Source organism: Lissotriton helveticus, chromosome 6 (genome assembly GCF_964261635.1).
Source record: "Lissotriton helveticus chromosome 6, aLisHel1.1, whole genome shotgun sequence".
NCBI classification, from domain to species: Eukaryota; Metazoa; Chordata; class Amphibia; order Caudata; family Salamandridae; genus Lissotriton; species Lissotriton helveticus.
Window position 1 is genome coordinate 1103420588 of NC_136067.1, and position 1153433 is coordinate 1104574020.

At 47.6% G+C, this 1153433-nt stretch overlaps 1 protein-coding gene across 1 annotated transcript; it reads right to left on the reverse strand.

Annotated features, from left to right (window-relative positions):
* Positions 1-122054: 122054 nt before the first annotated feature.
* BUB1 (BUB1 mitotic checkpoint serine/threonine kinase) lies at positions 122055-973327 on the reverse strand. The gene is made up of 32 exons (XM_078648762.1): positions 973086-973327; positions 920355-920414; positions 920118-920256; positions 917784-917980; positions 911393-911436; positions 901620-901723; positions 886053-886075; positions 885764-885942; positions 864360-864511; positions 812376-812722; positions 795573-795631; positions 775845-775970; positions 767870-767980; positions 752460-752553; positions 715415-715496; positions 712447-712609; positions 658568-658652; positions 630232-630491; positions 587964-588098; positions 477590-477706; positions 451856-451958; positions 451689-451767; positions 388655-388832; positions 335267-335354; positions 269570-269796; positions 244950-245093; positions 226400-226512; positions 198257-198418; positions 197518-197675; positions 197093-197270; positions 138033-138139; positions 122055-122960 (listed from the first exon to the last, which is right to left on the reverse strand). The coding sequence occupies exons 1-32, from the start codon at positions 973106-973108 to the stop codon at positions 122765-122767; spliced, it is 4233 nt and encodes a 1410-aa protein (XP_078504888.1). The 5' UTR covers positions 973109-973327; the 3' UTR covers positions 122055-122764.
* Between the last annotated feature and the right edge of the window lie 180106 nt (positions 973328-1153433).

The window sequence follows — 1153433 nt, forward strand, 5'->3', positions numbered from 1 at the left end:
TTGGTTCTGCTGATTCAACCAAACCATAAAATCAGACACAGATTCTGCGTCCCCATGCCAAATCACTAACACATCATCGATGTACCTTCTCCATGTGTGTATATGATGTCTGTATGGGTTGTTGACGTGTAGGATTTTATTACTCTCCAAGTGATGAACGTATAGGCCCGCCAGGCTCGGCGCAAAAGTGCTGCCCATGCTTGTGCAGTGGCGTTGGAGGTAGAGTGTTCCCTCATACTCAAAAAAGTTCCTTGTTAGTGCAAGGGAGATGCACTCCATCACCACACTCCTCGGTGTTTGGTATTTCCAGTTGGTACTGTATATAACTTCCTCTATAATGGCCAAGGTTTCGTCGTGAGGGAGGCTCGTGTAGAGGCTTTCCACGTCCAGGCTGAGAAGTAGTTGGTTTTGTGGATCAAAAGTTAGTTCTTGTAGGAGCTGGAGGACCGCTTTTGTGTCCTTGAGGTACGTGTCAGTCCCCTGGACTAGGGGGCGTAGGAAAGCATCAGAATATTTAGACAGGGGCTCGAGGATGGAGCCAATCCCTGAGACAATAGGTCTCCCAGGTGGATTCTCTAGTCTCTTGTGGATTTTCGGGATGCAGTAAAAATATGGTGTTTTAGGTGTCTTCTGGGCTAGGAAGTTTTACGGAAATTCCAAAACAGTATGTTGCAAATGTGTATTAGCATGATTTCAATGTTCTCGTTCCTCCTCACTATATAGGGATAGAAACACAACCTCTACCTGTTCCACATTTACCAACAAGGGTGTTATGACCACAAGATGGCTCATGAGTTTTTACGGAGATTCCAAAACAGTATGTTGCAAATGTGTATTAGCATGATTTCAATTTTCTCGTTCCTCCTCACTATATAGGAATAGAAACGCAACCTCTACCTGTTCCGCATTTACCAACAAGGGTGTTATGACCACAAGATGTTTTCTAACACCAGTTAATAAGTTCCTCATCAAGTGTGTGTATTCTATGTTGTATGTTAGTGTGTTCTTTTTATCAAAGAAAATATTTTTTCACTAACAGCACTATAGTACGGCTGTAGTAGGTCACCTGTAAACCGTTGGACATTTTACCATTGGATTTGGAAAGAGAGACCACCAGAAAAAAATGTTTTGTCTCCTTTCCTTTGCAGGTTGATGGAAAGACAACGCTCTTCTTTTGATAGGCACATAATCTGCACTATTAATATTTTTTCCTCACTTTTATTAGAAATTGTCTGGTAATAGTTAGAGAAACGTGAGTAAGGTGGGGATTTGTGCACCCCGTCCTGAAGAAGGTGCCTCGGGCACCGAAACATGTTGACGCACACAAAAAGGAGGTAACGTACATTGTTAGCGTTTAAACCTCCTATCTTTTCTATTTTAACAGCACCAGCCCAGGGGCTTATTAAATAATTTTTGGTTACCCCACAAGCCAGGTTCTTTTTAACTTTCACTATTCCCCAAACCCCACGTAACACTCACATTAAAAAAAAAAACACTTACACCAACATCACACATAGTTCCATACAAGTGCTCCCGCGTCTCCGTAGGTCGCAGCACGCCGTACCCCGTAGAGGGGTACGATGGCCCCGATGATGAAGCATGACACCAAGGGGCCTGTTGGTGTGTGAGGGGACGTAAAAAACACAGGATATTGACATTTATCCATGTATGACATTTTTTTAATAATCGTGTCATTTTACATGTAGGTAGATGTATTAACTGAATGTGCCTTATTTTCCTATGCAAACCGTAAACCTCAGATGCTGGTTTATTATTTCAGCTGAACGTTGTAGGCCTGAAATGCATTTCCCTGGAAACTCTCGCTATAGAATTAATAGTTGAATTTCATGTGTGCCTGGGATTCGTCCTTTCTCAAGTTTTGTGTTGCAGGTGGAAGAAGCGCTCTTGTTAGCTAGAATCTTTGTTTTACTACGCCAGGCAAGGAGAGAAGGAGCTACATCGTAAACTTGAGTTGATAAAGGAAAGCTTTTGTGCTTCCCATAGGAGAAAGCCTGGGAATCAAGGTCAGCTTGTTGCAACCCGAGAACACAGTTATCTCTTGCAAAACTACTTTGGAGATCGTACTCAGAGCAGATGGTGTGACCCGCAAGGACTCTTGGGAAAGGTACCTGTAATAATACGATGTTGAGAGAGAGAAAGTGCCCTGCTTTTTCTCTGCCTTCGGAGAGAGAGTATCTTAGAGCCAGCTCTGTCTCTGTACCTTTATGCTACATGACCCATTATTGTGGAGAGACTCCCTAGGGAGACTCCACAGACTGACACCTTTTATTTTCCCTTTCTGAGAATGCTTAAGTAGGGATGTCACTTAGCGTTCGAGTAGGGACAGATTAACGCTTTCTTATCCTGTTTCTTGAGCTAATTGTCTTGTTCATGTTAGATCGCCTCAACTGGAGACGCAGATTTGGATTTATGCTGATTCTGATGTATTTCTATACGCTTTTCTTGAGGTGTCTATGTTCAGCTGTTTTTGTCAATGTAATAAATTAGCGGCATGAGAGAGTGGACGGGAGAAAATGTGTTATTATTGTCAATCAAATCATCCAGAAATCCTTTGGACACTCAATAAACACAGATAACTTTGTAAGGTTAGTTAATTTATTATAATGCCAAAAACAGCTGAACATAAAGAACCCCAAAGTCCCAAAATAGAGCCCAATGACCAAGAAAGGAGTTTGATGGTGCGGCGAGATCAGCGTTGAATGGAGGAGTATCAATAATGTGTATGTCTTGTGTTAGATTGCAGGAATTAATTGATTGTGTGATGTCTTGTAGAGTTGGTGTGAGAGGCAAGTTAATGTGGTTTAGGGCCGGACGTGGTCTAAGGATTGAGATTTGAGTTTCAGGTCCTGAAATGGCTTAAGATCCCGGGATTATCGGTGAAGGAGACATCGAGATTGATTTTGACTGTCTGACCGAAGAATTGAGAAGTTGTTGTGAGACATCATCAACAGTTCCACCTAAAAACCAGGAACCTTGAGTGAATGTGATGTATGGGAATTGTTTAGTGGACCTTGTGTACAGAGGTGAGCTATACTGAGTCTGCTGAACAGTGCAGGTTGAGGGTCAGTGTGTGTGAATTTTCTTGGATATTTGAATTCTATTGATCTTTTAGATGGCAGGCATTTACGGATTTAAGACGAATGTGTGAGTGAATGTGCACAGAGCAATTGTGAAGGAGTGTGAGCCACTGCAAGGAGGGCAGGTGATGTCAGAGTGTGCTGTGCTGCGATAGGTTGGTTGGTGTAACGCAGCGCTGGGATTGGTTAGTAGTCATCATGAAGTTGTGGTTGGAAAATAACAGTTCCGTCGTAATATTTTGAACAACAAATTGCAATTGAAATCATGCAATGGTTTAGGGTGTTGCGGGATCTGTTCATGGGTGATCAAGGGGTTGTTACCCAAGTGGGCAAAGAGGCGCCACCTGAGAATACTCCAGCACATTATATGGCAACAAAAGTAGGGCACCATAGTATAGTTTGGCTTCAAAATTGGCATAAAATCACTGAAAAAGAGACTGAATTGTCATTTCCACGTTTTGGTTCATTCCGTTTGGACGTGTTGCACCAGTTGAGAGGAGTAATGTTTGCACTACGACCTTAGCCTAGACCAACACAGTTTGAGGCATGAGACACATGAATGCGTGTAGCACATGCTAAAAAGCGAGAGTCATACCAAGGGAAGATGAGGAAAGCTTTGAGGGATGTCAGGATGCACAATGGGATGCACAGCTTAAGAGATGGAGCTTGGATACTATTGAGGGAGCATGGTTGTATCCAATGTTGGTAGGAGAGGGAGATTCTCAGGACAGGAATAGGAAGGCAAATGGAAACAACGGTAGAGACACTGACACATTTTGTTGGATGGGTTGTTATCTGAGCATCCTCCACCCTATAATCCACAGTCTGGTGACTGGAGGCAAGATTCAGGAAGTGCAGAAATCTTAGGAAGTGCACCAGCTCAAGTGTGTTCTGGTACAGGAGTTGTGGGGAGGATATCAGCAGGAGTAGGGGGGTCAGTATTGTCCACCTTAGGAGGTATGGAACAGAATGGAGTTAGCATTGTTTCATGGTTACAGGAAGCCTTTACACTACCGGTTACTGTTGGTCCTGTTCCTGTGTATGACCCAAGCTCAGTAGGAAACCGTGGTCAACGACAGTCCATGCATGTGTAAGGAATTAGATTGGGAAGGTCAGGGAGCACGAATGGGAATGGTCCATTCTTAGTGCATAGGGAGTTTAGTACCTCTTTAGCAGCTAGTGACGATCCTTTGGGAGTATGCGTTGGGTCCAGTACTATACGGTCTATAGCTATGGCAAGCACTAGGTCAGACTTACGGCTGTTGCAAACTCCAGTGAGAGGAATGATTGGTGCAGTCTCTGAAGCAAGTGCAAGTCAGGGAGCCGCTGAAAATCAAAATGTCTTGGATGTTTCAGACCTAGAGTCCTTGTTGAGGGATCACAATAACAGCAAGGAGGGTGAGAATAATGCATGAAGTCAAGGAACTACCATGGCTGCAGTAAAGGAGAAGCTATTGGATGTGGGGAAGTTGAAGGCTGAGGTAGACGAGATCATCAGCAGGAATTTACCTTTCGAAAGAATAGAGACCTAGTTATTTATAGCGAAGGATGTCACTCGCAAAGTGAGACGAGCACTTGAGAAGTAGTCAGAGTTAGCTCAGGGTATGGAGTAGATTTTTCTTCAACGAAAATGTTACAGGGAAATCATAGGCTTAAAAATAGTGACCAGGAGCTGGAGGAAACGAGAATGTCTGGATTGAAAACACATATCCGAGAGTTGGTTATAGAAAGGCTTGGAGTATGGTGGATAAGTGGGAGGAAAGGTGACAGAGGAAACCCCCCCTCCAGGAGGGGGAATGTCGGGAGTTGAGGCTTATCCACTATGGGAGGTGCCTAGTGGAGGGTACGTACTTTTCCCTTAGAGTAGAGGTGACCTAGCTGCATTCATAAAAGATTTTCCCAGGTTGAGATAGAAACCTGCTGAATGGTACAAACAAGTCGATCGCTTTGTCAAAATCTCGAAGGTGTTGTGGATTGACTTGAATACTGTGTTTGAAACTGTGGTTCCTAGTGATCTATAGTCTGCTTGCAAATTTGCTATTGAATGGCCTGCTGCTGAGCCAGAGAGGGATCCTCTAGGTCATGGTCTTTCGCCCTTGGTTATGAAGAAGCATGAGCAGGTGATCACATGGTTGAAGTCCAAAATAGCCCCTCAAGACATCAATTGGGTTAAGATAGATCGAATGACCCAGAAGCCTAAAGAGTCAGTGCATGCTTATTACGAGAGGCTTTTGCAAGCCTTCAAGCAGTACACCGTGTTGGACACACTTGACACTAAAGAAATGGTGAAATACGTCTCAAACTTTTTGACAGGATTGAGAACGGAAATCAGCTTCATGTTCCAGTAACATTTAATCTGCTGGCAAAATAAGTCAGTGGACGAAATTCCACGGTATGCTAGGTATTGTAGTGATGAGGTGGATTCCAAACATAAGCAGATAAAAGAAAAGTTCATTTTGGTTCAAATACAAAATGCACAGAAGGGAGACCAAGTACAGGCAACCGGAGGAACAGTAGTTTGCAATCAAAGAACTGTTCCAGGAGGAGTACAAGTTACATCAGTTGCAGGACAGATGGGTTAGGGAAGAGGAAGAGGTTTCCCTATAGACTCTACAAGGGTGATCAATGTTGCGACTCTGAAAAAGACCACTGCCTGTCATTTTTGTCACAAGATCGAGCATTGGAAGCATGAATGACGTTTAAGTCCAGTGAATCAGGAGGGAGAACTCGTGCAAGTGACAGATGTGGTAAATCGGGTACTGACAGTGACTAGGCCAAGATCTCTTAATGCGGGGGGAATCAGAACCAGTTAGTGCAAGTGCTGCAACCTCCGAGAATCTTGCAGGGCATTCAAACGTACCATCAGATGCCCTTCATGGAGGCGATGGATGGATTTAATCACGACCCGTCCTTATGACAGTGCCTGAGGGGATAGAAAGATTATACACTTGGCGCAGTCTTAGAGGTAAACCAGAATGATATGCAGAGGCAGACTTAGATGGTCATCCCATTACATTCTTGATTGATACTAGTGCTACCCATTCTACTGTGAGATCTGCAGTAGTCCCAAACTAACCCCTCTCTGGGAAATCAATCCAAGTTGTAGGAGTTGCTAGCAAATGAATGACAAACCCTTCGACCGAAGAGGTACCAGTGAAATTAGTGGTGTGATTTAGGTCCAGTCTGTTTACTAGGGTGTGAACTCTTGTGCAAATTGAACTGTACCATCTGTTGTACGCCGAAGAGAATTGAGTTACAGACTAATGATGAAGACATTGCCTTCGAGTTGGCGAATCCAAATAATTATGTAGCCATGTTTCCTTTACTGACAGTTGAGGACATGCCACTGGACTTGAGACACTGGGGTATATTTACAAGAAGGTGTGATAACTACAGCAAGAATAGCTTAACGCAACTTTCAACATCGCAGCCTATCGTGGGAAAACAACCTGTTGACAAAGTGGAATTCGCAACACGGCGGTAGCATGCGATAGTTTGCTGAAACCGCGGTCAATGGCCGCGATACACCCACCTCATCGGCGATAAAAACACAAACCATAACGCAAAAAAACCTGCGATGGGCTAAAGCGTGATCAGAAAACAGTGACAACCAGCGCGAGGGCAGCAATACTGACGTGCAATGCGGGGAAAACCACAAGAACAGCATAAAGAAAATGCCACAGAACAAATTTCATCAACAGCGGAGTACCACGGTGCACCCTGGCCAACTGCAGAGGACAACATGTACACCACAACATCTAGCACCGTGGAAGAACAGAACCGACAGGCACACCGCATGAAAGAGACCAGTGGCAGACAAATCAGAGCCCAGGAGCAACACACCCACCGTTCAGCATATGTACATAAGCATAAGTGCACATCGATATTGACAACATCCCGGTACAAACAGCAACCCCTCCACAATAGAACACAGGACATAGCTGGTTCCGCAAATGTGCCCAACCTGGCAAATCACATCTGAAACCGCAGGGAAATGTAACATGACAATGTACAAGTACAACCTGTAACCTGCAAATATGTTTTAATCACACATGCAGTGCAGTTTGACATCTTCTACTGTAACATGATTGCCATGGATGGTCACAATGTGACGTGCTTATGAGGAGTAAGTGTCAATGATGGGATTCCTACGGGCCATTCCTGCCGCAGCTGTAGTGGGATGTGGGCCACCTGCCCCATCACCACCATCATCGTCCAGTACCTCTGGAACTGGGATCCATGGGGCCCTGGTGCGAACACCGATGTTGTGCAACACACAACATGCAACGATCATCTTGCACACGATGTCCGGGCTGTACAGGAGCTTCCCATCTGTGCCATCCAGGCACCTGAAACATGACTTCAACATGTGCGTTCAATTATGCCCCTGGTGAGACTGTGGGCCGCACTGTACTGCCTCTGGGCAGGTGTGGCCGGATCTCGGAAGGGTGTCAACCAAGAGCAGAGTGCATATCCTTGATCACCTGTGACAGTGCAGGGAGAAAAGAGTCAATACTTGGTTCGGCAGGATGTGATGGCAGGTCCACCAATCCAGTGACGCCTGTGCTGGCTGTTTGTGGGGTGAGTGTAAGCCAGCCCTCAGTGAGTAGCTGGTGCCTGCAACTACACCAACAGTCATCAGCACTCAGAAATGCAATGTTGGAACTACAAGGGGGGATGACTCGAGTCGCACAGGGCTAGTGGCCCTGGATGCACAGTGGCCGACACGGGCCCACCGCCATGGGACGCTGACCTGTGGGAGACTGGGGTAGGGTCATGTGGGCAGAGCAGTGCTTCAAATGTGTTATGGCTGCATTCCACATCTCCACACGTTCAGCTGTTGTGTGACTGTGGTGCCATGAAATGTCTGTATTGGGTGCAGGGGTAACCCAGGATGACCATGGAGTGGTGTGGTCGTGTCTGGTAGGTGGTCGTGTAATTTGACATGTTGAATGTGGTTTGCAGTCCCGTTCCATATGTTCCATCCTGGAAGCGCTGGTTGATGATGAACTGTCGGACTATGAAGGAATCATACACACTGCCTGAGTAGTTGGCGACGACATTGGTAAAGAGGCCCCGGTGGTCCACTATTGCCTGCACATTGATGGAATGATTGGGTTTTCTGTTGTGGTAGTGGTGTGCTGTATCCGCAGGGGGCACAAGTGGGAGATGTGTGCAGTCGATTGCCCCCAACACGGCCGGCAATCTGGCTATGGCGTAGAAGCCTTGCTTCATCTCCAGATGTTCCTGCGCAGTGTTGGGGAAGTGAAGGTACTGGGGTATGAAGCTGAGGATGGCATCCAAGACAGGTGTGATGAACTTTGATAGGGCTGGCTGTGAGACCTCTCCAACTCTGGCAGTTGTTGGCTGGAAGGTACCAGAGGCCAACAGGTGCAGCTCAGCCAGCAACTTTGTCTGTGGAGAGATGTTTGTTCTCCGCTGTGTTGGGACAGTCAGCCTGTGGGCGATGTGGGTCATGATGCGGAGAATGATTGCCCTTTTGAGCCGGTAGTGGGCAATGACTTCCTCGGGCGTTGGGTCGAAGAGTGGTGCATTTTCGGTAGGTTCGCTGTCTTACTCTGCACTGCCTCTGTGGTGCTCAATGGGGGGGAGTGAGGGACCGGGTCCTGGGGGTGGTGGCGGTGGGTGTTGTGGCCCTGTTGGGGCTCCGAGCTGCATGATGAGTAGCTCCATGGCGTTGTTTGTTCTTCGGGTATGGCTGTGTGCGGGGCTCCATTGCCTACTGCAGGTAGTCGTTCGTCTTTACACCTGCTTGAGGCAGGTGTTAAATATGTGCGGCTACCACAGCTTATCGCCTATTTTTGGTTTGCTTCGCGGATCTGTAAGTTCGTTGTGAAAGTGGTGGTGTTGTTTTTGCGTGTGTATTTGCATGGGAACACCTACTCTGCATCTCACTGGGGTTAGTTGGTGGTGTCCGCTGTGGTGCTAGGTTTTGGGGCAGTTATCGCGGGAATAGTGACGTTGTCTGCTGTTTGCATCAGCTTGTGACTAGGGTGTTAGTTCTATCTCCACTTTTGATGCGTTAAGGTTGAGATAAATCGGAGGTGAGTCCTTGTGAATATGCCCCACTGTGTCTCCAGTGGTATGGGACTTCACAGGAGAGGAAATTGGACTGATTCGAGGAGTCAAGCCAGTCTGTATACAGATTAAGCCAAATGCAAAGTTTCCGAGAACACCTCAGTACAGCCTGACCGCGGAAACGATGGTAGGAATTACACCCGTAATTGAGACCATGATTGCGCAGGGGCTTCTAAAGGGAATCATAGGAAGTCTGTGCAATTCACCTATCATGACATTGCAGAAACTGAGCTGTAAATATCGCACTGTTCAGGACCTTAAAAAGGTGAATAACATCGGGATTCCATGTTGTCCTGTGGTACTGAATCCATCTGTGATCCTATTTCAGATTCCTTGTAAGGCTGCATGGCTCACAGTGATTGACCTCTGTCAAGCGTTTTTCTCCAACCCATTGCATGAGGAAAGCCAATTTTTATTTGCTTTCTGTCTGGCGAATTGTGTCTTAACATGGTGTCTTATCCCTCAAGGGTATACTTAAAGTATATTCAACCAGGTCTTGAAAAAGAACCTTGAGAGCTTGATTCTGCCCCGAAACTCAGTGTTTGTTCAGTACATCGATACTATTGGCTTACTGAGCTATCTGGCTGACAATGGGCATATGGTGTTTCAGAACAAACTGCAGTACTGTCTGACTGAAGTTCAGTACTAGGGTCATCGAATTGAGAGAGGCAAGAGCAAGGTGTCACCAGAGCAAGTGGAGACGATCATGAAAATGTATCCGCCTACTACTCGCGGAAAGAGTTCAGGATGTTTTTGGGCATGGTTGGCGCCTGCAGACAATGGATCCCGAATTTCTCCTTGATGGAAAAGCATTTGCAGATGTTAACCCACAAGGGGGTGTGAGATCCGGTACCTTAAGATAACGTTTGCTTGCCTTCCTGGAGTTGAGAGAGTGCCTGTGTCACACTCCAGCTTTAAAAATGCCTGATTACAAATAAGTGGTTTAGCTGTTTTGCCACGAAAGGGAAGGTTGTTCTTTTTCTGTGCTCACCTAGACACATGGAGGTGCCCGTAGACCAGTGGCCTATTTCTCAGCTACATTAGATCCTGTATCTTCAGTGTTGCCCGGATGTCTCAAATCCATTGCTGCAACAGGTGTCAGTATTGAATGATGTGAGAGTATTGTGATCGGTCATCCACTTGCCATGTAAGCACCTCACTCAGCCGAGCTTCTGATGACGAGGACCAAAACACAGCTTTTGACTAATAACATGCTAACAAGATATGAACAAGTGTTGCTCGCTACAGAGAATGTGTGACTGAAGCGCTGTTCTGTGTTAAACCCTTCTACCTTTTTAACTCTACCAAATGCTGATGAGGAAGATTGTGAAGACCATGACTGTCTGTATGTCACCAAACTTGAGACCTGACATTGTCGATGAGCCATTGCCAGATCCCAATCAGGTCCTTTTTGTTGATGGTTCATGTCTAAGAGACAATGAAGGTAATTTGAGAGCAGCGTATGTTGTATGTACCATCTCTGGAGTGGTGGAAGCTGCCTGTTTACAGGGAGTTTACACCACACAAGTGGCCGAAATCGTTACCTTGACCTGTGCATGTCTTGACTCTGAGCAGATCTGAATCACCATCTACACTGATAGCCAGTACGGTTTTGTGTGGTTCAAGACTTCGGGCGGCTGTGGTTGCAGAGAGCATTCCTAACATCATCAGGCTCTCCCATTAGGAATGGGAAATATGTGAGACAACTGTTGGAAGCATTGCAGCTACCGGAGGAAGTGTCTTTGAGTGCACAGCCCATGGGAAGGGGGATGACCTTGTCACCACGGGAAACCGCTATGCGGATGAAATTGCTAGTTTTTGTGCAACCCATGCATGTATTTTCAATGGGGAATATGTTGGCGAGAGTGCTAAGAAGACCGAATTCAGCATGATGCTAGCTGTCGCAAACACATGGGATGAAGTCAGGCGTTTGCAGTTGGAAGCCACAGACCAGGAACAAGTGGGTTGGATCAGAGCAGGTTGGGAGAAAGGAATGACATGTGGGTTTTAACTGATGGTAGGGCGGTGTTACTAGATTGTCTATTAACCCGTTGGCAGCTGCCGCGATTTCGCGGCAGTGCGGCCGTTTTAAAAACGGGTGAGGCTGCGTCGGCCGTTGAACGTGAGCAGCACCAGCCAGGTAGTGCTCCGAACGTTCAACGGCCGACGGCACCACTTAACGGTTTAAACCCAATGGCAAGGCAGATTTATGGAGCAGCTCATATAGGAAGAGATGCAATTGTGAGATTGTTCAGGTAGACTTGGTTTAATCGGTGGTTTCGCGTGATTGCGGAAGCTTTGTAAAATCAGTGTGTCACGTGTCAACAGATGAATGCTGGAAAGAAAACTGTTGTTGCACTGGGCCACATTGGCAGATCATGGGGTCCTTTCAATCAGATGCAATTGGATTTTGTTGAGATGTCTGTGTGCAATAGGTTTAGGTACATCTTGGTTGTTGTGTGCATCTTTTCTCAACAGGTAGAAGCTTACCTAACTAGAAGGTGTGATAGTCTTCCAGTAGCAAAGCTATTGCTGAGGTAGCTTGTGCCTAGGTTTGGATTTCTACCTACACTGGAGTCGGATAGAGAAATGCACTTCCACAGCTAAGTCATGAAATTGCTGTGTACTGCTTTGAGTGTGGATCAAAGACTGCATTGTAGTTACAGGCCGGAAGCATCTGTCATAGTGGAGCAAATGAGTGAAACATTAAAGGTGAGACTTGTAAAAATAAAATGTGCTTCAACATCATTGAAATGCCCAATGCGTTGCTCTTGGTTCTGATGACTTTGTGCAGCATTCCATAACAGGAGAACTGAGATATCTCTGCATAACATTTTGATGGGAAGGGCTATTTGCTTGCCTGCAGTGCCAACGACTGCATTAATCAATATCTCACATGGCTTGATCCTTGACTACTGGTTGGCTGATGTGGTTCATTCTGTGTCTCACCAGATTGAAGCAGCAACTGCACCGGCTTTGAAAGACATCTGCCGTGACTTGAGGCCAGAGGATTGGGTGCTTGTCTGAAAGCATGTAAGAAAAAACTGTCCTGACTCTCGGTGGCGTGGACTAAATCAGGTGATATTGCTGATCAGGACTGCTATGAAGTGTGGAGGAGTGCGGAACTGGATCCACGCTTACCATACCCGAAGAGTCATAGGTCCCTCCGATGAAACGGCTCCTCTCCCGGAAGTAATTCCAGCTGTGATCGAGGAGTCAAAGGAGAGGGCAAGCCAAGCTGTGGTGGTTCCTGAAGAGGATGGATACCCACCAGAACGAGCTGAGAGGGGTCGAGCTACATAAGACCCAGGTTTAGACTCTGAGGGAGACGGTAACGTTGCGAGTGGTATAGAGTCTGACTCAGCAGAAGAGACTAATGTGGAATCTGTTGTGTACAGTCAAGGAAGAAGGATGCCGCAAAATAATCATGACCTGTGAGATAGAAAAGAAGGGACCTGAGACTTGCATCTGAAAAAGATCTTGCACCAATAAATGAATCTTCCAGGTCTGATCTGAGTGAGTCTGAGCAAGCCAAAGGAAGCATATGGAAGTCCAGGAGAGCAAGAGTGCTGTGTCAGAAATATTCCTCTCCAGAGTGGAGAGCTAGGTCCGGGACTTTGATACTGATTGTTGAGATCCTGCTGAGAGTTCCTGGAATAATGGCTTAATGCAATTCTGTCATTGACTGTGCTTTAGCTACCGAGGTTGAGTGGTTTATGGACTCTAATTCTGTAAGACATTTAATTTCTGCGTTTTGAAGCTCAACCGCCTCCTCAGGAGATTGCAGCATTCAAAGCAGACCTGTTACAACGAGTCATTGAGGAGTTTAACTCTGATCTCATAAGGGATGTATATTGAACTTTTGAACTATAAATAAATAAAAATGCTGGTAGAAGGAAGAGGGCTAAGGAAGTCTTCCAAGCTGTGAAAATATTGTGCCAAAGACTGTTATAAGAATTTTCGAAGATCCAAAAAGAAGTTGCTCAAAGACTTTGATGCTGGTGTATAAGAGTCGGAAAAAAGAGACTCTGTGTACTCTTTCAGCTACAATCCGAGGCATTTTGAAAATGGAGTCTGGAAATCGAATCGTAGACACAAATGTAGTATAGGTACACTTATTGTAGGAGTAATCATGATGATAGCGGTAGTCATTATTTTTTTTTCCTTTTAAAATCTTTTTATTAACTTTTGCTCAATTGACCATACATATCAATAGTTACAGTAATTTGTACACTGTTGACGTTTCAACATTACCACATTTGACTCCCAGGGGGATACGAGGACACTGGTCATATTAATTTCAGAAGACCCAACCCATGGCAATTCGTACAGACAATCTGCAATTAAGTCATTTCAGTATATCAAGGCCCCACATTCTCCTAGCCATGCCTCTCTGGTTGTTAGTCCTCCACTCCCAGCCCAGCTCTATACTTACGCCATGGTGATCATATTTTCTCCCACTTTTTGACACACCCCTTGCTTTCATATACCGTTTCTTCAGCCCGTCTGCACCAATCAAGGTCGCATTTCCATTCTCCCAAGGAAGGCGGCGAGGGCGCTCCCCACCTCCTTGCAATGTTCCTTTTGGCAATCATGTCTGCTAGAGCAAGGCAAATTCCTGTATACCTGGGCCAGTCCAAGTTGCCTTTGATCATTAGGAGGAGCCATTTGGCGTCCGTAGGGACCGTTAAACCAGAAATTCTTGACATTACATCCGTTACACTCTGCCAGTATTTGGCTATCTCCAGACACTCCCACAGAATTTGAAAAAAGGTGCCCTCATGCTGACACCCCCTAACGCAGAGCGCTGTATGTGTTTTACTCCCGGTGATAAGAGCGTGCGCGGGTAGTATGTACGGTGTACTATCTTGAGTTGCACCAACCTAAATCGTGTCCGAACTGCAATCTCTCTTGTGCTCTGTACTGCCTCCTGACAATCTAATCTGTGTCGTTCATGTTTCCCAGATCATCTGTCCATGTCGCTCTCAGGGCCACTAAGGGGTCTGGTATATTATTCACAAGCTTACGATATATTGTGGAAGTTGGTTTTTCCAGGATAGGGTCCAGGAGCAATCTGTCTTCCAGAGGTGAATAATCTGGAATGGGGTTACCATGCTGGATGTGCCGCCACAGGGCATGCATTAGCCTAAGATAGTGATATTTTTGTGCGTTGTGTAAAGTGTATTCTTGTTGCAAGTCTTCAAAGGTAAGTGGTGCTTCTCCTCTCCACACATCGCCTAGGTGTTCAATCCCTATCTGTTTCCACTTTCTGAAGCCCACTAATGTAGCTACCTCCCTCAGGATATCACCATCCCATAATGGAGTCCGGCTAGTCAACTTCCTGAACCAGCCTAGTAGTCTGTTTGCTTCCCTCAGCACTCTGTGGAAAAGTAAATTTTGTCATGTTCTATGTCCCTACGTGTCATCCATCATATGTTATGTGTGCATGATTAAATATGCATATGTATTCCCCATGTCCGATTCAAGACGCAATTATAGTTGTGTCCACCTCTGGTATGTCATTTCCCAGTTCTCGTGAGTAATATGAGTGTCAGGCCTATGTAAAGTTATGTTGCCACGTTTCTCAGTGTGCACGTTAATTCATTGAAAGTCCCCGTTTCTAGGCCTCAACAGGGCCCGGACACCAGATTCAGCTCCTGTCTCCTGAAGCCTCGCTGAGGAGCGATACAGCCCCCACCTGTATCCTCGACCTTTCACTTACTTCCTGCCTCGCAGTGCCCGGTGCAGCTTGGCTCTGCCTCTGAGTCTGCCAAGACTATGTTATGATTCCAGCTATCAGTTTAGTCCTCCTTCTCTGCATTCCCAAGCTACTGAACTGCATCAATAGTTTCCGTCATTGTCTAGCCTATTCGGCCCCATGTTAAAAGAAATACTGTATTTAATGGTCATTTAATATTCTTCATCACGCACTACATGTAGAATAATGCATGCTCTAGCCTTAGAGTCAGTTAGCTTTTCCCCTCATGACTTCTAGTTTATATCAACATGTTCCCTAAACATTAGATACCAGATAGGGTTTAGGTACATGTCGCTCCGACCCTCCAGACTTCAGTCTCTGCTCCTAGCGCAGAAGTCATAGCCCCCAGCTTCTCCTAGTAACACGTCATTGCCAGTTTGCGCGCACCATCAGATTAGAGGTCCCGGCTCCTTAGGTAGCCCCCTCCAATGTTTCCGCCCCATTCATGACATATTCTGTTACGTTTGCATCACATGTCTATGTATACGCCCTGTTACACCCAGTTACACCCTCTTTAGCCCTTATCTTTCGCGACTGTTTCGCGTCATGCCTCTTGCTCCACCCACTGCTACGCCCATTGCAATGTAATGCTATGTGTTGGCGTTATGTATATATGCTCATGTATTGTTATTAAAAAGTGTTCCCAGTTCCGATCCTGTTGGTGAGCCATTCTAGACCCTGACCACGGCAGCGCTGCCAGGCTTGCCATCCTATTCCGTGCAGGTTGTCCTGTTCCTGTCCTTATGCTGTAATAAACCTGCAAAACTCCTACTACCTCGAATTTTGACTCTTATTTATTGAGCTATCTGTTATTCATTCATTCATTCAAAAATAGATCCGGTATTATTTATTTATATACCACATAATGGCGCCCGAATAGGGACTTGCCCTTTCCCCACGCGTCGGTGAAGCCACGCCGACCCCCTGACCCTCTGCAGTCGTGACGGAACTCTTCTGCGCAGTGGCAGATATTTCTGCTCAAGTATCCCTCAGGCCCACGGAGGAGACGGAGGAGGCGGTCCAGCATCCAGACGGGACGGTGGAGGAACGCGGCGAGTCCCGACCAGAGCCCAAGCCAAGAGTACAAGGTCCGAGGTATCCGGAGGTCCACCCGTAACTGAAGTCCGAAGTTCGTCGTCATCATCGTAGCAGTGCAGTCCAGTCCGAGGCCTTCCGTTCTTGCTGCCCGGTGAGTACCGTTACTGGGGTGGTATCTAGACAGGGTCAATTTAAATTGACTCTGGTCTGTGGGTTGGTGGTACACAGTCCCACAAACGAAGTGTCCACTTCGGTGGATGCGGGTCCTGACGTGTCTCTTTAAGAGACCGGTAAGTTTCGTACTGTTTCAGCAGTGCATCTAGTTTCTGTTCTAGTCAGTTCTGTTCTCGAGAAATTTCAAGTGTTCTGTTCGCAATATTTCCAGGTAGTATTCTGTTCGAACTGTTATTTTAAATGTTTTTCATGTATTTCAATGTCGTGGTAGGAATGGGGTATAAGTATCGTGTTCATTGTGTATTGTATTGTGTCTAGATTACAGTTCAGTCATGCCCTTATTTTCCAAGTTACGGCAGTTAAAAACTAGAAAGGGTCTGCTGGAAGCAGCAGTTCCCGTCCCGCCCAGGGACAGTCCAGGTCACTTTATGTATCAGAAACATGGCATAAGCGCCATATTATATTTAGATTTATGGGTAGAGTATACAAAACAGTTAGAAGAAAAGTATAGATGGCCCGTATCGGGTACATGGGATGCCGAATGCATCATGCGAGTAGAGGAGGCATTATGGAAAAAGAAAGCCAGACAATCACAGAAAGATGCCATCGAGTTATGGCGCAAAGAAGCTCATAAAAGAACCGAAAAAGAAATCAGAAAGTCAGAACTAAGTAGAGAATCCCAAGAACGAGCCCAAGAAAGGGAATTAATCGAGATAGGTGAACGAGTTAGAACTGAGCAATCAGACAGACAGAGGCATGCCCTTATTAAGGGTATGTATCCTCTTCTTGCCGAGGGCTTGCCAAAAGCGACCCCGGAGGCATCTAGTAATTTCCCGCCACCGTTAGTTCCGACCAAGCTACGTCACAAACCGACCGCAGCTGATATTTTCATCTCGTCCTATTTGGACGACACAATCCCTGAATATGTAAATCCTGTCCGCGCTCCGCCAGTCCCTGTAAATCAGGTAATTCCTACTCCCCCAGACACCGGGGTGCCCTTAACAGCCCCCCCGGGTCAGCCCGCCATACAAGTCCAGCCCACGTTACAATTACCCACCCTGCCAGGACGAAAAGCATCAGTTGATGATTCTAGTTTAGGGGCTGCAGGAGGAGGTCCTCCTCAAACCCCGCCGCCATACAAGCGTTTATCAGCACTCGAATTACATGCTCAAGCATCACAGCGTACTCCTAAAAGTAATAAGTCTGTTGCAGAGATCAGGCAAACCCTTGGCGAATGTGTCTATGACCCAGTTCCAGGCGAGTTTAATATGGTTTTATATTCCGTACGCGTAAGGAGAGTGACCGAGTATCTAGTCACCCTACCGAATATGAAAGAAGATCTAGACAGGATATATCGTTTCATCCGTACAGGGGATGACCCACAAAGTATTAGTGATGCCATGTCTCAAAGGAAAGCCGAGATTCAGCGCATGATATTAAAGTTCTTAATTAACTGTCTAATAAGAGAACAGGATCATCCGTCTAAAGACCCGGAAGAAATGAAAACTCTAACAAAGTGGAGTGATAATATAGCCGAAGGAAAGCACAATACCATTGGTGCCATGGAAAGTATGTACAAGAAAATCCGTAGAGAGATAATAAAGATACACGAACAGCGTAAAGCAGCACAAGTAAGCGAGAAAGAAAGTACCTCTGATCCTGAAGAAGAAGACGATGAGAATACCGCCAGAATAGCGTATGTAGGAAAACCTAGATTTCCAGATCGCCATTTACGTCTAGAACACAAGCCAATTTCCCATCATTCAGCACCAGAACAAGGTTCCCTAGAACAAGTATTCCAAGCTACCGATCACATTCTGAAATCACGAATCGGTTATAGTGAGTTAAGTACCATGCATGAACAAGAAATAGTTCGGTCAGCAGTCCGATGGATTACTGATTCTACCACTTTTCCAGACGAAATAGTGGCACAAATGTTTCTGAAAATGCCCCCAGCCGAGCAGCGACTGGTGGGTATGTATATGATTCAGCACCTCATTACTCTGTATGAGGGTCAACATTCTGATCCAGGCCCGTTACATGATATCCTGAACGAGTTACTCCAGTACAGATGGAGAGGTCTAGGTACCGATTTAATTAGTGTCATTCTAGAACAACGCCATAAATATAGAATGTTCTTGAACCCGCATTTCGTTCATGTCTCACCCCCAGAAAGTAAATCATTCTACATAGACAGACAGAATCCGTTACGAGAAGTCCACCCAGTCAGAGGAGCGGGTGGCGAAATGCAGCGAGTGTTTGTATACACTCCGATCACAAAGATGGAACTTCTAGAGATGAAGAAATTAATTCCCTGTCATGACAAAGATCCAGCAGGGTACCATAGAGAATTAAAAGATATGCTCCGTATGGGAGAATACACATACCCGGATATAATTAAAATGTTAAAGGTTCTGTTGCCCGCAGGGGTGTATGAAAAGCTCAAAGAGAAAGAATGGGAGGTGGGAGAGAAAAAGATAGATTGGGCAGTCCTAGAAGCAGAAGATAAGATACGTGTACCAGGTACTGGTCTAGGAGAGAAATGTAAAGAATTACCAGAATTATTGATTCAAGTTTTACCCAGATTATTGACAACTAGAAAAGAAGACTGGGATGCAATCTCAGCCTGTAAACAGAAACAAGATGAAGATATTAGTGATTTTTATTCTAGGTTTGAAAAGTGCTTTAGTATCAACAGTGGTCTCAAGACAAGTAGTGAGTCGTACCCTCACCTTTTCGTTACTAAATTAGTCGAGAATTCAAGTCCACCAATTAAAAACCGAGTTCTGAAAGTCGAAAGTACCTGGCAAGCTAATACTCCGTCCCAGATGCTCCAGATGCTCCAGTATCACCAGAATAGAATCAGAGAAGAACAAGAACACGAAAGAAAACGTATGAAAGACACAAAAATGAAAGTGCTAGTTGCACAATCTGTTCCTCACGACAGTCAGAAGAGGGGTCCGAATCAAGCCAGTCATCCTGCAGCACCCGTTAAAGGGAACTGCAATTATTGTAAACAGCCAGGTCATTTCATAAACGAGTGTACAGTTCTGAAACATAACATAGCTACTGGTAAGACTAAAGAAAGACCACGTCCGCCTAGACAAGAACAAGTTTCACAGACTCCTCAGTCACAGAATGCACCACAGACAGTTACAGCACCGCAGCCTATTGCTGCAACACAGCATGTTACATCGCAGATGTACCAGTATGCACAGTCTGAGTATCCAGAGTATCAGCAGTATTCATGAAACAGCCTAGAGAGGGAGGTAGGCTTGCCTCTCATCGAGATACCTGTAGATCAAGAGGGTCCCTATGTTCACAGTCAAGTATTAGGGAAAGACAGAAAGTTTTTGATTGATACAGGGGCAAGTAGGACCACAATTAGTCACGCCGAAGTTCCAGGGGCTCCGCTCTCAGGCTCTAGAAATATTTCCCTTGGATTTTCAGGAAAGCCTATCGTAAATGAGATTTCAAAGCCAGTCACTCTAGAAGTAGGTCCATTGTCCCGCACTACTGATCTGTTACTTACTAAGTCATGTCCAGAAAATCTGTTAGGCATTAAGACATTGAAAGAGTTAGGTGCAGTTATATGTTGTTCCCCCGAGGGAATACGATTGTTCCTACGTGACTTTAAGGGTCACTATGTATTACGAGATTTTGATCCGAGATTGTCTAATGTCCCGCAGCATTTATGGGCGCAAGGTCCAACTGATGTAGGTTACATGCAAATCACACCCCATCGTGTGACTCTCAAACCAGGTGTAGTGTTACCACGAATCAAACAGTATAGATTGCCACCCGAGGCTGTAGCAGCCTTATCCAAAATTATAGACGAGCTCATGGCTCAAGGAGTAGTTGTAGAAACTGACTCCAATGTATGTAACTCTCCGATCATTCCAGTCATGAAACGTACTGATCCAAATGCACCCCCAGTATATCGATTAGTGATTGATTTACGAGAACTTAATAAATGTATTATTCCTCAGTACCCAGTTGTCCCAGATATCTCTTCCCTATTGACAGCCATTGATTCCGAAGCCATGTTCTTTACAGTAATCGATCTTAAGAATGCATTTTTTAGTGTTCCCATCCATCCAGACAGCCAGTTTCTTTTCGGATTTTGTTTAAATGGAAGGAGCTATATGTTTACACGAGCTCCTCAAGGTTTCACAGAAAGTCCTAGTATTTACAGTCAAGCACTTAAGAGACAACTAGACAATATTCACATGCCAACTGACACTGCCCTGCTCCAGTATGTCGATGATCTATTGATCACAGCCCGTTCTGAACGTGACTGCGAGCGAGCGTCACTGACGGTTCTGTATTTCCTAGCCGAGATGGGGCACAAGGTGTCCCCTTCGAAGCTTCAATTCTGTGTCCAGCAAGTGGTTTACTTAGGACACTTGCTGTCCAAGAGGGGTAGGCAGTTGACACCCGATCGCATCCAGTTGATAGCGAGTCTTCCTCAGCCCAGGACCCAGAAGGAGGTACGTGCCTTTATTGGCCTTACTTCTTACTGCAGACAATGGATTCCTCAGTATGCGTTTCTAGCCAAGCCACTGATACAGTTAACGACACAGGAGACAGCCGCACCGACTGTCCTCCCTTGGACATCTGAACATACACTTAGTTTCAACGAGTTAAAGAAAGCTTTATGTCAAGCTCCAGTTCTAGCTACACCGAACTACAGTAAGCCTTTTACACTTTTCGTCACTGAACGCGAAGGTACAGCATTATCTGTTCTCACACAAGATCAAGCAGGACAATACAAGCCCTGTGCTTATTTTTCTAGCACATTAGATCCAGTCGCCCAGGCTTTGCCCGCGTGCCTCAAGTCAGTTGCAGCCACAGCACTAGCTATCAGACAAAGTGATTCCATAGTTTTAGGACACTCCCTGACAGTACAAGTTCCACACTCCGTGGAAGTTCTTTTAAATAGAACACAAACACAGCACTTGACAATTGCACGTTTAACGGGTTATGAATTGACACTGTTCCAGCCACACATAGAAATCAGACGCTGCAACGTCCTGAACCCTGCTACACTGTTGCCATCAGCTAGTCCAAATTCTGCCGCACACAATTGTGTGGAAGTAGTCAACATTACGACAAAGCCAAGACAAGACCTGACAGACATTCCGTTACTAGATCCCGACCTGACACTTTATGTGGATGGGTCATGTATGAGAACTAGTACAGGAGATTTAGTTGCCGCGTATGCAGTGACTACTGACACTGAAGTTATTGAGACACACCGCATTGACACTCTGTCCGCTCAAGCAGCAGAGCTAGTTGCTCTGATACAAGCTTGTATACACGCCAAGGAAAAGAAAGTTAATATTTACACAGATTCACGCTACGCATTTGGAGTCGTACACGACTTTGGAGTGCTCTGGCAGGAGAGAGGTTTCATGACTTCTCATGGAACCAAAATTCAGCATGGTTTCCTTATCCAAGCTCTGTTAGATGCAATACATTTACCGACATCCATTGCTATTATGAAATGCAAAGCACATACGAAAGTTACTGACATTATTTCCCAAGGTAATGATCTAGCAGATCGCACAGCCAAGCTTACAGCACAGACTCCAGACATTCAAGTTAATCCGACACAGACACAAACTCCAGATCTGACTACATGTATGACAGTTAAGGACCCCACCCAGGATGTCATAGATATCCAGTTACATGCTACTCCCGATGAAATCAAGAAATGGTCTGAACAAGGAGGGGTCCAGACAGATCAAGGATGGGTGACGAAGGGAAGAACCACATGGTTTCTCCCCGACTCTATGGTTCAAGTTATCATTAATACCGCACATAGTCCAGCACATTTAGGAGAAAAAGCAATGTTAGACAGTATCCAGAACATTTGGTTCAACAAGCATTTACGAGCTGCAGCCAAGCAGAAAGTCCGTACCTGTATGATATGTTGTCAGTTTAATCCAGGTAAAAGTGTCCCGGTGGAACAAGGGGGATTCCAGCCTCCTGACCACCCTTTTGAGGTCCTCCAGATGGATTATATTCAGATGGAGCGATGTCGAGGTTTCAAGTATGTTCTTGTAGTTGTATGCGCTTTGTCCAGATGGACAGAAGCATATCCAGTCCCAGATTACACAGCCGCGACCACTGCCAAGCAGTTGGTTCGTGAGTTTTTCCCTCGTTATGGACTCCCTAGAGTCGTATATTCTGATAACGGTCAGCCATTCTCATCTGAACTCATGAAGCACGTTTCCCTGTTGTTAGGGTACCAGTGGAAGTTTCATTGTGTACGCCATCCTGAAGCAGCTGGTCTGGTCGAGAGACATAATCAGACTCTGAAAATCCGAATTGCCAAAATATGTAAAGAGAAAGGTGTGGACTGGCTAGTAGCTCTGCCAGTTGCTCTATTTTATATGCGCATGGTCGCACATTCCAGATCAGGTCTGTCCCCGTATGAGGTCGTTTTCGGCCGCCCCCCTAACATGTGGGGTACTCCTAGACCCCGAAGTATTACTGATGTTTCATGTAATATGCTGACAGATTACCTAGCTTCCTTGATGTCTGCCCTCAACTCATGTCGTTCACAGGTTGCCGCCGCATTTCCAGACAATACCGAGGTGGCCCCGCATGAAATCGTTCCAGGTTCAATGGTCCTCGTACGTAACTTCGACAGATCAAGTCCGCTGGAGCCACGTTGGAAGGAGCCCCGTCAGGTCCTCCTCACCACCCGTACAGCCGTGAAATTGGAAGGACGCCGCGGCTGGGTACACCTTTCGCACGTCAAGAAATTCTACGGATTAAAGCCGGTCTCCAAGAACATTTCCCAGGATTTAAAAACTTGTCAAAACATTGTTCCTAAGGACTGTCCCGCAAAAGACATTGTTACAACCCCTTCCCTGTTAGAGAAAACTCCGCAGCAGGAGTATAAGTTAAAGTTAAGGTCTAGTAAAATAAGTCAGTCAGTTTGATTGTATAAGTCCTCCCCTAGGTGAAACGGTTAGACTGTTTCTGACATGTATAAAATAGACCCCCATAGTGAGAGAGTCAGTCAAAACTCAATCCGATGTATCGTTTTTCTAAGTTTCATATTATTTCTCAGCCTTTTGACTTCCTGCACTAGTTACGCATTTTATCTGTGTTTTCCAGTTCCTCATGTAAATAAGCATTTTAATATTACAGTAGAGCACACGTTTAGTGATCTGCCTCCTCATGAATATTCATACCGCCTCGCTATGCGTAACAATACTTTTATCCGCATGTTGCATTATTCACACCAGACCAGCAATGCCACTAATTGTTGGGTGTGTGGTCGACTCCCCCCTTTCCAGACGTCAAAGGGAGTTCTGCCACTCTTTCCTTATCCTTTTTCACATAATGGTTCGTGTGGAGCATGGTCCACGTTAACGTCATCTTCAACAGATATGTCTTTTCTTAACAGCACATGTTTCCCAGACAAGTATGGTCCCCCCCACAGAACAGGTTTAGATCTAGAAAATGAAGTGTACAATTTAGGTAACTATTCGTCGAATTTTATGGTCCTGAATGTTCAGTCTGATACTACTCCAGACTCACCTGCTATTTCAGTATTACCAGTCAAAGGCGAATTATGTGTTCGTAATTATGGTTCTGTACATGTAGGACATAGTGATTGTACTACTATTGTCAAGTATAGTGACAGTGGGAAATCTATTTTTAAAGCTTCACGTCATTCTTATTTTGTTTGTGGTCAAACTGCATATGTTCGTCTGCCCCTCGATTGGGAGGGAACCTGTTACATTGCCTTCCTACTGCCACCTGTTTTTCTAGCCCCACCTGACTACCATAGGAATTCCTACCTAGTACATACTAGACACAAGAGAAATCTCCCGATTGTCGACTATACTGAAACTGCTGCAGAGCAATTCATTGATATTGATAAAGGTGTTTTCCCTTATTTAGGTACAGTTGTAAATAGTAAGCTAATCCGTAGGTTAACAAGAACCCTTGAAGCTGTAGTAGATGAGACTGCCTCCGCTCTAGGTAACTTAACCGAAGAGCAATCCTTTATGAGAATTGTTGTGCTCCAGAATCGTCTCGTCCTTGACGTCATACTGGCCGATAGGGGCGGGGCCTGTAGAGTCATCGGATCCAGTTGCTGCATTTTCATTCCAAATAACGCGCCGTCTGTTTATTCAGCTATAACCAGACTTCATAAAATTGCCCATCTGTTACACCAAGATCCAGGCACCTGGACATGGTCCGGTTGGTTCTGGAATATAATTTCCGCCTGGGGATGGAAAGTCCTGTCCTTTCTAGGTATCGCAGTAGCGATCATATTCAGCTGCTGCCTCTGTATACAATGTGGCCCTGCGATTTGCGGCATGTGTGCTACCTCTTGTATTCCTAGTCCCAAGCCCCGTTCTAAATCTCGTTCCAAGACAATTCGAGATGAACAAATGGTACTGTATGAAATGATAGATGGCATCATGAATATTGATGTTTCCTGATGGAAACGTAGTGACAAGGAGGGAATGTGGAAAAGTAAATTTTGTCATGTTCTATGTCCCTACGTGTCATCCATCATATGTTATGTGTGCATGATTAAATATGCATATGTATTCCCCATGTCCGATTCAAGACGCAATTATAGTTGTGTCCACCTCTGGTATGTCATTTCCCAGTTCTCGTGAGTAATATGAGTGTCAGGCCTATGTAAAGTTATGTTGCCACGTTTCTCAGTGTGCACGTTAATTCATTGAAAGTCCCCGTTTCTAGGCCTCAACAGGGCCCGGACACCAGATTCAGCTCCTGTCTCCTGAAGCCTCGCTGAGGAGCGATACAGCCCCCACCTGTATCCTCGACCTTTCACTTACTTCCTGCCTCGCAGTGCCCGGTGCAGCTTGGCTCTGCCTCTGAGTCTGCCAAGACTATGTTATGATTCCAGCTATCAGTTTAGTCCTCCTTCTCTGCATTCCCAAGCTACTGAACTGCATCAATAGTTTCCGTCATTGTCTAGCCTATTCGGCCCCATGTTAAAAGAAATACTGTATTTAATGGTCATTTAATATTCTTCATCACGCACTACATGTAGAATAATGCATGCTCTAGCCTTAGAGTCAGTTAGCTTTTCCCCTCATGACTTCTAGTTTATATCAACATGTTCCCTAAACATTAGATACCAGATAGGGTTTAGGTACATGTCGCTCCGACCCTCCAGACTTCAGTCTCTGCTCCTAGCGCAGAAGTCATAGCCCCCAGCTTCTCCTAGTAACACGTCATTGCCAGTTTGCGCGCACCATCAGATTAGAGGTCCCGGCTCCTTAGGTAGCCCCCTCCAATGTTTCCGCCCCATTCATGACATATTCTGTTACGTTTGCATCACATGTCTATGTATACGCCCTGTTACACCCAGTTACACCCTCTTTAGCCCTTATCTTTCGCGACTGTTTCGCGTCATGCCTCTTGCTCCACCCACTGCTACGCCCATTGCAATGTAATGCTATGTGTTGGCGTTATGTATATATGCTCATGTATTGTTATTAAAAAGTGTTCCCAGTTCCGATCCTGTTGGTGAGCCATTCTAGACCCTGACCACGGCAGCGCTGCCAGGCTTGCCATCCTATTCCGTGCAGGTTGTCCTGTTCCTGTCCTTATGCTGTAATAAACCTGCAAAACTCCTACTACCTCGAATTTTGACTCTTATTTATTGAGCTATCTGTTATTCATTCATTCATTCAAAAATAGATCCGGTATTATTTATTTATATACCACAACTCTACAACTACTCTTGTATGCAGTGGACACTCCAGGTGCCTCCTTCCGGAGCATAAGAGTGAAGCAGAATGGCCCCCGGGCATACAAGCTCTATCCACCCTGTATGCAGGTTCACTCTGGTCTGCATATATCCAGTTGTTTATAACCAGCAACTGGGAGGCCCAATAATAAAGCTTGAACAGTAGTCCTTATTGAGTCCATTTTAAACATATATAAAGTTGAGGAACCGGGAGTGGGAGTACATGGGACATCCACAGCTACCATTGCTGCCTCAAAAGAGGATATACTAGGATCTGATAAAAGCTTAATGGAGCAAACTAGTTGCTTTCTGCATGTAGATTTGTCTAACGCTGATTACACATTGAATGATTATGCTAAGCTGCTGGATGAATATGTGAATACTATGGATGTGCATGCAATTGCCTGCTTCAGTTGAGGAAGGTATTAGGTATTATCACCTGCCCTCAATGTATGGTATTAGTTGTAGTTTGCTCCTTAGAATGTTTTATGGAAAAAGTCATTACGAGTACTATTTCTCAATTTTTTATTTGGTACCCTCACAAGTTCCAGTCTATAAAGACCTGAACAAATATGATAATTACAAGCAAGAAGAGAGAATGGGAAAGTATTTTGTACCCAGATTAACATTAGATACTGCTTACGCACATTGACACAAATTAACCTGCACATTAACTGACATAGAAAAGAAATTTGTAGATCAAGCAGAGAATAGACTTGTGGCCAGATGTACGACCATTGCATTATGCCTCTCACAAATTGCGACGAATTGCGAGTCGCAATTTGTGAGTCGCAAAATGCTATGTACAAGAGTGTCTGAGACACTGTTTGCGGTTCCCAATGGGGTCGCAAATTGCAAGCCTCATGAATATTAATGAGGCTGTCGCAGTTTGCGACCCCATTGGGAATGGCTAGCAGTCCCGGGGATGGTGGCCTGCTAGGGTCAGCAGACCACCATGTCTGGGACTGCTTTTACGTAAAGCACTGTCTGCCCTTAAAAAACGTGTGAGCATGCATTCCCAAAGGGGGAAGTGGTCCCCGGGGGACCCCTTCCCATTTGGGATTGCTTTACCACCCTTCTGAGAACGGTGGTAAACTGTGCATGTTTTGCGACCGCAATTGCTGTTGCAAAACATTCATATATAGCTTTTAGAGTCGGTATTAGGAAGGGACGCCCTAGGAACGCCCCTTCCTAATAGCGAGTCGCAAACCCTATTCTTGGAGTCGCAAATAGGGTTGGTACATGGGCCACATGTTTTTTGTGGTCACAGAGGGCCTAAAACCCCTTTGCGACCGCAAAAAACGGTCATACATCTCGCCCTTAGAGGCTTAATTGTTAACATTAATAATATGGAAGGAAAGTTTGAACGGGCCAAGATGGTGTTAGCTCACAAGGCTAAGGGAAGCTGTGGTCTTATAGCTCTACATTGGGAACGAGGCAAGCTTTGCATTCATCAAGTTCAGAGTCGTTATTACACAGTTTTTGTGGGACAGTGTGTGTGAGACCACATCTTTCTAATTGATGGTTCCTCAAAGAAATTTCTAAAAGAAACTGTGCAAGTGGTGCCAGGGGTGTACGTTGTGTGTGGGAGGAATGCATACGCCCTGCTTCTGAACTATTGGTATGGTACTTGTTATGTGGCAGTTGTGTTTCCAAAGAAATATCATGTGGTGAATTGGGAGAATTAGGAAGGAAAATCGAGCCATAGAGAGAAACGTGGATTGTGTGCTGGTGAAATAATAGGAGACATTTTTGGAGCTATGATACCCAGGTTTGGTGTGGTGCTGAATGACATCTAGATCAGAAAGCTGTCTACCATTGTAGATAAGTTGTTGGTTAACACAGCTCAGTCGTTGCTACTCATAGATGGTGTAGGAAAGTAGGATCTGCTTTCATGGTTACCACAACTTTTTGCTGATGTTATTCTGTTTTCCGACTAGTCTGACTGGGATCCTGCAAATCAGGACCCCCGTCACGGTGCTTCCTCCATAAATTGGACTGTGGTAAGTACTTTTGTACCTTCCCAATTGGCTACTGGTGTACCACGTAAGTACCTAGTATATGGTACTAAGGTACCCAGTGCATAGGTACACCAGTGGTCCCCCATTGACTGCAGCATGTATTATGCCACCCATAAGAGACCACTTAAACTGTGACTACAGGCCTGCCATTACAGCCTGTGTAAGCTGGTGCTAGCACCACTTACGACAGGTATGTGTCCTTATATCTGAGGTCACTGCACCTAAAACCTATACTAAAGCAGGCCTTTCAATCCTGAAAGCAAGGTGCTAGATTATGACTGTGTGGGTGTCCTGCATGAGCAGGACATCCCTTACAAACCCCGGAGCCGATTCTCCAGGCTTTGGAAGTGTGGTCAACCGTTTTGATACATATAGTGGCCATGTGTCATTATGCGATGGCTAACTATATATTGGCTGTGCCGAATCTGGACATGTTTTGTATCAAACATGTCAGAATCATAACCCAACACCATTACCGATGTTGGAGGTATGATTCCATGCACCATGGGGCTCCTTCGAGAAGCCCTCAGTGCTCCCGGTAACAGCCTTCCAGTGTCAGCCAACAAGCTAGTAGTGCTGCTGACTCCAGACACAATTCTGCCCTCCTGCTGAGCTCAAGCAGTGGATGGTAGAATAGGTTTCCTGTCACAGGGAGACGTAACCACTTCCCAGACAGGACTTCGTGTATTGACTGCTTTGAAGGACACATTTGGTTCCCTCCTTGCATACTCCAGTTTGAGCCAGTTCACAGAGCCTTGGTTCCCGCTCTGGTGCAAAACTGGACAAAGCACATGAGAGTATCCTCCCCTCTGTCCAGCCCCTCTTCTGGGGGAGACCCTTGAATCGTACCAACCCTTTCTCTCTTCAGATTTGTCGTGGGACAAGATTCAAACTTGAAACCACTTCGGGCACCCTGGATTTCACTGGACTTTACCTGGATCTGAGACTACACCAAGGAATACTCCTGCTGCTCCTGGTCTCGTCGTTCTACAAGTCTTCTGCATGGTCTATGCCTGTGCTTCATCCAGGTTCCTCTCCAGGTCTGTGGGCCTCAAAGACACCTGAAGGAGTCACTCTCCTGCATCTGCAAGCACAGCAACGAAGCTGATCCGTCTACTGCTTCTAATGTTCCACATACTCCGAGGAGTTCAGCAACACAGGTGATGATTCTACAACTACAACAAGTTTGAGGTCAGTATCCCTCGTCGGAACCGCTGAAACAGAACCCATGTGCACTGCGTTGACTCTGTCCTCCAGAGATCTTCGGGCTACAAGAAGCTCCAGTATCCAGCATCTCTTCCTGCCAAGATCTTCGTCCTCACCACATCCTCTGCACCGTGGGCCTGGATATTTGGTGAGCTGCTCAATGTCCTCTTGCGACTCCTGTGCAATCGTCCTGTGGGTCCTCTTAGCTTCAGTGGGCTCCCCTGCATACCCGAGACCTGCTCTGACTCTCCTCCACTTGGTGAATCCCTTTGACCTTGCTGGTCCCAACGCTGCACCTTTTCTGTCTACCATGTCTGTTGCTGCTGCCAAGGCATGTTGGTGCTCCCACCAGACATAACTCCCTGGTTAATCCAACAGCTGCAGCAACAAGGTCACCGTATTCACTCCTGCATCTTCAGTCATCGGCGGTCATTGATCTTCCGTGCCTCCTGGTCACTTCCAAGTGACATCAACTCTTTCCCCTCTGCTTGCAGGTACTTCTCTTCAAGAATCCATCCTTACATTCCACTGGACTCTTTCACTTTCTTAGCCATCCTCCATTGAGGTCTACGGCGGTTTCTGATATCAATTTGCACCTATGGACCCGGCTTCCCTGGTTTAGGGATCTTGGTTCCTGGGGTATCCAGGAGTAGGGTGACTCTCCTACCTTCGGTCTTCCACAGGGTCTACTGGGAAGGGTGCTTCTTAGAAACTGCAACCACGACTTTCCCATTGACTAGCATTGAGAACGTGACTGTGTTTCTGCTCTGCACACATCCTCCGTGGGGTTCCTAGGTACTTACTTCGGGGGTTCCTTGGGTCTCCAGCTCTTCTGAGTCTCCTGGTCTGAGTCCCAACTTTGGTCACAGTTCGCATTTTACTTCTTTAGTATATGATTCAATCTCTCCCTAGAAAACCATCACTAGCATTAGGCACATACAAAAAATATTTTATAACAGTAAGTTCGACTGAAATGTTTGATTGGTTGTTAAGGGCCTAGCACAACACTTTCTCCACTCTTTGGAAGTTTAATTTTCACTAGGGTAGGTACAACACCACACTACACTTAGTCACCATGTCTTTAATGGTGGATCCCAGTGGGTCCCAACCCGTTAGATACAGTGGTCTTAAGTTCCAGGAACTGTGGGGCATATTACCAACAAATAGCGATATTTATCGCTAAGTAGGGTTAGCGGCAATATTTTTATCACCGTGCATCACCGGTTTTTATCGCTGAGATAACTTGCTATTAGCAAGGTTTATCTCAAAAGCGATAAAAATCAGGCGAAATGCGTGAATATCGCCGAGAATACAGTGATATTCACGCATTAGCGACTAAATGCTCTTAGCCATGTTATCCACCTCCCATTGGATAACATGGCTAAGAACTGGTCTGAGCAGGCGTTGGTTTTTTGACGATAGCGGGAATATTTCCATCGCTACGCCTGCCTTGCTAATAGGCGATAGCGACGTTCGCGACTGCTTTCAGTCGCTAACAGGTTGGGTACGCCCACTTTGCATGTCATTAGCGATAAATATCGCTGACATGCAAAGCGGGCCCCAAACCGCTCGCTATCGCCTAAAAGCTGTCGCTAACATCAGTTAGCGACAGCTTGCTAATAGAGTGATAGAATTATGGCCGCTTAGCGGCCGAAAACGGCAGCTAAACCGGCGATAATTGCCTATCACCACCCTTGGTAATATGCCCTTGTGTTCCTCTAGAAAGTTAAAGACAGGTAGCAGCCCTAACACTAAGCAACTCTTGGAGATGCTTCTGCTGGCTGACCACCAGAATCCTGAAAGGCCAGAAGAGCAGGTTAAAGTGGGTGGGTATGCTCCAGGAGAGGGGTCAGGAGGGATTCCCCCTAGTGACCTTAATTCTGAGCATGACCAGGAGGAGTCTGATGACTCCACACTGGTGAACTCTGATCCCAAAGGGAATAGTACAGTTGGTACAGAGGGAGTCCCTAGAGGTAGGTCCCCGGTTCTTACTCCTGGGAGGGTTGAGAGAATGCAGGGGAGGTCTAAGTTCTCTGTAAATTCCAATGCTTCTAACAATTCCATAGGGACCTCCATCTCTAGCAAGAGGGAGGACTCCTTAGAGAGGAAGTACTACCTACTCAAACTTGAGAGAGCAAAGCTCAAACAAGAGCAGTTGGTCCTTGACAAGGAGACCCTGGAAGTTCAGAGGGCTAGGAAGAATTTCGGACTAGAGTCCCATGGTGGCAGAGGGAAGTATCATAGAGCACTCCAATATGGAGAAGGGGCCAGGCCGGGAAAAGCGCTTGCGTCCTTAATCTGTCCTCCGCAATTTTCAAACAGAGTCTTCGAAATTGAAGATGAGGATGGCCCATTGCATAGAAATACGTCTGATATTGTGGAGACGTTCCGCAGGTTTAATCCAGCGGATTTTGCCTCCTTATTTGAGGATACAGCGATTGCATGGTTGGGAGATGGCCAGAGGAAATTTATTCTGGAACATCATGAGGATGAAGAGATTGTCTCAGCCATAATGCAACTGCAATCTGGAAAAGTGCCGGGGCCAGAAGGCCTCACGGCCGAATTCTATAAAACTTTCCATCATCTACTCATCCCGGTGTTAAGGCACGTCTTTGAAGAACCTAGAGAAACTGCCATTCTTCCCCCCTCTATGCGTGAGGTGCACATCATCTCCCTACCCAAACCGGGTAAATCACCCACATACTGCGATTCGTATAGGCATCTCTCTTTAATAAACATGGACACAAAAATCCTAGCAAAATGAATTGCCAACCGCATTAGTCCCCTAATGACTGCTCGTGTGCTCCCTGACCAGTCGGGTTTCGTGCCCACTAGAGGCACTTCTCACAATCTGCGCACATTGTTTGCGCTGCTCAATGACGTCCACCCTGACACGAATGCTGCGGCTGTATTTCTGGACTCCACTAAGGAGTTTGATTCCCTTGAATGGGACTATCTTGCCTTTGTTCTGCAACGAATGGAATCACCTGCCCCCTTCCTGGCCTGGATCAACCTACTATACTCAGGATTACAAGCTAGAGTCCTGATCAACGGTGTTCAATCATCCCCCTTCACGATAACAAGAGGTACCCGTCAGGGGTGCCCCCTCGCACCCCTCCTTTTCGCTATAGCAATTGAGCCCTTTGCGGCCAAAGTCAGACAACATTACCGAGAATATGCATTGATCTATCCAGAGAGACAGATTCTAATCTCTTTGTATGCAGATGACCTGACATTGTATTTGCGTGATTCCGACGTCAGCTTCAACCCAATTCTCCGTTTACTCATCCTATTTGGCCGACTTTCAGGGGTCAACGTGAACTGGGGGAAGTCCCAGATATTCCCTCTGACAGATTCCACCCCGCGGTTCGAGCCTGACTACCCACTTGCATGGTGGGCGGACACGATCACATACCTGGGCATCAGTGTCTCCCGCTGCCGAGAGGAGCTGATGCGGGCCAACTATGGACACACACTTGACCAACTGACAGATAAGATAACCAGATGGATTGCGCTGCCCCTATCCATGGCTGCAAGAGTGTCTCTGATCAAAATGGTTATACTGCCCAAATTGCTCTACCTGTTCACCAATATTCTTCATGCTCCAAGCCGTCATTTTTTTTAAAGTATTAAAACCCAACTGAACTGTCTGGTGTGGGGCGGAAAGCAGCCCAGACTGACATGGGAGTTCCTCACGCGTCCCTTTGACGCCGGAGGATTCGAGGTCCCTGATATGGAACTCTACTTCATCTGTGCTCAGGCTCACTTCGCGGCCTACTGGATGAACCCCCCCTTACATGCCTCATCTGGCGATAGAGGATGGATACATGGCTCCCACACCTTGCACAGCTTACCTAAGTATCCCCGCAGTCCCCAGTCACCTAGCCTCCACCACTGTACAATGCACCACCTGTGACTGGCACGATCTGGCGCATATACTCCAATGCCCCGGACTCTACTCGCCGCTAGCACCGTTACAGGGGAGACACGACCTACCAGTCACACGAGAGGTAGGTTGCCGCCGCATGCTGCACAAACTATCCTGCCTTACCTGGGGCCAACTATACACACATGGGAAGTTCTGCACCAGTGAGGAATTCTTCGGTACCACGTCCCCCACTCCCTTGGAACAATTCTATTATGTGAGACTCACACAAGACATGCGAACACTCACACAATGCTTCCCGCTTGAACCGCCCGTCATGCCCCCCTTCACACTCTTACAGCAGACCTCCCCTGAGCATGTAGTGTCACTGCTTTATCGCACCACTCAAAAGGATTGGGAAAGAGACCCCGTCCCGGCTAGTGCCAAGAGGAAGAAGGAACTGGGACATCGCCTCACTGCCGAGCAGTGGTCCTTCTGCAGCCACCAGACTGACTAAATCTCCACCAAGAGCAGACTACGCCTAATACATTACAGATACTTACATCGATTATACTATACGCCGGCTCGCTTACACCGCATGCATATGCGAGATAATGACCGCTGTGATAGATGCGGTGCGGGGGGCACAGAAGAACCGGGTTTTAGAACCCAGCGGTGCCAGGGGCACGCCCAAAGTCTTCGGGTTCACTTGTCTTAGAATACAGAGACACGGGATACTTTTGAGTGGCGTCAAAGATCAAATTTATTGGCTGCAGCCAGTAACAGAAGTCCTAGAAGTCAACACAGTACGAGTTCTCAGGAGACTGCTCAACTTTACAAAGCAAGTCATCCCTTTTTATGCCAAACATTATGCTTCAGGCAAACATTTCTCGTTTACAGTTTAACCAATCACATGTTTCCACAACAAAAGTATTGCATGACTACAAACCCATTCTACAGTTGTCCTTCCCATAATCAATCATTGAACAAACCCAACATTCTTCTTTAGACAAGCCGGACAAACCCATAATAAAAAGGACCACAACCCATATCGTAAATAGACCATAAAAGAAGGAACAGAAACAGATAGAAGTAGGATAAGGCATGTTTGTGTGCAGTAAAACTTTATGATGTCCTGTGCTCTGATCCTAAATCTTGATCAGCTAAAGGGCAGGAACTGGTTCAACAAGGTCAGCTTCAGCCAACAGGGTCAGTTCACTCAGGTCAAACAGGAGTCAGCACAAACTCGAGCTAAGGTGTACATGTCCTTAAAGACTAGTTCAGCCACAGTCATCGGCCTATGTAAGGGCAACCACAAAATGGCTGCCATACACAAAATGGAACCCAAGGGTTCAGAACGAAATCCCTAAATACGTAGTAAATCCATTGGTCTAACATGACGAAAACACTCGTACTTGCCGCACTAACTAGTTACGGTTCGCTAATATCAAATTCGTAACGAAACCATGACCTTTATGAAACGGGTTCAGAATTCACGGAACCTCAGACCCTCCTTTTGCCCTTACATAGGCAATAACCTAAACTCACGTCAATCTGAGTCCAGCTCTATATTCATCAAATCATCAAGATGTTGCTGGAGCATAATCCTATTACTTAGTACTTCTTTTGGGACAGGTCTCCTTGCACACGTAGTAGCACAGAGGCCACATATAGCAGGAGTGCACTGCACACAAAGACAGAACAGGAAAAGAATCGCTAAAGCCATCCCAATGATCATCAGAATCTTCCATCCCCAAGTGGATAACAATCCCCAAAACCATCCCATCAACGACCAATCTCCTTCGTCCATGTGTACAGACTCGGAGATCTTATGTAGTTTGGAAATGGCCTGGTACACTGTAGGAGCATTGTCTGGAATAAAAACGCAGCAGCTCGATTGAATCAAGTTACATACCCCTCCTCTGTCTGCAAGTATGACGTCTAACGCAACTCGATTCTGCAACGTCATAAGACGATCCGATTGGAGCTCAGCAGTCAAATTACTAAGGGCACCGGCAGTCTCAACTATGGTGGACTCAACCACTCTCGTTAATTGCCGTATGTTCCTACTATTAACCATAGGTCCCCAAAACGGCAGGAAACCCTTAAGAAAATCTCCCAATTCTTGTCCTGAAGTATCTTCCTTACTGAAGACACCTCTAACTACTCTAGTTCTGTGGTAATCTGCCGCTGCAGTATATGTAGGGGACAACAGATATGAAACATAACATGTTCCCGAAAAATCAGGGGGCAACCATGTATATGCTCTATTATGGCACACAAAATACGTACCCTTAGCTGCTAAAAACTATGGGGAAGTCTGGGACGCAAAAACATACGTCTCAGTACAAACACTCTTCCCTAACTGAACTATCGGATTCTTGCCATTACCTTGCAGACAAAAATTACCACGATGGGGCACGATTTTTTCCTTCGCTGCTTTTCACTCAGACTAACACCATATCCAGTCACGTTCCAACCAATATAAGCTAGTATCTAATCTTTAGGGATAGTCTCATAGGAATCGATTCCTCTAATCATATCTACTATTCCTTTCACTAGAGCACTATTACTTGTATTATCTTTCATAGAACGCAGGGGGTAAACTTCATGGGCATAAATAAACATCGTCCTATATGCCCATACAGATCCATTATAGCTGAATGGCAGAACCAGGTAGGGAATACCCTTATCCGTGGTATGAGGCATAAGACCACACACCCAGCAATTAGTGGTGTTCACTACTAACTGATGCTGATGCAGAAGCTGCACAAAGGAGTTATTAACGAATTCCAATCTTCTGATAGATTCATGTTCAGGCAAAGGATGAAAAGAATCAGAAGAAGTAGTAGGAAAAGACATAGGTTGTATGGTGGGTGCAAAAGTCACTTGGAAAGAAAAAACAAGATATCCCACTAAAAACATCGTTATGCTAAGTAACATTAAAAGACATTTTATCAAAAAACATTTGCTACTCATTAGTCTACACAGTCTCGTCTTAAAGTTCATTTCTACAACGGCTCTCTCGATCTCAAAAAACTCCATCCTCTAACCGTGCTGTTCGCGGCAGGTGGTTCTCTCCGGCTCAGAGGTACGTCTGTAAGTCCAGGGAACGCCCTAGAACAAACCAGAACCGTCGACCTTATGTCTACATGGCTGTACACTCCAAGGCTTCATACCGCGACCCTACAGCTGAACCCGGATGGCGGTTCGAAAAAGAAAAATAGATCAAAACAGCTTTTCGGATGAGAGAGCGTTTTTTTGTTGTTTTTTTAAAGCAAAAAGGAATTAATTGTTTATTAGTCCATCGGCTCTCGGTCGTAGATTATAGCAGCCTTTACCAGGCACTGTCTGATCTAGGAACAACAACTCAGGCTCAGTAGTGTCCAATCGTGCAGGTGGAGACACAGCTTCTTGCAAAATATCGTTATCCTCGCGCTCAGAACTTGTCCCAACCAAACGTGCGTCACTGAATGGAACATAACGTGGCACTGTATCAGTCTCTGAATAACCAACACCCTCCTGGACCCACTGGTCGTACGGCAGAGACAAATATACCCTCTTACAATGTACGCCGTGGATCCAGTTCTTCTTGCCCTAAACTCTCACTGCGGTACGCGTCGATAGAAGGACTTGAAATGGTCCAATCCAGCGGGGCTGATCATTCTTTGTCCGCTGAAAGTTGCGCACCAACACCCAGGAACCAGGGTCAATGGCGTGTCCTGAATCTTCAGATGCTTGAGGAAGTGTATCGTAAACCTGTTGGTGTAAGACACGCAATTTAGCCGTCAAATCATACAAGTAGTCAACCAGCACGGGATGTTCAATCTCGCTAAACTTTGTTGGCCTCGGCACTCCCCATACATTTGCCAAACACGATCTCATAGGGACTAAGACCAATTCGGGAATGCACTGTAGTCCTTGTTGACAAAAGTGCCAACGGCAAAGCATCGGGTCATTGAAGACCAGAGCTCGCCTGAATCTTGGCTAGTTTTAGCTTTAGAGTGCCATTATAGCACTCGACTAGGCCAGCTGATTGGGGGTGATTTGCAGCATGGAATTTCTGACGGATTCCCAACCCTTCACATACTCTCTTCATAACCTTCCCCACGAATTGACTTCCATTATCACTCCACACCATCCTTGGCAATCCAAACCTAGGGAAATATTCTTTGAGCAAGACTTTAGCTGTGGACGAGGCAGTATTATCTTTTAGGGGGTATGCCTCTACCCATCTCGAAAAGGCACAAACAACTACAAGGACGTATTTTAGAATATTACACCTTTCCATGTGTATGAAATCCAATTGTAGCACCTCGAACGGATACGTCGGAGGCGCAAAGTGACCAGCTGGAGTTGGAGTTCCCTTGCCAGGATTATACATCAGACAAACCATGCAATTCTTGACTAGATTTTCCGCAAACTTAGGAATTCCAGCATTCTGCCATACTGGACCATGAACAACTTACAAATCCCTTTCGCACTAACGTGAGCCATTCCATGCGCCATCGTAACCACTGCAAGCACATACGCATCAGGTAACAACCATCGCTGATGTTCTGACAGCTCAGTCCAACAACCAGTCGAATCCAATTTTCCCGTACTTTCTCTCCACACACTCAATTCCTTCTCCGTAGCTTCAGCCTGAATTGACTTCACACTCTCTATCGTATCTTCACACATTCCTCTATCCAGAACCCATCTTGCTGAACCCGCAACATACATTCGACTCGTCACATCTTTCGCCGCTTCTTTCGCAACTTCATCCGCAAATGCATTACCATGAGAAACATCATCGGTAACCTTCTTATGTGCACTGCATTTCACGATCGCAACTTGCATCGGCAACGTAAGTGACTTGAGAAGCTCATTCACCAACTGACCATGCTGAATCTTCGTACCATGCGAAGTAAGAAATCCACGTTCTTTCCACAAACGCCCAAAACTATGAGCAACACCAAACGCATACTGGCTATCGGTATACACAGTCACTCTCTTTCCTTTCGACAACACACACGCTCTCGTCAGTGCAATCAACTCTGCTGCTTGGGCTGAATTTTGTGGGATACGTGCAGCTTCAACAATCGTATGCAAAGTCGTAACCGCATATGCTGCAGTCGTATCGCCATTCGGAAGCTTAAAGCATGAACCGTCTACCCACAAAATACCATCAGGATCCGAAAGGGGAGTATCTTTCAAATCGATTCTCCCCTTCGTTTCCTCCTCCGTTCCAAGAAAACAATCATGCTGTTCCTGACCATCTGTGTCCACAGAAATTGGCAACAATGTTGCTGGATTCAATACATTACACCGCTTGATGCGCACATGACTAGCCAAAAGCGTCAACTCATAACCCGACAACCTCACACTAGTAAGGTGCTGAGTCTTGGTTCGATTTAATAAAGTATCCACTGCACGTGGAACCATCACAACCAACGTATTATCCATCACCAATCCAGCAGACTGTCGGATGGAAACAGCCGCTGCGGCTGTAGCTCTCAAACAGCTTGGCAACGCTCTAGCTACCGGATCTAAAGTTGACGAGAAATACGCACATGGACGCTGCTTATCACCAAACTGTTGAGTCAAAACTGACAATGTACAACCCTCTCTCTCGTGAACATAGAGTGTAAAGGCTTACTGTAGTCAGGAGTACCCAACACTGGAGCAGAACACAACGCATCACGCAATTCAGAAAAACTTTTCTGACAATCGTCAGACCACGGAAGAGGATTCGGTGTATCTTTACAAGTCAAAGCCAACAGAGGTTTCGCCAATAGAGAGAAATTTGGAATCCACTGTCTACAATACGACGTGATACCCAAGAAAGCACGCACTTCTCTCTGTGTGCTTGGTACAGTCATTTGCGCAATCGCTTGAATTCGTTCTGGGGTCAACCTTCTTCCCTCCTTTGACAAGAGATGACCTAAGTAGGTCACTTCTTGGCGACAATACTGCAACTTAGAAGGTGACACTTTATGATGCAAGTCCGACAAATGTCGCAACAAAGAAAGAGTAGCTTCTTTACAGGTTTTCTCATCATCAGCGGCCACTAATAAATCGTCAACATACTGTATAAGAGCAGCACCAGCAGGTAACACAAGAGTATCGAGCTGAGTTTTCAAAGCTTGACTATAAATGGAGGGACTTTCACAATAGCCTTGGGGAGCTCTCTTAAACCGGAAGCTTCGGCCTCCTCAAGAGAAGCCAAAAATATCTCTACTCTCTTCGGCAATTGGAATACTGAAGAAAGCATTCTTCAAGTCTATAACTGAAAACCAGGCAGCTGAAGCAGGAATCAACAAAGCAGTAATGTCCGGAACAACAGGAAACTGTGGCACAACAATCTTATTAACTTCTCGAAGGTCGATCACAAACCTGTAGACAGGTGGCTGAGAAGAGTCAGTGCGCTTCAGGATAGGCAAGACGGGACTGTTACACACATTACCTCTCGTTTCTTCAATCACACCTTTCTCAATCAAATCATAAATGATTGCTAAAAGCGCTCTTTCACCATCGCTAGAAATCCTGTATTGGGGAATGCATGGCAATTTAACATTTGCTTTAAGCGTTACAACATAAGGTGGAATCTCCAAAAGACCCACATCATTAGGACCAGTAGCCCAAAGAGTATCAGGGAGAGAACGCAATTCCGGTGGAAGCCGATCTTTAGACAAATACATCGGAGAGATCACTTTCTTACCCAATGTAAGCTGTACTCCCGAAGGAGAACAATGCAATGTTGCATGCAACCTTTTCAACAAATCCAAACCCAACAAATTCTCACCACAACCCGTCGTTAAAATGAGAGGTGCTTCCAACTCACAAGGCCCTCTAGAAAGAGACAAGGGACTAGAAACTGGGTTACGAACTGGGGCGCCAGAGAATCCTACCGAGACATTCGTTAAGCCAGACAAAGGTGCGCCAGGGAGTTTAGAGTGCATGATAGAACTCTTCGCTGCACCAGTATCCAAAAGAAAAGGCTCTACCACACCCAATGTGGCTACTGCAACATAAGGCCCAATCTGATCTACTGAAACCGACACTACTCCCTCTCTTTGTCCATGGCTGTCCTAGCAATCATTATAGTCAGCATTCTCACTCTCAACATAATAGTCATCAGCATAGTACTGAGTCGACTGACCAGACGCAATGTTCTGTTGATCAAAACAATTCATAGAATTCTGCAGGGCAAAGGAATGTTCGTTCTGAGGAAACGCACCACGTCCTCCCCTAGACACCTGCTGGAAACCACCACGACCTCTCGGGGCCGGTATACCACTTGCGCGCTGTCGTAAAACAGGACACTCATTTTTATAATGACCTTCCTCCCTACAATACGCACACTGATTCAGACCCAAAGGTGGTCTTGGAGCAAAATACTCAGGCTTCTGTGATATTCTCTGAAACTGCGGAGGTTGCTGAAACTGTGGACGTTGCTGTGACTCTTGCTGATTTGAGCGAGGCGGATACGCCTGCTGCAAAAGAACTTTTGTCTTCAAGTCTTTAGTCTTCTTCTCTACTCTATCTTTCTCATCCTTATCCCTATTCTCGTAGTACTGTGCAGTCGCCAATATCTGAGCCGACGAAGAAACAGCCCACGAACTCGGAGTCCTTCAACTTGTTACAAAGCTCTGGAAGTAAATTAAAGACAAACTTATCTACGAACAATCTTTGGCCACCTTCCGTACTCATGTCCTGACCACTATGATCTATGAATGTTTCTTCAAACCTAGTGAAGAAATCTGACACACTTTCATCTTTCTTCTGTTTGCATGCTGCTAACTTGTCCCAAATCACTCGTAAAGCCGGCATCATTGTCTTCATAAGGTTGATAATTCTGCCAGGTAAATCTGCAACTAGAGGCTCAGGCTTAGCTCCACCAACTTGTCTGGCGTCCGCAGCAGCAATATTAAGCCATGAGTCACCTAATTCAATCGCATGATCCTCATGACGAATCTTTGCCCATAGAGGTTGAGGTACTACATTACCCAACAGCATATCTATGTCGGCTAAATTCATGATGCATGTGTCAACTGTCTGGGACAATTCTTTGTAATAGCCAGCTGGATTCTTACGGGATCAGGTAAAGACTGTTTAAGGGCCAAAACTTCTACTCTCTTCCATGGCACATGTACCCATAATCTCTGGAAATGAGGCAGAACAGGCGGATTAGCGTTTGCGTCTCCTTCTCTCCAAACTGGGGGAACCTCTCTCATTGGATACTGTCTCACTTTTCTCCTAACTGCGGAATCAGGCTCAAACAATGGCTGAGACGGAAACTCGCTCCTAAACGCGAGTATCGTCGCAACTGCTTTCTCAACACCGGGACCCACTATCGTCCCTTTTGCAAACTCAGACTGCAAAGCATTGCTAAGAGCTCTCTGGACCCGGAAAAGTGAGAGCATACCTTGTTTCCTGTGGACCCTTGTGCCTGCCCGTCTCTGTCCCCCTCCCGCCGCCGCAGCCAACAACTAATAACGGCCGCCGAGTGGAGGGAGGCACAGGACTACGTTTCCCGGCCTGCATAGCGGCGGGAGACGCAACCAGCAGCGCGCCAGGCGGCGCATAAAGATCGCGTCACCCCAGTGGAGCGGGTGACGCTGCAAAGCATTGCTAAGAGCTCTCTGGACCCGGAAAAGTGAGAGAATACCTTGTTTCCTGTGGACCCTTGTGCCTGCCCGTCTCTGTCCCCCTCCCGCCACCGCAGCCAACAACTAATAGCGGCCGCCGAGTGGAGGGAGGCACAGGACTACGTTTCCCGCCCTGCATAGCGGCGGGAGACGCAACCAGCAGCGCGCCAGGCGGCGCATAAAGATCGCATCACCCCGGTGGAGCGGGTGATGCTGCAAAGCCTTGCTAAGAGCTCTCTGGACCCGGAAAAGTGAGAGCATACCTTGTTTCCTGTGGACCCTTGTGTCTGCCCGTCTCTGTCCCCCTCCCGCCGCCGCAGCCAACAACTAATAGCGGCCGCCGAGTGGAGGGAGGCACAGAACTACGTTTCCCGCCCTGCATAGCGGCGGGAGACGCAACCAGCAGCGCGCCAGGCGGCGCATAAAGATCGCGTCACCCCGGTGGAGCGGGTGACGCTGCAAAGCATTGCTAAGAGCTCTCTGGACCCGGAAAAGTGAGAGCATACCTTGTTTGCTGTGGACCCTTGTGTCTGCCCGTCTCTGTCCCCCTCCCGCCGCCGCAGCCAACAACTAATCGCGGCCGCCGAGTGGAGGGAGGCACAGGACTACGTTTCCCGCCCTGCATAGCGGCGGGAGACGCAACCAGCAGCGCGCCAGGCGGCACATAAAGATCGCGTCACCCCGGTGGAGCGGGTGACGCTGCAAAGCATTGCTAAGAGCTCTCTGGACCCGGAAAAGTGAGAGCATACCTTGTTTCCTGTGGACCCTTGTGCCTGCCCGTCTCTGTCCCCCTCCTGCCGCCGAAGCCAACAACTAATAGCGGCCGCCGAGTGGAGGGAGGCACAGGACTACGTTTCCCGCCCTGCATAGCGGCGGGAGACGCAACCAGCAGCGCGCCAGGCGGCGCATAAAGATCGCGTCACCCCAGCGTCGCGGGAGCGCCCGGGGCTAAGCCCGGGCAAAGGGCGGGCCCTCTGTGGCCCTCAGTGACTGAAGTAGGCTGGGCTGGGCCCACTTATTGTTATTTTATTTGATTCTTCCGTTTTCTTTTGTTTTGTTTGATAGATTGTACTATCCATTCATGCCTATATAGACTTTGACTTGATGACTAACATTGGAACTCACTTTCGCATTCTCCAATTGCCCTATTTTATTTATTTTAAACTGCCAATTATTGTTCCTCATATTGATATTGCGCTTTACCTTCGTCTTGGATACAAGCCTAAAGATGACCGCAAAAAAGTTACGTTCTGGGAGACTCTTGGGGGGAAGGTCTTGTGTTAAGACAAGATCTAACCCCCTACGAAACAAGGAATCAAAAAATCTCCAATTAAAAGGACAATGCCAGCTATTTCAGTTATGGGAAAAGACTATGGATAAGGACTTGGTGAAGGAGGCTGACCCAGAGGAAATGTCTATAAATAAGAATATAGGGGTAGCTCCTTCGCTTGGCGTAGATGCTGCGTTAGTAAAGAAGGGGCCAGTTGTGGTAGAAAAATCGATTCCCGACTTACAATCTCGTGAGGGGCATAATTTAACCCCCATAGAAAGCTCCGGCAGTGTTAATTTGCTCGCTTCTAGAATAGAGATTGTGCATCAAAATAATGCCCTCTCAAAACCTGACATGTGTTTGACTAACGATTTAGTAAGAAGTACCCAGCCAAAGGAGATATGTAATGGTGACTCTCAAGGGTTAGATATTGACTTGGAGTTGTGTGGTCGTTACTTAGCAGATGGTTCACTGAAATTATATGAAGCCACTAAGACCCCGATTGGAACTACACCTTCTGGCTTGCAGCTCTATAGTAGCACCCCCTCCCTCAAATCTCAAGATTCTATGCAGTTTAACCTTTCAAAAAGCCCTGTGCTCAATATTTCAGGTATTGATCCTATTATACCACTAGGCTTGGATAGACATGAAAAGCCTATTTCGGAGTCATTGATTGTTTTGGAACAGTTGTTGTCTTCGATATTACGGTTATTAAGTAAATTCGTGGGGAGCTCTGACTGTGTTTTGGAATCTGTCACTCAGATATTAAAGGCTTTATTACTTAGACTTCCAGAGAAGATAGTGGAACCAGATCCTAGAGCGGGTCCGCAAGACCTAGTGTCCCCTGGTGCTCCTTCCACCGGAAATGATCCTATGTGCATGCCTTATAATCATGATTTAATTACTTCGGGGGTCCCAGCTAGAAATGATCCTTTTCCAGTCCCCAAATCTTCAGCTTATAATTGTATAAGGGATTCGGATCTTGAAATTATAGAAGAAGATGGGATTTCCGCAGATTGTAAACTTGACAAAGCGCTCTTCCCAATCTTCATGCCAGAATCCAAGGGGACTGAGAAAGAAGGAAAATAAATAATAGGGAAGCACAAAAGGTGTAGAGGAAAAAAGAGAAAACCAATTCGTAGACATAGGAAAAAAAGGGTGAGACAAATAATATTTGAGGACTCTCAAGATCAGTCAAACGATTTGCATAGTACGGAAGAGCAAGATAAGGGGCTCTTGAAGCAGGATTCAAATTCTTGTATTCCCGACATCCAAGTACCCCTTGCTGACTGCAATAAAGTTTTCTCTAATGATTCTATTTTATCTATAGGAGGACCTCCCCCTGAGGGGGGGAGATCTACGATTCTCCTTCCAAAAATAGAAGTGACAAAGCTAGCACCCTTTGTTTCAGGTGTTCTCAATCCCGCTGCGCCTATTTTTCATTCTCTAGTTGAAGGTACAGCCTGTTCGCAAGAACCTCTTAGAAAAATTACGGAAGTCCCTGTAGATACATTGATTCTTGATTTTCTTCCGTTGTTTGATCACGATGTAGCATTAAATAGATCATTGCTACTCAAATGTTTTAGAGATATAGAGAGCCTAAAATTAATTCAATCAAATGATATTGATTTGGTTTTTATATCAAGAACCGATAATACTTCCCATTCTAGGGTAACGTTCTACTCCAAGCTAATAGTGAACCTCATTTTGAAGCAAGCTGAAAGTTTTCAAAGTCGAGGAATTGATGTGATACCTGTTTTGGCGAATTGTGGAGATAGATTCTGTGAAAATAGACCTATTCAACGGAGGAATTAAAAATATGTGTATTAACAACTAAACGGCTAGTGTCCCATGTAATTCCTGCCCCGCAAAATACTTATAACTCCATAAGAGAGGATAACCAACAATGGAATTGGCTTCCTGGGGCTTTGCTAAGCAAATCAAAAGATAACCCAAAGCTATTTCCCAATCTTTAGCAGTAGTCTAAAAATTCTCTCTTGGAATACTGCGGGGATACACAATAGTCCTGAAAAATTACAGTATCTTCTCTCGTTGAACCCCGATGTGATCTGTATTCAAGAGACCTGGGGTATAGACAGAATAGGCGTGGGGAGGGACTACTTTGTTCTCGAGGTCGCAGCCTCCCCTTCGAAGAGAGGGCATGAATAAGGAGGAATAGCGTGCCTTCTCTCTAATAGAATAAAGTGGAACTTCTCCCATTATGTGGATAAGAGTAATCTTTTTCAGGCGGTTACCCTTGGTAGCTTTGGCAGTGGGGAAAATAAAAACCCACTGGTTATAATAAATACTTATATCCCCCCTGAGGAACGTTATAATAGTGTATTAAAGAAGGTTTTTAATTTTATTAAAAAGATAAAGGAGACAATACTTACTCCTCAGGTGTTGTTAGTGGGGGAGTTCAATTGCAGAGTCTCCAATTATAGCTTAGAGCTTTTTAGAAATAAATCCAAGGAGGAAGCTTTTTTGATTCCTCAAGCCCTTTTCCCCGGTAAAATCAAAACCAATAAAAGAGGGAAAATACTGCTGGAAGAATTGCTTCTTGTGGAGGGGCTAATAGTGAATGGTAGGCTCCCTTCTGATGTCCCAGCAAAAAATACCCATAAAGCCAGTACAAGTGAGTCCATTTTGGACTATGTAATCACAGACCACCGCTCCTTCTCTCTACTGAGAGATCTGGCGGTCTCCGAGAATATATTTAGTGATCATAGGTTGATAACTTTAACCCTTTCAATACATCCACCTAAATCTGACCCTTGGTCACTCAATGGTGATGTGGTAAATTTTCATAAGAAGTCGGGAAGATGTTTTTGGGACTTTAAAGCCAAAAAGGGTCTGGGATGTATCCTTAATAAAACTATATTGGAATTAAATAATTGGAAAGGGTCTGAACTAATCCATTTTGAGGATTTTATGAAGAAGATCATCTTGGTTGGTAAAAAATCAAATTTGGCGCCAAAAAATATGTTCCTTCCAAGATCGATTATTCTCCTCAATAAGGAAATAAACAAGTTAGTGCGGGAGCAATACCTGTGCAGATCTATTGAAAGACTCCATAAAATTGATCGTTTAAAAAGGAGGTGTAGGATTAAGAAAAAGATAAAAAAAGAAAAAGAAGATTCCCTATGGATAAATCTACGGGAGGCAGTGGTCCATGGCAAAGCTAGACAGTTTTGGTCTCTTATTGGGGAGGGTTGTGGTGCAAGAGTGGGTCCCCTCCCAATTCCTATTTCTGAATCGTTATGGGTCAATTATATCTCCACTTTATACGCTATGAATGGGCAGTTGGTGGAGTCCAGGGGCCTCAGTACTGAGCTTGACTCCCTAATAGAGTCCCCTTCAGAAAGAACTATTGAACAGGCGATTATGGACATGCGTACCTCAGGAGCCATGGGGCCTGATGAACTCCCGATATCCGTCTTGAAACAGGAACCAGTGTTATGGAGCAAAATACTGTTCCCTGTTTTCAGATTTTGCTTCATTAAGAAAATGGTCCCCTCCTCTTGGAAAGGGAGCATACTGGTGCCTCTGTTTAAAAAGGGCGACAGGGATATACCGAAGAACTATCGTCAAATAGCCCTCCTTGACGCAATTGGAAAAGTTTTCACCAAATGTTTGTTATCCTTAATTAATGATTGGGTGGATGCGAACCACATTTTACCCCTAGAACAGACTGGCTTCCGCAAAGGGCACGGCACCCTAGATAATCTTACCGCACTTCAGATCATCTCTGATAAATACGTAAGGGTTCGGGGGGGATATGTGTACGCGGCATTTATAGACTTCTCCACAGCATTCGATAAAGTGGATCGCCCTTTGCTGTGGAGAAAGCTATCTGCCGTGGGCATGCCCCCTCACTTGCTAGATCTGGTGCAGGTTTTACATACTGACACATGGTGTCGTGTTCTGCAAGGTGGAGAAAGGGGGTTATCACGTGTCATTCCATCAATTAATGGATTAAAACAAGGTTGTCTTCTTGCCCCATTGCTTTTTTCACTGTGTATTGCGGATCTTCCTGCATTTATCTCCTCAAGTGATGGTATAGCCCCGGTTGTAGGGGGAACCCCTATTTCCAGCTTGTTATACGCAGATGATATTATAATACTGGATCTAACACCAAAAGGGTTGGCCAATCGTCTTCGTGCATTACATCTCTTTGCAGAAGCCCATTACTTGAGGATAAATGCAACAAAAAGCAAAATTATGTGTATTTCAGGGAGAAAAAAGTTAAAGTATAAGAACTTCGTTTGGACAGTTGGTGGCCATAAACTGGAGGTGGTAAAGACTTATGTCTTTTTAGGAAAAATCATTCCAATCATTTGAGTGATAAGCCCCACACCGATAACAATACCCGCAAAGCTTTGTCCCAGGGAAAAGGTTTGAGTGCATTATACTCAGCCACGGGGAGAAGACATTTCAATTGCCTTCTGGAAGTTTTTAGGGCAAAAATCCCTTCTTCCCTTTTGTATGGAATGGAATTGGTTGATTTAAGGCAATGGGATTTTTTTTACATTCTATAGAAGGGAAAGTGTTAAGATCTTTATCCTCGCTTAATACCGCTTGTTCAGCAGCTGCCTGCAGACTTGAATATGGCCTTCGAAGTACGTGGGTGCAGGGCCTAGCAGCTGTTGTACGGTGGGTTGCCAGTTTGGCTAGAAGAGAAATGGGTTCATTAAGAAATCTTATGAAGGTTGAACTGCTGGGTAGCTTAAAAGAGTACTCGCAAATTGTTAAAAATTTCAGAAAGGCGGCTGCTCTTCTCCAATTGGAAGAGAGCACACTATTTACTGTTTCCGCTTGACAGTTAAAATCACTCTTGAAAGCGGCATCCTGGGACCTTAGCTTTAAAATGGACAAGGAGGCTATTTATCTTAAGAAGGGAGCTAACCATCTTACTAACTCGTATGTTAGGAAAGCTATGCAACCTTATGTCGCCTGGAATCTACCACATGGCATTCGGCGATTTTGGTTTCTTTTAAGACAGGATTTGTTGCCATTAAACAATCTTTTGGCAAAGTGGTATGGTACTCCTGCAATTTGTAATTTTTGCAACTTGTCCACCCAGGATTGCTTGCACGTTCTCTTCATATGCCCTGCATTGCGCCCATTTCGGCGTAAGTGGTTAAGATATGTATGTTTGCAATTGGGTATTTTAAATGCTAACTCTTTTTTACTTGCATTGTATAATCCCCCAAATGAAAATTTCTGTTTTAACATTTTTAACTTTTTTTAATGTTTTTTAGCTATTTATTGATGGCTTTTGTAGAAAGTGAACCTGATTACTTTATATTTTGTAAATATTGTTGATGTCTTTATTCCATTGAATGGGTCTTGTATCATGTATGGTTTTTATGTGGATCTCCTCGGAGTTCCAAAACATAATAAAGAATTGATTGATTGATTGATTGATTGAAACTCAGACTGGACATTTAGCAACTCTACTGGGACTGAACCCAAATCATTATCTTCCCATTCCTCACGGAGGAAAGTACACATTACATCAAACACATATCTCGGCTTGGGTGCTTCCCACTGCAGGAAGATATCCATAACTGACTAAGTTATACCTCGAAACATTCGAAACCCATCTGCGAGCCAAGAGATCTAACACTGCCCGTTCTTCGGGACTAGGTAGCTGACTACGCATTTGTTTACGTGCAGAAACAGGGGTCATACTCAATGATCCAAAGAAAGGAGACAAAAGACCAGTAACAGTATCAGTCATTCGTTGTCGAGCAGAAGGAGAAGCTGTCATAAGGACAGGGGACAAAGTATTTTGAGGTGATAGAAGCGTAGGGTTAGTAGCAAGAGAAGTTGAAGGTATAGGAGAATAAGGCAAAGTAGTTCCAGACAAAACCGATAGCAAAGTCGGAGGCCCCAGAGGAGGCTGCGCCGTAGGAGGAAGAACCAGCTGAGGAGGAGCCGGTGGCTGAACAGCAACAAGAGGTTGTGCAACTGGGGGTTGCGGAGGTGCCGTAGCACTCTGTGCATAATGGGGTGGTAATCTCAACAAATGTGACATCAAAGGATCCTTCTCAGGGTCCTTCGTTGCATTCTCAAGAAGAGATGGCAAAGCTGGATAACATTTATCAATAGCCATATTATGTTGCCTATCTGACACCTCAATTGCTTTATCTTCTTCGTTTTCTTTAAACTGCCTAGCAGCTTGCATTATTGATACATCCTTTTCTCTTTTATCTCTTTTAGCTTGTTTAATTTCTCGTTGTCTGGCTTCTTTACGCCAAAGGCGAAAGGAGTCAAACATTGCCGGCCGGGCTTTCTTCTTAAATAGTTTAACTTCCAAATTATCTAGAATCTCTGTGTCATAGCTACCATGATGTGGCCATTTTAAAACACCGTTTTTCCTAGTGTATCGGACCCATACTTCATTAAACGTAATGGGGCCCACGCCATGTTTAGAATAGAGCTCATAAGTTTGAGTTCCCAACTGGAGGTATCGGACATGAATCCTCCATTTGGGAATCCCTGTTACAACCACAACAAAATATCTTTCCAAGCTTGCTAAGACCAGGCATCTTTGCTCACTAATCTAGCTTCAAACTTCAAGGGATTATCTACAATGATAGTCTCGCAAATATACGAGTCCCTCGGCTTTGGAAATTGCAATTTTCAAATCAAAACTAAGGACCAAACAAACTAAGAACCAAAGAACCAAAAACTAAGGACTGGGAGCGACCCACTTATACTTAACTGAGGTATCAGTCACGCCACCAGAAGACCCGTCTATCGTCTCGCCGTACAAAGCATCACAAATGGGTCCAAGACAGGGCGACAGTCAAGGCAGCAGTCCTTCGTAGCTGTCAGGAAAGCGGGAAGCCTCGCAGCAAAGACTTTCAGTCCACTTTCGACATGCCGGGGTCAATGAAGTGGTGGCCGTCCTCCAGAATTTCCTCACGAAGCTCCTCACGATCTTCAGGCTTGGACCGGTACCACTGAAGTCGCCCCACGTTGGAAGCGCCAACTGAAGAACCGGGTTTTAGAACCCAGCGGCGCCAGGGGCACGCCCAAAGTCTTCGGGTTCACCTGTCTTAGAATACAGAGACACGGGATACTTCTGAGTGGCGTCAAAGATCAAATTTATTGGCTGCAGCCAGTAACAGAAGTCCTAGAAGTCAACACGGTATGAGTTCTCAGGAGACTGCTCAACTTTACAAAGCAAGTCATCCCTTTTTATGCCAAACATTATGCTTCAGGCAAACATTCCTTGTTTACAGTTTAACTAATCACATGTTTCCACAACAAAAGTATTGCATGACGACAAACCCATTCTACAGTTGTCCGGACCATAATCAATCATTGAACAAACCCAACATTCTTCTTTAGACAAGCCGGACAAACCCATAATAAAAAGGACCACAACCCATATCGTAAATAGACCATAAAAGAAGAAACAGAAACAGATAGAAGTAGGATAAGGCATGTTTGTGTGCAGTAAAACTTTATGATGTCCTGTGCTCTGATCCTTAATCTTGATCAGCTAAAGGGCAGGAACTGGTTTAACAAGGTCAGCTTCAGGCAACAGGGTCAGTTCACTCAGGTCAAACAGGAGTCAGCACGAACTCGAGCTAAGGTGTACATGTCTTTAAAGACTAGTTCAGCCACAGTCATCGGCCTATGTGAGGGCAACCACAAAATGGCTGCCATACACAAAATGGAACCCAAGGGTTCAGAACGAAATCCCTAAATACGTAGTGAATCCATTGGTCTAACATGACGAAAACACTCGTACTTGCCGCACTAACTATTTACGGTTCGCTAATATCAAATTCGTAACGAAACCATGACCTTTATGAAACGGGTTCAGAATTCACGGAACCTCAGCACGGAGCTCGGACACCTGGCCCAGGACTGTCCGCCTGTCCATGAATACTGGAGGGAAGTCCTTAATGCTGTAGACGAAATGACGGGTACACACGTGCCTGATGACCCCTCACCGCTCAACTAGGTTGCACAGAACAGCTCCCCGCCAAGATATGGAGATACGCCTGCCTGGCTCTCCTCTTGGCGAAACGACATATAGCCTGCCGATGGGGAAGAGGCCGGGTTCCCAAATTTAAGGACTGGCTGAACGACCTTATATCTTGCCAGGAACAGCTACACACCTATGCCAAACTTATGCCAACCTCCTCGCGCCAACGAGACATTTGGGCTCCTCTTCAAACATACTTCTTGAAACACACCGACACCGACGACATGGTCTCTGATCCCTGCTCAGAAGAGGACGATACACGAGATGGGGAGGGACATTGCAGGGTGGAGGGTTCCCTAGGGATTGGATCAAACTGACTGACTTGATTTGCTGTGGGTTGTTTACTTGCAAAAGATGAGGAAAGATGATTGGGAGGCGGATAATGACTAAAAACTGAGTTGGCAACAGTTGAACACAATAGACGATCAATGGCATGACTAATGTGGCTATTTGATTTCACAGTTTAGTTGTACCTGTTCAAGGCCTGAATTGCTGGCTGATCATAATGCATGCCCACTTGATGCGGCCAGCCCGATGGGGTTGTAGGCGGCTTGCTGTGTTCCTTCCCTCACCCCCTTCGGCAAAGAATGAATCATTTTGCAATGCCGGCCCGCTGGGATGTAGGCACCTTGCTGTGTCAGTTCTGAATGAAGATAATAAAGGTCTTTTTGAAAATTAAAAAAAAAACAAATTGGTCAGAACCAGGGTTAAGCAGAAAATTCAAGGAGACGAATGTGACTAGAAGAAGCATGGTTCTTCTAAGGCCCAAGAGAAGGGTGGGGAGAAAGGTAAAGACAAAAATGAGTCTTTACAGGGTCCCCAAAAACCTGCCTCTGGGGATGGGTCCCAATCCTCCACTTCCTCTGGAAAGAAACCTTGGTGTTACCTATTATGGAAAAGGGCCATAGGCCAAGGGATGCTAATTGTCCTAAGGCCAACACCAAGGAAGCTACTACCACTGTCCCTAAGGCAACTAGCACATCTAGCACCAGTACAAGTAGTAGTACAGCGAAGTACAGATAAGTAGGGTTAACCTTGGGTTCCGACTTGGGTTCTGCCCTAGTCAGAACACCCACTCAGGCTGGCCTGGTCTGTGACAGGGGCATGGACCTTGCCACTTTACTTGTAAGTCCCACTAACTTGGGCAAGTACAGAAAACAGCCTTTGATCAATGGTCGTCAAGAAGCTATGGCTTACAGGGACATGGGGGCCAGTGTCACAGTGATAACAGAGAAACTTGTGTCCCCTGAACAAATCATACTCGGACAGCTTTACCAAGTGACCAACACCAGCACCGTCAGGACTGCTCACTCCTTGGCAGTTGTTAATCTCAGTTGGCGAGAGGTAACTGGCCCCAAAAGAGTTGTGGTTTCCCCAGACCTACCTGTAGACTGTCTGTTGGGCAATGATTTAGAAACTTCAGCCTGGTCGGAAGTGGAGTTCAGGACACATGCAGAGATAATGGGAATCTCCGACAGTGCATTTGCTGTCACTAGGGCACAGGCCAAACAGCTAGGCACTGAGGATTCACTGTATCCCGGTAAAAATGGACCAGCTGGCTCCTAAGAGAAGGAGCAGGAAGGGTAAAGGGTTATCTTCCTCCCAAACTCCCAGTCAGAGTCAGTCCCCTGAGGCAGATGACCTCAGCTCCTGTGAAGGAACTGTCCCAGAGGAATTTGGGCCAGACCAGGTAGAGTTCTTGGGGGTAAAACCTCACACCCAAGATGGTAAGAGATAGATGAGGTTTTGTGTGGACGACAGAGGCCTCAATGTAGTCACTAGGACTGATGCCCATCCAATTCCTTGGGCAGATAAGCTAATTGATACTCTGGCCTCAGCCAAGTATCTTAGTACATTTGACCTGACTACTGGCAAATAAGAATCTTTGATGATGCCACGCCAAAAACAGCATTCTCAACCCCTAGTGGACATTATCAATGTATTGTAAGGCCTTTTGGCTTGAATAATGTACCTGCCACATTTCAGAGGTTGGTGAATACAATTCTCACAGGTCTGGAAGCCTATAGTGCAGCATATATAGATGATATTGCTGTCTTTAGTTCCACCTGGTTCACTCCAGAAATGTTCTGGAAGCCATGCAAAGCCAGGCCTCACTATCAAGGCCACAAAGTGCCAGATGGGGCAGGGCGAGGTTGTGTACTTAGGTCACCAGGTAGGTGGAGGCCAAGTTCCTCCATTGGAAAGCAAAACCAAGACCATAATGAACTGGGTTGCTCCTACCACCCCGACTCAGGTCAGAGCTTTCTTAGGCCTGACTGGGTACTACAGGAGCTTTGTTAAGAGGTATGAGTCCATTGTAAACCCCCTTCATGTTCTCACCTCCAGAAGGATGCCTAAGAAAGTTCAGTACGACCAGAAGCAGGCCATGTGCCCTTCCACCATTCTGAAAAGTCCTGATTACTCCAAAACCTTCATTGTTCAGACAGATGCTTCTGAGATAGGGGTAGGAGCTGTTTGTCACAACTTAATGCAGAGGGCCAGGACCAACCAATAACTTTTATGAGCAGAAGGTTGACCCCAGGGAGAAAGGGTCAACTATTGGGAGGGAGGGAGGCCTTTGGTGTGGTCTGGGCCTTGACGAAGTTGAGGCCAAACCGGTTTGGTACTCACTTCATTGTTCAGACAGATCATTATCCCCTCTTATGGCTTAAACAGATGAAGGGTGAAAATCCCAATCTTTTGAGGTGGCCCATTTCCCTACAGGGGATGGACTAGTCTGAGAAATATAGACCTGGGAGTAATCATGCCAACGAAGATGGACTCTCCAGATATTTCCCTGTGGGTGGGTCCCCAAATTTGTTGTGGAACAAGACTCACATCTGAAACCAAGACACTTTTCGACCATCTGGACACTTGGACTTGCGACTTGCCCTTGACCAGGCTTGTTGGCTCTGCACTCTAGAGATCTTCCTGCTACAAGAAGCTCCAGCCTCCAGCACCTTATCGCTCGAAAAAGCATCCTGACTGCATCCTCCGCACCGTGGGCCTCCCCTTTTGTGAGCTGCCGGAGTTCCTCTTGCGACTCATGCCATCGGCATATGGGTCCTCTTGAGGGTATTTCTTCACTTCAGTGGGCTCCCGTGCTCGCTCGGGCCTGCTCTGACTCTCCTGCACGTGCCTAGTCACTTGGACCTTGCTGGTCCCGATATTTGCATCTTTTCGCTTTCCATGCCATTTGCAGCTATCAAGGCTTGTGGGTACCGCCGGCCACCTTGACACAGACATCCGACGTGGGACAGCTCATGCATGGCTCCTGGTCTTCCTCAGCCTCACCTGGCCCTCACAGCTGCAGCTACAAGGTCAGTCTTCACTCCTGAACCTCCCGACATCAGTAGGCATTGTACTTCCGTGCCTCTTGGTCACTTCAGAGTGGTCTAGACTCTGTCCCCTATGCTTGTAGGTTCTCCTCTTCAAGAATCCACCCTTGAACTCCAACGATACTTCTTCACAAGCTTCTCCAGAGGCATCTTCCTCGAAATCACCCATTGTCATCTACGGCAGATTCCGATGTCACTTCCTCCCTAGGCACCCGGCTTCCCTAGTGTAGGTACCCTGGTTACTGGGGCATCCATGGGTGGGGTGGCTCTACAACCTTCCATCTGCCAAAGGGTTTCTTCGGGGTCCTCTGGGAAGGGTCCTTCTTTAAAACTGCATCTTATCCATTGACTTCTAATGGCAACATGGCTGTGTTTCCACTCTGCACACAGCCTCCATGGGGTCTTGGGTACTTATCTTGGGTGGTTCCATGTGTCCCCAGCTCCTCTGAATCTTCTGGTCTAAGTCCCATTCTTCCTTGCAGTTCGCATTCCACTTTCTTAGTATATTGTTTGCCCCCTGGAGACCAGTGTATATTTGTGCTACTTTCCTGATTTTTGTAAAAGTATTCTTGTGTGTACTATTGATATCTCTGGGTAGTGGATATTCCAATGTGTTAGTGTTGTGTAATAAATAGACCTATTTTTATAAAACACTGTGTGGCTCTTTTTCATCCAATACACTAAAACACTGTCAAATAAATGTTGTAAAACAAGCTGCTTTACACTCCTTCAAGATAATGTTAAAGGCTGCTCTGCACAGCTACCACTTATAGAGCTTTCTGTGGTTATCAAAGACCACCAAAATCCCCGTAGGGTTGCCTGGATTAGTGCAAGGTGCATCATTCCTTAGATGTACACCATATACTAAACCAGCCTACTACAGTCTGCTTAAGAAATGTATATGTTACTTATAGTTAAATATATATTTATTATTCTATGCTTAACATGTTTATAGGTCACTGCATAGTTTTCATTTACGTTATTTGATTAGATGCTTATGGGTCCCTGTTTATTCATCTATCACAATATGTAAATATTATCATAACTATTTTATCTACAAGTGCATCACTACTGAAATACCGATGAAAAGATCAAATTAAAAAAAAATTGTTATAAAAACCAAAATCTTTTTTTTACATATGCTTCAAGTACAGCAACACTTGAAAGTATGAGTTTGTACAATACAACTTTAAATCTCGATATATTATGTTCCTTATACATATGTACCTTTTCTATGTAGTTATGCATCTATATCTTTATTACTTTACTCCTGCTGTAGGTGAAGAAAAACACCTTCGACTTTTTCCAATGCACTACTCTGTCTCACCCTATACTTCTCTCAATATATCCTCTACCCCCACTCTGACTCATTCCAAACCTCATTATACTACTAAGATGTCCAAAATAAACCTTTCTAGACTCTTCTCCCCTCTATCCTCCTTGGAACACCGAAACCTCATTTTACTACTTTGATCTCCCAAGCAACTCTTTCTACATTCTTCCCTCATGTGTCCCTCCTGTCACTGATCCTAAACCTCATTTTACAACAGTGATTTCCCTAATTTATTTCTAGGACTCTTAACTTTTCCAGCTCGTTTTCCTCATCCTAAGCCTCACCTTGCTACTATAAACTCCCACATAGCACATTCTAGACTTTTTTCTCTTCTATCATTCCCTTATCCTATTTAATCAATCTAACAGATTCGCATGTCCACTGCTTAAATTAACACATTTCCCTATACTAATACACCACTAATTCTTTTGGGTTTCAAGAATAGCGTGCTACTCACTTGAAAAGCACTTAGACTCCTCGTCAAAGATGACTGAGTGTGCTGATCGATCCCAGGATGTTCCTCTCGACTTGGATCGAGACCATTGCACGTTGAGCAACAAGGTGCTTGATGGAGCGCTCGTGCAAGGCCTTGTGGTGCATGGCGCAGCAGTCGATGCAGGTCTTCGTGGTGTGGTCACACTCGAGGCACCAGAGGCAAACAAGATGTGAGTCCGTTACAACATCTGTTGGAGGCGAATAAGTTACTTAACTTCAGTAACGTATTTTCTGATGGAGACACAGACTAGCCACAGATTCCTTAACTTTTGAATTCTACCCAGGCGTCAGACTGGATCCAGAAATGTTTCAGCAGTAGGTCTACGTGCTGTAAGGCTCTGTGACGACGTAGACTACGGTAGTGACATCAGTGGATTCATATAATTGCCCTCTGGCACGCATATGTCAGTTTCTTCTGTGAAAACCTTCGGGCCAGAACACGGAGCCACTACAGAAACTGGCTGTGGAAACAGTCTGCCACAAAGTATCAATATATCTTCGACGACATAAAAGAAAAATGGCAAGGCCCATAACGAAACACCAAAAGGAATGACAAAGCAATCAGAACCAATGATACAACAATACCAAATAAAGGTAAAGGAATATGATCTAATGGCCCATTAAATCACATAATTTCATGAAACAATGCTCACTGGTTAAAAAAATGAAACAGTACTGAAAAGGAGTATAACCCTCACAGTACAAATCGTTCGCAGAGTGGGAAGGATGGGTAGGATGTTAAGGAATCTGTGGCTAGACTGTGTCTCTACCAGATAATACCTTACCAAAGGAAAGTAACTTGTTCATCTGATAGAGACATCTACCTACAGATTCCTTAACTTTTGAATTAAATACCATAGCTATACCCACCCGGAGGAGTGTCTGCGAACCAATCCTACAAAAGTACCCAACGGGACATTCGTAGGAATTAGATGAAAGAGAGCCTGACTACTTATAAAAGCTGTGGCACTGACCAAAGACAATGTAAATAAGAAACAACCCCACAGACACAGAAAAAAACAAAGCCTCAAGAGAAACGGGGAAAAAACTGACAGAAGATATCTAACAATAGTCAGATAATAGTATTCAATCCATAAAGGGTAAAAAAAACGTTAGACTAGAAGGACCAAAGACAAAATGAAAGCCATGTAACCCACATTCTTTACCACAGTAAAGAAATCTCTGAAGGAATCTAACCTAACAACTCTAGAAAAGAAGGGTTTCCAGCACCCATTCTCATTGAACCAAAATGAATAACCCATTAATTAAAAGGTCTGGAATAGCAAACCAAGGTTCAAGCTAGATGAACATCACTGTCCATCCTTGAAACAGAAACATATTTTAGCCAAAATGACCATCCGAAGTTCATATATTGTATAGTGCCTGTGGAAACAGAAGATAATTAACAGATATGAATCTGTCTTAAAACTGAACAATTACGTCCAGATCTGAACCACAGCGTTCAACGCATACATATAGACACAAATCTAAATTTACTGAGAAAAGAGATACAATACAATCTCCTAATCTTTTTTGGGGGGGATTGTAACATTTTATTGATTTCATAAGAGGACAGCATCATAACTCAGCATATGTAGCCACATATGCAACAAACTTATGTATCCTTCAATAACACAAATGGATAAAAGAAACTGAAAAACCAGCACCAAAGTACCATACAATTTAGTATCAAGAAGCATATTGCAGCCTCCACAAAACACGTTGGGAGACTCAGCATAGAGATAATACCACCTGCCAAAAGTATTTTAACAGGCCAGTAATATGTAACGAAAAACTACATAAGAAAGACACCTTGCTATAAGCAAGCACCTTCAACAGTTTGTGTAGAAGGTCAAGATGAATAAAATAAGACAAGTACTGGAAAATTTGCCAAAAAGTGAACCCAGGGGGGCGTGGCCAAGATGGCGGCCTGAGGAGACATGTTCTGAGGAGGCTCCTCGTCCCAATCCCCTGACCACCCTTAATAGCTCACCCTCGCACCATTTGAGCCTCTGGTCGGCTGCAGGACATTAGTGCACCATCTGCGAAGCGCTCAGGGGAGACGGCAGACGCCTGGAGAAGGAGCGGCCTCGATCAGCGGAGGCGGCGGCCGTCCCCGGCGGGAAGTGGACCCACGGCGGCCGAGACCTAGAGAACCCATCGGCGCAGGAGCCGCCGAGCAGTGGCGCGGCCTCTACCCCCCGGCGAGTCGACTTTGTCCCGTAGAGCAGGGAGAGGGACGGTGTGGAGCGGCGGCCCTGCAGCGGGCCGCGGGAGCGTGACCCGAAGGTCCGGGGGCAGCGCGTGACGGCCAGACGGGCTACCTGAGGCCCCGGCTTGGGCCTATCCGGTCCCGGAAGGAGCAACCGTTCGGAGGCACAGTGGCTACCCCAGGCAACAGTGAGTAGCGGGAGCGGCAGACAGCAGGGGCGGCATCTCAGGCGGCGGCCACTCGAGCCCCCGGTGAGGAGCGGTGCGGGGCCCAACACATACAGACCGCGATTGTGTGAGCGGCGCCACGAGGCCCACCCGAACTGGGCCAGCTTCGGAGTGCGGAGGACATTGCCAGGAGGGCCTACAGCATGAGCGGGCGCTGGGGCCTGGCGAGAGTGCTCCGGGGGCGGCGGCCCCCGGCGTTGGGAGTCGGCCTGAGGTGCTCGCGGCAGGAGGAGCAGAGCCTGGGCCCCTCTGGCGGCAATCGGACCTGAGTCCAGTGAAGCGGACGCCGGCCTTGCAGCGGCACTGACCCACGGGGTCCTCCCGGGGTGGCGGATTGGAGATCAGGGGGGCCGGCACCGGGGTCTGGAGGGGCAGGCCTCCGTAAAGCAGCGGCACGGATCCCTTTGTCAAAGGCCTCACGGCAGAGGGTCTTGGCCCGGGCACCTCGGGGACTGCGGGGGCCGGGGCCCGGCAAGCGGAACGTAGTTCCTAGTGCGCCCAGAGGACTACACACAGGGGTGGCCGCAAGATAACGACATCAATGGTGTTGGCCCAGAGATCGGCCGCCACTCGCCCCACCTACGAGCATTTTGCATTCGAAGACCCTCGCCCTCTTGGGCCCCGCACCGCGCGCGGCGGGGCTGGAGGTGCGGCCTGAGCGACAGCGGGACCCACAGCGACCTGGACCATGTCTTCCTCTAGCCGCAAAGGTAATCGCACCATCACCGACATGCTGGCTAAGGGTTCCTCCAGAGCGGACAAAAGCCCCGATAAGCCAACTCAGCCCAACCCGCTGAAGGGGAGGGCCACGGACGAGGGGGAAGCTCCGGCGACCAAGGCATTTATGGAGGCCCTATTCACCTCTCTCAAAGAAGACATTCATGCGCTTAGACAAGAGATGGTGGGGGACTATAAGGAACTGCGTCGCGATGTCGACGACCTTGGGGAACGGGTGGCTGCGTCCAAGCTCACTGTGGAGGCCAGAAGTGAGGAAGTGGACTTGCTACAGCAGGAAATCATTAAACTTCATGAGCAACAATTGGACCTCCAAACCCACACGGAGGACCTGGAGAACCGCTCAAAACGCAACAACATCCGCGTTCGCAATGTGCCATCTAAAGCAGAGGGGGACGATATAGGGACATATCTATGGACCTTATTCCGAGAGGTGCTGGACAAAGGAGTGGAATTCGAGATCCGCATCGACAGGGCCCATCGGGTGGGCCCGGCCCGCCAGGCGTCGGCCCCCCCACTGGACTACCCCCTCAAGGAACGCATTTTGAAGGCAGCCCGCTTGAAGCAGCCTCTTCGGTTCCAGGGCCACTCAGTAGAGCTCTTTCAAGACCTGTCAGCTATTACCCTGCAAAAAAGGCGAGCGTTCAGGGTAGCTACCACTTTCCTGCGCGACAAGGGGGTCCCGTACTCTTGGGGGCACCCCTTTCGACTGATCTTCAAATGGAACGGGCCCCCTGCACCAGCTCCGTTCCCTACGTGACACCTGCGCGCCCTGCTGGGCATCCCTCAAGAGGAGGACTCGCCGGAAGATGACACTGGGGGGCGGTCATCCGAGGTCCAATCGGGGCCCCCGCGATCGTCCGGCGATGGCTTGCAGACGATACGACGCAGACGATCCTCCAGGAAAGGCCTCAAACCGAACCCGGAGACGGTGGCGCAGGAGCAGGCGGCTGCGATCCAGGAGGTTTTCCAAAGACACCAATGCTGCCTCCTGAATGGATTGAGACAAGGGTGTTACTCAGCTAAGTTACAGCGCCACGGAAAAGGGGGGGGCGGGACGGGGGCCTCGGGCCGCCACTGACACGCTTTTCCTATCTTGGACATCTTACTACGGGCTTGAACTGCGGTTGTGTAGGCCTGGGACAATGGTTATCAGTTGGGGTGTTACAGTTGGGGTGGGAAGAGGGGGGTAGGGGGTGCGGGACAGGGGAGGGTGGTGGGGGGGGGGCCGGTGTGTTCATTCCTCTCAGGCAGCGAGATCGGGGGTGCAAGGTAGCTTCGGCCAGGGACAGAAGGGAGAACGATTAAGGGACATACCACCTCATGGCTGACGAACCTATTCTGATTCTTACCTTAAATGTTAAGGGGCTTAATAACCCGATCAAGAGAAGGGCAGTGCTCTCATACTTGGAAAATTCCGGAGCGACAGTGTGCCTTCTCCAGGAGACACACCTGTTGGCCAAAGACTGGCACCGCATGAAGTCTAGGGCGTTCCCGACTCAGTTCTACTCTTCCACTATGGAGAAAAAGGCAGGGGTGGCCCTTCTTTTTGCTAGGCACTTCAAAGGGCGGGTGGGTGACAAAGTGGCAGAAATTAGGGGCAGACTGCTTGCTCATACGGTCACTATAGGCAATCTACAGTTCACGATAGGATCCATTTATGCCCCCAACACCAAGCAAGAGACATTTCTTACAGGGGCACTCTCAGAAGTCCTGAGTACTGATGCAAGGCACATACTGATAGGCGGGGACATAAACCTGGTCATGGACAACGAGAGGGATAGGTCTGGTAGGAGGTTCGGTGATTCAGGAGCCCTCTCCACGGAGGGGAAGCGCTGGCTCGCCAACAGGGGGTTCCAGGACACTTGGCGGGAACTTCATCTCACAGCCCCGGGGTACACCTTCTACTCACAGGTGCACAGAAATATGCCAGCATAGATATTTTCCTCGGGTCTGCCACCTTGGCCCCCATGGTACAAGACATGGAGGTCACGCCGGCGGCTCTGTCAGATCATGATGCGATACTAATGCGCTTACAGGTGCCACGGCTGCCATTACACAAAGGCAAATGGCGCCTCCAGGAGAATCAGCTTTCCCGTAAGGGGGTCATTCAACAAATATCCCAAAGCATCACGGATTATCTAACTCTCAACGACACGGGGGAGGTGGCCACGACGGCAGTCTGGGGGGCGCTCAAGGCGGTGGTTAGGGGGGAGCTCATCGCAATAAAGAACGTAAAGAACGACGACACGAGCTCTCGGAGCAGGTTTTGGAGTTGGAACGGGTGCACAGCCGGACGGGGGCCCCCAGAATTTGGCGCAAGCTGAAGGCTGCCAGGGCGCAACTCGCGAGCCTAGACCTGGATCAGGCAGAATACCCAGCGCTGCGTCTCAAACACACCTATTACGTGGGTGGGGATAGGACGGGTCAACTGCTTGCCAGTAAATTTAAGGCGAAAATCGCCAGGTCCAAGATCCCTGTCGTTCATGAGGCCGGTGGGGGGGGAGCTCCGGGACGACGAGCGCATTGCAGAGGCGTTCAGGTCATTCTACGCTGACCTCTACAAGGCGGACTCGGTGTCTGATACCGAGGCGGGCGAGGCAAATTTTAAACGAAGCCCAGGTGACGGCCCTTAACGATGCCAACGCCAAGGCTCTGGATGCTCCAATACGATTGGACGAAGTGATCTCGGCTATAGCGCGTCTTAAGCCACTTAAAGCTTCGGGCCCGGACGGCTTTTCCGCGGGCTTTTATAAATCCTTCTGCCCCCTCTTAGCTCCCGTGCTGACAAAACTATTAAACTCTTTTCAGGGCCCGGGATCGATCCCGCGAGATATGTTAGAGGCGGACATAATAGTCTTGCCGAAGCCGGGCAAAGACTCGACTCAGTACGCAGCATACCTGCCGATCTCACTCCTCAACCTTGATCTAAAGCTCTTCACCGGGATCCTGGCCGCGAGACTAGGGGCCTGCCTTCCGGGTATAATAGAACCGGATCAGGCGGGCTTTATACCCTCCCGTCAGTGCGCGGATAACACCAAACGCCTGATGCATGTGATTGACAAAACGCACTTCAACGGTACAGACGTGGCTCTCCTGTCGGTCGACGCCGAAAAAGCGTTCGACCGGGTGGATTGGATCCATCTGGACAAGACGCTGGCAAGATTCGGTATGGGAGACAGGTTTAGGGCCTGGGTGGCGAGCTGCTACGCGTCACCCCAGGCAACGATCAGGGTGAACGGGACGTGCTCCAGACCATTTGATATCCGACGGGGCACGAGGCAGGGCTGCCCGCTCTCGCCACTGCTATTTGCCCTCTATGTCGAGCCATTCGCCCAGCGCGTGCGAGACAACCGTACCATCAAGGGTGTCACCTTCGTGGGCGAGGAACAAACCATTAGCTTATACGCGGACGACATTTTAGTTGCCGTGGAGGACCCCAGGGTCTCGATCCCTGCCTTTATGGAGGAGATGGAGCGGTTCAGGAGGGTGTCAGGCTTTAAAATGAATATCAGAAAATCAGTGGTTCTTCCTCTGGGGAGCAATGCCCGTCAGGCCAATAGAGGCTCACTACAATTAGGAGGTCTGTCCACGCACATGTCCCTTCCATACCTGGGAATCGATCTAACGCCCACTACGGCTCAGACAGCTGAACTGAACTACAATAAGCTCCACGCACGCATCAAAAGATATTTAGAGATGGGGACAACAGCCGCTGTGTTGGCTGGGCCGAGTGGCAGCGGTCAAAATGTCCCTGCTACCAAAGGTACTGTACCTCTTTCAGACCATCCCGGTCTCCCCTCCTATAGGAATGATTAAAAAACTGCAAGACGCTATACAGCAATACATTTGGGCCGGTAAGCGTCCTAGGTTGCGGCGCGACCTGCTGTTGTGTGCCCCGACGGAGGGAGGGCTAGGAGTTCCGGACTTACAGCGCTACTTCCAGGCCTCACAGTTGCGATACCTCTTGGAATGGTCTAGGCCCACCTCGGAAAAGCGCTGGCTGTTTCAAGACAGGGCAATGGCGGGAATGCAGCTCTGGGGATTCCCCTTCCTGGCGCGCCCAGACAGACCGACATACATTAATAGGCCACCCATTACAAAGACTCTCCTCCAGGTGTGGAACAAGGTAGCAGTGGCCAAATACCTTACGCCCTTCCCCTCGCCGATGTCGCCTCTGTTTGACAACCCGGCGTTTCCGCCCGGGATGCTTCCCAGCTCCTTCCCGCAATGGCGCCGCTCTGAATGTAAATCGGCTGGCCATTTGTTTGATCTACAGGGCTTCATGCCCCTAGAGGCTATAAGAGTGGGATATGCCATTGACAAGCCGCAAAACTTTCAATACTTTCAGCTGCGTCATTGGCTCACTCATACAGATATTGCCCCCCAGGTAGGCCGGCCCCTCAAACCTTACGAGAAATGGCTTCTGACCAAGTCTACAGATAAACGGACGATCACAGAACTGTACAAGCTGTTGACCCCACCCGCCGGCGACTAAGTCAGCGGGGCAGAAATGCTGGGAGCGGGAGCTGGGCCGCACGCTCTCGGACAAGGAATGGCGGGACATCTACTATCGGGCGCTCCACACAGCCCACAACGTGGCCAGTCGGGAATCGGCGGTTAAAGTGGCGTACTACTGGCACCTGACCCCCAAGAGACTACACCAGAGCAACCCTACTCGAGATCCTCAGTGTTGGAGGGGGTGTGGGCAAACAGGGACTATGCTGCACCTGCTATGGGAATGCCCTAGGGTACAGGGATATTGGGAGGAGGTTCTTAGAGACATAGACAAGTATTTTGAGACGGAGATTCCCCGCTTTCCCGCATACGCAATCCTGGGCCTGCCCAATAAACTCACCTTCCCGCTTAAATCAATCAGGGGTAGACAAATGGGGTTGACAATGGGGGCAGCGACACAAAACATCCTCTCCCTATGGGGCACCTCTAGGATACCCACGCACACCGGCTGGCTCCATCGGCTATGGTATATAATGGGGATGGAGCGGATACAAGCCTCTCTAACACAAATTACTGACTCTTTTAAGGAAACCTGGTCGCCTCTGATTTCTTTGCTGTCCTACGAATTTCACGAACTTACCTGCCCCAAGTATCTCAGAGTCCTCAGATTAGCAGACGAGTTCCACAAACCACCATGAGATGAGTTTTAGACGGAATCCTGTGGGTCCATCCGACAACCTGACATCAGCACAGCAGAACACACCGGGGGGGGGGGGGGTTGGACGGGGGGCAGGGGGGAGTTCGGGGTTGGGGGTAGTTGGGGGTTTAGGAGATATAGAAGGGGGACTCGCATCTGGAGCCCGACATCGCTATACTTCAAAGGGTCTCACCCACATCAGCAAGCATGGACACAATGAACCCACTATCATTGGCCGGACTATAGAGATCAGTTTAGATAGATGGGATGTCATGAGCATGTATGGTTATGTTTGTCCGACAATTGCACGTTTTTGTCCTCATGAAAATAAAAATAAATTTGATCTAAAAAAAAAAAAGTGAACCCAGTTAAAATAATTGTCCTTAAGACATATGAGCTCAAATCTAATCAGACCAGAAGACAGACAAGGGTCCATTGAGGCATATTTTAGCCCTCCAAAAACAATGAAACACCAGATCATAACCTCACACCATGATCCCTTAAAAGGCGGTAACGTACAGAAACATAACAAATGCTTAATAGAGAAAGGGAACTGTCACAGGGAGACAAAGAACATCCAACCTCCCAACAGGAACGGTATGACTTTAAATAGCCAAAGAATGATGGAAATATCCAAGATGTTCTTAAAATGAAGGATCAAAAAGCTAACCCTCCCTACTGATGAAACCTTTCCAGTCATGTAAGAGATGGCCGTAAACAACCCTAAGGCAACTATTCCAACACTCTCTTGGGACACCCATGTTGCAAAATTGGGCATAATAATAATATCACCTCCAGAAATGAAGGAAATAAAGACCAAGTATTCAGAAGAATACGGATCATATACCCCAAGCTTGCCGGATGTAAAGCCTCCAGCAAGGAGGAGCACACTTGCATGTAACAAATTACTGTGTGCAGGCGAGTAAACTCAACACACATTAAAGCTAGTATGATCCCTTCACCGGGAAACATAACCTAAAATTCTTCCAATGCAAAAACTATACATGCACCACCTAAAGTAGCGAACAAAAGTACGTTGGACAAACCACAGACCAAAATTACCCTGAAGTGAAAATTCAATTTTTTTTGCAAATAACAAGTATACACTCTGTACACAAAGTTTTACAATTTGCACAAGTGATATGTCTCTATAAGAAATACTGCAAACCACAGTAATACATACCAGCATCACCAAACTGCTTTGAAAGAAGCATGTGAAAAGGTAATCTTCCTAACCCATTTAGCATGCAGCCCATTGTTCAGAGGAAGAGAAAAAATAAACAACATACCACTCATATCATTATACCACTTAAACTGTTAAAGACAGTATTAAAACAATAACATCTGCACCACGCAGAAACACCAACCAGGTGTAATCAAAAATGGTCGGGCGGCGAGGGGTAGGTGTTCAAAGGAGCAATGCACGACTAACGAAATACTTGAAGGTTCTACATGCCATACAACCCGCTGGACACTGTTGGGGTCTGTATACATAGCCTTTAGGTAGATGCAGTCCAACAGACAATACGCAGGAAACACTAATTTTTCTGTGAGCTATACACATTTGAATGTTGGTCTGAATATAAGACATACATCACACTGACGTAGACAGTAAACACCATAGATACACTTTCTACTGATAGGTCCTGAAGAATCGCTAGCCACTAGCCTGAAAGCGAGAAACATGTCGACCGACCACAGCACATACTAAGCCGCGACTCGTAAAACAGGAAGCATTATACTCCAACGAGTACCGGATAGGTTTCATTTTAATTAGAGCAGGGGACCGCCAGAATAAAGTCTTTCTTGGTACTCCGAGCTTTATTTTAACTCACACCACCACGTCTACGCACCTATGGCCCCCACACCCGCACTTCATCTAAACGGCAGTTGGATAGAAGATCTCCGCCAAAGAGCCCCTCTTTGAGGTGTTGCCCGTTGGGTATTGCACCGCCGACCCAACGAGGAGCAAGCCCAGATGATGAAGCATGACACCTGAAAGGGTGTGTGAGGGCATTACATCCAACATAATGGATGCCCAACTGTAGGATCCTCTGGAACCCTACAACATCCTTCACTACACAGGGACACATACAATCCGCTAGCATAAGGAACAGCCCAGCCAACTTTTGGTAATTACTGTAATCAAAAATGGGACATGCCAATGCCACAAGAAAGTCAGGCCTTTTGAAAAAAATAATCCATTATCACCTATACGACTCAAGTATAGTGCCAAATTTAAACAACATATTACAGAGAAAGAGTATTTAAGACTCTGTATCACGCGCCATTGAAGATGCCATGGCCCTACCTACTGAATTAGTAGTATCCATGCCACATCTGATTATCAGCATAGCTGTCTGTTGTACATCTCTAATCAGGTTTTCAACATCAGAACGGACGTTATCCGTAAGCGAACGCCCAAGAAAACAAGACTTGTTGGTGGATGGTAACGCAGAACTAACAGAAGGGAAGGTGTGTCTGCAACATGCATCTTGACTCCTAGATTCCTTATTTAATGGAGAGTTAGGTGCAAAATCCACATCGTGTGAGTCTGTAGCAGCCTGATCTACCAGGCTATGAGTAGTAGGATCCCTAAGGAGACAAACTGGGTCTCCTGGAACAGGTAGATGCCTATGATATATATAGCACGGTCCACAGAGATCCGTGAATCAGGCTTAGCTCATGTTCCAAACAATTTGTCAAACAGGGCCTCACTGTATGGAAGAACAGGTTCTTCTCATGACAGTCCTTAGTAAAGGACATCAGAGGTTTGGTGGACTTCTCCACTGTAAGCAGTGACAAATGCAAAACTGCTGCCACTCTCCTCAACACATCTGTGAAGTAGGCACTTGCCTTAGTAGCGAGACTAGGAGGGTATAGTAGCCGGAGGCAGGAGAGGACTCCAGCCCGCTACCCTCACTAAAAGCAGATATCCAACTCTCCTTTACTTGAGATGGAATCATATCAGCAATGGGCTGAAAGAGCCCAGGCCTCCTTACATCACCCATTAAAAGGTCACTCTCTGAAGTCTTACCCTGAGAAGGATGTGAAAATACCACATTCCCCTCAGTTTGCTCTACTGACTCCGCATCTGACGCCAAGAAGGCGATGCTTTGGCGTCAATAGGAGGAAAGACTTTGAGTGGTACGGTCGACATCAATGTTGGAACCCGAAGGGCTGTGCACTGGCGCTGACCTAAAGACTCAAATGGCCCAACCGCGATGAAAGATGAGTCCACAGGAGTGGTTCCACTCACCTTCTTGGGGCCCGTGGGCGCTTCAGTGGAAGGTGGAGGAGCAAATATGAGCTGTAGAGAGTTACAATCCACCAGCATCTGGGCCATTGATGCCCTGGCTTCTGGAATGACAGGGAGACGTGGAGTGAAGTCTTGAAGTGCCTCCTCAATCAGCGAGTGGGAGGAGCCGTGGGAGACGGAGTCCCCATGTGTCGAAGTCGGGTATGCTGCGACTTCAAACGCCTGCGCTTACCTTTGGACATTTCTGTTGTACAACGTCCTGGAGAACGGCTCCGGCTCCTAGAACGACCTTGCAAATTGACCTCCGCAGGAGAATAAGAATGAAGCTGCAATGTCTCTGAAGAACGCGGCAGATGTGCGGACAGAAACTTCATATGGCATTCCGTAAGTGCCTTCGTCTTCAGTCTCTGGCAGGAACCACAATCCTCAGAGACGTGGTGTTCCCCCAAACACCACATACTAATAGTATGCATGTCTGTAACATACATCTGTCGAGTACAGTTCCCACAAGGCTTAAAACCGGACGACATTGGGGAAAGGCACACTGTTCCCACCGGCAAAAGCCGTCGAAATAGGGCAGGAAAAAACAGCCTGCGGAACCACTTCTGTGGAACCTGGTTTTCAGCGTGGAAAAGAAAAAACTGATGTCCGAGCGACGAAGGGGACTTATATGGCTCCACTGACATCACAAACTGAGTCAACGTCCTCATGGAGCCATATGGCGCCGTCCCCTCAGCAAGCAAAGGTACTGCTGAAAACTTTCCAGATCTAGTTGAATGCCTGAGAATTCAAAAGTTAAGGGATCTGTGGATAGAAGTCTCCATCAGATAGGCACCGCAGGGCTTGAAGCCGGCTTTCCTCGCTGACTTACATGCCGCACAAAGAGAACATCAAAAAAAGAAATCTGACACAAAGGCAAAAAATATCAGTAAAAAAACGAATGGGGTTAGGTCTCTCAGAATCTGCGCACTGGGGTGGCGCCTATATAAGCACACTGCACATCACTTCAGGTGTAGATGCCACGCGGAGCCGGACCACGCTACTTACCAGCACACAGGGGTACTGCTCACCAAACAATTTCAGGACACCTCTGACTCCTGGAGATATTTCTACGGTAAGGAATATACGACTAGAGGAACAAGTTACTTACCTTCGGCAACAATGTATCTGTAAGAGACATAGGTTGGTTGTTGATTCCTTACCTTAGAATTTCCCCCAGACATCAGACTGGATCTGGAGATTTTTCTTTAACAGTACCCATGTGCGTCGGTATGTGGCGTAGGTTGACTCTGCGTCCATCTGCATCATGGTTGCCGGGATGACATTGCGGTGCCTACTTAGATGCCACCCCTGCACCAGTTCTGACAATACTTCAAACACCAGAAGCGCATAGCCATGAAAGACACTGACCACTGGTGCGCCACAGCTAGGGCCCTGTAAGGGAGTCCCTGTTCCTAGAAGTCAGTTTGCAGAGTGGGAAGGATGGGTGGGATGGTAAGGAATCTACAACTAACCCAAGTCGCTTGCAGATAAATCGTTACCGAAGGTAAGTAACTTGTTTATCTGAAAAAGACAGTTATAGATTCCTTACCTTAGAATAGATACCCAAGAAATACTATCCCCAGAGGAGGGTCTGCGAACGAAGTTCAGACTAAAAAATCCTGGAGGACCGAATGGTCAAAATAGCGTCCCTCCGAACCTGACTGTCAAGGCAGTAATGTCTGGAAAACGTGTGCAGAGAGGCACTGGCAGATATCAAGGAGTGGGACTCCACGTGCCAATGCAGTGGTTGCTGCCATAGCCCTAGTGGAATGAGCATGCAGCCCCTCTGGAGGATACTTCTTTGCTAAAGTGTAGCAGATCTTTATGCAAAGGACAAGCCATCGAGAGATGATACGGTTTTTAACAGCCCAGCCTCTCTTGGCACCCACATATCCAGCAAAGAGTTGATCCTCTACCTGGGAATCTTTGGTGCGGTCAAGGTAGAATGACAGCACACATTTAGGGTTCAGACGGTGGAGTCTCTCCTCCTCCTCGGAAGAGTGTGGAGGTGGGAAAAAGGTGGGCAAGGTGATAGATTGTCCTACATGAAATGGTGTGACCACTGTAGGAAGGAACGAAGGCCTCGTTCTAAGCACCACTTTCTTTGGATACACAGAGAAGAAAGGAGGCTTGAAAGACAAAGCGTGCAACTCTCTCATTCTGCGAGCAGAGGTGATAGCCACAAGGAAGGCAGTTTTCAGAGTAAGGAGCCTAAGAGGACAGTTGTGAAGAGGCTCAAAGGGAGCGCACATAAGATATGTTAGAACAAGATTCAAGTCCCACTGGGGCATTATGAAAGGAGATGGAGGAAATAGATGAGTAATGCCCTTAAAGAATCTACTTACAATAGGAGACTTGAATAAGGATGGCTGATCTGGCAGTTGAAGAAAAGCAGAGATAGCAGCAAGATAGCCCAGTCCGGAGCCACAAGAATAACTTGGGCCCGGCTACGCTTGATCTTCTTCTGCACTCGGGGCAGAAGAGGTATAGGCGGAAAAGCGTACAGGACGCCATAGTTCCACTCGCAACAATAGGCGACGCAGAGGAGTGTCGCCTACGCCAACATGCAATACTGCTGACATTATGAGCTCTCTTCGGTGCAAATAGATCCAACCAAGGCTCTCCCCACTGCTGAAAGAGACCTTGAACCACCAGGGTCATGTCCTGATGTTCCAGCCATGTCCAGAGGCAAAGAGCCCCCTGACATAGGGTCCAAAACCCCACCCGCCCTGTTTGTTGCAGTACCACATGGCGGTGGTGTTATCTGTGAACACCTGCGCTACTTTGCTTTTGAGAGGGGGAAGGAATCCCTTCAGTGCCAGTCGATCGCCCGGAGCTCCAGCAGGTTGATATGGAGCTTAGACACTGCCAGAGACCAGGTGCCTCTGATCTCTGCCTCTCTTAGATGGCCGCCCCATCCCAGGAGTGATGCATCTGTCACCACTGTTAGATCTGGTTGGGGAAAGGCGAGGGCTCTGCCTCTGACCCAAGCTTGGTTCGTTATCCACCTATGCAATTGTTATGCAGTCCCCTCTGAGATCTGAACGTAGTTTTTAAAGACTCCCCATGTGCTGCACCCACGGTCCCACTGCAGAGCCCCCATCTGCCATCACTTTTGTGAACACCTGAGGGGCACTCGTTAGGCCAAAGGGGAGCAGGGTGAACTGAAAGTGCTCGTAGCCCACCATGAACCGTAGATGGTGTCTGTGGGCTGGCAAGACGGGAATATGGAAATAGGCGTCTTGCAAGTCCAATGCCACCATCCAGTCTCTGGGATCGAGGGCAGACAGGACCTGAGCCAACCGTGAGCATTATGAACTTCTCCTTCCAGAGAAATTGGTTGAGGGCCCTGAGGTCTAGAATAGGACACAGGGCTTTGTCCTACTAAAGTAGCAGGAATAGCAACCACAACCAACTTCTGGGGCAGGAACCCTCTCTATAGCTCCCTTGGCCAAGAGTGCTGAAACGTCCTAGCGGAGAAGGGCCAAATGATCCTCCGAAATGCGACCTAAAGACGGTGACATTGAGGGAGGGGTAGTCTTGAAGGGGGAGGCAGTAGCCTCTATAGAGTATTTGAAAAACCCACCTGTCCAACTTGATGGATTGCTAGTTGAGAAGGAGATGGCAAATCCATCCTCCCAATGGCCGCTGATGGGCCTGAAACGTTGGACTAGGAAGGTTTGGAGGATGCGGCAGGGGGAAGGGTGGACTGGCCCGACCGCTGGCTCCCAGACCCCCGAGGTGCTGGTTCCCACGTCCGCAGCCACGCATAGTCTGGGAGTCTGGGCAGCTTGCGTGAGCCGGTGGCTAGACTGGGTAGGGTGCCCTTTCCATAACCACGAAAGGGACATAAAGCAGACTGGAATGGGCGAGAAGGAGCGATGAGGCCCAAAGATATGGCCGTAGCCCGAGAATCTTTAAAGCGCTCCAGCGCCGAGTCTACTTTGTCGCCAAAAAGACAACGGCCATCAGAGGGCATGTCCATCAAGGTTGACTGGACATCCGAAAAGCCAGATGTCCTCAACCAGACGTAGCGCCTAAGGGCTACCGACGTGGCAATCGTTCTGCTCAGTGAGTCGGTGGTATCCAGTCCACATCTGATCGTGAATTTGGATGCATCTCTCCCATCCACCACTGCCCGGGAGAGAATGACTCAGGCCTCCGCCATGCACTGAGGCAGCACCTAGGCAACCATTTCCCATATGGTATGGGAGTATCGCTCAAGAGGCACGTGGTATTCACAGACTGCAGTGCAAAGCTGGAGGAAGAGAACATACGCTTCCCAAGATGGTTCAGCTTCTTGGATTCCCTATTTGGAGGGGCAGAAGGGAATGCACTTTTTGAAGAAGAGGCTTGGACCATCAATCTCTCGGGGGAACTGTGTTGGGTTATGAACACTAGGTCCCCGGGGCCCAGAGGTGGTGGTGGGAAATTGTCCTCTCCACAGGAGCCCGTGTGCTGAGGTTGGACCAGGTGCCCAGGAGGACGTCAGTGAGGTCTTCGTTAAACAGCAAGAGGTGTTCAGAAGTGGACGTCACAGGCTGAAGCACCTCTGCCAGGAGGTTAGTCCTGACTACCACAAAGGGAGTTCAAGGTCCAAGAACTCGTCCGCCCTTCTCACCACACCAGCATAGGACAGGACGCTCCCTCCTCCATTGCCATGATAGGGGGAGAAAGCAAGCCAGTGTCTGGAGAAGTGTCCAGACCACTAGCATCACCTAGGTCCTCTCACCAGACCGGTTCTCCCTGCTGGTCAGTTAAAGGGACCAGCGACCCCTCCCAGTCCTCATCACCACCCTCTGGTTAATAGGGAACACCAGGGATGAACAGGAGAACAAAAGTACCTTCCAGGGTCAATTCCGACATAGGCTGACGTCAGTTTGGTTCCAACTTTGGTATGAGGATGGAGATGGCGTCAGTCGGGGGCACGACCGACGCCGCAGGTGTCATCATTGGGATTGGCGCTGAGGAAGGTAGAGTGAGATTGACTGGCATTGATCCAGATCCAGCCCTGGATCTGTGGGGGTCCCCCGGGGACAGAGCTGCCAGCATTGAAGGCCCAGAACCCCCGACCCACTGCACGAGACCATAAGGCACGCTGGCGGAGTCGGGCCTCCCAAGGACGAGGTTTAAGGCCTCGCAAAACTTTCGAAGTTGGGCAGGGGACACTCTGGCTCCCGGAAATGGGGAGAGGCGCGTAGTCGTCCCCAAATCAGGGATTGGAGACGGATCCTTTGAGCGACGACACTCCGAATCCCGCGTTGCAGAAGCTGACCGACAGGGGAGAAGGTGAAGAGCACTTGTGCTTCGCATTCTTCTTGTGTTTGGACAACCCGATTACCAGGAGTGCGACGAGGAGTCGAACGGTAACTCGTTCTGGTAGAGACTAGCAAACAGCATATTCCTCACCTTAGAACATTCTCCAGGCTTCTGACTAGATATGGGAAATCTTGAGCAGTGCATTAGCCCGCCAGTGGGTTGTGTCAATCTCGTCCACGTTGGAAATTTTGTGCTTGGTGCCTGTATAGGTACCACCCTGGTGTGCAGGCATGTTTCTTTAATTAATATTTCTGTGCCAAAATCACAGAGCTTTGTTAGACCGAGTGTATGACCAGTGTGCAAAATCTAACGAGATATCAAGGTAATGCGGAAGCAATACAACTTGAAGCTGAGATCACCAGTACCCTAGATACCTTTGCCCCCAAACTTACATCTAAACCCGCAAACAAGCCTCCATCTGAGAAGTGGTACTCACTAGAACTCAAGATATTGAAAAGGAAGTGTAAATCACTAGAACACTACTGGAGGTTGTCTAAACAGGAAATAGATATAACAAGCTATAGGAATGAGTTAAGAATTTACAACAATGCCATCAAGAAAGCAAAGTAGACCTACTTTGCAACCAGGATAAAAGAAAACTGTAACTCGGCTATAGAACTTTTTAAAGTAGTGAAGGAGTTTTGCAAACCAGCCAGCCTATCTCAAACCCTGCCTCCTTCTGAGGAAAAGTTAAATGAATTCTTTGCAGACAAGATCAGCATAATTTACTCTTCATTCAACACTAACTCTTCCTTATCAGTGACTAACTGGGAACACCTAACCCCACATCCAGAGGCTGCAACACAGATGGGCAACTTCATCCCTCTTACAGAATTAGAGGTTGAAAGAGCCATGATGGAAGTAAAATCAGGATCCCCCCCCCCCCTCGATCCATGCCCCCATTTAATATTTTCCCAGATCACTTGGATAATTTGACCTTATGTCACTCACCTTCTTAACAGATCACTGGATACAGCAGTATTCCCGGAAGTATGGAAACATGCCGTAGTGACACCTCTGCTGAAGAAAGCCGGAACAAATGTTCATAATCTAGAAAACTATCGGCCCACCTCCCAGCCCCCATACCTTTCGAAGGTTTTGGAAAAGCTGGTGAACAGACAACTGGCCAATTACTTGAAGGTTAAACTACTGGATTGTTCTCAGACTGGCTTTAGAGCCACCAACAGTACAGAGGCCACCCTCCTAGCCGTCCTTGACGATATAAGATCATTGACTGATCAAGGAAAGGCTGTTGCCCTGATCGTATTAGACCTGTCGGCAGCGTCCGACACAGTCTCACACAACTCCTTGTTGAAAATTCTCTATGAAAAGGGTATTCACGCCAAAGCCCTCCAGTGGCTTAACTCCTTTCTGAGGAACAGAACTCAGATGGTACAAATGGGCCAGTTCTCGTCGAAACCCAAAAACATCAGTAGTGGTGTTCCCCAAGGTGCCTCCCTGAGCCCAACACTTTTTAATGCCTATGTGTCATCTCTGGCACTGATAAGTAGGAAATGGGGGCTTCAGCATTTGCTCCTATGAGGACAACACACAGCTGATGATAACCATAGAAGAAAGGCATAAGGACACTAGGGTTAAGGTAAATAACTGCCTCTCAGAGATGGCAATATGGATGTCCGAACACTGCCTTAAGTTGAACGCAGGTAAATCGGAAATACTACTTTTCAGCAGAGCTAACTTAATCTGGGATGTCACTTGGTGGCCTCAATCATTGGGAGATGCCCCAGCGCCCAAACCTCTGTAGTTTGCCCCTCTAATTCCTTGGTGACAAATCAGTTTTCCCTCCAAATTTCTCCTTTGCTCTGTGCTTAGGCCTGTGTGCTCAAACAGTGCACCCCCAGCCTCCATTTTGTGTTCACAAGCCAGTGAGGCCAGCCCCCCTGCCTCCCCCCTCCCCCCCTCCCAGCAACAGGGATTTTCTACATCAGAGGGTGCTTCTGTGAGCTGTTGAAACTGTATTTACTGGGGCCTGTGCACTTCGTTTTTTTGGCCAGCAGGGGGAGTAAAGCTTTATTCAATCAGTATTGTTAGATTTCGAGTTAGTGAAGCCTTTACCTGCTGAAGTCCAAATTTGTGGATTGAGCCTGTCTGTCTCCTAGGAGATTCTGAACAGGAGCAAGCAGCTCCCCAAACCCCGCCCCCAGGCCAGCAGACCATTGGCTATTCAGCTACCAGGCAAGTCTGAGCCCTCCCCTCACACCAGCCCAGGCCCCTAAGGCCTTGCTGGGTGCACCCCCAAATCATTCTCCTCCATCTTGTGAGTTGGAGCCTACATGTGGCCCAGATTGCAGTGAGCAGAGTCCAGGAAGTGGTAAGGAGACAGACTAGTGCTGTCTCTTCCCAAGACAAAAAGCTGTTTAAAAAACGATTTTCACTTTCTGTGCTTACTGTCTATGCCTGTGGTTGTTACAGTTTAAAAATTGTAGTTTTAGCCTGCCTGTAATTGCATATTTTATCACCTGTGTTGTGTTTTAAATGTGTGGTTTTCCCTGCCCATGATTGCCTTCATTTAGTGTGTTGAATTGTGGGATTTGCAGTCCAACCTCTGTAGTTTGCCCCTCTAATTCCTTGGTGACAAATCAGTTTTCCCTCCAAATTTCTCCTTTGCTCTGTGCTTAGGCCTGTGTGCTCAAACAGTGCACCCCCAGCCTCCATTTTGTGTTCACAAGCCAGTGAGGCCAGCCCCCCTGCCTCCCCCCTCCCCCCCTCCCAGCAACAGGGATTTTCTACATCAGAGGGTGCTTCTGTGAGCTGTTGAAACTGTATTTACTGGGGCCTGTGCACTTCGTTTTTTTGGCCAGCAGGGGGAGTAAAGCTTTATTCAATCAGTATTGTTAGATTTCGAGTTAGTGAAGCCTTTACCTGCTGAAGTCCAAATTTGTGGATTGAGCCTGTCTGTCTCCTAGGAGATTCTGAACAGGAGCAAACAGCTTCCAACTCCCTCGCCAGCAAACCTTGTCTGAGGTTGCTGGGACCTTATATGGTGTGCTAGTGGTTGGCACATGTGTACACTGATTGGTGGTTGTACCAGGTATTTCTATTGGGTTAGGGTTAATGTCCTCATTGGTTGGGTATTTGAGGGTTCTGATTGGTTTCTCGGTCTGTGATTCAATCATTGCAGGGTTGGGACTAGGGCTAGGGTTAGAGCTTTAATTGGAAGTAGTGATTAGGGTTTCTGGTGTGATTGGTTGTTGGACCAGTTGTGGGACTAAGAGCAGGGTTAGGCTTTCTATTGGAAGTAGGGACTAGGGCTACCTGTACCAGTGGCTGCTTTGACTTGGGTTGGGACTACTGATGGGGCTAGGGCCTTTATTGGACGTAGAGATCAGGGTTTTTGAAATGAATGGATACTTGGACTAGGGTTAAGATTGGCTGCAAGGTCCTGGTCTCCTATTGGTTCTAGATGCTAGGGCTAGTGTTGTGATTGGATAGTGTTAGGGCTAGGGTTCCCATTGGCTGAAGGGGTCACCTGATTACTAGGGCTACAAAAAAGGCCAGGCTTAGGGCGTCTCAGCCCGGGCGTCGAGGCTAAGGGTGTAGAGGACAAGGGTAGTTGCCTGTTTGGGCCTGTTCGAGCCTGGTCGGGACTAGGGCCAGAAATGCTGCCCTTATTCTCATTTAACAATACCCAGCCCATACCATCCACAACGACAAATAGAGCAATACACTCACACCAAATGTACACCACGCACAACACAATGCACAGATTAATGTACCAGCATGCACTACAAACCCAACCAAACCACATCTACACACCCTACTATCCCAACTACCACACATATCCACCATCACCCACAAACAGTACACAACTCTATCCGATACCACTAACCAATACACTCATCACTAACACAACGCCAATCAACACCATAAATAACTACATCCCACTCAGACACACTCTCCCTGCTGTAATTACACCTAACAGTCCACCTTTTATCACTAACAAATATATAATGATTCTTCCATCAGTTGTCCAACAAACACCCTCTTCTCCCTTCTACCATAATAACACTAACACACAACACACACACTGCACACCACCTCACTTTGTAACTCTTGAAACAAACCAGGCTAAGATAAACACTCTCACCTCTACTTCATTCACTCCTACACACAACATACACTTTACACATAAACACATCACCACCCCCTCTACGTCACACCCTCCTCTCACAAACAATACTACACAACCAAATCAGGTGCATGAAACATATACATCAGCACCCCTTTTCACCACACCTCAAAAGCGAAACATATCACACACACCAGCACAACAAGATCTTCAGAGCGCAACACCTCATAATACTTACCATCACAAAATACATACATATACCCACCTTTCAAACCACACAAAGGAACAAACTCCAATGCCAAGCTTTCACTCTTCCACCACACCTAACACAGATACAGCAATACAGCACCTCTCTTCTAACCGCCTCTCATCCATTGGACAATTTAAAACATTACGACATGACCCACATGCTGCACCACCTCCCCTGACTCATACACCTTCCACCTTCAACATACGCAAAAAATATAAGCAACATGCCACACCTCACAACTTTGCTTCCCCAAGTCTACCGCACAACAATGTTACACCACAAAAGCAACAGAGCACTCCAACTCATTCTCAAACACCATCTCCAACACATACACATGCAGACCCATCAAAATGCCTTCTTAGCATTCTGGATGAGGAACACGATACAGAACAGCTACACGATTGCTATCCTATTACAGCTAATACCAGCACTAAAAACACACCTGCTACACACCCACACAATACTGATCACTCTCCTACAAAACAAAGTCCCACTATCACAAAAGGCCACTATCTACACTGTCTACTAATAAATGCTCGATCCCTCTCTAAAAACAAGCATCACATCTACGACCTTCTCACCGATGCAAAACCAGACATACTATTCATAACCGAATCATGGTTGGGAGAGGATATGGCTCCAGTCCTGCATGAAGCCATTCCTCTAGGCTATCAAATAATCACCCAAAATCGTATTGCCAAAAAAGGAGGTGGTCTAGCTGTTGTATTCAGGCAAACAATAAATATCACTAAAATTGACAGCATCTCCATAAAGAATTGTGAGGCTCTTCTAACAAGATGCAATCCTACACCGTCTTCCACCTGTAACTTCCTGCTCCTTTACAGACCTCCACCTAGCAAGGCAACATTCCCAGACGCACTTCTAGACACAGTTTCAAATCTGATAACAATACACTCCAACCTGTGCATTCTGGGTGACCTTAACATTTGGTTTGATAAAACCAATATGACCCATCCGAAAACAATAATCACTGGCCTAGACGCATTGAACCTGCATCAGATTGTCCCCAATCCGACACACATCGCTGGACATATCCTAGATGTCATTTTTGCTAATACTGAACTAGTTACCTTTCAAACTATAACTCCAGTCACATGGTCAGACCACCACTTGCTTGCTTTCCAACATAAAACAACACTAAGCAACTCACCTAAAACTACCTTACATCCATCCACCTATCGGCCGTGGAACAAACTCAATTTGGAACACTTGGAAACACAACTAACATCCAGTATAAATCTGGAAACCATAAATTCTGTTCAGAATCTATACGAGTGGCTACAGGAAGCTTTTGACATCCTGATACCACTCAAAACCACACAACAGAACAAAAGGAAAAAAGCGCCTTGGAGAAACATAGAAATAAAAAACATAAAACAACAAATTAGAAAGCTGCAACGTACCTGGCTCAAAACAAACGCCAAACAAGACAAACTTCACCTACAAAAAATTAACAGATTATATAAGTCTGCTATCAAAAAAGCTAAAAAAAAGGTACTATTCAGACAGAATTCAAAACGCTAAATGTGCAAATAAAGAATTCTATAAAATACTCAATGAATTTCGAAAACCAAATTGCCTAGAAGGAACTCATCCTGTTACTCAAGATTTCACAGACAAACTGGCAAATCATTACAAGGACAAAGCAGACACGTTGGACTCGTACTTACAACAGAAACAAAGCACCAGCACTAACCCTTGTTCAAAACAACTATCCAAGAATGCTCTAATCAAGCCTCTCCGTTCCTTCCAACACATCTCACACGATGAATTTATGGACCTGGTCAAAGCAAGCAGGCCTGCCGGCAGCCCTTCTGACCCCTGTCCGCCACAAACTTTCAAGACAATTCTTTTATCAACGTCTGCTGCCATTCCAGTAAGAAGAATCATCAACGATTCCTTAACTACTGGAATATTTCCAGAAGAACTCAAAAAGTCATACATACGCCCTTTACTGAAGAAAACAAACTTGGACCCGCTGAACCCCGAAAACTACAGACCCATTACAAATGGACCTTTCCTGGGCAAACTGATAGAAAGAGCAGCGTTCGCCCAGATGTCCCAATTCATTGAAGAGAATGACATACTTTCAGATTTCCAAACAGGATTCCGTCCGGGAAGAGGCACTGAATCTTCCCTCCTTGCCATCTGGGATGACCTAAAGAATACAGTTGACCGCAACGGGGTTGCTGCGCTACTCCTCTTGGACCTCTCAGCAGCCTTTGACACGGTTGACCATGACACTCTGAAACAAAGACTTTATGAAGCCGGCATAGAGGGAACTGCTCTAGACTGGATCGCGTCCTACCTTCGAAACAGAACTAATGTCATCCACACCCCACCTTTCTCGTCCAAACCGTACTCCACAAAAGCAGGGGTCCCTCAAGGTTCTATCATCTCGCCCATGCTTTTCAACATCTACATGAAGTATTTACCAGTACTGATCAATAAATTTCACCTCACGTGCTACAACTATGCAGATGACACGCAAATACTCCTTCAACTGGAATGCCCCAAAGACATTGGAAAATCACCAATTTTCACCTGTCTCAGAGCCGTGGTTCAGTGGATGACTTGGAGCCATCTCAAATTGAATGCTTCAAAAACTGAAATACTCACGTGTGGCGATTGGAAAAATTACAACCCGCTTGCCGCATGGCCTGATGAACTGGGATCACTGCCTAAAGTATCGAAGGAAGTAAGAAACCTCGGAATGACCATGGACTCCAAGCTGTCGATGAATGTCCAAGTAAATAAACTAGCAAGATCAAGCTTTGCTACTATAAAACGCTGCGACGAATTTTCCCTCATTTGGGATTTCCACACAAGGTCCAAGCTGCAATCTCCCTTGTTCTATCCAAACTTGATTACGCCAATAGCCTCTACCACGGATCACCTTTAACGACCATGAAAAGACTACAACGGATTCAGAACTCGGCTGCCAGACTACTCCTGCATATCAAACCACGAGACCACATCTCCCCTGCCTTGAAAGCCCTGCATTGGTTACCGGTTGCCAGAAGATCCACGTTCAAGCTGCTTTGTATTACCCACAAAGCAATACATGGAGTAGGACCACTCTTCATCAGGAATAAAATCACCAAACACATTCAACAAAGGAACCTACGCTCTAAAGGAGCATCTCGCCTCAAAATCCCACCATACAAGAAAAAAACAATGGGTGGCACATCCTTCTCTGTTCAAGCAGCCAAACTATGGAACTCTTTACCCCCCAACATAAGATCCACCGACAACCACCTTATCTTCAGAAAACTACTCAAGATCTGGCTCTTCCCCACATAGGTACCATACGGAAATAGAAATTTACAGCATATCCCTCTGTATAGAAGCATTTGTTTTCACTATAGATATGTATCTATCTTTGTGTATTACTTTATAAAACATGTAAAACAATTATGTTGTTAAGAGAAGAAAAAAAATAATAATAATCATCAATAAATAAAAATCATTTTTGGTCTACATGTACATACTTCCATTGTACATCTATGTACCATCCATGTACTTGGATCTGTGTGTCTGTTACTTTTCTCCTGAAAAAAAGCATATCCAATGCACTACCCTATCTCTCATCCTGTGCCTCTATCAATATATTTAATCTAAATATACTTACATTTTTATGTATCTATATATTTTTAATGTACTTATGGATCTATATACTTATCTCTTTCTTCTAATTTAGCATTTCCAATGCACTAGCCTATTTCTCAGCCTATACTTCACTCAATATATCTTCTAGCCCAACCTTCAGACTCCTCTCAAACTTCTTTCTACTACTCCTTCTAATGCACTACCCTATCTCGCATCCTATAGATCTATCAATATATCCTCTACATCCACTCTCTCATTTATCCCAAACCCCATACCACTACTATGATCGCCAAAATAACCTTTTCTAGACTCTCTCCTGCTCTACCCCTCCATGCATCATCTGACACCTTTTTACTACACCGATCCCCTAAAACAAACATTTCTAAACTCTCCCCTCTGACTCCTTCCCTCCAAAACTCCTTTTTACTCATCCAAAAGCCTCTTCCTACTACTAATATATATATATAAAAAAAATCTTTTACTCTTTTATCCCTCCACTATCCTTTTTTTAATAAAATTAACAGACTAACATGTTTCACTTCTCAAATTCCATATTCAACTATACTAATATACTGCCTAAATAACTGAATAACATATCTACTACTCAAATTACTTCATATTTATACTATACTAATTTTCAACACTAATCCTTTATGGGTTCCGGAGTGGCGTGCTACTCGCCAGAAAAGCGCTTCAACGCCCATCAGGGGTAACAAGTGCTATATGAATGCAAATCTTTCTTCCCCTTTTATCCATCCGCTATCCTTCTCACTCCAAGTAACAGACTAATATCCACCACTGAAATTACCTCATATTTCACCATATTAATTCACCACTAATCCTCTATAGGCTCCCTGAATAGCATGCGTCAACAAGCGAGCGATAGATAAATATGAACCTTTGTCCTACTCTATCCTTCTGCTATCATTCCAAATCCAAATAACTGATTAACTTATCCACCACTTAAAATGTACTTGCATGTTTCACTATACTAATTCAACACTAATCCTCTGTGGGTCCCGGAGTAGCGTGCTACCCGCCGAAAAAGCGCTTCGACGCCTCGTCAGGGGTAGTAAGCGCTATATAAATGCAATTACAATACAATACAATACAAACAATGCGCTAAAAACCTGGGTATAACCATCGACAATACCCTGTCCATGGAGGATAATGTGCAGATTCTCTGTGGGAGAGGTTTTGCAATACTAAAACCCCTAAGAAGTCTTTTTCCGTGGATCCCTCTAGAATGCAGAAGGACGGTCACACAGGCATTACTCATTAGCAGATTAGACTATGGTAATGCACTGTACGTTGGCATGGCAGACTAACTTTTCTCACGCTTACAAGTCCTGCAAAATGCGGCTGCTAAGCTGGTGTGTAACAAGGGCAGATTTAGTTCAGCTTCTGCATGCATGAAACAGCTCTACTGGCTACCTATGCGCCAAAGAACCCGATTCAAACTGTCATGCGCATAAAGCACTGCATAACCTTGGGCCTAGAATTCTCCAGAATAAAATCAAATTCTATATTCCTACGAGGTGCTTAAGATCACGACACCAAGCATTAGCTAGGCCCAGGCGTATAAAGAAAGTAAGAACAGGAGGCTGATAATTTCCATGTGTGGCGGCTAAACACTGGAACGAATTACCTCAAGACTTGCGTCTCACTGAGAACTATGTAATGTTCAGGAAAAAGCTAAAAACCCAGCTTTTTCCTGTGACTTAAGTGCGAGCAGCTAAAGGCCCCAAACAAAACCTACCATATGTTGTGTTACACGGCGCTGTGATATCAGTCAGGATGAGTGTTGCGCTTTATAAATACATACATAAACAAATAAATACGGTGAAGAGCTCATTTTGCAGAGAGGGGAGGATGAGCGGGTTGATGAGGAAACAGCAGTTGGATAGTCTATCAGAAAAACCAAAGAAAGGGGTGGAAGGAAATACATGTTGCAAGCCCTAAGAAAACGGGTGACTTAACCAGTGAGGGCTGATCTGGAAACCGCAAAAAGTCAGAGATGGCTGATAGGTAAGCTTTAACTGGGCCCAAGGGAAGGGCTTGTCTGGCTGAAGGCAACATAAACCGTTAAACCTCCGACAAGGGGCTGAAAGTGGGTCAACATGACGGAGGAGTAGCACGTGACAAATTGGTCCCAATAACAGGCATATACAGTCTTTGTTGAGGGATGCTTGGCTGCCAAGATCATATTACACATTTCTGGAGGCAGACTAAACTCATTCAGTTGTCACCACTCAGTCTCCACACATGAAGGTGGAGTGTGCATATGTTTTCGGTGTCGAACTCTGCCCTGCTGCTTCAACAGAATGTCTTTCCAAAGAGGCAGCATAATCTAAGAATAGATGCTCAGGATGAATTTGGGATACCAGACTCTCCTGGCCCAGTTTGGAGCCATTAGGATAACTAGGGCCCGGTAAGTCATGATCTTCTTGAAAACTTAGAGCAGGATTGGTATCAGTGGAAAGACGTTTAAGGGCCCCCCAGGATCCACTCTAAACAGAAAAAGTCTCCAAATGAGAACCGCTTTGGAAACCCCAACACATAAAAGAGCCGACATTGTGCATTCTTGGTAATGGCGAATAGATCAAGGCAAAAGACTCCCCATTCTTGGAAGAAACCTAGTGCCACCTCTGGTTGTAGACGCTATTCACGATCAGCAAGGCATTCAGAGATCCCACCAGATGCTGCAGGACCAGGAAGATGGCCTGTTGCTTCAGCCAGGCCCAGAGGCACAGGGCCTCCTGGCACAGAATCCACTACCACACTCCACCCTGTTTGTTGCAATACCACATGGCAGTAGTGTTGTCTATGAACACCTGAACCAGCCTTCCTTTCATGGAAGGGAAAAAGGTTGTCAATGTCAAGTGACTTGGCCTCTGCTGCAGGAGAATGGTCTCAGGTGGAGGCTCAGCTTCACATCAGTCCTCTGATCTCCACCTCACCCTGGGGGCCACCCCAACCCAGAGGCAGTGTGCCACTGGTCCACTCGTGGTTTGTTAGCCACCACTGCAGAATATTTGCAGTTGCAGTCCTTCGAAATCTGGACCAGGTGTCCATGTCTGGAGATTACCCTGATGCTGCGCCCACTCGGATGTGAGGTTCCACTGCAGAGCCTGCATGTGCCATCGGGCATGCTTCCCGAGCAGGACGCCATCATGCCCAACCGCCTTAGAGTCAGACTCACTGAAATCCAGGACAGAGGCTGAAACATCGGGATCATAGCCCGAATGTATGCACCAGAGGGTAGGCGTGGAACTGTCCTGTATCCTGAATAGATCTGATTAAAGGGAGCATATGAGAAGGAGTCAGGTGAGACTTCGGCATGTCAATGACTAACCCTAGTAAATGAAGGAGATTCGCCATAGTTTGGAGGTGGGTGACATCTGCCTTGGAAGAGCTTGGGAGACTGGGATGCCTGACCTCCGAAGGTAAGCTGCAACCACCACCATCACTTTTGTGAACACTCAGGGGATACTGGTAATGGCGAAGGAGAGCACACAAACTGGAAATGCCTGTGGCCTAGCCTGAATTGCAGGTAATGCTTGTTGGGTGGCAGGTCAGGGATGTGAAAATAAGTGTTCTGCAAGTCCAATGCTACAATCTAGTCTCCAGGGCAGAAAAGAACTGAGCTAAGGTGAGGATCTTGAATTTTTTTCTTCAGGGAGGCATTGAGGGGTGCGTAAGTCTAATATGGGGCAGAACATTCCATCGTTTTTCGGCAAAATAAAGTAGCTGGAATAGCAGCCATGTGCTACTTCTAGTGATGGCACCCTCTCTATGGCTACTTTGGCCAACAGAGCATTCACTTCATGGTGGACCAAAAAGAGATGGTCCTCTAGTTGTACTGGGGATGGTGGCAAGGGCGGTGCACTTTTCAAGTAGGGTAGGGTGTAACCGTGCTGGACAATAGGAAGCACCACCTGGTCTGACGTTATTGCTTGGCACTGGGGAAGATGGTGCTCGATTCTGCCATGAACAGCATGGCTGTGCCCAGTGGAGGGCATGCTAAAGGGACTTGAAGGCTGTGGCAGCCAGAGAGGTGGGGTAATTGGACAATATGCTTTAGTTCCCAAGATCTCTGTGGGAGCTGTGTCCACAGCCACGAAAGGGCTGGGAGGCCTGGGAACCTTGGGGGTATGGCTAGTAATGCAGGTGCAGCTGGGCCCCTACTGTCGTCACAAAAGGGGCGAACGGATGAGTACATCTGTTACAATGCCAAGGAAGAGTCCAATGATCTGGCAGTAGCTCAACTTTCCTTAAAGCACTCAAGGGCTGAATCTGCCTCATCCCCCACCAGCTGAGAGACAAAGGACATGTCCATCAGGGCTGACTGGACATCCTCTGAGAAGTCATTGATCGCAGCCAGGTGTGGCGGCGTAGCCATGGAGGCAATAAAGTGCTGAGCGAATCAGGGGTGTTCAACCCATACCGGATGGAGAACCTTGCCTCATCCCGGTCAACAATAATGGCTTGGTTCTACATGGCTCGGGCCTCTTCTGAGCCCAGCACTTGCGTAACTGTCCCGTGGGAGTACTGGCACAAGAGCCATTGAATGTTCACAGACTGCAATTCTAGGCTGGTGGTAGAGAAGATCCTCTTTCTGAAAGCGTTCAGGCTCTTGGATTCTCTGTCCTGAGGTGTGGAGGGGAATGAGCTGGACTGATGTTTGGCGGTCGAGGCCTGTCCCACCAGGCTCATAAGTATTGGTTGCTGGGTCCCCTGGAGCAGGCGGTGGTGATAGGAAATCATCCTGTGCACTGGAACACCTGTGTAGGGTTTGGTTTCAAGCCCCGCAGGCGGGCTTCATTGAAGGGAAGCCAGGGCTTTGAAGGGGAGAGCCCTGGCTGAAGCACCCCTTTAAGACATTGGTCTTAACCTGGATGGAGGGAAGCTGTAGGGCAAGAAACTACACTACCCTCCTGACCGCCATGACAATGAATTGGCATTCCTATGTGGCAGGTCCCAGAGGTGAGTCCAGGACAGAATCTGGAGAGGTGTCCAGTCCACTGGCATCTCCTAGCTCTTCTATTTTTTGTTGTCAAATCTGTTTTTATTGTTATTTAAGAGTCACAGATTACATTATAAACATCACTCATAGAAATTGGATGGCAGACATACAACTGACATAGGTACATTAGCATTTGACATATTGTGAAACAAGTATACCAGCTTTGTACTAGATGATGCATCAGAAGTTCGTTTAGAATAGTCTGAACTACAGCTCGCCTGCCGGTGTGTAGACTCCGAAGCTTTACGAGGATCGGAATGTAGGCCGCTCAATGGTCCGTACAGTACAGGGCTGGCCTGTCATCTTGAGCTTGGAAATAGATGTCATATATATGAAACAGTAAACATTAACTTGGCAGCGAAAACCTCAAAAAGACTCCAACTCCCTATCGGACCCCTCCCCTCCCACGTCCCCGACCCTCTGCCCTCGCCCCTTTTTGGGAACGCTCCTCAATTAAGGCTACCCTGGTGTGCCTATCTTTATGTCTCAGAGGAGCAGGAATTGAACATGCCAGACTATCCCGTTAGGAGAACTACTTGTGGCATGCACCAGCCCTCACGTGCGCTTTCCATCCCTTCCACATCTCCTGTGTTCCCTTCCCTATCAGTTCGTTGTAGTGCACCAAGCATGTGCTCTCAATGTGCCGCTATGGGTTCCTTCCTGAGCCCCATCGTTTCCTCCCTGCATATGGCGGTCCACTCTGACCTTGCCCACGCTTGGAATGAGGAAGTCCATGCCCGTGCGCATGGTGGGTCGTGTGCCTTCCACCTCCTTGTGAGGAGGCGCTTTGCCACTACCAGCCCCAGGTCTATAAAGCGGGATGCCACCTTGTCTTTGGGGGATCTCTTGAAGTGATGGAGGATGTACTCGGGCCATTCAAAGGGTATGGTTCGACCCGTGCAGCTCCGCAATAATGTGTAAGAATCCTGCCCCCTGCTCACCACACCTGGGGCAAAGTGCGTCTGCACGACGGAAGTACTTGTTTATCAGCTCAGGCGTGAGGTAAGCTCTATGGACAATGAAGAGTTGAATCTGGCAGAATCGCATGTTTCTTGGGATTCGGACTGGACTTTTAAGCACCCTTTCCCATTCCTTATCCGTTAGTGACCGCCCTAGATCTAGCTCCCACTTGCCTCTAAGGGGGTCCAGACTAAGTGCCGCATGCTCCCGTTGTGGAAAAGTAAATTTTGCCATGTTCTGTGTCCCTACGCCTCATCCATCATATGTTATGTGTGCATGACCAATATGCATATGTTATTCCCCATGTCCGATTAATGACGCAATTACAGTTGTGTCCACCTCTAGTATGCTATTTTCCAGTCCTCGTGAATACTACGAATATCAGGCCTATGTAAAGTTACGTTGCCACGTTTCTCAGTGTGCACGTTATTCCATTATAAAGTCCCCGTTTCCAGGCCTCAACAGGGCCTGGACATCAGATTCAGCTCCTGTCTCCTAAAAGCCTCGCTGAGGAGCGATACAACCCCCACCTGCATCCTCGACCCTTCACTTACTTCCTGCCTCGCAGTGCCCGGTGCAGCTTGGCTCTGCCTCTGAGTCTGCCAAGAGTATGTTACAGTTCCAGTTATCAGTTCAGTCCTCCTTCTCTGCATTCCTAAACTATTGAACTGCATCAATAGTTTCCGTCATTGTCTAGCCTATGCGTCTCCATGTTAGAGAAATACTGTATTTAAATGGTCATTTAGTATTCTTCATCACGCACTACATGTAGAATAATGCATGGTCCAGTCTTAGAATCAAGTTAGCTTTTCCCCTCATGACTTCTAGTTTATATCAACATGTTCCCTAAACATCAGATACCAGATAGGGTTTAGGTACATGTCGCTCCGACCCTCCAGACTTTAGTCTCTGCTCCTAGCACAGAGTTCATAGCCCCCAGCTTCTCCTAGTGATACGTCATTGCCAGTTTGCGCGCACCATCAGGTTAGAGGTCCCGGCTCCTTAGGTAGCCCCCTCCTATGTTTCCGCCCCATTCATGACATATTCTGTTACGTCTGCACCACATGTCTATGCATACGCCCAGTTACACCTACTTTTACTGTTATCTCTCGCGACTGCTACGCGTCACGCCTTCTGCTCCACCCACTGCTACGCCTACTGCAATGTAATGCTATGTGTTTGCGCTATGTATAAATGCTCTTGTATTGTTATGAAAAGTTAGCGCGCTCATCCCAGACCCAGCCCCGGCAGCTGCCGGGCCTTATTGTCCTATTCCTATGCAGGTTGTCCTGATCCTGTCCTTATGCTGTAATAAACCTGCAGAAACTCCTACTACCTCGAATCTTGACTCTTATTTATTGAGCTATCTGTTATGCTATATGCCTAGTCAAAAATAGGGTATTATTTATTTATTTACCACATAATGGCGCCCGAATAGGGACTTGCCCTTTCCCCACGCGTCGGTGAAGCCACGCCGACCCCCTGACCCTCTGCAGTCGTGACGGAACCATACCGTGCACTGGCAGATATTTCTGCTCCAAGTATCCCTCAGGCCCACGGAGGAGACGGAGGAGGCGGTCCAGCATCCAAACGAGACGGTGGAGGAACGCGGCGAGTCCCGACCAGAGCCCAAGCCGAGAGTCCAAGGTCCGAGGTATCCGGAGGCCCACCCGTAACTGAAGTCCGAAGTCCGTTCGTCGTCGTAGAAATCCAGTCCAGTCCGAGGCCTTCCGTTCCGTGCTGCCCGGTGAGTACCATTGCTGGGGTAGTATCTAGACAGGACCAATCTAAATTGACTCCTGGTCCGTGGGTTGGTGGTGCCCAGACTCACAAACGAAGTGTTCACCTAGGTGGATACGGGTCTTGATGCGTCCCTTTATGGGACCGGTATGTTCCGTACTGTTATAGCAGTGCATCCAGTAACTCTAGTCTGTTCCGTTCTCGAGAAAATTCTTGTATTTCTGTTCTCAGTATTTCAGGTAATATTCTGTTCGAACTGTTATTTATAATGTTCTTTATGTATTTTAATGTTGTGGTATGAGTGTGATGTGATTTCGTGTTTTCATTGTATATTGTATTGTGTCCAGATTACAGTTCAGTCATGCCTATATTTTCCAAGTTACGTCAGTTAAAAACTAGAAAGGGTCTGCTGGAAGCAGCAGTTCCTGTTCCGCCTAGGGACAGTCCAGGTCACTTTATGTATCAGAAACATGGCATAAGCGCCATATTATATCTAGATTTATGGGTAGAGTATACCAAACAGTTAGAAGAAAAGTATAGATGGCCCGTATCGGGTACATGGGATGCCGAATGTATCATGCGAGTAGAAGAAGCATTATGGAAAAAGAAAGCCAGACAGTCACAGAAAGATGCCATCGAGTTATGGCGTAAAGAAGCTTATAAAAGAACGGAAAAGGAAGTCAGAAAGTCAGAGTTAAGTAGAGAATCCCAAGAACGAGCCCAAGAAAGAGAATTAATCGAGATAGGTGAACAAGTCAAAGCCGAACAGTCAGACAGACAGAGGCATGCCCTCATTAAGGGTATGTATCCTCTTCTTGCCGAGGGCTTGCCAAAAGCGACCCCGGAGGCATCCAGTAATTTCCCGCCACCATTAGTTCCGACCAAGCTACGTCACAAACAGACCGCAGCTGATATTTTTATTTCGTCCTATTTGGACGATACAGTCCCAGAATATGCAAATCCTGTTCGCGCTCCGCCAGTCCCTGTAAATCAGGCACTTCCCGCTCTTCCAGACACCGGAGTACCTGCTACGGTACCCCCGGTCCAGCCAGCATTTCAACTTCCCGCTCCGCCACGAAGAATGTCCGTCGATGACTCCAGTTTAGGGGCCGCAGGAGGAGGTCCTCCTCAAACCCCGCCGCCACACAAGCGTTTAACGTTAGCCGAATTACATGCACAAGCATCACAGCGTACGCCTAGGTATCAGTCTGTTGCAGAAATAAGAAAATCCCTTGCCGAATGTTGCTATGATCCAGTCCCAGGCGAGGATAATATGGTTTTATATTCATTCCGCGTAAGAAAGGTGGCCGAGTATCTAGTCACCTTACCGAATATGAAAGAAGATCTAGACAGAATATATCGTTTCATCCGCACAGGGGATGATCCAGAAAGTATTAGCGAGACCATGTCTCAAAGAAAAGCCGAGATCCAGCTCATGATATTAAAGTTCCTGATCAATTGTCTAATAAGAGAACAAGATTACCCGTCTAAAGATTCCGCCGAAATGAGAATCCTGACAAGGTGGAGTGATAATATAGCCGAGGGTAAGCACAAGACCGTCGGTGCTATGGAGAGTATGTACAAGAAAATCCGTAGAGAGATAATAAAGATACACGAACAACGTAAAGCAGCACAAGTAAGCGAGAAAGAAAGTATCTCTGATCCTGAAGAAGAAGACGAGAATCCCGCCAGAATAGCGTATGTAGGAAAATCTAGATTTCCAGACCGCCATTTACGCCTAGAACACAAGTCTATTTTTCATCATTCAGCACCAGAACAAGGTTCTCTAGAACAAGTATTTCAAGCTACTGATCATATTCTGAAATCACGAATCGGTTATAGTGAATTAAGTACCATGCATGAACAAGAACTAGCCCGATCAGCAGTCCGATGGATTACTGATTCTACCACTTTTCCAGACGAAATAGTGGCACAAATGTTCCTGAAATTGCCCCCAGCCGAGCAGCGACTGGTGGGTATGTATATGATTCAGCACCTCATTACTCTGTATGAGGGTCAACACTCTGATCCAGGTCCGTTACATGATGTCCTGAACGAGTTACTCCAGTATAGATGGAAAGGTCTAGGTACCGATTTAATTAGTGTCATTCTAGAACAGCGCCACAAATATAGAACGTTTTTGAACCCGCATTTTGTTCATGTCTCACCCCCAGAAAGTAAACCGTTTTACATAGACAGACAGAATCCGTTACGAGAAGTCCACCCAGTCAGAGGGACGGGTGGCGAAATGCAACGAGTGTTTGTATACACTCCAATAACAAAGATGGAACTTCTTGAAATGAAGAAATTAATTCCCTGTCATGACAAAGATCCAGCGGGGTTCCATAGAGAATTAAAAGACATGCTCCGTATGGGAGAATATACTTACCCAGATATCATTAAAATGTTAAAGGTCCTGTTACCCGCAGGGGTGTATGAAAAGTTAAAGGAAAAAGAATGGGAGGTGGGAGAGAAAAAGATCGATTGGACAGCTCTAGAAGCTGAAGACAAGGCACGAGTACCAGGTACCGGTCTTGGAGATAAATGTAAAGAATTACCAGAATTATTGATTCAAGTTTTACCCCGATTATTGACAACGAGAAAGGAAGACTGGGATGCAATCTCAGCCTGTAAACAGAAACAAGATGAAGATATTAGTGATTTTTATTCTAGATTTGAAAAATGTTTTAGTATCAACAGTGGTCTCAAGACAAGTAGTGAGTCATACCCTCACCTTTTCGTTACTAAATTAGTCGAGAATTCAAGTCCTCAAATTAAAAATCGAGTTTTGAAAGTCGAAAGCACCTGGCAAGCAAATACTCCGTCCCAGATGCTCCAGATGCTTCAGTATCACCAGAATAGAATTAGGGAAGAGCAAGAACACGAGAGAAAACGTATGAAAGACACGAAAATGAAAGTGCTAGTTGCACAATCTGTTCCTCAAGACAGTCAGAAGAGGGGTCCGAATCAAGCCAGTCATCCTGCAGCTCCCGTTAAAGGGAACTGCAATTATTGTAAACAGCCAGGTCATTTTATAAACGAGTGTGCAGTTCTGAAACACAACATAGCTACTGGTAAGACTAAAGAAAGACCACGTCCGCCGAGACAAGAACAAGTTTCACAGACTCCTCAGCCACAGAATGCACAACAGACAGTTACAGTACCGCAGCCTATTGCTGCAACACAGCATGTTACATCGCAGATGTACCAGTATGCACAGTCCGAGTATCCAGAGTATCAGCCATATTCATGAAACAGCCTAGAGAGGGAGGTAGGCTTGCCTCTCATCGAGATACCTGTAGATCAAGAAGGTCCCTATGTTCACAGTCAAGTATTAGGGAAAGACCGAAAGTTTTTGATCGATACAGGGGCAAGTAGGACCACAATTAGTCATGCCGAAGTTCCAGGGGCTCCGCTCTCAGGCTCAAGAAATGTTTCCCTTGGATTTTCAGGAAAACCAATAGTTAATGAGATTTCAAAGCCAGTTACTCTAGAAGTAGGTCCATTGTCCCGCACTACTGATCTGTTACTTACTAAGTCATGTCCAGAAAATCTATTAGGCATTAAAACACTGAAAGAATTAGGTGCAGTTATTTGCTGTTCCCCAGAGGGAATACGTCTGTTCCTACGTGACTTCAAGGGTCACTATGTATTACGAGATTTTGATTCAAGATTGTCTAATGTTCCGCAGCATTTATGGGCGCAAGGTCCAACTGATGTAGGTTATATGCAAATCACACCCTATCGTGTGACTCTCAAGCCAGGTGTAGTGTTACCACGAATCAGACAGTACAGATTGCCACCTGAGGCTGTAGCAGCCTTATCCAAAATTATAGACGAGCTCATGGCTCAAGGAGTAGTTGTAGAAACTGACTCCAATATATGTAATTCTCCGATCATTCCAGTCATGAAACGTACTGATCCAAATGCGCCCCCAGTATATCGATTAGTGATTGATTTACGAGAGCTTAATAAATGTATTATTCCGCAGTACCCAGTTGTCCCAGATATCTCTTCCCTATTAACTGCCATTGATTCCGAAGCCATGTTCTTCACTGTCATAGACCTCAAGAATGCATTTTTTAGTGTTCCTATTCATCCAGACAGCCAGTTTCTTTTCGGATTTTGTTTAAATGGAAGGAGCTATATGTTCACACGCGCTCCTCAAGGTTTCACAGAAAGCCCTAGTATTTACAGTCAAGCACTCAAGAGACAACTAGACAACATTCACATGCCAACTGACACTGCCCTGCTCCAGTATGTAGATGATTTACTGATCACAGCCCGTTCTGAACGTGCATGCGAGCGAGCATCACTTATAGTCTTGTATTTCCTAGCCGAGATGGGGCACAAGGTGTCACCTTCGAAGCTTCAATTCTGTGTCCAGCAAGTGGTATACTTAGGACACTTACTGTCCAAGAGGGGTAGGCAGTTGACACCCGACCGTATCCAGTTAATAGCGAGTCTTCCCCAGCCCAGAACCCAGAAGGAGGTACGTGCCTTTATCGGCCTTACTTCTTATTGTAGACAATGGATTCCTCAGTATGCATTTCTAGCCAAGCCACTGATACAGTTAACGACACAGGAGGCAGCCGTATCGACTGTCCTCCCTTGGACATCTGAACATACACTTAGTTTCAACGAGTTAAAGAAAGCCCTATGTCAAGCTCCAGTTCTAGCTACACCGAACTACAGTAAGCCTTTTACACTTTTCGTTACTGAACGTGAAGGTACAGCATTATCTGTTCTCACACAAGATCAAGCAGGACAATACAAGCCCTGTGCTTATTTTTCTAGCACATTAGATCCAGTCGCCCAGGCGTTGCCTGCGTGCCTTAAGTCAGTTGCAGCCACAGCACTAGCTATCAGACAAAGTGATTCCATAGTTTTAGGACATTCCCTGACAGTACAAGTTCCACATTCCGTGGAAGTTCTTTTAAACCGAACACAAACTCAGCATTTGACAATTGCACGTTTAACAGGTTATGAATTGACTCTGTTCCAGCCACACATAGAAATTAGACGCTGCAACGTCCTGAATCCTGCTACACTGTTACCATCAGTCAGTTTGAACCCTGACCCACATGACTGTGTGGAAGTAGTTAACATTACGACAAAGCCAAGACAAGACCTGACAGACATTCCGTTACCAGATCCTGACCTGACACTTTATGTGGATGGTTCATGTATGAGAACTAGTACAGGAGAACTAGTCGCCGCGTATGCAGTGACTACTGACACCGAAGTTATTGAAACACACCGTATTGATACTCTGTCCGCTCAAGCAGCAGAGCTAGTTGCTCTGACACAAGCCTGTATACACGCCAAGAACCTGAAAGTTAATGTTTACACAGATTCACGTTACGCATTCGGAGTTGTACACGACTTCGGAGTGCTCTGGCAGGAGAGAGGTTTTATGACTTCTCATGGAACCAAGATTCAGCATGGTCTCCTTATTCAAGCTCTGTTAGATGCCATACATTTACCGACATCCATTGCTATCATGAAGTGCAAAGCACATACGAAAGTCACTGACATTATTTCCCAAGGTAACGATCTAGCAGACCGCACAGCCAAGCTTACAGCACAGACTCTAGACATTCCAGTTAACATGACACATACTCCAGATCCGACTACATGTATGACAGTTAAGGACCCTACTCAAGATGTCATAGATATCCAGTTACATGCTACTCCCGAGGAAATCAAGAAATGGTCCGAACAAGGAGGGGTCCAGACAGATCAAGGATGGTTAACGAAGGGTAGAACCACATGGTTTCTCCCCGACTCTATGGTTCAAGTCATTATTAATACCGCACATAGTCCAGCACACTTAGGAGAAAAAGCTATGTTAGACAGTATCCAGAACATTTGGTTCAACAAGCATTTACGAGCTGCAGCCAAACAGAAAGTCCGTACCTGTATGATATGTTGTCAGTTTAATCCAGGTAAAAGTGTCCCGGTGGAACAAGGTGGTTTCCAGCCCCCTGACCACCCTTTTGAGGTCCTCCAGATGGATTATATTCAAATGGAGCGATGTCGAGGTTTCAAGTATGTCCTTGCAGTAGTATGCGCTTTGTCCAGATGGACAGAGGCATATCCAGTCCCAGATTACACAGCCGCGACCACTGCCAAGCAGTTGGTTCGTGAATTCTTCCCTAGATATGGACTCCCTAGAGTCGTATATTCTGATAACGGTCAGCCATTCTCCTCAGAGTTAATGAAGCATGTTTCCCTGTTGTTAGGGTACCAGTGGAAGTTCCATTGTGTACGCCATCCTGAAGCAGCCGGTCTAGTCGAGAGACATAATCAGACCCTGAAAATCCGTATTGCAAAAGTCTGTAAAGAAAAAGGTGTGGACTGGCTAGTAGCTCTGCCAGTTGCTCTATTTTATATGCGCATGGTCGCACATTCCAGATCAGGTCTGTCCCCGTATGAGGTCGTATTCGGCCGCCCCCCTAACATGTGGGGTACTCCTAGACCCCGAAGTATTACCGATGTTTCATGTAATATGTTGACAGATTACCTAGCTTCCTTGATGTCTGCCCTCAACTCATGTCGTTCACAGGTTGCTGCCGCCTTTCCAGACAACACCGAGGTGGCACCGCATGAAATCGTTCCAGGTTCCCTTGTGATGGTCCGAAATTTTGACAGATCAAGTCCGCTGGAGCCTCGTTGGAAAGAGCCACGTCAGGTCCTCTTGACCACCCGTACTGCCGTCAAGCTGGAAGGCAGGAAGGGGTGGGTCCACCTTTCTCATGTAAAACTTTTCAATGGATTGAAACCCGTTTCTAAAAACATTTCCAAGGAGTCCCAGGATTTTAAAGACTGCCAAACTATTGTTCTTAAGGACTGTCCCGCAAAAGACATTGTTACAACCCCTTCCCTGTTAGAGAAAACTCCGCAGCAGGAGTATAAGTTAAAGTTAAGGTCTAGTAAAATAAGTCAGTCAGTTTGATTGTATAAGTCCTCCCCTAGGTGAAACGGTTAGACTGTTTCTGACATGTATAAAATAGACCCCCATAGTGAGAGAGTCAGTCAAAGTTCAATCAGATGTATCGTTTTTCTAAGTTTCATATTATTCATCAGCATTATGATTTCCTGCACCAGCTATGCGTTCTATCTGTATTTTCCAGTTCCTCATGTAAATAAGTCTGCTAATGCTACAGTAGAGCACACGTTTAGTGATCTGCCTCCTCACGAATATTCTTACCGCCTTGCTATGCGTAACAACACATTTATCCGTATGTTACATTATTCACACCAGACCAGCAATGCCACTAATTGTTGGGTGTGTGGTCGAATCCCCCCTTTCCAGACACCGAAGGGAGTTCTGCCACTTTTTCCTTATCCATTTTCACATAATGGTTCATGTGGAGCATGGTCCACGTTAACATCATCCTTAACAGATATGTCTTTTCTTAACAGTACATGTTTCCCAGACAAGCAAGGTTTCCCCCACAGAACAGGTTTAGATCTAGAAAATGAAGTTTATAATTTAGGTAATTATTCGTCGAATTTCATGGTCCTGAATGTTCAGTCTGATACTACTCCAGACTCACCTGCTATTTCAGTACTACCAGTCAAAGGTGAATTATGTGTCCGTAGTCATGGTTCTGTACACGTAGGACATAGTGATTGTACTACTATTATCCAGTATAGTGACAGTGGGAAATCTAATTTTAAAGCTTCACGTCATTCATATTTTGTTTGTGGTCAAACCGCATATGTTCGTCTGCCCCTCGATTGGGAAGGAACCTGTTATATTGCCTTCCTACTGCCACCTGTTTTCCTAGCCCCACCTGACTACCATAGGAATTCCTTCCTAGTACACACTAGACACAAGAGAAATCTCCCGATTGTCGATTATACTGAAACTGCCGCAGAGCAATTCATTGATATAGATAAAGGTGTTTTCCCTTATTTAGGTACAGTTGTAAATAGTAAGCTAATCCGTAGGTTAACAAGAACCCTTGAAGCTGTAGTAGATGAGACTGCCTCCGCTCTAGGTAACTTAACTGAAGAGCAATCCTTTATGAGAATTGTCGTTTTACAGAATCGTCTCGTCCTTGACGTCATACTGGCCGATAGGGGCGGGGCCTGTAGACTCATCGGATCTAGTTGTTGCATTTTCATTCCAAATAACGCGCCGTCTGTTTATTCAGCTATAACCAGACTCCATAATATTGCCCATCTGTTACATCAAGATCCAGGCACCTGGACATGGTCCGGTTGGTTCTGGAATATAATTTCTGCATGGGGATGGAAAGTCCTGTCCTTTCTAAGTATTGCAGTAGCGATCATATTTAGCTGCTGCCTCTGTATACAATGTGGCCCTGCGATTTGCAGCATGTGTGCTACCTCTTGTATTCCTAGTCCCAAGCCCCGTTCTAAGTCCCGTTCCAAGATAATTCGAGACGAGCAAATGGTACTGTATGAAATGATAGACGGTATCATGAATATTGATGTTTCCTGATGGAAACGTAGTGACAAGGAGGGAATGTGGAAAAGTAAATTTTGCCATGTTCTGTGTCCCTACGCCTCATCCATCATATGTTATGTGTGCATGACCAATATGCATATGTTATTCCCCATGTCCGATTAATGACGCAATTACAGTTGTGTCCACCTCTAGTATGCTATTTTCCAGTCCTCGTGAATACTACGAATATCAGGCCTATGTAAAGTTACGTTGCCACGTTTCTCAGTGTGCACGTTATTCCATTATAAAGTCCCCGTTTCCAGGCCTCAACAGGGCCTGGACATCAGATTCAGCTCCTGTCTCCTAAAAGCCTCGCTGAGGAGCGATACAACCCCCACCTGCATCCTCGACCCTTCACTTACTTCCTGCCTCGCAGTGCCCGGTGCAGCTTGGCTCTGCCTCTGAGTCTGCCAAGAGTATGTTACAGTTCCAGTTATCAGTTCAGTCCTCCTTCTCTGCATTCCTAAACTACTGAACTGCATCAATAGTTTCCGTCATTGTCTAGCCTATGCATCTCCATGTTAGAGAAATACTGTATTTAAATGGTCATTTAGTATTCTTCATCACGCACTACATGTAGAATAATGCATGGTCCAGTCTTAGAATCAAGTTAGCTTTTCCCCTCATGACTTCTAGTTTATATCAACATGTTCCCTAAACATCAGATACCAGATAGGGTTTAGGTACATGTCGCTCCGACCCTCCAGACTTTAGTCTCTGCTCCTAGCACAGAGTTCATAGCCCCCAGCTTCTCCTAGTGATACGTCATTGCCAGTTTGCGCGCACCATCAGGTTAGAGGTCCCGGCTCCTTAGGTAGCCCCCTCCTATGTTTCCGCCCCATTCATGACATATTCTGTTACGTCTGCACCACATGTCTATGCATACGCCCAGTTACACCTACTTTTACTGTTATCTCTCGCGACTGCTACGCGTCACGCCTTCTGCTCCACCCACTGCTACGCCTACTGCAATGTAATGCTATGTGTTTGCGCTATGTATAAATGCTCTTGTATTGTTATGAAAAGTTAGCGCGCTCATCCCAGACCCAGCCCCGGCAGCTGCCGGGCCTTATTGTCCTATTCCTATGCAGGTTGTCCTGATCCTGTCCTTATGCTGTAATAAACCTGCAGAAACTCCTACTACCTCGAATCTTGACTCTTATTTATTGAGCTATCTGTTATGCTATATGCCTAGTCAAAAATAGGGTATTATTTATTTATTTACCACACCGTAATGACGCCGCAAACCATCGGACCAGATGTCTGCCCCTCCCCATGACATGGAGGTACTGCATTCTTAAATGCTGCCGGGACTCTGTAGCTAAATCACCCCATGTAGCCGACAGTTGCGCTACCAGGATCTGTGCATCAAGAACCCCCCGGGGGGAAGCCCTTCCTCGGTCACCAACGTCTCATTTGCCATGAGCTCCCCGTCCCTATATAGATCGCCAAGCGTGTGGATGTCGGCCTCCCGCCACTCCGCTAGCATGGAGGACGTGAGCACCCCCTCACCACTAGGCGAGCCCTCCAAGGGTATGGCGGGCGCATAAGTGACCATAAGGTATAAGGCTCTTCCATAGCACCTGCACGCCAACTCCAAGAGGAGCGGGCCCTGGCGTTCGACCTTTGCCATGGGGTGCAAGAGTTTGGTGATAAGTTCTAGGAAATATGGCTGCATGGCCGTGGCCGTGTCTTCTCTACCTCTATCCGCCAGCCAACGAGCAACCCATTGCAACTGCGTGGCCATATAGTAGTGCTCAAAACAAGGGGCAGCCAACCACCCCTCAATCCGTCGGCAAGAACAACTTCGCCAGCACCAGTCGATGCCTAGAGATGCCCCAGACGAAGTCCCGCACTCTGCCAGTGGTGGTAAGCGTGAGGGTACTCCAGAAGCGTGCCTGCGATCTAAGGGCCGCAACCGCTCTCCCAAGGTTCCCGTCAAATAAGTCAGCTGGGCTACGGTAAATTTGTATCCCCAGATAACGAAAGGTGTCCTCTTTCCATTGGACCCTTGTACCCTCCAGATGGTATCCCGGATCTTCAGTTCCTTCCCTGAAAGCATAAAGGCAGAATTTACCCGCGTACCCGGAGCCCCGAGACGTCAGCAAAGGTATGCAGTAGCTGTGCCAGCTGCATGGGTTAGCGGCTCACGTCCCGCACAAACACTTACAAGTTTTCAGCATAGAGCGACACCTGGTGAGTTGCATCTCCCACCGGGATACCATCGCCCAGGGTCCCGCGAATCGCTACAGCCAGGGGATCCATTGCTAGCGCTAATAGTAACGGGGACAGAGGACACCTCTGTCGGGAGCCCCGGCCCACCGCCACCGGTTCTGAAATGTAGGGGCCCAATCGCACCCGGACCACGGGGTTCTTGTATAGCAGCCGACCATATGTAGGAATCCCATGTCTAGCACGTATCTCACTAACACCGCCGATAAGTATCCCCATTCTAGGCAATCAAACGCCTTCTCCAGATCTAACATAAGGCAGCCTGCCCTGGGCCACCCCCGCGCGGCCTCCGCCGTCGCCCTAAAATATCTCCGGAGGTTCAATGACGTGGACCTCGCTGGGACAAATCCGTTCTGGTCTGTATGGATTACATGGGGGACCACCTGCGCCAATCTTTCCGCTAGCACCTTAGTGAGGACCTTATAGTCCACGTTGAGCATCGCCAGAGGCCTATATGAACCCAGGGCCGTGGGGACCCTGTCCGGCTTAGGCAGGGAGACCAGGAACGCCTCTAGCATAGAGGGTGGCAGCGACCCTTCCTCCACCGCTGTGGTATATAACTTATGCAGCAGTGGCGTCAGAGTTTCCCGGTATGCTTTATAATATTCGGCAAGCAGGCCGTCCGGCCCTGGAGTTTTCCCAGTGGCCATGGACTGGATTGCTTCCCCTACCTCCTCCAGCGAGAGAGGCGCATTAAGCGTCTCCTTCTGCCCCTCAGAAGCTGTGGGCAATTGAACAGAATCCAAGAACCCCTCTAAGGTGTGCTCTGAGCCTATACCCTGAGCCCTGTATAGCTGCGCGTAGTGGTCTGTGAGGGCACGATGTACTTCACGCTGTGTGTACACCATCTCCCCCTCCGCTGTGGGGAGAGCTCCTATCGGGACGCCCCGCCCTTGCTTAATTAACCAGGCCAACAATCGGCCCGCTCTGTCTGCCCTGGCATTTGTTCTGGCCCTGTGCGCAGCATAGTTATTGCACTGCAGTTTCTCCATGAGCTCTGCGTGCTGAGTGCGGAGGTCTCCTAGCTTGCATGCATGCCTACCTCCCCCTTCTCCCTCCCGCTCATAGCGTAGGAGTTCAGCATCCCGGCGAGTCTGGGAGGCAGAGAGCTACTTGCGTATGTTCCATGTGGCCCCCATGCAGTGCCCCCGGACAGCCATCTTGTGTGCATCCCATTCCACCATGGCATGCTCACTGTCCCTTCATTGGCATCAAAGTACGCGAGGATGGCCGTGCCTAGAGACAAGCGGAACTCTGAGTCCTCTAGCGCAGTAGGCTACAAACTCCACGTAGAGACAGGTGGGCGTTGCACCTCCCAGCTGATTGGGATCCACAGGGGATTATGATCGGAGTGTGTTCTCCCCAAGTATTCTGATTGTGTAATGAGTGAGAGCAGGGACTGGGAACCCACTATCCTGTCCAACCGGACATGTAAGTCGTGAACTGTGGCGTAATAAGAGTAGAGTCTGTCTTCTGGATGCAATGTGCGCCACAAGTCTTGCAAAGCCCAGTGTGAGAGTCAGTCCCTGAGCGCCTGCGCAGTGGATGCTACTGCTGCAGCCCGCAGTGGGGGGAATGACCTGTCCAGGTGCACCTCTAATACCATGTTAAAATCCCCACCAAGCAGCCAAGGGAGCCCAGCATAGGGGTGGAGAACCTGGGACATCTGCGCTAAAAAGGATGGCTGATCTACATTTGGGGGCATATAGGGACCCTAGTAATATCTCCTGACCGTTCAGTTTCCCCCGCACTAGGGAGTACCTACCCTCTCGATCCACCTTTGCCTCTTCACATATGAAAGAGGTACCCGCCCTCACCCAGACCAGGGTTCCTCGCGCGTGCACCGAGAAGACTATGCCATAAATGCGTCCCCTCCAGCGCCTGCGCAATTTGTTAAGCTCTGTCTGGGTCATGTGGGTCTCTTGCAGAAGGGCGATCCCCACAGCGTGTCTCTGCAGGTAGGAGAAGACGGAGTTGCGTTTCGATGGCGTGTGCATGCCACAAATGTTCCAGGTCACGACATTAGTGTGTGTCATGTGGCTGGGTAAGTCATCGCAGAGCAATGGGGTCGCATCGGGTGGGCCAGAGTCGTGTTTCAGGGGGGTTGTGTCGGTGTGCTGCAGTTTAAACATAGTAACAATCTCAAACAGTGCAACTGAGGGGGCGAATCCCCGAAAGGACATACGTCCAAACTTTGAGCAGAACATTTAGGTTAAAGAGCTAGTCCAGTGGAGTGGCTAGTGGGGTGTGTGGTATGTCAGCATTGAGTCTGCTCTACGACCGGTTCTCGGGCCTCCCATCTTTGCAAGAAGTGTGCGAGGAGTCATAGGCTAGTCAGTCTTGCAGGAGCGGTGTGGGACCCCTCAATATAGACTGGCAACCACGATCCCTGCGCAGCGTGCCCTATCCCCTGACTAGCAAGGCCTCTCGCATGCACGCGCAGTTTACAACAGATGACAAAAACACTGCTAGCACATTGCATATTTCAGTAGCATGCAAGTGGACATACAGGCGGGGGGGGCGTGCCTGGTGAGAGGGATGAATAACAGTGTGCATCATACACATATTTGTGAGTCATGGAGAGGTACAAATCAGCATCGTTCAATCACACGATTTGGTCGGCAGTCTGAGGCGTCACCACTGGCATACTCAGGTCCTCAGAGAACACAGTAGATGGGGATGATGACCCACTGGTTCCCGGGTCGCTGCGTCCATGAGCCTCCATGCGGCCCTGGCTGCTCGCTGTTCCCATGGTTGCCACCGCCTCCAGAGCTTCATGGCGCTCCAGCCTCATCTTCTCCGGGCTGGGTGCAACTGGTCCCGGCCCTGCGTTGCGACGGGCCCCTCTCCGCCTGCGCCTCCCCAATCTCCTCTCCTGCCATCCGCCGTCTTCCGGGCCTGAGGGTCTCTGTCCTTTCCATTGCCCCGTCTCTTCCAACCAGTCCCAGACGTCCGACGGGGCATCGAAGAAGTGGGTCCCCTCCTTCGAGACCACTCTGAGGTGGGACGGGAACAACAGGGAGTAAGGCAACTCCAACTCCCTCAGCTGGCGCTTCACTGCCATGTAGGTGCTCCTCCGCTTTTGAACCGCTGCTGTGCAGTCCAGGAAGAACATCACCTGGCCGTTTCCCACCGTGAGGTCGCCCAGCTTCCTGGTTTCGCGGAGCACCACGTCCCTGTCTGGATAGTTAAGGAGCTTGAAAAGGAAGGTGCGGGGTCGGGCTGCCAGCCTGGGCTTCTGCGCCGGCACTCTGTGCGCCCTCTCAGCCGCAAACTGCGGCGACTGCACCCCCCGGGGCAGGAGGTCACGCAACCAGGTCTCGACATATTGCTCCAGATTTCTGCCCTCCTCGCCCTCCGGAAGGCCCACCACGCTGACATTGTTGCGTCGAGAACGTCCTTCCGCATCCTCTATGCGATCTTCCAGCGCACGGACCCGGTCGATTATATCTTGGAGTGCTATGGTGTGAGTTTGCACCACAGGCTGGATCTACTGGAGTGTCTGGTTCTGCAGGGCGAATGACTCTGCCAGCTTACGGTGATCAGCATGTAGGAGGGTTAAGTCAGACGTGACTTTGTCTATCCTTGACTCTAAGGATTCCTTTGTTTGCTCCAGGGTGGTGCCAATCCGTTCCACCGCTGCCAGCACCGTGTCCATTTTGGCCGCAAGAGTCGCCGTTGGGGGCTCCATACTTCCACTCTGCCGTCCCAGTGAAGGTCCCAGGCTGTCATCCCTCGGCTGCCCATTTTGTGCTTTGTCCCGCAGCCTGCCCATGACTAGTTGCTGCGCCATTGGCATCCGCAGTGGTTGAGTTGGGTGAGCCTGGTCAGCTGCAATCCTCCAGGGCCCAGGCCCTCCTTATCTTCCGCGCCGAGGAGAGGGTCTATCGCGACTGTCCCTTAGCAGTGCTGTCCGCCAATGAGAGACCCCCACCTGGAGGGCCTCCGTCTCGGTCAGGGAGCCAGCCGCACTGTGCCGCCCACCGGCTCTGAGATCCGTTCAGGGTGCAGCACACCTTCACTGCGCAGCTCTAAGGCCTACCTCTGTCTATTGCGCCAGACACAGCTGGGCTTCTCCTGACTCCTCCGGCCAACGACCGTTGCAGCACCGCCTCAGGAGAGGTGCAGCATTCTGACGGCGCTTCTGGCCCCGCTGATCCTCCCCGCGCTCATGCAACTCCAACCCCAAGGGCACACCACCTCCGCTTCAGTCCCGGTCAAGATGGCGCCCAGATCCTAGCATCGCCAGCCGCAGCCTCTACCAGCACCGCCAGGTATTTTCCAGTCACAGTGGGTGCCCAAGCCCCTCACCGGAGGCTTGCACCCCGGCAATGTCCTCAGATGCAGTGCGATTTCCCTCCTACTCACGGGCAATTGGGGTCTCCTCCTGCGCCACACTCCTCACCTCTTACACAGCGCAGGGCCCTCACTGTGTAGGAATGTCCCAGCCCGGAACTCCCGCCGGGCATGTCTTTGGAGAGAGCTAGGCCAATGCTCTCAGCCCGTACTCAGAAACCAATCACAGTGGAGCACCCTAGAAAATCAAAACATAAAAGGTGGAGGGAGTAATGAAACCGTATGACCTGCAAATAAATACTAGTGCTCAGAAAACAGAAGCCTTCGTCTAGTACTCCAGAAAGTAGACAAGTTACATATGTCAGCCCCGGTTAGTACTGGAAAGAAAAGACAACCAACAAATTTAGACAGCCGAAAACATGAGGCATCGATCACAAACAGTACAAGCTACAGCTACTAGACACTGGTGTTTAGAGAGAACAATCTGCAGCAAATCCAGACAAAGACCATCAATGTCCCTGGTTGCAACCAACAAATAAAGTGCCTCTTAATAGCACCGCCTCCTGATAGAAATCAGTGACATCACTGGAATGCAACGAAATCCAACAAGTAAAGAAAAACAGGGAAGGAAATATAGTCAGACTTTCAAGAGCAACAAATAGCTATGCCCATATTTACCGTGGAAGCCGGTTCTACCATAAATAATACTGTGATTTATTTAACACTAAACAGAGGCGTACATTCGATGGTGTTTAGTATCTTAAATATAATGAGAATGTTAAGCTTGACATTGGTGGGCTTTGGTGTACTTCTGTTTTCAGAAATTGAACATTATTAATTTGTGTGATTTGCTGTGTATGACGCACCCTTATTTTCACCCTCCCGGCCTGAACACTGTGGAGCTCGGATGCAACCTCCATGGTTTAACAGAACTAAATTCAGTTAGTTCAATGGTCTTGCTTTCTCTGTATGGAAAATTTATCAAATGTAATGTTTTGTGTTCCTGATTTCCTGGAGTGAACGAAATTGCACCTGCATAAAATTGAAGACCACTTCCTTCGTACGAACAGAAGGGCTGTTTATATTCTGAATGTTTCTGTGTGAGGCATAGTACAGTGTATTCATTAGGCTTGGAGCAAATGTCAATATTAACATGTGATGGGTTTTCTATTTACCTATTGGTTGTAACATGGTACTTTCTATATCATACCACCGTGACTGCAGTTTGTTTCAAAATGTAAAATAAAATCACCATTCGGGAAACAAACCAGCCTTTATCTGGCAGTCTTCGAGAACAGACCTCATGTTAGTTTGCTTATCACTCTGTGTTTAGAATAATTTCCAGGCTCTCTAGCCTTTAATGAGCAGTCCTTATGCCAAATGCCCATTAATTCTCACTGGCCTTGTGCTAGACTGAATGTGGTGCTGGCTGTTGCTTAGATTAGGATTTAATTTCGACTCCCAATGATATTTCATATTTGTGAGAGGCTGGCTTAGTATATTGCGCTCACTTATGTAAGTGTAGCACCCTGCACTAATCCAGACAACCGTTTAGTTGATTTTAGTGGTCCTAGACAACATTAGAAAGCTCTCTAAATGGTAGCTGTGTAGAGCAGCCTTCCGGCTTTGTCCAGAAGGAGTGTAAAGCAGTTTGTTTTACCGGTACTTAATGTTATGGTATGGGTTAAGGAAAAAAGAGCCACATGGTGTAGTTATAAAAATGTGTATTTATTATTAACACTCAATTAACACAATGTATTATCTCCTACCCGGAGATACAGCACACAATACTTTGTCAATAGAATACGTAAATAGCACAGAATACACAGTGATCCCCAGGGGGAGACCAAACCATATACTAAAACAGCGGAATGCAAATCACTACCTAAGTCGAGAATCGACCCATAAGAAATGGAAGAGCCAGGAACCCAAATAACCACCCCAAGTGAGTATCTAGGAACCCCACGGAGGTCATGTGCAGACTGCATGCTCAATGTTAATCAATAAGTAAGTCGTGGTTGCAATTTTAAAGAAGGAGAACCCTTCCCAGTAGACCCAGAAGAAACCCCATGGAAGCTGGAAGGTTGGAGTCACCCCACCCGTGGATACCCCAGGATCCAGAATGCCTACACATGGGAAGCCGGGTGCATAGTTGTGAAGTGACGTCAGAAACCACAGTAGACCACAATGTAGGACTTCGGAAAAGATGCAGCTGGCTAATAAGGTGAAAGTGTCCGGTGGGACCAAAAGGTGGATTCAAGGTGAGAGGTATCTGCAAGCAGAGGGGACCGAGTCCATGCCAATCAGGGGTGACCAGGAGGCAAGGAAGACCATTGCCCACTGATGTCGGAGATGCGGGAGAGTTGACGGCGCCCATGAATTTTCAGCTGTATCGACCAAGCAAGGCAGGAGGACGACCAGGAGCCGTGCACGATCTGTCCCACATCTGATGTCAAGAGCCAAGGGTAAGTGTCCGGCAGGGACACCATTAAGCCTTGGCAATGGCAACCAACGTAGTTGATGAAAAAGGTGCTGTCGGGACCAGCAAGTTCCAAGTGACCCACTGAGAGAAGTAAGTCAGAGCAGGCCAGATCACACAGGGAAGCCCACTGGAGCCAAAGAAGACCCTTGAGAGGACCCACGGGCGGACAGGTATCGCAAGAGGACCTTGAGCAGCTCACCAAAGGATGTAGGTCCACGGTGCAAAAGATGCGAGGCAGGCGAAGGTCTTGGCTGCAGGAGATGCTTGAGGTTGGGGCTTCTTGGAGCCCTAAGATCTCTGGAGGAGAGAGTCAAAAAGCCTTGGCAAGTCGATGTGGTGCACGGGGGTTCTGACAAATAATATTGGCCTCAAACTCGATTAGAAGACAGTGCAGGCCTCGAGGGAGTTGCAGAACCCCCACCTGTGTTGCTGAGGCGTTTGGAGTCCATGGATCAGCAGACCAGTCAAATCAGTTGCGGTGCCTGCAGATGAAGGAGTGACTCCTTCATTCCAAGGGAGATTCCTTCGGGTGTCTTGGATGCCTACAGGTCTTGCGAAGAACCGGTATGGAGCACATGCACAGACGTTGCAGCAGATTTGCAGGACGACAAGACCAGGAGCAGCAGGAGTCTTCCCAGTTGCAGTTTCGGTTCCCAATGGGAAGTCCAGCGAGGTCTAGAGTGACCACATGGTTGAAGTTGAACTGGTATGAAATCTGAATCTTGTCCCACGATGAATCCAGAGACCCACCCACAGGTAAGCCCTTAAGTACCCTAGGAAAGGGTTGGAACAATTCAGGGGTCCCTCCCAGAGAAGTGGCTGGACAGTGGGGAGGATACTCCCATGTCCTTTGTCCAGTTTCACGCAAGAGCAGGAGATAACAGCTCCCTGAACTGGAGTATGCAAGGAGGGCCCAAATACGCTTTTCAAGCAGTCTGAGTGGCGCTGGAAAGCAATCCCACCCTGTTCCAATACACTAAGTCCTGTCTGGGAAGTGTTAACACCTCCCTGTGACAGGATACCTATTGTCCTGCCTTCTCAGTTCGAGCTTGGCTCAGCATCAGGAAGGCAGAATTGTGGCTCTGGATGGCAACGGCCATAGTTTGCTGTCTGGGTCTAGAAAACTGGTACCAGGAGCACTGAGGGGCTCCCGGAGGAGCTTTACAGTGCATGCAATCATACCTGATGCCCTTACAACCTGGGAGAATGGACTCCGAAGGTTGAGTTGGTGTTCTACTCATGCAGGGGAACCCTCACACTTAGAACCGAGCACGCTGCCTTCAGGATTGAAAGGCCTGCATTGAGGGTGACTGATAGGTTTTAAGTTCAGTGACCTCAGAAATAAAGAAACTTATATCTGTTGTATAAGGTGCGAGCACCAGCTTAAACAGGCTACAATGACAGGCCTGTAGTCACAATTTGACTGGTCCCTCATGGGTGGCATAAATGCATGGTTCAGCCCATAGGAGACCCCTGGTGTACCTATGCCCTGGGTACCTAAGTACCATTTAATAGGTGTGAGAAAGTGCCCTCTTTCTGGATGGTTGCCCCCACTTTTTGCTGAATTGCTGATGTTCTTTGACTGAGTGTGCCCTGGGCTCCTGCCAATCAGGTACCCAGAGCCTATGTTCTTTCCCTAAAACTGCATTGAAGAAAAAACCTAATTAGCACACTGGCCACAGGTCAGCTCCTGGTAAATGATACCACAGGTACCCAGGGCACTGTGACCAGAGAAGACCTCTAAGGGCTGCCGCACATATTGTGCCACCCTTAGAGGCCCCGTACCTTTACATTCACATACTGCCTTTGCAAGCTGCGTGTTTTGGTGCAGAAAAAAGTGGAGAGTCGACATGTCACACAACCCTGTGTGCCATGCCTACAACCCACTGCCCTGGCATAGATCAGCCACCCCTCTAGCTGGGTGCACTATACAAGTGGTGAGGGTACATGTGCACGAGAGCCCTGTACCCCTACAGTGTATAAGCCAATTATTAGACATTGTAAGTGCAGTAATGTCATTGAGAATATATGGTGCCCGGAGTTTGTCATTACGAACTCCACAGTACCATAATGGCTGCACTGAAAACAGGAAAGTTTGGTATCGCACAAGTTACTTACCTTCGGTAACAATATATCTGTAAGAAACAGTAGTTAGTGTTAGATTCCTTACCTTAGATTCCTTACCTTAGAATATCCCCAGGCCTCGAACTGGATCCGGAAAGTTTTGCGTAGCAGTACCCTTGCGCGTCCGTAGGCGTCGTCTGCAGCTCCGCGTCCGTCGACGGCGTCGTGATCACCGGGATGACGTTGAAGTACTTAGACGCCGCCCTCGCGCTCTTACGGCAGTTCTTGTACATAGCTTTCCACACCAGGAACGCAGAGCCATGCCAGATATCGACACTGGTGCCAAAAAACTAGGGGCCTGAAAGGGGTTAACCCTAACCCTAGATATCGGTTCGCAGAACTGGCAGGATGGGTGGGGCGGTAAGGAATCTAACACTACCTACTGTTTCTTACAGATATATCGTTATCGAAGGTAAGTAACTTGTGCATCTGAAAGAAACAGGTTAGTGTTAGATTCCTTACCTTAGAATAGATTCCTCAGCAATACCAACCGCAGTGGTGGGTCTGCGAACCAAGATTACACCTGAAAGTCCTGGAGAACGGAACGGCCGAAAAAGCCATCTCTCCGGACTTGGCTGTCCAGGCAGTAGTGTCTAGCAAACGTGTGCAGCGAGGCCCACGTAGCTGCCTGACAGATGTCCTGCAAGGGGACTCCCAGACCCAGGGCAGTAGTAGCCGCCGAGGCCCGAGTGGAATGGGCCCTCAGCCCAACAGGAGGCTCCTTTTTCGCCAAGGAGTAACAGACCTTGATGCACAACACGACCCTCCGAGAGATGGTCCGTTTGTGCACCGCCCGTCCCTTCTTCGCGCCGACGTAACCAACAAAGAGCTGGTCGTCCACCCGGAACTGGCGTGTGCGCTCAAGATAAAAAGAGAGCGCACATTTTGGGTCCAGACGGTGGAGCCTCTCTTCCTCTTTCGAGAGATGCGGAGGCGGAAAGAAGGAGGGCAAGGTGATGGACTGCCCAATATGAAAGGCCGTAACCACTTTGGGCAGGAAAGAAGAACAAGTTCTCAAGACAACTTTGTCCGGATGGACAGAGAGGAATGGAGGCTTAGGAGATAGAGCCTGGAGCTCACTCACTCTCCTGGCAGAGGTGATGGCAATCAGGAATGCAGTCTTAAGAGTCAGAAGACGTAGAGGGCAATTGTGAAGTGGCTTGAAAGGAGCGCACATCAAATAGGTAAGAACAAGGTTCAAATCCCACTGAGGCATCACAAGAGGAACAGGAGGAAACATGTGCGTGATGCCTTTCAAGAATCTATTTACAACCGGGGACTTCAAAAGAGAAGGCTGATCAGGCAGCCTCAAGAAGGCTGAAATGGCAGCGAGGTAGCCTATGATAGTGCCCAGAGCAGAGCCCTGCTGGGCAAGAGAAAGAAGAAAGAGGAGAACCTCTGAAAGGGGGCAGAAAGTGGATCCACAGCCTTTGCTGTGCACCATGCCACAAATTTGTTCCACCTGCAGGCCTATACCGATTTTGTGGAGGGACGCCTGGCTGCCAGAATCACATCACAGACTTCAGGAGGCAAGTCAAATGGCCTCAACTGGCGCCGCTCAATCACCACGCATGTAGGTGGAGACTGGACAGGTTCGGGTGGAGGACCGTCCCCTGCTGCTGCGACAGAAGGTCGTCCTGAAGAGGCAGACAAATCGGGGGATCGACTGACATGCTGAGTAGCTCGGGATACCAGTATCTTCATGCTCAGTCCGGAGCCACAAGGATGACTTGGGCCCGATCTCGCCTGATCGTCTTCAGTACTCTGGGCAGAAGTGGTATAGGTGGAAAGGCGTACAACAGACCGCAGCACCACTTGTGAAGAAAAGCGTCTTAGAGCGAGTGCCGCCTTGGAAATTCCAACGCGCAGAACTGATGACATTGCGCATTCTCTTCTGTGGCACATAGATCTAACCAAGGCTCTCCCCACTGCTAAAAGAGGCCTTGCGCCACGTCCGAGTTCAGATGCTATTCGTGATCCATCATGCACCGGAGGCTGAGGTCGTCCGCTCTGGCGTTCAGGAAACCTGCCAGGTGTTGAACCACCAGGGTAATGCCCTGACGTTCCAGCCACTGCCAGAGGCACAGAGCCTCCTGGCAATGGGTCCACGACCCCAACCGCCCTGTTTGTTGCAGTACCACATGGCAGTATTGTTGTCTGTGACCACCTGCACTGCACTGCCCCGCCCCGGACAGAGGGGAGGAATGCTTTCAGTGCAAGTCGGATCGCCCGCAGCTCCAGAAGGTTGATATGGAGCCGGGACTCCGCCGGAGACCAGAGGCCTCTGATCTCCGCCTCTTCCCATCCCAGGAGGGACGCATCAGTCACTACTACGTGCTACGGTTGGGGTAGGGAGAGGGATCTGCCGCTTATCCAATTGCGGTTCCTGAGCCACCACTGCAATTGTCTCGCAGTGCCCTCCGAGATCTGAACGTGGTCGGACAGATTGCCCTGATGCTGGGCCCACTGAAACTTCAGGTCCCACAGCAGAGCCCGCATCTGCCACCTGGCATGATGCACCAGAAGGATGCAGGAGGCCATCAGCCCCAGAAGCCGCAGCGTCAACCTGACCGAGACTCGGGATAAAGGCTGAAAGGTCGGAATCAGAGCCTGAATATCCCGAACCCGCTGTTTGGGAGGATAAACCCGAAACTGCGCTGAATCCAGAACTGCTCCGATGAAGAGGAGCTTCTGAGAGGGGCACAGGTGCGACTTCGGCAAATTGATGGAGAACCCCAGCAGGTGCAGGAGGTCGGCCGTAGTCTGGAGGTGGCTGACGACTGTCTGGGGCGAGCCCACCTTCAACAACCAGTTGTCGAGATAGGGGAAGACTGAGACCCCTGATCTGCGCAGATGCTGCGACCACCGCCATCACTTTTGTGAACACGCGAGGGGCGCTGTTAAGACCAAAGGGGAGCACGCTAAACTGAAAGTGCTCGTGGCCTACCGTGAACCGCAGGCAACGCCGGTGGGCCGGCAGGACGGGGATATGGAAATAAGCGTCCTGCAAGTCCAACACTACCATCCAGTCTCCAGGGCCTAGGGCAGCTAAGACCGGAGCCAAAGTCAGCATCTTGAACTTCTCCTTTCGGAGGAAGCCATTGACGCTCCAGTGGTCCAAGATAGGGCGTAGACCTCCTTTGCCCTTCTTGGGTACCAGAAAGTAGTGGGAGTAGCAACCACATCCTACTTCTGGCCCAGGAACGCTCTCGATGGCCCCCTTGGCCAAGAGGGCCATAACTTCCTCCTTCAGAAGTTGCAAGTGATCCCCCGACATGCGGTGGCACTGTGGTGGCATGGCTGGAGGGGTCGCCTCGAAGGGGAGGGAGTAGCCCCATCGAACTATTTGCAGCACCCACCTGTCCGACCAGATGGTACGCCAGTGGAGGAGGTGATGGCGGACCCTGCCCCCACTGGCGTTATATGGGCCTGAAAGCTCGGACTAGTAAGGCTTTGAGGCAGATGCTGCGGGAGCGGGTGTGGAATGACCTTGCCGTTGTCCCCCGGCAACGCCATGGCGGTTACCACGTCCGTGACTGCGTTGAGGTTGGTTCTGCGGCCTGTGGCTGGCTGGACGTGTGGGGGCACCCCTCCCGTGGCCACGAAAGGGGCGAAAAGGAGATGTTTGCTGGCGCTGGCCCGACAGGCCCAAGGACTTGGCCCTAGCCCTGGAGTCCTTGAAACGTTCTAGCGCAGTCTGCTTTGTCGCCGAAAAGGCGACGGCCATCAAAGGGCATGTCCACGAGCGTGGCTTGGACATCCCCCGAAAAGTTGGCAGACCTCAGCCAGGCGTGACGGCGAACCGCCACCGTCGTCGCAATAGCCCTACCCAGCGAGTCTGTGGTATAGAGTCCACACCGAATGGAATAGCGTGCTGCAACTCGTTCTTCTGCTAGGGCCTGGGAAAGATTTGCCTGGATCTCCACCGGGCACTGCGGCAGCACTTCTGCAAAGAGTGGGTGTAACTGCCCAAAAGGCATGCGGTGTTGACAGACCGCAACCCCAAACTCAGTGAGGAGAACAGTTTCTTCCCAAACTGTTCGTACCTTTTAGATTCCCGATCCGGAGGAGCGGTCGGAGTGGGGTGGGTGGACAGAAAGCAGGGGTCGCCCGGAGCCGGGCGGTGGCGTCGGGCAAAAGTTCCGATCTACAGGGAGGCCTGTAGAAAGCTTGGACCAAGTGCCCAACAGAACGTCAGTGAGGGCTTCATTGAACGGCAGCAGATGCTCCGAGGAGCTTGCCTGCGGTTTGAGCACCTCAGTGAGGAGATTAGTCATCACGGCCGCGACAGGGAGCTCAAGAGCCAAGGTCTTGGCTGCCCTGTTCAACACCACGCTGTAAGCAGCACCCTCCTCCGACGCCACGGAGGGAGGAGAGATAAATCCAGTGTCAGGCGAAGTGTCTAAACCACTGGCCTCCTCCAGCTCATCTGCCCAGTCCTGGCTCAACTGGCACTGCTGTGCCAGAGGGCCCTCAGACCCCTCCCAGTTCTCCCCTTCATCCGCGTCCTGAAATTCAGGCAAAAATGACGGAGCCAGGTCATAGATGAATTGCTCAACCATCGACGTCAGAGACGGCACCGAGCAGCACCGTACCGACGTCGGACCCGGAAGGGGGCTGAACCCGGGGCCGGCGTCGTCCGAAGACGGCGCCGGGAGCGACACCATGGGTGTCGTCGCCAGCGGAGGGGTCGTGAGGTCGACTGGTGACGGCCCGGATCCAGGCCTGGATCCTGTGGGGTCCTGCGGCGCCGGGACCGAAGTCGACGACGGCGCTGGGGCCGGAGCCTCCGGCCTGCAAGGGGGCCCCAGTCGAGATTGCGGGGCCCGAAGGCGACCCGGTAACCCTTGATGGAGGGAAGTGAGTCCTCATGGCAATGGGGAAATCACGAATCTCGTCCGGCGTTACTCGCAGGCCAGGGACCACAGGATATGGGCCTGGAGGCGGCATCGGCGGAGCCACGCCGGAGGTGTCACCCGAGCCCTCAGCCGCGTCATGCGAGCGGAGTCCTTAGAGCGATGTTGTCTCTTGGACTTTTTCTTAGAGTGCCTCGACTTACCAGAGGACTTGGAGCCTGACGAGTGATGGCGATGACTCGACGAGCGATGGCTGCGGCTCCGGATCTGGAGCAGCTTGCGGGACCGCTCCCGCCTAGCCTTCGAGGTCAAGGCCTGGCAGTCGGGGCATGACTTGTCGTCCTAACCTTTTACTTACCTGTAACGCCCCTAAATCTAGTATTTAGGGACACCCCTTGCCTCCAAAAGACTACAAACCACTAAAAGAAGGACAGAACAGCCGTGACGAATATAAGAAAAGAAGGATGCCTACTAACTTGGCCCCAGCCCTACCGGCCTGTCCCCACCCCGAACCTGCAGAAGCAAAACTCGTGTGTGTCCTGCAGCCAGCAACCTCAAGAAGCCCTGAGGACCTGCCCTGCCTTCTAAGGAAAAGACTGTCTCCCATTAACACCGGATTTGTTCACCAACAGACTCCAGATCTGGCAAAATCCGCGAGTCTGCACCACTCTGCACTTGACGCCCACGGCCCAAGTGGCCCAACACCACAAGGTGGTCTACCCGAGATCCAGTGATCCCTGACCTGCCTCAAGCCTCAAGCCGACGCTTGCAGCCTCAATCTGGAGGGTCCCCCCAACCGTGACCAGGAGCTGGTAAGAAGATCCGACCCTAAAAGACACCCCTGCACCCAATGCCCCACAGCCTTAGCTTGCCCAACCGACTGTGTCTAACCAACCTCCAGCATCTCAACTTACCTCTCCAAGTGGTGGTCACTCCCAGAAGGCCTTCGTCCCTGAGCCTGCAGTGTGTTTGCAAACCAGAGAATCCCCATTGAAACTAACAGGGCACCCACGCCAAAACAGCACCCTGCACCCGTCCACCCTAGTGCCGCTGAGGGTGTACCTTTGGAGCTAACTTGAACCTCCATATGCCCTGATCTAAAGTACAGAAGCTTTGCTCCCTAAATCTTGTGGCCTGCTCTTGATCAACCACCAACCGGAGGCCCCCTATCCCCCATTGGATAACACTGGGCTTCAGCACTCTGCACCCGGCTGCCCTAGTGCAGCTGAGCGTGCTTTGAGAGTGCATCCTCGACCCTGGGAGACCCCAGAGTCTAACCCCAGAAAACCAACTCCCACAACAAAGTACTTACCTTTTAACCGATAACTATTTCCTCCCATAGGATAATATATTCTATGAAAAGGTTTCCAAGTGTGGAGTTGGAAAATCTATAAAAGTCTATACAACTGTGTACAAATAACCAAAACACAATTACTTACTTGTTTACAGGAACTGTCCCAGGGCAGTACCCAGGTATACTACACTGTGTAAGAAAAGTAATCTGCAAAGTTATATACATGACCTGCTATTGAAGTACAAGTCACTTACCTTGGGTAACGATGTATCTGGTAGAGACGATTCTAGCTGCAGATTCCTTAATGTAGTATTATCCCCAGGTGTGAGACTGGGTCTGGAATTTTCTTTGCCACAGTATCTCTGCCCATAGTTTTCCGCCCGACGTCCACGTACGTGATGTCAGCAAGGTCACATAAGTACCACCCCGGCGCACTGACATCAGTTTTCTACAGAGAACTTTTCCGCGCCACAAAGCGGAGCCATCACAAATAAAACTGTGAAAGTATGGGAACAGTGTGCGAAAAAATCAGTGAAACAGAAAGGGAAAAAGGCGAATGGTGAGGAACAGCACCATTAGGGACAGTGCCAAGCACTGAGACACTGAAATCCATGGAAGGAAAAGAGCAGAGCACTGCTCTGAGTAGCAACCCTGCAAGGCAAGGCAATGTCCTCCCTGGAAACAGAAAACCATGTGAAAAATGTCATGGCAGACAACAAAAAGTCTGCAACCACAATGTATAACAGTGAAGGCGCCACAAGCCCGGAACAGATGAGTTACGACAAGGTACCCCAAGGTAACACCATCAAAGAGTGTCATATCCCTAGTAAAGAGCTAAGGGACTAAGGCACAGCCAAAAGGCCCCAACCCAGAGGACTGCAGAGGAGACAGAAACCCCAAGCAATGAAAACAAGATTAAGAGTACGAGTGGGCCCCACACTGAAAGAACCAGGGTGTAGGGATGCAGAAGTACACATAAACCTACCATCCAATTACTAGAAGGGAAAGAGTGGAACCAATAAACAGAACAAAGCACCCTGCCAGGGAGGAGGTGGAAGAGGGCACTCGCAGAAGACAAGCCACCCGGAGGGCGGCGAGAGCAGAAGACCAAGCTGAAGGTCCTCGCAGAACGGGGCAGCAGGGCGGGCTGTGAAGGAATCTGCGGCTAGAATCGACTCTACCAGATGCATCCTTACCGAAGATTAGTAACTTGTACTTGACTACTAGCTGCAGATTCCTTAACGTAGAATAGATACCCTAGCCATACCCAGAGGGGAGGAGGGTCTGCGAGAGAACCTCCCCAGCCTGGAAGAACACAGGGCCCCAACAGGGGATGTGTCGTAGGGTCAGGAAGGACGGTTGAGCCCCCCCACCCAAGCAGAAGTAAACAAGAACAGGAAGAAGGGAAGGCCAGGATATTACAAGCCTACCCGAGGGGCAAAGGGCGTCCGCCAGAAACCCCCGGGATCCTACGGCACCAAAGGTAAAAAAGAACCACCCACAAAATCCAAGGAGAAAGGGTGGAAACGGAGGCAGAGCCCACCTCAGGAGAACACACACACAAACAGCAAAGGGGAAAGCTGAACTGGCTTCAGCCCCGAGGCAGTGGACAATGCAGGAATGGCCCCACAGCCGCGAAGCGCATACGTGAGATGGAAGACACAGCCGCGCAAAGCCCCAGCAGAGCACGGGACAGGAGAACACGAGTACTCACCGAAGCCCACGGAGGTGGACCAGAACGAGTATACATGTGCATAAGAAGTAGAGCGCCCAGAACAAGCCGAGTGCAATACAAGACAGAGGCAAGAGAACCCCAGAACAACTCCAGAAAGGGGCTGTCCCAGTGGCACAACCTGACCCACGGAAAGAAGTGGGGCCGGCCAGAAGATAAGGAAGAGAAAAATGGAGTACAAGCCAAACACCATCAACCAGAACACAGGAGAACACCAGGAATATCCCAGCCCCTCCTGGAACACAGGGTAGAGGACCCATCCGAAGGGCCGGAAACCCAGGCGGAAACACCACGATGCCGTAGGTGGCCCAACAACCGGTCCGACGCTCCAGAGGCTGAAGAGGGCCCGAAGAAGACATCCTGAAGGACAAAATGCACGACAGGGAAGCGCTGTAGATGAAGGATAAAGACACCATCGGTTATTAAGCAGGACAAGACCTGGAGCAGAAAAACTGCGCTGACGCGTAAGAAAAGGGACCGCACCAAGCGGTACACAGTGACCCCAGGAAAAGCGAGGAACTGACAGGGCATCCACACCCGCCAAGCTTAGTACAGAGCCATACAATAGCCAACGAGTACCCCACCTAGGGTATGACACATCCCAACAAAACATTGGAACAACTCTTAGGGAAAAAAAACCCGCAGCAGAGGAAAAGAACATAAAGGACCTGAGGGTAACACCACAGACTACTTACCAATCAGCCAAAAAACACCACGGAGATGGTCCAACCTGAGGACCTATACGGCTCCACCAACAGCCAAAAGCACACACACCACAAAATCAAGGGCTGAACCAGCAGCCAACTGGACAGAGGGGCCAACTAAAGGACCCTAAAGGGACATCATGCCCCACAGAACACACACAGACGGGCCAAAGAGAAGGTGGATAATGCTCCCTAAATTGCCTGAAGACCAACAAGTCAAGCTTACGGAAGGGGACAGGGACGGAGCCCTGCAAGGAGTCGTTGAATGGCGGAGTCCGCATGGGTGTTAAATAGAAGAATCCCAACAAAAGGCAGGTTGATAAGAAGTTCCCTAACATTTTTGGGAAAGATACCATACCGCAACCAAGCATGGCGGCGGAGAGCCACAGAACTCGCCATTGTGCGGCAGAGAATCAAACATACAAGGCTGAACGGAGAATAAATGCAGCCAACTCCCGTCCATCTAGCACATGGTGCCGCAGATCAACGCAGACACCCCCATGGGAGGAGCAAGACAGAAGATATTCCACGGAATCCCACAGGGCAGAGGTAGCCCTGGCCAACACACAGTGTTGAGCGCGCACAAAGCAGCGCTAGTGGAGGCAAAGATGTTACGCCCCCAGGAGTCCAACCACCTGCCCTCACGTGACAGAGGGAGCAACACCGAAGGGAAGGAAGGAAAGGCCAACCGCAGGACAGGGCCTTGGGTAGAAGGGTGAGAAGAAAGGCAGACTGGATCGTTCGGAGCAGGACGATGGTGATGGAGGAGCGGTTGAGGCACCGGATCTCCCGTAGCAGGACGCCCCCAGGTCCCCCAGAAGAGAGTTGTGGAGCGAAGCTTCGAATGGAAGCAGCAGCTCCCCTCCAACAGAGCTCTGGTGGAGAACCCCCAACAGATGGTCTGTAGGGATTGGGGTGACTGGGGCGCCAATGCGTAAAATACCAGCGGCTGTAGAAATGGCCCGGACAAAAGCCGCACCCGCCTGTAGGGCCTTGCTTGGAAGAGAGCAATTTGTCTGTGGGCGAAGGCTTCAAGCTAAGCCGCCCGTCCCCAAGTCCAGCTGGAGTAGGGAACGGCCAGGCGCTGTAGGATGGAAGGCCCATGGACGAGTGAGGGACCTGAGGGGTCTCTGGAGACGGCGGAGAAGCCTGCGAGGCAACCAGCGAGGTGCGGAAGACAGGGTCCAGAGTCAGTGGAGACTGCATAGAGCCCGCCCTGGAAGCAGCCAGGGAAAAAGCAACGATGCGGCGTCCAGTCTCCGGTGAAGAGGAGACAAGGAGATGACAAACCTCCGGAGACGAGTCAATGACTCGACGCCGGGACCGCGCCGTGGAGTCCGCTAGGGACACCTGCGTGTCCTTGATCTGCGCCGGAGTGGTCCCCAGAGGCGACGAGTTGACTTCCGCCACCAAGTGCTGCAGAGGAGAAAGGGGCAGGGTCGGAGCCGAAGCAGCTAATAAACGGCATCAAAAAGGCTCCGACGAGGCAGCCGCTTGCGTAGAGGGTTGAGCGGGACTGGGGAGGCGTCCCGGGTCTCGGCCTTCACCCGCGGTGCCACCAGGGCCGGGGAGGAAAGCCACCGGCGCCGGAAAGGCGTCGACTCGGTCTCCGGAAAGACAGCCGCCTGCCCAGAGGACCGAGAGGAACTCGAGGACGAACCGTGAGTCCCGGCGACCTCCTACGACACCACAGGGAACCCCACGGGGCTTTGCGGTGAGGCAGGGGTGCCGTGGTTTGAAGAGGGGAACCCCCTAGGGTCACACCTCGACAACACCACACCTCCAAGATCTGAAGCTGAACTCATCGGCGCCAGGACCGAAGCCGCCGGTGAGCACGCGGAAGGCCCCGCACATGCCGAGGGATCCGTTGGCGTCTCAGGAAGAGGAGGAGGGCCTAAAGAAGCCTGTAGAGCGGCAGCGTAGGGTTCCATTTGGGCCCTAGTCGCCCCAACGCCAGGAAAAGGCGGAGACTGGCGAGGGCGCGCATCCCAGGAAGAACCTACGTCCTCCGTTGAGCGAAGTCAAGGCCTCGGAGACAGACTGAGAGACTTACCAGTGGGTGAGCGACGCCGGTGAGGCCTTGGTGAGGGACGATGCCACAACCAGAATCGGCGGCTTTGGACCCTTCCGATGTAGGGGACGAGACTGATATTGAAAAGGGCCGAAAGCAATTTCATACGGCACTCCCGCCAGGACTTCAGTTTAAGATGCTGGCAAGCTTCGCAGTCCGTGGAATCATGGTGCTCGCCCAAACACCACATGCAAATAGAGTGAGGGTCCGTCGCCGACATCTGACGTGTACAAGAAGTACACGCCTTAAAACCAGAAGGCATTCACACACTGTTCTCAACGCAAGGTGTTAAAAGAAGGCCTAAAACAGGCCAAAGTATACAATCCGGATCCGCGTTGCACGCGGAAAAGAAGGCAACTGATGTCAGCACGTTGGGGTGGGACTTATGTGACCTCGCTGACGTCATGTACTCGGACGTCAGGGCGGAGTCACGTGGTGCCGTCTCCAGGCGCGCAGAGATACTGTGGCAAAAAAAATTCTGGATCCAGTCTCACGCCTGGGGATAATTCTACGTTAAGGAATCTGCGGCTAGTAGTCTCTATCGGACAAGTCATTATAAAGTACATGTACAATATTTTAAGGTATTGCATCTCCAGTAATTCTACTATAACCAAACCAAAGTATATATACAATTGCAATTTAAACTGTATTGTTACTGCAAAGTATAAATCACTTTCCCGTGCCAGGCTTGCTTGGTTCCAAGAAATAAATATAACTTAATAATATTTTTATACAAAGCAAATTGGTCTGAGTTCAGTCTTTGAGTGTGTGCAATTATTTGTTGATTGGGTGTGTACAACAAATGCTTAACACTACACTCTGATAAATCCTTACTGCAAAAAGTGGGGATGACCATGAAAGCAGATCCTACTTTCCTACAAAATGTATTTGTATTTTGAGATGAACAAAGGCTTTTTTGCCGTCTGTATTAACTTTTCATGTTAGAAATAAACCTTCATGGTTTGTACTTTGAATTTTCCTGATTGGATTTTCTTTTGTCTCTGGGTAAAATCTATCATGTTGTTTAGGGCTCCCGTCTCTGACTCACACATTGCCCAATCCATCAATCTTCCCCATTGAAGTAAAAAGCACAAAAATTACCAAATGATGTCCCTTCCGGAAATAGAAAAGGAAGTTCTGGATGAGAAGACAGCAACATCTACAGTAATTTCTAGAATAGCCTACATTTAGTTTTCTTAGTTTTAATGGTTATACACGTGTCAAACAAAAAAGTAGGCTTATGATCTGGGTTAAAAATATCATATTTATGATATTTTTAATTTAAAATAAATGGTACTGCACAATTGTGGAGCTAGAGGAACCAGTTGCGTTTTCATTTGTTGCATAAAGGGGCTGTTTGTGCCATAAATACCAACATTAACAGAATGCTCTGTTTGTTCCCTCTGTCTATTGGGTCTGTATGAATGTGATGCAGTCTGTGGATAAAAGGACATGGTGAGTAAGTTTCACCAGCAGGAACATCCATTTTCTAATTGCATCCCTTTGTTACCACAGGCGATCTCCCATGCAGACATGTCCACACCCATTACTACCACCCTCAACTCCCCCATGCATTTGATCTTTTGGTTATTAAAGCTAGTTAGGATTCTAAAGAGATCCCCGTACTTCCTTGACTTTCACGAATGCTTTATAGGGAGCGATTTCGACAATCCCACGGTGTTCTGCTCCTAAGAATTGGGGAAATCAATCCAAAAATCCAGTTCAACAAACCTGGAAATGTTCAGATCTTTTTTAAAGAGACTCCAGAAGGAAGGTCGTGCGATGGCACTGTTGCCCTCCGAAGAAGACTCCACAGCTAAGGGAGACAAGAGGCACAGATGTGGAACAAGAGTGGAACGGTATCATTTTATTACAGTGGCCTTTATACTCATGAAGAATAGGAGACGGGTAGGATGCTCCACCTTAGCTGTGGTCACTTAGCAAGATACTGGCTTGTTGTGTGGCCTATGCAGGGAGCATTTTGGAGTTGTGTGTGATGACTTGGATGGTGCTCTTATATCATGTGGATCCACAAAGCAACCCTGAATCTCCATGGCTGCACTGATCAGGTATATGAATTTTTGTAGCTGCAGTAGCCGGCTCTCTGAATCTTCAGGCTGAACTAAGACCTTTGTGGGAAAAGTCCTGTGCTATTGGATTCTTTCTTGAAGCCATTCAGTCATTAAGTATGCAGTGCAAAGGAAAAAGTTAACATGCTTTCTCACAGGGATAAGCGCCAGTTTGTCCATGCCAGCAAAGAAGACATTGATGCAGTGGAGCACACCTCTCCCGCAACGTCAGCCTCACTAGAATAATCTTGTTTGCTTGTGATGGGAGGAATCCCATTGCCACACCTTTTGGTCTGACAACAGTAGCAAACCGGAAGCACAGAGTACAGTTGTAGCCAGTCAATTAACTCGCCGGCTTCCGAGTTCCATTTAGCAACCTCTGGACCATACGTGTGAGAGGCCTCCAGTCACGCAGCATCACGTGCTTTGAGACTCAAGGAACAAAATGAACAAATCTGCCGAAATGTGGTGATTGAATTTGCAAGCAGAAGACATTTTTGTCCGGACTTGTGTACTTTTCGTATATATAGCCACAATCTCCTGACTGTGGGTCAGATATGGAAGCACTTATTTTGTGATTTACATTCTTAGGAGTGAAATGTAAAGTTCCCTTCTGGCATTACAGCGTTAAATGATCGACACCATCATTTCCATTGCAGTATTTTTAAAAGTAGTGTCTTGTTAAGTTTACATAATATAGCTTAACATTTAAAATGTATTGTGCTAACTTTGTTATGTTCCTTCACACTTCAAGAGAAGCATTACACATGGTCGTCGTACCGTACTGTGGAACTGACTTTACCTCCAACAGAGCCAATTTTTACGCCAAACCCGCCACGCCACCCCTCTTACAGGTCATCGCTAGAGTAGATGCCAGTCTTTCAGTTTAAAGGCTAAACATGTACACTTGTTTCGAAAATGAAATAAACACGAGGAAGGTAAAGTGTAGAATAAACTATTCTAGCCCAAAATAATTTATTATAAATTATACACTTTATTTTTTTTCACACAACGCTTTACAGTTATTTGCTGCTCTTATGAAGTAGGTTCCGCACATGTAAAAAGACAAATAACGTAACTCACTCACCAACTACTGAGAAGTCTAGATCTAAAATGTATAACAAAACGAACAAAAGCATTTTTTTTAAAAGTGATCTATATTCAAGTGTACAGTACATGGATAAAGTTTAAGATGATGCTTCCACGGAATTCAATCCTTCTTCCTTGGATGCCGAGTCCTGAAGAGTTCTTGGTGACTTAATAATCACCAAGCAGAAGATTCAGCTATCAGCCTGTTTTAATAGCCGCCCCCTCTAGATTCTATGTGCTGTGATAGACATTCAAGAAATGTCTAAGTGGATAAAAGAAGCCAAGCCTCATCCGACATTGCATCAGACCTCTTCATGCAGCTAACAAAGCAATGGTAGGACACTTAAGATGTGTCTACAACTCCCAAAGCCAATGAAGATCTCTTTCAGATTGAACCGGTTGCTGTCTGCAAGTAAGGGCGAAATCTTGGGTGCTTAACCAATTCAGACGCTATGCTTGATTTATAGTTATTTAATACATTTAAAAACTTTAAGCCAATGTGTTCTGCAGGAAAACTATAGGTATGAACAAGTCTGTACTTTGCATTCAAGCAGATAAGAACATTTCATAGTTTGGCACGGACAAACAAATTTGCTCATTTTCGGGAGGGCTTATTTTCCATGAGCAACACCAGTAATCGACTGCGAAGATACTTTATCTTGGTAGCATACGTCTCTTGGAACAAGGCAACAAGTTTTTGCCGGAGTTCTTTCAAAGGAGATGGACCATAGCAGTCTGGTATATTCAAGAGGGAGTGAAAGAAGTCCAACCAGATGTCTGTATGAGGAAGCCTAAAGCAAAATAGAAGATCAACTTTAGGATGAACTGCTCCAGATTGCCAACAAGAAAGCATAGCAATAGAAAAAGAAGTTAGTACTAAAATAGGCTGTGCTGCAGTTTGACGAACTCGAATTTTATTCCAAAACAGGAAAAGGAAAACTTGCTTACCTATTACTGTAGTTCCTGTGAATATTTCTCTCACTGCATATTACCAAGATTTGTGATTTAGATAAACAAGTTACTTACCTTTGGTAACACTGTTTCTGGTAGGGACTGTATACCCACAGGCTGCTCACCTTTTGAATATTTGCTCAGGCGTCAGACTGGATACAGAAACCTCTGAGCAGTATTGCTGTGCACCACCAGGTGGCCCTGTGTGGCTCCACACTAACACTGTTCCACTCTGGAAATGACATGCCTAGCCAATATAGACACCACTTGAAAGCAACTGAAGTTAGTGGGCGCAAGGCTGTTTGCGACCCCAGGCACAGAGCCCCAACAGAACATTGGCATCAACACAAGTATTTATTCCTAGACTTGGGATCTTACTGGAAAGAGTCAGATTCACAGAATGGGAAGAATAGGAGGGTTGGTTAGGAATCTGCTGTTAGGCTCTACCAGAAAAAGCATTACCAAAGGCAAGTTACTTTCTTGTGCTAGAGATTTCCAACTGCAGTTTCCTAAACTTTTAAATAGATACCAAAGCAATACCTATTCAGTGGTGGGTCTGTGAATTGACTTAAAACAAAAAGTCCTGTAGGACAGAGCAAGAGAAATGCACTTCTCAGTCAACCTGTTTATCCAGACCCTAGTATTTGGTGAACATATGGAGGGATGCCCAGGTAGATGCCTAACAGATGTCCAGGACAGGAACCCCATATGCCAATCTAGTGCAGGCAACCTTGGCTCTGGTGGAATGAGCTCTTAACCTTCTGGGGGCTGCTTCTTGGCCATTGCAGAGCATAGCTTGATTCAGCGAAACGGTCCTGTTTGGGGCATGTATGGCTGTAGATACACATGCTGTGTATACTCCTGCCATCTAGTGTTGGGCTCGGATGTGTGCAAGTTGTTTATTTTCGAAGAAGTCTTCTGAGTCACGAGGTAGAGTGACTCCCCTTGGTGATAATGTGCATGGGCATCGACTCCACTGTTAGATTGTTTTCTTTCCGCCGTCTGGTTTGGATGTGTGCTCCTGTTCAACACCATTGCAGTGCTCTTTTCGGTTCACACAGTACCTTTCCTCCATCAGTATTGCACTTTGATCGCGTTCCACTTCTTTCCTGTGCGAGTTGATGTTGTAATACTTGAATCAAGTCGGATCTACCGCGGCTCTCCTGGGCCTTGCCCCTTGGGGCCTACTCCAGTCTGTCGCATCTCTCCACCATGCCTCGATGGTGATGGAACAAACACCCTTTTGGAATTGTCCTTGCTGCCACATTAAATACTCTCAGACCGATCTACATCAGAGCTGCAATTTGTCTCTTACACTCTTGGCGACCGTCGTGCCTGCCATCTCGCTCTATTGCAGAGGAGAGAAGAAGATATACCAAACCTTTTCGGTCCCGGTGGCATAGAGGGGGGAGGGGGTGGGAGGCACACCACCCACAGCAATCAGCTGCAGATGGAGTACCTTCCACCTACTCAGCAGTCCGAGTATGGCACCCTCTTCCCCTCTACACTATCCCGAGTCGCCTTCTGCTAAAAAGCATGTAGCCCCTCTGGACCATCAGAGACAGGCTTTCGGGCTACCACTGCCTTCGGGCCATGGTCGACACTGAGCAACTGCTTCGAATGCCCCACCCAGCAACAGCTTGGCTCCGAAGAAAGCTTCCAAACCAGGCGCTTTGGCACCGAGTCGACCCTCGGCATTGACTTCATTCGCTTCGGCACCAAGCGAACTATTGACGCCAAATTAAAATACATTTTCGGAACCCAAGACATCAGCGTTGACCTCCAAGTCCGACACCCGTTGAACCCATCCTCCATAAGTGTGGATTGGCAGCTACAGTCCCCACTCTCTGCAGTGTTGGAACACCAACAGCCTGTTGCAGGGGTGGCCTTTTCTTGACCTTGTTCCGCAGACCATTGCTACAACAGACGCATCACTCTCAGGGTGGGGCACACACTTGCAGGATCTAACTGTGCAGGGTCTTTGGGAGATCAAATAACAGGATCTCCACATGAACTACATGGAACTTTTAGCTGTTCACTTAGCATTGAAAGCCTTCATGCCTCACTCGATAGGCAAGGTTGTCGTTGTCAGACAGACAACATGACAGCCACATACTACCTTCAGAAACCAGGGAGGGGGATACACGCTCTCCATAGTTCTCCGTTATCTCAGATCATTTGGCTATAAGTCACAATAGTCAACTGTTTGTGGAATACCTTCCGGGGATGGACAACAATTTTGCTGACCACCTCAGCAGGATGCGGCAACAAGTCCACAAAATGGAACCCACCCACAAGTCCTCCTCTATTACTTTCACAAATGGGGGCTCCCTCATAGATTTGTTTGCAACCGCAGACAACGCAAAATGGCCAAACCTTGCCTCCAGTTCCCACACACAGAGTCCAGAGTAAATGCACCATGGATGATTTGGTCAGGAATACTTGCCTACGCTTTTCCTCCTCTCCCTCCATTTGTTTCAGAGGCTTCGGCAAACTTCCCTCATGCTCATCTTGGTAGCTCCCATATAGGCTCGCCAGCCAAGGTTCACAACTTTGCTTGACATCTCTCTGGTTCGGCAGAAGGCGATCCCAAACATGCTGGACTTTCTCACACAGAAGAATAGAGAAATCGGGCACCAAGATCCCTGGACCCTCAACTTTACGATCTGCCTCCTGAGGTCATAGAATTTGGATACCGTAATCCTCCACTTCAGTGAATGAGCATTCTCAAGGAAGCCCGCAGACTTACCACCCATGCCTGCTACACAGCCAAATGGAAAAGGTTTGTCTTCTGCTGTCACTCAAAACAAATTGACCCTTTCAAAATTAAATAACAAAGTATTTTTTGTTACTTGCTTCACTTACAAATTTCTGGGCTAGCTTTTACCTTTATATGCTGTAGCTGCCTATCTTTAAAATAGAGAACACATTTCTCTTTTCAAAATACCAGTTATTAAAGCCTTCATGGAAGTTCTCAAAAGAGTGATTTCTCCCTGGGTTCCATCAGGAACCTCATGGAATTTAAAATGTTTACTTACATGCCCCATGGACCTTCCATTTGCGCCCCTTCATGCTTTCCCCCTTTAATTTCTATCTTGGAAGGTTGCATTTCAAATTGCCATTACCTCTTTCAGGCGTGTCAGTGAGCTACAAGCATTAACCCTGGAAGAACCTTTCTTTCAAATACACAGGGACAGGGTTGTCATCGGCCCCAACCCCAAATTTCTACCAAAGGAACAGTCTCAATTCTATCTTAATCAGTCAATCGACATACCTGTTTTTTTGACCCCACAACCAGACTCAGTTGCGGAACAGGCTCTCCAAACTGTGGATGTAAAGCGAATCCTCATGTACAACATTGATAGGACTAGGACTTTAGAAAAACAAATATTTGTAGCTTTCGCCCAACCTCATAAAGGGAAGGCTATATCCAAATCAGGCATTGCCAGATGGAGAGGTAAATGCATTTAAACAGGTTATGCTAAAGCCTAAAGGGTTCTACTTACTCCTCCTGGAGCACGCTCTACTTGAAAGCATGGGAACATCTCAGAAGTGGATATATGCGAACCAGCTACCTGGGATACACCACACACTTACACAAAACACTACTATCGTATGTTCTAGCACACCAACAAGCTAATGCTGGTCAGGCAGTTCTTTGTACACTTTCCAAACCACTGCAAGATCCCGGGCTAGCCACCACTTTTAGGGAGGACTGCTTTACAGTCTCTGAATAGCATGTGTATCTACAACCACACATGCTTCGAACGTAAAGAACATGTTAATTACCTTCAGTAAAGCTTTTTCTGGTAGATACCGTATCTGCCTGTGGATTCCTCACCTTTTGAATTACTCTTGCGCCAGTATTTCACAGAAACTTTATCATAACTCTCCCACGTCGATGAGGACAACACAATACCACGTCTCTGCACGCGACTCCGTATGACATCACCGGAGCCATAAGAAGACCTTGTTGGCATGCTGACATCAGTTCCACCCATTGTTTCCATGCCTTCAAGGCTAGCGGGTGGACTGACAACATATTGCAAGTATACAATATATACACAGTATATAAATGAAAGAAGAAGGAAAAACAGGAAAATCTAAAGCCAAGACATTTCCTAACAACAAGCATCATAGCAATGCAAATTAAATAGAAATAGAAGAATGTCAAGCACAAAAACCTTTCCACTATACGTAGGTAGACAACAGGGAAGAGGACTCCACAGGCAGATACTTTATCCACCAGAAAAAGCGTTACTGACGTTAAGTAACTTGCTCTTCTGATAGATACACCTGCCTGTGGATTCCTCACCTTTTGAATTGAATCCCAAAGCAGTCTCTCTCCCGGCAGAGGGTGTCCATCTACTCATACCAAAAAGTCCTGCAGTACAGAACATGCATAATGGCCGTCCCTCCTCACCTCCGAATCCAAGCAATAATATTTTGCGAAAGTGTGAAGGAAGGCCCATGTTGCCACCATGCAGATGTCTAACACAAGGGACACCTCTACCCAAAGCTGAAGTTGAAGACTTTGCTCAAGTAGAATGATTTCTAATACCTCCAGGGGACTCCTTGGCCAAGGCGTAGCATATCTTGATGCACAAGATGATTCACATGGAAAGCGTTCTCTTGTGGACAGCTTTGCCCTTCATTCGTCCCATGTAACCAACGAAAAGCTGGTCGTCCAGCCTCAAGTTCTTGGTTCTGTCCAAATAGAAGCGGACCGTCCTTCTGGGGTCCAGGCGATGAAGTCTCTCCTCCTACTTGGAAGGGTGAGGGGGAGAATAGAAAGTAGGTAAGGTGACGGACTGTCCTAGATGAAAATGAGTAACCACCTTAGACAGGAAAGCAGCTCTGGTCCGAAGAACCACCTAGTCTGCATGGATGATTGTAAAAGGAGGCTTAAAACTAGGAGGCAGAAGCTCACTTACCCTCCCGGCAGAGGTAATAGCATTAAGAAAAACAGTCTTGAATGTAAGAAGCCTCAATGGACAACTATGAAGAGGATCCCATCAGGAAAGTGAGAACCAGATTTAAGTCTCACTGAGGCATAATAAAGGGAGTGGGAGGAAATCTATTAGTGAGGCCCTTAATGAACCTCATAACTATAGGAGACTTAAACAGCGAAGACTGGTCTGGCAAACAAAGAAAGGCTGATAAAGCTGACAAGTAACCCTTAACAGTTGCCACAGCACAACCTTGCTGGGCCAAGGAAAGTGAAAAGCTAAGTACATCAGACAAATGGGCCTTCAAGGGATCAATCGTGCTCTCTCCATACCACTTCACAAATCTGGCCCATCTACAGGAATAAACTGATTTGGAGGAGTGTCTCCTGGCCGATAAAGTAACGTCCACCACATCCGGTGGGAGAGAGAAAGAACTCAGGTTGCCCCGTTCAATCTCCACTCCAGGCATGAAGGTGCAGGCTCTGGAGGTGGGGGTGTAGAACCTGCCCCGCAACTGCAAGAGGAGGGTGCGATGAGAGAATGAAGAAGGTCTGTGTATCACACCCTTCTTGACCAATCCGGGGTGATCAAAATGACTTGGACCCGGTCTTGGTGAATCTTCCGAGGAACCCAAGGTATGGGAGGGAACACAAAGAAGCAGTGAGCCCCAATCTAACTGAAACGAGCCCCCAACGCTCCCCGCATCAGATACTGGAGACTGCAGAACTACAGGCAGTGCGTTCTTGTGAGTGGCAAACAGGTCCAACCAAGGAAATCCCCACATCTCAATGTGATGGACCACCCCTTGATGACGATGCCACTCGTGATTGTCCGCACGCACATTCAGTACCCTGGCCAGATGATTTGCAACTACACAAATCTGGTGGTCCTGAGCCCAGGACCAGGGTCGCAGACCCTACTCCTCCCCGTTTGTTGATGTACCACATTGCGGTGGTGTTGTCTGTTAGGACCAGAACTGACTGACCACAACGGGAGGGAAGAAAGGCTTTGAGAGCCAAACATGTCGTCCGCAATCCCAGAAGATTGATGAGAAGCAATCTATCCCCTGGGAGACCAAAAACCCTTGATCTACAGATCCCCCAGAGGAGCATCCCACCCTAGAGTGGCGGCATCTGTTATCACTGTGACCACCGGAGAAGGAGGTTGAAACTGCTTCCCTTGAGACAGGTTGCCTGAAACACTCCACTATAACAGATCTACTGCAGTGTCTCTGGAGATTCTGACCACCTCCCTGAGATTACCGTTGTGTTAAAACCACTGCCTGTGGAGGCACCACTGGAGGGCCCTTATACGCCAGCATGCATGGTTGACAAACTATATGCAGGAAGCGAACAGACCGAGCAGGAGAAAGTCCTTCAGGACTGAAACTTCTGCTCCTTCTTGAAACAACGGAATCATAGCCTGGATGTCTAGAATCCTCTGAGGAGCGGAAAGGTACGATTCACAGTAGTGTCCAGTACTGCGCCTATGAACAGGTTGCACTGAGAGGGCACCAGGTGAGATTTGGGTACATTTATCGCAAAACCCAAGTCGAACAACAGCCGAGCCGTTATTTGCAGATAATGCAGCACCAACTCTGGAGACTTCCCCTTGAGCAGCCAGTCATCTATATAGGGGAATACCGGAATCCTCAACCTTCTGAGATGAGCTGCAACCACCGCCATCACCTTTGTGAAGACTCGCGGTGCAGAAGTAAGTCTTAACGGAAGGACCGCAAATTGGTAGTTTTGGGATCCCACCATAAAACGGAGATACGTCTTATGTGACTTCAGAATGGGATTGTGGAAATACGCATCCGGCAAATCGAATAACACCATCCAGTCTTCCTGCTGCAGCACCAGAAGAACCTGAGCTAGGGTCAACATCTTGAACTTCTCTTGCTCGAGGTAAAAATTCAAGATCCTGAGGACCAGGATCGGTCTCAAACGCCACTCCTTTTTAAGGATCAGGAAATATTGGGAGTAACACCCCTGACCCACTTTCCTGCTCAGGAACCACCTCTATCGCACCTTTCTGAAGCAAGGCCAGGACCTTCTGCTGAAGGAGTTGGAGATGGTACTCCAAACACCAGCCCTGGCGAGGAGGGTAAGGAGGGGGAAACTCCTGGAAAGGTAGGGCGTACCCATTTTCTACGGGATTCAAACCCCAAAGATCTGACGTAACAGATTTCCAATTTTGTAGACTCTTACGGGACCAACATGCTCCAAGATGGGGATGTAGAGCTGCTTCCATGTGGAACCAGTGGGAGGGGAGGAGGAGAGAGGAGTTGGAGGACTGTTGCCAGGTGGCTCCCGCAGACTATCTCTTCCCTTCTCTCTACACGACTTGCACAGGAGGTTCTGCTGCTGACTGCCTTGAAAGAAAGACACCTTTCCAAATCTACAAAACCATCTGCAACCATACCCCCTAGGCTGAGACTGAAGGCCTAAGGACCTCGCAGTAGCCCTGCTATCCTTGAAGCGTTGCAGAGCAGAATATGCCTTTGTCCCAAAGAGCCTGGATCCATCAAAAGGCAGATAAAGCAGAGAAGCTTGCACATCCAGAGAAAACCCCGAAGATCCCAACCAGTCGGGTCTCCTGATAGCCACTGAAGAGCTCAAGAGCTCATCAGCCATATCTGGACCCGACTGAATCACTTGATGGGCTACAGCCCGAGTATCAGCCAACACTTCCAAATGTGACCTCGTACATCATCAGGCAGTTTAAGAGCCACCTCCTTGGTTGAGTCTATCAAAGCGTGGGTATATTTTCCCAACAAGCATGTGGCGTTAATAGATTTTAAGGCCATGCTTGCTGATGAGAACACCTTTTTGATTGCTCCAGCTTTTTGGAGTCCCTATCCCCCGCGGTGGTAGGGAAGGATCCGGACGACTATTTGGATGCACATAAAGCTTGAACCACCAAGCTCTCTGGAGAAGGGTGGGAGGTTAGAAAAGCAAGATCCCCCAGAGCAAGCTTATAGCTTCTTGCCACTTTTCTTGAAACCGCTGGAGCAAACAAAGGCTTCTGCCACACTTTCAGACTCGGTTCCATTAACGCCTCATCTAATGGCAGTAAAGCCTCAACCACTGAAAACTGAGGGTGCAAAACTTCAGTCAGAATATCAGACCTGACCTAAGCTGTGGGCAATTGCAGATCCGACAGGTTAGCAGCCTTCCTGATGACGGTATGATAAAGAGCCACGTCCTAAGAAGGCACTGTCTTTGGGGAAGAAAGCTCCTACTCCAGGGAAGTGTCCAAACCACTAGCGTCCTCAAGACATTCAAAGTCATCCACAGTGTCAATTATTTACCCCTCTTCAGCTTGTTCATGCTGTCCCTCGTACTCCTCTTCTTCCAAGAGCCTCTGGGCCTCCATCCTGGAGTGCAACTTAAGAATTGGCATTGGTTGCGCCGGGCGAGGCAACATCGGTGCCGAAGCAGGAGTGAGGGGTTTAACTCACTTGCACGTCATGACCCGATGAAGTCGTAAACAGTGAAATCACCACTTAAACAGGCAAACATGCATTTAAACAAGATTTTTTATGGACATCTAATTTCTGGATATAATTTCCGGATCACTAGGTACAGAGAGGCACCATATGTTCAATTCTAAGAACTCTGAATTAACACTCTGATTCTAACATACGTGTTTGTGCACGCAAATAGGCACGAGTTATGCATGCCAACGGTCTATCTCACGCCTTGCGTGTTTTAAACATCATGTCATCTTGTGTAAATGCATGTTTGCCTGTTTAAGTGGTGATTTCACTGTTTACGACCTCATCGGGTCATGCCGTACAAGTGAGGTAAACCCGTTGCTTCGGGATTACAACTGTTTGTCGGAAATTCACTTAACCCGTAAATGCATGTATCACGGTTCCTTATGTGACCTCGCTTAGAAATCAGATTAAATGCATGGCACCACTGTTGTCGGGTACTTTTGACTGCATATTTATTTCAGTTTGCCGTTTCCCAGTTCACTATACCGTGCGGCAGCTCACTCTGTTGTAGCCATGTATATTTTCACTTGCCTGATTTTCAGGCATGCACCCTGCTTTTAGGCACATGTTGTTCGGTACTATTTAGGCTCTTGCCGACCTTGTTCGATTTTGTACACTGGGTTTAGGATGGCTTACACTGATGCACCTTCATACGTACAGGTACTATTTTTTGTCACAGTTATTGGCTACCACAACCTGGGTGGTTAGTTACCAGGGATCATTGTTAGGATGGTGTCCTCATGATAGTTTAGTTTTTTTAAGAACTATCCCCCTGAAGAAGGGCTGGTTGTCCGAAATGCATCGGGAGAGATTGCTATATATAGTATCATTTTCTGATGTATCATCACTGACTTTAAGTGACAATGTGAAAAGATATCCTATGAAGATGAGGAATAAATAAGCATCATATAAAAGTTTGGAACAGTTTTTGTGTTATGGTGGAGTTTGATATTCAAACAACCCCGTGAGTGGGTTTTCTCGCTGTGCCCAGGGGGACGGACCCTACCCAGGGAATGCTACTTGGACTTGATTCTCACACTCCGTAATCAGAGAGTGATGTACATTTAATTATTGTTAACTATATTTAAAGCACTCCAGGGCACAGTCCGCTCTCTCTCAAACAAATCAGGAGCCATCAAACGACATGCCCAAATGGCTGGCTTGGAAGTCTACCAAAAAAACAGTGGACTGCATCCATGCCTGCCTACAAATGGCCACATTTGTGCCAAAAGCCCTGCTGGAGAATTCTGCAGTTTCCAGTCAACAGCAGATGATGAACTTGGCTGCATCATAACAATCTTGCATGGCCTGGGAATGTATGGCCCAGAGCTTCTACCAGGACCATAGGCAATATATTGGCCATGGAATCAGTGTAGCAGCCTATGAAGCAGCTGGCATTCACTGAGTGAAAGCAAAATCTGTTGAGGAAAAAATCCCACTTACTAAAAGTCTGTCCTCTGATTCTCTGTCAGGAGTTGTGGGAAATGAGTTTGGGTATACTCTGCTAGCCGAAGCCTGCACTACAAAGCTCTCCACAGTGGAGTGCTCCATGAGGAAAGCTGGCGTGGTCAGAGCAGGGTTTTGGCATCTGGTGACACAGGTGGGCCTGAGCAGGGTTGAACCCTGGTACCTAGGAGCATATCAGTAAGAGCCCCATTGAATGGGCAAGTGACTCAGATGTCGACTGGCCAGGGTGTAACACCTCTGTAGGAACAGTGGTTTTAACTCAGAGTGAGAACTGGGGGATCAAGAACATCTGTCAGTCCTCCACATAACCATAACAAAGGAACTGTCTTCTGCGACAGGCTCTGGGGTAACTAGTTCAGTGCCCGAGGAAGCATCCAGACCACCAGCATATTGAAGGTCTTTGTACAAGTTGTCCTCTTGTGAAGACTGGGTAATCTCATCCCCAGCATCATAGCCTTAATTATTTGAGTATGGACAGGAGCCCTTACAGAATGTAGAGGCACTGTATTGGCATCAGAAGGGTGGTAAAGAGAATGTGCCTCAGATGAAGGAGTTTGCAGTCTTGGTCTGTATGGTGCTGTCAGACAGCACTATGGGTTAGCCACTGACATCCTGAGTTCATGGCGCAGGCATCACTGGATCGTGTTCTGGCACGGGTTGTGATGCTGGGGAGGGAGTTGGTACTGAAATTAGCTGATCCAGAGAGCCCAACTGGTGCCAAGGGAGTACCCATCGGCAAAAGCCCAATTGGGCTCGCTGGCACATGCCATGGGAGCCGGTAACGTGACAAAAAACTGCAGCATGGCCCCAGAAATTCTGGCTGACACAGAACTAGGGTCAGAATTGGCTCTGATGTAGACAGACGCCAGTCGAGTGACCTGGAGGCATGAGGACGTCCTCATGCCTTTTCGGGAGATCGACAGTAGCAGGATGGGGCAGAGTCCTGCTTGGACTTTTTGACCTTCGTGGATTTGCTTGAGTACTTAGATTTTTTAGACAACCTGTCATGGGTGTGACCTCAGGAGCAAGACCAGAGGGCCTACTTTTAGACCTCAACCAAATCAGATGCAGAGTCTTGTGGTGCCTTGCCACAAATCTTTGCTTCCCGGTCTCAAACGGCCTTGGGGTGCCTCGCCACAAATCTTTGCTTCCCAGGCTCGAACGGCCTTCGGGTGCACCAAGGTGGTGCCTCGCCACAAATCTTTGCTTCCCGGTCTCGAACGGCCTTGGGGGGCATCAAGGCACAATGACAGCAGGCCTTCAAATCGTGGTTCCACCAGAGGCAAACCCCACGGGGGTCAGACACAGACATTTGTTTTGCAGATTCCTCACAAGGTTTAAAACCTGTATATTTGGAAAGAAACATTTCCGTTGCACTCTGTAGAATGTATTCACAATTACATGTACAGAGTCTGTTGGTGCTGAAAGAAAGGAACTGATGTTAACGTGCATAAGTGGTGCTTATATAGGTCGGCGCACATCGAATCCGGAAAGGAACCTTGAGCAGTGAGTGTCATATGGCGGTGCGCAGGGGTACAGTTAAAGATTCTTACGTCTGGCGAGTATTCAAATGCGAAGGAATTTGCAGTTAGAAGTAGAGAGCCCAAACCTTTGAGGAAGGTAATCTCAGAAACCACAGCACCAATCACAACACCCAATACAGCGTTGGAAAGGGCAGTTGCAGCAGAAGGACATAGGCTATGCAGACCGCCACCATATACATTTAAAAGGTGAAAGAACCGTGCCAGCAAAGTAGTCCCTTGTGGGCGTGTCGGCGCTGTGCTGTGGGCGTGACAAACGCTGGGGGCGTGTCGTACGTTCCGCCCTTCATGCCATGTCTCATATCGTGTGCTAATCCCACCCTGCTCCCTTTAAATACCCCTGCACCTCATAATCATAACCCACCATTACTCCTTAAAATACACCAACACCCTTAAACACTAACCCATCTTAACCCTATAAATATAGCCTGTACCCCAAAACCCAAACCTATCCCTAAACCCTAAAAATACCCCTGTACCCCAAAATCCAAACCTAGCCCTGAACCCTATAAATACCCATGTACCTTAAAACCCAAACCTACCCCTGAACCCTAAAAATACCCCTGTACCCCTAAACCTAGCCCTGAACCCTAAAATACCACTGTATCCCAAAACCCAAACCTAGCCCTGAACCCTAAAATACCACTGTATCCCAAAACCCAAACCTAGCCCTGAACCCTAAAATACCACTGTATCCCAAAACCCAAACCTAGCCCTGAACCCTAAAATACCCCTGTACCCCAAAACCCAAACCTAGCCCTGAACCCTAAAATACCCCTGTACCCCAAAACCCAAACCTAGCCCTGAACCCTAAAATACCCCTGTACCCCCAAACCTAGCCCTAAACCCTTAAAATACCCCCTGTACCCCCAAACCTACCCCTGTACCCCCAAACCTATCCCTAAACCCTAAAAATACCCCTGTACCCCAAAATCCAAACCTAGCCCTGAACCCTATAAATACCCATGTACCTTAAAACCCAAACCTACCCCTGAACCCTAAAATACCCCTGTACCCCAAAACCCAAACCTAGCCCTGAACCCTAAAAATACCCCTGTACCCCAAAACCCAAACCTAGCCCTGAACCCTAAAAATACCGCTATACCCCAAAACCCAGACCTAGCCTTGAACCCTAAAAATACCCCTGTACCCCAAAACCCAGACCTAGCCCTGAACCCTAAAAATACCCCTGTATCCCAAAACCCAAACCTACCCCTGTACCCCAAACCTAGCCCTGAACCCTAAAAATACCCCTATACCCCAAAACCCAAACATAGCCCTGAACCCTAAAAATACCCCTGTAGCCCAAACCCATACCTATCCCTAAAACTACCCCTGTACCCCATAACCCAAAACTATATCTGAACCCTTAAAATACCCAAACATCCCAAAACATATACCTCAGTACCCCAAAACATATACCCCTATACCCATACTTACCTTATCCAAACATTTTTAAAAAAACATGCTTTTACCATTCATGCATTGACAACGAATTTCGTTGTAAATGTATGCGTGGTAAAAGCATATAAAATGTAATGCCATGCGTTAGAATGGCATTGCGGAGTCATGGTACTTTCGTAATGAAAGTATGCGGAGTGATGGTATGCGGAAAGAAAGTTGCGGAATAATGGGTGTTTACCCTCCCCCGGTAAGTACATTGGTGGCACGGCGGCCCACATCTCCAGCAACACACTCATATTTTTTTCACCACCCATTTGAAAAATGCACAGGTCTCGCTTATTGGATGGCCAGCACCGACATACACTTTTAGACACACCTCCCGCCACAAGTTCTAGAATTGCGAACTTTAGAGCTGGGGAGCTACGTTCGAATCTCGGCATCAGCTCAACATCCTGTGATTCCAGGCAAATCGCTTTGTCTCCCCGTGCTTACCACAAATGAATGGGGAAACATCATTTTCAACGAAGGCTTTTCTACGCGTGACGTTTACTACGAGGCACTTACCTCGCAAACGTCTTTTCCACGCGTATGCCTTCAACGACAGTCTTTACCACGCATATACGTTCTGGCTAGGGGGAGGCGTGGAATTCCTTCCAGTCGTTCAGCGTGGGATTGGGGGGTTGGCGGGGGTCGGCTGGGGGAGGGGCTGGGGGGGCCTGGGGGGGTCTCCCCCCCAAAAATAAACAAAGGAGCGGGTTAATTAAATTTAAAAAAAACGCACTTCAGTACCACCGAGGTAAAAGGAAAGTGCCTCCCCCAAAGACGTGCCGTTACGTCAAAATAGTAGTCCTTTTTTAATTTTGGCAGACGTGTTTTGACGCTTGTTTCGATGGTGGATGGAAGTACGGGCTGCTCGTGAAAGACGGGAAGGTGTCAGGTAAGAAAATATTCTTTATTATTTGTGTTTAAACGAAGGTTAAAATGCGTGGTATAATCCTTCGTTGCAAATTCCAGCGTGGTAAAGCCACTTGCGAACTAAAATTCGCGTGGTATTGCCATGCGTGGAACTTGTATTCGTGGTAACATCATATATTCAAATGAATGTGTTCTTCTGTAATGTAAATTGTGCCCATGCCATGTTGTCGAGTTCGCGCTATATAATATTGCAAGGAAAAATAAAGTAGGGAAACTCGAGTTCACACACTACTGAACGCGCACTCCTAAGTGCATCAGCAGTGCACTGTGAATCGGAGCGTTTCACAGGCATGTCACAGATAAATGCTATCAAAACGAAATCCTACAAAACAATATACTACTGGCCGGCAGCAATTCATACCCGGACAACGTCGGGATGGGCTGCTAGTCCTCTATAAAGATACTATACATTTCTACACGAATGCAATTAAGTTCCAGAAGGATTTCCCTCTATTTTTGCCAACCTCCGGTCTTTGCTGTTTCTTCCGAAAGTGAACCACCCTTTTTATAGAGAGAAAAATGGTAAATAAGTATTTTTGAGGACCATTGCTCAATTTCATTAACTTGATGTGTATTTGATAAGGCTGAGAAAACGAGGCCATATTAAATGGAACTTAATTAAACCAAGCTAAATACGTCAACAATGCTTATTTTGAATGATTTTCCTCTCTAAAAAGTATGGCTCACTTACAGAAGAAATCAGCAAAGACGGGAAGTTAGATTCGACAACAGATTGATGTCCCAGATGGGTTACCAGAGGGCTACAGCAAAATGCAAAATCCAGACAGCTTTCCTGAAACTATTGTAATATAATCTGCAACTGTTTGCAGATGAGGCAAGCGAGGCACAGAGAAACAGCCATTGGTCCAAGATCACACAAGTCTGAAGGCGTGAATGAATCCAGGATTATAACAAGTATTGGCAGCACTGTCAGCCACTTTGCCAGTAGGACACACCTTGTCTTTGGAGAGAGAAATAATTCCATACCTGCATAACTATACAAGTACAGTAGCATTAAAACATTTCAAACAAAGCTCGATTACATCATTTATGGTTTACAGATAAAATACTCACCTTCTAAAACTACAATCAGGTTTCCAAACTCCGTTCTCATTTTTCACTTTCATGTAGGTACCAAACAGCATGCAGTATACAGTGCCAGCAACGCCGAAGTAATCCGTCTAAACCAAAATAACAAAAATGAATGTACATTGATCCTAGTGCATGTTTAAATCTACGAGTGCCTTCAATTACCAACTCACTGGAAGATCAAAAACTCCATGTACACTGTCAGATAATTAAACATTAAAACCACGTACATCCAGAAAGCCACAGTACACTTCCAATCACAATGAAAAGCGCTGATGAACCGGGCAAGCGAACCTCAATTTATTTATTTATAAAGTTGTATATAGGATTGAATACTTAGGAGTCGATTCTGGGATGAATACGTGGACCACAGTCCAAACCGCAGAAGATGGTGATTACTCGATTAAAACATGTTATGTTAAGAATGTGTTCATATCTGTATCGTTCAAATTCCTATATCATGTCCATTAGCCGGCCATCTAAAATGTGGGAGGTGGAGAGCAAAACCTATTCAGGCTTCTATGGGACTAATGAAATTCTTAGAAAATTCTCTTAGTATTGCAGAATAAAAATTAAAGGGCTGCAGACATGCCTATGCTCCAGCCTGCTGTTTTCTTTAGCAAATTACATATAAGTCTTGCAAATTAAAATATGTGCCCCCTCCCAGGTTGTAGCTACTCAGGGCTACACAGCCCTGGGGAAACTGGTTTGACAACGGGGTTCGCCCTCACGGTTCCCCATGCCAAGTTCTCTGCCTAAACAACGGAGCAGCCCTCCACCTGGTGTTGCAAATCTGTACCTCAAAGGCGGCTTCTCCTTTGCCTTTTGGGGTTAACAGCTATGTGGCTCTCTGTATGAGTAAGGTAACACCTCCCTGGCCTGCAGTCTCTCACTGTTCTCCTTCCTGAGAGTTGTTGGCATATCTGTCCAGGAGGGCAGAAAGGTGTCCAGTGGAATAAGCTCCATGTGTGCCCAGGAAGGCACAGGAGTTTTAAAGGCAACAAAGAGGCAGCCTTGCCAAAGCTGCACACTGTAAAAGGTTACATTAATTTTGACTGAAGATACAAATCGAGCTTTATGTAACAAGTTGGTTGCTACCTTGGAGTGCCCACTTTGGTTGCATCCAGGAGTTAGCACAGTTGAGGGATCAGCGTGTAACCGTGAACTCATCAATTGGGCAACCATGCCTATCCACAGTAAAAATGGTAGTTTGTGTGTTTTTCTGCCAGGACATGCAAAGTACATGACCTGCCTGTGCCATCAGTTGTACCTTGCTTTAGGACTCTGCAGGCCTGCCAGAGAGGTGACGTACACAGATGTACGGGGTAATAGTGGCTTTGCCATTACCTTCAATGCAAAGCCGGTTAGCAGGACAGGACGGCTGTATCAGTCTGCAGTGAAGGACTGAGGTACTTTAAGGTTGCACAACAAGTGCTGCAAGCCCTCAGTACATCTCTAATTCACATGCCTGAAGTACCAGGATACCATATACTAGGGACTTACAGGTAAGTTAGCCATTTCCAACAGGTTATACCCAATTCAACGTACACTTTAGGGTCAGGGAACTGGCACGGAAGTCTGATTAGCTGGCCTCAGGGTTGAAAAACCAGCTGCATTAGTCGAAAAACTTGGTGGTGCCCATAAAGAAAAAGGAATTTCCTTACAAAGAGCATAAGTCTGAAAATTGACTGCCTAAATCAGTCCGATCAAACACATCTGAATTATGGTATCCTCTGTGGCAGTGGAGTGTGAACATATTCACCTAAAAAATGACTATAATGCCCTCCATAATGCTGGACCCTCTGACAACAACCACCATTTGACCTACCACAAACCATCCAAACAACTCCGATGCGCATCTCACGCACACAGCCCTGCATTTGACAGAGCAGCAGTGGAGGCCTCTCTTTATCCTACCTCACCACCAAGTCCTAGAACGACCTCCCACTCCTCCTCCGAAGGGACTAGAGACCTGGGTCTTCGACTGAGGCTCATCGAACCCCCGCGCATGGATACCCCACTGGGTGATAAGCTGCGCTTAACAAATACTAATTGAATACATGAAGTTGAATGGTTTATGACACTGTGAATGTGCTACTAAAAAACACTAATTGCTTGAATGCCTATTAACCGCATGCGTGCGGGCGGAATTCCGCCCGTACGCTGGGTTTTGCGAAACCGCACTTTACGTGACGAGCTGGGCTCGTCATGAGCGTGCGAGGAGGCTACGCCATGACGAGCCCAGCTCGTCATGAGCGTCTAAGGGGTTAAAGCTGTGTACTGCTACACATAAAAGATTACCAATGAAGCATGTGAATTTATTGAAGGTATAATGCAGGAGAATTACTTTACTACTCTTACACTGTTTGGGGTAATGTTAGATCTATTAAAACCAATAGAAGAGAGCTGCACAGGTGTGCTAATTCTCTAGAAGGTCACATGTGTGTATAGGGTATCACCACAAACTAGTGTTCCTAGAATGTAACAAACAAAATACTGCAAGTGGAATCTTCTATGCAAAGAAAGCACACCAACTATGTATGAGGACTACCATATCTTGAAATATTGGCTACCTATTTTGCAAATACAACCAAACTGTCTTTAGTTTGATATGAATCGACAAATGGGACAGAAGGTATGTATCCCAAAACATTCCGATTACAGCTGTGTTAGCAACAGGAACTAACCTCGAAGCACCTAAACGTTTTGAAGATAAACTTGCACTTACAAAAATAAAATTGGAAATACGTAAAAACTAAAATAAAAATAAAAAGATATGAGAAAGACTGACCTTAAGCAAACCCAGGGAAAAAAGAAACATAAAAATTGCATGGATTTGGACTGCTTACAGTTGGAATAATTTGGATACATTTCATTTGAAATAACTTGCTTTAGACTAATATGTTTGGGTTGAAGTATTTTACCCTGGCAGCTAAGCTTAACCTAAGCCTACAATACCTACCCCGCTGGTGTTCAAAGCTTAAATTCAACCATCAAATTTAAAATGATAACTTGATACAGGACTAATTTCAACTGCTAAATCCAAACATCAAAGTATACACCCCAAAGAACAAGTTACTTACTTTCGGTAACGTTTTTTCTGGTAGAGACTAACCACAGGTTCCTCACCTTAAAATATTACCCAATTTATCAAACTGGAGCTGGAAAATCTTGAGCAGTAGCTCTGTGTGTCGGTAGGTGGCATTGACCGGCTCCACATCTACACAGCCCCATCAGAAGTGACGTCGTAGTGTCTTACTTAAGCTCTAGCCCGACGCGCTGACATCCATTTCTTGAAAGTGGAACCACGGAAACACCAATGTTTGACCCATGTGCAGTGTCTGAGATCTCTAAGGTGAAGAGCCCAGTTTGCAGATCATGGAGGATGGGAGGGTTAGTGAGTAATCTGCAGTTAGTCTGTACCAGAAAAAGTGCTACCAAAGGTAAGGAACATGGGCTTCTGATAGAGATTTCTAACTGCAGTTCCTCGCCTTAGAATAGCTATCCAAGCAATACCTCCCCAGAGGTAGATCTGCAAACTGGCTCAAACCAGAAAATCCTGAGGGGCCGAATAGGTAAAATGCTCATATCGACAGATCTGACGGTCCAAGAGGTAGTGCTTTGTGAACATGTAGAGCGACACCCACATAGAGATGTAAGAGGTCCAGGACAGGTTCACAGTGTGCCAACCCAGGTCCCAGGGCCCCACAAGCCTTCTTACTAATGCATTGCAGATCTTAATGCGGAGTACAGTTCATTGAGCGTTGTTCTGCTTCACAACAGCCTTGCCCTTTTCTGCTCCAGTGAACACGATGAAGAGCTGATTGTCCCTCTGATGGTCTTTGGTGCAATCAATGTAGTACGAGAGAGCTCTCTTCAGGCCCAGGCTATAGTCTATCCTCCAGCTTGGAAGGAGGTGGAGCAAAAAATGCAGGCAGAATGAGACTCTGACTGACCTGAAATAGAGCAACAACCTTCAGCAGGAAGCAGGCATGCATACAAAGGATAGGTTTGTGAGGAAAAAAAGATGGTGTATGGAGCGCGAATTGACAAGAGCCTAAAGCTCGCTGCTCCACCGGGCCGATGTAATGGCCACTAACAAGACTATTTTGATAGTCAATCAAGAGCAAGCAATATATAGAGGCTTGAAGGGGGAACACACTTGAGAAACCCAAGGACCAGATTAAGGTCCCATTGGGGCATCACGAAAGGGGTAGAAGGGAACAGGTGTTGCAAACCTTTCAGAAACAAGTCCCTACTGGTGACTAGAACAAGAAATGTTGATCCGGCACCTGCAGGAAAGCTAAAACAGCCAACAGGTATACTTTAACAGTACCCCAGTGCAAAGCCTTCCCAAGCTGGCTGTAGATGTCTGTGCACTTTACCCCTGCTAACCAGAGGTAAAGTGCATCAGCTCCTCTTTCAACATGATGAAATTGACAAAGCCCCGATCAGCATATTTAACCTAGTCCCTAGTATATGGTACAAGGTGCACCCAGGGCCTGTAAGTTAAATGTAACAAGTGAGCTACAGCACCCATTGTAGGTACCTAACTCCCACCCTGGTGGATCAGGCACCCCAAGCAGCATTAACAGCCTTAATGAGGAAGACATCCTGTTCGCAAGGATGGCTTGTGCAATAGCCTTGGAGGACAGACTCCTGGCTATAGAAAGAGAAAGAGCAGCTATAGGCCTAGAACCCAGGAATGGTGGCAGCAACATTCTTCCTAGGGACAAACGCCCTCTTATGACCCTAAAATCCCAAAAGGAATTGTCCCCAAATATGAGGAAGTTGATGACATCACAAAATGGTTCACAGGCTTTGAGGAGGCCTGTGGCATGAGGAAGGTGAGGAAGTCACACTCCGGAGCATTGCTTTCGGAACTCTTCACTGGTAAATGCATGGATAAACTCCTGACACTTTATAAGCAAAGGGTTGTAAGTGGTCTCAAGGGCAAATCTACATGGACGCCTACACTACCAGGCGGTAATAACATTGACAATTTTCACAAACGAGTTCTTGAAGACCTTAACAAAATCAATACCAAGAAACTAAATGAAACCTTCACATTTAAAGACAATTTAACCAAAGGAGAGCGTCTTGCCCTCACCACTCTTACCCAGATTCCCACCATCATTATTCGTGAGGCAGACAAGGGAGGCAACATTGTAGTTATGAATGTTGACGACTATAACAATGAGATCTTGAATCAACTAGCAGACCCATCATGCTATGTACAAATTTCCCACAACCCAATGGTCACACTGACAAACACTATCAATGACCATCTACACAAATGGAAAGAAGATGGTCTCCTAAATGAGGATGAATACCTCTATCTCAAAGTGCTCAAACCTACTTTCCCATGGCTTTACACCCTTCCAAAAATCCACAAGGATCTCCCCTTTCCACCAGGTAGACCCATTGTCTCGGGGATTGGGGGACCAACCGAAAGACTAGCAGAATATGTAGATCTATTCCTAGGCCCGCTGGTTAAGAATTTGCCTTCGTATATTCAGGACTCCAAGCACATACTCAGCTTGCTGGGGGACCTGGAATGGCAACCTCACACCACCCTAGTTACCATGGACGTGGTCGCACTCTACACCAGTATTAATCCAACACTGGGTATAGAAGCGATCACCAAAGTCTTATCAAATCGACCAGCTTCTCTTTGGACGCCCACGCAAATGCTAATCTCTATGATGACCCTCATCCTAAACAATAATTTATTCATATTTCACAAACAGTGGTACCAACAAAAGAAAGGGGTAGCCATGGGCTCTAAATTTTCGCCATCTTTCGCTAATCTTTTCATGGGTGCTTTCGAAGCTGACCACATTTGGGGCACCCAGGGAAGCACATACACTGACTGTATTCTGTTTTGGGGTCGCTATATAGACGACTGCATACTACTTTGGACTGGGACAGATGAACTGCTACAAAGTTTCTTTGATTACCTCAATCACAACAATTGGGAACTTAGCTTCACAATGAAATCCAGCAAGTCTCGCATAGAATTTTTGGATCTAGAATTCTACATCGTAAATAATGTGCTACACAGCAAACTGTACAGAAAACCAACTTCTTGCAATTCTATTCTGCGAGCGGATAGCTTTCATCCATCACACCAAATCAGATCCATACCTTTTGGTGAATTTCTCCGTGCACGACGTAATTGTACTGATGACAATGATCTCAATTCAACAATACAAGATATGGAGAAAAGATTCAAAAAACGAGGCTACACTGATACAACTCTATCAGAGGCAAAAAAGAAACTCAGTAAGATCAAAAGAACAGACACTTTGAAGACAAAAATTTCCAACAAAGCGAAAGAGACCAATGTAAGAATGGTCACAGAGTTCAATGCCCTACATTTTTCAGTAAGGAAGATTCTGACCAAACACTGGGGTCTGCTAAAAGCCGACGCAACATTGAAAGACATTATTCCTACATCCCCTCAAATCACTTTTCGCAAAGGAAAAACACTGAGGAACAGACTTAGTCCTACAGTCCCACGCATGGACATGACCCCGAATTGGCTAACGCAACGCAATAACGGGTTCTATAAATGCGGCTTTTGCACCATGTGCAAATGGGCAAGACACAAAAACAAACACTTTGACGGACCAAACAAGGAAATATACGACATTAGAGTGAACATCAACTGCACCACAAAATATGTAATATACATAATTGAATGTCGGTGTGGCAAAAAATATGTTGGCAGTACCATAAGGGCATTAAAAGAAAGGATCTCAGAGCATATGAGGGCCATCCAGAAACAAGATCCTAAATATCCTGTGGCACTACATGTAGCCAAATGCCAAGAAAACACAGAGGATTTTGCAGTAGCCTTCTTTGGAATTGAAACTGTGCCAGCTCACATAAGGGGTGGTAACCGTGAACTAACCCTTAGACGCAAAGAAGCTACTTGGATCATGCGCCTTCAAAGTATAGAACACGGGTTAAATTATGACCCAGAGCTACAATTCTTTTTGGGCATCTAGATCACCAATGATAATAAGAACCGATACAAACAAGGAATGAAAGCGTAAGAACCTGACTTTGTCTAGACTTTTGTTTGTTCTAATTTTGCGTCATCTGACTTCAATCCTAGTCCTCTAATTTAATAAGCCCTAGTAATTTTTCCACACACGTCAACAAACTCTTTCTTTAATGTTCGACTCATACGATTATAGAGATACACCAAGTCTATACATTTTGTGTTATGTTCCATCCAACGTAAATATGTAAAGAAATGTTTATTAGAGAGTACTCAGCAACTGATGCCGTGCACCTGCACCCCTAACCTGCATATATATGTATAAAAAATATTTTTTAGGGTGTCTTTACAAGTGCCAGTGTACTCTTCATAGCAATGCTGTACTCCACAGCATGCTCTCTAGTATTCCTACTATCCAAGTAACGGAATATAATACACACCTCAAAACACATACCCCTAAACAAACGGTAGAGGTGTGTCACTTCCTTTTTCCCCAAGCACTTAGCTTGCTCTAATTCAGCTGAACCACTTGCATTACGTATTTTAATGAGCATACGATAATACTGGAATGTCGGACTATTAAGACTAATATTCACACAATTCGTAACATTGCTATCACTCGCTAATACTACATCTTAAATGGATCCTATAAACGTAATAAACACAAGGCTACCAATATAGAAATAATACGGTACGCTCTTAATATTCCCAACATTGTCCACGTAACTCTTCTTTTTATGGACGATACTTAGAGGCAGTTAACGGTCCAGCTTTCTTCATGCTGAAAGCAAGACATCGATACTTAACACACCACAACTTCCGGTCACATGACCGTCCCTGTTAGACGGCGCCGGGAACCACAAGAGGGAGACCGGTACCAGATAGGTAAGCCATTCACCATGTGTGATTTAATATTACTTACGAAACCAAACGTTTCATTCTCTGGCTACGTCTTTGTAACCCGGTTTTGGTTTACTTTTCCTGTCGTTTACCGATCTAGGTGTATCCGCCTATGAATTGGTATCACAATTATATTCTCCTCCCGGTTACCACACGACTGCTTGGTACGCTTGGTAGGTTTTCCTTTTTCCTTTCTGTATGTTAAGTTCTTTATTTTGAGTGAGATGCAATGGGCCACCTTGTGGTTTTAAAATTTTAAATATTATGTGTTAACTCACGTTTCAGATTGACTAAGTAACGTACACACATTTGGAACCCTAGACCGCTGGATACGCCCAAATATCGTGTCCCAGCTAATACCCATACCGGGTGCTTTCTCATGGCAGCAATAGATCTGCCATTCATGAGGGTAAGACCGTGTTTGTCTTAAACGTTTTGCACTACCCATTGTCCGATGTGATTGGGGTTAAGGGGGTAGAAAAAGCATGTAATCTCTGCACCTGTTTCTCGCCAATAATATTTCCCAAAAATGATCAGATTTGTATCATATACTCCTGATCTGTATCATCCGACGAGAAATCCCAGTTTGTCTTATTTTATTTTAATTTGATGTTTTTTTCGGTGTTTTTCTTTGCGTTTTCTTGGCCACCATTTTTTGTCTTCCATGTCTTACTACATAAGAGGAGGGTATATTCTGCTTGAGAGCCACCACCATGAGTCACGCGATAACCGGAATTCGAATCCCTTACCGAGCCCTCCATTCCTTGGAGCCATATACCGTCTAAACATAGAATGCATTTAACTATTATCAATTTTACTTCTACGCCCTTCTGGCTATCGTAGCATGCCCCCAGCGATAATCAGGTAGACAGCATCGCAATAAGAGTGCACTGAAACTATGAACAAACTGAAAAATCTAACGATGATTAGCATCCATATCTTGGCACACTTTGATGCAGTATGTCGAGCTAGAATTAAAAAATATGTTTAGATTGTGTATATATTTATATTGTTTAACTTCACCAGTCACTTGGGATACCGCCCTATCAGACACACTTCACTTTCCGCATCATTGTCTCACACCTCACCCTATTTCCGGTCAGATTTCACGTATTTACATATATTTATGTATATCGTTCGTATTTCAGAATACTTTTCCCTCCTGTTTTTAGCACTACACAGAAATGTCACCCTACCAGTGATATGTAGTCACATTAAAACAAAGTCACTCAATGGCATGTCGTTTGTCACCTAGGTTTTTTGCACGCCCAAGTCACCACTGCAGTATGTTCTTAAAATGAACAAAAACACATATGTGTTTTTTGTGTTTTCACATTTAGCCCTGAAGATTCGCAGTTTTGTTCCCTGCGATGAAACACGTGTTGGCATACACTAAGGAACATTAAACAAGAACACTTCAAACAAGAAAAGAACGTTTTCTGTACTGATGTGTGTTATCAATGCTTACTTATTCCTGAAATTAAGGATTTCGGACTGATGTGCTCAGATTATTTTCGAATACTTGCTCTCGATACCGCTACTATTAAGTATTAACTGTAACTGTATAGTGCAGGGGTATTGCTGTGTTTTGTTACTTGGGGGATCCCACGGGGTCCACCTCCAGAGCGGTTGTGAGGGTTACCGCTCACCTCATTGCCTATACCGATTATTCACTGTCACCTTTACCTTGCGGTTACCCAGGTTGTGCGCCTATACACTCTGAACCAGATAAAAACCTCCCAGTTGTTTGCTTATATCTTGTTTTTCAGAGTGGGCTGCCCCCCGCCTTTCACCTTTACTTTTACTTGTATTCAAATTCGTAATTTGAGCTTACCATCTACGATATCTCCACCTAAACATGGATAGAGATAAAATAGCGGCAGATCTTTTCGAGAACCTAGCCAAAGGCATGCCCACACACACTGCCTCGGCCATTTCTGGTCCCCCTAGAGTGGAGGGACTAAAAGAGAAATTTAAGAAACTAGAAAAACTTAAGATACGAGAGAACTCACGATGGTGGGATGCTACCACACTTAAGCAATATATGCGCTTAAAACAAATACCTAGGGGTTTACGCTCGCACATCTTTCCCACGTATGACGATCTGGATGTGGATCTTCTTAAAAAATGGGAAGATTCTGTAACCAATAATTCTTTTGTACTTATGGATATTTTAATAGAAAGTGCAGATCGCAAATCCACAAAACTGCTGGGAGAAATTGCGATCCTTGAACAAGAAATTAAAGATCTCAACTTGCCAGAACCCACCGTAAAAAATTACACTATTCTGGATGAGGTCTTACTGAAACATCAGGAAGAAATAAAAAACAGAAAAGCTAGACAAATTAAAAGGGATGATGAAGACTACCGCAACGGTAGAATCTTCACCTATGATCGAAAATACGATACTATGATCAGATCCCATAATCCAAATAAACCCGGGGTCAACATATCTGCCCCTAGCTCCATTTCATCCAGTAACACATCGCTGAATTCTGCAGGTACTAGCGAACCAGATGCAGAAGCAGCTGATATTACAGATGCCAACAGCAATCCTTTTTTAGTGGAAATGGAGCGCATACGCAAAGGATACAGAGTTCGTCCCCAAAGAACGGCACTAAATCCAAAACCCACAGAGGCAGCAGGGGTGGCAAGCGGAGATTATCGCAAAAAATTAAGATCAGGAACAATGAGGAAATAGACGACAAGAGCAAAGAAGTACAAGTAATCAATCTTTCCTCTTTTCCACTAACCCCTGATATGACGAATCTTCTCTCAAAAGGCCTTAATTTCAATCCTTACTCCACTGGGGACATCTGCCAAACTAAAATTGACCTCTTTAAATTTGTCAGGGGCTTAAAACTAAAAAAACACTTTGCAGGAAAAACACCAAGCAGTAAGAATGTTAAGAATATTCCTGATGTCCTGTTGAAAGATGTGTATACAATAAAAGACATACAAGCTGTTCACTTACTTTTGTCCATTACTGAACGAGAGGACAGCCCTATGGAAATGGGGCAACTCTTGAATGAATTAAACATTGATATGGATCTTGGGGTTGTAAGTGGTCTCAAGGGCAAATCTACATGGACGCCTACACTACCAGGCGGTAATAACATTGACAATTTTCACAAACGAGTTCTCGAAGACCTTAACAAAATCAATACCAAGAAACTAAATGAAACCTTCACATTTAAAGACAATTTAACCAAAGGAGAGCGTCTTGCCCTCACCACTCTTACCCAGATTCCCACCATCATTATTCGTGAGGCAGACAAGGGAGGCAACATTGTAGTTATGAATGTTGACGACTATAACAATGAGATCTTGAATCAACTAGCAGACCCATCATGCTATGTACAAATTTCCCACAACCCAATGGTCACACTGACAAACACTATCAATGACCATCTACACAAATGGAAAGAAGATGGTCTCCTAAATGAGGATGAATACCTCTATCTCAAAGTGCTCAAACCTACTTTCCCATGGCTTTACACCCTTCCAAAAATCCACAAGGATCTCCCCTTTCCACCAGGTAGACCCATTGTCTCGGGGATTGGGGGACCAACCGAAAGACTAGCAGAATATGTAGATCTATTCCTAGGCCCGCTGGTTAAGAATTTGCCTTCGTATATTCAGGACTCCAAGCACATACTCAGCTTGCTGGGGGACCTGGAATGGCAACCTCACACCACCCTAGTTACCATGGACGTGGTCGCACTCTACACCAGTATTAATCCAACACTGGGTATAGAAGCGATCACCAAAGTCTTATCAAATCGACCAGCTTCTCTTTGGGCGCACACGCAAATGCTAATCTCTATGATGACCCTAATCCTAAACAATAATTTTTTCATATTTCACAAACAGTGGTACCAACAAAAGAAAGGGGTAGCCATGGGCTCTAAATTTTCGCCATCTTTCGCTAATCTTTTCATGGGTGCTTTCGAAGCTGACCACATTTGGGGCACCCAGGGAAGCACATACACTGACTGTATTCTGTTTTGGGGTCGCTATATAGACGACTGCATACTACTTTGGACTGGGACAGATGAACTGCTACAAAGTTTCTTTGATTACCTCAATCACAACAATTGGGAACTTAGCTTCACAATGAAATCCAGCAAGTCTCGCATAGAATTTTTGGATCTAGAATTCTACATCGTAAATAATGTGCTACACAGCAAACTGTACAGAAAACCAACTTCTTGCAATTCTATTCTGCGAGCGGATAGCTTTCATCCATCACACCAAATCAGATCCATACCTTTTGGTGAATTTCTCCGTGCACGACGTAATTGTACTGATGACAATGATCTCAATTCAACAATACAAGATATGGAGAAAAGATTCAAAAAACGAGGCTACCCTGATACAACTCTATCAGAGGCAAAAAAGAAACTCAGTAAGATCAAAAGAACAGACACTTTGAAGACAAAAATTTCCAACAAAGCGAAAGAGACCAATGTAAGAATGGTCACAGAGTTCAATGCCCTACATTTTTCAGTAAGGAAGATTCTGACCAAACACTGGGGTCTGCTAAAAGCCGACGCAACATTGAAAGACATTATTCCTACATCCCCTCAAATCACTTTTCGCAAAGGAAAAACACTGAGGAACAGACTTAGTCCTACAGTCCCACGCATGGACATGACCCCGAATTGGCTAACGCAACGCAATAACGGGTTCTATAAATGCGGCTTTTGCACCATGTGCAAATGGGCAAAACACAAAACCAAACACTTTGACGGACCAAACAAGGAAATATACGACATTAGAGTGAACATCAACTGCACCACAAAATATGAAATATACATAATTGAATGTCGGTGTGGCAAAAAATATGTTGGCAGTACCATAAGGGCATTAAAAGAAAGGATCTCAGAGCATATGAGGGCCATCCAGAAACAAGATCCTAAATATCCTGTGGCACTACATGTAGCCAAATGCCAAGAAAACACAGAGGATTTTGCAGTAGCCTTCTTTGGAATTGAAACTGTGCCAGCTCACATAAGGGGTGGTAACCGTGAACTAACCCTTAGACGCAAAGAAGCTACTTGGATCATGCGCCTTCAAAGTATAGAACACGGGTTAAATTATGACCCAGAGCTACAATTCTTTTTGGGCAACTAGATCACCAATGATAATAAGAACCGATACAAACAAGGAATGAAAGCGTAAGAACCTGACTTTGTCTAGACTTTTGTTTGTTCTAATTTTGCGTCATCTGACTTCAATCCTAGTCCTCTAATTTAATAAGCCCTAGTAATTTTTCCACACACGTCAACAAACTCTTTCTTTAATGTTCGACTCATACGATTATAGAGATACACCAAGTCTATACATTTTGTGTTATGTTCCATCCAACGTAAATATGTAAAGAAATGTTTATTAGAGAGTACTCAGCAACTGATGCCGTGCACCTGCACCCCTAACCTGCATATATATGTATAAAAAATATTTTTAGGGTGTCTTTACAAGTGCCAGTGTACTCTTCATAGCAATGCTGTACTCCACAGCATGCTCTCTAGTATTCCTACTATCCAAGTAACGGAATATAATACACACCTCAAAACACATACCCCTAAACAAACGGTAGAGGTGTGTCACTTCCTTTTTCCCCAAGCACTTAGCTTGCTCTAATTCAGCTGAACCACTTGCATTACGTATTTTAATGAGCATACGATAATACTGGAATGTCGGACTATTAAGACTAATATTCACACAATTCGTAACATTGCTATCACTCGCTAATACTACATCTTAAATGGATCCTATAAACGTAATAAACACAAGGCTACCAATATAGAAATAATACGGTACGCTCTTAATATTCCCAACATTGTCCACGTAACTCTTCTTTTTATGGACGATACTTAGAGGCAGTTAACGGTCCAGCTTTCTTCATGCTGAAAGCAAGACATCGATACTTAACACACCACAACTTCCGGTCACATGACCGTCCCTGTTAGACGGCGCCGGGAACCACAAGAGGGAGACCGGTACCAGATAGGTAAGCCATTCACCATGTGTGATTTAATATTACTTACGAAACCAAACGTTTCATTCTCTGGCTACGTCTTTGTAACCCGGTTTTGGTTTACTTTTCCTGTCGTTTACCGATCTAGGTGTATCCGCCTATGAATTGGTATCACAATTATATTCTCCTCCCGGTTACCACACGACTGCTTGGTACGCTTGGTAGGTTTTCCTTTTTCCTTTCTGTATGTTAAGTTCTTTATTTTGAGTGAGATGCAATGGGCCACCTTGTGGTTTTAAAATTTTAAATATTATGTGTTAACTCACGTTTCAGATTGACTAAGTAACGTACACACATTTGGAACCCTAGACCGCTGGATACGCCCAAATATCGTGTCCCAGCTAATACCCATACCGGGTGCTTTCTCATGGCAGCAATAGATCTGCCATTCATGAGGGTAAGACCGTGTTTGTCTTAAACGTTTTGCACTACCCATTGTCCGATGTGATTGGGGTTAAGGGGGTAGAAAAAGCATGTAATCTCTGCACCTGTTTCTCGCCAATAATATTTCCCAAAAATGATCAGATTTGTATCATATACTCCTGATCTGTATCATCCGACGAGAAATCCCAGTTTGTCTTTTATTTTATTTTAATTTGATGTTTTTTTCGGTGTTTTTCTTTGCGTTTTCTTGGCCACCATTTTTTGTCTTCCATGTCTTACTACATAAGAGGAGGGTATATTCTGCTTGAGAGCCACCACCATGAGTCACGCGATAACCGGAATTCGAATCCCTTACCGAGCCCTCCATTCCTTGGAGCCATATACCGTCTAAACATAGAATGCATTTAACTATTATCAATTTTACTTCTACGCCCTTCTTGCTATCGTAGCATGCCCCCAGCGATAATCAGGTAGACAGCATCGCAATAAGAGTGCACTGAAACTATGAACATACTGAAAAATCTAACGATGATTAGCATCCATATCTTGGCACACTTTGATGCAGTATGTCGAGCTAGAATTAAAAAATATGTTTAGAATGTGTATATATTTATATTGTTTAACTTCACCAGTCACTTGGGATACCGCCCTATCAGACACACTTCACTTTCCGCATCATTGTCTCACACCTCACCCTATTTCCGGTCAGATTTCACGTATTTACATATATTTATGTATATCGTTCGTATTTCAGAATACTTTTCCCTCCTGTTTTTAGCACTACACAGAAATGTCACCCTACCAGTGATATGTAGTCACATTAAAACAAAGTCACTCAATGGCATGTCGTTTGTCACCTAGGTTTTTTGCACGCCCAAGTCACCACTGCAGTATGTTCTTAAAATGAACAAAAACACATATGTGTTTTTTGTGTTTTCACATTTAGCCCTGAAGATTCGCAGTTTTGTTCCCTGCGATGAAACACGTGTTGGCATACACTAAGGAACATTAAACAAGAACACTTCAAACAAGAAAAGAACGTTTTCTGTACTGATTTGTGTTATCAATGCTTACTTATTCCTGAAATTAAGGATTTCGGACTGATGTGCTCAGATTATTTTCGAATACTTGCTCTCGATACCGCTACTATTAAGTATTAACTGTAACTGTATAGTGCAGGGGTATTGCTGTGTTTTGAGACTCCTGACACTTATTGGGGCAAATTTTGAGTATTATGACCTCATGAAGGGTAGTCTAATTGGGGGCTTTGGACTCCCCACTGAAGTGTATAAGATTAGGTTCAAGTGCATGACTATTATAGGCTTTATAATCTGCTTATGAAAGAACTCATTTCAAGTAATTGCATTAATGAAAAGTTGCATCAGTATCTGTTAGACCAGGGTCCAATTTCTCCCCAAGAATTGGGAAAGAAGGCAGACCACGGGGTCAAGATTAGGTTGACCAAGACAATCACTGGGGGTGACCAAAGAACAAGGGTTACAACACCTCCCCAGGGAAAAGTGGGTGAACATCCTAGGGATAAAAGTAAAGAGTCTTCTAAAGGTCCAAGAAGACATGCACAGGAGGGTGGGTCCCAGAACTCTTCACACTCCAACAATGGGTATAAGGGAAAAAACGTTGGTCCCAAAAAGACCTGGTGTTTCAACTGTAAACAGTTAGGGAGCAAAACCGGAGACCTGGCATGCCCCAAAAAGAACCACCTAGTACTCCCTCTAGCTTGCACTGGTATGGCAAGTTTCCAGGTCCAGGTGGGATCAACAGTGTGCCCAGAGCAAATCAGGGTTCACACTGAAGCCATTCTATTCTCTGGGTGTGGGGTAGGTTTAGCCACTCTTGCTGTATGTCCCCCTAATATGAACAAATATAGGAAGCAACCCTTGATTAATTAGACCAGGGTAGAAATCCTGAGCGATACAGGTGCCAGTGTCACCACGATGAAAGAGAAACTGGTTTTCCCAGGACAGTATTCGACTGGACAAACATATCCAGTCACCAATGCTGATAACATAACTAAGGTTTATCCCATGGCTATGGCGTCCAAGGAGAGGGGTTACTGGCCTGAAACAGGTAGTAGTCTCTTCAGTGATACCAGTTGAATACCTGCTAGGGAATGATCTGGAGACCTCAGCATGGGTTGAGGTACTACTGATAAGCCATGCTGAGAATCGCTGAATTGATGTGTGTAAAACCAAGGGCGCAGAGCACAGGGTGTAAAATAAGTGTTGGAGCCTGGAATAAATGCTCAACCTTCCAAGAGAAAAGGTAAGAAGACTGAGGGATCAGAAAAAAGCTCGGGACCCACTCATCAGGGAAAGAACAGAACCTATTGAGAGGATGGACTCCTATTCACCAAGGCAAGAGGCACCGAACCTGGTACCACTAGGAGAGTGGTAGTGCCTCAGCAGTTTACAGAATTCCTCTTCACATTGGCACATGACATCCCCTTAGCTGGGCATCTTGGCCAGACTACAACTTGGAATAGGCTAGTCAGCCACTTCTACTGGCCAAACATGTACCAGAAGGAGAAGGGGTTTTGCAGCTCCTGTGACACATAGCAAAATAGTGGCAAGATAGGTGGCCACTCAAAGGCCCCCTTAATTCCACTACCAGTGGTTGTGGTTCCTCTTGAAAGTTTAGGGGTGGAGATAGTTAGTTCACTTGAACCTCCCATAGCACCAGGAAACAAATTCATACTGCTAGTAGTGGATCGTGCAACCAGGTATCCTGAGGCAATTCCCCTTAGGACTACTACAGCCCCTGCAGTAGACAAATACTTCATTGGTATCTTTACCAGGGTAGAGTTTCCTAAGAAGGTGGTTTCAGACAGATAGCATTGCATTGTTGAAAAATGACACTTTTTACACTCAATAGCACTGATATTGCAATACATGCAACAAAGTATTTTTGGTTCTATAAAATAAATATACTAAAAGTGATATTTTTTTTTTTAAACCACTGGTCTCGGATTTAGTCATGGAGTGTGTGTATCATGTATTGCCTGTGTGTGTGCAACAAATGCTTAGCACTGCCCTCTGATAAGCCTAACTGCCCGCCCACACCTCCACAAAAGAGAACAGTATTATCTACTTTAGCCTCTGTAAAGCCTCTGGGGATCCACTGGACTCTGTGCACACTATATCTCATTTTGGTATAGTATATACAGAGCCAGGTTCCTACACCCATTATGGCATTTATTACAGTTAATACATAAGCAACTGCATGCCTACCCTCTGTAGCCCGCCTGTGCAGTGTGATACTACAAATCCGTCCTGTTAAAAAACCTTGTTTGACAGACTTAAACCCTTACATTTAAACATTAAATTGTCAGCCATAAGTAGGCCTTACTACCGAGAATGTTTAGTGCTTAGTATTTTGAAGGAGTATATGAACAAGTTACTTACCTTTGGTAACGATATATCTGTAAGAAACAAAGGCTAGTTATAGATACCTTACCTTAGAATTACCCCAAGGCGTAAGATTGGATATGGAAAGTTTTTCGTCAGCAGTACCCCTGCATGTAGGAAGGAGGCGTTGGTCAACTCCGCATTTGTCGTCGATGTCGTGGTCGCTGGGATGACGTCGCGGTAGCAACATAGACGCCGCCTTCGCGGGCTAAAGTCAATTCTGCACATTACTTTCCACGCCAGAAGCACAGAGCCATGCAAGACACTGACAACTGGTGCACAAAACAAGGGCCTTAAAAGGATGTCCTTAACCCTAGAAGTTAGTTCGCAGAACAGGGAGGATGGGTGCAGCGGTAAGGAATCTATAACTAACCTATGTTTTGTACAGATATATTGTTACGAAGGTTAAGTAACTTGTTCGTCTGAAAGAAACCGTTATAGATTCCTTACCTTAGAATAGATAGCCCAGCAATACCAACCCCGGAGGTGGGTCTGTGAACCAAGTTCACACCAGAAAGTCCTGGAGAACAGAACGGCCAAAAAAGCGGTCTCTCTGGACTTGGCTATCTAGGCAGTAGTGTGTGGTGAACGTGTGCAGAGATACCCACGTAGGTGCCAGACAGATGTCATTTAGGGGAACTCCTCGTCCCAAAGCAGTAGTAGCTACCGTCGCCCCGGTGGAATGGGCACGTAGCCCCACTGGAGGATCCTTCTTTGCCAAAGAGTATCAGGCTTTGATGCACAAAACAACCCACTTGGAGATGGTTCGGTTGTGCACGTCCCGACCTTTCTTAGCGCCCCCTTAACCAACAAAGAGCTGGTCATCCACCCGGAAATGTTTGGTGCGATCCGAGTAGAAAGAAAGCCCACCATTTGGATCCATACGGTGGAGCCTCTCTTCCTCTTTTGAAGGTTGCGGAGGCGGAAAGAAGGTTGGCAAAGTGATGGTTTGGCCAATGTGGAAAGAAGTAACCACCTTAGGAAGAAAGGAAGGTCTACTTCTCAGGACGACCTTGTCCGAATGGACAGCCAGAAAGTGAGGCTTGGAAGAAAGAGCTTGTAGCTAACTAACCCTGCGTGCAGAGGTGATGGCCACCAGAAAGGCAGTTTTCAAAGTGAGAAGTCTGAGAAGACAGTTATGTAGCGGCTCAAAGGGAGCGCACATGAGGTAGGAAGGGAACAGGAGGAAAAAGATAAGTAATGCCCTTAAGGAATCTATTTACAACAGGGGACTTGAAAAGAGAAGGCTGATCAAGAAGCCCAAGTAAGGCTGAAATGGCAGAGAGGTAGCCCTTTATAGTGCCCAGAGCAGAGCCCTCCTGGGCCAAAGAAAGGAGGAACAAGAGAACCTCAGAAAGAGGGGTGGAAAGGGGATCCACAGCCTTTGCTGCGCACCATGCCACAAATGTGTTCCATCTGCAGGCATATACCGTCTTAAAGTAGGGACGCTTGGCTGCCAAGATAACATCACAGACTTCGGGAGGCAGGTCAAACAACGTCAACTGCCGCCGCTACATCTCCAAGCAAGGAGGTGGAGGCTGGACAGGTTCGGGTGGAGGACCGTACCCTGGTGCTGTGACAGAAGATCCTCCCGAAGAGGCAGTCTGATCGGAGGATCGATGGTCATGTTGAGTAGCTCGGGATACCAGACTCTTCGTGCCCAATCTGGAGCCACAAGAATGACTTGGGCCCGGTCGCGCTTAATCTTCTTCAGCACTCTGGGCAGAAGTGGTATAGGCGGAAAGGCGTATAGAAGACCGCAACTCCACTCGTGACAAAAAGCGTTGCCTATCGAGTTCCGCCTTGAAAATTCCAACTCCCATAATTGCTGCCATTGAGCGTTCTCTTCGGTGGCGAACAGATCTAACCAAGGCTCTCCCCACTGCTGAAAGAGACCTTGCACCACCTCCGAGTGAAGACGCCATTCATGATCCATTATGCACCTGCAACTGAGTTTGTTCGCCCTGGCGTTCAAAGAACCTGCCAGGTGTTGAACAACCAGGGATATGCCCTGATGTTCCAGCCATGTCCAGAGGCAGAGGGCCTCCTGACATAGGGTCTATGACCCCGTACTGCCTTGTTTGTTGCAATACCACATGGCGGTGGTGTTGTCCATGTACACCTGCACTACTCTTCCTCAGACAGAGGTGAGGAATGCCTTGAGTGCAAGACGAATCACCCGAAGCTCTAGAAGGTTGATGTGGAGCCCATACTCCGCCGTAGACCAGAGAACTCTGATCTCCGCCTCCCTCATGTGGCCGGCCCATCCCAGAAGTGATGCATCGGTCACCACTGTGAACTCTGGTTGTGGAATGGAGAGGCGTCTGCAGTCGACCCAATCTCGGTTTGTTAGCCACCACTGCAATTGGTGTGCTGTGCCCTCCGAGCTCTAGATGTAATCGGACAGATTCCCCTGATGTTGTGCCCACTGGAACTTCAGGTCCCACTGCAGAGCCCGCATATGCCATCTGGCATGGTCCACCAGCAGGATGCAGGAGGCCATCCGACCCAGTAGCCTGAGGGTCATCCTGACCGAAACCCAGGATAGAGGCTGATCGGAATTATAGCCCGAATATCGAGGAATCGCTGTTCGAGAGGATAAACCCGAAACAGCGCCGTGTCCAGAAGCTCCTCTTCACCGGAGCGGTTCTGAGAGGGGGTCAGGTGTGACTTCGGCACAACGATGGAGAACCTCAGCGAATGCAGGTCGGCCGTAGTCTGGAGGTGGGAGACAAAAGCCTGGGGCGACACGCCTTCAACAGCCAGTCGTCGAGATAGGGGAAGACTGGAACCCCTGATCCGCGCAGATGAGCTGCGACCACCACCATCACTTTCGTGAAGACCCGTGGGGCGCTGGTTGGGTCAAAGGGGAGCACGGTAAACTGAAAGTGCTCGTGACCTACCGTGAACTGCAGGTAGGCCGGCAGGACGGGGATGTGAAAGTAAGCGTCCTGCAAGTCCAACGCTAACATCCAATCTCCAGGGTCGAGGGCAGACAAGACCTGAGCCAGTGTCAACATTTTAAACTTGTCATTCCGGAGGAAGCGGTTGACGTTCCTGAGATCCAAGATAGGACACAGGCTTTTGTCCTTCTTGGGCACCAGAAAGTTGTGGGAATAGCAACCACGACCTCCTTCTGGGGCAGGACACGAGCAATGGCTCCCTTGGCCAAGAGAGCCGAAACGTCCTGTTGGAAAAGGGCCAGATGATCCACCGACATGCAATGGTACTGAGGTGGCATGGATGGAGGGGTAGTCTCCAAGGGGAGGGAGTAGCCCCTTCGGACTATTTGCAAAACCCACCTGTCCGACATGATGGTGTGCCAGTGGGGGAGGTGAAGGTGAATCTTGCCACCCACTGGCGTTTGGTGGCCCTGAAAGGTCAGACTAGGAGGGTTTGGAGGCTGCTGCAGAGGGGGCTGTGGTGGGCTGGCCCGCCAGCTGGCCCCCAGAACCTTGGTGCTGGTTCCCACGCCCCTGGCCGTGCAGAGGCTGAACAGCTTGCGCAGGCCTGTGGCCCAGGACAGGACGTGGCGGGGCACCCCTTCCGTAGCCACGAAAGGCAGACTGTGCAGGGCGGGTGGTGGAGAGGCCCATGGACCTGGCTGCAGCCCGAGATTCCTTAAAGCTCTCCAGCACGTTGTCTGCCTTGTCGCCGAAAAGGCAACAGCCATGAAAGGGCATGTCCATAAAGGTAGATTGGACATCCCCGGAAAAACCGGTCGACCTCAACCAGGCGTAGCGTCAAAGGGCTACTGACGTGGAAATCATCCTGCCTAGTGAGTTGGCTGTATCCAGCCCACAGTGGATGGTAAACTTTGCTGCGTCTCTCCCCATGGCAACTGCACGGGAGAGCACGGGCCGGGCCTCCTCCGGGCACTGGGGCGTTAGGGAATGAGTCTTTGGAGGTGGAGGCTTGGACCACCAAGTACTCTGGAGTGGGGTGTTAGGAGAGGAAAGTGGGGTCGCCCAGGGCTGGGCGGTGGCATTGGGCAATCATCCTATTCACAGGAGCCACTGTGTTGGGCCTGGACCAGGTGCCAAAAGGGGGTGGCTCCCAGCAGCCCTGTCTTGTAACAAAATGGCTTGACCCCGAGAATCTACCCTTTTAAACTCAAACTGTGAGACCTTGGTCCTCCGGACACCCCGAGCTGTGTTACTCGAAAAAAAACCAACTTCGGGCCGGGATTCCCTATTCACTTTGTGCTCATGTAACATCAGCGGTTTCCACAATAAAAACACCAACTTGGACACACACTCCTTTATATTTGGGCACACAGTAATAGCACTCCAAGAAACATGGGCCACCCAAAATTCCCCAGTTACAGGCTTTATCGAATTTTGGAAACCAGCAATTAGAGACTGCCTTTTCGGCCATCCCAAAGGGGGCCTGTCGATCTATGTCTCCGAAAACCTAAAAGGCCCGATTGTATCTTTAAATTTTGAGGAAGATTGGTTACTGGGTGTCAAAATCTATTCATGGAGTAAACAACGTCCACTCCTGTTGCTTAACATCTACATCAACCCCAGCACCCGCACAAAAAAGAGCCATCTAACGCGTCTAATGAAAATTGTACGGGCCCTGGCAGCGGATCAACCTCACGCAGACTGTATAATCACAGGGGACTTCAACACCAACCTATTTCAAGGCAATACAGAAGACTGCGAAGGGCTAACTCCATTTTCATTTGCAGAGGTTAAAGAACAGTTTAAACCACCAAACCAAGGCTATTGCGGTCTGGGAGAACTCTGCGTGCTGCAACTCCACAGCGCGGGATTTCTGGTAATAAATGGAAGATCTAAAAATGACACTCCTCCAAATTGGTCTTGGACGAACGGCCGCAAGCATTCGTATTTAGATTATACCATCTGCAACTCGGCTCTGCTGAAACACCTGGGCAACTTTAGTATCCACCCGCGAACAGAAAGCGATCACCGACCTCAGTCCGTAACTTTTAAAATAAATCCAGAGTTCCACAAAACTGCCCCAAACTCATTCACAGGAATGCACTGTGATAACTTGAAGCGCCTAAGATGGAGTGACTCAGAAAAGGGGGTGGTGATGAACAGAGTGCCTGAATTAAGCAGACCACTCTTACCCAGTCCAAAGATCAGGGCTTGATCCATCACCGTTTGTTAGCTCACTGCACCATCCCAGCTCAGAACTTGGCTATATGCAAATTAGTCTGTTCCTGTCCCAGTGCATGATGGGAACAGGGCAAACCAAACTACCAAGCCAATTCTTGTACTGGGAAGGAAACAAGCTTCCGGGGACCGGTTTCTGCCATTTCAGGCGTCGTCGGCCCGGCTTGCTTGAATCCTGATGGTGCAATGAGCAAGGGACTCACATCTGAGTATACCCTTCCACGCTTATGGTGGACAAAATGATTCAGAAAAGGGTGATGGATCAAGCCCTGATCTTTGGACTGGGTAAGAGTGGTCTGCTTAATTCAGACACTCTGTTCATCACCACCCCCTTTTCTGAATCGTTTTTGGCCACTATAGGTGTGGCAGGGTATACTCAGACATGAGTCCCTTGCTCACTGCTCCATCAGGATTCAAGCAAGCCGGGCCGACGAGGCTGAAATGCCAGAAACCGGTCCCCGGTAGCTTGTCTCCTTTCTGGTGAAGAATTGGCTTGGTAGTTTGGTCTGCCCTGTTCCCATGATGCACTGGGCCAGGGACAGACTAATTTGCATATAGCCAGGTTCTGAGCTGGGACGGGGCAGTGAGCTAAATAACGGTGATGGATCAAGCCCTGATCTTTGGACTGGGTAAGAGTGGTCTGCTTAATTCAGACACTCTGTTCATCACCACCCCCTTTTCTGAATCGTAAGATGGAGTGACGACATAATACCCCTCGTCAAGGAGGCAAGCCAGGCTTTTATCTCAGACTGTTCCGACGATCAAAATGCGATGCAGCGCGCGCTACGAAATTAATTTTATTTATTAAATTGTTTACTTATCTGCAATTATCCATATTACTTTGTTTACCACCCCCCACCCTGCCCCTTCCCCGCACAGCCTCTCTGTCCCACCGAACTCCCTCCATGGGCCGCGCTGCCTACTTGCTAGATTCCAATTATCACCTGCCAGCTGAATGGCTCCCTTGATGAGATGTGAACTTGCTCCCAAAGCTGAGCCAAAGGTCTTGGGTGTGGGGAGGTGTTTCTGTTCCTCTGGCAGAATTACCATCCAGTCTGTGTCCAGGAACTTCTTCAAAGAGGACTACCCTGTCAAATGTTCGCTGACACAGTAGCAGGGAACCCTTTATCCACCTTGCACCTCTAGGCCAGGCAGGCTCCAATCACAGTGGGAGAAGATCTGCCCCGGAACTGGTTTACAGTGAGAACAGAGGTGGGGTTGCTCATTTCCCTGGGCACACAGGCCTGTCATAAAGGAGAAGTTTCACGGGGCGTGGCCAAGAGAGTCAAGAAGGCAGACATGCCTTGCTGAGGATCCGCTGCCAATCCCCTATAATCCGCCATGTGCCCGCAATGGGGCAAGGCCAGATGGACTCTGAACGCACTGCCTTCTCTCTGCTTGCTGCTGTAGTAGAGCGGGTCCCAACAGACACCACGCTTTGCTGGGTGGCAGACCCCGACCCGCGGACAAGTGAGGGAGGTTGGGCCAGGTCCGGAACAAGCTGCTGTGGTCCTAAACTGTGATCGGCCAGCGCTGTGAGGCGGGGCCCGACTGTGCTGCGGGTGCCTTGGACTGACCCCACAGGGGCGGCCTCGGGGCTGCAACCCTACAGCAAGATAAGTAAACCGGTCCTGAACATCGCAGGGGACCACCGAGTGGCTGCTGAACTCTTGGGCCTAAGGATCTGGCATTGTCGGGCGCCCGTGCAGCCTAAATTGTTGGCGGCTGCCGGGACAGATTAACCCACTGCAGAGTAGAGCCACGCTGGGGGTGAGTTGCTGTGTGGCCTGCTGGGTCTGCAGCGACGAGGTGCGAGGCCTAGATCAACCTCTCGCTGCTGGTGTGGTATCCTGACACAAGGTGTGCTGGGACAGGGTGGCGCGGGGGTCGCCAGGAGACCATCGCAGCCCCCGCCCTTGAGGAGTAGACACTGTTGATTGCTGGCACGGCCCTCCGACTAGTGGGGGCTGAGGAGGTTGGACCTGCAGTGGGACTCTGTGGAGCAAAGGTGAGGTGATGTGCTCTCCCCTCCATATAGCTCTCTGACGCAGAACGAGGCCTGTCTCCAACTACTGGTGGTGTGTGCCCGGGCAGAAGGAGCCGGGCCTGAACTCTGTGAATGTGGCGATTGGGTCTGCTGCGGGGATGAGGTGGAATGGGTCAGGTGTGAGGTGCTGCGCTGCCCTCCCCTCCGGGCCACCCGCCACCAGATTGGGACCTGAACCTGCCCGAGACTACTTGAGTGGTGAGCCTGCATGGACCTGCCCTCTGGGGATTGGATACCTCAGATGCTCCATGCCTCCGAGCCGACCGCGGTCTCTGGCAATGCTGGGAATTGCTTGGTGGCGGTGGGTGGCAGGATGCTTGAAAGGCACACTCCTGCTCTACTGACTGAGCCAGCATCTAGACCTATGTCTGGCACTATTGGCTGGCTACAATCAGGGACTGGCAGTGCATCAGCTCGGGCACAAGCTTCACGGACTCCACCGGACACGCCGGACACCGTGGAGCCCGCCGGCTCAATGGGCAGTAAGCACAATTTACTTACCTTCGGTAACGATATATTTGTAAGAAACAGTAGTTAGTATTAGATTCCTTACCTTAGAGTACCCCCAGGCGTCAGACTGGATCCGGAAACATTTGCGTAGCAGTACCCTTGCGCGTCGGTAGGCGTCGTCTGCGGCTCTGCGTTCGTAGTCGCCGGAGTAGTTAGACGCCGCCTTCGCGCGCTGACGTCAGTTCTTATACACAGCTTTTCCGTGCCAGAAAACGCAGAGCCATGATAAAAACCAACACTGGTGCCATAAAAACTAGGGCCTTTAAAGGGGATGACCTTAAACCTAGATGTCGGTTCGCATAACGGGGAGGATGGGTGGGGCGGTAAGGAATCTAATATTAACTACTGTTTCTTACAGATATATCGTTACCGAAGGTAAGTAGCTTGTGCATCTGAAAGAAACAGGTTAGTATTAGATTCCTTACCTTAGAATAGATACCCCAGCAATACCAACCCCGGTGGTGGGTCTGCGAACCAATGATCACACCAGAAAGTCCTGGAGAACGGAACGGCCGAAAAAGCCATCTCTCCGGACTTGGCTGTCCAGGCAGTAGTGTCATGCGAACGTGTGCAGCGAGGCCCACGTAGCTGCCTGACAGATGTCCTGCAAGGGGAGTCCCCTGCCCAGGGCAGTAGTAGCCGCCGTGGCCCGTGTGGAATGGGCACGAAGCACCACAGGAGGCTCCTTTCGAGCCAAAGAGTAACAGGCCTTGATGCACAAGACGACCCATCGAGAAATAATTTGTTTGTGCACCGCCCGTCCCTTCTTAGCGCCCACGTAACCAACAAAGAGTTGGTCATCCACCCGGAACTGGCATGTGCGATCCAGATAGAATGAGATCGCACGTTTTGGGTTCAGACGATGGAGCCTCTCTTCCTCTTTTGAGGGATGCGGAGGCGGAAAGAAGGTGGGCAAAGTGATGGACTGCCCGATGTGGAAGGCTGTGATTACCTTGGGCAGGAAAGAGGGTCGCGTCCGCAACACAACTTTGTCCGGATGGACTGAAAGGAAAGGAGGTTTAGAAGAAAGGGCCTGGAGCTCACTCACTCTCCTGGCAGAGGTGATGGCAACTAGGAAGGCAGTCTTCAGAGTAAGAAGGCGAAGAGGACAGTTATGAAGTGGCTCAAAGGGAGCGCACATCAGATAAGTTAGAACAAGATTCAAGTCCCACCGAGGTATCACGTATGGGTGATGCCCTTCAAAAACCTATTTACAACTGGGGACTTGAACAAAGAGGGCTGATTAGGTAGCCTTAAGAAGGCGAAAATGGCCGAGAGGTAGCCCTTCAGAGTGCCCAGAGCAGAGCCCTGCTGGGCAAGAGAAAGAAGATAGAGGAGAACCTCTGAAAGAGGGGCAGAAAGTGGATCCACAGCCTTTGCTGTGCACCATGCCACAAACGTATTCCACCTGCAGGCGTATACCGATTTTGTGGAGGGACGCCTGGCTGCCGAAATGACATTACAGACTTCAGGAGGCAAGTCAAATGGCCACAACAGCCGCCGCTCAATCTCCACGCATGTAAGTGGAGGCTGAACAGGTTCGGGTGGAGGACCGTCCCCTGCTGCTGCGACAGAAGGTCCTCCTGAAGAGGCAGACGAATCGGGGGATCGACAGACAGGCTGTGTAGCTCGGGATACCAGAACCTCTGTGCCCAGTCCGGAGCCACAAGGATCACTTGGGCCCGGTCGCGCCTGATCTTCAGCACTCTGGGCAGAAGTGGTATAGGCGGAAAGGCGTACAATAGACCGCAACTTAACTCGTGACGAAAAGCGTATCCGAGCGAGTGCCGCCTTGGAAATTCCAACGCGCAGAACTGATGACATTGCGCATTCTCTTCTGTGGCGAATAGATCTAACCAAGGCTCTCCCCACTGCTGAAAGAGGCCTTGCGCCACGTCCGAGTTCAGACGCTATTCGTGATCCATCATGCACCGACGGCTGAGTTCGTCCGCCCTGGCGTTCAGGGAACCTGCCAGGTGTTGAACCACCAAGGTCACGCCCTGATGTTCCAGCCACTGCCAGAGGCGCAGAGCCTCCTGGCAAAGGGTCCACGACCCCACCCCGCCCTGTTTGTTGCAGTACCACATGGCGGTGGTGTTGTCCGTGAACACCTGCACTACACTCCCCCGGACAGGGGGGAGGAATGCCTTCAGTGCAAGTCGGATCGCCCGCAGCTCCAGAAGGTTGATATGGAGCTGGAACTCCGCCGGAGACCAGAGGCCTCTGATCTCCACCTCTCCCATGTGACCTCCCCAACCCTGGAGGGACGCGTCCATCACAACTACCTGCTCCGGTTGGGGTAGGGAGAGGGATCTGCCGCTGACCCAATCACGGTCCGTGAGCCACCACTGCAACTGTCTTGCAGTGCCCTCCGAGATCAAGACATGGTCGGACAAGTTACCCTGATGCTGGGCCCACTGAAACTTCAGGTCCCACTGCAGAGACCGCATCCGCCACCTGGCGTGATGCACCAGAAGGATGCAGGAGGCCATCAGCCCCAGAAGCCGCAGCGTCAACCTGACCGAGACTCGGGATAAAGGCTGAAAGATCGGAATCAGAGCCTGAATATCCCGAACCCGCTGTTCGGGAGGATAAACCCGAAACTGCGCTGAGTCTAGAACCGCTCCGATGAAGAGCACATTGATGGAGAACTCCAGCAGGTGCAGGAGGGCGGCCGTAGTTTGGAGGTGGCTGACGACTGTCTGGGGCGAGTCCGCCTTCAACAACCAGTCGTCGAGGTAGGGGAAAACTGAAACCGCCATTATTTCGTGAAACCCGTGGGGCGCTGGTGAGGCCAAAGGGGAGCACGGTAAACTGAAAGTGCTCGTGGCCTACCGTGAACCGCCGGTAGGCCGGCAGGGCGGGGATGTGGAAATAAGCATCCTGCAAGTCCAACGCTACCATCCAGTCTCCTGGGTAGCTAATCCTGAGCCAGTGTCAGCATCTGGAACCTCTTCTTCCGGAGGAAGCCGTCGACGTTCCTCAGGTCCAAGATAGGGCGTAGGCCCCCTTTGCCCTTCTTGGGAACCAGAAAGTAGTGGGAGTAACAACCACACCCTACTTCTGGCCCAGGAACGCGCTCGATGGCCCCCTTGGTCAAGAGGGCCGTAACTTCATCTCGCAGGAGATTCAAGTGATCTCCTGACACTCGGTGGTACTGGGGTGGCATGGCTGGAGGGGTCGCCTTGAAGGGGAGGTAGTATCCCCTTCGGACGATTTGCAGCACCCACCTGTCCGATGTGATGTTGCGCCAGTGGAGGAGGTGATGGAGAACCCTGCCCCCCTCTGGCGCCTCGTGGGCCTGAAAGCTCGGACTAGAAAGGCTTTGAGGCAGATGCTGCGGGGGTGGATGTGGACTGGCCGCGCCGTTGTACCCGGGCACCGCCACAGCGGATACCACGTCCCCCACCGCGCTGGATGTTAGTCTGCGGCTCGTGGCTGGCAGGACGTGTGGGGCGCCCCTTCCTTGGCCACAAAAGGCAGCAGATTGCTGGCATTGGGCCGACAGGCCCAAGGACTAGACCGTAGCCCTAGAGTCCTTAAAGCGCTCAAGCGCACTGCCTGCCTTGTCGCCATAGAGGCGACGGCCATCAAACGGCATGTCCAAAAGGGTGTTTTGGACATCAGCCGAAAAGTTGACGGACCTCAGCCAGGTGTGGCGACGAATCGCCATCGTCGTTGCCATCGCTCTACCTAGCGAGTCCGTGGTATCCAGTCCACATCTGATGGAGTACCGTGCCGCATCTCGACCCTCCGCAAGGGCTTGGACGAGTTTTGTCCGGGCCTCCTCCGGACACTGTGGCAGCGCGACCGTGTCCCACAGAGAGTGGGTATAACGGCCCAAGAGGCACGCGGTGTTAACTGACTGCAATCCAAAACTCAGGGAGGAGAACATCTTTTTGCCATTTTGCTCGTACCTCTTGGATTCCGGATCGGGGGGAGCCGTCGGGAATGCGGTCTGGGAGTTAGAGGCCTGGATAACCAGGCTCTTGGGGGTGGGGTGGGTGGACAGGAAGCTAGGGTCGCCCGGAGCCGGGCGGTGGCATCTGGCCACGTTCCTATCTACAGGGGGACCTGTAGCGGGCCTGGACCAGGTACCCAGAAGAATGTCAGACAAGGCCTCATTAAACGGCAACAGAGGCTCCGAAGAGCTTGCCTGCGGTTTAAGGACCTCAGTGAGGAGGTTAGTCCTCACGGCCGCGACGGGGAGCTCAAGGGATAAGGCCTTGGCCGCCCGGGTCAACACCAAACTATAGGCTGCCCCCTCCTCCGTAGCCACGGTAGGATGGGAGACAAAGCCAGTGTCTGGCGAGGTGTCCAGAGCACTGGCGTCCCCTAGCTCGCCTGTCCAGTCCTGATAAGGCTGACACTCACATGCCAGAGGGTCCTCAGACTCATCCCAATCCGCCTCGCCAACCATCTCCTGGTATTCAGGGTCAAAAGATGGGGCCGGACCATAGAAGTAAAAATCTCCCATCGGCGTCGAAAGCGGCCGGAACCGGACAGAGGGGGGTACTGGGGACAGCATCGACCGTGGTCGGCGTCGGGACCGACACCCTAGCAGCCGGCGCGGTCGGCCGGCGTAGACCCGGAGGAGTCCTGCGGCGTCGGGACCAAAGTTGCCGACTGAGCCACGTGGGCGGTGTCACCCGAACACCTGGCCGCGTCGTGAGAGCGTCGGGGGGGGGGGGGGGGGAGGGGGGAGTCTAAAGAGCGATGTCGCCTCTTCGACCTCTTGTGCCTCTTACCTGAGGACTTGGAGCTCGAGGAGTGGTGTCGATCCTACGAGCCGTGATGACTCCGGCCCCGCGACCGGTCCCTCGTCCTCCTCCCGGACCTCGAGCGACGCGGGCCGACTGTTGGAGCTCGAGGCACTTGCGGGACCGCTTCCGCCTAGCCTTCGACATCAAGGTCCGGCAGTCGGGGCACGACTTGTCATCGTGGTCGGGCCCCAGGCAATGAAGACACCGGCGATGGGGGTCGGTAACCGCCTACGTAGTGTTTAAACCCGGGCATCCCTACCGGCACCGTCGGAGTCGTTCGACTTCAAAAAAGAAGATCAAAAAGTTTAGTCAAAAAAGGGTACCACTGTTCCCGGATCAGCGCTTGCTGGCGTGGAAAAAATAGGAACTGACATCAGTGCGCAAGGGCGGCGTCTAAGTACTCCAGCGACGTCATCCCGGCACCAACGACGGAGCCACAGATGAGGCCTACCGACGCGCGCAAGGGTACTGCTACGCAAAAGTTTCCGGATCCAGTTTGACGCCTGGGGGTATTCTAAGGTAAGGAATCTAATACTAACCTGTTTCTTTCAGATACTAGATGCAGTGTTCGTGGCTGTGAAAAAGCTGGGGACCTCGCTGGAGCAGACTAGGTCCTCATTGAAGAGCAAAATTGATGGTGTATTGACTGGTCTCACCCTGCTGCACGCAGGCCACTGTAAGCTAGCTGATGAAACCCGCATTGAGGATACCCTAGAAGAAGTTATCCCAAAGACCAGTGTGGCCTCCACAAGCTGTTTGACTGGGTACATTCCCTGGAACGTAGGGCGAAAGACGCGAAAGGCCGGTCCAGGTGAAATAATATCCGTGTGGTGGGACTACCAGAGGGGACGAAGGAAAGAATGCTGCCGTCTATGATGAACGTTGGATTAACGGTCTGATCCAAAAGGAGTAGCTGTCACTGTTCTTCATCCAAAGGGCTCACAGAGATCCAACGAGAGCCCCCACCAGGCTCCCACCCAAGGCCCATACCGTTTCGCCTATTGCATAACAAAGACAGGGACTCGATATTGCGTGAAGCTCGCAAACTCATCTATACAAGTAGATCTATTTATCTACAGGCGCCACACTCTTCAGAACCTCCCCTCCCTACACCAACGGCTCCCACTGATATATTTATTTGGAACATTTTGGGGGAATTCTCACACCTGCGCACAGGTACTCTATTTACTCCTATCTCAAGTGTCACTCCGCTGATATTGCCCTCTTGCAGGAGTCACACTTGACCCACCCGGATATCACCAGGTTTCTGAGGCACTGGCGGGGGAAACTCTTTGCTACTAGCTTTTGCACAGGGAGCGCTGGTGTGGGTTAGGTTTGGGACCCCATTCATGGCAGATGAGACTGGCATTGATGAGGAAGGGCGGAATGTCTTTGAGAGGGGCCACCTAGATATGTGGCACAGCCTCCTTGGCTTGGTATATGTGACTGATTCTGACCAAGCCGCATTCTTTGACACAGTATCTAATAAGCTATCCTGCTGGTACAGAATACTTTGGCTCATAGGCTCATTAATCATGTCCCATTTCCCCTGCTCCCAGGAGCGCCCACGGTTCTGGCTATGCGGGCACTATGGAATTGGTTGGAATACTGGCGGTTAGTAGACGTCGGGCAACACTGCAACCCTACAGACAAAGTCTACTCATATTTCTTGAGCTCTCATCAGCTACATGTGAGGCTGAACAGAATTGTTTGTACATCTTCCCTTGCATCATCGGTGTTACGGACTGACTATATGGGTCAGACCCATTCCGACTGTAGGAGAGTAGGGTCTGCAATCCTATGGTCACCCCAGATTTTTGCTTTTTGCTTCACTGGTTTACGACTTTGCCTGGCTGTGGGCCTGCTAATGTTATGTTATGTGTTATGTTAATTGGCTCTTCTATAGCGCAACGGCTACTCACAATGGAGTGTCCCGGCGCTTTGGCGAAGAGGACCTTTAATGGAAAGGAAACATAACTGAAAATAAAAGACAACACGATTCCTAAATAAAAAGCCATGTTTTTAATGCCTTTCTAAAAGACAACAGACTAGGGGCCTGTCTAAGAGCAATTGGAAGTTCATTCCAAGCACGTGGGGCCAGGTAATGAAACGAACGCCCCCCTTGTCTGGCTCGTTTGATGGATGGAACGCGCATTGTAGACAAGGAGGCGGAGCGAAGAGCTCTGCTCGGTTGGTACAAAGCAAGGCGCTTTCTAATATACCTAGGGCCCAAATCATGGAGGGCCTTATAGGTAAGCGTCAGGCTTTTAAACAGCACCCTTTTGGCTATAGGAAGCCAATGCAATTCCTTCAGCAGATTGGAAGCACTAGCTCGTCTAGGTAGACCATAAATGGCCCGAGCAGCTGAGTTTTGCACGACCTGAAGTCTTCTTACAAGATACTTAGGAAGACCTAAATAAAGGACATTAACATAGTCCAGGCGCGACCCTACCAATGCCTGGACAATAACCCTTCGATGATTCACAGAAACCAAAGGGAGGAATTTCCTAAGCATCCGTAGGATACCAAAGCACTTCCCTGCAAGACAGGCTATTTGAGGTCCAAAAGTCAACTCGTTGTCAACAATAATACCAAGGTTTTTAGCCTTGGTACTGGCATTGGCAGGGGGAAAAAGATCCTGAGGCCACCAGTTCTTCCAGTTTGGTTCGGAGACACACCCGAAAAAGAGCAGCTCCGATTTATCGGAGTTGCATTTCAGGCCATGCCTCCTGAACCAATCAAAGACTGCCTCTAAGCAGCCTCTGATGCGGGTCCCATCAAACACCTCGTTCTTATTCTGAATGAACAAGAGCTGGGTGTCATCAGCATAAGACACGATCTGGGCGCCAAACAACTCCGCAACCTCTGCAAGGGGGGCCATAAAGATGTTAAAAAGCAGGGGGCTAAGAATAGACCCCTGAGGGACCCCCACTTCCAGGGCTGACATAGCTGCGGAGTGAGGTGGCGCCCAGATCGTTTGTCGACGGTTGGCTAGAAATGATTTAAGCCATTTCCACACCGTCCCCCTTAGACCACAATCCCAGAGTCGAATTAGGAGAGTGTCATGGGGAACGGTGTCGAACGCCGCCGACAAGTCTAACATAACCAACATGGCCTTTCCTCCTGAGTCTAAAACCTCCCTAATGGCAGTGGTGACTTCCAGTAATGTGGTCTCGGTGCTATAATTCGCACGAAACCCAGATTGAGTACTGTGCAATAAGTTGTTAATCTCGATAAAATCGGAGATGGATCGATGCACATGTCTTTCCGCCACCTTTGCCAAAGCAGGGAGTAGGGAAATAGGCCTATAGTTGGCATGTATGATGGGATCCAAAGTTGGTTTTTTTATTAAAGGAATAATACAGGCGCTCTTCCAGGCCTGTGGCACAATGCCGGCGGACAATGAGGAATTTAGAATGGAATTAATGGGACTATTTAGCACAGAGGCTATTTTGTTAAGACACGAGACCGGGCAAGGATCAAGGGGAGAGCCCGATTTCAAGCTTGTCAAATGATCCAGTGAAGCAGTAAGGCTTAGCTGCGGAAATTCCCAAAGAGTGGGAATAGCAAGAGAGATAGCATCAGGATCCACAGCCCGAGGCTGAATGGAATGAGTGGCAAGGTCGGCTTGAATAGTGGTTATTTTCTCAACAAAATAACGTGCAAGTTCATTCAGCCAAGATTCTGAATGACACTGCACATACGTGGCTAAGGATGGGGAAGTGAAGTCTCTAACAATTTTAAAAATTTCCTTACAGGAATTATCCGATTCATCTATCCGCCGTTCAAGAAAGGATTTTTTTTCACTCCAGATCATCCTATGATAGGATTTGGTCAGATCTTTAAATTTTTCTCTCTCACGAGGGTTATAGTCTTTCCTCCAAGTTCTTTCGGCTCTCTTGCAATTTTGACGTAATTCTCTAAGCTTAGATGAGAACCAAGGAGCAGAAGAACGTTTCATTCCAGGTTTGACAACTTTCTCAGGCACGAGATCCGCCAGTATGGCCGTGAGCCACTCCGTATAACGGGGTAGGTCAACTTCCACCTCACCGGACAAAGTGCAGGGTGAACGAGCCAAGACCTGGAGTAACGTGTCACTAGATAGCAGATGAAAAGGCTTAAACAAACGTTTGGCAGAACTAACGGGGTTCAATCTGGCAGAAGAGACACTTGAAAGACTAAAAGTGATTAAGGAATGGTCTGACCATAATACGGGTTGGGGGGCGAGTACATTAATCGAAACAGTGGAAAATACTTGGTCCAAAGTATGACCCTTATTGTGAGTAGGATCATGAATGAAAGGAGTAAGTCCTAATGTAGCCGTAACCTCCAGAAGTTTCATCGTGTCGGGGTTTACAGCCTCATCCATATGTATATTCAAATCACCCAAAAATAAACAATGTTTAGATTTGAGACATGGGACTGAAAGAGCAACCTGTAGCTCGTCCAGAAAAGAACCTAATGGACCAGGGGCACGATATACCAAAATGCCAGTACAAGCATAATGAGGAGACAAATGGAGAGTGAAACCCAGCGCCTCGGTGTTCTGGATGTTATCTACCGTAAAAGTGGTGCAGTGCAGCTTATTGTTAACAATAATTGCTACACCGCCCCCACGCCCAGATGTTCTATCTCTCCTAAAGATGGAATAATTAGGTGGGATGGCGTTGGCTAAGTCTGGGGCCGAGGTATCACTCAACCATGTCTCCGTGAGAAAAAGACAAGATATGTCGGAGTTATCAAGTAAATTCCATATATCTAAGGCATGACAGCCTAATGAACGTGTATTAAGGAGTAAACAAGTAATAGTAGTTTCCGAGGAAATATGTTTTGGTCTATTACATGAAGGGGCTCGCCAACCACAAACCTGACACCCTTTCCTTAAGGTTCGATGTCCCGGAAAAACCGAGTGGCAGCGCCCTAGCGGCGGACGGAGATCAGAAAGAGTCTCAGAAGAATAAAAATAGCACATTATAAGACTTTAAGAAACGTACAGTACCAGCTACTTAAAAAGAGCCTGCCAGCCGTCCTGCACCGTCCGCTGCCGGAACGCTGACGGGCGCAGACGGGCAGGACTCTGGCACGACTCAGGCGCAGGGAAGGCGCCACCTTGCGCGTCACCGCTGCGCGTTGAATAGGGTGGAGCTTTAAGTAGGCCGGCGGAAGTAGAGCAACCCAGGCGCCACGACCCGCACCAAGATGGCGGCGTCAGGCTTCGCAGGCTACACCAACATGGCGCTCCCTCACCACCCCAGAACCGGGCCCACCAAACGGCGGTGCAAAATAATGTTTTAAATGCAGGTGAGGGGCCAGAACAAGCGCTAAGGCAGATGGATAGTATTTGTAGTAAAATCACAAATTATACACACAAAAAATGAAACGTTATGTTACATTTAAAAAAATAAGCGCGTTAGCGCAAAATCGCGCAGCCCTTTATCACAGCGTCTACCTCCTACCCTTGCAGGCACCAATTTGCCAAGAAGGATCGTCCGAAGGTTCCGCCTTAAGTAGGCCGGCGGAAGTAGAGCAACCCAGGCGCCACGACCCGCACCAAGATGGCGGCGTCAGGCTTCGCAGGCTACACCAACATGGCGCTCCCTCACCACCCCAGAACCGGGCCCACCAATCAGACCCACAGCCTAGCTGTTCTCTCTCTAAATTGACATCCATGTACTTTAGGTGCATTTACTAATTGGTATTGGGACCCCTCATCAGCCCCTGTACAGTGTACCCTAGGTACCCAGGGCATAGGTGAACCCAAGGCCTATCAGGGGCTGAAGCATGTATTATGCCACCCCTGGCTGGCCATCTAAACAGACACAACTGGCTGGTAAGACAGCTGGGGCAAGGTGGTGTAATCACCCTTTGCTGTAGATATAGTATACCTATATCTAACCCCAAAATGGACACATATATTCCTATCAGTCACTCCTATGGCAGGCCTTATCAATCCTGAAGGCAGAGTGCTTGGAATTATGTCAGATGGTGCTCTAGCATGAGCTGAGCCTGTCTGCGGAACCAAGTCCTTATAGCTGTTCCATGATAACGCTATACCATATACTCTTAAGTGCATTATAATCCTCGCGGTTATTGCTAACTTTGGTATAGCATTATCAAAACATGTCGAGTAAGGTGTCATACGAATTGGAATACTACCCCCTCGCCAGTTCTGGCGACGGGGGTAGCATTCCACCCTTTTAGAGGGACACTACATGTAGGTAACTGTGAACCCCGGTTAAAGTTAACTCAAGCCTCAGCATCACAAAATGGATGCTGCCACCACAGACACAAGTCTGACCTCCTGCTGCTGGGAGTCCTTCCAGCGAGGGAGGCCTGGACAAAGGGTTTCCTGCCTTGGGAGGTGCTAGCACCACCCCAGACAGGATTTTGTGTATTGAGGTAGGGAGGCCTGAAAGGAATGAGACATGCCTGGGGCACACAAGGTGTCCCTGTGCATACCCCGGTTCAAACCAGTTGCTGGGGCACTCCAGCCCCAGCTCTGGCACGAAACCGGACAAAGTATAGGGGGTGTAAACACCCCCCTTCCTGGTCCCACCCATGGGAGGGACCTAGTCACTAGTGCAGCCCCCTTTAGCAGGATAAAGGTAGGAGCTGGTCCCATTCCAAGTTAGATTATCCTGAACAACTCTACAAAGAAGAAACGCTGGACTTCGACGTTCTGCTCCACAGAAGACTGAAGAATCTCCCTTGTGGGCAAGGAGTGTCCACCCTGCAACTGCAGGCACCATCAAGCGTCCTAGCGGTCCACTTTGTTGTCCTTCCTGCCGGATCCAGACTTCAGAGCCCGACGAGACCCGGACTCCCAGACCTCTCCGACCTCGACCCACATCTGCAGCACAGCTGAGACCCGCGGGTGCGACGAGACACGTGGGACCGCCCATCTTGAAGAGACTGCACTTTGCTTCCAGCACGACTTCTGAGGCATCCTCGAGTAAGTGCTTTGGGGATTGAGAAGCCCCAGCCCCGAGCAGCTCCTGCACCAAAGACCTGTGATGTATTCCTATAGGTTCTGTATCGATCCCCCTATTCCTGACCCTATTCTGGTTAACACGTTAACTAGCAGCCATCCCATGATGCAGAAACCGTTATCTGATTGCGCCAGACCACGGCACAGGAGCGCGTTATCTGATTAGGTCATAACGCTTGCCATCTAATTAGGCAAAGCAATATTCCTCCAGCCCCTGATAAGGCATACGGAGTCCTCAAAACAAATCAAACCTATGACAACCTGGGAAAAACCCTGCGGCCATTGTTTTGATTTCACCGAGAACTTCAGTAAAAGAATGTGCTAACGACCAGCTCGTATGACATCCTTATTGACGTATCTATGTCCATCCTTACGTCAATCTCGGCACCTTACAGGTATAAATATTACCGACATTGCCTTAAGCAAACACACGCGGTGGTGACGAGATCGGAGCAGCGAGACTTGCCGAAGCCCAGCAGAGAGCGAAGCCCACTAGCTGCCCCGCCTTCCTGACGCGCTGAGAACGAGACGCTGCCTTTCTCCTGCCGAGAAATCCAGCTCCGGCGCTTCCGAGCAGCCCTCGCAGGCAGCTTGGAATATCGAGACCTCAGACGAGAGATACTATCCCTCAACCATCCTAGACCTCAGGTACGGAGCTGAATAACCCCTTGCAGAGAATTCTTGAGTCAGTCACTTGGCGAAAACAAACTTAACTTAAACTGTTACTTTCTATCCCCGCCCACGTATTAGGCTTAGGTCAGGTACACTGGGGTAGGCGTAGTTAGAAGCACCAGTTGAGTACGATTAGTCAAATGTTTATATGTATATATCTATTCTGTCCATTTTAAATAACGTTTGGCTTAGAAACCATATCAATGTTTTTACAGTATTATTTTATAATTCTGCTTTTATTGTATGCACTTTACTTAACCATAAGTATTGCGATAATATCGATCCATTTCTCTTGTACGAGAAAAGAGACTGATCAATAAATAACATCTTTTATTGAACACGCCCGTCTCTTCCTTTTCTCTACAATCTGGTGAAACTAAGAATGCACGTACTGACTGAGTAAAATAAGTTGTCTTTTGTTTTCACACGACTCTAGAGATACACTCTTGATTAGGGGAGAGCAAAGTTGTCATGTTCTATGGTTGTCAGAAACTAAATCCCTTCTTGTCTATCCAGGGAGGTTCAACTCCTCCTTGCCTATTCGAGAAAGTTTCTAGTGAACTCTGAGCTAGCTGGCAAACCCAAAACTTTAAGTCTAATATCGACAGTAGAAGACCTAGTTAACGTCTGGTCTAGGTCTATACTATTGGAGGTATTATTCCAATGCGCAGAGCCTATTGGGATAATAGGAACTACACTACATGGCGCCCAACGTATTTGGATAGGCGATAAAACTAACGCAAGACTTTAGAGTAACTCAGTCGTGCTTTTTCACTCAGACCCCTTTTTCCCATAATACTCCAAAGACGTCTGGAGTGGGTGAGAGGTAAAATCCGCCAAACCTCGCAGGAGGGAACTCCTATGTATGGTTCTTGGTTCAATCAACATTTAAGGATACACTGTTCCAAAATATTGTGCATCTAATCTTTGTTTCCGTAAGAAACCTGATCTGCAAACAAACAGAAAAACCTTCCTGTCGGTAAAATGGTAGACAGTGATGATGAAAGAGAGAGAGCTAGATTAGCAGCTGAAACAATAGAAGCTGATAATACTATGCAAGAAGCAGACCCGGATATAAAACTCATCCCGGTCAACATAAGAAGATCTATAACGTTAAAACTTATAGACAATGGACTGACACCAAGAGGTGGTACAGTCATATTCGTAATTGAGGCACACGAATATCGGCAGACAGAGGTATTCTATTCATGGATAAACTTTCCAGCAGCAAATGCTGTAACAAAGGAGTTCCACTATTATAAAATAGAGGAACCTCCTAATGAGTACACTCCTTTCGAGGAAGTGGAAGTACCACTCAAATTCCAAGAGCACCTGCTCTTGTTTAATGGCGCCCTAAAACATAATAATCACATCACCAGGCTCGGTCCACTAGGTAGACCAGGAGCAACGTGGCCGGTCCTAGCCGGATACACACCACATCCAGAAATCGAAAGGATGTCTGCAGCAGATGTTTTAGTACAACTAAAACAATTAATTAAAATATATAGACAACTAGTCCAATATGTAATGCGGACTTCAACCATCCAACCTGTAGTTAAAATTCCACAGCTGACCCCACATCAGGGGAACACAAATAAAATTACACCACAGAACATACAGTCCTGCCTAGGTAAAGTACCAGCTAAACGGGAACAAATACCATTCTGGTTAGCACAAAAAATCACCCAAATAGAGGCGGTGTTTCCAGACACCACCCCTGTGGATAAACACAGGATTCTGACTGTCTTCCAATGGGAATCGCACCACACGTGGAGGACTGTGACACTTGGGGTACAGTCTTTGCCTCCATTTACACAAAAACACATGGTGTACCATCCATGTCGGTAATACCAGATGTGCTAAAACAAATTCAAGACGAATACGGTCCAGAACCCGCTTTAACTCTTGGTATGAAATTACTAAAAGACTTCAAGCAGGTCTCGGCAATATTACTAGCCAACATAAAAGGAGAAGCAGCGAATGTGGCGATCCGCCAGAGGTTAAAAGAGACAGATATAGCAGACCAACCAGCTGAAATTGCCAGAATTATAGAAAAATCCTATGAAGAACTAGGTAGAGATAGTTTGGGTGGAATACCAGTAAAGCCCCAACTAATTGAAAGTCCTGAAAAAATATTTATTAAAAATAATCTAAACAGTCAAAAGAAGAACTGGGATGGAAACAAACAATCCAATCCAAAAGAAAAGAGATTCCAGTCCAGAGGAAGGTCTCCTCGGCGGAGAGAAAGATCTCCGGACCAAGGACCCAAGTCTCCCCAAACGGAGCCCTCTGTGAAAAAATACAACCTTAGAAATAGGGATAACATAAAGAAACCGGATAGATATCAAGATTTTGATACACGTCCCTCTCAATCTTTTCAGACTTCCTCGCAGAAATCGGAAAGAAGAGGACGATCGGAACCCAGGGAAGGGCACGTCAAGTCCAAAGACACGGAACCTGCTCATCCAAATAAAAAATTACAGTTTCCAAAAAAGAAGGTAGCCAGTATTAAAGTATTCAACAATGCCGAGAATACTGAGGACACAGCTGAAAAACGGAGAGTGGGCTCAGACAATGCTAGACAGCGCAGCAGAAGTGAGCATAGCACGCAAAGTCCTTATGAATCATCTGGAGACAGTGGACACGAATGAATACATTCAGGTGGAAACTGCAGACACCAGAGTTAGCAAACCTCACAAAATATATGAAATAACTTTACGTATAGAAGGGGATAAGACTAGGAAAATAAGGGGCCTTTTTTGGGATAATCTCTCCAAGGGCTATGACATCCTTCTAGCTGAAAAAGATTGGCCACCAGAGTTCGTCAGGGAGTGCCCACATGGCGAAGAAATAATTATGCCTGCCTTCTCAAATCATATTCCAATTCATAAAAAATATACACTCGCAAGAAAGTGGGCAGTAGCTCAAGCTCCTGCTTTATATAAAAATCATGTAGGATGGGATGAGGACTCTCCTCCTCACAAAATCCAGTTAAAATCACAACCTACTGCACAAAGGCAGTATCCAATCAAGCAAGAAGCTAAAAAACAGGTAAAAGACATTCTAGATCAACTAGAATACCAGGGGGTGATTGAAACTTGCACCTCACAAATGAACAACCCTTTGTTTCCTGTCTCCAAACCAGACAATTCATATCGTCTACTTTTGGATTACAGACACCTTAACTCATGTTGCAAAACTTTTGCAGTACAAAACTCGCATAGTGCTGCACTAATGAATAACAGTGCGCAAAAAATACAAAACAACTTTAGACATTTCTAATGGATTCTTTTGTCAAAATATAGCACCAGAGAGCAGATACTTATCAGCGTTCTCAATAAATGGCGCTCAAAAAGAATTCTGTCGGTTACCCCAGGGGTACAAGAACAGCCCAGGAGTATTCTCAGCGAGGGTAACGGAGTTACTACAAACATATGATGACGAAGCATTATCTTATGTCGATGACATATACCTAACAGATGATGACTTGGATACTCACTTGAAGAGAGTGAACACCATAATACTTGGGTTCGCGGCAGAGGGTTACAAATTCAACTTTAAAAAATCTAGAATTGCCCATCTAACAGTCCTGTTCTTAGGATATGAATTATCAAGTGAAGGCAAAAGCCTGGCTGACAATTTCCTAGAGAAATGTGCCGTACTCCAAGCACCTAGAACACTAAAAAACCTACAGTCAATTCTAGGCTTCCTAAATTTCGGAAGAACATACATTGCAAATTACGCAGAAAGGGTCAAACCCCTTTATGATCTAATAAAACCAGATTTTAAAAAAACCAATTGGACTCAAAAACACACAGAAATTCTGAGATCCTTACAAACAGATATGTTAATTAAAACAAAATTAGAAACACGTGATAACACACGCAACCTTGTGATTCGAGTCATCCCAGGAAGATGCGGATTCACATACCTGACCTCTAATGAGGGAGAAAAGGTACCAATTGCATTCAAATCGCACTTATACACAGAAGCTGAAAAGAAATTCAGCATTAAAGAAAAAATTGTTCATGCAGTTCAGACCGCAATAGCTAGAGAAAAAGATAAAGCTGACGGTAGACACATCACAGTCAGAACAGCAGAATCAGCCTTTGAGGCATTAACAACCCCGTGTAATTTACCAACAACAGCATTGAATCCGGAATGGATACAATGGGTGAATTCCATTACAATGGACAAAGTAAAATACTACTTTGATCCAGAACTAGAGGAACTAAAATATCTAGAATATGAAAGAATATTCCCTCTGCCAATCGACATTCTGCCATTACGACAGTACGCTTGTGCAATCTATACAGACGGACATGCTCAACCATCCGTTTGGGGAGAACAAGCATACAACCCCACATGTGAGATTACAAAAGAAGTGTGGCGCGGAGGTATACTAAGACCTCTATTAACAAAAACACACTCAGTAGAAACTAATTCAGAACAACAGACTGAAATAATAGCATTGAAAATGGCGCTAGATAATGCAGATCTCGAATTCCCGACACTCATAGTGTCCGATTCGTATTACTGCGTCAAATCATATAACAGCGATTTACAGAAATGGATTCAAAACGGTTACAAAGATGACACAGGTGCAACAATAAAGCAAAAACTGCTTTGGGAACAAATAGTTCTGTTAAAGAAAGAACTACCAAAGACTCACGTGATACACTCACTGAGTCATCAGCGTGATGGCGTTCACGTTGCAGGGAATTCATTGGCTGAGAAAGCCACAGCGGTAGCAACTAAATCGGCTTCCGTAGCTAGAAAAAAGCGTGCAGTAAAATACATTGACGGTGAAACAATGCTGGCGGTGAAAACGTCATCAAAAGGAGACTGCTCAGCGTTACCGATCAGTTATCCACTCAAATATACATACATAATCGATGCGAACTCCGTTCCTTTTGCTCGAATCCCTGGAGTGGGGGATAGAGTAATTCCAAACAAGGACAGGAGAACTTTGTTAATAGCAGACGCACATATGGGCGAGGGTCTCAGACACCTCAAACTAAAAGATTCTCTGGAAGAACTACAATCAGTGTACTGGTGGCCAGGCATGAGCCTGCATCATCACATTTTTGTAAAAAAATGCCCGGGCTGCAACAGAGATCGCAGCGGCGAGAGGAACGGGGTAATACCATGGCGTTTCACTCAATAAGGGTTAAACAATAATCAGTGAAACAAGTGTAAATAATGCGTCCCATTAACAAATAAAGACTAGTTTCCACTTATAAATGTAGACCCCAGCACTCGGCTGACATCGGGACTGTTATACAAAGATTTGCGAGTCTAAATGGCATATACGCTAGGAGCATGCTACGTTTGACCAATGTTTTCACTTTAGCCCTCAAGCTTGTGGGAAAGCACGGCCAAATGAGCATAGCGAAGCGGGATTCTTCTCACTTCCTTCCTGAGGGATACGGGATGGTGTAAAGAAAAAACCAAGGCATAAAGCAATCTATAACAGCAAAGGTATTAGGTTCGGGAGCTGGGTGGGTCAAACATCTAATAAGTGTCCAACGTAGTCTAAACAACTTGCCAAGAAATTCTCTGAGGGGATTCAGTCCGTACGAATTACTGTTTGGGACTAGGATGCTAGTCTTAGATCTTGACAGTCAGACTTCAGTGGTGAAAGAAAAAAACTTTGATATCAAAGATCGTTTGGCTATTTTACAGGACTTAAACGAAACAAGAAAAGACCTGAGCAACATAAAGTTGAAACAGCAGCCAACAACCACTGAAGAACCACCACCTGTCCCAGCAAGACCTGTCTGGATTCCAAAAATCGTGGATCTAGTCAGAGAAAAGATCGCGGTAAAGAAGGAATTTGGGCCTTCTTACAGAAAAGCAGTTCCTGTCTTGTCCATCAACAGGACAAGATCAGTTGTACTACCGCCGCTTGCTGGTAAAAAGGAGAACCAAGTTGTATCCATCGACCTGGTAAAACCACAATCATGTGGCCGATAACAAACAGTAGGCCAAGTGGACTCCCGATAAGTAGTAGAACACCGAGGTTTGCTACAAGTACAGAGGTGCTAACTAAAAGGCTAATCACATTCGAAACGCCTACAGAACAACAACAAGGACTATGCAACAATGCAATAGAACTCACACCTCTGAAAACCCAAATAAAAACGTTTAGTAGAGACACACCAACCTACAATGAAGTAACAAATGAATATGCAAGAAACAGTAATCCTGAAGCAATTGGAACAATTGATAGAACAGCATCCGGCTACTTCATAAACTTCAATGATTCCTCTGAAGACCTCAGTGAATCAAAGACACAGCCATCAACAAAAACCCTTAGGGACAAAACTAAGGAACTTTTGAAACAACTGAAAGAAACCTATCTGATTTCTCCATGGATTGAATTTTGGGTGTCCTTTGGTGTATTTATCCTCATACTTTGGCTCATCATGGTACTATGCTTGGGACGCTTCATTGAGGGAAAATATGCAAAAATGGACACAGCAAGCCAGAAAATCAACTTGATCCTCAAGCCACACACGTCTTCACACGTCAAGAAAAGAGAACTTTCTTCAGTCAATTTCACAGCCAATCCAATACCGGGTGGGGTAGCATGGGACAATACTGACTATGAAATTTATGGTCCGGTTGAGATCCTCAAATATCCACACCAAATCAAGATCTCGTTGAGTGACTTTGTAAAACTAAACTCATTTGCTGATGATTGGGACTTTGAAAGTATTAATAACATGATGTCTGATCTAGTGATGTCTGCTAAATTTACCAAACATGATTATTTGCAGGGTTCATCTAATTATGATAGTATGTACTGCTACAACCACTATGGTAACCATTTTCTACATAAATCTGCACAACCTAGAAATGTTTTAAATTATAATCAATGGGAACATTGTGCAACCCCTCCAAAAGGAAGCTCAAGAACCTTTTATGACAAATTTTCATACTTTTCAGGGTTCAACACAAGTAATGCTGAAACATTTTATTTCAAATTGTCAAATAAGACAGGAACAAAAACCATGCTTACAAACACGAAATTGATATATTCGGACTAATTTTTTTAACAAATGAATACATTTGGTTTTGATTATTGGGACAAAAATGTTGAAGTAAAAAGTGTTTGGGGTACAAGAGAATGGCAAGTTCAGGGTATAGAATCATTGTTTAGAGCCTGCATGATCCCAGAACAAATTATATTCTTGAATGACACTATTCAACAAACTACCTGTCTTGGATTAGCCAAAATCAAAGACTTAAATAAACCGTCTATTCCAAAACCAACAATGAACAGCAATAACTCTGCAGATGAAGAGATAGACGTAAACTATGTATTAAACCAAAACAGAACAAATCCTGATTGGAAACAATGGTTAATCTGGCCCACAGATACTAATAACTGTCAAGACAGATTCCTGAACAAAACACAGGGGTTCACATTGACCAGGCCAGACCCTAGATATTCCCAAAGACAACACCCAGGGATAATCACCACCTACAGTGTGGGCAAACTCTGCCTTCAATGGCTAAAAACTTCCACACTGACAGAAATTAAGCAACACCTAACGTTACTTACTGATGGTGCTGACTTGCGTGATTTCATTATGGGACCGCGCAAACAGCGTCAAAAACGCTTCATAGCAGCCTCTATATATGCAGCTTACAACGAGGCCTGGAAGATAACTCAAATTGAGACAGCAATTTGGAAAAATCACTTCCTGTAGTGGACAATGGGTTAATGACTGTCCTCCAGAATCTTTTCATTGGACAGCATTGTGTCATCAGCAATCGACATAATATCGCAAGACTTACTGTTATTACAACACGGTCAGTCTCAATTGCGTTCTATTGTACAGCTTGGCTGGACGTTACAAAATCTGCGTTCAGGCTATGTGCCTTGGCGTCTAATCAACACAACGTCACTATTCAATATCTTTAACCTTACTGATAAACAGATCAGTATGGCACAGAAGGGTGCTGATTATACAATCCTGAGCATTGAGAAACTCGAGAGATTACCATTGACAATGTCAGAACGACTTGTCATTGAATGGATAATACATGGGATAATTAATATTCCGATATCTACTTTCAGGTTTCAATACTGCCAAAAATATATACAGGCTGGCATGTACGAAAAATTGGGAAAAGGGTACATTAAGACAACATGGAACTTGCCCTATTCACATGCATGTGTCAGTAATAAAGGACAGAAAGTGTTTCTTAGTGGCAATAATTGTGCAATGTCACTAAGCGGTACACTTCTGTGTAATGGAATTAGTTTGCATGGAGCCTGTGAAGGGAACTCAAATAACCTTTCAAGTCACCAGCTAGGCACACCTGCAACAGAGATAGAACCATTCTTTAAAAGACTCTATAACGGGAGTTACATTCTAATTGTGGATCGCAGATGTTGTAGTCTACTGCCCGGGGTTCCTTATCTCGTTAGTACGACTGCGAAGGTCATGTGCTGTGGACGCTTATTGTTCCCCAGCTCCTTTCCAGACAGGGAGGCAAGGGCATGGCCTAACTTGAAAATTACTTCTATTCGAGTTGATACTTTAAGCAGAATGAAAACAGTGCTTCTTCAGACGCCGACCAGGCTCACGTCATCAAAAGAAACGTATGATCTCCTAGTCGCAAGGACGACTGCAGAGATTCACTCATTGTTATCAACTAATTCCCCCATACATTTCGCAGAAATCCTGAATGAAATCTTAAATATTTCTGATACCAGTGGAGTCTCAAATGTATTTAAGAGAGTATTTTCGATGGCATTAACACTATTCAAAGCCATACTGGGTATTTTTCCAGACTTCGTCCATTCGATTTTTGGAGGAGTTCCCCTCATTTTGGGACTAATTGCAGGAATCCTATTCTTAGTCCTTATATTTCGTTATGGCAAACCATGTCACAGACAAAACACCCGCGACAAGGGAAGAAACAATCCGAGCCATTGGATACCGGGACCGGATATCAAAAATCCTGGGACTAACCCGGCTTAGAGACCTGAACATGACTTGGTTTCTTTCATTTCGGCCGATATGGCAAAGATGTGTTTTACCTGTATTAAGGTGCATGCTATGCGGAGAAGAATGCGTGTTGGACACCTGTCTGACGCTACAATCGGATGCGCCAATGGATGCAGAAACACTGTTGGGTCCGGTAAAGGCTCATGCATTGTGCTGCCCTCAACGGCTGCCAATCCTGATGACGGCATTCGTGGAAACTTCACCACTACGATTAAGGGGTAGTGAAGATCAAGATGAAAGCAGCATCGATCAGGTACAACCTTCTGTCAGCAATACTACTCAAAACGTCAATGGAGACAATCATGCACATGAATGCATGGTTACATCCTTTTCCGAGTTAGTGGAACTCTCACAGGAAGCTGTTGACAGCTTTTTCAGCAGTCTCAATGATATGATGTTCTCACCAGAGCAGAAATAATGACTCTTGAACAAGCTAGCACGCGGCGTTCCAGACACCTTGAATTTGGCCTTCAACTTTAATAATAAAGTAGCAAGATCAACTTCTCCTCCAGTCCACGGACAGCAATTTTTTTAGGAGCCCCAAATTTTTTTAAATTCTACGGGACACTTTTCTTCTGCTTAAAGTAAGAACTATTCTTAGAGAACTAATTTCTGTTTTTAGAAACTTCATAGACATTAGCTGCCCGCTGGTATGTTCATAAATATTTTTTTCTCTTGAACTGTGATGAAGTGGTCTCGAACTTTTCTTCTGTATTAAGAGCCATTTCATGTGTAATTCTCATATTCGATTACTAATAATGTATACATGCGTGATTAATTTAGCATTAGTCTACTGCTTAAGTGCATATAGTACATATGGCTATTTTATTTTTCCCGTACATTACATAATTTCAAAATGCATTATATGTATTTTGGGGTGGTAAGGTATACACGATACTCTACAGTATGTTTTACTATGCCTAGATTCGTAAATATGGCCATAGTTAGCGTGGAGTGGGTGTGATGTATTCCTATAGGTTCTGTATCGATCCCCCTATTCCTGACCCTATTCTGGTTAACACGTTAACTAGCAGCCATCCCATGATGCAGAAACCGTTATCTGATTACGCCAGACCACGGCACAGGAGCGCGTTATCTGATTAGGTCATAACGCTTGCCATCTAATTAGGCAAAGCAATATTCCTCCAGCCCCTGATAAGGCATACGGAGTCCTCAAAACAAATCAAACCTATGACAACCTGGGAAAAACCCTGCGGCCATTGTTTTGATTTCACCGAGAACTTCAGTAAAAGAATGTGCTAACGACCAGCTCGTATGACATCCTTATTGACGTATCTATGTCCATCCTTACGTCAATCTCGGCACCTTACAGGTATAAATATTACCGACATTGCCTTAAGCAAACACACGCGGTGGTAACGAGATCGGAGCAGCGAGACTTGCCGAAGCCCAGCAGAGAGCGAAGCCCACTAGCTGCCCCGCCCTTCCTGACGCGCTGAGAACGAGACTCTGCCTTTCTCCTGCCGAGAAATCCAGCTCCGGCGCTTCCGAGCAGCCCTCGCAGGCAGCTTGGAATATCGAGACCTCAGACGAGAGATACTATCCCTCAACCATCCTAGACCTCAGGTACGGAGCTGAATAACCCCTTGCAGAGAATTCTTGAGTCAGTCACTTGGCAAAACAAACTTAACTTAAACTGTTACTTTCTATCCCCGCCCACGTATTAGGCTTAGGTCAGGTACACTGGGGTAGGCGTAGTTAGAAGCACCAGTTGAGTACGATTAGTCAAATGTTTATATGTATATATCTATTCTGTCCATTTTAAATAACGTATGGCTTAGAAACCATATCAATGTTTTTACAGTATTATTTTATAATTCTGCTTTTATTGTATGCACTTTACTTAACCGTAAGTATTGCGATAATATCGATCCATTTCTCTTGTACGAGAAAAGAGACTGATCAATAAATAACATCTTTTATTGAACACGCCCGTCTCTTCCTTTTCTCTACAATCTGGTGAAACTAAGAATGCACGTACTGACTGAGTAAAATAGTTGTCTTTTGTTTTCACACAACTCTAGAGATACACTCTTGATTAGGGGAGAGCAAAGTTGTCATGTTCTATGGTTGTCAGAAACTAAATCCCTTCTTGTCTATCCAGGGAGGTTCAACTCCTCCTTGCCTATTCGAGAAAGTTTCTAGTGAACTCTGAGCTAGCTGGCAAACCCAAAACTTTAAGTCTAATATCGACAGTAGAAGACCTAGTTAACGTCTGGTCTAGGTCTATACTATTGGAGGTATTATTCCAATGCGCAGAGCCTATTGGGATAATAGGAACTACACTACAGACCAGCCCTCCAGCATCCACGAGATCTGCGTGGGGCCCTTTTGCTTGATTGCTGCTCGACGCGTTGTCTGGTCACTTGCCAGCTGGCTAGTGACCTCCTAGACGACGATCCACGAAATCTACACTGCTGGTCTGGTTGCTCCAGACTGGCCCTTGCTCCCTTCCAAAAGAGGAGCACCCTGGACCCTCCTGGTCCACTTCAGACGCCGTTTCCACTCACTGCGTGGGTTGCCTTTGCCAAGGCCTGTTGACTCCAAAGCCGGATCCGACACCGCCGACAGCGAGAGCCTGCGTGGGACAGCTCGTGCCTCCATCCTGGTCGTCGAAGACACCTCCTGGTCCACGTGGCTGCAGAGACAAGCGTCCACTCTTCACCTGATCGCGACGACAGCATCTGGTTCCCTCATGGTTCCACACCGGTCACTGGCTAGTGACTTTGAACACTGTCCTCTCTGCTTTCAGGTCCTCTTCTTCCTCGATCCACCCGTGGATCGCACCGGACATCTTCCTCCTGGTCGCCTGCAGCATCTTTCTTCAAGGCTCCATAGATTTCGACGCGGAAACCCAACACACTTTGACACCTATGCACCCGCAGCCCGTGGGTGAGGTAACAAGAGCATTTCGGTGCTCAAGGGTAGATTGACTCTCCTAGTGTCCAGGTATCCTGTCGTTTTAGTCATAACTAGTAGGAACTGTCTTTTACTTACCTTTTCGTAATTTGTTCTGCCCATTGACTTTGTTCCGCATCTCGCGTGTGAGTTCACACTCTGCACACGCGTCCCGTGGGCCTCTTGATACTTACCCAAGGGTAGGGTAGTCCCAGCAAACCTACAGCCTCTGGGCATCTACATTTTCTAAATCGTTCTACTTATACCATTTACTTAGTATATGGTTTGCCGTGTCCCTAGGGAACCATTGTAATTTTGTGCAACTTATCGTATTTTTCCTAAGAGATTGTCATGTGCTTAGCCCTCTGATCTCAGAAAGAGTTCAGAGGTGTTTGTTATTAATAAATATATTGTTTATTTTCATAACAACCTGTGTGGTGTCCTTTCATCTGGTATTCAAAGGGTTATATGTGGTAAAAAAGCTGGCTTCACATGCCAAAAGAGTTTAGCCTAAGACTGCTTTGTCCATGCTACCATTAGGATAGCTGGTCTATAAGGTTGACTTGCAACCAATCGCCATAAGTGTTGTTTGGTCTGATACAAGGTGATCACTACAACTAGTGAGCATCATATATCAGGCCAACTTCTCACACCGACCACAACTCATAATTTCTGAAGATTCCTTGGACACTGGCACACCTGCTATCCCCACATGGCGACTACAAACTGAGATGATGGAGCACCCTCCTTTCCGGGAATCCTTGCAATCTGCCATATCGGATTACCTCCGAAGCAATGACCACACAGCGTCCTCGCGCCAAATAGAATGGGACGCTTTTAAAGTAGGGATCCGGGGCACTGCTTGGGTACACAGTGTAGTGTGCGCAGATACATCAAAGTCGATCTCACACAAACTGTGTAAGGGCTCCCCCGAGACGAAACCCAAGGGGTGGGCGCACCAATTGAAATATGCTGATTGGCAAAGTAACAAGCAGAACTTGAATACTTGTTGGAAAGACCGGTGCTTAAATTACACTGCACACTGCTCACACATATGCTACAGCTGACCAAGCCAGACAAATATTGGCCTGGATTTTAGCCCAAGTAGGTTCTCTTGCACCCATCATGTCGCTACACTCGTCTACTGGCATGTTACTTTACACGTAAAAGGAGATGCACGCTGAGCTTACACAACTCTACTCAGACCAATATCAGCCGTCTGCCGTGACTACCCAGGCCGAGATCTGCTTGTTCCTTTCTACACTAGAACTACCCCGCATTACCCCCAAACAGCAGGTGGAACTGAATGAGCCACTCACTCAAGAAGAAATACTGCTCAGTATCCAGGCACTTGCCACTGGAAGGCCTCCGGGCCCTGAGAGGCTGCCAACTGAATTTTATAAAAAAATCTATGCTGCACTGTTTGCCCCGCACTTGAAGCTATTATATGAGAAGGGCCTTAAGCTGCTACTCTATTCAAGTCCCAGAGTGAGGCCCTACTTGTCTCCCTCCCTAAGCCCGATAAGGAATTAATGGAATTATGGTCATATAGGCCACTTGCGCTTCTCAACACAGATTACAAAATTCTGGCCAAGGCACTGGTGGCCAGATTAGCTCCCTTAATACCGACTCTGGTGCATCGGGACCAAAACGGATTTGTGCCAGCACGTAACATCTCATTAAATCTCCGATGCTTTTTTTCAAGTCCAGGATTACGTACCGCAATCCTGGGCTCGGCGGGGTGCCTGGTGCTGGACCTCGAAAAGGCCTTCGACTTGATGGAATGGCCATTCCTTTTACCGACATCGCATCAATATAGTCTCGGACTGCGCTTTATACACCTGGTACAGTTACTGTATGCACACCCTCACATTAGGGTCAAGACTGGTTCGCTCTGAGTCGATGCCTATCGGTCACGGCCCTTGAAAGGGCATGCCCTCTCGCCTTTGCTATTCTCTCTAGTGATTGAATCATTGGCTGCGCAGCTTTGCAGGCATGGAGCCAAATGGGGTATACGGCTGTGCAATGGCCTACATGTAGTATCCCTATATGCAGAGCACTTACTGTTGTGTCTCTGTGATGTCCATGCTGTACCAGGAACGAAAACCAACATACGGCTGAGTTTTCTTCTTAGTATAAACCAGAGTCTTGCCATGTAAGATGTGTCAGAACGTTGTGTTGATGACTGCACCATATATCAGTACACTGCCACATTTATATAGGCGGGAAGGGGGCAATTGTCTCCGGCAATTCTGGCTTTATGTTGAAACTGTCATTTGCTGAACTTGACATCTTAGCTATGCACTTTTTGTAACCGGAAGCCGGAGATATGCTGATCATTGTATTGTCATATGAGCAGTTACTGTATGACATACCTTCCAAAATGCAATAAAAAGAAGTAACAACAAAAAAAAGGAGAACATTTTCACCATCTTGGTGCACTGTAGGATTGTTTGCAGTAGGACACACAGGAAGGGCTGCATAAGTAGTTATGGTTACCCCTTAGACTTTTCCCAAATTAGTTAAGGCGGGGCCACGAGCGCCCCCACCATGCTGGTGCCATGCATAAATATGGCACACAAAGTACCCTCCTCAGAACATTTTCTGGACCTGTGGAAGAATACAAGAGGACTGGACTTGCTAGGTGACCTAAGAAGAACATGTAAGACTGGCCCTGCTCTCTCTCGTACCCAGGACAATGAAGTGGGTTCCAAGGACCATAAAGGTCTGTTAAAGCTACAGGGACCCAAAAAGCTGCAAGAGGCCTTTGCTGCAAATTTCCAAAGAGTATTCCCAGGAACAACCCTGGTTGGTGTCACAGTCTACTCTTTTTAACTTTACCTGAATTCAGGAACTTACATACTTTTTGGCTCCAAAGATCTCTGAAGTACTGGGACCAACCTGCCAAGCAGATCAGACAAAGGTGTGCTGCTCATCAGTTCTTCGGCAGAAGCAAATCAGATTAAGTGGGACCTCACAGAGCCTACAGCCTTGCCCTGTTTGGAGAATCTGAGGTCCAAAAAGGTGGCTATGGTGAGGGACCTTCCTTGGGTGCAAATTTGAGCTTTCCGTCCATAAACCAACTGCTTCATAGAGAGCTTGTCCAGCGGCTATCTGATTACATGGAGCACTCTTCCCCCAAAGCTTGCTGCCTTGCCCTGAGGAAGATTTGCTTCCATTTCAGAGACTAAATCTAAAGGTAAAACTTCCAAACGGATTGAAGCACAAGTTACTACTTGTGTAACAATATATCTGTAAGAGGCATTAGTTAGTGATAGATTCCTTACCTTAGAATACCCCCAGGCGTCAGACTGGATCCGGAAAGTTTTTCCGTCAGCGTCTATAGATGGCGTCAAGCGGCTCCGCTTCCATTGCTGGCGTCATAAGCCCCGAGATGACATTACTGAGACTACTTAGGCGCCACCCATACGCGCTGATGTCAGTTCTGTACATGACTTTCCGCACCAGGACGAAAACGAATTACCTTAACCCTAGAAATCAGTTCGCAGAACGGGGAGGATGGTTGGTGCGGTAAGGAATCTATCACTAACTTATGTCTCTTACAGATATATCGTTACACAAGTAGTAACTTGTGCATCTGAAAGAGACACGTTAGTGATATATTCCTTACCTTAGAATAGATACCCAGCAATACCATCCCCGGTGGTGGGTCTGCAAACAAGATTACACCAGAACGTCACGGAGAACAGAACGGCCAAAGAAGTTGTCTCTCCGGACTTGACTGTCAAAGCAGTAGTGCTTGGTAAACGTGTGCAGCGAGGTCCACGTAGCAAGCAAGGAATGCCGCGTCCCAAGGCAGTGGTGGCTACTGTCGCCCTGGTAGAATGGGCACGCAGCTCCACAGTAGGCTCCTTCTTAGCCAACGAGTAACATGCTTTGATGCACAGAACGACCCATAGAGAGATGGTTTGTTTGTGCATGGCCCGACCTTTTTTGGCACCCACGTAGCCACAAAGATCTGGTCATCCACCCAGAACTGTTGTGTGCGCTTCAGATAGAACGAGCAAAACACAGCGCACGTTTTGAGTCCAGACGGTGGAGCCTCTCTTCCTCTTTAGAAGTTTGCGGAGGCGGACAGAAGGTGGACAAAGTGATGGTCTGCCCAATGTGGAAGGGCATGACAACCTTTGGCAAAAAAGAAGGACGGGTCCTTAAAACCACCTTGTCGGGATGGACAGAAAGGAAAGAAGGTTTATAAGAAAGAGCCTGGAGCTCACTTACTCTTCGGGCAAAGATAATAGCTACGAGGAAAGCGGTCTTTAGAGTGAGAAGACGTAAAGGACAGTTATGAAGGGGCTCAAAAGGAGCGCACATCAGATAGGTCAAGACAAGATTTAAGTCCCACTGAGGCATTATGAAAGTCATGGGAGGAAATGTGTGTGTAATGCCTTTGAGAAAACGGTTAACAACCGGGGACATCAAAAGAGAAGGCTGATCTGGAAGCAGTAGAAAGGCGGAGATAGCCGAAAGATAACCTTTGATAGTGCCCAGAGCAGAACCCTGGGCCAAGGATAGAAGGAACAAAAGGACCTCAGAAAAAGGGGCAGAGAGGGGATCCACAGCCTTTCCTGTGCACCATGCCACAAATTTGTTCCACCTGCAGGGGTATACTGTCTTAGTGGAGGGACGCCTGGCTGCCAGAAGGACATCACAGACTTCGGGAGGAAGATCGAAAGCTGTCAACTGTCGCTGCTCAATCTCCACGCATGGAGGTGGAGGCTGGACAGGTTAAGGTGGAGGACCGTCCCCTGCTGCTGCGACAGAAGATCCTCCCGAAGAGGCAGTCGGATCAGGGGATCGATCGCCATGCTGAGTAGTTTGGGATACCAGTACCTTTGTGCCCAATCCAGAACCACAAGGATGATGTATGCCCGGTCACGCCGAATCTTCTTCAACACTCTGGGCAGAAGAGGTATAGGCGGAAAGGCGTACAACAGACCGCAACTCCACTCACGACAAAAAGCGTAGCCGAGCAAGTGCCGCTTTGGAAATTCCAACATGCAAAACTGATGACATTGCACGTTCTCTTTGGTGGTGAATAGATCTAAAGAGACCTTGAGCCACGTCCGAGTTCAGACGTCATTCGTGATCCATCAAGCACTGGCAGCTGAGTTCGTCCGCACTGGCGTTCAAAGAACCTGCCATGTGTTGAGCCACCAAGGTAATGCCTTGATGTTTCAGCCATGTCCAGAGGCGCAGAGCCCCCTGACATAGGGTCCACGACCCCACCCCGTCCTGTTTGTTGCAATACCACATGGCGGTGGTGTTGTCCGTGAACACCTGCACGACACTTCCCTGGACAGAGGGAAGGAATGCCTTCAGTGCAAGCCAGATCGCCCGAAGCTTCAAAAGGTTGATATGGAGTTGGGACTCGACCAGAGGCCTCTGATCTCCGCCTCTCCCAAGTGGCCTCCCCATCCCAGGAGGGACGGGGTCGTCACCACTGTGTGCTCCAGTTGGGGGAGGGCATGATCGGACAGGTTGCCCTGATGCTGTTCCCACTGGAACTTCAGGTCCCACTGCAGAGCCCGCATATGCCATCTGGCATGTTGCACAAGTAGGATGCAGGAGGCCATCAGGCCCAGGAGCCGGAGGGTCATCCTGACTGAATCCCTGGATAGAGGCTGAAAGATCGGAATCATAGCCTGAATATCCCGGACTCGCTGCTTGGGAGGATAAACCCGAAACTGCGTCGAATCCAGAACCGCTCCGATGAAAGGGAGCTTTTGAGAGAGACTCAGGTGCGACTTTGGCACGTTGATGGAGAACCCCAGCAAATGCAGGAGGTCGGCCGTAGTCTGAAGGTGGTTGACAACTGACTAGGGCGAGCCCGCCTTCAACAACCAGTTGTCAAGGTGAGGGAAGACTGACACCCCTGACCTGCGCAGGTGAGCTGCGACCACCGCCATCACTTTGGTGAACACCCGAGGGGCTCTGGTAAGGCCGAAGGGGAGCACGGCAAACTGAAAATGCTCCTGGCCTACCGTGAACCGCAGGTAACGCCGGTGGGCCGGCAGGACGGGGATGTGAAAATATGCGTTCTGCAAGTCCAATGCTACCATCCAGTCTCCAGGGTCGAGGGCAGCCAAGACCTGAGCCAGAGTCAACATCTTGAACTTCTTCCAGAGGAAGCGATTGATGTTCCTGAGGTCTAAGATGTGGCCCAGGCCCCCTTTGTCCTTCTTGGGGACCAGAAAGTAGTGGGAATACCAGCCACGTCCTACTTCTGGCCCAGGAACGCACTCAATGGCCCCCGTGGCCAGGAGGGCCGTGACTTCCTGCATGATAAGCTCAAGGTGATCCCCCGACATGCGGTGCAACTGAGGTGGCATGGCTGGAGGGGCAGACTCGAAGGGGAGGGAGTAACCCCGTAGGACAATTTGTAGCACCCACCTGTCCTAAGTGACAGAGCGCCAGTGGAAGAGGTGACGTTGAATCCTGCCACCCTCAGGTGTGGGTTGCACTCCAAAGCTCGGACTAGGAAGGCTTTGAGGCAGATGCTGCGGGAGCGGAGGTGGACTGACCCGCCCGCTGGCCTCCTATGGTGCCAAGGCAGCTTCCATTCCTGCGCAGAGGTTGGTTCTGCTCAGGCTTCTGGCTGAACGAACGTGCAGGGGCACCCCTTCCGTGGCCACGAAAGGAACGATAGGGAGACTTGGCCAGGCATGAGGTGGAAATACCCAAGGACTTGGCCGTAGCCCGCGAGTCCTTAAAACACTCCAGCACACTGTCGGCTTTATCGCCAAACAGGCGAGTGCCATCAAAGGGCATGTCCATGAGAGAGCTATGGACATCTGGCGAGAACCCGGTAGATCTCAACCAGGCGTGGCGACGAAGCGCCACAGTCGTAGAAATTGCCCTACCCAGTGAGTCCGCGGTGTCCAAGCGACACCGAATGGCGAACTTAGCCGCATCTTTACCCTCGGCAACCGCTTGAGACAGCACAGCTTGGGTCTCTTCAGGACACTGAGGCAACACCTGTGCAACTGTATCCCACACCGTGTGGGAATAGCGGCCCAATAGGCACGTGGTGTTCTCCGACCGCATCCCTAAGCTGGCCGAAGACAATAACTGCTTGCCGAACTGCTCCAGGTTCTTAGAGTCCTAATCCGGCGGGGCGGTGGGGAAGGCACTCTGGGACGTCGAAGCTTGGATGACCAGACTCTCGAGCGTAGGATGAGTGGTCAGGAAGGCAGGGTCACCCGGCGCCTGGCGACGTTCTTATCCACAGGGGCACCTGTGGCTGGCCGCGATAAAGTGCCCAGTAAGACGTCAGTGAGGGCGTCATTAAATGGCAGTAGGGGCTCCAACGAAGTGGACGCTCCCTGGAGCTCCTCAGTGAGGAGATTAGTTTTCAGGGCCACCGTAGGGAGGTCAAGGTTGAGGACCTCAGCTGCCTGACGGAGCACCATCATGTAAGAGGCGCCCTCCTCCATGGTAGATGGGGAGAAGCAAACCCCGGGTCAGAGAAGTTATCAAGGCCACCAGCCTCCTCTAACTCGTCCACCCAGTCCTGCTCAGAGTCACACTGACAAGCAAGAGGGTCCTCGGACCCCTCCCAGTCATCCTCGACCTAAGCCGTATGTGGTACTGGCCGCGATGGCAGGGCAGGCGCTGGGGAAGGAACAAACGGCACCGGGAGCGGCACCAGACGGGGTCCAACTGGCACCGTGTCCCAGTGCGAGTCCCAGGCAGGGATAAAATTGACCTGGAACCAATGGTATCCACTGTGGCACCGGAGGCGGTAGCGGGGGACCTTGTGGTGCCGTGGCCGGAGCCAGCGGCGCAGGATCCTGCGGCGCCTGAGCCACCAGCGGCGTCGACGGCCCAACAGGATCCTGACCCAGGACCGCGGGCCCAAGGGAGCTCCGGCGGGAGCCCGACGCCTAAACAGCTGGTCCATGGCAGCAAGAAATTCTTGCATCTGTGCGGGAGTCACCGACGGACCCGTGTAAAGCAGTTAGGCCGGGGGACTCCCGGGCTCAGAAGGAGCCGCGGGGTCAGAACCCCTGTCCCACTCTTCCGCATCCGGGGACCGACAGAGGGACGTCGGAGAGCCACAACTCTTCTACTTCTTTTTGTGTCATCTCTTACCCGAATCCAAGGGCGAAGACTTGGAACCCGAGGAGCGAGAACGGTGGCCCCGCGAGCATTCTCTGGCGCGGCCCCTGGACCTCGAACGGTGCAGAGACAAGTGCTGGACCTCAAGCAGCTTCCGGCGCCGCTCCCTCAAGGCCTTCGGGCCATGGCCCGACAGTCCAAACAGGACCAGGAGTCATGGCAGTAGAGACAGAAGTTGTGGGGGTCCGCCACCAACATATTGCGACGGCGGGCCCCTGCAAGACTTAAAACCAGGCATCCCTACGAGCACCAGAGTAGATTCAAAATCACAGGAGACAAAAAGTCTCAAAAAGATAGGCAAAAAGTGACTAGGGTACGTGCTTACTGGCGTGAAAAAAGAAAGAACTGAGGTCGGAGCGCATGTGTGGCGCCTAAGTAGTCTCCGTGACGTCATCTTGGCGCTTACAATGCCAGCGACGGACGCGGAGCCGCATGACGCCACCTATAGACGATCAGGGGTACTGCGGACGAAAAACGTTCCGGATCCATTCTGACACCTGGGGATATTCTAAGGCAAGGAATCTATCACTAACGTGTCTCTTTCAGATACTGACATCTGATCCACGATCTGCCTTAACTTGCATTCAGGTACCGCACAACCAGTTGACAGCGGTTGGTGCTGAACGCTTTTTGGCACCATTTTAAATCTGAACTTAAAATTGTTTAACTCCAGTTTCCTTTATTGGGTTTGTTATTTTTTCATTAAAACGTACTCTATTTATCTAAATTGGTTTGCCATTTTTCGTGAGTTGAGTTTTGACTTTATACAGTACCAAAATAGGAAAATATAATTTACCCATTACCTCCAATTTAAGCTTGGCTGCTCTCTGCCATAACTACCAAGGGGTTGAGATCAGGTTAATTTAGTGACTTTAGATGTTCACTCTGACGAGGATTGATTATTTGAACTAGGTAGTCACACCCTCAAGTAAAACTCAAAATTTCTTACAAAGACAGTCTAAGAGGCTCAAAATTCTACCCACAGTAGGTGCATAAAATTATTCCACTTGCCCAAAAGTCTCTCAAACATACGAAACACATAGTACTTTCAGCATGCTGTAGTAAGATAGTACCTGGTAGCGCCATGGTTTCCCAGTAAGCATTTCAACACACTGGAAGCATGAGGTTTCACACTTTCCAGTGAACACTGTTCTCTTTGAGAAGAGGTGAAGGTCAATGCTTTGTCCCAAATCTATGAGGGCCAGGCCGTGAGAAACAAAATCTAAGTTGCAGGAATCATTCTCCACGAAACTGTATTTGATATAAAAAAAAAGAAAGAAACGCTTGTAGCATAGGTCACATTCAACATTTAAAACAAGACATGGGGCATCAACAGTAGTGTATTTCACAGTAATGCAATTTGCTCAATATGTCTCATTCAGTCCAATTTCGTGGGGGATGGATGTGTAACAGTGCTCCAATCAAATACAAATAAAGTTTCAACTGGCTGCAGCAGTGATCAATTACAAGCAACATCGCAGCCAGGAAAGATACTTACCGCTCACCAAGAACAAAATTATCTGGTTTGATATCTCCGTGAATGACCCCGATGCTGTGCAGCTGCTCTACCATATACAGAATATTGATGGCAAAGTAGATTGTCAGTCCCTGTGGCATCACCTTTTCGCTGAGCTTTTTGTATAAATTTAGAGCATGCTGCAAGAGAAGCGTCAACTTTTTAATTATAAATCTGTGCTGAAGTTCCCCACCAACAAAATTTAGAAGAGCTGATAAGATCCAGGCTCACACAAGTCTTTTATGAATAATGCGGATGTCACCAGACCACAACTTTGTATATGAAACTCCTACATGAAGTGATCATGCTAGGTTACCCTTTAGCCCAGGGCAGATTACAGTTAATGAGTGAACATTTTGCAACAAAATGCAACAGTCTTAATGAGCATGTAGTTTATTAACTGTACATATAATTGTCTACATTATACGTGACAAATGTGGGAAGGATTATGTTAAATACCCAGCATAGCTTGGAAAATTCTCTGTTGTATTTTGAATATGAACAACAGCAACTAGAAGCATCTTTAGTCTGAAAGGCTGGTGCTTCATAACAAAGTATAAAGAACATCATGTATGGTAGAAACCTTACCAGCAGACCAAACAAAATTAGAAAACCCTTTGGTTGGACTATCTTCCCAACGAAAGGCTGCAGAATCCTCCACCCCCCACCACCATCAATTGCAAGATGATATAGAGGAATAGTAAAACTCAAAGTAACCTACCAATAAGGATCCAAGGTTGTAGAGCTTCCCAACTAAAACACTTCCATTTTTAAAGAAATGAGCAGAGTAGAAATTAATGAAAAGATGGTGCAGGGCAGGTGGTAGTCTTTCTGTCAGCTGTGTTCCAATATAGTACTCCCAAGGCTTGGCAGGCTTCTGTATCTGTGAGAAATAGGACAGTTAAGGTGTAGGCATCCATCAATTGCTAATTTATGAAAGCAACAAGTGAAATTAATTTCGTGAAACTAACCATATTTTAAAAATCAAAGGTTTTGGCACAGTGTTCACTTCTGCCCTTCATCGTTTATTTGCAAGACTAGCTAGTATAGATGGCAGAGGGAGAGCAAGAGGTCCTGATTATGTATTGACTACCCTCCTCATCATATAAAAAGAGTGACGTTCTTCATGCACTAGCGCCGAGACACCCATGGGCATTTGTTCGCGCTCAATAAATGTTATTAATAAATAAATAATACATAAATAACCAGCTAAATAAACAGATTTATTGCTAAAACTTGTTCTGGGCTAGGAGATGAATAACTATGGACACTCGTCAAGTAAAAAAGTGCAGCAAGGAGTCATATGTTGTCTGTGAACCAGAAGTGATGTAATTAGTACAAGAGTTTATGCTACAAACTCCTTCCCCACGTTCAGCCTTCCTCCAGCCCTCATGTGGCAAACTGATTAAAAAGTGTGAAGACTGTTCAGAGATGGAAGCATCTCATCACCAATCAGCCTTTAAGCAAGTTCTGCTTTCACAAAGAAACACTAATCCCTGGCGTGCTCTGTAAAATGTGTGTACTTTGATATCCACCTCAGTAGTACTTAAACTGTACCTGGTCCTATTACAAATGATGTAGGGACATAGTCTTTCACATGGAGCCTATAATAATAATAAAAATAAAAAAATCAAGTTACCTACCTTTGGAAACACTCCTTTGGATAGTCTATACAACTGCAGATTCACCTTAAAATAATTCACAGGCTCCAGACTGGACCTGGAAGCTTCAGCAGCGCTGTGTGCCTTAGGCAGTACCAAATTCATCCCCCCATCCAAACAGTCACAGCGGAGCTGCATATAAACTCTACACATGTGCAATGACAGGTGGCTTGTCCCATTCCGCGCCCCCTCAGACATGGAGGGTGTTGCTAACATTGTGCTACATGCTAACTTGGGACCTTTTTAGATGTTAAAATGAGGCCACTCCACAAGATGCGGAGGTGGAAGGTGATGATTAATCTGCAGTTGGAGTATCCAGGAGACAGAACTTGATTGAAATCAAGAAAGAAACGTCTTTTGATCGATACTTCGAACAGCAGATTCCTCACTTTAGAATACATATCAAAGCAGTACCATCCCAGATGGAAGGTCTATGAAGAGGGCTCAGACCAAAACGTCTTGAAGGACTGAGTGGGCACAGTGTCCTTCCTGTCAGAACTGGCTGTCAAGGCTGTAATGCTTTGTTCCAGACAATTGATCCTCTTTCCAGGGCTAGAAAAGACTCTGGTAGAGGGGAATAACCCAGCATGAAATGGAGCCATGACTTCTGGCAAGAATGCCACCCAAGTCCGCAGCAACAACTTGTCCAGAAGAAATGAGGTGTATGGCAATTTCAATGAAAGCTCCTGGATCTCACTCACTTAACGGGCTGACGTAATCACGATGAGGAAAACTGGCTTTAAAGTTAGGAGTTGTAGAGGGCAACTATGCATCGGCTTGAGGGGTGTACATAAACGTCAAGTCCAAGTTAAGATCCCCCTGAAGCATCAAAATGGTTGGTTTGGATGTACAGGTGTGTCAAACCTTTAATAAACAAGAACGGTTGGTCCGGTAAACGTAGAAGGGACAAAAGGGACAAGAAATAGCCTTTACTAGTGCCCATTGTGGGATGTCCTTTTGCCAAAGATCAAAACAAAAGGATGTCTGACAGCTTTGCTTCCAAGGCATCAGTCTTGTGGGCACCACACCAGGCCACAATTTTTTCCCAGCAAACAGAAAATTAGATTTGGGAAGGGCGGCCAGGATGACATCCAGCACTTTAGGCGGCAGATCAACCAGTTGCTGCCACTGAGTCTCCAAACATGTAGGTGTAGATTGCATAGATTTAGATGGCAGACCCTGCCTTGTTGCTGCAACAACATCCTCAAAGTGGTAGACTGGATAGAGGACAGATGCTCAATTCCAGGTACCACACTACTGGCCCAATCCAGAGCACCTAAGATTACTTTGGCCCAGACATTCTTCATCTTTCATTCATTCTAAGGTATGGCGCTGATTAGAACCTACAGAAACCTTTGATAGATTCTTGGCAAAAACTAAACCTATCCTAAAGACCATACTTACTTCTTCCCTCGTATTAGACCTAGGTTAGGTAAAATGGGGTAGGCGTATTTTAGAAGCACCAGTTGAGTATTTTATTCTATGCTATGTATGTATGTATTTTTATATGGCTTAGAAACCATACAATGCTATTACAGTATTATTTCATAATACTATTCTCGCTGTACGCATTATACTTTGCATTCTGTCTAACGATTGTAGCAGTTCACCTCTCTTGCATGAGAAAGAAGACTCTTCAATAAACCTTTTATTGAAAACGCCCGTCTCACTATCTCTCTACAAACTCTGTAGAAACGAAGCATGCACGATTGACTGAGTAAAATACTTCTCTATTGTTTCCACGACTCTGAAGATAGTTATTCCAGTCCTAGGGAAGAAATGCGTTACTTACCTGTAACTGCAGTTATCCAGTATTGGTGTCTTTCATAGATTCACATGCCTGAATCATTCCCCGTCGTCGAGACGGGAGTCTCCGGTACATAGAAAAGTAATGTCTTATAGACCTACATAGAGAATAGTAGGCCTAAAGGCCTCACCTTAGTAACATATCCATGTCCTTTTGTAAAAAGGACCAAACTCTAGAGAAGAGCCAATCAGCTATCACCTCCCTCTAGAACCTTCCTGGCAGGAGCCTCAGTTCCTCAGATTTTCGTACGCACTAAGCTAAGTAGGCGTGACACAGAGTGTTAGGTGAGTCCTTCCAGGGGAGGCGGGAGGGTTGCATGTGAATCTATGAAAGACACCAATACTGGATAACTGCAGTTACAGGTAAGTAACGCATTTCTTATCAAGTATTATGGGTGTCTTTCATAGATTCACATGCCTGAATCAGAGTAGCAAGCAATGCAGAGTGCACATTTCTGATGGAACAGCATATACAAGTCCTTAGATAAGACATCATGCGAGCATGAACCATCATTAGACCTCCACAATAAGTATTACTAAAGAAATGTGCACACCAGAGTAGGATGGAGGGACGGAGGAAGGCTCACCTTACTGAAAAGATGGCGTAACACTGATTGTCTCACTGCTGCATCATTCATCAGCTCCATATCCAGGCAGTAGTGCCGAGTGAAGGTATGCGGCGACTTCCATGTTGCCGCCCTGCAAATGTCAATGACTGGCACCCCTGCAAAGAGAGCTAAAGAAGTGGACATTGCTCTCGTGGAGTGCGCTCCCACTTTGGAATGCAATGGCTGTCCAGCTTGGTCATGACAGAAAGCAATGGCTGCAGAAATCCATCTGGAGATGCTCTGCTTGGCAATCGGTAGACATTTTCTAGGTCTGCTGTAAGCTATGAATAGCTGGTTAGATTTCCTGAATGTTTTCGTTTTGTCAGTGTAAACTTCAAGCATCGCTTGAGATCCAAAGAAAGCAGCGATCCCTCAGCTGCCGTGCTTGGGTTCGGAAAGAAGGAACGCAGAACCACAGGTTCATTTAGGTGGAAGTCCAACGGGACTTTTGAGATAAACCTAGGATTGGTTCTCAGGATTACTCTGTCGTTATTAAACTGTAGAAGAAGATCCTGGATTGAAAACGCCTGTAGCTCACTGACCCCCCTTGCAGATGTGAGCGTCAGGAGGAGTGCTGATTTCCACGAGGCATACTTTAGGTCAGCTCTGTGTACTGGTTTGAACGGATGTTTCATGAGCTGGTTAAGAACCACATTGAGATGCCAGGCAGGTGGCAACATCCTTACTGGCGGGAAAGATCTGTATAATCGTTTTAGAAATTGCTTAATCAACCCGCTTGACCAGGGCGATGGACTCGTTGAAGTTCTTTATAACGAGATATTGCTGCTAAGTGTACTTTAATGGAGGAGTGGGCTAGGCCCGACTGTGCCAGATGTAATAGATAAGGTAATATTTGCTCCAGTGATGTGGAGAAAGGCCGAATCCCGTGATCTGCACACCAAACACAAAAGCGCTTCCATTTCAGGGAATACGTCTTGGTCGTGCTATCCGCCCTTGCTCTGGCAAGAATGTCTACAGTCTTGTGGAATATTCAGATTGTGGAACTCTCTGAACTCAGGAGCCAGGCGACTAACCTGAGAGACCTCAGATCCAGATGTTGAACTTTATTGTTGTTCATTGTAAGCAGAGATAGATTCTGCCGCAGGTGGACCGGCGGCTCCAGGGATAGACGGTGGAGCTCTGTGAACCAATGTTGCCTCGGTCAAGTTGGGGCTATTAAAATTAGAGTACAAGGCTCCACCTAAATTTTCCTGAGGACTCTGGGAAGCATCGGGAATGGCGGAAAGGCGTACGCAACGACGTTGCGCCATGCGATGGAAGATGCATTCCCTAGAGACCCTGACTGGGGATGCCAACTTGCAAAGTGTGGGCATTTGGTGTTCATTGTCATCGCAAATAGATCGATTTGCGGCGTGCCCCATCTGGAGAAGATCTGGTCGATAAATTGTTGATCTAGCTCCCACTCGTGTGACGATGTTTTCTGCCTGCTCAACAAGTCGGAGAGCACATTGTCCGTGCCTGGGACATATTCCGCTCTTAGGGTTATATTGTGGAGTATGAGCCAATTCCAGATTATTTTTTGCAACTCGCGATAGTGTGTCAGCGAGCGTGTCCCTCTTTTATTCTTGGCAGGAAAGCTTGAAGGGCCAGGAAGACTGACCGCAGTTCGAGCAGATTGATATGTAGTTTCTTCTCCATAGGAGACCACTACCCGCTTATCTGTAGCTCTTGCAGAAAAGCTCCCCAGCCTTCCAAGGAGGCGCCTGTTGTGACAACATGAGGAGCAGCCGGAAGCAGGAATGACAAGCCTTGAGAGAGGTTTTGAGATGACATCCACCATTGCAAGGCTCCGACCATCTGAGGATTCACTTTTATGTGGTCGTCGAATGACCCTGTGCATTGGACCCACTGCTTCAAGAGCGCCTCCTGTAGATTCCTCATTCGTAGTCGACTGTGAGGAATCAGGAGGATACACGCTGACATCCCCAGGAGGGATTTGAAGTGACGGACTGTCAAGACCTTCTTCGAGGCTACTATAGCAGCTAGTGCAAGGGGCTTGTACATCCTCTCTCTGTATGGAAAAGCTTTTGCTGACCGTGTGTCCAGGGTTGCACCTAGGAAACTGATGCACTGAGAAGGTTGTAGGACCAATTTTTCCTGATTGAGGGTGAGACCCTAGCAATCGAAAAGCTTTAAACAGGCGTTGGAAGCCCTGGACGCGTCTTCTAAGGATGGAGTCCTGACCAGCCAGTCATCCAGATACGGAAAGACTTGGTGATGGCACTGTCTGAGATATACCGCCACCGGGGTACGACATTTCGTGAATATGCGCGGTGCAGACTTGAGCCCGAAGGGCAGAACGCGAAACTGCAAGTGTCTGCCCGCTACTGCAAATCGCAAGTACCTTTTTGTGATTCCTGTGAATTGGGATATGGAAGTAAGCGTCCTGTATGTCTAGGGACGCCCTAAAATCCTGCTGTTACAGTAGTATTGAAAGCACCACAACAGTATCTCAAGGAACAGATGCAGATTCTTGAGTGTATGTTCCAAGCAGAGTTGTTTAATCAGTCCACAAAAAGGCCACAATCAGCCGACACGTGTTTCGTCGAGTGAGTTTAATTCACTACGACTCTTCAGGGCTTATGGCTGGCCTGTATGTGTACAGGTCTAGAACGATAGATGTTACTGAGGACATCCATCAAGTGTGGACCGAAATCGTTAGATCAAACGAGTGGTCTGTAAGAAGTTTATGCCAGAAAGCAAGTGTATTTGCTTATGTTCCCAATCAAAACATCAAGGTGTTGATATATAGACAGGCGTATGCTCTGGATACGTGTGCGTATCAGTCAGTAACCGGGAGGGGATCCTTGTGATATTTCCGAAAGTCGACCAGTCTCGGCGTATATTTCTCAAGTGTGCTATCCCTCCTCTTGAGTTTCCCGGTCGCCGTTTGCCAAGAACGGACCCATTCTTTTCTTGGCAAACGGCGACCGGGAAACTCAAGAGGAGGGATAGCACACTTGAGAAATATACGCCGAGACTGGTCGACTTTCGGAAATATCACAAGGATCCCCTCCCGGTTACTGACTGATACGCACACGTATCCAGAGCATACGCCTGTCTATATATCAACACCTTGATGTTTTGATTGGGAACATAAGCAAATACACTTGCTTTCTGGCATAGACTTCTTACAGACCACTCGTTTGATCTAACGATTTCGGTCCACACTTGATGGATGTCCTCAGTAACATCTATCGTTCTAGACCTGTACACATACAGGCCAGCCATAAGCCCTGAAGAGTCGTAGTGAATTAAACTCACTCGACGAAACACGTGTCGGCTGATTGTGGCCTTTTTGTGGACTGATTAAACAACTCTGCTTGGAACATACACTCAAGAATCTGCATCTGTTCCTTGAGATACTGTTGTGGTGCTTTCAATACTAATGTTTCGCCTCCTGCGAACTTTAATTGTTGTGGGTGCGAGAGTAATGCTGTTTCTTTAAACTTGTGAATTTCATATGATTTTCATGTGGAGTGGTTACGGGCTTTTCCACTCGCTCTTTACGCACCCCATTATCACTTGGCTTTAGATACACCCAGACGTACACATCAGGCAGAGCGCCTTACGCTGACTGAGTTTTTCCTAAAAACCCTTCTTGCTGCACCTGCTGTTACAGTAGTTGCAAGACCTCCTGGATCGTTACCATGCGAAACGACTACTTCTTAGGAATTTGTTGAGGGCCCTAAGGTCCAAGATTGGTCTCCACTTCTTGTCTTTTTTCTGGATCAAAAGAAGCAAGAATAAAACCCTTTTCCCTTCTGAGATGGAGGTACTCTCTCTATTGCTCCTTTCTGCAGCATAATCGAGATCTCTCATAGAAGCAGCCATAGATTTTTGTTATTTCCGCTGTCCTGTACCTTGAAAGGACGACCTCCCAAAAGAGGATTGCTTGTTTTGCTGTTGTTGGCGCTGTTGGTATTGCAGTCTACTCTGGCCTGAAGGGCAGGAAGACCTGTATTAATAATTTCCTCTGTAGGAAGACTGTCCTCTTCCTCTATTTCTACAACAGGACTGGTTCTTATACTGAAGAGTGCCCAAAGGTCTCGCAGTGTCTGCTTCATCAATTTTTCGTGCCAAATTGTAACTGGCTAACATATGGCATGCCCAAAATCTTTGTTTGCACCTCAGGACGGAAAAGGTTGCCTTTAGCCATCCTTGGAGCCGCAAGACTGCTGCTCCAGCCAACTGGCGGAACCCTGTCATAGCGATATCCATCGCGCAGTCTATAGTTTCTGACGTCGATGCTTCATCATCTAGCAGAATCCTCTTTACTTCCTCTTTGGATGAATCTGGCAATTCCGACAGCTATGGGGCTATGTGTGCCCACAATTGCCTATTATAGCGTCCCAAGAGCGCTAGGGCGTTCGCGGCCTTTACCGTCATTGCCGATATTGAGGAAAACCTGTTCCCAATGTTGTCCACTCTTCTTACCTCTTTACCAGGAGGAAGCGACAAAGGGGTCGAAGGATTCCTGGAGGTCTTCTAGGCCGCCTGTGTCACCACGGAGTCCGGCTTAGGATGCCCTGTTAAACACGCGGGTGCTGTATATGGCGCCCTATACTTCTTATCCAACTGAGGGATCACTGGTGATACAGAGGAGGGGTTCTGCATGACCTTTACCCCTTCTGACTATAGGTAACCTTCTGACTATAGGTAATCGATAATCGGTATTGACCTTACTGCCTTCTTGAGAGGTTCTGTGAAGTCATACAAGAAGCAGACCTGTTCTTGAGAGACCATTGAGATCTTGAAACGTTTAGCAACCCTCTCTACCACATTATAAGAGATTCCAAAATTGTCGGAATTTCCCTCGTCGACGGGTCCGTCGATGAGATCGGCGTCATAGACTATGCCGTCGTAGACGAGCAGTCATAGACGAGGCCGTCGTAGGCGATCCGTCGTAGACTAGGCCGTCGATGAGGAGCCATCGTAGAGGAGCCATCGTAGATGAGGCCATCGTAGACGAGGCCATGGTAGACGAGGCCATGGTAGACGAGGCCATGGTAGACGAGGCCATGGTAGACGAGGCCATGGTAGACGAGGCCATGGTAGACGAGGCCATGGTAGACGAGGCCATGGTAGACGAGGCCATGGTAGACGAGGCCATGGTAGACGAGGCCATGGTAGACGAGGCCATGGTAGACGAGGCCATGGTAGACGAGGCCATGGTAGACGAGGCCATGGTAGACGAGGCCATGGTAGACGAGGCCATGGTAGACGAGGCCATGGTAGACTAGGCCATGGTAGACTAGGCCATGGTAGACTAGGCCATGGTAGACTAGGCCATGGTAGACTAGGCCATCATCGACGCTGTAGACAGGCCGTCGTAGACGAGGCCATCGATGACGATGCCGTCGTAGATGAGGCCATCGTCGACGAGCCATCGTAGACAAGCCATCGTAGACAAGGCCATCGTAGACGAGGCCATCGTAGACGAGGCCATCGTAGACTAGGCCATCGTCGACGCCGTAAACAGGCCGTCATAGACGAGCAGTCATAGACGAGGCCGTCGGCGTCGACGAGCAGTCGTAGACGAGCCATTGTAGATGAGCCATCGTAGACGAGGCCATCGTAGATGAGGCCGTCGTCGACGCTGTAAACAGGCCATCGTAGACGAGCCATCGTCGACGAGCCGTCGTTGATGAGCCATTGTAGATGAGGCCGTCGTCGACGCTGTAAACAGGCCATCGTCGATGAGCCGTCGTAGACGGGCCATCGTCGACGAGCCGTCGTAGACGAGCCATCGTCGACGAGCAGTCGTCGATGAGCCGTCGTAGACGGGCCATCGTCGACGAGCCGTCGTAGACGAGCCATCGTCGACGAGCCGTCGTCGATGAGCCGTCGTAGACGAGCCGTCGTAGACGAGCCGTTGTAGACGAGCCATCGTAGACGAGCCATCGTAGACTAGGCCATCGTAGACGAGGCCATCGTAGACGAGCCGTCGTAGACGAGCCGTCGTAGACGAGCCATTGTAGATGAGCCATCGTAGACGAGGCCATCGTAGACGAAGAGGCTGTAATAGGCAATGATGATGGTTTCTTTGTCGACGATCCTGTTGACAATGTTGGCTTCTTAGTCTTTACCTCAGGAGGAATAGAAGACGTCTTCCTGAAGGGTCCTATGACCAGAGGAGGTGATTTTGACGGCTCAGAAGTCGCCTTTTTTACATAATTTCTCTCCAAAAGCAAGTCCTTTACTCTCCTTATCCACAGAGTGAGGAGATTTTTAAGAACTGCGCCCAGAAGACCCATGAGTGGTCTTTTTGAGGGCCTTCTCAGGATGTTCCCCTGAGGAATGAGTCTGAGGAGATTCTCTTCTCTTTTGAGGTCTCCTAGACGTTGAGGATAACGCCTCATCACGGTCACTGGAGAAAATAAAAAACCTCCTTTCTGGTCTTAGTGTTTGACATCATATTAAAAATCACCCTTCACAACCTCTCAAAAACTTACTTGAGAAAGTGCGACATACCTTGTAGTCTTTGGCCTGTACCAGACCTTCTTTAAAGAATGTATTTGAAGATAATCCATAGTAGAAAAGAATCCTTGACAACAAAGTCATTTAATGAAGTGAAAAAACACAGAATCTGAGCAGAGCTCAGAGGAGACTCCCTTAGCACAACGTGCGGTAGAAAATCTGAGGAACTGAGGCTCCTGCCAGGAAGGTTCTAGAGGGAGGTGATAGCTGATTGGCTCTTCTCTAGAGTTTGGTCCTTTTTACAAAAGGACATGGATATGTTACTAAGGTGAGGCCTTTAGGCCTACTATTCTCTATGTATGTCTATAAGACATTACTTTTCTATGTACCGGAGACTCCCGTCTCGACGACGGGGAATGATTCAGGCATGTGAATCTATGAAAGACACCCATAATACTGGATAAACAAAGTTGTCATGTTTATGCGGTTGTCAGAAACTAATCCCTTCTTGTGAATTCGAGAAAGTTTCTAGTGACCTCTGAGCTAGCTGGCACTCACAATTAAGTTTAGTATATTCAATAGAGGCCTACTGACCTAAGTTCTAGGTCATATCTATATGATATATTATTCCAAAGCGCAGAGACTATTGGGAATATAGGAACTACATTACAAGGCTGCATTACACAGCCTGGTGAGGAACTTGCCCAGGCTCCCATTCCTAGTCTGAGCACCGAACCACGGTGCTCAGACCAATCACAACGCTGGATTGCAGCGTTGTGATTGGCTTAGGGCAGGAAGCCGGAGTGCTTCCGCTGATGCCGAGGAGAAGGAGGCGTGGAAAGGGACTGAAGCAGAGCAGGGATGGTGGCCGGCAAAAGGTAAGTGTTTTTTTTTTTTAAATGTGCCCCCCCTACCTGCCACCCCCATTCCCTGCCAGCCGCCACTGGCTGTGTCCAGGATAGCTTCAGTAAATGTAATCCGCTGTGAAGGCGTCTAGTGCGCCTTCAGCATGTTGAAAGTTAACAAAAACTATGTCAGGCGATTTGCAGTGGTCTACAACTACTGTTACGAGCCCGCCTACAACTGCCAGTCGTTGAGGTAGGAGCAAGACTGGTACGGCCTAAGGTGGGCAGCAACCAATGCCATAACATTCGTGACTCTTGAGTCTGCAGGTGTAAAGCCAAAATAGGAAATCTGGCAGCATGACACCCTTGACAAATGTGCGACTATAGGGGCATGCCCTCTCCCACCAAGTTGCTTAAAGACCTGGAGCGACGTTGTCCCCTGTGGCCAGAATCACTTCACCAGCACCATGGACCGACTAGTATCCCCAGGAACAACCCTGTTGACTTGCCAGTATCTTTAGAATTCTTATGAACCCAGTATACTTTGCCCTTGACTTCAATGGAGTGGTCCTGATGCAAAGTGCCACTGATACTGGATTAGAGACCGCTTTTCTTGAGGAGGTAACGTTTGTGGAACCTTGTTGGTCCCCTTGACTGGCTCCCTGCTGGATTTAGTCCACCAAAGTAACTCTAAGTAAATGCATTCCATCCTTAAAGATTTGCTTGAAAAAGTTTCTTCTTGAAAATGTTGTGTCAAATCTGTTGGATTTGACAATGCTTGTTCATGGTTCGGTGAAAAGTCCTGATTTATTGTTTTTTGTAAATTCTATCTCTGAAACCCTCTGGTGGCTGTTATTCATTTTGGTGTCCATAAATTCATAAAAATCGACTATATTTTTATAAATTTATGTTGGATTTCTTGAATGTCGGATATTCTTTAATTGTTTTAGTGCTGTTTAAATGCTTTGTGTACGCCTGACTGCTCAAGGCCACAGCTACCCAGGCTTGAGCTAAGGTTTTAACAAACAAAACCTGACTGGTCTTAACAGTTATATAGTGAGGCCAAACAACCACACCATAAAAAACACATCATTTTGTCACAGGTACCCACAAATTCCAAGATGCACAAACTCCATATCTGGTGTTTATCTATAAATAGTTTTATAAAGCGCAATCATGACCCAGGCAGGTATCAGAGCGCTTTACAAATTATCAAGGACACAAAAGAGTGAGACAAGTGGGTCAGTAACAGCAGCAGTAATATGTAGATACTGATATATACAAGAGAACAATATATCGTGACATCGCAAAAAGGATATAAATGAGCATTAATGAGCAAAATACAGACAGGGATGCTGAGAAAGGTCATGGGATCAGGTGCGAAACACGTTGTAGCAGCGCCACTCTGGGCAAGGCAGTCCGTACAGGAGAAAAACAAGCTTGTTGAGGAACCAACATCAAATGGTACTGAGTGGGAGTAGGTACATTTCGGATCAGACAGTAATCATCAGTGGTGCTTTCATTTCTTTTTTGAAAGATTGCCCGTTGAGGGATTAAGTCTGATTTCTAGAGTCAAGGAGTTCCAGATTCTCGGGGCAATACCTGAGAAAGCTCGATTATAGGTTTTCTTTCTTTGGAATTTTTGAGGTTTTAGCAGCAGGGTGCTGGGACTCCTAGAGGATGTGCTACCACCAGGGAGTTCCAGTTTTTGAGCTAGGTACAAAGGGGTGTTATGGTGAAGGGCTCTGTGTGTCATGCAAGTAATTTTAAGATGTATCCTAGCCTCAAAAGGCAGCCAGAATAGGGATTTCAGATCCGGTGTGATGTGGTTATTTCTTCAGAATCCGGTAATAAGCTTTGCAGCTGAATTCAGGGAGGCCCGGAGCGGTGCCAACTTGTAGCTGGATAGCCCACAGAGCTTTGCGCTACCATACTCCAACCTTGAAATTACTAGCACTTGAACAGCAGACTTGAAGTTGTCCAGAGGGGGGAGGCGGCGGACGGCGGTGGTGGTAGGAGGGAGGGTTTCCTCTTTCTTTGGATACTCATTTGGAAGTTTTCTTCTTTGGTGACTGAACTGATGTGCTCCTATATACTCAAGGTCTTATCAAGTATTATTCCAAGAGACCTTGTGGAGTAAATGATGTGTGGTGTACAGTTGAGAGCCGTTAGGTTTTTCATGCATTCAGCAATGACTGGAGCCTGTTTAGGTGGAGAGATAAGGAGGAACTCTGTTTTGAATTAATTTAGCTTGAGATGTAGGGAAGTCAGCCAGTGTTGTGCTTTGAGTAGAGTTGAGTTGAGTGACCTGTTGTCTTTCGGGAAGGAGATTTTCAGGTACTGTTGGGTGTCGTCCGCATACATGTAATAGTGACTGTTGGATGACTTGAGCATTTCCGTTAGAGGCTCCATGAACAAGTTGAAGAACATGGGTGTGTGTGCAGACCTCTGAGGGATCCCAAGTGTGGGCGGTGTGTAGTTGGAGAGGGTTTGATTGACTTTAAATCTTTGCGTTCTGTTGTTAAGAAAGGAGGCAAACCAGTTTAACACTGAAGGTGACAGACTCATCCTGTGTTCCAGTTAGTCCAGAAGGTTGTCATGTTTGACTGTATCAAAAGCTTACGAGAGGTCAAGGAGGATTAGAAGGCAGGCTTCGTTTCGATCCAGCATTCTTTGAGCGCCATCCAAGGGCTGTTGCAGTACTATGGATCTGAGGAAAACCAGATTGGAATTGATCTAGAAGCTGGAATTGATCAATGTGGTTACATAGCTGAACAAACGCATTTCTCTAGGAGCTTCGACAGAGTTGGGATGCTAGTGATAGGAAATTATTAAGGTCATCTTGATCCACGGTGGGTTTTTTAAGGATGGGCGTGACCTGCCCAGACTTTAGACAAACCGGGTTCATACCTTGACGTAGGGAGGCATTTACTATTTTGGCCCAGAGTGAGACAAAGAACCACTTCATCTCATTGAAGAAACTTGAGGGTAAAGGGTCACTGAAGTAGTTTGAGGGTTTCAAAGTAGTAAGAAAGTGGAGTATGGAGATTTCGTCAAAGGGTGTGGATTGACTCCAGAAGGCAATTTTTTTGGGGGTGAAGCCTGGAGCAGGCAGAAGCTGAGGAGTAGTAGGGGATGCGTTGTTGGTAGGGAATGGGACAATTCATTGCAGTCCGGAGATCAGTTTCAATCTTAATCATCTTATCAAGAAAGGAGGCAAACACTTCACAGTTTGGCTGTGTACTGGAAATCGTTGGCAGAAGAGTCGGAAGATAGTTGGGTTGGAGTTTGATTAATTCAAAAAGTTATTTGATCTATTTCTGGCATTTACTAGAAGTTTGATTTCGCCCTCCTGATATGTTTGTTGTAGTTGCTCCTTCTAGATCTCAGGAGCATAAGGTGTTCAAGGGACGGACAGCCTCTCCAGGATCATTCGGCTAGTCTCAGATTGTGTCTATCTGTATTTAAACTAACATTGAACCAAGGTTTGGAGTCTTTGGTGGACCTTCTTTTTAGTTGTAAGGGGGCAATTGTATCTTGAATACTCAATATGAAATAGTTGTAATTCTCTGTGAGGTCCTGTACCTCAGACATGTGGATAGGTGGAGGAAAGTGATTATTGCTTAGGGATATCAATTCATTCATGTTTGTGCTTCGGAAGGGTTGTTTCCAGTGCCTGGGTTTCTTTGCTTATGATATTTTCTTTGACCAAGGTTCAATGATGCGGAAGCAGATATAATGCTGATCAGACCAGTCACAGGGGGCAATCGAATTCAGTTAGACAGAATTGGTTTTGGCTATAATTACGTCCTGGATCAAGCCCAAAGTGTGTCTGGGGCAATCTCGGATTTGAATTAGGCTACGGTCAGGTAGGAAGGATTTGAGACTGTTCGCTGCTGGGTCCTTCAAGTCATTCCAGTAAAGGTTGAAGTCTCTGAGGAAGATTTGAGAACAATGTTGTCCCGCATTGGAAGAGATGATTTCCATGACGTGTTCAACGAAGGGGAGGTTATCTCCTGGTGGATTGTAAAACATGTGCAATTTGGATAACGGCCTGTGGTAGGTTGTGATGTCAATGTACAGGGATTCACAAGAGGGGACAGCATCTGTGTGTGACTTTCACTATGAGGTTATTCTGCTGTATATAGTCGATGCCTCCACCAGGTCTGTCAGATTTGTCCAGTCTGATGATGTTATGGCTCGGCAGGACTAGTATGTCAAGGACCGGACCAGAGAAATCCTTTAGTAAGGTTTCCGTAAGTATTTGCAAAGTCCCTAGCAAATGTAAATGTTTCAGAAGCACAGTAATTGACAGCAGTAGCTTAGTATGGCAACACAAGTATATACACAAGTCAAAATTAGACTCTTCAATCTTTTATTCTTTTCATGCGTGAGTTCTGTGACAGGTCGAGAGCCAACACGTGTTTCGTCCCTTCTGTTACATATACACGTGACTTTTTCAAGGCTCAATCGTCTTCAATATGTAACTGTTAACGTGTGGTGATATTTCCAACCCACACGGCGTGGGTAAATAAATGTGGTCGGTTCCAAACAGTGATGCTCGCTCTCCAGTATGTGGTTGCGGATAAGTCTAAATTATTTCTTGAATTCAAGAGGATAAACCCGAAACCTCGTTGAATCCAGAACCACTCTGATAAAAGGGAGCTTCTGAGAGGGACTCAAGTGTGACTTCGGCACATTGATGGAGAACCCCAGCAAATGCAGGAGGTCGTCTGAAGGTGGGTGACGACTGCCCGGGGCGAGCCCGCCTTCAACAACCAGTCGTCGAGGTAGGGGGAAGACTGACACCTCTGACCTGCGCAGATGAGCTGCGCCCACCATCATCACTTTCGTGAACACCCGAGGGGCATTGGTAAGGCCGAAGGGGAGCATGGCAAACTGAAAATGCTCCTGGCCTACCGTGAACCGCAGGTAATGCCGGTGGGCCGGCAGGGCGGGGATGTGAAAACATGCATTCCTGCAAGTTCAACGCTACCACCCAGTCTCCAGGGTCGAGGGCAGCCAAGACCTGAGCCAGAGTCAGTATCTTGAACTTCTCCTTCCGGAGGAAGCGATTGACGTCCCTGAGGTCCAAGATGGGGCGCAAGCCCCTTTGTCCTTCTGGGGGACCAGAAAGTATTGGAAATAACAACCACGTCCTAATTCCAGCCCAGGAACGCGCTCGAAGGCCCACTTGGCCAAGAGGGCCGTGACTTCCTGTTGGAAAAGCGCAAAGTGATCCCCGACATGCGGTGGAACTGAGGTGGCATGGCCGGGAGGGTAGACTCGAATGGGAGGGAGTAGCCCCTCCGGACGAGCTGCAACACCCACTTGTCGGAAGTGACAGAACGCCAATGGGGAAGGTGATGACGAATCCTGCCACCCACTGTCGTGGGGTTCGACCCGAAGCTCAGACAAGGAAGGCTTCGGAGGTGGACTGAACCTCACGCCGCCCCCAGAGCCACCTCAGCAGCCTCCATGCCCACGGGCACACCGAGCTGATTCTGCACAGGCTTTTGACTGAACGAACAGGCAGGGGCGCCCCTGCCATGGCCACAAAAGGAATCAAACGTAGACGTGGCCAGGCACGTGGCAGAAAGGCCCAAGGACTTGGCCGTAGCTCGAGAGTCCTTAAAACGCTCCAGTGCAGTGTCGGCCTTATCACCAAACAGGCAAGTGCTGTCAAAGGGCATGTCCATGAGCGAGTTCTGGACGTCCAGGGAGAAACCAGTGGACCTCAACCAGGCGTGGCGAAGCACCACTGTCGTGGAAATTGCCCTACCGAGGGAGTCCGCGGTGTCCAAGCCACAACGAATGGGGAATCTAGCACCGTCCTTACCCTCAGCCACAGCCTGAGACAGCACAGTCTGGACCTCCTCCGGGCACTGAGGCAACACCTCAGCCACGGAATCCCACACCGCGTGGGAATAGCGGCCCAGGAGGCATGTGGTATTCACTGACCGCAGTCCTAAGCTGGCCGAAGAGAACAACCGCTTGTCAAACTGCTCCAATTTTTTAGAGTCCTTATCCGGTGGAGCCTTGGGAAAGGCACTCTGAGACGTAGAAGCTTGAATAACCAGCCTTTCGGGTGTAGGATGAGTAGTCAGAAAGGCAGGGTCACCCGGCGCTGGGCGATGACGCCTGGTGACGTTCTTATCCACAGGGGGCCCTGCGGCGGGCTGTGACCAAGTGCCCAACAAGACTTCGGTGAGGGAATCATTAAAAGGCAGCAGCGGCTCCAATGAAGTGGAGGCCGGCTGGAGCACCTCAGTGAGATTTGTCTTCAGGGTCACCATGGGGAGATCTAGGTTAAGCACCTCAGCAGCCCGACGGAGCACCACTGTATAGGAGGCACCTTCTTCCTTAGTGGGCGGGGGAGAGGCAAACCCCGAATCAGAGAAGACATCAAGGCCTCCTCCAAGTCGTCCACCCAGTCCTGCTCAGAATCACACTGAAGATCAAGCGGGTCCTCAGACTCTTCCCAGTCATCCTCCTCCCTTAGCGCCGTAGGCACAGGCCTCGGCGGCAGGGACGGTGAGGTTCCCAATTCAGATCCCAGGCGGGGACAAATCCATCCGGGAACCGGGGCAGAGGCGGAACCAGCGCTATCCACTGCGGCGCCAGGGCCGTAGCCGGCAGCATGGGTCCTCTTGGCGCCGAGGCCGGAGCCAGGGGCGCCGAGGCCGGAGCCAGGGGCGCAGGATCCTGCGGCGCCGGGGCTGGATTCGCTGGAGGAGTCGACGGACCAGTAGGATCCAGACACGGGACCTCAGGGCCTGAAGGCGCACCGGCGGGAGCCGAGGCGTAAATAGGAGGTCCATGGCAGCAAGGATTCTTGCATTTGTGTGGGAGTCGCCGACGGACCCGAGTAAGGCGGGTAGGCCGCAGGACTCCCAGGCTCCAAATGAGCTGCAGGGGTGGAGCCCTTGTCCCCCTCGTCCGACTTCTTTTTGTGCCGTCTCATACCCGAATCCGAGTGTTAAGATTTGTAACCCAAGGAGTGGTGATGACGGCTCCGCGAGCGGTTACGGGAACGACCCCTGGATCTCGAACGGCGCGGGGACGAGTGACAAACTTCAAGCAACTTCTGGCACCGCTCCCTCAAGGCCTTCGGGGCCATAGCCCTACAGTCCAGACATGACCGAGAATCATGGTCGCGCTCCAGGCAGTAGAGAGACGTCATGAGGGTCCGCCACCGACATATTGCGACGGCAGGTCCTGCAAGACTTAAAACCAGGCATCCCTACTAGCACCAGAGAGAACCAACATGAGACAAAAGTCTCAAAAAGATGGTAAAAAAATGACTGAGGTATGTGCTCTAACCGGATCTGCGCTTACTGGCGCGGAAAAAGAGAGCTGACACCAGCGTGCATGGGTGGCGCCTAAGTAGTCTCCGTGACGTCATCTCGGCGCATACCACGCCAGCGGCGGACGCGAAGCCGCAGGAAGCCACCTACTGACGCACAGGGGTACTGCTAAGCAAAACTTTCTGGATCCAGTCTGAAGCCTGCGGATATTCTAAGGTAAAGAATCTATCACTAACGTGTCTCTTTCCAATAGGCTGTGCACCGGTGCGGATACAGATTCAGTCACGGATCCAGAGGGCCTCACTGGCGCCAAGGGAGATCTCGCCAGCTTGGGGTCAGTCAAGGCTCCTCCGGTCTCCTTAGGATGCGCTCCAAAGGGAGTCAGAGACCCAAAAAACATAATGAAGGGAAAGATAATATTTCCTCATTTGATCCAGAGTAGCCTCGGTGCTGGAAAATACCGAAAGGCATGGGGTAGACTCTTGCTCCAAAACCGGATAAATTGGAGGCGTGTTGGAAGGACTTCCGGAGCTGGCCATCAAGCGGTTCTCTGAGGGAGAAGAAGACCAGCCCGACGAGGGACATTCAACCAATGCACTGCCACTGCACTGCGCTCCCAAAAGTGTCATGCAACGCTCCTGTAAAGCATGACCGAAGCGGAAGACATACCACACCCTTCGGAGTCACGGTGCACACTCACATGCAAACAGAATGAGGATGTGGGGTCGACATTGTTGACAAAGGAGGACAATCAGAAAATGGCACACTGTGTCCTCAAGATAGGCCTAAAAAGGTTAGAGGTATCAGTCTCCGGATCCGCATGGAAGCGAGGGAAGGAAGAAACTGACATCAGTGAATCAGGGGAGGGCTTACATGGATTCCGTGGACATAACATCCGGTGGATGAGGTCGCTATGAATTTACTCAACGCCTTCTACGGACGCGCAGAGGTACTGATTTGGAATGTTTTCCAGATCAAGTCTGGCACCATGGGATAATTTAAAAGCAAGGAATCTGCAGCTAGATGTCTCTAACAGATACATGTTTTTATTCAATTAATTTTTGGGCACTTTTCTATAGCTCAAACTTGATCTGAAGGTATTGGAGACATTTACATGAGCCCCACTTACATTACACAGAAACACCATCATTTTTAAAAACATTTTACACAGCAGCGTGAGATGCTTTGGCTTAAAGTAAAAATTAAAAAAATAAAAAGATAAAGCCCTTTGACGCGGTTAACGCTGGCAGCGTCAAAGTAGTTCTTTTTTAAAAGAACTTTGAGCCATGTCGCTGGTGTGCAACATGTTTTAACAAGAACATGAAACAAGCTGCTGTGCAACATGGCTTACAGAAAAAAAAACAGCAAATAGAATGCCGGAAAGTATGAGTTACAAGCCACAAAGCCAACGGTAAAAAATGGGCAACATGTATTCCCAGGGAAGCTTTCAAAATGCCCACAAGAAGTCTTTAAGCAACCAGATAGCTGCACTGTCTGGTAGGCTTCGACCTAATGGGATTACGAAACACATGGATATAGGAGTAAAAGAAAGGGCACCATTTTAACATCTGTGCCATCTGATGACAACGCAACAAGGACAAGTAGTTTTATCTGTGATATGAAGAAAGCAGCTCTGCATATGTTCTGCTGGATTCACTTAAAGATCAACTATGAGATCCATTCAAGTGACCAACTTTCTCAGAACAATTTCATTATGGCTCATGGCTTGTTCACTTTCGATTGTCCATTATTTCGCTTTTGACTTTTTTGTGAGCCGTTAGAAGAAACTTTCAAATGAACAAGATAAAGCTCCTGAAGCTTAATTGTATGCTGCATTTATACAGTGGATAGGCTGTAAAGATGTCTTGAATTTAGCAGCATCTTTAATCATTGCAGATCAGCAAGCAGTGGACTTTGGATTTTAATTTTGAATCTCAGCAATTTGCCCTCTTAGTGATAGCTTTTTACCACATAGATATTGCTACCTTTGGAGCTGCAGTATTCGGTGTTCAACTTCACCCAAATGGCAGGCTTTGCAAGACTCAGTCAATATCGAAACTTTGGGGAAGACACAGCTGTAATATAGCCAGCAGTGCCTTTTTTGACATGTATATCTTGGATGCATGAGTACCTGTAATGCCACGAGCTTCAGATGTTTTCACCCACTTAGGCAGGAATTCTGCGCACCCGTGCTGAGAGCACCTGAACTACCTTTTCGCAAAGATTACTCAGAGAAGATTACTCAGAGCGGACTACATCTGTTGTCGAAATGCACTGAAAATGACTTGGTGAGGGACCTACAACCAATCGTTGGGAGGGTCTTTGATAAGCATGCTCCAATACTAACCCAGCTAAGAATCGGCTGCGGAAAGTAAGTAATAGTTTACATGCCTTTATTTATTTTTAACTTTGAAATGCCTATTTACTCTGAGTAATAACGAGTAACTTCAGTGCACCACAGTGAATTAGTTGCATTAATGAATAGCTGTTTCTTGAAGCACTCGAACTTAAATGCATCCTCTCGGTTTACTGGAGTGCGAAACCATCCTCTTTTAGTGAAGCTAGCACTCGTGTATTTAACCAGACACTTCAAAGAACAACAATTCTACAGCTTAGATAGCAATTTATCTAAGCATAATATAAACAAGTACAATCTGATTGTGGAAGGTGACTATACTACTCAAACTCCTGAATGGAAATCCGAACAATTAATTTAAACGCCAAACAAGTCATTAATCTGGAGAAGCAGTTCGAGAGCAATGGCAGACACAAATACTGTCACTACCTGAGATTTAATATCATTAACATTCATATTTCAGTTAGTGCAGATCTAGTCTATAATCAGGTTTTTTCTAATATCCAAGTCTGTGGGACTGAAATTAAACAATCGCCGGCCTCTGATACTGCGGCCCGCTGGCTGCTAGAAAACAAAATGGAGCACTAGAGTGGGTCCCTGCTTTGGCCCTTGGGAGGGGGCTGGTGAGAGCGCTATTCAATTTGGAAACAAAATGGAGTACCAGAGTGGCTCCCTGCTTCGGGCCCGGATGGACTGGTGAGTGCACTGCTCGGTTTGCAAACAAAAGGGAACACTAGAATGGGTCCCTGCTTCGGCTCCAGGGGGACTAGTGAGTGCACATTGCGACTGGAGTGTTGGCTTCCCACAAAGCACACAGAGGTGCTAACACGCTTAAAAGAAGTTCCAGCAGAGTGGATGAAAACAGTACCTTGGCCAATGGACACTGATAAGAGAACCACATAGAGGAACAACAGGAAAGAGTATGCTACAGTCAATAGAAACCGAGGAAAAGTAAGTTGCAAGCACACGAACCAATGAAAAGTAAGATCGGGACTTAAAGCCCCTTTTAAGATTTACATTAAAGCACAAGTTACTACTTGTGTAACGATATATCTGTAAGAGACATTAGTTAGTATTAGATTCCTTACCTTAGAATATCCCCAGGCGCCAGACTGGATCCGGAAATTTTTGCGTAGCAGTACCCTTGCGCGTCGGTAGGCGTCGTCTGCGGCCCCGCGTCCGTCGTCGGCGTCGCCGTGATGACGTCGTCTGAGTACTTAGACGCCGCCTCCGCGTGCTGACGTCAGTTCTTAGACACAGCTTTTCCGCGCCAGAAGCGCTGAGCCATGTTAAAAACCAACACTGGTGCCATTGAAACTAGGGCCCTGAAAGGGGGTAACCCTAACCCTAGATATCGGTTCGCAGAACGGGGAGGATGGGTGGGTCGGTAAGGAATCTAATACTAACTAATGTCTCTTACAGATATATCGTTACACAAGTAGTAACTTGTGCATCTGAAAGAGACACGTTAGTATTAGATTCCTTACCTTAGAATAGATACCCCAGCAATACCAACCCCGGTGGTGGGTCTGCGAACCAATAATCACACCAGAAAGTCCTGGAGGACAGAACTGCCAAAGAAGCCATCCCTCCGGACTTGGCTGTCCAGGCAGTAGTGTCTTGCAAACGTGTGCAGCGATGCCCACGTAGCTGCCTGACAGATGTCTTGTAAGGGCACTCCCCGGCCCAGGGCAGTTGTAGTCGCCGTGGCTCGGGTGGAATGAGCCCGCAATCCAACAGGGGGCTCCTTTTTAGCCAAGGAGTAACATGCCTGGATACACAAGATGATCCACCGGGAGATGGTCCTCTTGTGCACCGCTTTCCCCTTCTTAGCGCCCACGTAACCAACAAAGAGTTGGTCATCCACCCGGAACTGGCGTGTGCGATCCAAGTAGAATGAGAGCGCACGTTTTGGGTCCAGACGTTGGAGCCGCTCTTCCTCTTTAGAGGGATGATGTGGCGGAAATAAGGTTGGCAAGTTGATAGACTGCCCGATGTGGAAGGCTGTGACAACCTTGGGCAGGAAAGATGGCTTAGTATGCAACACCCCTTTGTCCGGATGGACAGAAAGGAAAGGTGGAGAAGCGTGGCTCAGTGGTAGTGGAGAAGCGTGGCTCAGTGGTTAGAGGCGGCAGACCCGGAAGCTGAGATCAGCCGTGGACCAGGGTTCGATTCCCCACCTCGGCGGGTCTTGGGCTCAAAAATTCCACGGACTCGACAATTCTCGCTCCGGTTCCTACTCGACTCACGGGGTCACACTCTGCGACTCTGGGCAATAGCTTGCTTAATCTCCACTACGGCCCCTCGCGGCGGGATGCCTGGCTTTCACCTTGTGAATACCCTGCCGGGGTATCTCACAGGGGAATACCAGGACGGGTTCCCTAAGCAAGCGCCTTGAGACCCCTGGGTGATTAGTGCGCTATATAAATCGAAACACACACACACACAAGAAAGGGCCTGGAGCTCACTCACTCTCCTGGCAGAGGTGATGGCAACCAGGAAAGCAGTCTTCAGAGTAAGAAGGCGGAGAGGACAGTTATGAAGTGGCTCAAAGGGAGCGCACATCAGAAACGTAAGAACCAGGTTCAAGTCCCACTGAGGCATCACAAACGGATCAGGAGGGAATGTGTGTGTGATGCCCTTTAGAAATCTATTTACAATAGGGGACTTGAACAAAGAAGGTTGATCAGGCAGCCTCAGAAAGGCTGAAAGGGCAGAAAGGTAGCCCTTGATAGTGTCCAGAGCAGAGCCCTGCTGGGCAAGAGAAAGAAGGAAGAGAAGAACCTCAGAGAGAGAGGCAGCAAGAGGATCCACATCCTTTGCTGCGCACCATGCCACAAATCTGTTCCACCTGCAGGCGTATACCGACTTTGTGGAGGGACGCCTGGCTGCCAGAATGACGTTACAGACTTCAGGAGGCAAGTAAAATGGCCTCAACTGTCGCCGCTCAATCTCCAAGCATAGAGGTGGAGACTGGACAGGTTCGGGTGGAGGACCGTCCCCTGCTGCTGCGACAGAAGGTCCTCCTGAAGAGGCAGACGAACCGGGGGATCGACTGACATACTGAATAGCTCTGGATACCAGTACCTTCGTGCCCAGTCCGGAGCCACAAGGAGGACTTGGGCCCGGTCGCGCTTGATCTTCTTCAGCACTCTGGGCAGAAGTGGCATAGGCGGAAAGGCGTACAATAGACCGCAACTCCATTCGCGACGAAAAGCGTCTCCGAGCGAGTGCCGCCTTGGAAATTCCAACGTGCAGAACTGATGACATTGCGCGTTCTCTTTGGTGGCAAATAGATCTAACCAAGGCTCTCCCCATTGTTCAGACGCCATTCGTGATCCATCATGCACCGACGGCTGAGCTCGTCCGCCCTGGCGTTCAGAGATCCCGCCAGGTGTTGAGCCACCAAGGTCACGCCCTGGCGTTCCAGCCATTGCCAGAGGCGCAGAGCCTCCTGGCAAAGGGTCCACGACCCCACCCCGCCCTGTTTGTTGCAGTACCACATGGCGGTGGTGTTGTCTGTGAACACCTGCACTACACTCCCCCGGACAGAGGGGAGGAATGCCTTCAGTGCTAGACGAATCGCCCGTAACTCCAACCGGTTGATGTGGAGCCGGGCCTCCGCCGGAGACCAGAGGCCTCTGATCTTCACCTCACCCATGTGGCCTCCCCATCCCTGGAGGGACGCGTCCGTCACAACTACGTGCTCCGGTTGGGGAAGGGAGAGGGATCTGCCGCTGACCCAATCACGGTCCGTGAGCCACCACTTCAGCTGTCTCGCAGTGCCCTCCGAGATCAGGATGTGATCGGACAGGTTGCCCTGATGCTGGGCCCACTGAAACTTCAGGTCCCACTGCGGAGCCCGCATCCGCCACCTGGCGTGATGCACCAGTGGGATGCAGGAGGCCATCAGCCCCAGAAGCCGCAGCGTCAACCTGACCGAGACCCGGGATAATGGCTGAAAGATGGGAATCAGAGCCTGAATATCCCGGACCCGCTGTTCGGGTGGATAAACCCGAAACCGCGCCGAGTCGAGAACCGCTCCGATGAAGAGGAGCGTCTGAGAGGGGCACAGGTGTGACTTTGGCACATTGATGGAGAACCCAAGCTGGTGCAGGAGATCTGCCGCAGTCTGGAGGTGGCTGACGACTGTCTTGGGCGAGCCCGCCTTCAACAACCAGTCATCGAGGTAGGGGAAGACAAACCCCTAACCTGCGCAGATGAGCTGCGACCACCGCCATCACCTTTGTGAACACCCGTGGGGCGCTGGTAAGGCCGAAGAGGAGCACGGTATACTGAAAGTGCTCGTGGCCAACCGTGAACCGCAGGTAGCGCCAGTGGGCCGGCAGGACGGGGATGTGGAAATAAGCGTCCTGCAAGTCCAACGCCATCCATCCAGTCTCCTGGGTCCAGGGCAGCTAAGACCTGAGCCAGAGTCAGCATTTTGAACTTCTCCTTCCGGAGGAAGCCGTTGACGTTCCGTAGGTCCAAGATAGGGCGTAGGCCCCCTTTGCCCTTCTTGGGTACCAGAAAGTAGTGGGAGTAGCAACCACTCCCTACTTCTGGCCCAGGAACGCGCTCGATGGCCCCCTTGGCCAAGAGGGCCGTAACTTCCTCCTGCAGAAGTCGCAAATGATCCCCGATACACGGTGGTTCTGCGGTGGCATGGCTGGAGGAGTCGCCTCGAAGGGGAGGGAGTAGCCCCTTCGGATGATCTGCAGCACCCACCTGTCCGATGTGACAGTGCGCCAGTGGAGGAGGTGATGGCGAACCCTGCCCCCCACTGGCGTCACATGGGCCGGAAAGCACGGACTAGGAGGGTTTTGAGGCGGATGCTGCGGGGGAAGGTGTGGATTGACCTCGCCGTTGTCCACGACCGCCACCGCGTTGGATATTACCCTGCGGAGCGTGGCTGGCAGCACGTGTGGGTACACCCCTTCCGTGGCCACGAAAGTAATGAAAGGCAGCCGATTGCTGGCGCGGGGCCGAGAGGCCCAAGGACTTGGCCGTAGCCCTGGAGTCCTTAAAGCGATCAAGCGCATGGTCTGCCTTGTCGCCAAAAAGGCGACGGCCATCAAACGGCATGTCCATCAGTGTGTTTTGGACATCAGCCGAAAAGTTGGCGGACCTCAACCAGGCGTGACGTCTAACCGCCACTGTCGTTGTCATCGCTCTACCTAGTGAGTCAGTGGTATCCAGCCCACACCGGATAGAATATCTGGCTGCATCCCGGCCCTCCACAAGGGCTTGGCCGAGTTTGGCCCGTACCTCCAACGTACACTCTGGCAGCACTTCCGCAACTGTATCGCACAGAGAGCGGGTGTAGCGGCCCAAGAGGCATGCGGTGTTGGAAGACCGCAGTCCCAGACTAAGGGAGGAGAAGATCTTTTTGCCGTACTGCTCATACCTCTTGGATTCCCTGTCCGGCGGAGCCGACGGGAATGCATTCTGGGAATTGGAGGCCTTGATGACCAGGCTCTCGGGGGTGGGTGGACAGGAAACATGGGTCACCCGGAGCCGGGCGGTGGCGTCTGGCCACGTTCCTATCTACAGGCGAACCTGTAGCGGGCTTGGACCAAGTGCCCAAAAGAACGTCGGTCAAGGCCTCGTTAAACGGCAGCAGAGGCTCAGCTGAGCATGACTGCGGCTTAAGGACCTCAGTGAGGAGGTTAGTCCTCACTGCCGCGACGGGGAGCTCAAGGCCCAAGGCCTTGGCTGCCCTCATCAACACCACACTTTAGGTTGCCCCCTCCTCCGTAGCCACGGTAGGAGGTGAGACAAAGCCAGTGTCGGGCGAAGTGTCGAGACCACTGGCATCCCCAAGTTGACCTGTCCAGTCCTCCTGGGACTGACATTCACGTGTCAGAGGGTCCTCAGACCGCTCCCAATACTCCTCATCACCCATCTCCTGATACTCAGGGTCAGAAAATGATGGGGCCGGCTCATGTAAAGTAAACTCTCCGAACGGCGTCTGAAGCGGCGCCCAGTGGCGCCGCTTCGGCGCCGGGTCGAGGGAGGCATCGGGGACAGCGCCGCTCGAGGGCGCCGCCGGGGGTGACACCTGGGGGGTTGGTGCCGGGGAGGTCGTCGAGTCCACCGGCGGCGACCCGGATCCGGAACCAGATCCAGTGGGGCCCTGTGGCGCCGGGCCCGAAGGCGCCGGCGGCGTCGGAGCCGAAGCACCCGACAGCGTCGGGACCGAAGCCCCCGACCCGCTAGGCCCCCTAGACGGGTCCGCTAGGCCCGGAGGCGCCGCGGAGCCCGTCGGAGGAGAGAGGGACCTCATGGCCATGAGGAACCGCTCGATCTCCTCCGGCGTCGCGTTAGGTCCAGGGACCGAAGGGTATGAAGCCGGACGCGGCGCCTGCGACTCCGACGGAGCCGCGTGGGCGGTGCCACCCGAACCCCCGGCTGCGTCGCGCGAGCGTCGGGGGGAGTCGGAAGAGCTATGACGTCTCTTCGACTTCTTGTGCTTACCTGACGACTTCTACCCTGAGGAGTGATGTTGACTCCCGGAGCTAGGATGGCTCCGCTCCCGCGACCGGTCCCTCGACCTCCGTCCGGACCGGGACCTCTCTTGGTGCAGGGCCGACTGACTGAGTTCGAGTCGCTTACGGGACCGCTCCCGTCTAGCTTTCGAAGTGAGGGCCCGGCAGTTGGAACAGGCCTTGTCGTCGTGGTCGACGCCGAGACAGTGGAGACACCGACGGTGAGGGTCTGTTACCGACATCAGTCGGTCGCAATCCTCACAGGGCTTGAAACCAGGCATCCCTACCGGCACCGAATCGGAGTCGAAAACTCGAAAAATGAGATCAAAAGATCAAAAAAGATTTAGTCAAAAAGTTACTAAGGTACCACTTTTTCCGGATCTGCGCTGCTGGCGCGGAAAAAAGAAGAACTGACGTCAGCATGCGGAGGCGGCGTCTAAGTACTCCGACGACGTCATCACGGCGCCCACGACGGACGCGGGGCCGCAGACGACGGCTACCGACGCGCAAGGGTACTGCTACGCAAAAATTTACGGATCCAGTCTGACGCCTGGGGATATTCTAAGGTAAGGAATCTAATACTAACGTGTCTCTTTCAGATTCCAGTAGACTTCACAAGCACAGCGCAGGTGAAACTTAAAAATGGGGTACCTCTTAGAAAAAAGCAAAACCTGCGGTGAAAAAAATAAGCCCTTTTGTGGTGCACTCACTTCCTATTTTTCCTAAAAAACGAAACCAACCTATATTTTTCCCAATTCCTAGGTCCCCTCTAGGTTAATCCACACCCCTTGGGTAGAATCGCGATCATCTTGGGGAAAAAAGGGTGAACCTTTGGTGTGGATACCTTAGGTTCAAAAAGTAATGGAGGCCCAAGCACAAAGTGCCCCAAGTAGTCAAAATCGGCTCAGCACTGGGATGAAAAAGCCTCAGTAGTTAAGGGGTAAAGCAAACATATAGGGCAGCGCTTTTTATATAGATCTCGTGTATCGATATAGAGGTCCACAAAGGGGCATCTATCACGGATCTGTGACGCTGCAGATGTGTAGTAGGTATTGAACGCACTAGTGGAGAGGCTGTCTAGCAGTATTTTATGTTCAGTGTTTAAAGGAGATGCTTGACGTATTCATTTGTGGGGGACGCAGAGGGTTTGAAAGTCTCATGCACATGAAAAGAATCTGGCAGCAAAATCAGGAGATGGAGAATGAAGGCTTTAAAAAACACATGCAAAACAAAATACCACTAATAAACGTCAAGAAGCTATCTGAAGGTGGAGTGGCAAATATGGTCATGAGCTTTAACCCTGTGTCAAACCACTACCCTGTGCAAATATGAAATGTTTTAAAAATCCTTACCTTTAAGATGACTTTTCTATTTCTTGTTTCATTTATATCCATAACTGATGCTTGATAGACATGAGCAAAAGCTCCCTCTCCAAGTAATAGATCAACATGAAACATTTGATTACCTTCAATAAAAAAAATACAAAAGGAAATGTCGTTAAAATGGAGAAACAATGTTTCTAGAAATAAAAGGTATGACCACCCCAAGTGGCCAGGCATATAACGTGCAGCAGAATCCAATTACAGGTACAACCTTTACTCAACACCTTCCAAATATTTTGTATCCATGTTTCCAGGCTTGACACTCACTGCCATCACAATCAACGCTGAACTCACACTGCTGACAGGAAGCACACAAGTTAGACCCACTCAGTACAGCTCTTAATGTCATGTTTATCAGAGGTTCAGCTGGTTATAAAAATTCAACCAGCTGTAACCAAAAAAAAGCAGTCTGCACCCCTGTTATTCTTGAAGGACTCCAAAGAGGAGCTGGGTTTTTCACCAAAAAGCAGCACTGCAGTGAAGGGTAAGACCATTACAGTGGCCTGGCCATTTCATAAAAACCTGGTACAACACATCGAATGATTGTCAGCGTAACACAAAGGTCGTGCCCTTCAATCAGGCCACAATATCTGCACAGTCCAAGCGGCACTCAATCTATTTTTAGGCATCCAAGCCACCATCAACAAGTTAAGAAAAGGATTTTGGCATGTGCTTTTGAAGGCTTACAACTGCCAGTTTTGCTAGTTTCCACACAGAGTGGATATAGTGGGTCTGCAGGCACATAGCATTCACCATATTAAAATTGAGACTGCCTGAAGCAAAAACCTTATCACCCTTGTCAGTTTGTTTATCATTCCCTGTCTGGAGAGGATATAGGAAAGTAATTGGGGAAGATGAAGCCTGAACCACCAAGCTCTTAGGTGATGGATGTGAGGACAAATTCGGGCCATCTTAGTTAGCCTATGGCAGCTGGTGATTTGTCTGCAAACTCCTAGCCAAGACAGGTTCCAGGAGAGCTTCAATAAATTGGAACGAGGGCTCTGTAACTGAAGTAGATTCCAAGATTCCCATCAAAATGTTAGACATAGGCACCTCAGATGGCAAAAATCAAATCTGGAGTTCCCACAGCCTTAAGCACCAGTGTCAAATGAGTATATTTCCTCTATCAGGGCCTGAGAGGCATATGGGTTGTCCCTTTCTGGAGAAATGTTTAGATTACTGGCATTTTGTAACTCAAGATAAAGATTAACATCAGAGTAGGACGGAGGAAACAAGTTATCAAAGATGTGCACAGATCTAACAACCTAAATTAATTTGACCCAAAAAACAAAAACAGACCATAAAGCTCAGTTTGGAAGAAAGGATAGATAACAAAACTCAAACACTCCACTAGGAACATCACTTCTAGAGACAGGGTACCTGCCCATTCCAGATACAAAATGAATACATTTGCAGCCTTCCCTAAAAGATGGCAGGTCTGTCTGCCGTTAAAGAAAAAAAACAGTTCAGCTTCTAATCACGAAGAGCATTTGTTTTTCTACTTAGAAATGGTATCCAAGAATTAGAGGAACATGTAGTTGCTTGCATTGCAGAGTTGACGGCCTTGAGACAGAATCTAAAGTTCACTGGTAAGAAACTCTTACAACCAGTGTGCTCTGATTCATGTAGAACATAGCTGCGATGTAGTCCATGAAGATCAACACACTTGTAACTTATGGTGGTTTAATGGAAGTGGATGAGAAGTTGTCCAAGAAACGACAACAACATTGGCTGCCACGTGCTTTGCAATCTTAAAATGGCGGCGGAAAGTTATCTGGTAGCTACAAATCTCTGCTCAGAGGGAGGTAATTCAGGCACTAGTAATATCTAGGCTGGATTATGGCAATGTATTATATCAAGGAGCAGACAAAGTCAACATCAAACGATTGCAAGTAGTCCAGAATGAAGCAGCAAGGATGCTTTTTTGGCTGCTGAAAAATGCCTTTGTGTCAGGTCTTCTTCAGCACCTCTACTGGTTACCCATAGAAACAAGCATTTGCAATACAATAGGTCTCGCATTATTAAAGTTTGAGCTATTGGTGTTGCATTATTTAGCAATGCCAATAGCTCAAACTTTAATAATGCAAGACCTAGTGCATTGCAAATGCTTGTTTTTTTTTTTTTTACAAATAAAGCACAGGCCTTCGCCCCTCCGCAACATTTGGATGCTACTGGGTGTTTCAGGCAGCGGCCGTTGCTCCCGAGAAGCAGCAGTGGGGTGGGTAGGGGGAAAAGAGCTGAGGTTTAAAAAAAAACAAAACTTACCTGCTGGCTAGCCGACTGCCGCTGCCTCTCCTGTGTCCTCTTCCTGACTTCTGTTTAAGCAGGAAGCTCCCGGACTCCCAAGCTTCCCATAGCCAATCACAACCCTGCATCTGAGCACCACGATTCCACTCTCAGTCAGGGATTGGGGGCCTGATTATGTTCTCCAACCTGGGTGGAGAACATGTCAAGTGCGCATGACTGTTTGGCCGGCCCATGAGGGCCGGACAAACAGTCATTGCGCACCTTACAGAGTGCCCACCACTCCTTCCCCCTGCTCTGAAATCAGAGCAGACCTGCTCCACCGCAAGCTGCCAAGCAGAAGAAACAAATAAATTGATAATAATGTCAAGTTATTATCATTTTATTTGTCCTTGTTTGCACTGCTAAAAGCAGTGTGACGACGGTCCTCCACCTTAGTGGAGGAGCCACCACTGGTTTTAGGGTAGGATTAAAGGTGACTACACCTGGGTCGAAGGGGTCACTTTGCTGCTCCAAGTATTTGATGTACTCAGTGCTTTAGGTGGGCTGGTACTGTCTGGTACTGAGTACCAACACTTTTTTAATTTTGAAAGGGAGAGTACCTACACTTCTCAAGATAAATGTAATACTTTTAAATGGAGTACAGACACTCCTCAGAAACTTCTATTTTTCCATTTCAAGCACTGGATGTACTGACACCCACAGTTCATGTCTTCAGTCTGTGTTATACAGCAGTATGGCATTAACAGACCCAATGAAGATTGACAAAGTAAACTTACAAATTCATAATTTTTTTCCTAGTCATAAAAAGGGCAGTTATCTAGATACTCGAAAAGGTTGTTCATGTGGAGGCTACTCTGTGATCAGAAGTGTTTTCAGTACAACGAAAACTAGCAACCCAGGCAGGGGTGTCCACCTTTGTTAGTAAAATAAACGTTACTGGAAGAAAGAAAGAAGTACCAGTGATGGAGCGGTAATTTCTTCTGGTAGTTTCTCAATGCAAAACCCTCATGCTACCTCTAATTTACCGCTCAAAAGGTGTTGGGCCCTTCACACCATGTATTACCTTCAGGAGACTTTAAATAAACCTGAACAGTCAAAAATGCAATTTTATTATTCAAGCCAATAAAGAGAGTTGTTGAGTATTTAAAGGGTTTTATTTTCTAGTCAAAAGTTAAGTTTTTCTCTGACCCTTTATTCATTAGTAAAATATCAATCAGCTTACAGAATTTGGACAACAGGAAAAATAGCATTAATAAAGAACACATTACAGTCTGCATATAAGCATAACATGTAGGGAAGAAAATGTGGCGCAAAATATCAGTCAAAATTCTTAAAGAGTTTCTAAGAAAAACAGTCTTGCAAAGCTAATCAATAATTAAATAGTTTGCAAAAATCTCCCATTAAGAGAAATAAATGCATAAGACAAATACATCTTTTTAGACCTAATTAATTAGTCAAAACATAAACTTAAAGTTTAGCATCTAAATCTAAAGAGTCTTTCTATCTGTTGCTGCTCTGTGCATCTCTGTGTCTAAAGAGCAAAAAGGAGGGAGACAGCCCGCCCTTCACCAGACCTCAAAGGAATGTGGCCTGCAGTGCCAAGATATGACGTGGAAGCAAGAAACCTCCCCCTGACTCTCCGCCGACGCACCTCCCCTTTAGCAATCTTCCGGGACGTTTCGCGTACCTAACCCATAGAAGCCAGCTGAGCTGAGAAAGCCAGCCCCCATCCAGAGAGGACATTATTTTATACTCTAATTATTGGCAGACTACACAAAGATGTAGCATCTTTCAGGAAAACCTGTACGTGATTGGTCAGTCATGATGGCATGAGTTCTCACTACCCTGACTCATTCTAAAATCCTGACTTAACCAGTTTTAACAAAAGAAGCATACATGAATAACTACATTTATAAACATTTGCAACATTTACTAAGAAAAATGTTTCATTCTAATTCTCTTCCTTCCTTCCACAGTGCAGTCAGATGGATACTTTTAACTAACTGGTACATTGGCACAGTCACAAGAATCTACAGTTCAAGATGTCCTTCACTTCTTGTCATGAGGAAAGCTGCCACAGTCTGCGCATGCTCCCTTCTCATTAAATTGCAAGCCATAGCCTTGATGGATTCACAGGCAGCCATGTTTTGTGTAGGCCCCAAAAATAAAACACAAAGATAATATTAATTTCATGTAAATCAGCCCATTATGTTTCCCAACTCCATACTAATACCCCTTATAAATGTTAACCTAGCCAAGTTATTAGTATAAAGCTGCTTTTTCTAATTTGTGTACAACATGCAAAAATGTGCAATGTGCAAAATAGCATCTTCATGCTTTAGTGTAAATTTTAAAAGCACACACAATTAATATAGTGCACACAGCAACATGCATTAGTGTTTTAGATAGCTTTTCATGCAAAAAGCATTTAGTCCCCTGTGTAGTGTTTGGTGCATTTGTTAATTCACACACATTATAAAAAGAGGTGTTATTAACTGAAAGTATTTCTCAAAATATGCAACAAGTCAAAGTCTCTTAAGACAGAAATAGTGAATTTAGATTACAAGGGATGAGCTGGGAAGAGAGAAGCACATTCTATTAATCTTCAAAGCTAAAAAGGCCACTTTTCTCTACATTGCAAAAAACACATGTTAATTCAGCAAAAACATTTCAGACTGAATAGGCCTCACTTCCATGTTTTTCATGTGCCATGGTTTTAACCTGCACCAAAATGTGCGTGGCAATTTAAATGCAGCCTGTCTGAAGCACAAAAATAAAACAATGCCTGACTGCAGATGAAATCTGCTCCATCACCAGCTCTATGCACAAATGCTGCCCTGAGTTAACACTTCAGATGAAGGAATAAGGCCTTACCTGGCAGCCCCGTTTTTCAATCTCCACTATGCACTTATCCATTAGTAGAGGAACCATCAAGCCGACATTTTCCATCTCAACAACTTTGACAGTCCACCCCAAACATGACCGGCTCCCGATTCACCGCTGCTATTCAACAATTTCTCCCTCTGGTCCATGAGGGTGATTTTCAGATGGATAAGTCCCCTGGGCTCCAGTCTGACAGCCAATTGGTGCATCCTTGTCACTCGGAAAAGGGAGGGTAGGACGACTGTCCCGTGACAACAGACGCAATTTTTATGAGGTGCAGGATCCAAGCTAAATACCACCGAACTTCAGATGCTGAGCATTTTCGATTTAGGATTTATCTAGACTGTAAAGCATTTATGAATCGATTCGTGTCGGTCACAGTGAGATAGAAACTGCAGGGTAAGTGTTCATAAAATGGATTATGTACCTCCTTTCTAAAGACGGGCTGGTGGACAGATACCAGAATATTATGTGTCACATTAAGGTAGCATCAATAGTATGTGTCCAGGCATATGCAAATAAGAACGAGTTTGAGCTATTGACATTGCAAATAACAATGCCTTTTATTTTTGTTTTTAAAACATACATAAAAGCTATTGTCATTTATAATGCCAATAGCTTAAACTTGCGTAACTGCGAAACCTACTGCATTGCAAATGCTTGTTATTTCTGTCCGAGACCCTCACAATTCTATAAAAATCCAAAGAAATTAAAACTTGGGTTTCAGGCGCCACTGCAAGTATAAACAGTGGGAGCCAGCATGGTACATGAGTTACTGTCTCAGAATCAGGTGCTAGTACATTTACAGATGGAAAGACGACAGTTTGAAGAAAGTTAGAAACGATTGGAAAGTGGAAACTCGCACAGCAGCTAAAAAACTCCAGAAGCACCAACTGACATCAGGCCTACACCAGCAGCTTGTTGAACACATTCTCTGCAGTCCAATTGTATGACACATCTCCAGCACTGAGAACATCTGGCGGTATCCAGAAATTCAAAGTAACTGCACATATTTTAGGCTACTTCAGAATTAACGTGCCATGGTGATGTTACAGCACTCACAACCACAATATACAACATGGCTCTAAAAACCCTTGGTGTAATGATACTTGTGCCTTTTCTCCCAAAAAGTGTTCCACAATAAACCGTGTACCTGTGTGACAGGAAATGGGATCAACGACGCGTTATAGAGAAGGAAGACCATCCCGAGAAGAAAGGGGCCCGATGACGCCTTATTTACACACCTTCCTCTTTACCAAACACATTGAGCTGCCAGCAAAACGGCCACTTCCCCAAATAAAGTCGAGTGCAAAGAACGATAATAATCAGTGGTACGTGCGCACCACAGAGGAGTGGGAGGAGGGAGCGCGGCAGCGGGGCGAATGTGCGCTGCTGCGCGCGCTAGCCACTGTCGGGAATTGGCGTTTCAAAGGCGGAACATTGTCCCGCCTTTGCCCAATCGCTTGCTGTTTTTTTCTCTCAAAAAAAGCAAGTATAAGCCACTAACAGCCGGAGAAAGCAAAACCACACTCATGAGCGTGTGGTTAGCTTTCTGAAGCCCCTTCAAGAGGTCTTGCACTGCGCGAGCAATGCTGCGCAGTGCAACGCTAGGCGCGAGACGTAAAAAGGACTCGGTTTGAGACCCTCTGTTATGTGCACAAGGCCAGAGCAGGGAAAGGTCAAAGCTATATACAAGAACTGGTGAAAGCTTACCAACCGTCCCAGACTCTACCGCCAGTAAATGCTCTTAGTGATTTGTTACATTAATTAAACGCTCGTGTATGGGATGCTGGTCATTTGCGTTCCAGGGTCCAAAACTATGGAGTCCTGGAGTCATTGAGACAGTCACACATTAACGATTTGGGTATGAAAGACTTTCTCGAGCAATACTCTTTCGCACCAGTAGGTGGGGTTTGCTGGCTCCATGTGACGTCGTCTGCACTGGAAATGACGTCTGCGTCACCTATAAAGGCTCCATCTCAGCGCGCTGACATCAGTTACTTGCCACAACTTTCCACGCCAGAAGCTTGGAGCCATGAAGTGCACTGATATTGGTGTGATTATAACAACTAGGCCCCTGAAAGGCATCAGCGTTAACCCTAAAATTCTGTCAGCAGACAGGGGAGGATGGGTGGGTCGGTAAGGAATCTGCAGCTAGATCATGTCTCTACCAGATAAGGAGTTACCAAGGGTAAGTAACTTGACCATCTGACAGACATATAGCTGCAGAATTCTTACCTTTGAATAGATACACAAGAAATACCAAACCCCTGAGGAGAGTTTGTGAACAAGTTCAGACCAGGAAGTCCTGCAGGACAGTACAGTAGGCAAGGCCATCCCTTCAGACTTGACTGCCGAGGCAGTACTGTTTGGTAAACGTGCAGGGATGCCCACGTTGCTGCCTGACAAATGTAGAGGACTTGAAATACACCTTGCTAATTCTTGTTAACTGCTCTGGTTCTGATGGAAGGCTTCAGGAGGCTGCATTTTGGCCGGAGCATAACACATTTTGATTCAGGACAACCCATCGCGAGATACTCTGGTTCTGCATGGCACAACCTTTCTTAGAACCACCATAAGGAAAAGTTGGTCGTCCACCCAGAACTCTTTAGTGCGGTCAAAGTAGAACGACAATGCTCTTTTTGGGTCCAGACGGAGTCGCTCCTCCTCTTTAGAAGTGTGCGGAGTAGTGTTAGAAAGTGGGCAAAGAGACCGATTGACCCACGTGGAATGGTATTACCATTTGCGGTACGAAAGAGGCCCTACTGCGAAGCACCAACTTATTAGGTAAGATTGTCTGTTAAGGAGGCTTAGATGACACACCCTGCAATTCCCTCACCCTCCTGGCAGAAGTTATTGCCACTAAAAAGATTGCTTTAATGATAAGCAGCCAGAGGGGGCACTTGTGTAGAGGTTCGAACTGAGCACACATCAGGAGGTGAGACCCAAATAAAGGTCCCACTGAGGCATGATGAAAGGGGTAGGTGGGAACATATGTACAAGCCCCTTAAGACATCTATGTACAATAGGGAATTTAAATAAAGGGGGATGGTCTGGCAGCCTCAGGAAGGCAGACAAGGCTAAAAAGTACCAGAGAACAGCCCTGCTGGGCAAAGGTCAATATAAACAATAAGAATTGAGAGAGGGGAGCATAAAGAGGATCAATAGATCTGTCTGTACAATATTTTACAAATTTGTGTCACCGGCAGGCGCACAAGGTCTTGGTAGAGGGACACTTGGCTACCAAAATAACATTACAGAATTCAGGAGGGAGGTTTAATGCTATCAACTGCCGCCGCCCAATCTCAATGCAAGAAGGCGTAGAGTTGACCGGTTCGGGTGGAGAACCCTCCCCTCCTGCTGCGACAGAAGATCATCCCGAAGAGGCAGCCTGATCGGAGGATCAAGTCATCTACAGAAGCTCGGGATACCAGACTCTCCATGCCCAGTCCGGAGCCACAAGAATGACTTGGGCCCGGTTGCTCCTGATCTTCTTAAGCACTCTGGGCAGGAGTAGTATGGGCGGAAAGGCGTATAGAAGGCCTGAGCTTCACTCGAGCCTAAGTGTGCCTCCGAGGAATAGTCGCCTTGGAAACTCCAGCGTGCAAAACCGCTGACATTGCGCATTTTCTGCGGAGGTGTACAGATCTAACTAAGGTTCTCCCCACTTCTGAAAGAGACATTGCGCCATATCGGGATGGAAATACAATTTGTGATCACTAGGCATCACTGGCTGAGCTCATCCACCTTGGCGTTAAGCAAACCTGGCAGGTGTTGGACCACCAGAGATATGCCTTGCTGTTCCAGCTATGTCCAGAGAGGCAGGGCCTCTTGACAAAGGGACCACGACCCCACTCCGTCTTTTGCAGTATCACATAGCGGTGGTGTTGTCTGAACACCTGAACCAGCTTTCCCTTGATGCCACGTGAATCGCTCGGAACGTCAGCAAGTTGATGTGGAGTAGGGATTCCGTCAGAAACAAGAGTCCTCTGATCTCCACCTCTCCCAGATGGCCGCCCATCCTATGAGTGACATCAGTCACTACTGTGTGAATCAGTTGGGGAAGGGAGAGAGGTCTGGACCATGTCGGGGACATTTCCTCGATGCTTCACCTTGTGGGATTTCAGGTCCCACTGCAGAGCAAGCATATGCCAGGGAGCCGCTGCCACAAGCAGGAAATAAGAGGCCATGAGGCCCAGCAGCCTCAGTTTGTGTCACCGAAATCCTGGATAGAGGCTGAAACATCAGTATAATAGCCAAGGTATCCTGGGCTCGCTGTTTGGGAGGATAGACCCAAAACTGCACTGTGCCCAGAACAGATCCAATGAAAGGGAGCATCTGGTGTGACTTTGGCACATTGATAGTGAACCCCAGCGAATGCAGGTCTGTCATTCTGTCATTGTCTGAAGGTGGGAGATTACTGTCTAAAGCGAGCCTGCCTTCAACAGCGAGTCATCGAGATAGGGAAAGATGGCACCCCTGATCTCTACAAATGAGCTGCAACCACCGCTATCACATTGGTGAACATCGAATGGGCGCTGGTAAGGCCAAAGGGCACCCGCAGTTAATTCAAAGAGGATGACAGCGGAAGAGCAGATGAAAACAGCTAGCAGCAGGAAGGGGCCCCGAAGCTGAGAGTTCAACTGATAGCCGCTATTACAGGTGAGCTTTGGAGAGGAGATGGGCGAGTCCCATATTAATGAAGCTGCACCGACATCTGATCCGACCTCCTCCATCACGGCTCACAATTCAGTGCTGTACTTAATGTGCTGTGGCTCACATCTTCCTCCAGTCTCTCTACAAGCCCCCCTTTGGCCCATTCCTGGCTGCTCCTGGACGTGCGGGACCCAATGCATTTTCCACCGTCAGCTATGACTAGCTCAACTGCTGCTGCGCCTACAGCCGCATCTCAGCACACCTGTACTGCATGACAGGGGCGCTGTGCAAGGCCAGGCCCCGGAACCTGGAAACAGGCAAGGGAGCAGACAACCTTGGTCTAGACACCGATTGGGTCCAACTGACTCCGATGCCAGGGAGACCAGCGATGACCGCACAGCAGTTACAGCAGCTCCACCGCCTGTAGAGCAACATAGCTCAGTAAATTGCAACCTTGAGAAGATGTGGATAAAACATATTGGCTGTTTTGTGTCAGGAGCAACAGACTGGGTCTTCATCTAAGAACATCCTATTTGTGTACAATTTATAATCAATCAGGGAATTGTAAGCACACTACTCACCTGTGAGGGTCTCAATGGGCCTGGGGAGGGATCAGCAGTTCTGATAATTTGAAGAGCCAAGTCTTGAGAGCCTTCCTGCAGGTGTTCAGTGAGGGGGCACGTCTGATGTTGATTGGGAGCTCGTTCCAGGTCTTGGCCGCAATGTGGGAGAAGGCTCTTCCCCCTGTTCTGGCTCTGCGGATGCACAGGGTTTCTGCGACAGTGAGGTTGGTGGAGCTGAGGTTTCTTTTGGGTACGTGGAAGGCGATTCTTTTGTTGAGGTATGGGGTCCTGTGTTGTGGAAACACTTGTAGGCATGGGTGAGTAGCTTGTAAGTGACTTGTCTCGACGGGGAGCCAGTGGAAGTTCGGTAGGTGGTGACTGATGTGTTCGTGTTGGGGGTTGCTCAGGACGTGTCTGGCTGCGGTGTTCTGTATCGTCTGGGGTTTGCAGAGTACAGGCTTGTTGAGGCCGGCGTAGAGGGTGTTTCCGTAGTCCAGTCTGCTGGTTATGAGTGCGAGATGGCTGCAGAGGGCGGTAGGCCACCAGGTGTTGTTCCATACTGATGGGTGGTTCCAAGTCTGATTGAACAAATTGCTGATTTTGCATTGCACCCAGTGGCAGCAGTGCGCATAACCGATGTGCACCCACAATATAAACCTTTGTGGTATTGAGTATTGGATTTAATACTGTAGTTAGGTTTATGGGCGTGTGCATCCCTGTACCATTGTTGCTGTCATTGTTTTTATGCAGTCATCAAAGCCTTCATTGTTTTTCAACATGTACGGCGTCCACTGCCTTTTTGGCTAAGTTTGCCCTAAAGGAATACTGTATACATACTCATAAGATGCGTGCCCTCCATCAGATGTGCAACACAACAAATGATTATAGAAGAGTCTGCATAAATTTGAGTGTAGCCCGGATAGTCAGGAAATGTCCATAAATAAAAACTACCATGCAAAGGATCTTAGAAATAATAGGCCAGTCAACTAAAACTGTGAGGAACTCATTTGTCCATTTAATGGGGAAGAAAAGGAAAACTTATATGAGCAGACATTTATATAAACATGCAACTGGGCCCCACATCTGTACTTCTAGCATGTAAAAATGTTCTGGTGAGCTAGTCTACACTTTATCATACGGGTAGTAGCCCTCACTGACACAGAGGCCCAGGGGTCTTAAGTAGCCACTGCGCCCCATTATGGTGTAGTGGTGACCTTTTCATTGCTTTCCTGGTGCCAGGGCACACTTGCTATCACAGTCTGTTGCTTACACGAGTTTAACAGTCTAAAATCTAGGCTGCACTTTTGCTTTTTTCTTTTTGCTTTTGTCTGTACAGTGGTTCACTGATTCACCTTCCTAGAGTCTGATGTTTCTTGAACAATCTCCTCGGGAAGGGGTAAATCAGATACAAAGCACTAATCTACGGTCTGATTACATCCATCTAATTAAAAGCCTTGTAGGTTGAGGGCAGTTAATAAATCAAATATTGAAACGAAAACCACTCAAACTTCAAGCAGAACATAGAATATCTTCAAATGAGAAACAATCTAAAACCGCTCTACACTGCTCTTCTTTCTAAAAGGAGGCGTTTGCTGGATTTGATCACAAATGGTTAAGTGCTATGAGTGGAGCCACTAGTGCCAGCTTTAACACTGTCTAGTAGAGGTAGTTACATTACAAAATGTAGCTAGAAACGACGACGTGGCTGAAGTAAAACAAAAGGTCACATTAGCCTTGTGGGGGCCAACTAGAATGGGAAGCAACAAACACGTTGAAATATAAGGGAAGCAAAATGGCCGATAGTACTGCTGTGCTGTAATGTAATGTAATGTAATGTAATGTAAATGACATTTATATCGCGCAGCTTCCACTCCAAGGAGTATCTTGGCGCTCACCAACTCAGATGGACCGGTTGGAGACGGAAAAGAATGTCCTAGTTTCTATACACACATTACACTAAGGTCCTGCAAGAGGCGTCAGGCAGAGAGAAGATCCAAGTTTTCAGTGACTTCCTGAAAAGGGCTTCTTGCGGAATAGATCGCAAGGAGGGGGGAAGTTTGTTCCAGGCTTTGGTTCCCAGTACAAAGATGGATTTGCCACCCTTAGTGACGAGTTTGAAATGGGGCAAAGCGAGTAGGTTCTGATTTGCAGATCTCAAACAGCGCGCTGGATGGTATCTTTTAAACCCATTTTGAAGATAGGATGGGCCACGTTTGTAGAAAGCCCTAAAGGTGATTAAGAGAAGTTTGAATAAGACTCTTTTCCCTATTGGCAGCCAATGTAAGGTGTTCAGGGCTGCTGAGGCTGACGATTTACGAGGCAGGCGTAGTACGAGACGTGCTGCCGCATTTTTGGACCATCTGTAATTTATGAAGGACGATACGCCCGTCGAACAAGTTCCTTACCTTCGGTAACGATATATCTGTAAGAAACATTAGTTAGTGATAGTTTCCTTACCTTAGAATTACCCCTAGGTGTCAGACTGGATCCGGAAAGTTTTCGTCGGCAGTACCCTTGTGCGTCAGAAGGTGGCATCGTGCGGCTCCGCGTCCGTCGTTGGCGTCGTGGTCGCCGAAATGACGTTGCGGCAGCTACTTAGACGCCACCCGCGCTGACGTCAGTTCTGTACACGACATTCTGCGGCAGGAATGCAGAGCCATACAAGATACTGACCACTGGTGCATTGAAACTAGGGCCCTGAAAGGGATGACCAACGGGGAGGATGGGTGGGGCAGTATGGAATCTATCACTATTTAATGTTTCTTACAGATATATCATTACCAAAGGTAAGTAACTTGTTCATCTGAAAGATACACGTAGGGATAGATTCCTTACCTTACAATAGATAACCCAGCAAAATCAACCCCGGTGGTGGGTCTGCGAACCAAGATCACACCAGAAAGTCCCAGAGAACAGAAGCCGTCTCTCCGGACTTTGCTGCCCAGGCAATAGTGCTTAGTAAAGGTGTGCAACGAAGCCCATGTAGGTGCCTGACAGATGTCTTGTAAGAGGACACCACGTCCCAATGCCCTAGTGGCAGCTGTCGCCCTGGTGGAATGGGCGTGCAGCCCTCCCGGAGGCTCCCTCTTCGCCACAGAATAGCACGCTTTTATACACAAGAGGACCCATTGGGAGATAGTCCGCTTGTGTATGGCACAACCTTTCTTGGCACCTATGTAGCCAACAAAGAGCTGGTTATCCACCTGGAACTGTTGTGTGCGATTAAGATAAAATGAAAGCACACGTTTTGGGTCCAGACGGTGGAGGGTCTCTTCCTCTCTGGAAGGGTGCGAGGCAGAAAGAAGGTGGGCAAAGTGATGGTCTGCCTGATGTGAAAAGCAGTGACAGCCTTTGTCAGAAAGGATGGACGTGTTCTGAGCACAACCTTGTCCAGATTGACCGACAGAAAAGGAGGTTTACAAGAAAGAGCCTGGAGCTCACTCACTCTCCTAGCGGAGGTGATGGCAATCGGGAAAGCAGTCTTCAGAGTTAACAAACAAAGAGGACGGTTGAGAAGAGGCTCAAAGGGAGCGCACATCAAGTATGTAAGAACCAGGTCCAAGTCCCGCTGTGGCGTTACGAAGGGAACAGGAGGGAAAAGTTGAGTAATGCATTTGAGGCATCTATTTACAACAGAGAGGGCTGATCAGGGAGCCTGAGAAAAGCCGAAATGGTAGAAAGGTAGCCCTTGATAGTGCCCAGAGCAGAGCCCTGCTGGGCCAAAGAAAGAAGGAACTGTAGGACTTGTGAAAGAGGGGCAGAAAGGGGATCTGCAGCCTTTGCTGTACACCGTGCCACAAATGTGTTCCACCTGCAGGCGTATACCAACTTAGTGGAGAGACGCCTGGCTGCCAGAATGACATTACAGACTTCAGGAGGCAAGTCGAAGGGAATCAACTGCCACCGCTCAATCTGCAAGCAAAGAGGTGAAGCCTGGACAGGTTCGGGTGGAGGACCGTTCCCTGCTGCTGCGACAGAAGATCCTCCCGAAGAGGCAGTGGGATTGGGGGATCGAAGATCATACTGAGTAGCTCGGGATACCAAACTCTTCGAGCCCAGTCTGGAGCCACAAAGAATGACTTGGCCCAGTCGCGCCAGATCTTCTTCAGCACTCTGGGCAGAAGTGGTATAGGCGGAAAGGCGTGCAACCGATCGCAACTCCACTTGCGTCAAAAAGCGTTGCCTAGCGAGTGCCGCCTTGGAAATTCCAACGCGCAGAACTGCTGACATTGCGCGTTCTCTTCGGTGGCGAATAGATCTAACCAAGACTCTCCCCAGTGTTGAAAGAGACCTTGCACCACGTCTGAGTGAAGATGCCATTCGTGATCCATCATGCACCAGTGGCTGAGTTCGTCCGCCCTGGCGTTCAGTGAACCTGCCTTGTGTTGAACCACCAGGGAAATGCCCTGATGTTCCAGCCATGTCCAGAGGTGCAGTGCCTCCAGACAGAGGGTCCATTACACCACCCCGCCATGTTTGTTGCAGTACCACATGGCGGTGGTGTTGCCTGTGACCAACTGCACTACTCTCCCCTTGACAGAGCGAAGGAATGCTTTCAGTGCAAGTCAGATCGCCAGAAGCTCCAGAAGATTGATATTGAGGCTGGACTAAGCCGGAGGCTAGAGGCCTCTGATCTTCGCCTCTCCCATGTGGCAACCCCCCCCCCCCCCACCCCAGGAGGCACGCATCCGTCACCACTGTGTGCTCCGGTAGGGGAAGGGAGACGGATCTGCCATTGACCCAATGCCGGTTCTTGAGCCACCACTGCAGCTGGTATGCAGTGCCCTCTGAGATCTGGACGTAATCGGACAGGTCCCCCCGATGCTGCGCCCACTGGAACTTCAGGTCCCAATGCAGAGCCCGCATATGCCATCTGGCATGAGTGACCAGCAGGATGCAGGAGGCCATGTGGCCCAGCACAGGGTCATCTGACAAACCCAGGATAGAGGCTGAAAAATCGGAATCATAACCCGAATATCCTGGACGCGTCGTTCGGGAGGATAGGCCCGAAAGTGTCGTATCCAGAACCGCTCCAATGAAGAAGAGCTTCTGAGAGGGAATTAGGTGTGACTTCGGCACATTGATGGAGAACCCCAGCAAATGCAGGAGCTAGGCCGTAGCCTGGAGGTGGAAGACGACTGTCCGGGGCAAGCCCGCCTTCAACAGCCAGTCGTCGAGATAGGGGAAGACTGGAACCCCTGATCTGCGCAGATGAGCTGCGCCATCACTTTGGTGTACACCCGAGGGGCACTGGTAAGGCCAAAGGGGAGCACGGTAAACTGAAAGTGCTCGTGGCCTACAGTGAACCGCAGGAATGTGGAAATATGCGTCCTGCAGGTCCAATGCTACCATCCAGTCTCCAGGGGCGAGGGCAGACAAGACCTGAGCCAGAGTGAACATCTTGAACTTCTCCTTCCGGAGGAAGCGATTGACGTCCCTGAGGTCCAAGACAGGACGCAGGACCTTGTCCTTCTTGGGCACCAGAAAGTGGTGGGAATAACAACCACGTCCTACTTCTGGCGCAGGAACGCGCTCAATGGCCCCCTTGGCCAAGAGGGCCGCGACTTCCTGTTGAAGATGTGTCAAGTGATACCCCGACATGCGGTGGTACTGGGGTGGCATGGCGGGAGGGGTAGTCTCGAAGGGGAGGGAGCAGCCCCTTTGGACTATTTGTAAAACCCAACTGCCCAAAGTGATGGTGCGCCAGTGGGGAAGGTGATGGCGGATCCTGTTACCAACTGGCGTTTGATGGGCCTGAAAGACCAGACTAGGAAGGTTTGGAGGCAGTGGTGACTGGGGTGGAGGCGGACTGACCCGCCGCTGGCCCCCTGAGCCCCCTCGGCAGGTTCCACGTCCATGCTGAGACTGTTGCTGCGCAGGCTTGTGGCTCTGAAGCGAACGTGTTGAGGTGCCCCTTCTGTGGCCACGAAAGGAGCGAAAAGCAGAAGGCAGAGGCGGGCAGAAAGGTCCAAGGACTTGGCCGTAGCCCACGAGTCCTCAAAGGGCTCCAATGCACTGTCTGCTTTGTTGCCAAAAAGGCAAACGCCATCAAAGAGCATGTCCATCAGGGTGTTCTGGACATCCCCAGAGAAACCAGTAGTCCTCAGCCAGGCGTGGCGACGGAGTGCCACTGCCGTGGAAATCGCCCTGCCCAGCGAGTTGGCGGTGTCAAGGCCACAATGAATCGGGAACTTCGCTGCGTCTCTCCCTTCAGCAATAGCTTGAGGGAGCACTGTCCGGGCCTCCTCCGGACACTGAGGCAGCACTTGCGCCAACGTATCCCACACAGAGTGGGACTAACGACCCAAGAGGTATGTAGTGTTCACAGACCGCAGCCTTGAACTAGCGGAAGAAAAATACTTCTTACCGAACTGTTCCACTTTCTTGGATCCCCTGTCTAGGGGTGCGGAAGGGAATGCACTTGGTGATGCAGAGGCTTGGACAATCAAGCTCTCAGGGGTGGGGTGTTGGGAAAGGAAAATGGGGTCGCCCAGAGCCGGGTGATGGCGTCGGGTCACGTACTTATCCACAGGAGCCCCTGTGTTGGGCCTGGACCAGGCGCCCAAAAGAATGTCAGATAATGCTTCATTAAAAGGCAGCAGTGGCTCCGGAGAGGTAGCTTCCGGCTTAAGGACTTCTGTCAGGAGGTTAGACCTGACTGCCATTGTAGGGAGTCGGAGGTGGAGAGCCTCGGCCTCCCTATGCAACACCACAGCGTAACTCACACCCTCCTCCATAGCCACGGTAGGAGGAGATAGCATGCCAAGGTCAGGAGAGGTATCAAGACCACTGGCATCCCCCAATTCCTCTGCCCAGTCCGCGTCAAACTCACACTGTGCTGTGAGTGAGTCTACAAACTCCTTCCCGTCCTCCCCTTCCTCCGAAGGCTGATGAACAGGCCCAAAATAAGGAGGCTGGAACAGGGTAGAAAGGCCCCATCGGCGTCAGAATCGGCGCCGAGTGACGCCGTTCCGGCTCTGTGCCCACATCAGGGCTGAAACCGGGTAAGACGTCGTCCGGGGGCACGGGCAACGTCGGAAGTGGTGCCGGTGGGGTCGACGTCAGTAGAGGTGTCACGAGGTCAACCGGCGTCGACCGGAATCCAGGCCTGGATCCTTGGGGGCCCTGTGATGCCGGGGCCGGAGCCGACAGCAATGCCGGAGACCATGCAGAGCGAGGGCCCCCAGTCAGGCCCGCAGGCCTGACGGCTCAAAGAGGCGGGCCATGGCTGACAGAAAATCCTGTAGCTGGGCCGGAGTCACCGGGGGACCCGGGAAGGACGGGTAGGCCGGCAGCGACTGCGTACGCTCTGCCGGAGCCGCGGGGTGGCACCACCCGCACCCTCAGCCATGTCATGCGATGCGATGGGCAAGGGTAAGTTGGAGAGCGATGGCACTTCTTCGACTTCTTGTGATGCTTCGCCTTACCTGACCCAGAGTGCGAAGAAGACTTTGATCCCGACGTACGATGGTGGTGGCCCTGCGACTGGTCCCTTGAACGGCGCTGGACTACAAACAAATTTCAGGACCTCTCCCGCAAAGTCTTCGGCGCCATGACCCGGCAGTCAGGGCACGACTTGGCGTAGTGGTCGCGCCCCAGACAGTAGAGACACACTCTGTATGGGTCCGTCACCGACATCATACGATGACAGTCCCTGCAGGACTTGAAACCGGGCATCCTTACGGTGCCAGGAGTCGATCGACTCGAAAAACAGAAAAAAAGGCCTCGAAAAACTCAGTCAAAAAGTGACTGGGGGTACCGCTCTCTCCGGATCTGCATTTGCTGGCATGGGAAAAGAAAGAACTGATGTCAGCGCACAAGGGCAGAGTCTAAGTAGCTGCCGGAACGTCATCTCGACGACCACGACACCAACGACGGATGCAGAGCCGCACAACGCCACCTTCCGACACGCAGGGGTACTGCTGACGAAAACTTTCCGGATCCAGTCTGAAGCCCGGGGGTAATTCTAAGGTAAGGAATCTATCACTACGTGTTTCTCTCACATATTCCTTGCAAGCTTCACCAATCTACAAGAGGCTGAAGCACTTGCAGAAGGAGCAAGGGTGCGCAATTTAAAGAAAATGTCATGACTCAGACATCCTTTCAACAGGCTGTCATACATAATTAGCTGATAAAACTTAAATCAACCTGCACCGAATTGGAAACATTACCTAGTTTGAGATCCATCTTCGGCTTCACAGCAGGAAGATTCGATGGCCAATCATAGTAATCAGGCATTAACCTCAGTGCCTTTGGCAGTCTTGCGAGAAGGCGGTTTATTAAATCATCATCCCAAGGGTTTTCAATAGTTATATCTGTAAAGGTGAAATAAAAATCACATCAGAAGTCACACTTAAACATATCAGCGAAAGTCTTAGAAAAGGGGTAACACTGTCTTATTGTATAGTGATTGGATTTATATAGCGTTTACTACCCAGAACGAGGCACCAAAGCATCCAAGGTTAGTAGTTTATCCAATGGTTGATTGTTGTGTAGTGGGATTAGTCTTGTACGCAGGGCCGGCTTTAGGGCAGTGCGACTGGTGCGGCTGTACTGGGTGCTGACCTGTTGAGGGGGGCACTGTGACATCTGGGGGGCGCTAAGCTTAGCAATATCTTACGATGGGAGAGATGAGGAGCAGTTTTGCAGGTGGTAGGGAGAGAATCCGAGGAGGCGGTCATGGGACATGGGGGCGCCTAAAGTGACTATCACGCTGGGTGCCACCAGTGCTCGGGCCGGCCCTGCTTGTACACCCCCAAAGAAAATGATTCCACGCCATTTGCCCTAGTTTGTTTGTGAGGGATTAGGTTAACAAGAGATGGGTGTGATCATTAGTGGGTTATGTGCTATTGCAAATGGTTGCTAGCATGAAGAAATTGTCTAGATAAGAATAGGTATGGTTAGATCATACGGATAGGGGGTTCAAAGTCGGCGAGGATGAGGCTCATGAAATTTCGCGTTGGCAATTTGGATAAATACATTAAATGATTAAGTTAAACATAGTAGGCTATAGCCAGAGAGAGGAGGCATGCAGGGAAAGAAGTTAAGGTGAGTTCATTCCCTCAGGGAAAGAAGTTAAGGTGAGGTCATCCCCCCCCCCCCCTCAAAAAAAAAAAAAAAAAAAAAAAAAAGAGGGAGTCCAGGCCAGACTCTCCTGCTCTGGATTCATAATAGAGTGTGAGGAGGGTTATTGGATGGCGTGCAATATTAGGATGTAAAACTGTTAACAAAAAAAAACCTTTAGAAATAAACATTTTCACGCAATAAAGTGCTATGGTAGTTTGATGCAATAAAATCACACTAACGCTGCTATGATTGGTACCTGGCAGTGCTCTTTGCAACCAGACTGGAGATGCATATGAAGCGGTATTGATTCTCACAAGAATGAAAACTGGTCTAATGAACAGACTATATGTTTACAGACTCATCTATGAAACAGCAACTTTGTTACCCACAAAAACATAACTAAAACAGACAATAGGTCCAGGTCATTGTTGAGATTGCACACAACAACTTAGACACCGAAGGGGAGTCAAGCAACACTTTCTGGACTCCATGCTCATTAGTGCACACCCACCCACCGCCCATACAGCTCTCCACCGTACCAGATCCAGCATCAAACATGCAGTGTACACATAATCCATCAAGGCTGAACTGTAAAAAAGGCCGCCATCGGTTAGGGTAGGGCCTTCAACACGTTTTGAATTCTTTCCAACTCTGGTTCGCATATTTGCTGATTTTCGATATGTGGCTCAGTCTCTTGCTCGGTCCATTTGCAAGCATTATCTCTTCTACATTTATCTCTTCTAAAGGTTCTTTCTTTAATAGACTCGCCTGTCTCGTGTTGTTCTCTTTTTTGCGCTTTAGATATGCTTGTTCGCCAAGTTCTCTCCTTACACGCTGTTTTGTGCTATCCTAAGTAAGCGCAGTGCACCATACGGAGCAGCACTCATGGTGAATACCATTGTGGTTTTTGTACATGCTGCCATACTGTCCACCGTCGTTCAACTGAAGTTGTAATGTGTGACACTTTATAGCAATAGACCTGCACATGCGTTAATTACAAAAGAGCTAATTTTATCGTTAGAACCTCTAAATAATGATCATGTGATATCAATTGGCAAGAAAAATAGCAATGGCAATGAAGCCCAACACAATATCGCAATCAATGGAAATGCCCATCTACCTGAAAGCAGAACTAGACCAATTCAACTTCAGCCAAAAGAAATGACCCCCTACATCAATAGGGTAACGGGACAGAGAGAATACAATATATTAAAGCCCCCACCCATCAAAGTCTTCCCAAAATGTCCTCTTTCATTAAAGAAAAGAAATATGGTTATATATGCTCAGAAAGGCTCATTCTATGTATATACAAGTTTATTTCATAAACTGTTTCAGCTTCACATTACATATCAGAATATTGCATAATATTGCATAAAATGATTAGTAAAACAACACATTGAGCATACATTATATAATGAAAGAATAATCTGCAGATCAGTACCAACAGACATATCCTTCTAAAACCATTATGTCATGCTCACTATCATACATCCTATCAATCCCTTCAACTGCACCATAACATTCTAATAAAAACATATGTATGTTGTACACAACCACCCTCATCTCCCTCGCGTCAGAGCTGGAACAAGGCCACCGAAGAACGTCTTGTTTATTTCCTCGGCACAACCACCCACGCCAACACTAACAGACTCCAACACAGCAGATCGCAACCTTCAACAATGAATCTCCAACTGAGCTGACACTCTGGCACCCTTGAAGAAGATACCAGGCAGGAAACACTCCAGGAAAGCCAGCTGGTTCAGTCCCGCCCTTATCGAGTCCAGACGCACTTGCCAACTACTCGAGAAGAGATGGAGGAACAAAACCCGGAAACCCACGCAATATTCAAATTTGCCGTTAACGCACACCACCTTCTCCTCAAAACCACAAAGAAAACGTCCTTCCAGAACAGTATAAATGCAAACGCACACACAGCAAAGAACTATTCGGCATTGTCAAGGAGTTCTCAATGCCCAACAGCAAGACAACAGACGTCCCACCCTCCCAAGATCTCTGCAACAAACTCTGCACCTTCCTCCATCACAAGGTCAGGCAGACCTACGACAGCTTTAACACCCAAGACCCCGCCACCATGCCTACCACCACCGCACGCAACCACGCCTAACCCCAACAGATCGTGCTCAACTGCACTTTGCTTACCACAGACAACACACAATACCACGAAGAGCATCCATTCATAAGCTCCATTGGATCCTGTCCCGTACCACATGTTCCATAGAGAAGCCGCCTCCTTCGATCCCAGCGCCAGTGCACCATCAACTGCTCCATTGAAACCACTGCCTTCCCCGACGACTGGAAACACACTGAGATCAACCCCCTGCTGAAGAAACCGTCCGCAGACCCGACAGACCTCAAGAACTTCAGACCCATCTACCTCCTCCCCTTCCCAGCCAAGGTCATCAACGCACAACTTCCCGAGTTCATCAAAGAGAACCACGTCCTGAACAACTCCCAATCAGGTTTCCCGAAGCAACCACAGCACTGAGACTGCACTCCTCACTGCCACAGACGATATTCGCTCCCTTCTCGACAGGGGTGAAACCACAGCCCTCATCCTACTGAACCTATCGACTGCCTTCGACACCGCCCCCCCACTGCACCCTAATCACGAGACTCCACAATGCCGGCATCCACGACAAGGCACTGGACTGGATCCACTCCTTCCTGACCGGCAAAACACAGCGAGTCAGATTACCCCCGTTCCTCTCAGAACCTACAGAGATCAGCTGCAGAGTACCCAAGGGCTCCTCCCTGAGCGCCACCTTCTTCAACATCTATATGGCTCCCCTCGCAGCCATCGTCAGAAGCCACAGACTCAACATAGTCTCCTACGTCGACAACATCCAGCAGATCATCTCCCTCACCAACGAACCCACGGCCGCCAGAATAAACTTTTACAACAGAATGAAGGCAGTTGCTACCTGGATGCAAGACAGCTGCCTCAAGCTCAACTAGGACAAGACCGAGTCTCATTCTGGCAGCCCCCCACACCACCCCCAGCCTGGGACGACTCCTGGTGGCCTACCGCATTAGGAACACCTCCCACCCCTACGGCCCACTGAAGCAACCTCGGCATCATACTGGACTCCTCGCTCTCAATTAACTTCTAAATCAACACAGTACACTCATCCTGTTTCCATACGCTCTACCTGCTTCGAAAGATATACAGATGGCTCCCCACAGAATCCAGAAAGACTGTCACCCATGCACTCATCACCAGTAGACACAACTATGGCAATGCACTCTATGCCAGAGTCACCCAGAAACAGCTCAGGAAACTACAGTACATTCAAAACGCTGCAGCCGGACTGGTCCTAGACATCTCCCGTCACAGCCACATGACAACACCTATACAAACTCCACTGGCTCCCTATCAACAAGAGAATCCCCTTCAAGCTCATCACACATGCCTAAAAGACCCTCCACAATGCAGGACCAGAACATCTGAACCACCGCCTCGCTTTCCACACACCCGTCAGACAAGCCTGCTCCGCCCAAATCGCCCTGGCCTCCGTCCCACAAGACCAGAATCTGAGGAAGATCCTTCGCCTACCTCGCCGCCAAGACCCGGAACACCCTACCCTTCCAGCGCAGGTAATCTGCGTTGTTGACCCAGTTCAGGAAGATACTCAAGACCTGGCTCTTCGACTTAACCTCCACACCCAGACGGATCACCCCTCCACAGCACCTTGAGACCCTCATTAGTGAGTAGCTGTTCTTTACAAACCGCAGATTGATTGATTGATACAACACATTCCTTTTTTGACAACGAAATGTGATTGATCTGACAAACTTAATTCAATATTCTTAAACAGTTAGCATTCAGTGGTTATAGGTACATTGTTTCATTGAGTAACCTCAATTCATGTATAAGGTGTATCCTTAATTGGCTGTGAGTCATATGTATTCATTGCATGGCTACAGAATATTAGTCTATGACCGTTTCGGTGAATGAAGCCTTCATCAGGACAGCCACTTAGCGTTGGACCAGCAAACGGTCAGCAAACGTCACGCAGAACTACCAGTGTAAACAATTTATGCTCATGTCCAAAAAATAAAACGATCCAAAACGAAGGCAGAAACCGCATATATGCCAAGGGATTGACAGCAGTCAAAAGATGAATAAACATATATACAAAAACCCAACACCAGCACTATCACCTCACAGTAACCGAAAAGTAGTTAATGCACCATTGTAATACCTTCATCGCAACTCCCTCTTATATCTTATATCATCAAAGATCATGCCAGCGGTATATCAGCTATACCCACAAACTCCTTCCATCTTCAGGTGACTCCCTATAGCTCGTCTATCTGGACAACTTGTATATCCCAGATATTCCCGTCAGGCAAAGGATGATTTACTGAATATGAATATAACATTACAAATATATAGTATACCCTACATTCTGGTACACTAGAAATAATTCCCAAAATTCTCTCATGGTATTTTAACTACCAGATATTACAACCCAACTTTGAAAGATGCCAAAGAGATCTTGGTTTCCCAACTCTTAAAATTGATTCGATCTTGCATGGGGTTCAAAAACCTAAAGAGAAAAGAGGGACACAAAATGTGCTATTTACTTGCCACATGTAGTCTTAAGATCATCTTTCCCTACTACTCTGTGAGAAAAGTACGAGTTACTTACCTTCGGTAACGATGTATCTGGTAGAGACGATTCTAGCAGCAGATTCCTTAACATAGATTTATCCCCAGGCGCAAGACTGGATAGGGAATTTTTTTTGCCACAGCATCCCTGCCCACAGGGGGAGACGGCATCACACACCTCCGCCCAGGCGTTGTCCGCGTACGAGACGTCAGCGGGGTCACATAAGTCCCACCCAGGCGCGCCTACATCAGTTTTCTTTCGGAGAACTTTTCCGCGCCACAACACAGAGCCATCAGACAAAACTGTGGAAGTATGGGAACAGTGCGAAAAAGCAGAAACTATTGGAAAAAAGGAATGGTGAAGAACTACACCATGAGGAGCGGTGTCAACACTGCAGCACCCAAATGCAGGGAAAAGAAGAAAGAACAGAGCACAGCCCTGAGCAGCCACCATGCCAGTACCTAGGCAGCCCCCCCTGGAGACAAGGGACACATGTAAAAAGGTCACAACAACATGTAGCAGGACTACAACCCCAACCAGGAACAATGAAGGGGAACTAGTCCAAGACGAAGAAGGAACGACAAACCTCTAAGACAACCCATCACAGAGTGCGACAACCCCTCAAAAGAACAAAGGGCAGAGGCACAGCTAAAGGACCCCAACCTAGAGGATAGCAGAGGGGCCAGAACCTGTAGTAATAAAAGGGTAGAGGAAGGGGAGGGAAGAGACAGAAGGTACGCCCCAATAGTGGACGAACCAGAGCAGAAGGGCACAGAAGTACCTATGAACCCATCCCCCAATGTGCCAAAAGAGGAAGAAAGGAACAAGAGACAGGACGAGTCATCCCGTCAACAAGAGCGAAAGAATGCACTCACAGAAGACATAGCCACCCACCAGGAGGCGAATGCAGAAGACCAAACCAAAGGTTCTCACTTAACGGGGAGGAAGGGCGGGCCGTGAAGGAATATGCGGCTAGAATCGTCTCTACCAGATACATCGTTAGCGAAGATAAGTAACTTGTACATCTGATAGAGACTACTAGCCGCAGATTCCTTAACGTAGAATAGATACCCTAGCCATACCCAGGGGGAAGGAGGGTCTGCAAGAGAACCTCAGCAGCCTGGATGTAACAGAGGGTCCCACAGGGGACAAGTCCAACGGACAGGGCGAGGAGCCCTGTCTCCCCAGGCAAGGGGAACCCCTACCATCAGAACACCACAGATGCCAAGGTGGCAGCGGGGAAGAAATGAAGAGGAGGAAGCCCACTCACACTCAGCAGAGGAAACAAGGGCAAGGCAAGAGGAGGCCAAAGCACCCCACGCCCATACAAGGCAACAGGACCTCCATCCAGGGCCAAGGCAAGAAAGAGGAAGAAGATTAACCTGGAGGCTCCAAGGAGACAAGGTAGAAAGAAGGCAAGGAACACACCCAGCGGAGAGGGTAGCAGAGTCTACCACAGCCAGAAGTCAATAGACCAGACAGAACGACGATGACAGCAATAAAGCAGGCGGAAGCAGAAACAGTAGCCCGGGAGCACCCAGGAAGACCGGGCAGGCTGCGCCTGAAAGAGGGAGGAATACAAAATCCATCTCAAACCCCAGGACAGCGCAGGAAGGCGAAGAAGGGCCCGGACACACCTCAGGAAGGGGCCCGCACACACAGCACAAAAAGAAGCAGGACCAGAGCCATGGCACCAGGCCGCAGACAGCAGGAAGACCAGGCTAACAGCGCAGCGACCCCGGAGAAGGATACCCCGGGGCGCCACCAAAGGCATTCCGACCCAACAATAAGGGAATTGTAACTGCAACGTACTTCAATGCCATGGAGAACAGAGGCCCGAAGGCGACCACAACTCCCAAGAACAGAACAAGCTGTATAACAGCTACCACTACCCCACATAGGGTATGTTAAGTCCCAAGACATGGGAACCCTCTTGGGAAGAAACTTCCGCAGCAGAGGACACCAGAATGATCCGCGGGAAAAACCTCCCGCAGAAGGCTTGTCAAGCAGCTAATGAGAAAAAACAGAAGGCCTAATCTTAGGGCCAATCTGGTGTAGAGAACACAAAGGAAAAACACACTGTCAAGAAGGGCAGGCCAGCAGCCAACAGAACCACAGTCCCAACAAGAGGATTTGAATGCACATGAAGCATACAGATCACACAACAGGAGCAACCTGTCCAACGAAAGAGCAGCTCCGGAGTAGGAGGAGGAGGAGGAGGACCCGCCAAGAACCTCTGGATAGCCAAGTCTGCCGGGGCATGGATCAAAAAAGTGCCATTCAAGGGAAGATCTACCAGCCATTCCCTAACATTCTCCGGAAACACACTGTCCTGAAGCCAAGCATGGTGGCGAAGGGCAACGGAAGAAGCCATGGCATTACCAAGCACCTCCGAGATGTCCAGAGCAGAGCAAAGAATAAACGCCGCCAGCTCCCGGCCATCTAACGCATGGTGCCACAAATCAACACCAGCATCCTCCTCGCCGAGTCCCACAAGCAAGAGGTGGCCCTAGCCAACACACAAAGTGTTAAGGGCCCACAGCGAACATTGTGCGCCCCCAAGAGTCCAGCCAGCGGGCATCCCGTGATGGTGGAGACAACAGCAGCGGCAGGGAGGGAAAGGCAGTCCGCAAAAGGGGGCTACTGGCAGAGGGAAAGGCACACCGGGTCCCGCGGAAGGTGCCGGTGCAGAAGGTGTTGGGGCACTGGATCCCCTGTGGCGGGGCGTCACCAAGGCCCCGTCAGAGATGAATACAGCGAACCCTCAAAGGGAAGCAGCAGCTTCCTCCCACCAGAGCCCTGTTGAAGAACTTCCAGGAGATGATCTGTGGGGAAATGGACAGCCGGATCACCCATGCGCAAAATTCCCACAGCCGTAGAAACAGCGCAAGCAAAGCCCGCACCCACCTCCGTAGGGCCCCGCGGTGGTGAAAGCAGCTCCTCCGTAGGCAATGGCTGCAAGCTAAGGCGGCCGACCCCTAAGCCAATCGGAGCGGGAAAGGCCATGTCAGGACAGGAGAAAGAGGGACCGAGGAGTGGGGGACCTGTGGCTCCTCCGGCGAACACCGCGACAAAGGAGAGGAGCCGTCCTTTGATGACGCAGGGGGAAAAAGCCAGGATCGCAGCGGCCCTTCTTTGGCGAGGATGACACCAGCAGGTGCCCAACCTCCGGGGAACAGGGGGCGTCCGAAGACAAATCCACGACCCGATGCCTGTCCGGTGCCGTAGAGTCCGCAACCTGAGGCAGGACGTCATAGTCGTCTTCCAGCGCCAAAGAAGACGCTGGACAGGTCTCCTCCACACACACGGCGCAGGGGACTGGGGCTGGGCCGGAGCTGAAACGTCGAAGCGCCGACTCGACCTGTGAAGAGACAGCCGCCTGCGTGGAGGGACGAGAGGGACCCGGGGAGTGACAAAGAGCCCCTGCCAGCCTCGACCGATGAGGGGGCGATAGTGGCCTGCCGACCACAGTGGCGCCGCCAAGGCCTACTCGACCTCAGACGAGGCAGTCACCTGCGTGGAGGGAAGAGCGGGCCCCCCCCCCGGGAGGGGGGGGGGGGGGGGGAGAGAGACAAGAGGTTCCCCACCAGCCTCGACACCTGATGGGACAAGGGGGGTCCGCCGACCCCTGTGGGGCCGGCCGGGCCAGCAGCCACCTGCGCCGTAGCGGCGTCACCTCGGCCTCAGACAGGATCGCCGCTTGTCCAGAGGGCCGAGAGGTGCTCGGGATGCGACCCGAGCCCCAGTGACCTCCCGCACCACCACAGGGACTCCCGCGAGACTTTGCGGCTAAGCAGAGGCGCCGTGGTCCGAAGGGCCGCATCCCAACGACACCACATCTTCTAAGCCTGAAGCAGAGCCAGTCGGCGCCGGCGACGCGGAGGAGGGCCCTGCACCACGCAAGGGATCTGCCGACGTCCCAGGAGGGGAAGGAGGAGAAACCAGCGAGGCAGGCAGACGCCCCCTCACTGGGAAAAGGTGGATAGGGGGACGATACGAGGGGCCCCATCCCCCGCGGAGAGTCCACGACCCCAACAGGCTGGAAACCAGCCCTCGGGGATAAACTGCAACACTTACCCACAAGGGAGCAACGCTCTTGCGGCACAGGAGAGGGATGAGGATGACGACGATGACGGCTGCTTCGAAAAACTTCTGCAGAAGCTGATCGAGGAGATAAAGCCGATCTGAACATGCGAGCCGAGAGAAGTTTCATCCGGCGCTCCCGCAGCAACTTTGGCTTCAACTGTTGGCAACGCCTCGCAATCAGTAGAGCCGTGATCTTCCCCCAAGTACCACATGCAAATGAGGTGAGGGTCCGTCGCCGACATCAGGCGTCCACAAGATGAGCACGTCTTAAAGCCCGAAGGCATCCGTACACTGTTCCCACAAACACAAGTAAAAGCGAAGGGAAGGGCCTAACCAGGCTCAGAGCAAGAACCGGATCTGCGTTGCACGCGGAAAAGGAAAAAACTGACGTAGGCGTGCCGGGGTGGGACTTATGTGACCTCGCTGACGTCACATACGCGGACAACGCCTGGGCAGAGTCGCGTGATGCCGTCCTCCCGGCAAGCAGGGATGCTGTGGCAAAAAATTTTCCGGATCCAGTCTTGCGTCTGGGGATAATTCTATTTTAAGGAATCCGCGACTAGTAGTCTATCAGATAAGCTAAACATTTCCATTTCTTAGCAGGCACTGAGATTTAACAAAGACTGAAACTGAAAATGGAATGGTTCTAATAAGACCCGCTCAAGTTTAATTAATAAAAATTATGTTGCCTTTCTGTTTCTGCCTTTTTTTGGCACATATGCGGTTTCTGCCTTCGTTTTGGATCTGTTTTTGTACATGCATATGTGTTGTTTACACTGGTGGAGGAGGATATTTTTGTATTAAACGATGATTTGATATTAGATAAAAATGACTGCTGTTTACCCAGATGTGTCTCATGTTTATTTGTGCAGGACTTTTGGAGACCATTTTCACACAAGAGTACATTTGACTCGCACCAGTTAAGAATACAGCTTATATGATTTGAAATAACCACTGAATGCTAACTGATGAAGAATACTAAATTAAGTTTTTCGGATCAATCACATTTAGTTGGGTCATATATGGAATGTGTCCTACAACAACATATGGTTTTATTTGAATGCTATATTGCAACAAATGGGAGCAATAGATGGCGTGTAGGATGAATGATCACGAGTGTGACAAGGATTTAAGAGGGATATGTCTGATGGTACTGATCTGCAGATTATTATTCTTTACTTGTATAATGTAGAGGCCTTGTGATACACTATGCAATGTATGTTTTGTCTTTATTTGCTTAATATTTGATGCATATTATGAAACATTGATATACAATCTAAAACTGAAACAGTTCAAATGAATGCACAAGTTACTACTTGTGTAACAATATATCTGTAAGAGACATTAGTTAGTGGTAGATTCCTTACCTTAGAATATTCCCCAGGTGTCAGTTAGGATCCGGAAAGATTTCTGCTTAGCAGTACCTCTGCGCGCCAGTAGGTGGCGCCGTGCGGCTCCGCGCCCGTCACTGGCATCGTAATGACTTCACGGAGGACACTTAGGCGCCACCCATGAGCGCTGACGTCCGTTCTGTACACAACATTCCGCGCCGAAACGCAGAGCCATGCCAAAAACCGACCTTTGGTGCATAAACTAGGGCCCTAAAAGGCAGAGACCTTAACCCTAGTAATCAATACGCAGAACGGGGAGGATGGGTGGGGCCTAAGGAATCTATCACTAACTAATGTCTCTTACAGATATATCGTTACACAAGTAGTAAAAAAGAGACACTTTAGTGATAGATTCCGTACCTTAGAATAGATACCCCCAGCAATACCAACCCCGGTGGTTGGACTGCAAACAAGATTACATCAAAAAGTAATGGAGCACAGAACGGCCAAAGAAGTAGTCTCTCCAGACCTGACCATCAAGGCACTAGTGTTTGGTAAACGTGTGCAGCGAGGCCCACGTAGTTGCCTGACAAATGTCCTGCAAGGGAACGCCACGTCCCAAGGCAGTGGTGGCTGCAGTTGCCCTGGTCGTATGGGCACGCAGCCCCACAGGAGGCTCCTTCTTGGCCAAGGAGTAACATGCTTTGATGCAAAGAAAGACCCACCGGGAGATGGTCCGTTTGTGCACAGCCCGACCTTGCTTGGCGCCCACATAGCCGACAAAATACTGATCATCCACCCGGAACTGTGGTGTACGCTGCAGGTAGAAAGCGAGCGCACGCTTTGGGTCCAGACGGTGGAGCCTCTCCTCTTCTCTAGTTGGATGCGGAGGCGGAAACAAGGTGGGCAAAGTGATGGTCTGCCCGATGTGGAAGGGCGTGACAACCTTTGGCAGAAAAGAAGGACGGGTCCTTAAAACCACCTTGTCCGGATGAACGGAAAGGAAAGGAGGTTTGGAAGAAAGGGCCTGGAGCTCACTCACTCTTCTGGCAGAGGTGATAGCAACCAGGAAAGCGGTCTTAAGAGTAAGAAGCAGTAAAGGAAAGTTATGAAGAATCTTAAAGGGAGCGCACATCCCAAAAGTCAAGACAAGATTTAAGTCCCATTGAGGCATTATGAAAGGCACGGGAGGAAACGTGTGTGTAATGCCCTTGAGAAAGCGGTTAACAACTGGGGACTTAAAAAGAGAAGGCTGATCAGGGAGCCTTAGGAAGGAGGAAATGGCAGAAAGATAGCCTTTGATAGTGCCCAGAGCAGAGCCCTGCTGGACCAAAGGTAGGAGAAACAGAAGAACCTCAGAAAGTGGGGCTGAAAAGGGATCCACAGCCTTTGCTGTGCACCATGCCACAAATCTGTTCCATCAGTAGGCGTATACCATTTTGGTGGAGTGACGCCTGGCTGCCAGAATGACATTACAGACTTCGGGAGTAAGGTCGAAAGCCGTCAACTGTCGTCGCTCAATCTCCCTGCATGGAGGTGGAGGCTGGACAGGTTTGGGTGGAGGACAGTCCCCTGCTGCTGCAACAGAAGATCCTCTCGAAGAGGTAGACAGATCGGGGGTTCGATGCTCATACTGAGTAGCTCGGGATACCATACTCTTCGAGCCCAGTCTGGAGCCATGAGAATAACTTGGGCCCGGTCACGCCTGATCTTCTTCAGCACTCGGGGCAGAAGTGGTATAGGCGGAAAGGAGTACAACAGACCGCAGCTCCACTCGAGACGAAAAGCGTCTAAGAGTGAGTGCCGCCTTGGAAATTCCAACACAAAGAACTGATGACATTGCGCGTTCTCTTTGGTGGCGAATAGATCTAACCAAGGCTCTCCCCACTGCAGAAAGAGACCTTGCCCCACGTCAGAGTTCAGACGCCACTCGTGATCCACCATGCACCGGCCGCAGAGTACGTCCGCCTTGGCATTCAGTGAACCTGCCAGGTGTTGAACCTCCAAGGTAATGCCTCCTGACATAGGGTCCAGGACCCCACCCCGCCCTGTTTGTTGCAATACCACATAGCGGTGGTGTTGTCCGTGAACACCTGCACTACACTTCCCCGGACAGAGAAAAGGAATGCCTTCAGTGCAAGTCGGATCGCCCTCAGCTCCAGAAGGTTGATATGGAGCCGGGACTCCTCCGGTGACCAGAGGCCTCTGATCTCCGCCTCTCCCATGTGGCCTCCTCATCCCAGTAGGGACGCATCCATCACCACTGTGTGCTCCAGTTGGGGTAGGGAGAGGGATCTGCCAAAGACCCAGACGCCATTCGTGAGCCACCACTGCAATTGTAGTGCAGCGCCCTCCGAGATCTAGATGAGATCGGACAGGTTGCCCTGATGCTGTGCCCACTGTAACTTCAGGTCTCACTGCAGAGCCCGCATATGCCATCTGACATGCGTCACCAGCAGTATGCAGGAGGCCATCAGGCCCAGAAGCCGGAGGATCATCCCGACTGAAACCCGGGATAGAGGCTGAAAGAGCAGAATCAGATCCTGAATATCCCGGACTCGCGCTCGAGAAGATAATTCCGAAACAGCGCTGAATCCAGAACCGCTCCGATAAAAGGTAGCTTCTGAGAGGGACTCGGGTGCGACTTCGGCACATTGATGGAGAACCCCAGCAAATGCAGGAGGTCGGCCGTAGTGTGGCGGTGGGAGAGCACTGCCTGGGACGAGCCTAGCTTCAACAGCCAGTCGTCGAGGTAAGGGAAGACTGACACCCCTGACCTGTGAAGATGAGCTGCAACCACCACCATCACTTTCGTAAACACCCGAGGGGCGCTGGTAAGGCCGAAAGGGAGCATGGTAAACTGAAAATGCTCCTGGCCTACCAGGGTCCAGGGCAGTCAGGACCTGAGCCAGAGTAAGCATCTTGAACTTCTCCTTCCAGAGGAAGCGATTGACGTCCCGGAGGTCCAAGATGGGGCACAGGCCCCCCTTGACCTTCTTGGGAACCAGAAAGTAGTGGGAATAACAACCACTCCCTACTTCCTGATCGGGAACGTACTCGATGGCCCCCTTGGCCAGGAGGGCCGTGACTTCCTGACGGAGAAGAGCCAACTGACCCCCGACATGCGGTGGCACCGAGGGTGGCATGGCTGGAGGGGAGGAGAGAAAGGGGAGCGAGTAACCTTGGCAGATTATCTGCAGCACCCACTTGTCCGATATGATTTTGCGCCAGTGGTGGAGGTGGTGACGAACCCTGACTCCTACCGGCGTGGGGTGCCCCCTGAAGCCCGGATTAGGAAGGCTTGGCGGTGGAAGCAGCCGGTGTGGAGGTGGACTGACCCGCCCGTGGGTTACCAGATCCACCCCTGCGGAAGCTGTGTCGGCAAGTTCTGCTCAGGCTTTGCGGAGGAGCACGTCTGGAAGCCTCTACCCTGGCCACGAAAGGAACGAAACCCCGGCGTGGCAGGGCTCTTCGTGGAAAGACCCAAAGACTTGACCGTGGCCCGTGAGTCTTTAAGGCGCTCCAGGGCAGTGTCAGCCTTGTCGCCAAAGAGGCGAGAGCCGAGCCATCAAAGGACATGTCCATGAGCGAGCTCCTGATATCAAGCGAGAACCCGGTAGACCGCAACCAGGCATGGCGCCGCAACACCACAGTCGTAGAAATTGCCCCGCCCAAGGAATCAGTCGTGTCCAGACCACACCTGATGGCTAACTTCGCCGCATCCTTGCCCTCCGCAATCGCTTGGGAGAGGATGGCCTGGACCTCTTCAGAACACTGAGGCAGGACCTCCGCCACCGAATCCCACACGGTGTGGGTGTAACAGCCCAATAAGCAGGAGGTATTAACTGAACACCGGGTCAACTCAAAACAACCAGCAGCAACTGGTCACTTGCCAGACAACGGCGTGTATAGCTTATCAAGTGTAACAGACTGTGGGGCAGCTGCTCCGGAAGAAGGTTTGAAAATAATTTATAATGGAGTTGTGGGGAATTGAGGGAGAAGGAAAGCGTCTCTAAAACTGATAGCTAATGGGCAAGTATTTATACATGTAGGGTAGGCTGGTTTCTGGTCTCTGCATGAACAATAATGTATAGTTTAAGAAGCAGGCTCTAATTAAAGCAGGTTACAGAGATATCCATAGCACCGCTAAAATCATCTGTGTAGAGCTCTTTGATGCCTGTTCACTGATTTTATTTAGGGTCTCATTCTGATTGCTGTGGGGAATAGGAAAAAGTGCTTGAATTTGGATTCTAAGGGGCAGATTCATCACGACTTTTTGACTACACAAATTGGTACAAAAAGGTGCTAGTCTTGTTATGGTATTTACCTTCCAGCACTAAACTTTTTTTGTGTGGAGAAAAGATGCCCTTTTTAGCAGAGAAAATAGTGTTTTCTGTTGCTTTGATCTGCTTTGCATGATGGAAGCATTCCATTGTTGATTCTTAGGCACTCCAGGGCAAATACCCAAAGTTTTGAGGCAAATACCCTAAAACAGTTAGATAGGCTCAAAGTAGGAGAAATGTTTTAATTTCTCCCTATATTTCACAAATTGCACACTTTCAGTGTGTGAAATGTTTTTACATACGTCGTGGCATATGAGTTTGTACTGGAAGGCTATCTTTCCAGATAAGAGGAGTATAATAAATGTTGCATGGTGAGAGACGTGTACCTGATATACATGCATGGTAACAAAACTCACACACAAACACAAAGTTCTTCATTTAACACTCATCTAACTACTTCTTTGTGGTTGCAATTACTTTACTTTTTTTAGTGTGAAATTATGAAATAACGGTAAATGTTTTATGTAAAAAGAGGAATGATTTGTTGACAAACCTTACATAGCATGTATTAGTTTCCAGCAAACTGTCAGCTATTTTAAAACAACTAGAGCCTCATTTACAGAGGTAAACTTACACTCCTGTGTAAGTTTAACATTTTTGGGCATTCACAAACTGCAAGTTTAAGTTTACTAATAGTAATTTTACTACTGTGGAGACCCTGGACTACGCACAGGTTAGTCAGAATTAGCAGTTTAGGAGGCTAAAAACAAGTTTGGTGATTGGCTGCATCCCGTGATGGTGGAGACAACAGCAGCGGCAGGGAGGGAAAGGCAGTCCGCAAAAGGGGGCTACTGGCAGAGGGAAAGGCACACCGGGTCCCGCGGAAGGTGCCGGTGCAGAAGGTGTTGGGGCACTGGATCCCCTGTGGCGGGGCGTCACCAAGGCCCCGTCAGAGAAGAATACAGCGAACCCTCAAAGGGAAGCAGCAGCTTCCTCCCACCAGAGCCCTGTTGAAGAACTTCCAGGAGATGATCTGTGGGGAAATGGACAGCCGGATCACCCATGCGCAAAATTCCCACAGCCGTAGAAACAGCGCAAGCAAAGCCCGCACCCACCTCCGTAGGGCCCCGCGGTGGTGAAAGCAGCTCCTCCGTAGGCAATGGCTGCAAGCTAAGGCGGCCGACCCCTAAGCCAATCGGAGCGGGAAAGGCCATGTCAGGACAGGAGAAAGAGGGACCGAGGAGTGGGGGACCTGTGGCTCCTCCGGCGAACACCGCGACAAAGGAGAGGAGCCGTCCTTTGATGACGCAGGGGGAAAAAGCCAGGATCGCAGCGGCCCTTCTCCGGCGAGGATGACACCAGCAGGTGCCCAACCTCCAGGGAAGAGGGGGCGTCCGAAGACAAATCCACGACCCGATGCCTGTCCGGTGCCGTAGAGTCCGCAACCTGAGGCAGGACGTCATAGTCGTCTTCCAGCGCCAAAGAAGACGCTGGACAGGTCTCCTCCACACACACGGCGCAGGGGACTGGGGCTGGGCCGGAGCTGAAACGGCTAAGCGCCGACTCGACCTGTGAAGAGACAGCCGCCTGCGTGGAGGGACGAGAGGGACCCGAGGAGTGACAAAGAGCCCCTGCCAGCCTCGACCGATGAGGGGGCGATAGTGGCCTGCCGACCACAGTGGCGCCGCCAAGGCCTACTCGACCTCAGACGAGGCAGTCACCTGCGTGGAGGGAAGAGCGGGGCCCCCCCCCCGGGAGGGGGGGGGGGAGAGACAAGAGGTTCCCCACCAGCCTCGACACCAGATGGGACAAGGGGGGTCCGCCGACCCCTGTGGGGCCGGCCGGGCCAGCAGCCACCTGCGCCGTAGCGGCGTCACCTCGGCCTCAGACAGGATCGCCGCTTGTCCAGAGGGCCGAGAGGTGCTCGGGATGCGACCCGAGCCCCAGTGACCTCCCGCACCACCACAGGGACTCCCGCCAGACTTTGCGGCTAAGCAGAGGCGCCGTGGTCTGAAGGGCCGCATCCCAACGACACCACATCTTCTAAGCCTGAAGCCGAGCCAGTCGGCGCCGGCGACGCGGAGGAGGGCCCTGCACCACGCAAGGGATCTGCCGACGTCCCAGGAGGGGAAGGAGGAGAAACCAGCGAGGCAGGCAGACGCCCCCTCACCGGGAAAAGGTGGATAGGGGGACGATACGAGGGGCCCCATCCCCCGCGGAGAGTCCACGACCCCAACAGGCTGGAAACCAGCCCTCGGGGATAAACTGCAACACTTACCCACAAGGGAGCAACGCTCTTGCGGCACAGGAAAGGGATGAGGATGACGACGATGACGGCTGCTTCGAAAAACTTCTGCAGAAGCTGATCGAGGAGATAAAGCCGATCTGAACATGCGAGCCGAGAGAAGTTTCATCCGGCGCTCCCGCAGCAACTTTGGCTTCAACTGTTGGCAACGCCTCGCAATCAGTAGAGCCATGATCTTCCCCCAAGTACCACATGCAAATGAGGTGAGGGTCTGTCGCCGACATCAGGTGTCCACAAGATGAGCACGTCTTAAAGCCCGAAGGCATCCGTACACTGTTCCCACAAACACAAGTAAAAGCGAAGGAAAGGGCCTAACCAGGCTCAGAGCAAGAACCAGATCCGCGTTGCACGCGGAAAAGGAAAAAACTGACGTAGGCGTGCCGGGGTGGGACTTATGTGACCTCGCTGACGTCACATACGCGGACAACGCCTGGGCAGAGTCGCGTGATGCCGTCCTCCCGGCAAGCAGGGATGCTGTGGCAAAAAAAATTCCGGATCCAGTCTTGCGTCTGGGGATAATTCTATTTTAAGGAATCCGCAACTAGTAGTCTATCAGATAAGCTAAACATTTCCATTTCTTAGCAGGCACTGAGATTTAACAAAGACTGAAACTGAAAATGGAATGGTTCTAATAAGACCCGCTCAAGTTTAATTAATAAAAATTATGTTGCCTTTCTGTTTCTGCCTTTTTTTGGCACATATGCGGTTTCTGCCTTCGTTTTGGATCTGTTTTTGTACATGCATATGTGTTGTTTACACTGGTGGAGGAGGATATTTTTGTATTAAACGATGATTTGATATTAGATAAAAATGACTGCTGTTTACCCAGATGTGTCTCATGTTTATTTGTGCAGGACTTTTGGAGACCATTTTCTCACAAGAGTACATTTGACTCGCACCAGTTAAGAATACAGCTTATATGATTTGAAATAACCACTGAATGCTAACTGATGAAGAATACTAAATTAAGTTTTTCGGATCAATCACATTTAGTTGGGTCATATATGGAATGTGTCCTACAACAACATATGGTTTTATTTGAATGCTATATTGCAGCAAATGGGAGCAATAGATGGCGTGTAGGATGAATGATCACGAGTGTGACAAGGATTTAAGAGGGATATGTCTGATGGTACTGATCTGCAGATTATTATTCTTTACTTGTATAATGTAGAGGCCTTGTGATACACTATGCAATGTATGTTTTGTCTTGATTTGCTTAATATTTGATGCATATTATGAAACATTGATCTACAATCTAAAACTGAAACAGTTCAAATGAATGCACAAGTTACTACTTGTGTAACAATATATCTGTAAGAGACATTAGTTAGTGGTAGATTCCTTACCTTAGAATATTCCCCAGGTGTCAGTTAGGATCCGGAAAGTTTTCTGCTTAGCAGTACCTCTGCGCGCCAGTAGGTGGCGCCGTGCGGCTCCGCGCCCGTCACTGGCATCGTAATGACTTCACGGAGGACACTTAGGCGCCACCCATGAGCGCTGACGTCCGTTCTGTACACAACATTCCGCGCCGAAACGCAGAGCCATGCCAAAAACCGACCTTTGGTGCATAAACTAGGGCCCTAAAAGGCAGTGACCTTAACCCTAGTAATCAATACGCAGAACGGGGAGGATGGGTGGGGCCTAAGGAATCTATCACTAACTAATGTCTCTTACAGATATATCGTTACACAAGTAGTAAAAAAGAGACACTTTAGTGATAGATTCCGTACCTTAGAATAGATACCCCCAGCAATACCAACCCCGGTGGTTGGACTGCAAACAAGATTACATCAAAAAGTAATGGAGCACAGAACGGCCAAAGAAGTAGTCTCTCCAGACCTGACCATCAAGGCACTAGTGTTTGGTAAACGTGTGCAGCGAGGCCCACGTAGTTGCCTGACAAATGTCCTGCAAGGGAACGCCATGTCCCAAGGCAGTGGTGGCTGTAGTTGCCCTGGTCGTATGGGCACGCAGCCCCACAGGAGGCTCCTTCTTGGCCAAGGAGTAACATGCTTTGATGCAAAGAACGACCCACCGGGAGATGGTCCGTTTGTGCACAGCCCGACCTTGCTTGGCGCCCACATAGCCGACAAAATACTGATCATCCACCCGGAACTGTGGTGTACGCTGCAGGTAGAAAGCGAGCGCACGCTTTGGGTCCAGACGGTGGAGCCTCTCCTCTTCTCTAGTTGGATGCGGAGGCGGAAACAAGGTGGGCAAAGTGATGGTCTGCCCGATGTGGAAGGGCGTGACAACCTTTGGCAGAAAAGAAGGACGGGTCCTTAAAACCACCTTGTCCGGATGAACGGAAAGGAAAGCAGGTTTGGAAGAAAGGGCCTGGAGCTCACTCACTCTTCTGGCAGAGGTGATAGCAACCAGGAAAGCGGTCTTAAGAGTAAGAAGCAGTAAAGGAAAGTTATGAAGAATCTTAAAGGGAGCGCACATCCGAAAAGTCAAGACAAGATTTAAGTCCCATTGAGGCATTATGAAAGGCACGGGAGGAAACGTGTGTGTAATGCCCTTGAGAAAGCGGTTACCAACTGGGGACTTAAAAAGAGAAGGCTGATCAGGGAGCCTTAGGAAGGAGGAAATGGCAGAAAGATAGCCTTTGATAGTGCCCAGAGCAGAGCCCTGCTGGACCAAAGGTAGGAGAAACAGAAGAACCTCAGAAAGTGGGGCTGAAAAGGGATCCACAGCCTTTGCTGTGCACCATGCCACAAATCTGTTCCATCAGTAGGCGTATACCATTTTGGTGGAGTGACGCCTGGCTGCCAGAATGACATTACAGACTTCGGGAGTAAGGTCGAAAGCCGTCAACTGTCGTCGCTCAATCTCCCTGCATGGAGGTGGAGGCTGGACAGGTTTGGGTGGAGGACAGTCCCCTGCTGCTGCAACAGAAGATCCTCTCGAAGAGGTAGACAGATCGGGGGTTCGATGCTCATACTGAGTAGCTCGGGATACCATACTCTTCGAGCCCAGTCTGGAGCCATGAGAATAACTTGGGCCCGGTCACGACTGATCTTCTTCAGCACTCGGGGCAGAAGTGGTATAGGCGGAAAGGAGTACAACAGACCGCAGCTCCACTCGAGACGAAAAGCGTCTAAGAGTGAGTGCCGCCTTGGAAATTCCAACACAAAGAACTGATGACATTGCGCGTTCTCTTTGGTGGCGAATAGATCTAACCAAGGCTCTCCCCACTGCAGAAAGAGACCTTGCCCCACGTCAGAGTTCAGACGCCACTCGTGATCCACCATGCACCGGCCGCAGAGTACGTCCGCCTTGGCATTCAGTGAACCTGCCAGGTGTTGAACCTCCAAGGTAATGCCTCCTGACATAGGGTCCAGGACCCCACCCCGCCCTGTTTGTTGCAATACCACATAGCGGTGGTGTTGTCCGTGAACACCTGCACTACACTTCCCCGGACAGAGAAAAGGAATGCTTCAGTGCAAGTCGGATCACCCTCAGCTCCAGAAGGTTGATATGGAGCCGGGACTCCTCCGGTGACCAGAGGCCTCTGATCTCCGCCTCTCCCATGTGGCCTCCTCATCCCAGTAGGGACGCATCCATCACCACTGTGTGCTCCAGTTGGGGAAGGGAGAGGGATCTGCCAAAGACCCAGACGCCATTCGTGAGCCACCACTGCAATTGTAGTGCAGCGCCCTCCGAGATCTAGATGAGATCGGACAGGTTGCCCTGATGCTGTGCCCACTGGAACTTCAGGTCTCACTGCAGAGCCCGCATATGCCATCTGACATGCGTCACCAGCAGTATGCAGGAGGCCATCAGGCCCAGAAGCCGGAGGATCATCCCGACTGAAACCCGGGATAGAGGCTGAAAGAGCAGAATCAGATCCTGAATATCCCGGACTCGCGCTCGGGAAGATAATTCCGAAACAGCGCTGAATCCAGAACCGCTCCGATAAAAGGTAGCTTCTGAGAGGGACTCGGGTGCGACTTCGGCACATTGATGGAGAACCCCAGCAAATGCAGGAGGTCGGCCGTAGTGTGGCGGTGGGAGAGCACTGCCTGGGACGAGCCTAGCTTCAACAGCCAGTCGTCGAGGTAAGGGAAGACTGACACCCCTGACCTGTGAAGATGAGCTGCAACCACCACCATCACTTTCGTAAACACCCGAGGGGCGCTGGTAAGGCCGAAAGGGAGCATGGTAAACTGAAAATGCTCCTGGCCTACCAGGGTCCAGGGCAGTCAGGACCTGAGCCAGAGTAAGCATCTTGAACTTCTCCTTCCAGAGGAAGCGATTGACGTCCCGGAGGTCCAAGATGGGGCACAGGCCCCCCCTTGACCTTCTTGGGAACCAGAAAGTAGTGGGAATAACAACCACTCCCTACTTCCTGATCGGGAACGTACTCGATGGCCCCCTTGGCCAGGAGGGCCGTGACTTCCTGACGGAGAAGAGCCAACTGATCCCCCGACATGCGGTGGCACCGAGGGTGGCATGGCTGGAGGGGAGGAGAGAAAGGGGAGCGAGTAACCTTGGCAGATTATCTGCAGCACCCACTTGTCCGATATGATTTTGCGCCAGTGGTGGAGGTGGTGACGAACCCTGACTCCTACCGGCGTGGGGTGCCCCCTGAAGCCCGGATTAGCAAGGCTTGGCGGTGGAAGAAGCCGGTGTGGAGGTGGACTGACCCGCCCGTGGGTTACCAGATCCACCCCTGCGGAAGCTGTGTCGGCAAGTTCTGCTCAGGCTTTGCGGAGGAGCACGTCTGGAAGCCTCTACCCTGGCCACGAAAGGAACGAAACCCCGGCGTGGCAGGGCTCTTCGTGGAAAGACCCAAAGACTTGACCGTGGCCCGTGAGTCTTTAAGGCGCTCCAGGGCAGTGTCAGCCTTGTCGCCAAAGAGGCGAGAGCCGAGCCATCAAAGGACATGTCCATGAGCGAGCTCTGGATATCAAGCGAGAACCCGGTAGACCGCAACCAGGCATGGCGCCGCAACACCACAGTCGTAGAAATTGCCCCGCCCAAGGAATCAGTCGTGTCCAGACCACACCTGATGGCCAACTTCGCCGCATCCTTGCCCTCCGCAATCGCTTGGGAGAGGATGGCCTGGACCTCTTCAGAACACTGAGGCAGGACCTCCGCCACCGAATCCCACACGGTGTGGGTGTAACAGCCCAATAAGCAGGAGGTATTAACTGAATACCGGGTCAACTCAAAACAACCAGCAGCAACTGGTCACTTGCCAGACAACGGCGTGTATAGCTTATCAAGTGTAACAGACTGTGGGGCAGCTGCTCTGGAAGAAGGTTTGAAAATAATTTATAATGGAGTTGTGGGGAATTGAGGGAGAAGGAAAGCATCTCTAAAACTGATAGCTAATGGGCAAGTATTTATACATGTAGGGTAGGCTGGTTTCTGGTCTCTGCATGAACAATAATGTATAGTTTAAGAAGCAGGCTCTAATTAAAGCAAGTTACAGAGATATCCATAGCACCGCTAAAATCATCTGTGTAGAGCTCTTTGATGCCTGTTCACTGATTTTATTTAGGGTCTCATTCTGATTGCTGTGGGGAATAGGAAAAAGTGCTTGAATTTGGATTCTAAGGGGCAGATTCATCACGACTTTTTGACTACACAAATTGGTACAAAAAGGTGCTAGTCTTGTTATGGTATTTACCTTCCAGCACTAAACTTTTTTTGTGTGGAGAAAAGATGCCCTTTTTAGCAGAGAAAATAGTGTTTTCTGTTGCTTTGATCTGCTTTGCATGATGGAAGCATTCCATTGTTGATTCTTAGGCACTCCAGGGCAAATACCCAAAGTTTTGAGGCAAATACCCTAAAACAGTTAGATAGGCTCAAAGTAGGAGAAATGTTTTAATTTCTCCCTATATTTCACAAATTGCACACTTTCAGTGTGTGAAATGTTTTTACATACGTCGTGGCATACGAGTTTGTACTGGAAGGCTATCTTTCCAGATAAGATGAGTATAATAAATGTTGCATGGTGAGAGACGTGTACCTGATATACATGCATGGTAACAAAACTCACACACAAACACAAAGTTCTTCATTTAACACTCATCTAACTACTTCTTTGTGGTTGCAATTACTTTACTTTTTTTAGTGTGAAATTATGAAATAACGGTAAATGTTTTATGTAAAAAGAGGAATGATTTGTTGACAAACCCTACATAGCATGTATTAGTTTCCAGCAAACTGTCAGCTATTTTAAAACAACTAGAGCCTCATTTACAGAGGTAAACTTACACTCCTGTGTAAGTTTAACATTTTTGGGCATTCACAAACTGCAAGTTTAAGTTTACTAATAGTAATTTTACTACTGTGGAGACCCTGGACTACGCACAGGTTAGTCAGAATTAGCAGTTTAGGAGGCTAAAAACAAGTTTGGGGATTCAAGAGTACCTAAAACTGAGGTGTGATGGGAGTTATGAACGGGTGTCAAGCATCAATTGTATTAGGAAATAAAAGTATCTTTACAAATGTTTCAAGGACCAGTCAGGTTCTGATAGTCAAAGGCCCCCTAGCAAGAACAATCTGTCTTACAGCTTCGCAGTAGGCCTGGGTGGTAAACCCCGCTCTGCTTGTGGAACAGAGTTTTTACCCTCTCGCGGTTCGCCAACATTAGACCATCTCCCAGGGTAATTTTTCAACACGGATGGTCGCTGTAGTTTGCCACCGCTTGCGTTCAGAAACCTGCTGCTCACGTTGAGGAAGCTGCTGCAAGAGTACAACATCTATTCGAGCGGCGAAAAGAAGCTGAGCCCTCTTGTGCTGTGCGAGGTGCAGTCTATGCTGATTTTACAGTGCGGGACAAACACCCGGAGCTAAAAATCAGAGCGAGCAACGCAACTTACCTCACTCTGCCGCTTGCAGAGAGAAGCAGAGGTTTTTTGTCACTTCATGGAGTTACGAGTAGTAGAACTCCGCCCAGACCTACTTAGCAGGCCCAAAGGAGAAAAAAGATTGGACATTTCAAAGTTGGAGCCTCTTGGTAATTAGACTGATGTAAGTCAGTTGACGCTTAAGACCAAGTCATTCTATGAAATTGTATCAGTTTTAACAATCTACTGTGGCTCGTTAATTCACAACTCTAAATTCTACCTTCAGCTTCTGCGGTACGATCCACATCATTCACCCCATTGGCAAATGGCTGCAATACAGTATTTTCTGCTCGGGTACCAAGATCATAAAGTGTGCAGGCTGGCAAGCGATGTTCTATCTGTTCCAAGTGTGTTTCTGAAACCTTCCCAATCCCAGCTTGGTGGTTGAACCCAGAGAATGGTGCAACAGGCTGTGCACTCATCGACGGATGTTGCTCCTGAAGAGGGCTACATAAAAAAACACAAGAAACAGAAATGAAGCAACTTAATAGATGAAATGGTCTCCATGTTCATAAGCCGTAGTGATTTACCACCATTCTTTACTCCAGAGTTCTTTAGAATACTTATGTCTACACATCATTTTCAACAAAATAAGCATGTAAATACAATGCATAGGTGCCAAACTTACAACAGGTTTTACACTTCTAAAACTAAAATATAACGCTACAGATATTCTGTTCTTCATATCAAATAGACAGCTAACAATGGTAAGCAATAAAGCAAACCGAGAAGATTAGAGGCCTTCACATTTATGTACTGATACACTCAAGGTACAGACGTAAGGAATACTCCATTAGAACAGAAGTGCTCCTGATATTCCTAGGTCAGCAATAGGTCAGTTACCAAAAATGGACAATCCTCAAAGCATTTGGGCATGAGGGGAAAAAATACTGGCTAGTTGGTAGACCGACAGGAAGGTCACGTTTTGAGTCGCCTCTCCTGCAGAGAGGAGAGGGCAATGGAGGAGGAATGTTACGCAGGTGGGAACTTGTGTGTGCAGGGCATGAACAGGGCAGGGTAGCAAGTTTGGGTTTCCCATTTGTAGGGGGCTTTAAAACGTCTCCCGTCAATTTATGGTACCAGGGAGCGTAACCCATGCCACAGCTCAATAGGAAAGGAAAAAGGTTCTCGATTGTTTTGTTTCCGTCCAATTTAGAAGCGTTTGTAGTTTTAGGACACAAGTACCCTTAGCTCATCTGCTGACATACTAAAAGAACATATACCCTTCCCATCCCATTGGCAAACTCAAATGTACAATATTAGAAAAGAAAAAAAAACTAGCCCTGGCATACCACAGAAGAATGTAGTTGGGTACAGAGGTATCCACGAGAAAATGCAAGTTATGTCGAAAAGGGGTGCAGGATTTGGAAAGTACTTTCTTAACATTCAGTAAACTTATAGAACAGTAAATAAACACAACTTATGTTCGTGAAAGTAAAATTAACTGTACAGTCGGCAATATAATTTAAATACACTCAGTCTTCACTGTGTTTGCTGTCAGTTTTTTTCCCCTCAACTATTTGAAATACTAAAACAAACATTCTCTAGTCTCCCTGGAGGTCCACAATGTTTTTAATCATCTAATAATTAATTATCTATAGTTAAACAGAAAAAAGTCTATTGGAACAAATTGCTTCCCTTCGGAAAATTGATATGGTCTATGCCACGGAAGCCTAGCGGGCGCAGCAAAATACAAGGTGTAGGAGTTTAAGCTCCGATGTCCGTGATCCAAATACATGTTCTTTTGAACAAGTTACTTAGCGTCAGTAATGCATTATTTGGTAGCGACGTTCTAGCTGCAGATTCCTTACCTTTGAATTTCCCATGCATTAGGCTAGATCCGGATAACATTTGCGGAGCAATACTCAGGCGGCTCCATTCGGTAATGCGGGACGTCGGTTTTGTTAGTGTCGGTTATGACGTTGTGGTGCCTATATAGGCGACACCCATATGTGCGGATGCCAGAAGTGCAGAGCCACTAAGTAACTTACGTAGTCGTGTGCAAAAAACTAGAGCCCTGAAAAGGGGAGTAACCTTAGCCCTACAAAATTAGTATGCAAAGTGGACAAGCATGGGGGAGGAGGGGGGGGGGGAGAGACTAATGAATCTGCAACTAGATAGAGTCTCTACCAGATAATGCGTTACCGAAGGTAAGTAACTTGCTCATCTGATAGAGACTTCTAGCTGCAGATTCCTTACCTTTAAATCAGATACCTGAGCCATACCATCCTGGCAGTGGTTTGCGGACAAACATCCTAAAATAAGAAGTCTTGCAGGACTGAACAGCAAAATGTCCGTCCCTGCACACCTGACAATCAAAGCAGTAACGTTTGCGAACGTGTGCAAAGAAGCCCACGTTGTTGTGGAACAGATGTCCGGGACACCCCGAGCCAAGGCAGTGGCAGCCTTTCCCCTGGTGGAATGGGCTCTTAATCCCTCAGGGCCCTACTTTTTTGAAAAGGCATAACAGTTCTTGATACAGAGAACGACCCAGCGAGAGATGGTCCCTTTCTGCACTGCCCTTCCCTTCTTTGCTCCCACGCACCCTACAAAAAGTTGGTCAAAGTGATGGACTGACCCGGATGGAATGGGGTGACAACCTTTGGCTCTGGTGGTAAGCATCACCTTATCCGGCAAGGACACAAGATAATTCCTGCAACTCACTCACCCTCCGGGCAGATGTAATTGCCACTAAGAAGGCTGTTTTGATGGTCAACAGCCGGAGGGGACAATTGTGCAAAGGCTCATAGGGAGCACACATCCGATAGGTAATTAAGGTCCCACTGTGGTATAACAAAGGGCGTCGGTGGAAATAAGGGAGCAAGCCCTTTTAGAGATATATTTACAATAGGAGACTTAAAAAGAAAGGGATGGGCTGGCAGCCGCAAAAAAAAGCAGACGGAGCAGAATGGTAACCCTTGAGGGTTCCCAAGGAGAGCCCTGCTGGGCAAGGGCTATTATGAATATAAGGATAGTAGAAGGAATAGCAGAAAGAGGGTCAATGGACCTTTTCTGTACAGTATAATACCATTTTTTTTCAACTGCAGTCATACACCGTTTTGGCAGAGGGCCACCTGACCGCGAGAACAACGTTACAGACTACAGAAGGAAGGTCAAAAGCTATCAACTGCCGCCACTCAATCTCTACGCATGACGGCGCAGAGTTGACAGGTTTGGTTGGAGTACCCTCCCCTGCTGCTGCAACAGAAGTTCCTCCCAAAGGGGCAGCCTGATCGGAGGATCGATACTCATTCTCAGAAGCTACTGGATACCAGACTCTTCGCCCAGTCTGGTGTCACAAGAATTACTTGGGTCCGTTTGCTTCGGATCTTCTTCAGAACCCTGGGCAGGAGTGGTATGGGCAGAAAGGAGTACAACAGGCCTGAGCTCCACTCGTGGCAAAAAGCGTTGCCAATCGATAGCCGGCTTGGACACTCCAGGGGGCAGAACCGCTGACACTGCAGGTTCTCTGTGGAGGCGAACAAATCTAACCAAGCTTCTCCCCATTACTGAAAGAGACCTTGCGCCACCTCTGACTGGAGACCCCACTCGTGATCCACTAGGCATCGACGTCTGGGTTCTACGCCCTGGCGTTCAGTGAACCTGCCAGGTGTTGAACCATCAGGGTTATGCCCTGCTGCTCCAGCCAGGTCCAGGGATGCAGGGTCTCTCGACAAAGGGTCCACGACCCTACCATACCCTGCTTGTGGCAGTACCACATGGAGGGAGTGTTTCTGTGAACTAACAGAAATAACGGAATCATAGCCTGAATATCCTGTACTCGCTGCTCGGGAGAATAAGTCCAAAACGGCACTGTGTCCAGAACAGCTCTGATGAAACGGAGCGTCTGAGAAAGAGTTAGACGTGACTTTGGCACATTTATAGAGAACTCCAGTGAATGCAGAAGGTCCGCCATAGTCTGAAGATGGGAGACGATGGCCTGGGGCGAGGATGTCTTCAACAGCCAGTAGTCGAGGTAGGGGAAGACTGACACCCCTAACCTGCACAGATGAGCTGGGACCACCGCCATCACCTTGGTGAACACCTGAGGGGCACTAGTAAGGCGGAAGGGAAGCGCAGTAAACTGAAAGTGCTCGTGGCCTACCTTGAACCGCAGGTAACGCTTGTGGCACGGCAGGATGGGAATATGAAAATACACGCCCTGAAGGTCCAACACTACCATCCAGTCTTCTTGGTCTAGGGCAGACAAGACCGGAGTCAGAGTGAGCATTTTTAATTTCTCCTTTTTGAGGAAGAGATTGACGGTCCAAAGATCCAGAATGGACCATATCCCCTTGTTCTACTTCGGAATCAGAAAGTATCTGGAATAACAGCCGCTGCCTACTTCTGAAACTGGGAACCGTTCTATAGCTCCCTTTGCCAAGACAGCTGTAACTTCCTCTTGGAGCAACTTTAAATGATCCTCCGTCAGCCTTTACTGATTTGGCAGAATAGGAGGAGGAACAGAAAGAAAAGGTAGGGAATACCCCTCTTGGACTAACTGCAAGACCCACTTGTCCAATAATATGGATCTCCAATGAGGGAGATGATGACAAATTCCCCCACTACTCGAGTAGTGTGGCCATGACAAATCAGCCTAGGATTTCTTGAAGGCTGCGGCTGCTGGGAGCAATGTGGTTGACAACTTCTGGCCTCCATTCTGAGATCGGATTCCACCCCATCCACATGCATGCACGACTTGGGCAATCAGTGCGGGATGGTGGCTGGGATAGGGCTGACGTGGTTGGAAACCCCTTCCGTTCCCATGAAAGGAAGACAGGCCAATGGGTGGAGGAGAGGCCCAAGGATCTGGCCTTAGCTCAAGTCCTTGAACCTGGCCAGGGCTTAGTCTGCCTTTCCCCAAAAAGGGGGGTTCCATTAAAGGGCATGTCCAATTGACTTGGACATCGCTCGAGTAGGCAGTTGTTTTAAGCCAGACATGGCGCCCCAAGCCCACCATCGTTGAAATCGATCTGCCCAGCGAATCGGTCGTATCTAGGCCTCACCGTATGATTAATTTTGCTGCATCTCTCCCATCCTTGACAGCTTGGGAGAGCACAGCCCGGGACTTGTAGCAGCACTTGCGCAACCATCCCCCAAAGGGAATGGGAGAAATGTCCCAATAAGGACGCAATATTCACCGACCGCAATGCCAGGCTGGAGAAAGAAAACAACTTCCCGAATTAATCCAGCCTCTTGGAGTATCTATCCGGAGGGGCAGAAGGAAATGCGCCTTGGGACGTAGAGGCCTGCACCACCAAACTCTCTGGGGTGGGGTGTTTGCTGAGGAATTTTGGGTTGCCCGCAGCTGGGCAATGCCGGAGTGCTATTGTCATTAGCAGGAGCCCCTGTGCTAAGTTTGGACCATGTTCCTAGAAGGACCTATGTAATTGCCTATTTAAAGGGCAACAAGGGTTCGGAAGTGGAAGCCCCAGCTTGAACTACCTCAGTCAGGAGATTAGTCCTGACCTGCACTGAGGGCAGCTCTAGTCCAAGGTCCTCGGCTGCTCTCTTAACCACCTTGTCAAAGGATGCTTCCTCCTCCACTACCACTTTTGGTGGAGAGAGCATGCCAGCATCTGGAGAAGTATCCAGTCCATTGGCCTCCCCAAGTTCCCAATACCAGTCCACATTCTCCTCAGAGACTTCCAGGGTTTCAAGAGGGTCCCCAGATCCCTCCCAATCCTCTTGTGAGCCTAGCACAGCCTCAAAGTGCTCAGACGGCAAAATAGAACCTCTGGGTTCTGTCGACGTCGGAATCAGAGTTGATCAACACCGTTCCAGCTCTAAGGCTGTCGGGGAGATGGATGGAGCGTCCGCCACCGACGGGCATTGGTGTTGTCGCAGGCACTGACTTCAGATCCGACGCCTGGGAAGGTCGCATTGGCACGACTGGCATCAAACCGGATCCATGATCGGATTCCTGAGGCCCCACCGGCGCAGTGGCCAGAGTAGATGGCATTAAACTCAATGGGGCCCTTATGGCCCCAAAAGCTCACCAGCAGGGTCGATCCACTCAAATACGAGGCGCATGTCCTCGTAAAACTCTTATTCGAGTGGGAGTCACGAAGTCGACTCTAGCTCCGTGGAACCGTACCTACAGTGTTGGTGCTCCTTACCTCTTTTGATGGCAGACGCCAGTTGAGGTGAAGACGAAGACTGCTTGGACTTCTTATGCCTCTTACCCAAGTGTCCCTAGGACACCGAATCAGAGAAGAGGACTTAGGGCTCCGTGAGCGGTCCTGCGACCTCCTCCTCTTCGACGGTGACCTCCTCAGGGTCTCTCTGGAGGGTGTTGACTGCCGGGCTGCGAGTAACTTCATCTCCCGCTCCCTCAAGGACTTCGGAGCCATTGGATGACAGTCCGAACAAGATCAAAGACATATATGGTGGGGATCGGTGACCAACATCATGCGGGAACAAGTCCCACACGTCTTGAAACCTGCCTTCCTCGAAGACATCCCTTGCACACGAAGTCGAAAAAAAATCAAACATTTCGACAAAAGTGGAGAAAAAGCCTTCCAAAAAGCAGCAGAGGGGTAGTTATTCCCGGATCGGCACTTAACAGGCGCGGAGAGAAAATAACGGACATCTATGCGCCTGGGTGATGCCTATATAGGCACCGCAACATCATAACCAACGCTGCAGATGTCAGGCAGAGCCGAATGGAGCCACCTGTCCTTGCGTGCAAGGGGTATTGCTCAGCAAAAGTTTCTGGATCCGGCCTGACGCCTGGGTAATTCAAAGGTAAGGAATCTGCAGCTATAATTCTCTATAAGATTATACATTTCTAAAGCGCAAGAATACATGAGGGTGTTTTGGAGCTGATCCGCCAGAACACGGAAAAAGAAGAGGAAGACTAGATGTTAAAAAGCCATGTTTTAAGCAGTTTCCTAAAGATCTGCAAGGTGGGAGCTGTGCTGATTTTTATAAGCAGACTGTTCCAGAGTGTGGAGGCAAAATAACTAACCCCCGCCATTTGAGTCTTTTGAATCTGGGGCTGGTAACCATCATGGTGCTTTTAGATCATAAGTCCCGGCTAGGTACATACCATGCTAGGGACTGTTAGAAATGGAGGGGTTCTGAGTCAAGAAGAGGTTTGTAGGTGAGGCAAAGAGCCTTCAATTTAATTCGATTTGCTCACTCAAACCCAGTAGAGTCCCTAGAAGGCAGCAGAAACTGACTGGAACTTCGGACTATCAAGGAGAAGTCTAGCCGCTGCGTTCTGCACACTCTAATTTTTTCAAGTACTGTTTTTAGGAGATTTACATATAGTCCATTACAGGAGTCCAGTTTAATGCGGATTAGCAGTGTAACACTGTTTCCATGAATTGAGAGGAATAAAAGGAAGAATCTTCCTGATGATTCTCAGGGTGTTAAAACTTGAGGAAATAACTGAACATGTTTACTAAAATTCAACTCATCTATAAGTGCTCCTATATTTTTCACTTTTTGAACTGGAGTAGGGAGTGCTCCTAGGTCAGAAGGCCAACAAGAAGGGCTCCAGAATTGTGGTCAATTACTGAAAATAATTACCTCGGTTTTGTCCTAGATTAACTCAATAGTTGACATTGTCAGACACGAAGATCTGCGTATCAACAGCGTAAGATGTGGGGGAAAACTCAAAAGATTTAATCAGGGATGCCAGTTCTGTAACATAGATATTTAAAAGTAAAGGGCTCAATGAGGATCCCTGTGGAAACCCGCAAGGAAGAGAGAGCGGCCTAGATGAGAAATTATCCAGCGTCACTGAGTGTTCTCTACCCATCAAGGAGAACTGGAGCAGAACTGGAGCTTTGTTGTTACTTTTGCCCCAAGCGTAGCAGGACTGCACGTTTTTGATTTTAAACAGAAATACATACTCAACGAACAGAACCCTTTCAGATCTCACATTATGTTCTGGAAAAGATATATTGATGACGTCCTCGCCATTTGGCAGGGACCAGAGGACACACTAACATCATTCTTTCACTGGATCAACACGTGATCAGAATTTGAAATTCACGCATACCAAAGACCACAACATCATGGTCTTTCTGGACGTAGTCATCACTAAAGAGAATGGACGCCTGAAAACAAGAAATTATTACAAACCAACAGCCAAGAATATTCTTCTCAGATATGAGAGCTTCCACCCGAGGCCCCTAAGGGAAAATCTGCCCTACGGACAGTACTTGAGGATCCGCCGCAACTGCAGCAAGATCACGGACTACCGCAGGCAGGCGATGGATCTCACAAATAAACTAACAGAGAGGGTACCCCGAGAAAATTCTCACTAAATGCCAGAAGAGAGCACGTAATCAACCCAGAGAGGCATTTCTGGAGAACACTACAAGAAATGAGACTGAAATACCATTGACCTGCTTCACTACATACAGCAAGGCATCAAATCTGGTCATTAAGTCTATCAACAAACATTGGACTATTCTGAATACAGGCAATCTGAAGTGGGAGAAGCCACTCTTCTCTTTCAAGAAAGCAAGGAGCATAAAGGATGCAGTTGTGAACACACGCCCGAAAGAAAAAACCCAAGAGAAATCAGCAACTGACCTGAATGCTTGGGCCTTGCCAGACATCACAGGACATTATAAGTGTGGAAATTGCAGTGTCTGTCACCTCACTGACAACACCAAAACACTATCACTAGAGCCTGGCAAGGTGTGGACTTTACGAGCGCACACCAACTGCAACAGTACCAATGTGGTCTACAGGATTGTGTGCCCATGTAATTTACAATATGTGGGGATGACCAGCAGAAGACTGAAACAGAGAATCTGTGAACACCTGAGCACAATTAGGTGCAAAAAAATCGATGACGAAACTCACTGAACATTTCTTCCTGCTCAACCACACACCAGATGATATGAGATGGACTGTCCTAGAGCAAATCAAATCAGGGGAGAGACTATAACAACGCTTGTTTAAGAAAGAACAGTGATGGATATATAGGCTGCCCACGCACAAGACTGGATTAAATGATAATATCCCGTGGAACTCTGTTCTCGTGAAATAGACCGTTCTAGTTCCCTTAATGTATGAATCTGGAAGAGTCTGCTAAAAGTTGTCTATTTTATCCTCCACGCTTATGTGAATGTATGCCACTACCCTGATGATTGGTTGAAGGGTGAATCTTGCCTCTATATGCTACTATTCAAAACGTGGTAACTGTAAATCACATATTTTACACTAGCCAGATAGTTACAACACCCTTTTCTGAGATACATTCTGTTTTTTTCACAGCGTCCCCATCGAGACACATGCTCGTATAGATCTCCTTTTGTCCACCTATCAGCGCCCTTAGTAATGGCGCCACGGTGGTTAATATTGCTGTGAGCACCAACCTTTATTCACTAATTAGTCAGTTTTTAGTTTTCACACAGAGACCTTATCAAGACACTTGCGCATTTTGATATCAGAGTCTCTTTTCCTTGTCTTTTCCCCAAGCAGCGTCCATAGTAACAGGAGGACAACTACGCCCAGTGACGCCCATCCATGTTGCGTCACGCCGTTTAGCATGCCCCTTGACGCTCCTAGCACTGACATCACCACGTGCTGGAACGTCCTCCCTAACCATGGAAATGCCGGCTACTTAACTACATGTCGGAGTCTCCAGTATTATCACACGGGGCGCCGAGAAGGTCTGCATGATAGGCGAAACAGCCAACACTGATTCACCACAAGTTAACAATCCGTAGCGAGTGGGCACTGCTTAGACCAACCCTTTTGATCTAATCAATTCTTTTATTTTCCGACTTATATCGTGGCAGGATCATGTATTTCCAACCTGATGCCCATGAGGCATGCTATTATAGCACTTCAAGTAAGCGTCACGCCCTCACCGCTATCCCTATGAATGCACTTATGGTTGTTTGCCCAAATGTGTTGTGCTGGAATATATGCCCTTCTGATTAAGTATGCCGATCTGTGATGTTTTAGTCACGCTCTCACTACGTTAGTGCGAGCTTAGACACCCACAATTTGAAGACTAATCTCGAATGTGTTCTCAGGAGTAATTGGGGAGCGACTTTCACTGCCCTTTGAACAGCACTTTTTATCACTCACAAACGAGTTCTATGAAGGAATCTGTGAGTGTGGTATGAGTGCACTGACACACAGCCTTGAGTGGGTTGTAATATACAATAACGGGCATTTTTGGAAGCCCCATGGTACCTGTACTACATGAATGGCACCCCGGCATGACCAACTGTGAGCCATGCAATCACATCCACCTGTATCTTAACACAGCATAGCTTTGGATGTCGAACAAGAGGAGCACTTTCAAAACGCTCTGTAGTTAATGTATTATACTGGTTGTTTTTGGTCGTTGCAGGTTTTTCTTTTCTAGGAACTCGGAAAAGAACCATTTACCACCACTGTGATTACTAAGTGGGGTTTTTCACGTAGTTAAGGGGAAGGGTCCACCTTAGCGAGTGTATACCGCCCGGGCTACCCTTACTGGTCCTGATGAAAACCTTAAAATAACTGAAGAGGTTGAAACATGTAGACCAATTTTATCTCACAACTTAACTTGTGACACCACAGGCCAACCTAACCTGGCATGGTGTCCCACTAATATTTTTAATGTTGCCCAGTTACTCAGGCATAAAGAGATTTTTGTAGTGAGTATAAAACTGAAAACACCCCTTTTTTTCACCTACACAAGAAATCCAAAAACTAACCAGTTCCACTGTAGTCCGATGTCGCAGCACACTCAGATGGCACTCGGTTACCCGGGTGGGACCCCGATGATGAAGCATGTCACCAACTAGATTGGTGATTCAGGGGGTCTTCTAACAAAGGATGAATCTGTCCTTTTCTTTCCTTTGTGCACCTCTATCTCTCTGGCCGAGGCATTGATGTGCCTCCAGGGGGTACTCCTCCAATTGTTTTTTGATGCTTTGTTGTTAATGGCAAGTTGTTTGAGACAAGAGATGAGAGTTGAATGATCAACTGTATCGAAGGCCGCTGACAAGTCGAGAAGAATGAGTCCTGGCGAGCTTCCTCTATCCAGGATGGTTCCCAACTCATCAGTGGTTTTTATTCATGCCATCTCTGTGCCATGTTCGGCCCTGAAGCCAAATTGTGTGGGGTTCATTAAATGATTTGATTAAATTAATTGTGTCAATTGAGTATTTATGAATTTTTCTACAATTTTCGCAGGAAAATGTAATCTAGAAATAGGACGATATTTTGCCGGGTTATCTGGGTCTAGGTTGGGCTTCTTGAGAAGTTGGAGAATAGAAGCCTTTTTCCACGTTAGTTAAGAACCCTGTGCCAAACATCCCGTTAAAGATGGTTAAAGATGTTGGTCAGGTACGAGGCTATAGGATCTGTTTAAAAATGGAGGGGGTCAGGGGTCATAAGGAAACGCAGATTTGATCACTTTTACTACAGTGCCGAAAGTCCTTAATTTGAAGTGGCTGAGTTTAGATAGGGAGCTGCTGACAGGGGGGTTAGTGTCTTGAATGGGAAGTGAACTATTGAAGGGCTAATACTGGAGTCAGCAGTGCTTGAGGAAGGGAACTGATTATAAATTTGACCTAATTTCACAGAAGTGGGATCCCTTTACCTATGGCGCTTTGGTTAGTTTAAATAAATGAGGCGACATGCAGCAGTGGCAGTGTTTGGACCCCAGACTGAGCTCCGAGGCATGGGAAGTCCAGGTGCCTGTGGGGAGGGATGACGCACAGCCCTGAATGCTCCCGGGACACCAAGACAGCTCTGGCACCTATGAGGACACAATGGGCCGCTAGAGCACAGTACGACCGCCTGATGCGAGGAGTGACAGGCACAGTTGAACGAGTACTCTGCGGCCCGACAAATTACTTCCAAGAATGAGGCCGGGCCAAGGGAATCAAAACCCATTTCTTGGATGCAGCTGAGCACGGTTGGCCAGAGTATGATACGGGACACCTTGCTATTGACATGAACTGAGGGGTACAGTAAACTTAGGGTTGAGGTGATGGGGCCTGGGAAAGCCTTCTCAGTATTACACATTAATGAGGATTGAACCGAGCAACTCCTTCTGGAGCAGGAAGATTGATAGACAGCACTAGAGCTCAGGATGACAGAGGTAGGAAGTTCCTTGAGGGGATTGGAGTCCCTACAGTTAGGGCATCACAACCAGTGAGGCAGCCAATGTCGCACGGATGAAGGGGACCACCAATGTACAACAGACTAAACAACAACAACAACAACAAAGGAGCTTATAAAGCGCCTGGTGACGCCATCACGGCGTGTCCCCGCGCTGTGGAGAGAAAGTCAGGACCGAAGAAGGGTATTACAGGGAAAACAGGTGAGTTTTTAAGCTTTTCCTGAAGACGGTCTCCGAGTCTGCTAGTCTAATCTCCATAGGGAGAGCGTTCCATTCCCTAGCGGCCATAGCCCGGAAGGAACGGCCACCCATTCTGGCTTTCCTGATACGGGGTATTTTGAGCAGGCCAGTTCCCCCAGAGCGAAGAGCTCTATTGGGCTCATAGGGAATAGCTAGGTCACTCATGTAAGGAGGTGCTTTTTGGGAGATGATCCTATGGCACATTAAGAGTGCTTTAAAGAGAATTCTTTTTTTTATAGGTAGCCAGTGGAGAGTGTCTAGAGCAGGTTTGGAGGGTGCTCTCTTGGGAAGTCTAAGAACTAGACGTGCTGCTGTATTTTGGAGGACTTGAAGTCTCCTGATGTTGTTTTGAGTTGTTCCAAGCAGAAGCACATTCCCATAATCTATCCTAGAGGTCACTAGAGCCTGTGTCATAGTACGCCTAGCTTCAAGGGGAAGGAGATCAAGGGTGCGGTTCAGGGTCTTCACTAAACACCAGGAGAGCTTCCAGAACTCTCCGTCCATAGCATACTGGAAAAAGCCAATAGAGAACAGGAAGTGGTGGGTGGTTGAAATAAGTGGTACACACGAGACTCAGCTTTAAGACAGGCGACTAGAGAGATAAAGACCACGGACTGAAAACAAGCTGATTTTGGACTAGCGTATCATTGACCTCAGGAAATAGGAGGCAGAAAACGTAGAGAAAGCCTTCAAGTGCACTGGAAGGTCCAGATGAGGACAACAAGCTAATTCTGGAAACCCTAGACAAGTAGACCTCCGTGGCACATGGAAAGAGGAATCCTCTGATGAAGGAACACCATAAGAAACAGGAAATGGATAAGGTTAAAGACAGCATCAATGACGCCATCTAGATGTTCTGCGAGGATGAAGACCAAATGGTGAAAGATACAGTGGGTGGGGCACACTAATGGTGGTGGGTCCGTACACCCTTAACCAGGCCAAGGCTTATTTTGTAAGAAAACCCATGCAAAGGTATTGGAGTTTGCTGTAGCACTAACACTGTTAATGGGTATTTAACAATGTGTGATGTAAGGAGAAACACATAAGTCAGTGTGGGGGAAGTGGGGTCTTCTAGAGAACTATCCCAAGTTACAAGTGTAGCTAGGGGAACTGGGATTGGAGGGTGGAGGGCGGCCCACCCTAGGTTGAGAGACATTTTTTCAGCAGTACATTGTACCTCCTCAAGATAACTTCCATAAAGTTGCCCACTATGTCGAAAACACAAAAAACGAGAAATTGGAAACTAGGTTAGTGGCTCTTAACACATAAAAAGTAGCTTCAACAGGGTGGACTGGATGTTAAAGAAACATTGATAACAAAGTTCACACTGGGAGAGCAATACATTCAGATGGTGATGGTGAGCTACCAGGCGTTTAAAGGACAGGTGATATCCGAGAAAAAGATCAGATCCCCATGACTTGTCCCGTGGTACAAGGCAGAGATGCCTTCTATTGACTCTGTTATATGTGACGGCAATAAGAGCCCTTGGCAATGAGCATACGTTGTGAGCAAGTGATAGGGGACATTCAGAATGGGACAGTCAAACATAAAATGTCTTTGTGCTGACAACTTACTTTAGTTAAGTTTTTCAGAACACTCATACACTAAATTAGTACGGCAAGGTGTCGGTACAAAAAACAGAATCCTTGCCCCTAGAGTTACGAGCGGATATGAAGACAATACTTTGAGAGGTACCATATAAAGTAGTGTCAGATGAGGAGGAGATAACTTGGAGTGGACCTGTCCTCCTCACTTTCAGGCTTGTATGCCACAAATACGAGTATTCCCTGGAGAGAGATACCAGAAGATCTACAACACTGGCAGAACTTCGGTTTCTTGATTAGGTCGAATTACAGTTTTAACAATGAATGATTTGGCAACTTTTGTAAACTTGTCAGGCTCTCCCACTCTATATAGGGTATGAGATGTTTGAAGGTATGCAAGCATCCCAATTCTGACATTCATGTGGAGGGGTAAAGAACCTTGAGCCTCCACACTTTTTTTATGGCCTCAAGAGACAGACTTTGCTTTCGATGCATCATGACCTATTATGGGGCAGCCAACTGCGGATCCTGGGGAAATGGTCAAAAATGTAATCAGATAAATACTGGTTTCACATGGAAGAGCAGTGGTACGGAGACCCTTAGGGATCCTAGTGTGGCTACTAAGAAACCTTAGATTCCAAAATGTGTACTGCAGTCTCGTCACATACCATGCTTGAAATATGGGACAAAACATCCACAAGAAATGACATTACGTCCCTTCTAAGACCTATTGGTGACAACCTTGAGTTTACACATGGCAGAGACACAATTTCTCCAAATGTAGGAACGAAACGGTTACTACGGTAGGAGTAGTGCTGCAGCTTAAAGGATCGTCTTTACTTGAATGCTGCGCATTATTCTGTATTATGATGGTTGGGTCCGGAATACTTAGTTTTTTTGTGTTGGGCATCGTTTTGACTTGAAGTCTCTATGGTCTGCCTCCATCTTAGCTAGGCTCCAACTCCATCCTAGCTCGCGGATGCTGCCATTTTCTCCATCTCGGACAAGGGACACCATCATGTTCCCTATTTTTGCAGAATCATTGTCATCTCTGTGTTGTAGTACCGTTGTCGCCAGACCTAAACCATCTAAGAACTGATATCGTCAAGCTCTTTCAGCAATGACACAAATACAAGATCTAAGGCAACACTCGTCTGGGTCAGATGTTTTTTCCAAATATGTCAAAGACAAACAACAACCAATATAGATAGTTAATTAAAATAGTGTAGTCAATTTCTTCTATATATGTCCGTAAGACCATGTCAGAAATGTATACTTTGATGTTCATAATCTAGGTCTAGTTCACAAAAAATCTGTAAATGTCAGCTTCAAAAAACGTAACCAAGGGAATGAGGATTCCGCTGAATGAGCGAAAAAACAAGACCCCTGTCTTAAGAAAAGAAAATTATTTTCTAGAGTCCCCTCACCCAGGGTTGCCCCTAGGTGACATCTGATGCGGTCCATCCAGGTGCCAGTGGGTGTTATTAGACGGAAGTGTGCTGTGGAAGCTTGGGATTTGTATAGCTTAATTCATGTGCAACTGTGATATAACCCTTGGTAGGAAGTGTTGTTTGGTTTCCAGGGTCCCCCTGTCCTTGTGAAATTGTAGGCGTGTGCACTTACATCACTATGCAAGGTAAGAAAAATTACAATTACAACGGCAATTTTTAGTTTAACAAATTTAAGTTATGCCCTGTAGAGTGGGTCAAAGGGCTCTCTCGTCAACTGTATTAGCACCATGTTTAGGCTCTATTTGGGTGTTGGTGCCTTTAACACCTGGCACCATTGACGTGGGTCTCCCTTCCATTTTTTCGCTTTTGTCTCCTCTGTGTTGGCTGGTGTTAGATGCTCTGGGCGCTGTGCCACTGCCATTCAGTGTCACAGCGTGAATGCTCCCTATTGTGAATTGACTGTATGAATTGGTATAATCCTAATTGACCCAAGGAACATTATAGGAAAGTCGAACTTAGTATGCCTGAGCTCCAAACATGAAAGTGCTTCTTTTAGTGACGATTATTTTTATGCTCTGTGTTGAAAACTACCACTTTTTGGAAGTAGGTATTTTCTTGCCTAAGCCTTTCCGTGTGCTCTGCTGTTATGTGTATTGGCTGTCTGGTTTTGGAGGGTCAGGGCAGGCTGTGACTGACCTGGATTAAATGGAGAGATCTGAAGTTGGAGTACGGGTAGGGGTGACCCTTTGATCTGAGCAGGGCTGTGCCTGGCAAGGTGAAGCTCCACCTCCCACTGTGCGTCTGAGGGCAGACCCCCTCTCCCTGGTAGGCAGGTTGCCGCCTCGTAAATAAAATGCTCCAGGACGACAAACTGGTTCTGGCTGGGTTCAGTGATTTGTGACTTTTTGAGAACAAAGACTTTTGGGGTATAAAGATCTGTGCTGAAACCCCTACATGGTGTGTTACTTCTGGATGTCTAAACGAACCTCTGTCTGTTTAACTAGAGGGTAAGGACTTTGAAACTTTCATCCTTCTTGCTGAAGCAACTACCCAGGGGCCTGATTTGAGCTTGTCTCCTGCCCAAGTCTCAGGGACATTAGACTTCACCCATCAGCCGTCCGGATTCCTATTTGAGGGGGATTCTACTCGCAGGTGAGGCCTCTGTGGAGAATTCCAGAGCCTCTGGTTCTACTGCGGGGAACGCGGGCTGACCTTGATTGCACCGCTATTGTGGGCCACCGCAGCTGAGGAGCTGTTGCCACTGAGAGCCCGCATTTGCCTGTGTTACCAAAGTTATCGAACCGCTATTGTGGGCTGCCGCAGCTGAGGAGCTGTTGCCGCTGAGAGCCCGCATTTGCCTGTGCTACCAAAGTCATCGCTATCGCTATTGTGGGCCGCCGCAGCTGAGGAGCTGTGCCGCTGAGTGCCCGCATTAGCCTGTGCTACCAAAGTCATCGCTATCGCTATTGTGGGCAGCTTCAGCTGAGGAGCTGTGCCGCTGAGTACCCACATTTGCTGTGCTACAAGAATCATTGCTATCGCTAGTGAGGGCCGCTGCAGCTGAAGAGCTGTGCAGCGGAGTGCCCGCATTTGCTGTGCTACGAGAATCATCGCTATTGTGGACCCCTGCAGCCGAGGAGCTGTGCCGCTAAGTGCCCACATTTGCCGTCCTACGAGAATCATCGCTATCGCGGGCTGCTGCAGCTGAGGAGCTGTACCGCTGACTGCCCGCATTTGCCGTCCTACGAGAATCATCGCAATTGCTATTGTGGGCCACTGCAGCTGAGGAACTGTGCCGCTGAGTGCCCCCACTAGTCACCACTTCGAGGATCTTATCACCTGCGTGTGCCACAGGGTGCCCGCCTTTAAGTCCCGTCCCAGGATTATCGTGAGTGCACGTCGCAGACCGCTACAGCTGGGAGCTGCGTGCAGTGCCTCTTTAAATCTCATGTACATTGTGCATCACCCGGTCGCGTGGACCCCGGCCTCGAACTAAGTTCGTTCAACACGCTTTTTGAGTCCTCTATTGCTTTTGAAGTGAATCTGTAATTATGTGCATTGTGGTTTCTTAATCGCTTTTGAGCCTTGTGTTAAGCCTATATAAAGATAATTATTTTTCTATAGCTACTTGTGTGGTATCCCTTTGTAGTGTCTTCACTGTGTTAATGTGTACGGTTATAAATGCTTCACACACTGCCTCTGAGACAGGCCTGTCTGCTTGTGCTACGTTACCACAGGGTTGAGCAAGGGTTATCAAAGGGTGTAGCCCCCTTACTCTGACTTTGGAAGAAGGATCCCTATTTGGACCTCGGCGTCAGCCGCTGCCAACTAAGGATCCCCATGTCTAACGGTGCCGATTTTGGCAGAGATATTTTTAGTCCCTCTTATGAACATTTTTATCACCAGTGTAGTAAAGAAAATGTTCCTAAGTGTCCTCTCGTGTAGGCCACTATTGCTTCCAAGTGAACCTACAATGAGGCATATGTGAGCTTGCTGTCTAGTACATTTGTTAAATATCTGATGATAGTGGTGTTCTTTGCCCTTTTGCACCACATCACATATGTTTTCCATTTTGCTGTGTAATGTCTTCTTGCACTTTGACATTACGCTTTCCTTAGGACTGCTATTACTCACTTTAGAAGACCTAAGTGTCTGCATTCTATGTCCTCAGGAGCCATGCTGATGAGCTCAGGATACTGGGCTTCGGGTGGAGGACAATCTACGTCTTCATGGATAGCAGGTTGTGCAAAGTTGGTTGCCCTTGTATGCTGCCTTGTGCCATCTTTACCAGGTCTGAGAACTGCATTTGTCTTGTCCATTGGGGGGCAACAAGTTTAGCGTCATGTGATACTGTTTGTACTTGTTTTTTTTAACCAACAGCGGGATTGGAGGAAAAGCATAGGAACATTTTCCTGACCACTCCACTGACAGGGCATGGTGGTTTGGGTGCCTGGATGCAATGTTTTGAGATTTTACATTTTCCAGGGTCTACCACCACTGGTCCCCATTGCTATAACACCTCTTTGGACTACCATCTGATTTAGTTCCCATTCGTGTGAGAGGCTTGCTTGTCTGCTTAGCCTGTCCGATGCCACATTGACAACCCTGCAGATGTATTGCTGCTAGGGTTATTCTTTACTTGGAGATATCTCCAAGTTTCTAGTACTGACTTAGAAAAAGTCAGTGGCCCTTGTAGCTCCATCCTTGAGGTAAAACACTGTTAAGTTTTCTGTTTGTACTTGTATTGATTTCCCCAGTAGGTTTCTACAATGCTTTTAGGGATAGGGAGACAGTCTTTAGTTCTGCCACATTTATGTGCTGGAACACATCATCAAGGTTTTCAAACACCTCGGATGTGGAGTCTTTCCATGTGCACTACACATCCTGTGTGAGGCATCTATGATTGTCACCGCTGGAGTTAGACCTTTCATATCACAATTATATTTTCTATTACACCATGCCATCTCCTCTTGCACTCTATGTTACAACCACTAGAGCCTCCCAACTCCCTGTTGCCTGTAAGCATTGATTTTGAGTCCAATCTTGGGTGCATATGTAGCCTCGCATTGGGAATTAGTGGGATGCAGGAATCCATCATACCTTGCATTTTCCCCACTGTCAGAGACTGCCCCTGGGGTGAGGCAAGCTTGCTGGGTCATCGCTTGACTCCTCGTAGCTGGGAAATGCTTAGGCTTCCACACAGTGGTTATCCATGGTCCTAGGAAGATTTTTCCTTTCTCTGGTGATTTTTCTTGGATTATTGTAAAACCTAGCTTACAAAGGGTACCCATGACTTTCTCAATGCTATTTGCGCACCTACAGAATGTATTTGCATTTACTAGCCATTTGTCCAGATAAGGATATCACCTTTCTCCTCAAGTATGCTGCTACTGTGGCCAGCCATTTTCTAAATACCCTTGGTGCTAACTTTATTCCAAATGGCAGTAATCTGAATTGGTAGTGTGCTCTATTCCCCACACACAAAAAAAGGAGAAATCTTGTGTGTGGTCTATGGGAATGTGCATATAACCATGTTTTAGGTCTATCGTTCCCATGTAGTCCTCCTTTTGCAGTTGGGGGACAACTTCATGTAGTGTTGTCATCTCAAATTTGTGTGTGTTTATGTACCTGTTTAGAAAGTGCAGGTCCAGTATTCAGAAGATTACTAGGAAGTATGTGGAGTAGTTTCTTCTGGTGGCACCTTTTCTATTGCTTGCTTTTGCAATAGGTTTTACTTCTTGTTGTGAATAAAGCTTTTCCTCTTTCATCTGTGTTCTTTCTTTAGATTTCCACACCTGCAGTTTCTATACAATTCCTATGCAATAACCATGTTGGATGATGTGGAGTATCTATTTGTCTGACAGGACGCCCCTCCACTCATGGGGAAAGGCCTCTATTCTTACACACACTGGTGTTAAGTTGGGGGATTGGTGGGGGGGGGTCTTCCTCTGGACGCCTGTCCTCTACACCTCACTCACCTGCAAAAGGGCTCATGCGAAGTTGCAATTGCTGTGGTGTTCCCAGCTGCTGATTTGCTTGTTAAGACTGGTGCGATGTACATGCTTAAAAGCTTCCCCTTTCTATTGGTCATCTTGCAGGAGCAGTCCCTCTACGTAGGTCCGCCCTAAACTGCAAACCCCTTGCTGTATTCTTTCAATGCACTTCTTCTTCCTTCAGCTAGACTCCATATTTATCCGTTGCCCTCTTCACCATTTTGTTGTACATGGCAATGTCGCCCGAGGCAATGGTATAGATGAGTATGTGTCGACTCCATTTTCTGGCGATTGGGTCTCAAGACTCTGCCACTGAAACGATAATCTTGGTGTCCTGGAATAACCCGTGGGACTCTTGATCTTTGTACTCACATAAAATCTTTGTTGTTCTTGTAGCTCTGGTGTAGTTGGGGGCTCAGTCGACCTTCTCTCCCCTCCTCATGGCTCTTTATCTTCAAAGGTCTGAGTGGGATATGGAATTCCCTGTAAGGAAGCACTTCTCTTGAAGGATATCTGCCATTTCACCCTCAAGATGTCTCTTTTGCTGTACTTTGTACTGCACCCCCTCTTACGGGTCTAGCCTGGACAGCAGTCTTTTCTTAGGTGTCAGTTTAGGGATTTTGGCTACTGTCTTCTTTGTCCCCTTGTTTCTGCTCATTTATTTTTTAGGAGGAACATTCTCCAGTGGTGTCCCTGTGATGGGAAACGCAAGTGTCTTTCCTTTGACTTGCCTTCAGTCAACAAGTGTCTCAGTGCAGAGACGGTTTTTGTAGGTTTCATGTTCGAAGGTGTCGTCTTGGTTAGACCAGGTTTGTTTTTTGTGTTACCTGTACATGTTTTTTCTGCTTCTGTAGCTGCTCCGGTTCAATGTTGAAGGTCCTCACCCTGGTGCTGGGGCCTCCTCTTTGGGCAACCTCAGTGTCCTTGATGTTCTTCTTCTCTTTGCCCAACAACCGGAGACCAATCAGTGACAAACCCTTTTTGGACTGATTGGCGTAATGTGATTACCTCAGCTTCTTCCTGGTTCTAATGGTCTCTTTTTGCAGACTTGATGGCTGTCTTCAGGAAAATGCATGGTAGCCCTCAGGACAAAATCTAAAGGGCATACTCTCCATAGTCCCGGACGATTCAGAGCCCTTGGTTGTACATTTCCGGACAGCTCCACTGGTCGTCCATGTGTCCCATCCACTTTTTCGGTGTTCCATGGATTTTGGTTATCTTCCCTCTCTGCGATGCTGATTGCAGGTGAATAGTTCTTCAGATTTGCTCAAAAATGTGTCTTTTACTTTTGGCATCCATATAGCCTCTGATGTGGAATCCAGATAACTTCAGTAAAAAATAATTTCAAGATGTTGTCTACAAACAGGGGCTTCTGGGGCAGACACCTGATGCCATAAGAGTGACGGACAAGGCACCAAATGATGTGAGAACTCCCAACACAACAACAAAAACAAAGTCTAAGAATTACAAACCCAACCACTAGAAAGCAAATGAATACACAGCATGTGAATCCACAAAAGATTTGTGCTGCAAAACGGAGACTGCAAAAAACACAGTTGATGGACAGAATGTAGAACAATGTCATACATTCACCCCAGTACAAGGATCTGGGCCTAAATCCATCGTTTTTTTGCACTCCACACCATCCTGGGTTAGACACTGGCTATATGCAAATCAGCTCTCACCCTGTGCCTCATGGGAACAGTCCAGTCCGAACTACCAAGCCATGTCTTTCCCAGACCGGAATCAAGCATCCAAGGACCGGTTTCTGGCTATCAGCCTTCATCAGCCTGGATAGCTTGACTCCAGTGGTGTGGAGAGCCTGGGACTCACGTCTGAGCATACCCAGCCCACTCGGGGTGAAAATTGCAAAAAACACAGTTGATGGACAGAATGTAGAACAATGTCATACATTCACCCCAGTACAAGGATCTGGGCCCAGGCTCTCCACACCACTGGAGTCAAGCTATCCAGGCTGATGAAGGCTGATAGCCAGAAACCGGTCCTTGGATGCTTGATTCCGGTCTGGGAAAGACATGGCTTGGTAGTTCGGACTGGACTGTTCCCATGAGGCACAGGGTCAGAGCTGATTTGCATATAGCCAGTGTCTAACCCAGGGTGGTGTGGAGTGCAAAAAAACTATGGATTTAGGCCCAGATCCTTGTACTGGGGTGAATGTATGACATTGTTCTACATTCTGTCCATCAACTGTGTTTTTTGCAATTTTCACCCCGAGTGGGCTGGGTATGCTCAGACGTGAGTCCCAGGCTCTCCACACCACTGGAGTCAAGCTATCCAGGCTGATGAAGGCTGATAGCCAGAAACCGGTCCTTGGATGCTTGGTTCCGGTCTGGGAAAGACATGGCTTGGCAGTTCGGACTGGACTGTTCCCATGAGGCACAGGGTCAGAGCTGATTTGCATATAGCCAGTGTCTAACCCAGGGTGGTGTGGAGTGCAAAAAAACGATGGATTTAGGCCCAGATCCTTGTACTGGGGTGAATGTATGACATTGTTCTACATTCTGTCCATCAACTGTGTTTTTTGCAATTTTCACCCCGAGTGGGCTGGGTATGCTCAGACGTGAGTCCCAGGCTCTCCACACCACTGGAGTCAAGCTATCCAGGCTGATGAAGGCTGATAGCCAGAAACCGGTCCTTGGATGCTTGATTCCGGTCTGGGAAAGAGATGGCTTGGTAGTTCGGACTGGACTGTTCCCATTAGGCACAGGGTCAGAGCTGATTTGCATATAGCCAGTGTCTAACCCAGGGTGGTGTGGAGTGCAAAAAAACGATGGATTTAGGCCCAGATCCTTGTACTGGGGTGAATGTATGACATTGTTCTACATTCTGTCCATCAACTGTGTTTTTTTCAAAACGGAGACTGTCAGATAATATCAGACATATTTAATCAGGATAGGTTTGGAGCAATGAGGACCAAGATAACTTAAGGCCTATCCCAGATGGAGAGAGCCCAATATTATAAATCAGGGCAATAGACCCTGGAGACAAAGAGCCAGCAACAAGGCCACCAAGAGTGAGAAACGTCTCCTGTCAACAGCAATCTAGGAGGTGGGTCCCCAAACTTTACAACTTTGAGGCACATCTGATCAGAAGACAAATGGGACTTAAGACTACCAATGTGATGTTGCACAACATATGTGGAGTACACATTGGAGGAACATATATAACACCTTGACAGCTCAGCACAGAAAAGTGCACTGAAGATAATGATAGGGTGGTGTATAACTTCAGATAAGTTACATGTCACTTGGGACCACTTACTAATGCTGAAGATTAGGGCAGGTGGGAGACCAAGGAATTAACATGGTTTTATTGGCTCATGCAGAACCAGAAAGCTTGTTTGAGCACGCAATGCAAGTTTAATTGGTAGTACAAAGGAGCATCTTTAAATAAGGGAGCCAGTTCAACTTTAACCCCAATTTGTGAGTCTACTTCAAGTAAGAATTGAAGTAAGGTATTACTTGATGAGTGAGCTGTAACATTGTGGCTTGATGGCGTTGACATTATTCAAATGCAAGTTATCTAAGTTCATCTTTTCTTTGCCCAAGTGGTCTTTGAGGTCTGCCTATCAAATAAATGAAGAGTAAAAGTCACAGAATAGGTTGGATGGGCAGGCTGGTGAGTAACCTGCGGTTAGAGTCTGTACAAGAAAAGGCATAATCGAAGCTAAAGACCTTGTTCTTCTAGAGACTTCTAGCTACAGATTCCTCATCTTTTGATTAGATACCAAAGCAGTACCCCCCACCCCCCAGGTGGCGGGTCTGCGAGATGGCTCAAACCAAACAGTCCTGTGAGGCCAAGCGGGCAGAGGGTCCCTGTTGATGGACCTGGCTGAATGGCGCAACAATCAATCAATCAAGCAACACCCATGTAACCACCTAGTAAATGTCTAGGACAGGCACCCTGTGTACCAATGCAGTGGTAGTCTTCTTTTTTCTTTTATTTCTTTTTATTGAACAATCAAAGAAGTGGTCATTGCATACAAATGACAGTACTAATATCTGTGTGCCATTACCATCGTCAGGCAGAAGTGTAATACATTATGATCTTGAACAGCCCTGGGGTTAGCAAATTCCACTCACATACATTTATCATGGTGTTGGTGGTTCGTCAAGGAAGGGGATATGTGGGGGTTCACACACATTCCCTCGATACTCATTACCTTTGGTCCGGAGCGCTATCCATTTTCGGGGACAGCCTCGAGCTACATACACTGTTTTCTCATGTGTCATACACCAATCCATGGCATCTCTCCATGCTCGGAGTGTTGGTGGCATTGCCGCTCCCCAGGGGCGAGCGAGGTTTCGCTTGGCTACCATCTGTCCCATCGTTACTCAGGTTTTGCCCTTCGCATTTAAGTCCATGGGCTCCCAAATATTCAGGAGACATCTTTTTATCTCAAGTCGAAGTTCCACCTCCCATACCGTGCTCATACATCCATGGACTTTTTTCCAGTAATGTTGGATTAGTGGACACTCCCAGAGTATGTGCAAGAAAGTCCCCTCAAGTCCACATTGCCTCCTACACATCCCATCTGTGCTCCTGCCCATCAACGCCAGTCTGCGCCCAGAAAGATACACCTGATCTAGGATCTATAACTGGATCAGTCTTAGCTTTGCGGAGATGGCTACTTCGTTAGGGGAAGAGAGTGCTTCCTGCCACTCCCCATCGTCTATTTCTAGAACGTTCTTCCCCCATTTTTCCCTCAGTATCATAAGGGCATCAGGAGTGTGATGTATGAGCTTTTTATATATAAGGGAGATGGATGTTTCTGGCAGATATCCGTCTAGCAGTCTATCTTCAAGGGGAGAGGACTCTGGGAGTACTGCGCCTGCTGGGATGTTTGCCTGAAGGGAATGTCGAACTTGTACATATTGGAAATATTCTGAATCAGCCATTTCATGTGCCTGCTGTAATAAAGCAAATGTTACTATTCTGTGCGGTCCCCAGAGGTCTCCTATGCGTGAGAGCCCTATCGGATCCCACTTATCGGACCCCTTGTTATGACCCAGTGTACCCAGGACCTCAGAATCCCAGAGCGGGGTTGCAAGCGTAAGTTTGTTGGGCCAGCCCAAGCTGAGATTTACCGAGTGCCAAATTTGAACCGAGTGTTTTGTAGGTTCCGTAACGGGATATTTGCTGGGCTTGGAGTACAATGCCCTTGTGAAATCACCTCCAGGTAGAATCCACTTGTCCATGCAATATGCGGGGTCATCACCACAATATGTACATTGGTTGATGGCTGAGAGGTGTGCCACCCAATAATATTTTTTAATATCGGGGAGAGCAATTCCCCCATCATACCAACCAAGTGTAAGTTTGTGGAGTGAGATACGTGACTTCCCGTCCCACAGTAGGTCTCTTTGTGTAGTATCAATATCTTTGAAAAACTTTGGTGGGACCAGGTCTGGGTAATTTTGGAGGGCATTTAGGAAACGTGGCAGTGACATAATTTTAAAGAGTGCTGCCAGTCCCAGGAGAGACAACAGGAACGTTTTCGATGTAGCGGTGTCTCGTTTGTATCTCTGCAAGGGTGGGAGGAGGTTGCGTTCGTAGCAGGTCCTGGCATCAGTGGAAATGAAGATGCCGAGGTATTTAAATCCTTCTGTGACTGTCTGAATCGGGCAGTCCTTTGGCATGGAGGGAGGATTTCCATGTAGGGCGCATAACAGTGATTTGCTCCAATTAATTTTGTAACCGGAGTTTCTCCCAAAGCTAGTGAATATGTCTAGAACTACCCGTAATGACTTTTGGGGGGAGGTGAGATATAGGAGTATGTCGTCTGCGTATAGGGAGATCGGGTCCTCCCATCCTTCAGTCCATTTAAATCCCCGTATAGAAGAGTCTCTCCGTATCCAGGTCGCGAGCGGCTCCAGGGATAGTGCGAAGGGAAGTGGCAAGAGCTGACAGCCCTGCCTCGTACCTTTACCGAGCGCAAACACTTCCGATGTTTTGTTGTTTACTATCACTTGAGCCAATAGTTCCGTGTATAGGAGTCGCACCCAACCGATGAAATTAGGGCCAAAGCCCAACTTTTTAAGGACCGCCATCAGGTATGCCCATTCCAGTGTATCAAACGCCATTGTTGTGTTAAAGAAACTACCATTGCATCTTCCTGGATAGTGGAGCAGCGCCCCAGCACTCCGTGAAGTAGACGTAGATTAAGAGCAGTTTTACGGTGTGGCATAAATCCAGATTGGTCCGGTGGACAAGTTTATCTAATACTGGCCTGTATCTAGTTGCTAAAAGCTTCGCAAGTATCTTGGGCTCTGCGTTTAATAAGGAAATCGGTCTGTACGAGGCACATTCGTCTTTAGGTTTCCCTGCCTTAGGAATGGCAACCAGCGTAGCAATACGTTGGTCTCGTGGTAGTACTCCCACCTCTCTACTGTCTTCAAACATACTTTTCAAAAAGGGGGCCCTTCTGTCGGGCTTGAGCTTGTACAGCTCAATAGGCAGACCATTTGGGCCCTTAGGCTTTACCTGGCCTGGGATCCCTAATGGCCGTCACCAGCTCGTCGTTGGTGAGTGCAATCTCCAATGCCTCTCGATCGGGGTCCAAAAGAGTGGGCAGTCGGATGTCTGCCAGTAAATTGGAAGAATCCTCCGCCCGTAGGTCCGAGCCCCGTCGATAGACTCGCTCAAAATGTTCAGCGAACTATGTCATGAGGTTTCGTACGAACCGCACCGGAACTGCTTTTTAGTTCCGACACTAGTCTCTAGGTCTGTTCTCGTTGGTCTAGCCAAGCTATCAGTTTACCCACTTTGTCCCCCTGATAGTACATGCGTCCTTCCCTGTCTCTTGCAAGGGTTTGGGTAGCGTCCGTCGCTATTGCTTTGTATTCAGCCGCCTTTATTTGTATTTGGTGAACAGCAGCTTGATCTTCACCGTCTTTTGCTACCTTCTCAAGACGAAGGAGGTTACTTTCGACAGTGACTAGTTGTTTTTCCCTTTCTTTACGCAGCCCTGCTATTGTTGGAAGGGTGTGCCCCCTAATTACTGTTTGATACGCTTCCCATAGGGTGGTAGGGGAAGCCACAGTACCTTCGTTTTCCTGGAAATAGTGCTCAATTTCTTGGGTAATGGTGGTTTTGGCCTCCGGGTTGCGTAGGTGCCAAGGATTGATAGGTGCAATACAGCCTACTCTCCTCTCCCTGATCGTGTGGTGAACACACAGTGGGGAGTGATCAGAGATGCCTCGTGCCAGGTGTTTGATGTCCTGAGTAATCATGTTTATGTGAAGAGGCATGAGAATATAGTCTAATCTGGAGAAGGTATGGTGGGGTCCGGAGAAAAATGTGTACTGCTGGAGCTTTGGGTAGCGCCACCTCCATAGGTCTGTGAGGCCAAAAGCGTTGAAGTTAGAGAGCCAGCTTTGGCTAGCAATGATGTCTCTTTGCGGGTGCCGGTCTAGCAGGCTCGATACAACTGAGTTGAAGCCTCCTCAATTACGAGTTGACCCTCTGGAAGGGAGAGTAGGAGCGTCCTAAGATCTTTGTATGATTGTGGAGACCTGGTGGTATATAAACTGTTAACAATGTAAGTGAAGAAGAGTGCTTTGCCGTCCGCTATAACTTTTAGTTTCGCCTGGGAGAACAATGTATTTGATCCCCCTTTGTGGACTCCATCAAATGCTTGTTTGTCTTGTTGGACTTTCAGCGTAAAATCCGTGAAGAACTGTATCGTAGAATTTTCGTAAGGCAGGTCTCCCTGAACTTGAGCTGCCAGCAGTATTGCCGTGCGGTCCCTATAGTTGAGGATTTTTGCGATTATATTCCTAGGGGCCACTCTCGGTTTGGGGATAAGCACCCAGTGCGCTCTCTCAATGGTGAACATCGAGAAGAGCCACCTCGGTTTTAGGTGGTTGACGATTAGGTCTTCAAGGAAAAAGTCAACGCTCTGCCCTTCCCTGCCTTCCGGGACTCCAACCACTCTAATGTTGTTGCGACGGGCCCTCCCTTCTTGATCTTCGAGCTTCAGAGCCATTTGACGGCGTTGGTGAACCAGTGTGTTGACCCGGTCCTCAAGCTTCTTCGTGGAGGTTTTGAGTGCCAGGACTTTCGCTTCATTAGTTTTGATATTGTCCGCAGTTTTATTCACAGCAGCTCGCAGCAAGTTCATTTCAATGGAGATTTTTGTTTTGAGAGAGGTCCTCAGCCCCTGGTTGGACGCCATTATGGAGGTGAGAGATGGTTCAGTAGAATCTGCCTGGCCCCAGTGGCACCCTCGTCCTGAGAGGCAGACTTCAGGACAGTGTATTTGTCAAGTTTATTGGCTTGCACAGACGTGGTACACTTAGGCTTTATTATAGGTAGTTGTGTATACAGGCTACACCACAAGGGGATTAGAAATCTTCCTGTGGGATTGCGTCTCCCCTCCGAGAGACTGCAGTTTGTTTGCGCAATAACCCCTCATGACTGCTGTCCACGGCAGGTGTCCAGAAGCGTGTGTTCCGTAGTGTGATCTAGAAAAAAGTTTGCGTCGAGAAGTTACGGAGGCCGCAGTGCTGCGAGGTCAACGGCGTTCACCCCAGCCCCGCAGCCACAGTCGCAGGGACGTCCTCCCAGAGGTCCGGGGTCCGCTATCTCCACGTCCGCTAATTCTGCTCAAATTAATTCGGCCTCCCGGGTTGATGGTGGATGGCCGCCGAGTGTAACATTTGGAGCCAGGGAGAGTGGGGACCCTTCACAGGGGCAGCACAGGTCCTTCAGCAGTTTTCCGGGTCGCTGGGCTGAGCGCGCACACCAGCGGCCAAAAGACTCTCTCCCAGGCCGCTTTCGCTGGGTTCTCGTAGCAGCGGCTCCCAGATGCAGAGCGGCCTGAAGCCGACGGTTAGGGACCAAATTTCACAGCGATCTGGTCCCAAACTGCTTTATAGACCCTGTGAATGTTCAGGGTCCCCTCCTGCAGGATATTGGACGGATTTATGGCTCGGCTCCGGCGGTGCTCGTTCTTCAGGCAGCCATTGCTGTTGGCGCCAAGCCCCCCGCAGTGATAGTCTTGGCTCTGGTGAGGTGAGTCCAAAAGCCTTTGAATGTAGATCTTAATGCACAGCACTATTCAGCGAAAGGCAGTTCTCTTCTGCTCTGCCTTGCTTTTTTTTTCGCTCCGGCAAAACAGATAAAGAGCAGATTTTCTACCCAGTGTTCTCTGATACGATCAATATAGAAACTAAGAGCCCTTTTTGGAGGCAACCAATGGATCATCATCTCCATCTCACCCCTTGAAGACGGAATAAAGACAGCCAAAAGTGGAATGGTTGGCAACATGAAATTGCGTCACTATCTTTGGAAAACAGGCACCAGTTCATAGAACCAGCTTGTCTGGGTAGACGGTGGTGTAGAGTGGATTGACAGACAGGGCTTGAAGCTCATTCACCTGTTATGCCGACGTTAGTAAGACTGTTGAAAATCAGCAGCAAGAGAAGACAGCTGTGCAGTGGTACACATGAATGTAAGAAACAAATTCAAATCTTACTGGAGCATAATGAAAGGAGAAGGGGTAAACCTATTGTAAACTTTAGAGAAGGAACGTCCAAACAGATGATTTAAACAATGAGGGCTGGTTCAGCAATCCTAAACCATGCCCAAAGCAAGACGTTGCAGGCCTGGGGAAAACACAGACATCACCACTTCAGAAAGTTTGCCATCAAGTGGGACAATCTACCTGGTAGTACAGCCAGCCGCAAACTTGTTCCAATGGCAAGTGTATACAGATTTGGTATAAGGGCACCTGGCTACCAAGATCACATCAACCACCTCAGGAGGAAGATCGAAAGCCAACTACTGGCACCACTCAGTCTACAAGCATGGAGGTGGAGAGTGTGCAGGTTTTGATACAGGACCCTACCCTGCTGTTGCAACAAGAGATCCTCCGGAAGGGACAGTCTGAATAGAGGACAGATGCTCCTGCCCAGACGTTCAGTACACAATACTCTCTACGTCGAGTCCAGGGCCACTAAGATGATGCAGATTTAGTTGGACCTGAACTTCAGAACACAGAGCGGGAGAGGTAATCAGAAAAGTGCACAGGAGTTCCGGGTTCCACTCTACATGAAAAAGGTGTCCGAGTGAGATGCACCTGGAAAACTCCAATGTGCAAAAGTGCGAACACCGCAAGTTCTTGGTGGTGTTGAAAAGATCAAGCCAATGTTCTCCACCTTTCATGGAAGAGTCCCTGTATCACCACTGGATGTAACTGATATTCATGATCCGCAAGGTGGCGACAGTCGAGCTCATCTGTCATGAAGTCCAAAGACCCTGCCAGGTAGTACCCCCCAGGAAAACCACTTTTAGTTCCCACCATGTCGCAAAGTGCAGCACCTCCTTGCACAGGGTCCATAACCCAACTCCGCTATGCTTGCTGTGGTATCACATGGCGGTGGTGTTGTTCATGAGCTCCTGCACCAGCTTCCCTTCTATGGAAGGAAAGATTTCAATGTCAGGCTGATGGATCAGAGATTCAAGAGACTCATGCGAAGTCGAGCTTCCACATGGGACAAGAGACCTTGGATCTCCACCTCTCCCTCGTGGCCACCTCAACTCACAAGCGCTGCATCACCCCTGTTGGCTCCAGATGGGGGAGGTAGAGGGGATACCCCATAGCGGTTCAGTAGCCATCTATGCAGGTCTTTTGCAGTCGCCTCCAAAGTCTGGACTAGATAGGAGAGATACCCCATGTCCCTTGCCCACTGCGTCTTCTGATCCCACTGCAGAGCCCACATATGCCATCTGGCATGCTTGATGAGCAGGTTGCAGGAGGTCATCTGTCCCAGCAGCCTCAGAGCCATCCTTACTGAAATCCAGAATTGAGGCTGAAATGAAAGGATCATAGCTTGCACTGTGTCCAGAATGGCAATGATAAAGGGAAGCATCTGTAAAGGAGTCAGGGGTAATTTCGGCACATTGATAGAGAACCCAAACGTTGTCAGAAGGTACACAATAGTGTGGAGATTAGTGACTGCCTCGGGCGAGCTCCCTTTCACCAGTCAGTCATCTAGATAGGGAAGGCCTGGCACCCAGATCTCTGAAAATGTGCTGTGACCACCATCATTGCATTTGTGAACAGACATGGGGTACTGGTAGGGCCAAAGGGGATCATAGTGAACTTAAAATGCTCCTGGCCTACCAAGACCTGCAGGTAACATCTGTAGGCCTGCAGGACAAGGATGTGGAAATAAGTGTTCTGCAGGTCCAACTCTACTATCTAGTCTCCAGGGTTGCGGGCAGCTAGGACCTGGGCCAGCGTGAGCATCTTGAATTTGTCGTTCTGTGGGATGGCATTGAGAGGGTGAAGCACAGAGAGACCAAGAAGTAACCGAAATAACAACTGTAACCAGCTTGTGACGCCGGGCACCCTCTCACTGGCTCATTTTGCCAAAAGAAATAGCATATCCTGCTGTAATAGGCGGTCTGAGGATGTTAAACCTAGGTCCCCTCCCTGTACCAGTGGAGCAGGTACGAAATTTGGGCGTTGTCATGGACAAGGGCCTGACAATGCAATGTCAAGTTAGCAAAGTATCTGCCACATGTTTCACCATTATACGCTGGCTTCGCAAGATCTTGTGGATGCTGCCTGATGACACAAGAAGGACGGTGGTGGGTGCCTTGGTCACCTCCAGGTTGGACTATGGCAACATACTCTACCTGGGGGCGGCCAAGGCTGTCACTCGACGCCTGCAACTAGTCCAAAATGCTGCAGTGCGCCTTCTCAGCGGTTGCCGCAAAACTGACCATATATCCAACCGCCTCCGGGATCTCCACTGGTTGAGGGTTGAAAACCAAGTGAAGTTCAAGGCCCTCACTTAAGATCAGGCATAAGGTGGCTCAGAGTTATCTACAGACCCTAGTAAAACCTTACTTTCCTTCCCGTTCCCTCCGCTCCTCCTCTCAATGCCTCTTTTCAGTTCCCAGGATCAAGCTCTCCAAAATGAGAGGTCGCTCCTTCTCTTACTTAGGGCCCAAGTTGTGGAATTCCCTTCCTCTGGCCATCCGGTCTGAGGACAGCATTATATGTTTTCGTAAAGCCATTAAGACCTGGCTTTTCGATCTATAACTATTTGGCCAACCATCCCTTGTTAGCTGCTGTATCTTAGCGCCGGGAGACCCTTACGGGTAGCTCTCGCGCTCTACAAGCTTAAATAATAAAATAAAATAATAAATAATAAAAGATGGCCAGGGTTCCACGGAATAGCAAGTAGTAACCCTGATGAACAATTTGGAGGATTCAGTGTCCGAAGTTAGCAACTACTACAGTGGCAGGAAATGTTGGAACCTGTCTCCAACAGAGATGTCTGTGTGCGGTCAATGGTTGAAGAGGCTCGCGAGTGACTGGTTGATTCAATCGACAGTTCATATGTTGTGAAGTGACTAGTGTCTAGAGAAGGTTCCTACGAGTCACAACTAGGATTCCCATGCGCCAGTGTGAATTTAAACTCACGTGGTAGTGGAACTAAAGTTCCTTAGGACCATGGAAGGTATGTTTGGCCCAGAGGTTATCCTTGCCTGACCTACTTTTGATTAAGACTTTACAAATTGATTTTGATGGTTGCTACCAATGTTTGTCTTATATCCTGATGATTACCTAATGAATCTATAAGGTCAAAACGGCGTTGACGCCTTACTTTGACAAAATAAGGGGAAGCATATATTGCATTTTGTTCAAGTCACCAGACGGACCTATTTTTGTACTCTTTTCCATCTGCATTGTCTTTTGTCTACACTGTGATTTGTATTTTTGTTTGTCCTGTGTAACCTTGTGAGCAACAATTATATGCTGTTCTTTGGTATTATTTATGTTTTGTATGAATATTTCGCAATAACAAATACTTTTTCAAACAATTGTTGTGGGTACACCTTTTTTCAGTTTTATTTGTATTGAGTGATCCTGTCACAGTATTTTAGTATATATTATCTCCCTTAACCATTGTAGCTGTTATAATGTGTGCCGTCAAAGGCATGCTAAAGCAGTTTGGGGATGCAACAGCTGGAGGAGCAGAAGACTAGGCTGCATACTGCCCCTGTTGTCCATTTGGTCTCGGGGTACCATGGCAATGTAAGGGCTGGGGGTATTGCTGTACTGGCTGCATCTGCTGGTGGCACCTAGACATCACCTGAAAAACCAGTCAACCTCATTAAGGAACGCCTGCCAAGGGACATGCAGGTGCCTATGGGTCTAAAAACAGAGTCTGTGGTATACAGCCTATGGCAGATGGGGGATTTGGCCACCTTAAGGGTCTTGCTTGGCCTGGGTGAGGACGGCGCACAAGTTACTACTTGTGTAACGATATATCTGTAAGAGACATTAGTTAGTATTAGATTCCTTACCTTAGAATATCCCGAGGTGTCAGACTGGATCCGGAAACTTTTGCGTAGCAGTACCCTTGCGCGTCGGTAGGCGTCGTCTGCGGCTCCGCGTCCGTCGTCGGCATCGTGGGCGCCGTGATGACGTCGTTGGAGTACTTAGACGCCACCTCCGCGTGCTGACGTCAGTTCTTAGACACAGCTTTTCCGCGCCAGAAACGCAGAGACATGTTAAAAACCAACACTGGTGCCATTGAACTAGGGCCCTGAAAGGGGGTAACCCTAACCCTAGATATTGCTTCGCAGAACGGGGAGGATGGGTGGGTCGGTAAGGAATCTAATACTAACTAATGTCTCTTACAGATATATCGTTACACAAGTAGTAACTTGTGCATCTGAAAGAGACACGTTAGTATTAAATTCCTTACCTTAGAATAGATACCCCAGCAATACCAACCCCGGTGGTGGGTCTGCGAACCAATAATCACACCAGAAAGTCCTGGAGGACGGAACGGCCAAAGAAGCCATCCCTCCGGACTTGGCTGTCCAGGCAGTAGTGTCTTGCAAACGTGTGCAGTGATGCCCACGTAGCCGCCTGACAGATGTCCTGTAAGGGCACCCCCCAGCCCAGGGCAGTTGTAGTCGCCGTGGCTCGGGTGGAATGAGCCCGTAATCCAACAGGGGGCTCCTTTCTAGCCAAGGAGTAGCATGCCTGGATACACAAGATGATCCACCGGGAGATGGTCCTCTTGTGCACCGCTTTTCCCTTCTTAGCGCCCACGTAACCAACAAAGAGTTGGTCATCCACCCGGAACTGGCGTGTGCGATCCAAGTAGAATGAGAGCGCATGTTTTGGGTCCAGACGGTGGAGCCGCTCTTCCTCTTTAGAGCGATGCGGTGGCGGAAAGAAGGTTGGCAAGGTGATAGACTGCCCGATGTGGAAGGCCATGACAACCTTGGGCAGGAAAGAAGGCTTAGTACGCAACACCACTTTGTCCAGATGGACAGAAAGGAAAGGTGGAGTACAAGAAAGGGCCTGGAGCTCACTCACTCTCCTGGCAGAGGTGATGGCAACCAGGAAAGCAGTCTTCAGAGTAAGAAGGCGAAGAGGACAGTTGTGAAGTGGTTTAAAGGGAGCGCACATCAAAAACGTAAGAACCAGGTTTTAGTCCCACCGAGGCATCACAAACGGAACAGGAGGGAATGGTTGTGTGATGCCTTTTAGAAATCTATTTACAATAGGGGACTTGAACAAAGAAGGTTGATCAGGCAGCCTTAGAAAGGCTGAAAGGGCAGAAAGGTAGCCCTTGATAGTGCCCAGAGCAGAGCCCTGCTGGGAAAGAGAAAGAAGGAAGAGAAGAACCTCAGAAAGATGGGCAGCAAGAGGATCCACAGCCTTTGCTGTGCACCATGCCACAAATCTGTTCCACCTGCAGGCGTATACCGACTTTGTGGTGGGACGCCTGGCTGCCAGAATGACATTACAGACTTCAGGAGGCAAGTCAAATGGCCTCAACTGTCGCCGCTCAATCTCCAAGCATGGAGGTGGAGACTGGACAGGTTCGGGTGGAGGACCGTCCCCTGCTGCTGCGACAGAAGGTCCTCCTGAAGAGGCAGACGAACCGGGGGATCGACTGACATACTGAGTAGCTCTGGATACCAGTACCTTCTCGCCCAGTCCGGAGCCACAAGGATGACTTGGGCCCGGTCGCGCTTGATCTTCTTCAGCACTCTGGGCAGAAGTGGTATAGGCGGAAAGGCGTACAACAGACCGCAACTCCACTCGTGACGAAAAGCGTCTCTGAGCGAGTGCCGCCTTGGAAATTCCAATGCGCAGAACTGATGACATTGCGCGTTCTCTTCGGTGGCGAATAGATCTAACCAAGGCTCTCCCCATCGCTGAAAGAGGCCTTGCGCCACGTCCGAGTTCAGACGCCATTCGTGATCCATCATGCACCGACGACTGAGCTCGTCCGCCCTGGCGTTCAGAGATCGCTGTCCTTAGTGATATGTACACTACGAGATCCGGTGGACTCGTTTGACAGTTTGGCTTTAGAATTTAGCTGATAGACCCCCTGGTTTTTGTGTGTTATTAATTGAGTAGTTGCTGGGGATTTAAATCAGGTGTGGGTCTCTAAACCATATATCCCTTGGACCCTCTGTTTAACTGTTGTTTGGTTGATTGTACCGCCGGGGTTTAGTCCTGACGAATGCCTTGGTAAAATCAAACCACCCATATGGCAGAAACATGTTGACTAAGATTTATTAATATTAGTCAGTCAGTCAAAAATTTACTTTATTTGGTTTATCACAACCATAAAGCATACATGTACAAAATTCTATTAAAATGACAGTAGGTTAAAAAGTTCATATATTTAAAATTTGTTTTTGCATCCATTAATTAAATACTTCCTCCCCTGCATTATCTGTGGTCTGTTTCTATTTTTTGGAGCAAATTCTCTACAGAGTTCATAAATTTTACCCCGCGGCATATTAGAATGTTTGAACCCGCTCCCATCCAACTGGTCACAGCTTGCCTGCAGGTACGGATCTGTTGCATCTTAAAAATAGGTTTCAGTAAATTCTTCCTCCTTTCTATGGAAGATTCGCATGTGCACAGGAGGTGACACAAGGTCTCACTGTGGTAGTCACATAACCTACAACTTCGTCCCTGATGCGTGGCTTTCCATGATGGAATCAAGTCTTTGGAGCAGTGGTCTCCCATTCTGAGGGCCATGAATTTTGTTTTTAAAGATAGCCGGAAGTGCGCTATGAGGTAGGCTTGAGGTTTTAATTGTTTGTAAGAATTTAAAACGGTCCATGCATGGCGCCGCTTGGCCAAAGTCTTTTTATCTTCTATCAAAGATAAAGCTTTTGCATTTAATTTGCAAATCTTTTTGAAAGATGATTCTTCCAGCGGTTTCTTCCAGATCTCCTCTATTCTGAGGGTTTCTAGTGATGTTCGTAGGTCATTGCCCCATGAGTTGGCTTCATGTCGGTCATATTGTTTTTTAACTTCTTGCCAACATAAGTTGTTTAAAGAGCCCATTTCCGCAGATCTTAGTTTCCAGCACCATTTTGCTAGCGCCGCTTTCCGTTGGTATATTTGGTTTTGTAATCCAAATTCCAGTCTAATTTGGGCCGGGGCTGCTCCTTTGTATAGATGGAACACAGATTTGTATATTTTTGTCTGGAGAGTGTTTAGAATTGCTGCTTCTTTTCCATGCCATATTTCCAGTCCGTATGAGAGTGATGGTAAGACTTGGGCTGCCATTACCTTTAACAGGTGGTCGTATGATGGACATTGCAGTTTGTCTTGAAGTACTTTATAAGCGAAGCTCAATGATTGAGCTTTAGCGGTTATGATTCTTTTTTGATCTGAAAGTGACATGTTTTTGCTTATTGTAACTCCCAGATATTTGTAAGCAGTTGTTTCCTCAATTTGTCTGCCGTTTGTGTACCATTTAAAAGATCTTCTACAATTGCCCGCTAGTCTCACCACTTTTGTTTTTTTGATGTTTAGTTCTAGGCCCTCTCTCTCAAAATAATCTGTTAATTCTGATATTATTCTTTGTAGGCCTATTGGCGTTTGACTTAAGACTACTATGTCGTCGGCATATTGGAGAAACTGAATACTTTCATTGGCTAATTTTGGCGGATGTCCGTTTGCATTCTGTAGATGGTCTTTTAGGTCGGCCAGGTATATATTAAAAAGGCTTGGGGAGAGCACGCAGCCCTGTTTGAGGCCATTAGTTATTTTTAATTTTGCGGATATTCTTCTTCCGTCTCCCAGTTTTATTTTTGCCCATGTTCCGCTATATAGTGCCATTAATGTTTCCATTAATGCCGGCGGTAGACCCCAAAGATCCAGTTTTTTCCATAGGCGTTTTCTGGGGACCCGGTCGAAGGCGGCTTTCAGGTCTATGTAGCAGGCTATTAGTCCAGTCTTTCTTTTCCCTGCTCTTTCGATTAATAACGACAGTGCTGACAGGTTGGTTAAGCAGCCCATGCCTTCCCTGAAACCGGTTTGGAATTTAGGTATTATATTATTGTCTTTTATCCAAAGTTGAAGTAGGGACAATATACAGGATGAAAAAAGCTTCGCCTCCACGTCAATTAAGGCTATTAGTCTGTAATTCCCGGGTTCCATTCTACATCCACTTTTATGAATTGGATGGAAGATGTTTCCTTGCCAGGACGGTGGGATCTTTTTTTCTTTATAAATATAATTAAATAGTGGAGTCAGGTATTTTGCCCAGAAGTCGGTGTCATATTTGAATAGGGCGTTCGGCATACCATTTGGGCCGGCAGCTCCTTCCGCTTTCATTTTCCTTATTAATGCGGTTAGGTGTTTAATCGTTGTCAACGGTGTTTGTTCCTCTTGGGCAGCGCTTTCCTGCTGGACGTTCGTCCATTGCCCGTGAACTGTATCTTTTTGTTCTGGATCTTTTAGGTTTTTGAATGTTTCGATGTTGATTGGGTCGCTCTGGATGTTGTACAGATTGTTAATATAAGCGGCCCATGTTGTTTCGCTTATTCCTATATTGGCTTGTTCACCAACTACTTTTGAGAGTTTGTTTATTATTTTCCAGAATTCTCCGCTATTTGGAAGTTTACTTGTTCTTAGAAGGTCCACCCAGATTTCTTCTGTGTAAGCTCTTTTAGCTTTTCTGCAGTCCTCTTTATATTCTTTCCTCGATTTTTGTATGTCGTTATTATCTACCTCGTTTCCTGACCTTCTTTCTGCTGCCCTTATTCTTATTTTTTTCGCAATTTCCCTTTTCTTATCTCTTAGCTTGGTGTTGTACCATGGCTCTTTGTATGCTTTGTGACCATCAATTAAAGGTGTATTTATTGCAAATTTTCCTAGCACCAGTTTGTGTAGATTTTCCCAATTTGCTACAGGTGATTGATTTTCCATGCCCGTAGAAGAACTTTCGTATTCTAACACTGCGTCCATTATCTCCTTTTTTACTGGGCCCTTGCTTTTAAGTTTTTTCAGTTTGTATATTTCCGGAATTGCGGAAAGGAATTCTAATTTTGTTTTTTCTTCGGTGTTTAACCTCATTATTGTCTCTTGTGGAAAGTGGTCGCTCTCTGGTCGAGATTGGATACCAAAATATTCTATGTTCTTTTTTAGTTCAGTGCTTGTTAGGGTGAAATCAATTATGGAGTTCTTTTTCCCGCTGGAGAAAGTGGTTTTGGCAGGTATATCTCCCTCCATTTTTCCATTAAGGATTGTTAGACCTAATGTTTCCAGATCACTCCAGATATTATGGATTTTATCCTTTTTGTTATTTGTTTTTATCAGATTACAATTGAAGTCACCAGAAATGAATATTTCGTGCGATTGGTAAGTTTTATGTAAAGATTTTATCAGATTTATCAAAGTTTGAGCTTTTTCAATTTTGGTCGACTTTTCTGGATGAATGTATAAATTTATAATAAGTAAACTCCATCCTGGGTTCTTTTTGTTTGCTTTCGGCTCTACTTTGATCACTTGTATCCAATTCTCTCCTGAGTCGAGCAGTTCTGTTTTCCAGTCAACATTGTTAGTTATGAAGATTGACAGACCTCCCCTTGGGTGTCCATACTTTGCAAGTTTTTCTGCCATAATGTGATGTTCCTCGTATCCCATGATTTGCCTCGCGGTTACATTCCAGGTTTCCTGGAGTAGAATTATTTCGAATTTACTCAGGTAATCTGTTGTTTCTCTGTCTTGGGACATTTCTTTGAAACCATGTACGTTCCACGAGCAAATCCTTATTTTTGTTTTTGATATTGGGGATAAATCGGCTTTTTCTTTTCGAATATTTTGTATCAAATTGCATGCATCAGGATCGATGAAAGTTTAGCGCCTGTGTCAGCCAGGTCCAGTCATTGTGTTCCGTCGGACCCTGGTTTGGTTGCTTTGTTTTGGAGCTACTCAGGTCTTGTTCCGAAATAGATTTATTTCTTGCTCCTTTCAGGATTGTTTGGGTTTTTCCCTTTACGTTGTTAGGTTGGGTAATTTTGTTGATTAATAAGGGGAATGGATATTTTATTGGGGTCAGGCGTTCTAAGGTTATTCCCCATTCTGTGAAATGTGTCCTAGTTGAGAATATGAGTTCTGCTATTTCTTTAGATGCCCAGGTGGTACTACTTATCTCCGAGCCCATATCTGTTTTTTCCTGGATAAATTCTACTACTTTCAGGTCACTTGTTGTTATCCCCCTCAGTGTTGGTATCTCTTTGCATAGTCGAAGGATATTTCCCCTGTTCAGCGTATCTGCGTTTCCTTTTGTTTGGAATTCCGGCTTGAACAGTAATTTGCATTCTGTTTCCCTTCTTGCTGTTTCAGGGTTTCCGGTTTGGTAAATTCTCCTTTTTCCATCTGTTGCATCAAATCGAATGTGGGTTATGTTGTCATTTTGGCCGGCCATAGATGTTGAGTCTGGACGAATGGCATCTACTGTGCATGCTTGTTGTGGGGGGTGTATTTTGTCTTGACCTGTTTGGAAGTTTCCTTCGTTTTGGCTTGTTTTATTATTTGACTCAGCTTCCTGGTCTCTGCATGTTCTTCCATTATTTCCTGCTGTGATTATCAGGCCAGTATTTGATTTCCTCGCTTGATAAACTTTTGTTTTATAGTTTTGCTCTTTTCCCTTTTTTTCCTTGGTGTATGGTGAATTTCCTTCAGTATGCTGAATTAATCCTTTATTGTCCCATGTTTCACATTCTCTTTTTGAATTATTTTCCTTTGTTTTTTGTTGTTCTGACACCTCTATATAATTCGATTTTAGCGTTTTGCTGTTTTCATTAGCTTTGTTTGTGCTTAACCGTTCCTCATCTTTTGATTTTCCTTGTGTGTTTGTTATTATGTTGGTTCTAACTGGAGGTTTTGTTTGTTCCTCTACTTCGTCTGTGTTTATTTCTTTGTTTCCGTCTTCTTCGGTTGGGGTGTCTGTAATTGGAGTGTCTGTAGTTGGGTTTATTGTGGCCTCTTTTGTATTCTGTTTAAAGATGGCAAAGAATTGTTTTGCTTGCTTACTTTTGATAGCGTTTTTTCTTGCCTTCCTTGCCCGTTTCCGCTGTCTTTTTGTTAGAGGTTCTGATGTGCCCGATGAACCCATTGTTTTGTTTTCTCCCAGACCTCCCTTTATTTGTTCATTTTTTTCGGTATTGTTTAAAGAATTTTCTTCCTCGATGTTGTGACTTATTCGGTTTTGGTTTCCGTTTTTATCTTCCTCTGTGTTTGGATTTTCACCTTTGCTGATTTTCCCACTTGTTGCTGCTAATATTTCTTTCAAGATGTCTGGTAAGGTTGCTAATTTGTCTATTATGTCCTTACAAACGCAGTTTTGGTCTATTAGTTTCTCTTTCCATTTTTTATCTTCCTCCTTTTCTTTTGTGATGTATGACGAAATTTTTTCCAATTTCAAATTTATTCCCGCTATGTGAGATGCGATTAAATTCATCAAATCTACCTGCACGTCCAGTTTGTTGGATTGAAAGTTTAGCGCGTTAATTGCTTGTTGTAAACTTTTTAGGAGCACATCCCCCCAAAGTGTAGATTTTTCTTCCTTTTGTTGTGGGTGTACCCCTGTTGATATATTTAAACTTTCTACAGAAGAAATAGTTATAGGGTGTTCTTCTTTTATTGTGCTCTTTATTATGGCAGAGTCTTGGCTCTTATCCTCTGGTTTTCTTATTGGGCTTGATGTAAGGATTATTGGAGCGGTTGTTATCTTCCATTCTTGACCCTTAGCTTTTCTTTCGCCAATGTTATCCGGGTATTCCAATTTTCTCAAATTTTCTAGGCTCCGTTGCGTTGGGTCGGCCTCCTTGTGTGTACTTTCTTCGAGCATTCTACGCAATTCTGTTTCATCGAAGATCGAGAATGATTTAAACCACTCCATCTTTTGTTCGCTTTTCTGCAGATTTGTTTGGGATCCTAGATTGCTCTGATTTACGGAGGCTGGGCTATTTTCGTTAGCCTCATCTGATGTTTTGTTAGGTGTTAACTTTGTTTGATTTTGAGGTGCATGAACTTGTGCCGAGGTCTTTATCAGCCAATTTTTTATTGTCGACTTTTCTTTGAGGTTAGGACTTATACTTATTTCCAAGTCATTTCTTGTCTTACGTTTTTTGCATGATGCAATCGAGCCGATTGGATTTTTAGGGCTTTTTAGAAATTTTGCGTCATTGCTTTGTCTTGTTGCCCCTTGCTCTTTTAAGAAATGAAAATTGTGTTTCAACATTTCGCCTCCGAACTTGAAAGGTTCCGCCATGTGAGTAGGTGCCTGGTCAGAATGTTTATTCCTGGTTGACTCTTCTGTATTACTTTTGTTCCCTTCATCTTTCTTCTCTTTTACTGTCATCCTTCTTTTTGCTTTCTGTATTCGAGTTTGTCGAATTTTTCCTGACCGCATGTTTGACAAATTTTCCGGAATTTTGCCTTTTCCTGCTCCTCTCCTACGTTGTCTTTCCCTGGAATCCCCAAGCCCGTCTGCCGCCTGCGCGACAGCTGCCGTCGGGGGAATAACCTTGGGAGTATGAACGGGGATTGGATGGTTGGAAAAATAGCTTTTTGATAAGGAGTGTAAGAATTTATTTCTATGTTACTGCAAATGGACTCCGTTTGAATGGCTGATTCCGCTTACTCAACCCGCCTTTGTGACTTGTTGTTTCTTGTATGTCCGTCAAAATGTACCTTTCTCATAGGTATCACTCTCCAGCCCCTTTGCTCTGGTGCCAAGACTCGGTTGGCTGGGCTAATACCAAGACAAGTGCCAGTGATTACTGTCGCCCCTCTGTTCCTTTACCACTCCTTGCTTGTTTCTTGATTGAGTCCAGGGGGGTGTCACTCGGCTTCTGGCACTTTGCCTCTGCCTCTTATGCTGGCTCTTATGCTGGCTCTGTCTTTGTCTCGGCTCTCTGATCTCTCGTAGTTTCTCAGGGTTTCTCCAGATTGATGCTATAAGTTTCGGGATCCTGCGCGACACCTCTGCCTCCTTTCTGCCCCTTACTCAGCAAAACCAGCTCGTGGTCCAAGATTATACTCTGCTGTTCCGCCTTGTTGATTGGGGGAGGTCAGGTCCTTCCTCGAGCTTCAGTCTTCAAAGTCAGGGGAATAAGTTGATGATATAACGGCTACAGGGTTGCCCCGGGCTCCCCCGGCTTGGTGTCCTCAGCGCCTTGAGCCTCTTGGGAGACCTTTTACCTTGATTTTTCCTGAGAAGTACGTTTTCTCAAAGATACGTCTGGGGCCGCTTGTCTAGTGTCAATCCGCTGATTCAGCTTTTACTGAATTCCCCTCTTAGTCTCAAAAGGGGCTCAGAGGGCTTTCTGGTTTTCCTTGTTTTTCCTTGGTGTCCTGGAAAAAGTTCTTTATTAATGCCGTGCCTTTATAACCCCCTCTTAGACTCAAGGGGCTTGGGGGGCTTTCCTGCTGTTTAAAGCCCTCTGCTACTATTATTTCCCGCGCCTTGCGTTGGTTCTGCCGTGCCGCGCCGGCTCTGTCTGCTCCGTCAGCTCTGACTACTTGCACTGCCCGTGTGCCTTGTCACAGCTCTCACACCACCCCCCCCCGGCTGACGGCAGCTGAATGTTCGGCGGCTTTTATGGCACTTTTTATGTCACTTACTTCAGCGGGGCACTTACTTCAGCGGAGCCGCCGTGCCCCGAGATGCCGTTTGCACCGTGGCTCCGTGACTTAGAACTTGGCGGCTTTTACTACAGCGGAGCCGCGGCGCTCCGAGACTCAGTTCGCTCCGCTGCTCCGCTGCTTGGTGGCGTTTTGCGAGCAGTTTGTTAGCCGTTTTTGGGGGTGGCTCGTGGCGTTTACACTCCGCTCCAGCCACGGTTCGGCAAAAGAAACGCCGTCTCTCACCTCCCGCTGTTCACTGCTGCTGTTCACCGCCACCGCCACAGCTCTCCGACGCTCTCCACCGCGCTCCGCCTTTCGCCTCTCGCCTCTCGCCTCTCGCCTGCTCCTGCTCCTCTGATCCTCTGCGGGAACACTCCCTCTCGTGTTGCTCTCTCTAGCGCCACTGTGTGAGAGATGCTAGAGATGCATAATATTAGTATTTCTGAATTTAACCAACCCTTATACCTTGGCAGCTAAATTCAGACACATAATACTCCCTGTTGTGTGCCTTAGGGATCACTTATTAAAATTTACTTTTTGGATAACCTTTTAGGCACTTTTAACCTTCACTTTATTTCATAGCACGCCCTCCCCACACAACCAGCTCTGCAGTCTTTCAGGCGTCGCAGCACACCGAAGAGGCACTCGGCCTCTTTGGTGGGGCCCGATGATGAAGCATGACACTGACCAGGTCGGTGTGTGAGGGCTTTCTTTACCACCCAAAGTGGGTGTGTGAACCTTGTTTTGACTCCATCTCTTGTGGTTTTCAGAGACTGATTTGACCTCTCTTTTCTTGTTTATTTGCATTTAACTGGGGATTGAGAGAGTGTCCTTGATTTTCCCTACCTCTCCCATTGTTGTTGTGTATCATAGCAGCGCATAGCTGTGAGAGCTCTTTTTACTACAGGCAAGATATACTCTCTTTTGTCTGTTTTTAACTCATACTCCTTTCTCCTCACTTTGATACTTCACCATGGCGAACATGGGCCTGACATATTCTGAATCAGAAATTGTGGAATTGATGTCGGATCCTGCAATATTTGCAGATCCACAAATTTCGCACGCAATAGCCAACACCACTGAATGGGAAAATCTTACAGAGAAAAAAAGAGAGCACATTCGTACCATACTCCACGGTACTATCTTAAAACAATACCTCGTGTCTAACTCAGCACCAAAAGGTTTGCTGGTCACAAATGCCCCTCGCATCTTCCTCAACGATGCGACTTCTAGAAAAGACTGGGCCATGATCGCGTGGCACTGCACGCGCGACTGGTTAGTCCTAATAATAAAAACAGCGCTCAGACTTTCTGAGGCACTAATGGTGGAAATAAGGGAAACCGAATCCAACTTTAAGGCTACAATTACCGGTTTTAAAAAACGGTTGGATGAACTCAACAAAGAACTCAATGAGTATAAAGACAACCTTATGCAGTCAAAAGCAACCAAACTGCAAAAAGACCAAAAGAAATTTGATTTTGAAAAGGTTTATCCCTATTCTGCTCCAACTTTCACCCCACCGATTCGGAATGCTAACAAATCTGATCACTCAGACGATGATTCGTCCAATAGTAGTGGATCAAGCAACAGCTCATTTAAACAGACAAAGGGAAGAGGCAATCGTGGCAATAGGAACAACAGGGGGAGGCAAGGGAACCAGGGCCAACACCAACAATGGCAACCACCACAAATGATGATGGGCCCTCACCCCTATGCCTTCCAACAGCCTCAATTTCCCTTTATGGGCTGGAACCCAGGCTTCATGCCTCCAGCAAATTTCCAAAACCAATACAGACAGCCTTTTTTAGAGAGCGGCAGGAGGGGCAGAGGAAGAAGGAGAGGCAACAACCGAGTATCCTGGGAGGAGGACGACCCTGTAGCGAATCACACTCGCAGCAACCAACAACCAGGAACGAGCGGGATGTAAGTCTAGTGACTAACTTATCTGCAAAAGAATTAACACCTATTGAAACTCAGGTACTTGAGAAAGGCTTAGGATTTGTTCCTAAAGCAAGACCTGATAAGTTCAAGCTACACTGTGAACTCGCTGGCTTTTTTCGTAAATTAAAACTGAAAGCATTTTTTGAAGGGAAGAACGATCCAAATGAGGCAATGAGGAAAGGTGATACAGGACTGAGACCAAGTTCAACTTTCACCCCTCCCCCACATACCGTACCTGCGGCTATCATAGCCTTTGAGCAGGCTGTATTCAAAGACCTGGAATCCTGCCAAAACCCCACAGTATTTGGTAACTTCAGCACCGCTGAATATCAAGCATTACAACAACTGCAAAACGACAGCACAATAACCATAAAGCCGGCCGATAAAGGTGGGGGGATTGTCATCCAAGACACTATTGACTATGAGAGGACTTGCAATGAACTACTTGGGGATACCCGCAATTATACCCCACTGACAACAGACCCCACTGCAGCTCTCACTAGCAGAATCACGACCCTTGTCCAACAGGCTGAGGAACAAGGACACCTGTCCAAAAACGAAGCAGCATTTTTGAAGAACACCAATAGTGTAATACCATATTTTTATACCTTACCGAAAATGCACAAAAACAGATTGCCACCTCCAGGGCGTCCTATCGTCTCAGGCATCGGATCTCTCCTGGAGCCCTTATCACAATTCTGTGACTATTTCCTCAAACCCTTAGTACAATCCACCCCTACCTACCTCAAAGACACTAAGAGCCTCCTACGATTGCTATCGGATGTGACCTTTCCAGAAAACTCAGTCACCTTAGTGACTCTGGACGTAGAAAGCCTCTACACTAGTATCCCACAGGACGATACAATTAGGGTCTTGACAGAATCGCTAGACTCTATCGAATGGGATTATCAGACACCCAAGGCCTTCATCATCGAGTGTGCCACCATAGCACTAAAAGAAAACTTCTTTTCTTTTAAAGACAAGCTATATCTTCAGTGCTCAGGAACATCTATGGGCAGTATTTTTGCTCCTAGTGTGGCCGGGTTGTATGTAGCTGATTTTTAGGCAAAATACATCCTGCCACCTACACTAGCGTTTTCGTCATCAATGCTCTTATGGAAGCGCTACATAGATGATATCCTACTCCTATGGATAGGGAGCGATACCGACCTGGATTCCTTCTCGTTATGGATTAACACTCTAGACCACAACTTGCGGTTCACAAATACCAAAAGCAGATCAGAGATAGTCTTCCTTGACGTTGTAATCTCTGTGAATGGAACTGGACTTACAACCAAGACTCACCATAAGCCCACAGCCTAAAACAACCTTCTGGAGTTTAGCAGTTTCCATCCTCGCCCTCTGAAGGAGAATCTCCCTTATGGGCAATACCTTAGACTGAGGAGAAACTGCAGTTCTCTCTCGGATTCCAAAGAACAGTCCTTGAGTCTCACGGAAAAACTGAAAGATAGAGGCTATCCAGCGCCTATCCTAACCAAGGGTTTTAAGAGAGCAAGGAACCAACCTAGAGAGGTGCTGTTAGAAGAAAAGATCACCAACTCTGACTCAATACCACTTACGTGTGTTACCACATACAGTAGTCTCTCTAATCTGACAAAAAAATCAATCAACAAACATTGGAACATATTGACTTCCTATAAAGAAAACTGGGAGAAACCCCTCTTCTCTTTCAAGAAAGGACGGAGCCTGAGAGATGCCTTGGTGCACACTCGCCCCAGGGAAAAGCCACCCCATTCCACACCCACAGTCACCGCTGCATGGGGTATGCCTAGAGTCATCGGGCATTACCCGTGCTCTGACTGCAGTGTTTGCCACCTTACCGAAGCAACCAAAACACTGTCGCTTGAAGCGGGAAAAGTATGGACACAAAGAGAACATACTAATTGCAACACTATGAATGTTGTTTACCTGATCACTTGCCCCTGCCAGCTACGCTATGTTGGCATGACCACACGCAAGATAAAACAACGCATCTGCGAACATCGGAGCAATGTTAGATGTAGAAAAGCAACTACCAAACTGAGCCGTCATTTTCTGGACAGTAACCATACTCCAAATGACATGAGGTGGACGGTAATTGAAGTCGTGAGTGGCACAAATAACGTAACCAGTAGACTCTTTGAAAAGGAGCAACGCTGGGTGTATCGCTTGGGCACGAATTCAAATGGCCTGAATGATGACATCCCATGGAATACAGTACTATCTTGAGCTCTATTTCTTGCTTCTCATACCCTTAGTATTACCATGTGAGAACTTCCTAATGAATCTATTGGCATCCACACTGGGCCCTGCCCATTAATCTATATGACCCTGTTCCTTTGTGCATTTGCTATCCACAGTGGCTAACCCAACTGAAGCAGTGCTCTTGTCAACATCTGTGACTCTGTTCACCTGTTCAGATTTTCTCTACAATGCTCTCTACAATTGTAGTATTCTTTTCAAACAACTCTAATTTTGCCATCAGTTAGTTCTTATATTCTCCAATGATATTTTAAAAAACATGTGCTTTGACATTCAAAGCTGTGAGTGGCTCAAGGCATATCTGGTTAGTTTCTCTGTATATCGTTTTTCCGAGATGCACAACCAATGAATCTATGCCCAACACAATATTTAACATCGCGCTAGTGGCACACACGGGTTTCCGATTGGATTTGGCAGTCAAGCCTCCTTCTGGATCCTAACCGCGCCTCCCTGGGAGGGCGGGCGTGTTCCAAGCCTCGACCTGGCGGGACACGCCCACCCGGAAGAGCAGCACGCACGGCAATGGAAACCTTTAAACATTGTGCTACCGGCCCCGTGTTGTCATCTTCGGGGTCCGGTTTTGAGGCCACAGTTAGGTTGACTTCAAAAAACACAGTTGATGGACATAATGTAGAACAATGTCATACATACACGCCAGTACAAGGATCTGGGCCTAAATCCATCGTTTTTTTGCACTCCACACCACCCTGGGTTAGACACTGGCTATATGCAAATCAGCTCTGACCCTGTGCCTCATGGGAACAGTCCAGTCCTCGGATGCTTGTTTCCGTTCTGGGAAGGACATGGCTTTTGTAGTTCGGACTGGACTGTTCCCATGGGGCACAGGGTCAGCGCTGATTTGCATATCGCCATTGTCTAACCCAGGGTGGTGTGGAGTGGAAAAACGATGGATTTGGGCCCAGATCTTTGGACTGGGGTGAATGTGTGACATTGATCCACATTCTGTCCATCATTGTTGTGTTTGCAGTTACCGCTCTAAGTGTACTGGGGATGCTCAGACGTGAGTCCCAGGCACTCCACACCACTGGAATCAAGCTAGCCGGGCTGAAGAGAGGTGTTACCTCGAAACCGGGACGGTCCTCGGATGCTTGTTTCCGTTCTGGGATGGACATGGCTTTTGTAGTTCGGACTGGACTGTTCCCATGGGGCACAGGGTCAGCGCTGATTTGCATATCGCCATTGTCTAACCCAGGGTGGTGTGGAGTGGAAAAACGATGGATTTGGGCCCAGATCTTTGGACTGGGGTGAATGTGTGACATTGATCCACATTCTGTCCATCATTGTTGTGTTTACAGTTAGGTTGACGGCGGTTTGTGAGCGCTGAGGGCGTGAGTAGACACCGCTGTCGAGATCGCCGAATTCCTGCAAAACAAGCTAAGTGTTTACTCGTGTGCATGGTATTTTTAACCATACCTCTTTCCCTTCCAGGATGTGCCAGGTTCGCTCCAACCCCCCTCCCGAGACCCATGGTGCAAGTAGCTCCCTGTTTTAAAGTGAGATATCAGTTTGAGATACCATCTTGAGGGGCACTGACCTTTTGGTCCATTGATCCCTTCATAAGGAGTACACAGATTGTGTTTTTAACCCCTTTTAGAATTATTCTTGTAAATAGACACCTTTAGCACTTCACTTCCCAGAGTTACCCGCTATCATCCTCCAGGGGCTATTCGGAGGGTGTTAATAATCAGTGTTTACTTTGGGAACACCACATATGCCACTTATTATGGAGCACTACTGACTAAACAGTAAGGCTGATATTAATAAATTTGTATGTTTGTCTTCTGTTTGTCTATGTCTTTTCACGTTACAGGTGCTGTAACACTCCAAAACCTGGAGTATTTTTGGAATGAGCAACTCGCTCTTCTTTTTTAAGCACTTTTTCACCTTTTTAATTTCCACTTTCACGTTCCCAGGTTAGGGTGGGCGATTAGAGAGTCCATACCGCCGGGGTTTAGTCCTGACGAATGCCTTGGTAAAATCAAACCACCCATATGGCAGAAACATGTTGACTAAGATTTATTAATATTAGTATTTCGGAATTTAACCAACCCTTATACCTTGGCAGCTAAATTCAGACACATAATACTCCCTGTTGTGTGCCTTAGGGATCACTTATTAAAATTTACTTTTTGGATACCCTTTTAGGCACTTTTAACCTTCACTTTATTTCATAGCACGCCCTCCCCACACAACCAGCTCCGCAGTCTTTCTGGCGTCGCAGCACACCGAAGAGGCACTCGGCCTCTTTGGTGGGGCCCGATGATGAAGCATGACACTGACCAGGTCGGTGTGTGAGGGCTTTCTTTACCACCTAAAGTGGGTGTGTGAACCTTGTTTTGACTCCATCTCTTGTGGTTTTCAGAGACTGATTTGACCTCTCTTTTCTTGTTTATTTGCATTTAACTGGGGATTGAGAGAGTGTCCTTGATTTTCCCTACCTCTCCCTTTGTTGTTGTGTGTTCAGAGATCCCGCCAGGTGTTGAGCCACCAGCGTCACGCCCTGGCGTTCCAGCCACTGCCAGAGGCGCAGGGCCTCCTGGCAAAGGGTCCACCACCCCACCCCGCCCTGTTTGTTGCAGTACCACATGGCGGTGTTGTTGTCCGTGAACACCTGCACTACACTCCCCCGGACAGAGGGGAGGAATGCTTTCAGTGCTAGACGAATCGCCCGTAACTCCAACAGGTTGATGTGGAGCCGGGCCTCCGCCGGAGACCAGAGGCCTCTGATTTCCGCCTCTCCCATGTGGCCTCCCCAGCCCTGGAGGGACGCATCCATCACAACTACGTGCTCCGGTTGGGGAAGGGAGAGGGATCTCCCGCTGACCCAATCGCGGTCCATGAGCCACCACTGCAGTTGTCTCGCAGTGCCCTCCGAGATCAGGATGTGGTCGGATAGGTTGCCCTGATGCTGGGCCTACTGAAACGTCAGGTCCCACTGCAGGGCCCGCATCCGCCACCTGGCGTGATGCACCAGCAGGATGCAGGAGGCCATCAGCCCCAGAAGCCGCAGCGTCAACCTGACCGAGACCCAGGATAACGGCTGAAAGATGGGAATCAGAGCCTGAATATCCCGGACCCGCTGCTCGGGTGAATAAACCCGAAACCGCGCCGAGTCGAGAACCGCTCCGATGAAAAGGAGCTTCTGAGAGGGGCACAGGTGTGACTTCGGCACATTGATGGAGAACCCCAGCCGGTGCTGGAGATCCGCTGTAGTCTGGAGGTGGCTGACGACTGTCTGGGGCGAGCCCGCCTTCAACAACCAGTCGTCGAGGTAGGGGAAGACTGAAACCCCTAACCTGCGCAGATGAGCTGCGACCACCGCCATCACCTTTGTGAACACCCGTGGGGCGCTGGTAAGGCCGAAGGGGAGCACGGTATACTGAAAGTGCTTGTGGCCAACCGTGAACCGCAGGTAGCGCCGGTGGGCCGGCAGGATGGGGATGTGGAAATAAGCGTCCTGCAAGTCCAACGCTACCATCCAGTCTCCTGGGTCCAGGGCAGCTAGGACCTGAGCCAGTGTCAGCATCTTGAACTTCTCCTTCCGGAGGAAGCCGTTGACGTTCCTTAGGTCCAAGATAGGGCGTAGGCCCCCTTTGCCCTTCTTGGGTACCAGAAAGTAGTGGGAGTAGCAACCACACCCTACTTCTGGCCCAGGAACGCGCTCGATGGCCCCCTTGGCCAAGAGGGCCGTAACTTCCTCCTGCAGAAGTCGCAAATGATCCCCCGATACACGGTGGTTCTGCGGTGGCATGGCTGGAGGAGTCACCTTGAAGGGGAGGGAGTAGCCCCTTCGGACGATCTGCAGCACCCACCTGTCGGAAGTGACAGTGCGCCAGTGGAGGTGGTGATGGCGAACCCTGCCCCCAACTGGCGTCACATGGGCCTGAAAGCACGGACTAGGAGGATTTAGAGGCGGATGCTGCGGGGGAAGGTGTGGACTGACCTCGCCGTTGTCCCCGACCTCCGGGACGGCGGTTCCCACGGCTGCCACCCGTTGGGTATTACCTTGCGGAGCGTGGCTGGCAGCACGTGTGGGTACACCCCTTCCGAGGCCACGAAAGGAGTGAAAGGCAGCCGATTGCTGGCGCGGGGCCGAGAGGCCCAAGGACTTGGCCTTAGCCCTGGAGTCCTTAAAGCGCTCAAGCGCATGGTCTGCCTTGTCGCCAAAGAGGCGACGGCCATCAAACGGCATGTCCATCAGTGTGTTTTGGACATCGGCCGAAAAGTTGGCGGACCTCAACCAGGCGTTGCGTCTGACCGCCACCGTCGTTGCCATCGCTCTACCTAGTGAGTCGGTGGTATCCAGCCCACACCGGATAGAATATTTGGCTGCATCCCGGCCCTCCACAAGGGCTTGGCCGAGTTTGGCCCGTACCTCCAACGGACACTCTGGCAGCACATCCGCAACCGTATCCCACAGAGAGTGGGTGTAGCGGCCCAAGAGGCATGCGGTATTGGAAGACCGCAGTCCCAGACTAAGGGACGAGAAGATCTTTTTTCCGTACTGCTCGTACCTCTTGGATTCCCTGTCCGGCGCTGCCGACGGGAATGCGGTCTGGGAATTGTAGGCCTGGATGACCAGGCTCTCGGGGGTGGGATGGGTGGACAGGAAACATGGGTCGCCCGGGGCTGGGCGGTGGCGTCTGGCCACGTTCCTATCTACGGGCGAACCCGTAGCGGGCTTGGACCAGGTGCCCAGAAGAACGTCGGTCAAGGCCTCATTAAAGGGCAGCATAGGCTTGGCCGAGCTTGACTGCGGTTTAAGGACCTCAGTGAGGAGATTAGTCCTCACGACCGCGACGGGGAGCTCAAGGCCAAAGGCCTTGGCAGCCCTCATCAACACCACACTGTAGGTTGCCCCCTCCTCCGAAGCCACGGTAGGAGGGGAGACAAAACCAGTGTCTGGAGAGGTGTCCAGGCCACTGGCCTCCCCAAGGTCTCCTGCCCAGTCCTCATGAGACTGACACTCTCGGGTCAGAGGGTCCTCAGACCCCTCCCAATCCCCTTCATGACCCATCTCCTGTTACTCAGGGTTCTTAATCAATGGGGCCTGTTCATAGAAGTGAAACTCCCCAAACGACGTCTGGAGCGGCGCCCATCGGGGGCGTCCCGACGTCGGAACAGGAACGAAGGGGGCATCGGGGACGGCGCCGCCCGAGGACGGCGCCGGAGGCGACACCTGATGGTCCGACGCCGGGGAGGTCGTAAGGTCCACCGGCGACGATCCAGATCCCGAAGAAGGTCTAGCGCCGTCCCGCGGCGCCGGGCCCGAAGACGCCGGCGGCCGCTGTACCCTGCGGCGCCGGGCCCGAAGGCACCGGCGGGATTGCGGGACCTTGCGGCGCCGGGCCCGAAGGCGTCGGGGCCGAAGCATCCGCTAGAGGGCCCAGACGGGTCCGCTAGGCCCAAAGGCGCCGCGGAGCCCGTCTGAGGAGAGCGTTTCCTCATGGCCATGAGGAAGCGCTCGATCTCCTCCGGCGTCGCATTTAGCCCAGGGACTGGAGGCTGTGGAGCTGGACGCGGCACCCGCGACTCTGACGGAGCCGCGTGGGTTGTTTCACCCGAACCCCCGTCGCATCGCGCGAGCGTCGGGGGCAGTCCGCAGAGCGATGACGCCTCTTGGACTTCTTGTGCTTCTTACCTGACGACGACTTCGACCCGGAGGAGTGCAGCCTACTCTCGGAACTAGGGCCAAACTGGCACGGAGGGCGGACCCAGTCAGAGGTAGCCCAGTTGGGAGGCCTCTCTATTACTTGGGGCACAAAGGTGCACCAGAGGGAGCTGGTAATATGCAAAAAGCATCAGCTCTGGACAAGGGTTGCAATCAGCCGTGAAAGGAACGGCTTCAGGAGCAAGACCGAGAAGCACATTGACCCCCTCATGCCTTCTCAGGAAATCAGTACTGGTGGCAAAGGGCAGAGCCCTACTTTGGATTTTTTTTTCTTCTACTTAAATGAAGATTTGGACTGTGAAGATTTGTTGTGGGACCGGGACCTCCCATTGGACCTTGAACAGGTCACAGAGCGTAGGCTTTTGGTTGCGACATTACCCACAAGGTTTACACACTGTAGAATTAAGAGTCGACATCATCCCTTGCGCAAGGTAGTAACATTTTGGGAAAAATTTTAACTGCAGTATTAAAAGAGACAAGGTGCAGTTCCCTATCGACACCGGTTAGTGTAAAAAGAAAGGAAATTATGTCAGGGCACATGAGTACCGCCTATATAGGGCCCTCTACGTCACTTTCAAAACAGTGATTTCAGCACTGAGCCCCATGGCGCCACCTGCTGGCATGCCGGTGTACTTCATGTTCAAAGGTGAGGAATGTGTTAGAAAAGTATCAGAAACTAAGAACATGATCTTGATAAAAAAAAATCCTCATCCTCAACCCATCCTTGTATTTTCTAGGAGTTTCATACGGTATTAGGAATGCACAATGAGCGCATGCTTTCTCAACTGTGGTGTTAGAAGTGGAGAAAAGAAAGTTCCCTATTCTTAATATGCATAGTGCAATAGCACAATGGTGCACTAGGTGCAATAAGCATGGTCTCAGGGTTATGACCTATTGGCTCAAATGGGCTCGCAGCATGGCTGTTACAGACCGTCCTTTCACAGATGCAATACATATCTGACTTGCTGTATTAGCACGAGGCAGTGCAGCATATCAGATAAGGGTGAATTGAGGCCTTTCAGTCATGCACCCTTATGCCCCAGCAGAAGCCATAATAAAGGAAAAAGGACAGCCTTCCAGCTTATCTGAGCTTCTGATTGGGCATAAAGGTGTGAGCCTCGCTCTATCACCTAGTTTATTTCATCTGGAAGTTGGAAATCTATGTGCAGAGGAAACTGTGTGCTGAAGACTACACCAGGTAAAGTTTCTACGTTGTGTGTGAGTGGAAGCATGCTCATGTTGTTTATATGCCTGTCTGAAAGTGTCCGCATGTTGGGTGTTTATATGTGTCCGGACTACCATTTTATAATAAAACTACTGTTGAGATGTTGCAAGTGTATTCAATCAAAATTACCTTTCGTGTATTATCCCCACCACTTTATACATTTACCAGCCACCACTGCAGAGGAGTGTTGCTTGGTGGGGGGCACTCAAACTGAGACCTTGCCAGGCTGGAGAGCGTACGCATTAAGGAAAAAAAAACAGTTGAGATCTTATTTATTGCTCAGCTGTCAGTGCTACTCTGAGGGGAGGGTGCTACACATCTCCATCCAGCATGGGACTAATGGAACAAACAGAGGAATATTCTGCAGCAGCATTACCAAATCCCAAGACCTCACCAAAGCAAGCTTCGTGCAAGCATGAGGCATCCTAGAAGGATGGTAGCATGAGTTAGCCCTGCTAGGGATTGATCATGTGGCCCCAAGGTCATACATGGTTCTGTACAACAGATACATCAATATATTAACCTATGCAATTCTTCTGTAACAAACTTGTGGAAATAGCAAAGTTAACACTAGCACTGCTACAACTGTTTCAGTGCCCCCACTAACTATGATTGCATCTTGTAAGTTGCTGAACTAATTTTGATAGCACAACGTGCCTATGTGTAGAAGGGGTAGAGTGCATCACAGGCCAAAGCACAAGGAGAAGAATAACCATAAAAACTTAAACTACAGAGCTTAGAAAGGGAAGCATCACTCTTTCCTGATGGAGGAAGTCTTTGCATTCAGAATTTAGCTGATAGCACGCACTTAGTTTGTAACATGCAACTCCATCACCTATGGATTAGGAAACTTCATTTAAAACGACCAAAAGTAAGATTTAAGCAGAAAGCGGTGTCGATAATATAAATGGGATTACAGTTTTTTAAGCAACTCATTGAGGCCAACTGATCTTTCTAGTATTGCACATCATATTTTTTTTTAAGTGATATGCCTCAAAATAAATAGAATATACTTCGTTTGAATAAAATCCATCGTATTAGACCGGGCAGTCAATAAATGTACATCCACAAGAAAAGTCACAAGCTTCCTGCAGTCGTAAACGGACGTGTGTAAAAAAAAAAAAAAAAAGGAGCTTATCTTGTATAAAAAAATTAAATCCTCATTTCGCCACGCAGTCTCTTCTTCTACTACGCAATAAGACTGCATTTTCAGACCGATTTCTCCAGTCAACTACTACGATGGCCATAGTCAAAATATGAAGGAAAAGTACAAAACCGTGCCCAAACACACTTTTTCCTCTTTTTTCCTCCTATAACTTGTACTTTCTACAAGTTTAAATAAAAGTGTAAAAACCTTACTTGTCACAAGAACAAAGATATGGCGATCTCTGCGGTTGAGATGGCCAGAATGTCCAATTTCTATAATATGTAACTCACCTATTCACCCTGGCGGAGGCTTCCCATTGACTGACTTTCCCTTATTTTCTTTACACATTCCTCAAAACTGGGACCCACAGGACTTCCAATGGGTTGCAATTAGTGACTGGTTAAACAACATTACAATAAAGGCAAAGATCCCAACCTGGTGGGCTTTTCAATAGTGCAAGTCCACCAGGCCCAGGAGAGCTACTCAGAAAGGAGGACCATTCTCGAGTGGTCCAGCTAACCGCACTAATTATCCATTCCCAAAACAGACCAGGGCACTGCAGAACGTATGTAACCAAACACCCTCAGAACTACACCTTGGGCGCTTCCTAGGCACTGAAGGGAACATTTTATTCAGAACATGTGGTGTTAGAGCATTCACCTGTTAAAGCAATACGCTGGAAGTTCACGCTTGTAAAGCATGTACAGCTTAGCCGTGCTTCACTTAAGGGAATCCCTGTTCGCTGTGTCCATTTATTTCTCACACCTTCTACTAGCTTCACAGAGTTTGGACTCCACACTTGGTACCAAAAGTTAAGGGAGAGATTAAATCCATCCTCAATGAATAGATCCCTTACAGTCTTCCTGGAAAACTCCATGTCGACCCTGTTAACATTACTGAGGATCGCCCTTATTTGGGCATACATGAAGTGGTGCTGGCGTTGGCGCGCTGTCCCTCAAAATATCTGACAGTACTTAAAACTAAGCCTCACAAAAAAGTCCCCGATTTTTGTTATATTTAAATCGGTCCATTTTTGTATAATTCCTTTTGATAAACCGGGAGACAAAAAAAAAATGACAGGAACCTAGCGGCGTTCAGCCTTTATGGTGGGAATGGCCTGAGTTGAAAAGATCGTCTGCCGTAGAGCCACGAACTGTGATAAAGTTTTGCATCTCCGTTTTTGGGGGCTTGGGGAGTTTCGCACATCAAGATAGACTGGCTGCGTTTAGGTCTTTCAACATCTGGTGCATAACCGTATTGTTGAAACTGGAGGACTCCACTGATAGACGGCTCGGTTGTAGTGCCAAGGACGCCAAATATTAAAGCTGTGTATCTAGGAGTCCAAACCCGCCCGAGTGTAATTGTTAAAAACACTCAGTTTGACTTGAGGGAATTTTTAGTTCCACACAAAGCTATTATCTAGTTTGTAGGAGACAGCAAAATAAAGAAACCAAAACGAAGAGAGAACTGACATCTTAATGATTGCAATTCTACCAACATACAAGAGTAACTTCCAAAAGGTTATTTAACTTCTTCTAGACGGGGATATAGTTATGAAGAAAAGATTCTGCTTGTTCATCTGAAAAATAAATCCCTAAATATCTTTCAGTACTTCTCCTTCAGAACAGGAGGAAGAGTTTCTCGGGAGACATTGAAAAGTTAACATTCTGTCTTGCTCTCATTCATCTTATAAAGAGAGCAGTGAAAGTCTTTATTTCTTTGGCCATATTCATATTATTCAATGTGGTGGTTAAATACAACACCACATCTTCAGCGTATAGCTTGATTTTAGAAACCCCTGACACAGGTGTTGAAACCTGTCTACTTTGATGCAGAGCCTGGGCCAATGATTCTATAAACAAAGCAAATAATGGGTGAGCAGGGCATCCGGAAGGGTGTCCTCTCTTCCCACCATTTCTCTTGGCTGTGAGTTGTTAATAACCAATTGGGCACCTGCACTCTGGTTTAAGGCTTCGATTGATCTCTTGAGTGGAGATGGAACTTACCCACAGAATGGAATAAACACTTCCAGCTCACAAAGTCAAATGTCGCCGGGATAGAGTCTTGATACCAGATCAATAAATTCCTCCACAACCTGAGTAATTGTGAACAAGCTTCAATCTCAGATACAACTGGTTTGATCTGAAGAGATCAAGACAGGGGCCACACATTTTGATTCAATTAGCTAAAAGCTTAGTGTATAACCAATAATATGTATTTAATTAAGTGATTGTTCTATAAGAACTAGGGTCTGTTGTGGGTTACTTTTAAGAATATTGATCAAGACGCATCTAAAGAAATGGTCTAGTATCCACCCTCCGTCAAGGATACTATTAAACAAAACAGTTAGAGGTCCTTCTAAGAGGACTGATGTAAAACCCTCCAATAGACCCTCTTCCACTGGAGCCTTGCCACTGGCAAGCAGTCCTATGACCTCCAGGACAGCTTTCTCTGAAATTGGTTTTATTACCTTCACGGAGCCTTCAGAAGCCAGAGGGAAAATCCAGAACTGCCAGGCAATCCTCTATTTGTTGCTCTGTTACCCTCACTGCCCCACCATCCTCATCTGCCAGGTCCAGGATGGAGTAAAAATGGTAGAAGGCTTGCCTAATTTCCTCAGATTTATACATGCTCAGATTCGCATGAGGGTCTAACTTGCAAGATCAAGTTTTGATTTTGAATCTGTTTGCAACACCAGCCTAGGAAACTGCCTGCACATTCTACTTTGTATAGCTGGGGCTGAAAAGTCTGCTTTTTTGATAACCAGCTGGATGAATTCTTTTTCCCTTGTGCTATGGAGGCTAGTTTTTCCTCTATGCCTAAAGTCCACCACAATCCCTCCAGCCATTTCTGGTTTGAAGGTGGGTTGTTCTTCCCCCACAGTCCTAGGTTTGTCTACTTTGCTGCCAATAGAGGTGGGAGATAAGGCGTTCCCCAGGTTCATACAGCAGATACATGTCTTGGGTCGGAGGACCCAGTAGTATCACTTACAGACATTTGGCAAGGGGCAAGCAGGTAATAACGTCTACGTTCATCAGGACAATTGTCAAGAAGTTAGTCACTGCGGGACACAACCATAGCACATGGTTCAACAATCTTTCCTCCCCACACTCCCATCAACATTTCAGGCTCTTCACATCTTCCATCTTCCCCCAGCACACTGGGGTGTAGTGCCATTGATAGAGAATTTTCAAGAGACTCCCTGCCCCCGCATGAGAGTCAAAGTTGTTTGCTCGCTCCATTACTTCTTCGTGATCAAGGGTTGTGACCAGTTCCTTTTCCCAGGATCTCTGAAAAGGTGGCTTAGTGTGTCACTTTCCTGTGTTCAATATCCTGTTTATGCAGAATATGACATGGCTGTCCCCCGAATATTTCAAAAGATTTTTTTCAAAAGCGGTGAGATGTCTATCAGTACCCTGTTTTACTCCTGGGGTCAGATGTTAGTGTCAGAGCTGTAGGTAGCAGAGGTGTTCCTCTTCTGGGAGTGCAACCACCTTCTAACCACTTTTGAAAGGGGGGGTTCTGTCTTTTCCTGGTGAGAATTCTGGGTTAACCCATAGGGGGTGAAGGAAGATGAGAAGCAAATGAGGCCCCTCTTCACTGCTATAGTATCACATATTTCTAGTGTGGCACCCATGATCCAGGATCAGTGGAACGTGTTCTGGTACAATTTGGGTTGCTGAGGTATCTCCCAGAGGGGACCAGCTGCCATCATATGGTCTATCAAACACCACCCCTTAATCGTCTCCCATCGTGCCAGAGTTTGAGGTAGCATAAGTGGGTTAAAACATAATGTTGGCAAGGTCTGGGAAACTCAATCTACCCTGTTGAAGGCATATAGAGCATTGTTTTCTTGACAGATGCCCCCTCTTACCCTACCATATCAATGTATAGCAGATCGCGTATAGCAGATCGCCTGTGGGTCTGTAAAGTAGTCTTTAGGTTTTCTTTGTGGTATGTTGAATGCAGCTATTCAGCGGAGCAAAGAAAGTGTCACATTTCCAACTGTAACTCAGTCATCACTCACCTTCTCAGCTACTGAGATTAATATCTTGCTTTAGAGAGGGAAGGAGCTAGTGCCAGGCTCAAGTAGTTTATATGGTCTGTTGCCCACCAGACCAGAGTCAAGGTTTTTAGCTGTTCGACTATCTTCCTAGGGGTGGGGATGTTTAAAATCTCAGATTTTGTAATGTTGATTTTAAACCTGGACAAACTAATAGGATGTTCATTCATGGAGAACAGCTAGGAGAAAGCTTGGAATATGCGTTGGAGAGAATAATATCATCCGCAAACAGTGTAAGTTTAATATCCCGCGTGCCAAATTTAATGCCTGCGATTTTGGGCCTGGCTCTAATACGTTGTGCCAGAGATTCCAAAGTAAGTGCAAAGAGCAGGGAGGACATCCTTGTCTTATTCACCGTATGATCATGACCCAGCATGAATGAAGCCCATTGAGGCACATTTTACCCCTAGGGTCTTGGTATTAGGTCAGTAACCATCTAGTGAAGGCTTCCCTTTTCCTATTAACTTTAAAGTGTTTGCCATGAACCTCTATTCCTCCCTGTCAAAAGCTTTTTTTCAAATCTAGGGTAACTAGGAGTTAGTCCACAGGGCCATTCCTGCTCACCGGGCATGACCCACCATCTTGTATTCTGGCCGTCCGCCAGCCGAGTCACCACAGCAATCCCCACCGGCCCTCGTGGGTCGCTTCATGTCATAGATAATGCCTACAGACGGCCCAGGCCTGACATCTGTTGCAGTTTGGCAAGATACAGCCCAATGTAACCCTGCTTTGACCGCAGCCCAGAATGTAACTTTGTGCTTACTTGTCTGGCGCCATCTTGGGTTTGGCCATGCCCCCATACCCCCCCAAACCCCCTCCCCATGTACTGTATTTTGAAGCTAAGCAAACCTGCAGGATATATTCATGTTCTGCAATAATGTATTACAGTCCTTTGGGGAAGTGGTGGTATTGTTCATGAAGCGTAAAGCAGTAGTAATAAAGTGTTGGTCCCTTCAAATAAAGAATTGGTAGGACTGATGGAAGTGCAACTTAATAATATGGTGGTGACATAATGGGTCTCGATTTCATCAAACAATCGAGCCGCTGCCTAATACCAGGTATTCTCTACCCTACTCATCCCACAATGTAGGGTTCACAATCAAATCATTTCATTGCCGGAATTGATCGAGATGTCATGCAATTATGTGCATTATTTGCCATGCATTGGTTCATGCAGCTTTAGAGGGATAGGTCCCAAATTAATTTAAATTGTATTTGAATTATACCATGCTTTCAGCAACCGTGCCTTATTCAACCTTGCAATTATTTGACAGTGAACCCTCTGTATTCTTTTTTAAAACTATATTTAACTTCTTCCACCTTTCACTAACGGTACTCAACTAAAGGGCTTTAAAACATACAATTTGCAAAAGACTTCCCAGAAATGTGTTAGGTGAACCCCCTGTAAAATGTTATTCTCGATTGAGCTATTTTCAGGAGTCAAGTTCCTTACTCACAATAGTTACATTTAAGTAAATTTCGAGGGAGAACTCACTCCATTCTCCCCAAAAATGCCCTTAGCATGTGTGTAGTTGCTGGGGACCATGCATTGCCAACCCAATGTTAAACTCCTGACTAGGAGTCTGCATCAACAAGTGTGCAATGCTAGTGTACGTTGCTGTTAGTGAAAAGTTATACCCTAAAACTGCTTATTTAGTAAAGTCAATTCTGGTACTTAATAAAAAAAGGCTGGATCCGGACTCCCAAAACCGGATATGGAAAATACAACTGAACACATCTGCATGTCTGACTTCTAGATCGGGAATCCTCGTTTAATTCTAGGTTTAATTAAGTTTGTTTTATGTTCAGAAAGTTGGGTGATTTGAATTTCTCAAGCGACTACAGCGAAAATCCATTAGCGAGTAACACAAAAGCGTGGTCATCTAAAATCAACTAAGATATATTTTTTTAAAAATGGTTTTGTATTGTTCCAAGTTTCAACACCGAGGAAACACTTAACAACCCTTATCTTTAACATTTTCAGGGATCTTTTTTTATATCTTTAGGGCTGCAATAGTGCTGCGAATTTATTTTTGGGATTTAATGTACGCGCAAACCTTCTTGTTTTAATTATGTATTTGTCATTTAAGTAGTATTTCACTATTAGTTTTTCTTCATGTTCAACAACAGTGGGACAAACAACGTACATGCACCTACTTAGGTACAAGTTATTGTAGGGAGGTTACGGCTTTTATTTTCAGGTGGCATATAATTGAGAAGAGGACTCAGACTTCGCTCGCTTTAGTGTTTTATTTGATGTTCGTGAATATTTGTTGCTGTACCGAACCCCACTTGTGATTTCAGGGTGTATAGGGTAGGTATTAAAGTTGGGGCTATGCATTACTTGTGGCACAATTAAGGTGTAGAATGCCTGGCTTGAATTTCCGTGTGTATGTTAGTTGTATGTGTGGTGTCTCGTGTGATTTAGTGGCTAATACTTTATATTTGTGAACATCACATTCTATGTAGCAACAACTTGTAGCGATGGTGTGCATAGGCTTAATTCCCAGTAGATGCTTATCTGTTTCCAAGCACCTATGCAGGCCTGTAATGCTAGGTTTGTGTCTCGTACAGGTGTCTGAAGCCACGAGTGATAGTGCAAATGAATGTATGCAAACATACAGTAAAAGTAGCTCCTACTCTGCACTCTTTAGTCTTCATGTAGGTGTGCAGCACTTGGGTTTGCCTCGCTATGTAGATTTATGGAGCTTTGTTAACCATATACTGCCATTGAGTACATGTCTCCAAACAAATTCGCGTGAGGGTCAGCAGGGCCTTGGCTTCGCTCATGCCAGTGTCCATGAAGGCACACAGCACCTCGATAGTGGCGCCATGTAGGTGTATGGAACTTGATTTTTGTCTCTAAGTGCATACCACCTATGTGTCACATTAGCTAATAATGTATATTTTGCAGACAAATTCATTGCAGAGGCATCCTATAGTGTTGCAGAGTTTAGGTTTTGTTCATGTTGGGCCAAAATAGATGAATACTACCTGGTTTGTGTCTGCGTGTACGTGCACAGTGCTGTGTGTGTACCTTATACTTCTTGTTAATGAACAGTAGATTACATGTGGCACCTAGGAACAGTCTGCAAGGCATGGGCTTTGTCCACGCTAAGCTTGTGGTAGGTTTTATTTTTCATGTTCAAGACCCCTTAATGGTTGCGAACAAAGGGCAGCATTATATTGTGCCTGGGCCAACAGCAAACGTGCTGTAGCGTCTATCCTTAGCCTTCATTTGTTGCCTGAAAAAATGTATGAATATACGCGGCACTGGTGCATGCGCAATGTACATATCTTTTTTATCATTAAAATGGGCCAGCGAAATTACACCTAAACCAAAAAGTGTCACTCATTTATGTTTAGCATTAATGCACCTGCAAAAGTTTATGAGCTTTCGTTCAGCTCGTTTTCACTTCTTTGCATATGAGTATTTTATTTCGAAAACGATTTTCAGTTAAGTACCTACTTTAAGCTCACAGGCACCTTTGCATGCATATTTATGCAGGCCAATGAAAATAAATATGCCCCAAAATTATTTGGAACACGTATAGTAATAAGCATGCATTCGCCCACGTATTACCACAGTTCATTGGCCAGTTTGCATGTCATTTCCAAAAACACATCCTAACTAATTTTAGAATATAAGGTGTCTGACTCACAGGCTCCACCTACATTAATATAAGGTCAGAGAAAATCTTCAATAGTGCTCAAGCTCTACTGCAAGTGATTTCATCTTAATGAATGGCATTTACGTCTTGCGTCATGATCTCGGTAAATACCTTTATTAATAACCAAGACAAGAAACACTATCATGGCATTAATATAAGCAGTTTGGTCGGGCGTAAGAACCATTTATAACCACTGTTGCGAGAGGCAAGGAGCCATGAGAGTCCTCCCCTCCGCGCACAACGGTAATAAACAGCATATAACACTAAATGCATGTGTGAGTGTGTGTATATCGCCAGTAGGTAGGTATGGTTAGGACCTTGTTTTTATTGAAAAGGCGTTTTTTCTTTTGCCAATATCTTTGGCGTTGTTTGATGAATCTTCTGGAAATTTTCAAAACTAATGGGGCAGTCAGGTCAGCTGCTGTGATGAAAGTTTCGGGGTGATTCGTCAAGCGGGGGCCAAGAAAAAGGGGGGGTGTCCCAAAACATGTTTTCTCCAGTTCATTTCCATAGGAAACTTTAGACAAGGCTACAGCCGGAACTGCTGAACGGAACTACACCAAAGTTGGCAAAAGAGTAGCTCTTGGTTCAGAAAGCACTTTTTCTGTTATATGGTGTAAATCTGTTCAGTAGTTCCTGAGATATTTAAACATTTCTCAGATATACAACTGGGGATGGGGAGGATCCGTGAACACTCCTGATCTTGTGACTGCAATCTGATTGGCTGCCAACACTATAAAACGAGGAAGTCTTGGCAGCCATCTTGTGACTCGGTTGAACTGAGTCACAAGAAAAAAGGTTAAAAAAAAAGTGAAAAAACAATAAAAGGGGTTAGGGTAGAAACACCCTGACCCCCTAGGCCTACTCAGGGGGTCCCACGCGCTTGGTTACCTTTAAGCCCCTGGGTGGGCTAGGTCCCGGGGGCAATTTAAAAATTAGATGCAGGGCTTATCCAGTAAATGCAAGGGGGGGGCTATGAGGCCCCCCTGCAGACCCAGGGACCACCACCTCCCAGGAGTTATTTACATAATTAGGCATGGGGGGCTGCTGTCCCCCCCCCCCATGCAGCCCCTGTGAGCACACCCCCTTGTAACTTTGCAAACTGGAAAGGGGCTGCGTAGCACCCCCTCGTAGTAGAGCTGTAAATGGCCTTGGGGACCGCCACCCCCAGGACCAGCTTCACTTATGTCCCCGGGTGCCCACCAACCCAGACCATCCCTCAACCAAGAGTGCACCAGGAGGTGCGTTTGCAGAGCGGTGGAGAAAGTGGACGTGGCCTGAGACCACTTCTCAGCAATCCCACTGTGTGGGGCTTACTGGAGGTACCGGGTAGGCTAGTTGGCCCCTAAGGACCCCCAGCAGTGAAGGGGACTTCATCCTCTAACCAAGACTGGTCGAGAAAGGGGGCATGGCCTACAATCAGAACTCAGCAGTCCTGCTGTGTGGTACTTACTGGAGGTAGCAGGAGGGGTAGTTGGCCCACAAGGATGTCCTTGGGGCCAATTACCCCATATGTTACCTTCAGTAAGTCCCACACAGCAGGATTACTAAGAGGTCTCGGAGCCCACGTCCCCTTTCTCCCCGACTCAGCAAGTGAGCCTCCTGGTGCAATACTGGTTGGGAGATGATGTCCACTTACCTCTGAGGGACCTTGGGGGCCAGGAAGCCCTTCTGGTACCTCCTTTAAGTCCTTCGCAACAGAATTCCTGACACCTGGTCTGAGGCCCAGCCCCCTTTCTCCACCACAATGCGAATGAAACTACTACTTAAAAAACTAAGAAATTCACGGAAAAAAACAAAGGTTATAAGGACGTTATAGTGAGTAATTAGCATTTAAAAAATATTAGAAATTCACTGAAAAAACCACAGGTTACAGGTATGTTATAGTTAGAACAACATTTCACTCGTACAAAACCAGAGAAATGCAGCTTTTATAGTTAGCTGAGCCAACTATAACTCAAGTCCCCGCAATGCACTCCTGATGTCACATTTTACATCACTCATGACATGGTCAGTGACATCACTGATGACATCTCAAATGACACGATCCACATAATCTCTGAAGCATCTACTCACACCCCAATATAATCTTTCATACACCCACTCCAAATTTCAGACTACCATTCTCAAAACCATAGACGCACCAATACCAGTATGTACATACCCACTCACTGATTCATAGGCCCACACACACATTTCACTCACCCATACAGTCACTCATACACCCAGTCACTCACTACTACATTCACTGATATATCCACTCATACACCCATACAGACACTCTCACGCCGCCACTCACCCATAGTTACTCACACAACTAGTCAGTCACCCAAAGAGTCAATCACACCGCCATTTACTCATCTAAATAGTTATATACACACCACCTCACTTTATTGATACAGTAGATACTAACACATACCTACTCCCTTATACAATCACTGACACAAGCACACACTCCTCCATACAGCCACTCTCACATAGTCACTTTTATACGCTACATATACTGCCTTTCACATGAAGTTACTCACCCATATACTACTGAGACATCCATTCACTCATCAACACAGCCATCCACACACTCACTCACCCATACAGCCCCTCGCAGATGCATTCATGAACCCATACACCCAGTTAATCACCCACTCACACATCCATGCAGGGAGTGCCACCCTCCACCCACCCATCCACCCAGACACTTAGGCACCCATACAGGTACTCAGACAACCTATCAATAACCCATATAGACACTCATGTAGCTACGCACTAACCCATGCATCCACTTACACACCAACTGACAGACTGATACAGCCATTCACGCAGATTAGTCACCCACCCAGACATTCACTGAGACAGTGCATTTCGGGGGCGCGAGTTATAGGTAGCTCAGCTAACTAGAACGCCTGAATTTCTCTGGTTTTGTACAAGTGAAATGTCAGCCTAACTAGAACGTCCCTCAAATTTGTGTTTTTTTCAATACACACACAACATGCACACTCACTATCAACAAAATGCACAGATTTTTATTGTAAATGAATCTTTCAACTTTCAATTTTCTGGATTTGGCAATCATAGGAATACTATTTTTACAGCGGGAGATCGTTCCAGTTCTCCAGAATGGATTTCAAGATCAGTTATCACATTACCTTAGCCTCCTGGTTTTTGCTGCCTGTGTCAACATATCCTCCGAGTAATCAAAGATCATGTGCCCCCCATTGTCAGAGACAGCATTTTCTGAAGCCAGGATAAAAAATAAATGTGTAAAGGATACATTACTTCGCATTCAAGAATTTACAGTAAGAAGCATGTGTTACAAACTGAAGACTGTAATAGAACCATTAACACAAACAAGAACCTTCATAAACAAAAATAAATCATACTAAATTTGTTTAATAAATAATCCAGGGATACCCTGTTACCAAATTCATCTGGGACACTCAAAGCTTTCAACATACCAATAGCATGTTTTCATAGTGTTTAAATCTTTTTCACCACCAAAGCTGTCCATTGTGCATTACCCACTGACCATGCACCCTCGTTCTCAAACAAATACTTGGTGGCTGTGCCTGCCAGAATTTCGCTTGCGTTACCCAAGAGCTTCTAGGGTCACCCAGTTAAGTTCACCTTGTGTGAGAAAAATCTGAATTTCCATCATCCATCAGCCTTCCCTGATGGTCACCCTCACATCACATCACATGTAAGTGGTGACAGCAGCCTAGGTGGTACGTTCAGCTGGAGGCAGCAATCCAAAACTATTTGTTTGGGTGAATTTCAAGGATGAGTTTGAAAGCGTCTACGATAAGTCTTAAAACGAATTGTCACTAGACCAAGAACAGCTGCTAAAGTTCAGTCAGATACTTATTATGGTCACATTTTACTTAGTTAAGTTAGCCTACAGGCTACACGCAGCACATTCTAAAACTCCTTATTAAATAGTGTAGCTAGAAGAGACCTAAAATATTGTAATGGGCTTTGCAGGGATTTAAAAGATCTCTTTGCTGTGGTAAAGCCTTGGTCTACTACATGCAGATTGTATTAACTTGGTCTCATTGCGAAATATAATGTGCCATCCCACCTCTTGTGTGGAAGGGAAGAAGGGAAGAGTTAAACCAAGCACAGATGATCAAAAGTTCTGAATTTTGCTTCTAATGCAACAGTGGATGCCTCGCAATGCTCGCTTTACCATAACAGATGACTATGGTTCCACTCTTTGTACTGCTACGTGTAATAAATGCCACACAAGGATTCCTTAATCAGCTCCAACGTACACTCACTAATAGCCGTTTCAACCATAACGTACACTCACTAATAGCCGTTTCAACCATGACGTACACTCACTAATAGCCGTTTCAGCCATGACGTACACTCACTAATAGCCGTTTCAACCATGACTAATGACTTCCACATGGCAGCCAAGGCAGCAAAAACCAAATAAATCTTCCCCTCTCCAGTATACGTCACTATCTGGCTGAGGCACAAGACGCTACAATGTCAATGCACTTGTTTGCCAGACTGATTTAGTACTAGCAACAGCCATGCAACTTTGAGAACTATATGCCTAAACAGAATGAAAACATCTCCCAGGACATCTGAGTTTGTTTCATATGTTCTGATGTTCCTACTAAGCATTTTATTTTTCTAGCTTCTGGTATAAACTCATAACTGTCCAAAAGTCTGGTCTAGCACATTAGTGTATTCAGTCAGTGTTTCGATCAGATTAACTGTTACTTTTGCTGTGTGCCTCCTTTGCAGACCACCTGTTTGTACTGTTGTTTATGTTATTGCTCCACCAACACAAGCCTTTCCATCAGCGGCCTGCTCAGCTACAAGAAAATCAATGACCACATCGTCTGTTACCATGTAGGCGCACCCACAGAAGGGTTGTTCCTACCACCTTGCCTGAGGACCACAGTAATTTTACCATAGTTGCTCTATGGTGCTTATACCTGCTGCTATACCATGGTTGGTCCTACGCCATTCCTGAGTAAGTACTACACAGAATTCTAGCATTGCTTAACTGTGCTTCCGTTGGTTGGCCCTGTGCCACTTCCAGGCATACCCATATAGCATACATCATTGCTCGGGGGCCACACTGATCTATCTCAATGGATGCTTCCACTTCATGATACAGACTGCCAACAACTCCATCTATTTTCTCACACTCCACAATATTTCATGCTAACTGAGCACTGACACTGGGCCATATACAATAGCTTCCACGCAGGTCAACCTACAGCCATTAGCCATTTCAATCATAAATTTTGAAAGCGAGCTCAAGAACCGGATACAAATTGAGGGGATTTGCAACCTAGCCCATGTTACCACGCACGCTATATATGAAACCATACTATTCCACAGAGAAATACATCAATTTACAGTCAAACACACATGAAACTGTAAGAGAGCATTCCAGTACCTTCCACAAACATGTGATAATACACTTAACTAGTGCATTGATGGTGTAAGCTTAGAACAACTCCTCTGGTTAAATTCATGGTTTCTTATTGCTACAGATCACAGTCCTAACCAACCAGTTTCTAAAACCCTGTCCCATTATACCTCTGTACAAGTGCTGAGTCAGTGCAAGTGAAAGTAGGGCTCATGGTAACATGTAGTAACACATACCCCAATTAGGCAGATAAATTACCAAGAAAGTAAGGGATGGAACTGAAGCACAAGTTACTACTTGTGTAACGATATATCTGTAAGAAAGATTAGTTCGTGATAGATTCCTTACCTTAGAATATCCCCATCGGTAAGGAATCTATCACTAAACAATGTCTCTTACAGATATATCGTTACACAAGTAGTAACTTGTGCATCTGAAAGAAACACGTTAGTGATAGATTCCTTACCTTAGAATAGATACCCCAGCAATACCAACCCCGGTGGTGGGTCTGCGAACCAATAATCACACCAGAAAGTCCTGAAGGACGGAACGGCCAAAGAAGCCATCCCTCCGGACTTGGCTGTCCAGGCAGTAGTGTCTTGCGAACGTGTGCAGCGAGGCCCACGTAGCTGCCTGACAAATGTCCTGCAAGGGCACACCTCGGCCCAAGGCAGTTGTAGTCGCCGTGGCCAGAGTGGAATGAGCCCTCAGCCCAACAGGAGGTTCCTGCTTGGCCAAGGAGTAACACGCTTGGATGCACAAGATGATCCACCGAGAGATGGTCCGCTTGGCACCGCCCGTCCCTTCTTAGCGCCCGCGTAACCAACGAAGAGTTGGTCATCCACCCGGAACTGGCGTGTGCGATCCAGATACAAAGAGAGCGCACGTTTTGGGTCCAGACGGTGGAGCCTCTCTTCCTCTTTCGAGGGATGCGGAGGCGTAAAGAAGGTGGGCAAGGTGATGGGCTGCCCGATGTGGAAGGCCGTGACAACCTTGGGGAGGAAAGAGGGTCTTGTCTGCAACACAACCTTGTCCGGATGGACGGAGAGGAAAGGGGGTGTGGAAGAAAGAGCCTGGAGCTCACTCACTCTCCTGGCAGAGGTGATGGCAACCAGGAAAGCAGTCTTCAAGGTAAGAAGACAGAGAGGATAGTTATGGAGTGGCACAAAGGGAGCACACATGAGATAAGTTAGTACAAGGTTCAAGTCCCACTGGGCATCACGAATGGAACAGGAGGAAACATGTCAGTGATGCCCTTTAAAAACCTATTTACAATTGGGGACTTGAACAATGATGGCTGATCAGGTAGCCTTAAGAAGGCGGAAAGGGCAGAAAGGTAGCCCTTGATAGTGCCCAGAGCAGAGCCCTGCTGGGCAAGAGAAAGAAGGAAGAGGAGAACCTCAGAAAGGGGGGCAGAGAGTGGATCCACAGCCTTTGCTGTGCACCATGCCACAAATCTGTTCGACCTGCAGGCGTATACCGACTTTGTGGAGGGACGCCTGGCTGCCAAAATGACATTATAGACTTCAGGAGGCAAGTCAAATGGCCTCAACTGTCGCCGCTCAATCTCCAAGCTTGTAGGTGGAGACTGGACAGGTTCGGGTGGAGGACCGTCCCCTGCTGCTGCGACAGAAGGTTCTTCTGAAGAGGCAGACGTATCGGGGTATCGACAGACATGCTGAGTAGCTCTGGATACCAATATCTTCGTGCCCAGTCCGGAGCCACAAGGATAACCTGGGCCCGGTCGCGCCTGATCTTCTTCAGCACTAGCTAGCTGGGGAAGTTGCAGAGCATTGTAAAAGTGTACGAAAGACAGCTTGTCCAACCTGGGCCCGTTATGCTAGGCTGCCCACACAATAGTGTTTAGAAAAAGTATGTTGTATGGACCAAGTAGCAGCTTTACAAATGTAAGCAATTGGAATGCTGCCTTAACCTCTTCAGCGCGACCGCGTTTCCCCCTCCGGTGCTGGGCGGTAATAGAAACGGGCGTGGTCATGACGGAACGGTTCCGTCATGAGCACAGCTCAACCGTAGCTCATGACGGAACCGTTCTGTCATGAGCATGGAAGGAGTTAAAAGGCCATTGAAGCCTCTTTTTAGTGAGTAGAATGTGGCCTGGGAGGTGTTAGGAGCAGTCTTCTGACTATGACATAACAGGTCTTAACGCACAAGTTACTTAACTTCGGTAACGATATATCTGTAAGAAACAGTAGTTAGTATTCGATTCATTACCTTAGAATATCCCCAGGCGTCAGACTGGATCCGGAAACTTTTGTGTAGCAGTACCCTTGCGCGTCGGTAGGCGTCGTCTGCGGCTCCGCGTCCGTCGTCGGGATGACGTCGCCGGAGTACTTAGACGCCGCCCTCGCGCGCTGAGGTCAGTTCTTATGCACAGCTTTTCCGCGCCAGAAACGCAGAGCCATGATAAAAACCAACACTGGTGCCATAAAAACTAGGGCCCTGAAAGGGGATGGCCTTAACCCTAGATATCGGTTCACAGAACGGGGAGGATGGGTGGGGCGGTAAGGAATCTAATACTAACTACTGTTTCTTACAGATATATCGTTACCGAAGGTAAGTAACTTGTGCATCTGAAAGAAACAGGTTAGTATTAGATTCCTTACCTTAGAATAGATACCCCAGCAATACCAACCCCGGTGGTGGGTCTGCGAACCAATGATAACACCAGAAAGTACTGGAGAACGGAACGGCCGAAAAAGCCATCCCTCCGGACTTGGCTGTCCAGGCAGTAGTGTCTTGCGAACGTGTGCAGCGAGGCCCACGTAGCTGCCTGGCAGATGTCCTGCAAGGGGACTCCCCGGCCCAGGGCAGTAATAGCCGCCGTGGCCCGAGTGGAATGGGCCCTCAGCCCAACAGGAGGCTCCTTCTTAGCCAAAGAGTAGCATGCCTTGATGCACACCACCACCCACCGAGAGATGGTCCGTTTGTGCACCGCCCACCCCTTCTTAGCGCCCACGTAACCAACAAAGAGTTGGTCATCCACCCGGAACTGGCGTGTGCGATCTAGATAGTATGATAGCACACGTTTTGGGTCCAGACGGTGGAGCCGCTCTTCCTCTTTAGAGGTATGCGGAGGCGGAAAGAAGGTGGGCAAGGTAATGGACTGCCCGATGTGAAAGTCTGTGACTACCTTCGGCAGGAAAGAGGGTCTTGTCCGCAACACAACCTTGTCCGGATGGACAGAAAGGAAAGGAGGCTTAGAGGAAAGAGCCTGGAGCTCACTCACTCTCCTGGCAGAGGTGATGGCAACCAGGAAAGCAGTCTTAAGCGTAAGAAGATAGAGAGGGCAGTTATGAAGTGTCTCAAAAGGAGTGCACATCAGGTAAGTCAGAACCAGGTTCAAGTCCCACTGGGGCATCACGAAAGGAACAGTGGGGAACATATGAGTGATGCCCTTCAAGAATCTGTTAACAATCGGAGACTTGAACAAAGAAGGCTGATCAGGTAGCCTCAAGAAGGCGGAAAGGGCAGAAAGGTAGCCCTAGATAGTGCCCAGAGCAGAGCCCTGCTGGGCAAGAGAAAGAAGGAAGAGGAGAACCTCAGAAAGGGGGGCAGAGAGTGGATCCACAGCCTTTGCTGTGCACCATGCCACAAATCTGTTCCACCTGCAGGCGTATACAGACTTTGTGGAGGGACGCCTGGCTGCCAGAATAACATTACAAACTTCAGGAGGCAAGTCAAATGGCCTCAACTGTCGCCGCTCAATCTCCAAGCATGGAAGTGGAGACTGGACAGGTTCGGGTGGAGGACCGTCCCCTGCTGCTGTGACAGTAGGTCCTCCTGAAGAGGCAGACGAATCGGGGGATCGACAGACATGCTGAGTAGCTCTGGATACCAATATCTTCGTGCCCAGTCCGGAGCCACAAGGATAACTTGGGCCCGGTCGCGCCTGATCTTCTTCAGCACTCTGGGCAGAAGTGGTATAGGCGGAAAGGCGTACAACAGACCGTAGCTCCACTCGCGACGAAAAGCGTCTCCGAGCGAGTGCCGCCTTGGAAATTCCAACGCGCAGAACTGATGACATTACGAGTTCTCTTCTGTGGCGAATAGATCTAACCAAGGCTCTCCCCACTGCTGAAAGAGGCCTTGCGCCACGTCCGAGTTCAGACGCCATTCGTGATCCATCATGCACCGACGGCTGGGTTCGTCCGCCCTGGGGTTCAGGGAACCTGCCAGGTGTTGAACCACCAGGGTCACGCCCTGATGTTCCAACCACTGCCAGAGGCGCAGAGCCTCCTGGCATAGGGTCCACGACCCCACCCCGCCCTGTTAGTTGCAGTACCACATGGCGGTGGTGTTGTCCGTGAACACCTGCAATACACTCCCCCGGACAGAGGGGAGGAATGCCTTCAGTGCAAGCCGGATCGACTGAAGCTCCAGAAGGTTGATGTGGAGCCAGGACTCCGCCGGAGACCCGAGGCCTCTGATCTCCGCCTCTCCCATGTGGCCCTCCCCAGCCCTGGAGGGACGCGTCAGTCACAACTACGTGCTCCAGTTGGGGTAGGGAGAGGGATCTGCCGCTGGCCCAATCGCGGTCCGTGAGCCATGTAGGAAGGTGGATACCCGACTATGGTTACCCCCAACTTTTTGCCTAGTGTTTAGCTGGTTTTCGACTTAGTTGGCCTGGGATCCTGCTATTCAGAACCCCAGGCTATCTGCCCTCTCTGTAAAATGGACTCCATGTACTGTAGGTACATACCAAATTGGATATTGGGTTACCCTTGTGAGTCCCTGTATAAGTGTACCAAAGGTACCCAGGGCATAGGTGCACCCAAGGCCTACCAGGGGCTGCAGCATGTATTATGCCACCCCTGACTGGCCATACAAACTGACAAATCTGGCTGATCACTCAGCTGGGGCAAGGTCGTGTAATCACCCCTTGATTAGGTATAGTATTCCTATATCTACCCTTATATATAGACACACAGTAACCTATAAGTCACTCCTATGGCAGGACTTAACAATCCTGGAGACAGAGTGCTTGGTTATGTGTGAGATGGTGCTCTAGCATGAGCGGTGATGGATTAAACCCAGATCAGTTGACTGGGGGTGAGAGTTTGTATTGTCAACGCCCCGTCCATCACCACCTTTGGTTTTTCTTTGTTCGCCCTAAGTTGGCAGGGTGAAACCAATGCAGAAAAGCAATTGAAATAAAACTTTTCCTTTAACAATAAAAACATATTAACATCACAGTTACTCCGGTATAGAAGAGTGGACAACGGGGAGGCGGTGGGTCAGTGAGGAATCCACAGGCAGAAACTTTATCCACCGGAAAAAGCGTTACCGAAGGTAAGTAACTTGTTCTTCTGATGGATACATCTGCCAGTGGATTCCTCACCTTGTGAATAGATTCCCACAGCAGTTCCCACTCCCGGAGGAGGGTGTTCACTCTCCTATACCAGAAAATCCTGGAGGACAGAATGCGCAAAGTGGCCTTCCCTTCTCACTTCGGTATCCAAGCAGTAATGCTTCGCGAAAGTGTGGAGGGAGGCCCAAGTTGCCGCTTTACAAATATCCTCAACAGGTAAACCCTAGACAAAGCAGATGTTGAAGACTTTGCTCTAGTAGATTGGGCTCTTATACCCTCTGGAGGGTCCTTACCAGTAAGGGCGTAGCAGATCTTGATGCATAGAATTATCCATCTCGAAAGTGTGCGCTTGTGCACAGCTCTTCCTTTCTTGCAACCAGCAAATCCAACAAACAGCTGGTCATCAACACGATAGTGCTTAGTCCTGTCAAGATAAAAGCTCACCGCCCTCTTAGGGTCCAGACGGTGAAGCCGCTCCTCCTCCTTGGAAGGGTGAGGGGGAGGATAGAAGGTAGGAAGGGTAATGGACTGTCCTAGATGGAAGGGAGTTACCACCTTAGGCAGAAAAGCAGCCCTGGTCCTAAGAACCATTCGTTCAGCATGGATGGTCAAGAATGGGGGCTTTGAACTAAGAGCTTGAAGCTCACTTACCCTCCTTGCTGAGGTAATTGCAACTAGGAAAACAGTCTTAAAAGACAACAACCTCAAGGAACAATTATGTAGAGGTTCGAAAGGGGAACCCATCAGAAAAGTAAGCACCAGATTCAAGTCCCATTGAGGCACAATAAAAGCAGCAGGAGGGAATTTATTTGTAAGGCCCTTCAGAAATATTAAAACAATAGGAGATTTAAATAAGGACGGCTGATCCGGCAGGCAGAGAAACGTCGACAAAGCCGAAAGATAACCTTTCACTGTAGTCACAGCAAAACCTTGCTGCGCTAAAGAAAGAGCAAATAGAAGTATATCTGACAAACAAGCCCTCAAAGGGTCAATGGACTTCTCCCCACACCAAGTCACAAATTAAGACCATCTGTAAGAATAAATTGACTTAGTGGAGTCACGCCTGGCCGAAAGAATGACATCCACCAAATCATGTGGGAGAGAAAAGGAATTCAGGTTGCCCCGTTCAATCTTCAGGCATGAAGGTATAAGGTCTGGAGGTGGGGGTGTAGAACCTGCCCCTCCATCTAAGAGAGGAGATCTACCCTGAAAGGGAGACGGTGCGGCAGGCACGAGGAGAGGTGGAGAAGATCTGTGTACCACACCCTTCTTGGCCAATCCGGGGCGACCAATATAACATGGGCCCGGTCTTGGCGAATCTTCCTCAGAACCCGAGGAATCAAGGATATGGGAGGAAACGCGTAAAGGAGTTGCGAGTCCCAACTCAACTGAAACGCGTCCCCCAAGGCTCCCTGCATCGGAAACTGGAGGCTGCAGAATGACGGGCAGTGAGCATTCTAGCGAGTGGCGAACACGTCCACCTGAGGAGTCCCCCACGTCCGAAAGACGTGACGAACTACCTCTGGATGAAGCCTCCACTCGTGGTCGGCTGAGAACTGCCGACTGAGACTGTCTGCACGCATGTTCAGAACTCCAGCCAGATGATTTGCCATCAGACAAATCTGATGATCCTCTCTGCAGAGACACTGCGACCCTACTCCTCCCTGCTTGTTTACATACCACATCGCGGTGTTGTTGTCCGTCAGGACCTGAACCGACCGACCGACCGGGAAGGGAGGAAGGCCTTTGAGCGGCAGACGTATCGCCCGCAATTCCAGAAGGTTGATGTGAAGCAACCTTTCCTCTCGAGACCAAAGACCCTTGATCTCCAGATCCCCCAGATGAGCACCCCACCCTAGTGTGGACGCATCCGTTATCACTGTGGCCACCGCTGGAGGAAGTTGGAAAGGCTTTCCTTGAGACAGATTGCCCTCCACGCTCCACCAAGACCGATCCGCTGCAGTTTCTCTGGAGATCCTGATGGACTCCCCGAGATCTCCGTTCTGTTGATACCACTGCCTGCGGAGGCACCACTGGAGTGCCCTCATATGCCAGCGTGCATGGTTGACCAACAGAATGCAAGAAGCCATCAGACCGAGCAGACGAAGGACCTTCAAGACTGGACGACCGCTCCATTGTGAAATAAAGGAATAATTTCCTGTATGTCGCGAATCCTTTGAGGTGGAGGGAATGCCCGACATACAGTAGTATCCAGTACTGCACCTATGAACAGGTTGCGCTGGGAGGGCACCAGGTGAGATTTGCGTACATTTATTGAAAACCCCAACCTGTACAACAACTGAGTTGTGACTTGCAGATGATGGAACACTTTCTCCGGAGATTCTGCTTTGATCAGCCAATTGTCCAGATAAGGGAATACCGGAACCCCTAACCTTCTGAGATGTGCAGCCACCACGGCCATCACCTTGGTGAAGACTCAAGGCGCAGTAGTAAGACCAAACGGAAGGACCGCAAACTGGTAGTGCTGCGATCCCACCAAAAAACAGAGATACTTCCTGTGCACCTTCAGAATGGGTATGTGGAAATACACATCCTGCAAGTCGATCGACACCATCCAGTCTTCTTCCAGCAGCGCCTGAAGAACCTGCGCAAGGGTGAGCATCTTCAACTTCTCCTGCTTCAGGTAAAGGTTCAAGATCCTGAGATCCAAGATTGGACGAAGACTGCCATCCTTTTTGGGGATCAGGAAATACAGAGAGTAGCACCCCTGACCCCTCTCGTGCTCTGGAACCACCTCTATTGCACTCTTTCTGAACAGAGCCAGGTCTTCTTCCTGCAAGAGCAGCAGGTGGTCCTCCGCACAAAAACCTTGGCAAGGAGGGTAATTTGGAGAAATTCCCAAAAGGGAAGAGCATACTCATTCTCCACGAGATTGAGAGCCCAAAGATCCGATGTAATCAATTCCCGATCTCGTAGAAAATGGGTAAGCCGCCCCCCACTGGGCCCACATGTTTCGGAATGGCGGATCTAGGGCTGCTTTGCTGTGGTGGCAGGGGGTTGGGAAGAGGTAGAGGAGGAGGAGGAGGAGGCCTGACGACCTCTAGGACGAGCTCTTTGCCTGCCTCTGTACGACTTGTACAGCGTATTTTGCTGCCGTTGCTGCTGCTGAGGCTGCCTGTAGGTCCGAAAGGAAGACCTGCCAAAACCTCTGAACCTCTTTCCGGTAGTACCTCTGGACTGCAGGCCCAAAGATCTCGCTGTCGCTCTGCTGTCCTTGAATCTTTCTAAGGCAGCATCAGCCTTCTTTCCAAACAAACCTGACCCATCAAAGGGCAAATCCATCAAGGCAACTTGGACATCCGCAGAGAACTCAGATGATTTAAGCCATGCGCTCTTCTTGTGGCCACAGAAGAACCCATCACTCTTGCTACCGAGTCAGCAGTGTCCAGACCACTCTGAATGACCTGTCTAGCGGCAGCCTGAGTGTCAACAATCACTTCTTGAAAATCCTTCCTATCCTCCTCAGAAAGCTTTAGAACCAGCTGTTTTACTGAATCCATCAACGCATGGATATAGCGTCCCATTAGACAAGTTGCATTAGTCGATTTAAGCGCCATGCTTGCCGAGGAAAATACTTTTTTAGCAGCCTGGTCCTGCTTCTTCGATTCCTTATCCCCAAGAACCTGTGGAAAAGCGCCCGCAGATTTTTTCGAACAGGCCGCCTGCACAACCAAGCTCTCTGGCAAGGGGTGTGTGGATAAAAAGTCTGGGTCACCAGGCGCCACCCTGTACCTTCTTGCAACCGCCCTCGAAACAGCAGGGGCTGTAAGCGGTCTTTTCCAAGCCTCAGTTATAGCCTCCGCCAAAGCATCATTAAAAGGGAGCATAGGCTCGACCACAGAGGTAGGCGAATGAAGGACTTCAGTCAGTAAATTAGCTTTATACTCTGCAATTGGAAGTGTTAAATTCAACAAGTCTGCAGCCTTTATTATGACCACGTGATAAGGTGTCTCATCCTTAGAAGGGGCGTTAGAAATAGAGGCCAAATCCCAATCAGGGGACAGTTCAAGACCACTAGCCTCTCTCAGATCATCGAAAAGATCCTCTGAATCCTGCAGCTCACCCTCTTCCATTTACAACTTGGAGGGATTCACAGGACCTCGCCTGCTCATTACTGGCAGCTGCGCCCCACGGCTCCATTGCCCAGCTGCACTAGCTCCTTGCTGGCCCGGCTGGCCCTCTCTCACTCACCGGGCTGTCCCAGATTTCAAGATGGGGAGGAACGACGCTCGGCAATCCAAGCTACCTTACGAAGCTCGTAAACCTGCCGACTCCCAACCGGTGGAAGGGTCAGAGTCTGGAGCTATGGCACCCCCGGACGAGGACTGGAAGTCACTACTTCTGGGCATGAAGCAAAGTCTCTCCATCGACTCCAAAATTGACGCGCTCAACACCAGAATGGATACTGTGGGGTCTCAACTTGACCAACATGATACCCGCCTGAAAGAGGCGGAAAGCTGTATCTCTGATCTGGAAGACACCGCCACGTCCACCGGGCGCCAACTCACCAAAATGGATAGGCTCTTAAAAATCATAGCGGACAAGAACGAGGACCTTGAAGCTAGGTCTCGGCGAAATAACGTTCGTATTTTGGGCCTTGCGGAGACAACCAATACAGGACGAATGGAGGATTTTGTAGAAAAGTTGGTTGGTGACTTGTTCGGTAGGGAGTCATTTTCTCCACATCTCACTGTTGAAAGGGCACACCGATCCCTTGCGGCTCACCCTCCTCCCGGAGCTACTCCGAGACCTATCATTGCAAGGTTTCTGAACTATCGAGATACGCTTCTCCGACTGGCCCGGGAGAAACAACTTGTTCCATACGAAAATACTTCCCTGTCTTTCTACCCGGACTTCACTCCCACAGTGCAAGAGGCGCGCCGCAAATTCGCAGGAGTGAAGAAAAAGCTACAATCGCTGGAAATTCCCTAAGCCATGCTCTACCCAGCCAAATTAAAAATAACGCACCTAGGAGGACAGCACTTCTTCACCTCCCGCAACAGGCTGAAGAGTATCTTAAGCGACATCGAAAGGCATCCTCCGGCGCGGCGGATCCCAGTGGCCGCTCCCGGTCGCGGTCTCCCCTTTCCCAGCAGGATTGACACCAGCTGCTTCCTGGATTATCGCAAGAACACTCTACCACCCCGACATACTGTGCTGTCATGAACTACCCTGGTGATGTATAAGACTGCTTTTCTATATATTTGCTCACCTTTACGTACTTTTTGCAGCTCAGGTTTCATCTCCGTCCCACTTTCGAGTGCTAAGCCTTGGCTGCGGCACTCGTGGGTGCAATACAGGAGATGTATGGGCGGGTCGAGTGCCCTAGTGACTTTTCCCCCCTCTTCAGGGCGAACCCCTGCTCCCTCTCTACTGTGATTTGGGAGGACACTGCTGTCTTTTGTAATGGGTTGCTATTCTTTGGGAGGGAATGTCATACCCGGCAAGTTGGGGACGCCTGAGTGGGTGGTGGGAGGGGGGATATCTGATGCTGTTTTACATTGTGCCGAAGTATTGTTGATATCTGCATTGTACTTCAAGTCTGGAACTGGGCCCCTACTGTTTTCTCTCCTCGAGCTTTCTACACGTGCTTGCTTACCGCCCTATGCCATGTACACTGATGTGCTCTATGGGCGACACTAATGCGCGTCAGATTATCAAACTAACCTCATGGAATGTTCGAAGCCTGAACGACCCCAGAAAGCGTAGACAGGTTTTGGGATATCTAGACAGGCATGGTATAAACATAGCTCTCCTACAGGAGACGCACCTCGCTTCTGAAAACACTACGAAATTCACTGCCAGATGGGCCACAAGTCGCACCTGCTCGTCCTATTCTAATTACTCTAGAGGTGTTACAGTTCTTATAAAGCGCTGGGTGGCGTTCATGCCCAAAGGGGTGGAAAATGATAGGCAGGGCAGATTTTGTCTGGTCTGGGGACGCTTGCATACACACGATGTTCTGTTCGCTAATTTCTATGGCCCCAATGTGGACAATCCTACTGCTCTGCTTATACTATGAGGTAAAATCCAAACGTTGGGTATCACACACGTTATTTGGGGAGGTGATTTTAACACTGCGCTGAGGCCAAGCTTGGACAGATCACGACCACTCCCCTCGCACTACACTAACACGCAACGCATGCTCTGCGACATAACTGCTGATAATACCTTGACTGATGCTTGGAGATACATCCATCCCGCCCTCCGGGAGGGCACGTACCACTCAACTTTACATTCTACCTGGGCGCGCCTGGATTACGTCTTCATCTCTGCGGGAGTTACTCCCTGGCTATTGCGCACATCTCACTTAGCCCGCACATTCTCCGAACACTCCCCGGTCTTCCTGGAATTACAGATTCCCCTTGATTGCTCCCCATACTTGTCTCGGCGACTCAACACGGCACACCTCCAAGATGCGGTATAAGGCCGAATTGGAACAAGACATACGGGATTTTTTTTAACGCAACATTTCCTCCGTAGATAGTATTACCACCGTTTGGGAAGCCTTTAAGGTAACCGTTAGGGGCTGGTGCATAGCCAAAGGGGGCGGCATTTTGAAAACCCTACGTACAGATCTGCACAATTTAGAGACTGAGCTGCGTGATCTGGAGGGCTCCATTAGTCGCTGTCTTGCAGACCTTACGATTCAAGCCCGTATGCGCGACAAACTCTCTGAATACACACAAGTGGCTGACAGGGAGAGTAAATTCCTGGGACGCCCACACATGGCCCGAGTCTATGGCGAGGGCGACAGACCTGGGAAAGTATTGGCGAACTCGGTTAAGCCCCCTAAATTTGCTAATTTTGTCAATGAATTACACGATGACGCCGGCAATATACATAGGAACCTCCCTGACCAAATTTGCATATTTCGGGACCACTACCTGGCACTATACTCCTCACACAGGACAGAACCTCTTGACCTCCCTACTTATTTTGAGGATGTTGCACTGGCATGGTTGGGGGATACCCAGCAGAAGTTCCTTCATTTAGAATTGGAGCTAGATGAAATAACCGAGGCTATTATGGGCATGCGATCAGGCAAGACCCCTGGATCGGACGGCCTTCCTATAGATTTTTATAAACTTTTTGCCCCCATCTTGGCCCCTATTTTGAAACAAGTATATTATGCCGCACTTGAAGAAGGTAGTCTACCTCGTACTATGCGCAAAGCTCTCATCACCTCCCTGCCCAAAGTGTTGGCCACACGCCTTAATCTCCTTATGAAGCGATTGGTACTGTCAAACCAGGCCGGGCTTGTACCTAACCGAGCAACCTCCCATAATCTCCGCACCCTCCACGCAGTTCTCCAGGACATTGACCCCAAGTGCGATGCCGTGGCGGTATTCTTAGATGCCACTAAGGCCTTTGACTCCCTAGAATTGGATTACCTGCTTGGCACACTGCAACACATGGGGATGCCTTTCAGCTTCCTAGACTGGGTGAAGCTGCTATATCACCAGCTCACAGCTACTGTGTTACTCAACGGCGCCAGGTCCACCCCGTTTAATGTTCAGAGGGGCACCCGCCAAGGCTGCCCTCTATCCCCCATCCTCTTTGCGATTGAGCCCCTAGCCGCAACCCTCCGTCAAAAACATAATCACCGCTCCCTCATTTACCATACCCGGCAACTACTCATCTCGGTTTACGCGGATGATATGACGCTCTATATAAAAAAGCCCCGTGATAACTTTAATCCTGTGCTGCACGAAACTACAAAATTTGGAGGTATTGCAGGGGTGCAAATCAATTGGGCCAAATACGCAATTTTCCCGCTAACCGATAATACTCACCCATTCCAACTCTACTACCCACTTGTGTGGAGCAGGACGAATTTAAATACTTGGGCATCCGCATCACCAGAGACAGGGATGCACGGATGCGAGCTCACTATGGCACTATACTGGATAAAATCACAGATAATGTTACCAAATGGTTGCACCTCCCCCTTTCTATGGCCGGCCGCATTGCCCTTGTCGAGATGATACTCCTGCCGAAATTACTATACCTTTTTGTTAATATTCTGTATAATCCCGAAAGATTCTTCTTTCGCTCCCTCAGATCCCAGATCACGAGACTAATTTGGGGTGGGAAACAGGCACGTCTCAGCCTCAATACACTTATGCTCCCTTTTCACCAGGGTGGGTTTGAAGTACCTAACTTTGAAAGGTACTATGATTGTGCTCAGTCGCACTTCGCCGTATATTGGGTCCATCCGCCACCATATATGGCACACTTGGCCGTTGAAGACGGCCATATGGCTCCCACGCTCCTAATTGGATACATTCACACCCCGGTGAGACAAAGAGACCGAGATCCCTCCACTGTAGATTGTACGGTGCAGGCCTGGAACCGTTTGGCGCGTGCCCTGGACAGACCATTTTTTTATTCACCCAACCTGCCTTTGATAAATGATCCAAGATTACATGTCACTTGTGAAGTACTTTGTCACAGGATGCTTAAGAAACTGGGAATTTGCATCTGGGGGGATTTATATATGCAGGGTACTTTCCGAACGACGAAGCAATTTTTTGGGGAGAAGTCCCCCTCCGTTATGGATACCTTTTATTTACTAGATTGCGGCAAAACATCCGGGCCCTTACCCCGTCATTCCCCACTGAGCCTGACACATGTGCGCCCCTTCACGCCATAGTACAACCTGAAGCCCCACGTCATGTCGTGTCTATGCTCTACAAACATGCACAAGCCGCACCTTGTTCCACTTCCTTGAGAGCCAGAATAGAGTGGGATAGAGACCTTGCCGAACCGCTGACTGATGAACAATGGGAAACTAGCTGCACTCAAACGCATGCAATTACCGGCAACAATAGACTGAGGCTACTACATTACAAATTCCTTCATCGGTTATACCACACCCCTGCCAGACTACATAAATTTCATTTGCGCGAGTCAGATTGCTGCCTCCGCTGCGGCGCTGCTGGTGCTGACTTTATTCACCTTGCCTGGTCCTGCCCCCAAGTTGCCACTTATTGGGAACAAGTTTCCATTGGTCTTGCTGACATGCTTGGTGTAGATATGACTCCATGCCCACTACAGGCGCTACTGGGCCTGACACAGTCTGTTGTCACTATTCACAGAAAATTCCTGGCCCTCAGTCTCTTACTTGCCAAGCGCTTAGTTGCTTGTTGGTGGGGACGAGGGCGAGCCCCTAAATTTAAATATTGGCTCCGATCCATGACCACGTGGCAGGAGAGATTACATGATTACTCAGAATTCCTGCCCCCGAGGTCACAGCCAAAAGACATATGGGCTCCATTCATGGCGTACCTCCTTCGGCAGCGGGCAGAAGAGGATGACGAACGGGAGGGGGCGAACATGGCTAATGACTGTGCATCATGCTATGTAATGCTTGACCTTATATGTATTTGTTATCTGCTCCTTGTATGACGACTAAATGTGCGAATGGCCCTGGAAAGTACCTGCCTGAACAATCATGGACTACTGACGAATTCCTCCTTATGTCATCACTTGATTGCTGTGCACACCTGACTTTATTGCTGAATTGACCTCTGTGGTTCATAGGGGTCCTCCCACTCCAGGCTGGGTTTTCAAGATTAGTCTATGTTATTTACTTCGGACACTCTTCTTTCATTATTTTATTATGGGGTATTTTGGGTGGGTGGGAGTTGGGGTCGCTTATTGTATGGCCTTTCATGTAACTGACTATTACTTGCAATTGCTTTGCATGGGAAGATGCCACTATTATGCTCAACCATACTATGTAAAAATGCCTGACCTCATTGCATTGATGTACCGCGCTTTCAAATACAATAAAGGTTTTTGAAATTTAAAAGCAAAAAAATATATATATATATATGTTGAAAAGTTTTGGTTCAGAAGTTGGAGTTGAGGAATAGCATTCGAACCCAATGGCGGAAAAAAACAATCTGAAGATGGAGATGATGCCCATGCGCACTGTAGTCCAGGGGAGGAGTCACCTATCTCGTGATACTTCGAAGACTCTTCCAGGACAACAAGGTGCAAACATCCGGACCCAACACTAGGCGGCGATCTATGCTAAGATATGAATTCAGCAGCCCACATGCCTCGAACAATTAGTTTTAGGCCCTTGTTACGATACCTGGTCCCTTGCATGCAATCCAAGTCCGAGCCCAGGTTCTCCCATCTCCCTTGTAGTCTCAAATCCACATAAGTGATCAGACCACCCTTGGCTCACCCCGAGGCTACCTAGCGTGCAGGAACAAAGAACATTTTGTATCTTTCTAGGGCAGGTACACTGCTATTTACCTCCCACGTTTCCTGTAGGCAAATATGAAATTTCTTTATGTAGGCTAGCCAGTCGTGTTTTTTTATTTTGGAGGACAATCCCGCTATGTTCCAGGAGATTATCTGGATATCTCTAGGTGTTGGGCTGCCTGGGCTTTCAGGCCTGGGACAGGTGTGCGGTCTTGGGGACTCACCGGATTTTCGGGAATTTCCCACTGGGCCCGTCCCACTGTACTCTCCATATCCCGCTAGAGGAATGGGATCGCTTAGCTTGGTCAAGCCTGTCCCTCCTGAGTCTCCATTAGGGGGCAGACCCTCCCGTGTAACACCATTCTCAAGTGACAGCCCGCAAGTCAGTCAATCTATTTCATTTATTTATTTATTTATTATAAGTTTTGTATAGCGCTAGCTGGACCCGAGGGTATCAGAGCGCTTCACATCAGGTAAAACAAAGTGCCTTGATGGCGAAGAAAGTTTGATAGCTGTACAGTTCAAGAGGATAACAAAACAACAAGAACATACAGATCATAATGACTACAAGAGTTCGTGGAACTATGAGCATCCCCTTACAGTTCAGGTGTCCTCCAGGAAGAGGGCTTTGAGTAAAGTCTTGAATGTAGGGAAGTGGGATGTCATTCTGATGTGGGAAGGGATGGTGTTCCATATCCTGGGAGCATTACCTGCAAAGCATTTGCTTAGAGTTTTGCGTTTTCGCGATTTCAACGGGATGAGAAGAAGCGTGTTGGAGCTTCTGAGGGTCCTGGATTGGCCAGCCCTTTTGAGTTTCGCAGCCAGGTATTCTGGTTTGCCTGTGTGGAGGGCTTTGTGTGTAAGGCATGCTGTTCGAAAGTTTGCTCGTTGTTCAATAGGGAGCCATTTCAGATCCTTGAGCGCCGGGGAAATGTGGTCGAATTTCTTGGTTCCTGTGACCATTCTAGCCGCGGCATTGAGGGTGGTTTTTCAGGGGGCCAAGGTGTGATTTGGCTGAGCCGGTCAGGGTTGCGATTCCATAGTCAATTCTGGAGAGCACCAGAGCTTGAGTGGCCTGTTGGAGGTCCTTGGGAGGCAGGAATGGTTTTATTTTGTAGAGAAGTTTCAGATTGAGGAAAGCGCTTTTGGCGGAGTTAGCAATGTGTTTTTTCAAGTTTAGTTTGGGGTCTAAGGTGATTCCTAGGGATTTGACCGAGTCTTTTGGCTTGAGGGTGACATTGATGGGGTCGATGGCTTTGAGCCATTCTTCAATTTGGGGGTTTTTCGTCTCTGTTGGAGATGAGAAGAACTTCAGTTTTTTCTTGATTGAGCTTTAAGTGATTTTGTGTGAGCCATTGTTGAACGTCTTTGAGCGTGTCGTTAAGTTTGAGAATGTCATCCATACAGGTGGTTTCCAGATAGAGTTGTGTGTCATCAGCGTAGAGGTGGAAGGGGATGTTTGAATTCCTGAGTATTGTGGTTAGCGGTTCCATGTAGATATTGAAGAGTTGGGGGGAGAGTACTGACCCTTGAGGGACACCTCTGCTGACGGGTAGGGGGTCGGATTCAAAATTTTAGATTTTTACTCTTTGGTAGCGATTGTGTAGAAAGGAGGAGAACCAATTCAATACCGTCAGTTCCAGGCCTGCTCTGTCTTGAAGGGCTTTTAGGAGCAGTGTGTGATCAACAGTATCAAAGGCGGCCGAAAGGTCAAGGAGAATGAGAAGGCAGCATTGGTCAGAGTCAAGAGATTTGTGAAGATCGTCTATGACATTGAGGATGGCAGTTTCAGTGCTGCATCCTTTCCTGAAACCCAATTGGTGGGGGTCAAGGAGCTTGATGTTCTCTAAGTGTTGGGTTAGCTGTGGGAGCACACATTTTTCTAGTGCTTTGGATAACAGAGGGAGATTTGACACGGGTCTAAAGTTGTTCATATCTTGTTTCTAACCCTGGTTTTTTTTAGTAGCGGCGTGACTTGGCCGACCTTGAGGCAGTCTGGGATGGTCCCTGAGCTCAGCGAGCTGTTGATGATTTTGCACCAGATTGGAGCTAGGGTGTGTTTCAGGGCTTTGGTCAAGTTTATAGGAAGCTGGTCCAGGGAGTGGGATGATGGTTTGGCGTTGGAGATCAGGTTGATGATCTCTGTTTCTTGAATCGACGTGAAGACGGACCATTGACTGGGTGGGATCGATAAGGTGGTGTCAGTCAATATTGGGGTGATGTTCTCCTTGGGAAGAGAAGGGGCAGTGCTGAGAGAAAGGTCGATCTTGATGATTTTTTCGTTAAAAAAGTTGGCGAAGTTGTCGCATTGTTTTTTGGAGGCCACTGAGACGGATTTGCTAGGTTCGGATGTTTGACTTCTGATGATGTTGAAGAGCTCTGTAGGGCGGTTTTTTGCGTTATCTAGAGCGGAGCAGAAGAAGGAAGATTTTTTTTCTTTGATGAGTTTGTTGTATGTTCTGCGTGCCGTCTTGAGTTGTTCGCGGTGAAGGGAGGATGGATTGGACCTCCATATTCTTTCAAGGGATCTGAGAAGTCTTCTTTCATCGTTGATGTCCGTGGTGAACCACGATCTCGATGGAATGTTTCTGGTTTTTTTTTATTTCAAGGGGGCCAGGCGGTCAAGGGTGGTCGTCATGTTGGAGTGGTAGAGAGATGTGAGGTCAGTGGTTGAGAGGTGCTCCGATGAGTTTGGGAGGAGAGTGTTTAGTTCGTCTTCTAGGATGGCCTGAGGGACTTTGGCAATATTCCTTGACCATTTAGGGGGAGCTTGTGTTACGAGTCGAGTTGGCGCTGGTTGATTGATGTGAAAAAGAATTAAATGGTGGTCTGACCAGTCTACTGGAATGGTGTAGTCGATGGTGATTGTGTGGTTGTCCGCAATGATTGCGTCAAGTGTCGCTCCTCTGTAGTGTGTTTCTTCAGCGCAGTGTTGTGTCAGATCATTTTCGAGCAGAAGGATGTTGAGGGATTGTATGAGTGAGTTGTTAGTATCGTTCCATCTAATGTTGAAATCACCCAGGATTAGGTTATTGGCGTTGTTGAGCGCACATTGGGTGATTAGATCGAATAGATGCGTTTCGAATTCCTTTGAATTGCCTGGTGGGTGATAGAGGAGATGGCAGAGTGTAGCACTCTTTGCACAGGATTTGATATTGATAGAGAGGCATTCGAAGGAGCTGTATAGGTAGGGTGCGCTTTCTGTGATGTCTATGATGGCTACACCTCCACCTCTCTGCTTATGGCGGTCTTTGCGCGTGATAGAAAATCCTGGTGGAACAAGCAGGTCCATGATGGGGGCTGACATGGAGTTGAACCAGGTTTCTGTGATGAAGGCAACATCAATATCATGTGAGAGTATAGCTTCTGCTAATTCTGTTGCGTGTTTTGAAGCAGATCTGCTGTTGATGAGCATGCATCTGATGCGAGGTTGTTCAACGGGGAGCGCCAAGTTGGATTGGGCTCTGGTCAGGGAGGTTAGCTGTGAGGGGGGTCATTAAGAGCTGAAGCACTGTGAAGAGGTGCATACCGGTTAGTTAGCGGGACTATCCGACCCTCCCAGTCTAGTCCAGCTAAATTCCAACTATAATCATCTTGGTTTTTCACACACATGTCTCTGTAGAAAAAACCCAGGGGGAGCATTCTGATACTTGACCCACCCTCCGCCTGATATGGTCTCTTGCGTTGGTTAGAAAGACGGTCTCTTGCCAGCTCTGGGTACCTTAAGTTTAAAATCACACAGTCTCCTGGAAAATTCTTCCTGCTGTTTTCAATCCAGGACACCCTCCTTGCCATAAGAATGTGCCTGTGATGTGAAATGTTAACACCTGTATTGTTAACCAACCAATGGGCAGCCTTGTTAATCAGGGTTCTCGGGGTTTCTTCTCTGTCATCACTGCAGGCCGGGACCCCTGTCAAGACCACTGTGTATGGTCATGAAGCCGTGGTAGGTCTAAGATCGGCAGGCCCCGGGTGCTCTGTGCAAGGTCGGCTGATATAGGCTCTGTGTCATTAAGTATGGCCACTCTTCCCTCAGGGTATTTAGGGGCTATATTAAGGTTAGGCCTATAAGCTGGCCTGACACTAGTTGCACCTTGGGCATTTCCATTATTGGTTCCCGCCGTTGGTCCCTCGTTTACGACCTCATTTGTACATTCAGACTGTCCACAGTCATGGTTCTCCCCCCCCACTGCTCCCTCATTACTAGGGGCTGACTTGGGGCATGGTGCAGCCTCTGATACCCCCACCCTAAGCCCCATGGTCATGGAGGACACAGTGCTGCCCTGTGCAAGTAACAGGGGAAGCTTCCCTTCTATCACATTCATTTTCTCATACACAGGCCCCAGATGGGTGATTAGCATTGATTCCAACTTTGACCACAATACATTTTCCTCTCCCTGATTCAGCTCCGCCTTCCCGCAATTTTGACACTGAGTTGGCTGCAGGTCCCCCTACTTCTTTAACCCTACTCGTTTTTGCCACACCACTCTGTTTTGGTTTGGGTCTCGACATGTGCTGCCCCCCGCCCCCCCAACACCCCCCCTCCAATTCAATTACCTGGAGCCACAGAGTCAGCTAAAGGCGTGGCCATGGATGCAGTACCCGTAACTTTTAGGGCCCTTTCAGATCGTGTAACCACCTCCCCGCATACCCTTGCCGTGGTTCCTATGCCTGATGGATCCACAACTAGTGCCAGCTCTCCTTCCCCCATCCCTACCCCATCAGGTAACTGAGAAATTATGTCGGGATGCCCCTCCGTCTCTTCTATGGAGATCTGTGACTGGCTTAAATCAGCGGTTGACAAATCAATGGGTTGTGTTGACAAACCCGCCCACTGTGACAAAGGGGTGGCGTGAACTAGGGCCTTTGTACTGTTACTGGGGGTTAGATTTGGTTGACCTGAGGGAATCCCAACATTGGGAGATTTACACATGACTATAGTTCCCATAGAGGATCGCATATGTTCTAAAATTGTGTCCAGCGATAGTCTCTTCTCTGTCAACTCAATTTTGTGAATTAACGACTCCGCTCTTGTGAGAAAAGCATCAAGGGTCCCCTTTACCCCGCCCCCCCACCACAGAGGTTATGGCCTTGCGCTTGCTCATTCTGGGGAATGTGAGAATAAAAACTTGTTTTAAACATATTATATTATACAGGACAAAAGTAAAATAGAGTCAGGGGGAAAAATAACGAGGATCAGCACCTTAATGGTTACTGGAGTTCAAATGTGGTTCTGTCCCATAGTCCCTGGGATGTCCTGTGTCCTTGGAATCAAGAAGCGGCACTCCGGGCACTGGGAACTGGGATGCGGAACAGCTAATCAGTGTTTACGAACCAGTTCGCGATGCTTCTTCCCGATATCTTCCGGTGCAACAGTGATGTGGGGCTCCAGCTGCAAACGCAAGGGGGGTGGCCCAGCCCAGCCTCTTCCGGTCTTTGCCCGGCGCCGCTCGCGAGCGTCCCGTGGCAGCCCCCAGAGTGCAAAGAAGGTGGAGGCGTCACGGAATGCGAGCAAAAACAACAGCAACGGGCGTCCCGCGAGGCGGGAGCTCGGGAGTCCCTTTACTTTCCTCGTTGGCGGCGTGCGCGCCGCAGGTTCAGCCGGGAAATGAAGTCCCTAGTGGTCCGATGGTCCGCAACACAAAACTCGCGGTGGCAGCCCCCAGAGAGCAAAGAAGGTGGAGGCGTCACGGAATGCGAGCAAAAACAACAGCAAAGTTAACTTACCTTTGGTGACGCCTTATCGGTAGACAGAATCTTGTTGCAGATTCCTTATCTTTGAATCCCCCAAGCGTCAGACTGGATCCAAAAGATTTTTCTTCGAGCAATACCCTTGCGTGCCAGTAGGTGGCGTCGTCCACGTCACCTTCATAGGCCCCACCTTGGCACGCTGTCAGTTACTTTTTCACGACTTTCCAGGGCAGGAGCTTGGAGCTGTTTAGTGCACTGACATTTTTGGGCCCTGAAAGAGAACAGCTCTGACTCTAGAAACTTGTACGCGGAGAAGATGGGTGGGTTGGTAAAGAATCTGCATCCTGATTATGTTTCTACCAGATAAGGCATTACTAATGGTAAGTAACATGTTTATTTGATTGAGACAGCTAGCCGCAGATTCCTTACCTATGAATAGATACCCAAGCAATACCATCTCCAGGAGGGAATGCCGATAAATTTCAAACTAAAAAGTCCTGCATGACCGAATGGCTAAAATGGCCGTCCCTGCGAACCAGTCTGTCCAGGGAGTAATACTTGGTAAACATGTGCAAGGATGCCCATGTTGCTGCATGACAGATGTTCAAGACTGGCAATCCACATGCTAGCGCTGTGGTAGCAGCCTTAGCTCTGGTGGAATGAGCCCTTAAGCCTTCAGGAGGCCGCTTCTTTTGCAGAGTGTAGCAAATCTTGATGCAGAAAACAACCCATTGTGAAATGGACCATTTCTGCCCCGCCTAACTTTTCTAATCCCCAACATACCCAGTGAAGATTTGATCATCCACCAGACTCTCTAGCGTGGTCAAGGTAGAACAACAACACTCTTTTTGGGTCCAGACGGTGGAGTCATTAGAGGGATGTGGAGGAGCGTAAAAAGTGGGTACGGTGACATTGTTCCACATGAATAGGTGTTACCACTTTTGGAAGGAAATAGTTCCTTGTGCAAAGCACCAATTTGTCAGGAATGGAGGCTTGGATGATAAAGCCTGTAGCTCACACTCACTCCTGGCATCATACCGAGCCATAATGAAAAGGGAAGGTGGAAACATATGTACAAGGCCTTTCAGAAATCTATAAGGAATGTGCGACTTAAATTAAGAGGGTTGGTCTGACAGCCTCAGGAAGACAGACAAAGCATGGTGCCCAGAGCAGAAACCTGCTGGGCAAGGGTCCAAATTAAAAGCAAAACATCAGAAAGGGAAGCAGAAAGATGGTCAGTAGACTTTTCTGTACAATATATTACAAAAGTCTTCAGGCAAATACTGTCTTGGTGGAGGGATGCCTGGCTGCCACAACAACATTGCAGACTTTGGGAGGAAGGTCGAAAGCTATTTATGGCCGTCGCTCAATCTCCAAGCAGGAAGGCGCAGATTTGACAGGTTTGGACAGAGAACCCACACCTGCTGCTGCAACAGAAGATCCTTCGGAAGGGCCAGCGTGATCGGAGGATCAATGCTCATTTGTAGGAGCTTGGGATACCAGACTCTCCATGCCCAGTCTGGAACCACAAGGATGACTTGGGCCTGTAGTGTAGTTCCTATATTCCCAATAGGCTCTGCGCATTGGAATAATATAAATAGCTGTGTAGACTTAGGGCTAAGGTCGACTAGGTCTCTACTGACTATATTAGACTTAATTCGTTTTGCCAGCTAGCTCAGAGGTCACTAGAAACTTTCTCGAATAAACAAGGAGGAGTTTAACTTCCCTGGATAGACAAGAAGGGATTAGCTTCTGACAACCATATACCATGACAACTTTGCTCCCTCAGAATAAGAGTGTATCTCTAGAGTCGTGTGAAAACAATAGACAGCTATTTCACTCAATCAAGTGTGCATACTTAGTTTCACCAGAGTGCAGAGAAAAGAGAGACGGGCGTTTTCAATAAAAGGTGTTATTTATTGAGCAGTCTTCTTTCTCATGCAAGAGAAATGAATTGCCACAATTGCAATACTTAGAGTAAAGTAAAGTGCGTACAGTAAAAGGAGTACTATGAAATAATACTGTTAAAGCATTGATATGGTTTCTTAGCCATATGTTACTTTAAAATAGATAAAATATATACATACACATATACATTGACTAACATACTCAACTGGTGCTTCTAAATACGCCTACCCCGGTGTATCTGACCTAAGCCGATTACGTGGGAAGGAGTAAGTGAGTAGCAGTTTAAGTTAAGTTGGTTTTGCCAAGGAATCTGAATCAAGAATTCTCTTTAAGGGTTTAGTCAGCTCCGTACCTGGGTATTAGAAAGCAGGAGGTCTGGTATCTCTCTCTCAGGACTCGATATCCCAGTAACCCGCGAGGGTATCTGGAAACACCGGAGCTGGATTTCTCGGCAGGAGAAAAGACAGCGTCTCTCTCAGTGCGTCAAAGGGGAGGGGAGGCGTCCGTGGGCTCTCGCATCAGCTGGGCTCTCGTGCGAGTAGATAGCCGCTCTGCTCCAAAACCACTGTGTGTTTGCTTAAGGCAACGTTGGTATATTTATACCTGAAAGGTGCCGGGTTTGACGTAAGGTTGGACATAAGACGTCAATAAAGATGTCACTAAGAACTGGCCGTTCTTACAGTGCTCACAGGAGTTCTAGGACGAAATCAAAACAAAAGCAATGGGGAATTCCCAGGTTGCTGGAGGTTTGGTTTGTTTATAGAACTCGTTGTACTTTCTAGGAGCCTGGGGAAGTAGCCTTGCTTAATCTGGACAGCATGGGCTATGACTAAATATGGATATGATTCTTATGCCTTTATATGGATATTATTTATTATAACCACATAAGGGCATAAATCAGGAATATTGAATTAGGGTCCTAGATAGAATTACAACAGGCCTGGTCGTTTCTGATGTTCTTGAGGATTCTTGGCAGCAGTGATATGGGCGGAAAAGCATACAGGAGGCCTGAGCTCCACTTGAGATGCGAGTCTCACCTTTGAAACTCCAGCAGCAGAACTGCTGACATTGCATGTTCTCTGAGCTGGCAATCATATCTAACCAAGACTCTCTCCACTGCTGAAAGTGACCTTGCGCCACCGCCGGATGGAGATGTCATCCGTGATTTGCTAGGCATCTTCAGCTGAGTTTGCTGCCATGTCATTCAGAGAGACCGCCACGTGTTGAACCGCCAGGGATATGCCCTGTTGTCTGAGCCTTGTCGAGAGGAGCAGAGCCTCTTGACAGAGGATCCACGACCCCACCTCGCTTGTTGCAGTACCACATGGTGGTGTTGTTTATGAACACCTATACTAGACATCTCTTGATGGAGGGGAGAAAGGCTTTCAATGCAAGCCACATCCCTCAGAGCACCAGAAGGTTGATGTGGAGGCCAGATCCCACAGGCGGCCTCTGATCTCTACCTCTCCCAGATGGCTCCCCGATCCCAGGAGTGACACATCTATCACTACCGTTGGATCTGGTTGGGGAAGGGAGAGGGGTCTGCCACTAACCCAATTGCGGTTTGTTAACCACCTCAGCAGATCTTCAGCAGCTCCCTCAGAGATCTGGACCATGTGGGATAGCTGTCTCTGATGCTTCGCCCACTGGAACTTCAGATCCCACTGCAGAGCCCACATATGCCAGCTGGCATGTGTCACAAGTAGGATGCAGAAGGCTATAAAGTTCAACAGGATCAGAGTCAGTCTCACTGAAATACAAGATAGAGGCTGAAACATTGGTATCATAGCTTGAATATCCTGTATTTGTTGCTCGTGAGGAGGGGCCCAAAACTGCACATGTCCAGATCAGGTCTCAAGAAATGGAGTGTCTGAGAGGTAGTCAGGTGTGACTTCGGCACATTGAGAGAGATCCGCAGCGAATGCAGGAGGTTCGCAGTAGTCTAGAGGTGGGAGACCGCAGCCGGGGGAGAGCCAGCCTTCAATAGCCAGTAGTCAAGATAGGGGAAGACTAGCACTCTTGATCTCCGCAGATGAGCTGCAACCACCGCCATCAGCTTGGTTAACACTAAATGGGTGCTGATAAAGGACAAAAGGGAGCATGGCAAATGGAAAATGCTCATCGCCCACCGTGAACCGGAGAGAACATCTGTGGGTAGGCAGGACAGGAAAATGGGAATATGCATCCTGCAAGTCCACCGCTACCATACAGTTTCCCGGCTTCAGGGCAGACAAGACGGACAAGTGGCTGGGCGTGTAGAGACAAAGGAGTAAAAGGTGGATTGGGGTTATTGAAGGGCCATAGTCAGGCCCAAGACCCTGGCCGTAGCCCTGCTGTTCTTAAAGAGCTCCAGTGTCTAATCCACCTGGTCTTCGAAGAGACAGGAGCCATCAAATAATAGGTCTATAAACAATGCTTGGTCATTCCCTGAAAAGCCAGTTATCCTCAACCCAACGTGCCGCCTCAAGACCACTGTTCACGCAACAGCTCTACCCAGCTAATTGGTTATGTCCAGGGCAGCACCTGCGCAACAGAGTCCCATAGAGCACGGGAGTAGCAGCCCAAAAGGTACACTGTGTTCACGGTACACAGTGCCAGGCTGGTGGAAGAAAATATCTTCCCTAAGGTATCCTGCATCTTGGATTCCCAATCCATGGGAGGTGTAGGGAATGCACCAGGATTTACAGGGCAACTCTAGACTTGAACCACCAAGCTCTCGGGTAGGGTGATAAAATTGGGGTCCCCTGGGGTAGGGTGAAGAAACTAGGGCCCCCTGGGGTAGGACAATGGCAATGTGCAATTGTCCTGTTCATAGGAGCCCCTGAGATGGTTAGACCAAGTCTCTAGTGGGACTTTGTTGAAGGAATCAGCAGTTCAGAAGGGGTCACTCCTGTCAAGACATTAGTCCTGACTGCCACTGAGGATAGGCTAAGAGCCATGACCTCAGCCGCCTTCCATACCGCCATGGCAAAAGACGCTCCCTCCTCCATAACCATGTTAGGTAGAGATAGTCCAGCTCACTGGCTTCTGACAAGTCCTCACACCAGTTCATATTATGGTCAAGAGGCTGGTATTCTTCATGGTCCAAGGCCCCCTCCCATTCTCCCCAAGTCCTAGCACATATGAATAGGGCTCAGGATCAAGCCTGGAAGGCAAGGGTTCAGTCTGCGTCAGACGACGCCCCTCCGGCACCATGTCGGGGTTGACAATGGGGGCAACGCTGTCTGGGAGTGCTAGGAGAATTGTCATCAGGACCAGCATCTGGGAAGGTCAAGGTAGAATGATCAGCACCATTCCGGATTAATCTATAGATCCATGGGGCCCGACTGGCCCAGGAGAAGGTTTCGGTAAAGCAATAGTGGCCTCTCTCGACCCTGAGGGACCCGAAGGCATACAGGGGGGCTACTCAAATATGAGGTGCATGGCCTCAAAACTCAGTTGATTGGGGATTGCTCCAGCTCCTGGAAACTAGGTGAAGCACAGAGGCGACCAACGCGCTGGCTCAACTACGGAGTCAGGCCTCAAATGACGACGCTCCCTCATCTAGTGAGAAGACTTCGATGGATGGGATGAAGTGGAAGACCTCGCGACTGGGATCTAAATCGTCACAGTGTCGCACGTCGAGCCGCCAGGAGCTTGAGAGGCCCCGCCTCAGAGGCTTCCGGTGCATGGTGCGGCAATCAGCGAAGAACTTCGGCTCACGGAACATATGCAAACAAGACTACCATAAGGCCTATTTCTTACATCAGAAAACTTTCGATTCCATTATCACATTTAATAAGTGCTTGATCGGGATCAGATAAAGTCATGTTTGCTAACTGAGAAATCGTAATTTAAAATCCTCTTTAATAGTAAGGTTGTATTTTAAGTCCCAACTTTGAAAATGCCACTTTAAAAAGTTGGCTTTTCCTTGCCTTATTTGGTGCCTGCAGCATGTTCCCGGGTCACATGACTAGGTGTGAGTATCAATTGGCCTTTGTATATTCTTCCCATACAGCCACACAAAAGAAGGATTAGGTATGCCTGGAAGGGCCATCTCAGGCAGCATTGCGGGTGGGCAGTGGGGGGAGGTGGGCACAGCCCAACTTGCAATTCAAATGTCTGTGCCCTGCTCACACACAAGGATTTCACACTAGGCTAATGTGCCTGTGGCCAGGCTGGAGGCAGAAACAGACATTTCTGAAAATGGGACTAATAAATTCTCCTACTTCAAAGGCTGCACCAGGTATGAAAAAGGGACCCTCAGACCCACTCTTCAGATCTCTCCTGAATGAGTGGACTCTACCATGAAGGACTGCCCAGCTGTGAAGTTCGCACTGCTGCCCAAGCCCTGCTTTGCTGACCAAAGACTGCTTTGCTGCCCAAGGCATGCTGTTGCTGCACCAGGACTCTTGTGCTGCTGTGAAATGCTGCTGAATCTAGCCCACTGTATACACCCAGGACTCCAGGAATTTTCTAAGGGGCAATCTGCAGGATCCCTATTCATGCCACGGGGACATAACAGGCTTCAGATATGCAACTAAACGCATCTCGCCTTCTGCACTAACGCATTGCAGCGGATGTCTAAGCTACCAGAAGGTTAAGCACAGGTTAATTTAGTAACTTTAGTGGTACACCCGACGGTGATTGCTGGAGCAGAGTTTCATCCGTCTAAAGCAACAACCTAATTCCTCAGCCTATAATGGACAGGAAGACATTTGGGTTTAATTTGCTGGCCAAAGCCTGCACTATGAGTCTTCCTGAAGTTGGTGCCCAATCAATCATTAAACTTTATTCAATCTAATTTGGAGAGCATAGATCATCAAAGTATGCATATTAAAAGACTGTCGAAAAATGAGCAATTTAATGTCTATAGTTTGTACAATAAACGCAGTAAGGGGTCGAATAAAGTGCTGCACATTCTTAGTTACCAGATTAATTCATAGATAAATAATTAAACAGTTGATTTAGGGAATTATAAAACCATTTAAAAATATTATATGTATTGCAAAAGTCCTATGACGCTAAGGGTTAGCAAGACTTTTGAAATTCTAGTGAATGTCTCCTTCGCTTAAAAGCCCAAAGGAATGAAGCTAGGCAGAAACAAAATTGTACTGCCTTAAAAGTGGTATAATATATTTGGCTCTCTGTTCCTTAAAAAACGACAAAAGAAAATGAGGTGAAGGTCAGACTAGACGGATAGGTTACAGCACAAGCAAGTAGTCAGGTTACCAAGATCATACTTTTTCACAGGGAAGCCCAACATCAGAGGAATTTGGTTTAGTCGGAACCTTAAAAGGATGAACCTATGGAGCAGGTTCCTTACCGCATCCAAATACGAGTAGCCACCCTCTTTTAGATGTGGAATCAAGAAATATAATTTTACAGTTTTTACCTTCTGGGATTCCTTGCTTTGATAGGCTTGCTTTGCTAAGAATAATGCCCTTTGCCTCTTTTTTGGGAACCTGGAGCAAGAGCTGGGATATATAGACCATTCGGGACTCTTAGCGAATAGAGGGTCAGGTTGACATACTCTAGACAGGGGAATTTGTGTGCCTTATCCAATAAAAGACCGTTTTGTATGATAGTCTGATTACGGTCCACTGAATCCCTGCTCCATATTGAGTGCCAGAGCATAATCAGGCACTATGTCAGATACATAGGGCAAATCCTGCTCTAAGTGAGTGACATATTTTGAGAATGAGGGAGGGAGCAAGGCGATCCTCTTGAAGAACAAATTCTCTATCTTCTGTAGGAAGACGGTTGTTACTGTGCCCCAGACCTCTGTCTCGTATGTCGTTGCCGAGATTGTCTGGACAATGTACATCTTTTTGATTGTTGAGCCCAATTTCTTATTAAAACTGGAAACTGTATGCCAGAGTGTGCTCCAATGTTTGTGCCCTGCTACCCACCATGTGTGACCAGGTTTGTTTAGTATCGGAAACAACTCCTAGATATGAAAAGGTCTCCACAACGGCTAGTTTGTGAGTCCCAATATGAAACGATGGATTGTTTTTAGGGAGAGGTAGTCCTGAAACGAAGATAAAGGTTTTTGACTAGTTTACTTTAGGATCCATGGATGACATTAAACTCATGTAGGTGTCAATTAGACGTTGAAGTGGTACGCCTGTCCTTGCTATCAGGAAGGTGTCATCTGCATTGGCCAGGATTGGTAATGCACCTGAGAGAAAAGATGGAACATCAGGCGTACACCTTTTCACGGCGGCTTCCACCCCATTTGTATAGAGTGCAGAGTCAAGACAGCTGAGTCACCCAGAACAGGCCTATGGAATCTAGCAATCTGTTGACTTACTGGGAGCACTGATCATACGTTTCGACCACGCCACAGTCAGTTTCTCAGGGACTAATTGAAAGGTAGCAAGGCTCTAAAGTTGAAGAGACAGTTTGCAAAGTTTCTTTAAGAGGGATGGCAACTGCAGTACGAAAACCTCTGCTGCCCTATGCACTACTACAGTAAAGGAGGTGCTTTCTTGGAAGGAGGACCCAATGGAGAGTTCATGTCAGTCTTTGATGAGTTCGAAACCATTAGAATTTTAGAGATCTAAATACGATCAACCATTAGTATAGCGGAGGGGCAGTAAATGATATGCCTCCTCATCATCACGGATAACATTATGAAGGTGCATGGTATTGAGTATATTGGCACTCCCGGAGAGTTGTCCAACACCACTGGCTGAACCTTGCTAATCCTGTAACATAACATTGGTCGTGATCGACCAGAACTTTGCTTTGAATCAGATCGGTGTCCAAGTCAGATCCCAAATCAATACTTCTTGGGACAGGCTTAGTGCTGGACAGCCAGCACGTTCTTCAGCATAAAAGTAGATTTGATGCAGACAGGAAGTGGGCAGAGGGCAAACTGGGTCAGGAAAGACCCTCAACCGAATCCAATTGTGTGTGGGGGGAAGGGGGTAAGGTGGGGGGGGATGAACAATGGAGCCCATTGATACACTTACAAAGGAGAGGGCGCTTTTTTGGGGGGGCAGACTTGCCTGGAAAGGCTGCAGAAAAGTCTTCATGAGGGTCTCTACCTGCTGTGGAGTTTAAGACTGCCTAGGAAATTAGTAGTGCGTCAGGTTCAGCTATTAAATTAGGTCAGAGTTGAACAATGAGTGCGGAGTCAGGCCTTTTGAGATCTGACTGCACAATCTCTGCCAGGAGTGGGTTAACACCAAGAGCACTCCTATCTGGACGCTGTGTGTGTAGCGATTTGGAATTCAATAGAGGAGGAATCTGCAATTTGAAATGTGCATCAAAAATACTAGTTTTGCAACCTAAAATGCAGTCACTTCCCTTGGCTCGCCTTTGTAGGATGTGAAAAGCAACCAATTCTGATACTAATGTGCCTGATTAATTCACCGAATGGACATCATCCAGAATCTGATTCATTTGGACCTTGTTTAGAAAAATGTAGGAGGAGACCTAGTTGAACTTCTCAATCTTACTTTGGGACTATAAAATACCTAGAGCAACACCATTTCCCAGTCTTCAACGCTTTATCAAATATTCTCTTGCATCAGGATGTTTGAGCTGGGGATGTAGGCTTTCTCCGGAATAGAATCAAGTACTACAGACAATTTATCTGTAAGACCCACTGGTTTCAGGTAATCTTCCCTCCATTTGTAGCAAGTCTCACCCTTTCCATTACACAAGCCTAGAAAGGTTGACCAACATTCGAGGGTGGAGAAGAAAACTACTGGAGGTGCTGGCCCCTGCTTGCTTCTGTGCCCATATATGGGCATAAAATGCCCAAGAATGGCTTTGACAGCTTGTGTGAAGTACTGTCAACTCTACCCTCGGAATTTCCAGTATTAGAGGTGGAAAGACTTTGTTGTGCAAGCTAACCAAAGAGCATGGGTCATGACATACTGATATGTTGGGTATCTCACTGAAAATTAGTTTTCTAAGGGCATGCCCAGTAGTCCGGTTTCAAGTCATATCGAAGCATGGCATCCCAATGACAATCCCGTCACCACTGCCCTAGTCAGGGTGGTCTTGTGCAGTTCCACTGTGAGAAATCCTATAAAGAGATGCGGTTTGCTTTGTTAGCATTATTATAAAACCTACACCTCTTTACCTAAAGCGTGATTAAAAGAGGCACGTGCTTTTGAAAGTTGGCCATCTGATCTGCAGGTCCAGCAAGAAGTTTGTCTGGCTATCAATTTGCAGGTCAAACAGTCCCATGTCTAGATGTTCTAGAGCCAGCAGATCAATTGGCTCTCTTTCTCAAGGGAAACACTTCATGAAAAATTGAAGCATCAGAGTAAGACAAAAATTTCAGAGTTTGGAAAAAGCCTTTGCTTTTGTGAACATCCCCATGTTAAGGATCATAAACGTCTAACCCTCTTCTATAAACTATTTATTTTTTACAGAGGTAGATCACAGGGGTTCATCATGGCTACTGGATCCAATGCTTATCCCAATGCAAAGCTGCTGAAGCTGCAGACAGAGACAGTGGGTGAGACTAAATATCAAAAGGTGCAGGGCCAAAGCAGCCGGCGTCACAATGAGGCCAAACAGTGCTACTTTACCTAGTGGAACAATGCTGGCCCCTGAGGTTTTCTACAAGATTCCTGGTTTAGAACTCAAAATGACTAACATAACTTCCTAAAGAATCTTGATTTGTTCATTCTGTGGAGGAGTAAAGGTTACCTCTGGGGAGTCATCTTCTGTAGGAGCGATACAGACTTAGAGGAAGATGAGACTCATGTGGTCTCTTTTTAAAGGAGTTTATGCTTTTGGGGTGGATCTTCAAGTGAAGAGATCAGAAGGAACAGTTTCTAAGAAGGAAAAACTTGGATTTTGAAGGCAAACCACCTTCATGCGAGGCCATAAAAAGGTTAGACTTCTTGTGGATTAAACTGGGGTACATAATACCAAAAGTTACATAGCACATAATTGCCGTAAGGATGACGAATGTGGTTCTGAGAAAACATCCAGTTGAAAAATGAACAAGAAGACTTAAGACTTGAGGATTTTGCTGCTGAAATGCTACCCCTCCCCCCCAAAAAAAGATACAACCCCCTCCACTAAAAAAAACTATTGCGAATTGCATATTAAGACAACTCAGTCAGCTTCTGAATCCAGGACCAATTAGGCACACAAGAAATAGTTGTCATTACTGGTGCAGGTTTGAGACTTTATGGATTTACTCCGTCAATTCCAGCCAGCCTTGAAGTCACAACACACCACTTCAACGCCACCTGCCACTGATTTATTATTAACTCCTGCAAAATCAACTGGATCCAGCATGGACACAGAGAAGGTGTCAGAAGCTGGCTCTGTATATACTATACCAAAGTAAGGTATAGTGTGCACAGAGTCCAGTAGATCCCCAGAGGTAAGCAGAGGCTAAAGTAGATTATACATTACTCTCTCTTGTGGTAGTGTTGTTGAGCAGTCAGGCTTATCAGGAGGGCAGTGTTAAGCATTTGTTGTACAAATTCAGGCAAGAAATGATGTCACACCATCAAAGACTGAATCCAGACCAACTGTTTGTATAAAAAAGTTTTTTTGTTGTTTTATTTCTAGAGCCAAGTGGTACTTAGTAGCAGGTGAGTTAAACTCTTCATACAATATTACTTTTAGAAATAAAGAGACCACTGGATTTGTAGGAATGAACAAGTTACTTACCTTCGGTAACGCTTTTTCTGGTGGATACAGTATCTGCCTGTGAATTCCTCACCTTGTGAATATCCCCTGCGCCAGCAGCTTTTGGAATTTTTTTATAGCTCTCCACGCCGACGATGTCACAATAGCATGGCTCCGCGGACGTCACTGGAACCATAAGAGAGCCTCGTCGGCGTGATGACGTCAGTTCTGCCTTTTTTTCACGTGCCTTCGAGGCATACGGGCGGACCGACAACAAATATATATAGTATACACAGTATTCAAACAAACACGCACAGTGTGAAATCATTGCAGGAAAGCAATAGAATAATACACTTCCAATGAAAGTAACAGATAAACATTAGAACATTGTCACTTTGGAAGGTATACAAGGGTGGACAACGGGGAGGCGGGTGGGCCAGTAAGGAATCCACAGGCAGATAGTGTATCCACCAGAAAAAGCGTTACCGAAGGTAAGTAACTTGCTCTTCTGATGGATACATCTGCCAGTGGATTTCTCACCTTGTGAATAGAGTCCCACAGCAGTCCCCACTCTCGGAGGAGGGTGTCCACCCTTCTATACCAAAAAGTCCTGTAGGACGGAATGCGCAGAGTGTCCGTCCCTCCTCACCTTGGAATGTAAGCAGTAATGCTTTGCGAAAGTGTGGAGGGAGGCCCAAGTTGCCGCTCTACAAATGTCTTCCACAGGAACACCTCTAGACAAGGCAGATGTATAAGACTTTGCTCTGGTAGAGTGAGCTCGAATACCCTCTGGAGGTTCCTTATCAGACAAAGAGTAACAGATCTTGATGCACAAGATAATCCACATGGAAAGAGTGCGCGTGTGCACAGCTCTGCCTTACCTGCGGCCAATGAAGCCCACGAAGAGCTGGTCATCCACACAATAGTCTTCAGTAAAAACTCACCGCCCTCTTAGGATCCAAGGGGTGAAGGCGCTCCTCCTCCTTGGAAGGGTGAGGGGGAGGATAGAAGGTAGGAAGGGTAATGGACTGCCCCAGATGGAAGGGAATTACCACCTTAGGCAGAAAAGCAGCCCTGGTCCTGAGTACCATCCTTTCAGCATGAATGGTCAAGAACGGGGGTTTAGAACTCAGAGCTTGAAGATGACTTACCCTCCTTGCCGAGGTAATGGCAGCAAGAAATACTGTTTTAAAAGACAACAGTCTCAAGGGACACTTGTGCAAGGGCTCAAAGGGAGAACCCATCAAGTAGGTTAAGACAATATTTAAGTCCCATTGAGGCACAATAAAAGGAGTGGGCGGAAATTCATTAGTAAGGCCCTTAATGAACCTTAACACAATGGGTGATTTAAACAAGTCGGCTGATCCGGCAGACAAAGGAACGCCGACAAAGACGATAAAAAGCCCTTCACAGTAGCCACAGCAAAGCCCTGCTGAGATAGAGAGAGAGAAAACTGAATGATGTTGGATAAACGAGCCCTCAAAGGATCAATAGACTTCTCTTCACACCATTTGACAAATTTGGACCACCTGTAGGAATAGATAGACTTGGTGGAGTGTCGCCTGGCCGATAAAAAAAACGTCCACCACGTCAGGCAGGAGAGAGAATGAGTTCAGGTTGCCCCGTTCAATCTCGAGGCATGAAGGTGCAAGCTCTGCAGGTCGGGGTGTAGAACCTGCGAGAGGCGGTCTGCCCTGAGAGGGAGACGGAGCAGAGGGTGCGACGAGAGGTGGATTAGATCTGTGTACCACACCCTTCTTGGCCAATCCGGGGCAAGCAATATGACTTGGGCCCAGTCTTGGCAGATCTTCCTCAAACCTGGAGGAATCAAGGGTATGGGAGGAAACGCATAAAGGAGATGTGAGCCCCAACTCAACTAAAACGCGCCCCCCAAACCTCCCTGCATCGGAGACTGGAGACTGCAGAATGACGGGCAGTGAGCATTCTCGTGAGTGGCAAACCGGTCCACCCGACGAGTTCTCCACGTCTGAAAGACATAACGAACCACCTCCGGATGGAGGCTCCACTCGTGGTCGGCAGAGAACTGTTGACTGAGACTGTCTGCACATACGTTTAGAACTCCGGCCAGATGATTTGCTATCAAACAAATCTGGTGGTCCTGAACCAGGACCAGAGTTGCAGAGCCTCTCTGCAGAGATGATGCGACCCTACTCCTACCTGCCTGTTGACATACCACATTGCGGTAGTGTTGTCCGTTAGGACCTGAACTGACTGACCGCAAAGGTAGGGGAGGAAGGCCTTGAGCGCCAGACGAATCGCCCGCAATTCTAGAAGGTTTTTTTTTTTAATATCTTTTTATTGGTTTTTCAAAAGAAAATAAAAACATGCAAGTACAACCATCAGAAATGGCAATACAACAAGTACCAGTACATTCCCGCATCCTTCATCCCAACATGTTTGAGAACAATTAGACATTGTTTAAGTCTGCACAGTTTACATGGTAATATCGAGTTAGCGCACAAATTTTACGCGTCACATCTGAGGCTAGACAGTTCTAGTTATTTTATAGTTCACGGAGTTTCAGAAGTTTCCACATTGTGCAGGTAGCTCATTAGATAAGTCCAGTAGTCTTTTGGTCTAGATCTTGCCGGTAGTTCTTCTTCATAAGTCAGCAGTTGAGTTTTGCAGTGCGTCAGGTCTTTTAGCCATTGTTTCGTGTTTGGTGCTTTTGTGCCCCCCCCAACATTAAGATATTTGCCTTTTTGCCAACAGTAGGGAAATTGCACAGTATTTACGTTTCCCAGCTTTAACCCCGGGCAGCAGGCCCAGCAGACACAGTTTTATAGAACAGTTAAACTCTATTCCCACCATTTTTCCAAGGGTTGTGGTCACTTGTCCCCAGTAGTCCTGTATTTTCGGGCATGACCAGGCCAGGTGTATGAAGCCAGCGTCTTGATCCCCACATCGTGTACATTTGGCATCTTCCCTCAACCCAAACTTATGTAGACGTGATGGGGTGTGATACGACTGGTGGAGGTATCTCAGGTGTAGAATGCGTAAGTTGCCATTGGGAGTGAGTAATTTAGTCAGTGTGCAGGCAGTGCACCATTCCTTTTCAGTTAGCGGGTCAGGTAGGGACTCGTTCCAACGCGTCCAGGCTTTCTTGGACGTGAATGGTATCTCGCTTTGGGCCAGCTTGTACATTCGGGAGACTAGGTGTGCTGAATTTGAAGAGGTGATCACACATTGCAGCGTGTCCAAGCAAGGGGGTTCTGTCGGGAAGTCCGGGTAAAGATCACGGATTGCCCTTTGTAACCTATAGTATGTGAAACGGAACAGTGCCGTTTGATTGCTGATATATGACAGATCAGCGATAGTCTTGAAGACGCCATCCTGATAGAGGTCACCCATTGTATCAATACCTGCTTGTGTCAGGAGACCCATACCCACTTGTTCGTTAGTGACCGAAATCTGGGGTGATGGTGTAATGGTAGTGCCGGCGCATAGAGTGGTGTCTTGTGCGTCAAGCGGCCAAGTGAGTTCCAAGCGGCCACGGTTGTGTCTACTGTGTTAATGTCTGCTGTATGTAATGGCGGGCGTTTATGCGTGATCACTGCGGTAAGTGGTATTGGAAAGGCGTCCCCTTCCTCCACCGCTGTGTGTGAGAGATAAGGAATCGCGTGGTACCAATATGTCACATATTGTGCCTGGGCGCAGAGGTAGTACAAATAAAAGTCAGGCACACAGTAGCCGCCTCTCTCATAGGGTAAAGTTAGTGTTCGCAAGTCTATGCGGGCTTGTTTACCCGCCCAGATGAGCTTGAGAACCATCGAGTTTATATTTTTGAACACTGCTTTGGGGGGTGTGATCGGTATATTGTTAAACAGGTATAGTAGCTTGGGGAGGATATTCATTTTGACTATGGCAATACGGTCAGCTAGCGATAATGGCAGTTGTATCCATCGGTCGACTTGCCCCTTCAGTTTGTCGAGCACTTTGCCATAGTTTGTGCGGATAACTTCTTCAGGGTCTCTGCTGTACCATACCCCTAAATCCCGGACCGGATCAGTGTGCCAGTCTAGTGGGAAATCTGTGGAGTGTCGTGTCGTGGTGTCTGTTAGAGGAATTATTAACGATCTGTCCCAGTTAATCTGCAAACCGGAGTGTCTGCCGAATTTGATATATTCGCGCAGAATCGGGTTCATGTTCTGTTCGGGGTCTCTAATGTATAACAACATGTCATCAGCGTACATAGAAATATGTAATGGGCGTCCCGGGAAATGTAGAGCTGAATGGTTATATGATTGTCTGATGATGCATGCTAGCGGTTCCAACGCAAGGGCGAATAGTAATGGTGATAGTGGACAGCCCTGCCTCGTGCCCCGTCTGATGTGGAAGGGGTTTGAAATGTAACCGCTCACCCGAACCCTAGCCACTGGGTTGGTGTAGAGGAGTGTTACCCATGATATAAACCGTGGCGGGAAGCCCATGCGTTTAAGTATGGTAAGCAGGTATGGCCATTCAATGGAATCGAATGCCTTGGCAGCATCGAGCATAACCGCCACCGCCTTGGCATCAGGGGTTAAATAGAGTGATAGTGTGAATTGTGTTCTAGTATTATGGGAGGTTGCCCTCGTGGGTATGAACCCGGCCTGGTCTGGCAGGATCAAATTAGTCATTAAGGGTTGCAATCTTACCGCCAATAGTTTGGCCAGTATCTTCGAGTCTACGTTTAGCAATGATAGAGGGCGGTAAGAGTCACAGCAATCGGGATCTTTGTTGGGTTTCAGAAGTGCTATCAGGACCGCTTCTCGTAGAGAAGTTGGGAGTGTGGCTTGATCAAACGCATTCCCGTACATGGCAACTAGGTGTGGTGCCAAGGTGTCTGCATATGTTTTGTAAAATTTGCAGGTAAACCCGTCTGGGCCTGGTGCCTTACCATTAGGTAGGGAGCGAATGACGTCCTTTACCTCTTCTACTGTGATTGGCATTGCTAAGTATTCACGTTGTTTGTCTGATAACCAGGCAATGGCAATGTTATTTAAATATTCCAAAGTTTCTTCCTGGGGAGGTGTGTGTTTGGAGGTGTACAGTTTGTCGTAACTATCTACAAAGCTTCGGAGTATGTCTTCAGGTTGTGTCAGCATGGTACCCTCTGCGTTACAAATTTGCGTTATTGACTGAGGTGGTTTCCCTTCACAAATTTTCGATGTGAGTACTCTGCCAGGTCTGCCACCCTCACCATACTGTTTGGCCAAGGGCCGTTTAGTAACATATTTCATCTCATCAGTGGCGTACGTTTGATGTTCAGTGAGTGCTTTCTTTAAGTCCCCTAGAATAGTAACATCTTGTGTCCTGTCCTATTCCATTTCAAGAGTTCGTATATTAGCTTCGCATTTTTTAAGTTGATCTCTTATGTCTCGCAGTATCCCTACTTTTGTGCTGATACAAACCCCTCTTAGTGTCACCTTAAAAGCCTCCCAAAGTATGCCTCGGTCTTCGACCGTTGCCACATTGAATTGGAAGTATTCCGTGACAGCTGTCGCTATCTTGTCCGCATATAGTGGGTCCAGTAGTGCTTTGGCATTAAAGTGCCAACTAAATGGCGGGGGTGTGTAGTGTGGAATCTGGATCTGTAACATGACCGGGTTGTGGTCTGATGCAGTCCTGGGGAGTACAGAGATATATTTCGTCCATAGTAGGGCATTATCAGATCCCAGCAAGTAGTCTATTCTGGACCAGCTACTGTACATTGCATTAATGTGAGTAGCAGCAGTCATTACAGGATTCCTGGTTCTCCAGATATCTCGTAACGGGAATGTATCCATCATGTCTTTTATCTTACCCCTAGCTTGCTTATGCGTTCCGTGGTGGTGCCCGAACGATCCAATGTGTCATTCAGTGCGACATTAAAGTCCCCTCCCCAGATGATGGTCGTGTTAGTGAATTCCACCATTCTATTCCATAACTCCTGGAAGAATTCAGGGGAGTCCACATTTGGGCCGTAAACATTTACTAGTGTGAGGGGTTGTCCACGCAGTAGTCCTGATACAATTACATATCTACCGTTGGGGTCTGAGATGGATCTGTCAATTCTGTAGCTAACCCCTTTTCTGACCAGTGTCATTACTCCCCTTGAGTATGATGAGTATGAAGATGTGTGACATGATTCAGCCCACCGTGTCCCAATCTTCCTGTACATAGTCGGAGCAATATGCGTTTCTTGCAGTAATGCAATGTCTATGCCGTGTCTGTCTAAACTTGCAAAAATATGTCTAGTTTTTTTTGGGTTAACTATGCCCCGTACATTCCAAGTTAACAGGTGTAGTACATCATTTCTAGCCATCATCAAACATGAAAGTGATATATAACCATGCATATTCCAGTTGATAGGTAGTTGGTGCGAAACGCAGTAGCAGACATTGCTGATCATGAATGTTACATATACTGAACATACTTTGGGAATTAGCAATGCATCTCAAATACACTGGTATTGTCGGTTTAACTAAACCCCAACTTGTCCCATACCCACCCACTTCAGCAACCCAATTTTGCCGAAGCCATTTCCCCCTAGTAACGTCTTTGTAAACCATAACTTTTTGGGGATCTCCCATGTGGAGGTCCGCCGGGGTTGCACTTTACCATCCTACTAAAAGGATGGGGTCAGATCATAACACTTAAATCTAAAATGCAGGTTGATAGTTGAACAAAGGAGCCAACAACAAATGTAGGGGGTGTGTTCGGCAAACCATCTACGGTATAGTGTTCTATGGAACGTATTAGGGACTTCTCATTCTAGTTCCAGGTCACCTTGCCACAACCCTTGAATCTGGTTATCTCCACTGTTCTCCCAGATCAATGTCACCTATGAATTTGGTGCTATTTACTTGGTTAGCGGTTCAATGTGGTATGTTAGCGTGTCCCACACATTCCAGCCAGCCAGACCATGTCCATTAGTCTGTGATCTCCGAATATGCGGGAGTCTGTAGGTCAGTATGGCCCGGTCTTGGGTAGTGTCTTGTTGTAAGGTATCAAGTGGAGTTTATGGTATACAACACATATTCCGGATTAGCAGTTCGTCACCTTACCTTACTCAGTTTCCGGCGAGTTCTCTCTGCGGTTCACCTGTTTGCTCTTGGTCGCTACTCTTTTAATGAAGTCCATGGCTGCCTTGGGGGTCGTCAGGAAGATTGGTTTCTCCTCCCATGTGACTCTAAGACGCACTGGGTACAGCATGGCATACGGGATTTGTAGTTCTCGCAGCTTGGCCTTGGCGGTGTTGAATTCTTTTCTTGCCTGTTGCACTGCATATGTGTGATCCGGATAAAAGTCCAGTTTATTACCCTGATGGGTAATGGCGCCTTTTTCTCGTGCTAGGCGCAGGATTGTGTCCCTGTCTCTATAATTTAAGATACGGGCGATTATGGGTCGGGGAGTTGCGCCGGTCGGTGGTTTTGGCGCCAGAGACCTGTGCGCCCTTTCAACGATGAACACAGGGGACATAGAACTTTCTCCGAATACCTCTTTGCATAACTGTTCGATATACGGCTCCATGCGCCCCGTGTTGGTTGTTTCGGGAAGGCCCGCGATGCGAATGTTGTTGCACCGCGAGCGCGCTTCCAATTCCTCCACCTTCGCTTTGATTACCTCCATGACTTTCTCCATGCCCGTGCATTTGCTGGCTGTAGCATGTATGTCATCTTCTACCGTGGATATTCGTTTCTCCGCGTCGTCCAGCCTCTCTCCATGTTGTTCCATTTTTGCATGCATTCTGTCCATGCGGCTGTTTAGATTGTCTAGTTTGCCATTGATGTCTTGGAGGTTATTTTTGATGTCTTTTAGGATGTCCGCCATATTGCATTCTTCTGGACTACTCGACGCCGCACCTTCCTCCACCCCCTCCGTCTGTCCTTTCGGGGCTTTGCGTGCTTCAAAGTTAATTTTGGTTTGCTGTCTGTCTGGTTTGCCCATGGTTGCAGGTGTAGCACCAGTACAGTGATGGTGATGATTGACCGTGAGTTTCACTTGAGTTGCGTCGCGGGATGCGTGGGTCCTTGCGGCGAATAGAGTCGACACTTTTGCACCCACTCAGACTCGTCCAAGGAAGTCACAGTAACTGTACCAGTCCACTGTTGTTTTGACACGTGGGGATAACACAGAGAGGACTGTCGAGGTTGACTCCCAGTGCATGTGTGTGAGCGCTGGGTCCGCCACGCTTGTGATGACAGCGCGTGCTCTTCCGTTCAAGGAGATGCATGCAGGACCATTCGGCGGTCAACAGGGATGGTTGGGCTGCTCTGGTGGTTTCGTGACAGGTTGAACCGGACTCGTTGTCATGGACTCATCAGGGTGTTTTGGGGGGAGGTGTAGGTACGCGACATCGGTGGTGCTGACAATCTGTGAAAACGGGCTCACCTTTGTCTTCCCACAGGTCCCCGCTGGTAGGTAGGTTTTATCTGACTAGTTTCCACAAGCGCTCGGCATGTAGGGCAGGGCTGTGTCGATATTTTCGCTCTTGAACGCACAGGATGCGCTTCACATAGCCCCTAGGTCGGTTGTGGGGGGGAGGTGCGGAGGTACGGCAGCATTAGCGCGGATATTGTGCACTCGGTCAACAGGCGATTCCCACAGGCACCACACGGCAGGAGGGCATGTCCTTCTGTTCCCTCAGGGGCGATGCAGTGGAGTCAGCGAGCACGATCTGTGTCTACCTTCAGCGCGTTGCGCGTGTAATGGGCGCCGCCATCTTGTGAGCGCTCATTTACGCTATGCCGTTAAACCTCCCGAAGTCTAATGTTTGGCAGGGACGCTGGGCTGGGGTTTACTACCTCCACTACAGCCGCATTATGAGAGCCAGGCGCGTTACCTTGTTGTGCGGGAGCCCGTATTGCCGGCGGTGTCCCGCGATGTCCGCCGTCACTGCTCCGACGGTGCCGCCATTTTGCGTGTCGAGTCTCCGCCAGGTCCGTCCCCTTTACGTTTGTTTATAGTTGGTCTGTGTGTCGGCTCCTCTCACCGCAAATCTCCCGGGCGTGAGGCATAAATGTTGGTGTTGGCCGCGCATGGATCAGTATGCAGCACGTGTACACCCGTCATTGCCTGACGTAGTAGTAGTAGTCAGGCGCCATGATAGCATCAGGCGCCATGATAGCACCGGGCACCCGTGAGTCTTTATCGCCAAGACGTGAGCCTGTTGTGGTCAGCAAAGTTGCGCCGATGGAGCCCACAGATCTCTTCTACCTCCCCATAGTTTTTGAGCGGTATTTGTGGCCTCTGAACAACCGTACAGTGCTGTTGTACGATCCTCCTGGCGGAGCTGCTCGCTTAAGCAGCCATTCCGCTGTGCGCCCCCTAGCGCCTCTCGCAATTCTAGAAGGTTGATATGAAGCAACCTTTCCTCCGGAGACCAAAGACCCTTGATCTCCAGATCCCCCAGGTGAGCACCCCATCATAGAGTGGATGCATCCGTTATCACTATGACCACCGATGGAGGACGATGAAAGGGCTTTCCCTGAGATAGATTGCCTTCCACGCTCCACCAAGACAGATCCTCTGCAGTGTCTCTGGAGATCTTGATCGACTCCCTGAGATCCCCTTGTGCTTATACCACAGCCTGTGGAGGCACCACTGGAGTGCCCTCATGTGCCAGTGTGCATGATCGACCAGCAGAATGCAGAAAGCAAACAGACCGAGCAGGCGAAGGACCTTCAGGACGAACAACCGCTCCATTGTAGAACAAAGGAATAATTTCCTGTATGTCGAGAATCCTTTGAGGGGGTGGGAATGCGACACACAGTAGTGTCCAGTACCGCCCCTATGAACATGTTGCGCTGAGGGCACCAGGTGAGATTTGGGCACGTTTATCGAGAAGCCCAATCTGTACAACAGCTGGGTTGTCACCTGCAGATGATGAAGCACCTTCTCTGGCGACTCGGCCTTGAGCAGCCAGTCATCCAGATAGGGGAAAACTGGAATCCCCAATCTCCTGAGATGGGCTGCCACCACCGCCATCACCTTGGTGAAGACTCGAGGTGCAGTAGTAAGTCCAAACGGGAGAACCGCAAACTGATAATGTTGCGACCCTACCGTAAAACAGAGATACTTCCTGTGCGATTTCAGGATTGGGATATGAAAACACGCGTCCTGCAAGCCGATCGACACCATCCAGTCCTCCTGTTGCAGCGCTTGAAGAACCTGCGCAAGGGTGAGCATCTTGAACTTTTCCTGCTTCAGAAAAAGATTCAAAATCCTGAGATCCAGGATTGGACGTAACCTGCCATTCTTCTTGGGAATCAGGAAATACCGGGAGTAGCATCCCTGACCACTTTCCCGCTCTGGAACCACCTTTATCAAACCTTCCTTTAGTAATGTAAGGACTTCCTCCTGCAGGAGAAGAAGGTGGTCCTCCGAACATACCCCTTAGCAAGGAGGGGAATTTGGAGGAAATTCCTGAAAGGGAAGAGCATACCCATTTTTCACAAGATTTAGAACCCAAAGGTCCGTAGTGACCGATTCCCAATCTTGCAGAAAATGTGTAAGCCAACCCCCCACAGGACCACATGATCCAGAATGGTGGCTCTAGGGCTGTTTTGCTGTGGCATGAGGGGGGGGGGGGGAAGGTAGAAGAGGAGGGCTGACTACCTCTTGGACGTCCTCTGTTCTTGCCTCTATATGATTTATACAGAGTATTTTGCTGCTGTTGCTGCTGCTGAGGCTGCCTGTAGGTCCGAAAGGACGACCTCCCAAAACCACTATCTTCTGTAACTGGAACCACTAGGCTGCACCTGCAGGCCGAAAGACTTAGCGGTGGCTTTGCTGTCTTTGAACCTTTGCAAGGCTGCATCTGCTTTTTTACCAAACAGTCCTGAACCTTCAAAAGAGAGATCAAGAAGAGTCGCCTGGACATCCGGAGAGAACTCCGATGACCTGAGCCAAGCACTTCTCGTGGCAACTGAAGAACCCATAATCCTATCTACAGAGTCCGCAGTGTCCAGACCACTCTGTATAACCTGGCGTGCAGCTGCCTGAGTGTCCGCCAAGACTTCGTTAACATTTTTTCTATCCTAGTCAAATAATTTAGGAACAAGCTGTTTTGCAGAATCCATAAGAGCATGTATGTAACTGCCCAAAAGACAGGTGTCGTTTGTAGACTTCAAGGCCATACTTGATGATGAAAAGATATTTTTAGCCAATTGATCAAGTCTCTTAGAATCTCTGTCTCCAGGGACTTGAGGAAAAGCCCCAGATGATTTCTTAGAACAAGCAGCTTGAACCACCAGGCTCTAAGGAGAAAGATGAGATCTAGGAGGGTCTCCTGGAGCCACCCTGTACCTTCCAGCGACAGACTGACACTGCTGGAGCCAAAAAGGGCTTATGCCAGACTTCCAAGACTGGTTCAGTGATGGCATCATTAAAAGGCAATAATGGCTCTATAACAGTGGAGGGAGAATGTAGAACCTCAGTTAAAATATTAGACTTCTACTCAGCTGTTGGAAGCTTAAGATCTAAAAGTTCTGCTGCCTTCTTAATAACTGTGAGGTAAGGAGCCACATCCTGAGAAGGAATATCTGTAGAGGGAGAAAGTTCCCACTCCGGGGATGTATCCAGTCCACTTGCCTCCTTCAATCCCTCAACTAAGTCTTCCGACTCTTCAAACTCACCTTCCTCTATTTCTACTTCTGATAGCACTGTCCTTCCAAAACTCTGTGCCTCTCGCCTCGACCTTATGCTCGGCCCCGGCGTCAGATCCGGTGCCTAACTTGGATCCGGTGAAACGAGGTCGAGCTGACGGCACCGGAGATGAAGGATATGGCGCCGGGAAATGCCAGGACGGAGCTGCTGGAAGAAACGGCATAGAGGAAGCCTGAGCGAAAGCCTGAGGAACTCCCAGATTAAAGGCCATTGGACCCATGGGACCTAAAGGTGCTCTAGAGGGGTACATAGCTCTCGTAAAGACTCCATACCTTGCATTCAAGTAATGTGATCGATCAGTACCCGGTCCAGGAAAAGGTGTGTAGGGCCCCAGGACATTCTCAGGCTGAGGCATTACCGGAGTCGGGCCAGTCGGTGCCGGCGGTGGAGCCAATAGAGCCACTGTTTCATCTGGATCCTGAGCTTCATTCACTGGAACAGGAGACTGAGCCAACGTTGGAGAATGCACTGGAGAAGCTTCAGGCGAATCCGAACGAACAGGAGTACCTTGAATTGAGCATTGAGGTGATGGAGAGACGAAGTCCTTATGATGTTGAGGTGCTGGCAAAGCAGTCTTCAGAGCCGAAGCCTTGTCTGATCGGCGTCGAGAGCTGTGTCTCTTCTTTTGCTTATGCTTCTTTGACTTCGAAGCATGACCCGAAGTCGACTTCGATCTCGATCTTCTTCGACCTCTCTTGTCTTTTCCCATCTTAGCCATGAATAATTTGGCCTCTCTCTCCTTGTGACAGCAAGAGCAACCCTCGACATTGTGATCCGATGAAAGGCACCAAACCCAATCCTCGTGCGGGGTCTGTAATACACATATGTCCCACACATTCTCTACAGGGCTTGAAACCAGACTTCCTTGAAGACATCTTCAAAAAAGATACAAGAAAAGCAAGCCAGAAACACATTGAAACTACAAAACCACGGAGATGCCCAAAAAACAGTTAGCGTCGACGCTGCGGAAAAAAGGTAACTGACGTCATCACGCCAACGAGGCTCTTTTATGGCTCCAGTGACATCAGCGGAGCCATGCTATTGTGACGTCGTCCTCGTGGAGAGCTACAAAAAAATTCCGAATGCTGCTGGCACAGGGGATATTCACTAGGTGAGGAATCAAGGTGAGGAATCCACTGCCAGATGTATTCATTAGAAATTCAGATTGCTTTTACAGTTGAGAAAACGATTTATAAACTGTTTAATAATATTTGAAATTACTTTGTGATTACTTTTAGATTACTTCGTGATTTATTTTCTAGCTTAGCATGGAACACACTCCTAACACAGTTTAAGCAACACAGGCCATTGACAAACAAGTTAACCCTTGTAAGGCACTAAGTTAATTTAGGTTGCCGTACAAGACTTTTTTCTGAGAAAACCCACCATTCAGTCCTATGGAGAAAACAAAGTGTTGTGTTTACAGGTAGGTAAAATGATTTCAGGATTGGAGTTTTGGGGGTAGAACCAAGGTTCAGGTTGGCACTCAAGGGCAACCACCAGCGGCACTTGGTCGGCCAGGTGCAGAGTGTTGAGGTTAGCCAATGGGGCAAGGGAGCACCTCGGTTGGGGGCTGCTCACAGGCAGGCCACTGTCTCGGGAGCCAAGCTCCTAGCGTTAAGGTCAGGGCATAGGGGGTGCCAGGTTAGCAGCAAGCCCACACCACCAGCGGCGCAAAGGAGACCGGGTGCAGGGTGCTCAGGAGGTGTCGGGAGCCTATGCTTTCCTATGGAGGATGTCAGTCGCGGAAATGGACAGCAGGGTGGAGCCAGAAGACTGGACGAAGTGAATCAATGACTGGAGGATAAAGACGAAGAGTTGCTGGACACCAGGACACCTGTCAGGCACCTCTGGACTTAGGAGCTGCGGTTGCAGTGGTGTCCTTTTATTCCAGGTTCTTCTCACCGGTTCCGGTCACGGTGACCCTTAGGGTTGCGGCTGCAGGGGTTAAGGAGAAGGTCAAGGAAGGCCGTCCAACACTGAAACACTGGTCAGGACCTTGCTGGGTGTTGGGCCACTCTGACTCCGGCCGTGGGATGCAGAATGGGGAGGACTTGCAGATTGGGCTAGATATGGAGTCCTGGCTTGTGTTGGACAAATCTGGTGTCCACAGGAGATCAGAGTTCTTTAGCAAGGTAGGGCAGGTCCCGGGGTTCTTGGAGGCTGCTGGCAGAAGGACACACCAGGTTTAGTTTGTAGGGCTAAGGCCAAAGCAGTTGTTCTCCTCTTCTGCAGCATGGCTCTTCGGTATTTCTTCTTGTCACAACAAATCTGAAAAGGCAAGGTTTAAGGTTGCCCCTAAAGAAGATGATTTAGCGGCGTTAAAGGGGTGTGCAGGTTGAGACCAATGGGTCCCTTCGCTGGGGTATCTACATCCCCTAGTATGCCAACCTCCAGTGGGAGGGTGGGCATAACTCTTCCTGATTGGAGGGGTCCCCTCACCTACAAGATGTCAGGGACTAGGATGTGGGCTTCACCTCGCCTCCCCCACCTGAGAGGTGGGGTTGGCAAAGATGGGCACACCTCCCTTCTTGCCTAGATTTTGTTGCTGGTTCTTGCACCCAAAACGCGGGTCAGAACTGGTGGGAGCCAGTTGCTATTAGCAGCAAAAGGCTGAGGGAGCTAACAAGGTAGCAGGCCTTTGAAACTCCCTCTTCTGGGACCCTGCCCATCCTAGCGGAGGAGGCATGACACCTCTGCCCAGGATGTGCTTTGTTCCCAGACCCAGAGAGCAGAGGGCTCTCTACCCAGGGGCCAGGCAACCTGTATGGTGGTGGCTGTTGGATGGGAGTGAGTCGGGATCCACACTAGAGGTTGGTTGTTTTTCTGGAGGTATCTCTAATATGCCCTCTGTGTGGACTTTTCATTAAATCTAACATTGGCATCAGAGTGGTTTTAATGTGCTGGTGAGTTTGATACTAAACTTCCCAGACATCAGCAAAGCCATCATGGAGTTGCAGAGTTTGTGTTGACAAACTCCAAGTCCATGTACTCAAAATGGCTTCACTGCACTTACAATGTCTGTGAATGGCACCGACATTGTAGGGGCATAGTACTCATGCAGCGATACCCTCACCTGTGGTATGGTGCACCCTGCCTTTAGGGCTGTAAGGCCTACTGAGGTATTGAAATTCTGAACCTTGTTATAAAAGTCTTCGTATCATGACGATTTTGCTATCAGCAGACCGAATATGGCGAGTGCTAGATGTGTGGGTATTTTCGTCCCATTCGAGTGACGAGATCACCATGAAATAAGGGAGTCCGTTCTGAACACTCGGGTTCCATCTTGCGTATGGCAGCCATTTTGTGGTTGCCCTCACATAGGCCGGTGACAGTGGCCGAACGAGTCTCCAAACACACGTACACATTAGCTGTCTTCTGAATGACCTGAGCGAGCGACCCTCTTGCCTGAAGCCAAACTTGTTAAACCAGTCCCTTTCCCGGTAGCTGATCAAGATTACGGATCGAGACACAAAACACCATCAAACCTTTTATTGCGCATAACTATGTCTTATCTTGCTCACACCTGTCTCTGCTCCTTTCTTTATGATCCGTTTACGATGGGGATGTGCCCGTTTTTATGGTGGGTTCGATCGACCTGCCTGATGAAGAATGTTGGGTTTGACCAATAACTGGTTATGGGCTGGACAAACTGAAAAATGGGCTTGTCATCATGATCCTGCCTTTTCTTTCTGTTAAAACATGTGAGTGGTCAACTGTAAATTAGGAATATTTGCCTGAAGCATGATTTTTGGTATAAAAAGGGATGACTGGTTTTGTAAAGAGAGCAGTCTCCCGAGAACATACACCGTGTTGTACTTCTAGGATCTCTGTTACAGGCTGCAGCCAATAAAATATATCTTTGACGTCACCAAGAATCACCCGTGTCTCAGTACTCTAAGACAGGTGGACCCGGAGACTAGGGCGTTTCCCCTGGCGCCGCTGGGTCTTAAATAACCCGGTTCTTCACTACTACAGCGGTGACTTGCCCATGCCACAAGCAGTAATAATGAGCCATGGATGTATGCCATGTCGACTCTTTAGTTTGGTCGGCACCAAAACACTGAGCCTGCAACGGCAGGGTGGGGGTGTTATGTGGACGGGTCTCTGAGGGTGGAATAATGCATGCTGCAGCTCTCAGACGCCCTCGCTAGCCACAAGGCCCTAGGTACCAGGGGTTCCTTTCACAAGGAACTTACAGCTGGCCCAGAGGTATGACAATTGTGGCTAACAAAGGTTCAGTTTAGAGAATGTACACAGGTGCTGGGGCCTGGTTAGCAGAATCCCAGCACACGCTCAGTCAAGTTGGTATCAGGTATCTGGCAAAAGGTTAGGAAGTAACCTTGCAAAAAGGGGCACTTTCCTACAGATGATGTTAGTTTTACTGATAATAATTAGTGGTAGCTTGTTCCAGGATTTTAATTTGTAAATGACCACAGCTAACAGGGGTTCGTAGTTCAATTTTATAATATTGAAAACCTCAGGGCATAACTTGATACCCAGACAAACTGCTGTAATAGTTTCCCCTCGGGAAGGGGAATCCAGCTTAAAATTCAGAAGCATCTGGGTTTTAGATATATTAAGTTTGTACCCAGATACAATGCCACCCCTGGCGGCCTCATTGGCAACATGTTTGGTTGCTATTAATGGATTGGAGGAGAAAACTGCCACATAGTCTGCATATGCAGCGAATTTCTGTTGTTGCTCTCCAACAATCAGAGGTTGAATACCTGCATTCCTACAGAGTGACAGCAGATAGGGCTCTATGCACATAGCGAACAAAAGGTGGGAGAGCGGGCACCTGTGATGGGTGCCTCAGGTTATCTGAAATTGGTTAGAGCAGGTACCTGCGAGAACTACACTTGCCCTGGGTGTTTTAATCAAGGAATGGCTCAGATTAATATATCTTTCGATGACACCAAAGGCCCTCATTGTACTTCAAATAAAGTCCCAAGCAACAAGGTCAAAGGCTTTTTCTGCATCTAAGCGAATCATACGCATATTAATGTTGAGCCTCCCAGCAACCTCGAAAGCTGTAATTACTGTGTTGGTATGACTGGTGGTATATCTACCTGAAACAAACTCATGTTGTTGTGAGGAGACGAAGAAGGAGATTACGAGGGCTAAACACATGGCCAAGATCTTAGTAAACCATTTTGCATCTCTGTTGATCAAAGATATGGGACGATATGATCCAATATTTTTTAACGTTTACCTCATTCCCCTCCTTAATTTGATAGAATCATTCGGCATACCTGTCACTTCGTATGCCGATGATACACAACTCATTGTGCCACTGGACAAACTATCTACCAAAGCTGAACTCAACCTGAAACACTGCCTGACCGAAGTATTTCGATGGATGGACAATAACCACCTGAAATGCAATTCGAGCAAAACGGAGATCCTCCCGATCGGCACAATATCTCCTTTTGTCCAGCACTCTGGTGGCCGGATAATTCTGTTGCCCCTCCCCAGACAGTATCATCGGCCAGGAATCTCGGCGTCATCTTTGACTCCGAACTCTCCTTTGACCAGCATGCCAGAACCGTCGCAGGTAAATGCTTCGGAACGATCAGATCTCTGAGAAAGTTTTTCGACTTTCTCCCCATCGATGCCAGAAAGACGGTGACAATCGCACTCATAATCTCACGATTGGATTACTGCAACGGCTTGCTCGCAGGAGTCAAAAAGAGCACCATCTTAAAACTGCAGAGCGTACTTCACACAGCCGCCCGTCTCGTCCTAGGCCTACCTCGCAGATCATCTATCTCTGCAGCGCTTCGTTCACTTCACTGGCTCCCCCTTCACAAAAGGATTCTTTTTAAAATCCTGGTCACAGCCTTTCGTGCCTACAACAAGACAGGCCCTAAATACCTCACCAGGCGCTTTCCCCACTACGTGCCCAGCCGTCACCTTCGTTCAACCGCTGACAATCTCATCCTTCTCCCGAAATACAATCTGAAAACGAAGGGTGAGAAGACCCTCAGTTTCCTTGCAACTAAAGCTTGGAACAAACTACCCAAAACTCTTAAACAACAAACCCAGGAAAAACCCTTTAGAAAGCTTCTAAAGACATGGATCTTCAATCTCCCGGACGACTACTCCAAAGCTTCCATCTAATCCTCTCGGACTGGTTCATTTAGGTTTCTAAGCGCCAAGATGCTCCCTCCGGAGCGAACGTCGCGCTCTATAAATACCCTACAAATACAAATACAAATATCCTCTGAAGGCTTATCTTTTTTTTTTTTTTAAATACAGTAATATTGATAGAATTCCTTGTATCTGGGATATCTCCCGCAATATAAATGGGTTGAGCTATCTCGAAGAATTCCACAGCTGTTAAATGCTTAAATACCTTGTAGAACTCCAGAGGTATAGCATCCTCACCTGCTGCCTTACCAGTTGGCAAAGCCTTTAATGCAGCATCAATCTCCAATATAGAGAACTCAACATCTGATGAACTGTGAGCTAGGCAAAATGTTTAAATGATAGCGCAAGCTAGAATCATAACACCATATCACAATGAAAAAACCTTCATAAATATTGCTACACATACCACACAGCTATGAGTATATGCTAAAAAACAGTCTTTTCTGGGCTGCAAATTAGTGCTTTAAAATGCCATAGGTTAGCGCTGTTATGCTTTTAGGAGTGCATGTGGCAGTAAACAGATCATTAACTTCAGCAAATTGAAAACAATCACTTCTGTTGGCCTACTTCATAGCTCACCTTTATTCTCTAGAATCTGCCCAGGCTGAAGTGCTATTCCATTGAATGGTGTAGATGAAACCCGAGCAGCTGCAGATGCAAAGTCTCCAGAACAATTGGGATTTGGTGCCAGTGTTTTATCACAAAAATAATACAAAACTGTGTTATCTGATAAAAAATCTGTAGCAGGAAAATCAGCCTAAAATGGAAAACAGCAATGTCAGGTACGAACATAACACTCATGCAAACAATCGAATTACAATTACATGCCTTTTGCAATAGGAGAATACCGCAAATCTAAACTTAAAAAGACTGATATCTAACAGTCTTATTGAAGCCTTGGTCCTCAAAATGAACACAGTTCTTCATGTTACAAGTGCACTAGGCTATTTTCAGAATATCCTTTCAGTGTACACTGTCAAGTTTATAAGTCACATTAGTCCATTAGTCTAAATTCTCCTTTTCAAGAATACATATTACATCAGGTTTATTTAGGTTTTTGGACCAGTCAAGTGAACAGGTAGGCTATGCCTGTTGCCTTGGCAAGGAGGGTGATCATTTGATGAGTAAGAACACTATACATCTGAACAGACCTTACCAAATGAACAAGTTACTTGCCTTCGGTAACGATATATCTGTAAGAGACATATATTAGTTATGGATTCCTCACCTTAGAATTGGCTTCAGGCCTCAAACTGGATCAGGATAATTTTTCTTCAGCAGTACCCCTTCACGTCGGTGGGTGGCAGCGGTCGACTCCAGGTTCGTCGTTGGCATTGCCGGAATGACGTTGCAGTATCTACTTAGATGCCGCCCCTGCACGCTGACGTCAGTTCTTTACACTACATTCAACGCCAGATTCGCAGAGCCATGCAAGACACTGACCACTGGTGCACACAACTAGGGCCCTGAAAAGGAGTACCTTACCCTAGAAATCAGTTTGAAGAACGGGGAGGATGGGTGGGGCGGTGAGGAATCCATAACTAATATATGTCTCTTGAAGATATATTGTTACCGAAGGTAAGTAACTTGTTCATCTGAAAGAGACTATTAGTTATGGATTCCTCACCTTCTAATAGATACCCAGGCAATACCAACCCCGGAGGTGGGTCTGCGAACTAAGTTCACAACAGAAAGTCCTGGAGAACTGAACGGCCAAAGAAGCAGTCTCTCCGGACTTGGCTGTCCAGGCAGTAATGTTTGGTGAACATGTGCAATGAAGCCCATGTGGCTGCATGGCTGATGTCATGAAGAGGGACTTCACGTCCCAAAGCAGTAGTGGCTGCAATAGCCCTGGTGGAATGGGTGCGCAGTCACACTGCAGGTTCCTTCTTTGCCAAGGAATAACAGATTTTGATGCAAAGATCGACCCATCGTGAGATGGTCCGCTTTTGCACGCCCGACCTTTTTTGGTGCCCACATAGCCAACGAAGACCTGGAATTGCTTTGTGGGATCCAGATGGAAGGAAAGCACACGTTTTGGATCCAGACGGTGGAGCCTCTCCTCCTCTTTAGAAGGATGCGGGGACAGGAAGAAGGTTAGCAAAGTGATGGACTGCCCTATGTGGCAAGAGGTAACTACTTTGGGAAGGAAAGGAGGCCTAGAGCAAAGGACAACTTTGTCCGGATGAACACCCAGGAATGGAGGTTTGGAAGAAAGAGCATGAAGCTCACTCACCCTGCGAGCAGAGGTGATGGCAACCAAAAAGGCAGTTTTAAGAGTTAAAAGTCTGAGAGGACAGTTATGCAGCAGCTCGAAAGGAGCACACAAGGTAGGTCAGACCCAGGTTCAAGTCACACTGGGGCATTACAAAAGGAATTGGAGGAAACAAGTGAGTACTGCCCTTAAGGAAGCAACTTACAATAGAGGACTTGAAAAGAGAAGGTTGATCAGGAAGCCAAAAGATAGCCTTTCAAAGTACCCAGAGCAGAGCCCTGCTGGGCTAAAGAAAGAATGAAGAGGATAACCTACCACACAATTGTTCCATCTACAGGCTTATACCGTTTTGGTGGTGGGACGTGTGACTGCCAAGATAACGTTACAGACTTCAGGAGGAAGGTCGAAAGCTGTCAACTGTTGCCGCTCAATCTCCACGCAAGGAGATTGAGGCTGGACAGGTTCAGGTGGAGGACCGTCCTCCGTTGCTACGACAGAAGATCCTCTCGAATGGGCAGGCTGATCGGAGGATCGATGGCCATGTGCAGAAGCTCGGGATACCAGACTCTTCGTGCCCAGTCTGAGGCAACAAGAATGACTTGGGCCCGGTCGCACTTGAACTTCTTCAGCACTCTGGGCAGAAGTGGTATAGGCGGAAAGTTGTATAGAAGAGTGCAACTCCACTCGTGACGAAAAGCGTTGCCTAGTGAGTGCCGCCTTGGAAATTCCAACGCGCTGAACAGCTGACATTGCACATTCTCTTTGGTGGCGAATAGATCTAACCTAAGCTCTCCCCACTGCTGAAAGAGACCTTGCACCACCTCTGAGTGAAGACGCCATTCGGGATCCATCATGCACAGGCAGCTGAGTACATCCGCCCTGGCGTTCAGAGAACCTGCCAGTTGTTGAACCACCAGGAACATGCCCTAACGTTCCAGCCACTTCAAGAGACAAAGTGCCTCCTGACAGAGGGTCCACTACCCCACCTCAACCTGTTTGTTGCAGTACCACATGGGGTGGTGTTGTCAATGAACACCTGCACTACTCTCCCCACTTGGCAGAAGGAAGGAATGAAGGACTTCAGTGCAGGACAGATCGCCCAAAGCTCCAGAAGGTTGATATGGAGCCCGGACTCTGCTAGAGACCAGAGGCCTCTGATTTACGCATCTCCCATGTGGCTGCCCACCCCAGAAGTGATGCACAAGTTACTACTTGTGTAACGATATATCTGTAAGAGACATTAGTTAGTATTAGATTCCTTACCTTAGAATATCCCCAGGCGTCAGACTGGATCCGGAACTTTTTGCGTAGCAGTACCCTTGCGCGTCGGTAGGCGTCGTCTGCGGCTCCGCGTCCGTCGCCGGCGTCGTGGGCGCCGTGATGACGTCGTCGGAGTACTTAGACGCCGCCTCTGCGTGCTGACGTCAGTTCTTAGACACAGCTTTTCCGCGCCAGAAACGCAGAGCCATGTTAAAAACCAACACTGGTGCCATTGAAACTAGGGCCCTGAAGGGGCGAACCCTAACCCTAGATATTGGTTCGCAGAACGGGGAGGATGGGTGGGTCGGTAAGGAATCTAATACTAACTAATGTCTCTTACAGATATATCGTTACACAAGTAGTAACTTGTGCATCTGAAAGAGACACGTTAGTATTAGATTCCTTACCTTAGAATAGATACCCCAGCAATACCAACCCCGGTGGTGGGTCTGCGAACCAATAATCACACCAGAAAGTCCTGGAGGACGGAACGGCCAAAGAAGCCATCCCTCCGGACTTGACTGTCCAGGCAGTAGTGTCTTGCAAACGTGAGCAGCGATGCCCACGTAGCTGCCTGACAGATGTCTTGTAAGGGCACACCCCTGCCCAGGGCAGTGGTGGTCGCCGTCGCTCGGGTAGAATGAGCCCGCAGTCCAACCGGGGGCTCCTTCCTAGCCAAGGAGTAGCATGCCTGAATACACAGGATGATCCACCGGGAGATGGTCCTCTTGTTCACCGCTTTCCCCTTCTTAGCGCCCACGTAACCAACAAAGAGCTGGTCATCCACCCGGAACTGGCGTGTGCGATCCAAATAGAATGAGAGCGCACGTTTTGGGTCCAGACGGTGGAGCCGCTCTTCCTCTTTAGAGGGATGCGGTGGCGGGAAGAAGGTAGGCAAGGTGATGGACTGCCTGATGTGAAAGGCCGTGACAACCTTGGGCAGGAAAGAAGGTTTGGTACGAAGCACCACTTTGTCCGGATGGACAGAAAGGAAAGGTGGAGTACAAGAAAGAGCCTGGAGCTCACTCACTCTCCTGGCAGAGGTGATGGCAACCAGGAAAGCAGTCTTCAAAGTCAGAAGGCGAAGAGGACAGTTGTGAAGTGGCTCAAAGGGAGCGCACATCAGGAATGTCAAAACCAGGTTCAAGTCCCACTGAGGCATCACAAACGGAACAGGAGGAAACGTGTGAGTGATGCCCTTAAGAAATCTGTTAACAATAGGGGACTTGAACAAAGAAGGCTGATCAGGTAGCCTGAGAAAGGCTGAAAGGGCAGAAAGGTAGCCCTTGATAGTGCCCAGAGCAGAGCCCTGCTGGGCAGGAGAAAGAAGGAAGAGAAGAACCTCAGAAAGAGGGGCAGAAAGAGGATCCACAGCCTTTGCTGTGCACCATGCCACAAATCTGTTCCACCTGCAGGCGTATACCGACTTTGTGGAGGGACGCCTGGCTGCCAGAATGATGTTACAGACTTCAGGAGGCAAGTCAAATGGCCTCAACTGTCGCCGCTCAATCTCCAAGCATGGAGGTGGAGACTGGACAGGTTCGGGTGGAGGACCGTCCCCTGCTGCTGCGACAGAAGGTCCTCCTGAAGAGGCAGACGAACCGGGGGATCGACTGACATACTGAGTAGCTCTGGATACCAGTACCTTCTGGCCCAGTCCGGAGCCACAAGGATGACTTGGGCCTGGTCGCGCTTGATCTTCTTCAGCACTCTGGGCAGAAGTGGTATAGGCGGAAAGGTGTACAACAGACCGCAACTCCACTCGCGACGAAAATCGTCTCCGAGCGAGTGCCGCCTTGGAAATTCCAACGCGCAGAACCGATGACATTGCGCGCTCTCTTCGGTGGCGAATAGATATAACCAAGGTTCTCCCCATCGCTGAAAGAGGCCTTGCGCCACATCCGAGTTCAGACGCCATTCGTGATCCATCAAGCACCGACGGCTGAGCTCGTCCGCCCTGGCGTTCAGAGAACCTGCCAGGTGTTGAGCCACCAGGGTCACGCCCTGGCGTTCCAGCCATTGCCAAAGGCGAAGAGCCTCTTGACAAAGGATCCACGACCCCACCCCGCCTTGTTTGTTGCAGTACCACATGGCGGTGGTGTTGTCCGTGAACACCTGCACTACACTCCCCCGGACAGAGGGGAGGAATGCCTTCAGTGCCAGACGAATCGCCCTGAGCTCCAACAGGTTGATGTGGAGCCGGGTCTCCGCCAGAGACCAGAGGCCTCTGATCTCCGCCTCTCCCAGGTGGCCACCCCAGCCCTGGAGGGACGCGTCCGTCACAACAACGTGCTCCGGTTGGGGAAGGGAGAGGGATCTGCCGCTGACCCAATCGCGGTCCGTAAGCCACCACTGCAGCTGTCTCACAGTGCCCTCCGAGATCAGGACGTGGTCGGATAGGTTGCCCTGATGCTGGGCCCACTGAAACTTCAGGTCCCACTGCAGAGCCCGCATCCACCACCTGGCGTGATGCACCAGTAGAATGCAGGAGGCCATCAGCCCCAGCGTCAACCTGACCGAAACCCGGGATAACGGCTGAAAGATGGGAATCAGAGCCTGAATATCCCGGACCCGCTGTTCGGGCGGATAAACCCGAAACCGCGCCGAGTCCAGAACCGCTCCGATGAAGAGGAGCTTCTGAGAGGGACACAGGTGTGACTTTGGCACATTGATGGAGAACCCCAGCAGGTGCAGGAGGTCTGCCGTCGTCTGGAGGTGGCTGACGACTGTCTGGGGCGAGCCCGCCTTCAACAACCAGTCGTCGAGGTAGGGGAAGACTGAAACCCCTAACCTGCGCAGATGAGCTGCGACCACCGCCATCACCTTCGTGAACACCCGTGGGGCGCTGGTAAGGCCGAAGGGGAGCACGGTAAACTGAAAGTGCTCGTGGCCCACCATGAACCGCAGGTAGCGCCGGTGGGCAGGCAGGACGGGGATATGAAAGTAAGCGTCCTGCAAGTCCAACGCTACCATCCAGTCTCCTGGGTCCAGGGCAGCCAGGACCTGAGCCAGTGTCAGCATCTTGAACTTCCCCTTCCGGAGGAAGCCGTTGACGTCCCGTAGGTCCAAGATAGGGCGTAGGCCCCCTTTGCCCTTCTTGGGTACCAGAAAGTAGTGGGAGTAGCAACCACACCCTACTTCTGGCCCAGGAACGTGCTCGATGGCCCCCTTGGCCAAGAGGGCCGTAACTTCCTCCTGCAGAAGTCGCAAGTGATCCCCCGATACACGGTGGTTCTGCGGTGGCATGGCTGGAGGAGTCGCCTCGAAGGGGAGGGAGTAGCCCCTTCGGCCGATTTGCAGCACCCACCTGTCCGATGTGACAGTGCGCCAGTGGAGGTGGTGATGGCGAACCCTGCCCCCCACTGGCGTCACATGGGCCTGAAAGCACGGACTAGGAGGGTTTTGAGGCGGATGCTGCGGGGGAAGGTGTGGACTGACCTCGCCGCTGCCCCCGACCACCTGGACGGCGGTTCCCACGGCCGCCAACGCGTTGGGTATTGCCCTGCGGTGCGTGGCTGGCGGCACGTGTGGGCGCACCCCTTCCGTGGCCACGAAAGGAGTGATAGGCAGCCGGTTGCTGGCGCTGGCCCGAGAGGCCTAAGGACTTGGCCGTAGCCCTGGAGTCCTTAAAACGCTCAAGCGCATGGTCTGCCTTGTCGCCAAAGAGGCGACGGCCATCGAACGGAATGTCCATAAGCGTGTTCTGGACATCTGCCGAGAAGTTGGCGGACCTCAGCCAGGCGTGGCGTCTGACCGCCACCGTCGTTGCCATCGCTCTACCCAGCGAGTCAGTGGTATCCAGCCCACACCGGATGGATTACTTGGCTGCATCCCGGCCCTCCACAAGGGCTTGGCCGAGTTTGGCCCGTACCTCCAACGGACACTCTGGCAGCACTTCCGCGACCTTATCCCACACAGAGTGGGTGCAACGTCCCAAGAGGCAGGCGGTGTTAGAAGACCGCAGGCCGAGGCTAAGTGATGAGAAGATCTTCTTCCCATACTGGTCATACCTCTTGGATTCCCGGTCCGGGGGGGCGGACAGGAATGCGGTCTGGGAATTGGAGGCCTGGATGACCTGGCTCTCAGGGGTAGGGTGGGAGGACAGAAAACATGGGTCGCCCGGGGCTGGGCGGTGGCGTCTGGCCACGTTCCTATCTACGGGCGAACCCGTAGCGGGCTTGGACCAAGTGCCCAGCAGAACGTCGGTCAAGGCCTCATTAAAAGGCAGCAGAGGCTCGGCCGAGCTTGACTGCGGTTTAAGGACCTCAGTGAGGAGGTTAGTCCTCACGGCCGCGACGGGGAGCTCAAGGCCCAAGGCCTTGGCAGCCCTCATCAGCACCACACTATAAGTTGCCCCCTCCTCCGATGCCACGGAAGGAGGGGAGACAAAACCAGTGTCTGGAGAGGTGTCCAGGCCACTGGCCTCCCCAAGGTCTCCTGTCCAGTCCTCATGAGACTGACACTCCCTGGTCAGAGGGTCCTCAGACCCCTCCCAGTCCTCTTCATCACCCATCTCCTGAAATTCAGGGTTCTCATCCAATGGGGCCTGCTCGTAGAGAGAGAACTCTCCAACCGGCGTCTGGAGCGGCGCCCATCGGGGCCGTCCCGACGCCGGAACAGGAACGAAGGTGGAACCGGGGACGGCGCCGCCCGAGGCCGGCGCCGGAGGCGACACATTAGGGTCCGACGCCCGGGAGGTCGTCAGATCCACCGGCGACGAACCAGATCCCGAAGGAGGACCAGCGGCATCCTGCGGCGCCGGCGGCGTCGGAACAACTGGACCCCTCGGCACCGGCGGCGTTGGGATAACGGGGACCTGCGGCGCCGGGCCCGAAGGCGTCGGCAGCGTCGGGGCCAAAGCACCCGACGGCGTCGGGGCCGGAGCCGCCGACCCGCTAGGGCCCCCAGACGGGTCCGCTGGGCCCGAAGGCGCCGCGGAGCCCGTCGGAGGAGAGTTTCCTCATGGCCATGAGGAAGCGCTCGACCTCCTCCGGCGTCGCGTTCAGCCCAGGGACCGGAGGGTGTGGAGCTGCACGCGGCGGCCGCGACTCCGACGGAGCCGCGTGGGCGGTGTCACCCCAACCCCCGGCCGCATCGCGCGAGCGTCGGGGGGGAGTCCGAGGAGCGATGACGCCGCTTGGACTTCTTGTGCCTCTTACCTGACGACGACTACGACCCGGAGGAGTGCGGCCTATTCTCGGAGCTGTGATGGCTCCGAGCCCGCGACCTGTCTCTCGACCTCCCATGGGATCGGGACCTCTCACGGCGCGGGGCCGACTGCCGGAGTTCGAGGCGCCTACGGGACCGCTCCCGCCTGGCTTTCGAAGAGAGGGCCCGGCAGTCGGAGCAGGCCTTGTCGTCGTGGTCGACGCCCAAACACGACAAACAGACGCGGTGAGGATCCGTGACCGACATCAGCCGGTCGCAATCGTCACAAGGTTTGAAGCCGGGCATCCCTAAAGGCACCGTGTCGGAGTCGAGAGACTCGAAATAGGATCAAAAAGGATCAAAAAAGTTAGTCAAAAAGTGACTAGGGTTACTGCTTTTTCCAGATCTGCGCTTGCTGGCGCGGAAAAAAGAAGAACTGACGTCAGCACGCAGAGGCGGCGTCTAAGTACTCCGACGACGTCATCACGGCGCCCACTACGCCGACGACGGACGCGGAGCCGCAGACGACGCCTACCGACGCGCAAGGGTACTGCTACGCAAAAATTTCCGGATCCAGTCTGACGCCTGGGGATATTCTAAGGTAAGGAATCTAATACTAACGTGTCTCTTTCAGATGCATCTGTCACCACTGTGAACTCGGGCTGGATAAGGGAGAGGGACCTACCGTTGACTCAATCCCAGTTTGTTAGCCACCACTGCAATTGGTGGGCAGCGCCCTCCGAGATCTGGACGCAATCTGAGCGATTCCCCTGATGCTGTGCCCATTGGAACTTCAGTTACCACTGCAGAGGCAGCATATGTCACCTGGCATAGTGCACCAGCAGGAGGCCATGAGGCCCAGTAGCCTCAGGGTCAGTCTGAGCAATACCCGGAATAGAGGATGAAAGATCAGAATCATAGCCCGAATATCCCAGACTCGCTGATCGGGAGGATAAGCCCCAAACTGCGCTGTGTCCAGAACCGCTCCGATTAAAAGGAGCTTCTGAGAGGGAATCAGGTGTGAATTCAGCACATTGATGGTGAACCCCAGTGAATGCAGGAGATCGGCTGTAGTCTGGAGGTGGGAGACGACAGCCTGGGATGAGCCCACCTTTAACAGCCAGTCATCCAGATAGGAGTAGACTGGAACCCCGGATCGGTGTAGATGAGCTGCGACCACCGCCATCACCTTCATGAACACCTGAGGGGTGCTGGTAAGGCCAAAGGGGGGCACAGTAAAATGCTCATGGCCCACCGTGAACGGTAGGTAACATCGATGGGCCGGCAGGACAGGGATGTGAAAATAAGCATCCTGCAAGTCCAATGCTACCATCCAGTCTCCAAGGTTGAGGGCAGACAGGACATAAAACTGTGTCAACATTTTGAACGTCTCCTTCGGGAGGAAGCGGCTGACGTTCCTGAGATCCAAGATAGGACGCAGGCCTAGTGGGAATAACAACCACGACCTACTTCTGGGGCAGGAACTTGTTTGATGGGGAGGTGTCCAGACCACTGGCATCAGCCAACTCCGCTCTCCAGTCCGGTTCTTCTATCTGGTCAGCTAGAGGGTCCACAGACCCCTCGCAGACCTGCTCACCCTCCTCTGGTAGCCACTCAAGGCAATGGGGAACACCAGGGGAGAACAGGGGTACAAAAGTACCGGTCGGTGCCGGTCCCGACATCAGGCCGGCTACGTGTCCACAATAAGGGTGAGGCTGGGGTCGACGTCCGTTGGGGACACAACCGGAGTCGGAGGGGGCGGGGGTGTTGCCAATGGATTCGGCAACAGAGGAGGTGTCACAAGGTAGACCACGCCGATCCGGAGCCAGGCCTGATCAGGCTGAATCTGCGGGGCCTGAAGGCGCAGCATCTGGAGCAAAGCTATAGATCACAACCGACAATATGCCCCATATATTTTTAAGGCAATACGCCCTCAATTGGTAGCCTGCAGCCGATATTGTGCTGTCAGGCATGCCGTCAGGGGTTCGTCAAGGTGCCAGGCATCGTAACCGGAGAACAGAAGCAGGAAGCCTGCTCCAGATGCTGTGTATACATGGGGAAACCATTCACATTGCTGAGTGCCAACGAACAGAAATAATTTAGAAATCTTGGAGGGAAGTGCTAATAAGCTGACACACTTTGTCTATGCCCATGAACATGCAGTCTTTGGATTAGATCTAATCATATTGTAGATCACACTATGGATCGCTACCAATTGAGAATTTGAAGTTGAAACTTTGCTGTTTATGGATCCTTGCAATTGGATCCACACATCTATCAACCTAGTTACCCCTATATGATATGGGGAACAACTAATGCCCTGAAGAAGTCCACTTCAAGGGCGAAACGCGTTGGCTGTGCCACTTTCAATAAGTGATGCTTATGATCTTGTTTTTATAAACCTTTTTGATACTGTAATAAAGGAAACTTTGGAAGAACACTGCTGTTTGGGAATAGATTGTATATTTGCTTTCCCTGTATATTGAGAAGTGGGGCACCTGTGCTTTTGTTTAAAATTGTTGAGTTTCGTTGGGAATAACATTGTGACAGTGGGTGTGATACAGTGTGCACACATATCCTCGAGTATAGATGAGGTCAGAATAACGGAGGGATAGCAACTCGGGTGCTGCCGATTGACGGGATCCACTGTCGGGCGCATTGTTTTTACATCTAGTCCATGGGTGTCGGAGTAGCTCAGGAACTACTAATAGCTCACCAAAGCCCTTGAAGTAGCTCTCCAAAGGGATGCTCGGCGCAGTACATCATTCAGAGGGTTTATGCACATTAAAGACTACAGCACTGAACATTTTAAAACCCTGAGTGGAAGCCTAACCATATGGAAGGGCCTCACACTAAGACAAATACAAGCTGTTAGCCTATAGGACCAGCAACGTGACCACATGTATCTACAAAAGGATTAAACTTGGTGTAGGCTCCACTCTCACAATGTGTGGCCAACTGTCCAGGTAAGAAGAGTGCCAGCAGTAGCAAGAGCTGGAGACATTGTAGGGTCACTTTGGAGTGGGTCAGCAGGAGGCAGAGAATGAAAGTGTATGAGTTGGGTGAATGATTAACCACAAACTTAGGAGAGCAGAGATGGGATCCAGAGCCAAGATCCACTTCTGAGCCACACCGATATGCACCATTGTGTATGCATGCATGTACATATATGTGTCTGGTATTATGTTTGTTCCTGATAAGAAGTGTTTTTCCCTGGAAGCGACGATTGATAGCAAGGACCATCAAAAATATGTGTTGCTCCCCTTCATACCGGGTTACTCTCTGGGACAATTGTGTCCGTTTCTTGAAACAGTAACGGCCCTGCCATAATTGTCTTCCTTGGCATATTTTGGGTATTCTTGCTCTCACTGTGCATTCTGGGAGAAATCACTGACATTTTGTGATCACGATCGACAGAATTTTGTCCACCACTGACATAATGGTGGCTGCCTCTGGCATAATAATGTCCATGACTGACGGTTTGTGAGCACCCTACTGGTTTGTTTCCAATCTTGGCACAGTGAAGTCTAATACAATGGTGTGCATATTGGCATATTAAAGGTGTCCTGTGTATTATTAGTATTATTAGCTAGCATTCATGGCAATTACACATAAAGCCTAAGCATCTGAAGAAGATTCTGTCCATGTGAAGCATTTGTGCATTTGCATACTTAATGAAAATGAAAAGCTGATATTGGGACTGCTTATTTTGCTAAAAATTAAAATTGCGATTTTGGAGGCAAACATGTTCCTATCAGAACATAAACTTGGAAAATTGAGTTTGGAGAAAATGGAAGACAGTTGAAAAGGTTTATTTTCATAATCTAACATGCTGACAAAGACAAAGGGGTTGCATTAAAAAAAACGCTGATAGTTGAATGTTAATTCAAGCTGCGTTTGAGAGAAAGATTTGCACACCTTACACAGCGAGGCAAACACACCAGTGCTTGCCCCGTGATGAAGGCAGCTTTCTTTTTAGATTGAAGCAAGGGTTTGTTGTCCCCTCCCCCCATATACTCCTGCTCCCCCTCCCCAACTGCAACTACAGTGCTGTTTGATTAAGAGCTGCAGTGCAGGCGGCAAAATGTCCTTTAGCGCGAAAAAAGCAACACAAAGACCACATAACGGGGGGAAATATTGCTGTGGTTAAGTAATTTGTGCCAGAGGTAGTAGGGGCATTATTTTATTACTACAAAAAGAGGGAAGGAGGGTCATAGGGGAATTTTGAGACCAAGCCTAGGTTAAGCCCCCAACACAATACTTTAAACACAAGAAAACCTAGGGGTCTATAATAATAGGATATCTTAGTGCCCTCATTCCATAGCACAAGCTTACTGGAAGACAATAGTAGGAGTAGGATAAAGATAAAATGAAATCAAAAGAGGTGTAAGTGATTGTAACAAAGAACCCGCTTGGTTCGTAGGATTCCCATCAAACACTTGTATGATCAAATTCTATCATCTGGTCATCCTCCAGGGAAAAAAAGTCTCTAGATCATTGAGACCCATATGTACCCTGTTGTAGAGCGGGGTCAATGCCCACAAGCACTAAGTGACCAGTGATAGACAAAAGATGGGTATAGGTGCAGTGCAAAAAAGAAAGGTGGTGAGAGTAAAATAGAATAGAGGGCAGAACAGTACTTTTATTAGAAATCTGTTCTCTTCCTAATTAAAACCAAAACGAACAGTGCAAAAATGCAGTATGGAAGCAAATTACTGCATTACTGGCCAACATGTTTCAACCTAACTGGGAAGGACCCAAGGTTTTCATCAGGGCCCTGTTCACAACATTGCTACTGCTTAGTGAAAAACAAATATATAAGACCCAATGTGATAACCAACAAAGGATACAGCGTATGGGTTCAGCACTCCGCCGTGCAGAAGGTTCCAATAAGTGATCTACAAAAAACACAAACACCCCCAAATTTCAGAAAATCAACGGTGCAAATAATCCTACAGCCTCTAACTTTAATATAAGGTCAAAAAGTACCACTCACCCTGTTCTGCCGGGGAGAAGACCTCACCTCACCTGGACTCAAACTCAGGAAGGAAGGGAGGCCACGCTCTAAAAGAAATACGAAGCATAAGAGAAGGAATACAGCCCATGGTTTGGTAACCCTGTTTGTTATCTCCTACCAACAGATGATCTGTCATGCCTCTATTTCTATTATACTCCTTTCAGCAAATTACTCAAGAAAACTGGCTCTACCTCAACACAGCATTACTTACTCTCAGTTTAAACCAAGCTTATAACCATACAAATGAGTCCAATGCCCATTGAAGCACCCATAGCAATATGATACTAAGTGCTATAGTAACAGAACAAAACCGGATTGTCAAACGCACACACTCGCGTCAGTACCAATACGTTAGTCCAAAGCCACTCACCTCTCCGTCGTTGCCCCAGACAGTATCTGAGTAAGGGGGAGGCAACGAAACGGAGATGTGTAAGTGGTTAAAAGCCCACATGGGGACACGCCCAAAACGACGCGCATAATGTTTGTAGCACTGAGGAGTGCCGTTTTAAAACTGACCGATTTGCCTGACGAGAACAGCGCCGCCATTGCCTCAAGACGCCGATGTCCTCCACCAAGCAACCCCTCGCGATAGTGCGCCAGCCTTGCACATGCGCAGCAGCACTCTCCTAAGCTGCGCGAGACTTAGGAACTACAAAATGACGAAAATCTCGTCTAAGCTGTAGTTCATTATCGTAAAGTCATCCTAGACATCCAATCTTCGCGATCTACGCCTGTACAGGCATGTCCAGTAAGCTAATGTCTAAAACAAGTAACTATATAATTCTCATGGCAAATCAACAAAATCTTAATTAGGATTGCAACATGTGAGGAACTAACGTGATAGACGTCACCAATCCAAACTAATGCACCAAGCCACAACTTAGTGTCTATATAGCGGGGAGGACGCAGGTGAAGCTAGCCGCCCTTAGGTGGATAACGGGGGCTCCACCCATCAGTAGTTAATCTAAGGGACCCAACCCTCATGTGAGAGTAGCCTTGTCGTGATGGAATGTGTAGGAGACCAACCACCCCAAAACCAACAGTTATGGTGTCACATATGTATTAATCAGCAAGTAATGCTCACATAATTATTAGAGGGTGGTCCAAGGGATTTCGTCGTTGAGTCCCTGGCTGTCTAGACGTAATTGGTAAATCCATTTCTGTTCTTTCAGAAAAAGGAACTGTGTTGGGTCACTGACATGATTAGGTATAAGGGGTTTCTCTAGGACAACCCAACAGAACTCGTTTTCTTTATGGTTTTGCTCCAGAAAGTGTTTGGTTAATTTGGACACTGTTTTTTTACATTTGAAAGAGCTCTTATGCTCGAGCATGCGAGTGCGAACTTTGCGGGTTGTCCTCCCCACATACCTTTCATTGCACGGGCAAGTCAGAATGTATATTACATTAGAGCTGTTGCAATTGGAAAAGTGCTTGAGTATCCACGGCCGTCCTGTTCCTATGTCTATTTGAGTAGTTCTACGTGTCAAACCACACATAGAACAACCACCACATGGGTGGTGCCCCTGCACCTGTGGCAGCTCCCACAGAGTCTCATTAGTCTCCTTTCGTACATCACGTGGGCGGGTATGTACCAAGCAGTCTTTCAAATTTTTTGAACGCTTGAAAGCAAACAAAGGGGGTTCAATCTTGTCAGTGGTACTGTTTAGAATGCGCCAGTGGCGTCTGACAATTCTCTGCACTAGGTTTGATTTGTCATTGAAAGTACTAACAAAAGTCAATCTAGTCAATGGTGGCTTCTCTACTGGTATCTCCAGGAGGGCATCACGATTATTATTGCTAGCACGTTTCAGAGAGCGTCTAATCAGGGTTTTAGGGTAGTGTCTAGCTTGTAGTTGGTGACAAAGGTTTGTAGAATGTTTGTCATAAGTCTCATTTGTTGAGCAATTTCTGCGGACCCGAAGAAATTGTCCATAAGGGAGGTTCTCACGAAGGGACCTCGGGTGCTGGCTATCGAAACGTAAGAGTGAGTTCCTTGCCATGGGCTTACGAAAGAGTTCACTTTGAAGACCATCAGGGGTGGCAAAGATCGAGAGGTCCAGGAAGGTAATCCTCTCCTTATTCGTCTCAATCGTGAATCTCAGAAACTTATTCCGGCTGTTCAGCCACTCATGGAAGTTGCCAAGGGACTCTTCATTTCCTCGCCATACCAAGAAAATATCATCGATATACCGTTTGTAACAGATGATCGATGATAAAAATGGATTGTCGGGTACTAGTACTTCTTGTTGTTCAAACGAGTGGACGTATAGATTGGCCAGGCTTGGCGCAAAAATACTACCCATACTCGTACCAGAGATTTGTAAGTACAGATTGTCTTCGTACCTGAAATAATTCTCTTTCATGGCCATTCTTGCTAGCGTCATTATGAAAGGAATAGGTGTTATGGTATCCAAGGTGACAGAATTCAAGATGGAACAGATAGCATTCAGAGTATCATCCTGAGGAATGGATGTATATAAAGATTCAACATCCAGGGAGACAAGTATGTCGGTCTCCTGATTAAAATCAATGTCTGGCAACAGACGCAGGACATCTTTTGTGTCCTTTAAGTAAGAGGGCATAGTCAGCACTATGGGTCTCAAAAAAATGGTCAACAAATTCAGACAATGGCTCTAGGACAGAGCCCTGTCCTGAGATAATAGGCCTGCCAGGTGGTGGTCTCTGTGCCTTATGCACCTTAGGTAAGGTGTAGAAATAGGGGACAACAGGATGTTTTGCCCGTAGGAATTGAGATTCCAACGGGGTAATCCAACCCTCTGCTAAGGCTTCCTCAGTTGTCCTTTGGCGGGGCGTGGCCAGCAAGCGCGGAGAATGGATGCCTAGCTCCCGGGCTCCGCCGGCGCCGCCACTATAATCCTGCAATATCCTACATCGACCCACTTTTCCCGGAACCCCCGGCACCCAACCTGCTGCCGGCACCCCGGGTAATGGTCCGGACTGACCGCGGAGGGCCAACTTGGGCGCGTCCGACGGCTGGACACTTGCTTGCCGGTGAGGCGAGTAGGCCTCAAGACCGCGGTCTCAGGTGATCCGCCTGGCCGGTGTGCGTGAGTGGACGTGCGGCCACGGAGTGAGCGCCATCCGCGGATGGGCCCCCCTTTTCCACCACAGGCCGCAGTGGACGCGGCGGGAAGGGGAGGGCGTCATCCTGAGTGTCCGGAGACGGCTGCCTGCTACCGCTGATCGCCCGCACAGCGAAGGGAGAGCCCGGCTCACCGGGGCGCAGAGGGCCGCCATTTTATGGCGCGAACATGACGGACACTGAGGAGGGCTGCAACACCAGTGCCTGGATCGAGTGGCGCTCACGGTAGGAGGGTGTGGGAGCGGCGGGTGGCTGCGTTAGGGGCGGCCTCCCCCCCCCCTCTCTACGGTGCATCTACTGAGACGTGGAGTTTGTTCTGGCTGTTGGGACTGAGGTGTCTCCGGTGTCTCCCTCCATTGACTGATCGGCTGCTTCATCGGGGGGTAGTCCAACCCCACCTCCTGGTTCGGTAGAGGCCGGAGTTGCGGCGACGGGTAGCGCATTGAGTCCTGGTTGAGAAGAGTGGCCCTCCCCCATACGCTAGCCGGAGGCTGAGGTGGTGCTCATAGTGCGCCAGCTGAGAACCAAGTGTAACCCATTTGCGCAGGGACAGTCCTCTTGTCACTGGCGCTTTCCCACCTGTGACAAGCACACGACACCACCAAGCATGGGGAAAGGCGACAGGACCCAGAGCAAGCTCCCTTTTTCACAGAGGCGACTGCCAGTACAAAGCCCCCCGGCGCCGCGTGATGCAGAGCCACTTGCGGTTGAAGCACGAGAGGATGACACCGACATTAAGTCTATGCTCCGCTCCATGGAGCAGAATATTCAATCGAATTTCGCGGCGCTGGGAACCAAGATAGACGCCATGTCCTACCGGATGGACCGCATGGCGGAACGCCTCGACAAGCATTCGGAACGCCACGACATGGCGGAGCGGCGGATCACGGAGGTGGAGGAAGGCCAGACGGAGTTGGACACGGCGAGAAGGCAGGCGGAGACGCTCATCAAAACACTCCAGGACAAGACGGAGGACTTGGAAGCCAGGTCACGTCGCTGCAACCTACGTATCACCGGCCTTCCGGAGACGACATCGACGGGGAAGATGGAACTCTTCGTAGAGAAACTGCTTACTACCCTTTTAGGTGACTGAGTGTTCTCCGCGATGTTCGTCGTAGAAAGAGCACATCGCACGCTGGGCCCACAACCTAAACCGGGGTTCCCCCCCCGGCCAGTAATCGCTAAACTATTAAACTACCGGGACAGAGACACGGCACTTAGGTTGGCTCGAGCCAAGGGTGACTAGCATTACGAGGGTTCTGCGATCTCCATTTTTCCGGATTTTACAGCAAGGGTGCAGGAGGCGAGAAAGCATTTCGCCCCCCATAAGAAACGCCTCAGAGACATGGGGCTTGATTATGCAATGTTGTACCCTGCGAAGCTAAGAGTGAATAGGCAGGGCCACTCGCATTTTTTCACTGACCCTGCTGAGTTACAGAAGGCCTTGAAATCGTGGGCGAGGGAGCGGAAAGGGGACCTACCACTTGTTCAACAGGAGGCGGATGGAGGCCCAATGGATGAACAGGACTGAATCAGGGCCACGACGGCTGGAGAACAATGGACTCGGGACGTGGTCTTTTCCCTTCAGGTCGGGAAGGAGCTGTGCTAGTGGATGATCCCTGCAGAGACGTGGTGCCAGATAAGTGGCGCTGGGGTTCCATAGTACAGACAGTTAATTGTGAACTCTCCCCAATACAGGCTCGGTTCACCCCTGGCTAGCTTGCCAGAAGTCAGACTGCGGTTAACACATTTGGGGTGGCGGGAGAGGGGGAGGGCAGCCACAAGTTGCCGGGGAGGAATACTGAAACGGACTACGGGTTGATGTTTTGATGATTTCTGGGTGGCGCTGGGCGGGGGGGGGAAAGCTGGGTGGCGGAATTGAGAGTTGTACACAGAGCTCGAGCTGCCTTGCTGCCTTCGCCCCTGAGCGCTAAGCACACGGGGTTGTTGAGTTTGTTGCTGGGGAGGGTCGGGTGGGCTGGGGACATGTCAGGCCGAGTTGGGGAGGGTCTGCTGTGGGAGGAGGGAGGGATGTTGGGGGTTATGCTTGGGTACATGTTGTTCCTTTTTTTGACTGCTGTTGCGCATCTACATGATATTTGGTTTAATCCTGCTACGCGTGCTGCCACCATTGCCATACTACACTGCCTATTCGAATTTGTCCCCCCGCGTCACTTGTGCCTGGTACGACATTATTGCATTACTTATTTCACACGGCAAGGCTATGGCTGAGGCTATTGGTACACCACAGGGAACTGGCCCGGAGCACCTGCGAGTGCTGACGTGGAATGTCAGGGGTCTTAATGACTTCAGAAAACTACGTAAGGTTCTTAGCTATCTACGCAGACACCGCATAGACCTCGCTCTCCTACAGGAGACTCATTTGCCCCTTACTAGCAAGATGTTGTCCCATAAGGGCGTAGCGGGCTGTAGTGTAGCGGCGGGCTTCACTACCCATGCAAGGGGGACACTCACATGGGCCAATCCACGCTCCAAACTCACACTAACGCTCCTCGAGGCGGACACAGAAGGCCGTTATGTAATATGCAGGTGTCGTGGTAAAGGGCATGACTTATTGGTGACCAATGTATACGGTCCGAACTACGATTGTCCAGATTTCTACACAGAGTTGGCCCGGAGGTGCAAATCATATGACTACTCTAAACTGCTGTGGGGTGGGGACTTCAACTTAGTGTTAGACCCAAATCTGGACAGGTCGGCGGGACCCCCTCGGGCCCTGTCGGCGGCTGCGGAGGTGGTCCGGACTGAATTAGTACAGTTGGATCTCCTTGACGTGTGGCGCAGTAGACACCATTCTAGAGGGGGCTACACACACTACTCCGCTTATCATGCACTCCACACCCGAATAGACTACTGGTTAGCATCACATCACCTCTCCAATCATGTAAGGGACTGCCTGATACTGCCACGCACCCTGTCTGATCACTCCCCCCTCCTCCTGATTCTGGAGACGCCGGCACGCAGAATCCCCCCCTTTACCTGGCGTTTTCCCCCATATTCCCTATTGGATGAAGTTTTCCGGGGTGAACTGGCAAATGAAATTGACGGTTTTTTTTAGACTAATGTGGGCTCGGTAGACAGCGTCCAAACGCTTTGGGAGGCATTCAAGGTATGCATTCGAGGGGTTGCCATGGCCAAGCACTCCGGTGTCCTGAAAGCGATTAGGCAGAGACTCAAACACCTTGAGACTCAGCTCTCTGAACTGGAAGAGAGGCAGCGGGCGGAACCGGAGGGTGATGCCTCGGAGCAAATTAAACTACTGGTGATGGAATTTAACGAAGAAGCAGATAGGGAAGTGCGTCATATGGGTAAATATGCCACCGCTCGCACTTATGGGGAAGGAGATAGACCTGGCTCCCTTCTGGCCAGAATGGTCCGAGGCGAGAGGCGTCAATTGACAGTGGGAGAACTGGTGTCGGGTTCGGGGGAGACCCTTACTGAGGAGGGGCAGATACTTGGGGAATTCAGGCAATTTTACTCCTCTCTATACAAGTCACGATCGGTGGGAATGGAAGAGGCCATAGACGACTACTTAAGTTATATAAAAATGCCACAGCTGTCCGACTCGCAGAGGGAATTCCTCATGATGCCCATTCAAAAGGAGGAAATAGTGGAGGCGCTAGAGAGCATGCGATCTGGTAGTGCCCCGGGGGCTGATGGGCTCACTGTGGGCTTCTATAAAGCCTTCAAGGACCAACTGGTGCCTTACCTCTCTGCGCTATTTGATGACATATGCAGGGAGGGCAGCATGCCAGCCACAATGCGGGAAGCACTCATAGTGACGCTTCTGAAGCCTGGGAAACCCTCCACGGAGTGTGGCTCATATAGGCCGCTGTCCCTGATAAATGTTGACGCGAAGCTCTATGCCAAAGTTTTAGCGACGCGTCTTGCATTGCTCGCCCCGGAGCTGGTGGCTCCGGAGCAGGCCGGATTTATTCCGTCCAGGAACCTCACGTACAATATACGCACGGTGCTAGGAACGATGCAGCATGTGAAACCGGAGAACAAAGCGTTGGCGGTCTTCCTCGATATGGAGAAGGCATTTGACTCCGTGGAGTGGCCCTTCATGTCGAGAGTGCTCAGGAAGATGGGGTTGGGCGAGCCCTTCCTACAAATGATAGGCGCCTTATACTACAAACCAACGGCCAGGCTGCGTATAGGGGACAGAGTCACGGACGTCTTCAATATTTGCAGAGGCACTAGACAGGGCTGCCCCCTCTCCCCGTTATTGTATGCACTGGTAGCTGAACCCCTCGCATGTGCGCTGAGGGAATATCATAGCCACAAAGGCATCAGTTTCCCCTCCTACAAGATTTGCGTGTCTACGTACGCGGATGATACGCTCCTCTACGTGAGAGACCGGAGCTCAACCTTTCCCCAGTACTGAGGGAAGTGGTCCAATTTGGCGCGTTGTCTGGCTTACAGGTGAACTGGACGAAATCGGTAGCATTCCCTCTTTCCCCGGTGACCAAGAAATTTGTTATGGATTATCCTCTACAGTGGTCTGAGGACCCGGTTAGATACCTGGGAGTACAGCTACATCCGGACCCGGATATATTGGTGAGGGAAAACTATGGAGTTGCCTACCATAAATTAACTGAGGATGTGGAAAGATGGTGTAAACTTCCGTTGTCCCTGGCTGGCCGCATCGCCTTAATAAAAATGATCGTGCTTCCGAGGTTTTTATTCTTGTTCAACAATATACCGGTGATACTCTCTAGGGCCTTCTTTAAAATGTTGACTCAGACTCTCACGCGGTTGGCTTGGGGAGGTGCACAGCCACGGATCCAGTGGCAAGTCCTAACGTTACCATATGAACAAGGTGGCCTGGGTGCCCCGGATATGGAGAGGTACTACAGGATCGCGCAGGCGACCCACTTACACACATGGATACATGGAGATCGTAATATCCCACACGTGGTGCTCGAGACCCTATTCACGGACCCCTGCCCCCACCGGCTACGGTATTCGAGCCAGCCACGCGTCGGGTGGGGTTTCTGGACTCGATCTCATCAACTAACCATGCATGGCACTCGTTGGCTAGGAGACAGGGATGTACTCTCCTATATTCCCCACTTGCCCCGATTGAATGGGTCGTCTGGCTGGCGCCGTTACGGGAGAAAGAGGTCACGCGCGCCCTTAAACACCTAGGCATTTCGAAGCTGGGAGACCTGTTCAGAGACGGGAAGGTCGTTACATGGGAACAGGTTGCTTCTTCCCGAAACTCGGGGACGTTGCTGCACCGCTTTCACCTGCACAGGGTCCGCGCAGCGCTACGCGAGCTGCTGGGACCAGCCATGGCCGAACCGCCCGATCTTCCAGAACTGACTTACGTCATAAAATCGCCATCGCCGACACACTTGATTTCGCGGCTCTATAAGGTGGGACAGCACAGTGGGAGACCCCCGATCTCGAAAGCCCGCTTGGCGTGGCAACGGGACCTTGGCACATCGATTGATGACGCAATGTGGAAATACTGCTGCCTAAACACTAGAAAGGTGTCGCTCAACGCCAGGCATAGACTTATCCATTTTAAATTCCTGCAGAGGGTGTACTACACCCCAGAACGCTTACACAGATATGGGCTCAGACAAACGTCTGAATGCGAGCGCTGTCACACACAGGTGGCTGACTTTATGCATCTGGCTTGGTCTTGCCCGGGTATTAAATTCTGGGAAGACATATTTCTAGAATTAGGGCAGATACTTGAGCTGGAACTCCCGGTGGACCCGGCGTTGGCGTTACTGGGCCACACAAAGGTCCTTCCCCCGGTGGCACGCCGCATGGCAGATCTGGGGTTACTGAAGGCTCGGCGAGCGGTGGCGCAATGCTGGATGAGAGGTCCCCTCCCGACCAAACGTGGGTGGGCCAGGGATATGCTGTTCAGCTGCACTCAGACGCAGCTGTATAGTGAGCTACAACCCCCAGTTAGTAGACCCAAAAATTTTTGGGACCTGTACCTGACTTACAGATCCACTAAAGATGCTGCGGATGCAGCTCAGGAGGAGAGTGAGGAGAGGCAGGAAGGAGAAGAGGCCCAGGAGGACCGGGTGTACAATCCCCTAGAACTAGATTGGGATGGCTGTTGACACATCGGGACCCGGTGGGGCACTAGAGGGGCACACGACATATAGCGATCACTGACACAGGGGGTTCTTAGTGCGAAGGGTCTGGCGGGAGGAGATGGGCGATGGGTGGAGTAGGCAAGAGGTAGGTGTCGTGTTAAGTAGAGGGATGCATCGACTTTACATGGCAGGGTAGTGGTAGAGGTAGGCGCATAAGCTGTCCGGGGGAGGGGTTGAGCGGGATGGTACTGGGAGTTCAGTTAGATTCTAGTTCGGGTGGCAGACATACACACACCTTCACACGCTGCATGGCAACATGGCGCCCGTCGCTCTACACTCTCGGGTGATGGGGAGGCGGGGTGCAGGGAGGTTGCAGGCTTGGGGCACAGACCGGATGGGACGCTATAGCATGTTGTTCTTGATTTCATCACTGTAATTGCCCTAGATTGCTGCCGGCCCCAGGGTTGTAGGCGAGGAGCTGTGTGTATGTACTTCTATCAAAAAAAAAAAAAAGGCTTCCTCAGTTAGTATTTGAATCTCTCCCATCAATCTTTTGGTGGGATCTGTGGACAGCAGTTTGTAAGAAGTATCGACACTCAGCTGGCGTAGGCATTATGCTCTATATACCTCAGTATCCTGTAACACTATGGCACCCCCCTTATCAGCAGATTTTATTACTATAGAAGGGTCTCGCATGAGTGTTTGTACGGCCTGATGATCTTCCCTCGACAAGTTGCAATAACCATTATTGAAACCGCCACTCCAGATGGTTTCAATATCGTCTTTCACAGCCCTTTCAAAAGTGGCTACGTGTGGAGGAACAGTGTGAATAGGAGGCAAAAAGGTGGATTTAGGCCTCAACCCTGTATTTATATCAACAGCTTCAGAGATCTTGTCCCTGAAGAAATAGTGTAGCCTTAACTTACGAAAGAACTGAGCCAGTTCAGTTTGTGTTCTGAATGGATCTCCTTTGTCTGATATAACAAACCCTAGACCCTTATTCAAAACCTGTTCCTCAACAACGCTCAAGGTTCTCTTGCTCAGATTCACAACAAGGTTTGCTTCAGGTTCCTTTATGTTTGAGGAACATTCCTCGTCGTCCCACTGCGAGTGCCCGTGTGTGGCCCAGTTGATTCTTCCCAGTGCACCTGTTGTGGGGGTCCCCTTCTTCTGCCTCGCGACCTCCTGGGGCCAAAACCTAAAAAAGGCTGGTTATTGAAGTTCTGGTAACCAGGAAACGGGCCCATAGGGGGTTGGAACTGGTAAGGAAAAGGAGGTGTTGGGCCCCATGGGGACGGTTGCCACCAGGGGGGAACTGATCCCGGTTGGAAACCCTTGTAGTTCTGAAAACCACGGGACCTCCCTCGTCCTCTGTTAGCAAAAGGTTGTGGATTGGTGGTGTCCTGATCACTGTCGGAATCAGTGCCAGACCCCGAATAGTTCAAGCCATTCCTCTTACCATTGTTCTTGTACTCAGGGGCTTTATAGGAGTCGCTGGTATAAGGGTATACGACCTCTAGTTTAAACTTAGCCAGATCTTTTTTGAATTTATCAATTTTGATTTGTACGATGTGATCATAGAAATCTTTGTTATTTTTATCTGACTCCTCCTTCTGTTTCTTAAAAACAGAAGTCGTAGAGATAGTCTTTTTTTTTTTGTGCCTCCAGAACTTGTATCTCTATCAGTAAAGTGTCACAAGTCCGTTTAGCGGTACTAATGATGAGGATCAGCCAATCCCTTGTGCATCGCCAGGCGATCAAGGACCAATCATTCAGGAACTCTTTATCTGACAGAAAAAGCCGTGGGGCATTAGTTACCAGAAGACCAGGTGGTGCACAACTAGCCCTTAAATATTCCGCCATCACTCTCCCGTGTGCTTGAGTGCGGGAATGAGATTTCTTAAGCGTCAAGGCCTTTGTCCAATCGTCCGCTATATGCACTGCTGGTGTTGGGATGGTGTCTAAAATACTATTGCTTGGTGGAGGACATCGGCGTCTTGAGGCAATGGCGGCGCTGTTCTCGTCAGGCAAATCGGTCAGTTTTAAAACGGCACTCCTCAGTGCTACAAACATTATGCGCGTCGTTTTGGGCGTGTCCCCATGTGGGCTTTTAACCACTTACACCTCTCCATTTCGTTGCCTCCCCCTTACTCAGATACTGTCTGGGGCAACGACGGAGAGGTGAGTGGCTTTGGACTAACGTATTGGTACTGACGCGAGTGTGTGCGTTTGACAATCCGGTTTTGTTCTGTTACTATAGCACTTAGTATCATATTGCTATGGGTGCTTCAATGGGCTTTGGACTCATTTGTATGGTTATAAGCTTGGTTTAAACTGAGAGTAAGTAATGCTGTGTTGAGGTAGAGTCAGTTTTCTTGAGTAATTTGCTGAAAGGAGTATAATAGAAATAGAGGCATGACAGATCATCTGTTGGTAGGAGATAACAAACAGGGTTACCAAACCATGGGCTGTATTCCTTCTCTTATGCTTCGTATTTCTTTTAGAGCGTGGCCTCCCTTCCTTCCTGAGTTTGAGTCCAGGTGAGGTGAGGTCTTCTCCCCGGCAGAACAGGGTGAGTGGTACTTTTTGACCTTATATTAAAGTTAGAGGCTGTAGGATTATTTGCACCGTTGATTTTCTGAAATTTGGGGGTGTTTGTGTTTTTTGTAGATCACTTATTGGAACCTTCTGCACGGTGGAGTGCTGAACCCATACGCTGTATCCTTTGTTGGTTATCACATTGGGTCTTATATATTTGTTTTTCACTAAGCAGTAGCAATGTTGTGAACAGGGCCCTGATGAAAACCTTGGGTCCTTCCCAGTTAGGTTGAAACATGTTGGCCAGTAATGCAGTAATTTGCTTCCATACTGCATTTTTGCACTGTTCGTTTTGGTTTTAATTAGGAAAAGGAAAGATTTCTAATAAAAGTACTGTTCTGCCCTCTATTCTATTTTACTCTCACCACTTTTCTTTTTTGCACTGCACCTATACCCATCTTTTGTCTATCACTGGTCACTTAGTGCTTGTGGGCATTGACCCCGCTCTACAACAGGGTACATATGGGTCTCAATGATCTAGAGACTTTTTTCCCTGGAGGATGACCAGATGATAGAATTTGATCATACAAGTGTTTGATGGGAATCCTACGAACCAAGCGGGTTCTTTGTTACAATCACTTACACCTCTTTTGATTTCATTTTATCTTTATCCTACTCCTACTATTGTCTTCCAGTAAGCTTGTGCTATGGAATGAGGGCACTAAGATATCCTATTATTATAGACCCCTAGGTTTTCTTTTGTTTAAAGTATTGTGTTGGGGGCTTAACCTAGGCTTGGTCTCAAAATTCCCCTATGACCCTCCTTCCCTCTTTTTGTAGTATTTTGTGAGCAGCTGTCGGCTGCGGGTCTTTATTGAATTATACTAAATTGGTAATTCATCATTCAGCATATTTATGCTGATATTTCTCCTTCTTTCTTCGGAAGCGCTCGAGTGTTGCTGGTTCCCTTGAAACAGTTCTCACTTACAAGCTATTCTAGCGCAATGGCGGAACGGAGTGGGTTGGCATATGATGATTCTGTATTCCAATCCATCATGGATAACATGCCTAGTATTTTAGACACCATCCCAACACCAGCAGTGCATATAGCGGACGATTGGACAAAGGCCTTGACGCTTAAGAAATCTCATTCCCGCACTCAAGCACACGGGAGAGTGATGGCGGAATATTTAAGGGCTAGTTGTGCACCACCTGGTCTTCTGGTAACTAATGCCCCACGGCTTTTTCTGTCAGATAAAGAGTTCCTGAATGATTGGTCCTTGATCGCCTGGCGATGCACAAGGGATTGGCTGATCCTCATCATTAGTACCGCTAAACGGACTTGTGACACTTCACTGATAGAGATACAAGTTCTGGAGGCACAAATAAAAACGACTATCTCTACGACTTCTGTTTTTAAGAAACAGAAGGAGGAGTCAGATAAAAATAACAAAGATTTCTATGATCACATCGTACAAATCAAAATTGATAAATTAAAAAAAGATCTGGCTAAGTTTAAACTAGAGGTCGTATACCCTTATACCAGCGACTCCTATAAAGCCCCTGAGTACAAGAACAATGGTAAGAGGAATGGCTCGAACTATTCGGGGTCTGGCACTGATTCCGACAGTGATCAGAACACCACCAATCCACAACCTTTTGCTAACAGAGGACAAGGGAGGTCCCGTGGTTTTCAGAACTACAAGGGTTTCCAACCGGGATCAGTTCCCCCCTGGTGGCAACCGTCCCCATGGGGCCCAACACCTCCTTTTCCTTACCAGTTCCAACCCCCTATGGGCCAGTTTCCTGGTTACCAGAACTTCAATAACCAGCCTTTTTTAGGTTTTGGCCCCAGGAGGTCGCGAGGCAGAAGAAGGGGACCCCCACAACAGGTGCACTGGGAAGAATCAACTGGGCCACACACGGGCACTCGCAGTCAGACGACGAGGAATGTTCCTCAAACATAAAGGAACCTGAAGCAAACCTTGTTGTGAATCTGAGCAAGAGAACCTTGAGCGTTGTTGAGGAACAGGTTTTGAATAAGGGTCTAGGGTTTGTTATATCAGACAAAGGAGATCCATTCAGAACACAAACTGAACTGGCTCAGTTCTTTCGTAAGTTAAGGCTACACTATTTCTTCAGGGACAAGATCTCTGAAGCTGTTGATATAAATACAGGGTTGAGGCCTAAATCCACCTTTTTGCCTCCTATTCACACTGTTCCTCAGCACGTAGCCACTTTTGAAAGGGCTGTGAAAGACGATATTGAAACCATCTGGAGTGGCGGTTTCAATAATGGTTATTGCAACTTGTCGAGGGAAGATCATCAGGCCGTACAAACACTCATGCGAGACCCTTCTATAGTAATAAAATCTGCTGATAAGGGGGGTGCCATAGTGTTACAGGATACTGAGGTATATAGAGCAGAATGCCTACGCGAGCTGAGTGTCGATACTTCTTACAAACTGTTGTCCACAGATCCCACCAAAAGATTGATGGGAGAGATTCAAATACTAACTGAGGAAGCCTTAGCAGAGAGTTGGATTACCCCGTTGGAATCTCAATTCCTACAGGCAAAACATCCTGTTGTCCCCTATTTCTACACCTTACCTAAGGTGCATAAGGCACAGAGACCACCACCTGGCAGGCCTATTATCTCAGGACCGGGCTCTGTCCTAGAGCCATTGTCTGAATTTGTTGACCATTTTTTGAGACCCATAGTGCTGACTATGCCCTCTTACTTAAAGGACACAAAAGATGTCCTGCGTCTGTTGCCAGACATTGATTTTAATCAGGAGACCGACATACTTGTCTCCCTGGATGTTGAATCTTTATATACATCCATTCCTCAGGATGATACTCTGAATGCTATCTGTTCCATCTTGAATTCTGTCACCTTGGATACCATAACACCTATTCCTTTCATAATGACGCTAGCAAGAATGGCCATGAAAGAGAATTATTTCAGGTACGAAGACAATCTGTACTTACAAATCTCTGGTACGAGTATGGGCAGTATTTTTGCGCCAAGCCTGGCCAATCTATATGTCCACTTGTTTGAACAACAAGAAGTACTAGTACCCGACAATCCATTTTTATCATCGATCATCTGTTACAAACGGTATATCGATAATATTTTCTTGGTATGGCGAGGAAATGAAGAGTCCCTTGGCAACTTCCATGAGTGGCTGAACAGCCGGAATAAGTTTCTGAGATTCACGATTGAGACGAATAAGAAGAGGATTACCTTCCTGGACCTCTCGATCTTTGCCACCCCTGATGGTCTTCAAAGTGAACTCTTTCGTAAGCCCATGGCAAGGAACTCACTCTTACGTTTCGATAGCCAGCACCCGAGGTCCCTTCGTGAGAACCTCCCTTATGGACAATTTCTTCGGGTCCGCAAAAATTGCTCAACAAATGAGACTTATGACAAACATTCTACAAACCTTTGTCACCAACTACAAGCTAGACACTACCCTAAAACCCTGATTAGACGCTCTCTGAAACGTGCTAGCAATAATAATCGTGATGCCCTCCTGGAGATACCAGTAGAGAAGCCACCATTGACTAGATTGACTTTTGTTAGTACTTTCAATGACAAATCAAACCTAGTGCAGAGAATTGTCAGACGCCACTGGCGCATTCTAAACAGTACCACTGACAAGATTGAACCCCCTTTGTTTGCTTTCAAGCGTTCAAAAAATTTGAAAGACTGCTTGGTACATAACCGCCCACGTGATGTACGAAAGGAGACTAATGAGACTCTGTGGGAGCTGCCACAGGTGCAGGGGCACCACCCATGTGGTGGTTGTTCTATGTGTGGTTTGACACGTAGAACTACTCAAATAGACATAGGAACAGGACGGCCGTGGATACTCAAGCACTTTTCCAATTGCAACAGCTCTAATGTAATATACATTCTGACTTGCCCGTGCAATGAAAGGTATGTGGGGATGACAACCCGCAAAGTTCGCACTCGCATGCTTGAGCATAAGAGCTCCTTCAAATGTAAAAAAACAGTGTCCAAATTAACCAAACACTTTCTGGAGCAAAACCATAAAGAAAACGAGTTCAGTTGGGTTGTCCTAGAGAAACCCCTTATACCTAATCATGTCAGTGACCCAACACAGTTCCTTTTTCTGAAAGAACAGAAATGGATTTACCAATTACGTCTAGACAGCCAGGGACTCAACGACGAAATCCCTTGGACCACCCTCTAATAATTATGTGAGCATTACTTGCTGATTAATACATATGTGACACCATAACTGTTGGTTTTGGGGTGGTTGGTCTCCTACACATTCCATCACGACAAGGCTACTCTCACATGAGGGTTGGGTCCCTTAGATTAACTACTGATGGGTGGAGCCCCCGTTATCCACCTAAGGGCGGCTAGCTTCACCTGCGTCCTCCCCGCTATATAGACACTAAGTTGTGGCTTGGTGCATTAGTTTGGATTGGTGACGTCTATCACGTTAGTTCCTCACATGTTGCAATCCTAATTAAGATTTTGTTGATTTGCCATGAGAATTATATAGTTACTTGTTTTAGACATTAGCTTACTGGACATGCCTGTACAGGCGGAGATCGCGAAGATTGGATGTCTAGGATGACTTTACGATAATGAACTACAGCTTAGACGAGATTTTCGTCATTTTGTAGTTCCTAAGTCTCGCGCAGCTTAGGAGAGTGCTGCTGCGCATGTGCAAGGCTGGCGCACTATCGCGAGGGGTTGCTTGGTGGAGGACATCGGCGTCTTGAGGCAATGGCGGCGCTTTTCTCGTCAGGCAAATCGGTCAGTTTTAAAACGGCACTCCTCAGTGCTACAAACATTATGCGCGTTGTTTTGGGCGTGTCCCCATGTGGGCTTTTAACCACTTACACCTCTCCGTTTCGTTGCCTCCCCCTTACTCAGATACTGTCTGGGGCAACGACGGAGAGGTGAGTGGCTTTGGACTAACGTATTGGTACTGACGCGAGTGTGTGCGTTTGACAATCCGGTTTTGTTCTGTTACTATAGCACTTAGTATCATATTGCTATGGGTGCTTCAATGGGCATTGGACTCATTTGTATGGTTATAAGCCTGGTTTAAACTGAGAGTAAGTAATGCTGTGTTGAGGTAGAGCCAGTTTTCTTGAGTAATTTGCTGAAAGGAGTATAATAGAAATAGAGGCATGACAGATCATCTGTTGGTAGGAGATAACAAACAGGGTTACCAAACCATGGTCTGTATTCCTTCTCTTATGCTTCGTATTTCTTTTAGAGCATGGCCTCCCTTCCTTCCTGAGTTTGAGTCCAGGTAAGGTGAGGTCTTCTCCCCGGCAAAACAGGGTGAGTGGTACTTTTTGACCTTATATTAAAGTTAGAGGCTGTAGGATTATTTGCACCGTTGATTTTCTGAAATTTGGGGGTGTTTGTGTTTTTTGTAGATCACTTATTGGAACCTTCTGCACGGCGGAGTGCTGAACCCATACGCTGTATCCTTTGTTGGTTATCACATTGGGTCTTATATATTTGTTTTTCACTAAGCAGTAGCAATGTTGTGAACAGGGCCCTGATGAAAACCTTGGGTCCTTCCCAGTTAGGTTGAAACATGTTGGCAAGTAATGCAGTAATTTGCTTCCATACTGCATTTTTGCACTGTTCGTTTTGGTTTTAATTAGGAAGAGGACAGATTTCTAATAAAAGTACTGTTCTGCCCTCTATTCTATTTTACTCTCACCACTTTTCTTTTTTGCACTGCACCTATACCCATCTTTTGTCTATCACTGGTCACTTAGTGCTTCTGGGCATTGACCCCGCTCTACAACAGGGTACATATGGGTCTCAATGATCTAGAGACTTTTTTTCCCTGGAGGATGACCAGATGATAGAATTTGATCATACAAGTGTTTGATGGGAATCCTACGAACCAAGCGGGTTCTTTGTTACAATCACTTACACCTCTTTTGATATCATTTTATCTTTATCCTACTCCTACTATTGTCTTCCAGTAAGCTTGTGCTATGGAATGAGGGCACTAAGATATCCAAATATTATAGACCCCTAGGCATTATTTTATTAGGCATGTGGAGGCACTGCACACTATCAACACCTTTCCTGACATTTCTGCTGGTATCACCACCTGAAATGTTTAGGTGCTTAGAAGTGTATTAACTGGTCAAAACTGTACAGTGATACCATTTAATAGCTCTGGATGATTTTCCTTGCGCAGAAGTAGCTTTCATTATACAAAAGGTTGGATACCCCAGATTTAGCCAATGTCTCAGCTCTGGTCTCTAAAACATTCTTAGCAAGTGAATGCAATAAAGACCGAGGGCTGTCAGGGCAGGAAGAAGAGATGCCTCTAGGAAAAATAGGGATCCTAACCTGAATGCCTGGAGCCCAAGTTGATGGATGTTTTATATACATACACACACATGCATACTATCTACATACATACATACACACACACACACTATATATATATATATATATATATATATATATATATATATATATATATATATATATGTATATATGTATATATATATATATATATATATATACATACATACAACAATCAAGCAGTATTTATATAGCGCGGCTTATCATCCGATAAGGTGTCCGGCTGTGTGATGCAGGTCTTAGTCGAATAGCCAGCTCTCGAGTCCCTTCCTGGATTGGGTCCATGTTACAGGTGCGGGATGAATAGGTAACAAATGTATTCTGGTTTTCTTATCTTTTATTTTAAAGAATAACAAGTCTGAGCTTTTCTTTCCCTTAGGTAAAGTTCCACAAGGTGAACGGCTCCTGGCTGCTCTTCTATGCTGAGATTCGGGGTGTTCTACTCGACGGCCTCTTTCGGGTGTCCGTCGATACAATGATTTGTCCGGATCCGTCTTGTAGCTCAATGTAAACAAAAAGGAGAATACACCGTGTCAGTTTCGGGTTCACTGTATCTACGGTGCTTTAATAGGGAAGGGAGTGAGGACCTAATAACACGTGCCACACATCTTAGTCTACCGACGCTGTGAGAGGGAAGTGCTCAGGGAGGGGTAACACAGTGCTAAGGATGTGGGAGTGCTCAGGTTATCCAGCGGGCTTCACCTTATGATACACCCAGCCCCTGATCTTGTCTCGTACCTGTGCTAGCCATACACCTCCCTCGGGTGTATGGCTGGGCGAGTCGCGGGGTCGTTGGCCTCCTGGCGTCTCCTGGCTCTCGTCTGCTTCTTGGCGTCGCTTCTCCGTCTGTCTCTCCTGCTCCGACCTCGTCTCCGCGTTGTCCTCTCCTCGGTTTCTCCTTCCGCCTTCTCCACTCTGCCTCCGGGTGAACAAGCACACCGTTGATTCGCCCTTCTCTGCATATGACGCCTCCGCGTCCTGACGTGACTCCTCCCACTCGCCACTCCATTCAAAGTTAAAGGGCCACTGACCCGTCTCCTCTTCTTGTTGCTCCAGTTCGTCGTCGACGTTCTGTTGGGAGTAAACGGTATCATCGTTCTGTTCCTTTCTTTTTATTATGTTCCCCTGGTTTAGGGACAGACCCGGCCCGTTACATACCTCCCCCTCAGGACACTCACGATCGGTGAGTGGATGACGGGACAAAAAGTCAGCGCCTACGTTCTCAATGCCTTTTCTGTGATGTATGGAAAATACATAGGGTTGTAGCGAAAGAAACCAGCGCAACACCCTAGCATTATTGGCCTTGTTGCGAGCCATCCACAGTAGCGGAGCATGATCCGTAAAGAGGTCAAACTTCCTCCCCTCGAGATAATAGGCCAGTTTGTCAATAGCCCATTTAATCGCGAGGCACTCTTTCTCAATTGTAGCATATTTCAGTTCACGTGGGAACAGTTTCCTGCTGACATAAAGTATTGGGTGGTCGTGCCCGTCCGAACCCCTTTGGGAAAGCACAGCACCAATACCGTAATCAGAAGCATCCGTATGCAACGAAAATGGCCGAGAAAAGTCTGGGGAAGACAGGACCGGAGTAGATGTGATGATGGACTTCAATACTCGAAAGGCTTCCAGCATTCTATCGGAAGGTCTCACTGGTGTGGACGATTTTCCAGGTTCCCTCAATGCGTCTGTAAGGGGGGCGGCAATTTCCGCAAATTGAGGAATAAAGCGCCGGTAGTAGCCGACGAGCCCCATAAAGGACCTGACTTCCTTTCGGGTTGATGGAAAAGGGGTGTCGGCAATTGCCCGGACCTTTTCAATCTGAGGTTCAATGAGTCCGTGGCCCAGAACGTAGCCAAGATATTTAACCTTTTGAAAGGCCATCTTACATTTTTTTGCGTTGACAGTGAGCCCCGCTTTCCGTAGTGCAGTGAACACTGTGTGTAGATGGCCCATATGCGTATGCCAGTCCGGACTGAATATCACGATGTCGTCTAGATATGCCGACGTGAACTCAGACAAGCCATCCAGGACAGTGTTCATTAGACGTTGGAACGTTGCGGGCGCCCCATGTAGCCCGAAGGGGAGCACCGTAAATTCAAAATGTCCCTCCCGTGTGGAAAAGTCAGTTTTCTTGGCATCATCCGGATGTAATGGAACTTGCCAATAACCCTTAGTCAAATCCAGGGTAGTGATGTATTTCGAGTTGCCCAGTTTTTCAATCAACTCGTCTACCCTGGGGATGGGGTATGCATCAAAGAGGGAGATTTCATTCAAAGCCCGAAAGTCCATGCAAAACCTCCTGCTACCGTCAGGTTTGGGCACCATGACAATGGGGCTAGACCAGTCACTTTTAGAAGGACGAATGACCCCTAGACGAAGCATTTCCTCCACCTCATTTTTAATGGCCTCTCTCCTTGCTTCAGGGACTCGATATGGCCTAATTCTAACTTTCTTGCCTGGAGGGGTCACAATGCAGTGTTCAGCCAGGGACGTACGTCCCGGTTGACTGGAAAAGACACTCTCATACTGTTTCAACGTACCCATCAGTTCACCCCGTTGTACATCCGTCAATTCCTCATTATGCGTAAGCAATTCCATAGTCGAGGCACCGGGGCGGGAGGCATCCGCCAAGTTCACCTGAGATGGGGGAGGTCCTATCCACTTCTTTAAAAGGTTGATATGGTACGACTGTTGTTTGTCACGGTGAATCTGTAACCTATAGCTAGTGCGACCTATCACTTCTACGACCCTATATGGACCCATCCACTCGGCCTTAAATTTGTGGGAAGAGGAGGGCAGTAGGACCAAGGCCCAGTCATCGACCTTGAGCTGTCGCCATTTTTTTCCTTTGTCATAAGCAACCCTTTGTCTGCGCTGACTATCTTCCAAATTGGTAAAGGCAAGGTCCCGCAATTTACCCAATTTAGATTTCAGATCCCTAGCATAGTCTAGAGCCGCAGCCGTTTCCTCAGTAGCTTCATTCACCCATGCATCTCTAGTCATCTCCAAAAGCGAGCGTGGTTGTCGGCCATAAAGCAACTCGAATGGCGACGTCCCCATACTGGACTGTTTTTGAGCTCTTATGGCGTAGAGAGCAAGGGGTAGCATTTTATCCCAATCCGCTCCGCTGACCACCATCATTTTTCGTAGCGTGGCCTTCAGGGTGCGGTTGTAACGTTCCACCAGTCCGTCCGTCTGGGGATGGTAAACAGAGGTACGGATCTGGTGGATGTCCAACATTTTGCAAATTACCTTCATCAGTTGTGAAATGAAGGGAGTACCCTGGTCCGTTAAAATCTCTTTGGGAAAACCGACTCTACTAAACAGTTCGATCATCCTATCCCCAATTTGTTTGGAGTTCGCCACTGATAACGGAAAAGCTTCCGGAAATCGAGTCGCATAGTCAACTATGACCAAAATGTGTTGGAAGCCTTTTCTTGTCCTAGGTAGAGGGCCAATAAGGTCCATACCAACACGTTCAAACGGCTTCCCAATAATTGGCAACGGTTGGAGTGGGACAGCCGGGGGTTTAGTCATATTGAACCGTTGGCAAATCTCGCACTTCTTACAATACGATTCGGTATCTTTATAAATACCTGGCCAAAAAAAATTTCTGAGTATAGTTTGGGTCGTTTTTTCTGCGCCAGCATGACCGGCGATCAGATGGCTATGACCAAAAAACAGCACTTGCTCCCGAAATGAGACAGGTACCAGGAGTTGAGGTGAATCCCCCCTTTTTCCTATCCTGTACAACAGCTCATCCTGAATAATAAACCCGGGATATGAAGTTGCCTCCTCGGGCCTCCTGTGTGCCTGTTCCCATGCATTGAAGAGAGTGGTGTCATTTATTTGAGCGAACTTAAAACTTTTATCGAGAACCCAAGGGTCCTGTGCCAGAACCGCATGTACCGGTTTGCTACTTAGTCCGGAGGACCCAAATCCCTTATCTCCGCGACCAGTGTCGTTTAGTTTCCCCACTTCCTGTAATATAGGTGATGCTATCCGTTCACATATAATTTGTGCCACTCTGTCCCCTTTTCGTATCAAAAAAGTCTCCGTCCCAAAATTGAAGAGGAGAATAATTACATTACCCCTGTAATCACCATCAATCACTCCTGCCCCCACGTCTATAAAGTATTTAGCGGCTATACCAGAACGAGGAGCGATTCTGCCATAGCAGCCGGGCGGGACTGCGATTTGTAGGTCGGTCTTAACTAAGGCTTTTTCTTTGGCCGGTATTTCGTATTCATACGCACTGTACAAGTCATATCCGGCAGCCTTGTCCGAACCCTTGGTGGGTGATGTTGCGTTTGCTGATAACTTAACAAAGTTCAGACAGGTCAACCCTAGTCCTACCCCCTGTTCGTCGTTACTCTCCCGTGTAGGGGTGGAGTTATTTATCCCTGTCTTGGGAGTATTTTCCAATTCTTTTCTAAACATGTTCAAGAAGCGGGGATTGTCTGTCCCAATGATGATGTCTTCAGGCAAGTTGGACATCACACCCACCCTCACTGTCTGGGGAGTCCCCCCTGTAGGTACTATCTCAATGTTAGCTATGGGATATAACTTGATATCCCCGTGAACACATTTAATATTAACAGTGCCCCTAGGAATGTATTGCTTTGAGGTAACGTATTGTGATTGTATGACTGACTGTCGACAGCCGGAGTCTAACAACGCTAATAGTGAATTCCCATTAACTTTCACACTTACTCGAAAGGCACTGCCAAGCTCCGCTGAATAGAGAACAGTTCTTGGGAGATACCCAACTTCCATAGGCTCCTCATCCACTCTCTTTTTTGGACATAAACGGGCGATATGGCCCCACTGACCACAATCGAAACATTGAGGGCCAAATGTTCCTGGGGTCTCTGTCCGCCATGTACGGGTTCTTACTGGTTCTTTTCCCTTAGGGACATTTCTGTCCGGTCGTGTAAACATTTTTTTTTCTCTCTCCATGTCAAACGGGACGTTTCTTGGCTGGGCTCTGGAAAAGGATGATGCCATCTCTACGGCTTGGGCGGTGGTTAGGCTATGGTGTTGTCTAAGCCATTTTTGGGTGGCATAGGGGAGAGCTTCCAAAAACTGCTCCAGATATATTTTGTCAAGTATTTCTTCTTTGCTACTAGTGGCAGGGGTGAGCCATTTATCTGCGGCCATTTTTAAGCGTACGAACAAGGTTTTTGGGTTTTCGCCCACCGTGCCTCTCTCCTTACGAAACCGCAGCCGGTAAGCCTCCGGATCTAGTCCTAGGTGGTCTAGTATTATTCTTTTTATTTCTACATATGTAGTGTCTCCGTTGGGGTTGGCCACTTGATAGGCGGCTTGCGCCTCCCCCCCTAGTAGTGGGGCTAGGAAAAAAGGCCATTTTGTTACCGGCCACCCACATGCTCTAGCTGCCCTTTCAAAGTTTAATAAGAAGGCATCCGGGTCTTCTCCTGACCTGTATTTTTGTAGAGACACTGATGGAGCTCCATGTGCCATGGGTCTTTCGGCTGTTCCTCCCCTAACCACTGGGTCAGTCCATGGTAGATCCGGTTTTTCCTCAATGGCTTTTTTTAGTGTTTCTCTATCTGCTTGGGCGGACACTAAATGTTGTTCTAGTACCCATTCGAGTCTTTCCTGCCCTTTTACGAGTTGTTGTACTACCGTTTCCATCTTTTCTTCAGAGATGGTATCTATGCCCGCATTCTCCACCACTGTTACAGGTGCGGGATGAATAGGTAACAAATGTATTCTGGTTTTCTTATCTTTTATTTTAAAGAATAACAAGTCTGAGCTTTTCTTTCCCTTAGGTAAAGTTCCACAAGGTGAACGGCTCCTGGCTGCTCTTCTATGCTGAGATTCGGGGTGTTCTACTCGACGGCCTCTTTCGGGTGTCCGTCGATACAATGATTTGTCCGGATCCGTCTTGTAGCTCAATGTAAACAAAAAGGAGAATACACCGTGTCAGTTTCAGGTTCACTGTATCTACGGTGCTTTAATAGGGAAGGGAGTGAGGACCTAATAACACGTGCCACACATCTTAGTCTACCGACGCTGTGAGAGGGAAGTGCTCAGGGAGGGGTAACACAGTGCTAAGGATGTGGGAGTGCTCAGGTTATCCAGCGGGCTTCCCCTTATGATACACCCAGCCCCTGATCTTGTCTCGTACCTGTGCTAGCCATACACCTCCCTCGGGTGTATGGCTGGGCGAGTCGCGGGGTCGTTGGCCTCCTGGCGTCTCCTGGCTCTCGTCTGCTTCTTGGCGTCGCTTCTCCGTCTGTCTCTCCTGCTCCGACCTCGTCTCCGCGTTGTCCTCTCCTCGGTTTCTCCTTCCGCCTTCTCCACTCTGCCTCCGGGTGAACAAGCACACCGTTGATTCGCCCTTCTCTGCATATGACGCCTCCGCGTCCTGACGTGACTCCTCCCACTCGCCACTCCATTCAAAGTTAAAGGGCCACTGACCCGTCTCCTCTTCTTGTTGCTCCAGTTCGTCGTCGACGTTCTGTTGGGAGTAAACGGTATCATCGTTCTGTTCCTTTCTTTTTATTATGTTCCCCTGGTTTAGGGACAGACCCGGCCCGTTACAGTCCACGAGGGTAAAGTGCTGAGGGGGAGGGTGTTCCAGGCTTTGGCAGCAAGGTGGGAGAAGGAACGTCCTTCGGAGCAGCACCGGTGGATGCCTAGTATCTACACAAGGGTGAGGTTCCTGGGAGATTAGTGGAAATTCAGGCGGTGGTTCTTGTAAGTGGGTCGTTGGTAGTGGAGAGCTTTGTAGGCATGGGTCAGAAGCTTTGTTTTGCATCTCTTCTGGATAGGGAGCCAGTGGAGGTCCTTCAGGTGCTGGGTGATGTGGGTCCTCCTGGGTAGGTTGAGTACCAGTCTGCCTGCTGTGTTCTGAATACTATGGTCTGACTTCGGAGGTGGTGCCCGTTCATAGAGTGCGTTGCCGTAGTCCAGCCGGCTGGTGATGAGGGCATGCATCACAGTTTTCCTGGTACTGAAGGGGAGCCACTTGAAACATTGCAGAGCATGCAGAGTGTGTAAACAGGAGTGGAGACTGTTGATTTAACGTTTCAAGGAGAGTTTGCGGTCTAGGATGATGCTGAGGTTGCGGTTGTGGTCTTTTGGAGAGCGGGTGAGTCAGATTTCCGATGGTCGCCAGAGGTCGTTCTAGAGTGCAGTGTGTCTGCCAAAGACCACGACTTCGGTTTTGTCTGTGTTGAGCTTCAGGCAATTATTCTTCATCCAGGCTTTGACGTTCTTCATACAGTCATGGAAGTTGTCATTGTCAAGATGGGATCTGCTGAGAGTGAGAGAACGAGTTGGGTATTGTTGGCATAGGCAATGATGTTTATGTCGAGGGATCTGACAATGTCTGCAAGAGGTTATGTAGATGTTGAAGAGAGATGGGCTGAATGATGAGCCTTAGGGGACGCCGCAGATGGTGTGCTTGGGTTGTGAGGCGCAGGGGGAAGATGGGTTCTCTGGGTGCGACCCGTGAGAAAGGATGCCTATCATCTGAGCATGTTGTCTGTGATTCTGATCTGGCGCAGTCAATCGATCAGTATGTGGTGGGAGATAGTGTCAAAGGCTACGGAGAGGTCAAGCAGGATCAGGGCAGCTGATTCTCCTCTGTCAAGCAGGATGCGGATGTACTCTGTTGCGGCGATGAGGGCTGTCTCGGTGCTGTGATTGGCTATGAAACCTGATTGAGAGGAGTCCAGCAGGTTGTTTCTATCCAGGTGAGTTGGAGGTTTATGGCTTTCTTCAGGACTTTGGCAGGAAAAAGGAGCAGTGAGATGGGATGGTAGTTCTCAAGCTTGTTGGGGTGTGCAAAGGGTTTCTTGAGGAGGGGGTCTACCCTCTGTGTGTTTCCAGGCATCGGGAAAGGTGGCTGTGTTGATGGGGGCGTTGAGGATGGTGGTGAGGTGGTGGCTGATCTCGTCTCTTCAGAGGTTGAAAAGTCAGTGGGGCATGGGTTGGTGGGTGCTCCCGAGTGGATGAAGTTCATTAGAGTAGTTGTGTTCAGTGTGCAGAGTTGTTCCCATGCAGTGAGTGGGTGTTTTGCGGTAGTAGTTGTTGGGATGTTGAGGATGGTAGATTAGGGATCAAAGTTAGTGTAGATGGTTGCTATCTTGTGGAAGTGGTCGATGAGGGCGTTGCAGAGTTGCTGTGAGGGGATCAAGTTTTCAATGGCTGACAGGCAGGTGAACTCTAGGACGATGGTTAAGAGTTCCTTGGTTTGTTTGGCACTGGTCTATCTGGTAAGTCAGGGGCTCTTTTTTTGCGGTGGTAGTTGCTGAGAGCGGATTTGATGGGGGCTCGCTCACTGTGGTTCCTGTTGGTGAATCTTTTGAAATAGAGGACGACAGGAGTGTGTCAGGAAACTTGAGTCCCCGGCCCCTGGTTTAATTGCAAGGTGAAGTGGGTGCGAAAATAAGAAAATCCCACATCTTGAAGACTGATTGGTTCTCACAATTGCAAACTAGCCTATTTCGATTGTAAGACTAGAGGCCCACATTGACAACTAAGAATTCATGGGACCTGCATGTGGATTGGCATAATTTGGTGGAGGACCAAGACCCCCTAAGAACATTTGACCATTTCATCACCAATTTTGATGATTGTAGGGAGACATCAAGTATTTTTTGCCGAAACGCGTTGCGCTGCACTTTAAAGCACTAAATCGAATGGGTTTGGTCACCAAGCAATGTACGACATATAATGATGTGCTGTCCATGACATTACTACCTGATTAGAGCGCTTTTTATGTCTAGTATAATCTCCAATTTTTGAAATGCAACAGTATAATTTTGTACATGTAACCTGTATTGATCTATGGTATATATTGTTTTTTGAGTTTTATGTTTTTAATGCACTTCTTTAACAGAAGGTTTTATAATTATTAATGAACTTGATATTCATTTAATAAAACACTTCGTGAGTAACTTTGGTGATTTTGCAATACTTATTGCGTAATACTGCATGTTATTGTTGTTAATTAATGATCGTGTGCTCTTTTAAACATTCCAAAGGGAAATTGTTATTCTGACGAAGTTATTTTGGTGTCCTGTCCCTTTGGTATAGAAGGACCCCTCTCTCTCTTTTTGGTGGTTCATGTTGGGGTCGCCATTTTCTCTCCAGTTGCTTGTATCCGCACTTCGACGTGTTGATCTTAGGGGTGTACCAGTTGCCTCGTTTGGTGGTTCTGTGAGTTTTGGTTGTTCTAGTGGGAGCAACGCAGTATAAAAATGCATTCGTTTTCAGAGGCAAAACTAGATAATACTAGCGTTCTATTTGTGGTAGTGTGGGTGAGCAGTTAGGGTAGTGCTAAGTAATAGTACACTCTGAGGCAATAAATGAGACACGGAATCAAAGAATAAAACGGAGACCAATTTAGGAAAAATGCATAAGTTACTTACCTTCGGTGACGATATATCTGTAAGAGACATTAGTTAGTGATAGATTCCTTACCTTACAATTACCCCCAGACGTCAGACTGGATCCGGAAAGTTTTTATCAGCAGTACCTCTGCGTGTCGGTAGGCGTCGTGGTGCTGCTCCAAGTACGTTACTGGTGTCCTAGTCGCCGAGATGACGTCGCTGGAGCTACTTAGACGCGCCCACGCGTGTTTACGTCAGTTCTGTGCACGACTTTCTGCGCCAGGATCGCAGAGCCATGCAAGATACTGACCACTGGTGCATTGAAACTAGGACCGTGAAAGGGAAGACCTTAACCCTAGAAATCAGTTCGCCGAACGGGGAGGATGGGTGGGGCGGTAAGGAATCACTAACTAATGTCTCTTACATCGTTACCGAAGGTAAGTAACTGGTGCATCTGAAAGAGACAGGTTAGGGATAGATTCTTTACCTTAGAATAGATACCCCAGCAATACCAACCCCATTGGTCGGTCTGCGAACCAAGATCACACCAGAAAGTCACTGAGAACGGAATGGCCAAAAAAGCGGTCTCTCCGGACTTGGCTGTCAAGGCAGTAATGCTTGGTAAACGTGTGCAATGAGGCCCACGTGGCTGCCTGACAGATGTCTTGCATGGGGACACCATGTCCCAATGCAGTAGTAGCTGCTGTCACCCTGGTAGAATGGACGCATAGCCCCACCGCAGGTTACTTTTTAGCCAGAGAATAACAGGATTTTATACACAAGACGACCCAGCGGGAGATAGTTCTCTTGTGTACAGCCCGGCCTTTCCTGGCGCCTACGTAGCCGACAAAGAGCTGGTCATCCACCCGGAACTGTTGTGTGCGATTCAGGTAAAAGCGCACGTTTTGGGTCCAGACGGTGGAGCTCTCTTCCTCTCTGGAAGGGTGAGAGGCGGAAAGAAAGTGGACAGAGTGATAGTCTGCCCGATGTGGAATGGACTAACCACCTTTGGCGAGAAGGAAGGACGAGTGCGGAGCACAACCGTGTCCGGATGAACAGACAGAAAAGGAGGTTTACAGGAAAGCGCATGGAGCTCACTCACGCGCCTAGCGGAGGTGATGGAAACCAGGAAAGCAGACTTTAAAGTCAGTAAATGAAGAGGACAGTTATGAAGCGGCTCAAAGGGAGCGCACAACAAATAAGTAAGAACCAGGTTCAAGTTCCACTGTTGCATTACAAACAGAATAGGAGGGAAAAGAGTAAGGTCTTTGAGAAATCTACTGACAGGGGACTTGAAAAGAGAGGACTGATCAGGGAGCCTGAGAAAGGCCGAAATTGCAGAAAGGTAGCCCTTAATAGTGCCCAGAGCAGAGCCCTGCTGGGCCAAAGAAAGAAGAAACAAAAGCACTTCTGAAAAAGGGGCAGAAAGGGGATCTACAACCTTTGCTGTACACCATGCCACCTGCAGGCGTATACCGAATTAGTGGAGGGCTGCCTGGCTGCCAGAATGATATCACAGACTTCAGGAGGCAAGTAAAATGGAATCAACTGTCGCTGCTCGATCTCCACACAAGGAGATGGAGGCTGGACAGGTTCGGGTGGAAAACCGTCCCCTGCTGCTGTGACATGAGATCCTCCCGAAGAGGCAGTCGGATCGGGGGATCCACTCTCATACCGAGTAGCTCTGGATACCAAACTCTTCGAGCCCAGTCCGGGGCTACAAGAAAGACTTGGGCCGGATCGCGCCTGATCTTCTTCAGCACTCTGGGTAGAAGTGGTATAGGCGTACAATAGACCGCAACGCCACTCGTGACGAAAAGCGTCGCCGAGCGAGCGCCGCCTTGGAAATTATAATGCACAGAACTGCTGACATTGCGCATTCTCTTCGGTGGCAAACAGATCTAACCAAGGCACTCCCCACTGCCGAAAGAGACCTGGCGCCACTTCTGAGTTCAGATGCCATTTGTGATCCATCATGCACCGACGGCTGAGTTAGTCCACCCTGGCGTTTAAAGAACCTGCCCGGTGTTGAACCACCAGGGAAATGCCCTGATGTTCCAGCCATGTCCAGAGGCGCAGAGCCTCTTGACGCACAAGTTACTACTTGTGTAATGATATATCTGTAAGAGACATTAGTTAGTGATAGATTCCTTACCTTAGAATATCTGCAGGTGTCAGACTGGATCCGGAAAGTTTTTCGTCAGCAGTACCCCTGTGAGTCTGTAGGTGGCGTCGTGCGGCTCCGCGTCAGTCGCTGGCATAGTAAGCACCGAGATGACATCACAGAGACTACTTAGGCGCCACCCATGCGTGCGGACGTCAGTTCTGTACACGACTTTCCGCGGAAGGAATGCAGAGCCATGCAAGTAACTGACAACTGGTGCCACAAAACTAGGGCCCTGTAAGGGATGACCGTAACCCTAGAAATCAGTTCGCAGAACAAGGAGGATGGGTGGGGCTGAAAGGAATCCATCCCTAACTCATGCCTCTAACAGATATATTGTTACACAAGTAGTAACTTGTGCATCTGAGAGAGACACGTTCGTGATAGATTCCTTACCTTAGAATAAATACCCCAGCAATACCAACCTAGGTGGTGGGTCTGAGAACAAGATTACAGCAAAAAGTCACGGAGAACAGAACGACCAAAGAAGCTGTTTCTCCGAACTTGGCTGTCAAGGCAATAGTGCTTGGTAAACATGTGCAGGCGAGGCCCACGTAGCTGCCTGACAAACGTCCTGCATGGGAACGCCGCATCCCAAGGCAGTAGTGGCTGCTGTTGCCCGGGTAGAATGGGCACGCAGCCCCACAGAAGGCTCCTTCTTAGCCAAAGAGTAACATGCTTTGATGCACAGAAGGACCTACTGAGAGATGGTCCGTTTGTGCACGGCCCGACCTTTTTTGGCACCCACGTAGCAAATAAAGAGCTGGTCACCCACCCGGAACTGTTGTGTGTGCTGCAGATAGAACGAGAGTGCACGTTTTGGGTCCAGACGGTGGAGCCTCTCATCCACTTTTGAAGGATGCCGAGGCGGAAAGAAGGTGGGCAAAATGATGGTTTGCCCGATGTGGAAGGGCGTGACAACCTTTGGCAAGAAAGAAGGACAGGTCCTTAAAACCACCTTGTCCAGATGAACGGCAAGGAGGAGCAGAAAGGGGATCCACAGCCTTTGCTGTGCACCATGCCACAAATTTGTTCCACCTGCAGGCGTATATCGCCTTAGTGGAGGGACGCCTGGCTACAAGAATGACATCACAGACTTCGGGAGGAAGATCGAAAGCTGTCAGCTGTTGCCGCTCAATCTCCACGCATGGAGGTGGAGGCTGAACAGGTTTGGGTGGAGGACCGTCCCCTGCTGCTGCAACAGAGTATCCTCCCTAAGAGGCAGGTGGATCGGGGAATCAATCGCCATGCTGAGTAGCTCGGAATACCAGTAACTTCGTGCTCAATCCGGAGCCACAGGGATGATTTGGGCCCGGTGACGCCAAATCTTCTTTAGTACTCTGGGCAGAAGGGGTATAGGCTGAAAGGCATACACCAGACCGCAACTCCACTCGCAACGAAAAGCGTTGCAGAGAGAGTGCCCCCTTGGAAATTCCAACACGAAGAACTGATGACATTGAGTGTTCTCTTAGGTTGCGAATAGATCTAAATAAGGCTCTCCCCACAGCAGAAAGAGACCTTGCGCCACGTCAGAATTCAGATGCCATTCGTGATCCATCAAGCACCGGTGTCTGAGTTCATCCGCCCTGGCGTTCAGAGAACCTGCCAGGTGTTGAACCACCAAGGTAATGCATTGATGTTCCAGTCCTGTCCATAGGCGCAGAGCCTAGTGACATAGGGTCCAAGACCCCACCCCGCCCTGTTTGTCGCAATACCACATGGCGGTGGTGTGGTTAGTGAACACCTGCACTACACTTCCCCGTACCGAGGGAAGGAATGCCTTCAGTGCCAGATGTATCGCCTGAAGCTCCAAAAGGTTGACATGGAGCCGGGACTCCGCCGGAGACCAGAGGCCTCTGATCTCCGCCTCTCCCAAGTGGCCGCCCCATCCCAGGAGGGATGCATCCGTCACCACTGTGTGCTCCGGTTGAGGAAGGGAAAGGGATCTGCCATTGACCCAATCGCGATTCTTGAGCCACCACTGCAAATGTCGTGCAGTGCCCTCCGAGATCTGGACATGATCGGACAGGTTGCCCTGATGCTGTGCCCACTGGAACTGCAGGTCCCACTGCAGAACCCGCATATATGCCATCTGGCATGTTGCACCAGCAGGATGCAGGAGGCCATCAGGCCCAGGAGCCGGAGGGTCATCCTGACTGATACCCAGGATAGAGGCTGAAAGATCGGAATTATAGCCTGAATATCCCGGACTCGCTGCTCGGGAGGATAAACCCGAAACTGCGTTGAATCCAGAACTGTTCCGATGAAGGGGAGCTTCTGAGAGAGACTTGGGTGCGACTTCGGCACATTGAAGGAGAACCCCAGCAAATGCAGGCGGTCAGCCGTAGTCTGAAGTAGTGGGAATAACAACGACGTACTACTTCTGGCCCAGGAATGGGCTCGATGGCCCCTTGGCCAAGAGGGCTGTGACTTTCTGTTGGAGAAGTGAAAAGTGATCCCCCACCATGCAGTGGAACTGAGGTGGCATGGCCAGGGGGTGTGGGAGGGGGGGGGGGGTGTTAGACTCAAAGGAGAGGGAGTAGCCCCTTCGAACGATTTGCAGCACCCACCTGTCCGAAGTGGCAGAGCGCCAGTGGGGGGAGGTGATGTTGAAGCCTGCCGCTTGGACTAGGAAGGCTATGAGGCGGATGCTGCGGGAGCAGAGGTGGACTGACTCGCACGCTGGCCCCCTGTGCCGCCACGGCGTCCACCACGCCGGAAGCCACGCAGAGGTTGGTTCTGCGCAGGTCTCTGGCTGAACAAACGTGCAGGGGCGCTCCTTCCGTGGCCATGAAAGGAACAAAAGATAGACGTGGTCGGGCGTGTGGTGTAGAGACCCAAGGACTTGGCCGTAGCCCGAGAGTCCTTTAAACGCCCCCACGCACGTTCTGCCTTATCGCCAAACAGGCGAGTACCATCAAAAGGCATGTCCATGAGAGAACTCTGGACATCCCCTGAAAATCCCCTGGACCGCAGCGAGGCACGGCATCGCAAGGCCACTGTCATGGAGATGGCTCTCCCAAAAGAGTCCGCGGTATCCAGACCACACCGAATGGTGAACTTCGCTGCATCCTTCCCCTCCGCAACAGCATGGGAAAGCACAGCCCAAACCTCCTCCAGGCACTGGGGCAGAGCTTGCGCCACCGTGTCCCACACAGCGTGCGAGTAGCGGCCCAAGAGGCATGCGGTGTTGACTGAACGCAGCCCCAGGCTGGCAGAGGAAAACAACTTCTTGCCAAACTGCTCCAGTTTCTTCGATTCCTTATCCAGCAGAGCAGTAGGGAATGCGCTTTGGGAAGTGGAGGCCTGAATGAGCAGGCTCTCCGGGTCGGATGATTTGTTAAAAAGGCAGGGTCACCCGGTGCCCGGCAATGACGCCTAGCTACGTTTTTAGCCACCTGCCTCCTCCGCCCACTCATGTTCAAATTCACACTGCCGTGCAAGAGGGTCCTCCAACACCTCCCAGTCATACCCTCCTCCACAGCCCGAGGCACAGGAGGCAGCGGCGGGGGAGACAGGTGAAAACAAATGCTCCAACGGCATCGGGAACAGCGCCGAATCGGCTCCATGTCCCAATTAGGGTCCCAAGCTGGAGCAAAATTGCCCGGAAACTTGGGCAAGGGAGGAGGTGGGACAAACGGAACCCATTGCGGCGCCGGGAATGGAGTCGCATGGGGTGCCGGGGCAAGAGCTGCCGGCGGAGGACCCTGTGGAGCCTGAGCCGCCGATGGAGGCCCTTGCGGGCCGAAGCCGGTGGCAGCGGAGCCGGTGGCAAGCAAGGGCCCTCAATAGGGACCACGGGACCGAAGTCACAACGGCGGGAGCCCTAGGCCTGAAAAGGCGGTCTATGGCAACAAGAAACTCTTGCACCTGGGCCGGAGTCACTGATGGACCCGGATAGGTTGGGTAGGTCGCGGGACTCCCAGGCTCCAACAGAGACGCAGGGAAAGGACCCCTGGCGCCCTCGTCCGGAGACCGATGGGGGGACGTCGGAGAGCAAACACGCTTCTTCGACTTTTTCTTGTGACATCTCTTACCCGATTCTGAGGTTGAAGACTTGGATCCAGAGGAGCGATGATGATGGCTCCGCGGTCGGCCCCTCGATCGACCCCTTAACCTCGAACGGCGCGGAGACGACTGCCTGGCCTCCAGCAGCTTTCAGGACCGCCCCTGCAAAGCATTCAGAGCCATGGCCAGACAGTCAGAACATGACCGGGAGTCATGGGCGCGCTCCAGACTGTCGAGACAGATGCTGTGGGGGTTGGCCACCGACATCGTACGGCGACAGGCCCCGCAGGATTTAAATCTAGGCATCCCTATGTGGCACCAGGAGTCAAAGACTCAAAAGAAGTAGAGACAAAAGTCTCAAAAACCTGGTCAAAAAGTGACCAGGGTACGTGCTCTTACTGGATCTGCGCTTGTCAGCACTCATAGGTGGCGCCTAAGTAGTCTCCGTGATGTCATCTCGGCGCTTACGACGCCAGCGACTGACGCGGAGCTGGACACCACCTACCGATGCGCAGGGGTACTGCTGTCCAAAAACTTTCAAGATCCAGTCAGACGCCTGGGATATTCTAAGGTAAGGAATCTATCACTAACGTGTCTCTTTCAGAAATAGGGTTCACGACCCACCCCGACCTGTTTGTTGCAGTACCACATGGCGGTGGTGTTGTCCATGAACACCTGCACTCCTCTCCCCCGGACAGAGGGAAGCAATGCTTTCAGTGCAAGACGGATCGCCAGAAGCTCCAGAAGGTTGATATGGAGCCTGGACTCCGCAGAGACCAGAGGCCTCTGATCTCCGCCTCTCCCATGTGGCCGTCCCATCCGAGGAGGTAAGGATCCGTCACCACAGTATACTCCGGTTGGGAAAGGGAGAGTGATTTGCCGCTAACCCAATGCTGGTTCGTGAGCCACCACTGCAATTGTTGTGCAGTGCCCTCCAAGATCTGGACGAAGTCGCACAGGTTCCTCTGATGCTGCGCCCATTGAAACTTCAAGTCCCACTGCAGGGCCCGCATAAGCCATCTGGCATGATTGGTCAGCAGGATGCAGGAGGCCATGAGGCCCAGCAGCCGCAGGGTCATCCTGACTGAAACCCAGGACAAGGGCGGAAAGATCAGAATCATAGCCCAAATGTCCTGGACTCGCTGTTCGGGAGGATAAACCTAAAACTGCGGCTTGTCCAGAACCGCTCCAATAAACAGGAGCTTCTGAGAGGGAATCAGGTGCGACTCCAGCTAATGAAAGAGGTCGGCCATAGTCTGGAGGTTGGAGACGACTGCCTGGGGCGAACCCACCTTCAACAACCAGTCATCGAGATAGGGGAAGACTGAAACCCCTGATCTGCGCTGATGAGCTGCGACCACCGCCATCACTTTCGTGAACACCCAAGGGGCGCTGGTAAGGCCAAAAGGGAAGCAGTGAACTGAAAGCGCTTGTGGCCTACGGTAAACTGCAGGCAACGTTGGTTGTCCGGCAGGACGGGGATATGAAAAAAAGCATCCGGCAAGTCCAACGCTACCATCCAGTCTTGCGGGTCTAGGGCAGACAAGACATGAGCAAGTCTGAGCATTTTGAACTTCTCCTTCCGGAGGAAGCGATTTACGTTCTGAAAGTCTAAGATAGGGTGCAGGCCCTTGTCCTTCTTTGAAACCAGGAAATAGTGGGAGTAACGACCACGACCTATTTCTGGCATCGGAACGCGCTCAATGCCTCATTGGCCGAGAGGGCCGCAACTTCCTGCTGGAGAAGTACCAAGTGATCACCCGATATGCGGTGGTACTGAGGTGGCATGGCTGTAGGAGTGGTGTCGAAGGGAAGGGAGTAGCCCCTTCGGACAATCTGTAAAATCCACCTGTCTGTAGTGATGGAGCGCCAGTGGAGGAGGTGATGGCGAATCCTGCCACCCACTGGCGTTTGGTGGACCTGAAACACCAGACTAGGAAGGCTTGGAGGTAGTGTTGGCAGGGGAGGTGGTGGACTGACCCGCCCGCAGGCCCGTGACCCACCTCGGCACTGAGACACTAGCTGCGCAGGTCTGTGGCTTTGAAACAAACGTGTCTGGGCGCCCCTTCCTTGGTCACGAAAGGAGCGAAAAGCAGACGCTGAAGGAGTGTGCGTGGCCGAAAGGCCCAAGGACTTGGCCGTAGCCAAGGAGTCCTTAAAGCGCTCAAACGCACTATCTGCCTTGTCGCCAAAAAGGCGAGTGCCATCAAAAGGCATGGCCATCGGAGTGTTCTGGACATCCCCTGAAAAGCCAGTGGTTCTCAGCCAGGCGTGACGGCGTAGCCACTTTCGTGGAAATCGCTCTGCCCAGCAAGTCGGCGGTGTCAAGGCCACAACGAATCGTGAACTTGGCTGCATCTCTCCCCTCAGCAATAGCTTGGGAGAGCACCGTCTGTGCCTCCTTCGGACACTGAGGCAGCACCTGCGCCACCGTATCCCACACAGAGTGGGAATAACGGCCCAAGAGGCATGCAGTGTTCACTGACCGCAGCCCTGAACTGGCGGAAGAGAAAATCCTCTTCCCAAACTGCTCCAGTTTCTTGGATTCCCTGTCCGGAGGTGCAGTGGGAAATGCACTTGGGGACGCAGAGGCTTGGACAACCAAGCTCTCAGGGGTAGGGAGAGGAAAATGGGGTCACCCAGGCCGGGCAATGGCGTCGGGCCACGTTCCTATTCACAAGAGCCCCTGTGTTGGGCCTGGACAAGGTGCCCAAAACGACGTCTGAAAGGGCATCATTAAAGGGCAGCAGTGGCCCCGCAGAGGAAGCCGCCGCCCGAAGCACTTCTGTCAGGTGGTTAGTCCTGATGGCCACTGTAAGGAGCTCGAGGTGGAGAGCCTCTGCTGCCCTACGCAACACAACTGAATAAGTACCACCCTCCTCCGTAGCCACGGTACAAGGAGACAGTGCGCCGGGTTCTGGAGAGAAATCCAGATCACCGGCGTCCCCCAAATCCTCTGCCCAGTCCGGGTCTAACTGGCATTGGGCTGCGAGAGGGTCTTCAGACCTCTCCCAGTCCACCCGTCCTCCATAACCTGCTGGGCAGGTGAGACAGATGGAGGAGGATGGAGATAGGGATAAAAATTCCCCATCGGCGTTGGAATCGGCATCGATCGACACCGGTCCTGAGCCGTCTCCATGTCGGGGCGGAAGCGGGGACGACATTGGCCAGGGGCCGGCCGGTGGCGGTGCCGTAGATGTCGGTGGAGGTCGTACGAGGTCAACCGACATCGGCTGGGACCCATGCATGGATCCATGGAGGTCTTGCGTAGCCGTCGACGATGACTGGGCCGGAGCCGCCGACGTAGGGTGAGAACACCCAGTCGGACCCGCGGGGCCCAAACGCGTGCCGGCAGGGCCAGACGGGCCAAAGAGGCGGGCCATGGCAGACCGGAATTACTGCAGCTAGGCCGGAGTCGCCGACGGACCGGGGAAGGGCAGATAGGCCAACCGAGATTGCATAGGCTCCGCCGGAGGTACCACCTGCACCCTGAGCCATGTTGCGCTACAGGCTAGGGTAAGGCAAAGAGCAATGTCGCTTTTTCGACTTCTTGTGCTTCGTCTTACCTGACCCAGAGTGCGAAGACTTTGTTGAACGATAGTGGCGGCTCCGCGACCGATCCCTCAACCTCCCCCAGGGACGTTGAACTGCGCAGAGCCGACACTCAGGCCTCAAGCACCTTTAGGGTCCGCTCCCGCAAAGTTTTCGGAGCCATGGCCCAGCAGTCGGGGCACGATGCAGGGTCATGGTCGCGCCCCAGGCAATAGAGACACTCGCGGTGCGGGTCCGTCACCGACATCAGGCGGGGACAAGCCTCACAAGACTTGAAACTGGGCATCCCTATACACCAGGAGTCAAAGACTCAAGAACAGACATAAAAGTCCCAAAAATCTCAGTCAAATATTGACTGGGGGGTTCCGCTCTCTCCGGATCTGCGCTTGCTGGTGCGGAAAAAGAAAGAACTGACGTCAGAGCACGTGGGCGTGTAAGTAGTTCCAGCGATGTCATCTTGGCGACCACAACACCAGCGACATACGCAGAGCCGCACGATGGCGCCTAGTGACGCGCAGGGGTACTGCTGACAAAAACTTTCTGGATCCAGTCTGACGCCCGGGGGTAATTCTAAGGTAAGGAATCTATCTCGAACGTGTTTCTTTCAGATAATTCTTTTTATATACATTTTCGAACCAAGAACTATGTTCAAAGGTAAGTACTGCATCTCTTATGAATTTTCAATGCTAAGCAAATAGTTCAAAGCTGTGCACAATAAGCCACCACAAAATACTATGGGAGGAAAAAGCAGATAGGTAAAGCACACAGCACAGACAGTTGTAGAGCTTCACATTTCAGGTTTAGGGTAGCAGGAAGCCAAGGTCCAATTTTCTGCCAACAATTCACCGGGTGCATCTTGAATTCTGCCGGTAGCAGGGGGTTGGTAGAGTCGGTAGCTAGTGTGCTACAGAGAAGCGGGGCCTCTAAAGACAGACTGCACAGTGGGACTTGCGGGCAAGTTCGAGAGCTCCCAAATGGGGGCCAGGGTCGCAAGAGCCTTAGGGACAAGGAAGCACAGCCGATTGGTCATTACCCAAGCCAGGCAAACTGCGTGCAGAGCAGGTAGGGTGGCTGGCCCCAGTGGGCAAAGGTGCTCCCCGGGGTCAGGGGCCAGCAAGTTCAGGAGTGCTGGGCAACTCTTGAAGTGGGCCTCAGGGGTCTTAATTCCCTCAGCTTCTCTACTCCAAGGGTTACCACCTAAAAACTCAACTTAGGGGGGTTAAGGGGAGGTCCAGGTAGTAGCCAATGGGCTACCAACCTTAGGGTGACTACACCCTCTTTAAGACCACTTTTTGTGGGAAGTGGGCATAACCCCGGCCCTAACAGGCTAATTCTCTCCAACACAAGATGGAGGATTCTAAAAAGTGGAGCCCACATCAGCTGCCCCACCTTAGGTGTGGTGCTGGCTAGGCGTGGGCGCACCTCCTAATTTAATTTTACTGCTTGTCCTTCTGCCAAAAAGTGGGAACTGGACAGGAGGGCTGGCATCTTCCACCAGCTGGAAAGGTATGGGTCGCATTTCAAAGGCGGCATGCCCTTTGAAGCTTCCAGCCCTGAAAGGCAGTCCCTCCTAGGACGAAGTGTGAATACTTCCACCCAGAGCAGGCCTTGTTCTAGGCTTTTGAGAGCGAAAGCTCTCAACCCAGGAGGCCAGAAACAGGTCTAGTAGTGACAGGCTGGTCGAGACCAGTCAGTCAACACACTAGTAGTCGGTAGTTTTTCAGGTAACACCTCTAAAGTGCCCTCTGGGTGCATTTATTAATAAATCTGAAACTGGCATCACTGTGGGTTTATTAGGAGGCCGTGTTTGGTACCAAACACCATGGGGTACATTGAAGCCATCATGGATCTGAGGAACTTGTAAGGACGAGTGTCCAACCGATGTACACGTTATGGCTTCCCTGTTCACTTACAATGTCTTAGAATGGAGTTAGACATTACAGGGTCGTACTTGCTCAGGCAGACGTGTCCACCCATGGGATATAGTGCACCCTGCCTTCGGCCAGGAAGGCCTGTTCTACGGGTGGCTTACCTTAATCTCATTCAGTGTCTGCAGGCATGGCATACAGCGCTGTGTGCCATGGTGACTCTTCAGTTTTGTCTGCAAGACATGCCGCCTGCAATGGCAGTTTGCATGATCTTGGTGAGGGGTCCTTAGGGTGGCACAATTTGTTCTGCTGGCCAAGTGGGCCCTCTTGAGGTCCAATAACCTACGTACCGAGGGTACCACTTTCTAGGGACTTATTAGGGATCCTAGGGGTTTGCCAATTGTGGAACAGTAGAATTTAGGGAAGGAACACTGGTGCTGGGGACCTGGTTGGCAGGAAACCAGCACACACTCAGTCAAAATTGTACCAGATACCAGGCAAAAAGTAGGGGGTAACTGTCAAAAAGAGGCACTTATATACATACATACATACATAGCTATACATACACACATATATATATATGTATATATATCGGCGCTTCAGTAATATCGTGTCCGTTTGCTTGGACTTTACATATGCAAAGCGACAGCATCGAGAGTTTGGCAGCTACCCATTGGGGTTTTTCAAACTTTGACTATGGAGAAGATTATGGCACCCATTAGGGAACATTTGAAGTAAGAACTACTATAACCAGAATGCAAATTGTTGCCACGCCCATATGGGCGGATCTATAAATTCCACAGTGAGTGCGATGGGACTAATTGCTGCCTTTTCTCCATAGATGCCGGAATCATTGATAAAGGGTGAGATGACGCCCGAAACGCGTCTGATACTTTTGGCATAATTGAAAGCTGGAATAAGCGATGTGTGTTTGCCCTGCATGCCTTGCAAAATAAAAGGAAGTAATCACGATTGTGTGCGGCACCTTCACTGTTGGGTGCTCTTTGTGTGGATATATATATATATATATATATATATATATATATATATATATATATATATATATATATATATATATATATATATCTCGATGCTTCCAATATCCACGGACTCTTAATCCATAAAGAACGTAGCACACGCAGGGGTAGTTCCATGAAGATTTTACTGCAGGAACTTACAGCAACAAGACGCGTTTCGCCATCGGGCTTTGTCAAATTGTGCAGAGAGCCGAGGCGCCCGTCTCCCTTAAAAAACTTTATTCTGAATGTAAAGTGCAACAAAGGATTATAATACAGTAGTCAAACGTGGCCGCCATCTTGTAACGATGGAAATATCACTAAATGGTGATCATACCGGCAGCCCTGGTTTAAATACAACCAACATTATACGATGTAAATACATATGTATATTAGAAACATTCACCGCAACGGTCCAGTGTGACCGAACACGATGTACATGTTACCCATAATTATCTGCTATAGTCCAAATGTGTGCACATTAGTGAAATCAAGCCCTGGATGGGCGTGCCTGAAGCGAAGACATAATCACAGAACGCGGATTGGAATGCAATGCAATGCGCCATAAACATACTCTCTCTTATGGCGTGTAGCCATGCTGCAATGATCTTAGCAGTATCAATACTAGTTATAAATATAACATATTGATATGTCCATTAGCGCTCTTAATTGTAAGACCCTAAATAGAGTCCTACTCTGTGGTTGTCCATCTGTCCGCACATCAATTTAAATGTTGCCCTGAATGGGCATATCCGTGTTAATCGCATCAGATACATGAAATACTCCTCCTACTGCTAAGATCATTGCAGCATGGCTACACGCCATAAGAGAGAGTATGTTTATGGCGCATTGCATTGCATTCCAATCCGCGTTCTGTGATTATGTCTTCGCTTCAGGCACGCCCATCCAGGACTTGATTTCACTAATGTGCACACATTTGGACTATGCAAAAAACACAGTTGATGGACAGAATGTAGAACAATGTCATACATTCACCCCAGTACAAGGATCTGGGCCTAAATCCATCTTGACCCAGTGACTCATGGGAACAGTCCAGCCCGAACTGCTGATGAAGGCTGATAGCCAGAAACCGGTCCTTGGATGCTTGATTCCGGTCTGGGAAAGACATGGCTTGGTAGTTCGGACTGGACTGTTCCCATGAGGCACAGGGTCAGAGCTGATTTGCATATAGCCAGTGTCTAACCCAGGGTGGTGTGGAGTGCAAAAAAACTATGGATTTAGGCCCAGATCCTTGTACTGGGGTGAATGTATGACATTGTTCTGCATTAAAAATGCAGATTGTCTTCATGCTGCAGCGTTAATTCTTTAAGCCGACGCGTTTCAAGGCATTTCAACCTCTTCCTCATGGGCTGCTTGGTACGGCATATCAACTCTTGTGCTTCTTCGACAACCTCGAAATTATGAGGAGTAGGTGACTTGGAACAGGACCTCAACCTTCTTCTACCCCCTTTTTGTTTCTTGGCTTTGGCCACAAACAATTTGGTCTTCCACTCCTTCAGCGCCTTGGGATTCATGCACCTATATATATATTACCTACTTGTGGTTGCCAGTAGGTAGTTCTAGTTAGGACCTAGTTTCCATAAGAAAAGCATTTTTTGACTTGCTTACAACTTTGGTGTAGTTTGACCAATCTTCATGAAATTTTCCCAAAAAAGCGTCAAAGTAGGTTTGTGTGTCATGAAAAGTTCAGGGACGGACGGGGGGTCCATGAACTGGTGACCAAGAAATACAGGTGCAAAATAAGGGTGCTTTCGTAATGTTAATTCCCATAGGAACGCGTTGTCGAACCTACAGCCCATTCTGCTGGACGGAGGTACACCAAATTTGGTAGAAAGGAAGATGTTACGCAGACTGTGCTTTTTGTTATTCAAATCCGTTCTGTAATTTTTCAGAAATGTAAATTGAAAAAATTATAGTGATATCACTGTTTGCGAAGCCGTCGCAAACAAAAGACGAGCTCATGCAGGGAAATGCACAGCTCTGATTGGCTGCCAACCCTTCAACCGGGAAGAGTTGGCAGCCATCTTGGGACTCTGCTTCACGAGTCCCAAAAAAAGTGAAAATAAAGAAAAAGGGGTAGGGTAGGAATACCCTGACACCCATGCCATGGGACCCCGCCACAGCATACAATTTCCAGCGCTTGCTTTTAAACAACCCCCGGGTGGGCCAAGTCCCATGGGATGATAAAAAATAGGAGGGGGCACACACAGGGCCCATTCCCCCAAGGCATATGGTAGCCCCGGAGAACACCACCTCCCGGGGGCACTTTTTATTATGAATACGGGTGGGCCCAGTGGGTTCACCCGCAACCCAGGGGACTGCCACCTCCCAAGGGCTACATGGGACAAATGCAGCCCCCGGGGACCACAACCTCCCTGGGGCTTAATTAACAAAGAAGGCGAGTGCCGCGCAGCCCCCCTTGTGGAGCCCTACAATGCCATTGGGACCGCCACCCCCCAGGGCTGGTTCCAGCAATGTCCCAGGGTGACCACCCAGATTGCAGTTTGCTATGGCTTGGTGTGAGCACCACTCCCGCCAAGACATAGCAAACACCACTTTCAGCAAGCGAGAGTAGAAAATGCTCTTGCTTGCTGAAAGCGGAGCATGTCTGTTTCCCTGCTTCCTGTCAAGCGACGCATTGCTTGAGATCCACGGAGCTGCATGCTCAGTTGCTGAGCCTGAGCCGGCAGGGACCATGGGGGCCATCAGGTTCCCCCCCCCCCTCAGTCCCCAACGGAGAGGCCAGTCCCCGAGCGGTGGGGTCCTTGGGACCAACATCAGCCTGGGGAGGGGGCCAGGAAGCCCTCCTCCCCTTCTTAAAATGCCAGGTACAGGAAGATGGGGTCCCCGAGGCAAAAATCGACCCTGGCAGGTGGGCTATACAGCACCCCTTCTCTTTGGAAAAAAAACAACTTGCCAGAGACCCTACCCCATTCTTCACCACCCTGCAAATGCACCTCCTGGTGCACCCCTTGACACACTGCAGGTGGGAGGGGGGATGATGTCCCCTTGCCTCCTGAGGGCCTCTGGACTAAAGTGGACTTCTTCCCCCAAGCAGCAGTGCACCAGGATGCGCGTTTGCAGAGTATTTGAGAAACCCCTCAGCAATCCAGCTCTGTAGCTAGTTGGCCCTCAAGAGTTAAGGGAAATTCATACCACAACTAGTATTGTGCCAGGAAGCGCGATTGTAGAGTGGTGGAGAAAGGGGGCTGGTCATATGTCTCGTACAAGCCCACTGTAGCTTTCACTGTGTTAGCATGAGCACGTTGCAGGCTGCTCTCCGCTTTGCACAAGTTACTATGCAAACTTATGTTGCTTTGTGCCAAATTGTACTTTCACACAGAACCTGCTATTTTAGTTGTCTGTTCTTTTCCGGCATTTAGACTGACAAGGTCAAACAACAATGCAACTTGTTATGTTTTTTTCTGGTCAGGCCCTGGCATCTAGACAAAACACGCAGATGCAGCTGCTGTTTGGAAACACATACTTTGTCATATAGATATGCACAGATAGGTAACAACACACATGGAGTGGGATCTTTCCAGGGAAGATATTGTGAAAGCACCTGAGATGTAGAACTTTAATCTTTGTATGCTAAGGTATGGGGGTCTGCTGACAACAATCAGAGATCTTATGATATATAATCACTTTGCTTCTGTAGAAAGGGAGGGGGGCTAGGCTACCCTGTCGTATATAATGACTGCTCCGTTTATCATTTATGGATTACTTACTTTGCTAACCGTATTTGTGTTAGGTATTTTCTTACTTATAGTGGCACGTATACTGCATACTAGAGCGTGATAGTTAAAATAAACACTTTAAACTTTTCTCGTGTCTGACAGATCATTTTGTGGACTAGTACAAGTGCAAGAACGAAAAGGTGTGTCCTCTAACCGCAAATCCTGAGAAGGTTGGGAGTGTTGTGTTGTGTTCTGGGGTGTCTAATCACTTGTTCCTCTGTGAATGAGTAGGAGGGCAAGTGAGACACTATTGCTAGTCGGTCTCGGGTTCAGGGGTACTAAGGAGGTAGGATGACTCAGTCTCTGCCTACTAAAGTTCTGTGATCTCAAGCATAGTTCTGTTCCCCCACAGAATCCCTGCAACATGGAGCTTTCAATGTTTGGCCTAGTTCTTATTCTCTGGACCCTTTGGTAGCGCTTGTGCTGGTCCACAATACCTTTGCACGCTTGCCGGAGACGTCCGTGGAAGGAGGGCTTTGCCTCCTCAGTTTGTAGGTTTTTTAAAGCTTGAATTTTAAAAGGTTTTTGACCCGTTTTAATGTTGCCGTTTGAATCCCTTTTTTCTGATTTATGGCACAACTGATTGCGATTCAGTCTCATTGCCGTGCAGCAGTTACCCAACATTTGTTGCAGCATGGAGTCCCCAATGTGGGGTTTAGCATGGTTGTTGTGGTCGAGGCGGACCCTGGGTACGGCTTCAAAGTTTTCTATTCCTGGGCTACGTTTCCCGCACTAAATGCGAATTATAATGCTTTTCATTATGACGCTGCTGTTCCGCCGGCTTATCGCCCTTATGTGGTCGTTCAAGTTTCTCTTACGGCCTAAGAGCATCAGATAAGTTAAATGGCGCCCTACCCCATCCTATTGAAATTGTTCTAATTGGCCCCTTAAGTATAGAGCAATGCTTCCTTTCAAGACCTAAGGTAGTCGTTTCTGTATTGATAGTAAAGATGCCCGATCTTCTCCTCAGTTATCATGAGTGATGGCCTTTGTGAGGTCATAAGCACTGCATGGTGGGGGTGCAAGTTATAGCTGTGCTGCTTACTAACTGGTCAATTTCTGTGTTTTCTTTAGTTCAAAACAATGTCACTGACAAATTCACCAATTACGTGACTTTAACCTTTGCTTTTTCATTAAGTTTCTAGTTTTTTTGTTTAACGTAAAGTATTGCTTAATTACCATACTTTTATGCAACCCCACTCCCCTACAACAAACCCCACCTAGCACAGAACCTTTGGCAATCGATCCTGGCCCTGGGACCCCATCCCCCAGGGCCTTTTTTCAGTTAAGGGGAGGTGTGCCGCACTGCTCCCTCACTGAGCAGTTATATGCCCCGGGGACTCCATCCCCCAGGGCCACTTAAATAAAGAGGAGGGGTGCTGAGTTGCCCTCTCTCCGAGCCGTGTTTAGACCCTGGGGGATCCCATCATTCACGGCTACTCTTTTAAATAAAGGTAAGGGGGCACGTGCCCTTCCTGCCTGGGCAGATTTCAGCCATAAACATATGAGGCGTATACCTACCTGTGGTGTGTCATCTTCCTAGAACGGGCAAACTTTGTGGAGATTATATATATATATATATATATATAAAATGTTTTCCTTTTTTTGCCTGTAGCAGTCGTCACTGGGTGCCTATATTTAGGTCAGCGTCTTTTGTTTTGCTGATAACTTTTGACAAATTTTCTGACTCATTAAAAAAGTGCTCTTTTTTGCCTAGTTTGTACATTGAAAGTTTTGCAGTTATCCGTCAAATCGGGACCAAGAAAAAGGGGGCCCCCAAACCGCAGAATACTTATGCATTTTTTGTAGGCTTCTTCAAAAGTGCTACAGCAAAACTGATTAATAGAATTATACCAAATTTGGCAGGAAGATGGATCTTGGTTCACAGATTTTGCTGTTAGTGATGTGGTGTAAATCTGTTGAGTAGCTGCTTTTTAGAATGAAGGTTAAACAATGTTTGTATATCTGTGCTGTTGGGACTGCAAGAGTCTAGCAAGACTCATTTGAGAGCACCAGTTCAAAAATAGAGTGCTCTGATTGGCCCAGGGAGCTTTTTCGCTGTTGGTCCAAATCGCTCCTGTGGAAGCAAGCACGCTCTGATTGGCTGCCAGCAACATCAGAAAAATATTGTTGGAAGCCATTACAGGACTCGAAGACTTACTCCCCTCTCCCGAACTTTAAAAACATTAATATATAAGATGGCAAGGTAGGGAAACCCTATCCACCTGGGCACCAATTACGGGGACCCAAGGGCCTGTATTTGACTTACAAACCCTATCCACCGGGGCCCAATTTCATAATTTAGGGGAGGGTCAAAGCCAAACCCCTGTTCCCCTGCCCAAAGCCTGTAAAAGGCCGTAGGTCGGGACCCCTTACCCCAGCTCACTTAATGTGTCTCAGGGAGCCCTACTGCAGGGGTGGGGAGACTTGTGTGTGCTCGTGCTAGATGTGAACAAGCACAAAATCTGCTCCAGCCATCGAGCGCTTTAAAAATGCTCCAGCCAGCTGGGAACAGACTTGGGGTCTGTTTCCCTGCCCGCGCTGATGCAGAAGGGCAAACGGATCAAAAGATTGCATCTGCCCAGAGGGACCAGAATAAATAGCTGCTCACTGCAGACCAGAGCGATGCCGGCTCCAGCAACATGCAGGAAGCAGACTGGGACGACTAGGGTTTGGGGCTCCCATCTTTTGATGTGCCAAGTCCTGGGGAAGGGGGTGCTCTGTGCCTTCCTCTCCCTTGAAGGTGCTGCCAAGCCCCAAGGGATGGGGTATCCAGCACCGAAATCAGCTGTGATTGTAGGCCGTGTGCTTCCCCCCCCCCCCCCAAGAAATAACATTTTCACTGGGTCCCAGGGAGGGGGGTCCCCTTGGCTGAAATCTGCCCAGGCAGGAAGGGCACGTGCCCCCTTACCTTTATTTAAAAGAGTAGCCGTGAATGATGGGATCCCCCAGGGTCTAAACACGGCTCGGAGAGAGGGCAACTCAGCACCCCTCCTCTTTATTTAAGTGGCCCTGGGGGATGGAGTCCCCGGGGCATATAACTGCTCAGTGAGGGAGCAGTGCGGCACACCTCCCCTTAACTGAAAAAAGGCCCTCAGGGATGGGGTCCCAGGGCCAGGATCGATTGCCAAAGGTTCTGTGCTAGGTGGGGCAGGACATTGTTGGCAGCAGGCAGGCTACTCACTGCAGTTCAACGGTTAGACACTACAAGTACCAGAAGGCCTTTGTGAGGGCCGCGCCCACAGAGGCGGGGTATTTGGAACTTAAAATGGTGCTGCCAACAATGTCCTGCTGTTGCCCTTGCTGCCATTTTCCCCTGATGAAGTGCAAAACGAAACGCGTTGGGACTGGCGTTTGAATTTTGTGGGTCGAGATGTTCTTATGCCGCTGCTTCCATCAATAAACATATGAGGGGTATACCTACCTGTTGTGTGTCATCTTCCTAGAACGGGCAAACTTTGTGGTTGGAGATGTAGCGGCTGGCCTGAGCCGCGGAAGACGACCCGGCGCCTTGCAGTGTTCCAGCGACTTTGTCAACCGGCAGAATTGCATATGGCATGGGTGCCGTTTATTGAAGTGAATCTGGGCGGTGGCTGCGAACCTTCTTTGGTGCCACGATCCACTGTGATGATACGAAGCTTATTGGTGAGGTTAACAGTAGGCTACTCACTGCAGTTCAACAGTTAGACACTACAAGTACCAGAAGGCCTTTGTGAGGGCCGTGCCCACAGAGGCGGGGTATTTGGAACTTAAAATGGTGCTGCCAACAATGTCCTGCTGTTGCCCTTTTCCCCTGATGAAGTGCAAAACGAAACGCGTTGGGACTGGCGTTTGAATTTTGTGGGACGAGATGTTCTCATGCCGCTGCTTCCATCAATAAACATATGAGGCGTATACCTACCTGTGGTGTGTCATCTTCCTAGAACGGGCAAACTTTGTGGTTGGAGATATATATATATATATATATATATATATATACACACACATACACACAAATGCACGCACACACACACTGATGTGTAGGCACAGTCCACTCAAGCACATGTAGCCATGATGAGTTGTGCTCACCCATGTTTCCCTGTAGATGGCACCCCTAATGTACGTCTAATCTGCACAGGGGGAAAACAGAAAAAAAGAGGACGAGGGAAGAAGGGTAAACTCTAAAAGTGCTGCTGCAGTGAGCATTTCAAAATCTGCACACTGGTGCAATGAGCAGATGTCTTAGGTGGGCTTCAAAGAGGTCCAGGATAATGGCCGTCCCAGATGGCAGCCTTGCACTCCCCTTAAGGCCATAAAGGGTCACCACTCAACGGACTGTGAGGGGACAAGTCGGAGGGTACCAGCGTCGACTTGCACACAGCCTGGATTTGTGTGCACCTCAATTTCCACCTCGGAGGATGCCTTCTCTTGTGCACTGAACATGAGGGGTAAGGTTACTGAGGAGTTCCAGTCTTGAAGTAGTTCGATAGCGAGCATTCAAAGATGGGAAAGCCCACAAAGCAACCTCTTCCCTATCCAGACAGCAATATGCAAACACTGTGCACCTGGTACCATCTGAAGTCAAATTGCATTGTGCTTCTATCTGGCCTAATTGTAAGGCATTTCCAGAAAAGGCACCTGCAGCAGCCTGAGGCCTTATTCGCTCACTGGGCTCTCTCATGACGTGGCCTCTCTCTCTCTCAACATGGGAGGAGAGCTAGTCAGGCTGGTCTGGAGCTGCTGCTCCTGTCCCCATTCAGGGTCCACAGCCAGCAACCTGCAGCAAAAATACCCTTTAATTACCTGGGTTCCAGGGTAGACCCCACTGCCTTTTACCTGTGCTGCGTATGCCGAGATGCATTGTGTAACAAACCCCATCTTGACACCTGCCCCATGCATGAGGTCACAGCAGAGTCTCTACTATTTCTCTTTGCTCCTGAGCCATGTGTTGCTTCCTTCTCTTGCCATGGGAAGAAGATGCAGGATAGCTGAAGTTCTGGGCCAGAGCTCCTCCAAGGTGCATCCACCATCTTGACTCTCTGACCATGCCCCCATGGACCCTATTACTCACACCAGAAGGGGAGACTTTTGTTGCAATGCATTTCTCACTACAGCAGGGGGGCCACTATAGGAATTAATGATTCCTGGTTTACAGACACTGGTGTTGGGATTACCGTTTTCTTGCACTAAAAGATGTTCATGAAGCTCTAAAAGCTATTTCGTTCAAAGCATGAAAAGTTTTGTCTTTACCAACATCTAAACAGTATTTGACATCATGCAGGAACGAACATAGACTCCTCCAACGTAGTCTTAAGTGGAACCTTTATTGCTTTTTAGAAACCTTAGGATTCATTACTTTTAAGTAGGCATTCTCAGTAGACTAGCAAAATATCCTCAGGAGTGGAAACACTACCACAGAGATATGTTGTTTCCTTCTGTTTTTAAATGGCCTAAAGGGAGCTGCCTCACGTAACACCGTTCACTTCTTACGACAAAGCAAAAAGAGCCAATTAGGCTCTTGTATGGGCAGTCGTGCTGAGAGATCTTCATGCTCATTTGGAGGACCTTTTTAGCTGTACGCCTTCCTTCCTCTTTCTGCAGATTCTCAAATTGACACAACCAAGAATGCTGCATGATTCTAGTCACTCCTGTTGGCCCAGACTGTTCTGCATTTCAGATCTTCTGAAACAATCAAGGTCTTTCCTGTTCCATGTACGCCAGTGGGTGCCAATGGTCCTTGTCCGAGAGGGCTGCTTTACCACACACAGCTTAGCAAAATAAGCACAAGCACACAATTGCAGGTTTGGACTCCAGCACTTCCAAGCGGACATGGGGAGCTGCAGGGATTATACTAGAGTTGCAAGAGCCTTGCATTTTTTTTAAATGCTGGAATCTGTTCAACTCAAGTAACAATTTTACATGAAAATAAACACAATCCAGACAGAAATGTTTCTTGTTTTAATCACAAAGCCAATAGTTTAATATTATTTACCAAGAATAGATGAATAACCAAACTTTTTTTGGCTAAAAGAAATTTCATTGGTTTTAATAGATTTTTACTGACAAAATGCAGTTAACCACTGTCTGCCTTAAAAGACTACAGCACCAACCTCAATCACACTTGCTAAAATAAGTTCACTTACATTTGATTTCTGTCCAAATTTGGATAGATGACGTTGTCGCAATATTGGTATTTCTGGCATGTTTTCTTTCTTCAAAAACCTAAAGAGATAGATAGCTATTACCAAGTCAATTGAGATGGAAGACGTGCATGCGGAATTTCGATGTGATGTCAACATACTCTACTTACTCGTTTTGTTTAACAGAAACGCCATCTTCAAATATGCTGAATGAAGGTTTGACTGCGGTGACAAAGTTTTGGATGCTCTGGACACCTTTACCTTTTGAGTCAACTAAAATAGAATTTTTGGAAGATATGAAAACATGCAAAAGGTTTGTTTTAATATGTAGTACACAGTGCAGTTTGAACCTTCTGTTAAGCAAGCGTTTTCTATTGCCATCTAAAAATATAAGTACTTTAATAAGACTCTCCTTTAATTGACGTGAACAGGTTTAATTTAATAACAAAATCCTTCTAAAGGGTCATCTGATTTAAGTTGTCATAATAGGTCTCAAAATCCAAACAGACAAAAGAACTTTCTGGAATATCTGCTGATTGTTAAGGATGAATGACTGAGTAAAGAACAGTTTTTGCCTCTACATTTGAGGGCCACTATAAGAACTTAAGCAAACATATGAAAATTCACTTAATGAACAAGTTACTTACCTTTGGCAACTATATATCTGTTAGAAACATAGGTTAGTTACAGAATCCTTACCTTATAATTACCCCCAAGCGTCAGACTATTCCGATACGTTTTTCGTCAGCAGTACCCCTGCGTCTTGAAAGGTGGCGCCGATCAAACTCTGCATCCATCGTTGGCCTGGTGGTCGCCGGGAAGACGTCACTGTAGCTACATAGACGCCGCCCTTGCGCGCTGACATCAGTTCAGTGCACAACTTTCCACGCCAGAGGCGTAGAGCCATGCAAGACACTGACCACTGGTGCACAAAACTAGGGCCCTGGATGGATGCCCTTAACCCTAGAAGTCAGTTTGCAGAACGGGAAGGATGGATGGGGCGGTAAGGAATCTATAACTAACCTATGTTTCTTACAGATATATGATTACCGAAGGTAAGTAACTTGTTCATCTGAAAGAAACAGTTAGTTATAGATTCCTTACCTTAGAATAGATACCCTAGCAATACCAACCCTGGAGGTGGGTCAGTGAACCAAGTTCACACCAGAAAGTCCTGGAGAACAGAACGGCCAAAGAAGCAGTCTCTCCAGACTTTGCTGTCCAGGCAGTAGTGTCTCGTAAACTGTGCAGCGATGCCAGTATCTGCCTGACAGATGTCATTGAGGGGGGACTCCTCGTCCCAAAGCAGTAGTAGCTGCTGACGCCCTGGTGGAATGGGTGCCCAGCCCCACTGGAGGCTCCTTCTTAGCCAAAGAATAGCAGGCTTTGATGCACAAAACGACCCACCTGGAGATGGTCAGTTTGTGCACGGCCCGACCTTTCTTAGTGCCCACGTAACCCACAAAGAGTTGGTCATCCACCTGGAATTGTTTTATGCGATCCAAGTAGAAAGAAATAGACACAATTGATAGACGGAATGCAGAACAAATCAAAACATTCACCCCCAGTCAAGAGATCTGCTGCCAAGTAGAAAGAAAGCGCACGTTTTTGATCCAGACGGTGGAGACTCTCTTTCTCTTTTGAAGGATGCGGAGGTGGAAAGAAGTGATGGTTTGGCCAATGTGGAAAGAAGTTACCACCCTGGGAAGAAAGGAAGGTCTAGTTCCAAGGACGACCATGTCCAGATGGACAGCCAGAAAGGGAGGCTTAGAAGACAGAGCTTGTAGCTCACTCATCTGGTGATGGCCACCAGAAAAGCAGTTTTCAAAGTGAGAAAACTTAGAGGACAGTGATGTAATGGTTTAAAGGGAACGCACATAAGTTGTCAGAACTAAGTTCAAGTCCCACTGGGTTATTACATAGAGAACAGGAGGAAAAAGAAATCTATTTACAACAGGGGACTTGAAAAAAAGGCTGATCAGAGAGCCTGAGGAATGCTGAAATTGGCAAGAGGTAGCCCTTAAGAGTACCCAGAGCAGAGCCCTGCTGGGCCAAAGATAAGAGGAACAAGAGAAACTCAGAAAGAGGGGCAGAAAGAGAATCCACAGCTTTTGCAGTACACCATGCCACAAATTTATTCCATATGTAGGCGTATACCGTCTTAGTGGAGGGACGCCTGGCTGCCAAGATTACATCACAGACTTCGGCAGGCAGGTCAAATGACGTCAACTGCTGGCACTCAATCTCCACACAAGGAGGTGGAGGCTGGACAAGTTCAGGTGGAGGACCTTTCCCTGCTGCTGAGACAGAAGATCCTCCCAAAGAGGCAGTCGGATCGGAGGATCAATTGCAATTTGAGCAGTTCTGGATACCAGACTCTTCGTGCCCAATTCGGAGCCACAAGAATAACTTGGGCCCGGTCACGCTTGATCTTCTTCAGCACTTTGGGCAGAAGTGGTATAGACGGAAAGGTGTATAGAAGACTGCAACTCCACTCGCAACAAAAAGCGTTGCCTAGCGAGTTCCGCCTTGGAAATTCCAACGCGCAGAATTGCTGACATTGCGCATTCTCTACGGTAGAGAACAGATCTAACCAAGGCTCTCCCCACTGCTGAAAGAGACCTTGCACCACCTCCGAGTGAAAATGCCATTCGTGATCCACCATGCACCTGCAGCTGAGTTCATCCGCCCTGGCGTTCAGTGAACCTGCCAGATGTTGAACCATCAGGGATATGCCCTGATGTTCCAGCCATCTCCAGAGGCGGAGGGCCTCTTGACATAGGGTCCACGACCTCACCCGGCCTTGTTTTGTTGCAGTACCACATGGCAGTGGTGTTGTCCGTGAACACCTGCACTACTCTTCTCCAGATAGAGGGAAGGAAGGCTTTGAGTGTAAGACCGATTGCCCGAAGCTCCAGAAGGTTGATGTGAAGCCCTGACTCCGCTGGAGACCAGAGGCCTCTGATCTCTGCCTCTCCCATGTGGCCGCCCCATCCCAGAAGGGATGCGTCGGTCACCACTGTGTGTTCTGGTTGGGGAAAGGAGAGGGATCTGCCGTTGACCCAATCCTAGGTTGTGAGCCACCACTGCAATTGTTGTGCAGTGCCTTCCAGAATCTGGACTCAATCGGACAGATTCCCCTGATGCTGCGCCCACTGGTACTTCAGGTCCCACTGCAGAGCCTGCATATGCCATCTGGCATGATCGACCAGCAGGATGCAGAAGGCCATGAGGGCCAGCAGCCTCAGGGGTCATCCTGACCGAAACCCGGGATATGGGGCTAAAAGATCGGAATAATAGCCCGAATATCCCGGACTCGCTGTTCGGGAGAATAAACCTTAAACTGAGTCACGTCCAGAACCCCTCCGATGAAGAGGAGCTTCTGAGAGGGGGTCAGGTGTGACTTCGGCAAGTTGGAGAACCCCATCGAATGAAGGAGGTCGGCCGTAATCTGGAGGCGGGAGACAACAGCCTGGGGAAAGCCCCCCTTCAACAGCCAGTCGTCGAGATAGCGGAAGACGGGAACCCCTGATCTGCGCAGATGAGCTGCCATCACTTTCGTGAACACCTGAGGGGCGCTGGTAAGGCTAAAGGGGAGCACAGTAAACTGAAAGTGCTCGTGGTCTATAGTCAACCGTAGGTAACGCTGGTGGGCCGGCAGGACAGGGATGGGAAAGTTAGCGTCCTGCTAGTCCAACGCTACCATCCAGCCTCCAAGTTCGAGGGCAGACAAGATCTGAGCGAGCGTCAACATCTTGAACTTTTCCTTCCGGAGGAAGAGAAAGCGGTTGCCGTTCCTGAGATCCAAGCAAGAACGCAGGCCTTTGTCCTTCTTGGGTACCAGAAAGTAGTGGGAATAGCAACCATGACCTACTTCTGGGGCAGGCACGCGCTCAATAGCACCCTTGGCCAAGAGTGCAGCAACTTCGTGCTGGAGAAGGGCCAGGTGGTCCTCCGACACGCAATGGTACTGAGGTGGCATGGAGGAAGGGGTAGTGTCGAAGGGGAGGGAGTAGCCCCTCCGGACTATTTGCAAAACCCACCTGTCCGACGTGGTCGTGCGCCAGTGGGGGAGGTGCTGAGACTTGGGCTTACTTTTTGTCCCCAGAAAAGACTGGAATATACACAAACAAGGATTGACTTGTTCAAATTTACACGTAAACTGAAACTCCATACATTTTTCACCAAAACCACTAATGAATAAACCAAAGAAAACAGGGGGAAAAAACAGCCAACGGATATCTGACAGGGGAAATACTACAAATATTAGAAAATGTATGGACTGATGACATGAAATCACTTGGGTCTCTCTTGAACGTGGTACGACAGACGGAACAAGCAGAAATCGAACACAGCAGTGGCTACAGTCCTTTCAAACCGGTCTCACAATTCCTACTTCAAATGCCTGGCAATGCCATAGACATATTTGCGGAGGTTGTCAACTAAGACCTCATACGCTTAAGAGAAAAGGACACAATGCGGAAAACAAAGATACATATCACTAAAAAACAGAGACAAGCGTAGGACAACTTAAGCAAGGACAAATTGATTGTATACAAACCATCTAATAAGGGTGGGAACAATGTACTACAAACATGTGAACAATATTGCATGGATGCATTGTGGGAATTATTGAATGTGAACTGCTTTCAGAAAGTGGATAAAAAAAAGAATATAATCAGAGCATCTCAGAATATCACCAATTGATATGTGAATGGTATGCGAGAAACATGTTGGAGACCGATGAATATCTGTTCCTACGGTGTTTCAACCCCATTGCACCCACTTTTTATCACCTACCGAAGTTTTACAAGGACGAATAACAACCTCCGGGACGTCCCATAGTGTCCTCACAAGGAAGCCTGACTGAACAGATATCTATTTATATAGATTATTTCTTATCCAAAGTGGTGTTCGGCTTGCCCTCTTACATCAGGGACATGAAAGATTTTTTGCAACACCTAATGGGGGTTAAATGGGAAACAGGCTTCCAAATGTTGGTCTTGGACATTTATAGCTTATATACATGCATTGCACATAAGGATGGTCTCAAATCAGTAGAATTTGTTTCTGACAAACCGTCCTTTGAAGTTTATGGAACAAAATGTAATGCTGCTAAAATTATTAGAGTTTTGCCTTAACAAAAAAATATCTCTTTCAAGAGCAATATTATAGGCAGATCTCGGTAACAGCAATGGGCACCTGCTTCGCCCCAGCTACGCAAATTTATTTGTGGGCTGTTGGGAGAAGCAGGTGGTCTTGTCCGACTCCAATGACAGCTGGACAACTAATGTGGTAGAATGGCATAGATATATACATGACCTCTTGACCCTCTCTGGAGAGGGTCATTAGAAACAGCTAAAGGATACATGGGGTTCTTGAACATGAACAATGTTAACTTGATGTTCACTGGGGAAGTGAGCTCTACGTCAGTGAATGTTTTAGAGTGGAAGGTTTGGTCTCTGAAGAGAAGCTCTGCACCATGCTGTATAGGAAACCCACTGTAGGGAATTCAATACTTAATGCCACCAGCAGTCATCCACATAAGCTTATTGCCAACATCCCCTATGGGGAAATCTTGAGAATTAAGAGGAACACATAGGTTAGTGATTTCCGGGAAGTGGCCCAAGAGAGTATAGCCAGATTCAGTACACGGGGTTACGACAAAAAGGTACTGGAACAAGCCCTGAAAAAGGTTGAGGCTATCCCCAAAAGAGAACTACTCAAGGCACTCCTAGGGTGAAGACAGATGTGGGCAAATTTAGAATGATCACTACCTTCTTGGAGAATGCCAATGAATTAAGTAAAGATTTCCGCCAGCTTTGGAGCACCCTAAAACGTACCCGGTCATATGCCGCAATATACTGCAAAGTCCCCTTCTAACCTTCAGAAAAGCGAGATCCTTGAGTAACAACTTGACATATAGTCACTATGAAATAGAAAGCAAGGGCATATTCAAGGAATTAGAGGGCTTCTTTCCATGTGGGAAGTGCAACAGCACAAGATCCGGTTGTATGAAGTTCCAGGGCAGCAGAAACCCAGACCCATAAGGAAAATGCTACTCATCCAGTATGCATCTGTTCTTGGCATATAGAGCTGTGGAGTCTTATGATATGCATAGATCACCATCTAGTGTTGGGTCCAGATGTTTGCACTTTGTTTTTCTTCGAAGAAGTCTTTCCAGTCACAAGGCAGGTGACTCCTCCTATCGGTGATAGTGCGCATGGGCATCGACTCCATTGTTAAATTTCTTTCCCGCAGAGAGTGATAATGGAATAAGTAAGGGTAGTAAAAGGAGACGTCTATGAATGTATGTATCCAAGTAAGAAATCACTGCAAGAGGCATAGGTACCCGGGGAGGCGGGTGGGCGCATATGACTCTACAGCTCTATATGTCAAGAACAGATGCATAATGGGGAAGTAGCATTTTCCGTACTGTCGATCATATGCTATGCATAGACTACAGAGTAGTTCTCTCCCAAAGCGGTGGCTTACCTGTAGCTGTTGCAGTGGGCTGAAATAGTGTACGTAAAACTGCTTGGCCGACCCTAGCTTGCTGTCTTGCTAACACATCTACACAATTGTGTTTTGTGAATGTGTGAGTTGTAAACCATGTTGCAGATTTGCATATGTCATCTATAGGTATATTTCCTAAGAATGCCATAGAAGCACCCAGTTTTTGTGTGTAGTGTATGCTCTAGGGGGAACTGTTAACGTTCATTTTGCTTTTGCATAGCATATTTAAATGCACTTGACTATCCACCTTCCAATACCTGATTTTGATATGGGATTCGCTTTGTGTGGTGGAGCAAAAGCGACAAATAGTTGATTTGTGTTACAAAAAGGTTTTGACCTTTTTATGTAATAAAGCAATGCTCTTTTCACATCTAATGTGTGTAGGGCACTGAAACTGGTTGAGGTAAGTACACAGGTAACTCAACAGATTGATTGGTATGAAAAGCAGAAATAACTTTAGGAAGGAATTAAGGATCGCTCCGAAGAAGCATTTTATTTTGGTGTATTTGTAAAAAAAGGTTGGTTCTTCTGTAGTTAATGCCTGAATCTCTTCTGAGTGATGTGATAGCAATGAAGAAAGCAACTTTCCATGTGAGAAATTGCAGTTCACATCTGTGCAATGGTTCAAATGGTGGACCCATTAGTCTGATGAGAACAATGTTGAGATTCCACCTTGGTGCGGGTGAACGTCTTAGGGGAATGACTCGAGTCCCTCCATAAAGGCTTTGAAACCAGGCACTCTAAAAAGAGATAAATGTTGCCTATTTAGGAGGTATAAGGCTATTGCAGCAAAATGTAAAAGTATGGATGTGTACGCTAAATTGGAAAGTTGTCGATGTAACAAATAACAATGTTTTTGAACCGAAGCATCAAGCGGGCTGATGTGGTTATTAGTACAGTATTTCACAATCCGTTTCCATTTTGCTGCATAGCTGGCTCTTCTGGTTGGACGTCTACCCTCTTTGATAATATTCATGCAGTCTGGAGGTAGATTAAGGTAGCCAAACTCTAGGACTTCAGGAGCCAGAACGCCAGGTTGAGTTGACTTCAGGTGCCAGATCGCCAGGTTGAGTTGACTTCAGGTGCCAGATTGCCAGGTTGAGTTGACTGGGGTCTGGATGTCTTATGTCTCAATGACTCTGTGTAAGGAGATTGGGTGTAAGACGTAGTTTTTGGTGTGGAACTACTGATAGTTCCAATAGAGTTGTGAACCAGGGTTGACATGCCCACGTGGGAGTAACTAGGATTAGTGTCAGGAACGCCTGTATAGGCTTTCGAACCACTAACGGAATGAGTGGGAGAGGCGGAAAGGCGTAAACAAATATCCCTGACCAATTAATCCATAGTGCATTGACCTTGGACAATGGGTGTGTATACCTGGACGCAAAGTTTGGGCATTTTGCCTTTAGTTGTGTGGCGAACAGGTCTATGTCTGGGAAGCCCCACATTTGAAAGAATGGGAGGAGAACTTGAGGGTGTAGTTCCCATTCGTGGATTTGTTGTGTCTGACGACTGAGCAGATCTGCTATCTGATTGTTTACTCCTGGAAGGTGTTCAGCAAGGAGATACATTTTGTGATGTATGGCCCATTTCCAGATGGCCTGTGCTATCTGTGACAGCTGGAGAGAGTGTCCCCCCACCCCCTGTTTTTGTATGTAGTACCTGGCTGTCATGTTGTCTGTACGAACCAAGACAGTCTTGCCTGCTAGATGAACTTGAAATGCTTTCAACGCCAGAAAGATCGCTAGCAGCTCTAGATAATTTATCTGAAGCGGTTTCTGCTGCAAGTTCCACATGCTCTGAATCGTGTGGGTTTGGCGATGCGCTCGCCAATCTGTCAGTTACGTTTCTGCTGTCCGTATGATCTGTGGAACCGGGTCGCTGAAGGGCCACCCTTTTAAAAGATTTTGTGTGTTCCACCACTGCAGAGAGCGATGAGTGCAGCCATCTACCAACACTAGATCTGATGACTGACCCTGAGCTTGGTTCCACTGACGTGCTAAGCATTCCTGTAGGGGACGCATTTGAAGTCTTGCATAGGGGACTATTAAAATGCAAGACGCCATAATTTCCAGTAACTGTATGAACACTCAAGCTGGTAAAGAGTGTTGAGGCTGAAACGGAGACAGCAGGGTTTGATTATTCCGGACTCTGGCTGGAGTTGGGTATTCCAGAGGTTTTTGTGTATCTATAGTAGCTGCTAGATATGCTTGAGTCGTGGAGAGTTGGAGATGGGATTTTAATAGATTTACTGTGAATCCTAGCTCGTGGAGCAATTGCACAGTTTTTTGTATGTGGCGTAAACAGCTGTCGTGAAAACTGGATTTTATGAGCCAGTCATCTAAGTATGGGAAGACATGAACCGGTTGTCTTCTTAGAAGGGCTGCAACTACCGGCAAGCATTTTGTGAAAACCCTGGGTGCAGTTGTCACTCCAAATGTGAGCGTTTCGGCCTCCGCCTTGATGCGGGCCATTTCATCATCAGCATGTTTCCCAAACAGGGTTTCGCCAGAGAATGGTAGATTGGCAACCCTCTGTTGTGCATCAGGTTTTAGTGACGTGAGGTGGAGCCAGGCGTGTCTTCGCTGGTTAAACCCATGGCAGAAGCCATGCGCCGCCAGTAAGGAAGAATCGGCTGCAGCACTGATGACCTGATTCGCCACCAGCATCTCCTCATTCAAGACCTCCTGGAAATCTTCCCTCTTGTCACGAGGCAGGTGTTCCACAAACTGCTGGAGGGACTCCCAGAGGGCTCGGTCATACCACCCCTACAAGGCCGTGGCACTTGCAGCCTTCATGGAAGTCACCGACGTCCCACAAACCTTCCTCCCAGCCGAATCCAGCCATCTAGATTCCTTATCTGGTGGGACTGTGGATGACGGAGTGGTGGCATGCTGTTTCCGAGCTGCTGTCACTATCACAGAGTCTGGAGGGGGTTCCACCCTTAGAAAAGCCGGGTCCGAGTCGGGAGCCCGGTACTTCTTCTGCAGTCTTGAGGGGACCGCCTTAGTCACCGCCGGGGTGAGGAAAAGGTCCATGGCAGGCTCCTCCAGCCCCGGCACCAGTGGTAGTAATGGACGAGACAGATGTTTCTGGTGAAGTGTCTCGAAGATCACCGACGTCTTGGGTGTGGGCACCGCCAACGAGATGCCCAATTTGGTCGCACCTCTTAGAAGGACATCCTGAAAGGACACCAGATCGTCAACTAGGTACACCCTTGTCTCTGGTGACTCCGACAACGTCGGAGAATAGTCCCTGATCCGCGAGGACCTCGTCTGGGAACGAGACCTGCGCCTCCTGTGGCGTCGTCTCGACCTCGTCGATGGCCTGTTACGCGATCGTTCCCTCCTCCTGGAGCGAGAGCGCGATCTCCCAGCTCGTGGACGCTCCACAGGCCTCTGTGGAGTAGTCTTCCTTGGTCTACCCTGGGGTAGAGGTTTTGGAGTCCCCTTAGGCGGTGTAGGGAGCGGAGGCAGTGACACCGACCTCGGTGGAGGAACGGGTATCTCCGACCGAGGAGCAGGCCCACGCGGAGGAATCGGCGGCGGTGGTGGTTGTCCTGCGGGAGGAAGTGGTGGAAGAGGAGGCTTGATGGGAGGATCCTCTCTAGGTAAAGGAGGCGGAGGCATCTTAGGCCGAGGTGGTGTATAAACCACCGAGTACACCGAGCCCGGTGACTTCTTCGGGGGAGGGAACTGCAAATCAGCCCCTCCAGTAGGTGATCGCCGTCTCCGGCGTCCTCCACCAGGCCCAGCGTGACTTCTGGCGTCAGAAATCCTTCTGCGCCGCTTAGGAGAGCTGGAAAGTCTCAGAGACGCCAACCTCTTTCTTCTCGACGTCGAGCGTCGCTTCTCCGGCGTCGAACGTCGCCTCCGCGACTCCGGCGTCGAACGTCGCCTCCGCGACTCCGGCGTCGAACGCCGCCTTCGCGACGTCGAGCGCTTCTTCCTCGACGCCAAGCGCCCCTTGCGCGACGTCGAGCGTGTAGTCCTCGACGATGAGCGCCGACTCCTTCTCGGCGCCGACCGCTTGTCCGAAAGGTCCTAGACGTCGAGGAGCCCCCCGACGTCGATCGGCGGTGTCGCTTTGACGACGAGTGCCGATGCCTTCTTCTTCGATGTCGACTGACGTAGACGACGAAGACGCCGTCGACGAAGACGCCGTCAACGGTGATCTCGACGGCGGCCTACCCAGGCCTTTCGCCGTCGACTTCTCACGCCGTCTCGACCCGGAGCCCCGGGGAGATGGGGAACACACCGTCGTCATCCCTCTGGACGTCGTTGAAGCAATCGACGTCGACGGAGACCGGGACCGTTTGCTGGGCTTCCTGCCTCTGGGGAGCCCCCCAGAGGCCTCAGCAGAGGCAGAGGGAGCCTTCCCAGTCTGCCCAGACCCACCTGCAGCCGTCTCTCTTCCAGGCCTTGAAGCCTAATCTTCAGCCTGTCCCTCAGGGTCCTTGGTGAAAAGGTCTGACAGATGTCACAATCTTCAGGGACATGTGCTTCAGGAAGACAGAGTATGCAGACGTCGTGTGGATCAGTCTTGGCCTTCTTCCTTCCACATGCTGGGCACTTGTCGAATAGAGCAGGCATTTTAGAGCCCTAAAAAGCCTTAACAAATACACAGAAGAGAAGGGAGACACCAAGTACATCAACTGAAAACACTTATCCAAAAGTGCATAAAATTCCAATAAACCCTTGAAAAAGGGATACCTCAATGCACCAGGGTCCTGTTAGCAGGAGCCGGAAAAAAGAACTGAAAGTAAGAGGGACCTGCTGTGCATTCTGGGATACTGGGAGAAGTTCTGGAAAGTTCTCTTAAAGGCACAGTATCCTATTTAAGCCACATAATGGCAGCCTATGGGGTTTGTCTGTCCATACCTTCCTCTCTTCATTCCAGAGGCTTTTTCTGGTAGAGGCAAGTTTCTCTATGGAAGAAACTGGGCAGGCTGTGCTATTTGTGTGTTTTCTTTGGTGGAATTTCTAGATGAAGTACTGGACAGTGTAGCCTGTGGATATAGGCTGCATTATTTGTCTTTAAATTCTCTCTCAAAGGTCTTTGCAGTTCTGCAATTTTCTGACAATTTAAGAGATTATTTTTGATTGCCGGGGTCCACACACATGGGCGGGACTATTCACTAGATTATGACTATACACAGAGATCCCCTACTACAGAAGTGCCCTTCCCTGGAATCTTGTTTTCATCTAACAAGTATTTGTGATCGAACCGATCCCACATCAGCCTTTACAATCTTCTCTATGTTGTCAAAAAGTTCCCTCCTCCCTAAATTAGAGAAGCAAGCACTAACCTATCTTAACCATGGTACAATAGACCATGTATCCAGGGACAAAGTCTCACAAGATCAACCTATTCAAGTTACATTCAGGTCTCATCCAAATCATCAGCAATCTAATAAGGGGGTGCACACAGACAATATCACTCAGATAATGAAGGACCAGTTCATGATGGACTGTGCAGGAGGGTACATTGTGTGGAACACCCAGCAATCTCCTACAAAATGTTTCTTCAACTATCTGAAGAGCTGTTGCCACATAACGGCACACATCCCCATCATACATGGCTGCTGAAACAAATTTAGCCAGGAAGATATCTTAAGCAGAGTCCCTGGTGGCCTCTTACCCAATCTAGCAGCCAAACCAGAAATTGCTCCAATTACTCTAGTCAGGAGAATCATTTTAATTTTTGGGGGTGGGTGCATATACCTGCAAAATCCAAATGACCCCTAAATAGGACCAGCAGATGTATTCTCCAACACATGTTAATTTGCTAGGAAACACTAAGTTTTTGTGGATTTAGGGCCCGTTGTCATCACAAAACACTTACTATAATTTGTAGCCAAGTCAAGATCTTCCATAAAGGCCACTAATGAATCCGCTAGGCCCAAAGCAGTACTCAGCAGCAGAACCGCATGTCCACATACAGCAGATGAGGTAAAACGTTTTTTCGCCTGCAGTGCATCCGATTCAGGTAGCAGAAGAGAACTCTCCAATGTATTCATATATAAAAAAAGTAATGGGGCCAGGATACATCCCTGACACACCCCCTCTTAACTTTAAATAACTAGGAACCATCCATGTTTTGTTATATCAAGCCATGGAAGTCATATTCAGGTACAAATCCACCAAAAAACAAAACATAACCCCCAATATTTTGATTCACCCCATTGACAAAAGCATCATCCAAACCTTGGACCAATTCACCCTATTGAATGAGGATGTAATATCCATGCATTCTAGATGGATAGAGCATACAGCTAGATCTCGTAAACATGTATTTGCTCATGCCCAACTGCAAGTTCAAATCCTGGTCACTCGTACTACTGCTGCATCTAAAGCCATACTGTTCTCCTCCACCCAGGAGGAAAGTCTATTAAGAATCATCCTTCCAACCACTTTGTAAGCCGTGTCTATTAGGGATATAGGACTATATCAATGAGGGGCAGCCTTATTCTCCTTTTTTAAATGGGGCAATCACTGGGGAGGATCATGCCTTTAGATTAGCTCCACAACTGCTGCATTAATGCTACTCGTTAATACTGGGGTCCAAAGATATGGATCAATGAGAACAAAGATCTATTAGAATTCCATCCAGTCCAGGAGCCTTGGCTTTTCTGACCTCCTGGTTAACCAACAAGGAAAAGACCTCCACTAAGTAGATTTTGCAAAGAAAGGTTCACCAACCCTCTTATACATTCCGTCAAAAATAATTTCGCCAATCCTCTGGGGCTAGAAGCGAGGCTACTGAGTCCTGAAAGAATTAGTTGGAAAATAGGTGGCTGACAACTTCCCGGAATCTGGTACTATAACATACTGTGGTAGATAAAAACTAACTCCTGCCATGACTCATCCTTCATTTCTGTTATCCCCCTCACAAGCACTTCTTTGGGGGCACTTGATTGTAATCTCAATTTGATCCTTTGGGTTACTCTTCAGGAACTTACAAACATCAATGCACCTTTGAGCAACCATGATCAAACCATTTGGACCCCATCTAATAGCCTGCTCAGTTTGTCCGCGTAGGCATAGATCAAACTAACTTAGCAATGGATTTATAGACATTAAAACCACCTGAGCATTTGCTGACGTGTTCGGCAAAGCTGTATTTCTAGAGGACACAACTTCATTATAAGGGGGGACATATTTCTCTAGAGCTACTTTTGCTCACCTTAATCTTCTCACTTGCTCACAAGATGTTAGACCTGAAGCACTGTTTTTAAAAGCCAAGCCGTCCTTTCCCTAGAATTGCACAATATTATCCTTAAGTGAATAGGGTTATGCTCGGTAAGACCCATAGGATGCACCTTGATAATTTCTACCTCAAACAGATTGCGTGAAACCAGGATGTAATCCACCATCATTAGGCAACCTCAACTCGTAAAAACTGGGGGGTGAAAATTAACACCAAATGAATCCCGTCCTTCAAACGAAGGAACCCGGTTAAACTCACTGGAGAAAATATTAAAAAGATTCCCCAGAACAGAGTGTTCAGAATAAAACAAGTGTTCATCCTCCATCAAGAACTGCAAGGCAAAAAGATTACAATGCTCAGACACGGATAAATATTAAAATCTCCCATCAATACTGCCCTGTAGAGGGAGGAGCTACGCTAGCAACCAAGATGGCCGCTTAGGCTCCCGGCTCCGCCGACCTCCGTATCCTGCCAGAAGATCCTGTCGATAATCCTGATTTAACGCCCGACCCCCGTGTAGATGAACCGCTGCTCACCCCGACGGTGTAATTCCGAAGATTTAATTCGCTTGGGTGACGGAGCTGCGTCGAGTGGAAGTTTGCGGCCTAATCCAGCAGGAGAGCCGGGGCCTCGAGTTTTGCTCTGCCCGTGTCGTAGTTGAACAACATCGGCCTTGGGAGCCAGTCAGGGTCCGGTCCACCGTAGTGGAGGTTTTTTCTTCGCCCGATCTCGACGGCGCTCATTTTGCCTGATCAACATTGAGGGAGGAGTGACGTGGCACAACAGTAACCGGGGGTGGAGGTCCCTGACCCGCGGACCCGGTGTGACTCGGCCGGGGTTCGGTGGGTCGGGGTCTTCGCTCGTGCGAACGAGCTGCATAATGTTGCTGCAAAATCCGGTCAGCCGACGCCGTCGGTTCCGCTCCTGTCTGTTCCCCCCGGGGAAGCCGGCTCCTCGGGGGCAGTCAACATGATCGTTGTTGAGCGTGGAGGGATGGATCGGACGGAGAGTGAGCCGTTGCTAAAGACCATAATGGCAGCCATCGGGGCATTTCACACACATGTGGATGCACTGCTTCACAAAATGATGACGGGCTTATTGGCTATGGGATACGTGGAACCGGACGCTGCTACATCACAGGTATTATCACAAGCTGCGATTTCGACTACAACCATTTTGATCCCGGACGAGGACCCCGTGCGACAAGAGGAGCAGCAGCCCTTGGTTGGTCTCTTGGTAAATCCCGATCCCAGTGTTTTGAACGTATCGACCTGCTTACCATCATTGCTAACTTTGGGAAAACCAATTTGTGTCCCCTCCCCGGAGAATCCTTGGGGTGACTGTCCCTGGACTTCTGTTTCATCCTCTCCCTCTTTAGTGACTTTACGATCTTGGAGAAAACTACACTGGGACTATCTGTCCGTGAGGGTGTGTTCCTACGCTGCTGCAGTTCTTGGCCACTTGTTGACTTTGAATTGTATTGTATTGCATTTATTCAGACTCCTTTTTCACTTTGATTCTCCTGCTGAAGCGATCGGAGGGGTCCACACAAAGGTTCGGAAGGGCCAGGGTTGAGAATGATCGACTGTAGATATTCTTGACTTTTTATCACAGGGGGCGCTGGTTTCTGGCAGGGGGGAAGGGGACCGGGAGCTTATATGGAAATGCCCTCCCCCACAGTCTCTCTTTTCTTCTTTTAGAACTTAGTTAGCTGTGGCGACAGGCACACTGCTTGGGGGGTTAGGCGATAGCCGTTGCAGGTTTACAGGGTGGGGGATGGGTTTTTTGTTTTCTTTCTGTTATCGCTCATATGGTTTTTTCCTTTTTTTTTCGATCTCTCTCTTAGTTTTTCCTTATACGTAATATTGTCGAAATATCCTGATTTTATGTTTTTTACATTCTAGTATCTGACTGTCATGAATCTTTGCATTTATGGTTTTATGGGTGAGACGGTCTTGAGAGTCCGCATTTAAATTGTTTATCGATTGTAATGTTGCAAGTCATATTTCGAATTCATTAGCGCTGGCCTCTCAGGGCTTCCTCTGTTGCTTCACGTCTATCCTGTTATGATTCCTGTTCACCCTATTATCCTGTATGTATACATGGCACCGGATATGTCTATTCCCTTTTTTGTCTTAAAATAATAAAAAGATTTATAAAAAATAAAAAAATACTGCCCTGTAGTGGAATAAGCTACTAAGCATTTGTTCCTCAAACAAGCAACGTAATGTATCCAGGGGCTCTGAAGAAATAGACCCAAAGATAGTATAAAAATTAACCAGTAAGAGTTCCAATTTGCAGGCGTTAGATTTACAGTTCCCAGATAAGCAGAAGACCACACTTGCACAATTTGTGAATTTACAAATTAAGGAGTGATATCAATAATAACAAACTGCCTGTGAGAAAGTGCCATCTTTCTTGCCTTGGTATGCCCCCACTTTTTTCTGGACTGCTATGTGCTTTGACTGAGTGTGCCCTCGGTTCCTGCCAGCCAGGTACCCAGGGACTGTGTTCTTTCCCTAAAACTGTGCTGAAACTAAAAACCCAATTGGCATCTCTGGCCACCTGTCAGCCCCTAGTAAATGGTACCCTAGATACCCAGGGCATGGTGACCAGAGAAGACCCCTGAGGGCTGTAGCACTTGTTGTGCCACACTCAGGGGCCCACCCTGGCACCCACACACTGCCTTTGCAGGCTGAGTGTCTAAGTACTGAACTAAACCAAGAGTCGACATGGCACACATCCCTGTGTGCCATGCCCACAGAACCCACTGCCCTAGTATACTTCAGTCACCCCTCTAGCTGGGTGCCCTATGCCAGAGTGTGGGCACAGGTGCATGAGCCCTGTGCCCCTACAGTACCCAGGGCCATTCCTGGGCACTGTAAGTGCAGTGATGCCATTAAGAGTATATGGTGCTGGGAGGTTGTCATTACGAACTCCACAGCACCATAATGGCTACACTGAATACTGACAAGTTTGGTACCAAACTTCTCAGCACATTAAACACGAACTAATGCCAGTGTGGGATTTAATGTAAAATGCACCAAAGGGCATCTTAGAGATGCCCTCTGAAATCCTAACCTACACTCCACGTCTGGGCTGAGTGGCTGCAGAGGCTGCCTCCCAGCAGACATGTTGCTGGACCCATGGGTGGAGAGCCCCCCGCTCTCCTGGGCCTGCAACAATGCACATCCTGGGCGAGGTGCTAGGTCTCCTCCCCCAGGATGGGCAGGGGGAAGCTTCAAAGGCATGCCGCCTCTGTGAGCTTCTCCAGACCATTTGCTGTACCCAGCAACTGGCCCCCACCAGTTCTAACCCCCACTCTGGCGGGAAGACTGGCGGGAAAAACTACGCCAGGAAGGGGGGTGTGCCAACCCCTCAGGTGGGGGAGATTAGGTGAAGCACGATCCCGGGCTCCGGCCATCTTGTAGATGGGGAGCCCTGCCTAATCCCAGCTAGGCTCCTGCCCCCCTCCCACAGGAGAGAAGCAGGCAAAGGGGTGTACTCACCCCAGGACAGAGACCCGTTCGTCCCTGTCCTTGCCCTACCTGTAACGTCCCCAAATTCAGTATTTAGGGGCTCCCTGAACCTTCCTTCCTCAGATCCAGATACGAAAAGAAGAAAGAAGTTTAAGAAGAAGACCCGCCGTGCAGCTGCAAACAATAGGACGACAACAACTGACTTGGACCCAGCCCTACTGGCCTGTCGATCCTGGAGCCTGCTCCTGACTAATCCCGGCGACTCCTGCGGACAGCAACCTTGGGACACCCGGAGATCCTGCCTGCCTTGACCCTCTTAAAGACTGGGACTCCCATCAGCAGAGGCTCTGCTGCAACAACCCACCTGGTGCCAACCAGGAAGCTCCGGACCATCCCACTCCGCACCCGCCGGGCCCAACCAAACCAAGACCACGAGGACGTCCCCCTGACGATTGGGACCCGAAGTCCAGTGCCCACAGACCCTCCTCGACGAACCAGCCGACGCCTGCAGACTCAGAACCAGGGGCCACCCGAACCGCGACCAGCCGAGGGTAAGCTTTTCCGACACCCAAAGACACCCCTGCACTCGGCGCCCTACAGCCCCCTGTGCCTCCCTTTGGGGCACCTACCTGTGCTCCAAGATCCCAACTTACCTCTCGAAGTGCTGGTCGCCCCTGGAGAGTCTCCGTCCCCGAGCCTGCAGCCTTTGTTCCTTTTTGACCTTTCTCATTGGATAACATTGAGCGCCACAACGGCTCAAGAGCACCCTGCACCCAGCCGCCCGAGTGCTGCTGGCTGTGCCTAGATAGCGTTTTCCAATGGATGTGTGAATCTTGATTAAAATTGAACGGAGATAAATCTGAGATACTTCTCCTGGGAAACCGACACAAGCTCCCTCCATCCCTCTCGTGGCCTCCATGCATGGGAACTCCTCCCACCCCCAAACCTGAGGTCAAAAGTCTGGGCATCTGGCTGGATCAAGACCTCAACTTCAAGACTCAGGCCAGAAAAACCTCAGGCACCTGTTTTGGCCTCATCCGAATGGCGCGAAAAATTCTCCACCTGATCCCCCTCCAATCGAGGAAATTACTGATGCAGGGGCTGGTGAACTCCAGACTGGACTACGGCAACGTCCTGTACCTGGGGGCTCCAGCATCAGTTATTTACAGGCTGCAGTGCGCTCAGAACGCTGCGGCCAGAATCCTAACCAACACCAAATCAAGATGCTCGGCCAAACCTGCACTCAGAAGCCTACATTGGCTACCTGTCAAAGAAAGCATTACCTTTAAGACCCTATGCATTTCGCATAAAATAATGCACGACAGAGGCCCCCCGATTCTGAGATCCCTGATCAAACCCCACCAGTCCAACAAACAACTTAGATCAGACTTCAGGTCCCTCGCCAGCGTTCCAAGAATAAAAAAGGCCCGATCCGGGGGGCGTCTGTTCTCTTACAACGCCCCAAAACTATGGAACGCCCTCCCACTCGCTATGCGGAAAGAACATAACCTCTTGGCCTTTCGGAGGCAATTAAAAACATGGCTCTTCCCCTAAACCTCTCAACTTCTCTTCTTCTACTTTCCCCCTGGAACTTTGGTCATGTCAGCGCTGGGACGCCCTAGGGTAGCTACGCGCTCTACAAATCCCAACTCAAACTCAAACTCCACCTTTGTCCTACTCTACTTCCCGCCTTGCCCTGAGCAAGTGACCAGGAGCCCAGCTCCCACAGCCGCGTGGCCTGCTAGCCAGCAGCCACCAACCGAAGGCCCCCTTTCCCTCATTGGATATCATTGGGCCTACCTACCTCTGCACCCGGCCGGCCCAGCGCTGCTGGGGCGGAACAGACTGTACTTACCTGACCCTGGTGGACCTTTGAGTCTATACCCAGAACCTTAACTTCACCAGCCAAGTACTCACCTGGAAACTGGTAACTCACTTACCTGCCATTGGATAACATTGACCCATTTTGACTCGAAAAGTGTGAAGTTTTGAAAACTACAAATATTCATATAAAATCAGTCAAAGTCCGAATTCCGAAGTACTCACCTGCAAGCAGGAGAGACACCAGTACTGTACCTTGCAGCCCAGTACTTAACCGCAGAAGGTAAAGTATATTTTTATGCCTGTTGGTTCTAAAAATAAAACAACTATATCTTTGGATATAAAAAACATTGGCCTGGAGTTCAGTCTTTGAGTGTGTGAAACCCTTTGCTGACTGAGTGTGTACAACAAGTGCTTTGCACTGCCCTATGGTAGGTACTGCCTTACTGCTCGACCAAGCTACCACTTTTGAGAGTAAGGTCAGTCCTGAATTTAACCTCTGTTATACCTTTGGGGTTTGTGGACTCTATGCACACTGTACTTTCTTATTTCGAGTATATATAGAGCCACTTTCTCACATTGAATAACATTGCCAGATTGTCATTGAAAAGTTTCTAAGTGTGAACTTTTAAAACAGCTTTATATTCATGAAAATTCACCATAGTAACTAAAAGGTTAACCCATTGAGATGCGAGTTGAGGGAACACAAAGCTTTGATAACATCTAGAGCAAATGAAGCGCTAGTGTTCCACGTTTCTTGGAGAGCAATTATATCCTAATTAGGGCTCCCAGTTTTCCTTTTTTACTAATTGTTACAAATAAATACAGACAGAAAACATTGCGTTTCCTGTCTGACCTTATATTTGAAAGCTGCAGTATTACAGATAATTTGGCTTCTTCTAAGAGACATTCCAAGCTGAGCTTAATGACTTTCAGGCCAATACCTGTACATATTGGCAGCATTTGGAGGTACAAAGCTCAATGAGATTTGCCTAAATTACTGCATGCATGTGATTGTGCTAGTATGCATTTTTTTATGTGGGTACATTATATTATTATTTTTGACTGTGCAATGTGCTAAAAGTATCAAAGTATGAGTGCACATTTATCCATTATATAAATGTGGAAATATACAAGTTATCACCTCATCTGTTCACAAAACACAAAATACATATGGATAAATACCAACAAAATGGCCCCAAAAAATAAATATGGATAAATACAGACGGAAAAGTTTAAAAAATAAAACCAGGAGCCCTAATCATAATTAGCAATAGAAATCAGCCACTCTGCGATTTATTTTATTTAACTTAAGCCGCATTATTACAACTCAAAACATTTAACGCCTGGTTAGATAAGCTACAAACAGCATAATTTTTCTTAAAGGGTGAAACACAACCTAAAAAGGATATTAAATGCTCCTCCTCTAGTCACTACACATCTTCCAACCTGCTCAGGGCCTCAAAAAACATTGAGGTCCGAATGTTATAGACATCTGGGGCATGCAGTGGCATACCCTTTAAAGTAGGAGCAGCAATAGAGACTACTTGCAGCGAGTCGCCACATGTGACAGGTTTATAAGGCGGAAGAAAAGGATCTGAATACGAGAAAGTTAGAGATGTGCCCAAGGAGCTTCAGCCAAAATACAGACTGCAACAAGATCTGGACATGGTTACAGAGATCTCCTTTATCTTGGGCCTTCTAACTTCAGATCCCACTGTAGAGCTTGCATATGTCACCTGCCGTGCTTGACCAGTAAGATGGAGGAGGCAATCAGATTCAGGAGCCTCAGAGTCTACCTCAGTGAAAGATCAACATCATAGCCTTAAGAACTCTACTTTCCAAGTGTAAGGCACAAAACCAAACAGTGTGCAGAATCTCTCTGATGCAAGGGAGGAGTCTGAGAAGTCGTCAAGTGTGAATTAAGCATGTTGATAGTGAACACCCAATGATGTCAGAAGGTTTGCCTACTCTGAAGGTGGGTGACTGTAGCCTGGACCAAACCTGGCTACAGCAGCCAGTCCCCGAGGTAGGGGATGACTGGGACCCTTGGCGTTCGATGGTGTGCTTCCACCACTGCCATCACTTTCGTGACACCTGAAAGGCACTTGTGTACCGCAAAGAACGTGTATGGTACAGAGATGTAAAATTAAGCATCCTGCAAGTCCAATGCCACCATCCATTCTTCAGGGTCAACAGCATACAAGACCTAGGCTAGAATCAGCATCTTGAACTTGTCCTTCCAAAGGAAGGAATAATAGGGTGCAGGTCTACAATAGGATAGAGGCTGCTGTCCTTTGAAATCAGAAGTAGCTGGAGTAACAACCATGACCTACTCCCAACGCAGGCACCCTTTCAATAGCCCATTTGGTCGAAAGAGCTTGCACTTCTTGTCGTAAGCCATACACATGGTCCTTAGTCAGTTGTTTCAGAGATGGCTGAAGGTGCAGCGGAGTGACCAGGAAAAGTAAGTGTACCCTTTCTGTACAATTTGCAGGACCCATGAGTCCGATGTAATGGCTTGCCAGCAAGTTAGGTGTGTCCGCAGAGGGTTTGGGTCGTTTTTCTTTGTGGGGGGGGGGGGTGTTGGTGGGGCTGCAGGGTCTGTGTGCCACAAAACATTTGGAAACCCTATTGAGGCTGAAGTGACTGACTGTAGTGGGTACCTCTGCCAGAGCCATGGAAAGATCAAAAAGGCTGATGCAGTTGCCATGACCGATCAGACAAGTCCCAGGGACACAGTAGAGTCCACTTCATCCCCAAAAAAGAGTCCCATCAAAGCGCATACACATAAGGCACAATTGAACATGGCCAGAGAAAATCCATGGAACTCAACCAGGTGTGGTGACAGATCACTACACTAATGCAAATGGCTTGATCAATGGAATCAGTGGTACCCATGCCACAATGGTTGATAAATTTAGCAGCGTTGCAGCCATACCGGATGGCCTGAGTTAGCACAGGATGATGGTGGTCTTACTGTCTGGAGGGACATTAGGAAGGGTTGAGATTTTGGGTGGCTGAAGCGGCCTGTACCATAAAACTATGATGAGTTGGATGCCAGAGAAGACAGGGCGGATCACTGAGAGTCAGATGAGGTCTGTGAGAAATAGAGCGATCCACAGGAGACACTATCTGGTTTAGCCCAAACCTCCAACTAAATGTCAAATAGAGCTTCACTATAAGGAAGCACTGGCTCTACTTCGGTTTAGCCCTGATGGAGGCCCAAGGGCGCTCCAGGGCAAGGTAAAGACCCAACTATGGTATAAAGAGGATTGTAATAGTATTGGATCTGAGTCAGAGTTGGTCCAGCTCCAGTGAAGGTAGGGAGGTGCGGGCTAGACCCGTGCACTGACTCTTCAAACAAAGATCGGGAGGAGGCTTTATGCGGCAAAGTCGGGAGGTGCCGCGACTTCGACCGCCTGCGTCGTGACTTATCTCAGTACGTCAATAGAGAGTGTCACCCACAGGAACGGCTCCTAGATGGGGCCCAGGGGCAGTCCGTGGAGCGTGAAGGATACAGAGGTTCAGGAAGCCTTGGAAGACTGCAACATCCATGCCACTAGGAGCTTCACTCGATGTTCCCTCAGTGCCTTCGGGTGAAGTTGGCAATATTAGTCGCACTCCTTGAAGTCATGGTGCTTCCCCAGGCACCACAAGGGTCCGTGGCAGACATTTGTCAACCACACGACCCACAAGACTTGAATCCGGAGGACATGAAAGATTGTTTAAAAACACACTGTTAAATTTGACGTAAACGTAGCGGTAGGCCTAAAAACGGCCTGAGGAACCGTTTACCGGATTTGTGTTGGAAGTGAGGAAGAGAAGAAACTAACGTCAGCATGTCAGGAGGGGCTATATATGGACTCAGTCGTCGTCCCATCCAATGGTGGCCGACGTCACATCCAATGGTGGCCGACGTCATATCGATGTCACATCCAATGGTGGTCGACGTCGCATCCAATGGTGGTCGCCGTCGCATCCAAAGGTGGTCGCCGTCGCAGCCAATGGTGGTCGCCGTCTCAGCCAATGGTGGTCGACGTCGCAGCCAATGGTGGTCGACGTCGCAGCCAATGGTGGTCGACGTCCCATCCAATGGTGGTCGACGTCCCATCCAATGGTGGTCGACGTCCCATCCAATGGTGGTCGACGTCCCATCCAATGGTGGACGACGTCACATCCAATGGTGGACAACGTCACATCCAATGGTGGACGACGTCACATCCAATGGTGGATCGACGACACATCTAATGGTCAACTTCACTATGGGGTCGTGCAACGTGCACTATTGTCGCAGACCACATTGGTTTTGAACTCTACGTTGGGAACTAAAGCATGACCATCCAGGAGGAGGCACTTTCCTCATTGGCAGGGCCTAGTGAAGAGACAAGGCCAGTGTAATGAGAGGTGTGAGGGCCACTTACATACTGGAGGTCCTCATACCAGTTTTCTTCACAGTAGGGTTGACCAAATTCATCTCCGGCATCTCCGGAACATACTCCTCATCAGAATCAGTCTCAAATAAAAAAATGTAGCATCTGAGACCTGCCCTGCAGAACTATGGTGTTAAGTGGCTCAGATAAAGCGGGCAAAGACTGCTGATCGATGGACACAGAGCGCAGCCTCGGATGAGTTCAGTGATGACTGAGTCACAGTGCACAACGGGTTGTGCCTCATCCTGCAGCGTTAGTGAAGTTGGCATATGTGTTCCAGGAAACTCAGTGGATGAGGAGGTGGCGTTGACACAGGTGCCAGTAGAGGTCCAGCAATGGGGTCAAAGGGTTCAACTGGCACCAAGGATGAACCCACTGGCAGTATCCCTGATGCAGGACCTCCTGCATCTGTGAGGATATGGAGGCACGCCAGATGAAGTTGGAAGGCTTCCAGAGAGTCACAGCATGGCCTCAAGGCACACTTGTATCTGTATCTGTCACAGACTGCCCTGAAATTCGATTTATGCAGAGACAAGTTGAAGGATTGTCCCAGACATCAACTAACTTCAGAAGCTTGATTTAGAGGCAAAGCAGTGCCCTCACAACTTCTCACGTGTAAGAGAGGTAGGAAGGAGCAGAGTCCAGCTTGGATTTTTTATGTTTTATTCTTCAGCTTATCCTAGGTTATCAATCTCAGGATGGACTTCTGGCTGGCAACGAGACAGACATTTAGACTTAGACCGTCTCGGCGCAGGGTCGTTCAGTGCTTGGCGACAGAGCTTAGCCTTGCAGTCCCGAATGGCCTACGGATTCATTGACATGCAGACATTGCAGGCCTTAGAGGCATGGCCCTACCACAGGCAAACATGATGTGGATCTGTGACAGATATCTGCTCGCGACAGTTCTCATAAGGTTTAAACCCTGCTGTCTTAGGAGGGGATATTTGCCTTCCACATAGTTTAAAACGGAGATAAACTGGTCTCAAACGACTGCTCCGGATCTGTGTCTGGTGGCGAGGAAAGCAAGGAACTGATGTCAGAGCGCAGGAGTGGTGGCTATTAATTCTGCTCGTCATTTCCAGAGCAGAACGGCATTGATGCGGAGCCCCAAAGTACCCCCTGGTACGATTCAGAGGTACTGTAGGAACGTTTCTGGACCTAGTGCGACAACTGGGGAAATATTCAAAAGGTGAGGAATCTACTATGTGGAGTCCATCATAAATGAATAACTACAGACAGACGACATTACAATTTCTTTAAACAAAGTGACAGTACCATTTTTCACCTGCCAAATAGTTGTTTTTTTTAAACTCATGATTCATACACTCCAGATCCACTATGTGAACGCTCAACAAGAGTCTAGACTTTGCTGTGAATATTGGGGTCCTCTGTCCATGTCCCCTGACTCAGTGGCCAGATGTTAAGTGTCCAGGTGAAAAAGTGTAACCGTATCCAATTTGCAAAAGACACTGGTGCATGATAATCATCTTTTCAGAAATGGTTGAAACTGAAGTTTCCATACACAAAGAACATCCTCCCCAAAGCATCCTTAAATTGTATATGTATGTAATTTTGGCACAGGCTTTATCAGGATAGTGATCGGCATTACAATGACTTTCGTGGCAAGTGAAGGCACAGCAGAGGTCACAGTACATGCCATTGCAAAAAACATGTCTAATGACAAAATGCCTCTTGTTTGGGTATGCTGATGTGGGAAAGATACCTGATTAGGCTACACCACTAGGACCTTCAAACAGAGAATGATGAGAACCTTAAGACACCTCTGTTTGAACCCTCTATGTTTCTCTTAGTGTGTGGTCTCCACAGCCTTGTGTAGTCATTTCAAAACAGAAAGATAACTCAATCAAAGAACTAAAGGCCGCAACAATACAGTAGTGCCATAAACTTGCCTCCCCATTCAAAGGTCTTTAAGATGAACCAATTACCATAAATCACAGGCCTCTGCATCCCCATTCCAACTGCATAAGCAGCAGTCAGGATTCAGCAACAGATCTATTCTGACTGCACTTATTACAGGACTGAACAGTACACAACCAAAGAGCAATCATCATACTCCCATTTCCATGCTGGCCCAGCACCTCAAATACTTTCTTCTTCCATTCCTAGACCAGACACCAACAGTGCTTGATGATTTAGCCCTGTTCTAGTTTTAAAATTCATGTATCCATTAGGGTGCAGTCAAGACTCCCTCAGTACTATACCTGCTTCCTGAAAAAATTCCAAGAACCTGGCAATTAAATCCACAGCACCAAGATACACCTCCAAATTTTAAAAAACAAATATTCATTAGAAACATCCATTAGGAGTTCAGATACATAGTCATTATAACAAAGGTTTTTTAATTGTGTACCAAACGTTTACATTTTGGGCTAACCCAGACCAAAATCAAGATGATGTTTAGTTATACAATTAACATGATACTTACAGTCGTTTCTGCAAAAAGCCTCTAGGTCTAGATTATTTCCTTTATCCAAGTCCAACATCTCATCTTCCTCCAAATTAGCAGACCCAGGTTGCACCTGAAACATGTCCCATATATAACCTGCAAAAAATAAACAATAGGCTTTTGAAACAATTAAGGTTGTAAATAAATTCGTGCAAAAAAAGAAGTTACTTAATTTCCCTAATTTCTGGTGGATACAGACTACAAAGGCTGCACATAATGAATAGCCTTCTGGTGTCAGATTGACTCTGCAAGACCTTTCCCCATCAATAGCTCTCCTGTGCTACCATAAGCCTAAAGACGTGGCTTCATTTTCCCCAGACCAATATTTTCTGCAGATTACTCACCTAATGAATGAGTCACAAAGCAATAACCAAAATGGATGTGTGGGGATGCATTACCAAGGTAAATTATATACATAGTGATGGAAGGAAGGGTTGAATTAATCTCAGCCACTGTAATTACTCTAGCCCAATCACAGTCCATCAATAGTGATTGCAAACCATGCTGCCTCAGTTTGGACTCAGTCACATGCAAATCAGTCTTGACCCTGCTCTACATCAAACAGTTCAGCCTGAACTGCCACAAACAAATGATGGATGGAATGCTGAATAAATCATACATTCACCCCCAGTCAAGAGATCTGGGTTAAATCCATCGTTCTTTTGCGCACCATGCCACCGCAGTTTAGAGCCAGACATCTGCAAATCAGTCTTGACCCTGTGCCTCATTGGAACAGTCCAGACTGAACTGCCACGCCAGGTCCTCCTTGGACCGGAAACAAGCATCCTGGGCCGGTTTCTGGGTATTACCCTTCATCAGCCAGGCTAGCTTGAATCCAGTTGTACAGTGAACAAGGGACCCACGTCTGGGTATACCCATCCTGCTTAGGATGAAAAGTGCTATGCAAACAAATAATGGATGTAATGCTAAATAAATCATACATTCACCCCAGTTAAGAAATCTGGGTTAAATCTATTGTTCTTTTGCTCACCATGCCACCCCAGTTTAGAGCCAGAAATATGCAAATCAGTCTTGCCAGGGCCTTCCTCTTATACGTCAGTACTTAAGCAAGCAAGTCATATTATAAACCCTTACAAAAATATAGATCCCTGTGTGCTTGAGCTGTAAGGCAGGAATGGTTCGCAATGCGCAAAAGGCCAAGTTGCCACTCGGGAAATATCGAACAATGAGACGCCCCTAGGAAGAGTGGGAGAAGCAGGGATACCGCTTGTTTAGTGAATACCAGATGGAGGGCCTTCTTTAGCGAAGGCATTGCTGGTCCTTATGATAAGGGTAAACCAACATGAAATTGTATGTTTAGCCATAGCCTGCCCAAGGGATGCAGTCAGACCATAAAGAACTGGCAATTCAATCAGCATTGTGCGGTCGACATAGTAAGATATTGGGGTTCATTCTATATACCCTCTCATCTTTCTTGTAGGAGTGAAGGAGAAGGAAATAAGAAATAAAGTGACACACTGACTAATGTTGAATGAGAAGGCCTGCATTTACCAATACTATGAGTCAATGATATTTTTGCAAAGAATGCAGTCTTCATAGTAAGTTGGCAAACTGAGGACCTATGTATTAGTTTGAAAGGCCAGGCTTAAGGAAGCTGCACTCTATAGCTAACGCTCCTTCGACTGCTGCATTCAGTGCGTGCTCTAGTGTTTTTTAGAGGGAGGGGTTAAAGATTCGCGCTGCAGAGCTCCCAGCGGACACTCATCGGGTGCACCTAAGGCAAGCCCGTCAGCGTCCCGGAAGCACCAGTCCCTATGCTAGTGTACTGGTTCATACCAGTGTTGAAACTTGATGGTCCTGAGCTGCTGTCCCTCAAACTTAATTGTGGGGAATGTAAGAAATGGGATGCTGCTAAGGACAATAATTACACCTGTGATAAGTGCAATCTTGAATTTCCCCTGCTCTCCATCGCCTCTATTGGTGAGTTAGATGGTAGGAATGTGTTACGTGATATTAAGGCTGTGCTTATCAATGCCCGCTCCATTCCAAAGCATTATCAGGATATTTTTGACCTGCTTATTGATGAGTCGTTGGACCTGCATTTTATAACTGAAACCTGGTTTAGCCCTTCCTCTAATCCAGTTGTGGAAATGGCTATCCCTAATGGGTTTAAGATATTTAGAGCCAACCACAAAGTAGGGTGGCGGTGGGTGTTGTGTTGATTGTGAGGGAAGAGTGGGAATGTCAATGCAGTGAACTGACTGATTCCTCTGACTTTTTGCATCAAAATTTCCCCTCACTACTGCTTGGGGGGATACTGCTTTATCGTCCCCCTGGACCTGCTGGTCCCTTTCCCAAGTTGCCTGCCGACTGGATCACGCCTAGGGCTTAGCGATATTCGCATTTTCTGCTATTTGGTGACTAACATTCACATCGATAACACCGATGGGAATGACACATGATTTTCTAGCTGTGATACAGTCGTCTTCACTCCAACTATATGTGTCTGACCTGACTCATTGTGGTGGTCACACGCTAGATGTAATTTGCTCTAGTTTGCCTTTCCTACTGTCTCCCCCTCTACCAGTAACCATTATCGGATTCCTTTCTCCTGGCAGATTTCCAAAGGTCATCCTTCTCTCAGGCCTCGCTTCAAAGGCTGGGGAAGGGCACCCCCTAAAATAGAGCCTGCTGCATTCTATCTAGCTTTAGCAGAATGTCCGCCTTCGCTCCCTGCTGATTTTGTTCCTGCCCTTGCCCATTTTAATAGCTGGATTGAGAAGGTGGTGATCGATCTCACTCCACAAGCCAAACCTAGACACCATAATGCCACACTGTCCAAACCATGGTTCTCGCCCCAGCTCAAAATTCTGAAGCAGCATTGTAAAAGGCTGGAGAGAAAATGGAGACACGATTATGGTTCTGAGGCAAAGACCAAATTGAAAATGGCCCATGAGGCCTACTATGCGTCCATTAGAATGGCCAAGCGGACCTATTACGCTGATCATATTGCCCAGTAGTAGTAATAATGTTAAAGAGTTGTTTAGCATTGTAAAAAGCTTCACTTCTCCCAATGCAATGAACGTGGCCCCCACCCCTTCTCTTGAATGGTGTGAAGAACTCTCCAATTTTTTTATCAATAAGGTCAGTGCATTGCAATCGTATTTTCATAACTCTGATTGCCAGCCTTTTCAGCTGTCCCCTGATTACTTATGTGGTTCCACTACCTGTGTTACTTTTTCTGCATTTGAACCTGTATCTTTGTTGGACCCACTGGCTGCTGTATGTTGCCTTAAATCGGGCTCCTCTCATGATCCTTGCCCTGCAAAACTTATGGCTACAGCTGCTGCTATCAACCCATTTTTTAATCAGCTGATTAATACTTCTCTTTCACTTGCTTTCGTTCCTACCGACTGGAAACAGGCATTGCTTGTCCCTCATTAAAAAACCTACTCTGGATTCCCATCTTAATTCCAGTTATCGCCGCATCTCTCTGCTTCCTGCCATTAGCAAAGTTTGCAAAAAAATGGTCAACAAGCAGCTTATCGCCTTCATTGAACAGCAGGGCCTTCTCCATCCTGCCCAATCAGGATTAAGGGCCGCATACGGTACTGAGTCTGCCCTAGTAGAAGTAGCAGAGGCCAATCCTGAGACTCTGGTTGCTGGGGGCAGGGCCGTCTTGGTCCTGCTGGACCTCTCGGCTGCTTTTGATACTATCCCCCATTCACTTCTCCTTGCCCGTCTACAGGAGTTGGGCATCATCGGTACTGCTTGGGAGTGAGTAAAATCCTTTTTGGAAAATAGAACTCAACAAGTTTGAAATCCCACATTTGTGTCTACCCTTTGCTGACAGGGGTTACTCAGGGGTCTATTTTGAGTCCCCTGCTATTCAATCTCTTATGACCCCTCTTATTCAGATGGCTGAGGACCTAGTTGCCAAAGTGGTTGCCTACGCCGATGACACAACTTTTTTTCACCTGGAAGAAACATGAGGCCGCCGCATCACATGTCAAGGCTTGCCTGTCTCTGCGGTATTTAGCTGGTTTGTGTCTGCTCAGTTAAAATGTAACACAGACAAAACAGAGATTCTTTTCTTCGGGGAGTTTCCCCCATTGTTTTGGCATAATTTCTGGCGACTGAATCCCCCTGTCCGTTTCCTTCTGGCCATCCCGTGAAAAATCTTGTCATCTGGTTTGGTGAAAAACTCCGCTTTGGTAACCAGATTGGCAAATTCACTGGCACTTGCTTTGGTTTCTTAAAACTCCTCCGCAGATTCTTGCCACTGCTGCCTCTCTCTGCTAAAGAAATGGTTATCCGTGCTTTGGTTACCTCTCGCACAGACTATGCGAATGCGCTTTACGTCGGTCTTCCTTGCTATCTTTTGGACAAATTGCAGGTTGTTCAGAATGCTGATGCCCGTCTTCTATTGGATCTTCCTAAGTGCTCCAGTGTTAGGCAACACTTGCGTAACTTACACTGGTTGCCAGTTGAAGCTAGGATAATGTTTCAGGCTGTGACCATTGCTCATGCTACACTTTGCCCTGCCTATCTCAGGAAACGTTTTCAGTTTTATACCCCGGGCAGGCTTCTTCGTTCCTCGAACATGTTCCTAGCGTCTGTTCCCAGGTTTCGTCTGAAACGTAAGGGGGGTAAGCTCATTAGCCTTTCTTGCTGCAACATACTGGAATTCCCAACCTCTGGATTTGCTGCGTCTTAAGAATCCTTCTCAGTTTAGGAAAAAACTCAAAACTTAACCTGTTCAATTAGCCTGTTACTAGTTCTCTTACACTTTGGTCTCCTATGACTCTTGGGCTCGCGGCAGGGCACTCTATTGAGTAGCTGTGCACGCTACAAATCCCTTAACATTAATACTAAATTCAAATCCCACAGTGAACCAAACGACACAAGGAAAGAAGTAGAATAGGCAGTCTAGAAAATACCCTCTATATCGGCACCTCAAATTCTTATGGATTTCACAGTGACATTCTCATCAGCTGTGGCACATACACACAGGATTGCTCGAACTGCGAGCTACCCTCCACTGGCTCAATATGGTTGGAAAAATATATACTCCAGTCATGATCCTAATGTGCAAGACCAGTTCCAGCTTTAAGAAACCCCTAGGGCTACACTAATAAGGGGTCAAGTTGTAATATACAACTTTTGGTTTAGTTATGATGGCTTACCAAAGATCAAATTGATCTACATACTCTATGCTACTATAAAACCATTTCTTACCTTCGGTAACAATATATCTGTAAGAAACATTAGTTCGTTTTAGATTCCTTACCTTAGAATTACCTCCAGGCGTCAGACTGGACCCAGAAAGTTTTTCGTCAGCAGTACCCCTAAGCATTGGAAGGTGGCACCAGTCGGCTCTGCGTTCGTCGTTGGCGTCGTGTCACCGGGATGACGTCGCAGCAGCTACTTAGACGCCGCCCTTAAGGGCTGATGTGGGTTCTATACACGACTTTCCGCGCCAGAAACGCAGAGCCATGCAAGACACTGACCACTAGTGCACAAAACTAGGGCCCTGAAAGGACAACCTTAACCCTAGAAATCAGTTCACAGAACGGGGAGAATGGGTGGGGCGGTAAGGAATCTATAACTAACTAATGTTTCTTACAGATATATTGTTACCAAAAGTCAGCAACTTGTTCATCTGAAAGAAACACGCTAGCTATTTATTCCTTACCTTAGAATAGATACTCCAGCAATACCAACCCCGGAGGTGGGTCTGCGAACCAAGATCACACCAGAAAGTCCTGGAGAATAGAACGGCCAAAGAAGGCCACGTAGCTGCTGGACAGATATCATACGTAGAGGAACGCCTCATCCCAGAGCAGTGGTTGCAGCCGTCGCCCTGGTGGAATGGGCGCGCAGCCCCACTGGAGGCACCTTCTTTGCCAAAGAATAGTAAGCTTTGATACACAAATTGAACCATCAGGAGATGGTTCGTTTGTGTACGGCCGACCTTTGTTGGCGGCTTTGTACCCAACAGAGAGCTGATCATCCACCCGGAACTGTTTGGTGCAATCCAAATAAAAGGAAAGCGCACGTTTTAGGTCCAGACAGTGGAGCCTCTCTTACTCCTTTGAAGGATGCGGAGGCGGAAAGAAGGTGGGCAAAGTGATGCTTTGCCCAATGTGGAAGGCAGTGCCTACCTTGGGTAGGAAGGATGGACGAGTCCTGAGGACAACTTTGTCCAGATGCACAGATAGAAAAGGAGGCTTCGAAGAAAGCGCCTGGAGCTCACTCACCCGTCTGGCAGAGGTGATGGCCACCAGGAAAGCAGTTTTGAGAGTATAGAAAAGGAGGCTTCGAAGAAAGCGCCTGGAGCTCACTCACCCGTCTGGCAGAGGTGATGGCCACCAGGAAAGCAGTTTTGAGAGTCAAGAGTCTCAGAGAATAGTTGTGAACGGGCTCACATTAAATAAGTTAAAACTAGGTTCAAGTCCCACTGAGGCATAACGAAAGGAATAGGAGGAAAGAGATGAGTTTTGCTTTCAAGAATCGATTTATCACCGGGGACTTGAAAAGGGAAGGCTGATCTGGGAGCCGAAAAAAGGCAGAGATGGCCGACAGATAGACCTTGATAGTTCCCAGAGCAGAGCCATGCGGGGCCAAAGAAAGAAGGAACAAAAGAACCTCCGTTAGAGGGCCAGAAAGGGGATCCACAGCCTTTTCTGTGCACCATACCGCAAATTTGTTCCACCTGCAGGCGTCTACCGTCTTAGTGGAGGGACGCCAGCCTGACAAAATTACATCGCAGACTTCAGGAGGCTGGTCGAACGACGTCAACTGCCGCCGCTCGAACTCCACGCAAGGAGGTGGAGGCTGGACAGATTCGGGTAGAGGACAGTCTCCTGTTGCTGCGACAGAAGATCCTCCCAAAGAGGCAGACTGGTCGGAGGATCGATGGCCATGTTGATCAGCTCGGGATACCACAGTCTCCGTGTCCAAACCGGAGCCACAAGAATGACGTGGGCCCGGTTGCGCCAGATCTTCCTCAGCAATCTGGACAGAAGTGGTATAGGCAGAAACGCATACAACAGACCGCAACACCACTTGTGAGAAAAAGCAACGCCTAGCGAGCGCCGACTTGGAAATTCCAAAAAACACCACTGGGTACGGGATCCCAAGCAGCAAGGCCAAGCCACAGCCTCATGCAATATACAATAGAAAAACGCCAATGCTGCCGTTACAACTTAGCCACAACTTTACACTTCTCACAATTGACTGAAACAAAAAGTGAGGGGGTCTGATTCTATTGAATGAATCTGTAGTTTTATTCTATTTTAACTTCTGTTTGATTGTTTTTTAAGCACAAACATTTTTTTGATTCAAAAACAACATATAACATACAATATTTGAAAAAACATTCTATACATTAAAACACTCCCCTTTCTACACTCACACTGCTACTCATTATTGAATCACTCTCACACACTCTCTCCCATACTCAACATTATACCATTAATATTTACAATAGTTGAAAATCCACTGTTTCTTCAATAATGCCACAGGTTTATGTTTCACATCTATTAGTAATTCTATATACAGCAAAGTCATGTATTGAATAATGTCCTTATGGCATAACAAGCAAAAAGGTCTACGCGTTTCGAACTCTTTTCAGTATAGAGTTCTCATCAGGACCACACTGTGGAGTAAGAAAATGAGAGACCTGCGTTAGAAATGTGTTCTCAACCATACTAAAAACTGCTTTGTGGCTCAACATCCACTTGTTCCACATCTTACCTCACTTATAGCAACAATTCAATTTATCCTCAAAATCACGGCGCTGGACAACCTAAACGACATGAAAGCACACCACTCAGCTCAACTGTTTACAGAATTGTGGTTCTGATATGAGGTCTAACACACAGCTTGTCACTTACCAGTGAATCTTGGTGTGTCCTGCAATTAAATGATACAGAAATTCGATGTAACACTCCTTTATTTGGAACTAAAACAGTCGACAGTCATTATTTCCTCATTTCTTACCTCTTATAAATCTTAAAATTGTTCGTGTTGGCGGAATTGTCTCAAAGTTGTCCCTGTAATAAGGCCTTATTTATTACCATGTAATCTCCAGGCACTATTAATACACCGCCTTGCGTGTCTATTTGTATTTACCTCACATAGGGGACGCCATTGCGGGGAGCCGACTCGGAGTCCTGGAATGACAAATCATGAATTGAATGTCAGTCAGGTCCGCGCTCGACCACTATAACTTTTTGCATTTCAGCTCGTTTTAGCAGCGTTTTTTAATTTCCAGATGGTTCAGTACCTTAGTAATCTCGTGGAGACACGAAACATTCACCAACTGCAAGTCACGCTACGTAATTTACGGGATAACATGTCCATGCAATCTCCTGTATGTTGGCAAAACCAACCAAGAGATCAGGATGCGCATCCAACAACACAGATCAAGAATTAAACGGAAGGTACCCAATGCACCATTGGTACAACATTGGCAACTAAAAAACCATACAGAAACTGATCTACGTTGGACTGTAATAGCCAAGGTGGAGCAGGACAAGAGAGGAGGGGACCTCGAGGCGAAATTATCGCGTTACGAGGCAATGAAGATAGTGAGATTTAACTCAGCAATGGAAGGATTGAATGAGATTTCAGAAATGTACAAACTATCTTAATAACACACAGAGAAATTATCAAGGACATTATAGGTTCCAGAATATTGTGTCCAATTAAATGATATAATCCAATGGTATGTACAACACACCTCAATTGCCAGCCTTTAACACAGAATCACGCAACCTAAAACCCACTCCAATATGGCCCCGCCGTTAGACAGTTATATCACGTCCTAACACTGCAGGGCAACACCCGGAAGTGCAATATACAGGAAGACCAAACACGCAGCCAACAGCACGACTGGTCGCGTCTAAAACAGAACCCCAGGAGCCGACGTTTGGTGATGGCAGCTCCAAACTAAGGTAATGAACCATCTGGAAATAAAAAAACGCTGCTAAAACGAGCTGAAATGCAAAAAGTTATAGTGGTCGAGCGCGGACCTGACTGACATTCAATTCATGATTTGTCATTCCAGGACTCCGAGTCGGCTCCCCGCAATGGCGTCCCCTATGTGAGGTAAATACAAATAGACACGCAAGGCGGTGTATTAATAGTGCCTGGAGATTACATGGTAATAAATAAGGCCTTATTATTACAGGGACAACTTTGAGACAATTCCGCCAACACGAACAATTTTAAGATTTATAAGAGGTAAGAAATGAGGAAATAATTACTCTGTCGACTGTTTTAGTTCCAAATAAAGGAGTGTTAAATCGAATTTCTGTATCATTTAATTGCAGGACACACCAAGATTCACTGGTAAGTGACAAGCTGTGTGTTAGACCTCATATCAGAACCACAATTCTGTAAACAGTTGAGCTGAGTGGTGTGCTTTCATGTCGTTTAGGTTGTCCAGCGCCGTGATTTTGAGGATAAATTGAATTGTTGCTATAAGTGAGGTAAGATGTGGAACAAGTGGATGTTGAGCCACAAAGCAGTTTTTAGTATGGTTGAGAACACATTTCTAACGCAGGTCTCTCATTTTCTTACTCCACAGTGTGGTCCTGATGAGAACTCTATACTGAAAAGAGTTCGAAACGCGTAGACCTTTTTGCTTGTTATGCCATAAGGACATTATTCAATACATGACTTTGCTGTATATAGAATTACTAATAGATGTGAAACATAAACCTGTGGCATTATTGAAGAAACAGTGGATTTTCAACTATTGTAAATATTAATGGTATAATGTTGAGTATGGGAGAGAGTGTGTGAGAGTGATTCAATAATGAGTAGCAGTGTGAGTGTAGAAAGGGGAGTGTTTTAATGTATAGAATGTTTTTTCAAATATTGTATGTTATATGTTGTTTTTGAATCAAAAAAAATTTGCTTAAAAAATGATCAAACAATCAAACAGAAGTTAAAATAGAATAAAACTACAGATTCATTCAATAGAATCAGACCCCCTCACTTTTTGTTTCAGTCAATTGTGAGAAGTGTAAAGTTGTGGCTAAGTTGTAACGGCAGCATTGACTTGGAAATTCCAACACGCAAAATTGTTGACATTGCGCGTTCTCTTCGGTAGCAAATAGATCTAACCAAGGGTCTCCCCACTGTTGAAAGAGACCTTGCACCATATCAGAGTGAAGACGCCATTCGTGATCCATCATGAACCTGCGGCTGAGCTCGTCGGTCCTGGCGTTCAGTGAACCTGCCAGATGTTGAACCACTAGGGACATGACCTGATGTTCCAGCCATGTCCAGAGGCGGAGAGCCTCCTGACATAGGGTCCACAACCCCAACCCGCCCTGTTTGCTGCATTACCACATGGCGGTGGTGTTGTTCTTGAACACCTGCACTACTCTTCCCCGGACAGAGGGGAGGAATGCCTTGAGTGCAAGACGAATCACCCGACGCTCCAGAAGGTTGATGTGGAGCTCGAACTCCGCCAAAGACCTCTGATCTCCTCCTCTCCCATGTGGCCGCCCCATCTCGGAAGGGATGTGTCCGACACCACTGTGTGGTCTGGTTGGGGAAGGGAGCAGGATCTGCTGCTGACCCAATCCTGGTTCGTGAGCCACCACTGCAAATGTCGTGCAGTGCCCACCGAGATCTGAATGCAATCAGACAGATTCCCCTGATGCTGTGCCAACTGGAACTTCAGGTCCCACTGCAGAGCCCACATATGCCACCTGGCATGATCAACCAGCAGGATGCAGGAGGCCATGAGGCCCAGCAGCTTCAGGGTCATTCTGACCGAAACCCGGGATAGAGGCTGAAAGACCGGAATCATAGCCTGAATATCACGGACTCGCTGTTTGGGAGTATAGACCCGAAACCGCGTCGTGTCCAGAACCGCTCTGTTGAAGAGGAGCTTCTGAGGGGGAATCAGGTTTGACTTCGGCACATTAATGGAGAACCCCAGCGAATGAAGGAGGTCCACCGTAGTCTGGAGGTGGGAGACGACTGCCTGGGGCAGGCCCTTGACCAGGTAGCTAGCTAACAGCTCTACCACAAACCCCCCTTTTTAACGTTCCCAGCCAGAGAAGTTAATAAAATATATTTTTTCTACTAGCCAGGGAATTTTTAATTTTGATCCTGCACTCACATATTTAGGTCCCTACACTTCACTGATATCACCTACACTGCACCAACACATTGCCTTTTGTCACAACAAAATCAGTGCTCCCACGTAGTTCGTAGGTCGTAGCACGCCCCGCCCCGTAGAGGGACGGGAAGACCCCCATGATGAAACATGACACTAAAGGGATTCTTAGTGTGTGAGGGGTATTTTAAAAGCACATAGTGCCCTCGTCTTGTCACTCTAAGAGAGAGCCTAGTTCCACATTTATATATTAGACATTCACCAAAAAAACAAAAATTAGTCACCATTACACATTGATAGAATCCTTTTGTTTATATAGATCAGTTAGGAGGGTGATTCTATCATTACCTCTACACTTCCTCTATTGTTGTTTTGGAGCAAGCCCGCCTTCAACAGCCATTCGTTGTGATAGGGGAAGACTGAAACCCCTGATCTGCGCAGATGAGCTGTGACCACCGCCATCACTTTCGTGACCACCCGAGGGGCGCTGGTAAGGCCAAAGGGGAGCACAGTAAACTGAAAATGCTTGTGGCCTACCGTGAACCGCAGGTAACACCAGTGGGCTGGCAGGACAGGGATGTGAAAATAAGCGTCCTGCAAGTCTAACGCTACCATCCAGTCTTTCGGGTCAAGGGCAGACCTGAGCAAGCATCAACATCTTGACCTTGAGGTTCCTGAGACCCAAGATAGGACACAGGCCCTTGTCCTTCTTGGGAAGATAAAGTAGTGGGAGTAACAACCACAACGTACTTCTGGGACAAGAACGCGCTCAATGGCTCCTTTGGGCAAAGGAGCCGTAACTTCCTGCTGGAGAAGGGCCAGGTGATCCTCCGACATGCAGTGATATTGCGGTGGCATGGCAGGAGGGGTAGTCTTTAATGGAATGGAGTAGCCCCTTCGGACTATCTGCAAAACCCACCTGTCCGCCGTGATGGTACGCCAGAGGAGGAGGTGATGGCGAATCTTGCCACCCACTGGTGTTTGATGGGCCTGAAATGTCAGACTAGGAAGGTTTGGAAGCTGCTGCAGAGGGGGGGGTTGGTGGACCTGCCCGCCCGCTGACCCCTGGAACCATGACGAATGTTCCCACGTCCCTGGCCGCGCAAAGGTTGGGTAACTTGCAGCAGCCTGTGGCTCTGGGCGGGAAGTAATGGGGCACCCCTTCCGTAGCCACGAAAGGGGCAAACAGCAGATTGCGCAGGGCGGGTGGAGTGGCCCAAGGACTTGGTCATAGCCTGCGAGTCCTTGAAACGCTCTAGAGCGTTGTCTGCTTTGTTGCCAGAAAGGCGACGGCCATCAAAGGGCATGTCTATCAAGGTGTTCTGGACATCCCCGAAAAGCCAGTCGATCTCATCTAGGCGTAGCGACGAAGCGCTACGGACGGTGAAATGGTCCTGCCCAGAGCCGGCGCTGTCCTCGCCCACAATGGATGGCAAACTTCGCCGCAACCCTCCCGACGGAGATAGTCTGGGACAACACTGTCCGGGCCTCCTCGGGACACTGAGGCAGCACCTGCGCAACCGTATCCGACACAGAGTGGGAATAATGGCCCAAGAGACATGCGGTGTTTACCGACCACAGTCCTAACCTGGTGGAAGAGAAAATCTTCTTCCCAAGATGGTCCAGCTTCTTGGATTCCCTTTCCGGTGGAGGAATAGGGAATGCGCTCTTGGTAGTGGAAGCTTTGACCACCAAGCTCTCTGGGGTGTGATGTTGGGAGAGGAAAGTGGGGTCGCCTCAAGCCGGGCAGTGGCGTTGGGCGATCATCCTGTCCACGGTAGCCCCCGTGTTAGACCTGGACCCCGTGTACAAAAGGACATCGGTGAGGGCTCATTAAGCGGCAGCAGGGAATCCGAAGAGCTAGCAGCCGGTTGAAGCACCTCTGTCCTGACCGCCATCGTAGGAAGCTCAAGGTTGAGAGCCTCTGCTGCCCTACGCAACACCTGCGTACGACGTTCCCTTCTCCGTAGCCACGGTAGGAGGACAACATGACACGGTCAGGGGAGGTGTCGAGACCACTGGCATCCCCCACTTCCTCCCTCCAGTCCTGTTCATCTAACTGGTCGGTCAGAGGGTCACCTGACCCTCCCAGTCCTCCTCCTCATCCTCTGGGCGCCATTCTGTTTAAAAAGGGACCCCAGGAGTGAACAGGGGCACAAAAACCCCTCTTGGCGCCGGATCCGATGATGCCGGTCCGGCTCCAGGTCCACGTCGGGATGGAGGCTGGGGGCGGCCGGCGGCGAATGCGGTATTGGTGCCGGAGGATGTGTAATCAGGTCAACCAGTGCGCCTCCGGATCCAGGTTTGGATCCAAGGGGGGGCTTGCTGCGCCAGGGCCGCCAACGGAGAAGGCCTAGGCCCCCCCAACCGAGTCCGCTGGGCCCAAAGGCGCGCTGGCGGGATCGGGCCACCCAAAGATTGCATGCATCGCCTTGTAGAACGAACAAAGCTGGGCGGGAGTCGCTGCGAGTCCCGGAAAGGGAGGGAAATGGGAGTTGACTATGGACTCCGCACGCTGAGCTGCAGGAGGGGCACCACCCACATCCCTCCTCAGGCCGACCGACTGGGAGAAGTTAAAAAACAACTATGCTTCTTCGACGACTTCTTATGCTTCGACTTACCCGACCCCAAAGACTTCGATGACTGACTAATGTTGGTGGCTCTGGGACCTCTAATGGCGAGGAGCCGACTGCCGGCACTCCAGCAGCTTTCGGGACTGCTCCCCCCGCAAAGCCTTCAGCGCCATCAACCGGCAGTCGGAGCACGACTTGTGGTTGTGGTCGCGCTCCAGGCAAAAGAGGCACACGCAGTGCAGATCCGTCACCAACATCAGTCAGTGACCGGAACCGTCAGGTCATCCCTCGTACACCAGGAATCGAAGGCTCAAAAAAAGAAGTCGAAAGAAGTCGAGAAAAAAGTCAGTCAAAAAGTGACTGGAGGTACCGCTCTTTCAGGATCTGCGCTGGCTGGCGCAGAAAAGGAAAGAACTGACATCAGCATGCGAGGGCGGCGTCTAAGTAGCTGCCGCGACGTCATCTCGGCAGCACGACGCCAACAACGAACGCGGAGCCGACTGATGCCACATTCTGACGCGCAGGGGTGCTGCTGACGAAAAACTTTCCGGATCCAGTTTGACGCCTGGGGTAATTCTAAGGTAAGGAATCTATAACTAACGTGTTTCTTTAGGATAAATCACCTACAAGCATAAGGAATAAAGAATTCAATCCAAACAGTAGTGGAATATCCTTTTGTTATTCTTGCAAACTATTGAAAATCTTATCGTATTACAATGCTTAAAGCTTTTAGGCGTAAAAAAAAGTCTAGAAATGCACCAATAGGAGGCAACCTAAACAAACAAATCTTACCATCAGTAACACCTTCTCTGGTAGATCATATCTAAATCGCAAATTCCTCAACTTTTGAATAACTCCAGGCGTCAGTCTGGGATCCAGAAGCTTTTGTATGGCAATATCCTCTCGAGCCTTGTCAAAGTTCCTCATGCCGCTGTCTTGGGTGGTCCGAAAGTCAGATTCTGTACATAGACAGCTGCTCACACTGGTGTCAGTTTCTTTCTGTACTCCTTCTGGATCATATTTTATTTATTTATTCGTTTTATATAGCGCTGGCTATACCCAGAGGTATCAGAGTGCTTTACATAAGGAATTGGTTACAACAAAATATTGTAAGAAAGCTTTTATCACAAAACTTGTGTACCGAATTTCATAAATGGAATCTCCTTACCTACAGTTATACCAGAGAACTTCCAATGAATGGGGTAGTTGGAAGGGCAGGCGAGGAATCTTCAGTTACATAGATTCTGTACCAGAAAAGGGGCTACCGAAGGTAAATATATTGCTCTTCTGATAGACTTTTAACCGCAGATTCCTCACCTTTTAAATAGACACCAAAACAATACCTCCCAGGTGGTGGGTCTGTGCAATGTCTCAAACTAGAAAATCCTGCAGGACAGATTGTCAGGTTGCATTCACATAACACTACGCCTTAAGAACTTCAACGAACAAAATTCTGGACACTGAGTGCTCCCTGTGGTGGTAGTTAGATCAAGCCAGGGCTCACCACATTGGGAGAAGATACCCTGTGCCATCTTGGAGGTAAAATGCCATTCCTGACCAGCTGCGTATCACAGCTCAATTCGCCCACTCTGATGTTTAAAGATCCTGCCAGGTGGTGGATAACCAGAGATATGCCCTGATCGCTCAACCACTTCCAAAGAAAGAACCCAGAATCCCACTCAGTCCGGTTTGTTGCAATACAACATGGAAGTCATATAGTCTTAATACCTGTACTCACTCCCATTTGATCTTTGGAAGGAAAGCTTTTAAATCCAAATGGATCGTTTGAAGCTCCAGCAAATGTATGTGAAGTTGAGCCTCCGCCGGACACCAGAGTCCGCTGACCTCCATGTTTCTCAAATGACCTCCCCAACCCAGGAACTACGCATCTGTCACTAGACAGTCTTGGTTGGCGTAGGGCGAGGGGTCTGCTCCTGGTCCAATTGCAGTCTAGATTCCACCACTGCAAGTCTTTTGCAGTCTCCTCCAACATCTGAATTAAATCGGACAGATTTCCTTGGTGTTGAGCAACTGAGACTTCAATTTCCACTATTTGGCCCGCAAATGCCACCTGGAAAGGTCCACAAGCAGGAGGCCAGGAGACCCAAAAGTCTCAGAGCACCTCTCACTGAGAGAGACTGCAGCCTGGAACATAGGGGTCATAGCCCAAATATCATGGACTCAGTCCATGATATTTGGGCAGTCGCATTGTGAAGAAACCCTTTCTTGCCTTGTGAAACCCGTATTTGAGAGTCCTGTCTGTGACTTGGGAGCCCGTGTGCTCAGTCACTACTGACATCAGGAGGCCAATCTTCCAGTGTTGCTGAGACCGGGAGCGGGACTGCGAGGACCAGGAGCGCTTGCGCTACACCACTCCGCGCACCTGGTGCCTCTTCCCGCCCCCTCCTCTGTGTGAGCATAAGACGACTCGCGGCCCCCGCTCCGCGGGTGCCGCTCGCAGTCGCATTGTGAAGAAACCCTTTCTTGCCTTGTGAAACCCGTATTTGAGAGTCCTGTCTGTGACTTGGGAGCCCGTGTGCTCAGTCACTACTGACATCAGGAGGCCAATCTTCCAGTGTTGCTGAGACCGGGAGCGGGACTGCGAGGACCAGGAGCGCTTGCGCTACACCACTCCGCGCACCTGGTGCCTCTTCCCGCCCCCTCCTCTGTGTGAGCATAAGACGACTCGCGGCCCCCGCTCCGCGGGAGCCGCTCGCAGTCGCATTGTGAAGAAACCCTTTCTTGCCTTGTGAAACCCGTATTTGAGAGTCCTGTCTGTGACTTGGGAGCCCGTGTGCTCAGTCACTACTGACATCAGGAGGCCAATCTTCCAGTGTTGCTGAGACCGGGAGCGGGACTGCGAGGACCAGGAGCGCTTGCGCTACACCACTCCGCGCACCTGGTGCCTCTTCCCGCCCCTCCTCTGTGTGAGCATAAGACGACTCCCGGCCTCCGCTCCGCGGGTGCCGCTCGCAGTCGCATTGTGAAGAAACCCTTTCTTGCCTTGTGAAACCCGTATTTGAGAGTCCTGTCTGTGACTTGGGAGCCCGTGTGCTCAGTCACTACTGACATCAGGAGGCCAATCTTCCAGTGTTGCTGAGACCGGGAGCGGGACTGCGAGGACCAGGAGCGCTTGCGCTACACCACTCCGCGCACCTGGTGCCTCTTCCCGCCCCCTCCTCTGTGTGAGCATAAGACGACTCGCGGCCCCCCCTCCGCGGGTGCCGCTCGCAGTCGCATTGTGAAGAAACCCTTTCTTGCCTTGTGAAACCTGTATTTGAGAGTCCTGTCTGTGACTTGGGAGCCCGTGTGCTCAGTCACTACTGACATCAGGAGGCCAATCTTCCAGTGTTGCTGAGACCGGGAGCGGGACTGCGAGGACCAGAAGCGCTTGCGCTACACCACTCCGCGCACCTGGTGCCTCTTCCCGCCCCCTCCTCTGTGTGAGCATAAGACGACTCGCGGCCCCCGCTCCGCGGGTGCCGCTCGCAGTCGCATTGTGAAGAAACCCTTTCTTGCCTTGTGAAACCCGTATTTGAGAGTCCTGTCTGTGACTTGGGAGCCCGTGTGCTCAGTCACTACTGACATCAGGAGGCCAATCTTCCAGTGTTGCTGAGACCAAGAGCGGGACTGCGAGGACCAGGAGCGCTTGCGCTACACCACTCCGCGCACCTGGTGCCTCTTCCCGCCCACCTCCTCTTTCTACTAAACCCAGCCCCTAGACGCGTACGCGGGACGCGCGCGGACGGAAGAGCGGGCGAAGACCGGGCAAAGAGCGGGCCCTCTATGGCCCTCAGTGGCTGAGGTAGGCTGGGCTGGGCCACGTTATATTCATTTGCAAGTGATTTGTGTAGAGTGCCTTTTTGGGACGCCCGATAGGAGATATATGTGGACACTGACGAGCAATCACTAGTTGCATAATAAAGGACTCTGTGTAATACTTAGTGATTGCTATATATATTATCTGAACCATATTCTGCTGTCTGGCTGCTTCATTTGTGAAGGATGACTGTTAAAAAACTACGTTCCGGAAGAGTCCTAGGGGGAAGGTCATGTACAAAAACCAAATCTAACCCCTTTTTTTTTTTTTAAGACCAACGGTCCCAAACTTTATTTAGTTTCACAGATAAGATAAACAGCAGTCACACAGTGTCATAACAATAAACCACTACTACAAGTGGTACTCGGCTATCAGTACATAATGACATGCCAATTGAATGCGAGTGAAAATAAACAGTAGCTAGTGGTAATGCATTAGTTCACAAGTAGCGGTGCTAGTAAATGTCTCGTGCCGCAGCGCTTGTGGCTCATGGCACTGCGCTAGGACCAGGGTGCTGAAAGAAATCCAACAGTCATTGCATTAAGTTATGTTCCCTGTTCAGTACAGTAGCGAGCTAGAGCAGGATCGTATCCCCCGCCGTTACATGGATCGCTGGGCTTCCGCTGCCTGTACATGAAAACACCCAGGTGCCATTGTATGATACGGAAACAGGGAGGGGGGGGGTCGAGCATCAGCGCGTGTACAAAATCAACAGTCTCTGCGTCAACCAAAAGGTATAACTGGGAATTAAAAGAGGAGGGGGAGGGAGAAACATTTCAACAACTGCTGGACTAGTGTACGTGCATGTGGTAGTGTGTCTTGAATCCTGGCTGTGTGTGGTGTACCCTGTGTGGGCTGCGCAGGGGCGGGGGTGATCGAGGATGTGGTGTCGCCGCGGTCGCCGGGCGGGGGGCGGGCAGGGGAGGGAGGGGGCAGCGGAGGGGGAGGGGGGAAGGGGGGGGAGCGGCGGGGAGCGGCAGGGGACATCATTCGTTGTGGAAGATCTCGGTAGGCGGGGCTGGCGGCAGGGGGGGAAGGGGGGGGAGGGGGGCGCGCCAGTGGGGGGGGGGGGGGGGAGACGCGGCAGCGGAGGGGGGGGGGCAAATTCCGTGTTCTATATGGACAGCAAGCGACAGGGCCCCTTCTAGTCCGCGTCAGGTTGGCATTCTATACCGGCCCGGGCGCATGCCCTGTGGTACGCGATCAGGGCAGCGTCCCAGTCTTGGGCGATCGGGTATGTCCGTAGGCCAGCGGTCTCCTCTCTGTGTAGGGACACGCTCTCCGCACTGGCCCAGTTGCTAAAAGAGCGGCGCCAGTCTGCAGGGCGCGGTGGGTTGGCGTTTTTCCACCGTTTCGTAATGAGGCGTTTAGCCGTAATGAGGCCTAAGTCCCAAAAGCGTGCCCGCAGCTTGGTTTGCTTGGTTCTCCTGTAAAGCCCCAGTAGGCATACTTCCCACGTCTTGGGGAGAGTTTCGCCCGAGGCCGCCGTCAGCGTGTCAGTGACCGCTGACCAGTACAAGGCGAGGTGGGCGCAGTTCCAGAGTGCGTGCAGGAAATCTGAGTCTAGGAGGCCGCATCTGGGACATGCCGATGAAGTGAGTCCGAAATAGCGATTCAGTTTGTCAGGAGACAAATATGCTCGATGAATGATATAATATTGGATGGTTTTAAATCGCGCGTTGCGGCGAACATTTCTAGCGCCCGCTAATATTGCGGTCCATTGTTTGTCCGTCCAGTCGGAGCCCCGGTCGGTCGCCCACTTCCCCCTCAGCCTTTGGGAGGAGAATTGAGTGAGGGTGTGCAGTGCCTGCGCTAGCCAGTGCACTATATGAGACCCATCGCCCATCACGTGTAGGTACTGGATGAGAAGATGAGTGGGCGGTTCCTGGCCCATGTCACCCCATGCCTTCGTCAGTTCATGTAGGAGTCCGGCGTGTGCCAGGAATTGACCCACTGGTAGCCCGGTGTCTGTGGACAGGGTCCCGAAGGGCAGCAGCACTCCGTCGCTATATAGGCCGCTCAGGTCATCCAGGTATGCCGCCGTCCAGCAGCGTAGCGCAGTCGAGGACAGTATGCTAGTGCCCAAGGGAGTTCCCAGTAGAGGTAGGTTCGGGGCGTAGGGCACTGTACCTTTGGTAAGTTTGAGGGCCCGCACAAAGCACCGCTTCGCGATCGCCACATGGACTTGGGCGGGGTGTCGCTCCTGCGTTAGGGGGTGGAAGAGTGTGAGCACCTGCACGGGGGACAGAGTGGTATCAGTCGTGGCCGTGTCTATCAGGTTCTTGCCGCTCAGCCAGTAAGCGACCCATTGTAGCTGGGCCGCCAAGTAATACAGCTCTTGGTTGGGGACGGCCAAGCCTCCAGCGTCCGTGGCTGCATATAGAGTCTTTAACGCTACCCGGGGTCTCCCTTTGTTCCAAATAAGGCGCCTGGTGAGGGTTTCCAGCTCTCTGAATATGCGCGCTGGCACATACACTGGCAGGTTGGCATAATAATAGAGGAGCCGGGGGAGCATTATCATTTTGGTCAGTGCCACTCTGGCCGGCACATTCAGCGGGAGGGAGTTCCAGAACGTGACCTGGGCCGTGAGCGAGGATATAGCCCTCACCAGGTTACCCTCCAGGAGATCCACGGGGTCTCGATATATCAAGATCCCGAGGTACCTGAATACCGTCGGGTGCCATCGGAGCGTCTCCCCCATCATGCGCACTTCACATTGCGGCATCTCGCTACTGAATGCGAAGGTCCCTGATTTGGCCCAGTTAACATGGAGCCCCGACATATCTCCGAAGGTGCGGAAGATGCCCGCGATCGCCTCAGGTATGCATGTGAGATCTCTGACATACAGTAGGAGATCATCGGCATAGAGAGACACCGAGTGCATGCCGTCCGCTAGTGGGATGCCCCATGCGGCGCCGGAGGCGCGGAGCAGCTCCGCTAACGGCTCCATCGCCAGGGCGAATATCATAGGGGAGAGGGGGCAGCCCTGTCTGGTACCCCGCCCAATGCGGATCCTGTCGGAAAACAACCGCCCAGTCCAGACACGCACTTCGGGCGCCTGATAGAGGAGCCCCACCATCTGGATATAGGCGTCGCCTAGTTCGTATTTCTCGAGGACTCGGAGGAGATACGGCCATTCCACCGAGTCAAACGCTTTTTCCAGATCGAGCACGATGCACCCTGAACGCGGCCAGGTAGGGGTCGCATACCGTTGGATCTTAAAAAACCGGCGTAGGTTGTAGGACGTGCTCCGGGTGGGCACAAAGCCATTTTGATCAGCGTGCACCAGCGTGGGGACCAACGGTGCAAGTCTCCGGGCGAGCGTCGCAGCCAATATTTTGTAATCGGTGTTGAGGAGTGCCAATGGTCGGTACGAGCCAAGGTCTGTCGCCTCCCTACCTGGTTTCAGCAGAGAGACCACGTTAGCTTCGTTTAGGGACGCCGGGAGCTCAGCATCCTCCAATGCCGCCTTATACATCCTCAACAGTTCAGGTATCAGCACCAGTGAGTAGGCTTTATAGAACTCCGCCGGGAGCCAGTCAGGGCCCGGCGCTTTGCTATTGGAAAGGGAGAAAATCACGTCCCGTAATTCCTCACCGGTAATTGCAGCACCTAGCTCCGCTTGGTGGGCAGCAGTAGCTGTCGGGAGCCGTAGAGTCGCTAGATAGTCCTCGATCTCCACCACGGTGGCCCGCAGCCGTGTGCTATACAGGGACTTGTAATGTGACGTGAACGCCTCGTGGATCTGTGTCTGGGTGTAGACCTCGACGCCTTGTGTCGTACGGATCGACAGGACCGGCGCAGACCGCGTGTCCTGCCGTATCAGCCATGACAGCAGTCTGCCAGGTTTGTCCCCCGCGTTGTGAGTGCGTGCGGAGTGGGCCGCAAAGTTAATGTTCTTTAGGCGCTCCATCAACGCAGCGTGATCCGCCCTGGCCGAGATCAGCTGGGAATCATCGCCTCCCGTCGCCTCCCGTTCTTTATCCAGTAGCGCCTCCTCCGCCCTTATCAGATCCCTCTCCACCTGACTTCGTAGGTCCGCCTGCACGCTAAGGCAGCCTCCCCGGGTGAATGCCTTGAAGGCGTCCCACTCAATTCTCGGGGAGGAGGCCGAGTCGGTGTTGTCTTCAAAATATTGTAAGATTCTCCTGGACATCTCCTCCCGGAATGGCGGGTCGAGTAGAAGGTCCGGCTGCAAGCGCCATGTGGGTACTGGCGGACGTGGGCGCCGCCATCCATAGACCAGTGTGTGCGGGTTATGGTCCGAGTGTGTCCGTCCCAGATAGTCAGCGTCAGTCACGGAGGAAAGCAGGTCGCGAGACAGCAGGTATCGGTCCAACCTAACATGCAGAGAATGGGCTCCCGAGTAATAGGAATACACCCGGGCGGTGGGATTCCTGACTCGCCAGGCATCGTGCAGGTTCCATTGCGTCGCCCAATCGGTCAGGGCCTTGGATGTCGCTTGCGCTGGGGCGATTGCTGCTGGGGGGGACGAGCGGTCAAGGGAGACATCTAGTACGCAGTTGTAATCCCCACCCACCATCAAGGGTACGTCTGGCCAGGGCGCAATTACTGCCGACAAGCGCATGAAGAATTTCCCCTGTTCCACATTGGGTGCGTATATGGAGGCTATGACAATTTGCTGCCCGTCTAGTCTGCCCTGTATGAAGACATAGCGTCCCTCGGTGTCGATGTTGCTGTGTGTTAGTGCAAATGGAACCCCAGGTCTGACCCAGATCAGGGTCCCCCGCGCAAACGCTGAAAAGGTCGAGGCGTATATCTGCCCCCTCCACCGGCGGCGAAGTGCGGCCACCTCAGCAGCGACCAGGTGTGTCTCCTGTAGTAGTGCAATCTGGACCTGATGTCGCCTAAGGTATGAGTACACCTGGTATCTACGTGAGGGTGTGTGCATGCCCCTGACATTCCAGGTACAGAATTTAACCGTAGTAGTCATAGCATGCATCGCGCCCAAGCACCCGGCCCCCCCCCCCCAACCCCCAGCCCACCCCACCCGCACACACACAGCGGCCGCGGACAGTAGCCAATGTTACCCCACGCCCACTCCCACAGTCCCAGGGATGCACGTAGCAGCATTGCAATGTCCACACTAGTCTCAAAAGGAAGAACTTTAACAGAAACATAATACCAAAAGGGCAACGGCAGAACGAGTCGCCGCCCAAATGCTCTATCGAGCTTAATCAATCCGTGAGTTCAATGGGGGGATGCCAAAGTTCAGCACGTGAGTACTGCAAGTCAGTTCAAGTCGCCAAGGGAGCTGTGGCGGCTCCCCACCACGGGCAGTGTGTCTAGGGGCACCAAATGTCAGTGGCAGTGTCCGCAGACAGGTCAGGGTACCCAATGTCGCTGGTCTCGGACAGTCCACCCCTGGGGGGGGGATCCCATCTGCTACCTCCTCAGGGGGGGTCACTCACCTCTAGGGGCCCGTCCACCCCGCCAGATGCTTGCTCCCAGTGACGTACCAGTGGGACCGCTCCTGCCCCTCTCTCGGTGTCACGGCGGACTGGGCCGGGCCGGTAGGCAGGGGGATCAGGAGTGGAGCTCAGATCATGGAGATGGGGCTGTATGTAGCTGCCGTGGGTCTCGGAAGTGTTGTTGTGGACCTCCGGACAGGTCAGCTTCGAAATCGACCAAGCTGTCCCAGGATGCCAATCGCCATGCCCAGGCCTGGGCTAGGTTGAGGAGGGTCATTTATGCTATCAGATCCAATGTTTGGGGTGTGACAACCGGTAAGCCCTCAGTGGTCGGATCATCTGGCAGTCCGTATATGAAGTCGTCGTCCTCGCTCCCGCGTGATCTTGGGCTTGCGTTGGAGATCAGGATGGGCGATTGTGATCCACTAATCTCAGCCGTTCTCCGGATGGCCTCTCGATGTTCAATCAGTATTTGCTCTGGGGTAGGTCCGATTTCTGCGTCTGTGGTCGGCGACCCGGGCCTCGAGGCGTGCCGTTGTCTCCGCCTGCGGGTACCTCGATGTCGGCGCTGCTCCTTCGGCGCAGGTACGTAGTTCGCATCCACTCCCGAATCCAGCCAGGCCGCCGCCGCCTCCGGAGTGTCGAAGAAGTGGGTTTTGTCCTGCGCCACCACTCTGAGACGTGCCGGGAACAGCAAGGAGTACTTGAGAGCCAGGCGCCTGAGCCGTTGTTTCACCTCGAGGAACGATTGACGCCGGCGTTGGACCTGAATGGTGTAATCAGGGAAGAACATCACCTTGGCGTTGTCCACCTGTATGTCCGACAGTTTCCGCGTTTCGCGGAGAATGGCGTCCCGGTCACGGTAGTTCAGCACCCGCATGAGCATTGGCCTCGGGTTGGAGCCTTCCGGGGGTGGACGGGACGGTACTCTGTGCGCTCTTTCCACCACAAAATGTGGTGACAGTGTGCCTTCAGGCAGGAGCTCTCTGAGCCAGGTCTCCATATGTTCCGCTGTCTCCCTCCGTTCCCATCGTTCCGGAAGGCCCACTATGCGTACATTGTTCCTTCTGGCCCGTCCTTCAGCATCCTCCGCTCTGTCCTCGAGGAACTCCACCCGGTTGAGTAGGTCACGGACGTGCTTATCCGTTTGCGTCAGCTTGGGAGTGGTCTGTGCCATCGTTTGCTCCAAGGCTGTGGTGCGGTCGGATAGTTTCTTGTGGTCCGCTCGAAGGAGCGTTAAGTCCACAGCCACTTTATCGATCCTGTTCTCCAGCGACGTACGGGTGAGTTGCATGGATTCCTCCAGGCGTTCCATGGCCGCCAGCATTGTGTCCAGTTTGGAGGCGGTTTGGTCAGCGTCTGTGTTCTTCACCATCTTTCCTTTGCTCAGTGTCCCACCGGTGCCGGTCTTTGCTCTGGTCCCCCCTGACATGTGGGTGGTCGTCACGGGGAGGCAGCCGGTCAGGCAGGCTTTCTCGATGAACACTGTTGGGGCCTGTGCGTACTAGCCTCTCCTGGCCAGGTCGTCAGCTCAGCCCGTGCCGGGCGGTGCGCGGGATCCTGGGTGCCACCCGACGTTGCGTGGGGCACCGTGGAGCTCAGTGCCGGATTGGCCGAGGTGGAGAACGTGGGGGTGTTCTGGGCGCTCACCCGCGTGGGCCTGGGCAGGTCCCCTGGTGTAAGGCCAATTGTGAGATGGGCTGTCTCGACGCGGCCACGGTCCGTGTGCCGCGCGGGCCGGGCTCTTCAGTATTGGATGGGTCCAACGTTGTCCAGCGGTTGTATCTGAACAGCGGGTGGGTTCTGGTGTCCAGGAGGTGGGGCCACCCAGCTACCGTCGCCGATCACTCAGGCCCAGGGACGACGTCGACGGTGCGGGCCTCCAAGCAGTGGAGTGCGGTCGTCCTCCAGCTCCCGCCAGGTTCGGCGGGAAGCTCCCAGCGCCGGCAGGCAGGGCGGGTCAGCAGTGCAGGGCGCCGCGGGTCAGTGTGGCGTGCCAGCTCGTAGCCTCTGGGATCCCCGCGCCGTGGGTGCACCAGGGGTACCGGGCGCTGTGGTAATGTCTCGTCCCCCTCGCTGGGCCTGTGACAAGGCGGCGGGTGAGTGTGAGGGGCCAGGGGGCAAAGCGGGTCTGTGCTCACTGTGACCTGCTGGGAGCCAGGGGCAACGCCAACCAAATGGACCCCCAGGCGTCCGAGTGTTCCCCCTCTCCGGTGCTCACTGGGCCTGGCTGGATGCCTCCAGGGTCGGTCGGCAGGGCGGGCTGATTACGCCGCCGTCGTGGGCCAGGGTCGGATGCCTTGCAGTTGAATCTGGGGCCCCTGCACGGCCGGAGCGCTGGTGGGCGGCCGGCGTCGCGATCTCCTTCCCCTCCGGATCGCGCCGGGGAGTGCCCTCGTGCTGCGGCCTACCTCGTTGGGCCGGATCCCCGGTCCTGGGTAGTTGGGGCCGCCGACCGGAAGTGAGCCCTGGGCGGGCAGATGCAGCGGCAACTGACGGTCGGAGGGGCCGGTACTCCGATCCTCTTGAAATTTCTAGGGATGGCTGGGCAGGACCCCGGGTGTACTCGGTCCGAGTTTGGGCCCGAATGCACAGGAATTGGAGGAGAAATCGCCCGTGGAAGGGGAGCTTCGCTCGGAGCTCTACCCGGGCACGTCTTCTTACATCGCGCTCTTGGCCACGCCCCCCACCAGATCTAACCCCTTGAGGAATAAATTTGACAATGGGGTATTAATGAAGGGTCAGAAGCAGTTATTGCAATTATGGGAACAACCTGTAGTAATCCCGGAGATAGGTGGTACTCAGACGGCGCCTTTGGTGGGGGCGCTGTCAGTGGTGGAAAAAGACTTATTGTTCCCTAAACCAGCATCCTCTGTGGCTAATCTTTCAGTATACACTTCAGGGGGAGAAATGCCTGAGAACAATATAAAAGATACAATTACACTTCGATCTAACACTCTCTCCGGTGCAGAATGTCCCGATGTGGCTATAAAAGGAGAATCCTTCTTGTCTAGTATTGACCTTGAATTATGTGGCCGTTACATGGAGGATGGAAATTTGAATCATTTGAATCCCAGTAAGGCGGCATCGGGAGCAACTCCGTCAGGATTATTGCTATATAGTAGTACTCCCTCTATAACATCAGATGACATTCCTTCATTACAGAATGATTCTAGGAGTGTATTACTTAATCTATCCGGTATTTGCCCCATTGCCGCTTCTGGATTGCCGAAAGAAGATAGACCTATCTCTGATTGTTTAATAGCATTAGAACACTTGTTGTCCTCCATACTGTCTTTATTGAGCAAATTCGTTGGGAATTCTGACTGTACCTTGGACTCAGTTACCCAGATTCTGAAGGTATTGTTGGCAAAAAGTGCAGAAAATGGGACTACTGTTGTCCCGGAGACTGTTTTTCCTTTTGACAGCAATAATTTATCCGAAAAAAAATGCTCCTGCAGTGATGCCAGAAATGGTTAACAAAAATGAGTCCTTAGGGAATTCCATCCCCTCTGTTTCTAATGGTATGCAGATATTAGAACCAATCCTAAAAGAGGAAAGTTTGGAGGAGGTGGATCTCACGGTGGGAAAAGAGTTATTCCCAATTTTCATCACTGAAAGAAAGGAGCCATAAGTGAATTCTGATGAAAACGGAAAAGTCATTAAAAGTAGAAAGAATAAAGGGAAAAACAGGAAACCCGTCCGTAAGTACAAGAAAAAAAAACAGAGGCAAATCATTTTCCAAAAACATATGATCAATGAAGACTATAATGAGCCAGAGATTGAAAATAAATCTCTATTTGATATTTTTTCTAACAAGGTGATCGATGGTACCAATGGTTCTGTAGTTAATTGTTCTCGTAATAATGGTACCAACACTGTGGAAGTCCCTCTTCAAGAGAACAATTTAACATCGCCCAGTGTTCCAATTGAAGAAGTAATGAGAATTCTGCCTTCTGTATCAGGAGTGCTTAATCCATCGGCGCCTATCTTTCAACTACCAGTTGATGTTGCTATAAACTCTTCTTCTCTACAATTTAAAATGTCTAATTCATATGTGGACACCTTGACTTTGGACTTCTTGCCATTATTTGATTCTGATTTATACCTAAATAGGTCATGGTTGCTCAACTGTTTTAAGGATATTGATTGTTTAAAATTAATTCAGTCGAATGACATTGATTTGGTTTCCTTAGTAGGGTACGAAAATGGTCTATGTGTACGGGCGAAATTTTATTCTAAGATAATAGTTAATCTTGTGTTACAACAGGCAGAATCATTTCAATGTAGAGGGATAGATGTGTTACCCTTTCTACATACTGGAAGGGATATCCTCCCTAGAGAAGGGGTCACAAAGCCGGGTGTCAGGCAGGAGAATATGCCTAAATCTATTAAAGACTTGCAAGTTAGGGTCTTGAGAGGCAAACGTATGGTTTCCCAGATTTTGCCTACTCCTCTGAATATGACTGCTCCCATAATAGAAGACAATCACCGGTGGAATTGGCTTCCAGGAGTTTTGTCTAATAAAAACTCGGATAATCCAAGACTGTTTCAACATCTTTAGCAGTCAATTAAAAGTATTATCCTGGAATGCAGCACGGGTGTCTAATAGTCCGGAGAAACTTGACTTTTTATTTTCTTTAAATGCAGATGTGATATGCTTTCAAGAAACTTGGTGTAAAAATGGTCTAGATGGGGGAAAGGACTATTTTGTGCTAGAGGCAGCAGCTGCGCCGGCTAAAAAAGGTCATGCAAAAGGGGGAATTGCCTGTCTCCTGTCTAATGCACTGCAATGGCAATTCTCTCATCATGTTGACAAAAGCAACCTTTTTCAAGCTATAACCATTAATAATTTAATTAGTGTAGGCAGCTTGCGTTCTCTAGTAATCATCAATGCATACATCCCGCCAGAAGATGGTTTTAATATTGTAATGAAGCAAATGTTCTCATATGTTAAACAGCTACTAGAATGTGACCTGCCCCCTTATATTTTACTTGTGGGCGATTTGAATAGTAAAGTGTCCCATTCAAGCATAAATCTGTTTAGAAATAAGTTTAAAGAAGAGGCTTATAATATACCGCAATCTACTTTGCCAAGAAAAATAAAAACTAACAAAAGAGGAAAAATATTGCTGCAAGAACTTAGCCATTCAGATGGGTTGATTGTAAATGGTAGGATGGCATCCGATAATCCCGCTAAATTTACTCATAGGTCTCCTAAGGGGGAATCTATCCCCGATTATGTAATTATGGACTACGTCTCTTTTTTTCTCATTCAGGATTTAATGGTCTCTCAAACTTCTATGAGCGATCATAACGTGATTAATATAACTCTTTTATTACAACCTCAGGTTACGGATACATGGTCTTTAAGTACTGGTGGACTTTCTCTGCTTGGTAGGCCAGGTAGATGTTACTGGAACCCGACGACTATGAAGGGTTTACAAACTATCCTTGCAGAAACCCTACTTGAACTAAAAGAATGGCAGGGTATGGAATTTCTTCGCTTTGAAAATTTTATGAAAAAGCTTATTGCATTTGCAAAGAAGCCTAGATATTCCAAGAAAGTGAATTTTGTCCCTAGTTTATTGTTGCCTTTAAATAAAGAAATAAATAAATTAGTGAGGCAACAATTTCTGTTTAGATCCATGGAAACAAAAAATAAGTTATCCCTATTAAAAAGAAAGAGGACCAGAGTGAGAGCAAAACTAAAGAAAGAAAAAGAAGACTCTCTCTGGATTAGCCTAAAGGAGGCTTCTACCTATGGTAAATCCAGAGATTTTTGGTCCATAATTGGTAAGGGGTGTGGTGTAAGAACTTCCCCTATTCCCGTTTCTATTCCTGAGGATGTCTGGCGTTTATTTTTATTGAACCTGTATGCATCAAATGGCATAAGGGGTGAGGACAGTGATCTTCTTTGGGACAGTAGGTCCGTTATGGAGCCGCCATCTGAGAATTCTATTGCTTTGGCGATTAAGGGTATGCGCTCTTCCGGAGCGTTGGGACCAGATGAGTTGCCCATTTCAGTTTTGAAACAGGATGTTACTACTTGGAGTAGGATTCTTTTCCCTTTGTTTAAAGCATGCTTCTTATTAAGATCAGTCCCTATTTCTTGGAAGGGAAGTATATTAATACCCCTATTTAAGAAGGGCGAGCGGGACAAACCCATGAACTATCGTTTGATCGCTCTATTGGACGCGGTTGGAAAAGTTTTTGCTAAATGCCTTTTATTATTAATTACAGATTGGGTGGAGGCAAATAACATTTTACCTTTGGAACAGACTGGGTTCCGTAAAAAACATGGTACACTTGATAATTTGACTGCTCTTCAAGTGATTACGGACAAATATGTACGAATCCGGGGAGGTGGGGTATACGCGGCATTTATAGACTTCTCCACAGCGTTTGACAAGGTGGATCGTCCAACGCTGTGGAGAAAGCTTGCTGTAATGGATATGCCGTCCCATCTACTGGAACTCGTAAGATCTCTTCACTCGAATACCTGGTGTAAGGTGTTACAAGGTGGAGAAAGGGGTCTTTCTCAGTCCATCCCATCTCTAAACGGGTTAAAACAGGGGTGTCTACTGGCCCCCATGTTGTTTTCGCTATATATTGCGGACCTTCCTGCTTCTATTGCTGCAGGTGTTGGTTTAGCCCCGGTGGTTGGAGGCTCATCCATTTCTGTCTTAATGTATGCGGATGATATCCTCATTTTAGATCTAACTCCTAAGGGCTTAGCTAATCGCCTACAAGCTTTACACTTATTTGCGGAAGGACATTTCATGAAGATTAATGTGTCCAAAAGCAAAATTATGTGTATCACTGGAAAGAAAAAATGTAGATCTGTAGACTTTGGATGGGCTATTGGTGGTCAGAGATTGGAGGTGGTTAAAACGTACCCCTTTTTAGGTAAAATAATCGCGGCTAACCTAAGTGAAAGACCTCATATTGAACATAATCAGAGTAAGGCACTGTCTCATGGTATGGGGTTATGCTCGCTGTACTCTGCTACAGGGAAAAGACACTTTGCTCGTTTTTTGGAAGTGTATAATGCAAAAATCCCTGCAACTCTGCTTTATGGATTAGAATTGGTGGAATTAAGACATTGGGGTTTTTTGCATTTAATGGAGGGAAAGGTTTTGAGAAGAATTTCTTCTTTTAATACAGCTTGCTCAGTGTCAGCATGTAGGCTGGAATTTTGCCTCCGGAGCTGTTGGGTACAGGGGTTGATTGCCCTAGTAAGATGGGTGGCCTGTTTGGCCAGAGGTGATCCGGGTTCCTTACGGGCATATATAAAAAAGGAACTGCTGGGCAATTTAAATGAGTTCTCATTATTAGTAAAAAACTTCAGAACAGCTGTACAATTGTTAGAGTTGGAGGAAAATACCTTGTTTTTACTTTCTCCGTCTCAACTAAAGTCTCAGCTGAAATACGCATCTTGGGAACTTTGCTTTAAATTGGATATGTCTACCTTACATGGAAAGAAGGGTGGGGAACTACTCTTAAATTCGTATTCAATAAAGCTGGCCCAGCAGTATGTCTCCTGGAATATCCCACATCGAGTACGAAGGTTATGGTACCTCTTGCGACACGATTTACTTCCTTTAAACTCTTTATTAGCAAAGTGGTATGGAACATCCCCCATATGCAATTTTTGTAATAAGGCAGTCCAAGACCGAAATCATGTTTTGTTTATTTGTCCTATATTACGCCCATTTCGTTCTAAATGGTTGAGATCTATTTGCTTACAATTAGGAATTCTTAATGTAAATACTTTTTTCCATGCCCTTTACTGTCCACCCAATGAAATGTTTTGCTTCAAAAATTTTTATTTTTTAGGAGTTTTTTAGACATTTATTAATGAAACCTGTAATGGTAATTTGTGTTTCTCCGGGCTGTGTTCATGTGGTGTTTTCTTGAATGATTTTGTATTTTAATATTGTATATGTTTGTGTTTAAGTATATGATTGTTATATGTGGCCCTCGTTTGAGAGCCGAAAACATAATAATAAAAACTTGAACTTGAAAACCTCTGGAGATGGCTGCCAAATGTATGAGGCAAAGCAGCCACTCATCAAGATCTGGGAAGTCTGGTATTCCCAACATTCGAAGATGGGCTGATACCACCACCAGCAGCGTTGTGTACACCAGAGAAGCACTTGTCAGCCCAAAGGGAAGGACTGAGAATTGGAAAGGTTTCCATCCCACTTGAAAACAGTGGTAACGTAAGATTAGAGAATGAGAATGGGAAAGAGCACATTCAACAGATCTAGATGTACCGTCGATTCTCTTGGATCCATGGTAGAAATAATAGGGCCAAAATGAGGATTTTGAACTTGTCTTTCCTAAAAAAGAAGTTCAGGGGACGAAGACCTAAAATGGAGCGAAGACCTCATCCTTTTTCGGTATCAGTAAATAGATGGAGTATCAATCAGCTTCAATTTCTGAAACGGGAACTCACGATTGCCCTCTTTGCCAAGAGAGCAGGAACTTCTTGAGGAATGGACAAATGAACCATTGACGGATATTGTGGTGGTGGAATGTCCAAGGGTAACAACTAAAAAGGTAGGGGATATCCTTGTAGCATGATTTGGAGCACCCTTTGATCTGGAGTTATTCTCCTCCATGCCTTGAGGTAACGAGATGCATCCTTCAACTAGCGGACCCTAGAGAGGCTTTAAGGTTGCTGCAGGAGTTGAGGCTGGACTTTGGGCAGAGCAGTGGACCTGGGTGGCTGCCCTTTGCCTACCAGCTCCACAATAGCATCCTCTAAAAGCCCGAGTGGTCTGCTGTACTGAAGGCATGCCTGCCTTTGAAGATAGCCTCTCCCAAAACCTCAAAAGATGTGCTGTGATTGGGAGAGCTGATGAACCGCAGGTGCCAAGTCTAAAGAGCGGGCAGTGGCCTTGCTCTCCCTAAATTAATTTATTGGCTGGGTCTGCTTTTCCCCCAAATAAGCAAGAACCATCAAATGGCATGTTCATTAAAGAATGTAGCACATCTGTAGAAAAAAAACAGTTGTGCGAATCCAAGCATGATGTCTTAACACCACACTGATCCCCAATGCTCCACCGAAACTATCTGTAGTATTCAACCCAGATTTTATTGAAGCATCTTGTTCATCTGCAACCAAACTTTGCAAGAATTTACAAGTATTGTCAGGGGCAGCTGGTAAAACATAGGCGACTATTCCATAAAACCTGGAAATATCTCCCTAAAAGACATGGAGTATTCAAAGGCTTTAAAATCAAACTAGCAAAAGACAATACCTTTTTGCCATAAGCCTCCATCTTTTTAGACACCCTATCAGGAGGAATGGAAGGAAATTAATAGGATTGGTACGACTAGCAGAAACCAGTACTGTAAGAACTTCCGGAGTTGGATGTTGAAGAAAATCGGGATCTCCGGGAGCTGGACAATGTCTTCTAGCTATCTGGTGATTTGTAGGGGGGAAAGATCCTGGCTTGGTCCAGGAGCCCATTAAAACATCAGTAAAAGTCTCATTAAAAGGCAATAAAGGCTACTGAGAAGCAAGAACTGAGTACAGCATTTCAGTCATTAAGGTAGTCCTAACCTCTTGTATTAGCAATACAAGGCCAAGAGTCTTAGCTGCTCGAAGAATGCCTGTGGCAAATGATGCTGCTTCCTCAGTTGCTATTACCGCTGTAGTGGATGATAAACCTACATCTGGAAAAGTGTCCAGACCCACTTCATCTTGTTAGACTCGGAAAATGTAATCTTGAGGCTAATCAACATCAAATAGATCCTCCTCTGTACTTGTATCTGGTTCAGACTAAGTGTACACTAAATTAGATAGTATACTCGCTTCAGTACCTGAAAGAACAATCAAATCCACAATGGGCTCCGGTGGCGTAAATCCCAGCATCGTCTGTGGCCTTGTGCGGCGCGACACCGAAAGCAGAGATGTGGAGAGGCCCACACGCAACAGCCCGACCTACTCGGCTTCAAAACTATATTAAGAGGCAAGGTTGCCATTGAGGATGGATCTGTCGAAGTCTGAGCAGCCGGAGATCAACAACTCGGATCCTTGGAGCCAGAAGAAATGCCAGAGGAATCCAGTAAAGCACCAAAGATACAGTCCATAGCCTTCTTTAGTTGTTAAAGATGATCTGGCGTTGCTACCTTTTCTGCAGGAAGACAAAAAGGAAGACATTGTAGGTGGATGGACCACGGAGGGGGAAAAAGTTTCTAGAGGTTTCTGAAACCTAATGGGAATCCGAACAACGGGAAGGGTGCTAAGCGGGAGAGCCATGGTTGGATTTGTTAAGGTTTATAAGTCTTCCTAGTTGTACTTGACTGCGGCAAAGTTCTGTCCTTTGAATGACCATGGGATTAGAGCAAGGGTCTTCTAGACCTCGACCGAGAGCTTCTTGCTGTTGACATCGAACAAGAGAGTCTTCGACTTACTCAGCTCTGCCACTGTAAGTTGTGTTTCCCAATCTTAAATTGCTTTCTTGTTCATCTTGGCACACGACGAACAGGACTTTGAGTCGTTGCCTGAACCAAAGCACCAGAAACAGACATCATGTGGAACCAATATCAGTTGGTTACAAGTCATACACTGCTTAAAGCCCGATGGTTAGGGAGACATTTAGCACATGACCATTTTTATATAGAAATCCCCCCACAAAAAAATCAAATTACTGTTGACGCTGCAGATCAAAGTATGTTTTTCGCGGAAATAAAGGAACGAACGCCAACAAAAGCATGTGGCTTAAATATACAGCATCTGACATCACGACCACAGAAAACAAAGTGGCATGAGGTACGTTGGTGTCGCATGATGCCACCTGTTGATGGTGGAGGATATTGCTATGCAAGAGTTTACGGATCCCAGTCTGGCACCTGGAGGTATTCTAAAGGTGAGCGCAATCAATATGCTGTTAAAATTCCATATCAGAAAAATATGATTGATCAGGGAGACACATTAAGACAGACGAAGTAGCTAGATATCCCTTTATAGTTATGACTGCCAGACCTTACAGGTCAAAGGAAGGTGCAGATCACAGAACATTAGAGAAGCTAAACTGGAAAGGGTAATAAGGCTCAGGGGCACACCAGAAAACAATTCTGCACCAGCAAATCAAATAGATTTTCTTTATACCAATCTTAACAGCCAAGATAAAGCGTACCACTTCTGGTGGTAAACAGAAACTCTCTAATTGACACCACTCTGTCTCCATACGCGCAGATAAAGGATCAAAATTTTGGTGGTGAACAGGCCCATCCTGCTGTGAAAGCAGTTCCATTCCGTGTGGGAGTGCAGAGTGACAAAATATCAGCATACCAAGTAAATCTTGCAACAACAGGATCAAGTGGGCTAGATGCTCTGAACCTTGTACAAGACCTTTGGAAAAAATGGGATTGGTGGGATTCGCAGAGCAGACTGACTAGTTAAAACTGAAGGCATTTGGGGGAAGTGTATAACAAAAGCAAGAGAAATCATATCTACCATTTTCTGATGAGGTTCCCACATCTAAAGCTCTAGTAAGTGACTACTTGGTGCATCTGCTCTCACACTGAGGGAGCCAATGCAGCATCACTTGCCACATGTCAGACCTCATAACATATGGTCCAAGACCTCACAACACCATTCTTTATACTTTCAGAGAGTAGTTGTATTGTCTTACTGGACTTGAATGGTGCTCCTTCAGATGGCAAGGAACAATCACTGTCAGACCAAGCTGAAGTGTCCACAACTAAAGCACAATGCTGCACAGGTGCTTCGCTGACCCAGACCGGATGCCTTGTGTCATCATCATGCCCACATGACTACCACCTCCCAAAGAGTGTGGTATAATGATGGTGGACTGCAGTTGCTGAGTCACGCACCACAAAAGAGCTCTTATACTCTTGTGTGTCGCTTGTGCAAGACACACACGGCAATCAGGCCAAGAAGGTGGAGGACTTGATGAACTGGAATCAGTGTGACAAACATTAGAATCAAATCGCAGAACGTGTGGGATCCTCTAAAGAGGAGAGAAATTCTGAAGCAATACTGAACCTTTAATGGTCAGCTTCCAAACAGGGATGAGGTGGGTGTAGGAAGCTGGTTCTGTATATACTATACCAAAGTGAGGTATAGTGTGCACAGAGTCCAGGGAGTCCCCAGAGGTATAGCAGAGGCGAAATTAGACAGCTCTCTTTGTGGTAGTGTGGGTGAGCTATTAGACTTATCCAGAGGGTGTGTTAAGCATTTATTGTATTCACTCAATCAAGGCTGATGGCACGCACTCAAACTGAATCCAGACCAATAGGTTAAGGATAAAAAAGGTATACTTATGTTTTATTTCTAGAACCATGCAGGACTTGGTACAGGTAGGTAAAATGTACTTTCAATTGTAAAACTCTGCAAGGAAATGCATTTGGGAATGGATTTGCAATCGTTACAGGATTGTATATGCCTTAAGAGCGGTTTAAATTACAAGGAAATGACTTGATTTCTTTAGTGTTACTTCTGGATTACATCGGCTACAAGGGGTGATATGCCTAAATATCACACCATGGATCCTATGATAAAAGGTATGCAAGTCTTTTTCAGGTATGTAGGACCTTTTCAAGTTTACAATACAGTTACTTTTCTTTCAAACAAAACTTCAGCTCGACAGAGAACATTATTAGTAACAAAACATCACAACATTGGTTCCTATCGGAAAAAGAAGGTTATTTGTTTGCAGGTAAGTAAACGACCCGCAAGAATAGATTTTGGCAGTTAGATCCAAGGTACCTCAAGGTTCAGGCAGGCATGCAAATTGCAAAACCAGAGGCACTGGGGCAGCAGGGTGAAGAGTGCCAAGGTGACGAAGGGGACCTTGTGAATTCCAATGAAGATCGTCGGTTCGGAAAACATGCTGCAGGCGCGGGCAGGGAGGCTTTCTAAAGGCGACCAATGGCTGGATACATAAGTTGGGCTCTTGGGGGATGCCACGACACCGTCGGTTGGGCCACCCTAGGTAGGTGGGCATCGGGTGCAGGGGTGTCTTTCGGCATCAGGTCTTATCAGCTCCAGTCGCAGTCAGAGGGATCCTTCAGGTTGAGGCTGCAGGCGTCGACTTGAAGCTTGAGGAAGGAGGGTAACACCAGATCCCAGGTCAGGATATACTAAAAAAGTGCAATGTGAATTGAGACCAAAGTCGGGACGTGAGCCAAGAGATTTGCCCAAAGACCCTCCTCGACAAACCAGACGACACCTGCAGACTCAGAACCAGGGGTCCTCCCCCCAACCGCGACCAGCTGAGGGTAAGCTTTTCTGACACCCAAAGAAACCCCTGCACCCGGCGCCCTACAGCCCCCTGTGCCTCCCTTTGGGGTACCTACCTGTGCTCCAAGATCCCAACTTACCTCTCGACGTGCTGGTTGCCCATGGATAGTCTCCGCCCCGAGTCTGCAGCCTTTGTTCCCTTTTTAGGTTTCGCCTGGGGCACGGAGCTTTAGCTCCGCACCCAGGAGAAATCTTTAGTTTTCAGTATGGGGGGACTTGAATACGCCCTCTGTTCCATTGGCTAGCTCCATAAATGGAGGCTAGCCATTGGAACAGAGATCTGTCCGTCATTCACGGACCAGATTCGTGGGCGTTCCCGCAATTTTTTCCCTGGGCGTTCCTTCTGTGTAGTCATGCGGCGGTGGGCGGAGTTGTTTTTTTTTTTTTTTTGTTTTTTTTGTCTCGGCATCCAGCTCATTCTGCGGCCGACCGCCGCCGGAGGAAGTCCAGTTCCAGGTGAGTGCTTTTGATTCCGAGCCCCCCCCTCCCGCTGTCCGTGTGCCCCTTCCCGCCCCCCCCTCCCGCTGTCCATTTGCCCGTTACTGGCCCCCCCCTCCCGCTGTCCGTCCGTAAATGCTTGTCCCCTTGGTTTTCGAATTTTCTCTGTTAGCTTTTGGTATATGTTCATGTTTGTCTTTCTTGCTCCTGGTTCAGTTGTGGGGTGCACTTTTCCCTCCGTGGTCGTCTGGTGTGTTGGCGGCCCAGTGTTGGGGGGCAGGGCCACACCGATAGCCGCCTTTGATTGGCTACCTAATCCTATTTCCCTGCCAACCTTTCATGGCCTGCTGCTCGGGCTTTGTCTGCGGTGGGAACCCTGCCGCTCTGGCTGGCAGTCCTGAAAAGGGTAACTTCGGTGGAGAGTAGTGATCACTACCGGTACGAGTTTTACGTCACTTTCTGAACAGTGTTTTGGTTTTGTAACCAATTTAGGCGTCACGGGGCGGTGCATAACCGAGGCCCCGCCCAGTACCGCCCGGCCTCTCGGGCGCTTTAAAGTAGCTTTCCCATTGGTCGTCCTTGCCTTCAGTTTTTGAAGTACTTTTAGGTTTGAAAGCAGTGAAGAGTCTACCGGGATTGTAAGACCCCGATTTGAGAGACAGGAGGTAAGTCGTATGCCAGGGTACCCCAACCTATGTCCAGAGGGCTGGCGTGTATGTATGGGGGCAGTTGACTGCTTTGATTCTGATAAATAGAATAGTAATAGGACCCACGAGCTTATCGTTCTGCTTTAGAGGCATTGGATTGCCTGCTCTTCATGTTTATTTTCATTGTCCATGTATTGCAGCATTTTTTTATATTTATCCGGTTCCCGACCCCCCCTCCCGCTGTCCGTGTGTCCGTTCCGCCCCCCTCCCCGTGTGTCCGTTCCGCCCCCTCCCCGTGTGCCCGTTCCCGCCCCCCTCCCCTTTCACTCTCCGTTGCTTGTTGAGAAGGTTCTTGGACCCCAGGACATGAATCTCCCCTTACCGCCGATTCCACTAAGGTAACTGGATGATGACATCCCACGTCTGATTTCTGTCACGCACAAGTTAACATTGTTATTTTGTTTTGTATAATGTTGGTGTTAAACTCGAAGAATTGAGATATACTTCGCATTATAAACGTGACATAAACATGTCTCACATTACTCAAATGCAGCGATTAAGTCACAGCAAACATTCAACACCATATGTTGGCGAGAGGCACTAAAAAGGCAAATTGGGGATATAAATATCTTTCAGGTTGTGTGAATAATAACAGCGCAGCACGTTCAAACGAGAGGAACGCAGGTTTGAGGAGCCATGAACAGCCGGCTTGTGGGAGTTGAGTGACTACTTCAAACTTGCACTTTCACGGAGAGAAAGAGAGTTCACCGAGGTTAAATCACATTATTTTCTCAGACACACATTTGTGACTCTATACTAAATCGATATTACAGCACATGTGCACGGAAATAGTGTACTCGGTTCGCGCATGCGTTGGGCTTATGGTTACGTCTTCCATCACATGTGAGCCCCGATGCATCCTTTGATTGGCTTACATTACGGAAGGATTATCTCAAAAGGAGGCTTGAAAAAGTCCCGGTCCCTCCGGCTTCAGGCTCTACAAATTGCTGCGTACCGACGGACAGGTAAGCCCCCCCCCCCCCCGCAGGTACTCTGTGTTTCTTATTTGTAAAACCGTCTATTGTTCGGTTTTCTAGCTCAGTGGGCTCCCTCTTGACCTATATGATAGTTATATTTAAGTCGCCTGCACTTGTGACTTGCAGCAACCTTGTTATAATCGTAGTCCAGCCTCACCCTGATATTAACACACTTTCAGGAACCCTTTCTTTAGGGGGTTGGTAGACATTTTCTACTTGTTTATGGTAAAACTTGTCTGTATTCTTGCCGGCTGGTTATTTGAGTTGGAAGTCTTTCTGATGACTTTTTGACTTTATAGGAGCTTGGTATGCAGGCTTTGGTAAATAGACAATATTGATTAAGTTCAGACTATCGAAGCCAACTAATATTTTGGTGTAAGTAGTCTCTTACATCTTAACCCATTATATGTAAGTTTCCCTCTGTTATTTTGGCTCCTTACACTTTGACTTAGTGGGGTAGTCACAGTTCTATGACACTCTCAGCTCCTAAAGTATATTATTACTAACTATTAGTTGCTACCGTTTTTTCTAGAGCGGTGCCCCTTTCCTGAGCGGTTGCCAGGTAGAGGTGTGGTGACTTACCCAGTGATTACGGGTAAGTTCATTCTTGCTTTTAGATGGTTTTCTCCATGTGCAACGCTGCAAACGTGGTTGATGCACATACAAACATTACATCTTTGTTGTTTAGGTTTCGCCTAAGTGAAAGCTGCGCACTGCGCAGCTTTTCGCGCAGGCGAGCCAAGCTCGACCCTCCATCACTCTCACCCCCCCACCCAGGGTCCTCCGTCCCACACTCGCTCCATCACATTGTATGTTAAATGAAAAACGGAAGATTTGACCGCTCAACAGAGAACAGAAACAAAAATCTAATAAGGATATACATGTGTTATCCTGGAACATTGCAGGTGCAAAAAGATTACTAGAAGGAGGATTACCATTGGAAGAATGGCACGGATGTGACATAATTGCGCTACAGGAAACTTGGTTACAAGAAGAAATCGCTCTTGTTGGGTTTATACATCATAGCGTAGCTGCTGAAAAGTGTAAGATCTATGGCCGTGCCATTGGTGGCCTCGCAGTATATGTGTCAACATCCTTAAAAATTAATTCAGTACAGTTACAATCACCAGATTCTAGCATTCAGTTAATCAAACTAACAGATCAAAACACCAATAATTCCACGTCAACAATTCTGGTTAATTATTACACGCAACCTAAAATTAAGCAGAAAAAGTCAAAAAATGAGTTATTGTGCAACGTTATTATGGACTTACGTTCTACGGATCCATCTTCCAACATTATAATCACTGGTGACTTTAACTCCAACCTGATCCTATCACCGGACGAAGATGAAAAAATATCAGCTGATAATATCTATTGGGGTGTTCCACAACAGATACAAGGTGGTGCAGGAACACGGAAGGATCAACAAGCAATCCAATTAGTGACTGAATTAGAGTTTCTTGGTATGCGTGTACTGAACGGGAGGTTTCCCGAAGACCAACCCCCCAGTAAAACATACTATGGTCCACACTCCCAATCTACATTGGACTTTACATTGGTTAGTCTTTCAATAATCCCTTTGGTAATCAGCTTTCAAATTGAGTTCTCCCTGCTGAGTGATCATGCAATGCAACACACCATATTTAACCTCAACAAGGAAAGGTTGCAACCACCGTATATACTGGATGGCCATCTAAGCTCTGTTAACCTGAAACGTATAAATTGGACTAACACAAATGAAAACGAGTGGTTTATTATAATGAAGGATACACTGAATGAGATTGGGAATGCTGCAACAAATGTGATCCAAGTATGGTCTCTTTTCTTGCTAAAATTAAAACTAAAAATGAAGTTGCCTGTTAGGAAAGCGAGCACTGGTGGACCACAGAAAAAACACTCGAAAGAGCTACAAGATCTGCGAAGATTACTTCGAAAAAACACAAAAGAATCTACAGTATACTGACCGTGGTGTATGTCAATGGGCCACTTTTCGTGCGCAAAGAAAAGAATATAAAAATAAGGTCTGGGAATTTAAAAGGATAACTAATGAGAGCTTTTGGTCTAAATTAATTTTCAGTTCAAAACTCCGGAATACTAATACATTTTGGCAAACCATAAATCAGCTAACAAGACCCTGTAACGTTCTTACATCAAATGTGCAGGAATCGGAGTGGGCAACGTTTCTTGCGACAAAGTTTACAGATACCTCGGCAAATACACTAAGTAGTGATCCTTGTCCAAAAAGTGAAAATAAAAAGTGTCCCGTATATGAACAGGGGAGTCAACTTTCAGCTAGCAACCACAGCAACATACTAAGTACCGACCAACAGAATATTTCATATACGGCGGAAGAAATAATTAAAATAATCAAAAAAGCAAAATCTAATGGGGCACCAGGCCCGAATGGTATCCCGCAGGCGGCGTATAAATACGCACCAGAATTTTGGGGAGCATGTCTGGCTGAACTGTTTGCTGATGTACAAAACCTGAACCGAGTACCTGAAAGCTGGCAAGGATCCATATTTATGCCAATCTATAAAGGTGGTGAAAGATCAAATCCGAATAACTATCGTCTAATAGCGTTGCAGGATGTTGAGGCAAAATATTTTGCAACGCTTCTCTTAAATGATCTGGTTACTTGGTCAGCTGAAAAAGAGCTGATCCCCATTAATCAAACGGGGTTCAGGAAGGGGATTGGAACAACAGCAAATATCCTATCCATCACTATGATTGCGGAGAAGTGCATGAGTAGTAAACAGGACTTGAATTTATGTTTTATTGATCTTCAGGCCGCCTTCGATAGTGTAGACCGTAATATATTGTGGTCGAAACTGAAAGCATGGGCCATACCGGAGAGTATTCTAAGGGGTCTGCTGCTATTTTACTCCGATACCTGGTCGCAAGTAAAAATAGGGGACGGCACACGGCTGTCGAGAAAAGTTTTTACATCGATTGGACTTAAACAGGGGTGTGTCCTTGCGCCTCATTTATTTAATCTCTTCATTTCAGATCTTTCCGGGAAACTGAATAATTGTAATGCCCATCCACCAAAATTAGGTGATCTACAGCTCACCCATCTGGCCTACGCCGATGATATAGTATTAATGAGCTTAACGAAGGTGGGTTTAACCAGATTAGTATCAGAACTCTCAGATTTCCTGTCGGCAAACAAGTTGGCTTTAAATGTCTCAAAAACCAAAACTATCTTGATAACTAACCGCCGTGGATCTCGTCATGATATTTGGCTAAAAGGAAAAATACTAGAGAAAGTCTCAACATACAAATATTTGGGCTTTTTCCTAGATGATAAGCTTAACTTAAAAGATCAGAGGAAATATCTGACGCAAAGAGCGGGAGCCCTGATATTTGGTCTAAGTACTTTGACAAAGAAATTGGAAGGCCCATCACTTAAACCATTATTAATCGTGATGGCCAATAAAGTACTTCCAACTTTGACGTATGCAAGTGTGGCTATGCATGGAAAGGATGCGGTCCTACTAAACAGTCTAATAACTAAGACTTACAAGAAGGTTCTTCGATTACCCAGCATGTCATCACCAGCACAAATACGTCTAGAATTTGGCTTGAAAAACGAAACACTGGGCAGATTATATTCGTACATCAAGGTGTGGTACCAAATCAAGGAAAAAGCAATTAACAATAATCTTAATACCTATCTATGGCAAGAGCTTAATTCACAAAAAAAATCAAACGCAAATCAATTTCTTACACATGCTTTGGAGGCTACTTGCGCAAAAACCTTATGGGATAAAAATCTGTCATTTGAAGTATTAAAACAGGTTTTAAACAAAGTGGCCAAACCTCATTCATTGATTTTGGATAAAGACATTTTTTCACAACGTTCCCACTCTTGGTTAGTGATAAACGGCTATAAAACATTAACCCCAGCATTGTACTTGGAAACAACTTATTCCATTTTTATTAAGAGAAAGTTGATGGCATTGAGGCTTGGCAAATTCCCAACATTAGCTGAGGAACCGGGCTGGAAACAGCATGTAGCTGTCACATGTCGACTGTGTGGTAGCCCCAAAGAAGATCTAATACATATAATTTGTCATTGTAAGATGCTGACCAAGGAACGTACATATTTTTTAAAGCCTAGTTTTCGGATTAAGAGGCTACGAACATGTAGATCTGCCATTATTGGAAGCCTGGACACAACTGCTCCTCGTTTACATTGCAACCTGGTGAAGTTCTTGCAGGCATTTGAAAAACATCTTAAACAACATGGAGATTTGAATTGTTAATGATTTGACTTTTTGCTACAGTGATTTTCTATAACGATGTGAATAATTTCAGGAATACAATTGAGTTTTACTACCCGTTTTTATAATATGTTTTTAAACTCATTTTTCTATTTTTAATGAAAAGCTATAAAATTTTTACAATGGTTATGCGATACACAAATTGTTATGGTTTTAATTAACTAAACAATAAAGATTAAATTTCAAAATTTCAAATTTCACTCGCTCCATCGCTCCATTATCGGCAGGGCCTCTAAGGCGCAGAGCGGTGCTGCAGTTTTACACACTCCCTCAAGTCTGGGGTACACCTCCTCCACCTCTGGCCAAGTTCGACCCCCGCCCCACGTACGCAGCTCTCCCTTCACGCTCGTTTACCTCCTCTCTTTCATCACTTCTCCCTTACCCTCCCTCTATTTTATGCTAGAGGCTTCATGCGAGCCTCAGCTGGTGAAACTCTGCTTCTGTGCCACCCCTGACCTCTGTGTGGGGCTCTTTGCGTGTGTGGCTCTTTGCGTGTGTGTGTGTGTGGGGCCCTTTGCGTGTGTGTGGGGGGCTCTTGCGTGTGTGGAGGGCTCTTGCGTGTGTGGAGGGCTCTTGCGTGTGTGGGGGCTCTTGCGTGTGTGGGGGGCTCTTGCGTGTGTGTGTGGGGGGCTCTTGCGTGTGTGTGTGTGGGGGGCTCTTGCGTGTGTGTGTGGGGGGCTCTTGTGTGGTATGTGTGGGGGGCTCTTGTGTGTGTGTGGGGGGCTCTTGTGTGGGTGTGTGTGCAAATGCAATACGTCTTGCATTTGCGAGAGAGTAAGCTATTGGCATTGTAAATAACAATGCCATTTATTTATCTGTTTTCAAAACCAACACATAAATAAAAAGTTTGTCATTTACAATGCCAATAGCTCAAACTTTTCCGAAGGCGAAACCGTTGCATTGTAAATGCTTGTTACCTTTTCTATTGGATAACATTGAGCGCCCGACGGCTCAAAAGCACCCTGCACCCAGCCGCCAGAGTGCTGCTGGCTGTGCCACCTTTGTCCTACCCTGCTTCCCCCTGTGCCCTGAGCAAGTGACCCGGAGCCCAGCTCCCAAGGCCGCGTGGCCTGCTAGCCAGCAGCCACCAACCGGAGGCCCCCTGACCCCCATTGGATAACTTTGGGCCTAACTACCTCTGCGCCCGGCCGCCGCTGAGGGTGAAACAACTGTACCTACCTGACCCTGGGGGACCCCTGAGTCTATGCCCAGAACCACAACTTCACCAGCCGAGTACTCACCAGGAAACCAGTAACTCACTTTCCTGCCATTGAATAACATGGACTGGCTTTGACTCGAAAAATCTTTTAAGTGCCTACTTTTGAAAACTTAAAATATTCATATAAAATCATCCGAATTCTAAATTCAGAAATACTCACATGTGATCAGGAGAGGAGCCAGTACTGTACCTTGTAGCCCAGTTCTGAACCGCAAAAGTAATCCCTAGCGGGTTTACTAGTAACTTGTATTTTCTCCATAGGAATCCATTGTCTGCTTTTCTATGAAATTTCTTTTGTCTACTTTTGAAAATTAGAAATATTCTTTAAAGATAATACAAAATACTGAAACATAATTACTTACCTGTTTTAAGTTGAGACCCCAGTACTGGCCCCAGGAGCCCAGAACTGGATTACAAAAGTAACGAGATCGTACTTTACCTGCAACCTGAATTTTCTCCCATTGGATAACATTGCCTGATTTCTGTTGAAAAGTTTCAAAGTGTGAACTATTAAAATAGCTTTTTATTCCTGAAAAATCACTGCAATACCTAAAAGTTTTTGCTAAACTGTTTCCAGCTCAGACCCCAGGACTGAATCTAGGAGCCAGTCCTGGAATTACCAAAGTAATCTACAAAGTAATCAACTGTGTTTATACAAGAAAATCCATTGAGCTCAATGCTAAATTGTGTGTAGAATTGTGTTGCCTACTGCAACCCCTGTACCTATTGTGTTTACAAAGTGTATTGCCTTTCTGCAAAGATCACCTGAGACCTCTCATATTGAGAATAGTATATTTTGATGCCTGTTGTTTCTAGAAATAAAACAACTATATCTTTGATATAAATGGCCGAGCAGACGAAGCCTGCATCGGCTCCCGGTCCGCGCGCTATTCGGCGGGTGATACTGGTGGCAATTTTCGGCGCAATCATCCCAAATATATACCCACGGGTGCATTGAGATGGGAGGCATCAGCGACTGTTGTGCGGGCGGCGTTTTGCGGGCCCGGGAGGTCCCTGCGAGCTGGGTCTGATTGCCGAGGGGAGACCCGAGGACAAAATGGCAGCTGACGGGAAGAGATGACCGGCGGTGAGCGGATGACACGCCACGGCAGTGGCGGCGAGTTGGGGGCTACTGGAGATACCGTCCCGCTGGGGACACTGCCGGTGAGCTCCTTGACGCGAGCGGTCGATCTAGAACCTTTGCGGGTAATTTGCGGCGCTACACGCTCCCGTGCCTGACCTCAAGATGGCGGCTGCGGAGGCTCCGCGAGGTGCTGCGAGGCCCTGATCTTCGCTTGCCCCGACACTGCAGTTGGCAAAGTTCTCAAGCGGATAGTGAGCTGGATGGACCGGCCCCCCTACGCCATTGTGGCAAGACCTGCGTGAGCAAAAGATAAGACAGGCAGACTCAGGGCTATAGCGGATGCTCTGGGAGCACCGCCCCATACAGCTACAATGGTGGGCTTATTGATTGCGCCTTCTGACCGTCGCGGGGCACGTGGCCCCTGCCTGACCGACCCCCAACAGTTGTGGAGGTGACCTATGCTGGTATCTGGATGACGTATTGGGCATCAATGTGAACTTCGGATCTATCGCCACCAGTGCCTGCGACACGACCTGGAGGAGTGACGCTGCGGGGCCTTGGGGGGCCCTCTCCCTATGCCGCCGAAGAAAGGCATGAATAAGGGGACCAGCAAGGTGTCGGATTTCTTTATTACTGCTGACAAACGACCGGCTCTCCGAGGGGATACCGACAATGCGACCATGGCCTCTCTAAAGCAGATTTAATGTCCACGCTCAAAGACTTTGAAACTGAGCTCTGTACTGAACTTTGCCAAGATATCAAGTCCTCCATCGATCAGCCTCGTGCGGATCTGTCGGAGCGATTGACCTCTCCCCAACAGGACGTGGACTCGGTGGGCACCAGAGTCCTGGACTTAGAGACGCAACACCAAGAGCACAAGCAACTCGCTTGAGAATGTCGAGACGATATCCAAGCCCTTAAGGAACAACTCCAACAGACGCAACTCAAGGCCGAAGATTTGGAAAATCGTGCAAGGAGGGAGAACATACGGATCAGAGACCTGGCGGAAGGCGCAGAAGGGCCCGACATAGAAGCCTTTGTGGAAGGTCTGTTTGCAGAAATCCGGAGTGTCCAGAAACTCAAGATGAAACTCGACAGAGAGCATAGGGTGGGTCCCCCGCCGAATGGTGATCGGATACGGCCCCGTGACGTGTTAGCGAAGTTCCACTCCTATAAGATTAAAGAAGCGGTGCTGCAGGCGGCCAAGGCGAAGGACTCAGTTTCCTTTCAGAATTTTTCCTGTGCTATTTATCAGGATGTCGCCCCATCCACGTTGGCGCACAGGCAGACGCTGCGGCCCATCACTACCAAGCTGCAGGCGGATGGCATCAGATACCGTTGGACATACCCTTTTGGATTAAGTTTCGAGTATCGCAACAAACTCCGGCACATTACTGACCTGAGGGAGGGACAGAACCTTCTGGGCCTCCCATCGGATGAGGTGGGTCCCTCTCCCGAGACGTCTGGGGCCTCCTCGCAGGGAGCACCATCCACATCACCTTGGGTGCCGACCTCGAGCAGAGGAAGACGCTGACTAGGACAACACAAGGGTCCCGCAGGCATGGGTCCCCTCGGCCCCACGGAGGGGCTCTGCGCTGCCATGAGACATCGCTCCCAGGGTAAGGAGGTTCCAAGGGATCCGGGCACCAGCGAGAGTGAGACTGTGTATGCCCCTCAGACTGACTCTTTTTGACTCTTATGCGCAGGGGCAGGACTCTCTGCTGAGGCTCCCAGGTGCTGGTCGATATATGTACTCTTTATTGGGACCTGTTGCTTTATCTGTGCCTCTGGTGGGAGGGAGGTGGGGGGCCTGGGCCCCGGGACAGTCGGATTGCGTGGGATTGTGAGATCGACATGTACTGCTCTACACTTCGGTTGAGCCCTTCAGGGTATATGTGGGCTATCTTACTGCCATGATGATTCTTCCATGAGAACCCGCTGGGGGGGGGCACACTAGGACCCAGGACCCGTTGTCCCCCCTGTTCCATGTGGGGGCGTATTCGCCCAGCCATGCGACCGAGCACTGATGTTTGGTAATGTTCTGGTTTGTTCTTTTTTGGTGTCTTGGGGGAGGGAGGAGGTGGGTGTGGATGGGTAGTGGTGGCGGCTCTTTTTTCTTTTTGTATGGGATGCTTAAGGTTTGGTGGTCTGATCTACTGGTGAAGATGCGGGGGAGAAGTGGGGAGGGTGGTTTGTTTTTTAAGAGGAGGAGGGAGGAGACTTGTGGGCGAGTTCAGGGACCTGCAAGGGGTGTCAGGAGGGGTAATGCCATTATAGGTAGCTCTGCACTAGCCACCAGAGAGAGGGGCGAGCTGGGGCTTTTTAGGGTGCAGCACCTTGATCTATCTCTCTGATGCCAATTACAATTGGAACGTGGAACATTAAAGGGCTTAATTCCCCCCCAGAAACGTCTAAAGCTTTGGAAATATGTTATAGACCACCAGTTGGACATCGTAGTCCTCCAAGAGACCCATTTAGTTAAATCGGAAGACACTCGCCTCAAACACAAACAATTTCCACTCCTTTATCGGCCCTCAGCCGCCACGAAGCAGAAGGGGGTGGCCCTCATGTTTCGCTCCTCCTTACAATTTCAGCCTTTAGGGGTCCAGAGTGACAAAGATGGGTGCTGGATTATGGTTAAAGGTCGCCTGCGGGGGAAACTATGTACCTTCGCAGTGGTATATGCTCCTAATACTGGTCAGACCGGGTTCCTCCACGCGCTCCTGGGGAAGATTACAGATTTTGCGGACTTTAATCTGGTGTGGCAGAAGGATCGTGACAGCACCCACCCACAGCGATCGGACATGGGCTCGTTCTCGCCGGACACACAACAAATGATAAGGGACTTGGGCCTTTTAGATACGTGGCGGACCCTGTACCCCCACACCAGGGACTACACTTTTTTCTCCCACGTTCACAGGTCCTATTCCCGCTTGGACTATATTTTTCTTAGCCAGTCACTCCAGGGTGATCTACGGAAGGCCAAGATCTTCCCACTGTCAGTTTCGGATCATAGTCTCTTTTCGGTCTGTCTTCATTGGGGTGTGAGTGGCCAGGCCTACCCCAGGTGGCATTTCCCGGCATCACTGGTCCATGACAAAACTTCTTGCGACAAACTAAGGGGGGCCATCGCTGACTTTTTTCCCCATAACAATCCGGAGGACACGTCGGTATATAACACGTGGGATGCCTTCAAAGCTTTTTTTAGAGGACAGTGTGTGGCCCTCAATGCCGCTCTCAACAAGCAACGGGGCAAGTAGAGGGAGAAACTAGAAGACGAGCTGACCGCTCTGGAGAAGGCTCACAAAGCGAATCATATGAGACAGACGCAACGTAACCGGACGGCTGTTAGAGGCAAGCTTCGGGCGCTCTACAATAATAGGGCGGAATTTACCCTGCTGAAATTGAGACATCTATCCTACTCGCGGGGCAATAAAGTGGGCAAACATCTTGCCAGGAAGTTACGGGATCAAAGGGAGCGGGAATATATAGGGGGATTCACAACCCTTCGGGTGAAGTCACGCACAGGGATGAAGTTAAAGTCGAGCTCTTCGGAGCCTTTTACAGAGACCTGTACTCAGGGGACTCTCTTGATCCGGCCCAGCAGAGTGAATACCTGCGGACCCTGCCTCTACCTCAAGTTTCTGCTGAATGGAACGAGGCGCTCTCGGCTCCTATTACTAGGGAAGAAGTGGTCTCGGCTATTAAGGCGCTGAAGCCTCATAAAGCGCCTGGGACAGACGGATATACGGCAATATTCTATAAGACATTCTCCTCCGATCTCAGTTCATACCTAGTACGCTTATTTAATCAAATGGCCGACGATGGCGAGACCTCTGGTTCAATGGCGGATGCCATGATCTCGGTCATACCCAAGCCGGGGAAGGACCCTAGTAGATGTGCCTCCTACAGGCCAATTGCCCTCCTCAATCTGGATGCGAAACTGTACTCCTCCATACTTGCGAAAAGGCTTAACGATCTAATGCCGGCTCTCATCCACCCGGACCAGTCTGGATTTATTAAGGGGCGCCAGACCCACAATAATACTCGACGTATAGTTCACCTGATTGAGAAGGCCAATAAGTTTAAAATTCCGGCGATGCTGGTGGGGCTCGATGCCGAAAAGGCATTTGACAGGGTGGACTGGGTCTTTCAATTCCAGACGCTGACGGCGTTCGGCTTTTCCACTAAATTCCTATACATGATTCGAGCTAACTATTTGTTTCCCCGGTCCAGAGTCGCGGTGAATAAGTGTCAATCCTCCCTTTTCAATCACTCGAGGGGTATTAGGCAGGGGTGCCCCCTTCCGCCCCTGCTTTTTGCCTTGAGCATCGTGCCCCTGGCACTAGCAATCAGAACTAATTCGGATATCCGAGGTCTGCCCTTTACAGGAGAGTCACATAAAATCACCCTTTTTGCGGACGATGTTCATCTATCCCTTTCCGAACCGGCACACTCTCTTCCAGCTGTGCAACTAGAACTGGAGCACTTTGAGGCTGCAGCGGGCTTTAAAGTTAACTTAGACAAGTCGTATATACTCAACCTTTGTTTTCCCACTCTAAAGTACTTCGGCTTCGCGCACTCACGCCTCTCCCATGGGCAGATGCCTCTATTCAATATCTGGGATCCAATTGACGCCTACGCTGGGGAACTGGCTAACTTTCCTCCTTTACTGACACGGATCCAGGCTGATCTGGCCCGGTGGAAGCCTTTGTTCATATCCTGGTTGGGCCGGATTCATGCGATTAAGATGCCCCTTCTCGCTAAGCTGCTATACCTGTTCCAAGCCCTTCCTATTGAACTCGGTGGGGACTTTTTTAGGAGAGTGAAATCCATGATTCTTCGTTTTATATGGCAGGTAGGTCGGGCGCGATTTTCCTTTTTTATCCTGCGCCGCCTGCGGAAGGAGGGTGGGGTGGGTCTCCCGGATATCCACCTATACTATAAGGCTGCGCAGCTTCGACTGTTGGTGGAGTAAACGCAGTTAGAATCGGAAAAACATTGGCTGCATATGGATCGTAGTGTTGCGGGGAGGACCATCTGGGATCTAATCTGGAGACCCAAATGTAATAGACCTAGAAACGTATATATCAGCACACCCACCCTTACGACTTTGAGATTGTGGGATTCAGTATCCGGAGCAGACAGGTGGACGACCTTTCCCTCCCCATTTACGCCTCTTCACTTTAACCCTGCTTTCCCCCCAGCGCTACATGAGGGCGCCTTTGCGGCATGGAGAGAGGGAGGATGTCTCGCATTAACACACCTTTTCCATAATTATGATCCACTCTTTTGACAACTGTAAGCGGGGACTATGGGGTGGGGGATACGGAGAGATACCACCATGCACAGCTACTACACTGGGCACTCGCTCCACAAGTACGGGATGCAGCTACACACCCCTCACAAAATTCGAGGCCTACCTTACCAGGACCTCCTCGATGAAGGGTGTTTTCTCCTTTATATATGGGTTCTTGCTCTCCATGGCACTCACACCCCAGCCAAGATACATGTCCATGTGGGAGGGGATGTTACAGCAAGATATCACCGATGAGGAATGGTCGCACTTATGGTCGGACATTGCGAAATTTAATCATTCTTTAGAACTTAGAGAGGCCCACATGAAGACCATGATGGACTGGTACCTGCACCCGTCTAAGCTTTGACAAATCTTCCCTGGTGCTTCCGATAGATGCTGGCAGGGTTGTGGGTTCCTAGGGGACTTTCAGCATATCTGGTGGGACAGCCCCGCTACCCGCCCCTTTTGGGAAGAGACTTTAGCCCATATCGAGGAAATGTTGGGTTACCCTGTTCCCACCTCCATGGCTACTACACTTTTGGGCCTACAAGACCCGGCCTTGGAACACCAGACTAAAGCAGACAAAAAACATCATGTGGCTCTGTATCGGGGCGGCCAAAATCACCTTGGCAGCGGCATGGAAGAAAAGGGAAGCTCCGGCCATTCCCATCTGGCACTCCCGTCTATGGAAACTACTGAGTCTGGAGCGAATGGCTGATATTTTTAGGGATGACTAAGAATTTTGAGTTTCGTTGGGGACCCCTGGTATCCTTCCTTTCAAGAGAACTCCCATCAGCAGTTTGCCCTTCGAGTGTTCGGGCCCTCCGCCTTTTCCAGCTTTGAGACCACGAGGTAATAAAGCTTTGATGTTCGGACCTAAACATTGCCGCCACCACGGGGGGAGGGGGGAGTGAGGGGGGGCGTTGCTTTAGGTTTCTTTTTTTTTATTTCTTTTTTTAGGTCGAGGACCGTAAGGCTGCGCTTGCGCAGTCTTTGGTGGGAGATTTAATGTTTTTAGGTATGGGGGCTTGAATCCGCCTCTCTCTTCCATTGGCTGGCTCCCTAAACGGAGGCCAGCCATTGGATGAGAGGGGCGTCACTCAGTTCAAGCCCAGTCTCTTTCGGATTCGGGGGCGTGTTTTTTGCGTTCTTTCGCCCTGTGACGTCATACGTCACTCAGAACGCCAAAAACACGCCTCCGATTCCGAAATTTTCAGAGCTTTGCGGCCGCCATTTTGACATTCTTTCGCTGTCGTTTACTGCTGTTTTCTGTCCCACCCAAACCTGTCTCTCTCTCCCGCCTTCCCTCTCTACCTCCCTGCGCCTCTCCTTCCACCGTCTCCTCCCTCTTCTCCCTCCCGTCTCTCCTCCCCCTGTTGTTTCGCCTGCCGCCTGCAGCCCACCTTCCGTCCCCTGCTCGCCTCATCCCTCCGGACGGGCTGCGTGGATCTCACCGGAGCTGGTCCCGTCGCTGGCACGGTCTGGGCGAGACCGCGGTCGGGTGGCCATAGACACCCTCCCGCTTTGTGCGTGTGTACATGAAGGTAAGAAGCCCCCCTTCTCCCGACCTGGCTTGAATATAGGGGTTGGGGACAGTCACTGCATCCAGAATGGGTCTTTAAATCGCTTTTAACTTAAAAGGTTGCACTTTGTTTTTTCCAGGGAATTTCACTGCATCCTTTTCAGCATCTCTCACAGTAGTAGCTTTGGGAGCCAAGCGCACTCACGCGTGTTTTGGAGGGGTTGTCTGCCCCTCCCCCTGTGCCCTCGCGCTGCGCGGCCGCTTCCTGGGCACTGAGTGCCCCGGGAAGGGGGGGGCGGGGTGAGGGGGCACGCGCCCCATGCCGTGAGAGCAGGAGCTTCAATCCCAGCGCCAGCATGTAACCAGAGCTGCAGGGCTGGGTCCGCCCTCATCTCAGCTCTCCTCCCTCCTTCAACACCCCTTCTCTCTCCTCCAACCCCTCAGCCCCCACCCCGCCTCCTCTGCCCCACTTTCCTCTCTTCCTGTGCTGCGGGCAGAGGATCCTGTACTGTTTCTTGGCGGAAAGGTAAATCTCAGGTGAACCTAACTATTGATTCGACTCGCGGTTCTGCTCTCGTCTCCTGTCTTTCTCCACCTTCTTCCCTCCAGCCCACCTCTGGTGCTTACTTTCTTCTGTCTTTCTTACTCCCCCGCCCTATTCTTCATTTTCTGCCTGGAGGCTCATCTTTTACAGCTACCCGCAAGACGCTAGGTTCTCCTCACACAGCCCCTTAAAGGCAGCGGGCCCCCAGCCCTCCTTTACTCTCCCCTCCTTTCATACTCATTTTCTTTCCCTGTGCAGTTGAGCCTTCCTTTTAACCCTCCTCCCCTCTCTGTTCTGCCCCCTTCTCTTGTTCACCTCCCGTGCCATTTCTTGCGCTCCATCTTTTAATTCTGCCTTCAATTCTTCTGTGGTTGCAGAAGAGCCCCTTCTCCTGCTACCCTCAGTTGTCTGGGGAATGGGGGCCCCTGAACCCCAGCTTACTTCAGAAGTCTGGAGCTCACGCCTACTCTCTGTGCCCCCGAAGTACCAGTAACCCCAGAGAGCCCGCATCCTTCCGGGTGACCCTGCTGGCTTATCACAAGGGGTACAGGAGCCCCCTCAATGTGGGAGCTCCAAGGCCTTTCCATCCCCCACGCAGAGCGCATCTCGTTTCAAGGCACCTCGGGGAAAATGTACTGTTATTTAACTCACCGCAGCAACCGAGGTGTTCTGTTCCGTTGCATGAAAGGGCGAGAGCGGATAGCACCCTGCCCACATGGATGGGGCACTTCGCTCTCTTCCTGTTTTCGGGTGTACTTTGAGGCTGCATAGCGCACACACTATTGCCATGGAATAGTGCAGCGCTGAATGCTACTTTGTCACTTTTGGTGACTTTTCACCTACGCGGTGAAATTTGCCCCCTGCTTCCTAAGCACGCAGCGGACTCACAGGAGACAGCATCTCCTGCATCAACACAGCCCCCCTTCGTCGCCGTCTCATTCGGCAGAGGGTCTCTCCTCGTGACTCAGCAAAGGTGCCGTGGGCCCCAGTGCAAGCACGAAAAATGAGCACCTCTCCGCAGACTACTTTGTAAAAACAGGAGAAACTGGCGTGCTGTGTACCTCTCAGACCACTCGACCTTGGTGCAACTGCTCTTGCTGCACTATTGATACCTAGGCCCATGTCTCGTGCCTCTGGCACTGCTAGTCTCAGCACAATGCACCCCTGCCTGCCTCTGACACCATGGCTCTGCTCAGGAGCAACACTTGGGAGACCACAACTGCCCCCCACCCCACCACCCTCGAAGACGTGGAGTGTCTTGTAGGTAATTCAGGAGATATCCTGATAGCTCAGGGGCATGGCAACTATATGCCTCGCTCTACCCCAGCCCTACTGCATTTAGAGTCAAGCCTGCCCCACACACGTTGGACCCAAACGCGTCTATCTGAGCGCTCCGAGGCGAGCGCGGAATCGGACTGATTCTGTCCCAGCCCTTCGTGCCTTTCGGAGCCAAGCGTTACAAGACGTATTCTGCCACATGATTCTGCTCCAGCCCTTACCAGCCTGTCAGTCAGGACTAACATAACATTAGCAAATCCTTCATGATCATTCACAAGCAAGCCTGACAGGTGAATAGTTCTACCACCGCCCTATGGGCGGCAGGTACTCGTCACGTGACCAATTATTCTCCCAGCCTTTCAAAGATGAGTCTGAAATAAGACTGATTCTGGTCCAGCCCAACCGGCCTTTTAGACGTGAGCCTCATATGCGACTGATTTTGCTCCCTCTCTACCAGCCTTTCAGAGATGCGTCTGACGAGTGATGGATTCTGGTCCAGCCATTCCAGCCTTTCAGAGGTGAGCTTGTCATTTGGCTGATTCTGGTCCGGCCCTACCAGCCTTTCTGCGTGGATCTCACCGGAGCTGGTCCAGTCGCTGGCACTGTCTGGGGGAGACCGCGGTCGGGTGACCATAGACACCCACCCACTTTGTGCGTGTGTACATGAAGGTAAGAAGCCCCCCTTCTCCCGACCTGGCTTGAATATAGGGGTTGGGGACAGTCACTGCATCCAGAATGGGATGTTTTTGCGGGTGGGCCCGGTCGCCTGTCTTCGCCCCTCCCGTCTCCCGCTGCCCCCCATTATTTGCGCTGATCCCACTCAGAGCTCGCACAAATCCCTTCTCCGTGTCTCATTACTCCGCGCACTCGCGCTAATCCCCTGATTCTTGCTTCCTTTATCCATGTCTCTTCCTCTAGCTCGTGTTTTCTCCGCTCACTCTTCTTCCCACTCATTCCTGGCCTTCACTCTTTTCTCTTCAATCTCCTTTCCCTTCTCTCTCCCGCGCACCCTGCCCTCTTCATGTCTCACTCTGTCGCCTCCTCACGGTCTCCCACCCCCTCAGTATGCCGGGGAGCCCTGTCGCCTGTCTCATCTCCCTTATCTCACTCGCTCCCACACCTGTCCCACAGCTCATCTCTTTCTCTCTTTTTTAAACAGTACTGGACCCCATTCACCAGTCTGTTCCCCCTAACCAGCGTTTGTTGCTTAGTGTCCACCCCTCCCCCAATATCTGTCCCTCATACCAGTGTCTATCCCTATGCATGTCCCTCCCCGTACATCTGTTGCCACCTACACTCATTTCTGTCTCCCGCCACCAGTGTCCACCCTCACCGCTAATGTCTGCCCCAACACCAGTGTCTGTCCTCACACAGGTGTCTGCCTGTTCCCTTACACTAGTACCAGTCCCTCTGCAGCAGTGTCTGTCCCCCTTCACCAGCGTCTGCTCCCCTTCACCAGCGTCTGTTCCCCTTTAACCACTGTCTGCTCCCCTTTAACCACTGTCTGCTCCCCTTTAACCACTGTCTGCTCCCCTTTAACCACTGTCTGCTCCCCTTTAACCACTGTCTGCTCCCCTTTAACCACTGTCTGTTCCCCTTTAACCACTGTCTGTTCCCCTTTAACCACTGTCTGCTCCCCTTAACCACTGTCTGCTCCCTTTAACCACTGTCTGCTCCCTTTAACCACTGTCTGCTCCCTTTAACCACTGTCTGCTCCCTTTAACCACTGTCTGCTCCCTTTAACCACTGTCTGCTCCCTTTAACCAGTGTCTGCTTCCCTTCACCAGTGTCTGCTCCCCTTCACCAGTGTCTGTTCCCCTTCACCAGTGTCTGTTCCCCTTCACCAGTGTCTGTTCCCCTTCACCAGTGTCTGTTCCCCTTCACAAGTGTCTGTTCCCCTTCACCAGTGTCTGTTCCCCTTCACCAGTGTCTGTTCCCCTTCACCAGTGTCTGTTCCCCTTCACCAGTGTCTGTTCCCCTTCACCAGTGTCTGTTCCCCTTCACCAGTGTCTGTTCCCCTTCACCAGTGTCTGTTCCCCTTCACCAGTGTCTGTTCCCCTTCACCAGTGTCTGTTCCCCTTCACCAGTGCCTGTTCCCCTTCACCAGTGTCTGTTCCCCTTCACCAGTGTCTGTCGCTTAGTGTCCACCCCTCCCCAATATCTGCCCTAACACCAGTTATCTTTTCCTCATACCAGTCTCTATCCCCATACATATCCCTCCCTGTACATCTGTTGTCACCTACACAAGTATCTGTTTGTGTCTGTTCCCCTTCACTAGTGTCTGCTGCTTAGTGTCTACCCCTCCCCCAATATCTGCCCTAACACCAGTATCTGTCACTCATACCAGTACTATCCCCATACATCCGTCGCCACCTACACTTGTGTCTGGCTCCTGTGGCCAGTGTCTGTTCCACTTCACCAGTGTCTGTCCCTTAGTGTCCACCCCTCCCCCAGTATCTGTCCCTCATATCAGTGTCTATCCCCATACATGTCCCTCCCATACATCCGTCGCTACCTACACTTGTGTATGTCTCGCACCACCAGTGCCCATCCTCAACACTGAGGTCTGCCCCAACACCATGTCCGTCCTTACACCAGTAAGAGTCTGCCTGTCTCCCTACGCTGGCACCAGTCCCTCAGCAACAGTGTCTGTCCCCAAATGTTGCAGTTTCTGTCTCAGCAAGGAGGGAGCGCATATTTGCAGACTGTAGGCATGTGAATAGGTCAGCAGCTGTTAAGTGTCTGGGAACCACTAGGAATCCATTTCAGAAAGGGGCCAATGCCACCAGGAAGGCAACATTTTCTCTCTACATCCCTCCACCAGGCATGCCCTCCACAGACATTTAGGAGCAGTTAGAAGTGTGAGTGCATGGAAAGGAATGTGGGATCTGCCCCTTACGGACATCAACTGCTGGAGTCGGTATCAAAGGGTCACCTCTTCCCCGCTTTCCAAGAAGCAGACTCAGTTATAGGTGAGACTCCATATGTGGGTGGCTCTGTGTCTGTGTGTGTGGCTCTGTGTGTGTGTGTGTGTGTGGCTCTGTGTGTGTGTGTGGCTCTGTGTGTGTGGGTGGCTCTGTGTGTGGGTGGGTGGGTGGGTGTGTGTGGGTGGCTCTGTCTGTGTGGCTCTGTGTGTGTGTGTGGCTGTGTGTGGGTGGCTCTGTGTGTGTGTGTGTGTGTGGGTGGCTCTGTGTGAGTGGCTCTGTGTGAGTGGCTGTGTGTGTGGCTCTGTATGTGTGTGTGTGGCTGTGTGTGTGTGTGTAGCTCTGTGTGTGTGGCTCTGTGTGGATAGTTTTTTGTGTAGGTGGCTCTATGTGTGGGTGGCTCTGTCTGTGTGAGGGTGGCTCTGTGTAGGTGGCTCTGTGTGTGTGGGTGGCTCTATGTGAATGACTGTGTGGGTGGCTCTGTGTGTGCGGGATTGTCGCATGTTTCTTGTTAAACCAATAAACATATTTTTGAAAAAAATAAAAAAACAATTGGCCTGGAGTTCAGTCTTTGAGTGTGTGAAACCTTTTGCTGACTGAGTGTGTACAATAAATGCTTTAAACTGTCCTCTGATACTGCCTTACTGCTCGACCAAGCTACCACTTTAGAGAGTAAGGTCACACTTGGCTTTAACCTCTGTTATACCTCTGGGGTTTGTGGAATCTATACACACTGTACCTTATTCTGGTACCTAAAATATATAGAGCCACTTCCTCACAGGGAGGATGGGTGGGGCTGTTGTAATTTAGCAGCGATTAGGTTGAGCATTAGCAAAAGACATCTTAATTCTAGCCGTTATCTTGACATTCAGCGAACTCCATTTTGTTTTCATGGCAGCCATTTTGTCTGCCACATGCTACCTCGTGTCGACCATGTGCTTTGTCCTATCTTCCTGCCCATGACACTTGAATCTGCCCAGCAACAGGCTATTATTAGTATCCGCTACTTTTGCCGCTGACCGTTAGTGTCCACATCTGGTAGCGATTAACTCTAGATTGGAATGTGTTTGTCAAACCCCCTAGACTATTAGCTCCTCCCACTGATTGATTGTGCCTCTCGATATTACCTTATATGTACATAAACTGTGTTCTTGTGCTTTTATCGCCTTCTTTTGAGCCCCTGTGTGGGTAAAATAAACCATGCTATCTTAGCTCGGGGTGCTACTTCTTGCAATGCCGAAGGGTACTGTTTGAACCGTAGCACCACCTCATGAGGTGTAATAAATGTTACGTTTTCCATTTCCAGTTTCTGTGCCAACTTCTTTCGTTTGGTCTGAGGACTTCGTGCAGAGAAGGGCGAACCCCTTGCACTAGCGGGTCTGGCTGAGGCCTGCACGACAAATTGGCGCCCGACACGTGGGGCTCATCGGCGACTCGGATGCCCGAAGGATTGATCGTGACGAAGGTTTGGAATCTCGCTGAGGACGCGATCGCTGCCAGAAGAGACCCGAGTCTTGGCACCCAAGGCGTTTCTTCCCTTCTTTCCGATCTGACCATCCAGGAGACGCCGGTCTTCAACTGAGTTCTCTTCTGTTGGTCTGCCGTGCAGTGACCGTTTGGTCGAATTTAGAACTTGGCAGTTGGAATCTGGACACCCTTTATTTGGTAAGAGCCATTTTGCGGTACCTACTATGGGTTTTGGATGCCCTTGTATGGTAAGGTAGTTTTAGGAACACTTACTGTGGCATATTTGTATTTGGAAAAGACTAGTTTAATTTGTTTTGGTAAATTTGAAAATATATGTGTTGCAACCCATATAGGCAGGTAATGTGAAGATTTTTCTTCAACTATTTTGATTTGAACGGCACAACGTACTAAAGGTACTTTAAGTGCTACTTTGCGTATAATACTGCATATTTTGCATTATTTCTGGCATGCCTGTTTTTAGCGCACTTCGAAGGTTGTGCTGCTTTTGTAATGGTACCAATTTGCGACTTGAGGAATCACAGCCGGCTCCCCCAGAAGGGACGCCTAATAGAGATATGTATGTAAAATTTGGTCTTTCTGCCATAATGTACAGCACGTTGTGGCACAAATATACCAAAAAGGATCCTGAGTTACGTTGGCCAATGTATGGGTCATTTGATGCACGGAAGATTGAGTATGTGGAGCGATGTATGTTTGAGCGAAGGTCTAGACGTGATATGTTTGAATGTTTGCGTATATGGGACAGAAGTACGACAGCAAGAGAAGCGTGAGCAGGCGTTGATCGAAAAAGAGCAGCGAAAGAATGTGTATGAGAAAGCGCTAGAGTTGAGAAAGAAAGAAGTGAAAGAGTTGTAGGAGAGAGAGGAGAAAGAACATAGGTTGCAGGTATCTGGCCAATATCCTGTCCGACAGCCTCTCTATCCTGTCCTTAATAAACCACAAGATGATTTTTTGTTATTAGATCGACCTCCACCTCCGTATGCCGTTCCGTCCGCTCCGGCCGAAGGTGACGAGGATTCTGACACAGAGCAACAAAAAACGCGGGACACTCGATCCATGTTGACTGCTGAGCGTGCATCCCAAGTCAGACAAGCTGCTCGTAAAGCATTACGTAGTACTGATTCTGCCCCCGATCTCTTAGCTAGTATACAGGGATGGTCAGAAAAGGAGCAGATATATTTTACTGAGACATTTGCTACAGAAGTTGTAGAATTTTTTCGAAAATACTCTCTGATCATAGAACCTGATGATGTACATCCATGCGTGACGGTCTTTTTCTTTTCTCTCAGGTGCCTGATGCGATTAGACGGTTGGTTAAATTACGAACTGACGCGGTTCACTTGAAGGAGAAGAAAAAGCTTGCGGACGCAGCCGCGAAATCTAAACAGTCTGAAGTGTCGCAGTCTCCTACCTCTGATACAGATAAGCCAATACCAGCTGAAATGAGACCTATGCGGGAAGCCGCACCCTTGTATGTTCCTCCTAAAGGAACGGGTGACAGTGACGATAAAAACTCTGTTGATTCTAAGGGATATTTCATTTATAACTGGGTGCATACTCCTTGGAATAGAGCAGATGTAATGGCGCTTAAAGCAGCGTTACCTGATCTGCGCAAAGATCCAGCCGCTTTCTATGAGGAAGTTGAAGGTGCTATAAATTCTTTTACTATGACCCTATGTCAGAGGTCTTAAAAATGTTGTAGGTTGAGCCCCCCAGCTGAATTTTTTTAGATGTTCAGCCCCCCCACCACTTGACAGAAATTTCTGGACTCGACCGCCACGCGCACATTCCGGGCATATTCAGCGAATAACATTCAATCCAATAAGAGTGTTTAGTAAACTGCAGGTTTGTGAGTGGGAGGGTGTGGTGAAATGACAGAGGCTTATTACACACCTCAAAACACCACTTTCCAAGATAAAATGTGTTCATAATAAGGCCAATGTACAGTTTACTTACAGCTCGCAGCAGTCTGCAAAACACAGTGTCGATGTTTCATACGCAATGAGCGTGTTTTGTTTCACAAATGATGCAATGCTAAAAACAAACCGCAATGTCTGATTTCGATGTAAGGAGCCGTGTACTGCTTATGCAGGAAATTGAGAAATGAGGGCAGTATGACAGACAGGTATTTTGGCTGATTTTGAAAATCACACAATGACCTTGTTTTGCTGTGTGCGACTGGAATGCTCTCAGGCAGCCCTGGAACGTCCTCGACCGAACGTATAATTTCTAGCCTGCTGTGCCGACTGATGCTCGATACAAACACTTCTGTGCCCCATTTCTTGTACTATGGCCAAGTCGTACTTGAGGTGTGCAGGATAATAAAAAATATCACTGAGCCCTCATTGAAACTCATCTTACACTACCCAGTGTGGAGGACGTACACCTGTGAACACGAACGTGTAGTCACATTCAGAGGCGAGTCTATTGGGTCAGTGTGTTGGCTTGTCTATCGTCCACAAAACATTAACAACAAACAAAGAAGTAAACTTTTACGTTTATTGCTTGTACTGACTAGGCCAGTAAGTCCTACTTTGATGTTTTATATATCCAAACCTGCCCTCTCTAATGACAGCATAATGATGCTACCCAATGCTTGTTTCTAAATGCCTCGAATCCTATGCGTCATGTCGAAAGTGTCACCAGTTGGTAGGAAGACCATAAACGGGTTCCTAAATGTTGGCTCTACTTCAGGACTGGAGATCCTGGCATGTTTTGCTTGACCCGTGTCCTTGCATTGGGCTCTTCTGTCAAGCACTTAAACCACCTTAACCACTGTGTATATTCTTCCCAGTCCCCAGCTTTAGCATCCAGATGAATTTACTGACCGTCTTAGCACTTAAAAAAATATGAATTCAAAGCCCCTTCGAACGAAATGTGCTTAGTTTGCTGTTTTGCCACAAACGGGCTGTTGGATTTGTTTTTTATTTGATGGTTTTATTATTTGTGATGTGCACATTACACATGGGAAGCTAATGGCGGCACTTCATATGTTGCCATCTGGGTCTTTTCAGAGTATTTATGGCCAGATAGCAGGAATCGCACCAGTGCATTGTCTTCATTTTTGGAAACCCTCCTGGATGCCTTCGTCAGACTAACACTTCAATTTCCGCACTTCCCACTTCAATTTCCGCACTTCCCAAATCTAGCAAGAACAAAAAAAAGAACAACTAAAGTTTAATTTTTTTTATGATATTGCTGTGTTCCCTCATCTGTTGTTTTGTTAGGCACGCGGAGATTAAGTGATTTGCCCAGAATCACAGGATGTTCAGCTTCTTTGCCGAGAGTCGTACTTTGGAAACGTTGTCGTTCTGGGAAGAGCTAACTCTCCCAGGAGGGGGTTAATTCACCAAGCTGAAATGCTTCAGCTGCAGTGGGAGGCAAGGGGTCTCCTCTGCTAAAACCGAAAGCAAACCAACAGACACGCTTTCGGTTTTAGCAGAGGAGACCCCTTGCCTCCCACTGCAGCCGAAGCATTTCAGCTTGGTGAATTAACCCGCTCCTGGGAGACTTAACAAGACAAAAGAAAGGGCACGTCGTGCCCCATCGATCCCCCTCCCTCCCCTTTCCACATACCAAAATCCTCCAAGAAGACTTGCAGGGACGGAGTGACACAGGGAACAAAGGGGAGATTGAAGTGGAGTGCACGCCCCCCCGGGAAGGTGTCGCGACCCCCCAGGGGGGCACGCCCCACAGATTGAAGAACACTGCCCTATGTGATATTGATTTATTTTTCGGCTTAATTTTACCGCCGGACATGTGGCGGACTGTTCGTAAAATTGATGATTGTGTTATCTTTGGTGCCGAATGGAAAGATTTAGAACGATTGGATTTAGAGAGAGAGAGCCCGCCCAAAAGCCACATCGGTTGATATTAGATCTTCCCGCAGCAATAATAACTAAGCTTAAAACGGTTATTCCCCCTAAAAAGATAGATTGGACTTTTTTAGCATCTTGTAAACAAAAGGTAGACGAATCGGTTTCTGATTTCTTTACACGCTTTGAGGAAGCTTTTCATGATTTTAGCGGTCAGTCTCTGACGGATGATACAGGCAGAAATTTGTTTGTTGATAAGTATGTTACTAATCTGTAACCACAGATAGCTAGCCGCTTAAAAGTCAGTGAAAGTTCTTGGACTACCTCTTCTCCAGCATCTGTTTTAACAATGGCTCAATATTATGAGCGTCAAGAATACGAAGCAAAGGGTAGCGAGGACAAGAAATCTAAAGAGTTGAAAACAAAAGTTATGTTGGACCAAGTTTATGGTCCGCCCTCTAGAGGCTATGATAGAGGCTACGATAGGAGTTACGATCGAGGCGGACGAGGATCTCTCAATACCCCCTATACTCGTACGAATTTGTCTATCAATCAATGTGCATATTGTAAGCAGTTTGGCCATTGGATGGCTGATTGCCCGGTGTTGCGTGCCCAACAGAATTCACGAGGACGGGGACAAATGAGAAATCGTTCAGGGTTCTCAGGGCCTAGAGAAAAAACTAATGATCGAGTTCGATTTGATACTAATGTACGAACATAGAATAGCCAAAACACTTTTGATAGACGAAATCAATATCCAATGTCTGATTATGTCCAGCCTGACCTTTACGATTCTGCTCTTGCATAGGATTGCCTAGGATAGGGTAAGGAATCAGTTGAAGTTCCAGTAGATCAGACAGGTCCCTATGTTACAGCACATGTTTTGGGTTCTAATGATCGGTTTCTGGTTGATACAGGAGCTACTCGTAGCGCTTTGTCTAAACAATTGGTTCCGAGGGCTCCCCTGTCTGGCGTAACTATTACTTCGATAGGTTTCGATGGAACACCTTTCCATAGCCCATTGTCACAGCCACTTGCATTCCATGTTGATAAATTTAGTGCTCCATGTCCGTTTTTGCTTTCCCCAAACACACCAGACAATGTTGTGGGTCTTGACATGTTGAAGTATTTCAGAGCCACAATACGATGTTCTCCTGAAGGAGTGCGTGTCATTTTGAATGATAATCATTCCGAGCCTGAAAGAATTTCTCTTGTTAAGGAAGATATTGCACTAACTTCATTTCCTAAAACCTTGTGGGCTACCTCAGACACTGATGTGTGCCAAATGGTTATCCCACCAGTCCAGATTAGTGTCAAGGAGGGAGCTGTGTTACCTCGCCTGCCACAATATACGATTTCACAGGAGGGTGAAGAAGCACTGTTACGAATAGTGCAAGAATTTATTCAAGTTGGGGTTGTTGAGGAAGTTCCATATAATATTTGCAATAGCCCGATTCTTCCAATTCTGAGGAGAGACACTGATACTCGGATCTACAGATTCATTATCGATTTGAGGGAAGTAAACAAAATTGTCGTACCGCAGTATCCTGTGGTTTCTGACATCACAACACTTCTCACTCTGATTCCCCCGACTGCTACTACATTCTCTGTGATAGACTTGAAGAACGCTTTCTTTTCGATCCCTATTCATCCTGACAGCCGATATTTGTTCGGTTTCACTTTGAATAATCGATCGTATAGATTTTGTAGAGTTCCTCAAGGCTATACTGAGAGTCCGAGTATTTACAATCAAGCACTGAAGAGAGAACTTGATTCTTTTACATTGCCTGAAGGTGTAGCCCTCATACAATATGTCGATGACATTTTGCTGGCAGCCGACACCCCAGAACAGTGTGAAAAATGTACTTTATCTTTGCTTTCTTTTCTTGCTTCACATCCCCACAAAGTGTCTCGAAAGAAGCTACAATATTGCAGACCAAAGGTAACCTACTTAGGACACCTTTTGTCTAAGGAGGGACGTGCATTGATATCAGATAGTATACAAGTAATTTCAGTTACGCCAGTCCCTACTACACAGAAAGGAGTACGTGCATTTCTGGTCTTACTTCCTTTTGTAGGCAATGGATCTTGGGGTTTTCACACATTGTTAAGCCTTTGTTAGCACTTTTGACAAAAGATACCCCCATACCTCTTCCATGGACAGATGAATGTGAAAATGCTATTCAACAGTTACGACAAGCCCTTTCTTCAGCACCAGTGTTAGGTACACCAAATTATATGAAGCTTTTTACACTTTATGTGCATGAGAAAGATGGATGTGCATTGTCAGTTTTAGTCCAGTTACATGGTGATCAGCAACGTCCTTTTGCTTATTTTTCAGCAGTTCTTGATCCTGTTGCTAGAGCATTACCTGGGTGTTTTCGTCCATTTGCGGCAACAGCTGTGTCAATACGACAGAGTGAGGGAATAGTTTTGTCACATGAGCTGTTAGTGTTGGTACCCCATGCGGTTGATGCCCTTTTGAATCAAACAAAGACGCAGCATTTAACTAGCGCGCGTCTGACAGGATATGAACTGACATTGCTAGCTCCTCACATTACATTGAAGAGATGTGCAACTTTGAACCCAGCTACTTTGTTGCCGTATCCGGTGACTCAACCCCAGTCACAAGAAACGCATGATTGTATATTCCTGACTGAGGAACAGACAAAGGGTCGCATTGATTTTAAAGGATACGCCCCTTCCAGATGTGGATGGTGAATTCTGGGTTGACGGGTCTTGTTTGAAATTGCCAGATGGTAAGACCTCAGTCGCGTATGCAATCACCACGCTTGAAACAATAGTGGAGACAGCTCGTATACCACAGAAATCGGCCCAAGCAGCTGAATTGATAGCTTTGACACGAGCATGTGAGCTTAGTGCTGATTTGTGTGTGAACATCTATACAGATAGCCGCTATGCTTTTGGAGCAGCGCATGATTTTGGCCTAATCTGGAAGGAAAGAGGTTTTCTTACATCTCATGGAATACAAATAATGCACAGAGAATTAGTGCATAACCTCTTGATTGCATTGACATGTCCAAAGAAAGTAGCCATAGTGAAATGTAGTGCGCACAAGAAAGTGACAGATAAGATTGGACAAGGTAATGCCTTTGCAGACCACGTGGCATGTGAAACTGCGATACAGAGAAACGCTACTCCCATGTATGTAGTGAAGTCACAAGCTGAGAGATGGCATGATGCTAGACAAGAAGTGTGAGAGAAACAGAGGACAGCCTCTGACAAAGAACGTGAACAATGGTCTGAAGAGGGAGAGTTGGACTATGAAGGTTGTTGGCGGAATAAGCAGATGGATAGATGGAAGCTGCCTATAGCTTTCGTACAGCCTATGGTTCAGATGGCACATGGGCTAGCACATGTTGGAGCTTCCGCAATAACGAAAATGCTTACGCAAATTTGGGAGCATCCAGAGATTGCTAGCACAGCTAAAAGAGTAGTACAGTCTTGCTTGATTTGTTTGCAATATAATCCTGGGAAAGGAACGCGAGTTCCGTCTGGAGGTTTTGCTACACCAACTGCACCTTTTGAAGTCCTGCAAATGGACTACATTCAGCTTGAGCGTTGTAATAACTTGAAGTATGTTCTAGTGGTGGTTTGTGCTTTCAGTAAATGGATTGAAGCGTACCCCACAAAGGACAATACTGCTATTACTACTGCTAAGGTGCTATTGCAGACTCCTATGGAATGATAACGGACCTCATTTTGTTGGGGAAGTTATCAAGTATGTCTTGAAGGGATTAGGAATAAAGCAGAAGTTTCATGCAGTGTTCCATCCACTATCAGCAGGATTGGTGGAAAGGTATAATGCTACTCTGAAGCTGAAAATTGCAAAAATTCAAGCTTCAACGCACTTGACTTGGCCAGATGCATTGCCCTTGGCATTGTTATCCATCAGATCAGTACCACATTCTAGGACGGGTCTTACCCCGTACGAGGTGGTATTTGGACGACCCATGAATATTTGGGGAGTTCCGAAACAGAGTTCTGTGTATGATGTACCTTGTGTCTTGATGAGTGATTATTTGGCACAGTTAACAGACAATTTAGTTTCTATTCATCGACAGGTTCGAGAAGCACTTCCTGACAGATCTACAGGTGAAGGCCATAAACTCCGTCCTGGCAACTTTGTGATGGTCAAGGCGTTTGAGAGGTCAAGCAGCTTGGAGCAGAGATGGCGTGGACCAGAACAGGTGCTCCTTGCCACGAGAACAGCGGTTCGAGTTACCAACAAAAGAAATTAGGTGCATAGTACCCACTGTCGGAAGGTATTGTCGACCTTGGTGGAACCTGCTGTGCTGACTGATCATCGGGAGATCTTGACTACGGAGAAAGGCCCTGCTGTGTCACCTGACAAATCTGTGGAGTTCCTCTCGGATCAGGCAACTTCTGGAGCAGCACGATACAATTTGAGGTCGAGGAAGTGACCTACAGTTTTTTCTTTTGAGAGAGACAGGTTGAGCAACCGCCCTGGGTAGTGGAAACGGAATGCCGATATGACAAGGGAGGGGGATCAGCCCTGCATAGTGTAGTGACACCTGTCTTGGTCTTCGGTGAAGAAAACAACGTCTACCCACGGGAGAAGAGCTCCTATGATTTTTGTTTTGTGTTTTTATTTTAGAGAAAGTTGATTTTGTTACTATGATGAACAATAAGAAAAAGATTTTGGGAGTTGTAGGTGTTTTTGCTGTTTTGACAATTATAGCAGTAATCACCTTGTCTGTTGAAATGATGATTCCTGCTCATGAGTTTTTTGTAACTACTACTCCTGTCCAAGAAGAACATCAGCATTTCACTCTTCCGTATCATGAGCAGAAGCATCGCGAATCCAACCTTAATAATACGTTTGTTCAGATGCTCCACCACACCCAAAATGCAACAAATTCTACTAATTGTTGGGTATGTGGTATGATTCCGGCACATTTAAAGAAAGGAGGAACACCTTTTATTCCACTTCCTTTTTCGCATAATGGTTCTTGTCGAGCCTGGTACACTCTCCTCTTTGCGACTAGGAAACCTACAGTAGTTGGACTTCTTTTCCGTCTGAATAAAGAGTGTTATCAAGATGAACATGGGTATCCTCAAGCCAATGGAACTACATGGGAATGGGAGGAATACCGACCGGACAATGCTTCTACGCCATATGTTTTCACCCACACAAGAGACTTTACCACAAGCAACCAGTCTGTATTCACTGTTACAAGGACTAAAGCAAACTTATGTGTGCAAAGTACTGGACGAATTCCAGTTGGAATCAGTGATTGTGTTATTGCATTAAATATAGATGGAACCAATAATAGCACATTCCTGGCTTCAAATTACACATATCTAGTATGTGGAAGTCATGGATATCATAGACTACCAGTAGGGTGATCAGATATATGTTATGTTTCTTTTCTATTGCCTCCTGTTTTTCTGGCACCTGCTTCATACCACCGAAATTTTAAACTGTTTAGAAAAATTTCCATAAATCGTTATAAAAGGACAATAAGAGTTGATGATGTGGATCAGACAGATACTAGCCTGCAGCAATATGTTGATTTTAATTTGGGTTTGTTTCCTTTTGTGGGCTGCAGCATTAAATAGCAGGAAAGTACGACGATTAACTAGAGTTGCAGAAGCCGTCACTAATGAAACTGCTATAGCCCTTGGAAATGTTACTGAAGAGCTACAAGATGCTAGGATTGTAGCTCTCCAAAATAGGATGGTGCTAGATGTTATGTTAGCAGATAGAGGAGGTGCATGTAAAATTATCGGTAGTAGTTGTTGTGTTTTTATTCCCGATAACTCGCCTTCAGTGTATGATGCAATCCTTAAACTACACAAAATAGCTGCAGATATTCATACTAAGAATGGTACCTGGACTTTTGCGGGTTGGTTTTGGGCTCTAGTTTCTGCTTGGGGTTGGAAGTTACTGACTGTCCTATGTATTGCAATTGCAGTAATTTTCACCTGTTGTATGTGTATCCACTGTGGCCCAATGCTATGTTCTATGTGCATAACTGCTTGTATGCCATCCAAAAAGAATACTGTGAATGTAAAAGCACAACACTTGTTGGATAAGGAAGTATCTGAGATGATGCGTATAGATATACAGGATTAATGTTTAGACTATCCTAAAAGAGCGTATGTCTTTAGCTAATGCTAAAAGGGTTGTCTGTTGTAATTTAGCAGCGATTAGGTTGAGCATTAGCAAAAGACATCTTAATTCTAGCCGTTATCTTGACATTCAGCGAACTACATTTTGTTTTCATGGCAGCCATTTTGTCTGCCACATGCTACCTCGTGTCGACCATGTGCTTTGTCCTATCTTCCTGCCCATGTCACTTGAATCTGCCCAGCAACAGGCTATTATTAGCATCCGCTACTTTTACCGCTGACCGTTAGGGTCCACATCTGGTAGCGATTAACTCTAGATTGGAATGTGTTTGTCAAACCCCCTAGACTATTAGCTCCTCCCACTGATCGATTGTGCCTCTCGATATTACCTTATATGTACATAAACTGTGTTCTTGTGCTTTGTACCACCTTCTTTTGAGCCCCTGTGTGGGTATAAATAAACCATGCTATCTTAGCTCGGTGTGCTACTTCTTGCAATGCCGAAGGGTACTGTTTGAACCGTAGCACCACCTCATGAGGTGTAATAAATGTTATGTTTTCTATTTCCAGTTTCTGTGCCAACTTCTTTCGTTTGGTCTGAGGACTTCGTGCAGAGAAGGGCGAACCCCTTGCACTAGCGGGTCTGGCTGAGGCCTGCACGACAGGGCGGTAAGGAATCTAACACTAACTACTCTTTCATACAGATATATCATTACCGAAGCGAAGTAACTTGTGCATCTGAAAGAAAGAGGTTAGTGTAAGATTCCTTACCTTAGAATAGATACCCCAGCAATACCAACCCCGGCGGTGGGTCTGTGAACCAAGATCACACCAGAAAGTCCTGGAGAACAGAACGGCCAAAGAAGCCCTCTCTCCGGACTTGGCTGTCCAGGCAGTAGTGCTTAGCGAACGTGTGCAGCGAGGCCCACGTAGCTGCCTGACAGATGTCCTGCAAGGGGACTCCCTGACCCAGGGCAGTAGTAGCCGCCGTTGCCAGAGTGGATTGGGCGCGCAGCCCCACAGGAGGCTCCTTTTTCGCCAAGGAATAACAGACCTTGATGCACAAAACGTCCCACCGAGAGCTGGTCCGCTTGTGCACCGCCCGTCCCTTCTTAGCCCACGTAACCAACAAAGAGCTGGTCGTCCACCCAGAACTGACGTGTGCGGTCTAGATAAAAAGAAAGCGCACGTTTTGGTTCCAGGCGGTGGAGCCTCTCTTCCTCTTTCGAGGGATGCGGAGGCGGAAAGAAGGTGGGCAAGGTGATGGACTGCCCGATGTGAAAGGCCGTAACCACCTAGGAAAGGAAAGCAGGATGAGTCCTCAGAACAAGTTTGTCCAGATGGACAGAGAGGAAATGAGGCTTAGAAGACAGATCCTGGAGCTCACTTACTCTTCTGGCAGAGGTGATGGCAACCAGGAAAGCAGTTTTAAGCGTCAGAAGACGAAGAGGACAATTATGAAGTGGCTCAAAGGGAGCCCACATCAGCTAAGTACCAAATTCAAGTCCCACTGAGGCATCACGAAAGGAACAGGAGGGAACGTGTGTGATGCCTTTCAAGAATCTACTTACAATAGTGGACTTGAAAAGAGAAGGCTGATCAGTAAGCCTTAAGAAGGCTGAAATGGCCGAGAGATTAATTAATTAATTAATTAATTGTGGGTTTCTAACGCGCTAGAATCGACTCCCGAAGGAGTATCTCTGCGCTATACACCGCTGGGGAACCCGTCCTGGCTTTCCCTGTGAGGTGGTCCCTACTGGGTACCTCCAAGGTGAAACCAGGCATCCCCGGCGTATGTGGGGGGCCGTTGTGGAGATGAGGCAAGCTAATGCCCAGAGTTGCAGAGTGTGATCCCTAGTTAGAGTAGGCACTGAGGCGAGAATTATCGAGTCCGCTAACCCTGGTCCAAGACCCTGCTGCGTCGGGAATTGAACCCTGGTCCCAGGCCGTCCTCTGCTCCCGGGTCTGCTGCCTCTAACCAGTGAGCCACACCACTCCACCACTAGCCTTTGATAGTGCCCAGAGCAGAGCCCTGCTGGACAAGAGAAAGAAGGAAGAGGAGAACCTCTGAAAGAGGGGCAGAAAGTGTATCCACAGCCTTTGCTGTGCACCATGTCACAAATCTGTTCCACCTGCAGGCGTATACCGTTTTTGTGGAGGGAAGCCTGGCTGCCAGTATCACATCACAGACTTCAGGAGGCAAGTCAAATGGCCTCAACTGTCACCGCTCAATCTCCATGCAAGTAGGTAGAGAACCGTCCCCTGCTGCTGCGACTGAAGGTCCTCCTGAAGAGGCAGACGAATCGGGGGATCAACGGACATACTGAGTAGCTCGGGATACCAGTATCTTCGTGCCCAGTCCTGAGCCACAAGGCTGACTTGGGCCTGGTCGCGCCTAATCTCCTTCAGCACTCTGGGCAGAAGTGGTATAGGCGGAAAGGCGTACAACAGACTGCAACTCCACTCGTGAAGAAAAGCGTCTCCGAGCGAGTGCCGCCTTGAAAATTCCAACACGCACAACTGACGACATTGAGCGTTCTCTTCGTGGCGAATAGATCTAACCAAGGCTCTCCCCACTGCTAAAAGAGCCCTTGCGCCACGTCCGAGTTCAGACGTCACTCGTGATCCATCATGGACCAACGGCTGAGTTTGTCCGTCCTGGCATTCAGGGAGCCTGCCAGGTGTTGAACCACCAGGGTGATGCCCTGGTGTTCCAGCTATGTCCAGAGGCCCAGAGCCTCCTGACAAAGGGTCTACGACCCCACCCCGCCCTGTTTGTTGCAGTACCACATGGCGGTGGTGTTGTCCGTGAACACCTGCACTACACTTCCCCGGACAGAGGGAAGGAATGCCTTCAGTGCAAGTCGGATCGCCTGCAGCTCCAGAAGGTTGATATGGAGCCAGGACTTCGACGGAGACCAGAGGCCTCTGATCTCTGCCTCTCCCATGTGGCCCCCCATCCCAGGAGGGACGCATCCGTCACCACTGTGTGCTCCGGTTGGGGTAGGGAGAGGGAGCTGCCCTTGACCCAATCCCGGTCCGTGAGCCACCACTGCAACTTTCTTGCAGTGCCCTCCGAGATCAGGACGTGGTCGGACAGGTTGCCCTGATGCTGTGCCCACTGGAACTTCAAGTCCCACTGCAGAGCCCGCATCTGCCACCTGGCGTGATGTACCAGCAGGATGCAGGAGGCCCTCAGCCCCAGGAGCCGCAGCGGCATCCTGACCGAGACTCGGGATAAAGGCCGAAAGATCGGAATCAGAGCCTGAATATCCAGAACCCGCTGCTCGGGAGGATAAACCCGAAACTGCGCAGAGTCCAGAACCGCTCCGATGAAGAGGAGCTTCTGAGAGGGGCACAGGTGTGACTTCGGCATGTTGATGGAGAACCCCAGCGAGTGCAGGAGATCGGCCGTAGTCTGGAGGTGGGAGAAGACTGTCTGGGGCGAGCCCGCCTTTAATAACCAATCGTCGAGATAGGGGAAGACTGGAACCCCTGATCTGCGCAGATGAGCTGCGAAAACCACCATCACTTACGTGAACACCAGAGGGGCACTGGTGAGGCCGAAGGGCAGCACGGTAAACTGAAAGTGCTTGTGGCCTACCGTGAACCGCAGGTAGCGCTGGTGGGCCGGCAGGACGGGGATGTGGAAATAGGCGTCCTGCAAGTCCAACGATACCATCCAGTCTCCAGGGTCTAGGGCAGCCAGGACCTGAGCTAAAGTCAGCATCTTGAACTTCTCTTTAAGGAGGAAGCCTTTGATGCTCCGGAGGTCCAAGATAGGGCTCAGGCCCCCCTTGCCCTTCTTGGGAACCAGAAAGTAGTGGGAGTAGCAACCACGTCCTACTTCTGGCCCAGGAGCGCGCCCGATGGCCCCCTTGGCCAAGAGGCCCATGACTTCCTCCTGCAGAAGCTGCAAGTGATCCCCCGACATGCGATGGTACTGCGGTGGCATGGCAGGAGGGGTCGCCTCGAAGGGGAGGGATTAGTCCCTTCGGCCGATTAGCAGCACCCACCTGTACGAAGTGATGGTACGCCAGTGGAGGAGGTGATGGCGAACCCTGCCCCCCACTGGCGTCCAATGGGCCTGAAAGCTCGCACTAGGAAGGCTTTGAGGCAGATGCTGCGGGAGTGGATGTGGACTGACTGGGCCTCTGTCCCCCTGCACCGCCACGGCAGTTACCACGTCCGCGTTGAGGTTGGTTCTGCGGCCTGTGGCTGGACGAACGTGTGGGGGCGCCACTTCCTTGGCCACAAAAGGGGCAAAAAGCAGAAGGCTGCTGGAGCTGGCCCGACAGGCCCAAGGACTTGGCCATAGCCCTGGAGTCCTTGAAACGCTCAAGCACACTGTTTGCTTTGTCGCCGAGAAGGCGATGGCCATCGAAGGGCATGTCCATGACGGACTGGAAATCCCCGGAAAAAATGGCGGACCTCAGCCAGGCGTGGCAACGGATCGCCACCGTCGTGGAAATCGCTCTGCCCAGCGAGTCCGTGGTATCAAGTCCACATCTGATAGAATACCGTGCTGCGTCCCGCCCCTCAGCAAGAGCTTGGGCGAGCCGTGTCTGGGACTTCTCCGGACAATGGGGCAGCAGGTCCGCAACCGTGTCCCACAAAGAGTGGGTGTAACAGCCCAAAAGGCAAGCGGTGTTGATAGACCGCAACCCCAGACTAAGTGAGAACAGTTTCTTCCCAAACTGGTCAAACCTTTTGTATTCCCGATCTGGAAGGGCAGTCGGTCGGAAATGCGGTCTGTGTGAGAAGTTGGCCTGATAAGTGATATCCACTATTCTAGTGGGTACCCTGTATCAGTCCAAACAACCCTTATGGTGTTGGTTGTAAAGTCAACCTTATAGACCAGCTATCCTAGTGGTAGCATGGACAAAGCAGTCTTAGGCTAAACTCAAGAGGGCATGTGAAGCCAGCTGTTTTACCATATGCAATCCCTTTAATACCAAATGAAAGGACACCACACAGGATATATATAAAATATATGTGTATTTATTACTAAATTAATCCTCTGAACTCTTTATGAGGTCAGAGGCACAAGCACATAAGATACTAAATCAACATACAATAAGTTGCACAACATACAGTAATGCCCTAGGGGCACTTCGAACCATATACTAAAATAGTGGTATAAGAACCACGTCACGAACAAAGGATAAGGCTAGGGCCTGGAGAATCGCTGGGGCTACGCTGTACTACCAAAGGATAGGGAGCAGGAGGCCCACGGGATGCGCGTGCAGTGTCTTTACACACACGCGAGTTACCATAGAGTTAGAATGGGAACGAAAGAAATGGAAACTAGTTCTTTTAGGACACTTCCGGATGGACTAGGGAAAAGCTATTTGAAACTAGGACACTAGGATAGTCAATACCCACAGGAGTACCGAAATACTCGTGTTACCTCACCCACAGGAAGCGGGTGCATAGGTGTCAAAGTGTGTCGGGTTTCGTTGCTGATTCCTATGGAGCCTTGGAGAAAGATGCTGCAGGCGACCAGGAGAGAAGTGTCCGGGTGGATCCAAGGGCGGATCGAGGATGAAGAGTACCTGAAAGCAGAGGGGACAGAGTCTGGGTCACTAGCCAGTGACCAGGATGGAATCAGGAAGGAACCAGGCGATGTCGCGAAGCAATCAGGTGATGTCGTGAAGCTTGTCTCTGCAGCCACGTGGACCAGGAGGTGTCGACGACAACCAGGAGCTGGATATGGACTGTCCCACGAAGGCTCTCGCTGTCGGCGGTGTTGGCTTCCAGATTGGAGTCAACAAGCCTTGGCAAAGGCAACCAACGCAGGAATCGAAGATGGCTTCTTAATCAGACCAGCAAGGTCTGATGGGCTTCTCTTTTTCAGGGAAGCAAGGGCCAGTGTGGAGCAACCAGACCAGCGGTGTAGATTCAAGGTTTCTTCGTCACAGAGGCCACTAGCCAACGGGCAAGTGACCGGACAGACGCGTCGAGCAGGAAAATGCAGAAGGGCCCCACGCAGAACTCGTGGAGTGTGGAGGGCTGATCTTCGGTGCAGTTGGTGCTCGGGGCTGGGGCTTCTCAATCCCCAATGCACAACTTCGAGGGTGCCTCAGAAGTTGCACGGAAAGCAATGCGCTGGCTTTCCAAGATGGCCGGTCCCACATCTCTCGTCGCCACCACGGGTCTCAGCTCTGCTGTGACTGTGGATCGGGCTGTTGGAAGTCTTGAAGTCCGGGTCTTGTCAGGCTCTGTGCTCGGGCGGGAGCGTCGACAAAGCAAACCGTTGATCGCATGGTGGTGCCTGCTTGCACAGGGTGGTCACTCCTTGACCACAAGGGAGATTCTGCAGTCTTCCATTTTCAAGTAGAACGTCGAAGGTCCAGAGTTTAGTTTCAAGTTTCAGTTAGGATAAATCTAAAGTCTTGGGACTCAGCTCCTACCTATATACCAAATTTAGGGGCTGGATTACCTGCTAGGTCCCTCCTATGGGTGGGACCAAGGAAGGGGGTGGTTGCACCCCTTTCCCTTTGTCCAGTTTCGCACCAGAGCTGGGGCTGGAGTGCCCCAGCACCGGTTTGAACCGGACAATGCATGGAACACCTTGTGTGCCCCAGGCAGTGTCTCATTTCATTCAGACCTCCCTGCCCCAATACACTATGGCCTGTCTGGTGTGGTGCTAGCACCTCCCAAGACAGGAAACCTATTGTCCAAGCCTCCCTCGCTGGAAGGACTCCCAGCAGCAGGAGGTCAGACTTGTGTCTGTGGCAGCAGCATCCATTTTGTGATGCTGAGGCTCTGGTTAACTTTAACCGGGATTAGTAGGAACAACATGTCTTGTCCCTCTAGAAGGGTGGACTGCTACCCCCGTCGCCAGAACTGGTGAGGGGGTAGTATTCCAAAACGTATGACACCTTACACGACATGTTTAAGGTTTCCAGATAATAAAGCATTGCTCCACCGCCAATATGGCACCTCCACCTAACAAAACCAAGGATCAATGCAACGAGCTTGCGGATTTCTTCTATAATAAAGTCACAAAAATGTATTCCACCTTCCCCACCTCAGACACTACTCTGGATGTATCTCACTCTCCCCCCCCTAAATCACCTTGGCACCCAGATCAGCCTGCCCTTGAGCACTTTCTTCCGTTGGACCTTGACACCTTAAGTAAAGTGGCACGACAAGTAAAATACGGCTCCCCCCGCGATCCTGCTCCTCCAGAAGTCCTAATGCAGGCAAGTACAGCCACTTTGCCTGTCATCCGGGATCTTCTAAATACCTCTATATTCGCATGCTCAGTCCCCACAGCCTGGAAACAGGCCATGGTAAGGGCGCTGCTGAAGAAGCCCGGCCTGGACCCAGACGACTACTCCAGCTACCGTCCCATCTCTCTTCTTCCTTGGGCCAGCAAGGTGTTAGAGAAGCACATAAACATGCAGCTGGTCCAGTTCCTGGAGGACCACTCTCTACTACACACATCCCAGACGGGCTTTAGACCAAAGCATGGCACTGAAACCGCCTTGCTAGCCGTCACCGAAGAGACTCGAAGGATACTGGATCAGGGAGGATCAGTGGCAGTGATCCTCCTTGATCTAAGTGCCGCCTTCGATACGGTCAGCTACACCACCTTGCTGGACCGTCTCCATAACATCGGAGTCTCAGGTGACGCCTTAAGGTGGTTCGAGTCCTTCCTGTCTGGGAGGTCGTTCCAGATCTTTGACGGAGAGATGGTGTCCTCGAGTAAACCCCTGAACTGCGGAGTACCACAGGGCTCCTCTCTGAGCCCTGTACTGTTCAACGTATACATGAGGCCGCTGGCGGGTGTTGTCGAACCATATGGCATTAAAATTGTGTCATATGCCGACGACACCCAGCTGGTGGTCTCGTTGGCCACGAAGAACAGTAGGCATTCCACAGCCGACCTCCTAAACTGTCTAGTGGATGTCAAGGGATGGATGACCAACTCCTCCCTAAAACTAAACGGTGATAAGACGGAGCTTATGCTCCTAGGCCCCACCTCTCCCGTACCATTCATTTCACTGTGGCCCAGTGTCTTGGGCCCTCCTCCCACCCCTAAGGACAGCGTCAAAAGCCTGGGGATATGGCTTGACAACAAACTCTCCTTTTCTACTCAGGCCAAAAAACTGTCTTCCACTTGCTTTGGCCTGCTTAGAATCCTGAGGAAAGTCCTCCCGCTACTCCCCCAAGAGGCCAAAAAGGTGGCGGTACAAGGCCTTATCCAGTCACGCCTGGATTAGAACAATGCCTTGTATCTAGGAGCACCAGAGATGACCCTCCGGAAACTACAGGTCGTCCAAAACTGTGCAGCCCGCACCTTGCTGGAACTCTCGCGCACTCAATCAGCCAGACCCGCTCTGAAAACTCTCCACTGGTTGCCAGTGAGGCAGAGAGTGACCTTCAAGGCGCTGTGCTTGGCGCACCGCGCCTTTTGGAAAACAGCCCCAGCCATCAACACTGACCTTATCATTCCTTACCAACCTAACAGGAACCTCCGGTCGACAGAGGCGTACCTCGTGGTTGTTCCCAGAGTGAAGCGAGCCAGGTCTGGGGGCAGGATGTTCTCCTGGAACGCCGCCAAGCTCTGGAATGCCCTCCCCATCTCACTTCGGTCTAACCCAAACCTCCTTTCATTCCGTAAAAGTCTAAAGACCCTACTGTTCGCCAACTCCGCCTCCCCCTAGATCCCCTCCAGGTACCCCCCTCCAGGTACTCCCTGCTTCTACTCAGCGCTTGGACGCTTTCGGGCAGCAAACGCGCTTTACAAGTACTTTTACAATTACAATTACAGTTTTGATAAAGCCAAACCAAAGTTAGCATTCAACCGCGAGGATTATAATGCACTTAAGAGTATATGGTATGGCAATATCATAGAACAGCTATAAGGACATGCTTCCAAAAGCTGCAGACAGGCTCAGCTCATGCTAGAGCCTCATCTCACATAAAACCAAGCACTCTGCCTTCAGGATTGTTAAGGCCTGCCATAGGAGTGACTTATAGGTGCATATGTGTCTATATATAATGGTAGGTATAGGAATACTATACCTAAGCAAGGGGTGATTACAGGACCTTGCCCCAGCTGAGTGATCAGCCAGTTGTGTCAGTTTGGATGGCCAGCCAGGGGTGGCATAAGATATGCTGCAGCCCCTGGTAGGCCTTGGGTGCACCTATGCCCTGGGTACCTATGGTACACTGTACAGGGACTCACAAGAGTGACCCCATTCCCAATTGGTGATGTACCTAAAGTACATGGTGTGAATTTAGAGAGAGAACAGCAGGGCTGTGGGTCTGATTAGCAGGCCCGCAGCCACATTAAAGTCGAAAACCAGTGAAGCAAAAAGCAAAAAGTGGGGTGACCATAGGAAAGCATACCCTACTCTCCTACATAACCCCCCCCCCCGCCCCAAACGCAGGGACATTAGACTAACCTTGACCAGTTGTGTCTTCATGTTCCAAGTGGAAGTACCTGGCGAGACCATCTGCATTTCCATGGTCAGTCACTGGTCTGTGCTCCACAGTAAAGTCCATCCCCTGTAGGGAAATGGACCACTTGAGCAGTTGGGATTCTCACCCTTCATCTGATTTAGCCACAAGAGGGGCTTATGGTCGGTCAGAATTTTGTAGTGAGTGCCAAACAAGTATGGTCTCAACTTCTTCAGGGCCCAAACCACAGCAAAGGCCTCCCTCTCAATGGCTGACCTACGTTTCTCTCTAGGGGTCAGCCTCCTGCTAATAAAAGCAATGGGCTGGTCTTGACCATCTATCTTCAGTTGTGAAAGCACAGCTCCCACCCCCAACTCAGAAGCATCTGTTTGGACAATGAACTCTTTGGAGTAGTCAGGACTCTTCAAGATAGGTGCAGAGCACATGGCCTTCTTCAGGTCATCAAATGCATTTTGACAGCTTACTGTCCACTGAACCTTTTTTGGCATCTTCTTTGAAGTCAAGTCATTAAGTGGTGTCACAATGGACTCATAATTCTCAACAAACTTTCTGTAATAACCAGACAGGCCCAAGAAAGCTCTGACCTGTGTCTGGGTGGTTGGAGGAGCCCAGTCCTTGATGGTCTGGATCTTACGCTCCAGTGGTTGAACCTGACCCCCACCTACAAGGTGGCCCCGGTACACAACCTTACCTGAAGAAGGTTTTAGAGGCCCTGCAAAAGGCAGGCCTTTTGCAGGGCCTCTAAAACCTTCTTCAGGTGGATCAGGTGATCCTCCCAGGTGGAGCTGAAGACAGCAATATCATCACGATAAGCTGCACAAAAGTCATCCAACCCAGTGAGGACTTGGTTCACCAACCTTTGGAAAGTGGCAGGTGCATTCTTCAAGCCAAAGGGCATCGCCACAAATTCATAATGACCTCCTGGGGTTGAGAAAGCAGTTTTGGCCTTGGCATCCTCAGCGAACCTGATTTGCCAATAGCCAGCTGTCAAATCAAATGTGCTCAGAAACTTGGCAGAAGCCAATCTATCAATGAGCTCATCTGCTCTTGGATGGAATTGGGTGAGCATCTGTCCTAGTGACAGCATTGAGACCTCTATAGACCACACAGAACCTCATCTCTCTCTTACCATCTTGGGTGTGAGGTTTTGGTACAAGGACTACTGGGCTGGCCTAGGGTCTCTCTGATGGCTCAATTACTCCCATCTCCAACATTTTCTGTACCTCAGTCTTTATACAGTCCCTGACATGGTCAGGTTGCCTGTAGATCTTACTCCTCACAGGCAGACTATCACCAGTGTCCACCTCATGGGTGCACCAGTTAGTCTGACTAGGTGTCAAGGAAAACATATGTCTGAAGGACCGTAGAACTTGTCTGCAGTCCTGCTGCTGCTGGCCAGTGAAGCTGCCAGCTAAGGCCACACCATCCACTGAACCATCATCAGGGTTCTGAGTCAACAGGTCTGGGAGAGGGACACTCTCTTCCTCCTGTCCCTCATATGTAGCCATGAGCAAGCCCATGTCTGCCCTGTCAACATATGCTTTGAGTGTTGACATGGAGCACCCTGTGGGGGCTCCTGGGAGTTCCAAGCTCCACCAAGTAGGTGACCTCTCCCTTTTTCTCAACAATGGTGTGGGGTCCAGACCATTTGTCTTGGAGTGCTGCTGGGGCCACTGGCTCCAGCACACACATCTTCTGTCCTGGCTGGTACTCAGTCAGCACAGACTTTTGGTCATGCCAAGCTTTTTGAAGTTCTTGGCTAGCCTCAGGGTTTTTAGAAGCCTTCTTCATATACTCAGCCATCCTGGAGCGGCGACCAAGTACATAGTGCACTATGTCTTGTTTAGGCTTTTTGAGAGGTAACTCCCATCCTCCTTTCACCAGACATAGGGGTCCCCTTACAGGATGCCCAAACAAAAGCTCAAAAGGGCTGTGGCCAACCCCCTTTTGTGGGACCTCTCTGTAAGCAAACAGAAGGCAGGGTAGAAGGATGTCCCATCTTCGCCTAAGCTTTTCAGGTAAACCCTTGATAATACCCTTTAGGGTCTTGTTACATCTTTCAACAAGCCCATTGCACTGTGGATGGTAGGGTGTAGTGAATTTATAATTTACACCACACTCCTTCTACAGTGCAGTCAAGTACCCAGACCTGAAGTTTGCACCTCCATCTGAGACAACCTCCTTTGGTAAGCCCACTCTTGAGAAAACTCCCAGGAGGGCTCTTGCCACAACAGGTGCTGTTGTGGTCCTTGGGGGAATAGCTTCTGGATACCTGGTGGCATGATCCACTACCACCAGTATAAATATGTGCCCAGAGGTTGTTTGGGGATCCATTAGTCCAACAATGTCAATCCCTACTCTTTCAAAGGGTACCACCACCACAGGTAGTGGTACAAGGGGGGCCTTTGTTGTGCCACCTGATTTGCCACTGGCTTGGCAGGTCACACAGGAGCGACAAAACTCCTTAGTATCTTCTGACATATGGGGCCAGTGAAAGTGAGGGACAAGCCTGTCCCAAGTCTTGTTCTGGCCTAGAAGTCCTGCTAAGGGAATATCATGGGCTAAGATAAGAAGGAAACCCCTAAAGGCCTGAGGTATGACCAACCTCCTGGAAGCACCAGGCTTGGGGTCTCTACCCTCAGAATAAAGGAGTCCTTCATCCCAGTAAACTCTATGGGTACCTGTAGCATTCCCAGCAGCCTCAGAAGCAGCTTGCTGTCTGAGGGGTTCAAGAGAGGGGCAGTCTAACTGTGCCTGCCTCAAGTCTGCCCTTGAAGGTCCCCCTGTCCCAAGAAACTCAACCTGGTCAGGTTCAAGTTCTTCTAGGACAGTTCCTTCAGGGGTCTCAGAATCAGCTTAATGAGAAGGCTGCTCCTCACTTGCAGGCAGGGGTGAAAGCACTTCCTTAACCCTACTGCTCTTTCTCTTGGATGGCACTTGTCCATAGTTTCAGGATCCAAGGCCTGTTCAGTTTGGCACTTTTTGGCCTGGTCACAGCAAGGACATGAGCTGATATGCCTAACATCTCTGCATAAGTCCTATACTCCACTTCTGACCATACTGAGGATTCAAGGTCATTGCCCAACAGACATTCAACTGGGAGGTCTGCACTTACCACAACTCTTTTGAGGCCAGTTACCCCTCCCCAGGAGAAGTTAACAACTGCCTCACTATGGGTAGTAGTGACATTGCTTGCATTGGTCACCAGGTAATTATCACCCAGTACAATCTGTCCAGGGTCCACAAAGTTAGGTGTCACCATGGTGACACTGGCACATGTGTCCCTGTAGGCCTGAGCCACTTTGTCATTAATCAAAGGTGTTTGCCTGTACTTGCCCATAGTACTGGGACTCACAGTAGAGGACATAGCCATGTCCACATCACAGACAAGAACAGCCTGGGTTGGTAGCCTGACTAAGCCAGAATCCACCTCAGTACCCATGGTTAACCCCACTATAGCCTTGGGTTGGGAACTACCACTGTTAACTGTACTAGGGGGTGCAGACGCCTTAGGGGCTACAGTGGTAGGGGCTGTACCTTTCTTGGTGCACTCACTAAACCAGTGAGAGACAGTTTTACAATAATTACGCCAAGGTTTCTTTGGACCTTCTTTCTTCTTCTTCTTGGAAGTTTGGGACCCCCTTCATTAGAATTTTGGGGGCCTGATGAAGACTTCTGGTCTTTTGGTTTCTGATCCCCACCTTTTTGGTCTGCCTTTTTCTGATCACCACCTTGAACCTGGTTTTTCTGCTTAACCCTGGATCTGACCCATTTGTCTGCCTTCTTTCCCAATTCTTGGGGAGAGGTCAGATATTAGTCAATCAAATGTTGGTGCAACAACTGGTTCTGACAATTGTTAAGTATTTGTTCTCTCATGATCAAATTATACAATCCTGTATAGTCCTTAACTTTACTTCCCAGCAACCAGCCTTCCAGAGCCTTAGTGGCACAATCAACAAAATCAGTCCAGTCCTGAGTCTGTGTTTTCTGGGTATCTCTGAACATCAACCTGTACTGTTCAGAGGTGAGGCCAAACCCATCAATCAGAGCACTCTTCAGGACAGAGTAATTGTTAGCATCATCATCACTAACTGTGAGGAGCTTGTCTCTTCCTTTTTCTGAAAATGAGAGCCACACGATTGCTGCCCACTGACTTTGGGGTACCTGCTGTACTTTGCAGGCCCTCTCCAAAGCAGTTATCCATTTTTGGATATCATCCCCAGCTTTGTAGGGGGGCACAATCTTACTCAGGTGTCTATTGTCATAGGACCTGTCTTTATCCTTGGGGATATTGCTGCCACCAGTGGAATCTAATCCACTTAACTTTTGCTCCCTTGCTAAAGCAAGTTTTGCTTGGGCTAGGGCAAGTTCTTCCCTCTCTATTCGGATTTGGACTTCCCTCATCCTAGCCTGGTGTTCTCTCCTTTGGGGGGGGTGGGGGGGGGGAAGGGGGGGTCATTCCCCTCTGAGAACCTCTTGGGGCACTGGAGTGGAGAGATTCACCTGAGTGAGATCTTTCCCTCCTATACCTCTGGTTAAGTCTACTGATAGGTCTGTATGTGGCTTGCCCCTCTCCAGCCCCATGTAGGCTTAGGTTAGCCTGGCTGAGTTTCCTAACTTCAACCTGGCCCTGGCGGCCCACCTCATCCTCAGAATCTTCCTCCTCTACTACCTCATCTTCATCTATGACAGTGGGGTTAAGGACATCATCTTCTGTGGAGGGCATGCCTTCTGCATTCCCTGTATGACCTGTGTTAGAGGCCTTGAGAACCTCAGATTCTTCTAAGAGTTCTATCAGGTGCTGAAGGGTAGGGTTAGAACCCTGTTTCAACTTCCTTGTGGTACACAAGTGTCTCAGCTCTCTGAAGTTGAGTATGTCAAACTTGGAGGGTGCCCTTGGAGGGTCACCTCCCACAGGTAGAGATAAACTAGGTTCACCTGTGGCTGACATTGTCTAGTGAGGTGTGGTGTGTGCACCTACCTACACTAAGTGTTACCTACTAAACCTCTCTAGGAGTTGTAGTCAGGGTGTGCTAGGCCCTTTGGTCTACAACAGCTAAGTTCAGTAGAACTTAAGTATTCTAAGTCTTGTTATATGTACCTATGGTACCTATGTGATCTTTCAAATGATATCTCAAAGATTACAATTGGCAAAAACAGCAGCAAGCTCAAATCCCAACCGCTGCACACTAATGTGAGAAGTTGGCCTGATATGTGATGTCCACTATTCTAGTGGGCACCCTGTATCAGTCCAAACAACCCTTATGGTGTTGGTTGTAAAGGCAACCTTATAGACCAGCTATCCTAGTGGTAGCATGGACAAAGCAGTCTTAGGCTAAACTCAAGAGGGCATGTGAAGCCAGCTGTTTTACCATATGCAATCCCTTGAATACCAAATGAAAGGACACCACACAGGATATATATATATATAAAATATATGTGTATTTATTACTAAATTAATCCTCTGAACTCTTTATGAGGTCAGAGGCACAAGCACATAACAAGATACTTAATCAACATACAATAAGTTGCACAAAATACAGTAATGCTAGGGGCACTTCGAACCATATACTAAAATAGTGGTATAAGAACCACGTCACGAACAAAGGATAAGGCTAGGGCCTGGAGAATCGCTGGGGCTACGCTGTACTACCAAAGGATAGGGAGCAGGAGGCCCACGGGATGCGCGTGCAATTTCTTTACACACACGCGAGTTACCATAGAGTTAGAATGGGAATGAAAGAAATGGATACTAGTTCTTTTAGGTCACTTCCGGATGGACAAGGAGAAAGCTACTTGAAAGTTAGACACTAGGATAGTAAATACCCATAGGAGCACCGAAGTAATCGCGTTACCTCACCCACAGGAAGCGGGTGCATCGGTGTCAAAGTGTGTCGGGTTTCTTTGCTGAATCCTATGGAGCCTTGAAGAAAGATGCTGCAGGCGACCAGGAGGGAAGTGTCCGGTTGGATCCAAGGGCGGATGGAGGATGAAGAGTACCTGAAAGCAGAGGGGACAGAGTCTGGGTCACTAGCCAGTGACCAGGAAGGAACCAGGCGATGTCGCAAAGCAATCAGGTGATGTCGTGAAGCTTGTCTCTGCAACCACGTGGACCAGGAGGTGTAGACGACGACCAGGAGCTGGATACGGACTGTCCCATGAAGGCTCTTGCTGTCGGCTTCCGGATTGGAGTCAACAAGCCTTGGCAAAGACAACCCACGCAGGAATCGAAGATGGCTTACGGGTCAGACCAGCAAGGTCTGATGGGCTTCTCCTTTTCAGGGAAGCAGGGGCCAGTCTGGAGCAACCAGACCAGCGGTGTAAATCAAAGGGTTCGTCGTCACAGAGGCCACTAGCCAACAGGCAAGTGACCGGACAGACGCGTCGAGCAGGAAAATGCAGAAGGGCCCCACGCAGAACTCGTGGAGAGTGAAGAGCTGATCTTCGGTGCAGTTGGTGCTCGGGGTTCTCAGAAGTTGCGCGGAAAGCAATTCGCTGGCTTTCCAAGATGGCCGGCCCCACGTCTCTCGTCGCCACCACGGGTCTCAGCTCTGCTGTGAGTGTGGATCGGGCTGTTGGAAGTCTGGAAGTCCGGGTCTTGTCAGGCTCTGTGCTCGGGCTCCGGCGGGAGCGTCGACAAAGCAAACCGTTGATCGCTTGGTGGTGCCTGCTTGCACAGGGTGGTCACTCCTTGACCGCAAGGGAGATTCTTCAGTCTTCTATCTTCAAGTAGAACGTCGAAGGTCCAGAGTTTCGTTTCAAGTTTCAGTCAGGATAAATCTAAAGTCTTGGGACTCAGCTCCTACCTAAATACCAAATTTAGGGCCTGGATTACCTGCTAGGTCCCTCCTATGGGTGGGACCAGGGAGGGGGGTGGTTACACCCCTTTCCCTTTGTCCAGATTCGCGCCAGAGTTGGGACTGGAGTGCCCCAGCACCGGTTTGAACCGGACTATGCATGGGACACCTTGTGTGCCCGAGGCAGTGTCTTGTTTCATTCAGCCCTCCCTGCCCCAATACCCAAGCACCTCCCAAGACAGGAAACCTATTGTCCAAGCATCCCTCGCTGGAAGGACTCCCAGTAGCAGGAGGTCAGACTTGTGTCTGTGGCAGCAGCATCCATTTTGTGATGCTGAGGCTCTGGTTAACTTTAACCGGGATTAGTAGGAACAACATGTCTTCTCCCTCTAGAAGGGTGGAATGCTAACCTCGTCGCCAGAACTGGTGAGGGGGGGTAGTATTCCAAAGCGTATGACACCTTACACGACATGTTTTGATAAAGCCAAACCAGTTAGCATTCAACCGCGAGGATTATAATGCACTTAAGAGTATATGGTATGGCAATATCATAGAACAGCTATAAGGACATGGTTCCGAAATCTGCAGACAGGCTCAGCTCATGCTAGAGCCTCATCTCACATAAAACCAAGCACTCTGCCTTCAGGATTGTTGAGGCCTGCCATAGGAGTGACTTATAGGTGCATATGTGTCGATATCTAATGGTAGGTATAGGAATACTATACCTAAGCAAGGGGTGATAACACGACCTTGCCCAAGCTGAGTGATCAGCCAGCTGTGTCAGTTTGGATGGCCAGCCAGGGGTGGCATAAGATATGATGCAGCCCCTGGTAGGCCTTGGGTGCACCTATGCCCTGGGTACCTATGGTACACTGTACAGGGACTCACAAGAGTGACCCAATTGGTGATGTACCTAAAGTACATGGTGTGAATTTAGAGAGAGAACAGCAGGGCTGTGGGTCTGATTAGCAGGCCCACAGCCACATTAAAGTCGAAAACCAGTGAAGCAAAAAGCAAAAAGTGGGGTGACCATAGGAAAGCAGACTCTACTCTCCTACAGTCTGGGACGTAGAGGCCTGGATCACCAGGCTCTCGGGGTGGGGTGTACGGACAGAAAGCAGGGGTCGCCCGGTGGCGTCGGGCCACGTTCCGATCCACAGGGGGCACTGTGGAGGGCTTGGACCAGGTGCCCATCAGAAAGTCTGTGAGGGCCTCATTGAATGGCAGCAGAGGCTCCGAAGAGCTTACTGGTGGCTGAAGCACCTCAGTGAGGAGATAAGTCATCACGGCCGCAGCAGGGAGCTCAAGGGACAAGGCCTTGGCTGCCCTGTACAACACCACACCATAGGTAGCACCCTCCTCCGTAGTCACGGAGGGAGGAGAAATGAAGCCAGTGTCAACCAAAGTGTCAAGGCCACTGGCACCCCTAGTTTGTCTGCTCAGTACTGACTCAAATGGCACTGCTGTGCCAGAGGGTCCTCAGACCCCTCCCAGTCCTCCCCTTCATCCGTGTCCTGATAAACAGGCAGGAATGACAGAGCCAGGTCATAGATGAATTGCTCACCCATCGACGCCGGAGACGGCGCCGAGAGGCACTGGTCCGTCGCCAGACCCGGACTGAAACTGGGGACGCATTGTCAGAGGACGGCGCCGGGAGTGACACCATCGGGGTCTGTGCCAGCGGAGGAGTTGTGAGGTCAACTGGCGCCGACCGGGATCCAGGCCTGGATCCTCCAGTCCCTGCGACGGCGGGACCGAAGCTGCCGGCTCGCTAAGGCCCCTCGTCGGGTCTACAGGGCCCGAAGGCGCGTAGACGGGCCTCGCCGGAGGGTAGTGAGTCCTCATGGCCAGGAGGAAATGACGTACCTCCTCCGGCGTTGCATGCAGTCCAGGGACCGAACGCGATGCCTGCGGCTCCGGTGGTGCCACCCGAACCCTCAGCTGAGTCGCGCGACCGGCGAGGGGAGTCAGAATAGCGATGTCGCTTCTTCGACTTCTTTTTAGTATGCCTCAACTTACCAGAGTGTGAGGACTTGGAGCCCGACGAACGGTGTGGGCTCGGGCTCCGCGACCGGCCCCTCAACTTCCTCCTCGACCGGGACCTCGAACGGCATGGAGCCGACTAGCTTGAGTAGCTTGCGGGACCGCTCCTGCCTAGCCTTGGACATCAAGGCCCGGCAGTCGGGGCAAGACATGTCGTTGTGGTCGGCCCCTAGGCAGTAGAGACACCGGCAGTGGGGGTCGGTCACCGACATAAGGCGGTGACGGCGTCGCACGGTTTGAATCCAGGCATCCCTACCGGCACCAGGAGTCGAATCGACTCGAAAAAGATAGCCAAAATAGGCCAAAAGGTTAGTCAAAAAGTGACTAGAGTACTAGCTCTTCCCGGATCTGCGCTTGCTGGCGCTGAAAAAAAAAAAAAGAACTGACGTCAGCGCGCGAGGGCGGCGTCTATGTACTCCGATGACGTCAAGACGCCGATGACGGACGCGGAGCCGCCTACCGACGCGCAGGGGTCCTGCTGACGAAAACTTTCTGGATCCAGTCTGACGCCTGGTGATATTCTAAGGTAAGGAATCTAACACTAACCTGTTTCTTTCAGATCCTTTACTACAAATGTGTCCTACTTTACTACATGTGTAGCAGAGACTACATTGTTCACTGAAGCAATTTGGCTTTTGACACCAGACTGCTCTAAGGTTGAAGAATCTGAAACACTGAAGTAGGCGGAATTTCATGTTATGCAACAAATATAGACCCGGTGCACAAGACTGCCCATCCTCCTCCTCTTGCAGCTGGCAGCCCCTTGGCAAGAAGGTTTTTGCTTTTAGCAACTGAAAGGAAAAGAGATAAAGGGTTTGTAGTCATGGAATTTGAATTTTTCTAATCACAAAGAACATTTTCTGTCAAGAGAGGGTGTTAAGAATGTAAACAGTGTTGACTATAGTAATCCGTCCTCCAGTAGAGCTTGCTCTAGTTTCAGAGCAGTGTGAAGATTGCTACAAACACAATGATTAAAGAGGAGATATGAATCATTCAATTGAATATTGAATGTAGCAGTTTACCTCAAAAAATCCCCAAAGTTTCAGATTAGCCCATAACAACCTACGAAGAACATTTTAATGAATAGGAGACATGGGGTAGACGCATATTTTAAGCCAAACTTATCACAAGGGTTTTTTAAACTGTAACAAGTAGTGCAGTTATGTACAGAATATGTAGTCGCTATTTTAAAGCGTTTTTTGTATCTGCGGAAGATTGTCTGACAGAGGAAATATTTGGCTGCAATATTAATCTGGACGTCTACATCCTCACTTTAAATCAGCTTCAGTGGTCCTCTTGCCCAAGTGGCCTCATTGGATTTTCATCACAGCCTGCTGAATAACTTGACATGGCAGTGACCACAGCTCTCTTGACAGACCAACAGCAACACCACCTCAAAATAAAGATAGAGCCATCCAATGCCTTGGGTTACCTTGTGCACAGATGAAACAACGATCTACGTTCATATTAACAATGCTCGTAAGCTGAAAGTCTCTCCGAGTTCTTGGATAAGTGGGGGTGAGAGGACATGTTCCTCTTCAGCCCAGACATGGGTGACCATAGTAAGATCAATAGTCAAAGGGGACATGGCAGTCTCCCATGCTCGGCACGGTGTGCTGGGTCTTTGATTTTTAAATGTTTTTATTAACGTTTCTTAAAGTCTTGTTACAGCATCACACACATGTAGTTTATACAGGCGATTAAATCAATTCAATAGAAAGGTACCTGGCAAGTATCAAATCTGCATACATAGAACACAGTAAAATCAGACAGTCCAATAAAACAAGCATTGCAACAGCATTGTGTGCATATTAGCATTGGGTACATCAACGTGGCAAGAGTCACAGAACAAGAATACCAATAGGTGTGACGCTGCATAGCTATTATTGGAGAACGTGAGGAGTTGGGTCCTTGGCCATCAACCCGCATCCGATAGTGAGGCACAACAATGATGTAGAGAAGAAAATAAAGTTAAGCAACTTCACAAGGTAGAGATAGTGGTCAGGTTAACCTGTGCATCAGTCATTTGGACTTTGAAAGTAGAGCTGCTGGTTCCAGTAGCTTTTGTGCAGGCACTTATTCAAGTTAACCCATCACAAAAGCAGAAGCTTCTGCCATACCTTCAATTATGTTTTCAGGTAATGGACATCCCCCACCTCGCCGAACAGTCCAGCTCTTCTTTCTGTCTGAAGGTCGGAGAAAGCTTCCACATTTCCTTAGAATTGGTAGGAGACTAATAGATGATTGTTGATCTAGTTCTAGTGGCTGCTCTGCATTTCCCCCGAATTATGCTGCAGAGCTTTTCCTTGAAGTCAACATAAAGGCCAGTATGTAAAAGACATTTGTGCAATTCGGTACAACATTATAAGATGGACCTGAATGATCCAAACTAATATGTCGTATTTTGAAGCCACTTTCCTGGACTTCCTATTTCAGAAGAGGGGATAGAAAGACTAAGAACAGATGTACACTGGGTTGTGGATTGCACATCCACATCAAAGCATCTATCACAGAGGTGCTGATGCCAGGCAAATCAGGTTTCTACTCCGTCATCTATTCAAGAGTTTGGTCAGGCGCTATTACTGGGCAGAAGAGACCTAGCAAGATGTAAAGGCCATTTAGGCAGACAGCAACAGTGTCCTGGGGTGCAGGTGAAGTTACACTAAATGCTTGGGATTCTAGTCAAATAGCAGGAAAATCTATAAAAGATCGTATGGTGAAGAATTAGTTATTGACCTGTAAAGGTGGTTATTCAGCATTGTTCCCTTCTATATATTCACTTAAATCCCCTATGACCCTGGCAAAGCGGATTGTTTTTATTGTTTTAGGTTAATAGATTTTCTCGGTATCTCAAAAAGGCTAATGGATGGAGGGTCCTCAGGAGGGTTGGGAGACAGGAGAAAAAGGGAACTCTGCAAGAAAGGAGCACCTTCACTGGGTTTTTGTTTGAAGACCTAACGTGTTGCATGTTAACCGGTGAATTCACATTTTGATGTAGGGAAATATTCAACTGACAGGTCTATAAAAGATCCAGTGCATCAATCCCCTATCAGACCTACCTATTTCTAACTCCACAGAAAAGTTAAATGCCATCAACCTTTTCTTCAGTGAGATCTGAAATCACAGACAACCTATCTCTCGCAGATCTCGACAACCTAGTCCACTTATAAAGATGTTTTACCGTTGCTCTTCAAAAAGCTTGATCATCTTCCACTGATCTTTAAACACAGGCCAGATCCTCCCACTCCTTACATAGACCCGACAGGCCCTTCACCCACCTATCATTCAGATCATTAATAAGAACCAACTCGTACAGGAATACCAGTTTGGCTTCAGTTCACGCTGTTGCTCGAGATGATTCCTTACACATTGTACATGATGCTCATATTACCAGAGATGATGACCCTGCCTCCTGATAATGCTGGACCTTTCAGCTGCCTTTGAGAGAGTCAACAATCTCTCCCTCAAACGCAGCTTGGAGTCTCGAATGGGAATCAGTGTTCTTCACTGGCTTTCATCCTACTTTTCCACTTGACATCAGTTTGTTTAATTAGGCACCTTAAGGTCCCAAAAGATCCCCATCATGTGCAGAGCCAACGGTGGCTCCTTCGCAATGGTGGAGGAGTGTTACCCCACTGGCTCAGAGACAGCAGCTGAAAAATAAAACAATACTTTATTATTGTTTTATGTTCCAGCTGCTGGCTGAGCCAGCATGTTTAGGGAGAGGCGGGAAGGGCCAGGGGAGGGAGGAGGAATGAAGTGGCATGTGCACATCTAAGTGCACGTCTGTTTTGCTAGCCATCTTAGGCCAAAGAAAAAATTGATGGACGGAATTCTGGGCAATGCAAACATTCACCCCCAATCACAAGGATCTGTTTTAAATTCGTCATTCTTTTGCTCACCACACCAGTTTGGACCCAGCCGTATGCAAATCAGCTTTGACCCTGTTCCTTGTGGGAACAGTCCATCCCAAACAGCAAAGCCAAGTCCTCCCTTGACCAGAAACAAGCATCCTGCAACCGGTTTTCAGGGTATCACCCTTAATCAGCCAGGCTAGCTTGAATCCAGTGGTGTAGTGAGAACGGGACTCACGTCTGGGCATACCCTTTCCACTTAGGGCAACATATACAAAAGAAACAATTAATGGACAGAATGCTGGACAATGCGAACAATCACCCCCAGTCACAAGGAAGTGGGTTAAATCCATCATCCTTTTGCTCACCCCTGAAACAGGTCCTAGGTTGACTTGGCATTGTCCAGCATTCCGTCCATCAATTGTTTCTTTGCATACATCTTAGGCCAGCTAAACAGGCATGCGCATTTGAGTTTTTTCAACCAAGCTGTATTGCACAGGCAGGTTGGAGAAACAGCACAGACTCCCCTGTGCCTGGGCAAGCTTTAAATCGAGCCCGCTCACGCCAATCCCTGCTCTGCTCTCATGCTATTGGTAATAGTATCCGAGCAGCGTGGGGATTGCACAGAGAGTCTCATGTTGTCCCTGTGTCTGCTGGGACCAGGAAGCAGAGGAACACAGAGGCGCGAGGTGGCCGGCAGGTTCATGTAAAGCTCATTTTTTATTATTGCCTCCCCGCGATCCCCCCAGCATCCCCTCCACCTTTTGTTAGTGTCGGCCTCCACTGAGCAGCGCCCCCCCACCCCCGATCCTCCTCCACCCCAGGATTCTGTACTGCCTTCTGTCATCTTATCTCTAAACAGAGCAACTTATTGACCTTCTCACAGAGAACAGCTTCAGGATTCATCAATATACTGATGATACACAACTCCGCCTGAAAGTTTTATCTGCTTCAGACTTTAAAAACACCTCAAACACCCCCTGCACATCAGACATACCTGGATGTTCAGCACCTACAACAAGCTCAATTCAAAACAACAGTATTTCTTCTATTTGCAAAGAAAAACAGTACAAAGCTAGCCCAAGAACATGAATATTGACTGCATTAAAGCCCGTCACTGAAGGCAAAGTCGTTTGGATTCAGTTCAGTTCAGATAGCTTTATTCGACAGATTTGTCATAAACGCACAACATACAGATAGACACAATTTAAAACAATAAATATTACAGCTCTTAAAAACAATTTAAGAAAATATTAAACCTTGTATAACTGCCGGATAAGGCTCTTATTAAAATTAGTAAAATAAGTTCACAAATTCAGCAATAAACCTCAAATATTTCGTAACTCCAGTTCATTGCAAATAATAGGATACAGGATGACATTAAAGAAATGGATCGATAGACAGCCCTAAGAAAGCACCCTTGCCCGAATAGACCAGGCCCAGCCCAAAAATGTGGCTACTGCAGTTGCTACTAGTAGCGATGAGTCCGTTGTTAAGACTCTCAGCGCCTTTCCATGCCTACTAAAGCCTATTAGTTTACAAATAGGTATTACCCACCTAGCACGGGGTTTCTTATATAGGGGGCAAAAAAACAACAGATGACTGATTGTTTCCTGCTTATCATAACATTTTGGACACACCTTCTCGACAACCCCTGTCCATTTACTGGTAAATGACCTGACAGGTAGTGTACCGACCCTCAGTTGAAAATACAACTTCCTGTCAAATGGTTTCTCAATAACATCCCAGTACTGTTCTAGTGCAGGCCTTATCTTAAATTCAAGGAACCGGCCAGTCAAATGCCTTGATGACCATTTATGCATGCTGTGACCATGACCATATCCCAATACATCTCCTTCAGGATCTTCTTAGAAGGAAATGATGCATTAAAGGATTCGGCCCACAGTTCACTCAAACCTAGGTTCTTCAGAAACGCCCTGATCTCTCTCAACCATCTAATCTTGTGAAATTGATCAGTATCCATTACATCTTTGAGACCCTTGGCGTAGTGAGCAAGCTCAGCCGTACACCACAGTCTTCGCCAGTATAAAAGAGGGCAAAGTTTCGCCAAATCAGTTACTGGTCTTCTCCCCAAATCTAGCAGCAGTGGGAACATTGGTGTACTTTTCGGGACACTAGTAGCCTTTCGAAGAAAGGAATTTTCAGCTACTGATCGGGTTGATAAATTCGCAAACCCCCAGAGCTCTGCTCCATAAAGTGCTGAGCTTAGCACCTTCATACCATAGATCTCCATCAGTGGGCTGATTGGTTTGGACAAGGAAGATCCAAACTTAGCTGCAAGGATCCCAGCCTGTTGCTTTAAAGTGGCAATATCAATTTGTTTTGACCACCCCATATTTGCCTGTAGCGTCACTCCTAGGTAGGTAAAAGCATCAACCTTTTCAAGAGGGGCATTATTCATATATATACCTTGCCCCGGAATGACCTATGCTCATTGAAAGACATGAACTTTGTTTTTTCCGTGTTGATAATGAGACCCCGCATAAGACCAAAATCCTCAAACCTACTTGAAGCTTTCTGCAGACCACTGGGGGTCTTGGAGATGATTAAAGTATCGTCTGCGAATATGAGGATAGGTATATGTTCGCTCGCCAGCATCGGGGCATCCAGGGGGACCACGGAGAGGAAATCGGCCACCCCGTTAACGAAGAGTGAAAAGAGGGTTGGTGCAAGCACGCAACCCTGTCGCACTCCCCTGTCCACGGTAAATGACTGTGACCTCCCCTCGGGCCCCCCACCGTACCCGTGCATGGTTACCCTCATGTAGGCGGACGATCAGAGATAATAGGTCAGGAGACATCCCTATTCCATCCGCATCTCAACCAGCTCTGACGTCAACCTCGCTAGCGCCGAACACCTTCACTTCCAGATCCACACAGACCCCAAGACCACACTCAGAGGCACCCTCCTCTACAGGCCACCTGGCCCCCGGGCACAATTCAGTGATGACATCATTGACTTTATCACCCCACACGCCCTCCCCTCCGAGGACTACATTCTACTGGGAGACCTCAATTTTCACCTGGAAAATAGCAACGACAGCAACGCCTCCACCCTTCTGGACAATCTCGCCAACCTTGGACTCAAACAACTTGTTAACACCCCCATCCACTACGCAGGTCACACACTCGACCCCATCTTCACTTCCAGCAAGCATATCTCCTTCAGTCACACCACAGCTCTCCATTGGACGGACCACAGCTGCGTTCACTTTGTCTACAAAAAGACCACATCCCACAACCATCCTCAACCTACTCTGCGAAGAAACTGGAACAAAATCACCATCGACCAGATCTCCTCATCGCTTCTTCAAAACCCCCCTGCCCACTCTTCGAACCCCAACCAAGCAGCCATTAACCTCAATCAATGGCTAACCAACAGCGCCGACAACGTAGCACCTTTGAAAAAACGGCAACTCAAACTAGGCAGCAAAAACGCTTCCTGGTTCACCGATGATCTTAAGAAATCCAAGAAACTCTGTCGCTCCCTTGAGAAGGGCTGGAAAAAAGACCCAAACACCAGCACCAAGGACGCCTTCAAAAACGCCACCCGCACACACCACCAACTGATCCGGACTGCCAAGAAAGCTGCACTTAAAGACCGACTAGACAACAACGCTCACAACAGCAAGGAATTATTCAACATCATCAAAGAATTTACCAACCCCTCAGCCAACTCCAACGACATCACTCCCTCTCAAACCCTTTGCGACTCCCTAGCCTCGTTCTTCCACAACAAAATCGCAGACATCCACAACAGCTTCGACAACCAACCCGGAGACCTACCCTCACAACCTTCTGCCGTACCCTCACCCCCCTTGAACATCCTTAATGAATGGAACCCACTCTCCACTGAGGACACCATCCGCCTGATGAACTCCATTCACTCAGGATCCCCTACAGACCCATGCCCTCACCATATCTTCAACAAAGCAGACTCCATCATAGCACCACACCTCCGAGACGTCATCAACTGCTCCCTCAACTCCTCCACCTTCCCGGAAAGCTGGAAACACGCCGAACTCAGCGCCCTTCTGAAAAAACCCACAGCTGACCCCGCCGAACTCAAAAATTACCGCCCCATCTCGCTCCTTCCATTCCCGGCCAAAGTCATCGAGAAAGCTGTCAACAACCAGCTCGCCGCCTTCCTCGAAACCAACAAATCCCTCGACTCCTCACAATCCGGCTTCCGAGCCAAACACAGCACTGAGACCGCACTCATCGCAGCAACAGACGACATTTGAACTCTACTGGACAATGGAGATACAGTCGCCCTCATCCTCCTCGACCTCTCCGCAGCCTTCGACACAGTCTGTCATAGCACCCTCCTACAACGCCTCAGAAACATCGGAATCCAAGGAAAAGCACTGGAATGGATCACCTCCTTCCTTACCGGAAGAACTCAGAGAGTCCGCCTTCCACCATTCAAGTCAGAGGCCACTGAAGTCATTTGCGGCGTGCCACAAGGATCTTCACTCAGCCCCACCCTCTTCAACGTATACATGAGCCCCCTCGCGACCATCGCACGCCAACACAACCTCAACATCATCTCCTACGCTGATGACACTCAACTGATCCTCTCACTCACCAAAGACCCAAACACCGCCAAAACCAACCTACATGAAGGAATGAAAGAAGTAGCCGAGTGGATGAAGCACAGCCGTCTGAAACTGAACTCAGACAAAACAGAAGTCCTTATCTTAGGTACCTCCCCCTCCGCCTGGGATGACTCCTGGTGGCCAGAAGCCCTTGGAAAAGCACCCATCCCGACGGACCACGCACGGAACCTGGGCGTCATCCTGGACTCCTCACTCTCGATGAACAGACAAGTCAACGTCGTCTCATCATCTTGCTTCAACATTCTTCGCATGCTCAAAAAACCATTTCGCTGGCTCCCCACCGAAACTAGAAAAACGGTCACCCACGCACTGGTCACGAGCCGCCTGGACTACGGTAACACCCTATACGCCGGTACCACCGCACAACTTCAGAAAAAACTCCAACGCATCCAGAACGCATCAGCCAGACTCATACTAGACATCCCGCGTAAAGACCACATTTCGAGTCACCTGAAAAACCTCCACTGGCTCCCCGTAAATAAGAGGATAACATTCCGCCTCCTAACCCACGCACACAAAGCACTCTACGAACTTGGACCCGAATGCCTCAACACACGTCTTTTCTTCTACACCCCCTCCCGTCAACTACGCTCCTCCCACCAAGCCCTTGCTGCCGTACCTCGCATCAACAAAACCACCATGGGAGGAAGATCCTTCTCCTACCTGGCAGCTAAAACCTGGAACTCACTTCCCACTCACCTTCGCCTCACTCAAAACCACCCAGAATTCAGAAAGCAACTTAAAACTTGGATATTCAATAAGTAATTCCCCACCCTTCCTCCAGCGCCTTGAGACCCTCTGGGTATGTAGCGCGCTATATAAATTATTTTGACTTGACTTGACTATTTCTCTCAAGACACACCACAGCCTACGTCGAGGCACTAGATCGAAGGCTGCCTTCAAATCCACAAAAACCGCGTACAGGGCCCCTTTCCCCAGAACAACTGTCTTCCAATAGATGTTAACAAAACGGAAGACCTGGTCGATGGTACTAGTGAGGGGTCGGAAGCCCGCTTGCAATGGAGTTAGGATTTGCTCATCTTCCATCCATACCTGGACTTTTTGCAAAATCAGTCGACCCATAATTTTTTGGATGGAATCTATGAGACTAATTGGTCTACAATTTGCTGCTATGGATTTATCCCCCTTCTTAAATACTGGGATTATCTCTGCTCCCTTCCAGGAGGCCGGGATTGGGGCACCACAGGCAATTGCATTTGCTAGATATCTAATATACAATCACCAAGAAGGTTTATAGCTTAAAAAAACATCCGCAGGGATGCTATCCATTCCAGGTGCACATCCTGGTGTTATAGAATCTACTGCCCTATCCACATCTGCTAATGTGAATATCCCGCTAAAAAAATAGGAATAGACGTAAGGATCAATATTCGCCTCGTCCCCCAAAGAAGCATACTGGGGTTCAAAATGTTCGACCCATGAGTAATGGTCAACATTGTTTTGCGGGGGATCTGGACACCACCCCCTGTCCCACTTATACGTGTCCCAAAATATTTTAGGATTCCGGGACACACATGCCTCCTTAAGCTCCTGCCATCTTGCCTGGTCCCAGAGGTTTTTTGCTTCTTTGACTGCCTTCCTATAGGAGTCCCGCGCCAACCTTACTCTTGCTGAATCCCTGGTACCTAGTGCTGTCCCTAGTGACCTCCGCACAAGGCGACATTTCTCATTAAACCACCCTTCCACTTTCTTATGCCTAACTTCGTTAGTATTAATGGGTTTACAGAAGAATAGTTTTAACCGATCAAAGAGGATGGTGTGTGTCTTTCTAACCTTAGCCAACGAGGACTCGCTGCCCTCGCCAGTTACCCACTCTTCTACTACCCTATGCACCTCCTTGTTCATGGCTAACAAAGCATCTGGGGAATCAGAAACATTTCTCCATTTCAGATGTCGCATATCATTAGTTAATGCCAATTCACTACCCCCTACCTCTACCCTAGATGGTATAACTTCTCAAAACAGTCCGGTTACCGTAACTATAAGCGGGTCATGATCGCTTTCAGCACGGGTAGAAACGACCATGTCCCTTACGAACTGCCACAATGGTAGACTTACAAGCACATAATCAATACGACTCGACCGGAGCCCGTTATTAAAAGTGTCGACCCCCTGCTTATCTGACAATGTTCGCTCATTTACGGCCCTCAACTGCTGGCCTACACACATCCCCTTCAATTGGACGGCCGCCTCCATCCATTTCTTAATTGGCTCAATCTCTAGGGAAGGTATGCCCCATTTTGTGTCTTCATTCTCTGTGAGGGACTGATCCCCCAACCATAGCGGTTCAAACGTGGTGTTAAAGTCCCCCACGACTATCGCACCAGTGTACCTCGTCATACCGTCCAACAACACCTCAAAGTCCGCTACAACCTCTAAACTTCTCCCACCTTTGAGACCTCTTGCATAAACGTTAAAGATACACAAGTTAGGGCCCTGCACCCGAATTTCATCCTCAAGGAACACATTACCAAAAAAAACAGACAGCCTGGCTTCAGCTCTCTTCTAAAGAAAGAGCAACAATTGTTTCCAGAAAGCATATCCCAAATTGCTGCTCAAGCACTCCTACTGTAGTGTAGTTCCTATCTTCCCAATAGGCTCTGCGCATTGGAATAGTACCTACAGCAGTAAAGGCCTAGGCCAGACGTTAACTAGGTCTACTACTGTCGATACTAGACTTAATTTTTGGGTTTGCCAGCTAAGCTCAGAGTTCGCTAGAAACTTTCTCGAATGTTCAGGAAAGAATTACCTCCCCTGATTAGACAAGAAGGGATTTAGTTTCTGACAACCATAGAACATGACAACTTTGCTCTCCCCTAATCAAGAGTCAATCTCATGAGTCGTGTGAGCACAAGGCAATTATTTTACTCAGTCAGTACGTGCATTCTTAGTCTCATCAGAATGTAGAGAGAAGGAAGAGACGGGCGTGTTCAATAAAAGGTGTTATTTATTGATCAGTCTCTTTTCTCGTACAAGAGAAATGGATCGATATTATTGCAATACTTATAGTTAAGTAAAGTGCATACATTAAAAGCAATAGTATAAAATAATACTGTAAAAACATTGATATGGTTTCTGAGCCATATGATGTTTAAAAATGATTAAAATATATTTACATACACATATACATTTGACTAAACGTACTCAACTGGTGTTTCTAAATACGCCTACCCCGTGTACCTGACCTAAGTCTAATGCGTGGGCGGGAATAGAAAGTTACAGCTTTAAGTTAAGTTTGTTTTTGCCAAGTGAATAACTAAAGAATTCTCTGTGAGGGGTTATTCAGTTCTGTACCTGGAAGTTAGGATGAATGAGGAATGGTATCTCTTTCTCTGCTCTCGATATTCCAGGCTGCCTGCGAGGGCTGCCCAGAAGCGCCGGTGCTGGGTCTCTCGGCTTGAGATAGCAGCGCGTCTCTCAGCGCGTCAGGAAGGCGGGGCTGCTGCCAGCGGGGTCTGCTTCTGCTCTCGGCTTCGGCAAGTATGGCTGCTCCGTCTTGTCACCACGCGTGTGTTTGCATAGGGCAAGGTCGGCAATATTTATACCTTAAAGGTGCCGAGATTGACGTAAGGATGGACATAGGTACGTCAATAAAGATGTCATACGACTTGCTCGTTAGCACATTCTTTTGCAAAAGTTCTCTGTGAAATCAAAACAATGGCCGCACGGATTTTCCAGGTTGTCATAGGTTTGATTTGTTATGAGAACGTTGTATGCCTTATCAGGGGCTGGAGGAATGTCGCTTGTCTAATTAGATCTCAAGCGTTATGACCTAATCAGATAACACGTTCCTGTGCCGTAGTGTGACTGCGTCAGATAACGGTATCTGCATCATGGGGGTTTTCTTGCCTCATGGGCTGACTGTTAGTTAACTAGCTAGGTAGTTTAACCAGAATAGGGTCAGGAATAGGGGGATCGATTCAGAACCTATAGAAATACACGACACCCACTCCACGCTAACTATGGTCATATCTACTAATCTATGCATAGTATAACATAGTACAACATACTATAGAGTATAGTGTATACCTTACCACCCCAAAATACATAAATGCATTTCGAAATTTTCAAATATACTGAAAAATTGCAGTCATATATATTGTATGCACTTAAGCTATGAATTAAATGCAAAAGTAAACACGCATTGTAATGCATTATTGCTTTTTGGTATATGAGAAATACACATGAAATGGCTCTTAATATAGCTATACAGAAAGGAAAGTCGAGACCATTTCATCACATAATAAAATATTTGTGAACATACCAGCGGGCAGCTAAAGTCTATATAAAGTATCTAAAAATAGAAATCTTAGTTCTCTAGGAATAGTTTCTTACTTTAAGCAGAAGATCAGTGTCCCGGGGAAAAAATATATAGAAAAATATTTTAAGGGGCTTGCTGAAAAAAGTTGCTGTCCGTGAACTGGATTGTAATTGTTCATGTGACTTTATTTTTTTAAAAGTTGAAGGCCGAATTCAGGGAACGCCGTGTGCGAGTTTACTCAAAAGTCTCTATTTCTGTTCCGGAGAGATCATATCATATCATTCAGGCTTTCGAAAAAACTGTCAACAGCTTCATGGGAAAGTTCCACTAAGTCGGAAATAGGGGTAACCATGCATTTGTGCGCATGATTGTCTCCATTGACATTCTGATTTGCATTGCTGACAGAAGGTCGTACCTGTTCGATGTTGCTTTCATCTTGAACTTCACTACTCTTCAATCGTAGTGGTGAAGATTCCAGGAATGCCGTCATCAGAATTGGCAGCCTTTGAGGGCAGCACAGTGCGTGAACCTTGGTAGGAACCAACAGTGTATCTGCATCCACTGGCGCATCCGATTGTAGCGTCAGACAGATGTCTAACACGCATTCTTCTCCGCATAGCAGACACCTTAGTACAGGTAAAACACACCTTTGCCACATTGGTCGAAATGATAGAAACCAAGTCATGTTTAGGTCTCTAAGCCGGGAGAGTCCCAGGATTTTTGATATCCGGTCCCGGTATCCAATGGCTAGGATCGTATCTTCCATTGTCGCGAGAGTTTGATCTGTGACATGGGTTGCCATAACGAAAAATAAGGACTAGGAATAGGATTCCTGCAATTAGTCCCAGGATCAGGGGAAGTCCGCCAAAAATCGAATGGACGAAATCTGGAAAAATACCCAGTATGGCTTTGAATGGTGTTAATGCCATCGAAAATACTGTCTTAAATACCTTTGAGACCCCAGTGGTATCAGAAATATTTAAGATTTCGCTCAGGATTTCCGCGAAATGTACGGGGGAATTAGTCGATAATGTATGTATCTCTGCAGTCGTCCTTGCGACTTGTAGATCATATGTTTCTTTTGATGACGTGAGCCTTGTAGGCGTCTGTAGAAGCACTGTTTTCATTCTGCTTAAAGTATCTATTCGAATAGAAGTAATTTTCAAACTGGGCCATGCCCTTGCCTCCCTGTCTGGAAAGGAGCTGGGGAATAAAGAACGTCCACAGCACTTGACCTTCGCCGTTGTAGTTACTAGATAAGGAGTCCCGGGCATAAGACTGCAACATCTGCGGTCTACAATAAGAATGTAACTCCCATTATAGAGTCTTTGAAAGAATGGTTCTATTTCAGTTGCAGGTGCGCCTTGCTGGTGACATGAAAGGTTGTATGAATTCCCTTCACAGGCTCCGTGCAAACTAATTCCGTTACACAGAAGCGTGCCGCTTAGTGACATAGCACAATTGTTGCCACTAAGAAACACTTTCTGTCCTTTATTACTGACACATGCATGTGAATAGGGCAGGTTCCAAGTTGTTTTAAGGTACCCCTTTCCCAATTTCTCGTACATGCCAGCCTGTATATATTTTTGGCAGTATTGAAACCTGAAGGTTGAGATTGGAATATTTATGATTCCGTGGATTATCCATTCACTGACAGGTCGTTCTGACATTGTCATCGGTAATCTTTCTAGTTTTTCAATGCTCAAGATTGTATAATCAGCACCCTTCTGCGCCATACCGATTTGTCTATCAGTAAGGTTAAAGATTTGGAATAGTGACGTTGTGTTGATTAAACGCCAAGGCACATAGCCTGAACGCAGATTTTGTAACGTCCAGCCAAGCTGTACAATAGAGCGCAATTGTGACTGACCATGTTGTAATAACAGTAAGTCTTGCGATAATATATCGATTGCTGAAGACACAATGCTGTCCAATGAAAAAATTCTGGAGGACAGAGTCATTAACCCATTGTCCACTACAGAAAGTGATTTTTCCAAATTAATACGATCAATTTCACGTATTCTCTCTGCTGTTTCAATTTGAGTAACCTTCCAGGCCTCATTGTATGCTGCATATACAGAGGCTGCTATGAAACGCTTTTGACGCTGTTTGCGTGGTCCCAGTATGAAATCACGCAAGTCAGCACCATCAGTAAGTAAAGTTAGGTGTTGCTTAATTTCAGGCAGTGTGGAAGACTGTAGCCATTGAAGGCATAATTTGCCCACACTGTAGGTTGTTATTATCCCTGGGTGATGTCTTTGGGGATATCTAGGGTCTGGCCTGGTCATTTTGAAACCCTGTGTTTTATTCAGGAATCTATCTTGACAGTGATTTGTATCTGTGGGCCAGATCAACCATTGTTTCCAATCAGGATGTGTTCTGTTTTGGTTAAGTATATGGTTTATGTCTATTTCTTCATCTGTTTCAGAGCTATTGCTAAACATTGTTGGCTTTGGAATAGACGGGTTATTTAAATCTTTGATTTTGGCTAAGCCAAGACAGGTGGTTTGTTGAACAGTGTCATTTAAAAATATCATTTGTTCTGGGATCATGCAGGCTCTAAACAAAGCTTCTATACCCTGTACTTGCCATTCTTTTGTACCCCAAACACCTTTCAAATCAACATTTTTGTCCCAATAATCAAATCCAAAAGTATTCATTTTTTCAAAGAATGAATCTGAATATATCAATTTTGTGTTGGTTATCGTGGTTTTCATCCCTGTCTTGTTTGACAATTTGTAATAAAATGTTTCAGCATTAGTTATGTTAAAACCTGAAAAATATGAATATTTGTCAAACGGTTCTAGAGCTCCCTTTTGGAGGTGTAGCACAATGTTCCCATTGATTATAATTTAAAACATTTCTAGGTTGTGCAGATTTATGCAAGAAATGGTTACCATAATGGTTATAGCAATACATACTATCATAATTTGTAGAACCTTGCAAATAATCATGTTTTGTAAATTTAGCAGACATTACTAAGTCAGACATCATATTGTTTATACTTTCAAAGTCCCAATCATCAGCAAATGAGTTTGGTTTTGCAAAATCACTCAAGGAGATCTTGATTTGGTGTGGATATTTCAGGATCTCGACCGGACCAAAAATTTCATAGTCAGTGTTGTCCCAGGCTACCCCACCAGGTATTGGAATTGCTGTGAAGTTGGCTGAAGAAAGTTCTGAAGAAAGTTCTCGTTTCTCGACGTGTGAAGATGTGTGTGGTTTGAGGACCAAGTTGATGTTCTGACTTGCTGTGTCCATTTTAGCATATTTTCCCTCAATGAAGCGTCCCAAGGTAAATACCATGATGAGCCAAAGTATGAGGATAAATGCACCAAAACCCACCCAAAATTCAATCCATGGAGTAACCAGATATGTTTCTTTCAGTTGTTTCAAAAGTTCCTTAGCTTTGTCTTTAAAGGATTTTGATGATGGCTGTGTCTTTTGTTCGCTGAAACCTTCAGAGGAATCATCGAAGTTGATGAAGTAACCAGATGCAGTTCTGTCAATTGTTCCAATTGGTTCAGGATTTTTGTTTCTTGCATTTTCACTTGGAACTTCATTGTAGATTGGTGTGTCTCTGCTAAATGTCCTTATTTGGGTTTTCAGAGGTCTGAGTTCTATTGCATTGTTGCATAGTCCTTGTTGTTCTTCTTTAGGCGTTTCGAATGTGATGAGCCTCTTTGTTAGGACCTCTGTACTGGTAGCAAACCTTGGTGTTCTGCTACTTATTGGGAGTCCACTTGGCCTACTGTTTGTTATCGGCCACATGTTGTGGTTTTACCAGGTCGATGGATACAACTCGGTTCTCCTTTTTTCCAGCAAGTGGCGGTAGTACAACTGATCTCGTCCCGTTGACAGACAAGACAGGAACTGTTTTTCTGTAAGAAGGCCCAAATTCCTTCTTTACCGCGATCTTCTCCCTGACTAGATCCCCGACTTTTGGAATCCAGACAGGTCTTGCTGGGACAGGTGGTGATTCTTCAGTGGTTGTTGGCTGTTGTTTCAACTGTATGTTGCTCAGGTCTTTTCTTGTTTTGTTTAAGTCCTGCAAAATAGCCAAACGGTCTTTGACATCAAAGGTTTTTTCTATTACCACTGAAGTCTGACTATCAAGGTCAGAGATCAACATCCTAGTTCCGAATAATAATTCGTACGGACTGAATCCCTTCAGAGAATTTCTTGGCAAGTTATTTAGACTACGTTGGACACTTATTAGATGTTTGACCCACCCAGCTCCCGAACCTAATGTCCTTTCCATTATAGATTGCTTTCTGCCTTGGTTTTTTCTTTACACCATCCCATACCCTCAGGAAGGAAGTGAGAAGATTCCCGCTGGGCTGTGCTCATTTGGCCATTCTTTCCCCCCCCAGGCTGGATTGCCTGAGAGAAAAAAAAAATGGTCGAACGTAGCATGCTCTTAGCGTATATGCCATTTAGACTCGCAAATCTTGTATAACAGTCCGGACGTCAGCCGAGTGCTGTGGATCTACATTATAAGTGGAACTAGCCTGTGTATGTTAATCGCAAGCCATTCTTTTTGTTGGTAATATTATCTGCCTTGATACAACGAGGTATTAAACTGCTTCTCTCCCCACTGCGATCTCTGTTGCAGTTTGGGCAGTTTTTTACAAACATGGTGTAGTGCAGGCTCATGCCTGGCCACCAGTACCGTGATTGTAATTCTTCCAGAGAATCTTTTAATTTAAGGTGTCTGAGACCCTCGCCCATGTGTGCGTCTGCGATTAACAAGTTTCTCCTGTCCATGTTTGGAATCACTCTATCCCCCACTCCAGGGATTCGAGCAAAAGGGACGGAGTTTGCATCGATTATGTATGTATAATTGAGTGGATAATTGATCGGTAACGCTGAGCAGTCGCCTTTTGATGACGTTTTCACCGCCAGCACTGTTTCGCCGTCAATGTATTTTAATGTACGCTTTTTTCGATCTACGGGAGCCGGTTTACTGGCTGCCGCTGCGGCTGTTTCAGCCAATGAATTCCCTACAACGTGAACGCCATCACGCTGGTGACTCAGTGAGTGTGTCACGTGAGTCTTTGGTAGTTCTTTATTCAAAAGAGCTACTTGTTCCCAGAGCAGTCTCTGCTTTATTGGTGCATCTGTGTCATCTTTGTAACCGTTCTGAATCCATGTCTGCAAATCCTTGTTATATGCTTTGACGCAGAAATATGAATCTGACACTATAAGTGTCGGGAATTCGCGATCCGCATTATCTAGCGCCATTTTCAAAGCTATTATTTCAGTTTGTAGTTCTGAATTAGTTTCTACTGAGTGTGATTTTGTTAATAGAGGTCTTAGTTTACCTCCGCGCCACACTTCTTTTGTAATCTCACATGTGGGATTGTATGCATGTTCTCCCCAAACGGAGGGTTGAGCATGTCCGTCTGTATAGATTACACAGGCGTAATGTCGTAGAGGCAGAATGTCGATTGGCAGGGGATACGTCTTTTCATATTTTAGATTTTTTAATTCTTCTAGTTCTGGATCAAAGTAGTAGTATACTTTGTCCGTTGTGATTGAATTCACCCATTGTATCCATTCTGGATCCAATGTTGTTGATGGTAAATTACACGGTGTTGTTAATGCCTCAAAGGCTGATTCAGCTGTTCTGACTGTGATATGTCTACCGTCAGCTATGTCTTTTTCTCTAGCTATTGCGGTTTGAACTGCTTGAACAATTTTTCCTTTGTTGCTGAATCTCTGTTCAGCTTTTGTGTACAAATGTGATTTGAATGCAATTGGTACCTTTTCTCCCTCATTAGAGGTCAGGTATGTGAATCCGCATCTCCCTGGGATGACTCGGATCACAAGGTTGCGTGTATTATCACGGGTTTCTAATTTTGTCTTAATTAGCATGTCTGTTTGTAAGGATCTCAAAATTTCTGTGTGTGTTTGAGTCCAACTGGATCTTTTAAAGTCTGGTTTAATTAGATCATAAAGGGGTTTGACCCTTTCTGCGTAATTTGCAATGTATGTTCTTCCGAAATTTAGGAAGCCTAGAATTGACTGTAGGTTTTTTAGTGTTTTAGGAGCTTGGATAACGGCACATTTCTCTAGGAAATTGTCTGCCAGGCTTTTACCTTCACTTGATAGCTCATATCCTAAGAATAGGACCGTCAGATGGGCAATTCTGGACTTTTTGAAGTTGAATTTGTAACCCTCTGCAGCGAAACCAAGTATTATGGTGTTCACTCTTTTCAAGTGAGTCTCCAAGTCATCATCTGTTAAGTAAATGTCATCGACATAAGATAATGCTTCATCATCATATAGTTGTAGTAATTCTGTTACTCTCGCTGAGAATACCCCCGGGCTGTTCTTGTACCCCTGGGCTAACCGACAGAATTGTTTTTGAGTGCCATTTACTGAGAAAGCTGTTAAATATCTGCTCTCTGGTGCTATGTTTTGACAAAAGAATCCATTGGAGATGTCCAAGGTTGTTTTGTATTTTTTGCGCACTATGTTATTCATTAGTGCAGCACTGTGTGAGTTTTGCACTGCAAAAGTTTTGCAACATGTGTTAAGGTGTCGGTAATCCAAAACTAGACGGTATGAATTGTCTGGTTTGGAGACCGGAAACAAAGGATTGTTCATTTGTGAGGTGCAAGTTTCAATCACCCCCTGGTATTCTAGCTGATCTAGTATTTCATTTACTTGTTTTTTAGCTTCTTGCTTAATTGGGTACTGCCTTTGTGCAGTTGGTTGTGATTTTAGCTGGATTTTGTGAGGAGGAGAGTCCTCATCCCGTCCTACATGATTTTTGTATAAAGCAGGTGCTAAGGCCACTGCCCACTTTCTAGCAAGTGTGTATTTTTTATGAATCGGTATTTGATTCGAGAAGGCAGGCATAATTACTTCTTCGCCATGAGGGCACTCCCTGACAAACTCTGGTGGCCAGTCTTTTTCAGCTAGAAGGATGTCATAGCCCTTGGATAGGTTATCCCAAAATAGTCCCCTTATTTTCCTAGTCTTATCTCCCTCTATACGTAATGTTATCTCGTATATTTTGTGGGGCTTGCTAACTCTGGTATCTGCAGTTTCCACTTGAAGGTATTCATTCGTGTCCACTGTCTCCAGATGATTCATAAGGACTTTGCGAGCTATGCTCACCTCTGCTGCGCTGTCTAGCATTGTCTGAGCCCACTCTCCGTTTTTCAGTTGTGTCCTCAGTATTCTCGGCATTGTTAACTACCTTGATACTGGCTACCTTCTTTTTTGGAAATTGTGATTTCTTTTTCAGTTGAGCAGGTTCCTTGTCTTTGGACTTGGCGTGCTCTTCTGATCGTCCTCTTCTTTCCGATTTCTGCGAGGAATTCTGAAAAGATTGAGAGGGACGTGTATCAATGTCTTGATATCTATCAGGTTTTTTAATATTATCCCTATTTCTAAGGTTATATCTATTCCCAGAGGGGTCACTCTGGGGTGACCTTTGTCTCGGGTTTGGAGATTTCTCTCTTCGCCTAGGAGACCTTCCTCTGGACTGGAATTTCTTTTCTTTAGGATTGGATTGTTTGTTCCCATCCCAGTTCTTTTTTGGTGAATTATTATTATTATTAAAAAACATTTTTTCTGGACTTGTAGTCAGTTGCGGTTTTACTGGTATTCCACCTAGACTATCTCTGCCTAGTTCTTCATAGGATTTTTCTATGATTCTGGCAATTTCAGCTGGTTGGTCTGCTATATCTGTCTCTTTTAACCTCTGGCGGATCGCCACGTTTGCTGCTTCACCCTTTATGTTGGCTAGTAATATAGCCGAAACCTGTTTGAAGTCTTTTAGTAATTTCATACCAAGAGTTAAAGCAGGTTCTGGACCGTATTCATCTTGAATTTGTTTAAGCACATCTGGTATTACCGAAATGGATGGAACACCGTGCGTTTTTGTGTAGATGGAAGCAAAGACTGTACCCCAAGTGTCACAGTCCTCAATGTGTGGTGCGATTCCCATTGGGAGACATATAGTCAGAATCCTGTGTTTTTCCAGCGGGGTGGTGTCAGGAAACACCGCCTCTATTTGGGTAATTTTCTGTGCCAACCAGAATGGTATCTGTTCCCGTTTAGCTGGAACTTTACCTAGGCAGGATTGGATGTTCTGTGGTGTAATTTTATTTGTGTTCCCCTGGTGAGGGGTCAGCTGTGGAAGTTTAATCGCTGGCTGAATTGTTGAAGTCCGCATTACATACTGAACTAATTGTCTGTGAATTTTTAGTAGTTGTTTTAGCTGTATTAACAGCTCTGCTGCAGGCATTCTTTCGATGTCTGGATGTGGTGTGTATCCGGCTAAGACCGGCCACGTTGCTCCTGGTCTTCCTAAAGGACCGAACCTTGTAATGTGATTGTTATGTATTAGGGCGCCATCAAATAAGAGCAAATGCTCTTGGAATTTGAGTGGTACTTCCACCTCCTCGAAAGGAGTGTACGTTTCAGGAGGTTCCTCTACTTTGTAATAGTGGAAGTACTTTGTTACAGCATTTGCTGCTGGAAAATGTATCCATGTATAGTATACCTCTGTCTGCCGATATTCGTGTGCCTCAATTACGAATATGACTGTGCCACCTCTAGGTGTCAGTCCATTTTCTATAAGTTTTAAGGTTATAGATCTCCTTTTAATGACCGGAATGAGTATTATATCCGCGTCTGCTGCTTGCATGGTAGCATCAGCATCTGCTATTTCAGTAGCTAATCTAATTGCCTCTCTTTCTCCATCACTGTCTCCCATTTTACTGACAGGATGGTATTATTTTTATTTGCAGATCAGGTTTCTTATGGAAACCTGAGATTAGATGCACAATATTCTGGAACTGTTTTATCCTTCAACGTTGACTAGACCAAAAACCATACATAGGAGTTCCCTCCTGCGAGGTTTTGGAGGATATAATAACCTTTCACCCACTCCAGACGTCTTTGGAGTATTTGGGAAAAGGGGTCTGAGTGAGAAAGCACGACTGAGTTACTCTAAATGTCTTACGTTAGTTTTATCGCCCTTTCCAAACGCGTTGGGCGCCATGTAGTGTAGTTCCTATCTTCCCAATAGGCTCTGCGCATTGGAATAGTACCTACAGCAGTAAAGGCCTAGGCCAGACGTTAACTAGGTCTACTACTGTCGATACTAGACTTAATTTTTGGGTTTGCCAGCTAAGCTCAGAGTTCGCTAGAAACTTTCTCGAATGTTCAGGAAAGAATTACCTCCCCTGATTAGACAAGAAGGGATTTAGTTTCTGACAACCATAGAACATGACAACTTTGCTCTCCCCTAATCAAGAGTCAATCTCATGAGTCGTGTGAGCACAAGGCAATTATTTTACTCAGTCAGTACGTGCATTCTTAGTCTCATCAGAATGTAGAGAGAAGGAAGAGACGGGCGTGTTCAATAAAAGGTGTTATTTATTGATCAGTCTCTTTTCTCGTACAAGAGAAATGGATCGATATTATTGCAATACTTATAGTTAAGTAAAGTCCATACATTAAAAGCAATAGTATAAAATAATACTGTAAAAACATTGATATGGTTTCTGAGCCATATGATGTTTAAAAATGATTAAAATATATTTACATACACATATACATTTGACTAAACGTACTCAACTGGTGTTTCTAAATACGCCTACCCCGTGTACCTGACCTAAGTCTAATGCGTGGGCGGGAATAGAAAGTTACAGCTTTAAGTTAAGTTTGTTTTTGCCAAGTGAATAACTAAAGAATTCTCTGTGAGGGGTTATTCAGTTCTGTACCTGGAAGTTAGGATGAATGAGGAATGGTATCTCTTTCTCTGCTCTCGATATTCCAGGCTGCCTGCGAGGGCTGCCCAGAAGCGCCGGTGCTGGGTCTCTCGGCTTGAGATAGCAGCGCGTCTCTCAGCGCGTCAGGAAGGCGGGGCTGCTGCCAGCGGGGTCGGCTTCTGCTCTCGGCTTCGGCAAGTATGGCTGCTCCGTCTTGTCACCACGCGTGTGTTTGCATAGGGCAAGGTCGGCAATATTTATACCTTAAAGGTGCCGAGATTGACGTAAGGATGGACATAGGTACGTCAATAAAGATGTCATACGACTTGCTCGTTAGCACATTCTTTTGCAAAAGTTCTCTGTGAAATCAAAACAATGGCCGCACGGATTTTCCAGGTTGTCATAGGTTTGATTTGTTATGAGAACGTCGTATGCCTTATCAGGGGCTGGAGGAATGTCGCTTGTCTAATTAGATCTCAAGCGTTATGACCTAATCAGATAACACGTTCCTGTGCCGTAGTGTGACTGCGTCAGATAACGGTATCTGCATCATGGGGGTTTTCTTGCCTCATGGGCTGACTGTTAGTTAACTAGCTAGGTAGTTTAACCAGAATAGGGTCAGGAATAGGGGGATCGATTCAGAACCTATAGAAATACACGACACTACTTTTGCATCTGGATGGTGGTAACACTTTACTTCAAGGCTTCCCAGACCCCCCATTGGCACCCCTTAAAGGAATCCTAAAAGCTGTAGCAGATCTCATCCAGGGCTTGATGAAATAGGAGTTATGCCCCACCTTGATTGAACTCCTGCGGCTCCCTTTGCCAGCCCACACCAAAGTCAAACCCAGCCATATCATTAAAAAAGTTATGCCCAACACTTCTAGTTTTCTTGCAGAAAAGCTCACTATATCTGGTGGTACTCTAGAAACAAGCAATGTGAACACCATCAGACTGCCCACTAAAATGTAAAAAATGAAAATAAAAACAAAGAAAACGGCTTTTTCCATGTATGCACCCAAAATCTGGAACACCCCTGCATCCGTTAGGACCGCTCCAGCCCTGCTCCATTTACACGTACATCGCTCCACTGCCTTTTGGCAAGTTGCGCGCTAGAGCCATAGGCATGCATTCATGCATGCAGGTTGAAAAATCCAAAGCGCGTCCCTGGAATCTGAAATGTCAATTGCATTTTTATCTAAATGAAGAGTATGAAAAAAGTTAGGCTGTGACCACTAATCTATAAGAATGCAAAACTTTGTCTTTAAAGTTTTTCAAGAGTATCACAATCCTACTGTGAACGGAACATTTAGGGACACTATTTTTGAAAAAGCCTCTTTTTTGCATACTTTGAAATCTGACGTCATTGATTTAACGTTTCTTTCCAAACCCATACAAATATTACTTTTGCCTCTTGTATCAAAGACAGAGGAGACATGCATCGGACAAATGTACATGTTCTTTCCAGTGGTGCTATTTGCTTACCAGGAATAGATTGCTGGATGGAGAACAATAATGATAATGGATGATAACAGTTATGAACCTTCTATAATTAGACGGAAAAACAAAGGAATTAAGAAAAATCACATGGAGAGAAACAATACAACAATTTCATACAAAAGAAGTCAAAAAAGAACTAAAAACGGCACGCTCTTACCAAGTGCTTCCTTTGTGTGGACAGTGGGTGATGGCTGAACCTTTGATGGAGTTGCTTGCACCAATCCCGAGGACGTATTTGGAGTAAAATGTATGGAATTTCCAAATACTAGTGAAGAACTGCCAACACGAGGCACTAGAGAAAAAGGTTTTGCAAACAATCAGATTGCCCTTCTGTTCAACGGTATAATTAAGCATTATTACGTAGCTTCCGGAACATAATTGCAAACATTTACATATGCAGTTATTAAAAAGCTAAATTGCCAGAAGAAAAGAGCAAGCTACTTATTGAAAAGTAACATCTTTCTGGTAGATACTAGCTCTACCTTCAGATTTCTCACCTGTAGAACAACCTTGGAATCAGACTGAGTCCAAAAAGTTAAAAGCTCTCGTGTTGTCAGTAGGGGGTTCTGGCTGCGCATCATCGCCGGAAGTGGTGTCTGGTGACGTCATCAAAGCCATATTTCACAAACCTAGCGTAACAACGCAAGTTTACAAACATGTTTTCCCCATCCTTCGAGGCTAGCGATGGACTGACATTGATATAGTTTAGCACCAAAAACTTAAAGGAATGCAACTAATTTTCCCTATAACATCGATTAAACGGGGAGGTGTGGAAATCGGTGAGGAATCTGCAGATAAGTATTCAACAGAAAGATAGCGCAAGTGAGTAACTTCATTTTTTGATGAATACTGCTACATACAAAATATTCATCTGTAAATGGGATTACTCAATTACACGCTGCCTTTGGACGGCTGATGGATGGTTAGACAATGAAGCCCTGAAGAACTGCTGTACCAAAGCACCCATCCCTAATAACTTCAGAATCTAGGCAGTAGTGCTTGGCGATGGTATGCAGGAATGCCCACACCACTGCCTTGCAGATCTCTGTGGTGGTAACTCGCCTGGCAAGGCAAGAAGTCACGGACTTGGCCCTGGAATGAGCCTTAAGTCCTTTCAGAGAGGCTTTCTTGGAGAACACGTAGCAGGTCTTAGTCCATCTTGAGAGAGTCCTTTGCTGAGCTGCCCTTTCCTGTTGACTGGACCCAGATCTGTTGACTGGGTGCGAGTGCTTGATTGGTTCAGATGCTCCGTCCATCACCACCCCCTTTTGTACCGCTTTGTTCGCCATAAGTGTGGCAGGGTATGCTCAGACGTGAGTCCCTTGCTCACTTTGCCACTGGATTCAAGCAAGCCTGGCTGAAGATGGCTGAAATGCCAGAAACCCGTCCTAGGAAGCTTGTTTCCGGTCCAGGGAAGGCATGGCTTGGCAGTTCGGGCTGGACTGTTCCCATGAGACACAGGGTCAGACTGATTTGCATACAGCCATGTCTGAACTGGGGTGGCAGAGCGGGCTAAAGAACGGTGATGGATTAAACCCAGATCTGTTGACTGGGTGTGAGTGCTTGATTGGTTCAGATGCTCCGTCCATCACCACCCCCTTTTGTACCGCCCTTTCCTTCATAGCACCTTAGCAACTGAAAAAAGCTGGTTATCCAGTCCTATGTCCTTGGTGCAGTCAAGATAGTAGTTGGCCACCTACCTACGGTCCAATCGATGCAACAGGTTCTCCTCCTTCGTGGGATGGGGTGGGCATAGAAGGCTGGGAGGGTGATAGACTGACTCAGATGGAAAGAAACCACTGCTTTTGGCAGCAAAATCCCCAGCTCGCAACACCAATTTATCTGGAAAAACAGGTTAAAAGGGGGACTGAAACTGAGCTTTTAACTTGCAAATGCCTCCGGCTGAGAAAATAGCCAACAAACTACAATTTTGAACTTCAACATCCTTGAGGGACAACTACGTAGGGGCTCCACCCAAGTCCCCATCAAAAAATTAAAGACTATATTAAGGTCCCATTGGGGTACAACAAAGGGAGTTGGAGGATAAAAAACTGTCAAACCATCAAAAAACACATAAAGGTGGAGGGGTGGGGAGACTTCAAAAGAGATGGCTGGTCAGGCAGACAGAATTCAGACAAGACAGCTGAATATGCATCGACAGTGCCTATCGCCCAGCCCTCCGAGCAAGAGGAAGTGCCAGAGATAGCTTGCCTTCAACAACTACAAATTATTGACTGCATACCATGCAGCAAATTGGCTCCATCAGATTTGTTGGAGGGGCGACGTGCAGAAAAAATTATGTGCACCACCTCCACTGGCAGCTATGGGGTCCCTGCTCAATCGCCCAGCATGTAGGTGAAGGCCTTGGAGATTTGGGTGGATAATTCCCTGCAACTGGGAGAAAGGGTCCAGTCTGAATTGTAGACGCAGTAGTGGATATGTGGAGATGCAGAGATGGTCCTTATACCACATTCTCCATGGCCAATTCAGAGCCATGAGAATGACTTGAGTGGGATCTTGGTGAATCTTACTCAGGAACTGAGGAAACAGGGGTAGTGGTGGTGAGGGGGTACACGCAGTGCAACTGGTAATCATCCCCCACAAGATTCCCCTAGATGGATACTGTAGTGGTCAGGACCGTTGGCAATGAGCACGGAGTATTTTCGGAGAAGGTGAACAAGTTCACCACCTGAGTAGGGCCCCATTGGGGGAAGAGATCCTGGACTACCTCTGGTAGAAGATGCCACTATTGCTCAACAAGAAAGCACCAGCTCAGACTGTAAGCGGACATCGAGACCTGCTAGGTGATTGGCTGTGAGACAGATCCCTTGGCGGTATGACCAAGACCACAAACTCAATGCTTCCAGGTCCAAAAAGTTAAAGCCCTACTCCCCCTTGCTTTTTGATATACCACATCACAATTGTGTTGTCCATCAAGATCTGGACAGATAGCTCAGATAGAGGGTAGGAAGACCTTGAGGGCCTTTCGAATTGAACACAGTTCCAACAGCTTGATGTGAAGGACCTGTTCTTCCCGAGACCAAAGCCTCTGATCTCCAGATGGGCTCCTAAGGTGGAGGCATCCGTTGCTAGAGTAGTCATGTCTGGAGACGGAGCCAAAGCAAACTGCGTCAATCAGGTCTCCCTCGTACTATAGCTATTGCCTGCAGAGTCAACACTGGAAGGCCACAGTGAATGATGTGAATGATTAGAATGCAGGAAGCTAGCAGACCTAGAAAACTTAGGGCTCAGGACTGTAGTTCTCATGTCATGCTGTAAAAATTGAACCATTTCCTGAATGTTGCCGATTCTTCTTAATAGGGGAAAGGCACACAGAAGAGTGGTGTCAACTACCGACCCTACAAAATGTAGTCATTGGTAAAGCAGAAGGCAAGATTAGCGCTAATGGATAGAAAAGCCCAACTTGAACAGCAGGTATGCTGTCGACTGCTGATGGGGCGACACCAGCTCTGGCAAATCAGCCATTTGTCCAGATACAAAACTATTGGGATGCCCGATCTGAGATCCGACGCCACCACTGCATCAACTTCGTGAAAAGCTGAGATGCCAATGTCACGCCAAAGGGCACTAGCGCAAATTAGTTGATTGTAGAACCCACAAGTCTGTCCAATGTAACTGCAGAATAGGGTTGTGGAAGTAAGCATTCTGACTGTTGGGGGACACCATTCAGTCTCCATATTCAAACACTAGTAGTACTTGAGCTAGAGTCAGCATCTTCAAAATTTTGTTTTTGAGGAAGAAATGTAGTTTCCTGAGGTCCAGGATCTTACACAGACTGACTGTGTTTTGGTGAGCAGGAAGTAACAACATGCTTGGTCCTTCTCCTGCTCTGGCACGAACTTCAGTGCTCCGTTCCATAGGAGTGCTGCCACCTTCTGTTGCAGTATGGCAAGGTGGTCTGGAGGAGGGGAAATGGGGAAAAGGGTGGAGCGGAATAGTGCGGCAACGTGAAGGAAGGGAAGGGTGTAACACCTGTCCAAAATTTGGAGGATCAACTGGTCCAAAGTACTGGTCTTCCAGTCTAGGAAAGGTAGGATGCCAGCCCTTCCACAGGCAAAGCGAATTCAGTGAAGCAATCTAGGCCAGGTGGTGTGGGATATGACAAGAAGGAGGGCTGCAGGATAGATCCAGGGCCCTGGATCTACGTCTATACTGTTCGACTAATAGTTTAGGCTGTGTTTGGGATATTGCTGTTGGGATATTGCTGTTGAAAGGAATATCGTCTAAAGAAGACACAAAAGCATAAACACTGGTGAAAGTCCCTTGAGGAAGGAAGCAGTTGGAGATAGGCAGTGCGCTGTAATTTTAATGTTCTTAATATGCTTCAATGCTGAATCAGCCTGGTCACCATAAAGACATGCATCATCAACTGGCTGCTCCATAAGCTTCACCTGGACATAGAATGAAAAGTTGATGTCCAACGCCAGGCACGTCTTTGCATGGAAAAAAGGTGTCCATCACCCAGGAAACTGAATCAGACGTGTCCAGCCCTGATTTGTTGATGTGCAGAGCGGTATTTTGAACAAATGGGCAATCAAATTTCTTGGTTTCTGGACAATATTTAGTTATATTGAGAGACTTCTAGTCTGTTTGTAACAATGTTGATGACGTTTCAACTCATAGGTTATTTCAAATAATGCTCAACAAAGTCAAAAAAGAGAAAAAAGGGCAAATTATGAACATCTCCCACCTCGAAAATAATTGTAGGGAATGCTAGACAAACTGTGTATTCTTTTTTTTTTTAAACATATTGCATAGTGATGCCAAGTCAGAGTGACACTTTCTGAAGGACGTTGAGCCATTGGCTGGTGCACAGTACATATTGTGGTGTTGAAAGCAGGTGTAGGTAAGCTTTTCAGGGGTGAGGCCCAAATACCAGAAGGCTTCAGCACAAATTCACCATGTATGGGCATGGCAGGGGGGCTACTGAATGCAACTAAAGTTGCACACTGCATCTTACATGAATTTTTAGAATATAGTCGGGTTAATGTAACAGTGGAGGACCCACTTTGGTTCCACCCTCCCAGAGTTCGCACAGCGGGGAAGGGGGGGGGCGGCATTGTGTAACTGCACTCGCCAAATGGACAACCAAGCTTTCCCACAGTAAAACAGACAGTTCAGCGTTTTCACTATCGAAAAAATTAAAATTGCATGTTCTGCCTGGGGAATACACTGGACCCTGACAGAGGGGTGACTTACCAATTCGGTAAATGCCAATTCAACTTATTAATTCAAGGGTAAGGGCACAGAGGTCAGGTTAGTAGGTCTCAGTGGACTCGGAGTTGAAAAACCAGCAGCATTTGTCCAAAATCATGGGGGGGGGGGGGGGTTTATGAGTGGTAACCATACAAAAAGACATTTCCTTATATTACCACACTTTCCTGGCCAAATCTGGTGCTGCTAGGATGACCTGGGCATGATCATTCCTGATTTTGTTCAGAACTTGAGGCAGGAGAAGTAGCAAAGGAAAGGGATGCGGGAGCCCAAGCTACACTCTAGGTAGAATGAGTCCATGTACTCTTAAGAACCCTAGCACCCATTAGTGCGGACATTGCATATTCTCAGTGGAGGAGAAAAGATTCAGCAAGGGCTCTTTTTATTCTTGGAAGATGCCCTGTGCCACTTACAGATGTTAACGACATTCGTGGCCTGCGAGGCACCAACAGGTGAGTTGATTCGCACTGGCATTTAGAGATCCTGACAGTTGGCTCACCACTAGGAAAATGTCCCAAAGGTCCAGCAATTTCCAGAGATGTAAAGCCTCTAGGCACAGGACCCAAAGCCCCACCCTGCCCGCTTGTTGCACTGCCACATTGCAGTGGTGTGGTCCAGGAGCACCCTGTACCAGCCTCCCACTGATGGTAGTCAGAAAGGACTTAAGCCAAGCAAATTTCCAGCAGCTCAAACACACTGAAGCAGAGTTTGGTCTCTGTCGGAGGGATCCTCTGTTATCCACCTCTCCCAGATGGCCCCAACCCAGAAAGCAGGCATCTGTCACTACTATTATGTCTGGTTGATTTAAAAACAGGTGCTCGGCACTGAGCAATGGAAAAATATATAGAATAACATGAATGAAATGTGTATTTTAGTATGTGACAAAATTAACAATCATAATTGTTGACTGAACAGATACATACATATGTATCTGTTCAGCTGCAGGCAGCCTGTTAGAACCAACATCCAGATTCCCAGACTTCTTTTTACAAGAATATGTGAGGGAGTTGCCAGCATGTATCCAGGATACAAGGGACTTCCTTCGAAGAATAGAAAATATAGTTTGGAAGGACACATTCCTTTTAATTACTTTGGATGTATCATCCTGGTATGTGAGCATATATCACACAGATGGATTGAGGGCTATGAGGCACTACCTGAACAAGAGGTCTATTACACTACGTCAACATTCTGCCATGTTGGTAGAAAGGGGCAGAATCTGTGTTGAAAATGTTTTCATGTACATTTCAGAAACATACAGGCAAGTACGAGGGACTGTGATGGGCATCTGCTTTGCCCCCAGCTATGAGAATTTGCAAATGGGCTGGTGGGAGGAGCAGGTGCTCAGGGTGCAATTCCAACAAGAATGGGAGACTAACATCATTCATGGACCAGGTTCGTAGATGACCTTTTTATAATATGGGATGGCATTATAGACACTGCAAATCACTTCATAAGAAGATTCAATGACACTACTCTGAATTTAATATTCACTAGTTGTATGGACAATGCATGAGTAAACTTCTTAGATTTAGAAGTGTTTGTGAAAGAGGGCACATTGCATACACAAGCTTATAGAAAGCCCACAGTAGGAAACAATACTGCATGCCAGGAGCCACCAACCACAACAACTCAAGAACAGTATCTCATATGGAGAGCGCCCTAGGATCAAGCAAAATTGCAGTGAAAATTCCACTCTTGAAAGTGCGCAGAAAGATTTAACCACTAGATTCATACAGAGAGGATATAGCCCACAAGTACTTGGTCAGGCCCTCACTAAAGTCAATAAGATGCAGAGAACAGACCTAATTTACCCAAACAAAAGAGACAGGGATGTGAAGAAAACCCGGAAGAGTAATGAGACACTTATGATCACCACCTACAATGCCTACCACAGCAGGTTGAGAGACTGTGTGAGTAGGCATTCGCATCTATCTTGAGAGATGTAATCTCTCAAAATCATTGATTACCTTCAGAAGGGCAAGGTCCCTAAGACAGGACGTAGTCCTGAAGTCAGAGATACAGAAGGGTGGTTGAGGGCAAGCACTGGTTTCTATAAATGCTTAAAGTGCAAAGCATGTAAAATAGGAAAGAACATGAAACAAATTACATCGCCCCTATTAAAAAGCCCTTGGAACATGAGAGCCCACCTAACCTGCAGAAGTGATTTTGTTGTTTACATGTTACAGTGCACTTGCCCCAAAATGTATGTGGGCAGTACCATTCACAAGGCCCATGTACGAATAATTTAAGGATGGTTACGAATTAAGACAGGAGCTACCCTGTAGCGAGGCATGTAAATGAGGAGCATGGGGGCAACATTAAATACCTTGTGTACTATGAAACAGACCAGGTGGAAAAAAGCAGAAGGGGTGGAAACCGGGAACGAAGGCTAAGACAACTCGAGTCCCAATATATCCTCCTATTCAATGCAAAGATCCCCTTTTGGTTTAACACAGATGAGGATCTTTCTGTACATTTAAGTACTTAGACGAAATTGTGAATAGCTCCTCAGTTTTTAGATTGGATTAAGTTTTAGGCTTACCCTCGTAACCTGAGACCATGAATTTAATACGGCTGAAAAAAGAGTATGCAACATAAAGGAATTGTGATGTCCTTTGACTTGGATGACCAAAATGATGAATTATTCTTGAAATCAATCATGTTTGTGAAAAATCCGAAATAATTAGATAGTGATATTTTGCACTAGCTTGGAAGTTCTACGCTTATCACAATACTTGCCACTTGGCGGGTATCGCAGGAGAAACAACTCAATAGTGATATTACTAAATGTCTAAATTGGTAGGTTACTCTTGGCACATTGAATGTTGAATGTGAAGTAAAGCTATGCGCTTGCACTTTAGCGTAAACATAAAAAAACATGGTCTTGTATGAACGGAATAGGAACAGAAGTAGTAAGCTTCAAGACAGAATCATGTGTGTCACATGGAAAAATATATAGAACATGAATGATATTTGTAATTTATTATGTGACAAATTTAAAACATAATAATCATAGTTGTTGACTGAACAGATACATACATATGTAGAAATGTGTGTTTATTTAGCAAAGTTGAAAAATAATAAAGTCTGGTTTCAGTTGCACTGAAATCTTTGCCCATGTGACTACAGGGCTCCAAGGGTTTTTAAACTAAATGAATGCAAAGCCGAAACGTGTTACAGCAATAATAAAAGAAGTCCGGAAAAAGAATTGCAGTGTCGTACCCTGTGTTGGTTTCCGATTTACATTTGGAAAACCCAAACAAACAAACTGTAAAAATACCTTGTGCACCCCAAAACCAAACCCACCTTAAAATTACCCTGGGCACCCCAAAACACAAACCCAACCTCAACCCTAAAATTACCCTGGGCACCCCCAAACCCACCCTCAACCCTAAAATTACCATTGATACCCCCAAAACCCACCCTCAACCCTAAAATTACTCTGGGCACCCCAAAACCCAAACACACCTGCAAACCTAAAGTTACCCTGGGCACCCCCAAACCCACCCTGAAACCTAAAATGACCCTGGGCACCCCAAAATCCAAAACCCACCCTGAAAATTACCCTTGGCACCCCAAACCCATCATGAACCCTAAAATTACCATTGGTACCCCAAAACCCAAACCCTGAACCCCAAAATTACCCTGGGCACCCCAAAACCCCAACAAACCCTGAACACTAAAATTACCCTTGGCACCCCAAACCCTCCCTCAACCCTAAACATACCCTGGGCACCCCAAAAATACCTCTGCACCCCAAAACCTAAGCCTACCCTAAAATAACCCATGGCACCCCAAGACACACACCCACCCTAAGCCCTAAAATCACCCTTGGCACCCCAAAACCCACACCGAACCCTAAAAATACACGTGCACCCCAAAACCCAAACCCACCCTGAACCCTCAAAATACACGTGCACCACAAAACCCATACCCACCCTGAACCCTAAAATTACCCTTGGCACCCCAAAATCCACAACCCACCCTGAGCCTGAAAATTACCCTTGGCACCCCAAACCCACCATGAACCCTAAAATTACCATTGGTACCCCCAAAACCCAAACCCTGAACCCCAAAATTACCCAGGGCACCCCAAAACCCTCCCTCAACCCTAAAAATACCATGGGCACCCCAAAAACCAAGCCCACCCTGAACACTAAAATAACCCTTGGCACCCCAAACCCTAAAACTACCCTTGGCACCCCAAACCCACCCTGAAAATCACCCCTGGCACCACCAAACCCACCATGAACCCAAAAATCACCCTTGGCACCCCAAAACCCATACCCACCCTGAATCCGAAATTACCCTTGGCACCCCCAAATACACCCTGAACCCGAAAAATTACCCTTGGCACCCGAAAACCCATACCCACCCTACAATTACCCATGGCACCCCAAGATCCACACCCACCCTGAACCCTAAAATAACCCTTGGCAATCCAAAACCCATACCCATCCTAAGCCTTAAAATCATCAAGGCACACACCGAACCCTAAAATAACCCTTGGCACCTCTGAACCCTAAAATAACCCTTGGCAACCCATACCCAACCTGAACCCTAAAATAACCCTTGGCAACCCATACCCAACCTGAACCCTAAAAATACCACTGCACCCCAAAGCCTAAACCCACCCTGAGCCCTAAAATAACCCTTGGCGCCCCAAGACCCATACCCAACCTGAACCCTTAATTAACCCTTGTCAACCCATACCCACCCTCAACCCTAAAAATACCACTGCACCCCAAACCCTGCCTAAAAATACCCCGGGACCCCTAAACCCACCCTAAAATAACATTTGGAACTCCAAGACCCACACTGAACCCTAAAATAACCCTTGGCAATCCAAAACCCATACCCACCCTAGGCACCCCAAGACCCACACCTACCCTGAACCCTTAAATAACACTTGACACCTCTGAACCCTAAAATATCCCTTGGCACCCCAAAACCCATACCCACCCTAAAAATACACCTGCATCACAAAACCCATACTCACCCTGAACCCTAAAATTACCCTGGCACCCCAAAACCCAAACCCACCCTGACCCCGAAAATTACCCTTGGCACCACAAAACCACCATGAACCCTAAAATAACCCTTGGCAGCCCAAAACCCGAACCCTAAAATAACCCTGGGCACCCCAAACCCTCCCTCAACCCTGAAAATACCATGGGCACCCGAAAATCCAAACCCACCCTAAAAATACCCTAGCACCCCAAAACCCAAACACCCTGAACCCTAAAATTACCCTTGGGACCCCAAAACCCAAACCCAGCCTGACACCGAAAATTATGCTTGGCACAACAAAAACCAAACCCGAAAATCACCCTTGGCACCACAAAACCCAAACCTACCCTGAACCGGAAAATCTGCCTTGGTACTTCAAAACCCATACTCACCCTGAACCTGAAAATTACCCTTGGCACCCCCAAACCCACCTTGAACCCGAAAATTACCCTTGGCACCCCAAAACCCATACCCCCCAACAATCACTCTTGGCACCCCAAGACCCACACCCACCCTGAACCCTAAAATAACCCTTGGCACATCTGAACCCTAAAATAACCCATGGCAATCCAAAAACCATACCCGCCCTAAAATCACTGTTGGCACCCCAATACCCACCCTGAACCCTAAAATTACCCTTGGCACCCCAAAAACCAAACCCACCCTACAATTACCCATGGCACCCCAAGATCCCTTCCCACCCTGAACCCTAAAATAACCCTTGGCACCCCAAAACCCATACCCACCCTGAACCCTAAAAATACCCCTGCACCCCTAAACCCACACTGAGCCCTAAAATAACCCTTGGCACCCCAAAACCCATACCCCACTCAACCCTAAAATTAACCTTGGCACCCCCAAACCCATCCTGAACCCAAATATTAACCTTGGCACCCCAAAACCTTTACCCCAAATCCCAAACCCATTCTGAACACTAAAATTAACCTTGGCACCGCAAAACCTTTACCCCTACACCCCTAAACCCACCCAAAACCCTATACTTACATGTAAAATATATATGCCTTTACAACAAAATTTGTTGTAAAAGCAAGCATGGTAAATGCATATGCATTGTAATGCCATGCGTTGTAATGGCATTGCTGAGTAATGGTAGTTGTGTTGTGTTAGCATGCAGGGTGGTGGTATTAGTTGTAAACTGTTGGTTGTTTTTCCGCTGGAGGGGGACTGAGCTATCTGTATTCTGCGGAGTTGCCTCTGTAAGCCACAGGCTCTACGACAAACTGGATAGGAAACCTGTTGTGCTGGCACCAGGGTCTGGCATTGGCAGTACTGGAAGCTCCTAACATAGCCGCAAAAGAGGCAAAATTGTTGATAAAACTGTCTGGATGAGGCAGACAGGACAAGGAATGTGCTGTGTCCCTGGTTTCTTTAAACATTCCAGGGCGTAGCAAGCTTTTTCACCAAAAAAGGTAAACATCAAATGGTATGTACATTAGAGAGTGGCCTCCCTGGATAAGGCAATAAACTTCATCCATCATACCAACTGCCTGACCTAAGCAGTCAGTTATGTCGCAGTAAGAGAGGATCACTATTTTTGATTGATCTCGGCCATCCTGACCATGTTTGGTCAGGAACATCTGGCAGTCATCTGAAAGTGCCAGGACAACATCAGCCACCATGTCTCATAGTATGGAAGAAGCACCCTAGAAGCAAACTGGCATTTTACAGATAAAAGTTGAAGGCTCGTGGAGCAAAAGATACACTTGCCAAACTTCTCAATCTGCTTAGACTCATGTTCAGGTGGGGTGGTGGGAAGGGAGCTGAGATTTACTTCACTGGGGGACACCTGCACCACCAAGCTCTCTGGTGTGGGATGCTGTGTAAGTCAGGGCCATCTGGTGCTGGTCGATGGTGCAAAGCGACATGCCTAATGACTGGTGAGTCCCGAACATGGTTTTGCCCAAGTGGGTATCTTTGAGGGCCTCACGGAATGATAGAGGTTCTGTAAGTTGTTGGCAAGGCTTGGGTACCTTTGTATGAACGTTAGTCTTCATCAACATGGTACGTAGCTGTGGGTACAGTACTTCTGCTGCCCTTCACACAACAAAGGAAATGCTTTCTGCAGAACAGAATGAAGCTAGTCAAATTCTGAAAATGTGCAGCATGGCCTCTCTATAGGTCTCCAGCTGCAGCATAATTGCTGACAGGGCGGCAAGTTCAGGGTCCATCGGTACTAGGCTCGGGTTTGTGGAAATAAAATTGACAATTGTGCCCCATCATTTCCTGTTTCTGCCTGACAGCCATTTTTCTCAGACAAACACCCATTTTGTGTGTGACATGCTCTCAGCAACTTGTCTGAAAACTGTCCTTCACATCCCCATTGAATCTTGCACAACCCCCTGCTCCTTGTGGTCGAGCCAATTCCAAGAAGCCTGCCTGTGTGCCTTCCCCCAGTTGTGCCAGAGACTCAGCCACATCCTGTCCATTGTTGGTAACTCAGCCTGTCACACCAACTGCCCTGTTACCACCCCCAATTGAAAGAGGAAGCACGAGGTTAGACCCTGAAACCACACCAACTAATAGAGGAAGCACAAGGTTGTACACTGTGAACACACACATTTCTGTGGTTCTGCCAATTCTGGGAACCAGCAGCAGATAGTTCCTGTTCTTAACTGTAAGACACCCTGCACCTTAGTTCATTGACCACCCCTTCCTGTGCTTCAGCCAATTCCCAGAACCTGCAGATAGTTCCTGTTTTAAAAAATAGTTACTGCAAGCCAGAGAGCAGATGGTCTCTGTTTTACACAAGATAGTTCCTCTTTTTGACATGAAGCATGAGCACAAACCCCAAATGAGGAAGCCTCCCCCTTCCAACTGTCAGACTATTTCACATCGCAAGTCCCCTCACGAAGCCTAAGACACGCCCCCATTTCTTCACAATCTGCTCCTCTTGCTGATCTTTGTTCCTCTATCTGCCATGACCTGTTTGTTCCTCTATTTTTGCCTCATGACCAAGACTGTATAAATGTCCTGCTGTTGAAAATAAAACCCCCACTTCAAGAGAGGGACTTGAGAGATTGCTCCTGTGCCCGCTTGGTGCTGGAAGCGCTCCCCTTAACTCGAGTTATTGGTCTCCTCCTCCTTCATTTGAGCACCACGGACTCCTCGCTTTGCATTGACAAGAAATTATGATTTATTAAGCATAGAAATTCAGAAATGAGGTAATAAGTAAATTTAATTTACCACATTAATTGGCGCCCGGAACAGGGACATTCCCTTTCCCCCACGCGCCGGCGATATTGGACCCGGTACTGTCCCCTCCTGACCGTTGACGGACTTCAAAAGTGCACAACGCGGGGAATTCCCGCTAACTCCCTCGGGGCGAAGAGGGGGACCGACTGCGGCCCAGCATCCACACGAGGCGGTGAGGAAATAGCGGAACGTCCTGAACCAAAGCCCAACCTGCGAAGCAGACGAGTCCGAGGTTCTACGAATCCCACCTTGAAACTGCGCGCCGCGTTTTTCCAAAATCTTCAAGAGGCCTTCCAGTTATTTTTCGGTGAGTACTGCTGAAAAGTATAAAAACGAACCCACAGCTTTTGTGGGGGCGGTAAAGATACGCTTTTGTTGGTTTCTCACCTATCTTTGGTGAGGACTACTAAACTAGTATAAAAGACGGACTCACCTCTTTCGTGGGTACGGTAAAGATATTTGTTCTGTTTGTGTTTTTCTCACTTCTAAAATCTTTGAAAGTCTTGCCATCATGCCTATTTTCTCGAAAATACGTAAGATGGCAACCAAAAGGAGTATTCTTGAGAAGGAAATTCCCCTTCCTCCTCGGGATACTCCAGGACACTTCATGTATGCAAAACATGGTGTTGGTGCACTTATCTATTGTGATTTATGGGTGGATTATACTAAAGACCTAGAACACAGATATAGATGGCCTGAAAAGGGTACTTTTGACATGGAATGTATTATAAAATTAGAGGAACAGGTATGGAAGAAAAAGAGAGTCCGCCAGTCACAGAGTGACTCAGTAGAATTATGGAGAAAAGAAGCCCATAGGAGGCAACAGAAGGAATTGCATAAAGTTGAAAAGGGTAAGAGAATGTCAGAGCAGGCCAAGAAAGAACAGTTACAAGAAATAGGGAAAGAAGTAGTTAGTGAAAGGAATAAAAGGGAACAATCAGCCATTTCTACTGGTTTTTATCCTGTATTGCCATCTGCACCTGAAAACCTTAACATTGCATCAGCACAGCCTACAGCCCCACTACCAGAGGATACTTTCACCAATTTCCTCTTAGATACTCCACCTCCATATGAGGTTCCAGTAATTCAACACCCTCTGCCTCCGCCACCCCTTTTACAACATAACGCACCACCTCTCACTCCAGAAGGGGGTGCCGTAGGTCCAGACCCAGGTAAAGCAATTCCCGACTGCCCCTATGACCCAACTCCGAGCAACACAGGGGAGGCGGGCCGAATAAGTAAAATACTTCATGACTCCTGGGAAGAAATAAGACATCTACCAGCAATTGACACGTTTCTTCAAGCGGCCTCTGAGTTTCTTCGTACTGAAGAGAACTCACGAGCCATTAACGCTATGACTACAAGAAGATCACACCCTGTAAAAATGCACATGTATAGGTTCCTCCTTTGCTGTTTCATAAAACACATACAAGCAGAGGAAAGAAATGTACCAGTTTCACTTTTTGAATTATTAGATTCCGCATCCGACCACACTAGTCTAGAACTTATAAATGATGCACTAGACAGGTTCACCCGTAAGGTGACCCGTATTCTGCAAAACTTGCAAACAAATGAAGAGAATAAGAAACTTGAGGAGGAAATTACTGAACCTACTGAAAAAGTCCTACCCGTTCGTTCTTCCGCCCTTAATTCACGAACACCCCCGCCTACATTCCTCCAAGGTCACTCTGAACGGTCATCTCCAGATGAGTTATTTGAAAATACATCCAATGCATTAGACTACTGGTTAGACCAGAAACCTCCGCTTACACCGGAGGAGGAGGAAATAGCCAGAACTGCGACCCTATGGGTCTCTCAATATAAGATATATGACAATGATCTCTTAGCCCAACTTTTTCTAGCATTACCACGCTCACGTCAAAGATTAGCAAGTCTCTACATGGTACAACATCTCATCACACTTAATGACACTCATTTTAAACATGATTCAAGACTCGAAGATTTTCTGTCTGACTGCGCTGATAACATGTTCCTCCACAATAGTTCAGTTTTTCTCAACACATTTATAGATTTTAGACAGAAATACCAGAAAAAGACTGAATATAAATCTTTCAATAATACGTGTGGATCAACTAATAGACTCCCTCAAACACGCCAGTTCCCCATGAGAGAGGTCCACCCCAGAGCTGACACAAATGGAGCGCTACAACGCGTCTTCATTTCATTTATGTACCCTTGACAAAACTTGAGTTACTAAGGATGAAAGAGATGGTTCCCTCCCACTCAAAGGATCCTGCTGGATTCTTTAAGGAATTAGGAGATGTATTAATGATGGGAACATATACTCTTTCTGATATCACAGCAATTCTGATATTATTGTTGCCATCAGGTATATATAACAAACTAAGAGAAAAAGATTGGGAAGTAGCAGGTGAACACATTAGATGGACTGAACTTCAGAATGACGAAAATACCAGAGTAGCAGGTCAAGGTATAGGAGACAGACTAAAAGCACTTCCTGGCACTATTTTAAAGGTGCTACCACAGTTACTAACAGTGAAAAAGGAGGATTGGGATGCCATTTCCTCCTGCAAACAGAAACATGGTGAAGACATTGGAGATCATTACACCAGACTTGAAAAGTGTTTTGCGGTAAATAGCGGCCTTACGCCGACAAGTGAAGCTTACCCGCATCTGTTTGTTTCCAAATTAGTAGATAACGCCTAGCCAGCCATTAAGGACAGAGTACTAAAAGTAGAAAGTACCTGGCAAGCACATACACCTCTACAGGTGTTACAAATGCTACAATATCACCAGAATCGCATTAGGGATGAAGAAGAAAATGATAAGAAACGCATGAAAGATACAAAGATGAAAGCATTAGTAGCCCAAACTGCACCCCAGCGTCAACAGACACCAAGTAGCCAGACAAATATAAAAAGCACTTGTAATTATTGCAAGAAGATCCGACACTTCGTTAAAGACTGCCCTGTCTTAAAGCACAATTTGGCTACTGGTAAGACACAGCCACGCCCATATCAGCCAAAACAGAATGGTTCCCTGGACAGTTCAACACCTTCAGTTCCACTGACAACACAAATGGCCCAAATGAATATTATAGACAGCGCCTACACTGAATATTACCCAGATTTCTCATGATGTTGCCCAGAGAGAGAAGATGACAAACTGCCCCTAATCCCTATTCCAGTAGATCAGACAGGTCCATTTATAGAGGTCCGACTTCTTGGGGAGGACAGGAAATTTCTACTAGACACGGGGGCCAGTAAAACAACAATAAGCCATCAAGAGGTCCCAGAGGCTCCTCTCTCGGGTTCAAAAAGTATTTCTCTGGGTTTCTCGGGACAACCTGTGACAAACGCCACGTCAAAACCACTGCCCTTGCAGGTTGGTCCCCTCATTACAACTACAGATCTTATATTGACAAAATCATGTCCAGAAAACTTGCTTGGTATAAAAACATTGAAAGAATTAGGAGCTGTCATTGTTTGCTCACCTACAGATGTCAGACTATTTCTGCGAGATTTCAAGGGCCACTACACAAGTAGAGAATTAGATGAGCGTTTGAAAGATTTGCCACACACCCTGTGGGCCACTGATTCCACCACAGTAGGATGTATGGAAATAACACCTCACAAGGTTACACTGAAAGAGGGAGCCCAACTACCATGTATAAGGCAATACAAAATTCCACCTCAGGCTGAACAAGCATTAATGTTAATTATTCAGGACCTAATACAGTCAGGTGTGATTAAGGAAACAACTAACATTTGCAATTCCCCTGTTTTACCAGTCCATAAAAAAGTGGAACCAGGAACACCACCTGTCTACAGACTATAGGTGGATTTGAGAGAGCTCAATAAATGTGTCGTTCCACAACACCCTGTGGTTCCAAACATCTCCACCCTACTCACAGCCATAGATGCGGAAGCAACGCATTTTTCAGTCATTGACTTGAAAAACGCATTCTTTAGCATACCTATTCACCCAGACAGTCAATACCTTTTTGGCTTCTCCTTACAAGGACGAAGTTTCCAATTCACAAGAGCTCCTCAAGGTTTCACAGAGAGTCCAAGCGTATATAGCCAAGCATTAAAAAGACAACTAGATACTGTTCAAATGCCCACGGATACAGCCATACTACAATATGTTGATGATATCCTCATTACGGCCAGATCTGACGCAGCATGTGCTGAAGCATCACTACTAGTACTAGAATTCCTAGCTGCAAATGGCCATAAAGTTTCCCCTGGTAAGCTCCAATTTTGTTTACAGCAAGTGGCATACTTAGGGCACTTGCTGTCAAAGGAGGGTAGGCAGCTTACACAGGAACGCATCCAGCTCATACTACAAATACCACAACCAACAACACAGAAACAAGTTCGAGCCTTTGTTGGTCTCACCTCATATTGTAGACAGTGGATCCCACAATTTGCACTCATTTCCAAACCGTTAGTGCAGCTGACAACACTCGAAGCTGGCGCTACTCCACAATTACCCTGGACAGATAAACACACGCAAGCCTTTCAGTCTCCTAAAAAAGCTATGTGTCAAGCCCCAGTGCTGGCAACACCTAATTACACCAAAGATTTTACATTATTTGTAACAGAAAACTCAGGTACAGCACTATCAGTTCTGACCCAACTTCAAGCAGACAAACATAAACCATGTGGTTATTTTTCAAGCACATTAGATCCAGTAGCACAAGCATTGCCTGCATGTCTAAAATCAGTAGCAGCTACTGCACAAGCTATTAGACAAAGCGATTCTATTGTATTGGGACATCATCTGATAGTTCAGGTCCCACACGCTGTAGAACTTCTGTTAAACAGAACACAAACACAGCATCTGACAATAGCCAGACTCACCGGATATGAGATGACACTTTTTCAGCCACACATTGAGATTAGACGCTGCAACATTTTAAACCCAGCAACACTGTTGCCACTGACCTCTCCTACTGAAGAAATTCACGATTGTATTGACATAATTGATTTAGTGACCAAACCAAGACCAGATTTACAAGATACTCCCCTTGCTAAGGCAGAAATGACACTCTTTGTTGATGGTTCATGTATGAGACTCCCCACAGGAGAATTAGCAGCAGCCTATGCTGTCACAAATGGTACAGACACTTTAGAAGCACACAAGATAGAGATACTGTCGGCACAGGCAGCAGAACTCATAGCCCTAACACGAGCATGTCACTTAGCAAAAGGAAAGTCAGTTAACATCTACACTGATTCACAATATGCCTTTGGAGTTGTACACAACTTCGGTACATTGTGGAGAGAGAGAGGATTTCTCACATCACATGGGTCCAGAATACAGCATGCTACACTCATCATTGCCCTCTTAGAGGCCAGTCAGTTACCAGAGAAAATCGCAGTGCTAAAATGTAAAGCGCACACAAAAGGAACAGATGAAATATCAAAAGGAAATGATTCTGCAGACAGTGCAGCCAAGTTAGCAGCAAACACAGAATTAAGTATACCACACCGCCAATATACAATAAGAGACCCCTTTTCTGAAATCCAGGATGTCCAAAGTCACGCCACACCACAGGAACTGCTAGAATGGAAGGAAAAAGGAGGGGTCCTTACAGATCAAGGCTGGATGACACCTGAAAGAGCAGTATGGTTTCTACCGGATGCCATGGCACAGGTTATAATAAACACCATACATGGACCAGCGCATCTGGGAGAAAAAGCAATGTTAGACAGCATACAGAATATATGGCACAACAAACATTTGAGAACTGCAGCCAAACAAAAAGTTAAAACGTGCATGATTTGTAATCAGTTCAACCCAGGAAAAGGCACAAAGGTGGAACAGGGAGGATTCCAACCCCCTGACCATCCATTTGAAGTTCTCCAGATGGACTATATCCAGATGGAGAGATGTAGAGGTCACAAGTATGTACTAGTTGTAGTGTGTGCTCTGACCAGATGGACAGAAGCCTATCCCGTCCCAGATTACACTGCAACGACAACTGCTAAACAATTAGTTAGAGAGTTTTTCCCGAGGTATGGGTTGCCCCGTGTCATCTACTCAGATAACGGCCAACCTTTTTCCTCTGAACTCATGAAGCAAGTGTCTCTTCTGTTAAGGTACACTTGGAAGTTTCACTGTGTAAGACATCCTCAGGCAGCAGGTCTAGTAGAAAGACACAACCAAACTTTGAAGACAAAATTGGCCAAGATATGCACTGACAAAGGCGTGGACTGGATGGTAGCCTTACCGGTTGCCCTCTTTTACATGCGTATGGTAGCCCATTCCAGAACTGGCTTATCTCCATATGAAGTGGTCTTTGGCAGACCACCAAATATGTGGGGTACGCCAAGGCCTAAAAGAATAACTGATGTTGACAGTACTATGCTGACTGACTACCTGGCTTCCTTGATGTCTGCACTCCAATCTTGTCGTTCTCAGGTTGCTGCCACCTTCCCTGACAAAACCAACCCGGAAGAACATGCCATCCGACCCGGGGACTGGGTCCTCGTGAGGAACTTCGACCGGACCAGCCCCCTCCAGCCCAGGTGGAAGAAGCCAAGACTCGTACTACTAACAACACGGACAGCAGTGAAGGTCGAGGGCAGGAAGGGCTGGCTCCACGCAAGCCACTGCCGGAAACATTTTGGACAAAAATACACTGTTGTTGATGGCCCTGCCAATCCCACTGACATTGTGACTGAACAATCTTTATTGCCTTTGGAACTAACCCCACAACAGGATTACAAATCAAAGTTAAGGTCTGCCATTCGGACTCTGGCTAATTAAGTCCATTGGGCGTCGGTCCAGTGGTGAAGCGGTTGGAGCATGGGAATGGATTTTAACACCTTGACTATGTGGGAGAAAGAAAAAATGAACTCTAGAAAAAGACATAATGGTCCTATTATATGTTTGACAGTATTATTTTTCCTCATGGCAGTTATGACGTGTCTTGGTTGGATTCTCCACACTGTTTTTCCTCCAACACAACACACCTCTCATACACCCAACAGCACTCAGGAACACACCTATCACGACCTACCCCCTCATGAACAAGCCCATAGACTAGCCTTGCGAAACAATACCTTCATACAGATGCTACACCACACTCAGCAGGCCAGTAATAGCACCAATTGTTGGATATATGGCCGCATCCCACCTCATCAGAAAAAGGGAGGGATGCCTCTTTTTCCTTTCCCATTCTCTTATAATGGAACTTGTGAAGCCTGGTTCGCCCTAATAACAGCTGACGATACTACCCCCACCTCCTGCCCTGACGGAAATAATTCATGCAAGAACGGGTGGCCTTGGGGGGATTTAAACAAGGTACTCAATACTGCCTGTTACCCTAATGAGGAGGGAGATCCTCAGGCGACCGGTACAGTCCTAGAAAGTGAAGAATACAAGCAAGGGAACATGACCATGTCCTACAAGATGTTAAATACCAAACCTAAAAAGAATGCTGGTCCCCCTTCCATCTCGGTCTCACCAGTAAAAGGACACCTGTGCATCCAGAAAAATGGCTCTGTTCCATTAGGACACTGTGACTGTCATACCACTATAAGTTTTGAAGACAGAGGAAAGACCTCATTTTTAGCATCTCGCCATACTTATTTCATCTTGGACGTGGTCTGACTGGTTCTGGAAGATAATATTGTCCTGGGGATGGCAACTGCTGTCAGCAGCAGGTATAATATTCCTGATAATAACTGGATGCTGCCTTTGCATCCAATGTGGTCCTGCCCTGTGCGGTCTATGCGCTGCAAACTGCATTCCTAAACCTCTTGTCCAGCAGAGAGAAAGGGAAAGAATCATGTTACAAGAATGTATAGATGATCTCATGCAAATTGAGATATAATGTAGGTACACTCTGGGGCAAGGAGGGAATGTTGAAATAAAATTGACAATTGTGCCCCATCATTTCCCTGTTTCTGCCTGACAGCCATTTTTCTCAGACAAACACCCATTTTGTGTGTGACATGCTCTCAGCAACTTGTCTGAAAACTGTCCTTCACATCCCCATTGAATCTTGCACAACCCCCTGCTCCTTGTGGTCGAGGCAATTCCAAGAAGCCTGCCTGTGTGCCTTCCCCCAGTTGTGCCAGAGACTCAGCCACATCCTGTCCATTGTTGGTAACTCAGCCTGTCACACCAACTGCCCTGTGACCACCCCCAACTGAAAGAGGAAGCACGAGGTTAGACCCTGAAACCACACCAACTAATAGAGGAAGCACAAGGTTGTACACTGTGAACACACACATTTCTGTGGTTCTGCCAATTCTGGGAACCAGCAGCAGATAGTTCCTGTTCTTAACTGTAAGACACCCTGCCCCTGGCATCTTAGTTCATTGACCACCCCTTCCTGTGCTTCAGCCAATTCCCAGAACCAGCAGATAGTTCCTGTTTCAAGAAATAGTTACTGCAAGCCAGAGAGCAGATGGTCTCTGTTTTACACAAGATAGTTCCTCTTTTTGACATGAAGCACGAGCACAAACCCCAAATGAGGAAGCCTCCCCCTTCCAACTGTCAGACTATTTCACATCGCAAGTCCCCTCACGAAGCCTAAGACACGCCCCCATTTCTTCACAATCTGCTCCTCTTGCTGATCTTTGTTCCTCTATCTGCCATGACCTGTTTGTTCCTCTATTTTTGCCTCATGACCAAGACTGTATAAATGTCCTGCTGTTGAAAATAAAACCCCCACTTCAAGAGAGGGACTTGAGAGATTGCTCCTGTGCCCGCTTGGTGCTGGAAGCGCTCCCCTTAACTCGAGTTTTTGGTCTCCTCCTCCTTCATTTGAGCACCACGGACTCCTCGCTTTGCATTGACAAGAAATTATGATTTATTAAGCATAGAAATTCAGAAATCAGGTAATAAGTAAATTTAATTTACCACAGGTTAAGCAACAATAGAAAGCACAAATGAGGCCAGGTGCCATGCGGAGCCCTCACGTCCTCTCTGGAGTTCAAAAGTGGCGGGATGGGGCTGATTCCTGCGTACATTTCTTAGGTCTCGTCTGAGGATTATTCAAAGACTTCACCGTGAAGAAGATACCTCTGAGAACAGGACAGCCTTTCTGCCCTCGACAACTCACACTGAGGAGTGTTCCGATGTTTAGCAACAAGGTTCTGCCTCTCAGTCCCATAGGACCTTCAGATTCATCTGGAGCCACTAGTCATGCTCCAACATCAGGCACGACAGACATGCCGCATGATGGTCTGTCGCAGGTATCAGTTTGTGGCAGATAATGCTCGACTGGAATCCTGCCATCTTAGATGATATTTTCTGTTCCATACGCGATCCATGTTGTGAACAACTATTGAATAGGTCTTGAAAAGACAAAGGAGTAACTCTGGATCTGCATTGGAAGGCATCGAAAGAAAGGAACTGACATCAGAGTGCATGTGTGATACTTATATGTGGGTCCACTTGCCACTGAGAGGAGAATTAAATCGGTGTGTAGCTGCACAACACCACCTACCAGGGCACCGAAGTACTGCTTTAAAGTTTCCCGATCTGGTCTGATGTCTGGGTAATCTTCACAAGGTGAGGAATATTTTAGTAGCATCCATCAGAAATCTTTGTGTCAACCCACTCATTATACGGAAGACTTTAGGAGTCAGGTCAATGTTTTGATCTTATTTACATAGAAGAGGGAAGGTATCCTCAGAAGGGTTGAAGGAATGAAGAATTTACTTCACTTTTATCGTTGGATGAGGAATGGTTGTTCTTACACCTAACAAAGCTTTACCAAGTAAGCAGTTTATGTAAAAAGAGCCTGGATGGCTTTAGGTGTAAAGTAAGACCGTGACTTGAATATCTAATTGTAGATTAACACAAAGCAGTACAAGCTTTCATAAAAGGTTTCCAAAATGTAAACAGAACGTAAATATGTGGTTGATAGCTCTTATGATATTCAACCAAGTCCTCCTCTTTCTCAGGGCTTCATAAGCAGGTGTTCAAAAAACACATGGTTCTCAAAGGTTTGGGGTCAGGTAAGCTAGGCATAAGCTAAGACAAGTCAACTGCTGGGGCTTCTATGGGCAGCTGTCCGAGAAAAGTTACGAAATGGTGCCTTAGGTGGAGATGACTGGAACAAGTTACTTACCTTTGATAACGCTGTATCTGGTAAAGACTATCTAGCCGCAGATTTTTTACCTTCGAATTATCAACAGGCGACAGACTGGTTCCGAAAATGTTTTGGGGAGCAGTACCCCTGTGCATCAAGTAGGTGGCATCGATCGGCTCCGCGTGGTGTCACCCACGCCGGAAGTGACAAGCGTGCTGTCTATATAGGCAGCGCGCTTAAGTCCATTTCTTTTCGCGATTTTCCATGTCAGGAGCACAGAGCCACAAAGAACACTAACCACTGGTGTGGAAGACTGGGGCACTGAAAGGGGGAACAGCTCTGTCACTGTTCGCTGAGCAGGGAGGATTGGTGGGTCAGTAAGAAATCTGCTGCTAGAGTATTTTTTATTTATTTATTTATTTAAGAGATTTTATATAGAACTGGCTTCACCCTTAGTTATCAGAGCGCTTTACCTTGGGAAGAAGATAACACATGGGTTAACAAAAACAAATGGCGACGAAAAGAAACAGAGCTTAAGCAACAAAGTAAATAACATATCTTAATTAAGATATAAAGTGAAAGGATGAAGCTATTTGCTAAGCAACAAAGAAATAAAAATTACAAAATAATAAACAGTAAAAGGAGCTAGTCTCGCTATTGTCGATACAAAGTGAAAGGACGGAGCTATATACTAGGCAGTATAAAGTAACAGTTATAAATTATTAAACAGTAAAAAGGGACTAGACTCATTTTTAATGAAAACGGAAGGGTTAGACAAGAGTGGAGGGAGGGGTGGCTAATTATAAAGAGAGGGGTGAACTGAGGGGCACGCAAGAGGAGTGGATGGGTAAGGTGGGGGGTTATAAGGTGTTGGTGGAGTGCAGGAGAGGTGGGGAGAAAGGGGGGAAGGTAGGGGATTCAAAACGGAAGAGACTGAGCAGCAAGTATGGGCATAAAATCATTATGGACCCCAATATTTGTTGAGCAATTTAAGGTCTGTTTTTAAACCGACGTATGAAGGATTCAGTCGTAGGTCTTTGAGGAGGGTATTCCAGATGCTGGGCGCATTACCAGAGAAGGAGCGAGATTGTGCAGCTTTCTTTTTTAGCAAAGGGGGGACGATGAGGAGTTAGTGCTTCTCATTGAACGGGCACTGCCCGCTTTTTTGAGTTTGTTAGAAAGGTAGAGCAGGTTTTTTTCTATGAAGGGCGTTGTGAGTAATGCCGGCTAATTTAAAGGAGAATGTGCCTTCAATAGGAAGCCATTTGAGGGTCTTTAGGGCCGGTGAGATGTGTTCAGAGCGTTTGCAACCAGTTATAATCCTAGCCAATAGGTTAAGAACAGATTTGAGGGGGGCAAAGTGAGTTTTTGAGAGCCAGTGAGAAGGGCATTACCATAGTCTATTTTCGAGAGGACTAGGGATTGTACAACTGATTTGAAATCTTCCGCTGGAATGAAGGGTTTGATTTTTTTGCGATGTTAGAGTGTAAAAAGAGCGCCATTAGCCGGGTTTTTTGCATGGGAGTTGAGCGTAAACTTGCAGTCGAGGGATTTAACAGATTCGGAGAGGGAGAGTGTACAGTTAAGGACAGTAAGGTCGGTGATCCATGTATGGATTGGGAGAGGGTTGTTTTTAGGAGAGAAGAGAATGATTTTGGTTTTGTTAGGGTTACGTTTGAGATGATTGGAATGGAACTAGCTTTGTATGTTAGTAAGGGTGGTGTTAAGGTGCAGAACATCAGAGTGGGATTTGATTTTATAGTAGAGTTAGGTGTTGTCAGCATATAGGGGTAGTTGATGCCTGCTTGTTTGAGATTGAGGGTAAGGGGTTCCATGAAAAGGTTGAAAAGAGCAGGAGAGAGGATGGATCCTTGAGGGACACCAATGGAGACTGGAATTGGGCTAGATAGGCAGTTGTGGATTTTTACTTGTTGGGTTCTGTGTTGGAAATATGATTTGAACCAATTGAGGACGGTACCATTGAGACCATATTGAGATTTAAGTGTAGAGAATAAGGTTGAATGGTTAACTGTGTCAAATGCCGCTGAGAGGTCAAGGAGAATGAGTAGGCAGGTCTCGCCATTGTTCAGGGCAAGGTGGATGTCATCAACTATATTTAGTAATGCAGTTTCAGTGCTGCAGCCTTTACAGAAGCCGGATTGTAGGGGGTCAAGAAGGTTGTAGGTGTCAATCTGTTTATCCAGTTGCTGAAGGGAACATTTTTTCAAGGGTTTTAGAGAGAAAGGGGAGGTTTGAGATGGGGTGGAGGTGCATCGGGTCATTTGGGTCTGCCTTAGGATTTTTTTGAATGGGTGTGATTTGTCAGAGTTGGAGGGAGACCGGGACGCATCCCGAGGAAAGGGAGGAGTTGATGATATTTGTCCAATACCGGACAATGACGTGCTTTAGGTCTTGGACGCGGACAGATGGGAGAGGGTTTTTAGTGTGGGAAGATGGTTTTAGTTTGGACATGATGTTACAGACTTCAAGTTCAGAGACGGAGTGGAAATTCAGCCAGGAGGCGTTGTTTTTGAGTTGAGTGTTGTCAGAAGGAAGCTCAGACAGGGTTAAAGAAGGTAGGGGTGGGAAAGAAAAAGGGGGTGTGAGCAGAGGGGACGGTGTTGAAGTGATGTCTGTCAGGGGTACCGAGGGGGTAAGGGGGGATTTGGGTTAGAGTGAAGGATTGGTACATTTTGGCAATTTTTTCAGAGAAAAATGTAGCTCTTTCTTCGCATTTGCTTGTGGTTGCCGTAATGCTGGGTAGGGGAGGTTTGATTTCTAATAATGTTGAACAATTCTCTGGGTCTGTTTTTTGCCAACGAGAGCTGTGATCGGAAGAAGGAAGCCTTTCCAGCGAAGATCTGTTTCTTGTACACGGATCTAGCGGTTCGAAGGAGGACCAGATTGGAGGGGGAAGGATGTTGTCTCCATGTTCTTTCTGCCAGTCTAAGAGCTCGTCTTTCATTACTGAGGTCAGGATTATACCAAGCTTTGGAAGGGATATTTTTAAGAGTTTTTGGTTTGGATGGTGCAAGTTGATCTAGAACCTCAGAGACAGTTTTGTTGTAATGTTCTATGAGAATGTTTGTATTAAGAGAGGGAGGTGTGCGACTGAGTTGTTCTTGGAGTTTAGACTCCAGTAAACCTGGGGGGATAAGTTTACGGTTTCTGGATAATATTGTGGTTTTGTTGATTTTAGTAGGGGCAGGCTGGGTTAAGGGTGAGATCGTGAACAGGATGAGGTGGTGATCAGACCAGTCAATAGGGATAATGTTGGAAAGAGATGCCAGATTACTGTTGGCAGCAGTTCACAAGCATGCATGTTAGGGGCTTAGGGTTAGATATTGGGGGTGGGGGGGGGCATGAGTGTATAGCGGTAAGTTGCGGGGGGGGGGTCTGGGCGAGCGAGGAGAGTTCTGCTGGTCCCGATAATAACAGCAATGTTGGAATGAGGAAGGGCCGCATCCATGCGAGGGACCTTAGGAGAGTAGGAATTGCAGAGGTCGGAGAGGTTAGAGGTGGAGTAGTCATTCAAGGTGCGACATGGTCTCAGAGCAATTTTTAAGTGATGTGGTTTTACTGAGTTTGGGATTAATGAGCTTTGGGGGGGCCAGTGTGTGGCGAAGAGGGCCAAAAGGGGCGGGATATCGGTTTGGAGGATTTGGAGTTGGTGAAATTCTCTCTAAGGCAGACTAATTCGGATAGGAGGGAGGCAATGTTGCAATCAATACTGCACAGTGTCCGGGTTAAAAGAAAGAGTAGGGGCGTATTAGGTGCGGCGGGGGGGTGAGGTGTGCACTAGGTTGGTTGGGGAAGGAGGTCTAGCTTTAGTAGAGGGTGTTAAGTCTGGAGGGGGGGCGAGTGAGGTCTTGTAGCAGTGGGCGAGAGGGAGGACTGTGGGGGGGTGGGAGACGGGGGGTTCTGTTTATCAGAGGGGGTGGGGAGTGAGGAGGACTTGGTCAAACCGGAGGTAGTTTGGGCAGGGGGAGGGTGGGAGGTTTCGGAGTTGATCGGGGTGGAGGTCTGTTGTTCTGAGAGGGAGGGAAGCCTGTGGGATGGCAGGTTCCTGCAGAGATTGGGGGAAGGGGAGAGGGGATTGCCTGGATATTAGTGGAGGTAGTTGGAGCAGGGGGGGTGGGTGGGATAGATCGGGGTAGGTTAGGGGTGGAGATCAGTTGTTCGGAGAAGGTGAGAGGTCTATGGGGTGACAAGTGGGGCATTGCGGCGCTGGGAGTGTGGTGCTACTGGCGGGTGGAGAGAGGGGAGATCTGGCAGTGTGTGGGAGGGATGGGCATGGAGAGATGGGGTAGTTAAACGGGTAGAGGACGTGATAAGGAGAGCAGAGTGGGTGTACGGGGTTAGTAGGGAGGCAGCATTGGCATTAGGGTCATGGGGTGAATTAAGGTAGAGGGGATTAGGGTCAGAAAGGGGGGTGATAGGACCGGCTGGGTGGAAGTTTGGGGGGAGGTGGAAGGGTTAGGCGTGGTTTGGGGGGAGAGGGAAGAGGAGTAGGTGAGGACATTTGGTGGGACAGAGTGCTAAAATGCTGTTCAAAGATATTAAGGTGGTGTTCAGAGGCTTGGATGAGGATATTTCCAGCTTTGAAGATGGAGATGTCAATTTCACCGCAAAAGGTGGATGATGGAGTAGAAGAGAGTTTGAAACTGTATGGAATATTGTTAGATGTTGTGATTGGGAGATGGCGAAGGAAAGTGATCTTCCATTTGGAGGGGCGTTTAGAGTAGAAAATGTAGTTCGTTTTTATAGGGGACGTGAGGCTGTGGTAGTTGTCTACAATTAGGGGTTCGGGATGCCGGATAAGTACTATATGTTAAAAAAAATTCTTGCCGTTTTTTGAGAGATGGGGGGGTAGGGGATGGACTAAGTTAGGGCTATGCCTTGTGAGGGGGGTGTTAAGGGGTAAAGTGGTGGGGCTGGTTCGGAACACGGGGGAGGGACTAAGGGGGGCATGATGAACCAACTGGTTGGTGGAGGGGGAGAAAAAGGGGGGAGGAGCGCAGTAGAGATAGTAAGGGGGAAAAAAAAGAAACTAGGAGAGAGGAGAAGGGGGTTGAGGATAAATGTCATAGGAGTGGATGAGGTTAGTTAGGAAGAGACTTCCTAATAACGGTGAGGAGGGGTTAGGTAGCAGAGTGGACATACAACATTTTGTGAATTTGGGAGATCATAAGGAAGAAAGACGTTAGGTGACAACGCAAGATAGGAGTCATGTGTAGTTGGAAAATCGTAGTGCTAACCACGGCTGCGAAGGAGTGCCGCAAGCTGCGATGTGGAAAATTAGGAATGAGGGGAGGGATCTCGAGGTGGTTAGAGGTTGTAGGGTCATAAGGAGTAAAGTAAACAATATGTTACCGATGAAAGCCAGGGGGGGTGGGGAGTCGAGGCGCAATTAGTGTAGGGGTATCAACTACAAGCCTCTGGATCAGTGTCTGAGTGGGGCATAAAGTGGAGGTTGATGGGAGAGGGGAATTAGAGTTGGTCTTGATCGATTTACAAACATAAGATCAGGACCTAGAGGAAACATTGCAGAAACATTAGTGCGAGCATTGATCATAATAAAAAAAATCTAAGTTCAGGCACTAGAAGAGGAATGCCTACAGGAGTGAGGCAGAGGGTAGCAAACTGAGCAACAACGTATGAGATTTTTGCGGGAGGGGACACAGTGGAGGTCACACCGGGGCACACATTAAAGGCAGTGGAAATGAAGAAAAGGAAAAGAATAAACGGAAGAAGGCGATAAGATGTAGTGAGAGAGACAATTTAGCAGGTTAAAGATGTGTGAGACCCAAAGTAATTAGTGCAGACCTTGAACATTAAACAAACCTGCGAACAGGCATTGGCGGAAACAAAGTAGAGGATGGGACAGAGGTTACCATCTATCCCCAAAACTAAAGATTTTTGGTGAGTAGGATTTAATGGGGTGATAATAATTAGAGGCAGGGGAAAAGAATAAAAGTACATTAAGCTGTGGGCTCATAGGAGAGTCAGATTTGGAGGCTTAAGGAGCGGCATGGAGGATGCGGTCTGTGAGGCAGCAGATGACTTCGGCAGAGGATTCCGTTCAGACTGAGTCAACAGCGGTAAGGATACGTCATGGGTTCAGGAAGGCCTCACATGCGTTTAAGCTACAGCATTCAGCAGGGTCCCATAAAAAGCTGGACATAGGGGTGTTGTGGCGGTCTACTGGCGGGCCGGAGAATAGAGGCAGACTAGAAGACATGGGAGGCATTAGGGTGCTGTTCTCACATGTGGTGTGAGTTACGATTGAGCCAAGCAGGGGGTGGTGACTCTACATAAGAAAAATTATAGGGTAACATCAAACATCAATTTGTGGAGTGTGTCTTCCCTGTCTTGCGAAGTGGATGCAATCACTGTGTATGAGATGGCCGAAGCAGGAACCCACGATCGCCTTTTAATGGAGCACCATTGACCGCCATCTTAAACAGCCTTCCTTCATTTCATCGTCGTCCTGTAACCCAACACCATTACGGAGGTGAAGACTCGGTCCCAAAAGGGCCACTTCCCAGTTTGGGTACTTTCGAGGGACTGTATGCAGCGGGGTAGCGGTGGATCGAGGAAGGCGACCCGGCGACAGCAGTAGAGGAGGACACTGGAGGGGTGGGGGGGGGGGGGGGGGCGGACATCTTGGGAGCTTGGTGTGTTGCCAACAAACGACCTGGAGGGCAGGGGTGGACGAAACAGCCATAGAGCAGTCTATACCATACAAGAAGTTACTGAAGGTAAGCAACATGTTCTTCTGATAGAGCCTATTAGCTGCAGATTCCATAAGTTTGAATAGATACCCAAGAAATATCTCCCCCGACCTGGGTCTGCGAAACTGATTAACACTAGAAAGTCTTGCAGGACCGAACAGGTAAAATGACCGTCCCGACAGACCTGAATGTCCAGACAGTAGTGCTTGGTAAACTTGTGCAGAGATACCCATATTGCTGCCTGGCATATGTCCAAGGCCAGAACTCCGTGTGCTAACCCAATGGTTGTACCCTTGGCGCTTATGGAATAAGCACACAAACCCTCGGGGAGTTGATTTTTGGCCAAGGCGTAGCATGTCTTAATGCAGAGCATGATCCATCGGGAGATGGTTCGCTTCTGTGCGGCCTTTCCCTTCTTCGCTCCAACATACCCCTTGAAGAGTTAGTCGTCCACAGAGAACTCTTTTGTGCGGTCAAGGAGGAACTACAGCACTTTTTTTGGTCCAGTCGGTGAAGTTGCTCCTCTTGAGGCAAAATGTAAAAAGTAGGCAGGGTGAGGTACTGGCTTCCATGAAAAAGAGTGACAACTTTCAGAAAGTAAACTCTAGTGCAAAAAATACAGCTTGTCTGGATAGATGTTCAGGTATGGAGGCTTGGGTGACAGCCTGGAGTTCACTAACCTTCCGGGCAGATGTTATTGTCACCAGGAAGACAGTCTTGATGCTTAAGAGCTTTAGATGACAGTTGGGCTGGGTCTGGTGGCTCAGTGGACTAATGCATCCACTGCAGGGGGCTGTGTCCGACATCATGGTCAAAGGTTCAAATTCCAGCGGGTCCACTCAGCCTTTCATCCATTTGAGGTTGACAAAGTGAGTACTACTGAGTTGGGTAACAATAAACATCTGTTATTCAGCGCCAGGACACCTTCGGGTAATCGTGCGCTTTACAAATACACCTGTTATGTTAGTTGTGCAAGGGCTCAAAGGGAGCACAGATCAGGAACATCAAGACTAGATAAAGGTGCCACTGATGCATGATGAAGTAGGGGATTTGAGGAGGATAGCTGGTCAGGCAACTGCAGGAAGTATGAGAAATCAGAAAGGTAGCTCTATAAGGTGTCCAGAGCAGGGCCTTGCTGGACAAGAGAAAGAATAAAAAGAAGGACCTGAGAAAGGGGAGCAGAGATAGGGTGATCCTGCTTTTCTGCACACCATGCCACAAACTGGCCCCAAAGTCAGGTAGACTATGTTGTGTTGGAGGGACAGCTGGCTGCGAAGATAACATTGCAAACTTCCAGCAGAAGGTTGAAAGCGGTCAACTTTTGTTGCTCAATCTCCACCCTTGAAGTCGAAACGTTGACATGTTTGGGTGCAGAACCTTCCCTTGCTGCTGCAAAAGAAGATGATCCCCAAGGGCCATGCTTAACAGCTCGAGATAAAAACTATCAGAGCCCCGTTGGAGCTACAAGAATAACTTAGCCTGGATGTTTCTGATCTTCTTGAGAACTCTGAGCAGTATTGGCATGTATTGGCATAGACAGAAAGGCATACAGAAGACCTGGGCTCCACTCAAGACAAAAAGTGTCTGAGTGACAGCGACCTTTGACAATCCAGCTCGCAGAACTACTGACATTGTGTTCTCAGTGGTCATGAAAAGATCTAACCAAAGCTCTCCCCATTGCTGAAAGAGCCCTTGCCCCAACTCAGAATGGAGAATCATGATCTGCTGGGCACCTTCAGCTGAGTTTGTCCACCCACGCCAGATGTTGAACCACTAGGAATATGCCCTAATGTTCCAGGCATGTCCAGAGATGCAGGGCCTCTTGACAAAGGGTCCACGGCACTACCCGCCCTGTTTGTTGTGAGACCACATGGCAGTGGTTTGTCGATAAACACCTGCTGCACCAGCCTTACCTTTAATGGAGGAAAAAAAACGGTTCCACTGCATGCCAGATCGCAAGGAGTCCAGATTGCTCCAGAGACCAGAAGCATCTGATATCCGCTTCTCCCAGATGGCCACCCCATCAGAGGAGTGGTGCATCTGTCACCACTGTGAGATTTGGTGGTGGAAGAGAGAGGGATCTGCCGTTGACCCAATCATGGTTCATTAACCCCCTCTGCAGATCTTATCTTGTGAAGTTCCCACGGAAATATAGACAATGTCTAAGAGATTACCCTGATGCTACGCCCACTAGAACTCCAGGTCCCATTGTAGAGCCTGCATATGCCAGAGGACATGTTACACAAGTAGGATGCAGGAGCCATGAGCCCCAGCAACCTCAGAATGAGTTACCAAAATCCAGAATAGAGGCTGAAACATCAGTATCATAGCCTGAATATCTTGCCTCGTCGTTCAGGAGGATAGGCCTTAAACTGCACCCTGGGCAGAAAAGCTCAGAGGAAAGGGAGCGTCTGAGGGAGTCAGGTGTAACTTCAGCACCTTGATGGTGTAACTTCAGCACCTTGATAGTGAACCCCAGCAAATGCAGGATGTCCGTCGTATCCTGGAGGTGGGAGATGACAGCCTGAGCAGAGCACACCTTCAACAACCAGTCGTTAACATAGGAGAAGGCGGACATCCTTGATCTCTGTAGATGAGCTGCAACCCACTGGCATTACCTTGGTGAATAACCATGGGGCGCTGGTAAGGCCAAAAGGGAGGCCGGCAAACTGAAGTGCTCGTGGCCTACCTTGAACTGCAAGTAAAGCCTGTGGGCAGGCAGGATGGGAATGCCAAAATAATCGTCCTGTAAGTCCAATGCTACCATAAATTCTCGTGGGTTCAGGGTAGACAGGACCTGAGTGAAAGTTAGCATTCTTAACTTCTTCTGCAGGATGAAATTTAGAGGGTGCTGGTTTAAGATGGGACGAAGGCATTCATCCTTCTTAGACACCAGAAAGTTGTGGGCATAGCAACCACAACCTACTTCTAGCATCAGCACCGTCTCTATGGCCAAGAGAGCTATCACCTTCAGGCAGAGCAAGGTAAGATGGTCCTCTGTCACCCTATCGCACGCAGGTGGTATGGGTGGAAGGGTAGTCACGAAAGGGGAGTACCTCTCCAGACAATTTGCAGAACCCATCAGTTTTGATGTTATAGACCTCTAATGGAGTAGGTGATTGGGTGTCCTGCTTCCCACTGGGTGCCGATGATAGTAAGTGGGCAATCTATAAGAATTTGGTGAATGCAGCTGGTGGAGGGATGACCCCCCAACCTTTGGCTGCCCTACCCACGGAGTCTGTTGGTACCACATCCGCAGCAACGCAGAGGCTGGGAAGCTTGTGCGCCGCAGTGGCTGGGAGGCTATAGACTCGGCTGGAAGCCCCTTCAGTGGCCACGAAATGAGCGAAAGTCGGATTGAGTGTAACGAGGGACCATGGAAATGCTCAAGGATCTGGCTGCAGCCCTGCTATCCTTAAAGCGCTCTAGTGCTGAATCTGCAATGACTCCGAAGAGACAGGAGCCATTAAAGGGCATGCATATAAACAATGCCTGGACACTGATGGGAAATAAATAAACAAATAAATAAAAAAAATACAAATAAAGATAGATAGATGGGCTACGTATGTATTTCCAATTCTCAGCCGCACCTTCCCAACCCACTAAGTTATCTTGACTCACTACAGGAGCTGGCCACAGCCAAGGCTCTCACTCCTCCTGACTGACCCCTCCCTTTCTCTGGCCTGCTGTGTGTTTTGGACCATTATCTCGTATCAATTATCTCAGAAACTACAGCTGTCCTATATACTGTTCAGCATCATTCACCTTAGACAAGCTAATAACATACCAAATACCTATTTTCCTTCTCAAAGCCCTCCGACAGCCATCCATATTATGAGTTATGGTATAGATTAGCAATGTTTTTTCTCTGCATTTCTATTTATTTGGAAATACTTGGTCCATGCTTTCTTTGTTCTGTACTGTGTATAAAGCTCTTACACAGACTATTTGAGGAAAAAGGGGCTTACTGTATGCACAGGGAATCGTGTACTGCTGCTCTTCTTTCTTGCCGGCCAACAAGCATTGCTACCTACAAATATATTCCTTTTGTTCCTGAGCATCTGGTGTCCTCCTTTCTAGCCATCCGGTGAGAGCACAGGTGTTATTTCCTGACAGACATTCCCTGAATATCCAGTTATTCTCAGGCAGGCATGGTGCCGTAAGATCACAGTCAAGGAACAACTCTACCCTTGGAGTCGGTGGTATCCAGTCCACATCTGATCATGAACTTAGCCGCATCTCTCTCGTCAGCAACAGCAAGGGAGAGTATGGGCCGGGCCTCCTCCGGAACCATTAGCAGTACTTGAGCAAACAAATCCCTTAGAGTGTGAGAGTAACAGCCCAAAAGGTAAGCAGTGTTCGACAGCAGGGCCAGGCTGGTGGAAGAAAACATCTTCTTGCCTCTTGGATTACCCATCCAGTGGGGCTGTAGGGTATGCACTACGATTACATAGGAGGTAGAGGCTAGGGTAGGGTGTTGTGTGAGGAAACGGAGATCCCCTGGGGAGGGGCGGTGGGCAATCTTCCTGTTCACAGGTCTCCCTGTGCTGGGTTTCGGCCAGGTCCCAAGCAGGAAGTCAGTAAGGGCTTCACTGAATGGGAGAAGTGGTTCTGAGGGGGGTGACTACCGACTGAAGCACCGCCGACTAGACGTTCATCTTGACTTCCACAGAGGGCAGGGTAAAATCCCGGACTCTGGCCGCCCTGCTCAACCTCCTCCGTAGCCACCAAAGTAGAGGGAGAAAGCAGGCCAGTATCTGGAGCAGTGTCCACTCCACTGGCATCCGTCAAGTCGTCACACCACTCCACGTTTGGTTCTAAAGGCTGGTATTCTTCAGAGTCCAGTGACCCCTCCCAATCCTCCTTGAGCCCTAGCCCCTAGGAATAGGGCTCAGGCTACGGCATGGAAGGCATCGTACCAGAGTCAAGCAGCGCTCCCATGGCTCTGTGTTGGAGTTTGGAGTCAGAATGGGGGTGGTGCCGTTGAGGGTTGCTGGCATTGGGACCGGTGGTGGGGAAGGTGGATGTGGTACGACCAGCACCGGTCTGTATCCAACCATGGATCCAATGGGCCCGTCTGGAGCTGGCACTGGGGCCGCAGGCGTGGAACCAGTAGGGCCCCCTCCCGAACCTGCAGGGCCCGAATGCATGCGGGCGGGACACACAGCTCAAATATGAGGCATATGGCCTCCTAAAACTCCTAGAGTTGAGGAGGGAGTTTCTACAGCACTTGGAAACTCCGAGAGGCACGTAACCAATCCAGGCACAACCATCAAGCCAAGCCTCAAATGTCGACGCTCCCTTCTCATCAGCCTACACACAAGGAGAAGTCAATGTCCTCTTCGACTTTGTGCTCTTCTTCTAGCAGTGGAACTTACTAGAGTGACCTGATGACTTCGAGTGCGATGAAGATCTTGGGCTTCACAACCACTCCCAGGAACCACCTCTCCACTGGGATTGAGAGCGTTGTGGTGACACACACACATAGAGCTTCCAAGAGCTTGAGAGACTGCTCCCACAAACCCATCGGATTTATCGCACGACAGCCGATACAGGTCTTCATGTCGTATTCGCACCCGAAGCAGCAGAGGCCAACAAAGTGCAGGTCCAGCCCCAACATCGATCAGTGACGGGTGCATCAGGACATGAAGCCAGCTTGCAACATGACAACCCTGTCACACCAGTGAACTCTCAAAAAAGTTCGACAATTCGGAAAAAGGCCAGTTAAAATGCAATTATGGGTAGCTTTCGCCGGATCTGCGCTGACTGGCACAGAAAGAAAAGAACTGACGTCAGCGTGCTGGGGTGGCACCTATATAAGCATAGTGCACGTCACTTCTGGCATGGACGAAGCAACACAAGAGGCAATTTACACCACCCTTCGGCACCAAATGGGTACTGCTCCCGAAAAAATTTCAAAATCCATTCTGACTCCAGAGATTAATTTCAAATAAAGAAACTGCGAGGGGTGCCAGGTGGCGCAATGGCAAGATTGCCGCACTGATCGGCATCTTAATCCGATCATTTATCCGATCCAGTCGCATATTAAGGCATAAAAGGAGAGGCGGAATGCAGGTGTAAGTTTGTAGAAACAAAGGTTTAAATTTGGTGCGCTGTGAGATGATCTGGAGTCGCTGGTGAGGTGTATAGCATGCACCGTGAAAAGAACTGCTGAGGGGTGGAGCTGCCACCTTGCAGAGCAAGTCACGAAAATCCGGTGCTGACCATGAGGCGTGGGGGCAGTGCCGTGCGGTCGCAGCGACTACAGCCTGCTAACAGGGAGGTGAGTCAGCCCCCGCATATACAGCACAGCGCTCACCCCTATTGCAAAGACACAGGCCTCTCCACACACGCTGCTCAGGGACGAGGTATCGTTCTCAATGTCGTCCGGGTGGCGGATCGGACACAGACGTTCCGATGCGATGGCAGCAATGTGGCTCCCTGATACAAGCGTATGCCCTCAGCTATGCACTAAACAGAGCAGATCTGCGATCATAGTCACCCGCTCAAAGGGAGGGGAAAGAGCACCCCGGGAGACGGTAAATAACTGCTGGCATTGTGGCCGCGGCAGTTCAGGAAGGCTGTATTAACGACGGACCGCCATATCAAGAGCGAAGCGCTGGGAAGGTGGGATAGTGTAAGGCGCTCTGAAGAAACAACAGATTGCTGATAATTAAGCTGCGATATGACACAGGAGCATGCAACTCGCGTCTATACAGATCTGATGTTAAAGAGAGCGGCTGTACTAGTCCAGGCAAGAGATTACTGTCAGCAGGATTAAGGTTTATTTGAGGCACACTGATGGTGAACCAAAGAAGTAAGGACACTGCTGAGTAATACTGCCGCTTAACTGACCTCAAATATTTAGTTGCGGAGGTTGTGAAGCCTCCATTCATCCTCCCACTGCATCTACACTACCCAATGAGTCCAATCCTTCCACAGTAAAGCGCAGTAGATGCTGGATCTGGACCCTCTAGCTGTACCACCGCATTTTGCCCAGAAGGTATAAACAGGACGCAGTTTGGACCGTGCAGAGAATTCCTGACCAGCTTAAGCTGCACTGCCACGATTACAAGGTCACGGAACTATAACTCATTGCTTCCTCGAAATTCATAAGGCACTACTCTATGCAAGGATGTAATTGAAGCGCAGGGGAGAACACCCGGACAGGTGAGCCTAGTCACGGGAGGATGCCCTCCAGTAAATCCTGCCACTGCTGCCTCAGGACATGGAATATAGCGATCATGGGGAAGACTGACAAAACAGACCTGGCTTACTTTTGATGCAAAGAAAAATACGCGATTGCAGCAAGAGGAGGATGAGAGGAGAATGGAGCAATCTGCAATCCAGGAGGGTCTGACCTTAAACGATGACATGAAGGCATTACTGCAAGAGGTCAGGCTGGGACTCACCACCATCGCTGATAAAATGGATGCCATGACCATGCGCATGGATGCCATAGTGCACAAGTTAGACACTCATGATGAACGCATTAAAGAAGCAGAGCGTAGAATCTCAGATACAGAGGATGCGACCTCTCATCTGCAGGATAATGTAGCACAAATGGATAAACTATTGAAAATCATTGCGGCCAAAAATTAAGATATTGAAGCGAGAAGCAGGTGCAATAATGTGCGCATAATTGGCATTCCGGAAAGCTCAAACATGGGTAAAATTGAGGAATATGTGAAGATGATGTTAGCGACAATCGGAACTGAGGCCCTCTCCACACACTTCATAGTAGAAGGAGCTTAGCGGTCCTTAGGTCCCAGACCTCCACCAGGTGCTGTGCCCAGGCCAATCATCGCGTGACAATTGAATTGCCGGGATAGGGATATTGCCCTGAAAATAGCTCGAGACATGTGGCAGCTTAGCTTTGAAGGAAATTCATTAACAATATATCCTGGGGGGGGCGTGGCTGGCCGGGCAGCGGAATGGCCACTTAGACAGCGAGCTCTGCTGCCCGCACCGTTTATCCTGCTTTAATCCTGCCTGCTCCCGCTCGCACAGGCTTGTGGATGACACGATGTGACGCCGGAGGATCTGGGGCATGATTGACGGCGACTCCGGTGTCCTGGCATTATTGTAAACCCGTCTTGGGCTCCTCGTTATCCGGACCGTGGCAGAGTCGGGCTGCGTGCGGAGGTGCTGGAGGTCGGCGCCGGCTACCGCTGCCAATTGAAGACGTGGCTGTGCGGGCCTAGGCGATTGCCGGACGGAACTGCGGGGGACGACACGGTACCCGCGCTGGTGGAGGTGGGGTAAGAGCGCTGACCCGGCCACGGCTGCCATACTTCAGTAATCCCTCGTTGTGCGCCCGCACGATTTTATCCTGTTTTCTGTCCTGGCTGGTGTGGATCGGTGGAGAAAGGGGCCGTCATATTGGGCTGGGCACTACGCCACTGTTCAGGCCGGAATTGGAACAGACCTGTGCACCCTGCTTCTCCAGTCGTCAGTGCAGCGGGGGTTGCTGCTTTTACACGCACTCGGAGGGTTCAACACTGAAACAGTCTCCTGTGTCACAAAGCGCCACTTTTGCCAGCACCTCGCAAAAGGCATCGGAGACTGAGGGGTCTGCGCACGTTCATGGTGGCTATGTCGGCTCGCCCTTATTTCCTGGGAATAATGATGGCCCCTGCCTAGTGGATCCGCCGCGGCTCTTCTACCAGCTGTAAGTGATCTGGCTTTAGATGCCGCTCTGCGTGAGGAGCTGCGTCCCGAGAGACAGAGATTGGCCCAGAACCATATGATGGAGCCCACGTTTCGAGACCTCTTTGTTGCTCTTGGCTCCCTCCATGCTACTTGGGTGGGAGGAGTCAGAGGACTTGGACTACAGCTGGACGCCATTGTTGCCCCTCCGACGGGCGGGAGTCACGTTGATCCTGTGATTATTGACGCCGCTCGCGGCTCGGCGCCAACGCCGGGGTTTACTGTTCCACACCTGGAGTTGGTTACAGGTGAGGCTCCGTCAGGTGTGGAGTATGAGTCCCGGATTGATCACATGAGTAACGCAGGGGGACCTGGCACTACACTATGGGCGGTACACTTCCACAAAACAGCGCCTTTGCCCATTCGAGTTGCACCGCCCTTGCGCCCGGCTGACATGGCCTTCTATTCCTCATCGCCCTGGCGGCATCCTGATCTGAAGGGCTGGCTTGGTACTTTGTTGCTGAACTCAAACGATCGTTGGTTGTGTTTCGATGTTTCCCTGTCGCAGGACCCTCACATGGTGTTGGCTTTGCCTTGCTTTCCTGTTAACTCGGATCATTGGACATGGTATTATGGGGCGAATGTCCGGTTGTCACGTACCAACGGGCGTGTTAAAGCGGGGCAGGGTTGAATTTTTACGTATGATGTGGGACAGATTCCCCGGCCAGCTGCTGATAAGGAGTTGCTTTAATGCTCTGTTTTTCTAAATGCCTCTTTCGGTGTCAGTTCGTGGACTTGTTTGTATTCGACTTTGTCTTGCTTAGTGCGAGCGGGGCAGGGGAAGTTGCATTCTCCTCCATCTTTTTCCCTTCCTTGGGGTGTAGTTTAGGGGGCGACAGGCACGCTGCTAGTGGGGTTAGGTCGTAGCCATCGGCAGGGATGTAGGGTGGGGGGTGGGGTTTTTTTATTTTTCTTTGTTATTTTCTATGACCTTCTATTCCCCTTTCCTCTCTTCACAAGAGCTGTGGCGTATTCTCCTGAGTCTTATTCATACCATATTCGGGTGTTCATGTTTGCTCCTTGTATCCTGTACTTCTGATGGGCGGGTGTGAGTGGGAAGTGTTTGCTGACATTATTCTCTACTTGCTTGCTTTTGTTTCGAGCGTCATTTGAATCACTGTGACTTATGCTGTATATTGTTTCGTCACTTATTTGCCCGTCCACGGATCAATTTCAACTCGTCTATTGCCGCCCGATATGTCTATGTATATTTCCTCTCTTGTGATATAATAAAAATATATACAAAAAAATATATATATCCTGACTTCAAGGCGACTGTACAAGAAGAGAGGCGCAAATTCATACCGGTTAAGCAGAAGTTGAGACAAGGAGGCTTGGGTGCTCCGGACATGCATCTATATGCGCTTTGTGCCCAGGCCCAGTTCTTGCACTACTGGGTCCATCCAACGCCTTTACAACCCCATGTGGCGGTAGAGATTGATGCAGTCGTGCCCGTCCCACTTAAGGTGGCTATTTACCAATCGTCGCGGCGCCCCCGTGGAGATCTAGACACCGCTGGAACGCTGCGGTGGGCATGGGATGAGCTGCGCAAATGGGCGGGTTTCCCAGTGTTGTATGCCCCCTCCGTCACACTGGCACAGAATCCCATGCTGCCCTGTATTCGGAATGGTGTTACTAAGACACTGGAACAGAAGATGCATCTTCACACCTTTGCAGATTTATATCCGGAAGACATGTTTAGACCTCTCCCGGAAGCAGAGTAGGGACAGGCGGTACCTTTTTCTGAGCTATTCCACATGGGGAGACCTTTATCAAAATGGGGAATTTCGATCGTCAGAGCCCTTTATCGGGAAGGGCGACCCTCTTCATTGGACAGATTTTTTTACGTCCACCTCCGCCAGGGCATACAATCAATTACCCCAGATTTCCCCCAAGAACCTCCTGCACTTGCTCACCCTACATACAATGCTTCGCAATACATCGCCGGGTCATTTGGTTTCCACACTTTATCATACGGTTCACACTCAACGGACAGCACCTCCCAGATCCTCCCGTGTGAAGTGGAGTTTGGAACTAGGGAAGGAAATAACGGATGATCAGTGGACGTACTGTTGCCAGCAAACGGAGCAGATCTCTGCTAGTGGTAGATTGCGGGTCACACATTATAAACTCCTACAACGTCTATATTATACTCCAGTCAAAATGTTTCGCTTTAAATTGAAAAGTACGGATTGCTGTGAGAGACGTGGAAGACCAGGTGCAGATTTCTTACACTTGTCATGGAGTGTCCACGAGTGAGTGAATATTGGGCTCAGGTTTTCGATGCCCTAGATCAGATGGTGCCCATCACTGTGAACCGTACTCCTTTAATAGCGTTGTTGGGATACACTAAATCCATTCCCAGGTCATGTCGCAGATTTCGAGCAATAGTAATGTTGTTAGCTAAACGTAGAGTTGCGTGCAGGTGGGGTAGGGGGAGGGCAACCAAATTTAAGGAATGGCTAACTGATCTAGTATACTGCCAAGACCAACTGACTCTGTATGCTGAAACACTGCCTCGTGAATCAAGACCAAGGGACATTTGGAGTCCGCTGCAAAGCTACCTTCTAACACGCTCCTCAGACTCAAGTGGATTAGCCAGCGACACTGCAGTAGTGAGAAACAGTATGGTATGTTCAGAAATAGCTGTTGCCTTCACCATTCCATAAATGTCTGATTATTGTACTGAACCCAGTGAGAGATGCATTAGGTTTTACTTATGCATTGTAAAGGGCAATGGTGATCTAGGATGAGAAATAACAGCACCTGATATGTTCATTTGTCAGGCCAGGAGTACTGTATTTTTACGCATGACAGACACCTGTCTCCAGACCGGAGTAGTGCCATCAATGCACCCATCTGTTGCAATGCGCCTATACTTCACTTAATTAGGCTTTGTGCCATATATGTACCTGTGTGGACTGTGGAGCTGAAATAGCCCTTTTTTACTACTGTATTATGTCTGCTGAATGTCGCTGTGAATTATACTCGTTATGTATTCATACTTTAAATGCACAAAAATAAAAAAAAAGATAAGGAAACAGCATCTAGAAGTCTCTATCATACCGGCCAAAATGCCACTGACTAGGAGAGCAATAGACATGTCAGACAAAGTGTAGGGGTATTGTATACTGCCAATGAGTCAGGCGTGTTATTATAAGGAGAATCGGCATGAATTACATCACAAACAAAATTGCAAGATCCTTATCAGAACCAGGAACTTCCACATCCAAGGATAAAAACACATGAACAAAACCATATTAAACCCACAGAGTTATTGTGTTATTGTAACTTCAGCTATTTAAAGCTTATAGAACCTAATAATGCATTATGATAACTAAAATCAACACTGCTGTTAAGGAAACACTGCTTTGATCATCTTTACTTTGACACTTTCTCATTTGGACAACAAACCCATCAATAATGGACCTGATTCAAAGAGGAGAAAGGCCTAGCTCATCTTTGCTTGCTTTATAAATTACCTGTTGCTGGAGCAGCTTCCTCAGCCTTGTTCTCTTCACAAATGTAGGATTTCGGTCCACAGTTTACTCGTTCCCCTTGAAATATTGCGGAAATTGACTCGTTTACTTTTTCAGAAAGTGTACATGCTGCGAGCCGGCGTTCTGTCTGTTCAATGTCACCGATGGAGAAATGGCCGATCACATCCGGGCAATCAAAAGACGTACTAGATTTGGTGGCCAATTGCAGGGCTGCTTGCTCTGGGCTCTGCTCTTGAATTGGACTACAAGGCGACAAAAAAAAGAATTGTCACACTAAGCAAGCTGAAAAAAATCTATAAACATGGATACCTCATAGGAAGGCCCAAATTATGAAAGTAAACACTTGCAGCTAAGACAATTGCATAAGAACATTTTAATATTTCAACATTTTCCACAGCCCCACAGGCTTTTTGGTAGCACGGATATAGGCTTATCATTCACCAAAACACCACACAGAGCAGGAAATAATTCCAATGCCAGCTGGCTGCAAAACAAAACTGATGCTATGTAGGAGAGCAGGCGTGGGTTCTCCGACACAGAAAGGGTGGTACAAGAGGGGAATTTGGATCTCAATATCTAAAGCTCTAGTTGGTTTATTAAATCAGGAACTAGTCATATGGCATTGGTAGGGAGACTGAACGCGTGCATCTGAAGCACATGAGAATAAACTGTTCATGGGATGTGAAGATTGACCCAAGCATCAACAGGGGTTTCTGGCAAATGATGGCAGATTTACAGGCATATCAGAGTGTACATAGGACAGAAGAACGCACATGCGAGCATATAGGCAAACAAAACTCTTCCATGTATATGCTGGAGGTGCAAGGGCACCAGCTTTATTTGTGTTGTGATGTTAAATCAAGATTTTTGGAAAGAGTTTCTGGGCGGCTGTGCATAAGCATGTGAGGCTGAACCTGGGCATTGAATGGTTGAACCCAGGCATACGATCCAGGAGCTATTCAAGTAGAGTAGTAGTAAACAAGAACACAATGACAATTACATTTGGAAATATAAGATCCCCGACTAAAAATAAAATTATAACATTTGGGTGCAAAAAGAGCATTTTTTTAGAATAATTACAAGATAATCTATAGCAACTTAATGAGTGCCTCGCTTCACTATTTCGAAGTAATATTTCAGTAAAAATATATGTTGATTTGGGAGCACATATAGCCGATGTTATGCAAGAAGGCAAAGACTTGTTCAGTCAGATAAGAAATTACTAAAATATGTCCTATATATCTTATCTGAACTGTTGCAAGTACTAAAACCTTTCAGAAAAAAATCCCTTCCCCACTTCAACCCCAGGCTCTGCTTTAGTGGAGGGGTGGTGGAGGGCAGGCATGTTGTTTGATGAACTATAAAGCTGTTTCAATCACCACTGATCGCTGGATTGAATACATAATAGAATGCTGCCTGAGTTAGGCAGAAGCTGAGGGGCTGGGTAATTAGATTTCTCAACACCGTTCTTCTTGTGGCTTCCTGCGATATCCGTCAGGGGGATTGTTCCGTGCCCGTGAGGCACTTCTGCTCCTTGCCTGTTCTGTTGTCCCCCCCGCCGCCGCTTATCGGAAACATCAGCGGCTGCCGAGCGGGGGGGGGGGGGGGGGGGCTACACCTCCCAGAACAACCAGCGCACCACAACCCGCCCACCTGAGCGCCCGGAGGGGCACAAAACACCTGTGCTCCCTACGCGCCGCGGGCTAAGCCCGGGCAAAGGGCGGGCCCTCTGCGGCCCTCTACGAGCAGAGGGAGGCCGGGCTGGGCCCACTGTCTGTCATCTTACCCAAGGCAAAGTGTCACGTACGCTAGTAAGTGTAAATATTGCACAGCGTGGTTGTGCTCTTACGTTTCTACATTTGCCTTACGTGTGGCTTTGCACAGCATTGTTTTGGATAAAAAATTGTAATATACCATGAGGTCAAGTACTACAAAAGGATTACCGCCACTGGCTAGTGGCGCTAACAAAGGGACATTGGATGACTTTGTGATAAGGATACTTCCCGATACCGAGAGGGAATGTCTACTTGCAGAGCGACACGCCGAGCGACGCCGCTCAGTTGAATCGTTTAAAAATAAACGCCCCTCCCTTGGCCAGTTGCAGTTAGACACCTCATCACACATTAATTGTCCTGTCGAAAATGAGGACCCTGATACAATACATAATAGTATCCCAATCCTCCTGCGAGATGTACCTTTTACTCCCGATATGGTCAGCGTACAGCACAGCCTAGTCTCCACTTCTCCCTGCAAATCACTACCAGAAATGGGAGATATACCTGACATACACTTACCAGTGGTCGAGGTTACGCGGAAAAAGCCGAGCAACATAAAGAAGCACAGATTACAAGACTCACCCCCAAGGAAAAGAAGGAGAAGGGGGATCGACCCACAGAGAAAAAAGATCGGCCACACTGACTTTGGCAAATCTGTTAAAGGCCCATTACCTAAGACAATTACTCTACCAGCTTCAGGATCCCCACTACAACGTTCGACCCAAGACCCTTCTGATGTGGACTTAAAGGGAACCATGGAACAATTAATTAGATCCTCGACTCTGTTGTTAATAGAGAGATTAACAAGAATAGAAGATCGGCTTAGATCATTAGAGGAAGTATTAGCTGCAAACTCAGGGGCAACTAAGCACATCACTATGCCAGTATTGGTAACTTCGCCCACGGTACCAGCCTCAAATATCACTGCCCAAAAAGACCCAAAAATTATTGAGTCGGAAAAAATTAAACCCCCAAGGACAGTCATCCATAAACCTATGCACCAAACTGCACAACATGTTGCTAGAGATGCCCAGGCGGGAGTGAAACTACCTGCTATAGACACTGTTCAAAGTAAGCAGGGCAGGAAAAGCCCAGCCAGGTCCATAAAGTCAAAGGGGTTTCAAGTGGAATTGCCACCGGAAGCGGTGCCGCTGGTGGTGGTTCTCACTGGAGTCCCAATATTAGAGGATGGGAAGAGGGAAAATTATGTCCAGTTAAAAAACAAAACTACGCGTTGGCTTAGGCAGAATCGTCCACTTTCCCCTCATTTAAACGGCGAGATATTACATGTTCGCCGTCTCTCATGGCTTGGAAGTAGAACAAAGTATAAAAAGGGAGATATAATTGTCATAAATTTCAGGGACCATAGAGTAGTTAGCTATATTCTAAATTGGTTCCCAGAATACGGTAATAATTCCATCATACCCTGTGAACTGACCTACTTTTATCCGAGATCCTCATTGGCCGCAATGCCCAATTCCAGGACCAAATCTTATTTTCAGGACAATCACTTTATACCCCTGCAAAATCGTTATGCGGCTCTTTCAGGCCTAGAGGGAGTGGATTGACTCTACCATACGCCTGTATCACATGACATTGCCGGCAGAGTGTCGGCCTGCTAAATTGCACGTACGATCCCCCTGAGCCCCAGCCAAATGATATTGAGCCCCAGGCTTCTGATGGACTTGTCGCTTCCCTTTCTGGGGAACAGAACGAGTATCTAAATCCTGGCGATTCCGTTCCTGATGCCCCCAACCAGCAGATATTAGGGAATACTGCTTTAACCAATTTTGGTCTTTGGAATGGCCTTCCTGCACAAAGGTTTTCACTTACATCGGCCATGGCAGAGGACGAGATCCTGAAAATAGTCAGCTGGAACATAGCGGGCATTTCGCGTAATTTGGATATACCCGGATGGAACTCCTTCGTTGAGTCTTTTGGAATATGCTTATTCCAGGAAACTTGGTGTATGGAACCTCGACATAAGGTTGGATATATTACCTACTTTGTTCCCGCAATCCCTTCCCCCTTAGGGAGAGGTCGCCCTTCAGGTGGGCTACTAATCTGGATAAGTATCTCACTGGGCTATCATATAACGAGCATAGATACCAGGTCCCCGGACCTACAGAGACTAGCAATTAGTGGGCCCTTAGGGGGGAGGTCCCTAGTCATCTTTAACGTTTATGCTAGATCCTCAAAAGGAAGCAAGCCCTCATTGATTCTAACAGCTCTTGAGGGCGAACTTAGATCCAGTAGTGCAGACTCATTTATAATGATAGCAGGGGACTTCAACTGCACCTTTGAACCCCTAGCGGTGGATGACATTCTAGGCAGCCAAGAGGATGATGCCAGGAGAGGTATCCCATCCCTCTCAATACCACCAATTAAAAGTTGGACTCAAAGAGCTATCCATTTAAATGCCCTGACCCTGGAATATGGTGTCAGGGCAGTTAATGGACGGACAAAGTCAGATCCCTGTGGGGCTCATACCTTTAACAGGGTAGGTCATTCATCTTGAATTGACTACATCCTGTTGAATTTTAGGCTTTGGGAGTTCTTGTTGGATATGGCAGTTTTACCTCTAACTGACAGTGACCATAATCCACTATCTTTGTCATTGTCCTCTATGTGGACGGGTGGTAAAAAACTGCTAGTTCCCCAGGTCTGGAAGCCATCATGCGAAGTTCGCCCCTCGAACTGTGGGAGACGCTTGAAATGGGAAAGAGTTGCTCTGGATGACGGAAAGATTCTGGAAATAAGATCCATTATGGCCAGTGCCCTATCCAGTTTAGACACTGTTGCATCAAATCCCCATGAGGTCTCTACTTTATTCAGCAACACTACTAAAGCATTGGGCGACCTTTTTATTATACGGAATCCAGGCTTTAGGGCCAATAGGATGGGGCGTCCTAAAGGCAACCCGGGCTGGTACTCTACCTCTTGCCGAAGTGCCAAAAGAGATTTAATTAGCGCGGTTAAAATTAGGGACAGTGGTCTAATTAGCACTGCTAGGAAGATTGTTGGACTTTGGCCCTTAGGGCAGGTTCACCCCTAGACTTTTTGCGTGAAATGGTGACCTGGCAATGGTGATTTTTGGGATTCTGCGCGCTTTCACTGTGTCCCAGTGGAAAGTGCGTGCGCACTCTGAGTGCATGTGCTGAGCTAGGCCTGCCCGCCCATAGGAATGCATGGGGAATGTATGTGTCCCTGGTAGTTCCTGATGCGTGGGGTGTACAGGCTTGAGTCTGGTATGTGTGAACTCGTGAGAGTGAATGCTGCGAGACGGTGTATGCAGCATGTATGTGTCTAGTAGGGAAGCGCCATTTCTAGACATGGCTGTACGTGTGCTGTGAGGGTGCTGGCGTGTGATTGGCTGGAGCTGGCTGGCATGCCAGGCTCCAGGAAGTCTGGATGGGTCTGCCCGGTGGTGAGTGGGAGATCTGCATGAGTAATGTGTGGGAGGAGTGTACCTGTGTCCTGGATGGGCTGGGTTTTCCCCACACAATGCTGGCTCCGCCCCCCTGTGGTGTGTCTAATGACCCAAGCCCTGCCAGTGAATAGAGAGGGTGGTTGAGGTAAACAGAGTACTCAAGAACCAGCTGCGACTGGTTCCGCCCCCACTCTACACCCTCAGACAAAGGAATGCACTGTATAAAAATGGGGCTGTGTCCCCACTGAAGTTGTTCTCTTCCAGGATCCTGAGGGGGCTGCTGCTGCTGTCGCTGGGCCAGAGGACCGCCACTTGGACTGTCTCCCTGCCTGGAGACCCAGTGTGCTGGCTCTGGGCCCAGCCCTGCCCCCCTGCCTGCCTACAAGGACTTTGGGGCCTGAACTTTGCCTCTAGCGCTTGGAAGCGCTTCCTTGTGGCCCTTAGCGCTTGAGAGCGCTTTCTCTTACCCCTGAAGCGTTTGAAGCGCTTTATTTGCGGCCATAGCGCTCAGAAGCGCTTTGCTTATCAGCCGAGCGCTGGGAGTGCTGTCGTTGTCCTTCCGCGGCTGCCCACGCCGCTTTTGCTGATTTTGGAGTCCCCTGGCAGGTGCCCACCAGCCCGGGACATTGCCGCCGTTTTGATTGATAATTTACCTCGAGGGAGGCCACCCCTCGGTAAATTCATCCCCCGCCTGCCTGCCTAAATCGGGCCGCCGCGCTGCCCGCGGTGACCCGGAAGTGAAGGGCCGGCCAGCCAATCCGTGCGCGGCCCCGGGGGGAAGCAACCGGAAGTCCCGCCTCCGCATTTCCAGCACGAGGAGAAGAGGAAGCCCGGAGCAGAGAGAGAGCGTGCTGGTTTCCCCCGCCGGCCGCCCCCGGCCCCCAAAAGCGGGACCGGTTGAGGAAGGGCCCGCCTGCAGAGGGGCCCGGCGTGCAGGAGAGAGAGGAGCCGCCCCACCATCGCAGGCACACAAGAGGAGCTGCAGCACCTTCCCACCGAGAGCCGGTAAGTGGAAAACCGGCTGAGGGAGCGGAAGGGTGGAGCGCGGTCCCGCCCCCCAGGGCTGTGCTAGCTTTGTGCAACCTGACTGTCGAGCGGCCCCGCCTGATCAGAGGGCCGCTCCAACATTGTTCTAGGTGCCCCAATTGCACTTCGAGTCCCCAGGAGGGGAGACTCCAACGTTGGGGGCCATTTTGTATTCAGAGCCTGCGAGGCTCCAACCCCGAGGCTCTTGGGGCCTTGCTTAGTGTTGGGAGCCCTGAGAGGCTCCACGTGGCCCATTTTTGTTGATCACGAGCCCTGAGAGGCTCAGGAGGGCCAGTTCTTTGTTCAGAGCCCAGAGAGGCTCAGGGGCCATTGGTTTACTAAGAGCCCAGAGAGGCTCCACAGCGCATGTGTCATTGAGAGCTCAGAGAGGCTCTAGGGGGCACATCTTTGTTCTGGGGCACCGAGCCCAGCGAGGCTCCCACGTTGGCCCCAGTATTGTCTCACACAGCTGCCCAGCACTTCGTGGGCAGCTGCTCCGTTTAGGCCCTGACATTGGGACACATGGACAGTCACAGGTGGTGACTCGTGAGATTGGCGCAATTATTATTGTTTTTACACCTCTGAATGTATTGTTAATGCATCATGTGTTTTCCTCCTTACACCTCTGAATGAATGTTATGCATTGCATCATGTGTTTTCCTCTTACACCCCTACAGGTATTGTAATACATAGGTGGTTGTTTTCTCCCTAGTACAGGTGGTGCTAGTGAGGTCCTGTTACCAGTAGTGACTGGTTGTGTGCTCTATTTTTATTGTGTGCTACAGTGATTTTATATGTACTAAGTGCTATTTCTGAAAGTGCTACTTCTGATTCCTGACAGTGGTCCAGGTGGCCCGGTCTTGTAAATACCCCCTTGTAAATTCTGCCCGTGCCTCTGGCACATTGTAAAGTGTGTGTTTTACCTAATGTGTTTTGGTGTAATACAAAGGCTATTTTTATATAACCTTGTGTGGAGTTTCCTTTGTGGTGGGCCTTTGGTTGTTGTTGCTGGGGTGCATGCGCAAATACTTAGCCTACATCGCCTCCAAGTTTAGCCTTGCTGCTCGCGCCACGTTACCTAGAGGGTGAGTAGGGGTTATCTTGGCGTGTAACTCCCTTGCCCTGACTTGGGTGTGGTGGTCTCTGACTGACTTTGGCGAAAGCCCTGGCCAGCCAGGGATCCCATTTCCAACAAAGATGTATGGGCGCGCTATTTGTTTGGCGAAGAAAGAGTGGGAGAACCAGTTTTGGTGTGACCTAAAACTGGCTAGTGCTGGGAGGGACTCGAGGAGTTTCTGGGATTTAGTCAGAGCTAAGGACAAACCCATGGACGCCCTTCTAACATGCAATATCCCAGAGGTGTCATGGTTTAATCACTTTTCTAAATTTTATACCGTGGCATCGGGCGAGGGGGAAGATCCTTCTGAGAATTCTATAGTGGACTTTCTTGGGCTAGGTGAGAACTTTCTGTTTACAGGGAAGGAAGTAGAGGATGCAATCTCTTGTCTGATCCCAAATAAAGCTGCGGGGCTAGACGGCCTGCCAGGGGATTTGATCCGCTTTTCCAAAGTAGAATGGGGAAAGCTTATAGCATCACTACTCAATGCAAGTTTTTATGACGTCCCTCTTCCAAGCTCATGGACGGGCGCTGAGGTTGTCCCGATTTTCAAAAAAGGGAGTCGGGACGACCCAGCAAATTATCGCCCTATAAGCTTATTGGATTCTTCACAGAAGGTAGCAGGAAAGGTGGTCTTGGGGAGGGTGCTACAGAGGGTAGAGGAGAACAGGATACTTTCGGACTATCAGGCGGGTTTCAGGACAGGTACCGGGACCATCGAACAATCATTCCGCCTGTTGATGTTATACTGGAAGGTGGTTGTGCTGGGCAAAGGCAGTCTGTATCTCGCTTTTATAGACCTACGGACTGCCTTTGACCTAGTGCCACGCAACCGCCTATGGAGGGTCCTATCTGAATTGGGCATGCCACGGTACCTATTGTCTTTGATAATTAAGTTCCATGCAGAAAATTTTGCCCAGGTCCGGTGGGGATATCAAGGCCAAAAGACCGCCAGAATAGCTGTAAATAGAGGTGTCCGTCAGGGCTGTGTTTTAGCCCCCACACTGTTTTCTTTATATGTTAACGGATTGGTGGAGCATCTTTTACAACATCCTGCAGATGCTCCATCCCTGGCAGGCAGAAGAATACCTACGCTTCTATTTGCAGACGACACCCTCTTGATTTCGAAGACCCCTGTTGGGCTGCAGAGCCTCCTTGACAGGTTTCAATCCTTTTGTGATGTAAGGGGGTTAGAAATGAATACAGGAAAAACAAAATATCTGATCCTGAATCTCCCAAAGAAGATGGGCAGGCCTCCTGTGTTGAACTCAGTTTCCCTCGAAAGGGTCAAGGAGTTTGACTATCTAGGAATCCGTCTCTCTGACACCATGAGATGGAACTGTCATCTCCAAAAAATGTTGTTAAATCACAAAAGGGTGGTGGGGTCCCTGCTTAAAGAACAACGGTCCTCTACCCTTAAACCAATCGCTCCAGTACTGGATATCTACAAGGCAAGAGGTGTGAGCGCGGCGCTTTATGGGGCGGAGCTTTGGGGGGGGGGGGCAAAATCTGGACCAGTTAACTTGTTCAGAAAACAAATTTTTGAAGGATTTGATGGGTCTTCCTTATAGTACCCCCACCCTTCCCCTACTTCTTGATATGGGCTGTCGTTCCATCAAAGATCAAGCAAGGTTACGCCCTCTTCTCCTCTGGGCTCGTTTATGGAGAGCTCCGGAACTTACTAGCTATGCGGAGGAGTTAAAAGAGGTTTTAACAATGCCTGGTTGGTACAAGATAGGATGGCTAAGGGACGTGAAGTGTTTACTTGGAGAAGTGGGTCTTGGAGATGTTTGGCAGTCTAGGTCTGCACTGCCCAAGTCTGTTTTGAAAAAGTTTTATTGGAATTGGGTAAGGGACTCGACAAATTTAAATCCTAATCTAGGTAGATCCACTCTCGAATTCCTACTTCTCAAGGAGGTGGCATTTCGAGAGCCCTATCGCGATATTATCTCAAAACCCAGAGATAGGGCTCTATATTTTAAATTCAGAGTAGGAGTGCTTCCTGTCTGTGAACTGACTGCAAGATGGAAGCCTCCTGTACAGACCACCCCATTCTGTCCATTCTGCGAGACCATGATCGAGTCAGTTTCTCATCTTCTTTTCGTATGCCCTGCATACAATGCCCCTCGCATTAGGTGGTTGAAACCCCTCTGTAAAGATCTAGGTACCAGACACTGCGGTGAGGCCTTACGTATTTTGAAATCGGACACTCGGCCCCTAGTAGTCTGCGGCATGGCAAAGTTTCTAAATTGGGCCTGGCTGATTTGGTCAAAAAGGCTTTCTTACGTTGTTTAATTGAGATTTTAACTGACATTTTATGTAATTTATTGTTGCCCTTCGTATTTCATATTTCGACTTTGTACAATTGTGTTCTACGAAATAGGCCTTTTTATGCATTTTAAAATTGTATTGTGCTGCTTTTAAAGATATGTCTATATCGAAATAAAGCCTACTTTGACTGACTGACAGATTTCTCAATCCTCCATTTCATGGGATCTGCATTAAATGTTACTTGTATCGTTAAGATTAAGATGATCACTGTAAGGAAATGCCTTTTTGGTTGCTACCCCCCCCGGCCAGGTTTTTGACAAGTTGGTAGCCCAGGATCTTCAGACTGCCACTAACCACGACTGTGCGGGACCAGGGCCCAGGACCTAATGCTCAAAGTTGCACCAGAGTCGCTGATCCACAGAGAGTCATTTGAGAGCAGCCTGGTTAACCAGAAGATAAGTTGTCGCCCAGGGAAGGATTTGACTGTGACAAGATACCCGGTGACTAGTAGCCGAATGGTGACTGGCCTATTACCAGCACAGAGAGGAATTCAAAGAATGTCAATCCTGTTACCAGAACTGCCTCACCCCCTTCGTAGACCAAGGGGTAGCCACAGGAGGATCAATGTCGACTGCATCATATCCACAGCATCCTTTAACATCTTCAGCATTCTTCATCCACTACATACGGACCATTTCCATAGGAAGCTGCTGCAACAGATAAAAGTGCCTGAAAATACTTCACCTACCGAGGTAACTTTCCCAGGACCTTGTTTGTGACCGATTGGCTCCCTACTGGAGCTGGTAGCATTAAGTAGCTCTAAGTGACCACAATACAACTAGCTTAACTTTCTGGTGAAAACGTTTGAGTGTCAAGTTTGAAAAATTTGCCAATACTTGTTCGCAGGTCAGTAAAATGCTTTTCTTTACTATACATTGTAAATTCTATTTCTCAGAACCCTAGATCTTTTTCATGAAAGTACAGTCTATTTTTATAAATTGGTGTCTGATTTTAGTGCTGTCGATTTCTTCATCAATTGTTTTGGTCCGGTTTAAATACTTTCAACTTGTTGCTCTGTGTAAGCCTTGCTGCCGAGAGCCACAGCTACCCAGGGTTAAGCTGAAGGTTTGCCAACGAAACCTACTGGTCCTAAAGGGGTTGGTAAGTGTATTACACAGTGCAGTTGGACAACTACATCATAAAATACACCCAGTTTCCTCAGTCGCTAGTAAACAGAGGTGCATTTTACAGCATGAACTCTCCTGCTAGTACCAAAGGAAACCATGTTTAAACATGAAATACGGACCGTTAAAGTCATGGTCTGAAACATTACAGAACAAAATTTCTTATGATGAATACCGGTCACAGATAATGGTTCGTTTTCAGATTTGTCAAATCATGTACATTATACTTCAATGCTGAGCATTTAACAGAACCAAATAATCTGTTCCACTAGATCTTGTTGGTGAACCAATACAGCAACAAATTACCAATAACTCTCTGAGCAGGTTGCTATCTCCGGAAAAGTGTAACTTCTTGAGACTTAGGGGCTATTATGATGGCGGGCGGACTTTGTCCGCCTGCCATCAAAAGTCTGCCCGCCATCGCCCAGGGAAATGGGAGTGCCCGCTAAGGGTGTGGCGGTCCCGCATGGGCATTTACGATGCGCCCGCCACACTGTCGGGCGCATCTCGCATTTTTTGCATTGCGGCGGGCGATGCGGTCAGCAGCACCCGCCGCAATTCAAAAAAGGCATTTGTGTATTTGCATGCACAACGTGGCAGGCACCACGCGGTGCCTGCCACGTCGTTCATGCAAAGGTAGGGGGGTATCATAGGTATCCCCCATGTGCCTCCCCCAACATCATGGAGGCCCGCAATGGGACCCAAACTCAGGAATCTGCACGCCTTTGCCGCCACGGAACGGCTGCTTCCCGCTGTCATCGTAATATGGCTGGTGGTGTCTAGTAGACACCGCCACCATCCATATGCAGAAGCGGTGGATGGTCTTCCCATCCGCCGCGGTCCCCCCCCACGCCATCATAATATAAGTCTTATTATGGTCTGTGGGCCAAAAATTACGTCCCAGTTATTTGATGGCGCCCCGGTCTCCAAAAGTAGAGACTTTCAATTATCTTAGACTGGTCTTTGACTCGCAAAAAAATTAGGATTCACTGCTGTTGCTGAGAGCACAGCAATTGCCCGGATCAGTCGAAGCAGTTTTCTGGTTTGCACTAAAACTGGGCAATAGACTAGAAAAAGAGATGATAAACCCTGTACAAAGGGTCATAGGTGATCGAAAGTAGCCGGACTGACTCCAATTTACATTCCTTGGGCCTAAGAGCACATTAGAGTTTCTACACAGGGTGAGAGGTCAAGACATGAGATAGGATACATACTCTATTTAGTCAGGAAGATCCATAGATCTTACCGACAAGTCCCAATAGTATCCACACATGTAGATACTATGCTCCATCTATTTAAAAAATGTTTGCCTTTAATATTGAAACATGTCAAAGCCTGCAATCCTGTGACACTCGGCAAAAGATCAGTAAACTACAATAGCAGTAAGGATTGAAGACGATTTTGTACACAATAAAACAAAGCTAATGACCATATACAATTAACACTAAATCAGCTCAATAATAGTCCTTAATACTGTAGCTTTCCAAAGTTTCAAAACTCTGCTGCAGTGTGAATGGATGAGTTACGACAGAAGGTCATTTCTGCCTTAATGAATCAATAGAATGCCTTGCAGAAACTATAACACTGCTGACTAGGAGAAGCTGGATACACACTGAAAGCCTTAAGAAATAACCAGCAACAAATGTCTAAAAGCAGCAGGTAAAGCTGCTGCTAGGCATGGTTGAAGGTGGAAAGAGTGGTGCAAAGCACACAATTTGGATGTTTGCTATAAGAATCACGATATTACCTTGAGCCAAGGCAGGACTGAAGTCGATAAGAATTGTTTTTCAATTAAGGGACTGAGGCGCTCTGGATCTAGCACCCAGACACTTGTATGAATACTCACAATCATAAATGTGGCTGAACATTCCAGGGCTTGTATGAGAAGTGGGAAATAAAAGGTGTCCTTAACCTCTCGTGAAATTATGTTTTTACTAATGACAAACGTCGCCAACACTCAAAATAATAGCTCTAACAAATCAGCTTAACACATTTGTCTGCCAGGAGAACGAAGAGGCAGGCATGGAATCTTTCTCTTGGCTATAAGCAAGAAAAGGTGTGTGTGTGTGGGGCGGGGGGGGGGGGGGGGGCGGAGGGTTGAGACACTCCAACTTTCCAGGCAGTCTAAAGCTGGCACCAATACCGATAACCCTACTAAATCATAATCATTTCAACAAAAAGACAAGTTACCTTCAGTAACGTTTGTGGATACTGTAACTGCAGATTCCTCACCTTTATAATTAGGGCTCCCGGTTTTATGGTATATATATTCTTTTTTTCCAACATTTCCGTCTGTATTTATCCATATTTATTTTTTGGACATCTTTTTGGTATTTATCCATGTTTATTTTGTGTTTTGGGAATATATGGAGTCTTAAAATGGTATATTTCCACATTTATTTAACTGATGAACATGCACTCATACTTTGCTGCCTGTCCCGTTTTTGCAAATTAAGCAGCCAAATGTAGTAAAACACTACACCTACAGGAAATATCAGCATTATAGCCCAAATATATGTTAGCATACACCTGCATTTAGGGAAATCTCAACTGATTTTTACCTTGCCATGTTGTGTATGCCTCAGCTGTTGCCCTGGAAATTACAAAAAACAGCATCGAGAGTCACCAAAAAGGAGCTACCTTTTCCCTATTTTTCCACTTTTAAAAATAAATACAGACAGGAAACACATTTTCTGTATGTATTTATCTGTAAAAATCAGTAAAAACGAAAAACTGGGAGCCTTATTTATAATAATCCTAGTGCCAAAGTGATCCCGAAAGCTTTCACAGCAGTGCTCCTGTTTGCCACTGGGTAGTGCCATGCGACCAATATAGACTTTGCTCCCCTAACTCGCCAACCCCACAATCTCTCAAATAGCAGCCTGGCTCATGAGCACCATGAATTTGGACAGTTTAATATCCCTCAATACTATAAGGATGTCTTGACACAAGCCAGGGCCGTGTAAACGAATAAAATATATACTGCAAAATGGAAATGTTTGTGTGTAGTCCTACTAACCGATTACATCCCTTCCATATTCAGGCTCTCCAGAAACCCTGGTACCTTTTACAATTGGCAAGATTGGGAATCTGGTACACATTAATCAAAGTTCACCTGGCAGAAATCTCATGTTTCAAATGGACACATAGTGAGCCATCCATATAATCACACACTTGTCAAGGAAGTTCTGAAACTGTTTTTCAGAGTTTTCCCATCACCATCCAGAATCACAACAGCAGCCAAGGAACGAGCAGTCACTGGCCAGATCCATTTGAGCCCATTAACAAGTCAACCATAAAGTACTTAACCTGGAACACTGCATTCTTTCGAGATGTATTCAGCAGGGAGATTTTACCAAGATTCAGGCCTTTACTGCCACATAACCTTTCCTGCAATTTATAAAAAAACAGACCATGCAATACTAAGGCCTAAGCCCTAATTCAAACAAAGTACAATCTGAATTTTTGGTTCTCCCGCCCAAAGTGGGGGTCAGAAGCGGTGGGGACCAGTTGCTGGAAGCAGCGAAAGGACTGGGGAAGCTCTTAAAGGCGGCAAGCTTTTGAAGCTTCCCCTTCGTTGACCATGCCCATCCTGGGGAAGAGGCTTGGCACCCCGTCCCAGGATGTGCATTGTTTCAGACCCCCAAGAGCAGAAGGCTCTTGTCTCAGGGGCTCAGAAACATGTCTGGTGGTGGCAGCTGGTGAACAGCCACTCAGCCTGGACATTAGTGTTAGGTCGTTTTTCAGGGGCATCTCTAAGATGGCCTCTGAGTGCATTTTTCACTAAATCTCACACCGGCATCAGTGTGGGTTTAATGTGCTGAGAAGTTTGACATCAAACTTCTCAGTTTTCAGTAAAGCCTTTATGGTACTGCGGAGTCCGTAAGACAAACCCTCAGCACCATATACTCTTAATGGCATTATTGCACTTACAATGTCTAAGAATTGGCGTAGACATTGTGGGGGTATAGGGCTCATGCACCTGAGGAAGAGGTGTGGCGCCGCGGCTAGGGCGACTGACTCCGGAATCTGGGGATCACGGTTCGATCCCCGGCACGGCGGCAGATTAGCCCAGCACCATGTGACTCTGGGCAATAGCTTGCTTAATCTTCCCGACGGCCCCCAGCGCCTAGAGACCCTTACGGGTGATTGTGCGCTTTACAAATGTGGATTATTATTACCCTCACCACTGATATAGTGCACTCAGCTAGAGGGGTGGCTGATCTATACCAGGGCAGCGGGTTGTAGGCATGGCACACAGGATGTGTTATCTTATCTATGGGTATAGCCTGCACACCTGCAGTTGTTTTTTTTTTTTAAAGTAACAAGAGTAATCTACACTTCTGTAATTTTCATCTGTTGTGTGCTACCTTGGACCTTGTTGTATGTGACAGGATCCGTACACATCCATCTGTACACAGGGATGTGTGCCATGTTGACTCTCCACTTTGTTATGCACCAAAACACGTGCTGCAGCCCTTAGAGGCCTTCCCTGGTCACAGTGCCCTGGGTACCTGTGGTACCATTTATCAGGGGCTGACCTGTGGCCAGAGAGTGCCAATTGGGTTTTGTTTTTAATGCAGTTTTAGGGAAAGAGCACGTGATTGGAAGGTGCCAAGGGCACACCTAGTCAAAGTACATCGGCAGTTCAGAAAAAAGTGGGGGTAACCATGCAAAAAAGGGCGGCAGATAGTTCAGTGTTGGCAAAACCAAGGTGGGCTTCGTCTCTGAAGGGTCTGGGGAGGAAGCTGGTACAGTTTGCCCACTTTGACTTTAGATAGGAGGCACAGGTGCAGTGGTGCCGTCTGATTTATGGTGGTCACGAGGCCTCGCAGTTCTTCTGGGGTGCCTGCAGGAGGCAGGGGATAACTCCGCTACTCGAACCAGAGTTCCTGGGTCTTTGGTGAAGGCTGGCAGTCCTACCAGGCTTTTTTTCGAGGCACAGGCAGCTGCAGGACGAGTCATCTTTGGAGAAATTGTCTGGAACAGCAGGCAGGCCTGCAGAGTTGGCACCAAGTCAGTTGCTGGTCCTCTGTTCTTGCTTGCGCAGTTCTTTAGTGTTCTGCTTTCAGGTGATCAGGTTCGGATTTCCTGGTGCCAAGGTCTCCCCAAAACAATAGATTTAGGGGTGATAGTGTAGGGAGTTGCCAATGGGTTACTTACAACTGGGGTCACTACGCCCCCTATATGACCACTTCCTGTGAGAAGTGGACATAACCCTGTCCCAGAGTTCCTAATACTCCCATAATCAAGATGGCAGACTACATTTTCGTGTCCATATAAGAAAAGCCCCGTTAGGGGAGGAACACACCTTCACCAGAGGCAGTTGAAGACAAAGAAGCTGCAGTGAGCCAGGCAATTCTGTCATTTATTCAAATAAGGCGAGCCTGTTATTCTATTCCACCAGTCTCATTTAATATATACACACACACATATATATATATATATATATATATATATATATATATATATATATATATATATATATATATATATATATATATATATATATATATATATAATGTACACCACACACACATATACAAACTGAAAGGTTAACACTGCTAACTCGTGTTAGTGACCAAGGCGGTTCGCCGTCGAAACGCGTCTTGCTTTTGCTAGTATTATTAAATACTTTTTGCCAGTACATCACGGAGTCTGTGCCTGACTGTTCGCCGTCGTCAGGATTGGAAATAAATATATATATATGCAATCTTTTCCCACCTCATTCCCGCATATACCTACCAGACCTTGCCACTGCATGCTGGGACTTGTAGGCGATGTCGACAGGACAGGCTACAGGAGGCATACACGCTGGGACAATATAGGCGTGGGAGAAGCTATGGTCTGCAAACGAGGAGAGGGCAGGTCATATAACCCTCAACTCACGCCGCCACACACGAGCACTGGCACCTGGCGCTGAAGAGGCAGAACACGCCGAAATGCATCCGCCATAGAGGGTGCGCCATGGAAAATGAGAGACATTCTGGCTTGTGCAGCACATTAAAGCGCTTTCTAAAGGATTCCCCTGTTGTGGCCTTTTCTCTTTCATTGAAGGAGTGGATGTGGATATAATCGAGCGCGCTGTCCAGTGTCGCGCTAAAAAGGCTCACGCTGTTTCAAGTGGCCCTGTGTTTACTGGATTCCGCTTCGCGGTTTGTTGTTCCTCCGGGGTACCGGATTTCACAGGGTCCTCCCACTCAGCAGATGAAGAAGTACGATGGTGTGGAGGTCTTAGACACCACGGAGCAGGTAGGATTTCCAAGCCTGCCCACGTCAGAAACGATTCGTTTGCAGAGGGGGATGTAGCGTTTGGGGACCCGAGGAAGCGCAGCTGCACTACAGTACTCTGGAGTTAAGGACAGTTTGCAGACTATGGAACTATGCAATCTTTTCCCACCTCATTCCCACATATACCTACCAGACCTTGCCACTGCATGCTGGGACTTGTAGGCGATGTCGACAGGACAGGCTACAGGAGGCATACACGCTGGGACAATATAGGCGTGGGAGGAGCTATGGTCTGCAAACAAGGAGAGGGCAGGTCATATAACCCTCAACTCACGCCTCCACACACGAGCACTGGCACCTGGCGCTGAAGAGGCAGAACACGCCGAAATGCATCCGCCATAGAGGGTGCGCCATGGAAAATGAGAGACATTCTGGCTTGTGCAGTACATTAAAGCGCTTTCTAAATGATTCCCCTGTTGTGGCCTTTTCTCTTTCATTGAAGGAGTGGATGTGGATATATCTATATATATATTACCTACTGGCGATAGCCAGTAGGTATATATAGTTAGGATTTTTTTCCTATGGGATTTTTGAAAATTCTATGTCGAATAACTTTTGCGTTTGAGGACAGAATTGGCTGAAATTTTCAGGAAAATGGAACATTTTGTTTCTGAGCAGCTCCTGAAAATTTGGGGGGGTTTCGTCAAGGGGGGGCCGAGAAAAAAGGGGGGTCCCAAAACGTGTTTTTCCCATGCAATTTTCCATAGGGCGGTTGGCCTCACTTTTAGCCTGAACGGCTGAATGGATTTACACCAAACTTGGCAAAATTGTAGGGACTGGTAGCCCGATGTGCCTTTGCTATGTCTCAAGATATAGGCTCCAGTGGTTTTTACGAAAATTAACTTCGAAAAATATATATTGGGCTACATTGGGCTATATATATGTTGGAGCCCAAATGTAGCCCAATGTAGCCCAATGTAGCCCAATGTAGCCCAAAGATGGCCACCAGAGACAAAAAAAAACAAATGTAGCCCAAATATCAGCCAGATGTAGCCCAACTATAGCCCAATGACAGAATGTCCCAGAGTGTTCTAAAGAACAACTAGAGTGCTAACAGTCCTACTTATTACAAAAGTATGGCACACCTGAAGCCATCTTGATTGGAATAAAGTGGTAACTCTTAAAATATTTAATTTAAAAAGGAACAAAATGAGGGGGTTCATTTTGCCGTAGAAAGTATGATTAGCGAATATATGACGAAATCCCGCATACCATCAGTCCGCCCAAAAAATCCCGCATGTACTATTAGGCCGCAAATTAAAATAACGAAAACTTTTAGAACGAATATGCCTTTAGCATACACTAAACAACTAAACTACCCTAAACCCTAAAACACTACCCCCAGCATGACCCTACACTACACAAACAGTACAACACTACCCTAAACCCTAAAACACTACCCCCAGCATGACCCTACACTACACAAACACTACAACACTACCCTAAACCCTAAAACACTACCCCCAGCATGACCCTACACTACGCAAACACTACAACACTACCCAAAACCCTAAAACACTACACCCCAGCATGACCCTACACTACGCAAACACTACAACACTACCCTAAACCCTAAAACACTACCCCCAGCATGACCCTGCACTACACAAACACTACAACACAACCCTAAACCCTAAAACACTACCCCCAGCATGACCCTACACTACGCAAACACTACAACACAACCCTAAACCCTAAAACACTACCCCCAGCATGACCCTACACTACGCAAACACTACAACACTACCCTAAACCCTAAAACACTACCCCCAGCATGACCCTACACTACGCAAACACTACAACACTACCCAAAACCCTAAAACACTACACCTCAGCATGACCCTACACTACGCAAACACTACAACACTACCCTAAACCCTAAAACACTACCCCCAGCATTACCCTACACTACGCAAACACTACAACACTACCCTAAACCCTAAAACACTACCCCCAGCATGACCCTACACTACGCAAACACTACAACACTACCCTAAACCCTAAAACACTACCCCCAGCATGACCCTACACTACGCAAACACTACAACACTACCCTAAACCCTAAAACACTACCCCCAGCATGACCCTACACTACGCAAACACTACAACACTACCCAAAACCCTAAAACACTACCCCCAGCACGACCCTACACTACGCAAACACTACAACACTACCCAAAACCCTAAAACACTACCCCCCAGCATGACCCTACACTACGCAAACACTACAACACTACCCAAAACCCTAAAACACTACCCCCAGCATGACCCTACACTACGCAAACACTACAACACTACCCAAAACCCTAAAACACTACCCCCAGCATGACCCTACACTACGCAAACACTACAACACTACCCAAAACCCTAAAACACTACACCCCAGCATGACCCTACACTACGCAAACACTACAACACTACCCAAAACCCTAAAACACTACACCCCAGCATGACCCTACACTAAGCAAACACTACAACACTACCCAAAACCCTAAAACACTACCCCCAGCATGACCCTACACTACGCAAACACTACAACACTACCCAAAACCCTAAAACACTACCCCCAGCATGACCCTACACTACGCAAACACTACAACACTACCCTAAACCCTAAAATACTACACCCCAGCATGACCCTACACTACGCAAACACTACAACACTACCCAAAACCCTAAAACACTACCCCCAGCATGACACTACACTACGCAAACACTACAACACTATCCTAAACCCTAAAACACTACGCCCAGCATGACCCTACACTACGCAAACACTACAACACTACCCTAAACCCTAAAACACTAGCCCCAGCATGACCCTACACTACGCAAACACTACAACACAACCCTAAACCCTAAAACACTACCCCCAGCATGACCCTACACTACGCAAACACTACAACACTACCCTAAACCCTAAAACACTACCCCCAGCATGACCCTACACTACGCAAACACTACAACACAACCCTAAAACACTACCCCCAGCATGACCCTACACTAAACAACCACCACAACTCTACACTACACTAACACAACACTACACAACACTACACTACACAATCACTAACCCACGAAAAAATTAACACAAACCCACTTACCTCTCTTGTCATCGTGGTTTTCACAACGCAAATGCATTTACCATACATGCCTTTAAAACGTAATTCTTTGTAAAGGCATGCGCAATAAATGCACATGCGTTTTGAAAAAATGCGGGATAATGGTATGCGAGGTCAATGACCTTGCGGGATAATGGAATGCGGACTGAAAGTCTGCGGGATAAAAAATGCGGGAAAATGGCTGCAAACCATGATTAGCAGCAGACTTCCCTGGTGAGCACTAGCTTTACTACAGTGATCTAATGAGCAACTAGAGTGCTAACATTCAGAATTTATGGCAAATGTGTGACACATCTGAATGCCTTCTTGATAGAACCAAAGTAAACAAGCATTGAAAATGCAATAGATCTCGCCCTCGTTTAAGTTAAAGCCATTCTGTTTGTAATGAGGTGGCTTTTTAGCTTTGCTTTTATTAGTGTTTTTAAAACTTTCATGTAAATAACATGCATATGTATGCATATATGTATATGTATGCATGCATTTATATTTATATAGATATGCAGATTATATATGTTTATATATGTATATATAGTTAGGATTTTTTCTCTATGGGATTTCTGAAAATTCTATGTCTAATAACTTTGGCGTTTGTGGACGGAATTGGCTGAAATTTTCAGGAAAATGGCAAATTTTGTTTCTGAGCAGCCCCTGAATATTTGGGGGGGTTTCGTCAAGGGGGGGCCGAGAAAAAAGGGGGGTCCCAAAACGCGTTTTTCCCATTCATTTTTCCATAGGGCGGTTGGACTCACTTTTAGCTCGAACGGCTGAATAGATTTACATGAAACTTGGCAAAATTGTAGATATGGTTTGCCCGACGTGCCTTTGCTATGTCTCAATATATGTGCTCCAGTGGATTTTGAGAAATTAACGTTTAAAAAAATATATATATCTGTGACAGCGCTCCGGTTAGCGCCCCGGTTCGCGTACCTGACGCGTAACGGAACTTCGCGAAGCGAAGCTGATTGGCTCTCCGGTGTCTGTCAACATTCTAAACAGTCCGGAGCGGCCACCATCTTGTCTCTCGGTACGATCGAGAGACAAGATGTGGTGAAAAACGAAGGGGGAAATGAAGGAAAGGGGGCAAGGTAGACCACTCCTGACCCCCTAGGATTGATGAGGGGGATATTAAAGTGCCCCGCGGGGCACAAAATAAAAAAAAAATTTTTTGCGATTTTACGCCGTAGAGGCGCGTCCCGGTACGCGAACCGGGCAGCTCACCGGGCAGCTCACCGGGCAGCTAACCGGGCAGCTAACCGGCAGCGTAGCTGTCAACATTGTAAACAGTCCGGAGAGGCCGCCATCTTGTCTCTCGGAAGGTTCGAGAGACAAGATGTGGTGAAAAAAGAAGGGGGAAATGAAGGAAAGGGGGCAAGGTAAACCCCTAGGATTGATGAGGGGGATATTAAAGTCCCCCGCGATTTTTCGCGGTAGAGGCGCTTCCCGGTACGCGAACCGGGCAGCTAACTGGCAGCGTAACGGGAGTCCGCCATCTTGTGTTTTTGGAGCGTCCGGTTCGCGTACCGGGTAGCGTCCCGGTAAGCGTAACAAGGGGAAAACCAAGAGAAACAGTAAAAAAAAAATTAAGGGAATAGATTTCCAGCGAACTTGGCAAAATTGTAGGGACTGTTTGTTTGATGTGCCTTTGCAAGGCCTCAAGATATGTGCACGTGTGGATTTTGTCTAATTAAGGTTAAAAAAAATATATATATCTGTAAGCGTGCTCCGGCACGCTTACGTTACGGGTTTTGTTTGCGCTGCAGAGCCGATACGTCACGGTTATGCGACGCGTCATGAGGCGTCTCACGTGGCTACGTGATACGTCACGTAATAAAGAATATATTTTACAGCTATAGATATTAGCTTTTAAAAAACCAATGAAATTCACTGAAAAAACCATAGGTTATAGACCATATATAGTTAGGAATTTGCATTTACAAAACCTTGAAAATTCACTGAAAAAACCATAGGTTAGAGACCATATATAGTTAGCTGGACATTTTATTGACATAAAACCAATGAAATTCCATATATAGTTAGTTGCACTAACTATATATCGCGCACCCGCAATCCACTGCTGATGATGTCACATATTACATCATTCATGACATGGTCAGTGACATCACTGATGACATCACTGATGACATCTCAAATGACATCACTGATGACATCACTGATGACATCGCAAATGACATCACTGATGACATCATGACACACCAATACCAGTTACTACATACGCACTCACTGATTCCTACGTCTACACACACATTCACTCATTCACCCATACAATCACTCATACATACAGTCACTCATTATTACAACACTATCATATGCACTCATACACCTAGTCAGTCCTGTGAAGAATCAATCACACTTCGATTTCCTCATCTATACAGTTAAACACCATACTTTTCACACATATACTAACACATACTTACTCTCTTATACAATCACTGATACAAGTACACATTGATATGCACAGAGTCACACACCTCCCAGCCAGCCACACACACACTCAGTCTTCCATACATCCACTCATTCTTCAATATGTAAAACATATTTAAACTTTACAAAAACACACAGACACTAGATGATGTCATCAGTGATGTCATCAGTGATGTCATCAGTGATGTCACTGACCATGTCATGAATGATGTAATATGTGACATCATCAGCAGTGGATTGCGGGTGCGCGATATATAGTTAGTGCAACTAACTATATATGGAATTTCATTGGTTTTATGTCAATAAAATGTCCAGCTAACTATATATGGTCTCTAACCTATGGTTTTTTCAGTGAATATATATATATATCTATATCTATATATATATATATATATATAGATCTATATATATATATATATATATAGATATAGATATATATATATACTGCTAACTATTCAGACCCAAGCAGGTGAATCTATGAACGATCCAATGCTGAAGAAAAAATATGACTTGCCTGTAACTACGGTTCTCCAGCGTTTTTATCTTTCATACATACAGTCACATGCAGCACATCCTCATCTCCGAATAAAAGCTCACTTCAGATACATCCAACATGGTTTGTATTTTCACTCTTGTGATACAAAATCTGAGGGGGGAAGTCTTCTGTGAGGGGTGAGGCAGAGAACACCTTTTCTAAGGGGCCCAAACTTAAGCCTATGATGATGAGGTGGATATGCTAACAAAATGGGAACTGCATATGGCCTTTACAGCTGTCACAGCCTTTTACTGCCACTGCAGAGTTACTAAGGGACTCCCACTTCATCAGAGAATGATTCAAATATTTGAATCTATGAAAGAGCCAATGCTGGAAACCAATATGGTGTAAACAACAAGTGTTACTCAGAGGGGACGTGGCCAAGTGCCTAAGATGGCGGATGCGTTTTGATCGCGCGCCACACCCTATACCCCGTTTATCCTGAACATAGTTGCATCTCGCTGGCAATGTCATCACCGCAAACGTGGCGGACGTGAGAGGACACTCGCTGTACCCAGCGGGGGGCCCTGTGAACCCATGGGACTGGCAGAGACCGTGCCCAGAAGGGTGCAGACTGCTCCAGCCCAGACATGCTGCTTCCCTGAGTCCTGGCCTTCGCTACAGGCTTTGAGCTAGGTTCTTCACCCCTCTGCCGCCGGGGTGGGGCACCGGATCGACACTGCAGAGGTGCCTGGAGCGGAGGCATGCGGGCCCCGCGCACGACGGCCTACTCCTACCATCTGGACAAGTCCTTGGCCAGGCACCGGGCAGGTGCCCTCACGTGGAGCAGCAACCAGGGTAACATCCTAGATGATGCATGGGGGACACTCCGGGCAGAGCTGCCTCGAGACAGAGTGGCCCAAAAACAGGGGAAGAACCCTGTGTGGCTTCGGCCCGGTGAGAAGACATGGCTCCGGGCCTGGCCTGCGACACCACAGGCGCTGATTTCTGCTGCCACTAACCATACCTTTTGAACTACTAACAGTCCTGGGTAGGGGGGGCACGGGAGTCGCCCAGGGGCACGAGAGTTGCCCGGGCCCCCACAAGCAGGTGCGTCACAAGGTTGAAGGAAATACCAATAGCAGCACTACTATCCTGGGGGCCGCCAGGGTTAGTCTACTGAGGGCAGCACGGGGTCATATTGGACCCGGGCTGTCCCTCCTTTCGCCTGCAATAACCTCCGGGTCCGCCGTGTTGGGGAGGTCCAGGGGCCAGTTGGGCCTAGACTTCCCGGGTGAAGCATTGTGGAAAAGGCGCAGTCACTGTTGATGCAAGAAACCCATGTAGTGTGTGCAGCGGGCTGAGCTGGATCAGCTCGGGATCGCATTGGGCCCAGCTTGTTCCCTCTCTCCTCGCATGTAGTGCCCGAGCCAACTGGAATTGTGGCTGGATCCTGGTCCCGGGGTCACCCTTTCCCTGGCCTAACACGGTTCTCTATGCTGACTTTGCTGTGGTCACTACCATTGAGGGTCTGGGACTTCTGGTTCTAAGGCAAGACGCAGCACATACTCAGCAAATTCTGATTGAGGGGGGCCCCCCCTGAACGGGTTACATAACTAGATCGGAAAAGGCACAGCCCAGGGTTCGGTTATAGCCTCATTGCCCTCGCTGTACTCTCCTACCACAGTGAGCAGGCGGCTTGAGGCAGACAGGGGGGAGTCATACGGAGGAGTGGGAAAGTCTTCAGAGCCTAATAGATCAGACCTCTCGGCTAGGCTAGACTCAGTACTGGCTGCGGTGGAACAGATAGGCTCAGCACTGGACCAAACCCACACCTCCCTTGAGGGCATAACAGACAGCATCCCCTCAGACTTCACGCTCTTGCGGGCGGATCATCAGAAGCTGACTGAACCCATACACGAAGCTGAGGTTACACTTGCGGACCTACAACCCAAACCTCGCAACCACACTATAACCTTACAGGATATGCTGTACCGGGTCTGCACCCTTGAAGAGAAGCTAGATGACGCTGAGGGCAGCTCGCGTCGTAATAATGTGCGCATGATTGGCCTACTGCAAGGGACAGAGGGTCGAGACGCAGTGGAATATGCAAAGTCCTGGCTGAAAGAGTTACTCTCTCAAGGATCACTCTCTCCCCAGTTTGTTGTGGAATGGGCACACAGGGTTCCTGCTCGAAGGACCCCACCAGGGGCTAACCCATGTCCCTTACTCATCCGTCTGTTAAACTTCCAGGACTAGAATGTGGTAGTGAGAGGTGGGGATGCACCCGGGAGCCCAAGGTGCAAAACGTCAGTCTCCTTCCCAGATTACACCGCCCAGGTGCAGAAGAGACGCACCAACTTTGGAGCAGTAAAACATCAGCTGAGAGGCAGAGATCTACGATATTCGCTGCTATTTCCAGCCCGCCTCCGGGTAATTCATAATGGCAATACTCATTTCTTCGACTCCCCCTCCGACGCTTGGGACTGGCTGGAGGAAAATGGACTGGCAACTGCTTCTAGGCCACAAGGAGACCTCTCGTACATAAGAGGAACAGGCGCGGTCGTCGGATGGGCAGGGCCGGAGGATAGCAGCGGTCCTCACCAATCAACACCCTAGACCCCGAGAAGATCCTTTCCGAACGCCAGGACGCTCTACATATTGCATTAACCCTCCAAACCATTAGATCACCCTCAGAGTTCATATCTTCACCTTCCAGATCCAGGGGAGATGCGGACTCCTTGCCGGCTTGGTCTGCTGACTCGGGCTCGCCTCGCCCTAGAGATGTCTCGCCTCAAATATCGGAAAATCTTACTTAACTGCACTGTATGTATTAGCTCCCACCTCAGATATAGATCGCATCTTTGCAGAAATATGTAATTGTTCCTCATGCTCAGACTCTGGCGCCCTGCGTCACACGCTCATGTCACGATATACATGCATGGAGACACTCCAGGATGCCAGTTCTTGACGTTGCATATTTGGGGGATAGGTCATTTACAGCCTTCCCAATTTCACGCATCCCCTCTCACTGTCAACATCTGACTAAGAATTATTTGCCATGGTTAGGCACACCTGTTTGGGGTTCGCTCTTATGTAGTTTTATGAATTAGTTTGAGCACTACTATTTTTCCCTGTCAGGTCAATGCCCTTCCTAGTGACCAGAGGCCATTCCACACGCATCCACGCAACACATCGGCTCTACTGAATAGGTTCTATAGATTTGCACTGATCACATAACAAACATTAAGATCATCTTCTGGAATGTTAGGGGTATCCACACCCTGCGCGCAGGTATTCCATTTACACATACCCACGGTGCAGATCCGCTGGGTTTGCATTCCTTCAGGAGACACCTGACGAGACTAGAGGCAGATAGACGGACGCCACTGGCCCGGACAGGATTATAGCACCAACTTTTCATTCCAGACTAGAGGCGCTTTGATATGTGAAGAAGAGGAGATGGTGGTGGTTGACCCTGCAGGGCGCTACGTTTGCTTTAAGTGTAGCCTCAACGGGCAGACTCTACTGCTAGGCTCAATCTACGCCCAAACATAGAACAGATCGCTTTCCTCAAAAGCCTATCCACCTTACTGACCCGATGGAGACGTTCCATGGCTTCTGGGCAGGGATTTTAATTTGGTCCTAGATTTATCTCTTGACCGCTCCTTCCCACCCCTTACCCACACTTCAGCCTCATCGAATGCAGAAGCATTGCACAGCTGGCTGGGACACTGGTCCTTATCGTATGTGTGGTGAGCGGCAACCCAAACTCGTGGATATATTCCTTCTACTCCCCAGTTCTTAATCTTCAGGTGCGGCTGGATCGCATATTGGCATCAGGTGCACGGCTCCCCTAATCCGAGACCCACAAACCATGTTGCTAGGCTGGGAGCTCCCCCGATCCCAACTTGGGGGCTGCAGACTGCAGCGCTAGAGGATCAGGCTTTTCACAGCTCCCTAGAAACTGCGTTACTCGAGTATTTTGAACACAAGGCTGGCTATAGGTGCTCCCCCCTGACAGAATGGGAGGCTTTTAAGGTCACGACTAGAGGGAAATGTCTGGGCCATACACAGAACATCCGCAAGAAGTTAGACACCTCCCTTACCTCTATTGAGCGGAAGCTCCTCCATTGGGAATCTCTACCGGTCACCCATCCTGAAGCCAAGACACACATAGATACAATGCAAGCGGACCGGCTAGAACTCCTAGAGAAACTGCGCTGTCACAACTACCTAGCTCACTTGGCTCGCACTCCAGTTTAGACAGGAGCACCCACATCGTCCCATACACTCAATTAGGGATGAGCTAGGGCAGTTGAGGTGCACACAATAGGACATTCACACAGCCATGGCCAAGCATTACACAAGCACCATTAAGGAGAAGTTCTTTAATATCAGGCTCAATGCACCTCACCAGTAATTCAGTAAAGGCAACTTTGAAAGAAATCTCCAAGGGCCTGAAAGGAAGACCACCAACTAGAGCAGTCAGTACTAAGGCGACAGTTTACTCAGATGAAAATTGCTAGACTCCATAAAAGGTGTACTGGACAAAGACAAAACCGCCCCAAAGACAGTGAGACAAACATGTTCCAAGGTGTGTCACACTTCAAGTTATGCAGACCAGTTATCAGGATCAGAAAGAAGAAAGGGGAAACAGCTGATGTCAGAGGTGGCCATTACCCTCCAATGAAGGGCAATTCGCTGCAGGCATCTTGCACAAGTATGGCCCCTCCTCACCAGGTAAAAATCACTTGGACAACATAATTAAGAATAATTAAAGGTAACAAATGAAGAAATTTGGTATTGTTGCAGTCTTTATGTAAGCACTGGCTGTGGAGCTAAAAGCCAAGTAGAAAAGTTCATGGGCTATTACTCGTTTAGGCATACTAGGAAAAACTGACTGTTAAACGTATGGCAAAAGAAATGACTGGAACACAGGCACAGCTACACAGAGTTCAGATGCTGTACTGATTTGGCAAATATTACATTGTGAAGAAAAGGCTGCAGGATTTTCCTGGGGAAGATATCGACTTAATCCTCATAGGATCGAGGCCACGCCTAGTAATAGCTGGTACAGCAGCATAATCACTACATAAACAATAAGCATGATTTCCATTTGGGAAACAATATAAAAACTTCATACAGCTCATAAAAAATGTAAGTTTAAGGTTAAAAAAAATACCTTAACTTCCTGGTTTTTGTAGTCTGCATTATATTTTCTCCAGTTGAATTGAACGTCTGCCTCATACTGTCATCAATAACATTTTCTGAAATGGAAATAAAGCTGGATTATTTACTAAAACCTTACACTGGATACAATGGCTCTATCCAGAAATGATGCGCCACCACATCCAAATAGGAGTCCTGCAGGCCACTCAGTTTACAAAGTTTTTTCATGGTATGCAAACTGCAGTATTTATGGGGAGAGGGGCAGGAGAGGAGCAATTGGTTGAGGAGCACAGTAATTCAAATGAAGGTATTAATATAGAAGGAAGGGCTTTCATGATGTACGTCTGTATCAAACAGCAGCATGAAAAGCACTAGGGGTTTGCTGTACTGATCATATGAAAGGAGGTGCTTTGGGTAATGTTTAATAGATGGAGGAGTGCAAAGTTTATTTCAGTAGAGGAAGAAAAGTCTGACTAGGATCAAGTAGATCATTGAGCTGTTTAAAAAAAAAAGAGAAATCAGGAAGTTATTAACAATGAGAGGTATTGAGTAAGTTTCCCTAAAAGGGGAAATAAGATTTGTATAGTTCACGGTAATGAGTACATAGCAAGAAGGTATTGTGGAAGTATGCAGGTGCTGCATGCTTAGAGCCACAAGTAGAGCTCATGGGTCTTAAGCGTTGATGATCAAGTTTTGGTTCTGGTGGACCTAGGTTGAAAAGGTAGGAAAGTGACGGAGTACCAACATGTAAAGGTACGAAAGAGACTGTTCATTTCAGATTTCTGGATCATATTAAATAAATCGAAAGCTGCAGAAAGAGGGATGAGGGCTAGGTGGAAAGGTGATGGTTAGAAAGAAACAATGTGGGTGCAAATTCACACTTTCTTAGAGTGATAAGCAGAGGTTTGGGAAGGACTCACAGTGACATGTGGATGAGAGCAGGATTAGAAAGGCAAAAGACTATTGTTAAGGATGTGCGATAGAGACATAACAGGACTAACTTGAGAAGCTTACCAAGTGAGCACTGAGAGGTGGAGGCATCAGTTAAGTGTGTGTGTGAGATCAAAAGGATTTGGGAAAGCAGGATTTTGGTAAGTTATGTCAATTACAGTTTTCATTTTCTCACAAATTTGACCATAGTTATGCATGTAAATAGACCAATTTTTTCTACAAACAAAAACGTTCTGTTGGGAAGGCGTATCAGTACCCGTTATAAAAATAAATTGAGAACTTCGATCATTTATTTTGATTACTTGACACAAATGCTATTTACTAAGCAAAGTTTAATGTTAATCGAAAATCCCCACAGTGCATCACTATCGTATAGCCAAACTTAGACTCCTACCATTTTTATGACCTACAGAATGCCTAGTACAGTCATCTGTATGACTCTCTCTTCCTACAAGGTACAGCTTGAATATCTAACCGTAAATCTATATTCCACGCATTCTTTTCACCCACCAACATCCTTAGTGAGTTCTATTTCATTACTGTTCATAAATTAGCTCCAACTTGAGACCCTTCCCTTTCTGGCTCCACTATGCCCTGGTGCCCTCATCTCTAACATTCTAAATCTCCATTACGAGATACGTTTATCAATCAAGGACTCTAGAACAGGGCCATGGGGGACCTGGAAACAGTGAGAGCCTGGGGGAGACTAGTGCATGACCTACGGACACTGGACCTAGATGAAACCACAGATCCACCAAATTCGCCGCCACAGGGAAGGGACAATGAGGTAGTGACACAGAGGATATAAGATAAGACGAGGGCTGAGAAGAAGTTGGAAACTATACACTGAGGATTAAGCAACTCACTCAGGAGGGCGGTGGGGCGGGGGGGTTGATAATTAGAACCGGTTGAACATATTGAACAGTTTCTTTTGCAAATAAATTAAAACAGAAAAGAGGAAGAGCAAGCAACGCAACCATATAAACATGTAAATGTTTTAACGAATGCTCATTTGAATGCTATATTAACCAAATGCCAATATAATCGGTTTGAAGAAAAAAAAAATGTTTTTTAAAAAGGACTCTCGAACAGGGATGATCACAAACTGAACCAACGTGTAGCAGCAGCACCTCTATGATCTTAAGAGGCACCCTACACTTCTGCACATTTGGCAGCAATGAAGAAATGAAGACACCTTCAAATAAGCTTTCTCACACCACTGGAAACCCACTCTGTTTACCTTTTCTCTTTCCCCACCACCATTTTCAGACAGAGCCTTTCCGCTGTGCAGATCGGCCCATGACAACAATAACTTCTAAATATACATGACCCATCAGATCCCCTGCTTCTAACCTTCCACCTTGTGGGAAGGAAACTACATATTTATCAGTTTTAAGAAGTGACTATCAGTCACAAGGGAGTATGTTACGAAACTTAATCAAAAAAGTATTTTTTAAGTTGTGCCCTTCAGAACATGGAGAACATTAGTTTTTTCTGTGCTACGTATAAATAGAAAGAACGGCCTGGGGTTCTCAACTATGTTGCATTGCACAGACTGGATCGGGCTTGTGCCTTCCTCTTACATGGCAAGGAACCTGTGGCATCTAGATTAACCTGGCTATATTTCAGTGGAATAAAGGCATGGTTTGTAATGGCCTGTAATATCGTGGTTTGCTTTTTGTCACATAGGTATGAGTTATATCTGATTTTACTGGCTCGAAACAAAATGGTTACTTACCAGTAGGAGTAGTTTTGATGCCTAAAGAGTTTAGCTGGCTACCTGATAGCTCCTGCATCCATGGCCACACAGAGGCTGGAAAACCTGCACATCACGGTAGCCACAAAATGCGTATTGAGGGTGACAAGAGGCCGTGGAAAGGTTGATGGACTTGGCCGTAGCCCTGCTGTCTTTAAAGCGCTCCAGCAACCAAACCGTCTTGTCTCCGAAGAGACGGGAGCCATCAAAGGGCATGTCCTTGAGTGATGTCTGGAAATCCCCAGAACAAGCAGTAGTCCTCAACATGGTATGGCGCCTCAGGGCCACGGTTGACAAAACCGCTCTGCCTAGTGAGTAGGTGGTGTCTAGTCCACATCTAATGGTGAACCTATCTGTATCCCTTCTGACGGCAAAAGTCTGGGAGAGCACAGCCTGGGCCTCCTCAAGGACCATTTGCAGAACCTGTGCAACTGTATTCTACAGAGCGTAGGAATAGCAGCCCAAAAGGTATATGGTGTTCACCGACCGCAAAACCAGGCTTGTGGAAGAACACATTTTCTTTGAGAATTTGTCCAGCCTTTTGGCGTCTCGATCCTGTGGTGCTGTTGTGAATGTGCCAGGATTTACATTTGACCTGGAGGCTTGGACCACCAAAGTCTCCAGGGTAGGGTGTTGCATTAGGAATTTGGGGTCTCCTGGAAACGAGCAGTGACGGCAGACAATTGTCCTATTCATAGAAGCCCGTGTTGGATTTGGACCAAGTACCAAGCAGGACATCAGTAAGTGCTTCTTTGAATGGGAGAAGCAGTTAGGAAGGGGACAACACTCCAGGATGTAGCACTACATCCAATACATTATTCTTGATTGCCACCAAGGGCAAACTATGGTCCAGGACATTAGCTGCCCTTCCTTACACCAGTCAAAGGAGTCACATGGGTGGTATTCTTCAGGGTCCATCAACCTCTCCCATTCCTCCCCTAGTCTTACCTCTAGGAATAGGGCTTAGGCCAGAAAGGCATGATTCCAGTCAGCACCAGAGTTGGCATTGGGCAATGCACGTCTGGCGCAGTGTCGGAGTCAGGGATGCAAATGGAGATGGTGCTGGCGGCTTCCGAAATGTCAACCTTGGGATGGCACCAGGGAAGATCAACATGGCACGACCGACATTGATCTGGATCAAACTGTAGATCCCTGGGGTCGAGTGGGTCCAGGGTCGCCAACTTGGATTCAATAGGGGACCCTCCTCTCCCGAACACACAGGGCCCTTAGGCACGCCAGAGGGAACGGGACGTACCAACATGAGGCTAATACCCTCATCAAATTCTAAACTGGGAGGGGTTGTTCCGACTCCCAGAAACTCAGGAAGGCGCAGAGCTGGCCCAGGTGCTGGCTCAACCGCGGAGCAAGGCCTCGAGTAACGCTCCATTGTCTGCCTCATGTCTTGTTGGCTGACGAGAAGTCAATGGACACTTCAACAACTTTGTTTTCTTATGGCGGGACTTACCCGAGTGACCAGACGACTTTGGAGTGCAACAAACTCTTCAACCTCTCACGGCACCTTCCTCTCTACCAGGATCTTGATCGTCACACGTCAAGCCGCCAGGAACTTGGGGTATTGCTCCCTCAAGGTCTTTGGGTGCATGGCATAACAATAGGAACAGGCCTTTGGGTCACGAGACACAAAAAGTGTGGGTCTGTCACCAACACCGAACAGTGACAGGCGTTGTTGGGCTTGAAGCAGGCCTTCTTTGATGGCATACCTGCCACACCAGGAGGTAAAAACCTCAACACAGTACAACAAAATGTTGAAAAATGTAGTAAACAATGGACTAGAGCCAGCTCTTTGTAGATCTGCACTGACTGGCGTGGAAAGAAAAGAAATGAAGTCCGCGCCCTGGTATTGGCGTCTATATAGGCACCATGTGCTTCACTTCTGGCACGGACGAAAATGTCTTGTGGAGCCGAACAATGCCACCTACCGGCGCCCAAGAATAATGCTCAAGAAAAGTTTCCAGATCCAGTTTGATGCCTGGGAATAATTCTAAGGTAAAGAATCTGCGGCTAGAAGTCTCTCAGATTTTCTCCCTGACCAAACTATCAACAGGGAATTCCCCTCAGAATTGTAGAGTTGGACCTTGGAAACAAAGTGTCTGCTTTTTGCTTTTTCAGGAGAAGGAAATACATCTATGTTTGGTGTGCCCCAGCTTCTGAACATGCTGTCCAGTACTTCCAGCTTTATCTCCCATTCGTGAAAGATATTTTCTTGCCTGCTCAATCTGTCTGCCTGCCTAGGTGTATAGTTCTATGGGTGTATTTAATTGGATTGAACATTTCCATATCTCCTGCACTAGTTTCAACAGTGGGAACAACTTTGTTCATCCCTGTTTGTTGAGATAGAACATTGTTGTTGTGTTGTCCATTTGGTTAAGCACGGTCTGTCCATCCATGTGCGCCTAGAAAGCTTTCAGCCCTAATTCTAGGTAATTTATGTGCTTAACGGCATCCGTAAAGTTCCAGAGACCTCAGTCTTTCAGATTGTCCATGTGTGTTCCCCCACCTCAGCACTTGTAGGATGCATCCATCGTTATGGTCACCATGGGAGCTGGTCATTTGAAAGCCTATTTGTCGGGTTCCATCATTCTATTTCCTTCTTAACCTTCACTGAGACGACCACAAGATCCTCCCAGATCCCTAAGGTTTGTGATAATCTGTTGCAGTCATTCCTTTATGGGTCGCATGTGCAGTCTCGCATGCAGAATGAGTGGAATGCATGGTGTCATCATGCCCAATTTCATGACAGTCGGCACTGTCCAAGACTGCTAGTAGAGCTTGCTCTGCTATTACAGTTGCCCTCTTGGGGACTGGGTATGCCTGTGCTGTTCTTGATTCCAGTATTGCCCCCAGGAACACCTTCACCTGCTCCAGGAGGGGTGAATAGGTCTATGGTGAACTTGAGGTGTTGTAGCATACTGACTCTTTGCAGGTTTCAGTGGCATTTTTGTTTTGAGTTTGCCATTACCAACCAATCGTCTAGGTATGGGTAGATGTGTATAACCTGTCTTCTCAAGTGTTTAGGTACCTGAGGTTAAGAATTAGTGTTGGTATCCTGTTTTGTTTCAGTACTAGAAAGTACGCTGAGTAGACACCATCATCTGTCTCCCTTGGAGGAACTCAATCTATGGGTCATATTTTGATAAGTTCCTTTACCTCTTCATGCAACTGTGTGAGTTCCTATTTCCTTAAGGTACAAGGGGTTGTTTAGGTTTAAGATCCAATTGTCTGAGGTGAAGGACTACCATTTCCGGAGGAATCCTCCTATTCTTCCTCCTTCTGTTATCACGTGGCAGGGTTGTAGTCTCATTTGCTTGTTAGCCCTTTTGAAGGTTGTCTTCTCCCTCTGGGTTTCCCACAAAAGAGCTGCCTGGCCGGGTGTTGCAACAGCTGTTAGGCAGGCTGGTGTGCGGCTTGCTAGCTGAAGCCTTGTAGCTGGCAGTGTTGTGTGCTAGGGTTTGAATCCAGCCCTGGCTGTTGGCCTTCTGCTAGAGGTCCACTCCATCCCCCCCCCCCCCACCTCCCCCCCCCCCCAACAGATTCTCTGAACTGCAAACCCTAATGCCCTTGGCTGTTTCATTGCGCTTTATTTGTTAAAGTGCCTCTGCAACTAAAGTCCGAAAGAGCACCTACCCTGTGGCAGGCATGATTATAACAGATGCCTTCATCTCAGCCTTGAATACGGACTGCCAGAGCCATGCATGCCTCCTAACGATGGTACCCATATGCATCTGTCTGCTGGTAGTATCAGCCACGACCACAGCTGATTCGAGGCCGGAGTGGGCAATGTTTTTCCCTCTCCCGGAGGACTGCCTTCGCTCTTTTTGAACGCCTCCGGAAGGTTCTGCATGAGTGTAGGAAGTTGAACTTTCTTGCAAATGTCCCCCCACTTATACCCCCATTTGAACTACTAGATGCTGGTTTTTCCACTCTGACAATGCACTGAAGCCTGCTACCCAGGCTCCAGTGCCAGTGTTCTTTACCATAAACTGACATGTTCAATTGAAATTCAATTGGCAAGGACTTAAGAACCCTTGTAAGTCACCGGTAAATGGTACTTATGGTACCCAGCGCATGGGTACTACAGAGGGTCACTTTGGGCTTCACCCAAAGGGACCCACACAAAAACTTCAGACACCCTGCCATTGCAAGGTACGTGAGATGGTGCAAATCATTTTGACAAGACACGGCACACTCCCAGTGTGCCATGCCCAAGCACACTGCATACACTATATGTTAGTCACCCATACAGCAGGGCTTAGAGCTTGAAGGCAGGGTGCATGATATATGTGAGGAAATCTGTAGGAGCAGATATGACCCTGTGATGTCTGATTCAATTGCCACGACATTGCAAGTGTTCGGTAAGATCTTAAGTATATATGCTGGACACTGGTCATTGTGAGCTGCCCAGCTACATGATGGCTTCACTGAAAATAAAGGTATTTGGTATCAAACACCTTGTTTTGACAAATCCATACTGATGGCAGTTTTGCATTTGCTCAGACATGCACTTAGTGGGCACCTTCGAGATGCCCCCTGAATTCTACTAATCTTAGTGTATGGAGTGACTAGTATTGTCCAGTTTCTGCCCACCTCCCTTCTTTGCGGGTGAGAGCCTGCGCTCTTTCTGGTCAGAAACAATGCCTGCTCCCGAGGAAGCTGTTCACACCTCTTACAGCAGGATGGCTAGTGGTTTAGTATATCAAGGCCAGAGGCTTCAAAGCCTCTATCGCCTTTGAAGTGCGACCTTTTCCCTCCAGATCCGAGAAATTCAACCCCCTGCCGTGAGGCCAAATTGGCACCAGGACAGGCATAAAAATTAGCTAGTCAGCAGGCATGTTAACTCTCAGGCGAGTCACACCCCTGAGGTGGGCTACCTGAAGTGAACAATGGAAGAAGGTTTCCAGCATCTTGTTTTTAGTGGAACTAGCAACTCTGGGTCAGGTTTAAGCCCACTGTTCACAGGAAGTGGTCATATAAGAGGGGTAGGTAGTCCATTGGCTACTACCTTACACTCCCCTTAATGCCCCTAAAGTCAGAATTTAGGTTGCCCCCTGACACCAGGAACTCAAATTTGTCTATGGGAACAGAGGAAGGACCAAATGAAGCAGAAAACACAGGAACTGTGGGCCAGCCCCAGAATTAGTGGCAAACCCTGCCTGCCTGCAAAAACCTGACTCGTCCTGCAGCTATGCATCCTCCTAAAGCCTTGGAGGGCTGCCAGCACTTCACCAACCATCTACTTTGAAGTGGAGGAGCTACTTCCTTGCAGTCTGAAAGCAATGGCTGCATCAGCCTGGTACACCGTTCTGCCGACTACCAGGACCACTGAGGAAGCAGCACCCAAGGCGAAGGACTCTGTGGCTCCCAGAGGTCAGCCCCATCTCCCCAGCGAGTTTCGGCCCTCAAGGAGGCCCCTCCCATCACCAATTAACCTGGATACCAGAGGTCTTGCAGCAGCCAAGGCTTGGTCGACCCCAAGAAGTGAGAGGCTCCAATGCAAGCGAGCCACCAAACAAAACACCTCTGCACCTGAGCCCCAAAGCCAAGTCCCCACTTAGAGCCTTTTTCTATTACAGGTTTCTCCATTGACTTAACAGGTAGCATTCAACGCTTCCATCACAACAAACACCTTTGCATTCGGACACACCAGACCAGGAATCTGAAGTGCTGGTGGTTCTTTAGACCTTGGCCCCTTGCACCTTATGTCCATGAGAGTAACCATGTGAATCCTCTGTAAGTGTGCCTGTGCAGTGAATGTGTCTACCATAGGACAACATTACTGCGTTCGATGAGCAAACCAGAGAGCTATACATTTTTACTGTGATCAGTAAAAATCTATAACTTCTAAAGTACTTACCCGATTCGGATGATCTTAGTGTATAAAATTATATTAAAATCTGCATTACTTTTCTAAACTGGTCTTGAGTTTTGTCTTAAGTGTTTGTGTCCCATTTATTGACCCAGTGTGTACAACAAATGCTTAACACTACCCTCTGATAAACCAAACTGCTCGCCCACATTACCACAAATAGAGCATCTGGGCTTAAATAATTTAAGCTCTGCAAACAAAGAAGGGTCATCTGGTCTCTCTGCATAGTGTACCTCATTTTGGTACACTACAAAGAAAGCCAGCTTCCTACAATGAGCCCTTCCATTTTCTCCCATTGCTGCTGTCGTACCCGTTGAGAAGAGAATTGGAGTTTGCAATTCTCCATTGTGTCGCTGCTTCTATTTTCATCTTTCTACCCATCAGGTCCAGTATTTTGATCTTTTTCTGGTGCTGGCCCAGTTGACATGGGGACGTTATTCCTTTTCCTGGCTCTCGCCACTATGATTGAGACTTCTGGTATGTTTCCCTTGATGTATTGAAGGTATTGTTTGGATTGTTTATATTTCTTCTCCAATCAAGGAGTGACCGCCCCGGCTGTGGCCGGTTCCTTGAAAACTTTCTTACTCTGGTCCAGTATGCTGTACTGCATGGGTAGGGACAGGATCACGTTCTGCGATGGCACCAAGGTTTTCATGAAAAAGCACGATTTCTCCCTCTCTTCCTCAAGCTGGACCCCAATTGTTGTATGCTGCACTCTTTATTAGTGCATTGTTCATGGACAAGTCTTCCGGGATGAGGGCCTTGAGGGGGAGCCATGGACACCTTCCTGCGGGGATCTGGCGAGGAGATCCTGCCATTCATCGTCAGACTAGTCCTTTTTCTATCACGATGGACTCATCCTCCTCGTATTCAAAAAAGTCCTTCCTGCTTCTCTTTGAACGGCTCTGGCATCGAGGGTGCCTCTATGTCTGGTAGGTCATCTCCCAATTCCCTTAACCCCAAGGGTTTTGTGGGTATGCGGAATGCCTTCAGGGAGTCTAACTCCTACGTGCGCTGCAGGAGTTACCATTTCGGTCTCAAGTTAATGTCTTTTCTTCTCAAGCGAGCATATGGCTTCCGTCACCAAGGAGCATTTCCTCTTTGGGGCCATCCACTCTTTGTCCTAGCCTTCTTGCTCTTTCCCTTCGCTACTTCCTTTTTGCCTGCTGGCATCGAGGGTTGGCTCGAAGGTTTGCCCCCTTTGATGTCTTTTGGTTGGGATCCATGCTGATTTTCCTTTCGTCGTCTAGTGTTGTTTTGACATCAAGGTGACTTTCAGGGCTTTGGGGTCTTTTGTTACTTGTGCTGCTTGGCCTTTCAGCATCCTTTGCAGTCATTGCGCTCTCCTCTGTTCAGGATGCTCCCTTCGGCGTCTAACTCTCCTTGTGCAGGCTCTGCTTCTTTGACGTTTTCCTCGTCTTCACTGGATAGGGTCCCAGATTTTGCAGGGATTCCTGCCACAGCTTGGTGTGCCAGTTGTTGCTTTAACCTTGTCTTGAGTCTTCAAAATCTTCAGTTTTGAGATCCGTCAGGAGGCACAGGTTACAGACCTCGTGTAGATTCCTCTGTGCGAACTTGTGGTGGCAGTAATGACAGAATTTAATATCCCTTACCTGCCCCTCTCATGTGTATTCTCAGGTCACGTGGTGCTCATCGACAGGGTCCCCTGTCAAGGTCGAGAAGGCTCCCCTCCTTGGTCTACGGTGTTTCTCGAGGCCTCTGATGATTTGTGGTATTTTCGGTCAGCCTCTATCCTCTCTCTCCAAATCTTTGAAGACTCTTTGGAGCTCCTCGGGTGTCCTTCCAGGCCCAATGGCAGAAAAAAGAACCTAAAGATGGCGATCAGGCACAGTAACATCTGTGGTGCCATCGGACATCACGCAAGAGGTGAACGTACCACCAAATACTGGTCAACAATGCCCGCACAGAGAAAAAAAAAGGAAAAAGAAAAACGAACAAGAGATGATTCTGGATCCAACCACTAGATTGCGAATAGATACACAGCATGCAAATCCAGAAAAGGATTCATGCTGTAAAACATCCTTTCAGTGGTACTTTACTATAGAAAAGAAGCTATGAAGAGTTGGTGTACCTCTGTTATAAAGATAACTGTTGATGTGGGCTTTTGATTTAACTCCTAGGGGATGCAATCTAGACCAGAGATGAACTAGTTATTTTTCTTCAACAACTTTCTGATGAATGTCGTCTTCCGAAAGGTTACGACATTATAGAAATTTCCAAAGACTGGATAATTGAAATTTTTCAGCTCTGTTAGGCACATGGCCAGGGATCAATTTCAGAATATTAGCCACCTTAATGTTACTAACGGATGTAGACCACAGGCCTCTAAATGTTCCAGGAGGATACATGCAACTCCCTCACAAACTTAGAATAAAAAGGGAGAAATGGAAAAGTATGGTGTGTTGGATGAGTAGCTGCAGAAAATGCTTCTAGGAAGTAATTCATAATTCTAATGTATATTTCGGTTCTGACCACTTTCCCATCTACATAGAAACATAACATTTCCCTTAAACTAGGGTGCCTCTGAGAACAACTATTTCTAGAAGAGGCAACCATACTTGTCCATCCTCCTATGGCCCTGTATCTAACAAGTAACCTGTAAATGTATCAAGAAGTAACCATCATAATCAATATTCACATTTTGTAAACCTTGAAAAATGGCTACAGAAAATACATTTCCTGAAATGTTATGTGACCTCACGTCCTCCGAATTAATGTTTGCTGGAACCTCAGAGCTATTTAATAAAGTTAAATAGAAGTTCTATTAGTTAAGCCACTCAACTAGATGAAATTATTATAAAAAAGGTTGAAATTAGTAGAACAGGGCTGGAAAAATGCGCCTGTGACGGATTCTTCACACAAAGTTATAATATCGACCGGACAGGTTTAATATACTTTGAGAAGGTCATAGGCCAAACCAGACAGAAGAGTAAAGAAGCTTCAATTTAAAACATTGAAAGAAGCTCTGGCAACTCTGAAAGCACTTTCTCAGCTCCCAAATATCTGACGCACAGCTCTTTTATACATTACAAACGTAACCTTAGGCGTATATCTAGTTCACTGCCTGCCTCACAGGTATTCTGTGGTGAAGTTTCTAATAACTTTTTGTATGAAAATATAATCAACTATTAGTGGATTAATTTAGATTTGCCTTCTAAGATTGCCAAGGGGGTCAAGAAGAGAGCCATTTTGTCCTACCTCGAAAGAGAAGGCTACAATACCCTTCACAAGCATTTAATATCGTCCCTTTACTGATCCAGGCCCTGTAGTTGTGCAGCGTATTCTTGTCCCATGAACAGCTAACAGGGTCCTGCACCTTACAAAGGACAGGCGGATTCCTAACAAATCGAAGTGACGAGTGGTCTCTCTCCTACTTAAGAAAGCTAATCTGTACATAGATGTGTACAGCTAGCACCCTAGTAACACCACTGTCTGTGCTCAAACTACAAGACAAGGAGTTATCCAGCCATCTCTCCAATTTTTTTGGAAGGAGTCCGCATCTTGACTTCTGGAAATTAGGTGTGAAGCTAAGCTGTGGCACAGACTGAGCACTTGCCATCACACTAGATTTAGTTGGATCCATCCTCAACAATGTTGATTAAGCAGAAGTGACCCTACTGGATCTCTACTGCTTTTGACACTAGGTCATATGCTCCTAACACAACACTCGGGTAACAAGGTTACTTAGCACAGTGTAGGAATGTTAAACCCCTTCAGTTGTTTATTTTAGCCAAACAAAAACAGCAAATATCCAGCTCCCTCGCATGAAGAAAATCCAGTACCTAACCCCAATGGATCTAAACAATTGTGAGGTTTGCCCTAATCACCTAAAGGCTGGGCTTTGAAAATTCCTTTGCAGTGGTGCCCATATCTCACCTTATCCATCTCTCCAAAGCTGTGCTCAAATTTGCTGCCAAACTACGGCATAAAGCAAAATAAAAATAATAAAATAAAACAATCGCATCACAACCATCCTCCAAGACCTGCACTGGTTTCCCAATCTAATCAGGATCGCTTTCAAACTCTGCACCCTTACTCACAAGGCTATACATCTAACTGGTTACCATTGCTTGGTTCTGCAAGTCTCCATAAGCTCTAATATTCATTTCAATACATATATCTAACCTGAATCAGACAAAGCAAACTTTTAATAAGGCTAGGTGTAGGAGAGTAGGATCTGCTTCTTATAGTTTCCCCCACTTTTTGCTGATGTTTCACTGTTTTTCGACTTTAGTCTGGCTGGGGCCCTGCTATCCAGGACCCCAGCCTAGCTGCTGCCTCTCTAAAATAATTGCACATACTTTCGGTTCACCACAGATTGGATTCTGGGGTACCCTTATAAGTCCCTAGTATATGATATCCTATATACCCAGGGCATAGGTATCCAAGAGGCCTCTCAGGGGCTGCAACATGTATTATGCCACCCCTGAGAGACCACTCAAAATGACACTACAGGTCTGCTACAGCAGCCTGTGTAAGGTGGTGTATGCATCCCTAATCTCAGATATGGGTTCCCTATATCTACTTTATATCACTGCACATGTAAACCTATCAGTCACCCCTATGGCAGGCCTGATCAATCCTGAAAGCAGGGTGCTAGGTTTTCTGTGAGAGGGTGCCCATGCATGAGCAGGGCCCCTCTGCAGCCTTCGGAATCTATTCTCAGGGGTTGTTCTGTGATGCAGCCAGAACATATGGCTTGTCTGACGAATACAGATAGAAGCCTGGATGTAGAATACGCGGACCTTACCCAGAGCTTGAACATAGCTATTGATCAGATAGCGCCGGTAAAAACTCAGCCAATTAAAGGACCTGGTAAAGAGGCCCCATGGTTTACTCCATTGTTAAGGGAACAAAAACGAAAGCTCCGAGCTCGGGAGAGAATCTGGAGGAAAACTAAGCAGGACACAGCAAGGAACCAATATAAAGACTCACTCCATATGTATAAAAAACTTATCTCACAAGCCAACGCGGAGTACTATGAGTCTCGCCTGCAGAAGGCCAGGAATACCCAGAAGGAGACGTTCCAAATCCTGTCGGAGTTGAGTAAAAAACAGGAGAACTCTGAGTCTCCCATAAACTGTAACACCTTCCAGGGGTATTTTTTAGGAAAGGTAAAGACTATCATCCTGGAAATTAAGAATAGTATGGTGAACTGTGATACTATACATTCTGTGGTCCATAATCCTGCTCACTGCTCTATAGTACAGTTCCCTGAGTTGGATGAGCTGAGCCTAGAGCAGCTAATGGGGAAAACTAAATCTGGTTCCCCAGCGGACCCATGTCCCCCGAGTATCTTCCGTGTGGCACGGCCGCTATTGGAAGCTCGGATCATCTCTCTCCTTAATAGGTCCCTAGAAACAGGGTATTTACCTGGTGACCTCAAGGAGGCGAAGTGGGGTCCTTAGAGTGCGGAGTACCACAGGGCTCCGCACTGTCCCCACTTCTGTTCAATCTTTACCTGCAGCCTTTGATTGCATCCCTGGCCGAGATGGGCTGTAGAGTTTACAACTATGCTGACGATACTCAGCTACTGCTGAGTATCGATAACACAGGGACAGCACAAATCCAAGCTCAAAACATCTTGAGGTACACCGTAGGGTGGATGACGAAAAATCTACTAAAAATCAACCCGGATAAGACCGAGGTATTGGTAATTCCATCTACCACCTCACCGTGGAGTGACCTGTATTGGCCTGTAGAGCTTGGATCAGCCCCAAAACCTAGTACTAACGTAAAGAGCCTGGGGATTAAATTAGATTGTGACCTGTCAATGTGCAGCCAAATTTCCACCGTGGTTGGAACCTGCACAAGCATCATCAGACAACTGAGAAAGTTAGCTCCCTTCCTCTCTCATTCCATGATGCGCTCAATTGTAGCAGCAACCGTCATTTCGCGGGTCGATTATGGGAATGCCCTGTACCTTGGCCTCCCAAAAATATTGACAAACAGACTTCAGGTCGTAATGAATGACGCCGCACGGCTAATCTTCGGATTGCCCAGACGAACAAAGGCCTCCCCCCTTCTCCGAAACTTTCATTGGCTCCCTGTTAAAGAGAGGGTTGAGTTTAAGAGCCTCTGTATAGCGCACAAGGCGATCTACGGTCATGCGCCGGCCTATATCAAAGCTCGCCTGAAAGTATACAACCCGAAGAGAATACTTAGATCATCGGATTCTCAGTTATTGGTCTGCCCTCGCTACAAATTGGTGACTAAAGGAGGGAGAGCCTTCTCTGTTCTGGCCCCCCAGCTATGGAACAAACTGCCTGAGGGGCTACGCAGGGAGGTGAATCTCCTACGATTCAGGAAATCACTGAAAACACTGCTGTTTGGAAGAGCCCTGATCGCAATATAGTCCTGCAGCTGCGTCTCTCGGAGGAGTGAGCCAAGTTATTGTAATAACATCGATTTCCAAGCGCTTAGAGACCTGCAGGTGATTGGGCGCGCTATAAATCTAAATTAACAATAACAATATACTCTTGAGTGCATTATAACCTCGCAGTAAATGCTAACTTTGGAATGGCTGCAAGGAAACACGTCATGTTTGGTGTCAAACACCATGGAATCATACCTCCCTGCCAGTGCTGGCGGTGGAGGTATGATCCACCCTCCTAGAGAAGCATGGCCACACCAGTACACCAGGTACCAGATTAAACAGAACCCTGGCATCAGAAAATGGATGCTGCAGCCACCCACACAAGTCTGGCCTCCTGCTGCTGGACGAAACTCTGGCAGGGGAGGCCTGCACAATAAGTTTCCTGTCACAGGGAGGTGTAATCACCTCCCAGACATGCTTTAGTGTATTGGGTTGGGTGGGTGCACTCAGAGTGCCTGAAAGTCTGCACTGCGGGCACATTTGGTGTCCCTGTGCTTAGCCCAGTTCAAACCGGTCGCAGGGGCTACCAGCCCCTGCTCTGGCGCGAAACTGGACAAAGGAAATGGGTGTAGCCATCCCTCTTTCCAAACCCTCCCACAGGTAGGTCTCCAGAGTTTGTTCCACCCCTTCCTTGGGTATAAAGTAGAAACCCCTGACTACAGGACTTTAGATTTACCTGGACGAAACTTGGATACATAATCCTGGAACTTCCACAATCTACAAGGCGCTAGATGACTGAGGAATCTCCCTTGGAGTAAATGAGTTACTCCCTTGCTTGGCAGGCAACTAAGACGCATCTGACCGGTTTGCATCTCCAAAGCTCCCGCCAGACTCCGAAGAATTTGCAACACGGGAGGTGGGTTCCCAGACTTCCCAGAGGCCGACCCGAGCTCCCAGCACAGCAGAGTCCTGTAGCCCTCGTGGGGACCATGAAACCGGAACCCCTGGACACTGTGCACATTTTCAAGTGGTATGGTATGGGATGGTATGGTAAGTATTTATTTGTTGATTAATTAAAATCATTACAAACAAGAATAGATAAAAGCAACCTACATAAACAAACATACTATGCACAAAGTTATAATCATATTAAAATGATCATCTAAAACTGCATTAATACAGTCAATTCCATAATAATGTTTAAAGTTTGAAGTGCATATGCTTCTTGGCGATGCTCGAGGCTGTGCAAAGGGGCAACTTGTAGTCCATGCCCCGAGCAGCGTTTCCACCGAAGATTACTGGTCTACACTCTGAGTATCTAGTGGGCTGGTATTGTGCGATTCCTCTTGAGGTCCCTTCGCAATGCCTGGTCCGTCAAGTGGTGGATCCCTGTGAAGGCAACTCTCACTTTCAACGGGCTTCCCTGGTTGCTCCAGACGTGCCCTGACTCTCCACCACTTGGGGTGTTGCCCGGACCTTGCTGGTCCGCACAGAAGCATCTTTTCTCTTCCTGCATGGGTTGCTGTTGCCAAGGCTTGTTGGGTTCAATCCGAGCACCGACACCACAGCACTTGGCATACTTCGTGTAACAGCTCGAATCCAGCTCTTGGTCATAGTCAAAGTCTCCTGGTCCTCGTGGCTGCAGAGTCCAGCTTCACCTCTTCGCACCTGAAACACCCGACATCGTTGGGCATTAGTCTATCGTGCCCCTGGTCACAGGCAAGTGAACCAGACTCTGTCCCCTCTGCATTTAAGGTTTTTCACAATCCTAGATCTAGGCTTGGATCTCTCCGGACACTTTCTTCCTTCTCAGCAGCAGCACTTTGCAGCAGGTCGCCATTGAAAACGACAACGCGACCGGACACCATTTGACACCTATGCGCCCGGCTTCCCTGGGTGAGGTAACTTGAGTACTCCGGTGCTCCCGTGGGTGTTGGCCCTAGAACCCCTTAAGTCTAACGGGGTTTGCTCAAAGTCCTTTCCTAAATGTCAACAAACTTTAAAATTCCAAACGCGACTTTCCCCATAGAAGCTAATGGAGTTTGCTGCTGCGTTCTCACACTGCACACGTCCCCTGTGTTCTCACACTGCACACGTCCCCTGTGTCACTACCTGGGATCCCTTGGGGTCTCAGCGATTCTACATGCTTTAGGCACTGTGTCTAGTCAAGTTGTGGTTCTTATACCACTTTCTTAATATATGGTTTGGTCTCCCCCTGGGGCCCATTGTATATTGTGCTTTTTACTGAAGTTCTAAAGTGTTGATATTGTGTATCTTGTTCTCTAATCGCAAAGAGGTTAGTAGAGAGTATTTAGTAATAAATACATATATTTTATATATACCTTGTGTGGTTCTCCTTTCATTTGGTTACTCAAGATGTTAATATCTGGTAAACCAAGCTGCTTTACACTCCTTCAAGACATAGCCTGAAGGCTGCTCTCCATAGCTACCACTAGGATAGATTTCAATAAAGGTTGTCTTTAAACCTATCAATAAGGGTTGTTTGGACTGGTGCAAGGTGCCCACTAGAACTAGTGGACAGCATATGCCAGGTCAACTTCTCACACTAGGCCAGCACATTCCTTGTTTCAGATCTTGGAATGAAGATCTGAGGGCTGGTCAACATTGGATTTGTCACAATTTCCTGAAGTTCAATGGTGGTTAGATCGAACAGGGTGGAAGACTACTTTCGGCCTCAGTTCATTGATCGGAATGCAAAGAGTCCACGTCCCCGCACAGCTTGTGAAGTCTGTGCAGGACGGTGGCTGAGATAGAGCGGACGCAGCTGGAAATCCCTTCCATTACATTGAAAGGAGCCAAAGGAAGACACTTGCCACGAGGAGAGAAGTGGAAAAGCCCAAGAATTTAGTCTAGCTCAAAAGTCCTTGAAACTGACCAGGGAAGAGTCTTCTGTTTTCCCAAAAAGACAGGTTCCATCAAAGGGCATGTCCATGAGATTGGCCTGGGCATCGCCTGAGAAGCCAGTAGTTGTAAACCAGGCGCAGCGCCTTAAGGCCACTGTTGTTGAAATTGATCTGCCAGGCGAATCTGTCGTATCTAGGGGAAATAGCCTGAACAACGAATCCTTAACAACGAGTGTATTAAACAACGAATCCTTAACCACGACCTTTACCAGAACCACAACCACATTAACCACTACTGTACACGAACAACGACCACCTGAACCACGACTTAATAAACCAGAGGTAAGTGTCAAAATGTTAATAATGAATCTTAAAAACAAGCGCAATAATAATAAAATAATTTGGAACGGGATGTTGATTTTTGGATATATTAAGAAAATTAGGAATGTGTAATTTTTAAAAATGTATTTGCCATTTCCTGATTTTAATTACGAAGTAGAAATATTAATTTGTTTTAATTTAGCGTATTAGGCCAGTAGATGGCACTGTCAGTTTGTTTTTAAGTGATGTGATTAAGATCAGACCAAGATGCAAGTGATCTTAGTTATTGAGTTGAAAAAAAGACATCGCAGCAAAATACAGGAGTTTGTACAGAGATCTAGGGACATCCATTATAAGAGAGTTGAAAATACAATCTGAAAAATAGGAGGCTGCATATGACATGGTCAGCTGTGAAAATTAGGCATTCGTTGTTAATGGGGTAGTTGTTTAGTCATACAACCCGTATCTAGGCCACACTGAATGGTGAATTGTGCTGCAGCTCTCCCATTCTTGACTTCTTGGGAGAGTACAGCTTGGGCCTCCTCCGGGAGTAGTGGCAGCACTTGCGCAACCGTCTCCCAAAGGGAGTGGGAGAAGTGGTCCAATAAGCATGCTGTATTTACAGACCACAATGCCTGGTTGGAGGAAGAAAACAACTTCTTTCCAAATGCATCCAACCTCTTGGAGTCCTTATCCTGAGGGGCGAAAGGGAACATGCCCTGTAAAGTAGAAGCCTGCACCACCAAACTTTCTGGAGTGGGGTGTTGGCTGAGGAACTTCATATCACCCGGTGCTGGGCGATGGAGCGTGCAACTGCACTATTCACAGGAGCCTCTGTGCTAGGCTTTGACCTCATGCCTAGAAGGATGTCTAAGTGCCTCATTAAAGGGCAAAAGGGGTTCGGAAGTGGAAGCCCTAGTTCAAGCACTTCGGTCAGGAGATCAGTCCTGTCCTGCACTGAGTGTAGCGCTAGTCCAAGTACTTCAGCTGCCCTTTTTTACCATCATGGCATAGGATGCGCCCGCCTCCGTAGCCACTGTAGGCCGAGAGAGCATACCTGTATCTGGAGAAGTATCCAGTCCACTGGCCTCCACAAGTTCCTCATACCAGTTCAACTGCTCCAAAGAGTCTTCCAGGTGTTCCAAACCGTCCATAGACCCCTCATATTCCTCCCCTGAGCCTAGCACATCCTCAAAGTGCTCAGGCGACAATGTAGAAACCCTGTGTTCAGTCAACACCGGCGTCGAGGGACGTTGTTCCGGCTCCATGTCATCAGTGATGATGATGGGGCTGGCACCGCCTGTGGGCACCGGTGGCACCATATGCACCGACTTTGGGTCAGACGCCGGAGGAGGTCGCGCTGGCATGACTGATGTCGACCCGGATCGGATCCACAAGGCCACTCCAGTGCCGTGGCTGGAGCGGACTACGTTGCTCCCGTTGGGGCCTTTTCTAACCGCGTGGGGCACAAGGACTCATCAAGGGGGTCAGCATGCTCAAATACGTGGCACATTGCCTCGTAAAACTCTTACTTGAGCAGGAGTCGCTCCGGCTCCTGGGTAGGGAGGGAAGCACTAAGTCGATCCAGGCTCCGGCTCTGCGGAACTGTGCCTAGAGCATCAGTGCTCCTTACCTCTCTTGTTGACGGACGACAGCCGAGGTGAAGATGAACTCTGCTTGGACTTCTACTTATGTCTCTTCCCCAAGTGTCCCGAGGATCTCAAGTGGGATGAAGAGGACTTAGGGTCTGGGAGAGGTCCCGCAACTTCCTCTACTTCAATCAGGACCGGCCCTCCGCTGAGTGACGCTCAATGATGTTGACTGCTGATCCGCAAGGAGCTTCATCGCCCGCTACCCCAAGGCCCTAGGAGCCATGGCCCGTCAGTCCGAGCATGACTCAGAGTCATGGTAATGCTTGCTCACTTTGCCACTGGATTCAAGCTAGCCTGGCTGATGAAACACTGATTAGCCAGAAACCGGTCCCAGGATGCTTGGGTCCAGGGAAGACATGGCTTGGCAGTTCGGGCTGGACTGTTCCCATGAGGCACAGGGTCAGACTGATTTGCATATGGCCATGTCTGAACTGGGGTGGTGGAGTGAGATAAAGAATGATGATGGATTAAACCCAGATCAGTTGACTGGGGGTGAGTGTTTGATTGCTCAAGCGCTCCGTCCATCATCCCCCCCCTTTGGTATCGCTGAGACACCAGAGACAGACGAGGTGGGGATCGGTGACAGCCATCATGCGGTGACATATCCATTTCCGATATTGCGACTTAGAAGACAAAATCAGCTGATGATATTCATTGCGGTAGGAAGAACTTGTGTTTTCTTTCCTTTTATGTGACTACCGCTACTTTGCGAATTAAATGTGGAGAGATTTACGGTTCTTTTTGCGTATGGCCGGGGCTGGCCCTAGTGGTGTTTTGGACAAGGAGTTACTGCAAGCACGTGGACCTTTAGAGAAAAAGGTTTTACGTATTGCTCAAGATGTGGACAAGATTGGGGAGAGCACCTTGGGATCTTATGGTTAAATAAATGAATATTCATGATATTAGAAACTGTTAAAACTTGTCTGGATATGAAAATGTTTGGTGCGGAATCATGATTGCAAATTTAAAAACTTAAATTTAGTTGCTCACAAAGATACTGACGCTGTTTCTGATGATTGAAAATCAAATGTATAAATCCCTGTGGATCTGCTTTTTAAGTATTAATAGCTGACCCAACGAATGGGTCATTCACTCTCATTTCGATTTTCCTTCATCTATTTTGGATTACTTGAGAGGGTATAATGATATTGTCAATGTATATAATTGTGCAGCACACTTACCCAAAGGAAGTGATAGATTAACACACTCATACATGCTGCATTTTTTATCTTATTTTGAACGGAATGTTTTTAACTTGGGTATCGTTTGTATATATAATGTTCAATGTTTAATGTCTAATGTTTTTCTATAACATTTTATGTGTACATTTATGTTACTTTGAAGGAATTCACTAGGGTTTTTTGTATGTTTTATCTTTTGATTTACAGCCCTGAAGAAGTTCCGCTTGACGGAACGAAACGCGTTGGCTGGCACTTTATATGGATCATTAAAAGAATCTTGAATTTTTTTGGCATTCACGAATACAGCGTCCTTCATTTTTGAAATAATTTTGTTCCTAGACTTTACAAACCATATATGATGGTGATTTAAGTATTCTGTTGGCGGTGCTTTTCATAGTTTGGTACAACATTGACTTTGCCCAAGGATTTGGGATATACTCTCAGGGCGGGGAGTATTTGAAATCTGCACGCTATTGTAAAAACTCAGTATATATAAATAATGGTGATATTTGAGTTGGTGCTTTGAAAGTGTAAAAGTGGTCCACTGCCCACAGTGTTGTGTAAAAAGTTTATTTCTTGGACCCATTGGTTGCACAACTCAACCCAGCAAATTGTATTGTGGATAAGCTTTTTTGTGAATTTGACGTATTTTCACTGTAATATATTGTACATGCACCATTCAGCATAACCAGATTTGTATTTCAAAAAATTATGTCTAAATTTAAAGACACTAGGGAGGAGATGGCATCAAGCCTATTTGGTACTACCCAATCTGGGGGTGCTACGGCATCCAAAGAACCCAGTATGGAAGGTCTTCGGGCAAAATTTTTAAAACTGGAAAGATTAAAAAAGCTTGAGATGTCCAGATGGTGGGACGGAATAACGTTACAGAAGTATCTGGACAACAATAAGATCCCTAGGGGTTTGAGAATTTTAATCTTTCCAACCTTTGAGGACTTGGATGATGATGCCCTCAGGGATTGGGAGGAAAATCTCAAACAGGCATCACATACTATGATGAAAATACTAATCCGCCATTCTGAGAAAAAAGTCTCAGCACTAAAACAGGAAATTTTGGATTTAGAGCGAGAAATTGACACATCTAGCCTGAAAGACAGTATAAAAAAGAATTATGAAGTTTTTGATGATGTCATATGTCGCTATCAGGTCTATTTATGTGACAAAAAACTGCGCAAAATAAAGCGCGACGACAACGATTACAAGACAGGGCGTATTTATACGTTTTCCCACAAATTTGATAACTTGAAACAAGGAGGTGATGCTAAACGACCTAGAGAGGAATCAAGGAGCGGCAGTAGCAGCTCAATTTCTTCCATGGACAGTTCATCCTCCAAGGATGGTGGGGCATGTCAGGCCGTCTCTCCAAGACATAATTTTTTATTGGAAATGGAACGTATACGCCAAGGGAAAAAGATACAAAATACCAACCAAGACCTAAAACCAGGAGGGGGGGGAAGAGGTGGAAAAACAACACAGCCCACAAAGGGGGGAACGGTACATCCAATGGACACCAGATCCAAGACAACCTAGATATTCTGCCTTCCTCTTCTGGAAGTGACCCCAATAGAGATCCTGTAATTTCTACCGATCACGCCCTGTCTATAGTAAACTTGTCAGACCGCAAACTAACTGATGTGGAGTTAAACATCTTACAGAAAGGCCTAAGTTTTTGTCCATCTCAGGTGGGGGATCCTACCTTGTTGATGGTGGATTTGTTTAAATTTACAAGACTTCTGAAATTAAAAGACCATTTCAAAAACAATCCCAGAATTCCTGTTTGTAATTTGAGTACTACATCTCCGTGTACCACCACCATTTCTGATCTTCAGAATGCACAATTTTTGTTATCAATCGAAACCGGTGACAATCCATCATTGCAAGAAATTCGTTCTGACTTAAACATTGAAGAGGATATAACTATTGATAGTGGGCTAAAGGTTCGCTCCAAATATATCCCCACAAACACTCACAAAAATATTGATCTATTTAATGAAAGAGTCTCGCAGGACTTCTATAGAATGGTTGATTCACCCCATAAATATCTAAATAAACAATATAACCTAACTAAGAAGGAAAAATTGGCACTTGATGGATTGGCTCAAGATAATAACATCACGATCAAGGAAGCTGACAAGGGAGGAAATGTTGTTGTAATGAATACTGTCGATTATGACGGCGAGATTATGAGACAACTAAGTGACACTACTTGTTACAAAAGAGTATTGGACAATCCCATTCCCTCCCTTGTCACCCACATCAATAACCGGATACAAGATTGGGGTGAAGTTGGTCTCTTGTCTGAAGAAGAGTGCCGTTACCTTAAGGTAGTACATCCTATGGCACCATGTATTTATATACTACCTAAAATACATAAGGGGGGTTCTTTCCCCCCAGGACGTCCCATTATATCTGGGATCAACTCCCCCACAGAACGTCTCTCACAATACGTAGATGGTTTCTTACAACCCCTAGTGGCTAATTTACCATCTTACATACAAGACTCTGGGGACATATTGAAAAAATTTGATGGCCTGGAATGGTCTGCTGACCTAATGTTTGTCACACTTGACGTGACAGGACTATATACATGTATCCCGCAACATTTTGGGATTAGAGCACTTTCGTCCTTTCTAGCTTTAAGGACAGCCAACCATATGGACCACAATGAAATGCTCATTGAAATGACGGAACTGATTTTATCAAGAAATTTCTTTTTGAACAAGAACATTTGGTACCACCAAATAAGGGGCACCGCGATGGGGAGCAAATTTGCTCCTTCATACGCGGGGCTGTTTATGGGGTGGTGGGAACGAGAACATGCCTGGGGTAAATATGCCTCCCCCTGGATGGATATGATTATCTTCTGGGGGAGGTATATCAACGACATCATAATGCTATGGAAAGGGAGTGAAGCACAATTACTGGAGTACTTCAATTATTTGAATGATAATCCTTATAACATACAATTGACAGTCAAATCAGATTACAACCAAATAGAATTCTTGGACATACTCTTCTAGGTAGAAAATAACAATACAAAGCAACTTGTATCGCAAAAGCACATCATGCAATAGCATACTGCATGCGTCAAGTGCGCACCCTGGTTCCACTATTCGTAATATTCCGTATGGAGAGATGGTGCGCATTAGGCGTAATTGCAGTAAAGAAAACAATTTCCGAGATGCTATACAAAACAGCAAAAGCAGATTTGCCAATAGAGGTTATGACAGGAAAACAATAGATAAAGCTGAAAAGAGAATTCTGACTGTTACACGCAGTAATACTCTAATTAAGAAAGCGAAGAAAAAGGATAAGATGAACAAATCCAGTATGGCTTTCATTACCCAATATACACAAAATAGCACGGAGGTGTCAAAGTTCTGAGGAAACATTGGAAATTATTGAGTGAGGTTCCCAACCTAAAGGAAGAAATCAGTGAGACGCCAAGAGTCACCTTTAGGAGAGGCAGAACTTTGCGGAATATTTTGTGCCCCAGTTATCCCATTAGGAACAAACCAGGTACATGGATGCGAACTAAACCAAATGGCTTTTACACTTGCGGAGGGTGTAACATCTGTCCCCTAGGCAAGAACAAAACAAAAAAGTTCAAATTTAACAGTGAGAAAGAATACGAAATAAGGCACTATATAAATTGCAATACGAGCTATGTGATTTATATCATTGGGTGCGCATGCGAAAAAATATACGTTTCTGAGCACTATGCGACCACTAAAACTAAGGATCCAAGAACACACCCGAGCTGTGAAAAATTATGATTTAAAGTACCCTATGGCCTACCATATGCAAGAACACCACAAAGACAATAAGATAATATGGTTTCAGGGCATTGATCATATACCTTTGCACCCGAGGGGGGGTAATCGGGAACTCACTTTAAGAAAAAGGGAGGCAGCTTGGATATGCCGCTTGCGATGTGTGGAAATGGGCCATAACACAGAAGGGGAGATGCACCACTTCTTACAATAGATTAGGGTGCAAGTGTATAGTTTGCCAAAATGATATTAGTGAAACTGTAAATAACAACAATCTTTGGTTCACTCTTGTTTGAGCAAACTTAATATGTGTCCATTCATTCATACACATGTTTTAAATTCGAGGAAGCGCATATATACATATATGCTTTTCCCTGGGTTAGTAGGTTATTGCCTTATTCCACCATTTGTTGCCTCAATGTATTATAACTAATGAAGTACGGTATATGAGTTGTGATGCCTTGGGAGGATTTGATGCACATATCTGTGGTGTTTTCTCCATAGGCATCTATGGTACATTGGTTGATTATGTTTGGACTGTTTGTCTGCCACCACTATGTTGCCAGCCCGGTTTTGCGCGGAATAGCTGTGACACTCTCTTATTTTCGAACGCACATATTAGGATTAGTCAAGTAGATTACAATTATCTACTCCGGAATGGAGCAATACGGTTGGTCTATCACAACCACAAGTTATATGACCTTCAGTATGTATCACGAATATAATTATTCTTGAAATCTTCTACACAATATAATCAGTGTATTCGAATCCAACGGAACCGGTATAAACAAGTAAACGGTTTCAAAAAATATTAAAAAATTACGAAAAAATCATGAACTATAAAAAATATTTTGTTGCGTTTCATAAATTAAACTTAATTGTTAAACACAAAACTTGGTGTAAGTATCGCCTAAATTTTAAAGACATTATCAATAATTGATCGAGGCCAACTAAGGAAATAGAACTGGCAGAAGCCCTGGGTGACTAGCCTAAAATGGCGCCCGCATTAGCTGAAATGATAGTGGTAAAAGCTGTGGGACCTAACGTCACTCACACGTGAATAGTGATTGGTCACTTTAAAGCCTTCCGAAGAGAGGGCACTACGCAACTTTTGCGGGAAAATATCTGGCGTGCGGACTGTGGAGACGCCGACTGGGGGCTTTAATATTTGACCCTGTGAGGTAAGAGTTACATATAACCAGTTGTGTTTATGACACGCTTAAATGCAATAACTTTGCCGAAGTGAGTTGCCCGTTTAATAGCGGGTTGCAATGATTTACTAAGGGAGAGTGTATCACAACTGTGGTTGGATAGGAGCGGTTGGGTGGATTATCAACACACTGCCTGGGGGTTTTCCTAATGCTGTTCGTATTGGTCGAATACGCCTCTGTGCCGTGCCCAGTGATCCTGACAATGGGGACATTATACATGTCCTGTGGACACTCGTATGTGGTTACTGGGGGCCAACATGGGGGGCCGTTTTTGTGCTACTCTTACGGGCAGACAGACGTTGCTTTTGGTAACGCATGTTATTATAGATTGGTATTGAAAGCGGAGTTTCCGTTGTGGTTCATGAATATCTATATTGATTGATATTTTAGGCCACTACCTTAAAATACTGGAAACTGTGAATCACATTGAGGATACGGAAGTCTGATCAAGTAACTGTGCAGGACGTGCACGTTATGTTATCAAAGGTATGTGACCTACATTTCCAATATTCCATGCGAGTTCCCTATTGGTACTAAGAGTTATTCTAGCAATGTAGAGCAAACGCGCATATTGGATTAAGTTACATTATGATTATATATATCCTTTAGGTTAGTGCCATGCAGAGAATTACCAAATTACATGGATAACCAAGATGGAGACATAGGAATAATTTCCTGGAAAAATATCCTTTGAAATCATAAGGTATAGAAGTATACACTATTATTATATATTCTATTTGTGGATAGTGCTAAAATGTTTGCTATAAAAATGTGTACATGTGGAAAACATTGCCCTTATATGTATTTTCACTTGATACAAATCACAGGTGAACATCATATCTTGAACAGATGTTTCCAAATAGCCGCCCGCTTACCAATTACCCATATTGAGGGAACCAATCCTATATCCATTTCCGATATTGCGACTTAGAAGACAAAATCAGCTGATGATATTCATTGCGGTAGGAAGAACTTGTGTTTTCTTTCCTTTTATGTGACTACCGCTACTTTGCGAATTAAATGTGGAGAGATTTACGGTTCTTTTTGCGTATGGCCGGGGCTGGCCCTAGTGGTGTTTTGGACAAGGAGTTACTGCAAGCACGTGGACCTTTAGAGAAAAAGGTTTTACGTATTGCTCAAGATGTGGACAAGATTGGGGAGAGCACCTTGGGATCTTATGGTTAAATAAATGAATATTCATGATATTAGAAACTGTTAAAACTTGTCTGGATATGAAAATGTTTGGTGCGGAATCATGATTGCAAATTTAAAAACTTAAATTTAGTTGCTCACAAAGATACTGACGCTGTTTCTGATGATTGAAAATCAAATGTATAAATCCCTGTGGATCTGCTTTTTAAGTATTAATAGCTGACCCAACGAATGTGTCATTCACTCTCATTTCGATTTTCCTTCATCTATTTTGGATTACTTGAGAGGGTATAATGATATTGTCAATGTATATAATTGTGCAGCACACTTACCCAAAGGAAGTGATAGATTAACACACTCATACATGCTGCATTTTTTATCTTATTTTGAACGGAATGTTTTTAACTTGGGTATCGTTTGTATATATAATGTTCAATGTTTAATGTCTAATGTTTTTCTATAACATTTTATGTGTACATTTATGTTACTTTGAAGGAATTCACTAGGGTTTTTTGTATGTTTTATCTTTTGATTTACAGCCCTGAAGAAGTTCCGCTTGACGGAACGAAACGCGTTGGCTGGCACTTTATATGGATCATTAAAAGAATCTTGAATTTTTCTGGCATTCACGAATACAGCGTCCTTCATTTTTGAAATAATTTTGTTCCTAGACTTTACAAACCATATATGATGGTGATTTAAGTATTCTGTTGGCGGTGCTTTTCATAGTTTGGTACAACATTGACTTTGCCCAAGGATTTGGGATATACTCTCAGGGCGGGGAGTATTTGAAATCTGCACGCTATTGTAAAAACTCAGTATATATAAATAATGGTGATATTTGAGTTGGTGCTTTGAAAGTGTAAAAGTGGTCCACTGCCCACAGTGTTGTGTAAAAACTGCACAGCTTGAAACCTGTCTTCCTCGAAGACATCCCTCGCACACGAAGATGAAAAAAATCCCAAATTGGACAAAAGTCAAGAAGAAACCTGTCAAAAAGCCACAGAGGGGTAGCTTTTCTCGGATTGGTACTTAAATGGCACGGACAGAAAAGAACGGACGTCCTTTCGCCTGGGTAGCGCCTATATAGGTACCACAACGTCAACACCGACGCTACTGACGCAGAGCCACCCAACATCGCGCACAAGGGATATTGCTCAGCAAAATTTCTGAATACAGCCGTACGCCTGGAAAATTCAAAGGTAAGGAATCTGCATCTAGAAGTCTATCAGATTTACACAGTAATTACTTTCAGATTACGTTGACTACTTGGGGTGGTATGCTCAGATACCATACCGAGGTATCTCACAATTCATGGACAAGTTAGACTTTTTAGACTTTGTGTTTAGTTATCCTTTCTCCATACAAACATCAGTTCAATACTTAAAACCTTTTAGGCCCAAAATCTCATAACATCGGTTCCTATGGAAGAAAAACTGGTTAAAGGTTTCACAGGTAAGTAAACGTCTCATTAGTGGAAGTTTTGGGGGTTAGGACCAAGTTTCTCCATGGTCCAGGTAGGCACTCATGTTGCACCACCAGTGACACTGGGGCGGACGGGTGCAGAGTGCAGGGGCCCAATGTTAGCCAATAGGGGTAAGGGGGCCTTCGGTTAGGGACTGGTTACGAGCAGGCCACTCTGGTGTGGGAGCAATGCTCCTGGGTTAAGGTCAGCACTGCAGGGGCCAACAATCAGCACAGGAGCTGCACCACCAGCAGCATTTGGGCAGCTGGGTGCAGGGTGCCAAGACAACGTTGTGGACCCTGTGATTCTCAACGGAGACCTTTGGTTTGGCAAAGTTTGCTGCAGGCTGAGGCAGGGAGACTTCCTGAGGTGACCCCCAGCTGGAGAGGCAAGTTGGGGTCTTGGAGAATGCCTGGACACAGTCTGTTGGGCCACCCAAGGGTATCGGGTGCAGGAGTGTCTTTTGGCATCAGGTCTTCTTACCAGCTCCAGTCACGGTCCAGGAGGACCCTTCAGGTTGAGGCTGCAGGCGCCTTCTTGAGGCTTGGGGGACGTCAGGGATCACAACATCCTAAGTCAGGTTCGGTGGGGAGACATCCTTGTGGAATTGGGCCATTCGGGCCTGGGCATCTGGTGCAGAGTCACCGGAATCCGAATTATGTGGGTGATTCTTGGCTTGAGCAAATTGGGTGCTCATGGGAAACAGTCTCAGATGGTTGCAGGGCAGGCCCTTCGGGCTCTGGGGGGCTACTGGACATGCCGGGTTCTTTGCTGTAAGCAGGCCGGACACGGGGCAAGCTGGTAGAGCTGATGCCAAATCAGTTGGTGTAATCTTCTTGGGTCAGCACAGCTCTTTGATCCTTCGTTTTCCTGGAATCCGAAGAGGCAACGTACAGGGTGGCCCCGAAATACTAGATTTAGAGGTGTTAAAAGGGGTGTGCAGGTTGGGACCAATGGGTCCCTTCCTTGGGGTGGGTATGCCCCCTATCATGCCACTCTCGTGGGAAGGGGGCAAGAGCCCCTCCCAAATTGGTGGGAAGGGGGCAAGAGCCCCTCCCAAATTGGCTGAGTCCCCTAATCTTCAATATAGAGGGGCCTGAGATGTGTGCTGCACTTCGCCTCCCCCATCTGAGGGGTGGGGTTGGCAAAGGTGGGCCCACCTCTCTTCCTAGCTTGCTTTTGCTGCTGATTCTCCTGCACAAATTGGGGGAGGGGGGGGGCAGAACCGGTGGGAGACAGCTGCTGGGGGAAGCAAAAGGCAGGGTCAGCTTCTAAAGGTGGCAGGCCTTTGAAGCTTCCCTTTCGTGGATCCAGCCCATCCCTTGGGGAGGAGGCATGAGACCTCTGCCCAGGATGGGCTTTCTTTCTGGACAGAGAGAGCGGAGGCTCTCTAGCCAGGGGTCCACAAACCTGTCTGGTGATGACAAATGGCGTGCAGCCATTTAGGAGCCACCCCAGGGTTGGTTGTTTTTCAGGGAGATTCCCTACGATGCCCTCTGAGTTCATTTTACATTAATTTCCACTCTGGCATCAGTGTGGGTTTAATGTGCTGAGAAGTTTGCTACCAAACTTCCCAGGTTTTAGCAAAGCTATTATGAAGCTGTGGAGTTAGTCATGACAAACTTACAGACCATACAGTCTTTATGGCTTTCCTACACTTACACGGTCTAAGAATCTGCTTAGACACTGTAGGGGTATAGGGCTCATGCCACTGTACCCTCACCTGAGGGCTAGTGCACCCTGTTAGAGGGGTGGCTTACCTAGGCCTCAGACAGTGGGTTGAAGGCACGGCACACGGGTATGTGTGCCATATCGACTCTTCACTTTTCTCCGTGCCAAAACATGCAGCCTGCAATGGCAGTGTGTGGGTGTTATGGTACAGAGACTCTAAGGGTGGCACAAAAGGTACTGCAGCCCTTAGAGGACTTCTCTAGTCACAGTGCCCTTGGTACCCATGATACCTTTTACAAGAGGCATACCTGAGGCCAGAGATGTGCCGAATGTGGGTACAAAGGTAAAGTTTTGGGAAAGAACACAGGCCCTGGGAGCCTGTATGACAGGGACCCAGGGCACATCAAGTCAGGTTGCATCAGTTGTCTGGCAAAAAAATAGGGGTAACCATGAAAAAGTCGAACTTTCCTACACCTGTCATTTGTTGCCGGCCGAGATCTGGGCTGAATGAAGACTGCAGACTTAAAACCAGGGGAAACCAATCTCTACAGAGTCTTCAGGGGAACACGAGGATCAAGGCTCATCTCCTATAGATAAAGAAGCCCGAATTGCTGTCACCCTGATATAGAGAAGCACAAGTTACTACTTGTGTAACGATATATCTGTAAGAGACATTAGTTAGTATTAGATTCCTTACCTTAGAATATCCCCAGGCGTCAGACTGGATCCGGAAATTTTTGCGTAGCAGTACCCTTGCGTGTCGGTAGGCGTCGTCTGCGGCTCCGCGTCCGTCGTCGGCGCCGTGATGACGTCGTCGGAGTACTTAGACGCCGCCTCCGCGTGCTGACGTCAGTTCTTAGACACAGCTTTTCCGTGCCAGAAACGCAGAGCCATGTTAAAAACCAACACTGGTGCCATTAAAACTACGGCCCTGAAGGGGACAACCCTAACCCTAGATATTGGTTCGCAGAAAGGGGAGGATGGGTGGGTCGGTAAGGAATCTAATACTAACTAATGTCTCTTACAGATATATCGTTACACAAGTAGTAACTTGTGCATCTGAAAGAGACACGTTAGTATTAGATTCCTTACCTTAGAATAGATACCCCAGTAATACCAACCCCGGTGGTGGGTCTGCGAACCAATAATCACACCAGAAAGTCTTGGAGGACGGAACGGCCAAAGAAGCCATCCCTCCGGACTTGGCTGTCCAGGCAGTAGTGTCTTGCAAACGTGTGCAGCGATGCCCACGTAGCTGCCTGACAGATGTCTTGTAAGGGCACACCCCTGCCCAGGGCAGTGGTGGTCGCCGTCGCTCGGGTAGAATGAGCCCGCAGTCTAACCGGGGGCTCCTTCCTAGCCAAGGAGTAGCATGCCTGGATACACAGGATGATCCACCGGGAGATGGTCCTCTTGTGCACCGCTTTCCCCTTCTTAGCGCCCACGTAACCAACAAAGAGTTGGTCATCCACCCGGAACTGGCGCGTGCGATCCAAATAGAATGACAGCGCACGTTTTGGGTCCAGACGGTGGAGCCGCTCTTCCTCTTTAGAGGGATGCGGTGGCGGAAAGAAGGTTGGCAATGTGATGGACTGCCCGATGTGAAAGGCCGTGACAACCTTGGGCAGGAAAGAAGGTTTGGTACGAAGCACCACTTTGTCCGGATGGACAGAAAGGAAAGGTGGAGTACAAGAAAGAGCCTGGAGCTCACTCACTCTCCTGGCAGAGGTGATGGCAACCAGGAAAGCAGTCTTCAAAGTCAGAAGGCGAAGAGGACAGTTGTGAAGTGGCTCAAAGGGAGCGCACATCAGGAATGTCAAAACCAGGTTCAAGTCCCACTGAGGCATCACAAACGGAACAGGAGGAAACGTGTGAGTGATGCCCTTAAGAAATCTGTTAACAATAGGGGACTTGAACAAAGAAGGCTGATCAGGTAGCCTGAGAAAGGCTGAAAGGGCAGAAAGGTAGCCCTTGATAGTGCCCAGAGCAGAGCCCTGCTGGGCAAGAGAAAGAAGGAAGAGAAGAACCTCAGAAAGAGGGGCAGAAAGTGGATCCACAGCCTTTGCTGTGCACCATGCCACAAATCTGTTCCACCTGCAGGCGTATACCGACTTCGTGGAGGGACGCCTGGCAGCCAGAATGATGTTACAGACTTCAGGAGGCAAGTCAAATGGCCTCAACTGTCGCCGCTCAATCTCCAAGCATGGAGGTGGAGACTGGACAGGTTCGGGTGGAGGACCGTCCCCTGCTGCTGCGACAGAAGGTCCTCCTGAAGAGGCAGACGAACCGGGGGATCGACTGACAGACTGAGTAGCTCTGGATACCAGTACCTTCGAGCCCAGTCCGGAGCCACAAGGATGACTTGGGCCCGGTCGCGCTTGATTTCTTCAGCACTCTGGGCAGAAGTGGTATAGGCGGAAAGGCGTACAACAGACCGCAACTCCACTCGCGACGAAAAGTGTCCCCGAGCGAGTGCCGTCTTGGAAATTCCAACGCGCAGAACTGATGACATTGCGCGTTCTCTTCGGTGGCGAATAGATCTAACCAAGGCTCTCCCCATCGCTGAAAGAGGCCTTGCGCCACGTCCGAGTTCAGACGCCATTCGTGATCCATCATGCACAGACGGCTGAGCTTGTCCGCCCTGGCGTTCAGAGAACCTGCCAGGTGTTGAGCCACCAGGGTCACGCCCTGGCGTTCCAGCCATTGCCAAAGGCGAAGAGCCTCTTGACAAAGGATCCACTACCCCACCCCGCCTTGTTTGTTGCAGTACCACATGGCGGTGGTGTTGTCCGTGAACACCTGCACTACACTCCCCCGGACAGAGGGGAGGAATGCCTTCAGCGCTAGACTAATCGCCCTGAGCTCCAACAGGTTGATGTGGAGCCGGGTCTCCGCCGGAGACCAGAGGCCTCTGATCTCCGCCTCTCCCTTGTGGCCTCCCCAGCCCTGGAGGGACGCGTCCGTCACAACTACGTGCTCCGGTTGGGGAAGGGAGAGGGATCTGCCGCTGACCCAATCGCGGTCCGTAAGCCACCACTGCAGCTGTCTCGCAGTGCCCTCCGAGATCAGGACGTGGTCGGATAGGTTGCCCTGATGCTGGGCCCACTGAAACTTCAGGTCCTACTGCAGAGCCCGCATCCGCCACCTGGCGTGATGCACCAGTAGGATGCAGGAGGCCATCAGCCCCAGAAGCCGCAGCGTCAACCTGACCGAAACCCAGGATAACGGCTGAAAGATGGGAATCAGAGCCTGAATATCCCGGACCCGCTGTTCGGGCGGATAAACCCGAAACCGCACCGAGTCCAGAACCGCTCCGATGAAGAGGAGCTTCTGAGAGGGACACAGGTGTGACTTCGGCACATTGATGGAAAACCCCAGCTGGTGCAGGAGGTCCGCCGTCGTCTGGAGGTGGCTGACGACTGTCTGGGGCGAGCCCGCCTTTAACAACCAGTCGTCGAGGTAGGGGAAGACTGAAACCCCTAACCTGCGCAGATGAGCTGCGACCACCGCCATCACCTTCGTGAACACCCGTGGGGTGCTGGTAAGGCCGAAGGGGAGCACGGTAAACTGAAAGTGCTCGTGGCCCACCATGAACCGCAGGTAGCGCCGGTGGGCAGGCAGGACGGGGATATGAAAGTAAGCGTCCTGCAAGTCCAACGCTACCATCCAGTCTCCTGGGTCCAGGGCAGCCAGGACCTGAGCCAGTGTCAGCATCTTGAACTTCTCCTTCCAGAGGAAGCCGTTGACGTTCCGTAGGTCCAAGATAGGGCGTAGGCCCCCTTTGCCCTTCTTGGGTACCAGAAAGTAGTGGGAGTAGCAACCACACCCTACTTCTGGCTCAGGAACGCGCTCGATGGCCCCCTTGGCCAAGAGGGCCGTAACTTCCTTCTGCAGAAGTCGCAAGTGATCCCCCGATACACGGTGGTTCTGCGGTGGCATGGCTGGAGGAGTCGCCTCGAAGGGGAGGGAGTAGCCCCTTCGGACGATCTGCAGCACCCACCTGTCCGACGTGACAGTGCGCCAGTGAAGGTGGTGATGGCGAACCCTGCCTCCCACTGGCGTCACATGGGCCTGAAAGCACGGACTAGGAGGGTTTAGAGGCGGATGCTGCGGGGGAAGGTGTGGACTGACCTCGCCGCTGCCCCCGACCACCTGGACGGCGGTTTTCACGGCCGCCACCACGTTGGGTATTGCCCTGCGGTGAGAGGCTGGCGGCACGTGTGAGCGCACCCCTCCCGTGGCCATGAAAGGAGTGATAGGCAGCCGATTGCTGGCGCTGGCCCGAGAGGCCTAAGGACTTGGCCGTAGCCCTGGAGTCCTTAAAACGCTCAAGCGCATGGTCTGCCTTGTCGCCAAAGAGGCGACGGCCATCGAACGGCATGTCCATAAGCGTGTTCTGGACATCTGCCGAGAAGTTGGCGGACCTCAGCCAGGCGTGGCGTCTGACCGCCACCGTCGTTGCCATCGCTCTGCCCAGCGAGTCAGTGGTATCCAGCCCACACCGGATGGAATATTTGGCTGCATCCCGGCCCTCCACAAGGGCTTGGCCGAGTTTGGCCCGTACCTCCAACGGACACTCTGGCAGCACTTCCGCGACCTTATCCCACACAGAGTGGGTGTAACGTCCCAAGAGGCAGGCGGTGTTAGAAGACCGCAGGCCGAGGCTAATTGATGAGAAGATCTTCTTCCCATACTGGTCATACCTCTTGGATTCCCGGTCCGGTCCGGGGGAGCGGCCGGGAATGCGGTCTGGGAATTGGAGGCCTGGATGACCAGGCTCTCGGGGGTAGGGTGGGAGGACAGGAAACATGGGTCGCCCGGGGCCGGGCGGTGGCGTCTGGCCACGTTCCTATCTACGGGTGAACCCGTAGCGGGCTTGGACCAAGTGCCCAGCAGAACGTCGGTCAAGGCCTCATCAAAAGGCAGCAGAGGCTCGGCCGAGCTTGACTGCGGTTTAAGGACCTCAGTGAGGAGGTTAGTCCTCACGGCCGCGACGGGGAGCTCAAGGCCCAAGGCCTTGGCAGCCCTCATCAGCACCACACTATAAGTTGCCCCCTCCTCCGATGCCACGGAAGGAGGGGAGACAAAACCAGTGTCTGGAGAGGTGTCCAGGCCACTGGCCTCCCCAAGGTCTCCTGTCCAGTCCTCATGAGACTGACACTCCCTGGTCAGAGGGTCCTCAGACCCCTCCCAGTCCTTTTCATCACCCATCTCCTGAAATTCAGGGTTTTCAACCAATGGGGCCTGCTCGTAGAGAGAGAACTCTCCAACCGGCGTCTGGAGCGGCGCCCATCGGGGCCGTCCCGACGCCGGAACAGGAACGAAGGTGGAACCGGGGACGGCGCCGCCCGAGGCCGGTGCCGGAGGAGACACCTGAGGGTCCGACGCCGGGGAGGTCGTCAGATCCACCGGCGACGAACCAGATCCCGAAGGAGGACCAGCGGCATCCTGCGGCGCCGGGCCTGAAGGCGCCGGCGGCCGCGGAACAACTGGACCCCTCGGCGTCGGGCCCGAAGGCACCGGCGGCGTCGGGATAACGGGGACCTGCGGCGCAGGGCCCGAAGGCGTCGGCGGCGTCGGGCCGGAGCCGCCGACCCGCTAGGGCCCCCAGACGGGTCCGCTGGGCCCGAAGGCGCCGCGGAACCCGTCGGAGGAGAGAGTTTCCTCATGGCCATGAGGAAGCGCTCGACCTCCTCCGGCGTCGCGTTCAGCCCAGGGACCGGAGGGTGTGGAGCTGCACGCGGCGCCCGCGACTCCGACGGAGCCGCGTGGGCGGTGTCACCCGAACCCCCGGCCGCATCGCGCGAGCGTCGGGGGGAGTCCGAGGAGCGATGACGCCGCTTGGACTTCTTGTGCCGCTTACCTGACGACGACTTCGACCCGGAGGAGTGCGGCCTACTCTCGGAGCTGTGATGGCTCCGAGCCCGCGACCTGTCCCTCGACCTCCCATGGGATCGGGACCTCTCACGGCGCGGGCCGACTGCCGGAGTTCGAGGCGCCTACGGGACCGCTCCCGCCTGGCTTTCGAAGAGAGGGCCCGGCAGTCGGAGCAGGTCTTGTCGTCACAGACAAACAGACGCGGTGAGGATCCGTGACCGACATCAGCCGGTCGCAATCGTCACAAGGTTTGAAGCCGGGTATCCCTAAAGGCACCGTGTCGGAGTCGAGAGACTCGAAATAGGATCAAAAAGGTTCTAAAACGTTAGTCAAAAAGTGACTAGGGTTACTGCTTTTTCCAGATCTGCGCTTGCTGGCGCGGAAAAAAGAAGAACTGACGTCAGCACGCGGAGGCGGCGTCTAAGTACTCCGACGACGTCATCACGGCGCCCACGACGCCGACGGACGCGGAGCCGCAGACAACGCCTACCGACGCGCAAGGGTACTGCTACGCAAAAATTTCCGGATCCAGTCTGACGCCTGGGGATATTCTAAGGTAAGGAATCTAATACTAACGTGTCTCTTTCAGATCTTTGTTTTATGACATGCAAGGATAATTCCTGAATATACTAGACATCAATCACAGCATTTGACAAGTGCTAAAACCCTAAAGTATGACTAATGCTTCATTGTGTACACAGTCTTCACACAACCTTCCTCCTTCAACAGCAAGTAAATCACACCAGAGTTAGGCTTTCAGAGCACCTTGGTGCCATGTTTAGTGTATAAGAAACAAAACAGTTGCAAATGCCACTAATTTTTCAAAAAGAACATTAGTTGAATGAACATACGATCGAAACAATATGTTTTTAGTGAAATAAATTCCGTTTGTTTTAATCTTTTTGCATTTTCATTTGAACACTTCTATTTCAAAATAATGTCTCAATATATTATACAAATATTAAAAACCTGGAGTGCACAGCAAATATCATATACAGTGATAACAAACTTGTTAAATATTTACAGTGTAATACAACTTGCTCACCATTCAATGTTCACTCATACAACACTCAATCCACTACAGCCAGACAGACTAACAACAAAACATAAATGATTCGAAAAATTACTGGATTAACTCTCCAGCAACAAAAGCCAAATGTTTTTTACAGTCTATACAAATATTTCCTCGTTAATGATTCAATTGTGAGTTTTTTAGGCTATTAACGGGGTCTACGCGTTTCGAACTACCATTCTTGCGTAGTTCTCTTCAGGACCAATCTGTAATGACAAAAACAAACTCTATTGTGGGGGGGAAAAGATAAGCACTATACTGCCCTCCCCCGAAACTCAAGTGTCCTCACCTACCTTGCGCTCGACAAAACAAGCTGGAAGGGTTGTGATCCCAATCTAAAAAACATCAGCACATGCCAAAATCAGAAATGCATTCACAAAGTCTAGCATACTGGCAGGCAACTTTGCATTCACCCCCCTGACTTACTTGGGGATTGACAGTGCGCTCACGGACTGGCCTGGCTCGCCTGTCTGTGGAGAGACAACAACGTAAACCGGTTGGTTGCAGTCCTAGGTGTTGTTTAGGAGAAAACAGAGTCATACACGCACTGTTTACCTGATTTGGGCGAGGCAGGCGTGTTGTATGCAAAAGCGGTTCTGTTTGTTTTCAATTTTTCTTATGGCCGTTCTGTGGAAACAAAAACGTGCGAGGCGCATTTGTGAACTCGGTCCATTTTTGCAGTCAATCGCGGCAATGGTTGGGGGTCAAAACGCCATCATTGCAACTTACTGAACACTTCGTGGCTCGATCGCGTCTGAAGCAACAGGCGTCCGGACGCTGCACTGGTTTGCAGGCACTTCCTGGTTGCCCTGGGATTGTGGGTAATGTAGTCACAGGTGGTGCGGCGAGACCAGGGACCGAACTTTATTGTCCCAGGCTTTCATTTCATGTGAACAATTGCCGGTGCACTCTTGGTTGATGTGATTAGCAAAACCACTGGACAACTTTAGGTGTCAGTACATGCCACGCGGTTGTGGTCCGGGTGTTACGGCCAATCTAAGGACAGCAATCATGTGGTTTGGACGTTGCCCTTCGTGGAAACACTGTCCGGGCTGTTTCAAATTATATTGAAAATGCGACAGACTTTGGTTTCTATGACTGATGCAGCGACTGTCATGTCGGGTGAAATGAACCCAGTCCCGATCCTCATTCTGTCCAGGTTTTCCAAAAATAGCAGATTGACCTAGCCTATAATTTGAAAATTTCCGCAATTCGTTCAATCCAGAGAACACGGTGTTAAATTTCAAAATGAGCATGGCCTCTCTTTTTATCAGTTTGGCATCCAAATCGCCTCCTCTGGTGTCGTTCTCCACTTTGGAAATGACCGTCCACGTTAATTCACTTTCATGGTGGTTCTTTTCTTTCCAGTGGTTGACCAAGGGGGCATTCACAACACTGTTCTTAATTCTAGATTTGTGCTGCTGAATTCTTACGCGTACCTCTTGATTGGTTTTCCCAATGTACAAGAGGTCGCATGGGCACAAAATTCCATACACGACATACCTCGTTTTACAATTCGAGAATGTTTCGTGTTTCCAATTAATTGAACCGTGGGTGAATATTTTGCCTTCTTTCGTCGACTCACAGCATGAACAATTGCCGCACTTATGGTGGCCTTGAATGGGAGGAAGACGTAACATATTTCTCAAGTCTGGATTTTTAGTCGTGGGTAGTGCTGCTCTTACCAAGTGGTTGGAGATGCTATGATTTTTCCTGAATGCAAACAGGGGTTCCTTTTGCAACATTTGGTCTAGATCTTTGACCAGATGCCAGTTCTGTTTCACTACTTTCTTTAAACTGTTTGAATTCGGGCAGAAGGTTGATACGAATACCATCCTATCCGTGTTCTTTTTTGGTCTCCTTTCTAATAAACATTCTCTTGGTGTCCACCATGCTCTCTTACAGGATTTCTTGAGGAGTTTTTTAGGATAACCGCGTTGTTTTAAATTGTTGGTCAAGGCCTCCGCATGCCTTAGATATTCTTGCTTTTCTGTGCAATTACGGCGAATCCGGAGATACTGCCCGTAGGGCAAATTTTCTTTAAGGCTGCGTGGGTGGTTACTCCTGAAGTGTAATGCTTTATTGCGATCTGTGGGCTTTTTATATAGCGTTGTTACCAGCCCACCCATGGAGGGATATACTTCCACGTCCAGAAATGGCATTTTGTCACATGAGTAGTCCAAACTAAAATGGATCATTGGCACTCTGTTGTTGAGCCATTGATGGAAGTTTTTTAAGTTCTCTTCTGACCCAGTCCATACAAAGAACACATCATCAATAAAGCGATGCCAATTAGTTATCCATTGGGAAAACGGATTGTTTGTGTAGACAAATGTTTCCTCGTACTTTGCCATGAATAGAATGGCTAATTCTGGAGCAAAGGGGCATCCCATCGCCACCCCTCCTGTTTGAAAGAAAAATTGCCCATTGAAGTTAAAATAGTTTTTTTGAGCGCAAAATCTGCAAGTTTTTTAATGAATGATGTCGGCACTTTGTGAGGTCGTTCGCGTTCCTCTAGATATACTTCAAGGACATTAAGCCCTTCTTCCTGCGGTATTCTGGTATACAAGGACGTTATGTCCATGGTTACCATTAAATCACTCTTTTTGTCAAACTGGATGTTGGTTAGTTTGTTCAAAAAATCTGTAGTGTCTTGTAGATAAGATTTCACATGGTGCACAAATGGTTTTAAGAAGAAGTCCACAAATTTGGAGATCGGTTCTAATAGCGATCCGCAGCCCGAAACTATTGGGCGACCAGGGGGTGCCGAGGCATCCTTGTGTATTTTCGGTAATACATATAAAATGGGTGTTCTTGGATGTTTTGTTCTCAAGAATTCCAATTCTTTTTTGCCTAGGAATCCCTGTACCGCACTTTCGTCTAAAAACTCGAATAATTCGTTTTTAAGGTCCGATGTGGGATCTTTGGGGATTTTCCGATAGCATGTTGTGTCCTCCAATTGTCTGGTAACCTCTTTAATATATAATTCTTTATCCCAAAGGACTATCGATCCGCCTTTGTCTGCCTGTTTGATAATGACAGACGTGTCTGCTTTCAAATTGGTAAGGGCGACACGTTCGGCTTTTGAGATGTTGTATTTAATCCATTTTTTGTTGTTTTCCATTTGGGTTATGGCTGATAACATAGTGCGTTCAAATGTTATCAATTCCTTGGGGACTTTGTTGGTTGGAGGGCAAAAAGTGGATTTCTGTCGTTTGGAAGGAACAAATGTTAATCCGACTTTTATTCAAGACCTGATTCAAAAAGACATTTGACACAATACCAAGGCAGATCCTACAACAAATTTATAACTTTCTCGGACACCTCGTCATCAGGAAGTTCGAGCGAAGGGGACAATTCCACCCATCAAAACAATTACAACAGAAGGGGTGGCCACCAACAACAACACCCAGGATTCCAGCAACAACATCAGGGTTCATCTTTTTTAGGCAGAGGCCAGACGAAACAACGAGGCAAGACAAGGAACACCTCTCAACCATGGGAAATGTCAATGAGGCGGCAAAATTACAAAAATTAATGCCGTCCCCCATATTTAATTTATCCGGCAAAATTCTAACAAAGGATGAAGAATCCATCTTAAGCAAAGGATTAACATTTGTTCCTTCCAAACACACAGATTTCATCAAATTAAAAACTGAGACCATCGAATTTTGCAGGAAATTAAGGTTGAAACTATTTTTCGCTGAAAATACATATCAAACGACCACGGAAACAACTGGTTTACGACAGAAATCCACTTTTTGCCCTCCAACCAACAAAGTTATATATTAAAGAGGTTACCAGACAATTGGAGGACACAACATGCTATCGGAAAATCCCCAAAGATCCCACATCGGACCTTAAAAACGAATTATTCGTGTTTTTAGACGAAAGTGCGGTACAGGGGTTCCTAGGCAAAAAAGAATTGGAATTCTTGAGAACAAAACATCCAAGAACACCCATTTTATATGTATTACCGAAAATACACAAGGATGCCTCGGCACCCCCTGGTCGCCCAATAGTTTCGGGCTGCGGATCGCTATTAGAACCGATCTCCAAATTTGTGGACTTCTTCTTAAAACCATTTGTGCAACATGTGAAATCTTATCTACAAGACACTACAGATTTTTTGAACAAACTAACCAACATCCAGTTTGACAAAAAGAGTGATTTAATGGTAACCATGGACATAACGTCCTTGTATACCAGAATACCGCAGGAAGAAGGGCTTAATGTCCTTGAAGTATATCTAGAGGAACGCGAACGACCTCACAAAGTGCCGACATCATTCATTAAAAAACTTGCAGATTTTGCGCTCAAAAAAAACTATTTTAACTTCAATGGGCAATTTTTCTTTCAAACAGGAGGGGTGGCGATGGGATGCCCCTTTGCTCCAGAATTAGCCATTCTATTCATGGCAAAGTACGAGGAAACATTTGTCTACACAAACAATCCGTTTTCCCAATGGATAACTAATTGGCATCGCTTTATTGATGATGTGTTCTTTGTATGGACTGGGTCAGAAGAGAACTTAAAAAACTTCCATCAATGGCTCAACAACAGAGTGCCAATGATCCATTTTAGTTTGGACTACTCATGTGACAAAATGCCATTTCTGGACGTGGAAGTATATCCCTCCATGGGTGGGCTGGTAACAACGCTATATAAAAAGCCCACAGGTCGCAATAAAGCATTACACTTCAGGAGTAACCACCCACGCAGCCTTAAAGAAAATTTGCCCTACGGGCAGTATCTCCGGATTCGCCGTAATTGCACAGAAAAGCAAGAATATCTAAGGCATGCGGAGGCCTTGACCAACAATTTAAAACAACGCGGTTATCCTAAAAAACTCCTCAAGAAATCCTGTAAGAGAGCATGGTGGACACCAAGAGAATGTTTATTAGAAAGGAGACCAAAAAAGAACACGGATAGGATGGTATTCGTATCAACCTTCTGCCCGAATTCAAACAGTTTAAAGAAAGTAGTGAAACAGAACTGGCATCTGGTCAAAGATCTAGACCAAATGTTGCAAAAGGAACCCCTGTTTGCATTCAGGAAAAATCATAGCATCTCCAACCACTTGGTAAGAGCAGCACTACCCACGACTAAAAATCCAGACTTGAGAAATATGTTACGTCTTCCTCCCATTCAAGGCCACCATAAGTGCGGCAATTGTTCATGCTGTGAGTCGACGAAAGAAGGCAAAATATTCACCCACGGTTCAATTAATTGGAAACACGAAACATTCTCGAATTGTAAAACGAGGTATGTCGTGTATGGAATTTTGTGCCCATGCGACCTCTTGTACATTGGGAAAACCAATCAAGAGGTACGCGTAAGAATTCAGCAGCACAAATCTAGAATTAAGAACAGTGTTGTGAATGCCCCCTTGGTCAACCACTGGAAAGAAAAGAACCACCATGAAAGTGAATTAACGTGGACAGTCATTTCCAAAGTGGAGAAAGACACCAGAGGAGGCGATTTGGATGCCAAACTGATAAAAAGAGAGGCCATGCTCATTTTGAAATTTAACACCGTGTTCTCTGGATTGAACGAATTGTCGGAAATTTTCAAATTATAGGCTAGGTCAATCTGCTATTTTTGGAAAACCTGGACAGAATGAGGATCGGGACTGGGTTCATTTCACCCGACATGACAGTCGCTGCATCAGTCATAGAAACCAAAGTCTGTCGCATTTTCAATATAATTTGAAACAGCCCGGACAGTGTTTCCACGAAGGGCAACGTCCAAACCACATGATTGCTGTCCTTAGATTGGCCGTAACACCCGGACCACAACCGCGTGGCATGTACTGACACCTAAAGTTGTCTAGTGGTTTTGCTAATCACATCAACCAAGAGTGCACCGGCAATTGTTCACATGAAATGAAAGCCTGGGACAATAAAGTTCGGTCCCTGGTCTCGCCGCACCACCTGTGACTACATTACCCACAATCCCAGGGCAACCAGGAAGTGCCTGCAAACCAGTGCAGCGTCCGGACGCCTGTTGCTTCAGACGCGATCGAGCCACGAAGTGTTCAGTAAGTTGCAATGATGGCGTTTTGACCCCCAACCATTGCCGCGATTGACTGCAAAAACGGACCGAGTTCACAAATGCGCCTCGCACGTTTTTGTTTCCACAGAACGGCCATAAGAAAAATTGAAAACAAACAGAGCCGCTTTTGCATACAACACGCCTGCCTCGCCCAAATCAGGTAAACAGTGCGTGTATGACTCTGTTTTCTCCTAAACAACACCTAGGACTGCAACCAACCAGTTTACGTTGTTGTCTCTCCACAGACAGGCGAGCCAGGCCAGTCCTTGAGCGCACTGTCAATCCCCAAGTAAGTCAGGGGGGTGAATGCAAAGTTGCCTGCCAGTATGCTAGACTTTGTGAATGCATTTCTGATTTTGGCATGTGCTGATGTTTTTTAGATTGGGATCACAACCCTTCCAGCTTGTTTTGTCGAGCGCAAGGTAGGTGAGGACACTTTAGTTTCGGGGGAGGGCAGTATAGTGCTTATCTTTTCCCCCCCACAATAGATTTTGTTTTTGTCATTACAGATTGGTCCTGAAGAGAACTACGCAAGAATGGTAGTTTGAAACGCGTAGACCCCGTTAATAGCCTAAAAAACTCACAATTGAATCATTAACGAGGAAATATTTGTATAGACTGTAAAAAACATTTGGCTTTTGTTGCTGGAGAGTTAATCCAGTAATTTTTCGAATCATTTATGTTTTGTTGTTAGTCTGTCTGGCTGTAGTGGATTGAGTGTTGTATGAGTGAAGATTGAATGGTGAGCAAGTTGTATTACACTGTAAATATTTAACAAGTTTGTTATCACTGTATATGATATTTGCTGTGCACTCCAGGTTTTTAATATTTGTATAATATATTGAGACATTATTTTGAAATAGAAGTGTTCAAATGAAAATGCAAAAAGATTAAAACAAACTGAATTTATTTCACTAAAAACATATTGTTTCGATCGTATGTTCATTCAACTAATGTTCTTTTTGAAAAATTAGTGGCATTTGCAACTGTTTTATTTCTTACACAAGTGTGGCAAGCAATGCCTGTGGGAGCCCATACCCAGTGGTTTTGTGTTCAATGTTTAGTGTATATCATACACAAATGTTAGGCAGACCCTTGCATGAATTAACATTGACTCCAATTGTGTCTCCCATGAAGTACTGTAGAGTAACCCCTCCCCTACAACCCTTCAGAGAAGGAGGTTACAAAAATGAGCAGTCCTTTCACAGCTGTGGTCATTCTGTTTTGAAGATGTTAGAAAAGAAATAATCAAGAGGACTGAGTCCACACTTAGAGTAGTACTCTACTACCTATTCTACTTGAATAATTCTGGAAACCTAACAAACAACAAGTCTAAAGACCAGTGACTGATTTGAGTTTTATGACGAAATAGCACACAAATTAATCATATGTTCTTGAGATGCTCAGGCCCCCAGGACTCCAAACATTTGTGTGAACTAGCTTTTCATAAACATGATAGAGAATCCGAGAATGAAGCAAGTCTGCCAGTAACCAAAAGAAATAATGAGGTCACAAAGGAGGGTACACAGTGCCAAGTGAATAGAATGCGGGTAATACTAATTTGTCTTCTTACTTTACAGGCAGAAATTCGGACAGCCTATCAATGCAGAGGAACAAGAGAGTTAATGTTAATTTCTATTTAAATAGAGGCAAATCACCTGCAGGTCTCTAAGCGCTAAAAACAAGACCCTGAACCTGGAGCCTAACATGCCTACTGAAGCTTGGCATGTTCATATGGGCTTATCCAAACACCCGAGTGAAAAGAAAGGTCTTGAGACCTTTCCTGAAAGGGAGTAAGGTGACTTCCCTGCGCAGGCTATCCAGAAGCTTATTCCAAAGCTGGGGAATCACCACTGAAAAAGCTCGCCCCCCCAGAGTTTTTGTCAAAGCGTGGGCATGGCAACAGGCTTGCCTCTGTAGATCGGAGGCATCAGCCTGGCACGTATTTCTTTAAACGTCCTTTGATGTAACCAGGTGCTGCTCCATAGAGGGCTTTATGTGCAATGCACAGACCCTTGAACCTAACCCTCTGCTTGATTGGGAGCCAGTGCAGTTGTTGTAGCAGAGGTGTGGCACGTGCTCTGGAGTTTGAAAATCAGCCTTGCTGAGTCATTCATAACCACCTGAAGTTTCCCTAATAGTTTGTCAGGTAGCCCTAAGTATACTGCGTTAATGTAATCCAGGCGCGACACAATTAGGGCACACACTATAGTACACATGGAGGAAAATAACAGCAAGAGTACAAGTCTCAGGAGTTGCCTAATAAGGCCCACACAACTCCCCACTACAGCGGTCACCTGATTATTCAATGTTAACTTGGTGTCCAGCCTGATGTTCAAGCTCTTCATAACTGGCGCTGGTGTCGGGGTAGTGCCTAGTTCTTGCGGCCAGAAGGAATTAGACCAGGGGTTAACCCCTGCAGTGATGGCAAGCACCTCAGTCTTGTCAGGGTTTACTTTCACTGAATTAGTGGTCATCCAATTCATGGTTAGCCGGAGAATATTTTGCATGTTGGACTGTGGCTATGAGGAGCGGTCAATCCGCGTGATTAACTGCATGTCGTCGGCATAGCTGAACACCTGACACTCCAATTTTCCCAGTGTTTCTACCAATGGCAGAAGGTAGATATTGAAAAGCAGGGGGAATAGCGTCAAGACCTGCGGGACCCCACATGGCAGATCACCCTTCCTGGACATACATTCCCCTGTTGGACCCTTTGTGACCGATCCTTCAGGAAGGAGGCGATCCATTGGACGACCACTCCAGTCACTCCCAGCCACCAAATACGAGCCAAAAGCTGAACATGGTTCACTGTGTAGAACGTGGCTGAGAGATCCAAAAGGATCAGAGCTGACGATTCCTTCTTGTCTGCTGCGAGCCTCAACTCATCCAGCACTGAGAGCATCACCAGCTCTGAGCTATTGTGGGCCCTGAAGCCCGCTTGTCGGGCGTGTAGCAGCTGATGTTCCTCCAGGAAGGATGACAGTGTTCTGAGCTCATATTGTTCACGTATTTTAGCCAGAAAAGGAAGTCTGGAATAAGGTTGTTAATGTCCACCCCTGCCTTCTTCAGCAGGGGGGTCACCATAGATTCCTTGAATTTGAGAGGAACATTCCCAGTTGCCAAGGAAAGGTTTAACAAGTACAGCGTCTCTGGTTCTACCATAGGGAGGGCTATTTTGAACACCCTGGGAGGGCGTTCAAATAGATCCTTATTTCAAAATTGAAATAAGTATCTTGTGATCCTTATTTCACTTTGGCCATAATGGGCGCTAAGCTGTTTGAGTCTAGAGCAGGAAACACTGCGAGGGTACCGTCCTGAAAGTCTGGTGGATCTGCCACTAAAAGAGGGCTTATGCTAGTGTTGCCTATTTCTAGGAGGATTTCTTTAACTTTGGCTAGAAAGGGGTCCTGTATTTCATTACAGTCATCCGAGTTGGCAGTCGTCCTCTGTTCCTTTTTTTGACTGAGCTCCTTAAGCACATTGAAGGTCTCCTTCTGAGTATCGATGGACTCCCTAATCTTCTGCTCATTGTACGCAGATTTCGTTGCAATAATTGATGCTTTGTAGAGAGCTAGTTTTGCTTTGTATTCCTCCTGGGCTTTCGGCCTGTATGATTTCCGCCAGTGCCTTTCGCACTGGCGGAGGGCCTGTTTTTCCCCTGTTAATTCCTTTGAATACCACGGGGCACCCTTTGCTCTATTCAATAACTTTTCCTTCCGGGTGGGAGCCACCTTGTCCATGGCTGTCCTCAACCGGCAAGTACATTTCTCATAGTCCATATCCGGGTCCCCAGACTGTTTCCCAGGGAGCATTGTCTCGTATAATGCCTCCCTCAAACTGACGTCCTCTATCTTGTGCCAGTTCCATACCGTCGTCAACACTAGAGGTAGGAGGTTTGGTCGACTAGGCACAGGGATCTTGAAACTGATCAGATAGTGGTCTGACCAGCTACATGGTCTACACTCTGTCAGTAATGCAACAGGAGGTGTAGTCCAAATGAGGTCCAAGGTATGGTTCTTCTCTTGAGGGGGAGTCTCCACAATTTTTTCAGGCCAAGCATGGTCATAGCCTCTCCAAACCTACTAGTCGCATTTTCTCTTGGGGAAAAGTTCCAGTGGTAGTTGAAGTCCCCCATTACTAACATCTGTTGGTATCTGGAACATAGATCGCTAACCAATTCCGTAAACAGATCGTTAAACGCAGGGGATGGCCGGGGTTGACGATATACTACCACCACTATCAGGTAAAAAGATTTTAATCCAATTTTAATCCCTAGGATCTCCTCCCCGCCAAGACTCTCCTCTATTATCTTCTCAATAGTCAAGGCCCTGCGGCAAAATGCTGCTCCCCCCCCCACCCCCACCGTCTTTCTTCCCCTGTCGATTGAATGTCAAGACATCATAGTCAGGGGGAAGGGAGGCCACTATATCGCACCCTGAAGCGTCATCTAGCCATGTTTCCGTTAGAGCAAGGATATCTAGCTCCTTCTCCTGGGGCAGCCCAAAGATTGAGATTATGTTTCTGAAGGGCCTCTGTGTTCAGTAAGGCAGCCCTTAAGCTAGAGGTGGCATCGGCCCCCACTCCTATGGACCTCTGAGCCAGAGTGCCAATTTTCTCTTGCCCCCCCACCCTTGTCTATTAACAGATTGTCTAGTAGAAGCCTATTTAATAATGCTGCAGGGAGGGTCGGCGTGTAAAGTGTGTCTTTTAGTTTGCAAAGTTCTTCCATGAAGTAAATCACTTTCGAACCAGAGCGCGCCCGTTTATATACATGCAGGTGAACTCCCTAGAGCGCATCAATGCGGAAATGACGTCGCTCTTTCCATCAGCATGCAGAGATTGCCGAGGGACCAACCGGAACTGGCAGTCACCTCTCTCCAGTGAGTTACCCCCAAGCAAATTCAGATTCAATTAGCCAAGTCAGAAGTAAAATGCATAGAATCACACAAAATCAATTTAAGAAATGGTTAAAAACAAAGGTAGCAGCCCGTGCTTCATTTAAAAGCACAGACACAAAAGAACAAGTTACTTACCTTCTATAACAATATATCTGTAAGAGACATATATTAGTTATGGATTCTTCACCTTAGCATTACCCCCCAGGCGTCACTGGATCTGGAGAACTTTTCTTCAGCAGTACCCCTGCGCGTCGGTAGGTGATGTCGGTCGAATCTGCGTCTGTCATTGTCGTCATGGTCGCCGGAATGATGTCACTGTATCCACTTAGACGCCGCCCCTGCGCGCGGACGTCAGCTCTTTACACGACATTCCACGCCAGCTGACCACTGGTGCACAAAAAACTAGGGCCCTGAAAACGGAGTCCCTTGCCATAAAAGTCAGCTCGCAGAACTGGGAGGACGGGTGGGGGGGGCGGGGGGAGAGGAGTCCATAACTAATATATGTCTCTTACAGATATATCATTACCGAAGGTAAGTAACTAGTTTATCTGAAAGAGACCATTAGTAATGGATTCCTCATCTTAGAATAGATACCCCAGCAATACCAACCCGGGAGGTGGATCTGCAAACTAAGTTCACACCAGAAAGTCCTGGAGAACTAAACACCCAAAGAAGCAGTCTCTCCGAACTTGGCTGTCCGGGCAGTAGTGCTTAGTAAAGGTGTGCATTGAAGCCCACGTATCTGCCTGGCAGATGTCATGAAGGGGGAATCCATGTCCCAAAGCAGTAGTGGCTGCTGACGCCCTGGGGCAATAGGCACGCGACCCCACTGGAGGTTCCTTTTTCGCTAAGGAATAGCCGATTTTGATGCAACGAACGACCCATAGAGAGCGGGTCAGTTTTTCCATAGCCCGTCCTTTCTTGGTACCCACATAGCGAACAAAGAGCTGGTTATCAACCCGGAATTGTTTTGTGCGATCCAGATAGAATGAAAGCGCACGTTTTGGATCCAGACGGTGGAGCCTCTTTAGAAGGATGCGGGGGGGAAGAAGGTGGGCAAAGTGATGGTCTGTCCTATAAGGAAAGAGGTAACCACTTTGGAAAGGAAATAAGGCCTAGTGCAAAGGACAACATTGTCCGGATGAACAGCCAGGAAAGGATGTTTGGAAGAAAGATCCTTAAGCTCACTCACCCTGTGAGCAGATGTGATGGCAACCAAAAAGGCAGTTTCAAGTGTCAGAAGTCTGAGGACAGTTATATAGCGGCTCGAAAGGAGAGCACATAAGATAGGTCAGAACCAGGTTCAAGTCCACTGGGGGATTACGAATGGAATTGGGGGAAACAAGTGAGTAATGCCCCTAAAGAAGCGATTTACAATAGGAGACTTGAAAAGAGAAGGCTGGTCAGGAAGCAGAAGAAAGGCTGAAATGGCCGAAAGATAGCCTTTGAGAGTGCCCAGAGCAGAGCCCTGCTGGGCCAAGGAAAGAATGAGAGGAGAACCTCTGAAAGGGGGCAGAAAGGGGATCCACCGCCTTTGCTGTGAACCATGCCACAAACTTGTTCCATCTACAGCCGTATACCATTTTTGGTGAAGGGACACCTGGCTGCCAAAAAACGTTACAGACTGAGGGAGGAAGGCCGAAAACTGTCACCTGTCGCCGCTCAATCTCCACGAAAGGAGGTGGAGGCTCGACAGGTTCGGGTGGAGGACCGTCCCCTGCTGCTGCGACAGAAGATCCTCCCGAAGAGGCAGTCTGACCGGAGGATCGACCATGTGTAGGAGCTCTGGATACCAGACTCTTTTTGCCCAGTCCGGGGCCACAAGAATGACTTGGGCGCGGTCACGCTGGATCTTCTTCAGCACTCTGGCAGAAGTGGTATAGGCGGAAACTCCACTCGTGACGAAAAGCGCCCTCAAGCGATTGCCGCTTTGGAACTTCTTACTTGCAGAACTGCTGACATCACATGTTCTCTTTCGTGGCGAACAGATCTAACCAAGGCTCTCTCTACTGCTGAAAGAGACCTTGCACCACCTTCGAGTGAAGACGCCATTCGTCATCGCCATTCGTGGTCTATCGTGCACCGGCGGCCGAAATAGTCCACCCTGGCAATCAGAGAACCTGCCAGGTGGTGAACCACCAGGGACATAACCTGATGTTCCAGCCACGTCCAAATGCGAAGAACGTCCTGACAGGGTCCATGACCCAACTCCGCCCAGTTTGTTGCAGTGCCACATGGCGGTGGTGTTGTCCGTGAACACCTGCACTACTCTCCTTTTGACAGAAGGAAGGAATGCCTTCAGTGCAAAACAGATCATCCAAAGCGCCAAAAAGTTGATGTGGAGCCGGGCTCCGCCTGAGACCAGAGGCCTCTAATCTCCGCCTCTCCCATGTGGTTGCCCCACCCTAGAAGTTATGCATCTGTCACCACTGTGAACTCTGGCTGGGGAAGGGATAGGGACCTCCTTTTGACCCAACAATTGTGCAGTGCCCACCGAGATCTGGACACAATCGGAAAGATTTGCCTGATGCTGTGCCCACTGGAACTTCAGGTCCCACTACAGAGCCCGCATACGACACCTGGCATAGCCCACCAGCAGGAAGCAGGAGGCCATGAGGCCCAGTAGCCTCAGGGTCATTCTGACCGAAACCAGAGATAGAAGCTGAAAGATCGAATCATAGCCCAAATATCCCAGACTCGCAGCTCGGGAGGATGAGCCCCAAACTGAGCTGTGTCCAGAACCACTCCAATGAAAAGGAGCTTCTGAGAGGGAATCAGGTGTGACTTCGGCAAGGTGAAGGTGAACCCCAGTGAATGCAGGAGGTTGGCCGTAGTCTGGAGCAGGGAAACAACAGCCTGGGGCAAGCCCACCTTTAATAGCCAGTCGTCTTAATAGGGGAAGACTGGAATTCCTGATCTGCGCAGATAAGCTGCAACCACCCCCATCACTTTCGGGAACACCCGAGGGGCGCAGTTAAGCCCAAATGGGAGCACAGTGAACTGAAAGTGTTCGTGGCCTACCGAGAACCAGAGATAAAGCCTGTGAGCCGACAGGACGGGGATGTGAAAATAAGCGTCCTGCCAGTCCAACGCTACCATCCAGTCTCCGGGGTCGAGGGCAGACAGAACCTGAGCCAATGTCAACATTTTGAACTTCTCCTTCCGGAGGAAGCGGTTTACGTTCCCGAGTTCCAAGATAGGACACAAGCCCTTGTCCTTCTTGGGCACCAGAAAGTAGTGGGAATAATAACAACAACCTACTTCTGGGACAGGAACTCGTTCGATGGCTCCCTTGGACAAAAGAGCCGTAACTTCCTGTTGGAGTAGGGCCAAGTGATCCTCTGACATGCAATGGAATTGAGGTGGCATGGATGGAGGGGTAGTCTCGAAGGGGAGGGAGTAGCCCCTCAGACTATCTGCAAAACCCACCTGTCTGACATGATGTTGAGCCAGTGGGGGAGGTGATGGCGAATCCTGCCGTCCACTGGTGAATGCTGGCCCTGAAAGGTCAGACAAGGAGAGCTTGGAGGCTGCTGCAAAGGGGGCGCTGCTGTAGTGACCTGCCTTGTGGCCTCTAGAATTACTGCGGTGGGTCCCACGTCCCCCGCTGCGCAGAGGCTGGGCAGCTGGTGCAGGCCTGTGGCTTTGGACAGAATGTGGCGGGGCACCCCTTCTGTAGCCACACAAGGGGCAAAAAGCAGACTGTGCAAGGCGAGGAGTGGAAGCGAGGACCAAGGACCTAGCCGTAGCCCTGGAGTCTTTAAAGCGCCAAAGTGCGTTGTCTGCTTTGTCGCCAAACAAGCGACGGCCATCAAACAGCATGTCCAAAAGTGTAGCTGTGACATCACCCGAAATGCCAGTGGACCTCAGCCAGGCGTAGCGTCTCAGGGCTACTGACGTTGAAATCGTCCTGCCCAGCGAGTCGGCGGTGTCCAGCCCACATCTTATGGCCAACTTTGCTGTGTCTCTCCCTTCGGTAACTGCATGGGCAACCACGGTTCGGGCCTCCTCCGGACACCGTGGCAGCACCAGCGCAACCGTGTCCCACACAGAGTGGGAGTAACGGCCCAAGAGACATGCGGTGTTCACCAACCACAGTCCTAAGCTGAAGGAAGAAAACATTTTCTTCCCAAGTTGGTCCAGCTTCTTGGATTCCCTATCAGGTGGTGCGGTAGGGAATACACCCTTGGAAGTCGAGGCTTGGACCACCAAGCTCTCAGGGGTGGGGTGTTGGGAGAGGAAAATGAGGTTGACCAGAGCCGGGCGGTAGGGTTGGGCAATCATCCTATCCACAGGAGCTCCTGTTTTGGGCTTGGACCAAGTGCCCATAAGGATGTCTGTGAGGGCCTCATTGAACTGCAGCAGAGGCTTCGAAGAGGCTGCTGCCAGTTAAAGCACCTCAGTCAGGCGGTTAGTCCTAACCGCCACCATAGAAAGCTCATGGTTTAAGGACTCAGCGGCCCTACGCAAAACCACTGCGTATGATGCACTCTCCTCCGTAGCCATAGTAGGGGGAGAAAGCATGCCACGGTCTTAATAAGTGTGCAGACCACTGGCTTCACCCAACTCCTCTCTCCAGTCTGGTTCTTCCACCTGGTCTGCCAAAGGGTCGACAGACCCCTCCCAGTCCTCCTCACCCTACCCTGGTAGCCACTCAGGGCAATAGGGAACACCAGGGGAGAACAGGGGGACAAAAGTACCGTCGGTGCCGGTCCCGACGTCGGGTGACATCAGTCCGGCTCAGTGTCCACATCGATGGGGAGGCTGGGGTCGACATCAGTTGGGGACACAACTGGCGACGGAGGGAGCAGAGGTGTCGCCCCTGGATTCAGCACAAGAAGAGGTGTCACAAGGCCGACCGGCGCTGATCCAGGCCTGGATCCCTGCGGTGCCGAAGTCGAAGCCGCCGGCATCGAAGGCCTATAGCCCCCCAGCCAAGTCCGCAGGGCCCGACGGTGCACTTGCAGAGTCGGACTGCCCAAAAATTGAGTGGAGGGCTTTGAAAAAGCTACAAAGTTGGGCAGGGGTCGCCCCGGCTCCCGGAAAGGGAGGGAAGCTCGGAGCCAATCCAACAGGCTCTGCGGGCGGAGCAGGACGACTACCATCTGCATCCAGCGTCACATCGGCCAACGGACGGGGAGAACGCGAACAGTGGCAGTGCTTTTTCGCCTTCTTTTTGTGCTTCGGCGAAGAGTGGTGGTGATGGCTCTGCGACCAGTCCAACGACCTCCCTCTCGACCGGGACCGCGAGCAGCACGGAGCACAACTTTAGGTCATGGTCGCACTCCATGCACCAGAAAACATACAAGTTGGGGGTCTGTCACCGACATCAGCTTGTGGCAGGAGCCACAAGGCTTAAAGCCAGTCCGCCGAGATGACATCCCTGTGCACCAGGAGTTAAAAGACTTGAAAAAAAGAAGTCGACAATAGTCATTAAAAGAGTCAAAAAATGACTCAAGGTACTGCTGTCTCCGGATCTGAGCTAGCTGGCGCGGTGAAAGAAAGAACGGACGTCTGCAAACAGGGGGGGTGTCTAAGTAGATACTGTGACGTCATTCTGGCAACCACATCATCAATGGCAAACAACGCCACCTACCGACATGCAGGGGTACTGCAGAAGAAAAATTCTCAAGATCCAGTCTGACGCCTGGGGGAAATTCTACGGTGAGGAATTCATAACTAATGGTCTCCTTCAGATCTTACCTACGGCACAACTGCAAGTTCTTATGCTACCAGAGTCGCATCTTACCTTTATCTTCTAAAGCTTGTTGTGACTGTCCAAAGAATGGCATTGTGGACAGATTGGAATTCTCTTTGAAGGCTCCAGGAAAGACAGTGGTGGAAGACACAGTTGCACTGTTCCCAAGAACATCAAGATTGCCACTGCATGATTCAGCTCTATGAACTTCATCCTATGCAAGAAATATGATTGCATGTTAGCCTTGGACATTTTTACATGTCAATAGTCTACTCAACTTTAAAGCTCTGCTGAAATAGGGACTTGAAGGTGGCAGTGGGGACAAACTAATGGACAAATGGAGCATGGCACAAAGCTGATTATGTATATACATATTCACATATAAAAAGTACTGTTTGATATGTACGGTTGTGTATATATGTAACGTATAGAGATGGATTAAAGGTTCTAAAATGTGATTTCAACAGAGAGGTGTAATGAAGAGTCTATTGCAGAAATATTTCAAACAAAAAAATATAGAGAAATGTAATTAAAAGGAACCCTTGAAAAACATGAAAGGCCCGGCAGAAACTATTTTGCTAGTGTTTTATATTTGCATTTGTTAATCCAGACATACAGCCGCAAACCTGCTATATCAGTATGGGTCTCTTCCGTCGGTGCCTGCAAGGCTTGGAGGTGAAGCTTGAGGCACTGTGTCTAAGAAGCATTTTAACATTTAAAGCTAGAGGCTCACAATGTGGAAGAAGAGTGAGTTAATGGATCATGTAAAAACTTTTTTCACGTAGAACGTCACTATAGCTGACCTTAATTATTTTTTAGAAGCAAGGAAATGATAACCTGGATAAACAACCCCATGGATTTACATCCTGACTTGAATACTGGGGCACAGATGTTTGATACACTGATTCAGACACACCAACATAGAATTGGGTCACGGTAAGCCATCGAAGTAAAAAAACATGATATCCTGATCGTGTTATCTTGCTCTCTCATAGCTTCTGAAGTCTGGTTGTCCAGTAAGCCTTAAGGACTCAGCATATTAATTCTCTCCCAGGCCTTAACATTGAAAAGCAAGGCTCATTTTGTTAAAAAATGAAACATCCCAAAAAGCAACTAAAATGATAAAATATCAGTTATCCAGTATCTTGAAATGAATTAAAGGAGTTGTGTGTCTCAGAGTACGATTAACATGGATAGAAGAGCCAAAATTGAACAATGACATGAGCCAGAATTGAACAATGACATGAGCTTAAGCCAGAATTTAACAAGGACATGAGCCAGAATTTAACAAGGACATGAGCCAGAATTTAACAAAGATATGAGCCAGAATTTAATAAGGACATGAGCCAGAATTTAACAAAGATATGAGCCAGAATTTAACAAGGACATGAGCCAGAATTTAACAAAGATATGAGCTAGAATTTAACAAGGACATGAGCCAGAATTTAACAAGGACATGAGCCAGAATTTAACAAGGACATGAGCCAGAATTTAACAAGGACATGAGCCAGAATTTAACAAGGACATGAGCCAGAATTTAACAAGGGCATGAGCCAGAATTTAACAAGGACATGAGCCAGAATTTAACAAAGATATGAGCCAGAATTTAACAAAGATATGAGCCAGAATTTACAGCTACAGGCCTTGGGTTAGAAGTCTGTGCAAAGCACACCATTCAACTCGGTCCTGTATTTAGTTCAGCTTTGCAGCAGAGCCTTGTGAATTAAGAGCCAGGGTCCTCTGTCAATGCAAACTTGAGAAAGTGACGAGGAATATGGGCTGCATTTAACAGCAATCACAGTCTTCGTAGTCTGCGAACCACCATCCCTGTGAAGGCCTCCAATCTATACACATAGGGGGTAAAAGAATTACGCCAGCCAAATGTGCTTAATTTCAGCAATTTCTCATTTCTTATGCAAAATTCCACCAATTTACCACGAACAGAAGGTAAGCAGCTGTTCTCTGTTTTTGTATTATTGCACCAAAATTGACATTAAGACACATTTTATGGAAACATAGCATAAAATGACATTTGCATTTCCTGCAATTTTGCCGAAATTTTGCGTAATTGCGCAAAAGCTAATTTTGCACACCCTACTCCAATAGTAGTGTGAATTTGCAACCTATTGCTTTAATATTTATAATGTGGACCAGGTTGCAACAGGCTGATTTGAAATTTTACGATCCAAACTATTAGTACTTGTCAGTTCTTTAAATTCTTTGTCGACTAGTAAATGGCAATATGTACCAAAGTGTCTGTCGTTCTCCACACACTCCTTTGCACATGGAAAATATAAGCTTGTTGTCCCAGAGGTGACATCACTGTCAGGTGCTGGTACTTTATTTGTAGGGTCAGACTGATTTGCATATGGCCATGTCTGAACTGGGGTGGCAGAGTGAGCTTAAGAACGGTGATGGATTAAACCCAGATCTTTTGACTGGGTGTGAGTGTTTGATTGGTTCAGATGCTCCGTCCATCACTACCCCCTTTTGTACCGCTTTGTTCGCCATACGTTTGGCAGGGTATGCTCAGAAACCGGTCCTAGGAAGCTTGTTTCCGGTCCAGGGAAGGCATGGCTTGGCAGTTCGGGCTGGACTGTTCCCATGAGGCACAGGGTCAGACTGATTTGCATATGGCCATGTCTGAACTGGGGTGGCAGAGTAGGCTAAAGAACGGTGATGGATTAAACCCAGATCTTTTGACTGGGTGTGAGTGTTTGATTGGTTCAGATGCTCCGTCCATCACCACCCCCTTTTGTACCGCTTTGGTACTTTATTTGTGCCACATAATACATGAGAGGAGCAAACGAAAATAGAGATGGCACACGGAGCAATAGCCTTTTAGGGTCTTCCAGTTCTCAAGTCAGAGAAGTTGCCTCGGAAGAAAACTAATCAGATTGACAGGAGGTTATGAGTGTTGTACAGTAACGAAGAAATATTCATGGGTGCAATTTAATTTTAAATGGTTTTGCAAAGTAGTCCAAGCATGACATTTTCTTCCAAACAATAGTGTGCTTACCTCTGGCTTTAGAGCAAGGCCTGTGACAGGGCGTTCTCCAAAAGCTTTCACTTCGATTGTTTTTTTCCCAATCTGTAAAAGGCTAAGAAATAGATATCCATTAGAAGTTTGTGTGCAGTTTACATCCGATCACACAAGCAGATGAATTGAGCTATAACAAATTAACTGACCAACTAATTTATGGTATCCAAAATATTGGATCGTCGCATATTCTAATTTTACCTCGTTATGCATGAGGCAACAAGGTTAGATTTTTAAAGCAATTTTTAAGTTATAAGCAGAATTAAAACAAAAAAGAACACTTCTCTCGTAGCAAGAAACAAAATAGTGAGGATTGTTCTCACTCCTCAGTAGCACAGTCAAATATACTTTTATTGGATTTCATAAAAAATCATAAAAGAGTTGGAAAACCATCATTAAAAAAAGAATGCAAGAAATGGACATGTTAAAAATTTGGGTTAAAAAGTGAAAAGTCAAGAAGATAGTTCTGCGAGCAGTTGACACTGATTGAGTTAAAAAAGTTAGGACATAGTGTCAAGGAAAAATAAATAGGAAAATGTATAGACTGTATATACTAGGGCAACTTAAGTTAGTTCACTTTTATTGGCCAGTTCTTTTACCGCAATTTTCAGGAATTTTATGGCTCTACAAGACAGTTGGATCAATGACCCTCCAAGACATTGAATGACTGAGGCTCTGCAAGTTCTGATTTGTTCCTACTTTAAGACTTCCCGAAGGACCATTTTTCAGATTTGTAATAGGAAGGGGAAGACACAAATTAGGTGCAATAATGACTCGTTCCCTTGTCCGCACAGGCAGCATTCCTTGGATTGCCAGGAATATTTCCATTTTGGAGTCAGATCTCTTGTTGGGAACGACCCTAGCCGCAGCAGCGTCAAGTAATGCTTTTTCTGCAAAGAAAAGTGATCCAACAAGTATGGTTGAGGTTTCAGCATCTGATATCCTTGAATCACTGTCCATGCATGATGTTTCTTTGAAAGTTAGTAAAGATATCAGTTTTATTGTTTTGTTCGCTTAGGATTTGAAGGTGGAGTACATTGTGAGGGTGAGCCAGGGCCTCCTCCAGCTGTAATGCCGAGAGGGATTCCTTTAGAACTTTAATAATTGAGTTGTTAAGCCCGGCTTGTTTTACAATGTCTACCCAATAATGAGGGGCTAGAGTGTTGTGGTCAGCATCCCTCATCCTCCAATAGTACTTCACTAGTGCACCTTGTCTGACAGAAATCAGATTTTTAAAGCCATATTCTGGTTGGATTTGAGCTTGTGAAATGGCTCTTGGGACTGAAAACAGTCTCTAGAAAAAAGTGGATTGTACTGTGTTTAGAACTGTGGAGTCTTTGAGATTCCAAATTTCTGAGCCGTGTGATATGGAGGATAGAAGTTTAGCTGCACTGACTTAACAGGTGCCCGGTAGAGCAGCCTATGAGCTTATTGTTTGGTATTTTAAATGTGAACTGCAGTGGTTTAGCTTTCGTATGTCCTTAATCGATGTGTGGATTATAATTGCGGTTACGATCTATTTGAAATCCTAGGTATTTATACGAATCCACCTGGGTCAAGAGTTGCTCATCCAGTTTCCAAATGAATTTGCAGATTTTCGTTATTTTGAAATGTTTGGAGAAACACAACACCTTGTTTTTTTGATGGTTGATAGTAAGACCGATGCGAAAAGGCTCCTAAACTGGTAATTAGTCGCTGCAGGCCTACTGGTGTTTGTGCTAATAAGCCGATATCGCCCGCATATTGGAGACAAGGTGTGAGTATGTTGCCCAATTTTGGGGGGGTCTGATTGAATTGACCGAAGATGGTAGTCGAGGTCGGCAATGTAGATGTTAAATAGGCAGGCGGCTAACACACACCCTTGTTTTAGCCCGTTGAGAGTTGGTATCTTGTTGGTAATACTACGCCCGTCGCCTTTCCTGATTTGAACCCAAGTTTGTGAGTACAGGTTAATTATGGCCTCCGGGGGGGGGGGGGGGGGGGGGGGGGGGCAGAGCTTGCTCGAGACCAAGATGGACGCTTGAGTCTCGAGCTCCGTAAAGCTGGCTAAAGATCCTTCAAAATCCTGAGCCCGGACACAGATGGGGACATAAATTCACAGCGGTTGAGCTGAGTAAGGCTTCTGAGCTCCTCCGATCGCACAACAGCAAGAAACTATAGGCGCTGTAATCGGCTCGAGGGGAGACAATCCGGAGCGCTGCTGGGTTCAGGAGCATCGGCCTAGATTTGGAGACCTGCCCCGCGGCGTCGCCCTGCGTGTGGCTGGGCCCTGCGCGCTGGTGGCCCGGAGAAGCGGAGATCCTTTGCGGAGCAGGGCGGAACGAGGGTCTCGCCCGTCGGGTCGGCGGCTGGAGACTAGACTGCGGGGGAGAGACTGGTTACGGCTGGAGCCTGGATGCCTGCATGAGAGGAGTGTGGCCTAATCCCGGAGCATGACTGGCTGACCGCTCTTGAGGAGTCCTTCATAGGGGTGAGGATGCAGGAAGGGCGCACGTGAGCGCTGCATTGGAAGTCACATGACGCAGTAGGCGAATCCGGAGTGGCGGTACACAGAGGCCCCCGGGTAAGACACCTGTGCGGAGGGACCTGGATGTGAAGCTAGGCAGAGCTGTTTGAGTGCAACTGAGCACCTAGTGATCTGCGCCATTTACCTGCAGTGTGCACGGGACCAGTCCTGGAGGCGACGACTGGTGCACTACACGCGGCCCCAAGTTGCACGGAGCAGCTGGCGGAGAGCGGGACGCGTATGAGCCTGGAACTTAGAAGCGGTGGCAGGATGGGGAAACCGGACCGCGTTCAGTCCAAACTCCCATTTGTGCAAAAGAGTGCAAAATCAAAAGATAAGGCTACTGAGGACGGTAGCAGGTCCTCCTCCCCGGTGGAACAAGAACAGGACATTAAAAGCCTCTTGATGTCCATGGAAAAGGGGCTGCAGGAAGGTATATCGTCGCTGGGGGCCAAGATGGACGCGATGACGTACAGACTGGACAGAATGGGCGAACGACTCGACAAGCAGGCGGAACGCCTTGACATATAGGAGAGGAGGATCACGGAGGTCGAGGAAGCGCAAACCACCATCGACGCTGGTCAAAAGCAATTGGGAAGGGTGATACAGCTGCTTCAAGATAAGACCGAAGACTTGGAGGCACGTTTTCGGCGCTGTAATGTGCGCATCGTGGGACTTCCTGAAACGACCCACAATGGTAAGATGGAAACATTCATAGAGCAGCTACTAACGACCTTGATAGGGGCGGAGGTCTTCTCCAACATGTTCATCATTGAGAGGGCACACCGTTCGTTGGCGCCGCAACCAAAACCAGGGGCCCGCCGCGACCGATAATCTCAAAGTTCCTTAACTATAGGGACAGAGATGCGGCCCTACGAGTAGTCCGAGAAAAGCAGACGCTGACATATGAAGGCTCAAACCTCTCCCTGTACCCAGACTTTACTGCCAGGGTTCAGGAGGCAAGGAAACACTTTATACCGATGAAGAAACAACTGCGGGACCAAGGCCTGGAATATGGGAGGCTCTACCCGGCAAGCTTAAGGTCAACAAAGACGGTCAGTCGCAGATCTTTACGGACCCGAGAGCGTTGCAGAAGGCACTGAAGGACTGGGCGAGAGGGCAGAGGAAAACCCCGGACCTTGAAATAGCCGACTGTGCCAGCGGTGGTGGCTTGGAAGATCAGGACTGAGTGACTAGGAGTGCAGGTACTAGGTTATTATGGGGGCGGAGACTGGAGCAAATGCTGAACAGGGAGAACGATAGGTTAGGAGCTGTCTATGTTGGGAATCTCCCCTGGTGTGGACAGGACAGATGGTTGAAGGCTGGAGCTGACGAGGCGAGTGTCAAGCACTGAGATTGTATTGTTTCATTGGCCGCCGGAATTAATCAACCTCCACCCGCATGTGGTGACACTGAGGGGGGCGGGGGGGAGCTAGTTGGGAGGGGGGAGGGGGATGGGTTGGCCTGGGATTTGGATGTATCGCGACCTAGTTGGGGGTGCTACCAGTGAACACGGTGGTCCATTATGGTTTGTGGCATTGGTTTATGTAAATGGCGCCTGACGGCTCGGAGGTAGATAATCGTAAGGAGGCACTTAGAGCAATAACGTGGAATGTTTGAGGGCTGAATGATTTTAGGAAACTACGTAAAGTTTTGAACTATTTGCAGAGACATCACATAGATTTAGCGCGGTTACAAGAGACGCACTTGCCCGAAAACATCCCAAGGTTGCAGGCTAGAGGCCTGAAGGGCCAGAATAACGCAGCAGGCTTCACAACACACGCGAGAGGTGTACTGACCTGGGTGAACCCGAAATCGGAATACACTTTGAGAATGTTGAGTGCTGACCCAGGGGGCCGGTACATCATATCACAATTCACGGGCAGGGGGATGGACATGCTGGTGGTCAATGTATATGGCCCTAACTTTGACAGCCCTGAATTCTACCGGCGACTGGCTGCGGTGGCGCGGGACTACCCTGGCCTTCAAGTTGTATGGGGAGGGGATTTCAATATGACCAGATGCCCGGAGCTAGACAGATGAAGTGGACCGGACAGAAGACAGGCTCAAGTGGCCAGAGAATTGGATGGGTTATTAATTAGCGAGGACCTCACGGATGTGTGGCGCAGCTTATTCCTGGGACAAGGGGGTTTCACGCACTAATCTGCCTTTCATAACATACACTCACGCATAGATTATTGGCTGGCCTCCTCGCGACTTCTTCCCCTAGTGCGCAGCTGTCAGGTACTCCCCCGAACCCTCTCCGACCATTCCCTAGTCCTGATGACTCACAACTCTACAGAGGATAATTCCTCCATTTACATGGAGATTCCCGCCTTACTCGCTACAAGACACACAATTTAGAGCACGAAGCAATAGACATATTTTGAAGTCAATATAGGGTCCGTGGACAGTTTCTCTACGGTTTGGGAAGCATTTAAGATTTACATTAGGGGAGAGGTAATGACAACGGTTGTCAACTCTGGAGCGGCAGGTAGCGGACTGTGAGGGGCGACTGCTAGGTAGCGACTCGGATGACACATGAGAAGAGCTCAGGGAGCTGGTTGCGGAATATCAGGCGGAGGCAGACGCAAAAATGAAACATCTAGGGAAATATGCGACCGCAAGAGTGTATGGGGAGCGGGATAAGCCAGGCTCAGTACTGGCCAACTTAGTCAAGCAGCTGAGACGTAAAATAACGGTTACGGCCATAAAGTCGAAGGAGGGGGATCTACTTACAGCAGAGGAGGAGATAGTCTCTAGATTCAGGGACTACTACTCTGAGCTTTATGAGGCGCGGGGGTCAGGCAGTGAGGAAGATATCCAGGACTACCTGGAACACATTAAACTCCCGTTTTTGTCAGAGGTACACAGAGAATTCCTAATGCTCCCAATAGAACATGACAAGATACTCGAGGCCTTGAGTGGGATGAGAGCGGGGAGCGCCCCGGGGTCGGATGGCCTCACGGTGGGGTTTTAGAAGACATTCCTGGACTTGCTGCTGCCACATCTATCTGCATTATTTGCAGATATGAGAGAGGCGGGTGTGATGCCGGCTTCAATGAGAGGGGCACTGATTGTGGCCATCCCGAAACCAGAGAAACCTCCGGAGGATTGCAGCTCCAATAGGCCGCTGTCGCTCTTGAACGTGGACACCAAAATCTACACGAAAGTCCTTGCGACCAGATTGGACCTGCTTACCCCGGAGTTGGTGGCGCCGGAGCAGGCAGGCTTCGTGATGGGTCGGAACATTACATACAACTTGAGGACTGTGTTTGGAGCTCTCCAGCACACCTCAAGACTGAAAGGCGATAGCTGTGTTTTTAGATATGGAGAAGGCCTTTGACTCGGTGAAGTGGCCTTTTATGAGAAGGGTTCTAACGAGACGGACTAGGTCAGGGGTTCTTACAGATGATGGCAGCTCTGTACTCAGATCTGACAGCCCGTATGCGCCTTGGGAATCGTGTAACGGATCCGATCCCTATTCGGAGGGCACTCGTCAGGGGTGCCCCTTGTCGCCCACACTACACGCCGGTAGCGGAACCGCTGGCTTGTGCGATGCGGGAGTATCACAGTCATCGAGGGCTGATTTTTCCCAATTATCGCTTGATCATCTCGACCTACTCGGATGATACCCTTCTATATGTCCGGGAGCCAGAATAAAACCTGGCGCCACTCTTGCGAGAGGTGGTGCGGTTTGGGGCTCTCTCTGGGTTAACGGTTAACTGGAATAAATCTATCGCCTTCCCTCTGACCCCGACTACGGAGCAATTTGAGATGGAGTATCCCTCGAGGTGGACCACTGATTTGGTGCGATATCTGGGGATACAGCTACACACGGACCCAGGAGTAGTTATGCGAGAGAACTATGGGACCGCCATGGCACGGCTAGAAGACAATGTAAATGTTTGGGTGGGTCTCCCGCTCTCGCTGATAGGTAGAATATCTATCATGAAAATGATTGTATTGCCTAGATTACTGTATTTATTCACTAACATACCTATGGTCTTGCCGAAATGCTTCTTCAGTCGCCTTAAGTCCTTGATGATAAAGCTAGCATGGGTGGGGAAGCAAGCTAGGGTGCAGTGGAACGTCATGGTGTTGCCACACCACCTCGGAGGTCTGGGAGCTCCGGACTTTGAACTATACTTCCGAGTGGCGCAGGGCGCACATGTCCACAGCTGGATACATGACAAGGAGAATGCACCGTTTGTTCAGCTTGAGAGGCTCTACGCGGCTCCTAAACCATTGCCAGCTATAATATTTGATCCAGTTGACAGGCGTACGGGATTGCTAGATTCATTAAACTCGCCCAGACACGCATGGCAGGTTCTGCTGCAATACTACACCGGAGCGCTTCTGTATTCCCCACTGATGCCTATTGAGTGGATGGCTTGGCTTTCACCGTGTACTGAAAAGGGTGTCGTCTCTGCCCTGAACGACTTAGGCATAACTACGGGTGGTGACATGTTTGAGGGGGGGGGGGGGGGGGGCGCTTAGGTCCATCACTGACGTGCTCACATCAGAAACTGTGCCCACTGGACTAAAGCGCTTCCAATTTTACCGAGTTAGAGGGGCCTGGCGGGAGCAACTGGGTGATGACTTATTGGAACCAGCAGAATTGTTAGAACTCACGCATGTGATTAAAACAACCTCCCCCAAAAAACTGGTTTCCACCCTGTATAGGATGACCAGAACAGGCAGAGCGACCGGGTATAGTAAGGCACGTATGGAGTGGCAACGTGACTTGGGGACAGCAGTTGACGATGACATGTGGAGCTACTGTTGCACCAACACGAGGCATATTTCCCTGAATGGAAGACACCGATTGATATTTTTTTAATTTGTCAATAGAGTTTATCACACCCCGGAAAGAATGTGCAGATTTGGCCTACGTGACGATGCGGCTTGCGACAGCTGTGGGGTTGGTAACGCAGGGTTCTTACACTTATCCTGGGAGTGGCAGGGGGTGCAGCAATATTGGGGCAAAGTATTCCATACTATAGGTAAGATATTGGAAGATGAGATAGCCCCATCCCCCGCCCTTGACCTGCTGGGATACTCAAAGGGACTGCCGAAAGCTCAGAGACGCTTAGTGGATATGGGACCGCTGTTAGCTAAACGGAGGCTGGCTATATGCTGGATGAGGGGACCTCTCCCTAAGAAAGAGCACTGGGACAGGGACTTGACCTACTGTTGCACTCAGACAGAGAATTACAGTGACCTTTTACCGCTGAAAAGCAGGCCTAAGAATTTTTGGGGGTTATACGTACAATACAAAAGGCGCCTGGCTGCGACTGCAGAGGAGGAGGGGAGGAGCAAGGAGAGCCGAGCCACTGGGCCACATGTTGATGATGCTCCGACCCCAGTAGGGGTGTGATAGAGTGGGCTGTAATAGGTCTTGTCAGGTGGGGCCGACATCATGTCAAGGGCCTCCTGTAGGTTTAAAGCCAAGCGGGCGCCAACAGGAAATATAGGGATGCACCACAGGTTCATGGAGCACATCGTAGAAAAGATGGCATCGTTTGTTGTTTGTTAGTATAATTGTAGAAAATGTGACGGCAATTTTTATGTATGACATGTGCCATAGACGGGGGAAGAGTTGAAAAGACTTGTACATAACGCCGCCCGACCTCCGGGATGTGGGCTGAAAGGCTGTGTGTAACTAGTTAAAAGCGGGTTGCGCTGTCCCGGGTGAGGCGCGACTCTCTCCAACCATATGGAATGCAACTGTCAGCGTTAAAAATAAAATAAAAAAATAAAAAATTATGGCCTCCAAGAGTTTGGGTGCTGTCCCCCAATTTTGCATTTTTGTCCAAAGCTTAGCTCTCAAAACTTTATCGAAGACCTCTTTAAGGTCGATAAAGCATGCATATAGGGGCTTTGAGTTTGCAAGGGCTTGGTTGGCTAGAAGGGTGACCGCAGAGATGTTCTGAGGGTGCCCATCTCTGCCCGGAATCCTGTTTGCGAATAAGGGATGAGATTTGTTTGGCTGACCCAGTTCTTTAAGTCTGTCAACAAATTTGATGCATACATTTTTGCCTCTACGTCGATTAATGCTATCAACCTATAGTTTGATGGATCAGAACGAGCACCCGACTTATGTATTGGGTTTAGAATACTCCCCGCCAGGATTCGGGGATCATGCTGTAAGTTATAGCGTGGGAAAAGAGCGGAGTGAGAAAACCAGACTAAAATGAAGGATTGTGCCAAAACAGGATGTTTGGCAGGCCATTAGACCCTGGTGCACCTTCGGATCTTACATTTTTAATGATTGTTGGCACTTGCTCTTGTGAGATCAGAGGGGAGAATTCAGATAATACAGAATTAGGGATGTCAAGTCCTATTGTAAGAGCCGTGGTTCGCGGTGTCTGGAATTGGAGTTTCATTGTATAGAAGTTCGATATGTGCTCTCCAAGTGTTCTCCATGATGCCCGAGTTGTGGTGTCTGTTCCTGCTGTTTGATAACTGGTTGTTGATTACCCAGAATAGCTTGGAATCTCCTTGTTTGCAAGAATAATGGAGTTTTGCACAGAGCTGTTTATGATAATCTTTCTTGGCCACCTTTGTGTCCCTTTTTTGGTCTTTTTTTGCTTTTGTGATTAAAAACAGGAGTTCCTGAGGGGGATCGGGTCTCCGGGTCCGTAACTGTCTTAAGCATTTATTTAGTTGTTTTTGTTTCCTAAGACTTTTGGTGAACCAAGCTGCCCCGGATGGTCTTCCTGTTTTACCACAATTGGCCTGATTAGAATAGGTATGATTTAGTTCTTGAATGAAGGGCTCCCAGGCTTTTATTCTTAAGGGTTTGGCTTTAAATTTCTCCAAAAGGCCGGTGCAAGTGCTCATGATGTCCTCGATACTGTCCTCTTTCCATATAAGGCGTTTAAGGTTGTAGCATTGCATGTCTTGAGACAGCGCTTTGGAAAGTTTGGCGACGTTTCTTAACAGCATGAAAGATTGCAGGTGGTGGTCACTCTCTGCCCGATCAAGGATTTGAAAGTTCGTAATACAATGAAGAAAATCATGGTCCGTAAATGTGAAGTCGATAGTTGAGGCTGATTTTTGAGAGATCCTTGTGTATGCCGCGGGGCAGTCTGTCAAGCTTTGAACGTTAAGCACACATAAGCACACACATCGAAAGGTCTGCCAGGCAGACCGCACATCTCTTACCAAGGCTATCATGTTGATTACAGGCCTGTGGGGGTCATTTAGTGCCTTTTTTCCTGTATTGCAATAGGTTCATATTGAAGTCCCTTGACAGTATGATATTGGCGTCTGGGTACGCAAGCTTTAATGACCCTAGTGATGTGATTAATTGTTCGGTTTTTGACCTTTTGTGTTTATGCGCTGGGTAGATGTAGATATTTAGGATGAGCAAACTATTGAGAGGCGGTGCGTTGAGTTTGACACATAGCAACCAGGTGGAATCTAGATCTAAGGCAGAGGCATGCCATGGAACATCGGTTGAGATGAAAGTGGAAAGGCCCCTTTTAGATCTCCCATGTTAGGTGACTTTCTTGGACGAATTTAGAAATTCCTTGTAGCCTACTATTGGTGAAGGGTTTAACTGCCATGTTTCTTGGAAGAGAAGAATGTTGTACTGTGTTATAAAGTCCATGAAACCAGGATCCCCTAGTTTTGTGCTTAGGCCATGCACATTCAAGAGCAGATATTACAGCCCTGGAGGAAGTTTGAGGCTGCGAGTGCATTAGTTCATGCCATTTAATGGGACGTTCCGGCTGAGTTCAAATGCCGTAATCCCGAGGGCTTTGCGGCTTCTGGATGGGCAAAGGTGATGGTAATTTTTCTCGCCATGGAGTCTGTACCCCTTAGTGGGCTATTCAGGTCGGGGCCTTTAGCGCCCTTTAACATGTCCGCTGTATGATTTGGCGTTGTAGCAGGTTGGGATAACGGGTGCGGCGATCTTTTTTAGCTCGATGCCCCATTTGGCAAATGGATCCCACTGCTGCCAGATTTGCTCAATGATGGAGTTATCTGCAAACGTAGCTGTTGTAATTTCTTGACCCATAAGGTTTGGGTTCTGTTTGAATTCTATACTAACTATGTCACTGGTGTTAATGTGACTCAGGGGAGAAAGGGCTTTAAAGAGTTTAAGCAGTACACTTCTGTTAAGAATGTCGTGGTTTCCCCTTGAAACGTAGTAAGGGATAAACTGCAATTTGTTGTTATAGTTCATTGGGTCACTGATGCGCTTTGTCTGCACCCCTTTGCGTTGCATTTACGACCAAAGCAGAATGTAGGAGATTCAGGGGTGGGTTCAGAAGGACACTTGTATTGTGTTATGTCAGTTTCTTTAACCCATGTACTGGTGACTTTGTCGATTCTGTGGCTATAGCTGTGAGTTAGGTCAGGGTTGTGACTAACTTTGCTTGCGTTTTGCTTGTCCTGGTTGTTCGCACATGGGCAGATTGTACTGGATTCTTTCGTGGCACTCCTTGATGTAGTTGTTGGTATCGTGCTTTCTGTAGCTTGAATTTTTGGGTGCGATTTCTCTTTCCCTTTAGGATTCTTAAATATGCTGTATATATTTTCTGAAGAGGGTAGCTCCCTTGTATTATGGTTTGCACTACAGCATGTAATAGACAAATTGGGTGAGGGAGTCAATAGTTCTTTATTACTCACTGCATCAGGGGATTTTGGAATTCAATCTTTTTCACTTTGTTTCCTTCCTTGTTCTGGCCTGGCGTAGATTAAGTTAGATTCCGGTCGGGATGGTTTTCTTTTTCTTGCTTTCCTTAGACGTTGTCTCTCGCTTAGTGAGTGGTTTATATTCTTTTAGTAGTCTTCCTGGTGGCTGCTCACATTGATTAATCGGTTGAGAATCCTGGGTTTTTGAATTGTCAAGTACACTTGCAGCTGAAGTTGAAGGTGTGTTGGTCTGTGTCTGGATTGGGTTGGTTACTGATTCGCTGCTTTTATGCCCCCTGGGAGAGGGGGGGGGGGGGAACAAGCAGTGTCCCTTAATGCCTCAGTTTCTTTCTCGGGTGGGGTGTGCGGGGACAGACTTAGTGAGGGCTTCTCTGGTTGTACCCAAGAGGTCTGACAGTAGGGCTGGAAATGCCACTAGTTTGTCGATAATTTGGGTGCAGTGACACATTAAAAATTTTGTTTTCCGATCTCGCTGCACCTTCTTAATCATCTCATTGATGCTTTGCAATTTCTGTTCAAACCCCTGGACATGAATTGCTAAAATATTTAAAAGATACACTTGGGTATCTAACTTGTCGGTGTGGTAGGTCATTGCTTTGCCAATTGTGTTCATGGAGGTTAGAAGGAGCGGCCAAACTGAAGATGTTGATGAACTGCTTGATTCTGCTGATGATTGAACATAATGTTCCCGGTAGGTTGGGCGTTCTGGAGATGAATCAGTTCTGGAGCCAGGTGCCTTGCTTTGTTTTTCCTTTTGAAGAGGGGGTGACATCAAATAAATAATTTCCTGTATTTTTAATTGGAATGGCCATTCCTCTAGTATTTTAAGCTGCCAGGGTTCCTGGCCTGTTTGCGGTTCCACTTCTGCTTCCAGTGAAGGAGGTAGATAGTCTGGCTTGACCTGGCAATTTGTGTTAATATTAACAAACTCCTGCACTTCGGGATATTGGACTCTTGACGGCGTGGGCAAGTTACCAAGTGGACTCAAAACGTTAGTGTCCATGTGGTGTTTTTGAATACCTCCGTATTACCCATTGTGGCCCCTGGGTCCGGGTGAATTTTGGAATAGGGTCTGCCGACAGGCAGTTTCTGGTAAGGGTGAGAGATAATGAATTTGTGTAGTAATGACTTGCGGCTTTTGTCTGTGACCGGGTTCCGGGGGATGGAGGGCTTAGGAAGACAGAATTTGAAGGCTTCGTAGTGCTCTGATTGCAACATGCAAAGCTTCCCCTCCCATGACCTGGGATTCTCTCCTCTCGCTCACAGAGCTTTTGGTACTTCTGTCACTAGAAAAGCTCAAAAGGGCCTCACTTTGGGGATCTGTTGTAGGAAGCTTGGGGACGTTATGGCCTTGCTTTTCCGTGGCAGGTTTGATGACAACTTTTAGGAAGTCGTGATCAGTGCACGTTTGCTGCTGTTTTGGTCCTGAGTGGTGCCTGGTTGGAGCCTTAAGGGTTGCTTTAATGCTGCTTTCGCACTTGGCTTACGGATCCAACTTTATGAGTATTTTTGTTGTGGATATTGACTTGGCACGTGTGATTACTGGAGTTACATCTGTTGGGGCTCTCGAGTCTTGCCGCACTTCTTGGCTTTCTTTGGTTGATGAGCCGGACACCAAGGGGCTCCTTCGGGGAAAACTACACCTGAGGTCTTTGGCGGCGGGCCCAAGAGGTCCTCCTTATCCTTGTCTGTATCCTTTTCTTTTATTGAGGCAACATGTGGATTCTTGTCTTTTTTTCTCCCCTCCTCCTGTTCTCCCTGAACGCATCCCTGAACGCATTCCTGAGCGCAGGGGGGGTCTGCGGTTTGCAATTTGCGGGTAAAGAACCGTGTGTTGGGTTTGCCCACTCTTCAACCGAGCTTCCAGGTTTTTGACAGGCGTCGTGAGATTAAATGAAGAGTAATCGGTAGCCGTGGGCAGCAGTGAAACCCGGCATCAGGAACCAGACGAGGTGGGGAACGACAGTTAAGTGAAAGTTGGGATGAAGGTTGAACGTGCGGTGGACTGGCTCGGTGAGTGGCGGGTAGCAAGTGGGTCAACAGTGCGGCCCCCCGGGCCAACAGGGCAGTGTCCATGAGCAGTAAAGTTGTACGTAAAGATAGGAAACTACGTTCGTTAAGACGTTGGGTGAGATGCTGAAAATCTGGTTCGGTTGAATGCCGGCAAGATTGCTTGAGAAGAGGAGCGGGCTGCATTACAGGGCACACTGGGGTGCCGCATGCCACACCCAACCTAGTTGTGCCGCCTCCGCAGACACCCGGGCACTACACACCACAGCTACCGCTAAGGGAAGCCACGCTCTCATGCCCCCAGAAAGCTGCTTAAGCCACTGAAGAACCATACGGTGCACTTGCACTTGCCTGCTGACTCCTTCCTCCTAGCACACAATGCCGCTGCTGCCCATTTTGTCAAGGGTCCGGAGTCCGTGGCTAAACAGAACCTGGAGGACCCGGTCTGTGCCCCAAGGGAGGGGCGTCCAGGGGAGTGTTCAAGTCTGAGTCAAGTCTGGGTCCGGGCAAACTGAAACCGAGCAGCCCACAGGCCGACTCAAAACTATGGCCGGTCGACAGCCTCCGAGCCTCCGGGCTCCGTGCTCTGCCCTCTGTGCGGTGTCCTGCATCCACCAAACTTGTAGAGACAAGTAAAGTAACAGCAGAGTCATTATTACCAGCCCCTCCTAATTCAGTAGTGCACCGACCCTTTAAGTGCCACTAGCAGGCAATGCACAATATCCTGTCCAAAAGTAAGAACAACACTAAAGCCAACCTAGCATCTCACTTCAAAATTAGCCTTTTCATCCTCTTAAAGTTGGACCTCACACTCAGAGATACTCAACCCTGAAGAAAAGGTGGGGAAAGAAGGTAGTATTTGACAAGACAACCCCCCGCCCAAAAAAATAAAATAATTCACAAACTTATGTGCATTGGTCCAAACGCAGGAGAGAGGGGGATAAGGTAACTGATTATTTTCTAAGAAATTAGATGCACATTCAACATGAACAAAGATCAGGAGGGACTTACCTGAACAGTAGCCATTAATAAATGAATGAGATCTTCGATTGAAGTGGTTTACTTTGTGATTTTTCTTTACTGGGTTTTTTGCTTCCAGTGAAAATAATGTGGTAGTAAATTAGGCACCTGTTGGGTTTTATTAGAAACTCACCACTTGCTCATTAGTGTCCGGTCAACTGGTATGCATTGTTAGCTATACTTTGGGATTGGTTTCATTATAATCTGTTGCAAGTTATTTATTGCTATGAGAGTGTTTCAAGATTATTACATGCTTAGAGTTCAGTGCCAATCCACATTTTGCGGAGATCACAGGGAAGACAGGGCTACTGGCCTGCGACTGTGGTGGTTGAGGTGGATTGCTTATAGTGTCCATTCTACTATACAACTCTACTAACTGGGCAAAGTAAGTACACCCCCTTTGCACAATGCCTCTCTGAGTATTGAGAGTAAAAAGCTGCAGTCTTTCTCAGAAATAGTTTGGGGAGCAGAAACCCAGAACTAAAAGACTCAACCAACAGCAACAATCAATCACCATCCAACCCAGTTTTGGCATTTTCAGTGGCCGGTGCTCCAAGACTGGGCTCTTTAATCCTGGGTAATTCTGGATGCCATGCCTGCAATTTGCCACCTAAAGACCTTGCTGTGCTGGGAACACCAAGGGCCATAACTATTCTCCCCAGAAGCTGTGCCCTTCGGCCTGGATGCCTGGTGGCACAGGCGTCATTGACTGGGGCCTTCTACTGAAGTGAGCAGTGGCAGGGGGGGGTACGCGACCGTACCGTGCTGCCCAGAATAGCTCCTGGAGGACAATATCTGTGAGGTCTAGATTTGGCAGCAGTAATTGGGATGTGGCCAGGATGCAAGGACTGAAGAACAAGTTACTTACCTTCGATAATGCATGATCTGGTAGAGACTATCTAGCTCCAGATTCCTTATCTTAAAATTTCTCAGGCATCAGGCTGGATCTCGCTACTTTTGCTGAGCACTACCCCATGAGCGCGACGTTGGGTGGTTCCATTCGGCTCCACGCCACGCTGGTGTCATTAGTGTTGGTTATAGCGTTGCTGTGCCTATATAGGCGCCACCAAGACGGGCGGATGTAAGTACTTTTTCCACACCAGAAGCGCAGAGCCACGAAGTAACTGATGTAGTCGTGTGCAAAACTAGGGCACTGAAAAGGGGAACAACCCTAGCCCTATACTATCAGTCCGCAAAGCGGGGAGGCATGGGTGAGGCTGTAAGGAATCTGCAGCTAGAGTCTCTACCAGATAATGTGTTACCATAGTTAAGTAACTTGTCCAACTGTTAGAGACTTTTAGCTGCAGATTCCTTACTTTTGAATCAGATACCCGAGCCATACCACCCCGGCGGCATCCTAAACTAAGAAGTCTTGCAGGACTGAACGGGCAAAGTGTCTGTCCGTGACCATCAAGGCAGTAATGTTTTACGAACTTGTGCAAAGAAGCACCACATCGCTGCCTGACAGATATCTTGGACTGGGACACCCTGAGCCAAGGTCGTAGTCTTTCCCCTGGTGGAATGGGGGCTGCTTCTTTGCCCAGGCAGAACAGCTCTTGATGCAGAGAACGATCCTTGCAAGAGATGGTCTTTTTCTGCACTGCCCTTCCCTACTTTGCTCCCACGTACCCCACAAGAATTGGTCATCCATCCGGAACTCTTTTGTACAGTCAAGGTAGAATGACAACGTTCTTTTTAGGTCCAGTCGGTGGAGACGTCTTTTTCCTTAGAGGGATGCGGGGAGCAAAGAAGGTGGGCAAAGTGATGGACTGACCCAGATGAAATGGCATCACAACCTTTGGCAAGAGGATGCCCTGGTGCGAAGCACCACCTTGTTGGGAAAGGACATAAGATAAGGAGAAAAACAAGGTAACGCCTGCAACTCACTCACCCTCCGGGTAGATGTAATCGCCACTAAGAAGGCGGTTTTGATGGTTGACAGCCGGAGGGGACAATTATGCAAAGCCTCAAAAGGAGCACACATCTGATAGGTTAAGACCAAATTAAGGTCTCACTGTGGCAAAACAAAGAGCGTGGGTGGAAATAAGTGAGCCAGTCCTATTTACAATAGGAGACTTGAAGAGAGGGGGCTGGTCTGGGAGGAGCAAAACAGCCGTTAGCAGAAAGGAAGCCCTTAAGAGTTCCCAAGGCAGAGCACTGCTGGGCAAGGGTTAGAATTTATAAAAGGACAGTAGAAAGAGAAGCAGAAAGAGGCTCAATAGACCTTTGTGTACAGTATACTACAAATTTCTGCCAACGGCAGGCATATACCGTCTTTGTGGAGGGCCGCCAGCCCACCAGAATAACGTTACAGACTTTGGGAGAAAGGTCAAAAGCTATTAACTGCAGCCGCTCAATCTACACGCAGAGTTGACAGGTTCGGATGGAGAACCCTCCCCTGCTGCTGCGACAGAAGATCCTCCCAAAGGAGCAGCCTGATCGGAGGATCAATACTCATTTTCAGCAAACTCTGGACACCAGACTCTCCTCGCCCAGTCCAGAGCCACAAGAATGACTTGGGCCCATTCACTCCTGATCTTCTTCAGAACCCTGGGCAGTAGTAGTATGGGCGTAAATGAGTACAACAGGCTTGAGTGGAGTGGTGTGGCTCAATGGTTAGAGGCGGCAGACCCGGAAGCAGAGAACGGCCCGGGACCACGGTTCTATTCCCGACGCGGCAGGGTCGAGGACCAGGGTCAGCGGACTCGATAATTCTCGCCTCGGTGCCTACTCTAACCAGGGATCACACTCGGCAACTCTGGGCATTAGCTTGCCTCATCTCCACAACGGCCCCCCACATACGCCGGGGATGCCTGGTTTCACCTTGGAGATACCCAGTAGGGACCATCTCACAGGGAAAGCCAGGACGGGTTCCCCAGCGGTCTACAGCGCAGAGATACTCCTTTGGGAGTAGATTCTAGCGCTTTAGAAAACCACAATTAATTAATTTAATTAATTGAGTACCACTCATGCCGAAAAGCATCACTGAGCGATAGCCGCCTTGGAAACTCCAGTATGCAGTACTGCTAACACTGCGAGTTCTCTTCGGAGTGAACAAATCTAGCCAAGGTTCTCCCCATTGCTGAAAGAGACCTTGCACCACCTCCAACTGGTGACGCCACTCATGATCTGCTGGGCATCGACGGCGGAGTTTGTCTGCCCTGGCATTCAGAGAACCTGCCAGGTGTTGAACCACCAGGGTTATACTCTGCTGTTCCAGCTAGGTCTAGAGACGCAGGGCCTCTCGACAAAGGGTACACAACCCCACCATGCTTGTTGCAGTACCACATGGTGGTGGTGTCTGTGAAAACCTGCACTGATAACCCCTTGACAGAGGGAAGGAAAGACTTCAATGTCGATTTGCTTGGAGCTCCAAAACATTTATGTGAGCCCCTTCTCTGCTGGAGACCAGTGTCCCCTGATCTTCACCTCTCCCAGGTGGACGCCCCATTCCCAAGGTGACGCATCTGTCACAACTGAGATCTGGTTGGGGAAGGGAGTGAGGTCTGCCGTTGACCTAATTGCGGTTCGCTAACCACCACTGCATATTTTTTGCAGTTCCTTCCGAGATCTGAATGTAGTCAGTGAAATTTCCCCAATGCTGTGCCCTTTCGATCTTCAAGTCCCACTGCAGAGCCCGCATACGCCATCTGGAGTGCTTACCAAAAGGATGCAGGAGGCCCAACAGCCTTAGAGTCAGGAAGCAAAAAAGCGGGTGGATGGGTATGGTAAGTGGTGAAAAGTCATACAGCAAACATAATATCTTCAGATAAAATTGCTCAAAGGATATTGGGTAACAACCACCCAATGTTGCCAACGATGTAGCTAGCAGTCTACACATATTCAAAACTTTAATATTCAGTATCCGGAGCAACAAAGGTCCGTAATGAATTAATGAGTCCCACAGTTCATTCGTAGAAATCTTCTTTGGTATTGTTTATTCCAAGTTGTGTGTGATAATAGTTACTTCGGCCATCAGGATATTGAATGTTAAAGCCTCAGAGTTGGTCTCACCGGAATCCAGGATAGAGGCTGAAATATCTGAGTCATAGCCTGAATATCCTGGACTCCATCGCCGGGAGGATGAGCCCGAAAGTGCACTGTGTCCGGAACAGCTCAGATGAAAGGGAGCGTCTGAGGAGGAGCCAGGTGTGACTTAGGCACTTTTATAGAGAACACCAGCGAATGCAAAAGGTTCGCCGTAGTCGGAAGGTAGGAGATGACAGCCTGGGATGAGGACGCCTTCAACAGCCAATCCTCGAGGTATCACCTTGGTGAACACCCGAGGGGCACTGGTAAGGCCGAAGGGGAGCACAGTACACTTAAATGTGCTTGCAGCCTACCTTGAACAACAAGTAACGCCTGAGGCCCGACGTGATGGGGCATGAAAATACATGTCCTACAGGTCCAACGCTACCATCCAGACTTCTTGGTCTAGTGCAGACGAGACCTGAGCCAGAGTGAGCATTTTGAATTTCTCCTTTTGGTGGAATAGATTTGAAGGTTCGAAGACCTAAAATGGGCCGTAGCCCCCTTTTCTTCGGAATCAGAAAGTAGGGGGAATAATAGCCACTGTCTACTTCTGAAACTGGGACTCTTTCTATAGCTCCCTTTGCCAAGAGAGACATAACTTTCTCTTGGAGCAACTTTAAATGATCCTCCATCAGCTGTTCCTGATTTGGCAGAAGGGAATAGCCCTCGTGGGCTATCTGTAAGACCCACTTGTCTGATATTATGGATCTCTAGTGGTGAAGATAATGACGAATTCTCCCACCAACTGGATTAGTGTCGTCCTGCAGAATAAGCCTATGATTGCTTGGAGGCTGCGGTATCTGGTGGCAGTCTGAACTGGGGTGGCAAAGTGGGCTAAAGAACGGTGATGGATTAAACCCAGATCTGTTGACTGGGTGTGAGTATTTGATTGGTTCAGATGCTCCGTCCATCACCACCCCCTTTTGTACCGCTTTGTTCGCCATAAGTTGGCAGGGTATGCTCAGACGTGAGTCCCTTGCTCACTTTGCCACTGGATTTCAAGCAAGCCTGGCGGAAGACGGCTGTAATGCCAGAAACCGGTCCTAGGAAGCTTGAGTCCGATCCAGGAAAGGCATGGCTTGGCAGTTCGGGCTGGACTGTTCCCATGAGGCACAGGGTCAGACTGATTTGCATATGGCCATGTCAGAACTGGGGTGGCAAAGTGGGCTAAAGAACGGTGATGGATTAAACCCAGATCTTTTGACTGGGTGTGAGTGTTTGATTGGTTCAGATGCTCCGTCCATCACCACCCCCTTTTGTACCGCTCTATCAGATAACTTGGCATACAGCAAAACACCCTCAAGTGGCTCACCTCCTTCCTTGCAGGATGCACACAGAGAATCCAGCTGCCCCCTTCACTTCTGAACGCTTGGACATCTTATGCAGTGTACCCCAAGGATCATCCCTCAGCCCCACCTTGATCAACACCTACATGACCTCCGTCGCAGACATTGTCAGACACCATGGCCTCAACATAATTTCCCACATAGAAGACACTCAACCTATCCTCTTGCTCCCTCTAGACCCCTCCACTGCCAGAACTAACTTCTGCAACCATCCGTCGCAGCCACAGCAGGGGGTAGACACGCGCCTTCTCTTACATCGCCGCCAAGACCCGGAATGACCTGCAGCTCCATGTTCGAAAAGCACCCTCTCTGGCAGACTTCAGAAAGAAACTTTAGACCTGGCTTTTCAACGGAGCGCAGGTACCCCTTCGGGTGACAGTGCTGCACTATACAAATGAGATTTGATTGAATATATATATATTGATTGAATATCATGTGGTTGACAAAACTCTTGTATACACAACCCTTGTTAAGAGTCCACTCAAGTGAAGAGATATGGCCCTCATGGCCACTTAGAAGGGGGGCAAGGCCCCATGTACCTCCCCTCATTTTTGCCCTGGCACACCTATTACGTGATAGTGCCATTCATTGGGGCCTCCCGCTGCCCCATGCCACTAATGGTACATGGAATGTACACAGACATATCTCTGCAATCTGGAGAGATCCCTCCTTGGGGTAATGATGCTGTTGATGCACTTTGGCAGAGTCTTGCGCTGACAGCCAAATGGAATAACCCATGCCTATTCACACTGAACTCGGTGAATAAACTGACCATAAGATTTTTGACACATCTACGCTTTACTGTCAGTTGATCAGGGGTTTGAGCAGGGGCAGGGTGGCGTTGGCCACGTTGCAATGACAGATAGATAATAGAGAGCTTGGGGTCCAAAATTATGAAGCCTTCTACTTGGCAGCGAGCTGCAGTGGCTAAATCATGGGGGGGTGGTGCTTTATGTAAAAAAAACTACAGAAAGCACGCCCATACTGTCTTTTGGTGTTTGTAGAGCATGGCAGGTCAGGCTACAGGCCCCAGCGAAGCCCGCGGCACTCCCAGCACTCATCTCCATTCGCGCCTGGAAGCGCCTACAAGTAATGGCTGGGGCTCCCGCTGCACAGGACGCACCCGGCATGCCCGGGCGAGACCGGGCCAAAATCGGGCCCGTCTTCGCCCATCATCTCCCGGAATAGGCTGGGCTCCCTCTCTTTTATTGGTAGTCTACTGTGGAAGTCACTGAAGAAGTCTCCTGTGAGTGCACTTTCATTATTTTAACTTGCTGTTCAAGTCAGTTATGGGCAAACGCAAGGCAGGGGACACTGTGAATCATGGCCTCCTAGCTAAGAAACTGAAAAGACCAGGATCAACCACACCAGAGGCTATAGCACTCGAATCCACTACACTAACTGATATTGACACCCTAATTGGAGAGGTAGAGCTGCTCTTTACTACAAGTAATACCAAGGGTAAGGCAAATCCCCAAAAATTCCTGACATGTTTAAGACACCGACTACTGCTAGGGGTCCTACCCTCACTGAGGATTCTAGGTTGCCATGCGTAACAAACCCTGGAAGTCAGGTTATCCTAAATGCTCATGAATCTGTTCTTTCTAGTCCCAAGGCTACAAACTGCAGATCAACCCATCAAGACCCTGTGTTCCTTATATCCCACCATCACTGTGATCCTGAGCATGCCATGCCACAATCGATTTGACTCCATACAACTAATTGACGATTGTGTAGAACCACCACTTCCTGTTCCATCACAGGAAGTTCCTATTACTCCTTTTCTTGCCCGGAACACAAAGTGTTTTGCCAGATGCAGTGAATAACGAACTGTTGCTTAGCAAGAAGAATGAGCTTTTAATTCAACTTGGGTCATTATCCTCTATCGTAATGGATCTCAAACAGAGCCTTTTGTGTAGCTACAAGTGCAAAAATAATGGTCAGTCAAATGACATGAAGGATCCAAATCCTAATCCTTCAGCTGATGGAGCGTGAATTGATGCTATTCCGACACCCGCTCCATTTATTGGGGGCACTGTCAAATGTACCACTGTTGATACCAGCAACACCAGTTCCTCCCACAGCAATGAACATTCAATGAGTTTAAATCGCAACTGTTCAGGGAATTGCTCACTCCGAGGTCAACCCCTAACTCTTTCCCCATAAACCATCAAAACATAATACCTTTGTGGGCTGGTCACCCATTAGCAGAGAGGAAGTTTTCTCCTAGAAGACTTCTGCATCATCCAGTGTTCCCTGGACCAACTTTTCATCCTTACGTCACACCTGGACCAGCTCCTCAGCCATCAGTGCGCAGCTATTGCTTGAAATTCAATCCTCAACAATCAATTGAGCATCGGAAAAACAACAGGTCAATCTATATGGTACAGGTCCCCAAATTGAAGCAAGGCACCATGGAGGACACTGATGCAAGAATAAACAAGGCGATGAATTGCCTAAGGTTGGCGCACAACTGCCTATCTAGAATTAGATCGGACATTATATTTGCAAAAAAAGCGCTCAATCTTCTTTTCATCTTATGACCATATCCATGTTGTCCTGTGCCCCAACCTTTTGGTTGAAAACCTCAAACTTTGAATTACATACCTGCCACGTCACTGGGAGAAATCTATGAGGGATACGACTAAAAACATTTTCACCCCTGCTGACCGTTTTGAGGGGCCAACACAGCTTGGGGGCTGCTCCAGTGACTAAGGACATTACCACCCCCTCTTTCGCTCCTTTATCACCCATGAATGCACTTGATTGACTATATAACACCTCGCATATGTATCCTTGCAACCATATGGGTCATAGTTCTTGTACACCAGCAATGCTATCCCTTTAATGAGTAAAACAGGCACAACAGAGGGAACCTGGGCAATGAGAACCATAGAGTGTACTTTTAGCACTGTGATCCAGATCGTTTCCGAACCATTAGCAACACCAGGGATAATTTGCATTATGGGGCTGGATGCAATGTTGAATCACATATCAAGGACGATTGCAATCATATTACATCCCCAGAGGAGCCAGACTGTTCGAATGATTGCCCAAGGCTTAAACCCAACACTGTTGGCAGTCCTTTTACTCCACCAAGTATAACCCTTTTATCTTGGTATTTAGCTGGTTTAAATGCAAAAATATGTGATCCCGGCTGGTTATCTATATTATGAAAGAACAAGTTACTGTTCTTCGGTAACAATGTATTGGTAAGAAACATTATTTATAGATTCTATGTCAGGACCGGAGGATTCAGATTATGTTTTTCCTTTCTTCGCTCTTTAATTAATACAAACTCACAGCAGCTCAGAAAAGCTCAACAAATGCTTATATCTCTCAAAACAAAAGGGAAAAAGCATTAAATCAGAAAAAAAACAGTTTCCAAATATCCAAACTACAAATCCCATCGATCCATATGAGCATTGCCCAACATTAGTCCTTTAGCAGTGTCCATGACAGGTAGATTGGACGTCCATCTTGATCCCTCTTCCTTCGCTGCTTCGCAGCCAGTTAAGTTGTTTATTCCTTATCTCTGTAACTGAGTATTAGTTTCATGCTTTGATCGTAATTTTGAACTGTCAATGCGCTATGGGGGGGCTCTGTGGTGCTTCATTGTGCTGTCATTTATGCATAGCTGCCAAGGTTTCAGATTGCTATGTGTGACATTTTTTAAATTTCAGTGCAATTATGAGTGACATTTCAACGATTATGAGTGACAATTTTTCACGAGCAAAACCAAGTAATGAAGTCCATGGGAACGGATGAATATGACAAATTATACCCTTTTGAGCTGTGAGAAACTCTAAAAAAGATCTTGAAACTGCTGCAGAGCACCTGAAATTAAAGGTTGCTATTGATCACAAAACGTCTGCTTTTTATAACCAGGTGTTCTTTGTATTCTGGGATTTGTGTGCCCTTGCATTATGATAGGAAAGGAGAAAACTATTATTCTCAGAATGCAAAGTGTTTAGGATTAACAAGTCAGGATTCACGGTGTTACAATTCGCATGAAAAACACAACAGGAAGCAGCTACGGATCGGCCACATTTGAGTACTTGATGTCATGTGACACAGAGAGTAATGTAAACCCTTCTCCCCACCATAATAACCACAAGCTTCAACCAGGCTTTGACTGACCCAAGAGCAGCAGCAATTGCTGCTCAGAGTGCATATTCACCTTCCTGCCAGCAACAAGAACGCAAGCCTGACTGGGGTTGGACTGGCCTGTTTCGATTATTGCCTTCACTATTCAGACCCTCCAGGATATCGCGATTTCGCGATTTCGCGGTTTGCCGCGAAAACGGCACTTCTGTAAAAATGCCGCGATTTTTACCAAAGTGCCCGCGAAATCGGCACTTTGGGCGAAATCGCGCGGCATTTTTACAAAAGCCGCTATATCCTGGGGGGTCTGAAATACATCCAAGTGTGTAGATTCCATTTGGTGTGCAGCGTCCATCTTGTTGCACAATGTCTCGCTCACCAGGACCACTGCTATATTACAGTCTTAGTACCTACATTTTCTACACAACTAATACAAACTAAGGCCTTCAGCAGTTCTTTTTCACGGGCATTCAAATTTACACTGAGCTACAATACAGCATGCGACCTTCAATTTCTGCCCTTCACGCTTAGGCGAACTGTTCTGACAGTCATCCAGCAACATTAGCCTCGTTTATCACGAGCCTTCCTCAACATCTTTAATATCCATGCTGACTTTTTCCCAGCTGGGTCTACTCTGTTTTAGGGCTTATTTTCTTTTGTAATTTAACTCTATTTTCTTCTTATCATTCCGTTACCGTTCTACTTTCTGACAACCGGCCCGTTTTTTGTGTGTCGAGTCCTAGATATGTTGTGACGCACACGCTTCATCATCCCCCCTCCTCCGATGCTGCATCTTGTCTCCCAGTTCCTAGGGATTGCCGAGAGGCCAGAAGGCACTTCGCAGCAGGTGCCGCGCCCAGAGAAAGCCCTTTCAACAAAGTCAATGACGTTAAAAGCAGGAAGTGCGGATGCAGGATGGGTGGATGGATGGATGGGTGGATGCATGCATGAATGAATGATGTATGGATGCAGGATGGATGGGTGGATGGATGGGTGGATGCATGAATGAATGATGTATGGATGCTGGGTGGGTGGATGGGTGGATGCATGAATGAATTATGTATGGATGCAGGATGGGTGGGTGGATGGATGGGTGGATGCATGAATGATGTATGGATGGATGCATGATGGGTGGATGCATGATGGATGGATGGGTGGATGCATGAATGAATGATGTATGGATGCTGGGTGGGTGGGTGGATGGATGAGTGGATGCATGAATGAATGATGTATGGATGCTGGGTGGGTGGGTGGATGGATGGGTGGATGCATGAATGATGTATGGATGGATGGATGCATGCATGATGGGTGGATGCATGATGGGTGGATGGATGCATGAATGAATGATGTATGGATGCAGGATGGGTGGATGGATGGGTGGATGCATGAATGATGGATGGATGGATGCATGCATGATGGGTGGATGCATGATGGATGGATGGGTGGATGCGTGAATGAATGATGTATGGATGCAGGATGGGTGGGTGGGTGGGTGGATGCATGAATGATGTATGGCTGGATGCAAGGTGGTTCGGGCTCGCTCGCTGCGGTGCAATATGCAAATTAGTTTACGCCACACCACTTTCAAATGTCACCAGCCGCCCCTGCGTGTTGGTTCTATAAAGTAACACTGGAAAATGTTTTTTCTACCAAATAGAGCAGTTTTCCGCAGTAAAGAACGCAATGCTATCTGAAACAATAATGCCTAGAAAGTAAGGAGGGGCAACATCGAGACCACGTGCCACCTGTCGCCTATTCTAACTTCCATCAGCTGGAGACTGCTGTCCCGCAGACTTGCACCTCCCTCAGGGACTGCACTTCTGGGCATCGTGGGAGACGGGTGGGGACTGAAGGGGGAGGGATTGATCCACACGTGACGGCCAGACACACACGTAGCCTCTCGTTTCGTGAATGGCGAGCTATCTTTAGCCTCCGACCCGAGTGATGTAATTTAATGGTCATGGAAACGCTAGCGGCAGCCAGACATGAAACCTACCGTAGCTATGAGCCTTCACCCACCGCACCACATTGTAAATAAACCAAATAAACATAGCTTCATGTTGTTAAATAACTAAAAAAACTAAGATATCTGTGTTTGTTTTAGGAAAAATGGCCACATAAAATGCCGCAAAATTGCCGCTAAATTTCCATATTTGTGCCGCTAAATTTCCATTTTTGTGCCGCTAAATTTGCTAATCCATGCCGCTATATCCTGGGGGGTCTGACTATTGCTCCCTATTCTGCAGCAGATCACAGGAGGGTCGTATTGCACCCAGCCACTTACCTTTAGGGTTACTACTAGGCTCTTTTTTACTGGCATGAGCAGTATTTTATTGGCCTGGCTGTTCTGAGAAGCCCCGAAAGTTGATATTTTTCCTCCTATCAGTGCATTCTTTAAAAAGTAAAAATAAGAACACTTTGCAGTGTTTTGGAGCTGCGAAGTTAATCATAACTGACTCATTAATAAAGTAAAGACAGAAAGTCCATCGTAAAATATATACACTTTACAAAGACAATTTTTTAAATCACTTTCAGTCCTGCGTGAGCCTGAAATCGACATGAGCAAATGTCCAGTATTTAGCAACCTTACTTACTAGTGTGAGGGAAATGCTGAAGGTGCCTACTTGTTGTCTCCATTCAATAGTGCTGGCGTCCATAGCAATGTAGGCAGGGGCTCCAGCAGAGGCTCGGTCTCTCGTTGCACAAGGGCAATTCGACCAGTGGCAATGGAGGCATCAGTCCAGATTTTCGAAAGTTAGTAACCCCAGTGGTGCCGATTGCTGCTTCAGGGAGAGGCTACTTGACCCCGGGGCAGAGGAGTCGAAGTGCACAGCACAGACTGCGGACGGCCTGCAATGCTGGTCTCTGGTGCAGAGCCGAGTACAGTAGCGCAATGATGTCTTTTAAAGACAGTACTCGAGCGCCTGGTCACAGCGTAAACGGACAGGTGTGCCCCAGCACCGGGCGGACTGGCAGACAAACAGTTAGCAGATCCTGCTTTAGCCAGCCTTTGCCCACTGGGCCCCTCTGGCTTCTCCATGGCAATCAAACATGCAGAGCAAATGTGGACTGAAGGCCGCTCTGTCCCACGTGGGATCCGGCCCAAACAGGATGTGAGGGCCCAACTACATGGATCGTCAGACAGCGGTCTCAGTAAATAAAATTAAATTCAACAATCAACTGACTCGCGGACTCCACAGACTGACATTCATTGAAGGCTGAGGCACAAAACATAGGTAACAGCCAGGGTGCACGCAATGGTAATCTTTATTTCAAATACGACTCCACCCTATAAATCAGTTACCCCGAACGATGCGGTTTGTCCCGGTCGGCGCGAAACTGCCCACCCTGCCCCGCAGCCACCAGCGTGGCACAGATGACCTGCCTAATTAAGAGTCAACACACAGGCAACCCTATACAAATAATTACCCTGAGAGCGGTTGGCCCCGGTCAGCGCTCCGCTACCTGCCCAGACCCTCAGCCAGCGGCCCAGATCATCACGCCAGAGATGCAACAATGACACCATTATGTCGCATCTGAAAATTGAGTGATCACCAACATACTAAGACTTCAGCTCTACACAGGCAGTGCACGCAGGCGAAGATAACCGACAGCACGCTAATATTAAACCACGTTTTATTAGAAGTGAGAGCGATATCTCACTCCACTGACTTACTTTGAGAGGCGAGAAGCTGCAAACTGATACAGGCCGACCGCCTCGTGGCCACAACTGATAGAGCGAGATAGAGAATAACTTTTTATTCCAACTCGTGAAGTCACACTTCCATAATATAAAATAATCCTATTAATGATTTGTGATGTGTTTGTACTTAATCAACTTAGATTAAACTTTTACACGCGGGAACATTAACATATGTGCTCATAAATGTGCATTACTGTTGCATCTTTTGTTCGTGCAAAAATAATAAATTAATTTTGTCGTTCTGTCATGTCATAACTAACTGCAGCTGAATTTAAAAAGTGGCATGTGCTTATTTTGCCTTCCTTGTCTATGTGATGTCATTCTACTCTCTATAGGTGCATAAAAGTTCTCATGGATTTTTGAAGACTGGTAGATATAAAATGCTGCTTTATTTGTTTGCTTTTTGCTAGGTAACATTAGACTAATGGGTGGGTTAAATAATTAGCAAACAAAGGGTGGAAACAGAATGAATAATATTTCTTTCATTAATTATTTCTTTGTGTTTGTTTATACACTAGTGACCATTAAATTAGCTGCTTTGGGCCTAGTTTACTCGAGTTTACTAAAATGATTAATTTAATTTCTGCACGAAGCCCGAGATGTCCATTTTAAAGTTTTCCATCGAAGTAACATTTACTGAACTATGATGAGGCTCTGACAATATTCTGGTCGGACGTGGTCAAGGCCAGGAACCGGCAGAAGGAACATTTGATAACTTGCCATCCGAGGAAGTGAAATGAAACACAAAAATGTTGCAACCAGAGGAAGCCTCGGAGCACGTACAATAGAGACAATGGTCCTAAAGAAATATGACGGAATTGAGGTTTTGAAATATGGGGTGACATGTCACTTGTCACTCCCGGACCAATAGGACATCGACTTTTGCAGAAAGTTTTACTTTTACTTAGATTAGCTTAGCGCAGAAAGGTATAAAGATCCATGCCCCGTGGATGGGTCACGCTGCTGCTTTCTAACCTTTGGATGAGGGTGTCGTGCTGACGGACTTGCTTGGAGCACGTAAGAACCTCAAAGACTTTATTTTATTTCCATTTATTTAGCTTAGTTAGGGACTTAGGTTTGAAGAAATGCTAAACGTATAATTCATTGCATTTTATCTGAAATTTCTATGATGCTTTCAAATTTGCTTACAATAATTCTAATAAAATTGAATTAATAAAATGATATTCTCATAATTCAAATAAATAGTTAATAAAATCTTACTTTTGAATCAAGCTGGTCTTGTTTATTCAGGAGTACAGGTTACTATTAGCTAGATGCCATCGCCATGGTGGTCAATTAAATAGTTAGTTGTGTTTAAATGATGTCATCATTCACCGCGGATGTATATAAATGTATATAAAGTGTATATAAGTTTAATTAGACCACCTGATTCAGTTGGTCAAAATATGTCATGTTTGATTAATGGGTCCATGTGTTTGAATAGTGATTTTTGAAGTGAGTTATAAAGTTGGGTAGTGTAGTTTATGACATATTTCCTATAGGCCGCTGGATCACAACCACTCCAGCAGCATGAAGATTCAGCGGCAGAGATGCACGGTGGTGTTGTTCTGGCCTGGGATTTAGCCGTCACCGCAGTCCTGTCCTCGGGGTTGGGTCAGGTTTGCCGCCGTTTCTTGGACCCGAGCAGCCCTCGCGGCAATCATTTTGGTTTGCCGCTGGCGCCCGCGTTAGTCCAGGCTGGGGCCTGTTCATGTGAGTCTATCCTGGCGGGGCCGAGTAACCGCCACTCGAGGCACAAGAGTCAGCAGCAGTGCAGCTAACGGTGCACCATGAGCGGCATCATGTCGCACTGTGACCAAGTTGAGCCTGCTGTATAATCTGCGTCGCCGTCCTGCCGCATGGGGCCGGACGGGTCGGGACCCCCCCCTGCGGCCGGCCCGGCCTGCTGCTGCCTGGTGTGCGTGCCATGATGAGCGCAGACCGCACTAACTTCCTGTTGGCGGCCGGACGTGACGCGGGAGTACCGCACATCCGGATTTAATGATCATCCCGGCCCCCGGCTGACACGTCGGACGGTGATCATCATTGGCTGCACTGTGGAGGCAGCCCGGCCCCTGCGCAGTGTCATCATGTGCCGCATTCTGTGTTTAAGCTGTTTCCAGGGCAACAGGCAGCTCTCCAAGTCCTGGCAGACAGAAGTGCAACTCTATACATTTGTAGCACCGGCTCTCAGAGAGCTGCGGCGCAGTCTGCTGTTACTTACTGTTTGGGACACAGGCGGCACCTCGAGCAGCAGAGAGCCACGGTTCACGGGCACAAGTAACAGGCGCCGTTGGCTCGCAGGTCACGGTAATGCGTGACATTTCATTTCAGTGCGGTGATGCTGATCACGGCACTGAAATGCGTGGGTGTCACACGTGTTGCGTGACGCTTGGCAGGACTGATTATGTTTTTGCCTCCACAGAGCCCACTTTGTCGCGGGAACGTTTGAAAGCGTTCCTTACGCGATTCACCCGGTGCATTGCGGTGTGTATTGACCGCTAGAGGGAGCTGCGATGTCTCATTGCTTCTCAGCGCGGTTTCTCCTCACAGAGGGAAGCTGCGCTGGGAAGCACGTCGCGCCGGAGCCTTGCCCTGCTGCCTAACTTGAACGCCCAGAGGTTTCTGGGTCTGTATTTGCCCCCATTCTTTGTTACGCCCCGTGTGGGGTCTGTATAGCGGTTCTACCGCGACGAGTGCTTGCGGGCGGAGAATCAGCACTATTGAAGTGGTTTTCACCGTGTTGGGCCTGCGAGCTGCATTGCGATATTTAGAGGTGTGTGGCAGCGCGCTGGGAGGCGGCTAGGACCCGGTCTCTTTGAGAGGGTCTGCGCGCCTCAAGGACTGTGCTGCCTTGTCTGACGGTTTCAAACCGGCCCTTAAAGTTGTTGGCCTGTGGCCTCCCCATAGTAAGTGCTGTCCTTAAACAGCCTTCTTCAGCCCAATTACGTCTTTGGCTATACTCTTGTGCTGGTATATCTTTACCTGTAGCCTGTGACTGCAGTCTCCACTGGCAGGCATGGAGCAGGAGGGCTGTTATGAGGAGGAGGAATTTCAATACCTCAACAATGACGAATTCTACAATGCGGTGGACAGCTCTATCTACCGTTGTGTCATGGAGATAGTGGGCCCCGTGGAGGACCGGCTGTCCACCCGTATTGTAAAAGCATGCGCAAAGTTGTCGCAGGCCCACTTAGGTGCGCCGGTTAATAATCCGGCTCCCGGGGAGGAGGAGCCCCCTGCCCCGAAAAAGACCTGCAGGGAGCAGGTCTCGGCGGGGACACAGGGTGTGGACAGGGACGCCTTTGAGCGTCTGCGTGATGCTTTTTTGGCTACGTGCGCCATCGGGTTCTGTGGGTATGGCTCCCTCGTCCCTTGGAGCGTTCTTGGCGCCCGTCCAGCTCCGCCGCCAAGTTACCACAGGACAGTTCGGTTATGTTGGACCCGGATTAAATAATCCATCCGCGGTCGGCAGCTTGGACCCCTGGGGACAAGGTGGTGAAGTTTGTGGCGGGCTGCCTCCGCAAGCCTTTAGAGAAGGAGGCAAGGAGTTGTCTGCCGGGGGTGTGCCCTCGGCCTACGGTGGAGGGTAAGGTGGCTATGACACCAGAGTTGGATTCAAAGATGGCCACTTTCCTTGCAAAGTTTGTAAAGGACCCCCGCAAGGGCATTGACCGTTCCTGGCGCTCCTGTTAGGATAAGTTGTTGGATGCCATAGGGCCCATCACTAAAATCCTTGACATGGCAGAGGAAGCGAAGGTGACGGCTGCCACGATTTCTCCAGACGTCCTGTCGAATTGGGCGCAGAGGTTGGTCATCTTCTTGGGGAACGCCAATTGAGCCCTCTCGACCGAACGTCGGCGATCACTTCTGATCAAGTTGGGCGATTTGGCCTCCTCGGGGCGGTGGCCCAAGGGGGTCTCTTCGGGGACCCGTTCATTAAGGAATTAGGTACATTTGTTTCCACCTTTACCTCACTGGACAAGGCCCAGTCCAGTATAAAGAGTCTTCCAGGAGTGTTTTTCTCGAGGGGCCGGTGGCGGTTGGGGCCACGCGACCGGCCGTGGCGGTCAAAACTTTACCAACAAGGGTCAAGGCTCCAGGCGAGGTCAATACAACACCTCTGCCAATTACACAGATTTCTACCCCACCAAAGGCCAGCAGTTCAGAGGTCAGGGTGGCTTCAGGAACAACTCCGGCAACACCAATACCAACGGTAAGTGCTATCCCTGCAGAGCAGGTTCGCATTGGCGGCCGGTTAGCGGCATTTTCAGGGGCTTGGGTAGCGATTACTGCAGACGCTTGGGTCTTACAGACGATCCGTGGCTTTCACAGAGTTTTACGATTGTCCTTACCAGACAAGTCCCCCCACGCCCTATAGTGTTTTCCACGATCGATGCTCAGTTGATCGACGAAGAGGTCTCGGAACTACTGCGATAAGGGGCCATTCGTCGGTCAACTCGGCATCCCTCAGGATTTCTCAGCAACATATTCCTGGTGGAAAAGGCAGATGGAGACAAACGGCTGGTTATCAACCTCAAGAATTTCAATGGGTGGTTGGTCTATCGGCATTTCAAGATGGAAGGAATCCATCTTCTGCGGGACGTTCCTCTTCCAAACGATTGGACGATAACCCTGGATCTCAAGGATGCGTACTTGGTGGTACCCATCCACTCCCCTCACCGACGGTTTCTTCAGTTCACCTGGAAGGATCAGGTGTTCGAATTCACTGCCTTTCCGTTCGGACTTTCCTCAGCCCCTTGTTGTTTCACCAAGCGGTTTCACCCGGCCTGGGAATTTCTGCAAAGTCAGGGTACCCGGATGACTGTTTACTTGGACGATATCCTCTTAATGGCACAATGCTCTGAGAAGCTGGGCCTTCAACTGAGGCAGACCGTTTCCCTGCTTCAGGGGCTAGGGATTGTCATCAACAAGGACAAGTCTGTTCTCTCTCCATCCCAGATAGTGTCATCCTCGGGTTTGTCGTGGACTCCCTCCAATCCTCTTTCAGTCTTCCATCATGGAAAATGGCCAAGATTCGGCACGTATTGCGTCAAATGATTTCCAAGTCTCACAAATTCCTCCGACAGATTGCCAGGTGGTGGGGCTCCTCTTCTCTTCCATCCAGGCAATCTTCCCGGGAATCCCTCCATTATCGAGCCCTCCAGTGTCTCAAAGCGCACCACCTCAGGAGGGGCATGACTTACGATCATTTGGTCCCCCTTCCCGCGTGAGGTGAAGGGCGAGATGTCCTGGTGGCTCACTCACATGAAAGCCTGGAACGGACGGGCGATCTTCGGGTCCTTTCTGGATCTTGTAATAGAGTCAGACGCCAGCAGGTCAGGTTGGGGCGCCTGCTGCGGGGATTTCTCCACAGGCGGCGCCTGGTCGTCAGAGGAGCAGGAGTTGCACATAAACTGCTTGGAGTTACTGGTGGGGTATTTCGCAGTACGCTGCTGGACCAGAGATTCGGTGTGTTCATGTGTTATAAGGATGGACAACGTCTCAGCGGTTCGATATGTCAACCACCTGGGCGGTCCTCGGTCTCTAGCTCTAGCGGACTTGGCGAAAGAGTTTTGGGATTACTGTTTGGCCCACCAAGTCTCCGTGACAGCGGAGTACTTACCGGGCCGGGCCAACCAGTTGGCGGACTGGCACTCCAGGCATCTGCGGGATGCCAGCCAGTGGAAGTTGGACGTACAGGTGTTCCAATGGTTGAACAATTTTTGGGGTCCTTTCTCAGTGGACCGGTTTGCGTCCCAGCTCCCGCGGTTCTTCAGCTGGAGGCCGGATCATCTCGCGGAGGCCACAGACGCTTTTCTCCAGGATTGGAATCAGGAAGAGGCCTATGCGTTCCCTCCTTTTTCAATAGTGGTGCGGACGGCGGCCCAACTTCACCGTCAGAAGGCAGAGATGGTGTTGATCACACCTGTATGAAGATCTCAAGTTTGGTTTCCGGTTCTTCTGGAACTTTATTGGGATTTTCCAATCCTACTCCCCCAATTTCCTCGTCTTCTTCTCAATCCAGAAGGGGAGCCGCATCACCTTGTAACACAGGGCTCTCTTCGCCTCATGGCATGGCGGCTTTCCGGCAACGTTGGCTGCTCCCAGGCCTTTTGAGATCAGCTGAGGACTTTATGTCCAAGGCCTGGGCAGTCAGTACCACGAAACGCTACCATTCCGCCTAGACTAGGTGGGTGCGTTGGTGTCATCGACGAGACCTGGATCCCCTGGTCGCAGGCGTCGTTCCGGTTCTGAATTTTTTGTCAGAATTGGCATCGGATGGCCTGGCCTATTGCACCAGTAACGCAGTGCGTTCGGCGATTTTGGCGGCTCATTATCTGGGGTTGAAGGAGCCCCTGTCGGTGAACACCCCTTTGTTTGTAGGCTCCTGAGAGGTATCTGTCTTTCCTTACCCCCGGAACCTTGTTACTCTGTCCTTTGGGACGTTAATGCTGTTTTGAATCTTTTTCTTTCATTGCAGCCTAACGAATACCTTTCTTTGAAAGAGTTGTCCGCTAAATTAGCCATGCTTTTGTGTTTGGTGTCTTGCCGCAGGGTCTCTGATGTACGAGCCTTGGATGTCTCGGCAAGGGTTTTCTCTCCGGAAGGAGTTACTTTTACAGTGGAGCATTGCACGAAGTCTGTGTTGAGGACAATCTCGTACCCTGCATTTGTAGATACCCCTAAGCTGTGTGTTGTCCAATGCCTAAAGGCGTACGAAGACATGACTTTAGAAATTCGTCCTCTGTGCGAACGACAAATGCTCATTGCCTTACGGAAGCCACACAAGGCAATCTCTTCCCCTACCATTGCCAGGTGGGTGCGATGGGTCATGCAAGAGGCAGGTATTGACACCAAAATGTTTGGTGCTCACTCAGCAAGGGGAGCTATGGCGTCTAAGGCTTTTGCTCTGGGAGCTCGTTTGGAGGACTTGATGCGCGCCGCGGATTGGTCCTCGGATTCCACCTTTAAGAGGTTTTATTTTAAACCGGTGGTGGATATCGCACATTTGGTGGTAAGTAAGCTTTGAACTAGCATAATCTGAAGCCTCCGGTCCTGACATAGAATCGAAATTTGCCTAGCTTAGTAACGTCAAGTTTCAATTCTATTAAAGATGCGGAGGCGAGGATTATCCCTCCCAGGTTTCCTCCGGATGACATCCTGCCCGTAATGCAGTAAGTAGTCGGATTTTTACTTACCTCTGGATTGTTTTGTTCAAGATGTTGTGATCCTATACCTCTGGTTTACTTAAGCGTGGGCTTGTATTTGCGACGCTTACGCAGTTGTATTTCTTCCGGTAGGGAATGAAGGTTCGAAGCAAGACCAGTAGGCGGTGAGCGTGACTCGCGCGAAGTAAAGAGGAAGAGGGATCAAGATGGACGTCCTATCTACCCGTCATGGACACTGTTAAAGGACTAATGTTGGACACTGCTCATATGGATTGATGGGATTTGTAGTTTGGATATTTGGAAACTGCATGTTTTTTTCTGTTTAATGCTTTTCCCTTTTGTTTTGGGAGATATATGCATTTGTTGAGCTTTTCTGAGCTGCTGTGAGTTTGTATTAATTAAAGAGCGAAGAAAGGAAAAGCATAATCCGAATTCTCCGTTCCGGACATAGAATCTATAAATAATGTTTCTTAGCGATACATTGTTACCGAAGAAAAGTAACTTGTTCTTTCATAATATACACAACCAGTCGGGATCACATATTTTTGCATCCTTAATATAATTGAAACTTACCGTTACTAAGCTAGGCAAATTTCAATTCCTTACCTTAGAATTACCTCCAGGCGTCCGACTGTATCTGGAGAATTTTTCTTTTAGCAGTTCTCCTGCGTGTCGGTCAACTCCGCATCAGTCGTTGGCGCCGTGGTTGCAAGGATGACGTCACAGTGCCTACTTAGACGCCGTCCCTGAAAGCGGACGTCAATTCTGACACGACTTTCCACACCAGAAGCGCAGAGCCATGAAAGACACTGACCATATAGTGTGCCATACTAGGGCCCTGCAAGGGAGTCCCTATCCCTAGAAGTCAGTTCACAGAACGGGGAGGATGGGTGGGGTGGTAAGGAATCTATAACTAATATAGGTCTTTTACAGATGCATCGTTACCAAAGGCAAGTTACTTGTTCATCTGAAAGAGCCCATTACTTATCGATTCCTTACCTTAGAATAGATACCCAAGCAATGCCAACCCCGGAGGTGGGTCTGCAAACCAAGTTCACACCAGAAAGTCCTGGAGAACAGAACGGCCAAAAAAGCAGTCTCCCCAGACTTGGCTATCCAGGCAAAAATGTTTATTGGAAGTGTGAAACGATGCCGACGTGCCTCCTTGGCAGATATCAATGAGCGCAACTCCACATCCTAAAGCAGTAGAGGTTGCCGTCACCCTGGTAGAGTGGGCGTGCAGTCCCACTAGAGGTTCCTTTTCCGCCAATGAATAGCACATTTTAATGCATAGAACAACCCATTGAGAGATGGTGCATTTTTGTATGGCCCGACCTTTCTTGGCGCCCACATAACCAACGAAGAGTTGATCGTCCACCTGGAAATCTATAGTGCGAACAAGGTAGGAGGATAGTGCACGTTTTGGGTTCAGACTGTGCAGTTTCTCCTCCTCTTTGGAAGGGTACGGCGGAGGGAAGAAGGTGGGGAAAGTGATGGTCTGGCCTCTGTGGAAAGAGGCAACCACATGTGAAAGGAAGGCCTAGTGCGAAGAACCACTTTGTCTGGATGGACCACAATAAAAGGAGGCTTTGAGGATAGAGCCTGAAGGTCACTCACCCTGAGAGCAGAGGTGATGGCAAGCAGGAAGGCAGTCTTCAAAGAAAGAAGTTTAAGAGGGCAGTTATGTAGTGGCTCGAAGGGAGCACACAAGGTAAGTAAGGACAAGATTCAAGTCCCATTGGGGCATTACGAAAAGAGAAGGAAGAGATGAGGAATGCCCATAGGAATCTATTTACAATAGGGGACTTGAAAAGAGAAGGCTGATCAGGCAGGCGAAGAAATGCAGATATGGCAGAGAGGTAGCTTTTAGGAGCGCCCACGGTAGAGCCCTGCTGGGCTAAAGAAAGGATGAACAAGAGGACCTCAGAAAGAGGGGCAGAGAGAGGATCCACAGCCTTAGCTGTGCACCATGCCACAAATTTGTTCCATCTACAGGTGTATACCATGTTAGTGGAGGAAAGCCTGGCTGCCAAGATGACGTTACATACTTCGGAGGGAAGGTCAAAAGCTGTCAACTGTTGCCACTCAATCTCCACGCAAGGAGGTGGAGGCCGGACAGGTGGAGGACTATCCCCTGCTGCTGTGACAGAAAATCCTTGCGAAGAGGCAGTTTGATCAGAGGATCGATGGCCATGCTCAAGACATCGGGCCCGGTCACGCTTGATCTTCTTCAGCACTCTGGCCAGAAGTGGTACAGGCAGAAAGGCGTACAGGAGGCCACAATTCCACTCACAACTAAAAGCGTCACCGAGCGAGTGCCGCCTTGGAAATTCCAACGCGCAGAAAAATGGATTATTTCAAAAAGTAACGTGGTCTGAAATGGCATAGGATACAGTGTATAAAGTGTAAATCATCAGACTAAAGCAAGCATCTGAGGTTGAGTAATTGTAAAGAAATTTACCCTTTATTTGCTTTCTTCACAGGATCGTCCACAAAGATCGAAAAGGCAGCCGGAACATCAAGGGTCCCCAAATCTCCTTCAGAGTTGGAGTTGCCTGTAATATAATGAAATGTACATTACATGTCAACTAAGATTTCCAATGAATTACATTTTTGGGCAATACCAAGCAAGACAACCCAAAGGGATAATATGCAACTCCTCTAAGCAGAGTTGTGCCATCACTAAATAATTCCCAACTGCCAAAACAAAAATCTGGATGAAGGGGACAATAGTGTTATTATGACAACATTTCTTTAAGAACACAAAACTTTATACAGATGGTCTACCAAGGCGCTCCACACAATGAAAAACCAATACACAAGTTATTTATCAGCTGTACTAAAAATCTTGCAGCATTTTGTTTAAAGAAAAAATAAGACTAAAGATCCTTTATGGCGTCATTGTTACAAATTACTTAATGGAGCACGTGGCATTCCGTCCACCTTATTCCAGGCAGTGGTAACATGTAGATGAAATCCAGCTTTGCATCTATGAAGTTCAATCAGAGAAGGTGCTTGGACCAAGATGCCGCAGACAGCCCCAAAAGATGAATGGAACCTGGGCCACACCCCAGTCCTGTTTTTTGCTACTATGTGCCACACACAGGGAACAACCATGTGCAAATCACATTTGGCCCAGCCGCACTATGGTCAGTTCAGATAGTGCAAGACCAAGCTTCCACTCAAGAGAAATACAATCAACCTCAGACCAGTTATGGCCTCGTTACCTGGGGTTGGGCAATGTCCTCTATTTCAATAAAATGGAGTAAGTGTTGCCTCTTAATTGCCTACATCGTTGTGTATTGCTACAGGGCTCTGTTTGTAGCTTTAGAGATTTAAATTTGGATTCCATCAATGGGATTTCCTTTTTTGCTATCCCTATCATTTTTTTAAACAGTATTCATAAATTTTGTCCAAAACAGTACATTAACATAATGGTTTGTCCCAAAGGTCAACTTTTACCACAATGTTATCTCTCTAAAGCTGGTACCCACCCACAACAATCCCAGTCTGGAATTGTAAATTTGCACCCAAATTTAACTTACAACCTAACAAGTGTTGTCCGACCACGTATTTGGTATAGCTAAGTCTGAGGAGGTTTGGAAACCTATGCACATTGAACAATAGTTTCCACTACAAAAACACTATAGCTTTCATTTGCTGCCCACCCTATAATAGCTTGGCCTTGTTTTACAGTCTCAGCAACTCACTTATGTCATTGTATTGAAACCCTGAAGTGGTAATGAAGCAACCTCTCATCACTCCCTTAAACAGCCCCGCAGACAATGCCATTGCCTTTATCCGTGTCTACCTTTCCCAGCCTTCCTGGTGAATGTGGGTGTCTCGGTCTGTAGCTGTCACAGTGGTGTCACAGGGTAGAGTAAGCCATTTCCAACTGGTAGGCTACCAGACAGCAAGACTACACAAGTGGTAACTGTGAACACTTCACTTATAAAAAAAAAAATGTATATCCTGTAGTAGAAAGAACAAATATACATTGTTGTCCGTTTTTCAGCTGCCATATCTCTAGCAAGTCTTCCCTCTTTTTCTGCTCTGCAAGAGACAATGCTGTTGAATCCTTAAATGATCTAGGCATATGCCCAAATGCAATTAAATTCCCCTCCAGAAGTACATCTAGTACCCCATGATCGGGTAGCTCTAGCCGGTTATATCTGGAAAAAATACTGATTACTGATGTTTGGGGCATGAAAGATAAGTAGACAGATCCCCCTTCCATCGAACACGCATATTACAATGGAATAGTGCACTTTTAATGAAATGGAAAACAAATTTATAAAGCGCACTAAACCTGAAGGTGTCCAAGCGCTGAGCCAAAAACAGCAAGCCACACTAGCGAACAGGGAACTAGCAAGGAATAGAATTTACAAAGGGATATGAGAAGTTTTAAAATGTTTTCAAAGCAAACAAAAAGAGTCCAATACTGAGAGATTCCAAAGTGTTGCTGCTGCAACCAAAAGGGAATGTCCTCCCAATATAGCATTGCGAAACCTCAGAACAATCACCTTCCTGCAGAATGCGGATCCGAATAGTCTACATGGCATATACCACTGAAAGAGTGAACTAATATGCCTTGGTCCTTTATGGTGTAAAACCAGAAAGACCATGCAAAGCACTGAGTATTATACGCTTTCTTACTAGTAACCAGTGGAGAGCGCAAATACCTTCCCTGAACAAGTGATGTTTTGGAATGTACAAAGTCAGACGTGCAGACGCATTCTGAATCACCTGAAGTTTATTCAGAGAAGCATTACTGTTGTTCAACTAGAGTGCACTACAGCAGTCTAAGCGAGATGTAATCAGGACAATGATAACTGATTTGCACAGTTCAAGAGGAATAAAAGGAACGTTTTTTCTCAGACTTGATATAAAAGAAAGTGCTAGTAGTCCTGCTAACCTGTGAACAAGATTGAGAGTTGTCAGAGTATCCAAAGATTTTCTGCCAACTCCACAGGGGTAGGTAGCGAGCCACAGGCATCCGGCCACCATAGTTCAGACAATGTATTGTTGGGCCCCAAACACAAGTACCTCTGTTTTATCGACATTTAACTTTAGGAAGTTCTCTTTCATGCTGATCATGCACTGTTATGATTGACCGGCCACAAGAGACAGGTTATCAGTAATAGACACTATGATTTGCGTGTTACCCTCATAAGATAAGACTTGGAAACTGTGGGATCACACAAGCTCTGCAAAAGGGAAGATCTAAAGAATAAAAAGGGTGGGGCTAATAGCCGATCCCTGCGTCATCCCATAAATGGCTGCATGTCTTAGCCTTGAATTCTCCACAGCAGACTATTTGAACCCTATCAGTAAGAAAGGAATGAAGAAGATTCAAGGCAGTAGAACTCACCTCAACATGCTGTAATCGCTGGACCATGCTTAGGGGCGAGACTGTCAAACACACCCGATTAATCAAGCATCACAAGGATAGACGCACTGCCATGGTCCACCTGCCAATGGATAGAATCTGCTGCCACAATAAGCGCTGTCTCAGTGCTGTGTACATTCTGAACCCATTCTGAGATGGGTCCAGAAGGTCATGAGTGTCAATAAATGTAACCAATTCCTGGCTGATGTACTTTTCAAAAATGTTAGCAGGTGTGGGCAGAAAAGAAATATGACGAACATTTTTCAAATCATCCGAATCAGCACTGGGCTTCTTATGCAAAGGAATAACTATGGCTTCTTCCCATAAGTTAAGAAAAATCCTGGTTCTAGTATAAGATTGAAGACTTTCTACAAATATTCTGCAATACCCTTAGGTATAAATTTCAAAACTCTAGGTGAGTAAGGGTCTTCTTGGGATCCTGATGCTCCAAAGTCTCAGACCCAACTTGCCACCAAGACAGCGAAGCTCTAGAAGGCAACCACACAGAAACCCTTTATGAGATTTGCTGTAGCATGTAGGAAGTCTGCCAGCGGAAGCCAAGTGGATTCAGGGACGCTGTTGAGAAGAATGTTGCCTTCAATAAAGTGGGAAAGGATCAAGGCTTGCTCTGTGCAGAAATCTGTTTCAAGGTAAAAAGGGTTTCTCTTTTTCACGACTGAGAGCACGTCCAATGCAGTCTTGGATTTCTTTTGGCAATGTTTTCTTTGAAGGACAGTTTGTGTGAGAAGTCCTCATTTTCGAAAACCACTTCGCCATGGAAAGACACTTGATGGCCTGCTGAACTCCACCCTTCCCCACCACCAGGCAGACCATGCCGGCAAACTCAGCATCATCTTGGACAGCAAGTTATCTATGAAGAAACAGGTAAAAGTAGTCTCATCCAAATGTTTCTAGACCCTACCCATGCTCCGTAAAATATTCAGATGGCTCCCAATCAACATCAGAAGGACGTCATTCCTGCACTCGTCATCAGAAGGTTAGACTACGGGAACACTATGTAGGAATCACTGCTCGTCTCTTGAAGAAACTACAGACAATACAAAACTCAGCTGCAACGCTCATCCTCGACCTCCCCAGACGGACTCACATCACACCTCATCTCAAGAAGATACACAGGCTCCCAATCCAGAAGAGATGCCTGTTCAGGATGTTGACTCGCACACAAAGCCCTGCACAACGAAGGACCAGCATACATCAACAAACAAATGACCTTCCACTAACTGGCCAGACACCTGCGATCTGCCTCTCTTTTCCTCGCAGACACCCCTTGGAACCGCCGAGCCAATAGCGGAGGACGATTCTTTTCTCACCTGGCAGCCAAAGCCTGGAACGACCCTCCCCTGCACTTTAAGGACACCTTATTGCTCCAGCAATTCAGGAAAGGACTCAATGCTTGGCTGTTCGAATGAACAGAGCACCGTGAAGCAGCTTGCAACTCAAGAGCCTTGAGACCCTAAGAGGTGATTTGCAACGCTTTATAAATACCGATTGATTGAGTCAATGATGAATCTAAGTGATTACTGGCTGCCAGTTTGGAGGCCGGAGGCGCACAACCATGAATGTTAATGTCCGATAGCCAACCTTGAATCTGTAGTTATTTCGTGCTACTGGTGAGGATCAAATTGCGGAGCTTAGATAAGTGCACAACAAGCAATACTGAAATAACTGGAGGCAGGACTAGAGTCAAAGTATGAGGTGGGCCAAGGGGATATTGAAATTGTGCATCATTGCCTTATAGGTGAATTTAGATGCAGTTAGTGAGGATTGATAAAAGGAGTTCCATATACAGAATAAAGGTGAAGGGGGACAGAATGGATCTCACCACTACTTGCCTGTTCAGTGGAGATTTTGGGGAACGTGAACTTACCTAGTGGGCAAACGGATAGCACCTGAAGGTAGTTTATTGCAAGGCTATGTTAGAGAAACCAACACCTGCATCCAGGATGTGGATCAGTCACCCTTGGTTGTCTGTGTCCAAGGCTGCAGAAAGGGTGAGCAATATCAAGAGGAAAGGGATATTTTATTCATTGAAATGTAGCAGTCGCCATCCTACAGCATGGTCTGAAGGGGGATTGGTTACCTCGTTGATTAATATTCCAACTGATGCGATTCTGTAGATATACGGTAACCAATTTTTTTTCTTCAAAACACATTTTTATTGATCAATTGCACACAAGGTGCAGCTCTCCACATTCAGGAGAAACTGCAAACAAATCAACAGCAGCAAATGATTGCAATCCATACATCTTTCAGCTTCCCTCTCCCCATTCTCCCTATCCCCAACCCCCTCCCCCCCCCACTGCCAACTCCCCCCCCCCCCCCCCCCCCCCCCCACCCGGATCCCTCCCTAGCCCACTGCACGATAACGTCTCATTCTCAAATAGTGTTGCATGTAAAATCGTGTACACAGTTCCTCAAGTTCGGCACCCTTCCGCTATCTCCGATCAATCCTCACGTTCTGCCGGTGGTTCTAACCATAGAACCCTATATTCCGCCCACCTCTTCCATATTTTGTAGTGTTTCCTAGGGCAGCCCCGGGCCTCAAAAATAGGACGCTCCAACCCCATACAAAAATCCAGTCCCTTTTTCCACACCACTACTGGAGGTGCCCGTGAATCTTTCCAAGCTTGGGCACATCTCTCTTGGCTACGGTGAGGCCCAACAGCAGCTGATGCCTTTTATATAGGTTACCCTCCACCCCCTCTAGAACATGCAAAAGACCTAATTCTGGGGTACGCGGAAGTTCCCATCCCAACACCTCAGACAAACAGTCCCACACCCCTTTCCAGAACCTAACCAAGACACTACAGCTCCATATCGTGTGAAGTAGGGTGCCCACCTCTCGACTACACCTCAAACAATCTGGAGACGCAATCAGACCCGCCCGCCACAGCCTCTCCGTGGTGTAATAAGCTCTGTGAAGATATTTGAATTGGATGAGTCGTAAGCGTATTGCAATGGCTGCACCTCGGGGAGCTTCAAGAGCTTCCCGACAATCTTCCTCTTCCAGCGTTCCGATATCCCTTTCCCAGGATTCCCTCAATTTGTGTAGGGAGGAGGAACAGTGTGTAACTAGAGTCTGGTAAATGCAGGATATTTTCTTATCCCCTAGATCCCCCATAGATACTTTTGCCTCTAGTGGGCTAAATTCAGGTAAGGAGTCAAGTCCCTCTAGACTAGGTGCAATGGCGTGGCGGAACTGTAAATATTTAAAGAATTGGGTTTGAGGCATGCCATATTCCTCGCTAAGGTCCTGAAATGACTTAAGGGTCGTGCCAGACATAACATTACCCAGTGTGGAAATACCTATGCAGTCCCAGCCCCTAAATCCCTGCAGGGATGCCAGTGCAGGCAGACGACCATTACGCCATAGGGGGGTCTCCTCCGTTAACGTGCCCCACCATCCCATGCGACGCAGCGCCTGCCTCCAGACCTGAAAGATTATCCGGGTAGCCTGCGGCAACTGCCTCCTCAACCGCATTGAATATAAAATCGTGTGCAGCGTGTCGGATCCCATAAGACAGCGCTCAAGAGCATAAGCCGGGTCCCCCCCTATCGCCATACCACCATTCGTTCAGGATCAAAAGATGGGAGGCATGATAGTATGACAGGATATCGGACGTTGCCAGCCCACCACAGTATGTCGATAAAAAGCAGGTGCGCAGCGCAACCCGCACTGCACCTCCCGCCCAAAGAAAGTGCCCCAGCACCGAATTGACCTGCCTAAACCAATGAGGTGAAATCAGGTAAGGGTGGTTCTGCAATTGGTATAGCAGGCGTGGGAGGGCGACCATCTTAAAGATCGCCGACCGGCCATAGATAGTCAGGGGCATACAGGACCACGTCTTTATCTCTGTTCGAACCCATTCCCAGACCAGCACTATGTTGCGCTCCCAGGAGACTACGGAGGATTCAGACAGGAACAGTCCTAAATACTGAAGGTCCCCCACCGCCACCTGCAACACGGACGCCCATGGTCCAATTCCCGTGCGATCTCCCAGCACCCACAGGGTGGATTTACATGGATTCAAGTAGAGTCCAGAGGTTTCAACAAAGATTTGCATTATCTCCAATATACGCGGTCCCGACCTATTAACATTAGTAATGAAAAACAGGACATCATCCGCGTACAGCGCGATTCTATCCGAAGGTCCGGCCTCCCATTCAAAGACTTTCAATTGTGCGTCCAGGCGCACCCACGCCGCCAACGGCTCCATAGCCAGGGCGAACAAATACGGTGACAGGGGGCATCCCTGCCGAGTACCTCGCCCTATGTGGAATTTGGTGCATGTGGCCCCGGGCCACCCTCACCGACGCCGTCAGGTCTGTGTGTAACAGTTTTAGATACGACAAAAAATGGGGCCCAAGGTTAAGACGAGGCAGGAGCGCAAACAGGTAGACTCAACTCAACGAGTCAAATGCCCTATCTATATCTGCCAACAGGAGTGCTGCCTGCTCCCCAGTGCCTCTAATCGCCTCCACTGCGACATGAGCACTGCCCACACCGCAAACAACTTTTCCACTAGCGACCACTGCAATGGGGGGCGGGGCATACACACTCCCCAGCACCAGGGGCTCCTCACCAAGCATCCCTTTAATAAATATGTATCGGCCTTGCGGGTCAACCCACTACTTCGAGTGGACGTAGGACAACCTGCGATGCACCAGAATGGTCACCCCCCCCCGGACCCCCTAGTAAACCCAGCGTGATAAACCTGTTGGTATCCGTAGCGCTGCAAGCTAAGTGTTTTGTTGCCTAGTGGATGCGTTTCTTGAAGTAGCAGAATGTCCGCTCTTTCCCTTTTCTCCAACCGCAAAACTGCCCCTCTCTTCACCTTATCAAGCACTCCCCGCACATGCCAGCTAAGAATCCGTATAGAAGCCCTGGGAATCATCGGCCTGGTTCCTTCAACCGCCATCTAAGGGAATGCATGTCAAGAGCCCAACAGATGGGCCTAGAGGACATATACACACACCAAGTATTGAGACCTCATATTTATCATACAGATCAGACCAAGCCCCCCCCCCTCCCCCAAAAACACACCCACCCCCATACCTCAAAAAACGCTGAAGTACCTGTCACGGCCTGGGCGACCCCTGATCCCAAACGCAGGACCTGAGGCCGTCCACACCAATGGATCCCCAAGAAACTACCCATTTACCCAACTCCCCTCTCCAACAAGCCTGAAACCCAGGTAAGTGGTCCGCCCCTTAACTACCCCCCACTCAAACCCAAAATGCCCCATATCCTCATAATCACTGTCATTTAGTTGTCACAATTACCCTTCTCGGCCCTGCGGCCACTCCGGCCGAGTGTCCCTTACACTTACAACCACAGGGGTATATGCACACCAATGTTCCATCTCTCGCCGGTTGAATGTTCAAGGATCTGTGGTCGGATGCTCCGGGTCGGCCTCTCCGCTGCCCGCGGCGCCCCCGGCGAGGAACGCCTCCTGGATCTGTACCTCCAATTCCCTCTACTCCGCGAACTCCGGGCGGTCTGCGCCTGTGACCCGCTCAAGGAGGGTCTGAGTTTCATCAGTCCAATGGAACACTTCCTCCGGGGTGTCAAAGAAGTGGGTACGAGTTTGAAACACCCCTCGCAGACGGGCCGGATAAAGCAAGGCATAGGAGATCTTAAGATCACGGAGGCGTGCTTTAGCCGCAGTGAACGACTGCCTCTGCTGTTGGACATGCCTGGTATAGTCCGGAAATATCAGGATCCTTTGATTCTCACACATGAGAGAGTCCTTCACCCTTGCTTCTCTCAGAATGGTATCGCGATCATGATAATTCAATAGCTTGGCTATTACAGGCCTGGGACGGGCCCCCACTGGCGGTTTCTGTACCAGAGCCCGATGGGCCCGCTCAATCACGAGGCATCGTGATAGCGATTCGGGGGGGGCAACTCTCCAGCCACTGGGTCAAGAAGCGCTCCATGTTGCCCTTCTCGCAGCCCTCCGGAAGTCCCACAAATCGTAGGTTGTTTCGCCAGGCCCGTCCTTCTGCATCTTCCACTCTAAGGGCCAACCCCTTCTGGACACTCTCCATGTCGGTTACTTTGCGCTTGAGGGTCGCCACATCATCTTCCACCCCCAAAATCCTGGTTTCGGCCTCCGTGATGCAAGCCACAGCGTTCCGTAGGTCTTGACGCAATAAAGTGACATCCGCACCCACGGCACTAATTTTCGCGTCGAAGATATCCCTTGACTGGGTGATCGCCGCCATCAACACCACATTATCGGGTCCCTGGCTGTTCTGGCCCCCAGCGGCTCCAGCTCCACCACTTGCCCCGTGTACTTATCGATGGGCCCCTGCTTCGCGGACCCTCCACCACTCCCGCCTCTGGTCATTTTCTTCGGCGGCCGGAGACACACTCCACCAGGATCAGCGACTCGTATACCCGGATGTCACCTCCTATATCTCCGGTAGGCACTGCGTGCTAGGACCCCCGGTGCCTCTCCAGTCCGGGTGCCCTATCACTCCCCCAAGGTCCTGGAAACTGTGCGTCTGAGATGTGCACCGGCCACACTCTGCATGAATGTCCCTCACCAGGCCTCACGATGCTGGGCAACTGACCACGGCCACTATTTCGTGCTCAGAGCACTCACACTACCGCTGCCCACACCAAGGCCGATCCGCCCCCGAATCACCTGCTGGCGCAGTCCGGTGCATGGGCTGTCCACACGGATATCGCGTGGCGCTGATCTTCAGTGGCGCCACTAGTCACTGGGCCTCACTACGCAATAGCCCTCGCACCACGGGCTAAATGGAAAAATGTTGCCGCCACTTGGTGGGCCTTAGGGACTCCTCTGAAGGCACTGGCTGTTTCACTAACATGTCCCCAGGTCTCGGGTATACAGGGGACCCACGCCAGAACCAGCCCTCCGCAGGTCCTCCGACCACCTCTGGCAAGCCCCACTGCTGGTCGTGCACACCCCCGCGGCACCCACCGAGGGCCGACCTGCCCCCCGATCACCTGCTGATGTTGTCCACCGTCAGGGCGCGCCTCTTCGGAAGGCGCCAAACTCCAGCTCCCGGCTGTGCCCTGGACACTAGGCCTCGCAGTAGGAAGGCTCCGGTCCCATTCGCCCGGACCGCGCGCTTCCCTCCAGCAATGTCCCACCATCAGCCGGGCCATCACAGCAGGGGGCCTCCGATGACTTCAGGAGCGTTCCGGCCTTCCATCACCTTTCCGCGGCACTCCGCCGCGCGCTGCCGCTCCCGGGCCGGGGTGCGTGAAACTCGACGTCCCGGCTGCACTCGCCCGGACCAGGCCGCAATTCACTCCTCCGCTCTGCTAGTCAACCGGGGCCCCCAGAGCTCCGCGAACGGCACCGGAGCACAGCTGCTCGATCCAGGGCACTGCGCCGTCCTCTAGGGCAGCGGGATCAGGAGGGGAGACAGGATTGTTAGGTGGATAAGTGGCGGGCTGGACGGAGCTCTTCTAAGCTACGTCCGCCATTATGGCCCACTAAGCCACGCCCCCTACAGTAACCATTTTCACAGGTTTTGTTTTGCAATAACTGAATGATTGAGAGTAGTTGGCAAGATATTGTGGGTCCATCAGTCGATCCTTGTTGAGGTCTCCCTTGTGCACCCATTTATTTTCTCCAGTTGTACCACCTGTTAAACATCAAAATCTAGCTAGAAGGGGGGGGAGGAGCTACGATAGCAACCAAGATGGCCGCATAAGCTCTCGGCTCCGCCGACCTCCGCCAGTTGCTCACAAATCCTGACTATTATCCTGATTTCTCCCCGGACTCCCGTGCAGCTGATGTGTTCCTGACTTTCAAGGAGCAATCCTGGAATTTCTAGCTGCTTGAATAACGAAGATACGCCGTGTTCCATTCTCGGCCTAACCCATAGTTGAAGCCGGGCCTCGATTTCTAACCCAGCCGGGTTGGAGTTGAATAACATCGGCCGCGGGACGTGGGTAGCGTCCGGTCTCCCGGAGTGGAGTGTTTTTTGTCCGTTTCGGATGGTGGATAGGTGGCAGTCTTATCTCGCAGCTACGGCGGCGTGACGCATTGGCTGCTGTGGTCGGGGATCTGCTGCCCAGAGGCCCCATTGGGCGCCCGGCGTCGATGGGCTTGGTTCCTCGCTGGTGGCGACGGTGTTGAGATCGCGCATTTGAGAGTGCCTACAGTTGTCATCGGATTTGCCTGTGCCTGGTGCCCCGGAGTAGTCGACCTCCGGGGTTCAGAGACCTGCTTGGTCGCTTCGTGAGGGGTGATGGAGCGGGTGGAATGTATACCGTCGCTGCATACTGTAATGGCCGCCATTGGGGAGCTCCATTCACAGGTCACCGCCATCATCCAGAGGATGATCGTAACGGTTGATATCATCTACCGGAGACCGGACTCCGACCCTTTGTTGGTTCTGGAACAAGCTGTTCTACCCGCGGAGCAAGAAGCGTCTGAGACGGAGGGCCCCGTTCTGAAGCCAGACTTGGTATCTTTTGTCGACCCCCGAATGACTGCTAGCGAGCCCCGGACTATCGAATCTACATCATGCTCTATGCCGATACTGCCCCAGAAGGACATGGATGATCTTATATTTCAGAGCGAGTTCCCCAGTGACTGTAGGATTGTTACCTCACCCTTTTTCTCCTGGATGATTCAAATATGCTCCTGCGATTTATCTTTGGTGGACCGCGGATATCGTTTGACTCTTAGACTTTGTGTACTATTCTCCTGGCCTCAATCCTTCCGTACTGACTCAACATTTTGATACTCTCATGGAGAAGGCGGATCGAGCGGACAGGGCTTGCATGAAAAATCGCAGCGGCCAGGGTTGACTTTGACTGGATGGGTTTGAACAATGACTTCAATTGATACGGGATTGTAACCTATACTAGCGCGGGAGTTGGGTGGTTCTTCTAAGCTCCCCCCTGTCTGATTCTAATCGTTGCATTGTATTGTTCTGGATACGTGTAGGGGCGGGCTGCTACTGGCGGGGGGTAAGGGAGACCGGGGACCTTCTTGATATTTCCTCCTCCACTCTTTCTTCTTCCTTCTTTTAGGTCTAGTTCCGGGGCGACAGGCACACTGCTAGTGGGGATGGGCCATAGCCATTGCAGGGGTGCAGGGTGGGGGGATTGGGGAGGGGTTTGTTATTTTGCCTTAGTTTAGTTCTATGGCCTTTTCTTTCTTTCCTTTTTTCTTTTACGAGAGATGGGTTGTTTATCCTGTATTGATTTTCTTATGTATCGGGTGTCTGACTTGGTCTTCATTATCCTGAACTATGGGTGGGTGAGCCCTTCTGGCTGCTTCTTCGCTGTATTCTTGATCGTATTTCTCCTTATTGATGTACCGAACTAGGTTGACATTGCATACTCCTTGGGATTGAATTTTCCACATTGATTTATTCGCTCACCTATTGCAATATTGTATTCTATGTATGACACCCGATATATGTAAATTTCTCTTCTTTTCTTCAATAAAACCCTAAAAAATAAAATAAAAATAAAATAAAAAAATCTAGCTAGAAGATGGAGCCATCAATCTAAATACTAAAACTTTAGCGGACACTGACCCATTATGACTAGACTAAGGTTATCAGTTATTCTCAAAGATAACTTGCAGAACACAAGCTTGAAGAATGTGACATGTCCGAGTATGAATCGCTTCGTGTCCAATGTCTCCTTCCACTACCTACTCATGAAGAATCTTGTAGATATTAAAAGCTTCACTCAGACCTTTAGCAGATGCCACTCTCAATATCAAAGTAACACAACAATCTGTGTCCAGCAAGCCCTGCCCTTCGGGTTTGATTTCTACAACATATCCCAAGGGACCTCAACATTTCTCAACTAGGTTCGACTTTTATCAATGTTCACTCTACCAGAACTAATATAATAGTAACAGGAAACCTCCAACCAACCAGAAGCAATCTCTTAACACTTCCATTGTGAATATCCCTCAAGAACACGTACTACAGCAAAAGTGAGGAGACCACCTACAGAAAATGGAATTCTCAACTCCCCCAGTACTTGATTCCAATCCTCCCTTTGACTTTTCCCCATCCTGCATACCAGTAGCATAAGTGGAACAGCTATTCAACTGGCTCTCTGAAGGCTTCAACAAACTCTGAAGGCTTCAACAAACTGACAAACATCCACATGGTGAGATTCAACGAAAGACTATGGCTTACCAAAACAAATCTAAAAGGCCGAAATAGAACTTGATTATGTACAATGCCAGTGGTATATTTCAAACATGTCACCACATCAAGTGTGTTTCAGTAAAGCAGTATAGCATCCTCTTAGAATTCCACAGCCCAAAATGCACCATCATCAAAATCTTACACACCAATGCCTTTTGCAAAACAAATAAAGCAGATTCAAACCAAAAACATGGAACAGTACTTCAGGAGGCCTATGTGGTTGAGACCAAGATAGACATGAGAACTGTCATGTACAGATGTGGGCAACAACATTTAATTCCATGTAACAGATGTTGGACAATATAACCATTTTTTTCTCTACATGTAATCTTTACTTCTGAAATTATACACTTATTGAGTAGACATTTGACAAGAGGACTACACCTTGAGGACCTCCACAGGTTATGCTAGTGGTCTCAAAAGACAGAACCGAATTTGATCTTTGAAGTAAAACTGTCCGAAATGGACATCAACCAGGCAAAATGAGTTAATCCTATTTTTGCATACTTAGCCAAGGTCCTCCTGTACAGTTTTATGGACATTATGTCAATTGCTGCTGAGATCTAGCACCATTAGGGTGTAAGACGGACCTTTGTCCTCTGCAGTTAGTAACACCTCCCTAAAAATTAGTAGCAAGTTTTCACAACTGCAATAGGAGCGCAAGTCACTTCGAAGACGGTTCTTAACACCTAGTTCTTCTCACTGCGACTGCAGTCTCCAATACCTTGGAAATGTAAGGCAAGCAAGAAAAAGTCTGGTATTATTGACCTACATTTCTTCTTTTCAGAATACTATCTTCACAGAGACCTCTACTAGTGGCAGCAATCTTTACTGACCTAGTCACACTCCAAAGATTTTGGGGTAAAGAGGTGCAGGAACACCTATTGCTCAGTATATGAATGACTGAACCCGGATTTATACAGAGCACAGCTGCTCCAGGAGTGCCCCAGCACTCAGAATGCTTCAGCATCTGCCGGGAAGAAGGACATAGAAATAGGGGAACAGTTTAAGTAAAAGTTAATGGTGGAGTCATTAAAAGGGTAGGCAAAGGCAGACAGACTACAAAGTGAACCACTAAACACAATTCTGTTATCAGTAACACGTGGAAGAAGGGTGTGGCTTAATTAGAGGAAGGCCTCGCAAAAGCAAGAATGTTTGTCAATGTAAAGAAAAAAGACTAAAGCAGCACTTTCATAAATTTTAGTCTCCATGAACAAGTTGTAAAAGATTCAGACAGTATAAACTATACAAAGCAAAACCTGCCAAAACAATTTCAGCCCATTGATACTTCAGAATGGCAAATAGTCAGTTTGGTTTTCTTCAAGAAAGGTCTTCAACAGGGTCCAGCAGAATTAATTACTTATAGATAGACCTGATCTAAACAATGTATCGCCCCACAATCCCCACCCCTGAGCTGCCTCCACCCCAACTTCACCCTCAGCACTACCAGAGGATGGTATAAAATTCACACCCCGAGGGACTACAGGAAATAACACTGCCTTGAGTACAGAGGCAATTTTCTGAGTTCAAGTACAATAGGGAAAGCACCAGCCTTTAAGGTTGGTGCATACACTGTAGATATACACAGGCTTAGAGGGATAAAGAATTGCAGTTTCTGGGGAGCATAACATAAGCAGATAGAATAAGAAACAATTCTTGACTATTTTCATGCAGACGTCTATAGAGTACAGTTAATACTGCAGAACATGAAGATATTTGCTGAATTAATTATAAAAGTACACAATGAGGGAAGTTCTATGAATACATGTGCACAACCTTGGCACAAATAATGTCCAATTTATGGGGCAGTTTTGTATCAAACTGGGAAAGTTGCCAATGGGTAAACTAACAGACTGAGATACTTAGGAGATTGGGCTGTACGTCGGACTCCTACCTTGTATGGAGACCATGGGCCCTGGCAAATGTGATTTAATGAGACTCATATGCTAAATATTTGAAATGTCTGAAATTGAGGTAGTTTCAAACCTTTAGGCAGAGAATGGGCTTTTCGAATTCAGCTTTTAAAAAATGTTTGTGTTGGTTCTTATGCCTGTGGAAAAAGGCACTAATAATTGCATTTAACATTCTTTTAACCATGAATTGTTTCCATTTGTGAGGGTGAAACCTAAAATGCGATTCGACAAGATGGAACGCAAATCATTCACACAAAGATTTTTGAATAATCCTGTCTGAAAGTGCAACCAAAGAGTACCTGGCCTCGGTGGCTGTAACCCTATAAAGAATACATCAGACAGCAAGACATAACTGTAATTGTGTCAAGCAGGAATACGTACAGGTATTTTTGCGAATGGCCTCCAAGTCATTTTCATTCTCCTGATCCACCGCAACAAAATCCTCTTCTATTTCAGAGCATGGTAGCGGTGTAAACATATTTTCAAAGTAAGCTGCAACAAAAGAACAAAGATAAAAACAACGTTATGGCAGACCACACTTTATAAGTCACACTGGCAACTTAAGTGAATACCTACTACAAGGAACTTCAATGTAAATCAGATGATCCAGGGTAAGCTATACTTAAAATGAAAACTCATGCGAGAAGTGCATCAAATCAAAATGAATAAGAAAAAGGAGTAATGACATGCAAGGAAATCATGGGAACACTTTACACCTCTAACTTTGTCATAATAACCATAAAAACTTCTTGAAAGAGCTCAAATACACAGAGAGATATAGATATATATATATATATATATATATATATATATATATATATATATTTTCATTCCTTCCTTCGGTTCTCTGTGTCCGGGAAATGCAGCGCTCAACGCTCGGTTCGTAATCCCTGCGGCAGAACCACGCCGCTCCAAATATGCACACAATTCTCCCTTGGCGGGGAGAAAAACGGGACGAACTCACGTACTTCCAAATATTTTGCTATTTTTATTTATTTTTTAAAGCCTTCAGATAGCATTATGCAGATAAGACAAACACTGATCAACGCGTTTCGGGAGCACCTCTCCCTCGCTCACGATCGTGAGCAAGGGAGAGGTGCTCCCGAAATGCGTTGTCACCACTGTTGTTTACAACGTTCGTTAATATACAACCACCATAATGTAACACTGGTATACAACAACTAAATGGAATATTTACAATAAAATATTTCCAAGCAAACTATGCAAAAGTTGTTGAAACACAATCAGTGAAAAAAAAAAGTGGTTTTGTTATATACATATATATATATATATATATATATATATATATATATATACATACATACATACATACATACATACATACATACATACATACATATATATATATATATATATATATATATATATATATATATATATATATATATCAATTCACCAACAGTTTGCCCGCTGAGAGAGGACCAGCACCAGGTAGGTTATTCAATTTGTCGTCTTTATTCTGGGAAGAAACTGTTGAAATATTAGTACGAACAATGCCGGTTTCATTGCGGCAATGTCTGAAATCCTTTGATGAAGTGCTCTCTACGCACGAAACGCGTCAGGATAAGACTATTTTTGTGCAACGATGTCCGGTGCTGTGCTTGCCCTTGCAGAATAAAGGCGACAAATTGAATAACCTACCTGGTGCTGGTCCTCTCTCAGCAGGCAAACTGTTGGTGAATTGATATATATATATATATACACATATATATATATATATATTTTAGAAGAACAAGAAGGCACTCTACATTAACTGATGTGCTGCTGCTGGTTCCTGCCTTGAGAAAGAGGGGGGGAAAGCGGTGCTGAAGCTGCCAACACTACTGGGGGACCACAAGCTCCATCAGCCCCTGCAACAAGAGCTCATAAGCGTGACGATGCCTCGCGGCAGTCTGTAGTCGCTGCTGGTTCCTGCTTTGAAGGCGGGGGAAGGAGTGCTAAAGCTGCCCGGACTGCTGGAGGACCACAAGCCCCATCCAACACAGAACATGTTATCGCATGTGTGACGCTGCCCCTATTGAGGAGTTAAGAAGTGGTCAGCTCACTACTGAAGTTTAGCCGCAGCCAGTAAATAATGAGACTATGTGACCAGAGGTGATGATTGACCCCCCACAGCCCAACTGAAATACAATCTGCTTAACACGGGTCCCTGCTCATGGTCTTATCTGATCCCCCGATAAATGGAAACAGAGGTGAGACTAGACAAAATAGTGCACCTAAGCCAAGCATTGGCATAGCCAATAGGTCTCGCCTTTGGGACCTTGTAAGTGTTTAGCCATGCAGCACATTATCCAGTGTGCTGTGCCACCGGGGGATTGATGAGCTGTATAATTGCTGCACACTACCCTTTATTACTAGATATGGAAATGGTCCGATTTACTTAGGACAATATTTGAATGTGGAGTTGTACACTTTGTGTGAGTGTTGGCTTTAGGGAGGTGCAACCGGTGCATGTACACCTGGCGCTGACCTGTGTTTAGAAATAACACGTTTTAAAAAGCACACGCTGCAGAGTTCCTTGTGTGTACAGCAGTTGTCAGGCAACAATAAAAATGTCAAGATCTCACTAATGATTGTTGCTACTGCTGGGGAGAGATCGGAGTTTAGTTTATTGTCAGTTTCCACTCATGATAAAGTAGCGGAGATAATTAATATGTCTGCTGCAAAGAATGTGTACCATGAAAATTACTGAACTGTATTAGACTATGTGGATCACTCAGGGTACTGTTTTTTGCAACAGATCCTTTTGTTTCTTTCAATTGAGGAGTTACAACCCGAATACAGCACAGTAAGCTATGAACTGTTATCAAAGAGGTGTATCCAACTGCATGCTGTAGTTTGAAAGTTATGTTTTCTTCCCCAGTATTTTTTTATCTTAATGTTGCTAAAGTATTCACTTGGGTAGAAATGCATTCTCATTAGTAGAGCCAAACATCATGGTAAATGTCAAATCCTGAATTTGGGCTTCTCCAGACAAAACACACTTAACATGTACATATGCTATAGACGGATTTACACAAATCAATTCAACTTTATTTTGTCTCAAAAGGCCATAAAAGCACACAAAATACATTATTCAATATAAAACAAATAATTTACACACATGAATTATTGGCTCCGTATGATGGGAGTGTGATGTAAAGTGATACGATACAATAGTACGAGTAGCGCTTTAAAACCAATAAAATGTGAGACGAGATGGGGGCACTGATGGAATAGGATAGTGAAGGAATTTATAAAGGAGCAGTGTGGGGGGGGGCTGTCAAAGATTATCGCGCTGCGTACCACCAGCACCAAAGCCGTCCTTGCTCTGTGTTGTAGCCATCTTACAAGAGTAAAATATGCCATACTGGGACTTCTTAAGCACTTTACGGACTATTACGTGGGTGGTATTTTTCATATGAAAGGTTAAACTATCACACGATCGAGAAAACATATCCTGTCAATGATCGCAAGTGTCTGTTAATTTTCACACCCTTGTCTTTTTTTCTTTTTTACCAGTATTGCGCTTAGTTCTGCAAATTCTCTGTTATAGTGATAGTTTTTGCGACTGTGACATGTTCTGAAATGTGAAAAGTGCGACTAAAAAAAGTTTTGTTTTAATTAATTTATTTGCAGTTTTCTGTAGCAAGGACTATACCCACACGTGAATTTATCAAAATTTTAAAACTTTGCAAACGTTTGAAAACGAAGCGAATGCACTGTCACAAAAACTGCCTTTGTGTTACTTCGGATTAACATTATTTGCCACGTAGGCCTGGCATTCCTAGCAGCTTTGACACAAATTTTCACTACAACAATAATGCAAAACCATTATTCTCCGAGCTTCACTCTCACATTTCTAAAACAATATATTTTGTCGATAATATTTCCAAAACACTTAAGCTCCATGTCGCTAGGTTCATCAGGAAAGAGAAAATCAATTAGAACTCAGGCTCACTATTACAAGACAAATATTGAGATGCTGACTAAAGGACATACTATCCTCAATAGGTAACGCAAGAATAAAAGCTACACGAGCCTCTTACAAGTAACAATATAAACATGGGAATGATGGTAGTACAAGACTACCAATATATAGTCGGGGTAATAAATCATCCACCATCTGGGATTTCAAGAATCATGTTAAACGTTTAACAGATTAATCAAAATGCAGAGTGGCTGAATGGAGAAGACTGGTTCTGTCTCGAGAGAAGCCAGTTTCATACCAAACGTCGCTTAGTCCAGAGTGGTTCCATTTTCCGTGTTACTACGTTATAATAGTAGGATTCAGCCTTACCTTTAAACAGAGAAGCATGCATGGTTTCAATAAACATGACGAATAAATTAGGTCCTAACACTACTAGACGCCGGAGAAGAACTTGTGGCTGGCCAAATCAATCAATGCGCCCTTTAAATGAAGATTCTTATATGCTCTAAATGAACCCTACCAAAACAAGCAAAAGCGGAAGCACGGCGCGCGTTGCCTGTAACCTGACCCACCAGGAATGCAGCTGCCACCCTGCGCGCCGTTGCTCGCTCCCGAGAGCAAAACACTGTGGGAGTGACGCATTGGAAAGGAGGTGAGACATGCACCCGCAATTGGCCATTTGCGTGCTTTCATTATTAAAAGATACAAACAAAGGACAATCCAATGTGTGGGAGGAGTCAAATCCACACAGAGAAATTTGAAGTGCTTACAATAAGCCTCCCATAGAGCAGCGCATATGCTCTGCGCTAGGCTAGACCTAAAGACAACTGGATCTGAACTTTCACCCCAGACCCTATAATCTGTGAACATGGACGATTTTTGTTCTAGATTTGAATTCATTTTGACGTTACAATTACAGCCTTTTTTAAGCAGATAAGCAATAACAGAGCACCGAATATCCTGGGGTAATTCAGAACACTTAAGTTAGTGAACTCAAGGCACTACAAAGGGTACTATCAAAAACATCTCTACCAATAATAGTGGAGGCGAATAGTGAAGCCATGCACATGGGTGGAGCAATGGTCACAACAACCTATTCAACAGCAGGTCACTGGTAGGAACTACGCCCAGATGTCTGCCATAGGGGGAATTTAACTCACCTAAATCAAGATATAGGTAATGCTCCTTCACAACTAGTCCAACCGGGATCTAGAACTGACGCAACCCCTAATTTGGTTAGTCCCCCTATAAACTAGTTACCCGTTCTGTGTCTCTAGACACTGCTATAATAGCAAGGGTAGTGGGAGTAGCAGGGAGGGAAGACCGGGGAGGGAGGTCACAAAGGGCGCAGGTACTAGATTTGCCACCAGAAACTTCCCTATATGCCCTTGTATTGGTAAATGTACCAGAGATGAGACAGTCCCAGGTTGAGACTACTGAGCAACTTATGGGGAAGGCAATATACTGGTTGGTTTGCAACGGGGGGGCTTTACCTGCATGGGCACATCTTAATGGCAAGAGGAGTAAAGTGAGTGGGTGCTGAACCGCAGATACTATTAGGGAATTGCATTCATTATGGTGAACCTAGATCGTCCAGGCCTATTGAGGAACATGCTATATCAACTCCCAATCAATTGCCCCATCCTTTAACTCTCAGATATTTGATCTGCAATTAGTCTACTTTTATATACCACAAAGCTCCCAGGAGTCAAAGAGGGGAATACCCACTAGACTTGCTATCCCAATCAGCGAGGTATCCCTCAATTGAGAAGCGAGGAGATCCCACTCAGAAATAGATATGCCCCTTTGGAGAACTTCGAGGACTGCGACTGACTGGCTATTAATAGTTAAAAGACAGCTGGGGATGGGGAGCCTAGGGAAGTACCCTTAAAAAAGAAGGATAAAGAGCGGGGCTGGATAGACTTGTTAAGGTTAGTTACATGGAATATAGCAGGCTTTATGAAAGAAAAAAAAGATAATCTGGATTGAATGTTGGGAGGCAACTAATTACGATATAATATGCCTTCCATAAACGTGGGAAGTGAGCTCATCCTTTTTAGATGTCTTCCGCTCCTATCAATCTCCAGCGGTTTCAGCTAGGTCCGGCAGGGACAAAGGTGGAATTTTGACATTGATAGTAAATACTACCAAGGTCCGACATTTTAAAGTTGTGAATAAATCACCCTAATTCGATTTCCAGGTTTGTGAGCGGTATAGAGATAGTGATGTTTTCATAATAAATTCTTATCACACTTACTTTGAGGGTGATATGGCACAAGTGGCTGAATCCTTGGAACAGGTGAATGGTGAAATCGCTTTGCACCATTGCAAACCGCAGGTTCCATGATGACATAGAAGCTGGTGATTTTAAATACTATAAATCCACTTGCCGGCGTCATGGATCTGACATTTGGAAGTACAGCTAAAGGGTCTACGATAGATTATATAACTACTTTGGAAACAATAATGGAACACTAGAGAATATGCAGGTAAAATGTTTAGGATTTAGTGATGAAGTTGCTTTGGACTGTTTGAAACTGCTCATTCTACTTTGCCGTTTTAATCCATGACAAAGCCCCAAATCCCTTTAAATATGGGACTACTAAATAGATATTTCAAGGTACCAAACTCCTTGTCACATTAAGCTCAACTTAACGCCCAATCGCAATTAATGTAACTTGTTGCCACATGCAACTCTTAGAAAGTTGCCACTCTGTTGCCTAGTTTTCCACTAGCCATTTGTTGAGGCTGGCTACCAGACCTCCTCCTGCCCACATGGACTACTCGCACGACAGGTAACAGTGGCCTGCCACTGGAGAATGGGTTACCTCCTCGTGGCGGGAAGCCACACGAATGTGGACTCAAAAGGCAAACTTTAAAGGGGAAGCAGCCTTTGTAGGGCACATGGAGAACACAGTAGAGGTGCAGATCTTTTGTTCAGGTAGACAGGTTGGCATCAGGTACAGAAGGGAGGCGGGGGGGGACTTTTTTTTTTCTATGGGTGTGTATTCTCCAGGTAGCCGCACTTCTAAGACAGGCAACCAAGCTCCAAACACCAAGAGATGAGTCTAGATGGCATGTGAGTGGCATAATAGAGCACCCTGGGACAGCTAGATGCTACGCTATGCTTCACATGAAGTCATCGGACTGGAGGGAAGCAAGTAGCCCATTGGGTAGTGACCAGGGCCTCTCCTGAGCACACTTTCTAGGCATAAAAGGGGTGCCCACATTTCAGACCTCACTTGACTGTAAGAAGAGGACCGAAGGAGTACTGCCCTGTTGACCTTGGAATCAACAAAGAGGCTGCACAGAAGTTGGACTGTACCTGCTGCTCCTTGGGCAAGCAAAGGAAAGGACTGTACCTGCTGGGTCCTGCTTGTGGAGATTGCACCCCCCTCCAAGCAAACTAGAAGCAGATACTCCAAGATTCAGATGTGTAACTTCCTGTTTGCATCACTGAGCCCCAAAACTTGAAGAAGCCTGCTGGGAGGAGTTGGTAGCCCAGATCGCTGCTCCTCACCTCCTTACAGCCTAAGAGACCGGGACCAACACTCAAAAAACTGCCCCAGAATCTGTTGGACTCAGAAGAGTCCGAGAGCAGATTGGTCACCCAGATGGAGAGATACCGCCAAAAGAAGGAAACTGCTGAACCACCGTGCCTGGCGATTGGTGGCCCAGTAAAGACTAGACTTCTGCTGATCCAGAGAGGACTTCAACCCTGTGGCCAGAATTACCTCACCAGCGACATGGACTGAGAAGTAGATCCAGGAACCCCACCCCATCCCGCAATCCCTCCCTCAGTCAACAGCACAGCATCCTGTATCACTTGCATCAGAACCACTCCATAGAAGTCAATGGTCAGTGGGCTACTAACGCAGCAATTGGACTGCTTTCCTTGATGTGGTAACATTTGTTGGACCCTGCTGGTCCCCTTGGCTGGCTCTCTGAAGGAGTTTGTCAACCACAAACTAACTCTAACCAAATTCCATCCTGACAAAGTTATTACTCAATTTATCAATGCTGGTTTGTGGTTGAGAGAAAGGTCCCGATTTCTTCTTGTAGAATGTATATCTGCAGAACCTTCCGGTGGATCTTTTTCATTTTTATGGCCATACACACATAAAAATAAACACTTTTTGTAAATTGGTGTAAGATTTCTGTAGTGTTGAGTCTATTTGTCAATTGTTTTGGTGCTGTTTAAATGCCTTACACTTGTTCCTTTATGTTGGCCTTACTGCTCAGAGCCAAAGCTACCCAAGATTGGGCTACGGTTTAACAAATGAAATCAGACTGGTACTAAATGGGTTGGAAGGGTATTACACAGGGCAGCCACAAAAACACACTATTTAATACACCCCAGTAAAAAAGTGTCCGGCCGCAGAAACGATCATTCATAATACACTGTTATCCATGACTCGTCGTTACCCAGCGCTTCCTTTGTGTTAAGAGTAGGTGAAGGCAGCACTAGTGAAGTTCCACGACTCAATATTTCTGATGTGGCTGCAGAAGACTGGGACGCATTCCAAGCAGATAAACTGCCAACCAGTAATTCTGAAACAAACAACAAAAAATGTAATAAAACCCTACATTGAATTCTGCATGATAAAAAACCATTAAACCTTTAAGTACAATGTAAGTACAGTGTATTTAGACCATTAACTTGCTCACAGCTTAAATTCATGCATCAAAAGGAGTTTCAGTCCTGTTTCGTTTATGCCCCTGGATGCATATACTATATGGTAACGGTATGTTACTATCAGTGTACCAAAATAACATACTAATGAAGTTTTTAAAACGCAATATAAAAACACAGTATCAGCAGGTCACTAAATCATCTGTATTTTCTTACACTTTTCAATGTACTGCAACTCCCCTTCGATAATCAACCTATCAGTCTATTAATCTACCAAATATTAAGTTACTTGCTTTTGGTGGCTTTCTTTCAGATAGATAAAAGCTAGCCCCTGCAGATTCTTTGGCATAATTACTACTAAAACCCAAACTGAATCCAAAAGAGTCGAGCATTAGTTACATTTATGGAGTCTGAGCTAGTGATGCTCTCTCTACCCCATTTTTCCACCCATTGCATGGAATGGGAGGCAAAGGATTCAAATGGTAGATTGAAAGAGGGTGACCAGTAATCTGCAGGAGCTAATAATATTCAACAGAATGTTACAGAAAGTAACTTACTAGTACTCCTAATAGATAGAAATTCCTGCAGATGTAATCTGTGACCCCGTGGGATAGCATCGCGAAAAGGAGTATCATGGATACTACTAAATTACGATAGAATACTTGGAAGGACAAAACTGGTTTGCACTCGGTCCTGCTCATCCACACAATAACGCTGGGTGTAAGAAAGCAAGAATTCTCAATAACTGTCTCCTTTGTAGGTCAAACAACCCCTCCCGGCTCAACAAGTCTGAGGTGAGTGGGACGTCTCCGTGGGATACAATGACAAGGACACATCCTGATGTTGGCCATATGTTCAATATCATGCTCACAATGTTTTATGGTAGCTCCCACTCATCACTTAAAGGCAGTCTGCTCAGGCAATTAGCTTCATATTCAGAAGCTAATCGCCAGGCAGATATGAGAAAAACGTCCTAATACAAACTTGTCAAGGAGACATCGCATTGCTTCTTCACATAAAACACTGGGAGTGTTGCCTACAGAAGCTTGCACCTGCTGATCCTGTAGCTGTGAGAGGGAGGCGTTCATGGCTAAACCTATTTATTCAAAGTTTTATATAGCGCGAACAAGATCCTTACAGATATCAGAGCGCTTCACAGAGACAGGGGCAAGGGCAACAGGAATGAACAAAATAATGGGAGCAATATAGTGGTCAATAAACATAGAGTAACATAGATAACAATAATGTACAGAAACATATCAAAACCTATCAAAATACAGTCAGGTAAACAAGTCATATAAATCCAACAAAGAGTAGCATATATTGGTCGATAGGACGAGAGTAGCGTAGTAGTGCCCCTCTAGGTAGTAGGATAGTGCCAAAGGGCAGGGTGATCAGAGATACAGCGCGATGCGGAGACTCAGTTCCAGTCTCTGTAGTGTTCAGGAGATCTTGGCCAGAAGGATTCTCTTCACCTCTTTCTTGAAGAGTGCCGTGGAGGAGATAAGCCTCGTTTCCGGAGGGAGCGCATTCCAGATCCTGGGTGCCATTCCTGAGAAGGAGCGCTTGTATGTTTTTTCTTTCCGGAATCTACTAGGCTTCAAAAGTAGGTTTTTTGTACTACGATTGGATCTCGACCCTCCTGATATAGACAACTTTTGCGCGAGGTAGTTGGGTGCTTTGTGGTGCACCGCCGAGTGTGTCATTATTGCAATTTTTAGTTGAATTCTGGCTTCAAAAGGCAGCCATTTTAGAGATTTTAGGTCTGGGGAAATATGCGAATGTTTTCTCGAGCCAGTAATGAGTCTCGCAGCAGCGTTCAGGGAGGCTCTTAGGGGTGCTGTTGTGGATAGCGGGAGTCCGCTGAGGGCAACAATTCCGTAGTCTATGCGAGGGATGACTAAAGCTTGTACAGCAGTTTGGAAGTCTTTGGCAGGGAGGAAGGGTTTGAGTTTCCTCAGTGTGTTGATATGGAAATTAGCCCCTTTTGTGGCTATGCTAATGTGCTGTTGCATGTTGAGCTTGGCGTCAACTGTGATGCCTAGGGATTTTGCTGAGTCCACGATAGTAGGTTGGACATTGAGTGCTGTTAGGTTATTGAGCCACGTTTGGGTGGTGGAAGTTTTCGCCGGGGGTGAGATGAGTAGGAACTCAGTTTTCAGCGCATTTAGTTTGAGGTGATTAACGGCCAGCCAGGATTGAGTGTTGCTAAGTGTGGAATTCAGTAGTTTGATATCTTCCGGGGATTGTAGCTTTAGGTAGAGTTGTGTGTCATCGGCGTACATATGGAATTGAACATTGGATGCTTGCAGCAAGGTGGCGAGTGGTTCCATGATGAGGTTGAACAGTGTGGGGGAGAGGCAGGATCCTTGTGGGACACCTAGGTCTGCAGGCACTGGTTTAGATAGCACATTGTCGATCTTGAACTTCTGCGACCGGTTATGAAGGAAAGAAGCAAACCATTTGAGAACAGTTCCCGAGAGACCCATTCTAGTGCTTAGCAGCTCCAGTAAGTTCTCATGTTTGACCGTGTCAAAAGCTGACGATAGGTCAAGAAGGATGAGGAGACAGGAATCATTGCGGTCAAGGATTTGGAGGGCGTCATCAATTATGTGTGTCATAGCTGTTTCCGTGCTATGTTTCGCTCGGAAGCCTGATTGGTGAGTGTTGAGAAGGTCAAATTGGTCAATGTGTTTTGTTAGTTGGATTTGGACACATTTCTCCAGCAGTTTGGCCAGGGTGGGGATATTGGTGATGGGCCGGTAGTTGTTCAGGTCAGACGGATCGGCTGTGGGTTTCTTGAGTATAGGCGTGACTTGCCCCACCTTGAGGGAGTCTGGGATGAGACCTTGTTGAAGGGAGCTGTTGATGATTTTGGTCCAAAGAGGGAGGAGCAAGGGGGTGAAGTCTTTTAACGCATTAGCAGGTAGAGGGTCTGTGAGGTGATTAGAGGGCTTCAGGGTGCAGAGTAGTTTGTATATATCTTCTTCCGTGTAGCTGTCGAAGTGCAGCCATGATGCATTGTTTTTAGGTTGAATGTTGGACATTCTGGTGTGATTGGGGAATCGGCTTAAGTCCATGACGAGGTCATTTCTTATGTTGTCGGTCTTTTGCTTAAAGAAAGCAGAGAAGGCTTCACAGTGTGGGGTGTCGCTTGTTGCTTTGTTTGATTGTAAGGGTTGTGCCTTTGTTTGAGTCTTGATTAGTTCGAACAGTTTCCTTGGCCTGTTTTTTGCTTGGTCCAGTAGACGGCTAAAGAAGTCAGACTTTGTGCGCTTTATTTTCCTGAAATAGTCATTTCTCTTTTTTTTAAGCGTCTTTAGATGCAGTGATGAGGGGTCAGATCTCCAGGTACGCTCTGCCATTCGCATAGTGCGCTTGTCGTCATTGAGTCTGCCATCGTACCAGGGGTTAGAACTTTTGTTGGAGACTCTCTTCAGTTGCAGTGGAGCGACTTCATTGACTATCAGTTTCATAGAGTCAAGGTAGTGGTCGGTCAGTGCTTGGGCATCCGAGACACCTGGAGGGGGGAGGAGGAGATTGTCGAGGTGGGGAGGGAGCGTAGTGGGGTTAAGACTCTTCATGTCCCTTTTCCAGATTTTGGATTTGGTGGGCTGAACCGGGTTAGGTTTAACTTTTTCGTTAATAGAGAAGGTGATAATGTGGTGATCTGACCAGTCACAAGGTTCGATCGCCTCCAGTTTGGTGGAGTCCTCCTTGGCGATGATGAGATCGAGTATTGCGCCTTTGTCGTGTGTTGGTCTATCAACTATTTGGGTGAGGTCAAGCGCATTAAGGAGAGTTTTGAGACTGTTCACCTCTGTGTCTTTCTGATCATTCCAGTGGAGGTTGAAGTCACCCAGGTAGATTTGGGTGATCTGCCGACCGGCATTGGAGGTGATCGTGTCCATGAGTTGTTGGGTGAATATGAGGTTGTCGCCAGGCGGGTGATAGATGAGATGTAAAGCACAAACTTGTTTGCCCTCGCTGGTGATATCGAGGCAGAGGAGTTCACAGGAGGTGAGGGAGGGGGAGGCAGCTTTAGTGACGGAGAGGTTGCTCCTAAAGATGCATGCAATTCCCCCGCCCGTCTTGACAGGCCTATCCAGTCTAATGATGTGATAATTGGGGGGGACTAATATGTCCATTATCGGGGTAGAGGCTTCAGTAAGCCACGTTTCCGTCAGAATGGCTAGGTCCAGTTCCATTGCTGAGACGAGATCAGCGATGTCGGAGGAGTGTCTTTGGGCCGATCTGCAGTTGAGTAGGATGCATTTGAGTTTGGGGGTGAGAAGGGTGGTCGAACCTTCTATAGAGAGGGGGATTTTTCTGAGGTTGCTAGGGACGGAAACTCTGTTGCTATGGGTTGGGAGCCTCAGAGGGTTTGAGTGAGTTGTGGGTATGGGGATGTGTGTGTTGGATATGTGTTTTACAGGACCTGGGCCATAGGAGTGTAGGAGAGAGCAAAGGTCGCGGTCAGACAGTGAGTTGAGGACACGGCGGGGGCGGTGGGAGTTATTGCGAACGGGGATAGTCGGCCATCTCGGGGATCGTTTGAGGCGAGTGTATGTAGGGGGGGTGCGTCGTTTGTAGGGTAGTGGGATGGTGGGAGGTAGGCTGGGCCGTGAGAGGAGGAGGTCTTTGATGTCGTGGACATCCTTTTTGACTTGTAGGAGATCCTCTTTGAGTTGTTGGAGTGTAGATAAGGTCGGGTCCAGAGGAGTAATGGAGATGGTGTTGGTGGTGAGAGCGATTGGTGAGTGGTTGGGTAGTGGGCTAGAAAGCGGGCAGGGTATCGGAGGGGGGGATATGCTGGCGTTGTTGAAGGGTTCTGCGGTGATAATGAGTGGGATGTTATTCGGAGTGTGGGCATATTTGTGGACGATGGGTGTTGGTGGAGTAGGTGGAGAGTGTGAGACATAAGTGGTGTCAACAGTGGGGGACGGTGTAGGTGAGTTAAAGAGAGAGTGAAGGCTGAAGACAGTGGGGGTGGCAGGAGGGTATTGGGGGCTGAGAGTGGGAGGAGGGGGGGATGTTAAGGTAAGAAAGGCGGTATGTTCTGTGGGGGTGTCGTGAGAGAGAGTGGGGAGGGAGCTGGGGAAGGAAATGGATCTGCCTTGGGGGGGAGGGAGAGGGAGGGGAGATAAACTCCGTACAGTGGCGTATTCAGAAGCGTTCGTGGGGGGTGCAGCGTGGGGGGAAGGGGGCGTGGGGGAGTCGAGAATGTGGGTGTATCGAGGAGGTATGGGAGGGGGTGTGCACACCTGGGTGTTGAGAGTGGGGGGGAACGAAGGGTAGGATTTGTCATTGCGCGTGCCGTTCTGGCGCTGATCTAGGTAGGAGGTGTTGTGGGTGGGGGTTGTTATGTCATGGGAGAGAGGGATGGGGGGGGTATGAGTGGGGGTCGAGGTGGGGGTGATGTTAGAGGGGAGGCTAGTGTATGAAGGGGAGAGATTGGTGACTGCGCTTGGGGAGCGTGGGGTGGCAACAGCGGGTGGGTGATTGTTTAGGGTGCTGTGGGAGGAGGTGCGGTGCGTATCGATCCGGCGCTGAGCTATGTTAGTAGTGTTGTGGGTGGGGGCTGCGTCATCGGGGGTGATGATAGTGCAGGTGGGGTTCTGGGTGGTGGTCCGCATCTTGGAGAGGTGTTCTTTGAACTTGGGGAACAGGTTGTCTAGTATTTCCAGGTTCTTGTCCGTGGATTGAATTAGGACAATCCCGTTATTGTAGATGGTGATGGTGGTTCTGCCATGGAAGAGTTGGGAAGGTGTGATTGAGAGTGTTATACCATGAGCTGTTTTCCTGGTGGCTGAGACGGTAAGTAGGGTTAGAAATGCTTTTCTCCATTGGGCTATGCGTGAGGTGTAGAAGATGAAATCAGTGTTCCGAGCTCCATTGCCCGGTGAGAAGTAGGAGTCAGCCACGGGTGTTTCAGGGTGCGACCTCAGGAGGCTATGTTTAAAACGTTTAGCTGCTTTTTTGGTGAGGGCGGGAGGGTAGTTGATTCTGTATGTGTGCTTACCGATGAGATCCATGTTAGGGTGGCTGTAGGGATGGGTGTGGGAGAAAAGACGACAGTAATCAGTCAGCCGTTGGGCTAGAGGTCACAGGAGTGACGTTAGTGCGTGGTCAAAAGTAGCAAAAAGAATAGAGGTAGCAGTCGAGGCAATCCAAGGTCAGGCAGTGTGTAGATGCAGCTTACACAATGTACACAATTTGAGAGGTAGCAAACCATTTAGGTGGAGCCAAATTGACACAACATAGTGTACGGAATAGTAGCGGTGTAGTCCAGGTGTCGAGAATGGCTGGGTGCAGTTTGCGTGAGGTAGACGAGATGGTTGAGGTGGTACTCAGTGATACAGCGAGATGAAAGTAGTATACAATAATAACCATATAGTTGAGGTAGATAGCAGTGTAAATGAGGTAATAATCAGTGCATCATAGTGATAAAGTGAAGTGAAAGTAGTTTAACAAGATAACCAGATAGTTGAGGTAGCTATCCGTGAGAGAGGGATCACAGTGCTATAGGTGCAACTTACAACATATACAATATACAACTAGGACTAAACTACTAATGGAAGTAGTATACAATAATAACCATATAATTGAGGTAGGTAGCGGTGTAAATGAGGTAATAATCAGTGCATCATAGTGATAAAGTGAAGTGAAAGTCGTTTAACATGATAACCAGCTAGTTGAGGTAGCTATCCGTGAGTGAGGGATCACAGTGCGAAAGGTGCAACTTACGACATATACAATATACAACTAGGACTAAACTACCAATGGAATTACTAGATCCAATATAGGTGCAGACGACTTACAGCAATGAACATTATGGCACTGGTGGGCAGCCGATAGAATATGAGGTAGCAGTCAGTGCCCTGTCGGCAGGGAAAAGTGACAAAGGGTGTAGGTTACATTGGGTGTAGAGTACCAGTAGTCATATCATACTTCAGTAAAGGTAGTCACTAAGCACGTCAGGAGCACCAGGTTATATAGAGTGCAAAATACCCAATGTATAATGATACTGCAGTACGAGGTAGACAATTAAGCACACGTATATTTAAGTCTAGAGCTATGTAGAGACTGTGGTACCGATAGTTATTGATAGCCAGGAAGACTAGTCCATGCAGACCGCCATAGAGAGATAGAGTAGTAGTCTAGCTATGGCCGCCACGAGGGGAGGACCGGGGCTCCAGTGAGAAGTGACTAGTCCAAGATGGCCACCCGATAGAGAGACTGGACAAAGATGGCCGCCACAAAAGGGTGAGGGAGACAGTAGTCCTCTCTTTGTTGTAGTTGCTCTGTGGACAGTTTCACTTTCAAGCTGAGCAGATTCTACCTTGCTGTGAGGGTGTCTTATCTTGCAGGAGCCTCGTGAGCATCTGGTGGCACAGGAGGTGATTTATAGCCTTAGATTTTATTCGTTCTCTAGTCCCCCGCCATTTTGAACAAAGGAAAGGGGTATAGGCGAGTTCACACAGAGAAAATAACTTTTTTTTACACCTATTTTTACTCACAGTGAATATTGGAGGTTAGCTCTCGCTGTCTGCTGCGAGAGAATGACCGAGTGAGTGAGTCCCCTCTGTGTCTGCAACGGGACAGGGAGTGAGGGGTGCAGGTGGGGCGTCCACCGCCGCCCAGGACTGTAGCAACCAGCGTCCCCAAGCCCCTCTCCGCCCTACAGACCGCTGGTCATCCTCTGCTGCGGTGCGGGCGGGAGGGGGTGATCCGTTGTGTTGATTTCGTCCCGCGCTGGTCCAGTGCAGCAATCAGCGCCTCTGCTGCCGACGAGTGGGAGAGGGGTCCGGTGTTTGTCCCGCTTTGGTCCCGGTGCCGGCCATCCGCTGGGGCGCCTCTGCTGCGAGGCTGCAATCAGCGCCTCTGCTGCGAGGCTGCAATCAGCGCCTCTGCTGCCCCTCTCCGCCCCACAGACCGCTGGTTTTCCTCTGCTGCGGCGCGGAGGGGAGGGGGTGTTCCGCTGTGACTGTCTCGACCCAGCGCTGGTCCCGGTGCAGCAATCAGCGCCTCTGCTGCAGAGTGGGAGAGGGGTCCGGTGACTGTCCGCTGGGGCGCCTCTGCTGCTGAGCTGAAACGGCGGAGGGTGGGGAGGGGGGGGTATGCTGGGGTCTGCAGTCGTGACTCGTCCAACGCTGGTCCCCGGTCCCGGTGCAGCGTCCTCTGCTGCCGTCGTGAGGGTCGATGCCTCCCAGAGTGTCCACCAATATTTACTTCTCTTCGGGGTGGGGGAGGGGTCCGGTGTTCGTTCCGCTCTCTAAGCTCCGGTGCCGGCTGATGGGGTCATGGGGTAGCAGTTACCACGTCCCGCGCCACTCTCAGCCCTCTGGGGCCGCTTGGGCTTCTCTGCTGCGAGGTGTGCCAGGGCTTCTCTGCTGCGATGCGTGCCGGTCACGACGATGGTCCACGTCCCGAGCCTCTCTCCGACGCTGCTGGGACTCCTCTGTGGTGCTGGTCGGTCATCCTGTTACTTTTAGCGGTTAAACCTGTTACTCTTCATCCTGTTACTCTTAATGCAGGGGTGCTAGCAGGGATATACCCGGTTAACGGACCCCAAACACGGGGAGCTCCTTCTGGCAGCTCCTCCTAGGCGGCCATCTTGGCGGTCACCTATAGATCGGAGCTCCAGCTGATTTACATAACAAAGCTGTTCTTGCTGTGACAAAGCATGTTCTCTAAATGAGAACCCCAACCGAGAAAGTAACATAATGTAGTAGATGGTAAGTGGTTGGATTGCCAGGTCAAAGACAAGTAGGGTCAGAAAGATAGCGATCAACCATTTCAGGGCAGAGGCAGTACTAGTAGTAGTAGTAAAAATATCTTTATTTGGTTTTTACAAAAACCATAAAAGCTCAATCACTTTCACAGACATGAACAATAGTTTACGATCATTCACAATAACCTATAGAAAACCTGTGGGTGAGTATAAAAACAATTTGAGAAAGTGACTAGGGTCGAGACAGCTCCTCTGGATCAGATCCTTAGTAATTAGATTATTAATATCGTATACACTAATATTTGGCCAATAAATTGCTGCAACATTAACCATTACTAATGTCTGTGGAATCATATTGGTTAGCCCATTCTGATAAAAAATTCTTAATGCATATTAAAAAAATTTAAATCTAATATTTCATTGAGGAGGTAAAATATAAAATTGCACAAAAAGTATTACAACAGAAAGTCATTTTCATTATTTTTTGGTGAGTTTCATCTTCCTGAATCTTAATCTACAGGCATACAACTATTTGGACAGGGTGAAGATTAGCCAATCCGGGTGATCACTTATGGTGATTTAAATGATGTCTTTTAAACGACTGATTGATTAATATGACATATTGTAATTAGCCAACTCTGGAGACGCGCGAGCGTGCAAACAAAGATGGCCGCCGTGTGAGGGTTTTCCACGTTTTCGGCCCGTTTTTGACGCTGAATTTTCATCAGAAATATAGTTTGGAGGAGGTCGCTGCATTTGTAGAAGACTTACGTTTGTTATGGGGCGCTTTTGAAGGTTTCTGCACAGCGGAAGTGGGTTTTTCTTATGCCTGGTTCCTGCTCCCTGCACAGCTCTCAGGTACAGCCAGGCTTTCAGTCAAGGGGGCAGAGTAATCTTTCAGGAAAGGGCCTGGCTTGGGCCTAGCCACTCCCGAATCTTACTTTAGCTGCTGCACCAGATATTTCTTATTTATTTTCATTGCTTTTGCTGCTCAACACTTTATTTTGCTTCCACAATTATAATTCTGCACCTTTTTACACCAAAATGGATAACAAAGGTTCTATTAATAATAAAAGGAGGCAGCAAGTTTCCCCTCCTCCTGCCAAATCTAAAGTAGTGGAGTCTTCTGAACCCTCATTATCCTTAATATTGGAGGAAATTCAGGCTCTTCGTATTAATACTGATACTATTGCCTCCGAAGTTAAAAATGTGCGCAAAGAAATGGCTAGCCTGTCAATGAAAATATCGGATAATTCAATCAAAATACAGGATAATAAGGTCAAACTTGACGCATTTACTCCTCTTGTAACAAAAATTTCACCTATATGCTCAACATTATTGGACTTGGAAAATCGTAATCGACAATATAATCTACGTATATTTAATGTACCTGAAGATGAATTTATTGCCTGCTCTTTTACAAATTAAATTCTCAGAAAAGTTCAAAATGGATAAGGCTCATAGGATTCCCTCACATAGGAACCCTCTTCACACAAAACCGAGACAAATGATTTTTAAAGTTCTTCGACATCACCATTTGGTTTTAATCAGAAAAGCAGCTAGAGAAATACCTTCACTGGTGGTAAATGGTCATAAAATATTTATTCATCAAGACTTCGCAAAAAAGAAACTGGTTCAATTTGCAAAGAATTCACTGCTCTTCACCCTCAACTACAGAGTCTAGGCTACAAATATGGTCTCTTTGATCCATCGACGATGCGCATTTGGAAGGATAGTTTTTCTAAATCTTTTCAACATCCAGAAGATTTGAGAAATTTTTTGGAACATCAGTCACAGCATTCAATGGATACTAATGACTCTGCTACATGATTTGATTTTCACGTTATGTATTTTCTGACAATACTGAAATTTCTTTGTAAAGGGCTCTAACGGTTCTGGTCATGCTTGTAAAGCGTGTGCGTGTTTCACATTTCACATTTATGTCTTGTGTTTGTCGTTTTTTCCATGTTCTTTCATGTTTCCTTTCCTTCTTTCTTACTTGGAGCTACATTTTTCTTATTCTCTTAATCTTTTTTCTGCCTCTTCTTGATCTCTTTTTTCCTTTCTTCTATTATGGCTAATGCACATAATATTAAACTAGTTTCATTAAATGTTAAAGGTTTGTGCCATCCAGTTAAGCGTACAAAAATTCTATATTTAAGTAGTTGCAAAGCAGATGTTTTATACAAGAGACTCATATGAGGACAACATTTTAGATGATATGAAGATGAAATGGGAAGATGCTATGATTTCTTCTCCTGCTAATGGTAAAAAAATGGTGTAGCCATTTTGTTTGCAAGAAAAATACTCAAATTTTAAGTAAAACTTCTGATAAAGGTGGTAGATATATACTAGTTAAAATTAAAGTTCATGATTCATTTTTATTTTTATTAAATGTCTATGGCCCTACAGCAGATGATTCTGTTTTTTGGACTAATCTTACAACAGAGGTTCTAAAGGTCGGTAATGCCCCTTTAATTGTTGGAGGTGATTTTAATGTTATCGCTGACCCTTTATTAGATAGATTATCTCTTACTAAGTTTCACCCTTCTAAAGTTTATTTTGCTTTCAAATCATTTATTCAAGCCACTAAGCTCGCTGATATTTGGAGATTACATTTTCCTACAGAAAAAAGTTTTACGTTCTTCTCAAATCCTCACAATTCTCATTCTAGAATTGAATGTGTATTGGTTTCTAGGCAACTAATTAGTTCAATAACTACTCCTAGTATTGGTAACATTGACATCTCAGATCATGCTATGATTTCTTTGGTTTTAAATTTGGAATCAAATTTTGATAAACAATCTAGATGGCAAATGAACACTGGTATAATTTTAAATGAGTATAACAAGCCTAAACTTTTATCCGCCATTCTAGAATATTTTGTACTCAACCCTGAAGGTTCTACTTCTATGGTTAATAGATAGGATGCTGTCAAAGCTTATATCAGGGGTATATCTATATCTATTATGGCCCACGAAAATAAAACCTTTCATGCCAATGCTAAAAGCCTTCAAACACAGATTGCAACATGTGAACAACTTTTTATTACATCCAACAATCCTCAATATAAATTTAAGTTACAAAAATTGCGTTATGAATTTAATGTAATCCTTAGTAAAAGAGCGGGTATCCAGAACTCTAATGCTAAAGCCAGATTTAGTTTTAATGCCAATAAATCAGGAAGACTATTAGCTAATTATTTACATATAAAAAAAGATAAAACTCAAATTACTTCAATTCATGGTCCTCATGGTAACACTGCTCTTTCCCACAATGAAATTAAGGAATTTCTGAATTTCTATTATGCATTGTATATTAAACCCAATTTTCAAGAGGTTTCCTTAATTGATTCCTTCTTAAATTCCTGTAAGCTGCCCAAAGTTTCACAATCTGATAAAATTGGACTAGATGCACCTATTACTAAGGATGAAATCTTATCAGCTACAAGATCCCTTAAAAAGAACAAATCTTGATTGAGAAGGGGTAGTTATTGTAGGAGGGAGGCTTCAGTGTTTTTTTTTTAGCAGTGCCTTTGTTGTTGCTTGGGGGGGGGGGGGTCATTAGGGGTTTGCTTTTCGTATGCAGGCCGCTCTGGGTACTAGAGGGGATGTCAATGGTCCATTTTATTTGCATATGCCAATGGTCTTCTGATGCGGACTGATGTGTATCGTTTTGGAGCTGATTTTATAATAAAAAGATTTTCACAAAAAAAAAAAGAACAAATCTCCTGGTCCTGATGGGATTCCAGTGGAATTTTATAAAGAATTTCAATCACACCTTTTACCTTTTTTACATCAACTATTTACATTTTTTGGATCCACAGGAACTACCTCAGGTTCTTTTACAGAAGCTCTAATTATAGTGCTCCCAAAACCAGATAAAGATCCCACTCTTGTGTCTAATTATAATCCTATATCCTTAATCAATGACGATTGTAAATTATATGCTAAAATACTTGCTACTAGATTGTCCCCCAGATTAGATTCTATTATACACCCTGACCAATCTGGTTTTATGAAGAATAGATATTCTGCTAATAGCACAAGAACTTTGCTGCATATTATTTAACAAAGTCCTACTTTAACGTTCCCATCTGGAATTTTAGCATTAGATGCTGAGAAAACCTTTGATAAAATCCACTGGCAATTTTTATTTTCTACGCTACTCCTCTTTTCATTTTGGAGATAATTTTAGACGCATGATTTCTGCTCTATATTTTGCCCCTACTGCTCGGTTATTTATTAATGGCCAAATATCAAATCAATTTTCGCTTTTTAGAGGTACAAGACAAGGATGTCCTCTCTCACCTCTTATTTTTAATTGGCATTGAACCTCTTCTAGCCTCAATAAGAAAATGTGATCATTTTAAAGGAATCAGTATTAAGGAAGTTATTGTTAAGACACTTGCTTATGCGGATGATGTGCTTTTATTTGTTAGTGACCCTATATTGTGGTTTCCCTCATTATTAGATATTATAACAAATTATTCTACAGTTTCGGGAAATACTTTAAATACCAACAAAAGATAATTTTTTCCCTTGAATGTTTATTGCACTCCTGATATGCTACCAATGCGTGAAATTATATGGCAAAAGAATAAATTAAAATATCTTGGAATTTTATTTGCTTCAGCTATAAATTCAACAATAAATTTAAAATGTGATTTCATCTTAAATTATATTAAAAACAAAACGTCTAAATGGGCATCATTACATTACATCTTTCATGGTGGGGCAGAATGGATTCCATTAAAATGACTATTGCTCCCAAAATCTTTTATACCCTCGCCATGCTTCCTACTCAATTTCCATTAAATTTTTATAAGGATTTCGATACATTTTCATCAACATTTTTATGGAACAACAAATCTCCTCGTATTAGTTATAAAAACTTAAAAGTTCCTAAACGTAATGCTGGTTTTGGTAGCCCAGATTTTTTCCTTTATCATTAAGCTTTTATTTTAAAACAAAGTTCATTATGGTTTAATCACTCATTTTTAAATGATCCTCCTGCATGGTTATGTATTGAGAAATCAATACTAAGTCCATTCCCATTACCCACTTTGATTTCTATGTGTCACAAGGCTACATGATTTCAAAAATCAGTTATTATCAAATCTACCAAAATGTTGTTTAATGATCTTGACTTTATTTTTCTCCTTCCCATGAATAATACTGATCAATTATCCCTATGGTATAGTAATGTTATTAAACTGAACAGAAATATTACTTTCTGGTCTTAATGGATTAAAGCTGGTATTTGTTATCTCAAAGATGTTTATTCCAATAATACATTTATTTCTTTTGAAAAGTTACAAGCAAAATTTGGTTTACGTAAATCTGACCTTATGAAATATCAATTTCTCTGCAATTCAATTTTAGATTCCTTCCCCAATGCCATTCCTTCTAATGCTACAGCTGATTTATCAATTTACATTCAAACAGTCGCTAGTTCATCTCACGGGGTTGCCATTCTATATAAAAATTTATCGGATACCTTAGTTAGTAATTTAGAGATGATCTCCAATTTTTGAAACAATGAACTTTCATTTTCTTTATCTATCGACATGTGGAAGGATATTTGGCTGAGTAATATATCTGATTGGCTACCTGTTTCAATTTACCAAACCAATTCTTATATCCTATACAATCGTTTATGGACTCCATCACGTTTAAGGCTAAACTTCTTCCCTCTGCAGATTGTTGGCACTGTAAATTACATTCTGGTACATTACAACATACGCTGTTTGAGTGTCCTTCGGTTTTTAAATTTTGGTCTGAAGTTTGGGATATCAAAGATTTTCAATCTTCATACAGATGTTTCCTATCAATTAATATGTAAATCTGCTGTTTTATCTCAAGACCTACATGATTTAGAAAGTAAACTTGTCAAAATCCTAATCTCAGCAGCGTTAAAATCCATTACTTTTTGTAGGAAAGATGTTTCTATATTATCTGTTACTGCGTGGTGGTCGTGGGTTATCTTTACTAGAAGAGGCGCTCAATAATCCATGAAAGGGATTACTCATAATTCAATCACTTTTCAATCTTTTTGGACTCCTGTTGACATATATTTATCCTCATAATGTTGTATTTATAACTTTAATGATTATTTCAGTTCAAATAAGCTATTCTTATTATACAATATTGTAGCTCTGTATTCATTTTATACACTAGTTGTTATATTTGTTCCCTTCCTTCCCCGCCCTTCCCTCCCCACTTTTAGTTATCTTGTCAATATGTATTATCTTCATACCTGCTGTAATTTTGTCATCTTGCTGATTCATTTGTTATTTAGGTATTTTTTGCTAATTAATAATGTTTTCTGTATTGTCTTTATTAGTTGTTTCTAAACAAAATTCAATAAAATATTTTGAACTGGAATTAGCCAACTCCTTCGGATCTCAATGTACTCGGGGCAGAAAAACTAAAAGGGTTCTAAGGTTTTCATGATTAGCCATGCATGTAGGGCAAGTGGATGAAATATTGGAGCCCTTCTATTTACTACAAAATTAATTTACTGGCAAAATACCATATCTGAATTTTAAAAACAAGGATTTTGCGAATGACGGTATATATTATCCAAAAACTCCTCTTGATACATATTGTCTTTAAAATCCAGAAACCTCTTTGTAAAGTCTTAAATGTTTACCCCTTTTAACCATAGCTCATTAATATAATCCCAATATCTCTCTCTTTATTTTTTTAGATTAGTCAAGGATTTTTTCTCAATACTCTCAGGACTGGTCCAGAGCTCACTCATACCCAGTCTGTGCAGCCAGCTCTTTATATACTTTAACCATGGGATATTCCCTTTGGTATCTCGTGCCATCACATCGAGCAGCAATTATCTTAGTGGAAGTGAGGAGTTATTTGGCCATACTCCGGGCCAGAAGGCAAGGGGCCTAAAGGCGATGACATGTTCCACATTTTTAATCCCCAAATTCAAGCGCATGGGAATGAAGGGGCATTTCGGGGAAGTTCCAGAGCTGATCTCATAAAAACACTGTTTTTTCAATGGTCTCTACATTACAACAAACCCATAGCTCCACACTATAGATTGCAGCACCAACGCTCTTAGCTTGATAAACTTTGATAACTGGCCTATAAATTAACCTTTTCATTTTTTTTTATTAATGCTGAACTTACATATTGAAGAGATAAGTGGCTCTTTGCAACTTGTGAGACCCCATGATAGTGAGTTTGTCAGCCTTACCCTCAAATAGTCTAATTGTTTCACCTGTTCTAATGGGGCATTACCCATTTTGACTGTGCCCCTAAATGTCTTGTGTGGATTAAATGCCATGAATTTAGTTTTAATGACATTAATTTCCAACCCTAATTCCCCTCAAGATTCCAGAAAACGACCCAGTAGATTTTGGTGCCCACACAGGGTTCTGGAAATAAGTAGGTATCGTCTGCAAAAAGCAGCGATGCTACTCCTTGTCCAGCTTGTTAGGGGGATCGCCTCTGCAATCAAGCAGTGTTTCAATTAATCCACTGATATATAGAGTGAACAGAGTGGCAGTCAGTACAAACCAATGGCGCATGGCTCTGTTCACCCTTATCCAGTCTGTGAGTTCACCATTCTTCCCCCACCACATTTAGGCAGAATTATTCTAATGAAGCCTAATAAGAATCTCCAGTAGGTTTCTCGGGACATCAATCTTGTTTAGGGCTTCCCACAGTTTTCCTCAGGGGACTAGATCAAAAGAGACATGCAGGTCTACGAACACCACATAAACACGTTCCTTCCTTAGGACCACATATTTCCATAATATTAATAAGAACCTAAACAGCTAGTTAACAGTGCTAGTGTTTTCTCTAAACCCCGCCTGTAGTGGAAATAGTATTTGCCTTTCCTTTATCCAGTCTAGAAGCCTCTCCAGCAAATGCATACAAAATGTTTCGGCTGTATCAATAAGGCTAATGGGCCTATAATCACTTTTACCCCCATTTTTAATTATGGGTACCACCCCTGCACCCAGCCGGGAGTCTGGAATTTCTGCTCCCTTTAAAATTGCATTAAAGATGTGGTTGAGGATCAGACACCAGATCGCAGGTTCAGAAGGATATAGATCGCTTGGAATTTTATCTAGACCAGCGGCTTTGTCCTTCTAAACTTAGCCAGTGCCATTTGTGTTTCTGCCAAGGTAAAATTAATCAAATCTGTATCTCCTACTATATCAGGAAAGGCCTCTGGTGTTGATGCACTACTCTCTGGCCTTATGTCTGTTGTCCCTGCATATAACAAGATATAATGATTTACTGAGGACTGTGGCTGACTGTGGTAGTCACAAAGCCACAAAATTGTCCAGGCTTCGAAAAATCGGATTTTTTTTTTATCAGACCTGCAGGTTTAGTGATGAATAATCTACTCAACGACAAATTCATCTTGAATTTTGCGATGCTAGGCGAGTATTTTATTTCACGAGTCACCTTTTTCTTCATTGCCATATCCGAGACTAACTTCAAATATGTGAATTCAGCATGTGTGCTGTACAAAAAAATCCATCTAATTTAATAGGCTAAACTTTCGCTCGATTCATAATAAAAATCCAGCACACATATATAGTACCAATCAGATTTGGTTCCTAGTTCACTAAAAGAATTATCATCAGGGTGTGAGACAGGGAATGTTTCTCAGTTCATATTTAAAACTTTTGATATATTTATACTAAAGTATGATGCAGTAGCGAACTCATTTACAGGCAGATATTTTCCAAAGAAATGGACACAAACTTTCACATCACCATGCAGTTTTTCTGATACAAACACTAATGTGTGGAAATCTGGTTTCGGCAAACACTTCTAACCTGTTCCATGCGTTGGATGGCCCCTCACCAACTACAGTATTTGGACTTGTCTTGATCCTATTAATATCCATCGATCACTTTAGAATTACAAAAAAGAGCTTTTCTAACTAATGAAATATATTTTGAAACATTTGTACAGTTCATTTACTATCTATTTAAAGGCTGTGTGCACAGCATGACTGACTGTCGGACAGTTCACTTTACAAAATCCTCTAACTTTTGAAATCAGAAAAAGAAAAGTAAAAACCAATCTCTAGGATAAAATAAGGTGTGATTTGTCAGAATACTTAGCCTCACACGGCCTCTGTATTTAAACTCACAGCAAAAGTGACAAGATATGAACAAGATTTAAAGGCATCTTTATTGCTCATTCACTTTGTGATTGAGCAGAACATCTGTTCTTTTCCAGCTCACCAGAGGGGCCCAAAAAATAGCTCAACATCTGACTCGCCGTAGCGAGTGGGCGATTACATTTCTAGAGGCCTGTTGTCATATCAGCAAGCATATACAGTCTTTGTCGAAGGATGACTCGCTGCGAAGAGGTGGTCACATACTTCACGTGGTAGATCAAATAATCTTAGATATTGCCGCTCAATCTCCAACCTATGGGCCCAAAGACACTCCAGAGGGGTTCAGTAACACAAAAATGAGGTGCAAGGCCTCATAAAATTCTTTAAGTTGGGCGGGGGTTGCTCTATAATCTTGAGTGATTTGCAACTTGTATATATGTAACTCTAACCACTAGTATCTGTAGAAGACGTATGTGCTTACTGCCATTCTTATGTAAATTTAGAGTTTTCCTATTTGTATCTTTTTCTGGAGTACATTTTCAACTTGTAAATATGCAACTCTAACCACTAGTATCTGTAGTAGACGTATGGACTTACTACCATTCTTTTGTGAAATTAGAGTATTTCTGTTTGTATCTTTTATGTAACTCATGTACTCCGAAGTCCTTATGTAAATGCAACGGATCCTCTTGTAAAGCGCTCTGACACCTTTGGGTAAAGTTTGCGCTGTATAAAATTGCATTAAATAAATAAAATAAAAATGACACTGACCTGGATCCTATCCATGCCACTTACTGGCGTACAAAAGGAACTGCTCAGAAAATATTTACAGATCCAGTCTGACTCCTGGGGAATATTAGAAGGTAAGGAATCTGCAGCTAGAAGCTTATCAGATATGTTACCCACTTCTAGGTCTAAGAATTCCTCTGGTACTTTAACTGCACAGAAAGACAAAAAATATGCTGGACAGGATTGGCAAGGCTGGGCCAGCAATCCACAGAAGCTAGGCTGTACTCCATGGTGAAAATGAAGGTATTCTCAAAAGTTAGCCAAGACGGGGCTCCCAAATTTTGGCCAAGGTAGAGATATTTGCTTGACTTCAGGTAGCTGGTAGACCAACACTCAGGATGTGCCTGTACAATCCCTTGGTGCAACCGCAAAACAAGATCCCTAATCCAAACTAGACAGAGTGGCTTTTGAACAGAGGGAACAGCAGAATCGGAGGTGGAGAGAGATTGGTTCCCGAGGTCTCAAGTCTCATTTGCTGTAGTCCCTTTCCTAGACCTTGATAGACTCGCGCGTCTGAAACAGAATATGCAGTGACTGATGGAAAACTGTTGTGCTACCACATACTCCCAATCCTTGCAAAGAGTCAATGAGCATTAAGTCTATGGAGTGGTTAAGGAAGACAATAGGTAATGTTAACTAGACATTTCATGATTGGTCTCATACTAATGGCGTCCTACTCAACGCACTGGAAGACTAGATTAACAACTAGAACAAACTGACATTTGTATTGAAGAAAAAGGTAAATTTCCAGATAAGATTTAAAGATGGAGGTCTAGTATGTGTGGAGCTCATCAAAGGACTGAAATATTAGAAATTTAAAAAGCAATTTACATAGCTTCGTCAAATTGGCACGGTCATCAAAAGGCTCATACTGGAACGAAGTTATTACCTTCATTTGTTTCAGCACACTCTTGCTGTGAAAAACTCTGCGATCCTTCACTGCGTAACCTTTAAAATTAAAAGCACAGTTTTATGATCAGCACACAGGTAAATCTGAATTTGGAGAAGCGTTGTCAAGTAGGGGCAAAGATGTTGAATGCAATAACTTTACAATTCTCTACTGATGAACAACACCTTATAATAAACTTTCAATGCTTTTAAACTTCAGCCCCTTCAGCAATTACAAACTCTCCTAAGTGTAAGACTATTAGAACTCAGTTTTATTTATATTTTTCATTCCAATCTTTATTCATAACACATCAAACTGCAGTGTCAACTAGAGTCTCAGCTTCATGAGGTTTACCTAAACTATTGCTAACATGTTGTAGAGCACATCTCACATGTAAGGTGAAGCAGTGGATATGAATCACAATTTTGAGTCCTCCAACACTGTTAGGGTTACTACTAGTGCCCCATTTGCATGGCAAAGGTGGGGACTTGCAAGGTTAGCAGGGCTCGAAAAATCCAAAAAATGGTACTAGTCCTGCAGGACTAGTACCTTAAAAAATGTCCTCGACCTAACTGCAAATGTGACAAGATAACAAGATTTAAAGACATCTTTATTTCTCATTAACTTTGTGAGCAATAAAAATGCCTTTAAATCTTGTTATCGTGTCACATTTGTTCTGTTTTCACAGACAGATGACAAAAGTTGGTTTGTTTTCCTACTCGCCAGAAAGGGCGAGTAGGACCTAAAAACAGCTCAACCTTGTTAAATTTAGCTCGACTATGCAAGCGGAATTTGAGCCCTGGTTAGGCTTTAAATATACCTAAATTACCAATAATATTATACTCTGCATATTTTAAATGAAAAAAGGGTATACAAGGTCACTGAATGGCTGCTGCATGTAGGTGATGGATTAAATATGACAATGCAGAAAAACTCATTTGCTCCGTCCCACTGAACAAACCATTTTCAACTCTGAACTTCACTTTTCAATTGGGTTGGCCAAACCGACGCCTAGGATTTTTCATCTAGCAAAGTTTTCCCAAATACCTATACCTTTATCCACTTTACAATAATTGGATTACCGCCGCTCAATTGACCACTCATTGAATGAAGATCTTTAAAAACTGACTTTCCAGACTTTTGAACTCAAGTTGAAGTATCTTTTTGAAAATGAATTACAGATTAAAATATTTTTTTATTCTGCAGCAAACTCAGGGCTGCCATTAAACAGGAGGTGAAGCAGAGAAATGAGGAGGATTGCGTTTACATAAATTTACCATCTTAAGGGTACTGGCTAGGATGGTATCTTTATCATTGTGCATGGAAAGTAAAGTTGTTGGTTTGTAGCCTATCCAACTAATCGTTTAAACACGAGAATAGAAAACTCAAGACCTCTATAGGTAGCAAAGGAGCTGCAATGACCAACCAGATATTAGCAGCAATGAAAGCTGCAGAATTCCACACAAAAGGCACTGTGTTCTAGTAGGTGACTCTGGTGTTGGCAAGAGTTTGGGACTTCTAAACACATGACTTTAGATCCTTCTAGGTTCGGCCAAGACATTACTAAGAGGGACAAGCCTGCTACCCAGACCACTCAAATAAATAGTTTCCTAAAGGTTGGCATTAAGCTATTGTGGGCTGCAGCCTGCTGACAGACAGTTGTGAGTCTATGCACTTGGCGGCCCATAAACACCAATGGTAGTCGATGCACCCACAGTATTGGGTCTATAGTGTACTAGACTATGGAGGAGGGTTATCTAGGAATGTATATGGTGTTACCTACAGAAGAAAACCACTACCTGCAGCTTAAGCACTAGGTGCAGCAACCTCAGGTGCGGCTGGCCACAACCAGAGACCAATCCCAATCGAGAAATTTGCACAATCAGGTGTAATGACTAAGGGGTGCATTTCCTTCCTATACTCCCTCATCCAGGCAGTAAGCCCGCAGTCGGCTCTGCGACATCGAAAATTCTGGGACACCATCATCACCACCCCCTTATGGGAGAAACAATGGGGCTCCGTCTATAAGTGCATTGCCAAATATAACCGCTCTATCTTCAGAGAAGCTCATTATAAAATTATGTACGAATGGTATCTACACCCCCCGAAACTGCATAAAATATTCCCTAACACTTCAGACAGATATTGGAGGGGTTGCGGGCTATTGGGTGATTTTTGCCACATCTGGTGGGACCGCCCCTCTATTCAACTGTTCTGGAAGGAAATACTTTCCCAAATCAAACGGATTCTGGGCTACCCAATCTCAGTCACCATAGACCACACCCTGCTGGAGGTACGGGATCCCAGTCTGAAATATCAAACGCAGGGAGATCGCTCCATTATGTGGATATGCCTGGGTGCCGCCAAAATGGCAATAGCCGCAGCATGGGAAAAGTCTGAGGCCAGTCCCTTACGCAACGGCATTCTAGATTTTGTCGGGCACTAGCCCGTGGACGGATGAGAGATATAGTGTTTGACTCAAGGAAGGGGTTCGATAATATCTGGTCCTCATTGGTGGGATATCTGTCAAAGGGCTTGCCCCTATTTGCATGTGGCCCCAGATTAAGAGCCCCCCACCGCTTTCAAATATAATAGATAGGGGGTTCTCTCCAATTAGCCATGTAATGAGATCCTCTTGGTCGCTGCACCACACCAGGCCTTGGCCAGATCCTTAATACAAATCACCATGATATGACTTATGTTTTTTTTAAATTTTATTTGGAAGTTTAATGTTTGGGTGGAATGCACGAGCGCCAATCAGCATCTTGTACCGCAACTATGCAAGTTCTGTATGTGTAGCCCTGCAATGCCGGGATTAATACGATAGGGATACAAATGAAAAAAAATAAGTCAGGCTGAGACCTTGTGAACAAGCTGGGTGTTCTTTTTGATTTCTGTAACTCTTGGCCTGCAAATTGTGCTTGATGCAACTACAATTTCTTTTGTAACGGTTTAAATAAATAAAAAGATTTTGAAACAAATAAGTGCGTCTTTCAGGATCGGTGTTATCTGAATGATGTCGTTGAATGGTCCTGTTACTTGAAGCCATTGGATGTCCACTGCTCCTGAAAGTGCCTCATTCTTAGACGAGCATGAGGTACCATGAGGATGGCGGAAGACATCATTCAGAGAAAGAATTTGAGGAGACGGACTGAAGTGAACGCTCTTTTGTAGAGATTGTGAGCCAAGGATATAATGGCGTTCCTCCTTTCTGTTGATAAGAATGCTTTGTTTGGTGAGTATCTAATGTTGCTCCTAGAAACGTTATCCGATAAGGAGCTAGAATAGATGTTTAAAGACTGACTGCCAGCCCTAGAGAGCGGAAGAGCTGTAGAAGAACGAGATGGCTTCCGAAGCTTGGTGAAGAGAAGGAGTTTCACCAACCAATCATCGAGATAAGGGAAGATCTGTAGGCCTTTTAATCATAGGTATACTGCCACGGAGCTAGGCACTTGGTGAAAACACAAGGAGCTGATCTAAGGCCGAAGGGAAGCACCTTGAATTGATAATGCACGCCTGCCACAGAGAAACGAGAAATTTGATGCTTGGGATGCATAGGGATTTAGAAATATGAGGCATCCATATCCAGGCTTGCTAGGAAATCCGAATGGTTCAGAAGCTGTAATATCTCCTGGAGAGTTACCATGGGAAAGGATTTCTTCAGCAGGTGTTTGTTGAGTTTTCTGAGGTCTAGAATGGGACGCCATTCTCCCGACTTTTTCTTCTTTATCAGGAATAAACGGAAGTAGAAGCCTTTACATTAACATTAGCAAAGCCTCCTTCTTTAGCAATTGAAGATGGGGTGGTATTGATTTTTTAGGCGGATGAGGAGGCAGCGTGGAGGTAAACTTTCGGGTATGGCGATATTTTATGATATCCAGGACCCATTTGTCTGTTATTTTCTGCCATTGCTGTAGGCCATGAGCTAGGGGAATTTTCTTTAGTGAGAAAAGAGTTGCAAGTCTGAGGTTGGTATCTCTGGTAACCTCCCCGAAATTAATAGGCTCCTCTGCCACATGCTCCACAAAAGGGTTTTTTTCTATATTGGAGCGTTCCCAAGGCCTTAGCTGTGTCAGTGTCCATTTTGATGGCTTGCAAAGCGTTATCAATATGTTTGCCGAAAAGGGTTTCACCATCAAATGGCATGTCCAAAATTTTGCTTTGCACCTCAGGGTGGAACATTGTTGCCTTCAGCCAACCCTGGCGCCCGAGGACAGCAGCTCCAGAGAGCGGACGAAAGGCGAAGGAAGCGAGGTCCATAGAAGCATCAATAATCTCAGATTCAGATCTTTACCCTTCTGGCAGGATCTTTCTTGCTTCCAACCTTTTATCCTCTGGAAGGAAATCTATGAAATGAGCAATGTCCGACTACATCTGGCGATGGTATCAGGTTAAAATCGCTAGAGCGTCAGCAGCGCGAACTGTAGCACCCGAGGTGGTTGTGAATCTTTTGCCAATGTTATCTAGGCGCTTTCCTTCTCGGTCAGGCGATGATAAAGGGCACTAAAGGGTTGGGCGGCTTGTGAGATAACAGAGTCAGGCTTAGGATGTCCTACTAGACAAGCTGGAGCATCATCAGGAGCTTTATACTTCTTGTCAATCCTGGGCAAGACCAGGATAACTGTAGCAGGTGTCCTCATTACTTTTACACCTTCCTCCTAGATGTGATCTACAAGGGGTAAAGATCAGACAGGTTTTCTGGATAGATCTTTGAAATCATAGAGAAAACAATCTGATTGCTTGACTGGAAAAGATAGTTGAAAACGCTAAGCTGCTCTTTCTATTACAGCATGAAAGTCGCCAATATCTTCTGGTGAAGACTCTACAGTTTGAGGAGAAGGAGAAGCTGATATAATATAGTCCTCTTATTCATCCCTTACTTTCCCATCTTTTGAGGTTGACTGTCCTCAATTACTCCATCAGATGTGTCCTGATGTTGTTGCGGCAAAGTAGAATCTTCCGCAGGAGAGGTCACAGGCAAAGGTTCAGAGGTACGAAGTGGAGAAGAGGCAAGCGGTGCTGGCTGTGGAGGAACACCTGCAGAAGGAAAGTGTGTGCGGTAATCATGCAATAAATTTTGAAGGTGCTGTACCAGAGTCACAGGAAGGTGGACTATAGGCTCATTAACTTGCGCCATATATTGAATCTTAGCATGACTGTGATATTCTTCTTGATAGTAGCCCTCATATTCATCCTCCTCTTCCTCTTTTTACATGCAGCTGAGAAGGACTATCAGCCGGTCCAAACATTCCATTGTCATCAGATTCCTGCAAAAAGGTTGAAGGTGGCAAAGGTGAAACTATTGCAGGATTTTGCAAACAATGCATCATCTACAGCTCGTTGAGAACATTGTTGACAGGTACATCGGCGTATGTTGTAAGGACGATGGATGCTTACGACCAGGCGTGGGATAAAGCGGTGTCAACTTTTTTCGACGGTAGCAGAGTCTGTGTAGCCGACGAGGACATGACAGGAACGGATGATGAAGTAGCCAGTATCGTAGACTAGATTGTTTTTGAAGTGGTCGATGGAACCATCGTCGACGAGGACGCCGACAAGAAGGTTGTAGTCTTCGTCTGAGTTGCTGTCGACGATAAGGTCGGTCGTTAGGGGTGTTGAAGCCATTGTCGTAACGGAAGCGCCGTCGGCGGGACCGTCATCATATCAGTCGACCATTTTTTGGACGACGAGGTAGGTTCAGAAGGTGAGTGTGTGTCGACGGAGACCCAGATGAGAACGACGCTGTTGAAACAAGAATGTTCTGAAGAGTGCATTTACTGGTTATGGGTTTTTTCCTCAGTAGGAAATGGAAGCTTTCCTTTTTGTGAGTATCTTCCTGAAGAGACTTTTTAGAAGTTTTTTTTTTTGGAAACCGCAGGGGATTCATGTGGTCTATCTCTCCTTTTGAATGTTTCCTTAGAAACCTGTGAGGTAGAGCTCTCCTCATCCTTAGTCGTCGCATTTATGTTTTAGTCTCAGAAGCCAAATCAATAACCTACCCTCTCTGTCTTTGAGGGTTTTTGTAGAAAAAGCCCTAGAGATTGTGCAGTCTTTTACCTTATGTTGAGGGTAAAGGCAGTAGATGCAGTTTTTATGTGGATATTCAGCATGCAGCCTCTTCTTGCCACATGATCCACACAACGTGAAGAGACGTTTCTTTGAAGAATCGACATTCTAAGTTGAAATCTGGTGTTTTGAAAAGAAAACTGAACAGAGCTCAGAGAGACTCCCTTTCACACGACGCGAGGTAGAAAATTTGAGGAACCTAGCCTCTATTGGGATTGTTTTAGAGGGTGCAGTCGCCTGATAGACCTCTATGTAAGTTTGGTTCTTTTTTACAAAAGAAAATGGATAGGCTATTGCAGGGACTGTTCATTACATTGCAGCCTATTGTAATATTATCTACTGCTCTTATAGCAACACCGTGGGACTCCCACAAGGACGACAGGGATAATTCAAGCATGCGAATCTATGAAAGATCCAATATTGGAGAAATATTGTATTTATATCTAGTGAATTTAGTTTTGGTTTGACCCCTTAGAAATTGCAACTTTAACATCCTGTATAAGGGTGTTAAGTACAAATATTTAACACTTGTACACAATTGTTTACTATGTTACACAACTTCAAAGGGAAAAAAAAACAAGTAACTTTTTTTTTTTTTTAAGTAACAAATTACTTTCACTCTGTTTTTATGCAGGAGTCCAACCAACACCAACCTACAAGAATAAGGCCATTGACTGTTTATTGATCAGTTTGACCTCTGCTTGTTGCAACAAACCTGCACATTTGAACCGGAGTACAAATATTGTTTAATATTTTCAACCTATGCACTTCCATCTAAGACAGGAAGGACTTCTGGCGGATTAATTGTTTGGACCAAACGATAATTTAATTAGAAGGTGGAAAGATTGGATATTGATACACCAGATATTTTAAGTTTAAGAAGAAAGAAGGGTTGCTCGTAGAAGGTGTAGAACATCTACAATTGTTCCTTATCTCAAAAATAGGACGTCGCCTTTAATATTCTTGCTGTACCTACATTTGAATAACCTTCCACAAAGGTCCCTCTTCTTCTTGGCATGGGATTTTAAGATAACTTTTGAACCAATCGCCTGCTTACATTCACTTACAGACAAAGTTGGGGCTTTCCCTAGTCTGGCTATAGAATAGTTTCAACCCAGCTTTTTAGGGGCCATACAACCGACCTCCCTGAACATTTTACATGGCTTGAGAGCATGGCCTGCCATGGTCGTTTGCTCTCAGAAATGGAAGGAGCTTGACTCTCGAAAAAGGGCAGATACGCTACTAGGATAAGCACTGCTGTATATATATGATTTTGGAGTACTATGGTTGATTTAATGATTTAAAGCAGAAAGTTAACAAGCACTATGCTTTCCACCTTACCTTAGGTAATCCCTGTGCTTTGGACACTTTGAAGAGTGCAGAAAGATTAGATCAAGCCCATATTACGTAGTAATCGTAGGGTAGTGAAATGGCCTACTATGTTAGGCAATTAAGCGCTTCTTACAAAAATCAATATTTTTTCGGTTTTGCTCTAGCTCCTTTTGCCGACTTACCTTGTAGGGACATTCCCATAGGAATAATCCAAACTCCTCTTTTTAATTCATTAAAAGAACGCCTTCTTGAGCCACCAAGAAATAAGGTGAAAAGGAAACAGAAGTCTACAATGTGGTATAACAGTGAATGACATACAGTGAAGAGACAATTGTCCAGAGTGGTTAGAGATTGCAATATTAATCTGAGAAGATCTAGAAGTAAATTTAACTGAGTACCGGTAGCTAGTAAGGCGGCCTGGGACCAAGCATATTGGGCAGTCTCCAAATGGAGAGATGTCATGCGTTTGGCGCAACCTAGCTCAGGCTAATCGCGAGGGAAAGGTAAGAACATTTCATTGCATAAAGGCAAATAAGTGGAATCATTAATTCGCCAGATTTTATACATAGTAGTTTTGATGAACAAGTTACTTACCTTCGGTAACGATATATCTGTACGAGACATATTAGTTATAGATTCCTTACCTTAGAATTACCCCCAGGCGTCAGACTGGATCCAGAAAAATGTTCTCATCAGTACCCCTGTGCGTGGGTAGGTGACGTCGGTCGACTCCGCATTTGTCGTCCGCTGCCCCAGCGCACTGATGTCAGTTCTTTTACACAACATTCCACACCAGAAGTGCAGAGCCATGCAAGACGCTGACCACTGGTGCACAAAACTACATCCCTGAAACGGATTCCCTTACTCTAGAAGTCAGTTCGCAGATCAGGAAGGATGGGTGGCGTGGTAAGGAATCTATAACTAATATATTTCTCTTACGATATATTGTTACCGAAGGTAAGTAACTTGTTCATCTGAAAGAGAATATTAGTTATAGATTCCTTACCTTAGAATAGATACCCCCAGCAATAGCAACCCCAGAGGTGGGCCACAAAAAAAGTCCTGGAAAACTGAACGCCCAAAGAAGCTGTCTCTCCGGACTTGACTATCCAGGCAGTAATGTTTGGTGAACATGTGCAGTGAAGCCTATGTGGCTGCCTGGCAGATGTCACCGAGAGGGATTCCACGTCCCAAACAGTAGTGTCGGTCATCGCCTTGGTGGAATGGGTGCGCAGTCCTACCAGAGGCTCCTTTTTCGCCAAGGAATAACAAATCTTAATGCAAAGAACGACCCATCGAGAGATGGTCCATTTCTGCATGGCCCAACCTTTCTTGGCGCCCACATAGCCAACAAAGAGTTGATCGTCCACACGGAATTGTTTTGTGCGATCCAGATAAAATAATTACGCATGTTTTGGATCCACACGGTAGAGTCTTTCCCGTTTCTTGGAAGTATGCGGGGCAGGAAGAAGGTGGGCAAAGTGATGATGTCGTATGTGGAAAGAGGTATCCTCTTTGCGTAGGAAAGAAGGCCTAGTTCGAAAGACAACCTTGTCCAAATTGAGAGCAAGGAAAGGCGGATTCGAAGATAGAGCCTGCCTGCAGCTCACTCACCCTGCAAGCATAGGTGATGGCAACCAGCAAAGCAGTTTTTAAAGTCAAGAGTCTGAGAGGACAATTATGTAGTGGCTCGAATGGAGCGCACATAAGGTAAGTTAAGACCAGATTCAGGTCCCACTGAGGCATTACGAAAGGAATAGCAGGAAAGAGGTGAGTAAAGCCCTTAAGAAACCTTTTTACAATAGGGGACTTGAAAAGCAAAGGCTGATCAGGAAGGCGGAGGGAGGCCAAAATGGCCAAAAGATAGGCTTTAAAAGTGCCCACAGCAGAGCCCTGCTGGGTCAAGGAAAGAATGAAGAGGAGAACCTCTGAAAGAGGGGCAGAAAGGGGACCAGTGTCTTTGCTGTGCACCATGCCACAAATTTGTTCCATCTACAGGCGTATACTGTCTTAGGACAGGGACGCCTGGCTGTCAGAATAACATTACAGACTTCGGGAGGAAGGTCGAAAGCTGTCAACTGTTGCCGCTCAATCTCGACGCAAGGAGGTGGAGGCTGGACAGGTTTGGGTGGAGGACCGTCCCGTTCTGCTGCAACAGAAGATCCTCTCAAAGAGGCAGTCTGATCGGAGGAACGATGGCTATGTTCAAGAGCTCGGGATACCAGACTCTTTGTGCCTAATCCGGAGCCACAAAAATTACTTGGGCGTGGTCGCGCTTGAACTTCAGCACTCGGGAAGAAGTGGTATAGGCAGAAAGGCGTACAGAAGACCACAATTCCACTAGTGACAAAAAGCATCGCCGAGCGTGTGCCGACTTGGAAATTCCAACGCGCAGAACTGCTGACATTGTGCACTCTCTTCGGTGGTGAACAGATCTAACCAAGGCTCTCCTCACTGCTGAAAGAGACCTCGCACAACCTCAGAGTGAAGACGCCACTTGTGATCCATCATGCACCGGCAGCTGAGTTTGTCCACGCTGGCGTTCAGAGAACCTGCCAGGTGGTGAACCACCATGGACACGCCCTGATGTTCCAGCCACGTCCAAGGGTGAAGGGCCTCTTGACATAGTGTCCACGACCCCACTCCACCCTGGTTGTTGCAGTACCACATGGCGGTCGTGTTGTCCGTGAACAACTGCACTACCCTTCTTCTGACAGAAGGAAGGAATGCCATCAGTGCAAGACAAATCACCCAGAGCTCCAGAAGTTTGATGTAGAGCCCGGACTCCGCCGAAGACCAGAAGCCTCAGATCACCACCTGTGCCTTGTGGCCGCCACATCCCAGGAGTGACGCATCGGTCACCACTATGAACTCAGTTAGGTGAAGGGAGATGGGATCTGCAGTTGACCCAATCCTGATCAGATAGCCACCACTGCAATTGGTGTGAAGTGCCCTCCGAGATCTGGATGCAATCGGAAAGATTGCCCTGATGCTGCGCCCACTGGAAATTCAGGTCCCACTGCAGAGCCTGCATATGCTACCTGGAATGATCCACCAGCAGGATGCAGGAGGCCATGAGGCCCAGGAGCCTCATGATCACGCTCAGCGAAATCCGATATAGAGGCTGAAACAGTACCATAGCCCGAGTACCCCGTACTAGCTCCTTGGGAGGATAAGCCTGAAACTGTGCTGTATCTAGAACTGCTCCGATAAAAAGGAGCTTCTGAGAGGGAATCAGGTGTGACTTCGGCACGTTGATGGTGAACCCCAGCGAGTGCAAGAGGTCCACCCTAGTCTGCAGATTAGAGACGACAGCCCGAGGCGAGCTCGCCTTCAACAGCCAGTTGTCAAGATAGGGGAAGACTGGAACCCCTGATCTGCGCAGATGACCTGCAACGACTACCACCATCACTTTTGTGAAAACCCCAGGTGTGCTGGTAAGGCCAAAGGGGAGCAAGGTAAATTGAAAATGCTCATGGCCTACCGTGAACCATAGGTAACGCATGTGGGCTGGCAGGACTGGGACGTGGAAGTAAGCGTCCTGCAAATCCAACGTGACCATCCAGTCTCCAGGGTCGAGGGCAGACAAGACCTGAGCTAATGTCAACATGTTGAGCTTCTCCTTCCAGAGGATGCGGTTGACGTCCCTGAGATACAAGATAGGGCGCAGGCCTTTGTCCTTCTTGGGTACCAGGAAGTAGTGGAAATAACCATGACCTACGTCTGGCACAGGGACTCGCTTAATAGCTCCCTTGGCCAAGAGAGCTGTAACTTCCTGACGGAGACATGGAGAGTGGGGTAGTCTCGAAGGGGAAGAAGTAGCCCCTTTGGATTATTTGCAAAACCCACCTCTCTGACGTGATGTTGTGCCAGTGGGGGAGTTGATGGCGGATCCTGCCACCCACTGGCAACTGATGGCCCTGAAAAGTCAGACTAGGAAGGTTTGGAAAAAGAACAATTGATGGACAGAATTGCAGAACAATGTCATACATTCACCCAAGTACAGAGATCTGGGCCTAAATTCATAGTTTTTTTTGCTCACCAAGCCATTCCAGTTTGGACCCAGCCATATGCAAATCAGTCTTGACCCAGTGCCCCATGGGAATAGTCCAGCCCGAACTGCCAAGCCAGATCCTCCCTGGACTTGAAACAAGCATCCTAGGACCGGTTTCGGGCTTTCAGCCCTCATCAGCCAGGATAGCTTGATTCCAGTGGCAAAGTGAGCAAGGGACCCACGTCTGGGCATACCCTGCCATCTTAGGGCGAACAAAGCAAAACCAAAGGGGATGATGGACGGAGTGTTGAACGATGCAAGCTCTCACCCCCAGTCAACTGATCTGGGTGTAATCCATCATTCTTTAGCTCACTCCGCCACCCCAGTTCAGACATGGCCATATGCAAATCAGTCTGACTCTGTGCCCAATGGGAACAGTCCAGTCAAACTGCCAGGCCAGGTCCTCCCTAGACTGGAAACAAGCATCCTAGGACCGGTTTCGGGCTTTCAGCCCTCATCAGCCAGGATGGCTCGTCTCCAGTGGCATGGAGAGCACGGGACCCACGTCGGGGCATTCCCGTCCCAATCGGGGTGACAAATGCTTATGGCTGGGCCTAAACTGGGGTGGCATGGTGAGCAAAAGAACGATTTATTTAACCCAGATCCCTTGACTGGGGGTGAATGTAGGATTTATTCAGCATTCCATCCACCATTTGTTTGCTTAGCACTTTTCACCATAAGTGGGATGGGTATGCCCAGTCGTGGGTCCCTTGCTCACTGTTCCACTCGATTCAAGCTAGCCTGGCTGATCAAGAGTAAAATCCAGAAACCGGTCCCAGGATGCTTGTTTCCAGTCCAGGGAGGACCTGGTTTGGCAGTTCAGTCTGGACTATTCCCACAAGGAACAAGGTCAAGACTGATTTGTGTAAGCTGGGTCAAAACTGGGGTGGTGTGGTGAGCAAAAGAATGATGGATTTAACCCAGATCCTTGTGACTGGGGGTGAATGTATGATTTATTCAGCATTCCGTCCATCATTTGTTTGCGTAGGAGGGTTTGGAGGCAGCTGCAGCGGGGGGCATTGGTGGACTCACCCGCCCTCTGGCCCCTGGACCCACGATGCTAGGGCCCATGTCCCCGGTCGCGCAGAGGCTGGGTGGTTTGTGTGGCCCTGTGGCTCTGGGTAAACAGTGGTGGGGAACCCCTTCCGTGGCCAAAAAAGGGGCGAAAGGCAGACTGCATGGGGCGAGAAGTTGCTGCAAGGCCCAAGGAACTGGCTGTAGCCCTAGAGTCCTTGAAGCGCTCGAGCACGTTGTCCACCTTGTCGCCAAACAGGCAACGGCAATCAAAGGGCATGTCCAAAAGGGTAGATATGACATCCCCAGAAAGCCAGAGGTTCTCAGCCAGGCGTAGCGCCTCAGGGCTACCGACGTGGAAATTGTCCTTCCCAGCTGGTAAGCGGTATCCAGCCTACACCAGCTAGTGAACTTTGCTGCGTCTCGACCCTCAGCAACAGCACGGGCGAGCATGGCCCGGACCTCCTCCGGGCACTGTGGCAGCACTTGTGCAACCATGTCCCACATCAAATGTATGGAACAACCCATGCGGTGTTCACCGACTGCACTCCTAAGATGGCGGAAGAAAACATCTTCCCACGGTGGTCCAGCTTCTTGGAGTCCCAATCTTGAAGAGCTGTACTGAAAGCGCTTACTTCTGAGGATGAGGATTGGACCACCATGCTCTCGGGTTAGGGTGTTGAGAGAGGAAAAGTGGGTCGGCCGGGCGGTGGCCTCGGGTAATCATCCGATCCACAGGAGCCCCTGTGCTCAGCTTTGACCAGGAGCCCAGAAGGACGTCAGTAAGGGCCTCATTGAAAGGCAGAAAGGGCTCTAAAGAGGCTGCTGCTGGCTGAAGCACCTCAGTCAAGAGGTTATTCTTGACCGCCCCCACAGGAAGCTCAAGGCCCAAGGCCTCAGCCGCCCCAATAAACACCACAGCGTAGGACGCGCTCTCCTCTGTAGGCACGGTAGGGGGAGAAAGCATACCAAGGTCTGGGAAAGTATCCAGACCACTGGCCTCACCCAACTCTGCGTTCCAGTCCGGCTCTTCAAGCTGGTCAACCAGAGGGTCAAAAGACCCCTCCCTCCCAGTCCTCCTCACCCTCATCTGGCTGCCACTCAGGGCAATAATGAATGCCAGGGAAGAACAGCGGTACAAAAGTACACTCTGGCGCCAGTACTGGCATCGGTCAACGCCAGTCTGGCTCCGTATCTGCGTGGAGGGGGAGGCTGGTGTCGATGCCGGCCGTGGCACAACCGGCGGTGGATGCGTCATCAGAGGAAGGTACCGTGAGATTGACCGGTGCTGATCCGGATCCAGGCCTGGATCCTTGGGGGCCCTGCAGCGCCGAGGCCGGAGGTGGTGGTGATGGTTCCGCGACCGAGACCTAAAACAGCACGGAGCAGACTGCCCAGTGTCCAAATGCTTCCGGTACTGCTCATGCAAACACTTAGGGTTCAGGACCCGTCAGTCGGAGCTCGACTGGGCTCCAGGCACCAAAGGCACACAAGGTGCAGATGGGTGACCGACATCCGCTTGTGACAGGAGTCACAAGGCTTGAAGCCGGGTCAACGACTGGACATCCCTTGTGCACCAGGAGTCGTAAAGACAAAAAAAAAAAAAAAAAAAAAAAAAAGAAGAGTCGACAAAAGTCGAAAAAGGTTAGTCATAAAATAACTAAGGGTACCGCTCTCTCTGGATCTGCACTGGCTGGCGCGGAAAAAGGATTAACTGACGTCAGCGCACATGGGTGGCCTCTAAGTAGATAACGTGACTTTATCCCGGCGATCACAACGCCGACAATGGACACAAAGTCTATGGACGCCACCTAACGACACGCAGGGGTACTGCTGGGGAAAAAAATCACCGGATCCAGTCTGACACCTGGGGGTAAATCTAAGGTAAGGAATCTATAACTATTAGTCTCTTTCAGATATAGATGTAGATTTAGTTGATTGTGATCCATGTAATTCTAAAATGGGCATTCAAGTGAATTGGCCTTCACTTTATTAGATACTTAAAAGAATATTGAGCCAATGAAACATGTCAAGACACCAGGTCTTTTTAAGATCCCCAGTGATCTTTAACTTTCAAACATAGAAGTATGGACAGCGTATATGAATCTTTTGGGTAATTATATTCTGGTGGGCGGAGGTGTACCGAACTCCTAGCATGGAGCTATTGCTATACATCCATTAATATGAAAGGCGACATGGCAGTCCCTAGTAATTATATGTTGGTAACCCTACTGGATAACCTGCAGAAGGTTTTCTGTAGCCAAGTTTTAAATAGGTTGGATGATGCGAGTAGACTATGCAGAATTGATCATATACGCAGGCGGGCTTTAGAGGAAGATAAGCACTATTTACTAAATGTTCAGGATAACACTAGTTTTTTGGAAGTACAAAGGCGTAGGAAAATCCTCTATATTTGGCTTTTGTACACCAGAGGGCTACTTTTGATATGGTTCCAAGGACAAAGTTAGAGCAAAGGTTCAGTCAGCTGCCCTATAGAGAGCAGAGGTTTGGGGATTTTAATACGTGAATGTAATAACCCTGAGAACAACATTTTATGAGACGGTTGATTTACTTCACATTACACCATTGCTTTGGTTATGACCCGACCCTCAAGAAAATTTAAGATTTTACTGCAATAAGACCGGTTTTGTATTGACTAAGATTGTAGTCTACACCCATACTTCCCCTAAAGTGCTGGCCTCCAGGAGACTGAGGCTGGAAGCAGCAAGTTCTTTAACCTGGCTCCGTGATGTGAGGGTTTGGCTGAGCACCTTACGCTCAGAAGAAGTGTGGGCAGATCCACCTTCCATATTTGCAGGCTCCAAAGCAAGACTGATTGAAGAATATTGAGGGAGTACAATGTGGGTGTTAGCCCAAAAATGCCCTTAAGGGTATCCTGTCGGGAAAATATTTGGATGTAAAACCAGTGCTGGCTTGTGAGCCTTATTCTGAGGAGATCTTACCGACACAAGAAAACACTCTTTATTAAGTTTAGGCACAGCACTTTGGGAATTAGGAGTTTTACATACAAAAAAGTCCCATCCAAGCATAACTATTAAGTGTAATGAAAATGCTGTTGAAAATGTGGGGTATGTTCTCTTTTTGTTCTGCTTATCACCAAGAAATTCATTTACCCTTTATGACTATTTAGGTATTAAGAATTAGCTCCAAGTGTTATCAGTCATAATTCACCTCCAAATGTGTTCGGTGTGAGTACATTTTTATACAATGGTTGGATCAAGAGGAGGAAATTGGGTATGAATTTGTAAGGCATATAGAAAGAACAATGAAATGATTGATGGATTAGATTTTAATACGGTTTTACATATATTATTCATAGAATCTTAAGAATATATATTCTGTATTCATAGTGTTTTACGGGGCTAGTCCCAAATAAACATTGATTGTTCGATCTCAAGCCCTGAAAGTCAAAATGAAAAAGCACCCACACAAAAATCTCACTTTACGGTTCAATGAGATCACAGTATTATCTGCTTCCTGTAGTTGCATGGAGAAGTAGCAATATTGGACACAAGGATTGCCATGTGTCCATAGAGTCTGAAACCCTGATTTCTGGTCTGCCAAGCACACTCGTGATAGAGCTTTATCAAAAGTCATAACCCATAATCAAGGCACGCAAGAATGCAAATACTGACAGGAACACCTTTGGGGAGCTTCTGACCTTTAATTGGTTTTACCTGCTTCTCATACTTGCCACAACACTGAAATGTATGCAACATTAATAAAGAAAATAGAACAATGAAAGCCAGCACAATAAGAGCTGATTGGGAGTGTCTGGTGATTAGCTCCTTCTCACAAGGTTTTCATTTGTGAAAAGGTTCATGCGCGATTTCATTAGATACCCAATCAAAATAATCCAGGTACAAAACAGGAATATAAGCTAATGGAACACTTAACATTCAATTAACTGTCAGAGGTTAGCAGTGAACAATTTGGATAATTATAGAAGAAAGCAAAAAAATATACACGGGTGGGCAAAAGACCTGCTTTGAGACACTGGAAACCTCCCAAGAAATTTCAGGTTGAGGAATACGACATGATCAAACAGGACGAAATATTTAGCCAGGACCGTCTGTGACTAGAAAAATCAGGGAACATTGGAAGTACTTCTATTTAGTTATCTAGGTAGTGGTAGACCACTGAATAAGGTACAGTTGTGTAGATTTCATTTATATTAGACAATTTCAAGTAACTGATCCAGGTCATAATCATTTCATTGATAATGTTTGGAAGTAAAAGAGCAATACCAAGTGTAGTACTTTTATACAACTAATTTTACATGCATGTTAAAAACAAAAGTGTCACAGCATACATACCGACTATCAGGTTTCAGAATAGGAGCGGCAGAAGATGGGTCATTAAAGGGTTTGGATAACAAACAGCCTTGTTGAACTTGCATCTGGTCAACAGAAGGCATTTCAGCATATGCCGCAGAACCGCTACCTTGGTTTTCCAGTGATCGTCTCTTATTTTGACTATTAGTTGGGGAAGAAGCCTGGCGGCTTTGGTCCAACGACACAACAGCATGGTGAACAGATGTAGCTGCAGGTGCAACGATGCTTGCTGGAAACAATGCGGATGGCATGGAAACACTGGTTTCTGATTGGTGAGGTGGGTCGCAAGCAATTGGCTCACATGGCATGCTAGCAGACGAGAGAGGGACCTAGAAAGGAAATCCACATTGCTAATTAACAAGCCATCCTCAACTGCTTCATGTTTTAAGCTGTACTTGCTTCACATTACAGAACAGAACTTTCCACTCTTGCAATGTGTCTACAACATTCAGTTTGTACCGCTCATGCCCGAATGGCAGCGTGGCATTAGTAGATTCATCTTGGGCCCACAGCATTCTCGATGCCCTCCATCTTCAGGAAACAATCAACTATTAACCCATGACTGCCTCAGGCCACCGGTCAATGACTAAATGATCATTTAGTTAGCTTTACTGTGGCTATTACTCCCATGTCCCTGGGCTTCCTCACATTCTAAACATGGGTAACATTCCACTGAATAGGAAGGGCAATACATTGCTTCTACAGCAGATAAAATTGAAATCAGCATGACCAGTATCATGGATACAGCGGAGTCTTAATCACGGTATGCCCTGCCTTCACCTATATAGGTGCACACAAGACCTGTTCCCTTGTTAAACAAGCATTTGCAATGCAATAGGTCTCGCAATCACGCAAGCTGGAGCTATTCCGTACTCATCAGCACTTCAGACGTCCCGCTACGTTCAGTACAATGAAAATGCCAGGTAGCATCAAATGTGTGATATGTAAGAGCTGAAAAGTTTGAAGCTTGTTTACATCAAGAAAACAATTGCACATGTGGCTTGCGTTTTCGAAATTTTAATGTGCACGTGTTAATTGATTGTCGTCATTTTAATTGTTTGATTTTAAAACTGCTTTTTAAAAGATATAACAAACTGTTGAAATGACGCACATACACTTTTGTTAAATAAGCAATTTTTTGATGTGGCATGTGCACTGTCAACATTTTTTAAAATATGTTTGGATTAGTGACCCAATATGTTCAGGTGGTAGGGGAATGGAGATTTGTATCTTGAGTAATGATGTTATTGATATTTATTTGGTTTGTTTATAAATCTAAGATTTTATTTGGTTTTAAAATGTAGGTTTTAAATACCGTGTCTAAACATTAATAAAGTATGAATGAACAGAGACAGTTGAATCCAGAAATTAGTGTGTAAATTACCAGTTGCTAAAAGATAAACTAGAAGTAGAGTTCAACATCAAAAATATGCCTCGCCTGAGGGGTGTATCCGCCTGAGGGGTGTATTTGATTGCACTATCAGAGGAGGATTTCCAAACGTGCAAAATCAGCATTGTTTTGAGAGTCGTTCAGACAAAGACTGAAACAGAAGGGCCACCTTGGAAAGTGGAATGGAGAATGTGAGAAGTTGGCCTGATGTATGATGTCTCCAATTCTGGGGGCACCTTGTATCAGTCCAAACAATCCCTTATGGTGGTGGTTGTAAGTCAACCTTGTAGACAAGCTATCCTAATGGTAGCATGGACTAAGCAGTCTTAGGCTAAACTCAAGAGGGCATGTGAAGCCAGCTGTTTTACCATATGCAGTCCTGTAATATCAAATGAAAGGACACCACACATTTTATATATTAAAAAAATATATGTATTTATTACTAGAATAATCCTCTGTACTCTTTATGAGTGCAGAGGAACAAGCGTTTAAACAAAAGCACAGTTAAACATACACAAGTTGCACAATTTTTGGATGAGCCCGGTGGCCACTCTAACCATATACTAAAATAGTGGCAGAAGTACCACCTCTCGAACAATGGTAGGGCCTAGGGCCTTGTGAATCGCTGGTACTACTCGGGACCAACAGTGATGAAGTCGGGAGAGGCCCGCGGGACACGGGTGCAGTGCCTAAAACACACGCATTCACCAATGCAAAGTCAATGGCGCGTAAAAGTAAGAAAGTTACTGTTTTGGAAGTCTTCCGACTGGAATAGAAGTACCCCACTTTAAACTAGGACACTAGAGGTGTAAACCACTACAGGAGCACCGGTGTTTGATCGTTACCTCACCCACAGGAAGCGGGTGCATAGGTGCCAAAGTGTGTTGGGTTTCGTCGTGGAGATCTATGGAGCCTGGAGATGAAGATGCTGCAGGCGGCCAGGAGAGAAGAGTCCGGTTGGATCCAAGGGTGGATCGAAGATGTAGAGTACCTGAAAGCAGAGGGGACAGAGTCTGGGTCACTAGCCAGTGACCAGGATGGAACCAGGAAGGAACCAAGCAATGTCGGGCGCAATCAGGTGGTTGTCGAGAAGCTGGTCTCCGCTGCCACGTGGACTCTGGGGCATCGAGGGCGTCCAGGAGTGGATCACAAGCTGTCCCACGAAGGCTCTCGCTGTCGGCGGTGTCGGCTTCCGGATCGGAGTCAACAGGCCTTGGCAAATGCAACCCACGCAGGATTTGAAGATCGCTTCTTACTCGGACCAGCAAGGTCAGATATATTGCTCCTTTTCAGGGGAACGAGGGCCAGTCTGGAGCAACCAGACTAGCAGAGTAAATTCAAGGATTCGTCGGTACTGGGGCCACTAGCCAACGGGCAAGTGACCGGACCAACGCGTCGAGCAGGAAAATGCAAAAGGGCCCCACGCAGCACTCGGTGAGTGTTGACGGTTCGTGTTCCTACTCTTACAGCAAAGCCAGACCTCTGGCTACAGTAAAGTAAAGTCCACATTTGTAAAGCGCACAATCACCCGTAAGGGTCTCTAGGCGCTGGGGGCCGTCGGGAAGATTAAGCGAGCTATTGCCCAGAGTCACATGGTGCTGGGCTAACCTGCCGCCGGAGCCGGGGATCGAACCGTGATCCCCAGATTCCAGCGTCAGTCGCCCTGGCCGCGGCGCCACACCTCTCCCCTTGTGGAGGGGAGATTTTCGGTGCAAAAGCTGCTCGGGGCTGGGGCTTCTCAAACCCCAATGCACAACTTCGAGGGAGCCTCGGGAGCTGCACAGTCAGCACTTCGTAGTTTTTCCAAGATGGCCGGCTCCACGCTTCACGTCGCCTCCACGGGTCTCAGATTCGCTGGGACTGTGGATCGGGCTGTTAGAAGTCAGGGAAGCTGGGTCTCGTCTATCTCTGTCGCTCGAGTTCAGGCGGGAACTGCAACAAAGCAAACCGTTGGGCGCTGGATGGTGCCTGTTTGCACAGGGTGGTCACTCCTTGACCACAAGGGAGATTCTTCAGTCTTCCACGTCGAGTGTGATGTCGAAGATCCCAGAGTTCTGTATCAAAGTTTCAGTCAGGATAATCTGATGTGCACTGGCACAGCTCCTACCTTTATTCCAAATCAAGGGGCTGGATTACCTGCTAGGTCCCTCCTATGGGTGGGACCCAGGAAGGGGGTGGTTACACCCCTTTCCCTTTGTCCAGTTTTGCGCCAGAGCTGGGGCTGGAGTGCCCCAGAACCGGTTTGACTGGATTTTGCATGGGACACCTTGTGTGCCCCAGGCAGTGTCTAGTTTCTTTCAGCCCTCCCTGCTCCAATCCACTATCTCCTGTCTGGGGTGGTGTAGCACCTCCCTATGACAGGAAACTCTTTGTCCAAGCCTCCCCTGCCAGGTTTCTGTCAGCAGCAGGAGGCCAGACTTGTGTCGGGGCAGCAGCATCCATTTTGTGATGCTGAGGCTCTGGTTAGATTTAACCGCGTTTAAGTAAAGTAACATGTCTTTTCCCTCTAGAAGGGTGGAATGCTGCCCCGGTCGCCAGAACTGGCAAGGGGGTAGTATTCCAAAGTGTATGACACCTTACACGACAGGTTTTGATAAAGCAAAACCAAAGTTAGCAATAACCGCGAGGATTATAATGCACTTAAGAGTATATGGTATGGCAATATCCTGGAACAGCTATAAGGAAATGGTTCCGAAAGCTGCAGACAGGCTCAGCTCATGCTAGAGCACCATCTCACATAAGACCAAGCACTCTGCCTCCAGGATTGTTAAGGCCTGCCATAGGAGTGACTTATAGGTATATATGTGTCCAGATATAGGTTTAGATATAGGTATACTATATCTAAGCAAGGGGTGATTACACAACCTAGCCCCAGCTGAGTGATCAGCCAGTTGTGTCTGTTTGAATGGCCAGCCAGGGGTGTCAAAAGATATGCTGCAGCCCTTGGTAGGCCTTGGATGCACCTATGCCCTGGGTACCTATAGTACACTGTACAGGGGCTGATAATGTGTCCAATACCAAATTGGTGATGTACCTATAGTACATGGATATAAATTTAGAGAGAACAGCAGGCTGTGGGTCTGATTAGCAGGCCCACAGCCACAGTAAGTCGAAAACCAGTGAAGCAAAAAGCAAACATTGGGGTGACCATAGGAAAGCAGACCCTACTCTCCTACATAACCCCCCCCCCCCCCAAACGCAGGGACATTAAACTTAACCTTGACCAGATAAGTCTTCATGTTCTAAGTGGAAGTACCAGGAGAGACCATCTGCATTGCCATGGTCAGTCCCTGGTCTAAGCTCCATTGTAAAGTCCATCCCCTGTAGGGAAATGGACCACCTGAGCAGTTTGGGATTGTCACCCTTCATCTGATTAAGCCACAAGAGGGGCTTATGGTCTGTCTGAATTAGGAAGTGAGTGCCAAACAAGTATGGTCTCAACTTCTTCAGGGCCCAAACCACAGCAAAGGCCTCCCTCTCAATGGCTGACCAACGTTTCTCTCTAGGGGTCAGCCTTCTGCTAATAAAAGCAATGGGCTGGTCTTGAACATCTACATCAGGGGTACTCGTAGTACGGCCCGCGGGCCGGTGGCGGCCCGGCAAGCCTTCCTGGGCGGCCCACAGACATTGCAGACACCTGTGTTTAAAAATAAATAAATTAAATAGTGTTCGCAAATACAGCCGCAGCAGCGCGGACTCAGACTCTGCTCTGTGGGGGCCCGGAGGATTCCAGTGATTGTCAGAGGGGAGCTGCAGGGGCCTAAGAGGTGAAATTCAACAAAGCCTCATTAACATGTAAATGGTCTTTTAAAGACCCATGAAGTACTTCGTGGGGCTGTCTTTGCACGGCCGGGGAAGCTGTCTCAGCCCGGGCTGAGGGCTGACACACACACACACACACAGGTGAGAGGACAGAGAGGGAGGGAGGGAGACAGACACAGAGGGAGGGAGAAGGGAGCCAGAGCGAGGGCAGGAGGGAGACACGAGACAGAGCAAGGGAGGGAGACACGAGACAGAGCGAGGGCAGGAGGGAGACACAGAGGGAGGGAGGGAGACACGGAGGGAGGGAGGGAGACAGAGAGTGGGAAACAGGGAGGGAGACAGAGGGAGGGAGGGAGGGAGGGAGGGAGACACAGAGGGAGGGAGACGGGAGACTCAGAGAGGGCAGGAGGGAGACACAGAGGAAGGGAGACACAGAGGGAGGGAGGGAGGGAGACACAGAGGGAGGGAGGGAGGGAGACACAGAGGGAGGGAGGGAGACACAGAGGGAGGGAGACACAGAGGGAGGGAGGGAGACAGAGGGAGGGAGGGAGACAGAGGGAGGGAGGGAAACAGAGATTGGGAGACAGGGAGGGAGACACGGAGGGAGGGAGACAGTGGGAGGGAGGGAGACACAGAGGGAGGGAGGGCAACAGAGTGGGAGACAGGGAGGGAGACACAGAGGGAGGGAGGGAGACACAGGGAGGGAGACAGGGGGGGGAGACACTGAGGGAGGGAGGGAAACCGAGATTGGGAGACAGGGAGGGAGACACAGAGGGAGAGTGGGAGACTGGGAGGGAGACACAGAGGGAGAGTGGGAGACTGGGAGGGAGACACAGAGGGAGAGTGGGAGACTGGGAGGGAGACACAGAGGGAGAGTGGGAGACTGGGAGCGAGACACAGATGGAGAGTGGGAGACTGGGAGGGAGACACAGATGGAGAGTGGGAGACAGTGAGGGAGACACAGAGGGAGAGTGGGAGAGAGAGGGAGGGAGGGAGACAGAGGGAGGGGGAGAGGGAGAGAAGGAGGGAGAGAAGGAGGGAGAGAGAGAAAGATGTGTGTATGCTGGGTCTGGTGGCTCAGTGGGCGAAGGTGTCTGCTGCAGGGACCTGTGTTTAACCTCATGGTCACAATTTTTGTTTGCTTTAGCCCCGCCCCCCCTGACCCCACCCCCACTGGTGCGGCCCTCAGCCACAAACCACACTGTAAATTTGGCCCCCGAGAGAAAGTTTGTGAGTACCCATGATCTACATTAAGTTGTGAAAGCACAGCTCCCACCCCCAACTCAGAAGCATCTGTTTGGACAATGAACTCTTTGGAGTAGTCAGGACTCTTCAGGATAGGTGCAGAGCACATGGCCTTCTTCAGGTCATCAAATGCCCTTTGACAGGTAGCTGTCCACTGAACCTTTTTGGGCATCTTCTTGGATGTCAGATCATTTAATGGTGTCACAATGGACCCATAGTTCTTTACAAATTTCCTGTAATACCCAGTCAGGCCCAAGAAGGCTCTGACTTGTGTCTGGGTAGTTGGAGGAGCCCAGTCCTGTATGGCCTGGATCTTGCTCTCCAATGGTTGAAACGGACCCCCTCCTACTAGGTGGCCCAGGTACACAACCTTGCTCTGCCCTATCTGGCACTTGGTAGCCTTGATAGTCAGGCATGCCTTTTGCAGGGCCTCCAGAACTTTCTTCAGGTGGATCAGGTGATCCTCCCAGGTGGAGCTGAAGACAGCAATATCATCTAGATATGCTGCACAAAAGTCATCCAACCCAGCAAGGACTTGATTCACCAACCTTTGGAAAGTGGCTGGTGCATTCTTCAAACCAAAGGGCATCACCACAAACTGATAATGTCCACTGGGGGTAGAGAATGCTGTTTTTGCTTTAGACTCCTCAGCTAACCTGATTTGCCAATAGCCAGCTGTCAGATCAAATGTGCTCAGAAATTTGGCAGAAGCAAATTTATCTATGAGCTCATCTGCCCTTGGAATAGGATGAGCATCTGTCCTAGTGACACCATTTAGACCTCTATAGTCCACACAAAATCTCATTTCTCTCTTTCCATCTTGGGTATGAGGTTTTGGCACAAGGACTACTGGGCTGGCCCAGGGGCTCTCTGATGGCTCAATAACTCCAAGTTCAAGCATTTTCTGCACCTCAGCCTTTATACAAACCCTGACATGGTCAGGTTGCCTGTAGATTTTATTCTTCACAGGCAGACTGTCACCAGTGTCCACCTCATGGGTGCACCAGTTAGTTTGACTGGGTGTAAGAGAAAACATATGTCTATGAGCCTGCAACACTTGTCTGCAGTCCCATTGCTGCTGGTCAGAGAGGCTGCCTGCCAAGGCTACTCCATCCACTGAACCATCATCAGGGTTTTGGGATAACAGGTCTGGGAGAGGGTCACTCTCTTCCTCCTGGTCCCCATCTGTTGCCATGAGCAAGCCCATGTCTGCCCTGTCCACATATGCTTTCAATCTGTTTACATGGAGCACCCTGTGGGGGCTCCTAGGGGTGCCAAGGTCCACCAAATAGGTGACCTCTCCCTTTTTCTCAAGTATGGTGTGGGGTCCAGACCATTTGTCTTGGAGGGCTGCTGGGGCCACTGGCTCCAACACCCACACCTTCTGCCCTGGCTGGTACTCAGTCAGAACAGCCTTTTGGTCATGCCAGGCTTTCTGTAATTCTTGGCTGGCCTCCAGGTTTTTGGTTGCTTTCTCCATGTACTCAGCCATCCTGGAGCGGAGGCCAAGTACATAGTCCACAATATCAAGCTTAGGCTTTTTGAGAGGTAACTCCCATCCTTCCTTCACAAGACACAATGGACCCCTCACAGGGTGGCCAAACAAAAGTTCAAAAGGGCTGTAGCCAACCCCCTTCTGTGGGACCTCTCTGTAAGCAAAGAGTAAGCAGGGTAAAAGGATGTCCCATCTTCGCCTAAGCTTTTCAGGTAACCCTTTTATCATTCCCTTTAGGGTCTTGTTGAACCTTTCAACAAGCCCATTGCACTGTGGATGGTAGGGTGTGGTGAACCTATAGTTCACTCCACACTCTTTCCACATTGCTTTCAAATATCCAGGCATGAAGTTGGTACCTCTGTCTGAAAGGACCTCCTTTGGAAAGCCCACTCTGGAGAAAACTCCAACTAGGGCCCTTGCCACAACAGGACCTGTTGTGGTCCTCAGAGGAATTGCCTCTAGATACCTGGTGGCATGATCCACTACCACCAGTATAAATCTGTGCCCAGATGCTGTTTGGGGATCCATTGGTCCAACAATGTCTATCCCAACTCTCTCAAAGGGTACCCCCACCACAGGTAGTGGTATAAGGGGGGCCTTTGTGGTGCCACCTGATTTGCCACTGGCTTGGCAGGTGTCACAGGAGCGACAAAACTCCTTGGTATTCTCTGACATATGAGGCCAGTGAAAGTGAGGGACAAGTCTCTCCCAAGTCTTATTCTGGCCCAAGTGTCCTGCTAGGGGAATTTCATGGGCCAAGGTAAGAAGGAAGCCCCTAAATTGCAGAGGTATAACCAACCTCCTGGTAGCACCAGGCTAGGGGTCTCTAGCCTCTGAATAAAGGAGCCCATCATCCCAATACACTCTATGGGTACCTTGAGCATTCCCAGCAGCCTCAGCAGCAGCCTGCTGTCTGAGGGGTTCAAGAGAAGGACAAGTTAACTGAGTCTGCCCCAGATCTGCCTTTGAGGGTCCCCCTGTCCCCAGAAACTCAACCTGATCAGGTTCAAGTTCTCCCAAGACAGTCTCCTCTTGGATCACAGAATCATCCTCCTGTGAGGTCTGATCCTCAACCTGGGGCAAGGTGGAAGGCACTGCCTTAACCCTCTTGCTCTTTCTCTTGGATTGTGGTTGGACTATAGTTTCAAGATCCACCACAGGTTCAGGTAGGCACTTCTTGGCCTGGGACCTGGTTACAGCAAGGACATGTGCTGAAATACCTAGCATCTCTGCATGAGTCCTATACTCCACTTCTGACCATAAAGAATTCTCTAGATCATTGCCCAAAAGACAGTCAACTGGGAGGTATGCACTCACAACAACTCTTTTGAGGCCAGTTACCCCTCCCCAGGAGAAGTTAACAACAGCCACACTATGTGTAGTAGTGGCATTGGTCACTAGGTAGTTCTCACCTAGTACAACTTGTTCAGGGTCCACAAAGTTAGGTGTCACCATAGTGACACTGGCACATGTGTCCCTGTAGGCCTGAGCCATTTTCTCATTGATCAAAGGAGTCTGCCTTTACTTGCCCAAAGTATTAGGACTTATAGTGGTGGACATAGCCATGTTCACATCACAGATCAGAACTGCCTGAGTTGGAACTCTGACTAGGCCAGACTCCATCTCAGTACCCAGGGTTAACCCCACTATAGCCTTGTGTTGTGTACCACCACTGCTGACTGTACTAGGGGGTGCAGGTGCCTTAGGGGCTGCAGTGGTAGGGACTGGATTTTTCTTAGTGCATTCACTACCCCAGTGTGAAACTGATTTACAGGTATTGCACCAAGGTTTCTTTGGGCCATCATTCTTCTTCTTCTAGTTTCCAGTTTGGGACCCACCCTCCTTATTAGAATTATTTTGGGGGCCTGAAGAAGACTTCTGGTCTTTTTCTTTCTTATCTCCACCCTTCTGGTCTGCCTTCTTCTGATCACCTCCATGATTCTGGGGTTTCTGCTTAACCCTTGTTCTGACCCATTTGTCTGCCTTCTTACCCAATTCTTGGGGAGAGGTCAGATCTGAGTCAATAAGGTGTTGATGCAACTGCTGGTTCTGACAATTATTTAGGATCTGTTCTCTCATTATTAGATTGTACAATCCTGTATAGTCTGAGACTTTACTTCCCAGCAACCAACCCTCCAGAGCCTTAGTGGCACAATCAACAAAATCAGTCCAGTCCTGAGTCTGAGCTTTTTGGGTATCTCTGAACAACAACCTGTATTGCTCAGTGGTTAGGCCAAACCCATCAATAGGAGCACTCTTCAGGAAAGAGTAGTTTTTAGCATCCTCAGGTCTAACAGTGAGGAGCTTATCTCTCCCTTTCTCAGAAAAGGAGTACCGTAAGATTGCTGCCCACTGATCTTGGGGAACCTGCTGTACCATGCAGGCCCTCTCCAGAGCAGTTATCCATTTGTGGATGTCATCCCCTTCCCTATAGGGGGGGCACAATCTTTGTCAGGTTTCTAGTATCATAGGACCTGTTTTTCTCTTTGGGAATAATGCTGTCACCAGTATTGCCCCACTCAATTTTTGTTCCCTTGCTAAAGCAAGTTTAACTTTAGCGACCCGCTGCGAGTCTACTCTCTCCACCCTTTCCACAAAATACTAAGAGTCTGATTAGGAGTTTGGCGGACAGGTTACTGTAAGAAATTGCCCTCTTTTTGCATGGTTGCCCCCACTTTTTGCTAAACTGCTGAAGTACATTGAGTGTACCCTGGGTTCCTGTCAAACAGGTACCCAGGGCCTATGTTTTCTCCCTAAGCTGCATTAAAAACAAAACCCAATTAGCACTCTTTAGCCACAAGTCAGTCCCTTGTAAATGGTACCACAGGTACCAAGGGCACTGTGGCCAGGGAAGGCCTATTAGGGCTGCTGTGCTTATTGTGCCACCCTTAGAGGCCATGTACCTTCCCACCTACACACACACACACACCTAACACACCTACACACACCCACACACTTACACACACTCTGCAGGCTGAGTGTTTTGGTGCAGAACAAAGTGAAGCGTCAACATGGCACACATCTCTGTGTGCCATGCCTACAACCCACTGCCCTGGCGTAGTCAGCCAACTCTCTAGCTGGGTGCACTATCCCAGTGGTGAGGGTACATGTGCCCTGTACCCATACAGTGTGTAAGCCACTTCTTAGACATTGTGAGTGCAGCAATGCCCTTAAGAGTAGATGATGCTGGGAGTTTGTCATTACAAACTCCACAACATTATAATGGCTTTACTGAAAACTGGAAAGTTTGGTATCAAACTTCTCAGCACATTAAACCCACACTGATTCCAGTGTGGGATTTAATGAAAAATGCACTCAGAGGCCATCTTAGAGATGCCCCCTGAAAAACGACCTAACACTAGTGTCCAAGCTGAGTGGCTGCTCGCCAGCAATGGGACCAGCGACTTTGATCTTGTTAGACCTGTCCGCCGCGTTCGAAACGGTAAACCACGTCACATTGCTGTCAAGACTGGAGGAGGTGGGGGTGACTAATACGGCTCTGAGATGGTTCCAGTCTTACTTGGCAGATAGACGGCAGGCAGTTGCCCCTCCCCTTTCAGTCAAACTTTACTAACAACAGGTATGGGGTACCGCAGGGGTCATCCATCAGCCCGATACGATTTAATGTGTATATGCGGCCGCTTATGGATGTCATCAAAGCCCACAATATTAGTGTGGTTAACTATGCTGATGGCACCCAATTGATAGTGTCCCTGGATGGCGATCAGGCGGACTCCCAAGATATTTTCCACAAGTGTATGCGGGAAATGGTGTTGAAGTTAAGAGGCAATGCTTTGCACTTTAGCAGCGACAAAACAGAGATTCTGCACTGTGGGATGGGCAGAGTGCCGTCAGTTTTACCATCGTATTTCTGGCCTTTCCCCACAGATGGCCCTATGGTACCTGTGAGCATGGTGCGTAATCTGGGGGTTAGCTTTAATGATAAGCTTAACCTGGAATCGCATGTTAATAAGCTATTCAGGAACTGCTATATGCTCATCAAAGGACTCCGGAAGGTTCTACCACTGTTACCTCCTCAGACCAGAGGGACAGTGGTCAGGAGGGTCAACCTTAGCCGCCTGGACTACTGTAATGCCTTGCTGCTGGAATCCCCAAGGTATCTCATAGCGGCTTCAGAGTATCCAGGCGGCAGCAGCAAAGCTGGTCTTAAGGAGACCGCGGGATCATCAACTTCCCAGGCATTAGCTGAGCTACATTGGCACTTCACAGTAACGAGCCCAAGCCACTTCAGTGTAGGTTTGGGTGGTATGCCCCTGTACGCAACTTGCGATCCTCTGCAGCTAGCCTGGCAACCATCCCGAGGTTCAAGCGAACCACAATGGGTGGGAGAGTGTTTGGAGTGGCAGCTGTTCGCCTGTGGAACAGCCTCCCTTTGGAACTGAGGCAAACACAGGAGCTGCTGTTGTTCCGGAGGAAAGTTAAGACCAGGTTGTTCCACAGAGTGTAATCGGCAGTTAGCATTTGCGGATCATTCAAACTTTACTGTGTCTCAGCACCAGGATGCCCGTAGGGTTGCAGTGCGCTCTATAAATGTGGAATACATACATACAGCAGCCACCACCAGACATGTTTCTAGACCCCTAGGTCGAGAAGCTGCTTCTCTCGGGGGTTTGAAACAATACACATCCTGGGACGAGGTGCCAAGCCTCCTCCCCAGGATGGGCAGGGTCACGAAGAGGAAGGTAAAAAGGCTTGCCACCTTTGTGAGTTTCACCAGGCCTTTGCCGCTTCCAGCAACTGGCACCCACCGGTTCTGACCACTACTTTGGGCGGGAGAATCAGCAGGAAAACCATGTGAGGAAAGGAGGCATGCCCACCTTTGCCAACCCCACCGTTCAGGTGGGGGAGTCGAGGTGTAGTACAACTCTCGGTCCTCGCCATCTTGCAGATGGGGGACCCAGCCAACCAGAGTGAGGCATATGCCCCCTCCCACTGGAGGGTGGCATAATAGGGGGTGTACCCACCCCAATGAAGGGACCCATTGGTCCCAACCTTTACTTACCTGTAACACCAGTAAATTTAGTATTTAGGGGCAACCTTGAACTTTGCCTCCTCAGACAAGAACTGACCAAGAAGAGAAGGACCGAAAAGCTGTGCTGACACTAAGAGGAGGAGAATGCCCACTGACTTAGCCCCAGCCCTGCCGGCCTGTCCCCACCTCGATCCTGCTCCAGTGAAATCCCGGTGTATGCTGCAGCCAACAACCTCAAGAACCCCCGAAGACTTTCCCTTCCTTCCACAAGAAAGACTGTCTCCCATGAGCACCAGATTTGCTCCCCCACAGACTCCGGCTCAGGACAAAGCTACGTGTCTGCGCCCATATCAACCAGTCGCGTACAACCCAAGTGGCACAACACCACAAGGAGGTCTCCCCGACAATCTTGACCTGGGATCTGGTGAGCTCTGATCTGCCTCGGGTCTCCAAGTGAAGCGTGCACCTTCTTTCTTGAGGATCCCCCCCTGCCGGAGCTGGTAAGAAAAACCAGACGCCTACAGACACCCCTGCACCCGAAGCCCCACGGCCTTGGGTGGCCCTACCGACTGTGTCCCAGCATCCCCATGCTTGCCAACTAACCTCTCCAACTGGTGGTCTCCTCCAGAAATGTTTTGTTCCTAAGCCTGCACTCTTTGTTGCAACCAGAGAAACCCCCTTGAAATCAACAGGGCACCCCACACCAAACCAGCACCCTGCACCCAGCCGCCGCTGGAGGTGTACTTTGGGTGCTAACTCGTATCCCGCTTTGCCCTGTTCCTCACACCAGGATCTTTGCTCCCACAACCTTGCGGCCTGTTCATGAGCAACCACCAACCAGAGGCACTCTATCCCTCATTGATAACATTGGGCCTCAGCACACTGCAGCCAGCCACCCTAGTGCCGCTGACGGTGCTTCAAGAGTGCATCCTTGACCCTGGAAGAACCCTGGTTCTTACCCCCCAGAATACCAACTCCCACAAACTTGTACTTACCTGCAAACCTTTATCTTAATTTTTCTCCATAGGAGAACAATTTTCAAGGAAAAACAGTCAATGTATCAAGCGTGGAGTTGGTTTTGTATAAAACATTGTAAAACTGCAAATAACTGAAAACTGCTTTACTTACCTTTTCTATAGGAAATGTCCCAGTGTGATAGCTAGGCATATCACAATGAGTAGAAAAAGTCATCCATAAAGTAATCTGCAAAATAATCAAAAGTAATCCAACAGTAATTTTAACTGTATTCAATGTGTTTACAAACCTGTAACAAAGTCATTTTCATTTAGCTTGCTTGTATTGTTCAACCTGCCTTGAAAAATACCATTTACACTTATCTGTACCAGGCTTGCTTGGTTCTAGAAAAGAAATATGCCTAAATAATATTTTTTTATACAAACAAATTGGTCTGAGGTCAGTCTTTGAGTGTGTGACATCACTTGCTGCCTGAGTGTGTACAAATGCTTAAGACTACCCTCTGATAAAGCCTTACTGCTCGCTCACACAACCACAAATAGAGAGTAAGGTGAGATCTACTTTTACCTCTGCATGCCTTTTGGGTTCCACCGGACTCTGCACACTATACCTCATGTTGGTATGGTATACACAGAGCCAGCTTCCTAAAGTTACTCCCTCCCAAACGTGACGGATATTCTGTCTGCCCTATTACGATTTCCATTGGATATTATGGAAATGGTAATATGGCAGACGGATTATACGTTAATTTTGTTATGGAGTAGCCAGTCCGCCAAACTCTTAATCAGGCCTGATGACTCAAATAGATTGTAGTATTATAAATCAAGGATTGTAAATGAAACTTTCAATCGTTCCTGGAAATTCTGAAAGAAAATATTCCTTTGGGCTATTGCTAATAAATGTGTCCTACTGAGTTGTACAATTCCAGAGTAGTATTGTTGAGTAAGCAAGTGGAAGATTTCTTACCTTAAGAAATGGGTGAGAGCTAAGAAACATTCAGGTTTACCTTTTTTTTGTAAATTGAATAAAGACCCAATTATGATTGTACTATGCAGAATTCGCAGTTGTGTTAATATGCATGAATTGTGCATAAACAAACCCAGTTTTTGAAGGATTGGGGAAACTTTAAATTTTGCTACGGAGACGGTCTGATTATTCTGGAATTGTCTTTCCTCACTTAGGGTGTTGTTAGTATTCTTTAGGAGTTTGTCACTTTAGATTTAGAGGGATTTTTATTAACTAGGGTTATGGTATTTATTTATTTATTTATTTAAACTTATGAGGCGCACGGCTACCCGCAATGGGTTTCCCAGCACCAAGGGACAGAGTAAAGAGGGAAAGAACTGTATACATTATGATTGTATATTTTGTATCTCAGTCTTCATGGCAAATTATGCATTCCTCTGTTTTATTAATATATCTGTATTAAACCTTTAAAAGTTAATTTTTGATCTAAAACTTAGTGCGAGTGGATCCAGTTTCTAATTATGATTTTACTCTGCTAAGTTTGTTATTGCTGAGGAGGGTAGTCTCTTACTGTTAGAGCAGTGAGAAGACTCATGGAACTGTACTGCCCAAGTTAAAATCAGGTGTTCAGGAGATTTTTGGGGTTTGGCTCCGACATGCCTGCTCATTGGATTTTCTCAAAAACTAGTGGTGCCAGTGGTGTAATTTCCACTCCAAGCCTAGTAGGTAGAGTCCCGGCTGGACCACCCTCTAAAGGAATAGTTACCATGGATTTCTACATGGTAGCACAGACAACTGAAATAGGATGTGGGCCCGGCTAACTGGACAGTGCTGTGGAGGACTGCATGTACAGGGGCCAGCAAGATGTGCCATTTGTCTGCCTTAGAAAGAGGCAGGGACAATGTCTAATTTCTTGCGACAAAGTGGGCGACTACATTAAGAACTGTTCTCAGGCAGAGGAGGAGCTACGCTGCGAAGCAAGATGGCCGCATAAGCTCCCGGCTCCACCGACCTCCACCGGCAGCTCGGATATCCTGCTTTCTATCCTTTCCTCACGCCGGACTCCCGTGCACATGAAGTGCTCCTGACTCCTGCGGTGCAATCCCAGAATTTCCAACTTACCGGGTGACGAAGATATGTCGTGTTTTCTTCTCGGCCTACTTCAGGGCTGAAGCCGGGGCCTCGATTTCTAGCCCGTCCGGGTTAGAGTTGATCAACATCGGCTGTGAGACCAGGGTTGCGGCTGGTCTTCTGAACTCGGATCATACTTGCATTTACGATTGGCTACTCAGTAACCGGCTTACGCTAAGGACACGGTACAGTGACGCAAGTGCACATCGGTAGCCGCGGTCGGGGGTCCGACGCCCGGAGACCCTACTGGGGGGGCCGGGGTTGACGAGCTTGGGCCCTGCGAGCGGCAAAGGTGTAGATATTTCCAGTTTTGAGAGCGCCCACTGTTGTCATCGGCTCCGTGTGTGCCTGGTGCCTCGGAGTTGTTCCTCTCCGGGGTTCGAGTCCTGCTTCGTCGCTTCGCGGGAGGTGATGGAGGGGACGGACGGCAAACCAACGTTGAGGTCCGTAATGGCCGCCATTGGGGCACTCCACTCTCAAATCACCGTCATGTACCATCAGTGGTCTGTAACGCTGGGCAACGTCTGTCTGAGACCGGACGCCGACACTCCGACATGCTATCAGCAAACTGTGGTTCCCGTGGAGTACTCTGCCTACCATTTTGAGGTCCCCGTGCGGAAGCCTGATTCCGCTCGCTTTGATGACTCTGGCTTCATAGATAGCGCACCTATGATCATCGTACGCTTTCCCTGCTCGGACCCTGCTCGGCGGAACATCGTTGCTAAAGGTCTTGATCGCCACAAACAGTTCTTCAGTGACTATCGGAGAGGTTTGCCATTCTTCTTCACTCTTCCTTGCCGGTTTTGTGGATGTTGTGAACTTCTATCCTGTCTTCGATCCGATTTCATTGACTTGAACTTTTATGAACGCTTCAATTTCCTCATGGTGACTGTGGCCTGGGCCACAAGGGCTCTCATAAAGAACCGTACTGGCCAGGGTTGACTTTGACTTTTAGGGTTTGCTAATTTACGTGATATGTGCCGGGATTGTACCTTATAGTGTAACGGGAGTTGGGTGGTTTTGTTGATGTCCTCCCCAGGCTGGGGTTTAATACTTTGCTTCAAACAGTGGATAATACGTCTTGGGGAGGTCGCTGATGGCGGGGGGTAAGGGAGCCCGGGAGTGTGTTTTTTGTTCTCCTCCTCCGCTTTTCTTTTCCTTCCTTTAGGGCGAGTTCCGGGGCGACAGGCACGCTGTTAGTGGGGTAGGCCGTAGCCATTACAGGGGTGCAGGGTGGGGGGATACGGGGGGGTTTTGTTATTTTAGTTTGTTTTGTTCTATGGTCCCTTTCTTTCCTTTCTTTCTTTTCAGGGTGGTTGGCTGTTTATCCTTCAGTTACTTCTTACTCTATTGGGCGTCTATACTAGCTTTTACTTTACTGTCTCCTAAGAGTGGGTTTTCTGGATGGTACTCGCACTAGATCGCTCGCTAATAGATTATCCTTTACTCCTTGTCTGCCTCTGCTAGGCGTTGCGTTACTACGGCTATATTATTCGTTACCTTCTATTGACTGCAGTGCGAGGTACATCCCCCCATTTCTAATTGCTCCTTCTTATATGGTGTGACGCCTCTTATAGTAATGCCACTACTGCTTCTTCAAAAAAGAAAACAAGCATTTACAATGCAATAGGTCTCGCATTAGGAAAGTTTGAGCTATTGGTATTGTAAATGACATTTTTTTTATTTATGTGTTGGTTTTGAAAATAGCCAAATTAATAGCTTTGTCATTTACAATGCCAATACTTTTACCTTTTGCAAATGTGACACCTATAGCATTTGTAATGCAACATGTTTTGTATTTACGTGATTTATCAAAGCACCGTGCAAGCTTTCACACAGTGCCATAAACTGCTGGGACTGTCCCATTAACAGCACTACTAGCCGCCGTAAACAATAAACAGTGGCATGCTGTGGGAGATGATAGCAGGGGAAGGGCAGTGCACGGCCCGCCATAGTTAAATATAAACAGTGGCGTGGAGGGGGGGCTGCGAGGGAGGTGAAAAATGTGCAGTCACTCAAAGTGGGAGGAGCCAATGGGTTAAGTAGGCTGACCCACTGTCAAATGATGTATGCTGTGGTTGGTGGAAGCAAAATATTAAAGGCAATTTAAAAGACCAATCAATGAAGCTCGATGATGAAAAAACCTTCAATTATCAATATCTCACACAAATGTTTTGGAAAAACAATAGTCGACCAGACAGTAAGTCAAGACCTAAAAACAGTAGTTCATTAATGCACTGATTTAAATGACATGAGCCCTGCTGCTTTGCATATACTTTCCCATTTGCATGAACACCCAGTTGATGGCAGAGAATAGGGAGAAGGGTCTCCTTCCCTGGCCCAACAAATCTGCAGGTGATGGACCCTCAAACACGGGGTGTTATGAGGCACTAAATCTCCCACGAGGGGTGGTATGTACGGTCATTTTTCTGCCCCCACTGAAGAGACAGAAATTGAGTAGTAACATGTTTGTAAAATCATAGACTGTAGAAGTATATTTGGTACAGACGTAGCCAAACTACAAAAGCATTGTCCTTAAATAATATCTCCCTGCAAAAACAGATCTACACCTTTGGTCCCTAGCAACACCCAGCCCTGCCAGGGCTCAAGTTAGAACAGCCGAAAAACTGTTGGAAAGTAAGCCTGGCTGGATTAATGAATTAAATATTTCTGTACACTGTGTTTTTGTAAGGCCAAGATTTAGGTTAACTACATTTTGGAATTATTATTTTTGTAAAAAATGTTTGAGGAATCTGAAGCGTGAAGAGTTTAAATAATCAGAGTTAGACACTGTAACTCCTTGTTTTCAATCAATCAATCAGTAACTTTATTTTGGCCATAGGCCATAAAAGCACAGAAGATAAAAGACAACAATAAAACCATTTTAAGGCATATCATTTAAAAGTACAATAATGTGAATCTTAGAAGAGCCCATAACTCTTTGCTTTTAGGTGGGCACCAGCAAAATGGATGCTTTGAGCAAAACATCAAAAAATAAATGAAAAAATAAATAAAAGAGCCGGTATGTGACATTCTGAACTGTTTCCTTGATTGTGTGGCCAGCTATTCCTAAAACTGGGCATGGAACTATAAATAGGTTATACACAATAAAAAGAATGATCAGGCAATAAAGGTTAAGATATATAAATACTGTAAAAAGGTTCCTATATTCTACAAATAAGTATTGCGCATCTTATTCTCCATCTGTTAGTATACATGCAAACAGATTACCGCTTTTCAGGTTTTCCTGGAAAGTACTGATCTTGTGCCTTGCTTTCCACATACACATCAGATAACGAGAGAGAGCAAAAACTATCAATCTGCTTATAATGTGTCTCAGAATCCTGATTGCTATCTTATGTTCCCTTACTCCTGCATTTCAACTGAGCGGGAATATCCAACACCTCCTGGAATTCGAATAGGTTGGACAGAATAACATAATGTGCTCAATAGTTTCTTTTTGGTCCCCATATGATGGGCACTTTAACTCATTAACCCATGATGTGTACTCCCACTTAGCAGTAAATGTCTGGAGAGACTTGGTTCCATACTAGAATTACAAGAACAGTCGCAGGGCAAGGGGAGGCTCTATTTAGTCCAGAAAGGCCTTCGGCTTAAAGGAGTCTTTAACTGTAACAAAGGCATCTGTTAACGGATCATGGCTTGGATGTGTGGGAAAAAAATTGTCTCTATGTTGTCAATATGTGGTCTTGATGAGTGCTTTGTGAGTAACGCCAGCCTGGTCTGGTCTGGGGCACTCCATAGACCATCACGACCAATCTCTGACAATATGCCATTCACATGCTTTGACAACATGAGCTGGGGAGAAATTGCACTCCACCACCAGATGCACAGCTTGTTCCATCATTAGTTACCACAACTACAACTTTCTCCGCTTTTCCACAAATGTATTCCATGTAATCCAAAAGTTTATATGGCTCATCATTTTTCATCCTGTCACATGTGGGGCCCTTGTGCATTCAACTGTTTCTAGTGTGCATTCAACTGTTTCTAGTGTGCAGATACGCCGATCCGGGACTTTTTCTAACGCATGACGAATGCAAAAAACATCCTCAGTAGTTCATTTCTTTACCCAATGCATTTCGGCCTCTTTATTGCCCTTCTTTAGGGGTTCCCTACAAATTTAAGATATTTGACATTAGTTTACGTGTTCAGACCTCTATGCATCAAAAACTACCATGCATTAAACAATTCCTGTCTCGGTTTTTGTGGCAATAATAAACGTTTTCCCTCTAAATGCGCCACAACGCGCATAAAAATGTACCCAAAGCAGCCTATCCCAAACCCCATTCCTCTCACGTATTCGATGTCCCTACCCATATTTAAACCCCACAATTAGGTTTCCCCATCTCCTAGATAGAAAAGCTACTTAACATTCACCCGTACCCATCTACAGAACTGCAAAAGCATCCCCAAACCTTCTTCATGTTGGAGCATAATCTCCTTCTCCAAGTATTCCTTTCAGTACAGAATATCAACTCCTTCCTGCTGTTTCCCTTTCAATTTATATAACGTGACTCCACCCCTTCAACAATGGCCAATCCTATCGCGTAGTCTCATAATCTCCCAACCATCACTACTCCAAGTCTCCAAGCACTACTATAGATGCCTAATTGACCCAGATCTAATAATAACCAGTAACTGACATTTACGTTGACCCACTTCCCGTTACATCGCCCTGCCCAGGTACCTCTAAAATATTCAAATACCTCGCCCACCCGCTGACGTTAACAAACACGTCGATTAAAACCAATTTATGATGCTGACTTCCTAAGACATAAAATTCAACCCGTATGACTATGTGTCAATAAAAAGCATGTGTTGCTGCGTGAATATTCCTACAAAGTCCGATCCGAAAAACTATCTGTCATGATGTTTTCTTCTCCTGGGACGAGTTGTTGAGTTTGCCATCGCACATGTGACTTCCTCCATAGTAATCTCTTTTTTAACACTTCTCAATGTGTGCAACTTGGAAGGAGGGCAGTAAATACATACAGTGAGTTCAACAAGGGGTTGTCCAAGTGCACACCCGTTTTCACTAATAAGTTTACCATCTCTCTGTTCATCAAAATGTTTTTGTCTTAAGCGTGCAACCCAGAAATACGGCCTGCCCAAATGCCGCTTACATGTATATAGGAACCTTTTTACAATATGTGTAACACATACACATATGAGCGACCATAACAGACACATAATAGGGTGTAAAGTTGCAAATGCCGAGGACCGCAATACCAAGTGCGCAGAACGACTGCCGATATTATATACACTGCTGCGGGACAGTTCAGTTTCGAAAACGAGGCCTGACACGCAAAAGGGATTTCCGGCCGGGAGAAAGGAGAGGCGTGACACGCACTGAAGGGGCGGAGAAACAACGGAGCGGGCTGCGGAGTCTGGTCTGACACGGAGGGACAGGACGAGAGGAGCCGGTGAGGGGGGGCGTCGGGGCACATTGACGGTGCCCGCCCCCCCCCGTGATGGAAGCCCTGCTTGTGCCCGGTGAGCGGGGTTGGGAGTGTGTGTGTGCGGGTTTGTAACAGGGGAGAGGGGGGGTGCGCACGCTTGTATGTGCCTGCGTGTATTGTGCCTGTCTGCGTGTGTGTGTGTGTGCGCGCGTGTGCCTGTGCGTGCAGGGGATGGGGCCTGCCTGTGTGCGCGCCGTGTTTGCATGCAAGCCCTGCGGTCTGCGCAAGCGCGCTCGCTCCCGCGGTGAAATCCGACACTGGGAAAGCTCGTGACACTTTGGTGTCCACTCTCCCAAATACGGATAGCATTAGTTGTCGACCTGACAGCATTCATGCTTCGCATGAATGCTAACGTCAGCTCGACCTAAAAAGAAACCTCGGTATTATCCTGTTTATTGATATTGCATTCTACCATACGCTGTAACTTGCATCACAGCTGGTGCCAGGGCTGTTGACTGATAAGTACATTTCCTATTTGATTTGCTGAGTTTACGGCCGGCCCCTGTGGTTGTAGGCCTGTGCTTGTAATACTTTTGAATGCTTCAATAAAGGTTTAAAAAAAAAAAAAAAAGAACTGTTCTCAGGGTATGTCAAATGCGATTTCCGAAACAGACGTGGGTTTGTGTAATCCATTCTAGAGAGGACTAGTGCATGGATTAAGATTAAGGGCATTAGATACCGCTCTGGAATGAACTGCCTGAAGACCCATAGTAGTTTTAGCTGATAGCAGGCATTTCTGGCCATTGCTAAAATTGGTTTGTAAAAGTTGATAGCAGTTCAAGAAGAATCATCCTATCAACAATGGCCAGTTTGCAGGTCAAGTAAGAACAGGAACACAACCATCTTTGATCAGAAGATTAATTTTGTTTAGCAAAAAAACAAAAATAGCACTTTCAGTTTTTTCATGGTTGAGTTTTAAGCAGTAGTTTGCTATCCATTTCTGGCTATGCCCAGGGTGCTGGCAAGTAGGTATTCTTTTATTGTTTAAGTTCTTTAAATCCATAACAATATATAGGGAATTGTATTTAATGAAAACAGGAAAACCATGTAATGAACGAGTTACTTACCTTCGGTAACGATGTATCTGGTAGAGACGCACAAGTTACTATTTGTGTAACGATATATCTGTAAGAGACATTAGTTAGTGATAGATTCCTTACCTTAGAAAATCCCCAGGCGTCAGACTGGATCCGGAATTTTTTGCGTAGCAGTACCCTTGCGCGTCGGTAGGCGTCTGCTGCTCCGCGTCCGTCGTCGGCGTCGTGGGCGCCGTGAGGACGTCGTCGGAGTACTTAGACGCCGCCTCCGCGTGCCGACATCAGTTCTTAGACACAGCTTTTCCGCGCCAGAAGCGCTGAGCCATGTTAAAAACCAACACTGGTGCCATTGAAACTAGGGCCCTGAAAGGGGATGACCTTAACCCTAGATATCGGTTCGCAGAACGGGGAGGATGGGTGGGTCGGTAAGGAAACTATCACTAACTAATGTCTCTTACAGATATATCGTTACACAAGTAGTAACTTGTGCATCTGAAAGAGACACGTTAGTGATAGATTCCTTACCTTAGAATAGATACCCCAGCAATACCAACCCCGGTCGTGGGTCTGCGAACCAATAATCACACCAGAAAGTCCTGGAGGACGGAACGGCCAAAGAAGCCATCCCTCCGGACTTGACTGTCCAGGCAGTAGTGTCTTGCAAACGTGTACAGCGAGGCCCACGTAGCTGCCTGGCAAATGTCCTGCAAGGGCACTTCTCGGCCCAGGGCAGTAGTAGTTGCCGTGGCTCAGGTGGAATGAGCCCGCAATCCAACAGGGGGCTCCTTTTTAGCCAAGGAATAACATGCCTGGATACACAAGATGATCCACCGAGAGATGGTCCTCTTGTGCACCGCCTTCCCCTTCTTAGCGCCCACGTAACCAACAAAGAGTTGGTCATCCACCCGGAACTGGCGTGTGCGATCCAAGTAGAATGAAAGCGCACGTTTTGGGTCCAGACGGTGGAGCCGCTCTTCCTCTTTAGAGGGATGCGGTGGCGGAAAGAACGTGGGCAAGGTGATGGACTGCCCGATGTGGAAGGCCTTGACAACCTTGGGCAGGAAAGATGGCTTAGTACGCAACACAACCTTGTCCGGATGGACAGAAAGTAAAGGAGGAGTCCAAGAAAGGGCCTGGAGCTCACTCACTCTCCTGGCAGAAGTGATGGCAACCAGGAAAGCAGTCTTCAAAGTAAGAAGGCGGAGAGGACAGTTGTGAAGTGGCTCAAAGGGAGCGCACATCAGAAACGTAAGAACAAGGTTCAAGTCCCACTGAGGCATCACAAACGGAACAGGAGGGAACGTGTGTGTGATGCCCTTCAGAAAGCGATTTACAATAGGGGACTTGAACAAAGAAGGTTGATCAGGCAGCCTTAGAAAGGCTGAAAGGTCAGAAAGGTAGCCCTTGATAGTGCCCAGGGCAGAGCCCTGCTGGGCAAGAGAAAGAAGGAAGAGAAGAACCTCAGAGAGAGGGGCAGCAAGAGGATCCACAGCCTTTGCTGTGCACCATGCCACAAACGTATTCCACCTGCAGGTGTATACCGACTTTGTGGAGGGACGCCTGGCTGACAGAATGACATTACAGACTTCAGGAGGCAAGTCAAATGGCCTCAACTGTCGCCGCTCAATCTCCAAGCATGGAGGTGGAGACTGGACAGGTTTGGGTGGAGAACCGTCCCCTGCTGCTGCGACAGAAGGTCCTCCCGAAGAGGCAGACAAATCGGGGGATCGACTGACATGCTGAGTAGCTCGGGATACCAGTATCTTCGTGCCCAGTCCGGAGCCACAAGGATAACCTGGGCCCGGTCGCGCCTGATCTTCTTCAGCACTCTGGGCAGAAGTGGTATAGGCCAAAAGGCGTACAATAGACCGCAACTCCACTCGCGACGAAAAGTGTCTCCGAGCGAGTGCCGCCTTGGAAATTCCAACGCGCAGAACTGATGACATTGCGCGTTCTCTTCTGTGGCGAATAGATCTAACCAAAGCTCTCCCCATTGCTGAAAGAGGCCTTGCGCCACGTCCGAGTTCAGACGCCATTCGTGATCCATCATGCACCGACGGCTGAGTTCGTCCGCCCTGGCGTTCAGAGAACCTGCCAGGTGTTGAACCACCAGGGTCACGCCCTGATGTTCCAGCCACTGCCAGAGGCGCAGAGCCTCCTGGCATAGGGTCCACGACCCCACCCCGCCCTGTTTGTTGCAGTACCACATGGCGGTGGTGTTGTCCGTGAACACCTGCACTACACTCCCCCGGACAGAGGGGAGGAATGCTTTCAGTGCTAGACGGACTCCGCCGGAGACCAGAGGCCTCTGATCTCCGCCTCTCCCATGTGGCCTCCCCAGCCCTGGAGGGACGCGTCCGTCACAACCACGTGCTCCGGGTGGGGTAGGGAGAGGGATCTGCCACTGACCCAATCGCGGTCCGTGAGCCACCACTGCAACTGTCTCGCAGTGCCCTCCGAGATCAAGACATAATCGGACAGGTTGCCCTGATGCTGGGCCCACTGAAACTCAGGTCCCACTGCAGAGCCCGCATCCGCCACCGGGTGTGATGCACCAGAAGGATGCAGGAGGCCATCAGCCCCAGAAGCCGCAGCGTCAACCTGACCGAGACTCGGGATAAAGGCTGAAAGATCGGAATCAGAGCCTGAATATCCCGAACCCGCTGTTCGGGAGGATAAACCCGAAACTGCGCTGAGTCCAGAACCGCTCCGATGCAGAGGAGTTTCTGAGAGGGGCACAGGTGTGACTTTGGCACATTGAGGGAGAACCCCAGCTGGTGCAGGAGGTCTGCCGTAGTCTGGAGGTGGCTGTCGACTGTCTGGGGCGAGCCCGCCTTCAACAACCAGTCGTCGAGGTAGGGTAAGACTGAAACCCCTAACCTGCGCAGATGAGCTGCGACCACCGCCATCACCTTCGTGAACACCCGTGGGGCGCTGGTAAGGCCGAAGGGGAGCACGGTAAACTAAAAGTGCTCGTGGCCAACCGTGAACCGCAGGTAGCGCCGGTGGGCCGGCAGGACGGGGATGTGGAAATAAGCGTCCTGCAAGTCCAACGCTACCATCCAGTCTTCTGGGTCCAGGGCAGCTAGGACCTGAGCCAGTGTCAGCATTTTGAACTTCTACTTCCGGAGGAAGCCGTTGACGTTCCGGAGGTCCAAGATGGGGTGTAGGCCCCCTTTGCCCTTCTTGGGTACCAGAAAGTAGTGGGAGTAACAACCACACCCTACTTCTGGCCCAGGAACGCGCTTGATGGCCCCCTTGGCCAAGAGGGCCGTAACTTCCTCCTGCAGAAGTTGCAAATGATCCCCCGATACTCGGTGGTATTGCGGTGGCATGGCTGGAGGGGTCGTCTCGAAGGGGAGGGAGTAGCCCCTTCGGACGATTTGCAGCACCCACCTGTCCGAAGTGACAGTGTGCCAGTGGAGGAGGTGATGGCGAACCCTGCCCCCCACTGGCGACACATGGGCCTGAAAGAACGGACTAGGAGGGTTTTGAGACGGATGCCGCGGGGGAAAGTGTGGACTGACCTCGCCGTTGACCCCAACCGCCGCCACGGCAGTTTCCACGGCCGCCACCGCTTTGGGTATTACCCTGCGACGCGTGGCTGGCAGCACGTGTGGGAACACCCCTTCCGTGGCCACGAAAGGAGTGAAAAGCAGCCGATTGCTGGCACGGGGCCGAGAGGCCCAAGCACTTGGCCGTAGCCCTGGAGTCCTTAAAGCGCTCAATCGCATGGTCTGCCTTGTCGCCAAAAAGGCGACGGCCATTAAATGGCATGTCCATCAGTGTATTCTGGACATCAGCCGAGAAGTTGGCGGATCTCAACCAGGCGTGGCGACGAATCGCCACCGTCTTTGCCATCGCTCCGCCCAGTGAATCGATGGTATCCAGTCCACACCGAATTGAATAACGTGCCGCATCTCGGCCCTCCACAAGGGCTTGGCCGAGTTTAGCCCGTACCTCCAACGGGCATTCTGGCAGCACGTCCGCGACCGTGTCCCACAAGGAGTGGGTGTAGCGGCCCAAGAGGCATGCGGTGTTGGAAGACCGCAGTCCCAAACTGAGGGAGGAGAATACCTTCTTGCCGTATTGCTCATACCTCTTGGATTCCCTGTCAGGCGGAGCCGACGGGAATGCGGTCTGGGAATTAGAGGCCTGGATCACCAGGCTCTCAGGGGTGGGGTGGGTGGACAGGAAACATGGGTCGCCCGGGGCCGGGCGGTGGCGTCTGGCCACGTTCCTATCTACAGGCGAACCTGTAGCGGGCTTGGACCAAGTGCCCAAAAGAACGTCGGTCAAGGCCCAGTTAAACGGCTGCAGAGGCTCGGCTGAGTATGACTGTGGCTTAAGGACCTCAGTGAGGAGGTTAGTCCTCACGGCCGCGACGGGGAGCTCAAGGCCCAAGGCCTTGGCCGCCCTCATCATCACCACACTGTAGGTTGCCCCCTCCTCCGAAGCCACGGTAGGAGGGGAGACAAAGCCAGTGTCCGGCGAAGTGTCCACTGGCCTCCCCAAGTTCACCTGTCCAGACCTCCTGGGACTGACATTCACGTGTCAGAGGGTCCTCAGACCCCTCCCAATCCTCCTCATCACCCATCTCCTGGTACTCAGGGTTAGTAAATGATGGGGCCGGTTCATGGAAAGTGAACTCTCCGAACGGCGTCTGAAGCGGCACCGTTCCGGCGCCGGAACCGGGTCGAGGGAGGCATCGGGGACGGCGCCGCCCGAAGACTGCACCGGGGGTGACACCTGAGGGACCGGCGCCGGGGAGGTCGTTAAGTCCACCGGCGACGACCCGGATCCGGATCCAGCGGGGGCCTGCGGCGCCGGGCCCGAAGACGCCGGCAGCGTCGGAGCCGAAGCACCCGACGGCGTCAGGGCCGAAGCCCCCGACCCGCTAGGGCCCCCAGACGGGTCCGCTGGGCCCGAAGGCGCCGCGGAGCACGCCGAGGGAGTGAGGGACCTCATGGCCATGAGGAACCGCTCGATCTCCTCCTGTGTCGTGCGCGGCCCAGGGACCGGAGGGTAGGGGGCCGGACGCGGCGCCTGCGACTCAGACGGAGCCACGTGGGCGGTGTCACCTAAACCCCCGTCCGCGTCGCGGGGGAGTCGGAAGAGCGATGACGTCTCTTCGGCTTCTTGTGCTTACCTGACGACTTCGACCCAGAGGAGTGATGTCTACTCCCGGAGCTATGGTGGCTCCGCTCCCGCGACCGGTCCCTCGACCTCCGTTCGGACCGGGACCTCTCTTGGCGCGGGGCCGACTGCCGGAGCTCGAGTCGCTTGCGGGACCGCTCCCGCCTAGCTTTCAAAGTCAGGGCCCGGCAGTCAGAACAGGTCTTATTATCGTGGTCGACGCCGAGACAGTGGAGACACAGACGGTGAGGGTCCGTGACCGACATCAGTCGGTCGCAATCCTCACAGTGCTTGAAACCTGGCATCCCTACCGACACCGTTCGCAGTCGAAGACTCGAAAAGAACGATCAAAAGAGATCAAAAAAGTTTAGTCAAAAAAGACTAAGGTACCACTTTTTCCGGATCTGCGCTGCTGGCGCGGAAAAAAGAAGAACTGACGTCAGCACGCGGAGGCGGCGTCTAAGTACTCCGACGACGACATCACAGCGCCCACGACGCCGACGACGGACGCGGAGCCGCAGACGACACCTACCGACGCGCAAGGGTACTGCTACGCAAAAATTTCCAGATCCAGTCTGACGCCTGGGGATATTCTAAGGTAAGGAATCTATCAATAACGGTTCTCTTTCAGATACAGTCTAGCTGCAGATTCCTTAACTTAGAATATCCCCAGGCATCAGACTTTTCTGCTGCAGCACCTCTGCGCGCCAGGGGACGGCGCCGCACGGCTCCGCCCTGACGTCGTCCACGGGCGTGACGTCAGCGGAGTCACATAAGCCCCCCCGGTGAGCTTACGTCAGTTTTTGTCGGAGAAACATTTCCGCGCCACAACGCGGAGCCACCACCAAAAACTGTGAGAGTATGGGAACAATGTGCGAAAAATAAAAATAAATTGAATGGTGAAAAAAGCACCATAACGGACAATGCCAGGCACTGTATTATTGAAAAATAGTGAAGGGAAAGAGCAGAACAACGCTCTGAGAAGCAACCACGCAAAAGCGAAGGCTAAACCCTTCCCGGTGGTAGAAGAAGATGTGAAAAACATCAAGGCAGACAACAAAGTCTGCAACCTTTATATAACCGGGAAGGGCAACAAGCTCGGAACAACTGAGCAATGACAATCCACCACAAGTCAGCACCAGAATGGGACTTCGTATCCCCTGTAAGAGACTTATAAACTGAGGCATAGCCAATAGACTTCAAACCAATGGACCTCCGGGGATGAAAGAGACCCCAAGGTGATTGAGATGGGGGGGTGGGAGGAGTAGACCTCACACTGGACAACCCAGTTTGTAGGGATGTAAATGGACACATGAGCATACCGCCCAATCACAAGAATGAGTGTAGTGGATCAAGCAAAACAGAAAGAAGCATCCCGTTGAGGAGTGAAGTGAAATATGTCACCCGTAGGAAGACAAAGCCACCCGGAGGGAGGTGGATGCAGAAAACCCAACCTGAAAAGTTAATCGCAGAACGGGGAGGATGGGTGGGCATTAAGGAGTCTACGGCTAGACTGTGTCTCTACCAGATACATCGTTACCTAAGGTAAGTAACTCATTCATCTGATAGAGACATCTAGCTGCAGATTCCTTAACTTAGAATACAGACCAAAGCCATACCCTTAGAGGAGGCGGGTCTGCAACTTAACCCCACCAAGTTCCAGAGAGAACTTAGCAGTCAACAATGTGATGAAACACAGTGGGGACAGCAATGCTGGCGCAGCCAACACTAGACCATGAAGCTCTGAAAAGAGCGGAAAACAATGGGAGGCAAAGACACCACAAGCCGTGAAAGAACAGCACGAAAACCTTCGTGTGTATACCGGGTGGAGAGAAAGAAGCACAGAGACAGAAAGGCTGTGCGGAAGTGAGAGTTCATGGCTGCGTAAAAGAAGATGAACTCAGCCGCAGGGTCCGATGGATCCACAGGATCCGATGCGTCGACAAAAAGCAAGACGCAGAGTGAGGACAAAACGTTATGACAGTCAGCGCATACCGGTCGAGTACCCACAGCAGTCGAAAAAACACTGTTGATCCTGCACCAGCTAAGATACGTGGGGCAGCATTGGCAGGAACCCGACCCATGGCCAGAAAGTGGCGGTAGTACCAGAAACACAAGCCACTCCAGTACGTAGTCGCTCCTTGACAACACTTGTGAGAAGGCGTACGGCAACAAGCAGAAGCACCCAGCACACAACCACAGTAAGACTGGTATTTATGTGGAAGTGAGGAATACTAATAAACCCACTGTGTGAACGCCAGAACCACACCAAGTATAGGGAAATCCCCCCGTAGGGTAGCATGAGCAGCCCAGACACACCCAAGAGGTCGCACCATGAGTAGCCCGGGGCGAGGACCACAGACACCGCAGCAGAGAACGTTGCCTGCGCAACTCCGCTGAGGGAGAGCAGATATATATTAAGATACACATTTAAAAACAATGTGTTGCATAAAACAAGAGAAGGGTACGCCACAAGTACCAACAGTGTTGGCGAAGTAGAGTTGGACAGGATAATGTCCAGGTCTGTAAGCGACATCAGCCACCCGTCCGGAAGGAGCCACGGTCCACCGCTAGACAGACGAGGAGATGGAGCAGGAAACGAAAGTGGAAACGGTCAGGACCAACGGAATGGCCTAGGGATGTACAGAGAAGACTACCCAAGAAAGCGAGTATCCTGAAGAGAACACTTTTCCTGAGAGTGTAACAGAAGGAACCCAAAGCAGAAGGAAAACACCTGCATGGAAAGCAGCAGGGAAAGAGGAAAAAACTCCTGTCTGGGAAGTGCCCAGAAAATGAGGGCACAGAGCATTGAACAGCATAGACGTAAAGGGCGAAGCACGAGAAGCATTACCCATCCCGGCGAGTGGAGGGTAGAGGGTAGAACCAGTCACTGCAGAAGCATAAGAAAGAACGCAGGCACCCCATGCTAGCGAAAAGACAAGGGTGCACCCACACTACGCGCAGGCACTGAAGAAGTGTGCCGCCCAGCTGCCCTGCCTTTGTGCTATACAATGGCAGAGCATCAGCCGCGGAAGAATTGTGCCGGAAAGGAACAGAACAAGGGGTCCCAAGAGACAGTGGCTGGCGAAAAGAAGAGCAGCCAACATGGACAAAGAGAACACAGCAAAGCTGAAAAACACCCCTGGGAAAGGCAGGCGAGACACAACCTCACGGTAGGGAACCTCTACCGATGCTTCAAAGTACTACGGACAACCGTAGACACCAACTTCAATTGAAAGTGCAATAGAGTGACGCCAACCTGTGTGTCGCATAACAGCAGAAAGAGAGGACAGACTGATCCACAGAAGAACCTCTGTGAGGAAGACTCTACAGGAGCATACCAAGCCTTCCTTGTAGGAAGGCAGCTACACAATAGCTAGCAAATACCCCACATAGGGTAAGTCTTAACCCCGGCAAGGGGGCTCCTCTTGAGACAAGCTCACCTACAGAGGACTGAAAGGAAGGCAGAACCAGCTGACCAGCTGTACTGAAAAAAGGCAAACATGGCGAAGTAGTCGCCTAGACAATCTGGGCATTACGTCATGAACCCAGGGTCCCAAACAAACAAGGCAACGTTGCCTATGCGCAAGGAAAAGCAACACAAAGTCATACAACGTATGAAAAAGATAAGCCACAAGGACACAAAAGTCAGGCCGCATGGGCCAGAAAATCACGGGAGACCGCTGAATCAGCATGACAATCAAAAAGGTCCAGTCCATTCAATGGCAGATCTCGAAGAGCGTCCCGAACATTGTTGGGAAAACGACTATCGCGCAGCCATGCATGGCGGCACAAAGCAACCGACGGGGCCATTGCCCTACCCACAGAGTCTGTAGCGTCCAGGGCCGATCGAAGGGAAAATTGTGCCATTCCCCGACCATCAAGAATAAGGTGATGCAAGTCAGCCCGGGGCCCTTCTGGGAGAGAGGAAAGAAGGAGCTCAACTAAGTCCCAAAGGGCAAAAGAAGCGTGTGCGAACACGCAATACGCGTTTAAGGCACGGATGCCCGCACTGGTGGAGGCAAAAATGTGGCAACCACATGTCTCCAGCCAGCAAGACTCCCTAGAGGGAGGTAGCAGTGGCAGAGCGGAAGAAGGCTGCAAGGAGAAAGCCGCCTAGACAACCGGACCCCGACCTCTAGGGTGAAGGGACAAGCAGACAGGATCGTTTGGGGCTGGACGATGCCAGCGAGCAATGGCCAGATCAACAGGGTCACCAGAGGAGGGCCGTGCCCAGGTACTAAGCAGGATGTCAAACAAAGACCCACCAAGGGACAGCAAAGGTTCCACGTCCACCGGTTCAATGTGGAGGAGATCCAGTAAAGGACCAGAGGGCAGGGAAACCACAGGAGGCTGCAAGCCCTGCGAACTGCCCTTGCGAAAGCAACACTGGCCTCTGTTGCTATTCTGGGAGGGCGACAATAAACCATCTGTCGGGGACGGTTAGAGGCTAACTTGTCCACTAGATAGTAAAGGTGGAGGAGCCTGAGGTTGATCCGAAGGCCATGGAACGCTAGGCACCTGCACTAAGTAGCACCGAAACTACCCTGAGCACAGTGAGCCCAGAGGAATGTTATCCTCCTGTAACAGAGGAGTCGTCGGCCGACGCAGAGAACCACCAGAGGGGACTCGTTCTGGGCGCGGACGGACTGCGACTCAACCTCCACCTGCAGGGAGGAAAGAGGTCGACGAACTCGGTACCACAGCCGACGTCAGTGCAGGAAGCCGCACAGGGCTATGCGGCGACTGGACAGGTGGGCTGGACGGACAACTGGGATGCCCCTCCGGGCTGTGTCCCAACGTCGTATCTACTCCGGAGTCGATGCACACACCCGGCGCAGAGGACAAATCCACCGGAGAAGACCAGACATGAGTGCCGTCCTCCTCTGTGGGACCCGAAGGTGCACCAAGGAGAGGAGGTGACCCAAAGAAAGACTGGAGAGCCCTCTTATGTGGCTCCGCTGACGTTACGTCCGTGGACGGGGTCAGAGCGTTGGGCCCCCCGGCACGCAGAGTTGCTGCTGCAGAAAATTTTACGGATCCAGTCTGACGCCTGGGGATAGTCTAAGTTAAGGAATCTGAGGCTAGATGTCTCTATCAGATGTCACAGTTCAACAATGCATGCCAGCACCCTGCAAACATCAGGATAAAATGAGAAACATCATTATTTCTCCATTTGTGCATAGTGCCACTCAATCAGTTCATCCAAGAACCATAGGAATTTAAATCAGTGGCTAGTCTGCATAATAACGTCACTAGAAAGCACTAGTCGTATAAGGCTTTACAGCTATCGCGCTTATTCAGCACTCCTATCAGAGATAAATGCAATTATTAATCTAAAACCTTCAGGTAGGAGTCCGAGCTAAACAATATTATGAACATAAAAAAAAAAAAAAAAGCAGCCACTCAATCAAGTGTCTTGATGCCACTTTAAGGGTTTATAGTAGAAATATATAATTTGGAGAAGACCTCTTCAGATATATTTGGGTATCATCTGCATTTTGGCAACACAAATCCCAAGCTTCTCAGAATCTCACTCAGAGTTTCAAGATATAGGTTGGACAGAGTTGGAGATTAGATCAAGCTCTTGAAGTGCTTGTTCAATGCTGATTTTGGTAGAGACAGAGCTACCCATTTTCCCTATATGCAATCAATTACGGATAAATGAGGGACGAGGCACTTGCCAAGGGTGCCCACTTTCGCCCCTTTTGTTCGCCCTGGCCATAGAGCCATTGGCGGTCCGGGTACGAGCGGAATTAGGCTAATAGGGACTTAGAGTAGGAGATACAAACCATATCATCTCCCTATATGTTAATACCCAATTTTATCTGGCTTCCCCTCGGGAAGCAGTACCAGAACTGCTACACCAGCTGGATAGATTTGGGGAGGTTTCTGGGTTAAGACTTAATCGCAATAAGTCGTGGTCTTCCCATTGGCGGGACTGGCCAGGGAGCCCATGGGGGATCTCCCGGACCTGGGACTTAGATGGGAATGAGTGGGTTTCCGGTACCTTGTGGTCCAGGTCGCACTGACAGACGCGCAGGAGTGGCCATGAACGTAGATCGGACACTTACAATATTCAGTGGCATTCTGAATACCCTTCCACTGTCATTAATGGGCAGACTGGCCATCTCCAAGATGCTCATGCTAGCGAGGACCCTCTATGTGCTCCAGAACTCACTATACCCGCTACCGACAACCATTTAAAAAAACCTAAATATGATCCCGACTTCACTACTCTAGGCCGGAGGGAGGAGTAGGGTTGCCCTTAACACCATCATACGCAGCTATGAGGAGGGAGGTCTGGAAGCCCCAAGATTTGACTTATACTATTATGCAGCTCCACAGCAGCATGCGGCCCTGTAGTGTAGTTCCTATATTCCCAATAGGCTCTGCGCATTGGAATAATATATCCTATAGATGTGACGTAGGACTTAAGTCGACTAGGTCTCTATCGAATATATTAGACTTAATTGTGAGTGCCAGCTAGCTCAGAGGTCACTAGAAACTCTCTCGAATATACAAGAAGGGATTAGTTTCTGACAACCGCATAAACATGACAACTTTGTTCCCCAAGATAAAACTGAGCTTCAGAGTCGTGGAAACAATAGATAGATATTTCACTCAGTCAATCGTACATGCTTCGTTTCATCACAGATGCAGAGAAATAGAGAGACGGGCGTTTTCAATAAAAGTATTTATTGAACCATCTTCTTTCTCATGCCAAAGAAATGAACTGCTACAATCGTAATACTGGCTGTAAAGTATAATGCGTGCAGCAAGAACAGTATTAGAAAATAATACTGTAAAAGCATGGTATGTTTTCTAAGCCATAAAATACATACATAAATAACAGACTAAAAGTACTCAACTGGTGCTTCTAAAATACGTCTACCCCGATGTACCTAACCTAAGTCTAGTACGAGGGTAGAAGTAAGTATGGGTTTAGTTTCTTTGCCAAGAATCTATCCAAGATTTCTCTTAGGGTCTACTCGGCTCCGTACCTCGGTTTAGAATGAAGGAGGTCTAGTATCTCTGTCTCGGGACTCGATTTCCCAACACCCCTCGAGGGGAGCTTGAAAACACTGGAGCTTGATTCTCAGCGAGAGAAAGGCAGCCTCTCTGTCAGTGCGTCAGCTGGAGGGTCGGCTTTCTTCAGAACTTGCTGTAGCGACATGCGTCGGGCAAGTAGATAGTCGAACTGCTCCAACCCACCATGTGTTTGCTAGGGCAAGAGTGGGAAATATTTATACCTTAAAGGTGCCTGGTTTCACGTAAAGTCGGACATAATAACGTCACCAAAGAACGGTAGTTCTTTGAAAACGCCATGATTTCTAGGACAAATCAATATTCAAGAAAGGGGATGTCCCTGACTGCTGAAGCAGAGTTTTCCAAGAAATCGTTGTGGCTTTTTGGAACTAGTGGAAGTAGCCATGCCTGTATTAGGGCTGCATGGGCTATGTCTAAATATGGGTATGATTTCTATGCCTATATACGGGTAATGTGAATTATACCTATATAAGGGCATAAATCGGGAAAATTACACTAGGGCCCTAAAAAGCTGTACAACAGCCCGATGGCTGGCAGAGGAAGACAATTGGGAAAAACGATTACTAGCAGGAAGGCAGATACTGCGACACTTCAGACCGCACTGATGAAGGGAAAGGGCACTGAGGGAACTTTCCCATACGTAGTTAAAACAGACAGCAGGCATTTGGCAGCGAGTTGTTGAAAGGGTGGTAGGGCAGGCACCATTCCATAGAGAGATCTTGGCCCCTGGCCCCCTTCAGAGAGTTGGGAACCCACATGTCTTTACAGACGTTGAGAGATGGCGGCTGTGAGGTCCTTGCCGAACTATTCCCGAACAAAACCTTCATATCCTTTAAACAGGCCAGGGAGTGTTTTAGTCTAGGGCAGGGACATTACCTACACTACAGAGGAATTCAGGAGGTAGTTAAAATGACCTGGCCACAATATCCACAATATGCAGGCATTCCCCAAGCGAAACATGCTTTAAATATCCTACTCACATGCGGCGCGGTCGTAGAATGGTCTCCCTCCTATATAAAGCCATGAAGCAATACTCCACGCCCCCAACGCCGCCCTCCAGGGCAGCCTTGGAGAGAGACCGCACATACCGGATGCCGGCAAAGATCAAACGCATCTACCAGAGATAGCAGATGTCGGAGGTGCGCCACGGAAAATGCAGACTTTATACATCTGGCATGGGACTATTTGGTGGTGAGTCAGTTCTGGACAGGGGTGGTTCATCGGGTAAGTGAGGTTTCAGGCCTTTCGCTTAGGAATGAACCATTGCAATGCCTACTAGCCCACAAAACAGAAATTAACCCAATAAATTACTGCAATTAATGCTGGTACCTGCCAGACGTAGAGTGGCTATTACATGGATGGGGCAGAGGGTCCCATAGGTGTCAGTCTGCGTTGAGGACGTTCGGGAATGGGCATTGGCAGAGGAGGCACACATGAAGCTCACACGTAAAGATGAAAAATTTCAATCAGATTTGATGGTATGGCAGGCATTGTGCTATACTGGGATAACAATGGGGAGTGAGTCCAAACACAGTGCATCAGAAACGGGAGGGCGGGACGGATGAGAAAACCCCGACTAGGAAGCAGAGGCCAAGGAGAATAAATGCTAAGTGTAGGACTAATGCTTATATGGCCTAAACCATGCTCCGTTCCATAATGTCCCGTATGTAAGAATGCTTCTGTACCCCCACTGTTCTCGTTTGACCTTCAATGCCACAACCTAAGCTAAAAAAAAGAAAGACGTCATATTGTATGCTGTACTCATGATGTTTTGTTTTAATAGTAAAAAGCAAAATAAAGTTTAAAAAAAATATATATTGCGGATAAATGAACCAGTTTTGGACCACATCATTGAAGTCCATTCGATCCTTTGAGAAAGTGTTTCCCAAACGGCAGGTCAAGAGCAGATTTTTGGTGGGTCTTGCAAGTGGAAGCAATAAATAAATATGTTTATAAATTCTGTATTTACCTAGCCACATTCACAGCTCCTAAACAGAGGTCAAATGTAAGACTATGTCTTCTGACAAATTGTGGTTGATTTCTTAACATGTAGATGGTGTTTATAAACAGCTTCAACTTTACAATCAGAGAAAGGAACAGTAAGGCAATTTTTTTGATAATCTGGCACAAGTACAGATAGTGTGAAAGGGAAGACTGTAGAATGTCATAGCACAGCAAAATGTAAATTAAATGTACACATTCAGCAGTTAGGAAAGCAAAAACAACGCATTTCTTTGTAACGGATGGAGACAGATTTTAATAGGATCAAATCAAGACCCTTTACTTGGTGATGCCCAAATGATAAATAATCACAGAAAACTTATTTCCACAGATCATCTGTGTGCAGTTATCAGTAAAGCCTGTCAGGTCTACGCAAATTTAGTAGCCATTTCAATGGCAAATGTGCTGTTTGTAAATAAAGTGTGTGCCAGCACAATGCTTTAGTTATCATAAAAAAAAAAAAAGATTTAAAAAAAAAAAAGAAAAACGCATGTCCATTACAGCTAGGTGTCTTGCGAGTTTGCTGTTCTAAAAATTGGGTCCTGTATCCAAAAAGTTTGCAAGCACTATTTTAAGATGTCACTCAGCGATGACTGATTACAGCGCGAAGGGAGGCATGGGACAGAGAATTGGTAACGCCACTGACTTACAATGAATGGCACAGGGCGACAGCACAGGTGCGGGAGGTGGCAGTAATTCCCACTTCAAACTGATGCAATTTTATTTTCTTTATCAAGCCTACCGCCACCCCAGCCCGACCACACAGGGTCTACCTGGCGAGGTCATCAGGTTGCATTAGATGAAGGACTATGCCTGAAGAACAAGTTACTTACCTTCGGTAACGCTTTTTCTGGTAGATACTATATCTGCCTGTGGATTCCTCACATTGTGAATATCCCCCTTGCGTCAGCAACGTTCGGAAATTTTCTTCGTAGCACGCCGACGTGGACGACGTCACAGGAGCACGGCATCGCGCGCGACTCCGTCTGACGTCACCGACCCCTTATCAGGCCCACGCCGGCGTGATGACGTCAGTTCCGCCCTTTTTTCCATGCCTTCGAGGCACACGGACGGACCAACGACAGCAAAAATGCATATATACAATGTACACAGTACATACAAACCATCATAGCACACAGTGCATAGCAAAGGTATCAAAACCCAAAATATATACAAACAATAAAACCAGGTATAGCAGAGTGGACAACGGGGAGGCGGGTGGGCATGTGAGGAATCCACAGGCAGATATAGTATCTACCAGAAAAAGCGTTACCGAAGGTAAGTAACTTGTTCTTCTGATAGATACATCTGCCGTGTGGATTCCTCACCTTGTGAATAGAGTCCCACAGCAGTCCCCACTCCCGGAGGAGGGTGTCCACTCTGCTATACCAGGAAATCTTGGAGGACAGAGCGCGCGAAGTGGCCGTCCCTCCTCACCTCAGAATCCAAGCAGTAGTGCTTCGCAAAAGTGTGGAGGGAGGCCCAAGTCGCGGCTCTGCAAATGTCCTCAACAGGTACACCCCTAGACAAAGCAGATGTTGCAGACTTTGCTCTAGTAGAATGTGCTCTAATACCCTCAGGAGGGTCCTTACCAGCAAGGGAGTAGCAGATCTTGATGCACATGATTATCCACCTGGAAAGTGTGCGCTTGTGCACCGCTCTGCCCTTCTTGCAGCCAGCAAAACCAACAAACAGCTGGTCATCCATCCGGAAGTCTTTAGTCCTGTCCAGATAGAACGACACCGCCCTCTTAGGGTCCAGACGGTGCAGTCTCTCTTCCTCCTTAGACGGGTGAGGGGGAGGATAGAAGGTAGGAAGGGTAATGGACTGCCCAAGATGGAAAGGAGTCACCACCTTAGGCAGAAAAGCAGCCCTGGTCCTGAGAACCATCCTTTCAGCATGAATGGTCAGGAATGGGGGTTTGGAACTTAGAGCTTGAAGCTCACTTACTCTCCTTGCCGAGGTGATTGCAACGAGGAAGATAGTTTTAAAAGAGAGAAGCCTCAATGGACACTTGTGCAAGGGTTCGAAGGGAGAACCCATTAAGAAGGTCAGCACAAGATTCAAATCCCAATGAGGAACAACAAAAGGAGTAGGAGGGAATTTATTCGTGAGGCCCTTCAAAAATCTTAAAACCACCGGAGTCTTAAAGAGAGAGGGCTGATCCGGCAAACAGAGAAATGCTGATAAGGCCGAAAGATACCCCTTGACCGTGGCCACAGCAAAACCTTGCTGCGCCAGAGAAAGAGCAAATTGTAAAATATCAGACAAATGAGCCTTCAAAGGGTCAACATCCCTCTCCCTGCACCAAGAAACAAATTTAGACCACCTATAGGAATAAATGGACTTAGTGGTGTCGCGCCTGGCAGAAAGAATGACATCCACCACATCGTGAGGGAGAGAAAAAGAACTCAAGTTGCCCCGTTCAATCTCCAGGCATGAAGGTGTAATGTCTGGAGGTGGGGGTGTAGAACCTGCCCCTCCATCTGAGAGAGGAGGTCTGCCCTGTGAGGGAGACGGAGCGGCGGGTGAGAGGAGAGGTGGAGAAGGTCTGTGTACCACACCCTTCTTGGCCAATCCGGGGCGATCAATATAACTTGGGCCAGGTCTTGGCGAATCTTCCTCAGAACCCGAGGAATCAAAGGAGTTGATTTCCCCAACTCAACTGAAACGCGTCCCCCAAGGCTCCTTGCAGCGGATACTGGAGACTGCAGAATGACGGGCAGTGAGCATTCTCGCGAGTGGAGAACAGGTCCACCCGAGGAGCCCCCCACATCTGAAAGATGTCGTGAACCACCTCTGGGTGAAGCCTCCACTCGTGGTCGGCAGAGAGCTGTCGACTGAGACTGTCTGCACGCACGTTCAGAACCCCGGCCAGATGATTTGCCATCAGACAAATCTGATGGTCCTGAACCCAGGACCAGAGACGCAGAGCCTCTCTGCAGAGACACTGTGACCCTACTCCTCCCTGCTTGTTGATGTACCACATCGCGGTCGTGTTGTCCGTCAGGACTTGAACTGACCGACCGCGAAGGGAAGGGAGGAAGGCCTTGAGCGCCAAACGTATCGCCCGCAATTCCAGAAGGTTGATGTGAAACAACCTTTCTTCCGGAGACCAAAAACCCTTGACCTCCAGGTCTCCCAGATGAGCACCCCACCCTAGAGTGGATGCATCCGTTATCACTGTGGTCACTGATGGAGGCAGCTGAAAAGGCTTTCCTTGTGACAGATTGCCTTCCAAGCTCCACCAAGACAGATCCGCTGCAGCTTCTCTGGAGATCCTCACTGACTCCCTGAGATCTCCGTTGTGCTGATACCACTGCCTGCGGAGGCACCACTGAGTGCCCTCATGTGCCAGCGTGCATGACTGACCAACAGAATGCAAGAAGCCATCAGACCAAGCAGACGAAGGACCTTCAGGACTGGAACAACCGCTCCATTGAAGAATAAAGGAATCATCTCCTGTATGTCGTGAATCCTTTGAGGTGGAGGGAATGCACGACATACAGTAGTGTCCAGTACCGCACCTATGAACAGGTTGCGCTGGGAGGGCACCAGGTGAGACTTGGGTACGTTTATCGAAAAACCCAACCTGTGCAACAACTGAGTTGTCTCTTGCAGATGATGGAGCACCTTCTCCGGCGATTCCGCTTTGATCAGCCAATCGTCCAGATAAGGGAACACAGGTATCCCCGATCTTCTGAGATGTGCAGCCACCACTGCCATCACCTTGGTGAAAACTCGAGGCGCAGTAGTAAGTCGCAGTAGTAAGTCCAAACGGAAGGACCGCAAACTGGTAGTGCTGCGATCCCACCGTAAAACGGAGATACTTTCTGTGCGACTTCAGAATGGGGATGTGAAAATACGCATCCTGCAAGTCGATCGACACCATCCAGTCTTCTTCCATCAGCGCTTGAAGAACCTGAGCAAGGGTGAGCATTTTGAACTTCTCCTGTTTGAGATAGAGGTTAAAAATCCTGAGATCCAGGATTGGCCGAAGCCTGCCATCCTTCTTGGGAATCAAGAAATACCGGGAGTAGCACCCTTGACCCCTCTCTTGCTCTGGAACCACCTCTATTGCACCCTTTCGGAACAGAGCCAGGACTTCTTCCTGCAGGAGAAGCAGGTGATCCTCTGAACAATAACCTTGGCAAGGAGGGTAATTGGGAGGTAACTCCTGAAAAGGAAGTGCATACCCATTCTCTACGAGATTGAGAACCCAAAGATCTGATGTAACCGATTCCCAATCTCGTAGAAAATGAGTAAGCCGACCCCCTACTGGCCCTACATGATCCAGAATGGTGGATCTAGGGCTGCTTTGCTGATGCGGGTGGGGGTGGGGGTTGGGCATTATTGGAGGAAGTGGAGGAAGAGGAGACTTGACGCCCACGACCCTTCTGTCTACCCCTATAGGACTTATATAGAGGGTTCTGCTGTTGCTGCTGTTGATGTTGGCCTTGCCTGAAGGGACGAAAAGAGGATCTGCCAAAGCCTCTAAACTTTTTAGTCGCGGACCCTCTCATCTGGAGACCCAAAGATCTTGCAGTGGCACGGCTATCTTTAAACCTTTCCAAGGCTACATCCGTCTTTTTACCAAAAAGGCCAGTCCCTTCAAAAGGTAAGTCCAGCAACATAGATTGCACATCCGCAGAGAAATCAGAGGACTTTAACCAGGCAGCCCTCCTGGTCGCAACAGAAGAGCCCATAATTCTGGCAACAGAATCAACAGTGTCCATGCCACTCTGAATGACCATGCGCGCAGCAGCCTGAGTGTCAGAGACCACCTCATTAAAGTTCTTTCTGTCTTCCTCAGGAAGCTTGGGTGATAACTGCTTCACTGAATCCATCAACGCATGCACATACCTTTCTAAAAGGCCAGTAGCATTAGCTGATTTAAGAGCCATGCTCCCTGAAGAGAAAGTCTTCTTTGCAGACTGATCCAATTTTTTTGATTCTTTGTCCGCTGGTACTTGAGGGAAAGAACCAGCAGCCCTGTTAGAACATGCCGCCTGCACCACAAGACTTTCTGGAGAGGGGTGTGAAGAAAGGAACGCAGGGTTATCAGGAGCCACCCTATAGCGTCTTGCAATAGCTCTCGAAACCGCAGGAACAGACAACGGTCTCTTCCAAATCTCTTTGATTGGATCCGTTAAAGCATCAGTGAACGGTAACGTAGGTTCAACAATAGAAGAGGGAGAGTGTAAGACTTCGGTAAGGATGTTGGGTTTGTACTCAACTGTGGGCAGCTTCAAGTTGAGAAGATCAGCAGCTTTCCTAATAACAACGTGATAGGGTGCCACATCCCTAGAAGGAGCATCAGAAGCCGAAGGTAGACCCCACTCAGGAGAGAGCTCCAGACCACTGGCATCACGAAGGCCTTCAAAATCATCATCATGATCAGGAAGCTCACCTTCTTCCACATCTGAATCTTCATCTTCCCTTTGTTCAAGAAGACGCTGAGGCCTTCGTCTCGACCACTCTATTCGAATCGAAGTCGGCGGATTCGGTAACGACTCCGACGGAGCCGGATTCGACGTCGAGCGAGGAGTCGGGGCAGCCGAAGGACGAGACTCACGGACAGGTGTGGAACCTTGATCCAAACTACGAGGTCGATCCGGAGTCGGCGAAGCCGCATGCGGAGTCGAAGACCTCGGTGGTGCCGTACCGAGCCAAGGTGTAAGAGGCGCCGGCATAAAAGGAGCTGGGGCATACGACTGAGGAATGCCCAAATTGTACGATAATGGACCCATGGGACCAACAGGTGCTCCAGCGGGGTACATCGCCCTGGAATACACTCCAAACATCGCATTGAGAAAATGCGAGGGGTCCTGACCAGGAAAGGGAGGGTACGAACCTACCGGATGTTCCAACGGAGGTCGTTCCGACACCTGTTCACTCTGACCTTCTGGGTCCACAGGAGTCTCCATCGGAGCTGGAGTCTGAGGAATTACCTCTTCTTCCTCTTCATGTTCCGAAGGATGTAAAGATACCGGATCCGGTTCCGGAGTCGGGGAACCTCCGATTGACAAAACAGGAGAAGGAGAAACAAAGTCCTTATGGTGTTTGCGAGACTTTTTCTTTGAATCAGAAGATTCCTTCCCTGAATGATGTCTTGAACTGTGCTTCCTCCTCTTGTGCTTTCTCTTCGAGGAGCTCGAAGCGTGACCCGAAGCCGACTTGGATCCAGACCTAGATCTCTCCCTGGACCTCGACTTCGCTCTGGATCTCGACTCCGCTCTGGATTTCGAACCCGCTCTGGATCTCGACGCCGATCGAGACCTATGCTTCGACTTCAAGCGTCTCGACGTTGACCTCGAAGATCTTCCAGCATCTTGTCCTTTTACCTTCGCGAGGAGTAGCTTTGCTTCACGCTCACGAAGCACCTTTGGGTTCATTTTAAAACAGGAACTACAGTTCTTAACGTCGTGAACCGAACCAAGACACCACAAACAGTCCTTATGTGGGTCAGTGATAGACATCATGCGGGCACAAGACCTACATGGTTTAAATCCTGTCTTCCTCGACGACATCCTCTGATGAAGAATTAAGTCGCAAAGGAGAAACAGTGACAATAAAATAACAGCTAGATACTAAGTATCGCAGAAGATCCCGAAAACCGTTAGCGTCGAAGACGTGGAAAAAAGGGAACTGACGTCATCACGCCGGCGTGGGCCTGATAAGGGGTCGGTGACGTCAGACGGAGTCGCGCGCGATGCCGTGCTCCTGTGACGTCGTCCACGTCGGCGTGCTACGAAGAACATTTCCGAACGTTGCGGGCGCAAGGGGGATATTCACAAGGTGAGGAATCCACACGGCAGATGTATCTATCAGAAAACTTTTGTCATAAAGCGTGGAATTGTGTTCAACTCTCCTTGTATTGGAGTGAAGTACGCAAGACATTGAATGGAGTGACCGGGGGAGATGTGGAAAACACGATTAGGCATTGCTTGCTGGGGGTACTGCCCCTTCCCCATAAGGGGAGGAAAATGCAATATAAATTTGCGAAGTTGGGCTTGCTGTTGGCACGCCACCGTATAACTATACATTGGGCCAGTCCTACGGCCATGGCGCATGCTAAATGGGGGGCAGACCTAATGGAGTGGGCGGTGGCAGAGGAGTGCAGGCTTAGGAGAGCGTGCAGGGATAAGTATACGGAAAGGGATCTTGGGATGTGGTTGATTAGGTTAGTTGCACTTGTGGTAGGAGGGGGGAACGCAGCAAAAGTGGGGCCCGGGATGGGGTTGATGAGGTGGGCGCTACTGGTGTGAAGAGCATGAAATAGGGGGATGCACCGGACTTGCAGGTGTCAAACAGTGAGCATTTAGTGGGGCATACTGAATTTGATGGAGGTAACTCTGTGGGGTCGCTGTCTTCGAGCTCTGGTTGTGAGAGGGCCCCTCTTTCCTCCCCCTGCTGCTTATCGAGCATATGTGCTCTGCATAGCGGGGACAGATACACAGGAGGGGGGTGGTTCTTGTTCTTTGTCTCTGTTCCTGTAGCCATTTAGGGTATACATTGAGGGCTAACACGACCCCCCCCCCCCATCCCCAAGTGAACTCTATGTATCAACTGTAATCTTGCAGCAATGTCATTTCTTTGTATTCCAATTGTTGAAAGTCTGAATAAACACATTTTTGGGGGGAAAATGCTGTTACTCAACACAAGGTAGTGTTTGACCGTCAAAAGGACCAATAGAACAAGGCGAGAGTTGCCTGCATGGGGAAAGCAGAAGGGGAGTCAATAATTTGAAAAATGGTGGTCTGGCCTTGTTTGAATCCCAATTGGAGGGAGTTAGAGAGATTATTTTCCTGAATATGGACCAACCTGTGAGGCTACACAGATTTCAACCACCTTTCCAAGGAATAGAGGTGTAGGGACGTGGGGGAATTGCCCAGGTCACTTGTCCGCTGAGGGTTTCTACAGGAGACTAGAAACCTGACCAATCTTCAAGCAGTTGGGGAAATACCAACAGGATACTAGCATCTTAGCCACTTATTTACTAACAAAGCTAAGCCAAGCAGTACATCCAGTGCTTTAAATGGGCCGGTACTCGCCGGTACTGAGTACCGGCACTTCTTATTTTTATCACCCTAGTAGCCTATCGCTTTGTTCAGCCAAATCACTTGAATAGCCCTCAGCTGAGCCCCTGCTGAACTATTCAGCGTGGGCTCATTTGCGTGATCTCCGGGTGTTCGCAGTCATGATGTGTTGCAAGGAATCGAGGCAGCGCAAGGAGAAAACCAGGAGAGGTTAAAAGGGCTTTAATCCCACCGGATTCTTTTGTGTGAGTGTCTGGCTGTGTGTGTCTGTTTACCTGCTTGTGTGTGCGTGTTTTTGTGAGAGAAATATTACAAAGTAAGGGTTAAAATATCACAGTTTGCCTTTCATTTTGTAAAACAAATTAACCTGATTTGTTTATAGAAAGACAGTTCTCGTCTGTAGTGCAACTAGTATATAAGCCAATAAACTTCGCATTTCTTGCCTTTAGCCACGCCCCTAGCCCCGCCCACTCGTCACATTTTAATGAGTACCTGCACTATTTTTTTCCCATTTAAAGCGCGGAGTACATCCGCGAAGGGATCAGATTGTTTTACCTCAGTGATGGGAATAATTAAATCAAATTCAAAAAATGTATTGAATTGTAACCTTATCTGTTGATTTGCAGGTCAACTTGCAGTCAACCAGGAGGTCTGATTTTGGAGAGATTGAGCAATAGACTTTATTTTCTCTGGTAAGAGGTTCGCCAGTTCCTTAAACTTGGTTTCTGACATACAGGCCATGCAAGAAGGATGAGTAGTTGTTCGCCTGTTAATTGATCACATTTTCCATGCATGTATTGTATTCTTACGTCACTGACATTGATTTGGCACTGGGAAAGAGGTATGGCAAGGTTTTCACTAACCAGGTTGTCTAAATATCGGTCAACATTTCTTGCGTCCTAGAACCACATATCCCTTTTAAATGGACCTGAAACTTTCTTGTGGACAAACGAAAGAGTGAATGCAATTTGAAAGTGGTTGGGCCAATTCAAATAGTAGTTAGAGGTTAGATGTTATACCTGGGATATGATCAAGTTGAGAATGTTTTCTTCGAATTAGGTGGTGTTGGACTTGGGCCTTAGGGCAGGTTCACCCCTAATCTTTTTGCTTTTATTTGTGACCCAGTGTTAGTGATTTTTGGGTCTCTGCGCACTTTTTCCCTGTGTCCCAGAGTAAAGTGCGTGCGTGTAGTATGGCTGGCCTGCCCTCCCGTAGGAATGCATGGAGAATGTGTGTGTCCATGTTAGTTCCTGATGTGTGGGGAGTGCAGGCTCGAGTTTAGTATGTATGAACTCGTGAGAATGAATGCTGCGAGATGGTGTATGCGGCATGTATGTGTCTAGAAGGGAAGTGCTACTTCTGGACATTGATGTATGTGTGCAGTGAGGGTGCTGGAGGGTGATTGGCTGGAGCTGGCTGGCATGCCAGGCTCCAGGAAGTCTGGATGGGTCTGCCCGGTGGTGAGTGTGAGATCAGCATGAGTGATGTGTGGGAGGAGTGCACCTGGGTCCTGGATGGGCTGGGTTTTTCCCCACACCATGCTGGCTCCGCCCCCCTGTGGTTTGTCTAACGACCCAAGCCTCCCCAGTGAATGAAAGGGGTGGTTGGGCCATCAAGGGTACTCCCAAGCCAGCTGCAACTGGTTTCCCCCCACCCTGCACCCTGAAGACAAAGGAATTTATGGTATAAAAATGGGGCTGTGTCCCCACAGAAGTTGTTCTCTTCCAGGATCCTTGCCAGAGGGGGCTGTTGCTGCTGCTGGGGCTAGGAGGACCGCCACTTGGACTGTCTCCCTGCCTGGAGACCCAGTGTGCTGGCTCTGGCCCTGCCTTACCCCCCTGCCTGCCTCCAGACCCTGCTGGAGCCTTGTCCTGTCCTCCAGTGCTGGGGAGCACTGAGGATTACTTGCCTAGCGCTTTTATTGGATTTATAGTGCTAGGAGCGCTTTATTTTTACCCCAGCGCTCAATAGCGCTTTGATTTGCCTTCTAGCGCTCCAAGCGCTTTATTTATACTCTAGCGGTGCCACCCGGCATTTGCCCGAATTTGCGGCGCAGCGCGAGTGCCTACCTCGCTTTATATTTAATTTGGAAGCCGGTGCCCACCCGGCATTTGCCCCGTCCTTGGATTTAAATCATCACGAGGGAGCCCACTCCTCGGATGCTGAGAGCCCGCCTGCCTGCCTGATACGAGCCGCCGCGCTGCCCGCGGCGACCCGGAAGTGATCGGTGGGCCAGCCAATCCCTGTGCGGCTCGGGAGAGGCGGCCGGAAGTCCCGCCCCCCGCAGCCAGTGCCGAAAGGAGCAGTGCGAGGCCCGCAGCCGAAGAAGAGGAGCAGCGCGAAACTCGCAGAGAGCCCCCACCGGAGTAGCCCGGTAAGTGAGAAGGGCTAGGGGAGGCTCCGTGTGGCAGGGTATCGCTGTCCTGAGCCCCTGAGAGGCTCCAACGTCCGGCCGCACTTGTGCTTGAGCCCCAGAGCGTGGGGCGCCACCGACGCCCGGCCAGTCCCTTGTTGTTGAGCCGCCGAGGCTCTTGTGGGCAGCATTTCTTGCTCCTCGAGTCCCCGAGGGGGACGCCCCCTACAGCGGGCACATTTAGTGTTGAGAGCCAGAGAAGGCTCGAGGGGGCATTTGTTTTAAGAGCCCACGAGGCTCCAACGCCCGCAGTTGTTCTACAGAGCCCAGAGAAGGCTCACAGCGCCCACATTTGTTTTAGAGCCCCAGAAAGGCTCTTGGGTGCCATTCATTGTTCAGAGCCCAGCGAGGCCCCAACGGGTGCCCATCTGTGATTCACAACTGTCCAGCACTTAGTGGACAGTTGCTACGTTTAGGCTTTGTGTTCTTGGCTGCCTGCGCAGCCTCCCCTGACATTGAGACTCAGGGCATTTCAGCCCTTGCGAGGCCAGTTGGCCTGGGGGACAATTCTAGTGTTGTGCCATGTGCACCCTGCGCAATTTATGATTTACTGCGCAAATGTTCTACCTGCACCTCTGAATGTGTTTTAATGTTTCATGTGCAATTGTTTGTTATTACCTTTGCTAAAAGTGACCTGCTTAGGTGATTCTTTATGTGTTATTCCCCTTTGCTAAAAGTGACCTGCTTAGAGGAATGTTTGTTGTTACCTTTGCTAAAAGTGACCTGCTTAGGTAATTGTTTGTTTTATCCCCTTTGCTAAAAGTGTCCTGCTTAGAGGATTGTTTGATATTACCTTTGCTAAAAGTGACCTGCTTAGGTAATTGTTTATGGTTTATTTCCCTTTGCTAAAAGTAACCTGCTTAGAGGAATGTTGATGTGTTATTGCCTTTGCTAAATGTGACTTGCTTAGGTGATTATTTTAGGTTTCCTTCCCTTTGCTAAATGTGACTTGCTTAGGTGATAGGTTTTCCTTCCATAGGTCCTGATGATAAGGTCCTAGTTCCCTGCGTGATTTCCCTACAGTGTTTAGGGTGGCGTAGGAGGTATTTACCCTTTACCAGTAGTTACTGGTTGGATGCTACATTTACTATTTCTGTGTTACAGTCATTATATGTTTATGTACTAAGTGTTATACCTACAAGTATTATTTCTAAAAAGTGCATACCCCTGACAGTGGTCCAGGTGGCCCTGTCCTGTACATAATCCCTTGTAAATCTTGCCCGTGCCTGTTGGCACATTGTAGAGTGTGTGTGTTATCTAATGTGTTTTTATTATTATAATACAAAGGCTATTTTTGATATAACCTTGTGTGGAGTTTCCTTTGTGGTGGGCCTAGGGTGTTGTCGCTGGGGTGCGCGCGCAAACGCTTTACACATCGCCTCCGAGATTAGCCTTGCTGCTCGCGCCACGTTACCTAGAGGGTGAGCAGGGGTTATCTTGGTGTGTGACTCCCTTGCCCTGACCTTAGAAATGGCGATCCCTGACTGACTTGGCGTGAGCCGTGGCCGGCCGGGGGTCCCGTTTCTAACATTGGTGGCTAGCGGTGCGGATTGGACTTGCGTTTGCGCTGTACCACAGTGGCGACAGGCCACATTACAAAACTCTGCAATTTTAGATAACCACATTTTGGGGATTATTGTTTTTTAGGGAAGATCAGTATTGCTTCTCCTGAAAGGTGTCATTTTGTAATTTCTGTCCAGTACATTTGTTCCCCGCCCTGCTTCCAGAGTTTGGTACCTGTGTCACTTGTGGTCAGGTTGAGAAAATCAGGGGTGGTAGAAACTGCCTTACCGGTCCGAGGGGAGGGTGTGTGTGTGAATGAGTGGTGTGTTACACTGGACAGAGGAGTGCAAGTTCTCTGAGATAGGAACATTGCTGAATTTTGTAATTGTGTACTCCTGTGTAAGCTCAGACCCCCAGGTTCCCTGTGTCAAACTCTTCTTGAGAACGTGCGCCAAAATGGAGCCGGTTTTTGATCTCTGTTGTCTTTTTAGGTACAGTAGGTCAGAGCTGGTCAGATTCTGTGAAGAGGGAGGCATGGAGGTGAGTGAGTTGGATACTCAGTCCCAGCTTAGGGACAGCCTGATCCAATGGCAAAAGGGTCAGTGGGATCTTGAGCACAGTGAGAGAGATAGGGCCCGGGCCGACCGCCATGAGGGTGGTGAGTCTGTGGAGAGCCCTGAAGAATGTGAGATGTATGATGATGACAGGGGATGGATATCAGCAGATAGTGAGGACCCCATAGATAGGGAGTCCCTTGCTGGGTCCAGTGTCAGTACCAGCGCCCCATCCCTTGTCCTGTCCCCAGAGGAGTGGTTGGATAGGAGGGAAGAGCGGGAGCATCAGCTAGCGATGGAACAGCTCAGGTTGGAGCACGCCAAGCTAGAGGCTGAAAGGGCCTTGTTCAAGGAGAAGGTAACCCTAGAGAGTAGGTTATCCCCTGAGTGCAATTTTGATTTTCTGGATTCCCCAGGGAGGGTTGAATCCAGTGGTGGCAGCTATTTAAGTGTTAGTGTAGACAGTCCCATTCTCAGTTCCCCGAGTATGGTACCTGTTTCCCCAGAGGAGGAGAATAGGTTGAGGTTCAGGAACCTTAGGAAACTGTCTCACCAGTCTTGGGAAGAGTTTGTGGATGAATGTCAAGATGCACTGTGTGATTGGCTAGAGGTTCACATGGGAACTGAGTTTACCAAGCTATTTGATCTGGTTCTAAGAGAGCAGGTGCTCAATAGTTGTTTGCCAGGGTTGCGCCAACACCTGTTGGAATATGGGTTGACTGATCCAGACACCCTCGCAGAGGAAGCAGAGCGCTGGGACAGTGCGAGAGGTCCTTTAGAGTCACTAGTGAGTGATTCCAACAATAGTGGGTCAGGTGTCTTCCAGCCCAGTGTGGTGGAGGAGGGTGAGAGTAGCCCAGCTAGGTCCCTGGTGAGTGAGACGGGTGTAGGGGCTGACTGCCTGTCTCAGTGGAGCGGGAGTGAGTGTGTGACCGAGAGTCCCCAGACGCCCGAAGCCCTGTCACAGAGCCTGGATTTACTGCTTATGAGATTCCTGCGCAAATGTTCTACCTGCACCTCTGAATGTGTTTTAATGTTTCATGTGCAATTGTTTGTTATTACCTTTGCTAAAAGTGACCTGCTTAGGTGATTCTTATGTGTTATTCCCCTTTGCTAAAAGTGACCTGCTTAGAGGAATGTTTGTTGTTACCTTTGCTAAAAGTGACCTGCTTAGGTAATTGTTTGTTTTATCCCCTTTGCTAAAAGTGACCTGCTTAGAGGATTGTTTGATATTACCTTTGCTAAAAGTGACCTGCTTAGGTAATTGTTTATGGTTTATTTCCCTTTGCTAAAAGTGACCTGCTTAGAGGAATGTTGATGTGTTATTGCCTTTGCTAAATGTGACTTGCTTAGGTGATTATTTTAGGTTTCCTTCCCTTTGCTAAATGTGACTTGCTTAGGTGATAGGTTTTCCTTCCATAGGTCCTGATGATAAGGTCCTAGTTCCCTGCGTGATTTCCCTACAGTGTTTAGGGTGGCGTAGGAGGTATTTACCCTTTACCAGTAGTTACTGGTTGGATGCTACATTTACTATTTCTGTGTTACAGTCATTATATGTTTATGTACTAAGTGTTATACCTACAAGTATTATTTCTAAAAAGTGCATACCCCTGACAGTGGTCCAGGTGGCCCTGTCCTGTACATAATCCCTTGTAAATCTTGCCCGTGCCTGTTGGCACATTGTAAAGTGTGTGTGTTATCTAATGTGTTTTTATTATTATAATACAAAGGCTATTTTTGATATAACCTTGTGTGGAGTTTCCTTTGTGGTGGGCCTAGGGTGTTGTCGCTGGGGTGCGCGCGCAAACGCTTTACACATCGCCTCCGAGATTAGCCTTGCTGCTCGCGCCACGTTACCTAGAGGGTGAGCAGGGGTTATCTTGGTGTGTGACTCCCTTGCCCTGACCTTAGAAATGGCGATCCCTGACTGACTTGGCGTGAGCCGTGGCCGGCCGGGGGTCCCGTTTCTAACAGGTGGCCTTTCTAGCAGTACTCTACTATGGTGTATGTTGAAAGCATTTTGTTAAATACAAAGAGCAGAGGTTTATACTCTACAAAAGCTCATATTAACCCCTGTAGTGCAGTGCGTTTTATCATGAACCAGTGTTGAACAGAGTAGGCCAGTTTGGATAGGATAAAAATCAAACTTCATGTACAGTTTACCTGATTTATATCTTATGAAAACCTTGTGATAACTACAATAAGCCTAAGCTGGAGCATTACGACAAGCTTCTGACAAATACAAAAGGCCTGATTTATAAATTGTAAATACTTTGCCATATGGTAGAACTACTGCCCTTAATACACCCTGCCCAACCTTTAGTCCAAAACACTGGCATACAGAAGATTAGATACCTGGGGTTTAACTGGTTATTTGTAATATTGTGCAACATATTTACAAGGTGTGAATTAAAGGACTTTATTTTGAAAGTAAAAACATTTGCTCAGCATTGATTTGAATGTTATTAGTATGTGCTGATGAGATCAGAGTGTTCAGCCCAACCCAACTACATGAAAAAGACTTCAACTGCCCAGTTAACCTACTCAGAGTCAAGTGCTAAAGGGATATTCTTGGACTTCAGTTTATGTATACAATAGGGAAGCCTGTTGGACACCAGTGTTAAATGCCTCAACTGTCAACATTGGATTCCTGTAACATCCACTTCTCCTAGTGCCCTCAAAAGTCCCCTTCTCCCATAAGAACACCAAAATATTGTACCATATGCATGATGTTAACATTTTACGGAGTACAGAGGAGTTGTTGAAGGAAAAAAAGGTCTGAAGAATGTGTACCTGTGAAGGCTGTGGAAAACTGGTCGTTTCCAGATGATTTATTGGCCTGCCTTGGGCTTTCAACTTAAGGGTAAGTTCTTCTAGCTTCTTTTTGAGGAGATGTTCTTGCAGCTCAGCTTCTTTTTCCTTCTCCAAACCTTCCACTTCTTTTGCTTTAAAAAGCAACAAATATAATATCATCTTGAAATCACAAAGTACAGAAAATCTAATTTTGCAAACATTCATAAAGTATGCAGCTCGACCTTTAAAGAACAAGTTACTTACCTTCGGTAACGCTTTTTCTGGTAGATACTATATCTGCCTGTGGATTCCTCACCTTGTGAATATCCCCTTGCGTCAGCAACATTCGGAAATTCTTTTGTAGCTTCGCGCCGACGTGGATCCGGACGTCACAGAGGCACTGCATCGCACGCGACCTCGCTGACGTCACCGGCGCCTATAACAGCCCCACGCCGGCGTGATGACATCAGTTCCGCCCTTTTTTCCGTGCCCTCGAGGCACACGGACGGACCGATGATAGTAGAAATATACACAGTATACGTAGTACAGAAACCAAGGTAACACACACAGTGTGAAGCAAATGCAATAAAAACATTTGAAATAAACATTTCCATGACAATAAAATAACACATCATAGAAACTCTGGCATAGAAGAGTGGACAACGGGGAGGCGGGTGGGTCAGTGAGGAATCCACAGGCAGATATAGTATCTACCAGAAAAAGCGTTACCGAAGGTAAGTAACTTGTTCTTCTGATAGATACATCTGCCGTGTGGATTCCTCACCTTGTGAATAGAGTCCCACAGCAGTCCCCACTCCCGGAGGAGGGTGTCCACTCTGCTATACCAGGAAATCTTGGAGGACAGAACGCGCGAAGTGGCCGTCCCTCCTCACCTCGGTATCCAAGCAGTAGTGCTTCGCGAAAGTGTGGAGGGAGGCCCAAGTCGCGGCTCTGCAAATGTCCTCAACAGGAACACCTCTAGACAAAGCAGATGATGCAGACTTTGCTCTAGTCGAATGTGCTCTAATACCCTCTGGAGGGTCCTTACCAGCCAAAGAGTAGCAGATCTTAATGCAGAGCACGATCCACCTCGACAGAGTCCTCTTATGGACCGCTCTTCCTTTCTTGCAGCCAGCAAAGCCAATGAAGAGCTGGTCGTCCACTCGACAGTCTTTAGTCCTGTCCAAGTAAAAAGACACCGCCCTCTTGGGGTCAAGACGGTGTAATCTCTCCTCCTCCTTGGAAGGGTGAGGGGGAGGATAAAAGGTAGGAAGGGTAATGGATTGACCAAGGTGGAAAGGAGTCACCACCTTAGGCAGAAAAGCAGCCCTGGTCCTAAGAACCATTCGTTCAGCATGAATGGTCAGGAATGGGGGCATGGAACTAAGAGCTTGAAGCTCACTTACCCTCCTTGCCGAGGTGATTGCAACGAGAAAAACCGTTTTCAAAGTCAGAAGCCTCATGGGACACTTGTGAAGAGGCTCAAAGGGAGCACCCATTAAAAATGTTAAAACTAGGTTCAAATCCCACTGAGGCACAACAAAAGGTGTAGGAGGGAACCTATTAGTAAGGCCCTTCAAAAACCTTAAAACAATGGGAGACTTAAAAAGAGAAGGCTGGTCAGGCATACAGATAAACGCCGACAGTGCAGAAAGATAACCCTTCACCGTGGCAACAGCAAGCCCCTGCTGGGCCAGGGAAAGGGCAAACTGGAGCACATCAGATAAATGGGACCTCAAAGGGTCTATAGATTTCTCCCTGCACCAAACAACAAATTTAGACCACCAATAAGAATAGATGGACTTAGTGGTGTCACGCCTGGCTGACAAAATGACATCCACCACATCGTGAGGGAGAGAAAAAGAAATCAGGTTGCCCCGCTCAATCTCCAGGCATGAAGGTGTAAGGTCTGGAGGTGGGGGTGTAGAACCTGCCCCTCCATCTGAGAGAGGAGATCTGCCCTGTGAGGGAGACGGAGCGGCGGGTGAGAGGAGAGGTGGAGAAGGTCTGAATACCACACCCTTCTTGGCCAATCCGGGGCGATCAATATGACTTGGGCCCGGTCTTGGCGAATTTTCCTCAGAACCCGAGGAATCAAGGGTATGGGAGGAAACGCATAAAGGAGTTTCGAGTCCCAACTCAACTGAAACGCATCTCCCAAGGCTCCTTGCATCGGATACTGGAGACTGCAGAATGACAGGCAATGAGCATTCTCGTGAGTGGCGAACAGGTCCACCCGAGGTGACCCCCACATCTGAAAGATGTCGTGAACCACCTCCGGGTGAAGCCTCCACTCGTGATCGGCAGAGAACTGCCGACTGAGACTGTCTGCACGAACGTTCAGAACCCCGGCCAGATGATTTGCCATCAGACAAATCTGATGGTCCTGAACCCAGGACCAGAGACGCAGAGCCTCTCTGCAGAGACACTGCGACCCCACTCCTCCCTGCTTGTTGATGTACCACATCGCGGTCGTGTTGTCCGTCAGGACCTGAACCGACTGACCGCGAAGGGAAGGGAGGAAGGCCTTGAGCGCCAAACGTATCGCCCGCAATTCTAGAAGGTTGATGTGAAGCAACCTTTCCTCTGGAGACCAAAGACCCTTGACCTCCAGGTCTCCCAGATGAGCACCCCACCTGAGAGTGGATGCATCCGTTATCACTGTGGCCATCGATGGAGGAAGTTGAAAAGGCTTTCCTTGTGACAGATTGCCTTCCACGCTCCACCAAGACAGATCCGCTGCAGCTTCTCTGGAGATCCTCACTGACTCCCTGAGATCTCCGTTGTGCTGATACCACTGCCTGCGGAGGCACCACTGGAGTGCCCTCATGTGCCAGCGTGCATGGTTGACCAACAGAATGCATGAAGCCATTAGACCTAGCAGGCGAAGGACCTTCAGGACTGGAACGACCGCTCCATTGTAAAATAAAGGAATCATCTCCCGTATGTCGCAAATCCTTTGAGGGGGAGGGAAAGCACGACATACGGTTGTGTCCAGTACCGCACCTATGAACAGGTTGCGCTGTGAGGGCACCAGGTGAGACTTGGGTACATTTATCGAAAAACCCAACCTGTGCAACAACTGAGTGGTCTCCTGCAGATGATGGAGCACCTTCTCTGGCGACTCCGCTTTGATCAGCCAGTCGTCTAGATACGGAAACACATGTATCCCCGTTCTCCTGAGATGAGCTGCCACCACTGCCATCACCTTGGTGAAGACTCGAGGTGCAGTAGTAAGGCCAAACGGAAGGACCACAAACTGGTAGTGCTGAGACCCAACCGTGAAACGGAGATACTTTCTGTGCGACTTCAAGATGGGAATATGAAAATACGCATCTTGCAAGTCGATCGACACCATCCAGTCCTCTTCCAACAGCGCTTGAAGAACCTGTGCAAGAGTGAGCATTTTGAACTTTTCCTGCTTCAGGTAAAGGTTCAAAATCCTGAGGTACAGGATTGGCCGAAGTCTGCCATCTTTCTTGGGGATCAGGAAATACCGGGAGTAGCACCCCTGACCCCTTTCCTGCTCTGGAACCACCTCTATTGCACCCTTTCGGAATAATGCCAGGACTTCTTCCTGCAAGAGAAGCAGGTGGTCTTCCCAACAATAACCTTGGCAAGGAGGGTAATTGGGAGGGAATTCCTGGAAAGGAAGAGCATACCCATTGCCTACAAGATTGAGAACCCAAAGATCCGATGTTATAAATTCCCAATCTTGTAGAAAATGAGTAAGCCGACCCCCTACTGGGCCCACATGATCCGGAATGGCGGATCTAGGGCTGCTTTGCTGCGTTGGCCGGGGGTTGGGAAGGAGAGGAGGAGGAGGAGGAAGCTTGACGACCTCTAGGACGGGGTCTTTGTCTGCCTCTGTACGACTTGTACAGCGTGTTCTGCTGCTGCTGAGGCTGCTGCTGCTGGAATGATCTGTAAGATCGAAAGGAAGATCGGCCAAATCCTCTGAAGCGTCTTCCGGTAGTACCCCTGGACTGAAGGCCCAAAGATTTTGCAGTGGCCCTACTGTCCTTAAAACGCTCCAAGGCAGTATCAGCTTTTTTTCCAAACAGACCTGAACCATCGAAAGGTAAGTCCATTAACGCAGACTGGACATCAGCAGAAAACTCTGACGATTTGAGCCAAGCAGCCCTCCTAGTAGCCACAGAGGAACCCATGACTCTTGCCACCGAGTCTGCAGTGTCCAAACCACTCTGGATGTCCTGTCTCGCAGCTGCTTGGGTATCCGAGATTACTTCTTGAAAATCCTTCCTGTCCTCCTCAGGAACCTTTGGAATAAGTTGCTTGACAGAGTCCATCAAAGCATGGATATATCTCCCCATCAAACACGTAGCATTGGTTGATTTCAATGCCATACTGGCTGATGAAAAAACCTTTTTTGCATTTTGGTCCTGTTTCCTGGATTCCTTGTCTCCAGGAACCTGTGGAAATGCTCCAGCAGATTTTTTAGAGCAGGCAGCCTGCACTACCAAACTCTCAGGAAGAGGATGCGTTGTTAAAAATGCAGGATCATCCGGTGCAGCTCTATACCTTCTCGCCACCGTTCTAGAAACCGCTGGAGCAGATAAGGGTTTTTTCCAGACCTCATAGATAGGTTCAGACAACGCCTCGTTGAATGGTAACATAGGCTCGATCACAGATGAGGGTGAATGAAGCACCTCAGTTAAAATATTGGGCTTATAATCAGCTGTAGGAAGAGTTATGTTTAGTAAACTCGCAGCCTTCTTAATGACAGTGTGGTAAGGCACCACATCCTTAGATGGAGCATTCGATACAGAAGCCAATTCCCATTCAGGTGATAGCTCAAGACCACTGGCCTCACATAAGTCATCAAAGGGATCCTCAGAATCCTGTAACTCTCCTTCCTCAGTATCAGAATACCCATATTTCTCCTCTTCCAGAAGTCTCTGGGCCTTTCTCCGAGACCTTTCTTTCACAACCGAAGTCAAAGGATTCGGAACAGACTCCGACGGGGTCGCCGCCGGCGTCGAACCCGACGTCGGACGAGGCTTCTCGACACGAGGTCGGACAGAATCTTGCCTCTGAGTCACGGGTATCGGCGTCGATGGGATCGGCGTCGATGGAGCCGGCGTCGTGCGCTTCGGCGTCGACGACACCGGTGGTGTCGGAAAATGCCAATGCGGCGGTAGAGCCGGCATAAAGGGCATGAAGGGTGCAGGGGCATAAGGCTGCGGAACCCCTAAGTTAAAGGCCATAGGACCCGTGGGACCAACAGGTGCACCAGACGGGAACATTGCCCTTGAATATACACCATACATGGCGTTCAGGAACTGGGAAGGGTCCTGACCTGGAGTCGGAAACTCAGGATATAGACCTCTCGGTTGTTCCCGGGGAGGCGGAGTCGATACGACGTCGACCTCTTCTTCGGGCGCCGGAACCGGAGTCGATGAACCATCGGGTGCCAGAACTTCGGCTCCACCAGCCCCCTGCTCCTCACCTTCATCCTCCTGACCAGAAGGATTGGATGGAATCGGAGAATGGACCTGTTCCTGAGGTTCGGGTGAAACCGGATGCAAAGTCTCTTCATGTTCCGACTCCGAAACCTCCACTTCTTTACTCACGAGTTTGATCTGGGACTTCGGTTTCGAGCTAGAGTCCTTCCCAGAGTGATGACGTGATTCATGGGACTTCCTCCTGTGCTTCTTCTTCGAAGACTTCGAAGCGTGAGCTGACGATGACTCCGAGTGAGACCTCGAACGAGACCTCGAACTCGACCGGCGAGATCGAGATTTCGATGACTTCTTAGCTTTCTTGCTCTTGAGTTTCGCCATGAGGAGCTTTGTCTCCCTCTCTCTTAAGGCTTTTGGAGTCATCTTTTTGCAGCAGGAACAGTCCTCGACATCATGGTCGGAGCTCAAACACCAGACACAACATTCGTGGGGGTCGGTGATTGACATGGTCTTGCCACATTCACCGCAGGCTTTAAATCCCGTCTTCTTCGACGACATCTCGAAGAGAATGAAGAAAGACACAAATACGAAGAAATAGTAACAAAGTTACTGTAAGCTACTACACGATCCCTGAAAACCGTTAGCGTCGACGACGCGGAAAAAAGGGAACTGATATCACGCCGGCGTGGGGCTGTTCTAGGCGCCGGTGACGTCAGCGAGGTCGCGTGCGATGCCGTGCCTCTGTGACGTCCGGATCCACGTCGGCGCGAAGCTACAAAAGAATTTCCGAATGTTGCTGACGCAAGGGGATATTCACAAGGTGAGGAATCCACACGGCAGATGTATCTATCAGAAATAAAGGGTTAAAGGCATTCACAGAAATTTAAAGAACACAATCACTGTATAATTATTCTCCTAGTAATAGGCATGCAGTTATCTTAAAAGTATTCAGCATGTTCAGCACTAACAAGAAGAGACTGGCCAAATTATCAACTTGACGACAAAATATTACTGGGTTATTGCGGACTGAACTCACAATTACCAGTACTTTCCAGAATAAACATATAGAGATATAGCCAGCTTGTGGACTATGTATATTAAGCTAGATTTGGTTACATCAAGCTGGAGGGTCTCACGTGCCAGCAGTTTCGCTGTTCATGCTTAATCCAGCAGCATCTGATCACTGCGGACCAACAGCATATTGGAACTAGACTGGAATGGAGGGTCATTTTTCAACCAAGAAGCACTATAGCTACCCTGACAAATGAACAACATTCTTCCACTCAGTCACTTTATTTTCCTAGTCTTTGAGATAAATACAAAAAAAACTAGATAAACCTAAGGATGGCAGGACTAGCAACAAACATACATTTTAATAAAAGATGTAAGGATGTGTGTTTAAACTCCTGCTCAGTTTTGGCAAGAAGAAATGCCTACAATGTTAGGAATTAGAGAACCGGTCGCATCTATGTATATTTCATCCATGGTAAATGCAACAGGAGACAAAGTATTCAAACCAAAATGAGACTCACATTTTAAAAGTTACTAAGAAATTATTTTCTAAAGACCAAAAATCCAGATAGATCGCATGAGTGTGTAGGATGATCAACTATAAAGCTCTTCGAATCTAAGAGTCTAGAGGTCAAGTCAATGCGTGCTCTGGGAAGAGAGGGAGATGTATTATACGTTTCAATATAGTCTGTGTTAAAAACTATAAACAGACCTGCTGAAAGGGCTCGCTTCAACATCAAGCAGGATAGAAAACAACAATAAAAAAAAAAAGGGTTCTTTTATGGCAAGGTCACCTACCACCAAAACAAAGCTCACTCACTACGACTAAAGGAACATCTAAATTACATTGCGAATGGGTTTCTCTGGTCTCAACTGGTGCAATGGAGCACTAAAATGGAACCTTTATCCTGCAGTGTGTTTCTATATGTCTCAGTAACAGACAAAGATGCAGCTCTGTGGACAAGAAGATCACCAAGTGACAAATCAACTGCAGATGGAAGAGGTAAAGTTTATTTAGGTCTAAATGTCACTGTGCTGGAGAGTTACATAAGAACTTTATTAAACTGATGCAGATGGACACTGGGCATATAATCAAAGAAACACCTTTGTGCAGGTTCCCTTTAGGCTTAGTATCAGCATGAAGGTCAACGCAAGGGTGAATTTGAGAACGTCTTCTGGTCTCAGGAAAAAGCTGAAGCTGCAATTTTCTCATCAGAACGCCTTGCAACCGGATTAAAATATCTGCTTAGTGTATGGGGCTCTGCTCTGGAAGCAAAGCTTGGTATTCTGCAAGGCTCCAATACTTGATAAGATAAGCCTTTGATGACGATCTAGTGTTTAGGAGTTTTGAATCATGAAAACCAGCAGTTGTCACAGCAGCAGGAATGTTTGTACTAATTCAATGAGAAGCCATGTGATATGTTTTCCAATAAAGAATGTGCACGAGTTGCACTGGAGCAGCTGCAGTATAGAAAGTTATAAATAGCAAAATTAAAGCATGCCCAGTGATTCAAAGTTAATTTATTTGACAAAAAACTTTGGTGACAGTTTCAAGAACACAACACTAAAGTCAGCTAAAATAATTGCAAATACAAAAGCTACAAGTGTGATTGTACAAAATGTGCAATATTTATTTTGAAAGGAGAATACTTCTGGACACTTAAATAACTAGGGTTAAAAAATTCAATTGTAGGCTGAACGTGGAAATATAATTTCCTGATGTTAAACTGCTACAATGCTACAGCATTGCATGCAGAAGTCAAATGAAGGTAGATGTTTATACAACAAAGATGTATATGCAGAACGCAAGCACACATTAACATAAGAAATTAAAAATCCTGACAGTAGGAAGACATGGCAATTCAGAGCCACAATGCAGGTTGTGAAATTGCACATAGTAGCACCCCAGAAGATTAAGCAGTGACATAAGTAACTTAGGGCCCGATTTAGATTTTGACGGACAGGTTACTCCACACAACATTTGACAGATATAACTTCCGCTGAAATATAAATCCCATTATGTCATATAGTATTTATATTTCGGCAGACGTTATATCAGTCACCACTGTGACGGAGTAAACCGTCAGCCAAAATCAGGACCTTAGTGTGGGTAGCACAAAGATTCAGCCATTTCATTTATTTAATCATTTAAGACTACATGCACCTTCTTGGGTATTAAAGCCCTACATGTGTAACATGTGGTAACCATTAACATAACTCTGTGATATAGATATATGGTCTGAAAGTTATAATGCTCAAGTTTAAGAAAACACCCTAAATAATGAATGGCATCATAGTTAGGCTTCTTGAATTCAATCTGAAAACATGAAGAGTGATACAAATTGCCGACTTTCGCTAACAATCAATACGAAGAGACAGACGGGAGACATCCTATGGGGACAAGAACCACGGGAATACAATTGCGTAGACTAAAGGAGCGAAGACATGAGTAGGATGGGACCTAACCTCAATGAACATAGTGGGGATGATGTAACCATTGTAATAGTTCTCCATCTTATAATAATAATAATAATAATACTGATGCTTGTATAGCGCGAACAGCTACCTCTCGAGGAGGTGTCCCGGCGCTAGAAGAGTACTTCAGCAGTAAGCAAGAGCCATGAAGAGATTCTTAGGTTTTCTGCATAAAGAGCCAGGTCTTTAGGAGCTTCTTAAAGCTAGCTTCTGTCGTAGCAGATTGGATGGCAGAGGGCAAGGTGTTCCAGAGTTTCGTCGTGCCAGCAGAGAAGGACCTGCCCCCAAGTCTAGCTTTTCTAACTCATGGGACAGTTAACTGAAGCAGAGAGTTAGATCGCAGGTGTCGCTCCTGATGGTAACGGGGGAGTCTGAGTTTTAAATAGTTAGGACAGGTCCCTTTTAGTGCTTTGAACGCCAGGGTGAGAACTTTGAATTTTATTCTGCTCGCCACTGGGAGCCAGTGTAGCTCGTGCAGATGCGGAGAGACATGATGCCTGAAGGGAATATGTTTTATCAGTCTCGCAGCCGCATTCTGCACGATCTGCAGGCGTTGCACCAGATATTTAGGCAGACCAAGGTAGAGGCCGTTTGAGTAGTCTAGTCTGGATGTAACTGTCGCATGAACTACCATTTTGCGACACTCAACTGGTAGAAAAGAAAGAAATTTTCGGAGGTTTCTGAGTTTGTGCAGACATCCGGTGGTAACCTGCTGTATGTGAGGGGAAAAAGAGAGATTCTCGTCCCACCTTACTCCCAAATTCTTTGCATAGGTTCCGGGAGATGATGCTAGACCCATTTCAGGAGGCCACCACAGGTCGGAGGGAGGATGTGTATTTTTTCCAAAAAATAGCACCTCCGTTTTGCTAGCATTCAATTTTAATTTGTTTGCATTCATCCAGCTAGCCACATCTCGAAGACAGCCCCTAATTTTACTAAAAGCTGCCTCCGACGCCTCTACATAGGGGAAGACTAATTGCGTATCATCTGCATACGAAATCGCCTTGACCCCCCATTTGGCAATCAAAGTAAAAAGTGGGGCCAAATAGACATTAAACAGCAGCGGGCTGAGTGCCGACCCCTGAGGGACACCACACCAGAGGCGTTTTGGCTTAGAGGAGAAGGTGCCCAACGCCACTTTCTGGGACCGATCAGAGAGGTAAGAGTGGAGCCAGCTCAGTGCCTTGTCTTCCAGGCCTATGTCCTTCAACCGTAACAACAATCTGCCGTGATCCACCGTATCAAATGCGGCTGATAGATCCAGGAGCACCAGCATAGCTGATGCTCCTGAATCTAAGGACCACCTGATCGACTCAGCAACCTCAATGAGGGCCGTCTCGGTGCTAAAACCGGCCCTAAAACCTGACTGTTTCATGTAAGGCACCTTTTTCTTCGATGAAGCTGTTCAGCTGACGTTGGGATCAGCTTTTCAAGCATTTTTCCTGGGGCTGCTAGTAGGGAAATGGGTCGGAGATTGCTCAGGTCGTCCGGCGCACCGTTGGGCTTTTTTTTCAAAGGGAGAAGTGTGGCGTGTTTCCAGCAATCAGGGAACGTTCCAGTTTCGATGGACGTATTCCATATATGTAGGAGTGGTACTACAATTGCGTCCGACATCATTTTCCAAAGCTTAGGTGGACAGGGGTCAGGGGCCCCTGATTTGCATTTTTGTATTTCTCTCAGTGCCTCAACGAGGCATTCTCAGGAATATTAATAATTTGATACCCCTGAATCTTGAACCGTGATATTGATATTATATGAACAAGAGACTGATGAGCTGAGGTATTGTTTAATAAATCCAAGCAATAAATAGAGATGCCTTTAAGTTTCTGTATGTATCTTGTAACATTTGCTGCCCTTCAAGACAAAAGTCAAACGTCTAGCTTTGTCTTCTGACATTTTTTATTTTTTTTGTAACACCAGGATTAATATTTACAAACTCGTTTCACATTGCAGTCAGAGAAATAAAATTAAAAGTGAATTATGTGACCATATTGCTGCAGTACAGGTGTTTGTCAGGAAGGCTGTAGAATGTCATCTTTTGTAATACACAACAACATGTAACTATCTGTATAGGAACTGTATAAATTCAGCAGCAGAAGGGCAAAACGATTAAGCACCTCTTTGTAATTCTGAAGTGTGATTTAAACAAAAAAAATAGGACAAAAAGAATCCAGACACTTGGTTGCGCACAAATGATAAATATTCATTGAAACCCGATTTCCACACAATTTGTGTGCAATATAGTTTTACCAGTAAATCAGCATATCTGTACAAATTTAGTAGCCTTGGCAATGGAACCATGTGCTGTCTATAAATGACGAAGCGTTACTACATGATGATTTAATTACCTTTATGAAAACGGCCACCCCAAGTCCTTTAAAGCTAGGTGGGTTGAAAAACTTTATTATAAAAAAAAAAGGGGGCCATGTTTTAAAAAGTTTGGGAACCACTGGCCTAGAGAACTGATGGGCACCATTAAAATGCCATTTGCATATGCGAGACAATACGTACATGTAGAACACAAAAGACACCATCTCTAGTAGAGTGCAGAGATATTTGCAGGAGGCAATTATGCAAGGTGTGGGAGGGGACTTACTTTACATTTGTGGTCCTAGAGAATACCTGTAAGCTTACAATGACAACACGAGTAGTGAAGCTGGTCGGAGAAACCAAGTTCCTTGGTCGCGTCTTAATGCAACGTAAGGTGGTCAATGAACACAACTTTAATCGGTTGGAAAAGAAAGCAGAAAAAAGAAAGCTGCAATTCAATAAATTCCTTAATGGCCAATCTAGAGTGGGTCCAGAGGCGCGCCATACAGAAAAGGAAAATCTGTAAGGTATAAAAACACATTAACGGCTACCAGCTCATTGATAATTCAGATAATGGTGACTAAAATGGCAGTCTTCCAGCAACACAGGACTGTTAAGAGGCTCAAACAATTTGTGAGCAAGATAGACAAGTAATTGATTTGACCAACCAAGGATCCAATAAGCAGCCTGGAACCAAGACGCAGCCAAGGTTCTGTGATTGAAAAGGGGGGGCGGGGGGGTTCTACAGTTATCACATTAACAATCAATCAATCAAAGCATTTATAAAGCGCACTACTCACCCGGAGGGTCTCAAGGCGCTGGGGGGAGGGGGTCCGCTACTGCTCGAACAGCCAGGTCTTGAGCTGCTTCCTGAAGGCGAGGTGGTCCTGGGTCAGGCGGAGGTGGGTCGGAAGGGAGTTCCAAGTCTTGGCGGCCAGGTAGGAGAAGGACCTTCCTCCTGTGGTGGCTCTTCGGATGCGGGGGACGGCGGCGAGGGCGTGGCTGGTCGATCGAAGCTGACGTTTGGGAGCGTAGAAGTTGAGGCGGCTGTTGAGGTAACCTGGGCCTTGGTTGTGTAGGGGTTTGTGTGCGTGGGTGAGGAGCCGGAAGGTGATTCTTTTGTTGACCGGGAGCCAGTGCAGATCTCTCAGGTGTCCGGAGATGTGGCTGCGGCGGGGGATGTTCAGGATGAGTCGTGCTGAGGTGTTCTGGATCCGCTGGAGGTTCTTCTGGAGCTTGGCGGTGGTTCCGGCATAGAGGGAGTTGCCGTAGTCCAGACGGCTGGTGACGAGGGCCTGGGTGACCGTCTTCCTGGTCTCGGTGGGGATCCACCGGAAGATCTTACGTAGCATGTGCAGGATGTTGAAGCATGACGAGGAGACGGCGTTGACTTGTCTGGTCATGGAGAGGGAGGAGTCCAGGATGAATCCCAGGTTGCGTGCGTGGTCTGTTGGTTTGGGTGCGCTGCCTAGGGCGGGGGGCCACCAGGAGTCGTCCCAGGCGGAGGGTGATGATCCCAGGATGAGGACTTCCGTCTTGTCCGAGTTCAGTTTCAGGCGGCTGTTCGACATCCATTTGGCTACGTCTGACATCCCTTCGTGGAGGTTGGCTCTGGCGGTGGCGGGGTCGTTGGTGAGGGAGAGGACCAGCTGGGTGTCGTCGGCGTAGGAGATGATGCGGAGGTTGTGCTGGCGTGCGATGGCTGCGAGGGGGCTCATGTAGACGAATGTTGGGCTGAGCGAGGAGCCTTGAGGAACGCCGCAGATGACTTCGGTGGCCTCCGATCTGAACGGGTGGAGGCGGACTCTCTGTGTCCTTCCGGCGAGGAAGGAGGTGATCCATTCCAGTGCCTTCTCCTGGATTCCGACGTTGCTGAGGCGCTGCACTAGTGTACGGTGGCAGACAGTGTCGAAGGCCGCGGAGAGGTCCAGGAGGATGAGGGCCGCTGTTTCTCCGTTGTCGAGCAGGGCTCGGATGTCATCGGTAGCTGCGATCAGGGCGGTCTCGGTGCTGTGGTTGGCCCGGAAGCCAGACTGCGAGAGGTCGAGGGATCCGTTCGTCTCGAGGAAGGCGGCCAGCTGCTTGTTGACGGTGTTCTCGATGACTTTTGCCGGAAACGGGAGCAGCGAGATGGGGCGGTAGTTCTTGAGGTCGGTGGGGTCGGCTGATGGTTTCTTGAGTAGAGCGCTGAGTTCGGCGTGCTTCCAGCTCTCCGGGAAGGTCGCGGTGTCGAAGGAGGTGTTGATGATGTCCCGTAGGTGGGGTGCCATGACAGCGTCGGCCTTGTTGAAGACGTGGTGAGGGCAGGGGTCTGTCGAAGAACCGGAGTGGATGGAGTTCATCGTGTGGACGGTGTCTTCGGTGCTGATCGGGGTCCAGGCGCGGAGGATGGTTGTGGGGGGCGGTGGTTCGGTCGTGGCGTGCGTCGGTTGAGTGCTGAAGCTGTTGTGTATGTCCGCGATCTTGTTGTGGAAGTAGGAGGCGAGGGAGTTGCAGAGGTCTTGCGAAGGGGTGATGTCGTTGTTTCCGGCGTTGGGGTTGGAGAGCTCTTTCACGATGTTGAAGAGTTCCTTGCTGTTGTGTGCGTTGTTGTCAAGTCGTTCCTTGAATGCGGTTCTCTTGGTGGTGTGGATCAGTTGGTGGTGTTTTCGGGTGGCGAGCTTGAGGGCAGTCATGTTGTCTGGTGTTGGGTTTCTGCGCCAGGTTTTCTCGAGTGCTCTGCAGTTCTTCTTGGAGCTCTTGAGTTCGTCGTTAAACCATGGGGCTTTCTTGCTGCTGGGTCTGCTGGGCGGGGTCTTCAGAGGGGCGAGGTCGTCTGCGCAGTTGCTGATCCATTTCGTGAGGTTGGTGGCCGCTTGGCTGGGGTTCGTTGTGCTGGTGGGGGGGTGCTTGCTCAGGGCAGTAGCGAGCTGGTCTGTGGTGATCTTGTTCCAGCTTCTGCGGGGAACCTGTAGCTGGTGATGGTGGAACGTGGTCCTTCTGAAGCTGAAGTGGACGCAGCTGTGGTCCGTCCAATGGAGTCCCGTGGCGTGGCTGAAGGCGATGTCCTTGCTGGAAGAGAAGACCGGGTCGAGCGTGTGTCCAGCGTAGTGGGTGGGGGTGTTGACCAGCTGCTTGAGTCCGAGGTTGGCAAGGTTGTCCAGCAGGGTGGTGGTGTTGTGGTCGTTGTTGTTCTCCAGGTGGAAGTTGAGGTCCCTGAGGAGGATGTAGTCAGCGGAGGGGAGGGCGTGCGGGCTGATGAAGTCGGCGATGTCTTCGCTGAATTGTGTGCGTGGTCCCGGGGGTCTGTAGATGAGGGTGCCTCTGAGGGTGGTCTTGGGGTTGACGTGGATCTGGAAGTGCAGGTGTTCGGCGGGTGCGAGGGTGTCGTCGGTGTTAGTCGTGATGCGGATGGTGTTCCTGTGGATGATGGCGATGCCTCCTCCGGTCTGGTTGATGCGGTCCCTCCGGATGATCTTGTAGCCGTCCGGGATGGCGATGGCGATGTCGGGCGCTGAGGAGGCGTTCATCCAGGTTTCCGTGAGGAAGGCGACGTCTGGGGCTGTGGTGTCGAGCAGGTTCCAGAGCTCGACGGCATGTCTGTGGACGGAGCGGGTGTTGAGCAGGATGCACTTCAGGTGGGTGGTGCTGGAGTTCAGCTTGGTGGATGCTGGTGTAGCGTGGGTCCGGTTCCGGTTGTAGGTGAACTTGCAGGAGTGGCAGCTGAAGGGTCCGTGGGTGCGTCTCGGTGTTGCTCGGTAGCATCCCGGGATTCGGCCGGTGTTGAGAGCGTTGAGTTCGGTGGCGTCGTAGGTCCGTCGGGTCGGCTTCCGTCGGTGGGGGCCAGGGGTCCTGGCACTGGGCGCGGTCCAGGCGCGGACGGGCGAAGACGGGCTTACCTTCGGCGCACAATCGGCGCGCCCGCTGCGCGTCAACGCTGCGCGTAGGCCACTCTGCCATATGTGGAGAGTGGGGGGGCGGAGCGAGGGAGGGGCAGCTGGGAGGCGGGGAGCAGGGCGGCGAATGGGGAGGGCAGCAGAGGTGAGGGGCGGGGAGCGCGGCAGGGGCCGGGGGCGCCGAAAACACAGGGGAACAATAATACTATACTACAAACTACAATATTAACAGAACGGGGATACACAGAATAAAACAGGGGGCTGACAGTACACCAGGGGATACAACGACGGGGTCACAGAGGTACACCCTTACCAGGAGCAGAAAGCACAAAGGAGAGACAATGGAACTCAACAACAGCGCGGCGCAGGCGGGGCAGGAGCACAATCAGCGGGTCACAGGGTCACAGCAGGCAGGGTCCCGGCTGCGGGCAGCGGCGGCACTAGAGGGAACAAGGGCAGCCTGGTCGCACTCACGAGGAGTGTGCGAGGTGCGTACTTGAATGGTTTTCCCCCAGTGTGTGTTTTCTGATGCCGCTTTAGGTGCGATAATGTATGAAAACTCTTCAGACATTAACCAGGACCAAGGTGAGATGGGGCACTGGGGCACTACCAGAAGGGGTCGGTTTTTTTTTTTTGCAGGTGGAGGGCCTGTTTTAAGGTCTAGCACGTTTGCTGATTTCTCGAACATGATCACAAACATCGCCAGCAGCAAGCACAAATAAATGGAGCCTCTCATGCTTTGCAAAACACCTATACATCGTGCCTGTACAAATTTAAAACTGCCCCAATTTACAAGCCTGTGGGCCCCTTTTTTAGCAAACCAATAAGGTAACATAGGACGCGTATTGTGCTGGCCAGGCCCATTTACTACCAAGGTCTGACAATGAACAGGAATTTCTTTAGGAGACTCCACTGTTGATAGTTTGATTTGGAATCACTTGAGACAGAAATAAACAGGAATCAGTAAAGTGTACTGTGAACCCAGAACCGAACGGTTCATATGGAAGCAAGTCAGAAGCAGCTCACTTCCAAGATGGTATGTCAGGCCACTGTAGGGGAAAGATGACGTCTGCAAGACATCCACAGAGTTGGTAGTTTTGAAACGGCATGGAGCAGTGTTGAAGCGGATATGGCGAGCTGTGCATTGGTAAAGAAACGCAGCAAATATTTAGACTTTGTCAAATTTAGCAAGCAGAGGCACGAAGAATGCCTGCCAATTAGACCAGGCATAACTGCCCACATTTAAGATTAAAGCACTGCAAAAGTTACTTTTAGATTAAGCTAGGTTTCAGACATGTTTGGGACCCATAGGCCATAAGGATCCTTTTATCATGACACTTCGGGATATGCAATAATTTGATCCGCAGTGAAAAAAAATAAAAGAAAAGTACAATAAAACAACTGCAATCCAGCCCTCGCCCTTCTGTCTCTCCTACATTTGATTCCATGTTCCATATTGGAAATTACTAAATAATGACCTCTTCAATTTGCGAAGATCTCCAAATAAAGACAAAAAAATAAAAATAATGTATGAGGGCACGAGGTGAACCCGAGGACAAGGGTCTCTAAAACTTGCATCTGAAACGCTGTACTACACACCCATGCCTCCCCAAACTCCAGCTTCCTAGAATAACAGTATCTTTTGTACTACTTTGGTGCATCTTGTGCTCTATGTAAATGTTGTAAGCTCTGACTGCACTACTTACAGTGGTTCCAGTATAAAAATGTGTGGACATGTTTTCAAAGTTTAGTAATATGAGGCTATGTATAATGCTCCCAGAATGCTCTCTGATTTGCTGCAAATATTTGCAGGAGCTTGAAAGCAAGACTGACTATTCTTTGCTTTCAAAATAAAATGTTCATAAAAAATGAACAGGATTTTTTTTGTTGCTAAACTACTATAACATTTCAGGTACCATTTCTTTGCAGCATCATTTAATAACATGTGTTGATGCTGGATAGTGTTTCCCAAAAATATTCATAGTGGAAAATCAGTGTAACCAATTTCAATAAGATTATGGGAAACAAATAAACAAGCATTGGCAAAGCCAGTAGTTCTGAAATTGGTGTAAGCTTTTTTAGTTTTGTCAATGTGTGAATTGTTTTGGCATGGTTTTGTAAAATCTTATTGGTGTGGGAACCACCGGGCCCTCACAATTATAACCAACATTGGCAAAAGCAAAAATTGTTTTTGGTCTCAAAAAGCACACACTGCCACAGTAGTTACTGGCACTGAACAAAACTACTTTGTGTGCAGATATGCTTCTTGTGAAACAGCAGAATGCCGTCACTCATAATGAAGTCAACCGATAAAGAGCGAGAATTTTAATAAACGCAAAAGGTCATGGCCAACGCCAGACCCAATTAGGGACCCAATTATTAAAGAAAGTCTCAAAAGGGCACCCATGGTATATTTCTTTGCATTAAGTGCAGCTATATGGCTTTGGTGAATTTCCAAGAATGTACAGAAGTAGGACAAGAAATAGTACTCCTAGAAAGTATTTGTGAACTGCATTTTTGCCTGAGAAAATGTGTACATTTGTTCATGCGAAAATCTGAGTGTTTGCAAGTTCACTTTCCCTCCAACCACTTTCTTCCCCCAACTCTGGAAGGTTTACATCTGCCATTGTCAGGAGTAAATCCACAACATGTCTCAGCATTGTAAAAGATTAGAGAAGAGTTGTTGAAAACTCTTAAAAAACATACATGTTAGTAGGTTTGCACAGACTTAAAAGTGCATTCTATTGGAACTATTGCTTACCACTACCTTAAGTCCCAGTAAGTAGTTCTACAGAAACGTGGCAACATAAGGGGGTTAAAAGTATTCAAACACTACTATGATATGAGCCCTGGCGTAACCAGAGAGGCTCGATCAGAGCTCTTCTATAATGAGATTGGAGCCATGTAGTGCGGCGACAAATTATGGCAGCAAAGGGACAAGTGGATTTTGTTACAGGACAAGTAGATTTAGGAAGCAACCTGCCCATGGACAAGTAGATATTCACACACCCCTGCCTTATCTCCAGCCAACTGGACTATGGCTATGTTCTCTACACAGGGATCGCAGCTCACCTCCGACTACAAACCATACACTACGCTGCAGCCAGACTTATCATGGATCTCCCTAAATTAACCCACATCACCCCCTACCTCCCAGAACTCCACTGGCTCCCTGTACAGAAAAGACGCCAGTTCAAGCTCCTGACCCATGCTTACAAGAACCTACTCAACTGCGGGCCAGCTTACTTGAACCACAGCCTGAACTTCAATTAGCATACCCCAGACCCCTCCGCATATCTTTCTCTAACCCTCACCCCCAACATCTAACATAGCAGATGTGGATGTTGCTCCTATTACTTAGCAGCGAAGACATGGCACAAGCTACCCTTTCATTTACTGACCTCCCCCACCCTTCCAGAGTTCCGAAAGTCCCTGAGGACCTGGCTACTCAGCTAATCAACTGGACCCTGCTAGAGCCTGGATACCCTCACGAGTGACAAGTAACGCTCTACAAATCTACTGATTAGATAACTATGTTTTTCCGCCTTATAACCAACTACTTAACTCATTTAAATTCTAGGAACAAAAAAGATCCTTTCTACAGGATAATCGATATTTCCGTCAATTTTTAAGAAAATCTGTCTTGACGCTACATCAGAATAAAACATTTATGGAAAAGTCATTGGTGGAAAAAAAAGGTGTTTGGTACCCACTCTGATCTTTGCCCCCTTAACAAATCACAACAAAACTTTGCATCATCTGCCAATGTAGAAAAAGGAATAGGTCTGCAAAGTTTTGACGAAATCTAACAAACGGTTCAAAGATATTACAAAGCCAAAAATAGAGGAATTCCCGTGTCGGGAAGATAGGGGGATGGAGATGGAAATGGACACAAAGATATTACCTACTGGCAGTGGAAAGTTGGTAGTTGTAGCTGGGATCTAGTTTCCATAGAAAAAGCATTTTTCATTTTCCTAATAACTTTGGCGCCATTTTACAAATTTTCAAAACTAGTTTGCCAGTCACTTTAGCTGTTGGATGGAAAGTGTCAGGGTGATCTGTTATGCAGGGGTTGAAAAAAAAGGGGGTCCAAAAAGTGATTTCCCCATGCAATTTCTCATAGGGATTTTAGCTTAGACTACAACCTGAACCACTGACTGCAATTACACCAAATCTGGCAGAAAGATAGATCTTGGTCAACAAAGAGTGCTTTTTGTAATTTAGTGAAAATCTGTTCAGTAGTTTTGGAGTTATTGAAGTAAAACTATGTATGTTTATCTAGAGAAGCAGATCCACAATCCAACAGCAATGACATGATTAGCTGGCCGCAACCGGAGAGGAAATTTGGAGCCACCATTTGGTGCATCAGGACATGGTTCCGGGGTGGGGGGGTGGGGGGGAGGAGATAAAATGTAAAAGCGATAGCAGGGGTGAGGGTAGAGGTACCATGACCCCACGACACCGACTGAGGAGTCTGTGAGGGATCCCTCACTGACAGGAAATTGTCTAAAAACATTTTGTTGAGCTTGCAATGATCCAGAGATCCACTTGGATCCTCATGGATTTGGGTGGACAGGCAGCAGATCCAGACCCCATTTTGAAAGAAAAAGAAAAAAAAAAAACATACACCCAGGCACAGATCCACACACCTCGTCTCACAGACCTACTCACTCACAGACCCACTCTCTTCAACACACCCACTCAGACCCACAAAACTATTCACATAACCACCCACAGCCACTCACACATGCACAAATTGTAATAGCATAGGTTTGTATTAAATGTGTTGTTTTAGTATTGGATGTGTGCTATATAGCCAGCAGACCTATTATTCGCCCAAGGACATACGCGGATCCATGAAATTAATAATAAAATAAAAAAAGATTGCATTTAACGAAAGAATACATAAGATACCTTACCTTCATTTTGAAGATTTTAGTTTTAAAATAAGAATGAGCGGTTGAATAAAATGCATTTATAAACTTGTGAAAATGTATATTGGTAAAGTAAACTTATGGGTCAAATCGTAGTACAATTCATATTATTAAAAAACCCTGAAATTCACACAAAAATAAAACAAATGTTACGTGGACATTATAGTTAGGTTAAGATTTTACATACACAAAACCGCAGAACATAAGCTGTTGTAGTTATCTCCGTTAACTATAACTCGTGCCCCCGTAGAACCCCTGACCCCAGAACCCTTACTGGCCCTCCTGGGCTTCTCTAAGAAGATACGTAAAGATATACGGCGCCTGGTTGACATAGGGTTGTTAATAGCGAAACAGGTAGTTGCTATGCACTGGGCAGGAGGTTCACCCCCTACTCACACACACACACACACACACACACACACACACACACTAATATATACACACACAAACACACACATTATATACACACACATACTCTAATTGTGGCAGCCTTTCTTTTGCAGCGATCCTGCAGAAGTCCTGCGGGATCGCAGAAAAATAGCCCTACTATCCATCTAGATCCATCTATAGCCAGTTTTTTTTTCTATTTTTACACAAGATCAGGACATGAGACTAAGTCCCCCGAAGCTTGCAATGGCTGCCAGCAACATTTTTGTCATGTTGCAGGCAACCAATCGGATCACTCGCTCCTGCTGGAGTCTGACTCCAGCAGAAGCGAGATGGACAGAGGAAAATAAAGGCCCCTGAGTCCATTAGAACGCTCTTTTTTAAATTGGGTCTAACAGACTCACACGAGAGTCCCTCGAACAACACTGTCCAGACATGCAAGTTTTCTTTTAAGCTTAATTTTTTTTAATTAATGAACACATTTATACCAAATCACAAACAGTCCAATCTGCATACCAAGATCTAGCTTTCCACCAAATTTGGAGCATTTTTTGTTGTAGTCCTGCCTAGAAAGGTTTAGATAATGCACTGAGGTTTTGCGTTTTGGGACAGTTTTTTTTCTTTTCCCCACTTGACGGATCGCCCAAAAACTTTCCATGCACGAGCTAGGTCAAAAGGAGCACTTTTTGGGAAAGTTTTGTGGAGATTCGTCAAACTGTACCAATGTTATTAGCAACACAAAAACACATTTCCTATGGAAACGCTGACTGAACGATAACTGCCCAGTAGGTCATACACACACATACTTCACATACGTACTAAATAGAACACAAACCATAAAAAGTTTAGATTTGGTCAGTCATGCATGGTTTCCCACCTGTACGTCTAGCAAGCTTATTGGAAATTGACCTACGCTCTGCATTTGATGCAAGCTCATTTCGTTTCAACATGCATACAATATGCTTAAATAGTTATATAATGGTCAGTACCCCACTGCTCCAGCTTTTTCCTTTGCGCAACTTTCTTCTGATAAACAAGGGCTCGCAGTTCCTCAAACTGAAGTTCGGCATCTCCAATGAAGAGTTTGGCTTTGCAGTACATTGGCTCTTGGTTTGTTTCAACACTTGGTGCAGTTGGATTGCATGCAGACTTGGAAATGTATGTGCGCCTGTAGCAAATGAAAAATTAAGAAGGTTCTGGATGAGAAAAGGAACAGACCGGTGTCCAAAATAAAGACAAGTATTCTGAGCAGAAACAGTACACTGGAGTCATACTTACATGACAACAACTGGCTCTGAATTCTGTTGGAAAGGAGTGGGGGAAAAATAAAACATTCATTAAAATAATTAGATAAGCTAGCAAATCCTCACCAATGCCTAAAACATTCAACATTCTTAGTGTCTTCACCGGTGCATTTGCTAATCTTGAGGATAATGGTCATAAAAATCTATTTAGACAAGAGTTATTTCATGTGTTCACTGTATCCTCCCTACAGAATCGCTCACCACTGATTCCATGTTTCTTTTCGCCACTGCCTTTTTATCCCCCACCTTCAGCCCTGAAAGTCCCATGGATGTGTAATCAAAATGCCAGTGGTAGCATTAGTTACTTTACATGTACTTCATTCTCACAGAAGACTGTTAACCCCCGCATCCCACTCTTTGCCCTTCCAAAGATGCTGAATAAATACATACTGAATACTGTATGCCACAACTACTCGTGGTTGCTCTGTACAGTAAATTTAACATGTACGGGTAAAGGGTTTCATGAAGTCCACATGAGTGCAGAGGAAACAGTTGAAAAGATGATGTGCAATAGTGAAAACCTGGGGCATCAGGGGCCAAAGTAGCCAATGCAAAAGGAAGAAGAGTGATTAATTGAAATGTCAGTGAGGAAGGATGAGACCCAATACATGATGGGTCCCTGAATTCAGAGGTCTCTCATGCTTGGTAGGAAGTTGATGGGCATACTTATCAAAATAAAGATGTCTAGTAGAAGGAAGGTAGCTCTGTTCAAGTTACTGGTGGTCTTTGGGTAATTTCAGGCGGTGAAATAAAGACAATTTCATTGCCCAGGGGATATTGAATTAGTGGTCTCGAAGTAGTAAAGATCTGCTGGGTTGAAATTTTGTTTCTCTTCATTTATTTTGAAGTAGAAGGTCTTTAAGTCAATGGAAACGTTGCCAGACACAGGAATTTCATGATGCTCGCTCGCACTGTGGAGAGAGCAGGATCTGAACAGTTTTAAGGATGTGTGTCTTGGGCATTAGCTGGAAGGATAAGTATTGAATGCAGGGGGTTGCTGTGCTATATGGTCAGTAAGCACTAGTCCAGATATTTTGCTATGGAGATTAGGCAGTTTAAGATAAAAAATAAACTATTTCTCCTCGATTTCTTTGACTTGATGAAGCTGCGAATAGGCATTCTAGGTTCCAGAATTCAGTGGAGATTTTGTGCAGTTTTTCATGGGCAAGTCGCTTCATAGATGTAGGTAATGTAACTAAGTGCCTTCATTCTTGTCATTACAGTAGACTAAATAAAATACAGCTGGAAGTGAACCTCATTTTGGGGCATCTCTATTTCACAGTCTTTTGAGGCAATATGTTTGTGTTTTCACATCTTAGGTGATTCAGCCAGTTTCACAAGCATTTTGCGGTTGGGTGGATGTCTGCAGAGGTAATGAGTTGAACAAAGCCATAGATAGATTTGCTGTAACGTCAGGAGGGTGATCAGCATAATGGCTGTAGGAAGGTAGGATCCTTCTTGATGATTACCCCCACTTTCTGCCTGGTGCTGTAATTTTTTTTCTGACTAATCTGACTGGGATCCTGCTAATCAGGACCCCAGTCTCTGAGTTTCCTTTCAAATTTGGACATAGTGATTACTTGAGTACACTCCAGATTGGCTACTGGGGTACCCTTGTGTGAGGTGGCGCCCCCACGGCCCCCCCAGGAGGGCTGTACTTCCCCGCACCTACCTCAATCTTCTCCGCCACCGGGACTACAACAGCGCACGCCCTGTCATGGGGCGAGGACAGAACTCGGCAACCCGGCCATAACACACGGGGCTCCGCCCTTCTTTCTTCCCCAGGGACCAACCAGAACCACGGGACCAGAGGAAGTATATCCCGCCGACCCCGGAAGTCTCGCCCTGGAGGCAGAGGCAGCACAAGATAAAAGCGGGATCCGAGCAGAACACCCCGTCGGAGTTTTGTGGCAGGAGATTCGGACCGGAGCTGGAGTAGGAGAGCAGACGTGTGACGAAGAGGTGTGGACCGAAGAGTGGTGGAGCCCACAGGAGGTGGCTGAAGAGCGGCCGTAACTCACTTGGAGAGTTACGGCGGACCGGGTGAGTGTCTTCAACCTTCCTTTCCCCAACTCCTTAGGAGTCCTAGTAACGCCCTGTAAATACACCCTTCTCTTTAGCAGCACGTCCTTTGCACTGTATCATATTTTGTATAGCACTCGCACTGTTTGTAGTGGCCCCCTTGTCCCCGTTATCGCACCTCCCTTCCCGACACCCTTTCTACAACCCCGTCCTTGTGTTCCGACCTCCCTCCGCCCTCCTTTCCTCACGGCCTCTTTTCTCTTCCCGCCCCCTCACGACCGGGTGTCGGTGTTCGGTTTAGCATTGGAGCATAAGGAGAAGACTAACGGTCCTTTTTGTTTCTTTCTCTTACTGCCCTCCGTGGATCTCCTCTGCATCGGAGCTGTCGTCGGAGAGTCCCCGTCCCAGGACTGCACCCAAGACCCGGAGCGGACTGCGAACCCGGACCTCTCCTTGCTTTCCTTTCTTTTGTTGGGACATTGGTTCTGGTTCATTGTATAAATAAACCTACAGCATAGCACACTACATACGGCCTCCTCGCCTGCTTTTCCGGCCCGCAGATAGCCCAGCCTTACACCTTGTAAATCCCTAATATATGGTACCACGGTACCCAGGGCATAGGTACACCAGGGGTCTCATGGGCTGAAGCATGTATTATGCCACCTATGAGAGACCACTCAAATTGTGAATATATGCCTGCCATTGCAGCCTGCATAAGCTGGTGCTAGCACCACTCACGACAGATATAGGTTTTCCTATATCTGAGGTCACTACACTTAAAACCTATAAGTCACCCCAAGGCAGGGCTTTCAATCCTGAAGGCAGGGTGCTGGGTCCTAAGTGTGAGGGAGCTCCTGCATGAGAGGGGGACCCCTACAACTGACATCCTCCCGTGTTGTAAGAGCATCAGCCTTTATGACAGAGTGGTTACGCGTCATTACGCGATGACCAACTATAAACTGCCTGTAACAAACCCTGTAATGTTTGGTATCAAAGATGTTGGAATAATACTCCCACACTGTAGAAAGTGTGAAAGGTATGATTCCATGCACTGTAAAGGTTCTCCAGGAGGCCCTCAGTGCTACTGGTACCAGTCTTCCAGAACGAGACAGCAAGCTAGGGCTGATGCCAACCATAGACAAGTTTCTGCCCTCCTGCTGCTGAGCCAAGCTCGAGCAGGGGAAGGCAGAACAATAGATATCCTGGTCAAAGGGAGGTGTGACCACCTCCAAGACCGGGTTTAGTGTATTGGTGCAGGGTGGGGGTGCTTGCCACCGCCACGGAAACTGCTTGAAGGGCACACTTTGTTCGCTCCTTGCATAATCCAGTTCATACCCGTTCAGGGAGCGCTTGGCTCCTGCTCTCGCTCAAAACTGGACAAAGGACACAGGCGTAACCTCCCCACTGTCCAGCCCTTCTTTTGGGAGGGACCCCTGAATCGTCCCAACCCTTTCCCAAAGGTACTTAAGGGATTACCTGTGGGTGGGTCCCTAGATTCGTTGTGAGACAAGATTCAGATCATAATTCACTTCAACTGACTGGAAACTCTGGACTTCGCTTTATAAACAAAAACTGTACCAGGGAAGATTCCAGCTGCTCCTGTCTCGTCCTGCTGGTCTTCTTCAACATCTGTGTACGTGCTCCAAACAGGTTCTTCACTAGGCTTGCAGAACTCCAAGACACTTGAAGGAATCTCCCTTGGAGTGAAGGAGTCACTCTCCTGCATCTGCAGGAATCGCAACACACCACCCGTAATAAGGTCACCAGTAAATTTATGGACTTGGGGCTAGTCCTAGCCAAAAGAGAGATTACTAGCCACTGGAAGGCGGTCACTGCACCTAGTGCCTCGCGTTGGTTGAGGCAATTTATAAAGTGGGCTGACTGTGAGGGGATTTTCAGACTACAACTGACTCAGAGAACCAATAATGACAAGGCGTTGGTGGTGGCTAGGGCATGGGTAGCGATGGTGGACTTGCTCAAGAGCCCGACTGACGAAGATGAGCGATTCTCTAAAAAGGGGGGCCCGCGCCCATGACTTGGAACATCGCCTGTGGTGAACAGGGGGTGTGGATGCTACATAGGGCGACTGGTAAGAAGAGCATCCCCCCAAGTGGATGCTTTCTTTCTGACATGATGATTCTGATTGGACTGCAGGAGTGAATGCGGTGGGACATCATGGGGTATAGGGTAGAGCGACATGTCTGACGGGGAGGGGGGAGAGGTAGGACTTGAGGAGGGAGGTGGGAGGGGAGGGGGTTGTTTTTCAGTTAACTCGTGGACTGTCTGGGTACACTGATCTATGGACAAGATTGGAGCAGCTGACCGTCCAGCCAAGCATGCTAGGATGATCCGACCTAACTGGTGTGGGAGGTCGCATCATCCTAGCATGCTTGGCTGGACCGTTAGCTCCAAGACTGTAGAGGGCAGGGAGGGCATCGAGGAGACTGAACTTATTGCGATTATGGCAGAACATATGTCCTAGGTGTTCAATACTTTAATCCTATGTGCCGTGTATAATTTGATAATGATGTACTTGCATCTGAAGGTAATGAATAAAATCGGTTGACAAAAAAATATATAAGTCAGGGTCCACTAATACACCAGTTTTTTTTTTTAACTGTTGGTTTGGGGGTTTGGGCCACCCCTAGCAAGCCAGGACAGAATGTTCCTTTAAACTAAACCTATACAATAGCAAAATCCCTACGTGCAACAGTCTAAAATAAGCTTGATGAATTACTGGAAGGGTTTTGCTCGTCTGGAAATGGTGAGACACAGGCATGGCAACAGCAAGGGTCCATAGTAGCAGAGCAGCGCAATTAGTAGTGACATAACAAACCTTGTGGGGCTAGAGAGAGGATTTGGTATGTCTGAGAAATAAAGAACCAGGAGCATTATTTTCAATCTATGGAATACAGGACATGCGAGGTAAACGGGTAATCTATTCCAAAGTTAATTTGTTTAGCTGAAAGAGTTAGATTTTTCTGCATCAACTGCCACAGAAAGGCCCCGGAGGATCAGAATTATAGCAATCTTTTTCCTGTTTATGTCAGACATTTTAACATTGAACAAACACTACCTATCAGTTGAAATTCTACCTGGATAGGGAAGAGCACTTAATGGCTTAAGAACTATACCTCTGGACTATGGTGCTTGAGAAGAGGGTGTAGGGAGTAGAGTACGGCTTGACCTGAACAGTTTTGAACTACTCAGGTGCTTAATTAGACTCGACCTATAAGTTAAATATTGTGCTGAAAATTTTGGATGCTCGAGCTAGGAGAATGCTTTTCAGGGCTTGCGTTGGAAAGATCTGTGAGATCTCCGTATCGTTTCATGTTTCTAGTGTAGTGTAGCTTAGTTTCAGCTATGTTTAGCTTTTGCTTACCTATTAGTACTATGGTGGTCTGGAACGTAAATGTTACGAACCACTGAATTATTCTGAGAATACGTCAAAAAGATGCTGGAGGGAATGCGTTTGTGTGTAGGCAATTGGTTTTGTTTGTGAAGTCACCTCTGAGCATTGTCTTTGCTTCTTACTTGTCAGTAGAGACGCGTTTTAGTTAGGGTGCCATTTCTTTCAATATTTGTCAGTCATCTTCAGCTGCGATCACTATTGCACTGTATAGTTTCACAGTGGTGGCTATTGTGGCATTTGTTTTCTTACCAAATGACACTTAACCACCTAGTCCAGAGATATAGTAGATTATTTACAAGAAGGCCTGCATTCTCTGCATAGCTGTTGGGACCAGTGTAAGCCCTTTCTGGTCATAGAGCATTTACGTATGCTGTTTACCACTTTATAGTTTTGGTCTTCATCCATAATATCAGATGCAGAAAACAATGCCTTAACAATCAAAAAGCACCCTTTCCACAAAATGGGCATGGTAGTATGTTTGCCTATCCTTTTCAATGCAGTCAGAAAGCATTTGTCCTCAATGTGTCTGCAGGACAGTCCAGCACAGTAGATGTGTTTTGTTGTAAGGATGTTCATCCATTAGATGTCGATGAAACTTACAGGAAGGGTAAACACTCAAGGTTCTTGAATAACTTTTGATAACATAAATGTTATTTGCTCCACTCTTACTCATCTTGGTTGCTTTCCTAGAACTGAAAACCTTTTGGGAATAAAAGGGAATAAGAACTATAAGTCATTGAGCTAGGATGGTCTTGACTGGGATCCCCAGGGAGATTCTGACTGAGTCCCAGAGAAGACTCTGGCATTGCAGCAGAATTTAAAGATGGTTATTGAAACCACTTGCAAGTTGACAGAACAATCTTTTGCAAGACGACCAATAAATTGGCAGCCACACTTCGCCAACTGGTAACTTGTTAAGAGCAAGCTGCACATCCCTTCTGGTTTTGTCTTCTTCCAGGTGATATGGAGAATGATTCAGAACATAGGGCATTTTTAGTTCAAGGAATGAATATCTAAAAAGGCATAAGCCAAATAGGTGGCTACTAGTCAGGTGCAAGGGGTTTAACTGTGGTGTATCAGAAGTCTGCTATAGGGTATTCTCTGAAAGTTAAACTCTGATTGGGAGTTCAATGAAGAGCATATATCCTAAAGACTGGAAGTCAATAGCGGTATCAATAACTTTGCCAGAAGGCTGACTGCTGCTGAATTTTAGTGGACTATAAACAATCAATGGCAGATCTTTTTACAGAGCTTTCATCTGGGGGGCATCCTTCTGACATCTTTGGCAGCCCAAGTTATAACAATTGTCTTTTTCCACCCACTTGTTACTCCTCACTCAAGATAAAGAGGTGATTTCTATCACCATTGTGGTCTGCCTAGAAGTGCTGTGGTAGAGGCGTCCACAAACTCATCTACAACCAAAGCAGATCTCCATGTAAAGCAAGTGCACTTTACATAGCCTTAACTGTCTTGGAAGTGGAAGACTGACAGATGTTACATTCATCACAAAATATAGATGGGAAAACAATAACAGTAAGTTATGGGGGGTCACTTGCAGACATCTTCGTCCACATAACTTCAGCATACAGAAAAGTATTCTACTGGATTTGTCAAAGACAGATGATGATTGATCATGCCCAGGTTAAATGAACTATGTAAACTATTCCTGGCAAGACTGAACACGTCTGTAGCCTACAGCCACCATAAGTAAGATACACTAAAGCAAAATAAAATACACCTCTCTATCTTTCAGGAATTATGACAAAGCAGCTGTAGATGACGTAAAGTAGAGCAGCTCACATTCACAAGATTGCCTGGAAAAATATGCCATTGGACTTGAGACCAACCCACCTCATTTGCCATTTCCCTCTAAAGAGAATGCCCAACTTTTTGATGGGTAAGGATTCATAGTAAGAATGAAACAGTGCTGTAGACATTTACAAATATTCCCGAATCAGACGGAACAACCAATTAATCCTCAAACTGTTAGACCGAGATAAACATTATTTCAACCGACAACTAAAAAAACAACATGATGTGGTTATTCAATAAGTAGGAAGGCTGAACAGAACATTCTAAAAACAAACTTACTTCAATTGAAGGTACATTATAACAGGTAACAGGTTTTAGCCAGTCCTTTATTACTGCCTTGAGCCAAATTTCAGCACTTGGTTAAAAAAAGGAGACAGTGCTCCTCAGCAATCATTAATTGGAGTTTCATATATTGACAGAGAAGCCTTCCCAGATGATCTGAGGTATTAGACTTTAATAAAGGAAATTCGACTAACCTTAAAATTACAATGTACACTTAAATTAAAAAGACACCGAAGGTTGCTTCTATTGCTAGTTTATATGGACCTCAAGAAAAATGTAGGTTTCCCCCACCCCACCCAAGTAATGTGCACTGTTTTACGGATTTATCAAATTATAAATGGTAACAATGACCGGATTCTTTCAACAAGGGGTTCGGAAACGCATGAAATAGACAACAAGAGTGAAGCTTGACATGGCTACGTCATTCAAAACCCAGTGGCAAAAAAACACAATTTCATCTTGTCTATGGTTTCCAGACCAGTACGCGGATATGAGCGAGCTCTTGAGGTATTTAAATTTAGAAATAAAAAAGAGGACTAAAGAAAGGCTCCATCTCAAGGATTTAGCATTACTATGGCACAGAAGTGGAACACAATTTTGTTTCCCACTGACGTGATTGTTGGACAGGCCGCATGGTCGGGCTGTCCCCCCTCCCCGCAATGGGACCTGGACCCTGGCTCTCCCTGCATCCCCAGCCGGAGTCCCCGACGACCACCCGAAGTACACTGCAATCCCTCCACCACAAGACACCAGCTCCAGACCCAGCTGGCCCGGGTCACCATCCACACCACGGCCTCGGCCCAGCCGCCATCTTGGGGCCCTGCAGCACGAGGCCGCGTGGCCTCAACTCGACCCTAACCCTGGGCCCGGCCGGCCCCGACATCGAGGCACCAACCTCCCCCCAGGAGGCAGAGTGACCACTTGGCGAGTCAATGGGAGAAGGAATCGTCAACGGCTCTCCTCCGCCAGGTGTCGATCACCCCCGGCCGCCCTGGGCGCTGGCTCCACCCCCCTGCTGGGTGTCTGGACTCCCTCATCCCGGACCTCCCGGCCCCCAGGCGCGAGGGTCCGGACATCAAAGGGGACCAGACCTATAACTGGGACAGGGCCAGACCAGGAAGGCAGTTGTATCCTGGAGTCGAGAGACCCGAGAAGAACTCATCCGTGACTGGCCTGCTGGCGCTGCCGCGGCCCTCTGCCTCGTGAAACCATCGTCTTGGCCTGCTGGCGCTGCCGCGGCCCTCTACCTCGTGAAACCATCGTCTTGGCCTGCTGGCGCTGCCGCGGCCCTCTGCCTCGTGAAACCATCGTCTTGGCCCGCTGGCGCTGCCGCGGCCCTCTGCCTCGTGAAACCATCGTCTTGGCCTGCTGGCGCTGCCGCGGCCCTCTGCCTCGTGAAACCATCGTCTTGGCCTGCTGGCGCTGCCGCGGCCCTCTGCCTCGTGAAACCATCATCGTGGCCTGCTGGCGCTGCCGCGGCCCAACTCGCAGACTCTCCAGCTCGAGGATTGTGAGCTCGCCTCTTACCACCACCTGTAACGACCCGGTACCAAGACTGTCCCGCTACCCCCTTTCCCTACAGAGACTAGAAGTGAGAGGACCCCCGGGTCCGAGATATCCTGTATCGCTGATATCCTTGCCTTACGAACCTTATATAAAGTATTGAACTCGACCTGGTGTGGTGCCTATTTGTGGGGAGGGAGGTAACTTGTCTGTACGATCGCCGGAGACGGTCCCCCTCGGGGATCTCTCCCTCAGTATCCGGCCGACCCTCAGGGTCCCCGTCTAACATTGGTGGCCAGCGACGGGATCCGAACCTACGCATAATCGTACAGAAAGTCACTCGACCCACGGCACACGACCACCATGACAACAGAGAGCGGAACAACGGAGAAATTCCAGATGGAAAAATTGGAAGACTACAACCACCGAGAACTGAAGCAATATTGCATAGAACTTGGTCTCCCAACCACAGGTCTGAGCACGAAGGAAGACTTCAAACGAGCCCTAGAAGCTTGGGCGGAAACGGGTACGGCCGTACCCCGAACACGAACAACCGAGACGAGCCCCGCACCAACTGAAGAAAGAAGAACGGGTCTCTCCCTGGAAGAGATCCGAGAAAGAGAAAAAAGCAGACTCCACGAGTTAGAACTAGCCCGACTTCGCTTGGATGGGGAACTCAAGCTGGCGGAACAAAAAATAACTCTGGAACACTTACGGCTCCGAGAGGAGCGAGAAGAGAAGCAAAGACAGAGAGAGCTAGAGGAAAAGAAACTAGCGTACGAACATGAGCGCAATCTCAAAGAACTGGAGATCCAGAAACAGAATAAAGACCTCGGGCTCCCCGAACGACCGACCCTGTCTGCCTCTACCGAGCCCAAGGTTCACATCCCCAAAGATGTCATCCGGGAATACCACAAGAACGATGATATACAGCAGTGGTTTAAAGCCTATGAGGTGGCAATGACCTCCCACCGGATTCCCCGAAGCGACTGGGGAGCCGGATTATGGGGGAGGTTTGTCAACGAAGGGCGGGACGCCCTGCTGCAACTCCCGGACCATCTGATGACATCCTACGACCACATGAAGGCCGCCCTCCTCACTCGATACGGGCTCACACCTGAGATGTACCGCCAACGGTTCCGCGACTGCAAACGGATTCCGGGTACAACCTGGGTGGAGTACGTGAACTTCTTTAGCCGAGCCTTCGAGGGGTGGATCAAGGGCAACAAAGTGACCACCTACGAACAACTCTTTGACCTTATCGTATGGGAGCACCTGTCGAACAACTGCTTCGTAGAGCTCCGGCAACACCTCTTGGACAGTAAGCTAACCGAACCTCGACAACTCGCCGCCGAAGCCGACCGGTGGGAAAGCACCCGAGTTGGCCGGAACGGACCCAGCGAATCATCCAGACCGTACCCAGGGCCCCATCGCCCCCGAGGAGGAGGAGGAGGCCAGGGTCGGGGGAGAGACCCCGGCCCCTCGTCACCCCCCAGCAGCCCCTCGACCCCGGTCGGCCGAGGAAGCCCTGCCATCCGGGCCGGTTTCCGGGCCAACGTTATGTGCCACAGATGCCAGCGACCCGGCCACTACGCCAGTGATCCCAACTGCCCAAAGAATCCGAACACTACCCCCCGCCAGGTCGCAGCGGCCGCCCTAGGGGAAGAACTAATCCCGGAAGACCAAGAAGAGTACGAGACCGACCCCTCTGAATGGGCACCCGCCGCCATGGCACTGGTCTGCTTAGGGGAGAGAGAGATGATTCCACGGGCCCCCCTTCCCGCCAACACGCAGAAGTACAGTCAATGGGTCAACATTAATGGCCGCCGGGCGGAAGCCCTCCGCGACACCGGGGCCAGTGTAACGGCGGTCCGACGCCACCTCGTCACTCCAGACCAAATCCTGCCGAACATTCTTTGCCCTGTCCGCTCAGCAGACAATTCCGAAAGCCTATGCCACATGGCCTGCGTCCCCTTCGAGTGGGGAGGAGTAACGGGGATGTTAAAGGTAACTGTCTGCGATGATGCCCCCGTGGATTGCCTCCTAGGAAACGACCTCGAAAGCTCTCCCTGGGCAGCTGTCGAACGGAGGGAACACCTGGGGATGCTCGGCCTCCCCGAATGGGTCTGCGTCACGACCCGGTCCATGACCGCCCGCGCGGTCCCCAGTCTAGAAGAGCCCGAGTGGCCGGAACCTCCTCCCGCGCTCATCCCAGAGGAGGCCGCCCCAGAAGCCAGTCCCTCGACCCAAACAGAAGAAGGATCCGACCAGCTTCGGGACGTCCCTGACCTGGCACAATGGCGGCAGGAGGGAGGCCCCACTCAGGAACAATTCCGGACCGAACAGAAAACATGTCCCTCTCTCGAAGGACTCCGGCAGCAAGCCCTGGCCCAGAGCACCGGGGATACCTCGGGGGCCCACTGGATCTACTGGGACCAAGACCTGCTCTACAGCGAGCAGAAAATTGCAGAACTAGGAGCCAGTCGGGTGCTGGCGGTGCCCCTTCGCTTCCGAGACTTCCTCCTGAACTTAGCCCACGATGTCCCCCTTGCCGGACACCTGGGACAGGATAAAACCTACGACCGCCTGGTGACCCATTTTTTCTGGCCCCAAATGCGAAAGGATGTCACCAACCACTGCAAGGCCTGCCCCACCTGCCAGGCCAGCGGAAAAAGTGGCCGAAAAATCAAAGCACCTTTACAACCCTTTCCTGTCGTCACCACCCCGTTTGAACGAGTGGGAATAGACATTGTGGGGCCCCTCGACCCTCGAACAGCCCAGGGACACCGGTTCATCCTGGTCCTAGTAGACCACGCCACCCGCTATCCCGAGGCCATCCCTCTTCGGACTGTGACGGCCCCCGTGGTGGGCCGAGCTCTGATGGGGATCTTCTCCCGGGTGGGGTTCCCCCGGGAGGTCGTCAGTGACAGGGGCACGAACTTTATCTCCAGATATATGAAGTCCCTCTGGCAACAATGCGGGGTCACCTACAAATTCACGACCCCCTATCACCCGCAAGGAAACGGACTGGTCGAGAGGTTCAACCGCACCCTCAAGGGAATGATTATGGGCCTAGAAGAACCCCTTCGACGCCAGTGGGACGTGCTACTTCCATGCCTCCTGTTTGCCTATCGGGAGGTCCCGCAGAAATCCCTCGGCTTCAGCCCATTTGAACTCCTGTACGGGCACCCCGTCCGGGGCCCCCTCAGCCTAGTCAAGGAAGGTTGGGAGCAGCCTCCCCAGAAAACTCCCCCGGACATCTACAGGTATCTCCTGGCTCTCCGCAACCAGACCCGGCGGTTCCGAGACACCGCCAAAGCCAATCTCGAGGCCAGTCAGGAGGACATGAAGAGGTGGTACGATCAGCACGCGTCCTCCATTGAGTTCGAACCGGGACAACAGGTCTGGGTGATGTCCCCGGTTGAACCCTGTGCACTCCAAGACAGATGGTCCGGGCCCTTCAAGGTGATCGAACGCAAGGGGCCCGTCACCTATTTAATCGACATGGAGACTGCCCGGAACCCCCTACGGGTCCTCCATGCCAACAGGCTCAAACCCCATTTTGTGCAATCCGAACTCAGCCTCCTGATGGCTACCGATAATGGGACAGAAGAAGACTCCGAACCCCTTCCGGACTTACTGAGGACCCTCGAGCAGGATGGCTCAGTGAAAGGGGTCCAGCTCTCCGAGGCCCTGTCCCCGGAGCAACGCCAAGACTGCCAAACGCTCCTGAGGCGGTTCGCCTCCCTGTTCTCCCTCACCCCCGGAGTCACCCCCTGGTGCCTTCACGATGTGGACACCGGGGACAGCCCTCCTATTCGACACCGGGCGTACCGCGTACCCGACCGGGTGCGCGCCTGCATCCAGACCGAGGTGTCCAAAATGCTGACCCTGGGAGTGATCGAACCCTCAGACAGCCCCTGGGCGAGCCCAGTCGTCCTGGTTCCCAAGGCGGCCGCCCCGGGCTTTGCCCCTGAGCTCCGGTTCTGCGTGGACTATCGGGGGCTGAATGCGGTTACCAGGACCGACGCTCATCCCATCCCCCGGGCAGATGAGCTAATTGACCGGATGGGGGCCGCCCGCTACCTGAGCATCTTCGACCTAACAGCGGGCTACTGGCAGATCGCCCTCACCCCTAGGGCCCAAGAACGTTCCGCCTTCTCTACCCCGGACGGGCACTACCACTTTAAAGTAATGCCCTTCGGCATGAAAAACGCCCCGGCAACGTTCCAACGGCTGGTAAACCAGGTACTGGCGGGCCTGGAAGACTTCAGCGCCGCCTACCTGGACGACATTGCTGTGTACAGCCACCAGTGGACCGACCACCTCCGCCACCTGCGGAAGGTTCTACACGCCCTCCAGCAAGCCGGGCTCACCATCAAGGCCAGCAAGTGCCAGGTTGGCCAAGGGTCCGTGACCTACCTGGGACACCAAGTGGGAAGCGGGCTGGTGGCCCCTCTCCAACTCAAGATTGCTGCCATCCAGGCCTGGCAACCCCCTACGACCCAAACGGAGGTCCGGGCCTTCCTGGGGCTCACCGGATACTACCGGCGGTTCGTGAAGGACTATGGCAGCATCGTGGGGCCCCTCACAGAGCTCACCTCCAAGAAGGGCCCCAAAACCGTCAACTGGACCCCGGACTGCCAATCGGCCTTCGAGAAACTAAAGGCCGCCATGTGCACGGCCCCCGTGCTCCAGGCTCCCGACTACAGCCGGGAATTCATTGTGCAGACGGACGCCTCCGATCATGGTGTGGGGGCCGTCCTCTCCCAACTCAACGCCGAAGGGGTCGACCAACCAGTGGCCTTCATCAGCAGACGCCTACTGCCCCGAGAACAGCGCTGGAGCACCATTGAGAGGGAGGCCTTCGCCGTAGTCTGGGCACTCAAGAAGCTCCGGCCATACCTCTTCGGCACCCACTTCCGGGTGCAAACAGATCACCGGCCCCTGCAATGGCTGATGCAAATGCGGGGGGAGAACCCGAAGCTGTTGCGCTGGTCCATCTCCCTGCAGGGGATGGACTTCACGGTGGAACATCGTCCAGGCCAGGACCACGCCAACGCCGACGGCCTGTCACGCTTTTTCCGCCTCAGCGAGGAGAGTCCCCAGGAAGATGGCTGACTCTCCCCGCCTTCAGCTGGGGGGGACGCATGTTGGACAGGCCGCATGGTCGGGCTGTCCCCCCTCCCCGCAATGGGACCTGGACCCTGGCTCTCCCTGCATCCCCAGCCGGAGTCCCCGACGACCACCCGAAGTACACTGCAATCCCTCCACCACAAGACACCAGCTCCAGACCCAGCTGGCCCGGGTCACCATCCACACCACGGCCTCGGCCCAGCCGCCATCTTGGGGCCCTGCAGCACGAGGCCGCGTGGCCTCAACTCGACCCTAACCCTGGGCCCGGCCGGCCCCGACATCGAGGCACCAACCTCCCCCCAGGAGGCAGAGTGACCACTTGGCGAGTCAATGGGAGAAGGAATCGTCAACGGCTCTCCTCCGCCAGGTGTCGATCACCCCCGGCCGCCCTGGGCGCTGGCTCCACCCCCCTGCTGGGTGTCTGGACTCCCTCATCCCGGACCTCCCGGCCCCCAGGCGCGAGGGTCCGGACATCAAAGGGGACCAGACCTATAACTGGGACAGGGCCAGACCAGGAAGGCAGTTGTATCCTGGAGTCGAGAGACCCGAGAAGAACTCATCCGTGACTGGCCTGCTGGCGCTGCCGCGGCCCTCTGCCTCGTGAAACCATCGTCTTGGCCTGCTGGCGCTGCCGCGGCCCTCTACCTCGTGAAACCATCGTCTTGGCCTGCTGGCGCTGCCGCGGCCCTCTGCCTCGTGAAACCATCGTCTTGGCCTGCTGGCGCTGCCGCGGCCCTCTGCCTCGTGAAACCATCGTCTTGGCCTGCTGGCGCTGCCGCGGCCCTCTGCCTCGTGAAACCATCGTCTTGGCCTGCTGGCGCTGCCGCGGCCCTCTGCCTCGTGAAACCATCATCGTGGCCTGCTGGCGCTGCCGCGGCCCAACTCGCAGACTCTCCAGCTCGAGGATTGTGAGCTCGCCTCTTACCACCACCTGTACCGACCCGGTACCAAGACTGTCCCGCTACCCCCTTTCCCTACAGAGACTAGAAGTGAGAGGACCCCCGGGTCCGAGATATCCTGTATCGCTGATATCCTTGCCTTACGAACCTTATATAAAGTATTGAACTCGACCTGGTGTGGTGCCTATTTGTGGGGAGGGAGGTAACTTGTCTGTACGATCGCCGGAGACGGTCCCCCTCGGGGATCTCTCCCTCAGTATCCGGCCGACCCTCAGGGTCCCCGTCTAACAGTGATGTACTTGCAGCGCATGGGATTACATAATCATGAAGATCATTCAACCACAAATGGTAGAAAGGAATAACGTCCCTAGCAGCAACTGAAAATAGGATGCTTGGCTTGGAGTTCTTAGCAATGCAAATCATAGCTAAAACTTCTCCATGCACTATATCATTTGAACTGGGATTGCTCAAGTACCTGGCTTTTGGATGAAGAAACTGCATCACAATTTCCCAGTCCTGCTGCAGGTGGAACCATCTGATTCACAATAGTAGAGTTCTGGAGCACTGCCCCAACACCAGCTACAGAAAGAAAGAAATGTGTTTATGAAAAGGAAAAAAAAGTAAACTTACAAATATTTCCTTCGTGTCCAGGAAAAGGTGCAATTTTCATGTACTTTGGACACTGGCTGTATTAGCTCTCATGCATGCAGATATTGTCACTCTAATGTTATTAGTCATTTCTCAAATGTGTATCGCCATTTGACTGGCAACATGATGAGCAAGTGACATATAGCTGGTCCGATAATACTAATTACGGTGTGGTTTTCACATTTGAGGTTGCACAGATCTGTATGGCAGCAAGGACTTTGCCAACATGCAGCGCATTTCATCTGGTATGTGAGAGGGGCAGAATGGAAGCATGATGGAAAGTGGCAATGGTTAGCAAATGTTTCGGTGCACTGGACTCTGAAATGTATATGGCTATCTGGATCACTTTGGACTCCTCTCCTAACCAGGCTTTGTAATCTTCACCAAATGACTTTCCACCCTAATCTTGAAGATCATGCACAACCTAGGACCTGCTTCATGGTGAGGTCCTGGGGAAAGCACGTAATCAGGACAGGTGTTCAATACCAGAAATACTGCATTTTGATTTGTTCATCTGCCCAATCAAGGTCTACCATAGAGAACCACTGCTAGAACCAGAGACACGTTATATGACAAGTTACAACCCACAGTTCTTACACCTCGTTTCCATAACATACATCTGAAAAGTTTGTAAAGTTCTAATAAAGAATTAGAGTAGTGTTTCCCAAACTGTGGGTCGCTAGCAAATTTTTGGTAGGTAGGGAACGTCTGAGCAATAAATAATATGCCTTTAAAATCAGTGATTATCTTGTCACTTTTGTCCTTGCTTCTACAACAGATCAAATATCCGGTTATGTCTTCAGACAATTGCTGCTTATTCTTTTAACATGGGATTGGAGTTTAATTTTCTTTTGTCGTCTACATCGTGAGAGGAGTCTTTAAAGTAAATTATGTGACAATCTTGCTGGAGGACAGGGAGTGTAAAAGGAAAGGTAGTAGGATGTTTTTTGCAATATACAACATGTAAATATATTGGGTGCATTCAGCAGTTAGGAAAGCAAAAATGAAGCACATTTTTTGTAACTCTCAAATGTTCTGGAAATAGATTTCAGCAGGATCAAGTCAAGGCATTTTAAAGGATGATGCACAAACGATAAATATTTAAAGAATTCGGACACACCATCGTTTGAGTTATATACAGGTTTTTTTCAGTAAAACTGTGTGTAAAGCTAGTGGCCATTTCAATGAAAAATGTGTTGTCTGTAACAGGCAATGCACTAGCATATGCTACTTAAGTTACATTAACAATAATAATAATAATAATAATAATAATAATCATAATAATAATAATTGAGCCCGCCCTCCTCATGTCCATTAAAATTGGGTGGGTCGCAACCGTTTGTCATTCTAAAACGTAGGCCATGGTTCTAAAAAGTTTGGGTATCACTGAACTAGAGAACTAAACCAACTCGCTGAATGTGGAAGCAGAAAGCGATCTACCGCTGAACACCACAACTTTAAATCGTTTCAACTTACCTCCCTAGTATAATAAATGTGTTGATGATAAAAAGTTCCATCTGTAAGGGTACCAATTCTAAAGGCAGAAAAGGCTCCAAAACATGTAACCGTTTGTTGTTTAGTGTAGTCAATTTTGCCTTTGTCATCTGTGACAACTGTTACGCTGTGCACTCTATTAGAATTTCTATGGCGTTTGAAAATTATGCATTACCTATCCAGATCATTCACATTACTCTACATCCAAAATCGCATTCAACCTCCCACGCAACACTCCCATCACACCTGAAAGAGCTCCACTGGCTCCCAATACACAAACAAGCCCATTTCAAACTCCTCACCCACCCTTCAAGGCACTAGAGAACACTGGTGCAGCATGCCTTAATCGCATTGGTTATGCCAAGATAAACTTCCAGACCTGGCGGGACTCCTAACATTTTAGACATGGCAGAAGAAGCCATTCAATTAGGTGCTCTTGTTTCTCTTATTTCACCCAACACGCTTTCTGGTTGGGCCCAAAGGGCCATCGTTTGTTTAGGGAATGCCAACTGTGCCATTTCTACTGCGCGCTACAGGTCCTCCTTATCAAGGTGGACTTAAAATTGGGGCCTGGCTTTTCCGGAAGCAGGTACTGGGACACTAGGGGGGACTCTTTGGAGACCCCTTCATAAAAGAACTTGGAAAGTTTGTCTCGACCTTCACCTCGCTGGAAGCCCAGGTTTCTAGAAAGAAAGTTTTTGCTACCAAGTTTTTCCCCAGCAGAGAACGGGGCTTTATCCATGCCGCTCATACACCAACACCCCCCTACCCACCCCCAAGGGGCCATTACTCCAGTAGGGGCTTCAATCAGGACAAAGCAGGGTTTGGAGGCTTCTTCCCCTCAAGAGGAGCTGGGCGTACAAGATCCAACAGAAGTCTTGAGGCATTGCCAGCGCTGGTTCTAGTAAGAGTAGTAACCCTAAAACAGGTGCCGGCTTGTGGCAGACTAGGGGCGTTTGTACACAACTGGAGTCTCAATCTGGAAAATTGGGTACTCCAGACGATCAAGGGTTTGTACATATTATTTTCCGGGTGTCCGGTCCAACTGTTGACACACATCGACCATAGTTTTCCTTGATCCAAGTGCACCCGATAGACCATTAGGGGGAGAAGATACTGGATAAACAGGGTTTCGTACAGTCCTTCTGACCCACACGTCGTTTTATCACATTTTCATGGGCGAAAAGAAGGACAAGGGTTTTCTCCTGTGATAAACCTGTGAAAGGTCCACGACTGGCTAGGCTACTGTCATTTCACAATGGAAAGTATTCACCTATAAGACGTACTGCGGTAGGAGGACTGGCTTTTCAATCTAGACACAAAGGATACCTACTTCTCCATACCAATCTTCAAACCCCACCAAAAGTTCCTGCAGTTTATCTAGGGAAGACAGGTCTTCGAATTCACAATGCTCCAGTTCGGACCATCTTCCACCCGGTGGTACTTCACCAAGCACCTCCAACGGCTGTAGAATTCATCAGAATGAGAGGAATTTGCATGATAGTCTATCCAGATAACATTCTCATCGTGGGTCACTCAGGAGACTCACGGGGACCAGTTGACGATCGCCACCTCTCGGGGAGAGCTTAGGTTTTGTCATCAACTACAAAAAGCTGAAGTTGTCAACTTCACAAGCAATGCATTTACTGGAGTTTGCAATAAACTCACTCACTGCAGGCGTCTTTGAGCCTGCCCAGCAAGAAGTTGGCCAAGATCAGATAGGAGCGGAGGAGAGTCCTGCTGAAACCAAAACCATCGCTCAGATTTTGAACCTTCTCTCATCCTCTATACAGGTGATTATCCCCAGATCCCTTCACTACTGGGCTCTACAGCATCTCAACTCCTCCCAAGTGAGGAAATGCTAAATTTACTTGGGACTGTTCCCACTAGCGGTGTAGGCAAAGAAGGAACTCAGATGGTGGTTTGGCCACATGGAGGCATGGAATGGGAGAGCAATCTTCAGTTACGACCCAGAAATAGTCATACATTCAGATGCCAGCCAACTGAGCAGGGGAGCCTAGGGAATCTGAAGGTCTTCCTGACCAGTTGGTGCTGGGTGAGAAACTTCGACTCATGGCATGGAGGTTTACAGAGGAAGATGCAAAATCCTGAGATGTTCGCAACATGCTCAGGAGCTCGTCCATAAGGTGTGGGCTGACAACAAAACCAAAAGGTATAAGTCAACCTGGAGACAATGGCTGGGTTGGTGTGTACAATGACACCTGGAGCCAGGGAATCATACCTCGTACATGCGAGAAAGTGCCTCTTTTTGCATGGATAGCCTCCACTTTTTGATGTGGTTTCAATTGTAGTGTACAGGGTCCCTGCCAACCAGGTGGCCTGTGCCAGTGCTTCTTCCCCAAAACCTTTCCACAATTGGTACTTCTAACCCCTGCAAGTTCCTAGTAAATGGTACCCTGGGTACTAGGGCCTGGGAGCTGAGGAGGGTCCCCTGGGACCCCGTCCACTAGGACCATGCCACTGCTCATGAGTCCGCATGCACCTGTGAGGGAGAAAACAAAGCTGACATGGCACCCTGTGTGCCATGCAAGCCAGCACTGCCTGAAGGTATAAGTAAGTCACCCCTCTAGCAGGCCTCACAGGCCTGCTGGAGGGGTGACTTACCAAAGACAGGGAGCACTATACCACAGATGAGAGCAGATCTGCATGAGCAGATATGCCTCTGCAATCTTAGGGTTCATTCCGTAATATTGCAAGTGCCAGTGAAACCATAGAGAGTACATGAGCTAGAAACTAGGCAACTCTAGTTCCACAACACCATGACGGCTTCACTGGACACAGGAGAGTTTGGTACCAAACTACACATCTTAATAAATCCATAATGATGTCAGTGTGAGATTTATTGTACCAAGTACTCAGGGGGCACCTCAGAGGTGCCCCCTGAAAATCTACCAATCCTGATGTGGTCTGACAAGATGTAGGAGCCAGCCACTGGCTGACCTGTTTCTGAACCCCCTGCTCTCTGGGACCAGAAACAATGCACATCCTGGGAAGAGGTGTCAGACCTCCTCCCCCAGGATGGGCCAGTGCTTGAAGGGGGAAGCTTCAAAGGCCTGCCACCTTTGTAATGCGACCACCAGCTTCTGCTGCTAGCAGCGGACGGCAGCTTCAGATTTACACCCCTACTTTAGGCAGGAAAACTGGTGGAAAAACTTAGGAAGAACAGAATGGGAGGTGTGCCCACCTCTGCCAACTCCACACCTAAGGTGAGGGGAGGTGAAGCACATCTTTCAGTCTCCGCCATCTTAAAGATGGGGGACCCCTTCAATCAGGGCAAAGTCTATGCCCCCTCCCACCGGAGGGTGGCATAAAGGGTATAGTCCCCCCAGGTAAGGTGCCCATTGGTCCTGCCTGCTACCCCCCTAAAACTAGCATTTAGGTGGCTCCGCAGACCTTGACACTGGATCTGCACCAAACTAAGAAGAAAGAATATATCCCTGCAGAGAAAACTGAAGACGACGACGACGACTTGCAGCTGGTGACCTCTGAAAACCCTGGGAGGACTGCTGCCTTCAAAAAAGACTTCAATCTCTATTGGACAGCGGACCTGTAAAAACAAAAACAGACTCAAAGAACTGTAGATCCAGGTGGACCGTGTCTCCTGCCTTTTCTGCATCCTAGGCACACACAATTGGAGTGGTCCACCTGTGCTGTGAAGTCTCCCCAGCGATCCTGACTTAGAGTTCAGCGTTGGCAGACCCCTCCTCATCTCCACGCCAGCAGTGTGAATCCAGAGGCTCCCCCTGACCGCGACCGGCTCCAGAAATTAGGCTCAGAGGTTAAAAAGCACCTCGGCACTCGAAGCTCCTGGGCCTTGGTGAGCTGAACAGACTGTGCCCCTACGACCCCCTAAATCTCTACTTACCTCTGCTGTCATTATTCTCCCTCCTGCAACCTCCAGTGCAACACCTGCAGCCTGGCTGCCAAAAGAAGAAATCGCCATTGAATAGCACTGGGCGCCCAACGCTGAAATAGCACTCTGCACCCGGCTGCCCCTGTGCTGATGGTGGTGTATGTTTGGTGCTTCTTTGTGCCCCCCGTGTGCTGGTCCTAACCCCCAAAGCTTGCCCCCTGCAACCGATCCACTTACCTGCAAGCAGAGTGGCTCCAGGCATTCCCAATCTCCATTGAAACGCATTGGGCCGAACTTCGACTTTGACCTCAGCACCCAGTGCTCCAGAGCCGCAGTTTTGGTACTCACCTGACCCTTGCACCTTGCTGACATTTGGGCACGTAGACTTGATTTGTAAGTATGATACTTACCGGTTTAACCGCAATATGGTTTCCCCCATAGGAGAACATTGAACAGTGCTGAAAATATTATGTGTTGATTTTTACAATCGAAAAGTATTATTATTTAAAAACTTACTTAACTTATTGCAAAGATCTTGGTCTTAAAATAAAATACAACAGTAGCGGTTGGCATTAGGTGTTTCTGTAGGGCGGTGACGTGGGCAGGGGAGGGGCAGGGTGAGGGTAGTAATGTATGGATTACAGAGTTTTACAGGTAAGTAAACATTTAAATAAATAAAACGAATTTCGTTGCAGTGCGCTCAACGAAATTCATTTTATTTATTTAAATGTTTACTTACCTGTAAAAGTCCGTAATCCATACATTACTACCCCCCACCCTGCCCCTCCCCCTGCCCACATCACCGCCCTACGGACACACCTACTGCCGACCGCTACTGAAATACAAACAAAGTATATTTTTCTAAAATTAGTGTGGACCTCCTTTTTGAGTTGTGTGTCCATTATTGGTCAATGTTGTGCAATAAACATTTTACACTCCTGTGTTATACCCAAGGCTGCTAACCCATACTACCACTAACTGAGCACTTTGGGTTTTACATTGAGCCCTGTACAATTTTGGGGAACTCCTGGACTCTGAGCACGGTATAACCACCTAGTGGTAATACCTTGTACAGAGCCAGCCTCCTACAGTACACATTCCGAATTTCCTACGACTTGGCCCTGCAGGGCATGGATTACATGTCAGTAAACTCTTTCAGACAGCCATTTCAGCGGGGCACTTGCCAGTGGATCGTTTTCAAGTGGGGAACAATATTTGGTGGAGAAACCTCAGTGCCATTAGATTACCTCTTCCACCTCCACCTAGATATTCCTCCCTCTGTGTTGTTAACAGCATCCTTAACCTATTCCTATCCTAGCCCCAAAATAAATTCCCCGAGTAGGAAGGAACCATCAGGGAAACTGGTTGGGTTACTGTCACTGGTTTCATGAAGAAGAGTGTCTGGCGTTAGTGCCACAGACTGGCCTGGCAGAAAGTATACTCAAAATATAGTCACCTTCAATTCCTGCATTTGGGGATTGTCCTATGTGGTGGAATGCTTCAAATCATATGAGTGCAATTGAAGAAATAAGACTAATGGGGGGGGAACTACAACTTACTTCACTTCAGAAACCTTTGAAAGGGGCTTCTTCCGATACCATTGACTGATGGGTTCCCTGGGTCATTCAGGAGGCAGCATGGAGGTCTCAAGCTTCAGGGTTCATTCAGCCCGGTGGGCGCAAGGCTTGAGGAGATCATGAAGCAGCAGACTGATCCTCAGAATCTACTTTTAAAAGGGTTTCTTTCTACCCTATGGTTGATGTAGCCTCGTTGGTAGCGAGTACGCTTTGAACATGCAGAATGCTCATCTCCGATCCGGACACAGAATGAAAAAGTTTCTAACAGTTGTAAAGGAAAGTTTCAATTCTATTAAGGACACGGAGGCAAGGATTATTCCCACCTCTTAGAACGGACAGTTCAGCTGCTCTCACTTGGCGAGCCACTGGAGATCAGAAATTAACAGTAGGTACCTTTTGATACTTCATAATGTCAAAGCTCAGTCTTTGTAACTAATCCCTAACTGAATATTTAACATGCTTTATTACGGTTCAAGAAAGGAATAGAAGATGGAATAGATGTGCCCTTTTTCACATCGATGGCGATGGTCTCGCACATAAATAAGGGGCAGGAAGCCATCATTCCATTTCAGTGCTGTAATGGCCTCTGATTGGCTGATCGGTGGTACTTTGGTTTCCCTCTTGGGAAATGTAATTTATTCTTAGTTTCTGAATACTGCTGGAGTAGAAAACAGAGGAGAAAGAAATGCATAATCCTCACCTCCATGTTCCTAATAGAACTGAAACTTTCCTTTACGAATGCTAAGAAATGTATCATTCTATCGCCAATTATTTCAAAAATCTAATTCTGAACAAAAGACTCCTTTTCATTATAATTGTATTCCATGTCCAAGGTCAAGAGTGGTACTAATTACACCTAGAAGAGGCAGACCGAGACCTAAACGAAGGGTTGGAGGGAGAGTCTGAGAGGAAGGAAAATGTACTGTTATTCATGACGATGCATGGAGGGTGGGGGGTGGAAGGGAGGAGGGGGATGGCTAATGACATGTTTGTTGAGTTGTGGATGAATAAAATGTAAATAAAAATATTTAAAAAGAGTGGTACTAATTCTCATGCTCAGAGTCAAAAATAGGAGTTCCACGTGAAGCAAAGCAACCTTTATCAAACAGATGGGATAAATGCCACCTCCTCATTACAAAGAGTATCAATACCAGTCACAAGAAGGTTGGCAAAAAAACTCAGCCCAGAATGAAGGTTAAGAAATGGTCCAGTTTAAGTTCACTATGCACTTGCAGGTTATATACGATAATCATATAAATCTATGTACAATGCAATAATTAATCAGTATATGGCTACATTTATTTTAAAATAATGTCACCCATACTTGAAATGTAATCATATTTACTCATGCCAACTACTTATTTGGAATACATTTTGATATAAATTAGCTTAACATGAAATAAGGCTCAAGTAACATTAATTTAATTTGATGAAATGCCTTACCAGTGTAATTTTTGTCTCTTTTGCAGGTGCCTTATGTTCACTAAGTAAGAATACACTCATTATTTGACTATTAGACTGGTAGGCAATGAACCTTAAACGTTAGCCTTGGGTTATTGACACAGTGGAAGAGATCCTGCTGTACAAGGCAGACCGGACTGATGTTGCATCCAAGGTTGCCCAAAGAATTGCTCCTTTGTTGAGAGCTGGCACATGTGGAGGATGCAGCTCAGGGGGTTAGGTGTGCTGGCGTCCGGAGGATTGGTGCTTGTAGAGGGGGTCCGGAGGTGGGTGAAGGTGCGGCGACAGTGTCGGCAGGAGAACTGGCCTTGGATGGTGTCCAGCATCGACAGCTGGCAGTTGTTTCTTCCAGAGTGCTGTGTGTGGAGTGTTGCTGAGTCATAGTGCTGGCCCGTCAGACAACCAGGGTTCCTGGTGCTTGTCATGGACGGGTCGCGTATGGGCGCAGACTGGCTTGCCTTTGGCGCATCAGCTGCACGTGGACGCTCTGCGGCCACCATTAAGTAAGAGTAGGGGAAGGACGGGACAGCTGGGACTCAGGAGCAGGAGGGGCCGTGGGGGCTGTAGCAGCAGGAAGAGAAGAGCGAGTAAACAGGGGGAGGGAGAAGGCGAAAACATGGGGAAAAGGTACAAGGCAACTAAGAAAAAAGCCAAAGATAACATAAAAAAACAAAAAGAAACAAATGCAGAAAGAAACAGAACAGTTGCAGAAAAACCAGAAATAAACATATGCAGATAAAATGCAGAAAAAGAGAACAGATCAGAAAAGGGGCAGATAGCCAGAGGCAAAAACAAAGGCAGATGGGAAGCCCAGGGAGGCAGGCTTAGCCAAGCGGTTCTCGGGGACACGAACAGAGGTCGGCTGAGCAGAGAGGCAGGGCACTAGCTGGCAGAGCTACAGCGGAGCGATGGCAGAGCTGCGTGCTGGGAGAGAAGAACCCAAGGGGTTCTTGGGTTCTGCTCTCCCAGTGCTCTACTTAAATGATAATTGTCCTGCTAGAGCACTGAACTAGCCTCTGTTCAAATATAAACTCATTACTGATTAACTCATCTTATATTTTGCAACTTAATCTAACAGTATCATCTCTGAATCAGAAAAAAAGTATGGCGATTGATGGTGAAACTATACTTATGAAATATGAACTAAACTAATTCAATATAAAAGAAATTAGCTAAAAATAATATGCATCTCACCTCTTGTTTGTGCACTAGTCCTAGATAAGCGAAGCCGGAACAACCTAGAAAGAAATCACCACATGTGAATCTAAAACTTTGTATAAGCCTAGAATGTATACATTATAAAATGCCTCCTTAAGTACAAAGAACATCTGAAGTTACATAGGATTAGCCTGTTCACAACACAACCTTAGGTTAGTAACATTTAAATTGAAAAATGATTTGATTTCCAGACAGGACATCAGTGACCATCCTGCACAATGGGTTTGTTCTTGCTGTCCCTTGGGGCATTTTCTAAACGTTTTACATTAGTAGCCCTCAAAATTTGTTATCTTCCCCATCTCCAGAAAAAACTGCAGGGGAGGGAGGTAATCAAAGGCAAGACAGATCAAAGGCTCACAGATACACAGACAGAGCCAGCAGCCCACCCCCAACTAGGGCTTAGACAATCATGCAGAGAGCCCCAATATCAAAGATTGTCAACTCAATTCAGATTTAAATAAAAATAGAACCCCAAGAGATAAACCAACTTCAATAGATTCTGGGCACTTTGAGACATTAAGGAAGTTATAATTACAGAACACGTTCTGCTATATTTATGTACATGAATTGTGTTGGTTTCCCCACGTTTAGGGATGCACCATTTCCCACCCCAAGACAGTTCAGAAGAATACAAGCCCATTTGTGTGGGAATTCTAACATTCCTAGCTCTACCTTGTGTCCTCCAACCAACAGGCAGAGCAAAGAAAGTCACCCAAGATATTTTCAGACATCAGGTCTTTGAGGCAAACTTATGCCATATGTCGAACTTTGGTATCATTATGTTTAGTCAACTGTGTAAATCAGATAAAAAAAACAACTGGAGTATGAACAAGTCGTTAAAACGTCACTACCTCTGCCAAGACAGTTTGAGCATTTATACATGTTGCAAATGCATTCTAGTTCAGAATACAGTACTCTGCATGTATTGAAGACATAGCAAGGCCACAAAGCTTTTGACAAGCCATAGTAAGCAATAAGCTGCTTATGAGAATAATGTATTGAATTTGTATTGTAATATTTATAGAGTTTTTTTATTTATTTTTTACTTCCGACAAGGCCACTAAATTCTCAGAATTGTATCCAGATTCTAGGTGCCCCTAAGAAGTGCATGGATGAAACAGGGTGTTGGTTGTGGAATGACTAATGTTGGAAGTCATTTGAGGAGCATGAGGTTTAAAGGCATCCTCTGCGCATGATGTGGTAGCATCACTGCACTTAACGTGTTCTGCAGAGAATGTGAGGATAGATGTTACGCGCACACGCACACACCAATAAGGGTTTGTTTACTGCATTGTAGTTAAGTGTTAGAGTCGGGTTTAGAGTGCTCTCAGGAATTCAAGATGGGTAGATATACTTATTTTTTGGGGAAGTGTTTTCCATATTTTTACCGTTTATATTGAAAAGTTTTCTTCGGTACACGATTTGCTGAAGAAAGCAACAATTGTCACGTGCACTACAAATTAAAAATAAGAAGCACAAGCCAGGGAGCACGAGTAAACGTAGGTTACAGCAGGGCAGGACCTTTGAAGAATGTGTGACTACAAGGCCTCCCTCCTGCGCTCCCTTGAGCATCATTAACCAAGAGTTGTTGGGGCAATTCCTCATCCAGCCTGGTGGCAAGTATTTGGCTTGTTATTTTTAATTTGTAGTGTACATGGCAAATGGTACATTCACACTCACGTCTTTGGGGGAAGTAACCTCATTACGTCCCACCCTGACGAAAGCCCAGGACTTATTCAGGCCAGTTAAGAAGGGCTGAAACATGTTGGTGATGTTTTTAGGGTCATAGGACCATCACATACTTTATACCCGTTTCTTGTATTTTAATTTTCCCTCCCACTCCACTATTAAAGATTTCTTTAGGAGTGGGTGAAGAATTTTATCTTTAATGGAATGCACCCTTACAAAGTATCTCTAAGTGCTCCCTGAAACATGGTTGATCCCACCCCGACATGTAGGAGTCGGGATGGCGCTATGATGAAGCATGTCACTATTAGAGTGAGTGAGGGCAATTAAAAGAAAAAGGGTTCCTTCTCCCTTTCCACCCGCAGTGGCGGGTTGACTATATATATTCTCTTGATCCTCTCAGTAACACTATACTAGAGAGGGTCCCCATTATACATATAGGAAGCCTACAGCCATTTTTGTTTTCTTTGTCCCCCCATCCCTGGTGGAGTATAACAAAGGAATAACAGGAAGGATACTCTGTTTTGTTAAAAAGACTGGAGCACACCACCTTCGCTAGTCCTCATATGGCACCTAAAGCGGGACGTCTTAAACGACCCAGCACATGTGAATCCCAAATGCACTTCCAGCCGCGACTCTTGGCCTTAGGCACGATCATGTCCTCTGGTCAAAACACACTACTACTGCTCCAAACTGTCAGGAAACAAACCCCAGTGAAAGCTGCTGCTCCAATGCTCACCCTGGCCCGCTCCGACAACCACCAGCCACTACCCCCTCTCAACATATTCTTCACTCACACTTTTGCTGCTGTTTAGCTATTCCACCACCAATCAGTTCTTTAAGAGGTGCTGTAGGAAAGTGGCTCAGTATAAACTGTTCCCAAACAGGTACAGTGTGCACAGAGTCCACAGACCCCAGAGGTTTGGCAGAGGCTAAAGTTAGATATAATCTTACTCTCTAAAGTAGTAGCTTGGTTGAGCAGTAAGGCAGTATCAGAGGACAGTGTAAAGCATTTGTTGTACACAGTCAGTCAGCAAATGGTCTAACACACACGAGCTGAACTCTAGGCCAATGGTTTTATATCAAAAGATATAGTTGCTTGATTTTAGAACCAACAGGTATCAAAATATACTTTTCTCAATATGAGTGACTTTAGGTGATTACTTTTCAAAAGGGCAATAGACTTTGTAAACACAGTAGCTACAGTGGTTGCAATAGGCAACACAATTTCAAACACAATTTAACATTGAGCTCAATTGGTTTTGCTAGATAAATGCAGCTGATTACTTTATGGATTACTTTTCTAACCCCAGGACTGGATCCTAGATTCAGTCTCAGGACATGTACTGTCAACAGTTAAGTAAAAGTGTTTTGGTTACAGTAGTGGTTTTTAAAGAATATAAATGTATTTTCAAAGTTGACACTTAGAACCTTTTCAGTAAAAACCAAGCAATGTTATCCTATGGGAGGAAATTCAAGTCACAGGTAAAGTAGGTTTTCATTACTTTTGTAATCCAGTACTGGACTCCTAGGTTCAGCACTGGGACCTCTACCTAAGACAGGTAAGTAATTGTGTTTTGGTAGTTGGTATGATTTTTAAAGAATATTTGTAGTTTGCAAAAATAGACAGTAAAAACTTCACAGAAAAACAGTCAATGGTTTCCTATGGAAGAAAATTCAGGTTACTGGTAAGTACAGTTATGATTACTTATGCGGGTCAGTACTGGGCTGAAAGGTACAGTACTGGCTTCTCTCCTGATCACAGGTGAGTAATTCGGAATGCGTTATTCGGCTGATTTTAGATGAATATTTAAAAGTTTCAAAACTCCACACTTAGAAGAAATTTCAGGTGAGACCAGTCAGTGTTAACTTATGGAAGGAAAATGAGTTATCGGCTTTTAGGTAAGTACTCGACTGGTGGAGTTACGGTTCTGGGCATAGACTCCAGAGTCTCCCAGGGTCGAAAAGGTACTGTAGTTACACCCTCAGCAGCACAGGGGCAGCCTGGTGCAGAGAGAGTAGGCCCAATGCAATCCTATGTAGGGTAGGGGGCCTTTGGTTGGGGGCTGCAAGCAAGCAGGCCACGCGGCTTTGGGAGCTGAGCTCCTGGTCACTTACTTAGGGCAAGTGGGGAAGTAGAATAGTGTAGAAGTTGCACTTCCAGCAGCACTCAGGCGGCTGGGTGGGTGCAGGGTGCTTTTGAGCCGTCGGGCACTAAATGTTATCCAATGGGAAAGTTAAAAAGTGAACAAAGGCTGCAGACTCTGGGACGGAGATTCTTCAGGTGAGACTACCACTTGGAGAAGAGGTAGGTACCCCAAAGCAGGGCACAGGGAGCCACAGGGCGCCGGGTGCAGGGGTGTCTTTTTGTGTCGGGAAATCTTACCCTCAGCTGGTCGCGGTTGGAGGGGTCCCTGGTTCTGAGGCTGCAGGCGTCATTTGGGTCGTCGAGTAGGGTCTTTGGGCACTGGACTCCTGGTCACAGTCGCCGTGGTGATGTCCTTGTGGTCTTGGATCTCTCTGCACCAGGCTGCCCCTGTGCCACTGAGGGTGTAACTACTGTACCTTTCCGACCCTGGGAGACTCCGGAGTCTATGCCCAGAACCTTAACTCCACCAGTCGAGTACTTACCTACAAGCCGATAGACCACGAGGACGTCCCCACGGCGACTGTGACTGTGACCCGGAGCCCAGTGCCCAATATGTCCAATGTGCTGATAAGTTTGATATCAAACTTGTCAGTCTTCAGTGTGCCATTATGGTGCTGTGGAGTTCGTAATGACAACCTCCCAGCAACATATACTCTTGGAACTCAGGAATGGCCCTGGGTACTGTAGGGGCACAGGGCTCATGCCCCTGTGCCCACACCACTGGCATAGGGCACCCAGCTAGAGGGGTGGCTGATATATGCCAGTGTAGTGGGTTTGTGGGTATGGCACACAGGGATGTCTGCCATGTCGACTCTTGGCACTCAGCCTGCAAAGGCAGTGTGTGTGTGTGTGTCAGTGTACAGGGCCCCTAAGGGTGGCACAATAAGTGCTGCAGCCCTTAGGGGTCTTCTCTAGTCACAATGCCCTGGGTACCTAGGGTACAATTTACTAGGGGCTGACATGGGGCCAGTGATGCCAATTGAGTTTTAGTTTCAACACAGTTTTTAGGGAAGGAACAAAGGCCCTGGGCACCTGATAGGCAGGAGCCCAGGGCACACTCAGTCAAAGCACATGAGCAATTCAGCAAAAAGTGGGGGCATACCATGCAAGAAAGATGGCACTTTCTCACAGGTGCACATACTTCATGACCCACTGAATAAGTCTCATGCTCGCAGTCTATAGATTTGATGCACGCGCTCACCCCAATCCATTTCGTGTCATTACAAGTGTGCACTACAATGCATGGTCACTGAGATCAGATCCGCCATCCACACTGCATTACAATATGGATTAGAACTTGAAGTAGGATAAGTTATACCAGTTTTGTAACCATTACCATGTATGTAAAAATGTGACCAGGATAAGTTGTGATAAAAACCTCAATAGAGTGAATAAAATGAAATAAAAACTCTAAAATAATTTTTTTAGGTGGTGTAAGAAGGAGGTTTCTGTGAACGGTCCTAAGTGGCACCAGTTAGCGGCCAAATAAGTGTAGTAACTAGAACTATGCCTCTGTGCCATGGCGACAACTAAAAGATCTAGTAAAGCATGGCTGGGGATTTGGGGGAGATGGGGCAGTAAAGCGTATTTATCCCCAAAGGTCTTTACTTCTAGTGAAGAGGATAAAATATATAGAATTAGAACACCGACTTGAACCATTTCCCCAGTGGCATGAACATTGACAAGATGATGGGATCCCAGAAGTCAACAATATAATTATACTGAACAACGGACACATTATAAAAGGGGAGTGTCATCATACTTTTCCATAAGCTACAACATGATTGCGTTTCTGGATACACTTGTTGCCTAGGCACATCTTGTACATGGTTGAGGTTGGGTCTATAGGGCAGGGTAGCAGAAACAATTCTGCTTAAGCCTGAGAAATGGAGAGCCCTAACGCAATGCAGCAGAGGTAAACAAGTGAAATTGCTAGCAGTACGTACAGCACCATATGGGTAATGCAAAAGTGTTGAAGGTCATACATTTAACACCCATGGCATTACCATTACACTAATAATGGCAGAATTTCTTCTCATGAAAGATGGTGAAATGGACAGTGATAAGCACATAAAATCAAATTACCTCACTGGGTAATCCATTCATCAGATACAAAGACCAACTTTCAATGGCCAGTAGGTCAAACGGAGCTACGGGATAGAAGTGCAGCAAGTATCAGTTATATCCATTATTTTCAGAGATCTCTTGCTTTAATACATCAAGCTGTAATCCTTTTCCCACAAGTGGAAAAGGATTATAGTGCCTCCCAGTGGGTTAGTATTTTGTTCTTAATGAATGGGCATTCAACCTATCAATGAGGTGCCGATCAGCATAGTATGGTTTCTATTTCAAACATGCCTACCTCAATGTATGAGCTACCCATCATCTGTATAGAGGTGTTGAACATGACTAGAGTTTGTGGATGTTGATGGATCCAAAAATGCAGTTGTATACTTTTGTTGATCAGAATTTTGTCAACTCTTAAGTAAATCTTCAAAGATATTGTTATACGAAATAAATCAAATCTCTTACCTGTACTGCAGATTAAGGTGTTCCATTGGTTCTGCATGGTTTTCAATAGCTTTCTGTAACACAGAATTTGCAATCTGCATATTTCCTCGTTCTTCTAGGAGGTGAGCCCAAGCAAGAAAAAGAGCAGCTGAACGTGATCCAATCCCATGGTTATATAAATACTCATAAAATGAGGTAGGTTCTCCAAGAGATACAGCCTTTGGGAGATAGAATTGAAAATAAACATCTGAACTGATGGCAATGCCTTGTTGGAACAGAAAAATAATGTACTACAAGAATAACCTTAATATTATTGTTTTTTATGCAAAGATCAATACTTTTTATGACGTGGCACACATCAATGCTAACTAGATCAGGAAAAAGGGTAAAGCAGGTGGCTGTATGGTACAACAGACCAGATGTCGTTTTTCTGCAAAGGCAATCCACAGGGGAAAAAAACTATGGTCAAATAACCAATAATCTCAGAATTGCTTTTGAAATTGAAAAATATTCACGAATTTTTAGTATATAAAAAAAAAAACTGGTGGTTGATTGGCTGGCAATAGTAAACAAAAATAAAAGCTGCCAAGATTACTATGTGCCAGTAGGAATGCACCATTGAGCGCAATCCATACGCAAAGGATAGGACCACAGAGAGCGGTTTTACTTTTATATTCTGCCAAGTATGTCAAGAAACTAGCAGGGTCTCATGTCTTTCCAACTCAAAGTCCCAAATATAAATGTGGACAACATGCTAGTACATTAGGCACTTTAAAAAGAGACAATGATCTGAGGCAACCAAGATGAGCCTCCGTGCAATGCCAGGGTACCAAATGAAAAACAAATACCCAGCATCTTTTCATCCCTTCCCCACCCAAGGAAATAGGAAATACTCAATGGAACATGCTGGCTCAGGTAAGGCAAAGACAATGTACCAGAAATGGAGAGCAGGAAAGAAAAAGTCCAACAAAATCCACTCTTCAATAGATCTGGAGCAGAAGTAATCAGAAACGTACAGTAGTTATATTAAGGAATGTCTACCATCCAGTGGAAACAGCACATTGGAAAAATAATGGATGCTCAATTCTAAGAACTCCAGCTTTATTGGCACAAGGCATGCAAAAAAAGTTTGCCACTAAACCATAGGTCAAGTAACTTAATATAGTTACAAAGCTCACCTCTCAACCTTGATTTTTAGAGAAGTTGTCAGAATTATTGCATTACATTGGAGGCTCACTGGACTGACTTATTTCCCATGAGTTAAGCAGCAAGAGCTTGGTAGTGGCAGCATACCATCAGCAGTTGTGAACATGCCTTTTAACCTATGTGAGTAGAGTAATGCCTAAAGGTTCACTCATGTAATGTTCTGCTGCTGTGTGCTTAACTCTCCTTTGGCCTACATCAAGTTAGTATGTTGCGCTGTGCACCATGCGTTGTGTGTATGTGCTGATTGCTTGTGTGCCTGTGAATAGTACAATACAAAGAGTTCTGTTTTCATTTTGGGAGACCTAGGGCTGATTGGAGGAGCATGAGGAGGTAGAATGAAACCTCCCTGACAGATCTGTGGATTGCTGCATTTCTGTGACCGGGGTTGGACACGCTGGAAACAGATCACTGTGCCTGAAATCCAGGTCGGAACCCCTTGTCACTCCCACAGCATGTGCTGTGTGGCTATCAAATTTGGAGTCACTCCTACCGTGACAGGCTGCTTTCTGGAAGAATGGCAGAAGAGAGGTCATTACAAAATGCAGCAGACCCCCCCCCCCCCACCCCAAACCAACAAAGTTCAGAAACACTGAACTGCTCAACCCGTGTTCCCACTGAGATTCAAGTGCTGAAGGGGTAGTTGGCTAAGGATCAATAGCAGGTAGGGCACCGGAACATCCGGAGTAAAATAACTCAGTTCCTACCATTGGACCCAAGACTCATGCTAGCCCAGTGGCCCTCCAAAAAGGTTTTGATAAATATTTTAAAGTTTTACTTCATTTTCATCACATGTAATGCTGCAGTATAATCAAGCTGAGAAATAGGAGGGCACATGAAACCGTACTTACTATCCCAAATCTTGTGCCCTTTCTGATAAATCATTAATGAAAGATTAAAGATGGGAAAAAAGGGCCAAGATTCTACAGTCGGTGTGATGCTATGGAGGTGGTAACTATCACAGCCGCCACAGAAATTGAGTTTTTTTAATCGTCCCCCAGATATATTATTCTACCAATTATCTCAAAACATCCAGTGTAAGGAAAATACAGGTTTCATAGTCAATCAGGTCCCTAGGAAAAATATTTCAACTTCAAGAACGCTGTGAAATATAGTTTCAATGACTTAGTAAGAGCAAATCCTAGTACTTACAAACTTTATGCAGCACACGATGAACCGCTCATCATTATAGTATCTCCTATCACATACAAAATGGCTGATAAGACGCTCAAGCAAATGATTCACCTTCGCCTCTCCAATAGGGAAGGCATCTTCTGCCCAGAGCACATACCTGAAAGTGAAAAGGAATGGGTTGCTGAAGTATATGAATCATTTTATCCTACACTTTCAATTATTCATTTAGGCCAAATGAAAGCAAGAGTTTCTCACCTTTCCCAAACTTCAAGAGGATCATTTCCCGTGTAGCTCGCAATGGAGCTTTCAAACATTCTGAAGGAAAGAAGCAAGACCCATTTTAAACATACAGTCAAGTAAAGCAGATCAAAGTGTGTTGCGGAATATACAATCTACATAAATACACATCTACCTGCTTTAATCTTGGTAAAATTTAAATGTACATCAGCAAATACAAGGACCAGAATATTAGTGATCCTCTCCTTGTGAAATAACTACAAATCAAGCTGGTTGGTGTTCACATATAACAAAACTAAAATCGATGAAATCTAAACACCCTTTTCACTGCAAATGTCCAACTGATTATTAAAATGCAAATCCGGTCATAATTTTTGTATAATTCTTCAATCTGTGCACCACAGATAATCGATACAGGACAAATCGAAGCTCAGCAAATTTATAATTAGGTCATCATTCAAGAGCTCCATTGGTTATGAAATTAAAAATTAAATTACAATATGGCAATACTTATTTGTCAATATCCCCATCCCTTTAACCGCTAATTTTTTTCGTAAGATTCGCTCTCTGCTCATCACCTTGATTTGGGCCGGTCGGCAACCTTGCATTGCCTACAATATCCTCACCCTCTCAACGTCGCGTGGCGGGCTTGGCACCCCAGATTTCAAGCTGTATGCTCCAAGTGCTCAAGCCTGTTTTCTTCACTTTTGGCTTCACCCCACTCCGTTTCAACCTCACCTAGTAGTAAAGGCAGACCACGCTAGCCCGTGGCCGCTCACGACTGCTCTATTCGCCCCCGGTGAAACTCCTTCGCACTACAATAGAAACTGTTGAGACTCTGCGTTGGGCTTGGGACGGGTTTCGCACATTTTCCAGCTCCGACATGATTTCCACAAACAATATGCCATTTGCGCATCACCCCGTCTTTCCTCCCCTTCATTATTCTGGGATAATCAAGCACACTACTCATTTGGGTCTCTCTACAGTCTCGATCTCTACCCCGGGGACACATTTTTTTCCCTCACCACTGACTCTGGCCCAGTGGATACTCTGTTATATTATCAACTCAGAGCTATCTGTAGGAAGTTTCACCCCACATTTCCCCAGCCCCCCCTTCGATGACTTCTCTCGACCTTCTTTATACTTCTTCCTCTCCTACAAAATTGGTCACAAAAATCTACTCTTACGCGCTAGCAGCATCTCCCATTTCCACTGACTGGGCGCGCATGGCATGGGGCGATCACCTGAGAGCCGAGATCTCCGAAGCAGATTGGTTATACAGCTGTAATCAAATCAGACTCCTCTCCCCAAACTATTGTTTGCGCCTTATCCATTTCAAGTACCTCCATCGGCTATATCGGACTCCTGCCCAACTTTATAAGCTTGGACTGATTGCCAGTGATAGATGCCTGCGCTGCTCTGCACCTGACTTCTCTCACCTTGCCTGGCTGTGCCCCCGGGTCTCGGCATATTGGCGGCGAGGTATGTGCTGCAATTTCCACAATCACCTCATCTCGGATTCGGCCTGACCCCCTGTTCTGCCTTGAAGGCTTTGTTAAGTTTTGTCCAGACACAACCCGTCGCTTGACTGCCATGCTGTTGGTCCTCGCAAGGAGCAGGGTCTCCATGTGCTGGGGCCGCAGGCCGGCGCCCAAGGTTGCCCTCTGGCTTGAGGACACTTCTTGCTGCCAGACTCTACTTGCTGAGTTCTGGGACCTCCAACCAGCCAGATCTCGTACCATTGATATTTGGGGTCCGCGCGTAACCTACCTCTTAAGTAAGGGATCACAGCGCCCTGCGACCTCTCCCGCACTCCCCGCCGGCGTCCCCCTGCCCGAGGCGGCGGCCGATGTAGGCCAATGAGCTATCTCCCCACTGCTGCCGTCCCCCTCCCCCTTACGCCCTCTGCTGTTCTGCCATATTGAAGGCACTCTTTTGATGTATATTTCACTCCCTCTGTGCTTGCCGGCTATTGTCCTCTAACTATGTCCCCACAGTGCCTCAAGTTTTTGATTGCTTTTACTGTATTGCATTGTCATGCTGTGCTTCACTCATTGCAATGGAATCTTGTAAATGTGCTGTGCAACTTTTTCTAAATAAAAGGTTTTTTGAAAATACTTTTATTTTTTTAAATTATGATATGGCAAAGTGGACTTGAGAAAGACGATGATTGAACAAAGATCAAGTGGCCATGCATACAAGAGAATGGGAACCCGAAAACACCTGGGCAACCCTGGTAACCTGAGGAATTCATTGTTATTGTGAGCTCACTCAATGCCAAAGAGGACACTTTAATGCTTTGACACGTAAATGTACCATTGCAAGCAGCCATTTTAAAGGTGGAAATATAGGGCAAATGTAGCACTCATTTTCAACAAGGGCGACCACACTTTAAATTATGATAAGTGCATACTTTTACTTTGCATTTAAAGAATTAACCCAACAATCACATTATCATGATCTTTTGTATGGGTGGAGTAAGAGGGCAGGAGGAAAGTGCAGCTCTGTTTTGCTCAAAGGAGAAGGGGTATACAGGTCGCTGGCTGAGAAGAGACTACTGCAATCTTAATTAGCGCCCAGAAGCAGACAACAATAGTGATAAGTTCTTCCTGTCACAACAGCACACGCTGGCAGACCAGTTACAAGAGAATATTTGAAGGTCCTTGAGCAAGCAATGCTGCACAAATGGCTTACCACAAAACTCGAAAACTTTGCTATATGGTAATGAAAGTCTGCATGTGTGTCGTAACCAGGAGGAATTGCAATATATTTCCACAGAATGGAACCCTGAGCCTGAAAAAAGGCTCACTCATTACATCTTGCCAGGTGGACCAACAGAGAGGGGGGCTTTTTTAGTCCCTGGCTGGATGGGGATAATGACTTATCTTCAAACTTGATGGATAAGGCTGGACAGAGGCACTGATCTCGGGTCTCTGCAACCCTCCGTGATTCAGACAGTGATTATGTGCTGCAATTAGGCCCTTCGAGCTAGTAGGGTAAGCTTTCAAAACACATGGAAATCTGCTTTTAGTTCTTAGCAGGTTTTTGCTGTCCTTCAAATCTGGTCCCAACTGCTATGAAGGGAAGCTAAGATTTCCTATCAGTTGTGCAAATCTTTCTATATAATGCACAGCGTTTGCAAAAACAAACTTAAGATAAACACACCTGCCTGGTTCACATGACCATCTTATATCGTCAGGGAATAGCAGTGGAGAGGGCTGGTATTGTCAGGGGTGGATTATCACCCACACAGAACTGGTATAGCAGTTGGATTTATTTTCAAGGCGTGGATGTCTATTAGGATACAATTTGGTCCTGTGCAGCCTACAGTTAGCCTCTTGAGACCAACTTACCACAATGTCTCCTAAATCGTGGGGGACTAGGTACAGCAGAAATTACATATCACCATGGTTAGTCAAATCAACTAATCTTTAGGCAATCACGTACTTGTTGCTGGGCTTCTGTCCTCTGCTCAGACCTAATCCAGAAGAGGTTGAGATTACCATTCACAAATTTCCTTCGTTTATATGTTGCAGCAGCTCTGGTATTTTTTTTTTTAACTGATGCTTCCTTTCAAGGCACATGCTGACATTCCTAAACTTCTTGGTACCATTTACCACAAAGAATACCTCCGTTCCAACAAACCTTTTGAGAATCCATATCAAACAATCTGGCTGTCATGGCAGGGAGTTGAGAGGTAAAGGTGGGTGGCAAATACCAGATAATGTACTGTATGTTGTGATACATGGCAATTCGCATTCTTGGGGGTGCACATATACTGGTTGTTGGACTTGGCCTTTTTCCACCCAAATTTTTCGCTTTTGACCCCCTTATCTAGATTGTCTCCCCCATGGGATTAAACCTGTATAGGCCATGAGTGGTGTGAGACCCCTTGTGAAAAATGTAATTACCTGACATAATGTGAGCACTTGTAAAATCCCCCATTTTAAAACTGCACCTGATTGAAATGTATTGTATTTAAAATGGATGCCATGGCCCTGGGTTTTGCCACTGGACTGACATAGGTCAGCGGACTAGATAATATTACCCAGCTACCCCTAGTTTTGGAGGGAAAGCCTGGCACCCAGGGTGCTCAACCCCCTCCCCTTGAGCCAGTGTGAACCAGTTGCTGGCTGAGGTGGTGTAAGGCCCTGTGGAAGCGCTGGGCCCCTGGGACTGTTGTGGCCCCCTAATGTTGAAAAGCCCGCCTGTCCAGCGCTGTGTGGTGAAGCGCTAAATTCCTGCCCCCTCAGCGTGGTCAAAGGAAGGAGCTGAGGTTGTGGGCAGAGGGAGGCGCTGTGCGTTATGAATAGCGCTGTTCTATGAGGAGACTGTGGCAGCCTGTGATTACCCTCGTTGGTGGAGGTGCGCTTTTGCCGAGGAGAATAATTAATTCAAAGGGAGCCTACCCCTTAACGCAGCCGGAGATCACCGTCGCAGCCCGGGTGCTGAGGAGACTGTGGGAGGACTTTATGACAAGAAAGGGAGCCTACCCCTCGTCCTGTCCTCGCGCTGTGTGGCAGCGCCAAAAATCACTGCCGCGGCCCGGCGCTGCCTTGAGGAGATTCCCCCCCCTTGCTGGGGTGTGCAACGTTACGGCAGCCCCCGATGCCAGGAGGGGGCCGCCGAAGTGCAGGGAGTGCTGCGCTAGGCCCTGAGGCCGTCAGGTTCTCCCATCACATGACGGGGGCTCGGCCGCGTCATAGGCCCGCCCCCGCCGCGCACTGATTGGCCTGCGCGGCCGTGACCTTTGAAGGCCGCGCAGGGATTGGCTATCGGCCGGGAAGGCCAGGAGAAGGGGAATCGAAGCCCCGGGTCCCAGTGAGGTAGGAGGGGGACCCGGGTGAAGCTCCGTTGCGGGGCCCCCGTGCCAAGGAGGGAGCCCCGAGAGAAGCGACCGGAGCGGGAGGCCACCCCGCCGGTCTGTGCCCCACGCGAGGGGCCGGTGGAGAAGGCGGGCCGGGGCACACTGTCGGTGCCGGCCCGCCAGCGCGAGAAGAGCGTCGCAGAGCCCTGGGTCCCCGTGAGGGAGGGGGACCCAGGTGAAGTGCTGGTGCGGGGCCCCCGTGGTCAATGGGGAGCCCCGAATTGGAGCGACCGGAGCGGGAGGCCACCCCGCCGGTCTGCGGCCCTGAGTGAGGGGCTGGTGAGAAAGGCGGGGCCGGGGCACATTGTCGGTGCCAGCCCCGCCCCCTCCAACAAAGCCGGCTGAAGGAGTAGAATGCCTGTGGGGCTCCCACGCGAACGAGGGAGCCCCGATTGCGCTGCAGGAGCCGTGTGACGTGGGAGGAAAGCCAGGCAGGCTTCCCCCACGGGTGCCCAGACACCGTGTTGAAGCCCCAGACCCCTGTGAGAGAAGGAGGCCCGGGTGAGGCGAGTGTGGCCGTCCAGAGGCCGTTTTGGAACCCCTGGGCCCCGGGTGACGCCGCGGAAAGGGGGGCCTCGAGGCACATTGTCGGTGCCTGGCCCCCCCCCTGCAGAGGAGACCCCAAAGGACGCCCCGCAGAACCTACTGAGCCCGGTGAGTGGGGCCTACGCTTAACGGTGTGGGGGACAGAGAGGGCAACGGGGTACATTGCCGGTGCCCGCCCCGGGGACTGTGTTGCCTTATCAGGTGCCCAAATGACAGGGGGCACCTGCGACTTGGGCTCCAGATTTATTGAACTGCCCTTCTAGACAACTCAGGAGCAAGCCGGTTGTCCTTATTGCATATTCTGGGGTAGAGAGTTTTATTCTCCCTTAGTGCAAATATAGGTCCCTGCTGTACGGGTTGCCCTGAGGTCCCCAGTTATTAAGGAACCCTGGGGAAGGAAATGTCTAAGGGAGTCCAGAAGTAAGGAGGGTTGACTGCTGTGTACACCCTGATGTTCATACCCCGAGGTTGTTGGTAGAGGGAGCCTAGCTATTCCCTTACAGGTGTTCCTAATCTATGAGGAGGGCTCCTACCTGATATCTATGCTGGGCGATGTATGTTCCGCCTAGGTTGGTCAATGGGTTGGCCTGATGTTATTCCAGGCCCTTGTTATGTACCAGATTGATGGGCCAGATAGGCTGATTTATTGCAGGTGTTCCTGCCCATGTTATGCCGTGATGCCCTAATGTTTTCTTCCCTAACAGGGGTGGTTTGGTGATAATGTGCATGATGTATTTCTATGCTAATGTAGAATTTTGCAATTACAGCCTTCCCTGTAGGATGAGAGTCTGAGTTGGCCCCGCCAGATTGGCCCCAGATCTAATGACATTTTTATTCTAACCTTTTTCCCTTACAGCATGGACTTTGGACTCAACCCTTTCTATCCCATGTAAATAATCCCCCTCTGACGTACTTGGCTCTGGTGCCAGTTGGCGCCGTGTTATGATGACACGGTTGATGCATTTTTGCCTTGCAGGTTGGAGATACTAAACTGCTTAATTTTCCAACTCAAACTGGTGTCCTGCCTCTTTTGTGGTGTGCCTGGTGTGTTGACTGAGGGTACTGCGTGAGTGCTTCACATGTCCTCCTAGTTTGGCCTGCCCGCTTGATGCCATGCTACCCCCTTTGAGACTTGGGCAACCCCCATTTCCAACACTGGTTAAAAATGTGAAACCCCATTCTTATCCTGGCTCCCTCCCTCACAGCCACACTCCTTATCTGCCTCTAGCCCTTTCCTTGCCCCCCCACCAGTGTCAGCTGGGGACATATGAAAGTGGTGAGTGTAAAATTATTGTCGTACAGCACTGTGAGCAAGTCCGAACAACCTACAGGGTTTGGGGGGGGGGGGGATGCTTGGAGGAGTCGGGTGACACCCTACTGTGCCCCGTGAGATGCAGGATTCTTGGGTGGTGTCTAGAAGGGGGCACGTGATCATCACATAACCCTGTGTGCCGCGGAGTGTCCGCAAGTTACTAGGAGGGGTTACGCCACTCTTCCTTGGGCGCTTCCTATGTTCTAGCCTAGTGGTAGGTCAATGGGTCCCACTTGCTCTGAACCCCGTGAGCTGGGTTTTAATAAGAGGAGTCACAGCACCCGTTCCCTGGGAGCCCTGCGATGTTAGTGTGGTGACTGGTTGGGTCACACTCCCTCTGAACCCCGTGAGCTGAGTGGGTGTCAGGTGTTGACAGGAGGGGTCACGGCGCCTCTACCCTGGGAGCTCCCCGATGTCCGTGAGATGGCTGGAGGTTCTCACACACTGGCCCTCGTTAGATGCCAGGTGCTGTCTGGCTGCTCCCTCAGCAGAGAACAGGAACTCTCCGACAGACCCCCGCAGGGGACCAACTGAGAGGGAGTGTCTCCACCAAACACTGTCCTATTAGAGGGAAAGGACACGCGAGAGACCGACACTTCGAGAATATCAGACCCATTACGGAATCCCATTACAAGCCATCGTGTCAGCAATTACTGGTACAGAGAGCAGACTCTGCTATATCTGTATGCTCCCAGAAGCGCTTGCGGCTGCGGAGCACGGGCCTGAGGAAGCAGTCGAGTAACCCTCCAAGTATGCACACTCCTTTTCCTGCCAGAACAGCAGGCTCTTGCACACCAAGCGACTGAGGCACCCCAGAAGCAAACGTTATTGATGCCGACCTTTGAGTCGAGCAACTGGCTCAGGTGACACTGAGCCCTAATTTTCGGTTTCAAGCTTCTAATGAGAGGCCAATGTCAATATTCATTTGTTGTTTGTACTATAACATTTTAACGGTTGTCAAGCGACTTAAAGTCATGTCTGACTCTTTCAGTCAATCCTTGCCTGTAGGTGTGGGTCCCAGTAACCACTCGTTAGCTGCTACCAATGCAATGGCAGTGTTATTGGTGCGGACGGCGCCCAGCTGGGCGGCTGTAGCTAGGCCATTTTCTCCATGGAAGAGAAAAAGGGAAAGTGCGCATGACTGCGTTGGTCGCCCCAGAGGGCCAACGAGTCAGGGCCCACCACAGTGGGCAAGCCTCTCCCCCCCTGCCCTCGAGCAGGACCGCCCGCCCCCAAACAGGCACTTCTGCTTTCTCGCAGCGCGAGAAGCAGAATTATAATATGGTAGTTTTACCATTTTAGGTTTCTGTTTCTCGCACTGCGAGAAAGCAGTAGGGCGACACACCTCCCCCCTAATGGAGGAGCCGCTCGTCACTACCTTTCCTTCTCACCCCCTTTGCCCCTCACGCTTCATTTGTCTTATACTGAAAGGGAACTCATGTTTAGAGTTTCCTATGGAGTGAACATACTGGTTATGTTGGGGGAAAAATACATTAAAAAAAACAAGCATTTGCAATGCATAAGGTCTCGCATTAGGAAAGTTTGAGCTATTGGTATTGTAAATGACACATTTTTTATATATGTGTTGGTTTTGAAAATAGCAAAAATAATAGCTTGGTCATTTACAATGCCAATAGTTATAACTTGTGACACCTATAGCATTTGTAATGCAATATGTGTTGTATTCACGTGACTTAGATGTATTGATATTACAAATAACAATGGCTTTGAATTTTTTTAATAATTAATACTTAAATAAAAGTTATTGTAATTTATAATAGCAATAGCTTAAACTTTTGTAAATAACTTTTGTGAAGAATATGTTCAGTGTATTTTATTGTGACGAAAATCCAAGAACAGAAGTGAAATGCTAACCTCTTTTTGTGACATTTGTAATAAAGCTTGAAACATTGAGAGATCATATTTGACCCAGTTGTTGAATGGTTGCACAGATTGATGCTGTGGTGGCGCTGAGTGATGTTGTGGTGGCGCTGAGTGATGCTGTGGCATTCAATGATCCTGTGGTAGCGCATAGTGATGTTGTTGTGCCCCTTAGTGATGCTGTGGTGGTGCTGAGTGATGCTGTGGTGATGCGATAGATAGAGTGAGTGGGATAGATAGAGTGAGGGCGATAGATAGAGTGAGGGCGATAGATAGAGTGAGGGCGATTAGATAGATAGAGTGAGGCCGATAGATAGAGTGAGGGCGATAGATAGACAGAGTGAGGGCGATAGATAGATAGTTGTGTGTGGTTGTGTGTGGTTGTGGTTGTGTGTGTGTGGTGTGTGTTATGCTTTGTTTTGCTATGTTTTGTTATGCTATGCTATGCTATGCTATGCTTTGTTGTGTTTGGTATGCTATGCTATGTTTTGCTAGGCTATGATATGTTTTGTTTTGTTATGCTATGTTTTGTTATGCTGTGTTTTGTTAAGCTATGCTGTGTTTTGTTAAGCTATGCTATGTTTTGTTAAGCTATGCTATGTTTTGTTAAGCTATGCTATGTTTTGTTAAGCTATGCTATGTTTTGTTAAGCTATGCTATGTTTTGTTAAGCTATGCTATGTTTTGTTATGTTATGCTATGTTTTGTTGTGTTTTGTTAAGCTAGGCTATGCTTGGTTAGGTTAGGCTAGGCTATGCTTGGTTAGGTTAGGCTAGGCTATGCTTGGTTAGGTTAGGCTAGGCTATGCTTGGTTAGGTTAGGCTAGGCTATGCTTGGTTAGGTTAGGCTAGGCTATGCTTGGTTAGGCTATGCTTGGTTAGGCTATGCTATGCTATGCTTGGTTAGGCTATGCTCTATGCTTGGTTAGGCTATGCTCCATGCTTGGTTAGGCTATGCTCCATGCTTGGTTAGGCTATGCTCCATGCTTGGTTAGGCTATGCGCCATGCTTGGTTAGGCTATGCGCCATGCTTGGTTAGGCTATGCTCCATGCTTGGTTAGGCTATGCTCCATGCTTGGTTAGGCTATGCTCCATGCTTGGTTAGGCTATGCTCCATGCTTGGTTAGGTTATGCTCCATGCTTGGTTAGGTTAGGTTATGCGCAATGGTATGCGCTATGCGCTATGGTATGCGCTATGTTATGCGCTATGTTATGCGCTATGCGCTATGTTATGTGCTATGCGCTATGTTATGCGCTATCTGCTACGTTATGAACTACGTTATGCGCTATGTTATTCGCTGTTATACGCTATGCGCTATGTTATGCGCTGTGTTATGCGCTATGTTATGCGCTATGCGCTATGCGCTATGGTATGCGCTATGCTATGCGCTATGCGCTATGTTATGTGCTATGCGCTACGTTATGCGCTACGTTATGCGCTACGTTATGCGCTATGTGCTACGTTATGAACTACGTTATGCGCTATGTTATTCGCTGTTATACGCTATGTTATGCGCTATGTTATGCGCTATGCGCTATGTTATGCGCTATGCTATGCGCTATGTTCTGCGCTATGCTATGCGTTATGCGCTATGTCATGCGCTATGTTATGCGCTATGTTATGCGCTATGTTATGCGCTATGCTATGCGCTATGCTATGCGCTATGTTATGAGCTATGTTATGCGGTATGCGCTATGCGCTATGTTATGCGCTATGCGCAATGCGCTATGTGTTGCGCTATGGTATGCGCTATGCGCTATGTGTTGCGCTATGGTATGCGCTATGCGCTATGCGTTGCGCTATGGTATGCGCTATGTGCTGCGCTATGGTATGCGCTATGCGCTATGTGCTGCGCTATGGTATGCGCTATGTTATGCGCTATGTTATGCGCTATGCGCTATGCGCTATTATGCGCTGTTATGCGCTATGTTATGCGCTATGTTATGCGCTATGTTATGCGCTATGCGCTATGTTATGTGCTATGTTATGCGCTATGTTATGCGCTATGTTATGCGCTATGCGCTATGCTATGCGCTATGCTATGCGCTATGCGCTATGTTATGCGCTATGTTATGCGCTATGCGCTATGTTATGCGCTATGCTATGCGCTATGTTATGCGCTATGCGCTATGTTATGCGCTATGTTATGCGCTATGTGTTGCGCTATGGTATGCACTATGCGCTATGTGTTGCGCTATGGTATGCGCTATGCGCTATGTGTTGGGCTATGGTATGCGCTATGTGTTGCGCTATGGTATGCGCTATGCGCTATGTGTTGCGCTATGGTATGCGCTATGGTATGCGCTATGGTATGCGCTATGGTATGCGCTATGTTATGCGCTATGTTATGCGCTATGCGCTATGTTATGCGCTATGCGCTATGTTATGCGCTATGCGCTATGTTATGCGCTGTTATGCGCTATGCTATGCGCTTTGCTATGCGCTATGCTATGCGCTATGCTATGCGCTATGTTATGCGCTATGTTATACGCTATGTTATGCGCTATGCTATGCGCTATGTTATGCGCTATGTTGCGCTATGTTATGCGCTATGTTGCGCTATGTTATGCTGTGTTTTTCTATCCTATGCTTTGCTGTGTTTTGCTATGCGCTATGTTATGCGCTATGTTATGCGCTAAGCGCTATGTTATGCGCTATGCGCTAGGTTATGCGCTATGCGCTATGTTATGCGCTATGCTCTATGCGCTATGCTATGCGCTATGCTATGCGCTATGTTATGCGCTATGTTATGCGCTGTTATGGGCTATGTTATGCGATGTTATGGGCTATGTTATGCGATGTTATGCGCTATGTTATGCGATGTTATGCGCTATGTTATGCGATGTTATGCGCTATGTTATGCGATGTTATGCGCTATGTTATGCGATGTTATGCGCTGTTATGCGCTATGTTATGCGCTGTTATGCGCTATGTTATGCGTTATGCGCTGCGCTATGCGCTATGTTATGCGCAATGTTATGCGCTATGCGCTATGCTATGCGCTATGTTATGCGCTATGCGCTATGTTATGCGCTGTTATGCGCTATGTTATGCGCTATGCTATGCGCTATGTTATGCGCTATGCGCTATGTTATGCGCTGTTATGCGCTATGTTATGCGCTATGCTATGCGCTATGCTATGCTATGCGCTATGCTATGCGCTATGCTATGCGCTATGCTATGCGCTATGCACTCCGCTATGTTATGCGCTATGTTATGCGCTATGCGCTATGTTATGCGCTATGTTATGCGCTATGTTATGCGCTATGCTATGCGCTATGTTATGCGCTATGTTATGCGCTGTTATGCGCTAATGCGCTATGTTATGCGCTATGCGCTATGTTATGCGCTATGTTGCGCTATGTTATGCGCTATGCTATGCGCTATGCTATGCGCTATGTTATGCGCTGTTATGCGCTAATGCGCTATGTTATGCGCTATGCGCTATGTTATGCGCTATGTTGCGCTATGTTATGCGCTATGTTATGCTGTGTTTTGCTATCCTATGCTTTGCTGTGTTTTGCTATGCGCTATGTTATGCGCTATGTTATGCGCTATGTTATGCGCTATGCTATGCGCTATGTTATGCGCTATGCGCTATGCTATGCGCTAATGCGCTATGTTATGCGCTATGTTCTGCGCTATGCGCTATGTTATGCGCTATGCGCTATGTTATGCGCTATGTTGCGCTATGTTATGCGCTATGTTGCGCTATGTTATGCGCTATGTTGCGCTATGTTATGCTGTGTTTTGCTATCCTATGCTTTGCTGTGTTTTGCTATGCGCTATGTTATGCGCTATGTTATGCGCTATGCGCTATGTTATGCGCTATGCGCTATGTTATGCGCTATGCGCTATGTTATGCGCTATGTTATGCGCTATGTTATGCTCCATGCTATGCGCTATGCGCTATGTTATGCGCTATGTTATGCGCTATGTTATGCGCTATGTTATGCCCTATGTTATGCGCTATGCGCTATGTTATGCGCTATGCGCTATGTTATGCGCTATGCGCTATGTTATGCGCTATGCGCTATGTTATGCGCTATGTTATGCGCTATGCGCTATGTTATGCTGTGTTTTTCTATCCTATGCTTTGCTGTGTTTTGCTATGCGCTATGTTATGCGCTATGCGCTATGTTATGCGCTATGTTGTGCGCTATGTTGTGCGCTATGTTGTGCGCTATGTTGTGCGCTATGTTGTGCGCTATGTTATGCGCTGTTATGGGCTATGTTATGCGATGTTATGCGCTATGTTATGCGCTGTTATGCGCTATGTTATGTGCTATGCGCTGTGCTATGCGCTATGTTATGCGCTATGTTATGCGCTAATGCGCTATGTTATGCGCTAATGCGCTATGCGCTATGTTATGCGCTATGTTATGCGCTATGTTATGCGCTATTTATTTATTTATTTTTAGAGTTTTATATAGCGCGAACTTGAACCGATTAGGTTATCAGAGCGCTTTACATAGCACCAGTTCCGTTACATGTTATCAGAGCACTTTACATAGAATCAGTTACGTTACATAAGGAACACATTTCTTTTTGTTCTAGTGAATAGGGTTATCTCTTCACACGAGGGAAGGGATACACCTGGCTATACTCCAACAGTCACACAGGCGACTAGTCGTTAAAGCTATATCTCTAAACACAGGGAGGGGATACACATGGATACAATCTAAAAGTCACATAGGATACTAGTCATAGAGTTATCTTCTATCTACACAGGAGGGATATGACTGGAAGTACTCTAAGGGTCACATAGGAGTGGTAGAGAGTATAAAGGTCCACTGCAAACACTAGTGATAAGAGTCAACTACATACACATAGGAAGGGATATGACTGGTTAAACTCTAAGAGACGCATAGGGGTGGTATATGGTGTAAGGACTTCAGCGAATACCAAAGCTTAGCATTATTGCAATAGGTCCAAGATGCAGTCACAGTATAGAGGAATGGTGGGTGGGATGCAAGGTATGGAGGGAAGGGCTAGAGTCCAGCGAAAACTGTCCGAAAAACAGCAGCAAAGTGTCAATCAGGATAGCACGCAAGTCGAGATGTTATGCGCTGTGTTATGCCGTGTTTTGCTATCCTATGCTTTGCTGTGTTTTGCTATCCTATGCTTTGCTGTGTTTTGCTATCCTATGTTTTGCTGTGTTTTGCTATCCTATGCTTTGCTGTGTTTTGCTATCCTATGCTTTGCTGTGTTTTGCTATCCTATGCTTTGCTGTGTTATGCTTTGTTGTGTTTTGTTATGCTATGTTTTGTTGTTTTACTATGATATGCTATGTTTTCCTATGCTATGGTTTGTTTTGCTATCCTATACTTTGTTTTGCTATGTTTTGTTATGTTCTGCTGTTTTGTTCTGCTGTGTTGTTGTTATGTTAGGCTATGCTATGGTTTGTTTTACTATGCTATGTTTTGTTTTGCTATTCTTTGTTATGCTATGTTTTGTTTTGTTATGCTATTCTATGTTATGCTATGTTTTGTTTTGCTATTCTATGTTATGCTATGGTTTGTTTTGTTATGCTAATTTATGTTTTGCTGTGTTATGCTATGTTTTGTTATGTTCTGCTGTTTTGTTATGCTATGCTATGGTTTGTATGCTATGTTTTGTTATGCTAGGTTTTGTTATGCTATGTTTTGTTATGCTATGTTTTGTTATGCTATGTTTTGTTATGCTATGTTTTGTTATGCTATGTTTTGTTCTGCTATGGTTTGTTGTGGTATGTTATGCTATGTTTTGTTGTTTTACTATGATATGCTATGTTTTGTTTTGCTATCCTATGCTTTGTTTTGCTATGTTTTGTTATGTTCTGCTGTTTTGTTCTGCTGTTTTGTTGTGTTATGTTATGCTATGCTATGTTTGGTTTTGTTTTACTATGCTATGTTTTGTTTTGCTATTCTTTGTTATGCTATGGTTTGTTTTGTTATGCTATTCTATGTTTTGCTGTATTATGCTAGGTTTTGTTTTACTATGCTATCTTTTGTTTTGCTATTCTTTGTTATGTTATGCTATGTTTTGTTATGTTATGCTATGTTTTGTTGTGTTATGTTTTGTTGTTTTACTATGATATGCTTTGTTTTTCTATGCTTTGTTTTGTTATGCTATGGTGTTTTGTTGTGTTTTGTTATGCTATGCTTTGTTGTGTTTTGCTATGCTATGTTTTGTTGTTTTGCTATCCTATGCTTTGTTTTGTTATGCTGTGCTTTTGCTATCCTATGCTTTTGTTTGTTATGCTATGCTATGCTGTGTTTCGCTATGCTATGCTATGTTTTGTTATGCTATGCTGGTAAGGGTATGTGAGGGTGTGTGTGTGAGTGTGTGTGAGGGTGAGTGAGGGGGTGAGGGTGTGTGAGGGTGTGTGAGGGTGAGGGGGTGTGAGGGTGAGGGGGTGTGAGGGTGAGGGGGTGTGAGGGGGTGTGAGGGTGAGGGTGTGAGGGTGTGTGAGGGTGAGGGTGTGAGGGTGTGTGAGGGTGAGGGAGGGTGGGTGAGGGTGGGTGAGGGTGGGTGAGGGTGGGTGAGGGTGGGTGAGGGTGGGTGAGGGTGGGTGAGGGTATGTGAGGGTATGTGAGGGGTGTGAGGGTGAGAATGTGTGAGGGTGAGTGTGTGACGGTGAGTGTGTGAGGGTGATAGTGTGTGAGGGTGAGGGGGTGTGAGGGTGAGGGGGTGTGAGGGTGAGGGGGTGTGAGGGTGAGGGGGTGTGAGGGTGAGGGGGTGTGAGGGTGAGGGGGTGTGAGGGTGAGGGGGTGTGAGGGTGAGGGGGTGTGAGGGTGAGGGGTGTGAGGGTGAGGGGGTGTGAGGGTGAGGGGGGTGAGGGGTGTGAGGGGTGTGAGGGGGTGTGAGAGTGAGGCAGTGTGAGGGTGAGGGGGTGTGAGGGTGAGGGGGTGGGTGAGGGTGAGTGAGGGTGAGGGGGTGTGAAGGTGAGGGGGTGTGAAGGTGAGGGGGTGTGAAGGTGAGGGGGTGTGAAGGTGAGGGGGTGTGAAGGTGAGGGGGTGTGAGGGTGTGAGGGTGAGAGGGTGAGAGGGTGTGTGAGGGTGAGTGAGGGTGAGGGTGTGTGAGGGTGAGGGTGTGTGAGTGAGGGGGTGTGAGGGTGAGGAGGTGTGTGAGGGGTCAGGTGGTTTGAGGGGGTGAGGGCGAGTGAGGGGGTGAGGGCATGAGGGTGAGTGTCTCCAATGAATGTCGCTGCTTCGCCTTCTTTGAAAATGTTCAGTGCTGCAAATAGAGCATGCCGCCCTAATTATCACAGCATGAGGCCCCAAAGTGATAATAATCACAGCATGCAGAGAGGCCCCTACGCTGCTGGAGCACTCAACTGCACATTAATTATAGTTGAGTGCTCCAGCAGCCTGGGGCGCCTGTTGACATGCTGTGATAAGTGGGGTCTCATGCTGTGATAATTGTTGCGGCGCCTGAGGAAGTGGAGACTCCTGCTGGGATAATTGGTCTTGTCCTCAGGAAGTAGAGTTTCATGCTGGGATAATTGGTCTGGCAGCGCTTGCGGTGCCTGATGTCCAACAAACGTGCACAAGCTGCTCAACCTTGAAGCGCGTTCACAGACCTGGGTCGGCTCGTGCCCAGGTCTGTATCGGGCTCGTTCACAGCTGTTACTCCCTTGACAGGGATGAAGGCGGCTATAAGTCTCGTTGGCGGCAGCGCTTCGCGCTGCAACGCCAGCGAGACCTAACAAGTAGGGCAGCACAGTGCTACTGTATTTGTGGAACTGAACTCTACAGGGTATTTTTAGTGGACAGAAATATTTTAAGTGACTTTTAGGAGTATGTAATTTGGAATTTAGCTAATCCTTCTGAAACAAAATAATCTGAGAAAAAGTAAATTACTGTAATAACTGCAGTTCCAAAGTAGCCTTCACCATAAATATATATGTTCAGTTTTAAATGCTTCACATAATAGGGCCAGCTGCCTTCTTAATACTAGAACTCTCTGCTGCATTCAATATGGAGTCTCATTCCCATTTTACTGAGTGGTGTTGACAGCCAAGGCATCTCTCTCGGAGCTTTAAATTCATTGCAGTGGTTTCTCCGACAGGTCAAAATTCATCAACCTGCTTCCGTACCAGGAAACTCGATCTAAGTGGAATTGTGGGTTCCCTCAGAGGTCCTTGCTAAGCCCCACGCTTTAAATTTGTGTATATGGCCTCCTTAGCAGATATTGCCTCTTTTTTAATGGTTTTGGCAGGCATATATTCAGATGACACTCAAATCAGTTCCCAACAACCTGATGGACACTCAAAATTATTTTTGTTCCTCCATGTCGGACATTGCTAGCTAGATATCATCCAAATGCTTAAAATAAATACAGAAAAGATAGAGGTGTTCATGCTCAACAATGCCAACAGCATCTGGTCCTCTTTACGGTGTCAGACCAACATGGGTCACTACTCATCAGGCACCTTTGTCTTCCAAGGTACCTTAGATCTCTGCTATTATCAAAAACCCTGTGCAGAGAATTTTCCTGGCTTCCTTTATCTGCAAGGCAAACTGTAGTGAGGGCTTTGGTTATATCCCTGCTGGATTATGAGAATTTTCTTTATTTGGCCATGACTCAACATTTGATTCACAGTCTCCAGGTGGTACAGTAGGTGGTAGCTCGTCTTAACCTAAAACTCCCAGATCATTCACCCATTTTGTGGCTCTTTACAAGGCAGTTGTCCAAATAGTACATAATCTCTGCTGTTTAGCCAGCCACAGGCTAAATAGAGATGATGTACAATTTGACCATTGGTGGGAAAATATGCATAATTTTCCCCAGAAACGAAGCACCACAGTAGACTAAATCAGGTGCACAGAGTATTTTTGGGTTTGTATCTCTTCGTAACTTCATCAGCCAAACTCCAATCCACTTTATACTGAGCGCAACCACTCACACTGTACCATGATCAACCTGGCCATCTTCCCAGCAGTTACCTTTCTACCTGCCTCTACCTGCCTCTGCCTCCTGACTGGCTGGCAAACAGTACATGTAGGCAACACAAATTCAATTCTCTCTCTTCATTACTCCTTGAAGCACGACCCAAGTAGTGGTTCTATCCTTTTTCTTGGGCCCTTCAATATCAGGTGTTTTGAACTCCTTGTTGTTAGTGTTAGCCAAATCTATATGTAGCTAGGGGAACAGATAAATGAAAGCATGTAAGTGTACATAGAGAAAGTGAAAGGTGGTTGAGTACACTAGATAGTTAGTCCCGGAAATTGGACAGGGAGTCTGGTACTAGACTCATGATATTAGTTGCTCAGTCACTGGAAAGCTATCCCAAGGTCCCAACAGACAAGCATCAAAAAGGAAGGACAACAATAACAATACCCATAGGGCAGAAAGTAACGGGTAAACTGGTAAACATCCTCTACGGTAAGAAAGACTATAAGACACTTTGAAGAGCGGTGTAAACCAATCTGACAAAAGTCAGATATACTCTAGAACTTTGTGAAAATCTCTACTTTCGAGTAATCACCACAGTAGCAATCAATTCAGCCATCTCCAATAGCTCTAGGATCTCTTGATCAACCATTTCATTCAGCACATTTCTCACTTCCTCTCGGACCACAATTGGTATGTTTCTCAAGGTATGTTTGACAGGTACTGCTTCTGTTTTGAGCTTAATTGTGGACATAAGCCTCTAGCATAACAACCTTCGCATAAAATACTCCTTTGTGTCTGAAAATATATGAATGTCATGTGGCTGGTCCCAACCTATGATAGCAGTTTAACTCTTTGCAGCATACACTTTACCATCTTGGACTCTCCATTTGAACTTTTTTCAGCCACATATAGCCCACTTCATAATCCCTTAGATGTACATCTCCAGGTTACAGTTAGTAATTAGGCCAATTTTGTTCAGACAGTATTCTAAGAACAATTCAATATAAAGAACCAGGGTCTGCTACTAGTTAAACAACTCTCCCATTTACCACAAAATTTGCTCTGGATCTCTATTTTCCTTACTTCATTCACTGCCCTGCCGTTGATACATAACACTCTTTCCAATTCTAGTCTTTTTTTCCTTCCATATACGCATCTTATAATGGCTGCCCCTGAATACCCATCTCAACAGTAAAATATTCAAACTTATCAACTTCTCTTTAAGCATTAACTAACAATTCAATTTTCCTGTTGGGCTGAAAGTCCAAGTCATCCAATGCTTCAAAATCCTTCACAAAAATGTCTATTGACTCCAATTATGTGCAAGGAATACATGAACCATGTTCCAATATCGCTTAGGTAATGGAATAACTGGATTTGATTTTCACATTGAGCGCCTGTATATTGTTTATACTGTAAACAAAAGTAATTTTTGGTGAAATTGCAAATAAAGACTAAGGGCCTCATTAGGATGTCGGTCAGCCCGCCACCAACATGGGGGTTCTGCACCAACATCCAAAGAAACTTAAATTACAAATACATATATGCCAACATTTTATACCACTAAAGTGGGACATGGGGGGCGGGGTATGTATGCTTCGCATATACTTCTTTTGAGGCAGAGGCAATTTCAGGCAGAACACATCTAGCATGAAACTATTTGCGGCTTCAAAAATTAATTGGGAGTCTTCTGTCTCAATCTGGTCTGTTAGCATATATTCAATGTAAACTCAATTCAGACGAGGTACACAAAAATACATATATGCATTCATAAATAACATTTCTGGCAGCTGGCTCTAATTCTGTTTCACTCTACCAGCTGACTCTAGCAATGTGGCCAAATAGAATGTGGGGTGCTATTCATGCAAGTACTGTGTCTTTCTGCAGACAGGCAACTCATCATCAACTCCTCCACAAAGGGTTACTGATAAATTGCCTATTCCTGGCATGTACACGGCCATTTACATGCCTGACCTAAGTGAAAATCAGCTGCTCAGAAGGTTCCATGACCTCACGCTGCCCCAGCATTTTAATGCGCAGAACTCTTAACTGGGCCAGTAGAATTATGCGATTCTGTAGTGTAGAAAGCTGGTCTTCTGGGTGAGACCACCACTTCGAGAGGTAAGTAGGGAAGTTAAGGGTTGGTTAGGGACCGTCTGTTTGGCCACCCAAGGCCGCGGGGCGTCCGGGTGCAGGGTGCCTTTTGAGGTCGATCTTCTTACCAGCTTCTGGTCGCGGTTGGGGGGGACCTTCCGGATTTAGGCTGCAGGCGTCAGCAAGAGGCTTGAGGCAGGTGAGGGTGCGCCGGATCTCGGGTTTAGGATCGCCGGGGGTACCCCCTCGTGGTATTTGCCCACTCAAGCTCATGCCGTGGACGGCAGGTGCAGAGTGGGGCGGAATTGGGGTGTCCGGCCAGAGCCAGAGGTTGCAGGTGAACAAATCCAGTGTTCGGGGGAGGCAAAGTGTTTGTGGTTGAAGGCAGGCAGGTCATCCGGGGTTTTCGAGGTTGCTGGCTGCAGGACACACCGGGATTTCGCAGGAGCCGGTTCGAGGTGGAGAGGCGCCTGTAGGGCTGGGGCCAAGTCAGTGGACATCTTCCTCTTGTTAGCTTCGGCACGGCTGTGAGGTCCTTTTCTGGTTGCAGGTTCTTTTCTGTCGAAGCAAGGTTTAGGGTTGCCCCTAAATACTAGAGTTAGGGGGTGTTACATGTAGGTAAACTGTGAGGACCAATGGGTCTCTTCCATGGGGTGGGTACACCCCCTATTATGCCACACTCCAGTGGGAGAAGAGCATGAGGCTGTTCCTGGTTGTCGGAGTCCCCCCATCAGCAAGATGGCGGGGACGGAGAGTTGTGCCTCACCTCGCCTCCCCCACCTGAGGGGGGAGTTGGCAGAGGTGGGCACACCTCTTTTCCTCACTTGTTTTTCCCACCAGTTCTCCCGCCCTAAGTGGGGGGTCAGAACCAGTGGGGACCAGTTGCTGAATGCAACAAGTGGCCTGGGGAGGCTCACAAAGGTGGCAAGCCTTTAAAGCTTCCCCTTCGTGAACCCTGCCCATCTGGGGGAGGAGGGGTCAACACAATGGAGTAACGCAGTGTCCCTCAGAGCCTGGGTAAGTATATAGTGAACTACAGTGGCTCTGTCAGGGAGCAACAATTGCTTTGTTGAACAAAATCATTAAAGATATTTAGAACTATAGAAACTTATACTCACTTAAAGTATCCAGTAACAATGCAAGTAAGACAAATTAATGTGCAAAACAACCCAAACACAAGTATCGGAACACCAAGTAAAAAGTAAAAACTCAAACGTACTTGCTAGAAAATTATTATGATCGATCAACGTGAGCGAGGCAAGATGGCGGCCTAGACGCTAGGCTGACTGCAGCACTCTACTGAGCTCCGATACTGATGACGAGGATTAACTGAAACGCTCTACAGAGGGTTCTACATGGAGCGCAAAGAAATGCTAACGCGGCATCAGAGAGAGGGGCAGAAGTAGGAGAGGTAAAAGTCACCACAGCAGAGAAGGAGAAGGAGAAGGTTGTCGATATCCTTACTGGTTAATAGCGGAAAAACCCTGAGCGTCATGAAAAGGAAGCTGCTAGCTGCCAGCTGAATTGTAACTGACACTTCTGAATGGAAAGCTGTGAGCGAGATATAGTGGAAAGATACAGTGGCAAAATCTAGCTGGAACTCTGGGCGCCGCGAAAAGGAAAAGCGCCGCTTGTTGAAATGAAATGTAACTGATACTTTTCAGCGTGAGTAGGAAAGCTCCCCGCTCCGTGGGAAGGAAAGCGCCCTCTAATAACTTATAATTGACACTTTTTGCAGCTTCCTTTGGTAGATACAGTGCGAGTGGGAAAGAGAGAAAGCTCCCGGCGCTGTGAAAAAGCCGCCTGCTGAAATGAAATGTAACTGATACTTTCCAGCCCAGAAAGCGTGATACATTTGAAAGATACAGTTGCAAGATCTAGCGGGAAATCTGGGCACCGTGAAAAGGAAAAGCGCCGCTGGTTGCAAGTAGGTAGCTTTAGCGGGAAAGCTCGCGACGCCGTGAAAAGGAAAAGCGCCGATTTCTAACTTACAATTGACACTTCAATAGTAAGATACTGTTGCAGCTTCCTTTGGTAAAACACATTAAATAATGAGATACTGTTACAACGTGCTGAACACTTTCAAGCGCTGCGAAATACTCGATACACTCACCCTTTGGTGGAACCCGGCTCCTATGCGCGGTGGCGTTTCCAGGGAGACAGTGTGTACACAGACAGCAGCAGCAGCTCTACGGAAGCCGAGTCAGCTCCAGGAATTACCGTGGCAAAACGCTAGCTCCTCTCTGGGCGGTTCTGCTTGGTGTTTGGGGAAGGTTTTGCGAAGCAAGACGCAAGGGGGGAAAGACACAGAGATGCCGCCGCCAAAAAATGCCACAGCTGCAGCCACCAGAGCCAGGATTGCAAAAGCGGCGAGGGTGCTGCGAAAGGAGGCAGAGAGACAGCAGCGAGAAGGGCTGATGGAGGATGAAGACCAGCTACAGGTAAAGATGGCAAAATCTAAAAAACAAGTAACTACAACTGGCTCTCCCTCGGGGTCATCAAGACAGGAAATCTTAGCGACCCGTAGAAGAATAAATAGCGTAGGAGGGAGAACTGTGCACGACTTAATGTTTAGAAAGACCCCAAATCAGAATAATTCGCAACTGGAGGCTGATCTTGAAACCGAGACTGTATTTACTCCAATACTGAATGGGGATCAGAGTCTTGCAATTGAGGGACAGCAGATTGCCATTTCTGATCCTGAGGAGGGAACATCCAATATTCTTACTAACCCTGAAAATCCTGAGAACATAGCAATTAATGACGCTCAGAATATGGAGATTCCCAATATAATAAGTATCACAAATGACGAGGTTTTAAAAATCAACTTAACTGACCAGCCTAAAGTAATAATACTGGAGGAAGAAAAGCAGGTTGAAGCTGACCGGGCAATGTCACTCTCGGGGCCTGGGGGCAATATTCTAGAAATGCGAAATGAGCTGACTAGCTCTCTGTCTGAGGAGTCTCTTCCTATAATAAATAACAACCGGATTGTTCCTAACGTAATAGTAACAACTCCAGCTCTAGGTAAAACAACAACTACTACTGCGGAGGAGATATCTAGTGCACCAAGTGCAACTAAAGAGATCAATGAACTGACTTTAAATAACACTTTACAATTGCTCACACAACCGGGACAGGCGCAAGAAGGGGAAAAAGACCTCACGGAGTTCTATTCTTTTTCCGATGAGACTGAAGAGGCTGGAGCTGACAATTTAGGAGAATGGTCTGAGAGCTATGAATTGTCTGAAGATGAATCAGAAATAAATATATATTCCTCAGAAGACAGTTTTGATGAGGGGAGACAGATATCAAACACTGTGAAAACTAAGTCCAAAGGCAATACAAAACCTATGTTAAAGAAAGTAACAGCAGGCCAACTGGAATATAATAAGGCTCCTGCACCAGACACCCCAGGGGATTCAGAAGTAACCCCCTCTGCACTAGAGACCATCCTCCAGGCTATAGCAGCCCACAGAGAAGAGACGGCCCAGGATAGCAAAAGATCTCGTATAGCTTTCCGTAAAATGCAGGGGGCTGTAAAGAAATTATCCAAGACATGCACAAGGATTGGAGAGCGGGTAACTGAGATGGAACAAAGGGTAATGGCAGCAGAGAAAGATTCTTCCGAAAACTGTGAGAAAATTAAATTACAGGAAGCAGAACTGGTGGATATCAAATGGAAGCTCGAGGAATTCGAAAATAGGCAACGTCGCAATAATCTTCGAATTCTGGGAATTCCAGAGAAAGTTGAGGGAGAGAACATACGGGCTTTCATTATTAAACTTTTTAGTGAAGCAATGCCTGAACTACAGAGTTGGAATTGGGAAGCTGAAATCCAAAGGGTACATCGTTTCCCTTTTAATCTTCCACCGAAACCAGGACCATATCCAAGAGCCGTTCTAGTGTACTTTGGTAATTTTTTACTAAGGCAGGCGATAGCAGATAAAGCAAGACCAGACCGGAAGATAGCTTGTAATGGTTTTTCTTTCTTTGTGAGACCTGATTTTTGCCATGCAACCGTCGAAAGACGATGGAGGTTGCGAATGCTTATTAAATCATTTCAAGAGAAAGGTGCTCAGGCCTATTTGAACAACCCGGCAACTCTCAAGGTTGTCCACCATGGTCAGACTAAGTTTTTTCAGTCAGAGATAAAGGCAAAAGCATATTTAGATGAGATGTCGTAGAATATAACTCATCTGGACTATAACACTCGAACAATTGATAGGGAGAATGTCTCCATCTTCATGCTTCATCTTCATGCTCTGACATTATCTTTTGATGGGTGAATTAAAGACGCTTCTCTTTGGAGAGATAGTATATAAAGTAGGAAATGTTTAAATCTAAGGATGTATGATATAGACTGTATATAAGGGTTTTTCTTTTTCTTTGTTTTTTGAGAAATAATATGATATAATATGATATACTTCAATGTGATGTGATGTAGAATCCTCGTAAGAATACTTAGTTTTATTTCTTTTCTTTATGTTACACTGGTAGCTCAGTAGAAGTGCAGCAACTTCATCACACAGACTCTGGGTGAGTCTGAAAGCCTCAGCAAGAAGGGAGGAAGTGGAGAAGGGGTGGGTAAGAGGGAGGGACGACGCGGAGGGAGAGGGGAAGGGAAGGGGAAAATGGAAAAAAGGGGGAAAAAATCAGGCATAATAGCAGGAACAGAGTTAATTTTGGAAAATATAAAGCAGGGTGTGTATATGAAGTATGATTTGAGCAATACTAATCGGCAAAGCTACCATATCAATAATGGGTAAACTTAATATACAAACCTGGAATATAGGAGGATTACTGACTGGAGATAAAAGAGTACGACTTGAAGAATTATTAAAACTATACCCCGTAGACATTTTATGTCTACAGGAAACCCATATTCCATGGAACAAAAGAGCATTATTAAGACTGAGGGGATACCATCTGATAGTAGCTTCAACTCAAACGACAAATACAAGGGGGGTTGCAATATTGGCCAAGAGTTGTTATGGACAAGGAATACGCTGCGCATCAGATCCATATGGAAGATGGGCAATTGCCAAATTGGCTAACGGTATTACGATATGCACTGTTTATGGATCCAACCAGGATGATCCTATAACCTTTGAAAAATTGGAAACCGAATTAGCCATTTGGCAAGGGCCATTTATTTTTTGCGGTGATCTGAACATTTCCTTAATACCATCCTTGCCGTCGCAGGTAACTGGATTAAAATATAGTGGTCGGAAACCAAAGGTTTATCAGGCTATTAGTAACTTAATTTGTAGCCTAGGGCTGACTGATATTTGGATGCAAAATAATCCAACAGACTCTGGCTACACGTATTACTCACATCCCCATCAAAAATATGTACGGATAGATTACATTTTTACATCAAAAGATTTAACTCCCTCTTCGCAAATAAAGAAACTTCCGAAAACATTATCGGATCATAATCCCTTAGTATTATCAATTAATTACCAAACTAATTATAGTCAAAAAACTACATGGTCCTTCGATAGGAAATTACTATGCAACCGAGAATATATTGATTTTATTAAAGCTTGGACTGAAGAATTTTTTAGCATGAATCGATTTAGTGCTTCAAGGAATACTGTTTGGGATACTTATAAAGCCGCTCTAAGGGGAGAAACTATTAAGTACCAAACTAAAATAAGAAATGGGGAAAAACAAGAATTTGGAGTGAAAATAACTGCTCTAGCTAAAGCTGAAGAAGAGCATATCAGTAAAATCAGGCTAAGACAAGATATAAGTCAGGTGATGATGCAGATAGCTATACTAAAGTCAGAATTAAACTCTAAACTCAGTCAGAAGGCTGCTGAGACATATCAATCACATAGGAAACAAGTGTATGAAAGCGGAGAGAAAGTGGGCAGACAGCTGGCACTTAGTACGCGCCAGAAAATCACAAAAAGGGACATAGCTACTGTAATAGAAAACGGACAGACATTTACTCATCCAGCTGGAATCAATTCCCAGTTTCAAGGGTATTACCAGAAATTATACACAGAGGATATTAATAAATCAGATAAAGAAATAGAAGCTTTTTTAAATAATTTTCTTAGTAACTCCGAGGCTATAGAAACATTGGACACTGATTCAAGGGAGGACCTTGAAAAAGAAATAACAATTGCAGAAGTAAGGACCGCATTATCATTGTTAGCCTCTGGCAAAGCAGCAGGCCCAGATAAAATACCGATTGAGCTATTTAAGATACTTAGCAATCAGTTATTACCGATCCTGCATGATTTATTTCTTGGAATACAATACAATGGTGTACCTCCAACTTCCTGGGAGGAAGCTAATATAATTGTCTTTCCAAAAAAGGGAAAATCCCCAGAGCTCCTTACATCATATCGCCCTATATCCCTTATTAATTCGGACTCTAAATTATACGCAAAAGTCTTAGCACTCAGGCTCAGTGGGGTCATAGAACAGCTCGCTTCCCCATGGCAACATGGTTTTATCCCTGGAAAGGGAACCACTGAACACATCCGCAGGGCAATTGCTTTATTTGACGTCATGACAGCTAAGGGGGAGCGAATGTCTATGATTTTACTGGATGCTGAGAAAGCTTTCGATCGTGTTACCTGGAAATTTCTATGGGAAGTTATGGCACGCAATAATTTTGGCCCCAAATTTATTAACTCAATAAAATCAATGTATCACCGCCCCAAAGCGAAAGTCCTCGCGGCCGGATTATTCTCTGAATCTATTGATATAACAAGAGGTACCAGACAGGGTTGCCCATGCTCACCCCTGTTATTTGCTTTATATATCAACCCTCTTATTCTGAAATTATTAGAGAGCACTATTATTAAACCGATTGTTAGTTATCAGCTTGAAACGAAAGTACTGGCATATGCTGACGATATTGCGATAGTCACATCTGATCCTACAGAAGCTATTCAGGAAATAGAGGCAATTACGTCGGAATTTGGGACTTACTCTGGGTATTCTCTTAACAAAGGAAAGACGATTATAATAAGCACACCCGACACAGTTTGCATTGATCCTCGAAGAGCTGAAAAAGCTACTTATTTGGGTATTGAACTTTGTGCAAACACTAAAATAATATCACAAATTAACTTTGATCCATTACTGAAAAAAATTGAGAACGACTTTAAAAGGATCAATAGCCTTCATCTGTCTATAATAGGGAGAGTTAATTATGTTAAAATGAACACGTTACCCAGATGTCTCTATTTATTTAGAGCAATACCGTTAGCTACTAAAAAGGAGGTTTTAGCAGCGATTAACTCACTTATATCTAAGTTTGTGTGGCAGAATGGAAAAATAAGGAGGTCTATTGAACTACTGTCTCTGCCTACCGAGAAAGGGGGTCTTACTATACCTAATATGGAACTATATTATTGGGCAGCACAACTAAAACAACTTATGCCATTACTTAGAGGCTACAGTGAACAGAATTTGGAGGGGCGTGTCGAAATACCGTCAATATATGAACTTATAGTTGGGCGGGAAGCAAATAGCTTGTTACTCCGAAAAACTGAGACAAGAAACTATAAAGCTTTTAAAGGGGAAATTATGATCAATGTTTGGAAAATTTGGAGCCAAATTGCTAAATATAGTAAAGTTGAGAAAATTAATCGCTATACACCACTTCTCTATACTAATTTTATTCAAGTACGGGATTCAAACGTCTTTTTGAAACATTGGGCAAAGATAGGAATTAAGACAATTGGTGATTTTTTAATAAAAGACTATGACACAACTTTTTTAGATTTAAAAATTAAATATAATTTACCGAATGGGGATTTTTTGAAGTTCGCACAAATATTTGCCACACTAAAAGCCAAGGAATCACTAATCTGCCTAGATAAGTATGAAATTATGGATGTAATTTTTAGGAAAAATATTAGAATTGGAACTTTATATAATACTCTTCTAAGTATGAAGAAAGATGATCTTGATAAAACGGAAAAAAAGTGGTCTTTAAAACTGAATAACCCAAATGTGGATTTAGACCAGGTGTTAAATATGAGTCAAAAGTTATTGATGGCAAGTAATCTTAAGGCACAATTGTACAAAACTATTTTTGACCTTTACTTTACTCCTGCTAAACTATTCACATGGGGTAAACGAGACAATGATTTATGCCCAAGGTGTACTCAAGGACCGGCAACTCTTACTCATATGATGTATACTTGTCCTAGCTTGACATTATTGAAAACTATGATAAAATCCTTTTGGGAGGAAATTTTTGGACACATAATTCCAGTATCGGAAACCCTATTTCTTTTTGGTTATGACCTTACCTTAAAACTAGAAAAAGCTGAAGAAAGATTAGTTTTTATTGGCATGGCTGTTTTCAGGATAATCCTATCTGCGAGATGGAAAGACGCAGAGCCTCCAAGTTTTCAGATGTGGTTAGCACGCCTTTTGGCAGCGTATAGATATGAATCTGCAATATTTAAAACAAGAGGGATACGATCCAAATTGCGAGGAGATGCGCTTTGGTGCCCAATAACTGATTGGAAAAATAGCTTCGTCCCTGGTGGTATTGGGTGATTATTGACCATATTTATATTGGATTTAGAGTGTGTTTATATTATTGTATAATGTATAATTATCTTAAATTGTATTTGTGTTGATTACAAACCCTGCAATTCATTTATTTATAACATTGCATTATTTGAGTGAAATTTGAATTGATGTACTGTTGTAATGATGTCCTACTTATTATGCCTGAATAAAAATAAAATAAAAAAAAAAAAAAGAAAATCAACGTGAGCTACATTGACATCTGCTCAAAATATATCTAACATTATTTCCCACAATCACAAGTAGATGGCAATCTACCACTAGCCTTATGGGGCAGCTGATGAATAGTCTTTCAGAATCATTTTACAAATAGTTTTCTAAAGTATAATTTCATCAAATAAGGCTCTATTTGTTTAAATTATTAGATACTGTACCCTAGCTAACCTTTACATTGATTATAATAACTAGAATACTCACTGTAAAGGTTACAGTAATTCTGCTTTTTCTTTCAGTTTCCTACGGTGCCGGAAAGAACGATTCTAATCAAATGAAAACCATTTCTTAATGTTGTTATGTGGGAAGAAATGCTAATGGTCGAAAAACACTGCCACAAACATGCTCAACGCACTTTCGCCCCTCAAATGGAATTATGTTTGGAGCAATGGAAAATACATAATTGAATCAAACTCTGACATTTTAAACAAATCCAATTCACAAAGAGTGATTTCAATTATAACTTATGCTTAAGCCAGACACATTTTCGATGGGGGAATTTATCCTCACTATCACTGTCAATATGTTAGATAAAATGCAACAAAACACGTGACTAATGTATGTTCACTTCTCCAGCATTACCATACTCTAGATGACCATATGGAAATTTAATTATGATTCACCTTTTGTTCTGCGATCTCTCTCAGCTTATTCTTAATTAATACTGTAGTCTAATAAATAAACTTGATTTAGCAAAAAAAAAAAAAAACTAAAAAAGAAAATTATTATGATCAAATTCTCAATATTTTCATTAGATAACATGAATATACATTGGTACAGACTGTCCAGGAAAGTCAAAATACGAAAGTGACAAGTGTTCTAGAGTGACATCAGTGCTCAGTGCAGGTGACAAAGTGCATGTGTACAGTTGTGAACCTATGTACAGATATATACAATTCTCAAGAATGGTCAGGACAAAGGTTGTAGCAATCTCTCTGGTAAGGGCTAAATTGCTCCGAACTGGTACCCAGAGATCTCTAAGACTGAACCAAGTTGAATGTCGACGTTTCGACCTTAGCAACACATAACTGATGTGTCGCGGCGGGTCTTCATCAGGACGGGCGCTCAGCCACAGATGTAAAGAGGCGTCCCGCGTAGTGTAGGGGCAGCCAAGATGATCTGCTGAGATCAGGAAAGACACGGTGTGGCACAGTCACGGAACAGGGAGAAATGGCTTCCCCTCCAAGGGAAAGCAAATCGGCGCCAACATCCTGTGGCTAACTCTGAAGGCTGGCAATTGGGATATTTCACTGTTGCTAATAAAATCCTGATCGGTACAAAATGATAAATCCAGGCCAACAGGGTCTGATTCCTGTGACTTGCTATGAAGGCTTGAAATTCATTGTTCGATAAGGCTCTGTGTGCCTAATGATTTTACTCAAACATCCAGGTAGTAAATCCGTGCAAGTCAGCGTCTGCTCAGTTTTTGACCATGTACAGCTCTCCGCTACCTAGGTTCACATTATAGAATACCAGATACATACCTGCCCCCAAAATACAAACTAATAACAGTACATGTGTGACAGGTGGTTAAGTACATATGACATTTAATGGGATACATAAAAAAGTGCCATCAATAGAAGCATGACAGTACTAGTTCAATTCCAGGACAACTAAGTTCCAACATGCTTCAAGACAAAGGAAGAGCAACAGTATTTAAAACAAGCACTGGCATAGCCAATACGTCTCGCTTTCGGGAACTTATACGTGTTTAGCCAGAGCTATTGGCTTTGCCAATGTCTTTAAGCTATGTTGTAGAGCAGCGTGGGTGCTGTGCAGCATGTCGAAAAGTTATAGTAAAAAAAGTGTTACAATTATTTCTGTTGCCTTATATATAACCAATAAGACATTATTTAAACTTTAAACAAACTTTTTGAATCATTGTTTTTGCATGTTGTTAGACTTGGCTTTTTCATCAGGTTTACCCAAGACTCTTTGCTTTTAAGCCTCCTGTTTTTGACCCAGTGTGTGCTAGTATTAGGACTCGGGGCACTTTACCACTGCTGTTCAGTGCTAAAGTGCATATGCTCTCGGTGTAAATTGTATTACGGATTGGTGTTAACACGACTAGCATGTCTGATTTACTGGTAAGCCCCTAGTAAAGCGCAGAGAGTGCCAGGCCTGTAAATCAAATGTTGATAGTGGGCCTTCAGCACTGATTTCGCCACCCACACAAGCAGCCTTTCCAAGGATTCTAAGACCTGCCACTGCAGTGTCTGAGTGCAGTTTTTACTACCCGGTCCACTTGGCAAGTACACCCACTTGCCAAGCCCTAAACTTCCCATTTATTACATGCAAGTCACCCCTATGGGCAGGGTGCAGTGTATGTGATAGGTAGGACATGAACTTGTATTGGTGACATGTGAAATACAGTGTATTTTGTTTTACACTATTGAAAGGCTAATGGCCCCATTGTGATGAGATCGAGAAAAATGGAGCTTAAAATGCCTGAACTCAGAAAGTAAAAATGCATCTTTTAGTAAAAATGATTTTTATATTGTGTGGCTGAAAATTCCACTTTTAGAAAGTGAGTACCGTATTTTCCGGCGTAAAAGACGACTTTTTAACCCTTGAAAATCTTCTCGAAAGTCTGGGGTCGTCTTATACGCCGGGTGTCGTCTCATGCAACCGTTGTGAGGAGCTGCGCCCATAGATCGATGGCAGGGGTCAGCTGTTACTGAAGGCGGCCCCTGCAGAAGGTACTACAGTGCTCTGGACTGCTGCGCCATAAGCGGTGAGAGAAGTGAGGCGGACTTGGTGTGCCGAGTGACACCCATGGTGCTTCTGAGACTGTGAGGGACACTGGCAATTACTGCTGTGCATCGCAGAATCAAAGTTATGCACGGCCCATAGTCCTGGGCAAACGCAGTAAAAGGTTGGCGGGGGCTGGCGGCGAAGTGGAGCACGGCAGAGCAGGCACCGGAGTCTTTGCCCCCTGGTTGGGGGACGAGCAGATCGGCCGCTGCCAGGCCCGCGCGGGCGCACTCTGATAACAGGCGCTGATCAATGCCACTCTGATTAAAGGCTCTGACACCTTCGGGTAAAGTCCGCGCCATATAAAAACGCATACCGTAAAATAAATACCGGTAAATAAATACCGTACCTAAATAAATATGCTGGTATAGGGCGTGCTGTAACTTCAGGGACAGGCGCCCTCTGTCCCTCTAGCTGAGCCACCGTGCGCTACCCCCTCTCCCTGCTCTCATGCTACTACCGCTTTGATCGTCTTGGAGACCGGGAGGGCTGGGCAGACAGGGAGGGAGAGCTGACCCACCCAATCCAAGCAGAGTTTGTATGCAGTGTGCACAGGAAATATCAGTACCGGTACATCGCTTGCCCTGATTGGCTGGTTGTTGTAAACAGGGAAGGTAGTCAATCTGGTGAGCAGATACATGTGGTGGTGAATACAGTACAGCATAGCATCAGTATCTGTACCGGTTCATACAGTACAGCACCAGTACATACAGTACAGTATACAAATAGCTAACTTTCACAAACCCATCATGGCTCCAGCAGCAAGAAGAAAGAAATATGAAGCCAGTTTCAAACTTAAAGTTGTAAACTTTTTGTCGCTGTTGGGCCGGGCAGCGCATTTTAAAATGATGGCGCTGACACGGTTCCTCTACGCTCTCCAAAATCACCCGGACTTAGTCCCACAAAAGTACTTTGCTGCTATCAAGGCTACCCAGAGACCTTCTCTGGACTGGAGTGCCCCATATCTCTCTCCAAAAAACTCACACTGGGCTGGTTTGACGGGGGTATAGCACTCCCGGACATCCGGAAATATTACTGGGTGGCGCATTTGTCAGCCATTAATCAGGGTACATACTATGCAGGGAATGACCCAGGATACGAGATTGACAAGTGGCTACTTCCGGGTGAAAACTTCGAAGCGGCGCTTTACTCTAGACCGGGTCCCACTAAGCACTCAGTCCAGCTGTGGCATATAGTTCAAAAGAAACTGGGTTGGGCTGGTAGGCTCACCCTAGCAACCCCGCTGTGGGCCTCAGAGATGCTAGGCACTCTTAGCCGCACCAAAGGATTTCGTAATTGGGACCTCATAGGCATATCCCGTATCAAAGACTTGTGGGGCCCTGGGGGGGGTCCCATCATTTGACACCCTTCAGCATATATATGAATTACCCCGGACGGAACACTTTCGATACATGCAGGTTCGACATGCACTTCAGGCCAATATTCCTCCTGGGACACACCTCTCGGAGTCATCACCACTTGCAGACAGACTACTTGATGGCCACCTCCAGGAGAGGGCCATATCGCTAACATATAATAAGCTCATTAATCATACCCCAGATCCACTACTAGCTCTCAGGGGGAAATGGGAGGCAGACGGACTCGAGATTGATGACGAAGAATGGCAAGAGGCGTTAGCATCCCCCAAGGAAGTAGCAATATTGGCCAAACTGCGATTGATCCAGCTGAAGATCCTGCATAGAATATACATCTCTGGCACTAGGCTAGTCCTGATGGGGCGGAGTGAAGATGGGCTCTGTCACAGGGGATGTGGGGAGACAGGCACCTTTCTGCATATACTATGGGAATGCCTGGAGATACAGAACTATTGGACACGGGTGCTCAATTGTATGAGAGAGGTGTGGGGGGTGGAATTGCGGCCTGAGGCAAAGAGGTGCCTCCTTAACATCTGGGAGCCCTCGGACCTCTCAGCGAAAGGCAAACTGTGGGTGACGTTGGGCCTTGTGGTAGCGAAGAGAAATATTGCAAGGGTTTGGGGGGCCGCCACACCGCCAACGCTCAGCGCATGGAAGAAAGACATGGACTGGAGCATGGTTCAGGAAAAGACGGTGTATTTAGCCAGGGGATGTCCGAGGATGTGGATGGCAGTGTGTTCTAACTGGAATGAATACAGGGGAAGAATATGTGAACCCCCCATGATTACCCCCATTGACAAGCTAATGGATTATGGATTTCTGTAAAAAGGGAAAAAAAGACCTATACCCATGAATTACTGTGATTTGCCGGTTTGTCTTTCGATTCCTGTGTATTCCATATATGTGTATCGTGTAACGAAGGTATGCCTTGTGTGTGACCATCACTTTATTTTGTTCTTTTTGTAAGTAAAAAGATTTATAAAAAAAAAAAAAGTTGTAAACTTTGCCATGGAACATAATAACTGTGCTGCTGCAAGACAATATGGACTAACAGAAAAGATGGTTCGGGACTGGAAAGCAAATGAAAAAGCATTAACGAGTATGCCAAGGGGTAAGCGTGCATTAAGAAAAGGCACCCCACATTGGCCAGAACTCGAAAAGCATGTAGCAGGCATGGTGAATGAGCATCGCCAAAGCGGTTATGTAGTGACACAAAATAAAATACGTTTGTTTGCACTTCAGTGGGCCAAATCTAACCCGGATCACAGCAACAGATTTAAGGCCACTGTATCCTGGTGTACTAGATTCTTGGAAAGGCATAATCTGGTACTGAGGCAAAAGACGAAAATTGCACAAAAATTACCTGCAGATCTTGATGCCAAAGTACATAGTTTCCATCGCTACGTAATACAACAGCGCAATAAACATGGCTATATGTTAAGTAGTATCGGAAATATGGATGAAACTCCAATGAATTTTGATATGGTTGCAAATAAAACTGTCCATCCAAAAGGTGAAAACCCAATTTTAATAAAAACAGGACATGAGAAGTCCAGTTTTACAGAGGTACTAGCATGCACAGCTGATGGCGCCAAACTGAGACCAATGATTATTTTTAAAAGAAAAACAATGCCGAAACTCAGGTTTCCGGTTGGTTGTTTTGTACATGTGAATGAAAAAGGCTGGATGGATGAAGAAGGGGTAAAGCTATGGCTTGATAATGTATGGAGCAGGCGACAAGGTGGACTTATTCAAAAACGTAGTCTGTTGGTGTGGGATATGTTCAGGGCTCATTTAACTCCCAGCACCAAGCACAGGCTGGCAAAAATAAACAGATGTGGCAGTTATTCCTGCAGGATTGACATCGTTGGTACAGCCACTGGATGTGACAAGCCATTTAAAGATCGCATTTGAGAACAGTGGAATGAGTGGATGGTTAGCGGCGAAAAGTCATTCACAAAAGGAGGAAACACGCGTGCTACACAGTTGGATGTTTTGTGCAAGTTTGTCTTAAAAGCCTGGAATGATATTGATGCAGAAACAGTAATCAAGTCTTTCAAGAAGTGTGGCATATCAAATTCATTAGATGGTATGGAGGACGACTGCTTGTGGCAAGATAAAGAGGAAACCTAAGCCGAGACCACACCATCTGATACGGAATTAGATCCATACGATGACTACTTTACAAATGTATCACAAGATCTCATTGATTTACTTACGATATCAGATGACGAACAGGAGGATGTTGAAGGGTTTTAAAGGGAAACTGTCACGGCAGCAAATCCTGTAAAAATAGCTTGGAGTTATGATGGGCGTTGCCGACTCGCCAGGGACTTGCCCGGCACTTGCTCTCTCTCTATTGTTTATCTTCCTCCCATCATCATCAGTTCCAGTTTGGTTGACAGCTTAGAAAACAAACAGCATGGCAGCTCCGATGGGTTTATTGTCTTATCCTTACTTTCAGCTTTAGAGTGAATTAGGAAAAGTTTAATCCACTTGCACCGTTTTATGTTTACATGTTTGATGACAAACAGCCTTATGTTTATAAGTGACAGTTTTCCTACTAAGTACCTGCATGTCATAAGCATTTCAATTAAAATTACCATATTAAAATCAAATCTGATGTTTTTTAATTTTTATTTGGTGTGTTGGAAGAGGGGTAGTCTTATACGGAGAGTATAGCCCAAACCCTATATTTTAACAAGAAAAGATGGGGGGTCGTCTTATACACCGGAAAATACGGTATTTTCTTGCTTAGCTATCCTGTGTGCCACCGCTGGGTTATGGATTGACTGTCTAGCTTTGGAGGGGAAACAGCCATCACATCGCATGTGTTACATCGCATGCTGTTACAACAACCGCGTTGTTACATCACATACGATTACAAAGCAAGTCATTACGACAACTTGCTGTAGGGGGCGCACTAAACTAAGGCACAGTACAATTTACTATTCCAACACCTCCCCTACTGTTGCACACACTGGAGTTGGAATAGTAAATTATACTATTCCTAAGTCTAGTGTGCCCCCTGCAGCAAGTCGTTGTACCAACTTGCGTTGTAATAGTATGCGATGTAACAACACGTCGTTGTAACAACCGCATTATAATGGCATGCGTTGTAAACGCATGCGATGTGAAGTGCTATATTCGCTTTGGAGTGACAGAAGCTGGGGATGTGCAATCACTGTAGACAGCCACTGCGGGGGGGGGGTGCCTTTCCTGGAGGAATCAGAGATGGGCTGAATAGACCTGGGATGCATTCAGAGTAGTGGGAGGAGATTTCCCTTGCAACTGAATGGGCCTGGTCTGCCTTGGACAATGCTGTCTCCACCTTCTGCCAGGAAGCTGGACCAGGGAGGACAGAACTAGTATAGGCTGAGCATAGACACACTCTGCCCAAAAGAAAAAAGAGAAACAGAGTATAAAATATTTGGGCCCAGACCCCAGAACTTCAGATTACTGCTGAACTAAGGAACCTGCCTGGAAAAATTGCAGGAAAAGTTGCCACTTTGCTGCATGCTCTGTCGTGTTGGCCCACTGCTTCTGTCTTGAGCAGAGAAAGGACTGGTTTGTACTTTCATGATCGTTAGAGTTTTCTCCAAGGGTTTGAAGTAAAGCTTGCCTCCTGTTGGAAGTCTCAGGGATATAAAAGACTTCAGAGAACTCACTTGTATCAAGCAACCTGCCAAGAAGAAGAGCTGGAAGAACTGCCATGAGTACTGCCCCTTTGCTATGTTGTTGCTTTGCTGTGTTTGGCTGCAGTTGCTGCTTCTACCTTGGGCAGTGCAAGTACTGGACTGAACTTTCTCCACTTGTTGCAGAGTACCTCCAAGGTCTTGAAATAGAGCGTGCCTACTGTTCAAGAAATCTCAGGAACAGCAAAGATTTCACTTACCTCTGGGTACTCCCTCTGGACGGTAGGTTACAGCTGTCGCAGAGGGGGAAAGCAGCAAACACCGACACCACCATGGGCTCCATGTCCTGAACGCACTGCCGCACTTTGCCCCACAACCCTGGTCTCGCCGCTCTGGTCTCCAGAGAGCCTGATGGCTCAGGGCTGGGCTAAATTGACTTGGTCTGCATTTAGAGTAGTGGGAAGAGATTTCCTTGCACCTGGATGGACCTGGTCTGCTTTGCACAACGCAGTCTCCACCCCCTGCAGAAAGCTGCACCAGTGAGGACAGATCTGGTTTGGGCTAGTTACAGACACTATCTGCCTTCAGAGAACAAAGAATATGGTGGTATAAATATTGGGGCACAGAACTTTTCCTTTAGACCAAGAAGAAGAGCTGGAGGAGCTGTGAAGAGGAACTACCACTTTGCTGTGTGCTTTGATGTGTTGGCCTGCAGAGGCTGCTTCTGACTTGGGCAGTGAAAGGACTGGACTTGAACTTTCTGCAATCTCTTTCTGTGAGTTTCTCCAAGGGCTTGAGGTAGAGCTTGCCCCCTGTTCAAGAAGTCTCAGGAACAGTAAAGACTTCAAGTTCTTCTGCCCTCAGCACTGGGGACAGTGCGTTTTGTGCTGCAACAGAAGAAAAAGCAACCTAACACAGTCTACCATCCAGCTGCCGACTCAGTGTCCTGAAGGCACCGCCACAACCCCGCACCGCAACCCTGGTCTCCCAAATGACGGCTTCTGACGCTGCCACCAAGACGCTGCTTGCACCACGACCTGTGGGAACGGCACTCCGTACCGCCTCGCTTCACAGTCACCCTGGTCACACAGTCACCATGGTCTTGGACCAGGGTCAACGGACTCGATAATTCTCGCCTCAGTGCCTACTCTAACCAGGGAACACACTCGGTAACTCTGGGCATTAAGCTTGCCTCATCTCTACAACGGCCCCCCACAGACGCCGGGGATGCCTGGTTTCACCCTGGAGATACCCAGAAAGGGACCATCTCACAGGGAAAACCAGGACGGGTTCCCCAGCGGTCTACAGCGCCAGGACACTCGGGTAGAGTAACAGTGCGCTTTACATGTATCCCACATTTACATTCACATTTACATCCCCGACGACGATGCTTCGCGCCGACATAGACGCCACTGCTCGCACCGTGGTTCGAGGGCACCGCTAGGAAGTAACACGACGCACCACCCTCATCCAGCACCGCAGCCTTGGCCTATCGACGCCATCGACTCCAGTACGTCAGCCGACCACATCACTTCAGACCATACTAGCATACTGTGTGGTCGTGCTTTCAATTGGCTCCTCTTACTAGGCCTTTAGTGGTGCGTGGAGCTGCATTACAAAGGCGACGAGGGTGGGCGTCCATCAAAGCCCAGAACCTCACACGTTCACACCCTCTAATCTCCCAACTGACACCCCGGACCAGAGGCAGCCCACGGCAGAGGAAAATACTCTGCTGAAGCGTGAGATCGTCGCAGGCAGAAATGCCTGCAGAACGCAACCAGCCAGTCTTCCGACGCAGCCACAGAAAGCCGTGACCCAGGGGAGCGTCCCGTCGCTACCACTGCAACGAGGGAGGTACTGCTGCTTCGCTCGCTTCCCCACCTGGACCCGCACCTCGACAGCCGCAGATCTGCGTGCCAAAGTATCCACAGCACAGGCTATCAGGCGGCCTTACCGGCCTGACCCACTGCCCGTTATCACAGCACACACATGCGCAAATTGCTCCCTGCTGGTCTGAGCAACAACCTCTACGGCACCGCCCGGCCAACGCACACGTGAAAAGGCACAAACAGCCCAACCCCTCCACGCGCTCGCCTACAGATCCGCATACCCCCTCAAGAATATCACCAGGAGAGCATGCAGCGAGCTGCCGGCTGAAGGGAGAAGGAGAAACACAACACAAGTGAATGAGGGGGTTAATAGTCCAGAGAGAGAGAGGGGAAAAAACCACACAAACAGAACAAAAGACAAGTCAAGAGACAGTAAGTATACGCAACAACAAAAAACTCACCCATATGAAGGTGCAGCTAGGACACAAGGCTCGTACCACAAGGAAGCTACAGTGCCAAACAGAGAGTGTACACACACCCACCACACAGCAACAAGCGTCGAAAATCATGATGGATCAAGCAGCGCCACAACACCACTGCCAGTGCAGCAGGCAGGGCACCAGATCGTTCAACCCACCACTTGGTACGCCCAAATCAATGCGCTACCTCCATTCAGTGAGCTGATCGATCCAGCTACTGCATCCCCAGATGGACAATCTGGATCAGCCGCCTAGGCAACTACTTCACAGCAATGCAAGAAATGGACAGCGTGGTCAAAAGGTCCCTACTGTTTCACTTTGCGTGGAAGAGATATACAAGTTGTTTGCTGTATTGACCGAGGTATTTTCAATGATTGGGTCGGTTATGACCGTTGCCCACCACCATCTCAGCATATTTTAGCCTAATATAGTGATATTTAGGCCTGTTTCTGACTTTACTTTGTTTTATGGCAGTGCTGACTATTGCCTTTGATATGCTCTCATGTTATCTTGTTTTGCAATTCATATCATCACAGACATAGCGATGTGTAGACCTGAAGCTACAAAGAAGGGTTTGATTATGTCTCTTTCTGTTTCTCACTTCATCTTGCTTAATGGCAGGGCTTGCCTATTGGCTTTGGCATGATCTTATGCCTTCTTGCATACTAATTTTGGCTCTTTGCAGGAGTAGAGGCCTATGCTTGAGCAACTCCATGTTCTAAACTGCAGCCATCTTCTGAGCCTCTTTAGGTGAGAGGTTATGTTTTAATTCCTAGTTGTTATTAGCTCTTGCTAAACTAGAGAGGACCGGTTCTTATCAGAGGAATGTGCTCACTCGATGCCGGAGTCATAGCAAAACGCTTGGCCAGCTGCTTGTTGTGCTCTCTTGGTACGAGGTGGTACAGGAATCCAGTGAGAACGGTAGGCAGAGTTTGCTAGAAACTTCGATGGAGAGCTGCATTCTATATTAGAGAAAGGGGGTCCGAGAGAGGGTGAGATGCTGGTCTGGTGGTTTTGGCGGTCTGGTGATACATCACGGTGCAGACGTGACTGTGGAACAGAGTCTTGACCGAACCTGAGAGGGAGAGAAAGCCGGACCCTTCTTCAGATGCAAAGATGCCTAAGATCATGGTGAGGTGTTCCATGTATATCTAACTTTATCTAACTAGGTCTTATTTTCAGGCTCTATGTATATGTATGTGTTGGTGATTTCTACAAATGTCTACTGTGATGTTTAGTTATTTCTTTCTTTTGTCATCCTATTATCATGTCATTAAGAAACCCCAGAGCATATAATTTGTTTGTGTTCCTTGTGAGGGAAGGTCGGGCCCCTTTTTTACCAAGTGCTCACGGAGGGATGGGTAAGTTCCCCTCCAACGGGTAGTTGTTGATACGGGAGGGAAATCGGCTCCCAGCAGGGATGTCTAAGTTCTAATTATTCTATCCAATGCATTGCTAGGAGGAGCATGCGCTGTGTACCCTCTCAGATGGGGAGGTGTTGTGATTTGCTGTGTACCCTCTCAGATGGGGAGGTGTTGTGACTTGTTTTTTGCGAGTTCCTCTGCAATGGTCTTATATGTTGTTAGTGTTTATTCCTTTCTTGGGTAAGTATTGTGAAATGTGGTGTCTTTCTGGATCCTGAGAAAGGATGTGGTAAGTAATGGCCTGGTGACTGACAGAAGCACCAAATATATACGAAAAGCAACTCATTACATTTACCTACCTACCCAACACAGGCCTACCCAATGATTACATCACGGCAGTCAGGGCTCTGAACGCGCACTTTGATCCTCAACTGAACCCCAATTACGAAAGGTTCAATCTCCGCCAAGAATGCCAGAGGGAAGGAGAGTCAATGGACACAGTCCCTGCGTGGCTAAGAGAACTGGCCAGCACATGCACGGCCGATGACCAAAACAAAGAAGTCAGAGCAGTAGTCATCCAGGGATGCCGAAATAAAAGTCTCTGGATCCTCATCTCCAAGACATTCGTATCATGGCACGGTGGCACAACCTCTCAGATGCCCGAGCAACAGGGATGGACACCGCCATCACACAACAGGCAGAGAGACGTGCGACTATCAAGCCCGAACGGGGAGACACGGTGCGCGCACAAACCGAGGAACCCGTGAGCGTTGGCCAAGCAAGAGCGCACAGGGGTCACGCTGCTGATATTGCGTAAGAGAAGAGCATGCTCAGGAAGAATGTCCAGCGCAAGGACAGACATATTTGAAGTGTAGCACCCCCAAAGACTTCGCTGTTGCGTGCAGAGGGCGCAAAAGAAATTGAGGGCGTCCTTCTCTCATGGGCTCCTCTAAGGCAGTGAAGCATCTGTCGCTTGAAGAACCCGAAAACGCTCAGGGTATAAGTACTGCAGAGACAGTACCTGGAAGACTTATCCACGGACGATGAAGGCAAATGCTACCTCATCTCATTCGCCAGTGACCTCAAGCAGAAACGGCGCCCACATGTGCACTTGAAATTAATGGATCCCATGTCACCGCACTAATCGACACAGGGGTGTCTTATGTGATAGGGTGTCAACAGTACAAACAACTAAACCCAAGACCCACGTTGACCCCGTCGCATGTTAGAATTCTCACATATGGCAGCCAAACATGACTACCCCTCAAGGGTAAGATGACAGTGCAGGTGAAGTCAGAAAGCCATGAGATCACCGCGATTTTCCACGTGGTAGACAGGGAGGCCAACATCCAGGTGGGGAGTCACACAGCCGAAGACCTCAGCCTCATCACATTTGCCAACGCAGTCAAGGCCTAGCAGACAGAGGATTTTCTGGAACTATTCCTGCAACTTTTCGAAGGACTTGGAAGCATGAAATGGCCACTGATCAAGTTGCACATGGGCAAGGCAGTGAAACCAGTTGCCCTGCGACACATACCCTTTCACATAAGGCCACCGGTTGAGCAAGAACTCCATAACCTAGAACAACAAGGAGTAATAGAGAAAGTCACTGGACCGATACCCTGGTTCTCTCCAACGGTAATAGCTGAAAAACCAAAGCAACCAGGTAAAATCGGACTATGCATGGACATGCGCCTACCCAACCAGGCAATCAAGCGCGAACGGCATCTGAAACCAACTGTGGACGACATCCTAGCCGACCTAACCGGGTCTAGCTGGCTCTCCAAGCTGGACCTCAATGCAGGGTATCATCAGTTGAGGTTGGCCGAAGAGAGCCGGCACATCACGACTTTCTTGACCCATATAGGCCTATGCCGCTACAAGAGGCTGAACGTTGTAATTTCATCAGCGGCTGAGATATTCCAGAATGGCGACCTAGAAATACTCTCAGGACTTCAAGGAGTATTAAGTGTCAGTGATGACATTTTAATACACTCTGAGACTATGGAAGACCACCATCTCCGGGCTACCCTCTAACGGCTTGCCAAGCATGGGGTGACCCTCCTCCGAGAAAAATGCTCGTTCTGTTTCTGCAGCTGCCTCTGCCAGGGCGAGGACGGCGCAGCGGAGGTTCCTCTTGGGTACGTGGAAGGAGACTCTTTCATTGAGGTATTTGGGTTCGATGTTGTTGAGGGATTTGTAGGCTTGGGTGAGGAGTTTGAAGGAGACCCTCTTCTCGACGGGGGAGCCAGTGGAGATCTCGTAGGTGTTGGGTCATGTGTTCGTGACGCGGTGTTCCGAGTACGAGTCTCGCTGCAGCGTTCTGGATGGTTTGGAGCCTGTTTAGGAGAGTTCTATTGATTCCTGCGTATAGGGCGTTGCCGTAGTCCAGTCTGCTGGTTATGAAAGCGTGGGTGACGGTCCTTCTGCCATCGGGGGGGGGATCCATTTGAAAGTCTTGCTAATGATGTGCAGGCACTTGTAGCTGGTGGAGGCAATGGCGTTGATCTGGCGGTTCATGGAGAGGGATGAGTTGGGGATGATGCCGAGGTTTTGAGCGTGGTTTGTAGGGGTGGGTGGGTTCCCGAGGTTGGAGGGCCACCAGGTGTTGTCCCAGGCGGAGGTGCAGGGTCCGAGGATGAGAACCTCTGTCTTCTCTGAGTTGAGGTTCAGACACCTGTCTTTTCATCCAGGCTGTGACGTTCCTCATTCCTTAATGGAAGCAGTCTGGGGTCGTCGGGATTCTTCGTGAGTGAGAGGATGAGTCGGGCGTCGTCGGCGTAGGATACTATGCTGAGTCCATCTGTCGGACGATGGTGGCGAGGGGGGCCATGTAGATGTTGAAGAGCGTGGGGCTGAGCGATGATCCATGGGGTACTCCGCAGTTGACATCAGTGGGTTTGGAGAGGAAGGGAGGGAGTCTGATCCTCTGGGTTCTGCCGGAGAGAAAGGATTGGATCCAGTTGAGGGCGACTCCTTGTATCCCTGCGTCGTAAAGTCTGGCAGCGAGCGTGCGATGCGAGACTGTGTCAAAGGCTGCGGAGAGGTCTAGCAGGATGAGGGCCGCAGTGTGTCCCTGGTCGAGTAGCATGCGGATGTCGTCAGTGGAGGAGAGGAGGGTGGTCTCGGTGCTGGGGTTATTGCGGAATCCAGACTGGGAGGCGTCTACAATGGAGTTCTCTTCGATGAAGGTGGTCAGCTGGGTGTTTGCAAGTCTCTCGGGGACTTTGGCTGCGAAGGGGAGGAGCGAGATGGGCTGGTAGTTTTTCAGGGCCGTAGGTTTCTGGAGGAGAGGTTTGACCACCATCCGCTTACAGTCCTCTGGGAAGATGCCGGACCTGAAGAAGGCGTTGATGGTCCGTCCTAGTTTGGGTGCGATGGTGGCGGCGGCCCTGTGGAATATGTGTGGTGGGCAGGGGGTCCGTTTTGGCTCCTGAAATGGGTTTTCACCATGGTAGAGGTGATGAGTTTGACGGTGGCAGGATTCCAGGTCATGAAGGTTGGCTTATCGGCGGTGGTGTCGAGGGGGGTGGTGTCTGCCGTCTGTTCGCTGAAGTTGTAGTAGAGGGCCTTGATCTTACGATGAAGTAGGAGCTGAGCTTGTTACAGAGTTCCTGGGAAGGTGTGATGTCCGTTGCCTCACTGGGGGGTTTGGCGAGCTGCTGTATGACGTTGATCAGTTCCTTGGGGTTGGTCTGGACTTTATCTCTTATGAAGGTCTGTTGGGTGTCTCTTATTAATTGAATGTTTCTGCTAGGTCTGCTATGTCTTCAGCCAATGAGGAGTCAGGGTAGACCAGCAGAAGTCTCAAGCCATTCAGCAAGCCCCCGCGCCAACCACAGCCTCAGAGACCCGAAGTTTCCTGGGGATGGCCACCTCCTGCAGGCAGTTTATACCGAACCTGGCCACCCTAGCGCAACCGTTGCAAGCCCTAACAAAGAAGGATGCCACCTGGAAGGGGGGCAAAGAAGAAGAAGGAGCTTTCCAAAAGTTCAAAGGAGCACTTCTAGGAAAGACCACCATGGCATACTTCTACACCACTCAAATGACCGAACTCCCGGTGGATGTCAGCCCCGTTGGCCTCAGAGTGCTCATGACAAGAAACAGAACCAGGGAAGTGGGCACCCCTCGCTCTCACACCAACCAAAGCCCACTACGCCCAGATCGAAAGGGAGGCGCTAACGAATAAGTGGGCCTGCAACCACTTTCACCTATACGTCAGTGGTCACCCTTTTAGAGTTGTAACTGACCACCAGCAACTAGTCCTGTTGCTCAGAGGAACAGCACCATATCCCCCGCCAAGAATTGAACACTGGGTGATACAACTACAGTATTATCGAATGGAACTAGTCTATTGACCCGGGCGTAGAATCCCACAGACTTCCAGCCTTGGCACCCCTAAGAGATAGCAGAAGAAGACTGAACAGGAGAATATGTAGACATGGTGTTTCAATGGGCATGTTCACGAGCCCTCACCATTGACAAGATCAGGACTGAGACCGGCAAAGACTCCGTCCTCATGAGGGTGATGAACTCCCTACCAAAAAAGCTTGTGGGAAGGCTTCCTTCGCAGTGACAATGGATGGAAAAGGCCTGACCGAGACCGGCTTGGGAAATTCTGGACGGTGCGGGATGAACTAAGCGCAGCAGCAGACGGTGAAGAATTGAGAGGATCCCGGATTGTCATTCCTGCAAGCCTCCTGGAATGGGCCACAACCCTGGCTCACGAAGGACAGCAAGAGACCGTGTGGATGAAAAGACGAATGAGGGAAAAGTTGTGGTTCCCCGGACTTGAAGCCGCCATGGATACACTCATAAGAAATTGCAGATCCTGTCAGCTCACAAGTTGCCAAGTACCGCCCTCAGCAGTGATAACAGAAGATCCGGCGACGTCTCCACGGTAGCGAGTAAGTCTAGACTTTGGGAGTTTTCCAGATGGATGCGTAACAGCTGTGCTGATAGCTATTCGAAGTACCCCATAGTCGAAGGGATTGCGTCCACATCATTCGCACACCTCCATCCAGTCCTCGAGAAGGTATTCGTGCTCCCCAATAAAATCAAGACCGACAACGGGCACCATTTCAAGGAGGAGAGTTCAAAAACCTACTTGATCTACTCCATCTTGTGAGTTGCAGCCTACCTGTGCCCCAGATTGCAGTGAGCGGAGTCCAGGAAGCGGTAAGGAGGCAGACTAGTGCTGTCTCTTTCCTAAAAAAAGTTTTATTTTTAAACGATTTCACCTACCTGCGAGTGCATCATCTTATTTTTTTCTTTTAAAGTTGGGACTAGGGCTCGGGTTAGGCCTTTAATTGGAAGTAGCGATTAGGGCTTCTGGTGTGATTGGTTGCTGGACTAGGTGTGGGACTAAGAGTAGGGTTAGGCTTTCTATTGGATGTAGGGTCTAGGGCTTCCTGTGCCATTGGTTGCTTGGACTAGGGTTGGGACTACTGGTAGGGCTAGGGCCTCTATTGGACGTAGAGATCAGGGTGCTTGGACTAGGGCTAAGATGGGCTGTGGGGTCCTGGTCTCCTATTGGTTCTAGATTTTAGAGCTAGTGCTGTGATTGGATAGTGTAAGGGCTAGGGTTCCCATTGGCTTAAGGGGTCACTGGAATACTAGGGCTATAAACGACCAATGCTTAGGGCGTCTCAGCAAAGGGTGGAGAGGACAAGGGTGAGTGCCTGTTTGAGCCTGTTAAGGGTGTAGAGGACAAGGGTGAATGCCTGTTTGAGCCTGTTCGAGACTGGTCGGGACCAGGGCCAGAAATGCTGCCCATTTTCCCCTTCAGTAATACCCACCCTATGTATGTGTCCCTCAGTATAGAAGCATTTATTTTCACCATAGATATGTACCTATCTTTGTGTATTGCTTTGTATCAACATGTAGAATAATTATGTTGTTATAAAAACATTATTAAAAAATCATCTATGGTCTACATGTACTTGCTTTCATTGTGCATCTATGTACCTTCCATGTACTTAGATCTGCGTGTCTTACTTTTCTCCTGAATAAAGCATATTGAATGCACTACCCTATTACTCATCCTATACCTCTATCAATATCTTTAATCTGCATATACTTACCTCCTTTATGCATCTATATACTTTCAATGTCCTTATGGATGTATATATTTATCACTTTCTTTTAATTTAGCATTTCCAATGCACTACCCTATTTCTCAGCCTATACTTCTCTCAATATATCTTCTAGCCCAACTTTCTGACTCATCTCAAACTTCTATTTACTACTCTTTCCAATGCACTACCCTATCTCTCACCCTATACATCTATCATATCATCTACATCCACTCTCTCATTTATCCCAAACCCCATACCACTACTATGATCTCAAAAATAACCCTTTCTAGACTATTTCCTACTCTACCCCTCCTTGCATCATCTGACACCTCTTTTACTATATCGTTCCCCCAAAACAAACCTTTCTAAACTCTTCCCCTCCAAAAACCCTTTTTACTCATCCAACAGCTTCCTCCTACTGCTCTGATCTAAAAAAAGAAATCCTTCACTCTTCTATCCCTCCACTATCCTTTTCAATCAAAATAACAGACTAACCTTTTCACTTCTATAATTCCATATTCCACTATACTAATTCACCACTAATCTTTTAATGGTTCCAGAGTAGCATGCTACTCGCCAACAAAGCGTTTCAACACCCCATCAGGGGTAAAAGGCACTATATAAATGCAAACCTTTCTTTCCCTTCTATCCCTCTGCTATTCTTCTCACTCCAAATAACGGACTAATATCCATCACTCAAATTACTTTCATATTTCAACATACTAATTCACCACTAATCCTTTATGGGTTTCCGAAGTAGCGTGCTACTCGCCAAAAAAAGTGCTTCAACACCCTATCAGGTGTAAAAGCGCTATATAAATACAAACCTTTTTAGGGCTCGCCTGCTGATGCGCTTCAGCGCATAGCTGGCGAAGCTCTATAGGGGCTTATCCAGTGTTTATCCACTGGCGATTCCACTGGCGATTCCTTCAAGTGCATGTGCTTTTTAGGTCATTGCGCTTGCGCAAGCCCTAAAAAGCGCGTGCACAATGCCACCAGCCGCCTGCCTGCCTGCCTCGCATTACCACATCAAAGGCAGCCCTCCGAGCGCATTTCTCACCCCCTAATTATTCACGGCCGGCCGGCAGGCACATCAAAGGCTGCTGCTGCCGTGACTCGCATTTCTCCTCCCTCCTCCCCTATCACTGCCCAGGCCGGCCGTACTTTCTCTTTACAAGGGCCCCCATTCCTGAATCACTTGAAATCTCTCCACATTATTTGCATTTTGTTAATTAAAAAAATTAACTTCAACACAGCGTTGCACATTTTTCTCGACTTCGGAAGGATGAGTCCCAATCTCATTTGTACAAAGTGTTGTAATGGGATTATTGGAGAGTTAGAGAAACGTGCTCACAAGTTACATTTTTATGCATATCATCTGAGTAAATAAACAATAGCATGGTGCCGTTTGCGTCCTTGACTTGATCTGGTTTTTATTTTTATTTTGCTATTATTCTCACAAAGGCTAAGAAGGTCTGCCTACTTTAGTATTAAGTGCTATACGTCGCATAAGCAACAGCTAACCATTCACTCACCCACGCAACGCCACTCACCCATGCAACGCCACTCACCCATGCAACGCCACTCACCCACGCAACGCCACTCACCCACGCAACGCCACTCACCCACGCAACGCCACTCACCCACGCAACGCCACTCACACACGCAACGCCACTCACACACGCAACGCCACACACACACGCAACGCCACACACACACGCAACGCCACTCACACACGCAACGCCACTCACACACGCAACGCCACTCACACACGCAACGCCACTCACACACGCAACGCCACTCACCCACGCAACGCCACTCACCCACGCAACGCCACTCAGCCACGCAACGCCACTCAGCCACGCAACGCCACTCAGCCACGCAACGCCACTCAGCCACGCAACGCCACACACACACGCAACGCCACACACACACGCAACGCCACTCACACACGCAACGCCACTCACACACGCAACGCCACTCACACACGCAACGCCACTCACACACGCAACGCCACTCAGCCACGCAACGCCACTCAGCCACGCAACGCCACTCAGCCACGCAACGCCACTCAGCCACGCAACGCCACTCAGCCACGCAACGCCACTCAGCCACGCAACGCCACTCAGCCACGCAACGCCACTCAGCCACGCAACGCCACTCAGCCACGCAACGCCACTCAGCCACGCAACGCCACACACACACGCAACGCCACACACACACGCAACGCCACACACACACGCAACGCCACTCACACACGCAACGCCACTCACACACGCAACGCCACTCACACACGCAACGCCACTCACACACGCAACGCCACTCACACACGCAACGCCACTCAACCACGCAACGCCACTCACCCACGCAACGCCACTCACCCACGCAACGCCACTCAGCCACGCAACGCCACTCAGCCACGCAACGCCACTCAGCCACGCAACGCCACTCAGCCACGCAACGCCACTCAGCCACGCAACGCCACTCAGCCACGCAACGCCACTCAGCCACGCAACGCCACTCACACACGCAACGCCACTCACACACGCAACGCCACTCACACACGCAACGCCACACACACACGCAACGCCACACACACACGCAACGCCACACACGCAACGCCACTCACACACGCAACGCCACTCACACACGCAACGCCACTCACACACGCAACGCCACTCACACACGCAACGCCACTCACACACGCAACGCCACTCACACACGCAACGCCACTCACCCACGCAACGCCACTCACCCACGCAACGCCACTCACCCACGCAACGCCACTCACCCACGCAACGCCACTCACCCACGCAACGCCACTCACCCACGCAACGCCACTCACCCACGCAACGCCACTCACCCACGCAACGCCACTCACCCACGCAACGCCACTCACCCACGCAACGCCACACACACACGCAACGCCGCTCAGCCACGCAACGCCGCTCAGCCACGCAACGCCGCTCAGCCACGCAACGCCGCTCAGCCACGCAACGCCGCTCATCCACGCAACGCCGCTCACCCACGCAACGCCGCTCACCCACGCAACGCCGCTCACCCACGCAACGCCGCTCACCCACGCAACGCCACTCACCCACGCAACGCCACTCATCCACGCAACGCCACTCATCCATATGCAAAACGAAAAATGTCAAACTCTTCTATTGCGAGACCTATTGCATTTTCAATGCTTGTTTCCTCTTCTATCCTTCTGCTATCCTTCCGAATCCAAATAACTGACTAACATATCCACCACTTAAAATGTACATGCATGTTTCACTATACTAATTAAACACTAATCCTCTATGGGTTTGGAGTAGCGTGCTACTCGCCGAAAAAGCGCTTTGATGCCTCGTCAGGGGTAGTAAGCGCTATACAAATGTAAATACAATACTCTGAGTTCACCATCATCGAATCACCCCACAATGGCCACAGGTTAATGGCGTAACCAAACGCTTCATGTGGATGCTCAATAAGATCCTCTGAAGAGCAGTGGCCGAGCAGTCCGACCCTGAGACGGCTCTTCAAAGGTTCCTGCAGGAATATCGCAGCACTCCGCACTGCAAGACGCAGAGATCACCCTGGTCCCTGACGCTAGCCGGGCACCGCCGAGACAATTCCTGTAGCCGACAGCTGGGTCCCCAAACAATATGATCCTGCCAGCACTCAAGCACGATGCACAACAAATAACGAGTGAGAAAGCATGAAAAGGAGAACTAGAACCCGCGTTATTACCCCAGGAAGCACCGTCCTAGTCCGGAACTGTCCCAGCGGCGGAAAGTTCAGAACAGGGTATGAGTCTGGGCCGTGGACTGTTCTAAAACTCAATGGTACCACCCTTACAGCCCAACGAGGAGAAGAAACATTTACAAGAAATCTATCCTGGTTCAAGAGAATCCAGTGCTCAGACACCAATTGAAGTTTTCCCAGTCATGTGGATGGCGGAGAAGCGGCGGCTTCAAGCACTCCATCACCCCCTGACGCAGAACCAACTGTAGCGAATTCATTGCAACCCCCGATCACAGAGACTGATATGGACATTACCAGAAACACCCAGTCACCTCACAGTCCTGCAGAGACTCAAGGGTCCCACCAGCAAAAGTACAACTTGAGACCCAATCCCAGACCCAGTCAAAGACTGTGTTGGATAGTTTATTTGCTTGAACACTAACTTGGTAGCAGTCTAGATACCGTGTAAGCAGGACCCGGATGTTAGCCCAGAAGGACTTCCATACTTTGTATCACTCTCTGGCCAGGCGTGGCCAGAGAGCTTAAATAAACGTGCGGAGGTCGCACAGGACCTTCCGGCTCATACTAGTACACTGTGTGGTCGTGCTTTCATTTGGCTCCTCTTACTAGGCCTCTAGTGGTGCGTGGAGCAGCATTACACTAGAAACCGGTGTACCCTCGCTAAAATCACTGTGTAGCAAGCCTGGATTTTGGGTTATTTTCGTACCTTTATTTATTTATTTATTTTTTAAGTAAGCCTGAGACGCGTGCTACACTCACCATGTTTTTATTTATTTTAAAGGTTTTCTATAGCGCTGGCTAGACCCGGAGGTATCAGAGCCCTTTACATGAGCATCAGATCATAGTTACAGGTTACATCGTTACACAGTTATTAGAGCATGGCAACATAGTTAGTTGTAAGTTCAAGATAAACAATAAGCACAAATACGTAAGGGGAAGAGCAGGCAAGGGGAAAGATTCGGGGGGGGGGGAAGGAGCTAGGAAATTAGAGAGGTAAAGAAGGCGGGAAAGAGGAGGTTGAGGGTGAAGGGCGACGGGGACACAAGCCGGTAGACGAGTCAAAGCACGTCCAAAGTCCAGTAAGCTGTGATCCCAGGGGAGGTGGGATCGCTTCCCTCTCTCTGTTGCAGGATGCTCCCTTTACGCAGTGGACTCTCTCAGAGGGGTCTCTGAGACACCAAGGCCTACATACTGGATCCTTCCCCAAAAAGGGGCGAGGGAGTGCTTTGGCAAGGGGTGCCATACCATACCTCAGCTGTGATTGGCTCCCTAGGCGCAGTGGACTCTCTCTGCGGGTACGCTGAGACTCCAGAGTATAAATATTGGATCTTTCCCCAACAAGGGGAGGAGTGCTTAGTCAAAGGGCACAAAGGACAGGGGGCTAGGCAGACTAGCAGGCAAGGTGAGAGATTCAGGGGAGAGTGGGTAGGAGCTAGGAGCTGGGGAGGTAGACAAAGGGAGGAAGAGTACTAAATGGGAACAGATTTAATTAATGAGTTATTATATAGCGCTGGCTAGACCCGATGAAATCAGAGCGCTTTACATGAGGGACAATAATGTTGCAAATTACATCAGTTAAAAATTACATAAGTATTAAGAAAAGCATTTAAAGAACATACGGGAGGGACAACGTGAATGGAGCAGTAAGGGGATAGGGTAAAGGGGTAGGAGAAGAACAGGACGTAGAGACAAGGGGAAAATCTGCTGGGTAGGTGACGTCAGGGAGGGGGGAGTCAACAACCCATCTCCTCTTTAGCTATATGGTAGCTCTACCGGGCATCAGCCAAATCGCTAGGTCTCCACAGTCTGGGGTAAGTTCCGTGGTTCCAAGTCCTGATGTGTAGGCAAGTTAGGGGATAGGTTCAAGGTCTAGTCAATGTCCAATTGTTGTCCCAGGGAAGTAAATCAACGTTTAGGGGACCACTATGGAAGCCATCTTGGGGTCAGGCAGGGTACTGTACTGTACACTGGTACTCTGGTGGCCATCCTATGGTTAGGCATCAGGCAGTTAAAGTCAATATCCACGACAGCGGCCGCCAGAAAATAACAAATACAGCGTGCACATACCATAACACGCACAGACATGCACAAGCACCCACCAATGAGAGCACACACTCTCCAATGCGCACTGACGCACAGACAAGCACATAGCCAGAAACATCCAAGAACAAAAACGCACATAAAATCCCATGCTCTAATGCAAAAACACCCACATACATGCACACGCAAACACCATCACATGCACAATCACACACAAATGCGCTCACTCATATACACGCAGACACGCACATATAGAAACTATGAAGAACACAAGCAACAATCACATGCTCCAGAACAAAAATACCCAAGGACGTACACACAAATACATGCACACACACACCATCACATGCACAGACATGCACAAGCGCACAACAAATGTGCGCACACACTCTCATATGCGAACAGAAGGCGCACATACAGAAACATCCACACACACAAGCATACATACAATCCCATGCTCTAATACAAAAACACAAATAAATAAATGCACACACCATCACACGCACAGACATAAGCACACAAACATCTGCGCGCACAAACACAAGCACACATAGAATCACACGCTCTAATACAAAAACACGCAAATACATGTCCACACCATCACACGCAGACATGCACAAGCACACAACAAATGTGAACATAGTCTTTCATACACGCACAGACGCACACACAAAAGCACTCCCATGACACATTTCTCCAGGACTGTCGCAGCATTGATGGCACACAAAGGTAGAGTCAGCGGAAAAAAAGGACATGCCCACCTAAACTCATCTTTAGCATACTCTTTGAGGGTTGCCCAGGCCATTCTGAAATTAACATTATTACACAGGTATAGCTACTTTAATTTGCAATAAAGTGTCACACATAAACGAACTCCAGCCATTGAAATGTCACAAATCAGTAAACTGGAAACTTGGCAGCTATGTCACTGGTGAGATAATACAAGACTTAACGTAATTACAAATGAATGTTTCTTGCGACGTAATGACAGTGGCTGAAAGTGTATTCTCTACAGACTAGATTTACAACTATCTGCGAGCCTGTTCTTTTGACCCAACAACTCCCCGCCAAACACTCACTGCACGCAGCTGTCGATGTCCATTTTTTTTTCCGGTAGACCAGCAGCTTTTTCCTTTGACAACACTCCCCCTCAGCTAAAAAACCATTTCGGCTCCCCTACTCGATTGTATTGGCTGGGACTGAAATTTGCAGCACAGCTTTAAAATTCCCGCGTAAGTATTAGTGTTTAAAATCCCGTAGCAGAATTGGTTGCCGGGATCACATCCTTAACAGCCAATCGCAAACGGTCTTACGTCAAGGCGCAGAGCGATGACTATTAAAAAAAAACTGTCACGTGTAGGGTGCATCAAAATAAAAAAAGGACAACTTTAATGTTACACGCCTTCATGAAGAGCGGATCAGCCATCTTTGAATGGCAAATACAGAAAACTTCACACAAATAAAATAATTAAAATAAGAGCCTTAACTTTATTTTGAGGCTCGTGCTGGCGCTGGTGCTGTCCGTAAGAATGGTAATGATGTGATTTGTAGGCCAGAGCTTTGGACTTTAAAACTAGGGAGCTACGTTGGAGACTCAACCTTGGCTCAACATGGTGTGATTCTGGGCAAATCACTTACCCTGCCCATAACATTGCTGCTAACTGGTTTCAGATAGCTTTTGTGTTTGGGTGACCAGAAGTTGAAAGCCAAAAACCGGAACATTTCACAAAAATAGAATGACTACAATTGAATTTTACCAAGCACAGAAGGACAGTTTTCATCAGCATAGATTACAGATATGGCAGTAAGAACCTAAATAAAATAACGTTTTTAAAGCCAGTATCATGCCTGTTAACTGGATTGCTTTCTTATAACAGCTGCTATTATTATTTGCTTTGGAAAATATAAAAAAGCACCTCCCACTGTTTTCAGTCGAACCCCTCTAAAAACCGGGACATGAGAAAAAATTTCCCGAAATCTGCTGGGACAGCTGATAGAAACCCAACTCTGTCCCGACAAATCAGGGATGCCTGGTACACGATTATGTTTGACATTTCATACTTTCAGTGTAATTATTAGTGACACTCAGCGACCAGGAGTGACACTTTCTCGTGAGCAAAATCAAGCAATGAAGATGAAAGAAACGTATAAATATCAGAAATTACACCATTTGAGCAACGAGAAACTCCAAGAAGATCGTAAAACTAATGCAAAGCACCAGAAATGGAAGGACACTGTGGGATCCAAGTGTACCAAACAAGTGAGAGGCCTCAGCGTGGAAGATCTCAGCTGCCCACTCAATAAAATGTCATAATTACTCAGTCACATAGCTGCCAAGTTTTAAGTGTGGTTATGCGTGACATTTCTATGTTCTGCAGTGTGCTTATGTTTGCCATTCTAATGCATTACGTGTGACATTTTGCATGACACTTTTTTTTAAAATTCTTTTTATTAACACATACAACAAAAGAAAATTAAAGGCATCGGGTGACACTCGAACACATAGCATCTAGTGATACATCTTCCATTTTACAAAATATTGATCATAAGGTTTTAGTAGGGATCAGTGCGAGTCCAGCACTACAGTGTCTTCCTTTGCAACTGGGGGAACACTAATATCTCCTCTGTAGCCATTCCAAGCAGCCCAGATTTTCCCCCATTTCCCGGGCCTCCCCCTGGCAATATGTACCGATCTTTCTCTAAACATGCACCAATCTAAATCCTCCATCCATTTTCCAATCTGGGGGGCCTGACTGGCTCCCCATTGCTGAGCGATGTTGCGTTTGGCTACAGCACATGCCAATGTAACCCATGTCTTCCCGTGTGCAGTAAGATCGGACGGCTCCCATACATTTAGGAGACAACGGCGTGCCTCCAACCCCAATTCCACTCCCAACACTTCTCGTATCTTATCATGGACTTTGACCCAGTAACTCCGTATGTCTGTACAATCCCATAATATATGCATGAATGTTCCGGCCTCCCCGCATCCTCTTCCACACTCTCCATTCACAGCCAAACCCATTCGCACCAGTCTAGGTCCTGTAACGTAAGATCGATGAAGGATCTTCAACTGCACTAACCTGAGTCTCATCTGTATTGCAACCACTCTCGGAGAAGACACAGGCTCCCTCCAGTCCTCATTATCCAAAACTAGGCCATCATCATCCCATTGTTCCCTGATAGTTACAAGTGGGTCCTCAGTATAGTTAATAAGCTTTTTATATTCAGGGAAATTGTCTTGGTCGGAAGATTTCCGTCCAGCACTCGGTCCTCCACGGAGAGGCCTCTGGGGGCGTAACTCCACGGGGGATATTGGCAAGCAACGCATGCCTAACCTGCATATACCAATACCGCTCGCTCTCCTGTAATTGGTGCCATTTCTGCAGAGCCTCGAATGTGAGGATCCCGTCCTTCCCCCACATATCCCTGACCTGTGACATCCCAATGAGATCCCATCTGTCAAAACCTTTCGTCTTCCATAAGCCTCCCAGACATTCTGAGTTCCATAGCGGCGTAGCCAAAGTTATTTTCCCATCCCATTTGAGAGACCGAGTAGCCTCATGCAACACCTGTCCCGCAATTGCCGCCGGCCCGACCAGGGGAAATCGCCCCTTTCTGGCATAAAGAGCACTAGTATATTCACCGCCCGGCATCTGTCCACGGTACATCGCGTATCCGGGGTCAAGCGGCGATCCATAGATTGCTTGAATGATCGCCGCCAGTTTGGAAGCCCAATAATACTTCTGTATATTCGGTAGGCCAATCCCCCCATCATACCAGGGTAGCGTAAGTTTGGAAAACGCAATCCGTGGTCTACCGTCCCAAAGAAGCTGCCTCTGAAGGGACTCAATTTCCTTAAAATATGAGGGGGTACCGGGTCCAAGGTGTTTTGGAGTGCATATAAGAAGCAGGAAAGGGCCATCATTTTAAACAGGATGGCGCATCCCAACAGGGAGAGCGGCAATGATTTCCATCTCGCCACATCCCTCCGGAACCTAGCCAGTGGGGGCACCAGATTAGTATCATACCTTATCTTGGGATCCATTGACACAAATATGCCCAGATATCGAAACCTCACCAACTCCAATTTCACCGGGCAGTTTGAGGGGATATCAGGGGGATCACCGCTTAGAACAAAAAGGACTGACTTCGTCCAGTTAATGGCAAAGCCGGAATACCTCCCGAATATGGCAAGGACATCCAGAAATACAATCAATGAGCTCCTGAGGGCGGTCAAATACAGCAGGATGTCATCCGCGTAAAGCGATATTTTATCTTCCCACTCCGACGTCCACCTCAACCCCCTAATCGACCTGTCCCATCGGACCCACGCCACGAGCGGCTCAAGCGCCAGTGCAAACAACAGTGGGGAGAGAGGACATCCCTGTCTAGTGCCCCTCCCCAAGGGGAAGTCCGCAGACCTGTGATTATTCACCACCACTCTGGCCAGAGGACCAGAATACAGAAGACGGACCCAATTTTCAAATTCCGGTCCAATGCCCATCTTGCCCCAGACAGCAAAGAGATATGGCCACTCGACTCTATCGAAGGCCATGGTAGCATCCAATGATAACAGGACTGCCGGTTCATGTATTTTTGACGCGCCACCCGGGATCCCATGCAATCTACGTATATTGAGGGCTGTATTGCGGCGTGGCATAAAGCCGGATTGATCCAGATGGATCAGTGTCGTAATAACTTTTACCCGTCGAGTCGCCAGTAGTTTTGCTAACACCTTTGGTTCGGCGTTCAAGAGTAAGATCGGCCGATAAGAGGAACACTCTACCCTCGGTTTACCGTCCTTGTGTATGACTATAATATTGGCTACTCGCTGATCATATATAAGCTGACCCTCCTCCCTGCTCTCAATAAACATTTCTCTGAGGTAAGGAGCCAGTTTGTTGGCGTTCACTTTATATAGCTCTATGGGGAGCCCGTTCGGGCCAGAGGCCTTCCCGGAATGGACCCCTCTGATGGCCTGCGCCACTTCGTCGTTCGTAAAAGGGGAATCCAGGTAGTCCCTATCCTCATCCGATAGAGTGGGCATCGGGATATCACGTATCATGTCCGCGTTGCCAGTCTCAATGTATCCACCTTCCGCTGTATACACTGCCTTATAATAGCTTGTGAATTCTTCCACTATTTGTTGTGGATCTGTTATTCTACCCGAGCCTACAGTCAGTAATTCCGGCACTAGTCGTGGCGCCCATTCCCCCTTTTCCAGCCACGCAATCAATTTCCCGGCCTTGTCACCATGTTCATATATCCTACTCTGAGTATCTGCATGTTGCATCTTAGCCCTATCTCTAGCCAGACTCCTGTACTCCTCTCTGAGGAGTCGAAGGCGGTGCATTCCCTCCGAGGTGGTGTCTATCGACAACTCCCTCTCCAAGGCCATCAACTCTGCCTCCACCTTATCAACCTCAGCCCGACTCTTCGTCTTGTTCCCCAAGATTATCGACAGTACCTCCCCTCTAATGACAGTCTTGTATGCTTCCCACAGGGAGCATTTTGACTCCACCGTGCCCTCATTAGCCTGGAAGTATCCATCAATAATTCGTACAATCTCCTTCTTGTGTCAGGGTCCCTCAATCGCCAAGCGCTATTTGGGGCAATTCTAGCCACATCCCCCTGACCCAGCTCAATTCCAAGCCAGACCGGCAAGTGATCAGATACTCCTCTAGCCAGATGTCGCACTTCATGGATCCATGCTGCCTGCGGCGCCGGCACCAAGACATAATCTATCCTCGAGAGGGGGTTATGTGCCGCTGAGGCGTGCGTGTATTGATTTTCACCAGGGTTTTTCATTCTCCACCCATCAACCAGTCCAGTGGTTTCTACAAAGTCTGATAACCACCTACGAGACGGCAGCAAAGCCCGGGCAGGGTGTCTATCCACTTCACCATTCATCACTGCATTAAAATCTCCCCCCACAATCAATACCCCAACAGGCAATGTCAAACATTTTTTACACAGGTCACGAAAGGTGTCAGTCTATAGGGCGGTGGGACATACACAGACAAAAATGTAACGGTTCTCCCCTCCCACAACCCTGAGATCCCAATGTATCTGCCTCTATTGTCAGTCCATGTGGCCTGGATGGTTAGCGGAAAGGAGTTCTTAACTAGTATCCCCACTCCCCTTGATCCAGTGGTGAATCCTGCGTGCGCCACCAGCTTGTATCCCCCTTTGTGTAGTGCCATACAACGCTTACCCATGAGATGTGTCTCCTGCAACAACACCACATCCGGCGAGTGCCTCCTAATCAATTGACCAACCATTCCTCTTTTTATCTTATCTCCTAGCCCATTCACGTTCCAACTGAGTGTGGAGATCCCTAATCCCTGTCTACCAGAAGACATTATGATAATACATCATTTCTGAATCAATCGGTGACACCCAATGCGAAAGGAAAAAACAAACATTAAAAACAATGCGTACCCAAAAACAATTCAAAACGTGTAACCCCCAACCTCCCTCCCTGCACCCCTGCATGTAGCTTGCGCTCATCCGCAACCAGCAGTGTGCCTGTCGCCCCCAATCTAGTCTACAGGTAACTAAAAGTAGTAAACAGAGGAGGACCTACTAACAGGTCCGCCACCTCCTCCCCCCTCCCAACTCATCACAGCCACCCCTGCATTTTCAATTCAAAAAGAACTAGCTAAACTCTGCTAGGCAGGGGAGTCAAATACTTGCCCCCTTCAAACCTACAGCTACATGGTACTTATAATAGCCCCCTACTGCCTCATATTTACAAAGTCAGTGTTCATCGGCCTCAGCCTGGTCACGAGTCCCGGAGCCCGGTCTTTGGGCATTTTCTAGCCAGTCTGCAGCCACTTCAGGGTTATCGGAGAACCAGGCCTTTCCGTCGAGCTCCACATGAAGGCGGGCCGGGAACATCATGGCGTATTTAATACCCTTATCTCTCAATCTCTTTTTGACCACCAAGAAACCCTGCCGTTGCTTTTGCACCAGTTGGGTGAAATCCGGGAAGAACAAAAGGGAGGCGTTCTCAAATGCCAACGGGGCATTAGCCCGAGCCGTCTGAAGAATCACATCCCTTTCTCGGAAATTAAGGACTCTGGCTATCATAGGACGGGGGTTTGCCCCAGGCCTAGGTCTCCCGCCCGGGACCCTATGTGCACGCTCAACCGCAAAGAAGTTGCTCAGGCCTTTAGGTTTAAGATGGTTGAGAATGAGATTTTCTACGAACAGATCCGGTGTTGGACCCTCCGATTTCTCCGGCACTCCCAATATGCGTATGTTATTGCGTCTTGCCTGTCCTTCATAGTCTTCGAGCTTCCGGTCCGTAAGTTCCCTGGATGCCTTAAGATCCCGCACCTCCTGCTGCAGCAAATTGACATCATCAATGAGGCTAGTTGTCTTAACCTCCAGCGATTTGACTTTCTCGCTTGCCTTTGTGAGATCTGCCCTTATCAGTCCCATTTCAATAGTGACGGTATCCAGTTTACTGTCCATAGCCTCCATTTTCTGTCCCAAGGACGTCTGAACTCCTGTGATTGCAGCCATGAGATCCGTCAATGTGGGCTCTTCACTCGCAGGAAAGTCTTCGGAACCCCCCGCAGGCCCCCTTTTCGCCTCAATCGGAGACCCCTTAGGCAGGGTATAGCGATCCAATTTATTGGATTGGACTTGTCTGGCCCCTCTCGTGGATTTGGTCAGGGGTTTATCTAAGTCTGCTCTCGCCGCCATCTTACCTTGATAACCAGTACGCCTTCCCGCGTCCGCCTCCAAAATCGCGGTGTCTCCGCCGACCGCGGTAGCCGGCAACGGGACGTCTCCAATTTCATCACTCTCGCCCCCGTCCAGCCCCCACCATGAGATCACTCCAGGCCTCCACTCATGCCTTATCTAGGCAGGAGAGGTGCCATCCAAGCCCAGGGTCAGACACCCCCGCCAGCTCTCCCCCGACAATCTATTGTCGTGTGTAGCACAATGATTCAACCACAGACACCATCATCTCCTCAGGGATAGTTGTGCCTCGCCTCACTCCAAAACTCAAGCATTCCCCAGGCAGTTCCAGGGACACCAGGATTTGCAATGAAACACAGCGAGTAGCCCCCGGGGGGCGCGTTATCTCTGCTTCTCACTATTGCAGTGCACCTCACGAAAGCAGTGGAGTCTGTGCGTACCACGGGGCCCTCGCCGCTCTTCCTACCATGCGGGTCAATTCGCAAGATCTCCCATGCATGACTCTTTAAGGTCAGCTGAAAAAAGCAAATATGCCCATGTAATAAGGTTAATCTCACACAATGTGAGAAGGGGATTTAAAATACTTACAATCCTTCTGCAAGGTGATCAACCTTTTTAACATGATCCCCAGGCATTTCCAAACGAGTTCCTGCAAGCCTTACTCTGGCCTCAGCTTTCCGTCCATGCCTTTCTACCTCAACTAATACCTCTTTCAAGTTTTTACTACAGATTCTTTTTTCTCCCATCCCCCTTTAAGTATAGATTAATCCTTTCACTGATTACCATATCCTGGTCTAGCTCTTTCCTCGGAGCACCATTGCCTGTTCTGACTAATACACCTCCTTACACTCTCCTTACTCGACTCATCTGTGGTTCTGTCTTCTCACATAGCTGACAAGTTGTCAGATTGCATATGTGTGACAGTTCCAGCTATTAGGTGTGCTTATGTGTGACAAATTAAGGAGGTATGAGTGACACTTTATTGTGAATGGAATAAAGCAGTTATGATGATGAAATAACATAAATATCGAAAAACACTCACTTTGGGTAAATACATTGTTTAGAAATTGCCCTAAAACATAAAAGAAAGCAAAGTGTTATAAAAAAAAAGCAAAGTAAAACTGAAGGTTTCAGTTACACAAGGCACAGGATGGCTTGCCAGCTTTCCCACTATGCCTCTATACAAGAGAACTAAATGTAAATGTAAAATGTAAATGTGGGTGTAATTGTAAAGCGCACTGCGACTCCATGGAGTATCCTGGTGCTGAAGACCACTGGGGAACCCATCCTGGTTTTCCCTGTGAGATGGTCCATTTCTGGGTATCTCCAAGGTGAAGCCAGGCATCCCCGGTGTCTGTGGGGGGCCGTTGTAGAGAAGAGGCAAGCTTAATGCCCAGAGTTGCCGAGTGTGTTCCCTGGTTAGAGTAGGCACTGATGCGAGAATTATCGAGTCCGTTTTGACCCTGGTCCACAACCCTGCCGCGTCGGGAATTGAACCCTGGTCCCAGGGCCGTTCTCTGCTTACAGGTCGGCCACCTCTAACCAGTGAGCACACCACTCCACTAAAACACATGTACAAACACACAAACACACACACAAACGTTCAAATATTACACATTGTTCTGTTTAGTTTACTTTTGCAAAATTTAGGACCTGTAAACATAATTTATTAGCAAACCCACTACAATCTGATACATTAATAGTGCAATAGAAGCAAACCAAGACTACAATCCGAGAGTTAATTCTGTTGTGAAATGACTGCTCTAGATTGGGCCAAACATTTCACAATAACAGGATAAGGTACATCATTATTATTTTTAGTACTCAATTTCTATAGATTAGAAGATGCAAAGTTGGAATCAGTCAGGAACCTATGATCTTCTGATTATGAACATATTTTAAATTATCAAGCCACCTTACCATATAAGGACATTGTGTCATTAAATATCAAATATAATAAAATTGGCCAAGATCTCACTAAGGTGATGGCAATTAAATACTCTCTCCCTGAAGCAAAGGGATATTGAGATGAAGTTGTACAGACACTCAGGTGGCCACTTTGATTTCTGAGAAACAATATATACACTGCAACCGTGACTTTTTAAGAAAAATGTATACGTGTAGCATTGCCATGTCCAAAATCAAACATTTGATGCACTTATATTGTTTTCAACTTTGTTTCAAACTTCTAAATAAATGAGAGCATCATCTTATTATATTTTACCTGTTTATGAAAAACTGTTTTTGATTGATTCAGAATCATTACATAGTTAAGCTGAATGCACTCTCGGAGACTGCTCTGAAATCTCACAGAAGAAGGTTGTTGTACTACCGTGCTGCTGCGATAAAGTTGGAAACCAGTAAGCTGCTTGGCAGGTTGTTTCATCTGGGAAACTGCTGTCCCAAGTTTTTTTCCATTCAGCAAATCAACGTGGGTCAGTCACCCCGTGACTTCCACTCAGTGTGAGCTTGAGCTTCAGACACAGAGCTGAACAGGACTCTGGGCACGGTGGGCACTCTGTTTCCTATAATACTCCTCCTTTGACGGAGTGATCCGTTTTTAGTGCTACATCTGAAGTACTAGGATGGAACACGTGTGACAAAAGATGCCAGATCCACATGATGCTGTATCCGAAGCATGTCAGTGTATGTTTCTTTTCATGTGTGAAGCTGAATCCATGTGGTGTGAATGGCACCCTTGAGACCTCAGCTTAATTGTTTTAGTGAAAGCAAAAGGTATAAGTATTAAACTTAGCTGGGGCCCAGGGGGCCTCACTAGCACCACCAGGTCATAGTTGCTCGGGTAGGTAGCAGCGCTGGCTGCTTCCTCGTTAATTAAACCCGGCTGCTTACTTGTTAATTAAACCTCGCAGAGTCAGCTGCCTGCAGTGCCTCAGCGCCCTGCTAGGAACTAATTGTTTAATATGCATGACTAAGCATTTTAATGTGTTGCGGCCACCAGGAAGAGTTAATACAGGGCTGCGAAGAGCGTGCTTTTAATTGTAACTGTTTTTATACAGCGCTTAGGGAGGGTTGAACAGTTATGCAAAAAATTAATTGCATTACTTATGTACAGGTATTACTAAAATCTACATTTTGGAAGCTCCATTTTATCCTTAAATATTATAAAGTAAACACTTATTCACAGCGCTTTCTGTCACGGCCTGTGATTCGTAGCACAAAAAATTACACAAGTCACTATTCTCTACTTCTCCAACCAAATGTAAATCTGTGGCTCTCTGGTTACAGGCACAGACCTCTGCAGTAATTACCTAATAGAGGTTTCATAATGTACTACAGTGCATTTCCCACTGAGTAACATCTATTAAAAATGTATTTTTCATTTAAGCTACCCATTATTTTATATGTAGCTACCTAATTGTGAAAGTTCTAAAAAACAAACAAAATATTTTGGGGCTTATTTATGAGACGCCTGTGCCGCTGGAGCGTAATTTGTTTTAAGCTCAGGCAGCGCAAGAGTCTCAATAATATCTATGTGGCGACCCAAAGTCACCAAGCGTGGCTTTGCATGGCCTCATAGATACGGAGTAAGACAAAGCAGTGCAAGTCGCTGCGTTGCCTTACTCCGTGTCAAGTAGGCGTTCCATTGGCATTGCGGTGGGTGTTCCCACGCAATGCCCATGGATTTTGACGTTGCCCCAGATTTACAAAACCATATAAACCTGGGGCAGTGCCAAAACCTTACGCCTCCACACAGCAGGAATAACGGGTAGAAATGTTTTTATTTCGCCTCATTATTTCCACTTTCCATGTGTGCTGCACTCTGCAGCACACATAGAAAGAGGAAACCCCCTCTCTGGATTGTTTTTGTGCAGGAAGGTGCCCCTTCCTGCACAATAAACCCTGCCTATGTTGGCTCTAGGCAGCAATTTGTGCGCCAACACAGGGGGAAAGGACAGGAGTGTACCATATTTCATAAATAAGGTGCATCCTTGCCCTTTCACATTGGCGTAGGGCAGCGCAGCAAGAAGACTTGCGGCGCTGCCCTAAGACAATTCTTCATAAATTAGGCCCTTTGTTTTTAGCCACACCTTCGATCACGCCCCCACGATCACTGACCTTTGCTTTGCTAAACACTGTTTAATATTATTTCCCCACTGTAAAAAATATTTGCTGTGGGAATTGGGGGCGTTTATGGTTGTTGATAGTTGTCAATGATGAGTTCTAGAAATTTTCGAAAGAGACACCGCAGTGGGAACCAACACGTGCCCCACTGTGTGCATGCACACAAGTTCCTGCACGGCATGGATATTAAAGTCCATGCCGTGCAGTAACCTTGTGAGGTGTTCCCATTGCGGTGCCTTTAAGGCACCATGCCTTTGAAAGAGGCACTACTGCGGGAACCATAACGCCGCCTGCCAAACAACAAAAAACGTGTAATCTGGCTGGCGGGCGGCTGCGACTCTTGGCAATATGGTGGCAGACCGCCCACACCCGCACCACCTAAAGTTGTGATTGGCCCCTTAGTCTTTCGTAGTAAACTACAACATAATCTTGCACGCTATTAATATGATAGGAGCACTCTCATGTGAACATCTTAAAATTTCGGAAAGACACAAAACAAATTTATTGTCAAAAAAAATAATTTTATTTGCATAATTGGTTAAAATTATTACAAAATTCGCATAATAAATAACAATACAAAATAAAATTGATTAAAAATACTAGGGTTATAAAACTCTCTGCGGCTGTACAAATTAGGGTCAAAACGTGAAAGTTCATTGTGTTGAAAAGTACCTGATAGCCCACCAACCTATTGATTCCCACTTTCAATTTGTCCAAGGCGATTTATTACTTCTGCCAAAAATTTGACTCCGCGGCATGCCAAGATAATGGAGGAACCTCCAAGCCAACTTGTAACGGCATGTCTACAAGAGCGTATGTTTAGCGCGTTAAAAATAGGTTTCAGTAACAATCGTCTTTGTCCTATCAGCGCAGGACAAACACAAAGAAAGTGGGCAAGGGTTTCAGTTTTATACCCGCAGAGGCGACATTGCTCCTTCTGGTCGGAGGGTTTCCAGGACGGCAATAAGTCTTTTGAAACGTGCATCCCCATCCGATAATCGATGAAAGCCTTTTTTAAATAGCCCCTGAAGTGAGATGATAGGTAAGCGAGTGGTTTTGAGTTTATATAAGAGTTCATGATGGTCCAGCCATGCCGACGTTTTGCCAATGTCTCTTTATCCTCCAGAAAGGATTTCCTTTTTGCTACCGCATTGGCTAATTTACTTAGGCTTGCTTTATCTGTCCCCGATTTCCAGGCTGGTTCCAGCTCCAGCTTTTCCACGCATAGTTTCAGGTACTTTCCCCAAGAGGTCGGGTGTGCGGTGTTTGCCCGTTTTTTGATTTCCTCCCAGCTCAGCCAGTCCAATGTGTCTGGGTCTGCAGATCGAAGTTTATAACAGAGTTTCACGAAGCCGCTCATGCTCCGGAACTTCTGGTTTTGCAGTCCAAATTCGAGCCTGACTTGTGAAGCTGAGGTGGATTTTGGCAAATTGAAGACCATTTTATAAATTTTCGTCTGTAATTCATTTAAAAGATCGGCCTCCTTGCCACACCACGTCGCTAGGCCATAGGATAGGGTAGGCATGATCTGCGCTGCCATTACTTTTAGTAGATGGTTATAGTTTTGGCAATCCATTTTTACTTTTAAGGAACGATACGCAAAGATTAAAGATTGTGCTTTTGCTTGTAAGGCTGTTTTATGGTCCTTGTGGATAACACTTTTTGATATTGTTATCCCCAGATACTTGTAAATCTTTTCTTCTTTCAGTGTTGCCCCTTGAGTCATCCATTTGTACCGTAGCTTATGCGCATCTACTAGACGGACCACTTTAGATTTTTCTTTATTTAATTCTAGGCCTTCCCGTTCTAAGTACGATGTTAATTTATTTATAGCTCTTTGCAAGCCGATTGGTGTTTTGCTCAGTAATGCGATATCGTCAGCATATTGTAGGTAGTATATTGGGTTGTTAGCTAGAGATGGTGGATGGCTGTCTGCCGATTCCAGTGCGCTTGAGAGGTCGGACAGAAGAAGGTTGAAGAGGGTGGGGGCTAGTACACAACCCTGTTTTAGGCCTTGATGTGTCGGGATGCTCCTGGTTGTGTTACCCCCGTTTCCCAGTTTTACTCTTGCCCAAGTATGTTGATGTAGGGCTTTGATGGCTATTAAGAGTTGATGTGGCAACCCCCAGCTTTTTAATTTCATCCACAAGCGCTCTCTGTTCACCCGGTCAAAAGCCGACTTGATGTCTAATTTATTGGAAAAATTGCGTGTGATAAGGGTTGGTGGCCACATAGACTAATACGGATACTAGGAGGCACTAGATATTATTTTTATACTGTCAGCCTCCAGATACCTCAGGATTGATTTGATGCAAAAAATTTCTCCACCTCTTGATCGTCTCAATTCTGCTTGCTAAATAAGCACATCATTTTGATATGATCAAGCGAGGGAAGGAAAGGAAGGGACCAGCTGGGAAGGAGACCTAAATAAAAGAAAAACAATTATCATCACAAGTGTATGGGAACAAAAGTATATATTGTATAATATTGTTAGCAAATACCTGTGACAAAAATAATAACTATCCTCCAAAGATCCGTTATGAAAAATGGGACATAGATATCTGTCCCCACCTTATAGATATAATTGCACTATGAATAATGGAATATATAAGATCATCCACAAATGATTCTCCCTATTAACTCATATCAGTAAACGATCTTCATCAATATTCCTTATCTTTTGTAAACAATACCTACCACATACTTGCCCAACATTACAGGGGAAGAGAATGAACACCTCTCTCTACGTGGTCCCACTGTCAAATGGCAATATGAAAGAAACAAAGTATTATTGCCCCCTTGTATACTTTTCATGGGCTCATTATTAAAATACTGAATGCTGATAATGGCATTTAAATATATTAATGTCCCAACAATTTCTAATTGACCAAACTTCCATGCCAAAGCATTAAAAAAATCACGAAAAAGGAAAACTGGAGTGCTTTGGGTTACTCTCACCCAGGCTTACTCGTCATCCATTACAACTGTATCACAGTTACGAATCCCAAAGATCTGATTGAGGGGATTAAGTATTGTGTTTTTTTCTTTTCTTTTATAAAGAGAAACTAATCTCTTTATGCCTGAGAAGTCACTTCTTCAAAATACAAGTCTCCCCCAATACTCCGTTACCGCTCACCACCGATACTGCCGGGAACTGCGTAGACCAACACAAAATCAGCCAATCTCTAATCCTGGTACATGCACAAGCGCATTTTGCAGAAGCAAAATCCAAATGGTGGAAAGGCACCCTTACCACACCGGGGCAGCTTTTCCAATGTCTCCACTGATTCAAGCTGCAAGTGAACAATCTGCAGGAAGGGATTGCAATCATGCAACTCAGTGAGACCCATATTCTCTCAGCCCTTGAGAGATCTGTAGTGTACCATATGTTAAGGAGGCACCATCTGGGCAAGACCTCCATCATTTTCTGACATATTGAAAATAACGCCGAGGTTACCTTACCCCAATACGCCTGGAGGCGCTGGCATTCCTACCACTGGCGTATGTATGTGCCTGTTTGCCCACAGCCCCTGTGACATGTCGGGGAGTCCAAGACACCCATTATGACCAACGCTGAACTTGTATAGTATGCTCTATGCAGGAGTTTGAGTTGGATAAACTTAAATCGGGATCGGATCACTACCTCTCGGGTTGACGCTAGTGCCTCCTGCCAGTCCTCATCACTAATGTCTCCCACATCTTTATTAAAAATTAATCGCAATATCAGATTTTTCGTTTTACTTTAGAAATTGTTGGGATCCTCCCAGGGGCCCTAGCTGTGTCGACCAGATTGATGGCATGGACCCTTTTTCTTCACCCCAGCTCCTGGACTCGGAAGTGTGCCTACCCGGGGGAGGGATGATTGGGGAAACATATCTCTGGCACTTTAAAGAACCTCTGCAAGAAGCCGATAGCCACGTCCCTTGGAGGTGGGAGCCCGGAACATCATCCGCTGAAAAGGGGCTGCTCTCCAATGAAGTTGTGTTCCTGGACCGGAAGGCGGAAGATGGAGGAGCCGCGTTGAACCTCGAGATGGACGAGCCTCTACAGGAGAAGAGAACCGTGTCTGGAGAACCGAACCGAAGACCGGAGGAAAAGCCAGGACGCCCAGCCACGCTCCTGGATGAATGTGGCTAGAGCAGGTTTGTGCACGCTTCCGGGTCCCGGGAGGTCTGGAGTGGCTTTACCGGGAGGCGGGAGGGAACGGGAGACTTGAGCAGGGAGAGACTGTTTTTTATCAGAAAGTGCCACGTAAATGCTCTACCCCCCCTTCAGGTGACAGTCCCCAACCCCGCACAATTCCTTGTTTAGCGGTGTTGCCTGCCATCACTACCCTCCTTCGTGATCTTTTCTTCGCACGAGCACTAACGGAGGGCTTTTCTACCTTTTGTTTTTCTCCTCATCAATACGGAGCCCCGGTCCGCCTGGTCCCGCAGGACGCCAAGGAGGGAGACGAATATCCCCCTTAAGATGACGTTGTGGGAACCCCGCATAGACTGTTATTGTTTGTTCCTCTTCACTTAAAAAATAAAGCCCCAAATTGACTCTAACCTATTTAGTCTTACTTGTCTACCTACCCCAGGTTACAGAAATCAATATTGTTATTTTTCATAGCAAGTTATGTGTAAAATATTTAATAATTATAGATCAAACTGTAATATACTGTATTTCGCAATTTGTTGTTTTTTATGTTTAATTTAATGTTGTAAGTGTTATTACTATGATTTTTAATTACATCTACCTCTAGAAATTGTTAATACTTTAGTATTTTATTTACGTATTATATTTATTAATTTAATAGATTAATTGTATTACTACTTTAATAAAATGTGTTTAAGTGTTTTACATGTTACAAATTAGGTATTTGTGAATATAATTTACATATGCATGTAAATATCAATGATTATGTTATATATACATTTCAATTTAAACCTGGTATATTAAACATATAATATAAAATAATGGTTTCAGTTTAATAATCAGAATACTTATCTTTGTATCTTATTGAATAATGATTTTTAATTATTTAGTTATAATATTAAATGCAATGTGTAACTAATTTAATGTCATAAATGATACATAATTAACTAATATAATAATTTGTAATGTTGCATATATAGGAAATATTTATTATGTAAGAGTGTGTTATGAGTAATGTTTGTATTTATTTGAAAACAAAATATGATGTTTTACAATGGAGTTTAAAACGTAAATGTTACCCCTTTAGTGTCAAACACTTTCCACAAAATGGTTTATTATTGGAGTGGGTATAGTAAAAGTAACATATTTAGTGTCAACACTTTCCCCAAAATTGTTTAGATTGGAGTGGGAATAGTAAATATAACCTCTTTAGAGTCCACCACCATTCCCAAAATAGTTTAGACTGATGTGGGAATAGTAAATGTAATCCTTTTAGTGTCCAAAACCTTCCCCCAAATGGTTTAGATTTGAGTGGGAATAGTACATGTAACCACTTTAGTGTCCATCACTTTTCTCAAAATGGTTTATATTAGAGTGGGAATAGTAAATCTAACCTCTTTAGTATCCAACACTTTCCCCAAAATAGTTTAGATTTAATTTGGAATAGTAAATGTAACCAGTGCTTGATTTGTGAAAAAATAAGTGCCAGGGCTCTCTTCAGGAGGCCACTACAGCTCGCACCACACATTGCCCCTGACATGGTGCCAATGATAGTAACAACACAACTACTAACCATCACATTCCTACAAGTGTGACAATTCAGACTATTCCATGCCCCCAAAGCTATAAGAATGGATTCAGCGGCATGAATGAATATTGAATTAATAATAAATTGTTGTTGTGAACATCTCTAAATTAGCCAGACAGCGTCACCTTGTGGCAGGCTGTCACAAGCACCGGTGTTGACAATTAAGCACCAGTGCCGGGCACTGGAATCCACTGGCTCAAATTAAGCACTGAATGTAGCCCTTTAGAGTCCAAACTTTCAGCGAAATTGTTTAGATTGGAGTGGGAATAGTAAATGTAAGCCCTTTATAGCCCAACACCTTCCCCAAAATGGTTTAGATTGGAGTAGGAATAAAAAAGGGAACCTCTTTAGTGTGCAAGACTTTCTCCAAAATGGTTTAGCTAGGAGTTGCAATTTTCATATACATAATCATTATTTATATATTTTTTATATTAATAAAAGAACATTACAAAGTTTTAAATTTTGATTTATATTTTTGTAATGTTTATTAAATATACATATACACATTTGTTATTACATATATATTTTTACAAATAAGAAAAGCATTTTCATAGTTATATTTAAACAATATTTCAGCACACCTGTAATATTTAAAAATATTTAAATAATATCCAAACAGTGTTGTATATTTCTACATATTTAACAATGTTTTATATTGTGTTACATAAATGTTTTGTACATTAATACTGTTAAGTATATGTATAACTTTATTTTTGTTACATAGTATAACCATAAAGGTTATTATAAAATCACAATTAAAATACAGTTATACAAGGTATAATAAAAACTCTTCACAGATATATTTGTGTTCAAGACAAACTGCTACACTTAATAATAAAGACATTTAAGTTTGCCAGGTTCCCTCAATCACATTGCACATTGGCTTAGGGTGTCAAGGCCCCAATAAAAGCCAACATTGGTTGCAACTTAAAGTGCAAGTAAAGTGATTTGTGTTTAGATCTTCAGTAAAAAGTTGACTTAGCATCATTATTATCAGGTTTGGTGCCCCAGAGGCATATAGCCAGGAAGGAACAAGGTGCTCAAGGAGTTCCTAGTACATGAACGGCTTCTGGGATGCGCCATCCTCAGAAATAAAACTATAGATGCATGATATAAGTAGTTAAGTGACCTATTTTAGCCAAAAATATAAAAAATGTTACAGTACACTCATAATTAAAACTCCCATATAAAAATAAAAAGGTTCCGGTCAGCCAATATCGGAGGATTAAAACGATACTCCCCCACGAGGCCAAGGACCTCACATTATTAGCATCTTGGAGGGTACTTTAAGCGGGATGAATCATAATAACGATAGAGCGTGGGACCACTAGCTCAATTTATCATACTCGCCTGGGCCCATAAAACATTCACACTTTCAACTAGTAGTCCTGCTATTTACTACTAACCGCCTATCAGTACTTGGAGCCCTTTTAGGACTTATATCTGTAAACCATGACTTACCAATCCTTGTCACCTTTGCTATAAGTCCTAGGGATCGAAAAAGGTGTTAGAATAAATAAGCAGTATTTGAATAATTTTACCTTTCTTGTAATAACCACAGACTCCGGAAAAGTTTTAAATGCTTTATCTATGCAAGTTTAGGTGAGTCTTCATCCAAATTACAGAGACCATAAATTTCATACATTTCATAAGTAAAATGATGAATAATAAGATATAAAATTTGTAAGAAATCACAGTAACACCTTTAGACATTGGTACCTGGGAAGGGTGAGAAAGGGAAATAGCACAAGGACATACCACATGGATTATATTTACCTAGAACGGTGCAAGGACCAATCTTGGCAACGGACTGGGGCAAAAGACAAGACTTCCGACTAATCAGGTGCCCACGGGACAAGACAGGTGCAGTTCAGGACAGGTAACCTCCGCTAAGTGTAACGCCAGCGTCACACCCATCTCTAGCAAATTTGGGTACCCCGACTGGGTAATCGATAATTTCCCCACCAACACCTCGATTCTTCTGACAGAGCTCCGCCAGCACCTCTGCTCTTGATCTCCTATAGCATGCGTTGGGTCAGTGACAGGTCAGCTACTCGGACAAGTCGGACAAATTCTCTATCTAAACCTACCTAAGTTATACCATTTCCAGGGCAATGTACCACCCCTAAATGTTGCAAATCTATGTGTTCCCCTTCAGTGATTGGTCAGGAAGACGATGAGAGGTGATCACACCATACCAAGATGAGATTATTCTTCATTTACTTTTATTGCTCAAGTTCCCAAGCATAATTTATTCTCTCACCCAGCAATATTGGTACACAATTTGAATACACTGTATTTGATACAGTTTGTTTGCTTCCTCTCTTGAGGTCAAATGTGAAGGTTCCCAGGAACATCATGGGTAAGAAAAGTTTTGGCAGCTGTTCAATGACAGTAGCTTCATGATTTTCAGGGATTCTCTGCGCAGGCGCAGCTTTTTCAATATGGAGTTTTGTGTCACTTTCCAGCCAAATACGAGCTGATAATAAAGTCAAAGAGAAACACATTAGAATACAAAGATAAATTAATGCACTGTACACCACTTATTTCTACTCTAGCCCCATTACTTTATTAATACCAAAGCATTAATAGTTAAGCAGAACAAAGTTTAGTACAAGCAGTAGCATATGCATTAGTATGAGTAAGCGTGAAGCAGGCATCTTGGCACTAGTGCACAGAAGTTCCCACCAAAAGCACAGATACGTCACACCACGTAGATGTGGCAGACGCATGCGCAGAAGAGTTCCCGCATTTTTGATGGCCATTTTAGGACACTTGAGTTATGGTTAGTAAAAGCACATAGGTAAGCTTCCCCTAGATACTAAAAATTTTGTGTAATGCAAATATTAGTAGACAAAACATGTTGATTAATTAATTACGGTTTATTTCGAGAGGATGGAGTCCAAGCACCTTTCTGTATGTATGAAACCTTGCTCCATCACTACTTAAGACTTCTTCTTCTTACATTCCAAGTCTGGTTTGAAAATCTGGAGAGTGCGTAGACTAGTGTTTCGTAAGTATCAGATCTGAGCAAACGCAGAGCATCCGCACACTGGGTGACACACAAGAGACAACAGATCGGTATAATCCACCTAAAACAGGGGGCAGAGTGCCAAATAAATATGAAGTGGGCCTCTGTGTCTCTAACTAGCGGACAGAACGGACTGATCCCTGCATCTGCTTTGTCCCACTTCCATTTATTAAGCAGTGTTTTTAGGGGTAGTGTGCCAAATCGGAGTCGAAAATGCAGGGTCTTAGTAGGATGAGGAAAATCCTATCTATAAAAATCTCATACTTTGGTACACACTGGTGGGACAAGAACCTAGCTACCATTCCCTCCGAGCGCGGCTCGTGTTACCTTTCCCAAATTATTTGCTCCCAGTATACCTTATTGGTCTGAGTGCCCATGCGTCTACTCATATTTTCTGGGTTTTCCCACAGATCAGACAGATGTAACCATTGGCAAATATCTTTAACTGCCTTGAGCCAAAGCATGGAGCAATTCTTATCAAAAGCAATCCACTCCTTCAAGGCCATTCTGTATGGCTCCAACTCGTGGGTAGACCATATTTTAATCCAGTACATAAGGATCCTTAGCTTTACAATATAATTCAGTCTCTGGATATTCAAATCCCAATTTAAGGGTAAGATAGGGAATCTTCTAGGTAAACTAAGTAGTAACGGTACAAATCTATTTTTCATTCATACTAGTACTCTAGTGTCCCTGTAACCCCAGAGTTCTGCCCGTATCGATACAGTTTCACCTACATTTTTTAAAACAATCTTTACATACTTTTTAAGAATAATTGAAATAATAATATATTTTTATAGTACTCTTTATTTAATACTTTACATAATGGTTTCATATTTACATATCACTTGTTTGACATGTTTTACATTAGTTATACATTTTTACATTTTTTAAACAATTTTTAATAAAAGCTCTATTGTCTTCCATAGGGAGATAGTCGTTTTTTTTTGGTTTCACTCAGTGAGCATTTTTTGTACTCTTAGCTTAACTTTTGTAGTCTATTTGTTTCATTTTGGGTTGGTTTTCTTGGAAGTAAGCCATGACAAGGAGCTGTTGTTTGTTGGAGCAAGTAAGCCTTTTTAAAATATTTTTTTTAGGGTTTTAAGGTTAGGGGGGATTTAAGGGGAATTAGTAAATAGAAGTTATAGTGTTGTTTTGTTGTTTTTGAAAGGTTTATTGGTAGTTTTAGTAATTTATTTTACTAGTGTTTTATGTTAGGCTAGGTAGAGTTTGTTAGTAATGTATTGTTATTATATGCAATAGTATGTTAAGATATGTCCTATGTATATATTAATTGTAATGGTTATGTTAATTTTGAAGATACTGTATATTAATTGTAATGGTTATGTTAATTTTGAAGATCCTGTATTTTTTGGGTGAGTACTGTCAGGATTCTGCAATCCTGTCACTAGAGGCTACTTATAAGAGGCCTTTGAGAATCAGACCTCACATCAGTATAGGAAAGAATTCACATCTCCACTTAACATACAGAGGCCCTCATTTTGATAGCGGTCAGTCCAACCATCAACAGCTATTGCTTAACTCAGGAGACCACCCGACAAGCAGGAGGTGGTCCAAACTGCCACATTAGGATGCAACGGCCAGGCTGGCTGTTGTAAAGTGCTCCTTATCATGGCAGCATGTGCTGTGGCCAAGGGAAAGGGCCATAGCACAAGCAGCCGTGATAAGGAGCACCTCCTGCACGTCCATGGACCGTGTGCCATGTACCATTTTGTGCAGGGCATGGAAGTGATTGGGGCACTACACGAGCCCCCAGGGACAATTTGCAGTGGCACCACAACAGACGGGGGCCCTGTTTGAAGCACCCAATATCCAATTCCGACAGACCGTATGTGGCGTTGGTCCCGAGCGGTAGGAAAGGGATATCCAAATCCTGACGGTGCTGCCTAACTCGGCACTGCCACCATTCGGCCGGGACTCCGACCACCATCCCATCGGGTTCTGATATCCTGATAGAGGCGGCGGTCTGGACTTCGACCACTGTGGTCGGACTGCCAGCATGAAAATGCCGTGGTCAGCCTCCCATCGACAGTCTGTCGATGGCGGTCCGACTGCCATCAAAATGAGGCCCTTTGCTTCGGCAGAAGCTTAGACTGGATCAGCTCACTCTTGATTAGCACACCCTCCAATCATGTTGGATACGGAGTCAGAAACGAGCAGGTTTTGCGAGCCCATATGCCCCGGAAATCCCCTTGGGCATGTGCACAGCCCTCCCCCATGGCGGAGACAGGTCGGCGCTGGCTGGCTGGGAGGAGTGCGGGATCCATATGATTGGGGATTTATATAGGGATGGTGTCTTGATGTCTTTCCCAGCCTTGCAGGGAGCCTTCGACCTGCCGAGGGGGGATTATCTATTGCATGCTGCCCTCGTGGCGGGAATTCAGAAACAGTGGGAGACGGGATTGTCGGAACCCCCGACATCGCTGGGGTGCCAATACGTCACTATGGCGGCGGGTACGTTCAAGGCCATCACTTGTCTATATAGGCGACTGTTTACGGAAAAGCTTTCTCCCCTGGACAGCCTGAGAGGTAAATGGGAGGAAGATCTGGCTAAGCCCATCGTCCGGGACTCCGGCCACCATCCCATCGGGTTCTGATATCCTGATAGAGGCGGCGGTCTGGACTTCGACCACTGTGGTCGGACTGCCATCATGAAAATGCAGTGGTCAGCCTCCCATCGACAGTCTGTCGATGGTGGTCCGACTGCCATCAAAATGAGGCCCTTTGCTTCGGCAGAAGCTTAGACTGGATCAGCTCACTCTTGATTAGCACACCCTCCAATCATGTTGGATACGGAGTCAGAAACGAGCAGGTTTTGCGAGCCCATATGCCCCGGAAATCCCCTTGGGCATGTGCACAGCCCTCCCTGATGGCGGAGACTGGTCGGCGCTGGCTGGCTGGGAGGAGTGCGGGATCCATATGACTGGGGATTTATATAGGGACGGTGTCTTGATGTCTTTCCCAGCCTTGCAGGGAGCCTTCGACCTGCAGAGGGGGGATTATCTATTGCATGCTGCCCTCGTGGCGGGAATTCAGAAACAGTGGGAGACGGGATTGTCGGAACCCCGACATCGCTGGGGTGCCAATACGTCACTATGGCGGCGGGTACGTTCAAGGCCATCACTTGTCTATATAGGCGACTGTTTACGGAAAAGCTTTCCCCCTGGACAGCCTGAGAGGTAAATGGGAGGAAGATCTGGGTAAGCCCATCCCTGAGACGACGTGGCCACAATTGTTGAGACGGGCTTGGAAGGGCACGGGCAATGCCAGGTTCCAATTGGTTCAATTTTACACTCTTCACAGGGCCTATTTAACTCCTGTCAAAGGGGGAGTTGGGGGAGGAACAAAAACGTTGAGCACTGGTTTCTTCTGTTTTGAATAATGCCTAATGAATCATCTCTCAGATATTCTCGCATGTGATATGGATCTGATGGTATGATGGTTTGAACCTCAATAAAAATATATTTCAAAAAAATCAAAAAAATCAAAATGAGGCCCTTTGTATCTCAACTCCCAGTCCAGGTTTTTTCCACACTTTCCTGATGCATTATGGTCTTGGTAGTTCCCTCTGTCTCCAAACAATACCCCCGATCAGGCCTGATGATGTTATTCTATCTCTCCACCATAAAATCTTGATCCAGCGGCCTTTCTGACCTCTTTATATCTGCCTCCTGGACTTTCCTCTCTCTTTGCTGTGATCTGTACTCTGTTTCTGGCTTTCCCGTGTCCTGTCCTGTGTCTGCTGGTTTCCCTGGTCTTCCCCTTTCCATGTTCCAGTACGTTCTTCCCTTTATCAGGGGTTCACTGATTCCTTGAACCTGGTTGATTGCTTGTACCTTGCTTTCTCCCTGCTCCTGTGCTCCTCCCCTGAGCCTCCAGCTATTTCAGCCCAGTGAGCACAGAGTGCAGTGGCTCACAACTGACCTTGCTACTGTGTCTCCTTGCTCTCCACCTATATTCCAGGCTTGCCATTGATGTTAGTGTTCAATTTTGTTTAGTTCTATGTTACTGTTCTGATTAGTTATTTGTCTCTGTTGCCTGTCTCTTGCTTATCCTGCCTCTTTGTTTCTGTTTGCCTTGACCATAGTCCTGACTACACACCCAGACCTGTCTTGTATATGCAAATTCCTTGTCCTAAATTCCTGTGTTCCTGTTCTAACTGCATATTCCTGTCCTGTCCTAATTAGTGTGCAGATTTCCAGTATACTCAGTGTATTCTAGTCCTGTTCCTAATTCGTAATCCAGTTCTGTTTGTTTCAGAGCCCAGTTCCTGTTTCTGTGCGCTGGCCATTGTTCTCCTTTGACTTGTGTGTTTATATTATATCCTGATTTTCGTTGCTTCCAAGGGTGCCAGTTAGAATCCGAGGCTTCTGCCTTTGACACAGAGAACCTCCCAGACCTCCTTCTCCATAGGAGTTGCTGGGTGTTGCCTTGAACTCTGTGAGAATAATATGTTCCTTGCCTGGTTGTAAGATCTTTTTCATCACACAGAGAGATCCCTACCAAGGAGCAGACAAACTATTTATGGTAGTTTGTCTATTGTTTCCCTGCTTTTGATGTCCTGTTTGTACTTGTATTATCTTGATAGTTTACCATTCAGACTTCCTGTTCCAACCTGCTTCTGTCCTGTTTCCTTCCAAGCCTACAGGTATTCTCTTGTTTGTTTTGAACCCCATCTCTACAAATCCTTTGTCCCTGCATAGAGCAAGCATCCCTATCATGCTGCCTTGTCCTGAAATCAGCTAGTACCCCTGACAGTTTGTCCCAAACTAGCTAGATACCTGACAGGGTACTTTATTTGATTTGACAGGTGTACGAATTGGAAGGTATCACATGGACATATGGATTATGCGTTTTCTTTTTTTGAAGGAAATTATTTTGGTTTATAAAATATTTTTATTTTTGATTTTCTTTGATTTTTCGGGTTTCTTTTTAAATAATACTTTCAGTTTTATATGGTTGAATTAGACTTTAGATTGATTCAATGGATTTCATTTGGACCTGTTTAATTTTTTCATTTTTGGGGTGGCCTTTTAAAAAATAATGTTTCACTTTTTGGTACAATATATTTTTGACTACATGGATATGAAAGAAGATCTGCTGCTACAGAACAGTAATGTAATGTCGTGTAAGGTGGATTTGTAGAGCGCTGCTTATCACCTGTGAGGGTAATCAGGCGCTGAGTAGGTGACTGTAGGCATGTAGTGAGGCTAGGCCTGAATACAGGCAGTCTCGATGGCCCTGCAAAACGACTAATTGAATAGTTAGGTCTTAAGCTTCTTGCAGGATCAAGAAATGAGATGGAGACCCTGATGTGTTGGGGGAGGTCGTTCTAGAATTTGGCGGCTTGGTACGAGAATTATGAACCTACCATTCTGCATCTGTGGATGCGGGGGGGAGTGTACATGAGTGACAGTGATGCTGAGCGAAGTTGTCTGATGGGTTGGTGGAAGTGCAGACAGTGATTGAAATAAGTGTGTCCCATGTTGTGTAGTGACTTGGATGAATGTGAGAGAAGTGTGAACTGGTAGCGACTCTGGATGGGGAGCTGAGGAGTGGTGTGGTGTGGGTTCCACATGGTAGATCAAGGGCGTGTCTAGAAACAGTGTTTTGGATGGTTTGACATCTGAAGAAGATGGGCTGGGATGTCGGTGTAGAGTGCATTGCAGCAGTCCAATCGGCTTGTGATTATGGCCTGCCCGATGGTACGCCTGGTATTCAGTGGGAGCCACTTGAAGATTTTACGTAACATGAAGCACGAGGAGGTGAAGGCAAGGACCTGGGACCTCATGGTGAGTTTGGTGTTCAGACTTAGGCACAGGTTCCTAGCGTGGGTGGCTAGGATGGGTGTGGGTCCAATATCAGCAGGCCACAAGGTGAAGTCCCAAAATAAGCTCTTATTCTCAAACATCAGCACTTCAGTTTTGTTTGTGTTGAGCTTGAGCCAGTTTTCTTTAATCCTATTGGCCACACTGGTCATGCATTGTTTGAAGTTTGTCTTGGTGGCGACGGAATCATCTGAGAGGGTAAAAATTAGCTGGATGTCGTCGGCACAGGAGATTATGTTAATTTCGTGGGATCTGATGGTGTTTGTCAGAGGAGACCTGTAAATGTTGAAAAGTTTGGTGCTGTGTGAATATTCATGTGGAGCTCCGCAGAAGAGGTCCTAGGGGTCTGATGTGATTGGCACGAGTCTAACTCTTTGTGTTCTTCCAGAGAGGAAGGAAGCTATCCATTTGAGTCCTGGTCTCTGTATTCCTTCTGTGTGTAGTCTGGCAAGGAGTGTGTGATGGGAGACAGTGTTGAAAGCAGAGGAGAGGCAGAGGAGGATGCGGGTAGCAGTCTGTCCACTGTTGAGGATGGAGTGCATGATATCTGTGTCAGCGATGAGGGTTGTTTTGGTGCTGTGGTTGTGTTGGAATCCTGATTGCGAATTGTCCAGGAGCTTGTAGCATTCTAGGTGGTCAGAGAGTTGCCCTGTTGATAGTCTTCTTGATGTCTTTGGCTGGGAAGGGAATCAGCGAGATGGGTTGGTAGTTGCTGAATACTTCTGGGTCGGCTGAGGGTTTTTAGGTCTCGTACTATTAATCGCGCAAGCGATAATAGGACGAGAGTATAGAGGGTCATCTAAGCTCTGAAACCATCGCGGATTTCATCGAGTTCATGTGCTCGTGCACGCGCTTGCCCGAGCCTCCTGCCTCCGAGAGCTTAGCTTCACTTCAAAGGGATCCGCTCCCCCGCCCCCTGCTTCACACTTTTCACGGCGCCAGGCCGTGTCTCGCATTTCTCCTCCCTCCCTCCCCACAGCAATGCCAAGAGCTTGTATGTGTTTGTTTGCAAGTTGAGGGACATGGTCTGTCTGGTTGTTATCTTATCACATTCTTTCGGAAATATCTTAGCTGGCTTAACTTGTATCACAGGAAAGCACTCCCTTTCGCCATGCTTTTGTTCCTGAGGCAACTTGGAGTCTGATTACAAGAAACTATTACACACGATTTTTAACTTCTGAAAATGAGTTACGCATCTGCCTTTTTATTTGCCTTGAGGAGTCCTGCTTCCCTGCAGCCTGGACACTTCAGAATAGTATTGCTTTCTGTGGCGCAGCCCCTCACATCTTGTTATTTGAGAGTTGTGGGGTGCTTTTTTCTTTGCCGGAAGGAGCTTTGCTTACCTGCAGCCTGGGCATTTCAGAATAGCATCGCTTTTCAGCCTGTAATCCCGTGCAGCTTGTTGTGCGCCCGCTGCTTCACACTTTTCACGGCCGTGTCTCGCATTTCTCCCTCCCCCCTCCCCACAGCAATGCCAAGAGCTTGTTCTCCTATCCGCCAACCACCCTCATCTCCAAGTTGACTGTGACTGAACTCGCTCTCCTGTTCGAGACTGTCATCTCTACACCCCTCCTCCATTCTCACCCACTTTCCTCGTGCTGTATCCTCCGCGCCGCTCACTCACTGGTAATAGCAGGGGCAGTAGACCGTCCCTCCCTCCCTCCCTCCCTCTGTGCCTGCCATAAAGCACAGCCCGTCCTGCACAGAGGCGAACCCGGGGTCCTGCAAGAGCCCTGCGTGCAGAGAGCTCTTGCTACGAAGGACTTTCAAACAGCCTTTATTTGATGACACCTAACAATACCTCTTCAGAATCACATCGGATATTTTTTTGTTTTGTTTCTTGGGCCTGTTCGCTTCTTACTCTTAATTCTGATGACATGGTGTGGAGGTAGTAACCTGTGCTTTGTCCCAGTGTTGAGCAGATTCTGAATCCGAGGGTGTGCTGTATCACTCCTAAACCTGAGGGATTTCACTGGATCTTGCAGATCGTTTGTTCTTTACATGAGGCATAAATAATACTGCTTCCCCCACTACATTTACATCGCTAACCAGCATGTCTGCATTAGCTGTGTTTTATATATCTATGTATACCTAAAAAATATATACATTTCAGGGGGAGCCCATATTTTCTGATATGCTAAAAACTTAAATTATTAAAGCACTTTAGTTGTTGCACGTTTTTACTTTTACACCACACTTAGCAAGTGACTAGCATTCAGCTCACTGAGCCACATTTCTTTCCTATGTTTAGATGGCTGGAACTTGGGTGGAACACTCACCATTATTCATTTGTCCAGGATACGTTACTATACACTCACCCACTACAGAGCGCCCAAAGCAAAGAACAATTTGCCACCCCCTCCCTGCTGCTGCTCTTCCCAGCGCGTGCACTACACCCCCTTCTCCCCCTCTCCCAACGCTCTCAGCTCCTTGGCGCAGGTCACGGCTGAGCACACAAGCAACAGACCCTCTGCATGGTCCGTTTGATGCTGGCCTCTGGCTTTCCGTCTCACTTGTTGTTCTTGTGTTTGAGTGTCTGCCATGTTTTGCAGTATTTTACCTCTACTTGTAACCTGCACATACTTCACTTTTTCCTCCTGTAATGCACCGTTTGCTACCTCTTGTATTGCTCACGATTGCCACTTTTGCCTCATGTAACTGTGTTTGCTTAGTTCTTAAGGTTGCAATAAAATAATCCACAGTTGCGTGAAAAGTTCACAATTGCGACACAGTACCTTTTAAAAGCGACAAAGTTCCAAATCAGAAGCTGGTGCGGTGGAAAACAAGTGATACGTTGCTCCTGAGACCCTGGGGAGGCAATGCGACAACCCCGCTGCAGCAGCGGGCGTGTTGCGACGAATCCGGACTGTATGGGGAGGAAGGCGGACTTGTATGGATTCTGGTGCGTAGGTTCCGTGGGAAGTTTTCTCTCGCAAAGGCACGATGCGATGATCTTTGGAGTTGCGACGATCTCTAGGGCGACGATGCGCAGACCAGCGGTGATCTCTCTCTCGCAGGTCCTCGATGCGATGGCTTCTGCGACAACACTCGCAGCGACGTGATGCGGTCCGCAAGCAAGCGGTGCGGCGATCTCACCCAGCGACGACAGGCTCTGCGACGACACTCGCAGCGATGGTAATCTTCCCGCACATGAAGGATGCAACGGCTCTGGCAGCGGCAACAGGTGCTGCGACGATCTCGACCTTCGTAGTGGCGAGAATTTCCTCGCACTGTCGGGGATGCGCTCCGCAAGGGAGCGATGCAACAAAACTTGCAGAAAGTCTTTAAAAACATGGTTTCCAGCCTCCCAACACAGGTATAACTTCTAGAGGCACCACACATGGGCCACACACTCCAGGAAGGACAGAACTCTCTCAGTAGAGTTCAGGGAAGCTGGGGGTGAAGCCCTTTTGTTCCTGGGACTTCATAACAGGGAGCCAGCTCTCTCTCAGGCCCTCGGAGATTCCTTCAAGCAAGGGGACACAGCACTACGCAAAGTCCTTCCCCTCTCCTTGGCAGCAAAGCAACAGCAGGTCAGTCCAGCAGAGCAACAGTCTTCCTTCTTCAGTTTCAGCTTTCTCCTTGGCAGAGGTTCCTTCTTGATTCCAGGATGATTTAATTTTCTGTTGTCAGGGGTCCTTTACTTATACCCCTAAAAGTCTTTGTTCTCTTTGTGCAAGTGGGCCCTGAGCCCAGTCTGAACCAGTTCTGGGTGTTCCTTGTGCACTTTGTTTTCCTGGCTTCTCCTTTCCTTTCAGAGTGAGGGGCAGAGTCGTTAGCCGCCCAGCAGGAGGTGGAGCCAGCATTGTGGAAGGCAGGCACAGCCCTATTCAGGCCCAGGTGCTATCTCCTCCAACCGCTCAAGTTGCAAATGCAGTCATTCAGCCTAGGGCTGACCCAACCAGCCTCCTGGGGGCTCCCCAGCCCCTGTCACTCTCAAACCAGACAGTCAATTCACAAACAGGCCAAGGCACACAGAAAGGTCAGACAAGAATGAATGAATGAATGTGGTCTTATACAGCGCGAAATTAGCCCAAGGGCATCAAGGCGCTAGAGCTGTGCATCCAACACAGGGACAATAGGGACAAGCTTACAAGAATGCCTCAAAGAAAAGCCAGGTTTTTAAGGCCTTGCGAAACAAGAGAAGTGAGGGCTGCCCTGAGAGCTCTAGAGGGAGAGAATTCCACAACCTAGGCGCCGCAGTGGAAAAAGCTCTGCCACCCCATTTAGCCTTAAAAAACCTAGGGACAGCGAGAAGATTTTTTGTTAGAGGATCGAAGAGATCTGCTTGGAGTATAATGATGAACAAGTGACTTGATGCTCTGCGAACCGGCGTCATAAAAGGCTTCATGAGTCAAACACAGGATATTAAACGTGATCCTACAGTTCATTGGAAGCCAATGCAAGTTCTTAAGTGCCGCCGAGGCTGAGCCGTATCTAGGAAGATTCAACACCATCCTCGCCGCAGCATTCTGGACCATTTGAAGTCGATGGATGAGACTCTTGTTAATGCCCATATAAAGGGCATTACAATAGTCCAGTCTAAAAGATACTAAGGCCAACGTGGCCTGCTTGTGAGAGTCTGGGGAGAGATAGTGGTATATCTTTCTGAGGGTCCTAATGATCCTGAAACAGGTGGAGACAGTCCTGTTTACCTGAAGATCAAAGGAGAGAGCAGTATCCATTATCATCCCCAGATTCTTCCCATGGAGGACTGGACAGGGGCATTCCCCAAGCGAGGATGGCCACCAGTCACTAGACCAAATTTCCTGGTTACTCCCGAAAATCAGTACCTCTGTTTTCTCACCATTCAGTTTCAGGAAGCTCTCCACCATCCATTGGGAAACAGCCTATATACAGCTCCTGAAGTTCTGGGCACAATCCTTTACTGAATGTGTAAGAGAGACCATTATTTGGGTGTTGTCTGCGTAAGACTGCACCTCCAACCCAAATGATCTCACAACCCCTGCAAGGGGGGCCACATAGATGTTGAAAAGTGAAGGGCTCAATGAAGAGCCCTGAGGAACCCCACAATGCAAGGGTTTAGGAGCAGAGAGGAACTGGCCCAGCTTCACTCTCTGTTCTCTGTCATAAAGGAAGGAGGCAAGAAGACTCAAAGCAGGGCCCCCGACACCTATCTCTCTGAGGCGTGACACCAGTATAAGGGGAGACAGAGTGTCGAAGGCCGCTGTAAGATCCAACAGGACCAGGAGAGTGGTATGGCCCTTATCAACCTGACGACGGATATTATTGACGACTGCCGTAAGGGCAGTCTCCGTACTATGGTATCTCCTGAAACCATGTTGCGATCTATTCAAAAGGAAATGGTCCTTAAGATAGGTGCTGAGATGGAGGTTGAGATAGGCCTCTAACATCTTAGCAGGGGCGGGTAGCAAGGAAATGGGCCGAAAATTTTTCAAAACGCCTGGATCTAAAGCAGGTTTCTTCAAAAGCGGTTTCACGACCGCAGTCTTCCATAGGGAAGGATAAACTCCCTCCGAAATGGCACAATTCATAACCTCCATAGGAGGCGGGATGACCACTTCCCGACAGGTTTTCAGTACTTTAAGCGGGCATGGGTCTAGAGGGGAGCCCAAGTTGACATTATCTAAAAGCCGGTCCACAATCTCAGCTGACAAGAGAGGAAAGAAAAGAAGACTTCGAGTCTGCTCACCAGACGGACTCTCTTCCACCATGATTGAGGGAAGGGTAGTAAATCTAGTGTGAGAAATTGCAGATTCCAACGCAGCATAGATATCAGAGATTTTGGAAGGAAAAAAGGCAGATATTTTGTTACACAGATCCTGGGACCCCTCTATCTGATCTACTACCTGAGGAGATGTTAGGGAATCAATGATCTTAAAAAGATCTCTAGGAGAATTGAGAGACTTAGTGACTTTAGAAAAATAGGCTCTTTTTTCCTACATATTGGATGATTTATATTCTTTTAAGCATTGCTTATGTCGCTCTTTCTCGTGAGGATCTAGATGGACCCGCCATAGCCTCTCCTGTTTTCGACATCCTTGTCTCAGCAATCTAAGTCTGTCTGAGAACCAGGGAGCCGATGGACTTTTCCTTGCTGAATAATGCCTCTTAGGAGGGGCAAGGATGTCCATTGCTCCTAGTAAGGTGCGCGAGAGCTCCAGGGCAGCCGAATTAGCGTTCGGCTGATCAGCGGGCTCCAGCTTATTCAGGAAGGGGGAGAGTGCTTCATTATTAATAAGGTTGAAATTCCTTCTCATCTCCTGCTTTCTAGGATCAGAAGTAGGGACTACTGCCGCCTGAACGTGCAGGTGAAACGGCACAGCAAAATGATCAGACCAGGCTAGTGGGACTGGATGTCCCACCTTCAGCCTGGGGTCATTAGACAAAACCAGCTGAGCCAGACCGCAGCAACCCAGTGTTTCCAAAAGAACTTGGGTATCCCTGCGTGCCATATTCTCCAAATGAAAGTTAAAGTCCCCAAGGAGAGTGATGTTAGATCTCTCAAGGAACGGCTCTATAAATGTACTAATATCCTGACTGAAAGAGAATCTAGCCCCCGGTTGCCTATAAAACAAAAGGCCAGGAAAACATTCTGAAGGGAGGAAGTTGATAGAAAAGTATGAGTATGAGAGTATGAGTAGGGATTTCTAAAGCGCATAGCTACCCTAGGGCGTCCCAGTGCTGGCATGACCTAATTCCGGAGTGGAGAGCATAGATGTTTAGGGTTCTGGGAAGAGCCATGTTTTTAATTGCCTCCGAAAGGCCAGGAGGTTGTGTTCCTTCCGCATGACCAGGGGGAGGGAGTTCCACAGTTTTGGGGCGTTGTAAGCGAACCGGCGCCCTCCGGATCTGGACCTTTTTATTCTGGGAACGTTGGCAAGGGCGAGAGAGTCGGATCTGAGCTGTTTGTTAGAGTAGTAGGGTTTAATGAACGGCCTTAGAATCGGGGGGCCTTTGCCTTGCAATATTTTATGCGAAATGCATAGGTTCTTAAAGGTGACCCTTTCTTTGACCGGGAGCCAGTGTAGGCTCTTGAGAGCTGGCTTGGCCAAGAGTCTTGATTTGGTTCCAGTTAGGAGCCTGGCAGCAGCGTTCTGGGCGCATTGTAGTTTATGGATGACTGAAGCCGGTGCCCCCAGATACAGGACGTTGCCATAGTCCAGTCTGGAGTTCACCAATCCCTGCATCAGTAGTTTCCTAGATTGAAATGGGATCAGGTGGAGGATCTTTCGTGCCATACGGATGAGACTAAGGCAGGTCCCCGAGGTTTTTCTGGCCTGCGTTTTAAAGTTATGGTCTTGATCCAACCAAATGCCCAGGCTTTTAACCTCGGGTTTGGGGGTGGGTGGGGTTCCCATACATGTCGGCCAGGGGAGGAGTGGAGGCAGTTTGTGAGGGTTGCCTAGGAGAAGTATCTCAGACTTTTCTCCGTTCAATTTCAATCGAGATTCACACATCCAGTGGAAAACACTCTCGAGACACTTTGCCAGATTGTCTAGGCTGTTGCTCAGCTGGTTTATCGAAACCACCAGCTGAGTGTCGTTGGCATACATGACTGTTTTTATTCCATATGGGGCGGTAATGTCCTCTAGAGAGGACATATAAACGTTAAACAGTGTGGGGCTCAGGGAGGAGCCCTGGGGGACCCCACACTGGAGAGTCATGGTTTTGGACGGAGTGGTGCCATCCGACACTTGGAAGGTTCTTTCTTCCAGAAAGGATTTGATCCAGGACAGGGCGGAGTCTGCGACTCCTATCAGACTTAGCCGGTGGGTGAGGATGGTGTGGTCCACCGTGTCGAAGGCAGCACTCAGGTCGAGGAGGATCACTGCCACTGATCCTCCTACGTCTATGATGGTTCTTGCTTCTTCGACCACGGCTAGTAGAGCGGTGTCAGTGCCCTGTCCCGGCCTGAACCCTGTCTGGGATTGCCGCAGGAGTTGGTTAGCTTCCAGGAAATTCGAGAGTTGGTGGTTGACGATTCGTTCGGCCACTTTACTTATGGCAGGAAGGAGAGAAATGGGTCTGAAGTTGGTTGGGTCTGAGAGATCAAGTTGAGTTTTTTTAGGAGAGCCCTGACGGTGGCTTTCTTCCAGTTGGCAGGAACAGCCCCCAATTTGAAGGAGGAATTAATGAGGTGGGTGAGTGGAGTGGCGATCGCAGAGGCGACTAGTTTTAATTTACTAGTGGGAGCTGGGTCTGACGGAGCACCACTTTTTATAGTTTGTAGGGTAGACAGAAATATCTCTGTGGTGATCTCGGGGAGGGATCGGAGGCGTGGTGCCTCGGGACCGGGTGGGAGGGTGACTGGGATTTGAAAGGAGTTTGGGCTAGGAAGAGAAATGAGGATTTTATCGATTTTCGACGAGAAGAACTCGGCCAGCTGGTTGCATCTTTTGCCCGATGGGTCAGGTGTAGGTGAGGGGTCTGGAATTTTGGTAAGAAGGCGCACGATGCGATACGTTTCTTTCGCGGAATTGGCTGCCGCTGATATCTTTTCCTCGTAGAAGGTTGCTTGTGTTTTTTTTATGCAGTTTTTATAGAGCTTGATGGCGGCCCTGTACTGGTCTTTGCTTTCCATCGACCAATTTCTTCTCCACAGGCGCTCGAGTTTTTTGCATGTCTTCCTGAGGTTGCGTAGTTCTTAGGTGAACCGCGGGGATTTGGCAGTTTTCTTTCTGCTGGGGAGGGATTTGACGGGCAGGGTATCGTCAAGGGATTGGGTGATCCACTCGTGGATTTGGACATCTGCTTTTGAGGGATCTGGGTCAAGTACTGGGATGGTGGAAGAAAGTGTTTGTGCCCAGGAGTTAATGTCAAGATTTTTCCACGGGCGAGAGGGTGCTTGTGGGGGGGGTCTCTCAGGTGTCTCCGCCGAGAGTTTTAGTTTAAAGGGGACTAAGAAGTGGTCAGACCATGGTACGGGAATGGGGGAGTGTATTACCAGTCTAGTAAGATTGGAAAATATGGGGTCCAGCAAATGGCCTTTATTATGGGTGGGTTGATTGCTTTGTAGCTGGAGGCTTATTGAAGCAAGATCTGCTTTGAGGTCAGTGGCTATTTTGTTGGATAGGTCATCGAAAATGTTAGAATTGGGGGTCTCTGGTTGGCGCAAGTATGCACTTGTGACAAGCAGGGACCCTCTCCTCTAAGTCAGGGCGAAGAATGACCCCTTAGAATTACCCTTGCTCACCCTCTAGGTGCGTGGCGTGAGCAGCCAAGGCTAATCTTCAGGCGTTAGTTAGTTAAGCATTTGTAATCACACACACAGTAAAATATACCAATCCCCCCACAAATGGACACCAGGCTGTAAATATATAAAAAATACGCTTCTTTATGTAAAAATATATATATGTAACTCAACAGACTTATCACAAGACCAAGTAACGTTTTTGTTGCACCACAGGTTGTAAATAGGCACTTTTCTTAGTTTCAGTTCAAAAATGGAAAGTTCTTTGGTAATTTGCTTCTACTGCGGATTTCTTAACTTTAATGTTCCAACAATAGTTCTGTTACACTTTATCTCTCTTGGTGTCTTAAAATCCACAGTTCTCTCAGTGTTCTCTCCTTTTCAAAGAAAGCCTCTCTCTGTTCTGGGGCTTTGGGACCCTCCCCGGGCCTTCGGCGTGCCTTGCAGCGCCTCTCCTGCCTTCCAGGGTGAAACTGACACAGCCCCTACCAACTCTCACGCATCGGGCGTGAGCACGCCTGTGCCGGCCCCGGCTCTTCCTCTCGGCTCGAGGACAGAGTTAAAGGCGGGCCGGCCCAGCGGTGCGGGAGGGCTCTGGAAGCAGTGCAGCAGGTAGGGGGGAGCTCGGGGTCCCTGACGGGGAGTACTGACAGAGCACACAGCTCTACTCACCCGTGGGGGCTCCGGGCACACGGAGGCTTCTCTGCGCAGCTCCCAGGCAGGGAGCGATGACGGGGAAAGAAGGAGTTGCAGGCCCCGGGCCCGGTGGTGATTTAATGCACACTTCTTCTTCTTTGGCAAGAGTCGGCACAGGCTTGTGCGACTCCAATGGGGGCACTCTTGGATCTTGACGCCAGCGGGCGTATGCAGGCAGGCAGGCGCGGCCCGCGACCCTTGGTACGACGGTGCGGGGGTCTCCTCAGCGGGGGCGGCGCGGCCTGGCAAAACCTCGGGGATTGCAAAGCGGGGTCACAGGGCACGGACTGTGCAGCTGTCGACCCGGCGTGGATCACAATCCACAAAGGAAATTCCGGCGGGAGGGGTGAGAGCACTTCAAGGCACTCCAGTAGCAGGCAAGGGGCAGAGGAGCAGGAAGCCAAGCCTGGGGGCAGAGAGCGACTCCGGTCGGAGCGAGGCTCTCACAGGGCAAAGGCTGGCAAGCTCCCGAGTGCCACAGCCCTAGGAGGGGGCGATGAGGGGCGCAGTCTGGCTCCAGCAGGGAAGCACACACGGCTCGAAAATCAAGACGAGCAAAAGCGCCAAGGACCCACTAGTCCTGGGGTCCAGATCAGGGGGCAAGCTCAATCAAGCCCTTGGAGAATGTTTAAAGCACAAAGAAGCAAAGTCTTTTCTCAGCAAGTCTTCTCCTCTCCTTTCTCAGCAAGGCAAGCAGCAGGCCAGTCCTCCCAGCGTCTCTTCTCCTTCTAGTCGGGCAGAGGTCCTTCGTGGTAAAACAGGATTCTAATTTACAAGGAGCAGGGCTCCTACTTTTATACCCAGTTTCTTTTGTTCTTACAGGCCAGGGGGGCCTTTGCATAACTGCTCTCAGCCTCTGAGCACTTGTGGTGGGTACTTCTGCTTCTGTATTCAGTGTGAGGGCAGGCACATCAGCTGCTCCCCAGGGGGGCGGAGCCAGCATTGTGTGGACAGGGGCAGCCAGGAGCACTTTGTTGACAAGCTTCGGTCCTTCCTGGGCCAGGTGCAGGCTGAGTCATCAGTCGCTCCCCAGGGGGGCGGAGCCAGCATTGTGGTGGCAGAGCACAGCCTGATGCATCATCCAGGGAAACTCCCACCTCCCACTAAGGTGTCATCCTGCCATTCACCACCTGTCACCTCCCAGCCCTGTCACTCACACAACTCAGACAGTCAGATGCACACAAAAGCAGAGGCGGGCTGAAATGGTCAGGCAAGCAAATGCTAGCTTTCTAAAAGTAGCATTTGCAAACACAGGATATTAAAATAAACTTTACTAAAAGAAGTATTTTATTATTCTGAGTTCAGGCATACTAAACATTAATTTCTACCATGTTCCCTGAGCCTGCTGGGATTATAGAGTGTAATAATTCCAGCAGCCCATCTGGCCTAAAGGGAACTGGTAGCCTTACAATAGTGAAAAGCGAATTTGGCAGTAATTCACTATTCGGACATGCCACAAACATCAGAGCATGTCCTACCTTACACTTACAATGCACCCTGCCCTCAGGCCTACCATAGGGGTGACTAATATGAAGTTAAGGGAAGGTTTAGGGGCTGGCAAGTGTGTGCACTTGCCCAGCCAGCATGACAGTACCAGACTGCACGCAGGTTCTGCAATGGCAGACCCTAGACACATTTTACAAGGCTGCTTCTGTGGGTGGCGCAACCAGCGCTGCAGGCCCACTAGCAGTATTGGCATTCACAAGCCCTGGCACTCCTGGTGCACTTTACTGGGGACTGACAGTAAATCCAATGAACCAATCATGGAAATCAATCACAGTTACATTTTACATAGGGAGAGCATATGCACTTTAGCACTGGTCAGCAGTGGTAAAGTGCCCAGAGTCATTAAACCAACAAAAACAGGTCAGAGAGAGTATTGGAGGAAGGCAAAAAGTTTAGGGATGACCCTGCCAAGAGGCCCAGGTCCAACACAACCCCCTTCCAGCCAAAACGCAGGGTAGACCAATCACCACTGTGATGGGCTTCCCTGCTTTGGGCGATAGAACCTGGACCTGGCCCGCAACAGCAGGGGCACATTCCAGTTCTACGCCAATCTGCACCTACTTCAAATCCTCTGTTCATACTCTCAGGGTCCACCAAGCCAATCCCTGGGGCACCCTTCTCTTCCCCTGGGGACACCACCTGTGCAGCGTCTAACCTTAACTCGCTCCCAGGTGGGTCCCAACAGGCAGTCATCAAATCACAGTGGCCACTGACAGTAGTCAGGGCTGAGACCCAGGCCTCATGCCTCTCAGGGCTCTCAAACCTCTGTGGCCTCAGAGAGCGGGGGGCGGTAGCCCCAGGTGCTTGGCACCCTTTGTCCACTCTCCCTCCTGTCAGGTCAGGTATGTCATCTTGGCACTGACCCACCAGCCCCAGGCCTGCACCTGGCGGCTGGACCAAAGACTGGGGTGGGCTCTCCCACACCCGGTCCTCCTCCTTGGGGCTCTGTACCCACCCTCCTGGAGTGGTACCCACTTCCAGAATTGTCAGGGCACCTGTGGCAGGTGATCTGCACAATTCTCCCACCAGTTCAGGGGTGCTATCCTGCAACTGGGGTACCAGGTCAGGGGGGACACCCTGCACCTGGCCCTCTATCCTAGGGTCTAAACCCTCAAACTGCACCGGGGTCAGAGACAAGGACTCCCTCCCTCTGCACCCCCTTCCAGAGTACTGCCCACTCCCAACTGGAGTGGTACCCCTAGAAGTGACATGGGTCAGGACACTGATTACAGTGGTCCCACCCTCCAAGTCAGACAACACCTGAACCTGTCTCTCCAACTCAGGGACCCGACCCTGCAGTTGAACACTTGCCTGGCGCACCAGGACTTCCCCGGGAGCACGCATGCCCCCCCTGAGGGTGGCACATAGCTCCTGTGTCGTGCGACAGTCTGCCTGGCACAGATCTCCCAAACCCTGTCCCTCTGACAGTGTGGGAAGATCTCCCAGGACAGAAGTGGTGTCCCCCTGGTCATTCACTGGGGACGCAGCCCTGCTGGCTGGCCCCTGACCCACTGGTTCTTCCACTGGGGACTCCTTCCCCCTCTCGCCCCTCTTTCTGGACTTCTGCACCCTCCCAACTGGAGCGGTACTGCCAGACACCAGAACTACTGGAGCTCTGCTTACAGAGCCTCCACGTTCTCTAGCCACTGGGGGATCCCCCACAAAGGGTGACTCATCCGGACAGCCTAGGCTCCCCACCTGGTGTTCCCTTAAAGAACCATCCAGGCTCTGAGACTGAGGTTGGGCACTACCGGGACAAAACCCATTCTCACTCCTTCCCCTTAAGGACAGGACGTGAGGCCCTACACCCCTCTCACTAATACAGGACCTAGCTGGGCTACTCTGCGCCACTTCCACCACTCTGGGCTGGAAGATACCTGAGCCACTCCCCACAGGATCACACCCCAATGCCTCTCCAGACCCTCCGGAATCCACCACAAGGTCTGCCTCCAATGTGAGCTCCCTGGGGTCAGAGAACTCACTCTCAAACAGGTGTTGGCATAGCTCTGGAAAACTGGGACTTACAATATGCTCTCCCACAATTGGATTACACAGCCCCCTAGCAGGGTTAACCAAACTATCCTTCACCTCACCATCCGGCACCTCACACACATACTCCACACCATTCTCCTGAGACTGGCCAGACAGTAGCGGACTGTCTCTGTCACACAACCCACACTCTTCTGGGCGGTCCTTACACTCACCCACCAGGACCTCAACCATGGGGGAATCCCTCCCACCACTAGGACCATGAACTCCTACGCCAGCTACCCTATTCCCTTCAGGGACGCTGCGCACTACTGGAGCTACCTCATGCCCTTGAACCTCCTGGTGTAAGTTAACCCCCTCCAATTCAGGTGCCATATCTCTAGGTGGGCGCACTATGCTGTCAGCACTAGATACCTGAATGTTGCTGCCACCAGCTGAGCTGGACTCCACCTCCAACTCAGCAACGCTCAATCCGCCATCTACACAAATCTCTGGATGTTGGGCTGAAGCCCTCCTGGCTTCAAGCTCTAAATCAAGTTCTCTCATCCTGAAGTAGTGAGCTCTTTGGCGTGTTTGCGCTTCCATTGCCAATTTTTGCATTTCCAATTCTATTTGTCCAGCTAACTTTGCCATCTCCATTGCATGTGCCCTGTCTGCTGCCCTGTCTGCCAACTCCTCTGGCGACAGGCATCTGGTTGCTGCCTTTTCCATCCTCACTGGACCAGGCATGACGTCTTCAAAAGCACATGGAGATCTCCCAGCAAAATTATAGAAATGGAAACCTGTGGCTGCGTTATAGGTCTTCTCTCACTATGTGGTGATCAGCAATTCACTGTATGTAAACTACAAATGCAAATTCGCAAATCCTCACCGCTGCGTCCAATGTTAGAATTGGGGGTCTCTGGTTGGCGCAAGTATGCACTTGTGACAAGCAGGGACCCTCTCCTCTAAGTCAGGGCGAAGGATGACCCCTTAGAATTACCCTTGCTCACCCTCTAGGTGCGTGGCGTGAGCAGCCAAGGCTAATCTTCAGGCGTTAGTTAGTTAAGCATTTGTAATCACACACACAGTAAAATATACCAATCCCCCCACAAATGGACACCAGGCTGTAAATATATAAAAAATACGCTTCTTTATGTAAAAATATATATATGTAACTCAACAGACTTATCACAAGAGCAAATAAAGTTTTTGTTGCACCACAGGTTGTAAATAGGCACTTTTCTTAGTTTCAGTTCAAAAATGGAAAGTTCTTTGGTAATTTGCTTCTACTGCGGATTTCTTAACTTTAATGTTCCAACAATAGTTCTGTTACACTTTATCTCCCTTGGTGTCTTAAAATCCACAGTTCTCTCAGTGTTCTCTCCTTTTCAAAGAAAGCCTCTCTCTGTTCTGGGGCTTTGGGACCCTCCCCGGGCCTTCGGCGTGCCTTGCAGCGCCTCTCCTGCCTTCCAGGGTGAAACTGACACAGCCCCTACCAACTCTCACGCATCGGGCGTGAGCACGCCTGTGCCGGCCCCGGCTCTTCCTCTCGGCTCGAGGACAGAGTTAAAGGCGGGCCGGCCCAGCGGTGCGGGAGGGCTCTGGAAGCAGTGCAGCAGGTAGGGGGGAGCTCGGGGTCCCTGACGGGGAGTACTGACAGAGCACACAGCTCTACTCACCCGTGGGGGCTCCGGGCACACGGAGGCTTCTCTGCGCAGCTCCCAGGCAGGGAGCGATGACGGGGAAAGAAGGAGTTGCAGGCCCCGGGCCCGGTGGTGATTTAATGCACACTTCTTCTTCTTCTTTGGCAAGAGTCGGCACAGGCTTGTGCGACTCCAATGGGGGCACTCTTGGATCTTGACGCCAGCGGGAGTATGCAGGCAGGCAGGCGCGGCCCGCGACCCTTGGCACGACGGTGCGGTGGTCTCCTCAGCGGGGGCGGCGCGGCCTGGCAAAACCTCGGGGATTGCGAAGCGGGGTCACAGGGCACGGACTGTGCAGCTGTCGACCCGGCGTGGATCACAATCCACAAAGGAAATTCCGGCGGGAGGGGTGAGAGCGCTTCAAGGCACTCCAGTAGCAGGCAAGGGGCAGAGGAGCAGGAAGCCAAGCCTGGGGGCAGAGAGCGACTCCGGTCGGAGCGAGGCTCTCACAGGGCAAAGACTGGCAAGCTCCCGAGTGCCACAGCCCTAGGAGGGGGCGATGAGGGGCGCAGTCTGGCTCCAGCAGGGAAGCACACACGGCTCAAAAATCAAGACGAGCAAAAGCACCAAGGACCCACTAGTCCTGGGGTCCAGATCAGGGGGCAAGCTCAATCAAGCCCTTGGAGAATGTTTAAAGCACAAAGAAGCAAAGTCTTTTCTCAGCAAGTCTTCTCCTCTCCTTTCTCAGCAAGGGAAGCAGCAGGCCAGTCCTCCCAGCGTCTCTTCTCCTTCTAGTCGGGCAGAGGTCCTTCGTGGTAAAACAGGATTCTAATTTACAAGGAGCAGGGCTCCTACTTTTATACCCAGTTTCTTTTGTTCTTACAGGCCAGGGGGGCCTTTGCATAACTGCTCTCAGCCTCTGAGCACTTGTGGTGGGTACTTCTGCTTCTGTATTCAGTGTGAGGGCAGGCACATCAGCCGCTCCCCAGGGGGGCGGAGCCAGCATTGTGTGGACAGGGGCAGCCAGGAGCACTTTGTTGACAAGCTTCGGTCCTTCCTGGGCCAGGTGCAGGCTGAGTTATCAGTCGCTCCCCAGGGGGGCGGAGCCAGCATTGTGGTGGCAGAGCACAGCCTGATGCATCATCCAGGGAAACTCCCACCTCCCACTAAGGTGTCATCCTGCCATTCACCACCTGTCACCTCCCAGCCCTGTCACTCACACAACTCAGACAGTCAGATGCACACAAAAGCAGAGGCGGGCTGAAATGGTCAGGCAAGCAAATGCTAGCTTTCTAAAAGTAGCATTTGCAAACACAGGATATTAAAATAAACTTTACTAAAAGAAGTATTTTATTATTCTGAGTTCAGGCATACTAAACATTAATTTCTACCATGTTCCCTGAGCCTGCTGGGATTATAGAGTGTAATAATTCCAGCAGCCCATCTGGCCTAAAGGGAACTGGTAGCCTTACAATAGTGAAAAACGAATTTGGCAGTAATTCACTATTAGGACATGCCACACACATCAGAGCATGTCCTTCCTTACACTTACAATGCACCCTGCCCTCAGGCCTACCATAGGGGTGACTAATATGAAGTTAAGGGAAGGTTTAGGGGCTGGCAAGTGTGTGCACTTGCCCAGCCAGCATGACAGTACCAGACTGCACGCAGGTTCTGCAATGGCAGACCCTAGACACATTTTACAAGGCTGCTTCTGTGGGTGGCGCAACCAGCGCTGCAGGCCCACTAGCAGTATTGGCATTCACAAGCCCTGGCACTCCTGGTGCACTTTACTGGGGACTGACAGTAAATCCAATGAACCAATCATGGAAATCAATCACAGTTACATTTTACATAGGGAGAGCATATGCACTTTAGCACTGGTCAGCAGTGGTAAAGTGCCCAGAGTCATTAAACCAACAAAAACAGGTCAGAGAGAGTATTGGAGGAAGGCAAAAAGTTTAGGGATGACCCTGCCAAGAGGCCCAGGTCCAACAGAAATGGAGGTTCAAGTCTCCCAAGACCGTGAAGTTCGGGGTTCGGCATGCGAGGGAGGAGATTGAATCCAATAAGGAGTCACAGAAGCGTCGTTGGGGACCTGGTGGGCGATACACTAGTATCCCTGAGATGGTGGTGGAAGGGGGCCGGTGGATGGAGAAAAGTACGTTTTCACAGTCCAGAATAGGGCTTTCTTTAAACTGGCAAGAAAGGTAGTCTCTATATATAATCGCTATCCCGCCACCAATACCGGACGGTCTGTTCTGATGTTTTATGAGGAAACCTGGTGGGAGCGATTGAATGATATCAGGCTCTGAATCAGAGGTGAGCCATGTTTCTGTAAGAAAGAGTACTTCAATTTCCGAGCCCTGTAGGAGTGTGTTGATTTCTGTCTGGTGCTTTGGGAGGGATCTGCAATTAATCAGGGCCATCCCTAGACAGGGTGGTTTAGCGGGGAAGTGAGGGGTAAATTTGTAGGTGCACTTCGGCCAGCGAAACTGTCCATCCTCTACAGCGATAATACAGCGGCAGGCGAAGGCTCTGAGGTTCCTCAACCCGAGCAGTGTTTTCTGGGTGTATCCGAGGGGCGATGGAGTGGGTGAGGCAGGGGTTATGGGCTCTGGGCTCGGTCTGGCGCGGACGGGCGCAGACGGGCTTGCCTTAGGCACGCCTTCGGCGCGCAAACGGCGCTCCCGCTGCGCTCGTCCGCTGCGCTTCCGGCCAGTGCACATGATAAATGGCTGCTGAGGAGGAGGTCAGGGGCGTGGCCTAAAAAGGGGGCGTGGCCTAAGTCCTCGCGCTACTGCAGTCGGGAGGATACCTCGGAGTTAGGGCTGTTTTGGTAGCGTTAAGGTCGGCTACCTGTGCTAAGTCTGGTGCTCAAGTGCCCTGGTAAGTTTCAGTTTAAAAAACACAGATTACAGTAACAATGATACATTTTTTAAAAACGCAATTTGCTCTCCCGGCTTCCGCCTCAGGAGTGTTAGTCAGTTATAGGTTATAGTTATAGTAATAGGCCTGATAGGCCTGATAGGGATCAGAAGGAGTAGAGAAGGTCTGGGTGCGACAAATGAGGGAGTCCTTGTACAAAATTCCCAACCCTCCTCCTCGACGGCCTACTCTGTCCAATCCAGACATAGCATAACCATTGGGGATTGCATCAACCAGGTTAGGCCCAGAAGTATCGGTGGCCCAAGTTTCGGTAACAAACACCCAAGTCGGGTTTCTGGCTGAGACAAAGTCTCTAAAAGCGATATTATTTTTTACCATAGATCTAGCATTTATGAGAAACCCTTTTGCGACATTCAAATTAGGGGCAGACTTAATAACAGTAGGGTCGGTCAAGTTCTTCAATTTGAGCTTCTCATTAGTGTCACACCTTAGACACCCTTGATACTTTCTATCTAGGAGGGCCTCGGGGTCGCAAGTGTGATGGCAAATCTTGGCTGTTGGTCTAAGCTCTAACAGGACCTCTCTCGAGTAACAGGTCCTTACTTGAGCATAAATGACAGGAGACCGGCTACTTTCTAAAAGTGCTGTTCTCAAACACAGGATTTAAAAACAACCTTTTCTAAAAGATGTGTTTTTAAATTCTGAGTTCAGGGATACCAGACTTTTATGTTCTATCTTGTTCCTATGGGAAGATATGCTGGTAGCCACTGTAGCCAGCATCCCCCATGATAGCCTGTGGAGCAAGAAAGCCTTACAGCAGTGAAAAACAAAAAGGGCTGTAATTCACTAACAGAGCATGTCACCTGCACACTAGTACATGCTCTACATTTCACATACACTGCACCCTGCCCAGGGGGTACCTTGGGCCTTCCATAGGTGTGACCAATGTGCACAGAAAGGGTAGGGTTAGGCCTGGTCAGTGGGGACACTTACCAGGAGGACATGGCAGTTCACAGACTGCACGCAGGCACTGCGGTGGCAGGCCTGAGACCCCATTTTAGGGCTACTCATGTGGGTGGCACAATCAGTGCTGCAGGCCCACTAGTAGCATTTGTATCACCAGCCCTGGCACACTCAGTGCACTTTACTAGGGACTTCTTGGTAATACAAATATGCCAATCATGTATAACCAATCACAATCACAATTTACACAGAGGGCATATGCACTTTAGCACTGATCAGCAGTGGTAAAGTGCCCAGAGTCCTATTGCCAACAACCACGGATCAGGGAAAATAAGGGAGGAAGAAGCAAAACGTTTGGGGATAACCCTGCAAAAAGGGCCATTTCCAACACATCCCTTTGCCTATGCAGACCCAGTGACCGCGATATTTGGCCAGCCGGTGAATAACATGTTTATAGAATCGCTGTCCTCAGGACCACATGACCCAGTCCTTAGCCAGCGAACATGAGAAGTGAACAGTGATGCTGCCAGAGGGGCAAGGGGAGCCGAAAAGAATGAAGAGAACTTGGAAGACAATGTCATGATTTAGAGTCGCAATCCAGACGGCTTGATCCTAATTCCATATGAGCGAGTAGAGTTGTGGAGTCTCTCTGATCTTTTTGGGACTCACTTAAAATCACCGCCAATGCATGCATACAATTTTAGGCACAGAAAACATGTTCTGCAAAACTTGCCATCATTGGTTATCCTTCAGGAGTTATTTCCTAGATGCCCCTCCTCCACCCAAATAAACACAGGGTAGTTCTCGTGGCTCGCTGAACGTATCATCCACACTCACATCCTCTATTATGAGATAATAGCGTGGGTAATTTTAATATCTGAGCAAAAAAAAAAACTGCTCTGAACCAGGTTTCGAATGGGAAAATCCGGAGATCTTTTTAATTCCTTGTGTTTGGACCAGTTGGTGAACATCCATGCACTCAGTTGGACACAGCTAGGACCTTTTTTTCAACTCCAATTTGTCACATTGTTATTCGTTTTAGAACTACATTCAATCGATCACTTTTTGTTTACCTTCCAAATAAAAATGACTTGGATCACCCCGAGGGCATACAGACTGATGACTGGAAGACCATTTCAGCCGAAACCTCCAATAATATATATAACAATAGTCCATTAACACGAAATCAGCACTAACTATACTTATCCCATGTGACTATTTGAGCCTTTCCAAAATATTGGTAGGGAACCACAAGATTGATTGCACCAATGGAAACAAGAGCTAATAAAAACAAATATCAGACAGCTCACCTGTTTTCCGAGACCCTCAAAGCAGAACAAGTAATACTCAGCAAATATAAGCAAATACTGGCATCAATCTAATACGCTTCAGGATAAATTGGCATACAGCCAGCATATGCACAAAGAGAGGTCGCTATTCACAGAGGATTACCCTGGCATGAAATAGTAATAACGCCCTGTTTAAAAAACCTGAAACATTATTCAACCCTATTGCATCCAGAGATAACTTGAGGCCCTCCCAGGAGCTTGATGAGTCCCCTATCCAGCTTCTTTCTGGATAAAATTAGGAAAATCCTACAGGAACTAAAATTGATGAAAGAGGTTGAATCAGAGCATCATTTTGAAATGATTCCATAAGACCAAAATGACAATTCAAATGACAGTGGAGATACTCTGACAAAATTCACTCCTATAGATGTGCCTCAAGCTTATTAATTATTGTGTCTGGATCACCACTTGACATCTGCCTAACATCCGACCTCAATTTTGTTCCAAAATATCCATTCTCCATCCTGTTCACGCCTCAAACTTTCAGAGCCATATTACTACTACCTTTCACAGCAAAACTAGAAAAGGTGGCAACTACTGAAATACAAGTGTTTGTTGAGCCACACAATCTTTTGGCCCCATCACTGGCAGGTTTTACACCAGGTTGCTCTGCTGAGCCTGCTGAGCCTGCCACCATCTCAGTTAGCAATGATGTATGAAAACTGGTTTCACACTTACACAGTTCAGATTCACCCTAAACATAAGTGCACTGTAATGTATCCCTGCATCAGAAGAACCGTAAAAAATAGGACTTTCCAAGGAGTAGAAGACAGTGTGTTGTAATTTCCTATAGACAGTGTGGAGCCCTGCCTTAACCTATGACCCTACCCAGATTTAGCCTGTTTCAATATGCCTTCCATCTATGTCTATCCATGGTTTTGGTGAAGATGAGTGCATACATCTTTTTCTCTCATGAACAGCCAATCAGAATGCCTGTCTAAGGCCAGACGATCAACAGCAGGAAATGGCGAACCAAGAACTATCTCTCAAAGTAAAATGCAGTACACATATCTGGCAGACAAAAGCATTCGCAATTTCAGTGCTGCTTCGTCGTCAATTCCCAGTGCACATTACAAGCTCTGGTTAATGACAGTAGATGCTGGGAGTTTAATATTTTTTTCTCTTTTTATAACTTTTTGGCCTAGAACAACATAACATTAGCACGAGTTCATTACTGCAAACGTCCCACTTGGATTAAAGCTCAGTATGTCATTTGTCCAAGTGTGCATCTAATGACAGAACAAAGACTATGCATTTTGAAAGGTATACATGGGGAATTTCATAGTGCATTCAATTTTGAGTTCCATCATATCTACTGTTCTACCCCAACTGTCCAACTTCATGTATCATTTTACCATGCCCTATATAGATCACATATGGGCACCTAACCCTTTATATATATATCTTGGTTTAGTTTGCACTGGTTGTACAACGTTACAACGCATGCTTTTACCACGCATGCCTTTACATCGCAGTTTTTACAACGCATGCTGTTACAACGCATAGCGTTAAGGGGTGCTGGATAGTGAATAGTTTAATTTACTATTCCAACTCCAGTCCCCGTGGATAGTAGGGAAGGTGTTGGATAGTAAATTACATCTATTCCCTATCCTAGAGCGCCCCCAGCGCTATGCGTTGTAAGGATATGCGTTGTAACAGTTGCATTGTAAAGGCACTGCGTGGTAAAAGTTGCGTTGTAAAGGATGTTTCCCGTTTGCACTTCTTCACTTCTGTTGAGCATGAAACCACAGCAGGTGGCATTTATGTTCTCGACATGAGGTCAGAGGGAGGAGAAGTGCATAAGTGTTTAAGACGTCATTTCAATATATTAGATCCTTTATGTTGTCAAATCTTGGAGCGGGCCCTCACCCTCATCGAATGGACACTCTCTGTTTTGCAAATAATAGACTGCAAATTTGATAACTAGTGTGGATTAGTCTTGGGCATAGCCCAACAGTGCTCTAAATAAGGACAGTGGTAACTCATTGCCAGTCATCTAAGTCACTGTGGAGAAGATATTTATATCCTGTATGTTGAGACGCTTGGGCAAATTCACTCACGTTGGGCAAAGCTAGCTTCTGAGCGGGGAAACCTTGGACATGCAGTGTCAGTAGCAAGCCAGAAATAGATGAGCTTCATCAGTGTGTTATGCAGTTGATTTAAATATTTGAAAAGTAGTAGTCTATATTCACTGTTGAGGGGGATAATTTTGTCTTGAGAAACAGTAGCGCCATGGTTCGTCCGTCAGTTATGTGCCCAGGTACTTGTCCCACAGTCACCTAGCAGTTGGCTTACTCTTCAGTGATCTGCTTTATAGGCATCTAAGTTGTCTAGGACTTAGGGCCCAGAGCAGGATTGTGAGAACAATCTAACTTGGTGGCTCTAATATGTGTGTCAGATAGTACACTTGCATTGAGTTGAAGGGCTGGTAGTAGAGAAAGATGTCTATGGGATTGACATGTACCAGTTCCTTAAACTATGACAGAGACAGAAGGTTATCCACAAGGTATAGGTCTCTATTATGCAGAAGAGCTATTGCAGTTAGTTGGACATGTGCTTTAGGCTCCAATACGGGTAGGATACATGGGTTATTAAGCATAGGATGATCTGAAGAGTATAGTATCTAGATATAGTTTATCTTGGAAAGAAAGTACCAGTTGGGACTTTGTTCTTTATTTACATGTTTGTCCATTATTTAGCAATTGGCCATGTAAATACACTTACATATGCTAACTTCCACATGCAGGAGCACACAAGTTACCTATGATCTGTTCCATCTATCCAAGATCTTACTAAGCAGTACTCGATAACATGTGCCCGCTAAATCAAAACAGACGATGGTGTCCCTTGTAGCCCTGTGCCAGGAACTACCCAAAATCAATCTGCATGTCAGTAGAGCAGCGCCTTTAAGAAGCAACAGACAATGTGAGAAATAGACAATACGGATCCTTCTCAATACACTTTATGTGGACACTGGATAGACAACAAATATACCAGGCGTCGCTTATCCTTTCCTCTTCAAGGTGCCCCAATCTAGACAAGCACCATGGTTCTACAACCAAACAATCCCTCCTGCCCAACAGAAGATTGGAACCCCCTACATAAACTGTCCATCCACAAGCACTGGCTGATGACCACCAACACATCATAGAAGGCCTTCGTTAATCAAGTGGTGTTCATACATTATCTAAGGTTTCCACATACTCAGCAACAGCATCATTTCCTGTGAGCCACCTTTAACCTACTTAAACACAAACAGGAAGCCAAAAACCCCCTGCAGGCTCCCGGAGATTAAAAGATAAATCCCTCTGTAATGGAGTTAACAGTCTAGTAGCTGGGGGGCGGAGCTAGGTGGGCTGAGGGGAAGAGGAGGAGTCAGGACAGGAGGAGAGTTAGTTAGTGTAGGGACAGGGTCGTGACAAGCTGTAAGTAATAAAGCTCCTAGATATAAGAACCTGTGTCTGTGGTTCTTTGTAGCTGGATGCTACAACTGGCGAACAAGGGTGGGATAGGCATGATTATAGCCTGCAGAACCCAATAGGAGTGCCCTGTCCCCTGCAGCATCAAGTGAAGAATCTGCTGCCTGGTAGTGCTGCCACCTGAGGAAAGAGGTCAGCAGCCGGTGACCCTGCTTCCCCCAGCGACTGTGGGAGCCCAGAGGGAGCCACTGGATCGAGCGCTGAAACGCTCAGGAAAAGGAAGCTGTTCGCGCTGGAAGCGCGAGTCACGCTGGATGCGTGCAATTTGGCACCCTAAAAGAACAGGAGTCGGGAGCCCACTCCGACCCTGTCCAGCACCCCAGATAGAGACCAGGGTCCCCCGACGTCGAGGACGCTGTCCCCGAGAGCCCGGTGACAAGCGCTGCTGAGCGCGCTGGAAACGGAGCCCGGGTGCTGTCGGAGGTCGGAAAACCTCACGCCCGATGCGTGAGGTTTGGCACGCCAGCGGAGAAGAAGAGCGGGAACGTCGAAAGTAAGGCGGGAGCCCACCCCAACCTCACCTGGTAGCTGCGGTGGCCGAAGAAAAGTGAGCCCTGATGTGTGCTGCCCCCGAGGTTGCCGGCCGGTGAGTCCAGAGTTGAATGAAGCAGGAGAGAAAGCCTCGTGTGACTGCAGTGACGGCAGCCATCTTAAAGTCAGGCGCTCTTCAGGACAGACCCCTTGATCTTCATAGAGCGGCCATCTTGAAGTCAGGCATAAAGAAATAAAAAAGCATTGGAAAGAAGAAATAAACAAGCACTGGCGAGCAGAATTAAACAAGCATTGCTAAGAGTAACTAAACAAGCATTGGCAAGAAGGAGTAAACAAGCATTGACGCAAGCAAATAAACAAACATTGGCAAGAAGGAACAAACAAGCATTGGCGAGAAGAGACAAACAAGCATTGGCGAGAGCAAATAAACAAGCATTGGCGAGAAGAGACAAAGAAGCACTGACGAGAGCAAATAAACAAGCATTGGCGAGAAGAGACAAACAAGCATTGACGAGAACAAATAAACAAGCATTGGCAAGAAGGAACAAACAAGCATTGGCGAGAGCAAATAAACAAGCTTTGGCGAGAAGAAACAAACAAGATTTGATAAGAGCAAATAAACAAGCATTGACGAATAGAAGGAATAAACAAGCACTGGTAAGGACAAATAAAGCAAACACAAGAGTCGACACAAAACAAGCACGAACACCTGCATGAGGTGCAGTAAGCAAACAAGTGTAGGTAAATACGAGCAATAGGTTAAGGTGATCGTGAACACATACCGAAGAGCGCAAAAGGGAGAAGAGCTGCAGGACAGAATCGCATGGGATTCAGAAGAAGGCAAGACTGCGAAGGACGGTCCCAGAAACAAGCACAACATACACTGAGGTGACTGAAGGATTTGCACTAGTGTGAAGGGAACGCCTGAACGAACAAAAAAATCAACGTCCCAGCAACTGACCAGACCGAAGGCCTCGACTAAAGAGGATCAGCTATGAAGACGAAAAGCCGAGTGAACAGCCCGTGCCCTGCGAACATAACCGATCAGAATCCTCCTTTCATGGCGGGGGAAGGAGTAGCACAACAGCGCAACCCTTGCATCAAAGAACCACCCCCAGGAGTGCAGTATGATACTTGGAGTCTGTGTCTCGAACGGAACAAATGGCTGGCAACATTGGGTGACTTCCTGGCCGCCAATGGTGAACAAAAAGAGAGAAAATGTCTAATGCTACTCCTCCATCTGGTGGGTCCTGAGGGCCGATGCCCAATCAGAACATTCTCCAAAAAAGACACAAAAATCTATGAAAGACTCCAAGAGAAGCTATCTGCCCATCTCTCCGCACAAGCAGATGTGGATCATGACCGCATCGTCTTCAACACAGCTCGGCAGGAACCAGGCGAACCATTGCCAGCCTTCATCAGTCGGCTGCAAAACCTGGTACAAGGCTGCCATTTCAACACCTTCACGAATGAGGATGCAGTTCGACTCCAGATAATTGAAGGCTGCGCAAACCCCGCAACAAAGCGCAAGATCCTGCGAGGGCATTGGTCGTTAGAAGAAACCATTAGGAAGGCTGAACTTGGAATGCACGTCAAGGCAAGAGACAGATCAAAGGACCTGGCTCTGGAGTCAAATTGTCAAGATGCCTGGACAGATGAAACTCAGAAGACAAACAAAACGAAAAGGAGAGAGATGGAAAGCAGACCAGTGAAAAGACAAAGTGACAAGAGAAGCGACAAGGTGTACTCCGAGTCAACCAGTCAAAGGACAACCCCAAAGAGTTCTTCACACTCAAGGTGTCATTCAAAGTCTGACGAGGAGGGAGCGTCAAGTGAGACAGATCGCACTCCTGGCCAAGATGGCAACCTGCACAACAGGAGGGCAAGGAAGACAAACTATAGAAGAAGAGATCACAATGGTCAACACTGGAAATCGGCGCAGGAACACTCTTCGTCAAGTTGTGAAGATGAGTCCGAGGAAACATCCAGCAGGAGAACACATCACACCCGTATCATAGGTGTCCGCGCACCAAACAAAGGGGAAGAAGAAACAGGTTGCATAAGACGAACTGATCCTCCCCAAGTACGAGCAGGAAAAGATAGACGCATCAATGGCACCTGTGACAACGAAGAAACTGAGAAGTCGTTGACATCGTATGAGAAGGGCCAAGATAAAAAACCTCGATCAAACACAAAGAACAAGCACGTGGTTGTCGAACAACCTCTCAAATGAAACAACACCAAAGACAAGTCAACAAAGGCGCCCGGAGGAGCGTCTTAAAGACAACCCTGAGTTAAAGAACAACGTGTCACGGCCTACTCATTTCAGAAATCCATCACTCGATACACTCTCAAAGGAACATTTCAAAGAGAATATGGCTAGGAACTCCTCTGATTCAGAGAGCGCGTCTGTCCGATCCTGGAAGTCGACAGAGGACTTCTCTGACTCAGAAAGCATGTCTGTCCAACCCCTTGAGTCGACTGAGTCATGGTCCCGACGACAGCCATGGCGTCAACCACCCGAACGCACCATGGAGCCAAAGGACATTCCCCCCGTCAAGAGCGACATATCCCACACTAAGGTCTCTGAAAACTCAGTCATTTCACAAGACAACCTGACATGTCAGTCGCAGATATCTCCAGACATAGATCATACACCGTCACCCCTGAAGGGGTCCGCGAGGCTGACTCGAAGGGCCTACACAAGGAAAACAGAGATAGTGGACCTTAGTCACCAGAGGGAAAGGGGCCAGCCAGTCACTCCGCAAGGAAAGCCGGAGGTGTCAGTAGAGAGAGATCATCATCGGATGAGAGAGAAACATGCCTATGCACAGATAGCCCAAGAGTTCGCCAGACAACCCGAGGCCGCGAATGAGTTACCGAACCAAACCAAGACAATCTCTTCAGATAGCACCGTACTGTCTGATATACATGACCCTGAACTGGAGGGCAGTGTTGCCCTCGACCGGACAATACAACAGAAAGTAAAAGTAGAGGCAGGTGCTTGGAAGAGAACAAGAACACTATCCACTCATGAAAGAGATCGAGCATCTGATCCAACAGCAGTTACACCACAAGAAGGAAACATGATGACTGCGGAATGCGGGAATAAACAGTTCACACGCAACGTAGTCAAGGATACCCCGACTAAGACAACGGAAAGATTGACCAAAGCTAGGTCCACCACTGATTCAACACTACTGATGTTTGAAGAACAGGCTGTGTGCCGACCTGTGCGGCTGATTGACGAATTGCGAACAGTGTGGAAATTAAGTTCATTTGTTTATTAAGAAAGGGGGAGATGTAATGGAGTTAACAGTCTAGTAGCTGGGGGGGCGGAGCTAGGTGGGCTGAGGGGAAGAGGAGGAGTCAGGACAGGAGGAGAGTTAGTTAGTGTAGGGACAGGGTCGTGACAAGCTGTAAGTAATAAAGCTCCTAGATATAAGAACCTGTGTCTGTGGTTCTTTGTAGCTGGATGCTACACCCTCCTTATGGGCAGTAGCACAGTATGTATGCATATTTTTAACGCAACGTTTCAAGCTGTGCATGGCGTCCCATCTCAACTAGGAGGAGTTGGCACTGTTCCAGCTGGGGCATGCACTATCACAGGGCGAGATCTTCTCCACGTGGTGAATGCACATCCATTACCAAGTAGCAGCTTTTACAGACGCCTTCCCTGACAGCAGGTTCTCGGTGGCCCCCATCTATGTTAGCTGGGTCAGTCCCTTCTAATTTCCCTCCATCCCTCTTATGCTCATTACTACCCACCAGTTAGTGAGTAAGTGCTCCTTAACATGAATAAACAGTCACTGTGTCACTGCCAACTACTTTTCACATGACAGTAAGCAGGTTTGCTCCACTAATCGTGCAGCATCAGGCCATATTTAACTCTTCTTTCAAAACGAAGCAACAGCAGACTATGGGTTATCCGATTGCTTGGGTAAACTGGAGATGCTCACACTTACAAAGCAAATGTGTCACTCTTACTCAACAAAAACAATGGTGTTCACCCTTCCTTTTATAGCATATGGTAGGCGTTACCTGTATAGGGTGGTAGGCAGTGTCTGCCCACTCTCCTGCATTACCAAGCAGTGCGTTCCTGCCCTTCTCAAACACCAGTGGACATTGTTTGATCCCTACAGTTTCACCAAGCCAAGTTAGATCTAGAAACTTAGTGCAGGTTTTCCAAACCTTGAGGGGTAATTACGGTGGGAAAGGGGTGATACAAGCTGTTTTCCCAGGTGAAACTAGCACAGGGAAGTTTCATTACCAATAGAATTACAATTATTCCTTGGCATGCAGATAGCTTGAATAGGAGTACTTTTTTTCTCAGTATGAATCTATCCAGCGTCTTTTAAGAAAAACAGGGTTAAACAATTCATAGATATATTGTCAGTTGTATTGTTGATCGAACTTAAACTCTGAACTGGATATACAAATGTGACCAATCTCCCTTCTTGATTTGGTGGTCAAGTTTGTGGGCCGTATTCTCCTAGAAAGATAATACACCTGGGCGGAGGAGCAAAAGATCTTGTCTAACGTCCAGTTTGGATTTCGCCCAGGGCGATCAACCGTTGCCCAATGTCTCAATCTAACTATGTTAATGAGTAAATATACAGTCGCACGCCCAGGTACCATATATCCTGCCTTCATGGACTTGTCTTCCGCATTTGACTGCGTGAATAGGGTTAAACTGTGGCAGTCCATGAGGGTAATGGGGGTAGAGAATAACATTGTTAATTTTCTGGAGGACCTTTACAAGTCAACCAAGGCCAATGTTAGATTGTTACAGGACCTTCGTGTTTCTAGGGATTTTGAGATAAAGAGGGGAGTACGGCAAGGCTCTATCCTGGGTCCATTCTTGTTTAATTTCTATATTAATGAATTGGACAGAGTCTTAAGAGCTACCAGGGTAGACTATCCGTATGCAGGGCGGCGTGGCCTTCCCGTCCTACTTAATGCGGACTATGCCGTTCTTCCATCGAGGACTGTTATCGGCCTGCAATCCTTGCTAGATGCATTTTTTAACTTTATGGTGGATCGGGATCTATCAATCAACAACTCGAAATCATATATAATGCAGGTGAGTTCCCGACCCAAAAAAAGTTTTGAATTTCAAGTTGGCCCCGCTAGAGTCCCCCGCACTAATCTTTTCTCTTATCTTGGGGTCCTTTTGGATGATCAAAGAAAATGGGGGCCTCTAATTTCTAGGAAAAGGAGGGACTTGGCCCAGGTGAATGCAGCTATCTTTAACTTTGCATCTAAACTAGGGAAGAGACAAATTGCAGCTCTATTGAAGGTTTACCAAGCGAAAAGTGTGGCCATAGCTAGTTATGGAAGTGAAATTTGGAGGTATGTTTCAGTGGACTCTCTTCAGGTGACTGAGAATAATTTTTTGAAGCGCTTGTTGTGTGTGCCGCGTGGGCTGTCAAATCTGGCGGCCCTTGAGGAATTGGGGGTCCCATTTTTAAGCGATACCCTGGCACTTTGCCCTCTTGTGTTTTAACACTTAATCATCTGATTTTAAAACAGTGATTATACCTAGATAATGCATCTCGTACAACGTGGCTTAAGTATATTAGAAGTGGCTTTGAAGGGCTTGGGCATGCTGATTTATACTCTAACCCAGAAACTATTGTTAAAAAGGATGTGGAGCTAATCAGGGAATCCTTCCTCACACTCAGGAAAATGGAAAGGAACGAGCAGGAACTTCTCAAACCGAGTGTTCTCACTTTTTTAATGCTCAAAACAACTCCTTTATACCAAGCCTTATCTCCTGGGGTCTTTATTCCTACATGAGCGGTTTTTATTGACGAGGTTTCGCATTAATCTTTTTCACCTCTTGCTAGCTAGGCCTAAAGGATGCAACAGAGGTCAAGTGTTAGCACCCTGTGGCTGCGACGGACAGTCACCACAGGATCTGCTACACTTTATGCGATTCCCCAGAGATATTTTTTAGTCCCTATTTTAAAAATTCAGGCAGCCCGAGTAGTCTGGAGTTGAATCGTACAGTCCAATGGAGACGATGACTGATTCGGATAGCCGTTCCAAATGAGTTTGGCCAAGACAAAATGGCTGTGGGAATTGGACTTCGAAGCAGGCCCCCCTTCACCCGTAAGCCTACAGATGGGGCCCTTAGGGGTATCCAAGGGACCCCCGCTTCCCAACCATGTTATGTTATGTTAGTTACTCTTTTATTGCGCGCAAATCACCCTGGGGCATCTCGGCGCTGCCTAGAGGAACGTCACAGATAGCGGGGGCCTGAGCTGTCGTAGTCTAATACAAGAAAGCCTTTAGATGTTTCCTAAAAATTCCATATGTCGGAGTATCCCGCAGGGCCTTAGGCAAGCTGTTCCAATACTTGGGAGCTAGATAGGAAAAGGCTCTGCCTCCAGTATGGTTCAAACAGATGCGAGGGATCGGTAACAATTTTTGGGAACCAGATCTCAGATTACGGCCTGTAATGTGTTTTTTCAGTTTCTTTTGTAGATAATGAGGACCTCTGCCGTTTAAAGCATTATATGACAGGCAGCAGATTTTAAAGATGGATGTTTTTTTTACCGGCAGCCAATGCAGTTGTTTTAGCAGCGGTTCGGAGGGGGAGCCTGCTAGCATGTTTAGGATCATTCTGACGGCAGTATTTTGAATGACCTGTAATTTATTTAGTAAGGTCACACCCACTTCAGCCAGCAGGGCGTTTCTGTAGTCCAGCTGATCTTGGCCCTACCCCGACTCCGGCCGCGGAGGTGAAAAATCTGGGTGTTTGGCTGGATTCTATGCTTAGTTTTTCCTGCCACACCAAAAAAGTAGCTGCGACCTGCTTTGGCATTCTACCTGGGCTTAGGCCAGTGCTGAAATTCTTCGACGCTCCGACTCAACAATCGATTATTCAGGCAGTCATATTGTCCAGGCTTGACGATGCGAGCTCACTGTTGCTTGGAGCCAATCAGGCCAAAATTTTGAGATTGCAGCACGTTCAGAACGCTGCAGCTAGGGCCTTAGTTGGTCTCCCCAGATTTTGTTCTGCTAGAAGCACTATTGTCAAGCTCCACTGGTTGCCTGTGCTTCAGAGGATAGAATTTAAGACTTTATGTCTCTCTTTTAAGATTTTAAAACTTGCTTCTCCTCAGATACTAGAGCATCTCATCCTCCCTTACATTCCTTCCCATCAGTTGAGATCCTGTGGACAATATTTAGCTGTAGTCCCTCGTTTTCTGAGAAGCAGGTCCGGCGGTCGCTCTTTTAGAGTGCTTGCCCCTAAACTTTGGAACTCTCTTCCTGCCCATATTCGTGCCCTTGATGACCTCTTGACATTTAGGAAAGCTGTAAAAACTCATATCTTTCCAAACAGCTGTTAACTTCCTTTATTTTTGTGATTCCTTCTTTGTTCTGTTCGTGTTGTGTTCCTTTCCAGGCGCAGCGCCGGGACGCCCCTTAGCTGGGGCAGCTGTGCGCTTAAAAAATGGAGTTAACATAAAATATCAAGCGGCTGATCACCATTGCTTGGATCAGCGTTCTGCAGTGAGTAGTTGGCATATAAGGGAGGATTTTACGAAGTAATCGTAAGCTGTAATAGCAGGAACTCGTTGTGGCTGCTACATGATCCTTCATTGTTAATGATTGGTCCAGTTTTACTCCAAGATCTTTTACACTCTGCTTGGGCACAGGGGCGATGCCCAACTGTGAGGGCCACCAGTCGTTGGACCAGATCGTCGAGGCATTTCCCAGTAGCATGACTTCAGTTTTTCCTGGGTTCAACTGTAGACAGTTGTCAGTCATCCAATTGGAAATTGCCAGTATACCCTTGGAGAAACGAAATTTGTCAGTTTCTGGATTGGGACCGATGGTGAACGGATGTATGACGTTACAACGCATGCTTTTACCACGCATGCTGTTACAATGCAGTTTTTACAATGCAAACCTTTACAACCCATAGCGCTTTGGGGTGCTGGATAGTGAATAGTTTAATTTACTATTCCAACTCCAGTCCCCGTGGACACTAGGGAAGGTGTTGGATAGTAAATTAAATCTATTCCCTATCCTAGAGCGCCCCCCAGCGCAATGCGTTGTAATGGTTTTCGTTGTAAAACCTGCGTTGTAAAAGCACTGCGTTGTAAAAGTTTCGTTGTAAATGATGTTTCCCATGGTGAACAACAGCTGGGTATCGTCAGCGTAGGAAATTGTTTCAAAACCCAGGTCTTCTACTGCTTTTGCCAAAGGGGTCATATAAATGTTAAAAAGGGTTGGGCTCAGACAGGAGCCCTGAGGTACACCCTTGTCCAACGGCATTTTATCTGATTGAAATGGGCCCAAGATGACTGTTTGGGTTCTGTTGACCAGAAAGTTCTGAAGCCATTTTAGGGCTACTCAAAGGATGCCACAGGAGGTTAGCCTCTCCGCGAGCCTTGTGTGGGAGATGGTATCAAAGGCCGCGGAGAGGTCGAGAAGGATCAATATTGCTGATTCACCTGCATCTATTGTCATCATAAGAGAGTCCGTCACGGCTAATATGGCAGTCTCCGTACTGAAACCCGGGCGAAAGCCCGATGGAGAGGGGTCCAGGATTAAGTTGGTTTCAATATAACTGCTTAGTTGCCTGTTAATAATACTTTCTAACATTTTAGCCAGTAATGGGAGCAGGGAAATTGGACGGTAGTTGCCAAGATCCTGGGGGTTTGCAGAGGGTTTTTTCAGTATAGTGCGTACGAACGCTTCCTTCCAGGTTGTGGGTATGGTTCCAGATTGTATAGATTGATAAAACATTTTTTTGATGGCTGGGGCACAGCTGGAAGTCAGAAGGGCCATGATTTTGGGAGGGCAAAGATCTATGGGTGAGCCAGATTTAGCCAAGTACAGTGCTTTGGTTACCTCTTCCAGTGAGGCAGGTATAAAGCAGTCAAGGGAACAATCTACAATTTTTCTGGGTCCGTCAGGGTAGACCAGAGGTCTCTGATTTAACGTGGCCGAGGATGGGAAGTTAGAGTAGATGTTGGCCATTTTTTCCTGAAAAAAGGCTGCTAGGAAATTGCAAAGTTCTTGTTCTTGTTTACAAACTTGTGGCGATACAAAGTCTCTAACTATTCAAAGAGAGCTTTGGAGGAATTGCTAGAGAGCCCAATTTGGTTCAAAATGTATATACGTCTAGTTGACTTTAGGTTATGATGGTAGCTGGACAGAGCTTGTTTATACACTAGTCGATTCTGGGGGTTCTTGCTCACTCGCCAGCGTCTCTCATGTTGCTTACAGGAAGATTTTTCCTGCCTTAGCTCTGCAGAGTACCAAGGTGCAGATGTCCGCCTTGGGATTAGGCCAGGGTTATTTTTTATTGGGATTACCAAGTCTAAGGCTTTCACAAACGACTTGTTAAAGGAGACCAACATTTTAGATACTTCTAATTCATTTATTTGTGGTTCCATGCGGAACACCTCGTCAAAGGCTTCCAAGGAGAGGTTGCGCCATGGTCTATGGGCCAAATGTTTTCTACTTGCAGTCTGAGGTAAGATTTTTAGGCGAGGATTGGGAATAGAAAACTTTATCATAGAGTGGTCCGTCCAGGTGAGGGGCAGAGGAGTGTCACAGGTTAAATTGTCATTGTTGGAAAAAATTAGATCCAATGTATGGCCAGCCAAATGTGTTGGGCCTTTAACTCTTTGGGTTAGACCAAGATGCTCTAAGCCAGTAAGAAGTTTGTTTACCTCATGGGTTGTGTGTGTTTCACCATGAAAATGAAAGTCTCCCAGCATCAGGAAATTATTTTATGCGAGGACGTGTATGGCTATGTAGTCTATGAGTTTATCCGTGCACAGAGTGGCAGGCACCATGGGGTGACCGCCACAAAGTGCAAGGTTTTCCCCACCCAGGGAAACAGCGTTTACAATGCTGCCATTACATCGCGTTCCTTTTACAACGCGGTCGTTACAACGACCGCTTTGTTAGAACGCGATGCCTTTACATCACAAGTCATTAGATCGACTTGCTGTAGAGGGCGTTCTAACCTAACAAATAGTATAATTGACTATTCCAACACCTTCTCTACTGTTGCGTAGGATGGAGTTGGATTAGTAAATTATACTATTCCTAAGTCCAGCTCGCCCCTTACAGCAAGTCAATCTAATGACTTGAGATGTAGAATGCGGTCGTTGTAACGACCGCGTTGTAATAGAACGCGATGTAATAGCATGCAATGTAACATGTTATATTCCCCAGCCACCCTTTTTTTCAATGGGAGCCTGTGTTCTCGTTCAGAACACAGGCTCCTATTGAAGTCAATGGGTGTCTGTCCGAACCGAGTCCGTAACCATCCTTTTTAAGTTCAAGAAAAATTTTATTGATGATAATAAAAGAGAAAACCAGGTGTCAAAACAGAGTACAATATGATAGCAATGTAAAAACTCTGAGCAAAATAAAACGAACATACAAAAGCAAGCAGTATAATAAAAGAAATCGGAGTGCAAAATGGGAGAAGGGAAAAAGGCAGTGAAATAACACATGAGCATGAAATATGACAAGCATGAAAACAAAATAAAGAATCAAACAAAATGGTACAATGGATAATAAGTGGAATGTATCGGGGCTAAGGCGGTTTAGGAACTTCCTGTTGTGGAGGCAGAGGGTGGAACAAGCGTGCACTGCATGAGTCCAAATAAAGCGTAACGGGAGTCCATAAGAGCATACGTTTAGTAGCCATACAAGCCGGGTAAACATAAGCAGTGTCAAGTCTGTGGTTGTGGCAGACATTAAACCACCACGCCTTGAAGGAAATTTTGGAGAAGTCTTTCCAATTAACTGTTATTTGTTGGAAGGCAGCGGCAAGTAATAGATCAACAATCTGAGGCTTTAGATCCACATCAACCCAACAAGGGGAAAGGCTTCCCATAAAAACATGTGTGTGGGAAAAAGGGATAGTAGTGTGGAAAATTAAGTTAATTTGAGCCCAGACCTGTAGCCAAAAATTACGAACATGAATGCATGAAAATAACATGTGAAATAAATCAGCTTGTGGTGACAAACAAGACCAGCATGTGTGGGGAGTACTAGAAAAGCGTTTGTGAAGGTCATGGGGTGTGAAGAGGAGTCTATTGTAAATAAAAAACAGAGTCTGAATGAGTGTTGCTGCTCTGGAGGATTTGCGAAGTTTGGTCCAGAGTTTGTCCCAGAAGGAAACCGACCAAGAGACAGATAAATCGTGCTCCCAGGACTCCTCCACTTTAGATTTAGGTCTTGGAATCTCACCAGCGTGAAGGTATCTGTAAATAGCAGCAGCTCTCGGTGAAGTGCGTAAGAAGGAATGGAGTGTGGAAGTGGGAATGGAAGAAGGAGGAGGAGGGCAAGGCCGGGAGAGGGCAGTGTATTTCGTGAGGACAGCATCTTTAAGTAACTGATATTTGCGTGCAAAGGAAGTGGGTAGGTCATAGAGGGAGCAAAGGGTGTCGAAAGGCAGGAAAGAAGAATGAGAAAAGAGTTGGGAGATCCACCGAAGGCCTCGAGAGTGCCAAGATTTCCAAAAGAAGGGTCTGGCACGTATGAGTAAAGACGTGTTATGCCATATGGGGGAGGAGAGGAAAGCAGCAATGGTAAGAGGAGGTAAATGCGTGGAAGAGAGGAGTAGTTTAGTGGTAAACCTGTGAATCGGAGTAGAGCGAGAAGTGGGTTTACGGGAGAAAGAGAGGTATTCAGCAAAGGAGAAGGGAGAAAGAAGGAGGCGTTCAAATTTGGTCCATAAGGGGCACGAGGTCTCAGGATCTTGTAGCCACAAAGAAGCTTGCCTCATTTGGAACGCCTTGTGGTAGGCTGGGAAGTCAGGAAAATTAACCCCACCTTCAGTTTTAGGACGAATCAGACGTACTAAAGACATTCTTGATTTCTTTTTACTCCAGAGAAAGGACATTAGAATGGAGTTGATCTTTTTGAAAAATCTGGAGGGGATAGGGACCGGAATGTTGGAGAGGGTGTAGAGAACAATGGGAGACAACATCATTTTTATAGTGTCAAGGCGACCCCACCAAGATAGGTAAAGGGGATGCCACTTGGAAGTGAGATCCGTTAATTTCTGAATGCATTTGGACATGCACAGAGAAACAGTGTCTGATATGGTGGGGGTGATATGCATTCCCAAGTACTTAATATTGGAGGGTTTCCACGCAAAATTAGAGGCGGCAAAATCGGGTTTAAAAGTGAATTTAGTCAGGGGAAGGATCTCGCATTTGTCATGATTAAGTTTATAGCCAGATACCTGTGAATAGGCATGGACTTCACTGAGAAAGGCAGGAATGGAGACGGAGGGGTTGGAGACAAAGAGCAAAATGTCATCTGCATAAGCAGCTAACTTGATGTGGGAATCTGACAGTGGAAAACCATGGATGGAGGGATGTTGACGAAGTTTGGAGAGGAAGGGTTCTAAGGCCAGGTTAAAGAGAAAGGGAGATAGGGGACAACCTTGGCGAACACCTCTGTTTAAATCAAAAAAGGAGGAGATTTGGCCATTAGCACAAACAGCTGCTCGTGGATGAGAATAAAGTAGTGAGATTAAGGAGATAAAAATAGGACCGAAACCAAACCAGCGTAGGGTGTGAAAGAGATATGTCCATTCGACTCTGTCAAACGCCTTTTCGGCATCCAGGGCGATGGCCGCTAGGGGATGGGGCAAAAGGCGGGATTGAGAAAGAATATTGAAGAGGAGTCTAGTGTTGTCAGTGATGTAACGACCCTTGACAAAGCCCGACTGTTCCTCGCCTAAGAGGTCTGGAAGAAGAAGGTCGAGACGTGCCGCAAAAGATTTTGCAAAAATTTTATAATCAATATTGACCAGAGAGATTGGTCTGTAATTTTTGCAGTGTTGAGGATCTTTCCCCTCCTTGGGTATAAGGCAGATATAGGCATCTGAGAAAGAGCCTGAGGAGGAACCTAGGGAAAGGAAAGTGCCAATAAGGGAATGAAGTCTAGGGATAAGGAGTGTGGAAAAATGAAGAAAAAATTCTACTGTGAAGCCGTCCGGCCCAGGGGCCTTGTCTTTCTGGAGGGTTTGAAGTGCTTTTAGTAGTTCTTGTTGGGATATATCAAGTTCTAAGTGAGAGAGGTCAAGTGGAAAGTGAGAAGGTTTTTGAATGGAGGAAAAAAACGTGTCTAGAGAGTGGGAAGAGGGCTGAGTTTCAGAAGAATACAGTGTCTTATAGAAGGTAGAGAATTCAGTAAGGATGTCTGCATCAGTGTATTTAAGATTCGAGTTGGCATCGTAGATAGATTCAATATTTAATTTATTGTGTTTCACCTTGAGATAGTTGGCTAAGATCTTGCCTGCCTTATTTTTGCCACCATAGAACTTGGCACTAGATTTTAATAAGTACAGAGAGGCATCGTCCGTAGATTGTTTGTTAAATTTCATCTTAGCATTAATCAAGGCGGTTAAAGTTTGCTGTGAGCGAGAAGTAAAATAAGAATGCTCCAATTTCTTAATATCCAGAAGGATAGCCTTGGTAAAATCGCGAGCAGCTCTACGCTTTTTAGAAACAAAACGGATAATGAAATCTCTTGCTGCCGCTTTATAGGCATCCCAAATGGTGTGTTTGGGGACAGGGGAGGTATCATTGAGGAAGAAAAACTCGTGGGAAAAGGAGGTGAAGGAGGTAGTAAACTTAGGGTCCAAGAGGAGGGAGTTGTTGAAACGCCAGCGTTTGGGACCAGTTGATTTGGGTAAAATATCCAATTGAACTAATGTGGGGGCATGGTCAGAGAGTAAAATAGGACCAATTTCCGCTTGAGTGAGAGTTTGGGCAATGTTGTGGGTAACAAAAACATAATCAATTCGGGATTGGGAATGGTGGCATGGAGAATAGAAAGTAAATTCCTGAAGTTCAGGATTGCAGAGGCGCCAAGCATCCGTGAGTTTGTGTTGGGAAATAGCTTGAGAAAAGGATTTATGAGATTTGTTGGGGATGAAATGCGCTTTGGAGTTCCTATCTAGAAAGGGGTCTAGGGGCTGATTACAATCTCCCGCTAATATAAAATTATCATCAATGAATCTGGTAATGTGCTGGGAGAATGATTGCCAGAAAGTGGGATCACCGGAGGTAGGGGCATAAACATTGAGGAGAGAAATTGGAACATTCTTGACAGAGAGTTTAGCATATATCCATCGGCCCTCAGCATCTGACTCTTGAGCAAGCAAGGAATGAGAAAGAGCTTTGTGACATAAAATAGCAACACCATTGCGTTTACCATCCCCAGGAGAGTAATAAACATCGCCCACCCAACTTCTTTTCAATTTAACAGATTCTTCAGCAGATAAATGAGTTTCTTGCAAAAAAGCGATATCCACATTCAAACGAGCAAGGTGAGACAAAATTCTCTGCCGTTTGATGGGGGAATTAACGCCCCTTACATTCCATGTAATAACTTTCAAAGACATAGCAAATGAAAAAGGAAAAAAAAGTCATGAGAAAGAAAGAAGTTGCAATAAGAACCCAAAAGAAGAAGAAAGCCAGAGAAAATGAGAAAGCCAATGAAAGGCAATGCAGTAAGATGATAAGGAAAAGGGTGATGGAGAATAAAAAAGAGCAAAAGAAAGAGAGAAAAAAGCAATTGATAGGAGAAACATGAGAAGGTAAACCATAGAGTAGCAAGAATGACAGTGAGGAGATAATAAAAGAAGAGTTGTCGAGAAAGTAGAGAGAGAGACACCTGTGGAAGAAAGGAAATTGTTCAACTTGAGGGAAAAAAAATCAGAATAAGGAAAGTGAACATTCGGGAGAAAGGGGAAAACATACTTACGGAGGGTAAAGGCGGGGAGGAATGATCACCAGGGAAAGGAGACGAGAAGAAAGAGTGGGAGGGGAGCGCCAGGCAAAGGAAGCAGGCGTCCAATGCAAGCGAGCCATCAAGTCGAGGGGAAGACGCCACACATATGATAAACCTGCGAAAAAGAGGAAGGAAAAACAAAAATGAGGGAGACTACCGAGGAAAGAAGAAAACAGCACAGCGTTAAAAGAGAAAAAGGTGTAAAGGAATAACGGGAAGAAGAGAGAAATGAGATAAAACAGCGATGCAAAATAAGACAACAGTGAAAAACAGTAAGGAAGGGTACCGTTCCATCCAACAAGGATGCAAGAGAGGGAAAAAGGAGTTAGAGGGGAACACAGAGATGGAAAACAACAAGGTGCCTAGGAAAGGCAAACTGTAAAACAGTAAACATCAACCATAAAACTTGTAGAGTGAGTAAGACAATGAAGCCATATTAACAGAGTTCATTGAGGAAAAGCAGATGAGGTGCCAGAAAAATCCATGTCAGACGACTGTGCAGCATTCAAAAAACTTCTGAGACGAACAGGATCCTCGTAGGTCGTGGTCTTGTTGTTGTGGGTGACTCTGAACAGGCAAGGATGGAAAAGGCCATATCTAGCTCCAATAGCACGTAGCTCTGGGCGCATATCTAAAAAGGCTTTGCGACGACTGGCTGTGGCTTTGGCATAATCCTGTGCAAAGAAGAGGTTGGATCCCGACCATTGGAGTCGAGGTAATGCACGGGCCGCTGAGATGACTTTGAGAAGATCAGTGTATTCGAGGAAGTACATGATGACGCCCCTCGGCCGTGAAGAGGGAGAAGGATTAGAGGGGAGGCGGCCTAGCCTATGTGCTCGCTGGATGTTGAGCATGGTACCCTCGGGCAGGTGAAGAAGTTTGGGCAAAAATGATTTGAAGAAAGCGATGGGATCAGTCCCTTCGCAATTTTCTGCCAGGCCGTAGAGACGAAGATTGTTGCGTCTGTTCCGGTTCTCCAACTCTTCAACTTGCTTTTGCAGAGAAGAAATCTGAGACTGCATGTGAGAGACTTTTGAAGAAGATTCCTGGAGAGAAGTCAAAGAGTGTTCCACCGTGGTCACCCTGGCATCCATCTGAGACCAGCTATCGGTAAGAACCTGCAATTTTGAGTTAGTGTCTTCCATAAAAGGTTTAAGGGCACGAATTTCCTCCAACAGGAGCTCCATGGAGACAGACGAGGCTGATCCAGGTGGTGATGGAGGAGTGTTTTTAAGGCGCTTCACCGCAGCTTTCCCTGAAGGCTGAGTGGGCCGCTCCGTGTTAGACTGCGACATCTCGGCGAGTACTTGAGAATTTTCGAGGTGCGCCAGAGCTGAGAAAACTTTGGAGTTTTTGATGAAGACGCGTCGTGGAGTTTTGGGAGTGCGAGAGCTTGCCTTTCTTTCCATAAAAAGGAGGTATTGGGAAAGAGAAATTGAGTGCAAAAATAGTCACTGTGAGCCCATATACAGGTGGAGATGCACGCTGGAGCTGTTGACCAAAAGATGAAAGGCAGGTTCACAGGGGAAAGAGGCTGTGTGTGCGGAAGCCAGGAATGTCCAGGAATGAAGCAACTGAGCGGGACAATAAGCAAGTCGCTGTAAAAAAACTAGCGCAGCGATAATGGAAGTAGAAAGTCACCTCAGCTTGTAACTAATGAAATACTGCACTTTGTAGAGCTAAAAAAAGACCTTCAGGAGAGGAGCCTCTTAAATGAAGAAGAGCACGTTGGAAAAAGGTGCAGAGAAAGTGGGCAAAAGAGCTCAGGGTTACATCCAGCTGTGAAAATGAAGGTAGAATGGAGTAAAACGCTCTTGACAGAGAGTAGGCTGCGCAAACATATGCGTGCAGGTCGCATGAAGGAAAGAAGCACCAGTCCTCTAAGATGGCCGCCTGGGTTGAACAGATATGAGGGAAGCTTGTTAGGAGCTGAGGCCAAAAAAGAAATGATGATAGGAGTAAAATTTCGGCAACATTAGAGCTTAAATACGAAAGTCATCTCACCAGGTGGGACGCAGTGCCTGAGGAGCTCCACGGTGCACTCGCATGGCCATGAACGCGGGCGCCGCAGTACGCGGTAGCCGGAGACAAAATGGCGGACGCGACTTCCACTCAGCCGCGTCCGCTACAAAGTAGCGAAAATGTGCATTGCGGCGTTCAGGGAAGCCGCCTCCAGAATGCCGCTGGTGCCTGCGGTCTCCGATGGATGTAGAGCCGCGTAGCAGGTGAAAATAAGTCGGAAAGCAAGGCGAAAACCCCTGCGGACCCGGAGCGCTCACATGAGAGCCGCCGTCCTCGCCGGGCGCCAAGCCACGCCCCCCCGTCCGTAACCATCCTGACACATCGTAATAAGTCGGTTGGTCTTCCCGAATATGAATCGTTCGGAATGCATTCCTAACCCGATTTGGTGGGAATGCTTTCCTGACAACATTGTAATCGGCCCCTATGTGGTGGGGCACAAGGAGGTGCCTTGCTTGGCATCATGGTAAACATGTTGCATCACACCCAGTGTCTACAGATATTAATCTATTGCGCTTCCTCCAAACTAACAATCACACACAAAGGATACAGTGGAGTTGCCTACGCTTCCATATTTTCAGCACCTTCTGTAGTGTAACATTCGTCTGGTAATACACCCACATGTGCCATCCTTGAGTCTCACTTATTTTGTTCTCCCTCACCGAGAGGTAGAGACCACCTTGATGGCATCATTCTACGAGAGCAGGATGGAGTAGGCAATGATGAGGCATGCCATGAAAAGGTGTGTTAGACTACTCCATCCAATATCTCTGAAATGTTTCCCACGAGGACCATTTTGCCTTTGAAAAAAATGTAAGTGTAACCCCCACATCATATCTTTTGTGTTTGATTGTATCATGGTATACATAAATAGATGATGATCAAGGAGCATATATGTGGCATTTTTCAGTTTGTAAGTACTCCTTTTCTATTGCTCATGTTTTTGATTTGGATTTCCAATGTTTCTTGCACCATTCATGGATCTCAGATTGTATTCTGCAATAATTGTTAGAGGCTTTGGATCCATGTCCTTCAGCCATTTGATTCTTTGGTTCAGACCATGTGAATATAATGCACCTTGGAGCAAATCTTGAAGCAAATATGTACATCGCTCAGTGAATAAATAGTGCTGCATAAAATGTAATAAATTCTCTGTTAAAGTAGTAACGGCTGATCATCTAAACCTAGGATTAACCACTGAGCTCAGGAATGATGTGTACATGCATCTTTTTTACTGTTGCGCTCCCCGTTCAAGGAAATCGTGATTTTTTTTTTCTTCTTGTAGATTTTTAATTCCACTGTTTAGTGGTGCCCATAAGCAATGATGTCTTACCTTGTTTTTTCGAAGCACCTGTTTTGGCTGAACGGCTTTCTAAGCTTTGAGTTTTTATTTAGGTAAGTTGCTGCGTAGTATTATCTGCCTCGTAGTGGGGCCCTTATGGCTAAAGCAGCTCGGTAGACCATCTACAAAGTTAACGCACTCACTTGCATCCTTACTCCTCATTGTCTTTCATTTGAGGAGTAGTCCTTCAGATTGGAGGCATGATTTACCCTCCAGCATTTCTCATGTTGACCAACTCGTAAGGTGCATGTGGCTGCACATGTTAAGATGGCGATGCCATATGTTATGAATTTGCTTTGCGCTCAGGGATATGTAACTCTGGTATGTTGCATAATCAATACCAGAAAGAACCATTCAGTTCACAATATTGTATTAGTAGAATCTATTGTACATTGTGTATAAAAAGTTAGATGCATGCTCTATTATGAGATACAGGAATGCAAATCTATAAACGTGGTGGTTTCTGGTTACCTTTTTAGTCCCTTTTTAAGCAAGGGGTGCATATGTATGTATTTACTTAGTACAGTATATGCGTGCCTACATCTTATGTTCATGTTGGATTTCTATAGGGCATTTTTGGGGAATAAAACGCAATGTCTGATTTGGATTAGTGCGAAAATTCAGCAGAGACTGTTCTCACATCAGACCTTGAAGGGTGTAATAATGATGTGTCATATTCGGATGCAGCATCTCCCTCGCAGAAATACTCACTTCCGCAGCCACCAAAGTAAAAAAAAGTGCACTGTCAAATACAGAGGAGGTTAGGAACTTAAACACCCTAGCAAAAAGTGCTCAGAAGATGTTCAAGACAATGTGTAGCATGTGTGATACAGACTTGTCAGTTGCCTTTGGAAGAAAGCAGGTTATCAAAACACATGATGAAACAGGGTCACAAGATAGGATATATGCCTTCAGCAGGGTTAAGATGATGACATTTATGACAGATTTGCAACCAAGCTATCAGTTGGAAATAGCTAACGTAAGCCATTTCTGGCTTAGTATTTAAGAGCTTTTACTTGTTCCGCATTTTCTCTGTTACTTTATTGTAATAATACCATTCTATCTATTCTGAGTTGCTTCTAATCCATTTACACTTTACTTATATTGGTAGAGAGCTATTTTAGATATTCACATTGAAAATCGACCGCCAATCATCTATTCGCCAAACTTCAGTAATATACCCCTACTAACTGGACAGGCCCTACTGTAGTTCTTCCCATGGAAGCCATTTATTGAGCACTCTTCAGCTGATCGTATTGCAGCTTTGTTTATGTGTACAGTAGTGTTTGCTAAGTTAGACCATTTTTAAGATGCTTTTCTTCTCCTCCCACATGTGGAGCAGATACTAATTGCTATAGGGTGGAATGCTGACACTTTTTTTAATTTGATTTTGCTTTTATAAATCCCATTATGTTAATTATCTTCTTCACCATTGAATACTTAGATCCTCATTTATATATTGGCGGGTGGCCCGCCGTTCCACCAGGTGGATGGAGTAAGTCACTTTCCCATGATGGAGGGACCGCCTACCAAATTTATAAATGAACTCCAAGCAAGCAGTCATTTATAAAGCATTGGCAGGAACCGCTGTCATGGTGGTTCCTGTCAATGCATCTTTCTGTTTGGTGCAGGGCTGTCCAGCATGACACAGCCCTGCACCAAACAGTTTTCTTTTATTTTCAAAAATAAAATTCCAAAATGAGATTTTCGTTTTGAAAATGAAAAAAGGTGAGGTCTAGCGGTCCAACATGGTGGACGCGCACTAGACGAGCTCCCACAGTCCCATTAAATATCCTGCCTTCTATGCTCCTAGACTGCCTTCTCTCCACCTGCGGTGATTGAGGAATCAGAGATCTCCCAATAATTGGCAAGGGGCTGCGCTGCTGGCCTTGCTGCATCTGGTCTGGCGGCCCTGGTTGGAGTGACAGAGGTGTTGCCTGGCGCATGGCGGCTACATGAGGCTGCAGTGAGACATCAAGCCCGGATGGCCCGGGTGGCTGCAGGGCCTGATGATTGCCGTTTGGTGAGGTCCTACGCCTCGTGTGCTGTGCCGGCCGGCACGAGGTGACTGGTGAGGAGGCCGCCACATGGACATCCTGTGGTGGCGGCGACCTGAGGCAGCGGAAGGCTGATTGTTGATCCCGGCTTACTTGCTAGCTGGCCCTAGAACTGTGTGCAGCCTACGCAATGGAGATGTAGAAACCTGCAGTCCACATAAAACCACTAGAGATGTGGTGTGGCTTACTCCCAGCTGCGGAGGCAGTCGGGCTAGGTCCCGGTGCGACTCTACAACATCAAGTTGATACCCTTACAACACTGACCAGGGCCTGGGGGCGCAGGTGGAAGATGCAGAGGGCATAGCACAGCACAACAATCTCTGCTTCATGGGATTTCCAGAGGGGTGTGGAGGGGGAGACACAGGCAAGTTCCTGGCCCAATGGATTTCCAAATGGATGCCCCCAGACTCCCTCTCCACCTGCTTCATTTTCGAGTGAGCTCATCGTGCCCTGGCAAGAAAAGCCCCCTCCCGGCCCGCCTGATCCACATCAAAATCCTTAACTTTCATGACCAGGACACCATTCTTAAAGAGGTGCAGGCCAGGGACACTGCTCTACCCCACATCATGATATTTCCTGACTACACCAAATAGGTCCAGCAACAGTGCCAGTCTTTTACAGCTCAGAAATCTTGCCTGCCTGACCTAAAAATCCAGTATATGCTCCTGTTCCCTGCCCGGCTGTCAGTGGTGTACAATGGTCGCACCATGTTCTTCGACACCCCAGAGGATGTTTTCACGTGGACAGATGAGACAGTTGCTGTACCCCACACCCCGCCCCGTCCCGCATAGACTCAGACTCATCCTCCACAGACAGGCGCATGCAGCCGTCCAAGCCTGAAGAGCAGCACCGCCACAGATCCCGCTTCACGTGGCGATTCTAGCCCTGCATAAAGGAGCCAGGTGACTTATTTAAGTAGTGATGGCCAGCCACTCGACATGATGGACATTCGTGGCCCTGGCCGACAGAGAGAGGCGATATTTGACCTTAAGGTTGTCACACTGAGATGAAGGCACATTGCTATGGACTGTTTGCTGGGTTTCGCCACTTTTCAGGCCCGCTTCAGAGATGACTACTTGTTGGGTTTATGGAGATCTATTGGACGAGCCTAGCTGCCGGTCCTGTTGGGTTTGTGTACAGGTTCCTTCCGCGACCGATGCTTCATTGTTTATGAGGTACTGAGGTAAGGGATTGGGGAATTGTTTCTGTTATGCACTTGATGTTTGTTTGGTTCTGCGCAGGGCTGGTGCCCCTCCCCCTTATTTGCCCTCAGGCACGCAGCAGCATCTGGCACAGATCGGAGGTAGGGGGCGGGAGGACATGGGAGGTAGGGGATGGGGAGAGCGAGGTGGGAGGACACAGGGGAAGCAGGAATAAAAAAAAATGTAAACTTACCTTTTCACCGCTTCCTCACCTCCGTAGTCCTCCCTAGCTTGGCTTCTCCAGAAGTACACCCAGGTGACCAGTCAGCCAATCACAACGCTGCCTTAGCAGCATTGTGATTGGTCTGAGTGCTGTGTTTCAGCACTCATACGCTGACTGTGGGCCTGGGCTTGTTCTTCATGTAATCTGTAATGCAGCCTGCATGGAGAACATGTGAAATGTGCAAGACTGTTTGGCCAAGCAGTCACTGCCCACTTAGCGGAGGAGCCACTACTGCAGGCACGATCACTGTACATTGTCTCACCCGCGTTCAGATGGCTGATATGGGTGATGCCCACTCGGATGGGATGCTTCGTGTAGTTAAATGGAACGTCAGAGGGGTCCTGGATAAAATTAAATGCAGGGCCATGCTTCGGCAAGCCAATAGATTGGCTGCAGATATCCCCCTGTTACAGGAGATGCACCTGCTGGGCTCAAATACCCCATGCCTGGAACATTATGGGTGTACACAGACCTTTCATTCGGGCTTTGTGCAGGGTTCATGGGGTGTGGCCATTCTTGTGCACAGCAGGATTCCCTTGCAGGGTCATAAGTCCTGGGTGGATGGTCAGAGAAGATAAGTATTTGTGTCCGGGACCATCTATGAGGAACCCAATGCATTAGGAAACGTTTATGTCCCCCACTTGGCCAGACCTTCATTGATCGTATCACAGGAGTATGGGGATCCTTGCCAAAGAGCCTGGTACTTATTGGCGGCGACTGGAATTATGTTATGTCCACGGAGAGAGAGATAGGTGGTGGGACGCAAGGCCTGTAAACAACAGGGGAGCGACCCGGTTGCAGTTTGTCGGGGAGGACCTGGGGTGGGTAGACACCTGGTGGGCCTTCCACCTAATGGAGGCAAGCTTTACCTTCTATTCGATGGTGCATGGATTGTTTTCCCGACTTGACTACGTGCCGCGTTACCATACACACAGGGTGTCTGATGTAGAAATCCTAAATAGGGGCTTTCTGACCACTCTCTTGTTGCGTTGTGGCTTGCAATGTGTCCCCGATGACCCCCATTAGGCTGGCGATTATCCCTGTGGCACATGTGGAACCCGATCTACAGATCCCACATACACCGCACCTTGACTGACTATCTTTCCCTGAATACAGATTATGCCTCCTCCAAGCTCATATTGTGGGAGGCTATGAAGCCTACCATAAGTGGTATTGACATCGGTTTCAGTCAGCGATTGAGTGAACCATCTCAGATTAAGGCCCAGGTGGTTGAGCCTGAGGGGCAGAGCTGGGTGACCGGTGGAGGTCAGCAGCAGCGGTACCAAAGAGTGCTTTTGGATTCGGCACATGGCTGGCCTCCCAGAGTAGTGTTACAGCAAACAAATGATGGACGGAATGCTGATAAGGCAAAAATTCTCCCCCAGTCAAAAGATCTGGGTTAAATCCATCATTCTTTTGCTCACCATGCCACCTCAGTTTAGGCCCAGCCATATGCAAATCAGTCCTGACCCTGTGCCTCATGGGAACATCCAGACCGAACTGCCAAGCCAGGTCCTCCCTGGACTGGACCGGAAACAAGCAATGGGGCAACAAATCTGGGAGAATGCTCTACAGACTGTGCCAAAGCGCTGGGGCACCAGCCCATGTTCATGTTGTCTGTAGTAAACAGGGAGTCTTACTGACTGACCCCCGAGAGGTGGCCAACTGGTGCGCTATCAGGCCCTAGATGTGGAGAAAGAGGTCCTTACATTGGCGCAAATTGAAAGATTCTTAGATGGCCCACCCTCGCAGGCCCTCTCGGCGGAGGCCAGGTCTCTGCTGGAAGGGCCACTCTCAATCAAGGAATTAATGGCCACACTGATGGGGCTGTGGCAGAGATAAATCCCGGGCCCAAATGGGATTCCAAGTACCTTTTTTCACAGCATACATTCCTCTCCTGGAATTCCACTATCTGGGCGCAATCCAAGCAGCCCTTAAGGAAACACGCTTGCCCCCAGACTGGCGACATGCCAAGACTGTAGTCTTTCTGAAGCCAGGTTGGCCCCCTGAGGCCCACTCATCATATCGCCCTATTTCCCTCCTAAATATTGAGGCTAGCCAAGGCTTTGGCCAACAGACTGATGCCACACATGGCTGACCTGGTTCACCCGGATCAGGCCGGGTTTATGCCCCACACCGTGCAACGTGGCACAATATACAATGCACCCACAATGCTATAGCCCTGGTTGACCACCTTGAATGCCTTTAATTCCGTCAGCTGAAGCTGTTTCTGCTCCTTCAGCAACTAAACATGGGGTCCCAGTTTCTCTCCTATGTCCGATTACTATATACCGAACTGACAGCATTGGTTCGAGTGATCAACACGGCCTCAGCCTTAGTGTCCATCGGCCATGGCACTAGGCAGGGTTGCCCTTTGTCTCCACTTTTGTTCAAACTGTACATGGAACCCCGGCGGCCTGGATGAGGATCGACACACAGTTCAGGGGATTCAAATGGTCCAGGGAGGTGTTGAACCACATAACGCTATACGCTTACAACGTCCTGTTTTTCGTTACGGATCCCGCCTCTTCAGGGCCCTGGATCCTAAGGATTATGCAGGTGTCCGGAGAGACCTCGGAAGTGCATATGAACATTAGTATATCGGTACTCTGACCAATGGGAGGGTTGCAGAGAGACATTATGTGGGCTATGGATCTGACCCTGGCGACAAACGGCTTTCAATACTTGGGTGTGTTCGTGGCTCGTGGCCCGGCCACCGTGTGGGATCATAATATGACTCCCTTGCTTGAGTGTGTGAAAACTGAAGGCAGAATGTGGTCCCAGCTTCCTTTGTCCCTCGATGGTTGCTCTGCTATTTTAAAAATGATTTCCCCACCTCGTCTCCTATACAAATTGCAGAACTACCCCTTACCCGTTTCTTCGCCATGGTTCAGACAAGTCAATGCTGTACTGGGCCAGTTCGTATGGAGGAGGGGGGCACGCATCCTCCGTGGCCCAGCATTCATGCTTTCAATCAAACTGCATCCGCAGACGTCCAGCCATAACATGCAGCGGTCCACCTGCTAGCGCTTAATGTATCTGGTATTCGCTTAGTAACGACCCCCATATGCGGTGGAGCGCTGAGCGAGCGATGATCCCTGTATGGTACGGTTTTTATATAGCAAATCAGATGTGGGTTCCCTTCCCAGGACATGAGAATGGTGGCCCTGCCATGACGGCAGTCCCTTCGCAGGATAGGATGGTGGGGTCGCCTTATGTGGGAGCCTATGCTGTTGCACAATATTCTTCCCTCCCAGGTGGCCAGACTACAGTGGTTCAGTGGATGGGATTGAATTGGGATATCCACCAAGGTCGATGTGATGCATGGGCTCGTCTTTAAGTTGTTACAGGACTTCCAGTCTGAATTTTCAATGCCATGCAGCCAGTTTTATAAATACTTGCAGCTACGTCATGCTTTGACCTTGAAGGAAGTGACCCGCTTAGGGCTACCCGGGTCACCACAGACCACCTCTCAGCCTTCCATACCACATGAAGAGTTAGAGAAACAGTGAAGAATATACACCAATAATAGTTTATTAGTATACGCTCAGAGTGGGGCTCCATCTGCACAGTCTCGTAAGAGTACTACATAGGGAACTGAGGAACAGTAAGCATAAAGATAGATTATGTACATTGCATGGTTAGCTAAGAACATGCCCACAGTGTAATTTTCCAAACAGATGTGGCCGGACAAGGAAAGACGAAAAAAAAGTTTCCACTCTTCAATCTTGTACAGTTTAGGACACTCTCAAGGCTGTTCCATCCTGTGCTGCGATCAAAGTGCCGGACAGGTGGGAGAGGTTCTTTATCTAGGGAAAACTATGCACTGGCACAAGAAGTTTTTCCTTACAGAAACAAAACTTAGCAAAGGGTATTTCTCGGAGCAGGGAAGAATTAGTTTCAAACCTCACACAAAATGGAGTCTGAAAAAGAAAATTGCACGGCAAATGCTAACTTATACAAGGCATTACAAGAGCATCAACAAGCTTAATCTAACAAAATCTCCTTGTAGCATGAGCTAAAGACATTTTTCTGTTATGCATAAACAGGGAAACAGGCACATATGTGGGGCAACTGTAACATCATCAGAAGCGGATAGAGCCTCAAAATTAGAAATGCAATCAAGGTGAAGCTATGGGCACACTCTACAGACAACATCAGGAATTGGGAAAGCAAGGAGGGATGAGTCCTTAAATATTCCCTCATCTATATTTATAAGACCATCAATATCAACTTGGAGCATCATAGTGGCGTTGGTAACATGGGCTTATATTTTCTATTTCGGCATTAAAACAATGGCATAATAGGAACAACAAAGGGGATACATTGAATGAGAATGCAACAGAATATTAATACTGCTATAAAATAAATTATTTCCTTGAGGATCCAACCCCCATTACCCAAAAGAGACCAACTTCAATTTCCATTTTCCATCCCTTTGACTTTCTCAATGATGTCCATAATGTGTTGTGTTATATTTTCTTCCAAATTCTCTATGCCAACAACACACTTGTCGCCTATTATTGCACATACTCCACCACTCTTTGCCAAGGTAAAATACACTGCATATCTAGACTATTCCAAATATACTGCAAGCTTTCTAACTGAGTAGTAATGTCTATCAAGTCTGTTACTGTAGTATAGGATCGAATATGCAACTTACATCCAAAATATTCTCTTGCTTTTTCTCCCCTGGCCATGGCAGTACAACCCAATGTCAAGATGGAGGAGAGGATGTATCCAAATGTGATACCATTACTATAACTATTCACATCCAAGTCTGTTACCCCTTCACAAAATTATTTTGTTAGTGCCATTTTTACACATCTTGTTCTAGGTTGAGCATATTTACACGGAACGCCCAAAGGCAGTACCATTCTGAGAGCCACATAATTGGTACCATTGTAGACATTTAAAGAAGTCCCATTAGACAGAAAGAAAAACCCTGCTAGGTCATATATTGGCCCCATATAATTCATTACAGCATATCTGGAATTCATTGCCAAAGTGCTTGAATCTTTTTATTCAATAGGGAAAGGGTGTTTTTATACAGTATTGTCCCTGAACAACTGATGTACAAAGAAGTATCTGTACTGTTAACTATGGGGCAACAAGTAGGGTAATAACCAGCCTTAAGGGGTACTGCCAACTCCTTGTAATGCCAATCCACTAGTGTTATATTCTGTGCTTCCATATAAAAATTATCACAATATGTATTGTATTGTTATCACAACCCGGATAACCCTCACCCTTGACCCTACCAGGTAGGTCGCTTCCCCTCCGCACAGCACCGCCTGTGTCTCCCTGCCCCAGCTGCCGCTGCTGAGGAAGCTTGAGGCCCTCCACCACCCGCAGGCTACCACCTGCGCCTCATCCCTGGTGGCCAGTGGTAGTCTGTAGGTAGGTTTGTTCATCCTCCGCTTTATTGCTTTCATTGTATTGCCTGTATTTTCATTGTTATGTCTGTGACTGCTGTTGTCTGTCTTCCCCCGCTGCCTGTAAATCGTAAATAAAATCATATGTTCTTATATAGCGCCTTTCACTGTAAGGTCTCAAGGCGCTTGCTTTGGGAACCCGTCCTGGCTTTTCCCTGCTAGAATACCCCTACTGGGCATCCCCAAGGTGAAAGCCAGGCATCCCATCGCGGTGGGGCCGTTGTGGAGACTAAGCAAGCTATTGCCCAGAGTTGCAGAGTGTGAACCCATGATTCGAGTAGGCGCCGAGGCGAGAATTATCGAGTCCGTGGACATTTTTGAGCTTAAGACCCTGCCGCGTCGGGAATTGAACCCTGGTCCCAGGTCTGACCTCTGCGTCCGGGTCTGCCTCCTCTAACTGGTGAGCCACACTTCTCCTGTACGTGGTCCATGCCCCTTTTACTTCCCTCTGTTCCCCTCGCTGTCCCAGTGTCCCTGCCTGGTTTTCAGTTCTGTTCCCCTCGCTGCCCCCGTGCCTTTCTGCCTTCTGTTCTTAGCTACCTCTGTATTTCTGCATTCTGTATTTTGCCTCTGTGCCACTTGTTTTTCCTGTATTCTGTGCCCTTTTTGCCTCTGTGCCACTAATTGTTCCCTTGTTTTTGTGCCCCTTTTGCCTTCTGTTCCACTCATTTTTTGTGCCCTTCTGCCCTCTGTTCCACTTGTTTTTTGTGTGCCCTTCTGCCCCACTCGTTTTTTTGTGCCCTTCTGCCTACTGTTCCACTCGTTTTTTGTGCCCTTCTGCCCTCTGTTACTCTAGTTTTTTGTGCCCTTCTGCCCTCGGTGCCACTTGTTTTTCCCTCGTTTTTGTGCCTATTTTGCCTTCTGTTCCACTCATTTTTTGTGCCCTTCTGCCCTCTGTGCCACTCGTTTTTCCTCGTTTTTTGTGCCCTTCTGCCCTCTGTTCCACTCGTTTTTTGTGACCTTCTGCCCTCTGTGCCACTCGTTTTCCCTCATTTTTGTGCCCCTTTTGCCTTCTGTTCCACACGTTTTATGTGCACTTCTGCGCTTTGCTCCACTCGTTTTTTTGTGCCCCTCTGCCCTCTGTGCCACTCGTTTTTCCCTCGTTTCTGTGCCCCTTTTTCCTTCTGTTACCTTTGTTGTCCCTCACCGCCCTCGCCACTGCGTCCCCTGTGGCCTCGCCCCCCTGACTGCCCATTGCCCATTTGCTGCCCCCGCCTCCCAGCTGCTCCTCCCTCCCACCTCCCCATATATGCCGGCCGCTGGCGCGCCGAAGGCGTGCCTAAGACAAGCCCATCTGTGCCTGGACCGCGCCCAGTGCCAGAACAGCTGGCCCCCGCACCCACCACGACAACCGCTGCCACTACGATGCCAGCACTCTGCACGCTCTCAACTCTGGACGGAGCCACACCTGCTTCACGGCCGCCCCGAAATGCACACATGGCCCCTTCACCTGCCGGAACTGATGCTACACCTGCCTCAGAGCCGACGAACCACCCGCCAAGAAAGACCCCAACCACCTCCGATGCATACTACCGAACAACCGCTCCGCACGCAAGCATGCCGTCGAGCTCTGGGACCTGCTCAACACAACATCCCCGGACGTCGCATTCCTGACAGAGACCTGGTTTAACGACTCCTCCGCACCCGATATCGCCATAGCCATCCCAGACGGCTACAAGATAACCCGAAGAGAGCGCACCAAAGGAGTCGGAGGAGGAATCGCCATCGTCCAAAAGAGCAGTATCAGGGTCTCGACTAGCACCGACGACGTGCTCAGCACCGCCAAACACATGCATTTCGAGACCCACACAGACCCTAACTCCACCCTCAGCGGCACCCTCGTCTACCGACCCCCTGGACCCCGCCCCAGTTCAGTGACTCCATCGCCGACTTGATCAGCACGCACGCCCTGACCTCCACCGACTACATCCTCCTCGGAGACTTGAACTTTCACCTTGAGAACAACAACGACAACAACTCCACAACCCTGATCGACAACCTCTCCAACCTCGGACTGAAGCAACTCGTAACAATGCTCACCCACTCCGCCGGCCACACACTCGACCCGATCTTCTCCTCAAGCCTGCACGTCTCCGTCAGCCACACCAAAGAACTCCTCTGGACTGACCAACGCTGCATTCACTTTGCCTTCCAGAAACCCACCACACACCACCGCACCCAACCGATCCCCCGCTGCTACTGGAGCAAAATCACCGAAGACCAACTACATGCAAACCTCGCTCTCAGCCCACCCACCGAACCCTCCAACACTGACGATGATGCCCACAGCCTCAGACGCTGGATCGAGGACTGCGCCAACACCCTCGGCCCGCTGAAGAAACCCCCCCACAGAGACACCAGCAAGAGGGCCAGCTGGTTCACCCCAGAACTCCTAGCCTCCAAGGAAGCCTGCCGGAAACTAGACAAGAAATGGCACAGTGAACAAACTCCGGACAGCCCCGCAGTACACAAGTACGCCATCCGCAACCACCACCACCTCATCAGGGCGGCCAAGAGGACCTCCTTCAAAGACCGCCTCGACAACAACGCACACAATAGCAAGGAGCTCTTCAACACCGTGAAGGATCTCTCCAACCCCAGCTTCAACACCAATGTCATCCCGCCGTCGCAAGACCTGTGAGACTCCCTGCCACCTTCTTCCACCGCAAGATAGCAGACATCCACGACAGCTTCAACACCCAGACAGCCCCAACAGACAGCAACACAACAGACCCTCCGCACACCATCGACCACGACCCCCTGCTAGCCTGGGCCAGCGTGAGCATCGATGACACCATCAAGACCATGCGCACAATCCACTCCGGCTCTCCGTCAGACCCATTTCCGCAACACCGTCTTTAACAGAGCAAGCAGCACCATACCTGCGCAATGTCATCAATCTGTCCCTCGAGACCACGACCTTCCTAGAGATCTGGAAACACACCGAGATCAACGCCCTACTCAAAGAACCCAGGGCAGACCCAAGAGACCTCAAGAACTTCACGCCCATCTCTCTGCTCCCCTTCCCGGCCAAGGTCATCGAGAAAACCGTCAACGGACAGCTAACCCAATACCTCGAAGAAAACATAATCCTGGACCCTTCCCAGTCAGGGTTCCGCAGCAACCACAGCACCGAGACTGCCCTCATCGCCGCCACCGACGACATCAGGACCCTGCTGGACAACGGCAAGACCGCAGCACTCATCCTCCTAGACCTCTCTGCCGCCTTCGACACCGTTTGCCACTGCACACTACGCGCATGCCTCCACGCCGCAGGGATCCGGGACAAGGCTCTGGATTGGACCACCTCCTTCCTCTTCGGCAGAACCCAGAGCGTCTGCCCCCCCCCCCATTCCATTCCAAAGTATCGAGATCATCTGCAGCGTACCCCAAGGATCCTCCTTCAGCCCGACACTGTTCAACATTTACATGGCCCTGCTCGCACACGTAGCCCGACAGCACGACCTCAACATAATCTCCTACGCCGACGACACTCAACTGATCCTCTCCCTCACCAAAGACCCCATCACCGCCAAAGCCAACCTCCACAAAGGAATGAAGGCAGTCGCCGACTGGATGAAGACCAGCTGCCTGAAGCTGAACTCGGACAAGACTGAGGTCCTCATCCTCGGCTCCAACCCTTCAGCCTGGGACGACTCCTGGTGGCCGACGGCACTGGAGGCAGCCCCGGGACCCACCGACCACGCACCCAACCTGGGAATCATCCTCGACTCAATGCTCTCAATGACCAAGCAAGTCAACGCCGTCTACTCCTCCTGCTTCAACACCCTCGCATGCTCCGCAAGATCTACAGATGGATCCCGACAGATACAAGAAAGACAGTCACCCAGGCCCTCGTCAGCAGCAGACTCGACTATGGAAACGCCCTCTACGCGGGAGCCCCGACCAAGCTCATCAAACGACTACAACGCATCCCGGCTCAACTGATCCTCGACGTACCATGCCACGACCACATCACCACCCACCTGAGAAACCTACACTGGCTCCCCGTCAACAAGAGGATATCCTTCAAGCTCCTCACCCACGCACACAAGGCACTTCAGAAGACTGGCCCAGCCTACCTCAACAGACGGCTCTCCTTCTACTTCCCAAACCGCCATCTACGCTCCGCTGACCTCTCACTCGCCACTGTTCTGCGCATCCGAAGAACAACCACCAGTGGGAGATCCTTCTCCCACCTCGCCACCAAGACATGGGACACCCTCCCACTGAGCCTACGACAGACCCAACAATTTCTGACCTTCAGGAGGATACTCAAGACCTGGCTGTTCGATCAGTAGCACCCCCCCCCCCAGCGCCTTGAGACCCTCGTGGGTATGTAGTGCGCTTTACAAATGATTGATTGATTACCCTGTGTTTTTTTACGATACAGACATGGTTCAGGATAATCAAATCTGAAAATTCTTTATCAGGACAAAGTCCCCAGGTTAGATGTTGTGGCCAGGCCCCTCTGGTTTAGGAGGTAAGTAGTCTTGCACCTGTTGGTAAATAGAACGCAAACTTTCTGTCAATTGTCCAAAATAATCAAGCAAAACAGGATATTGAATGTTCGAATATTTTTTCGGCCTTGGGACACCCCTGACATTTGCTGGGCGGCTGAAAACTACTTCGTAGTGTGATAAGCCAGTTCTAGAATGTGCTGTTTTCCTAGTTGACAAAAGAGCCAACGGAAGAGCATCTGGCCATCTCAACCCTGTCGTCTCTTGAATTTTTGCCATTTTCAGTTTTAATGTTCCATTGTACTTCTGGACAAGACCCACTGACTGCGGGTGACTTGGTGCATGGAATTTCTGCTTAATATGCAAGCCTTCACATATATCAGCCTAATCACTTTCCCATAAAATTGAGATCTGTTATCACTCCAGATAATTCTGGGCATTCTGAATCGTAGGAAGTATTCTTCAATGAGCACCTTCGCAGTTGTGGTGGCCGTATTGTCTTAAGTGGGGTAAGCCTCAACCCATTTACTGAACGTGCATATAAGCACTCAGGCATATTTAAGATTGTTACAACGTTCTAACTCAATGAAGTCCATCTGGAGGACTTCAAAGGGAAATGTAGGTGGGGCAGTTACTGGATTTTGTGGGGGTACCTTTTCCTGGATTGTGCCTCATGCAAATGATGCAACTTTTCACTAAATATGTAGCGGTCTTGGAAATATTATCATTACACCAAACAGGGGCCAATAATTTGCAAATACCTTTTGCACTGATATAAGCTGGACCATGAGCCATAGTAACCACAAGGAGTACATATGCATCGGTTAACTCCATTTCTGTTCTACAGACAAATCAATCCACACCCAATGTCATCTAAACGTGCTGTACTCTCTTGCCACACCGCTAATTCTTCTATTGTGGCCTCACTTTGTATCTCTTTCACACTCCCAACAGTGTTTTCAAACATGGTTTTCTCGGGAACCCATCTAGCTGGGCCTGTAACAAACATTCTCTTCATCTTACTCTCTCCGTCTCCACAGCATGGGGTACCATAACTGTGAGGTCAGTATCAAGTACGAGTCCAGCCAACTGTCTAATTGAAGTGGCCACTGCCACTCGCAGACAGCTCGGAGGGCCCTTGCGACAGGGTCAAGCACAGCAGATAAATAAGCGCAAGGTCTCTGTCTATCGACACATTTTTAGGCCAAGACAGAAAGTGCACAACCAGCCATCTCTTGGACATACAACACAATCGGTTTCCTATATTCAGGTGTGCCAAGCACTGGAGCAGAGCAAAGCGCAGCTTTTAATTGTTCAAAAGATTGCTGACAATCTGGTGTCCAAGGCAAAGGCTCAAGCACTGCTTTCGTTGTTAATGCAAGCAGAGGTTTGATTAGTAAGGAATAGTTAAGGATCCACTGCCGGAAGTAGGAAGTGATGCCTATAAAAGCACACACATCTTTTTGAGTTTGTGGACAGGGCATTTAATTCATGGTACTGATGAGTTTTGGCATTAACCTTCTACCCTCCTTCAACAGAAGGTGACCTAAATAGGTGACCTCCTGTCGACAGTATTGAAGCTTCGAAAGGGAAACCTTATGACCATGATGTGCCAAGTATAACAACAACCTCACCGTACTATCCTTTCAACCTTGTTCCGCATCAGAAGCAATCAACAAATCATCGACATACTGCTCCAATGCATTACCTAGAGAAATTGAGAGTGAATCCAACTGACCTTTCTATGCTTGACTATAGATGCTAGGACTTTCAGTATAGCCTTGAGGAGCGCAACAGACCTTCTTCCTTGCAGTAAGCGCATCTGATTCTGCCCGAAAAGTGTCATGGGTGGCTGTTAAGCGCTTTCGGGGTCCCTGTCTCCTAGTGTTACCTCGATATGCTTGTTGCAGTACTTACTTTGTCTTCAGATCCTTATGTTTCTTGTCACTTTTGTCTTTCTCTATCCCTATGCTCGTAATATTGGGCCATATTTAAAATCACAGAGGGTGAAGAAGTACTCTCAGCTGCTTGAAGTTTAGACATTATTTCGGGGAGGAGATTAGTAACAAACCTATCAACAAATAGACAGACCTCTCCTCCGTAGACATATCCTGCCCACTGTAATCCAGAAATGTCTCTTCAAACCTAGCAAAAAAATCAGAAACACTTTCGTCTTTCTTCTGCCGACAGTCAATCTGTCCCAACTAACTTTCGTGAGTGTAAACATATATGTTATTATGCGACCGGGCACGGCGAGTAACTCAGCACATGGTTTGTCTCCTGGCTTCCTATCTCGGTCTCAACCCTTAATCCCATCCCACGTTCCGCCTAACTCAGCGACATGGTCTTTGGTATGCACCTGTCGCCAAATCTCAACTGGAACTAGTAGGCCCAAAAACATTTCAATATCAGCAAGGGTCATCACAGTAGAAGAGGCAGCCTCTGTCAATTCTTTATAGTAAGCAGTAGGTTTTTTCCTAGGATCAGGCAACATAGCCTTAAGGGCAACAACTTCACTCCTTTTCCATGGAGTATAAACCCATTGTTCCTGAAAACGGGCAGCCACAGCAGGTCTGGTAACTGCTCCATGTTGCTTCACCACTCCAGGAATTTCTGGGTGATAAACGGGGTGAACCTCTTGCTTTGGGAATTGAGTTATTTTAGTGTGACTCTTATCATGCAGTATACCTCTATAAGTCAGTAGCGTTGAAACATTCCTATACAGAGAGGTTGGCTCCAAATTATTTACATAAGAGACTTCATTAATACCAAATAGTGTTTGAGGGGCTTCCCTTTTGATGGATGCACGCCAGAGGTAAATTAGGGTGGAGGACAAGTGTTTAAGGGCATATTGCTGCAGAAAAGGGTCGAAGTCTTGCATTACCTGCCAGATATCCTCAAGGCTGTAAATTGGGTTCGAGCCCACCGTATTGCCTGGTCCGCTATTACTTTCTTCTCTTCCTCCCCCACTCCAGATCGCATTAACGGACCTAACCGTTCTCTAAATCCAGGCAAATCTCTATCTTCCGGACCGTGCACTGGTGTGTCAGTAATTAGTGAAAATGGAGGATGAATGACTGGAGCGGGAGTAACAGGTATTGCTGCAGTCAGACATTGTAATGAAAGAGAAGAAGTAGGGGGTAAGTTAACAGGGGCAGTAGGTGTGACAGCTGTAGAGACTGGAGCACCTTGTGCAGGTTATTGCTGATTGGGAACAACAGGATATATCCGTTCTGAGACATATGGTGGCGAGGGTCGGGCATCTAATAGGGTCTCCATAAAAGTATCCCCGTCCTCCTGAGCCACATAGGACCTATCAATTTGCAACATAAATCTCCTGTATGCACATTCTATCCCTGTTTCCTGCTTCTCCTTATCACAACTGACAGCCTTCTGTGTAAGGGTCTGCATACCTGGCTTTCTAGAATCCTTTTCCTTTTTTAATCGACTGTTGGGCCTCCGTCTGCCAAGTATGGAGGAAGTCAAACATGGACTGTCTAATAATGCGTCTTTTAAACAACTATTCTTGAAGAAATCCCATCTTTTGTTCATCAAAGGAGCCTGTCAAAGGCCACTGTAACTCTGCATTGTCCCTCATATATTTGTGCCATAATGTACTAAACATAATAGTGCCAAGGCCATGTTTTATATACATATAAAAATTAGGGCTGCCCTCAGGAGGGGTCAGGCTGGGATTCTGCCAACCGGGAATCTGTAGAACAACCACAACATAAACCCGCATTGCAAAGAAAAGAAAAACAAAGTTGTTATTTTATCTGGCAAAGTATTTGCAAACACTTTTCACCAAAACAGCTCAGACTGAAACAAAACCAATTTACAGTGGTACCACTTCAACTGAAACAGACTCACCTGGTGTCAGACACACAGATAGACCAGTTCTCCACTGCCGACTCTTCGGACCAAACAGTCAGATCACAGATGTGCCATTCAGGACTTCAGTTGGGATAACCGCTGGGCGAGGCACCCTCTGGTGGAATGGAGGCAGCAGCTGCGAGAAATGTATCTCTTCCTGCAGGGATCCCAGAGCGGTCAGTCCGACCTGATGGTGTTCTCGTCCTCCTCTCCTTTTGTGTAAAATGGATGAGTCACACCACCATAGAGTCCCTGTTTGGGTGCTAAATGAGGGAAGTGACCCTCTTAGAGCCATCCAGGTCACCACAGACCACCTCTTAGCCTTCCATACCGAATGGAAAGTCCGAGAAACAGTGGAGAATATACACCAATAATCATTTATTAGTATACGCTTAGAGCGGGGCTCCGTCTGCAGTCTCGTAAGAGTACTACAGAGGTAAATGAGGAACAGGAAGCATAAAGATACATTATGTACATTGCATGGTTAGCTAAGAACATGGCCACAGTGGAATTTTCCATACAGATGTGGCCGGACTGCAAAATACAAAAAAAGGTTTCTACTCTCATATCTTGCACAGTTCAGGAGACTCTCAAGGCCATTCCATCCTGTGCTGCAATCAAACTGCCAGACAGGTGGGAGAGGTTCTTTATCTAGGAAAAACTATGCACTGGCATAAGCAGTTCTTTATTACAGAAACAAAACTTAGCAAAGGGTATTTCTCGGAACAGGGAAGGATTCATTTCGAACCTCACACAAAATGAAGTCTAAATAAGAAAATGGAGCAGCGAATGCTAACTTATACATGCATTACAAGAGCATCAGTGAGCATAATCTAACAACCTAATAGATCAGTCCTCTCCAGGCCCTGCCAGAATTTATCCCACTGGAAGGGAAGCTTCTCATGGGCGATCTGGGCAACCCAAAATTACGTAGATCTAGAAGTCCCTAGTTACCAACAGTGCCACTACCTTGGATGCCCACCAGTAAACCTTAGTTTACTAAGTTCTGCATATAAAAAAGACCATTCTAGAGAATCTAATGTTTTTTCAGCACCCAAAAGTATCCCAGCAGTGGGAAGAGTGGGCTCAATCTGATTCAGTACTGCAAATATTGTACACAAATTCACAGATGTGGACCTGTTTGAAACAAATCAAGGCTAAAGAGGAGAGATTATCTGGTCTATTAAAAGTGAAACACGGATTGCAAGTACGTTAGCTACAATTTTATAGTCTTTATTAAGAAGGGAAAGGAGTCTATAGGAGGCGCACCTATCAGGCGGTTTGCCAGGTTGAAAAAGTAAAGAGATGGTGGCTTCTCGCATCGTAGGAGGAAGTGTTCCTGAATCCAGAGCCTCTGCATAGACCTCCAAGAGGTGGGGTATCAACAAAGTCTTATATATCTTATAAAAGATATCTGTGAGCTCGTCAGTGCCGTGTGCACGTGCTCCATTGAGATAATCAATTGCCTGAGATATTTCATCGGCATTTATGAGCGAAGCCAAAAATTGGTGCTGGCCTTCATCAATCCAGACCATTGCTATTTCTTTGAAATATTTGAAGAGGGCTGCGTCTGCTGGAGGAGAACGCGTTAAAGGCAGAGGAAACCTCCTCACTATAGAGTATGTGTTCACCGTCATCTAATTGCAGCTGCGTGACATAAGAAGATTGATGTTGAGGGCTAAGCATTCTGGCCAAGTCCGCCCGGTCACTCTCTCTCCCCATATATTCGAGCCTGAGCATATTTCCCCAGGTAATTAGCCTCACGAGACGCAGGTTCCTGAAACTCCTCAAGGAGTCCTGCCCGTTGAGAGGGGGGTTGCCCATGAGTGTCCTATTATCGATATCCTTTAATGCTCGTTCAGTGGCGTCGAGGTCACGCCGGACAGTGCGTAGAATTCCCACCTGTTTGGTGATGCAGATGCCACGGATATATACTTTGAAAGCTTCCCATAATGTGGCATACCGAGACACCGAGCTTGTATCTAGTTGAAGATATTCTACAACAGCGTTGTTATTCTCACTTTTAAAAACTGTATCAAGAAGAGCCTCAGCAGGGAAGCACCAGAATCGGTGCGGTTGCGTGATTTAGGGAATCGTAAGTGATAGTAACACTGGGGAGTGGTCAGATAAGGTGTGTGGCAAGTACTATGCCGAGAATGTGTGACGTAAGAGGTCATGGTTAGGTACCAATGGTCTATAATGGACCATGTGCTGTGTAGTGCAGAAAAGAAAGAGAAGCCGCGATCAGCAGAGTGGAGATGTACAAGCTAGTTCAGTGGCGTTGAGGTCACGCCGGACAGTGCGTCGAATTCCCACCTGTTTGGTGATGCAGATGCCACGGATATATACTTTGAAAGCTTCCCATAATGTGGCATACCGAGACACCAAGCTTGTATCTAGTTGAAGATATTCTACAATAGCGTTGTTATTCTCACTTTTACAAACTGTATCAAGAAGAGCCTCAGAAGGAAAGCACCAGAATCGGTGCGGTTGCGTGATGTAGGGAATCGTAAGTGATAGTAACACTGGGGAGTGGTCAGATAAGGTGTGTGGCAAGTACTATGCAGAGAATGTGTGAAGTAAGAGGTCGTGTTTAGGTACCAATTGTCTATACTGGACCATGTGCTCTGTAGTGCAGAAAAGAAAGAGAAACCGCGATCAGCAGAGTGGAGATGTCCCCAAGCATCTGACAATATATGGCCAGTTAATAGGTCCATAAGTTCCTGTGTGAAATGTAGTTTAGGAATGTTTCCCGACCCTGTAGTATCCAGTGTGGGTTGAAGCTTGAGATTAAAGTCTCCACTGACTATAACGGAATCAATGGTAGATCTGGAAATGTGTTTGGAGATGCCCAAGAAAAAACCTTGCGCAGCTACATTGGGGGCATATACATTTATCAACAGTATTTGTTTCGAACCAAGTGTTCCCACCACCACCAGATAACGCCCCTCTGGGTCCTTAACCAGCGAATGTATTTGGAATGGTATGGCCTTGTGGACCAAAATGCAGACCCCACGAGAGTAGGTGCTGTAACTGGTAAAAAATCTATTAGCACCCCAAGTAGAAGCAAACCGATTGTCAGCTGTGGGAGTGTAGTGGGTCTCTTGTAAAAAAGCAATATGTAAGTTGTGGCGGGCAAGGTAAGCCAATAACTGCATACCTTTACAGAGATTGGCCAGACCTCTAACGTTCCAGAACATGCATTTCAACTCTAGCGGCTCCAAGTTGCCACCCGCCCCTGTAGAAGAGGTTCTAGTCAAATGTGTTAAATGATGTCAATGTGTACAGTCGAATTATACTAGCCAGAAAGATATACCTCTTGCATGAAACTAACAACTATTACATAACATAGCCAAATTCCCAACCCACTTCCCCCCACCCACATCGGATAACCACCTAACATGTATCCAGTGAATCCCATTGTTCCCAACAACAGAGTAGGAGATCTACTCGGGGGAGGCAACGCTTAAAGGGCGGTCGCTGAGAGTAATATGGGTAAAGCAACAACAAATTTGCAGCAAATAACGAGAGTAAAGACAAGGTTATGTAACCATGGGGTGTCCCTCAAGCGCCCCAAATAAGCAACAACGAGCTCTGGGGGTGAGTGACCTGTGTGCCTGTTCAATTGCGAATGTGGAAGAGAAAGAGTCTACTGAAAAGCTCCACTAGAAGGCGTTCCACATATGCTTCCATGGGCCCGGTATTGGTGGATTCGGCCACACCTGTAATTCTTATATTATTGCACCGCAACCTGGTATCCAAATCCTCAGCCTTGGTTGCTGTAGTCTTGAGAAGATGCTCCATACACTCTAGGCGCTTAGCAGCCGCCGACTGCAAATCCTCCACCTCCGAAATGTGATTCTTAGCTGCGCCGATGCAAGTATCATGTTGTTCAATCCAACCATGCATGGTGTTCAACAGGGCAGCCAGGGCGTCGAAGCGAGAGTCTATAGCCCGGAAACCAATACAAAGTTTAGCCACGATCGCAGCTGTGCCATCCAGTGGGGGCTGATCAGGATCGGGGGGGCGTAGGGGACCAGAGACGTCCTCCCGGGAGGGGTCGCCCCCACCATCACACCTAGGGGTTTTGGCACTCTCAAAGGTGAGCTGACGCTGTTTGGGGTCCCCACGGGCCCATACTGATCGATACCAACCATGCAGCGAGTATGTAACTAAGAAATGGAGGCCCCAGAGCACAGCGGCGACGACAATGGCCATAGAAAAAGGCTTTAATATATCCAATGCAAGGCCCTGCGGGATGAGCCTAAATTGATGTCGGTCAAGGCAAGGCAATGCGAGGAAGTACCCCACTGGTCTCTGCGCCAGCAGTGCTCAGCCACGTGGTATATGGGAAAGGCCCCAGGAGGGGCCCGTGCGCTGACTCCTTTCCGCTCCGCCCCTGTAGTTACAAAAAGCGCATCTGCACTCACGCTCGTTGCTCACCATAGCGAGAAAATTGGGGCCCCAAATGGGGCATGCCGTGCGCAGCAGCGGTCCAAAAGGGAGATTCCACTGGCCCAAGAGCCCAGCAGCAGAAGCCCCCCAACAAGGGGCATCCAGCAAGGCATGCAGCAATGAGGTGAGTGGGGAGGGGCCAAGCGGGGCCATCAAGAGCAGGACAAACTCACCGTAACACGCCACTAGTCAGCATAAACAAGCAGGGGCCAAAGGTGTCCATGGTGCCCCCATTCGTCCCGATGTAGTCTCGGCTCCGAGCTTGATTTGCGCAGAGCAGCTGCGCCATGGCCCTGCCCTCAGGTCCGCTCGCGACCCCTTTCGTCACAACGCCTCTGAGAGCCATGTCAGGCCATAGCGAGCAATCGGCTCCGCAGCGATGGCAGCTACACGCCCATCTGCATCGAGGGGCTCAAAATGCTCCATGGCACGGGAGGAAGCTGCGGAGATGGCCGGAGTAGACTGTTATGCTGTCAGGATGATGCTAGGCTACATTAACAGCGTGGCCAAACTCTAGTGCCACAGAGAGCCCCCATCTTGGAGCTCAGCCAGGCTACGTCCATTGGGAAGAGTTTTTGATCGAGCAGTGAGCTGAATATTGAGCTGTTTTTATCTGAGTTAAACTGGAATTTAGGCCAGTGTGAAATTGAGCACTGTTCGTGGATTCTCTGGGGCTGTTTTTTAAATGTAGCCACTGTACTAACCCATCTAGTAGCCCCAGCTGGTTTCCTCCTTTTTTTTACAGGTTGATTAGTATCTGAGGTTTTGGAGGAGTTTAAGCACGAAGGGGCAATATGTGATACAGGTTCAGGGCATCCATTAACATCGATGGTAAGCTATGTGTGCATGGTAGAGCGGGACAGGTTATGCTGGGGGGAGTAGGAACTGCATCAGTTGGAGAATGTTTATAACAGTGCACCGGATCCATAGAAACCTGCAATCAACCGGTACGCTTTCATCTGAAATTGTCCTCACTGCTTTAGCCAGCATGGGGTCAATCACAGTAGTAGTATGGGTTGAGATACCAGCACGGGGGCCTGCTCAAAGATGTACAAAATAAAATTTAAAAAGGAGATTTACCTCCGGTCTGGGCGAAGTCCACATGCAGCTACTGAATAATTTGAACAGACTTCAAAGAGGGTGGGCTGACAGTACTTATCTCTTAGACACTTTCACTCAAAAACAAGCACCACACTATGCATTAAAACTAAAGGAGTGTATGGAGAACTCACCTACTCCTTTTTATAATTGGCCATCCTGCGAGAGTCCCAGGAGGCCATACAAATTTGTTAAAAATAATATACATTTATTTTCTTCACAGTAGTTTTCCCTTAGACAACTCATTTCTACATCTGGGGCAACAGAATGCCTTTTTGATGTCCCCTTACATAGCTTTTTTACTTTATTTATTGAGCACCTCCAATTTTTCATGGTAAACAGTAATGGCGGCCATTTAATTTCTTTTTTCTCAGCCTCCTCTGGACAGATCACTCCAAAACATTTCAGGAGGGAGCTGAGTTGGATGAACCATTTTTTTGGAAGGCTTCGTGAAGATTCATCAAAGGGCGCCAAAGTCATTACCCAACCAAAAAACGCTCAGTCTATGGAAAAGCAGCCCTAACTATAACTACCAACTGGGGACCAAATGGTGCCCTGTGATTAATAGCATGCACTTTTACTAATATTGTACATAAGGCTGGTAAATGATTTTGTATCAATTGGGTGTATATTTTATGATATGAATTATGTGATTTAATGAATAAAAGAGTTATATAGAATAATGGATTTGTTTTGGTTACCCACTTGGCACACTAAGAACAATGCTATGACAAAAGAAATATAGGTCTGGCAAGTTTCCTTTACATATGCTTTATAAGTATCACCCCTTTCCCGCGATATGCTTATACACAGAGTTAGGGGTACTGGTAATACTTGTTACAAATAGGAAGTTATATGCTGCATCTCATAAACAGAATATGAGACCGGGGAGGGGGGAGAGTTTGGCATGCCCAGTCTCCTCCTGGGCATTAATGGCTATTGGAGCTTTCCAGCAACACTCTGCCCGGATTGTCTGGTGGGGTAGGTCCATGTAGAGATTGTAGGTGAAGGTTTGGGGTGGGACAACCTCTTGTGCTGTTGTCACACCTAGGAGCAGGTGTCAGACATCTACACTACTTCCCTTCCTCTTTTATTTATGGAGCCCCCCCTTTTTTATTTTCCAATGGGTGGTAAGTTGCTATATTTGTTTCTTCTTTAGGCCATTTCGGAGGGCGCTTGGCAGGCATGGTCTGTTTACTGTAGGAAGGAGTTATTTGTTGTTTTCCTACTTATAGGAGCTTTTTGATGAGACCAGTCTAGTATTTTGGGGTTGCTCTGCGGCTCGTAGTCAGATCTGGATGTTTAATGTTCTAAGATGTGTCAACAGTACCCACAGGGGTGGGTGAGCAAAGGCCAGTAAGGCCGGGGCTACGGTCAGGAAGCAAGGGGTTACATTGGGTGAAGGTGACCATGGAGCGAGTGGTGATGTCACTGGTTGCATGAGCAGTAGGACAGTTTTGGGTGTGTAGAGGTCTGGAGGTTATAAGGAGAAGGATACTTGGGATTTTATTAGCAGTGGGTTGTTTGAGGAAATAACATTGTTTAGTGAGGTATTTTAATTAGTAAGGCATTTTGCCAACGATTTTTGAAGGTTTATATGCCAGACCAGGGCTATTGAAGAGGAACCTGCTGAGCCTGCTGGCAGAAACACAACACCCCCCCAACACCAAGGAAAGTGGATGAAAACAGTCATGTTGCAAGCAGAACCCGTGTCGCTCTCCAGCAATGCAGACACTCCGCCAAACTCTAAACGACAACACAAGTATCTACGGTAGGGGAAGGGACTCAGCAACATTCGGAGAGGGCCAGCATGACCATCTTACAGCTATGTATTTTGCATTGTGCAAGCGCAGCCTGACACTCCTCGGAAAAGAGGACACTTCACATAAAGACATACTTAGTACCAGCAGGCAGCGGAGGGTACATATGTATACCGGCAGTACACATACATACCGACGGGATAAGGTTCATTCAGTTAAATCTTGGCACAGGAACCACAGTTGGCCATGCGGGTAGGAGTGGATCAATATGTGACTTCTTGGAAGTACAGAAGCTCTAGGAGGGTCTTCGTGTAGATGCTTAGTCAGCCCCGGGCTTCAGACGAAGGCGACTGACGATATCAGTTTTGCTATCCTGCTAAGGAAAGCACACAGCCTTCCTTAGGTGTGTATATAAAAGCTGAGCACGTCCAGCGATTGACCTGAAGACGATCAGAGGTTGTTTTCAATTGATGAAAGGAGATTTATCTTAAAAGAGCCCAACAGAATGCACTTAGGAACATAACCTCAAAATGTGCACCATCAGGAGCCATTAAGGAGGGGGCGTCTGATCTCAGCTTAGATTGGGGTGTGATATAAGGACTTGTCTACCACCTGTATAACTGTTTAAGAGATGGATTGAAGCATCAGCCTAAAGAGTTGAAAAAGCGTAACTTTCAGTTATGTCAAATCAGGACCCAATGACTTCCAAGTTGGGTGGCAGGGAGACCACGAAATATTTAGATAAGGGGAATGCAGCTGAAATAACTGCATCAGGTGGTAATAGTGGCAAAGCCACGCTGCCGGTTGTAAGACGGCCTCACATTAGCAGCCCATTAGTGAGCATTCGCGGGTTCAAATCCCACCAATATTCCACGAAGAGGAGCAAGCGCTATAATCTCCCACAACTGTCAGCAAGCGCACCAATCGAATGCGGCCCATGTTTTTGCAGCACTACAAAATAAGATGGGCACTAGGCATGGTAGTCTCTACAGAACTAGAGGCTAAGCCTGCTCGACATTGTGGGGGTGCTGGAACAAAGGGGGTTCGCATAAACGGCGGGCGACCATAACCCGGCAAGGGGGGAGCTCCCTCCGATCGGTAAACCGTAGGTAGCGTGGCGGTAAAAAACCTAGAAGGATAGAAAAAGGAGAGAATTTGCTAGAAGTAGATGGAAGGCTCACGCAGTGTCTTTGGGATGCCTCACGGCAGGGGCACTGAGGGACCTAGTAATGGACATTTTAGCCACAGGCAGAGTAGATGGGAGGCTTTCGCAGGGCTTTTGGGATGCCTCACGGCAGGGGTACCAAAGGAGCGAGAGGTTAAAACTCAGCCGCAGGCTGGATAGATGAAGTGCTCACATGGGGTCCTTGGGATGCCATACGGCAGGGACCCGGAGGAGCAGGGAGGGGCCAAGATGGGTCTGAAGGCAAGCGGGATGGCACTTGTGGCCCGGGAGAGTCCGGACGGACACCCACCAAGTCGGTAGCAAGTTGAGGGCTAACCCTTACAACCGTGGCCTTGGTAGTTGTGGTGAACTTCATTTAATACTGCTTAATGACTTTTTTCCGTGTAGTTTCTACTTACATCAATTTGTGAACGAGCGGGCCTGGACGAGCGAGGTACTTCAAAGTCCAATACAGGAGCCTGGAGGTTCTGTCCTGAGGTACTGTGTCTGTGGAGACTGATGCGAAATGCTTGTTGCATGAGAAGACGGTGCGGAGTCATGTGGAGTTAGTGGAGAAGCGTGGCTCAGTGGTTAGAGGCGGCAGACAAGGAAGCTGAGATCGACCGTGGACCAGGGTTCGATTCCCCGCCTCGGCGGGTCTCGGGCTCAAAATTCCACGGACTCGACAATTCTCGCTCCGGTGCCTACTCGAATCACGGGGTCACACTCTGCAACTCTGGGCAATAGCTTGCTTAATCTCCACTACGGCCCCTCGCGGCGGGATGCCTGGCTTTCACCTTGTGGACACCCTGCCGGGGTTTCTCACAGGGGAATACCAGGACGGGTTCCCTAAGCAAGCGCCAGGATGCCCTTTGGGTGACAGGTTTGCGCTATATAAGTACACCTACATTTACATTTACATTTACATGTGAACTCACCGGTGCAGTGTTCAGCTAGTACTAAGCAGTTTTCATTCTTTGTGCCAGTGTGAGGCTTGATGCCTTAAGGAAACTAGAGGAGTGAGGTTATTCATTGAAACAGGCTCTACTGCACATATAAAACAAAATGGATTTGATTGTTGAACATCCTTGAAAGAAAGCACGTAACAAGCAAATAATTTACCAGTCAGCACAGTGAAAGTCTAAGATCTCGCTGCCCCACTATATAAAACCTCCATCCCTACCTGTTCCTCCTGGCCCAATCCTCCTTCCTCTCCTTTTTAGGTTTCGTAACCTGGCGAGGGGCGAAGCCACTCCCAGATCGAAATCTGTTGTTTCTAATAGTGAGGTTAGGACAGCCTCTGTTTCCAATTGGCTAGCTCCATAAATGGAGGCTAGCCATTGGGAGGCAGAGGCTGTCAATCGCGTTTTCTCTCGAAAACGCGATTCGGGGGCGTTTCTGGTGCTTTTTTTAAGCCCCGCCCCTTTGTCCCGGGCCGCGCTGCGATTGGCTGCCGGCCCGGGACACCCCCGTGACGTCATTCCCGGGCCGCGCTGTGATTGGCTGCCGGCCGGGAAACCCCCGTGACGTCAGCCAATCAAAGCGCGGCCCGGGACCTGACTTGTTTTTCAGTGTCTTTTACTTTCTTAGGCACCAATATTGGTAGTCATGCCGATAAAATATTAGTCAGGTAGGTGTCTACATTAGCTGCATCTCACTTTAACAATGTGTTTATTCTCGTCTTCGTATAAGTATATAAATTGCGGAGTTTTAGTGAACAATTCATGTTAAACTTTCGAACTAAAGGGCGCTATAAATTTACCAAATAAAAACAGGGAACTGATAATTTCCCTACGTATGAAATGGACTGGCCTGTTAAAACCGCTGTACTCGCAGGGGCAGCCCCTTCCACCTATATTCCCTCCCCTTTCCGTTGCCCGCCATTTCACTACCGCCTCCTACTACCCGAGCTGCCTGCAATCTAAACAGAGAACAAGGAAAGAAAAGGACGAGGAAGGGTTCCAAACGGATAAGGTGCAGCGTCGACTTAACCTGTAAGTAGAATAATACCTCACCAGATGCTGTGCTCACAACAGTAGACCGCGTCCACTGGGGCAGATATAAATAACTTTGGTTCTTTACCAAAAACGAACAAATGCTCCCTGTGCTCTTCTTAAGAAACAAATACCGGGTTATGTGTTTAGCCAATGAATGACATGCTTGCTGCATTGAGTACGTCGTATTCCCCACAATAAGATGTGATTGCAAATGAGTGAAAATGCGTGTGCTTTAATAGTTTTGTCATGTCGTTTCAAGGCCGTGATATTTTACGCACACATTTGCAGTTTGTTGTGTTTGATGCAGAAGCGGGTTTTGTGAACTGTCCTCCCCAAAGGAGGTCCGAATGGAGGGCGCCATCTCCTCTGCTGCACACACGCTGCAATTCCCGCCTCTTAACGTAAAGGAAGGTACAGTCTGAGGCCCACTCTGCTTTAAGAACCGATTAAATACAGACGTCCCGACCCCCTCCCCTCTTGCGAGCGACACCTTTTATTCTTTTACAGTATACCCCTTTTAATAGTTTCAGTTCTTTTCTTCACCCCTTCCGCTTTTCAGCCCCGCCTCCTCCGTGGCCTAGCCGAACCTGCATTTATTTTCATGAAAAAAATGAAATGACGCGCCACGGGTGGGCTTGACGTATTAATTATGCTGGCAAAATATTTTGCATCGCGTTTCAAGCAACCCCCTACGGTAATCTGAGTTTATTTTTCGTTGTGACCTCAAACAATAAACACGCCCTGCGTCCGCGCTGTAAAAAAAAAAAACGCGCCGTTCTTTCAATTGGTCTGGTTTTGTTTTCTTTCTCAAGATTGTTTGAATTAAACAAAAAAATCAGTTTCATGGTTACCCTAAATCTGATTCGACCTCTTTTCTCCCCCCTCCCTTTCCAACAGACTCCATTTTCGAGGTTATAGGCGGCGTCGAGGGGGGAGGGGCACATTGGACGGACCCATGTTACCTCTATACAAACCAGAATTTAAAGTAAAACTACAACATTTTGCAAAGAACAAGATGCTGTGCGTTCCACGCGTACTGCGGGTATATAATACTTTGCCTAGATCAATTTTCTAGTCCTCTCGTTTAGCTAGAAGCAGTATTTGTCAAATCAAGTATGTATTTTCATCGTACTGTGATAGTTCAAGCCAGCTCAGCTGAACACTTAAGGCCCTCATCTCGGCCTCAGGGGTCATTGCAGTAGCTGTCGTTCACCCATTGTGTCATGGCGGACTTCTTCCGGATTGCAGCGAGACTGGTGGTGTGATTGTGCGCCAGAGTTACACTTCCCGTTTCAGCTGATTGTATTATTAAATGCTAGATTGTGTCTCGCCTGGTTGTGCGTTTTAACCGCGTCATTGTCTCCGAGTTAAAATGCCCATGTAGTCACGTTTAAAACGGTGCTTTTCAAACCACCTTAACAACTATGGTAATTATTTTAAACAAGGCTATTTTGGGGAGTAAATAACTCAAAATGATTTACCGTGTTATAAGATTCTTTTTTTCTAACATGATGCCTCACTTTAAGAGCATAATTTCGCCAAATCGGACAACTGTCTCTGCCAGTCGCAAATTAGCACTTTTAGCAATTAACGGCGATTTATTTATTATGTTATTTGCTAGTAGTGCTCTAGCACCCCGGACTTGAATACTGTGATAATGTAGAAAGCGAAACTGCAACCAACGGCAGGCACTTAAAGGGCGACTAGATTTTTTTTAAACCATAACAGAGGACTTCTCACAAACATAGAAATAGGACTACTATTTGCATCCATGGGGCGACATGGAAATGCTTAATTAACAGTGCAATCAACATTGAATATACAAGCAACGAGGCACTAAGGGGCCATTATATGCTCACAGTATCTTCTTTGCTAATTAAATAGTTTTCGGTTGAGGGCAGCTAACCAATTAAGTAAGTATCGAAACACATGTAAACTTGCTTCCTGTGTTCAGTCGTCTGAAAACCGGACGTGTTAAATACTCTGAAATCTTCTATGACAGATGGTAAACAATAGAGGCATGGCCAGAAAATCAGGGTCGCCTGGTCACCTATACACTTTGGTATGCTGAGCATTTGATATGCTGAGCATTTGAAAAACATAAATGGTTGTGAAAGTAAGTGGCAAGAAAAATAACGTGGGCTAAAAGCTGGCATTCGTAACCCGTCCAGAAAAGCCTTTGTCCTTTAGTTATACCTAGGGCCATTTTCTGAAATAATACCAAAATGTACCTAGAAAAAATAGTCTGTCGTTATTTCCTGAATCATTAAATTTTTAGGATAACATTTGTTATATTATTGATGTAGCTGTGGTGTATTTTATGGAATAGCTGTTTCTTCATTAAAGGTCCTCATGAAGGAATAGTTCTCTGATTTCTCTACTCTTTCCTTTTAGCTCTACCAAAGATCCATTGGAGGACCTTTGATATTGCTATTGCTAACAGAAAGGCTAATGACCTATGGGCCCCTCATTATAGTATTTACGTTTCCTATGGAAATGTAAAGGTTAGTGTGGGATCAGCGCCGGATTTAGACTTAATAAGGCCCTAAGCTATTTGAAATATGGGGCCCTTTATAAGTCCAGATATTCTATGTGACTATGTCAGTGACAAATATTATTTTCAGATACCTAGAGGGTTAAACTGAAATACAATTAAGAAGTATATTGATAGTGAAATAATACATCTTTAACTTAAAACCATTTTTATACATAACAAACTTAAAAATGCAAACTCTGGTAAAAAGAAACAAAAGTTGTTTTAAAAGGCACAATTTACAAAGGCTTATTATCTAATCTCTTGAAACATGTTATAAGGATTAAGGAATTATATTAAAGTAAAATATTTTCTTTCTTGCCTTTGCCAGAGCAAAGTCACTGATGACATCATCAAATGATAAACTGCGTAGTTTGTCGCTGTCTATGCACATGAGACTGAGGGAACATAATTTATCTTGAGTCATAATTTAATACAATCAAAACAAAATAATATGTATTTTTTAATGTCCAGTTCTTTCAAATATATATGTAATAACAACAAATTATAAGAGCAGGCAAGCACTTTGGATATAACATTGGCGGCCAGCGTGTTAACTAATTAACTGGAATTATGTGACAGGGAAGGACCACAGTGTGTGGCATTGGTTTACTAATTGTGCTGCAATTAAAAAACAAGCATTTACAATGCAACGGTTTCGCCTTTGGAAATGTTAAAGCTATTTGCAATGTAAATGACAATGGCAATTATTTATCTGTTTTCAAAACCAACACATAAATACAAATGTTGTCATTTACAATGCCAATAACTCAAACTTTTCCAAAGGCGAAACCGTTGCATTGTAAATGCTTGTTTTCATTTTTCCCCTTCCTTACATACCCCTTTGGACATGTCTATATTCTATGCTAAGTTATTGTAACTGCTGTTATTGTGCAATCACTGTTTTTAATTTGTAATACGCTGTTCCCTATGTAAAGCGCTCTGATAGCTCCGGGTCTAACCAGCACTATATAAACCTCAAATAAATAAAAATAAAAATAAATTAAAGAAAAGGTGAGTTGAGAAAGTACTGCAGTATCACCCGCTGAGAGTGAATGAGTAAACTTGTAAAGCAGCAAAAAAGCAAAGAAAAACATTTCTAAGAGCACAGACTGAACAGAATGGTTTAGAGGCTTTTGAAAAAAATATACATAATATTTAATAATGTGCTTTAAATGATTTCCAAACGACTGAAAGATAAAGCTAAGCACAAGCAGATAAATTAAGAGCAACACATAATTGTTTGAACGGTGCTAGCTGGACTTACATTTCATATAGTTGGCGAAATATGTTAAAATACAATGAAAAGGCGGCTAGCTGGCCTTTCTATTACGAACACACCCAGAGATATGTATGATTCAGTCGATGTTGTCAAATGGCTACAAAATAGGCTAAAGTTGGTAAAGTTACTATTTTGTTTAGGTCTGGGCTTTGACCACAGGGCTGTCAAACAGACCTAATACTACTACCATACATAACATGGGCTTTGGGACCCCGTTTCAACCATTGGATTTCTTCGACGGGTGCATTTCTGCCTCCTCGCCAGAACTAGCAAGAGTTGCAAGAATTTATAAGACAGCTTCTTCTTTCTGGGCTTGGGTACCAGCGCCAGGAGGCAGTGGATCGGGTCTAAAAGAAGCCTGATATGTGTGGCCTGGGCAATGTGGGCCACCGCTTTCCGCCAAAAGTCCTGGACCAGAGGGCATTCCCATGCCAAGTGCAGGAAACCCGCCCTCTGCGCTCCACACCGCGGGCAAGTGTGTCGTCTATCCGCCGATATGCGATGCAGGGAGACAGGGGTCATATAGGTTCGATGGACAAAGTTAAAATGTATACGTTTAAAACGCGCATTGCAGGAGACCTTACGGGTTAAAAGCCCGATCCGTTTCCGTTGGTCAGGTTCCAGTACCACCCCTAAGTCCACCTCCCAAGCCGCCCAAGCCGGTGCCATCGGGGGGGTTGAGTCTCGGCGCATGGCCGAGTAGAGAAGGGAGATCAACCGTTTGCCTTTTCCACAGGATAAAATGATGTCGAGAGTATATGTGAGTGGAGGCGCCTCCGGATAATGGGGCCATGTTGTCCTGGCCACGTCTTGGAGGCTTCTGTAGTGGAGGTATTGCCCCCCCCCTAGCCCAAAGGACTCCATGGCACGTTCAAAGGACAGGAAGGAGTCGTCCGGATAGAGGTCCGCTAGTGTCTCACATCCACCAGAGCGCCACTCCCGGTAGGACATATTCTCTTCCAACCGGAGTATCGGGGCCAAGATCCATAATGGGAGCTCCCTATGAAACGGTGCCCGTCTCAACACCCTTTCGACAAACCGCTGCCATATTCCGGCTGTGTGGCGCACCACATATGGTAGAGTGTTATCGGCGCCGCGGCCCTGCATCAATGCCTCTCGTAGGACCCTTTCATTCGCCGTACCGGCCAGCAGTGCCAGTTCCCAATTCTCCTCTTCCGCGAACCACCGTGCGGCTGGGAGAAGCTGCGCTGCATAATAATATAGGTCAAATCTCGGGGCCTCGAGGCCTCCTTCTTCCCAACACCGCGTTACCGTGCGTAAAGCTACCCTGCTGCGCCCACCCGCCCAGAGTAGGGAGGTGAGGAGCGAATCCAACGTGCGAAACACTCGGGGAGGTAGCGGACATAGGGTGTTCTGTAAGACATATAGGATCCTAGGGAGCATCACCATTTTGGCGATCGCCAACCGTCCCATGAGAGAAAGAGGAAGTGTATTCCAAAAAGTAACAGATTTATGGAGGGCTTTGAGTACCATGTCTACATTGTGAGTCAGTAGGGCCTCATCAGACGTGGCCACCTGAATGCCAAGATATCGGAACGCCTCCCGCTCACAACGGAGGCCCAGATAGGGCCTATCCATGCCCGGGTCCGGGACACAGCCCGTCAGCGGGAAAACCAGGGATTTGTGAAGATTAATACGCAACCCAGAGGCTGCACCAAAGCGGTCCAGGATCCGCATCAAGACGGGGAGGGCCTCAGAGTGGGAGGTCAGATAGAAGAGCGCATCATCTGCGTAGAGGGAGACCACATTAGTAGTGTCACCCACAGCTATCCCCCAGTGCCGTAGTTCAGTGCGGGCAGAAATGGCAAGGGGCTCAATTGCGAGAGCGAAGTGGAGAGGGGAGAGAGGACAACCCTGCCGGGTGCCTCTCTCCAAGGACCACTCCTCCGAACGGGCCGATCCCAACCGCACTCTGGCCCGGGGCGCTCCTTAGAGCACCCGGATCCAACTGCGAAATCCAGGTCCGAACCCCATCCTCCGGAGCACCTGCATCAAATATCCCCAATGTACCGTGTCAAAGGCTTTAGCTAAATCAATCGACACCAATACATGAGGACTCTCTCTTCCCCGTACCTCATGCAGGACATGATTCAGGCGGCGCAAATTCATCGCCGTGTTACGACCCGGAATAAATCCGCACTGGTCGGAGTGTATCAGTCGAGTCATGAGTGGGGCAAGGCGAGTGGCCAACAACTTAGTGAGGATTTTTGCATCCGTATTAATCAAGGTGATAGGGCGGTACTCCGCGGGATCAGCACTATCCCCGCCTGGCTTCAAAATCATGCACACTTCTCCTTGATTCATGGTGGGCGGAAGGGCGCCCGTATGCAGAGCCTCATTGTAAACTTGCAACAGGAGGGGAGCCAGGACGTGCCCGAAGGAATGATAGAACTCGGCCGGATATCCGTCCCCACCAGGGGCCTTAGCACGAGGGAGGGTGGCTATCACCACACTAATCTCACCCAGTGTCAGCTTCGTATCCAGTTCTTTCGCCGCCGCCTCCGGCAGGGTTTGTAGGTCCAGGTCCTCAAGGTACAAGTGATAGGTATCCTCCGTAACCGATGGGTCGGCTTCATATACAGCCTGCAGATGGCACCGGAGGGCCTTAAGGATATCGGACTCAGAGTGGACCATAACTCCATTTGAGTCGCGTAAGGCAACTATCCTTTCAGGTGCGAACTCACGGCGAAGTATCCAGGCCAATAAGCGGCCAGATTTATCGCCTTCACGGTGAAGACGTTGCCGGTATTGGCCCAGCGTAAATTTGTCAAGTCGGGTGAGGATGTCATGGATCGATACCAGGGCGTCCTCCTCCGTCCGTTGATCTAATGCGTCCGGATCGGATCGGGACTGGGTGCGTTGAAGCACAACTTCTGCATCTTGCAACTCAGACAACAATTGTTTCCGGACCCCCTAAGTGAGGCCCACACACGCTCCACGCACCACTGCCTTCAAGGCGTCCCACTTAATAGAATAGGGTAGGCCATCACCCCCCCAGTTTAGGTCCAAATAGTCCGACAGCGATGCCGCTACATGGTCCTTGCCCACCTGATCCTGGAGGAGGTCAGCGGGCATTCTCCATGTGCGGGGATGTGCAGCTCGATCAGGCCACTGCACAACTCATGTCACTGGGGCTTGTCCGACAAATATCGGGCCTGATGGGTAACCGTCAAGGCTAGAGATGGGGTGAGGTTAGCCGCAAGAATGCGGTCCAATCTGCTATGGGTACCATGTGTCGGAGTGTAACATGTGTAGAGCTTCTGAGCAGGATGACAAGTTCGCCACACGTCCAACGCCCCAAGATTGTGCATCACTTCCCGTAAACGCGCCGTCATACGGGGCTTAGTGCCCGACCGGGGTGGATGACGGTCAAACTCAGGGTGCAATACGCAATTAAAATCCCCAAACCAAAGGAGGGGTGCATCCAAACTCGGGGCCACAAGATCTTGGATCCGAGAGAAAAAGGCTGGGTCATCAGTGTTCGGGGCATAGGTGTTAAGAAGCAGGAGTTCCTTGTCGTCTAATCGAAGCCTCACTAATAGATACCTACCATCCACATCCGCGTCAATATACGGAACAGCACAAGGAATTCCCGGTGCCACCCAGATGAGGACCCCCCTAGCATATGTAGAGAAGGAGGAATGGAAAATCTGGCCCCTCCTTTTCCTGGACAGCGGCTGCGCGCCATCGTCATCCAGATGGGTCTCCTGTAGACACGCTACTGAGACCCCATGTCGTTTAAGGAAGGTGAGGACTCTATGTCTCTTGGTGCAAGTACCCAAACCACGCACATTCCACGTTAAAAAATTTAAAACCCATGGCCAATGATTACGCCCATTCGGGCCACAGTATAGGTACAACATGACCTGCCACCACCCGGTCCCCACTGTATTTAGACCTGAAGGAGTAGCCCTGTCAGGGAGCCATCCACAAATCGGATTCAATATACACATGATGCCAGCAATACCTTCCTCACAAACCCCACCCACCCTCCAGAAACCCCAAAACACGGAACAGGTGCAAAAACAGATTCCCCACCCCCACCCACGAGCAAGAGGATAGCAACAAAGAAAAACGCCACCCCGCCCTTCCCCTGCCAGTGCCAGGACTTACACAGCCACCCCATACAACCCACTCAACACACACTCACACACAACAAACCAACCCCACCCACCCTCCCTCCCAGCTCCCTGAAGGACCCAATGATCCTAATATAGTACCCGGGCATGTCTTTTAACCTCTATTAGCAGTTCGGGCTAGATGTTACTCAAGACGAAAGTTGGCCCCGTCCTCCCCCCCCACACCGCAGGCCATAAGGGCGCATGTCCTCTATCACGGGCCGTTATTCAAAACCCTCAGTGTCAATAAGGAGCCGTGGTAGCTTACCAATGTGTCAATATGAGGTCCCCCAATCGGTGGACATCCGCACATACAGGAACATTCAACTCAAGTCAATAATTTATTCCAACCTTGGCTCAGGGAGGGCCGTCTCCGGAACCACCGGGGCCGTAGAGTCTGTGTCCAGCGGCGTTCCCTGCAGAGTGTCCGGAACCAAAACCTCACCAGGGGGAGAACCCCCCGGCGATCTCGGTACTGCTCTCAACGGTGATACCTCCATACGAAGAGCTCCATCTGCCCCCACCGTAGGACGAGTCCCAGGAGAACCACGGGATCCAGATCGGCGTCTTCCCCTACCTCGGCGCCTCTTCTGCGGTCTGGTCCCCCAAATTTCACGGGGGCCACCTCGCTCACCCGGGGGCAGGTCATCTCCTCTGATCTCAAGCCACTCCCACACCTCCGCTGGAGTCTCAAAGAAGTGCGCTCGGCCCTGGGAGAGCACCTTGAGTTTAGCTGGATACAAAAGCATATATTGGAGTTTCATTTCACGGAGTTTTTGCTTAACTCCCAAGTAGGATTTTCTTTGTTCCTGCACTTGTTGGGTGTAGTCAGGGTAAATTGACACACGGCTGTTCTCAATCATGAGGGACTCCGTCTCCCTTGCAGCTCTCAAGATACAGTCACGGTTCTTATAGTCCAGGATCTTTGCGATGAGGGCTCTAGGAGCCTCGCCTGGGCGTGGAGGGGGCACAAGGGCTCTATGCGCGCGTTCCACGATGAATACACTGGACAAACCAGACGGGCACAGATGCATGCGGATCCAAGTTTCTAGGAAGCGTTCAGGGTTTCCTGCCTCCAACCGTTCCGGCACTCCCAGGACCCTTATGTTGCTTCGACGGGCCCTCCCCTCCGCGTCCTCAGCACGTCTCTCCAACGCACGGGTGGTAGATGCAAGTTGCGCAACTGTCTTTTGTAAAGAGGCCACCTCACCCTGTAGTTGTGTAATATTGCCCTCCGCATCCGAAACTTTGTCTGCCACTTTGCGGAGATCGGTCCGGAGTAGATTCACATCTATAGAAACAGTCTCTATCTGTCGCTCCAGGGCAGAGTGAGAACCCTGAATAGCCTTCAAGATTTCGGCCCTAGGTGGTTCCGCAGGGCCCTCGCTCTCGTCCTCGGGGCCCGTCTGACGCGTGAGCCTCTGCGATGGCAGGCGTGGGGTAGTATATTGCACAATAGTGTTAGGCTGGGAGCCCTTTGAGGATCGATCTTTGCATGCCGCCATCTCACAAGGTAGATGCTGCACCTATCTAGTGTGTGCTAGAGGACTCTCCCTAGGCTCGCCGGTCTGAAAAGGTAAGTGCGAGGAGTCCCAGGCCAGGGGCAGGTACCGATAAGGTCGCGGTAAGACTCGCGACAATCAGAGTACGGGCAGCGTCCAACGCAAGCCAGGCGACCCCACAGCAATGGTAGTACGGTGGTAGCAGGCTCCCGACCCCTTGACAACGTGACGAGTCCAGCAGCGATCAGAGCCCTGCGCCTGTCAAAGGAGCGAAAAGGGGGCAGCCGGTCTGCTCATTGATGCACCCCACTAAGATCCTCACACCTTCAGTTGTCAGCAGGTCGGTCTCACGGGCTCCAGGAGCACCCCCCCGGACGGGCACTCAATCGCAGGTCAAGCTGTAGCAAGGAACTCCCCCCCCCCCGCAGGCGTCCGCAGCACTATCCAGGAATCGCCAGATCATGCAGTCCAAGATGGCGGACGAGCGCGGAACGGACGCCAGCGCTGCCGCCACTCTCAAGGCGCCTTGTCCCACGTCCCCCTCCGGGAATTGGAGCACCATCAGCGGCCAGCGGGGGTTTATAATGCAGGCTTCCGTGCGGGAGGGGGGAGTGTGAGGCCGCAGTTCACGTGTGTCCCGGCCAGGGGCTTAGAAGAGGTCTGCCGCCCAACAGTCAAGGAGACGCTGCACTCAATGTATGGGTCCGTCAGGAGTCCGGGCCAGAGCACTTACAGTTTTCTTCGTGTCTTGTGGGGCCCCCAAGGTCGCGGGGGTCAGTCAGCCGATCCTCGGCAGGATCAGTGCTCGGCCGGAGGCGTCACTGCAGGGGCACTGCTCGGCGCCGCGATCCTCTCGCTCCGGCTGGCGGATATCTCCGTGGTCCCGTGGCTGCCAATCGCCACCTCCAGATGCACCCCAGCGGTGCAGTGTAGAGCGCTGGGGTCCGCCAGGGAGTCGCTCGTGTCAGAATCTTCCACGCGTCTGTACTAGGCGGGCCGCTCGGAGATCGGTCCCACGTTCCAGGCCCAGACCGCGGCGTCGCAGAGTTCAAAGCAGCGCCGCAAACGCCGATAGTGTCACCATCCCCGCTCACAGCCGAACCCCGAATCGCTCCTTCAGCTCAGGGGTCCCAATCGAGCTGGTAAGGTTTCCGGCGCCGATTTCAGGGACTTTGACAGCCCAGGCAGGGTGTTTTACCAGGATTTGCGGGTCTTCGGGACGGAGCTGGTGGAGCTCACGTCCTGTCGGCCATGCTGCTTGGCCACCCACCAGCAGGCTTTAAATGGAACCAAGGGATGCCTTCTCCTGACCTAATAGTGACTGAATCTGGTTTTCCAAGTCCTGGACCTTGTCAGCTGGAAGTCTGGACTCTCCTTTTATGGTGTCAAGTTCGATCCCCAGGAATGTTAATACGTGCGCCAGACCCTCTGTTTTCCCTGGAGCGAGTGGAACACCCAGCTGACAAGCCAATTCCTCGAAGTTCACCAGGGCTTCCCTGCAATCCTGCGTGCCTTCCTCCCCTATAAAAAGGAAGTAATTGAGGTAGTGTGAGACGCCTACCACCCCGTAGCCTGCTTGCAGGGCCCACTGAAAAAAAGTGCTGAAAGCCTCGAAGTAGGCACAGGAAACAGCGCAACCCATGGGCATACATCTGTCATAGTAGTACCTGTCATCCAGCCTGAAACCCAGCAGGTGTTGGCTGCTCGGGTGAACTGGCAGCAAGCGAAAAGCAGATTCGATGTCCGCTTTTGCTAACCAAGCTCCCTTGCCCTTGCCCGCCCTCCTGACTAGGTCCACGGCTACATCCAGCGTACAATACGTGACAGAGCAAGATCCCTCCTCCAGCCCATGGTTGACAGACTCTCCTTCAGGGTAGGACAAGTGATGTATTAGTCTAAAAGACCCAGGCTCCTTCTTGGGCACCACCCCCAGTGGGGAGACAACAAAATTGTCCAACGGGGGCCGCTGAAAAGGTCCCGCCACCCTGCCTAGGACCCTCTCCTTTTCCACCTTTGCTCTGACTATTGCTGGTTGTTCCCTTGCTGACTTCAGATTATCCGCCTCCCCAGAGTGCCTATATAGGGAATCCTGAAACCTTCGCTGAAACCTTGTAGCAGTAGAAGGCTATCCTGCTTATTAGGGTACCGTCTTAGGAGAGACATGAGGTTGGCCAGTCTGACTGGTGCGGGGCCCTTGACTGCCACCCCGGGAACTGGGGTATCATCCAGAGGTAGTGGGGGTACTGCTGGTGTAAGCAACTGCTGAATTAGAGGCAAAAGGGTGTTGCTACTGGGTAGGGGGAGGTGTGTGACATGGAGTTTGGTTGCGCCGTTGTCCTCAACTATCCTGCTTGCCTTTGCCAGCGGGCTGTCTCTCCTGTTGAGCGCGACAATTGACCGCAGGGTGTGCTCCACCACATGAGTCGCATGCATGCTGGAAATGGCATGTTTTGCCCCATGAGCAAGAACCTTTGTTCAACAATCGGCATGTCCCTGGAGAAAACCCCCTAAAGCCCCCTCTCTGGCCACCCCTTTTAAACCTACCTCAAAATGTTGGTTTAGAACCATGCGATTCCCATCGAAAAAAGCCTTTGCCGGTAACCCGTCTTGCCTGTGCTTTGCCCAGAGTGTCAGTGGATTGCTGTGTTTGGGAACCCATGTGGTCTAGCCATAGCTGGACCTCCTTCTGGCCCCACGCCATTTCTGGACACATGGACATCTTTTTCCTGAACTCCCGGTCATAGTTCAGCCAACCACTCCCCCCACACTTCATCGCCTCATTGTGGATTAACCTGCCATACTGCAAGAGCCCTAGCGCTGCCTCCGGTTGTTTTTCGAAGATGACAGCTGACAAAATGGAGAAAGCATCCAGCCAATTTTCTATACTCTTCTCCGGCCAAGCCTGAAACTTTATATTTTTGTCCTCTTCCTTTACACCCGCCTTCCTGGCGTCTATGGCATCCTGGCCTAGTAATAGTAGGGAAAAAATGTCTATCAGTTCCCGCCTCCAAATGGCTTCCTTGGCCGCCTGAGGCACCTGCCACGCCAGAGAGCAACGTCCAGATAGCAGTGATGCTGCTGTAACTAACTGTACTTGCACAGGGGGCTTGCACAACTGTTGGGGAGTTACCATTGCGGCCACCGGATTAGGTAGTGGCCCTGCTGAGAGGTCTTTCATTACAGAAAGGGGACTAACACTAGCCTCGCTGGTGGATGGTAGCGGCCCCACCCCGGCGGCCGATGTGACCACCTCCGTGCCTGTGCTTGCTGTCTTCGGGAGTGGCTGACTGACTGTCGTGGGTGTACTTTCTTCTAATGTCATTGCCTGGTTATAAGTAACTTGCTTAGCAACCCCTGCTAAAACCAACGCAGCAACAGCCGTGACCCCTTGTGTTTGTTGAACGCAACCCTGGGCCCCCAGGCCACCGCAGCTGCCCGCGCCCCCTCTTCATCCAAGCTTGTCTTGCCCCCCATTTGCGGTGAGCTGGGCCCTGGTCGACCAGCTCTGATCTCTGCTACAAATTCCCTCATTGTGTCCAATATCTTACCCAGGTCTTCCTGGGTGGCGAATTTCGCTGCAGCTGCCACACTGTCCGGGGGAGTAGACAAAGCTACGGGCGGGGAAACGATCGGCTGGGAAACGGTGTCCCTAGATGCAGGCACAGCCCTGGTCTTGGGAGGTGGCGGATCTGCCGGGAAATCCTTTGTCGTAGGCTTGCGTACTCGCTTGGGCCTAGTTGACCCTGACTCTTGAGATGTGCTCCTGCTCTGGGATAGGGCCGTCGACGACAATCCCAGATTCTTCAGGGAAGAATCGCATTCAAGAGAGCCGTAACCCTTGCCAAACCTTTGGTCTTGGCCATCATGATAAATGCTGCCCACTGAGCCTCCTGGGACGTTTCGGGCAGGGAGTCCTCAACCTGAGACATCTGCGAAAATAGGGGGGGAGAACCTTGGCCTTCCATGCCGCCTCGCTGGCCCTACCGTCAAAAAATCTGAGGAGACAAATTCAGGAATCAGAACAAAACCCCATTGCATTACCCCTGGTCTTCGTCGGACCTTTAAGACCCTATCCGCCAGCTGTTCACGTCCCGTCCCACTTTTATACTTACATCTTCTGAATTGTGTGGTGGCCTTAGTTGGTGTTTCCCTATTTCGAATTCCGTTTGTGCTCTGTGTGCGGAGATGAAGAAAAGCAAATTAAATGACGCCCCTGGTCCGGACCGTAGTCCTGCCCCCCTTGGTAACCTGTACCCCTGCAGTTGTCAATACAAACTTCAACCCCCAGGTCTGCCTGCTTGTCTCCCCCTTCAGTGAGCGCCCCATCCATACCTGCTCCTGTTCCCTGTAAACTTTGCCTGAGTGCTGCCTGTCTTTCGCTCCGTTGAACCTGAAAATATGAATATACACATTAACAACACACTATGCAATTCTGAATCCAGCTCCCTGTACGGCTTGCGCTGTAACCCTGTTGACCAGATCCCCGGTCCTTGGCGTGACGTGGTCGTGATGTTTGGCCTTGTATTTGTCACCCTCATGCAAGGGCTGAAAGAAAAATTCAACATGAGTTAGCATGCCCCCCCACCTATTAATAACATCATTTCATCACCGTATCTCCTGCAGCCAAGCCAAAAGGCTGAACACCTCTGTTCCCGATCTACCGCAGTTTGTCCAATTAATGTGTTTTTGTTTATTTTATTTTTATAATGGGCCCCACTACGGGGCCCCCTGTTGCCCCTTGTCTGGCCCCTGGATTGCGCCATTGTCTTCAAGCTAGCGTGTAGGGGAACTGGTTGGCTGGCCACTTCGCAGACCTTCATGCCCACCCCAACCGCAACATACAAAATTCGAGGCCTCTGTGAAACAGGCCCGCCCTGAAGGTTGGCCCCACCCCTTTCCGGGACACACTACACGTCCTCACGGCGTGGGTGGGTGCTATGGGGGGGGGGGGGAGCTGCTCATGTAAAGTGCTCCAATACTTTCAGGTCGAGTTCGAGCTATATAAATTTGCAAGATTTTTTTTTAAAAAAAAGACAGTATAGACCCTGCACAAAAGCAAGCCATGAGTGCCCCCTTCCCCACTGTCCGGGATCATACTCACTCGCGGACACAGTGGGAGTGCATGCGGAGGTGCCAACCAAGCCTCTTGACGTGGCCCATCCTGCCGGGCACCAGAGTGCAGAGCACAGCCCCCACTCCACAGGTAGTGACTGCAAAGTAGTGCGAGTCACAAAAACAACACTCTCCTACCACTGCTGGACAGCTGTACTGTGGCGAAGAGCACGGCTGTGCTCAAGGATACAGTGGTGGAGGGGGAAAGAAGGCAGCTGTAGTCGCAACTCCAAACCTCCCCTGATGGGTAGTTGGTGGCAGTGGAGGGAGGCAAAGGCAGCGGTGATAGCGCAGGTGCTAAAGTGAAAGCGGACAGGCCGTAAAATACCTAATTGAATAAGCGCTGCCGCTATAGTTAAAGAAGGCTGCGCTGTAATTTGAATAAAAGCGAGCAGTGTGCTGTGATGTCATATATGGTTTAGGGGAACATCATTAAAGAAAATAGTGCTCACTGACTTTTAAAGCAGACTGTAAAGACATAAGTCCAGTCCTAATGAGAGGTAACAAATGCAGACAAGGCAGTACCAAGAAGGGACTAACAAGCCTAATAACTACTCGGAAGCAAGCTTTACAAAGGACAATTACACAAGCCAATTAAAAATTGGACGGAGAGTGGGCAGGGCTTGAAAGCCATACTCCACTACTGCATGCCTCACAGCAGTGCATGCACTGCCCAGGCCCGACCTAAAAAGGATGCCATGGTTCTGCACCTTACTGCACTCGCGACCCTGCAAAGTCTCCTCACAGAGTTGGACATCTGCATCACCTCTACTGAGAGAGCGAGAGAGAGAGAGAGAGAGAGAGAGAGAGAGAGAGCGAGAGAGAGAGAAAACAGCAAGAAAGAGAGATATTTTGAAAAAAAAAGTCAAACATAAGTTTGATATTTTCTGCAGGAACTCCTGGGCCTCTCTAGAACTGGTAAAAAGATGGAATTGTCCATTGGTCAGCACCTTCAATTTGGACTGTTGCACAATGGATGCCTGGGCATCACAAGCTCTGAATGAGTCTATCATCCTTAAGAACTCCCTTCCACGGCGAGGTGCAGATGCTGACGTATCTAAGAAGATGCGACACTGGGTTACTTCTGAGGTCGAAAAACCTTTCTTCTCAATTGTCTTAGTCAGAATACACTACTTAACACGCTAATTGGAAAAGTTCACCAAGATGGTGTGAGGATATTTAGAAATAAAGGAGCACTGACCCAGAACTCGATGGGCTCTTGTAATGGTCAGATCCCCAGAAAATTCAGACAATACATTTGGGCTTTGATAAAAGAATCCACCCATTAGGGTACTTGCTGGCCTCCACTACTCTCTCTGTGCAATACGCAGCTTGGAGCGTCGCATGTAATTTTCAAGCCCCTTGATCTTATTTTCCAGGAGATCCTTTTTTCAAATTTGCTCACTGCTTTCTGTATAGATACCACTTTGTCCTCAAGATTAGATATAGCGGATTCAGCCTCCTTCAATCTCACTGGAAGTTGTATCATGCTATCCTCTATCTTGGATACCCTCTCATGTAGAGCAGCGATCTCATGTACCTGCAAGTCCTTTACTTGCCTTCCTCAATCAAGATGGTATCAAGCATACTGTTGACTAAGTGATGATCATCCCTACTAACATGTCCCCCCTTGCTCTTGTTGCTGTTCTTGTGCCTGTTGTCCCACACTCGACTTGGAAAAAGTGGCACGACTGCTGCAAGATTCACCAATTAAACCTGAGCTCAAAGTGTTGTGTCTGCCTCAACCTCACTGCTGGATGCAACAGGGGCAGAGAACTTCTGACATAAAGCCGGGATCACCCGGCAGGAAACTGCTTGGCATTCTTGCGTTCGCACCTGCAGCTTCCTGCCGTCGGACCACCTACCTTCAGTTTCCAATAACTGTTCTTGCTGCGATTTTGGCGTTTTCGTCTGCTGCATCATCAGCCTATCTTGAATCTTCATGGATTCCTCAGTGTTCAGCAGTCCACATTCCTTCCTCAGCTTCTGGCATTCCTGCATGAAATAAGAAAGATGAAAACATGGATATTTAAAGGACCCAAGTTGACAATCATATTGTTGGTAACGCACCCTGCGCTTGTGTGATATGTACCTCTATTTAAAGGCTATACTTATCTGATATAGACTGCTTATTGATTTATCCTTCTTTGGATGCATTATGGTGATATACCTATGAACAAAAGGAAACATATGTAAATCATGTTTCTGCTGATTTAAAAAAATTACAGTTATATTTTCTAAAGGCTCTACACCTTTTTGTGTTTGTTTTTGTAACCTAATTTCTTGACTAGTACAGATATACAATTGGATATTGTATCTTCATTTCCTGATACTTAATAGTCCAATTTATAGTGAGCCTTCTGTTAAAGTGCAGCACCCTAAACTATAAGGTAGGCACACCATACTCACATAGGTATATGCTACACCTGAGATGTTTTGACCTTCTATTGCTACATAATCTTTTCACTCTCTTTTACTTCCTTAGATTGTATTATATGTCAATAAATGCAGTGCTTTACACTACAAAAATGGAAGAGTGGTGTTACTCACGTACTCATACGCTACTATTAGTCATTACCTACTGGCGGTCGCCAGTAGGTAGTTATAGTTAGGACCGAGTTTGTATAGGAAGAGCATTTATTGTTTTGCTTATAACTTTGGCGTTGTTTGCTGAATCTTCATGAAATGTTCAAAACTAATTCTTTGTTTATATCAGCTCCTATGTTGAAAGTTTGGGGGGGATTCGTCAAGGGGGGCCGAGAAAAAGGGGGGTCCCAAAACATGTTTTCTCCATGTCAATTTCTATAGGAAACTTTAGACAAGGCTACAGGTCGAACGGGTGAACGGAATTACCCCACATTTGGCAGGGAGAAGGGTCTTGGTCTAGAAAGCACGCTTTTGTTTATTTGGTGTAAATCCATTCAGTAGCTTTTGAGAAATATCGAAATTTACAGATATCGATATTTGGGAATTCTGTCATCTAATTGGCTGAGGCGTTACGAGCACGGGCTTGCTGCTTTATGGCTGCGAGCGCTGCGAGTGGTTGCAACTAGGAAGTGTTGCCCGCCATTTTGTAATTCAGTTGAAGCGAGTAAGGGGAAAAAAGTGGGAAGGAGGAGGGTAGGAGCACTGTAACCTCTGTGGGGAGTTTAGGGTGTGCTATAGAGGGGGTGCGGAGCAAAGTATTGACCCCTACCAGTGTGAAAGTGCGGGGCTACGGAAATTTAGTGAGGTATTGCGTAGAGTTTGATGCTGGTGAGGTGAGATGGTGCGGGACTCGGGGATGAAAGCGTGAGCCCAAACTGTGTGTCTTATGCTGTGAAGTCATGTGCCGTGGCCGTTGCACTACAGTTGTGGAAGTAGTGTCAGCATGTGTTTATACCTACAAGGATGAACTACTGACCCGTACTGGTCTGAAAGTCCTGGGGTACGGAAAATATGTGAGGTACTGTCTAGAGGTATTGCGCAGTCTGATGCTGGTAAGGTGAGGTGCTGCTGGACTCGGGGATGTAAGCGTGAGCCCAAACTGTGTCTCATATGCTGTGAAGTCATGTGCTCTGGCCTCTGTGCCACATCTGTCCAAGTAGTGTCAGAATGTAGTTATACCTACTCGGAGGAATTTAATTTTGAACATTGTAAGTTGTGTATAGAGCTTAGGGGGTGTTATATAGGGAGTGCGAATGTAAATTCATGTGTAGTAAATGAATTCGGTATTTGCAAAGTGGAAAGCACTGACTCCTACGGGTCTGATGGCGCTGGGGGCGTAAGATGAGGTGCTGCTGGAGTTTCGGATAAAGCTGATGAACTACTTACCCCTATTGTGAACTTTTAACCTGCACATGCCGTTAAATGTGCGAAAAAATGTTGCAAAAGTATATCGTTAAGTTAAAAAACAATTGATGAACTTTTAATTTGCAGGTGTCATAGAGATTGTTACAGAAAGTGTGGTGATAAAATAGGTTGAACTTCTGACCTGTATGTGGCGCGGAATATTAAGTAGCTTTTCGTATGGAAAATTCAAAATTAGCCAATGGAGATACGTTTTGGAATGTCGTTCAAGGAATGAAGTATTCTGATTTGTTCTTTACATGTATTTATGTGTGGAGCGACAGAGAAATTGTGCCATTCCTGGTTCCATTCTTGATGAAATCGGTGCTTTACATGTACTATGTGACAAAGAAAGAATTGTATGTGTGTGTGATATTTGAAATCTGCATTCCAACTACAAAGGTGAGGTAGAAATGAACAAGGTGTGTTATGTGTTCTGTAGTAGTGATTAACTATTTGAGGTGATGTTTTTAAGTTTGAAAGTATTTTTTATTTGAAAGTAATATAGTGTTAGTAAAGTGCGGTGTTTGATATTGGTTATAAACTATGCATAACATTTGACCTGTTGTTAAATAAGTACTTTATATGTGTTTAGGAATTTTTCACAATGAAGAAGTGTAGTTTGTCATCTTTATAGGACTGTATGGTTATGAAAATGAGGTACAGTGTTAATTTGGGTTTGTAATGTATTCGGGCGAGAAACAAAATGTTGCACATTTGCAAATTATACTTTTTGTGAAAATAGTGGGGGGGGGTGTTGGAGGAGATGTATGTGTTATTAAGTTAAAAGCGATAAAACGAAACCCAGAAATGTTATGTGGCAGGTTGTGGTCTCATTTTTGACACTAAGAGGTAGATTTGATTGTAAGTCGAGGTAGGTTGTTGTACTGTGAGGCCGTCTACAGTGTTTGGAGATTACATGGAGAGGAGAAGGAGATAGGAAAAGTGACACGTTCCTTTTATATGTATGCATAGTTTGAATCATTTGATCATAGGTTGAGATATAATATGAACATGGTTTCTCGTTTGCATTTGGGTATAGTTAATAGTTTTAGTAGTTTCTTACTAGTGACTACTAAAAAGGTAGATATACTAAAATATATGGTAGTAAACGTATTAATGATTGTTCTTATGGAATAGAAGTGGTTCGGTAGTGCTTCTTTAGAAGAGATGTTTTATATTTGTGTAAGAGATAAAAAATAAATGAAAATGTGTGGTATATTTCCTGTATGACTTTGTTGACATTAGAGATCTTATGTGTTAGGCTGTGTCCCTGTGCTGGATATATGTAGGTGTTGAAGTGGTCCGGGTTTTACCGGTGCTCAGCTTCGCTATTCCTTTTGAGACACTCGTCAATTTTTTCATTCCATTTAATGTCTTTAATATAGATACAGAAAAGGGACAGTATATCAAAGGGTTGGGAATTACAGCCAGATTCATGAAGCCAAATTGCGCTCGAAATTGCTGCGAAATCGCATTTGCGAGCGCAATTTGAAGAAAAGGAATTCTTGATAGTGAAAACTCTATAATTGCGAATTCGCCAAAGCAAAAATGCGAGTTCGCAAATAAATTCGCAGAATCCAGGAAGAAGCCCATTAGCGAATCGGAAATTGCGAGATACCATGGATTCTGCGAATCAATTTGCGAAATCGCAATCGCTATTCAAGAAAAATCGCAAAATGCGAAAAACCCGAAAATCGCTATTTGCGAGGCGCAATTTAAGGAGAACCCAAACCAGGTGGTAACCAGTAAGGGGAAAAAAAAACTTTAACAAACTACCAACAGGTGCAGCTCTGACCAAACACACTTAAGGAGACGCAGCTGGAGCATTTGGACTCTCACAATGCCAGGACTCTACATGGTGGTCAGGCGGCGAAGGCTACAGCGAGCAGCACAGAACAGACGCAGGATCCAGGAGCGAATATTCCGCCAGCGGGTCACCCTTCTGGGCCAAACTGATGAGCAAATTTACTCTAAGTACCGCCTGAATGGGGCAATGATCATCAAGCTGATCCGGGACCTAGACCCCCTGATGCAGCACCCAACAAGGAGGACCAATGCCGTGCCCCACCCATGTCCAGGTATTGTGCAGACTGCACCTACTGGCCTCCGGAAGCTTCCAGGGGATAGTCGCTGTTGCAGGGGGGATATCCCAGCCCACCATGTCCCGCTGCCTAAGGAGTTTCCTGGATGCAATGCTGACCCGGCTACACCACTACATCTCATTCCCCACCACCCAACAGGACTTGAATGACACCAAGCTTCATTTCTACAACATTGCACAATTCCCACATGTAATTGGATGCATTGACTGTACCCACACCTACATCTGCCCACCAGCACAAACGGAATACATGTACCGCAACCACAAGTCCTACCACTCCCTGAATATCCAGATGGTGTGCAACGCCAAGACTTTCATCATGGACATAGTGGCACAATATCCGGGGAGCACACATGACTCCTTCATCTTCCGGCACAGCGGCATGCACACACGACTGGCCAGGGGAGACTTTGGCGAAGGACACCCACTAGGTAAGTACACATGCCCACAAATAGTACACTGTGATCATGTATCTGCGCAGAACAGGCACTCACCCTGTGCTTCTTACCTTCAGGTGACAGCGCCTACGGTCTACGTGAGTACCCCCTCACCCCATACCTCAACCCTGCCACACCACAGCAACTGCGTTACAATGCTGCACACATACGCACAAGAAATTGCATAGAGAGGACATTTGGCCTATTGAAGAGCCGTTTCCGCATACTTCACAAGACTGGTGGGGCCATCAAATACACACCTGAGGTCTGCTGCCGCATCGTGGCCGTGTGTGCAATACTCCACAACATTGCTACCAAGCGCAGGATACCAGTGGAGATATCTGGCAGTGAGTCGGAAGGGGACAACCGCCCACCTCCACATGTGCGTCATGCACGCGGGGAAAATCCTGCTGAAGGACACAGGCGCCGCAACCACATCACTATTAACTGTTTCTAGTGCACCCATACCCCTCACACAACACTACACTCATGCATGACAAATGTAATAATGAGATGAGTTGGATTTAAGTCAGACCATAAATCTTTATTGTTAATGCACAATAAAGTGGCCTTTTGTTTCTTTGGTGTCACATGAGGACAGTATTTCTTCATACCTCCCCATGCAGGGGTAGAGGGCTTGCAGAGGTGTCCAGCATGGCCCTACCGACAGTGTCCAAGTTCTCACTGGCGGCTGCGACGAGACGCACCAAGTCGTCTCTCTGGGTCCTGAGGGATGGTGTTAGCCCGAGATGATGCTGTGGGCCTGCTGCTGCGGCGACGTACAGGCACAGGCGGCAAGGATATGCTGCTGTTTGTCAACGCAACCTCGCTCACATCGTCAGGCCCCCCTGGTTCTCCATGGGCAGTGGGCTGGCTGCCGAGCACTGCTGCTGTTAGCAGATCAAGTGACCTGGCCACATCCTGGCAACACTGTACCATCTGGCCAGCATGGCAAGTGACCTGCGTGACAGCTGTGACGTTGCATTACCTATAATGTGGTTCGACCTGGTGTAGGCCGACAGGCGGGCCAGTAGTTGGCGGTGGCGGGTCATGTCCTGCTGGGCTACCAGCAGCTGGCTGTTCTCCCTGACAGCAGCGGTCATCTGGGCCACATTTTGGCCAGTCGCCTGCAGCTGTATATGGATTGCTGCCAGGTGACGCGCCTGGGTAAGGTGCACCACCAGCATGCGGCGTTCAATGGCCAGGCCAGGATCAGGAAGATGGAATGCCCTGCCCGTGCCTGTTAAGGCCTGACGCTGCTGGCGCCTCAGTGCGCTGGAGTGTGTTCTTGCTCCAGCTGTGCGCCTCGTCTGCCTCCTAGGCGCTGGTGGTGTGGCCTGTACCACTGCTGTGGGTGTCTGTTGGGGTGTTGGCTGGACACCTGTGGCTGCAGGGGTGGCCCTGTCCACACGGGGTGGTGGTGGTGGAAGCACTGCAGGTGGCTGTGATGGACCGGGTTGTTGGTTGGACTGGCCCTCACCCTCAGTGCCTCCTGGATCTCCGCAATGTGCAGGGCCTCGCTATCAGTGCTGGGTTGGTCGACAGCACCTGTGATGTAAAAGGGTGCATGATTAATGTTATGTCTCTTGCACATGAGATGTTGATACATGCATGCAGGCTTTCTTTCCCTGACTGGCTTTTGGAATTACTTTGATTTGACAGGTCTGGCTGTGTTGAGCTATCTGGGGAATTATGATTTCACTACAACTACCACAATGCAATGGGGCATTTCAGGTGTGCATGGCCTGCATTACTGGGGATGACATATTGCTAGCTCAGGAGTCATGGGCATTGTTGGGGGACAGGGTCGCAGTCGCATGGCACTAACCTTCTGATTGTTGGCTGGGTCGGGATGAGTCCAGCTGGATTACCCCCATGCAGGCTTCTGGTGCGAGGGTTATGAGGTCCTCCAATGGAGTGTTTGGTGTGGCAGTAGGATCCCCTCCACCGGTGGCCTGTCGCTCCCCAAGCCTCTCAGCAATGCGCTCCTTTGTACGACCTCTCAGGTCGTACCAGCACTTCTTGAGGTCATCAATTGACCGCTGGGTCACCCCGACCGAATTTACTTTCGCGCGGATGCGCAGCCAGATCCGGCGCTTGTCTGCCTTTGGCACCCTCCGGGAGTCTTTGCCGAAGAGGCGTCCATGGTCCTTGCACACCCCCTCAATCAAGTACTCTAGTTCTTGTTCAGAGAACTTGATTTTTCCCTTCCTCCCTTGCCCACTGCTCCCTGCTACTTCCTGGGACATGTTGAGGATTTGTGTCCTGCTGGGGTGCTGCACAATCAGAGGTTTGGAGCTCTTCAGAATGTTGCTTCCACTGTCTGGCTCAGTGTTCTGTTTGTGGGTGGGAAAAGCCTACTTCCTGGTTGTGATGTCATCAATGGGCTCGAAATGCAACTTCCCGTTTTTGCGATCTCGCAGTTAGCGAGATCGCAAAATGCGATTTCGCTAATTGCGAGATCGCAATTTCTACATGGAAAAATGCAGATTCTGCAAAATTTAAGCGATTGTGGCAAAATCGCAATCGGCAATTGCGGCCGATTGCGATTCGCTTTTTTCTATCGCATTTCTACATGAATGCCATTCTGCGAATTTCAAATTGCGATTCGCTATTTCTCGCAAATTGCTATTCGCAGAATGGCACTTTCATGAATCTGGGTGATAGAACTTTGATTACTCTCTCCCTCCCCTGCTATACACTGTACAGGGTGTTTAAACAACTTTAGTGACATATAGATGTCTAGCTAGTAAAGGTGGTGTAGTTCAACGGGGCCCATTTACAAACCGTGCTATGAGATGGTTTATGTTTTACCCGCCAAATTGGATGTTTAAATACTTTTTGCTGATAAGTGTTCCGGCAGACACTTGTTAAAATTAACGTCCTATATGTGTATAGTGGCACTACTGGGAATGGTGGGGGTTTCTGTTTGATTTTGTATGGTTAACCAAGGGCGGGGGTGGGTGTGGGGGAGGTGGGTATGTTGGTGATTAAAACACAGAATTTAGTTACGTGTAGATGTCGAGCTAGCAAAGGTGATGTAGTACCACTGGGAGCACTTATAAAGCGCCCTATGGCATGGTATATGTTTTACCCGCAAATTTGCATGTTTTAATACATTTTGCTGATGAGCGTGTCAGGAGATTTCTGTTGAAGTTAAGCCTCTGTATGGCTATAGTGGTGTTTCTACGTTTGGTGGGGCTCTTTCTTTTATTGCATAAAGTTAAGCAAGGGCTGGTGTGGAGGTGGTGTAGTGATACTGCGACTATTAATAAACCGTGTTATGATATGGTGTATATTTTCGTTGCAAACTTGCAGGTTTTATTAGCTTTTGCTGATGAGCGTTCCGGCAGAAACCTGTTGACATTAAGTCTATGTATGGCTATAGTGGTGCTAACGGGAGTGCTGAGGCTCGTTGTTTGATTTTGTAAGGTTAAGCACGGCTGGGGTAGGTGGGTATGTTGCTGATTATAACACGGATATTTGTCATGTGGACATGTGTAGCTAGTAAAAGTAATCTAGTGCCACTGGGTCCATTTATAAACCGTGATATGGGATGTTTTATGTTTTACCCGCAAATTTGCATCTTTGAATACTTTTTGTTGATAAGTGTTCCGGCACACACCTGTTAAAATTAAGCCTGTTTATGGGTATAGTGGCGCTACTAGGAATGGTGGGGGTTTTGGTATGATTTCGTACGATTAAGCAAGGGTGGGGCTGGGTGTGAGGGAGGTGGGTATGTTGGTCATTAAAACACAGAATTTAGTAATGTGCAGATGTTGAGCTACTAAAGGTGATGTAGTACCACTGGAAGCACTTATAAAGCGCCCTTTGGCATGGTATATGTTTTACCGCCAAATTTGCATGTTTAAATACGCTTTGCTCATGAGCGTGTCAGGAGATTTCTGTTGAAGTTAAGCCTCTGTATGGCTATAGTGGTGTTTCTACGATTGATGGGGCTCTTTCTTTTTTTGCGCAAAGTTAACCAAGGGCGGGTGTGGATGTAGTGTAATAGTATTGACACTATTTATAAACCGTCTTATGGTATGGTCATGTTTGAGTTGCAAAATTGCAGGTTTTAATAGCTTTTGCTGATGAGCGTTCCGGCAGAAACCTGTTGACATTAAGTCTATGTATGGCTATAGTGGCGGTAACAGCAGTGGTGGGGTTAGTTGTTTGATTTCATAAGGTTAAGCAAGGGCATGGGTGGGGGTTGGGGAGGTGGGTATATTGCTGATTATAACAGGGACATTTGTAACGTGGACATGTGTAGCTAGTAAAGGTAATGTAGTGCCATTGGGCCCATTTATAAACTATGCTATGGGATGGTTTATGTTTGACCCCCAATTTATATGTTTGAATACTTTTTGCTGATAAGTGTTCCGGCAGACATCTGTTAAAATTAACCCTGTGTATGGGTATAGTGGCGCTACTAGGAATGGTGGGGGTTTCTGTTTGATTTTGTACGGTTAAACAAGGGCGGGGTTGGTGTAGGGGAGGTGGGTATGTTGGTGATTAAAACACAGAATTTAGTAACGTGTAGATGTCAAGCTACTAAAGATGATGTAGTACGATTGGTAGCACTTATAAAGCGCCCAATGGCATGGTATATGTTCTACCCGCAAATTTGCATGTTTTAATAAGTTTTGCTGATGAGGGTTTCGGGAGATATCTGTGGAAATTAAGCCTCTGTATGGCTATAGTGGCGTTTCTACGTTTGGTGGGGCTCTTTCTTTTATTGCATAAAGTTAAGCAAGGGCTGGTGTGGAGGTGGTGTAGTGATACTGCGACTATTAATAAACCGTGTTATGATATGGTGTTTATTTATTTATTTGCTTGTTGAGCGCCTGAGTCAATTCCCGAAGGGATATCTCTGCGCTGTTGCTTGAAGCTGGACAGTGTATTATATGATTCACGCTGTGAGGAAGTATGAGTATATTATGGCTGGGTAAAGAGATGAGTTTTAAGTTTTTTCCTGAAAAGTTCCAGATTACTGATCAGTTTGAGCTCAGTGGGTAGGGAGTTCCAAAGAATAGGTCCTTTATAAGACAGTGCTCTGCCGCCTTGTCTAGCTCTTCTTATTTTTGGGACCTGTAGCAGCTGATGATTGCTTGAAAGTAGTGTACGTCTGGGAGTGTATGGGATAAATTTATCTTTTAGGTATTTGGGGCTGGTTCCATACAGGCATTTATGTATCATACTACAGATTTTAAATTTGATGCGCTGTTTTATTGGCAACCAGTGGAGTTGGCAAAGCAGAGGACGGGAGGGTGTTCTGGGTGGGGCATTGAGAGCCAGCCTTGCTGCCGTATTTTGGACAACCTGAAGTTTATCCAGCTGTTCCTCATTTGCTGATAGGTATAGTCCGTTGCAATAATCCATTCTGCTTATTATAAGAGTTTGTATGAGAGTTTTTCTGTGATTGTCTGGCAGAAATGGAAAGACGCGCCGCAGTAACCCTACTACGTGGAGGCACGCGCCTGCCACTTGAGTGGTGTGCTCCTTGAGCAGGAGCGCCTGATCTAATTTGACTCCAAGGTTTTTTGCTGTTGGTTTAAGGTCAGGGACAGGGCCTAGCTCCAAGGGCCACCATTCTGGGGACCATAGAAGAGTCGCCCCCCCAAACAGCATTACCTCGGTTTTGGACACATTGCATTGGAGGAAATTCTGGGCCATCCAATGCGCCACAGCTCTCATCCCATCAGCAAAAGTTGACTGAATTGCTGGTGTAAGGGTTTGAAAGGGAAACAGGAGCTGGGTGTCATCAGCGTATGACACCGGAGTGAATCCATAAGATCTTATTAGGTTTGCTAAGGGGGCCACATAAATGTTAAAGAGTGTGGGGCTGAGGCACGAGCCCTGTGGCACTCCCTTAGTCAACACTCTAGAGGTTGAAGAATGGGAGCCCAGTTTGACACTTTGCATGCGGCCAGAGAGAAAGCTTTGCAGCCATGATAGAGCCATTCCTCCTACCCCCACGTCGCTCAGTCTTTCGAGAAGAAGTTCATGTGATACCGTGTCGAAGGCAGCGGACAAATCTAACGGCACTAAAATCACAGAGTCTCCCCCATCCAATGACATCCTGATGTTGTCGGTCACGGATAGGAGGGCTGATTCAGTGCTGTGATTGGGCCTGAAACCAGATTGGGATAGGTCCAGGCCCTCCGCTGCCTCGATGTATTTTGACAGGTGGATGTTAACATGCCTCTCGGTAATTTTACTGAGGTAGGGTAGGAGGGAAATGGGTCTGAGGTTGGATAGATCAGACCATGGAAGTGAGGTATTTTTCCGAATGGGATTCACCACTGCTTGTTTCCATTCAGATGGTACCTGTCCTTCTCTAAGGGATTGGTTTATGACGGTTTGAATAATGGGACCTAGTAAGGAGTTTAGAGGGGCCATCATTTTTGCTGGTATGAGGTCATTAGGGGAGCCAGATTTTATGTGGCTGGTTAGGAGGGGGAAATCGGTGTTAGAAACTGGGGGAAAAGAAAGTAAAGATACTTTCTTTTGTTGTGGTGTAGTGGGGACTGGCTTATCACTGATAATACTGGTGGCTTTCAGAATTTTGTCATATATAGTGTTAATTTTGCTCTCAAAAAACAGGGATATCTCATTACATAGTGGCAATGAGAAGTCATCCATGCTCACACACGCTGTGGGTTTTACAAAGGATTCCAATATCTTGTATAATTCCTTTGAGGAGTTTCCTGCATCTGTCAATTGTAGGGCCAGACTATTCTTACGGGCTTTTCTAATGTTTTTATAATATTTTGTTTGAGCTTCTAAGTAAGCTTTCTTGTCCTCTTCGTGGTGTGATTTCCTCCATTTCTTTTCTAATCTTCTACACCCTTGCTTCTCAGTTCTCAGTATTTCTGTGTACCATTTCTCCTGTTTGTGTGCAGAGAATTGTTTGTGTAGTTTCAGCGGGGCAAGCTTGTTTATTGCCTCTGTGAGAGAGTCATTGAGTTTATTGAGTGTATCTTCTACCTTATCAGTTTCCTGGTATATCGGTTTCTTCCAGATGTTCTGCATTCCCTCTGTTGTAACTTTGTGCCACCGGCGTCTCCATATTGGAGGGAGAGTTTTATTGGGTGGCCGTTTATTTGTTATGGGGAGATTAAAATCTACTAGATAGTGGTCTGTCCAATCTAATTGGGAGGCGGTTTTACAGGGAATGGTAGGGCAGTTTGAAAAGAGTAGATCTAAGAAATGTCCCCCATTATGAGTTGGACCAGAATTCTGGAGTTCTAGGCCTATCGCGGACATATCTGTGAGGAGAGATTTTGTTTCAGTAAGTTCAGGGGTATCTGCATGTATATTAAAATCTCCTAGGAGAAAAAAGTCTTCTTTGGCTCTGAGGTAGGGGGCTAGCAGTTCCAAAAGGGCCAGAGAAAACCCTCCGCAAGGTCCAGGCGGGTGGTATATAAGTGCTCCTTTCTTAGCTATTTTAGTAGAGAGATTGATTCGAAAAGTTATAATTTCTATTGTAGGACTACATTTTTTCTCTAGTATGGTAACTTTCAGATGTTCCTTATATACGATGGCCAGTCCGCCTCCTATCTTAGTAGGTCGATCCATGTTTAAAAACTTATACCCTGTAGGAATTCCTAATGTGATTGCGGGGGTAGTATGGGGTTTAAGCCATGTTTCCGTGAGGAAACACAGATCTGGCTGAGATGTATGAAGTAGATCCCATATCTGAAGTTGATGTTTGGGCATTGAGCGTACATTTAAAAGTAGGCATTGTAGTCCGTTTTTTGGATCACCTGCTTTTAAGATCGAGGGTTCGGAGTATAGTATGTGGTTAGCTTGAAATTGACATTTGTAGCACGAAAAAGGGCCTTCTGGAAATGGCCATTTATCATTAGTACAGTCTGTGGGGAGGGTTGGTTTCAGGGCCTGAAGATCTGAGGCAGAATACCTGATTAATATCTGTGGGGTATCTGCGAGGGGCATGGCCTCTGGCTTCTGGCACCGTCCTGGCGCGGACGGGCGCAGACGGGCAGCTCTTTGGCGGGTCTTCGGCGGAGATTCGGCTGCGCGCGATCGCTGCACGCTCCAGAGGGGGCGAGGGCTAAATAGCCCCTGATATTAGCCACTAGAGCGCTACCCGCTCCAGTGGAAACCGGAAGTGCCTCAAGTGTGTGGCTCTCACCTGTCCGCCCTCCGCACAACGGTAATAGTTACCCTGTCGGAACGAGGCGGACAGGAAGTAGAGTTGAACCACCACTCCTCGTGAATCAGACTAAGGCTGCTTCCCTGATGTCAGACCAATAAGGGAGAAAGGCGCGGAGATTTCAAGCGCTTTGTGATCAGCGCAGGAGGTGCAGATAAGTTAAAAACAATGTGTGCATTATTATTCAACACACACACAGTGAATACATTTAAAATTGCCCAAGTGCGCGCAGGCAAGCTGTGAGCTTTTAAAATACAATCGCTTTTCAGCAGTGAATCGCTCGTAGCGCTGTTACCAGTTTCAGCAAGCGGGTCTCGAGACTCTGCCACCGTCTCTTGTTTATTTTTGTTGCAAACTTACAGGTTTTATTAGCTTTTGCTGATGAGTGTTCCGGCAGAAACCTGTTGACATTAAGTCTATGTATGGCTATAGTGGTGCTAACGGGAGTGCTGAGGCTCGTTGTTTGATTTTGTAAGGTTAAGCAAGGCTGGGGTAGGTGGGTATGTTGCTGATTATACCACGGATATTTGTCATGTGGACATGTGTAGCTAGTAAAAGTAATCTAGTGCCACTGGGTCCATTTATAAACCGTGATATGGGATGTTTTATGTTTTACCCGCAAATTTGCATCTTTGAATACTTTTTGTTGATAAGTGTTCCGGCACACACCTGTTAAAATTAAGCCCGTTTATGGGTATAGTGGCGCTACTAGGAATGGTGGGGGTTTTGGTATGATTTCGTACGATTAAGCAAGGGTGGGTGTGAGGGAGGTGGGTATGTTGGTCATTAAAACACAGAATTTAGTAATGTGCAGATGTTGAGCTACTAAAGGTGATGTAGTACCACTGGGAGCACTTATAAAGCGCCCTATGGCATGGTATATGTTTTACCGCCAAATTTGCATGTTTAAATACGCTTTGCTCATGAGTGTTCCGGCAGACAGTTGTTGAAATTAAGTTCCTGTATTGCTGTAGTGTCTCTACTAGGTTTGGTGTGGCTCTTTCTTTGATTTTATAAGGTTAAGGAAGGATGGGGAAGAAGGTGGTGTAGTGGCAGTGTGCCCATTTATGAATCGGTTTATTGTATGGTATATGTTTTTCTGGCAAATTCCCATGTTTTATTATGTTTTGGTGATGAGTGTTCCAGCAGACAGCTACACAAATTACACAACATTTCTGTGGACAAGAAATGTTTGTGTTGATAGACACTCTTGCACTGTGGTAGAAGGCTGCCAGTGTTGATGGCAAATTATGAAACTTGGAGCCATTGTAGATTTCAATGGAAGCTTAGACTGTTTCTTTGTTACTGTGGTGTAGTCAGGATTTTAAGTGGGAAAAAAACTGGGGGTGCTGTAAAAGGGGGGGCAAACCTCTTAAAGGGGTGTGGGCTATGCAAGTAGGGGTGTGGTCTAAATAAAGATAAGCAGCATTGTGTGCTTTAGAAAATCTCCTCCAATTATCCTACATTCGGAAAAAACATTATTTAAAGGATTTCCCTTCCTTGCACAACATGGGTCACCTAGCATGATGTCTCCAGTTCTCAGTAGTGAGCAAAATAAGCATGCGTACATGGATGTGCTTGGTCTCACTGCAGTGCAATAAGAAAAAAAATGTGACTATCTTTGTGAGGGCCGAAAATAGAGCCCGATAGAGACTCATTTGGAGGCTCCCTGAAAATAAGTGCTGGTCCTCAGACCCGGCCCAATTAAAGCCCAGCATCCATCCATTCTAAGCACTGCGCCATTCAAAAATCTTTTAATTGATGCATACATTCCTACTTATATACATAGATACATCTGTTCCTGCACTTATCTTAAGCATCTATGAGCCCACTCGCCTACAGTAAGCACTGTGCCATTCATGCAGACATACGCCTATATATCCATAGATAGATCTGTCCCAGAAGCAATCCTAAGCATCTATCAGTCCACCCGTCTATCCAAAGTAGTGGTCCATGTATTCATTCATCCTTCCATCCATCCATACATTGATACATCCATTTATCTACCTATCCATTGATCCATCTGGCCATGTATCCACTCGCCGTTTATTCAACTATACGTTCTTGTTTACGTGCATCCTCCGTCCCGATCCTAAATACAACGTGTTATACTCATCCACCCAGCCTGTTAGCCCCTTGGGTGCTCATGACGAGCTGAGCTCATCATGGCACACATTGCTCGTGTGCTCATGACGAGCCAGCTCGTCATGACACGCAGCACCAGAAATCTCTCTGGTGCGGGCACCAGAGGGATTGCCTTTTCTCCCCCAAAGCCTCGAGAGCTGGGGAATAGCTTCCCCAGCTCCCGAGGACCTATCCGGGTTTCCTGAAATGACGTTCAGCGCACTCATGGCCCTGATGTCATGTTCCAACACAGACACCTTCATCCGCGTTACAATGGACCTAATCAATACCATTGGAGATAAATCCTTTGACACAACCACCCAAGTCATGGTTGGGATGGACATAGAATCCCTATACACCAACATCCCCCATGATGAAGGATTACAAGTGATCAAGACTCTTCTCATGTCAAGGCCCCAACCCGCACGGATCCCCACAGCATTCATTATGGACCTCCTACGCATAGCTCTACAAAACAACTATTTCCTGTACCGTGATACATACTACCTGCAAGTGAAGGGTGTATCCATGGGCGCATGCTTCGCTCCTAATTTTGCCATCTTGTTTGTACATAACTTGGGAAAAAAACTCATCCTCGCACCCATCAACCCCCTTTTCTCCAACATCAACCTCTGGTACCGTTACATCGACGACGTCCTACTCATCTAGAATGGTACAACTGAAATACTGGACCCCTTTATCAATTAGCTAAACCAGTCACAAGAACATTTGAAATTCACCAGTGAGTGTAAGCAATGATCTCCCATTCTTGGACATCACCATTCATGCAGAAGATGGTAAACTGGACACCACGCTCTAGCGCAAGCCCACGGAGAAAAACACTTTATTGCTATATTCTAGCTACCACCCACGGGGACTACGCAATGGGCTCCCATATGGACAGTTCCTGCGCATCCGCCGCAATTGCAAATGGCATAAAGACTATTTCCGAGAAGCAGAGATCTTGACTAAGAAGTTGCTACATAGAGGGTATCCCCACCGCTTGGTCACCAGGGCCAGAAAAAGAGCCTGGTACTGCCACTGCGACCACCTACTCACTCCTCAACCCAAGAAAGCCATATTTAGGCCACCCTTTGTATCTAAATTCAGTCCGGACAGCAACAAGATTAGCAAAATCATAAAGAAAAACTGGTTCATTTTACGCTCCCACGAACAATTACAAAACAAGCCTCTGTTTTCATACCAACGTGGCAACAACCTTGCCAGCCACCTAGTCCATGCCATCACCTGGCCACAACGGCCCACGGACGGAACCACCATAACTGCAGCCTGCGGATTGGATCCCATCGTGGGTCATTACAGATGCCAGAATTGTAGCGTCTGTGCACTTACTTCTAACTCCAAGGATTTCACATTCAATGGCCGCACACACAAACTGAGGAGCCATACGAACTGCAGATCACAGAACGTGATCTATGCAATCAGATGCCGTGCGACCTCACTTACATTGGTCAAACAACGCAGATGATAAAACAGTGGATCATTCAGCACAAAAGAAGAATCAATTGCAAGACACTCACGGCACCTTTGGTCGCACATTTCCTGGAATTGAAACACCTTGACACGGACATTATATGGCAAGTAATTGAGAAACCCACCCTTCCCACCCTCGGCGGTGACATCAAATTCCTCCTGAACAAAGCTGAATGTAAATGGATGACCCTCTGCGACTCCGTCAACCAGGGCCTCAACATCATTGACGAGTGGAACAGTATGGTCACGACATAGACCATAGCTCCCTCCTCCATGCCCTGCACTCTGTGCCTTTGTGCGTCCCTTGACTGTAGCTCTCCCCTGGCCCTCTGAACACCTTCCTTCATGTGTCATTCTCCACTTGCTACACCAGCCTTTGTGTAATCACCCTCCTTTTTATCTACACTTACCAACCCTTGAACTAGCAATGATATATTCACTGTGCTCTTACCCTGCCTTGACCTGTCACCTTGAAATGTGTTGTTATGGTACCGCATCCTAACCTGTAGCATTGTCACATGTTGTCACCCCCTCAATTGCTCCTAAGCCGTTAGTACTACCTTACCGCCATCAGCACCATTGTGACTCAGTCAGTTACTTGGATCTATTATATGCCTGCCACTGACATGTTTTTTTCCCCTCATGTGTCATTTACTGTCTGTATACATGGTACATGGCTCTGATGTTTCAACTAGTGACCCTCTGTGCATTTAGCTGTTGATAAAGTTTCGCTCATTGACAGCTCCTCCTCCCCCTCCCCCACCGTCCCCGCCCCCTTGCGCGTGCACCCTGGACATGCCCCCCCGAGCGTCATATACCACATGACCATCCTCTCTCCAGTGCAAACCCGGAAGTCCATTCGTATCCCGGCTGCCGCCGCTACCCGTCAGCCCCTGGATTGACTCCCCTGCAGTTTCCTCGAATCATACAGGTATGCTCGCTCTTTGCAACCCCGTCCGCCCCCGCTGCCCCTTGTTCCATGAGGCGACGCTCACGCTGATGCCTTGCCTCCCTTTCTTTCACAGGATCTGCCTCCTTCGAATTGCCCAGACTGAGACGTACCGTGTTGGGCGTCTTGCACCTATTTACAAATGTCAGTATTTCAAGTGTTTTGACTCGTTTGTTCCTGCCTTTTCCCGCCTGTTTTCTTACCCGATCTTTCTCCTCTTAGTGCCCTCTGGGTAGAGGCATCGCCGTATTCTTGAGACGGATCATCACTCTTTATCTGCTCACTTTCCAGGTATGTCTAACTTTCTACCGTCCCCCCCCCTCGGACTCCTTCACTGCTCCCCCGCGTTTTTACCCCCTAACCACGCCGGCCTCCTCCATCCCCACTGCAGGCTGGTTACACTCTATTAGCCTACCACACCTCCAACGCGATTTCTAGACCACTTTGACTCACACCCTCAGCCCTCCCGCACTACCCGTGACACCTCCACCCTATGCTCACCCGACCTCGTGCATACCCGCACTTCCCACGCTAACACCGGTTACACGGCACAATTACGGGCACCCCCTATCCTCCTGCACAACCAGTGTCCCAGGCCTGCTACAGCCTTATCCCACGCGGGTTCATGCCTTTTCTCATCCCACGCCGCCCCCGTCCTCAACTTGCCCCGTCTCCTCGCTTTCCTCCTTGGTTCCTCTACCCCCTTTACCCCTTTAGTGCAGATCTTCGACTCACCACGCCATGCCATCCATGTTACCCCTCGGTCCTCTGACCAGGTTCAGCCTCACGCATCGCATGTTTTACGACCATTTCCCTGGCGTTATTCTGCCCCCTCCCGGCGCAAAGCTCCACGCACGTAACTACTCTCCCATGCCTCCCCCTGAATTGTCCTTTCCATCCCGCAGCACTTCATAAATCAGACAACCCTGTCCTGAAGACTATCCCAATTGAAGAGGATCGAAACGCCGTCGACTCTGCAGCGCAATACTAGGCGCATTCTCTACCGTGGCTCAATACAAATTGCAAATTACTTGATACAGTGATGTCATTTTGTCACCATTCTTGAGCCACCCACTGTATATTATTTGCACCCTAGTTCACTGTGCGCCGTCCACGCTGTTCACCTTATCACTTGCGTCGCCATGTTCTTCACTCACACATTCTTGAGCACCAAGTGCATTTTGGTTGTCATATGATTTTTCGTATACAGTGCTGCAATAACTGTATATACCTGACCATGAAAAGTTTTTTCTGTTGAAATACAAGATGAATAACAATCTGAAATCAATTGAATTGAATAGTGTTCCCCTTATTTCTGTCATTGTAACGCTTGTTGCATACATGCGTATTCGTCTTAAAACATTACCTGTTGGGATACTGTTTATTTATCTACCTTTATAACCCAATCCCGACGTGGTTTATGGGTCACACTCCTGTTACTTTACACTAGGGTTTTTAGGCACATTTGAATTAGAGTGGGGCAGACCAAAACGGGCATGCCCATGCCCCCACCCCCTCCCAGGCAAAAATTACAGCCTTCCTGCCCTCCCGGGGGGGCAGATGGGGCAGTAGCCCCCAATCTGCCCCACCGGGGGGACAAAAAGCCCACTAGACGGCAGGGATTTTTTTGGGCAAATTTTTATTAGGGTGGGGGCATTGGCATGCCTGTTTTTGGCAACCCTCACCCTAATAACAATTTGCTCCAAAAAATCCCTGGTGTCTAGTAGGCATTAGCCCCAATCTGCACCCCCGGGGGGGGTGAGGGGGGGGACGGGGGAAGCCCACTAGTTGCCAGGGATTTTTTGGGGGCAAATTTAAATTCGGGTGTGGCTGCCCAAAATTGGCATGCCCATGCCCCCACCCCCTCCCCCGCACAAATTGCTGCCTTCCCGTCCCCCCCCCCTGGGGAGCAGATGGGGCAGTAGCCCCCAATCTGCCCCCCGGGGGGGGGGGGGGCAAAAAGCCCACTAGACGCCAGGGTTTTTTTGGGGCAAATTTGAATTAGAGTGGGGCTGCCCAAAACGTGCATTACCATGCCCCTAACCCCTCCCCCACAAAAATGACAGCCTTCCTACCCCCCTGGGGAGCAGATGGGGCAGTAGCCCCCAATCTGCCCCCCCGTGGGGGCTAAAGGCCTACTAGACACCAGGGATTTTTTGGGGAAATTTTTAATTAGGGTGGGGGCTGTCCAAAACAGGCCTGCCAATGCCCCCACCCCCACCTGCAACAATTACAGCCCTTATGCTCCCCCTGGGGGGAAGATGGGGGCAGTTGCTCCCAATCTGCCCCCGGGGGCAAAAAGCCCACTAGATGCCAATGATTACGCTGTCTTTTTTATGTGTGGGGTGGAGGCTGCCCAGGATGGGCATACCAACGCCCCCAACCCCGAAACTGATGTGAAAAAATAGATTTTTTCAGCTAAAATTTGCTGGGGATTCTGGGTAAGGAAACGTTGGGGGATCCACGCAAGCCATACCTCCTTGGAAACCCCCAGGTGTCTAGTTTTCAGAAATGTGTGGGTTTGGTAGGTTTCCCTAGTTGGCCGGCGAGTACGTGGCCAAATACCCAGGTGACCCCCCTTGCAAAACCAGGTGGTTTTGAGATAGGCAATTTTGATGTTGCCTCACTACGTTTTGGGCCCTTGCCTGTTGCCGGTACTTGGGCCTCCCACACAAGTGAGGCACCATTTTTATCGGGAGACCTGGGGGTACGCTGGGTGGTAGGAAATTTGTGTGAGACCGTTGATGCCACAACTTTCCCCCACAAAAATGTGTGAAAAAAGTGATTTTTCAACTAAAATTGAGGTTTGCAGGGGATTCTGGGTAAGGAAACGTGGGGGCATCCGCGCAGGTCATACGTCCCTGGAACCCCCGGGTGTCTAGTTTTAGAAATGTGTAGGTTTGTGTAAAGGCGTGGAAGGAACAGGACGTAAACTAGCTCGAGGTAAATAGAGCTTTATTTTCTTTAACACACATTTGTGTCTACTGGTCAGTCTTTCAGCTGCAAAGCTTGCGGGATCCGTGGTGGCTGTATTTATCCAGGCCTTCTATGCAGCTTCGTAAGGGTGTCGAACTTTCTTCAGTCCAGACGGTATTTGGTGGCCCCAAAACAATAGAGAGACAAAGACAGTTGTCAATTACACTGTTGTCTGATACGTATACCAACAAGGGACCGGGGGTGAAGAGACACCGGTAGCACTCGTGAATTAGTGCATTTTATTTACTGGTGCAGATTTGTGAGGGTGTGCAACTTTCTCTTAGTGAAGGTAGAGGGTGTGAGGGATACGGGAGGGGTCCGACGAGTGCCCTGAAGCTAGTACGCCGCGTAGTGCTTTAGAGGCGTCCCCGCTTCCCTACCAACCCCGAGATAGGCTCACTTATCGGAGTTAGCCACGCTCTCCCGTGAGCGTGGCTCGGGGATACGTGGGGTCGTTGGCCTCCAGGCACTGCTCCTCTGGCCGCTGATTCCTCTCCGATGTACGGCTCCTCCACGGTACTTCCGAAAAGTGCTCCTCTTCCCCTTCCTCCAGACACGGCTCGCCTGCTCTCCTCTTCCGTGTTGGTGACGTCACACACCAGGAGCTCGGTTTCCGGCGTTATATCCAGTGCGGGAGCTGCACGATTTCCAGGGGGCGTGCCTCTTCGCAGTAGAGGGTCCAGTTAAAGGAGCCTCGCTCATTTTCGATGTCGTCCTCGTCGCCTTGCTCCACATTCCAAGTCCAGGTCTCCTGTTGAGAAAGAGAGGGGGACGGAGGTAAGGCAGTCCACTAGCCCTTAATCTCGCTCGGCGATGCCTGGGTCTGGTCAGCCGTGGTGCGTCCATTGGGGCGTAGCCCCACTAAGCCTGGACGCACCACTAAAATATTTTTGTGAATTTTGCATGCAGCAAATATATAATAAGCGCCGCAGCGCAGCGTTTCAATCCGGGACACACCTGATTGAATCAGGAGAGTGCGCAGGGGGTGGGGCTGGCTGGTTTGCTGCCGCTTGAGTGACAGTCTGCAGCAGGCCAGCAGCAGTACTGCGCATGAGGATTGTTGGCTTGCACCTAGCCAGAGCATGCGCGCTGGTAACCTGACTAGTAGAGGGACCGAAGGGGGTGCTGCTTTAGCCGGGCCGCAGCAGCCCCCGGGGTTTCATAGGCGCCAGGGCGAGTAGTCACTGTGCACCCCTAGCGGCTGGTCCCACCGCGCAGAAGGTCAGGCAATCCATTATTGGATGCCGTGCGTGGGTGGTGGCACACTGCCACAGCCGCAGTGCATATGGCCAATCACTGTGACTTCAGCATGTGAAGTCATGCAGTGATTGGCCATTCGGGACGTGCGCGCGCCGTGACGTTTCTTTTCAGTAGTAGTTTCTAGTTCTACTAGTGTAGGCCCGGGGCTCGAGTCGCCACATGCGCGCAGGCAGCAGCTAGCAGCAGACGTCCGACTTCATTGACTTACTGTCTGGAGCGCTAGCCCATACTTGACGCGGGATCCACCTGAGCCTCTTGAGGTCTGTAAGTAATACCCATGCAATAAATACAGGCGTGCACGTTAAAAACGGCGTGATTGGAAAATAAAAGTATGGAAAGACTCGGCGATTCACGTCGTGAATCGTGAATCGTGATGTGCTCGGGCAGATGTCAGTGCATAGAGAGACTACGATGACTAAGTAAATTACTGTGTAGTGTACGTTGAGAATATGCGGGGACGTTTATTAGCGTGGTGAATGAAATGCCAGCCCCATTATGAAAAAGCTTTCAATAGAGTCCTGTTAGACCTGGCATCTTTAACGTGGTTTCCCCCTATCTTTTTGCCTCTACCTCCTGTATTTTTGATGCTGTGCTGGATTTCGTTTTTGCTGGTTTAGATGCTTTGGACACTCTGCCACTGCTGATCAGTGCCAGAGTGTAAGTGCTCCCTGTGTAAATTATTATTCTGATTGAATATACATGTTTGGCATATTTGTATCACTATGAAGTCCCTAGTAAAGAGCACTGGGTGTGCCAGGGCTGGTGATGACAAATGCTACTAGTGGGCCTGCAGCACTGATTGTGCCACCCACAGGAGTAGCTCTAAAATGGTGTCTCAGGCCTGCCACTGCAGTGCCTTTGGGCGGTTTAGAACTGCCATGTCCTCCTGGTCAGTGTCCCCACTGACCAGGCCTAACCCTTCCCTTTTCGTGCACATCAGCCACCCCTATGGAAGGCCCAAGGTACCCCCCTGGGCAGGGTGCAGTGTATGTGAAAGGTAGAGCATGTACTGGTGCAGGTAACATGTTCTGGTAGTGAATTACAGCCATTTTCGTTTTTCACTACTGTAAGGCTATCTTGCTCCGTAGGTTAACATGGGGGATGCTGGCTACAGTGGTTAACAGCATTTCTTCCCATAGGAACAAGATAGGACATAAGTATCTAGTATCCCTGAACTCAGAATTTAATAACATATCTTTTAGGAAAGGTTGTTTTTAAATCCTGTGTTTGAGAACAGCACTTTTAGAAAGCTGCTGTTCTCTTGTCTGACCCTTCTGTGTGCATGGGCCTGTTTGTGTATTGACTGTCTGGTTTGTGAGTGACAGGGGCTGGGGAATTCCCCAGCAGGATGGATGAGTCAGCACTAGGCTGAATGACTGCAGTTGCAACTGGAGTGGTGGGAGGAGTTAGCACCTGGGCTGAATAGGGCTGTGCCTGCCTTCCACAATGCTGGCTCCACCCCCCTGCTGGGCGGCTGAGGACCCTGCCCCTCACTCTGAAAGGAAAGATGCAGCCAGCAAAACAAAGTGCTCAGGATCCACCCAGAACTGGTTCAGACCGGGCTCAGGGCCCACATGCACCAAGAGAACAAAGACTTTAGGGGTATAAGTACAGGACCCCTGACAACAGAAAATTAGATCATCCTGGAAATCAAGAAGGAACCTCTGCCAAGGAGAAAGCTGAAACTGAAGAAGGAAGATTGTCCTGCTGTTGCTCTGCTGGACTGACCTGTTGCTTTGCTGCCAAGGAGAGGGGAAGGGCTTTGCTGCTGAGCTGTGTCCCCTGTCTTGAAGGAATCTCCAAGGGCCTGAGAAGAGCTGGCTCCCTGTTTTGAAGTCCCAGGAACAAAAGGACTTCACCCCCAGCTTCCCTGAACTCTGCTGAGAGAGTTCTGTCCTTCCTAGAGTGCTTGATCCAGTTGTGGGGCCTCTGGAAGTTGTACCTGAGCTGGGAAGCTTGAAACTGAGCTTGAGTGACTTTTGAACTTGAAAAGTGTCGCATCGCTAGCTTGCGGAGCCTATCCCCGACAGTGCGAGAAGTTTCCCGCCGCTACGGAGGTCGAGATCGTCGCAGCGCCTGACGCCGCTGCCAGAGCCGTCGCATCCTTCGTTGGCGGGACGCACCAGACCGGTGCGGGAGAATTGAACATCGCTGCGAGTATCGTCGCAGAGCCTGTCGTCGCTGGGTGAGATCGCCGCACCGCTTGCTTGTGGGTCGCATCACGTCGCTGCGAGTGTTGTCGCAGAATCAACACATCGAGGAGCTGCGAGAGAGAGGATCCCCGCTGGACCGCGCATCGTCGCCCCGGAGATCGTCGCAGCCCCTACGAGATCGTCGCATCGTGCCTTTGCGAGAACAGACTTCCTACGGAACCTACGCACCGGAATCCATACAAGTGGCCTTCCTCCCCATACAGACCGGATTCGTCGCAACACGCCCGCTGCTGCAGCGGGGCTGTCGCATCGCCTCCCCAGCGTCTCAGGAGCAACGCATCGCTTGTTTTCCACCGCACCAGCTTCTGCTTTTGGAACTTTGTTGCAACTAAAGGTACTGTGAGTAAACGTGACGCAACTGTGAACTTTTCACGCATCTGTGGTTTATTTTACCGCAACTTGAAGAACTTTAACGCAACCTTAAGAACTCTTTTTGAAACCATATTCTTGAACTGTGTATGTTGGATTTTTGTCGTTTTGGTCTTGTGTAGTTTAGATTAAAAATACCTTTATTTCTCTAAACTGTTGTGGAGTCAGTTTGTGGTGTTTTCACTGTGTTACTGTGAGTGTTGGTACAAATACTTTACGCATTGCCTCTGGTTAGCCTAGACTGCTCGTGCCAAGCTACCTAGAGGGTGAGCAGGGGTTATCTCAGAGGGTTATCTCCTTGCCCTGACTAGAAGCAAGGGTCCCTATTTGGACAGTGGTACCTACCTCTGCCAACTAGAGACCCCCAGATCTAACATTGGTGGTCAGGCGGTGGGATTTGAACTTGTATTTGTACTTGACCCACAGTAATTGGTGTACATCACTAGTGAGTGCAGACCACTACGCCACCGCATACTACTGGTTTTTGGTTAATTTTTCTATTTTTGAGTAACTCTTCAAAGCATCATGTCTGCGAAAGGAAAGGCACTCAGTGAGGGGGCAGAAGCAGAATTAGAGTTTTGCATTTAGGATTTGTGTTCATACAAAGTTGAGCAACTGAGGAAATTCTGCCTTGAGTTTGAGTGCCCCATAAAAAGCGCCTACAGAAAGGAGGAGCTGCAGAGAATCTTGAAAGCCCATTGGGAGGCACAAGAGGGAGATGATGTGGATGTAGAAAATGGTTTTCAAAGCACAGAGTTGCCAGTGGGCAGAGTAGGCTCAGGAGCTGGCAGCAACCACTCCGGTAGGGGCCTCACCCCAGAAGAGTTACAAGAAAATCAGAGAATGAGAGAATATGACTTGGAAGTCATGAAAATGAAACTGAGGCAATTGGAATTGGAAAAGGAAAGGGCAGCGGAAGACAAGAGAGAGGCTCGTGCCCTAGAGGAAAAGAAATTGCTTTTGGCTCATGAGTTGAGCATGAAAGAACTGGATCTTAAAGCCAATGGAGGCAGCGCGCAGCCAGTGCATGGGGGTAAAGTATATATTCCAAAGGACCTGGTACAGAATTACCATAGGGGTGAGGATATTTATGCCTGGTTCACTTCGTATGAAATTGCATTGAAGATGAATGGTGTGCCTGATCAGCATTGGGGGGCGGGCCTGTGGAAACATTTTGAGGCTTCTGGGAGGAGTGCTCTAGAGCCCTTAGAATTAGCAGGTGCCATGACCTACCCCAATATGAAGGAGGCCTTATGTCTCAGGTATGGCCTTACCCCAGAGCAGTTTTTTTTTTTTTTTTTGAAAAAAAGGAAAATAGCACCGGGTTATGTGCATATATTTACATCACACTAGTGAACGCTAAATAATAAAGTCAATACCTGATTAAATTTTATGTGAAAATATTTTTCTTTTATTTTATTATGGTTATAAATCTTTCTCACGTATTGTTAACATTTGATAACTGGCTAAATAATTATTTACATGTGTATTATACAAATTTGTGCATTACAAATCAAAACATGATCAAGATAAATCATTTCATTTAATACAGAATTAATTCCCCTTCAACGCGTTTCGGCGATTTGCCTTCCTCAGGAATTCTGTATGTACATGTTGATACTACAAAAGAGAATCATATTTACAGTTAGTCTTTTACACTTTGACCTTAAAAAAACAGCGCTCATTCAGTTATGCTGTTTAAACGACTGCAAGTCTGTATTCAAGATTTAGTCAGGAGGGACTATTCTCACACTGTTAGGTTCTGGCTCAGTCAGACAATTTATTTTGATGCTAAATACTTTCTATATGCAACATTTCTATACATTTATATACATTACTTCTCACCATTCATTTTTTACAAATTTACCCTATATACAGTATCTAAAACAAATTCACAGCTAAACAAAGATGTGAATATAGTGATCCTAAATGAGATCAGAGAATACATTTCTGCAGATAACAATACTGTTGGGGAAGAGCAGTACAGACTGCAGTTTAGGAACTCCAAGAAGAGAGAGTCTGAGACTTGGATGGAGTGTGTGAATTTGTACTCGCGTGCACTGGAAGGTTGGATGAAGGGCAGTAAAGTAACTGATTTTAAGGGGTTGTTGCATTTAATCAGTTGGGAGCACTTGAGTAGTCTTTGTGTTCCAGAGCTGCGCCAACATCTTTTAGACAGCAAGCTGACAGACCCCATTGAGCTTGCTAAGGAGGCGGACCGCTGGACCAGTACCAGGGTCCACAGAGGAATTGTGGGTACCACAGCCAAAGGTGGGCAGGGTCCCCAGCAGAAGAGTGGGGGGGACAAGGGTAATCAAAAGGAGTTCTCAGAAGGGCCCCAAAATAGTTCCCAGGGAAAGGAATCCCAACCCCCCAAACCTAAACAGCCATGGCCCTCTAAGGGCAGGCGGGACAATAAAGACAACAGGGGCCCACCTACCTGCTATCACTGCAATGAGGTGGGCCACATAGCTCCAAAATGTCCCAAGAAGAAGCAAGCACCCACTGGTGCCCCCGCCCCAGCGTTAGCTAGTGTAGCTTTGGGAGGGGATTTGGTTTCTAGTGATTGGGGGGAGCTAGCAGTTATGACCCTTGTCTCTCTAGGAGACCAAGAGGTGGTCCAGGAAACCTTACTGCCCTCTAACACTAAGAAATATGGGCAGAAGGTGACCATCAATGGGAGGGAGATTGAGGCTCTGAGAGACACAGGAGCCAGCGTGACATCCGTGAGGTGTCAGTGGGTGTCTGAAGAGCAAATCATCCCTGGTGTACTCCGCCCTGTAGTGGCAGCTGACAGTTCAGTGCGCTTCAGCAAGCTGGCGCGTGTTCCCTTTGAATGGGGGGGGAGTCTCTGGTCTTTTGGAGGTAGTTGTCAGTGATGCCTTGCCTGTAGACTGTCTGTTAGGTAACGACCTGGAGAGTTCTCCATGGAAGGATGTAGAACACAGAACTCACTTGGAGATGTTGGGTTTGCCTGCGTGAATCTGTGTGTCCACACGTGCTATGACAGCCAGTAGGGGGGAGTCAGCAGAATGGAGCCTGAAACAGTGGCCCAGAGACCTGCCAGGAGAGGAAGAGGCAGGGGGCGCGGGAAACCAGCCCCAGCCGTTCCCACGGTCCAGGAGGAAGCAGAACCTGAGGGGGATGCCCTGGAACCTACAGGGGAACAGGTAGCCAAACTGGGAGATTTGCCTGAGCTGACCCATTGGCAGCAGGAAGGTGGTCCCTCCAGGGAGGAATTCTGCAAGGCGCAGAAGGAGTGCCCTTCCCTCATTGGTCTGCGGCAACAGGCTGTAGGTCAGGCAGCAGGTGGAGCAGCCAGAGATCACTTCATCTACTGGGAAGATGACTTGTTATATAGCGAGCCTAAGTTTGCTGAGCCCGGTGCAGCCCGTGTGCTGGTGGTACCCGAGCGCTTCAGAAACTTCCTAATGGGTCTGGCTCATGACGTGCCTCTTGCAGGACATCTGGGGCAAGACAAGACCCTAAACAGGCTTGTCACCCACTTCCACTGGCCCCAGATGAGAAAGCATGTTGGCTCCTTTTGCAGATCTTGCCAAACCTGTCAAGCCAGTGGCAAGACTGGAACAAAGTTGAAGGCACCCCTTCAACCCTTCCCAGTAGTGAGCACCCCTTTCGAGCGGGTGGGCATAGACATCGTAGGGCCCCTGGACCCCAAGACAGCCTTAGGCAACAGGTTCATCCTGGTCTTGGTGGACCATGCCACCCGGTACCCGGAAGCAGTCCCTCTCAGGACAATCACAGCACCCGTGGTCGGCCGTGCTTTGATGGGGATCTTTTCCCGTGTGGGGTTCCCCAGAGAGGTGGTCTCCGACCGGGGTACCAACTTCATCTCTAAGTACATGAAGTCTCTGTGGGAGGAGTGTGGGGTAACTTATAAGTTCACCACTCCTTACCACCCTCAAGGAAATGGGTTGGTTGAAAGGTTCAACCGGACCCTGAAAGGTATGATTATGGGCCTAGCGGAGCCCATGAGACGCAAGTGGGACGTCTTGTTACCATGCCTGTTGTTTGCCTACAGGGAGGTGCCTCAGAAGTCCTTAGGGTTCAGTCCCTTTGAACTCCTGTATGGCCACCCTGTTAGAGGACCTCTCTCACTGGTGAAGGAGGGTTGGGAAAAGTCCCGTGGGAAAACCCCCCAGGATGTGTTCAGCTATGTGCTGGCCATCCGCAACCAGACACAACGCTTCAGGAAGCTCGCTCAGGCGAACCTGGAAGCAAGCCAGGAAGAAATGAAGAGATGGTACGACCAGAATACCACTCTGGTCGAATTTCAACCTGGGCAGGAAGTGTGGGTGATGGTGCCAGTGGAGCCCTGTGCGCTTCAAGACAAGTGGACTGGGCCATATGAGGTGGTGGAAAGGAAGAGTGAGGTAACCTACCTGGTTAACCTGAAGACTCCCAGGCAGCCCCTGAGAGTCTTGCATGTGAACCGCCTCAAACCACACTTTAAGAGGTCTGAAGTAACCATGCTCCTGGCTACAGATGCAGGAATGGAAGAGGATAGTGATCCTCTCCCTGACCTCCTGGCAGTTAAGGAGCAAGATGGGTCAGTGGATGGTGTGGTCCTCTCGCCCACCCTGACCCCAGAACAGCAGAGTGACTGTCGCCAAGTGTTGGGTCAGTTCTCCTCCCTGTTCTCCCTGACCCCAGGAGTCACCAACTGGTGCGTCCATGATGTGGACACTGGAGACAGTCTGCCTGTGAAACAGAAATTTTACAGGGTAGCTGACAAGGTCAGGGCCAGCATCAAGGAAGAGGTTTCCAAGATGTTGGCGCTAGGGGTGATTGAGCCCTCCAGCAGCCCCTGGGCTAGCCCAGTGGTCTTGGTACCCAAGAAAGCTGCTACCCCCGGTGGCCCTCCAGAACTCCGGTTTTGCGTGGACTACCGTGGGCTCAATGCGGTCACGAAGACTGATGCACACCCCATCCCCAGAGCTGATGAGCTCGTGGATCGGTTGGGAGCTGCCCAGTACCTCAGTACATTTGATTTGACTTCGGGGTACTGGCAGATTGCCTTAACTGATGGGGCCAAAGAGAGGTCTGCATTTTCAACGCCAGAGGGGCACTTCCAGTTCCGTGTCATGCCCTTTGGGTTGAAGAATGCCCCTGCCACATTCCAGAGACTGGTTAACCAGGTACTGACCGGGCTGGAGGAATTCAGCGCCGCATACCTGGATGACATTGCTGTGTTCAGCTCCACGTGGGAGGAACACCTGCAACACCTCTGCGAAGTGTTGAAGGCTCTGCAAAGAGCAGGCCTCACTATCAAGGCCAGCAAGTGCCAGATAGGGCAGGGATCTGTGGTGTATTTGGGACACCAGGTGGGGAGCGGCCAGGTGGCGCCCCTACAGGCCAAGATTGATACCATTCTGGCTTGGGAGCCCCCCAAGACCCAGACAGAGGTGAGGGCCTTTTTAGGACTCACCGGGTATTACCGACGGTTTGTCAAGGGATATGGCACCATTGTCGCCCCCTTGACAGAACTCACTTCCAAGAAGTTGCCCAAAAGAGTTGACTGGACTGTCGCCTGCCAAACTGCTTTTGAAACCCTGAAAACTGCTATGTGCACAGCGCCGGTGCTCAAGGCACCGGACTTTTCCAGTGAGTTCATAGTTCAGACAGACGCTTCAGAGCATGGTGTGGGAGCAGTACTCTCACAAATCACTGAGGAGGGAGGAGACCAGCCGGTAGCCTTCATTAGCAGGAGACTACTCCCCAGGGAACAGAGGTGGAGTGCGATTGAGAGAGAAGCATTTGCTGTGGTCTGGGCTCTGAAAAAGTTGAGGCCCTACCTGTTTGGGACTCACTTCTGTGTTCAGACCGACCACAGGCCCCTCAGATGGTTAATGCAGATGAGGGGTGAGAATCCAAAGCTGTTGAGGTGGTCCATCTCCCTACAGGGAATGGACATTACGGTGGAACACCGCCCTGGTACAGAACACGCCAACGCTGATGGTCTGTCCAGGTTTTTCCGCCTTAGTGAAGAGAACTCCCAAGAGGGTGGGTAGTTCTCCCCACTTTCAGCTGGAGGGGACACGTGTTAGACCTGGCATCTTTGGCGTGGTTTCCCCCTATCTTTTTGCCTCTACCTCCTGTATTTTTGATGCTGTGCTGGATTTCGTTTTTGCTGGTTTAGATGCTTTGGACACTCTGCCACTGCTGATCAGTGCCAGAGTGTAAGTGCTCCCTGTGTAAATTATTATTCTGATTGAATATACATGTTTGGCATATTTGTATCACTATGAAGTCCCTAGTAAAGAGCACTGGGTGTGCCAGGGCTGGTGATGACAAATGCTACTAGTGGGCCTGCAGCACTGATTGTGCCACCCACAGGAGTAGCTCTAAAATGGTGTCTCAGGCCTGCCACTGCAGTGCCTATGGGCGGTTTAGAACTGCCATGTCCTCCTGGTCAGTGTCCCCACTGACCAGGCCTAACCCTTCCCTTTTCGTGCACATCAGCCACCCCTATGGAAGGCCCAAGGTACCCCCCTGGGCAGGGTGCAGTGTATGTGAAAGGTAGAGCATGTACTGGTGCAGGTAACATGTTCTGGTAGTGAATTACAGCCATTTTCGTTTTTCACTACTGTAAGGCTATCTTGCTCCATAGGTTGACATGGGGGATGCAGGCTACAGTGGTTAACAGCATTTCTTCCCATAGGAACAAGATAGGACATAAGTATCTAGTATCCCTGAACTCAGAATTTAATAACACATCTTTTAGGAAAGGTTGTTTTTAAATCCTGTGTTTGAGAACAGCACTTTTAGAAAGCTGCTGTTCTCTTGTCTGACCCTTCTGTGTGCATGGGCCTGTTTGTGTATTGACTGTCTGGTTTGTGAGTGACAGGGGCTGGGGAATTCCCCAGCAGGATGGATGAGTCAGCACTAGGCTGAATGACTGCAGTTGCAACTGGAGTGGTGGGAGGAGTTAGCACCTGGGCTGAATAGGGCTGTGCCTGCCTTCCACAATGCTGGCTCCACCCCCCTGCTGGGCGGCTGAGGACCCTGCCCCTCACTCTGAAAGGAAAGATGCAGCCAGCAAAACAAAGTGCTCAGGATCCACCCAGAACTGGTTCAGACCGGGCTCAGGGCCCACATGCACCAAGAGAACAAAGACTTTAGGGGTATAAGTACAGGACCCCTGACAACAGAAAATTAGATCATCCTGGAAATCAAGAAGGAACCTCTGCCAAGGAGAAAGCTGAAACTGAAGAAGGAAGATTGTCCTGCTGTTGCTCTGCTGGACTGACCTGTTGCTTTGCTGCCAAGGAGAGGGGAAGGACTTTGCTGCTGAGCTGTGTCCCCTGTCTTGAAGGAATCTCCAAGGGCCTGAGAAGAGCTGGCTCCCTGTTTTGAAGTCCCAGGAACAAAAGGACTTCACCCCCAGCTTCCCTGAACTCTGCTGAGAGAGTTCTGTCCTTCCTAGAGTGCTTGATCCAGTTGTGGGGCCTCTGGAAGTTGTACCTGAGCTGGGAAGCTTGAAACTGAGCTTGAGTGACTTTTGAACTTGAAAAGTGTTGCATCGCTAGCTTGCGGAGCGCATCCCCGACAGTGCGAGAAGTTTCCCGCCGCTACGGAGGTCGAGATCGTCGCAGCGCCTGACGCCGCTGCCAGAGCCGTCGCATCCTTCGTTGGCGGTATGCACCAGACCGGTGCGGGAGAATTGAACATCGCTGCGAGTATCGTCGCAGAGCCTGTCGTTGCTGGGTGAGATCGCCGCACCGCTTGCTTGCGGGTCGCATCACGTCGCTGCGAGTGTCGTCGCAGAATCAACGCATCGAGGAGCTGCGAGAGAGAGGATCCCCGCTGGACCGCGCATCGTCGCAGCCCCTACGAGATCGTCGCATCGTGCCTTTGCGAGAACAGACTTCCTACGGAACCTATGCACCGGAATCCATACAAGTGGCCTTCCTACCCATACAGACCGGATTTGTCGCAACACGCCCGCTGCTGCAGCGGGGCTGTCGCATCGCCTCCCCAGCGTCTCAGGAGCAACGCATCGCTTGTTTTCCACCGCACTAGCTTCTGCTTTTGGAACTTTGTTGCAACTAAAGGTACTGTGAGTAAACGTGACGCAACTGTGAACTTTTCACGCATCTGTGGTTTATTTTACCGCAACTTGAAGAACTTTAACGCAACCTTAAGAACTCTTTTTGAAACCATATTCTTGAACTGTGTATGTTGGATTTTTGTCGTTTTGGTCTTGTGTAGTTTAGATTAAAAATACCTTTATTTTTCTAAACTGTTGTGGAGTCAGTTTGTGGTGTTTTCACTGTGTTACTGTGAGTGTTGGTACAAATACTTTACGCATTGCCTCTGGTTAGCCTAGACTGCTCGTGCCAAGCTACCTAGAGGGTGAGCAGGGGTTATCTCAGAGGGTTATCTCCTTGCCCTGACTAGAAGCAAGGGTCCCTATTTGGACAGTGGTACCTACCTCTGCCAACTAGAGACCCCCAGATCTAACAAGTCCCAATACAACGGGCTTATATTAGCAGGTGTAATGTTACATCTTACCCCTGTGCAATTAAAAATAAAACGCAACACAATTTCCACAGTTGTATGAACTTACAATATGAAGTGTAAAGGGACATAATGCAATAATAAAGCAAAATGAGACGCATTACATAACTAAAAATACAATACAAAAAACGTTTCCACCATTACATGTTTAACAGTACGAAGGGACAGAATACAATATAAAGCACAATAGCACGCAATATTGTATTCTGTCCCTTCGTACTGTTAAACATGTAATTGTGGAAACGTTTTTTGTATTGTATTTTTAGTTATGTATTGCGTCTTATTTTGCTTTATTATTGCATTATGTCCCTTTACACTTCATATTGTAAGTTCATTATGCCTCGAAAGTGGACCTGTCTTGCTTCTGACTGAAGGGCTGTCTCTTTTAAACCTGATTTAGGCAGAGCAGCACAATGGCGCTCTTGTGGAACACGTTGGCCTGTGAGGGATTTTAGGCTCTCTGTAGCTACTGTTTGCGGACTGTTTTGGGAGTGCCTCTCTTGGAAGGAAGGCAAGGCCCGCTGTTTGCCCACAGGCCAGTTATAGTTTGGGGCAGGCAACCGAAATGCTTGTAAAAACAACAGTGCCCCAGCGCTATACAAAATGGATATATAATTTTACGGTTTTAGTATTATCAGTAGAACAAACATTAGAGCACCACCAAAATCAGTAGACACTTTCAACATTCGGCGAACAGGTTTGACAAAATAGAGGTATCAATGAGTTCCGTTGTTGGTGTGATAGTTCAGTTTATTGTTCCTACATAAGGGCCAACTCGTGTTTCATCGCAGGGAAACAGACTGCGAATCTTCAGGGCCTCATGGGTGAAGGGCGTAAACACATTGGTTTAGCTGTAATATGTAGTCGTGTTTCCTGACTTTCCAAGCAATATATGAATTCAAAAAGCTTCGCGAGACCTGATGAGTCTCGATATTTATAAAGTGATGTTTCAACCGGGAGGAGAGAAAAACAGGTCACTCTGTGATCGCAACGCTGTTTTATTAAGAGGCAAGGCGGGTGCACCTCCTCTTTACTGGTCTCCCTCTTGTGTTTCCCGGCGCTGTTTTCCAAGGACCGTCCTTGGAAAACGGCGCCGGGAAACACTGTAAGAAAAGAGTGAGTCAGTCTTTAAACAAGCTAATTTGGGGGGCGTGGCTAAGATGGCGGCCTGACCAGACGTGTCCCGCGAGGCTCCCCGGCCCTGAACCCCGTATAGCCTTCCTAACAGAGAGCACCGCCCTTTAAATTACGAATTCCACGGCCACAAGGACCGGTGCTTTGCCCCAGGACCCATCACTCAATGACCTGAGCTGCGCCGCCCGCCGGAGTTACGAGGTGTACGGCAGGTGCTCTTGCCGATGAGAGACGGCAAAATGGCGGCCATGTGTGCTCGGCGCATGGAGTGACTTCTACACCCCTGTGGTCCAGTACAGCACAAGCGACGCGCCGCATACAACTGCCGCCACCCTCGGAACAACAGACAATCAGCCGCGGCCTCCCGCGGCGGGTGTACGGCAGGGGCTGACCGCGGCGGCGCCCTTGGGCGGCCGGACGGACTGCTGAGACACTCGAGCCCCAGGCTACGGGCCTGGCTCCTGCAGAGGGCGACGCCGAGCTGCAGCTTCTCCGCCCGGTGTGGTCACGGGCTCTTTTGGACGACATCGGACCCCCTGGCCTGGTGGGTAGCTGCTGGTCCCGTCTCTTGCTGGCGCTTGGGAGATTTAGACGAAGCAGGACAGAGCGAGGTAGACGGCGAAGGAGACCGAGATCTGGGCCTCAGTCCAGGAGGGGCCCTGGCTTCCGACCGGGGATCCAGGACTGCCGGAGCTGCTGCGCGACGATCCCCGAGCGGCGAGGGAGCGGTCGGCCCCGTGCGTCATCCGCCCAGCGCCTAACCTCGAGACCGACAGGTGAGGAGCACCCGCCCCCGGCTTGCCCGACCGGTGCGGCGGAGCACCGAAAATTGAGGCCCAGGCTTCGGGCCTAATACAAAGGAACACCAGCAGCCGCCTAGAGGGAGAGACGCCGCACCATACCAACGGCTGCTGCCCACGCTGAGGCCCGCCCCGGGCCTGGCTCAGAACCTGTTGGGCTCTATCCCACGGCTGGCCCCTCGATGGTCTCCCCTCGCACCGGGGGCCCTCGGGGGAGACCGGAGCACCCCTGAGGACTCAGCATAACGGCAGCTGCCCCCCCGGGCCCGACACCCGCCCCAGCTTCCCGGCTACAGGAGTCGCCGATCTACACACGCGGAGCGCGGCTGCCCCCCACAGACTTGTACCCTTGAATTCGACGTGAATACAGGGACACTCGCTCACAGACATAGCGAGGGCGCAACGGACTTGGATCTGCACAGACCGACTTTCGGCCCCCTTGACCGGGTTGCGATACCCAACGACACTCCAGAGGCTCAGACCCAGCGCATTCCCGGATAACGGTGTAAGCTTGCAGGCCTAGTGAGTCCTATCCTCGATATCGGCCTTCCGGAGAGCCTCCCTCGGACTTCAAGCGGTACTGCACACCGACGACATGGCTAACACGGGGCGCAAAGGATCCCGCAACATTGTCGATATGCTCCACAAAAACGCTCCCAAAGGGGAGAAGGCCCAGGTGCCCCATCCCCCAAGATGACGAGGCTGCTCCCATCACGAAAGCCTTTCTTGCCTCCCTTTTCAATACCCCGAGGGACGACTTTCAGGCCCTGAAACAGGAACTGATGGGGGAACAGCGAGAGCTCCACCGCGACGTTGGTGGCCTGGGAGAACGTGTGGCCGCTGTGGAGGAAGCGGACCAGACCCGCAGCATGGAGGTAGAGCGGTTACAACAAGAGATCCTCCGCCTCCAGGAGCAGCAGGTGGACCTTCAAGCGCACTCGGAGGATCTTGAGAACCGCTCCCGGAGGAACAACATACGGGTCCGGGGGGTCGCGTTGAAGGCGGAGGAGAGCAGCGTGGTTTGCTACCTGCAGGAGCTGTTCCGGGAGATCCTGGGGGAACCCAATGAGTTTGACATCTGTATTGACCGCGCACATAGGGTTGGCTTAGCGCGGCGCGCCCCGGCCCCCCCTCCAGACATATTGGCTTTCTTACCCGACTTCCCGCTGAAGGAACGCATTTTGAGAGAGGCCCGACTGAAACAACCTATCCTCTTCCGGGTAGACTCCGTGGCCCTCTTCCAGGACCTCTCCGCCATTACCTTGCAAAAACGGAAAGCTTTCAAAGTTGTCACGAGCTTCCTAAGAGACAATGGAGTGCCATACTCCTGTGGTCACCCGTTTCGCCTCATTTTCAAGTGGAAAGGGACGCTACACCAACTCAGATCACTCCGAGATACTTGTGCGTTGCTAGACATTGACTTACCGGAGGACGCGAGATCTAGAGAGGCTTCCCCACAGAGGTCACAGGACGGGCCCACACGACGCCCCAGCAACGGATGGCAGACAGTGCGACGACGGTGGTCCCCTAGGTCTTTTCCGAAACCTGACCCCATCACAGCCGCTCAGGAACAAGAGGCGGCGGTGCAGGAAGTGGTTGACAACACAGCGGCCAAACTGTAAGGTGTTACTATCACAGGGTTTGCCTTTATGCTATCGCTTTGTCAGGGGGAAGGGCGGGGGAGCCACTGGGTCGGCCGCTGCCACGTTATCCTCCACATTGACACTCTACGGACCTGAACTCTGTTCTGATAGACCCGAGACTATGAGTAGTGTTTCGAGGGGTTGTTTTGGGTGGGATTGGTGGGAGGTTGGGGGAGTTGGGGGGGTTGGTTGATGTTTGGGTGGGGAGTTGGAGGGGGTCGGGTTGGGAGGGTTGGTTGGGTTGGGGGTGGGGTTGGGAAGGGGGGAGGGACCGAGGGGGGAACCAGGGTGGGTTGTCCAGTGCTCTATACAGGTCTCAGGTCCTTGGGAAACAACTCCACACCGAATACCACCAGGGCGGGGAAACAGCGTCTTGGACTCCACTGTCACACATGCCGCCTACAACCTTTAAGATTCTGACCCTTAATGTCAGGGGCTCAAATAACCCAGTAAAACGGCATGCAATACTGTCCCACTTAGAAAGCACCCAGGCGGACATTTGCTTATTACAAGAATCTGCTATCCCGCGACTGCCACCGACTACGCTCTCACAAATTCCCGACTCAATTCTTTTCGTCTGGAAACAACAAGACTGCAGGGGTAGCGATTCTAGTTGCACGGCATTTTAAGGGGGAGGTTCTACACAAATGCGCAGAACAGAAGGGGAGGCTGCTAGCTTATCGACTTAGGATAGGGGGCCTCACGTTCACGGTTGGGTCCCTTTACAGCCCTAATGAAAATCAGGAACACTTCTTCCACTCGGCCCTGACTGACATCGCAGACACACCAGATAGACATATCGTACTCGGGGGGGATTTCAACATGGTCTTTGACACAGCCTTAGATAGGTCTGCCCAGCACACCCCTCAAGCGGGAGCGTTTACATCTGGGTGTAAGGATAGGATGGCGGAACTAAATCTCCATGACCTCTAGCGCCTTACACACCCCCGAGATAGGGAATATTCGTACTACTCCAATGCACATAAAACATATGCCAGGCTGGACCATCTCCTGGTCACAGGGCCAGTGTGCGCTTTAGCTACCACGACCGAGATTGGAGTTATCTCCCTGTCGGACCACGCGCCAGTCTCCACCACAATCCAGTTGCCACCACTGGCATACCCCCCCCCGGGTCTGGCGTCTCCGAGATACTCTATTGCATAAAAAAGCAGTGGTGACGCGCATTCAAGACACTATCCGTGACTACTTATCTCACAACGCCAACGACGACACCTCCTTGGCGACTCAAAGGGCGGCCATGAAGACAGTAATCAGGGGAGAGTTTCTGGCCCTCTCCTCTGCGGAAAATAGGGAACGGCAATGAAAACAAGATGAACTCACCCAGCGAGTTTGCGAACTCGAACAAATGCATCAGCGTACGGGCGCTCCCAGAATCTGGAAGCAACTTAAAGTAGCGAGGAAACTCCTGGCGGCCCTAGACATGGACCGGGCGGAATATGCAGCACTGCGACTGCGGCACGCCTACTATACCGGTGGAGACAGGTGTGGCCGTCTCCTGGCGAGAGGGCTTCGAGCGGCGCGCCAACGGCAATTGGTGAAAGAGATCACTGGGCCTCACGGAGCCTCGTGCACAGAGGATACCCAAATAGCGGACACCTTCCGCAGCTTTTATGCAGCTCTTTATACGGGTGGCCCGGTGGACAACCTAACAGCAGCGGAATACCTAGACTCGGTCACTCTCCCTTCCCTGACCCCCTCGCAGGCGGAACACCTAGACAGGGATATCCGCATTGAGGAAGTGATTACCGCCATTGCCAAACTCGACGCTAGCGCCGATTCTCACTCGCCTTTTCAACTCCTTTTCTGCACCGGGCGCCATTCCACCTGACCTTCTGCGGGCGTCCCTCACGGTCATCCCCAAGCCGGGAAAGGATAGGACCAAGTGCAGCTCCTACAGGCCAATATCACTCCTGAATGTGGATCTTAAGTTATATACTGGGATCCTAGCGACCCGACTGGCCCCCCACCTGCCGGGCCTTGTGGACCCGGACCAGGCGGGGTTTATCCCCGGACGGCAGACGGTGGACAACACCAAAAGGATCGTCCATCTCATAGAAAAAGCTTCCCGAGTCCCCGGAGAGAGGTTGCTGCTAGCAGTCGACGCTGGGGAACATCCTTCACAACGCGGATTTTACTCCGCAATGCTTTCACAACGAGTCCGTTACAATGCAAGTCGTAACCACGACTTGCGCTGGAGGGCGCTAGAGGATTAAGAATAGTATATTTACTATTCCAACACCTTCCCTAGTGTCCACGGGGACTGGTGTTAGAATAGTAAATTATACTATTCTCAATCCGCGCCCCCAACGCAAGTCGTGGTAACGACTTGAGTTGTAAGGGACGCGTTGTGAAAGCATGCGTTGTAATTGAACGCGTTGTGATGTCGTACATCCGTCGACGCTGAGAAGGCGTTTGACCGTGTACACTGGCCATACCTAGAACGGGTCCTAGCGAAAGTCGGTATTGGGGAAAAAATTTGCTCACTCATATTTAACTGTTACAAATTCCCTACAGCAGCGGTGAGAGTGAACGGTTGCAACTCACAGAGCTTCTCCATTGAGAGAGGCACGAGACAGGGGGGCCTGTTGTCGCCCCTACTCTTTGCCTTGTATATGGAGCCATTTGCCCAGTGGATCCGCCAGACGCCTGCAGCAACGGGTGAAATTTGGTGGCTTCACCCACACCATCAGTCTCTACGCGGACGATGTCATACTGTCCCTAGAGAATCCGCGAACGGCCCTACCGGCCTGCATTGCGGAGATAAACATCTTCACAAGGGTAGCGGGATTCAAAATGAACTTAGACAAGTCTGTAGCTCTGGATCTATCCCTCGCTCCTGCTACCAAAACTTACTTCCCCTTACAATGGTCATCAGACCTTGTGCCATACCTGGGGATCCAGCTGGCCCCCACCTTGCCGGCCATGGTGACGGCCAACTATGCCGCACTCCGCGGGAAAATACAGGAGGAGTTGAGACGCTGGAGGCGTGGCACCCTTTCTTGGCTGGGCAGAATTGCCACAGTCAAGATGACCGTCCTCCCCCAAATTCTCTACCTATTCCGAACACTACCACTACAGCCGCCGGTTGGCTGGACTCAGCAAACGCAGGCAGACCTCTCGCGCTTTATCTGGCAGGGCCGGAAGCCCAGACTAAAGAGGACACTGTCCACGCTGGCTCCGGAGGCTGGGGATACCGGACCTGCGCAAATACTTTCAGGCAGCACAGCTACGCTATCTAGTGGAATGAAGCAAATGGGAGTGGGACAAGCACTGGCTCTTCCAGGACCAGGCGGTGGCAGGGCGTCCACTCCAGGAAATACCCTTCCTACGCAAAGCCCATCGACCCGCCAACCTGTATGCTTCATTTGTCACGAGGGTACCCCTGAAGGTATGGGATGCCACTAACACCATACACGAGCTCACCACCATCCCTTCACCACTTACCCCACTGGTCGATAACCCGGATTTCACCCCAGGGCTAGACAAGGGGGCCTTTACACACTGGCGACTCACGGGATGTCGTTTTCTCTACCATATATATGGTCCAGATGGCGTCATTCCCTTCTCACTCTTTAAACAGGAATACAAATTGCCAGAGACGGAACGGCTGCGCTACATGCAGGTCCGCCACTGGGCATTACACCCTCAAGTGAGAGAAACGGCGGATAGGAAACTCCTTCCCTATGAACAGTGGCTTATATCCCGCACTTCGGACGCCAAGTTGATATCCGATCTTTACAAATTCTTGCAACCACCGCCCACACACCTTCATAACCCAGGTAGGGAACGCTGGGAATGGGAACTGGGTAGGTCATTGAGCCGTAAAGAATGGGATCAGATCTCATACAGAGCCCAACACTCAGCATACCACACGGGGCTTACGGAAACACTTACCAAGGTATCTACTTACTGGTACTATACCCCAGAACGGATACATGAGATGGACCGCAGCAAGGCCAACACTTGTTGGCGGGAATGTGGGCACGCAGGCACATTATCACACATTTTGTGGGACTGCCCGCTTTTACACTCTTACTGGAAGCAGGTGCTAGACGACATTGACACTCATTTTCAGACCGAGCTGCCTCGCTTCCCAGCCTACATTCTACTGGGGCTCCCTAACCGACTAACATATCCATTGCGCTCCCGTAGGGGACGTCAGATTGCTATCGCCCTGGGCTCTGCGGTGCAGAATATCCTTACACATTGGCGCACCACTACAATCCCTTCCCTTATGGGGTGGTTGCACAGGCTGTGGCATGTAGTGGGTATGGAGAAGTTGTCCCTTAGCCTGGCTGGAGATATAGACCAGTGTGATGAACTTTGGCAGCCATTCCACTCCCTGTTGGCCACTGAATTTAGAGAAATCACCTGCCCGAAATATCTTCACCTATTACGGCTCACTACACCTAACGGGGAGGATTCCTGAATGGGCCCCACATAGGAGGTCCCTCCATGACGGGAAATGAGAGAAACGGGGTAGGATGGGCCTGAGCACTGGATGGGGGGATGGGGGAAGGGAGGGGATGGCGAGTTGGGGGAGGGGGTTTTCTAGAGGGAGTTTTTTCCTTTTTTGCAGCACTGCCTATACCAGCTTCACTCTATTGGCTGGATTGCTTTTGGACTGTCACCAGGAGGGCCCCTGCGCCGCAAGCGAGCCCCTGGCCTTTGCAGATCCGCATCACCTATGCAATGTATTTATTTATTTATTTATTTTGAAAGTTTTATATAGCGCAAACAAGATCTTTGCAGATATCAGAGCGCTTTACAAAAACAAGGGGTAAGAAAACAAGAGAGTGATTAATAGACTTTTGAGCAAAGAATAGTTGTAGGTAATAAATGAGTAGCAAAATAGGGTAGGTACATGGGGGAGCAAAGTCAATCACCTAAACCAATAATACAAATCGACAATCAGAAAAACGAATAGTACAAATAGGTATGTTTTGTTTCTTTGTGCTGCTTCAATAAAAATGATTTAAACCTAAACAAGCTAATTTAGGACCGAGGTGAGCAGCAGCCAAACATGAAAAGCCTGCACTGTAAATGATTACGTCCGGTGGCTCGTGAGTAAATGCGGATTGGCGCTTGGTTGCAGAATATATGGTTGTTGTGCGTATGCAGAGTCACGTCAACCCTGTCCCCGACCCGAGCCTGTGCTGTGCGTGAAAGGCACCCTCCCTTGCACAAAGGGCCCCACACATTCTTTCCTTTCACCAAGCAGGGTCTAAACGGAGAGCTGATTTTTCACTCAAGTGATCGAAAACAAAGATTTAATCGGATTACATTAAATGTAGGGCACTTTTTCGCCAAAGGAAACTCAACGCTGTAAACTCTTTCGGGAGGATTTCTCCCAGAGGTCTATTTTTTTAGGGCACAACGCCAATGCGTGTATACTTGAATGGGGCTGGATTTACAAGAAACCGGTTCAATAGAAAGATATGCCTGGCTGCTTGTGAGCCGACAGAGATACATGCCTGAATAATGCATGTCAGCAGGACAGCTAACAGAAGTCTTGCCACCCACACTCAGTGGCGGCGGCCATTTCACACAAGCTGCGCTTGGCTGCAACGCCACTGGGTTTCTAGGCCTCTGTTTAAGTAAGCCTACGCCTTACACACACACACAAACAAGAGTCTGATTATACAACTGTGGAAATTGTGTTGCGTTTTATTTTGCCATGTTTTTATTCGTGTATGGTGGGACTCTGAAGCGCATGCCAGTTTTGAGTGGCGGTTCCTTTGTTGAATGCATTTGTTTATTTTTTCCAGATGAAAAGTGTTTGTGTTCTAGGTATGCTTGGTGAGTGATTCAAAGCAGCTTGTAACCAATAGGTAACCAATATAAGGCAGGGGAGATGTGGCTGTGTGACTTGGCAGACACATAACGTCACAGACTGTCGTGTTGTGTAAATCAAGTGTCCTGTTCAACGATCACATACAGGAATTTTGGTGGTATGTCACAACTGGTATGAATGAGCGAGGAACAGGCCGTCTGGAAATTCGGGGTTACTGATTTAGTTTTAGGAAATGGCGTTTGAGTAGCTAACATGAAATCACTATTGCTACCTCAGGGATTCAAATGGAAAGTTTGTGGGCTGTTTCCTGTAATAAAGTACAGAGGTGAAGTCAGTGTGAATTCCATGAAGGGGTTGAGATGGCGTGGGCTAGGGAGAAGCACTAGCTTAATTTTAATGTTCTTGTCAGCAATTTTCAACGCCGTCTTCTGGGTTACTGTGTTACACGCACCCTGTTTCTAATGGAAACGTGGTAAAGGTAATGCGTGGTTCCCAATGCTTTGTGAAGGCTGTTTCCCAACTGCTGTGCAACTTCTTCTACTCTTAGAGATGAGATTTTCATGAAAGTCTTATAGACTAAATTCAGCAGCGTAATAGGACGGAATGTATGAAGCTCTGTGGTTATACTGAATAAGCAGCTACCTATGTTATGGCATCTATTAATGTAATAACTGCACTTTCACAATTGCTTTATTAACCTTCCTGATTTCTCAAATTTGCTTGAAAATGCACGATTTTTCTTCTCTTTTTTCAACCCCTAATGGGGTTCGGGCTCGCTCGCTGCGCTCGCTCGCCACGGTGCAGTATGCAAATCAGTTTACGCCTCACCACTTTCAAATGTCACCAGCCGCCACTGGGTCTGGTCTACCCTGTCACCCCCCCCCCCCCCCCCTTGGACTCTCCCGATCGGGGAGAGGAGGGACCCTAGAAAGGTAGTCGGCATTGCCGTTTTCCGTACCTTTTCTATGCCTCACTTCGAAAGAGAAGGGCTGAAGTGATAGAAACCAGCGGAGTACCCTGGGGTTTTGGGCCTTTTTCCTGCACATCCACTGGAGGGGAGCATGATCAGTATAGAGGAGAAATGGGCGCCCCTCTAAATAATACTTTAGTTTGTCCACTGCCCATTTTATTGCTAAGCATTCCCGCTCAATGGTAGGGTATTTACACTCCCTAGGAAAGAGTTTCCTACTAATGTAGAGGACAGGGTGTTCCGCTCCATCTTCCCCCACCTGCGAAAGGACTGCTCCTAACCCTGAATGGGAGGCATCTGTGGACAAAATGAAGGCATTGTCATAGTTGGGTGATCTAAGGACTGGGTCGGTCGTTATGATTTCCTTAAGTTTATTGAAGGCTTGATACACTTCTGTCGTAGGGTGACCTAATGCGTTTTGTTTGATGTCTTTCTCAGTAAATTAGTCAAAGGGGTGGCTATTTCGGCAAATTGAGGGATGAACCGTCTATAATATCCAATAAGCTCGAGAGAAGCTCTAAGCTCTCTTTTAGTCAAAGGGAAGGAAGTATTTGAGATGGCTTTGACCTTATCTGCCTGGGGGGCTATTACTCCTTCACCAAGTACGTATCCCAAATATTTAACTTGGGCATATGCAGCTCGGGATTTCTTTACGTTGATATGCAGTCCTGCCCTTTTTAGGGCATCCAAGATTATATGTAAGTGCTTGAGTTGGTCAGACCAGGTGGGGCTGAATACCACGATGTCATTGAGATACGCCGAGCAAAATGAAGACTATGGCTGTAGAATGGTGTTCCTCAAGCGTTGAAATGTCGCCGGTGCCCCATGTAGGCCGAACAGCAAAACAGTGAACTCAAACAACCCTTCTTCCGTGGCAAAGGTTGTCTTTTCCTCGTCTTCTTCTCTCAACGGAACCTGCCAATATCCCTTCGTTAAATCGAAGGTGGTAATGTATTTGGATTCGCCTAGTTTTTCGATTAACTCGTCCACCCTAGGAATGGGATACACGGCGAAAGACGAGATGGCATTCAATGCTCTGAAGTCCATACAAAAACGTGTGGACCTGTCCGGCTTGGGGACCATTACAGTCGGAGAAGCCCAATTGCTTTTAGAGGGACGAATGACACCAAGCTTCAACATGTCTTCAATTTCTTTTCTTATTGTTTCCCGTTGGGCGGCTGGGATACGATAAGGTCTCTGCTTCACGTATTTTCCTGATGGGGTTTCTATGTGGTGCTCAGCCAGGTGTGCTCTCCCAGGTAGGTCTGAAAAAATGTCCGAAAAGGGCTTCAGAGATTTTTGCAGGCTATTTCTCTGCTCCTGAGTCAATTCCTTATTTATAGGTAGTAGGTCCAGGGTTGATGTATTTGTTTTTGCTGTCGTCATCACTGGCGTGCTTGTTGGCTTGGGCACCAACCATTTTTTAAGCAGGTTGATGTGGTAACACTGCCTTCTGGAAGGGGAGACCTGTACTCTATAAGTGGTGTTTCCTATTGTCTCCACTACTGGGTATGGACCCAACCATTCGCTTTGAAACTTTTTTGTGGAGGAGGGTAGGAGTACCAACACCCAGTCATCCACTGACAGACGTCTCCACTTCTTCCCCTTATCATACTGCTTCTTTTGTCTTCCTTGGCTTCTCTCTAAATTTGTGGCGGCCAGATCTCTCAGTTTCACAATCCTTGACCTCAATTCCTGTGTGTATTCCAGTAAGGATTTTTGTTCATTTTCCTCCTCGCTTTCCCATGCTTCTCGTGTAATCTCTAGGAGGGACCTTGATTGTCTCCCATATAGAAGTTCGAAGGCTGAGTAGCCCATGCTGCTCTGTACCTGGGCCCGTAGGACATACAAGGCAAGGGGTAATAACCTGTCCAAGTCTTTTACTTCTGCTGAGAGGATTTTCTTTAGGGTGGTCTTGTTATACCTCTCGACTAGTCCGTCCGTCTGCGGATGATATACAGAGGTACGGATGTGCCGGAGATCTAACGTCTTACAGACTTCCTTCATTAACCTTGAGATGAAGGGTGTTCCTTTATCTGTTAAAATTTCTTTTGGAAAGCCCACCCGGAAGAATAGTTCAATGCATTTTTCTGCTATGTTTTTGGTTGTAGGGGCCCGGAGGGGAAACGCCTCAGGAAATTTTTTTTGCGGAGTGGCCCTATTAGGTCCATCCCTACCCTCTCGAAGGGTTTCCCTATGAGCGGCAAGGGCTGGAGTGGCACAACAGGTGGCCTCTGTAGATTCTTTTTCTGGCACACTTCACAGGATTGACAGTATTTCTGAGTCTCTTTGTAGATTCCGGGCCAATAAAAGTGTCGCACTATTTTTTGTGTGGTCTTTTCTGCTCCAGAGTGCCCTGCTGAAAGATGTGCATGGGAGTAAAAAAGGAGATGGGTACTACCAATTGTAGGTTTTCTCCTTGAGCTGCTTCTCTATACAGGAGATCCTTTTTTATAACAAAGCGTGGGAAGGAAGGAGAGGGGCCGTGTTTATTCACATGAGCATTTTCCCAGGCGTTAAGTAGTGTGGGATCATTCGCTTGTGAGAACCTAAAACTACGGTCCAACACCCACGGCTCTTTTGTGATCATTATAGGATATGACTGAACGGTCTTGTCTGTCTGTCTGTCTAAGTTCCTTTGGAACATAGCTAGGAACCTGGGATTATCTACACCTATGATAAGGGCCTCAGGAAGAGTCTCCACTACCCCCACTCTTACTATGCATGGGGAATTGTCGTCAGTGATTAGGGTGACTAAGGCGACTGGATAAGGTTTTACATCGCCGTGTACACAACGTATATGGACTGTATCGTCCGGTACAATTTGAGACGGAAGCACCCATTCTTTCTGTATGACGGACTGTCTGCATCCCGAGTCTAACAAAGCACTCAACACCTTACCATTAACCCTTACACTTACATGAAAAGAAGGACCCATTTCTGCTGAAAACAAGACCGCCTTAGGGATGTACCCCACCTCCATGGGCTCCTCCGCTGGTTTTCTTCTGGGGCATAGGCGGGCAATGTGGCCCCATTCCCCGCATTCAAAGCATTGTGGGCCCCTAATCTTTGGTGGTTCCATTTTTAAGGGTTTGCTCTGGGGTAAGTCTATCAGGATTTTTGGTTTTCTCTCTCCTTTTTGTACGGTAGCCCCAGACTTGGGCTGTTTTTCAGGCTCCCAGGGAGAAACCTGAGATTGTGCTCTCAAATAGTTGGCAGCCATTTCAATGACTTGGTCTGGGGTGAGGTGGGAATGTTGTTTGAGCCACCTCTGCGTTCCGTAAGGGAGTGCCTCCATGAACTGCTCTAGGTAAATTCTGTCCATGATTTCTTCTTTTGTGCTGTTTTGCGACCTTAGCCACTTGTCAGCGGCCATCTTCAATCTATAAAAAAGGGTTTTAGGGTTTTCTCCTGCCACCCCTCTCTCTTTGCGGAACCGGATGCGGTAGGCCTCTGCATCTAGGCCCAAATGGTCCAGAATCACTTCTTTAATTTCAGCATATGGAGTGACACCAGTAGCGTTTGCTACTTGGTATGCTGCCTGAGCTTCCCCCGTCAGTAGAGGGGCTAGGAAGAACGGCCACTTCTCTTCGGGCCAACCGCAGGCCCTGGCAGCTCCCTTGAAGTTTGTGAGGAATGAGTTTGGATCCTCCCCTGTCACATATCTTTACAGAGATACCCCCGAAGGGTGAGGAAGAGGGGGGCGTCTTTCTCCCTGTATCACTGCAGGGGGCTCTTGTACTACTTTATGCAGGCCTTCAAGCTGAGCTGAAATAGTGTTTTTAAACACTTCTCTGTCTTGTTGTGCTGACGCCATTTGTCTTTCAACGGCCCATTCTAGTTTTCCTGTCCTTTTATCAGATGCTGAATAAGGGTATCCATCACGGAGTCAATGACGGACGGGTATCCCACTTCTGACACCAGTTATAAAGGCGTGGAAGAAACAGGACGCAAACTAGCTCAAGGTAAATAGGGTTTTATTTTCTTTAACACACGTTTGTGTCTACTGGTCAGTCTTTCAGCAGCAAAGCTTGCGGGATCCATGGTGGCTGTATTTATCCAGGCCTTCTATGCAGCTTCGTAAGGGTCTCGAACTTTCTTCAGTCCAGACGGTATTTGGTGGCCCCAAAACAATAGAGAGACAAAAACAGTTGTCAATTACACTGTTGTCTGATACGTATACCAACAAGGGACCGGGGGTGAGGAGACACCGGTAGTACTCGTGAATTAGTGTATTTTATTTAGAGATGCGGATTTGTGAGGGCGTGCAAGTTTCTCTTAGTGAAGGTAGAGGGTGTGAGGGATACGGGAGGGGTCAGACGAGTGCCCTGAAGCTAGTACACCGTGTAGTGCTTTAGAGGCGTCCCCGCTTCCCTACCAACCCCGAGATACGCTCACGTAACTGAGTTAGCCACGCTCTCCCATGAGCGTGGCTCGGGGATACGTGTGGTCGTTGGCCTCCAGGCACTGCTCCTCTGGCCGCTGATTCCTCTCCGATGTACGGCTCCTCCACGGTACTTCCGAAAAGTGCTCCTCTTCCCCTTCCTCCGGACACGGCTCGCCTGCTCTCCTCTTCCGTGTTGGTGACGTCACACGCCAGGAGTTCGGTTTCCGGCGTTATATCCAGTGCGGGAGCTGCATGATTTCCAGGGGGCGGGCCTTGTCACAGTAGAGGGTCCAGTTAAAGGAGCCTCGCTCATTTTCGATGTCGTCCTCGTTGCCTTGCTCCGCATTCCAAGTCCAGGTCTCCTGTTGAGAACGGAGGTAAGGCAGTCCACCAGCCCTTAATCTCGCTCGGCGATGCCTGGGTCTGGTCCATCCAGTCACAGTTTGGTAGGTTTCCCTAGGTGCCGGCAGAGCTAGGGTTCACAAACTACAGCTAGGCACTTTGCCAAAAAAGGGTCACTTTTCACTGCGAAATTGAGGTATGACCATGTTGTGTTTTGCACAGTTTCCTGTCGCGGCACTAAGCCGACCCACACAAGTGAGGTACCATTTTTCTCGGAAGACTTTGGTGAATGCAGGGTGGGGGGAAATTTGTGGATCCACGCAGATTCCAGAACTTTCCACCACAGAAATGTGGGGGAAAAGTGTTTTTTTTTACAATTTTTTAGGTTTGCAGGGATTCTGGGTAACAGAACCTGGTGCAAGGCAGTCAAGTCACCCCATCCTGGATTTCCCTGGGTGTCTAGTTTTCAAAAATGTATAGGTTTGCTAGGTTTCCATAGATGCTGGCAGAGGTAGGGTTCAAAAACTCCAGCTAGGCACTTTGCAAAAAAAGGGTTATTTTTCACTGCGAAATTGAGGTGTGTTCACGTTGCGTTTTGCGCCGTTCCCTGTCGCAGGCACTAAGTCGATCCGCACAAGTGAGGTACCATTTTTTTCATAAGACTTTGGGGAACTCGGAGTGGGTGGAAAATTGTGGATCCACGCAGATTCCAGAACTTTCCACTACAGAAATGTGGGGAAAATTTGTTTTTTTTTTTTACAATTCTTTAGGTTTGCAATGGATTCTGGGTAACAGAACCTGGTGGAAGGCAGTCAAGTCACCCCATCCTGGATTCCCCGGGGTGTCTAATTTTAAAAAATGTATAGGTTTGCTAGGTTTCCCTAGGTGCCGGCAGAGCTAGTGTTCAAAAACTACAGCTAGACACTACTTTGCAAAAAAAGGGTACATTTTCATTGTGAAAATGTGGTGTGTTCACGTTGGGTTTTGAGCCATTTCCGGCACTATGTCTACCCACACAAGTGAGGCACCATTTTTATCGGGAGACTTAGGGTAATTCAGATTTGTAAAGCAACTGTTATTACCTATTGATTTTTGATGCATTTCTGCCTTCCAAATGAAAGACATTGTGTAAAAAAGAAGTCATTTTGAAAAATGACCGATAATTCTCATGCTAGTATGAGTATTCCCAATTTCGAAAATGTGCAAATATGCACTGTTTCTAAACTCTATAATTTGTTCCCATTACAAAAATACATAGGTATCTTTTATACCGATTTTTCCATGTATACATTTTCCTACAATAATTTCTATATACCCGGTACATAATAAAAAGCCATTGCAAATTGCTGTTCAGTTTTTGACTCTGGGTTTGTCTGATTCTTGGTGAACCTACAAGTCCTATATATCCCCACAACCAGGAAGGTCCAGCGGATGCAACAGTATATTGCTTTTTAAGAGCTGTCATAATTACAATAAGTTACAGGTGAAAACGTTGACATAAAAGGCTCTTTTTAAAAAAAAAAATGTTTAATTTTTCCTATATGTAACTGTTAGTTTCTATAAAGAAACCTTGATGGATCTACACAAATGACCACTTGCTGAATTCAAAATGTGGTCTACTTTTCTAAAATGTATAGCTTTCCAGGATCCATTATTGCTTTCATGCCTATTCTACCATTATCTTGAAGGAGGTTGAAAGCACAAAAAATAGCAAAAAATAGGGTATGTCCCAGAAAAATGCCAAAACTGTGTAAAAAATGTTGGATTTCTGACAAAAGTCTGTCATTCCCTAAAAGCTGGGAAAATGGTGATTTCAGCCCCACAACCCCTTTTTTGATAACATTTGCAGGGAAAACCCAGACGCTTTCATTTGCAGATCGTTTTTCCCCCAAAAAAACAAAATGTTGCTGTATTTTGGCTAATTTCTGGGACCCATCCAGGGGAATCCACAAACCCTGGGTACCTTTCAAATCCCCATGATGTTGCAAGAAAAGGACGCAAATTTGGCGTGGATACCTTATGTGGTCAAAATGTTACAGGGGCCTAAGCGCGCACTACCCCAAATAGCCAAAAAAAGTCTTAGCACGGGGGAAAAGGCCTAGCAGCGAAGGGGTTAAGGGGTCGAAAAGGCTGGCGATAAGCATTGACAGGCAGATGTTTCTTATAAAGAACAACGAAGCTTTGAGTTGCTCTTTGTGCAGCATACTTCACCACCCTTCTCTGGTGGTGTTTTAAACAAAGGTACATCTAGCGAAAGAAATGTAAAGGAGCTTTTCAGAGTAAGACGTTAATTTAGAAACATAACATTTTGTCGAGTTGTATATAGGTACACTGTTTAAAAGTGGCTGTGACTGACAGATACTTAATACCTGTACTTCTTACATTTGAGAAAGTGTACTAGAGAGCTAATTTGTGGTGGTGAGAACCCGCAGTTCTATATTTCCATCTGAAACACAGTATAGGAATATAAAGCTTTTATGTTCATATTAAAGAGGGGGTGTGAGAACTAAGTGAGCAAGGCAAAGCGTGTGTTTTGGGAGCACTAAAACAAGACAGTGTGTAAGGTCAGAGCAGGGTCGTGCTGGAGTTGCCTGCTTGTGGTTGTTTCCAGAGGTGCAACCAGAGCGAAATTTTCGGGGGAGCATAATTCTTTCAGCAATAGGCAGAGTGGGGATGTAGGTGGCTGTAAAAAGGGGTGAAAAAGAACAGTCTTATTTACAAAAAAATTATCTTTTGAAGACCTGTTAAGTACTCGGGTGCGGCTCTGTGTGTGCGCCCGGTAAGCTGTCTGAGAGAGTCCGGGGCAATGGTTGCGCACCTGGTGGTCTGTCTGCTAATTACCCTACGATGATGTTGCTCCTGCGTTGCAAAAAGAGAAGGGAAATCCTGAGAGAAAATGTCTCTTTTTAAAGGATTTCCCCTCTCCTACAATGCGAGTCACCTGGCATGATGTCTGCACTAAGTAGTGAGCAATGTGCATGCTCTCACAGTTTCACTGCAGCGCAATAAAGAAAAGAAATAACTATTGAGGTTTGCGAGGCCCGAAAATAGAACCCCATAAAGACCCGTTTCGAGGCCCCCAAAAATAAAGTGCTGGTGCTCAGACCCCCACAGACATACCCCCCTCCCCACCAGGTTGCAGTGTTATGTTTGCGAAGTTGTAGATCCAATTGTAGGCTAATAATGGTCATTTTTGTGTGTGCTGTTTGGTTGATAATATCATCCTAAGTACAAAGATAATTTTTTTTTTAAAATACTATCTATAAAGTTGTCTGCGGTGGGTTGCAGAGAGAGTGCTGTGGGGCCGTGGGGTGCGGCGGAGAGGTGAAAAGTACGAGGTAGTGCAGTTACATATAAATTGTAAAGGTGTATGTAAATAATTAAATACATTCTTGCTGTATGTTCTATGGCACTACTTGTCATCCTAGTGCTCCTCTGTCGTGCTCCATCACGTTGAAGCACTGGGTGTGGAAGTCGTTAGTGGAAGTTTGGTAATTGTATGTTATTATTTTAACTAAGGGTGGGCGTAGTTCGCGAAGTAGCAAAACGCGAAGCTACGCGAAGTGCACTTCGCAAACTTCACGTAGCACTACGCGAACTGCGTAGTAGCATGTTCGCACTGTGCAAGATGCGTTTTCAATTATTGTACATTGCGGACAAGCATCTGGCACTGTGCAATCATTGAAAACGGCATCTTGCACAGTGCGAGCTGTAGTTTTCTGCTGCTCGAGTAGATTTTTACTTGAGCGGCAGCTTTCTCAACGCGGACTGGTAGTTTCTCATCGCGAGCGGTCGCGAGCATGCGCGACCACTCGCAATGAGAAATCTGACCTCCCCGCGTTGAGAATCTCGCCGGGATGTCATTTTGCTTGCTCGCGAATATGACATTGAGGACCGCGAGCAAGCAAAAAATGACCGCTACGCTGCGCTACGTGTGTTCGCACTGTGCTACGGGCAGCTCGCGTAGTGCGAAGTTGCGCAAACTTCGCAAACTACGCGAGCGTTGCGTAGTGCTTCGCCCAGGGTTAATTTTAACTTACTAAACAAATGTGAAAAATAATTGAATCTATTTTTTGTTTTTCAGAAAATTATTTTGTTTGGATTAAAATTTGGAAATGCCAAGAAGTGGGAAAAAAAGCAAAGAGAAGAAAAATATATATTTCAGCAAAAGGCAAAATCTTCAATTAGAAAAAAATGCGAGAAGTACAGAAACAGTTTGTTCTACTAAAGGTACAAGATAGTTTGTGAAAAAAATATTATGAACATTTAATGAAAAAAAGATCACACAAAGCAAAAAGAAGAATTTTTCAAGTAAGGTGAAGCAGAGTTCAATTTCAAATACCAGGAAAAGGAAACATGATGAAGAAATAGTATCTGTTACTCGGAGACAAAAGCAATTTCATGAAATTCGTCAGAGACTTTTTCGATCTAGAGTGATTCAGAATTTAATGAAAACATGCTGCAAATATAAAAGGAAAGTGTTTCAATTCAAAGAGAAGCAGCGTATTGAAAGTATAGTGTGCTTTCAAATTAAAACAGAAGTTATTCATTCTGATTTTGAAGAGAAAGTATTAAACAGAAGGTTACGTTGTTACAAGGACTAGATTCATGTAATGTAAGAAAATATACTGAGAAGTATGGGCATTCTCTGGCTTGTCTTTCAAGAAAAATGTGTAAAAGTGTTTTTCATCAGGTGAGGATGTTAGCAGTACCATTCAGAAATGTGGAAGTTTGTGAGGAAACTGTATTATGTAAAAAGTCCTGCATTATGTTTAAGTGAACTGAGTACAAGTCTTTTATATGGTTCTTTATTAGTTGTTCAAAAAAAGTGTGATGATATTGAAATGCGATATTTTGGTTCAGAGGAGCAGTTCATAGAAAGTGAAAGTTTGACAATTACAGATGTTGGAGGAGATGGGAAAGTAATTAGCACTGATCAGTTTGAAAAAGAAATTGGAAGGTTTAATGGAGTGTGCTCTGAAATACGAAACTATGTTTGTGTTTGTTGTCGACGTACTCATTATAAAAGTCAAAGTAGGAATGTTGATTTGTATTTGAAAAGTGAAAAGGAGAACAATGGTAAGTGGGTAGAATTTGCAATTTACTTGTTGGTGGAAGGTCAATTTGAGTTAGATAGTGATCAACGTATATGTAAATATTGTTACAACAAATTAGAAGAGAACAAAATGCCTGCTAGAGCAGTACATAATTTCTTAGAATTAGAAGCTATTCCGGAGGAACTGGCAGAATTGAATACATATGAGTCTGTTCTAATTCAATCTGTTCATTCTTTTCAAACTATAATTCGGATGGAGCCTAAAACAGGGAAACTGCCACCAACAGACTTACAAAGAGGTCTGAAAGGAAGAGTGGTGTACTTACCTTTGGATTTTAAGAAAAATATTGAAACTATTGCTGGAGAGAAAGAGGAAAATGAGGCAGTAGTCATTCTAGTAAATGTTGTAGTAACAAAAAGTTGGAAAATATGGAAAGAATTTGTGGATGTTGATAAAGTTGAAAAGGCTACCTTATATCTTATTGAGAACAATATTTATTACAAAACTGTAAATGTGGATGAACAGGTAATACGTTTAGAAGATGAATCTTGTTGATCGATATTCTGGTTGATCATCATACCGTCACCTTCTCTTGTAGGAAACAGCTGTGGAAAATAATGACCTTCCAAGCTTTTCTCCCATACAATCATTGGAGTTCCCTGTGCTTTTTTCATTTCAAATAACTCAATGCTGCATGCTATTACTTCTTTTGAATGCAAAGAACATATTGTGTAATGTTGATAAATATCTTAAGTCCTTTACTTGTCCACTTTCTCTATTTGATCACTGAAATTTCAGATTATATTCTGAAGATCCTAGATTTCGACAGTGCATTTCAAACATATTTCACCTTTTGTTTGAAAGTGATCTGTCTTCTCTGTTGAATGCAGTGAACCACATACTTAAAACTAAAGTTTATCAATAAGTTCTTTCTGTGAAATAAGTTCAAGAAACAGATGAAAATTTAGAAGGACACTTAATCAATTTGATGGCATGTCAACGTTTAACAAATGAGTATTGGTATTGTCATCATAAAGAACTCAAGTGTATGTCACGGAACTTAGGTACACCAACATGGTTTGTCACACTTAGCTGTGCAGAGTATGCATGGGAAGATTTGCCTGAGTTTCTAAGAGAAGCGAATTCAAATATAAAAATTTTTGAAATAAAGACTTGTGGTGAACTGTGTTCATTGGATCCTGTAAATGTGTGCAGATATTTTAATCACAGTTTTCAAGCAATGATGTCTTTTATCTGCAATAAAAAGAATCCACTTCTTGGAGAGGTTACCGATTTCTTTTGGAGAAAGGAGTATCAAGCAAGAGGTGCACCTCATATACATTTGCTACTATGGATCAAGGATGAGCCTAAATTTGGAAATGATTCTGATTAAACAGTATTATCTTTCATTGAATAGTATGTGGCATGTGAGATACCAAGAGAAGAAGGAGATAGAAGCTTGAGATAGCAAGTTTTACATTTCCAAAGTCACTCTTGTTGAAAGTATTGCAGAAGAAAATACAAGTCTAAAGGAAAATTTTACACCAGATGTTGGTTTGGTTTTTTCTGTCCAGTCATTTGTAAAGGAAGAGTAAATTCTTTTTTTTCTTATGTAAGGCATACAATAACTCGAAAATCTCAAAGAATACCTACAACTTAAAAAGAACAGAAGTGTCAAAATATATCAATGATTACAATCCAGTCATTTTAAAAATGTGGAACGCGAAAATGGACATTCAGTATGTTGCAGATAACTCAATTGCTGTTGCATGTTATGTTACATCGTACATAACAAAATCAGAAAAAATAGAGATGAAAGAAATGTGGGAAGAAATTGCACAAGAGTAAAGAATTGTACAGCTTTACTTTGAAAATGCTTTCTCACCGAGAAATTGGATTTTATTAATGTTCTGACCGCTTGTGCTCTTCAAGTTTAAATTCAAAGTCAGGAGGAATCATTTGGGTAAGTTTAGGTCTTGCCTGCAAACGAAATAGAGTGTTGAAATCATTTGAAGAAATTGAAGAATTTGCAGTAAATGAACCAGACAGTACAGACAATTAATATGTTGGACACATACTAACCGAAAAGGAGTCAACATCTGGGACAGCTATGTCTGTATGAAGTACTTCAACAACATTACAGCTTGAAAAAAATGTTAAACAGAATGTAAAAGAAGGAAAATATGCAGTAGTTGGATGTCATGGTTCTTTAGTAAAACATGCAGAGAGTAATCTCATAAACCACAAGAAAGTTAGTTGTGAAACTTCAGATAAGCAAGAATTTTACTATTTAGCACTTCTGCAACTGTTTAAGCCATGGTGTAGTGAAAGTGAATTACTTGGAGACTTTGACTGCTACGACTATTCTTGTAATGCATGTAAAGGTAGCGTTGCATGTACAATTTTTGCTATATATTTAAAAATGTTGAATGATGAAGTTGAAATTAGTAATGAAAGTTCTCAAGATAGTCAAACTAGTGGTCCATGTAGTCACGATCTTCTTGGACGACCAATACTGGAAAATGAAGCAGCCATTGCTATGCATGAAGTTGATATTGCAATGCGGTACAGCAGGTCCGAACAGTGAAACGGGGTTTTGATTCTATGATTGAGGATGTCAACAGTATGTGATCATTTCTGTGTACCCCCTCTGACCAGGTGCAACCAACCCTAGGTACCAACAGTGGAATGGCGTCTTGATCCCACAATAGATGATCTTAGAACTGCATCTGAGAGTGGAGATGAAGGTACTCCCTTCGACCAGGTGCAACCAACTCTAGGTACCAACAGTAGAATGGGGTCTTGATTCCTCAATGGACGATGTCCGATATTACCTACTGCTTGTTTTTCACAGAACTCTCTCTGTTGAGGTGCATCAGACTCTGTGCTTCCGTAATTAACTACTGTACAGGATTATTGGGCTTGTTTGACTGTAGTCTCTGAACTACACAGCGGTACAGCAGGTCTGAACATTGAAACACAGTCTTGATTCTATGATTGAGGATGTCAGAAGTTAAAGTCTGTGATGATTTCTGAGTACCCCCTCCGATCAGGTGCAATCAACTCTATGTCCCAATAGTGGAACGGTGTTTTGATCCCACAATGGATGATGTTAGAACTGCATCTGAGAGTGGAGATGAATATACTCCCTTTGACCAGGTGCAACCAACTCTAGGTCCCAACAGTGGAACGGTGTCTTGATCCCACAATCGACGATGTCCAATATTACCTGCAGGTTGATTTTCAAAGAGGTCCTTCTGTTGAGGTGCATCAGACTTCGTGCTTCTGTAGTTAACTGCTGCACATGCTTAATGGGCTTGGTTGACTGCAGTTGGCGGACTACACCGCGGAACAGCAGGTCTGAATAGTGAAACGAGGTGTTGATTCTATGATTAAGGATGTCAGACGTTAAAGTGTGTGATGATTTTTGTGTACCCCCTCTGATTAGGCGCAACAAACTGTAGGTCCCAACAGTGGAATGGTGTTTTGATCCTACAATGGATGATGTTAAAACTGCATCTGAGAGTGGAGATGAAGGTACTCCCTTCGATTAGGTGCAAGAAACTCTAGGTCCCAAGAGTGGAACGGTGTCGTGATCCCACAATGGACGATGTCTGATACAACCTGTTGCTTGGTTTTCACAGAACTCCGTCTGTTGAGGTGCATCAGACTCTGTGCTTTCGTAGTTAACTGCTGCACATGCTTATTGGGCTTGGTTGACTGATGTCACTGGAATAGACTGCGGTACAGCAGGTCCGAGCAGTGAAACGGGGTCTTGATTCTATGATTAAGGATGTCAGAAGTTACAGTTTGTGATGATTTCTGTGTACCCCCTCCGATGAGGTACATCAAACTCTAGGTCTCAACAGTGGAATGGTGTCTTGATCCCACAATGGAGGATGTTAGAACTGCAGATGTCTGATATTACTTGCTGCTTTGTTTTGATAGAACTCCCTTCGTTGAGGTGCATCAGACTCTGTGCTTGCATAGCTAACTGCTGCACATGATTATTGTACTTGGTTGACACTAGTCAGTGCAGTACACCGTGGTAGAGCAGGTCCGAACAGTGAAAGGGGGTCTTGATTCTATGATTGAGGATGTCAGAAGGTCAAGTTTGTTATTATTTCTGTGTACCCTCTCTGATCTGCTGCAACCAACTCCATGCTTTCGAATTCAACGGTACGTGGCTGTCAGGCGTTAATGAATAGTACCTCTGGCCTACACTGCAGACAGAAGTGTTCACAATTCAGATCGAGAGCTGATTGTTTAATTATAGAATCCAGTAGTCAAGTAACTACAACGTCTATTGGAATATACATATTATCCTTTTAGTATACTTGCTTGAAGACTTTTTTTAAATGACTTATAGGTTTACTACAATTACCAAATTTAATTTGCAAGTGCAAAGGAACACTGAATAGTCTACACTGTGGAGAGCAGAAGTCGGAATTTGAATTGTTTTGTTTTATATATTGCAGATTTTTCTACAATTTATGTTGTGTTTTGTGAAGAGGAAGTGAGAGAAAGTATTCATGAATGTCTGTGTGAGTACTGTCTTCAATTAACACTGTAGACAGCAGTGTTCACAATTCAGATTGCGTTGGTATTGTAGATGAGGTAGTCCTGTAGGAAAAGACATTGCTGATGTGTGCTCTGTCTGCACCATGCATACACATCATCGTAGGCTCCGTGCTTTTTCTTGCTTCGTGTATGACAAACTGTGTAGCTCAAGTCCACCTTATGTAGCTGTGGGTTCTTGGTGACCGCTGTCTCTGGCCTACACTGCAGACAGCAAGTGTTCAGAATTCAGATTGAGTTGCTATTGTAGATGATGCTGTGTTGATGGCAACAGATATTACTCCTAGTATGGTCTGCCCGCAGCTCGCATCATCGCTGGCTGTGCACATGCTGAATGCTTTTGATGTGGCTATCTGAGTGCACTAGAACTGATGGACCCTTTATGATACAATCTTTGTGTGTATTATTTCAGATCTATTGTTTGTGTCTCACTATACCACAAGTTGTTGTTCTTTTACAATAGAATATTTTTCTGTATTATTTCACATCTACTGTGCCTACTTTACTGCAGCAAAAACTATTGATTCTTTTCTTATTGAATGTCTGTGTGTGATCCAATGATTACTGTTGTAGTTGATGGTAGCAGCAACTGTTGCTGTTAAATGGGTGGCGTTTTGCAACTGCTACAATGGGAAATGCTTTTTTTTAAGGTCACATGGCAATCGCACACTCAGCGTGCAAGGAGACCGCACCTGACGCGATTTTGAGACAATATATTTACTATAATATAAGTTTATTACAGTTATAAATATATAAATGTTTAAAATATTTTAGATTATCGCTTGGTCTCATATACACTTTAAAGTTATTTACATATACTTTTGAGACATAAAAGGGGGCGTGGCCGAGCCAACCAAGATGGAGGATCACCTTCCCTAAGGCTCCGGCTGCCGGTCCACATCATCTGCCACCCATGTAACCCCCTCGCATCCCACAGCGTCAGCATGGGCACTAACCGAGACCGGAATATCCCAGGAATGTCCCGGTGTGCCTAAAACCCCGGTGCGCGAACTACAGCACGTCCGGAGCACCCCGCATGCGATCCCCGAGTGCGGCCCCCTAAGATGGCGGCCTCCAGCTAGAGCGGCGTGCCAGCTGCAGGCTGGGATGGGCAGGTCGGTCCCGGCTGATCAGGGACTACTAAAGTCAGCGGTGTGCCAGCGGACCCCAGGTGAGGCGGCGGCGCCCCCCCCGGACCGGCGGCCAGACAGCGGCCGATGCCTGACGATCCGGGAGGAGAGAGCTTCGCGGGGCTGCGACAGACCGCAACCTCGGCGGGGGGCCCACTCCTGCTGGGTCCCATCTCCACTGCTACGGCCCTGAATACTGCGGGAGGCGCTGGGAAGGCGCACGCCAGACTGGGACATGGAGGAGAGCGCCCGCGTTGCCTGAGAGCGAGAGCGGCTGTCACCGCGCGTCCCCGGCTACGGCCTATATCACCCGCGCTACAGCCCTGCGGAGCGGGAATCGAACACACCAGTTGTGCTGCAAGTTGGCTGGGCGGAGGGAAGGCCTCACCCCATGAGCCCCGGGGCATCCCGCAGCGATCTGGACCCCTCCTGCGGCCGCGTGTGCAGAGCAGGGCCGGCGGGACTGGGTAAGGCAGCGAGGACAGACAAACGCCGCCGCATCAGCGCACCATGAGGCCTGACGGTGTAATACCCATGTTCCTCACCGGAGATTGAAGAATACACCGGTCAACACCCCTTTTCAAATACAGCGCACGGATTCAAACGCGTGCCATCCCTCATTTTCACCCGCCAGCAATCCGAAGAGTAAGAGGGGGTGGAGAAAGGCGCGCGACTGCGGGCAGGCATCCATAGGCCGTGAGACCCTGGCGACCCCCGTGTAGAGGATCGGGAAGACGACACGGGGGCCTCCCCTGCGGTGCGGCAACAGAACCGAACTGGACAGGCCATTAAGGCTATCGTCAGACGCAGTTTATCGTCAGCGCCACTGCGGCGCGGTGAAAGGCCCTCCAGAACGGATCACCCTCAAGACACGGGCCGTGGCCTTGGCATCGCCGTTTTTGTCGCGTCTTCGGGCCCCCTCCCAAGGTCGGAAGCTACCAACTCGCAGAGGAGTGACGCCCTGGTTTGCCAATACGAGCCAGTCCTACACCAGGCACAAGTGACAGGCGCGGCGACTCGGTGGATAGTCGCGGGTGCTGGACCTCGCCTGACCGCCATCAACCACGAGGACTCGCGAGGAGGACCCAAAACCCCTCATCATGGGACGTCAACGGGCGGTGGGGACCACCCCCACGGCAGAACAACAGAAGATGACGCCTCAGCCATCAGTACCGACCGGATCGCGGGAGGAACCCACCAGAGAAGACTCCATCTCCAGAAAATTAGATCAAGTCCTCGCTGCCATTGGGCACTCCAGAGTGGCGATGGAAAATAAATTTGACACTCTAGCCACAGATCTCAACAATCTCCGGGACAACCATAGGAAGCTAACGGACAAAGTCACCCAGAGTGAGAAGACAGTGCAAGCAATAGGACTGCAAGTACAACAACACCATCACGCTATCAAAGAACTGCAATCCCGGATCAAGGCTCTGGAATATAAAACGGACGATTTAGAGGAACGCTCCCGGAGGACCAACATCCGAGTTATGAATCTACCGGAGGGGGTGGAAGGGGCCGACCCAATCAAATACATCACGGCCTGGATCGCAACCTTCACACCTACCAAGGACTGGACTCCCTACTTCTCCATTGAACGAGCGCACCGAGTCCCTTCTCAAAAACCCAAGCCACGCCTACCCCCGCGACCATTCCTGATGAAACTCCTGCACTATCAGGACAGAGACACTATCCTCCGTGCGGCCAGGGAACACGGGCGACTGCAGGTGGAGGATAAGCAGGTAACGCTATTCCCCGACTATTCCCGAGCCGTGCAACAACAGAGGGCCACCTTCCAGGCGATAAAGCGCACACTTTGCCAAAAGAACATCCAATACGCCCTCCTGGTTCCGGTCAAGTAAAGGTCATCTACGATGGCACTACGCACTTCCTTACGGACCCGAAGGATGCGGACGCCTGAGTGGAGCAGCATACATCCCGCCGCCCGAACACAGCGGACACGCAAACCGGTCAACCAGCGCGACGGTCACGGCGACAGGGCCGTAGAGTCACCCTAACACAGCTCTGTGTCAGATCTAGTCAGACTGGAACTGGTTCCCCGGACTTTACACAAATCATAGCGGAGCGCAAAAAGGCGATACAGGCGGTGGCCGCCCTTGACCCCACGGGGGGGGGTGTTCGGACGTGGAAGGAGGCCCCCACCTATTCAGTTCTGAGGACGAGGGCAGTGATGCACCTGCCTCCTGAGAAGGCTCCATGTCGTCCCCGATAGTGATGCCCCAAACGGCGGACACGCTAATATAACAGCTACATAAAGGCCCAGACTGCACAGTAAACACGGCTAAACCTGAGACGGACCGACACGTAAATACACTGCCGCCCAGGCATCTGGATGCAGAATGGTGACAACTGACAGGACTCACCACGGAGACCGTGCTGAATAGCATTGCTCCAAATCAGTGCCAACGACCAGGAATGAATGAGATGCACGAGGGTACACTTCTGAAGTTCACCTGAATCTGTAGCGGAGCCGGCAGCAGCCGGGGAGATGCCCAGCCACCACCCCGCAACAACGAACTAAAGAATACGAATGACAAACAGTTTGGACGTATTGCCCAGAGCAGTAGGTTCCCCAACTTGGGACTGTTCCCCAGAGTTACGGTTTGTCCCCCTTTATATTTTTAGTCTCTTAGATACCCTGAAGCGGGCGGGAGGAGGAGGGCATGATCACTGCAGACGTCCCCATGGAGATGGGGCGGAGAAGGGCCAATGGGATGGGCCGGATGTGAGGAAACGGACACTCAGGGAGGACCACGGACTGACAAGGTGACGCATGACACCTTCAACGCCGAACACAGACTTAAAATTTGTGACGTTGAATGTCAGAAGTATGCACACGGCCACTAAGAGGTATTCCGTATACACCTATATTAAGAGGCAACAGGCACAGGTGGCCCTCCTACAGGAGACACACCTGACAGACCAAGAGGTAGGCCGCCTTCACAAAAAATGTCGGGGCATAGTTTGTGCCACGGCATACTCCGCCTTCGCCAGAGGTACACTTATATGGATCAGACCTGGAGTGCCATTTAAGGAGCAAACCCGATTGATAGACAAAGATGGGCGGTATGTAATCATAACGGGCCTACTAGAAGGTCAACCGATACTCTTGGGTTGTGAGTACGCCCCCAACACAGAACAAGACCAATACTGGGACAAGCTGACCACAGTGCTAGCCCGTCATACAGCGATACCTTGGCTCCTGGGTGGAGACTACAATTGTGTACTAGATTTACACTTAGATAGGTCACACCCTCCTCCAATGCATTCCCCAGCGCACAAACAAATGGAACGCTTCTGTAGATGGGTGGACCATTGGGAGTTGGCAGACGCCTGGAGAACACAGAACCCAGACGCCAGATTGTACTCCTTTCACTCCATTCCCCAAGACCTACGAGTGAGACTCTACAGATTCCTGTGTTCCACAGATCTCCTGCCCAAAGTACAATGCACTGACTATTTGGGGCGGATAGTATCGGATCACGACGCACACATAGTGACCCTTAGATGGAGACCACCCCACCCCCCCCCCCCCCCCCGGTCACCACATGGAAACTTCCCCAGGAATGCCTCACTGATCAGGCCTTTCGCCAAATACACTGGGAATTTATCCAGGAACACTTTCTACACAATACAGGCTCAACCTCTTCCAGAGCAGTAGAGTGGGACGCATATAAGGTTAGCGTATCCAACAAGTAGTGGGGGTGCGGAGAACACTGGAACATGCACTACACAAAGCAGAGACCACGCTAGCGGATTTGTCCCGGGGCACGGACCAAGGGAGGACTATTGTAGCACAGCTCTCGGCGGCGAAACTCATGCACGCCCAGCACTGCGAGACTTACGCAAATACAACTTCCGCGCGTATGCAACACGGACACACAGGGAGGGCAATAGAGCAGGAGCATTATTGGCATGGGTGGTCAAGCAGGACACGACATCGCATCCCATCACTGAGCTGGTAGATGAGACAGGGCTTCTCCAACACTCCCAACTTGACATCCTGCGCATATTTCGTAACTACCACGCAGGTGTGTACCGCAACCCAACACCGATGACACCATGTGAGCTAACACAATTTTATGGGCACATCGACGTTACCCACAATCTCTCCTGCAGACTGGAAAGACCTAGACAGTAAGATCACATCCTCCGATATAAAGCGCGCCATCGGGTCGTTGGCAAGGAAGAAAACGCCGGGGATGGACGGGTTCCCATTAGAATTCTATAGCACATTCGCGGCCCAGATAGTGCCCCACCTAGCGTCCACATATGAGGAAGCCCTGTCCAGAGATATACTGCCCGCGTCATTTCGCGAATCAATGGTGGTAACATTTCTGAAGCCCCATAGGGACCCCACACTCCCGTCTTCGTATAGACCAATCACACTTCTGAACGCAGATTGTAAAATTCTGGGAAAGATATTGGCCGACCGCTATAGTCAAATTCTCCCCACCCTGGTACACCCAGATTAATGCAGCTTCGTGCCTAGACGCAACACCTCGCATAATCCGCGACGGCTCTTCCATATCCAAGATTGGGTGCAGGATAGATTCCCTCGCGCGGCATGCCTGATTTTCGATCTCGAGAAGGCGTTTGATACTCTGACATGGCCCCATTTGTTTGCTGTCCTCCCGAGGCTGAATATTGGCCCCATATTGAAAGCATACACGAAGCTTTTGTACGAGGGACTCACCTCCAGGGTGAGAGTCGGCAGGCTCATCTCCGCTCCATTCCCGGTGGAGAGGGGGACCAGGCAAGGGTGTCCCCACTCCCCCCTCCTCTTTGCGTTGGCGGTAGAGCCCCTGGCCACACGGCTACGACGAGAAGGAATGACATGGGGCATCCCGATTGCGGAAACGGTACACTGTGTATCATTATACGCGGATGATCTGCTGATTTACGTCCGGGACGTAGCGGGAGATCTCACCTCAATATGGGCAGCCCCGCAGGAATTCGGAGACACCTCAGATCTCAAAGTCCACTGGGAAAAGTCGACGATCTACCCACTCAGTCCCCACCTGGCACCTCGAGATATAGGGATGGGCGCCCAGACCTTAAAATGGAATGAAGCGGCCCCCAGATATCTGAGAGTGCGGCTCTATCATTCCCCGACAGACCTATATGAAGGTAACCACCGTAAAGTGCTGGCGGGCCTACGATTGGCGGTGAGCTTCTGGAAGACTCTACCCCTGGCACCCATCGGCCAGGTGGCCATAGCAAAAATGATAATGGTGCCCAGACTGCTATATCACTTTGCCAACCTTCCTGTGATCCCACCCCGGTCTTTCTTCTGTGAACTGGATGCCCTGCTCACAACGTTGATATGGGGAATGGCCGGCGCAGAGTAGCATTGTGCACATTGTATTTGCCTACCACCTGCGAAGGTCTAGGAGCCCCGTCCTTTGAATCGTATTACCTCGCTGCACAACTTCAGTGGCTATCTCACTGGACAGCGGAGAGATGCATAGGGGAAACTACCACGGAGACCGGCAGACTACCTCTTCCCCCCAATAGGAGAATGCTCCTGCCTGGCACCAAACCGACCCACACACACCCGATACAGGTCTCCATAGCTCGCAAATGCATGATGCGAGTCCATAGAATGTCGAAAGGACGACCCCTTTACTCCCCACTGCTACCCCTAGTGGGTCTCCCTCGTAAGGAAGAATATTATACCGCAGGAACCCTACAGGTATGGACCGATCATGATGTGATGGAAGTAGAAGCGTTGTTCCACGGAGGGCAACTGAAAACCTACGAGCAACTCGTCGACTGGTATGACCTCCCACAAGGGCAATTTTTAACGCACAGGCAACTCCTAGATCGCGTTCGTCATCTCTGGAACCTACGGGACGGAGAACCCCCAACACACCCGGTTCTTCACACGATACTCCGAATGGGAGCAGGTAGACACCTAGTAACATGGCACTACAAAGCCATCAGAGAACTGGCTAACGTCTCCCTAGACAACTTGAGACAATCATGGGAAGAAGATGTGGGCAGGGTATTCCATGACAAGGAGTGGGCACGTGCTCTGGAATACCCTAAAAAGGTGTCCAGGAACGCACGGTTCAAAAACATACAGTTTAACATACTACATCGTGCATATCTCACACCAAATAAATTACACCGGTACTATCCAGACAGACAATTGAAATGCCCCCGATGTCAGACAGTGGAGGCGAACTTCCGACACATGTTCTGGGACTGCCCATCCCTACAGCAATACTGGACCAAGATACACCAAACACTCCTCACACTGGTTAACCTGCTACCAATCGACACATGGGAGGTCTGTGCCTTGGGAACCTACAGAAAGAAAAAATCTGAAAAACTGCAGAGACGATTCACATCCCTCGCTCTCCTCCTAGTGAAGAGAGCTATAGCTATGCACTGGAGAGCCCCCTCGGGCCCCCCAGAAGCAGCCTGGATAGGAGCGGTAAACAAGTGGGGGGTGGCAGAAGAAGAAACTCTGCGGGAGGAAGAGGTGAAAGGTACACGCAAACATCCAATCTCCCTGGAATGGGCGCAGCTGCTAATACAATTTAAACAAGCGACAAGAATAGAAGAGACGCCGGGGCCGTCCCCGCCCCAAACCCCAGTCCGCCAGACCAGACTCTAGGAGAGTGAGATCCCTGGTAGAAGGATGCAATGGGACGGGCGGCCAACTCCACTGGGAATAGCATCTACTCCCACAACAGATTGCTCCCTTTCCCCCCGGAGCCCTCGTGACCCCCACCCCTCAGACCAACGGCCAGCACACCCTCCGCCCACCATAGCCACTCGCCCTCGCCCGCCCTTCGTGCTCCCCCCTTCCTCATGTTTTTGGAGGAAGTTTCTTACCCCAGTTTCTAGTTAAGTTTCAGTCGGCGGTTTAGATACTGGCTCACCTATTGAATGTTAATGATTGACTACATAGCAAGGGGTCATATATGCAAACACGGGGGAGATACCCACACCAGTCTCCACCATCATATAGCCATAGGGACAAGCCACAGCGGGATGCAACATCATGTAATAAGCTAACTTACCAGCAAATCCATGAGCGATGATGTATAATCCCATCTGGTGGAACAGAACCCAAATGATGAAGATGAATTATGTTTATAGATATTATGTAACCATTTTACGTGTAATGACTGACCTATGATCGATATGATATCCCACATGGGAATCTGAAATGTAAAACCCTAATAAAAAGATTTAAACAAAAAAAAATACTTTTGAGACATAAAAAAAAGTGAGGGAATGGCGTACCTGTTGCGACAGCATACGTCTATGACGTTAGACAGGGCCTGGCAGCGTGCACTCGTCGCCTACGCAATGAGCAGCGGGACCCCATACATACATGATGTAATGCACGGATTGGTACTGCCTACCCGTCGCATACCAAACTAGCAGCTGGCGAGACCTCATACGTATATGTTGTTACGCGGTAAGTGGTGCCACAAACCCGTTGGATAGGAAATGCGCATCATTTCAATATGGTGGATAGGATTCGTGTGCTGATGGAGCTTGGTAGACTACCAGTACAGGACTTTAGTTTTCTAAAAAAAAAAGAAAAAATGATATACACATTTTTGGGGAAGATATAAAATATTACATCATTTTAAAAGTTAAAAAAAAGATAATAGAGTTGCAAAATATTGTGAAAAAATAGAAGAATTATACGTTTTATAAATATTAAAATATGAAATTAGCATTTAAAAAACATTTGAAATTCACTGAAAAAAACATATGTTTTACAGACGTTATAGTTAAAAAACCTTAGAAATTCACTGAAAAAACCATAGGTTTCAGGGACGTTATAGTTCGTTGGACATTTCACTCATACAAAACAATAGAAATTCCCATGTTATAGTTAGTTCAGCTAACTATAATTCACGCCCCCGCAATGCACTGCTGATGACTGAAGGTGTTGCCTGTGTTTCTGATACCATTTATCCCGTCAGTGATTGACTTAAGACCGTTAAAGTCAGTGCAGTTGGTTTTCTTTGAAAAAATAAGGGGTATTCTGTAGGTTTTACTTGACTTGAATCTATCTCCACAGTATTTCCTACTCGCATCTCCTTGTGAGAATCTGATGGTTCAATCATAAGTGAAGGAATGCCTCACTCCACTGATTGCGGGATCAGTTATCACACTCTGATGACCAATTTCAGCCTCCTTCGCACTCCTGCTCTGACTGCTAATCACACTAGCACTGAGTGCCTCTGCAGTCTTGGAATCCATTGTCAACTACAGACTGCGATTTGACCGGGCTGCAGCTGACTTCGTCTGCATATCACGTATTTTTGTTCTCAAGGTGGGGGTTGATGAGGCACTGACAGTGCTGGTGGCATTCACGGTCTTAGAATGTAGATTTTTCATACTTTGGCAATTCTTCACGTATTGCATTGACTCTGCTTCTAATTTGTTGGTCATTGCAGCTTGCCCACTCGCCTTTCTTTTCTTTCTCTCTCCTCAATCAAAAAATGGCCGGAGAGCAGTTTTTATCAAAATAATAGTTTTTTTCTTTCTTTTTTCTCCTTTTTCCTTTCTATCCTTGTCCTCAAAAACGGTGCCGGGCCTTGAGAAATTCAACTGCAAGACCTGTAAGTGCGATGAAGGAGAGGTCCCGCTATCTTTTTGCTGCATTTCCCAAATTGCGTCATATACAGCCTTGTGCTGTAGACCCCTACACTCAGAAGCAAGCCACAACAGCAAGTGCTAGTGCGCCCCAACTCCTCGTGGCTGGCTGCACTCACCTTTGTTCATGTGAATTGGGCTACTGAGAGGCAGAAGAAGTTCCTGCTGAAATGCTCCGTCCTTCACTGTCTCGAGGTCTGATTAAAAGGCGGTCTTGGATCTTATAGAGCTGCATGCGGATGCTGTCTCATATCACAGCCTCAGCAGGGAGCCTCGCAGCTGCTGCTCACCTGCATGGCACCCATGACCTGGGGTTGATCCAATTCCATGCAGGTGGAGGGGCAAGTTTGCAGAGTGCACTCGTGGCCGAATATGCAGGTTATGCCTGCCCCCAACTCAACCCCATCCATATTCAATTTGAGTCTCAAGTTGAGAGGTATTGTTGTGTTAATTCTGATATTATTGCATCTATTGACGGTATGGACCACTGTTAATACTGCCTCAGAATCGCTTTATAATATTATGTCTGATGTTTGTTTATAAGGTTTGACCCACTAAGGTAATGGAATCTACTGATATTGTTGTGTATAGTTATGGAAGGAGGAACTGTGACATGCTTCGACTTATTACTTCGGTTACTTTGCAAGACAGAACGATTATTGGAAATGTTTATGTGGCCATTGATGGCCAACTTGCTTTGGGGCGGCGCCATTAAGGCAGTATTGGTATGTTATTGAATCCAAATGCCAGATTGACAGTTTTTATGTACAGGAATTCGATCAGTCTCAATTGTGTATGGTAGGTATGAATGAGAAATTTGAAATGTTGAATACATACAGAGAAGTTTCCAGTAGTCAACTTGGTAAAGTTAACAGGTTTTCACATGCCATTGTACTTAAAAAAATGCTCTTCCAGTGAGACACAAACCCAGGAATGTTCTCATGAGTGCAACACAAGTGTTGACTGTTTATTAAAGGAGTTACTTTGTTCTGATGTGATTGAACCAGATGATGTGGCTGAGTGGGTTTCTCCCATAGTTTTGGTTAAAACAGCAACAGGGAATCTGAGGTTGAATGTTGATTTGAGGTTTATAAACAAACAAATTGTTACGGACTGTCATTCTTTACCTCTTATTCAAGATTTGTTAGCAAAACTCAAGAGTAGTAGTGCCGTTAGCATACTGGATTTGAAAACAGTGTCCGACTTTCTCCGCTCCCACCGTGTCTACAGCGGGGGCAGAGCATTGCCAGAATAAATCTGGCCTTTCCAGGTGGAAGACCGTTTCGCCTTCTAGTTGACGTGCGTGCAATCATCCGCCCTCACTACACTTACCTTCTGCTTCCGGGTGCACTGTGCGTCGTGTTCGTTGATTATGGCGGCTGCTGTTTGGTCGCTTCTCTCTGTTACTGTTCGGCGCTGGCTTCC

Excerpts from the sequence above, each read along its gene's own strand:
- BUB1 (XM_078648762.1), bottom strand. The coding sequence starts at position 973,108 with ATGGACATCGACAGCTGCGTGCA. Across the intron at positions 920,415-973,085 it reads GACATCGACAGCTGCGTGCA|AATGTTTGAAAGCTCCATTG; the intron begins GTGAGTGTTTGG and ends TCTTTCCTTCAG. Across the intron at positions 658,653-712,446 it reads ACAAGCTTTAGAAGATAAAG|AAAATGTTATTGATGACAGT; the intron begins GTAAGATGCGAC and ends TTTCCATTTCAG.